Source organism: Lactuca saligna, chromosome 4 (genome assembly GCF_052625555.1).
Source record: "Lactuca saligna cultivar CGN05327 chromosome 4, ASM5262555v1, whole genome shotgun sequence".
NCBI classification, from domain to species: Eukaryota; Viridiplantae; Streptophyta; class Magnoliopsida; order Asterales; family Asteraceae; genus Lactuca; species Lactuca saligna.
In genome coordinates, this window is record NC_136420.1 from 326,488,315 (window position 1) to 327,641,747 (window position 1,153,433).

At 39.1% G+C, this 1,153,433-nt stretch overlaps 4 protein-coding genes, 1 long non-coding RNA gene and 1 pseudogene across 5 annotated transcripts; 5 read left to right on the top strand and 1 right to left on the bottom strand.

Annotated features, from left to right (window-relative positions):
* Nucleotides 1–124,832: 124,832 nt before the first annotated feature.
* On the top strand, nt 124,833–126,030 carry LOC145039929 (uncharacterized). The gene is made up of 3 exons (XR_013679842.1): nt 124,833–125,267; nt 125,392–125,504; nt 125,614–126,030. It is a non-coding gene; the product is annotated as an uncharacterized LOC145039929 (long non-coding RNA).
* A 174,686-nt stretch (nt 126,031–300,716) lies between these two features.
* LOC145040933 (uncharacterized) lies at nt 300,717–301,670 on the top strand. The gene has a single exon (XM_078988817.1). The coding sequence runs from the start codon at nt 300,717–300,719 to the stop codon at nt 301,668–301,670; it is 954 nt and encodes a 317-aa protein (XP_078844943.1).
* Nucleotides 301,671–512,215: 210,545 nt separating this feature from the next.
* Nucleotides 512,216–513,275, top strand: LOC145044079 (dof zinc finger protein DOF3.4 pseudogene; annotated as a pseudogene).
* A 22,978-nt stretch (nt 513,276–536,253) lies between these two features.
* On the top strand, nt 536,254–539,250 carry LOC145044080 (hydroxyproline-rich glycoprotein family protein). Its single transcript, XM_078992885.1, has 6 exons — nt 536,254–536,664; nt 536,945–537,059; nt 537,121–537,588; nt 537,680–538,181; nt 538,744–538,784; nt 539,062–539,250. Exons 1-6 carry the CDS (start codon nt 536,399–536,401, stop codon nt 539,095–539,097), a joined length of 1,428 nt encoding a protein of 475 aa, XP_078849011.1. The 5' UTR covers nt 536,254–536,398; the 3' UTR covers nt 539,098–539,250.
* Nucleotides 539,251–1,021,259: 482,009 nt separating this feature from the next.
* On the top strand, nt 1,021,260–1,022,620 carry LOC145044081 (uncharacterized). The gene has a single exon (XM_078992886.1). The coding sequence runs from the start codon at nt 1,021,433–1,021,435 to the stop codon at nt 1,022,426–1,022,428; it is 996 nt and encodes a 331-aa protein (XP_078849012.1). The 5' UTR covers nt 1,021,260–1,021,432; the 3' UTR covers nt 1,022,429–1,022,620.
* A 113,319-nt stretch (nt 1,022,621–1,135,939) lies between these two features.
* Nucleotides 1,135,940–1,139,320, bottom strand: LOC145044082 (L-ascorbate oxidase homolog). Its single transcript, XM_078992888.1, has 9 exons — nt 1,138,851–1,139,320; nt 1,138,407–1,138,584; nt 1,138,199–1,138,308; nt 1,137,840–1,138,110; nt 1,137,619–1,137,718; nt 1,137,181–1,137,526; nt 1,136,735–1,137,100; nt 1,136,542–1,136,623; nt 1,135,940–1,136,343 (listed from the first exon to the last, which is right to left on the bottom strand). The coding sequence occupies exons 2-9, from the start codon at nt 1,138,548–1,138,550 to the stop codon at nt 1,136,149–1,136,151; spliced, it is 1,614 nt and encodes a 537-aa protein (XP_078849014.1). The 5' UTR covers nt 1,138,551–1,138,584; nt 1,138,851–1,139,320; the 3' UTR covers nt 1,135,940–1,136,148.
* Between the last annotated feature and the right edge of the window lie 14,113 nt (nt 1,139,321–1,153,433).

The following is a 1,153,433-nucleotide window of genomic DNA, read 5'->3' on the forward strand; positions in this document are numbered from 1 at the left end:
CCCTTTTTCCAACACCTTAGACCTCTACAAGCCAACCCATGATAGTTTTAATTCATATCTACTTCCAACATATGACCGACTGTGGATGGTTTGAATAACTTAGTCATTCCGGAAGAATAACCTAGTTTATTCGGGAAGTCAAAACATGCAAAGTGAAACACAATTATAATTGAATCCAATATGGTATCAAAACCTATGAACATAAATAAAACACCTTTTATTTATCACCATATGATTACACATTATTCATTGTATACTGTTTCAGCTATCAACTTTATTCTTGAATTTAAAACAGTAGTTGTCCCATGCTCCAAGCATGTACACTATGTTTTCTAAAGACTAGTCATGCCATACATCAAGTATGCATACTATGTTTGTCTATAATCTTTACTTTGTGAACTAGATCAATTGAACATAACTTCAATGATTCTCTTTTCATAGTCCCAAATCCTTACTGCAAATGCAAGAATCCAAAATTCAAGCCATTTACTGAAATCTGTTAGATTCTAAACTTATATGCATTGAACCTCTTGTAATGATTATGCACAAAGTCATAAGGACTTGACAACAACCATTACAGACCATTCCAAAGGAGATTAGCTCCTTGGGAACATACTTCTTGCATTAAGTTTCCTAATCTTAAACAGATTGAAAATTCTAACTTTGAAACATTTTCAGATTCCATTTTGACTATCACTTTTGAACAAGAGTTGCCTCCTTACAGATTATGTCAATATGGTCCTTCCAGAATTATCACTATACTTCCAACTGTCCTTGAGCAACCAATCTTTGGTAAGCCTTAGAATGTCCTCGACAACTGTTTAATCCTTTTAGTTATATCCAGTTCTAAACCTTTTCCCTTCTTAATGCCCCAGGCATTTGGAAATTTTTTTAGAAATGATGAATATAGCACATGTAATCGATCCTATATCCGAAGCATATGGGACACGATTCATGATGTCTCACATAAAGACTAAACCCGTCTTTTGCTATAAGATTTCCATTTATATTTGCCAAGTTCTCATAATTCAGATTATGAAAAAGGGAGGCCTTAATCATAATCGAATTTTAGAATGCAAATAATGGACCCATATACAGAATTTCCTTATGTTGAGCCATTCCAACATGAAATTCATATATATATATATATATATATATATATATATATATATATATATATATATATATATATATATATATATATATATATATATATATATCCTTGACTAAATGATTAAAACCTCACGATCTAAGCTTATAGATTTGAGATGAAGTATAATTTCCTCTCCCTTAATTATAGCAAAACAACTTTTTCCCAATTAAAATCGTTGTTTTCTATAATTAACATTGCTAACTTGCAACCTTTATCATCATGCTCCCACTAACATGATGATTATTAGCATAACACTTATGCTCCCACTAGCTCTGACATGTTCTCAGAAATCAACTGACTTTCTTACCAAAGTTCAGATTTCTGATACCAGATTGTTTTGATAAAACTTTATCAAAATCATACACCTTCCCTTAGATAACACACTTGTGTGTCTACACAATTATGAAGAGGGATTCCGTAATCATAATGGTTAGACCTTTTTGCCACTTCTCACAAGTCCAGGTTAGTGTGCCGGTAAACCACACACGCTCCACTAATGACTTTGAGAATGCAAATATCACAATTTCTATCTTGCTAAAATCTACTTAGTGAAAGTGTTTCCTCACCATCATTTTCATGAATCGGAGAGAAACCTTATGACACTTATATTTAATGGTGTATGTGTTCTTATCCATATGAATTATCAAAACCATAGTCACAAGACAAGGATAATGACAAATCCAAACTTATATGGACTGAACTCAATCTTAATTTCTTGCCACCTGGCAGCTCAAGGGCCTGCCATTGCTTCCAAGTTGTTGTGCAACACATTGAGAACTCTAAGAACTCATATGCAAAGCCAACTTTAACTGGAATGGGCACAGTATATGTCAACACGATAAGTTATAAACCTCAAGTCGTGTGCTAGTGAAGGACTTCAGGTTTTATTCTTGATTAGTTCTTGCTACTTTCAAGACCTTTAAGACTCCCACTGTCCTCTTGATCTATAAGACTCCCTTGTCAAACATCCAAGAGATAGTGTGGATTCTAACCAAGACAAACACTTCACACATTTAACCTAAGTTGGTCATTGTTTTATCCAAAACATCACAACTTACCAATTTCAAATGTACAAGAGTAGAAAACTTTTACTCTTACATTTGAAAAGTGTTTTAAACCTTCTTTGAGACATGTCACTCAAGTTACAATCTTGGAGTATGACTCTAAGAATTGTTTTTTAGAACAAAGTATGAATCATCTTCTTGATTTAACCACTTCAACAATTCATAGTTCCTCTTCTTAGCTATAAGAAAGCACTTAGAGGATGAATTGTGATAAGGTCTCTAAATCATTAAGATGATCATAAAAACTGATACGAAAGTACTCTCCCATCTTTTTAGATTTGAGAAACTTCTATCCTTCTGGCTAATTTGATTCTTCTTATTCGCTCTGCCTTACAATGGAACTGTTTTCCAATGTCTCAGAATTACACTTAAGCTTGTAAGTATAACCATATTTACTGAACTTTAGTAAATTATGACGAATAATCTTATTGATCTTTTGTGGTGGACTTGACCAGTGCACAAGAATGTGTACTCGATCCCTTAGTCCTTTACTTGACTCACACATCCATGTAAACAAGTAATTAGTCTTAATTTTCCAATACTTGAAAGTTCTCATTCATCATGCTATACAACTTGCATGATTCCAAGTTCCGATGCAATTGAGACTTGGGTGATGAGAATCTTTCCTTATTTGATAAATTCAGACATTACCACAAATGAAGGAATCAATTTCATATTTCCACCATTGCTATTAATGGAATCATATAAGCAACAATTTTTCCTCAAATGCCATTGTAAGGATATTTTAAAATAAATAAAACCAAAAAATTTTCTTTTATTTTAAAACTATGCGGAAAACGTATCCTTACAATCTATATGAAAACTTGTTGTTATCTATTCGTAAGCAATATCTCATAACTCCTAAGAAGTAGCTCAAGAATCCGATCTTCAAACTACGCGATAGAAATCCATCTATGCGATCAGATTCAACATATTCTTTCTTTAAGTTTCTTCACTTTTCTTTGATTCTTAAAACATTACCATGTGACCCAATCACATCATGTACCAGGAATCTCAGAATAGAAACTTAACAGAGTTAGATAGTGGACTTTACCTGAAATAGAGTCAAACTTATTGACTTTAACCTCCTTAGGTAAATTTGGCGGCTTCGCAACCAATGCCCCTTCCTTTGGCAATATAAACATATGGACCCTTTGATAATGGTACACGGGACTATCACAAACTTAGCTTTTCTCTTTACCATTTGGTCAACCGAGTTGACTATGGCCGATCCCTTTACATTGGGAAGAGAATGCTTTTCTGGATTTCCTGTGTCACTATTGTCAATGTCCATAAAGTTTTAAGAAGTTGATCTTAGCAAATAGATAAGATCATTAAGGGTATTGTCATAGTCTGTTTCATAGGTGTTCCAAAATAACTCACTATGTGACTTAGAAAGTAGTTGAACCACCAACTTTCTCAAAACTTTGACACCCTTCTCTCCCGGCTTGTCAATATGTGACTACATCTCCAAGATGTGATCACACCTAGACCTTGCCTTGCCAATAGGGCTTGAGTGACTTTGAACTTGTGGGTTAGGGAGAATAATTTGAGGAGGTGAAAGAAGTATGATTTCCTATGGACATCATGTTCATTCAGGATAGCTTGTTTCAAGAGATTTGGGAAGATCATAAATGTCTAAACCAGACATGTTTTGGGAGATATTCAAGATAGTTGATCTAAAGTCCTTAATATGACACCCAATCTGAAATATTAAGGCTAGGACCCAACAAACTATTTTATAACTTAGAAGAGGGATGCCGTAATCCAAGCTATAAAATATTTGAAGGTAGGTGAATGACGATTCACCAATTTCCACCATGAAAAACGAAATAATAATTAGGTTTTAATTGGTTCTGAAACTCCTAGATCTTTGAGATTCATTGAACTGTTCAATGGCATGTTTCAATCTCGAGTGTGCCCTTCAGGTTTTGTGACCGGGATGCCAAGGATCACAAAACAAGGTGTGAAGTAACCATGCAAATTACTTGGTACCCTTAAGTGTTCACCCCTCAATTGATGTGCCGGTTAACCACACACGCTCCATCGATACTATGATAAACATTAAGTTACCCTTTGCCTACCTTGTTAAATACGAGTTAGTGTGCCGGTTAACCACACACGCTCCACTAACCGACTTAAAGAAAGTGCAAAGTGTAATTTCATGGATTAGCACCTTATTCACATTTTCCTAAGTAACTAAGATTGGGTAATATTAAGAGTTTAGTTACTTAGTATTTATCATTAATACTTTTAATGAAGGGAGAATTACAGTCCTGTCAAACCCGTTCGGCTAACGACCCTCCACCAGTCAAGCAAGCGGTGGGTGAGAGTGGACACCCATTAAGTTGCCATTTTATAGGCAACAACCTTATACCCACCTTATAGACCGGCTTCGTGAATGAGGCGTACTAGCGGTAAGACTGACTTTACTCTTATACATATATATATATATATATATATATATATATATATATATATATATATATATATATATATATATATTATTAACTTATAATATTATAAAGTATAAGGGTTGAATTTTAACTCTTAAAATTCTAAGGGCTAACTTGGAATTAAAGTATTCATAAGAGAAAACTTTACAAATTCCAAAACTTGAGGGCAAGTTTTGAAACTATTCAAAACTAATTAATTCCATAACTTATGTGTTTAAAGTAGTTTTAATCCAAAAACTCTTCAAGTTCCATAGCTTGAGGACAAGTTATGGAAGACTTTAAACTAATAAAAGAATTAACTTTTCTTTACTTTATAACTTATGGAATTAATTAAGGTTACACTTCTTTTATTTATTATTTAATGAAGAGACTTTTGGTCCTCCATAACTTGAGGACAAATTATGGAGTCATAAAACCATTTAATTAGAACTAGACTCTTCATTTTTGTAACCTTTGCCAACTTTTATGAGTTTTATGAAACTTAAATGTGACTTTTCATATAACTTTAGGACAAATTACAAAAACACATTTTAGAATCAACTCTTAGATTAATTTGGATTGAAAACAACTATTTCACTCAACTTTTCTATTAATCTAAGCAACTCATAAGAACAAGATAATTCATATCAAACTTTTTCATGTAATTAGTCTAAACCTTAAACTAATACTAAACATAAATCTATTGACAATTATCTTTGAAATTGGATTAGCATGAGCATTAGCACATCAAGAACAAGTTTATAAGTTCAAAAACATCTTAGGGTAATGTTCCTAGTCCAATCCCAGCCAAAAAAGTTGAATTTATGCTGTCTGGGGGTCCAACTCATCGAGTGCACGAATCAACTCGGTGAGTTGGATGCTTTTTTGCCTTGGACTCGGCGAGTCTGCTGGGCAGACAGCATCAAAACTCGATTTTTCAGCTCCATTTGCAAGTATAACAAGAAAACAAGCCTAGGCTCTGATACCACTGCTGGGTTTTGAGCATTCTAACACTCCTAAGTGTACATGCAACCCTAAATACCTTGGATCAATGTTTTCTCTATTATACATGCAAATATGAACATCTAAGGTATTATCCTAATCTAGCATACAAAACAATGGATATAACAAGATAGAATACATACCTTTTTCATGTAGAAAGTCTTCATGAAGCTTGAGTGCCTAGTGCCCCAAGTGTGACACCTCAAATGGTTCACACAACACCAAATACACTTAGAATAACTTGAGAGAATTCTACACTCATGAAAATCGGCTAGCCCTTTCATACTCTCTCTAGTGGCTGATTTTGTCAAGAATAATATCTTTATATAGTGTTACAATTAGGGTAAACCCTAATTGTCATGACTTTCCATTTCCTTGGATCCATGGGTTCAAATACACCATGGAGCATCCATGGAGCATCATATGGGTTTTGGCCCAACTAGATAATCCATAGAGCATTATCCCACTATACAAGTATGGATGATTTACACAATCAACCCATATATTTAATTAGTATTCTTTTGATCACTTAATTAATCCTAGATTAATTCTTGATCAATACTAATTAAATAATCTTATTATTCTTATTATTAATATACTAGAACTTATAATATATTAATAACCATAAGTGTCTTATTTCTTTCATTATAGTCTATCAAAGTGCATGATGCCATGCAACCCAAATGGACCATGACGGGTCGGGTCAAGTCTTACCAATTATAGTTATGGACTTAGACATTAATCCAACAATATTTCCTCACCATCATTTTCATGAATCGTAGAGAAACCTTATGACCCTTAGATTTTATGGTGTATGTGTTCTTATCCATGTGAATTTTTCAAAACCGTAATCACAAGACACGGTTAATGAAAAACCCAAACCCATATGGATTGAAATTGTGCAGTCTTAACTTCTTGCCACCTGGTAGCACAAGGGTCTGCCATTGCTTCCAAGTTATTATGAAACCAATTGAGAACTCTAAGAACTCATATGAAAAGCCAACTTTAACTGGAATGGGCACAAAAATAGAAATATGTCAACACGATAGGTTATAAACCTCACGTCGTGTGCTAGTGTTAAACCATAGGTTTTTATTCTTGATTAGATCTTGAAATTCTTTTCACAATCTTTAAGACTCCCACTATGATATTCACATATAAGACTATCTTGTCAAATATTTAAGAGATATTTTAGATTCTTTATCAAGACAAACACTTCACACAATTGATCTTAGTTGGTCTTTGTTTTATCCAAAAACATCACAACTTATCAATTTCAAATGTATAAGAGTAGGATACTTTTACTCGTTACATTTTACTAGTGTTAAGAAAGCTTCCTTTAAGATATGTCACTAAAGTTATAATCATGGAGTATGACTCTAAGAATTCGTTTTGGAACGAGGTATGAATCATCTTCTTGATTTGACCACTTCAACAATTCATAGCTCCTTTTCATAGCTATCAGAATGCTCTTAGAGGACGAATTGTGATAAGGTATCTTAATCATTAAGATGATCATATAGCATGATACTAAAGTACTCTCCCATCTTTTTAGATTTGAGCAACTTTTATCCTTCTGCCTAATTTGATTCTTCTCATTTGTTCTGACATACATTGAAAATTTTCAATGTATCAGAATTACACTTAAACTTGTAAGTGTAACCATATCTACTAAACTTTAGTAAAACATGACGAATAGTTTTATTGATCTTTTGTGGTGGACACTGACTAGTGCACAAGAATGTGTACTTGATCCCTTAGTCCTTCACTTGACTCACATATACATGTGAATAAGGAACTAGTCTTAATTTTCCAAAGCTGAAAGTTCTCATTCATCATACTGTACAACTTCTATGATTCCAAGTTTCTATCCAACTGAAAACTTGGGTGATGAGAAGCTTTCCTTATTTGGTAAATTTAGACACTACCACAAAAGAAAGAATCAAATTCATATTTTCAATATTGCTAGAAACATACAAACATCAAGTATTCATAAATGCCATTGCAAGGAGATATAAAATAAAGTAAAACAAACTTTTATTTATTTATAAAATGTGGATATTTTTTTTCCTTACAATGCAACTTTAAATGAAAACTATGCTAGTACATGTTTCCTAGAAATCTATCATAACTCCTATGAGTAGCTCAAGAATCCGATCTTCAATCAAGCGATAGAAATCCATCATGGTGATCAGATTCAACATACTCTTTCTTTAAGTTTCCTTCACTTTTCCTTTTGATTTTTAAAACATCAACATGTGACCCAGTCACATCATGTAATGAGAATCTCAGGATAAAAACTTAATCGAGTTAGATAGTGGACTTTACCTGAAGTATAGTCAAACTTATTGACTTTACCAACCTTATAATCTTTCAGGTAAATTTGGCAGCTTCGCAACCAATGCCCTTTCCTTTTGGAAATAGAACCATATGGACCCTTTAGTAATGGTACATGGTACTATCATAGACTTAGCTGTTCTCTTTACCATTTAGTCAACTTTTTTCACTATGGTCAATCCCTTTCCTTGGGAAGAGAATGCCTTTTCTGGATTTCCAGTGTCACCATTATCAATGTCCATAAAGTCTTGGGAAGTCGATCTTCTAATCAAATTTGCTTTACTAGCCTTCCAAATCATTGCTGATTCAGCAACACCAAGCACATAGATAAGATCATTAAGGGTCTTGTTATAGTCTGTTTCATAGTAGTCCCAAAGGAACTCACTATGTGACTTAGAAAGTGATTGAACATCCAACCTTTTTAAGACTTTGACACCCAAGTCTCCCGGCATGTCAATATGTGACTTCATCTCCAACATGCGATCACACATAGACCTTGCTTGCCAATAGGGCTTGAGTGACCATGAACTTATGGGTTAGGGAGAATAATTGGAGGAGGTGGAGGAAGTGAAGTTCCAAGAGATTTTGGGAAGATCATAAATGTCTAAACTAGACATCTTTTGGGAGATATTCAAGATAGTTGATCTAAAGTCCTTAATATAACACCCAATATGAAATATTAAGTCTAGGAACCAATACAATATTTTATAACTTGGAAGAGGGATGCCGTAATCCAAGCTATAGAATATTTGAAGGTAGGTGAATGACGATTCACCAATTTCCACCATGAAAACGAAATAATTTAATTAGTTTTACTTGGATTTGAAACTCCTAGATCTTTTGAGATTCATTGAACTGTTCAATGGCATGTTTCAATCTCGAGTGTGTCCTTCAGGTTTTGTGACTGGGATGCCGAGGATCACAAAACAAGGTGTAAAGTAACCATGTAAATTACTTGGTACTCTTAAGCGTTTACCCCTCAATCGATGTGCCGGTTAACCACACATGCTCCATCGATACTATGATAAACATTAAGTTAACCTTTGCCTACCTTGTTAAATACGACTTGGTGTGCCGGTTAACCACACATGCTCCACTAACCGACTAAAACAAAGTGCAAAGTGTAATTTCATGGATTAGCACCAAATTCACATTTTCCTAAGTAACTAAGATTCGGTATTACTAAGAGTTTAGTTACTTAGTATTTATCATTAATACTTTTAATGAAGGGAGAATTATAGTCCTTCTCCTACCCGTTAGGCTAACGACCCTCCACCAGTCAAGGAAGTGGTGGGTGAGAGTGGACACCCATTAAACTGCCATTTTATACGCAGTAACCTTATACCCCCCATTATAGACTAACTTCGTGAATGAGGCCTACTAATGGTAAGACGAATTTCTCTTATACACATATATAAATATTATTAACTTATAATATTATAAAGTATAAGGGTTGAATTTTAACTTTTAAAATTCTGAGGGCTTAACTTGGAACTAAAGTATTCATGAAAGAAAACTTTTCAAATTCCAAAACTTGAGGGCAAGTTTTGAAACTATTCAAAACTTTTCATTTCATAACTGATGAGTTTAATGGTTCATTAAAATGAAGACTCTTCATTTTTTTTATGTAACCTCTTATTCTCTAATAACATTTTTAAAGAAGTCACTCTTAAACATCCATAACTTGAGGACAAGTTATGGAGTCATAATACTATTTAATGAAAAAAAACTCTTCATTTTTTTATGTAACCTATGGAACCTTTATGAGTTTTAAGATTCATAAATGTGACCTTTTATGTAACTTGAGGACAAGTTACAAAAACACATTTTATGAACTACCTCTAGATTAATTAGGATTGAAAACAACTAAAACACAATTTTTTTTCCATTAATCTAAATTAACTCATAAATCAAGGAAACATAAAACTTTTGGTAATCCATAACTTATGGAGTTATATGCTTGTCTTATGATGAAACTTTTCATGTTCCATAACTTAAGAATAAGTTATGGAATTATTTTAAAACATTAACACCAAATTTTGTAACTCCATAAAAACTTTGAATTAATTTTTTTTAAAACCATTTCATATTCATACCTTATGGAGGTTTCAAAAAAAAAAAACTTTTTAGATCAAACTTTTAAAACTAATAAAATAATCATATCATTTTATATTTTACTAAATTTAACCTAATTCAATTCATATAACAAATGATTCAAATTTTACAAATAATTAGTTTTTCATAAAAACAAGTAATTATCTTAAAATTTGACAAACGCCATGTTTTTTTTCTTTTTTTTTTTCAACTTTGAAAATAAAACCTTTGCATCAATATAACAGAAAACAACCCATGGCTTTGATACCATTATTGGGTTTTGAGCATTCTAGCACTCTTAAGTGTACATGCAACCCTAAATACCTTGGATCTATGTTTTCTCTATTATACAAGCAAATATGAATATTCCATGGTATTACCCTAACTAGCATACAATCTTTTGATACTTAAATAATAAACTAGATAGAAATACATACCTTGTTGATGTAACTTGACTCCATGAAGCTCGAGAGCCTAGTGCCCCAAGTGTGACACCTCAAATGGTTCACACAACATCATCAACCCTTGGAATAACCTTGAGAATAAGGATACTTTGGTTCTCTCTAGTAAAATATGCATTGATCACTTATTTAATTAGTTCCTTTTGATCACTTAATTAATTATAAATTAATTCTTGATCAATACTAATTGAATAATATGATTATATATTAATATATTAGAACTTATAATATATTAATATAAATCACTAGTATCCTTTTTCCTCATATTATCTATCCAATTGTCCCGATGCCATGCAACCCAAATGGACCATGTCGGGTCGGGTCAAGTCTTACCAATTATAGTTATGGACTTAGACATTAATCCAACGAAACCATGCTCATGAGATCCATGAATGCTGTTGGTACATTGGTAAGCCCAAAATGCATCACCACGAACTCGTAATGACCATATCGAGTTATAAAATTTTCTTCTGAGCATCCTCATTCCAAACCCTCGTTTGATGGTAGCCTGAATGCAAATCAATCTTGGAAAACCAAGATGTACCCTGGAGCTTATCAAACAAATCATCAATCCATGGGAGTGGATAATGGTTCTTCATCGTTAGTTTATTTAACTCCCGATAGTCGATGCTCATCCTGTGAGAACCATCCCTTTTCTTCAAAAACAGAATCGGTGCTCCCGAGGTTGAACTACTTGGCCTGATAAACTCCTTGTCCAATAGCTCATGCATCTGTAGAGACAACTTATGCATCTCGGGTGGTGCTAATCGATAGGGTGCCTTGGCTATTGGAGCCACACCTGGTACCAAATCAATCTGAAACTCGACTGCCTCACCGGAGACAATCCATACAAGTCCTAAGGAAATACATCAGGATACTCCCGAATGACTAGAAAATCATCAACCATATTCTTTCCCTTTTCTATGGTATTGAACACCTAGGCCACGAAGCTAGAACAACCCTAATGAAGATACCTCCTAGACGTCCAAACTGAATAGAGAAGTGGTTTGCACTGAGCACCTTCTCCATGAATATTTAGTTCTCCCACACTTGGGGTTCGATGGATAATCAAGCTTCCTAAGACCTCTTGCTGAGAGAAAGATATACAAACGACCGGGTAGCACCCGAATAAAAAAGGACCAAGGCCGAAACACTGTTCACCATGAATGACGCTAAAAAATCATATACACATTAAGCATAAACAATGAAACAATAAATGACAAAGGGAGGAGATGCATACCGGTAACCACATCTGGTGCTGCACGATCCTCCTAGACTGTCAGTTGGAAAGATCAACTCCACACAACCAGGGTCTCCGCCTCGCCTCGGTGGTCATCAGTAATCCTCAATTTCGTTGGAGCGGGTGCTACAAACATTCATGCTGCCAGGCTTGGACAATCGGCCTTCTTGCAGCCCCTCTAATTACAATGGAAGCAAATTAGACTTGAAAACTGGGTGGTGGCAGTACAATCCCTGCTGCAGTGACCAGTCTTTCTACACTTATAATAGCCCGAACCACCCACCCTAAAAACCCCATCGCCCATCTTTTCGCCCTTGCCGCAACTGCCTCAACCATGCTAGCCCCACAATCGATGGTTAGAAGTCTTGGGTCTATTCGTAGGACTCCAACTGTCTGCACCTGCTCTTGCTTCCTTTTCTCGAGGTGCTCCAAATCACTCTCCCGTTCCCGATCTCTAGTTATCATATCCTCTAGTGTCTGACATGTTGAAAAGCTAACAAACTCCCTGATATACGCTCTTAGTATGTATTGGTACCATATCTTCTTCATCTCCTCGTCCACTGCATACTGTGGAACCAACAAGGCTCTCCCTCAGAAGTTGGCGGCGATCTCCGCCACAGGCCCAGTCGTCTGGCGTAGGTCCAAGAACTGCCTTGCCAGTTATTGCACCTCAACAACAGGTGCAAAATCCCCTCGAAACTAGGTCACAAAGTTAGGCCATATCATGGCCTCAATAGCCGGTGCTCCCAGAGCATATCCAACCTCCTCCCACCAATCCCAGGCTCGTTCCCTTAGATAACCTACAACAAACCTCACCTTCAACCCCTCGGGGTAGAAGCTCGTCATATAGGCACACTCCATGCCTGCTATCCACCGCCTGGAAGTGATGGGGTATTTCACCCCTAAGAAATCTGGTGCCCTACATTCCCATAATTCCTTGAACGTGAGGGTACGACTCTGTACTGCTCTGCAGACATCTCAACCCTAAATGCCCGAAAGTGCTCCTCCATCATCTCAATGATCTCCTCATTAATCGCCCCAAACATCACTGAGGTCACATCAAGGATACCTCACATAATCTCAGATGCAATGAACTCGCGTTGTCCCTCGTCAACTGGTTCGGTACCACTGCCCGAATCAGACCTAGATCCTGAACCTCCTGATCCACTATGTGTCATCACCATACTGAAACACAATACACAAAGAATCAACATACGCATGAAGAGGTTCAAATTTACAAACTTTCTCAAAATCATCATGACTTTCCTTGTCTCGAGTATCGATCCTGTGCTTTCAGTAGTAAGGCCCCAATACTACCTTTCACATATATTTATACCTTCTTCAAGGATTTCCACAAACCCTCCAAGTCACTTCCCTACTATCATTTGCTTCACTTGCACTATAGAGTGCCCTATGTGATAAAACATCTCATAGGCTTTCCTAGGGTTCCTTCCAGATACTCTTCGCCATCAGCTGCAGAAGATACTCCCTCCAATAACTTCTAACTACCTCATACATACAATTACATGTTACCCACACTAGATAATTCTTCGACTGCTAGTTCCTACCCCACAACGGTTGGAATCAAACAAGAGCTTTGCAACAGAGTTGAACCTAACCTTATAAAATTATCTAGTCCCCATAACATGTGACTTAACATATTTACTTAATAGTTAGCTGACATCATTAGGGTCTCCAAAAGCATAAAGCAAGAAACATTTGAGCATCGAGTACTCCAAACCAATGCTTCACCTAATTAGGCCATTCTATCCAACATGTGAAATCCATACTAGAATGCAGTTATATAGGCCCAACAAACAGGAATATAAAGGCATCTCTCCTAGCATTCTATCATGAAATCTTGATCAGATACTTAGACTTAATATAGCATGCAATTCTCATATACTCTTACTAGAACAATAAATATAATACATGTATGGGTATTTTGGGAAATACTTACTTTAGCTCAACCGATAGCACACATCACACCCTTTTTCTTTGTAGAAATATTTTTAGAAAATTTGTTTTCTTTCAAAAAGTTTTCTAATACCTCAATATGAGTTCAGAAACACCCGAGAGTGTGCCTGAATCCCTCAAACCAATGCTCTAATACCTACTTGTAACATCCTAAAAACTCTATGTAAAAAAATTTCTTTTAATCGATCAAAACTACCATTCATTCAGATTGAAAACCCATCATAGTATAAAAACATGTCATACAATCATCAGAGTACAAAGTGGATGAAATCATGTGGAACACTGGTGGATGTGGTACAATCATGTCGAGCTCTTTCCCTAGGACCTGGTAGTACCTGAAACCATAAACATAAACCATAAACACAAAGTTTAGTGAGTTACCCAAAATACCCCATACCAAACATGTATATCAGCTTGAAGATGTACAGGTCTATTTCACCCATGAGTCTATTTCAACTCAATAGGTACTTTTCAACCGAACGGGTCTAGTTCACCCCCACATACATATAACATACAGGTATATCGGCATGAGTCACAAACACATCAAGTACATAATAAACGAGTCTATTTCACCCCACATACATAAATCATACAATTATATTAGCCAGTGTCACAAAGAGTGCTAGCATCCTACACATATAATCAAGTGCGCCAACATTGGTGCCTTCGACCCATGAGCACCATGAAGAGACTCACCTCAATCGGTCAACGAATAAATCTCACTCAAAAGCCTCTGGTGTTGAAGTCTCTCCCACCAAACATATCCAAAACCAAACCATAATTAGAAATTAGAATAAATCCTCAATCTAGCAAGTCCAAATACCATAATAAGTCCTCATTTGGGCAAAAGATGATTTTCTCCCTCTAAGTCCTTAACCCTTATGGTTAACCAAAAGTCAACTGGTCAAAAAGTCAACAATAAAAGTCTACGAGCAACACCTCCTTAGCCGACTCTGATGTCGTGACCAACTGATGGTCACGTTGTGAAAAAAGACTCCCCTCGGCCCCTAACTCAGCCATGGGTTAACTCAGATCGACTTCAACCCCAACAATTTGAATCACTGTCATGTCATTAGGATCAATACCTCATGTCATGACTACGTCAGGCCAAAATAATCAAGGACTTCCTGCCTCACGTTGTGACCTCCAAATGGCCACGTCATGAGTTGTGCACAGTGGACAATTTAATGCATTCAACCCAAATTCTTTCACTCATGTATTCCAACTTTCTAGAAGGTCTTATAACTCCAAAATCAACTTAAAAATTGATTCTTTATTGACATGTATGTCTAATACATGTCTAGATCTCATTTTGAGTCAAAAAATGTAGAAAAGGTCACTAAAGCTCTCATGCAAGGATTCAAAACACAACCATTTACTAGATCTAAACCTTATATCATTCTAGAAATCCTTAGAACCCATAAAGTTGCTAACTTTATGGTTTCCTTTCATCAAGCTTGCTCAAACATAGAGAAAATGGGCAAAATCTAGATCTAGCAATATTCAACGATAAAGGTTGAAGCTTTGACACTTATAGGGGTCCAAAACAAGCACAATATAATGATGATGATGTTCACTTGCTGGATGCATAACCAAAACACATTCTTCTCTTCAAACTACCAAAACAACAAAATAAGCTCTAAAATGGAGTAAAGGCTTATGGTTTCTCTCTTTCTGGTTTGGAGGTGATGGGGCTGATGGTGAAGGAAACCCTAGCCCCTCACTTCCCTTAAATAGGTCAAAAGCCCAAAATTAGGGTTTCATTAAATCAGGTCTCACTTCATGACACCTATAGTGTCATGACGTGACACCTTAATGATGCAACCCACTATCTATAGCCTTGTCATGACCTGAGGGTGCTACCTTCACATCGTGACCAGTCCTAAATCTGAAAATTGCTTACTTTTTCATATCTCAAGGATCCAAATGTTACACAGTATGCATTTATTGTGGCAAAAAAGGTCACTACAGGAGAGGCTGCCCCAAGTACCTAGAAAAAGTGAGAGAGAGACAAAGGCCATGATGTCGAGATCTTCATATGATATGTACTCTATCGAAATCAATAACACTTTTATTTGAAATTCTTGGGTCCTTGATACGGGATGTCGTTTCCATATTTGTTTTGAAATGCAAGGTCTAAAGGAAATTAAAGAGGTCGAGCATGGGAAACTAAACCTAATCATGGGAATAGGTGAAACTCGTCTATTGCTAGGATTGGGACTTACGAGCTTATGTTTGATAGTGTTACGGTTGATTTAAACAATTGTTGTTATTCATAAGAAATGACACGGAACATAATTTCATTTCATGATTTATTTAGACAACGATATCGTTATGGTTTTGATAATAATGATGGTAAAATTTAAGTTTATAAAAATGGTGCATTTATTTTCAAAGCTTATCCTTGTGATGTTGTGTAGAAACGGTTGTGTGTGTCAATGAACTTGGAGTTAATGTTTATAGTATTGATTCTTCTAATGGTTTAGAAAAGGTGTTCTAATGGCATTGTCGTCTTCATCACATCAACACGAAATGTATTGCCTAACTCCAAAAGGATGGGGTGTTTTAATCATTTGACCTAAAATCAGACAGTGCATGTGAATCTTGTTTGTTCAGCAAGATGAATAAGTCACCTTTTGAAGGTACTTGTGAAAGTGGTGAAGATATGTTAGATCTCATCCATACTGATGTATGTGATCCTTTCAGATCCACCATAAGGGATACTAATCGCTACTACATGTTGTTTACTGATGATTATAATCAAGGTTGTAAAAATCACTCGATAGTAGCTCGACGGTCAACTGACGATAAACGATTAATCGGACTAGGCGGGGATTAATCAGGGACCCTAAACTATTAATAAAATTATTTAAAAAATTAATATTTCCTAAAAAATTAAGTATTTGAAAATTTAAAATTTTGAAATTTTGTAAGTTTGAAAATTTTAGTATAATATTTTAAATTTTGAAAACTTAAAAATTTGAAAATTTAAAATTTTGGTCTAATATTTGAACAATATAATTTTTGAATTTTTTAAATACTTCCCGCATATGACCGCTGAGACCGCTAAGGACGGCCAAGCCCGAGTTTGGCCGATTTTGACCAATTTCTGCAAAGCACCCTAATCTTAATCGGTTCAAGGCTGCCAAGCGATTAATCGGGCCCCAAGGCCGATTTCTACAACACTGATTATAATAGATATGGATCTATTTACTCAAGCATAAATCAGAAACTTTTGAAAAGTTCAAAGAGTTTAAGCACGAGGTAGAAAATCAACTGGGCAAGAAGATAAATATACTTTGATCTGATAGAGGTGGAGAATATCTTAGTATCGAGTTCAACCACTATCTAAAGGAATTTGAAATTGTTTCACAATTAATGCCTCGTAGGACACCACAACATAATGGTGTAAGTGATGTATTTTCATTGGCTATCCACAAAAGTCCTTTGGATAATTGTTCTACAGACCTAGTAAAAACATGGTGTTCATAGCTCGAAGGGGAGTCTTCGCGAGAGAGAACTCATGTCCAAACAGGACAGTGGGAGTGCAATTGATCTTGAAGAAATTCAAGAGTCATTCAATGGAGAAACAATGGAGATATTTTGTGACAATGAGGGTAGATCTAGGCACATTGAAAGAAAATACCACTACATCAGACATAAAGTAGAAGAAGGCGCACTGGTCCTGAATTGTGTATCATTAGAGGATAATCATGTAGATCCTCTCATAAATGGATTAATCAATATTAAGCACTTTGAGCATGCTTGGAGCATTGGTCTAAGAGATGATGTTAGCTTCTAGATTTTAGTAGTTAGTTGATGTTTTGAAACAAAGTAGCAAAAATAAATTGTAACTGAATGCTGATTAATTAAATAGAGATTTATTTATGTTCAAAGTCTGTGATACCATTTGTTAGTTAATTAAAAACATATTTCACTTTGCATGTTTTACTTCTAGAATATTCATTTATTTGAAATGCTACAGTAGATCATACGTTGGGTTCGTAGATTGTCCATAGGGATTGGACATTGCATATGAATTGATCCGATATTCATAAGTACTTAGAAATAGGGATTTTGATTATTGGTTATACCTGTGCTTAGAGATTACTTCATTGAATTAAAACATGAGTAATTCTAAGATAAAATATCTTTTATTCTTAAAACAGAGATATATAAGTCATAGTTTGCAAATTTGTTGTGCATTGGTTTACTCCAACGCAAATTGTAACTAGATTTCATAAAGTGTAATTCCATGCATGATATGTAATAACTTGACTCCCAGGTATAAGTTTTAAAGATTTTGTGCATGTTTATAGACTTACTCGACGAGTTGGTTGCCCCCAACTCGTCGTGTAGAGGTGGGTTAGCCCGTGTGGATTATTGGATCTACTCGATGAGTTGGAGGACCTGGACTCGACGAGTAGGAAATGGAAGATGAAACCCTAATTTTTAGGGTTTTCTCCCTATTTATAGATTCTTAAGTCCTTACCTCCAGTCCGTTACCACCTATTGATGGCCAAAAGAAACCCTAATCGCTATTAACCTTGTTCTTGAGTGTTTGTGAGGCTTAAAGAGTGATTTTGGTGCATTTTGTGAAGAAGGTGTGAAGTATAAGAAGCTTGGAGCAAAAATGAGCTTGTGGATCTAACTCTACTTCATGTTGGCATTATTTTGAAGGTAACAAGTTGTTACCTTGGCTTATCTTTAGTTAGATCTCTTCATGCTTAGGTTTAGGGCCATCTTTAGTATATTTGGGAGTCATTTCGGGTATTGGGCATGATCTGAAGCTGTAACTTTAGATTTGGACTCCTCTTAGTCCCTATAGCCATAAAGTTATCTGATTTAACAAGCTTGGGCATCTCACCTTGGGTTAAACCTTTCCCTTAGTTTGGTTTTGGTGTTTAGGACCATGCATGCACGTAAAGTTTGCAACTTTACGTGGAAACCAAGCCCTATGAGGTCAGATCTGCAATATGGAGCTTTAGGGTAGCTTAAAAACGCCTAGATAAGAATTAGACTGCATGACCTCGACGAGTCGCATAGATGGCTCGACAAGTTCGATGAAGATTGACCGTGGAGAGTTTGTGCATGGACTCGGCTCGTCAATAAGACGTATTGACGAGTCAGTTAGGGTTTTCCCCGAAATCTGGACACACATGGACTCGACGAGTTGGTTGAAAACTTGGTGAGTCAATTAGGATTTTGGTGATTTATGAGTTCTATAAGAATTTGACGAGTTGCTAGTTGCACTCGAAGAGTCAGGTCAACATGGACTGTTGACTTTAGCCGATGACTTTGACTTCGAACAAGGGTTGACTAGTTTGACCTCTGGGGTATTTTGGTAATTTAGGAAATCATGGGAGTGGCTCATTGGTGGATGTAGGTGTTGGTCTTGGATCTGTATTTGGTGGAGTTTGACTTTATCACTTTGAGCTACTTATGAGGTGAGTTCTCATCACTATATCAATAGGGTCTAAAGCACCAATGTCAGCCCTTTTTAGATTTGTATCCAGGTTATTGCATGATATTCTTATTGATTTACATCATGGCAGTGAGGATGGTGGTATGTTTATTGACCTCGTTAGGTCGGTATCCTGCTAAATAAGATGATGCTTTGTTAGTGACCGGTTAGGTCTGTATCCTAGTTATAGGATGTTGCTATGATTAGTGATCTATTAGATCGGTTTGACTGTTATATATGCTAGCGTATGATATTTATGTGCACATGTTTGTTTAATTGGGGGTTGGGCTGAGGCGGTCCTTCTTTGTGCTGAAGGCTAACATTCCGAGGGCAGTCCAGATAAACTAAAGGCCCTACGAGGCGGTTCAGTCAGGCTGAAGGCCCGGTGAGCGGTCTGGATAGGCTGTAGGCCCTACGAGGCAGTCCTGATGTGTCGAAGGTTCGAAGAGCGGTCTAGATAGATTGAAGGTCTGCAGGGCGGTCCAGTCAGGCTGAAGGCTCATTATGCATGGTGTTTGTTTATACGATACATTTATATAGGTATGGCATTGATATTTTCGGGGAAACTCGCTAAGCTTCGGGCTTACAATTTTTGATTATGTTTCAGGTACTACTGATTATCGTGGGAAGGCAAAGGTGTGATCGTGCACCTCCTTATATTTTTATGATTTGATTCTGCGGATATTCTGATGATTAAACTATTATTTAAAAATAACTTTGTAATAATTAAATTTTTTCAAAAGTTCAAATTTAACACGAATTTTATGGATGTTACAAGTTGGTATCAGAACCAGGATTGAGGAATTGGAGGAAACACTCATGTGTCTCCAGTCTCACACTTAGGACAAGATTTTAAAATGATTTTTCAATGGTTTCCAAAATACTAAAGGAGGATAAAAGTGTGCGATCAGTCGGAGCTCACGAATAGATCCCAAAATTGTAGCACTCGGTTCCTAGTATGTAATTTATTTTGTTGTATTTTGCATTTTTGGCCTGGGACTCGGCGAGTTAAAGGCCCAACTTGTCGAGTAGGAGTGGGATTGGACACGAGATTTAAGTGATGGACTCATCGAGTCGGCGGCCAAACTCGACGAGTAGGCTCTGACTGGACAAAACCCTAATCTGAGAGTTTGCACCCTATTTAATCATCTCTTTTAGCCACCACTCATCCCTATTGCTCCCAAAGACTCTCCATAGCAAACCCTAAGTGTTTTGGTGCAAAAACTAAGGCTTTTGAGTGATTTTTATGGGTTTTGACCTCAAGGAGAAAGGAAGAGCATAGAAGGATAAAGAGGAGACTGAAGGATTCGAGTTTGGTTCATCATTTACAGTCTTTGAAAGGTATAAAGTATGTACCTTGCTTGCTTGTTTGTTAGATCCCTTTTTGGGGAAGATTTAGGGCTTTTAAGCCATATGAGGTGACCAACCATGATTTCCAAACATGGTTGGGGGTCAAGACTTCGGGTCTAGCACTTGGGGAGAGTCACAAGGCAGATTTGGGTTGCTTTTGCACCCAAGGAAGGCCCCATGCAACAAAAGAGCCATTTTAGAGCCTTTTTGGCTCAAAAGTCTCATGCATGCACGTAAAGTTCGTAAGTTTATGTGCTAGATCGAGCTTAGGGGCTTGGATCTATCATATGGACAAGTGTTGTACATCAAAAATCAAGGTTTTAGGGTATGGATGTTATCGACTCAGCGAGTCCATTCTTGGGACTCGACGAGTCCAAGGCTTTGAGTCCTATATCTGTTGAGGGTCAAAAGAACTCAGTTGGGTGTTATAATGGTTGTAGCAAGACAAAAGGAGTGACTTAATGCATTGGAATTAGTTTTAGACCTGGAGTTCATGGGATTCGAAGAGTGCTAGAATAGACTCGGCGAGTCCAAGGCAATCTTCTTATGTTTGAAGATGAACTCGACAAGTTGTTCATACAACTCGGTGAGTCAAGGTCAGGACTTGTTCATCAGATGGAGGTGAACCCAACGAGTTGTTCATAAAACTTGACGAGACGGATGAAGGTTCATTGATGTTTGTAAAGAAGGGGAGCTCGTCGAGTCGTTTCTAAACTCTACGAGTTGAGTCATGGATAAGGACGAGTAAAGGGTAGGGACTCGACGAGTTGACGGCCCAACTTGGCGAGTTGGGTCAACTGGAAGTTGACTTTGACTTGGAATTGGTTGGGGGTAAAATAGTCATTTTACCCTAAGAGTAGATATCAGATTCTGACTAAGTGTTTTTTGGGGATTATAACCGGAGGATTTCCGGAGCAGCAGCAGACAGAGGTTTCCCGTGTAGATTTTCAATAGCTACTCGTACAAGGTGAGTTACCTTCCATTAGGGGTGGGTCTAAGGCCACAATGCCAGCCTACCAAAGAGGAATATTTAGGAGATGATTGTCTTTGTGATAATTATCTTGGTCTGGTTATATGCCTTGATTATGAGATTTATCTGTATGATATGTTATGTGTATAGTAGGGATCAGTTTCCCTGACAGTGGTCCTTAGGACCGAAGGGTAGGTTAGTACCCGAATATACCTATTGTATGTTTATATATTGATGTTGTATGCTAGTGGTAGGGGTGGAATAGTCCCTAGTTACCAGTTGAAAGATATCGATGATGGTTACCGTTTGAAAGATACTGATGATGATTACCGGTTGAAAGATACCGATGGAAGTTACCAGTTGGAAGATACCAACGATGATTACCGGTTGAAGGATACCGATGATGATTATCGATTGAAAGATACCGATGATATTGTATGGTATGTGGTATGATGGGGGAACTCACTAAGCTTTGTGCTTACGGTTTCTGTTTTGGTTTCAGGTACCTCTTCGTCTAAGGGGAAGGAGCCGGCGACATAGCATCGCATCACACACACACACACATGATTACGCATCGGACTTTCTGGGAATGTACTATGATTTTCATTATTTTTGATGTCATGGTTTAGGACACAACATTATGATTTTTAATGTGTTGCTTTATTGACAATGTTAGGGTAAAATATTTTAAAAATTATTAATTCAAAAATGAAAATTTCGGGCTTAAATTTTGGGATGTTACAAGTTGGTATTAGAGCCCTGGTTTGAGGCATTCAGACACACTTGCTGAAAGATACCGAGGGGGAGTTCAGCTCCCAATTATGCCTGGCAGTTACCGGTTGAAAGATATGCCTGACAATTGCCGGTTGAAAGATACCGAGGATTATGCATTATTTGGTATGGGTATGATGGGGGAACTCATTAAGCTTTGTGCATATGGTTTTTAGTTTTGGTTTCTGGTACCTCTTCAGCTAAGGGGAAAGAGTTAGCGGCGTAGTAGCGCATCACACCTTCTAACATGACTTTTCCGCATTGAAACCTGGGATTTGTACTCTGATATGATACAATTTACTGGAATGGTTTTGAGACTATGGGTTATGTTTTTATGTTAAAGGAATTTTAATGATGTTTACTGATAACTATTTTATAAGTAATATAATTTTCAAAAAAAAAATTGGGTTCAATTTTTGGGATGTTACAAGTTGGTATCAAAGCCTTGGATTGAGGGATTCGGACACACCTTCGGGGTTGTCTGGACTCAAACCGAGGGACTAAAATATTTTTACAAGGAAAAAGGTTTTCTAAAATCTAAATGGAAGGATTTTAAGAAAGACAAAGTGTGTGATGCATGCGACCGGTCGGGCTCAAGTAAGTTTTCCCCAAGATACCCATACTTTCTATGTTATGTTATATGGTTTTGATTCAGAAAACTACATGCTATAATAGGAATAAGGATCTAGGAAGATGCCTTGTGTGCCTGATATATGATTCTGAGAATTGCATGCTAGTTAGGGCTAAGGGTCTAGGGAGGATGTCTTATATGCCTGTTGTATAGGCTGTATGCTAGGACTTTTTAGTCAGCAATAGGATGGCCTGTGTAGGTTATGCCTGGTTTGGTTACCCAATGCACGAATGTTGCTTGGTTTGTGCTATGGGGGTCCTGGCCATATTCAACTAGCTAAGGAGGGTATATGTAACAGTATCCACAAGCTAGTTAGGGGGAGGTGGTGGGGACTCCTAGTGCAGCTGATGGCGGAGGGTAGGTCGGAGAGTACCCTAGGGAAGCCTAGGATGAGGTCAGTGGAAAGGGTATCGGTAAAATGGACTTGGTGAAGTCGAATCAATCCTTGAGGAAAGTACGGGTAGATGCGGAAGGTAGTATGGGCTCGTACTACTGAAAGCAAAGGACCTATACTCGAATCAAGGAGGTCCTAGATGGAACCTGGAAACTTGGAAAGTGTGTGAGACCTCTAAAAAGTATATGTGACCCTAACATTTGTATGTTTATTTTCATAATGGTGGTCGCGCTACATGGAGCGGGAGGTTCAGGATCTGGGTCAGGATCAGGCTCGGGTGCAGGATCTGAGCATGTGGATGACGGATTACGCGAGTTCATCGCGTCCGAGATCACGAGAGGTATCCTTGATGCGATGCCGGTTATCTTCAGGTCGATCAAGGAAGGGATCATTGAGCTGATGGAGGATCTCCTCAGGGCGTTCAGGAGTGACTTGGCGGCCAGCCAGTCAGGATCACGTACACTGTCCTTTAAGGGATTCAGAGGGTGTGGTGCACTGGATTTCCATGGGGTGAAAGATCCCATTGCTACTAGGAGATGGATCACAGACATCGAGTCTGCGCAGCTGACGAGATTCTGCCCGGAAGGGTCGAAGGTCTGTTTCATTGCAGGGTGTTTGAGAGATAGGGCTAGAGATTGGTGGGAGTCGGTTGGCGACTCCCTGGGAGCCTCGGCGGTCGAGGCTATGACCTGGTCAGACTTTGTGACCAGATTCAAGGCAGAGTTTGTGCCAGCTGTGGAGCTTCAGCAGCTGGCCAGGGAGTTCTTGGACATGAGACAGACTACGGAGACTGTGGTGGAGATCACCGCCAAGTTTCGGGAGAGGGCATTACCGGTGCCCCAGTATGTGGGTGATGAAGACATGAAGAGGACCCACTACCATGACATGGTACGAGCTGACATCCGGGAGCATGTCATTTTCTCAGCTTGCCCTACCCTGGATTTCATGATTTTTAGGGCTAGGGAGAGGGAGATTGATCTGGAGCACATCCGGAAGAGAAAGGCAACAGAGGGGTTGACGATGGGGGCTTCGGCGAAGAAGCCCAAGGGATCTGATGGTAAGCCGAAAGGCTAGTCTGGGTGGGACCGCAGTGAGAAATGCGGTCGGTCACACCAGGGAGCTTGTCGCACTGGGCTGGGTTCAGGCTGCTATAAGTGTGGCAAGGTTGGGCATTTTGGCATAGGTTGTACTTCCCCTACTCCTGCGATTCAGATATAAGACCTGATTTGCTTTCATTGCAATCAGAAGGGCTATAAAAAATGCCAATTGCCCTAGATTGACAGTAGCAGCGGCGCCGACAGTGGCGCCGACTCTAGCGACAACACGGGTTGTGGTTGGCCGAAAGGCCAAGTTGGAGGCTCCAATGGTTTGGAGCCGAGCATTTCAGCTGACAGCCGAGGAGGCACGCGCTGCACTCAATGTGGTGACGGGTATGATTTCTTATTTTATGCATTTATGTTATGTTGCTGTGATTTTGATATATTATGTGCCTTGCTTAGGATCGTTCCATGTGAACAGTATCCCAGTTCAGGTGTTGTTTGATACGGGTGCCACTTGATCATTTGACTCTCTTGCGCTTTGCAAGAAGTTTCCGGAGTCTTCGGGCATGTTGGATTTGATGGGTTTGAGCATTCTAACACTTCCTAAGTGTACATGCAACCATAATAACCTTGGATCTATGTTTGCCTAAATACATGCAAAATTTGGTTTCCAAGGTTCATAATCGTATCTAGCATACATGGGAAGTATAATCCTTAAAGGATTGCTAGAAATACATACCTTGTAGTTGATTTTGATTCCTTGAAACCTTGAGAGCCTAGCATCCCAAGTGTGATGCCTCAAATGCTTCACACAACACCAAATGCTTTTGCAACGACTTTTGAGAGAATACAAACACTCTAAAAATCAGCCTAGCCCTCACTTCCCTTTGTGTAGCCGATTTTGGTGGAGAAAGTGTTACTTATATAGTGTTGACACACCTAGGGTTACACCATGTAAACCCTAATGTGTCATGACTTTTCATTTCCATGACCCATGGGTTTGTAACTCGCATGGAGCATCCAATGGGTTTAACCCAACTTGATAATCCATGGAGCCTTTTAGCCCACTATAAAAGTTATGGATGATTTACATAATGAAACCATATATTTAATTAGTTATCTTTTGATCACTTAATTAATTCCAAATTAATTCTTGATCAATATTAATTAAGTAATACTATTAATATATTAGAACTTATAATATATTAACAAACCACAAGTGTTATTTCTCTCATTTAGTCTATCCAAATGCATGGTGCCATGCAACCCAAATGGACCATGCCGGGTCGGGTCAAGTACATACCATAAATAGTTATGGACTTAGACACCTTATCCAACAGTCTCCCACTTGGATAAGTCTAATAACTATAACTGCAAGTATGACTTTAGGAACCGATCAACAATCATAGCTCATTCAAGATCTCTCGGAACTGAGAAGATGATGATACACCATTTAAGATAACTGATCATATAATCCTTTGTTCTAGATATCAGCTGGACAAATACATGGAAGAATGTCTTACTTATTGTCCAGTAGTTTGTATCCTGATTTCCGATTTGTTTGACAAAGAACTTCATTGAGCACATCAACTTAGTTCTGATCGGGCCCGGTACATAGGTCAAAACAAAATCATCAAGGGGCCCAGATATCAGCTTCTAATCCAAGAAGGAACAGATAAATTTCGAATCATATGTTTGTTCTACTACTCATTAAATTTTACACAAAAGCATGTTTTATAATATCGAGTTAGCAATGCGTTTTTGTACAATCAATACATAACCAACTCATAACTAACAAATCATATCTCTAGGTTTGAAGACTTATATGATATTACCGTCTCATGATCACTCGAGATAAATTCCATGAAGTGATTCTAGTGAGCATGGGTTGAGTCCAATGCTCAGAACTTATGAGCACTCATGATTGTTGTAGCCATGTCCAACAACTTAGACCTCTGCAACCAATCATGACAGTCTTGATTTATACCTACTTCCGACATATGATCGACTGTGGAGGTTCGAATAATATGATATACCAAACATAATTATTCTGGAAGTCAAAATATGCAAAAGAAATATAGTAAACAATCGACAAGAGATAGCAACATTTTACTCATAAATAAAACACCTTTTATTCATCATTTAATGTCAATTACACTTTACAAATTTCGCGGTTATCTAACTACTAAATCTAATATCATCCTTCTGCCCTATGCTCCGAGCATGCTGGAGATGCTTAACCCGAGTCAGTCCCTTCGTGAGGGGATCTGCTGGATTCTCATCTGATGATACCCTCTTTGCCACGAGGAGTCCTTCTTCTATTCGATGTCTGATGAAATGGTATTTTCTATCGATGTGTCTGGATCTCCCGTGATCCCTTGGTTCCTTGGCTAAGGCAACAACACTTTTACTATCACAGAAAATTTCCATTGGCTCCTTAATAGCTGGTACAACTCCAAGGTCTCCAATGAAGTTCTTCAACCATATCGCCTCCTTTGCTGCCTCGCTCGCTGCTATATACTCTGATTCGCAAATTGAATCAGCCACTGTTTCTTGCTTGGAACTCTTCCAAGAAATTGATCCTCTGTTTAAGGTAAAGACCCAGCCTGACTGAGAGCGGAAATTATCCATATCATTCTGAAAGCTAGCATCACTATTCCCTAAAACTATCAAGTCATCACTCCCACTGAGGGTAAGGACCCAATCCTTAGTCCTCCGTAGGTACTTGAGGATATTCTTTACTACAGTCCAATTTTCTTTGCGAGGGTTCACCTGATACCTGCTAACCAAGCTCAAGGCAAAGGCTACATCAAGTCGAGTACACGTCATAGCATACATGATCGATCCTACAGCCGACACATAAGGTATTCGACTCATTTCTACTATCTCAGCCTCAGTACTAGGGCTTTGTGTCTTACTCAATTTGGCGTTACTCTGTATGGTCAACTCTCCTTTCTTGGAGTCCTGCATGCCAAATCTCTTCAGCACCTTATCCAAGTAGGTACTTTGACTAAGTCCAATTAGTCTTTTACTCCGGTCTCTCAAGATCCTTATCCCTAGAATATTGGCAGCTTCTCCTTGGTCCTTCATAGAGAAACACTTCCCAAGCCAGGACTTAACTTCCTGTAGAGTTGGGATGTCATTTCCTATGAGTAGTATGTCATCCACATACAATACCAAAAAGCTAACTAGACTCCCACTAGCTTTAACATTCACACAATATTCATCTTCACTCTTAGAAAAGCCAAACTCTTTGAATTTCTCATCCAAGTAAAGATTCCATCTGTCAGGTGCTTGCTTTAATCCATAAATGGATTTCTCAAGCTTACACACTATATTAGGTTACTTTATATTGTAAAAACCCTCTGGCTGACTCATGTAAACATCCTCAGCCAACTTTCCATTAAGGAAAGTGATTTTGACATCCATTTGGCATATTTCATAGTCATGAAATGTAGTTATGGCTAACAGAACCCTAATAGACTTAATCCTGGCCACTGGAGAAAAAGTCTCATCATAATCAACTCCCGAAGTTTCTGAGAAACCCTTTCCAACCAGTCGTGCCTTATAAGTGTGTACATTACCATCCATTTTGGTTTTCTTCTTGAAGATCCATTTGCACCCTACAGTCTTACGACCTGGTACATTCTCAACCAAGTTCCAAACTTGATTGTCATACATGGACTGTATCTCACTGTCTATTGCCTCTTTCCATTTGGCTGACTCAGGGCCTGCCATGGCTTCGACGTAACTGTTAGGTTCATCCAGACCTATCAGTGTCTCATCACTGGTAAGTTTATCACCTTCCATAGCAATATGGAATCCATAGTAATTCTTTGGTGCATTCCTAACCCTTGTGGATCGTCTCAGAGGTACAGACTTGTCAATTGGCTCAATAGGAGTTTCCTCCTCAAGTTGAGTGTTGGGTTTGAAGTTCCTTCACCACTTGACTCTTGAATTTCTTCAAGCTCAACTTGCCTCCCACTATTTCCTTGGCTTATGAACTCTCTCTCTCTCTCTCTCTCTCTCTCTCTCTCTCTCTCTTTCTCTCTCTTGAAAGACAACCCTCCTTTCTACAAAGACCACATTTTCATTAGGTCTGTAGAAGAGGTAGACAAAGGATTGCTCTGGGTAGCCGATGAAAATACACCTATTGCTTCGAGGTTCGAGCTTATCATGAGTCTCGCATCTTACGAAAGCCTCACAACCCCAAATATTGATGTGGTCTTGATTGGGTACTTTACCAGTCCACATCTCATAAGGAGTTTTGGCAACTTTTTTTGTAGGGACCAAATTAAGGATATGGGCGGCAGTCTCTAAGGCATACCCCCAAAATGGGATTGGTAGCGAAGCTTGACTCATCATGGAATGAACCATATCCAACAAGGTTCGATTATGCCTCTCATCCACACAATTCAACTGCGGTGTCCTGGGAGGTGTCAATTGTGAGACAATCCCACATTCCGTAAGATAGTTGAGGAACTCTGAACTAAGATACTCACCACCTCGATCGGATCGAAGCATCTTAATGTTCCTGCCTAATTGATTCTTGACTTCATGTTTAAACTCTTTAAACCTTTCAAAAGTCTCTGACTCATGCTTGATTAAGTAGACATACCCATATCTACTGTAATCATCAGTAAAAGTCAAATAATAACGATTAACATCCCTTGTGGCATGTTTGAAGGGTCCACACACATCTGTGTGTACGAGATCCAACAAACCTTCACCCCTCTCACAAGAACCTGTGAAGGGTGACTTTTTTATTTTTCCAAGTAAGCATGATTCGTAACTTTCATCTGACCTTAGGCCAAATGACTCCAAGACTCCATCCTTTTGGAGTTGGCCTATGCGTTTCTTGCTTATATGTCCAATACGACAATGCCATAATGAACCTTTATCCAAGTTATTATCATTAAAAGAATCAATACACAATACATTATTTCCTAAGTTATCAACGACAGATACAGTTTCATACACACCATCACAAGGTAATGCTTTAAAATAAAGAACATTATTAAAGAAAGCATTAATCGAACCAACTTCATTATCAAATGAAAAGGTAAAACAGTGTTTATACAATGCATGAAAGGAAATAATATTTCTTGCCATTTCTGGCGAATAACAACATTTATTCAAATCTAAATTAAGCTCACAACTTATCGATAAGGTATAAACTCCAATCTTGGTGACAGGTAAAGCTTTCCTATTCCCCATGATTAAGTTTATTCTTCCATGCTCCACATTCTCACTTCTTCTTAGTCCTTTCAAATTAGAACAAATATGAATACCACAATCGGTATCAAGGACCCAAGAGTTAGAATGGGGTGAGTTATTAGATAAGATAGTGTAAATACCTGCATGGTTAGGTTTAACTTTCCCATCCTTCACATCTTGCTGGTACTTTGGGCAGTTCTGCTTCCAATGAGACTTTTCATGACAACAGAAGCATTCAGCCTCTTTTGTGTCAGAAGAAGGAGTAACGAAACCTTTCTTATTTCCACTTGAAAAAGATCCATCAAAGGTCCTAGCCTTGGTACCCTTTGAAGAGCTCTTTCTCTTCTTCCCTCTACCTTTCCCGATTTCCAAGACAGGGGTGGAGTTTGGAGTAGGAGTGTTAACAACCGTCTTACCTTTAAGACCTATTTTTGTGGTCTTGAGGAGTCCCTGAAGTTTGCTGAGTGTGACCTCTTCCTTATTCATGTGATATGTCATGCGGAATTGATCATAACACGATGGTAAGGAGGGCAAAATGATATCTATTGCTAGCTTCTCAGGGAAGTTCACATTAAGCTTCAGCAACCGATCCACATACCTTTGCATTTTCTACATGTGGCTCATGAAGGATTCCCCGTCCTTCATCATGGTTGTTATGATGGAGCAGATGATTTCATACCTCTCTTGTCGTGCATTTTGATGGTATCTTTCTATCAGATCTTGGTGCATTTCAAAAGGGTAGAAGTCCTCTTAGGACTTTTGGAGTTCTGCTGTTATGGTGGCCAACATGATGCATGCTACTTTGGTAGCATCCCTTTCATGTGCCCGGAAGTCAGTGATCTCCTGGGGAGTTGCAGTGGTCTCATCAATCTCCTTAAGCTCCTTATCGAGGACACATTCTTTGTCCTCATAGCGGGTAATCATCCTGATGTTTCTAATCCATTCATTGAAGTTGGATCCATCAAAAGTGACTTTCCCACACAAGTTCATAAGGGTAAATGAGCTATTAGGATTAGAGCCAGAAGCAGCGTTGTTTGAAGACATCTAAAAGAAGAGAACAAGATTAGTTTAGATATTAAGAGAGTCCTTAATAAAACACCCAAATGTAATATTAAGGCTAGGATCCAATCACAATATATTATAACTTAGAAGAGGTATGCCGTAATCCAAGCTATAACATATTTGAAAGGTAGGTGAATGACGATTCACCAATTTTCACCATGAAAAAAAAGTATAAATATTAGGTTTTTTTAATTGGTACTTAGAAATTCCTAGATTCTTTTGAGATTCAATGAACTTTTCAAAGGCATGTTTCAATCTCGAGTGTGCCCTCCAGGTTTTGTGAGTGGGATACCGAGGATCACAAAACGAGGCGTGAAGTAACCATGCAAATCACTTGGTAACCTTAAAGTTTATCATTTAATTGATGTGCTGGTAAACCACACACGCTCCACCGATACTATGATAAACCTTAAGTCACCCTTTACCTACCTTGTTAAGTCCAAGTTAGTGTGACGGTTAACCACACACGCTCCACCGACGACTTAAACAAAGTGTAAAGTGTAATTTCATGGATTAGCACCTTATTCACATTTTTCCTAAAGTAACTAAGATTGGGAATTTAATAAAAGCATTTAGTTACTTTATAATATTCATCATACTTTTAATGAGAATTTATAAGTCCTTGTCCTACCCGTTCGTCTAATGACCCTCCACCGATCAAGGAAGCGGTGGGTGGGAGTGGCTACCCATTAAGTTGCCATTTTATAGGCAACAACCTTATACCTCCCTTATAGACTGGCTTCGTGAATGAGGCGTACTAGTGGTAAGACGACTTGATCTTATATATATATATATATATATATATATATATATATATATATATATATATATATATATATATATATATATATATATATATTAACTTATAATATTATAAAGTATAAGGGTTGATTTTTAACTTTTAAAAATCTAAGGGTTGGAACTAAAGTTTATTAAGTGATATTACTTGTTCCAAAACTTGAGGGTAAGCTTTGTAACTTCACAAAACTTTTCACATTCATAACTTATGACTCATTAAAATGAAGACTCTTCATTTTATAACTTATGTGTTCTTTTAATGGTTTTTAATCCAAAGAGACTTTTGGTTATCTTGAGGACAAGTTATGGACTTCATTAAAACACATAAAGATCATGAATTAATCATATAAACAAGTAACTCCTATGATCTATCAAGAACTCATAAGAACATGAACATTCATATCAAAATTTCATGAGCATATCAACACATATAATCATGAAAAATTGATATTAGCCATTGTAAATAGATTAGAACAACCATTACACCATCTAAAACAAGATTTATAACACAAAAACAGTTTAGGGTAATGTTTCTAGTCCATTTCCAGTAGCACAAATCAAATTTCAGCATTCTGCATGGCCAACTCGTCGAGTACACGAACAGACTCGTCGAGTTGGTTGCATTTTCACTTGGACTCGTCGAGTCCTACCCATGGACTCGTCGAGTCCCCTATGCAGACAGCAAAAAATCATTTTTTCAACACTATTTTGCATCAAGTATTCACAAAAAAACCTAGGCTCTGATACCACTGATGGGTTTTGAGCATTCTAACACTTCTTAAGTGTACATGCAACCCTAATAACCTTGGATCTATGTTTGTTTAAATACATGGAAAATTTGGTTTCCAAGGTTCATAATCCTATCTAGCATACATGGGGAACTTTAATCCTAAAAGGATAGCTAGAAATACATACCTTGTAGTTGATTTTGATTCCTTGAAACCTTGACAGACTAGCACCCCAAGTGTGATGCCTCAAATGCTTCACACAACACCAAATGCTTTTGGAATGACTTTTGAGAGAATACAGACACTCTAAAAATCGGCCTAGCCCTCACTTCCCTTTGTGTAGCCGATTGTGGTGGAGAAAGTGTTACTTATATAGTGTTGACACACCTAGGGTTACACCATGTAAACCCTAATGTGTCATGACTTTTCATTTCCATGACCCATGGGTTTGTAACTCGCATGGAGCATCCAATGGGTTTAACCCAACTTGATAATCCATGGAGCCTTTTAGCCCACTATAAAAGTTATGGATGATTTACATAATCAAACCATATATTTAGTTAGTTATCTTTTGATCACTTAATTAATTCCAAATTAATTCTTGATCAATATTAATTAAGTAATACTATTAATATATTAGAACTTATAATATATTAACAAACCACAAGTGTTATTTCTCTCATTTAGTCTATCCAAATGCATGTGCCATGTAACCCAAATGGACCATGCCGGGTCGGGTCAAGTACATACCAGAAATAGTTATGGACTTAGACACCTTATCCAATAGGATTGACCTCTAGAGGTCGAGATTGCAGACGACCGGTCAGTACAAGCGTCAGAAGTCTACCGGGATTGTGTTTTGAGGCTGTTCGAGGAACGTTACCTAGTGGACTTGGTTCCCATACCTTTGCGGGGGAAAAAGGTTATTATTGGTATGGATTGGCTGAGCCCCAATGGGGAAATGATTGATTTCGCGCAACAGTTAGTACGGATTAGGACACCTAGTGCGGGAGAGCTAGTGGTTCAGGGAGAAAGGCCACAATAAGGACCAGCTTTATGTTCGGTAGCGAGGGCTAGGCGCTACCTCCAACAGGGTTGCGCAGGTTATGTCGCCCATGTTATGGATACCTGGGAGATGGGTAGGGCGAAGGTGGGTGATGTGCCCGTAGTACGGGAGTTTGAGGATGTATTCCCTGAGGAGTTGCATGGGGTACCTCCGGAGAGACAGGTGGAATTCAGAATCGACCTGGTCCCAGGTGCGGCTCCGATAGCAAAGGCACCGTATTGGTTGGATCCTCCTGAGATGCAGGAGCTGTCTACACAGCTGTAGGAGCTATTAGACAAGGGATTCATTAGACCGAGCAGTTCACCCTGGGGATCCCCGATTTTGTTTGTGAAGAAGAAGGACGGGTCGCAACAATGTGCATAGATTATCGAGAGCTAAATAAGGTGATGGTGAAGATCCGTTACCCACTTTCGATGATCAATGATCTCGTTGACCAGCTTCAGGGAGCATCTTGGTTCTCCAATATTGATTTGCGTTTAGGGTATCACCAGATGAGGGTCAGAGAGGAGGATGTGTAGAAGACTGCATTTCGGACTCGTTATGGTCACTATGAGTTTGTGGTGATGCCTTTCGGGGTCAGCGATGCTCCTGCCACGTTCATGGATATCATGAACCGTGTGTGCAGGCCGATGCTGGATCGGTCTATGATAGTTTTCATCAATGACATCTTGGTGTATTCCAAAACGCAGGAGGAGCACGAGGAGCATGTGCGAGAGGTTCTGGAGATTTTGAGAAGGGAGAACTTGTATGCTAAGTTCGCCAAGTGTGAGTTCTGGTTGCTCGAGGTGCAGTTTCTTGTGGACCTTGTCAACCAGATGGGGATTTCGGTAGATCCGGCCATAGTGGAGGCCGTAATGAGGTGGGAGGTTCCGAGGTCTCCATCTGAGATTTAGAGTTTCCTAGGATTAATTGACTACTATCAAAGATTCATCCAGGATTTCTCCAAGATATCCATACCCCTGAACAGGCTAACGAGGAAGGTCGTGGTCTTTCATTAGGGACCTGAGTAGAAGGCTGCATTCGAGACATTGAGACATAGATTGTGCGAGGTGCCAATCTTATCCGTGTCAGAGGACATGGAGGATTTCGTTGTGTACTGTGATCCGTCCATCTCGGGTTTGGGCGCAGTATTTTTGCAGAGAGGGCATGTCATTGCTTATGCTTCGAGGCAGCTGAAGCCTCACAAGGCGAACTACCCGATGCATGATTTGGAGTTGGGGGCTGTTTTGTTCGCCCTCAAGATTTGGCGTCATTACCTCTATGAGGTTTGTTGTATGATTTACACGGACCATAAGAGCCTGAGGCATCTCATGGACCAGCCAAATCTAAATATGAGGCAGTGTCGGTGGCTTGATGTGGTAAAGGATTATAACTGTGAGATCGTCTACCACCCGGGAAAGGCCATTGTGGTGGCCGACGCGCTTAGCAGTAATGCAGAGCCGATCTAGGATATCTGTCTGAGGATGATAGTGGTGACTCCGCTTTTGGAGCTGAGAGTAATGGGGAGCACCGAAGTAGTTGGACAAGTTTCCTCCCTTCGAGATGTTGTATGGGAGGAAGTGCAGGACCCCGATATGTTGGGGCGAGGTTGGCCAGAGAGTAATGGGGAGCACCGAAGTAGTGCTCAAGACGATAGAGAGGATTCAGCAAGTCCGGAGTAGGCTTCAGACTGATCAGATCCGTCAGAAAAGTTATGCCAAAGCGCCAATCAGACCTAGAGTTCCAGGTCGGGGATATGGTTCTCCTAAAGGTGTCGCCATGGAAGGGTGTCATCCGATTCAGGAAACGGGGAAAGTTGGGCCCCAGGTACATTGGACCATTCAGGGTCTTAGCCAGAGTCGGCAAGGTGGCGTATAGGTTAGATCTTCCAGCCGAACTCAGCCAGATCCACAACACTTTCTACGTCTCCCAGCTACGGAGGTGCCTGGTGGACGACTCAGTAGTAGTACCCTTAGAGGATATTCAGATTGATGACATCCTGGATTATATTGAGCGGCTAATGGTGATCCTCGACCGAAAGTCGAAGGATTTGAGGAACAAGAAGGTGGAGCTAGTGAAGGTGCAATGGCAGCACCAGAAGGGCTCGGAGTAGACTTGGGAGCCGGTGGATGAGATAATGGAGCATTACCCAGAAATTTTCCAGGAACGAGTAATAGACTTCGAGGACGAAGTCTGAAATAAGTGGGGGAGATTTGTAGCACTCAGTTCCTGGTATGTAATTTATTTTGTTGTATTTTACATTTTCGGCCTGGGACTCGGCGAGTTGAAGGCCCAAATCGTCGAGTAGGAGTGGGATTGGACACATGATTTAAGTGATGGACTCGTTGAGTCGGTGGCCAGACACGACGAGTAGGCTCTGACTAGACAAAACCCTAATCTGAGAGTTTGCACCCTATTTAATCATCTCTTTCAGCCACCACTCGTCCCTATTGCTCTCAAAGACTCTCCATAGCAAACCCTAAGTGTTTTGGTGCAAGAACTAAGGCTTTTGAGTGATTTTTATGGGTTTTGACCTCAAGGAAGAAGGAAGAGCATAAAAGGATCAAGAGGAGACTGAAGGATTCGAGTTTGGTTCATCATTTACAGTTTTTAAAGGTATAAAGTCTATACCTTGCTTGCTTGTTTTTTAGATCCCTTTTTAGGGAAGATTTAGGGCTATTAAGCCATATGAGGTGACCAACCATGATTTGCAAACATGGTTGGGGGTCAAGACTTCGGATCTTGTAGTTGGGGAGAGTCACAAGGCAGATTTGGGTTGCTTTTGCACCCAAGGAAGGCCCCATGCAACAAAAGAGCCATTTTAGAGCCTTTTTGGCTCAAAAGTCTCATGCATGCACGTAAAGTTCATAAGTTTATGTGCTAGATCGAGCTTAGGGGCTTGGATCTATCATATGGACAAGTGTTGTACATCAGAAATCAAGGTTTTAGGGTATGGATGTTATCGACTCAGCGAGTCCGTTCTTGGGACTCGACGAGTCCAAGGCTTTGAGTCCTATATCTGTTGAGGGTCAAAAGAACTCAGTTGGGTGTTATAATGGTTGTAGCAAGACAAAAGGAGTGACTTAATGCATTGGACTTAGTTTTAGACCAGGAGTTCATGGGACTCGACGAGTACTAGAACAGACTCGGCGAGTCTAAGGCAATCTTCTTATGTTTGAAGATGAACTCGACAAGTTGTTCATACAACTCAGCGAGTCAAGGTCAGGACTTGTTCATCAGATGGAGGTGAACCCGACGAGTTGTTCATACAACTCGGCGAGTCGGATGAAGGTTCATTGATGTTCGTGAAGAAGGGGAACTTGTCGAGTCGTTTCTAAACTCAACGAGTTGAGTCACGGATAAGGATGAGTAATGGGTAGGGACTCGACGAGTTGACGGCCCAACTCGGCGAGTCGGGTCAACTGGAAGTTGACTTTGACTTGGACTTGGTTGGGGGTAAAATAGTCATTTTACCCTAAGAGTAGATATCAGATTCTGACTGAGTGCTTTATAGGGATTATAGTCGGAGGATTTCCGGAGCAACAGCAGACAGAGGTTTCCCGCATAGATTATCAGTAGCTACTCGTATGAGGTGAGTTACCTTCCAGTAGGGTGGGTCTAAGGCCACAATGTCGGCCCACCAAAGAGGAATATTTAGGAGATGATTGTCTTTGTGATAATTATCTTGGTCTGGTTATGTGCCTTGGTTATGAGATTTATATGTATGATATGTTATGTGTATAGTAGGGATCAGTTTCCCTGACAGTGGTCCTTAGGACCGAAAGGTAGGTCAGTACCCAGATATGCCTGATTGTATGTTTATATCTTGATATTGTATGCTAGTGGTATCGGTGGAATAGTCCCCAGTTACCAGTTGAAAGATACCGATGATGGTTACCGGTTGAAAGATACCGATGATGATTACCGGTTGAAAGATACCGATGGAAGTTACCGGTTGGAAGATACCAACAATGATTACCGGTTGAAAGATACCGATGATGATTACCAGTTGAAAGATACTGATGATATTTTATGGTATGTGCTATGATGGGGGAACTCACTAATCTTTGTGCTTACGATTTCTATTTTGGTTTTAGGTACCTCTTCGTCTAAGGGGAAGGAGTCAGCAGCGTAGCATCGCATCACACACACACATGATTCCGCATCGGACTTTTTGGGATTGTCCTCTGATTTTCATTATTTTTGATGTCATAGTTTGGGACACAACATTATGATTTTGTAATGTGTTGCTTTACTGACGATGTTATGGTAAAATTTTTTAAAAATTATTAATTCAAAAATGAAATTTTCGGGCTTGAATTTTGGGATGTTACAAAAATACCTTACAAATTATTTCATTTTGTGATGTGTTAGAAGAGCATGCTAGTACTAGACTAGGGATCTTCAGGAATTTCATGATAGAATTGCTTGACTATATGATGCCTAGTAGCCTTCGGTTCTCCTTATATGAAATTGACATAATTATTGTAGTTGCTTAGTGTACGCATCCCATATGTACATAATTAAGATCTTATAGCCTGTGAATGTTTGGTTTGGCCTTATTTTCCGTTCTTGATTGATGAAGGTATTATGGTAGGATCGGGTATTGGAAAGTCTATAGGTTCTAGCATTATGTATGGCTAGCATACACGAGTGTTGCAGGGTTGGTGAAAGTTTCATGGGTGGGTTGTGCGTGGGGGGTAGGCCACTATGAGATATTTAACATTCCTCTAGGAGTGGTGATTGAGCGCTCACCTATGCTCATCTACACTTTTAGGGTGTTGTGATGATACTTGAGAAAAATATGGTAGGTGTGGAAGGTAGTATGGTTACGTCCTACTGAAATCACAGGACCCGTACACATAGCAAGGAAGTCACAACCCCTAGGGTTTTGTTGGGAGTTGGTTCCCCATTATTTATAAAGATTATCTGATATTTTCCTATTATATTTTCAGTATGGTGGTTACGAGGAGATTTGTGACTGGATCCAGATTAGGATCAGGAGATGGCGGTCAGGAGGGACCGACAGTGCCCGAGGTTCTTGGTCAGATGAGGGCGGATGAGCTGGATGCCAGGATTCGAGAAATCGTGCATGATGAGGTTGCTACTTTGTTCCGAGTACAGTTGTCGGAGATGTTTGGGTCTATTAAGACTGCCATGGTGGAGTATTTCGACGAGCTCCATGCAGCCCTTGCGGAGACAGCTGCCGCAGCAGCTGCATCAGCTGTAACAGCGGCAGGGGGAGGATTCGGTCGGGCTTTTCAGTACAGAGACTCCGATAACATGAAGCCCCCTACTTTTGATGTGAATCAAGACCCCATCAAATCCATGAGGTGGATTTATGACGTGGAGGGGTGTTTCTTCACATGTTCATGTCCTACTGACTAGAAGGTCAGATGTGCCGTAAACCTAATGAGGTCTGGGGCAAAGGATTGGTGGAGATTAATGACTGGATCTTACACTGATGATCAGAGAGCTGAGGTTACTAGGGAGTAGTTTAGGGATATGTTCCGCACTCGCTACATTCCACGGGTCGAGCGGGAATGGTTAGCTTAGGATATCTTGGAGTTGAGAAGGATGGTGATACGGTGACGGAGATCACCCGTATGTTCACGGAGAGGGCGATTTTTTGCCCAGAGTTTGCTTTTAAGCAGGCTTAGATGACACATTATCTAAGCATACTCAAGACTAACATCCATCAGTTTGTGGCAACACATCGTTGTGACATGCTTCTAGAGTTACAGGAAGTTGCTAGGCGGAACGAGTTAGAGTTTGAGTTGCAATTGAGGGAGCAATGGTAGGCCCTGGCACAGTCACAGCCAGCACCCAAGCAATCTAAGACCGTTGATTCCCGGTTAGGAGGACATCAGGATCGCACTTATGGAAAGTGTGGGAAGGGTCACTCTGGGGTTTGTAGATCAAGCAGTGTGTGTCGCAAATGCGATAGGGAGGGGCATGTTGCAAAGGATTGCCACAAGGTAGCCCTGGTTTAGGATATGAGGATCTTCTACCACTGTCATCAGGTTGGTCACATGAAGACCAACTGTCCACAGCTCGCTGCTAGGCCGGTGCAGGCTCCAACGCTGGCTATACTGAGGTTTGCTGATAGGATTCAGGGTAGAGCAGCGCCCCCAAAGGCCTAGGGACGTGCCTTCCATCTTACAACAGAGGACGCCAAGTCAGCACCAGATGTGGTTGCCAATATGTTTCTATCCCTTATCTTACTGAATATATCTATTTTATGCTTATATGTTGGTGCATGTGGTTAGGTACGTTATTAGTGAGCATCGTACCTGATTTGGTATTATTTGACTTGGGGACGAGTCGATTATTTGTTTCTTACTCATTCAGTAGGCAGTTCAGGCTGCCAGTAGGAAAGCTAGAGTGGCTGTTGTGAGTATTCATCACCAATGAACACAAGGTTTTCGCTTCTTCAGTCTATCGGGGTTGTGTATTGGAGATCCTTGGGGTATCTTTCCCAATGGACATGATCCTGATTCCTATGAGGGACGTATGTGTGATTGTGGGTATGGACTTGATTAGTCATTTCGGAGCCAAGATTGACTGCGAGGGTCAGCGGGTGGTAGTTCGAACCCCAAGTGGGGGAGAACTGATTATCTACGGCGAGGGCACCGGATCGGTATCAGGGTTTTGATCGGCTGCCAGGGATCGGTAGTACATTCATCACTGGTATGTGTGCTATCTAACATATGTGGTGGATACGCGGTCCAGGGATCGAGTTTCAGTATCAGAGGTTCATGTGGTCAGGGAGTTTGCTGATTTGTTCCTGGAGGAGCTACCCGGAGTGCCTCCGGAGAGGCAGGTCGAGTTTAGGATTGACCTAGTGCTAGGTGCGGCCACTATCACCAAGGCGTCGTACCGGTTGGAACCACCAGATATGCAGGAGCTGTCGTCACAGCTGCAAGAACTACTGGACAAGGATTTCATTCATTCGAGCAGTTCTCCATGAGGAGCACCGATTCTCTATTTCAAGAAGTACGATGGTTCACATCGGATGTGCATTGACTATCGGGAGTTGAACAAGTTGACGGTAAAGAACCATTATCCACTACCGAGGATAGATGATCCTTTTCGATCAGTTGGGGGAAGCATCTTGGTTCTCCAAGATAGACCTGAGGTCCGGGTACCATCAGATCAGGGTTAGGAGGAGGATGTGGAGAATACCGCGTTTCAGACTCGTTATGATCATTACGAGGTCGTCATAATGCTGCTTGGGGTCACCAACGCGTCGACAATATTTATGGACCTAATAAATCGGGTCTGCATACCGATGCTCGATCGCTCGGTCATCATATTCATATAAGATATCTTGGTGTACTCCAAGACCTGTGTGTGGCATAAGGAGCATCTATGGGAGTTATTGGGATTTCTGAGACGAGAAGGGCTCTATGCCAAGTTCTCGAAGTGTGAATTTTGGTTATGAGAGGTTCAGTTCCATGGGCATCTCGTTAACCAGGAGGGGATTTTGGTCGATCCGGCAAAAATCAAGGCGGTTATGCGGTGGGAGGTTCTGAAATATCCCTCAAATACAGGAGCTTATTGGGATTAGTTGGGTACTACCGAAGATTCATACAGGATTTCTCCAAGATTGTAGTACCTCCTCACTCGCCTGACGAGGAAGGGGGTGGATTTCCGATGGGGCCCTGAGCAGCAGAGGGCATTTGAGACCCTCCGACAGCAACTTAAGTCTTGCTTATCTATTCACCCGGGGACTACCAAGATGTACCGAGATTTGAGATTAAGTTACTTGTGGTTGTGCATGAAGCGAGAAATCGCTTGGTACGTGGAGAGGTGCTTGACCTACAGGATGATCAAGGCCGAGAACCAGAGGCTGCATGTCCAACTACAACCCCTGGAGATTCCCATGTGGAAGTGGGAACAAATCATGATGGATTTTATTACTAAGCTGCTGAGGACGGCGAAGGGCTTCGACGCTATTTGGCTCATCGTGGATTGATTGACCAAGAGCGCCCACTTTTTAGTGATACGGGAGAGTTCATCGGCTGAGAAGCTGGACGACTTGTATATCTATGATATCGTTGCTCGTCTTGGGGTGCTGGTCTCTATTGTTTCAGACCACGATGTTCGGTTCACCTCCTATTTCTGGCAAAAGTTCCACAAGGAAATTGGCACACGGCTACACTTCAGTACAACCTATTACCCATAGATGGACAACCAGAGTGAGCGGACCATACAGACTCTCGAGGATACGATGAGAGCCTGTGTTATTGACTTCGAGGGGAGTTGGGACTCCTACCTACCCCTTGCAGAGTTCTCCTACAACAACTTTCATTCCGGTATCGGTGCCCTACCATATGAGCTGTTGTATGGACGGAGATGTTGCACCCCAGTCTGTTGGGGTAAGATCGGCCACAGGGTAATGGGACGGACATAGGTAGACCTGCAAAACTACCGAGAGGATTCAACAGATCAAACAGCGGTTGCAGAGCGCTCAGAGTCGGCAGAAGAGTTAGGCTGACAGGATCTGATCTGAGTTGGAGTTCCAGGTAGGAGACAAGGTATTACTAAAGGTCTCATCCTGGAAAGGTGTGATTCGCTTTAGGAACAGGGGAAATTTGGGTGCCCAATACATTGGGCCATTCAGGATCATTACTAGGGTTGGCAAGGTCGCATATAGATTGGACCTTTCAAAGGAGATTAGTCAACTCCACAACACTTTCCATGTGTCACATTTGAGAAAGTGCATAGCAGATGAGGGGGCAGTGGTATGATTAGAGGATATACAGGTCGACGAGTGCCTGAATTACATGGAGAGGCTAGTGGCCATTCTAGAGAGGAAGTTAAAGGTTCTACAAAATAAGGAGGTACCTTTGGTAAAAGTACAGTGGGAGCACAGGAGAGGTCCGAGTGGACATGGGAGCCGGAGGAAGAAATGCGGGAGCACTACCCAGACTTGTTCGCTGCAGCAGACTTCAAGGAAGAAGTCTAGTTCAAGTGGGGGAGAATTGTAACACCTCGACTCACAGGTATAAGTTTTAAAGCATTTTGTACATGTTTATGGACTTACCCAATGAATTGGTTTCCCCTAACTCGTCATGTAGAGGTAGGTTAGCCTGCGTGGATTATTGGATGCACTCGACGAGTCGGAGGACCCGGACTCGACGACTAGGAACTTGAAGATGAAAGCCAAATTTTTAGGGTTTATACACTATTTAAAGGACCTTAAGTCCTTACCTCCAGTCCCTTACCACCTTTTGACGGCCAGAAGAAACCCTAATCGCTATTAACCTTGTTCTTGAGTGTTTGTGAGGCTTAAAGAGTGATTTTGGTACATTTTCTGAAGAAGGTGTGAAGTATAAGAAGTTTGGAGCAAAAAGGAGCTTGTGGATCTGACTCTACTTCATCTTGGCATCATTTTAAAGGTAACAAGTCATTACCTTGGCTTATCTTTAGTTAGATCTCTTCATTGTTAGCTTTCGAGCCATATTTAGTATATTTTGGAGTCATTTCGGGTATTGGGCATGATCTGAAGCTGTAACTTCAGATCTAGACTCCTCTTGGTCCCTATAGCCATAAAGGTATCTAATTTAGCAAGCTTGGGCCTCTCTCCTTGGGTTAAGCCTTTCCCTTAGTTTGGTTTTGGCGTTTAGGACCACACATGCACGTAAAGTTTGCAACTTTATGTGGAAACCAAACCCTGTGAGGTTAGATCTGCAATATGGAGCTTTGGGTGGTTTAAAAATTTCTGGATAAGAATTGGAATACATGAACTCGACGAGTCTGATGAAGATTGACCGTGGATAGTTTTTGCATGGACTCGGCGAGTCAGTAAGACGACTCGACGAGTCAGTTATGGTTTTCCCCGACATCTAGACATGCATGGAATCGACGAGTTTGTTCGAAACTCGGCGAGTCAATTAGGAATTTGGTGATTTCTGAGTTCTTAAAGAACTCGATGAGTTGCTAGCTGCACTCGACGAGTCAGGTCAACATGGTTGTTGACTTTGACTTCGACCAAGGGTTGACCAGTTTGACGTTTGGGGGTATTTTGTTAATTTGGGAAATCATGGAAGTGGATCATTAGTGGATGTAAGTGTTGGTCTTGGAGCTGCATTTAGTGGAGTTTGACTTTGTCACTTCGAGCTACTTGTGAGGTGAGTTCTCCTTACTATTTCAACAGGGTCTAAGGCACCGATGTCAGCCCTTTTCGGATTTGTATCCAGGTTATTGCACGATATGCCTATTGATCTACATCCTCATAGTTAGGATGGTGATATGCTTATTGACATAGTTAGGTCGGTATCCTGGTAAATAAGATGATGCTTTGTTAGTGACCGGTTAGGTCTGTATCCTGGTTATAGGTTATTGCTATGAATAGTGATTGGTTAGATCGGTTTGACTGTTATCTATGCTAGTGTATGCTATTTCTATGCACATGCTTGTTTGATTGGGGGTTGGGTTGAGGTGGTCCTGCTTTTTGCTGAAGGCCAACATACCCATGGTGGTCCGGATAGACTGAAGGCCCTACGAGGCGGTCCAGTCAGGCTGAATGTGTAATATCCCAAAAATATGACCCAAAAATTTCGTTTGCAAATCATTATTAAAACCATAAACCATTCAAAGTCATAAGTAAAATCATAAATCATGTATCATAAACATCATAGTATCCGTCTCAAATCAAAATCTCATAACAAAACATCGGAGTGAACTCCCAAGCTGAAGACTTTGGTGTGTTCCATGCGATCATCACGAGCCCTTCCCCTTTGCTAGCGGAAGTACCTGAAACCAAAACTGAAACCATAAGCACAATGCTTAGTGAGCTCCCCCAAAGTACCACATACCATACACATACAACATATAACTAGGAGATACCTGCCCTGCAGACACTCATGAAGATACAAGCCCCGCCTACACTCTGCTAACTAGGAGATACGGGCCCCGTCCACACTTGGCTGACTCTAAGATACGGGCCTCGCCCACACTCAGCTAGTTCGAGATACGGTCCCCGCCCACACTCGACTACTATGAGATATGGGTCACGCCCACACTTAACTGCTGCAAGATACGGGCCTCACCCACACTACACTACTAAACAAACATACAAGTATCACACAGACAACAAGTATAGCTAAATCTATCAGCCAAACATATATTTGTGGACAGTCTAAAATGTAAGATATGGGCATCGCCCACACTCGGATACTACGAGATACGGGCCTCGCCCACACTCAACTACTAACATATCATACTACGGGCCGGCCTTGGTGGCTTAGACCTGTTCCTACTTAAGGGAAACTCACCTCGTACGACTGACTATTGGAGACACAAGTGAGGAATCCTTGTCTGCTACTCCAGCGACTCTACGACTATCAATTCCATAACAACACTTCATCAAATTCTGATAATCCTTCTTAGGGTAAAATAACCATTTTACCCCTATTCAAAGTCAATGTCATGGTCAAAGTCAACCTTCCATGTTGACCTACTCGCCGAGTTAGCCTATTGACTCGCCGAGTTCTAAAACTCTGAAACCCTAAAATTCGCGACTCGATTCGTCGAGTTCCCAAACTAACCATCGAAGCGAATAAACGAACTGACTCGTCGAGTCTTCCTCAAACTCGTCAAGCGCTAGCATAATAAGAAAAAGGGACAAAATCATACTACTCGTTGAGTTCCTAAATCAACTCGTCGAGTCCTATGAACATCAACGGGGTTTCTTCATCAGACTCACCAAGTTCCTTTATGAACTCATCGAATCCCTTGTAGATCTAACCTAAACAACTGGTTTCATACTTCTACAGCTCCAAATTATAGATCTATGATGTTTCCAAGGCCCTTTTCTATAAAGTTGGAGACTTGATGGCTTTGCACACCTCAAAGGGACCCAAACTCAAGTTATAGCAATCCACTTCGATAAATATGACCATGGCTTGAATGAAAACAGATTTAATACTCCTTTTATGACCCCTATAGGCTAAATACTATAGGAAGAAGGGGTTACTTTGCATACAACCCATAGAAACTAACCCATCATTCTCAAAAGGGTCAAAAGACCCAAAAACTCAACATACAAAGAGATCTAAGCAATAGTTCACCAAGCTAAGAGCTTTTTACCTCAGAAAGCTGCCAAAGATGAGTGTGCTCCTGGATCTTGTTCTCCTTCCCCAAGGTTGTTAGCTCCAAGATCTTACAACTAACTTCAATGGCACCAAAACACACTCAAAAACTCAAGGAAGAGGCTCTCTAACGAACTAGGGTTTCTGGAGGACAGGGAGGCTGATAAGGGAGGCCCAAATGGGGTTTAAGATGTTTAAATAGGGTGAAAAACCCTAACAATAGGTTTTCCCTCTGGCAAACCAACTCGTCGAGTCCATGCTTGGACTCGCCGAGTAGACTCTTTAAATCCTGCGTCCTTTCCACCATCTACTCGATGAGTTAGGGCTACCAACTCGTCAAGTAGCTTAACTAATTACTTGTATAATTTAAATAATTATGTACCAGGAACGCTGCGTTATAATTCTCTCCCAATTGTCTTAGACTTCATCCTCAAAGTCTGTTGCATCTGAAAACAACGCTAGGTAGTGCTCCCTCATTTCCTCCTAGGGCTCCCACGTCCACTCCGAACCCTTGCGGTGCTGCCACTACACCTTCACTAGCTCGACCCTTTTGTTCCTTAACTCCTTACTCTTGCGATCTAGAATCGCCACTAGTTTCTCTACGTAATTCAGGGTGTCATCAACCTGAATATCCTCTAAGGGTACCACTCCTGAATCATCCACCAAGCACTTACGCAGTTGGGAAACATGGAATGTGTTGTGGATTTGGCTGAGCTCTGCTAGAAGATCTAACCAGTAAGCAACCTGGCCCACCCGGGCCAAAACCCTAAACGGACCATTTAACCTGGGGCCCAACTTTCCCCACTTCCAAAACCTGATAACACCCTTCCAGGGTGACACTTTCAGGAGGACCATATCGCCCACCTCAAACTCCAAGTCTGAACACCGCTTGTCGTCGTAACTCTTAATCCGACTCTGAGTAATTTGGAGCCTACTCCGGACTTGCTAAATCCGCTCTGTGGTCTTGAGTACTACCTCCGTACTTCCCATGAACCTATGACCAACCTCACTCCAACATATTGGGGTCCTACATTTCCTCCCATAGGGAATTTCGAAGAGAGGTCAGTCTATGTTGGCATGGTAACTGTTGTTATACGAAAATTTTGCTAATGGAATATATGTATCCCAACTGCCACCGAAATCTAATACGCATGCACGTAACATGTCCTTGAGATTCTGAATCATCCTATCTCTCTGCCTATCTGTATGGGGGTGGAAATCGGTGTTGAAGTGGAGACGAGTACCCATCTCCTCGTGAAACCGTTTCCAAAATCTGGAAGTGAAACAGACATCTCAGTCTAACACCAACGAGACAGGAACTCCATGACGTGCCACTATCTGTCGCACATAAATCTTGGCCAGCTTCTCAACCGAGATGCTCTCCTGGATCGGTATGAAATGAGCGCTCTTGGTCAATAGATCCACGATGACCCAAATTAAATTGACTCCACGTGCGGTCCTAGGAAGCTTAGTAATGAAATCCATGGTGATATCCTCCCATTTCCACACAGGAATCTCTAATGAATACATCTTGCCGTGAGGCCTATGGTGCTCTGCCTTGACCTTTCTTTAGGTTAGGCATCTCTCCACGTACCAAGCTACGTCCCGTTTCATGTAGGGCCACCAGTAATCGGGTCGGAGATCTCTATACATCTTCGTAGCCCCTACATGGATGGAAAACCGGGACTTATGGGCCTCATCCATCAATACATGTTGTACCCTACCCTAGTACGGTACCCAGACCCTCCTATTCACGGTCAACAACCCTCAGATATTGTAATCAAACAAAGCTACTCGGCCCACAATCCTCTTTCACTTCTGCGCTCCTCCTTTAGGCCCTCAATCTGCGCCTCCCTAATCTGCTCCACCGGTGGAGTAATCACTTCATACTCAAATATATGTCTCAGATCGGGGCCGCCACCGCCTTGCGGCTCAGGGAATCAACCACTACATTGGCCTTGCTCGGGTGGTAAAGGATCTTACAATTATAATCCTTCACCACTTCTAACCACCAACACTGCCTCATATTCAGTTTTGGCTATTCCATGAGGTACCTCAAACTCGTATGGTCCATGTAAATGGTACACCGGACCCCGTAGAGATAATGCCGTCAAATCTTGAGGGCGAACACCACAGCCCCCGGCTCCAAATCATGTGTCGGATAGTTAGCCTCGTGAGGCTTCAACTTCCTCGAAGCGTAAGCTATCACATGACCTCACTGCATCAAGATTGCTCCCATACTTGTGATCGAAGCGTCACAGTAGACTACGAAGTCATCTACTCCCTATGGAAGGGTGAGAATCGATGCCTCACACGATCGCTATCTGACCGTCTCAAAGGTTGTCTGATGCTTAGAACCCCAATGAAAAACCACCGACTTCTTGGTCAGTCGGATCAACGGAACTGCTATCTTGGAGAAGTCATGGATAAATCTCCTGTAATACCCTGCCAGACACAGGAAACTCCGAATCTCAGATGGATACCTCGGAATCTCCCATTGCATCACGACCTCTATCTTGGTAGGATCTACCAAAATAGCCTTCTGGTTGACAAGGTGTCCAAGAAACTGCACCTCGCGCAACCAGAACTCACACTTGGAGAACTTTACGAAAATTCTCTTCCTCCTCAATATCTCTAGCACCTCTCTCAGGTAATCCTCATGCTGCTCTTGAGTTTTGGAGTAAACCAAGATGTCTTCAATGAATACTATCACATACCGATTCAGCATCGGTCTGCACACGCAGTTCATGAGGTCCATGAACGCAGCTGGAGAATTGGTGAGTCCAAACGGCATCACCACAAACTCATAACGACCATAGCGGGTCCTAAAAGCAGTCTTCTACACATCTTCACCTCTGACTCGCATCTGGTGATATCCGGACCGCAGATCTATCTTTGAGAACCAAGATGCTCCCTGAAGTTGGTCGAACAAATCATCTATCCTCGGGAGTGGGTACCGGTTCTTCACTGTTACCTTGTTCAGCTCCCGATAGTCTATGAAAATATGGTGTGACCCGTCCTTCTTCTTTAAAAATAGGATCAGGGCTCCCCATGGTGAACTTATCTAGCAGCTATTGCAGCTGCATAGACAATTCCTGCATCTCAGGAGGAGCCAACCGATATGGTGCCTTGGCTATCGGAGCTGCACTAGGGACCAGGTCAATCTGGAACTCAACTTGTCTCTCCGGAGGTATCCAAGGAAAATCCTCCGGGTAATCCTGCACTACTGGTACATCATCGACTATCGTCTTACCCTTATCCCGGGTATCCATGACATAGGCGACGTATCTTGAGCAACCCTGCTGAAAGTAGCGCCTCGCCCTCACTTCTGAACAAAGAATCGATCCGCGATGTGGTCTCTCACCCTGAATCACTAACTCTCCCCTACTAGGAGTGCGAATCCTTACTAACTACAACTCACAATCAATCACCTCCCCGTTGGGGCTCAACCAATCCATACCCACGATACCCTTATTCCCTTGCAGGGAATAGGAACCAAATCCACTGAGAACTGCTCATCAAATAACTGTAGTGTACATCCTCTATGGACTCTCGCGACCCTGGCGGTCCTGTCATCGACTATCTCAATGTTGAGTGGGCAATCCAACTCCCTCGGAGCTCTACTAAATCGCTTGCTAAGCGTGAGCGACACAAAAGATCGGGTAGCACCCGAATCAAACAGTACCATGGCTGATATATCGTTCATTAAGAACGGCCCTATAAACAAACACACAATCATAAGTAATAACCATGAATAAATAAGAGATAATGGAGAAGATACATAATTGTAACCACATCAGGAGCTGCTCATGCCTCCTCTGCAGTCAACTGGAAGGCTATGCTCTTCACCACTGGCGCCTCAGCCCAACCCTGATGGTCGTATGTGATCCTCAATATAGAAGGGGTGGGTGGCACCACCTTCCCTGCTGCTACTAAACTCGGACACTGTGACCTCTTGTGACCCTTCTAATTGCATTGAAAGCAAATCATGTCAGATAGTGATATGGTAATAGTGGTAGAAGTAGCAGTACAATCCCTGCTCACATGTCCTGTTTGGTTGCATTTGAAGCAGCCCGAACTCCCTGCCCTACACGTCCCCTCGTACGACCTGCCACACTTTCTGCAATGGCCTCGGTCCTTCCTTCGAGAATCTATCTTGGTCTTCTTGCCTGAGCCCTCCATGCCATACACTACCTCTGGTTTCCTCTTCCTCTCCATCTCTAAATCAATCTCGCTCTCACGAGCCCTCGCTATCATATCCGACAGCGTCTTGCAGCTGGAACGGCTTATAAACTGAAAGATATCACTACGTAACATCTCATGGTACCGGGGCTTCTTCATCTCCTCGTCTACCACATACTGCAGAACAAGAAGGGCCCTCTCCTTGAACTTGGTGGTGTTCTCCGCCACAGTATCAGTCGTCTGCTAGAGGTCCTAGAACTCTCTAGGAAGCTGTTAAACCTCAATAATAGATGCAAACTTAGTCCTGAACCTGGTCGTGAAATCACTCCACATCATCGCATCCAACACAGTGTCATCACCAATGGCTCTCCCAACCTCCTCCCACTAGTCACGTGCCCTGTCCTACAGAAGACAGGACGCAAGCCTAACCTTGTCCCCGTTGGGACATCTGCTTGTACAGAACGCATTGGCGACATCTACCAACTACCTGGTACTCGCAATGGGGTCTCGAGCCCCATGGTAGTCGGGAGCTCCACAAGCCCTGAACTCCTTGAAAGTCAATGTCTGCGACCTCGTCATGGCCACCACCTTAGTACGGAACACACTCAACCTCTCATCCAAAAGCTCAAGAATGCCCTCTTTGATCGTGCCAAAGATCACAGGAGTCCGGTCTAGTATGTTGCATGTGATCTCTGAAGAGATGAACTCCGTGGTCTGCTCGTCTAGCTGCTCAGCTCCTGAGCCAGAGCCTGATCCCTCACCGACACCTGAACTGTTGACTACTGGTCTAGTGCGTAAAACCACCATTCTGAAAACACAATATAACAACATCAGAATACTGAACATAACTCGAGGGATCTCATACACCACAAGTTTCTGGGATTCATCTTAACCTTCCTTGGTTCGAGTACAGATCCTCTACTTTCAATAGTACGAGCCCATACTACTTTCCACATATATCTGTACTTTCCTTAAGAACTGCCTTGACTCCACCAAGACCCTTCTACTACTCCTGCTTCACACACTAATCTCATCTTAGGCTTGCCCTAAGGTAATCGCCATCCCACTCTCCGCCATTAGCTGCATAAGAAGTCCCCATTATCTTCCCCTAACTAGCTTGTGAATACTATTACATATCACTAAGGCCAGATAATTCTTCCAATGAGAGATCCTACCCTACAACGGTTGGACTCAAACAAGAGCTGCATAATAGAGCTATACCTAACCTTCTGAAATTATTTTAACCCTTGCAATATGTAACATAACATATTCATTTACTAGTTAGCAAAAGATAACTAAGAATCCTAAAAGCACAAAGCAAGCAACATTCAAGCATCGAGTACACATAATCAAGCATATACTATTGTAGCTATCATACTGACTAATCTGTACTAGCATGCAGTTCTCATAAAGCTGAAACACATATAACAGGCACATAAGGCATCCTTCCTAGATCCTTAGTCCTATACTAGCATGTAATTCTCATAAAGCTGATACACATAACATAACATAAACTTGTATGGGTAATTTGGGAGTACTTACTTGAGCTCGGCTGATTGCATGCACCACACCCTTTTTCTCCTTTCAAAATTCTTTTTTTTCTCAAAAATTATTTTTGCTTTTTCTAAAACTCTTTCATTTCCTCAAAATTTATTTTTATAAAATTTGATTTTCCTTTTGAAAATTTCTATACCAATTCCTTAGTTTGAGTTCATACACACCTGAAAGTCTGCCTGAATTCCTCAAACCAAGGCTCTGATACCAACTTGTAACATCCCAAAAATATGACCCAAATCTTTCATTTTCAAATCATTATTAAAACCATAAACCATCCAAAGTCATAAGTAAAATTATAAATCATGTATCATAAACATCATAGTATCTATCTCAAATCAAAATCTCATAACAAAACATCAGAGTGAACTCCTTGGTTGAAGATTGTGGTGTGTGCCATGCGATCATCCCGATCCCTTCCCTTTGCTAGTGGAAGTACCTGAAACCAAAAATGAAACTGTAAGAACAAAGCTTAGTGAGCTCCCCCAAACTACCACATACCATACACATACAACATACAACTAGGAGATACGGGCCTCACCCACACTCATGAAGATACGGGCCCCGCCCACAATCCGCTAACTAGGAGATACGAGCCCCGCCCACACTCCGCTGACTCATTAATCCATCCTCAAACTCACCGAGTCCTAGCATAATCAGAAAAAGGGACAAAATCATACCTCTCGCCGAGTTCCTAAATCAACTCTTCACGTCCTATGAACATCATCAGGGTTTCTTCATCGGACTCACCGAGTTCCCTTATGAACTCGTCGAGTCCCTTGAATATCTAACCTAGATAACTAGTTTCATACTTCTACAGCTCCAAATTACCAATCTATGACGATTCCAAGTACCTTTTCTATAACGTTGGAGACTTGATGGCTTTGCACACCTCAAATGGACCCAAAATCAAGTTATAGCAATCTACTTTCCTAAATATGACCGTGGATTTGATGTAAATGGATTCAAGACTCATTTTATGACCCTATAGGCTAAATACTACAGTAAGAAGGGGTGACTTTCCATACAACCCATAGAAACTAACTCATCATTCTCAAAAGGGTCAAAAGACCCAAAAACTCAACACATAAAAAGAGATCTAGGCAATAGTTCACCAAGCTAAGAGCTTTTTACCTTAGTAAGCTACCAAATATGAGTGTGCTCCTGGATCTTGTTCTCCTTCCCCAAGCTTGTTAGCTCCAAGCTCTTGCAACTACTTTCAATGGCACCAAAACACACTCAAAAACTCAAAGAAGAGGCTCTCTAATGAAATAGGTTTTCTAAAGGATGGGGAGGTTGATAAGGGAGGCCCAATGGGGGTTTAAGATGTTTAAATAGGGTGAAAACCCCTGAAAATAAGGTTTCCCTTTGGCAGACCTACTCGTCGAATCCATGCTTGGACTCGCCGAGTAGACTCTTTAAATCTCGCGTCCTTTCTACCTTCTACTCGATGATTTAGGGCTACCAACTCATCGAGTAGCTCAAATAATTACTTGTATAATTTAAATAAGTGCATACCAGGAATGGGGTGTTACAGAAGGCTCGACGAGCAGTCCAGATAAGCTGTAGGTCCTATGAGGCGGTCCAGACATGCTGAAGGCTCAAAGAGCGGTCCAGATAGACTGAAGGCCTGCGAGGCGGTCCAGTTAGGCTGAAGGCTCATTATGCTTGGTGTTTGTTTATATGATATGGTTATATCTGTATGGAGTTGGTATTTTGGGTAAACGCACTGAGCTTCGGGCTTATAGTTGTTGATTATGTTTCAGGAACTTCTGATGATCGCAGGAAGGTGAAGGCGTGATAGTGAACCTACTTATATTTTCATAATTTGATTATGGGGATACTCTAATGATTAAACTATTTTTAAAACAAAGTTTGTAATAATTAAATGTTTTTAAAAGTTCAAATTTGGCATAATTTTTATGGATGTTACATGATATCGAGAGTAAAATGGATGATTACAAAATAAATGTTTATTCGTTCATTTTACCTTAATAGGAAAATCAATATCTTTGGGCCCCTCAGTGATTTGATGCTGACATTGTAGCATTGGGGCCAACTAGGACTGAATTGATGTGTTAAATTGGTAGTCTGATGACATCGTCACAAATCGGGAAATCGGGAAACAAAATCTTAGACAATAACATTGATTCTAATTTGTGTCTCGTGTCCATATAATATCATGAAGAACGAAGGGATAGCTAATCATTTGTCTTAGGACCAACTTCTAACCATAATTTTGCAATGTCTTTGGAAAACACTTTTTACTCGTTATTCAGAGTTATACTTGCAATTCTAGTTAGCGAGTTATCTATGTGGGAGACTATTGGATTAAGGTGTCTAAGGTCCTAACTAAATAGCTATAATATTGGTGAATAAAAGTAAAGTACTTTTGAGTTATCCACATAACCAGGAAATGGATTGGATTGGTTATAAGAGAGGGAAAGATAGAGAGAGAGAGAACAAGAGAGAGAGAGAGAGAGATAAATCATTTGTTAATATATAATATAATTAATTTATTAATTAGAATTAGTAATACTTGATTAAGAATTACTTAGAATGAATTTGGAATTAATTATGGGTTAACTAGAATTAATTAAAAGTATAAGGGTTGAGTTGTAATTGTTCAATAACTGAAGAAAAATAGAGGATCTAGAACGTCCCTATAGGATGGGCGGTTTTGAGACCCTTAGATACGGTTTTTGGAAGCCTCCAACTGATAAAAGTAACTAGATAGTTACTGGATTTAAAATATTATTATTTTAAATTTAAATCTAGGGTTTCTGGGATTATCAGTCAGCTATATAAATGGGCATACCCCTTGGATTTTTGGCCATGTGCTTTACCACATATAGAAATCCGAAATTTATCATTCTCTCCCCTCTCTCCTTCAATCCTAGAATTTCCTTGAGTTTTAAGTGTGACATATTAGAGGCTACCATACTTTTAGAGCTAGTTTTCCAAGGAGACTTAAAGTATTTTGATTAGCTTAATTCGATTCAATAAAAGGTATGTGGTCTTACTCATGTTACGATTTTCATAGGGTTTTTCTAGTTTTGTTTCATAAGTATGATGTTATTAATTGTGAAAATCCATATATCCACCCAGGTCTCTTGGCCTACAACATAAAGCAAGATTGCCATAACCCAACCACAACGTATCTATGCAAACAAATAAAGAATACCAACCAATCACGGGTAATCATGACAAATCTACCAGACTAACATATCACTACAGCATAACAACATTCAACACACAAGGATACATACTGTAGTACAAAGTATAGTAAGAAAACTCACCTCATAGGCAAGTAGACAAACACACAAGTCTCACAAAACAAAGCGGGTGCTACAATCCACCTACACAACAATCAACTTGGTTAAAAGTCAATGGTCAAAATTCAACCTAGTTGGTCACCACATCATGGCTAGCCATTGGCCACATTGTGGCAACTCCAAGACAAAACAGTCGCAAGAGCCCTATTCACCACGACGTTCTGAGCATATTGCCATATCGTGGAAACTGCCCATGGACAGCTTAATGGATTAAGCTCTTAATCGAACAAGCCACACTCACATGCTTTCCAAAAGGCTTCCTAACGTCCATAAGATTCATAAAAACCCTTTATTTATGGACATGCACGTCCAATGCATATCTTGAACGTTAGTTAGGTCAAAATGATGAAAATGAAGTCAAAACCTCATGCATGGAACCAAAACTCTACCAAAATTCAGATTTGGGTCATTAAACCTCAAATGGACCTCAAGGATCCATAAAGTTTCCAACTTTATGGAATCCATCCATTCAAGCTATCCCAAACATGAATAAAATGCATGAAAAAACTAGATCTATAAGAATAGCAAACAAAGATATGAACTTGAGGAATTATAGGAGTCTAAATGTGTACACTAAGGTGGTGGGAGAACTTGTTTACTGAATCTATGCTCTAAGGATACCTTCTTCTTCAAATCACCAAAAATCTACCACACGAGCTCAAAATGTCAACAATGGAGGCTAAGGTTTGTTTTTGTCGAAAGGGAGATGATGGAGGCTGAGGGTGGGCAAATCCTAGCCATCACATCCCTTAAACATGGCATCAAGACTGGAAAATTAGGGGTTTGCATGTTGGCCGCCACAACGACGTGGCCATTACTATGCCACATCGTGATGCCTGAAATGAAAGGCACATTTCATCGGGTCAGACAACATCGTGGGGACTTCACCATCACGTCGTGGCCACCAAAAGCATCATATTTTTAAGTCTCAAATGCCAATTCGCAAGAGCAGTTATACCTAAAACTTGTTGTTACTATTCTCCTCCATTTGAACTAGACTTCATTCTCGAAATCCTTAGTCGAAAATAGATTTGGGTTGTGCTCACACATCTCCGCCTCGGGCTCCCAGGTCCACTTGGAACCCTTCCAATGCTGCCACTGAACCTTAATCGAGGGCACCGCCTTGCTACACAAGGCATTTGTTTTACTCTCTAATATTGCAAATGGCCTCTTAGCATAATCATATGCTCATTGACCTAAATTTCTTCTAATGGGATCACTGTTGTATCATCCACCAAGCACATTAAGAGATGAGAAACATGAAAAGTGCTATGAATCTAGCTCAGCTCGTCAGACAACTCTAATCGGTATGCTACCTTGCGCACCCCGACCACCACTACAAAGGCCTGATGAATTGGGGGGCCCAACTTGCCTCTCTTCCTGAAGCATATAACACCCTTCCAAGGTGAAACCTTTAGCAAAACCATATCCCCAATATGAAACTCCAACTCGAACTGTTGTTTATTAGCATAACTCTTTTTTCAGACCTATATAGTCTGTAACCTCTGTCTAATCTGATGGATAAGCTCTATCATCTAGAGCACCACCTCAGTGCACCCCATGACCCTATTCCTGAACTCTTCTCAACAAACTGGAGTCCGACATCTCCTACCATATAGAAGCTAAAAGGGAGGTACACTAATTCTAGAATGATAGTTATTGTTGTAAAAAAACTCAGCTAAAGGGAGGTAGGAATCCCATCTCCTAACAAAGTCAATGATATAGTCCCTCAATATGTCCTCTAGTGTCTGAATGTACCATCACCATTTGGCACATATCATAATATTATCCGCTTTGGGCTCCCGAAACGAAAACTTCCCAGGGGATCAACCATCCTTGAATTTCTCTCGCCCATGAATGCTTAACTGCAGAGTTCTTATGGGATATGTTGCCCTTACACCTTTACAATGTGTTGTGATAGGGAAGGTATCTACACCCCTTATACGGAATGCTTAGTTCTCATTCTCATTCGATGTGGGATAAGTTGCAACTAACCTTCACCCCCTATTATAGGGTTAAATGTCCCCATGAAACACATCAAACCATGTCCTAGCTATGATACCCCTTCTAACATCCCCTTACGACAAGTATCACAATATTGTCTGCTTTAGGCTCCCAACATGAAAACTTCCCAGGGGGTCACCCATCCCTGAATTGCACTCGCCTGGACATGCTTAATTGAAGAGTTCTTATGAGATTTGTTGCCCTCATAGATTTAAAATGTGTTGTGACAGGGAAGGTATCGACACCCTTTATAAGTAATGCATAGTTCTCTTTCCCAATCGATATGGGATCAGGTGCCACCGGCCTTCACCCCCTATTTCGGGAATGCTTAGTTGTAACATCCGATTTCGAGAAGCTTCCTATTTCGGGAATTATAAACATTAAAGGGATCAATTTGGGTGTCTAAGCCTATAACTATAATTGGTATAAACTTGAATTGATAGTAGCACAGTCCTTTTAGGTTGCCCTCAAACCTAGTACCTGGATAACTTTGAGAGAGAGAGAGAGAGAGAGAGAGAGAGAGAGACTGATTTATTAATTTATTATACGATTAATAAATTAGTTAGAAATAAAAAATATTATAATATATTAATTAGAAATAGTAATATTTAATTTTGGGATTAATGGAATTAATTAAAAGTACAGAGGTTAAAGTGTACTTGTTCAATAGTTGAGCAAGAGACTTTCTAAAATCTTCCTAGAAGCTTTGGACGATTTTGTAGGGATTTTGGATTCTAGAATTATCCATGGAGGATAATTAGGAAGCTAAATAATTACCAGAAAGAAATAATATTATTTTATTCCTTATAGGGTTATCTAGGGTTTCTTTGTTACACCAATGGTAGGCCGAAATCATTCTCTCTTTCCTCCTCTCTCCTCTCTATTTCTTCATGTTCCTTCGTTACTAGGGTTTGGGTGTGAACCATTAGAGACACGACACATGTGGTGCTTGCTTCCAAGAGTATTTCAAGAAGGATAGGTTTGATTCTTTACTACAACAATAAAAAAAAAGGTATGTAATTTCTATCTTGGTTGTCAAAATCAAAAAATACCTAGGATTCATAGGTTTCTTGTTGTTCAATTGAATGTTACTTCAATAGTGTTGTGACATAGATCTAATAGGTTGCATGTACCCTTAAGTGTTAAGGATTTATCCATGTTATTGCATGTAAAACCCATCAGTTAGGGCCCATGAATTCCAGGGTTTGGGTTCTAGACCCAGTTGGGAGTGGATTATATAGGTTATGTGATCTAGGCTTTCAGATTGCGCTTTGGAGTCCAAGGGTATAATAGTAAAAGTGATGCTTCAATTTTTTTCATGAATTAATGATTCTAGCTTGGAAGGTTTTGAGTCAAAGGAGAATTGATGGGATTGTAGGGTTTTTCATTACCTTTCTGAGCATATAGAGAACGCTGAAAATGGAGTTGGGACGATTAAGTTATGGCCATTGGAAGTTTGAAAGGGAAAGGGTTTTTGCCTTGTATGTTGGGCATACAAGGTATGTATGTTGGGTGTACTTGGATTAAATGATCGCTAAAGTTCTCCTTAGTATGTTGGTCATACACAAGGCATGATCAAACCCTAGTTTTTGGGTCTTACACCCTATTTAAAGACCTTAACTTATTGGAAACCCTTTTTATCTTCAACCTCTATCCTCTAAAGCAATTATCTTGAAAAAAAATAGCCCCATTTGTGAGATTCTTGAGCTTTTGAGTGTTTTAGAGTGTTCTTGGTGCATCTTGGGCAAGAAGGAGTTCATGGGAGGAGTATTGGTTGACTTGTAGCTTGTAGATCTAGATCTTGTTCACCTTGATCTTTCTTCTGTAGGTATAAAGCTTCAAACATCATGATTCTTTGATGTAGATCTTGCCTTAGGTTATCTTATGAGCATGTTTTGGTCCGATGGTTTGGATCTTGTAAGTAGAAATTACTACAAAACATTTAAGCCATATTTCTAGTCATTTATGAGGTCATTAAGTCATAAAAATTGAATCTTGTTGGGTATATCTCTTCCATGCACGAGTTAGTGACCTTTGGTGAATCTATGAAATTAGGGCTTTGGTTTGGACACCATTTAGCCATGCAAATCCATTAAGTCAGGAACTTTATGACCTAAGACATCCCTTAGATTCAGATATGGGAGTTGGACTTTAATTCTTAAGGTATTAAGAACTTGGAATGGAGTTTAGGCAGCAACGACGTACATTGGGCGTACCTTCCTGGTACGTTGCACGTAATGGGTTTCAGCCTTTTACCTCTTTTTCGAGCACGCGATATGTTGGGCGTACAATGGTGGTATGCGGTGAGTACTCACCAGAAGCCATTTTGGGTCATTTTTGGCTTTGGGATCATTTTGGGTTTAGGCTATGATTTGTTGGGCCAAGTATAGGAATGGTTAGTATTTATCCCTTAGCATGATAGAATATGATTGGACCTTTGATTATGGGTTATTACCCTAATTATTGGTAAGGATTAATCTTGGATAGGTCCAGTGTGAGAAGTCGTGATATTTTATGTAGAATGATAGTTGTCTTGTGACTCTTGCATTGTATGTTGGGCTAGAACATTGACATGCATGTATGGCTAGGCCCATTGCATAAGAGGGTGGGGGCCCAATGTATGTTGGGCTAGGCCTATTATATGATGGACTAGGACCAATTGTATGTTGGGTTGGTCCTACTGATTAGGAAGGGCTAGGCCCATTGCTATGGGTTGTGCCTAATGTGTGAGCTTAGCCCAATGATATGTAAGGTATGCGGTATTTTGGGGAACTCAATAAGCTTTGTTCTTATAGTTTTATGGTTATGGGTTCGGGTACTTCCAGTTCAAAAGGGAAGGGCCCGGCGTGACTGCACAGGATCCCCTAGAGTTTTATTCCATAGTAGTTGCTTATCACTTTTACTACTATGTTCAAATATTATTTTTCACCTTCAATATTTTTGGGAACAAATTGTTGTATGGATTAATGTTTTTAAAATGAAAATTTTTCCATGTGATTTTCAGGACGTTACACCAAACAATACGCTCACTTTGACCATCTATCAACGGATGATAGCCATGCTGAAATGCAGTCTAGTACCCAAATCCTCATGGAATCTCTTCCAAAACCTAGAAGTAAACCGAATATCTGAATCGAAAACAATAGAAATAGGCACACCTGGCGAGAAACCACACCTCGAACGTAAATGTCAGCCAATTTCTCAACTGAGGAACTCTCCCGAGTAGCAACGAAGTATTTTCTCTTGGTCAGGAACCTCTTAACGAACCAAGCTATTTCTCTTTACATGCAAGGCCACCAATACCTAAGCCTCAAGTCTTGATACATTTTTGTGGCTCCAGGGTGAATCGACAACTTCAACTTATGTGCCACCTCGAATAATGTCTGACGAACCCGGTTGAAAACTAGAACCCAAACTCGTCCATACTTAGTCAATAACCCCCGACTATCGGTGATAAAGCTATCAATCAGACCCCTAATCTTCTATTTCTTCCAATTCTCCTTCTTTATTACATCGACCCAAGTCTCCCTAATCAAATCCAAAATTAGTGAAATAATGGTTATCCTCAAGTGTATGTATCAAATAGGAGCGCTAGCTGCCTTGTGGCTCAACGCATTGATGACCACATTGGCCTTCCATAGGTGATACATGATATGATAATCATAATCCTTGACCACGTCAAGCCACCTACGCTACCTCATATTCAAATTCGGTTAATCCATAAGATATTTCAAATTATTATGATCTGTGTATATAGAACAACGGACCCCATAAAGGTAGTGTCGCCAAATCTTTAGAGAAAATATCATTGCCTCCAGCTCTAAATTATGCATGAGATATATAGCCTCGTAAAACTTCAGCTATACGGAAGCATAAGCAGTAAACCTACCTCGATGCATAAGCATCGCCCCCAAACCAGTGATAGAAGTGTCACAATACTCCACAAAATCCACAACGCCTTCAGGAAAGGTCAATATCGGGGCCTCAGAATATCGAATGTTGCCTTTAGCTTAGGCTACAAATAAAAATCAACACTATTCTACATCAAGCAAGTAAGAGGAACAACAATCTTGGAGCATCCAAAAATAAATCTCATCTAGTAACCTGCGAACACAAAAAGCTCTGAATCTTTGATGGAGACTTCACGACCTCCCACCGCATCACCGCCTCGATTTAGGCCGGATTGACCAACATCCTGTTTTGATTGATGAGATGTCCTAAGAACTGAACCCGTCACAACCAAACCTCATACTTGGAGAACTTGGCATACAATGTTGAACTCCACCTGCCTCACGGGAGGAACACCTAGTAAATCTTCTGGGAAGACGTCCGGAAAGTACCTGACTACTGGCACATAAATTGAGTTGTGGATTAAATGTTTTTTCAGGTACTTCTGTTGTTTGATTAAATGGCTATGCTTGACTGTAGTGCATGCTCATCGTTGATGATCTATGTTTTGACTTCCACTATTTTTAGTATTCCGATACAGATTATGATGGTTTTATGATTGTGAAACAATATGATACTTGGGTTTTATGAAAAATGGTTTTGAATGTTTTACTTATAGTTTAAAAATGAAAATTTTGGTTTTATATTTTGGGAAGTTACATTTTTTGATGCTTTATAGTTGTCGTCGTGATGGGAGTCATGTGGTTGATGAGTTGAATTCAGGCTATTTAAGGTTCAAATCCCGGCATACCCAAAATATTAATAGCATTATGCAACTGACCTCCCACGTGGGCTTTGGGGAAGGTTGATGTGGGCCGCTCAGATTGTGCGATTTATATATTTTTTGATGTCTTAGAGTCAATAACCTCATGTTTTTTTTTGTACTTAAACTGTTGGGTCAAAAATATGGTTTATACTTTGTTTTTTTAGGAAATTGTATTTTTATGTAATGTTTATGAGTTTACGGTCAGATGGTCTGTTTACGGCCGTAAACAGGTTTACAGCTGTAAACCATTTACAACTGTAAACCCATTAGGCCCATATTCTTCAAGTATAAATATAGGTGTAAGGTGTGAGGAGTAGATTGATGTACAGAAAAGTGTGTACGGCCTACAGAGAGAGAAAAGAGTGTGTGTTGTGTGTGAATCTTATATTTGGATCTACATTCTAATCATCAAATAATAAAATATTCATCATCTTCTTCTTCTCATTCTCTTCTATTTTGATCTGACATCATCCGTTTAATTGGGATTCCGCACCATCAAACGGATCTGATTGATACACAAACATTTTGGGAACTTACATAAACACGAAATTTATAACTTCAAACATATGATGTTGCACACAGACTATTGATATTAAAATGGGATTGGTATCAATGTAATGTGTCTGTAGGGTTGTCAACGAGACCAAATGTGGGCACATTGCTCCGTTTCCCTGCCCCAGAAATTGAAGACCACCCCGATCCCGATCCCACCCCCATTCCTCCACATCCTCCGTTAATCCTGTTTGGCTAGAATCTCTATTTGGCCTTGTTTACCGTAATTCTAAATCGTATATTTTGTTTAACTTTACATATTAAACTAATTATTCAAATACAAAACATATATTACACAATCCCTACTCTAAATTAAATATTTATTTTTATAAATAAAATAGTTAAATGTAGGGTATTATTTCGGAGGCCCGTAGGGTATTTGGGATATAACCCACGCCCCACTCCTCAAAAGCTAAACGGAGTAAAATCCGCTCGAACCTGACAGATGTTGTAAAGGTACTCTTATACGAAAATAAGGTCCTGCAGGGTCGGGATAACATGAAGGTTTTTGATATGACTATGTATAGACACCAAATAGTACCCATTAGTTTAGTACTCATTACAAACAAAATAAGATTTTTGGTTCGGCGCTGTCTCCGTACAATTCCGATATCAAGTTGACCCCAAAGTATCAGAATATATACAGTATATTTATGTTGTATTTACTTTTTCAAGTAAATTAAAAATATATATATTCTAACAAGTAAAAAGGTAAGATACGAGAACTTCTAGACACCTTTTTTTGGGTTTGTTGGATTTTGTTTTTCTCTATTTTTGGGAGGCGTGTTGTTGAAAAGAGGGATATAAACAATAAAAATGCATATCAAAAGGTTCCTAAATTTTAAGCGGTGTTATATTTGTCATTTCAAGAACCGAATTAATACGGTTAAAATAGCGAATAATTGTTGTTTTAAAAGTTATAAATGTATGTTATTTACATTAAATTCAGGAGATATTATAGATTTAAAATAGCGAATAATTGTTGTTTTAAAAATTATAAATGTATATTATTTACATTAAATTCAGGAGACATTATAGATGACATACACATCTTTTATCAGCGTTGAGTTTTAATGATATGACATTTAGACATTATAATATTATTTATATTATTATTTTAAAGAATAAAAATGCTTATTATATAGAAAAACATAAAAAAATTATATAAATAGTCCATAATGTATATAAATAGTCTATGCCATTTAACAAAGCCCATACCTTGTTATTATTATTATTATTTTTACGAATATAGTGTTTGTGGTTTTTAAAATTTACATTAATGATTTTTTTTGCTAATATCATTAGTTTTTATCAGTTAGTGTGGAAATAATTTAGTCTTTTTAGACAATAGTAATTAAGTTTGTGATCACGACTAAAGCAAATTGATCATTTATGTAATTTTCTTTATATTTTATATTTTATGAATTTATGTATCTTTTATTATTTTACTTTTTAAAATGTAATTTTAATCCCTTTTCACTTTAAACTTTGTCAAATGTTATTTTGTATCATTTTATTTTTAAATTTTTATGTTGTCACTATAATATATATATATATATATATATATATATATATATATATATATATATATATAATTTGATTTTTTTAATAACTTTCGTTCATTAATATAAAAAAAACTAATTTTTTACATGCTACTTTTTATATATGTATCGATATAAATTTAAGTTGGTCAACGTTTCAACGTAAATTTAAGACTTACGTTCATTACATTTAAAAAAAATACTTTATTTTTATGCACGTGTCGGTTTAGTTTGTGTATGTTTTGACGTTATATTTTTTTAATGTGTTCGTGCTTAATTTTATGTACATTTCGAACGTATAAGTCAAGTCACATATAATAACTTTCATTCTTAAGATATAAGTATTATTGAGTTTGTGAGTTGGCCTAGTACGTTGGGCGTAATCATGGTACGCTGGGTGTACCATGGCGAACTTTGGACACGAGGTTTCCCCCAAGTACGATAGGCGTACACATCGGCGTACCTAAGCCAGATGCAAACCCTAAATTTTAGTATTTAAATCTTATTTAAGCAACCTTATGCCCCAAGGCTCTCTTAATACCAGCTTCCATTATCCCTAAAAGCATTATCTCAAAACCCTAACCCATTTTTAGATAGAATTGATCATTATGTGTGTTTTGGTGTGTATTTGGTGTATCTTGAAGAAGAAGAAGCTTGGTGAAGAAGCATTAATCAAGTTGGAGCTTGTAGATCCAGGGTTTATTCATCTTTCTCAGCTTCCTAGAGGTATATATAAAGTCTAGACCTTGGTTATTCTATGCTTAGATCTAGGACTAGTTTAGATTTCAACATATTTTAGTCCCGTGAATGAGTTCTTGTGAGTAAATGTTACTCCAGAAGTTTTGAGTTGTCCCTTTTGATGTTTCTGAGGTTCCTAGTTCATAAAGTTAGCATCTTGATAGTTGTAGATCAACCATGCATGAGTTAATGATCATTTGATGGAAGTAGAATGCTAAAGCTAAGGTTTGAGTCTCTTTGAGCCATGCAAATACATCAAGTTGGTAACTTTATCGTTTAAGACATTCTCCAAGAACTTCATTTGCAAAATAGATGTTTGGGCTTAAAGCATTAAGTGCTTAATGAGTTTTTGGCATGTCGGAGCGTACATTGGGCGTATGCAAGTATACGTATCTGAGTCCCTGTTTCCCTTCAGTAGTGAAGATGTACAACGGACGTACTCAGGTGGTACGGTTAACGTGCTCATAAAGCTTTTTTTGGGCTTTATGTTTTTTGGGCTATTCTTGGGCCTTAGGTTTTGGGGATATTGTTGGGCTTTAGGTGTCTTGGGCCTTGCTGATTCTTAGGTTTTCTGGGCTTGGGACATGGGATGATGCGCCCATTAAGGGAAGGATAAAATGGTTTTTTACCTTTGGAGTCGGTATTAAGGATTCAGACTCTCGATTATGATTTATGGCCTAATTGTTAATTAGGGCGTTATTACTTGTGATTTAGTACGGGGATTTACGGTTTAGCAGCTTGAGTGTTATTTGTTTATGTTAGGTCATAAATTGTGGTTTATACTTTGCTTTTTATAAGATATTAGAGTTCTCGGTCGAGGACTGAAACACCATGTTTTTGATGGGTTTTATACAAACAATCCTATGTGTGCATGTAACCCTAGATTTGGATCTATGTTTTCACTATTAGATATACAACTTTATGAACACATGAATAAAACCCTAAAGTATGTTGCTATTTTCGAAATTCACATATAAGGTTAGATTACATACGTCTTGTTTTTATATTGTAATAACAACTTAAATCTTCAAACCATAAGTCTTGAAAGCAAGCACCACAAGTGTAGTGCCTCTAATGGCTCACAAACACCACAAGTAATTGGAGAAGCTATAGAGAGAGAAGAGGAGAGGTAGAAATCGGCCTAGGGATCTCTATGGAATAGGTGGGATGATTTTTCAAGGCCTAGGGGTCTTTATATAGGGTTAGGATTAGGGTTTCAGTCCTTATCCTAATCTAGTTACTTGCCCACCAAGCAACCACAAGATGAGCCTTGAAAAACCCTTATCCCTTGGACCTTGGACGATTTTAAGGATATCCTTATCCTTGAATTCTTCCATCCTTTAACAAGGATTATCATTACCCTACTTTGCAACTATCACATAATTACAATTCAGCCCCTCTAGTTTAATTAATTACACTTGATCACAAAATTAATTCCTAATTAATTATTGATCAATATTAATTAAACAAATATGATTTCTCCTTTAATATATTATTCTTATAACATATTAATAAATCATAATAACCTCTTTCTCTATTTACTTCTCCATTCAAGTTGCTTTGGTGAAGGCAACCTAAAAGGACCATGCATAACCGGGTCAAGTATTTACTAAATATGGTTACGGGCTTAGACACTAATCCAACAGTCTCCCACTTGGATAAGTCTAGTAACCACAAATATAACATACAACTTAATTAGCAATCGTAGCTCTCAAAGACGTTGTCGTACTCTGATCTTATCAGTATTCTGTCCTTTAGATAAGGGATTGTACAGTCCTCTGTTTAGATATTATGCGGACAATTTCATCGAACTTATTGTCCAGCAATTAGTTTCTCGATCTCATATTCATTTGACATAGAACTTAATTGAACACATCAATTCAGTCCTGACCGGGACCGACACATAAGTCAAATCAAATCATCGAGCGGTCGTAATATCGCTTTTACCCTCTTAGGATAGATGTAACAGATAAACTTCGACTTATATGCATTTACTATTTAATAATCAACTATACACAACAATGCGTTTTATGACATCAATTTATTGATGCGGTTTCGCATTATCAATGTACAACCAATCAGTAAACAATAAACCATATATATTGGTTTTAAGATCATATGATATTATCATCTTGCGATCACTTTTTGTCATATTCCATAAAATGATTCCAGCAAGCGCGAGTTTATTCCAATGCTCAAAACTTGTTCATAAGCACTCATGAATGTTGCAGAAAACCTTTGCTATGTCTAATATCTTATAGACACTCTACATACCAATTCATGACAATCTTCATTCATACCTACTTCCAACATATGAACGATTGTGGACTATTCGAATAATTCGATTATTCTTAATAACTCAATTATTCAGGAATTCAAAACATGCAAATTTGAAACAATAGTTAAACAATTAACATAAGACAGTAACCTTACTTATAAACAATACTCCTTTATTTAATCAATAAATGTCAATTACATTTATCCATTATACGTTTCTAAAACTATCTAATCTAAACTAATATCATCCTTCAGCCCAATGCTCCTAGCATGCTGCAAATGCTTAACCCTACTCAGTCCCTTCGTAAGCGGATCTGCTGAGTTATCTTCTGATGATATCCTCTTAACCACGAGGTGTCCTTCTGCTCGATGTCTAATAAAATGATACTTTCTGTCGATATACCGAGATCTACCATGATCCCTCGGTTCCTTGGTCAAGGCAACCACTCCTTCATTATCACAGAAAATTTCCATAGGCTCCTTTATGGCCGACACAACTCTAAGGTCACCAATGAAGTTCTTCAACCATATCGCCTCCTTGGACGCTTCGCTCGCTGCAATGTATTCTAACTCACACGTTGAATCAACTACAGTTTCTTTCTTGGAACTTTTCCAAGTCACTGCTCCTCTATTTAGGGTAAAGATCCAGCCTGACTGCGAATGGTAGTTGTCTCTGTCGGTCTGGAAACTTGCGTCACTATACCCTCGCACCTTTAAGTCATCACTCCCTCCGAGGACTAAAAACCATTCCTTAGTCCCCCGAAGGTACTTAAGGATATTCTTAACCGCAATCCAATGAGATTTGCCCGGGTTTCCTTGATATCTACTGACCATGCTCAAGGCAAAGGCCACATCAGGTCGAGTACACGTCATAGCATACATGATCGAGCCAACTGCGGAAGCATAGGGTACTCGGCTCATCTCGTCTATCTCAGCTTCGGTACTCGGACTTTGAGTCTTACTCAACTTGACATTACTATGTATCGGTAGTTCTCCCTTCTTTGAGTTCTCCATACTAAAACGTTTTAGCACTTTATCCAAGTAAGTGTTTTGACTAAGTCCTATTAGTCTCTTACTTCGTTCTCTCACTATCCTTATTCCCAAAATATAGGAAGCCTCTCTGAGGTCCTTCATAGCGAAGCACTTCCCGAGCCAGGACTTAACCTCCTGCAGAGTCAGGATGTCGTTTCCTATGAGCAGTATGTCATCAACATACAAAACGAGGAAGCTAACTATACTCCCACTGGCCTTGACATATACACATGATTCATCTTTGCTTCGTACAAATCGAAACTGTTTGACTTTCTCATCAAAGAAAAGATTCCATCTGCGAGATGCTTGCTTAAGTCCATAAATGGACTTCTTAAGCTTGCATACTCTATTGGGATGCTTCATATCGACAAAACCCTCTGGCTGAGCCATGTTGTAACAACGCAAAATTTTCAAACAAATTTTTCATTTAAAATAAAGTGAATTATTTCAACCAAATATAATTATTCCAAATTTCATATCAAGATACAATCATAAAATCCCCAAGATCTCAAAACATCAACAGTGTGTACGCGTCATGCCGGCGCCTTCCCACGGTCACCGCTAGTACCTGAAACACATACATGACAACTGTAAGCATAAATGCTTAGTGAGTTCCCCAGTATACTACTTACGCATATACGCCTTTCCAGGCCTTGAGATAATCGTCTTCCGGCCCATAACATATTGCCTTCCGGCCCATAACATAATGCCTTCCGGCCCATAACATATTGCCTTCCGGCCCATAACATATTGCCTTCCGGCCCATAAACATACACAGCAATTAATACATTAATTTTAACACATATAGCACATATATCATATTTCATATCCGACCTTTCAGTCACATAACATATTGCCTTCCGGCCCGTATAAACATACATAGCACGCATAGCAAATACCTTACCATTTATAGCACGTATAACACAAATCATATCCGACCTTCCGGTCACACAGTCAAACCCTTCCGGGTACAGTATAGTGAGAAGACTCACCTCGCGGGTAATGAAAGCTAGCGACTCCTGAAATCACTCGCACTCGATCCGCCGAGCTACAGACTCCCTATAATATCATATATCCCTTATTAATACTTTTATCTTTCAAGACAACTGACCCTAAGAAATTACATGTAGGTCAACTCTGGTCAACGCTCAACTTGACCGGACTCGGCGAGTGCAAAGGCGACTCGGCGAGTCTAGACGTCCTCCCCAACTTTCCCTGATGTTCCCTTTCTACTCGTCGAGTATCCCTCTTGGCTCGACGAGATCCTCGTGGAAGAATCGCGGGGCCACCCCGACTCCACTTGCCGAGTCTGAAGAACAACTCGACGAGTTCCAGTCAATCTCCAAGCTACTCGCCGAGTCTGTTCATCAGACTCGGCGAGTCCATGCCATGCAGTCGATCAAACGGCTTCCTGAGATAAGTATTGTCCCGAAATACACAAGCATGGGACCTTCTGGACCGCTAAAGGTCCTAATACAGGGCTATAGTCGTTTGGGTAACAAGGTAATAATCCATCTAATCACCAAATGGGTTCCATAAACCCTAAATCCATGCACACATCAACATAACAGAAAAGATCCGAAATATTACCTAACGCACTCTCTGTGTCCCCAAACCTCAGAACTCGAATCCCTTGCTGTTCCTTTAGCCAAAACTCTTCTCCACCTTGCACAACAATTTCTTCAAGGTCCTAATACCCTTCAATCTTGCTCTAGATGCCCACAGCCGCTTAGGGTTCTCCTCAGTCAACTAAAGACGGACAATGACGGCCTATAAGTGCATTATATACGCTCCAAAACCAAACGACTAGGGTTTCCGCTGAACAGCGTAGACTCGCCGAGTCTGTAATGGACTCGTCGAGTCCAGTCGCGAACCCGCGACCCAGTCTGTGGTCCTACTCGGTGAGTCTGGCTCCAACTCGCCGAGTCCCTTCCTAAAACACCCCAAAAACAATATTATAAAAATACCTGATATTCCGGGCTGTTACAACTCTCCCCCACTAGGACTAGACTTCGCCCTCGAAGTCTCATTCTGCAAATAACTCCGGATGATGCTCCCGCATCTCACGCTCCGGCTCCCAAGTCATCTCCGATCCTTTCCGGTGTTGCCACTGAACCAACACCAGAGGTACCTCCTTGTTCCTCAGAACCTTGATCTTCCGATCCCTGATAGCTACTGGTCTCTCGGTGTAATTCAGGCTCGCATCCACCTGAATATCCTCTAGTGGAACCACTGCCGATTCATCGGCTATACACTTCCTCAACTGCGATACGTGAAAGGTATTGTGGATCTGTCCCAACTCTGCTGGCAACTCCAACCGATAAGCTACCCGGCCCACCCTTGCAATCACACGAAATGGACCTATGAACCGAGGCCCCAACTTGCCCCTCTTCCTGAACTGGATCACTCCTTTCCAAGGGGAAACCTTCAAGAGAACGAAGTCGCCAACCTGAAATTCAAGCTCGGACCGGCGCCTGTCCGCATAACTCTTCTGTCGGCTCTGGGCGGTCAATAACCTCTGTCTAACCTGCTGAATATGCTCTGTCGTCTGGAGTACGATCTCCGTACTGCCCATCACTCTCTGTCCCACCTCTCCCCAACAAATGGGGGTCCGACACCTCCTACCATACAACAACTCAAAAGGTGGCATACCAATGCTCGAATGATGGCTGTTGTTGTAGGAAAACTCTGCCAAAGGTAAATGCGCATCCCAGCTACCCCCGAAGTCTAACATACACGCTTGAAGCATGTCCTCCAGTGTCTGAATCGTCCGCTCGCTCTGACCGTCTGTCTGGGGATGGTATGCGGTACTAAAATGCAGTTTAGTACCCAGCTCCTCATGGAATTTCTTCCAGAACCTGGAAGTGAAGCATACATCGCGGTCCGAAACAATCGAGATCGGCACTCCATGCCGAGATACCACCTCTCTCACATATAACTCCGCCAACTTCTCCGCTGATGAACTCTCGCTGATGGCAAGGAAGTGTGCACTCTTCGTCAATCTATCCACAATCACCCAAATTGCATCGACTCCTCTGGTAGTTCTTGGCAATTTGGTGATGAAATCCATAGTAATCTGTTCCCACTTCCACTCAGGAATCTCCAAAGGCTGCAACTTACCATGCGGTCTCTGGTGCTCGGCCTTAACCCTACGGCAGGTCAAACACCTTTCAACGAACCAGGCGACGTCTCTCTTCATACAAGGCCACCAGTATTCCTTCCTCAAGTCCAAATACATCTTTGTAGCACCGGGATGGATCGAGAATTTCGATCTGTGAGCCTCCTCCATCAAAGTAGCACGCGTACCGCCCATGAATGGTACCCAAATCCGACCCTGAAACGTCAGAAGTCCTCATCCATCCTTAACGAACTCTGAAATTAACCCAACGACCCGCTCTTTCTTCTGCATCTCGGATCTCACAGCCTCAGCTTGTGCCCCACGAATAGCATCCAATACCGGAGTCATCACCGTCAGTCTCAGACATACATCTCGCAATGAAGTGCTCTCCGCCCTGCGGCTCAATGCATCGGCTACCACATTAGCCTTGCCCGGGTGGTATAGGATTTCGCAGTCATAATCCTTGACCACATCCAACCATCTCCTCTGACGCATATTTAGGTTGGGTTGATCCATCAAATACTTCAAACTCTTATGGTCCGTGTATATCGTACATCGAACCCCATACAGGTAGTGACGCTAAATCTTGAGAGCGAACACTACTGCCCCCAACTCTAAGTCATGCGTAGGATATCTCGCCTCGTGAGGCTTTAGCTGCCTCGATGGATAAGCTATCACATGACCTCTCTGCATCAACACTGCACCCAGTCCTGAAATCGATGCGTCGCAATATACGACAAAATCTTCCATCCCTTCCGGGAGAGCTAATACCGGGGCTTCGCACAATCTCTGGCGAAGTGTCTCGAAAGAAGTCTGTTGCTCGGGTCCCCATGAGAATGCAACACCCTTCCGGGTCAATCTGGTGAGCGGTACTGCGATCTTGGAGAAGTCCCTAATAAACCTCCGATAGTACCCCGCCAACCCAAGGAAACTCCTGATCTCGGAAGGTGACTTTGTTACCTCCCAACTCATCACTGCCTCGACCTTGGCCGGATCGACCAATATCCCTGCCTGATTAACAACATGTCCAAGAAATTGGACCTCCCGCAACCAGAAGTCACATTTGGAGAATTTTGCATATAGCTTCTCCGACCTCAGTACCCCAAGGACCTCCCTCAAATGTCCCTCATGCTGCTCTCTAGATCGCGAATACACCAGGATGTCATCGATAAATACAATCACAGACCGATCCAGCATCAGCCTGCATACCCTATTCATGAGGTCCATGAACACTGCCGGGGCATTGGTGAGCCCGAAAGGCATCACCACGAACTCGTAATGCCCATACCGCGTCCTAAATGCTGTCTTCTGGACGTCCTCATCCCGTACTCTTACCTGATGGTACCCTGATCTCAGATCGATCTTGGAAAACCAAGATGCCCCTTGCAACTGATCGAATAAATCATCGATCCTCGGTAACGGATAGTGGTTCTTGACCGTCACCTTGTTCAACTCCCGGTAATCAATGCACATCCAGTGTGAACCATCCTTCTTCTTGACGAACAGAATCGGTGCTCCCCACGGCGAGCTGCTCGGCCGAATAAATCCCTTCCCCAGCAACTCCTGGAGTTGCGAGGACAACTATTGCATCTCTGGAGGTGCGAGACGATAAGGCACCTTCGCAATAGGCGCAGCCCCCGGAATCAGATCGATACCAAACTCCACTTGCCTCGCAGGAGGTACTCCCGGCAAGTCCTCGGGAAAAACATCTGGAAACTCGCACACCACTGGAACCTCCTCCACTGACCTCGGTCTCTCGGAAGCCTCCCGCGTATCCATCACATACGCCACAAAACCCTTACATCCCTGCTGTAGACATTGCCTCGCCCTAGCGGCCGAACAAAAAGCTGATCCTGAACGGGTACCCTCGCTGTACACCGTAAGAACTCCCCCACTAGGGTCTCGTATAGTCACCAGCTGACGCTCACAGTCGATGACAGCGCTGAATCGGCTCAACCAGTCCATGCCCACGATGACACAGACATCACCCATCGCAATAGGAACTAGGTCAATCGGAAACTCAACCCCGAAAATCTCTAGTACGCATCCCCGAAGAACCTCCGTGGCACAAACCACCCTCTCGGCCGCTATAGAAACGCTCAGAGGCCGACTTAACGGCTCACGACTAATGCTGATATGCTGACTAAAAGCTAAAGATACAAAGGACCTACTCGCACCCGAATCAAATAACACTAGAGCAGGCATAGAGTTCACAAGAAAAGTACCTACACATATATTAACATAAGCATAACATCTCGACTTTAAATAAATACGTGAATTACAGCATACCTGCCACAACATCGGGCGCAGCGCGGACCTCCTCCGCAGTCAGCTGAAAGGCTCTCCCGCGAGCCCTCGGGGCCTCGACCTTCGCCGGTCGAGTCTCAGTAGTCCTGGTAGTAGGTGTAGATCCCTGACGAAGCTGCAGGCACTCGGCCTTCCGATGGCCTGTCTGGTTGCAATGAAAGCAAACCATAAACCCCTTAGGGCAATCCCTGGCAATATGTCCTTCCTTGCCACACTTGTAACAACCACCAGCTCGGCACGCCCCTCATGACTTTTGCCGCACTTCCCGCAAGTGCGGCCCTTCTGACCTCCCGTCCTCAAATCAGCGGACTTGATCCGCTTGGTTGCCGGCTGAGACTGAGCCAGCCGCCGGTCCACCTGCCGAGACTCGGCCTCCTCCCTGGCCTGGTTCTCCAACTCGATCTCGCGCTTCCTGGCATTTGCCTGAAGCTCAGTGAAAGTACGATAGGTGGAGTTTGACACAAACTCCCGGATATCCCTCCTCAAAACGCCTAAGTACTGGCTCATCCGTGACTGCTCTGTAGACACCAGCTCGGGGCAGAACATCGCCCTCTCATGAAACTTCCGTGTGACCACCGCAACGGAATCAGTACCCTGCTTAAGAGTCAAGAACTCTTGAATCAATCGTTCCCTCTCCACTGGGGGAACGTACTCGTCCCTGAACATGTCAGTAAACCTCTCCCATGTCACCGCTGTAATCTCCGCCAAAGTGAAGTTCGCCGTCACGAACTTCCACCAATCCTTCGCTCCCAGACGGAGCTGGTTCAAAGGGAACCGTACCCTCAGGTACTCCGGGCATGAGCAAGTGTAGAAGCACCCTTCAATGTCGGTGATCCACCTCATCGCAGCAATCGGATCCTGCGTCCCATCGAACTCAGGGGGTTTCGTGTTGCTGAATTCCCGGAATAGCAACGAATCGCCCCCTTGCGGCCTGGCAGCGGCCACGGCTGCGGTAGCGGCAGCGGCTGCAGTCTCAGTTAGTGCGGCGTACCGCTCTTCGAACGTCTCCATCAGAGTGGTCTTAATAGACCCAAACATCTCCGGGATCTCAGCCCGGATCGCTGCAGCTACCTCCTCCTGTATCATCTGACGAATATCCTCATCGCTCACACCGCTCGAACTCGCCCCGTGGCGTGTGGTAACCATGATGTCTCTGAAATACAACATAAAATTACCAGAGACTCCATCAAGTACAATTGCACTTGATACGCAACCCTACTCAGTCTCCGATATCCAGGGATTCTTACTTGGGTCTCCCACCGACCCGGTGTCTTTGGTAGTACGGGCCCAATACTACCGACCACACCGTATCAGTATTCGTCCCAAATCTTCCTCCCCAACCCCGAATAGTGAGTACTCTACTTTGATATGCACTATCTACCTGTACGCTACCAAATATCTCATATCGTCAAACTCCCTAGACTAAGGCATCACAAATCAGGCCACTCTAGTCCTATCATGAATACCTAGTCTTCTAGCATGCATAAAAATTCATAATTCATTGCATAACATAACATTGTAAGGTATTCTGGGGATCTTTACCGTTCGGGCGCTGGCTGATCGTACACACTGCTTCTTCTTGTTTACCACTTTACCATTTATAAAAGTTTATGCCTCTATTATTATTTTTTTTAAAAAGATTTTCCTCAAATCCTCGGTTTGAGTTCAGTTACACCCGAAGGTACACCCGAATCCCTCAAACCAAGGCTCTGATACCAATTGTAACAACGCAAAACTTTCAAACAAATTTTTCATTTAAAATAAAGTGAATTATTTCAACCAAATATAATTATTCCAAATTTCATATCAAGATACAATCATAAAATCCCCAAGATCTCAAAACATCAACAGTGTGTACGCGTCATGCCGGCGCCTTCCCACGGTCCTCGCTAGTACCTGAAACACATACATGACAACTGTAAGCATAAATGCTTAGTGAGTTCCCCAGTATACTACTTACGCATATACGCCTTTCCAGGCCTTGAGATAATCGCCTTCCGGCCCATAACATATTGCCTTCCGGCCCATAACATAATGCCTTCCGGCCCATAACATATTGCCTTCCGGCCCATAACATATTGCCTTCCGGCCCATAAACATACACAACAATTAATACATTAATTTTAACACATATAGCACATATATCATATTTCATATCCGACCTTTCAGTCACATAACATATTGCCTTCCGGCCCGTATAAACATACATAGCACGCATAGCAAATACCTTACCATTTATAGCACGTATAACACAAATCATATCCGACCTTCCGGTCACACAGTCAAACCCTTCCGGGTACAGTATAGTGAGAAGACTCACCTCGCGGGTAATGAAAGCTAGCAACTCCTGAAATCACTCGCACTCGATCCGCCGAGCTACAGACTCCCTATAATATCATATATCCCTTATTAATACTTTTATCTTTCAAGACAACTGACCCTAAGAAATTACATGTAGGTCAACTCTGGTCAACGCTCAACTTGACCGGACTCGGCGAGTGCAAAGGCGACTCGGCGAGTCTAGACGTCCTCCCCAACTTTCCCTGATGTTCCCTTTCTACTCGTCGAGTATCCCTCTTGGCTCGACGAGATCCTCGTGGAAGAATCGCGGGGCCACCCCGACTCCACTTGCCGAGTCTGAAGAACAACTCGACGAGTTCCAGTCAATCTCCAAGCTACTCGCCGAGTCTGTTCATCAGACTCGGCGAGTCCATGCCATGCAGTCGATCAAACGGCTTCCTGAGATAAGTATTGTCCCGAAATACACAAGCATGGGACCTTCTGGACCGCTAAAGGTCCTAATACAGGGCTATAGTCGTTTGGGTAACAAGGTAATAATCCATCTAATCACCAAATGGGTTCCATAAACCCTAAATCCATGCACACATCAACATAACAGAAAAGATCCGAAATATTACCTGAATAACGCACTCTCTGTGTCCCCAAACCTCAGAACTCGAATCCCTTGCTGTTCCTTTAGCCAAAACTCTTCTCCTCCTTGCACAACAATTTCTTCAAGGTCCTAATACCCTTCAATCTTGCTCTAGATGCCCACAGCCGCTTAGGGTTCTCCTCAGTCGACTAAAGACGGACAATGACGGCCTATAAGTGCATTATATACGTTCCAAAACCAAACGGCTAGGGTTTCCACTGAACAGCGCAGACTCGCCGAGTCCGTAATGGACTCGTCGAGTCCAGTCGCGAACCCGCGACCCAGTCTGTGGTCCTACTCGGCGAGTCTGGCTCCAACTCGCCGAGTCCCTTCCTAAAACACCCCAAAAACAATATTATAAAAATACCTGAAATTCCGGGCTGTTACACATGTAAGCATCCTCAGCCAACTTCCCATTAAGGAAAGTGGTCTTGACATCCATCTGCCAAATCTCATAATCATGAAATTCAGCAATGGCTAGCATTACCCTAATAGATTTTTTCTTGGCAACTGGTGAGAAGGTCTCATCATAGTCAACTCCGGGAGTTTGAGTAAAGCCCTTCGCCACCAATCATGCTTTATACGTATGCACATTCCCATCCATGTCGATCTTCTTCTTGAAGATCCATTTGCACCCAACTGTCTTATATCCGGGCACATTGTCAACCAAATTCCAAACTTGATTGTCATACATGGACTGTATCTCGCAATCCATCGCCTCTTTCCATTTAGCAAACTCCAGGCCTGCCATGGCTTCCCTATAGCTGTTAGGTTCATCTAGATTTACTAGTGTACTTTCAGTAATATACGTGTCCCCTTCGGTAGTAATATGAAAACCATACAAATGGTGTTGAACTCTAACTCTTTCGGAACGTCTAAGAGATAGGGATTGGTCAATTGGTTCAACCGGAGTTTCCTTCTCGGCTTTAGCACCAGCGTTAGAGGTTCCTTTATCGGTCGATTTTTGAATCTCTTCGAGATCGATTTTCCTCCCACTATCTCCTTGGCTTATGATTTCCCGCTCTCAGAAAACCCCTCTTCTCGCAACGAAGACAACATTGTCACTCGGTCTATAGAAAAGATATCCAAAGGATCTCTGCGGGTAGCCGATGAAAATACATCGCTCACTACGAGGTTCGATCTTGTCGTGAGTATCTCGTCTTACGAAAACTTCACAACCCCAAACCTTGATATGTGTTAACGAGGAAGCTTTCCCTGTCCACATCTCGTGAGGTGTTTTGGCAACCTTCTTTTTAGGGACTCGGTTAAGGATATGGGCGGTAGTCTCTAAGGCATACCCCCAGAATGAGATAGGTACTGAAGCACGACTCATCATAGAACGAACCATGTCTAACAGGGTTCGATTACGTCTTTCTGCCACACCATTCAATTGTGGTGTCCTAGGTAGCATCAATTGCGAAACTACTCCGCATTCCTTGAGATAGTCGTGGAATTCAAGACTTAGGTACTCTCCTCCTCGATCGGATTGAAGCATCTTGATTTTCCTGCCCAATTGATTCTCCACTTCTTGCTTGAATTCTTTTAACTTTTAAAACGTTTCTGACTTGTGTTTGATTAAGTAAATATACCCATATGTACTATAGTCATCGGTAAAAGTCACATAGAAGCGGTTTCCATCCTTTGTGGTGGATCTAAAGGGTCCGCATACATCGGTATGTATGAGATCCAATAAACCCTCACCCCTCTCACAAGTGCCAGTGAAGGGTGACTTGGTCATCTTTCCAAGTAAACAAGACTCGTACGTGTCATCTTCCCTAATGTCGAATGACTCCAACACTCTATCCTTTTGGAGTTGGGCTATGCGCTTCTTGTTAACATATCCAAGACGACAATGCCACAAAGATGCTTTATCCATACTATTGGAAAAATCCATACACAACACATCATTTCCTAGGTTATCTACAACCATAATAGTTTCATAAATTCCATTACAAGGCATTGCTTCAAAATATAAAACACCATTTAGATAAGCATAAATAGAACCATTCTCTTTATTAAATGAATATCTAAATCCTTGTCTAAACAAACCATGAAAAGAAATGATGTTTCTTGCTATATCTGGCAAGTAGCAACAATTATTTAAATATAAACCTAATCCATTACTAAGCACTAACGAATACATTCCAATCTTGGTGATGGGCGACGATCTTCTGTTTCCCATGATTAGATTTATCCTTCCATGCTCCACATCCCTATTTCTTCTTAGCCCCTGCAAATCAGAACAAATGTGGTAACCACATCCTGTATCAAGAACCCAAGAAATAGCATGAGATGAATCATTAGATTTAATAGTGTATATACCTACATAAGATGGCTTGATCTTTCCATCCTTGATGGCTTGCAGATCTTCCGGGTAGCTTCTCTTCCAATGCCCTATTTTGTGGAAATGATGGCACTCTGTCTCCTTTGGGTTAGAGTTGGGCTTAGCAGGATCAACCTTGGTCCCACTAGAAGAGGAACCATCTCGGGACTTTCCCTTGTGGTGGCTCTTTGATGGAGCCTTCCTCTTCTTGCCCCTTCTTTTCCCAATTGCCAAAACAGTAGCAGCGAGTGGATTAGGAGTTGGTGCAATAGACTTGTCCTTTAGGTTGCTCTCAGCAGTCCTTAGGAGCCCTTGGAGTTTTCTTAGGGTGACCTCTTCCTTGTTCATATGTTAGGTCATCCTAAATTGGTTGTAGCACGAGGGCAAGGAGTGAAGAACAATGTCGATAGCCAAATCTTCCCCAAAGTTGACATTCAACTTGCGAAGACGATCAACATACCTTTGCATCTTTTGCAAGTGCACGGTTAGAGACTCTCTACTTCCCATTTTAGCAGTGATCATATTTGTAATGATTTCATAGCGCTCTTGCCTCATGCTTTGGTGATATCTCTCCATCAAGTCTATATTCATCTCGTAGGGATACATGTCCTTATCGGACTTTTGGAATTCGGAGTTCATTGTGGCTATCATGATGCAATGGACTTTCGTTGCATCACGCTCATGGGTCTCAAAGACAACCATCTCTTCGGGAGTAGCAGTTTCAGGATTGATCTTCTCGAGCTTCTCATCGAGAACATACTCTTTGTCCTCGTAACGCGTGATAGTGCGAATGTATCTTATCCATTCACTAAAGTTCGATCCATTGAAAGTCACTTTTTGAAAAAGGCTCATTAGCGTGAATGAGCTAGCAGCAGCGTTGTTTGCGTTAGACATCTACAAATAGAAAGGACAAAGTTTGATTAGAATTTAATCCTTAATTAAACACCCAAAATGAAAAATTAGAGCTAGGATCCAACAACATTATTTACATATTAGAAAAGGGATGTCGTAATCCAACACGCAAATAATTTGGAGGTAAGTGAATGACGATTCACTAATTCTTCATCATGAAAAACATAGGCTAAGTTTTTTAAATGTATTGAGAATTCCTAGATTTTTCTTGGAGATTCATTGAACCTTTCAATGGCATGTTTAAATCTCGATATGCCCCTCTCCTTTGTGACTGGGATGCCGAGGATCACAAAGTGGGTGTGAATAACCATGCAAATCTACATGGTGCCTTCATTGTTACAATCACCTATTCAATGTGCCGATAAACCACACACGCTCCATCAAACTATGACAAACAATGAATCACCCTTTACCACCTTTGCTTAGAACCAATTAGTGTGCTGGTAAACCACACACGCTCCACTAACTTCTTAGCAAGGGTGTAAAATGTAATTTCATGGGATTGCATCAATTTCACTTTTGCCTAAAGTAACTAGGATTGAGAATTTTAAAAAAAATTGTTTAGTTACTTTATTTATATTCATTATACTTATTAATGAGGAGAGGATTTCCCTATCCTACCCGTTCAGCTAACGACCCTCCACCAATTAAGCAAGCGGTGGATGTGAGTATACACCCATTAAGCGCCAGTTTATAGGTAACAACCTTATACCCACCTTATAGACCATCTTCGTGAATGAGGCCTACTAACGGTAAGACTAGAATTTTAATTATACATATATATATATATATATATATATATATATATATATATATATATATATATATATATACATATATATATATATATATATATATATATATATATTTGTTTATTTATTTATTAAGCTTGTAATAATATAATAGTATATGGTGTATTTTAAACATTTCAAAATACTAGCGTTTTAATCTTCAATTTAAAATTTTAAACATTAAAACTCTTGATTTAATAATTATCTCAAATTAAACTATTAATTCAAATTAATAAATCATAAGGGATTATTAAATCTTAAAGGATAATTACCAATTAATAAATCAAATTATCCTAATCCCTTTTATCCCTCTAATTTTCGAAAATAATGGGAGGGGATAATTCAAAATCTTTAATTACCATATTTAACAATTAAGAGATAATTACAAGATATAGGATTATCCGAATCCCTCAAATTTAGGATCTTATCTTGGGGAAGGAGGCAAATCTCGAAATCTAAGGGCTTGCAAACCCTAGATCTCGAAATCTTGAGTTAAAAGGAAGGGATTCAAAAACCCTTCAAGATTTTCGCAAATTAGGGTTAGGAAACCCTAATGACGAAATCTTTAGCCTCCTGGGGTTTATTGGCTATAAACCCTAATTTGTCAAGTTCATACATTTGAATAATACTAATTGAAAACAAGTTAACCAAAGGCTCTGATACCACTGATGGGTTTTATACAAACAATCATATGTGTGCATGCAACCCTAGATTTGGATCTATGTTTTCACTATTAGATATACAACTTTATGAACACATGAATAAAACCCTAAAGTATGTTGCTATTTTTGAAATTCACATATAAGGTTAGATTACATACCTCTTGTTGTTATATTGTAATAACAACTTAAATCTTCAAACCTTAAGTGTTGAAAGCAAGCACCACAAGTGTAGTGCATCTAATGGCTCACAAACACCACAAGCAATTGGAGAAGCTATAGAGAGAAGAGGAGAGGTAGAAATCGGCCTAGGGATCTCTATGGAATAGGTGGGACGATTTGTCAAGGCCTAAGGGTCTTTATATAGGGTTAGGATTAGGGTTTCAGTCCTTATCCTTATCTAGTTACTTGCCCACCAAGCACCCACAATATAAGCCTTGAAAAGCCCTTATCCCTTGGACCTTGGATGATTTTAAGGATATCCTTATCCTTGAATTCGTCCATCCTTTAACAAGGATAATCATTGCCCTACTTTGCAACTATCACATAATTACAATTCTGCCCCTCTAGTTTAATTAATTACACTTGATCATAAAATTATTCCTAATTAATTATTGACCAATATTAATTAAACAAATATGATTTCTCCTTTAATATATTATTCTTATAACATATTAATAAATCATAATAACCTCTTTCTCTATTTACTTCTCCATTCAAGTTGCCTTGGTGAAGGAAACCCAAAAGGACCATGCATAACCGGGTCAAGTATTTACTAAATATGGTTACGGGCTTAGACACTAATCCAATAGTTTTGGTGTTGTTTAGACCGAAATCGCATGTGCTTCGGTTAGGCTTAATATTGTTTTGTTTGGGTTTTGGGCTTGGGCTTAGTTATTAGGTCTAGGTATAAATAGTGTCATTGGAGCCTTGTAATTCGAGAAGGACATTTTTGGGGGTTGCCATATGCTATGAATGTGATTTGGAGAGAAAACAAGAGAGAACCAAGTGTAATCGAGAATCTTATGTACCCGAATATTAAATAATAGTGTGCATTGAAGATTAACCTTTGTGTTGTTATTCTATATTTCGTCTTGTCTAATTCACTTGATTGGGATTCTGCACTATCAAGTGAATCCGATTGATACATGATAGTGTTTTCGGGACTTACATTTGATATCAGAGCTTAGATAGGTATCAATCGCATTGGCAAGATATTAAGAGTTTCTTGGATTTTTTCTTGGATTTCTTGGTGTTTTTTATTTATATTTTACGAATTTTGGTTTTTTTTTTGTGTTCTACATATTTTTGGAGTTTTGATCGAGTATGGCATTAAAGATTTCAAAATCTCGTGTTTTTGGTCGAAATTTGCGAGGTTTCGGCGACACCCCTTGGTATTCAGTCAAGCCCTAGCAGATTTCGGAGCGCAATAGCGTTTTCGGTAAGATTCGCACATTCTTGGTCCGAATTCCTCGGCGCCGCAAGTTCTCAGTCTGAAGTCCTCGGCTTCGCAAGTTCTCGGTCCGGGTTCTCGGACTTGCCTTCTCGGTGCGAAGGTTCTCGATACGAGCCATCTCGGTGTGGCTGAGAGGCCTCGCATTTCGGTGTAAAAATCAAGTTTTTGGTATTAAAACCTCATTTTCGATATTAAAGCCTCGTTTTCGATATTAAGGCTTCGTGTTTAGTCAAAAAGCCTCGTATTCGGCCAAATGTTTTCGTTTTTGGTCAAATACTCTCATTTTTTGTCTTGAAATTTCGTTTTCGGCCTCGAAACTTTTGTTTTCGGTCAGGGTTATTCTTTTTGGACAAAAAATTTGACGTTTATCTTTTACTTTCAAATTTAACTTTTGACTTTCAAGTTTAACTTTCGAGGTTTCAAGTCAAAGGGCATTTTTTTCTTGGTTTCACAATCAGTTCTAGTTTTGGTAAATTACTCTTTTTGGTGAATAATGAGTTCTTCAATCACCAAGGTTAATGAAACTTCATGCTCTCAGTCTTGTGAAGCTAAAATTAAACTTTATCGCGATCAACATGAACTATTAATTAGGGAAATTGAGGACCTTAAATATGAAGGCTATACTCTCAGAAAGGCCCAAAAACCCTTGAAAGAAAAAATAGAGGCCAAGACAAGAGACTTTAAACAGCTCCAAAACCACAACCAAACAAGGAACAATTAATGAAGCATAGATCACAAATTCTAAGTCTATAATATTTCAATTATATAAAACCTTGGGAGTATACATTGCAAGATTATAGACATACCCGTAAGGGTCTTTTAAGTTATCACATAATTTATTTATATAGTGCCTAAAATACTCCTATAGTATTTTAAATGTAATGTACTTAGTATGTTTCAAACTTTTTATCGTGTTATAGTATCATAGAATACTCCTATAGTATTATAACTTTCATGTTCTGATCTAGAAATATCTTGAATAGAATTTGGTAAGTTTTAAGACTGTTGCAACACCACATCACTCCCAAACACATGTCGGTGGTATCTTAAATGAATATAGTTGACCGGGCTATATTGATCCCATATACGATTACATAACTGCCTAGGTTTGACCGCAATATTCAACCTTTAAATACTTATGTTCTGTTCTTCTTGTGATACTTTTTCTAGTATGTATACATGTATAAGCAAGTAGGTATATTTTTATAACTTATTGTTATATTATTAAAATATATTATTATCCAGAGCACGTAAGCCCCATTGTATTTATAATTGTATATTTTTTATCGGTTGATATACTTAGTTCACTATAAACAATGCTCTGATACCAATCTGTCACACCCCAAAATCGGAACGGAGGAAATGTTCTGGGGTGGAAGACGTCATGTTTAGTATCACAAGACATGCATCATAGTAATAAAAGTAATAAACAACCATTTCATTAGAAAGAAAGTGTTTACAAAGTATGTGTTCACAAAACATAGAATACCTAAGCAAATAACAAAACAAGACTTGAAGCTATTATGCTCTATCTTCTGAATTCCCAGCACGAGTATATATCTACTAGTTTCCTGAGAATCCAAGTTATTTTGAAAGAGTTGATCAACAATTAAGCTGGTGAGCTCATAAGAACTTAGTGATGTAAGTAAGTTGTAAGAAAGTTTAGTAAGTTGAAAGTTCTGTTTAGAAAAGTTCGCCTGTTCCTCCAGAAAATCCTATATATCCTGCTTTGATGAAAGATAGTAAAAATGACTCTACAATCCTTTCTATGAGTCCTAAATGGATATAAGTTATATAAAACTCAGAGTAAACAAACAATCGATTGTGTGTATCTGCCCTAAGCCCACAACCAAACAAGGAACAAGAAATGTGGTGGATGGCACACATCCCATTAGTTGTTAGATCCTTGTTGTATGTAACCCTGGTGTATTCCCTTGGTACTCACGGAGTTAACCGTAATAGTTCCTTTATATTTGATGAAAAGATTCTTTAAGAAAACCCTTATTTCTTATAATAAAAATAGTAACCACAGTGGTTCCTTATATAACCACTTAGTTTATACTAGATATATATAATCTAATATCGAATAGATAGTTAATTGTGTGGATCTGCCCTAAGCACACAACCAAACAAGGAACAGGGAATGAGGCGGAAGGAACACATCCCACTACCTATCGGGTATTAATTACATATAACCCTGGTGTATAAACTAAGGTATTATAGGATTAACCACTTAAGGTCTTTTGACTTATACTGGTTTAATAAAATGGATTAAACCATTTACTGGTAAGTTTCTAGTTTTGTATAAGAAAAGTTATGATTCGTAAAGTATGTCCATACTAGAAAACTATTCATTGAATTAGTGTTCTAAGAACTGACCCATACCTGGTACCCCTTATGATGACTTAATGTATATGGAACATACATAATACTAAGATCAAATGGATAATAGGTTGAATGAATCCGCTCTAAGTCCACAACCAAACAAGGAACAGGAAATGAAGTGGAAAACACACATCCTATTACCTATCAGATCCTATTAATATATCCCTTGATGTATACATTAAGGAATAATAAGGTTAGCATTATAGGTCCCTTTCTACTGAATGTTCACGTTATGAATAAGTTATGTATCTTATTTATTATCAGCGGGTACTTTACAGATGTACCCTTTTTATAAATAAATAACTTAGGTTGGATATAACTATCACCTCGTGTCTGCTAACCCTGGTACGTGAAATCGTACTAGTGTTGATGCAAACCCGTAAAGATATATTATTAAGTTTTATCACCTTGTGTCTGCTAACCCTGGTATGTGAAATCGTAGTGGTGTCAATGCAAACCCGAAAATATATGTTATTAAGTTTTATCACCTCGTGTCTGCTAACCTTGGTACGTGAAATCGTACTGGTGTCAACGTAAACCCCGAAAGATATATTAACCTGTTTTTTTTCCGGTACTTTGTTATAGTATGTTCCTCTCTGTTCTTATTATCACCAAGTTATGCCTGTACTTTCAAAAATGGATTTTTGTTAAACTATAAAGCAACATAATGTTAAAAGAGTTTTTGAAATGTTTTGATCACTTATAAAAGACATAAGCAATCTTTTGAAAGATGTTTATAACAAAAATTTTCACAATTATCATTGTGTTCAACTTGTATTCCCCCCCCCCCCACCCCCTAAAAGCCTTTAAAACAGTTAAAAGATTCATTACGGGGTATGAACTCACTTGATGTAGGTGATTCAAACAAAATTGCGCGTAAGGATGAGAAGTTCCACGAAATGAAGTTCCGAGACTTAACGAGTCCTAAATGACATATCATGGCATATATTAGCGTAAAAATAGTGTTTAAAGCAACTAACATGCTGGGAAACACCTTTAGGGACTAGGAAACACTTGAAGTGAAGTGTTGAATCACATGTGATTGATCAAGGGAGAGTTCACAGCCACAAATGGAGTTTACGGCCATAAACTCATGGTCAATCATGCCAAAGTGTATGTTTTAAGGTCCTAAACATCCATTAAGGGTTCAAGGTCAAATTCTTTTACTTAAGAAGAGTTTGCGGCCAAAATGGCACATTTATAGGGGTTTACGGCCAAGGGAGATTGCTTGGCCTTAAACTCCTTTTATTCTCACATTCTTGATGATTTCAAGGCTCTAATCAGGTGTTTCAACTAGATAACAAGTTAAGGAAACAGTACTTACGATATAGAGGCTTGAAAGGGTTGCTTTTGGCCAAAAACACTAGTGTATGTTCTTGGTGAAAGTTGAAGATTTGAAGATCTAGTTAAAATGGATGTTTTTATGGATGAATCATGAGGGTATTACTAGATAAAGAGATGTATCAACAAATCAAAGGAAGAACACTTACGTTTTTGATGATCTAAGATGAAGAACTCGATGATACTTGAGTGAGAATTGGAAGTTCTTGAGGTGGAAGTGAAATAATGAAAGAAAGTTGAAGGATATGAGACTATATGGAGGAGTTTACGGCCAGCCTCGAGTTTACGGCCGTAAACTCTTGTGCCTTAGCCATGAACTCCTTTTTGGTGGTGCTTAGGCTTTGATGTTGCTCAATAACTTTAGCAGGTACTTCCCAACACTTATTCCTTAAGTGTACTAGGCTAAAACTCCTTAGAATGATATTTAACAAGGCTAGAACTCATTACTAATGAGTCTGACACTCAATTGAGTTGAATGACTAAGCTTTCAAAGCAAAAAAATTTCAGGTTGTCACAAAGCCCAAGGCACAATCTAAAGGCCTAAAAGTCAACTATGATTTAAAGTCCAACATATGGAAAATTGGGCCCAAACCCTCACATATGGGCCTTATCCTAAAGCCCATTAAATTATTCTAGTCCATATGATTATTCTTGGATGACCCATTAATAATCCAATTACCATAGCCCAATGGAAAGGCCCAACTTAAGGCCCAAGTGAAATTAGGGTTTGAACATATAATGATGATTATGGTTAGGTGTTTCTCGCTTAATCCATTAAGTCCAATATTAACTTAGGTTGATTGGAAATGATTATTAATTAATATTCTAAGTTCATTAATTAATCACGATGCGTTCCCGATAAATCCCAAATTAGGGTTTCATGGCATTAGGATTTCCAAACCCTAATTAGTGTTTCCGACCCATATTAGCCCAATAGACCCAATAGTTAGGTCCTTTGACCAATTAGGGTTCATTAGGCCCATTATGATTCCACTAGGCCCATTAGGGTTCCACTAAGCCCATTAGTCACATGCTTGGGATTTTAAGTCCATGAAGCTTTATTGGGCCTATTAGGGCTTACAAGGCTCATTAGGGTTTTAGTCCCTTGTCCAAACATCCCAAACTAGTCACTATCCAACAAGGCACATTGTCACCCGACACGGCGGCCGGCAGCGACAGGAGGCGGCACCCACCACCCTACGGTGGTGGTTTAAGATTTCTATTATTATTTTTGGCACTATTACAATGTACAAATTGATAATACACACCCACACACACTAATAATAACACATATGCACACACACAACCACCTTGTGGTGGCTGGCGGCGGAAGATGGTGGTGGTGGTGGCCTTTCCTTGATTTTTCAGGCCAAGATACACACACAAACCAATCATACGAAACAGAAATGAACACACACCTACGATGACTTCTTGCAAGAGAATCCGGCCACCCTCCTGGTGGTGGTTGGCGACGACAAAAGTACAAAATGACGGCAGCAGCGGTGGTGATAGCAACATCTTGCAATAACAACCACCACCTCATGGTGGTGGCGGCAGTTCTTTTGATTCCTAGCTGAGAAACACACACCCAAACGAACATGCTTGGAGGATAAGTTCAACCACCCACCTGGTGGTTCATGATGATGGTAGTGGGTGGAATAGCCATTCGATGGCGGTAACGATTGACACGGAAAGCCAAAAAACAACAAGGAGCGATGTCGGCGGTGGCTGGAGGCGGTAATAGCGGTGATTATCAGCAGCAGAACAAGAAGGAAGAAGAGAAAGAACGGCGATAGCGAACAACGGACTTAACCGTGACTACCGGCAACAAAGAAACAGTGGGGCGGTGGTCTTTGTTTTCTTCACTGATCGGAAATGGCATTACGGCGGCTCACGTCTTCAACAGTAGCATGTTGAAACCTGTGGTGGAGGAAAAATTGTGGCAGCGGCGCCGGAAGTGGAAGGGAAGGTGGGAGTGGCGGCTGGAGGTGTTCCTTTAGGTTTAGGGTTTGGTAACCGACGATGCTTATAATATATATCCGGTCCCCAAACCAATTTCCATAATGCCAAGAATAGCCCCCCTCCATACAAATCTTTTTAAAACAGATCTCATATTTACCCAATACACCTGTATTATTGTAAATCTTTTCATAATCAATCCAATAGTTACCAAAAATCCCCTCCATTACAAATTATTCTGAAATAAAGTCCATATGTTACCCTTTTAACCCCAGCTTTCAAAACTCTTTTCAAAGTAAGTCCTAAATTTACCCAATCAACCCTCCACTTTGAGAATCTTTGCAAAACTAATCCATAATTTACCTTTTAACCCCCGACTTCTAAAATTGTGACAGTTAGCTCTCCGAGACCAACCTTTGATATATAATTATTTATTTTAGGGCTACTTTTTGATCATTTATTTATTATTTTATAAATGGGGTGTTACATGTGGTTTTCTGTGATACTTTCCCTGGGCAGATATGCCACACACCATTTCATTTTTAGCAAGACAATTCAGATTCTTAGCGTTCGCATGACCGAGTCGTCGGTGCCACAACATAGCATTTTGTTCTGAGACTTTTGAAAAGAGGCAGGTGACTTGTTCTGGAATGTTTCTATTCATGTCGATGATGTATGCATTTCCATCCCGCTTTGATTTAAGAAGAATCCACTTATCCGGGATGACAATGCATGGCTTCAGGATCAGACGCTCCTTATCACTGAAGTGAGTTAAATAACCCTTGTCACAAATCTGGGATAGGCTCAACATGCTATGCTTTAACTCGGGAGCATAGTTGACGTTCTCGAAACTCAGCACTCCATTTGACACAGTTCCTTTCTGAGTGATTTTTCCACCTTCTCCGCACGCAAAGGAAATGTATCCCCCATTAAAAGTTTGAATGTCATTCAACTGGGAGATGTCTCATGTCATATGCCGGGAGCAGCCGCTGTCGACATACCAAGGTCTGACGACATTCCTTCGCAACTGTCCCTGCAAAATGAGCGGGATTATTTAGATTTGGGGACCCAGGTCATTACATTCCTGGGTTGACCTTTAATGATCATAAATTTATCTTTTGAACCTTTTGATTTTGAATCATCATTGAAAATACTTTCAGAGGATGATGATGAGTGGTTGGAAGTAGATTTGGGCACCCACTGTTTTTTAAAAATCACGAGTGATTTTGAAACATTTTTCTTTCCATTTTTCTTTGAGCATTTTGATTTTCGACCAGAATTGGTTGAAGACCAGATCCTCTCTTTAATGAAACTGACCTCGGCTTAGCCTTGTTCAATTTTGGCAAACTATTTATGACTTTATTATTGAAAACCTGTTTTTTCTTTTGAAAAACTGCCCTTTTCTTGTTTTGATTAGCCTTCCAATCATCATGTCGAGGGCGAGATCTCAAGGACTTTCTAGTTAAAGACCTTCCTCGAGACTCGTTCTCTCCTCTTGGGACAAGAAATGCACAAATGCCCTATTAGGACAATTCCTAGCGATGTGACCGACAGTACCATAGTTAAAACAAATTTGCTTATTATTATTGTAACTGGTACTGCCTTTGCCTGATTTACTTTCTTTACTGACACCTTTACTTTTCCTACAAGAACATGTGCAAGAATCAAATTGTGTGATTGATGAGGGTGAACCATGTTGTGTGATTGGTGAAGTGGATGTACTTGAAACATCGGTATTATAAAAAAAATCATCAAATATATCGAAAAAGTTTGAGTTATCATTTTGTGTTGCAGAAACATCACAAGATACATCTTTTATTTTAACATCAGAAACAAAAGTGTTATCAGTTGAAATAGAAACAACAGGTTCAGAAACATTTTTATTTTCAGAAACACATCCTTCAGCTTCTTGCTTTGATTTACTTAAAGATTGATCTGCATGGGAAGTAGAAATATTAGTATTTTCAACATTAATACTACCTCCTGACACAAATCCATATTTAAGAAATGGCTCTTTATCCATCTCTTCTTTAGTCAATGGCTTAAACATATAATTGTGATTAAAAGGAGGAGGCACTTTATCATATCCTAAACCCTTTTGCTGATTATCTTTGAATTGCAAATTATGTTCTATCATGGATGCAACTAGTTCACGTGACACATTAATTTTTATAAAATTAAAAATATGCATTTTCAAATTTGTTTTTCAATGTGTCAAGCTCAGCAGTTAACTCAGCAAGTTGTTCAGTCACAAATCTATAATTGGCACACTTAATTCTATACTCTTCCTGAGGTTTTCTAAAATCATTTGTTTTTGCTTCTAATTGAGCTTTTATAGGTTTCTGTCGTTTCCTGAGTTGATATCCTTCGTATTTTAGGTCCTCGTTCTCTCTACACAATAATTTTATATGCTCAAGTAAAAATTTGACATTATCAATGCATGTTTGAGAACAAGAAGACCGACTTACCTCTTTCTTCTCAGGTTCTGGAGTAGAAGATACCATAAAGGCAAACTGCAACTCCATCATCTTTTCTTTAGGGTCACCCTCAGCTTTCTATTATGGAGCATCATGGATTTGAGTAAACTGAGCACTCTCAAGTCCTGAAATATCCAGTGCCTGAGTCAAAGGACCGAGCAACCAGTGCCAGATTAGCAGTCTCACTGGTGATAGCAGCACTTCCACAACTATTTCCCACTAGACCCATTGTTCTATCATTTCTTACCCTTATGTCTGGCATCGGACACTTACGAGCAAAATGACCTAGCTCGTGGCAATTGTAACATCGAAGCTTGCCCTTGTTAAACCCAACCTTCTTGTCAGAATTCATCCCCCAGTTGTTCTTTCCCATCTTCTTTGCAAATTGGTTTGCCCTGAACACTGCCATTGCTATATTCCTGGTTATATCCATTTCTTCCACATCTTCTTGATGAATTTGATCCAGATCAGCAAATGAGAGTTGAGGTCGAAGCTCTCCAGCTACAAAAGCATTGTAGCAATTGACAAGTCTAGTGGCAAGAGCTAAGTTTTCATCGCTTTCTTTGGGATTGGGAGTAGGAACCATAACTGGTGCTTTGGAGGAGGAAACAACTTATGGAACAACAAAGGACTGACTTTGTGGATGAGACATATATGATGAAGCAACAAATGATGGAGCTGATAGAGTAACAAAGGTTTGATTCTGAGGTTTTTGAGTGACAAAAGCTTGACTTGGAGAGGAGGTAAATGATGAAAATGCATTATTTTAAGAAATCCCAAGATTTTCAATCTAGTAGGAATTCACATGAATGATATCTCTTTGCTTATCATCAAGATCACATGCTTTAATGATTGCCATAGTTTCAGCAAGACTGAGACGATTGAGATCTTTTGTCTTCTTGATGACAACCACGTTCATATCCCATGCCTTCGGAAGTGAATTCAGCAGCTTTTTGTTTATCTCAGACTTAGTCACATAAATCCCAGCTGAAGTCATTTCATTGGTGAGTATGGTAAAATGCTCCAATTGGGCTTGTAGAGTTTCTCCAAGAACATAATTAAACATATTGAATTTCTGTCTTAACATGTCTTGGCGACTCTGTTTCATGTCTTCATTACCCTCATAGACCTCAATTAAATCTTCCCATAATGCCTTGGCTATATCATACTCTTTGAATCCTTGAGCAATATCAGGAGATAAAGCCATAGTTAAAGTGGCCAATGCCCTTTCCTGTTCTTCAACCTTTTCGGAGTCTGCATCAGTGTAATCAACATACACTTTGTCAACTATTTGTCCATTCGCAAGAGTAGTAGTTATTCTGACTGGTCCTCTGAGAATACTTCGCCAAACCTTAAAGTCTTTCATCTTGATGTATTTCTCGATCCGGTATATTTCCATTATGGGAACCCTTCTGTAGATAACAAGCGTGGAATACGAGTGGTTGTTCCCATATTCATGATGCATTGTTGTGCTTTAAGAATCCATTTTTGTTTTTGTTATTATTTTTTTTTAATTTTCTAAATTTAAAATGACTTAAAAACTAAACTAAAACACAAAATATGTAGTTTACGGCCCACTAGTTTATGAACGTAAACACACTTTACAGTTGGCTGATTACGGTTGAGTTTACGGTCTTTGAAGATTGCATTTTTACGGTTTCTGAAGATACACTGTTTACGGTCACTGAAGACTACTAGTTTACGGTCGTGAATAGGATTTTACGGCCATGAACTCTTGATCGTAAATGCCTAGATGTTGACGAAAACACAAATTTTAAGCAGATTTGATCCCCCTTTGTTATGAAGACACCAAATTAGGCCTCGAACAAAGACGAAACTAAGCTCTGTTGACTGTGAAGTTGATTGTAAGATGGATTGACACCGGATTTGCTTTGATACAATTGTAAGGCCCTTGAAAGAATCATATTAACCAATGATCAAGCAACTAACAATCAAACACGATTAGATTGGAGTAGAAGAAGATTAACCAAGCTTTACACACATTTATATTAAAGAAATGTCAGGTACAACTTGGACAATGGCAGTAAACTCTATCGACTGGCAACAACCACTGACAGACTCTGAGACAACCCTTTATATTGGGAAAGACTGGCCGTAAATAGGTTTACGGCTGTAAACTTATTCATGGTTGTAAACAGACTATTGGTTGTAAACACATCCAAACAACTCTATTACACGACAAAAGACCCATTAAGACCTATACATCAGATAACCTAGCCCAAACCATAAACTAGACCCTTTAGGGAGAGAATTGAAACGCCTAATCTCCATGTAAAATTCTTAAGATATAAGTAATATTGACTTTGTGAGTTGGCCCAGTACGCAGGGCGCACCATGGGTAGCTTTGGACATGAGGTTTTTGCCGTAGTATGATGGGCATACATATGGTACTCTAGGTATACCTGAGCCAAATGCAAACCCTAAATATTTAGGGTTTGGACCATATTTAAGCAACCTTATGCCCCAAGGTTCTCTCATTTCCAACCTCTATTGTCCCTAAAAGCATTATCTCGAACCCTAACCCATTTTATAGAGAATTGATCATTATGTGTGTTTTTGTGTGTGTTTAGTGTATCTTGAAGAAGAAGAAGCTTGGTGAAGGAGCATTGATCAAGTTGGAGCTTGTAGATCCAGGGTTTATTCATCTTTCTCAGCTTCCTAACGGTATATATAAACTCTACACCTTGGTTATTCTATGCTTAGATCTACGAGTAGTTGAGATTTGAGCATATTTTGGTCCTGTGAATGAGTTCTTGTGAGTAAATGTTACTCCAAAAGTTTTGAGTTGTCCCTTTTGATGTTTGTTAGGTTGCTAGTTCATAAAGTTTGCTTCTTGGTGGTTGTAGATCAACAATGCATGAGTTAATGATCATTTGATGGAAGTAGATTGCTAAATCTAAGGTTTGAGTCTCTTTAATCCATGCAAAGGCATCAAGTTGGTGACTTTATCATTTAAGACAGTCCCCAAGAACTAGATCTGCAAAATAGATGTTTGGGCTTAAAGCATTAAGTGCTTAATTACTTTTTTGGCTAGTTGGAGCATACATCGGGCATACGCAAGTGTACACTGAGCATACACGTCTGAGTTCCCGTTTCCCTTTGGTAGTGAAGGTGTACGCCAGACGTACTCAGGTGGTATGCTTAATGTACTCATTAGGCCCTTTTTGGGCTTTAAGTCTTTTGGGCCATTTTTGGGCCTTAGGTTTTTTGGTCATTGTTGGGCCTTAGGTTTTGGGGCTATTGTTGGGCTTTAGGTCTCTTGGGCCTTGCTGGACCTTAGGTTTTATGCGCTTGGGCCATGGGATGAGGAGCCTGTTAAGGGGAGGGTAAAATGGTCTTTTACCCTAGAATTTGAGATTAAGGATTTAGACTCTGAATTATGATTTATGGCCTAATTGTTAATTAACATTTTATTACTTGTGATTTAGTGCGGGGATTGTTTTGGTTCAGTACCTCGACTGCTATTTGTTTATCAATGGATCGAGGTGAGTCTTCTCACAATATTTTAGCGAGACAAATGCACCAATATCAACCCATAGATTATTGTTATTAGAATGTTAGATCTTTGTGTGCCTCTTTCATGTTTTGTATGTATTTGTATATGTGTCAGGCGGGGCCTGATGTCAGGCGATGCCTGATGAGTGTGTTGAGCAGGGCCTATCGCATGTAACTAACATATATGTACCGGACGGGCCCGATGTAGGTCGGGCGGGGCCCGTTGTATGTATGATATGTGGTATGTACCGAGAGGGCCTTGCTGGCCCTTCAACCTAGTGTTGGATCCCTTGGGTTTCTTCCCCAATACCCCAGTAACCTGCCTAGCCTCCGCTTTCCTCTTCCGGATGTGCTCAATGTCAATCTTCCTCTCTCTCGCTCTCGCTATCATGTCCTCCAAAGTTAGGCATGTTGAGTAGATGACATGTTTTTAGATGTTATCTCTCTGCATATCATAGTACATTGTCTTCCTCATCTCCTTATCACCCGCGTACTAAGGCGCCAGTAAGGCCCTCTCCCAAAACTTGGCGGTTATCTCCACCACCGAATCATTCATCTGTCTCATGTCAAGAAACTCCTTGGCCAGTTGTTGAATCTCCACAACTAGTGCAAACTCATCCCTAAACTTGGTCACAAAGTCCGACGAGGTTATAGCCTTAGTGGTTGGTGCTCCCAAAGAATCACTGACCGTCTCCCACCAATCTCGAGCTCGATCTCTCAAACGACCTGCAACATATCGATCCTTCGACCGCTCAGGGAAGAAGCTCGTCAACCGATCAGACTCGATGTTTGAAATCCACCTCTTACCATAATGGGGTCCTTCACGCCATGGAAGTATGGCGCATCACATCCCCTGAAATCCTTGAAGGAGAGTGTGCATTTTCCTGACTGGCCAGAATCCATGTCAATCATGAACGCCTGAGATACTCCTCTATCAGCTTGATGATCCCTTCCTTGATCAACCTGAAAATCATCGGGTTTGCCTCAAGGATTCCTCTCGTGATCTCAGAGGCGATGAACTCGTGTAGTCCGTCATCAACTGGATCGGAACCTGCACCTGAACCTGAACCTAATCCTAACCCAGACCCTGAACATCCTGATCCGTGACATGTCACCACCATTCTGAAACAAAACACATAATCATCAGGGTCATACATAACCTCGAGAGGTCTCACACATTCTACGAGTTCCCTGGTTCTATCTCGGCTCTCCTTGACTCGAGTACGGATCCTCTGCTTTTAGTAGTACGGGCCCATACTACCTTCCACATCTATCCGAACTTTCCTCAAGGATTTCCTTGACTTCACCAAGTCCCTTCTACTACTACTTCTCGCTGTACTAATCTCATCTTAGGCTAAATCTCCGACCTACTCTCCGGCATCAGTTGTATAAGAAATCCCTGTTGGCTTTACCTAACTAGCTCACGAATACCATTACATATCACTCAGGCCATATAATTGTTCAAATGAGAGGTCCTACCCTACAACGGTTGGACTCAAACAAGTGTTGCGAAATAGGGCTAGACCTAAACTTTTGAAATTATTTAGTCCTCACAATATGTAACTTAACGTATTCGTTTACTAGTTAGTAAAGATAACTAGAACTCCTAAAAGCACAAAGCAAGCAAAATTTGAGCATTGTGTAACAAAACCAAGCATATCCTATTCAGGCCATCTTATCACTGACTAATCAGTTCTAGCATGAAATTCAATAAGCACATATAGCAGGCACATAAGGCATCTTCCTAAATCCTTAGCCCTAATCTAGCATGCAGTTCTCATACACACATAATAAGAATATAAGGCATCCTTCCTAGATCCTCATCCCTAATCTAGCATGCAATTCTCATAATCATAGCATATCATAACATGTATGGGTATCTTGGGGAAAACTTAATTGAGCTCGGTCGATTGTAAGCATCACACACCTTGTTCTTTCTCAAAATTCTTTATTTTAAATTTTATAAAAACTATTTTCTTGTAAAAATCTTTCGAACCCTTGATTTGAGTCCAAACACCCCTAAAGGTGTGTCTGAATCCCTCAAACCAAGGCTATGATACCAACTTGTAACATCCCAAAATTCAAGACCAAAAAGTTCATTTTTGATATAACAATTCATAAAACAATTTATAAAAAAAAAATCATCAAGGTAATTCATTTGATTAAAACCATAGATCACATGTCTCAAAACCATATCATGAAATAGTAATAATGTCAGAGTACAAATCCCAAGGATCAAGTGTACGGATATTATGTGTGTGATACGTTGCTATCGTACCGACTCCTTTCCATTCGAAGAGAAAGGACCTGAAACAAAAACTGAAAACCGTAAGCACAAAGCTTAGTGAGTTCCCCCATCATACCACATACCATATAACATACATACTGTCTAACATATATGCGTACTGGACTACCCCTTTTGGTCTCTTTCAACCGTAACTACTTATCATATCAGGGTGCTAGCCTACCCCTTTGGTCCTATCAACCGGTACCTAGCCTAGCATATCAAGGTGCTGACATATCCCTGCGGTCCTTTTGACCGGTACCTTGCCTAGCATATTAGGGTGCTGGCCTACCTCTTCATTCCTTTCAATCGGTACCGGGGACTATTTCACCCCTACTCTACCACATAGCATCCTAGTGCATAAACATATAATCATATACTGCCAAGCTTATCTAGGTGCTGACATACCCCTTCAGCCCTATCGACCGATACGAGCGTCTATCCTACCCCTCCTATCACATATCATATAACATCATAACATACTAGCACATAAACATAACGAATAGCGTCTTACTAGATAATTATCAAAAAGATAATTATCCCTACCATAACTCTTACTAGTGGGCCGACCTTGGTGCCTTAGACCCACTTCTACTGGAAGGTAACTCACCTTAATGTCGTGAAGTAGCTGAACTGTGCTTGCTGTTGGGATCAACTCTCCTCAAACTCCTACACATAACATCTCTTTTAATTACTCTTTCAAACTTATAACCCTTTTAAGGGTCAACCCTATTCAATGGTCAAGTCAAAGGTCAACACTTAGGTCAAAGTCAACGTTCTGGTCCAAGTCAATATCCTGGTTGACTCAACTCGTCAAGTTGGTCCGTCAACTCGCCGAGTTACATGATTCAGGGAACCTCGAATTTGCGATCTTACTCGTCGGGTTACCATTTAACTCACCGAGTTTCTCCTCATGACAGAATCGGGACTATCCATTTGAACTCGTCGAGTCATTCCTTGCACTCGTCAAGTTCTCCTTCATACAAAGTTAGGGTATTGTTGGGTTTTATGTACTATGACACTCTTATGGTGCACATACAACCCTAAAGCTTTGGATCTAAGTTTTCTCTATTTATACATGCAATATTATTTTCCAAAGCATCGAGCCTAACTAGCGTACAAAATTTGATACATGAATCATAAAAACTAGTTAGAAGAATACCTCTTATTTGTAGCTTGTAGTTATTGGAATTTTAAGAGCTTAGCACCCCAAGTGTGATGCCTCAAACAAGTCATGAACACCATGAACAAGTAGAGGATAATGAGAGAGATGATGAACCTAAAATCAGCTAAGCATTCACCTTAGGAGTCTTTTAGGGCTGATTTTAGCAAGTTAGGGGTTCATTTTATAGTTTGGAATTCCTAGGGTTTCAACTTGTAAACCCTAATTCACTTGGGCTTTTAATCCAATAACTCATTAGCCTTTTGGATTAACTCTTCATGGACTCTCACAAAAAATTTAGTCCAATCCTAATCAACATGGATCTTTAGCCCAAACTATAATTATTACTGATGTACCTAATTAGTCCCCGTAAATTTAATCAGTCTCTTTTGATCACTAAATTAATTCCAAATTAATTCTTGATCAATACCAATTAAATAATATTATTTCTCAATTAATATATTATTCTTATAATATATTAATAAATCACAAATTACCACTTTCTTAATTATCCACCCTATCAGATTGTTCTGCTGAAGACAACCCGAAATGAACCATGCTACTCTTGGGTCAAGTACATAGCAAATATAGTTATGGGCTTAGACACCTAATCCACCAGTCTCCCACTTGGATAAGTATAATAACTATAACTATAAGTACGACTTCAAAAACCGATTAGCAATCGTAGCTCTCAAAATCCGGTGTCGAACTCTGAACAAATCAATGACACATCCATTAGATAAGGGATCATATATTCCTCCATTCTAGATATCGTATGAACTGAGACATCGATGATCATCATTTTCTCTCTTCATGTGTTGTTTCCTGATTCCCGATTTATGACAACTGACTAATTGAACAAATCAAATCTGTCCGGGCTTGGCAAAGCGCTTAGGGTTGTCATCACTAAATCATCGAAGGGCCCACATATATCGCTTTTATCCCTCTTAGGGTAAAATGGACAGATAAACTTTGACTCATATGCTTGCTTTATTTACTCATCAAATTACACACAATAATATGTTTTATAACACCAAGTTACTGGTACGTTTACCCATCATCAATGTACAACTGACTTGCAAACTACAACTCATATGTCTCTGTTTCAATAATATAAGATATTATCGTCTCACAATTACTCGTTATAAAATCCATGAAGTGATTCAGATGAGCGTGGGTTTAATCCAATACTCAAATGTTATTACATGAGTACTCATGAATACTGCATCAAACTTGTGCTATGTCTAACACTTTAGACAATCTACAGACAGATTCATGATAGTCTTACCTTAAAACATGCAAAGTGAAACAATAGAATAATCAAATCCAATATGGTCTCAACACTTTTGAATATAAATAAAACACCTTTTATTTAATCACCATATTGATTACACATTACTCATCGTATAATTTTTTGATTAATCAACTTAATACTTGAATTAAAACAATAGTTATCCTATGATCCAAGAATACACACTATGTTTACCTATGGTCCTTACTTTGTGAAATAGATAAGTTGAAAACACTTCAATGATGCTCACTTCACAATTCCAAATCCTTAGTGTAAGAACAACTAATTCTTACCACTATCATGTAATGATCCTTTTGTAATGACTATGTACACAAGTCACAAAGACTTTTCCAATTACAAAACTTTCCATTGGAGATTGTTACAAGTCAATTCTGAAGATACGAAGTCTCATATTCAAAGCACATTCCTTTGAACATCCTTCTTGCATAAAAGTTTCTAACTTACTCATAGATTCTTGATATCCAACTCCCATTATGGAATCTTTTCCATAATTTCCATATGACTATCCATTCTTAATAGAATCATATCAGTTTAGAATTATATCAATATGGTCCATTCATTACTATACTTCCAACTATCCACAAACAAACAATCCTTGGTAAACCTCAGATTATCCTTGACAGTTGTTTAATGACTCTCTGTTATAACCATTTCTAGTCCGTTTTCCCTCTCCGTGTCCTAGGCATTTGGAAAATTAGAACAAGTGAATATTATAGCATATGCAATCGATCCTAGATCCGAAGCATATGGAATACGATTCGTAATGTCTCACATAAAGACATGATACTAGACGAGTCTCTTACTATAATATTTCCATATATAGAATTCTCATGTTGAAACATTCCAATATGGTAATCATATATATCCATGACTAAGTCTAACTAATACTTCAATCTAAACTTTTAGATTCGAATAAAGTATAAGTATACTCTCCCTTATTATAGTGAAACAACTTTTCAACCTTTGCAACTTCGCAAATTTTTAACCTTTGTTTCCTATAACTAGTATTGCTAACTTGAAACACTTCACATAATAATCATGCTCCCACCATCATAACAATTATTTTATATATAGCATAACACTTATGCTCCCACTAGCTTTGACATGTACTCAAAAATCAGTTGGACTTCTAGAAATCAATACTTATTGACTTTCTTACCAAAGTTCAGATTTCTGATATGAGATGCTTCGATATGCCTTTATCTAAGCTCATAAACCTTTTATTAGAAAGCTCATATATGTATCTAAAAAATTTTAGAATTTACAAAAATAAGTTCCGAATGTTCAAACTATTTTCCATTTCTCACAATTCGAACTATGAAGAGGGATGTTGTAATCATAATCGAATTTGAGAACGTAATTAACACAACTGTTATCTCTTTAAATCTACTTAGTGAAAGTGTTTCCTCATAATCATTTTCATGAGAAACCTTATGTCACTTAGATTTTATGGTGTATGTGTTCCTATCCATGTGAAAATGTCATTTCCAACCATTATCACAAGACAAGGTTTATGACAAAATCAAACTCATATGTATTGAACTTACTCAATCTTAATTTCTTACCACTTGTTAGTACAAGGGCCTACCATGTCTTCCGAGTTGTTGAGAGATCACCCTTACCGATCAACGAACTTTCACTAACTAAGGTGTTTTACCTTACGCAAACAATTGAGAACTCATAGAACTCTCATGCATAGTCGATTTTAACTGGAATGAGCATAGAAACAAGAATATGTCACCACAATAGGTTACAAAACTCAAGTCGTGTGCTAGAGATAATCGATAGGTTAGTTCTTGAAATTTTCAAGATCTTTTAAGACTCCCACTGACTTCTTGACATATAATATTCTCTTGTCAAGAATCATTATTTGACAAACAAATATTCAAGAGTAAGTGCGGGTTCTTATCAAGTAAAAACACTTCATACAATTGGTCTTAGTTGGTCTTTGTTTTAGCCAAAACATCACAACTACCAATTCCAAATGTGCATGAGCAAGAAAACTTTTCTACTCCACATTTCATGATGTGTTATAAGCCTACTCAGGGTGTTTCACTCAATTTACAATCTTGGAGTATGACTCTAAGACTAGATTTTGGAATGAAGTATGATTCACCTTCTCGATTTAACCATTTCAACAATTCCCGATTCCTCTTCTTAGCCATACAAATGTACTAAGGTGTCCTTAAAGGATCAATTGTGACATGTTTCCATAATGAATAGGATGATCATAAAACATGATACTAAAGTACTCTCCTTTCTTTTAAGATTGGATGAACTTTTATCTTTCTGCCTAATTGATTATTCTTATTTGCTCTGCTATACATTGAAACTTTTTCAATGATTCAAAATTACACTTAACCCTATAAACATAATCATATTCACTAAGCTCTTAGTAAATCATGACGAATAGTTTGATCATTCTTTTTGGTGGACCTGATCAGTGCACAACAATGTGTACTAAATCCCTTAGTCCTTCACTTGACTCACATACATATGTGAACAAGGATTTAGTCTTAATTTCTCAAAGATAAAAGTTCTCATTCATTACACAACACAAGTTGCATAATTCCAGGTTTATGTCCAACTGAAACCTTGGTGATAAGAATCTTTCCTTATTTGGTAAATTTAGACACTACCACAAACGAAAGAATCAAATCCATATTGCTAAAAATATACAAACATCAATTTTCACAAATGCCTTTGCAAGGAAATATAAATAAGATAAAATCAAAATTTCTTTATTTATAAAATGTGGAAAACCTTGTCCTTACAATGCAAATACATATGAAAACTATGTTTCTAAATATTCCTAAGCAATCTATCATAACTCCTAAGCAACACCTCAAAAATCTGATCATCAAACCATGTGATCGGAATCCACTTCTTCATGATCAGAAACAACATGTTATTTCCTTTAAGCTTCATTATTTCTCTTAGATTCCGTAAAAGATCAAAATGTAATCTTATCGCATCATGTTATTAAGAATCTATAAGTAGGAACTTAATAGAGTTAGATAATTGGACTACCTGGAGTAGAGTCATACATTTTGAATTTAACATCCTTGCGATCTTTCAGGTAGACACGACATTTTCGCATTCAATGTCCCTTCTCTTGGTGATAGAAACAAACATACTCTCCTGGAATGGTACACGGGACAATCACGGACTTAGCCTTTCTCTTTACCATTTGGTCAAACGGTTTGACCTTGGCCGATTCCTTTCCATTGGGAAGAGAAGACTTTTCTAGACTTCCATTGGGAGATTGATCTTCCAATCAAATTTGCTTGACCAGTTCGCCAAATCATTGTTGTTTCAACAGCAATTAGCAAATAGGTAAAATCAATAAGGGCCACATCATGATCTATCATATAGTAGTGTTTGAAAAATTCACTATATGACTTAGGAAGTGATTAAAGAACCAAGTCAACAACCAACTTCCTTGACACAACGATTCCTCACATTCTCATCCTGTCAATATGTGACTTCATCTCCAAGACATGTGCACACACAAACCTTCCATCTTGGTGTTTGCTAGCCAATAGGGTTTGAGTAACCTTGAACTTTTCAAGTCAACAAACATGTGGTTCAAGGAGAATAATTGGAGGAGGTGGAGGAAGTGAAGTATGATTTCTAGTTACTCGATTGAAACGTGGAACATCATCTTCATGAGGAAAGCTTTTCCCAAAAGATTCAGGAGGATCATAGTTGTCAACACTAGACATCTATGAGGAGAGAAATTCAAGTTAGTTTATTTAAGTCCTTAATATAACACCCAAATGAAATATTAAGGCTAGGAACCAACACAATATTATACAATTCGGAAGAGGGATGTTGTAAATGCAATTGTAAAATATTTGAAGGTAGGTAAATGACGATTTACCAATTTCTACCATGAAAAACAAAAATGAACTTTAGGTTTTAAATGAACTAAAATTCCTAGATTCTTTTGAGATTCATTGAACTTTTCAATGGCATGTTTAGTCTCGATTATGCCCTTCAAGTTTGTAACTGGGATACCGAGGATCACGAACAAGGTATGAATAACCATGTAAATTAGCTTGGTATTCTCGAAGTCATTTATCACCTAATCAATGTGTCAGTTAACCACACACGCTCCATTGATATATGAAAAACTACGATCTACCCATTGTCATCCTTCATTAGTCCCATATTAGTGTGCCGTTTAACCACATACACTCCACTAACGACTAATAAGGTGCAATATGCAATATCACGGGTTAACATCAAATTCACAATTTTCCTAAGTAACTAAGATTGAAAATTTATAAAAGGTTTAGTTACTTTATATTTCATTATACTTTTAAGGAGGATTTTAATGTCCTATCAAACCTGTTCGGCTAACGACCCTCCACTAGTCAAGAGCGCGATGGGTAAGAGTGGATACCCATTCAATGGCCATTTTATAGGCAATTTCCTTAAACACCCCTTATATACCAGCTTCGTGAATGAGACATACTAACGGTAAGACTGGCTTTTAACTTATACATATATAATGTATTAAACTTTTAGTTTTATGTAGTATAAGGGTGTATTTTAAACTTTTAAAATACTAGGTGGTTTAATCTATTAATAAATTAAAATTTTAATTTAATTAAACTTAAACCATATCATTATGGAATTATTAATTATCTTTTAATTAAACACTTTAATCAATTTAATAAAGTCCATAAGAGTGTAATTGAACTATTCAAAACATAGAGGTTTTAAAAATTCAAAATTAAAACTATTTAATTAATTTTTTAAGTTATGAACACAAAAGTTGCACCTTTCAATTTCAAGATTTTTTGAATTCAATGTTTCATAAATAATACTTTTCAAGTTCCAAAACTTGAGGGCAAGTTTTGAAACTCTTCAAAACTTTTGGAATCCATAACTTATGGAGTTAATGTTAAATGAATGAGACTTTTCAAGTTCCATAGCTTGAGGATAAGTTACGAAACTCTTCAAAAAATATTTATATCAATTTAACTAATATTTTTGTAACTCCTTAAAAAAACTTCTGAGTTCCAAAACTTGATGACAAGTTTTCTAACTCATCAAAACATTTAGATCAAATTTTAAACTAATAAAATAATCATAATTTTATCTTTTACCAATTTGACCTAATCAAGTTCATATATAGGCATATAGCAAGACAATTCAAATAAAAAATTACAAATTATTTAGCTTATCATATAAAGTAACAATAATCTTGAAATTTTGATAATTATCTTTTAATTGGATGAGAATAATCATTACCTTATAACTAAAATTGAATTTTATGAACCAAAACTGTTTGTGGTAATGATTCTAATCTAAAACTTGGCCAAAAAACTGAATAGAACGTCCACTGAACAACCACCACGTCGTGGTAACTTAGACGACGTCGTGGTGATCATGAAAATTCCAAAAAAAACGTTTTTTTTTTTTGCTTTGAATAATTAACCAGTGCATCAATATAATAGAAAACATCCATGACTCTAATACCACTGTTGGGTTTTATGTACTATAACACTTCTATGGTGCACATACAACTCTAAAGTTTTGAATCTAAGTTTTCTCTATTTATACATGCAATATTATTTTCCAAAGCATCGAGCCTAACTAGCGTACAAAATTTGATACATGAATCATAAAAACTAGTTAGAAGAATACCTCTTATTTGTAGCTTGTAGTTATTGGAATTTTAAGAGCTTAGCACCCCAAGTGTGATGCCTCAAACAAGTCATGAACACCATGAACAAGTAGAGGATAATGAGAGAGATGATGAACCTAAAATCAGCTAAGCATTCACCTTAGGAGTCTTTTAGGGCTGATTTTAGCAAGTTAGGGGTTCATTTTATAGTTTGGAATTCCTAGGGTTTCAACTTGTAAACCCTAATTCACTTGGGCTTTTAATCCAATAACTCATTAGCCTTTTGGATTAACTCTTCATGGACTCTCACAAAAAATTTAGTCCAATCCTAATCAACATGGATCTTTAGCCCAAACTATAATTATTACTGATGTACCTAATTAGTCCCCGTAAATTTAATCAGTCTCTTTTGATCACTAAATTAATTCCAAATTAATTCTTGATCAATACCAATTAAATAATATTATTTCTCAATTAATATATTATTCTTATAATATATTAATAAATCACAAATTACCACTTTCTTAATTATCCACCCTATCAAATTGTTCTGGTGAAGGCAACCCGAAATGGACCATGCTACTCTCGGGTTAAGTACATACCATATATAGTTATGGGCTTAGACACTTAATCCAATAGGTATTTCACTCACAACTCACAGAGTTTATCCTTGAACTCATCGAGTTCCTCTTCATATCAATTGGGACATTTTGCTCTCAACTTGCCGAGCTCATCATTGGACTCGTCGAGTTCTTTGATCCTTAAGTCCATAAACACATCCTACTAGCTGATTCCTCTTGTAGACTCAACAAGTTTGTTCAGTAACAGAAAAGGTTAAGGAACCATGACCCAACTCGCCGAGTCCTATGAACGAATCGTAGAGTCCCCCAAATTCTAATTTCGTACAGCCGATTCTAGTCGGTCTTAATGCATCCAAAACATATATCTGGCCTCCTTAGGTCAGTATAACACGTAAAGTTACAAAGTTTACGTTCATGTATGTTCTATAAAGCTCAAATAGCCCTAAAAAGTGGCTCATATGATGCATGGGACTCCCATAGCCATAAAGTTGGCACCTTTATTCTATGGAGTCCCTCAAGGACTCTGGATCTAAATTTATTACCCCAAAACATGATTGCATCCATGAATGGTGTCATATTATACTTAAAAAAAGGCCCTAAACTACTCCATGAAGAGATCTAGTAAAGGAATGGTCAATGTGTAGACTTTAGACCTCAAATGAACTGGAAATGGAGTTCTTCTTCTAGATCCAAAGCTCCTTCCATCAATCAAGCACTTCTAGCTTTCCCTCCTTCAAGAAATCACTTCTTTTTCACTTATACACACCACAAAGCTTAATATCACGAATTAGGGTTTTTTAGACTATGGGAGGCGGTGATGGAGGCCACAATGGGGGTGTTAAGGTATTTAAATATGGTGCAATCCCTGAAAATTAGGGTTTCACTCTGGTAGCCCTACTCGTCAAGTCGAGGCCTCTCAATTTGTCGAGTAGACTTCAAGTCCCGTGTCTATTCATTCGTTCCTACTCGACGAGTTTGGGGCCTCCGACTCGTCGAGTCCCTTTGCAAAAATGAATAATTCTTTATTAAAATACGTACCAGGAACCGGACGTTACACTTATTGGTTCTTGCCGTGTCTTTAATGTTGGAACCAGTCATCAAGAAATAGCAACATACGATTCCGATTTTTACCGATTCTACCGGTTCCCGGTTCCAAAAATACACAAGAATATCGTCCCGATCCCCGGCCCAATCGGTTCTATCCGGTTCCAGTTTCGATACCGGTTCTGGATGGTTCCCTGGTCCAAATGCTCATCATTAGTTGCAAACTCAGTCTATGCTAGCTGAAAAGCCTAAATTACATCACACTAACGGAAGAAAACTAATAGTGTTAGCAAAAATGATCATTCATATAAGTTTTGAAAACAACAAGAATAATGTTTGTCAAAAATATTGATAATGACTGAGTTTGTAACATTTAATAAACTACAGGAATGATTTATATATATTTGTCAAAAAAATATATAAATAACATACTAGTACACTCTGAATTAAAAAATAAAAAATAATTTTATACATACCGTCAAATTGTTTAGTATACTCATTTTGAGTAGAATAGTGTATGTACCTCGTCATTTAACAATTTATATGAATGATAGGTGTGTAAATTACCACCCTTAAAAAATAGATTATCACAAATAGTATTTTAATTATAAAAAATATTCTATTTAACTTCATCATAAATTTAACATTTACATTATTAACCATCAAATACGTAAACGTTTCTTAATAACCAAATTAGGAAAACCGTGGATAACAATAATCTTAACGAACAAAAATAAATTGGATAAAATCAATGAAATTATAATTTCATTGAAGTAAGCCCAAATGGTAAATGTTATATTGTATTATTCTTTTTAAAAAATATTTTATTATATTGGTCAACGCTTTAGGGCTCATTATCCCTTAAATGATGGTTTTAGGTACCAACATGGACACAATCTTGATATTCTAATTTATTTTTTTTACTTAATCTTGAGATGCTCCAACATTTGTTTAAGTTGTCATATTATTTATTTAAATAACTAATCCAATATGTATTTAATTGCTGGTGATGGTAAGTGTTATTAATTTAATAAAGTGTTTGATTGAACCTAGAACTACAAATACAACTACTTTTATTTTAATATAATAATTTGTTTTTGTAACACACAAATGTGATATTTCTATTTCAAAAGGAGAAATTAAATATGTTTCTACCATTTCTTTTTATTTATCTTCTTATTCATATTAAATGGTGATAATGGTGATAAGTGGATTAAAATATTATTAAAGAAAATTAAGAAAAAATAAATTATCTCATAACTTTTATATCTACAATTATTCATACTCATTAAAATTATGATAAATCACCATTAAATTTAATTTTATTTGATATATTCCTAATATAGTTTTAATGAGTTAGTTAAAAAAATATTGAATGATGATACTTATCATAATTTTATTGAGTAAGAACATTTGTAGGCATAAAAAATAGGAAACAATTTAATTTTTCAAAAATTAAATATAACAAATGTTATTATTTAATATAAGTAGAAAGATAATAGGAAGAAATTATAGGAGAATATTTGATTTCTCAAAAAAAAAGATATTGATCACGTGCATTTAAGTTATCAAATGTATTTGGTTGTTATTAAACATGTAAAACATCCCCTTCATTTTTTTTTCAAAAAAAAAAAAAATCCTTAATTTGTTCAATAATGTTTTTCATTTTTCTTTTTCGGTGGATTAAGAGCATGTTCAGCACTTGGTTTCTACTCGATTTTAGATTAAAAAAAAAAAAAAAAAAAAAAAACCTAAGAAAAAGATCGGCATTGGAACTCTCTAGATTTTAACTAAAACAAAACTTAAATTTAAAAGTTATTTTAAGTAGTGATTTGATAAAAACTTTTTTATAATTTTATAAAGTGACTTAATTACCTATTTTTTAAAATCAGTTACATATTTTAGATAAATCATTTTATGTCATTTAAATGTTTTAAAAGTTTCAAGAATAATGTTTTAGTTATAATACAAGTTAGGAGGTGTGGGAGTACACATTTCTATTTACTAAACATTGTTAGTATCGAATCTTAATCTACTAATCTGTCATTCTTGTAAGATGCAAATTCAAGAACTAATATGTCTTTCTGAAAGATGCAAACTGTTCTTGTTTATCCGTTGAGTGGATAAATCCGGGAAACGGCTCCTTTGAAACACAGAAAAACAAAAAAACGATATTTTCTTCATCTTCTTCTCAAAATTGATTCTGTTTTGTGCCTAAAATCAGAATTATTACATCAAGAATTATCCCAGTTTGGATTTCGTGACACCCAAGGCATATAGGGTCGAAATATCAAACAATGAAAGTGTTTACACAATTCTGTTTGTTATCTAGATTTTCATATCCCTATTTCGAATTTCCCCAACAATCTTGTTTGATACTTTTGTTTTCTTGAAAAGATGGCTGGCAATTCAGTGAAAGACATGAATACTTCGTCTGGCAAATTGGAGAAATTTCAGAGGCAAGATTTCAGACGTTAGCAAAAGAAGATGCATTTCTGGTTGACCACTTTGAAAGTTGTCTATGTTCTTTCTACTCCAAAACAAGAAGAGGTTGAAGATGCAAGTCTGGAACAGATCAGAAGGAGAAGCAAATGGGAGAATGACAACTACATCTGCCTTGGTCACATTCTGAATGGTATGCGTGATTCACTCTTTGACACTCATCAAAATATTGAAACTGCAAGTGAATTGTGGAACACACTTGAAGCAAAATATATTGCAGAAGACGCTTCAAGTAAAAAGTGTTGGATAAGGTGTCTAAGTCCATAACTATTTCTGGTATGTACTTGACCCGACCCGGCATGGTCCATTTGGGTTGCATGGCACCATGCAATTGGATAGACTAAATGAGAGAAATAACACTTGGAGATTATTAATATATTATAAGTTCTAATATATTAATAATATTATTTGATTAGTTTGATCAAGAATTAATTTAGAATTAATTAAGTGATCAAAAGATAACTAATTAAATATATGGGTTGATTATGTAAATCATCCATATCTTGTATAGTGGGCTAAAAGGCTCCATGGACTATCAAGTTGGGTTCCACCCATAGGATGCTCCATGGGAGTTACAAACCCATGGGTCATGGAAATGAAGAGTCATGACACATTAGGGTTTAACCCTAGATGTGTCAACACTATATAAGTAACATGTTCTCCACCCAAAATCGGCTACACTAAGAAATAAGAGGGCTTGGCCGATTTTGAGAAGTGAGTATTCTCTCATAAGTTCTTCCAAGAGCATTTGGTGTTGTGTGAAGCATTTGAGGCATCACACTTGGGGTGCTAGGCTCACAAGGTTTCAAGGAACACAAACAACAACAAGGTAAGTTATTCTATCTATACTTTATGTTAAAATTATTCCCCATGTATGCTAGATAGGAATATAACCTTGGAATTCAACTTTGCATGACAATTAGACAAACATAGATCCAAGGTTATTAGGGTTGCATGTACACTTAGGAAGTGTTAGAATGCTCAAAACCCATCAGTGGTATCAGAGCCTAGGCTTGTTTGTTCTTATTTGTGCTTAAAAGTTGAAAACAGAATCGGAAATTTTGCTGTCTGCGAATGGACTCGTCGAGTCTATAGGGGGGACTCGTCGAGTCCATGAGTATCTTCAACCAACTCGGCGAGTCAGTTTATGCACTCGGCGAGTAGGGTCGACTGAGTGCAGAATTTCGATTCAGTTGCTGGAAATGAATTAGAAACATTACCCTAAACTGTTTTGGTAATTGAAAACTTGTTTTTGGTGGTGTAATGTCTTTGCTAATTCATTTACAACAATTCGTTATCAAAATTACAAAGTTTTAAATGTAATTTTTTATTGTGTTCATATTCATGTTCTTGTTCTGATGATGTTTTAGATGATCATAGGAATTATTTGTAACCTATGTGGTAGATTAATTCTTGATCATAATGTGTTTTAATGGAGTCCATAACTTATCCTTAAGTTATGGAAAACCAAGAGTCACACTTGAGTTAAAAACCATTAAGAAAACACAAGAGTTAGAAAAATGAAGAGTCTTCATTTTATTACTCTATTAAACTCATAAGTTACAAGAAATAAAAAGTTTTGAAAGTTACAAAACTTGCCCTCAAGTTTTGGAACAAGTAAAGTTAAGTTAAAACTTTAAGTTCCAACCCCTAGAATTTTAAAAGTTAAAATTCAACCCTTATACTTATATTATGATGATTTAATAATTATATATATATGTATAAGAATAAAGTCGTCTTACCGCTAGTACGCCTCATTCACGAAGCCGGTCTATAAGGTGGGTATAAGGTTCTTGCCTATAAAATGGTGACTTAATGGGTGTATATTCTCACCCACCGCTTGCTTGATTGGTGGAGGGCCGTTAGCCGAACGGGTAAGACAAGGACTTATAAATTCTCATTCAAAGTATGATGAATATAATAAAGTAACTAAATGTTTATTAAATTCCCAATCTTAGTTACTTTAGGAAAAATGTGAATAAGGTGCTAATCCATGAAATTACACTTTACACTTTGTCTAAGTCGTTGGTGGAGCGTGTGTGGTTAACCGGCACACTAACTTGGACTTAACAAGGTAGGTAAAGGGTGACTTAAGGTTTATTATAGTATCGGTGGAGCGTGTGTGGTTTACCGACACATCGATTGAGTGATAAACTTTAAGGGTACCAAGTGATTTGCATGGTTACTTCACACCTCGTTTTGTGATCCTCGGCATCCCAGTCACAAAACCTGGAGGGCACTCCCGAGATTGAAACATGCCTTTGAAAAGTTCATTGGATCTCAAAGAATCTTGGAATTTCTAAAACCAATAAAAACTAAATATCTAATATTTCGGTTTTCGTGGTGGAAATTGGTGAATCGTCATTCACCTACCTTTCAAATATGGTATAGCTTAGATTACGGCATACCTCTTCTAAGTTATATTATATTGTGATTGGATCCTAGCCGTAATATTACATTTGGGTGTTTTATTAAGGACTCTCTTAAATCTAAACTAAACTTGTTCTTCTCTTTCAGATGTCTTCAAATAATGCTTCTGGCTCGAATCCTAATGGCTCCTTTACTCTTATGAGTTTGTGTGGGAAAGTCGCCTTTGATGGATCCAACTTCAATAAATGGATCAGAAACATCAGGATGATTACCCGCTACGAGGACAAAGAATATGTCCTTGACAAGGAGCTTAAGGAAATTGATGAGTCCACTGCAACTCCCCAGGAGATCGCTGACTTTCATACTCATGAAAGAGATGCAACCAAGGTGGCTTGCATCATGTTGGCCACCATGACAGCTGAACTCCAAAAGTCTTATGAGGATTTCTACCCTTATGAAATGCACCAAGATTTGATGGAAAGATACCATCAAAGTGCACGACAAGAGAGGTACGAAGTCATCTGCTCCATGATAACAACCATGATGAAGGACGGAGAGTCCGTCACGAGCCACATGCAGAAAATGCAAAGGTATGTGGATCGTTTGCTGAAGCTCAATGTGAACTTCCCTGAGGAACTTGCAATAGATATCATTTTGCACTCCTTACCATCGTGCTATGATCAATTCCGCATGACATATCACATGAACAAGGAAGAGGTCACCCTCAGCAAACTTCAGGGAGTTCTCAAGACCGCAGAAACAGGTCTTAAGGGGAAGTCGGTTGCTATCACTCCTACTCCAGACTCAACTCCGGTCTTGGCAATTGGGCAAAGTCGAGGGAGGAAGAGAAAGAGATCTTCGAAGGGTACCAAGGCTCGGACCCTTGATGGCTCTTCTTCAATTGGAACCAAGAAAGGTTTCATTACTCCTTCTTCTGACCCAAAAGAGGCTGAATGCTTCTATTGCCATGAAAAAGCTCATTGGAAGCGAAACTGCCCAAAGTACTAGCAAGATGTGAAGGATGGGAAAGTCAAACCCAACCATGCAGGTATTTACACTATCATTTCTAATAACTCACCCCATTCGAAATCTTGGGTCCTTGATACCGGTTGCGGTATTCATATTTGTTGTGACTTGCAGGGACTAGGAAGAAGTGAGAATGTGGAGCAAGGAAGAATAAACTTAATCATGGGGAATAGGAAAGTTACACCTGTCACCAAGATTGGAGTTTATACTTTACCGCTAAGTAGTGGGTTAAATTTAGATTTGAATAAATGTTGTTATTCGCCAGAAATGGCAAGAAATATTATTTCCTTTCATGCATTGTACAAACAAGGTTTCACCTTTTCGTTTGATAATGAAGTTGGTTCGATTAATGCTTTCTTTAATAATGTACTTTATTTTAAAGCATTACCTTGTGATGGTGTGTATGAAGCTGTATCTATTGTAGATAACTTAGGAAATAATGTTTTGTGTATTGATTCTACTAATAATAATAACTTGGATAAATCATCATTATGGCATTGTCGTCTTGGACATATAAGCAAGAAACGCATAGGCCAACTCCAAAAGGATGGAGTCTTGGAGTCGTTTGACCTAAAGTCAAATGATAGTTGCGAATCATGCTTACTTGGAAAAATGACAAAGTCACCCTTCACAGGCTCGTGTGAAAGGGGTGAAGGTTTGTTGGACCTTATACACACGGATGTGTGTGGACCATTCAAACATGCCACAAGAGATGCTAATCGTTATTATTTGACTTTTACTGATGATTACAGTAGATATGGATATGTCTACTTAATCAAGCATAAGTCAGAGACTTTCGAGAAGTTTAAGGAATTTAAACAGGAAGTCGAGAATCAATTGGGCAGGAACATTAAGATGCTTCGATCCGATCGAGGTGGTGAGTATCTTAGTTCAGAGTTCCTCGACTATCTAAAGGAATGTGGGATTGTCTCACAATTGACACCTCCCAGGACACCGCAGTTGAATGGTGTGGCTGAGAGGCGTAATCGAACCTTGATGGACATGGTTCGTTCCATGATGAGTCGAGCTTCGCTACCAATCTCATTCTGGGGGTATGCCTTAGAGACTGCCACCCATATCCTTAATCTAGTCCCTACAAAGAAAGTTGCCAAAACTCCTCATGAGATGTGGACTGGTAAAGTACCTAAACTAGACCACATCAAGATTTGGGGTTGCGAGGCTTTCGTGAGACGCGAGACTCATGATAAGCTCGAACCCCGAAGCGAGAGGTGTATTTTCATCGGCTACCCACAGCAATCCTTTGGTTACCTCTTCTACAGACCTAGTGACAATGTGGTCTTTGTAGCAAGAAGAGGAGTCTTTCGAGAAAGAGAGTTTATAATCCAAGGAGACAGTGGGAGGCAAGTTGATCTTGAAGAAATTCAAGAGTCAAGTGGTGAAGGAACTTCAAACTCTAGCCCTCAACTTGAGGAGGAAACTCCTGTTGAGCCAATTGACGAATCTGTACCTCTGAGGCGTTCCACGAGAGTTAGGAGTGCACCTGAGCATTACTATGGATTCCATATTACTGCAGAAGGTGAGACACTTATTAGTGATGAGACACTAGTAAGTCAAGATGACCCTAACAGCTACGAGGAAGCCATGGCAGGCCCCGAGTCTGCTAAATGGAAAGAGGCTATGGATAGCGAGATACAATCAAGTTTGGAACTTGGTTGAGAATGTACCAGGTCGAAAGACTGTAGGGTGCAAATGGGTCTTCAAGAAGAAGACCGACATGGATGGTAAAGTACACACTTATAAGGCTAGACTGGTTGCAAAGGGCTTCTCTCAAATTCCTAGAGTGGATTATGATGAGACCTTTTCTCCGGTAGCCAAGATTATGTCTATTCGGGTTCTGTTAGCCATAGCCGCATTTCATGACTATGAAATATGGCAAATGGATGTCAAAACCGCTTTCCTTAATGGGATGTTGGCTGAAGATGTTTACATGAGTCAGCCAGAGGGTTTTGTCAGTAACGAGTACCCTAATAGAGTGTGTAAGCTTGAGAAATCCATTTATGGATTAAAGCAAGCACCTCGCAGATGGAATCTTTGCTTTGATGAAAAGGTCAAGGAATTTGGCTTTTCTAGGAGTGAAGACGAATCTTGTGTATATGTCAAGGCTAGTGGGAGTATAATTAGCTTTTTGGTATTGTGTGTGGATGACATACTACTCATAGGAAATGACATTCCAACCCTGCAGGAAGTAAAGTCCTGGCTTGGAAAGTGTTTCGCTATGAAGGACCTTGGTGAAGCTGCCTATATTTTGGGGATAAGGATCTTGAGAGATCGGAGTAAAAGACTAATTGGACTTAGTCAAAGTACCTACTTGGAGAAGGTTCTGAAGAGATTCAGAATGCAAGACTCCAAGAAAGGAGAGTTGCCCATCCAGAGTAGCGCCAAGTTGAGTAAGACACAAAGCCCTAGCACTGAGGCTGAGATAGCAGAAATGAGTCGAGTACCTTATGCTTCGGCTGTAGGTTCGATCATGTATGCTATGACGTGTACTCGACCTGATGTAGCCTTTGCCTTGAGCATGGTTAGCAGGTTTCAGGGGAACCCTGGCAAGGCACACTAGACTGCGGTAAAGAATATTCTCAAGTACCTACGAAGGACTAAGGACTGGGTCCTTACCCTTGGTGGGAGTGATGACTTGAGAGTTGTAGGGTATAGTGATGCTAGCTTCCAGACTGATAGGGATAACTTCCGCTCTCAGTCGGGCTGGGTCTTTACCCTAAATGGAGGAGCAATTTCTTGGAAGAGTTCCAAGCAAGAGACAGTGGCAGATTCTACTTGTGAATCAGAGTATATTGCAGCTAGCGAAGCGGCAAAGGAGGCGTTATGGCTGAGGAACTTCATTGGAGACCTTGGAGTTGTACCAGCTATTAAAGAGCCAATGGAAATTTTCTGTGATAGTGAAAGTGCTGTTGCCTTAGCCAAGGAACCAAGGGATCACGGGAGATCCAGACACATCGACAGAAAATACCATTTCATCAGACATCGGATCGAAGAAGGACTCCTCGTGGCAAAGAGGGTATCATCAGATGAGAATCCGGCAGATCCCCTCACGAAGGGACTGATTCGGGTTAAGCATCTCCAGCGTGCTCGGAGCATAGGGCTGAAGGATGATATTAGATTTAGTAGTTAGATAATCTCGAAATTTGTAAAGTGTAATTGACATTTGATGATGAATAAAAGTATTTTATTTATGAGTAAAGTGTTGCTATCTCTTGTCAATCGTTTACTATATTTCTTTTTGCATGTTTTGACTTCCAGAATAATTTTGTTTGGTATAACATATTATTCAAACCTCCACAGTCGGTCATATGTCGGAAGTAGGTATGAATTAAGACTATCATATTTGGTTGTAGAGGTCTAAGACAAGGCTACAACAATCATGAGTGCTCATAAGTTCTGAGCATTGGACTCAACCCACGCTCACTGGAATCACTTCATGGAATTCTATCTCGAGTGATCGTGAGACGGTAATATCATATAAATCTTTAAACCTAGAGATATGATTTGTTACTTACAAGTTGGTTATGCATTGATTGTACGAAAAACGCATTGGTAACTCGATGTTATAAAATCGCGCTCTTATGTGTAATTCAATGAGTAGTAGAACAAACATATGAGTCGAAGTTTATCTGTTCCTTCTTGGATTAGAAGCTGATATCTAGGCCCCTCGATGATTTTGTTTTGACCTATGTGCCGGGCCCGGTCAGAACTAAATTGATGTGTTCAATGAAGTTCTTTGTCAAACAAATCGGAAATCGGGAAACAAACTGTTGGACAATAAGTAAGACATTGTTCCATGTATTTGTCCAACTGATATCTAGAACAGAGGATTATATGATCACTTATCTTAAATGGCGTACCATCATCTTCTCAGTTTCAAGAAACCTTGAAAAGAGCTACGATTGCCGATCGGTTCCTGAAGTCATACTTGCAGTAATAGTTATTAGACTTATCCAAGTGGGAGACTGTTGAATAAGGTGTCTAAGTCCATAACTATTTCTGGTATGTACTTGACCCGACCTGGCATGGTCCATTTGGGTTGCATGGCACCATGCAATTGGATAGACTAAATGTGAGAAATAACACTTGGAGATTATTAATATATTATAAGTTCTAATATATTAATAATATTATTTGATTAGTTTGATCAAGAATTAATTTAGAATTAATTAAGTGATCAAAAGATAACTAATTAAATATATGGGTTGATTATGTAAATCATCCATATCTTGTATAGTGGGCTAAAAGGCTCCATGGACTATCAAGTTGGGTTCCACCCATAGGATGCTCCATGGGAGTTACAAACCCATGGGTCATGGAAATGAAGAGTCATGACACATTAGGGTTTAACCCTAGATGTGTCAACACTATATAAGTAACATGTTCTCCACCCAAAATCGGCTACACTAAGAAATAAGAGGGCTTGGCCGATTTTGAGAAGTGAGTATTCTCTCATAAGTTCTTCCAAGAGCATTTGGTGTTGTGTGAAGCATTTGAGGCATCACACTTGGGGTGCTAGGCTCACAAGGTTTCAAGGAACACAAACAACAACAAGGTAAGTTATTCTATCTATACTTTATGTTAAAATTGTTCCCCATGTATGCTAGATAGGAATATAACCTTGGAATTCAACTTTGCATGACAATTAGACAAACATAAATCCAAGGTTATTAGGGTTTCATGTACACTTAGGAAGTGTTAGAATGCTCAAAACCCATCAAAAAGTTCATTGTTTCTAATTTCAACAATTATAAAATGGTTGATTATCGATCTGTAATGGAACAATATAATGAAATCCTACAAATTTATGGTCAATTCAAACAACACAACATGGAAAGATTTCAAACACCATCTGAAACATAGAAAAGAAGAGATAAGTTTGATTCAACTTGGGATTCATTTGAAAATCGAAAAAGGACTTCATGATCAAGAGAATGACAAAGGAACTAGAAAGCGCAAATCTGATTTTGGACAGCCCCAAGTTCATATGGTTGAATGTGATAAAGAAGACAATTCTAATCACAAGTGCAAGGGTAAAAAATGTAAGTATTAGGGTAACAACAAAAAGTCCAAAAAAAAAAAATACAAGGATTCCAAGGAACTTTTGTGTTGGAGATGCCATCTGAAAAGGCATATGAAACGTGACTGTCGGGTGAAACTTGGAAATAAAGGTGCAAGTGGTAATGGAAAAGATGGTGCTGGTGGTGGTAGTGGATCTCATGATCAATCTGCAACCAAAGGTCAAATTACTATTGATCTTGTAAGTTCAGTATTTAATGTTATGCTACTAACTCTAGAAGTTTCTTTTGTACAGGGGGTTGATACAAATTCATGGTGGCTTGATACATGTTCTACACATCACGTGTGTAATGATGAACGGTGGTTCACGAAGTTGAACATAGTAAATAAAGGTTCCGTCTTAAACATGGCGGATGAAGGATCAAAGCCAATTTTAGGAACTGGTGTTGTTAGTATTACGTTTACTTCTGGAAAAACAATTAATTTGTTTGATGTATTATATGTTCCAAAGGTTCGAAAGAACCTTGTTTTAGTGGTTTGTTGAATTTTATGGGTTATAAACAAGTGATCGAGTCGAAAAAGTATGTGTTGTCTAAATGTGGAATATTTGTGGGACTTGGTTATTATTGTGAACGTCTTTTGAAGTTAAATGTTATAAGTTGGTTTGCATCACATGTCAAATCTACTTGTATGACTTCTGCATCTAATCTTGATAATTCTATGTTATGGCATAATAGATTAGGACATGTTCATATTAAAGGAATGGTTGAAATGTCAAAATTCGGATTGATTCCAAATTTTGACATTAATTTTGAAAAATGCAAAACTTGTATGTTAACTAAAATCATGGAACAACCATTTCCAAATGTTAATAGAAAATCAAAAGTGTTGGAATTGATTCATAGTGATCTATGTGATTTCCATGCTACACCTTCCTTGGGAAATAAAGACTACATTGTTACTTTTATTGATGATTCAAGTCGGTTTTGTTATGTATATTTGTTACATCCCAAAAATGAAGCTTTGGAAAAGTTTAAAGTATATAAAACCGAAGTCGAATTATAGTTGGGTATTTCTATAAAATGTCTTAGGACAGATAGGGGAGGAGAGTACATGGATTATGTATACTTTCAATCGGTTGGAATCATTCATGAAACCACATCTCCTTACAATCCACAACAAAATGGTGTTGCTGAATGGAAAAATCTAGTTTTAAAAGAAATGGTTAACTCGATGCTTTCTTTTTCAGGTTTAAATGAAGGCTTTTGGGGTGAGGCTATGCTCATAACCAATTATGTGCTAAATCGGGTTCCTAATAAACGAACAAAGTTATTCCTTATGAACTTTGGCACAAGAAAGCATCAAATCTGAATTATTTTCGAATTTGGGGATGTTGAGCAATTGTGAAATTACCCGAACCTAAAAAGAAAATTTTGGGTGAAAGAGGAGTTGACCGCATATTTATTGGATATGCAGAACATTCCAAAGCTTATAGGTTTTATGCTATAGAACCTAATGAGGCATATTCCATTCATACCATTATAGAATCACGAGATGCTATTTTTTATTAGCTGCGGAATTCTTAAATTCAAAGACCAAAGGATCTGATTCCAAGCACAAGTGAGGTGCCTAAATCAGATGTTAAGGAAGTTGTTTCAATTCCAGAAACACAACAACGTTGTAAAAGCAAACGAGGTCGAGTCGCGAAAAGTTTTGGCGAGGATTTTCAACTATTTCTGGTTGAAGGTTCGAGGGATAAAGTGGAGAAACAATACTCATATTCCTCTCATCTTGAGACTAATCAAAGACTTTTAAGGAAGGTATGGAGTCTCGAGATGTTGCCTTTTGGAAAGAAGCGGTTGATGAAGAGATGTCATCCATTATGAAGAATAATGTTTGGGTGTTGTCTGATTTACCTCCTGGTTCTAAGCCTTTGGGATGTAAATGGATTTTCAAGAAGAAAATGAAGATAGATGGAACCATTGATAAATTCAAGGCTCATCTGGTCATACAAGGTTTTAGATAAAAAGCCGGTATTGATTATTTTGATACATATGCACCGGTAGCACATATTTCTACTATTAGATTGTTGCTTGCTTTGGCAGCTATTCACAATCTAGTTATTCATCAAATGGATGTAAAAACAACTTTTTTGAATGGTGAACTTGACGAGGAAGTTTATATGAAACAACCATAAGGTTTTATTTTTCCTGGAAATGAGCAAAAAGTGTGTAGACTTGTATAATCATTGTATAGACTTAAACAAGCTCCAAAACAATGGCATTTTAAGTTTGATGAAGTTATTTTGTCTAATGGTTTTTCTTTAAACCAATCTGACAAATGTGTTTACACCCGTTTTGATTCATCTGGATCTGGTGTGATCATTTCCTTGTATGTAGATGATATGTTGATTTTTGGCACTGATCAAAATCAAATTAATGCAAAAAAGAATTTATTCTCTTCAAATTTTTCCATGAAGGATATGGGGGAGGCGGATGTAATCCTTGGAATAAGGATTAAACGGGTGAACAAGGGACTTGCTATTACATAGTCACATTACATTGAGAAAATTCTCAAACGGTTCAATTACAGTGATTGTACACCCATTAGCACCCCTATGGATTCAAGCATGAAGTTGATGGCTAATAGACCCATATCAGTTTCTCAACTTGAGTACTCCCAAGCTATTGGTTCTTTGATGTATGGTCTGACTAGCACTCGTCCCGATATAACTTTCGCAGTTGGTAGATTGAGTAGATTTACTCATAATCCTAGTACTGAACATTGGCAAGCGGTTCATCGTGTTTTCAAGTATTTGAAAGGAACCAAGGATTATTGTTTGTGTTATTCAGGTTTTCCTTCGGTTTTGGAAGGATATTCTCATGCGAGTTGGATATCCAATAGAGAAGATCATCCTTCTACAACTGTTGGGTATTCTTGCTTGGTGGAGGTGCTATCTCATGGGCATCTAAGAAGCAATCTTGTATAACAAGCTCAACAATGGAACCTGAGTTTATTGCATTGGCTGTTGCAAGTAAGGAAGCAGAATGGTTACAAAGTTTGATTTATAAGATTCCATTATGGAGGAAACCGATTTCACCATTATCTATTCGTTGTGACAGTGTTTCTACTTTGATTAAATCTTATAGTCAAGTTTATAATGGAAAATCGAGACACATTGATGTTAGACATGGGGTGATTAGAAATCTAATCATGGATGGTGTGATTTCGATTGAGTTTATAAAATCACAACAAAATTTGGTGGACCATCTCACTAAGAGTTTGGCGTGCAACTTAGTGCACAAGTCTGTTATAGGGATGAGCTTAAAGTCATTATAAATTTTTTATGAATGAGACACCCAATTCCCCTCTAATACAATGTTAGAGGTTGACTTTAATGAGGAAAGTTTATTTATATGAATTGGAACACACATTATAACTATCCCAAGGTACGTGTGTTTGAACCTGTAGAGACCAGGATGAATTTGATTTCTTAATGATTCTTTTGATAAAATGTATACAGGTACATGAATAAAAGAATCACCTATATGATCGTGAAGTGTAGCCACACTTCAAAGAGCTTGGGACTTGGCTTTTATACGATCAAGAATGGATAGGGACACATGACTTTATAATTAGTGTCAAGTTATTTTGTTTTAGATGATTGTAAAACTAATGTGTATATTATCTTCAAATATTTAAAAGAGTTGACAGGTTCAATCTTTGAGATACCTTGATTTCTCGAATGTTTGAAATGTGTAATATACTAACATGAAAATTCAATCGTATCGATATTTTCATTTATGCATTAGTTTTGTTTCTTTTGTTTTTAAGTTTGTTAATTCAAGGTTACACTAAAATAGGGGAGGATTGTTGGTGATTTTATCACCAAATATATTTTAGTGTAATGGACTTAACAAGTGTTTCAAGAATAATGTTTTAGTTTTAATACAAGTTAGGAGGTGTGGGAGTCCACACTTGTATTTACTAAACATTGTTAGTATCGAACCCTAATCTACTGTGTCAAGTCGGCAGTGCACACTTGTATTTACTAAACATTGTTAGTATCGAACCCTAATCTATAATACAAGGACTAATCTATCATTCTTAAAAGATGCAAATTCAAGGACTAATCTGTCTTTCTGAAAGATGAAAAGTGTTCTCGTTTATCCGTTGAGTGGATAAATCCTGGAAACAACAACTCCTTTGAAACACAGAAAAAAAATGCTACTTTCTTCATCTTCTTCTCAAAATTGATTCTGATTTTGTGCCTAAAATCAGAATTGTTACATCAGGAATTATCCCAGTTTGGATTTCGTGACACCCAAGGCATATAGGATCGAAATATCAAACAAGGAAAGTGTTTACACAATTCCTGTTTGTTATCCAGATTTTCATATCCATATTTCGAATTTCCCCAACATTTTTTGTCGGACACATATATAAATAAAAACTTCAAACCCATCAACTCCACACTATTTTTCCAATCACAGTCTAGGTAAACTTGAAACTTGTGAAATCCAAATTTAAGACAAATGTGTTTCTAAAGTGTTCCTCGTCACGACTAAGTCATTTTGAGGATAATATATTTTTCTAAGTGTCAATTTAGTTATATATATATATATATATATATATATATATATATATATATATATATATATATATATATATATTATTGGTCATTAGAATACAAACAAAACGAAACTAAGTCATTTTGAGGATAATATATTTTTCTAAGTGTCTATTTACTTATAAATATATTATTGGTCATTAGAATACAAACAAAACGAAACAAGTATATCAGAGTACATTTTATGACACATAGCATCTCCTTAAGCCTCAATACTCAAAGTGAATTTTGGAAACTACCCTTATGCAAATATAAATCTGAAAAAATACGGAGATACTATAAATATGGAAAAAAATATGCACTGTTTATTATTCTTGATTTTGTTCCTGATTTGCAATTGAAATTTGAAAAACCATAGTGTGAAAAAAAACATTATTCATAATTTGAAATCGTAATGACTAATCAAATTTTTGCAAAAAAAAATATTAATTTACAAAGGTAGAAATTTTGTTAGTAACTTTATACTTTTGTTTTAAAATAAATATATGCACCGCTGTTAATCTCTAATTTACTTTTTGCAAATTCAGATATTTGGTGAAGTAATTAGTTTTTATGATGTAATATACATTTAAGTATAACGGACAAAAAAACACGATAAATCAAATTGTTACACCCTCCATTCTTCCACTTTAAAGTTTGAGACTTTTTCTATTAATTCAAAAAGAAACACCCAAAAGTTAATATTCACCTATTCTAAATGGCTAGTAATCAATGACACATGAGTGTCGGTCCTAGCAAAATGGAATAGAGAAAGAGGTTTCTAAACAATGTTATAATTCTTATCATCCCTAGTTAGCTTCCTTTTGTCATGTCATAAAGGCTATACCTATGACAACATCGATGCCTTTGGCCTCCTCATCTCATGTGTTGAGGTACAAAACCAGAAAAAAAAAGCTCAAAGTCAACTCAACATAAACCTAATTTGACCTAATTTAAGATGAGAGATTGACTGACGTCGCAGAAAATAATTTTATACAAAAAATAGTCAATCAAATTCAAGGTATTGTAAGTCTTTAACTATGATTATAAATACTTAGTATTTACAAATATTATAGAAGAATTAATGTTTGAAAGTTTCTGTAAGCTGAAATTGAAATTAAGAACCATAATAAGAAGATTTTGTGAACCAAAAATTGTCAAGGTGAATCCACCATTGTTAACATCCCTACCTGTTAACCAATTGATGAGAACAAAATCCCAAGGTGACAATATAACCGAACCATCGCCTGCCTCCTGCAAATAGGGGAACGTGGAGAATAAATCGGAATTTGAGAAAGAGGGAGATAGGGTTGCGATAAGCTAGCGAGAATGAAGGAAAAATTGTAACCTTGAAATTTGTTTGTTTCAATGACGATTTGATGTTATCGGGACCAAAATTCTTCAAATTACTTAGAGATCTGCAACAATAATAAATCAAATCAAATTATGAGCAACATAAGAAAGAGGAAGAACTCTACATCTAGGTGTTCGAGAGAGACAAAGGAAGAAGATATGTGTGTGATTCTTTCCTTGATTTTGCACGATCATGGTTTTGAAAAAAGAAGAAGATATACTGGAATTAAGTTTTATCAGCAGAGAAAATCTGAGCGTAAATAATGGAGTTAGTCGGCTAAACCGATGAACAAATATAATTGTGTGATTTGATTTTCAAAGCGCAAAATAAAAAATTAGGTATCCTTATGCATATTATAGTTAGTTAATCAATTTGTTGCAAATTTAACAGGGTTGATTACGATTCTTTATGCAGATTATAAGGCTGACCAATTTGAAGCTGTAGAAGGGTAGTTTAATAATTAATTTCATTTGAAGGGAAATGAGTGGCAAAATAGGATTAGAGGAGGTTGTGCAAAGGACATGTGGCCTAAATAGTACTCTTTTATTATAGTAGAGGAAGATGTTTTGTAGAATCCCAGTAATTAGCAAGATCATAACCAATTTCTATTCAATTTGATGGAAATGCTTTTTTGTTCCTGCATCCTTGCCTTTTAATTGATGTCGGTCTCGTCTCTCCATCTTTCTCTCTAAAAAATGACTGCAGACCGTCGACGGGAAGACAAAAATCCAATTCGAAACCCTAAAGTTTATGAGAGAGATCTTGAAGGCCAATCTATGCCGATTTGAAACAAAATCGTACTCTTCATGATGATTTCGTCTTCCTTAACGGGATTAAATTTGATGCCGATTGTTGAATAGATTCGAATTCATCAACTTGATTTTGGATTTATGTATGTATTCCAAGTAGACTTTGAAAAGAAATGGATTTCCGTTGAAAATAATATGTTAAACAATTGATTCTCTCTCTTGATTTATCTCCCCAGTTCTCTCTCCTCACTCCTCAGTCGGTCGTCTCTGCTTCATAGAGTTGAAGAGTGAAAGATGTAATCAATTATATCTCTTAGTTTTGTTTACCATGATTTGGCATTCAATTTTGTTTTGTGAATTTTCATTAATCTCTCAAACAAGTGATAGCGTGACATATCTAGGGTTTACTCGTACAAATAGATTTGAAATGTTTATTTCATTCATCTCCAACATTGAAAAGTCAAAGCCTCCATTCCGAAAAGGGCATTTTCAATGTATTTATCTCTAAAATTGCACTGTCAGAGCTGTCATCTCCAATTTATCAGGTCTCTCAATTTATTTATTGTATAAATTCAATAGTTTTTTCATGTAAGGGTCACATGTTGTTTGATGAGGAATTTTTGATGATTTTTTTTATTCTCAACAAACTAAACAAACCATTTTGGTTAGGTTTAACTTGCACAAAAATTGATATATTTTATTTTTTCAAAATGTTCTATGTTATACATACATACATACATACATACATATATATATATATATATATATATATATATATATATATATATATATATATATATATATAAAGTGATTATTATAAAAGCATTGATATTTTGATTTACTCATCTTAATATGATAAATATTATTCTTATTTTCTTAAAAAAAAATTTCTTATATATATATATATATATATATATATATATATATATATATATATATATATATATATATATATATATATATATAGGGAAAAGTGAATATTTCCTTAAGGGTATATAAGCTTAGGTACCCAAACCTATTATAATACGTTATTTTGTTTAATATATTCATTATAATGTTCTTAAACTTCAACCCTTGACTTGATTTACTTTCAAAATTATCGAAATTTCATTATTATCTTCCTCTTACATCACATCTTTTTGCCGAACACCTACTAGGCTATATATATTATAGTTGAAAATGAAAATTATGTAAGAGGAATATAAATGTGATATTGATAAAAATCTTGGAAGTACATCAAGTTAGAAGTTGAATTATAAGAAAATTGGACAATTACAATGTATATATATATATATATATATATATATATATATATATATATATATATATATATATGATACAAAACGATGTAGTATAGTGAGTTTGGGTACCTAAGCTTATATACCCTTAAGGGTATATTCACTTTTCCCATATATATATATATATATATATATATATATATATATATATATGGAAAAAGTGAATATACCCTTAAGGGTATATAAGCTTAGGTACCCAAACTCACTATACTACATCGTTTTGTATCATATATATATATATATATATATATATATAAAAGTTGGATCATCCTTAGGAACAGTAAAACTCCTAAGGAGTTGGCAGAAATGGTCCTCTGTCTATGTGTGTGGTTATAATTATGGGTCGTTTCTTTTAAGGGGTCATATTTTACCATTTTCTCTATTATGTGTACACATGTTGTTCATTTATCTCCTCTCCCGACTCCCTAAATCGGTAGGCGAATAACATTACGATTAGTGTCATCCCTTCTTCCAAGAATCACTCATTACACCCTATTTTTTCATCTGCTTTTTCTTCTTACCTCCACCTACAGCGACTCGCTTTAATCGACTTCACCGCCTATAGACCTCGATAGTTTCCAGGGTTTTTGTTCCTTTTCTGCCTTTGGTTGTCTTTTGGGGATATTGTATCTTCCTTTTCGATTATTCTCATAAACAGAAGGCCATGATAGAAGAAGTTCACTCCAATATTCCGATTACGGAAGGAGGCGCTACAGGTAAAGAAGCAACCCGAGAAAACGCTAACAGAGGCGAACGACATCCCCGTCATATTTTTTACCTCGATCACCACCACCATCAGCCGCCTCATCTAAACTTGTGATTAGGGCTTGATGAAGACCATCACTCCCGCTGGACTCACTACAAGGTAAGGAATTTGATCTTTTGCTTTTCTTGGTGTCTGGTATTCGTTATTTGGCTTCGTTTGTTGTATGGGGGTTATCACTATCACCTGATTACCTTATCTGTTTTCGATTACAATATGGTCGAAGAAGGAAAAATAGATTATGCGTGTTTGTTTGAAAGAATTCAAGAGATGGAAGGCATAAATCGAACTCATAGGGAGGTCACCTGCCAATGAAGGTGGTGTTGACACAAATTGAAGGTAATACGATTAATTTCTCTGTTTTTTCTTTCGTTCCTTTCCAATCATCATCTCCAAATGTTTTTATTTTTGAAAACCATGGAATTTCATATTGAATTTGTTGCTTTAGCTGGTGCTACTTGATTCCAGTGCTCCATTGCTATGTGCTGGGATCACAACTTACAACCCCCTCAAACACTACAGACCAAACAAGCCTGGTATGAAGATTAGGATAGGTTGTCTTGGTGGACTCGGTCATGTTGCGGTGAAGATAGCCAAGGATATTACGGCAGAAGTTATGGGTTTTAGTACGAACCCAGTGAAGACAGAGGAAGCACTTGACGGGCTTAAAGCTGACCATTTCATTGTTAACAAAGACTTGGACCAAATGCAGGTCAACAACACGCCTTTTACTTAGAACATGTTATTTGTTTTTATTAGATTAATGGTTAATGTTTTGAATGTCATCCATTTTGGATTGGGACCGTTTATGAGCACTTTGCTCTCATATAATCACACAGGCCTATACTTAGAGATTTAGCCAACATTTTCTCCAATTTGTTTGGTTTCTTGCACGTAAGGTGTTTGACGTATTGTCTCTATGTGCATTTTCGATTTTTTTCTACTTCTTTATGTTTTCATCAGGGTGTAATCCGTCCAGGATTGGGATGAACAACTAAGAAGGATTGGTTCGAAGACTTGCTATTCGTTCCTTTAATCTTTTGGTTTTGAGGTTTGTCAATAAATTCTTATATAATTCTGATTTGAAAATAAAATTATGGAAGTAAATATTGAATTAACTTCCTGTTTGTTTCTTTAATCAGTTAATTATGTCATTCACTTCTTAAAAAGCAATTTTAAGATGTGTTATACTGATCAATAACCCACAAAATGCGAGTTTTAAGTCATTAAACGCCTTTATTCTTAGAGTTCTTTATTTACATTAAAAAACTTGCTAATTTTTTCTGATATGTTAAACTCTATTAATGTCTTTGTAACATCTGGTTCCTAATATGTATTTTAATTAAAGTATAACTCATGTTTTACTGTGGGACTCAGCGAGTTCGAGGCCCAGCTCGTCGACTAGACTCGTCTTTAGATCGGTGGTATAAGTGACCTACTCGGCGAGTCAGGAGACCGACTCGACGAGTAGGACTATCAAAATGAAACCCTAATATTCGGGCTTTGCAACCTATTTAAACAACTTATAAGGCCTCAACCTAGCCTCCATTGTTCCTCCTAACCTAGAGAAAACTGTAACTCGAACCCTAAGCCCCCTTTTTAGTGTTCTTGAGCTTTTTGCTGACTTTTATGTGCATTTGAAGTTAGAAGAGAAGATGAAAGCTTGGGAGTTCAATTTTGGATAAGGTTTCTAAGTACATAACTATATTTAGTATGTACTTGACCCGATTTGGCATGGTCCATTTGGGTTGCATGACATCATAACACTTGGATAGACAAAACGAGAAAAGGACACTTATGGTTTGTTAATATATTATAAGTTCTAATATATTAATTATATTATTTAATTAGTATTGATCAAGAATTAATTTGGAATTAATTTTGTGATAAAAAAGAGACTAATTAAATATATGGGGATTGATTTGTAAACCATTCATTCTTATATAGTGGGCTTTTGGTTCATGATTCACTAGATTAGGCTAGGAAGCATTAGGCACTCCATGGAGGTTAAAACCCATGGATAATGGGGAAAATGAAAAGTCATGCACATTAGGATTTACATGGTGTAACCCTATATGTGGCACACTATATAAAGAGCCCCATGGCTAGCAAAATTAGCATCTAAGACAAGAGTGTGAGGGCTAGCTGATTTTTGTGCTCAAGTGTTCTTCTCTCAAGTTATTTTAAGAGTTGTGGTGTTGTGTGAAACATTTGAGGCATTACATTTGGGGTGCTAGGCTCAAAAGGTCTTAAGGAATCCACTCCACAAGAAAGTTATGTCATTCTACCACTTTTTATATTACAATTACCCCATGTTATGCTAGTTAGGATGACAACTTTGGAAAAATCAAATTTAAATGAATATTAGAGAAAACATAGATCCAGGGTTTCTAGGGTTGCATGTATACTGTAGGAGTGTTAGAATGCTCAAAACCCATCAGTGGTATCAGAACCTAGACTTGTTTTCTTTGTATTTGATGCAAACTGCTTGAAAAAAGTCGAAAATTTGCTACTCGCCAAGTCCATGGGGGCACTCGACGAGTCCAAGTGAAATTGCATCCTACTAGTCTAGTAGGTTCTTACACTCGACGAGTAAGAGACCTGTCTGGAGTTTTTCGAGTTATGCTACTGGAAATGGTCTAGAATCATTACCTTAAACTGTTTTGGACTTATAAAACCATTTTTTATGTGGTAATGATTATGCTAATCCATTTTCAATGGTTATTATCAAATTTTCAAGTTTTATATGTGTTTATATGATTCTTGAAATTGTTGATCTGAATGTTCATGTTTATGAGTTTTAGTAGATCATAGAAATTATTTTCAAATTCTTTGTTAGTAGAATTCTTGATCTAAATGCTATTAATGGACTCCATAACTTGTCCTCAAGTTATGGAATTCCAAAAGTCTTTTCTTTAATATAATTTAAACTTATAAGTTATGAAGTTGAAATGTTTTAAATATTTTCAAAACTTTCCCTCAAGTTTTGGAGTTTGTAAAGTCACTTTAGAAAACTTTAATTCCAAACCCTAGAGTTTTAAATGTTAAAATTCAACCTTTATACTTTATAGTATTATAAGTTAATAATATATATGCATCTAAAAGCAAGTAAGTGTTACCATTAGTAGGCCTCATTCGCGAAGCCGATCTATAAGGGAGTATGAGGTTGTTGCCTATAAAATGGCAGCTTAATGGGTGTCCACTCTTACCCACCGCTTCTTTAATTACAAAGTGTAATTCTCATTAAAAGTATAATGATAAATATAAAGTAACTAAACCTTTTATAAATTCCTATTCTTATTTACTTTAGGAAAATGTGAAATTGGTGCTAACCCATGAAATTACACTTTGTACCTTACCAAGTCATTGGTGGAGTGTGTGTGGGTAAACGGCACACTAACATGGACTAGTAAAAGTGACAAAGGGTGACTTAATGTTTTATCATAGATCAATGGAGTGCGTGTGGATAACCAACACATCGATTATGTGATAAAATTAAGGGTACCAAGTTAATTTGCATGGTACCTTGTTTGTGATCCTCGACATCCCAGTTACAAACTTCAAAGGGTACAATCAATATTTAAATATGTTATTGAAAAGTTCAATGAATCTCAAAAATAATCTAGGAGTTTCAATCAAATTAAAACCTAATACCTATTTCGCTTTTGATGGTGGAAATTGGTGAAACGTCATTCACCTACCTTCAAATATTTTATAGCTTGGATTACGACATCCCTCTTCCAAGTTATAAAGTATTGTGTTGAGTCCTAGACTTAAGATTACATTTGGGTGTCTTATTAAGGATCCTATATCTTATCTAAACTTGTCTTTCTTCTTTTTAGATGTCTTCCAACAATGTTGCTTCTGGCTCAAACCCTACCAGCCCCTTCTCTCTCGTGAACCTTTGTGGGAGAGTCACACTTGATGGTTTAAACTTTAATGATTGGATCAGGAACATCAGGATGGTCACACGGTACGAGGACAAGGAATATGTCCTCAATAAAGAGCTAAAAGAAATTGATGAGTTTACTACTACCCCATAGGATATCATTGACTTTAGGGCACATGAGAGGGATGCTACCAAAGTGGCATGTATCATGTTGGCCACAATGCCAGTTGAACTCCAAAAGTCCTATGAGGACTTTTACCCTTTTGAGATGCACGTGGACTTGATGGACCGCTACCATCAAAGTGCTCGTCAAGAGAGGTATGAAATTATCTCTTCCATGATAACAAACTCAATGAAGGATGGTAAATCCATCATGGGCCACATACAGAAAATGCAAAGGTTTGTGGACCGTCTGCTGACGTTGAATGTGAACTTCCCCGATGAGTTGGATATTGACATCATACTATACTACTTACCTACTTATTATGATCACTTCAGAATAACCTATAACATGTGCAAGGAGGAGGTCACACTTAACAAGCTTCAAGGACTTTTAAAGACTTCTGAAAGTGGTCTCAAAGGTAAATCAGCTGTTACTACTCCTACTCCTAACACCACCCCTGTTCTAGCAATCGGGAAAACTAGAGGGAAGAAGAGGAAGACCCCTTCGAAGGGTACCAAGGGAAAGTCTCTTGATGGCTCCTCTTCAAGTGGAACCAAAGGTGGTTCTGTCAATCCTTCTTCCAACCCAAAGGAAGCTCAATGCTTCTATTTTCAGGAAAAGGGGCACTAGAAATGAAACTGCCCCATGTACCTGCACGATGTTAAGGATGGGAAGATCAAACCTATTCTTGCAGGTATTTACACTATATTGTCTAATAACTCACCGCATACTAATTCTTGGGTCCTTGATATAGGTTGTGGTATTCATATATGTTCTGATTTGCAGGGCCTAAGAAGAAGTGAGGATGTGGAGCACAGAAAGATAAACTTGATCATGGGGAATAGGAAAACTTCACCTGTCACCAAGATTGGAGTTTATTCTTTGTTGCTAAGTAGTGGATTAGTGTTAGATTTGAATAAGTGTTGTTACTCGTCTGAAATGGAGAAAAATATTATTTCTTTTCACAGTTTGTACAAACATGGGTTTACTTTTTCATTTGATAATGAATGTGGTGGTATCAATTCTTTTTATAATAATGTTATTTATTTTAAAGCATTACCTTGTGATGGTGTATATGAAACCATTCCGGTTGTAGATAACTTAGGAAATAATGTATTGCATATCGATTCTTCCACTATTTTGGATAAAGCATCCTTGTGGCATTGTCGTATTGGACATGTTAACAAGAAGAGGATAGGCCAACTCCAGAAGGCTGGAGTATTGGAGTCGTTTGACTTAAGGTCAGATGATAGTTGCGAATATTGTTTGCTTGGAAAAATGACAAAGTCTCCCTTCACTGTCACTTGTGCTAGGGGTGAAGGTTTGTTGGACCTCATACACACAGATGTGTGTGGACCCTTTAGAACTGCCACAAGGGATACTAACCGCTTCTATGTGACTTTTACCGATGATTACAGTAGATATCGTTATGTCTACTTAATCAAGCATAAGTCAGAAACTTTTGAAAAGTTCAAGGAGTTTAAATAGGAAGTGGAGAATCAGCTGGGCAGGAACATTAATATGCTCTGATTCGATCTAGGATGAGAGTATCTTAGTACAGAGTTCCTTGACTATCTTAAGGAATGTGGAATTGTTTCATAATTAACACCTCCCAGAACACCACATCTGAATGGTGTGGCTAAGAGGCACAATCGAACCTTGTTGGACATGGTTCGTTCCATGATGAGTCGAGCTTCGTTACCAATCTCATTATGGGGTTATTCCTTAGAGACGGTCGCCCATATCATTAATACATTCCCTACCAAGAAGGTTGCCAAAACACCTCACGAGATGTGGATTGGGAAAGTTCCCAATTTAGACCACATCAAGATTTGGGGTTACAAGGCTTTCGTGAGACATGAGACTCAGGACAAGCTCGAACCTCGTAGTGAGTGATGTATTTTCATCGCCTACCCACAAAAATCCTTTGGTGACCTCTTCTACAGACGCAATGAGAATGTGGTCTTTGTGGCAAGGAGAGGGGTCTTTCGTGGGAGAGAGTATATAAGCCAAGGAAACAGTGGGAGGAAAATTGACCTTGAAGAACTTCAAGAGTCAAGTGACGAAGGAATCTCAAACCCTAGCAATCAACATGACGAGGAAACACTTGTTGATGAGTCCGTACTTTTGAGCCGTTCCACAAGAGTTAGGAATCCACCTGAGCATTACTATGGTTTTCATATTACTCCGAAAGGTGATGCATTTATCAGTGATAGTACACTGTTAATTTGGATGAGTCTAACAACTTTAAGGACCCATGGCAAGCCCTGATTCGACCAAATGGAAAGCGGCTACGGATAGTGAGATTCAGTCCATGTATGACAATCAAGTTTGGAACTTGGTTGATAATGTACCGGGTCGTAAGATGGTCGGGTACAAATGGATCTTCAAGAAGAAGACCGACATGGAAAAGAATGTACACACCTATAAAGCACGACTGGTTGAGAAGGGCTTTACTTAAACTTCAGGAGTTGATGATGATGAGACCTTCTCACCAGTAGCGAAGATTAAGTCTATTAGGGTTATGCTAGGCATAGCTGCATTTCATAATTATGAAATATGGCAAATGGATGTCAAAACCGCTTTCCTTAATGGAAAGTTGGCTGAGGATGTTTACATGAATCAGCCAGAGGGTTTTATTGATGCAAAGTACCCTAATAGAGTGTGTAAGCTTAAGAAATCTATCTATGGATTGAAACATACATCTCGCAGATGGAATCTTTGTTTCGATGAAAAAGTCAAAGAGTTTGGTTTTTCGAGGAGCGAAGATTAATCCTGTGTATATGTTAAGGCTAGTAGGAGTATATTTAGCTTTTTGGTATTGTATGTAGATGATATACTACTCATATTAAACGATATACCAACCTTGCAGGAGGTTAAATCCTGGTTTGGGAAGTGTTTCGCTATGAAGGACCTTGGAGAAGATGCCTATATCCTAGGGATAAGGATATTGAGAGAAAGGAGTAAGAGACTAATTGGACTTAGTCAAAGTACCTACTTGGATAAGGTGCTAAAGAGGTTCAGCATGCAAGATTCCAAAAAGGTGACTTACTAATCTAGAGCAATGCCAAATTGAGTAAGACTCAGAGCCCGAGTATAGAGGCTGAGATGAGTCGAATACTGTATGCTTCCGCTGTAGGCTCAATCATGTATGCTATGACTTGTACTCACTCTGATGTGGCTTTTGCTTTGAGCATGGCCATCAAACATCAAAGGAATCTGGGCAAGGCTCACTGGACTGCGACGGAGAATATTCTCAAGTACATTCGGAGGACTAGGGACTTGGTCCTTACCCTTGGTGGGAGTGACGACTTGAGAGTAGTAGGGTATAGTGATGTTGGCTTCCAGACTGATAGGGAGAATTTCCACTCACAGTCAAGCTAGGTCTTTGCCCTAAATGGAGGAGCAATTAGTTGGAAAAGTTCCAAGCAAGACACATTAGCTGATTCCACTTGCAAATCAAAGTATATAGCAGCAAGAGAGGCGGCAAAGGAGGCTGTTAAGTATTTTAGTGTTGCGTCTTGGGCCTTTTTGTTTTGTAATCGGATTGGGCTTGTCCATCCGTAGTTATCTAGAATAGTTTCCTTTTATCTAGATAAGTTTTTAGGGTTTTATTATAAATATATGCATGCATGTATGCGTATAATATAGAATGGTCGATTACATTGATTCTTGTAACCCTAATATACCTCTACAGATTGAGGTTCATTATCGAGATCTTCTGGGGTATCATTGCATTAATCATTCGACGTATTCAGCGCAATACTTGTGTTCTTAATTACGTTCTTATTTATATTTTGCTTAGAATCATACGATCCTGATAGAACATTGTTCTAACAATTGGTATCAGAGTAGGAGATTGTGTGATCAATACACTTTACTTCTGTATTCACAAATATTTAGGGTCTCCGCTTTTATCGAAGCCGTCGTCTTCTTAACGACGACTACTCAGCTTTTGATAAAACCCTAATCTCAAGTTTACAGGTAAGATTCTAGCAGCTCACCATGTCTCATGACGATACACATACAAACCCAATTAACATCTCAAACAACATCGGATCTACAACTAGAGTTCCCATACTCTACACTCAAGACTACGAAGTATGGGATCATCACTTTGAAGATTACGTGGTTGGATCTGAAGATAATGGCTATCTCATCTGAGAAGCTATTGTTCTTGGACCGTTTGTGCATTTAGAAACAAACACAGTCATCAAGACACAGAAAGATTACAAAAAGTTGGTGACAGATGTTCAGAAGATGCCACAAGATGAGAAGGACAAGATCCTGTGTAATGTTAAAGCCATGCAAATGAGAAGATTCGCCTTACAATCTGACACCTTTCGGCTTGTAGGCTCATGCATAACTGCTAAGGAGATCTGGGATAGGTTGAAGGAACTCTACTCAACTGATGAAGATCTGGAACACTCCATTCAAACTCTGTTGCGGTCAGATTTTGGAGTTTTTGAACAGAAACCTGAAGAGAAGCTCATTCAGACCTTTGATCGGTTCAATAATCTTTTAAGTAAGATGATCAAGCATGGAATTGAGAGGAAGCTGATCGAACAGAAAGTTACATTCATGAATGAGCTCAGACCAGAATGGATGGCCGTGGTTTCCACTGTGAATGCGCGTGAACAGTTCAAATCCTACTCACTGGCGAAACTAGTTGGGATACTAAAGTCATATGAAAGTGTTGTAACTAAGGAGGCGAAAGTGGTCTCTGGCATGGGATTGCTGGCTCTTGTCTCTAAAGGAAAAAGTGTTGTTGAGGAAGAAGAAGAGTCAAACATGTCAAAATGTGATCTTACAAGTGATGAGTATGCTTTAATGATAACAAATCCAAAGAAATTTGCAAGAAGAAAATTTCCCACCAATAAGAACCGAAATTGGCAGGGAAGTTATAGTTGTGAGAAAGCAAAAGAGGAACCGAAAGTCTCTTCTCAAAAGGTGGAAGAGAAAAAGGAAAACAAGATTGCAGGAGACTCTGGATATGACTACAACTATTGTCACGGCAAGAACCACTTTGCCAAAGATTGCATGTTAAGAAAGATGGCTGAGAAGAGAGAGGGTGAAGATGATTAAGCGTATTACATGCGAAAACTTGAAGAAGTCAAGAAGAAAAAGGCTTCCAACAGCTCGATGAATGCTCTAATTGTATAAGAAAATGCAGGGGGAGATGAGTTTGGTGGTGTAGAAGTCTGGTCAACAGACCCTGAAGACGAAGAGGTTAGAAGACCCACTCATGGAAAGGTGTTTGTGGCAAAGAATGAAGGTTCTGGTGGAAAATGCTTTTATCGTCACTACTGGTCCATCAACCGAAAGGGCAGACACAGAACTGAACATGACTGAAAACAAGTGTTTTGCAGCCAAGCCGGTGAGTGAGAAGATCAACGACTGCGATCGATTGACCAAAAAGGTACATTCTATTCTTGAATCTCTTAAAATTCCCAAAACTGAATATCTAGAAGAATTAAATGAACTAAACTTTAAATTTTCCAACCTAAGTAGTAGCCTCATGCAAACCCGCTTAGCAAACACTAATCTAACTGACTAACTCAGCAGGGTATCTTCAAAAAGTGAGGAGAGAAGGATCTGGATTGAGCAGAAGGAAGCAAAGTTAGTTAGAGCTAAGGATGAGAGTATTTATTTGCAAAGAGACAATTTGAAATTGTTAAAACAAAGAAATGTTTTCTGTTTAATTGCTAAGCGTCTTTATACTAATATTGCTCAATTACATCTTAATTGTGAAATTGGAAAGAAAATACATAAAATGATTTTGCCCTTTCTTGAATTTAAGGAAGATGATGTTATAGCTGAGTGTGAATCAGAAGTATCCTCTGAAGAAACATCCATGTCATATAGGCTAGGTTTAGATAAGATAGAAACTTTCATCGATTCTAAGGAACATAAAAGTAGGTTAAAAGATATCTTAGATGAAAATGATAGGCTGAAAATTAAAACTGAAATTATACAAACATTCGATGAATCAAATGCCAAAATTGTCAAGGATAATAAAATAAACATAGATAATACTTCTGAATTTGAAACGGAGAGTGAAATGAGTGAAATCTCAGTAAAGGATGTTGTTGATTGTTCAAAGTTTGTTAAAAATGAAACCAAGAGCGAAAAACCTCTTATTTCAGAAAATTCAGTTGAGTTTGCTCGTCTGTCAAAGGAACAGAAACCGAAACTCAAAGAAAAGGCCTTGGTCTATCAGAAGGTACAGACCATCCCAAACCAAGTTTATGCTATGACTGGAGTCACTCAAAGACAAACAACAGAATTAAGGACAATAGTTGACGAGGATAACGCTGAAGGATGTGCAGACAATTTTTGGTCTGCTCCCATTGACAATGCAGATGAAACTGTGGGTCTGTCTGAGAAAACCACATGGAGAGTCAAAGGACGATACATACCAGAACCCATCAATAAACCTGCCAGTTTCGATATTCCCAGCACAAGCGGAAATAAAGATGTTCCTGAAGAACCATTAATGCAACCTGATGTTCCAATCGAGAGGAAAGAACCGAAAGGTCCACTCAAGAGACAGGAAGCACCGGAAGTTCAAACTAAGGAATGCACCGAAACCAGAATGGAAGACAAGACAGCTGCAACTCATAAGGAGAAATCAAAGGCCAGCTTCAATGTTCACAAATCTCAGAAGGATCTAGCTGAACAGAAAAGACTCAGAAATCAACGATATGCCTCGAATCTGAATGAACGGAAAAGGCATTGGAATTCTCAAAATCCTAACTATGAGCCTCCTAGGAAATAATCCATGGATAAAGGAAAGGAAAAGTCAAAGGAAGATTTCAGTCCTAATTCCTATTATTCCAAATCCCAAAACCGAAAGTCAAGTCTCGGTTCTAAACCCAATTTCGGTCATCAACCCAATTTCGGTCATCAACCTAGTTTCAGTCCTCGACCGAAGTTCGGTCCTAAACCCAGTTTCGGTCCTCGACCCAAGTTTGGTCCTAAACCCAGATTCGGCTCTCGATCCAGATTCGGTCCTAACACCAGTTTCAGTCCCAATTCTAGACATGGATCCTCTAGGTTCCAAAATGAAACAAATTCCTCTAAGGACATCAAAGGAAAAGGCAAACTGGTATCAAAATCTGAGAATGAACATAAGAGATCCTCTCCTAAACCTAAGAATCAAACGAAAAACACTAAACCATCTAATGAAGATACATTAAGATTTAAAGAAGATATAACAAAAATCAAGGTGTTCACCATCAAAAGAAAAGATCAAACAACTCTTGTTAAACGAACTTATTTAGTTGATGATTCTATTGTTATTCCTTTCTTTGTGAAAAACTCACCACGACCCAAGAAACTTTGGGTTCCTAAATCTGCTTGAATTTGCAGGTAATCAGTGACGAGCAGTTTGACGACGCATGGTATATAGATAATGGATGCTCGCGTCACATGATAGGAAGAAAGGAGCAATTAAGGGAGTTTTGGTATCTAAAGGATGGTAGTTCTGTGAAGTTTGGAAACAACTCCTATGGAGAAATCAAAGGATATGGGATGATAACTAATGGAGACTTCTCTATCAGAAAGGTGGCTTATGTAGAGGGATTGCAGCACAACCTCATCAGTGTCTCGCAATTAGTTGTGGGAACAGGCTTGAAGGTATCATTTGATGATGCAGGATCTAAAATAATAGAAAAACAAACCAAGAAAGTTCTGCTGCAATCTGCACGAAAAGGAGAAATGTATCATCTGAATCTTAATCATATTCGAAGGACACCAGCTATCTGTCTGCTATCAAAGGCAAACACTGATGAAAGTTGGCTTTGGCATCGACATCTATCACACCTGAACTTCAAAGATATCAACAAATCAGTGATTGGTGATCACGTTCGAGGTCTTCCTCTTCTCAAGTTTGAAAAGGAGCATTTATGTGCAGCATGTGAAATGGGCAAGCAGAGCAGAAAAAGCCACCCTACACGCATTAATACCAAGATAGTGGAATCACTTGAACTGTTACATATCGATTTGTGTGGACCTTCTGCTATAGATAGTATCGGTGGAAGTAAGTATATTCTAGTTATTGTAGATGATTTTTCACGCTTCACGTGGGTTTTCTTTCTTAAACAGAAATCAGATGCAACTCCCAAGCTGAAGATGTTCATCAAGCAAGTGGAAGTTCAATTAAAGAAGACAGTGAGAAACATCAGAAGTGACAATGGGCTGGAATTCAAAAACAAGGATTTCGAAGACTTTCTGGCTGATAAGGGGATAACACACAATTTTTTGGCCCCGTATACACCACAACAAAACGGGATTGTTGAAAGATGAAACCGATCGTTGTGCGAAGCAGCTAGAACCATGCTTAGTTATGCCTCTCTACCTCTATACTTTTGGGCTGATGCCATTGTTGCTGCCTGTTATACTCAAAATCGGACCTTGCTCAACAAGAGATTCTTGATAACACCTTATGAGATCTTAAACAATTGGAAACCAAACGTCAAGTTTTTCCACATTTTCGGTTCCAGGTGCTTTATCTTTAATTCTAAAGAAAATCGAAATAAGTTTGATGTTAAAGCCGATGAGGGGATCTTTCTAGGTTACTCTCTGTCATCAAAAGCATACTGGGTGTTGAACAAGCGTTCCAAAAGAATAGAAGAGACTTATTATGTCACCTTTGACGACAATTACATGAAGAAGGTTCAAAGAACCGAAGATGTGTAACAACCCGTCATTTCAAGTCATCAAAGATTGAGTCTTGTAACCTCTTTGAAAAAGGGATTAGAATATCATCGAAAAATGAAGTATTCAAAAGCTCTATTTGGAGTATGCTATGTGGTAGGTATCGTCTTAAGGTTTCCAAACATATAAATAACACAAAAATCCGAGTTATAACGAAGAAGTTATGACCATTCTAAGTTTTCCGACAAAAACTGGCAATGCGAAGTTACGTAAAAACGCAAAGTTTCAATAAAACACTTTTTGACCTTAGGTGTCTAAATGAAAGATATAGATATCGTTAAACTACAAACATGCATAAAAAGAACGCTCAAATCGGACATTGTATGAAAAAGTTATGAATTTTTAAAGAAATTTCTTAATCACGTCATTTTAATAAATAAATAATAAAAATAATTTCGGAATTTGCCGACGGAATCTAAACGAAAGTTGTAGATCTTAGTCTCACCTACACGTGGGTATAAAGAACGTAGAAAACGGAGTTCGTATGAAGGAGATATGAATTTTTGAATTTTGATAAATAATTAATATATATTTTTATTCAAAAATTCGGTATTATCCGAAGTCTGAGTCACGCGAGCACGCCCAGCGTACTCGAGGCCACGGCCTCGGATCGTCCACGTCGCCCCTATGCGAGCCTACCCCCCCCCCCCCGTCCCGTCCGAAGTGCGAGGCAGTCGAGGACTTGGTCATGCGTGACGTACGCGTACGCCCCGCGTACGAGCATACGCCCCACGTACGGAGGCGGTTCCAGCCCCCTATAAAAGGGATGCGAGGGTTCCCGGAAAAATTGCTCATTCTCTCTCTATTTTCTTGCGTTTTGCCTCGTTTTCCGTGCTCGCACTACCCTGAAGCCCTGGTCATTTTGTGCCAGTCCCGAAGGTCGATTTTACTCCCGAGAAATCCCGAGAATCCCGAGGAAAATCCATTTCCCGAGACAAAACTCTGCCCGGTTTTCCATCTTGCTATCTTCAAACTTTCAAGTGAGTTCATACCCCTTTCAAACACACTTTAAATACATTTTAAATGCTTTTATACTCTTTTAGAGGGGGGGGGGGGGGGTACAAGTAAACATACGGTTATTATCGTGTATTTTATAAAGTTTCACTTCGCTTGTTTTACCGAATAAATCACTTGGAACTCATTACTATTATGGAAAACGCTTGTCATACTTTGTGTGCATTAGACTTATGCAAAGTATATAATGATTTCAAAGTACCTTTCATTGTTAAGTCGTTTTACACATTCTAAAAACTTATGATTTATGCTTTGTTAAACATTGTGAAAAAGGATAAACTTTGCATACAAAAACTATCACTTTAATACATGCTTAGTTGAGAATCCATGAGACGTGTATATCTTCAAACGTTACTTTTCTTTATTAGAAATTAATGCTGCAAGTCCTGTCTATAACCAGAGTCTCCCGTTCGGAGAACGTGTCAAATGTGTATAGATCTATACGGGAAGTCATGATCCCGCGCCCTGACTGTTAGCTACAGTCCGTTCTTTGGGGTGACAGTTGTCATAATGCTGCGACGCCTGAAGAACGTCGTTACAGGTATATTATGTTTAGTATGGTTATAAAACTCCTCGGATATACAATTATTATGGTATTATGCTTTTGTGAACGAGTAGGTATTAAAACTATTCTTCATCTAACAAATGCGATCTTCGTATAGCTTTATTATATAAAACTATGACACAACTTTTAAGAACGATGGTTTCTTGCAACTTTCGGTCTTAGAGACTGCCAATCATGTTAGGAAAATAAGGGTTTTTCCTGTATACAAACCAAACAACTAATAGAAAAATAAGGGATTTTCCTGGTGCAATTATTTACAACTTATAACACGAACATTCATATGCATTTCATACTTTTATAAGAGAATAAGGGGTTTTCTTGGAAAACACAACAAATCATATCTCAACCATTAGGGAAAATATGGGATTTTCTGGATCTAATACATTCATTTTCAACACAACAAGTCATAACTCTTCACACTTGAAATACTGAATTTTCTGGAAAACACACACCCATTTTGGAATGGCATTCAATTTTTCTAGAATACTTATGAACTCACCAACTTAATTGTTGACACTTTTTCTTTGAAATAACTTGTATTCTCAGGGAACCGCTAAGCAGGTTTGGAAATCAACTTTTGGGATTAACGCGCTGGCGTTAATTACTTCTTTTGAAAGATGTTTATGTATTTACCTTTTGAACATGTAATGAATACAATTATGTAAACATCTTGGGAACTTTAAATATATATGGTGGTGTGTACTTTCCTTTCTATGAACTGTTATGATACTGAATATGACGTCCTCTGCCCCCGAACGTTTCCGCCGTTCTGGTTTGGGGGTGTGATAGATTGGTATCAGAGCTTTGTTTATAGGGAATTAAGTATATCAAAACCATTTCTTTTTGGTATACAACTATAAACTCAACTGGGCAAAAAAAAAAAACACTCTGAGAAGAGTTGTACTTTTGAAATTAAATTTATTTAGTTTTAAGGTAAGCATGCACTCATTTCATACTAATAACAGCTTCATATCGAATAACTCTATAAGTATTATAAATAAGTTGTGCAATACAGGTACGCCTTGGGACATGTAATCGGAACTGGAAAGAATATAGCCTGATCAACTATATTTGTCCGAGAGCCGACTAACGTATGCCAATGAGTGTCTGCAGTGGACAACGATTTTAAAACTTACCAAAAGCACATCATTACATAATAATAAGGGAGTTTTTGTGTTGCCATCAACCATTAAACTTAAGGGTGAGTTTCATGTGCTCTAGCTTATAGTAAATTTTTAACCCTATTCTCGTACAGTCTAAATGGCGGGATTCCATCACCCCAATGACCCCTACTACCCCAACCAAGGTAATGGAGGATGGATCAAAGAAGATCCTGAAGAAGACGAAGAGCCTATAGAGTTGGAGGAAGGGGATGACTCTAGCACAGATTCGGAGCCATAAATTATCAATCCACCAATCCCACAACCTCCCGTTCACGTGAGGAACTTCCAAGGACCCACTCCTATGTGGGGAAGTCACCTCCATCATTGGAGCCAACAACAAAGCTTACGCCCTCCCTACGGCATGTGCCGAGACTTCTATGATGTCAGAGGCGGGGGATCAGCCGACCGAGCACTTCCGGTCATGGTTGGCAAACTCGCCAACCAGTACTATCAATCCGGAGTGCAAGCCAACCGAATCCGAGAGGTCAATGTGGAAGTACAAATCCACACGGCCGAGATCAACCGCCTAGAGATGTTGCAGAACGACATCCACATTCGCGCCGAAGCATTTCAAGCACAAGCAAATGCAGCCTTCGCAGAATTGAGGGAACAACAAGCTGCGTTTGATAGGCGCCTCATGGAGTCGAAGCAGTCCGACACGGAGTCGAGCTCCAAACGCAAACCGCACCGCAAATAGTACTTGCCCGACTCTCAAATTTTGTTATAAATTAGGACTTCGGATAAAAGTATTATTTTCTTTAAATTGTTCTGTAATGGGAGGCCTTTAGAAAGGTCAATAACTTTTGTCTAGACCCCGCTGTAACACAACTATATGTTTAATATATATAAGGGTATATCCCTTTTCTTGTTGTTAATCATGCGTAGTTCGTTCAATTCATAGGTACATCTATTCAAACTTTATTTTCAAGCTCAAAACCTTGTGTCGGTCAAACCCAATTTCTTAGAACTATTAGAAGTTAACTCAATATCGTTCAACTCTAAACTACCAAAACTTATAAATCTTTCATTTTCTTTTGGCAGCGCGATGCCTCCTCATCCAAACCTAAGGCCCAGGCCGGGCACGACACCACCACCACCTCCACCACCAACTTATGATCCAGCCATGGTCCAGGCTGCTATCACAGCAGCAGTAATTGCAGCCCTCTCGCAAATAAACTCCCACGGAAATGGAGGGGCAGGAAGCAGCACGAATCATTCAAATCATGGCACTGGTCATGGCCAAGTAAGAGAATGTACTTACAAGGAGTTCTCTAATGCTAAGCCAAAAACTTTTAATTGAATTGGGGGAGTCATTGCACTAATGCAATGGTTCGAGAAGACAGAAACGGTCTTCGAGATCTGCTCATGCCTGGAAGCAAGCAAAATCAAGTTCGCTGCTTGCACTTTCATAGATCGAGCCCTCACTTGGTGAAAAAGCCATGTGAATTCGGTGACGTTCACTGTCGCCATCGCCATGAGTTGGGAGGATTTGAAGGTTCTACTACTGGAAGAATACTGCCCAAGGGGCGAAGTGCAAAAGCTTGAGCAGGAGCTCTGGAATCTGAAAATGACTGGGTCTGACCTAGTCGCCTACACAGCTAGGTTCAACGACCTCGCTGCATTGTGCCCTGCCATGGTCAACCCAGAATCAAAGAAGGTTGAAAGGTACATTTGGGGGTTGTCACCCCAGATTCAAGGGCATGTCCTAGCTTCCAGCCCTGTTACCTACAACAGTGCTAAACGCCTGGCTCAGCGACTCATCGACCATGGAGTAAAATAGGGTACCATTGCAACAACCGCAAATCCATCTAAGGAGGCTCAGGGCTAGAGTAGGCCTTGGAACAAAAGGAGGGGACAAGCCCTCCAGGAAAACCCCAAGAAACAACAAGTAATAGCGACCCACGCTATGACTGTACCTGCCAACCTTGCCCCCACAAGCTCATATAATGGGAAACTTCCTAAGTGCAACCGATGCAACTTCCACCACCACGGTCCTTGTGATGATCTTCAATGCACCAAGTGCAATAAGAAGGGACATACAGCCCGCTATTGCAAAGAGCCAACCCAACCATCCTCCCCACTACTAATACCGGGGTAAGCCGCACCTGCTTTGAGTGCGGAGACACGGGGCACTACCGCAGGGACTGCCCAAAGGCAAACAACCGGAATACCGGAGGAAGGGGCTGAGTTTTCGCAATGGGACAAGATGAAGCCATTGCGGACCCTATTGTTGTTACGGGTACGTTTCTTCTCGATAACTCATATGCATGCATTTTGTTTGATAGTGGAGCGGAAAGGAGTTTTGTGAGTCACGACTTTAAAGGCCTGCTAAAATCAATACCACAATCATTAAGTGAACCATTCATAGTAGAAATGGCCAACGGGAAAACCGAAGGCACTAAGGAGATATACTTAAACTGCACCCTAACATTAAACGATAATCCCTTATCAATCAGCCTCATGCCAGACTCAATTAAGAGTTTCGATGTCATTGTTGGCATGGATTGGCTGAGTTCTCATCATGCGGACATTTCATGTTACGATAAGGCCGTTCGCCTTAATCTGCTAACCGGCGAAACTTTCATTGTCTTAGGCGACAAACCCAGTACCACTTTTCGTATCATCTCAAGTATCCAAGCTTAGAAATGCCTACGCAAGGAGTGTCACGCAATTTTGGCACATGTTGTAGATGTGAAATGCGAAGTCCAGGACATCAAGAATGTGCCCGATGTATGCGATTTTCCCGATGTTTTTCCCGAGGACCATCCGGGAATACCTCCCATGAGACAAGTCGAGTTTAGGATCGATCTGGTTCCTGGAGCTACTCCAGTAGCCAAAGCACCCTATCGATTAGCCCCGACAGAGATGGAAGAGCTATCCAGCCAACTGAATGAGCTACTTGGAAAAGGATTCATCAGGCCAAGCTTCTCACCATGGGGAGCACCCGTGTTGTTCGTGAAAAAGAAGGATGGATCATTCAGAATGTGCATTGACTACCGAGAACTCAACAAACTTACCATCAAAAACCGATACCCCCTACCCCGAATCGATGACTTATTCGACCAACTCCAAGGAGCCAACTACTTCTACAAGATCGATCTGAGGTCAGGATATCACCAACTACGAGTCCTGGAGAGTGATGTTCCCAAGACAGCCTTCCGAACGAGATACGAACATTACAAGTTCGTAGTGATGCCGTTCGGACTAACCAATGCCCCGGCCGTATTCATGGATCTAATGAATCGGGTATGTCGTCCATTCTTGGATAAATTTGTGATAGTATTCATAGACGACATACTCATTTATTCAAAGAATAAAGAAGAGCATAGTCAACATCTTAGGCAAGTCTTAGAGACGTTACGGACTGGAGACTATATGCAAAATTCTCAAAATGTGAGTTTTGGATTAGAAAGGTGGACTTCCTCGGTCACGTGGTCAGCAAGGAAGGAATCCACGTGGATCCATCAAAAATCAAGGCTATCAAAAACTGGTCTGCACCAACTACACCAACAGAAATTCGCCAATTTCTAGGTCTTGCTGGTTATTATCGAAGGTTCATTTAGAATTTCTCCAGCATCGCAAAGCCTCTTACCGCCCTAACCCAGAAAGGTGTGACCTACAATTGGGGAGAAAAGCAAGATGCTGCATTTAAGACTTTGAAACAGGCCCTTTGCAGTGCGCCCATCATTTCTCTTCCAGAAGGGACCGAAGATTTTGTGGTGTATTGCGACGCTTTGAAGCAAGGGCTGGGCTGTGTACTAATGTAGAGAGGAAAGGTTATTGCATATGCCTCACGACAACTGAAAACGCATGAGGTCAACTACACCACTCACGATTTAGAACTTGGGGCGGTGGTCTTCGCTCTTAAAATCTGGAGACACTACCTATATGGTACCAAGTGCACCATCTTTACAGATCACAAGAGCCTACAACACATCTTCGACCAGAAGGAGTTGAACATGAGACAGTGACATTGGGTCGAATTGCTCAACGACTACGAATGTGAGATTCTCTATCATCCAGGAAAGGCAAATGTCATGGCAGATGCCCTTAGTCGTAAGGAGTACTCTGGCCGAAAAGTGAAGTCATTAGCCATGTCGATCCATTCGCACCTGTCAGCACAAGTCAAGGAAGCTCAAATAGAGGCCTTGAAACCCGAAAACGTGACAGGTGAGACCCTTAGGGTAATGGACAAGAACTTAGAAATCAAGAGTGACGGAGCACGCTACCTCATGAACCGAATATGGACACCCAAGTTTGGTGGATTTAGAGAGGTAGTTATGAGCGAGGCACACAAGACTCCAGACTCTGTACACCCCGGGTCAGACAAGATGTATCAAGACCTCAAGCAACTCTACTGGTGGCCAAACATGAAAGCAGAGATCGCTACATATGTGAGCAAGTGTTTGACTTGCGCCAAGATAAAAATAGAACACCAGAAACCCTCAGGGCTACTCCAACAACCTGAAATTCCTGAGTGGAAATGGGAGCAGATTTCCATGGACTTCATAACGAAACTGCCCAAAACTCAGGGTGGCCATGATACTATTTGGGTAATCATCATTAGATTAACCAAGTCCGCTCATTTCCTACCGATAAAGGAAACTGATAAAATGGAAAAGCTATCGAGAATCTACATCCGAGAGATCGTACGAATCCATGGAGTGCCAATTTCTATCATCCCGGAAAAAAGACAGCAGATTCACATCCAGATTCTGGCAATCATTGCAAACATCCATGGGAACAAGATTGGACATGAGTACAACCTATCACCCCCAAATTGACGGACAGAGTGAAAGGACGATCCAAACCTTGGAAGACATGTTGCGAGCATCTGTAATCGACTTTGGTAAGGCATGGGATGTTCACTTACCTTTGGTCGAGTTCTCTTATAACAATAGTTATCATACTAGTATCAATACTGCTCCATTTGAAGCCCTTTACGGCCGTAAGTGCAGATCACCTCTGTGCTGGATGGAAGTGGGCGACACACAATTAGCAAAAGGTCTAGTCCCTGATAGCACCCTCACTGGTCCGGAGATCATCAGAGAAACTACTGAAAAGATCGTGCAAATACGAGAACAACTGAAATCCTCGAGGGATAGGCAGAAGAGCTATGCCGACAAAAGACGTAAACCCTTGGAATTTCAGATTGGCGATCGTCTACTACTGAAGGTCTCACCCTGGAAGGGCATGATACGCTTTGAAAACATGGGAAGCTAAATCCTAGGTACATTGGACCCTTCGAAATCATTTCAAGAGTTGGTCCAGTGGCCTACAAACTCCGACTTCCAACCGAGCTTAACAAAGTACATCCAGTATTCCACGTATCAAACCTGAAGAAGTGTTTGTCCGACGAAACACTTGTAATTCCACTCGATGAGATCGAACTAAATGAAAATCTTAAATTTGTGGAAGAACCCGTCGAGATCATGGATAGGGAAGTTAAACGAACTAAATAGAGCCGCATTCCAATAGTAAAGGTCCGATGGAATGCTAAGAGGGGACCTGAGTTCACGTGGGAACGAGAAGATCAAATGCAACAGAAGTATCCACACCTCTTCCTCAGCCCCTAAGACTTTTCTTGTGTATTCAAATTTCGGAACGAAATTCCCTCTTACAGGGGGATGATGTAACAACCCGTCATTTCAAGTCATCAAAGATCGAGTCTTGTAACCACTTTGAAAAAGGGATTAGAATATCATCAAAAAATAAAGTATTCAAAAGCTCTGTTTGGAGTACGCTATGTGGTAGGTATCTTCTTAAGGTTTCCAAACATACAAATAACACAAAAATCCGAGTTATAACGAAGAAGTTATGACCATTCTAAGTTTTCCGACAAAAACCGGCAATGCGAAGTTACGTAAAAACGCAAAGTTTCAATAAAACACTTTTTGACCTTAGGTGTCTAAATGAAAGTCATAGATATCGTTAAACTACAAACGTGCATAAAAAGAACGCTCAAAACGGACATCGTATGAAAAAGTTATGAATTTTTAAAGAAATTCCTTAATCACGTCATTTTAATAAATAAATAATAAAAATAATTTTGGAATTTGCCGACGGAATCTAAACGAAAGTTGTAGATTTTAGTCTCACCTACGTGTGGATATAAAGAACGTCGAAAACGGAGTTCGTATGAAGGAGATATGAATTTTTGAAGTTTGATAAATAATTAATATATATTTTTATTCAAAAATTCGGTATTATCCGAAGTCTGAGTCACGCGAGTACGCCCAGTGTACTCGACACGTCGCCCCTATGCGAGCCTACCCCCCCCCCCCCCCCCCCCCCGTCCCGTCCGAAGTGCAAGGCAGTCGAGGACTCGGTCATGCCCGACGTACGCGTACGCCCCGCGTACGGAGGCGATTCCAGCCCCCTATAAAAGGGATGCGAGGGTTCCCGGAAAAATTGCTCATTCTCTCTCTATTTTCTTGCGTTTTGCCTCGTTTTCTGTGCTCGCACTAACCCAAACCTCTAGTCATTTTGTGCAAGTCCCGAAGGTCGAATTTACTCCCGAGAAATCCCGAGAATCCCGAGGAAAATCCATTTCCCAAGATGAAACTCTGCCCGGTTTTCCATCTTGCTATCTTCAAACTTTCAAGTGAGTTCATAACCCTTTCAAACACACTTTAAATACATTTTAAATTCTTTTATACTCTTTTGGGGGGGGGGGGGGGATACAAGTAAACATACGGTTATTATCGTGTATTTTATAAAGTTTCACTTCGCTTGTTTTACCGAATAAATCACTTGGAACTCATTACTATTATGGAAAACGCTTGTCATACTTTGTGTGCATTAGACTTATGCAAAGTATATAATGATTTCAAAGTACCTTTCATTGTTAAGTCGTTTTATACATTCTAAAAACTTATGATTTATGCTTTGTCAAACATTGTGAAAAACGATAAATTTTGCATACAAAAACTATCACTTTAATACAGGCTTAGTTGAGAATCCATGAGACGTGTATATCTTCAAACGTTACTTTTCTTTATTAGAAAGTAATGCTGCAAGTCCTGTCTATAACCAGAGTCTCCCGTTCGGAGAACGTGTCAAATGTGTATAGATCTATAAGGGAAGTCATGATCCCGCGCCCTGCCTGTTAGCTACAGTCCGTCCTTTGGGGTGATAGTTGTCATAACGCTGCGACGCCTGAAGAACGTCGTTACAGGCATATTATGTTTAGTATGGTTATAAAACTCATCGGATATACAATTATTATAGTATTATGCTTTTGTGAACGAGTAGCTATTAAAACTATTGTTCATCTAACAAATGCGATCTTCGTATAGCTTTATTATATAAAACTATGACACAACTTTTAAGAACGACGGTTTCTTGCAACTTTCGGTCTTAGAGACTGCCAGTCATGTTAGGAAAATAAGGGTTTTTCCTGTATACAAACCAAACAACTAATAGGAAAATAAGGGATTTTCCTAGTGCAATTATTTACAACTTATAACACGAACATTCATATGCATTTCATACTTTTATAAGAGAATAAGGGTTTTTCTTGGAAAACACAACAAATCATATCTCAACCATTAGGGAAAATATGGGATTTTCTGGATCTAATACATCCATTTTCAACACAACAAGTCATAACTCTTCACACTTGAAATACTGAGTTTTCTGGAAAACATACACCCATTTTGGAATGGCATTCAATTTTTCTAAACTACTTACGAACTCACCAACTTAATTGTTGACACTTTTTTTTGAAATAACTTGTATTCTCAGGGAATCGCTAAGCAGGTTTGGAAATCAACTTTTGGGATTAACGCGCTGGCATTAATTACTTCTTTTGAAAGATGTTTATGTATTTACCTTTTGAACATGTAATGAATACAATTATGTAAACATCTTGGGAACTTTAAATATATATGGTGGTGTGTACTTTCCTTTCTATGAACTATTATGATACTGAATATGACGTCCTCCGCCCCCGAACGTTTCCGCCGTACTGGTTTGGGGGTGTGACAAGATGCTTCAGGAGACATTTCCAGAATCTGGACAGGTCTCGGTTCCAATATCCAATCTGTTTGATGAATACATTCGGTTATTTGATGAACCAGAAAAGGCAATACATTCGGAGGCAAGCAGCAGACAACAAGGTAGATAATCTGAAGAAAGTAATAGATGAAGCTGCCAAATCATTGGAAACCAAAACACCTATTCCTACACCATCACCTAGTACTTCAAACACCGATTCAACGTTCCAGGGGGAGTACTCTACCACTTGCAAACCATCTGGAGTTCCTGTCGAGGGGGAGAATCATAATTCCGCCCCAATATCTAATAGTTCAACTGATACTCAAACAACTGAACCGAAATCAACAGGTGATAGTCCAATCGAGGGGGAGATACCCACTGCCGATTCTGCTGAAGACAAAGGCTTCACTTCGCCAGTCGAAGGGGAGAAGGAGAAAACAAGTGATACTTCTACTGACGAAGGTGAAGGGGATCTGTAAGATGTTGAAGTTAAAGTTGAAGCAGAATTAAATCCAGAATATGATCCAAGCTATCCTCCGCTAGTAAGATGGATAAAAGACCATCCCAAAGAGCAAATTATTGGTGAATCCTCCGAAAGTGTTCTTACTATATCTCAACTGAAGGCGAAACAAACAACATTATTCTCTAAAGTGGAATTTTTTATGTTTAACTCTTTTATCTCCAAAATAGAGCCGAAAACCGTAAATGCTGCACTTGATCATTCTGATTGGTTTCAAGCAATGCAGGATGAGCTCAATGAATTTGAACGAAACAGAGTTTGTAGATTGATTCCTACACTTAAAGATGCCTCTGTTGTCGTCTTGAAATGGGTGTTTAGGAATAAGCTGGACAAAGAAGGGAATGTCATTCGTAACAAAGCTCGGTTGGTTGTAAAAGGATATTGTCAAGAAGGAGGGATTGATTATGAAGAAAATTTTGCTCCTGTGGCAAGGTCAGAGTCTGTTTGAAATTTTCTAGCATATGCCGCTCACAAGAACTTCGAAGTTTTCCAAATGGATGTCAAATGTGCATTCTTGAATGGAGAATTAGAAGAAACTGTCTATGTTGAGCAACCACCTAGTTTTGTGAATGAAAAGTACCCGAATCATTAGTATGTACTGGATAAAGCTGTCTATGGGCTAAAGCAAGCACCAAGAGCCTGGTATGAAACTCTTACTCGCTTTCTAAAAATGTCAAAGTTTAAACAAGGTTCGGTTGACCCAAACTTCTTTCGAAAGAAGGAAGGCGAACATTTGATGATTGTTCAGATTTATGTCGATGATATCATCTTCGGCTCCACGAATCCTAGCTTAACCACTGAATTCAGAAAATTGATGGAGACTAAATTTGAAATGAGCACAATGGGTCCAATTAACTTCTTCCTTGGTTTGAATATTAGACAGGGACCAGAAGGTATCTTTATAAACCAGGAAGCATACACCAAAAATCTGCTGACTAAATTTGGAATGAAGGGTGATTCAAAAGTAAAGGTTCCCATGGCATTCGGCACCAAGCTAACTCCATCCCTGGAGAAACCGGCTGTGGACATAACTCTTTATCGACAAATGATAGGATCCCTTATGTATATAACAACTAGTAGACCAGATATCATGTTCTCTGTTTGTTATTGTGCTAGGTTTCAATCTAATCCAAGAGAACCCCACATGCTTGCTATTAAGAATTTTTTTCGATATCTGAAGAAGACTTCATCTCTTGGTCTCTGGTATCCTGCAAGATCTGGATTCTTCATACAAGCCTTTTCAGATGCTGATCTTGGAGGATGTGGACTGGACAGGAAAAGCACTACCGGAGGATGTCAATCCCTTGACGGAAAACTTGTCAGTTGGCAATCAAAGAAACAAACCTGTGTTTGCCGCATCATGTACCTCTCAGGTTGTTTGGATTCAAAGTCAGTTAAGAGATTATGGGCTAAGTATGAAAAAGATCCCTCTCTATTGTGACTCTGAAAGTGCAATCAGGATTTGTCATAATCCAGTGCAACATTTGAAAACCAAGCACATTGCACTTAGGTATCATTTCATCAAGGAACATGTAGAAGACGGGAACGTAGAAGTACATTTTTTTCATTCTGCGGATCAACTGGCTGACATCTTTACTAAAGCCTTACCAAAAACAACCTTCAATAAAATCTTACAAGGTTTGGGTATGATGGAAGGAGAGTCGGTACCGAATCCTCAAATCTCTCTTTAAAATTAAGACAACCGAGATAGACAGACCGCTCGGTCTATCTCTGCTCTAGATTTTTGGGGAACTGACATGGACAGACCGCTCTGTCTATCTCGACTCCGTAATTCTCCGAAACATAGGAAAATTGAATGATCGATTTATTTTGCCACTCTCATTAATAAGATAAGGTTTCGGTTGTATATTTTAAGTCTTTCTGTTTTTATTCTTTTTCAGAAAATTTCAAAAATCCAAAAATATTTTATCTTTCTGTTTTTATTCTTTTTCAGAAAATTTCAAAAATCCAAAAATATTTTATCTTTCTGTTTTTATTTCTTTTTCGGAAAATTACTTAAAAATATTTTATTTGTTTCAATTGCTTGTTTGTTTTGTTTGGTGTCTGTCATTAATAGGTAAACACAAGTATAACCGTCGATAGATCTAAAGCAGGTATGTTTTAACTTTCACACAACCTAGTTAAGGGTCCCTAGAAGCATGCTGCTGTATGTTGTCATAAAGCCTCTATGATCTCGAGTAAGCCTTAATGATTCGATCGATACCCATTGTTTCTTCCAAATCAGGCTATTTTACCTCACTCGGTCTAGAGCTACCTTACTCTTCTCATTTGAGTTAAGAGTTTCTTTACTCTGTCATGCTTAACTAGCATAAGGTGCATTCAGTTCCTTAACCACCTCATTATATTCTCCATCTACCTTCGGTTCACTATCATAACCCTGAGACTTTCGGTCTTTACCGCTGAGGTTTATGGTTACACAACATCTGTGTTTATGATCTTGGATACGATTACCACGTTCTAAGTGAAACCCAAAATCTAACACCAAAAATGAATTGACGGTGAGTGATATACTCAAGCATTAACTGCTTACCTAACGAAATCTCTTTTTATTTTGCGTGATCTTTTATGAAATCGTCTACAGCTAAGACATTTCTTCCTAAAGAGGTCCAGTTTATTTTTTTTTTTGAGATTTTTGCTTCCTATAAGTCATTAACATAATAAATCCCACCTACCTGTTCAATAGATCACATCGGTCTCACAGGTACCTCTACCAACAATCGGTTTTATGTTAAAACTCAATGTTCGGTTGGAGGACAGCCACCCAATTCCTATGATCAAAAGAAGCCTTTTAATGTTTATTAATAAACAGTTGATCATATTTTTCGGGAAACCACACAAGCACTTCAAGTCTCTCTTGACTTTGAAGGAAGTGATTCATGCCCGGGATCCTCTGCTTTCTGTCTTCTGAAAAGACATCACTCACGTCCAATACACACTTGCTTTATTTCTTTATCTTTCACACTCTTATGCACGAAAATTAATATTTTCCAACTGATGAGATTAAACTAACCTTTAATCTATAAAGATCGATTAGATCTTGAACAAGTATATAAACGTAAACAATAAGAACGCAATAAAAAGAATAAGTCAAGATGGAATCAAACAAGTCGAATGATTAAACAAAATCCTCAGAAGAGCTCGATTAAGAACATCAACTGTAGAGGATTGGAAGGTTACAAGAACGATCAAAGAAACCTGTTATCGTCTATATGTATCGCTATTCTCAGATCTCTCAAAAACCTTAACCTAATATGCATGCAAGCGTAAACTTATATACAAAACATAAAAGGTTTAGGGTTGGACAGGCCCAAACCGGAATACAAAAAGCCTTATGCTAAACGAGCCCAAAAGACGCAATCTTCAAAAATGATCTCCAGCCCAACAATCTCCCCCTCTGTGTCAATTTGGAGCGAGACCTTCACTAGTTACTGGGGCCAGCAGCTGAAGCAGGTACCTTCTTCTTCACGGTACTCAACAGACATTTGGTGATGGAAAGAATGGTCTGTCTAAACCGGATGTACCAGTTAATCATATCTTCAAAATACTTGACATCATCAGCCGAGTTCTCTTTACACCGTTTGACAATGAATAGCACATGCTCCAAACAGGTTGTGGTGTAAAGATGCTTGTCAGCTAAAGCGAAGAGACATTTCTGTCCTTCCGCTCTAGTGAACATAACCGAGTTGCGTCTCGGGTCGATCCTGCCCAGTAGCATTTGATTGAGATCACTGGCCGATCCCACAGGAGCAATTTTGGGTTTCTTCTTGAAGACTGTGGCGACCTCCTGATCCATTAGGGCAACCTCAATGATGTAGCAGACTAACATCCTTTTGACATGGTCTAGAATGGGACCATATTCAGCTTCATTAGTCAAAAGGATATTATACAGGACAATCCAATCATGAGGATTTAGATTCAGTAGATCTGCCAGGGAGATAAGATGAGCAGTTCTTGCAGATCCCCGAATCAACTTGAACCGAACATTTATAAAACGTCCCTCAATATAAGGTTTCAGCACCCGAACGTTTACAATCTTCTGGGCGCTCCAAGTAAGGAATTGTGGAGAGCAGCCGCCAGATAGAAGTCAATGAGCTCCCTGTCAAGCTCAGCGTTCAGGTGAGGGACTTCAAAGATGTTAGAGAAGACGTGGAAGATGAACGGCTTTCGAGTCAGCGGCATATCGAACTGCGAATCGACAGTGTTGTTGCAGTCGAACGATATAACCGGCTCGAGCCATAAGATGCTGGGAGTTTCAATGGCCTCTTTGATTAAACGTTCCCTGTTCCAGGCAGGGAAGAGAGTCTTCCGGCTCTCAAGGAGATCGTGGGCTTCTTTTTGTTTGCGTTCGGCTTCACCAGCCTCTCGCGCCACACGACTGGCATCTTCATCAACCTTGCGACTGTTCTTTCGTTTTAAAATGTCAGCAATGGTCTCCTTGTCGCCTTCTTCATCTTCGTCCTCAGCTATGTTTTTGCCTTTGTCCTTCACACCCGAGCCTAAAGCATGACCAATCGGAGATGGTTCGGTCGTGTGAGTAGCTTTGGAGGAAGGAGGTGGTTTTGATCCTGTCTTCTCATCTCCCCCTTGTTTCGGAATGGACACGAAACTTGGGAGCCCTTCTACTTTGTTAAGAAGATCGATGGCTAGAGAGAGCTTTTCAGCAAGGGAACGCCTCACCGAAAAGTTTAAGATGGGATCGTGTGCTTCCAGAATGTTGGATATAACAGCGTGAACATCCGAAACACACGTCTTGACCACCTCCCGTTCAGATCGAAGATCTTCCGGTTGTTGTTGGGATTGAGAGAGTTGAGTTGTCTTGACCTCAAGTGCGGTTGTTTTGGTTGCCAGATCGTCCATTAACGAACGCTCGGTTGCAAGATCCTCTTGTAGTTTGTTGAGGCGAGCATCAATGGAGGCACGAAAGGCCGAGTTGTCGTCGCTTATGGTTTGGCGTAGAGTAGTGAACGAAGGCAACTCTGATGAGACAAAGTTGGCCAATTGTTGGACAATTGGTTCCAAATATGTCTTTGTGGCATCTGCACTTTCCTGCAGGGACTGCAGCAGGGTAGAGGCATCAGAAAATAGTTTATCGACTTTTTCGGTCGCTGCCTCATATGCCCTGGTAGATGCTTCAATTGCAGCAGTTGCTGAGGCCGCTGAATCATGTTGAGCCCTGGAGAAGGCATCAACAATCTTCTGAAGGGCAGCTTCAGACAGAGAGGACTGCTGGTTGGAAGAGGAGGCGAGAAGTAGGTCAATATTCTCGTTGAGCTCTTTGAGATGCTTCTTGGTTACTGGAGCATCATCCTCCTCGTCACTTTGAACTTGAAACGGACTATAGTAGACCGAATCAAAGATCATGTTTTCTCCCCCAAGATAAGGGTTTTCGCCCTCAGATGCATTTTCAGGAGATGAAGGGGGTGGAGAGGTTGGGGGTGTTGTGGGTTTGGTAGGATCAGGTTGAGTGGGTGATGGTATAATTTTGGTTGGTGGTTGAGTATGGGTAGTTTCGGTTGTTTGGGTTTTGGGTTGAGGAGGTTCGGTTACATGTGGTGATTCGGTTGTAGTTGTAAAGATTGGTGGAGGGGAAGGAATTGGGGAAATTGGTAGTTCCATCTCTGGGGTAGGGGACCGAGGTGGTGTGTTGCCTCGTTGAGGAGATGCGTCCCCTTGAGAGTTGTCAGAACCCGAACTCTCACCCTCAGAGTCACTCGAAGAAGAGGGTATTACAAGCTTTCGCTTCGGTTGGGTCTTCCTCTTCTTCGGTGGTGGGGATTGTGCAGCTTTCGGTTGTTTCCTCTTTTTAGGAGAAGGCCCCTTTGGAGCTTTGGACGTTTGCTTCCCTTTGTCTGCCTTTTTGCCCCTGCTCACTGGGGTCAGATCCCTTGGACCAGATGGCCTTAGCTCCTTGAGCTTCCGAATCAACCTGCTATCAGAAGGCACATCACCATACATTGACTCCGGGATAGAGCCAATAAAGGAGAATTTTGATGCATCTGAGACGATGATCTTCTTGGTATGGAAAGTACCAACAGAAGACATCGATGCACCTTCAACAGTGGGAACATCAAATCTATCCATGGCCCATTTTGTGATTAGGATCCAGAATCGGGCCAACGAGACCTCAGAGTGTCGGGATGAAGAGGAGAGGCTTTGAATAAGTTGTTGCCATAGGACAAACCCATAATCCAGGTTAATCCCATTGTAAACCCCGTACATGATGGTGAGGAAGAGACGACTTGCGCCATCTGATCCTGAACTTCTCTCTGACAATCCCTTGAAAAGGATTGTAAATAAACCGTTCCATTGTGGCGGCAAGCATGACTTTTTGAATCTTGCGACAGAGGTGAAAACTTCTGTGTATCCCATGTTGTAAAACATGTTATACAGATGACCAATCTGTATCGACTCCGGATGAACTCTTGAAGGGTCAGTAGCAAACCCTAGCAAGGTGCAGAAACGTGGACGAGAGACGGAGGTTTTGTGTTCTCCAATCTCAAAAAACACCCGGTCGACAGTCTTGTCGTAATATGCAGTCGCGTAGACCTGCGATAGGGCCACCATCGGCACCGATTCGATTCTGGTAAGAGCCGGAACAAGTTGGGAATACTTCAAGCACTCTATGACCGGCGACATATAGGAGTCGTATGCCAGTGGGTTAAGATCAATGACCAAACATTGTTGTGGGCGAATGGGAAGGATCTGTGAGGTAGCATGAACTGAGGAGGAATCAACCATTGATGCAGGTGTGAAGAAGATGATGAACAGGAAACTGTTTGAGAGTGTTTGCGTTCTGGAAATTTTGAAGATGGTAAAAAGGTAAAAGGTGGTGTAGTAGGCTATTTATAGTGGGAGATAGGAGAGAGAAAAATCGTTTCAAATCTCTTATGGAAATTTGAACCGGGTTGTTGAGTGACAGATGGACGACAGTTGGGGCGTGCGATGATCACGTAGGAGAGAGAGTGTCAGGTTCCTAGGATTACGCCGCCCAACAAGCGCCGTTTCATAGGGACAAGCCGTTACTATTCCCACACGCGCATTTAATATCACAGGACAAGAAAGAACTTAAGGTTTAAAAGAGGATTCTCGTTAAATTACGATCAACCATTTATTAAGAAATGTTGAAAGGCTTCTTTTAATTAGGCTAAATAAGAGTGACTTGAAAAGAAATAAAATCTCAGAAAGAAAAATAAGAACACGATCCCAAGGGAAGAAATGTTTTGGGTTTAAACAATTTCATAGGAATCACATAAAATTGGAGATTTTAATAGGGTACTTTCGTCAATTCTGTAGTGAATACTTGAGCAATTTAATTGTTCACCGTCAATTCATTAGGTGTTGAATTTTGGGTTTCACTTAGTTCGTAGTGACACAATACTAAGATCATAAACACAGATGTTGTGTAACCATAAACCTCAGTGGTAATTTCTGAGAGTCTCAAGGGTTACTATGATGGAATGAGTGTAGTGGAGAAGTAATGTGGAGATGGTGTAAGAGAGCGATGTACCTCTGCTGCGAAAAGAAGTACCAAGCAGGAAACTCTTAACTCATGTGAGAAAAGAGTGAGGTAGCTCACGATTAGAATAAATGAGTTGGCCTTATTGGGAAGACAAGGTTTGTGTATACCAGGTCATGAGGGCCATTATTCAAAATCTTATGAGGCTTGAGACACATACAGCAGCATGCTTCTAGGGACACTTAGGTATTTCATCAAATTTATCCCCATAAACGAACACGAACACACAAGAAATGAAAAAAAAAATTGGAGTTTTTGAGATTTTTTTTTTAAAAAAAAAAAAATAAGACTTAAAGAAAATTAGACGATAACAGAATTTTTTTTTTTTTTAAACAACTTGAAAATTTGACAAAAGAAAAACCGAACCCGAACATTTAGTTGGTTTCGGTTGTTGAAAATTTTGAAAAACCGAACCTGAACCTTCGGTTGGTTTCGGTTCTAGAAAATTCTGAAAAACCGAACCCGAACCTTCGGTTGGTTTCGGTTCTAGAAAATTTTGAAAAACCGAACCCGAACCTTCGGTTGGTTTCGGTTCAATAAAATTTTGAGGAACCAGGAAATTTAAGCAAACAAGGAAAAGATTTTTTTTTTTTTTTTAACACGAGGAAAAACAGAATTGTACAAGAAATATACAACATTGAAAAACTACCTTTGAAGTAATGAGTGAGTCAGATAGTTGAACCGAACCCGAACGTTCGGTTGGTTTCGGTTCTTACTTTTGAGTTGGAGAGATAGTGTGAGGTACTGACCCTGATTCCATCATACCTAGTCCTTGCAATATTTTATTGAATGATGCTTCAGGAAGAGCTTTTGTAAAGACGTCAGCCAGTTGATCAGTGGTTCTTACGAAGTGAACTTCGACATTTCCATCTTCCACGTGATCTTTGATGAAGTGATACCGCAGTGCTATATGTTTGGTTTTGGAGTGTTGCACTGGGTTATGAGAGATCCTAATTGCACTTTCAGAGTCACAATATAGTGGGATCTTCTTCATATTGAGTCCATAGTCTCGAAGTTGACTTTGGATCCAAATCACTTGTGATGTGCAGGATGCAGCTGCAATGTATTCCGCTTCGGCAGTAGATAGCGACACGCACGTTTGTTTCTTGGATTGCCAGCTGACTAACTTCCCGTCAAGAAATTGACAACCACCAGTTGTGCTTTTACGGTCGAGTCCACATCCTCCAAGGTCAGCATCAGAATAGGCTTGAGCAAAGAAGCCTGAGTTGGATGGATACCATAGACCTAAGGAGGTGGTTCGCTTAAGATATCGTAAGATGTTCTTCACTGCAAGCATGTGAGGTTCGCGTGGGTTTGCCTGAAATCGAGCACAATAACACACAGAAAACATGATATCAAGTTTGCTAGCAGTTAGATACATCAGTGATCAAATCATTTGACGATAGAGTGTGATATCGACAGCCGGTTTGTCTAGGGATGGGGTAAGCTTGGTGTCGAATGCCATTGGGACTTTGACTTTTGTGTCTCCCATCATACCAAACTTTGCTAGGAGAGTCTTCGTGTAAGCTTCCTGATTAATAAAGATGCCTTCGGGTCCCTGTCTTATGTTTAAACCAAGGAAAAAGTTAATAGGACCCATTGAGCTCATTTCAAACTTAGTCTCCATTAGCTTTCTGAATTCAGCTGTTAAGCTGGGATTCGTGGAGCCAAAGATGATGTCATCGACATAAATTTGAACTATCATAAGGTGGTTACCTTCTTTTTTGCGAAAGAAGGTTGGGTCAACCGAACCTTGTTTGAATTTAGACATCTTTAAAAATTTTGTAAGCGTTTCATACCAGGCCCTCGGAGCTTGCTTGAGGCCGTACACAGCTTTATCCAAAATATACCAATGATTTGGATGCTTTTCGTTCACGAACCCGGGAGGTTGCTCCACGTACACAGTTTCTTCGAGTTCTCCATTGAGAAATGCACACTTGACATCCATTTGGAAAACCTCAAAGTTCTTGTGAGCAGCATAAGACAGAAATAGTCTAACAGATTCTAGCCTAGCTACTGGAGCGAAAGTCTCTTCATAGTCTATCCCTTCCTCCTGACAGTATCCCTTTACCACCAGACGAGCCTTGTTCCGTATAACATTACCTTCCTTGTCCATTTTGTTCCTAAAAACCCATTTGAGACCAACAACCGAAGCATCTGGAGGAGTTGGAATGAGGCGCCAGACTTTGTTCCTTTCAAATTCGTTCAGTTCATCTTGCATAGCTTGAACCCAATCAGAGTGATCTAGGGCAGAGTTAACTGTCTTCGGTTCAAATTTTGATACGAATGAGTTAAACATACAAAACTCAACCTTTGAAAATAAGGAAGTCTGTTTTGCCTTCAGTTGTGATCGGGTCAGAACCTTTTCAGAAACATCGCCAACTACTTGAGAGACAGGATGATCTCTGGTCCATTTGATAAGAGGAGGGTAATTCGGATTAAAGGTTGGATCTAGTTCAGCATTAATTATTTCGTCTGGCTCAGATTAGCTATCGTAATCAAGTGTCAGATCATAATGTTCGTCCTCAATTGATGAGTTTTGAGAGACATGAGGTTCAGGTGTTTCTTGTGGTTCTGAGCTTCCTGGTGTTGAGGCCTCTTCGGTTGATGAAGGACCTTCGGTTGAAGTTGTAGAATTTGGCTCCCCCTGGACCTGTAAGCTTGGCTCCCCCTCAACTTGTGAGCTTGGCTCCCCCTCGACTTGAGCGTTGTTGGATGGAGAGTCGTTAGTGGTTGAATCTCCTTCATGCATTCTTCTTGCAGCATCTTCGACAATCTGCTTCATGTGATCAACTTTGTTATCTGCTGCACCTGCTTCGGAGAGTGAAGCGTTCTCCGGTTCGTCAAAGAGCTCCAGAAATGTGTCATATAAGTTGGCGACCGAGACTGTGACCTGGCCAGTTAGAGGAAAGATTTCCCCAGCGGTGTCTTCTTTAGCCTGTAGCTTCTTGACATAGTTGTCGTCAAAGGTCACATAGTATGTCTCTTCAATCTTTCTCGAACGCTTGTTTAGGACCCTGTATGCCTTGGATGTGAGCGAGTAACCCAGAAATATTCCCTCGTCGGCTTTGACATCAAACTTGTTGCGGTGTTCTTTAGAATTAAAGATGAAACACCTTGAGCCGAACACATGGAAAAATTTCACATTTGGCTTTCTGTTGTTCGGTATCTCATATGGAGTGAGTGCGAACCTCTTGTTGAGATAGGACCTGTTCTGTGTAAAACAAGCAGCCGAAATAGCGTCAGCCCAAAAATAAAGAGGTAAGGAAGCGAAACTTAGCATAGTTCGGGCAGCTTCACACAAAGATCGGTTTCGTCTTTCGACTATTCCGTTCTGTTGCGGTGTGTAGGGAGTTGAGAAATTGTGTCTAATTCCCTTTTCTGCAAGAAATTCTTCAAACTCCCTGTTCTTGAATTCGAGACCATTGTCGCTTCTGATGTTGCGAACAACCTTCTTGAGCTGTACTTCAATTTGCTTGATAAACACTTTCAGCTTTTGAGTCGCTTCAGATTTGAGCTTTAGAAAGAACACCCATGTAAATCGTGAAAAGTCATCAACGATAACAAGAATATACTTGCTACCACCGATGCTTTCGATAGATGAAGGACCACACAAATCAATATGAAGTAATTCGAGTGGTTCAACAACTTTTGTGTTGATTATAGATGGGTGACTTTGACGACTCTGCTTCCCCATTTCGCATGCAGCACACAAATGATCTCTGTCGAACTTGAGCAATGGAAGACCCCTAACATGACCTCCAGTGACAAGTTGGTTGATATCTTTAAAATTGAGATGAGATAATCTTCGGTGCCACAACCAGCTTTCGTCGGATTGAGCTTTTGACAACAAGCATATAGCTGGGTTTCCTTTGATGGGTTTGAGGTTTAAGGGAAACATTTCACCCTTTCGCTCTGACTTGAGAATCACTTTCTTTGACTTTTTCTCTATGATTTCAGAACCTTCATCATCGAACGAGACTTTGAGACCTGTACCTCCAACAAGCTGAGATACACTAATTAGGTTGTGTTGGAGTCCTTCCACATAAGCCACCTTCCTTATAGTAAAGTCCCCATTTGTTATCATCCCGTATCCCTTTATGGTGCCGAAAGAATTATTTCCAAACTTGATGTTGCCACCATTATCAAGAGATCTGTATTCCCTAAGCTCCTCTTTCCTCCCTGTCATGTGACGTGAGCAGCCACTATCGATGTACCATTCTTCGTCGAACTGCTCGTCACTTATAACCTGCAAAAATTAGACAGATTTAGGAACCCAAAGTTTCTTGGGTCCACGTGAGCTTTGCATGGGAACGGGAACAATAAGAGATACATCAACAAGATAAGTTCGTTTTATAAGAGTTGTTTCATCTTTCCTTTTAATGGTAAAAACTTTTATTTTGTTAGGATTGGGTGAGTTAGGTTTGGACTCTGGGTTGGATTCATTGACCTTCTGCTTCCCCTTTTGCTTAGCTGACGAATGAGATTTTTGAAAGCAAGAGGAATCAGCTTCAGAGTAAGACGGAGACAAATCGGTGGGAGTAGAAGAATTAGAAGAACGAGAAGAAGAATTAGAAGAACGAGAAGAATTTGAACGAGAGGGTTTGGATTGAGAGGATTTTCTGGCTGGTGACTCTAGGTGACCCTTTTGCTTTTGATCGTTGAAGGGACTGACCTTAGAGTTTTGTTCTCTTTTGACTTTGGAACCGAACCTTTGCGTTCGGTTGGAGCTGTCTTTGGAACCAAACCTTTGGTTTCGGTTGAAGTCTTTTTTAGAACCGAACCTTGGCTTTCGGTTGATATCTCCTTGTGAACCGAACCTTGGCTTTCGGTTGATATCTTCTTGTGAACCGAACCTTGGCTTTCGGTTTTTGTGACTTTCAAGCTTTCCTACAGGATTGTTTTCATACTTCAGATTCTTGTCTTGATGAGAGAAATATGCATTCTGGGAATGCCAGAATTGTTTCCTTTCAGAAAGGTTTTTCCTGTATCTATTGTTCCTTTCTCTCTTCCTATTCCTCATCTGTGTAGGTTGATGATGAACATTTGCTTTCGTTTTCGGTGTCTCCTTGGCCGATTCCTTTTGAACTACAGGAGTTTTACTTTGAGCCGAAGGAGCCGAGGGAATGTCTTCTTTTGCCGAGTGATCATTCTTCTGAGGAATATCTTTTGTACCACTGGTGCTTGGCTCATCGAAGTTGTTCGGCTTATTCAAGGGTTCAGGTATGTATCTTCCTTTGCTCTTCCAGGAAGTTCTTTCAGATAAACCAATGGTTTCGTCTGCATTATCAATTGGAGCTTCCCAGAAGTACTCATCGCAACCATCAGCATTGTCTTCGTTTACAATGGCTACAAGTTCAGCTGTTTGATGTTCGGTAACTCCTGTTACCTTGTATACTTGATTCGGAGTGGTCCTGACCTTTTGATACACAACAGCTTTCTCAACTAATTTTGGGGACTTTTGATGGGACAACCGAGCGAACTCCACTGAATTTTCAGAAATAAGATTCTTGTGGTTTTCAGGTTCGGTTTTAATAAATTCTGAGCAGCCAACCGTGTCCTCTACAGAAATTTTGCTCATGTTTTCGTCCTCGTTAAGCTCAGATGCATTTTCAACATCAATTTTGTTTTCTGAGCTTACATTGGCGTTTAAAGAGTCAAATTTTTGCATGGTTTCGGTTCTCAGTTTAAGTCTGTCATTTTCATCCAAAAGATTTTTAAGCATGTCCTTGTGGTCTTTGGATTTAATGAAGGACTCAATTTTGTCCAGTCCATACATGTAGGTCGGATTGACATCATCAGACGATATCACACTCTCACAATTGTAGGCTTCGGCATCGATTTCATCTTCCTTAAACTCTAGGAAGGGCAAAATCATGCGGTGGATCTTTTGGCCTATTTCACAATCCAAGTGAAGCTGAGTAATATTAGAATACAGACGTTTAGCAATTAAACAAAAAACATTCCGCTGTTTTAACAATTTTAAATTGTCTCTTTGCAAATAAATGTTTTCATCTTTAACTTTAACTAATTCCGACTCTTTTAACTCTATCCACATTCTCCGCTCCTCACTCTTCGACGCCGTCCTGCTCAATTGATCAGTTAGGTTAGAATTGGTGACTCGAGTTTGAGTTAAGCTACTATCTAGATGAGAAATTCTTGTATTAACGTTTTTTAGTTCTTTCTCATATGAGGATGAGGGTACTTTGCATGAAATAAAAACAGATTGTACCTTGTTTATCAGTTCATCGAGCTCACTGAACTGTTGGCTAAGTGGTTTGGCCACAAAACACATATCCTCCTGTACCTTCGGTCCATCACTTCCTCCATCGGTGTTGTATCCCCTCATTTATGATACGTCAGTTACCATGAAGCATCTTCCACCACTGCTTTCCTCCTTAGCCACATAAGCCTTTCCATGGGTAGGCTTCCTCACTTCCTCGTCTTCTGAGTCGGTAGACCAAACTTCCGTGCTACCGAACTCATCACCTTTAACCGAACCCTGCACAATAAGAGCATTAATAGAAGGGTTAGCGGTAGAATTTTTCTTTCTCAACTCGTCCAGTCTTTTCTGCAACACAGCTTCCTCATCATTCCCATCATCTTTTTCAGCCATCTTCTTAAGGACGCAGTCCTTAGCATAGTGGTTTTTCCCACCACAGTAGAAACAGCTTACTCCGGAATCGCCATCCACCTTCGGTTCCTTCTTGTGCTCCTCAGCCTTCGGTTCATTGTTCACCTTTTCAGAGCTGTAACTCCCCTGCTAGTTTCGTTTTTTGTTGCTGGGGAATCTCTTCTTTATGAACCTCTTGGGATTGGACACCATCATGGCATAATCCTCTGATGTGAGATCATATTCCTCCAGGTTGAGGTCTTCATCCTCCATCACAGCTTTACTTTTAGATAGGAGGGCCAACGAACCAAGACTAGTAGCAACATTCTTTTCTTGCACCACAATCTTCTCTTGGGACTTGAGAATACCTACCAGTTTCGCCAAAGAGTATGATTTAAACTGCTCATGGGCTTTAACTGTGGAAACCACTGCTCTCCATTCAGACCTCAGACCATTCAGGAAGGTAACCTTCTGTTCAATAAGCTTCCTTTCAATATCGTGTTTGATCATCTTGCTGAGAAGATGATTGAAGCGATCAAATGTCTGGGTCACGGTTTCTTCGACTCCTTGCCTGAATTCTCCAAACTCAGATAAAAGCAAAGTCTGAATAGAATGTTCAAGATCCTCGTCTGTAGAATACAGTTCACGAAGTCTATCCCAAACTTCCTTTGCCGTCGTGCATGAGCTAACCAATCTGAATGTGTCGGACTGAAGGGCGAATCCGATCAACCTTAATGCCTTGATATTGCACTGGAATTTATCCTTTTCATCTTGTGCAATATCCTTCACGTCCTTTAGCAGATCATTGTACTCCTTTTGTGTCTTGATGATTCTGGACGTTGCAGAATGAGAAAACGGTCCATCGGTGATGGCTTCCCAAATGAGATACCCATTATCCTCCGATCCAATAACGTAGTCTTCGAAGTGATGCGCCCATACTTCATAGTCATGGGTGTATAAGATTGGAATCTTTGTCGTCGAACCAATGCTGTTGGAAATATTAATAAGATTTGATTGTGTCGCGTCCATTATGATCGTAAAAACCTGTTCAAAGATCAGACTTGTAATAAAGCAGATTAGGGCAAAATAATAAATATCAAGATACGTCAATAAAGAGATGACGGCTCAATAAATATTGATAATTGCGGAAAAACCCTAATGGAAATCTTTTTCACAGAAAAGATGTGTATCAATTACACAGCCTCCTGCTCTGATACCAATTGATGAGATTAAACTAACCTTTAATCTATAAAGATCGATTAGATCTTGAACAAGTATATAAACGTAAACAATAAGAACGCAATAAAAAGAATAAGTCAAGATGGAATCAAACAAGTCGAATGATTAAACAAAATCCTCAGAAGAGCTCAATTAAGAACATCAACTGTGGAGGATTGGAAGGTTACAAGAACGATCAAAGAAACCTGTTATCGTCTAGATGTATCGCTATTCTCAGATCTCTCAAAAACCTTAACCTAATATGCATGCAAGCGTAAACTTATATACAAAACATAAAAGGTTTACGGTTGGACAGGCCCAAACCGGAATACAAAAAGCCTTATGCTAAACGAGCCCAAAAGACGCAATCTTCAAAAATGATCTCCAGCCCAACACCAACATTCTTATTGTTGTTTGGTATAAGTTTTGGTTAACGATTATGACCAAACAAGGGGATATAGGGAATATCAAACGGTACGAAGATAAGATTTAGGCACGTGAATTTGATCTATTTCAAACCCACGCGTGCTGATGTTTTCCTGGGATTAACCACACTATCAAATCGCGCTTTTTCAGGCGACGTTTTAGCAACCTCATCATCACGTTTTTCTCTCTCCAGGCAACGGTATATATAGGGGTGATCGTTTTATTTGTCATTTACCAATCTCGGATTATCTCTCTCATACAAGTTCACACTATTCATCTTCTTCTTCGTTCATCAATGGCGACTTCATCTTCTGCACATGATCAAACTGCAACATCCTCCTTGCTTACAATCAAACCCAACCAAAACATGATAATCAAAATGAGTCCATTCCTATATGACTCATATATGCTGCATGTCGTCGAGTGTCTAAAGTATTCCCCCCTGTTGTTGGCCCTAACCTAGGTGGAAGCGGTTCCAATGTCGCTGCTATCACAAGTCTACTCATCGGCGACTTATGACAAGAATAAAGATCGCATATACTTCATCATTCATGACAAGAAATCCTCGATCTCTAAGGCGAAGTTTTGTTCACTTCTAGGGCTTGCAGTCGATTCTTCAATCATCTCGCTTGATTTCATCACTACAACACAACTCTTCACAATGATGTATGAGATGGGATACACAGATGTGCTTACATCGATTGCAAAGGTCAAGAAGTCGTGTTTGCCATCGCAATGGAATGGCTTGCTGACATTACTAATCAAGGGTTTGGTGGGAAGAAGTGGTGGTTCATACACAACAAGCAAAGGCTTTCTTACCATTCTTTATGGTTTATACAACGAGATCAACCTAGATTATGGCACTATAATCTGGTCCCAAGTGGTGCAGAGTTTAAACACAACGACCTGTCATTCAGAGATCTCTTGTGGTCGTTTATGGACCTTGATTACAAAGAAGGCCATGGATTCCTTGGAAATACCTGTCATGAAGGATGCTCTTCTTGCCTGTATCACCTCATTCCACACAAAGAAGATCATCTTATCCGATCCACGTAAGTTTCTCCACTATGGATCTATTCCGGAATCTATGTACAGGTGTGTTTCGGCACAAAGCAAAGTGATGGCCGATTACAGTAAACTCTCTCCTGTTGGTCCAAGGGTTCTGTCTGAAGAACAACAAGCCGCCCTGGATGCCTTGGATCAGCCTGCTAACAGAGGCAAACGGGTTGTAAAGAAAGAAAAAGAAGAAACTAAGGAGAGAAAGCCAAAATCTTCAAAGAGAAAGTCTGGTGAAGGAGATTCTTCTCAATCAAAACCGAAGAAGATAAAGAAGATGGCTAATAGACCCAAGGGGAACCTTTCTCCTGGACCTGATACAGTTGAAGATCAACAAGCAGAAGCAGAGAATCCTCAGGTTTCCACCAGAGAGCCCACACCTCGAAGATCTCCAACCCCACCTCCATCTCCTAAAAATACCCAAATTCCAACTCCACCAGCCTCTCCCAAAACTTCTAAAATTCCAACTCCTCCACCATCTCCTAAACTCACAAAAATTTCCACTCCACCCCCATCACCAAAACAGAAAGCTCCACTTTCTGTTCCTACCGATATACCACCCATTATTACTGAACCAACTTCTCTACCAACTTCCACCATCATTACCTCTGTTTCTGTCTCAACTACACCTATCTCAACTCCTCTTACAACCGAATCCATCACTTCCACCATCAATGTATCTGATACAGGGGCTACTACTATGATTGATACTCCTGTTATCAAGATACCACCATCCCCAACCCCATTCTCTACCTCTGGTGCTACTCTTGGTGGAGATGATGAGGATTATGATTCATTGTATTACAGTCCTTACCGGCTTCCAATTGATAATGATGCTGATGCTCCTGTCACCAGTCAACATATCCAGGACATCAATGAAAAGTTGGACCGACTACTTGCAGATAGCAAAGCTTATGGCAGTGTTGTTTTAAAAGCTTTCGTGGAGACTGCCATTCAGCAATACACCGAAGCTATTGATAAATCAACAACATCAGTTGATCAATCAACCACTTCTTGTTCAAAGGCCACGAAGGAGGTTACTGAGGTTGTTCACACAACTCAGATTTTCCTTGATTCTCTTAAAGTTCATGTTGATACAAATGCGGCCAAATATCAAGCTTCGGTGGACTCCTTCTCTAAAACTCTTCAGGATGAAACTACAAAATTTGAAGGCCTCTGTACTGATCTCAAAACTAAATCCACATCTTTTCTTCAATCTTTGGATTCTCGTTTTGCTTGTCTTTCTGCAGAAAGTACGTTGAAGGAGGACCTGATCAAACACCAAGCAACAATTGATCTACAAAAAGTTCAACTGGCTCAGGCTGAAAAAGAGATCTCTCTGTTAAAGACTGAAAGGGCAGAATATCAAAGTTGTGCTGGTGATGTGAAAAATATCTTGACTACTCTTCTTGAAGCTCATGATCCCATCTTGACCTTAACCATCCGGAAGCATCTCCAGACCAAACTCCTTTCTGCAATTACAATTCTAAGTGAAATGAAGGGTGTCTCGGGGAAGGTCTTTCTTCCGAAACAAGGGGGAGAAGAGAGTATAGACAAAACAGAACCGAAGGTTAATTTAGCTTCGGTTTCTGGAAAGAAAGTTCAGGTTGATAGTGATATTGATACTGAAGAGACTATCGCTGAAGCCCTCAAAAGAAAGAAGAGGGATAAAAAGCTTGATGAAACTTTGAAGGTGGCACAAGAGGAAGAAGAAAGAGAGAAAAAGAATAAGGAAGAGGAGGATGTCTTGCGATGCAAGAAGACTCTGTTTCCAGAATGGGACAGAGACACACTCATCAATCAGGCGATTGAGTTTCCTTCTATGTACTGGTTGGAACCGATTGCTTCTTTTGATTGTGACAATTAAACGGACTCGCAGTTTGACATGCCAATCAAAAGAAAAGCATTTACCTTTCATTGCTTCGATGTCACTGCTGAGGTTCCTTATCCTAATCTGAAGGTTGACAGAGAGTTAGTCGATTTTTATTTGAAGAATGGTCAACCGCAGTACTTGACTTGGAATGCACAGAAAATTACAAGAGTCAAGGTACTGAAATAATCACCTGCTGGGAGATTTGTGAATGTAAACTTCAAGATCAACCGTGGTACAGCAAACACGAAATATTTCATTTCTCTGGCAGATCTTCCCAATCTTAATCCACATGATTGGATTTTGCTATACAACATTCTGCTCTAAAATCAAAGGGAGTATGAGCCGATTCTGAAACATCTGAAGAGAATGTTGGCCTCTTATGTCCATGAGCTTGCCACTATGGATCAGGAGATAGCAAAGGTGATGAACAAGAAACCGGCAGCCAAGCCAACATCTAAGCCCAGTGATGTGAATAAAATGAAGTTGGGGCAGATTGATTCAACAAATTTGACTGTCATGTTCACGAAGGGTGAAAGGCACAAGTTTCTGTTTGCATTGGTTGACAAGAATCTGTTTTCAACAGACTGTCTGGAGCATATAATCAATATCATTCATTGATGCAAGCAGAACTCAGCAGCAAACAAAAAGAACTTCACAGATAGGCTTCGGTGGTACATAACGTTTAGACATCACATTCTGGCCATTATACCGAGGATATTTGAAACGGTGAAAAAGCCCTCTGCTGTGAAAAGGGAATGAAGTTTCTGCTCCAAGGACGCAAAGGGGGAGATTGTTAAGTATTTTAGTGTTACGTCTTGGGCCTTTTTGTTTTGTAATCGGATTGGGCTTGTCCATCCGTAGTTATCTAGAATAGTTTCATTTTATCTAGATAAGTTGTTAGGGTTTTATTATAAATATATGCATGCATGTATGCGTATAATATAGAATGGTCGATTATGTTGATTCTTGTAACCCTAATATACCTCTACAGATTGAAGTTCTTTATCGAGTTCTTCTGGGGTATCTTTGCATTAATCATTTGACATATTCAGTGCAATACTTGTGTTCTTAATTACGTTCTTCTTTATATTTTGCTTAGAATCATGCGATCCTGATAGAACATTGTTTAAACAGAGGCAATATGGTTAAAGAACTTCATTGGAGACCTTGGAATTGTACTAGCTATTAAGGAGCCTATGGAGTTTTCTATGATAACCAGGGTGCAGTTGCCTTAGCTAAGGAACCAAGGGATCACGATATATCTATGAACATCGACATAAAATACCACTTCATTAGACATCAGATAGAAGAAGGACTCCTTGTGGTAAAGTGGGTATCATCGGATCAGAACCCAATAGATCCCCTCACGAAGGGACTGTGTAGGGTTAAGCATTGGCAGCATGCGAGGCGCATCGGGCTGAAGGATGATATTAGTTTTATACATTAGATAGCTATTTTTGAAACTTGTAACATGTAATTGATATTTGATGATTAAATAAAAGTTGTTGTTTATTTATAAGTAAAGTGTTGCTATCTTGTGTCAATTGTTTGCTATCGTTTCAATTTTGCATGTTTTGACTTCCAGAATAATTACTTTATTCAAACTCTCCACAGTCATTCATATGTTGGAAGTAGATATGAATGAAGACTGTAATGAATTGGGCTTGTAGATGTCTAATACGTTAGACATAGAAAAAGTTGCTACAAAATTCATGAATGCTCATAAGTTTTGAGTATTGGATTCAACCCACGCTCACTTGTATCACTTCATGGAATTTATCTCGAGTGATCGTGAGACGGTAATAGCATATAACCCTTCAAACCTAGAGATATGAGTTGTTGATTATGAGTTGGTTGTGTATTGATTGTACGAAAACGCATCGGTAACTCGATGTTATAAAACGTGATTTTGTGTATGATTCAACAAGTAGTTAGTACAAGCATATGAGTTGAAGTTTATCTGTTCCTTCTAGTCCTTGGAGGATTAGAAGCGATATATGGGTGTTTTGACCTATGTACCGGGCCCGGTAAGAACCAAATTGATTTGTTCAGTTTAGTTCTATGTTAAACAAATAGAAAAATCGGGAAACAAACTGTTGGACAATAAGCATGACATTGTTCCATGTATTTGTCTGGCTGATATCTAGAACATAGGATTATATGATAACGTATCTTAAATGGCGCATCATCATCTTAGTTCCACCAGACTTTGAAAGAGCTATGATTGTTGGTCGGTTCTGGAAGTCATACTTGTAGCTATAGTTATTAGACTTATCCAAGTAGGAGATTGTTGGATAAGGTGTCTAAGTCCATAACTATATTTAGTATGTACTTGACCCGATTTGGCATGGTCCATTTAGGTCCTTATAATTTGTTAATATATTATAAGTTCTAATATATTAATCATATTATTTAATTAGTAATGATCAAGAATTAATTTGGAATTAATTTTGTAATGAAAAAGAGACTAATAAAATAGATGGGATTGATTTGTAAATCATTCATTCCTATATAGTGGGCTTTTGGTTCATGATTCACTAGATTGGGCAAGGACCCATTGGGTGCTCCATGGAGGTTAAAACCCATGGATCATGGGGGAAATGAAAAGCCATGCACATTAGGGTTTACATGGTGTAACCCTACATGTGGCACACTATATAAAGAGCCCCATGGCTAGAAAAATTGGCATCTAAGACAAGAGTGTGATGGCTAGCCGATTTTTGTGCTCAGGTGTTCTTCTCTCAAGTTATTCCAAGAATTATGGTGTTGTGCATGTTGGATAAGGTGTCTAAGTCCATAACTATTTCTGGTAAATACTTGACCCGACCCAGCATGGTCCATTTGGGTTGCATGGCATCATGCAATTGAATAAACTAAATGAGACAAATAACACTTATGGTTATTAATATATTATAAGTTCTAATATATTAATAATACTATTTAATTAGTTTTGATCAAGAATTAATTTAGAATTAATTAAGTGATCAAAAGATAACTAATTAGATATATGTGTAGATTAAGTAAATCTTCCATATCATATATAATGGGCTAAGAGGCTCCATGGATTGTCAAGTTGGGTTCCACCCATAGGATGCTCCATGGATGCTCCTTGGAGTTAACCCATGGATCAAGAAATGAAGAGTCATGTAACATTAGGGTTTACCTAATGCAACACACTATATAAGCAATGTAACTCTCCCCAAAATCGGCTACATGAAGAAACAAGAGGGCTTGGCCGATTTTGCATGTGTTAGAGTTTTCTCTCAAGTTTATTCTTTGCATTTGGTGTTGTGTGAAGCATTTGAGGCATCACACTTGAGGTGCTAGGCTCACAAGGTTTCAAAGAACACTTTCAACAACAAGATATGTAGTTCTATCTTTTATACAAAGAAAATTGTACCCCATGCATGCTAGATAGGTTCATAACCTTGGAAAACAACTTTGCATGATAATTAGATAAACATAGATCCAAGGTTATTAGGGTTGCATGTACACTTAGGAAGTGTTAGAATGCTCAAAACTCATCAGTGGTATCAGAGCCTAGGCTTGTTTGTTGATTTTTGTGCAAACTGCTTGAAAAAATCGATTTTCTGTTTTCTGCTTGTATGAACTCGCCGAGTCCATGGGGGGACTCGACGAGTGCATGAACAAATGCAAGCTAATCATCGAGTCTGTTCTTGCAATCAACAAATAGAGGCTGCAGATTTCAAAATTTCGACATCTGTTGCTAGAAATGGACTAGAAACATTACCCTAAACTGTTTTGGTGTTTTAAAACTTGTTTTAGATGGTGTAATGTTTACGCTAATCCATTTACAATGACAATTATCAAAATTACAAGTTTGAAGTGTAATTTTTGATTCTTGAAAGTGTTCATATTCATGTTCTTGATCTTATGATGTTTAGATGATCATAGGAATTGTTTGTAACCTATGTGGTAGATTAATTCATGATCATTATGTATTTTAATGGAGTCCATAACTTTTCCTCAAGTTATGGAAAACCAAAAGTCACTTTGTTTTTAAAACCATTAAAATAACACATGAGTTATAAAAATGAAGAGTCTTCATTTTTAATACTCTATTAACTCATAAGTTACAAGAAATGAAAAGTTTTGAAAGTTTACAAAACTTTCCCTCAAGTTTTGGAACAAGTAAAGTCTTGATTAAAACTTTAGTTCTAACCCTTAGAATTTTAAAAGTTAAAATTCAACCCTTATACTTATAATATTATAAGTTAATAGTATATATATATATATATATATATATATATATATATATATATATATATATATATATGTATGTATAAGATCAAAGTGGTCTTACTGCTAGTACGCCTCATTCACGAAGCCAGTCAATCAGGTGGGTATAAGGTTGTTGCCTATAAAATGGCAACTTAATGGGTGTCCACTCTCACCCACTGCTTGCTTGACTGGTGGAGGATCGTTAGCTGAACGGGTAGGACAAGGACTTATAAATTCTCATTAAAAGTATAATGATAATTATAAAGTAACTAAATGTTTTATTAAATTCCCAATCTTAGTTACTTTAGGAAAAATGTGAATAAGGTGCTAATCAATGAAATTACACTTTACACTTTGTTTAAGTCGTTAGTGTGGCGTGTGTGGTTAACCGGCACACTGACTTGAACTTAACAAGGTAGGTAAAGGGTGACTTAATGTTTATCATAGTATCGATGGAGCGTGTGTGGTTAACAGGCACATCGATTGAGGGGTAATACATTAAGGGTACCAAGTAATTTGCATGGTTACTTCACACCTCGTTTTGTGATCCTCAGCATCCCAGTCACAAAACTTGGAGGGCACACTCGAGATTGAAACATGCCTTTGAAAAGTTCATTGAATCTCAAAAGAATCTAGGAGTTTCTAAGAACCAAATTAAATATTTTTAATATTTCAGCTTTGGTGGAAATTGGTGAATCGTCATTCACCTACCTTTCACATATGTTATTACTTAGATTACGACATACCTCTTCTAAGTATAATATATTGTGATTGGATCCTAGCCTTAATACTACATTTGGGTGTTTTATTAAGAACTATCTCTATTTCTAAACTAAACTTTTCTTGTTGTCAGATGTCTGCAAACACTGCTGCTTCCGGCTCTAATCCTAATGGCTCCTTTTCTCTAATGAACTTGTGTGGTAAAGTCAGTTTTGATGGATTCAACTTTAATGAATGGATTAGAAACATCCGAATGATTACCCGCTACAAGGACAAAGAATATGTCCTCGATAAGGAGCTTAAGGACATTGACAAGACCATTGCTAATCCTCAAGAGATCGCTGACTTTAGGGCACATGAAAGGGATGCCACCAAGGTGGCATGCATCATGATGGCCACTATGACAGCCAACCTCCAAAAGTCCTACGAGGACTTCTACCCTTTAGAAATGCACCAAGATTTGATGGAAAGATACCATCAAAGTGCACGACAATAGAGGTATGAAATCATCTCCTCCATGATAACAACCCGAATGAAGGATGGTGAACCCATCACAGGCACATGCAGAAAATGCAAAGATTTGTGGACCGCTTGCTGAAGCTTAATGTGAACTTCCCCGAGGAGCTAGTAACAAATATCATTTTGCACTCCTTACCTTAATGTTATGATGAATTCCGCATGACATACCACATGAACAAGGAAGAGGTCACTCTCAACAAAGTTCAAGGACTCTTAAAGACCGCGGAAAGTGGTCTTAAGGGTAAGGCGGTTGTTACTACTCCTACTCCTATCAACTCCGCCCTGTCTTGGCAATCGGGAAAGGACGAGGGAAGAAGAGAAAGAGTTCTTCGAAGGGTACCAAGGCTAGGACCCTTGATGGCTATTCTTCAAGTGGAACCAAGAAAGGTTTCGTCACTCCTTCTTCTGACCCAAAAGAGGCTGAATGCTTCTATTGCAATGAAAAGGCACATTGGAAGCGGAACTGCCCAAAGTACCAACAAGATGTGAAGGATGGGAAAGTCAAACCCAGCCATGCAGGTATTTACACTATCTTATCTAATAACTCACCCCATTCTAACTCATGGGTCCTTGATACCGGTTGTGGTATTCATATCTGTTCTGATCTGCAGGGACTAAGAAGAAGTGAGAATGTGGAGCAAGGAAGAATAAACTTGATCATGGCAAACATGAAAGCTTCACCTGTCACCAAGATTGGAGTTTATACTTTATTGCTAAGTAGTGGGTTTAGTTTAGATTTGAATAAATGTTGTTATTCTCCAGAAATGGCAAGAAATATTATTTCCTTTCATGCATTGTATACACAAGGTTTTACGTTTTCATTTGATAATGAAGTTGATTTGATTAATGCTTTCTTTAATAATATTCTTTATTTTAAAGCATTACCTTGTGATAGTGTTTATGAAACTGTATCTGTGGTTGATAACTTAGGAAATAATGTTTTGTGTATTGATTCTCTTAATAATAATAACGTGGATAAAGCATCATTATGGCATTGTCGTCTTGGACATATAAGAAAGAAACGTATAAGCCAACTCCAAAAGGATGGAGTCTTGGAGTCATTTGACATAAATTCAGATGATAGTTGCGAATCATGCTTACTTGGAAAAATGACAAAGTCACCCTTCCCAGGTTCTTGTGAGAGGGGTGAAGGTTTGTTGGATCTTGTATACACGGATGTGTGTGGACCATTCAAACCATCCACAAGGAATGTTAATTGTTATTATTTGACTTTTACTGATAATTACAGTAGATATGGATATGTCTACTTAATCAAGCATAAGTCAGAGACTTTCGAGAGGTTTAAGGAATTTAAACAATAAGTTGAGAATCAATTGGGTAGGAACATTAAGATTCTTCGATCCGATCGAGGTGGTGAGTATCTTAGTTCAGAGTTCCTCGGCTATCTTAGAGAATGTGGGATTGTCTCACAATTGACACCTCCTAGGACACCGCAGTTGAATGGTGTGGCTATGAGGCGTAATCGAACCTTGTTGGATATGGTTCATTCCATGATGAGTCGTGCTTCTCTACCAATCTCATTCTGGGGGTATGCCTTAGAGACTGCCGCCCATATTCTTAATCTAGTCCCTACAAAGAAAGTTGCCAAAACTCCTCACGAGATGCAGACTGGTAAAGTACCCAAACTAGACCACATCAAGATTTGGGGTTGTGAGGCTTTGTGAGGCGTGAGTCTCATGATACGCTAGAACCCCAAAGTGAGAGGTGTATTTTCATCGGCTACCCACAAAGATCCTTTGGTTACCTCTTCTACAGATCTAGTGATAACGTGGTCTTTGTAGCAAGAAGAGGAGTCTTTGGAGAGAGAGAGTTTATAAGACAAGGATACAGTGGGAGGCAAATTGACCGTGAGGAAATTCAAGAGTCAAGTGGTGAAGGAACTTCAAAACCTAGCCCTCAACTTGAGGAGGAAACTCCTGTTGAGCCAATTGACGAGTCTGTACCTCTGAGGCGTTCCATAAGAGTTAGGAATGCACATAAGCATTACTATGGTTTCCATATTACTGTGGAAGGTGAGACACTTATTAGTGATGTGACACTAGTACGCCTGGATGAACCTAACAGCTACGCGGAAGCCATGGCAGGCCCTAAGTCTGCTTAATGGAAAGAGGCTAAGGATAGCGAGATACAATCCATGTATGACAATCAAGTTTGGAACTTGGTTGAGAATGTACCAGGTCGTAAGACTGTAGGGTGCAAATGGATCTTAAAGAATAAGACCGACATGGATGTTAATGTACACACTTATATGGCTCGATTGGTTGCAAAGGGCTTCTCTCAAACTCCTGGAGTGGATTATGATGAGACTTTTTCTCCAGTAGCCAAGATTAAGTCTATTAGGATTATGTTAGCCATAGCTGCATTTCATGACTATGAAATATGGCAAATGGATGTCAAAACCGCTTTCCTTAATGGAAAGTTAACTGAATATGTTTACATGAGTCAGCCATAAGGTTTTGTCAGTAACGAGTACCCTAATATAGTGTGTAAGCTTGAGAAATCCATTTATGGATTAAAGCAAGCACCTCGTAGATGGAATCTTTTCTTTGATGAGAAAGTCAAGGAATTTGGTTTTTCTAGGAGTGAAGATGAATCTTGTGTGTATGTCAAGGCTAGTGGGAGTATAGTTAGCTTTTTGGTATTGTATGTGGATGGCATACTACTCATAGGAAATGACATCCCAACTCTGCAGGAAGTTAAGTCCTGGCTTGGGAAGTGTTTCTCTATGAAGGACCTAGGAGAAGCTGCCTATATTCTAGGGATAAGGATTTTGAGAAATCAGAGTAAAAGACTAATTGGACTTAGTCAAAGTACCTACTTGGACAAGGTGTTGAATAGATTCAGCATGCAGAACTCCAAGAAAGGAGAGGTACCTATCCAGAGTAATGTCAGATTGAGTAAAGCTCAGAGCCCAAGTACTGAGGATGAGATAGGAGAAATGATTCAAGTACCTTATGCTTCGGATGTACGATCAATCATGTATGATATGATGTGTACTCGACCAGATGTAGCCTTTGCCTTGAGCATGGTTAGCAGGTATCAAGGGAACCTTGGCAAGGCACACTGGATTGCGGTAAAGAATATCCTCAAATACCTACGGAGGACTAAGGACTAGGTCCTTACCCTCGGTGGGAGTGATGACTTGAGAGTTGTAGGGTATTGTGATGCTGCTTTCCAGACTGATAGGGATAATTTCCACTCTCAGTCGAGCTGGGTCTTCACCCTAAACGGAGGAGCAATCACTTGGAAGAGTTCCAAGCAGGAGAAAGTGGCTGATTCCACTTGTGAATCAGAGTATATAACAGCAAGCGAGGCAGCAAAGGAGGCTATATGGCTGAAGAACTTCATTGGTGACCTTGGAGTAGTACCAGCTATAAAGGAGGCCATGGAAATTTTATGTGATAGTGAAAGTGTTGTTGCCTTAGCCAAGGAACCAAGGGATCACGGGAGATCCAGACACATCAACAAAAAATATCATTTTATCAGACGTCGGATAGAAAAAGGAATCCTCGTGGCAATGAGGGTATCATCGGATGAGAACCCTGCAGATCTCCTCATGAAGGGACTGAGTAAGGTTAAGCATCTCCAGCTACTCGAAGCATAGGGCTGAAGGATGATATAAGTTTTAGTAGTTAGATAAATTATGAAATTTGTAAAGTGTAATTGACATTTGATGATGAATAAAAGTTGTGTTTATTTATGAGTAAAGTGTTACTATCTTTTGTTAATCGTTTACTATAATTTCGTTTGCATGTTTTGACTTCCAGAATAGTATGTTGTGGTTTCACATATTATTCAAACTTTCCACAGTCAGTCATATGTTGGAAGTAGATATGAAGTAGGATTGTCATGAAGTTGGTTGTAGGTGTCAGGATATAAGACAACACTTCATGAGTGCTCATAAGTTCTGAGTATTGGAATCAACCCATGCTCACTGGAATCACTTCATGGAATTTTATCTTGAGTAATCCTGAGACGGTAATATCATATAAGTCTTCAAACCTAGAGATATGATTTTTTTGCCTATGAATTGATTATGCATTGATTTTACGAAAACCCATTGGTAACTCGATGTTATAATATGTGCTTTTATGTATAATTCAACTACTAGTAGAACAAACATATGATTCGAAGTTTATATGTTCCTTCTTGGATTAGAAGTTGTTATCTGGGCCCCTCGATGATTTTGTTTTGACCTATGTACCGGGTCCGGTCAGAACTAAGTTGATGTGTTCAATTAAGTTCTTTGTCAAACAAATCGGGAATCGGGAAAAACTGCTGGACAATAAGTAAGACATTGTTCCATGTAATTGTCCGGATGATATCTAGAACAGAGGATTATATGATCACTTATCTTAAATGGCGTATCAACATCTTCTCAGTTCCGAGAGCCCTTGAAAGAGCTACGATTGTCGATCGGTTCCTGAAGTATTGCAGTGATAGTTATTAGACTTATCCAAGTGGGAGACTATTGGATAAGGTGTCTAAGTGCATAACTATTTCTGGTAGATACTTGACCCGACCCGGCATGGTTCATTTGGGTTGCATGGCATCATGCAAATGAATAAACTAAATGAGAGAAATAACACTTATGATTATTAATATATTATAAGTTCTAATATATTAATAATATTATTTAATTAGTTTTGATCGAGAATTAATTTAGAATTAATTATGTGATCAAAAGATAACTAATTAGATATATGGGTAGATTAAGTAAATCTTCCATATCTTATATAGTGGTCTAAGAGGCTCCATGGATTGTCAAGTTGGGTTCCACCCATAGGATGCTCCATGGAGTTAACCCATGGATCAAGAAATGAAGAGTCATGGAACATTAGGGTTTACCTAATACAACACACTATATAAGCAATGTAACTCTCCCTAAAATCGACTACACGAAGAAACAAGAGGGCTTGGCCAATTTTGCATGCGTTAGAGTTTTCTCTCAAGTTTATTCTTTGCATTTGGTGTTTTGTGAAGCATTTGAGGCATCACACTTGAGGTGCTAGGCTCACAAGGTTTCAAGGAACACTTTCAACAACAAGGTATGTAGTTCTATCCTTTATACAAAGAAAATTGTATCCCATGTATGCTAGATAGGTTCATAACCTTGGAAAACAACTTTGCATGATAATTAGACAAACATAGATCCAAGGTTATTAGGGTTGCATGTACACTTAGGAAGTGTTAGAATGCTCAAAACCCATCAGTGTGAAACATTTGAGGCATCACATTTGGGATGCTAGGCTCACAAGGTCTTAAGGAATCCACTCCACAAGAAAAGTATGTCATTCTACTAGTTTTTATATTACAAGTACCCCATGTTATGCTAGTTAGGATGAGAACCTTGGAAACATCAAATTTGCATGAATATTAGAGAAAACATAGATCCATGTTATCTAGGGTTGCATGTACACCATATGAGTGTTAGAATGCTCAAAACCCATCATTCAAGTGGAAGCTAGTAGATCTAGAGGTTTTGCTTCATTCTTAGGTTATTCAAGGTAAAAAGCTTGAACCTTGACCATCTATCTCTTAGATCTTGTTTTGGGGCTATTTTCTATCCTTTTTATGAGTTTATGAAGTTATAATTGGATTTTGTTAGTGTGTTTGGAGTTACACTTCAGATCTGGAACCATTGAGGGTTTCCATGGCATAAAGGTGCCAACTTTATAGCCATGGGAGACCTATGCTTCTTATATACATATTTTATGGCTTTTTTAGCCAAAAACCCCCATGGATGAACGTCAAGATTGGAACTTTATGTAGAAAATGGACCTTAGGAGGTCAGATCTATGGTTTTGATGCATTAAGACCCATTGTAATCGAATAAATAGTTTTGAGAAAGAAGGACTTGGCGAGTCGCTTGGGCCAACTCGGAAAGTCGGGTGGCATCTTCCCCCGAATGTTTTCTAGTAATAGTCTTTGGTTGAGTGGGGGGAACACTCAGGCTGTTAGGGGTTTGTCATGGACTTGAAGATCGAAGGACTCGGCGAGTGGATGAACAGACTCGACGAGTTCAAGGTAATGTCCCAACCACATGAAGACGGACTCGATGAGTTTAAGGGGGAACTCAGCGAGTCTTAGACTGAACACCTTCATACGGATTAAGATGAACTCGGTGAGTCCGTTGAAGAAGGTCCTGATGATCTATTGAAGGTAAACACATCGAGCTCTTGCTAGACTCGAAGAATAGGGACGGGGTTCTAGCATTTTGTGGACGTGGGGACTCGACGACTTGGTGACCCAACTTGACAAGTCTAGTCAACCAAATGTTGACTTTGACCAAAGTTGACTTTGACTAGGGTTTGACTTTGACTATGACTTGGACCCTTGTGGGGGTTATCAGTACGAAATGGTAATTAGAAAGGTTGTTACGTAGGGATTGAGGTGTTAAGACGAGTTGATTTCCATATCGAGAGCTGTGTAGGCACTTCACGACGTTGAGGTGAGTTACCTTCCAGTCGAAGTGGGTCTAAGGCACCAAGGCCGACCCACTAGTAGTTGATTGTAGTTGAGATGATTGTCTTTGTGATAATTGTCTACTTTGCTACTACCTGGTATGTATATGTGCTAGCATGATATGCTATATATGATAGTTGTAGTAGGAAGGGAATAGTCCCCAAGTTCGGTTGTTAGGACCGAAGGGTAAGTCAGGCACCCCAGATATGCCTGACAGTATGATTATGTTATGATATATGTAGTAGTAGTAGTAGGGGTGAAATAGCCCCTGCAGTTCGTCTGTTAGGACGAAAGGGTAGGTTAGCACCCCAGAACTACTTGAAATTGGTATGTCAACACCCCAAAACTATGTGACAGGGTAGGTCAGCACCTCGGAATGGCCGGACAGGGTAGGTCGGGCACCCCAGAATTGCCTGCCAGTATATATGCTATGTGATTGTATGGTATGTGGTATGATGGGGGGACTCACTAAGCTTCGTGCTTACAGTTTTCAGTTTTGTTTTAGGTACCTCTTTGTCGAAGGGGAAGGAGTCGGTGCGGTAGCAACACATTACATATACACACATGGTTCCGCATTTTAAGATTCATGGGATTGTACTCTAATTTTATTACTGTTCAATGTTATGATTTTGAGACATGTTTATTATGCTTTTATGGATTGATATGATATCGAAAATGTTTTCAGTAAACGGTTTTATAAGTTATTTAATTAAAAATAAAAATTTTGGACTCAAAATTTGGGATGTTACAAGTTGGTATCAGAGCCTTGGTTTGAGGGATTCGGACACACCTTCGGGGGTGTGTGGACTCAAATCGAGGTTTTGAAAGATTTTCACAAGAAAAAAATGGTTTTCTAAAAGTTATAGCGAAAATGTTTTAAGAAAGAACAAGGTGTGTGATGTGTGCTACCGGTCGAGCTCAAGTAAGTTTTGCCCCAGATACCCATACATGTTATGTTATGTTATGAGATGATTATGAGAAGTGCATGCTAGAATCGTGCTAAGGATCTACGGAGGATTCCTATTTATGCCTACTATGTGTATAAGAGAACTGCATGCTAGAATAGGGTTAAGGATCTAGGAAGATGCTTGTTATGTGTTTTGTATATGTTTATTTAGTTGTATGATAACCTGGATAAGATATGCTTGGTTTGGGTACTCAATGCCTGAATGATGCTTGATTTGTGCTAATATGAGTTATAGCTATCTTTAACTAACTAATAAATGAATACATAACATTGCATATTGCAAGGACTAAATAATTTCAGAAGGTTATGTTTAGCCTTATTTCGCAGCTCTTGTCTAAGTCTAACCATTGTAGGGCGAGACCTCTCATTCGAAGAATTATATAGTCTTAGTGATATTTAATGGTATTCACGAGTTAGTTAGGTGAAGGTAGCAGGAACTTCTTATGCAGCTGATGGCAGAGAGTGGGATGGAGAGTTACCCTAGGGTAAGCCTAGGACGAGATTAGAAAAGGGTACAGTAGTAGAAGAAGGGACTTGGTGAAGTCGGAGCAATCCTTAAGGAAAGTACAGATAGATGTGGAGGGTAGTATGGGCCTGTACTACTGAAAGTAGAGGATCCGTACTCGAGTCAAGGAGGTTCGAGATAGAACCAAGGAACTTATAGAGTGTGTAAGATCTCTCGAGCTTATGTATGATCCTGACATTACCTTTTTGTTTCAGTATGGTGATGATTACGCGTTACAGAGCGGGAGGATCGGGATCATGGTCAGGATCAAGATCAGGTTCAGGTATGGGTTCCGAGCCAGTTGATAAGGGACTACGCGAGTTCATCACGTCAAAGAACACGAGCGGTATCCATGAGGCGACCCCAGTCATTTTTGGGTCGATCAAGGAGGGGATCATAGAGTTGATGGAGGATCGCCTCTAGTCGTTTAGGAGCGACATGGCATCCAGCCAGTTAGGATCGTGCACACAATCCTTCTAGGACTTCTGGGGGAGTGGTGCGTTGGATTTCAATGGGGCAAAGGACCCCATCGTGTTCAGGAGATGGATTGCAGACATCAAGTCTACACAGTTGACGAGCTTCTGCCCTGAGGGGTCGAAGGTTCGATATGCTGCAGGCTGTTTGAGGGACAGGGCTAGAGATTGGCGGGAGTCCGTTGGTGACTATCTGGGAGCCCCAACTATTGAGGCCATGACCTGGTCAGACCTTGTGACCCGGTTGAGGGCCGAGTTCACGCCAGCTGTGGAGCTCTAACATGTCGCCATAGAGTTTCTTGATATGAGACAGACGACAGAGACAGTGGTGGAGATTACCGCCAAGTTACGGGAGAGGGAATTATTGGCGCCCCAATATGCGGGGGACGAGGAGATACGGAAAACCCGCTATCATGACATGTTGAGGGCTGATATTCGAGAGCATGTTTGCTACTCAGCTTTCCCGACCCTGGATTCTATGATTGATAGAGCGAGGGAGAGGGAGATTGACTTGTAGCACATCCGAAAGAGGATGGCAAAGGAGGGACAGGTGATTGGGGCTTCGGGGAAGAAGCCTAAGGGATATGACACTAGGTCGAAGGGCTAACCGGTCTAGAGCCGCTGCAAGACATGTGGTAGGCCTCATGAGGGAGCTTGTAGATTGGGATCATCAGGCTGCTACAAGTGCGGATAGATAGGGCACTTCAGCAGGGATTGTACGACCCCTACTCCCACTGTTCATACATCATAGTTGTTGTGTTTCCATTGCAACCAACGAGGCCACAAAAGAGCCAATTACCCAAGGTTGATAGCAGTAGTAGCAACGCAAGTAGTGCGCGCCAGCTCCAGCGACCATGCAGATTACTGATGGCCCGAAGGGCAAGGCAGAGGCTCCAGTGGTGAGGAGTCAGGCCTTCCAGTTGACTACCGAGGAGGTACACGCTGCACCAAATGTGGTGATGGGTATGATTTCTTCTCCCGAGCTTTTATTTTATGTTGCTTATGATATTGATGTGCCCTTTTATATGTTTTGTTTAGGGTCATTCCATGTGAGCGGTATCCCAGTTCAGGTGTTGTTTGATTCGGATGCTACCCGATCATTTGTTCTCTTGCTCTTATCAAGAGGTTCCCTGAGTCTTCGAGCATGTTGGATTGCCCTCTAGAGGCCGAGATTGCGGACGATCGATCAGTGCAAGCATCAGAAGTTTTCAGGGATTGTGTTTTGAGGCTGTTCGAGGAGTGCTATTTGGTAAACTTGGTTCCCATACCATTATGGAGGAATATGGTTATTATAGGCATGGATTGGTTGAGCCCCAACGGGGCAGTGATCGACTGCGTTCAACAGTTGCTTGGGGTCAGGATCCCAAGTGGGGGAGAGCTGGTGATTCAGGTTGAGAGGCCACGGCGTGGACCAGCATTATGTTCAACAGCAAGGGTTAGGCGCTACCTTCAACAGGGTTGCATAGGGTATGTCACATTTGTTATGGATACCCGGAAGGCGGGTAAGGCGACAGTGAGCGATGTATTGGTGGTGTGAGAGTACGCGGATGTATTTCTAGAGGAGCTGCATGAGATACCTCTAGAGCGACAGGTGGAGTTCAGGATTGACCTAGTCCCTTGTGCGGCTCTGATAGTCAAGGCACCATATCGGTTGGCTCCTCCCGAGATGCAGGAGTTGTCTATGCAGCTGCAGGAGCTGCTAGACAAGCGTTTTATTAGGCCGAGCAGTTCGCCTTGGGAAGCCTCGATCCTGTTTGTCAAGAAGAAGGATGGGTCACATCGCATGAACATAGAATACGGGGAGCTGAACAAAGTAACAGTGAAGAACCGTTACCCACTCCCGATGATTGATGACCTATTCGACCAACTACAGGGAACATCTTGGTTTTGCAAGATAGATTTGCATTCAGGCTACCATCAGATGAGGGTCAGTGACAAGGATGTAAAGAAGACAGTGTTTCAAACTTGTTATGACCACTACGAGTTTGTGGTGATGCCCTTCGGGCTCACCAATGCTCCTACCGTGTTCATGGACCTCATGAACCGCGTATGCAAACTGATGTTGGATCGGTTTGTAATAATTTTCATTGATGATATCTTGGTTTACTCCAAGATGCAGTAGCAGCATGAGGAGCACTTGCGGGAGGTGTTGGATACACTGTGGAGGGAGAGCTTGTATGCCAAGTTCTCTAAGTGTGAGTTCTGGTTGCGCGAGGTGTAGTTTCTTGGGCACCTTGTCCACCAGAACGGGATTTCAGTTGACCAAGAAAAGGTGGAAGCCGTGATAAGATGGGAGGTTCCAAAGTCTCCATCTGAGATTTGGAGTTCCCTAGGTTTAGTAAGCTATTATCGGAGATTCATTCAGGACTTCTCCAAGATAGCCATGCCCTTGACCTGGCTGACGAAGAAAGTCGTTGTATTATGATGGGGGATTGAGCAGTAGGCGGCGTTTAAGAATTTGAGGCAGAGGTTATGCGAGGCGCTGATTCTATCCCTGCCTGAGGGCGTGGATGATTTTGTGGTGTACTGTGATATGTCTATTTCAGGTTTGGGCGTAGTATTGATGCAGAGAGGGCACGCCATCACTTACGCTTTGAGGTAGCTGAAACCTCTTGAGGCGAACTACCCAACACATGATCTGGAGTTTGGTGCGATTGTCTTCGTCCTTAATATTTTGGGACACTACCTCTATGGGGTCGAATGTACCATTTACACGGACCACAAGAGTTTGCGGTGCCTCATGGATCAGCCGAATCTAAACATCATGTAGCGTTGGTGGTTAGATGTGGTGAATGACTACGATTATGAGATCCTCTTCCATCCAGGGAAGGCCAATGTTGTGTTCGACACGCTTAAATCCAAGGGAGCCCCGATCATAGATATCTGCCTGAGGATGACGGTAGTGACTCCGCTGTTGAAGCAGACCCGAGAGGCCCCGCCAGAGGCTATGAAGGAGGAACATCAGAAGAGTGAGCGTATTGTGGGATAGGTTTCCTCCTTCGATTATGATAGTTGTGGGTTATTGACACTACATCGTAGGGTATGGGTTCCGTATCATGGAGGTGTACGCCAGGTGCTGATGGAGGAGGCACACAAATCCAGGTTTTCTATCCATCACGGGGCGACAAAGATGTACAGAGATCTTCGTCCTAATCACTGGTGGTCCTGCATGAAGCAGGATGTAGCCTGGTACGTCGAGAGATGCCTGACCTACACGGAGGTCAAGACAGAACATTAGAGGCCTCACGGCAAGACACAACCTTTGGACATCCCTATGTGGAAACGGGAAGATATTAGTATGTATTTCATCACAAAGCTTCCCAGGACTGTGCGGGGAGTGAGTTCGATTTGGGTGATCGTGGATCGGTTGACCAAGAGTGCTCATTTCATACCGATCCAAGAGAGCACTTCAGCTGAGAAGCTGGCTGATATCTACATCAGAGAGGTGGTAGCTAGGCAGGGAGTGCCAGTCTCCATGATTTCGGATAGATACATGCGGTTCACTTCCAAATTCATGAAGAAGTTTCACGACGAGTTGGGTACTCGTCTGAACTTCAACACTTCTTTTCACACGCAGACGGATGGTTAGAGCGAGTGGACCATCTAGAAGCTAGAGGATATGCTGCGGGCATGCATATTGGACTTCGGTGGTAGCTGGGATACCTACCTTCCTTTCATAGATTTTCCCTATAATAATAGCTACCACACGAGTAGTAACCGTCCTCCCTTTGAGATGGTGTATGGGAGGAAGTGCAGGACCCTAATATGTTGAGGTGAAGTTGTCCAAAGGGTCATTGGGAGCACCGAAGTGGTGCTCAAGACGACTGAGAGGATCCGACAGGTTCGGAGTAGGCTTCAGACTGCTCAAAGTCGGCAGAAAAGTTATGTCGTTCGCACCTGGAGTTCCAGGTCGGGGATATGGTCCTCCTGAAGGTATCACCTTGGAAAGGTGTCAACCGATTCAGGAAGCGGGGCCAGTTGGGCCCCAGATACATTGGACCTTTCAGGGCTTAAGTCTAGGTTGGCATGGTGGCATATAGGTTGGGCCTTCCAGCTGAACTCAACCACATTCACAGTACTTTTCACATCTTCGAGTTACGGAAATGTCCGGTAAATGATTCAGAAATAGTTCCTTTGTAGGATATTCAGGTGAATGACAACCTAAACTACATCGAGCGGCCAGTATCTATCCTCGACAGGAAGTCGAAGGATCTGAGGAACAAGATGGTGGATCTGGTGAAGGTACACTGGCAACACCACAAGGGCTCAGAATGGACTTAGGAGCCTGAGGACGAGATGGGGAAGCACTACCCCGAGATTTTTCCGGATTCAGCAGCAGACTTCGAGGATGAAGTCTAAAATAAGTGGGGGAGATTTGTAACATCCGGTTCCTAGTACATATTTTAATTAAAGTAAAACTCATGTTTTGCTCTGAGACTCGGCGAGTTGGAGGCCCAACTCGTCAAGTAGAATCGGCTTTGGATCGGTGTGATAAGTGACCTACTCGACGAGACGGGAGACCGACTCGATGAGTAGGACTGTCTGGATGAAACCCTAATATTTAGGGTTTGCACCCTATTTAAACAACTTATAACGCCCCAACCCAGCCTCCATTGTTCCTCCTAACCCAGAGAAAGCCCTAACTCGAACCCTAATCCCCTTTTTAGTGTTCTTGATCATTTTGGTGACTTTTATGTGCATTTGAATTTGGAAGAGAAGAACAAAGCTTGGAAGTTCAAGTAGAAGCTAGTAGATCTAGAGGTTTTGCTTCATTCGTGGTTCATTCAAGGTAAAAAGCTAGAACCTTGATCATCTATCTCTTAGATCTTGTTTTGGAGCTATTTTCTACCATTTTTATGAGTTTATGAAGTTCTAATAGGATTTTTTGAGTGTTTTTGGAGTTACACTTAAGGTCTGGAACCATAGAAGGTTCCCATGGCATAAAGGTGCCAACTTTATGGCCATGGGAGACCCATGCTTCTTATATACCTATTTTATGGCTTTTTAAGCCAAAAACCCCCATGCATGGACATCACGATTGGAACTTTACATATAAAATGGACCTTAGGAGGTCGGATCTATGGTTTTGATGCATTAGGACCCATTATAATCGACTGAATAGTTTTGGACAAAGGACTCGGCGAGTCACTTGAGCCAACTCGGCGAGTCGGGTCGCATCTTCACCCGAATGTTTTCTAGTAATAGTCATTTGTTGAGTGGGAGGAACAATCATCTTGTTAGGGGTTTGTCATGGACTTGGAGATCAAAGGACGCAGCGAGTGAATGAATAGACTCGGCGAGTTCAAGGCAATGTCCCAACCACATCAAGACGGACTCAATGAGTTCAAGGAGGAACTCAATGACTCTTAGACTGAACACCTTCATACGAATGATGAGGAACTCAACGAGTTCAAGGATGAACTCGGTGAGTCCGTTGAAGAAGGTCCCGATGATCTATTGAAGGTAAACTCGTCGAGCTCTTGCTAGAATCGACGAGTAGGGACGGGGTTATATCATTTTGTAGATGTGGGGACTCGATGTGTTCGTAACCCAACTCGGCGAGTTTAGTCAACTAGATGTTGACTTTGACCAAAGTTGACTTTGGCCAGGGTTTAACTATGACTATAACTTGGACCCTTGTGGGTGTTATGAGTATGAAATGGTAATTAGAAAGGTTGTTGCGTAGGGATTGAGGAGTTGAGACGAGTTGATTTCCATATCGAGGACAGTGCAAACACTTCACGACATCGAGGTGAGTTACCTTCCAGTAGAAGTGGGTCTAAGGCACCAAGGCTGGCCTACTAGTAGTTGATTGTAGTTGAGATGATTATATTTCTAATAATTGTCTAGTTTTCTACTACGTGGTATGTTTATGTGCTAGCATGATATGTTATATGTGATAGTGGTAGTAGGGGGAATAGTCCCCAAGTTCGGTTGTTAGGATTGAAGGGTAGGTCGGGCACCCCAGATATCCCTGAAAGTATGAATATGTTATGATATATGTGGTAGTAATAGTAGAGATGAAATAGTTCCCGGAGTTCAATTGTTAGGACCGAAGGGTAGGTGAGCACCCCAGAACTGCTTGACATGGGTAGGTCAACACCCCAGAACTGCATGACAGGGTAGGTCATCACCCCATAATGGTCGGACAGGGTAGGTCGGGCACACCAGAATTTCCTGGCAGTATGTATGTTATGTGATTGTATGGTATGTGGTATGATGGGGGAACTCACTAAGCTTCATGCTTACAGTTTTCAGTTTTTTTCTAGTACCTCTTTGTCGAAGGGGAAGGAGTCAGCGTGGTAGCGGCACATCACATATACACACATGGTTCTGCATCTTGAGATTCGTGGGATTGTACTCTGATTTTATTACTGTTCGATGTTATGATTTTAAGACATGCTTATTATGCTTTTATGGATTTATATGATATCAAAAATGTTTTCAGTAAATGGTTTTATAAGTTATTTAATTAAAAACGAAATTTTTGGACTTAAAATTTGGGATGTTACAGTCTTACTGTTTGAAAACCAGAAACTGTTATGTTGATGGTATCTTAGGTATGGGATCTCATGTTTACTTGTGAAATGAAATTGAATAAAGAAGATGAGCTTAGGATGAAGCAGAAACTGTTGCGCCTTGGAACAAAGTTTAAAGAGTTATTTGAAGGGTATTCATAGGGACTTTATTTAATGATTTTAGGTTGATGAAGATATGCAAAGACATAATGAATCTCTACAAGTTAATTTTTTTTTTCCTTTTGACATAGGTACATATAACATCCAAGGAACCTTCAATAAAAATAATAGACATATCAGATGAGGTATTCATGCCCTAAGTTGTATGGAAATTAGGAGATGTTAGGTATTCAAATCATAAATCCTTAAATATAAATAAAAGCGAATTCTTAAGGGTAAAATGGTCATTTACTTTTAAAATTGTGAATTTTTTATAGCCACCTATAAAACTGTTGGACTACTCAATGAATTTGCATTTTGTGAAGGAAGCAATCACACAACAAGTGTTCTTCTAGATGAAATATTGCAATTAGTGAAGAAAGCAATCACACAACAACATAATTTACTCTAATTTCGGTGCTTTCACTTTCATTATCATACCTTAACAACATCATGCGGTGGGTCATTTAACCTTGGATAGAATTATAACGATAGGATGGATAATTAATGATTAATGTGTGGTGCGGTCTTGTAGATGGTGACCCTGTCTTATATCTAACAAGAAGATGGACTTTGAAGAGCTCTGTGCAACAACCATCAACACATACCATTTTGAAGCACTAGGGACAGGGAACCACATCGAGTCAACATCATTTGACTACTTTGAACAAGAGAGTAACCGGACCGTCTTTTGGTAAAAAAATTTGTAGATTTCTCAAGTGGATCATAAATGGTATGGACAATAATTAGATCTTTATTATTAGAAGGTGATCAGGTGATTTTTCGAGTAAAGGGCATTTTGGTCAAATCTAAAAAATACCAGACATAATATATAGATAATATATTGTATATAGACAACATACGCATTACAACCTTTACTTAATCTGAATGAACATGGTGTAGCCCATACAAATGTAGGTAATGTGCTTTTTTGAAGTAATTGGAGGAATGGAATGTTGCATTCCACTGGAATCAATTTGTTACACTTGATGATTTATAATGGAACAGATTCATTTAATTGTGTTGATAATCTTCTCACAATTTCATTTTCCACTTTCAGATCATCTCAATTTTCCACACACAACTGATGTCCATCAAATCTTGAGGAATTTTCCACACATCCTCTTTAACCTAATGTCGTGTTCAAAGTATAAACAAATAGTTCATGAAAGAATATTTACAAAGAATAAACCGAACAAACAATCTCATATCTAACTCCGTAATGCGGGGTCACTCACTTAGTTACGAATTATATTTTCCAATTTTTGTGACAACATTGCCTTTTTTTGTTTTCTATTTGTATAAGTAAGAAAGTCTTCAATTTTGATAAAACATTATCTGATTTATAACATTGTGGGATTATGAAATCCTACAAGCCTCTTTAAGGTTTGAAGCATTAAGTTCTATTGACAAATTAATGGCTCTCACTTTGACCAATGAGCTGCAATTGAAAAGATGGAAGCTTGAAATATAGTACTTTCTAAGGTCATTCGTTATACTCACTACTAACAACTATAGTGGTGTCTGCCACCTCATCACCACATTCAACCATTAAACTTATGGGATACCCACCATTATATTCCTTTTAGTTTTTTATTTTTAAATTAATATATATATATATATATATATATATATATATATATATATATATATATATATATATATATATATATATATATATATATATATTTGAGAGGTTTATCAATTAACTTTCCAATCCGAAAAAGATGGAGGTTTAAAGTTGCTACCCATCCCTCGTTGCAACCATCAAAATTTATTACGAATTCATGCACCATACCTACTTGTTTTGCTATTAGTTTTGTGGCATTATCGATTCACGTGGGCATAAAGTTCACTTCAATTTACATAAAATCTTTGTATTTTTTTTTCTCGAAAGGAATATAATATATTATTACAAATTGCAATATGTAAGTAAGAACAAATTGCAATATGTAAGTAAGAAGGTGTTTGATAGAGCTTATGAAAAATGATAAGTACTTATAACTTATAAGTTGATAAGTTAAGGTTTCTTATTGATTTTTGACTTGTTACTGATATGACACCGATGTAAGTCATTTTTATCCAATAACTCTTTTTAGTTTATACCGGTGTGGAACGAATAATAAATCAAAATGCTCAATTTTTAAATTTTATCAAACACCCTCTAAATATATATATTAAAAGGATTTAATTCTATTTAATTTCCGTAATACAGTTGCGTTTGGAACGATGAAAATTCAAAGATACGTTATTTGATAACATTATTGCCACTTTTTATATATAATTAGTTAGCTTTTAGATTCAGTAAATTGAATGCTAGTTGATTGCTTATGGATGCAAAATCTTCTTACAACAATTATTTTTTAAGTGGTTCCAAAAAATGTATACGCAAGAGAGAAAAAAAAACTTAGAATATTTGAAAGAGCTAATCATACTATATTATAAAGGAAATATTTTTATTTTTACAACATTTATTTGAAACTGCTAACATTTTATATTTCTATATAATATACTTAATTTGTTAACTTAAATATGTTTTTAGTTGTTAACATTATCATAAATGAAAAACTTTTTCACTTAATTTGTTAACTTTAATATATTATTAAATAAATAACATACATTAATATATCAAATAAACTTAAAAATTTAGTGTAAAATTTAAAACTTAAAGTAAAATATCAAATAATCTTAAAAAAAAAATTATAGATTTTTTGAACATAGTTAAAAGGAAAACATTAAATATAATAAATATAAAAAAAAATTAATGAATCGAATTAACTAAAAGGTGTCTCAAAACTATATTTTATAATAACTAAACATCAATTCAATTATTTTTAAATTTAATTTATAATAATAATAGTTAAAATAATAGAAACATAAAAATTAAATTATGTTAGATTACAAACAGTTGTTGATAATTTAAATAATCATCATGATGAAGTTTAAACAATGTCAATTATATAATTATATTAAAAATCTGTTCCCAATTGAACAACTCTTTTATCTCATTGGACCAAACTTTTTTTTTTTTTTTTTTTTTTGGAAATTAAAACATGCTAACTGAGGGTTTAAGAGATTGGGTTTACGTGTGCTCCTATTTTCCACTGCTTACATACGTGTCAACCTTCTGTTTTCCAAATCGATACGTGTCCGATGCGTTATCTCTACCTTATCCATAGTGTTTATTCATATTTTGTCTAGAATCCCCACCGCCCCACCGCCACCGAAATAAGACTTTCACTCTGATCTTCAGGTCTTACGCTTGCCTTCCTTTTTTCGCCTCTCTGTTAGGTTACATTTCCATTTGATTGTAACTATCGCAACAAGCATCAGTGGTTGTTGACCAAAAACGTACCATTGGGCTCGATTGGATCGACCGGGATGCGGTTTCAGCGACTTTGGGTCGATGGAAGATGAAAAGGAATGGAAGCATCGGGAGGTGGAGCTGTTACTCCGATTGTAGCAGGTCAGTAGAGGAGGGGGGGGGGGGGGGGAGGTCTGCTTCAACAACCTTCCCTATTCTTCTTCTTTTCTCTCTCTTTTTTTGTTATTTTTTTATAGAAATCGATGGTGTTTTTGGGTTGCTTTTTTGATAGGGAATGAAAGAAACACAAACGTTGACCTCTGCCTCTCATTTCATTTATCGGATGTGTTTATCGATTTCTTTCTTCTTAATCCTTAAAGTTGGTTTTGTTTTGGGCTTTAGTATGCCTTCCATGTGTTCAATGAAAGTTCTATTTGAACTTTAACTCATACAACTGCTTATCTTGATTCATTGTAACAATTCCTTTTTTTATTACATTTTGTTGTTTTACTTGCCAACGCTACCCTACAAGCATCTCATCCTACATATTGCTTCAACATGTCCACCAGTTTCTCCTTTTGGTGCCATCCTACATATTGTTTCAGCGACTTTGGGTCGATGGAAGATGAAAAGGAGTGGAAGCATCGGGAGGTGGAGCTGTTGCTCCGATTGTAGCAGGTCAGTAGAGGAGGGGGGGAGGTCTGCTTCAACAACCTTCCCTATTCTTCTTCTTTTCTCTCTCTTTTTTTTGTTATTTTTTATAAAAATCGATGGTGTTTTTGGGTTGCTTTTTTAATAGGGAATGAAAGAAACACAAACGTTGACCTCTGCCTCTCATTTCATTTATTGGATGTGTTTGTCGATTTCTTTCTTCTTAATCCTTAAAGTTGGTTTTGTTTTGGGATTTAGTATGCCTTCCATGTGTTCGATAAAAGTTCTATTTGAACTTTAACTCATACAACTGCTTATCTTGATTCATTGTAACAATTCCTTTTTTTATTACATTTTGTTGTTTTACTTGCCAACGCTACCCTACAAGCATCTCATCCTACATATTGCTTCAACATGTCCACCAGTTTCTCCTTTTGGTGCCATTATTCTTCAGGTAAGTCCTTCATTTAGAATATGTACATTAATCTTCATTATTTTCTGTTGTATTTTAATTTTAAATTTATATTTGGGTTTGATTTCAAGGATCAAAAGCTACAACAACTAATTGAGTACATGAAACTATTAGTAAATGCTATTGATGTTCTTTTTGTTTTTCTTTTTTCCCGAATTGAGATGTTTCTGCTGTGATTTGAACGGGGAACGAACAATTATATCATGTATATTAGAGTTACAATCATTGTCAGGAGTAATTGATATGTAGCTGTCTAGGTACCTGTCGACTACTCTACCCAGGTAAAATTTTTCCTATGTTTCTATGACTCCATATTGTAAGTTTGTTAATGCGCCATTCTAGATTCCAATTTGAAATAAGTATAAAACAATTATAATAATACCCGAATATGCGAGACTTAAAGAAACAAAATTACAAATATGCTTAAAAGGTTAGCTGCTATAGACTTGTTGGGAAGGGTACCTAGGCTATTTTGCATGTTGAAATAAGTTAAGAGAGAGCCTTTAAATAATGTGAAGCTTAGATTTGAGCCTAAGGGTAAATGTTTTTATTCATTTATTATTATTATTATTATTATTATTATTATTATTATTATTATTATTATTATTATTTAGCTTGTGACCATATGCCCCTAACCATTTGTTTTAATAAATTTTATGCAGGCTTACAGTAAGTAACAACGACAGAGTCTTCTCTGAATTAAGCTGACTATTTTTGTCTTGGAGCCCTTACAATGACATGACAAATTATGAAGATAGGTTCTTAAAGTGGCAATCAAAATATGAGACGTTGTTTAGTTCCATCAATACATAATTTGAAACGGATATTTTAGTTTTCAATGGAGAATTATAAAACGAATGATTGGAAAAAAATCCCTTCTACCATGATGTGTTTCTGGTACATGAATCTTTATTTATTTATTTATTCATAATGGGTTCGTTTTCTGCTATTTTATGGTTACTACCATCATTTTGTCTGATCGTATCATAGTAAGGGCTATTTTGTAATTCATATGGATTGGAATATTTGCAGATAGAAACCAAAAAATGTAACCAAAAAATGTGATTTTAAAAAAAAAATCCAAATTTCATGTGTCAATAATGATGATCATAATTTTGAAAAGGTTTTTCACATTTTTAACAAGTTGTCAATTTTAATCTTTTTGGTACATTGGTATATTCTTCACAAAGAAACCTAATTCAAAAAAAGGGACAAAAGATGGCTTTAAGAAAACTTTTGACCCAGGTGGAGCATGGGCTCCCTTTCTAGTTTTTTTTTTCTTTAAATTAATAAATCATAACAATAGTAAATTCAAATAGTTGAAAAATATAACTAATATTATCCACACGTAAAATATGAGTAGAGACCATTAAATGATTTGATTTTAATAAACATTATTTTCTCTATTGTTCAAATTAATTATAATTTTATATAAACTAAATGTAATAATGATTATTTTATAGTTAATATAAATTATATAAATATTTTCAATAACATAAGATTACCAAAAGTTTTAATTTTATTTTGCGCAACGCGCGGATATTCACCTCATTTAAAGAATATTTATTGGCAAGAAATTCAATATCTGAAGATTTGATGAGTTGACACAAGCCTTCATTTGCCAATGAGCATTTCATTGTGGTCGACTTCTTGGCTAATGGAGAAGTTAAATCATATGAAGCTGAAAAATCAATATATTGAATCTGTGTTTGAGATAATATTGAGAACATGAATACAAGCATAGACAGATTTTTGAAACTACTAAGCATGTATTTTCCCATGAAACAATTTCATTTGATGAGAAACGTATAAATACAAGGAGGCTATTGGGCCTATACATACAATATAAAATACAATGGGCTAATACTAACAATAAGATAACACAACATAATACAAATATGGTCCCCTAATATCCTCCTACAATTTTTTATCGGTAGAAAAATTCTAAATGTTTAAACTAGACTTGAAATCATTGAAAAACTGTATCGGAAAATCTTTGGTGAATTTGTCAACGTACTGAGCTGAGGAAGGATCATGAAAAATGCAGACAAGGCCTCGAGCAACCTAATCATGCATGAAATAGATGTTGATGTAGACGTGTTTGGTGCGTTGGTGTTGAACATGTTTCGAGGACATCTCCATTGAGCTAATATTATCGCAGTATATAATAGTTGCTTTGCCAAGTGGACATCAAAGCTCAGAAAGTAAATTGCAGACCCAACAAGTTTCGGCTATGACGTTAGCAACACCATGATACTCTGATTCGGCACTGGACCGATATATAACACGCTTTTGCTTAGGCTTAGACAACCAAGAAATGAGATTATCTCCAAGAAACACATAATAGCTTGAGGTCAAACGACAAGAGACTGTGCATCTGCCCTAATATGTGTCTGAGTAAGCAACTAGATTAGTGGTGGGGGACACATGAAGTTGAAGAACGTGGTATAGTGTCCCTTGAATGCAACGCAAAATGCGCTTCACGACATGTATATGAGGCTCGTGAGGGTCATGCATAAAAATCAAATTTGCTAAACTGGAAAGGCAATGTATAAGTTAGTGAAGGTGAGATACTATAGAACACCTACACGAATTCAATATAAAGACGGATCCGCAACAGGGTATCAGTGGCATCCACCTTGTGTATTGTCTCAGTGGGAGTACAAGTTTGATTACACTGAAGCATATAGAGCAAGCTAGAATTTCAGAAGCATTCTTCCGCTAAGAGAGAAAGAGACCATGTGAGAAGCGTGTAATAGAAATCTGCAAGAAGTAATTAAGTTGGCCAAGATCAGTCATTGCAAACTCATAGCTGAACTAAGTAATAATTGACTGTAATAAAGTGGTGGAGGAAGCAGTCAACACAATGTCATCAACATATAGAAAGAGGTAGGTAGTGTCAGAACCCCAGTGGTAGGTAAAGAGAGACATGTCGGTCAAGCTATGCTAAAAACCCATATGAATGGCATCTGAGCAAAATGTTGGTACCAGGCCCTAAGGACTATTTAAGAATGTATAGAGAGCTTTGTAAACGACATACATGATTAAGGTCATATGGTTGGTGCATATATACTTTCTCATGTAAGCTACAGTGAAGAAAAGTATTCTTCACATACAGTTGGTGAATGGGCCAATGCTTGGAGATAGCCAAGCTAAACACAATACATATGGTTGGTAGTTTAACAAACAGGCTGTAATTCTCATTATAGTCGATCCCTGGTTGTTTATCGTGACCATTTACCACAAGGCGCACTTTATAGCACTAAAGAGACTCGTTCGTATTAAACTTTCTTTCAATAACCACATAGATTAGACCACGTTCAGGCTAGGAGGGCGAGGCACATGTATGATGTATCCATGGTCCATTTGTAATAAGAGCATTATAATCCTCATTAATGGATTCCTGGTCATGAGATGATGAGGACGGGGTGGAAAAGAAGGGTTGTGGGTGATAGGATGGGGGAAGAGGAGGAGGAGATGGAGTCTTAACCTCGGCGGAAGCCCGCTTATTATCAAATGTATTAAGGTTGGTAGTATGAGGAAAGGTGGGGTGGCCATGAGGTGAAGAAGATGTGATGTATTAGAATCAAATAAGAATCATAAGATGGGGGATCCGTTGAAGTAACCGATTTGTATTGGAAGGCGGTCTCGTCAAAAAAGACGTGACAGGAAATGATGATCTCACCGGATGAAAGATCATATCAACTGAAACCACAGTGGTAGGTGGGATAACCGATAAAGATGTATGGTTTGGAGCGGGGTTCAAATTTTTGTGTGGTTTGAAGGTGGGGATAACAAAGACACTCAAAAACGCAAAGATGGTCATATGTTGGATGGCAATGAAACAAAGGATAGTAAGTTATGTCATTAGAGATAAACATATATAGGAGGAGGTTAGGAAGATGAGTGTCCCTGTGAACGGCTTCTGGCCATAACATGGGTGGAAGATAAGGTGGAATAGTAAGGTACACATCATATTGTTGATTATACGAATCATGCGATCTGGCCTCCTATTTTGTTAAGAGGTGTAGGGATACGAGAATCTAAAAATGATGCCATGAGAAGCGAAATGCTCTTGAAAAGATTTATTATTATATTCCTTCCCGGTATCACACTAGAATTGTTTGATATTTCCCCCAAATTGAGCTTTGACAAGATTGGTAAAATGAACAAAATTTATGAAACGCTTTCGATTTATTTTTGAGTGAGAAGACCCATAGATAATACGTGAAATGGTCAAGAAATAAAATGCAATATTTCAGACCAACAAAACTAGATGTAGGAAACATCTCCAATTCAGAATGAACAATATGGAAAGGTAAGGAACAAATAAACTTAGAAAAAGAAAAAGGAAATCTATTGTGATCGCCAATTTGACAAATTTGACAAAATACATTATTTTTGGGTAAAGCGCAAGAAATAGAACTATTAGAAGATAAATCCTTCAAGACTTGATCTCTGGGGTGACCGAGTTGTTGATGCTAAGTGGTGGAAGAAGTAGAAACGAAAGTGTGACTAGTGGAGCTTGTGACCAGATAAAGAGGACAAGAGCTATTCAACAGATTAGAGGCTGTTGAGTTTGGGAATCAAGAACAGTAAGTCCATAAGGATAAAAATCAATAGAATAATTATTGTGATTTGTGAATTTACAAACAAAAATGATATTTTTATTTATAGTGGGTGTTATGAGGATGTTTTATAAGTGTAAAGGATGGTACAAATTTGAGATTGGAAAAGTGGAATGTCTCAAGGTTGTCACGGTATTATGGATCCATTACTAACAAAAATTGAACGATGTATAATTATTATTACAATAAGTTTTAAGAATACCTACATTGAAATGAACTTTATCAGCTGCCTCGGTGTGTAAAACCCATCCTCCATTGCTCAGGTCAGTTAAGCTCATTGTGTTGAACATATTAGGCAATGAACTGGGTTGATTAGCACTCCCTAGCCAAGCCCACAATGGTTGATCAAAGCTGGAGGACTGATGGTGGGACTGAGGTGCATGTTGGTGTTCTTTTAGAGCTCGATACTACTATTGGGTCGAGGAAGGTCTGCTACCCAACATACCATTGTTGTGAGAGGGAGGCCTCGTCCAAATCTATTGGGTTGGATGTTGATGGAGTGTTTTCTGCAAATGAGGGGAAACCTAATGTAGCACCTGTTCCAGGTATCATTTAATTTTCTAAGTTTTAGGGTTTTGTGGTGGGACTCGACGAGTTGGGGAGCTCCAACTTGTCGAGTAGAGATCATTTATGAGTACGTGGGATTTAGAACCTACTGGATAAGTCAGAAGGCCCTGACTCGACGAGTACGCACTGTAAAGGAAAACCCTTATTTTCAGGGGTTTATACCCTATTAAAAGAACTTATGGCTCATTTGTAGCCTCTTTCATTATTCTTATAGTCCAGAGAGAAACCCTAGCAGCATCTTGGTGCTTTCTTGAGTGTGTGTGAGCCTTGGTGAATGAAACTTGTGCTTTTAATAAAGAAACTTGAAGGTTGAAGAGATTGAAGTGAGGAGAAGGCTTTGGATCCGACATCTACCTGTTGTTAGCATCCATTTAGAGGTAAAAAGTTGCTACCTTGATCTCTTTTTACTTAGATCCCATCTTAAGGAAGAATATGGTCACTTTTGGTGCAAAAATGGTGTCATACTCGAATTTGAACTTCTCATGAGGATATGGTTCCAGATCTAGACACCTCTAGGTCTTTCATGACATAAAGTTGCTTCTTTTACTTAGTCTAAGCCCTTTTCTAAGTCCTAAGTGTTGCATGAACCCTACTTTTAGTGTTTTAGCCTTGCGATGCCTTGCATGCACGTAAAGTTTGCAACTTTACATGGTAACTGCACCATAAGGTGTTGGATCTATGATTTCGAGCCTTGGATTCCATTGGAAAGGACTGAACAGAAAAAGGACTAAAAGAACTCGACGAGTTGCTTAGCCTACTCGACGAGTCGGGTAGAGTTTTCCTGTTTTCGGGATCCAGCATGTTTTCAGCGAGATGATTAAGAGATTTTGGTCAAGAGTTTCCGGATTAGAGTTTTTGGCCCTTGGACGTGAAGGAACTCGACTAGTTACTCAGGTGACTCGGCGAGTTAACTTGGGATTTCGATTGTATGGACTCTGAAGGAACTCAACGAGTTACTGGATGAACTCCACGAGTTGAGGTCAACATGGACAGTTGACCTTGACCTTGAACATGGTTGACTTAAAGGGTATTTATGGTATTTCGGGATTGTGATAAGTTAATCACATGATGATTATAGTCAGTCGAGTTAGAGCTATGCGTGGGATTTATCTGATCTTATCTTGTCAGTCCAACATTCACGAGAGGTGAGTCTCTTCACCATGTGGAGAGCCCATGGCTTTGCTACTAACGACCATGGGAGAGCCTATGGCAACCGTATGTAAGACCATGTAGAGAGCCCATGGATTTCGTATCAAAGACCAAGGGATAGCCCATGGCACTTAAGTGTAAGTGATGGGTTTTGAGCATTCTAACGCTTCCTAAGTATACATGAAACCCTAATAACCTTGGATCTATGTTTTTCTAAATACATGCAAAATTTGGTTTCCAAGGTTCATAATCCTATCTAGCATACATGGGGAACTTTAATCCTAAAAGGATGGCTAGAATTACATACCTTGTAGTTGATTTTGATTCCTTGAAACCTTGTGAGCCTAGCACCCCAAGTGTGATGCCTCAAATGCTTCACACAACACCAAATGCTTTTGGAATGACTTTTGAGAGAATACTCACACTTGAAAAATCGACCTAGCCCTCACTTCTCATTTGTGTAGCCGATTTTGGAGGAGGAGATGATCCTTATATAGTGTGACAGATCTAGGGTTACACCATGTAAATCCTAATGTGTCATGGCTCTTCATTTCCATGACCCATGCGTTTGCAACTCACATGGAGCATCCATAGAGCATCTTATGGGTTTAACCCAACTTGAAAATCCATCGAGCCTCTTAGCCCACTATACAAGTTATGGATTATTTACATAATCAACCCATATGTTTAATTAGTTACCTTTTGATCACTTAATTAATTCCAAATTAGTTCTTGATCAATACTAATTAAATAATACTATTAATATGTTAGACCTTATAATATATTAATAAACCACAAGTGTTATTTCTCTCATTTAGTCTATCCAAATGCATGGTGCCATGCAAACCAAATGGACCATGTCGGGTCGGGTCAAGTACATACAAGAAATAGTTATGGACTTAGACACCATATCCAACAGTCTCCCACTTGGATAAGTCTACTAACTATAACTGCAAGTATGACTTCAGGAACCGATCAGCAATCGTAGATCTTTTAAGGTCTCAAGGAACTGAGAAGATGATGGTACGCCATTTAAGATAAGTGATCATATAATCCTCTGTTCTAGCTATCAGCCAAACAATTACATGGAACAATGTCTTACTGCTTTTCTAGTAGTTTGTTTCCCAATTTCCAATTTGTTTAACATAGAACTAAATTGAACATATCAATTTTGGTTTTGACCGGGCCCGATACATAGGTCAAAACAAAATCATCGAGGGGCCCAAATATTAGCTTCTAATCCAAGAAGGAACAGATAAACTTTGACTCATATGTTTTCTCTACTACTTATTGAATGATACACAAGAGCATGTTTTATAACATTGAGTTACCAATCAGTTTTCATACAATCAATGCATAACCAACTCATAGGCACAAATCATATCTCTAGGTTTGAAGACTTATATGATATTACAATCTCACAATCACTCGAGATAAATTCAATGAAGTGATTCTAGTGAGCGTGGGTTGAGTCCAATGCTCAGAACTTGTAACATCCAGAATTTCAGGTATTATATTTATTCTTTTAAATTTCAAGTTTTGTGGAAGGACTCGGCGAGTTGATGCGTAGACTCGCCGAGTAGAGACGCGAATCATTATCTGGGTGGACGGCTGGACTCGACGAGTCCACGCTGTTTAATGAAACCCTAATTCCTCGGGTTTAGGGCCTATTTCAAGGGCCTTATGGCCGTCAGTTGCGGCTAGCAGACCCCAGAGAGAAACCCTAAGTGTGCTAGAGCGTTTGTGAGAGGGAAAGGAGCTATTTCTTGATCTTTGTTGGTGTTTTTGCAAATAGAGGAGGACCAAGACAAGAGGAGGCTAAAGAGGGTGCTAAGCTACTGATTCCAAAGCTCAGAGACTTCATTTTGAGGTATCCATTCGAACCCTTCTTCAGTTTATGATGTGATTCTTAGAGTTAGGGCTTTTTAGCCCCATTAGAGGATGATTATACGGAGTAATTGGTCCCTTCTTGTGTTGGTGCTGTAGATCTGGACCCAAAGAGGTCCAGAGATCCTTTCCCCTTGAGCTTTATGAGCATTAATGGAGGTTATGAACTTAGGGTGTCACCTTAGAGGCCATATTTTCAAATAAGGCCTTTGAGCCTTTGCATGTGCACCAAGATGTTAGATTTACGTGACTATAATGCCTTGGGAAGCTGGATCTATGGTTTAGAGAAGCGGATCTGACCTGAAGAGGTCAGTTAAGCTTGAGCATGGCATGGACTCGCCGAGTCCTTTAGCCGACTCGACGAGTAGGACGAGGGTTTTCCCGATAATCACACAGTTGGAGACTCACTGAGTTGGGGAAGTGACTCGGTGAGTAAGAGGGAATCTAGAGGGAAGAGTGCACGATGGTACTCGCCGAGTTAGGAGCCGGACTCGATGAGTTGGGTCACAAATTTCACAGATTGTGATCAGTGATGATTTAAAGAGTTTAGGTTGACTCAGTGAGTCGAATAAAGACTAGGAGAGTGAAGAGCATGTGTGGACTCACCGAGTCACAGTTGCACACTCGGCGAGTTTGGTCAAGGTTGACCATTGACTTCGTTGACTTTTAGGGTTAGTCAATGTTTGGACCTTAGAGTCATAGGAAGGGTAGGATAGTCTTTTACCCTTCCTAGTGGATGTATTGAGAGGAAGAGATTAGCCTAGCCCTGAGGGTTGTATTAATTAGGGTATTTATTTCATGTGATTAGGAAGAGGCTAGACCAGAGTTACCTAGTCAAAGATTTACTAAGACATCCAAGGTGAGTCTTCTCACTATACTTTACCTTAAGTAGGTAAATAGAGTTATGTGATATAGTGTTTTATATATATTGTTTGTTGCACTGCATTCTTCTATGTGATTTATGTTGTGCATGCTTACAAAGTTAGAACCTGAGGGCTCACAGAGTTTGGGTGCACTAACCCACAGAGTTATAGCCTCGAGTGGCTAAATGTGTCATATGTTGTATTTTTGGGAACTCACTAAGCTTTGGGCTTACATTGTTTTGTGTTATGTGTTTCAGGTACTAGTGAGGATCGCAGGAAGGCGCCGGCTTAATCAATACACACACAGCATTTTTATTCTATGAGATATTGGGATTGATATATGTTATGAATTAAGTTTCAAACAACGATGTTTTTATGAATAATAAATGAATTATGTTTTTATAAAATGCGAAAAATTGTTTTGGAAATTTACATTGTTACAAGTTGGTATCAGAGCCTTGGTTTGAGAGATTCGGGTACACCTTCGGGAGTATTTGAACTCAAACTGAGGATTTGAAAAATATTTTCAAAAGGGAACCAAGTTTTCTGAAAAGAGTATAAGATTTTTAGAAAAACACATAGCAGAGACGTGTGTACGATCAGTCAGCACCCGAACGGTGATTTCCTAAAATACCCTTATGTTATATGTTTATGAGATTGATATGATGTATTCTCGTGTTATAGTGGGCTAGGTATTTCCTATTAGGATTATAGTGGCCTGATTTGTGATGCCTTAGCCTAGGGGGAGGTGAGCTGCTATGAGATGTTTGAGAGTGAGTAGGTAGCAGTGAGGAGCTTATGAGAGATCTATAGAGAGTGGATTATGCATAATAGAGTACTTGGGACTTGGGATCCTAAGAGGAGGGCTTGGGGTGTACACTGATACAGTGCAGACAGTAGTATTGGGCCCGTACTACTGAAAACACCGGGGCGGTGTACAGTTCAAGTAAGAATCTTCGGGATGACAGAGATCAAGGAGGGATGCGTTATCGAGTGCGAGTATGCTCAAATGAATTTCTAATATATCGTATGTTGTATTTTAGAGGTAGATCATGGCGAGGACACGACTTATGCCAGAGAGCAGCGAGACTAGTGATGAGGAGATCCGCTGGATCATCCATGAGGAGGTGGCTGCGGCCATCAGGGCAGAGATACCAAAGATGTTCGGGTTATTAATACCATGTTGATTGAGACTTTTGACAAGCGTTATGCCGCTCTTTCTGAGGTTGCTATCGTAGCGGCCACTACAGTCGTCGCTGCTGCTAGGCCGCAGGGGGTGACTCGTTGTTGTTCAGGGAGTTCAGCAACACGAAGCCACCAGAGTTTGATGGGATGCAGGATCCGATTACAGCGATGAGATGGGTATCTGACATTGAGGGGTGTTTCTATACTTGCTCGTGTCCGGAGCACTTGACGGTTCGGTTTGCGTTGAACCAGCTTCGCCTGGGGGCGAAGGACTGGTGGAAGTTCGCGACAGCACACTATTCTCCAACAGAGCTTGCTGCGGTGACCTTGGAGAGGTTCACCACCATGTTTCGTGATGACTACGTAGTCTGTTACGGCTATTACCAGGATGTTTCATGAGAGGGCAATGTTCTGCCCTGAACACGTGTCTACTGAGAAGGCACATATGAGCCATTATTTGAGTATTTTGAGTAGAGACATTCGGGAGTTAGCGGCGAACTCCTCATACTGGAAATTTGCCGAGCTTCAGGAAAATGCTCGGAAGAGGGAGATCGAGCTAGAGACTCAGGCGAGGGAGGAGGCGGAGTCTCAAGGGAGGGATCGACGACCAACATAGTCTCAACCGGCAGCCAAGTGGGCCAAGCCCGCTGATCCCAGAGCAGGGAGCCAGAAGGGCCGCACTTGTGGGAAGTGCGGCAAGGGTCATGATGGAGTTTGTAGAGCAGGATCTTGCTACAAGTTTAGCAAGAAGGGGCATATGGCCAAGGACTACCCAAAGGGGTTTGCAATGTGTTTTCACTGCAACCAGACCAGACACCGGAAGGTTGAGTGTCCGCTGTTGCGAGGGACTACCCAGGGAGCACCTCAGAGATATGCCCCTGCTGCTATCAGAGCTACTGAGAGCCGGTCAGTGATGGCCAAGGTACCGAAGGTGCGAGGGAGAGCCTTCCAGTTGACCGCGGAGGAGGTCCGCAGCGACCGATGTCGTGGCTGGTATGTACTCTTTCATGTATTTATTTTAATGTTTAAGATTTTGTGCTTATATTATGATGTGTGTAGGTAATTTTCTTGTGAATTATGTACCTGCTTTGGTGTTATTTGACTCGGGTGCGATTCGATCTTTTATATCGTTGGCTTTTAGTCAGCACATCAGTATTAGTCGATAGGCGTTGAGTCGACCTCTGAGAGTATCCATCACCAACAAGAGAGCAGTGTATGCCACGGAGGTGATCCGAGGATGTGTACTCGAGATTTTCGATGTAGAGTTTCCTATTGATTTGGTCCCGATTGCGATGGGGGACGTCTGTGTCATCGTAGGCATGGATTGGTTGAGCAGATTTGGAGTAGTTATCGACTGCGAGCGACAGCTGGTAACTATACGAGACCCAAGTGGGTGACTTCTTACGGTATACGACGAGGGTACCCATCCCGATTCAGTGTTTTGTTCGGTTGCTAGAGCAAGGCAAAGTCTACAGCTGGGCTGTAGTGGTTTTGTAGCGTATGTGATGGATACGAGAGTTAGTGTAGGGAGATCGAGTACGGTTGAGGAGGTCCCGATAGTGCGTGAATTCCCGGATGTTTTTCCCGAGGAGTTACTGGGTGTGACTCCCGAGAGGCAGGTGGAGTTTCGCATTAATTTGATTCCGGGGGCAGCACCTATCGCCAAGGCGCCCTATCGCCTTGTACCTCCATAGATGGAGGAGTTATCCTTGCAGCTTCAGGAGCTGCTGGGAAAGGGGTTTATACGGACGAGCAGCTCACCGTGGGGAGCACCGATCCTATTTGTGAAGAAAAAAGATGGTTCGCACCGAATGTGCATAGATTATCGAGAGCTGAATAAGTTAACGGTCAAGAACCGTTATCCTTTGCCAAGGATCGACGATTTGTTCGATCAGCTACCGGGAGCATCTTGGTTTTCCAAGATTGATCTGAGATCTGGATATCATCAGATGAGGGTGCGCGAGGAGGATATCCAGAAGACCGCATTCAGGACACGTTATGGGCATTACGAGTTCGTGGTGATGCCATTCGGGCTCACCAATGCGCCAGCAGCGTTCATGGATCTCATGAACAGGGTATTCAGACCGATGCTGGATCGATCAGTAATTGTGTTCATTGATGACATTTTGGTGTATTCAAAATCCAGGGAGCAGCATGAGGAGCATTTGCGGGAGATCCTCAGCATGCTGAGATCAGAGAGGCTTTACGCCAAATTCTCCAAGTGTGATTTTTGGTTACGAGAGGTGCAGTTTCTTGGTCACCTCGTTAACCAAAAGGGGATTTTGGTCGATCCGGCCAAGATCGAGGCGGTGATGAGTTAGGAGGTGCCAAAATCTCCTTCTGAGATCAGGAGTTTTCTAGGGTTGGCCGGCTATTATCGGAGATTCATCAGGGATTTCTCCAAGATTGTTGTTCCTCTCACCAGGTTGACCCGGAAGGGTGTGGTGTTCAGCTGGGGCCTAGAGCAGCAGGCCTCATTTGAGACTCTTCACCAGAGATTGTGCGAAGCCCCGGTGTTGACTCTTCCAGAGGGGATGGGGGACTTTGTGGTGTATTGTGACGTATCGATATCTGGGTTGGACGCAGTGTTGATGTAGAGGGGGCATGTGATCGCGTATGCATCGAGGCAGCTAAAGCCCCATGAGTCAAGATATCCCACCCACGATCTAGAGTTGGGGGTTGTGGTGTTCGCCCTCAAGATTTGGCGCCATTATCTGTATGGGGTTCGATGTACGATATACACGGACCACAAGAGTTTGAAGTATTTGATGGATCAGCCAAACCTGAACATGCGTCATAGGAGATGGTTGGATGTGGTAAAGGATTATGATTGCGAGATCTTGTACCACCCGGGCAAGGCTAATGTGGTAGCCGATGCCCTGAATCGTAGAGCAGAGAGCGCCCCGATTCAAGATATTTGTATGAGATTGACAGTGATGACTTCGGTGTTGGACACCATCATAGGGGCTGAGGCTGAGGCAGTGAGACCGGAGAATCGCAAGAGAGAGCGAGTTATCGGGCAGGTGACGGAGTTCGTGACTGATAGCAGAGGGCTTATGACCTTCCAGGGTCGGATTTGGGTATCGTTTGCTGTAGGAACGCGTAACATCTTGATGGAGGAGGCACATAAATCGAGGTTCTCGATCCATCCCGGAGCCACTAAGATGTTTCTAGATCTTAAAAAGGAGTATTGGTGGCCCTGTATGAAGAGAGATGTAGCGTGGTTTGTTGAGAGGTGCCTCACCTGTCGTAAGGTTAAGGCCGAACATCAGCGACCGCATGGTAAGTTGCAGTCACTAGAAGTCCCAGAGTGGAAATGGGAAGAGTTATCCATGGATTTTATCACCAAATTGCCGAGAACAACAAGGGGTATCGATGCAATTTGAGTGATAGTAGACCGTTTGACAAAGAGCGCTCATTTTCTCGCCATTAGTGAGAGTTCTTCTGCGGAGAAGTTGGTAGAGATATATGTGAAAGAGGTGGTATCGCGGCATGGGGTTCTGATCTCGATTGTGTCAGATCGAGATGTGCGTTTCATTTCCAGATTTTGGAAGAAATTTCATGAAGAGGTGGGTACGAGGCTGCATTTTAGTACCGCATACCACCCACAGACTGACAGACAGAGTGAGCGGACGATTCAGACGATTGACGACATGCTCCGAGCATGTGTGTTGGATTTTGGCGGAAGTTGGGACACGTATTTGCCCTTAGCAGAGTTCTCCTACAACAACAGCCATCATTCGAACATTGGTATGCTACCCTTTGAGCTGTTGTATGGGAGGAGGTGTCGGACTCCCATTTGTTGGGGAGAGGTAGGGCAACGAGTGATGGGTAGCACGGAGACCGTGCTTCAGACGAAAGAGCAGATACAGCAGGTCAGGCAGAGGTTGTTGACCGCTCAGAGTCGCCAGAAGAGTTATGCGGATAGGCGATGATCCGAGCTTGAGTTCTAGGTCGGTGATTATGTTCTTCTGAAGGTATCTCCTTGGAAAGGAGTGATTCGATTCAGGAAGAGGGGCAAGCTAGGGCCCCGGTATATTGGGCCATTCAGAGTGATCGCGAGAGTGGGCAGGGTAGCGTATCGCTTGGAGCTACCTGCAGAGTTGGAACGGATTCATAATACCTTCCACGTGTCTCAGCTGAGGAAGTGTATAGCTGACGAGTCGGTGGTAGTGTCGTTAGAGGACATTCAGGTGGATGCGAGCCTGAACTACGTGGAGAGACCAGTTGCAATTAAGGATCGGAAGATCAAGGTTCTGAGGAATAAGGAGGTGCCTCTGGTGCAGGTTTAATGGCAACATCAGAAAGGATCCGAGTTGACTTGGGAGCCTGAGTGGGAGATGCGTGAGCAGCATCCGGAGTTATTTCAGGGATGAGACTTTGAGGATGAAGTCTGATTCAAGTAGGCGAGAATTGTAACATCCGGAATTTCAGGTATTATATTTATTCTTTTAAATTTCAAGTTTTGAGGAAGGACTTGGCGAGTCCACGCTGTTTAATGAAACCCTAATTTCTCGGGTTTAGGGCCTATTTAAAGGGCGTTATGGTCGTCATTTGTGGCTACGAGACCCCAGAGAGAAACCCTAAGTGTGCTAGAGCGTTTGTGAGAGGGAATGAAGCTATTTCTTGATCTTTGTTGGTGTTTTTGCAAATAGAGGAGGACCAAGACAAGAGGAGGATGAAGAGGGAGCTAAGCTAGTGATTCCAGAGCTCAGAGACTTCATTTTGAGGTATCCATTCGAACCCTTCTTCAGTTTATGATGTGATTCTTAGAGTTAGGGCTTTTTAGCCCCATTAGAGGATGATTATATGGAGTAATTGGTCCCTTCTCGTGTTGGTGTTGTAGATCTGGACCCAAAGAGGTCCAGAGACCCTTTCCCCTTGAGCTTTATGAGCATTAATGGAGGTTATGAACTTAGGGTGTCACCTTAGAGGCCATATCTTCAAATAAGGCCTTTGAGCCTTTTCATGTACACCAAGATGTTAGATTTACGTGATTATGATGCCTTGGGAAGCTGGATCTATGGTTTAGATAAGCGGATCTGACCTCAAGTGGTCAGTTAAGCTTGAGCATGGCATGGACTCGCCGAGTCCTTTAGCCGACTCGACGAGTAGGATGAGGGTTTTCCCGATAATCACACAGTTGGTGACTCACTGAGTTGGGGGAGTGACTCGGTGAGTCAGAGGGAATCTAGATGGCAGACTGCACAATGGTACTCGCCGAGTCAGGAGCCGGACTCGGCGAGTTGGGTTAGGACATTTCACAGATTGTGATCAGTGATGATTTATAGAGTTGAGGTTGACTCAGTGAGTCGAATAAAGACTAAGAGAGTGAAGATCATGTGTGGACTCGCCGAGTCACAGTTGCACACTCTGCGAGTTTGGTCAAGGTTGATCGTTGACTTCGTTGACTTTTAGGGTTAGTCAATGTTTGGATATTAGAGTCATAGGAAGGGTAGGATAGTCTTTTACCCTTCCTAGTGGATGTATTGAGAGGAAGAGATTAGCCTATCCCTGAGGGTTGTATTAATTAGGGTATTTATTTCATGTGATTAGGCAGAGGCTACACCAGAGTTACCGAGTCAGAGATTTACTGATACATCCAAGGTGAGTCTTGTCACTATACTTTACCTTGAGTAGGTAAATAGAGTTATGTGATACAGTGTTTTATATATATTGTTTATTGCACTGCATTCTTCAATGTGATTTATGTTGTGCATGCTTGCAGAGTTAGAATTTGAGGGTTCACAGAGTTTGGGTACACGGACCCACAGAGTTATAGCCTCGAGTGCAAATATGTGTTATATGTGGTATTTTGGGGAACTCACTAAACTTTGTGCTTACAGTGTTTTGTGTTATGTGTTTTAGGTACTAGTGAGGATCGCGGGAAAGCGCCAGCTTGATCAGTACACACACGGGATTTTTATTCTATGAGATCTTGGGATTGATATATGTTATGAATTAAGTTTCAAACAATGATGTTTTTATGAATAATAAATGAATTATGTTTTTATAAAATGCGAAAAATTGTTTTGGAAATTTACGTTGTTACAGAACTTATGAGCACTCATGAGTGTTGTAGCCATGTCCAGCAACTTAGACCTGTGCAACCAATCATGACAGTCTTGATTCATACCTACTTCTGACATATGACTGGCTGTGGAGGTTCAAATAATATAATATACCAAACATAATTATTCTGGAAGTCAAAACATGCAAAAGAAATATAGTAAATGATTGACAAGAGATAGCAACACTTTACTCATAAATACAACACCTTTTATTCATCATCTAATGTCAATTACACTTTACAAATTTCAAATTATCTAACTACTAAAACTAATATCATCCTTCAGCCCTATGCTCCGAGCATGCTGGAGATGCTTAACCCGAGTGAGTCCCTTCGTGAGAGGATCTGCTGAATTCTCATCCGATGATACCCTCTTTGCCACGAGGAGTCCTTCTTCTATTAAATGTCTGATGAAATGGTATTTTCTATCGATGTGTCTGGATCTCCCGTGATCCCTTGGTTCTTTGGCTAAGGCAACTGCACTTTCACTATCACAGAAAATTTCCATTGGCTCCTTGATAGCTGGGACAACTCCACGGTCTCCAATGAAGTTCTTCAGCCATATCACCTCCTTTGCTGCCTCGCTTTCTACTATATACTCTGACTCGCAAGTTGAATCAACCACTGTTACTTGCTTGGAACTCTTCCAAGAAATTGATCCCCCGTTTAAGGTAAAGACCCTTCCTGATTGAGAGTGGAAATTATCCCTATTAGTCTGAAATCTAGCATCACTATACCTACAACTCTCAAGTCATCACTCCCATCGAGAGTAAGGACCCAGTCCTTAGTCCTCCGTAGTGACTTGAGTATATTCTATACCGTTGTCCAATATGCCTTGACAGGGTTCCCCTGATATTTGCTAACCATGCCTAAAGCACATGCTACATCAGGTCGAGTACGCATCATAGCATACATGATCGAACCTACAGCCGAAGCATAAGGTATTCGACTTATTTATGCTATCTCAGCCTCAGTACATGGGCTTTGTGTCTTACTCAATCTGGCGTTACTCTGGATGGGTAACTCTCTTTTCTTGGAGTCCTGCATGCCGAACCTCTTCAACACCTTATCCAAGTATGTACTCTAATAAAGTCCATTTAGTCTTTTACTCCGGTCTCTCAAGATCCTTATCCTTAGAATATATGTAGCTTCTCCTAGGTCCTTCATAGAGAAACACTTCCCAAGCGAGGACTTAACTTCTTGCAGAGTTGGGATGTCATTTCCTATGAGTAGTATGTCATCCACATACATTACCAAAAAGCTAACTATACTCCCACTAGCCTTGACATATTCACAAGATTCATCTTCACTCCAAGAAAAGCCAAACTCTTTGACTATTTCATCATAGCAAAGATTCCATCTACGAGGTGCTTGCTTTAATCCATAAATGGATTTCTCAAGCTTACACACTCTTTAGGGTACTTTGTATTGAAAAAATCCTCTGGCTGATTCATGTAAATTTTCTCAGCCAGCTTTCCATTAAGGAAAGCGTTTTTCACATCCATTTGCCATATTTCATAGTCATGAAATGCAGCTATGCTAACATAACCCTAATAGACTTAATCTTGGCTACTGGAGAAAAAGTCTCATCATAATCAACTCACGGAGTTTGTGAGAAACCCTTTGCAACCAGTCGTGCCTTATAAGTGTGTACATTACCATCCATGCCGGCCTTCTTCTTGAAGATCCACTTGCACCCAACTATCTTACGACCTGGTACATTGTCAACCAAGTTCCAAACTTGATTGTCATACATGGAATGTATCTCGCTGTCCATTGGTTATTTCCACTTGGCTATCTCAGGGCCTGCCATGGCTTTCTCGTAACTATTAGGTTCATCCAGACCTATCCGTGTCTCATCACTAATAAGTGTATCACCTTCTGCATGGATGGTAATATGGAATCCATAGTAATGCTCAGGTGCATTCCTAACCCTTCTGGAATGCCTCAGAGGTACAGACTTGTCAATTGGCTTAACAGGAGTTTCCTCCTTAAGTTGAGTGCTAGGGTTTGAAGTTCCTTCACCACTTGACTCTTGAATTTCTTCAAGGTCAACTTGCCTCCCACTGTTTCCTTGGCTTATGACCGACCGACCTCTCTCTCTCTCTCTCTCTCTCAAGACAACCCTCCTAGCTACAAAGACCACATTTTCACTAGGTCTGTAGAAGAGGTAACCAAAGGATTTATGAGGGTAGCCGATGAAAATACACCTCTCACTTCGAGGTTCGAGCTTATCATGAGTCTCGCATCCCACAAAAGCCTTGCAACCCCAAATCTTGATGTGGTCAAGTATAGGTACTTTACCAGTCCACATCTGATGAGGAGTTTTTTCAACTTTCTTTGTAGGGACCAGATTAAGGATATGGGTGGTAGCCTCTAAGGCATACCCCCAAAATGAGATTGATAGTGAAGCTCAACTCATCAAGGAACGAACAATATATAACAAGGTCCGATTACGCCTCTCAACTACACCATTCAACTACGGTGTCCTGGGAGGTGTCAATTGTGAGACAATCCCACATTCCCTAAGATAGTCGAGGAACTTTAAACTAAGACACTCACCACCTCGATCGGATCGAAGCATCTTAATGTTCCTGCCCAATTGATTCTCGACTTCCTGTTTAAATTCTTTAAACCTTTCAAAAGTCTTTGACTTATGCGTGATTAAGTAGACATATCCATATCTACTGTAATCATCAGTAAAAGTCAAATAATAATGATTAGCATCCCTTGTGGCATGTTTGAAGGGTCCACACACATCCGTGTGTACAAGATACAACAAACCTTCACCCCTTTCACAAGAATCTGTGAAGGGTGACTTTGTCATTTTTCCAAGTAAGCATGATTCACAACTATCATCTGAATTTAGTTCAAATGACTACAATACTCCATCCTTTTGGAGTTGGCCTATGTGTTTCTTGCTTATATGTCCAAGACGACAATGCCATAAAGATTCTTTATCTAAGTTATTATCATTAACAGAATCAATACACAATACATTATTTCCGAAGTTATCAACCACAGATACAATTTCATACACACCATCACAAGGTAATTCTTTAAAATAAAGAACATTACTAAAGAAAGCGTTAATCAAACCAACTTCATTATCAAATGAAAAGGTGAAGCCTTTTTTATACAATGCATGAAAGGAAATAATATTTCTTGCCATTTCTGGCGAATAACAACATTTATTCAAATCTAAACTAAACTCACTACTTAGCGATAAAGTATAAACTCCAATCTTGGTGACAGGTAAGGTTTCCCTATTCCCCTTGATTAAGTTTATTCTTCCATGCTCCACATTCTCACTTCTTCTTAGTCCCTGCAAATCAGACCATATATGAATACCACAACCGGTATCAAGGACCCAAGAGTTATAATGGGTTGAGTTATTAGATAAGATAGTGTAAATACCTGCATGGTTGGGTTTAACTTTCCCATCCTTCACATCTTGCTGGTAATTTGGGCAGTTCCGCTTCCAATGTGACTTTTCATGACAATATAAGCATTCAGCCTCTTTTGGTTCAGAAGAAGGAGTGACGAAACCTTTCTTGGTTCCACTTGAATAAGAGCCATCAAGGGTCCTAGCCTTGGTACCCTTCAAAGAGCTCTTCCTCTTCTTCCCTTGACCTTTCCCGATTGCCAAAACCGGGGCGAAGTTTGGAGTAGGAGTGTTAACAACCGAGTTACCTTTAAGACCTGTTTCTGCGATCTTGAGGAATCCCTGAAGTTTGCTGAGTGTGACCTCTTCCTTATTCATGTGATATGTCATGCGGAATTGATCATAGCACGAGGGTAAGGAGTGCAAACTGATATCTATTGCAAGCTCCTTAGCGAAGTTCAAATTAAGCTTCATCAACCGATCCACATACCTTTGCATTTTCTGCATGTGGCTCGTGACGGATTCTCCGTCCTTCATCATGGTTGTTATGATGGAGCAGATGATTTCATACCTCTCTTGTCATGCACTTTTATGGTATCTTTCCATCAGATCTTGGTGCATTTCAAAAGGGTAGAAATCCTCATAGGACTTTTGGAGTTATGTTGTCGTGGTTGCCAACATGATGCATGCGACTTTGGTAGCATCCCTTTCATGTGCCCGGAAGTCAGCGATCTCCTGGGGAGTTTCAGTGGTCTCATCAATCTCCTTAAGCTCCTTGTCGAGGACATATTCTTTGTCCTTGTAGCGGGTAATAATCCTGATGTTTCTGATCCATTCATTGAAGTTGGATCCATCAAAGGTGACTTTCCCACACAAGTTCATAAGGGTGAAGGAGCCATTAGGATTAGAGCCAGAAGCAACATTGTTTGAAGACATATGAAAGAAGAGAACAAGATTAGTTTAGATATTAAGAGAGTCCTTAATAAAAAAACAAATGTAATATTAAGGCTAGGGTCCAATCACAATATATTATAACTTAGAAGAGGTATGTCGTAATCCAGGCTATAACATATTTGAAAGGTAGGTGAATGACGATTCACCAATTTCCACCATGAAAAACGAAATATAAATATTACGTCTTTAATTGGTTCTTATAAATTCCTAGATTCTTTTGAGAGTCAATGAACTTTTCAAAGGAATGTTTCAATTTCGAGTGTGCCCTCCAAGTTTTGTGACTGGGATACCGAGGATCACAAAACGAGGTGTGAAGTAACCATGCAAATCACTTGGTACCCTTAAGGTTTATCACTCAATTGATGTGTCGGTAAACCACACACGCTCCACGGATACTATGATAAACCTTAAGCCACCCTTTACCTACGTTGTTAAGTCCAAGCTAGTGTGCCGGTTAACCACACACGCTCCACCAAAGACTTAAACAAAGTGTAAAGTGTAATTGCATGGATTAGTATCTTATTCACATTTTTCCTAAAGTAACTAAGATTGGGAATTTAATAAAAACATTTAGTTACTTTATAATATTCATCATACTTTTAATGAGAATTTATAAGTCCTTGTCCTACCCGTTCGGCTAACGGCCCTCCACCGATCAAGGAAGCGGTGGGTGAGAGTGGACACCCATTAAGCTGTCATTTTATAGGCAACAACCTTATACCCCCTTATAGACCGGCTTCGTGAATGAGGCGTACTAGCGGTAAGATGGCTTGATCTTATACATACATACATACATACATATATATATATATATATATATATATATATATATATATATATATATATATATATATATAATTAACTTATCATATTATAAAGTATAAGGGTTGAATTTTAACTTTTAAAATTCTAAGGGTTGGAACTAAAGTTTATTAAGTGACTTTACATGTTCCAAAACTTGAGGGCAAGTTTTGTAACTTTACAAAACCTTTCATATTCATAACTTATGAGTTATTAAAATGAAGACTCTTCATTTTATAACTTATGTGTTCTTTTAATGGCTTTTAACACAAAAAGACTTTCGGTTATCCATAACTTGAGGACAAGTTATGGACTCCATTAAAACACATAAAGATCATGAATTAATCATATAAACAAGTAACTCCTATGATCTATCAATAACTCATAAGAACATGAACATTCATATCAACGTTTCAAGAACATATGAACACATATAATGATGAAAATTAATATTAGCCATTGTAAATGGATTAGAACAATCATTAAACCATCTAAAACAAGTTTTACAACACCAAAACAGTTTAGGGTAATGTTTCTAGTCCATTTACAACAGCCAAGCTCCAAAAACTGCTCACTGGATGACAAACTCGCCGAGTTCATCAGGAAACTCATCAAGTTCATGCTATAACACACAAACTCGGCGAGTTTTTGGCCAGAACTCGTCGAGTTTTATTGTCTGGACAGTTTTTGGCTTTTGAAAACAAGTTTGCATCAAGTATTTAACAAACAAGCCTAGGCTCTGATACCACTGATGGGTTTTGAGCATTCTAACACTTCCTAAGTGTACATGCAACCCTAATAACCTTGGAATCTATGTTTGTCTAAATACATGCAAAGTTCATAATCCTATCTAGCATACATGGGTAACTTTAATCCTAAAAGGATGGCTAGAATTACATACCTTGTAGTTGATTTTGATTCCTTGAAATCTTGTGAGCCTAGCACCCTAATTGTGATGCCTCAAATGCTTCACACAACACCAAATGCTTTTGGAATGACTTTTGAGATAATACTCACACTTGAAAAATCAGCCTATCCCTCACTTCTCATTTGTGTAGCCGATTTTGGTGGAGGAGATGATCCTTATATAGTGTGACACATCTAGGTTTACACCATGTAAATCCTAATGTGTCATGGCTCTTCATTTCCATGACCCATGGGTTTGTAACTACCATGGACCATCTATGGAGCATCTTATGGGTTTAACCCAACTTGAAAATCCATGGAGCCTCTTAGCCCACTATACAAGTTATGGATTATTTACATAATCAACCCATATATTTAATTAGTTACCTTTTGATCACTTAATTAATTCCAAATTAATTCTTGATCAATACTAATTAAATAATACTATTAATATATTAGACCTTATAATATATTAATAAACCACAAGTGTTATTTATCTCATTTAGTCTATCCAAATGCATGGTGCCATGCAACACAAATGGACCATCCCGGGTCGGGTCAAGTACATACTAGAAATAGTTATGGACTTAGACACCTTATCCAACAGCAAGACCTTTTAGGGAGCCCATCACATCCGGGAGTAAGACCCTGGAGACAAGCCCACAACATCCCTATATGTTGTATGCATGGCTTATGTGGTTTATGTAGACTTCATAGTTAATAGGTGTAACAGCGTAAAATTTCAAACAAATTTTCATTTAATTTTTAATAAAACATTTCATTATTAAACCTTCCAAAAGTCAAATATCCAATGTTTCCACAAAATACATAACATAATCCATAACCCAAGATCTTAAAAACATGACATTTGCAAGTGTGTACTGATCAAGCTGGCGCCTTCCCGCGATCCTATCTAGTACCTGAAACACATAACACATAACACTGTAAGCACGAATGCTTAGTGAGTTCCCCGAAATACCACATATTGCACATAGGCCTTTCCAGGCCATAGGATCTTCCGATCCAAGTGTCTCAGGGGATTTTCATCCGAGACTCTGTTGACCTTCCGATCCATATCATCTTGACCTTCCGGTCCACATCATCATACTTATATCACATAACATATCACATATAGCCTATATCACATATACATCATACACATAAGACCTTCCGGTCACACATAATTACCCCATTGGGTAAGGCATATTGACAAGACTCACCTCGCTGATGTCGGATAGTCACTCGTGCCCAATCTCCCGACCTATCGTCCTCCTATATCATAAGTACAACTCTCATTAATACTTTCCTGACTTTGTTTGACTAACACTATCAAGGCAACACTAGTCAACCCTGGTCAATGCTGGTCAATGGTCAACCTTTGACCCGACTTGTCGAGTGACTTCGGGCAACTCAGTGAGTTCATTCGTGTCCACCCGTACCCGTCTAGTCCCGCTTAACACGTCGAGTCTTACCCTTGGTCGATGTGTGACACCCGACTCAACTTGTTGAGTCCAATTATGAACTCGGCGAGTTCCATCACGTACTCACGTCCTATAGATCCCTTCTGACTCATCGAGTCATTCCCCAACCTGGCGAGTCACCAACTGTGTGATTTACAGGGGAACCCTAACCCTACTCGTCGAGTCTGTTCTTGGACTCAGCGAGTCCATACCATGCACACACCCAACTGACCTCCTGAGGTCATATTTGTACCATTAATCCATAGATCCGACCTTCCCAAGCATGATAATCACGTAAAGTCTATATCTTGATGCACAAACAACATCTATTTGATCCTATATGATGTTTTAGACCCAATTATCATAACCCATGGTCAAAACCCTCATTGATCTTCATAAAGCTTGATGAGTAAGGCTCTCTGGACTACTATAGATCCAGATCTAAAGCCTCATCACAAATAGGGACTAATTGGACATCAAATCTAACCAATAAAGGGTCCAAGAAACCCTAAATCCATATGATCATCATAACAATAGAAGGGAAGCCGAATTAATACCTCAAATGTGATGCTCTGAGCTCCAAATCCACAGAATGTCAACCTCATTTGCTTCCTCTGGGCTAGAACCTCCTTCTCCTTACTAAACAATACTTCAAAAGTCAACAATGGCTTCCGCTCTATTCCAAAACGCTCAAGCACTCTAGGGTTTCTCTCAAGGGACTGATAGTCGCAAATGACGGCCCTAAGGGCCTTTAAATAGGTCCCAAACCCCATAGATTAGGGTTTCATTAAACAGCACGGACTCGCCGAGTCCACCAATGAACTCGCTGAGTCCGGTCATCAATCCGGATAAGAATTTGTGACCCTACTCGGCGAGTCTAAGCACCAACTCGCTGAGTCCCTCCACAAACTCCAAAATAAATGAATAAAATAATATACCTGGGAATCCGGATGTTAAAATTCTCACCCACTAGAATCAGAATTCGTCCTTGAAGTCTTACTCTGCAAACAACTTTGGATGTTGCTCATGCATCTCATTCTCCGGCTCCCAAGTCAACTCTGACCCCTTCCGATGCTGCCACTGGACCTGGACCAGAGGCATTTCCTTGTTCCTCAGAACTTTGATCTTCCAATCCCTAATATCCATCGGTCTCTCAACATAGTTCAAGCTCGCATCCACCTGAATATCCTCTAATGGTACCACTGCCGACTCATCAGCTATACACTTTCTCAGTTGAGATACTTGGAAGGTGTCATGAATCTGACCCAACTATGGAGGTAGTTCCAACCGGTAGGCTACCCTACCTACCCTCGCGATCACCCTGAAAGTGCCAATATATCGGGGCCCCAGCTTTACCCTCTTCCTGAATCGGATCACTCCTTTCCAAGGAGATACTTTCAGGAGTAGAGAGTCGCCGACCTGAAATTCGAGCTCGGACTGGCGCCTGTCCGCATAACTCTTCTGGCGACTCTGAGCGGTCAACAACCTCTATCCGACCTGCTGTATTTGATCTGTCGTCTGAAGCACAATCTTTATAGTACCCATCACACGTTGCCCTACCTCTCCCCAGTAGATAGGAGTCCGACACCTCCTCCCATACAACAGCTCAAAGGGTGGCATACCAATGCTCGAATGATGATTGTTGTTGTAGGAAAACTCTGCCAATGGAAAATACATGTCCCAACTCCCGCCGAAATCCAACACACACGCTCGGAGCATGTCCTCGAGCGTCTGAATCAACCGTTCACTCTGCCCGTCAGTCTGTGGGTGGTATGCGGTACTAAAATGCAGCCTCGTACCCAATTCCTCATGAAATTTCTTCAAGAATATTGAAGTGAAACACACATCTTGATCTGAGACAATCGAGATCGGCACTCCATGCCATGATACCACCTCATTCACATACATCTCTACCAACCTCTCAGCGGAAGAGCTCTCACTGATAGCAAGGAAGTGAGCGCTCATCGTCAACCTGTCTACAATCACCCAAATTGCATCGATGCTCCTTGCAGTCCTCGACAATTTGGTGATAAAATCCATAGTAATCTGATCCCACTTCCACTTGGGAACCTCTAATGGCTGCAACTTACCATGCAGTCTCTAGTGCTCGGCCTTAACCCTACGATAGGTTACGCACCTCTCAACGAACCACGCAACGTCCTTATTCATACAGGCCCACCAATACTCCCTCTTCAGGTCCAAATACATTTTAGTGTCCCCGGGATGGATCAAGAACCTCAATCTATGCGCCTCCTCAATTATAAGGGTATGCGTCCCGCCCACAAATGGTACCCAAATCCGACCCTGAAAAGTCATAAGCCCTCGGCTATCGGTAACGAACTCCGACACCTGCCCAATAACCCTCTCTCTCTTATGATTCTCCGGTCTCACTACCTCATCCCGGGCCCCTCGAATGGTGTCCAACACCGGAGTCATCATAGTCAATCTCATATAAATGTCTCGTACCGAGGAACTCTCTGCCCTACGACTCAGGGTATCGGCTACCACATTAGCCTTGCCCGAATAGTACAAGATCTCAAAATCATAATCCTTTACCACATCCAACCACCTCATCTGTCGCATGTTCAATTTGGGCTGATCCATCAAGTACTTCAAACTCTTGTGGTCCGTGTGTATGGTACACCGAACCCCATACAGATAGTGATGTCAAATCTTGAGGGTGAACACTACTGCCCCCAACTCCAGATCGTAAGTGGGATACCTCACCTCATGAGGATTTAGCTGCCTCGATGCATACGCTATAACATGCCCCCTCTGCATGAGCACTGCACCTAGCCCAGATATAGATGTGTCACAGTAACTACGAAATCATCAACTCCCTTTGGGAGGGATAGCACCGGGTCTTCACATAACTTCTGGCGAAGAGTCTCAAACGAGTTCTGCTGCTCTGGACACCATGAGAAAGCAACACCCTTCCGGGTCAAACTAGTGAGTGGCATTGCAATCTTGGAGAAATCTTGAATGAATCTCCGATAATAATCGGCCAATCCCTAAAAACTCTTGATCTCGTAGGTAGACTTCGGTACCTCCCAGCTCATCGCCGCCCCAATCTTGGCCGGTTCGACCAAAATCCCATTCTGATTAATGAGATGTCATAAGAATTGGACCTCCCGTAACCAGAAATCACACTTGGAGAATTTGGCATAGAGCCTGTCCGATCTCAAAACCCCGAGGATCTCCCTCAAATGCTCCTCATGCTTCTCTCTATACCTCGAATACACCAATATATCATCGATGAACTAGATCACCAAACGATCCAACATCGGCCTGTATACTCTGTTCATGAGATCCATGAACACTGCTGGTGCATTGGTGAGCCCGAAAGGCATCACCACGAACTCATAGTGCTAGTATCGCGTCCGGACACCGTCTTCTGAATAGCCTCATCACGCACCCTCATCTGGTGATATCCAGACCTCAAATCAATCTTGGAGAACCAAGATGCCCCCTAAAGATGATCAAATAAGTCATCAATCCTCGACAACGGATAACGGTTCTTAACCATTAACTTGTTCAACTCCCGGTAATCTTTACACATCCGATGTGAACCATCCTTCTTCTTAACGAAGAGAATCGGCGCTCCCAAAGGTGAGCTGCTCAGACGAATGAACCCCTTCCCTAACAGTTCCTGCAACTGAGAGGATAACTCCTGCATCTCTGGTGGTGCTAGGCGATATGGCGCCTTAGCAATAGGCGCAACCCCGGGAATCAAATCGATGCGAAACTCCACCTGCCTCTCGGGAGGCACACCCAACAACTCCTCGGGAAATACATCTGGGAACTCACGCACTATCGGAACATCACTAATTGAACTCGGCCTCCCAGCGGCCTCACGCGTATCCATCACATAGGCTACGAACCCCTTACAGCCCTGCTACAAACTTTGCCTCGCTTTGGTAGCCGAATACAATGCTAAATCACTACGAGTCCCCTCACCATAAACTGCCAGCCCTCCCCCACTAGGATCTCGAATCATCACCAGCTGCTGCTTGCAGTCTATCACAGCCCCAACACGGCTCAACCAATCCATGCCCACGATAACACATATGTCCCCCATCGCAATCGGGACCAGATCTATCGGAAACCCAACGCCGAAGATCTCAAGTACACATGCTCGAATCACCTATGTGGTATACATTGCCCACTCTTCAGCTATGGAAACATGCAAAGGTCGACCCATCACCTATTGCTGAATACTGATGTGCCTACTGAAAGCTACTGATACAATGGACCGAGTCGCACTCGAGTCAAACAACACTAAAGCAGGTACAAAATTCACAAGGAAAGTACCTACACATATCATGATATAAGCACAATATCTCAACATAAAAATAAATACATGAAAGAATACATACCAGCTACGACGTCAGGTGATGCACGGACCTCCTTCATTGTCAGCTGGAACGCCCTCCCTCACTCCTTCGGTGCCTCGGCCTTCACTGGCTGACCCTCACTAGCTCACGCAGTAGCAGGGGTAGATCACTGAGATGCTCCCTGTATCGTCCCTCGTGGACACTCCGCCTTCCGGTGCCCGGTCTGGTTGCAATGAAAGCAGATCATGAATCCCTTGGGGAAATCCTTGACGATATCCCCCTCCTTACCACACTTGTAGAAAGCATGAGCCCTACAAACTCCATCATGACCCTTGCCGCACTTTCCGCAAGCGCGACCCTTCTGAACCCCAGACCTCGAATCGGCGGGCTTGGCCCGCTTGGCTGCCGGCTGAGACTATGTCGGCCGCCGATCCATCCTCTGAAACTCGGCCTCCTCCCTGGCCTGCGCCTCTAACTCAATCTCCCTCTTCCGGGCATTTTCCGGACGCTCAGCAAATGTCCGGTATGATGAGTTTTCCGCTAACTCACGAATGTCTCTCCTCAGAATGCTCAGATATCGACTCATACGTGCCTGATCGGTCGACACGTGCTCAGGGCAGAACATCACCCTCTTGTGAAACATCCGGGTAATCACAGTAACTGACTCAATACCCTGCTTGAGGGTCAAGAACACCTGAGCCAAATGCTCCCGTTCCATCGGGGGAATGTACTTGTTACGAAAAATAGCGGTGAACCTCTCCCCGGTCACTGCAGCAAGCGCTGTTGAAGAATGGTGCACTGTCACGAACTTCCACCAGTCCTTCGCCCCCAAGAGAAGCTGGTTCCGCGCGAACCGAACCATCAGATGCTCTAAACGTGAAAATGTGTAGAAGCACCCCTCTATGTCATAGATCCACCTCATCGCAGCTATCGGATCCTGATTCCCATCAAACTCTGGTGGCTTCGTGCTACTGAACTCCCGGCACAACAACGAGTCACCCCCCTGCGGCCTAGCAGCAGCAACGGCTGCAGTGGCTGCTACAAAAACAACATCAAAAAGAGTAGCATACCGCTCATCAAAAGTCTCAATCAAGGTGGTCTTAGTAGAGCCGAACATCTCTAGAATCTCAGCCCTGATGGCCGCAGCCACCTCCTCATGGATGATCCTACGGATCTCCTCATCACTCGTCCCACTGATCGCTGTTGTGTGGCGTGTCCCAACCATGATCTACCTCTGAAATATAACATAAAGAAATATCAGGGACTCTCTCGAGTATACATACACTCGATAAACCCACCCTACTTGTTCCTTGGTACCCTAAGGATTCTTACTTGGACTGTGCACTGACCCAGTGTCTTCAGTAGTACGTGCCCAATACTACCATCCACACCGCATCAACATCCACCCCAATTCCTCCTCCGAGGATCCCAAATCACAAGTACTCTATCTCTTTTCACATATAAACTACCCTTCGGTAGACTCTCATAGCACCTCACTGCTACCTACTTACTCTAAAGCATCTTATGGCAACAGAAATCTTCCTAGGCTAAGGCCTCATAAATCAGGCCACTCTAGTCCTAATATGAATACCTATCCCACTCTAGCATGCATAGCACATTTCAATATATCTCATAACACAAAATATAAGGGTATTTTGGGAAATCACCGTTCGGGTGCTGGCTGATCGTACACACTTCTCACTTGCGTATCTTTTCAATTCTTTTACTTTTCAAAAAAATTGTTTATCTTATGAAAAATCTCTCAAATCCTCAGTTTGAGTTCAAATACACCCGAAGGTGAATCCGAATCCCTCAAACCAAGGCTCTGATACCAATTTGTAACACCGTAAAAATTAAATGAAAAATTGTTTTAAATTTTACGGTGTTACAATATCATTATGCGATTATGTGGATTGTGTGGGGTATGCTCTGGGGAACTCACTAAGCATTAGCTTAAAGTTTGTGGATTTGTTTCAGGTACATGTGAGCCTAAGGGCAAGGGCAAAGCTTGATGGCGCGACATGCACTCTCTTTCAGGTTTTTTTATGGGACAATTTGATGATTGGCATAATATTGTTATTGTTATGAATTTGAAAACAAATGTACTTGAGATTTTATGGTTATTGGAAATGTTTTTGAATATCTAAAAATGAAAATTTTCTTTTGAAAATTGGGTCGTTACAAGTTGGTATCAGAGCCTTGGTTTGAGGGATTCAGACACACTCTCGGGTGTGTCAGGACTCAAACTAAGGAAATGGTAAAACTGTTTTCATAAAAAAAAAAAAAGTTAATAACTTTTAATGGAAAAGAGGAGAGTTCAATGCGCATGATCGGTCAGGCCAAGTAAGTAGTTCCCTAATATGTTAGCCATGTTATACTAATATTTGAGTTATGATAATCGTATGAATCTTGCTACGTGTATGCTTTCAAAATTGTATATGGTTAGGGTCTTATAGCCTCAGAATAATTGGTTTGGCCTTATTTCCTCTTCATTGTCTTGTTGTAGTCTTAGGGTAGAGTCTGTTATTCGAAGTCTATTTGATCCTGTTCTGTTTATAATTTGCATGCATAGGGCGACCCATTATGATTGAGTTCTGTTTTGATATGGATGGAGTAAATCTTAGGATAGCCTAGTATTTGAACTATGCGGTAGCCTGTGATATATGATTTGTTATGGGATGAATTAGAGTTCTTAGTGTTGGGTTGTATAAGTGTTGCATTGTGGGCTCGGTCCTTAGCCCAGTTTTGCAGCCGGTTTGGGCCTATCCAACCGTGCATATTTTTACTCTAGGTTTTTGTATTTAAGATGCATGCATGCATCCTTAGCAATTAACGCTTTCATTATCTTTCTTATCAAAAGTGTTATAAACCCTAGCTCGCCTCTACAGTGGAAGTTCTTCATCGAGCTCTGTTGAGGCATGACTATATTTGAATCATAAGCTTCATATTGATTCCATATTGAGCTATTATTCATACTGAGCTATCATAAGCTTCATAATGATTCCATACTGAGCTATTATTCTTATGGATGATTCACAAACCAATCCAATCAACATCACCAATAGTATTGGATCTACAATAAGGATTCCAATCTTATATACTCAGGATTATGAAGTCTAGACGCACCACTTTGAATATTATGTAATCGGCTCAGAGGATAATGGATACTTGATCTGGGAAGAAATCACAGTTGGTCTGTTTGCTCACTCAAACACTTCAAAGATAGTCAAAACTCAAAAGGAGTACAATCAAATCTTGAATGATGTAAAAAATATTCCTCAAGACGAGAAGGAGAAGTTTCAGTGCAACATCAAAGCCTTAAGAATGATTAGGTTTGCTCTACAATCAGACACGTTTCGATTGGTAAGTTCATGTGCTACAACAAAAGAGATATGGGATAGGGTGAAAGAATTGTATAGTTTTGAAAAAGCAAAGGAGGAACCGAAGATGAGTCCAAAGTCAAAAGAATCCAAGAGGGAGTCGAAGATTGGTGGTGACTCGGGCTTTGATTTCCATTACTGTAGAGGCAAGAATCAGTTTGCCAAAGATTGCATGCTAAAGAAAAGTCTGAAAAGGTCTATGAAAATGATGATGAAGCGAATCTCCTGAGACGATTGGAGGAGATCAAGAAGAGGAAATTAGCAGCAAACAATAATACCATGGATGCTTTGATTCTACAGGATGCAGGTGAGTATGATGAGTTTGGTGGAGTGCAAGTGTGGTCCACGAATTCAGCGGATGAAGAAGTGAGAAAGCCAAATCATGGAAAGGTTATACTGGTGAAGGAAGAACATGCTGCAGGGAGGTTTTGATGGTAACAGAAGGTGTATCGCAGATGCGAGGATACACAACAGATGGTGGACTAGAAGATGAGAATGAGCGAGAGGACGGGTATTTTGCTGCGAAACGTGTCAGTGCACAGATCAACAAATGTGATGAGTTGATCAAGAAGGTACAAAATATTCTTTCTTCTCTGAAAATACCTATTACTAACTATGAAAAGGAACTGAATAGCTTAAAATCTAAATTTTCTAGTATAAGTAGTAGTCTTTTCCAAACTCGCATCACAAACTCTAATCTGGCTGATCAAATTAGCATGATATCGTCGAAGAGCGAGGAAAGGAAGATGTGGATTGAGCAGAAGGAGAAAGAGCTAATTAGGTCTAGGGATGAATCAATCTATTTACAATGAGACAATCTTAAACTTTTGAAACAGCGAAATGTTTTTTGTTTGATTGCTAAAAGACTTTATTTTAATATCACTCAATTGCATCTCAATTATGAAATAGGAAAGAAGATATGTCGCGTGATTTTACCCTTTCTTGAGTTAAAGGAGGATGAAGCTGATGATGAAGCTTACAACTATGAAAATGTTGTATCTTCTGACGAAATCTCTGTTGCCTAAAAAATTGGTCTTGACAAAATAGAGTCCTACATAAAGTCAAAAGACCATAAGGACATGCTCAAAATTCTATTAGATGAAAATGATAAATTGAAACTAAGAACCAAAACTGTACAGAAATTTGACTCGTTGAATGCTAAATTAAGTTCAGAAAATAAAATTGACGTTGAAAATCCATCTAAACTTAATGAGGATGATGACATGAGTGAAATATTTGTAGAGGACATGGTGGATTGTTTAGAATTTGTCAAAAGCGAATCCGAACCTAACAAAAATCTGATCTCTGAAAACACCAGAAAGTTCGCTCGCTCATCAACAGACAATACCAAAATTCTGAAGACAAAAGCTATTGTATATCAAAAGGTTTAAACCACTCCAAATCAAGTCTACACAGTTCAGGGAGTCACTCTTCAACAAACAACAGAACTGACAGCAATTGTAGATGAAGATAATGCAAATGGATGTGAGGAGTTCTTCTAGTCAATACCAATAGATAATGCTGATGAAACCAAAGGACTATCTCATAAAACCTCATGGAGAGTGAAGGGTAGGTATGTGTTGGAACCGCTTTATGAACCTACAAGATATTATGTACCAAGTACAAGTGGAACCAAAACACCTTCGGGCGAACCAGTAATAACGTCCAGTGAGACATGTTCGTCAAAGAGCGAAAGCCATGCTCAAGTACTAAAGAAAAAGGCCAATATTCATAAAAATCCAAAACAAGTGGCAGATCGAAAGCACCAACGTAATCTGACATACAAGAAGAATCTCTCAGAAAGAAAACAGTTTTGGAGATCTCAGAATCCTCATTACGTAAGGTATGAAAAGACACATAAGTCACGAGGAGAACCAAGAAGCAACCAAAAGGAAGGTTTCGGTCCTTGGCATGAAGGAAACCGAAAGGAAGGTTTCGGTCCTCGACACGAAAAGAACCGAAAAGGAGGGTTTCGGTCCGCAGCAGGTGAGTAATCGAAAGCAAGGTTTCGGTCCTCAATATAATAGCAGCAGAAAGGATGGGTTTAGTACCAAGCTCAATCTAAAGAACCGAAAGGAAAAATGTCCCTGTTCTCAACCAAGGAAGAGTAATAATCTACGCTCTAATAACGCTTCTAAACCTTATTCTTCTCATTCTCATTCTACGTCTCATTCTTCAAAAGATTCAAAGGGAAAAGAAAAAGCTTTTTCTAGAAGATAACAAATGCCCGAAAGAGATCCAAAAGCATGCAGACGTCAAAATTTCAAATCCTACGTCTAATTCAAATGAATCTAAGTCAAACAAACTCAAAGTTTTTACAATAAAGAGAAAAGATGAAACAACTCTAATAAAAAGAACTTACATGGTTGATGTTTCACTTACTATTCCTTGTCCTGTAAAAGGCTCACAAGGACCCAAGAAACTCTGGGTTCCTAAATTTGCTTGATATTGATGGGTTTTGAGCATTCTAACACTTCCTAACTGTACATGCAACCCTAATAACCTTGAATCTATGTTTTCTCTATATACATGCAAATTTCTTTTTCAAGGTTATTTCCTAACTAACATGGCGTGGGGAATATATGAAACATAAAAACTAGTAGAAACACATACCTTGTTGTTGCTTGGATTCCTTCAAGACTTTGTGAGCCTAGCACCCCAAATTTTGTGCCTCAAATGCTTCACACAACACCACAAAACTTGGAATAACTTGAGAGAATACTTTTTACACTCAAAAATCCGTTATGCCCTCTCTAGTAACACTAGGTACGATTTTTCATGCTGTAGGGTTTCTTTTATATTGTGTCATAATTAGGAGTTACAAGTGTAAAACCTAATTGTCATGACTCTTCATTTCTCATGACCCATGGGTTTGTAACTCCCATTGACTATCCATGGAGCTCCATATGGTTATAACCAAACCCATAAACCATGGATCATTAATCCACCATAAAAGAATTGATGATTGTCATAATCAACCCTATATATTTAATTAGTCTCACTTTGATCACCAAATTAATACTAGACTAATACTTGATCAATACTAATTAAATAATATTATTATTAATATATTAGAACTTATAATATATTAATAATCAGAAGTGCCTTATTTTCTCATCTAGTCTATCCAAGTATTGCAATGCCATGTAACCCAAATGGATCATGCCGGGTTGGGTCAAGTACATACCAAATAAAGTTAAGGACTTAGACACTATATCCAACAGTCTCCCACTTGGATAAGTCTAATAACTATATTTGCAAATACGACTTCAAAATCCGATTAGCAATCGTAGCTCTTTCAAATTCTCTCGGAACTGAGATGATGATGATACGCCATTTAAGATAAGTGATCATATAATCCTCTGTTCTCATGATATCATGCGGACAAACACATGGAACATGGTCTTACTTATTGTCCAGCATTTGTTTCTCGATCTATGATTTGTTTCGACATAGAACTAAATTGAACGCATCAATTAGGTTCTGACCGGGCCCGGTACATAGGTCAAAACCAAATCATCGAGGCGCCCAGATATTGCTTCTATTTCTAGAAGGAACAGATAAACTTCGACTGATATTCTTGCACATATTATAACATCGAGTTACCAATGCATTTTTGTACAATCAATGAATAACCAACTCATGGTCAACAACTCATATATCTAGGTTTGAAGATTTATATGATATTACTGTATCACGATCACTCGAGATAAATTCCATGAAGTGATGCAAGTGAGCATGGGTTGAATCCAATACTCAGCCATTATGAGTACTCATCAATGTTGTAGCAACCATTGCATTTGTATAAAGCACTTTAGACAAATCATACAAGCCAAATTCATGACAGTCTTCATTCATATCTACTTCCAACATATGACTGACTGTGGATGGTTTGAATAATATGATATATACCATAACATAATTATTCTGGAAGTCAAAACATGCAAAGTGAAACACAAGAATAATACTAATCTAATATGGCCCCAACACTTTGAGTGTAAATGAAAACACCTTTTATTTAAGCACCATATTGATTACTCATTATTTATGTTTCAATTAATCAACTTTATGCTTGAATTAAAACATTAGTTATCCCATGCTCCAAGCATGTACACTATGTTTTTCCAAACAACAATTATGCCTTACTCCAAGTATGCATACTGTGTTTACATATGGTCCTCTCTTTGTGAAATAGATCAATTGACAATATTCCAATGATGCTCATTTCACAATTCCAATCCTTGTTGTAAATGCAAGAATACCAAACTCTTGCCATTTACTGTAATCTGTTAGACTCTAAACTTATATGCAATGAACCCCTTGTAACGACTATGCACATAAGCCAAAAAGACATGGCAACAGACATTACAAAGTATTCTAATGGAAAACAATTCCATGAAAATGAAGTCTCAAATTCAAAGTACATTCCTTTAAACATCCTTCTTAGCATTAAGTTTTTTACTCTTACACAGATTCAAAGAATAACTTCCACCTATGGAGACAATTCCATATTACCATTTTGACCATCACTTCTGAACAAGAGTTGCCTCTTTTCAAAATATGTCAATATGTTCCTTACTCTATACTTCTAATTGTCCATGAGCAACCAATCTTTGGTACACCTCATATTGTCCTCGACAATTTTGCTTAATCATTTTAGTCATTTCCAGTTCTATTCCTTTTTCCATCTTAATGCCCTAGGCATTTGGAAAATTTAGAATGGATGAATATTATAGCACATGTAATCAAACCTATATCCGAAGCATATGGGAGACGATTCATGTTATAAAAATTTTATTTGCCATGTTCTCACAATTCGAACAATGAAGAGGTATGCCGTAATCATAATCGAATTTTGAGAACGCAACATATATAGAAATTCCTTACGTTGAACAATTCCAACATAACATTCATATATATCCTTGACTAAAGTTGATAAAACTCAATCTAAGCTGGTAGAATTGGAATGAAGTATAAAATCCTCTCCCTTAATTATAACAAATAACTTTTCAAAGAAAATTGAAACTTTTGTTTTCTGTAATTAACATTGCTAACTTGCAATACTTAACATAATCATCATGCTCCCACTAGCACAATGATTACCATCATAACACGTTATGCTCCCACTAGCTTTGACATGTACTCAAAAATCAACTAGACTTCTAGAAATCAATACTTTATTGACTTTCTCACCAAAGTTCATATTTCTGGTACTAGATTGCTTTGATAAGGCTTTATCAGAAACATACACCTTCCCTTAGATAGCTCACATGTTTGTCTAGACCTTTTGCAATTCTCACTGGTTAGTGTGTCGGTTAACCACACACGCTCCACTAACTATATGAGAATGCAAATCTCACAACCGCTATCTACTTAAAATCTTCTTAGTGGAAGCGTTTCCTCACCATCATTTTCATGAATCGAAGAGAAACCTTATGACGCTTAGATTTTATGGTGTATGTGTTCTGTTCCATGTGAATTTTGTCAAAACCATAATCATAGGACTAGGTTAGTGACACTTCCAAATTCATATGGACTGAACTTGTGCAATCTTAATTTCTTGCCACCTGGTAGCATAATGCCCACCATTGCTTCCGGGTTGTTATGCAAACAATTGAGAACTCATAGAACTCACAAGCATAATCAACGTTCAACTGGAATAGACACATAAATAAGAATATGTCAACACGACAGGTTACAAACCTCAAGTCGTGGGCTAGTGATTAACAAAACTCTTGATTAGTTCTTGAAACTATTTCAGAATCTTTTAGACTCCCACTATCCTCTTGACATATAAGACTTCTCTTTGTTAAGAACCATTCCTTGACAATACAAATATTCAAAAGCTAGTGTGGATTCTTATCAAGTTAAACACTTCTCATAATTGGACTTAGTTGGTCTTTGTTTTATCCAAAACATCACAACTAACCAACCTCAAATGTACAAGAGTAGGACACATCTTACTCTACATTTGACAAGAGTTATGAACTTTCTAAAGACAATGTCACTCAAGTTACAATCTTAGAGTATAACTTCCAGGATTTGTTTTTTGGAATGAAGTATGAATTATCTTTTGATTTAACCATTTAAACAATTCACGATTCCTCTCCTCAACCAACATACACACTAAGGTGACCTTAGAGGATCAATTGTGATATGGTTCCATAATCACTAAGATAATCATAAAACAAAACACAAAGTACTCTCCCATCTCTTCAGATTGGAGAAACTTGTATCTTTCTGCCTTATTTGATTCTTCTTATTCATTCTGTCATTCATTGAAACTTTTCCAATGTTTTAGAATTACACTTAAACTCGTAAGCATAACCTTTGTGGTGGACCTGACCAGCACACAACCAAGTGTACCAAATCTCTTAGTTCTTCGCTTGACTAACATGCAAATGTGAACAAGGAATTAGTCTTAATTTACCAAAGATGAAAATGCTCATTCATCACACAATACAACTTGCATGATTCCAAGTTTCTATCCAACTAAAACTTGGGTGATGAGAATCTTTCCTTATTTGGTCAATTATGACACTACCACTAATGAAAGAATCAATTCCATTTACCAATATTGCTTATCAATGGAAACATATAAGCAACAACCTTTTTCACGAATGCCATTGTAAGGATACTTCAAATAAATAAAATCAAAACCATTTTCTTTTATTTTAAAACTTTGCGGAAAACTTATCCTTACAATCCATATGGAAAACTTGTTGTTATCTATTACTAAGCAATATATCTAACTCTTAAGTAACAACTCAAAATTCTGATCACCAAACCATGGGATCGAAATCCATCTTCACAATCAGAATCAACATATACTTCCTTTAAGTTTCTTCACTCTTCTTTGATTCTTAAACATCAATATGTGACCCAGTCACATCATGCAATAAGAATCTCAAAATAGAAACTTAATAAAGTTAGATAATGGACTTTACCTAAAGCAGAGTCAAACATCTGACTTTACTATCCTTATGGACTTTTAGGTAAATTTGGCAGCTTCGCAACCAATACCCTTCCTTTGGCAACAGAAACATATGGACTCTTTGGAAACGGTAAATGGGACTATCACAAACTTAGCCTTTCTCTTTACCATTTGATCAACCGAGTTGACTATGGCCAATCCCTTTCAATTGGGAAGAGAAAGTTTTTCTCGACTTCCAATGTTACCATTGTCAATGTCCATGGAAGTTTAGGAAGATGATCTTCCAATCAAATTTTGCTTTACCAATGCCCCAAATCATTGTTGATTCAGCATCATCAAGCAAATAGGTAAGATCATTAAGGGTCATGTCGTGATCTGTCATCAGGGAGTGACCAAGTCAACAGCCAGCTACCTTGAGACTTCGACACCTGACTCTCCCGGCTGGTCAATATGTGACTTAATCTCCAAGACCTAAGCACATATAAACTTTGTTTACCAATAGGGATTGAGTGACTTAGAACTTATCAGGTCTTTGAAACTTGTGGGATAGGGAGATTTATTGGAGTAGGTGAAGGAAGTGAAGTATGAGTTTCAATTCCACTAATGCATAACAAAGGGATTGATCTTTCACCTTGATTGCCATTCGGGATATCATCTTCATTAGGAAGCTTCTTCCTAAAGATTTGGGAAGACTACAGTTGTCTAAACTAGACATCTATAATGGGAGAAATTCTAGTTAGTTGATTTAAAGTCCTTAATATAACACCCAATAAGAAATATTAAGGCAAGGACCCAATAACCTATTTATAACTGGAAGAGGGATGCCGTAATCCAAATTATAAAATAGTTAAAGGTTGGTAAATGATGATTTACCAATTTCCACCATGAAAAACGAAATATAATCAAGTTTTAATTGGATTTGAAACGCCTAGATCTTTTGAGATACATTGAACTTTCAATGGCATGTTTGAATCTCGATTGTGCCCTCTCAAGTTTGTGACTGGGATGCTGAGGATCACAAACAAGGTGTGAATAACCATACAAATTGACTTGGTACCCTCAACAATATTACCTAATCGATATGCTGGTTAACCACACACGCTCCACCGATCTATAATAAAGTCAAGTTACCCTTTTCCACTCTTACTAGTCCATGTTAGTGTGTCGGTTAACCACACACGCTCCACTAACGACTTGGTAAGGTACAAAGTGTAATTTTATGGGCTAGCACCAATTTCACATTTTCCTAAAGTAACTAATATTGAGAATTTATAATGTATAGTTACTTTATAATTCATTATACTTTTAATGAGTATTTAAAGTCGTATCCTACCCATTCGGCTAACGACCCTCCACCAATCAAGGAAGCGGTGGGTGAGAGTGGACACCCGTTAAGCTATCATTTTATAGGCAATAACCTTATACCCCCCCTATAGACCGGCTTTGTGAATGAGGCCTACTAACGGTAAGAATGACATATTCTTATACATATCTATATAATTAAAATTATAATAATAGTATAACGGTGTATTTTAAACATTTAAAATACTTGGTGGTTTAATCTATTAATTAAACTATACTCTTAATTTAATTAAACTTAAATCATGTCTTTATGGAATTATTAACTCTTTTAATTAAACACTTTAATTAATTTAATGAAGTCCATAAAGTTTGAATTTTTTTAACTTTTAAAAAAAATTAATTTGGAATTAAAGTGTAAGACTTTACAAATTCCAAAACTTGAGGGCAAGTTTTGAAACTATTTCAAGACTCTTCAAATTTGTAACTTATGAGTTTTAATGGTTCATAAAGTTGAAGACTCTTCATTTTATGAAACCTACTATTCTTTAATGACAACTTTTAAAGAAGTGACTTTTGGTTATCCATGACTTGAGGACAAGTTATGGACACCATCATTAACATTAAGATCATGAATTAAACAAGCATGTAGGTTACATACAATTCCTATGATCTTCTAAAAACTCATAGGAACACAAATTCATGTCAAGCAATTTCAAGAAATCATAAAAACATATACAATACTTGAAAATTGATAAAAGTCATGTAAAATGGGTTAACATAATCATTATCACTTTGAAAAACAAATTTTACAAGTCCAAAACAAATTGGGAGAATGATTTTAATCCATTTCCAGCAACAAAACTCGAAAAACTGCCCAACACGCTCCTACTCGTCGAGTGCATGATCCTAATCAACGAGTAGGATGAATTTGTTCATGGACTCAGCGAGTCCTCCCCATGAACTCGGCGAGTCCAGTCGTCAGTGAGCAGATTTTTCGATTTTCAAGCAGTTTTGCATCAAGTATACAGAAAACAATCCTAGGCTCGATACCACTGATGGGTTTTGAGCATTCTAAAACTTCCTAAGTGTACATGCAACCCTAATAACCTTGAATCTATGTTTTCTATATATACATGCAAAATTCTTTTTCAAGGTTTCAATCCTCAATATAATAGCAGCAGAAAGGATGGGTTTAGTACCAAGCACAATCTAAAGAATCGAAAGGAAAAATGTCCCTGTTCTCAACCAAGGAAGAGTAATAATCTACGCTCTAATAACGCTTCTAAACCTTATTCTTCTCATTCTCATTCTATGTCTCATTCTTCAAAAGATTCAAAGGGAAAAGAAAAGCTTTTTCCAGAAGATAACAAATGCCCGAAAGATATCCAAAAGCATGCAGACGTCAAAATTTCAAATCCTACATCTAATTCAAATGAATCTAATTCAAACAAAATCAAAGTTTTTAAAATAAAGAGAAAGGATGAAACAACTCTAATAAAAAGAACTTACATTGTTGATGTTTCAATTACTATTCCATGTCTTGTAAAAGGCTCACAAGGACCCAAGAAACTATGGGTTCCTAAATTTGCTTGATATTGATGGGTTTTGAGCATTCTAACACTTCCTAAGTGTACATGCAACCCTAATAACCTTGAATCTATGTTTTCTCTATACACATGCAAATTTCTTTTTCAAGGTTATTTCCTAACTAGCATGGCGTGGGGAATATATGAAACATAAAAAGTAGTAGAAATACATACCTTGTTGTTGCTTGGATTCCTTCAAGACTTTGTGAGCCTAGAACCCCAAATGTTGTGCCTCAAATGCTTCACACAACACCACAAAACTTGGAATAACTTGAGAGAATACTTTTTACACTCAAAAATCCGTTATGCCCTCTCTAGTAACAATATGTACTATTTTGCATGATGTAGAGTTTCTTTTATAGTGTGTCATAATTAGGAGTTACAAGTGTAAACCCTAATTGTCATGACTCTTCATTTCTCATGACCCATGGGTTTGTAACTCCCATGGACTATCCATGGAGCTCCATATGGTTATAACCAAACCCATAAACCATGGATCATTAATCCACCATAAAGGAATTGATGATTGTCATAATCAACCCTATATATTTAATTAGTCTCACTTTGATCACCAAATTAATACTAGATTAATACTTGATCAATATTAATTAAATAATACTATTATTAATATATTAGAAGTTATAATATATTAATAATCATAAGTGCCTTATTCTCTCATCTAGTCTATCTAAGTATTGCAATGCCATGCAACCCAAATGGACCATGTCCAGTCGGGTCAAGTACATACCAAATAAAGTTATGGACTTAGACACTATATCCAATAGATATTTTGCAGGTTATATGTAACAAGCAATTTGAGGAAGAATGGTACATTGATAGTGGCTGCTCGTGTCACATGACAGGACGAAAGGAAGAACTGAGGGAGTTTCGGTCTCTCAAGGATCGTGGAATAGTGAAGTATGGAAACAATTCATTTGGAACTATCACAGGATATGGAATGATTATGAATGGTGATTTCTCAATAAGAAAAGTCACATAAATTGAAGGATTGCAGCATAACCTCATAAGTGTATCGCAACTAGTAGTTGGTACCGGATTGAAGGTCCCGTTTGATGATGAAGGCTTATAGATAATTGAAAAGAAGTCAAACAACATACTGCTAAAGTCGAAGCGAAAGGGAGAAATGTACCCTTTGAATCTCAATCCAATTCGAGGGAAACCGGCAGTCTGCCTGCTAACGAAGGCTCGCTCAGACGAAAATTGGTTATGCATAGAAGGCTCTCTCATCTCAATTTCAAGGATATCAAGAATTTGGTATTGGGAGATCATGTTAGAGGCCTTCATGTCCTCAAATTCGACAAATAACATCTATGTGCAGCCTATGAAATAGGAAAGCAAAGTTGACAAAGTCATCCTTCTATTATCAACACAAAGGTGCTAGAACCATTGGAGCTGTTACATATCGATCTATGTGGTCCCTCCTTTATCGAAAGCATTGGTGGGAACAAGTACTTCCTTGTCATTGTAGATGATTTCGTTCGCTTCACATGGGTATTTTTATTGAAACAAAAACCAGAGGCGATTCCTAAGCTCAAGCTCTTCATAAACCAGGTACAAGTTCAACTGCGAAAAGTGGTTCGTCCCATAAGAAGCAACAATGGCTTGGAATTCAAGAATAAGGATTTCGAAGATTTTCTGGCTGAGAAGGGAACTACTCACAATTTCTCTTCTCCATATACTCCACAGCAGAATGGCATCGTTAAAAGGCGAAACTGATCTCTATGCGAAGCAGCTCGAACCATGCTAAGCTTCGCTTCCTTACCTATATATTTCTAGGCCGATGCTATTGCTGCTGCATGTTAGACTCAGAACAGATCATATCTAAATAAGCGATTCTTTATCACTTCTTATGAGATCTAGAACAACCGCAAGCCTAATGTGAAGTTCTTTCATGTGTTCGGTTCAAGATGCTTTGTCTTCAACTGTAGGGAGAATCAAAACAAGTTCGATGCTAAGACCGATGAAGGAATATTTTTGGGTTACTCCTTGCACTCTAAGGCATACAGAGTTCTGAATAAACACTTAAAGAATATTGAAGAGACATACTATTTCACTTTCGATGACAATTATGTCAAGAAGTTGAAGACACCTGAAGGTGCAATGCAGGAATTTTTTTAAAGTCTATTCAAGTCACTGTGCCTATCTCAAATCTTTTCGAGCAAAATATTCTTCTCTTTGATGAACCTGAAAAAGTTATCGATTCTGAATCTAAGGCTGAAGTTAACAAAGTCAACACTTTGAAACAAATCATTGACGATGCTGCACAGAAGATGGCAGCTGAACAACTAAAGGCAAGCGAAAGGTCTAACTCAATCGAACCTTCTGGTGACAGTTCGTGTATCCAACGGGAGAGTTCCTCTCTCCCAAATGATTAGGATTCATCAATTCAGGGGGCTCATTCATCGTCACCGTCATCAAAATCAACCGAAAGTCTAAAAGAAGGGGAACGTTCTGATCCAGAAATGGAGATAGTGTCATCATTCGAGGGAGAGAATACAAATGTCAATGATGATGACACACAATCAGAATTGGAAGAAGAAGTCAACGTAGAACTGGATCCCTCTTGTGATCCAAATTACCCTCCTTTCGTTAAATGGACCAAATACCATCCTGAAAGTCAGATAATTAGGGAATCTTCTGAAAAGGTACTAAATCGATCACAGATTAAAGCGAAAGAAGCTGCATTATTCTCTCAAGTAGAATTCTGCATGTTCAACTCTTTCGTCTCCAAAGATGAGCCGAAGACTATGAATTCGGTCTTGACCATTCTGATTGGTTTCAAGCCATGCAAGACGAGCTGAACGAATTTGAAAGAAACAAAGTATAGCATTTAATTCCTACTCCAAAGGATGCTTCGGTTTTCGGTCTCAAATGAGTATTCAGAAATAATATGGATAAGGAGGGGAATGTGATACGTAACAAGGCTCGGTTGGTAGTCAAAGGATACTGCCAAGAGGAAGGTATAGATTATGAAGAAACCTTTGCTCCAGTTGCAAGATTAGAGTCAGTTCGAATATTTCTTGCTTATGTTGCAAACAAAAACTTTGAAGTCTATCAAATGGACGTAAAGTGTGCTTTTCTCAATGGAGAACTTGAAGAAACTATCCCTTCTTTAACTACAACGTATATCCAACCTACTTGTTCAACATACACATTGGTCTCAGAAGTACTTCGTTCAGTTTTGGTCTTATATGAAGTATGAAAATCATGAATAGAAGCGAAAGCCACCCTTTATAGCTTTAATTAAAAAAATGCCTTTCAATACTTCTTAACAAGTATTTGATCGTTATTTAACAGGAAGCTACACAATCACTTTAAAGTCTTTCTTGACTTTTAAGGAAGAGATTCGTTCCCGGAATCAGTCGCTTTATGTCTTATCAGACATCACAATTTTTCGTGAAAATTTTGCTTTATTTCTTTATCATTCACACTTTATGCACGAAAATCTTTGATTTTCCAAAAATCTGGTTCTATTAACGATGAGCCAATTTTTACAGCTTCATTTCTACAAAGCATTATGGTAATCAATAAAGGTGATGACGGTTCATGTAAATTATGTGGGTGAAATTTTGGATAAAGTTCTTCGATGAGTCAACAATTATCCAATTGTTTTGACGATTTGAAAAAGGTACTTTCTTTGGAAAGGTGTGTAACAGTGAACCGTCCTTTCTCTCTCCTGCGTCATCATCGGGGTTGCCAACTGTCCACTCCATCGCATCAGGAACGGTTTCATAAAAGGCCAAGATTTCAACCGGATATTTATCTCTCCTACTCACAACTACAAAAGGATTTCTCACACTCCACTTTACTCTTTTATCACTCACAAATCCTCATACTAAAAAGAGAAATCTCTCTCACTGTTCATTATCTTCTTCTCAAGCTTCATCAATGGTGGAATCATCCTCTATTGAAGAAACCTTTGCTCACTCCAACCTTCTTACCATTAAGCCACAACAAAACCTCATCATTGATCTTACACCCTTCGTCTATGAACCCTACATGATGTACGTCATCGAATGCCTCAAGTACTCTCCTTTTGTTGATGCTCTTACAAAGGTAGAAGTGGTTCCCATGACTTGTCTCTCTCACATCTATTCAAATATTTATTACGACAAGGTTGCCGAGAGGATTCACTTTGATATTTACAACGAGAAGACCTCCATCTCCAAGAATCGCTTATGTGCCCTAATTGATCTTGCTCATGAACCCACTCTGGTAAACCGCGACTCCATTACAACTGCTCAACTGTTCTCCATGTTCTACCAAATGGGGTACATCGAAAACCTAACCACCGTTACTAAATTTAAGAAGTCTTGCCTTCCCCCACAGTGGAATGGCCTCTTTACTCTTCTTTTCAAAGGACTTTCAGAGCGTAGCGCCGATTCAGACAGAGCAAGCAAGTCGTTTATGACTGTGCTTTATGGGTTGTTTCATGGTGTTAATCTGGACTTTGGGGAAATCATATGGCAAAAACTGGTTCAGAGTTTATATTCTTCTTCTCGACATTCTAAGATTTCATGTGGTAGGTACTGGAGCATTATCACAAAGTGGGCGACGGATCGTCTTTATGTTCCCATCATGGAAGAATCCCTTCTTTCTCTATCGCAACCTTTCACACAACGAAGATCATCGTCACCGATCCTACCAAGTATTCCTTCATTGGATCAATTCCATAAGCTATGTATACCTACATGTTTGAGGCAAGCAACATCATTCAAGGATAGAAGAAGCTTCCTTCTTTGGCCCCAAGGGAACTCACTCCTGCCATGATTCATTCTATCGAGGAAGCAGACAAGCCTGCTAAGAGGGGAAAGAAACCTAAAGCACAAAAGGAGGTGAGAGTCCCTAAACCAGCTAATGGACAAACCCCTTGGAAGCGAAAGTCTGACAAGGCAGCACCAGCTTAACCTAAGGCAAAGAAAGTCAAGAAACCCGCTCGTCGACTAATTCTCCAATCCTCAAGTGATTCTGACTCAGACTATGTGCTGCCAATTCAACTACCAATTCCTCCCAATGAATTTGACAGCAAAAGCTCGGCGGATGAAGGTTCAGTTCATGGTGATACACCACCTCGCTCGCCTACACTAGAGGTACCTGTTCGGTCTCAACCACCTTCTCCTCCACCTGTTTCTGTGCCTGTCTCCATCCCTCATATTTTCCCCATCATTACATCCTAACCTACATCTACTATTCCCATTCCCACTCCTATCTTCTCTGATCCAACCAAAACCACCACTACTTGAGTTCAAACCAACGTATTTGATATGGGGGCTCGTTCTTCAGAACCCGACCCTACTGTTATTACTGAACCCCCTCTCACTACCGAACCTCTAGTTACCACCACACCACCATCTCCGAATCCTTCTACCAAAACCAACACGATTCTTGGAGGTGAGGACTTGGAGTTTGATTTCACTTACTTCAGTCCCTACCACGTCCAAAGTGATGATGATAACGAAGCTCTAGTCACCAAGCGTCAACTCAAGGCTGTTACTGAAAAGCTTGATCAGTTACTTTCTTCCTCCTCCACCGGTGCTTATTCTGAAGCTGTAGTTAAAGTCTTGTTCTCTTCGGTTGTTAAAGAGCTTGATGCCTCTCTCTCTGCTGCAGCAAAGGCTATCGATGCCTCTACATCTCAATTTTAGAAGGCCTCGTTTTCCATTGATGCTTCGACGAAAGAATGCAAAGATGCGACCGCAAAAGTCGATAAACTAATTTCTGAGGCTCATCTATTCCTAGATTCTTTGCAAGCTGCTGCTCAAAAGAACTCTCAGACTGTCAATGCTTCAGTTGATAATCTTCAACGTTCTCTTCAAACTGAAAGGACTAATCTTGAAGTTGCTCGAAAGGCCATTGAAACTGCCAATGCAATTCTTCATGCTAATGTCCATGATCATCTCACTCAGCTATAAGCCGAACTAGCTGTTGAAAATCGGATAATGGATGAGCTTGACAAATGTATTTCTTAGCTCAAAATGCAAAATCTTAAGCTTCGTTCTGCTACAACTGAGCTTAATGATTTGAAGTCTAAAATAGAAGTAATTAGAAGCTCTGTGGGTCAGGCTAAAAAGCATAAGACCTCGGATTCTACTAGTATGGGCCAGCAGGGTTGGGGCCGATGTGCCAAGTACGGTAAATCAGACAGTAGGGCTTGTTGGACAGCAGGTTCAGGAGGCTACGCATGTGGCCATTCGGGCCACGTGATTAGGGACTACCCCAAGAAGGGCTTGATTTGTTTTCACTGCAACCAGACCAGCTAAAAATGGGTCGATTGTCCGAGGTTGCAGGGAGGGGGACGAGCAGTGGTGGCGCTTGCGCCCATCACCATGAGGATTACAGATGGCCGCCCTGCTAAGGTGGATGCTCCGGCGGTGAAGAGCCACGTATTTCAGTTGACTAACGAGGAGGCTCGAGCAGCTTGAGACTTTGTCGTTGGGACCTTTTTAGTCAATGGTATGTCAACTCACGTTTTATTCGATTTAGGTGCTACTCGATGGTTTGTATCTCTTGCGCTTAACAAGAAGTTCCAGGATGTGCCGGGGACTTTAAGTGCCCCACTTGAGGTCGAGATTGCGGATGACCGCACTGTGATTGTTGTGAGGGTGTATCAGGACTGTGTCCTGAATGTGCTTGGGGGAGGTTTTGTGTTTATCTAGTCTCGATACCGTTGCGAGGGTTGAAGGTGATCGTCGGGATGGACTTGTTGGGAGCCAACGGCCCATGATTAACTACGAGCGCCAGCTGGTGAGGGTTTGAACCCCAAGTGGGGGAGAACTGGTTATTCATGGAGAATGGGCCTCGCAGGGGCCAACCCTCTGTTCAGCTGCGAGGGCTAGGAGATTGCTTTATCAGGGTTTCTCGGGATTTTTAGCTTATATCTTATATACGATGGTTAAGACCACGACGGATGTGGGCAGTGTACCGATTATACAGGAGTTTCGGGATGTCTTTCTTGAGGTGTTACCTAGAGTTCCTTCAGAGAGGCAGTGGAGTTTCGCATTGATTTGGTTCCAGGTGCCGCTTTGATAGCCAAGGCACTGTACCGGCTAGCTCCGCCCTAGATGCAGGAGCTATCTATGCAGCTTCAGGAGCTACTAGACTGAGAGTTTATCCATCTGAGCAGTTCCATGTGGGGAGCTCCGATCCTATTTTTGAAAAAGAAGGACATGCCACACAAGATGTGTATTTATTATCAAGAGCTGAACAAACTAACGGTGAAAACCTGTTGTTTGCTACCGAAGACCGACGATTTGTTCGATCAGCTGCAGGGTGCGTCTTGGTTTTCCAATATTGATCTTCGGTCGGGGTACCATTAGATGAGGATTCGGGATGAGGATATACCAAAGACAGCTTTTAGGACCCTGTATGGGCACTATGAGTTTGTGGTGATGCCATTTGGACTCACCAATACCCCAACAACGTTCTTGGATCTCATGAACAGATTGTGTAGACCAATGTTGGATCGGTCACTGATTGTTTTTATTGATGATATCCTGATCTATTCTAAGACCAAGGAGCAGCATTTGCAGTATCTAAAGGAAGTATTGGAGACACTGAGAACGGAAAGGTTTTATGCCAAGTTCTCAAAGTCTGATTTCTGGTTGCGAGAGGTGCAGTTTTTGGGGCACATTGTCAGAACTAGCATGTTAGCTAGGAAATTATGTTCCCGTGTAAACATCAACTACTGTAATACTTGTACTCTAAGTGAATATTGTGCTATATGCTAACATGAAACCATCCAATTGAATCCAAACTCTTGATTTAAGTTCGAAACCTAATACAATACGTCTCATACGTTCAACTATGGATTGAAAACCCTAAAAATCCCTGTTCAAGATTATTATGGGCTAGGATTATCTTATTGGGACTGAATCCTAATGGACCAATAAACTTTCAATTTGACTACTTTTGTCCTAGGAACCCTATTTGGGCTCTAAGTGGACCCACGTGTAACGCCCTATTCTTAAAGTATTTAATTATGAGTCCCTGAGATTTAAGAGAAATGGTAATTTTGGTCCTTTTGCGGGAAATGGGTTTTATCCGAGAAGGTTTGGACTAGTGTGTGTGTGTGTTGACAGAAGCATAGGGCTTCTCGCCACCCTCGTGTGAATGTAAAGTTTATTGAGAGCGTGTTTAGAGTTGAGGAGTTACGACGTTTCGAAGGTGATATCAATTATAGCTCCATAGGGGTAATTAGAGAAAAAGGTCCCATGCATGCCATGCATGCATGCTTGAGTTGGCTGGGTACGCCCAGCGTAAGCTAGACGTACGCCCAGTGTAGTGAGGGAAGAAACGCGGGGAGCCAGGTTGAGTATGCCCAGCGTACTAGGGGTACGCCCAGCGTACTCTCAGAATCCCCAAACCCTAATTTTAAGGGAAACCCCTATATAAGGAACATAATGGTTCCCTCCTAAGCCTCCATAGACACTCTTTTACCCCCATAAACCCTAGATATCCGTATTTCCTCCATTGTTGGGTGTTTTTGGTCTTGGAAAGCTTATTTTGGCAAAAGAGAAGCTAAAAGAAGAAAGGAGAAGTTGTCAAAGAAGGAGGGGAATGATTGGAGCTTATTGATCTGGAAAAACATCATCTTTTGGAGCCTATTTGAGGTATAAAGTTTCTTGCTTGACATTCATATTATGTAGATCTATGTATTGTGAAGCTTTGACATCATTCTTGTTCCAAAATTCCTCATCTTGTTGCATGTTTCGAGTTGGTCAAGATTATCTGTCCTTTCAGACCTTAGGAGAGGTCTTGAGTGAGAAAAATGAGGTCCCAAGGGTTGTGGTTGTTCCATGTGTGAGATGAGTAGGTCTTAATGGATTAAGACTTTGGATTAAGAGTTTTATGGACGTCCCAAGTGATAAAGTTTGAGACTTTATGAATTCTAATCATATTTGGCCTAAGGATCTGAAGTTTGGGCTTAAGAGCTTAAACCATTAAGTCGTTATGTGATGTTGTTAAGCAGTGAGGTTACGCCCCGCGTAACCTGTGAGTACGCCCAGCGTAACGGGCCAGTGTCCCGATCCCATATTGCAAACATTATTGTACGCCCAGCGTACCAAGAAGAGTACGCCCAACATACCCCTCTGTGGCATTTTCAATTTGGGCTGCTATTAGGCTTTTGGATTTATGGGCCATAACTGGAAATTATGGATAGAGTATTTTGGGCCCAATTATTATTATTGTTATTATTATTATTATTATTATTATTATTATTATTATTATTATTATTATTATTATTATTATTATTATTATGGACCTTGGATCTAGGCTCATTTGGTGAGGAGGGCCCAATTTAGTAAATTGGGCCAATATTAGGCTTTGTAGGAGATTTGGACTTTGGCATTGGCCCGATAAGTGGATGTATGTTTGGCCTAATGATTATTTTGTTATGATGGCTAGTTTAGGATTTTCGGTGAGTCGGTGATTTGGGAATCGGCTTCTTCGGTTCAGAGTTTCTACAATCGCGAGGTGAGTTATCCTTACTATATCAACAGGGTCTAAGGCACCAAGGCCAGCCCTTTTTCGGATTGTAATATGGGTATCGTTATTATGTTTTTGTCTTGTTACGTTTGCATCCGGGTATTAGGATGGTATATGCTAGTGACCTGTTAGGTCGGTATCCTGCTTAGAATATGTTATGATACGTGATCTTCTAGATTGGTTTGATTGAATGTGAGTTGTTATATGATTGTATGTTTATGTGCACATGGTTGTTTGACTAGGGTTAGGTTGATGCGGGTCCTGCTTTGTGCTGTAGGCCAACATACCCAAGGCAGACCGGTTATTCCGAAGGCCCAGCGAGCGGTCCGGATAGGTTGTAGGCCCCACCAGGGCGGACCAGACGTGCCGAGGCTCGGAGAGTGGACCAGGCCGATTGAAGGCCCGATGCGGGCGGACCAGTCATATTGTAGACTCAGAGTGTGGACCAGGTGGGTTGAAGGTCCGGTGCGGGCGGACCAACCACATTGCAGACTCGAGGGACATGACTAGACTCGGAGGGTGGACCCGATGGATTGAAGGCCCGATACGGCGGATCAGTCACACAGTAGACCCGATATGCATGGTTGTTTTGTGATTTGTTATGATATAACTTGTTATGTGTGTATGGTATATGTGGTTGGTATTTTGGTGGTATCTCACTATGCTTTCGGGCTTACAGTTATGGTTTAATGTTTTTCAGGTTCTTCAAGAGACCGTGGCAAGGCAAAGGCGTGTTCGTACCGCTCCTCGTGTTTATGTTTTATATTATGGTTCTGGGAATACTCTGATAATAAATGTATTGAAAACCTTTTTGTAAAAACTTAAAGTAATTGGGAGGTTTTTGAAAAGTTAAAATTTGTTGAAAATTTATGGTCGTTACAAGTTGGTATTAGAGCCTTGGTTTGAGTGAATTGGAGGAACATTCGTGTGAATCCAGTCTCAAATCAGGGAGAGTTTTTAAAAGAGAATTTAAAATGGTTTTCAAAATAAGTAAAATGAGGACGCGGAGGTACGATCAGCGGGAGCCAGTAAGTAACCCCAAAATACCATACATGATAATTGATTTCAAGCTTTGATAGAACAGCATGCTAGTACTAGGCTAGGGATCTTCAGGATTTCATGATAATGTTGTCTGTTTTATGATGCCTGCTAGCCTAGGGTTTCCCTTCTGTATGAGATTTCCAGTATTCCTCTAGGAGTGAGGATGGAGCGCTTGTTATGTATATTTGTCACTAGGGTGTTGTGGTAGTACTTCATACAAATATGGGTAGGTGTGGAAGGTAGTATGGGCCCGTACTACTGAAAGCACAGGACCCATACACGTATCAGGGAAACCATGACCTCTAGATTTGTGTTGGGAGTTGGTTCCTGGGTTAGTGGGAAGTATCTGAGATTTTTGTGGTGTTTTTCAGTATGGTGGTCACGAGGCATGCTGGGAGTGGATCCGAGTCAGGATTAGGAGCAGGAGAGGGAGGTCAGGTTGGGTCAGTACCGCCCGAGGTTATTGGTCAGATGAGCTCAGGCGAGTTGGATACTAGGATTCGTGAGATCCTGCATGATGAGGTTGTTGCGTTGTTCCGAGCCGAGCTGCCGGAACTGTTTGGGTCGATCAAGACAACCATGGTGAAGTATTTTGATGAGCGTTATGCGGCTCTCGCAGAGACGGCTGCCGCGGCGGCTACAACGGCTATAGCAGTTGCAGGGGAGGAGCTCGTAGAGGTTTCCAGTATCGGGACTTCGATAATATGAAGCCCCCTACCTTTGATGGAGTTCAGAACCTGATTGTTGCTATGAGATGGTTGTCAGATGTGTAAGGGTGTTTCTTCACGTGTTCATGCCCTGCTGATCAGAAGGTAAGGTGTGCTCTGAACCTGTTGAGGCTTGGGGCAAAGTATTGGTGGAGATTGACCACGGGGTCATATTCGGATGCACAGAGGGCTGCAGTTTCATGGGATCAGTTCCAAGAGATGTTTAGCACTTGTTATGTTCTGCAAGTTAATAGGGAGAGATTGGCTCAGGAGTTCCTTGAGCTCAAGCAGGATTCGTAGTCGGTGACAGAGATCACCAGGATGTTCACTGAGAGGGTAATGTTTTGCCCCGAGTTTGCTTCGGAGCAGGCTCAGATGTCCCGATATCTGAGTATGCTCAAGAGATATATCAGACAGTTTTTGTCTACGCAGAGGTGCGAGATCTTGTTAGAGTTGAAGGAGGCCGCCAGGCGGCGTGAGTTGGAGATTGAGTTGCAGTTGTGAGAGTAGAGGCAGGCTCTGGTGCAGTCGTAGCCAGTGCCGAAACGGTCTAAGACCGTTGATTCTAGATTAGGAGATCAGAGCAGCCACACTTGTGGGAAGTGTGCGAAGGGTCACACCGGAGTTTGTCGGTCCGGTGGTGCATGCTGCAAGTGTGGAAAGGAGGGGCACTATGCGAGGGATTGTCGGCAAGCAGCCCCGTGTCGGGATTTGAGGATCTGTTATCATTGTCATCAGGTTGGACACTTGAGGGTCAACTATCCACAGCTTGTTGCGGGACCGGTGCAGGGTCCAGCACCGGCCACTTTGAGGATCATGCGTGGAGCGAAGCCCCCAAGGGCTGAGGTTCGTGCTTTCCAACTTCCTGTGGACGAAGTCAGGGCAGTGCCGGATGCAGCTGCGGGTATGTTTCATCTTGATATCTTATTATTTTATTATTATTGTGGAGTATTGTTTATTTTCTAGTCTCGTTGTGCGGTTTTCGATATTGTATTCATTGATGTTTGAGGGTTATGGCATGGTTATGGGTTTAGTATTGGGAATTTTGTTGGTTATCATTCATGAGGGTTGTTCATGGGAATCGGGTGTTAGTCTGGATATCAGGTAGCATCTGCAGTCTGAGGAGTGGTTAGCTGAAGATCGAGTTTCTTTCGAGCCCGGATGATCAGTGTTGATGTGTGATTTGTGAAGGTTGCTCGTGTTAGTGGGAATCTATTCGCGTGTAAGTGTTTGTGTCGTGAAGGTTTGTTGAGGGAGGTCGTAAATTGCGACTGGTGGTTGATAGTCAGTGCTCTAAGTGGGAGAGAATTGAAGAATTCTCCAGAAGATCGATGAGTATGAGAGGTCGTTTAGCTGCACGGGATTCAGTAGTGTTTCGATCAGCCAAAAGTGTAGGCTGGTATGAGTGAGTGGCAGGCGTGCAGGGCGGGATATAGACCAAGGTTGATTGATTGTGGAAGGCCTCGGATTGGGCCAGGATTGAGTATGTAGGATGGAGGTAGAGTTCGGAACCCCTAAAGGGCTCGAACAGTATGCATGGGAGTAGCCTCTTGAAATAGTATCTCGAAATGTTGGTTGCTAGTCAAGCGGTCCGGATAGACTAAATGCCGATAGGCGTACTAGTCAGGCCGAAGGCTCGGAGAACGGTCCAGCCAGACTGGAGGCCCTGGAGGGCGGTCCAGGTCTGCTGAAGGTTCTGAGAGTGGTCCAGTTTGGCTGAAGGCCAGTTAAGCCAGTCCAGTCATGCTAAAGACTCTGCATTTGTCGTTAGATCGGTGCGAGGAAATGGATTAAGTATGTCGCGATTCGTTCGCGTTGGAAGGTCAGGCCTCGGGTATTGATGGTGGTGGGAGGTCGAGCAGGGACTTAAGAGTATTCACGAGTGAATCCAGAGTATGTGTGGTGCATAGGGTAGCGGTTATGCTATGATAGCACGATGTAGTTTTGAGTGAGCACCATGGCACTTGTGGAAGTATCAAGGCAGCCAAGTGGGTTTCCTTGGTAAGGTAAAGGAAGGGAATGTATCCCCGAGAGGGAGTGTAAGTTCACGGAAGTGAAGGCACTAGTGCAGAGTTATGATTAGAATCACATCCGGGTTGGATGGTTGCTGAGGCTCGGAAGGAATACAGGGATGGAATCTCGGATATCCAGTTTGATTTGATTTATGTGGTGGAAATTCATCCTGGAGGATGTTTGGAGGTGTCATCAGCGTATCAGGTTTTCGCAACCCGAGGATGCTAGGGCCAGTTCAGTGTGGTTATGAGATTGCGGTGGAGAACTCGTGGGAGTTGCTCTGAGACTAAAGCATGTGTCATCCTATCAGCAAGAAAGGGAAAGTTGGGTTTCGGGTTTCGATGGTCGTGTCTTGAGGAACTTGGTCCGGTGAATGCCAGGTGGTGCATTGCAGGGGCAGTTCGGGAGTTGAGTAGCCGCAGGCTTCGACGACGAAGCCTAATTTAAGTGGGGGAGATCTGTAACGCCCCATTCTTAAAGTATTTAATTATGAGTCCCTAAGATTTAATAGAAAGGGTAATTTTGGTCCTTTTGCGGGAAATGTGTATTATCTGAGAAGGTTTGGACTGGTGTGTGTGTTGATAGAAGCATAGGGCTTCTCCCCACCCTCGTGTGAATATAAATTGTATTGAGAGCGTGTTTAGAGTTGAGGAGTTACGGCGTTTCGAAGGTGATATCAATTATAGCTCCTTAGGGGTAATTAGAGAAAAAAGGTCCCATGCATGTCATGCATGCATACTTGAGTTGGATGGGTACGTCCAGCGTAAGCTGGACGTATGCCCAGCGTAGTGAGGGAAGAAATGCGGGGGGCCAGGTTGAGTACGCCCAGCGTACTCTCAGAATCCCCAAACCCTAATTTTAAGGGAAACCGCTATATAAGGAACATAATGGTTCCCTCCTAAGCCTCCATAGACACTCTTTTACCCCCAGAAACCCTAGATATCCGTATTTCCTCCATTGTTGGGTGTGTTTGGTCTTGGAAAGCTTATTTTGGCAAAAGAGAAGCTAGAAGAAGAAAGGAGAAGTTGTCAAAGAAGGAGGGGAACGATTGGAGCTTATATATCTGGAAAAACATCATCCTTTGGAGCCTATTTGAGGTATAAAGTTTCTTGCTTGACATTCATATTGTGTAGATCTATGTATTGTGAAGCTTTGACATTATTCTTGTCCCAAAAGTCCTCATCTTGTTGCATGTTTCGAGTTGGTCAACATTATCTGTCCTTTCAGACCTTAGGAGAGGTCTTGAGTGAGAAAAATGAGGTCCCAAGGGCTGTGGTTGTTCCATGTGTGAGATGAGTAGGTCTTAATGGATTAAGACTTTGGATTAAGAGTTTTATGGACGTCCCAAGTGATAAAGTTTGAGACTTTATGAACTTTAATCATATTTGGCCTAAGGATCTGAAGTTTGGGCTTAAGAGCTTAAACCATTAAGTCGTTATGTGATGTTGTTAAGTAGTGAGGTTACGCCCCGCGTAACCTGTGAGTACGCCCAATGTAACGGGCCAGTGTCCCAATCCCATATTGCGAACATTGTTGTACGCCCAGCGTACCCCTCTATGGCATTTTCAATTTGGGTTGCTATTGGGCTGTTGGATTTATGGGCCGTAACTGGAAATTATGGATAGAGTATTTTGGGCCCAATTATTATTATTATTATTATTATTATTATTATTATTATTATTATTATTATTATTATTATTATTATTATTGTTATTATTATTGTTATTATTATTATTATTATTATGGACCTTGGATCAAGGCTCATTTGGTGAGGAGGGTCCAATTTAGTAAATTGGGCCAATATTGGGCTTTGTAGGAGATTTGGACTTTGGCCTTGGCCTGATAAGTGGATGTATGTTTTGCCTAATGATTATTTTGTTATGATGGCTAGTTCGGGATTTTCGGTGAGTCGGTGATTCGGGAATCTGCTTCTTCAGTTCAGAGTTTTGGCAATCGCGAGGTGAGTTATCCTCACTATATCAACAGGGTCTAAGGCACCAAGGCCGGCCCTTTTTCGGATTGTAATCCGGGTATCGTTGTTATGTTGTTGTCTTGTTACGTTGCATTCGGGAATTAGGATGGTATATGCTAGTGACCTGTTAGGTCGGTATCCTGCTTAGAGTATGTTATGATATGTGATCTGCTAGATCGGTTTAATTAAATGTGAATTGTTATATGATTGTATGTTTATGCGCACATGGTTGTTTTATTGGGGTTGGGTTGAGGCGGGTCCTGCTTTGTGCTGTAAGCCAACATACCCAGGGCGGATCGGTAATTCAGAAGGCGCATCGAGCGGTCCGGATAGGTTGTAGGCCCCACCAGGGCGGACTAGACGTGCCGAGGCTCGGAGAGTGGACCAGGCCGACTGAAGGCTTGATGCGGGCGGACCAGTCATACTATAGACTCAGAGAGTAGACCAGGTGGGTTAAAGGCTCGGTGCGGGCGGACCAACCATACTGCACACTCGAGGGACATGACTAAACTCGGTGGGTGGACCCGGTGGACTGAAGGCCCAATACGGCGGACCAGTCACACAGTAGACCCAATATGCATGGCTGTTCTGTTATTTATTATGATATAACTTGTTATGTGTGTATGGTATATGTGGTTGGTATTTTGGGGTTATCTCACTAAGCTCTCGGGCTTACAATTGTGGTTTAATGTTTTTCAGGTTCTTCAGGAGACCGTGGCAAGGGAAAGGCGTGATCATACCGCTCCTCGTGTTTATGTTTTATGTTATGGTTCTGGGAATACTCTGATAATAAATGTATTGAAAACCTTTTTGTAAAAACTTAAAGTAATTGGGATGTTTTTGAAAAGTTAAAATTTGTTGAAAATTTATGGTCGTTACACCACGTCCATGAAATTAGGGTATTTTGGGTCATACGGGCCTAGAATAATCCATCTTATTTCTAATGGGCCATGATGGACCATAACTAGTTTCAATAGCCCTAATGGGCCATAATCCACATTATTAGGCTTCTTTGGGCCGTGAACCCTCACAAAGGCCTAATAGGCCGAAAAATAATTATTGTGGGCCTCATGATTTCGAACTTAGTAAGAATGGCCCAAACTTTCTCTTTTCCTTTCCTCCTTCCTATCTCTCGGCCAACAGCTAAAAAAAGAAAACAAATGGGAGGTTATTTTAAGTGCCACCTCATAATTACCTTGTGGTTTTCCACCCTAATTATCCTTCTAGTAACTAACTAATCTCATATCTCAAGGTATCTATCACATCTTAACCTCTCCTCTCTCTCTCTCTCTCTCTCTCTCTCTCTTTATCTATATATATATATATATATATATATATATATATATATATATATATATATATATATATATATATATCTTCTTATTCACGGCCATAGAGCCAAAAACCACCATCACCTCCATTTTATTTTCAAACTCACTCAAGCATTCCTCTCTAAAACACTCAAAGAAATCCTCTCAATTCCCTTCAAATTCTCTCGGGTATTTCATATGTGTGTCAAGAAGATTCTTGCAAGTTTTTCACTAACTTGGTACATTTTGTTAAACTCTATTGTTTCCTTCCCATATTACATTAAAACTCCTCCTTCTTACACTGCATTTTCATGTATGGCTTCCTAGAACTAGCATGGTTCCAACAACCTCTTCAAAGAAGCATCCAAGGCCGAAAACTCTTCCAAATCTCCTTCCAAAACCGAAACCATCAACCAAAGTGAGTTCATAACCTTTTTTTGGTTTTACTATGTTTTGGGGGAGGATACAAGTTGCTTATGTAATAGATATATGTATTTGTGCTTGTTTATGTGTGTTTTCTAAGTTATATGTTGTGATTATGTGAAGAAACTTCATAGATCTCGAAAACTCTATCAAGTCTTGACAATATTTGTAAATTAAAACACTTTATGCAACTTACCATAAGGATGAAGGTTTTAAACATGTTAAGGATGTTGAAAAACTAAACAAAATCTTGTAAAGGGACCATTTTTGACAAATAAACAAAAGGATGAAGCTTTTATGATACTTACGGTTTTTCAAGGACCAAAAAGTCATTTTTATATAAAAATGGGTTTCTATGATATTATGGTTTTAAAAAGGGCCAAAAGAGTAAATATTTCACAAAATGGGCTTAAATTGGGCCTTGATGGTTGTATGGGCTAAAATTTGAAAAATTTTGACTATGTGGATTAAATTGTCATTTTAAACAAATTTGAGGCAAATATGTTGTTTTTCGGTTAAAAAGGGCTGAAAATGCCAATTTTATTAAATTGGGCCGATGATAAGTCCATTTTATGAATGTACTAAATTGTCATAAATTTGTTGAATTGATATATAATTGTCCAAGAATGGCACTACTTTTATTTGTTTTTGAACTTCATATGCAGGACAATATATTATACTAAATGTGGGCGGAACCTACAAGTAAAACGGATTGCTAAAGGAATGAAGAAACGTTGCTGGGAAAATTGACCATGCTTCAATGTTTTGGTCATATCTCAAGTTCTGGAGCTCCGATTGACATGATTAAAGAAGTTCTGGAGACTAGACAAGATTTTCTACAACTTTCGTGTTTTGTGTTTCTACTAGTTATGTCGTTTTGACCACCAAAACTTGCACGGAAGATGAAGGACGCCTCCAGGTGTCTAAGATGTCCACTACCACGTCCAAGTCAAACAGTCAGCATTTGGTCGTTATTTCACAGCAGAAAAGAAGGAAGAACTCTCGTTGGCGTCTTACATGTCGTATAAGATGTCCCCTAGGACGTCTTAATGTTTTAGGGATGTCTGTGTTGGAACGGTGTGTTTCAGAAAGTTTAGAAAACAAGGAAGGACGTCCTAGAAAGCATCTAAGATGTCTCCTAAGACGTTTGACGTTTTTGGCCATTTTTTAGTGTATTTCAAGGATGACAGATGGCATGCAAGAACGTATAGCGAACGCCTTGGCGTTATACACGACGTCTAAGATGTTTCCTAGGACGACCAACATCCCACATCGCCCAATTTCATTATTTTTTGCCCCACACTATAAATAGAAGCCTATGAATTCATTTTTAGGGTTACCACCTACGATTTTCAGAGCTTTTCCTATGTTTTTAAGGCTTCAAAAACCCTTGGAAACATTGGTAACCACAAGTCCATTCCATTTCAATCCAGATTCAAGGCAATATTCAATTGAATTCAATTCATCATCCAGCAACATTTGAAGATCATTCAACCGGTGATTCTCATCAATTCTAGTAATTTTCAGAAACGATTACTTTCTCCCAATGTTTATTTGTTTCATACTTTGATAATCATTAGGTTACATTTGTTTGATGATTCTAAGTTTGATTATGAATTCTATTATGTATTTTATTTATTTCATCCAAGTTAGTGTTTTTATGAACTCAATGGAAGGCTAAATCATTAGGGTTACTTCCGGGGATGTTTAGGACTTTTTGATGAACACACTTTATTATTACTTGATTCTAGTTAATTTCAATTGTTTTTTTATGCTTCATGTGATGATCTTTTGGTAATTATAATTGAAATTGGGTTATTTGAATTGTTTGATGTCATAATTAAGATAGTCTATTGTCAATTCATCATTTGTTCCAAGTTCAATTAGTTTAGGAATAAAGACAAGTGATTGAATCAACATATATTATTCCAACTTATGATATTGAATCTTAATGCGGTAATAGGTAGTTATAAGACATTTTATTGCTAGTTCACTAATTGCCCCTAATCCATTTAGACATAAATGAGTAAGACAACTAGTTGAATAAACATTTAGTGTGCCCAAACTATATGTTATAAGTTAATGAACCCCAATTGCATCTAAGTGGTTGAATTAGAATTCTAGGGAAGAAAGTGTGTGAACCTAAATTATCCATAAATGAACCGGGAGTACTCTAGTTTTCTCATTGAGATTTTCATTTTTAATTAATAAATTTCCAAGCTTTTTATTTGATCGTTAGTTTAATATTTTTTGTAACAATTGCTATTAGTTTTTTTTTTTCGTTAACTATTTCAACACAAAGTTTGACCACAAACTCCTTGTGGATTCGACCCGACTTACCCTATCTACTTAGGTTAGTTGGTTTATTTTTGATTGATACAACGACATCGATCAGCCGAAAATGTAAATTTTTATATAATTGGGCCGAAAATGTCAATTTTCATAATATTGGGTAGAAAATGCTATTTTTAACAATAGTGGGCTAAAATGTCATTTTATTTGAAATAAGGCCATAAATATAAACTTTTGGTCTTAAGGGACCTAAAGTGTCAATTTGTCAAAAATATGCCTAAATTGTGAACTTTAGGCTTGATGGGCTAAAAAATGTCATCATTACCAAAAAGTGGGCCTTTTATGTCATTTTAGAAAACAATCGAGCTAAAACAAATAATGTAATAACAACCAAACTAAATACATCGACTACATGTTTATTGGGCCTTAGTGGCCCATTTACATGCTTATTAGGCCTGGATTATACATTACATGTTTATTAGACCTTAGTGGTCCATTTACATGCTTATTAGGGCTGGATTATACATTACAAGTTTATTGTGCCTTAATGGTCCATTTACATGCTTACTAGGCCTCAGTTATACATTACATGTTTATTGGGCCTTAGTGTTCCTTCAACATGTCTGTTGGGCCTGGTACATTCACATACATACTCGTTGGACTTTTCAAATATAAAACGAACATGTAAACATTATATATAACATAATACAATCTTCTCATAAACTCAGTTAAGAATCTAGTGAGACATGTCGGTTGACACCTCTCGAGTGTACGATCGTAGCCTATAGTTATAACCATATTCTCTTAGAGGGAGAGTGATAGTTTGTGTATAGATCTATACGGGGTGACACCCCACACCTGAGCTATTCGCTACAGTTGGACTAGGCCAGTCTAGGGTGTCAAACCTTACCTTAAACAAGTCGGCACCTGAAAACGCCACGACAGGCAAATTCGTTATAATCAAGTATGGTTAAAACGACTCACATAGAGATTAACTCCATCAGAATTTTACGGAACATATGCAAAATCTTGTCAATACGAAAACATACATACAATGACATTCGGTCTTAAGGTTTGAGACCACGACACCTTTATAAACAGAAAATATCGGATTTTCTTGGGAAGTATACAGTTAAACAATGCCTTCTACTTACAATAGAAAATACAGGATCTTTTTCGGGATTACATTTTTATACATTCCAAAAACAGAAAACACACATGCATTAGTACTTGATTTTGACACATCATTTTCAGAACGTTTTTTAGAAAATATCGGATTTTCTGGAATTTTTACTAACAATACAAAACTTTTCATTCAAACATGCTTATGAACTCATCAACATTATATATGTTGAAATTTTCAAAATAACTTGTATTCTCAGGGAATCGTTAAGCGGAAAGGTCTACAAGAATATGTGGAATTTGTCGTATTTTGTTATCATCATACATTGAATATTTTGGCATGTAATCTATGATACTATACTTGATGTAAACAATGATGGTTCTATTTTGATATGTATGATGATGGTGATGTCTTGCTTCAATTATATACATTGTCATGATATTACAAGATGAAGTCACGCGCAAGGCCCCAGACGTTTTCATCATCTGGTTCGGGGTGTGACAGATTGGTATTAGAGCATTGTTTATAGTGAAATGACATATTTAGTCATACTTGATATGCAACTATAAATACAATGGGACTAAAACACTCTGAATAAAATGATACCTAAGTGTACAATAAAACTATAAACACTAAATGTCTCTGGAGGAAATTGAACATTGTGGTTAAACCCGGACAGTTATGTAGTCATATTGGGGATAAATATAGCCTGATCAACTATATTAATTCAAAATATGACCAACATGTGTTTGGGAGTAATCATGGCAGGAAATGGACCTGGAAGCTTACAACGTATCCAAGAACACTAAGGAACTCAAACTTTAACAATTAATATACTATAGGAGTATTTTAGGAAATACTATGTGCATACTCTCTTTACACGTCTCTCACCCCTCGTGCAGACACTATGGCCGGATTTCATCGTCCTTGGGACACCTATTTCCCCAACCAGGGGAATGGTGGATGGTTAAAGCCAGAGGAAGAAGAACCAGAGGAAAACCCAGAGGAAGAACCAGAGGAGGACCAGAAGAAGAGCCCGAGGAGGAGGAGCCTATGGGAGGACCGACAGAACTGGTAACCGACTCAGACGAGAAGGAGGCAGATGGCAGTGACATAGATGACTCGGACATGGGGTCCGAAGTCATCAACCCAACGTACATGGCCAGTGTCCCCCCATATAGGATGGTCCCCAATAGCCCTACGCCCCCATGAGCACACGACATCTAGAGATGGAGCCACCAACAAGGGGTTCGACCCCCATTTAGTATGAACCGGGACTAATACAACTTGAGTCATGGTGGACCCGCCGCCAGAGCCTTGCCTGTGATAGTAAGGAGGACACGCGATATCGGCGAGCAGGCGCAGGCAACCACTGGTCAGATGGTCACCATGAGAGCCTCAGTTAAGCACGCGAAGAGGATGACACATGAGGTAGTCAGGGACTACCAGGCGTGCCAGACAACATTGGAAGCCCGACTTCAGGCCACCGAGCACCACCTGGCTAGACTTCACGGAGTATCTACCTCTTCTTCAGCACCACCATACCCACCTCATCGCAGCTAGTACCCATACCGATATGGTTTTCTTTTATGTACTACCCTATGTATATCGACTACATGATTAAGTGACTACACTACTTATGGAGTCGTTACTCTGTCAAATTTTATTTCACTGCATGTATTGTATGCCTTATGTTGGCAAATTTTCATGTACTCAAAAGATATTCATTAATGAAAACGGCTATCTATTTTTTTGTGATGTTGTTATCTGTTATGTGTTCTATTACTCTTACTACATGTTGATTGAATGCATTCACTCACTTATACACAACTGAATCACTGACACAATGGTATAATCAAGAAATCGTGAAACAAGATACTTTGGATACTCAAGATCTTTCCGTTCCATGATAGAAAGATGCCTTAAAGACCAAACCGCGGAAACAACACGACACCGACGCCACCAGAAATAAACTCAGCCGCATTCCAAGCGGCATTGTCAGTTGCGGTCACTGCAGCACTGACACATATTCACAACGGAAACAACGGTGGAAGTAACGGGCAACAAACCGGAAGCAAAAATTAGGGAACATATCATGGAACCACAAGAACCTGTACCTACAAGGACTTCACAAACGCCAAGCCTCGAACCTTCAACGGGACGGGAGATGTAATAACCTTGAAAAGATGGATAAAAAAGGTGGAATCAATGTTTGAGATCTGCGGATGTTTGAAGGAGTGCAAGGTCAAGTTTATGTCCTGCACATTCGTCGATCAAGCTCTCTCTTGGTGGAATGGTCATGTGGAGGCCATGAAACTCCCGTTGGCGAACGTTATGCCATCAGAGGAGCTTAAGGAAATGTTTTTGGTCGAGTATTGTCCAAGCGGAGAAATTCAGAAAGTGGAGCAAGAGTTATGGAACCTCACAGTTCAAAACTCTGACATCGATGCTTACATATCAAAGTTTAGTGTGTTGTCTCTCTTGTGTCCAAGAATGATCACATCTGAAGGGAAAGAAGATTGAAAGATTTATCTGGGGATTGACCACGCCAATCCAAGGAAATGTGATAGCAGCAAACCCGACCACGTATGATAGTGAAAAAAGACTAGCCAAGAAACTATATGACCATGGAAACAAAAGGGTGCCAAAACAGGGGATTCAGAAGTTAAAAAGGAAGGTGATAGCAAGAAGGGTAAGAACAACAAGCAAAAGGGGCGACAAAACTCAGAGACATCAAAGAAGCAACAAATAGTGGTCAACCATGTTGCTACTCAAGCTACCACAACACCACATGATCCAGCCTCATCCACACCAAATGCTCCCAAACAATACTCAAGGACCCTACCCAAATGCAGCAAATGCAACTTCCACCATCACGGAGAATGCAGGGAGATGAATTGCACAATTTGCAACCAAAAGGGTCACACTGCAAGATACTATAGAGCTCAGCCTCAATAGAACCAACAATCGAACCACACCAACAACAATCGCAACAACGGTAACAACAACAATAATGTTAGGGTCGGTAACACCTACTATGGGTGTAGAGGAACCGGTCATTTTAAGTGTGATTGCCCCAAAGCCAACAACCAGGGGGTAGGAACATCAGGAAGGGTATTGGCATTGGGTCAAGGTGAAGCAATTCGGGACCCAACGGTTGTTACTAGTCCGTTTCTACTTAACAACACATACGCGTGCATCTTATTCGATAGTGGGGCGTAGCGAAGCTACATTAGTAATAAATTCAAACACTTACTAAATAACCAACCCCAGAAGCTCAACGAAGCCTTCACGGTGGAAATGGATAATGGAAAAACTGAAACAACCAAAGACGTATATGTAGGGTGCGCATTAACACTAAATAATCACTCTTTTCATATAGATTTGATGCCAGTAAATATTACGAGTTTTGATGTGATAATCGGCATGGATTGGTTAAGCCCCCACCATGTTGATATTATGTGTCACAAGAAGGCTGTTTTCCTTCATCTCCCCAATCACCAAACCCTAATAATCTATGATGATAAACCCGGTGCCAATCTTCACCTTATCTCGTGTATCAAGGCACAAAAGTGCTTACACAAGAAGAACTACGCATTCTTCGCTCATGTTGTGGATAAGACCAAAGAAGAAGCAAACATTCAAGACATTCCAGTGGCATGTGACTTCCTGGATGTATTTCCAGAAGATATTCCGCGAATAACCCCAGAAAGACAGGTTGAATTCCGAATCGACCTGATACCAGGAGCCACAACAATTGCCTAATCACCCTACAGATTAGATCCCGCCAAAATGCAAGAGTTATCCAGCCAACTAAGCGAGCTGTTGAGCAAAGGATCCATCTGACCAAGCTTCTCACCTTGGGGAGCTCCGGTCTTGTTTGTCAAGAAAAAGGACGGATCCTTCAGAATGTGCATCAACTATAGAGAATTAAACAAGCTCACTATCAAAAACCGATACTCACTTCCTCGGATTGACGATATATTTGATCAGTTTCAAGGACCTAGTTATTTTTCAAAAATAGATCTGAGATCCTATAAGTCCCAATCTCTTAGATCCAAATCCGTGATTAATTGTATTGTAAGTTCAAACAGAGTGTAGAAGCAGTAGAAGAAGAATTAAACCAAGCATGCACACATCTATATCACATAAATGTCAGGTACACCTTCGGAAACACACAGTTACATCACCCTTGGACAAACACAGACACAGGCTATTTATATCACTTATAGTAGCACACAAGTGTACAGTCACACACACATGTACGGTCGTACACGCGGTGTACAACCTTACATACGTGTGCGGCCGCACACATCCAGTAACATGCTATAACCACCAAAACAAACTCTAACACCCTACCAAGACCTATAGATGAGAATGCCTAGTCCAGACCACTAAAGTATAGCCTATCAAACTCCCCATTGGTTTGTGGCTAGCACAGTATTTAAGCACTTGGTTTCTCGAACAACTTCAAGTCAAATTTTCCCATGGATCCCATCCAAATCTTTTCATTAATGATCGTGGCAACCATTCATGTGAATTCCTTAGTAGTAGCCTCCATGACCTCCTTTATGCATATGATTTGCTGACGAGCCAGGGTATCAATGTCTCTCTCTCTCTCTCTCTCTCTCTCTGAATCTGAGGAGATCCTTAGCACTAATAAGCCTCAGAACCTCTTCTCTGTTTTTGAACTTGATGGCAGCTATTGCAGTTTCATCATCATAGGTCCAAAATTCCATGTTATCAAGATATCCCTCATGAAAGTGTTGCGGGATAGGAATCTCTTTCAATTGTTTTGTCGCTGGCTACAGTATTATCTTCAGTGGTTCACCAATTTCAGGATCAATGATATCTTTATCTTTTCTAAACAAGGTTTTTGCAGTCTTCATCTTTGGAAAATTATCCCTGACCTGTCTGTCTAGAAACTGTTTGAAGTTAGTAGCACTAGGATCCTATGATGGATTGTGAAATGGATCCCTTGAGAGTTCAGCAAGATCAACTTTCATCCAGGAGTTGAAATCATAGATGCTCTTGTAGTATTCAGAAATTTCATAATTTCTTTTGACAACCCACATATTTACCTCATGATCAAAGGCCCATATTTTAATCCCTAAATGATCACCATATTCATCACCAAACTTTCTCTTTTTAAGATCTATCACTGTCAATATAGGATCATTTGCTTTGCGATTTTCGTTTGAGCTCTTCATAAAAAGCAATCCTTCATTCTTGTTAGCAGTGACGGTCCTTTTTCCATGTTTTATTGTGATCCGTGATCTTGCATTGTCAGGCTGTTTGTCAAAACGATCCACAATGGTTATTGTTCTTGGAGGAGGTGGATCAACAGGAAAGTTGCTTTCTGTAGGCTGGGCGGGAGAGGATCTTCAACATCATGAGGCAATTGAAATAGTGACTGGAACTTATCACCAAAAGCTTTAAACAAATTGTTCTTTAACCCAAAATAAAAGGCAATTAAAGATCCAAGAATGGTTTGCAGATCAGTAATCTATTTTGTCTTTAAAGCATTTTCTGCTTGAAGCTCAGCGATGTAGTTACCGTGTTGATCAAGCATGATGTCCTTTTCTTGTTTCAGAATTCCAATTTCTTCTTGAAGTTTAGACACCAAAGTCTTATTATCCCCTGAATGACCTTCCTCGATAGAGATTCCTTTTCCACAGGAGGAAGGTTCTCGGCTATGCTGAGCCAAGTGCCTTGCTAGTCTGATAGAAGCATCTTCTAGCAAAGGCCTTGTGGGGGAGTATTATGGAACAGAAAACGATCCGCCTATCTCAAACACGGTGCTTGGACCTTCTTCAATTAGTAGTGGTGGTGTAGTAACAGTTGTGGTGGTGACTATAGATGAAATTGGTGGTGCTTGGCTTTGAATGAACACTCCATGCCTTGGATTTTGACGCCTTCTTTTTACAGGAGGCAGAGAGGTCTGTGCCTATGTCGGGTTACTTAACGATGGTATTGATGTAGGAATACCGGAATCAAGGGGAGGAATCCCTAATGCTGCATCCTGTTGGCATGAAGTTTCTTCTATTGATTTAGATAAAGGAGGCATAGTTTCAAGAGTCTCCTTAGCAGCCCTAGTCTCAGTTGCAGATTGAGTAACTTCATCGACTTTATCAAAGAACCTATCAGTGAAATCCATACCTATTTCAAAATCACCTTCTTCTTCAAAATCCAAGTCAAGGGGAAGTGCTGCATTGTTGATGTCTGTGAAATCCATATCATCGAGAAAATCATCATCTCCATCATTCTCTCCATTATCTACCTCTTGATCAAAATTACTCTCAACCTCCACATTTTGTAGCTGGTCATGCTCCTCTACCACAATTGCCACATGAAAAATATGACCTTCTTCATTCTCATGTTCTGAAACTGAGATTACAACATCCTCGGTTTCCGTGGGGTTAGAGAGATTGTCAGATTCTGATTGATCACTAACATCAGCAAAAATCCCAAATTTTATCAAAGGGAATTTTCCTTCAAAGACAAATTTTTCAGATTGATTTTGTTTCATCAATCCAAAAGCGCTGGGACCGATAGACTTGAGGTCCATAGTCTCATTTCCTCTTTCAATCTTAGGGTGCATGACATTGAAGATGATTTGCATAAACCTAGGGTACATTAAGAACTTATCCCGCTTGTTTCCTTCAATGTTTAGAATCAATTAAACAAAAAAAGGAAATGTAGTAAGAGTTGACTTAGGAGGTGCCACCTCCATAATGTTCAACATATATCCATGCAAGGACCCTCATACTTCCATGCAAGTCACCTCACCAACTCTCTCCCCTCTCCTCTTGATATCTCGGCCAAGAACCAAACACACACAAACACTCTTCCAAACACTTCCTCAATCACTCTCAAGCATCATTCTCCTCCTTCCTCCAAGATCTCGAAAATTTGCTAGAGTTTTAAGGATCTTCATCAATTCATTCCAATCTTTGGTAAGTTATTGTGAAACAAAAGTATCTTCTTTCATCTTAACATGAAAAACTCCTTCTTACATGGTTTTATTCCATGATCACACCTTAGAAGCTTCATAAACTCGAGATCCACAACAAACGTGTGCTAAGACCAAAAATACATCATCTTCTTCCATTTCTTCTTCAAAACCGAAAACATCAAAGAAAAGGTGAGTTCATAACCCCTATTTTCGATTTTTACTTTTTTTTGGGGGAGAATACAAGTTGTGTTGTGTAGATCTATGTGTGTATGCATGAATATGTGTGTTTTTCATGATTTATTTGGTGATTATGTGTTATTTACTTCATAAATCTAAAAATATGTCAAGAATATTAAGTTGATCACTTGGATCTACATGAAAACCTTGAGAAAAGTATGTTTTATCACATATAATACCTGTAAAATAGTAGATCTGGGATTTATATACTTAAAATAGTGAAAATCAGTGTTGTGTTCCAAGATCTATAAACTCAACTCAAAAATCAGCTCTTCACAGAAAAGTTTTGGTCCAATCTCAAACTGTTTTGACCACATAAATGATAATATTTTTCAAAACTATTTTACATGAAAATAGTTCAGGTTTCTACCTTTAAAATGACTACCCTCACTTTTTCATACGATTTTTCTACAACTTTTGGCAAATTTTACAAAACTTCCAATCAGATAAGAAAAATTTTGAACAAATTAGACAAAATTTCCAAACTTCCAGAATTTACGGATCCGAATTTCGACTTACGATGGTTTTTATACAAATTTTCCAACAACTAGGTCAGAAAAGCCCAAAAGCAGAAAAATGTGTGTTTTCACAAAAATCAAGCCAAAGACGATATTTTTGACAAAAATGGGTTTAAAATGTTATTTTTACCACAAACTAGTCATCAACAGAAGTTTTGAACAAAATGGAGACTAAAGTGTTATGCTTACAAAAATCGGGCCTTAATTGTAAATTTTTGGCTTATTAGTGGGCTTTTATGCTATTTTAGTGCATACTTGAACCAAAACCAATGATAAACTAACAAATGGATTAATTTGATCATTTTCTAGGTTATTGGGCCTTAGTGGCCGATTTTTATGTGTGATAGGTCCTGTATACTATTTATATGTTTATTGCGCCTCATTGACCCGTTAACATGTGCGACGGCCTTGGATACTATTTGTGTGGTATTTGGCATGTAAATACCTTACATGTGAAGTGTCACTTAGTTGTCCTTTCATATATATTTTGGGCCCATGATATATAATATTATTCCAATTGGGCCTTGAAATGATTTACATGTTTAGCGATGCCTTAGTGGTTCACTTACATGGTTCATTATGCCTGGAATGAGTTTATACTTCTCTTCGCGAAAATTCGATTAAGGATCTAGTGAGTTTTGTCAGTTGCACCTATTAAATGTATGATCGTAGCCTGTAGTTATAACCATAGTCTCAGGGAGGGAGAGCGGGGAGTTGTGTATAGATCTATACAGGGATGACAACCCACACCTAAGTTTTTCGCTACAGTTAGACTAACCTAGTCTAGGGTGATGAAAACCTTATAATCAAAACCTGCATCCAACAACACCAAGACAGGAGAAATTGTCATTATTTACTATGGTTATGATGACTCACTTAGAGGAATTATTGTTATGAAGTTTACGGAAGACCATTCTCTTTTCTCTTGAACTACTCGGAAACATACTCGTACCGGTACTCAACCTTGGGGGTTGGTATGGCAGCTTTCTCTTTTACAGACAACATCGGGTTGTCTGGGAACATTCTCTTTACATGCTCTTTACATTCTCTCTACATTCTCTTTTCCCTTTTTTGTCAAATAAACAATAACATGCATGCATTAATACAAGATCTGTCACAAATGTACTAAACAGTTTTAAGAAAATATAAGATTTTCTGGTGGTTTCAAAGTTATACAAATCATTTTCACAAACATGCTTATGAACTCACCAACATTTTTATATTGACCTTTTTAAATTAACTTGTATTATTAGGAAACCGTTGAAGTAGGATGAACAAAACAAACTAATGGATATTGTGTTGTATTTTGTTTCATCATACTCTGACTATTTTGGCATGTAATATCCAAACACAATACTCGATGCAAACTGTAACATCCCAAAAATCCAAACCAAAAATTTTTCTTTAAATCATTACTAAAACCATTTTTTTTTTTGAAAAACATATCATAACGCATAACATGAATTCAGAGTATTAATTTCAAAACATATTTCATTATCAGAGTAAAACATCCTAAGCTGACTAATCAATGGTGTGTGCCATATGATCACCCCGAGCTCTTCCCTCCACTACCGGAAGTACCTGAAACCAAAATCGAAAACCGTAAGCACGAAGCTTAGTTAGTTCCCTAACCTACGACATACCATACAATCACAAAGCATACATACTGCATGTACTGGGCCACACCCGCTATTTTGGGCCTCACCTGCTACAACGGCCCTACAGCTCCAGGCCCCGCCTGGCTTTGAGCCCCGCTCGGATACAGATCTGTTTCTTTTAGGCCCCGCCTGTCTCTGAGCCCCACCCTCTAACCACATAATACAATTAGCATATAACACATAACTGAACATACCCTATTGTAATCATGTCCTTAGGCCTCGCCTGTCTTGGGCCTCGCTCCTGTCCTGTCACTAGTGAGTCATGGAACCCCATCCAAGCTCCTACGGTAAGTGAGATACGGGCCACGCCCACACTCACTCCATGCCTATCTCGGGCCTCGCCCATGCTCTACTACTAATGATATATGGAACATCCTCCATACTCAGCTATTGGTGAGATACGGGACCTCGCCCATACTCATCTTCCTACCAGGCACATACATGCATCACACAGACAACAAGTATACTCTAACATGCAAACCATTCCTTGGGCACCCATCCGACATCGGACCTTGGTCCGGAATATCATACTAGCAAATAGCGCCTAAGGTAACTCCCAGGTCTTCCTACTCATAACTACATGGGCCAGCATATGGCCTTAGACCCATTCACACAAAGGGAAACTCACCTGCACTACTGAACTTTTGTTGATAACCCTCTGACTGCTGACCGACAATTCTCTGAACCACTGCTCCACTAGCTCCCCGAGCGAACAATATCAATATCATACAACACTTAGTCCCAAACTGAACTCTTAGAAGCCGTCAAAGTCCACTCTTTCCAAAGTCAAATTCCTAGTAAAAGTCAACCTTCTTGATTGACTTTACTCGCCGAGTTACCCCATGACTCGTCGAGTCCATGCATTCAGAAACTCCCATAAAATGAATCAACTCGCCGAGTCACCCCAAGACTCGTCGAGTTCAACGATCTCTGAGTCCCTTCCTGCCCAACTCACTATGTCTCCACTCAACTCACCGATCTAAATCTTAACCAAAAGGGGTTACTGCTTCGCGACCTGACTCACCGAGTCCATGACAATCTTCAACAGACTCGCCGAGTTATTCTTAAAACTCGTCGAGTCCATGCCCATCTTCATCCAACTCGCCGAGTTCACCCATGTGACTCGCCTAGTCACTTCAGTTCTTAATCCATACAGTCGCTTTTCGAGCCATACAGGGGCTCCAACTCATAAATCCACTCTTCCCAAGTCCATTCCTCACGTAAAGTTGCAAACTTTACGTGAAACCAAAGAGATATGGGCTTAAAACATTCTAGGGCTATGTTTTATGACCAAGGGGCTTCACCAACAACTTATTGGCATAAAGTTTATGGCTTTCTGGATCTAAAGCCAATCCTTGAATCACCAAAGGCTCCCTTCCTCCTTCTTCCTTCAACTCACCCAAAATGGCAAGAAAGCTTGAATGTGCTAAAATTGAGGCTAAGGGTTTCGTGTTCTGGATAAGAGAGGCTATAGAGAACCCTAAGGGAGAGAATGAGATGATTATATAGTGCACAAAGCCCTATACTTAGGGTTTCCCAATCCAGACCGAACTTGCCGAGTCCACTCTCCAACTCGTCGAGTCGGTCACTTACTCTTCGACCCAGATCTCGCTCGGACTCGTCGAGTTCCACCCTGGACTCGACGAGTTGACCCCTTTGACTTAAGGTTTTCCTTTCCTTTCTTGGTCTTTCTGATTATGGGTGTTACACAAACAATGAAGGTTGTTATATTACATGTGTGATGATGATGATGATGATGATGATGTTATGTTTCAATTATATACTCTGTAATGATACTACAATGTTGAAAGTCACACCAAGCCCCGGATGTATCCGCCGTCTGGTTCGGGGGTGTGACAGATTGGTATCAGAGCATTGTTTATACTGAACTAGCATATCTAATCATACAGGATCTGCAACTATAAATACAATGGGACTAAACTACTCTGAACATAATAATTAAAATACATACTTATGTGTGCATTTTAGATTAATAACACAATAAGAACAGTAAAAGTCTTTGGAGGATTTGAACATCGCTATTAAACCCGGACAGTTATGTTGTCGTATTTGGGGTGAATGTAGCCTGATCAACTACATTCATTCAAAATACGACCAACATGTGTTCAGTAGTAATTATGAAGGACAATGAATCAAAAACTTACCATTTAATTATCCAAAGAGCTTATAGAATCAAACCTAAACAGAATTACAATACTATAGGAGTATTTGGTGTGCTATTTGTTTCTAGTATTTATAACCCTTCGTGCAATGCACTATAGACGAGCATCATTAGCCAGGACACCCCTATCTATCTAGTCAGGGAATAGCAGGGTGGATCGACCAAGAGGAAGATTCAGAAGGAGACTCGGAGGAGGAACATGCAGTAGAACTTACAGATGAACCCATTGATCCAGTATTGAACCTCAAAGAGGAAGAGCTCGAGGGCGATGACGATAATGACTCGGATGTAGAGTCTGAGGTCATCAATCTTCCATACATGGCCAGAGTACCAGATTATTGTAAGGGCTCCGATGGACCCCACGCCCCATGGACACACGATAATTGGAGATGGAGTCACCAGCAGGGGATATGTTGGGTCAAATTATGGTTTATACTTTACTTTTCTGGGCAATTATATTATTCTGTAATATTTATGGAGTTTACGGTCATGTTTACGATTGAGTTTACGGCCGTAAATCCATTTACGGCCCATGTCCACCAAGCCCATGTTCCCTTTGTATAAATATAGGTGTTAGGGTGTGAGGAACGGGTTGTTGAACTAGAAGGAGTTTACGGCTAGAGAGAAACAGGAGTTTTTATGTGTGTGAATCTTTTGTATCCGGATCTTCATTCATATCAATACATACAAAGATTTATATTATTCTTCTGCTCCTTCTCTTCTATTTGATCTGACATCATCCGTTTGATTGGGATTCCGCACCATCAAACGGATCTGACTGATACACGGGCAGATTTTAGACTTACAATTGGTATCAGAGCCAAGTTGTATTAGTCAATTTTGTCAGATTTGGGGCATTATTTGATCTTATTTTCGAATTATTTTTGCGTTTTTGGATAGATCTCTGAAAATTAAGGGGGGTTTGTTCTTCGCATTTTTGATAAAAACAAGTTTTTGAACAAAAAAAAGGGTGAAAAACGTCGCTTTTTGAAGGGTTTACAGCCGTAAACAGTTTGCAGCTAGGGTTTCGGAGTTCACGGCCCGAGGTTTGCAGCTCGGAGTTTGCGGCCTCGGTTCGGAGTATATGGCTCGGTCTAGATCGTCTCGGTTCGCACATTGACCTCGCCTCGCACCTTGCATCTCGCATGGCAGCTGTGTCTTCAGTTCGCACTTAAAAATAATCGGTACGAAATTGGGGGGGTGCCGGGATTCGAACCCAGGTCTCCTCCATAGAAGACCAACGCCTTACCAGTTGATCTACATTGCCACATGTTTCTTACCTTCCGTTTTTTCATTCAAAACCTCTCCTTTTCGCATCTAAATTTCGAAAATTGGCACTTTTAACCCCCAAAATCAATTTCTTTTATTTGTAAAACCTCATTTCCAATAATAAAAAATTAAATATAAAAAAATAAAATTAAATAAAATATATAACAAAAAATTAGTTTTTAAATTTTGACTTTTATTTAAAATTTTAACTTTGACTTCCAAGTTTGACCTTTTAACTTTAAACTTTGACTTTTTCGTTTAACTTTTAAACTTTCAAATTTAATTTCTCGGTTTGACTTTTCAAGTTTGACTTTTGAGTTTAACCTTTTAAATTTGACTTTTGAGTTTAACTTTTTAAATTTGACTTTTAAGTTTGACTTTTGAGTTTAACTTTTTAAATTTGACTTTTAAAGTTGACTTTTGAGGTTTATAATCAAAGGGTTTGACTTTTAAGTTTTATTTTAGCTTCTAGTTGTGCTTTTTAATTGATTTTAAGGTTTACGAGGGAGTTGAAACATGAAAGAGAGTCGTCAGGATATGTTAAGACAAAATTTCAATATTTTCGATTATATCCCTGGAGAAACCCTTGAAACTCAGTTGCAACGATTTACTACACTTATTACCGAGATGAATATAATTGGGATCTTCTTGTCTAAATCTGAGATAAACAAAAAGCTATTGAATTCACTTCCAAAATCGTGGGATATGGATGTGGCTATCATCAAGAAGACAAAAGATCTCAATCGTCTTAGTCTTGCTGATGTAACTGAAGAACTTGATGCTTTGAAGTGTGGAAATACAATGAGTTCTGCAAACATCTCGGTCAATGAAGTTTCAGGTTCTCAATCATGTGAAGTTTCATGTACACTATCTAGTGAAGATACGATTAAATTTCTTCGGGAACAAATTGATTTATTAAAAAGAGAAGTTGAGGACCTGGGATATGAAGGATATCAACTCAGGAAACGACAAAAACCCCTGAAGGCTGAATTAGAAGCAAAAACCAAGGACTTTAGGAAACTTCAGGAAGAGTATAACAACAAGTGTGAAAATTATGATTATGTTAAGAGACAACTTGCTGCTGTAATTGAAGAACTTGATGCTTTAAAAATCAAGTGTGGAAAAACTAATGTCAGTTTCAAAAATTATACTACATCAAGTCAGACAGTCGAGTCCTTATATGAAACCCAATTAAAATTCAAAGAAAATCAAAACAAGGGTCTAGGGTATGACAGTGTACCTCCTCCTTATAATCATAACTACACATCCATCCCTATGACACAGGACGAAACTGACAGGGAGCCACATCTTCGATATGGCAAACGAGATGGATTTGTGTTAGGAGGAGTTATTAATATTGCAGATACTAATGTTGCTACTTCTTGTGCAGGAAAAGTAATAGAGGATGAGAACAAGTAGAGTTCTTCTGAACAAACCAACATATCCTTGAACTCTGAATCTATTGCTTCGAACTCAACTGCTTTTGATCAACCTGTCGTTGAGAAATACAGGCCACCAATTCCAGCGAAACAGAGTGCCTATTGCAAGCGTGCATCTGGGAACAATAAGAGACAAGGCAAGGATACGCCACCAGGGGCAGGAAAAGATAACTTCACAGTGAAGAAAAAGACTTGTTTTCACTGTGGAACACCTGGACACATTGCCCGAAATTGTCCAAATCGCATACGTTCCTTACTATGCGCAAGGCTGGCAGAACACGCCAAGAGGGAGATACTCCAAAAGAAACCCCTCAAGGTCACGTTCAGACATTGACGACTGGAATGCCAAGAAGTCCAAGAATGTAACTCCCAAGGCCAAGAATCAAACTCCAAAGGACAAACATCCAAATCCCAAGGGCAAGAAGGATATGTCAGCCAACAAGCCCAGTTCAAGAGATGCTCCTGTGAAGCCAAGACCGGTTAGGTCAACGTCATCTTGGCAGTCGACTTCAAGTTCCAAATCAAGTACTGAGCCACCCATCGGATCGAAAAAGAAATGGGTTAAACCCAACTACAAATGGGTTCCAAAGGCTCAATCTCCCAAATCAACTAACAACTCTAATGTTTCTACATCTTCTGTTTGTGATAAGCAGGATATGTCATGGGAGAGAGTACCCTGCATTGATGATAAAGGTCGACCCAGTTTCAAAATGGACTGGGTTCCAAAGACCAACTGATCCCGCTCTGTATCAGAACAGCTATGGAGGCATATCATCAGACTTCGGTTTGTTGGTAATGGTTGTTCCAGGCACATGATAGGAGACATCTCTCAACTGTACCACATTCAGACCTTTGTTTGAGAGTATGTGTCTTTTTGCGGGAAAGGAAGAAAGGAAGAGATCACATGGGGTTAGTGCTTAATGATATGAAGAATTTTTGGATCTGTTCTGAGATTACGCATGCTATTCTCAGACCTTCTGGATGCAAATTCAATCGGTGACTTACGGTTTACGTTTTCTTCTCTATACTCCTGAGTTTTTTCTTAAACTGATTTGCTTTAAAGACCAATTTTTGTTTTAGGATAGTTTAAATTTGCGCATTTACTTTCGTTTCTCTCATATGCACAAATTTAGGGGGAGAAATAAAAACAAAACAAAATTTTGAAAATTTGAAAAATCCAAAAACATTAGAAAAAAAATTAAAAAATTGTTGGTTATGAAATGTGCTGCTTGAGGGAGATGTTCTGGGAAGTGATATTATCTAGTGATAACAGGCAATCTAAGTCTGCGTAACGTACCCAAAGTTGAAGGGTCTATGCTCTGACTTGATGCGTTGGTAGGCACGAAAATTTTTAAATGGACATGACTAGGCAGAGTTGAACTTAGGAAATTTTATAGACTTGACAAATTTTGACCTAGTTAGATCCGTTCAGCCTGACAATACGACGCTCGGATAGGTTGAGCAGGGAGATATATATGGGAATCTACTCGCCACATTAAATGAACCCGTACTTGGAACCGTGGTTTAACTTTTCCTCGATGTGCGGATTCTGTCCTTAATTCCGATTGGATGGGGCGACTGGTAAATTCCGATAAATTAGGTCTGTAGAATATCATTTTCTTTCTCTCTTTCTGTTAGTCATATGTTGCACCCTTTGCGTGATTGGAAGAGATCCAACCTGGATTGCAACATATGCAACTCTATCTCTTTGCATGCTATATATATGAAATTCTTCTTATCTGTTAGCCATATGTTGTCTCCTTTGCGTGACTTCAAATCCGACCTCGTACACAACATATGCAACATTCTACTTCTCAACCCCTCTAAAGTGATAAGTTATAAAATTATGAATCTATCTTCTCTCTGAATGATTGTCTGCTCACCCGATTTAAGGAGTACTCTGGAAGTTCTTGATGGTTGGGGCATATCAGGAAGCGGGAAACACGTTCCAGTACACTTAAAATTGAACATTCAAAGATTGTCTATAGATCTCGCTGCTCAATTTAGGTGGATAACAATATCCCTGGTCGTCGTCAGATGAATGGTCCTTAAGATATAGTATCTAAGGAATTAGGATCAGATATAATTTTTAGGAACTTAAGTTCACCTTGTCTTGTATCAAATAGTATATCCTAAATAAGTCACAAATTTTTTGTGTTTAAGTGGACCACAATACCGACGATCGACCAGACAAAGATGTGTATATGGAAGGTACCGACAAGTGGATAAAGGCTGTCTAAAAACTTTGATCCCAAATCACTCTTAAAGTTAGATATCATTTTATTTTTGTTAAATTTGTCATAGTTTCTTCTAATTTAAACATTAGGGGATAATTAAAAATTAAAATAAAAAAATCAAAAATTAAAAATCCAAAATTAGTGTTATTTCTGTTTTATTTCTTGTTCGAAAAAATAAAAAAATCCAAAAATATTTTTGTTTATATTTTATTTTGTGTGCTAAGTTTTCTTTTAGTTTTGTTTGTCTTGAAAAGTGATTTCAGGTATAGATAAGACTCATGGAGTTTGTGTTGAAGATTTCTGAGCCAAAGCCTCGTCCGTGAGCATCGAAGAATTCACATTCGAAGGAGCAAGAAATGAAGATTATTCTTTTGATATTCAATCCTTCAACCCCAGAAGAAAGGTCAAGCTGACTTGAAGATTATGTGACGGATTTCATTGAAGCCTCCTCAATCAGTCTGCTGCTATCTTAAACCTGCTAAAGCGATCCAGAAGATTATTTCTCTCTGATGTTCTCTTTGAAGATTCTCAAGCTGAAAGCGCCATCTTTCAAGAATCACTGCGTCAAGCCTCCTCACCCAATGTGTGTTCAATGCCAAATTCTGAAGAAAACCTCAAGTGCTCAAGATGAAATCATTCATTGAAGATTCATATGTTCATCCTGATGCTGTGAAGAAATCGAAGGTTAAAGCTGAAGCCAAGCTCCCATTGAAGATTAACAAGAAGAGCCAGCTACTTTTTAGGGGGAGCTTGTTGGGTCATTAAGAAAAGAAAGCTATAAACCAAGGGGGAGATTGTTGGGTCAAATTATGATTTATACTTTACGTTTCTGGGCAATTATATTTTTCTGTAATATTTATGGAGTTTACGGTCATGTTTACGGTTGAGTTTACGGCCGTAAACACCTTACGGCCGTAAACCCATTTACGGCCCATGTCCACCAAGCCCATGTTCCCCTTGTATAAATATAGGTGTTAGGGTGTGAGGAACGGGTTGTTGAACTAGAAGGAGTTTACGGCCAGAGAGAAACAGGAGTTTTTATGTGTGTGTGAATCTTTTGTATTCGGATCTTCATTCATATCAATACATACAAAGATTCATATTATTCTTCTGCCCCTTCTCATCTATTTGATCTGACATCATCCGTTTGATTGGGATTCCGCACCATCAAACGGATCTGACTGATACACGGGCAGATTTTGGACTTACAAGATACAACCACACTACGGTAGGAACCGAGGTCTCTTCGATCTTAATCATAGAGGACCAGCTGACCATGCCCTCCCAGTCATGGTCCGGCACACTCGAGACATTGGCAACCAAACTCAGGACACCCACAATCAAATGGACCAAATATGGGCTGTTGTTGAGAGAAATAAGAGAAAAACTGAGGAGGTGATCAGGACTCCTAAACGAGGCAGTTAGTTCGGGAGGCAAGACTACGAGACACCGAACGACAAGTAGCTCATCTTCAGGGTGCATCCACTTCATCAGCACCACCACCAGACACTTTCCGCCACAATTAGGATCAACCTTTTCTTTTTTCCCCCTACTATCCGATATGACTCTCTTTCGTGTACTAAGATGGTACTTACCAATGAAACAATTATGTGCTATATTTATTTCATGTTACTACATAAATTCAATTATATGCACAACCGAACCCTTGAAACCGCTAGATACTTAAGGATCTCGAAATCGAAACGACCCATATACCCTAAGGATGGACGTAACGATCATGCCAAATCTGCAATTACCTACTACTGTAAATACATCATAGGGATGTAGATGGAAACAGTGAAAATTATACGACAAGATGCAAAATTTATAGAGTACAACCAGGAATGACGACCATTACTTACGATCTGGCTTATTAACATGCAGCAGGAAAATCTCATCCTACAGAAATAACAAGCACACCCGCAAGACATCGCTCCTGCAGATGGACTCTGCTACATTCCAAGCTGCTGTAACGGCGGCAGCAACCGCCGCTATGGCACAAATCAACGCAAACAACATCAATGGAGGTGGAAATAGCATCAACAACTCCAACTGAAGGAACGAGCACGAAAACCAAGAAGTGACAGCTTATCAAGGCGCTCCAAACCCCAAGCTTAAAAGCAGGAAGCGGAAGTCTGGAAGTAAGAGAAAGGGACATCCCACTTAAGGGTTCTCAAAGAAGCAACATGTTGTTGTTGTTCATGCGACTATGACCCCTATTACACCAACATCAGCGAGACCATATGTTGGAAGCCTTCCAAAATGCAATCAGTGCAATTTCCATCATAAGTGAGCCCGCCGGGAGCTGCATCATGAGAAATGCAACCGAAAGAATCACACCACCAAATACTGTAGAAATTATCCACAACAGAATCGTCAACCAAACAAAAACAACAACAACCACAACAACCTTAACAACAACACCAACGATGAGACCAATCACACCTGCTATGGGTGTGGAGGAATCGGTCACTTCAGGCGCAATTGCCCCAAGGCTAACAATCAAGTAGCAGAAGGATCAGGAGGGGTCCTGACCTTGGGTCAAGGTGAAGCAGTCCAAGATCCGACGGTTGTTACAGGTACGTTCCCACTTAACAACCCTTTCTCTTGCATCTCACTCAATAGTAGAGCTGAGCGAAACTTCGTTAGTAACAAATTCGAGCACTTACTAAAAAAACAACCCCATAAGCTAAACGAAGCCTTCACAGTGGAGATGGCTAAAAGGGAAAAACCGAATCAACCTAGGATATTTATGTAGGGTACACCTTAAACCTAAACAACCATTTATTTCAAATAAATTCAATGCCAGTAAATAGTAGGAGTTTTGATGTGATAATCGGCATGGTTGGGGTAAGGCCCCCCCATGCTGATATTATGTGTCGTAAAAAGGCCGTTTTCCTTCACCTCCCCAATCATGAAACTCTAATAATCTATGGTGATAAACCTGGTGCCAATCCTCGTATTATCTCGTGCATTAAGGCACAGAAGTGCCTGCACAAGAAGAACTACGTTTTCCTCGCTCACGTTTTGGACAAGGCCAAGGAAGAAATAAGCATACAAGACATCCCAGTGGCATGTCGATTTCTAGGTGTAATTCCTGAAGACCTTCCAGGAATACCCCAGAGAGATAGGTCGAATTTCTAATCGACCTCATACGGGAGCCACATCAATTGCCAATTCACCCTACAGGTTAGCTTCCACCGAAGTTCAGGAGTTATCCAGTCAATTAAGGAAAATTGTTGAGCAAAGGATTCATCAGACCAAGCTTTTCACCCTGGAGAGCTCCAGTCTTGTTCATCAAGAAGATGGATCCTTCATAATGTGCATCGATTTTAGGGAATTGAATAAGCTCACTATCAAAAACCGGTACCCACTCCCTCCGATTAATGACCTATTTGGCCAGCTCCAAAGAGCTAGTTATTTCTCTAAAATAGATCTAAGAACCAGTTATCATCAACTTCGATTCCGAGAAGAGGACATTCAGAAAACTGCTTTTCGAACTCGATACGGCCATTTCAAATTCGTTGTGATACCCTTTGGTTTATCGAATGCCCCCACGGTATTCATGGACCCTACAAACCGAGTTTCCCTAACCATTCCTAGTCAGCCTTTTCATTATCTTCATCAATAACATACTCGTCTGCTCACAAAGCAAGAACAAAACACTGTCAACACCTACGACCGGCCTTGGAAAGCATCAAAGTCGGAGAATATCGTGGACGAAGCACTGCGAGGATCGAGATAATGGAATTAATTCAAGATCTTGATAGTCACTTCAGAAGGATATAGGAACACAGATAGACATGAGCATTGCTCACCACCCTTAAACCAATAGCCAGATCGAACGGACCATTCAACCACTCGAAGTCATGCTCCAAGTATGGGTGTTTGAATCCAACAATTCATGGGTTACCCGGTTGCCCTTGATTGAATTCTCATACAATAACGGCTATCGTATGAGCATCAAGGTTGACCCCTTCGAAGCTCTTTATGGTCATAAATGCAGATCACTCGCCAGTACTCTCACGCGACCAAAAACCAGTCGTGAAACGACGGAGAAGATAATCCAAATCAAAACTCAACTTCAAGCATCACGAGACAGACATAAGACTTAGGCTGATAAACGACGAAAACCTCTAGAATTCCCAGTCAAAGACTGGGTACTATTGAAAGTCTTTCCCTGTAAAGGAATGACTAGCTTTAGGAAAACAGGAAAAAAACTGAACCCACGATACATTGGACCATTCTAGATTCTTGCCCGAATTGGTCTAATGGAATCTAGGTTGTGGCTGCTTGTAGAGCTCAGCAACGTACAACCCGTATTCCATGTTTCAAATCTGGAAAAAAAAATGTGTATCCAATGAAACTCTTGTCGTACCTTTAGAAGAGATCGAAGTAAACAAGAATCTTTTGTTCGTCGAAGAACAGATCGAAGTTATGGACAGGGAAGTGAAGCGTACTAAACAAAGTCACATTCCGATCGTGAAGGTTCGATGGAAAGCTAAGCGTGGACGGGATTCACATGGGAACACGAAGACCAGATCAAGCAGAAGCACCCTCACCTATTCCCTCATTCATGAACCTACCATTCGAAAGAATTTCGGGACAAAATTCCCTCTAATGGGGGGATGATATCACAACTGGCATTTTGCTAGGAAATTCTATTCCCATGTAAACACCATCCATTGTAAAAGACTTTACTCTAAGTGAATATTATACCATATTCCCGTTCAAATACATCTAATATGTTCAAATAAGGATTGGAAACCCTAGAAATCCCGACTCAAGTTCATTATGGACTAGGATTCTTTTATTGGTTCTAATGGACCAATAAATCTCCAACTTCACCATCATGGGCCTAAGCACCCTAATTGGGCTCTAAATGGACCACATTCACAAAACTTAACATTTTGGGCCATGTGGGCCTAATATGGTTCATGATATTTCTAATGAGCCCAATGGGCCGAAAATTTTATGTTTAGGTTCCAAAACTCCTAACTAAATGTTAATGGGTTCAAACTTTTCCATTCCCACTCCTTGGCCCAAAGATCTCGGCCTAACATCAATTAAACAAAAAAAAAGAAATGTAATAAGAGTTGACTTAGGAGGTGCCACCTCCATAATGTTCAACATATATCCATCCAAGGACCCCCATACTTCCATGCAAGTCACCTCACCAACCCTCTCCTCTCTCCTCTTGATATCTCGGCCAAGAACCAAAAACAAACACACACACACACACACACACACACCCTTCCAAACACTTCCTCAATCACTCTCGAGCATCATTCTCCTCCTTCCTCCAAGATCTCGAAAATTTGCTAGAGTTTTAAGGATCTTCATCAATTCATTCCAATCTTTGGTAAGTTATTGTGAAACAAAAGTATCTTCTTTCATCTTAACATGAAAAACTCCTTCTTACATGGTTTTATTCCATGATCACACCTTAGAAGCTTCATAAACTCGAGATCCACAACAAACGTGTGCTAAGACCAAAAATCACATCATCTTCTTCCATTTCTTCTTCAAAACCGAAAACATCAAAGAAAAGGTGAGTTCATAACCCCTATTTTCGATTTTTACTTTTTTTTGGGGGAGAATACAAGTTGTGTTGTGTAGATCTATGTGTGTATGCATGAATATGTGTGTTTTTCATGATTTATTTGGTGATTATGTGTTATTTACTTCATAAATCTAAAAATATGTCAAGAATATTAAGTTGATCACTTGGATCTACATGAAAACCTTGAGAAAAGTATGTTTTATCACATATAATACCTGTAAAATAGTAGATCTGGGATTTATATACTTAAAATAGTGAAAATGAGTGTTATGTTCCAAGATCTATAAACTCAACTAAAAAATCAGCTCTTCACAGAAAAGTTTTGGTCCAATCTCGAACTGTTTTGACCACCTAAATGATAATATTTTTCAAAACTGTTTTACATGAAAATAGTTCAGGTTTCTACCTTTAAAATGACTACCCTCACGTTTTCATACGATTTTTCTACAATTTTTGGCGAATTTTACAAAACTGCCAATCAGATATGAAATAACTTCGGATGAGCCTGTGAAGGTGAACAATTTCACACTTGTTAGAAGCCATTAAAAATTATAAGAAAATTTTTGAACAAACTAGACAAAATTTCCAAACTTCTAGAATTTACGGATCCAAATTTTGACTTACGATGATTTTTCTACAAATTTTCCAACAACTAGGTCAGAAAAGCCCAAAACCAGAAAAATTTGTGTTTTCACAAAAATCAAGCCTTTGGAGGATTTGAACATCGCTATTAAACCCGCTATTAAACCCGGACAGTAAAAGTCTTTGGAGGATTTGAACATCACAAAAATCCTCCATCGCTATTAAACCCGCTAACTAAACTACTATGAACATAATAATTAAAATCGCTATTAATAACACAACAAGAACAATAAAAGTCTTTGGAGGATTTGAACATCGCTATTAAACCCGGACAGTTATGTAGTCGTATTGGGGGTGAATGTAGCCTGATCAACTACATTCATTCAAAATACGACCAACATGTGTTTGGGAGTAATTGTGATGGACAATGAATCAAAAACTTACCATTTAATTATCCAAAGAGCTTATAGAATCAAACCTAAACAGAATTAAAATACTATAAGAGTATTTGGTGTGCTATTTGTTTCTAGTATTTATACACCTTCGTGCAATGCACTATAGACGAGCATTGTTAGCCAGGAAACCCCTATCTCCCTAGTCAAGGAATAGCAGGGTGGCTCGACCCAGAGGAATATCCAGAAGGAGACTCAGAGGAGGAACATGTAGTAGAACTTACAGATGAACTCGCCGATCCAGTATTGAACCTCAAAGAGGAAGAGCTCGAGGGCGATGATGATAATGACTCGGATGTAAAGTCTGAGGTCATCAATCTTCCATACATGGCTAGAGTACCGGATTAGTGTAAGGGCCCTGATGGCCCCACGCCCCATGGGCACACGATAATTGGAGATTGAGTCACCAGAAGGGGATACGGCGACACTACGGTAGGAACCGAGGTCTCTTCGATCTTAGTCATAGAGGACTAGCTGACCGGGCCCTCCCAGTCATGGTCCTGCGCACCCGAGACGTTGGTAACCAAACTCAGGACACCCACAAGCAAATGGACCAAATGCGGACTGATGGTGAGAGAACTGAGAGACAAACTGAGGAGGTGATCGGGACTCCCAAACGAGGCAGTTAGTTCGGAAGGCACGACTACGGGACACCGAGCGACAAGTAGCTCATCTTCAGGATGCATTTACTTCATCAGCACCACCACCAGACACTTTTCGCCACAATTAGGATCAACCTTTTCTTTTTTCCCCTACTATCCGATATGACTCTCTTTCGTGTACTAAGATGGTACTTACCAATGAAACAATTATGTGATATCTTTATTTCATGTTACTACATAAATTCAAACATGACATTTTATGGAAGGAATGTAGAATGTCACTTCCAGCACTTTATTTTAGCAGTATGTTATAGATGTTTATTTTCTTCTCATTGCGACATTATACTTACAAAATCTACCAAATGATGACATTGTACTTTCCATATGTTCTCCTAGCTAAACATTGTATTTTTTTTCTCATTAAGACATTGTACTTACAAATTCCACTCAATGATAGCATTGTACTTTCAAGATGTTTTCTTATCAAAGTATTCTTAGGTTTCAAAAACTACTAAAGTATCACATTATAAAGTGAAAATTTCTTGGCCTTTGAATGAAATTTCTATAACTCGTTAACTTTTTCAAAGTACAAAGATGTAATAGCCTGGAATGAATATATGATGCTATAATAAACAAATACTACCTCTGTCCCATATTTATTTTCCACTTTTTGAAGTCTTTAGTTTTCAACTTTGACCTTAAATATTTTTATTTGTATTATATATTACTTGATGAAACTTATAACAGTAAAAAAACATTTCGTTCATATAATTTGCATCAAATGTTATATAACAAAAAAATAAATATTTAAGGTCAAAGTTGAAGAACAAAAACTTTAAAAGTCAAAAGTCGACAATAAATATGGAACATATAGAGTATTATTTTTTATCATAATCTTTGGTGATTTTACAAGATATAGAAGCCAACTTTTGGTACATTGATCTTTCAATTATGTTTTGATGTTTCTCATCAGTCGGATAGTGCAAGGCTAGACGTTGAACCAAATTTGTGAAAACGATAAAAGGAGTTATAGATGTGATCGAGACGTATATTTTGGAATGGTCGTGTACCCTCACTAGACAACATTAGTGTTTTATTTGTGTTGTCTGAATGAATGACATTTAAAAATATATGAGAAAAAAAATACTTTAACAATCAATCAATGTAATTTTGGTTCCACGTGTATACTCACACCATTGTTCTTAAAAAGATATGCATATTAAATACACTTAGTTTTGATTTTTGGATTTGATGGATTCAATAAAGTAAGTTATTTCTTTTGAGAATTGTTTTGCAATAGCGATAATTACAATTTTAGTTTTTTACAATGACCTTTTCGACCCATGCTCAACATGGGCCACATCTCTAGTTTTAATTAATTATAACTATTATCATTAAAACATCTAGCCCGATAATTAATTATAACTATTATCCTTAAAACATCTAGCCCAAACTGAAAAGTGTTACATTTAGCGAGGTAGTGACCACAAAGAAGTTAAAGTTGTGAATGGCTTCAAATGACCTTTCTGGTACTTAAAGAGAAGGCACAAGCTAGAGAGAGAAAGGAGGATTCCAAAGTTCCAATATAGATGACAACATATCAACCTCCAAGTGGAATATGGTTAAGTTGTGGAGACTGATTCACCTTTGATATTATAACCTTTAGACATACCAAGCATGGGACAAATAGTTCTATAACAGTTTCACTTTCATTTTTGTCATGGGCCAGTTTCTCATCAAAGTTTCCACACTTTACATTGTTACGAGTTTTAGATCAAACAACTACTACTGTTTATATTCTCTAAATTCGTGTAACTTAATGTATCATCAGAAATCCATTCGGCGGCAATTATAAATAACTAGTATTTACGTTCCTAATCGTATGTACCACGATATTTATTTTTGTTTTATATTGATACTTTGTTTAACATTGAACAAAGTTAATAAGTATAATGTTTGATTTTAAAAAATAATAATATATTGTTAAAATAATAAGAAAAGCATAATGACTTTTAAGTCATTTACCTTTTGTTATACTTAATAACATTATGCGTTTTTCATACATAATAATATAACTTCATTCCATTCTTATCATTAATCACTGTATTTTGTGGTTTCGTGGATGTTTTTAAAACTCTACAACAATAAGAAGCAATCTAGACATTTAGGTTTTGACCAGATACATCAATCCATGAAGCCCAATACAAAGTGACCCAATATCCCAAAATCCAATTAAACGGCCTTCCTCACTACGCTATATAAATCCATCAATCCATGAGATATCATTCTCTTTCATTTCTTTTAAATATGGTCTGCTTATTTAAATTGAATCCAAGTTTGATTTGATTTAGTTTTGCAAGAATTATGTTTATTATTATATTGATTAGTCTTAATAGTTGTTTTGTGGATTTGATTTATAGCATAGTACCCTGTAGTAATTCTATAGTTGCTTGTAATTTTTAGTTAAATTTGTAACTTGGATTCCAGATTAATTACATTCTAAATATTGTTTTTATGCTACTTATAGATTTGATCGAGATTACAATGATATACACATCTATTGAGGTATTGCGACAATATTTCATTAGTTGGTGTTTATCATTCTCATTACAATGTAATAATCTGTAATCAACGTTAATCAATAATCACCCTTTCGGTTTATTAGTCTATTTTTCCAAAATCTCATTTAATGTGTTCCTAATTTTGCCTTTTCTTTTCTGTTCTTATTGACTTTTTCTTGGGTTGGTTGTAATGGAATTCGTTTGGTATTAGAGTTTACTTCGATGCTAAAAGGAACTTGTTGATTTGACTTTATAAAAATAATGGTTTAGATAAAATCTTGCACAACAGAAGTTTTCGAACAATGTTCTTGAGACAAAGATAAAAACAAGAATATTAATCACATAAAAGAGGAAAGAGAAATTTGCAAAAAAAAAAAACATAGCAATATAAATGGTTCATCTCCAGTGAGGCTAAGTCCACTTCATGGTCCACACCAAAGAGTCTGGTCCATTATATTAAAGACTTTAAGGTGGTCTCTCATATTATTGTACGAGAGTCACGCTCATATACTCACACTAATCACTAAAATGAGAAGGAAACTATTTATATTAATCAAACACTTACAATAAGATAATCTATAGATATCAATGTAAAAATCGTAGAGAAAAATAAGAAATGCTCAATTATTCATAGTAATAACAACAATAAAATAACCCTCTCGATCAAGTATATCGTATGATCGACCAAACATACTCATGCAATTTTTCTTGTGTCGCGCAACTTCATCAACTAATGCTCGTAACACACCAAATATTATGATATTCAAGAACACCTAATTAGTAACAGAGATAAATATGTAAAGGCCCTATATTAAATGAGACCATGGTCATTATTTTTTTCATTTGAAAATCATAGTAAAACTCAAATGTGTGATTTTTGGTTCTTCAAAGCAACATTGACAATTTTTTGAATATATAATGGTCCAAAGCAAGATTTAAGCACCAAATGAGGTATACCTTCACTTTCAACCTAGATTTCATGATTGTGAATGGTCTGATTGAAAGTATTGGAACCTCTAAAACCTCAGATAATGTATAGACCACATAAACCCATGAACATGTCATTAATTATTGAATTTTCTGTAATGGATATCTTCATATTAATTTGAATAAACACATCAATGCGTTAAAGAGTATACATAAAAGGCCTAATAATGGCCCGTACAATTAGGGTCAATATGTACAAATATCCCCTTTTAATTTGATTTGGGGATTTGCTTTGCATGTTAAAACTAAACTGGAACTTGTGAATTAAAAAAGATGTGAGCCTTGTGGTTAAGATATTGATGTATCAAGAATTCCATGAAAGAATGTGGATCAAATCCAAAATGGCCCCATTTTGAATGAAGTGGATGTCAATGTAACATGTTTGGTTTATATTAATGTTTAAATTGGGTTTAAGGATATATAGGAAACACTTACATTGTAACAGTAAATAATGGTCACTTTGGTGAGTGAAGCATAGAGTTTTCATAAGAGGTTGTGTAGCCAACAAATCTCTATTGCAACATTGGTGATTCCTCTGCATTTTCCCTTGGCATTGGATTTATAAATCATGTCATGATGCTTGTATGACTAAGAGTGAAGATTGTTCCCCGAGAACATGTAGTGTCCATATGTAGATTGTCTAGTGGCATGGAAGCCATCCTATATTATATACAAATAAGCAGGTAAGCTTTGATGATGGTGAAACATAAAGCTAGATATCATGGTCAATAAGCCCCGAATGTAGCACAATATGTTATTTAAGGGACTAAATTGATCCTCACATGTATTTGTAAATCATGCACATAAGGAGAAAATTTGTTTGGATTACTTATGTTAGGTCTAACCGTACAAAAATAAGATATTGGAAGGCACCGCCTAAAATCCCATAGAAAGAGAAGGCCCACACATTGAAGGTATGGGGAGCGGTCACACCTAAGCTACTGGAAAAGTGTTACCAACTTAGCACCATATATGTATTTTACCATTCCACAACCAACCCACTAGGTTGTGGAAATGGTGTTTACCGGTGGGTTAGTAGTGAATGGGTAAAAATGAAGAGAGAAAATGTGAGGGACCAGATTCATAGCCAATCAAATGCATTGTCTTCATTTTTCTTCATGGCCACTCCACAGCTAAGTCACCGAACATCAGAGTGGTGTTCACGCATGACTTGGTTGTCCATGTCAGCATCACGCGTCTTCTTCTATCCCCCACTTCGGATAGCCTAATAATGCATGTGGTGCAATCCTGTTAACTAAGGAGTAATCGATGATGGCTATGAATAGCATAGATCTCGAGAAAATAGTTGAGTTTTGTCATATCTTTCATGGAGAACTCATGGATGAGAGTTGAAATGGTGTGTTGGAGATATATGGTGATGATATTGTCAGGACTATACTATCCACATACATGAGAAAGTAGGAAAGTAATTGTCCCTTGCAATAAATAAATATAAAAGATTATTATTGGATGTCGTGAAAGCCAATGCAAGTAGTCTCTTTATAATCATTTTAAATGTCTCATCATAATTAATCCCTTATCGTTGGATTTTGCAATTTGAAACTAAATAGGCTTTGTAGCAAGCAAGATACATGTCGTATTCAACTTATGTTTAAATAACCACATAAGCCTAACAATATTCACCCCGAGGATCATAGAAGCAAGACTAGTGGTGTCGATGTGATCAAGTATAACAAAACTAATATAATTAAGGTTCACATAACTCTGACTAAGCATTACAATTAATATGATTTGAGGTATAGAAGTTGACGGACATGGGATTTGATATTTTTTATTTTATAGTTTATTTCTAAAAGAGGGAAAGGAAGACAGGGAAATAAGATTATCTCCTGCCATTTGATCGTAGAGATAAAAGAGAAGAAGTATCTGATGGTGGTGCACAACGTCGCTAGGAGGCGTAAGACGTCTAGAGCGATGATTATGGGATGTGTATGGTTTTCAAAGGATACACTCTTAATACCATGTTGATTATAGAATTTCTATTAATAGACAGCTTCATAATAACTAGAATAGATACAACAGTACTATAATTGATTATACAAATAGGCAATAATATGGGGGTTATACATGTATCGTCTATATCCGCTAACATGTGTAAAGAACTGATAACTCTCAAAGAATTTGTAAAGTGTTTGGAACAAGCAAAGTCATCTCACACACAAACCTAATGAATAAGATGTAACATGTACTTCATTAACTTAACATCATTTAACATGCAATTTCATAAAATATAAATTTATCATCTAAGCATGCAAAACAGTATAATAATTGTAATAAACATAAACGTGTCATGAAACCATCATAGAATAGCAGTGGCGGAGCTTGAACAATTAACTTGGGGGACCAAAAATTTTATAAACTGAAATTAACATTATTATTAAAAAAACAGATTGTTTTCAACAAATAAACACCAGAAACACAAAAATAATTACAACCTTTAATGTAATTAAAATTCATCAATTATATCTACAAAAATCAAAATAAAGGAACAATTGATTCAGTCAACAATTCAAAATCAAAATTAGAATAATAACCAATAACTCATTTAATAATAACCAAATCAATCTTTGTTTTCAGTTTTATTTGAAGTTGTGAAGCATAACCAAATCAATAATCATAAATCAAAACTAAAAATAATAACCAAATCAATCTTTGTTTTCAGTTTAGTTTGAAGCATAACCAAATCAATTTTTTTTCTATTCTTGTTTGGTGTCCTAGAGCTTACACTAAATCAAAACTGATAGAAGACTAGAAGAGCTAAACTGACAAATCACAAGTTCATAACTGATAATCAAATTGCCAAATAACAACCAAGTTAAAAAAGAAACTCTAATTACTAATTTAGAGTTTGGACCGAGAGAATCAGAAACAAGCAACATAAAACAGCAGCAGTAGTGCAGCGCCAACAATCAACAATCATAAAAGAAAGAACAGGATTTAGGTCTCGGGATGACGGGATTCCATACCTGATTTCTGTGAACGGCGACTTGGGCACTTGGCGATGGCAAGAGTGAGACCAGATGACTTGGCGAAATAGCAACACAAGGCACAAGTAACTAGCGAGACAGCAACACATCGACGACAGGCGAGATAGGAAAATAGCAACACAGCTCAGGTTTGAAGATAGCAGGCTATTGGGGATGAACCGATTTTGATTTCTTGATATCGCTTGGAGAATTCAGACTATTGGACTAGTCTGATGAGGAATCAAGAGGGGCCAAAGCTCAGGTTTGAAGATAGCAGGCCTATAACTAATTTTATAAGCTATAATTCCTACTTCTAGCCCAAAAATCAGAAGGAGGGGGGGGGGCACTGCCCCTCCTGGCCCCATAGATACTACGCCCATGTAGAATAGCAACAATGTTTTTTTTTGGGGGAATAAATGTTAGGTGTTTGTGAAAAAATGGCAATCGAGAGTTAATATGGACATCTCATACTATATTATAAATGAAACATTTTTTTTATTATATTATACATTTGAAACCTTCATTACATTTTAATTCCAACTTAATATAATTAATCTATTAAATTAAAATATGTTATTAAATACAAAATATTATCTTATTATTGATAAAATTTAAAAATGATTATTATAATACACTTATTTGTTAAATAAAATATTATGTTAAATTTAAAATATAAATCAAAATATTAAATAAACTTAAAAAATTTATTCAAATACTATTTTTCAAAATAGTTAAAAAAAATGTTTAAATATTGTAAATATACAAAGATAATAATATAATTATAAACAATAACAAAATCAAAATATAAATTATATAATCGTTACCCTTAAAATGATTGTATGTTAAATAAACATGATAATTGAAATTAAAAGATTGTTAATATTATTCAAAATTCTTAAGATTATATATATATATATATATATATATATATATATATATATATATATATATATATATATATATATATATATTATTGTCATTCTATTTTTTAACCAACTCAATGCACGTAAATCTGTACTAATAATCATAATCACAACTTTTAAGTGGTTGTTTGAAAACGGGAAAATGACTCTTGAAGGTAATTAACTTTTGCGTTTGTACTCATTTGGTCCCTTTTCTTTTTTGTATTCAATATACCATCGAACTTATTGTTTGCGTTCACCAAAACCCTTTTGACCGGCTTTTGACGTGTGATAGCCGGTCAAAGGGTTATGGTGAACACAAAGAACAAGTTCGATGGTATATTGAGTACAAAAAAAAGGAAAGAGACCAAATGAGAACGAACTCAACAGTTGGTTACCCTTCTGAGTCATTTTTCCCGAAAATTTAAATGAAATTAAAGTTGCAAAATTATCAAATATTGCAACCTTCTTTGGCTATAACGTATATGAAGAGCGTTTCAAAGGGGTAACCTTGTTAAAACATGGTCTACGTTATGCTTATTGTGGTTAGCTATCAACACCTCTCTGCAAAAGAATATGACTGTGTATGAGAGGTATATTTATCAGCATAAACGTTTATCTCAAGGTATATTATGGTGATGTATCTACAAAGCAGCATGATATTGTACATATTGATGTTGTATCTTATCCCATGAATTCGATCTTAAAGCTAAGTAAACTCAAAAATCACAGCACTTGTGATTCCACTCGTTTGTAGACTTGTTTAGAATCCATGATACGATAAATCATTTGATTGGAAATGTAAATGTAGTCATAAAATGCGTCTGCTTAGTCAAGATTTCCCTAATAAATAGTTAAGTGCATTACAAAGTTGTACATGTAAGAATAATGTTCTTTCGTGGGTTATGTTTTGAAGAGAAGCAATAATGAATCTCATAAAGTCATTAATATTAGTAGGGGATGACGTGGGATTTGCTGTAAATGAGTAAAAGGAAAATGAATCAGGTGGGTAACCAACTATTGCATTTGTTCTCATTTGGTCCCTTTTTTGTACTCAATATACCATCGAACTTGTTGTTTGTGTTCACCATAACCCTTTGACCGACTATCACAGGTCAAAAGTCGGTCAAAAGGGTTTTGGTGAACGCAAACAACAAGTTCGATGGTATATTGAATACAAAAAAGGACCAAATAAGTACAAACGCAAAAGTTAATTACCCTTAAGAGTCATTTTCCCTTTGAAAACAGGTTAATATTACAAAATTGTTATCAATACCTTTTAATTTTCTTTTTAAGTTACTTGACTTTTAATTTTATTCATATGTCGACAAAAAATTGTATGTTTCATTAAACCAATAGACCATATTTCAACCTTATGTGGTGTTTGTCTTGGGTTGCAATTATCATGTCTCGGTAAGTGATAGCTAAGATAAAAGGATTCTATACACAAGTAAATTATGTATTAATAGAGGTTTGAATGGATGTTATATAAAAGAGAAAATTACAAAAATAGTCTAATCCTTTAATTATTTTGTGGAAACTAACAAAAAATAATCAAAATTACAAAAATAGCCATCAAAATCGTAGATGGACTCCGTCCATCTGCGATTTTACTTGTCCATCTACGAACGTACAAGTTGCTAAAGCACATTTGTGCTTTAACGACTTGTACATTCGCAGATGGACTCAGTTCATCTGTGATTTTGCATCCATCTGTGATTTCCCATTTTTCAGGGATATAAAAACGTGTTTTTTTTTCTTCTTTCATTTTTCAAACTTATTTTAGGAGAATTCTCTCTCTAGAGGCATTATGTACGATTTCATTTTTCAAATTTTCGTTGGAGAATTAATTTTATTAGAGATGTTTTAAACAAATAGTCCGAATAAATAAGAACTAAATTGATCATTTTTTTGTTAAACTTTATATATAATAAAGTTGTTTCATAGTTAAACCCTATTAAATTAGCAGTAAAAAAAAACCACAAGTTTAGTTCATCTACGACTTCAGTCAAAGATCGAGATATTTATACGGAAAAAAAAAAAAAAACCACCTGCGAACGTACAAGTCGCACGACTGTGCTTTAGTGACTTGTACATTCACAGATGAAATGCTAAAATAACAGATGAGCTTAATCCATCTGCGACTTTCATGACTATATTTGTAATTTGGGTTTCTTTACTATTTTTCACAAAGTAATTAAAGAATTTGGTTATATTTGTAATTTTTTTATATAAAATGTTGAATATCACATGGCACATTTAAAATCCACATAATAAAATATAGGAAGAATTTCATATATGTCATTCTTAAACATCAAAATATCATAATTACCCAACTTAATTTCTAAATATCATATTTACCCTTCATAAAATTTCTATATATCATATTTACACTTCATAAAATTACAAAATATCATATATATATATATATATATATATATATATATATATATATATATATATATGTATATATATATATATATATATGTATATATGTCATTTTTAAACATCAAAATATCATACATGCCATTCTTAAATATCGTATATGCACTTTTTAAATATCAAAATATCGTATATGCACTTTTTAAACAACAAAATATCAATGATAATATCTAAAATATCCTTCATCTACAACATAATAATAATCAACAATAACAAAAACCAAACAATCAAAATATACATTCCATAGAAATAGTTGAAGATGAATCTTTCTGTTTGTCAAGAGACCAACATTCTAACAATTTAGAAGTTCATATTCCATTATCATAAATATAAAGATTATATGGTTAAAATTTTTAATTATTATAATAATTCTAAGATATAAAAATAAAAAAGATTTGGACAAATATGATATTTTGAAAGTTTATGAAAGATAAATATGATATTAAAAAATTAAGCTGAACAAATATAATATTTTAAATTTTAAAATGATCATATATGAAATTCTCCTATAAAATATAAATAACAAATTATTGATCTATTGAACGTAGTATTGATGAGTAATCTAAAAGAACAAATATTTTCAATATATCTATATCGTTATTCTTATTATTATAACTTATTAAATAATGATCACAATTTTATTATATAGATCTATCGTTTTTCTTATTATTATAAATTATTAAATTATTATGATCACAAAATAATAATTGATAATTTAACTTCATACAAGAATAAATTTTGTCTTCAATTTTAGAAGTAGCATGCATGAATAGTCACTATAATCCCGGCCAAGAAGTAATGATAGCCAACCCAAATGGTCATATATCTGATATAGTGGAAGGTTAGGTAACTGACAAAACAAATATATTTTGTATGGATTGATTGATCCAAAAATGCTATTTGTTTATTTTTTTAATAATTAAATAATATATACACTTATTACGCGCATATTACTGTCATTCTATTTTAAAATCTTAAGGCTTTTTGACCAATTTCATTGGTTTTATTTTTCGGTAAATTGCTTTATTTATTCATTTGATAAGTAAAAAGATAAAATGCAAACAAAAATTAAAAAACAAATAATTCATAAATTTCGTCTTGAGTTTTTTTTAGGAATGAAAGGGAAATGAAAGAAAGAAAGAGAGGAGAATGAAGAAAAATGAAAGGTTAACGATTCTTTTCCTTCAGATCAACTCAAAAGCGGAAGGAAAGAAATCATTAAAAAAAAAGTCTTTTTTCTCTTCTAATCTCTCTATTTTCTTTCTTTGGCTATTTTAAATTTCTCTGTCTTTTTTAAATGAAACTTAACACCTCTTTCCAAATCATTAAAAAACGTCTTTTTTCCCTTCTAATCTCTCTATTTTCTTTCCTTGTCTTTTTTAAACCTCTTTCTTCTTAATTCCATCACTCCCCCTTTTAAAGAAAACTCAAGAAATCATTTAAAAAAAAGTTTTTTTCCCTTCTAATCTCTCTATTTTCTTTCCTTGTCTTTTTTAAATAAAACTTAACACCTCTTTCCTCTTAATTCCATCACTCCCCCTTTTAAAGAAAACTCAAGAACACAACTTTCCTTCCATTTTACTTTCCTTTCCTTCCCTTTCTCTCTTTAAAAAACCCGAAAACAAAGCAAAATATATTGGCTAAAGCTAACATAGTATTTAGGGTTTTTTGACAAAACAAGTTATTGAGTGTAATCTATAATCTGAAAGCTGAAATTTAATATATATATATATATATATATATATATATATATATATATATATATATATATATATATATATATATATATATATATATATATATATATATTAAATTTTATTTATAAAAAAGTGTTTAATAAATTAGCCTATAAACTTTTATAATTATATTTAAAGAAAATGTAAACAAAAAGAATTTGAAAAAACCATTTCTAATATATTTTGTATTATTAATTTTTTATTTAAAATAAAAGTTATATAATCATATTTGCTATTGTAGTTTTTATTCTAATTCAAGTTTTTCTTACAAATTAATATCTAAAAACTTTTAAAAATAAACTGTCAAACACATTATTTTTTTAAATGTAAATCTAATCTTACTCCTAAACTACTCATAAATTTCACAGATGTCCACGGCGGAATGAAACATTATTGTAAGACAATAGATTAAAAAAATTCATTGAGAGAAAAAAACCTAGAAAATATATTTTGATTTACGAGATTCATTAAACATCATAAACACAATAAATCGTAAGAAAATGCTCTTAAAACATTGTTCTAATAGACATAAGATTAAAAAAAACATTCATAAAAAACCTAGAAGTTTTCCTAAAGTAAACATCATGCTACCATGGATGTTTGATATCATTTGTCACTCTAAAATGTTCACAAAAGGTTTTTGAGTTTACCATAGATGTTTGATAATAATCCATTCCTTTACCATGGCGAATCACTCTTAGCATTACTAATTACTTCACAAATCACTCATGAAACAATAGAATCATCATAAGGATAATAAAAAATGAACAATTAAGTCAAGGACTCTAGCTAAAATCTAGATTTGAATTAAGTTTTATGCTTAGAGGCTAGAGTATAACTCATCATTGCCAACGGACAACTCAAATATGAGATTAGATCTAAATAAGGAATCTCAAGAAGATAGACGGTTAATCCAGCTTGATAATTGATTTCTAATCATTAGAACATACAAATCTAATAAAAAACAATAATTTAAATCAAATTAAACTTGAAATCCACCATAGATAGAGTTTCTACTTCCTCAAATCCTCTTCAAACTCCACAACAACCAATTAGGGATTTATTATATAGAGTTTAGGAGTTAAATATGCTACAAATAAAACTATATTCGCTCATTAACTAAATGTGAAGATAAATTTTAATATTTTGATTAAAATCCAAACCTTAGTTAATTGAATAACGAGATTACAAAGAAAACTACCTTAAATCACTAGGATATGAAAGGGAAATGATTGGATCTTCATGAAAATTATCAAAGGGTTCAATACCTCCATGGATGTAAGGGATCTCCATGTAGAAAACCTTTACATGAATGACATGGGAGAGAGAGATAGAGGGGGAGAGAGAGAAAGAGAGAGAGAGAGAGAGAGATATCAAATATTGGATTAGGTGTCTAAGCTCATAGCTATAACTGGTATAAACTTGAATAAATAGTAGCATAGTCCTTTTAGGTTGCCCTCAAACCTAGAAATTGGACAGGATGATATGTGCATACCTCCATATACATTTTGATATGTGCATTTCTCCGTACACATTAATTTTACATCATATCTTAATATTATTAGCTATATTAATGCTAATTATAGAACAAAAGGTACTTATTATGTTTAATATTTGTTATGTAGCATAAAAGATATTCTATGAAGCATGATGGAAGCTGGAAGCAAGAATGAAGAGCTTAGGCAAGAAGAAGACACAAGAAAGATGTTGTTGGACAGTTTGACCCCTCTTCAGTATTTTGATCATATCTCATGACTTGTAACTTTGATTAAGACGATTCAAAATAATCTGAAAACTAGGCACAATTTCGGACGACCTTCGTGTTTTGAGAAAAGTAGGATTTCCAACCACCACAACGTGGTGAATGGAATCTTCGCGATTCCTAGCGCTGATTAGGAGAATACGGGATAAACATGAAGACCACGTCGTGGTAGCTAGATTTTAGGCATATATATATATATATATATATATATATATATATATATATATATATATATATATATATATATATCCGGACATTATGACGAATTGGGGGACATGGAGGTGACTTTCTGAAGAAGTATTATGAAAAAAACCTATGGAAAACCCTTTGAAGAGAAGGAAATGATTGGAGCTCAAGAGTTGAAGAGATCTAGATGAAAACATGATCAATTCATTCAGTTTGATCATGTTTAGCTTTTTCCTATTGAGTTGTTGTGTTTGATTACTGCTATGAGTAGCTAATTTAGTAGACTTTCGTTTAGTTAGATGAAACCATAATAACTATGGTTTAATTTATTAGTTTATGTATTTATAAAAGTTGGTTTGGAGCTTGTGTTTGATTAGGTTACCTAGCATGTTAAAGTGTTTCTCTTTGTTGCTTTAATTCAAGTTAAGTGTAGTTTAGTGACCATTAAATTGTTGGATTAATGTCTAAGTCCATAACTATAATTGGTAAGACTTGACCCGACCCGGCATGGTCCATTTGGGTTGCATACCATCATGCACTTGGATAGACTATAATGAGAGAAATAAGACACTTATGGTTATTAATATATTATAAGTTCTAGTATATTAATAATAAGAATAATAAGATTATTTAATTAGTATTGATCAAGAATTAATCTAGGATTAATTAAGTGATCAAAAGAAGACTAATTAAATATATGGGTTGATTGTGTAAATCATCCATACTTATATAGTGGGCTAATGCTCCATGGATAATCAAGTTGGGCTAAAACCTATAGGATGGTCCATGGGTGCTCCATGGTGTATTTGAACCCATGGATTTACCCTAATTGTAACACTATATAATGATATTATTCTTGACAAAAAATCGGCCACTAGAGAGTGTAACAAAGGGCTAGCCGATTTCATGAAGTGTAGAACTCTCTCAAGTTATTCTAAGTGTTTTTGATGATTGTGATTCCATTTGAGGCTTCCACACTATTGGGGCTAGGCACTCAAGCTTCATGAAGACTTTCTACATCAAAGAGGTATGTATTCTATCTTGTTACACTCATTGTTTTGTATGCTAGATTAGGATAATACCTTGGATATTCTTATTTGCATGTATAATAGAGAAAACATAGATCCAAGGTATTTAGGGTTGCATGTACACTTAGGAGTGTTAGAATGCTCAAAACCCAACAGTGGTATCAGAGCCTAGGCTTGTTTTCTTGTTATACTTGCAAATGGAGCTGAAAAATCGAGTTTTGATGCTGTCAGCCCAGCAGACTCGCCGAGTCCATGAAGGGACTCGACGAGTCCAAGGCAAAATGCATCCAACTCGCCGAGTTATGTTCATGCACTCGACGAGTTGGACCCCAGACAGCATATTTTCGAGGTTTTTGGCTGGAAATGGACTAGGAACATTACCCTAAGTTGTTTTGAACTTATAAACTTGTTTTTTTAATGTGGTAATGTTCATGCTAATCCATTTTCAAAGATAACTGTCAATAGATTCATGTTTTGTATTAGTTTAAGGTTTAGACTAATTACATGAAGAAGTTTGATATGAATTATCTTGTTCTTATGAGTTTCTTAGATTAATAGAAAAGTTAATTGAAATAGTTGTTTTCAATCCATTTTAATCTAAGAGTTGAGTATAAAATGTGTTTGTGTAACTTGTCCTCAAGTTACATGAAGAGTCACATTAAAGACTCATAAAACTCATAAAAGTTGGTAATGGTTACAAAATGAAGAGTCTTGTGTCATTGAATTTTTTTTTTATGACTCCATAACTTGTCCTCAAGTTATGGAAATTCAAGAGTCACTTCATTAATAAATAAATAAATAAATAAAATGTAACCTTAATTAATTCCATAAGTTATAAAATAAAGAAAATTTAATTATTTTATTTGTTTAAAGTCTTCCATAAGTTATGGAACTTGAAGAGTTTTTGGATTAAAACTATTTTAAACACATAAGTTATGGAATTAATTAGTTTTGAATAGTTTCAAAACTTGCCCTCAAGTTTTGGAATTTGAAAAGTTTTCACTTATGAATACTTTAATTCCAAGTTAGCCCATAGAATTTTAAAAAAAAAAGGTTAAAATTCAACACTTATACTATTTATAACATTAATGGTTAATTATTATATATATGTATAAGAACAAGTCGTTTTACCGTTAGTAGGCCTCATTCACGAAGCCGGTCTATAAGGTGGGTATAAGGTTGTTGCCTATAAAATGGCGACTTAATGGGTGTATACTCTCACCCACCGCTTGCTTGACTGGTGGAGGGTCGTTAGCCGAACGGGTAGGACAATGACTTTAAATTCTCCCTTCATTAAAAGTATTAATGATAAATACTAAAGTAACTAAAATCTTAATAATTCCCAATCTTAGTTACTTTAGGAAAAATGTGAATTTGGTGCTAGCCCATGGAATTCACACTTTGTACCTTACCAAGTCGTTGGTGGAGCGTGTGTGGTTAACCGGCACACTAACTTGGACTAGTAAGGACCACGAAGGGTGACTTAATGTTTGTCATAGATCAATGGAGCGTGTGTGGTTAACCGGCACATTGATTAGGTGATAATATTAAGGGTACCAAGTGAATTGGTATGGTTATTCACACCTTGTTTTGTGATCCTCGGCATCCCAGTCACAAAATTTGAGAGGGCACACTCGAGATTGAAACATGCCATTGAAAAGTTCAATGAATCTCAAAAGATCTAGGAATTTCAAATCCAATTAAAACCTAATAAATTATTTCGTTTTTCATGGTGGAAATTGGTGAATCGTCATTCGCCTACCTTCAAATATTTTATAGCTTGGATTACGACATCCCTCTTCTAAGTTATAAAATAGTTTGTTGGGTCCTAGCCTTAATATTTCATATTGGGTGTCATATTAAGGACTTTAAATCAACTATCTTGAATATCTCCCAAAACATGTCTGATTTAGACATTTATGATCTTCCCAAATCTCTTGAAGATGATGTTCCTCAACATCATGCTTCACTTCCTCTATCTCCTCCAATCATTCTCCCTCACCCACAAGTTCTTGAAAAGTTTAAAGTCACTCGAGCCCTATTGGCAAGTTAAGGTCTTGGTGTGGTCACATCTTGGAGATGTAGTCACATATTGACAAGACGGGAGAGTTGGGTGTCAAAGTCTCGTGAAAGTTGGATGTTCAATCACTTTCTTAGTAACATAGCGGGTCACTTTGGGACTACTATGAGACAGACTATGACACGAGCCTTAATGATCTTATCTATTTGCTTTGTGCTGTGGAATCAGCAATGATTTGGAACACTAGTAAAGCAAATTTTGTTAGAAGATCAACTTCCCAAACCTTAAATGGACATTGGCAATGGTAGCATTGGATATCTAGAAAAGCATTTCTCTTCCCAATGGAAAGGGACCGGCCATAGTCAACTCGGTTGACCAAATGGTAAAGAGAAAAGCTAAGTCTGTGATAGTCCCGTGTACCATTATCAAAGGGTCCATATGTTTATATTGCCAAAGAAAGGGGCATTGGTTGCAAAGCTGCCATAATTTACCTAAGGATGTTAAAGTCGTTAAGATTGACTCTACTTCAGGTAAAGTCCACTGTCTAACTCTATTAAGTTTCTATTATGAGATTCTTGATACATGATGTGACTGGGTCACATGGTGATGTTTTAAGAATCAAAGAAAAGGTAAAGAAACTTAAAGAAAGAATATGCTGAATCTGATCGCGTAGATGGATTTCTATCGCGTAGTTTGAAGATCGGATTCTTGAGCTACTTCTTAGGAGTTATAATATATTGCTTGTGAATAGATAACAAGTTTTTCATGTGTATTGTAAGGATAAGTTTTTCCGCAAAGTTTTAAAATAAAAGAAAAAAAAGGTTTTAATTTTATTTATTTTAAAAAATATCCTTACAATGGCATCGGTGGAAAATTGTTGCTTATATGTTTCCAGTAATAGCAATATTGGAAAGTGGATTTGATTCTTCATTTGTGGTAGTGTCTGAATTTACCAAATGAAGAAAGTTTTCATCACCCAAGTTTCAATTGGGCAGAAACTTGGAATCATACAAGTTGTATTGTATGACGAATGAGAATTTTCATCTTTGAAAATTAAGACTAATTCTTTGATCACATGTATATGTGGGATAATTGAAGGACTAAGGAATTAGGTACACTGGGTGTGCACTGGTCAAGGTCCACCACAAAGATTGATTTGTCATGATTTACTAAAGATTAGTAAATATGATTGTACTTATAAGGTTAAGTATAATTCTGTAACATTGGAAAGGTTACAATGTATGACAAAACAAATGAGAAGAATTAAATTAGGCAGAAAGATAAAAGTTTCTCAAATCTGAAAAGACGGGAGAGTACTTTAGTATCAGTTTTATGATCATCTTAATGATTTAGAAACCATATCACAAATTCATACTCTAAGGATGTCTTAGTGCATTGTTATGGCTAAGAAGAGAAATCATGAATTGTTGGATTGGTTAAGATCAAGGAGATGAGTCATACTTCGTTCCAAAACAATTCTTAGAGTCATACTCCAAGATTGTAACATTGAGTGACATAAAGTAAGGTTTAAAACACTTATCAAATGTAGTGTGAAATGTTTCTACTCTTGTACATTTGAGATTGGTAAGTTGTGATGTCTTGGATGAGACAAATACCAACTAAGACCAATTGTGTGAAGTGTTAGTCTTGATAAGAATCCGCACTATCCCTTGAATATTTGTTTTGTTAAGGAATGGTTCTTAACTGGGGAAACTTATATGACAAGAGGACAGTGGGAGCCTTAAAGATCCTGAAAGAGTTTCAAGAACTAATCAAGAGTGAAACCTGTAATTTATCACTAGCACACGGCTTAAGGTTTGCAACCTATCGTGTTGACATAATTCTTATTTCTGTACCTACTTCAAATAAGTTGAATTTGCATGTGAGTTATCAGAGTTCAACTTGGAAGCATTGGTGGGCCTTGTGTTACCAAGGTGACAAGAAACTAAGATTGAATAAGTTTAATCCATGTAGGGCTGAATTTGTCACTAACCTTATCTTGTGATTATGGTTTTGACAAATTCGCATGGATAGGAACTCATACACTATAAAATCTAAGTGTCATAAGGTTTCTCTCCAATTCATGAAAATGATGGTGAGGAAACGCTTTCACTAAATAGATTTTACGTAGATAGCAATTGTGTTATTTGCATTTTCAAAAGTCGTTAGTGGAGCGCGTGTGGTTAACCGGCACGCTAACATGGACTTGTGAGAAATGGAAAATGCCTAAGCAATTGAGACTATGATTACGGCATCCCTTTTCATAGTTCTTGAAATTGCTTAGACACACAGCTGAGCTATCTACGGAAAGGTGTATGAATCTAAATTTCAGAAGTCCAGTAGATTTTTGAAAATATGTCAGAGCTAGTGGGAGCATAAGTGTTATGCTGATAATCATCATGTTAGTGGGAGCATGATTATTATGATTAGTATTTCAAGCTAGCAATGTTAATTATAGAAAACAAAGTTTTAATTCGTGAAGTTGCAGGGGTTGAAAAGTTGTTTTGCTATAATTAAGGGAGAGGAAATTATACTTAATTTCAATTCTAAAGCTTAGATTGAGATTTTAATCATCTTTAGTCAAGAATATATATGAATTTTGTGTTGGAATGGTTCAACTTGAAGAAATTCTATATATATTGCATTTTCAAAATCCGATTATGATTACGGCATCCCTCTTCATAGTTAAATTTTGAAAACATGGCAAATAAAAAAATATTGTAGCAAAAGACTGGTCTAGTATCATGTCTTTATGTCAAACATCATGAATCGTGTCCCATATGCTTCGGATATAGGATCGATTTCACGTGCTATAATATTTATCCTTTCTAAATTTTCCAAATGCTTAAGGCATTTAGAAGGGAAAAGTCTAGAACTGGATATGACTAAAGTGATTAAGCAATTGTCGAGGACAATCTGAGGTTCGCCAAAGATTGGTTGCTCAGGGACATTTGGAAGTCTAGTGTTAATTTTGGTAGGACCATATTGACATTTTCTGAAAAGAGGTAACTCTTGTTCGGAAGTGATAGTCAAATGGGACTATGGAAATGTCTCCATAGGTGGAAGTTATTCAATCTATGTAAGATTAGGAAACTTAATGCAAGAAGGATGTTCCCAAGGAGCTGATCTCCTTTGGAATGCTCTGTAATGGTTGATGTCAAGTCTTTCTGACTTCGTGCATAATCATTACAAGAGGATCAATGCATATAAGTTTAGAATCTAACAGATTTCAGTAAATGATATGAATTTGGAATTCTTGCATTTACAATAAGGATTTGGGATTGTGAAATGAGTATCATTGGAATCATGTTCAATTGATCTACATCACAATGTAAGGATCATAGACAAACATAGTGTGCATACTTGGGGTATGGCATAACTATTGTTTAGAAAACAAAGTGTACATGCTAGGAGCATGGGACGACTGTTGTTTTATTCGAGTCTTAAGTTGATTAATTGAAACATTGAATAATGTGTAATCAATATGGTGATAAATAAAAAGTGGTTTTATTTATATTCAAAAGGGTTCTGAGACCATATTAGATTCGATTATTATTGTGTTTCACTTTGCATGTTTTGACTTCCAAAATAGCTAGGTTATTCTTTCTGAATGACTAAGTTATTTAAACACTCCACAGTCGTTCATATGTTGGAAGTAGGTATGAATCAAGACTGTCATGAATCGGGTTTGTAGATGGCTAAATGAGTTTAGTCATGGCAATGGTGCTACAACATTTATGAGTGCTCATAAGTTATGAGTATTGGAATAAACCCACGCTCACTTGTATCACTTCATGGAATTTATCTCGAGTGATCGTGAGACGGTAATATCATATAAATCTTCAAACCTAGAGATATGAGTTGTTACCTATGAGTTGGTTGTGCATTGATTGCACGTAAACGCATCAGTAACTTGATGTTATAAAACGTGCCTTTATGTACAATTCAACAAGTAGTAGAACAAGCATATGAGTCGAAGTTTATCTGTTCCTTCTAGAAATAGAAGCGATATCTGGGCCCTTCGATGATTTTGTTGTGACCTATGTACCGGCCGGTCAGAACTGAATTGATGTGTTCGATTAAGTTCTTTGTCAAACAAATCGAAAATCGGGAAACAAACTGCTGGACAATAAGTACGATGTTGTTCCATGTATTTGTCCGGCTGATATCATGAGAACAGAGGATTATATGATCCCTTATCTAATGGACAAGTCATTGACAAGATCAGAGTTCATCTACAAGGTCAGAGTTCGACAGAAGCTTTTGAGAGCTACGATTGCCGGTTGGTTCCTGAAGTCATACGCAATAATAGTTTTAGACTTATCCAAGTGGGAGACTGTTGGATTAATGTCTAAGTCCATAACTATAATTGGTAAGACTTGACCCGACCCGGCATGGTCCATTTGGGTTGCATACCATCATGCACTTGGATAGACTATAATGAGAGAAATAAGACACTTATGGTTATTAATATATTATAAGTTCTAGTATATTAATAATAAGAATAAAAAGATTATTTAATTAGTATTGATCAAGAATTAATCTAGGATTAATTAAGTGATCAAAAGAAGACTAATTAAATATATGGGTTGATTATGTAAATCATCCATACTTATATAGTGGGCTAATGCTCCATGGATAATCAAGTTGGGCTAAAACCTATAGGATGGTCCATGGGTGCTCCATGGTGTATTTGAACCCATGGATCCAAGGAAATGGAAAGCCATGACAATTAAGGATTTACCCTAATTGTAACACTATATAATGATATTATTCTTGACAAAAAATCGGCCACTAGAGAGTGTAACAAAGGGCTAGCCGATTTCATGAAGTGTAGAACTCTCTCAAGTTATTCTAAGTGTTTTTGATGATTGTGATTCCATTTGAGGCTTCCACACTATTGGGGCTAGGCACTCAAGCTTCATGAAGACTTTCTACATCAAAGAGGTATGTATTCTATCTTGTTACACTCATTGTTTTGTATGCTAGATTAGGATAATACCTTGGATATTCTTATTTGCATGTATAATAGAGAAAACATAGATCCAAGGTATTTAGGGTTGCATGTACACTTAGGAGTGTTAGAATGCTCAAAACCCAACATAAATTACATGAACTTGTTAACCTAGTGATTTAGTGACCATTAAATTGTTAGAGCTAGGATTGACCACATCTTAGTTAAGTGATAAAAGTAACAATTTAACTGTGTTAATTATGACAATAATTATGTTTAACAATCTTACATAACCCAATTATAATTAATAACTAATTTTGTGTTTGCATGTGTAGGGCCTTACAAAGTAGTACATGACTTGGTGAAAATATTAGTATATTTGACCAAATTTCTAATTACATATAAGTTGCTTCAGAAAAGAGACACAATGACCATGATGTTGCAATACAAGAGACAAGAACAATACTTAGAAACCAGCAAGCATCTATCCATAACATTAAGACACAACTGCGGCAACTTGCCCAACAAATAAATCAAAGGTCACTGGGAGAACTTCCTAGTAAAACCAAAAACAACCCACGAGGCGCACATATAAATATTGTGACAACTAGAAGTAGGAAGATAATTACCTCTCTGGTGCCTATTCAGAATGAAGAGCCCAAGCAGTCACAAAAGGAGGATGCAGAAAAACCGAGCCAAAGTTAAAATCTGCTAGACACAAACCCTATTCGCCGAGTCCAGAATATGGACTCGATGAGGCCATTGCCTAATCAGAAAAGTCAGATTCCTGCAAATCCATTTCAGCCTCCATTGCCATATCCAACCCGAGCTAAGCAAGAAAAGGAGGAGGAAGACTACCATAAGTTTCTTGATCACATAAAAGCTCTTCAAATCAATATACCATTCATCGAAGCAGTTGCACAAATGCCAAAATATGCCAAATTCCTCAAGGAGCTGCTATCCAATAGAAGGAATATGGAAGAAGTGAGTGAAGTGGTTCTCAATGAGAATTGCTCAACTGCCATGTTGAACAAGTTACTGAAGAAGAAGGGTGACCCGGGAAGCTTAAAATTGCATTGTCAATTTAGGAATTTGGCGACCATTCATGCTTTGGCCGATTCAGGAGCAAGTGTAAACCCCATGCCACATTCATTTTTCAAAAAACTAGATCTCCCGGAACCGAGGCCAATCCGAATGGCAATCCACTTAGCAAACAAAACTATTACATTCCCACGAGGAATCTATGAAGATCTCTTGGTAAAGGTGGATAAGTTCATGTTCCCCACGGATTTTATAATCTTGGACATGGAAGTGGATCCTCAAGTCTCGATCATCCTTGGAAGACCTTTCCTTAACATAACAGGCGCTATAGTTGACATGCGAGATTCAAAACTTACACCACGGGTGGGGGCTAATTCAGTCACTTTTGGGGTTGATCAAGCCATGAAGCATGCAAGGAATAGTGATGACACAACATTTTCAATTGATGTGTTGGATGAATTGATAGAGGAATGGGATAGTGAAGACTCAAACAAATCCACCATCATTTTTGATGAAGAACTTGATGCTGAAAAAGACCAACTAGAAATAGAGAGACTGCAGGAAGAAGCTGATTATGATGAGTTAATGAAGACCATGGAGCAACCTACTCGCCGAGTAGACTCGATCTACTCGCCTAGTCCGTTTGAAGAATCCTGAGAAATCGCGAATTTGGCACATGACTCGACGGGTTCCTTACCTATACTTGACGTGTTCCGCATGCAGTACGCAAAATCTGAGCTGAAGGCACTATCAGATCACTTGGAGTATGCATTCCTCGAATATGGTCAACAAAAACCTGTTATAATAGCTTCTGACCTCTCCAAATCTGAAAAAGAAGAATTAGTTCATGTCTTGAAGAAGAGGAAGAGTGCCATTGCATGGAGTATCATTGATATCAAGGGAACAAGCCCCTCTTATTGCTCTCACAAGATCAACCCGGAAGAAGCAGCAAAGCCGGTAGTGCAACACCAAAGAAGATTGAACACAAACATGCAAGAAGTGGTCAAGAAGGAAGTAGTCAAGATTTTAGATGCGGGAATCATTTATTCTATTTCCGATAGTCCATGGGTTAGTCCTGTTCAAGTGGTGCCTAAGAAAGGAGGGATGATGATCGTGACAAACGAGAAGAACGAGCTTCTTCCGACCCGAACGGTAACCGGTTGGCGAGTGTGCATCGATTATCGAAATCTAAACGATGTCACTCATAAAGACCATTTTCCTTTACCTTTTATTGATGAAATGCTTGAAAGATTGTCCAGCCATAGTTACTATTATTTCTTAGATGGATTTTCGGGTTACTTCCAAATACCAATAGACCCAATGGACCAAGAAAAGACCACTTTCATTTGCCCGAGTGGGACTTTTTCCTATCGCCGCATGCCTTTTGGGTTATGCAATGCACCTGTTGATGGGTTTTGGTCATAAGACATCCTATGTGCTCATACAAACCCTAATTCTTGGATCTAGGTTTCTTTATTGTACATGCTTTGAATCCAAGACTATAAACCCTAATTGTAGTATATGAAATCGATATTAACATATGAATGGGTTTGAGAACATACCTTGATTGTTATATAGCAATAACAATCCCAATTCCTCCTTGAATTGACTTTGGAAGGCTTAGAGTCATAAGTGTCACTCCTCTAATGGCTTACAAACACCAAGAGCAAATGGAGAAGGTAAAAAGAGAGAGGAGAGAGGTTAGAATTCGTCCTTAGGACTCCTTGGGAACAAGTACACGAATTCTAAGACCTTAGGGTCTTTATATAGGTGTAGAGATAGGGTTTCAATCATTATCCTTATCTAGTTGCTTATCCACAAAGCAACCATAAGATAAGCCTTGAAAACCCTTATCCTTTATCCTTTGGACGATTTCAAGGATCCTTATCTCCTTGAATTCGTTCAACCCATATTTAGGATAACCATTACCATATTTTGTAACTATCACATAATTACAATTTAGCCCCTCTAGTTTAATTAATTACACTTGATCACAAAATTAATTCCTAATTAATTATTGACCAATATTAATTAAGCAAATATTATTTCTCCTTTAATATATTATTCTTATAACATATCAATAAATCATAATAACCTTTCTCTCTTTATTTATTTCTCTAATCAAGTTGCTTTGGTGAAGGCAACCCAAAAGGACCATGCACCATCGGGTCAAGTACATACCAAAATAGTTATGGACTTAGACACTAATCCAACAGTCTCCCACTTGGATAAGTCTAATAACTATTATGCGTATGACTTCAGATCCTGATCTGCTATCGTAGCTTTCCAAAGCTGCTGTCAACTTTGATCATATCAGATACGCGTGTCCTTAGATAAAGGATCATATATTCCTCCATTCTAGATATCATATGAGATATGATTTCAAATCATTCTCTTTGTACTACTTCTCGATTTCTGATTTATGACGACAGACTAATTGAACAAATCAACTTAGCCCTAGCCCGACCGAGCATTTACGTTTGTCATCACTAAACCATCGAGGGGCCCAAAGATATCGCTTTTATCCCAACTTAGATAAAAGGAACGGATAGACTTTGATACAATGCTTGCTTGCACTCACTAACCAAATCACACACAACAATATGTTTTATAACACCAAGTTACTAGTGTGTTTACATATTATCAATGTGCAACCAATTCGCAAGATACAACTCACACATTTCAATTTCACGAATATAAGATGTTATCGTCTCACTAATCACTCGTGATACAATTCATGGAGTAATCCAAGTGAGCGTGGGTTTAATCCAATGCTCAAATCATATTCATAAACACTCATTAATGTTGCAACAAACATTTGCTTATGTCTAATACTCTTTTAGACAATCCACACACCAATTCACGACAGTCTTCATTCATATCTACTTCCAACATATGAACGACTGTGGCCCGTTTGAATAATTCAATTATTCTTAATAAACTCAATTATTCTGGAAGTCAAAACATGCAAATGTGAAACACAAGAATAATACTAATCCCATATGGCCTCAAATCTTTGAGTATAAACAAAACGCCTTTTATTTATCACCATATTGATTAGTCATTATTTGTCATTTCGGGTAATCAACTTCTTACTTGAATTATTACACTTGTCCCATGCTCCTAGCATGCACACAATGTTTACCTATGGTTTTTACTTTGTGAAATAGATCAAATTGAATACATTTCCAATCATTATCATTTCACAACTCCAAATCCTTTTCCATAAGTGAAAGAATATCAAATTCTTGCTACGTATAGAATATGCTAGATTCTAACATTTTATGCAATGATTCTTTCGTAATGTCACTGCACCAAAGTCACAAAGACTATTGCCAATGATATTACAAAGTCCTCTATCGGAGATTGTTACAAGACAATTCCTTATATATGATGTCTCTCACTCAAAGTACATTCCTTTGAACATACTTTTGCATAAAAGTTTCTAATCTAGTCATAGATATTCAATATTTACTTCCTATTATGGACACGCTTCCATATGTTCCATATGACAACTCATTTCTTAATAGAATCTTTTCTATTCGTCATAATGTCAATATGGTCCATTAATACCATGCTTCCAACTACTCACAAGCAACCAATCCTCATCGAACTTTGGATTGTCCTTTGATAGTTGTTTAATTATTTTAGTCAAAACCAATTCTAGTCCATTTTCCCTCTAAATGCGCTAGACATTTGGAAAATTTCAGAATGGTCAAACATTAAAGCATTTGCAATCGATCCTATACCCGAAGCATATGGGACATGATGCACAATGTTTTATTTGCTATGTTCTTAAAATTCGGATTGTGAAAAGGAATGCCGTAATCATAATCGAAATTTTAAGAACACACTATGTACCTTTGACTAAATTTATTAACATTTCTCAACCTAAGCCTTTAGATTTGAAATGAAGCATAATATTCTCTCCCTTAATTATAGAAAAACAACTTTACAACCCTTACGACTTTGCAAGGTATAACTCTTGTTTTTCTATAATTAATATTGCCAACTTGCAATACTTTCCATAATAATCATATAATCATAACTTTTATGCTCCCACTATCATGATGATTACTATAAAACATAACACTTATGCTCCTACTAGCTTCGACATGTATTCATAAACATCTTAACTTTCAGAAAGACAATACCTATTGAATTTCTTAAGTCCATGTTTCTAATACTTAGTGCTTTGATAATCTTTTATCAAGGCTTCTTGAACTTATACACCTTTGCCTTAGATAGTTCATATGTGTGTCTTAACAATTAAGACTAATTGCCAAACCTCACAATTCAAATTATGGAAAGGGATACCGTAACCATGATCGAATTCGAGAATGCAATTTTACAATCACTATCCTCACAATCATTTTCATGATGGAGGAAATCTTATGACACTTAGATTTAAATGGTGTATTTGTTCCTATCCATGTGAATTTGTTAAAACCAAAGTTTACGACAAATTCAAACTCATATGGACCGAGCCTTTTTTAATCTTGATTTCTTGCCTTATGGTAGCACAGCTGCCCACCACGTCTTCCAAGTAGTTAAGCAGCTCACCTTTTCCTATCAATGTACCTTTCATTGATTAAGGTGCCTTGCCTTTTATGCGTTCAAGATGAGAACTCATAGGACTCACATGCATAATTAACTCAATTAGAACAGCACAAAATCAAAATATTGTCAACACGATAAGTTGTAAACCTCAACTCGTGTGCTAGTGATGATCGATAAGGTTTGGTTGATTTGTTCTTGAAACCTTTCAAGACCATTAAGACTCCCACTGAATCCTTGACATATAAGATTTGTCTTGTCAATAAACATTTGTTGACAACCAAATATTCAAGAGTTAGTGTTGCTTTTATCAAAACACTTCATAAATTGCTCCAAGTTGGTCTTTGTCTTATTCAAGACATCACAACTTTCCACATTTTATGAATGTTATAAACCTTTAATACTTTTCACTCATTGCCACAATCTTAACTTTAAGACTTGTTATTAGAACGAAGTATGATAGACTTCTTGATTTTTTCATTTCTTCAATTCTTGATTCCTCTTCTCAAACATACAATTGTACTAAGACTTACTTAGAGGATCAATTGAGATATGGTTCTTAATCATTAAGACCTATCATAAAGCATAAAAGGTACTCTCTCTTCTTCTTAGAATGGAGAAACTTTTATCTTTCTGCCTACTTGACTCTTCTTATTTGTTCTGCTATTGATTTAAACATTTTCAATCAATTCAGAATTACACTTAATCATATTTACTAAACCTTTAGTAAATCATGACGAATGTCTTTGTTACTCTTATGGTGGACTTTGATCAACACGCAACTTTGTGTACTTGATCTCCTAGTCCTTCACTTGACACTTTGTCAACGAATTTGTCTAATTTCCAAATATGAAATTTCTCATTCATCATGCAACCAAGTTGCGTGATTCCAAATCTCAGTCCAATTGAATTTTGGGCGATGAGAAACTCTCCCTATTTGGTAAATTCTCGACATTTCCATAAATAACATAACTAAGAATCATATCCATTCGTTGTAGAAATATACAAACATCAATTTTCAGAACGATTTCATTGCAAGGAAGTAAACAAATAAATAAATAAGTCAAACAAAATTTATTTTATTTATTAAAAGCAGCGGAATAACATTTGTCCTTACAATGCAAAATCTATTGAAAACAATGTAAAAGGAAAATTTCTAACAACTCTAAGCTCAAAATCCAATCTTCAAGTCCATGCGATCGAGATCCATCTCTTGTGATTAGATTCATCTTGCTCTCTTATCAAGCTTCCTTTCTTTTCATCGATCCTGCAAAACATTCAAATGCAATCTTATCACATCATGTATTATGAATCAATGAACAGGAACTTAACGGAGTTAGATAGTGGATTTTACCTCAAGCGTAGTCATACTTTTGACTCTCCCATCTCTTAGATCTCTTAGGTAAATAGGGCAACTTCGTCTCCAATTCCCCTTCTCTTGGCAATAAAAGCAAATTGACTCTTTTGGAACAACACATGGAACTACTTCAGACATCGCCTTTCTCTTATGATCAAACTTTTCGATCATTGCATGTCTTTCATTGCCATTATCTATATCCATAGAGGTCTTGAAGATAGATTCACCAATCAACTTTGCTTTTCTATTGCGCCAAACCATTGCTGATTCAGCAGCAATAAGCATATAGGTGAGATCAATAAGGGTTACGTCGTGGTTCATCATATAGTACTCTCTTACGAACTCACTATACGAGTTAGGAAGTGACTGAAGAACCCAATCAACAACCATCTCTTCACCGACAACGGATCCCATCATCCTTAACCTATCAATGTGTGACTTCATCCCTAAGACGTGTGCACACACCGACTTTCCTTCTTTATGTTTACTTGCCAACAGGGCTTGAGTAATATTGAACCTTTCAATTTTACAATCTTGTGGTTTAGGGAGAAAAATTGGAGGAGGAGGAGGAAGTGAAGCATGATTTCTTGTTCCTCGATCGAATCGTGGAATGTCATCTTCATGTGGAATGCTTGTTCCACGGGATTTGAGAAGACCATAGTTGTCGAATTTTGACATCTACAGAACGGGAGAAAAACAAATTCAAGTTATTTGATAGATTGAGTCCTTAGTAAATCACCCAAACGAAATACTAAGGCTAGGACCCAACACAATATTCTACAACTCGGGAGAGGGATGTCGTAACCCTAATTGCAGAATATTTGAAGGTAAGTGAATGACGATTCACTAATTTCCACCACGAAAAACGAAAAAGAAATTTAAGTTTTAAATCTATGAAAATTCCTAGATCCTTTGAGATTCATTGAACTTTCAATGGCATGTTTAAATCTCGATATGCTCCTCTTGTTTGTGACTGGGATGCCGAGGATCACAAAGCGGGTGTGAATAACCATGCAAACTTACACGGTGCCCTCACATGTTACAATCACCTATTCGATGTGCCGGTAAACCACACATGCTCCACCGAACTATGATAAACATTGTGTCACCCTTTGCTACCTTTGCTTAGAACCATTTAGTGTGCCGGTAAACCACACACGCTCCACTAATGTCTTCGCAAGGGCACAAAGTGTAATTTCATGGAATTGCAGCAATTCAATTTTGCCTAAGTAACTAAGATTGGGAATTAGAAAAACATTTAGTTACTTTGTATTTCATTATACTTATAATGGAAGGCTTCGTCCTATCCTATCCGTTCGGCTAACGACCCTCCACTAGTCAAGAGTGCGGTGGGTAAGAGTGGATACCCATTCAATCGCCATATTATAGGCAATTTCCTTAAACACCCCTTATAGACCGGCTTCGTGAATGAGACCTACTAACAGTAAGACTGACTTTTACTCATACATATATATAATGTTAGACTTTTAATGTTATATATAGTATAGGGTGCATTTTACACTTTTAAAATATTAGGTGATCAAATTTAACAATTATACTTTTAATTCAATTAAATTGTAAACCTAAACTTTTATGGATTTATTAAACTTCCTTTAATTATACACCTTAATTGATTAATAAAACCATAAGGGTGTGATTTGAACTTTTCAAAACATTACTAGGGTTTTAGAATTTAACATTCCTAATTAAACTTTTGATCAACTTTTAAATTCCAAAACTTGAGGGCAAGTTTTGAAACATTTCAAAACAATTTAGTTTTAATCTATCTTAAAATTTCGAATTTATGACATTTAAATTAAAATTTTAAATATTAAAACTCTTGATTTAATAATTATCTTGAATTAGACTATTAATTTAATTATTAAATCATAAGGGATTATCTAAATAATGAGGATAATTACCATTTAGACATTTAAGTTATCCTAATCCCTTAAATATCTATATAGATTTCGAAAATATGGATGGATAATGCAAGATCTTGAATTACCATATATAACAATTAGAGGATAATTACAAGATATGGGATAATCCAAATCCCTAAAAATTAGGACCTTATCTTGGGGAGGAGGCAAATTTCAAAAAACAAGGGATTATAACAAACCCTAGATTTCGAAATTTAAGGGTTTAAGGAAAGGATTTGAAGATCTTATTCAAACTCTTGCAAATTAGGGTTTGCAAACCCTAATCTCAAAAAACCCTAGCCTCCTAGGGTTTATTGGCAATAAACCCTAATATATCAAGTTCATACAATTGAAACCAAACCAATGGCTCTGATACCACTGATGGGTTTTGGTCATAAGACATCCTATGTGCTCATACAAACCCTAATGCTTGGATCTAGGTTTCTTTATTGTACATGCTTTGAATCCAAGACTATAAACCCTAATTGTAGTATATGAAATCGATATTAACCTATGAATGGGTTTGAGAACATACCTTGATTGTTATATAGCAATAACAATCCCAATTCCTCCTTGAATTGACTTTGGAAGGCTTAGAGTCACAAGTGTCACTCCTCTAATGGTTTACAAACACCAAGAGCAAATGGAGAAGGTATAAAGAGACAGGAGAGAGGTTAGAATTCGTCCTTAGGACTCCTTGGGAACAAGTACACGAATTCTAAGACCTTAGGGTCTTTATATAGGTGTAGAGATAGGGTTTCAATCATTATCCTTATCCAGTTGCTTATCCACAAAGCAACCATAAGATAAGCCTTGAAAACCCTTATCCTTTATCCTTTGGACGATTTGAAGGATCCTTATCTCCTTGAATTCGTTCAACCCATATTTAGGATAACCATTACCATATTTTGTAACTATCACATAATTACAATTTAGCCCCTCTAGTTTAATTAATTACACTTGATCACAAAATTAATTCCTAATTAATTATTGACCAATATTAATTAAGCAAATATTATTTCTCCTTTAATATATTATTCTTATAACATATCAATAAATCATAATAACCTTTCTCTCTTTATTTATTTCTCCAATCAAGTTGCTTTGGTGAAGGCAACCCAAAAGGACCATGCACCATCGGGTCAAGTACATACCAAAATAGTTATGGACTTAGACACTAATCCAACACCTGTGACATTTCAAAGGTGCATGACGGCCATTTTCCATGACATGGTGGAAAAATTCATGGATAATTTTTCTGTTTTTGGAACTTCCTTCCATGATTGTCTTGCTAACCTTGATTTAATGCTTGCAAGGTGTGAAAAAACCGATTTAGTCCTTAATTGGGAAAAATGTCACTTTATGGTTACAGAGGGTATAGTTTTGGGCCACAAGGTATCCGAAGCAGGGATTGAGGTGGATCGGGCAAAAATAGTGTTGAGTCCATTTGTGTTGCGTCTTGGGATATATACTTTGTATCTGGATTGGGCCTGTCCATCCGTGTCTATGTAGATTAGTTTCGTTGTTATCTAGATTAGCTGTTAGGGTTATAGTATATATATATATATATATATATATATATATATATATATATATATATATATATATATGCATGCATGTATGCGTATTTTAACAAGTTGTCTATTACGTTGATTCTTGTAACCCTAAACGCCTCTACAGATTGAAGTTCTTTATCGAGCTCTTCTGAGGTGTTATTGCATTAATCATTCGACATATTCAGTGCCATACTTGTGTTCTTTATTACGTTATTATTTAATATCCTGCTTAGAATCATACGGTCCTAAAAGAAGTTTGTTCTAACAATTGGTATCAGAGCAGGAGACTGTGTGATCAATACAAATTCCTTCTGTATTCGTAATACTTTACGGTTTCCGCTTTTATCATATAAATAGAAGTCGTCGTCCTCATATCAACGACAACTCTGATTTTTTGATAAAACCCTAATCTCAAGTTTACAGGTTTGATTCTAGCAGCTCACCATGTCTCACGATGATTCACATACAAACCCCATTAACATCTCAAACAACATCGGATCAACAACCAGAGTACCCATACTCTATACTCAAGACTACGAAGTATGGGCTCATCACTTTGAAGATTACGTGGTTGGATCTGAAGACAATGGCTATCTCATCTGGGAAGCTATCACTCTTGGACCGTTTGTACATTCGGAGACAAACACAACTGTTAAGACGCAAAAGGATTACAACAAGTTGGTGACAGATGTTCAGAAGAGGCTACAGGATGAGAAGGACAAGATCTTGTGTAACGTTAAAGCCATGTGAATAATAAGATTCGCCCTACAATCTGACACCTTTCGGCTTGTAGGTTCATGCACAACTGCTAAGGAGATCTGGGATAGGTTGAAGGAACTTTACTCAACTGATGAAGATCTGGAACACTCCATTCAAACTCTGTTACTGTCAGAATTTGGAGTTTTCGAACAGAAACCTAAAGAGAAGCTTGTACAGACCTTTGATTGGTTCAATCATCTCTTAAGTAAGATGATCAAGCATGGGATAGAGAGGAAGCTGATCGAGCAGAAAGTAACATTCATGAACGGGCTGAGACCAGAATGGATGGCTGTGGTTTCCACTGTGAAGGTGCATGAACAGTTCAAATCGTACTCGCTGGCGAAACTAGTAGGGATACTGAAGTCCCATGAAAGTGTTGTAACCAAGGAAGCGAAAGTGGTCTCTGGTGTGGGATCGTTGACTCTTGTTTCTAAAGGAAAAAGCACTGCTGAAGAAGAAGAAGAAGAAGAAGAAGAAGAAGAAGAAGAAGAAGAAGAAGAGTCAGACATGTCAGAGTACGACCTTACAAGTGAGGAGTATGCCTTGATCATCACAAATCCAAATAAATTTGCAAGGAGAAAATTTCCCCTCAACAAGAACTGAAACTAGCAGGGAAATTATAGTTCTGAGAAGATGAAGGATGAATCAAAAGTCTCGTCTCAAAAGGATGAAGAGAAAAAGGAGAATAAGCTTGCAGGAGACTTTGAATACGACTGCAACTGTTGTCACGGCAAGAACCATTTTGCCAAAGATTGCATGTTGAGAAAGATGGTTGAGAAAAGAGAAGGTGAAGATGATGAGGCGTATTATACGCGCAAATTAGAAGAAGTCAAGAAGAAAAAGGCGTCCAACAGCTCAATGAATGTCTTAATCGTACAGGAGAATGCTGGGGAAGATGAGTTCGGTGGCGTAAAAGTCTGGTCAACCGACTCTAAAGACAAAGAGGTTAGAAGACCCACTCATGGAAAGGCGTATGTGGCAAAGAATGAAGGTTCAGGTGGAAAGTGCTTTATCGTCACTTCTGGTCCATTAACCGAAAGTGCAGATACGGAGCCGAACCTGACATAAAACAAGTGTTTTGTGGCCAAGCCGGTGAGTGAGAAGATCAACGACTGCGATCGATTGATCAAAAAGGTACATTCTATTCTTGAGTCTATTAAAATTTCAAAAACTAATTATCAAGAAGAATTAAATGAATCAAACTTTAAATTTTCTAACCTAAGTAGTAGCCTCATGCAAACCCGCTTAGCGAATTCTAACCTAACTGACCAACTCGGCAGGGTGTCTTCAAAAAGTGAGGAGAGGAGAATCTGGATTGAGCTGAAGGAAGCAGAGTTAGTTAGGGCTAGGGATGAAAGTATTTATTTGCAAAGAGACAATTTAAAGTTATTAAAACAAAGAAATGTTTTCTGCTTAATTGCTAAGCGTCTTTATACTAATATTGCTCAATTACATTTAAGTTGTGAAACTGGAAAGAAAATTCAAAAAAGGATTTTGACCTTTCTTGAATTTAAGGAAGATGAAATTATAGCAGAATGTGAATCAGAAGTGTCCTCTGAAGAAACATCAATGTCGTATAGGCTAGGTTTGGATAAGAGAGAAACTTTCATCGATTCTAAGGAACATAAAAGTATGTTAAAAGATATCTTAGATGAAAATGATAGGCTAAAGATTAAAACTGAAACTATACAAACATTCGACCTGTCAAATGCTAAAATTGTTAAAGATAATAAAATAAACTTAGATAATTCGTCTGAATTTGATGCGGAAAGTGAGATGAGTGAAATCTCAGTAGAGGATGAATTTGATTGCTCTAAGTTTATGAAAAATGAAACCGAGAATGAAAAACCTCTTATATCAGAAAACTCAGTTGAGTTTGCTCGTCTGTGAAAAGAACAGAAACCAAAACTCAAGGAAAAAGCCTTGGTCTATCAAAAAGTTCAGACCGTGCCAAATCAGGTTTATGTTGTGACTTGGGTCAATCAAAGGCAAACGGCAGAATTAAGAACAATATTTGACGAAGATAACGCTGAAGGATGTGAAGACTATTTCTGGTATGCTCCTATTGATAACGCAGACGAGACTGTGGGACTATTTGAGAAAACCACATGGAGAGTCAAAGGTAGATACATACCAGAACCCATCAACAAACCCTCCAATTTCGATATTCCAAGAACAAGTGGAACCAAAGATGTTCCTGAGAAACCAATGGTTGAACCTGATGTTCCAATCAAGAGGGAAGAACCGAAAGTTCTACTCAAGAAAGAGGAAGCACCGAAAGTTCAAACTAAGAAGAGTATAGAATCTAAAATGGAAGGTAAGACAACTGTAACTCAGAAGGAGAAACCAAGGGCCAGATTCAATGTTCACAAATCTCAGAAGGAGTTAGCTGAACAAAAATGCCTGAGAAATCAAAGATACGCCACGAATCTGAATGAACGGAAAAGGCATTGGAATTCTCAAAATGCCAACTATGAGCCTCCCAGGAAAGAATCCATGGACAAGGGAAAGGAAAAGTTGAAGGAAAATTTCAGTCCAAATTCCTATTATTCCAAATCCCAGAACCGAAAGCCAAGTCTCGATCTTGAACCCACTTTCGGTCCTCGACCCAGTTTCGGTCCCAGACACGGTTTCGATCCTAAACCCAGATTCGGTCCTCGATCCAGATTCAGTCCTAAACCCAGATTTGGTCCCAATCCTAATTGTGGATCCTCCAAGTCCCAAGATGAAACAAATTCCTTAAAGGACATCAAAGGAAAAGGAAAGCTGGTATCAGACTCTGAGAAGGAAAATAAGAAATCCTCTACTAAACCTAGGAATCAAACGAAAAATACTAAACCATCAAAAGCAACACCAACTGATACACTAAAATTTAAAGAAGATAAAACAAAAATCAAGGTGTATACCATTAACAGAAAAGATCAAACCACTCTTGTTAAACGAACTTATTTAGTTGATGCTTCTATAGTTATTGCTTTCTCTGTGAAAAACTCACCAGGACCCAAGAAAATTTGGGTTCCTAAATCTGCTTGAATTTGCAGGTAATCAGTGACGAGCAGTTTGACAACGAATGGTATATAGACAGTGGCTGCTCGTGTCACATGATAGGGAGGAAGGAAGAGGTAAGGGAGTTTCGGTCCCTGAAAGATGGTGGGTCTGTGAATTTTGGAAACAATTCCTATGGAACAATCAAAGGATACGACATGATAACTAATGGAGACTTCTCAATCAGAAAGGTGGCTTATGTAGACGGATTGCAGCACAATCTCATTAGTGTATCGCAATTAGTTGTGGGCACAGGTTTGAAGGTATCATTCGATGATGAGGGGTCTGAGATAATTGAAAAACAATCCAAGAAGGTTCTGCTGAAATCTGCGCGAAAAGGAGAGATGTACCCTCTGAATCTTAATCCAATTCAAGGGACACCAACTATCTGTCTGTTTTCAAAGGTAAACACTAATGAAATCTTGTTATGGCATCGACGTCTATCACACCTAAATTTCAAAGATATCAACAAATTAGTGATTGGTGATCACATTCGAGGCCTTCCTTTTCTCAAGTTCGATAAGGAGCATGTAAGTGCAGCATGTGAGATGGGTAAGCAGAGCAGAAGAAGCCACCCTGCACGCATCAATACTAAGATAGTGGAAGCACTTAAACTGTTACACATTGATTTGTGTGGACCTTCTGCTATAGAGAGTATCGGTGGAATTAAGTACATTCTTGTTATTGTAGATGATTTTTTGTGGTTCACTTGGGTTTTCTTACTTAAACAAAAATCAAATGCAACTCCCAAGTTGAAGGCGTTCATGAAGCAAGTGGAAGTGCAATTAAAGAAGACGGCCAGAAACATCAGAAGTGACAATGGACTGGAATTCAAGAACAAGGATTTTGAGGACTTTCTGGATGATAAGGGGATAACTCACAATTTTTCGGCCCCTTATACACCACATCAGAATGGGATTGTTGAAAGACGAAACCGCTCGTTATGTGAAGCAGCCAGAACCATGCTCAGTTACGCTTCCCTACCTTTATACTTCTGGGCTGATGCCATTGCTGCTGCTTGCTATACTCAGAATCGGTCCTTGCTCAACAAGAGATTCTCCATAACTCCTTATGAGATCTTAAACAATAGGAAACCGAACGTCAAATTTTTCCATATTTTCGGTTCAAGGTGCTTTATTTTTAATTCTAAAGAGAACCGAAATAAGTTTGATGTTAAAGCCGATGAGGGCATATTTCTGGGTTACTCTCTATCATCAAAAGCATACAGGGTGTTGAATAAGCGTTCCAGAAAAATTAAAGAGACTTATTATGTCACCTTTGATGACAATTATATGAAGAAGGTTCAAAGGAATGAAAGTGCCTCAGGAGACATATTCGCAGAATCTGGACAGGTCTCGGTTCCAATATCCAACCTGTTTGAGGAATACATTCAGCTATTCGATGAACCAGAAAAAGCAATTCATTCATAGGCAAGAGCAGCAGACAACAAAGTAGAAAATCTCAAGAAGGTTATAGACGAAGCTACTAAAGAGATGGAAAGTGAACCACCAAGTCCTAAGTCATCAACATGCTCTCCAAACAAAGATTCAACGTCCCAGGGGGAGAGCTCTAGAACTTCAAAGACAACTGAAGTTTCTGTTGAGGGGGAGAATCCAAGTTCATCCCCAACATCTAAATGTTCAGATGATAGAGAAACAACTGATCCAAAACTAACAAGTGAAAGTCAAATCGAGGGGGAGACACCCACTTCCACAAGAAATGCAGACTCTGATGCTGACAGAGATTTCACTTCGCTAGTTGAGGGGGAGAAGGAGAAAGCAAGTGATAGTTCTACTGACGAAGGTGAAGGTGATCAGTCAGATGTTGAAATAGAGGTAGAAGCTGAATTGAATCCAGAATATTATCCAAGCTATCCTCCATTAGTAAAATAGACAAAAGACCATCCTAAAGAGCAAATTATTGGTGAAACTTCCGAAAGTGTTCTTACTCGATCTCAACTGAAGGCGAAACAAACTGCATTATTCTCTAAAGTGGAATTGTGTATGTTTAATTCGTTTATCTCCTAAATTGAGCCGAAAGCTGTAAATGTTGCACTTGATCATTCTGATTGGGTTCAAGCAATGCAGGATGAGCTCCATGAGTTCGAACGCAACAGAGTTTGGAGGTTGATTCCTACACCAAAAGATGCCTCTGTTGTCGGCCTGAAATGGGTGTTTAGAAATAAGACGGACAAAGAGGGGAATGTCATTCGTAACAAGGCTCGGTTGGTAGTAAAAGGTTATTGTCAAGAAGAAGGGATAGATTATAAAGAAACCTTTGCTCCATTAGCAAGGTTGGAATCTGTTAGAATCTTTCTTGCATATGCTGCTCACAAGAACTTCGAAGTTTTCCAAATGGATGTTAAATGCGCTTTCTTGAATGGAGAACTAGAAGAAACCGTCTATGTCGAGCAACCGCCTGGTTTTGTGAATGAAAAATACTCTGATCATTGCTATGTGCTGGATAAAGCTGTCTATGGGCTAAAATAAGCACCAAGAGCCTAGTATGAAATGCTAACTCGCTTCTTTAAAATGTCAAAATTTAAACAAGGTTCGGTTGACCCAACCTTCTTTCGTAAGAAGGAAGGCGAACATTTGATGATTGTTTAGATTTATGTTGATGATATCATCTTCGGCTCCACGAATCCTAGCTTAACAGCTGAATTCAGGAAGTTGATGGAGACTAAATTTGAAATGAGCACAATGGGTCCAATTAACTTTTTCCTTGGTTTGAATATTAGACAGGGACCAGAAGGAATCTTTATAAACCAGGAGGCATACACCAAGAACTTACTGACAAAATTTGGAATGAAGGGTGATTCAAAAGTGAAGGTTCCTATGTCATTTGGCACTAAGTTAACCCCATCTCTAGAGAAACCTGTTGTGGATATAACTCTTTATCGTCAAATGATAGGCTCCCTTATAACAGCTAGTAGACCATATATTATGTTTTTTGTTTGTTACTGTGCCAGGTTTCAAGCCAATCCAAGAGAACCTCACATGCTTGCTGTGAAGAACATTTTTCGATATCTGAAGAAAACTTCATCTCTTAGTCTCTGGTATCCTGCAAGATCTGGATTCTTCATCCAAGCCTTTTCTGATGCTGATCTAGGACAATGTGGACTGGACAGAAAGAGTACTACAGGGGGATGCCAATTTCTTGACGGAAAACTTGTTAGTTGGCAATCCAAGAAACAAACCTGTGTTTCCTTATCCACAGCCGAAGCTGAATACATTGTCGCTGCATCTTGTACCTCTCAAGTGGTTTGGATTCAAAGTCAATTAAGAGATTATGGGCTGAGTATGAAGAAGATTACTCTCTATTGCGACTCTGAAAGTGCAATTAGGATTTGCCATAATCCAGTGCAACACTCAAAAACCAAGCACATTGCACTTAGGTATCATTTCATCAAGGATCATGTAGAAGACGGGAATGTGGAAGTACACTTTGTTCGATTTGTTGATCAACTGGCTGACATCTTTACTAAAGCCTTACCAGAAGCAACCTTTAACAAAATCTTACAAGGCTTGGGCATGACGGAAGGAGAGTCGGTACCGAATTCTCAAATCTCTCTTTAAAAATTAGACAATCGAAATGGACAGACCGCTCGGTCTATTTTGGCTCTAGAATTTTAGGGAACCGAAATGGACAAACCGCTCGGTCTATTTCGGCTCCGTAATTTTCTGGAACAGAAATGAACCGAATGATCGGTCTATTTCGCTTCACTCATTAAAGGATAAGGTTTCGATTGTATATTTTGTGCATATCTTTCTTTTGATTTGAACTTAATTATTTTATCTTTCTGTTTTTATTCTTTTTCAGAAAATTTCAAAAATCCAAAAATATTTTATCTTTCTGTTTTTATTCTTTTTCAGAAAATTTCAAAAATCCAAAAATATTTTATCTTTCTGTTTTTTTTATTCTTTTTCAGAAAATTTCAAAAATCCAAAAATATTTTATCTTTCTGTTTTTTTTTTATTCTTTTTCAGAAAATTTCAAAAATCTAAAAACATTTTATATTTATGTTTTTAGTATTATTTTTCCAGAAAAATTCAAAACTTCCACTAAGTTTTATCTGTCTCGATTGTTTGTTTGGTTTGTTTGGTGTATTTCTTTATTCTTCTTAGGTGATACGAATACAAGTATAACCGACTGTGGATCTAAGGCATGTATGATTCAATTTCAAAATGAACTAGTTAAGGGTCCCTAGAAGCATGTTGCTGCATGTTGTCTTAAGCCTCTACTATCTTGAGTAGGCCTTAATGATTCGATTTATACCTATCGTTTCTTCCAAATCAGACCAATTTATACTACTCGTTCTAGAGCTATCTTACTCTTCTCATATGAGTTAAGAGTTTCTCTGCTCTGTCAGTATTATCAAGCATAAGGTACATTCTGTTCTTAAGCCACCTCCTTATATTCTCCATCTACTTTCGGTTCACCAACGTAACCCTTGAGACTCTCGGTCTTTACCACTGAGGTTTATGGTTACACAACATCTGTGTTTGTGATCTTAGATACGTTTACCACGTGCTGAGTGAAACCTAATATCCAACACCAAAAATGAACTGACAGTGAATTATATATTCAAGAACTTACTGGTTACCTAAGGAAATCTCTTTTATTTTTGTGTGATCTTTTCTGAAATTGTCTATAGCCAAGGCATTTCTTCCCAAAGAGATCCAGTTTTTTTTTTTTTTTTTTTTTTTTTTTTTTTTTTTTTTTTTTTTTGAGATTTCTGATTCCAATATAGTCACTAAAATAATATATCCCACCTACCTGTTCAACAGACCACATCAGTCTCACAGATACTTTTTCTAACGATCGATTTTATGTTAAAACTCGAAGTTCAGTTGAAGACAAGCTACCCTAAGCCTATGATTAAAAGAAGCCTTTCAATGTTTATTAACAAACAGTTTATCGTATTTTTCAGGAAACCACACAAGCACTTCAAGTCTCTCTTGACTTTGAAGGAAGTGATTCTTGCCAGGATTCCTCTGCTTTCTGTCTAATAATAAGACATCACTCACATCCCATACACATTTGATCTGTTTCTTTATCTTTGTCACACTTATGCACGAAATTTTTTATTTTCCAACATTCTAGTTACTGTTTGGTATGAGTTTTGGTTATCTATTATAACCAAACAAGGGGCTATTTGGAATTTCAAACGCCAATTAAAGATAAGATTTAGGCACATGAATTTGATCGGTTTCTAAACCCATGCGTGCTAACGTATTCCTGGGAGTAACCACACTGTCACATCGCGCTTTTTCAGGCGACGTTTTAGCAACCTCATCATCATGGTTTTCTCTCTCCAGGCAATGGTATATAAAGGGTTGAACGTTTTATTTGTCTTTTACCAGTACATAGCTCTCTCAAATGTAAACAACAAGTAAACACTATTCATCTTCTTCTCCACTCATCAATGGCGACTTCTTCTCCAGCACATGATCAAACAGCATCATCTTCTTTGCTCACCATTAAACCTAACCAAAATATGATCATTGAACTTAGTCCGTTCTTATATGACTCATATATGCTGCAGGTTGTGGAATGTTTAAAATATTCCCCCTGGTTTTAGCCCTAACCCAGGTTGAATCAGTCCCAATGTCGCTGTTATCACAGGTTTATTCCACAGTGACTTATGACAAGAACAAAGATCGATTATATTTTACCATCCACAACAAGAAGTCTTCGATTTCAAAAGTGAAGTTTTGTTCGATTTTGGGTCTTGCATTTGATTCTTCAATCATCTCGCCAGATTTTATCACAACATCTCAGTTATTTTCAATGATGTACGAGATGGAGTATACTGATGTGCTCACGACGATTACCAAAGTGAAGAAATCCTGTTTACCATCTCAATGGAATGGCTTGCTCACTCTGCTGATTAAGGGTTTGGCAGAACGTAGTGGTGGTTCCGATACTAGCAGCAAGGGTTTTCTCGCTATTCTTTACGGCCCCTACAACGGGATCAATCTTGATTATGGCTCCATAATCTGGTCTCAAGTGGTGCAGAGTCTCAATACTTCGACACGCCATTCAGAAATTTCATGTGGGCGTTTTTGGACCCTGATTACAAGGAAGGCCATTGATTCTTTGGAGATTCCAATCATGAAGGATGCTCTACTTGCTTCTATTGCCACATTCCATACAAAGAAGATTATTCTTTCTGATCCACGTAAGTTTCCTCATTATGGAATGATTCCCGAAACGATGTATCGTTGTGTTACAGAATAGAGCAACGTCTTGGCGGACTATAGGAAACTTCCTCCTATTGGACCGAGAGTTCTGTCTCCTGAGTAGCAAGTTGCATTGGATGCACTGGAGAACCTGCCAATAGAGGAAAGAGAGTTACAAAGAAAGAGGATCTTGAGGAATGTAAGTCCAAGTCCTCTAAACGCAAATCTAGTGAAGGAGATTCTGCTCAACCGAAACAGAAGAAGATAAAGAAGATGGCTCGCCGACCTAGGGAGAACACTCCTCCAAGCACTGATCCTGCTGATGAGCAGACTGAGGAAGAAGAGGTTCATCATGTCTAGCCCCGAGAGCCCACTCCTCCACGTTCTCCTACTCTACTAGAATCTCCAACTCACACCAAAGTTCCAAATCCACCCTAATCACTGAAACAGACAGTTCAACTTTCTGCTCCTACTGTTACTCCACCCATTATCACTCAAACAACAACTCTTCCAACTTCATCACCAATTACTTCAGTTCCTATCTCTACTATACCCTTATCTACTCCACTCGTAACCGAATCAACAACCACTACCATTCCCAAACCCACAGTAGAAGTCAATGTATCTGATACAGGGGCTACTACTGTGACTGAACCTCCAGTTATTAACATACCACCTTCACCAATCCCATCCTCTGATTCTGGTGCTACTCTTAGGGGAGACGATGAGGATTTTGACTCCGTCTACTACAGTCCTTATAGACTTCCAACCAAAGATGAAGCTGATGCTCCTATCACTAGTCAACAAATACAGGGCATTCATGAGAAGTTGGATCGATTGCTTGCAGACAGTAAAGCCTATGGTGGTGTTGTTCTCAAAGCATTTTTGGAGACAACCATTAAACAATACACTAACGCAATTGATAAATCTATAGAGGCAGTTAATGAGTCTACATTTACATCTAAGAAGGCTAACAAGGAAGTTTCTGAGGTTGTTCATACAACTCAAATTTTTCTTGATTCATTGAAGTCTCATGCTGACACCAATGCAGAAAAATATCAATCATCGCTGGATTCCTTTTCTAAGTCTCTTCATGATGAAACTGCCAAGTTTGAGGCTGTCCGTACTGAGCTCAAAACAGAAACCACTTCTTTCTTAAAATCCCTAGATTCTCGTTTTGATGCTCTTGCTGCTAATCTTGCAACTGAGAGTACTTTGAAGGAAGATTTGGTTAAACAACAGGCCACCATTGACGTACAGAAAGTGCAGCTGCCCCAAGCAGAGAAAGAAATTTCTTTGTTAAAAACTCAGAGGGCTGTGTATAAAAGTTGTGCAGGCAATGTAAAAGATATGCTGACCAATCTGCTTGAAGCACATGATCCAATCTTAACTTTGACCATTCGGAAACATCTTCAATCCAAACTCCTCCCTGCTATTGCAATTCTCAGTGAAATGAAGGGTGTTTCAGAGGGATTTATACCTCCAAAACAAGGGGGAGATTAATTTCCAGTTAAAGCAGAAAGAGGTTCGTATTGACAGTGATAGTGATACTGAAGAAACAATAGCTGATGCTCTCAAAAGAAAGAAAATAGACAGAGAGCTTGATGAAACAATGCAAGTGGCTAGAGAAGCAGAAGAAAGGGAAAGGAAGAATAAGGAAGATGAAGATGCCTTGCAATGCAAGAAGGCTTTATTTCCAGTGTGGAACAGAGATACACTTATCAATCAAGCGATTGAGTTTCCTTCTATCTATTGGTTGGAACCAGTTGCTTCTTTTGATTATGATAACTCCAAAGACTCGCAGTTTGACATACCAGAAAAGCTTTTACATTTCACTACTTTGAGGCAACTGCTGAGGTTCCATATCCACATCCAAAGGTTGACAGGGAATTAATTGATTTTTACTTGAAGAATGGTCAACCGTAGTACTTGACTTGGAGTGCACAGAAGATTACAAAAGTCAAGGTACTAAAACCTTCACCTGCTGGGAGATTCATAAATGTCAATTTTAAAATCAACCGTGTTTCAGTAAACATGGAGTCTTTTATCTCTCTGGCAGATCTTCCTTACCTCAATCCGCATGACTGGATTTTGCTATACAACATTCTACTCTCTAATATTATGAGTATGAGCCGATTCTTGAACATCTTAAAAGAATGTTGGCCTCCTATATTCATGAGCTTGCAACTATGGATCAGGAGATAGCAAAGGTTATGAATAAAAAGCCAACTGTGAAGCCAACATCTAAACCTGGGGGATGTAAACAAAATGAAATTGGGGTAGATAGATTCAACAAATCTAACTGTTATGTTCACAAAAGGTGATAGAAACAAGTTTATGTTTGCTCTGGTCGATAAGCATCTGTTTTCAACAGATTGTTTAGAGCATATTATCAGTATCATACACCGTTGCAAGCAGAACTCGGCGGCTGATAACAAGAACTTTACTGACATGCTTCGGTGGTATATTACCTTTCGGCATCATATCTTGGCCATTATACCGAAGGTGTTTAAAACTGTGAAGAAGCCTTCTACCATTAAAAAGGAATGAAGTTTCAGCTCCAAGGACGCAAATGGGGAGATTGTTGAGTCCATGTGTGTTGCGTCTTGGGCTATATATTATGTATCCGGATTGGGCCTGTCCATCCGTGTCTATCTAGATTAGTTTCGTTGTTATCTAGATTAGCTGTTAGGGTTATAGTATATATATATATATATATATATATATATATATATATATATATATATATATATATATATATATATATATATATATATATATATATATATATATATATATATATATATATATATATATGCATGTATGCGTATTTTAACAAGTTGTCTATTACGTTGATTCTTGTAACCATAAACGCCTCTACAGATTGAAGTTCTTTATCGAGCTCTTCTGAGGTGTTATTATCATTCAACATATTCAGCGCCATACTTGTGTTCTTTATTACGTTCTTATTTAATATCTTGCTTAGAATCATACGATCCTAAAAGAACTTTGTTCGAACAAATAGATACAATTGCTAAATTACCTCCACCAACTAATATAAAGGGGATTAGGAGTTTTTTAGGTCACACGGGTTTTTACCACCGTTTCATAGAAGATTTTTCTAAAATAACTAGACCTCTAACAAAATTACTTTTAAAAGATGCACCCTTTTATTTCACTAAAGAGTGTCTAGAGGCTTTTGAATTTTTGAAAGAAAACTTAACTAATGCCCCGATCATCATTACCCCGAATTGGAAATTACCTTTTGAAATAATGTGTGATGCAAGTGACTTTGCATTAGGATCTGTCCTTGGTCAAAGGGTTGATAAGCACTTTCGACCCATTTATTATGCATGTAAGACTCTGAATCTAGCCCAAGAAAATTACACCACAACTGAAAAAGAATTATTAGCCGTGGTGTATGCTTTTAACAAATTTCGCCCTTATCTTATTTTATCTAAAACCACTGTTTTTACTGACCATTTTGCTATTAAGTACTTGTTTGCCAAGCAGGATGTAAAGCCAAAATTGATACGGTGGGTTCTCCTTTTACAAGAATTTAACATTGAAATACGTGATAAAAAAGAAATGGAGAATGTAGCTGCCGACCATCTATCAAGACTAGAAAACCCGCACTTAGAAGTATTGGAAGAGGGTAAAATTGGAGACCACTTTCCGGATGAGTACATCCTAGTAACTACGGGGGAGGAACATGGTTTGCGGATATAGCTAATTATTTAGCTACCAAAATTTATCCCAAATGATTTTACCCGCCAACAAAAGAAGAAATTCTTTTCAGCAATAAAATACTACTTTTGGGACGAGCCATATCTTTTTCGAAGCTGCGCGGATGGGATCATAAGGACATGCGTATTCAGGAAAGAAAGATGTGAAATTTTAGAGCATTGCCACAGCGGGCCCACCGGTGGACATCATGGAGCACATTACACGGCAAAGAAGATATTTGATATTGGGTTTTTTTTTAGCTCACAATTTTTAAAGATGATACCCAATATGTTAAAGAGTGTGATGCATGCCAAAGAGCGGGAAACATATCTTCTCGAAACGAGATGCCACAACATAGTATTCAAGTGTGTGAAGTTTTTGATGTGTGGGGGATCGATTTCATGGGACCGTTTCCAATGTCAAAAGGGAAAAAATATATTTTTGTGGCGGTGGACTATGTATCCAAATGAGAGGAGGCACAAGCTTTACCAACTAATGATGCTCAGGTGGTGGTGCGCTTTCTAAAAAAGTTATTTTCAAGATTTGGAGTTCCTAAAGCCCTTATTAGTGACTGAGCACTCACTTTGCCAATGATCAATTAGAAAAGGTGTTAAGGAAATATGGGGTAACCCATAAATTCTCTACATCTTACCATCCACAAACTAGTGGGCAAACTGAAGTGATGAATAAAGCATTGAAAAGAATTTTGGAAAGATCGGTGGGTAGCAATCGAAAGGAATGGTCGAATAAGTTAGATGATGCACTTTCGGCCTTCTACATAGCTTTCAAAACACCTGTTGGTACTACACCATATAGGCTAGTTTATAGGAAGCAATGTCATTTACCGATGGAAATAGAGCATAAAGCTTTTTGGGCTTTAAAAATGTGCAACTTTGATATAGCTGAACTTAGAACCAACCGGTTGATGCAACTAAATGCTCTTGAAGAACTTAGGAATGAAGTCTATACTAGCTCCTTGATTTATGAAGAAAAAACCAAGAGTTGGCATGACAAAAGAATCAAGTGTAATAAAGACTTTCATGAAGGGAAAAAAGTGTTACTTTTTAATTCAAGGCTCAAACGCTTTTCGGGCAAACTAAAGTCAAGATGGGATGGTCAATTTCTAGTAAAGAAGGTTTTTCCACATGGAGCTATCGAGTTATTATCAAGAGATGACACTCCTTTCAAAGTGAATGGACATCGGGTGAAAAAATATGAAGAAGAAATCCCAAGGAATGAAAACCTAGAAGAAGGGTTGTTGCTGGAAGGCATGGCAGAAACATAGAGCGGGAAGGAGTCTAGCTAACGAATCCTTAAAAAGAAGCGCTTCCGGGAGACAATCCGAGTTAGAGTTTGCATTTCTTTTCCCTTTGTTTTTCTTTTTCACTTTAGGATCTGTTTTCTTTTCATTCTTCTTCTAAAATTATGCTTACAATGATTTCTTGAGGTCAAGCAATGCTCAAAGTGTGGGGTGGTGGTTTTAAAAAAAAATGAGTTTTTTTTTTTTCAAACTGAATGATTTACTCGCTGAGTTCATAAGATTACTCGGCGAGTACTTTTTGAATTACACGACAAATCGCGAATATGCGTTCCTACTTGTCGAGTAGGCATTTCTACTCGATGAGTACAAGCATTTAAACGGGTTTTTTTTACAATCGGTAAATAAGGGTTTCTTTTACCCTACTCATTTTCACCAGCCACTTCTCATTCATACTCGCCGAGCATTCAGTTTTCTCTCAAGCCATTCCTTTGATTTCTTGTTGAATCTTCATCCACAAATCAAAAGGTATGATTTTTCCTTTAAATTCTTGCTAAAGGTCACAGCTTTATCAGTTATTGGTCCTTATTTTGCTAAAATCCGGATATGGGGGTTCATTCCAATTCTAGGGTTTCGATTTAGGATAAATTAGGAGGATTTGGAAAAAAATTCTTGTTGATTTATGCTTAAGGGACTTAGAACAACAAATCCCTATGCAAATATATGTGTTTTAATTGACCTAATACGGACTGATTGGAAACTGTACTCGCAGTTCATCCTACTCGCCAAGTAGTTCATGGACTCGGTGAGTAGATGCTATGATAGACCTGTATGGTTAACTTTAATTGTTGGGTTTTGTTTGTTGTTGTTTTCTTGATGTTTTTCTGCAAAAATCATGTCCAGAAGATGTCAGAATTCAATAGGAGGAGGTCAAGAAGACATTCCATGGCTTAATTTTTCACAAATCACCTCAAGGTCATCGCAAGCTCAGGCGAAAAATAGATTGGAGGCCTTGAAACAAAAAGAGATCTATCTCCCCAATGCGCTTAGTTGGGACTGCCTAAGTCAAACCGGGTTGGAAGAGGAGTTAACCCCGTATTTGGTAAAATCTTTCGAAGTGGATGGCACAACAATAATATGTGACGGGTAGATGCAGCTGTTTAAAATACAAGAACTCGTATTCGCAGAATTGTGTTGGGAATTTTTTGCTACTATCTCATTTTGGGGTGGTAGTGAATATTATAACACCAACATTATCACTTTTTTCCTCGGAGGGGAGCTACGCCACTGCAGCATAGCGGAACTCACCTGGAGGGTTGGTGTCTATGACCAAAATGTCATCATGTCGAAGGATTTTGAAGCATTTCTAGAGCAATGCCACAAGGATATTCCTGAGGAAGTTGTTGCATCCACTTGGTGGAATACTATTGCAAACCGGGTCTATATTCCCTCTAGTGCTCAAGAGGGCCATATCCGTTCTCCGAACCATCATCTCATCCACCGCCTCATTGCTAGTACCATAAATATGAGGAAGGATGATGAAAAAGTTCCTACCCTCAACATTTTCTATTTGTGGAGCATCATCACCCCGTACATGTTTTGCACCTTGCCTTATTGTTTAGCAAGATACCTTGTGGATGGAGTGGTTAAAGAGAAGATTACCTCCAAAATTAATAGGGGTATGTTTGTGACAAAACCCGCAAGGTCATATGATATTTTGGACATCCAAGAGGCAAGGGCGTTGACCGTGATTTCACCTCCACTGTTTAGCGTTACATTATTCCGGAGGGCAAGGATTATGGAAAAATTTGGGGATTCTGTTGCAATCCCAAATGAAGACGAGGTGGTTGTTCCCGAGGATCCGGGAAGAAGAGTTCGACATAGGCGTGAACGGGTTCGAGAAGACCCACCGGTTATCCCGATTGAAGATGAGAACGAGGGGTGGAATCACATGGAGTATCGGGGGTATTTGGATGACATTGGCCGAGGCATTAACTATAAAAATGAGTCATTCAATTATCTCTTTGAACAAATGCACATTGCTCCACGTCCCGGGCCCGGATATCCGTACATTATGAATTGGGAAGAGCGGATGCATAGGAGAAACGACCAAACAGGAGGAAGTGGAGCAGGAGGGGCAGACATGGATAAAGAAGTTTGAAATTTGATTTTATTTGGATGTTTTCATGTTTTTATCTTGTTAAAATTTGATGTACTTGGATTTATTTTTTAAGTAGGACCTTGGTTTGTTTTCTTTCACTTATGGTTATATGTTTGTCAGCTTTCAAGATTAGGATGCATTTAGGAGTCTCAATTGTCAAGGCTAAAGTGAGGATTGCTTTAAATGAGAGTGCAAAATGTTACATTTAAGGTTGAGTCCGTTAGGAAGAAGAGTGACAAAATGTGTTATTACTGAAGGAAATAGAAGAAGAGTCACTGAAGTATCCTGATTTAGCACCTCAGTCAGGAATAAAAGCAGGAAAATTTATTTTCGACTCATCGATCTACTCGCCGAGTGCATGTGCAAATCCGCGATTATCTTCTGAATGCCAATATACTCGCCGAGTTCACGCTTGACTCTCCAAGTCCATCAATATTTCACACTCAAGATTTGTTTTGGGCACATTCACTGCAGTTCTTATCCATATTTTTCGTTGAGATTCATTCTTAGGAGAATTCTGAGAGCTTTGTCCTACATATTTGGAGCTATTTAGAGGTTTACCACACACGACATGACACCCAAGGCATGGATGAGTTGTTCCCATATCTAAATCCATTCGAAGTAGGAGCTAATTGAAGAAGATCAGCCTCGCGACTGCTACCCCAGGGGAGTTTTTTCCAATTCCCTCTACATTTCATATTTTTACTTTTTATGCATAACATGCAATGGGGACATTGCATGAATTAAGTGTGGGGGTAGGGGGTTGGTTACATTTTACTAAATTTAGAATCCTAATTTAGGTTTATTTTTAAAATTTTACAAATTTTGCATACAACATTGCTTAGGACTTAACTTAGAAAACTTTGGTAAAAGTAAGTAGGATTCCATGTTAGAATTATGTTGATCATTGCATGAAAACCCAAATGTTTAGTTGATCCTATGTACGTTCTTGTACATTTGTGGCCTCCTAATTCTAGTGAAATCATGGGATAAAAACACGACCTTACTTAGTTTGAAGGATGCAATATGTTTAGCATCGTGTACCAGAAATGTAACCAGGAAAATTATTATCGTTAATCAATAAAGGTTGAAGTTGAGCGCCCCTGCTTAAGCATGTAGGGTTTTGAGTGGAAAAAGTGAGTTACATGTTAAAAAAAAGAGAATTACAAGAAAAAGTTTGAAGAATTTTTTTTTGGAGCATCAAATTTAAAGTATGAAGTTCAAAGATCAATAATTCTAAAGAAATTCAAAAATTGAAGATACCCGAAAATCAAAGATCAAAATATCAAAGAAGTGAAGAATTCCAAAAGACCTCCATAGTGGTATCATAAATTGTAATTTTCTATGCTTGGGTTGCTCAACCAAAAATACCTTGAGGTTAGAAGGTTTTCTACGGATGGATTCGGAGGGATGCATAAAATGAGCATTGTTCGGAAAAAGTGGGAGAATATTTTTGAGGATTGTGAGTATTTAGAGTATGGGGATTCCTTAGGAAAATTTTAGACACAAATGCATGCGTTGCGGTCTTGGCATAATGGATGGGTTCAATTGGCATTGTCTTTTGTGATTCTAGTATGCTAAAATTCAGTTTTGCTTGGGGGCAAGCAAAAGTCAAGTGTGGGGTATTTTGATATGTGCATAATCAGCCATATGTTTAGTATAGATTTTTATCATTTATTATCTAAATATTTGCATAATATGGACAAAAGGTACTTAATAATGTCTAAATTATATTTTCAATCCATAAGACATGCTTGGAAACAAAAAGGAAGAAGGAGAAGCAATTAGAAGCTAGAGAATGAAGAAAGAGGAGAAATTTTGGAGATACTCGGTGAGTCCACGCGCCTACTCGGCGAGTGACCAAGAATATTCGTGAAGAAAAGTCAAGAATCCTTGTCGTACACAGATTTCTCCTATCAACTCGGCGAGTTGGGCACCTACTCGCCGAGTAGACCCTGTTTTGAGATAATTATAAATATCGGTTGAGATCCCGAATTATGGAGTTTTTTGGCTTCCTTGGAGAGCAACCTGCGACTGGAGATACCTTTGGAGACATGAAGAACCCTAATCTTTAATCATTAAGAAGACTCAAGGCGAATTAGGTTAAATCTTCCACTTAATCTAGAAGTGAATCATATTTAGTTTGATTGAATTCGTTTTTAGCTTTTCTATGACTGTAATCATGAGCTAAATTTCGTAGTTTCGGTTTAAGAAAGATTAATTTACTCCTATGATGTGATTTATACTTTGTTTGATTGATTATTGGTGATTTTATTAAACCAAGTTTGTTAAGAACATTATGCATTGATTATAACTATTCTCTGTTAATTGGAAGACAATTAGGCTGCATGTACATCTCTTAATTGTCAACCTCATATAATTTATGTGAACACTTCATTATATGCTTAGGATTAGTGAATATGAAACTAGGATTAATTAGAGAATGGGTAAATTAATGTGTGAACTTGTTTGGTAAACCAACAAACAAGAGGTTAGTTGAACCACCAATTTGATTAACCAATTACAAATCTTATTTAATCCAAATAATTGAACTAGGGAGTTAATTAGTTTAAACACTTGATCACTGCTTAAATTGAGTAATTTGCTAAGGGTTGGTAATAGCGAATGCGAATCTAATCACTAAAGTTGGTAACCAATAACAATCAATCTATTATTCTATCAGAAAATTGACCATAGGAGTGAATTAGTTGGACCTAAACAGAAACCTTTTATAAAATTTGGTGAATTTTTACTTGTCTTAGTTGTTTAGTTAATTACGTTTTAGGAGGTGTGTTTAAGTTTCTAGTCTTGTAAAACTAGAGAAAAACCCTTTACTTTTATTACTTGTCTAGTTAAAATTAGTTGTTAGTTTAATTTATGTTCCCTGAGTTCGATACCCTACTTATTTAACTATACCACTAAAAGACAGGTTCACCGCCTTTGTGTGCTAAAATTATATTTTTAGAGTAGGAATAAAATTAGTGCATTTTTACACACATCATATTTTTAGCCACTCCCTAACACAACTCAACAAAATCAAAAGTTACAACACTTGCTCACTTTTACAGGTATTGGGTTAGCACATTAAACAAATTATGGTCTTACTCTCGTGAAAACATGTGATGAAAAACATGCTCAACCCTTTTCATTTTACAAAGCATGACAATGACCAACTCCGGCTATTTGTTAACTAACAACAATCTTTTTCTAAAAAAATCTAAATATTTCCTAATAATTTCCCATATTGGTTACATGTTTCGAACCACTTACACCAGCCAAAGTAGTTAACAGCCAGTCCCGATGTCATAAGTTCAAGTTCAAGTCCAAGGGGATCTTTTGACAGCCAAGCTTATTTCCTAGTTGTAATTATCCATGCAACTTTTTTCTGACTCTTTTTCTTCTATCTTTTTTCTTTTTTTCGACTCTTTTTTTCTGAATTTTTTTCTTAACTCTTTTATATTTTGTCCCTGCACAACTCCTTTGAAGTTCCGCTCGCAGGGGCACATTTTCAAAGTTTCCAAAGATGCACTCATGCTTAAATACTGTCTTGACGCGACATACCAAGATGGTGTTCACGAGGAGGGAGCTACTATAGCATAAACAAATGAGCATCATTGTGAGGGAAGAGTATACATCTACATGTTTAAGTTATTTGCTTGGCCAAATTCTTTATCTTTTTGTCCTTGGATCTTTTGATTGTTGGGACATCTTACAGTCTATTACCGTGAGAGACTTCTAAGACATTTTTCGGGGGACTGATGTAAACACGCAAAGACCCATAAGTCTAGTTGGAAACAATGTCCCCAAGCAGGGTATTTAGAAGGGAATAGGAAGAAAGGACTTTTTAGAGCACTGTAAGATTCAAGTCACTAAAATTTTATATTCATTTTATGGTTCTTTTGATTTTGAGTTTGGATATGATTGAGCACTTACTACTCATAAGACCGGGTGTGTGTTCCAAAGGCTAACCTATACCTATCGTTATGCTTCGATGTTGATAAACTTATCATTTTTGGTTTTGCACAAGTAGCTTCGGGAGACGTGTTCGTGTGTGATTAGATTGCTTAGAGATTTTTTTTATAAAAAACGAAGTTCTAATCTCAAGCCACGACTAATTTACCGCTTCAACCTATTTAAGAAGATTAGGTTTTTTAGAATGATTTTTTTTGTATGCTTTAAAATGAATGCATGAAAAAAATAAAAATAAGAAAAGTAAAATATTTTTGGATTTTTTTATATGCGAAAAGAAAAAAGTACCAAAAACAGAAAATCTTTTTGGATTTTTTTATAAATGCAAAATAAGAAATAGTTAAAAACAAAATGCATGTGGAAACTAGAACCTAATGTACAAAGGCCGCTCCCCAAGCTTAAAATTAAACATTATCCTCGATGCTCGGAGAGGTTAGGGGAACCTACTAAGACACGAGTGTATAACTATATAGAGCAAATGAAGGAGTTCTCAACAATTCTAGTCAAACAATCTTAAGATCCATGCATCAAACTTGAGATATGGAAGGAGTGTACCATTCAAATGCTTGAATTTATGATGTGTGCTTGACTTTTTCACTTTTTCTTCAACCTCAAGAAAATTTGAGATCTTCAATTGTGGAATGCACATACGGAGGTAAAAGCTTCCCTTCTTCTTTACAAAATACCTCTCCAAACTTGCTCTTGAAACCCTACACAAGAATTTTGAAACGTAATACAAGAATCAAGTAAAAAGTTACAAAGCAAAAACTATGGTTTTATGCAGGATCTGATTTTTACACCTTCATGGGGAGAATTCTACCTAGATGAAGAAGAAGATGGAGTTAGGAATATAAAACAATATACCTTTGAGCTTTATTGTTGGATTGGTTGATGAAAGTCAAAAGTTTATGAGTGTTTAGGAGGAGAGAGTGCACGATCATGAGTTGTGAGGAGGAGGAATGACACAAAAAATCAGTTTTTTTTATTAAAAATAGTGAAAAACACACGGTCCAAGCCAGGCCGTGCAGTTTTATGATAGCCCGTGCGTTTTCGGAGGTAGCCATACGTTTTAAGCATGGTTTAGGTCATGTGCTTTTTTCCTTGCCCGTGCATTTTTTAGCATGGCCCATGTGAATTTTTTTTTAAAAAAACCTCGTTGGTCACACATGGTCAAAAAATTAGGTCATGCGTTTTTAAGTCTTGCCCATGCCAATTTCACATGTCCATGCTTTTTTTTCTGTTAACCTAAAAAATTACGTTTTTTTTGTATCCTCACAAAAACAATCTTTTTAACACTCGCTTTCAATCTTTTATATATATATATATTCGCATGGAGCTCTAAAAAGACTCAAAAACATTACAACACAACAAAATAAAGTCAATAAAAGAAGAATGGACATAAAATACTCACCGAGTTGCCTCTCGGTTAGCCACCATTATTTCAAGTATTTGCCTCAACTTGGCCATTGGAATATGTTATTCTTTGAATGTTAGGGCTTTCCAACTCAGTGAACTTCTTACTACTTCCTCAAATTATACACTTATCTTGTACCTGACTTTCTATTTGCTTGGGAACCATACTGGACTTAGAACCTTGATGACAACAATCATCCAATTGAACCCTTTCATGTACTTGTCCTTTAAGGTGATAAAGCCTTTCAATTGAACCCAATTGAACCCTTTCATGTACTTGTCCTTTAAGGTGATCAAGCCTTCCTTCGTTGATTGGGTGTCTTCCTTCTCGAGATTTGTATCCTTTGAATGGTTTGGCAGATTTATCATTTTCGGCTCTAGTGGTTGGCCAACCAGTGAAAGGACTTTCTTATTGGTAGTGGGTGGCTCAGTAACTTTTTGGTCAACCTACAATACATCCTCTACAACTTTCATGTCATCATTCTTAATTCCTACTTCTTCCTTGACAACCTTCTCCATTTCTACTTCTTCCTCTTCCCCATCTTCAAATTGCAATCTTTGGTCATCAAAATTTTCCCATCATTCTAGGTGATGGCAAAAACGGTATGCTTTGGGTCCTCTTCAGTCTACGATGGTAATTTTATTTGAGTTTCCACTATACACACAGATTGAGCAAGTTGTTGCTCTAAGCTTTTGAGGCTAGCTTTGGTTGTTTCCCAGAATATTTGGGTAGTAGTGGCAATGCTTTTCACAATGTCTTCCAGAAACATGCTCAACATTTCATTTTGTTGAGGGGGTGGAGGATATGGTTGTTGGAACTATTGAGTTGGTATTGGTTATTTCCCCAAGCTTGGTATTGGTTGTTTCCCCAAGCTTAGTTGTTTTCCCACCATTGATCATGTTGAGGTTGATCATAACTCCATTGGTTTGGAGAGTATTGGCTTCACAGATCTCGCACTTGTTCACACTCTCCTTGTAAATATGGACACATATCGATTGGGTGTCCCACTTTAGTGCAAACACCACACGGACAGGGAGTGGATTATACACATTTATCATTTCCAATCATCATGACTAACTGGGATACTTAGAAAGTTTGTCCTTAATGTAAGGAGTATTCATTTCTGAGCCACACACTTTGTTTTTCATTTCATGTTTCTTGTTTTTTTTGATAGAGATGTACTTGCTCACAAAAATCTTGGTATAAATAATTAGTAACACCTGTCCCCGACAACGACGTCAATTTGTTAGGCATGTCAAACCCAACAATTGATAGGCGTACAACAGACTCCAAATACACTGCTTTAATGCACTAAAAAGTAGTACAAGGCAAGCAGGGTCGAACCATAGAGACACACAACAAAAGTCTATACCTCTTTGCACAAGGTACTTTGGTCACAAAGGGAGTTTGTTTGGAAAAGTAAAATAATAAAATAACAATCGACTTTAAAAGCATGCACAAAATGAAATGAACTTGTAAACAATTTGATTGAATGGTTCTAGTCTAGTTCTCAATGTTGTCGTTCAACTTGATTATGACTTGATGTAATTCAAGATTTCTATTCTAAGTTGGTACTAAAAGATATTAACACGCTCTAATACCTCTCACTTGTCAATTTATCTAACCAAAACACGCTCTTTGAATAGACCTAACTTTACTAATTCAACCTAAACACACTCTTAGATTGTATTGAAAAACTGCATTAAGTTTTGTACAAGCTTCCCAACTATGTTCATTTCTTCTCATACGCTCGAAACTGTGAAAACAGGTGATATATGTTTTACAATAAGAAAACTTATGGTTTGTTACCAATCATTAACTTGATAGAACGATTAGGTGCCCTAAAAGTTAATCAACTGCACTAAAATTCAATTCATGAAAGTGGCTAATCAAACAAAAATCAAATTCAAGGATTCTAGTTTAAGCAAATACATAATCACTAGAATAGAATCATAAATCAGACATCAAATCATATGCTTCAAGTCAAGTTATCAACATGTTTTGAACAAAAACTAGAAACTTGGGTTTCTTAGCCACACATGGATATGAATAAATTAAACAAGAATAAAGATGGAATTGAAATGTTTAATGCTCACTAAAATTAAATCAAAAGTGTTTTGCAATGATTTGGTCTTCTTAAAATCTCCAAGAATTCTCCCAAAACTGCTCCAAAAACCGTCTCCTCGTAAAATGGCGACTTCCCCATATTTTAATAAAGCTTACGTGATTGCCATAGGGCCATGCATTTTTAGCATGACTATGTCTTTTTCCCATGTGTTTTTGGCATGGGGATTTGTCTTGACCATGTGTTTTTGGCATGGCCCATGCTTTTTGCAAAAAGTCCAATAAGTATTCACAGTTGGCTCCATCTTCAGTCTAGCTTCACTAAGAGTCACGTTGCTCAAATATAAGATGAAAAAGGACAAACACGACCTGTGTTGGTATGACATGAACCACGTTTCGAACGTACTCCTTTTCTATGATGACAATGCAACAATGAATCGGATTATGTCTTCATGTTTTATTCCATGGAATGACCGGTTCCTCTTCTCTTCATGCTCCAAAGCTCCACGCTCCATGATCCAAGATCCATGCTCCAGGCATCCAAGCTCCGTGCAAAATAAATCAAGAAATAGTGAAGTACCAAACATTCTTAATGAAATATGCAATTGCCCAAATAATTAACTAAATGCAAGAATTATGTAGTAGAATGCTATGCAAGGACAGAAATAAACTTGCAAAATAGATACATAAAATGAAACTATCAGTAACATTCAAAGATTCATGATGAATAATAACAAAACTAAAATATACATACTCGCTTTCTATTATATACAAGATCTATATATTTACTACAACCACAATGTCGACTTACAGTCACTTCTTACGTCTTAACGTTGTAACAAATCAGATGTATTATGATCTATATGCTCAAAAATCATTATAGAATGATATTTTCTAATAATATAGGATTATTTATAAGAATTTGATTCATCATAAATATTTATAACTCTTGTATTTATTTGAAAACCATTTATTTTATGAAAATATTATCAGAAGGTATGATTTATAATGTGTAGTATATATTTTTGGACTAAAAGACCTCTTTTATTATAGCTAAAAGGTAATGCTTTATAACTTATAAAAGAATGAGAGAATTTTATAAAAAAAAATCCTTCTTTTTATAAAGTCAAACAATGGCATCACATAAGGGGGCACAAAATGAGAGCTAGTTTCTTATTTTAATATATCACTCCATACTCTAGAGTATGGCGTTTTATAAGCTTGGATTTCAGAGACATATGTGTATTATAGGCTTAAGACACATAGGATAAAACATCCACTTTTATAAAGGTGTTCTTCTCTTCTTTCTAGCTAACCAAAACCATGGAAACTTTCCCATACTCTGTCTATGTTCTCTCTAGTTTTAAAGGTGTTAAGTTAGAGAATGAAGGTTTTGATACTTTATACTCTCCTTTAAGACAACAACCTTGTTTTGTTTTTAAAGGCTTAAGAGATTCTTTTCATTACAAGGACTAGCCTCCATATCATGTATCATGTTGGCAAGTTATTGATGGATATCTCTAGAGGAGTTCTCCTTTGCACTCTTGCCACACTTCTACAACTTACTACCTCCCAATAGGAATCAAAGTCTTTAAAGGTTGTACCACTTTCTTTCTATGGTCGTTTTAATCTTTCATATTCATGAAAAATGATCCTTGATGGGTTAAAATGGATTTAAATTTATTCAATATTTTAAAGCATCTGTTTTTTTATTTAGGCCCAAAACACAATTCAAGGGTTAAATCTCTTAACCAACATTAACTCCTTCCACAAGGACTAAACTTTGTCTCCTTAAGGCCCAAAGCCTTACACAGTCAACTTCCGGCCCACGTCGTAGAAATAGTGGGAAACAGGATGTTACAATTCTCCCCTACTTAAATTAGATTTCGTCCTTGAAATCCATCTTGATTACTATTCCTAAAACACATCAATATATTCCATGAACTCCCTCTAAACATTTTGAAATCAAGGCATCTTATAAATAATACTTGAGAGATCACTCGGAAACCCCAACTTCCAACAAGCAACTTGTTAACTTGAAAATGCTCAAACGCCACAATTTTTTTCCTAACTGCATGACCTAATTTCTAGAGAAACCCACAAAAACCGGGGACTCTCAGTACAATAACCACAAACCATCCTTGTTAGTATACTTCCTGAAACCGAGAACCTATCAGGTTGCTCTCAGAAACCTTAACCTAAGACCAATGATCATCCATTCGTCCAACCTACCCATATTCCCTGGCTAGGAACACCACCAAAAAGTGCTAAATAGATTCTCAAAACATTCCGATCATGAATTCCGCTCCAAAAACTTTGAATATACTATTGACTTCCTGACAAGTCATCACCAACCTGCTGCCCCTGTAGGCATAAGAATGGTCAATCCAAGAATTCACACATTTCATTGTAATCTCTCATTAGCTCAGGTGTACCTCCACCTGAAAAATCAATTGAAATTTTAGAACCAACTCCTCATACTGGAAGCCAAACTCCTAATAGACAGCCCACAAGAAGATAGGGTACACCATAGGAACCATTCATTAAACGAATTCCGGTGCACAAATAATTTACCATTCTAAATAAATTTTCCTGACCACATGATCCAAACCAGATGGTCACCGATTCTCTCAACTACCAAGAACAACACACTACATCTAACCAAGCCAATAAGAATACTGATCCTAGACGTAAGACTCTCAACCAAATGACTATTGGGTCTAAAGATACTTAACCATCATCCTATTGTCTTGCAGAAAACCCATTCACTATTCCTTTCGATGCTAATCAAACACAACCTAGACTATACCTTTTTCTCATGTACAATTCCTTGCACTACATAGGCTGCTTCCAGCGCAAAATCAGATGAAAACATGTCCGCACCCAACCAACGAATGGGATACGCGGTTGTATTTTTGTTCCAACTCAAGGGCTACAAAACAATTAAGAACCATATTAATGAATCCAGACCAGGTGTTCTCATGCTATCTTACTTAGTTCGTATACACCTCCCCATGACCACAATTGATGAGCTACCACAATATACATCCCCAAAAGAAAGCACATAACCATCTCTAGATCTATTGCATTCCTTCTTCCTCATAACCTTACTCAAAGGATGAGGTACTAACAGCTTTCAAGGAATGATGAACCTCAACCATTAACAGAAACAACCTCATACATGATGAACACAAGATGCTACACCTAGATGGAAACAGAACAGATTCCACCAGATGGTAACTAGCTCGAGAAAACTCCCAGTGTGATATGGAAATGTTGCCAAAACCTAAGCCTGCTATGCACAAAAATTCCACACTATAATTAAGAGTAAACATACCCATAAACCAAAGAAAATATAAAACACACAGAACTTGACAGTAGGTCGACACATCCATTGAACATCAATTGACACAACTTCAAACTTTCGAAGAACCTCTAGTTATGATGATGAACGAAAGTCCAACGATCGAGACTGCAATGACAACTATCAAATAACCCAGTACACTGCTTGCACAATACCCATGAGAGACTAAAAACACAAAACTTTGAAGTTGGTTTATTGATCAATACTTCCTACCCTAGAATAGGGATAGAAATGTATATAACAAGTCGAGGAATCCCTTAGCATTCGATGCTCAACCTAGCATCCCAAATGCCTCTTGATCTGTTCAACGCCATTCTGAAAGGAACCATTGGCTACAACAATCTCCTTATCCAACATCTTCTTGTTGCGAAGACAACTCTTGCATTCTTGAATACATAGAACTAATGATAACTTGCTCTGCACCTTTGTCTTGACCAAATCCTAAAACGAAGTTTCGTGTACCTGAACCGCAAATCCATGCGACCCATTCTACTGAAATCATAAACTCAAATATAGAAATGGTCCTTCAACCAAAATAGTTGTTCCTCCCCACTTAGAGTTTGAACAAACACCAAAGAACATTGCAAACATACCACATCTTAAACCGATCTTCCAGTTAATGACCAAGTGAATACAAGGTTATCCCGGATCTCAGATAGAAACCTTGAAAACCTCCCAATCCAGTACATCTAATATCAAAATCCCGTGTAAATGCACAAACAATAATTATGCCCACTTATGACACCAATTCTCCATCTAGAAACAAATGAAATACCACACAACTCGCTTAAATCCTAGCACACAATCCATCACGAGCATTGTCCATAGTTATAAGAAGCATCATTCTCTTAGTCAGGATACATCAGAGACATCATAGGTTACTCCTAGTGATTCACTTTTCTTGGTTCCTGAAACAATCAACTAGCACCTGACCTAACTAATCCTAAGAAAGTAGTCCCCTGAACTCATCTGAAAGTAAACACACCGCAGAAAACCTTTTGTGCATTCTTATGCTGCCATACTCGTCGACAAGAAAACGAAAATCTTCTAGACTCGTGCCGGGACTACATCCCATCGCTAAAAATCACATGAACACTCTCTCTTTCCTGTGATAGTAGAAAGATGGAAGTACATAACCCTTGTCAATTACAGTGACATCCCAATCCATCTGCCAATCACTTAATCTCTGGCTGGAATCCACGATACATTCATCACACGTGCTTCCTTCTTGAGTCCCACGACTCAGTTGTCACTACTTGAGCAAGGTACCCCAGATCTCAGAATCAACTAGCTTCCACGTTTATGCACCATTGAAATGCAACAGACATGGCCACTGAGGCCCAAAAAATCATCTGACACATCGTCAACCTAGACGATCATACCCGATAAACAGATAAAGGCGGAAATACACTGCAAAAAATCATGGTTCCAAACTGTGCCAACTTCCTTAACTAGTTTCATAGAATCCCCTAAATTTTCCTCGATTCGAGTATGTATCCTATGCTTCCAGTAGCACGGGCCCAATACTACCTTCCACACCAATCCATACTTTCCTCAAGAATCATCTCGAGTCCTCTAGATAACCATTCATGTACGCATTCGTCTTATCCATTCTTATACACCTGTTCTCAAATAAATAGCCATAACATAACAACATAGTCCAACCCACTACATCACATCCTAGGCTCTCCTAGGTTCCTAACCTCACCCTGCCCTTAGCTGCTCAAGAACTCCTAATAATTCTAGTTAACTACTTCATAAATACAATCACATGTATCAAAGCTTAGATAATCCTTCGAGTGAAATACTCATCCTAAAATCGGTTAGAATAAAACAAGAGTTGTGCAACAGGGTCAAATCCATCACTCTGAGATTATTTAACCTATGCCACATGTGACTTAACATATTCACTTAATAGTTAACTCACATCATTATCAGTCCCACAAAGCACAAAGCAAGCAACATTCATGCAGTAACACTTAAAGTCACAGCCAAACAGAGGACATATCAATCTCACTTCCTACCAAGAAAGATTTCAAATCTACCATAACATCCAATTCCTATTAGGATACAAGACATCACATATCAGGCCAATCCATCCACTAAACATTTCTACAACTGAGATACATGAAACATGCTATGGATCTAACTAAATAACTCGGGAAGATCCAGACGATAAGCAACCTGGCCCACCCAGGCCAAAACCCTAAAAATGACCGATGTACCTGGGGCAAACACCACACTACTCCCCGCCATTGGTTTCATAAGGATATCCCCCTAACATCCTCTAACTAGCTCATGAATACAACAACATATCACCGATACTAGATAACTCTTTTAATGAAAGGTATCACACTACAACATTTGGACTCAAACAATAGTTGCACAATAGAGTTAAAACCTAACCTTATAAAATTATATACTCTCAAAAATATGTAACTTAATATACTCACTTACTAGTTAGATGAGGTTAATGGAAACTCCTAAAAGCACAAAGCAAGCATCATTCGAGCATCGAGTAATTGAAACAAGCATAACCTAAAGAGACCATCCTATCACTAACCGATCAGCACTAGCATGCAAGTCTACAAGCACATACAATAAGTATATAAATTCATCTATCCTAGCATTCTATCATGAAAATCATGAGCATATCCTTATCCCTAACTAGCATGTGATTCACAGATTCACAAATCAAATCATATCCTAAAACATACATAGGTGTTTTGGAAAAACTTATGTGAGATCAGTTGATTGCATACACCACACCTTTTTTCTTTTATTAAAAAATCCCATTTATAAAATATTTCTTTTTGAAAAATCTACCAAACCCTCATTTTGAGTTCAGACACACCCGAGAGTATGCATGAATCCCTCAAACTAAGGCTCTTATACCAACTTGAAACGTCCCAAAATTTAAGACTTAAAATTTTGATTTTTAAACCACTATCCAAGCCAACATCATAAAAACCATAGTGAATCAAAGTGTATTAATAACATCCAAATATATCAAAGTAATATAAAATGCAAAGCGATGTGGTGTGTGCATTGCAATCATCTGAGGCTCTTCCCCTTCGAACCTGAAGTACCTGAAACATAAACTGAAAACCGTAAGCACAAAGCTTAGTGAGTTCCCCAAAATACCACATACCATACATATCAAACACATAAGGTGCCCCGCCCATCATCAAGCCCTGCCCGGTAAACATGTAAACCTATAAACACATGCAATAATCACAAAGATAAATAGCATACATAATAGTCATCGGGTTGTGCCTGGTAAACATGTAAACACATAACATATGAAATAATTATGCAAACATATAGCATCCTAAACATAGCAAACCATGGGCCAACATTGGAGCTTTCTACCCACTAAACACAGTGAGGAAATTCACCTCACAGTCTGAAAGAATAGTTGCATTGATCACTGCTCAGCGTATGCAACCCAGTCCTAAAACTCCATTAAGAGCTTATTCCATTAAGCCCTTACATCCAAAACTCATATCCAAGCCAAAAATGAAATCCTAAGTCATAAAGATTCCAACTTTATGACTTTGCATGGCTATAAAGTGCTTAATGAACAAAACCCTAAGGTCTTAACCCAATAAGACATCATAACTCTTCGATGGAAGGGATGAAGGGCCAAGATCACATTTCTATGGTTCATAATAGTTCCATAAATGATTAAGTTTCCAACTTTATCCATTAGAATCCGAAAAAAGAAGATCTAGTCTTTATGTCTCAAAGGGACCCAAAAGTGCATCTTTTTCATCTTAATCCATTAAGTCCAAGTATCCAGCCTTCAGATGTGAATCAAAATGATGTTTAGATGGATAATGTTTCTAACTTTATCCATAACAAGGTCACAAACTTTCAAGATCAAAACTTTATATACTTAAAGTGACCCAAAGCTCATAATAACCAAAAGTAGCTAGATCTAACAATTTGATCATCAAGATTAAAACTTTATACCTCTAGAAGAAAGATCAAGGTGAGCAAACCTTGGATCTACGAGCTCCAATGCAACCAAAAAATCTTCAATGAGGTCCTAGTTCTACAAGGTGCACCAAGAACACTCCAAAGCAATTAAAAATACCTTCTTTTTGCTTACAAGGCTCAATCTAGGGTTAGGGTTACAAGAGAGGGTGTTTGAGACGTGGAGGTTGAGAATGGAGTGGGTTTGGTGAATTTGATGAGCTTAAATATTGATCAACCCTTGAAAATATTGTTTAGGCACTGATCACGTATGCCCATCGTATTCAGATTATGCCCAGTGTACACAATTTATGCCCAGCGTACGCGCAGACCCAAAAATCGTCCTAACTTCAAACAGGCGTAACCTCTTCGTTCCAACTCCGTTTTCGACATTATTTATATCCATGGAAAGGTATCAAAGATCTCTACAATATTATCTAAATATATTGGACTAAAAACTTCTTGAACAAAAATCCATATTTCATGCAAGAACACGGCCTATGACTTTTCCTTTTTTGCCCTTTAGCCCAAAACACAATTCAAGGGTTAAATATCTTAACCAACATTGCCTCCATCCATAAGGAATAAAAATTGCCTCCTTAAGGCCTAAATCCTTACACAATCTAATTCCATCCCATGGCCCTAAAACGGATGGAAATAGGATGTTACACACCTCTTGTATGACCATGTTCATGGCATGTTTTCAACGAATCTCCTTTTCGAGTCGTTGAATCTGTTTCTCATGATGAAAATGAATCTGCATGACGAGTTCATTGGTAGCAGTAATGATATCATCATGAATCTTTGGTATGATGGTGGTGGTACAAATGTGATGGTTGGGACTATCATAGTATTTTTCTCAAGTTATACATGCAAATTATTATCTAAAGCATAAACCCTCATCTAGCATACAATTTTCGATTTTGCTAACTTAAACATAGTTAGAAGAATACCTTTTCTTGTAGCTTGTAGATCGTGACCTTCAAGAGCTTAATGTCTCAATTGTTACACCTCTGATGGAGTTACAAACACCAACTAGCAATAGATGAACAAGAGAGAGAGAGAGAGAGAGATAGAGAGAGAGGAAGGAGGCTAGAATTTTTGGCTAGGGATTCTTCTTGGAAGCAAGGGGCCAAAAATCGCATGCCAAGGGGTCTTTATATAGTTGTGTTGCTAGGGTTTTAGATTGAAACCCTAATTCTCTGCTTAGCCTTAAGTAATATATGGAACCCTTCTACAAGGTCCTTTAGATAAATTCTTCTATGGGCTTCCCATAGAATTCATCCAACCCCTTCAATTAGGAGTCCACAACCCAACTTGCAACTAATAGTTAATTGCAATACTAGTCCCCTTACATTTACTCAAACTCTTTTAATTACCAAATTAATTCCAAATTAATTTCTGATCAACACTAATTAAATAATATGATTTCTCAATTAATATATTATTCTTATAATATATTAATAAATCATTTATCAACCTCTTTCTCATAATTCATCCTATCAAGTTGCTATGATGAAGGCAACCCAAAAGGATCATGCTACTATTGGGTCAAGTACATACCAATTATAGTTATGGGCTTAGACACCTAATCCAATAGTTTCCTTATAAGGGGTTCAATTCGTAGCGGACTAACGCGAGGAATAACCAGTTACACTTTATAAAGTGGGAGCATGGTGAAGGTGCATTGTGATGTTGGGAGTTTGAGATTGAGGATTTTGTAAGAGGGTCCGTCAAATTTTTTTTGTATTTTAGTGTCAGTCGGATCCTCTACATGAATGCTGCTTGCTTTGTGCTTTGTGGAACTCATGAGTGATGTGAGATAGGTATTTAGTGAATATGTCAAGTCACATGTGATAAAGGTTGGTAATTTCAGAGTGAAAATTTTGACCATACTGCGCAAGTCTCATCTGAGTCCAACAATTGTAGGGATGAGTCTGTTACTCAGAGGATTATCTAAGCTTTGTTGCATTTGATTGTATTCATGGAATAGCTAATTGACATTGTGAGGACTTCTTCAACAGCTGATGGCAGAGAAGTGTGGAACCCAAGGATATCCTAAGGGGAGTATTTTAGTGTAGTTGTTTCGATGCCAGTTGTTTCAACAGTTGTTTTGATGGATAGGTATGGAAGGTAGTATTGGGCCCGTACTACTAGAAGTACAGGATCCATACTCGATTCAAGGAAGATTTTTCGGATTCTAAGGAATGTTCGGGAAGATAGCATGGTTAGATACCATGTTTGTGGTAATGTTTCTGTATCTATCGATCTTTTGGATTTGGTTGCTCGGGTGAGGATGAGTTTTGTGTTGTTCAGGTCCCAATGGAAATGAAGATATGGGTTGAGTGGTTCAGACCCGTATGAGTATGTTGGTTGGAGGTTGCAGAGTTTTGGCTCAGATTTCCAAGTTTGAAGGATTCGGCAGTCTTGTGACCACCCGAGTTAGGGTGTATTCCCAGCTTGACGTCTGTTGGTCGCAATGGTTAGCGACAGTATGTTAGCACTGATGTTCGTAAATGGTTTGATGTGGCATGAGTACCTTAGCGAAGCGAGCAAGTGGCATATTCTAAGGAAATGGGAAAGCCAGGTGCCAGATTTTCGTGTGGATTGCAGGCAAGGGGTGTATGTTTGGATCGTAAATTGGTAGTTGCCTATGCTCTGTAAGTGGTTATTATTAGGAAATTTAGAGGTCTTTAGCTGGAATTCAAGTTTCTCTTCGGGATCGATAATTCGTATATAGAGAACTATTCTACGTATGTTATTCGTTCCATGGTTAAGTATGGTGGTACATGGTTAGGTGGTTTAAGTTATGTTTTGGTTTCACCACTAGTGGGTGGTGGTTCAAGTTCTAAGTAAAGGAGAACTGGGATTCTCAGGTTGAGCGTCAGTCGTTGATGGTTTTGTTAATTTGTCGTTTGGATTGCTACTATCAGATTTGTTAGGCACATGTTGATCAGTGAACCCTTTCCAAAAGCGGGTATGTTTAACTCCTGGTGGATTTGTTGTCCTCTGATTTAGGTATCAAGGTGTTCTATACCATTGGTTGATGAGTTTTTCATTTAGTGGGAATTCTCTGAAGGATTCAACTGGTGACAGTTTAAGAGCAAGGAATGCATCACCTACCCTCCAGTGCAGTATGTATGTTCCCTTTATCCTTCTGTATGTTTACCCTCAGTGGTGAGGTGGAATTCTGATTCGTAGTAGACTTAGGTTTTGATAACTTATAGGATCGTCTTGGAGGTCTTCTCGAGCTAGTGTTGTAGTGATGGAATCCGTTCAATCTCAAACACGTATGAGGTCTTATTTGACCGATCATGAGGATATTTTATGTTTTGATTAAACTGACCTTTTGATTATCTCTAGTGTTTCTTTTATTTTAGGATGAGATTATGGGTTTCTTAAGTATGTGTGTTTGGGGGGGTGCTCCTTGTGAGTCGGGCAAGAGGGATTTGGGGCTCTTGATTCAAATTATTTGCATGGTTCTCTTGGATTTCAGCTTCCGATTTGGATCAAGAGTGCAACCGTTATCCATTCCATGAATTGTGTGCGACTTCGTTTTCGTAAGTTTTTTCTTGGTAGCCATTTTGTGGTGCTCAGTTGGCATTGTAAGGGAGTCGATTAGGTCCCTTCAAGGTAACGGAAAAAGGTGGGAATCCTTAATATCGTAGTGTTGGGCGAATGATGCGATGATGTCAGTGTTGGTGTGTTATTGGGAGCATTCCATTCATAAGTTGTGGGCCTAGTGATTATGATGTTTCATTTCTTATGCTGGTAGTGCTTTTGTTGTTGGCTCATTGACCCGGGGGAGGGGGGTCGGGCGAGTCATAAATCTGTTGGTTGGATAAGGGAAGTAGTAAGGATTGACGGAAGTATCAGTCAGTTATCAGAAAGTCTCTGCATGTTGTATGCATTATAATTCCAGTTGTTCGCAAGCTGTTGTTGAATTTGTGATCCTCAAGTTGGGAATTGTTTATGCAATCGTAAGTCATAAAGTTCTTGGTGATTGTATTGAGTGGATGCCCGGATGGGGGTACACCGGATCCAGTTAGGGTTGGATGTATCGCATAAGTTCATGGTTCGATCGTCGTTGCTCGCTAAAGCAGTGGTTGGTAATGACATAAAAAAGAGATTCAAGGGGTGTTAAGATTTTGGGTTCATCATGTGGTTCGGTTTTGGGCTAAGTTCGCAATCGGTGTGTTTTAGGATCATTCTTCATGGTTTTATTAATGCCCTGGTTAGGGACTGGGGGTGGATTCAATGGATGCTCATCATTTTAGGGAAGGTTCCGTGAGGAGGTATCATGGGAGGCATATTCGAGCAGGATTTTGGTAGGAACTCATGTTGGGAGTCGCGAGTGGGTCCGTGCAAGGTCTATATCCAAAGCGGAGAGGGTTATGAAATTTGTATATCAAAGGTATCAGTTGGAGGATTTAGAGTCTAGCTTATGTGACTATGCTCTGGGGTGGATACATCTTGTGAAAGAAGAGCAAGTGATGTGGTTTCGGGCTCTGAGCAGTTGTGTATCAGCCCGACGGTAGAGGAAGTCTGTATTTTGTATCTCTTGTGTGTTTATGGAATTGTCATCACCGAAGGTTGAATAGATCGTTCGAAGGATAAGTGTCATGTTTTTTGCAATCGGTTCAGTTTAGGAGGTTTATCAAGGAGTCAGACCAATTCAGTACCCAAGTTCGGATATATATAAGGTTGGGTCTTTACATGGGATTATGGGTGGTTCTTCTTCTGTTTCGCAGTTTCTGTTTGGGTTTGATTATTTTGGGAAGGTCATTTTATGTACAGAATTTTTGGATGCATTCCTCAAGCGTTGTTTTGTTACGAGTGTTAGTAAGAAGCGATTTCGAGGAAGAAATCTAATTTAAGTGGGGGAGAATTGTAACATCCGAAATCATGAAGAAAATTGTTGAGAATAACCCCATTTCTAGTTCAACTCGACGAGTTGGAGGGACCAACTCGACGTGTTGAAGATGGAAGAATCACAGGAATTAAATGAACCAACTCGACAAGTTGAGGAGCCTCAACTCGGCGAGTTGGCAATTGGGAAGGAAACCCAAATTTTTAGGGTCTTGCACCCTATTTAAATCCCTTAAATCCTTTTTTTGCCTCCTTATTAGCCTCCAGTGTTATCAAAACCCTAAAATGAGTTGTAGTCTCTATTGTCAATTTTTTGAGCCTTGGAAGGAAGTTTGATGTTTATTTTGTGCATTGTGAAGGAATTAAGAAGATAATGAAGTTTATAGCTTGGAGAAGGAAGTCTTGGATCCAGAATCAATCCATTTCTTGCAGTCACTTTAAGATATCAAGTTGATACTTTGATTTGTAGACGATTAGATCTCCTCATTTTGGGTTTTGTTGTGATTTGGCCTCTTTTTGGGGCTGATGATGGATTGAAGTCATTTAAGGGGTTGTTCTTTCAAATCTGAGTTGGTTTTGGTACCCTTGAGCTTGTAGGTGAAATTTTTATGAGGATTTTGGTGACATGCATGCATTAAGTCAATTATTAAGTCTATTCTAAGCTTAAGAGCTTCATTTAGACATGCATGAATGTAAAGTTGGCAACTTTATGTGGTTTTCCATCTCAAGGAAGTCATATCTATGTTTTGGATTCATGTCCTTATGGAATAAGTGCTTAATATATCAAGATGTGGGTTTATGACTGTAGCATCCATCAAAATCATACCAGATTTAAACTTTTTAAAACATCTCAAAACTATAGAATATTACAAAACTTGTTTTCAAAATAATATAATATCATAGTATCCTAGAAACAATGCCATAAAAATATGGGGAGCTGTATGATTACGCCTTTGCCTTCCCGCGATCATCTGATGTACCTGAAACAAAACTGAAACTGTAAGCCCAAAGCTTAGTGAGTTCCCCCAAAATACTGATACACAAAAAATAGCACATATAAAAATAACTGCATGTAATGGGTCCATAAATTTAGAGACTTGATTACCCCAAGGCCCACAGTGTGACACTGGCTTGCCTTTCAGGCACACAAGTCACATCTGGCTTGCCACTGAACCCACAATATGAGTCTGGTATGCCCTGCCCGACCCTCATCTCATATCTGGAATGCTCCTGAGCCTACAATATGAGTATGGCATGCCCTGCCCGACCCTCAGCTCATATCTGGAACGCGCTTGAGTCCTCAGTATGAGTCTGGCATGCCCTGCCCGACCATTAGCTCATATATGGAATACTCTAGGGTTTGTTGGCTACCGCACAAAGCAGTATGACCTCAACCCATCCCACATAACATTTCGACATACAACAAAACTAATGCATATACAGATATTCATATAGTAACACAGGTAATCCTATAGATCTACCAAACTGGTATAGGAACTAGCATGCATAACTAATTCACACTTAACATAACACCAGCTACTAGGATATCAGATCCAATGGGTCGGCATTGGTGCCTCCGACACCTTAGTATACTGAGGATAACTCACCTCATAACTATCGAACTGAAGTGATAAGCTCAAACTCTCGAATCACATCCACGAACTCCACCACCTGTATTTACCATAAAACCATTCCATAAATTTCAATTTACCAAAATACCCCCACCCCCATAAGTCAACTAGTCCATCCTTGGTCAAATTCAAAGTCAACGGTCAAGGTCAATAGTACATGTTGACCTAACTCGTCAAGTGCAGCTCAAAGACTCGTCGAGTCCTTCCAGAACCTAAGAAGTCATGAAAACCCCCCAGTTGACTCGTCAAGTTTCCAAACAACTCATCAAGTCCATGCATTTTCACTAGTCAAGAAAACCCTAACTAACTTATCGAGTCGTCTTGAAGACTTGTCGAGTTCATGCATAACCTTCAACGTCTAATCTTCATCGGACTTTCCGAGTTGGCCAAGAAACTCGTTGAGTCCCTTCAGTCCTTTCTCCATTCATATGATTTTAAGCTACCCCAAAGCTCCATATTGCAGATATAAGCTCCTAAGGCATACTTCCTACGTAAAGTTGAAAACTTTAAGTACATGCAAGGTGTTAAGGCCAAAATCAAGCTAAAGAAGAAGTTCTAGGTGGGGAAAATGCATTATCTTGCTAAAAGCTGAAGCTTTATGATCATAAGGGCCAAGATGAGCCTAGATTTGAAGTTGCAACTTCAGATCATGGTCCAACACCCGAAATGAAACACCAACATGCTAAAATGGCCCCAAACTCAAATATAAAATGATCTAGCTAGAAGGAGATCAAGGTAACGACTTCTTACCTTCAAGTGATACTAAACTAGAGTAAAACTCAAATCCAAAACCATTTCGTGCCTCAAGCTTCTTGATCTTCAAACTCCTTTCACCAAGATCCACCTTCCAAGCTTAAAAACAAACAAATATGGAGAGAAAACATGATTTAGGGTTTCTGAGATCAAAGGGGGTTGTAAGGGAGGCTAATGACCCTTTAAGTAGTGTGAGAAACCCTGGAAATTAGGGATTCATCCTCCAGCTCCAACTCGTCAAGTCGTGTCCTCTAACTTGTCGAGTTGGTCACTTAAATATGCGGCCAAATCCATTCCTACTCGACAAGTCAGGGCATCCAACTCATCGAATCGACCTTTAAAAAATGGAATCATAAGACTAAAAGTTTTATACGTGAGAGTCGGGGTGTTACAATTCTCCCCCACTTGAACTAGACTTCGTCCTCGAAGTCCACTACGATGAACAACTCAGGATAATGCTCCCGCATCTCAGCCTGAAACTCCCAAGTCTACTCAGATCTCCTCTGGAGCTCCCATTGTACCTTTACCAAAGGTACCTCTTTCTTCTGTAGAACCTTCACTTTCCTCTCCAGTACCCCCACTGACCTCTCTATGTAATTTAGGCGCTTGTCGACTTTTATGTCGTCCAAGGACACTACCGCCTCTTCATCTAATACACACTTTTGTAATTGTGACACATGGAAAGTGTTGTGGATCTGTCTAAGCTCCTCTGGTAGCTCTAGTCTATATGCCACCTTGCCAACCCCGAAAATGATCCTGAATGGTCCGATGTATCGAGTACCTAATTTTCCCCTCTTCCTAAAGCATATCACACCCTTCCAAGGCGAGACCTTCAGGGGCACCATGTCACCAACCTGAAACTCCAACTCAGAGCGGCGTCAGTCAGCATAACTTTTCTGCCGAATCTGTGTGGTCTGTTACCACTGCCTGATCTGCTAAATCCTCTCGGTAGTTTGTAGGACCACCTCGGTCCGTCTCATCACCATGTGGTCGACCTCCCCCGAAAAGACTGGGATGCGGCATCTCCATCCATATAACAGCTCATAAGGTGGAGCACCAATACTGGAATGGAAGTTGTTGTAGAAAAACTCAGCAAGAGGTAGGTAGGAGTTCTAGCTCCCACCAAAATCAATAAAGTAGGCTCTCAGCATATCCTCGAGAGTCTGTATGGTCCGCTCACTCTGGCCGCTAGTCTGCGCATGGTAAGCTGTATTGAAGTGTAAACGAGTGCCAAGTTCCTCGTGGAACTTCTTCCAGAAAAAGGAGGCGAACCGCACATCACTATCTAAAACAATAGATACCAGTACCCCATGACGGGAAACAATCTTGCCGATATATAAGTTGTCCAGCTTCTCGGCTGATGAACTCTCCCATATCGCTAAGAAGTGGGCGTTCTTGGTCAGTCAATCCATGATGACCCAAATAACGTCATAGCCCTTCGCCATCCTCGGAAGCTTTGTGATAAAATTCATCGTGATATGTTCCCACTTCCACATGGGAATCTCCAAGGGTTGTAGCTTACTATGAGGCCGCTGATTCTTAGCCTTGACCATCCAGAAGGTCAAGCAACCCTCGATATACCATGCAATCTCGGTCTTCATACTTGGACACCAGTAACTGACTCGAAAATCCTGGTGCATCTTGGTGGCCCCTGGGTGAATAGAGAAGCGAGACTTATGAGCTTCCTCGAATACGGTCTGTCTGATCCCACCAGTCATCGGAGCCCATACCTGACCGTAGTGACTCAATAGCACCCGACTATCCTACACAAATCGGGTGTTCTCACCCCCTAATATACTCAACCTTTCAGTTCTCCTGACGCATACCCTCAGCTTTAGCATCTCTGATCAAACCCACAAGTAGAGAATCCACTAATATCCTCATACATATTGTCGGAGTGGAAGATCCAGCTGACTTGCGGCTCAAAGCATCCGCCACCACGTACGCTTTACCTGGGTGGTAAAGGATCTCACAGTCGTAGTCCTTGACTACATCCAGCCACATACACTGTGTCATGTTCAGGTTCGGCTAATCCATGATGTGTCTCAGGCTCTTGTGATTCGTGTATATGGTACAGGGGACCCCATAGAGATAATGTATCCAAATATTGAGAGCGAATACCACCGCTCCCAACTCCAGATCATGAGTAAGGTATCTCATCTCATGCGGCTTCAGCTACCACGATGCGTAGGCTATCACCCGCCCTCTCTGTATGAGGACCAACCCCGGTCCCATGATGGATGCATCACAGAACACTACAAAATCCTCAATTCCCTCCGGGAGAGTCAAGACTGGACCCTCGCATAGTCACTGTTAGAGGGTCTCAAATGCCCTCTACTGCTTAAGGCCCCATCAAAAATCCACCCCTTCCTCTTCAGACGAGTGAGGGGTACTACAATATTGAAGAAATCTTGTATGAATCTCCGGTAGTACCCTGCCAATCCCAGAAATCCCCTGATATCCGAAGGATTTTTCAGAACCTCGCACTGCATAACTGCCTTGATTTTATCCGGATCGACCAAAATCTCCTCCTTGTTAACGAGGTGTATAAGGAACTGAACCTATCATAGCCAAAACTTGCACTTTAAGAACTTGGCATAAATTCGTTCCCGCCTCAAAACTCCCAATAACTCCCAAAGGTGCTCCTCGTGTTGCTCTCGGGTTTTAGAGTATACCAAAATATCATCTATGAATATGATGACCGAGCAATCAAGCATCGGTCTACAAACCCGATTCATTAGGTCCATAAATATTACAGGCATGTTGGTGAGCCCAAACGACATCACCATGAACTCGTAATGTCTAAACGAGTCTGGAATGCGATCTTCTCCATGTCCTCCTTCCTAACCCTAACCTGATGATACTCGAACCTCAGGTCTATCTTGGAGAACTAAGATGCCCCCTACAACTAATCAAAAAGATCATCTATCCTCGGTAGTGGATAACGGTTCTTCACCGTCAATTTGTTAACCTCCCGGTAATAATTGCACATCCGGTGTGAACCATCCTTCTTCCTAACAAAGAGAATCGGTTCTCCCCATGAGGAACTTCTCGGACAGATTAACTACTTGCCCAGCAGTTCCTGTAACTATGATGATAGCTCTTGAATCTCGGGTGGTGCCAACCGATACAACGCCTTGGCGATAGGGGCCGTACCAAACACTAGGTAGATCCTAAACTCGATCTGCCTCTTCGAAGGCACTCCGGGTATCTCCTCTAGAAATACGTCAGTAAACTCCCTAACCACTGGAACTTCCGAAACTGAAATCTGATCCCTGACCCGCGTATCTACCACATACGTTAGACAACCTGCACTCCCGTTCTGAATATACCGTTGAGTCCTAGCATCTGAACAAAACCCTAATCCCAATCTGGTACCCTCGCCATAGACAATCAGCTCTTCCCCACTTAGGGTTCGAACCACTACCCGCTGACCCTTGCAGTCAATCATGGCACCAAAATGACTAAGCGATTCCATACCCACAATCACACACACATCCCTTATGGGTATCAGAATCAAGTTGATTGTAAAAGACAACCCAAAAATCTCCAACTCACATCCCCGATAAACTAAAGAAGCAGAAACCCTGTGTTCGTTGGTGATAAATACTCGCAACAGACACTCTAGCTCTCCTACTGGCACACTGAACTCCCTACTAAATGTATGGGAGACAAATGACTGACTCGCCCCTGAGTCAAATAAGACTAATGCAGGCAAGGAGTTCACTAAAAATGTATGTAATCACAGGTAAAAATAGATAAGCATAAAACATATATAATCAATAAGATAAGGGATAGAAATATACCAGCAACCACATCTGGTGCTGCCCTAGCCTCCTTTGCTGAGAGCTAAAAGGCACGTCCCTAAGCCTTTGGGGGCTCTGCTCTACCTGGTCTCCCATCTATAATCCTCAGTGTAGCTGGCGTGGGAGCCTATTCCAGCTTGGCAGTGAGTAACAAAAAGTTGGCCTTCAAGTGGACAACCTGATCACAGTGGTAACATAGCCTCATACTCAGAACTGAGGCTGGTTGGTGACAATCCTTCGCATAATGCCCCTCCTTGCTACACTTGTAGCACCCACTACCTGCTCGATAAACCCTAGAATGACCCTTGCCACACTTTCCACAAGTGCGGCCCTACTGACCTCCGGTCCTAGAATTAGTGGTCTTAGACCGCTTCGGCGCCGGCTGTGGCTGTGTCGGGGCCTGCCGTTGCTTCCTTAACTGCATCTCAATCTCCAACTCATGCCTCCTAGCAGCCTTCTATAACTCTACTAGGGTATCACACCGTTGGGTATTAACAAACTTATGGATATCAGTCTTGAGCTTGCTCAGATAACGTGTCATCTAAGTCTGCTCAGAGGAAAACTCTGGGCAGAACATCGCCCTCTCTGTGAACATGCGGGTGATCTTCGTCACCGACTCACCATCCTGTCTTAATCCTAAAAACTCCTGAGCTAATCGTTCCCGCTCAACCCGTTGAATGTAACGAGCGCGGAACATATCCCTGATCCGCTCCCAAGTAACTGCAGCTCTTTGATAATCCATGTATGACCCAATCATCAATCTCCACCTGTCCTTTGCCCCGGACCTCAGTAGGTTCAGGGCACATCTGACCTTCTGGTCAGTAGGACATTAACATAATAAGAAATACCCCTCCACGTCAGAATCCCACCTCATGGATTTGATGGGGTCCTGAGTCGCATCAAAAGTATAGGGTTTCGTGTTATCAAAGTCCCTGTACTGAAAAGCCCGACTGGCTCCTCCCCTACCACCGTTATAGCTGATGTAGCTACTGCGGTAGTCGTGTCTGCAAGGGCTACGTAGCGTTCGTTCAAATACTCAACCATGGCGATCTTAATAGACCCAAACATCTTCGATAGTTGTGCCCGAAACAAAGTGGCAATCTCATCGTGCAGGATCTCTCGAATCATGGCGTCTAGCTCATCTATTCCCATCTGACCAATAACCTTGGGTGTTGTCAGTCCCTCTTGACCGCCATCTCTTGATCCTGATCCTGATCCATTCACATAGCACCTCGTAACCACCATCCTAAAAACATACCAAGAAGATATCATATAATCCGCATAAACAACAGGGAACCAAGTCCTGACTAAACCCTAGGGGTCGTGACTTCCTTGCTACGTGTATAAGTCTTGTGCTTTCAGTAGTACGGGCCCATACTACCTTCCATACCTACCTATATTTGTCTCAAGTATCATCACAACACCCTAACTGTATATATAACATGTTGAGTGCTCAATCCTCACTCCTAGAGGAATACTAAATATCTCAAAAGTAGCCTACCAGCCTCGCACAACCCTCACATACAACTTTCACTAACCCTGCAGCACTCGTCTATGCTAACCATACACAACACTGGACCCTATAGACATTCAAATACTCGGTCCTACTCTAATCCCACAACCAAAAAAAGGAATAGAAAATAAAGCTAAACCAAATATTCTCAGGCTATAAGATCTGAATTATGTATAGCCGTGATGTATACACTAAGCAACTACAATAATGACGTCAATCTCATATAAGAAAACCCTAGGCTATAAGGCATCATATATTCAGGAAATTCTATCATGCAATTCCTGAAGATCCCTAGACTAGTACTAGCATGTTGTTCTAACATATCACGATATCACATAACCGTATAGCATTTTGGGGTCTACTTACTGGCTCCGACTGATCGTACCCTCTGCATCCTCCTTTGATATTTTGAAAACCTTTTTGAAAAATCATTTTGAAAATCCTTTACTTGATTTGAGAATGGATTCACACAAGTGTTCCTCCAATTCACTCAAACCAAGGCTCTGAAACCAACTTGTAAGATCCATAAAAATGATGCCAAATTTAAACTTTTTAAAACATCTCAAAACCATTAAATATTACAAAACTTGTTTTCAAAATAATATAATATCAAAGTATCCCAGAAAAAAGGTCATAAAATATGGGGAGTTGTATGATCACGCCTTTGCCTTCCCGCGATAATTTGATGTACGTGAAACAAAACTGAAACTATAAGCCCAAAGCTTAGTGAGTCCCCCAAAATACTAATACAAACAAATAGCATATATACAAATAACAACATGTAATGGGTCCACAACTTTATAGAATGGATTACCCTTGGGCCCACAGTGTGAGTATGGCTTGTCTTCCGGGCCCACAACTCACATCTGTCTTGCCACCGAGCCTACAATACTAGTCTGGTATGCCTTGCCAGACCCTCAGCTCGTATCTAGAATGCTCCTGAGCCCACATTACGAGTCTGGCATGCCCTGCCCGGCCCTCAGCTCGTATCTGGAATGATCCTGAGTCCTATGTATGATTCTAGTATGTCTTTTCTGACCATCGGCTCATATCTAGAATACTCTAGGGTTTGTTGGCTACCACACGGAGTAGTACAACCTCAACCCATCCCACATAACATGTCGACATATAACATAACTAATGCATATATAGATAATCATATAGTAACACAGGTAGTACTATAGATCTACCAAATTGGCAAAGTAACTAGCATGCATAACTAATTCACACTTAACATAACACCAGCTACTAGGATATCAGATCAAATGGGACGACATTGGTGCCTTCGACCCCTTAGTATAGTGAGGTAACTCATCTTACAACACTCGAACTGAAGTGATAAGCTCAAACTCTCAAATCACAGCCACGAACTCCACCACCTATATTTACCATAAAAGCATTCCAAAAAATTTCAATATAGCAAAATACCCCCCAGAAGTCAACTATTCCATCCTTGGTCAAAGTCAACATCAACCTTCAAGGTCAACAGTCCATGTTAACCCAACTCGTTGAGTGCAGCTCATTGACTAGTCGAGTCCTTCTAGAACTCTAGAAGTTATGAAAACCCCCTAGTTGACTCGTCGAGTTTCCAGACAACTCGTTGATTCTATACGCTTTCACTAGTCAAGAAAACCCTAACTGACCCATCAATTCGTCTTGCAGACTCGTCAAGTTCATGCAGAACCTTCAACGACTAATCTTCATCGGACTTGCCGAGTCGGCCGAGAAACTCGTCGAGTCCTTTCTCCATTCAGATGATTTTAAGCCACCCCAAAGCTCCATAATGCATATCTAAGCTCCTAAGGCATACTTTCTATGTAAAGTTGCAAACTTTAGGTACATTCAAGTTATTAAGGCCAAAATCAAGCTAAAGAAGAAGTTTTAGGTGGGGAAAAGGCATTATCTTGCTAAAGGCTCGAGCTTTATGATTATAAGGGCCAATATGAGCCTAGATCTGAAGTTGCAACTTCGTATCATGGTCCAACACCCGAAATTAAACACCAACATGCTAAAATGGAACCAAACTCAAATATAGAAAGATCTAGCTAGAAGGAGATCAATGTAACGACTTGTTAGTTTCAAGTGATGCTAAACTGAGTAAAACTCAAATCCAAAACCATTTCTTGCCTCTAGCTTCTTGATCTTCAATATCATTTCACCAAGATCCACCTTCCAAGCTTAAAAACACACAAATATGGATAGAAAATATGATTTAGGGTTTCTGAGATCAAGGGGGCTGTAAGGGAGGCTAATGACCCTTTAAATAGGTGCAAAACCCCGAAAATTAGAGTTTAATCCTCCATATCCAACACATCGAGTCGTGTCCTCCAACTCGCCGAGTTGGTCACTTAAACATGCCACCAAATCCGTTCCTACTCAACGAGTCAGGACATCCAACTCGTCGAGTCAACCTTTAAAAAAATGGAATTATAAGACTGCAAATTTTATACTTGAGAGTCGGGGTGTTACAATGGTGAACTCAGCAAGTTTATGGATAAACTTGGGCGAGTTGGCCCGATTTTCCCCAACATTTTCATATTGATAGAGGAACTCAGTGAGTTTGTTGGTTAACTCGGTGAGTTAACTTGGTTTTTCCCAATCTGTGCAGTTGATGGAGAAACTCGACGAGTTAAAGGAAAACTCGGCGAGTTGGGTCAACTTGGATCGCTGACTTTGAATTTCGACTTGTGTCTTTAACCAAGTTTGTCCCAAGGGGTACTTGAAGTAATCTGAATTGTAATAAGGAAAATTATTTTACCCCAAGTAAGGTTTATGTATTATAGCATTGGAACCAAATTGCTAATTGGGTGTGTTGTTGGTATTGATAGCTCGAGAATCCGCCAGAGCAGCAACTAGGGATTTCTTTCGAGGAGCTTCTACATTCGAGGTGAGTTTTCCTCACTGTACTTATAGGTTGAAGGTACCAAGGCATGACCTTTGGATTGTTATCCTGGTTTATCGTATGAATGTGTATTGTGGTGATTTGTTAGATTCGTGTCCTGGTAGATAGGATGATGTTATGCTTAGTGATATGTTGGACCTACCTATTATTTGTTATGGCTATATGTTTTCCAGTAGCATGTGTTGATGTTGTGTGGTTGGTTTGAGACTGTACTGCTTTGTGCTGCTAATTAGCAAACCCGATAATGCTTATATCGGTACATTATATATATGCTTATATGTTATGTATATGTAGACATGGTTTGTGTGTGTAGTTGGGTTGAGGCAGACATGCTTTGTGTTGAAGGACAACAGAACAGGGTGGCCCGGATAGACTGAAGGCCTGTAAGATGGATCAGTCAGGTTGAAGGCCCGGAGAATGGTCCAGACAGGATGAAACCCGAGTGAGGTGGTCCAGACATGCTGAAGGCTTGGTATGCATGTATTTACTTGTATATGTTATCTGTTTGGGTGTTGGTGCTTTGAGGAAAAGTCACTAAGCTTCGTGCTTAAAATTTTGGTTTATGGTTTTTGGTACTTTTGTGGATCGTGTCAAGGTGAAGGCGTAACCGTACAGATCCTCACATTCTGCACTTATGATTTCTAGCAAACTCTGATAATGTGAATGTTTTGAAAACTATGTTGAAAGAGATTGTGATTTTTAAATAATGTTTTGGGAATAATGGTTTTTGAAAACACTTCTTTAGAAAAAGGGTTGTTTTTAAAAGTTTAAAGTTTATGAATTTTTATGGATGTTACAAGATGATTGCTCAGGTCTGTCATTCAGCGGTTATTTGGGGGTGCTTAGAACATAATCATGCTCCCATATACCTTCGTCATTGTAGTATGCCTATACGATTCAATAATGTATACTTTTAAATAATGTAAATGATGGGTTTTATACAAAAAATTTTATGTGTGCATGCAACCCTCGAATTGGATCTATGTTTTCTCTATTAGATACATAACTTTATGAACACAAGAAGAACCCTAGCATGCATCTATATATTTTGAATTTTATATACTAGAAGGGTTTACATACCTCTTCTTGTTATATTGCAATAACAACACAAATCTTCAATCTCTTGTCTTAGAAAGCAAGTACCACAAGTGTAGTACCTCTAATGACTCACAAACACCACAAGCAAATGGAGAGGCAAGAGAGAGAGAGAGAGAGAGAGAGAAAGAGGGGGAAAGTCAGGAAATTCGGCTCTAAGCCTTCTTAGGAACAATTGTCCGATTTCCCTTAGCCAAGGGGTCTTTATATAGGGTAGAGATTAGGGTTTTAGTCATTATCCTTATCTAGTTGCTTGCCCACCAAGCAATCCATAAGAAAAGTCTAGAACCTTATCCTTGGACGAAATCTAGAGCCTTATCCCCTTGAATTTGTCCACTCCTTCCATGGGGCATCCATTGCCCTAATTTGCAACTATCACATAATTACAATTCAACCCCTAAAGTTTAATTAATTTACATTTGATCAAAAAATTAATTATTGACCAATATTAATTAAACAAATATGATTTATCCTTTAATATATTATTCCTATAATATATTAACAAATCATAATAATCTCTTGCTCCATTATTTCTCTAGTTAAGTTGCTTTGGTGAAGGCAACCTAAAAGGTCCATGCACAACCGGGTTAAGTAGTTACCAAATATGGTTACGGGCTTAGACACAAATCCAATAGTCTCCCACTTGGATAAGTCTAGTAACCACAAATGTAAGTATAAATCGATTAGAAATCATAGCTCTCAAAGATGCTGTCGAACTCTGATCATATCAGTAACCTATCCTTTAGATAAGGGATCGTACAGTCCTCTATTTTAGATATTGTGTGGACAATCTCATAGTCATACTTATTGTCCAGCAGTTTGTTTCTCGATCTCAGATTCATTTAACATAGAACTTAATTGAACACATCAATTCAGTCCTGACTGGGCCCGGTACATAAGTCAAATCAAATCATCGAGGGGCCCTGATATCGCTTTTACCCTCTTAGGATAAAAGAAACAGATAAACTTCGACGTATATGCATTTACTACTCACTAATCTAATTATACACAACAATGCGTTTTATGACATCAATTTACTGATGCGGTTTCGCATTATCAATGTACAATCAATTAGCAACCAATAAACCATATATCTTGGATTTGAGACCATGTGATATTATCGTCTTGCGATCACTCATGATAGATTCCATGAAGTGATTCCAGCAAGTGCGGGTTTATTCCAATGTTCAAAACTCATTTATAAGCACTCATGAATGTTGTAACAAACCTTTGTTATGTCTAATACCTTTCAGACAATCTACACGCCAATTCATGACAGTCTTCATTCATACCTACTTCCAACATATGAACGACTGTGGACCATTTGAATAATTCGATTATTCTTAATTAACTCAATTATCCAGGAATTCAAAGCATACAAAGAAAAATAATAGTCAACCAATTAACATAAGACAGTAACTATACTAATAAATAACACTCCCTTATTTAATCATCAAATGTCAATTACAATTATCTATTACACATTTCTAAACTATCTAATCCAAAGCAACATCGTCCTTCAGCCTAATGCTCCTAGCGTGCTGCACATGCTTAACCCTACTCAGTCCCTTCGTAAGCGGATCTACTGGGTTATCTTCTGATGATATCCTCTTAACCACGAGAAGTCCTTCTTCTACCCGATGTCTAATAAAGTGATATTTTCTGTCGATATGTCGAGATCTACCATGATCCCTCGGTTCCTTGGTCAAGGCAACCGCTCCTTCATTATCATATAAATTTTCCATAGGCTCCTTTATGGAAGGTACAACTCCAAGGTCTCCAATGAAGTTCTTCAACCATATTTCCTCCTTTAACGCTTTGCTTGCTGCAATGTACTCTGATTCGCACGTTGAATCAGCTACGGTTTCTTGCTTGGAACTTTTACAAGTCACCGATCCTCCATTAAGGGTAAAGACCCATCCCGACTGTGAACAGTAGTTATCCCTGTCGGTCTGGAAACTGGCGTCACTATACCCTGGCACCTTTAAGTCATCACTCCCTCCGATTACTAGAAACCATTCCTTGGTCCTCCGAAGGTACTTAAGGATATTCTTGATTGCGATCCAATGTGCTCTGCCAGGGTTCCCTTGATATCTACTGACCATGCTCAAAGAGAAGGCCACATCAGGGTGAGTACAAGTCATAGCATACATGATTGAGTCAACTGCGGAAGCATAAGGTACTCAACTCATCTCTGCTATCTTGGCTTCGATACTCTGACTTTGAGTCTTACTCAACTTGGCATTACTTTGGATCGGTAATTCTCCCTTCTTCGAGTTTTCCATACTAAAATGTTTTAGTACCTTGTCTAAGTAAGTATTCTGACTAAGTCCTATTAGTCTTTTACTTCGGTCTCTCACTATCCTTATTCCCAAAATATAGGAAGCCTCTTCGAGGTCATTCATAGCGAAACACTTCCCGAGCCAGGACTTAACTTCCTGTAGTGTTGGGATGTCGTTTCTTATGAGTAATATGTCATCGACATATAACACGAGAAAGCTAACTATACTCCCACTGGCTTTGACTTATACACATGATTCATCTTCGCTTCGTACAAATCAAAACTCTTTGACTTTCTCATCATAGCAAAGATTCCATCTGCGAGATGCTTGTTTAAGTCCATAAATGGACTTCTTAAGCTTGCACACGGATGCTTCGTATCGACAAAACCCTCTAGCTGAGCCATGTAAACATCCTCAACCAACTTCCCATTAAGGAAAGCGGTTTTGACATTCATTTTCCATATTTCATAATCATGAAATGTAGCAATGCATAGAATCACCCTAATAGACTTAATTTTAGCAACTGGTGAGAAGGTCTCATCATAGTCAACTCCGGGAGTTTCAGTAAAGCCCTTCGCAACCAATCGTGCCTTATACATGTGCACATTCCCATCCATGTCTGTCTTCTTCTTGAAGATCCACTTGCACCCAACCGTCTTACGTCCTGGCACATTGTCAACCAAATTCCAAACTTGGTTGTAATACATGGATTGAATCTCGCTGTCCATCGCCTCTTTCCATTTTGCAGACTCCGGGCCTACCATGACTTCCTTATAGCTGTTAGGTTCATCTAGATTTACTAGTGTACTATCACTAATATACGTGTCCCCTTCGGTAGTAATATGAAAACCATACAACTGGGGTTGAACTCTAACTCTTTCGGAACGTCTAAGAGGTAAGGATTCGTCAATTGGTTCAACCGGAGTTTCCTCCTCGGGTTGAGCGCCAAATTTAGAGGTTCCTTCATCGCTCGTCTCTTGAATCTCTTCAAGATCGATTTGCCTCCTACTCTGTCCTTGGTTTATGAGTTCTCACTCTCGGAAAACCCCTCTTCTCGCAACGAAGACAACTTTGCCACTCGGTCTATAGAAGATATATCCAAAGGATTTTTGCGGGTATCCGATGAAAATACATCGCTCACTACGAGGTTCGAGCTTGTTGTGAGTCTCTCGTCTTACGAAAGCCACGCAACCCCAAACCTTGATATGTGCCAACGAGGGAGCTTTCCCTGTCCACATCTCATGAGGTGTTTTAGTAACCTTCTTTGTAGGGACTAAGTTAAGGATATGGGTGGCAGTCTCTAAGGCATACCCCCAGAATGAGATAAGTAGTGAAGCACGACTCATCATGGAACAAACCATGTCCAACAAGTTTCGATTACGCCTCTCCGCCACACCATTCAACTGCGGTTGCCTAGGCGGCATCAATTGTGAAACCATTCCGCATCCCTTGAGATAGTTGTGGAATTCAAGACTTAGGTACTCTCCTCCTCGATCGGATCGAAGCATCTTGGTTTTCCTGCCCAATTGATTCTCCACTTCTTGTTTAAACTCTTTGAACTTTTCAAAGGTTTCTGACTTGTGCTTGATTAAGTAAATATACCCATATCTACTATAATCATTGGTGAAAGTCACATAGAAGCGGTTCGCGTCCCTTGTGGTGGATCTAAAGGGCCCACACACATCGATATGTATGAGATCCAATGCCGGTGAAGGGTGACTTGGTCATCTTTCCAAGTAAACAAGATTCGCACACGTCATCATCCCTAAGGTCGAATGACTCCAACACTCCATCCTTTTGGAGTTGGGCTATGCGTTTCTTGTTGACATGTCCAAGACGACAATGCCACAAGCATGCTTTATCCATACCATTGGAAGAATCCACACACAACACATCATATCCTAAGTTATCTACAACCATAACATTTTCATAAATTCCATTACAAGGCAATGCTTCAAAATATAAAACAACATTTAGATAAGCATAAATTGAACCTTTCTCATTATCAAACGAATATCTAAATCCTTGTCTAAACAAACCATGAAATGAAATGATGTTTCTTGCCATATCTGGCGAATAGCAACAATTATCTAAATCTAAACCTAATCCATTACTAAGCGCTAAAGACTACACTCCAATCTTGGTGACAGATGACGATCTTCTGTTTCCCATGACTAGATTTATTCTTCCACACTCCACATCTCTATTTTTTCTTAGTCCCTGCAAATCAAAACATATGTGAAAACTACATCCTGTATCAAGAACCCAAGAAATAGTATATGATGAATCATTAGATTTAATTGTGTAAATACCTGCAAAAGACAGTTTGATCTTCCCATCCTTGATGGCGTGCAGATATTCCGGGCAGCTTCTCTTACAGTGTCCTATTTTGTGGCAGTGGTGATACTCTGCCTCCTTAGGGTTTGAGTTGGGCTTAGCAGGACCAACTTTGGTCCCACTAGAAGAGGAACCATCTTGGGGCTTTCCCTTGTGGTGGCTCTTTGAAGGAGCCTTCCTCTTTTTTCCCTTCTGTTGCCCAAAGGACAAAATAGGAGCATCGGGTGGAGTGGGAGTTGGTGCAATAGATTTGTCCTTGAGGTTGCTCTCAGCAGTCCTTGGAGTTTGCTTAGGGTTACTTCTTCTTTGTTCATGTGGTAGGTCATCCTAAATTGCTTGTAGCACGAGGGCAAGGAGTGGAGATTGATGTCGATAGCCAAGTCTTCCCCAAAGTTAACATTTAACTTGCGAAGACGATCAACATACCTTTGCATCTTTTGCAAATGCGAGGTTAGGGATTCCCCACTTCCGATCTTAGCGGTGATCATGTTGGTGATGATCTCGTAGCGCTCTTGCCTTGCGCTTTGGTGGTACCTCTCCAGCAAATCTTGGTGCATTTCATAGGGATACATGCTCTCATAGGACTTTTGGAGTTCAAGGTTCATAGTGGCTAGCATAATGCAAAGGACTTTTGTTGCATCACACCCATGGGTCTCAAAGACGACCATTTCTTCGGGAGTAGCGATTTCCGGATTGATCTTTTCAAGCTTCTCGTCGAGGACATATTCTTTGTCCTCGTAGCGAGCAATCATGCGAATGTATCTTATCCATTCGTTGAAATTCGATCCGTCAAATGTCACCTTTTGACATAGGCTCATTAGCGAGAATGAACCGGCAACAACATTGTTGGTGTTTGCGTTAGACATCTGCAAATAGAAAGGAACAAAGTTTGATTAGAATTGAATCCCTAATTAAACACCCAAAATGAGGAATTAGGGCTAGGATCCAACAACATTATTTACACATTAGAAAAGGGATGTCGTAATCGAACATGCAAATAATTTGGAGGTAAGTGAATGACGATTCACTAATTCTTCACCATGAAAAACATAAAGGCTTAACTTTTAAATGTATTGAGAATTCCTAGATTTTTAAGATTAATTGAACTTTTCAATGGCATGTTTAAATCTCGATATGCCCCTCTCGTTTGTGACTGGGATGCCGAGGATCACAAAGTGGGTGTGAATAACCATGCAAATGTACATGGTGCCCTAATTGTTACAGTCACCTATTCGATGTGCCGGTTAACCAAACACGCTCCATCGAACTATAACAAACATTGAGTCACCCTTTGCCACCTTTGCTTAGAACTAATTAGTGTGCCGGTTAACCACACACGCTCCACTAACTTCTTAGCAAGGGTGTAAAGTGTAATTTCATGGGATTGCATCAATTCACTTTTGCCTAAAGTAACTAGGATTGAGAATTTTTGTAAAAACGTTTAGTTACTTTTATAGTTTCATTATACTTATTAATGAACAGAGGATTGCCCTATCCTACCCGCTCGGCTAACGATCCTCCACCAATCAAGGAAGCGGTGGGTAAGAGTGGATACCCATTAAACGGCCATTTTATAGGTCATAACCTTATACCCCCCTTATAGATCGGCTTCGTGAATGAGGCCTACTAACGGTAAGACTAGCATTTTAGTTATACATACATACATATATATATATATATATATATATATATATATATATATATATATATATTAATCTTGTAATAATATAATAGTATAGGGTTTATTTTAAACATTTTAAAATACTAGGGTTTTAATTTCAATTTAATTTTTTTTCAAAATTTATAACCTTTAAATTAAAATTTTAAATATTAAAACTCTTGATTTAATAATTATCTAAATTAAACAATTAATTTGAATTACTAAATCACAAAGGATTATCTTAAATTAAATAATTAATTTCATCCTAATCCCTTAAATCCCTCTAAATTTCGGAAATATGGGATGGGATAATTCAAAATCTTTAATTACTATATTTAACCATTAAAGGATAATTACAAGATATGGGATTATCCAAATCCCTAAATTTTAGGAACTTATCTTGGGGAGGAGGCGTATCTCAAAAATCTAGGGTTTGCAAACCCTAGATCTTGAATTCTTGGGGAACAAGGAAAAGGGTTTGAAAAGCCTTCTCTAGATTTCGAACACTAGGGTTCAAGAACCCTAAAATCGAAATCCTTGCCTCCTGGGGTTTATTGGCCATAAACCCCAAAGTGTCAAATTCATATAATTGTATAATTCTAATTGAAAACAATTAAACCATATGCTCTGATACCATTGATGGGTTTTATACAAACAATCTTATATGTGCATGCAACCCGAGAATTGGATCTATGTTTTCTCTATTAGATACACAACTTTATGAACACAAGAAGAACCCTAGCATGCATCTATATATTTCGAATTTTATGTACTAGAAGGGTTTACATACCTATTCTTGTTATATTGCAATAACAACACAAATCTTCAATCTCTTGTCTTGGAAAGCAAGTACCACAAGTGTAGTACCTCTAATGACTCACAAACACCACAAGCAAATGGAGAGGCAAGAGAGAGAGAGAGGGGGGGGGGGGGGGGAAAGTCAGGAAATTCGGCTCTAAGCCTTCTTAGGAACAATTGTCCGATTTCCCTTAGCCAAGGGGTCTTTATATAGGGTAGAGATTAGGGTTTTAGTCATTATCCTTATCTAGTTGCTTGCCCACCAAGCAATCCATAAGATAAGTCTAGAACCTTATCCTTGGACGAATTCTAAGGCCTTATCCCCTTGAATTCGTCCACTACTTCCATGGGGCATCCATTGCCCTAATTTGCAACAATCACATAATTACAATTCAGCCCCTAAAGTTTAAGTAATTTACATTTGATCACAAAAATTATTGACCAAAATTAATTAAACAAATATGATTTATCCTTTAATATATTATTCCTATAATATATTAACAAATCATAATAACCTCTTTCTCCATTATTTATCCAGTTAAGTTGCTTTGGTGAAGGCAACCCAGAAGGACCATGCACAACCGGGTCAAGTACTTATCAAATATGGTTACGGGCTTAGACACTAATCCAACAGCAAAAACATAACGATCATAAACAATTAAATAATTAAAAATGTACCCTCACCCCCATCGAGGTACCAACATCGTCTCCAGGGCTCTTATTGATAAGTTTTAGAACCATGGCTAAAGTAGTGTCATGCTCTGCTAAACGCTAATCATGTGACCTCAACTACTCACGACATTCACTGAGCTAATTTTTCAATTGACGGACCTTGTTTTGCAAGTCACTAATAATTCGTTCCTTGTCAGTTGATGGGTCGGCGGCCGGTGGTGGTGGTGGTGGCGGGTGAGATGGATCATTTATCCATGCCTTCTTTTCTTGAGGCTTATATGTAGGATAGTTTTTGGGTGATGGTGTTAGGAAGATGCCATGCGAACTTTAGTTTCGGGAAAATCAAGGCCATTAATCCACACCGATCTAACTATCCACCATTCAACACGTATCCCATCTTCTTTCGGCTCCAACTTCTGTTTGAGTCTATTATCCTGGTAACAAAATTATAAAACTCTAAATAAACATAAATTATAAAATAAATAAATATTTAAATAACAAAGTAACAATACGTCGTCAATTTGTAAAACTGATTGCATTCATTCTTTTTTAAAGGCATCAGTTTTGACCATGCAACAACCTGGTGGATCACATTCTGTTGTCGGGTACTAAACAAACTACTCACTAGAAAAGTCTCAAAGACCCGTATCTTAATGTTAGCAAAAAAACAAAAAAAAATTGTTAGAATGTCAGCAAACCAAAAATAAATAATAAAATTTTCATCATATAATTACCTTAAAAGCGCATAAAAAACCCGTTTAGGGTGTAAGTCATTTTTTAAGGTTGTTTCTCTTTTGGTTCGATTGGATATATATGGTTGTCAACCTTATTAAATACAGATTCTAACTGTGAGTACAATTTATTCCAAATTATCATCCACCATGTATATCTGCCACATAAAAAATTAATTAACAATTAAATTTTGAAATAATATTAGTAATGATAATTAATTATAATTAGTAATTATAAAATAGATGCCATTATGTCTATTGAATTCATCAATGTTGGATAGCAAATTGAAATACTCTTCTATAACAGACTGTTTAAGCAACCGTACATTGAAGCCTTTCTCTAACAAGTATATAAGACATACACGGATTGCATCCTTATCCGATAACTCATTAAGTGAATGTTTAAACACCTTAATAACATCGTCTAATTTGACCGAGACATTCCTCGGGACCATAGGAAAGGCATGGGAACTTAAGGCGGCGCTGAACGCAGAAGTAAGAAAATAGTCACCAAATCGGAAACCAGTGATAAAACAAAATTCTTTCTTTCTGAAAGAGAGCTTGTAACTCCCAATCTTAAAAACCATTTTATTTACTTGGCTTCGGGGGTCGGTGATAACTTCGTGGGTAGTTTAGAATCATTTGATGCTCATCTACATTAGGAATGTCTAACCACCTCCCAAAACATGTCTTCCAGAACATAGTCTCGCATTCGGGTCTGTCTCTGAATGCCGCAAGAATTTGCTCGCCGATTTTGGGTTTATAAGAAAGTGTATTGGTTGCTTCAAAAACTTTGTCGTGTTGCACAAATAAAAAAGGTGTTATCACTTCATTCCGAAATGAAAATGACCAATATTCTGGACCAGTTGTGGAGTAGTTTCTGACCAGTTCATCATGTTCTGGATGAGTTTCATTGTGTTCCAGAACAATCCATTGCGTTCCGGAGGCTTCCAGAATGAACTTTTTTGATCTGGAACACTACATTAGGAATGTCTAACCACCTCCCAAAACATGTCTTCCAGAACATAGTCTCGCATTCGGGTCTATCTCTGAATGCCGCAAGAATTTGCTCGCCGATTTTGGGTTTACAAGAAAGTGTATTGGTTGCTTCAAAAACTCTGTCGTGTTGCACAAATAAAAAATGTGTTATCACTTCATTCCGAAATGAAAATGACCAATATTCTGGACCAGTTGTGGAGTAGTTTCCGACCAGTTCATCATGTTCCGGATGAGTTCATTGTGTTCCAGAACAATCCATCGCGTTCCGGAGGCTTCCAGAATGAACTTTTCGATCTGGAACACTACATTTCGATGTAAATCAACGATACCAAAGAATCTAAACTACTTTTCAGTTGGTCCTACAATAATGACATCTTTAATTTAAACTCCGGAACGTTTTTAGTTCATTCCGGAGGCGTTCTATGCATTATGGAATAGTAATTGTAGATGAATAGGCATAAACAAACAAGAAAACTATGTAAAGAGAAATCGAAGAACATACCCGTAAAATAACATGGTCATAGTGCTCTTTCTCCATGCTGGAGTTGTGTGTCGGAGATTGAAATGACGATCGGAATCGAAAATCACATGACCTGGAATCGCGTTTCGGAATCGGAATCAAAAGTCGAAGCAAGATCCAAAATAAAGGCTTTGGTTTGAGTTTTTTTTCAAATTATATTCCAAAATTAAAAGAAATTCAAATTCCCGATCCGGAAAACGAACAGATAGATTCGGAACCTACAGTAATGGGCCGGATGACCCAAAAATTGGTCTAAAATATGTTTCGGAATGCACATTCCAGAATAAATGGTCATTTAAAACAAAAATGTTATATTTAAGAAAAAACACCCAAAAAATAATTAGATAACTTAATTTCCCTCCAAAATAATATATTAAATACAAATATATGTAAGACGTTTTTTAATTTTTATATATCAATAAAGTTGTGACATGTTTTAGTTTCTCTAATTTTCAAAAAAAAAAAAAAAAAAAACTCGTTACTAACCATATTTCATATATTTTTTTTACGTAATATAGCTTATAGATAGGATCAAGTTAAATAAAACAATATTATACAAGTTATGATGTGAAAGACAAATAGTTGGTGGGATAGAGAAGGTGTATATGTGTACAGTATGGGATGCGTCTGCGTTCGTGATAGAGACGTAAGAGAGAGAGGGGTTTAGGAAGAATAAGAATAAGAATAAATAGGTGGCGCGTGCTAGGAAACCAAATCTCCGACCGGTTTGACTGACAACCGGACAGGTGCCGGTCCATTTATTTGACAGACCCAACATAGCCTGCGATCAGGACCCCTGGCTCCGGTTCAACCAATCATCCAACGTCTACCTTTTACTAATTTCTTTTAACTATATATAAATAAATAATAAATGTTTATTTTCCATGTATTGTAGTTTTCAAATTGTAGTTAAGACATCACATGCGTTCGACCAATTTGGTGGTGCTGATTTTCAATCAATCGAGATTAAATGTTATATTCATGTTGTGCTACCTAAATTTGTTAATGTATTTATTTCACATTCATTATTTGTGGATTAGAATCTTATACATGTCTAGTACTGAAGAGACCATAGATAACAAAATGTACAAACTTTGAATAGTTCAAAAAGGACAAGCATATGGATGATGTGATCGAGTATTATGACAATATGTATATGTTTATTAGTTTGTACACATTACATTATCATACCATGTTACCAAGAAATAGATTGATGATATGGCGAAAAGGTATTTTTACTCTTAAAGAAAAACTAAGAATATTTTTTCTTGTGATACTACTAATATCATAGTAATTTAATTATGTGTACTATAAATGTGAGTTCTTAGATTAAGCAAACTTTTCAAATTTTTTTTATTTATTTAAGCATTGCATTATGTTAAGTATGGATGTCACCAAGCTTTTTAAATTTTTTTATTGATTTAAGCATTACATTATTCTCGTGGAAGATAGAATGATAACAATATGCATCCCGAACCCTTTAGGCCCTCGAGTATAAATGTCATGAGCTTCTCTCATGGCAGGGTGACCATGATCGTACACATCATCATCGGTGCCATGTTTATGTCGTTTCGTGGTGTGTGGCATGGGATGTAATGAGCCAATCACCTCTCTCTCTCTTTATGTGTGTGTATATATATATATATATATATATATATATATATATATATATATATATATATATATATATATATATATATATATATATATTCCTTCCATCCCAAAATTATTATCAACAGACAAAAATCTCTCTGTCCCAAAATTATTGTCAACAGAAAATATATATATATATATATATATATATATATATATATATATATATATATATTAAGAAAATATTAATTACCATTAACTTTATACAATAAAATGACAGTTTTATCATTACTTTGCATTTGATGTTCCATTAAATACTTAATTGGTTAAGTAATAATAAAAAAGTATTTTGGTAAAAATGTTATTTATTTTTAAAAGATAACTATTATTTTGGGATAAACCAAAAATAAAAGATGAATTATAATTTTAAGACAGATAGAGTATATAAATTGGAATTAGAGTGACTACCATAATGGTGGCTTATGGTGGTGTTGTTTGCAGGTCTAAAAGTTGTCTATGCTTCTTTTTGTGGTAGTATAAATTTCGGGTTTATGGATGATAAAACTAATTTTTTTAAAAATTATATCCATAAATTTTAGGATAATAACATTAGTATGTAGACATGTTTACTACTAACGAACTCAACAACATCTAGTACAAATAAATTAAATAAGCAATTGTTAATCAGAATTTAGATACAAATGAAAATATATGCAAACTTTAATAAAATTGTTACGTAATACGAAATGTTTAGTTAGTATTCGATGGATTAAAAACAAACAAAATAAAATAACAATTTTTCATTCAATGGATCTATAAAGTCCTCAATTTGAGTTAGAGCCCTACATTTTGGTATAATATGATCATTGAACTTTTTGTTGAGTGGAAAAACTATTTTTTTTTTCGCTTTAAATGTGCTGAGTTAGACTTTAACATATTGTAATAAATATATGATAAAGTTACATAAAAACATAAATACTAACATCATAATCCATTAAATTTTATATAATAGGATAAATTGTTGGAGAATTGAGTAAACTAACCTTAATAAACGTAGATTTTTAAATAACCGTTTTTTTATAGTTTTGAAAAATGCGCATTTTTTCCTAAACGTCTCATTTCGGACTACTATTCATTAAGTATAAATGTTATAACCATCAGAACCGGAACCGAAATTGATAATAAGGTCCGGTTACATGTTCTCTATGTTTATGAAAATCGGTTCTGGTTCTAAAAACCAGAATCGGTTTGACATTATTCATGTTCTTTAAAACGTACATAATTCACTCACATAAAATCGGAATTACTTGATTTTTCTTTTCAACGTGTAATTTGGAATTTTTAATTCATTTTTTAATATATTTTGATTAGATATTGAATCGGACACATGCCCCGAAAGAAAGAATATCGATGTTGCGTTTTTTTTCTATTTCAACACTTTTTTTGTTTTTTTTAATATCTCCCGTTTTTTGAAATGTGCATAACTCATTCATACGATGTCGGAATTAGTTAATTTTTTTTCCAGCATGTAATTGTTGTTTGTACTTCATTTTAGACTGTACAAACACGTATTTTGTTAGATATAGAATCAATTATAGACCCATGAAGATATCATATCAATGTTGCATATTTTCTTTTTCAACGTTTTGTTTTTACTTTTAGAAATTTGTTCCGCTTTTAAAATGCGCATAACTCACTCATATGAAATTGGAATTACTTGATTCTTTAGTGTTTGTACTTCAATTTAAAATGTAAAAAAGTTGTAATTTAGTTAAATATTGAATCATTTACAGACTTCGGAAGATAACATATTATCTACAACATTTCAACCGATTTTAGTTTTAAAAAAAATAATCGAAAACAGGGACCAGAATTGAAATCGGCGCTAGAACCGACGGTCGGGTTCCCGATTCTTATAATATAGGAAAATCGGTTTCAGTTCCGAACCGATTCGATTCTAAAGCTCATCTGTACTGTTCACATTCCAGACCGCTTTTCAAAAAAAAACCCCCAAAGAATGCCCCAGTCCGAAATGTTTATCGGGTTTGATCATCAAAATTTGGATTTTTTTTGGGTTTTTTACCACTTTTTTTTTGAAAAAAATATTCTCATTTATGTCCACAAATGTTTATTTCTAAGTATTAGTATCACCATTGTTAATAAAATGTATGATTATATATATATATATATATATATATATATATATATATATATATATATATATATATATATATATATTCACATTTACTATATTTGTTTAACTTTTTGTAAAATTGAAATAAAAACAATTTTTTTTCTCAAAATTCTGGAATTGTTCTTCAGATTTCAGACATATTCTTAAAATTTCAAAGTTTTTTTTTATCGGAATCAGAAGCAATTCCGGACTTCATCAAAAAAATATTTTTTTTGATCAAGAATGCTCTTTTCCGGACAAAATAGTTATTTTTACAAAAAGAAAAAAAAAGTTATTTTTTTCAAATACTCTTCACGAGCCAAATTTATTTTTCACAAACAAAAAAAATGGAACTGATTCGTATACAATATTTTTTTCTCCGTACACAACAATTTGTGTTTTAAAATGTTGTATTGTATAGCTCTATAATGCATAAACTGTTGTATATAACAAAAAACTGTTGTATACGAATCACTTAAAAAAAAACATACATTAAGGAAATATTAATTATCATTAATTTTATTAAATAAAATGGCAATTGTATATTTTGTTGCATTTACTTCTATCGTAGTTGAATTTAATGTCATTGTAGTTTAAACGTAATATTTATTTTTAAAAACGGATAATTATTTTAAAACAAATGAAAAATAAAACATAGAATATTAATTTGAAACGGAAAAAGAATAAATTAAAAAGTGATCGGTTTACTCAATTTTCCTAAATTGTGGTTGTTCTCATATTTATCACCATAATATATCTAAAACAACGATCTTTTAAAACTAGTTTTTGATTTTAATGTGGTAAAATTAATAAAATATGTATTTATCAAAGACGGTTTATTTTAAAATATGATGCCAGAAAAAAAAAAGTAACCCCATTCCAAGATATGATCGTTATCTGTTGGGATATTGTATTTAAAACGTGGTTTTTAACAATTATAATAATTGATTTATTAAACATGACTTCTATGTAAAATAAGTTTCCAACCATTAATGCTTATAGGATGTAAAATGTTTTAAAAGTGCCACCACCCACTCACTCCACTCTTATTATATATGACAACAATTTTATAATCATAGTTTTCAATTTGACAAACAATTGGTTTCAATATTTTAGTAAACAAATCTTAAAGTTAAGCTCATTTTCATGGTAAATAAATTCCAATCCGTAATTAATTTTATGTATATTGATGTAATGATGTGATCTTAACAATCCTATGGCATTTCTCTAACAATAATTTTTCCAAGATGCTTATTTTATGTTTTTGGTTTTATTATGTTTTTGTATATGTTAACAAGTTTACTTCTAAAAGTGGTAATTTTGTATAGAATAATAGATTTTGTCGAAAGTGAAATATGTTAGATTATTTAAATAAAAAAAATATGATATTCTATGAGATTAAAAACTAAATATGATTAAATCGGACCTTTACTCAACCAAATTAAATTCAACAAGCCTTAAATTCAATAAATGAATATAGGATTTCCAAAAGTAATGAGACAGTGAAAAAAATAGTTTATGGAATATACGGCTTGGTTGGGTAAAAAAGGAACGGTAAAAAGGTAAAAAAAAGAGTGGTAGATTTTACGTGATTGGTGGGTGAAGTGAGCGAGAATTCCGGCAAGAGAAATAGAATGGACTAGAGTACGAAGGGAGGTGAAAACGACGACGGATAAAGCGATAAAGATAGAGAAGGGAGCAATCCAATAATTGCATCCCCACGCTAATCCGACAGTCATCATTCTGTCGTTTGTAATTTTCTACATGATCTTCGCTTAGAGTGAGTGTGTGCATCCATCAGTCGCCATCACGACTACACCGTATTTATTTTCCGATTCTCCCGCTTAAGTTTTGGCTTTTTTCCATTGTCTTTTGTTTCAACCAAAAATTCTATCTGATGTCGTTTTCAATTTCTTTATTTATTTTTAGTTGATTTACAATCACAATTTCCACAAAATATATAATAACTAATAGTAACTAATAGACAAATCTTTCTTACTTTCATTTTCAATTATATAAAATTTCAAGTTACTTTTTTATTTGTTTTATTGATGGACCACCAATAAATATCAGAAATAATACACTTGATTTTAAGGTAATATACCAGAAAATATACGTTATGTTGAAAAAAAAAAATTCAACAAATTCACACTGTGATTGAAAATATGTCGGAAAATTTTAAAGATAGCACCGACTATCCTTGAAACCCTTGTGATTTGTTTAGTTTTTAGATTCACATTTAACTAGTGAATATTTATTATAAAAATAGTATTATGTTACTATTAAGATGTATCCTAAAAGGGTTTTGATAGTATATAATAGTTTGATTTAACGTAAACAAAATGTAAGGACGTTTTATCTTGGGATTCATTGAATATTATGGTATAATTTGATTAAGAACAAGATATAATAATATTATTAAATTAGTGTCGGTTGTATAAATTATAAATTGATAGAAACATAAGATATTATTATACAATTCGATTTAAAATATTATATTAAAGAAAAAAAATAGTAATAAACAAAAGAATTGTTAAATGAAGTGGTTAAAATATTTATATATACTGTATATGATGCATTTATGGATAAAACATATTTAGGTTCCGGTTTTGATAGTATAAGACAAGACGATTATATATTTCCTTTAAAAACTAATTACTACAAACATTATAAATATGTGAAAATTTATTACATAGATTACCGTATAACAGGGTTATATGATTTCACAATCTTTTATTAGAAAAAAAAAGTACGGAGTATAAGTTAATGTAAAAGTTGTTGACGACTTTCCGCCTATTTTATGCAATAAGGAATAAAGTTAAAAGCTAGGTCGGTCGTGATCAAATATTTTACACGGATTGCACCATGAGTTTATATTTCTTTCAACACCAAAATTATATTTAAATTAGGCTAACTACAATGAATGTAGCTACAACCTCTTTGTTCATGGTCCGTATGGACCATAGTAGGGTTCGATATTAGTATATTGTTGTTGTAATTACTTGTATCATCATTTTTCACCACCATTGGTGTCATCGTTGGCAGTCAATATTGTGTTTCGGGCCTAAGCAATTATATTCGACAAGGTAGTTTGTATGCATCGAACAATCTCATTAGCTAATTCTTCCCAGATGAAACATATCCCTTCCTTCCCATTTATCATTTACTAAAACACTTAAAGATATTTCATATTAAACAATTATCAGAGTACAATCCTAAAATCTCAAGGTTGCGGAAAATATGGGTGTATGCGCTGCGATCAAGTCAGACCATTCTCTTTCGAATCGGAAGTATCTGAAATCATAAATAACAACTGTAAGCATAAAACTTAGTGAGTTCCACAAATACCACATACCATACATAACATACGAGCCTTGCATAACATACATATCCAACATTCAATAGGAGGTGCTATCTGCCAACCATAGTTTTGCCATTATTGTAACAACCGAAAATACAACCAATTTAAATTTTTCAAAAACAACCCGATTTCATTAAATTGTTTACAAAAAGGTTTTTAATACAAATCATTTAGAGTATTCCCAGAATCACTTTGCTACAAAATCATGAGGAGCGGTACGATCACGCCTTCGCCTTGCCACAGTCTCCTGAAGAACCTGAAAAACATTAAACCACAACTGTAAGCCCGAAAGCTTAGTGAGATACCCCCAAAATACCAACCTCATATACCATACACATATCGCACTATCTCATAACGAATCACAGAACAGTCATGCATAACGGGTCTACTGTGGGACTGATCCGTCATGACGGGCCTTCAGTCCACCTGGTCCACCCTCCGAGTCCAATCACGTACCTCGAGTCTACAGTGTGGTTGGTCCGCCCGCACTGGGCCTTCAACTTACCTGGTCCACTCTCTGAGTCTACAGTATGACTGGTTCGCCCGCATCGGGCCTTCAGTCGGTCTGGTCCACTCTCCGAGTCTCGGCACGTCTGGTCCGCCCGTGTGGGGCCTACAACATATCCAGACCGCTTGCTGGGCCTTCGGAACAACCGGTCCGCCCTGAGTATCTTGGCCTACAGCACAAAGCAGGATCGCCTCAACCCATCTCCAGTCCAAACAACCATGTACACATAAACATATAATCATATAACAGTTCACATTCAAACAAGACGATCTAGCAGATCACATAGCATAACATACTCTAAGCAGGATACCGACCTAACAGGTCATTAGCATAGCATCTCCCTATCTCTCAGGATACCGATCTCAATCAGGTCTCTAACATATATCGTCCTAACTCTCAGGATGCAAACGTATCACAACAACAAAATAACAACAATTACCCGAATCTCAATCCGATAAGGGCCCGCCTTGGTGCCTTAGACCCAGTTGATATAGTGAGGATAACTCACCTCGAAACTGCCGGCTGAAAGGATAAGATCCCGCTGCTCCAACTCTGACACGAACTCCTTCACTGAACACCAAAACATTCAATTCAATAAATACCCTTAATTACCAAAATACCCCTAGAAGACAACTGATCAACCTTGGACAAAGTCAAAGTCAACCCCCGACTGACCCTACTCGCCGAGTCAACCCGATGACTCGCCGAGTCCCTATGCTCAGAACTTTCCTCAATCAGCTACCCAACTCGCCGAGTCCAACAACTCTGAGTCCACTCGCACCCAACTCACCGAGTCATCCCTTGACTCACTGATTCTCGACTCAACCAGAAATATTGGGACTCTTCGACAAGACTCGTCGAGTCCAAGAACAGACTCGCCGAGTCTGAGGCTATCTTCAACCTACTCTCTGAGTTGTTCTTCCAACTCACCGAGTTCCAGACCATCTTCAAGCAACTCGTCGAGTCCACCCATGTGACTCGACGAGTATCACCGGTCTGAATCAATTCAGAAGCACTCCAGGCCATGTAATTGATCCAAAACATAGATCCAACCTCCTACAATCCATCCATCACGTAAAGTGGCAAACTTTACGTGGATCCAAAGAGATCTAGGCCTTATTCACCTTAGAACTAAGGTTTGGGACATGATAGCTCCATTATCAACACAAGAACAGGGGCTTTAATGCTCTTAAGATCTTCTCCACTCCAGATCTGAGGTAGCAACCTCAGATCTATCCTTCAAACTCAAGATGCCCCACAACTAAGCTTCCCACACAACCCCAAAATGAGAATCTAAGAGAACACAACCCAAGAACGAAATATTACCTCCAAAGAATGCCCCAACAGCAATGAAACTCGAATCCAAGCAAAGCCCTTTGATCCAAGCCTCTTCTCCTTCAAGATTTCTTCAACAAACACCTCTCCAAGCTCCAATTTGCTCAACAATGGGGTCCCTCCACGAAATTAGGGTTTCTGGGACTCAAGGGGGATCAAGGAGGCTGTGGAGGAAATATAATGATCTTTATATAGGGCTCATTCCCCGGATTTAGGGATTTCTTCGCCCAGCACCTACTCGCCGAGTCCATCTTTGGACTCGCCGAGTAGATCGCTTGACACACGACCAAAGTTGCGACTCTACTCGCCGATTCCATCCATGGACTCGCCGAGTCGCCCTTCAAGATTTACACTTTTAGCCCCTTCAACGCTACTCTTGCTATTCCGGGATGTTACAATTTTGCCACGAGCCGTATCATGGTTTTTCATTGCCAAGTCGGGGCCAAAACCCTGGGTCCTACAGACAAGTTCCATGAGCCACCTCCTGGTCTTCCATGCAAGCATCACAAAGACAACTAGTGTAAAATCTACAGCTAACTAACGACTTAATTCCCAGAGTCCAAACTCTGGTCTTGCGTACATATTTTCCAGGAGCCACCTCCTGGTCTTTCATAAAAATTCTAAGGGCCGCCCCTGGTCTTCCTATATTAAATAAACCAATATGTTGACATTGATGCCTTCAACCCAATAATATAGTGATGTGACTCACATCACACTACTGAATCACACTGATAATCCTTGGCTGCTGGTCCGATAATTTCCGAGCAATCAATATCAAATAACACCCGATTAACATTTGAGTTCCAATCCAAATCTAACAATCCATTCATGGGGTAAAAATACCATTTTACCCCTCACCTAGTTTAGTCCAAGACTAAGGCCAAAAATCATAATAAAAAAGGCCCACAAACCAAATAATCATCCAAAGCCCACTTATGGCCTAATTTTCCAAATTAGGCCCAAACCCTTACTTGGCCCTTACCGTAAAGCCCAATAACTTTTTCCTAGTCCAAAACACTTGTTTACAGATATCCCAACAATGCCCCAAGCAACCAAGCCCAAACTCGAAGCCCAAACATGCGAGGCCCCACAGACCGAGTACGTGGGGCGTACTCAGCATGTACGCACAACATACTTGCTTGGATGCTTGTACACCAAGTGTACCTGCTTGTACACCCAGCGTACTCACCCTCTTCAGCCCAAAACTAGATTCAACACTTAATCCCTTAAGACAAATCTCCAAAACATAGTTCTGACTTCCTTGAACTGAATTATCACATGAAGTTGCTAAATTTACGCTCATGCATGGCTAAATGAAGCTCTTAAGCTTAAAAAGGACTTAATAAGCGACTTAATGCATGCATGTGACCAAAAATCCCATAAATCTTGCACCTTTATACTTAAGGGGTCCAATACAAACTCAAATCTAAAAGGACATGCCCTCAAAACGTCTTAACTGTTCCATCAACCCAAAAGAACCAAAAGCTTAACAAAATAAGCTATAAGGAAATCTAAACATCTACAAACCAAGGTTTAAACTTGATACCTCATAAAGCTTGCACAAAAGATGATGATTATGGATTTAAAGCTTTCTCGCCAAGCAAGGCAACTTCAAGCTTTTCTTCTTCCTTCACAAAAGCAAAAATGTACACCAAAGTCTTCTTAATAGCTCGAGGACACCACCAAGAGGCTAAAGGGTCGATTTAGGGTTTCAGGAGGTTTGGGGCTAGTAAAGAGGCCAATCCTAAAGGCTTATGATGCTTAAATAGGGTACAAACGCTCAAAGTTAGGGTTTATTGCGTCCCTCGTATACCCAACGTACTCCTCGTACGCCCATCATACAAGGCTGAGGCTTTGTGATCCTTCCTCCTTGGTACGCTAAGCGTACTCCAGTGTATGGCCAGGGAACAACTCTTCGCACCAGTATGCCCCGCGTACTCTCTATGTACCCCCTGCGTGCTAGGGTTTCCTTTTAAACACTAAAACACTTGGAAGGCCATAACTTTTTCGTTATAAATCCGATTTTGATGATCCTTATATCCATGAAAAGGTAACGAGAATCCCTACACTTTTATTAACTCGTACTTTCCAGAAAATTTCCCAAAAAAAATCTAATTCCCATAAAATCCTGTTGTCGTTTTACCAAAATACCCCTTGGCAGCAAAACCAAATCCGAACACCCGAATCATCTACATTACATCACCCACACCCAAATGGGTAATGATTCGGGATAAGGTGTTACAACTCTCTTCCACTTAAATTAGATTTCGTCATCGAAATCATTACTTATCATTTTAGCACACCAAACAGCTTGAACAACACAATCACAACCCTTGCGCACACCACAAAATTCTCTCCCAAAGGCAATTGAACCTAACCCTAACAGAACTCTCCAAACTCGATGAAGAACATATCCTTAATCTTATGTAGAAAACCAATTCTACCTTCCCTGAAACATGAAATCTCAAATTGGTCTGACTCCCCGACAGACCACCCACATTAAACCACTACCATGCCAAATCCTTATTGAATTCCAGACTTAAACAAAGTGCTTCCAACCCTTGATTATCTTAATTCTTCTAATGGGAACAAAAACCCTGACCAATTATTGTTGCAGAACACTTATACTTGAGAAAAGGCTCATATAATCCAGAGTTAGATGAGAGTTGCGCAACCGGGTCAAGTCAATTACTCTGAGATTATCTATTCCATACTGTAAGTGACCTATCATATTCCCTGAATAATTATCGAATACACAAACGAATTCCCAAATCACTAATACCACCCGGACTCATCTTGTTGTCCCTTAGTTGCTTTCCAAAAGCAGTCGAGACCTCCCTGGTCCCAACTTGTATGCCAACTAACTGAAACACCGGATTCCCGCCCAGTTGCTGAGTCAAAAGACACACACATTCGCCCCATGTGACTTCCGAAAGAAAGTCTCTTCTGGAAATAATTTCCCAAACTATCTCGCCACCCAATCCAATGCTAAAAGTGAATGCTACATGGCCAACTGTAGTCTTACATCACACCCGACCTCCAACGTCCTACCACTTCCTGATTCCATGAATGTTGTGGCTTTCCCATAATATACCGACCAACTCTAGTCTAATCCATCCAAAGAAGTCCATGAATAATCATGGGATTGCCATGCTGTCACCACTACACAAGAACCGGTGAATGCTATGAGTCACCTTGCAGTCTTACAATCACTCTCACACTATCTGCTAACCTAGTGGATGCTACAGGCCACCCTGTAGTGTTACAACACTCCTATCTTGCTATGGGAACTTCCTATGGTCTTACCACTCATCTATCAATCCATCCACACTCATCCTCAGTCTTACAACACTCATCCTATTTTTTTATTTATACAAAAAATAGGTGTTTATATACAAATGTATTTATAATAAAAGAGGTGTTTGTATAGATTTTTTTGTAAAATACGTGTCTGTATACATTTAAAAAAACGGATTTGTGTATATTTATGTACTTAATAAATACTTATTTTTATAAATAGGTATTTTGTATACAAAAAGTTTTTTTTTAAAGTTTTTTTTAAAAAGTTTTTATATATAAAATATAAGATTTTTTTTATGTGAAATTTGTTTTTCTGTATAAATATGATTTTATAAAGAAAAAACATATTCAAAACAAAATTTTGAGAAAACAAGTTGTAAAAAACTAAATTTAGGATGAATTCATAACAAAATTTTAAAATCTGGGCCAAAAGGGTAATAAAATTTAAAATCTGGGTTAAAAGTGTAAATTTTTTACCAAATTTGTAATAAAATTTGAAATACCGGCCAAAGTGTAATTTTTAAAAGTTGGATGACCTTTTGACCTGGTTAAAGGGTCAAACTGGAATATGATTACCCGTTTTTGGAACTTAATTGAATAAAAAAAATATAGAATGACGAAATCGATTATGAGACCAATATGTAAGTAATTTTTTGTAATTTTCCCTTCTTGTAACGACTTGTATCCTAATTTTCATCACCATCGCTGTCATCATTGCTATTCAATATTGTGTTTCAAGCCTGAGCAATTATATTTGACAAGGTAGGTTCTATTCCCCAAACAATCTCGTTAGCTAATTCTTCCTTGATGACCCGTATTTGTTGCATAACCCCACCCCCGACCACGACCACGATTGAAATTAGATCTTGTATATGTCGATTGTGTATGAATTGGTATCATGATGGCTCATTGGCTTTTTCCCCTACCCATACCTCGCTTTCATCCTTAGTCATGCCTACAAGTTGCAGTTAGGGTTAGAGGAGTCTTTAGCACACCCCTTTGTGTAGTGATTTGGGCTTCAACTGGGATGTCTACCCCATCAAATGTAATTTAGTAAATCTCTTTGTAAAGACATGATAACTACATGTCAACGATTTCAAGACAGTAAAGGAAATAACCATGCATGGTTATGTGAAACGTAAATTCCAACATATTATAAAATAGGGAAATATTTTGTCTTTTTCAACACCACAACAAAACTTAAACAAACAAACAAAAAAATGCCTCAAAATCCATAAAGTTCCTTTATTCTATATGGAAAATGTTACTCTCACTCCTTAATATTGGGGTCATTATACTTCAAAATTTGTTTTCACTCCTTCAGATATTTTATATCTTTTTCTCCTTCCAATCTTTAGGCCTGTTTAGGATGACCAACACCTCAGGCCGTGGTCATTACCTATGTATCTCCAAGACAATGAATTCCTAGGTTACGACCTTGGTTTATCTCGCAAGACCCATCAATCCTCCCCGCAACCTATGTAGGGTGAACTTCTTCAATTGTTATACCACCCTTTCCAACTTTCAAATATTTCTTTGCGTCCCATGTCATTCTTGACCCACCTCCTACTATTTGGTATGTACCACGATCCATCCTCATCTATTCATTCGATCTTCCTCTTCAAGCTATGGATTCCACTCCTTACTTGTGGCATGTCTTATTTAAATAACGTATCTTAGAATAACCAATAACTTATAGGGGTGTGCTCAGTGTACGATATATGAAATGCTTCATACTCCCTGTAGCACCAGGTTCCGGGTACGTATTCATTGTAAATAATATTTCTTAATTTAATAGAATTTGCCTTGGACTCGACGAGTCGAAGGACTAACTCGCCGAGTAGAAGCGGGATGAAACGCGGGGTCTGAGCCTCGGACTCGGCGATTCGGTTCCCGTACTCGACGAGTAGGCCCTGTTTGGGCAAAAACCCTAACCCGGGTGTTTTCACCCTATTTAAGCACTCTAACTTGGCATCTATTGTCCCTAACACTTCCAGAAGAGCTGTAGAGCAAAACCCTAGCCCCTTTTTGTCCTTGTGAGTGATTTTGGCCTTGTGAATGAAGTTTGAAGCTTAAGAGAAGAAGAAGGAGGTGGAAGAGTGCAAGGAGGAGAAGTAGATCTGACATCTACCTTGCACGAGGCTTCCATTCAAGTAGAAAAGTCCCTACCTTGATCACTAGTTCATTAGATTCCCTTTTGTCCCTAATTGGTGGTTTTCAAGCCCTAAAACACCAAACTCCATGTGTTTGTGCTTTATGATCCGAAAGGACTTCAGATCTAGACCTTATGGACGTATTAGAAGTATAAAGTTTCTGTGGTTGAAGTGATTGAGGTCCCCATTGAGTGTATGACCTCATAAAGAGCTTGGATTTGCCTTTTGGAGCTTGTAGGGCCATGCATGCACGTAAAGTTTGCAACTTTACATGATAAGCATGCTCGAGGAACATAGATCTATGGTTTGGAAGCGTTGCATGTCTCAGATTTGGTTTGTATGGGAAATGGGTCGAAGGGACTCAGCGAGTCCCAAAGTGGAACTCAGCGAGTTCTATGAAGATGGCCTTAGACTCGACGAGTTGGATGAACAACTTGGCGAATCCTATGAAGATTGCCTGGAACTTGACGAGTTGTTCTTCAAACTCGACAAGTCATATGAACGGTTACTGAATAAGAGGGTTTAGGTGTTGAAGGTCTAACCCTTCGTATCTGCACGCGAAATTAGCAATTTAACGTGTAGCAATTGTCCCAGAAACCCAAATCCTCATAAAGGATGCTCTGGTGAGGATTTGGAAGCGAGTATGAGATCTGCTCGTATGTTTATGTGCTAGTATGATGTGATGCTATATTCTAGTGACAGTAGGGGAGATAGTCCCCATATTAGCGGTCGATAGGACCGAAGGGGCAGTCATGCCCAGCCATGCTAGATAGATTATGTTATGCGTGTTATGTGGTAGCGGTAGGGGGTGAAATAGTCCCCAACATCCGATCGAGAGGATTGAAGGGGAGACCAGCACCCAGGTATGCTAGTTAGCATCTGGTCGAGAGGACCCAAGGGGAGACCAGCACCCAGATATGCTATTTAGTATCCGGTCGAGAGGACCGAAGGGGTAGGTCGGGCACCCAGATATGCCTGACAATATATATATATATATATATATATATATATATATATATATGTATATATATATATATATATATATATATATATATATGTATGTTATGTGGTTATTTGGTATGTGGTACGGTGGGGGGAACTCACTAAGCTTCATGCTTACGGTTTATAGTTTTGTTTTCAGGTACCTCTTTAGCGAAGGGGAAGGAGCTGGCGCAGTAGCGGCATATCACACAAATGCTCTTTGTTTTCCTCACTACGAGATATTCTGGGATTCGTACTCTAACATTATGGTTGTTTTTATGTTTTGGTTTCGGACACGAAATATGTTTATGAAATGATGATGTTTATTCACAAATGTTTTCCAAAATGTTGATTTAAAAATGAAATTTTTGGCTGTGAAAATTGGGTCGTTACACTCCCGCTCCATCGGGTCCTCCCCAAAGTCTCCCAACCCTGAGGTACATGCAATGTAACTACTACTAGAGTATAGCGGCTAATCGATATCCTCTTCCATATCTTACTCGAAGAGGCTAATAGAAGTCAATGGTTCAAGGTCGTCATCTAAACTATAGATATTACCGAGCATTAGACTCTTATGGGGGAGGAATCTACAGATGCCCTATGTTGAAACCTCGATCATCATGCAAACCCTAAACCTTGGATCTAGGTTTCTCTATTGTACATGCAATTCATCCAAGACTTATAAACCCTAGATCTAGCATACTAATTTTGAAATTGACATGTAAGAACAGATCTAGATGATTACCTCTAGTAGAATGGCTTGAATCTCTCCATTCTTGTTTTCTTGGAGCTTAGAGTCACAAATGTCACTCCTTTAATGGTTTACAAACACCACAAGCAAGAGGATGATGTTGGAAAGAGGGGAGGAGAACCAAAAACCTCTAAGATCTGCTAGGGAATGCTTAACCATGTTTTTGGGATCCCTAGGGTTTCAGGAGAAATGTCTAAGATCTGCTAGGGAATACTTGTATGGGCTGCTAGGGTTTCAGGAGAAACCTTAATTCTCTGCTTAGGCCTTAAGCAACCCATAAAACCTTTCTGGAAGGCCCTTGGACGAAAATCATATGGGCTTCCCATATATTTCGTCCAATCCCCTTCCCTTTAGGAATCCATAGCTCAGAATATAATTATCTTATAATTACAATATTAGTCCCCCAAGTTTAATTAATCTCTTTCAGCCATAGAATTAATTTCTTAATTATGTCTTGTCTAATATTAATTAAACTATATGATTTCTCTTTTAATATACTACTCTCATAATATATTAATAAATCATAATAACTTCTTTCTTTATAAATCATCCTATCTAGTTGCTTTGGTAAAGGCAACCCAAAAGGACCATGCACACCCGAGTAAAATACTTACCAAATATTGTTACGGGCTTAGACACTAATCCAACAGTCTCCCACTTGGATAAGTCTAGTAACTATAAACGTAATTATTTTCCGATTAGCAATCATAACTGTCAAAGACACTATCGGACTCTGATCTTATCAGTAACCTGTCCTTTAGATAAGGGAGCATTTATTCCTCCATTCTAGATATCGTATAGACATGAGACATGGATTATAACATACTCTAAGTCTATGTGTTGTTTCCCGATTTATGTCGACCGGCAACAGACTACAATTGAACGCATCAACTTAGTAGGGCTTAGGGTGTCATCACTAAATCATCGAGGGGCCCACATATATCGCTTTTATCTACATTGGGTAAAAGGAACGAATAAACTTCAACTCGAATGCTCGCTTGTACCTACTCATCAAATCACACACAACAATATGTTTTATAACACCAAGTTACTGGTGCATTTACATATTATCAATGTGCAACCGACTTGCAGAATACAACTCACACATCTTAGTTTCAAGAATATAAGATATTATCGTCTCAGCAATCACTCGTGATAAATCCATGAAACGATCCAAGTGAGCGTGGGTTTAATCCAGTACACTATTCTTATAGGAGCACTCATGAACCCTACAACAAACTTTTGCTATGTCTAAAATTCTTTAGACAATCTACAGTCAGATTCATGACAATCTTCTTTCATACCTACTTTCAAAGTATGAGCGACTGTGGAGGGTTTGAGTAATCTTATTATCCGGGAAGTCAAAACATGCAAAGTGAGACACAAGAATAATACTAATCCTATATGGCCCCAAACCTTTGAGTATAAATAAAACATTTTTATTTAATCACCATATTTATTACTCATTATTTGTTGTTTCGGGTAATCAACTTCTTACTTGAATTATAACAACAGTTGTCCCATGCACCAAGCATGCACACTACGTTTACCTATGGTCCTTACTTTGTGAAATAGATCAATTGAACACATTTTCAATGATACTCATTTCACAATTCCTAATCCTAGTGTAAGAATACAAAATTCTCTCCACTATTAGAATATGTTAGATTCTAACTTTTTATGCAACGGTCATTTCGTAATGTCGCAATGCCAAAGTCACCAAGACTTTGCCAATGAAATTTCAAAGTACTCTATTGAAGATTGTTACAAGACAATCCCATAAATGTGAGGTCTCACATTTAAAGTATATTCCTTTGAACATCCTTCTTGCATAAAAGTTTCTAATATAGACATAAATTCTTAAGGGAAACATTTCCATATTTGCTATATGACAACTCATTCTAAATAGAATCTTATCTATTCATAATAATGTCAATATGGTCAATCCATGACTATGCTTCCAACTGTCCACAAGAGACCAATCCTCGGTGAACCTTAGATTGTCCTTGATAGTTGTTTAATCATTTTAGTCAAATCCGGTTCTAGTCCCCTTTTCCCTCTTAATGCCCTAGGCATTTGGAAAATTTTAGAACGGTCAAATATTACAGCATAATGTCTTACATAAAAGCATGATACTTTATCAGCAATTTTCCATAATATTTCTATTTGCCATGTTCTCACAATTCGAACTATTAAGAGGGATGCTGTAATCGTAATCGAATTTTGAGAACGCAATTAATATATCCTTGACTAAGTTTGATTAAAATTTCTTGATCTAAGATTTTAGATTGGAAACTAAGTATAACATTCTCTCCCTTAATTATAGCAAAACAACTTTTCAACCCCTCCAACTTTGCAAAGTGAAACTTTTGTTTTCTATAATTAATATTGCCAACTTGCAACACTTAAAATAATAATCATGCTCCCACTAGCATGATGATTATATCCATTCCAGCACAACAGTTATGCTCCCACTAGCTTTGACACGTATTCAGAAATCAACTAAACTTCTAGAAAACAATACTTATTGACTTCCAAAGTTTGTCTTTTCGAATTCGATATGCTTCGATAAGCCTTTATCTAAGCTTCTCAAATTCATACACCTTTCCTTAGACAGCTCACATGTGTGTCTAAACTAATTCAGAACTTATATTACTAAGTCCTAAATGTTCAGACTAATCATCAAATCGCACAATTAGAACTATGAAGAGGGATGCCGTACTCATAATCAAATTTTAGAATGCAATTTACATAATCGCTATCTCTTTAAAATCTTTCTTAGTGAAAATGTTTACTCACAATCATTTTCATGACACTTAGATTTTATGGTGTATGTGTTCCTATCCATGGGAATTTGTCATAACCATAAGTCCATAATCATAAGATAATGTTTGTGACAAATCCAAACTCTTATGGACAGAACTTGTTCGTTCTTGATTTCTTGCGATCAAAGATCCCACCATTGCTTCCAAGTTATTTAACAGCTCACCTATACTACTCAATGTACTTTCATTGAACAAGATGCTTGCCTATATGCAGTCTATTGAGAACTCATAGAACTCATATGCATAGTTGACTAAACTGGAATGGTACAGAAACAAAAATATGTCAACACGATAGGTTACAAACCTCAAGTCATGTGCTAGTGTTTAACAATAGGTTTACTCTTAATTAGTTCTTGAAAATTTTCAAGATCTTTAGGACTTCCACTGACCTCTTGACATATAAGATTCTCTTGTCAAGAAAACATTTCTTGACAAACAAATATTCAAGAGTTAGTGCAGATTCTTATCAAGACAACCACTGCACATAATTGGTATTAGTTGATCTTTGTCTCATCCAAGACATCACAATTTACCAATTTCAAACGTGCAAGAGTAAGAAAAACAATTTTCTACTACACATTTGAAGAGTGTTTAGAACTTCTTAAGATGTATCACTCAATTCACAATCTTGGAGTACGATTCTAAGATTTGATTTTGGAATGAAGTATGACTCATCCTTTTGATTTAACCATTTCCTATTCCTCTTCTTAGCCATACTAGTACACTAAGATTAATTGTGATATGGTTTCATAATCAACAAGACGATCGTAAAAAATACTCTCCCTTCTTCATAGATTAGAGAAACTTTTATCTTTCTGCCTAATTGATTCATCTTATTCGTTCAGCCATACATCAAAACTTTTCAACGATTCAGAATTACACTTAATCTTGTAAGCATAACCACATTTATTATACTTTTACTAAATCGTGATGAATAATCTGATTGTTTTGTTGTGGTGGACTTGACTAGGGCCCAACATTGTGTACCAGTTCTCATAGTCCTTCACTTGACTCTTTGTCAATGAATTAGTCTTAATTTCCAAATATGAAGGTTATCATTCATCATATAATACAATCTGTATGATTCCATGTTTTTGTCCAATTGAAACTCAGGCAACAAGAATCTTTCCTTATTTGGTGAATTCTCAACATTTCCACGAATAACATAACTAAGAATCACATCCATTTCAACATTGCTAAAACTAGAAATACACAAGCATCAATTTTTCATACATGCTATTGCAAGGAAACATATAAATAGGAAAAAACAAAATTTTATTTTATATATAAAAGGTGCGGAAAAAACTTGTCCGCACAATGCAAATTAAATGAAAACTAAGCTATTACATATTCCTAAGCAATCTATCATAACTCGAAAAGTAGCAGCTCCAAAAATCCAATCATCGAGTCATGTGATTGAAATCCATTTCTTCGCGATCAGACTCAACTCACTTCTTCCTTTAAGCTTCCTTTCTTTTATTTGATCCTGAAGTAGAGCCATACGTCTTGACTCTCCCATCTCTTAGATCTCTCAGGTAGACAGGGCAGCTTAGTCTCCAATGCCCCTTCTCTTGGCAATAAAAAAAATTGACTCTTTTAGAACAGCACACACAACTACCTCAGACTTAGCTTTTCTCTTATGGTCAAGACTTTCGACCACGGCATGCCTTTTGTTGCCATTGCCTATGTCCATGGAGGTTTGGAAGGCAGACCTACCAATCAACTTTGCTTCTCCAGTGCGCCAAATCATTGCTGATTCAGCAGCAACAAGCAAATAGGTGTGATCGATGAGGGTTACCTCTTGGTCTATCATATACTACTCTCTTACAAACTTACTAAATGAATCAGGAAATGATTGAAGAACCCAGTCAACAGCTAGATTCTCACAGACAACGACTCCCAACATTCTTAACATGTCAATGTGCGACTTCATCTCTAAGACGTGTGCACACATTGACTTTCCTGCTTCGTGTTTACTTGCCAAAAGGTCTTGAGTGAGCTTGAACGTTTCAAGCCTTCGAACTTGTGGGTTAGGGAGAACAATAGGAGGATGTGGAGGAAGTGAAGAATGATATCTAGTTCCTCGATCGAATCGTAGAATATCATCTTCATGTGGAAAGCTTGTTCCAAGGGATTTGGGAAGACAATAGATGTCATACTTTGACATCTACAAAACGGGAGAAAATTCAAGTTAGTTGATTGAGTCCTTAATAAATACCCAAATGAGATATTAAGGCTAGGACCCAACACAATATTCTAGAATTTGGAAGAGGGATGCCATAATCCAAGTTGCAGAACATTTGAAGGTAAGTGAATGACGATTCACTAATTTTCCACCATGAAAAACAAAAGTAGAGATTAAGTTTTAAATGTACCAAAAACTCCTAGATCTTTTGAGATTGATTAAACTTTTCAATGGCATGTTTAAATCTCGATATACCCCATCATTTTGTGACTGGGATGCCAAGGATCACAAAACAGGATGTGAATAACCACACAAATATACACGGTGCCCACAATATTGTAGTCACCTAATCGATGTGTCGGTTAGCCACACACACTCCATCAATCTATGAAAAACATCGAGTCACCCTTTGACACCTTCGCTTAGACCCCAATTAGTGTTCCAGTTAACCACACACACTCCACTAATCGTCTTTAGCAAGGGTACAAAGTGTAATTTCATGGAATTGCATCAAATTCACTTTTTCCCAAAGTAACTAAGATTGGGAATTTTGTAAAACATTTGTTACTTTATAATTGATTATACTTTTAGTGGAAAGGGTTTGCCCTATCCTACCCATTTGGATAACGACCCTCCACCAATCAAGGAAGTGGTGGGTGAGAGTGGACACCCATTAAACGACCATTTTATAGGCCATAACCTTATACCCCCTTATAGACCGGCTTCGTGAATGAGGCCTACTAACGGTAAGACTAGCATCTTTACTCATACATATATAATATTAGACTTTTAATTTTATATATAGTATAAGGGTGTATTTTACGCTTTTAAAATACTAGGTGGTCTAATTTAATAAATTATACTTTTAATTTAATTAAATACAAACCATATCATTATGGATTTAGTAACTCTCCTTTAATTATACATTTAATTAACTTAATAAAACTATAATGGTGTAATTTGAACTTTTTCAAAAAACTAGGGTTTTAGAATTTAATATTTCAAAGTTAAACTTTTAATCAAAATTTTAAATTCCAAAAGAGGACAAGCTTTGAACTTTTCCAAACTTTTAGGGTTTAGAATTTAAATATGTCAAAATTAAACTGTTAGTCAAAAATTTAAATTCCAAAACTTGAGGACAAGTTTTGAACTTTTCAAAACATAATCAAGAACATTCTAGATCAAATTCTAATATTTCAATTAAACGATTAATTGGTGGATATCTAATCTTGAGTTAATCCAATTTCTTGCAAGATAATTCAAAACAAAATTACAAATAATTAATATTTATATTATAAAACAAGTAATTATCTTAATTTTGACAATTATCTTTTATTTTGGTAAGGATAATCACCAAATATTGATAAAATTTGTATTTTATTAATGAAAAACACTTATGGTAATTATCCCACAGCCAAAACCGCAAGAATCCTGAAATATCCTCTGTCTGACCCTTGGACTCGCCGAGTCAGGGACTGGACTCACCGAGTTAATCCACTGACTCGCCGACTCAGATCGGGCAGAGGGCAGAAAAATGATTTTCAACAAGATGAACATACAAGGCATCAATACAATAGAAACCAATCAAGGCTGTGATACCACTGATGGGTTTTATACAAAAAAACATCCCATGTGCTCATGCAAACCCCAAAGCTTGGATCTAGGTTTCTCTATTGTACATGCAATTCATCCAAGATCTATAAACCCTAGATCTAGCATTCTAATTTTGAAATTGACATGTAAGAACAGATCTAGATGATTACCTCTTCTAGAATGACTTGAATCTATTCAATCTTCTTTGCTTGGAGCTTAGAGTCACAAATGTCACTCCTCTAATGGTTTACAAACACCACAAGCAAGAGGATGATGTTGGAAAGAGGGGAGGAGCACCAAAAATATCTAAGATATGCTAGGGAATGCTTAACCACGTTTTTGGGATCCCTAAGGGTCTATTTATACTTGTGTGGGCTGCTCGGGTTTCAGGAGAAACACTAATTTTCTGCTTAGGCGTTAAGCAACCCATGGAACCTTTCTAGAAGGCCCTTGGATGAAAATCATATGGGCTTCCCATATATTTCGTCCAATCCCCTTCCCTTTAGGAATGAATAGCCCACAATCTAATTATCTTATAATTACAATATTAATCCCCCAAGTTTAATTAATCTCTTTTAGCCACAAAATTAATTTCTTAATTAATTCGTGTCTAATATTAATTAAATTAAATGATTTATCTTTTACTATATTATTCTCATAATATATTAATAAATCATAATAACCTATTTCTTCATAAATCATCCTATCTAGTTGGTTTGGTGAAGGCAACCCAAAAGGACCATGCACAACCGGGTAAAATTCTTACCAAATATAGTTACGGGCTTAGACACTAATCCAACACCAAGTTGTGGTCAGAATTAGCCAATGGATTACCCGTTCATCTCGTCTAAACTTTTTCATTTATACAAGCACATAATATGCTTAAAACTCGAGATGGGTAGCGGAGGGGGTGCAAGCCCCAACACCCATCGTCCCACAAGAGGTCAAGATCGAGCCGCAAGAAATTACTGGTATGTATGGTGAGCCCTAGTTTTGTAATGATATTTATATCTAGCATCAATATGTTCCTTTCCAATGTTGTACCGTTAGACGAGAGTCCTTTTTTGTGATAGAATTGTTAGAATCATATTGGAATTTCTACAATTTCATCGGGATGGGGTTTTATCCTGGGTGCTTCATTTTTCAGAGGTGTATGGATCACTCTTGCTAGGTTTGAAGTTGTGACATGGGAACATTCCAATAACTCCATCTAAAGTTCAAGGATCCTCTATGATTGACTAAGTCATCATTCATAGAATTTTCATATGCCATTTTGCATACCGTGGGCCGTATATAGAAAAGGCTTGAGTATCCCGCATGGAAGACTAGCATCTAGTCAGATCTTTAGTGGTATAAGCCAGAATGATATGAATCCACAAGGTAGGCATACCGAGTTTGAATGTAGGATGTGTAGGGGTGTTCATGGTTTCCAGGTTGTTAGGAATTTGTTCGGTTATGGGTGTAGGATCGGTAGTTTTTAAGTTCAAACCTTTAGAGCAAGGTTAGATGCAGGTTGCATGCAAATATCTCTAAGCGCAAGTAAGTGGTTGAACAGATTGGGTACTTGTTTGATATTGAAATGTTGTTGTTGATCAACCGATCAGTCGCCAAGGACTTATAGTGGATTCAACGGAAAGTTCCTGGAGATTTGTTGAGGTATTGGGAATGATCTACCGGTGTTGGAATGTATAAGCACTAAGTTTGGCTTCTCAAGGAAGGTTGGATGTTGTAAAGCTCAAGTTGCCGACTGCTACTATCAGTAGGGATTAAGCATTAGTAATGTATTACTATTAATTCATGGGAAAGCGTTGTTCGCATGGGTTATTTTAGTCATTGGGATTCTCAATAGAAACCAAATGGTATCTTTTGGCAAACTTTGAATACATCGATCCTTCGTATGATGAGTTTTTGAATTTGTGATCTGTCTGTTCTGGTTAAGGGTTATAGTTCTATGACACGAGCCGAGGTGGCTTAAGGATTTAGAGTTGTAGCATGGGAAATACTTGGGATTATTGAGCCTATTGAGAATTTGGGAAGTGTTCTTCATCTGGTTTTGGAATGTATGTGGTCGCTGAGGTTGGCTAGTGATGGAATGCTAGTTCTGATAAGCCCTGATTGTTAATAGTTGAATTGTTAGGTTATGGGATGGATTAGGTATGTGGATGGATCTAAGTTGAAGGTTGTGTTAGAACCTCTATGTCTATTCTTGTCTGATGAAAAATGGGGGGTTCGAAGCATAACCTGATCATTTGACTAGGTATAGTCGGAAGCTGGTTTGACTCATAATGAATATGGTTAGTTTGGTAGATGGACTGTAAAAACATGGGTTGGGCCCATGGTAGTATGGAAGTGTTGTATGACTACACGAAAACCGTAGCATTCACAAGACTGGTATTTTGATGTTGGAATGTTGTAAGACTATGGGGTAGTCGTAGCATACAAAAGAATGATACACTATCAGTGAAGTGTTGTAAGTCTGCAATGGGATCGTAGCGTTAATCAGAATGAGGTGGGCCATTATGGGAATGATCGTAGGAGTGGAGAATGATCAGTTCATGCCTAGGTTGAGGTGGACATTATTGTCAAAAGATTAATATTAACTGGTATGAGGATCGTTGGAACTGAGGCAAGGTTATGCCTGTACAACACTTGATTGGGTGACACCCTTGAGAGAGGTCCGCTCTGATACTATTTGTAACATTCCCTTCTGGACGTATCACAATATTGTCCGATTTGGGCTATCAGAACAAAAACTTCCCATGGGGTCACCATCCCTGGATTGCTCTCGCCCGAACATGCATAACTGAAGAGTTCTTATGGGATCTGCTACCCTCACGGCTTTAAAACACGTTGTGACAAGGAAGGTATCCACACCCATTATAAGGAATGCTTAGTTCTCCTTCCCAATCGATATGGGATTAAGAGTAGCTAACCTGCCTTCCTTCACTTGTAACATCCCAAAAATCAGTGGGTTAAAAGTTCATTCCGAAAATCATGTATTTCGGAAAACACGGGTGTATGTGTTGCGATTAAGCAGGGCCCTTCCATTTCGAATCGGAAGTACCTAAAACCATAAACCATAAACTATAAGCACAAAACTTAGTGAGTTATCCAAACACCACATATCATACATATCATATCATGCATATCCAACTATCAATAAAATTGCTATGTGCCAACCATATTCTTTTGATTATGCCACGAGTCGTATCATGGTCTTCCTTGCCAAGCAGGGGACTCAAACCCTTGGTCTTACATACAAGTGCCAGGAGTAACCTCCTGGCCTTCTATTCAAGCATCACAAAGAGAAGTAGCATATAATCTACACAACTTAACTAATTGTAACGCCCATGTTTCTAGGCTAAGCATTAATTTAATGGTGTAATAGTTAGGTTCAACACTTATAACCTACTTTGAAATAATAAATAGGAATTATTTGCATATTATGTGATTTTATGTGCCTTATACTTCATTATACGATATAATAAATTAAGAATAAAAATAAGCGTCAAAAATAAAATAATAGATAGGTCCAATATCTGTGAAGAAAGTTGTAGTGGTCGGGACAAGGATTCCGGAGATATAAAGAACGCCGAAATCCGAGTTATAACAAAGAATATATGACCTGTCGAAGTTTCGCATCAAAACCAGCACGACATTGAGAATCGTTGTAACGCCTGTGTTTCTGGGCTTGCCATTTTTAGCAATGTAATAGTCTAGGTTAACCTTTGTAACCCGTTTTGAAATAATATAAGTGTATTATTTGAGTATTATGAGTTTTGTGCTTAATTGCTTAATTATGTGGTTTGATTAATTAAAAATAAAAACAAGCGTCAAAATTTAAGTGTAAACTAAACTTGATATCTTTAGATAATGTTGTAGTAGTTGAAACAAGGTTTACGACGATATAAAGAATGCCGAAATCCGAGTTATAACGAAGAAGTTATGACCTGTCGAAGTTTCGCGACAGAACCGGCACGACACAGCGCGACGTAAAAAGTGAATTTACGTTAGAGCGATATTTAGCCTTAGCAATCTAAATGAAAGTTGTATAATACGTTAAACCATGAGCGTGCATAAAAAGAACGCCCAAATCTGACTTCGTATGAGGAAGTTATGATTTTTCGAAGTTTTGACTTAGCGGTATGCACCCCGAATGCTCGATTTGAGACCGAGCGGTTTTTAGCCGAACAATCTAAATGAGAATCGAAGGTATCGTTAATAGGAGTAAAACGATAAAAAGATAGGCGAAAACGGACGTCGGATAAAGAAGTTATGATTTTATAACGGAGTTTTCCTGTCCCAGCCTACTAAAAATAAATAATAAAAATAAAGTCAAAATTAGCCGACGGAGTCTAAACGAAAGTTGTGGATTGTAGTCTCACCTACGCGTGGATATCAAGAACGTCAAAAACGGAGTTCGTATGAGGAAGATATGAATTTTTGAAGTTTATTAAATATTTTCGATATTTAATTTAAATATATATTGGCCGATATTATCCATGGGGGGAGTCAGCGACCTTATCGTCGTTACTCCCCGCGTAACCTAAAATTACACCCCGCATAAATCGCAGATCCAGCCCCTATAAATGGAAGTCGAGTGCAGCCGATTCAGTTGCTCATTTCTTCCCGTTTTCTCGCGTTTTTGCATCGTTTTTTGTGCAAGAAATATCCTGAAGCCCCGGTATCATTCCCAAACCCCGAAGCAAGTCCCGAGATCCCGAAGATCCCGAGAAGTGCAAATCCCGAGCCGAAGCTCTGCCCGCGAGGAGTCCGGTTTTTGTGAAGATCTTCCAGATCTACCGAAGACTACTACTTCTACAAGCCGTAGTGCTGTCTGATCATCTTCTGATCAAGTGAGTGTGTAGTTACTTTCTTCTAACGCATAATTATCAAATATTTTATACGAAATACGTGTTATGTGTATAATTTTGTTGTTATGTGCGTGAATGTATATTCACTCTCTTTAATCTCATTGATCTGATTTGTTTTCTATGAAATACGTGTTATGTGGGTATGCCTTATCTGTTATGTGAAATATGTATTGGATGAAAATGCTATACAGGTTTTAGAGTATGTATAAAAATATATATATTTTTATGTACTAATATGTTGGGTAGAACATGGGTATACATTTGGTGTGTAATAAACAGATGAGAGGCCTCGATGTTGTTGTTGTTAACCTAGTTATTCAGCGGAGTATGGATAACGACCACAAACTCCTTCTAGACAGTCTCGTGGAACGCTAGCAGGTTCATAACCTGTAGGTGTTGTGAACGATGTGTTCACCGGTGTACTGTATCTCCTTCATGGTTGCCTTTAGGATATCTATTGTTGAGGAAACCCCTTAGCAGTAATGTCCGTCCCGATGAAAATCCTAGATTAGGTCCCTTGAGATAGATGTTGTTTTAGGGACGTAAAGTGAGGATAACAAGAATGGGTATTCGGGATAGTGATTGGTTGGTGAAATAAAATATAATTTATTTATTGTGGGTTAAAAACCCTATATGCTCACCAGGCTCCCAAGCCTGACCCACTCAGTTTTATTTGTATTACAGGAAGTGGCGCAAGGGCGTAAGATGGATGAACCATCAAGTTGTTTTGTTTACAAGTCTGCATATGTATATATTTGTTGAATGACTTGTAATGTTATCGTTTATGCTTATTGGTCTGTATCGGAACATGACACCCCGAGTTTTGATTATATAAGGAAAAATACATTTCTTTTATGAAATACTTTGGTAAACATTGTTTTATCATGTTTTGTTTTTGGGAACAAATTCCGCAACTCTTTCAAATCAAAAGGATTTACTCTGAAATTATTTTAAAAAGCATAAATGAAATCGGTCTTTTCTGGCCGTGATTTTTGGGGATGTCACATGCTACAAAAGTGAGTTTATGATAAACTACTTTTTATCCTTAGGGGTCTAAATGAAAGTTGTAGAGTATGTCTCCACCTACTCGTAGATATAAAGAATGTAAAAAACGGAGTTCGTATGCAAAAGTTATGACCTTCCAAAGATACAGCTATCTAAGAGCATGACACGTGTTAGAAACCCTAATTTGATTGAACTCACGATGTGAGCCTCTTTTCTCACGACGTGAGGAATCAAAACGCCACATTTGGAAGCAACGAGTTGATTCATCCATGGATGACGACGTGAGTAATGAATTCTCACGACGTGAATGGGGCGAAATCAGCCTATAAATAGGAAGTTCGACCTCATTCACTTCTTACACCAAATCTTCCTTCTCTCTCTCTCTCTCTCTCTCTCTCTCTCTCTCTCTCTGTCTTGTTTTCTGAAGTCGTTCCGCATCCCGAGCCCGATGATCACGAGCCGTTGACCATTTTTAGATTCTATCTACTCCTGCTACTAAAGTGAGTGCGTATTTATTTTCTTCTTACGCATAGATATGAAGTATTTTATATAAATTACATGATATGTGTGCATATTGTCTATATACTTGTTATCTATGTTAGATGAACACTATTATACATGGTTTAAATGATTTAAACTATATATGTATTTTATATCTACAAATATGTTGGGGTAAAACATGGGTAGATGAAATAGTTGGTGTGTGATGAAATAAAATGATGAGAGGCCTCGATGTTGTTGTTGATCCAGTCATCTAGCAGAGTATAGATGACAACCACGGACTATTCTAGACAGTCAAGTGGAACGCTAGCAGGCCCGCAACCTGTAAGTGTTTGTGAATGATGTGTTCACTGGTGTACTCTATCCCCCTCATGGTTGCCTTACGGACATTTATTGTTGAGGAAAACCCTTTGCAGTAGTGTCCATCCCGATGATAATCCTTAGGCTAGATCCCTTACGATAGGTGTTTTAGGGACATAATGTAACGCCCGCAGATCCGGGCTAGTCAATTTAGAGGCAATAGGGGTCGAAAATGACTTTTCGACAAAAGATTATTTAGAATAAATAATCTTAACCAAGTTGTAGAATATGTCACATGGTTTCCGTACATATAAAGAACGTCGGAATCCGAGTTATAACGAAGAAGTTGTGGCTCGTCAAAGTTTCGCGACGGAACCGGCACGGCACCGGGAAGTGTAAATAGTGAATTTACGATGGAGGACTTTTTAGCCCTAGTGATCTAAACGAAAGTCGTAGAATATATTAAACCGAGAAAATCCATAAAAAGAACGCCCAAATCTGACTTCGTATGAAGAAGTTATGATTTTTCTAAGATTCGGCCTAGCAGTGTACAGCCCGAAACTCGAATTTTAGTTCGAGCGGTTTTTGGCTTACATGACCTAAATGAGAGTTGAAGATCTCATTAATAGGAACTCAACAATAAAAAGACAGACGAAAACGGAGTCCGTATGAAGGAGTTATGAATTCTTCGCGATCATTTAACAGTCTAAACGCCTCCTACTGCTAAATTTGAGATCGGTCGAGAATTAACCAACGGAGTCTAAATGAAATTTGTATATCTTGATTTTACCTACGCGTGGATATAAAGAACGTTGAAAACGGAGCTTGTATGTGAAAGTTATGATTTTTCTAAGTTTGAAGGCTGATACGCGATAGGGGGTGACGTGGCACCACCAGAATTGGACACGTGGCACCACCAGAAGGCCACCACATGGACCAACTCGGCGAGTAGGTCCCTCCTACTCGGCGAGTCCATCAGATTTTTGCACTATAAATAGAGGTGTCGGGTGTAGCCTCTTCTTCACACCTCCCAAACCTTCTTTCTCTCTCTAAACTCTCTCTAAGCCTCCCTAACCCCCTAAAGCCTAGGGTAACTCCCTAGCACGAGGCGGAAGCCCCGGAGCACCCGACGACTCCAAGAAAAGAGCCTTTCGGCTCGGGAAACGCTGCTCCAGCGAAGCCCGGTTTTGCGAAAAACCCGCTGTAAGTGAGCTACACCTACGCTAGTTTTAATATAGCTTCTAATTAATTATAGTAACATTATTAGGACGTGAAAATAATTATTTGGGCTATTATTATGAGTTATATTGAGTGTTATTTAACGCTTATATAATAATAATAATAGTCAGACTATTAATTTGTCGCGAATATCGGTAGACTAAACCCTAGTGGTGTTGATACTAGGTTTTATCGAAGGAAAGTTGTTTTGAGAGTATCGAAGCGCTGTCTGAGTGTTGAGTCACCACCTTTCAAGTGAGTGCATGGTCCCTTTCATCTTACACATAGATATGAAGTATTTTATTATAAATTTCGTGCTATGTGTGCATATTGTCTGAATACTTGTTATCTATGCTGATGAATGATTTTTATACATGTTTTAAATGATGTAAAATGTATAAACTATTTTATATCTACAAAATATGTTGGGTAAAACATGGGTAGATGAATAATGAGCGATAAAAGTTGATATAGAGGAACATTAGTAGCATGGACCTAGTGCCCTATGGGTATACATTGGCAGCAGTGGACCTAGTACCCTATAGATGAGCACTGGTAGCTGCGCCACAACCTCTAGATGTTTTAGATCTACGGTAAAAATCCTAGCAGCTGCGCTCTAAGGACAGTATCGGCAGAAGCGCCTCATAGAAAATGTCCCAATTCTGGCAGCTGCGCCAAAGTGACAAGATTAGCAGCTGTGCTTGACCAATGTGTCATTGGCAACAATGGACTTCATGTTGTTTCCTTAGGATGATCCTTAGGAATGAATGAATGAGAAATAGCTGATTCTTAGGGTAGACCCTTAAGAATAAAGAAGATAATGGGGATGGATAATTGGGTTGATTGTTTGATTATTTAAACATAATGATTATATTATTGTGGGTTGAGAACCCTATGTACTCACCAGGTTTCCCAACCTGACCCACTCAGTTTATTTATATCACAGGTGTTGATACAAAGTCACTTTACACTGAGAGATTTAAAGAGATGTAGATCACTAGTGTACATAAATGTAAGTTCGGTTTATGCTTATGTTTCTATATTAACGATGACAACCCAAACGTTTTGAAATGAATAAAATACGTTTCTTCGAAAATGTTTTAATAACATATTTATCATGTTTTTCTGGGAACAAATTCCGCAACATTTTTATGAAAAGAAGTACTCTGATTTTTATAAAGCATAAACAAAATCGGTCTTTTCTGGCCGTGAAAATGGGGATGTCACAGTTGGTATCAGAGCATTAGTTTAAGCGAACTAGGAATATGGATTTATTTCTTGACTTAAACTTAGAATGCTAAGCGATGATATTGAGGTGTGAGCACTAGATTATTTTAGGAATTGTGCCTAAAATGCTTTTATGTGCTAAATACTTGTGCCTGATATGGTGTTAGTTGTTCGGATCTATGGTCTGTTGTCGACCGGATCTGGAAACCTTATGTGTTTAGGATTCTAAACGTACGACTACGATATTAGAACTAGCATATAAACGTTTCGGAGTGATAAGGATGATTTAACCATCAATCCTAAGTAAAGATCTAGATTCACCTTATTCGGTGTATAGATCAAGATGGCAAGAACCCGTAGCGGAAACGTGAATGCAAATGGGAACAAAAACCAACCCCCAGTGATTGAGCAAATACCGGTGATGGAAGCCACCGCTGAGCCAGTCACAATGGCCGGAGTGCAAGCGATGATCCAAGCGATGTTGGATCGTCAAATGGAGGAAACTAGACGCTTGCTCCAGCAAAATCGAGAGGAAGCCACTATTCAGATCGAACAGCCCGAGTTGAATGAAGGGCAGACTGAGGAAGGAGACTACAGTGGAACTGTTGGTCAAGTCAACCCACCAATAGTTCGACAAAACAACCACGACGACGAAGTTGAGAGGAATGGATGCAAGTACAAGGATTTTCTGACTTGCAAGCCATCGACTTTCACTGGAAAGGAGGATCCGATCGGGGTCATGGAATTAGCTTTCATGACGTGCAGTTGCAAGGGAAAACAGCAGACCACATTTGCAGTGCGTCAGTTTCGAGGAGGCGCTGTACGTTGGTGGAATACCTTGGGGAAGACTCTGAGCCCCAATGAGCCCCTGCAACTGACATGGGCAGAATTTTTGGTGCAATTCAAACGTAGGTATTGCTCAGCCCAAAATCTGTTAGAGCTAGAAAACCAATTCCTTACCTTGAAGAAAGGAAGCATGTCTGTTGATGAATACACCAACAACTTCACAGAGAAGATGGAGTTCGCATTACGTCTTGTTCCGGATGAGCTGACGAAAGTTGACAAGTATGCAAAAGGACTTCCATGGGAGTACACGGTGCCAGTGCGTCAGGCACCTACTTTGGAGGCAGCTATCTGGGCTGCCAAGTCGGTTGAGGAGATGATCAAGGGAAGAGCCGCCAACAAGACCGAGGTTGGCGAAAAGAGAAAGTTTGAGGGGTCTGCGAAGCCCGATGAGAAAATCAGGTCCAGTACAAGGAAGTTTAGAGGAGGAGGGAGTGAAGAAAGATGGTGCGAGAAGTGCAAAAAGAAACACTCTGGAAAATGCGGTGAGGAGGTGACTTGTTTCAAGTGTGGGAGGCATGGGCATTATGCCAACGAGTGTAAATTCAACAAAAGGGTGTGTTACGAATGTAACGAGGAAGGGCACTTCAAGCAAGATTGCCCAAAGAGAGAAGGGGCTACAAAGCCAAATGTGCCGCCAAAACCAAAGGCAAGAGCATTTCAAATGATCCTTCACGAAGCAGCTAACGATGCAAGGAATTAGGAGTAAGGATGGATATATAGAGATCGAGTTATGAAGAAGCCATATAGATAGTGTCACATGATGTAACCTATTAGAGGCATAATCTAGGGTGAACTTGAACACCCATGTAATCATTTCAAGTAATAAAATAAAACCTTCGTTTTGTTATCTGATGTGTTGAATGATTGTGTGATTTGCTGAATGGTGACTTAGGAAACTGCGGGACAATACTTGGGACGAGTATGAGTAGGTGTGAATGGTAGTAGAGGCCTATACTACCGGAAGCACAGGACTCACACTTGGATCAGGGAAAGTCACAAAGTTACCAAAAGCCAGTAATTGATTTCGTTTTATTCAAGTATGTCGTTACCATTGTTTCGGTAATGACTAAGAAGATTGTTGTTATCCCGACCCTAGTGGTCATATCACATTGAGTCCGACTACGATGAGTAGGTTACGTGGCTCAGAGAACCAAGTTTGATATAGCATCCGACTTAAACCAAACGATTAAAATCAAAGAGATCAATAGAAGTATCGCGCTCGTTGGTAGCTAGAAATGCTACATGTTAAAATATGTTTATATCACATTAGAACATGAAGGAAGGCTTAGTCTGTTTTAGAATTTAAGAGACCTGAGTCTAAACGTGCATCACATGATGATAGGTCATAATTTGGAGTCTAATCTGAGGTAGAGAGCAGGTGCACGATCAAGTACTGCTTACAGTCAATAAGTCTAAAAGATAGACTTGAAGGAATAAAGAAGTTATAATTATTACCTAGGATGAAGAGATGACGTATGGAGTCATTATACGATCCTTGTTTCGTTGATGATTCCGGGACGTAATCATCCTAAGGGGGAGATAATTGTAACGCCCGCAGATCTGGGCTAGTCAATTTAGAGGCAATAGGGGTCGAAAATGACTTTTCGACAAAAGATTATTTAGAATAAATAATCTTAACCAATTTGTAGAATATGTCACATGGTTTCCGTACATATAAAGAACGCCGAAATCCGAGTTATAACGAAGAAGTTATGGCCCGTCAAAGTTTCGCGACGGAACCGGCACGGCACCGGGAAGTGTAAATAGTGAATTTACGATGGAGGACTTTTTAACCCTAGTGATCTAAATGAAAGTCGTAGAATATATTAAACCGAGAAAATCCATAAAAAGAACGCCCAAATCTGACTTCGTATGAAGAAGTTATGATTTTTCTAAGATTCGGCCTAGCAGTGTACAGCCCGAAACTCGAATTTTAGTTCGAGCGGTTTTTGGCTTACATGAACTAAATGAGAGTTGAAGATCTCATTAATAGGAACTCAACAGTAAAAAGACAGACGAAAACGGAGTCCGTATGAAGGAGTTATGAATTCTTCGCGGTCATTTAACAGTCTAAACGCCTCCTACTATTAAATTTGAGATCAGTCGAGAATTAGCCAACAGAGTCTAAATGAAAGTTGTATATCTTGATTTTACCTATGCGTGGATATAAAGAACGTCGAAAACGGAGCTTGTATGCGAAAGTTATGATTTTTCTAAGTTTGAAGGCTGATACGCGATAGGGGTGACGTGGCACCACCAGAATTGGACACGTGGCACCACCAGAAGGCCACCACATGGACCAACTCAGCGAGTAGGTCCCCCCTACTCGGCGAGTCCATCAGATTTTTGCACTATAAATAGAGGTGTCGGGTCTAGCCTTTTCTCCACACCTCCCAAACCTTCTTTCTCTCTCTAAACTCTCTCTCTAAGCCTCCCTAACCCCCTAAAGCCTAGGGTAACTCCCTAGCACGAGGCGGAAGCCCCGGAGCACCCGACGGCTCCGAGAAAAGAGCCTTTCGGCTCGGGAAACGCTGCTCCAGTGAAGCCCGGTTTTGCGAAAAACCCGCTGTAAGTGAGCTACACCTACGCTAGTTTTAATATAGCTTCTAATTAATTATAGTAACATTATTAGGACCTGAAAATAATTACTTGGGCTATTATTATGATTTATATTGAGTGTTATTTAACGCTTATATAATAATAATAATAGTCAGACTATTAATTTGTCGCGGATATCAGTAGACTAAACCCTAGTGGTGTTGATACTAGGTTTTATCGAAGGAAAGTTGTTTTGAGAGTATCGAAGCGCTGTCCGAGTGTTGAGTCACCACCTTTCAAGTGAGTGCATGGTCCCTTTCATCTTACACATAGATATGAAGTATTTTATTATAAATTTCGTGCTATGTGTGCATATTGTTTGAATACTTGTTGTCTATGCTGATGAATGATTTTTATACATGTTTTAAATGATGTAAACTGTATAAACTATTTTATATCTACAAAATATGTTGGGTAAAACATGGGTAGATGAATAATGAGCGATAAAAGTTGATATAGAGGAACATTAGTAGCATGGACCTAGTGCCCTATGGATATACATTGGCAGCAGTGGACCTAGTACCCTATAGATGAGCACTGGCAGCTGCGCCACAACTCGTAGATGTTTTAGATCTACGGTAAACGTCCTAGCAGCTGCGCTCTAAGGACAGTATCGGTAAAAGTGCCTCATAGAAAATGTCTCAATTTTGGCAGCTGCGCCTAAGTGACAAGATTAGCAGCTGCGCTTGACCAATGTGTCATTGGCAACAATGGACTTCATGTTGTTTCCTTAGGATGATCCTTAGGAATGAATGAATGAGAAATAGCTGATTCTTAGGGTAGACCCTTAAGAATAAAGAAGATAATGGGGATGGGTAATTGGGTTGATTGTTTGATTATTTAAACATAATGATTATATTATTGTGGGTTGAGAACCCTATGTACTCACCAGGTTTCCCAACCTGACCCACTCAGTTTATTTATATCACAGGTGTTGATACGAAGTCACTTTACACTGAGAGATTTAAAGAGATGTAGATCACTAGTGTAAATAAATGTAAGTTCTGTTTATGCTTATGTTTCTATATTAATGATGACATCCCAAACGTTTTGAAATGAATAAAATACGTTTCTTCGAAAATGTTTTAATAACATATTTATCATATTTTTCTGGGAACAAATTCCGCAACATTTTTATGAAAAGAAGTACTCTGATTTTTATAAAGCATAAACAAAATCGGTCTTTTCTGGCCGTGAAAATGGGGATGTCACACGTAAAGTGAGGATAACGGGAATGGGTAATCGTGTTATTGTTGGTTGATGAAATTAATAAACTTATTTATTGCGGGTTGAAAACCATATGTGCTCACTAGGCTCCCAAACCTGACCCACTCAGTTTTCTCATATACAGGTAGTGGAAAGAGAGCACAAGAGTGATGATGTGATGAGAGATCAATGGATTATAGGCTACTAGAATAAATAGATATTATAATGCCTATGTTGTTTATGTTTATGCTTTTCATATGTATTAACAATGATATCCCAAAGTTTTTAATATAATACATTTCCACGGAGATGCTTTGATAAATTCTTTTTCATATATTTTTGGGAACAAATTCCGCATTATATTTATTTAAAAATATACTCTGATTTTCAAATAAAGCATAAACAAATAGATCTTTTCTGGCCATGAATTTGGGGATGTCACACTAATTACCTGCCAGAGTTTAGACTCTGGTCTTGCATACAGTTTTCCAGGAGTCACCTCCTGGTCTTTCATACAAAATACTAAGGGTCACCCCTGGGTCTTCGTATAATACATAAACCAAATGGTCCGACATTCCTTCCTTTGACCCATAGAACAATGAGGAGACCTACCTCGATAGCTAAACCCACGAATAACTCTCTGATCACTGATCCGCTAGAAACCCCGAGCTATCAAACAAATTCTTGGATTAGTGTCTAAGGCCATAACTATTTTGGTATGTACTTGACCCGATGATGCATGGTCCTTTTGGGTTACCTTCACCAAAGAAACTTAATAGGATGAATTATGGAGAGAGAAGATTAATTATGATTTATTAATATATTAAAGGAGAAATCATATTGTTTAATTAATATTAGTCAAGAATTAATTGATAATTAATTTTGTGACTAAAAGAGATTAATTAAACTTAAGGGACTGGAATTGTAACTATAACATAATTGCATTTGGGCTATGGATCACCTTGGAATAATAGGTTGAACGAATTCTATGGGGAAACCCATTACAAATTGTCGAAAAGATATTCTAAAAGGGTCCATGGGCTGCTTAGGGCTTAAGCAGTCAAATTAGGGTTTCCTAGTTGAAAACCCTACTAGCCTACATGTATATATAGTACCCTTAAGCCCCAAAAACGTGGCTAAGAGTTCCACTAGGGTTTCCACACGTTTTGGGCAGCCTCCTCTATCTTTATTCTTCATCGTCTTGCTCTTGGTGTTTGTGAACCATTAGAGGAGTGACACTTGTGACTCTAAGCTTTCTAAAGTCATTACAAGGAGGATTTGAGATTGTTATTGCTACATAACAATCAAGGTAAGATCTAAAAAGCCATTAACAAATTAATATGATTAATTGTATGCTAGAACTAGGGTTTAAAGTCTTGGATGAATTGCATGTACAATAGAGAAACCTAGATCCAAGCATTAGGGTTGCATGAGCACATAGGATGTTCTTATGGCTAAAAACCATCAGTGGTATCAGAGCCTTGATTGGTTTCTATTGTATTGATGCCTAGTATATTCATTCATGTTGCAAGATTGAGTTTTTGGCCATCTGCCTGACAAACTCGTCGAGTTCCAATGTGGACTCGTCGAGTAGGGTGAACTCGGTGAGTCCATAAGGGGACTCGGCGAGTTTAGCTGTCAGACAGGCAGATTTTCGAGATTTTTACCTATTTTGACTTAGGATAATTTCCATAATTGTTTAAAATTAATAAAATTCGAATTTTATTGATTCCTTATGATTATCTTTGTCAAAATAAAAGATTTTGGTCATCTAATTAGATAATTGTTACCTTATATGATAAATATTAAATTATTTGAATTATTTGATCATTATCTTGCTAGAATTTGAACTAGATCTAATTAGATAACCACCAATTAATTGTTAATTGCCTTATTTGAACTATGTGATCTAGAATATTCTTGATAAAGTTTGGAAAAGTTTCAAATTAATCCCTTTAGGTTTTATAGTTTAAATTTGAACTTAGAAGGTTTTGTTTTGAAATTTAAATAAGTTAAGCCCTAATGTTTTGAAATGTTTCAAAACTTGCCCTCAAGTTTTGGAATTTAAAAGTTGATTAATAGTTTAATTTAGAAATGTTAAATTCTAAAACCCTAGTATTGTTTTGAAAAGTTGAACTCACACCCTTATGGTTTTATTAATTAATTAAAGTGTATAATTAAGAGAGATTTAATAAATCCATAAAAGTTTTGGTTTACAATTTAATTAAATTAAATGTATAATTATTAAATTTGACCACCTAGTATTTTAAAAGTGTAAAATACACCCTATACTATATATAACATTAAAAGTCTAATATATATGTATGAGTAAAAGTCAGTCTTACCGTTAGTAGGCCTCATTCACGAAGCTGGTGTATAAGGGGTGTTTACGGAAATTGCCTATAAAATGGTGATTGAATGGGTATCCACTCTTATCCACCGCACTCTTGACTAGTGGAGGGTCATTAGCCGAATGAGTAGGATAGGACATAAACCTTCCATTATAAGTATAATGAAGTACAAAAGTAACTAAACGCTTTTACAAATTCCCAATCTTAGTTATTTTAGGCAAAAGTGAATTGATGCAATTCCATGAAATTACACTTTGTGCCCTTGAGAAGACGTTAGTGGAGCGTGTGTGGTTAACCGGCACACTAAATGGTTATAAGCAAAGGTAGCAAAGGGTGACTCAATGTTTGTCATAGTTCGGTGGAGTGTGTGTGGTTAACCGGCACATCGCATAGATGACTGTAACATGTAGGGGCACCATGTAAGTTTGCATGGTTATTCACACCCGCTTTGTGATCCTCGGTATCCCAGTTACAAACTAGAGGGGCATATCGAGATTTAAACATGCCATTGAAAAGTTCAATGAATCTCAAAAGATCTAAGAATTTTCAATAGATTTAAAACTTAAATTTCTTTTTTGTTTTTCATGGTGGAAATTAGTGAATCATCATTCACTTACCTTCAAATATTCTGCAACTAGATTACGACATCTCTTTTCTAGGTTGTAGAGTATTGTGTTGGGTCCTAGACTTAATATCTCATTTGGGTGATTTATTAAGGACTCAATCAATCAACTAACTTGAATTTAATTTTTCTCCCATTTTGTAGATGTCAAAGTATGACAACTATGGTCTTCCCAAATCCCGTGGAACAAGCCTTTCACATGAAGATGATATTCCATGATTCGATCGAGGAACATGAGATCATGCTTCACTTCCTCCATCTCTTCCTATTATTCTCCTTAACCCACAAGTTCAAAAGATTGAAAAGTTCAAACTCACTCAAGCCCTTTTGGCAAGTAAACATGAAGAAGGAAAGTCAGTGTGTGCACACATCCTAGAGATGAAGTCACACATTAATAGATTAAGAATGTCGGGATCTGTTGTCTGTGAGGAGCTGGCTGTTGATTGGGTTCTTCAGTCACTTCCTGACTCATATAGTGAGTTCTTAAGAGAGTATTATATGATGAACCACGACGTAACCCTCATTAATCTCACCTATATACTTATTGTTGCTGAATCAACAATGATTTGGCGCACTGGTAAAGCAAAGTTGATTGGTGGATCTGCCTTCCGGACCTCTATGGATATAGGCAATAGCAACGAAAGGCATTCCATGATCGAAAAGTTTGATCATAAGAGAAAGGCAAAGTCAGAAGTAGTTCCGTCTGTTGTTCCAAAGAAGTCAATTTGCTTTTATTGCCAAGAGAAGGGGCATTAGAGACGAAGCTGCCTATTTACCTAAGAGATCTAAGAGATGGGATAGTCAAAACGTATGGCTCTGTTTTAGGTAAAATCCATTAACCAACTCTTTTAAGTTCCTATTCTAGATTCTTAATACATGATGTGATAAGATTACATTTCGATGTCTTGTAGGATCGAAGAAAAGAGAGGAAGCTTAAGGGAAGAAGTGAGCGAAATCTAATCGTGAAGAAATCGATTTCGATCACAGTACTTGAAGATTAGAATCTTAAGCTACTACTTGGAGTTAGAATAAAATTGGTAAGAAATATGTATTAACATAGTTTTTCAATTAAATTGCATTGTAAGGACAAATTTTTTCCGCAATAAAATAAAATTTGATTTTATATTATTTATTTATCCTTGCAATGGCGTGTATGAAAAATTGACGTTTGAATGTTTCTATTATTAGCAATAATGTATTTTTTTCTTAATTATGTTATTTGTGGAAATGTCAATAATCTACCAAATAGGGAGAGTTTCTCATCGCCCAAGTTTTAATTGGACAGAAACTTGGAATCATGCAACTTGGTTGCATGATGAATGAGAAATTTCATATTTGGAAATTAGACTAATTCGTTGACAAAGTGTCAAGTGAAGGACTAGGAGATCAAGCACACAAGGTTGTGTGTTGATCACGTCCAACATAAGAGTAAAAAAGATATTCGTCATGATTTTCTAAGGTTAAGTAAATATGATTATACTTATGAGATTAAGTGTAATTATCAGTTGATTGAAAGAGTTTCAATCAATAGCAGAACGAATAAAGAAGAATCAAGTAGGCAGAAAGATAAAAGTTTCTCTATTCTAAGAAGAAGGGAGAGTACCTTTTATTATGTTTTATGATAGTTCTTAATGATTAAGAACCATATCTCAATTGATCCTCTAAATGAGTCTTAGTACAATTGTATGTCTGAGAAGAGGAATCAAGAATTGAAGAAATGGTTAAATCAAGAAGTCAATCATACTTCGTTCCAAAAACAAGTCTTAGAGTTAATATTGTGACATTGAGTGACAAGTCTTAAGAATGTTTATAACATTCATCAAATGGTGAAAGTTGTGATGTCTTGGATAAGACAGAGACCAACTAGGACCAATTTTGTGAAGTGTTTTGTCTTGATAAAAGCTACACTAACTCTTGAATATTTGTTTGTCAAGAAATGTTTATTGACAAAAGAATCTTATATGTCAAGGAGTCAGTGGGAGTCTCAATGGTCTTGAATGGTTTCAAGAACAAATCAAGAATAAACCTCATCAATCATCACTAGCACACGAATTGAGGTTTACAACCTATTGTGTTGACACTATCTTGTTTCTGTGCGGTTTGAATTGAGTTAATTATGCATGTGAGTTCTATGAGTTCTCATTTGAACGCATAAAAGGCAAACACTTTGATCAATGAAAAGTACATTGATAGGAAAGGGTGAGCTGCTTAACTACTTAGAAGACATGGTGGGCAGCTGTGTTACCATAAGGCAAGAAATCAAGATTGAGAAGGTTCGGTCCATATGAGTTTGGGTTTGTCGCAAACTTTGGTTTTGACAAATTCGCATGGATAGGAACACATACACCATTAAAATCTAAGTGTCATAAGATTCCCTCCTTCATGAAAATGATTGTGAGGAAATGCTTTTACTAAGAGGGATTTTAAAAAGATATTCATTATGAAAATTGTATTCTCGAATTCGATTATGGTTACGGTATCCCTTTCCATGATTCGATTTGTGAGATTTGGCGATTAGTCTAAATTGTTTAGACACACATATGAGCCATCTAAGGCAAAGGTGTATAAGGTTGAGAAGCTTTGATAAAAGATTATCAAAGCATTAGGTATTAGAAATATGAACTTAAGAAATTCAATAAGTATTGTTTTCTGAAAGTTAAGCTATTTTCTAAATACATGTCAAAGCTAGTGGGAGCATAAGTGTTATGCTTGTATGATATTAATCATCATGATAGTGGGAGCACAAATATTATGCTTGTATGATTATTAAGGCAAGTATTGCAAGTTAGCAATATTAATTATACAAAACAAGAGTTATACTTTGCAAAGTCCTAAGGGTTGAATAGTTGTTTTGATATAATTAAGGGAGAGAATATTACGCTTCATTTCAAATCTAAAGGCTTAGTTTGTGGAATGTTAATAAATTTAGTCAAGAGTACATAGTGCGTTCTCAAAATTTCGATTATGATTGTGGCATCCCTCTTCATAGTTCGAATTGTGAGAATATGATACATAAAATATTATGGAAAAAGATTGATAAAGTATCGTATCTTTGTGTAAGACATTATGCATCCTATCCCATATGCTTCGGGTAAAGGATCGATTGCAGATGCTATAATATTTGACCATTCTAAAATTTTCCAAATGTCTAGCGCATTTAGAGGGAAAAAGGACAAGAATTGATTTTGACTAAGATAATTAAACAACCATCAAAGGACGATCCAAAGTTCGTTGAGGATTGGTCGCTTGTGAGTAGTTGGAAGTATGGTATTGGATGGACCATATCGACATTATTATGAATAGATAAGATTCTATTAAGAATGATTTGTCATATGGAAAATATGGAAATGTTTCCATATTGGGAGTTGGATATTGAGAATCTATATTAGAAACTTTTATGCAAGAAGGATGTTCAAAGGAATGTACTTTGAGTGAGAGACATCATATCTATAGAATTGTTTCTGATAGAGATTAGCCAAGTGTTGATGACTTTGAGCTATGAATTTACGAAAGAATCATTGCATAAAATGTTAGAATCTAGCATAAGTAATAAAATTTGATATTCTTATACTTATGATAAGGATTGGGAGTTGTGAAATGAGTATGATTGGAAATGTGTTCATTTGATGTATTTCACAAAGTAATGACCGTAGCTAAACATTGTGTGCATGCTGAGAGCATGGGACAAATGTAGTAATAATTCAAGTAAGAAGTTGATTACTCGAAACAACAAATAATGAGTAATCAATATGGTGATTAAATAAAATATTTTATTTATACTCAAAGGTTTGGGGCCATATAGGATTAGTATTATTCTTATGTTTCACTTTGCATGTTTTGACTTCCTGAATAATTAAATTGGTTCAGAACAATCAAATTATCCAAACGGACACAGTCGTTCATATGTTGGAAGTAGGTATGAATGAAGATGGTCATGAATTGGTGTGTGGATTGTCTAAAGTGTATTAGACATAAGCAAATGTTTGTTGCAACGTTCATGAGTGCTTATGAATATGATTTGAGCATTGGATTAAACCCACGCTCACTTGGATCACTTCATGGATTTTATCACGAGTGATTGGTGAGACGATAACATCTTATATTCTTGAAACCGGGATGTGTGAGTTGTATCTTGCGAATCGGTTACACATTGATAATATGTAAACGCACCAGTAACTTGGTGTCATAAAACATATTGTTGTGTGTGATTCGGTGAGTGAGTACAAGCAAGCATTGAATCAAAGTTTATCCGTTCCTTTTATCCAAAGTAGGATGAAAGCGATGTCTTTGGGCCCCTTGATGATTTAGTGCTGGCACCTAAGCGCTTGGCCAAGCCGAGACTAATCTGATGTGTTCAAACGTTGTCTGTTGTCAGTCATCATAAATTGGAAATCGGGAAACAACATATAGACTGAGAGAATGATTTCAATCCATGTCTCACGTCTATACAATATCTAGAATGGAGGAATATATGATCCCATATCTAAAGAACGCGTATTTGATAAGATCAGAGTTGACAGCTGTGACAACCCTAAATCTATTCCCGTTACAAATCCCATTTTCACTAACAGAATACGTTAACGTACGTTAATTTATGTAATATTTGGAATCGTTAATATCCGAATATCTAATTATATGCATGTCCTAATATCATTATAAGTAATATAACTCATACGTGTTAATCTAGTTTAACCTAATAGAGTTGTATTACTGTTTCAACCACTTCACCCGGGTAAAAAGTTTTAACCCCGTTAAACTTTAGCATCGAGTAGCCGTGTATCGGGTACAATACCCGAGACATATAAAAACACTTGAACACTTCAATTGGACTCTTTTACCACAATTACACCTCTCTCTCACTACTTTCTCTCTCTAGACCCGAAATCGACTCCAAATCCGCGAATTTCCGACTTCCAAACGTAAGGATTCATCCCCTAACTTAATCTAATCATACTTTACTGCTTTTAGAGTCCAAAATCATGAGAATCAAGGACCATAAAGGAGTTTACAGCCTAAGAAGCTCCTTAGGCCGTAAACCCCCAAAATCATGCCAAAGATCAAGTTTTTCCTCATGTTAAGCTAGTATACTAATTAAGGCATGTATCTAGAAGGGTTTAGACACTAAAACACATGGATTAGACATGTAAAAAAGGAGTTTACGGTCCAAGAATGTGCTTAGGCCGTAAACACCTCAAACACCCCAAAAACACTTGTTTAATGTCCCAAAAACTCATCTAGGGTGTTTGGCAATTTAGACTTGACAACAAAGAAGGCTTAAATGCATCAAACAACATCATTTGATGGCAAAAAGAGGAGTTTACGGCCAAGGCTAAGCTTGGGCCATAAACACCCATATTTTGTGTCAAACAAGTCCCAAAACCCCTCAAATGCTTGTAAGGAATTTAGTTAAGGCCTTTGGAAGTGTGTTGTACCATTTAACTTCACATTTGGACACAAAATGAAGAGTTTACGGCCAAGGGTGTTCTTGGGCCATAAACTCCCCAAAAATATATGCCAAATTGTCCCAAACTCACTATATGGCCTTCTAGGATTTATCTAAGGTGTATGAGACTTTGTTGTACCAATAAAACATACATCTTGAAGGGTTTACAAGAGTTTACGGCCCAAGAACAAGTCTTGGCCGTAAACTCCCCAAAAATGTCACAAATTATGATGTTTAATCCCTTAAGATAGTCCAAGACACATACCACTAAATCAAGGAAGTGAAATAAGACCTTAAACATACACTTTGGAGTGCCACAAGAGTTTACGGCCAAACCTAGGGGGTTTACGGCCGTAAACTCCCAAAGGATGGCCTTTGGGCCATAAACTCCAAGGGAGTGAGCTCATGGACCCTCCCGTAAATCATTCATGACCTTGTACCACTCCCGGGAACCCCTTCTAGGCCTTAAAACCCCGAAAACGATGCTAGAATGTCCAAATACTATAATGAAAAGCATAAGATGATTAACTTCTTGTAAAATACATATTTCATATGACATTAGGGTCCTAGGAGGTGCTCAAGAGGTTATTGGGTACCAAACGCTCAATCGACACTTTTACCCGATTTACCCGATTTCCGCGATTTCAGGTGAGTTCATACCCCTTAAATGAACCTTTCAAATGTTTTATATGTTTTAGGGGGAAGATACAAGTTGAATACACATGTTTATGAAAAGTTATACAAAACTATTTTTCAGATTTCAGAATTAATCACATGTGATTCACAACCTGTAGTTCAAATCATATGTGATTAATCACTATGCTTTATAAATAAATCAATTGTCTTCAAAACTACTTTGGATTAAATAACAAGTTTTTAATGTTCCTTTCGTACAATACTTTTGTTAAATAAAACTCTTTATAAGAATGTAATCATACTAATATATTTATATAAGTAATCATACTAATATATTTATATAAGTAAGACTTGAAAGACTTAGGACCGATAGCTCGCCTTATTTCCTGTTTCTTGTTTGATTGTGGACTTAGGGTAGTAGTTATCCATCCGACTGTCATTGATTTCTTAATTATATATCTCATATATTAGTACAGATTATGAGTACTTCTTAATTCATTAATTACCTGAATCACTACTTGATTAGAACCACATACACTAAATTAACTATAATGAGTATAGTTAAGGATTCTATCCCTTGTTTCCACTATTACTCTACACTACTATAATTCTCTATATTATAAAGCAATACACTAATAAGAGAATACAATACAAGTTATACGAAAGATTACTACACTATAATACAAGAGAATGCACTAATCATGAGACAACTCACTAATCCACTACGGGATACTCTATACGCTATACACTATGCCCGAAGTTTTCCGATAGGAAGACGACACTATATGTATAGATCTATACGGGGCAGGCGCTATTACATCCCGACTGATAACTTCAGTCCGAGCCGCTCAGGCCCAGGGATGCTTTTACTCTACTACACTATGCATGACTGAGAAGGTCATGGGGGTTCGCTATTACTCACACTATTGGGAATATACTAGAAAGACACTATAACCGCACTAAAATACTAAAAGAAAGATGAAGTAATATCCCGAAACAAATAAGTATCTAATACTAAAGGATGCTGCACCACTATTATATATTCTAAGAATAACTCACTATATTACATTACTTAATGGTGAGTCACTATTATACTTCTATGATAAATGACATTCAAAGATAGAAACAACAGATTTCTTAAGGATTTTCATTTACTAAGCAGTTCTGGAGAATATGGGATTTTCTAGGTTTCACCACTATTTATGATTTCAAACTTCAGTTTTCATAATAATGACTCTAATGCTTTTTATACAAGTACTCACACTAAAACTCTTATGAACGCACCAGCTTTATGCTGATATTCTTTTCAAAATAACTTGTATCTTCAGGTCAAAGATAGACAGGTACAGCAGCAACATTTTTGGAGAAGATGGAGGATACAAGACCCATCTCTTATTTTTGTTTACTTTTGGTGTTTGTCAAACATTACAAAACACACTTGTAAATACACTTACTATATAAATGAAATGGTTGTATGTTTCTTGCTTTTACTATTATACAATTGTGATGATACTGTACACTACGTCATCCACCCCAAAACGTATTCCGCCGTTATCGGTTTTGGGGAGTGACAGATTGGTATCAGGGCATTGTTTATAGTGAATCAAGTATATCAACCTATAAAAGATATACGAACTATAAACACTTCGGGACTAAAACACTCTGACCAAGAATATATACTGTTAAGTATCTTAAAGATTTAACTAAGTATATATATACACACATCACTATAAAACACAGAAGTCAGTATCGTCCTAGAACAAAACAAAAGTATTAAGATTGTTGGATAGCACAATTGAGCTTAGAGACATATAGTCACATTTAGGGGGATGTAGCCTGATCAACTACGTCTTCCTGGGAGTGACTAGCATGTGCCTAAGTTTGGTTGTGGTATTGCAACAAGTCTAAAACTTACCAACACTACCACAATAACGTTAACATTAGAATACTATAGGAGTATTCTGTACCTCAAAAAAAAAAAAAAAAAAAAAAAAAAAAAAAAAAAAAATACTGATGGAGCAATAGTTGCTAAATGGATACTTTCCGGTTACACGTGACTAGGGCGTTATAGACTTAGAATCTGTGATCTTTGCTTTACTTCCTGTTCCTTGTTTGGTTGTGGATTTAGAGTTAGGGTCACTTATTCGACGGACTATCCTGCCCCAATCACATGTAATTAGTATGCATTATGCAAGTATTGGTCAAACTCGTGACGACCGTCTTATAAGTAATTTAGGTTAGTACGCCTATTAACCTTCTTTTCCCCTTTTCTCGCATAGATACCATGGCTGGCTTCCACCCTCCAGGCGACCCGTACTACCCAAACGAGGGTAATGGGGGATGGCTCAGTGAAGAGCAGGGTCAGCCCACACCATACAATGGAGACCGAAGTTTCTACAACATAAACGAAGGTGGATCAGCAGATCAGGTTCTGCCCATCATGATCCGAAGGATTGCCAGGAATGTCGAGCAAGGTCAAGTTGCAATAGGTCGAGTTGTGGAAGTGGATGCCAACTCAAATCTCAACACAGTTCGCATCCGCCAACTCGAAGAAGCCATGGACATGACAAGGAGGACTAACGAGGCTCTGCAGCACCAGCTGGCTGCATCCCGAGCTGAAGTTAGAGAACTCCGTGCACGCCAAAGGACTCATGATCGACACCTTCAAGAAGTTGTGCGTCAACTAGCAGAACTGAGGATTCACCCGACAAGTAACCGTCGCCAGTAGAAGACGTCTAGTTACCTCTATCTTTTGTTTAATGGATTAACCTATCCACTCTATGTTCCGTAGATCTATTATCTATAAACATTCCTAGCTTGAAAGTACTCTAGTCAAACCTCTAAACTGCCAAACCTTTTCTCTATGGTATGATGTAAGACCTATTGCTAGGTCAAATTTTCATGAACTTGTGTTGCATCATGGATACCAATATATTGGCAGTTGATTTCTCTATTGCTATAACTCTCATCTTGATCTTGGATTATGTTGATTTAGTCCACGAAACACTCTATTTATATTCGCAATAGACCCTTACTATTGCTATCATTTCTATACTTCTTCCAGTAAAGGATGCCTCCACGAAAGCGTCCCGCCAGAGGAAGACCTGCAACTCAAACCCCTACTCCACCACCCCCCCTCCACAGATCGATCCGGTGTTATTTCAAACAGCGGTAACTGCGGCCGTGACAGCAGCCATGGCCCAAATGAATTCTGGGGATGCGAGTGGTGGTAACTCCAGGTTCGGTGAAGTCCATCATCGAGTGCAGGGATGTACTTATAAGGATTTCATGAACTGTAAACCCACCTTCTTCGATGGTACTGGAGGAATTCTGACATTATCTCGATGGTTCGAAAGAACCGAAGCTGTGTTCGAGATGTGCTCTTGCCCCGAGGAGAGCAAAATCAAGTTCGCTACCGCTACCCTTACCAACAGGGCCTTGACATGGTGGAACGGCCATGTTAGTTCACTTTCCTTGGTCACAGCCAATGCTATGAGCTGGGACACTCTGAAGGACCTCATGAGAGGAGAATACTGCCCTAGGGGCGAAATTCAGAAACTTGAGGAAGAACTCTGGAACCTCAAGATGAAGGGGACCGATATAACAGCTTATACGGCCAGGTTTTGCGACTTGGCAGCTATGTGCCCCAATATGATCCCTACAGAGAACAAGAAGATTGAACGGTACATCTGGGGTTTAGTGCCCCCGTATCAAGGAAATGTTCTAGCTTCACGCCCTACAACTTTTGATAGCGCCAAGGAATTGGCCCAGAGTCTGATCAACCACGAAATCCCCTCCACTCCGACGACAACAACCACTGCACCGCCCGCTTCATCTGACAGAAAGAGGAAGCGATGGGATAAGATGAAAGGCAAGAAAATTCAAACCTCCTCAAAGGACCAACAAATTGTGGCGGTCCATGCTGCCACCACCCCGACTACTCCAGCTGCTCCAGCCCCGCCAAAAGCTTACAGTGGAAACTTGCCCAAGTGTCCCAAGTGCCCTTTCCACCACAACGGCCCCTGCCGTGAACTGCAGTGTTCCAACTGCGGTCGAAAAGGCCATACTGTCCGATTTTGTAAGGCCCCTCCCAAACCTATCACGCAGGTTCCTGGTACGGGAGTGACCCCAACTTGTTATGGCTGTGGAGAGGCGGGTCATTTTAAGAGAAACTGTCCAAAGACCACAAATGCTGGAGGAACTGGAAGGCTACTCGCTATCGGTCACAATGAAGCGGTAGCAGATCCCACATTAGTCACGGGTACGTTTCTTCTCAACAACTCCTATGCCTGTGTCTTATTTGATAGTGGGGCAGAAAGAAGCTTCGTAAATCATAACTTTAAACACTTACTCAAACAAACCCCTCAACCACTAAAAGAAACATTCGTCGTAGAAATGGCTAATGGGAAAACAGAAAGCTCTAGCGAAATCTACATAGGGTGCACTCTTATGTTAGACGATCACTCATTCCCAATCGATCTTATGCCAGTCTCAATCAAAAATTTCGATGTCATTGTTGGTATGGATTGGTTGAGTCTCCATTGCGCCGATATCCTATGTTCCGACAAAGCCATTCGTCTGAACCTTCCGAATCATGAAACCCTCTTGATATATGGGGATAAGCCGAGTACGAGCCTTCGTATCATCTCCTGTGTTCAGGCTCATAAATACTTACGCAAGGAATATCGCGCCTTTCTTGCCCATGTCGTTGACACTAACCAGAAATCGAAAGATCCAAAAGACATTCCCGTAGTATGCGATTTCCCTGACGTCTTTCCGGAGGATCTTCCCGGCCTACCTCCCAAACGTCAGATTGAGTTCAGAATCGACCTAATTCCAGGAGTTACCCCCGTAGCTAAGTCGCCTTACCGTCTAGCGCCCGCCGAAATGCAAGAACTATCCGGTCAACTCCACGAATTGCTCAGCAAGGGCTTTATAAGACTGAGTTTCTCACCTTGGGGAGCTCCGGTCTTGTTCGTGAAGAAGAAAGACGGATCGTTTCGGATGTGCATCGATTATAGAGAACTCAATAAACTCACGGTTAAAAATCACTACCCCCTCCCTCGTATCGACGATCTGTTTGATCAACTACAAGGAGCAAGTTACTTCTCCAAGATTGACCTTAGATCTGGGTATCATCAGTTACGGGTACTTGAGGAAGATGTTCCGAAGACAGCTTTCCGAACCCGCTACGGACACTTTGAGTTCGTAGTGATGCCCTTTGGACTGACCAACGCCCGCGCAGTATTCATGGACTTGATGAATAGAGTGTGTCGTCCATACCTGGATCAGTTCGTCATCGTCTTCATTGACGATATCCTCGTTTACTCTCGGAACGAGGAAGAACACAAGGATCACTTACGACGAGTCTTGGAAACGTTGCGATCCAAAAAGTTATATGCGAAGTTCTCTAAGTGCGAGTTCTGGATCCGAAGAGTTGAATTCTTAGGTCACGTGGTTAGTGAAGAAGGAATTCATGTGGATCCCTCCAAGATTAAAGCTATTGAGAACTGGTCAGCACCGAAGACTCCTACGGAAATTCGTCAATTTCTAGGCCTCGCTGGCTACTACTGTAGATTCATTCAAAACTTTTCTCGGATTGCGAAACCTCTCACTATGCTGACACAGAAAGGAGTACCGTTCGACTGGGAGGAAAGACAGGAGAAGGCATTCCAAACCCTGAAGCGAGCCCTATGCATCGCACCGGTATTATCCCTTCCCGAAGGGACAGAATATTTTGTCGTATACTGTGATGCATCCAACCAGGGGCTCGGTTGTGTCTTGATGCAACGGGGTAAGGTTATCGCGTATGCCTCGAGACAGCTAAAGACCCATGAGGCGAACTACACTACGCACGACCTCGAGTTAGGAGCGGTTGTTTTTGCACTAAAAATCTGGAGACACTACTTATATGGGACGAAGAGTGTGGTATACACTGATCATAAAAGCCTCCAACACATAATGAACCAAAAAGAACTCAACATGAGGCAGCGTCGATGGGTCGAGCTACTTAACGATTACGACTGTGAAATTAGATATCACCCGGGAAAAGCCAATGTAGTAGCAGATGCACTGAGCAGGAAGGAGTATACTAGTCGAAAGACCAAATCGTTAACGATGACTATCCATTCGCACCTCTCCACACAGATCAAAGAGGCTCAGCTGGAAGCCTTAAAGCCCGAGAACGTGTTGGGAGAATCTCTGCGCGGAATGGATAAAAATATGGAGGTTAAGGGTGACGGAGCCTACTACTTCATGGACCGAATCTGGACTCCACGCCATGGAGGTTTTAGAGATTTGGCTATGAGGGAAGCGCATAACACTCACTACTCCATCCACCCGGGTTCAGATAAGATGTATCTGGATCTCAAAAAGCTATACTGGTGGCCAAACATGAAAGCGGAGATCGCCACTTTTGTGAGTAAGTGCCTTACTTGCGCGAAGGTCAAGGTTGAATATCAAAAGCCTTCAGGACTCCTTCAACAACCTGAGATACCAGAATGGAAGTGGGAGCGTATCACAATGGACTTTATAACCAAACTTCCCAAGACAACGGGTGGATTAGATACTATTTGGGTCGTTGTCGATAGGTTGACTAAGTCCGCACACTTCTTACCCATCAAAGAAACGGACAAGATGGAGAAACTCACTAGAACATACATTAAAGAAATAGTACGACTACATGGCGTCCCTATCTCTATTATCTCAGACAGAGATAGTAGATTCACCTCTAGGTTCTGGCAATCGTTGCAAGAAGCACTAGGGACGAGGCTGGACATGAGTACAGCCTACCATCCGCAGACCGACGGACAGAGTGAGAGGACGATTCAAACCTTAGAGGATATGCTGCGAGCTTGTGTGATTGACTTCGGTAAGTCATGGGACACACACCTACCTCTTGTGGAATTTTCTTATAATAATAGTTATCATACGAGCATCAAGGCAGCCCCATTCGAAGCCCTCTACGGCCGTAAGTGTAGATCCCCTCTATGCTGGGCTGAGGTAGGTGACACTCAACTAGCTAAAGGAAGAGTTCCTGATAGCTCTCTCACTGGTCCGGAGATCATTCGAGAAACGACCGAGAAGATTGTACAGATACGCGAACGACTAAAAGCCGCTAGGGATCGACAGAATAGCTACACCGACAAACGAAGAAAACCCTTGGAATTCCAGGTGGGAGATCGAGTCCTGTTGAAGGTCTCACCCTGGAAGGGCACGATACTCTTTGGAAAGCGTGGAAAGTTGAACCCAAGGTACATAGGGCCTTTTGAGATTCTCGCTAGAATCGGCCCCGTAGCTTATAAACTCAACCTACCTCGCGAACTAAGCAACATACACCCTACCTTTCACGTCTCTAACTTGAAGAGATGCCTATCAGACGAGACACTCGTAATTCCCCTTGACGAGATTGAGGTCAATGAGAGCCTCAACTTCGTGGAAGAACCTGTTGAGATTATGGATCGAGAAGTAAAACGAACGAAGCAAAGCCGTATCCTAATTGTGAAAGTTCGGTGGAACGCCAAACGAGGACCGGAATTCACTTGGGAACACGAAGACCAAATGAAGATCAAATACCCCCATCTCTTCACGTAGTTGTACTGTAACTCTTATACGTATGAATTCTAAAATTTCGGGACGAAATTCCCCTAACGGGGGGATGATGTGACAACCCTAAATCTATTCCCGTTACAAATCCCATTTTCACTAACAGAATAGGTTAACGTACGTTAATTTATGTAATATTTGGAATCGTTAATATCCGAATATCTAATTATATGCATGTCCTAATATCATTATAAGTAATATAACTCATACGTGTTAATCTAGTTTAACCTAATAGAGTTGTATTACTGTTTCAACCACTTCACCCGGGTAAAAAGTTTTAACCCCGTTAAACTTTAGCATCGAGTAGCCGTGTATCAGGTACAATTCCCGAGACATATTAAAACACTTGAACACTTCAATTGGACTCTTTTACCACAATTACACCTCTCTCTCACTACTTTCTCTCTCTAGACCCGAAATCGACTCCAAATCCGCGAATTTCCGACTTCCAAACGTAAGGATTCATCCCCTAACTTAATCTAATCATACTTTACTGCTTTTAGAGTCCAAAATCATGAGAATCAAGGACCATAAAGGAGTTTACGGCCTAAGAAGCTCCTTAGGCCGTAAACCCCCAAAATCATGCCAAAGATCAAGTTTTTCCTCATGTTAAGCTAGTATACTAATTAAGGCATGTATCTAGAAGGGTTTAGACACTAAAACACATGGATTAGACATGTAAAAAAGGAGTTTACGGTCCAAGCATGTGCTTAGGCCGTAAACACCTCAAACACCCCAAAAACACTTGTTTAATGTCCCAAAAACTTATCTAGGGTGTTTGGCAATTTAGACTTGACAACAAAGAAGGCTTAAATGCATCAAACAACATCATTTGATGGCAAAAAGAGTAGTTTACGGCCAAGGCTAAGCTTGGGCCGTAAACACCCATATTTTGTGTCAAACAAGTCCCAAAACCCCTAAAATGCTTGTAAGGAATTTAGTTAAGGCCTTTGGAAGTGTGTTGTACCATTTAACTTCACATTTGGACACAAAATGAAGAGTTTACGGCCAAGGGTGTTCTTGGGCCGTAAACTCCCCAAAAATATATGCCAAATTGTCCCAAACTCACTATATGGCCTTCTAGGATTTATCTAAGGTGTATGAGACTTTGTTGTGCCAATAAAACATACATCTTGAAGGGTTTACAAGAGTTTACGGCCCAAGAACAAGTCTTGGCCGTAAACTCCCCAAAAATGTCACAAATTATGATGTTTAATCCCTTAAGATAGTCCAAGACACATACCACTAAATCAAGGAAGTGAAATAAGACCTTAAACATACACTTTAGAGTGCCACAAGAGTTTACGGCCAAACCTAGGGGGTTTACGGCCGTAAACTCCCAAAGGATGGCCTTTGGGCCATAAACTCCAAGGGAGTGAGCTCATGGACCCTCCCGTAAATCATTCATGACCTTGTACCACTCCCGGGAACCCCTTCTAGGCCTTAAAACCCCGAAAACGATGCTAGAATGTCCAAATACTATAATGAAAAGCATAAGATGATTAACTTCTTGTAAAATACATATTTCATATGACATTAGGGTCCTAGGAGGTGCTCAAGAGGTTATTGGGTACCAAACGCTCAATCGACACTTTTACCCGATTTACCCGATTTCCGCGATTTCAGGTGAGTTCATACCCCTTAAATGAACCTTTCAAATGTTTTATATGTTTTAGGGGGAAGATACAAGTTGAATACACATGTTTATGAAAAGTTATACAAAACTATTTTTCAGATTTCAGAATTAATCACATGTGATTCACAACCTGTAGTTCAAATCATATGTGATTAATCACTATGCTTTATAAATAAATCAATTGTCTTCAAAACTACTTTGGATTAAATAACAAGTTTTTAATGTTCCTTTCGTACAATACTTTTGTTAAATAAAACTCTTTATAAGAATGTAATCATACTAATATATTTATATAAGTAAGACTTGAAAGACTTAGGACCGATAGCTCGCCTTATTTCCTGTTTCTTGTTTGATTGTGGACTTAGGGTAGTAGTTATCCATCCGACTGTCATTGATTTCTTAATTATATATCTCATATATTAGTACAGATTATGAGTACTTCTTAATTCATTAATTACCTGAATCACTACTTGATTAGAACCACATACACTAAATTAACTATAATGAGTATAGTTAAGGATTCTATCCCTTGTTTCCACTATTACTCTACACTACTATAATTCTCTATATTATAAAGCAATACACTAATAAGAGAATACAATACAAGTTATACGAAAGATTACTACACTATAATACAAGAGAATGCACTAATCATGAGACAACTCACTAATCCACTACGGGATACTCTATACGCTATACACTATGCCCGAAGTTTTCCGATAGGAAGACGACACTATATGTATAGATCTATACGGGGCAGGCGCTATTACATCCCGACTGATAACTTCAGTCCGAGCCGCTCAGGCCCAGGGATGCTTTTACTCTACTACACTATGCATGACTGAGAAGGTCATGGGGGTTCGCTATTACTCACACTATTGGGAATATACTAGAAAGACACTATAACCGCACTAAAATACTAAAAGAAAGATGAAGTAATATCCCGAAACAAATAAGTATCTAATACTAAAGGATGCTGCACCACTATTATATATTCTAAGAATAACTCACTATATTACATTACTTAATGGTGAGTCACTATTATACTTCTATGATAAATGACATTCAAAGATAGAAACAACAGATTTCTTAAGGATTTTCATTTACTAAGCAGTTCTGGAGAATATGGGATTTTCTAGGTTTCACCACTATTTATGATTTCAAACTTCAGTTTTCATAATAATGACTCTAATGCTTTTTATACAAGTACTCACACTAAAACTCTTATGAACGCACCAGCTTTATGCTGATATTCTTTTCAAAATAACTTGTATCTTCAGGTCAAAGATAGACAGGTACAGCAGCAGCATTTTTGGAGAAGATGGAGGATACAAGACCCATCTCTTATTTTTGTTTACTTTTGGTGTTTGTCAAACATTACAAAACACACTTGTAAATACACTTACTATATAAATGAAATGGTTGTATGTTTCTTGCTTTTACTATTATACAATTGTGATGATACTGTACACTACGTCATCCACCCCGAAACGTATTCCGCCGTTATCGGTTTTGGGGAGTGACCGATTGGTATCAGGGCATTGTTTATAGTGAATCAAGTATATCAACCTATAAAAGATATACGAACTATAAACACTTCGGGACTAAAACACTCTGACCAAGAATATATACTGTTAAGTATCTTAAAGATTTAACTAAGTATATATATACACACATCACTATAAAACACAGAAGTCAGTATCGTCCTAGAACAAAACAAAAGTATTAAGATTGTTGGATAGCACAATTGAGCTTAGAGACATATAGTCACATTTAGGGGGATGTAGCCTGATCAACTACGTCTTCCTGGGAGTGACTAGCATGTGCCTAAGTTTGGTTGTGGTATTGCAACAAGTCTAAAACTTACCAACACTACCACAATAACGTTAACATTAGAATACTATAGGAGTATTCTGTACCTCAAAAAAAAAAAAAAAAAAAAAAAAAAAAAAAAAAAAAAAAAAAAATACTGATGGAGCAATAGTTGCTAAATGGATACTTTCCGGTTACACGTGACTAGGGCGTTATAGACTTAGAATCTGTGATCTTTGCTTTACTTCCTGTTCCTTGTTTGGTTGTGGATTTAGAGTTAGGGTCACTTATTCGACGGACTATCCTGCCCCAATCACATGTAATTAGTATGCATTATGCAAGTATTGGTCAAACTCGTGACGACCGTCTTATAAGTAATTTAGGTTAGTACGCCTATTAACCTTCTTTTCCCCTTTTCTCGCATAGATACCATGGCTGGCTTCCACCCTCCAGGCGACCCGTACTACCCAAACGAGGGTAATGGGGGATGGCTCAGTGAAGAGCAGGGTCAGCCCACACCATACAATGGAGACCGAAGTTTCTACAACATAAACGAAGGTGGATCAACAGATCAGGTTCTGCCCATCATGATCCGAAGGATTGCCAGGAATGTCGAGCAAGGTCAAGTTGCAATAGGTCGAGTTGTGGAAGTGGATGCCAACTCAAATCTCAACACAGTTCGCATCCGCCAACTCGAAGAAGCCATGGACATGACAAGGAGGACTAACGAGGCTCTGCAGCACCAGCTGGCTGCATCCCGAGCTGAAGTTAGAGAACTCCGTGCACGCCAAAGGACTCATGATCGACACCTTCAAGAAGTTGTGCGTCAACTAGCAGAACTGAGGATTCACCCGACAAGTAACCGTCGCCAATAGAAGACGTCTAGTTACCTCTATCTTTTGTTTAATGGATTAACCTATCCACTCTATGTTCCGTAGATCTATTATCTGTAAACATTCCTAGCTTGAAAGTACTCTAGTCAAACCTCTAAACTGCCAAACCTTTTCTCTATGGTATGATGTAAGACCTATTGCTAGGTCAAATTTTCATGAACTTGTGTTGCATCATGGATACCAATATATTGGCAGTTGATTTCTCTATTGCTATAACTCTCATCTTGATCTTGGATTATGTTGATTTAGTCCACGAAACACTCTATTTATATTCGCAATAGACCCTTACTATTGCTATCATTTCTATACTTCTTCCAGTAAAGGATGCCTCCACGAAAGCGTCCCGCCAGAGGAAGACCTGCAACTCAAACCCCTACTCCACCACCCCCCCTCCACAGATCGATCCGGTGTTATTTCAAACAGCGGTAACTGCGGCCGTGACAGCAGCCATGGCCCAAATGAATTCTGGGGATGCGAGCAGTGGTAACTCCAGGTTCGGTGAAGTCCATCATCGAGTGCAGGGATGTACTTATAAGGATTTCATGAACTGTAAACCCACCTTCTTCGATGGTACTGGAGGAATTCTGACATTATCTCGATGGTTCGAAAGAACCGAAGCTGTGTTCGAGATGTGCTCTTGCCCCGAGGAGAGCAAAATCAAGTTCGCTACCGCTACCCTTACCAACAGGGCCTTGACATGGTGGAACGGCCATGTTAGTTCACTTTCCTTGGTCACAGCCAATGCTATGAGCTGGGACACTCTGAAGGACCTCATGAGAGGAGAATACTGCCCTAGGGGCGAAATTCAGAAACTTGAGGAAGAACTCTGGAACCTCAAGATGAAGGGGACCGATATAACAGCTTATACGGCCAGGTTTTGCGACTTGGCAGCTATGTGCCCCAATATGATCCCTACAGAGAACAAGAAGATTGAACGGTGCATCTGGGGTTTAGTGCCCCCGTATCAAGGAAATGTTCTAGCTTCACGCCCTACAACTTTTGATAGCGCCAAGGAATTGGCCCAGAGTCTGATCAACCACGAAATCCCCTCCACTCCGACGACAACAACCACTACACCGCCCGCTTCATCTGACAGAAAGAGGAAGCGATGGGATAAGATGAAAGGCAAGAAAATTCAAACCTCCTCAAAGGACCAACAAATTGTGGTGGTCCATGCTGCCACCACCCCGACTACTCCAGCTGCTCCAGCCCCGCCAAAAGCTTACAGTGGAAACTTGCCCAAGTGTCCCAAGTGCCCTTTCCACCACAACGGCCCCTGCCGTGAACTGCAGTGTTCCAACTGCGGTCGAAAAGGCCATACTGTCCGATTTTGTAAGGCCCCTCCCAAACCTATCACGCAGGTTCCTGGTACGGGAGTGACCCCAACTTGTTATGGCTGTGGAGAGGCGGGTCATTTTAAGAGAAACTGTCCAAAGACCACAAATGCTGGAGGAACTGGAAGGCTACTCGCTATCGGTCACAATGAAGCGGTAGCAGATCCCACATTAGTCACGGGTACGTTTCTTCTCAACAACTCCTATGCCTGTGTCTTATTTGATAGTGGGGCAGAAAGAAGCTTCGTAAATCATAACTTTAAACACTTACTCAAACAAACCCCTCAACCACTAAAAGAAACATTCGTCGTAGAAATGGCTAATGGGAAAACAGAAAGCTCTAGCGAAATCTACATAGGGTGCACTCTTATGTTAGACGATCACTCATTCCCAATCGATCTTATGCCAGTCTCAATCAAAAATTTCGATGTCATTGTTGGTATGGATTGGTTGAGTCTCCATTGCGCCGATATCCTATGTTCCGACAAAGCCATTCGTCTGAACCTTCCGAATCATGAAACCCTCTTGATATATGGGGATAAGCCGAGTACGAGCCTTCGTATCATCTCCTGTGTTCAGGCTCATAAATACTTACGCAAGGAATATCGCGCCTTTCTTGCCCATGTCGTTGACACTAACCAGAAATCGAAAGATCCAAAAGACATTCCCGTAGTATGCGATTTCCCTGACGTCTTTCCGGAGGATCTTCCCGGCCTACCTCCCAAACGTCAGATTGAGTTCAGAATCGACCTAATTCCAGGAGTTACCCCCGTAGCTAAGTCGCCTTACCGTCTAGCGCCCGCCGAAATGCAAGAACTATCCGGTCAACTCCACGAATTGCTCAGCAAGGGCTTTATAAGACTGAGTTTCTCACCTTGGGGAGCTCCGGTCTTGTTCGTGAAGAAGAAAGACGGATCGTTTCGGATGTGCATCGATTATAGAGAACTCAATAAACTCACGGTTAAAAATCACTACCCCCTCCCTCGTATCGACGATCTGTTTGATCAACTACAAGGAGCAAGTTACTTCTCCAAGATTGACCTTAGATCTGGGTATCATCAGTTACGGGTACTTGAGGAAGATGTTCCGAAGACAGCTTTCCGAACCCGCTACGGACACTTTGAGTTCGTAGTGATGCCCTTTGGACTGACCAACGCCCGCGCAGTATTCATGGACTTGATGAATAGAGTGTGTCGTCCATACCTGGATCAGTTCGTCATCGTCTTCATTGACGATATCCTCGTTTACTCTCGGAACGAGGAAGAACACAAGGATCACTTACGACGAGTCTTGGAAACGTTGCGATCCAAAAAGTTATATGCGAAGTTCTCTAAGTGCGAGTTCTGGATCCGAAGAGTTGAATTCTTAGGTCACGTGGTTAGTGAAGAAGGAATTCATGTGGATCCCTCCAAGATTAAAGCTATTGAGAACTGGTCAGCACCGAAGACTCCTACGGAAATTCGTCAATTTCTAGGCCTCGCTGGCTACTACTGTAGATTCATTCAAAACTTTTCTCGGATTGCGAAACCTCTCACTATGCTGACACAGAAAGGAGTACCGTTCGACTGGGAGGAAAGACAGGAGAAGGCATTCCAAACCCTGAAGCGAGCCCTATGCATCGCACCGGTATTATCCCTTCCCGAAGGGACAGAAGATTTTGTCGTATACTGTGATGCATCCAACCAGGGGCTCGGTTGTGTCTTGATGCAACGGGGTAAGGTTATCGCGTATGCCTCGAGACAGCTAAAGACCCATGAGGCGAACTACACTACGCACGACCTCGAGTTAGGAGCGGTTGTTTTTGCACTAAAAATCTGGAGACACTACTTATATGGGACGAAGAGTGTGGTATACACTGATCATAAAAGCCTCCAACACATAATGAACCAAAAAGAACTCAACATGAGGCAGCGTCGATGGGTCGAGCTACTTAACGATTACGACTGTGAAATTAGATATCACCCGGGAAAAGCCAATGTAGTAGCAGATGCACTGAGCAGGAAGGAGTATACTAGTCGAAAGACCAAATCGTTAACGATGACTATCCATTCGCACCTCTCCACACAGATCAAAGAGGCTCAGCTGGAAGCCTTAAAGCCCGAGAACGTGTTGGGAGAATCTCTGCGCGGAATGGATAAAAATCTGGAGGTTAAGGGTGACGGAGCCTACTACTTCATGGACCGAATCTGGACTCCACGCCATGGAGGTTTTAGAGATTTGGCTATGAGGGAAGCGCATAACACTCACTACTCCATCCACCCGGGTTCAGATAAGATGTATCTGGATCTCAAAAAGCTATACTGGTGGCCAAACATGAAAGCGGAGATCGCCACTTTTGTGAGTAAGTGCCTTACTTGCGCGAAGGTCAAGGTTGAATATCAAAAGCCTTCAGGACTCCTTCAACAACCTGAGATACCAGAATGGAAGTGGGAGCGTATCACAATGGACTTTATAACCAAACTTCCCAAGACAACGGGTGGATTAGATACTATTTGGGTCGTTGTCGATAGGTTGACTAAGTCCGCACACTTCTTACCCATCAAAGAAACGGACAAGATGGAGAAACTCACTAGAACATACATTAAAGAAATAGTACGACTACATGGCGTCCCTATCTCTATTATCTCAGACAGAGATAGTAGATTCACCTCTAGGTTCTGGCAATCGTTGCAAGAAGCACTAGGGACGAGGCTGGACATGAGTACAGCCTACCATCCGCAGACCGACGGACAGAGTGAGAGGACGATTCAAACCTTAGAGGATATGCTGCGAGCTTGTGTGATTGACTTCGGTAAGTCATGGGACACACACCTACCTCTTGTGGAATTTTCTTATAATAATAGTTATCATACGAGCATCAAGGCAGCCCCATTCGAAGCCCTCTACGGCCGTAAGTGTAGATCCCCTCTATGCTGGGCTGAGGTAGGTGACACTCAACTAGCTAAAGGAAGAGTTCCTGATAGCTCTCTCACTGGTCCGGAGATCATTCGAGAAACGACCGAGAAGATTGTACAGATACGCGAACGACTAAAAGCCGCTAGGGATCGACAGAATAGCTACACCGACAAACGAAGAAAACCCTTGGAATTCCAGGTGGGAGATCGAGTCCTGTTGAAGGTCTCACCCTGGAAGGGCACGATACTCTTTGGAAAGCGTGGAAAGTTGAACCCAAGGTACATAGGGCCTTTTGAGATTCTCGCTAGAATCGGCCCCGTAGCTTATAAACTCAACCTACCTCGCGAACTAAGCAACATACACCCTACCTTTCACGTCTCTAACTTGAAGAAATGCCTGTCAGACGAGACACTCGTAATTCCCCTTGACGAGATTGAGGTCAATGAGAGCCTCAACTTCGTGGAAGAACCTGTTGAGATTATGGATCGAGAAGTAAAACGAACGAAGCAAAGCCATATCCCAATTGTGAAAGTTCGGTGGAACGCCAAACGAGGACCGGAATTCACTTGGGAACACGAAGACCAAATGAAGATCAAATACCCCCATCTCTTCACGTAGTTGTACTGTAACTCTTATACGTATGAATTCTAAAATTTCGGGACGAAATTCCCCTAACGGGGGGATGATGTGACAACCCTAAATCTATTCCCGTTACAAATCCCATTTTCACTAACAGAATAGGTTAACGTACGTTAATTTATGTAATATTTGGAATCGTCCCAGGGATATTCTAAAAGGGTCCATGGGCTGCTTAGGGCTTAAGCAGTCAAATTAAGGTTTCCTAGTTGAAAACCCTAATAGCCTACATGTATATAGAGTACACTTAAGCCCCAAAAACGTGGCTAAGAGTTCCAATAGAGTTTCCACATGTTTTGGGAAACCTCCTCTCTTTGTATTCTTCATCCTCTTGCTCTTGGTGTTTGTGAACCATTAGAGGAGTGACACTTGTGACTCTAAGCTTTCTAAAGTCATTACAAGGAGGATTTGAGATTGTTATTGCTACATAACAATCAAGGTAAGACCTAAAAACCCTTTCACAAATTAATATGATTAATTATATGCTAGAACTAGGGTTTAAAGTCTTGGATGAATTGCATGTACAATAGAGAAACTTAGATCCAAGCATTAGGGTTGCATGAGCACATAGGATGTTCTTATGGCTAAAACCCATCACAAATAACACCCAATTAAGAATTGGGTTCCAAACCAAAACCAATAATCCACATATATGGGGTAAAAGGTCCATTTATCCCTCGCCTAGTTTGGTCTAAGGCTAAGGCCCAAACTCACAATCAAAGGCTCACAAACCAAATGATTAACCAAGGTCCACTTATGGCCCAATTTTCTAAATTGGGCCCAAACCCTTACGTGGGCCTTATTCTAAATCCCAATAACCCTTCCCTAATCCCAAAACACTGGTTCTCATATGGCCCAACAATGCCCCAAACAACCAAGCCCAAAAGATAGCATAATCCAAAAATACCTAATAGTCAACCATGGTCAACTTCAAAAGTCTAGGTCAAGGTTAATAGTGCTTGTTGACCCAACACGCCGTGTTCTTCCATTATCCATATAATTGGGAAATCCCTAGCCAATACACCATGTTGGCTTACAAACACGCCGTTTTTTCTCGAGATTCAACAGCTTTACCAATAAGCACTTAATCCTTAAGGACATGTCCCCAATACATAGATCCGACCTCCTTAAGCTGGATTATCATGTAAAGTCACCAAATTTCAATCCATATATGACTAAATAAAGCTCTTAATCTAAAAAGGGACTTAGGAGATGACTTGAATCATGCATGACACCATTCCTCTCGTAAGGCTTGCACCTTTATGCTCAAGGATACCAAAACAAACCTAGATCCGAAAGAACAAGCCCTTAAACAACTCAAATCATCCTAAGACCCAAAAAGGAGACCAAAATCGTAATAAACTAGCCATGAAGAGATCTAATCGTACACAAGCCAAGATGCAAACTTGACACCTCAAAGAGACTGCAAGAAATGGAGAGATTATGGATCTATGATTTTCCTTCCAAGCTAAGCACCTTCAATCTTCAAAGATTCTGTTAGAATGAGAATAATAACCCCTAGAAGCCACTCAAGGCTCAAGAACACCACCAAAAAATCTTAAATGACGGATTAGGGTTTAAGTGACAATGGAGGTTGGTAAGGAGACCAACCCTTTGGGCTTAAGGAGATTATGTCGGGTGCAATCTAAGGTTTCATTCCCAGCTACTAACACGATGTGTTCAGACACCAACACATGGTTTTGGTCTTAATGAATACCATGTTTTCCTTAATTAGACACACTGTGTTGGCTCATCTAACACGTTGTGTACCAATCCCCAAAATGGGATTCATTCCTTTCCATTGCTCCTTAAGATATCAGGTGTTACAGGTGAGACCCGGTAAGAGATTGGTTAAGTCAAGGTATTTGATTACGTTTCGAGTGGGAGAACTCTATGGTCAGTGATTGGTAATCCTTGAATTTATAGGATATGGTATCCTTTATCATTTAGACTCTCAATGAGGTCTGGTGGTTGGACCAGGTGTGAAATTGTCAATCTCAACGTTGGATGAGGGATGTTATATCGTATTTTAGTGGAAGGTCGTCATGGGATTAGAAAATTTAGAATATAATGCAAGTGTAAATCTTTGGATTTCGGAATATGAGTTATGTGTATCGGGTTGAAAAATGGGTGGGACTCGCGTTGAGAGTTGAAAGATCATTTTATCCTTAATTTATGGTTATTGAATCTGTCTATCAAAGGTATCAGTTAGATAGTACATAATCAAAAGGTCGTTTTTTTTTCAGTTCAGAATATAGTGTAGGGTCCTAGTGATTATATTTTGGGATTGTACTACCTATGTGAGGTCAGTAAGTATGGGGTTTTAGAACTATAGCAGTGAGGTGCTGGTTTTTCAGTTACTTCATCAATGATTTTATTACCAGTAGGGTGCATTAGTTTGGTTAATGTTGGATTTTGATAGTAGCCTTCGAGGGTTAATGTGTGTAAAACCAACTAGTTTTAATCCTACTAACTTAAACACAAAGACAAACACACGAAAGGCAGTGTACCTATCGATTAGTAGTTTAGTTCAGGTAAGTAGGGTATCGAACACAGGGAACGGTAAACAATTAAAATAGAGGCTAATATTATCTAAATAAAAAAAGTAATAGAAAGGAGTTTTCTCTAGTTTTGCAAGACTAGAAACTTAAACAATTAACTAAAACTTAAACTAAGAAACTAAGAGCTAAGCAAATAAAAATCAACTAAATCCAATAATAAAGAGGACTTCTGTTTAGGTTCGACTCATTTGTTCCCATGGATGATTTCAATGTATCGGATTAATTCTTCATTGGCTACCGACTAAGATGATTAGTTTCACGTTTGCTATTATTAATCCTTAGGAAACAAATTAACTCAAGCAGTGGCCAGTTATCTAAATTAACGAATTTCCTAGTTATTGATTCGGGTTAAATAAGACTTGTAATGGTTAATTAAATTGGCCCTTCAATTAACCTCTTGCTGATGTTCATCAAACAATCTCACACATTAACTTACCTATCTTCAAGTTAATTCTAGTTTCACATTCGTTATTCCTAGACATACAACTATGTGGTCACGTAAATCATATGAAATTAGCAACTAAGAGATGTTCATACAACTTAATTACTAATTTATTAACAGAAGAATAGTTATTGTTAACACATAAGGTTCTTTAACAAGCTTAATAAAACATAATCACCAATTAAAATTAATCCTAATCAAATAATCAATCCATGTTCACAAATTCATCTACCTAAACAGAAGTTATGAGTTTTTAGCTCATGATTATAGCAGAAACAAGCACAAAAACAAAATCAATTGGTAAAAACATAGTTCAAACAAGAGATTAGGTAAGAGTAAACTTGATTTTGACTTAATTCTCCTTAAAATTGAATGTAGGGTTGATTCCCTTGCTTCCCACGCTCCAGCAGCATCTTTAGTCGACAATTGGCCTCCAAGGGTTCATCTATATGCTAGGGTATCGATCTGAAAGTACCTTTATATAGATTTTCACAAAACAGGGGCTACTCGGCGAGTCCAGTGACCTACTCGGCGAGTACATCACTTAAAACCCGTGTACGGCAAGTCAGCGCGTCCAGAATCGCGGAACTTCAGACCAACTCGGAGAGTAATCGACCCTACTCTCCGAGTATGTTTGAAATCAGCATTTTCTCAAAACACGAAAGTCATCCAAAATTGTGTCTAGTTTTCAGAACATTTTGAATCTTGTCAATCGGAGTTACGGTTCATGAGATATGGCCAAAACACTGACGAGGGGTCAAGCTGTCCAGCAACGTTCTTCTTTCTTCAAAATCCATGATCCAAGCGTCCAATCGCTAGTTCCGCTTCATTTTCCTTTCGAGCATGTATTTGTTGCTGAAAATGAAATATTTAATCTAATTAAGCACCTTTTGTTCATTAAATGAGACAAAATCAACATAAAGTATTAAGATAATGCATGAATTTTATAACTAAATATGCCCATATCAAAATACCCCACACTTGACTTTTGCTTGCCCCCAAGCAAAACTGAATTTTAGTACACTAATATTACATAAGACAATCTCAATCAAACCCAGCCATTATGCCAAGACCGCAACACATGCATTTGTGTCTAAAATTTTCCTAATAACCCCCCATACTCCAAATACTCACAATCCTCATAAAAATTCGCCCGCTTTTTCCGAACAATGCTCATTTTATGCATCCCTCCGAATCCATACTCAGAAAACCTCTTAACCTCAAGGTATTTTTGATTGAGCAACCCAAGCATACATAATCTAGACAATTACAATTTATGATACCACATTGGATCTCTTTGGAATTCTTCACTTCTTTGACATTTAATCTTTAATTTCTTTGAATTCACCACCTTGTTGTTTGATTTTTGGTATCTTCAACCTTTTGAATTTCTTCGGAATTTTTGATCTTCTAATTTCATACTTAACTTTGATGCTCCAAAAATTCTTCAAATTTTTTCTTGTAATTCTCTCTCTTTTTTTTTTGAACATGTAACACACTTTTTCCACTCAAAACCCTACATGCTTAAGCAGGGGCGCTCAACTTCAACCTTTATTGGCTAAAGATAATAATTTTCCTGGATACATTTCTGGTACACGATGCTAAACATATTGCATCCTTCAAACTAAGCGAGGTCATGTTTTTGTCCCATGATTTCACTGGAATAAGGAAGCCACAAATGCACTAGAACGTATATAGGCTCAACTAAACATTTGGGTTTTCATGCAATCATCAAATATAATACTAGCATGATCCCTAATTGCTTTACTAAAATTTTCTAAATTAATCCTAGCAAATTTTATGCAAAACTTTAAATTTAACTAGTGTAACCAACCAACCCCCTACCCCACACTTAATTTATGCAATGTCCCCATTGCATATCATGCATGATAAAGAACCATAAAAATAAGGAGAGAATTGGAACAAACTCCCCTGGGATAGTAGTGGCGAGGTAGATATCTATTCTCTTCAGCTCCATCTTCAATTTACTTTAGACATGGGAACAACTCATCCATGTCTTGGGTGTCAAAATCTCGTGTGGTACAGTCTTTATAAAAGCTCCAAACATAAGGGAAAAACTCTTGGAAATGCTCGGAAAATGATCTTCAAAGAATAGAATCAATGCCCATATCAAATGTCATTAAATCTTCAGCTCAAAAGTAAGAAGAATGAGCGACTCGTCGAGTCAGTATGTAGACTCGCCAAGTTGAAGCGTAAATGGCAGAAGAATCGTGAATTTTCACATGGACTCGGCGAGTCCATAAGATGCACTCGGCGAGTAGACCGCTGTGTGACAAAATTTTTATTCTGCCCGAGTCCGTTTATGATGTATGGGGGTTATATAAACTAATAATTTCCCTCATTTTTCTTTAGGTAATAAACACTATATAACCCTTGTATCAATTGGACTCATAGCTTGACTCAAAACTTCGTTTCCTCTCTCGCCTAAAATCAATTTCTCGCTTCGTCAGCCTTGACTCTAGACCCTCACATGCATCCTTACACTCAAACTGAAAAGATCAAAAACAAATACCAAGTAATAATAAAAATAAATCAAAATAAAAATCCTAAATTATCCCTAAATACTAGAAGTTTAGAAAGAAAAAGAAAAGAAAACTCTAATGGCGGGTTGCCTCCCGCAAGCGCTTCTTTTTGTGCGAGTCTTTAGCTGGACTCCCAACCTAATAAACTTCTAATAAGTTTGATGCCCATCCATCCATTGCATTAAATATTTTCTTTGGACCAATTTGTGAAATTTGGCTCTTTTCTTCAAAAAGTGGCCAAACGAGCTTGAATTCATAAAACCCAAGAATATTGACAAGGGTTGGAACCGGTTGGATACTAATCATAAATGGACCGTGCTTCAGAACTTTCTCCAAAGTTGGAATCGTCACCCCATGCTTCGAAACACAAACTGGAAGAACAGGGGACCATGTCGTGGTAATGATCAAACCATAACTTGGTTCCTGCAACTCGGGTTTTTCTTGTTCTTCATCTGACCCTTCTGCCAACAACGTTTCCAGCTCCTCCAAATCTTTTTCTGGATTAAATTCTTCATCTTGTAAATCTAGTTCTCGTGACTCAGATTGTTCTTGTGTGTTGGGCAAGATGTTACCTCACCATCTATCAAATTTCTTCAAATCTTCATCCCATCCACACTCCTCATCTTCTTGCTCAATTTCCTGTACTACTTCCTCAAGAAAAGCATCAAAAGCATCGAGATTTGGAAAATACATAATAAATAAAAATAAAAATAAACTAAATAAAAAAAATTAATCAACAAATAAAATAAAAAATATGATAACAATTAACAAATAAAATTAACTATTTAGAACCGTTCCCCGGCAACAGCGCCAAAAACTTAATGTGTGTAAAACCAACTAGTTTTCATCCTACTAACTTAAACACAAAGACAAACACACGAAAGGCAGTGTACCTATCGATTAGTAGTTTAGTTCCGGTAAGTAGGGTATCGAACACAGGGAACAGTAAACAATTAAAATAGAGGCTAATATTATCTAAATAAAACAAGTAATAGAAAGGAGTTTTCTCTAGTTTTGCAAGACTAGAAACTTAAACAATTAACTAAAACTTAAACTAAGAAACTAAGAGCTAAGCAAATAAAAATCAACTAAATTCAATAATAAAGAGGACTTCTGTTTAGGTTCGACTCATTTGTTCCCATGGATGATTTCAATGTATCGGATTAATTCTTCATTGGCTACCGACTAAGATGATTAGTTTCACGTTTGCTATTACTAATCCTTAGGAAACAAATTAACTCAAGCAGTGGCCAGTTATCTAAATTAACGAATTTCCTAGTTATTGATTCGGGTTAAATAAGACTTGTAATGGTTAATTAAATTGGCCCTTCAATTAACCTCTTGCTGATGTTCATCAAACAATCTCACACATTAACTTACCTATCTTCAAGTTAATTCTAGTTTCACATTCGTTATTCCTAGACATACAACTATGTGGTCACGTAAATCATATGAAATTAGCAACTAAGAGATGTTCATACAACTTAATTACTAATTTATTAACAGAAGAATAGTTATTGTAACACATAAGGTTCTTTAACAAGCTTAATAAAACATAATCACCAATTAAAATTAATCCTAATCAAATAATCAATCCATGTTCACAAATTCATCTACCTAAACAGAAGTTATGAGTTTTTAGCTCATGATTATAGCGGAAACAAGCACAAAAACAAAATCAATTGGTAAAAACATAGTTCAAACAAGAGATTAGGTAAGAGTAAACTTGATTTTGACTTAATTCTCCTTAAAATTGAATGTAGGGTTGATTCCCTTGCTTCCCACACTCCAGCAGCACCTTTAGTCGACAATTGGCCTCCAAGGGTTCATCTATATGCTAGGGTATCGATCTGAAAGTACCTTTATATAGATTTTCACAAAACAGGGGCTACTCGGCGAGTCCAGTGACCTACTCGGCGAGTACGTCACTTAAAACCCGTGTACGGCAAGTCAGCGCGTCCAGAATCGCGGAACTTCAGACCAACTCGGCAAGTAATCGACCCTACTCTCCGAGTACGTTTGAAATCAGCATTTTCTCAAAACACGAAAGTCATCCGAAATTGTGTCTAGTTTTCAGAACATTTTGAATCTCGTCAATCGGAGTTACGGTTCATGAGATATAGCCAAAACACTGACGAGGGGTCAAGCTGTCCAGCAACGTCCTTCTTTCTTCAAAATCCATGATCCAAGCGTCCAATCGCTAGTTCCGCTTCATTTTCCTTTCGAGCATGTATTTGTTGCTGAAAATGAAATATTTAATCTAATTAAGCACCTTTTTTTCATTAAATGAGACAAAATCAACATAAAGTATTAAGATATTGCATGAATTTTATAACTAAATATGCCCATATCAAGGGTCACTAAGGGTATGAGACAACCTTTCTGATTATTCGAGGAAATCAAGAGGTATTGGTCGGAGTGTTTTGGGTTTCAGGAGGATGGTAAGAATGTAATTTTGAGGAAGAAATCTAATTTAACTGGGGGGGGGGGGGGAGTTATAACACCCTGTTTCAAATTGTTTCATAATCTGGGGCCATGAACTGAAGATCAGTTATCATAGAGGTATGGGCCTTCGGGAAGGAGAGATTTAGACCGCCTTAGATGTGGACAATATAGATTAGGTGATTTGAGAGTTCAATTTGTGTTTTGGAGCCTAAGGGTATCACAGTAAAGTGATAATTTGGGCCTTTTTTGAATTTTCTATTTAAGCTCAGGAAGTTTTAAGGCAAAGGAGAGATGATAGAATTGTAGAGCTTCTCATTACCTTTCAGTGGATATAAACAACGTTGAAATCAGAGTTAGAACAAAGAAGTTATGGCCTTTGGAAGATTGGTGGTTTTAGTCCCTAATAGAGTACACTAGGTGTACTCTCGGTGTATTCTAGGCGTACTAGCTTAATAATCAGACTGCAGAGGCACCCACATACGCGGGGAGTAGGTGTAGATATGGGGGGCCTATGGCTAGCAGGGGCAACCCCTAATGTTTAGGGTTTGTGCTATATTTAAACACCATAAGTTACTCCTAGACTCTCTTATGACCAACATCCACCTCTCCAAACCCTAAGTTCCTTTTGAGTGTTTTGATCTTAGAAGTGAACTTTGAGTGTGTTTTTGGTGATTTTGAAGGAAAATGAGCTCTTGGAAGTTGCATTGGTGTGGCTAGAGCTTGTGGATCCAGAATCATCATCAACTTGGAAAGCTTTTGAGGTATAAAGCTCTTAACTTGATGCTTCATTTTGTTGGATCTAGTTAGGGCTTGTTTTTGTGCTTTTTATGGTCAAATAAGTCATGTATGATAATATGAGCTACTCCAAAATATAAGGATGATAGATCTTGGCATTTTTGAGATCCTTTGTTCATAAAATTGCAATATTGATTAGTTATAATGGACCATGCATGAGTTAGGGCTCTAATTATGGATTTTATTAAGTATTGGGTCCCATTAAGACATGTAAAGGAGTAAAGTTGCCAACTTTACGTATGCATACATCATTTAGGATAAAATATGAGAGTTGGACATAGTGGCTTATCCAATTAATCACATAATGGCAAGTTGGTCTTGTTGTGGAGTATGTTGGGTGTACCCAGCTTGTACACCATGCATACTGGCCAAAGATGGATTACGCTGGGCGTAATTCTTAGTACGTCGGGCGTACTCAATAGCCTAACATTTTGTTGACTTTTGCGATTTGGGCCATATTTGGACTATTAGGGTTTTGGGTCTTGTTGGGCCAATAGTCTTTCTGAATTTGGGCCATTTTTTAGGCTTTAGGACTTCTTCGATTTGGGCTCATAATGGGATTTGGGCACCATTTAGGAATTTAGGCCATATTATGCTTTTGGAGCCATTAGGTTGGGCCTCGGTTTTTAGGCCAAGTCAGGAAAGGGTAAAACGGTCTATTACCCCGGGTGTTGCAAAAATGAATTTGATTCCTAGTTATGGTTTATGGCCCAATTATTAATTGGGGTTTTAGTTGATTGATTAGCATCGGGATTATTCAGATCAGCAGTCCAAGCGTTTATCTGATATTCAACGGTTCAAAGTAAGTCTCCTCACTATGCTTGGCAGATCGAATCCACCAATTTCAGACCGTGATTTATTATTATTAGGATGCTAGTTGTTTGTGTGATTCTAGCATGTGTAGTATGTGATATGTATATTCACGGGATCCGATGCCAAGAGAGGCCTGATGGATGAATTGTATGCTATTTATCTTAGTTATTCTTGCATGTGTTTATATGTTTTTATGAATTCTGGATGGGGCCCGAAGAATAAGATGGGTGAGGCCCATATCATGTTCCGATAGATATGTTCCGAGCGAGGCCCGATGGTTCTTGGGCATGGCCCATTGTTTGTTAATTTTTATGGTATAAGGTATTTTGGGGAACTCACCAAGCTTTGTGCTTATGTTTTTCAGTTTATGTTTTAGGTACTTCTGTATCGAAGGGGAAGGGCTTGGGATGATCACATCGCACACACCATGTTGTTCGCATTTTATTGACTTGATATACTTAGATGATTATGGGCATACTCTAATTTTATTTTATGTGAACACGTTTTGGATGATGGTTTTATTATTATAAAAATGAAAAGTTTGGCCTTAAATTCTGGCACATTACAATATTAAAACATTTTGAGTACAATTGTTGTTTCAAAATAACAAAACCCTAAGGATGTCATAATCACTACACGACATGAAGTTACATTGTAAAGACTTATTGGCCTTGAATACTATTGCGAATTGTCTCTTAATCACCCGACATCGTATACAAGTTCTAGCAGCTTTATTTCTTTTACTTGTAAGGCATATAGTTTGAGTGGGTCAAGTTTGGAGAAACCTGGTGAGACACATAGGGTTTTCAACTCCATAATGTTTTAATGATAATAAATCATGTACATTTATCTTGCAAAACCAACTATTATCAAAAAATATAAATATATCATGTGACATAGATATCAATAAGAAAATATACCTTTAGTACATATTTTGTCGATTCTTACATATTGATCCTATAACAATGATCTAATGAGATCTATCCTGATGGATCACTATAAGTAACGAATTGACTATACTACTTCGGGGATTATGTAACAACATGTTTGGAACACCTGGTTCCTGGTATGTATTTTAATCATAGTTTTTTTTTTTGCATTTTTAGCTGTGACTCAACGAGTTGTAGGCCCGACTCGCCGAGTAGAGTCGAGATATTGAGCACGTTTAAGTTGGCAACTCGGCAAGTCCATATCCTGGACTCGGTGAGTCCGCCAGTCTGGAAGAAACCCTAGATCCATGGGTTTTGTATCCTATTTAAACCATGTTATGAGACCCGAAACTCGCCTCCTTCACTCTCAGAGCATCCTTTAACAAACCCTAACCCTCCCCTTTGTGATTTGAGTGTTTGTGTGCTTTTCCTTGAAGGTTTAAGAAGAGAAGGAACGAAGGACCAAGGAGAAGGAGGAGAGCAAGGATCTAGAACTTAATCCAGAGTCCATTGAGGTATATTACGGATCTTTTCTGTTGCCATGATGATTTTTCTTTTAGGAACCCCATTTAAGCCATCTTTATCCATTTACTAGCTTGATTGTAATATAGAGATCATATTGAGTGGAGTGGCCTTTGAATCTATCTAGGTTTGAGCTTCAAGAGCCCATATCTACTGCCTTTATGGAGCCATTTTGCATGAACGCCCTAGATCTACTCTTTTAAGTGTCTTTTGAGCCTTTAAAACCCTTTTCATGCATATGTACACGTAAAGTTGGAAACTTTACGTAGTAAACAAGCCTTAGGAACCCATATCTATATATTATATGCAGTGGTTTTGAGCTGAATCGATTGTATAGAAGTTTCATGCAACCGACTCGGCGAGTCGTTTTTCAAACTTGGCGAGTCGGGTCGCGAGTCCTTGAGTTTTCCCCTTCTATGTATTATGCCGAGTGGAACAAGTGAGTTTTAGGGGGACTCAGTGAGTCGGAGATCGGACTCATCCATGGAGTGAATCGGCGAGTCAATGCCCTGACTCGGCGAGTCCATGTCAATCTTCATATCTCAAGAACAGACCCGACGAGTTGTTCATACAACTTCGCGAGTCCCAGTTGGAGTGTCCATATGATGAAGGAGAACTCGATGAGTTGTTCATACAACTCGGCGAGTCGGATGCATATTGACTAAGTGTTTGTATCAAAGAGGAACTCGTTGAGTCTATGCCAAACTCGACAAGTGGTAGCGAGCAGAATTGAGAAATGAGAATAGAGACTCGACGAGTTGGTGGCCTAACTCGACGATTCAGGTCAACTGTAGGTTGACTTTGACCATGAGGTTGACTTTGACCAGGGGTAAAATAGTTATTTTATCCTCAGTATAATTATCAGTATTTGATTGAGTGTTCTTATGGAAACTGTAGCCGGGGTGAAACCGGAGCAACAACAGACAGATTCCAGAGCAGTTCATTCAGCAGCTAGACTACGAGGTGAGTTTTCCTTCCAGTAGGAACAGGTCTACGATGACAATGCCGGCCCGTTTAGTTATCAGTAGTTCCGGACCTCGGTTCGATGCAGTAGTTAGATTGCTTGATGTCTTTGTGATTCAAGTATGTTTTGTATTATGTGTTCCGGACTTCGGTCCGATGCAGTGTGCAGTATATGTGCTTATGCTAGTTGATATGTTCATGCTATGCCATGTTATGCTCGGTCAGTTTCCGGACTTTGGTCCGATGCAGGGGACAAGGTCCCAGTCAGTTCTGGATTTCAATCCGATGTAGTTAGTTTTGGAATTCGGTCCGATGCAGGGGACAAGGTCCCAGTCAGTTCTGGATTTCAATCCGATGTAGTTAGTTTCGGAATTCGGTCTGATGCAGGGGACAAGGTTCCAGTTAGTTCCGGTCTTCGATCCGATGCAGTTTCCGGGCTTCGGTCCGATGCAGTGGGCAAGGACCTAGTAAGTTCCGAACTACGGTCTGATGCAGTTTCCGGACTTCGGTCCGATGTAGTGTGCAAGGCCCAGTATGTGTTTATATGTTGTTGTATGTGGTAGTTTGGGGGATTTCACTAAGCTTCGTGGTTACAGTTTCAGTTTTGGTTTCAGGTACTTCCGCGAGTAAAGGGAAGAGCTCGGGATGATGGCATCGCACACACCACCGCTTCAGTTTTTGTCGTGGGAGTTGATTTAGCTTTTCATTGACATGATTTGATACAGTCTTGATACAGGTTTTCTTGTGACACTTTGTTATGGTTTTGATACATTGACGTATGGGTTTTGTTCTATGGTATTGATCTAATGATTTTAGTAATGATTAAACAAAAATTTTTGGGTCGTATTTTGGGATGTTACAAGTTGGTATTAGAGCCTTGGTTTGAGGGATTCGGATACACTTTCGGGTGTGTCTGAACTCAATCTAAGGAAACGGTAAAAGATTTTCAAAGGAAAAACATTTTCGAAAAAGTTTTTTCTGAAAAGGAACTTAGAAAGAAAAAGAGTTTGATAAAGAGAAAAAGGTGTGGTGCGTGCGATTAGCCGAGCTCAAGTAAGTACTCCCGAATTACTCATACAAGTTTATGATTATCAGTTTTAGTTTCAGTTTCAGTTTCATTTTCAGTAGAACATCATGCTATTATAGGACTAAGGATCTAGGAGGATTCCTTTATGTTCCTGCTTTATGTGTTTCAGCTTCATGAGAATTGCATGCTAGTAGTGAATAGGCAGTAGTAGGATAGCCTGTGTAGGTAATGCCTGATAGCATGAGCTTAGCCTTGTATACTAGTACAGTTTCTTGAGAATAGTTTGCATGAGTATGCTTCCTTTATCCGAATGTTGCTTGCTTTGTGCCTAGTGGGACTCTGAGTGATGGGAGTTAGCCATTAGGTGAATACATCACATCACATGTGGTCAGGGTTGGATAAAATCAGAGTGTTGTATTTGACCCTATTATGCAGCTCTCGTTTGAGTCTAATCGTTGTAGGGATGAGTCTTGTACTCGAAGGATTATCCGAGCCTCATTGCATGTGATGGTATTCAGGTGGTGGCTAATTGACATTGCAAGGAGGCCTTCAACAGCTGAGGACTGGTTTCGGTGGACTCAAAGGTTTCCCTAGGGCAAGCCTAGGATGTAAGTAGCAGAAGTGAGTAACAGTAGAGTGACTTGGTGGAGTCGAGGCGGTTCTTGAGGAAAGTACGGATAAATGTTGAAGGTAGTATGGGCCCGTACTACTGAAAGCAGAGGATCCGTACTCGAATCAATGAAGGCTGAGATGAGATCGGGAAGCTTGTAGTAGCAGCGATCCCTTGAGACATTTCATTGTATTGATATTTTCCATGATATGTTTTTAGAATGGTGGTTTTTCGAACTAGGCCAGCAGCCGGCAGTTCAGGTGCCGGAGAGGGATCAGGATCAGGCTTGGGAGCCGAACATCTAGATGAGCAGACCAGAGAGTTCTTCACTTCAGAGGTGACCCGTATCATTCTTGTGCAGACTCCAATGATCTTTGGTTCGGTCAAGGATGGTATACTAGAGTTAATAGGGGAGAGACTAGGCACATTTCGTGCTGAGGTAGTGGACATGATGGGGTCGCGCACGCTTAAAGATGCGACATCGTTCTTCGGTGGGTCTGCTGGTCTTCTACTGTGACGGAGATCTGACATCACAGTGCAAACCCGTTAGAGCAGCCCCAGGGACTGTGCCTCGGGAGTGGGCTCCGACGGTCAAGTTAGATCAGCTAGAAGATCTGAGATGGTGCTCCATAGCTGGAGAGAACCATCTTGGTGCTGGTGGCTGACGGTGGTCGGTGGCGGCTGAGCCACCCGGCCGGAGTATAGTGGCGGCTGAGCCATGGGGGAAGATCTAGGGAAGGGTCCCCCTCCATGGAGGAGATACTATTCATTATATAGGGGACAATTAGGTCAGGCCTTAGGCCAGCCCAATTCAGCTCTAACTAGCAAGGAGTTGGGCAAGGCCGCCCGGAGGCGCCAGGCGGGGCTGGCGGGCGCACACCAAGAGAGGATGGCAAGGGAGTGCCAGGTGAGGGAGCGTCTGGCCGAGCCGGCAGGAGAGTCCCCAGCAAGGCTGGCAAGGGAGTCCCCATCAAGGCTGGCAAGGGAGTGTCAGGCAAGGCTGGCAGGAGCGTGCCAGGCCAGGTTGGCGTGCTAGAGCAGTCTAGACCGCGCCAGTGGACCATATCTCATTAAGTTCCCCAGTCTGGTCTTATTGGTACGCGGCCAATGACATCGGACTGGACTTAGTCGGATAAACCAACAGGAGAGTCCCCAACGGGGCTGGCAAGGGAATCCCCGAAAAGGTTAGCAGGAGCGCGCCAGGCCAAGCTGGCGCGCTAGAGTAGTCTGGGCCATGCTAATGGACCATATCTCATCAAGTCCCCCTAGTCTGTTGTTATTCATATAAACTGTGTGTCGTCAAGTCCCTTTAGTCTGATGCGATTGGGTTGCTGACAATTGGATCGGACTAGATAAAGCACCAATACAATTAAACATAAAGAGAGTGTCCAAACCTTGCCCATGAGGGTCGTGGGGTTGTGCAACAAGCCAAACACTACTTGAGCTGACTTGATACTCCTTTATTGAGAGGAGTGCGTGCCGTTCGATGAGATGCAATGTAACGACTGCTGTGATCATGCGGACCGAGGCTGCTAAAGGGTGTTCCGTGACATTGATATCGGTGGAATGTCGGATCGGGGTAGCTAAGAAGCGTAAGCTTGCCATTTAGTCCCTGAGACTGTTATCCGATGTGATTGTTATGGTAGTCATACGAGATGGGATGTCACCAGTAACCATCTACATAGTCTGCATTAACAACCATCTTGAGGATCTTTCTTGCTCGGGCTACGCCTAGCTGGATTGCGGCGTACCAACCCTATTCCCCCCCCCCCTCTTTTTCTTAGAGAAGGCGAGGAATAGATTCCGAGAGCTGGGCGACTAGGTTGCTAGCGAGGGTCACGTAGTAAGAGTATTGTCGATAGCCAGACAACAGAATTGTTGAGGAATAGGTAGTGAGGCTATAGGTAGGAAACATGCAGTGCGACTGTTGCCGAGAGCCAGGCAGCAGATGCTGTGGGGTACACGGCAAGGCTACAGGTAGGGTTGCAGAGCGAGACCATTTCTGAGAGCCAGGAAACAGAGATGTTGTGGGGTACGCGGCGAGGCCATAGGTAGGGTTGCACAACGAGACCATTTCTGAGAACCATGAAACAGAGATGTTGTGGGGTACACGGCGAGGTTACAGGTGGGGTTACGCAGCAAGACCGCTTCCGAGAGCCAGGAAACAGAGATGTTGTGGGATCGTAGATAGCGGGCCGCTGTCGGGATGACCTTCTTGGTGGAGAGTATCCTCACAATAGCAGGTTGTAATGTGGATAACACTTCATCGATTGTCCGAGCACAAAAGAGCCATGATGACTGGAGATGTCTTGCGAGAAAGCATCGCGTATGATAGATCAGGTTTGCCTGCTAACGATCGTAGATAGATCACGCGAGAGGGCATCACATGGAATGGATTGGGCTTGGCTGCCAGCGATCATAGACCGATCATGCAGAAGAGCATCGTATGGAATGGTCGGGGCATGTTGCTATACTGGAGTCGAGTTGAGAAGCCAGGTGACTCGAGGCAAGGGTACTGAACCTCGCATGTAGAGCTTGTCGGTATAATGGAGTCGAGCTGAGAAGCCAGGCGACTCGAGGCGAGGGTACTGAACTTCGCATGTGGAGTTGGTCACTATAATGGAGTCGGGCTGGGAAACCAGGCGACTCGAGGCGAGGGTACTGGACCTCGCATGCGGAGCTTGTCGCTGTAATGGAGTCTGGCTAAGAAGCCAGGCGACTCGAGGCGAGGGTACTGAACCTCGCATGCGGAGCTTGCCGCTATAATGGAGTCGGGCTGAGAAGCTAGGCGACTCAAGGCGAGGGTACTGAACCTCTCATGCGGAGCTTGCTGCTATAATGGAGTCGGGCTGAGAAGCCAAGCGACTCGAGGTAAGGGTACTGAACCTCACATGCGGAGCTTGCCGCTACAATGGAGTCGGGCGGAGAAGCCAAGCGACTCAAGGCAAGGTGTTAAACCTTGAAGGGCTGGGCATAGCATCCTACAATCTATGTGTCTGGCCGAGGTGATCAGCTCGTGTTGAAGTGAAATGGCACCTGATGCTTTGCTGCATCACTAGTTTGGTGATTGGTGCCTAGCTGTCTTGGCTATCTGTCGAGGGCTATGCAGCGATGCTACTTAGAGTTGTATAATGTAGTTATGGTCAAGTGGTGCGCAGCGAGACTACCGTCGAGAGCTGGTCAATAGGGCTGCTGAGAATTGAGCATCGAGCTGCTAGCGATACATGAGCAACATGACCACTAAGATTTGGGCAACGAGTCTTCCGAGGATTGAACCACGAGGCTGCTCTTTCAATCTGGAATATTGGTGTCACCCTGGGGGTGCACTGTCATGCACAACATCAGCTCTTCTTGTACACTAACTCTGCCCATTCGGAGTAAACATTACTTCTGCATAGTGCCACACCACCCCTTCCCCCCCCCCCCCTCTTTTTTTCTCTTTAGAGGAGGCGAAGAAAGGGAAAAATGGATGCATAGCCGCTGAAAATTAAGATACATAGTTGCTGGAAAGAACTAGGCGACCCAAGTACTAACAAGAATTTGGTAGGGCGGCTGCCGAAAGCCAAGCAGCGTGACTACTGATGATTGGGCTTTGGGGCTGCTGAGTTGGGTCGCGTGGTTGCTGGGGGCCGAGCTGTGCGACTACCGAGAGTTGGGCAGTAAGACTATCGGGGGCCAGTTAACATGAATGGTGAGAGCGGATTACCAAGACTTTCCGGGATTGGTCAACACGGCTGCTGATAGCCGCGCAACGCAGTTGGTGATTGTTATTTCGAAATGCTTCACGAGTAGCAGTAGTAGTGTACTACTCTTCTCCCCTCCTTTTTTTGAAAGTTCCGAGTTGATTGGACCTTGCTGCGTCTTTTAAATTTTGTTGGAGCGTCAAGTGGTTAATTGGCTAATTTATTTTTGTAAGAAACCAATCCATTTTAATTGTTTTAGATAGCCCAATACCAATATATGAGGAGTCCAAATCGAATGTCCTGGCCAAAATATGTAATATAGCCCATTTTGCAAATAAACAGCCCATATTGTAATTTATGAGCCCAAATACCACCTGTGTGGGAGCCCCAATGGCGTTTGGGTGGCTCATTCTTTGATACGAAGGGTTGCGTCTTCCCTTCTTCCACAATCTATTTCAGATGAGTGCCCAAAGAGGAAACGACAACTGGTATTTGGTGCTTCTAGATGGCTACTCGCCGGTGATTCAAGAAAGGTGAGTCCTACACCCATCACTTCGTTGTTTCACCGAGAATACCTGCGGTGGTCGAGGCGATTATTGATAGGAGGTTTCCTGGTGGGTTTGGTGGTTCGGTGATGGCAGAGATGCATCGTGCAGGCTGTCGTCAACTAGCTGAGCGCGACGGGTGATGGCATTAGGTAGCGTTTCCGGCGCTGTTTTCCTAGTTGTCGGGGCCAGCGGTGCTCTAGCTACTGGCGGTGAATCAAGAAAACAGAGACGATTATAACTTCCGGTATTGGGTGCAAGAGTTGTTGTTGGAGGCACTTAGGTGGAGTCGCCGCCTGTAGATGGAGACCATGGCTAAGGTTCCTCCGGCGACACTACCTTGTTTGATCCTGGTGTTGAAGGTGCTATCATTGGGAATCAAAAGATTATCCGACGGTGGGAGAAGCGACAAGATGCAATCGGATAGAAGGGTATCGACTGGCGAGGCTAGCAGTGATGTTGTGGCTTCGGCTGGCGACTGCACATCGTCCGGCTGAGTTCGCCTATTGTAACACAGGACCGAAATAGCGATTCAATTTCAGGTGCTGATCTGTTGGTCGCTTTTGGGGCGTGGCATTGAGGTTGCGATTCAAGAGGCCTGAGGCTATAATTGCTTCTAGTTAGCTTTCAATTTAGCCGGAGATGGACGGCGATAGTAGACAAGTTCTAGTCGTCGAGGTCGAAAGCACCTGGAAGAGCAGCGATGGCCATGATGACGAGTGGATGAGGTTGTAATTGTCCGCTGGGTCGCCAGTCAGGGTATACGACAACGGCCAATCGTGGAGTCGGCTGTCGTCCGATTTTCCAGAGTGAGAAGATGGCGTAGGTGTGGCCCTTTGTGGTTTTTGGTTACTGTTGCTGAATTAAAACGTAGAAATGGGGCCCTTTGTGGTTTTTGGTTACTGTTGCTGAATTAAAACGTAGAAATGGAACAGCTAATGGTGGGGCCCAACTTCTTTGTCTTTTGACTTTCCCTTGACTGCTTTTTGTCACTTGTCTATGAACTATGTACCCTCCCCCCACCCCCTTTTCTTTTTATACGTCCCATGTACTTTTTCTTTTTTACCACACAAATTTGTTACGGGCATGGTAAATTGTAACTGATGTGGTAGGGTAAGTTTTGAGGTGATTTGATAAACAACTTGTACAACAAGCTAAGTTGGGGTGAAAGCTAGTGTACAAGCATAACAGTAGCATTTACCAACAAACTATTTCAATGGGTGAAGATATATACGAAAAAAATTAGGTAAAAAAGGGGGGTTGCTGAAGATATGTGAATGGGGATGGGATAAAAGCTCAGAGAAAACTTCTTTCGATCATAATGTTTGCTGAATGATCAAGACATGGACATTAACATAAACTTTTGAAATTTTTTGGAAATGAACAACCGTGAGAGTTGTATATACAGAAAATGAGGTAAGAGCTGATAAAAGCTTATTTTATTTTATCTACCTAAATAAATTACCAAAATAAACTATCATAAACTAAAACTCATAAAATCTTCTTTTTCTTTTTTCAAACTTCTAAAGAAAAAGCACCAAATAAACAATAACAATTTCTCTTCTTCTCAAACTTACTGAAGAACACAACATATGAACAAAAACAAGTCTGATGTGGTTTTTCTTTCTCATAAAACTTTTATTTGTTTTCAGCTTGTTCAATAATCCATTAAAATATGAACAAGAAAATAGATCTAAAAAATTTTGCAAACATAAAATTCGTTTGGATGAACAAAAACTAAAATAGATCTACAGATCTGATGGATTTTGGTGAAGGTATAAACGAAACTTTTCAAGTATCACAACCTTGTTTACAAACAACTATTTCAGATGATGCAAAAGATTCATCTAAAGAACGATTTTATGGTGATGTGTGTGTTGAACATGGAATAAAAAGCTCGTAAAAATTACTTTCTTTCCTCTTTGCTAATCAAACCACCAAGATACAAACAAAAAACCCATCTGATAAGCTTTTTGCAAACTTGGGGAATGTTAAATGAGCAAAAAACGGGCAGATCTAGAGATTTGAGGTTTAAATGAGCAAAATAAATCTATAGATCTTCTGCTGCAGCGGAGATCTGACATCACAGTGCAAACCCGTTAGAGCCACCCCACGGACTGTGCCCCAGGATCGGGTTCTGACGGTCAAGTTAGATTAGCTAGAAGATCTGAGATGGTCCTCCATAGCTGGAGAGAACCATCTTGATGCTGGTGGCTGACGGCGGCCGGTGGTGGCTAAGCCACCCGACCGGAGTATAGTGGCGGCTAAGCCATGGGGGAAGATCTAGGGAAGGTGTAACAACGTGAATTTTCAAAACAATTTTTCATTTCTTAAAAACATATTTTCATCCAAATCAACCATAAAAATCCAATGTATCATAATCATAATACAAAACATGTCAAATCCCAAGATCATAAATAAATCTTCCGACAGTGTGTACAGATCATGGTGGCGCCTTCCCACGGTCCTCGCTAGTACCTGAAACACATATCACAACAATTGTAAGCATAAATGCTTAGTGAGTTCCCCAAAATACTACTTACATACATACGCCTTTCCAGGCCATGACCTTCCGGTCCATGTGTCTCAGGGGACTTCCGTCCCAACCCGGTAAACCTTCCGGTCCTACCCGTATCGACCTTCTGGTCCTCATCACAATGCCTTCCGACCCATCACATAATGCCTTCCGGCCCATATCAAGCATAGCATACATAGCACATACAAAACAGTTAAGTTAATCATATACAATGCATACATCTTATAACATATCCGACCTTCCGGTCACACATAGATACCCTTCCGGGTACAGTATAGTGAGAAGACTCACCTCGTAGGAAGTCTAGAATCTCACGTGCTCGATATTACTGAATCTCGAAACGATGACCCAACCCCGCCTATTCACAACGAATAATCATTCAAATTAATATAGGCTTCCAAGACTAAGCTACACCCGTTTTCACAATCCCACAGAGGGCTAAAAGAACATTTCACCCCTCCTTGACTCAAAATTCCACATGTTGACCAAAATCCTAAAGTCAACAAAAGTCAATAGCAAGCGGTACGCGGGGAGTACCAGCTTCTGTACGCGGGGCGTACATCGACGAACTACAATCGGGGTCTCAACCCCTTACGTTGCGCATACTGAGAGTTACGCCCAGCGTAAGTCTCAATTTCAGCCATTCCATGAATTTTGGTCTTAAACGGTTAAGACACTCCTTCAACTTCCAGATCTGGCTCTCCTTAAGCATCTTATCCCATAAAGTCAGAACCTTTAAGCCTTGGCATGGCTGTAAAGGTCCTTACGCCCTCTAACACCTTTCCTTTTCCCCCCAAAGGTCTAGATCTCATGCATGGCTTAATATTTACGTCCAAGATTATATTTTTATGAACATACAACTCAAATAGTTCTGGAATATGATAGATCTTGGCCAATGGAGACTACTTGCTCATAAAGTCTCCATCTTGGGACCAAAAACCCTAGAATTTGGTCCAAGAACCACACCATATAAACTACAAGGCAAGATCTGAACTTTTTACCTCAGGAAGAAGCTCTCACCTTTGTAGTCCTCGGATCTACACTTGTCCACCAACTTCTAGCCTCCACAATGGACTCCTCTTCTCTTTTACTACCTTGAAATGATACTTTGAATCCTAGAACACTCACACCCAAGCTAAAAACGAAGGAAATGGTCTCTTAGGTTTTCTTTCTGAAGGATGGTGACTGAGGGACAAGACGATCTCATTCGTTTTATAGCCCTCAAGTCATATTAGGGTTTTGGGTCTGGACCGGTTACGCCCGGCGTAACCGTATGTACACCCAGCGTACCCGGGTGACATCGCGTTCCAATTAAGCGCACGAGTACGTGCAGCGTACTCCTTGTACGCCCAACGTACTCGCCCAACACAAACGGCCAAAATGACATTTATGGAAAAGATGAAGGGTTAAATGGTCGTACCTGAATTTCGGGCAGTTACAGAAGGGCCCCCATCCATGGAGGAGATACTATTCATTATATAGGGGAAATTTAGGTCAGGCCTTGGGCCAGCCTAATTCAGGTCCAATTAGTAAGGAGTTGGGCAAGGCCGCCCGGAGGCACCTGGCGGGGCTGGTGGGCGCACACCAGGAGATGATGGCAAGGGAGTGCCAGGCGAAGGAGCGCCTGGCCGAGCCGGCAGGACAGTCCCCAGCAGGGCTGGCAAGGGAGTCCCCATCAAGGTTGGCAGGAGTGCGCCAGGCCAAGCTGGCATGCTAGAGCAGCCTAGGCCGCGCCAATGGACCATATCTCATCAAGTCCCCCTAGTCTAGTCTTATCGGTACGCAGCCAATGACATCGGACTGGACTTAGTCAGATAAACCAACAGGAGAGTCCCCAGTGGGGCTGGCAAGGGAGTCCCCGACAAGGTTAGCAGGAGCACACCAGGCCAGGCTGGCGCGCTAGAGCAGTCTGGGCCATGTACTGGCCATTCGGTAGATGGGTGTTGGGTGGTTTATGATGGCTTGTGCCGGCGGCGGCGATGCGGTCGTTGAACTTTGTCCACCCGTCAGTTGGAATGACGATGGTGTTGCAAACAACGACGAGGTGTTGGAAACGTGGTTCGACGGAAATGTTGCTGGGTGGAGCAGTTGTGCCTGTTGTATCGGCGGTACAAGGAATGGTGGCATCTGAAGTTGTGTAGACGGAAATGGCCCTACCGCTGCCGTTCCTTGCTGGGAGAACGACGGTCGTGGAACATTTCTAACAATCGTTGTAGAACATTCTTCACCCAAAATGGCCATGTTGACCATTGTAGGCGGTGGTGTTTCGCCCAAAGTCGTCATGGGACGTATGGGACTGACCGGTCATCCCTCACTGCCATTGGACGCCATTGACGTTTACTTTTGTGCTTTTTGTTTGTGTTCATCGTCTCACAAACGGATGGCGCCAAATGATGTGACCTTGCTCCTGTTCTATCCACCTGATGTTCTCCGGCGTTCAGTTATCACTGCAAGATCAAAAAGAACAAAGGTCGTCAGCCGCTTTCCGGGAGGGGCTCCCGGAACAACGCTCCCACGATCAAGTTAGAGGGTGTTTAGGGTATGTGTATATTCTCCGGTAGGGGTCCCTTGAACTTACCTCGTAGGTATGAGAGTGTACCCTTTTATACCTCATAGGTCTGCGTTTAGGGAGTTCCGGGCATATGGAGCTCTAGATTATCACGGGGCGCGGGACCCCAAAGCGAGTACTAGATGGTTGGAGGATGTGACCAATGCTTTCTGCACGAGCAGATGTCCTGAGGGGGACAAGGTCATATTGGCATCCTATCTTCTGAAGGAGAGGGTACGGGATTGGTGGGAGGAGGTCGGACATGTCATTGGAGATGATGCAGCTTTGGATGCTATGACCTGGGCTGACTTCACTGCCAGGTTCAAAGCTGAGTTCGCATCGATTATTAAGGTGCAACAGTTAGCCAGGGAATTTCAGGACCTCAACCAGACTACAGAGACAGTGGCAGAGATTACCGCCAAGTTCAGGGAAAGGGTGCTTCTCGTTCCTCTGTACGCAGCTGATGAGGAAATGAAGAAGGCCCGTTGTCATGAGATGCTGCGGAGTGACATCCACCAGTTTGTGAGCCGGTCCAGCTGTAAAACGCTGGATGACATGATTGCTAGGGCGAGAGAGAGAGAGAGAGAGAGAGAGAGAGAGAGATTGACCTTGAGATGGATAGAAAAAGGAAGTCGGAGGCGGCATCGGGTTCAAGGATTTCAGGAAAAAAGCCCAAGGTTTCAGATCACAGATCCAAGAGTCAGCAGAGCCACGGTCGGTGTGGAAAATGTGGTAGATTGCACGACGAGGCGTGCAAGGCGGGGAGTTCCGGCTGCTACAAGTGCGGTCGGACTGGGCATATGAGCAGAGATTGTACAGCCACAACTGCCGCGATTGCGGCATGAGATCTGATTTGCTTCCAGTGCAATCAGAGGGGACATAAAAAGTCCCAGTGTCCAAGTTTAACTGTTGCGGGGGAGATGTCAGCACCTGATCCTGCTACTTTGAGGATTACATATGGTCGTCATGGCCGAGTTGCGATGCCGGTGGCGAAGAGTAGGGCTTTTCAGCTAGCAGCAGAGGAGGCGCGAGCCATTAGGGTGGCGAGAGTACTTAGAGGATGTTCTCTACAGTTATTCGACGAGCAGTTTCCGGTGGACTTTGTCCCTATTCCCCTACGACAGAATAAGCTCATAGTAGGCATGGATTGGCTGAGCCCCAATGGGCGATGATAGATTGTGAGTTGCAGTTAGTGAGGGTTCGCACTCCCAGTGGGGGAGAGTTAGCGATTCAGGGTGAGAGGCCACAACGTGAACCAGTTCTGTGTTCAACAGCGAGAGCGAGGCGCTATTTCCAGCAGGGTTGCGCCGGCTATATTGCCCATGTTTTAGATGCCCGGGCGAAGGGCAAGATGACAGTTGATGATGTTCCGGTAGCGCGAGACTACCCAGATGTATTTCTAGAGGATTTTCCTGGAATACCTCCCGAGAGACAGGTCGAGTTCAGGATTGACCTTGTACCTGGTCTGGCTCCGATAGCTAAGGCACCGTATCGGTTGGCTCCCCCAGAGATGCAGGAGTTGTCTACGCAGCTACATGAGCTGCTAGACAAGGGTTTTATCAGGCAGAGCAGTTCACCCTGGGGAGCACCGATTTTGTTCGTGATGAAGAAGGACGGTCGCACCGTATGTGTATAGATTATCAGGAGCTGAATGAGGTAACGGTGAAGAACCGTTACCCACTTCCGAGGATAGATGATTTGTTTGATCAACTGCAGGGAGCGTCTTGGTTTTCCAAGATCGATTTACGCTCCGGGTATCATCAGATGCAAGTCAGAGACGAGGATGTGCAGAAGACTGCTTTTAGGAACCAGTATGGTCATTATGAGTTCGTGGTGATGCCGTTTGGGCTCACCAACGCTCCAGCCGTATTCATGGATCTCATGAACCGCGTGTGCAGGCCGATGCTGGATCGGTCTGCAATAGTATTCATAGATGATATTTTGGTGTATTCCAAGACTCAGGAGCAGCACGAGGAGCACTCAAGAGAGGTGCTAGAGATTTTCAGGAGGGAGAGACTTTTTGCAAAGTTCTCCAAGTGCGAGTTCTCGTTGCGCGAGGTGCAGTTATTTGGACATCTCGTCAACCAGAAGGGTATTTTGGTAGATGCGGCCATGATAGAGGCCGTGATGCAGTGGGAAGTCCCGAGATCTCCATCCAAGATTCGGAGCTTCCTAGGTTTTGCAGAATATTACAGGAGATTCATCCAAAATTTCTCCAAGATAGTTGTACCGCTCACCCGACTGACTAAAAAGTCGGTGGTGTTTCGCTGGGGGCCTGGGCAGCAGGCAGCATTCGAGACCCTCCGACAGAGATTGTGCGAGGCACCGATCCTTACCCTACCAGAGGGAGTAGAGGATTTTGTAGTCTACTGTGATGCTTCAATCACAAGTATAGGAGCAGTGTTGATGCAACGAGGTCGTCTGATAGCTTAAACCTCGATACACTTGAAGCCTCACGAGACTAACTATCCTACGCATGATTTAGAGCTGGGAGCAGTGCTGTTTGCTCTCAAGATTTAGAGGCATTACCTTTATGGGGTCCATTTTACCATCTACACGGATCATAAGAGTTTGAGGTATCTCATGGATCAGCCGAATCTTAACATGAGGTAGCGGAGCTGGTTATATGTGGTAAAGGATTGTGATTGTGAGATCCTTTATCACCTAGGGAAGGCCAACGTAGTGGCTGATGCCCTGAGCCGTAAGGCGGCAGCGGCCCCGATCAGGGACATATGTTTGAGGATGACAGTAATTACTCCATTGTTAGAGCAGATCAAAGAAGCTCAGGTCGACGGCCTCAAGGAGGAGAGGCAGAAGTGTGAGAGGATTGTGGGCCGAGTAGCTTCCTTCGACTATGATAGTCGAGGATTGTTGACCCTTCCTGGGAGAGTTTGGGTACTGCACTGGGGCGGAGTACGGCTAGTGTTGATGGACGAGGCTCATAAATCTCGATTTTCTATCCATCAAGGGGAAATGAAGATGTATAGGGATCTGCGACCCGACTATTCGTGGCCCTGCATGAAGCCGGATGTCGCCTGGTATGTGGAGAGGTGTCTGACCTGCAGGAAGGTTATGGCGGAGCACCAGAGGCCTCACGGTAAGATGCAACCGTTAGACATTCCAGTGTGGAAATGGGAAGACATCACCATGGATTTTGTCAACAGAGCCATAGTCAGTGCGGCAAGTGTGGTAGATTACACGACGGGGCATGCAAGGCAGGGAGTTTCGGCTGCTACAAGTGCGGTCGGACTGGCATATGAGCAGAGATTGTACAGCCACTACTACTGCCATTGCGGCATCAGATCTGATTTGCTTCTAGTGCAATCAGAGGGGACATAAAAAGTCTCAGTGTTCGAGTTTAGCTGCTGTGGGGAAGGTGTCAGCACCTGCTCCTGCTACTTTGAGGATTACAGATGGCCGTCAGGGCCGAGTTGAGACACCGGTGGCGAAGAGTAGGGCTTTTCAGCTAACTGCAGAGGAGGCGCGAGCGACTCTAGATGTGGTGATGGGTATGTATTTTTTCCCTTATCTTTGCATTTATTATTGATTGTTTCTTATGGTTATATGTTTTGTATAGCGTCGTTCTCAGTGAACGGCATTTCAGCCACAATATTGTTTGATTCGGGGGCTACCCGATCATTCGTCTCTCTTGTGCTTAGCAAGAGGTTTAGCAGAGCTCCATGGGAGCTAAATTGTCCACTTGAGGTTGAAATATCAGCTGAAAGGACCATTAGGGTGGCAAGAGTACTCAGTGGATGTTCTCTACAGTTATTCAATGAGCAGTTTCCGGTGGACTTGGTCCCTATTCCCCTGCGATGGAATAAGGTCATAGTAGGCATGGATTGGCTGACCCCAATGGGGCGGTGATAGATTGTGAGTTGCAGTTAGTGAGGTTTTGCACTCCCAGTGGGGGAGAGTTAGTGATTCAGGGCGAGAGGCCACAACGCGGACCAGTTCTGTGTTCAGCAGCGAGAGCGAGGTGCTATTTCCAACAGGGTTGCATCGGCTATATTGCCATGTTTTAGATGCCCGTGAGAAGGGCAAGATGACAGTTGATGATGTTCCGATAACGCGAGACTACCCGGATGTATTTCCAGAGGATTTTCCTGGAATACCTCCCGAGAGACAGTTCGAGTTCAGGATTGACCTTGTCCCTGGTGCGGCTCCGATAGCTAAGGCACCGTATCGGTTGGCTCCCCCAGAGATGCAGGCGTTGTCTACGCAGCTGCATGAGCTGCTAGACAAGGGTTTTATCAGGCAGAGCAGTTCGCCCTGGGGAGCACCGATTTTGTTCGTGAAGAAGAAGGACGGGTCGCACCGTATGGGTATAGATTACCGGGAGCTGAATAAGGTAACGGTGAAGAACCGTTACCCACTTCCGAGGATAGATTATTTGTTTGATCAGCTGCAGGGAGCGTCTTAGTTTTCCAAGATCAATTTACGCTCCGGGTATCATCAGATGCAAGTCAGAGACGAGGATGTGCAGAAGACTGCTTTTAGGAACCAGTATGGTCATTATGAGTTCGTGGTGATGCCGTTTGGGCTCACCAACGCTCCAGCCGTATTCATGGATCTCATGAACCGCGTGTGCAGGCCGATGCTGGATCGGTCTGCAATAGTATTCATAGAAGATATCTTGGTGTATTCCAAGACTCAGGAGCAACATGAGGAGCACCTGAGAGAGGTGCTAGAGATTTTGAGGATGGAGAGACTTTTTGCAAAGTTCTCCAAGTGCGAGTTCTCGTTGCGCGAGGTGCAGTTCTTTGCACATCTCGTCAACCAGAAGGGTATTTTGGTAGATCCGGCCAAGATAGAGGCCGTGATGCAGTGGGAAGTCCCGAGATCTCCATCCAAGATTTGGAGCTTCCTAGGTTTGGCAGGATATTACAGGAGATTCATCTAGGATTTCTCCAAGATAGTTGTACCGCTCACCCGACTGACTAAGAAGTCGGTGGTGTTTCGCTGGGGGCCTGAGCAGTAGGCAGCATTCGAGACCCTCAGGCAGAGATTGTGCGAGGCACCGATCCTTACCCTACCAAAGGGAGTAGAGGATTTTGTAGTCTACTGTGATGCTTCGATCACAGGTATGGGAGCAGTGTTGATGCAACGAGGCCGTCTGATAGCTTACACCTCGAGACAGTTGAAGCCTCACGAGACTAACTATCCTACGCGTGATTTAGAGCTGGGAGCAGTGGTTTTTGCTCTCAAGATTTGGAGGCATTACCTTTATGGGGTCCATTGTACCATCTACACGGATCATAAGAGTCTGAGGTATCTCATGGATCAGTCGAATCTTAACATGAGGTAGCGGAGGTGGTTACATGTGGTAAAGGATTATGCTTGTGAGATCCTTTATCACCCAAGGAAGGACAACGTAGTGGCCGACACCCTGAGCCATAAGGCGGAAGCAGCCCCGATCAGGGACATATGTTTGAGGATGACAGTAATTACTTCATTGTTAGAGCAGATGAGAGAGGCTCAGGTCGAGGGCCTCAAAGAGGAGAGGTAGAAGTGTGAGAGGATTGTGGGCCGAGTAGCTTCCTTTAACTATGATAGTCGAGGATTGTTGACCCTTCCTGGAAGAGTTTGGGTACTGTACTAGGGCGAAGTACGGAAAGTGCTGATGGATGAGGCTCATAAGTCTCGATTTTCCATCCATCCGGGGGCAACGAAGATGTATAGGGATCTGCGACCCAATTATTGGTGGCCCTGCATGAATCGGGATGTCGCCTGGTATGTGGAGAGGTGCCTGACCTAAAGGAGGGTTAAGGTGGAGCACCAGAGGCCTCATAGTAAGATGCAGCCCTTAGACATTCCAGTGTGGAAATGGGAAGACATCACCATGGATTTTGTCACTAACCTCCCCAGGATCGCATGTGGAGTGGATTCGATTGGGTTATAGTGGATCAGTTGACGAAGAGTGCTCATTTTACACCGATCCAGGAGAGCATATCGGTTGAGACGCTAGCCGATATTTATGTGCGCTAGGTTGTGGCACGTCATGGGGTGCCTGTTTCAGTGGTGTCAAATCGAGATGTCCATTTTACTTCCAGATTCTGGAAGTGGTTTCATGACGAGATGGGTACTCGTCTCCATATCAGCACCGCTTTCCACCCTCAGACGGACAGGTAGAGCGAGAGGACGATTCAGACTCTTGAGGACATGCTTCGGGCGTGTGTCCGAGATTTCGGTGGCAGTTAGGATACGTATCTTCCGTTAGTGGAATTTTCGTATAACAACAGTTATCTTGCGAGTATTTACCGCCATCCCTTCGAGATGCTCTACGTGAGGAAGTGCAGGACTCCGATTTATTGGGGCGAGGTCGGTCAGTGTGTCATTGGGAGCACCAAAGTGGTGCTCAAGACGACAGAGTTGATCCAGCAGGTTCATAGTAGACTGCAGACTGCGCAGAGTCGGCAGAAGAGTGGATATGGGAGGCTGACGAGGAGATGACGGACAAGGTGGTTCAGCTGGTAAAGGTGCGGTGGTAGCATCGAAAGGGGTTTGAGTGGATATGGGAGGCTGACGAGGAGATGAGGGAGCACTACCCAGAGTTGTTTCCTGATGTTGCAGCGACAGACTTCGAGGACGAAGTCTAAAATAAGTGGGGGAGAGTTGGAACACCTGGTTCCTGGTATGTATTTAATCATAGTATTTTTGCATTTTTAGCTGGGACTCGGTGAGTTGTAGGCCCGATTCGCCGAGTAGAGTCGAGATATTGAGCACATTTAAGTTGGCAACTCAGTGAGTCCATATCCTGGACTCAGCGAGTCCGCCAATCTGGAAGAAACCCTAGATCCCTGGGTTTTGCATCCTATTTAAACCATGTTATGAGCCCCAAAACTCGCCTCCTTCACTCTCAGAGCATCCTTTAACAAACCCTAACCCTCCCCTTTGTGATTTGAGTGTTTGTGTGCTTTTCCTTCAAGTTTGAAGAAGAGAAGGAAGGAAGGACCAAGGAGAAAGAGGAGAGCAAGGATCTAGAACTCAATCAAGAGTCCATTGAGGTATATTTCGGATCTTTTATGTTGCCATGATGATTTTTCTTTAAGAAACTCCATTTAAGCCATCTTTACCCATTTCCTAGCTTGATTGTAGTATAGAGATCATATTGAGTGGAATGGCCTTTGAATCTAGCTAGGTTTAACCTTCAAGAGCCCAGATCTACTGCCTTTATGGAGCCATTTTGCATGAACACCCTACATCTACTCTTTTAAGTGTCTTTTGAGCCTTTAAAACCTTTTCATGCATATGTACACGTAAAGTTGGAAACTTTACGTAGTAAACAAGCCTTAGGAACCTGGATCTATATATTGTATGCAGTGGATTTGAGCTGAATCGATTGTATAGAAGTTGCATGCAACCGACTTGGTGAGTCGTTCTTCAGACTCGGTAAGTCGGGTCGCGAGTCCTCGAGTTTTCCCCTTCTATGTATTATGCCGAGTGGAACCAGTGAGTTTTAGGGGGAGTCAGTGAGTCGGAGATCAGACTCATCCATGGAAGGACTCGGCGAGTCGATGTCCTGACTCGGCGATTTTAAGGCAATCTTCATATCTCATGAACAGAAACGACTAGTTGTTCATACAACTTGGCGAGTCCCAGTTGGAGTGTTTATGTGATGAAGGATAACTCGACGAGTTGTTCATATAACTCGGTGAGCCGGATGCAGATTGACTAAGTGTTTGTATCAAAGAGTAACTCATCGAGTCTATGCCAAACTCGACGAGTGATAGCGAGCAGAATTGAGAAATGAGAATAGAGAATCGACGAGTTGGTGGTGCAACTCAACAAGTCAGGTCAACTGTATGTTGACTTTGAACAGGGGTAAAATAGTCATTTTATCCTCAGTATAGTTATCAGTATTTGATTGAGTGTACTGATGGAAATTGTAGCCGGGGTGAAACCGGAGCAGCAACAGACAGATTCCAGGGCAGTTCATTCAGCAGCTAGACTATGAGGTGAGTCTTCCATCCAGTAGGAACGGGTCTACGACGATAATGCCGGCCCGTTTAGTTAGCAGTAGTTCCGGACCTCGGTCCGATGCAGTAGTTAGATTGCTTGATGTCTTTGTGATTCAAGTATGTATTGTATTATGTGTTCCAGAGTTCGGTCCGATGCAGTGTGCAGTATATGTGCTTATGCTAGATGATATGTTCATGTTATGCCATCTTATGCTCAGTTAGTTTCCAGACTTCGGTCCGATGCAGGGGACAAGGTCCCAGTTAGTTCTAGATTTCGATCCGATGTAGTTAGTTTTGGAATTCGGTCCGATGTAGGGGACGAGGTCCCAGTTGGTTCCGGTCTTCGGTCCGATGCAGTTTCCGGGCTTCCGTCCAATGCAGTGGGCAAGGACCTAGTAAGTTCCGAACTACGGTCTGATGCAGTTTCCGGACTTCGGTCCGATGTAGTGTGCAAGGCCCAGTATGTGTTTATATGTTGTTGTATGTGGTAGTTTGGGGGAGTTCACTAAGCTTCGTGGTTACAGTTTCAGTTTTGGTTTCAGGTACTTCCGCGAGTAAAGGGAAGAGCTCGGGATGATGGCATCGCACACACCACGGCTTCAGTTTTTGTCGTGGGAGTTGATTTAGCTTTTCATTGACGTGATTTGATACAGTCTTGATACACTTTTCTTGTGACACTTTGTTATGGTTTTGATACATTGACGTATGGGTTTTGTTCTATGGTATTGATCTAATGATTTTAGTAATGATTAAACAAAAATTTTTGGGTCGTATTTTGGGATATTACAAGGTTAAATAATAAAGGCAACCATCGGGGGGGGGGGGGGGGGGGGGATAGAGCACATAAATGAACACATAATCATTTTCCTTAGATAAGTATGATCCATTAACACCAACAAACTTTGATTTTTTTCAGACCTCAAAGGAAGTTTATTTAGTGGTTGTCATCTTACTCCTACAGATGTCCAGACATACCCACCGTTTGTCCGATATAGGGACGCCATTTCTAGCTATATAAAAAGTGGAGGAATACTAATACAATACTCTGGTATGTAACCTATACCCAGACACGTAATAGTATCTCAAAATAAATCTCTATTCAAATATCATACACACCCCAATATAAAAACTACCTACTTATTTAACTTAGTTTGAGATAAGTATCCTTGACAAGCCTTAGTTTATAACTAGACCATATTTCAATACTTGTAATTCACTTTCAATACAGTCTTCCTCTTCTTTCAGTATTATCACAATATCGCGTCTAACTACCGACTTATTCAACTTATTTTGAACTAAGCATCCTTTATATGTCTTATTTTATAACTAAACAAGACTATAATCCCTAAAATCAATTTCTAATACAATTTCCTGCTTGTGCAATACAAGCATAATACAAGTATACATTTAGAGCACAAAAGTAAGTATTTAGTATACATTTAATCTTTTTATGTAATAATACTTATGCTAAGATTGTAGTGTTACTAAATACACGTTTAATACATATATAACCATATCTGGCTCACACAGTGTATGTTATGTAATATTACCAAAAATATATTTAACACATATTTCAGATAATAAGCATTTAATTCACATACAAGTTTTCAACATATATTCACTCTTTTAAGTAATAGATACTTATATTAAAATCATGTTCATGAAAGCGACCATGCATTCACCTGACTAAAGGTGGAAGATTCACGGAAAATTTAGCTCCTCGACTAACACTTCAACATTTCCATTTTAAATGACCTCGATACGAATATTAATACGTATACATATTCATCGTTCGTATTTATAAGGTTATAATAACCATTTCTAGATTCTTCAATAATCCCAAAGAATATCGAGTTCTATCAAATAAGGAATGACCAGGTTAGATCATATTAGAGGTAGGATCTTTTTGGTACATAAATATACTGTTTGGAAAATCCACTAGAAACACCTCACTAAGTACTTGCCTACACATAAACTCGCATAAATAGATCAATCAATATTATAAGTAGAATGAATGTTAAATCATATGCATGGGTTCATAACAATTACATTGACAATGAACATGAATATATATTACACTTAAAAGCAAAGTAAGTACAATTCAACTTTAAGGTTTTCTAGCAAAACTTGGAAACTTCACAAACAAAACTTTGATATTGAATACTTCTTTTCGTTGAGCTTCCCAATGCTGCAAAGCCTCGCTAAAGTTCTCGAGACTCGGAAAGGAAAATCCAGGGCGTTCGCGAATGGTTTGAGAGAGAGATATTTGGGTGAAAATGTGCAAGAAATGAGGAGGTTTTCGGATCCACAGATTCATATTGACATGTATTACAACTTTCATTTAGAATTGATCAACTAATTTGCAATCTATTTTCATTTTACAATCTATACAGATTACAGTGTAAAAAACTTTAGGAAATTTATATCTTCTTCATACGGGCTCCTTTCTCAACGTTCTTTATATTAACATACTCATATTTATGACGACATCAATTCTCGTTTACATTGTTTTTTCTAACAAGTAACCTATCCTTGTTTCATATTTTATCACCCACACAACTGTAATATGTCAAACACGAAACTTCCTCATAACTTCTTCACACGAAATTAGATATTGGCATTATTTATACTTACGGGTTCATAATCACAACTACTATAAGTTTCATTAAACATCCCAAAATCATGGTAAAATTTTCATTTTTAAAGTAATAGAAATCGTTGTTTTCAAATAAAACCCATACCAAAACCAAGTATCAACTACAAATATCCCAACATCATTGTATCACAAAATCTTCCAGAAACATGTCATTGAAGGATGCGTACGATCACGCCTTTTCTTTCCCCCGGACATCTACAGTACCTGAAACCATCACAGTCAAACTTCAAGCACGAAGCTTAGTGAGTTCCCACAAAATACCACCACACAAACATAAAACCACAAGCATATTGGGTCTACAACTAACATATAGGATTACCCCTAAGACAACAACATGAGTCTGGCTTGCCTTCCATCCCACAGCTCATGTCGGGTTTGCTCCCTAGCCCACATCATAAGTTTAACTTGCCTTTTTGGCCCACAACTTATGTCGAGCTTGATCCCGAGCCTATAGCAAAAGTCTGGTTTGCCTTACTATCCCACAACTTATGTCTGACTTGCTCCCAGGGTTGTTGGCTTCTACAAAGAGCAGGATTCTCTTAGCCTAACCATACTATGTCGACATATACATAATATATAACATATATCCAGTAAATAAATAATCATATAACCAATCAAACAAAGATCTAACAGATCACTAAAACACAACAACATCTTCTTTGATATGATACATAACCTAGAGGGTCGACATTGATGCCTCTGACCCACAAGTACAGTGAGGAAAACTCACCTGAATCAAAGAACTATGAAACACTACAATACGATCCCTTTTTCTACACTGCTTGCACCCGCGAATCCATTAACACTAGGACTAAATAAAATCTTAATCAATAGCCCAAGTCCTCATGTTCAAACTTGGTCAAAACTAAATGGCCAGCAAAAGTCAAAGTCCAAGACTGGTTGCATACCCCTAGAGTACTCCACGTATACGATTCAAGTCCAGAACACAAAGTAAATTCCCTGCTATGCCCAACGTATGTTGGCTGATCCCAACATTCCATTAAGCACTTTATCCCTTAAGACCTTTTGTTCATAGCTCAGATCTAGACTCAAAACATCGATTTAAGTCATAAAGTTTCCACATCTTTGACTTACCATGGCTAAAAAGGGTCCAAAAGCTAAAGCCCTAACTTATTAATCCATTAAGACATCATAAGTCTTTCATGGAAGGATAGAACGACCAAGATCACATTTTTATTGTTCCTAATAGCTCCATAATGGATAAAGTTTCTAACTTTATCCATTTGAATGGTCCAAGAAACCAAGATCTTGTCCTTGAAATTTCAAATTGACCAAAAGTGAATCGTTCTTACTTAATCCATTAAGTCCAAGTTTCAAACCTTCAGATCTAAATCAAAATGATATCTAGACGGATAAAGTTTCCAACTTTATTCATAACAAGGTCACAAACTTTCAATATCTAAACTTTATGCACTAAAGTGACCAAAAGCTCATAACATCCAAAACTAGATAGATGTAGCAAATACATCATAAATATTCAAGCTTTATACCTCTAGAAGAAAGATCAAGGTGAAAAAGGTCTAGATCTACAAGCTCCAATGCAACTATCACTTCTCCAACGATACCCTTCTTCTCCAATATGCACCAAGAACACTCCAAAGCATTCAAAAACAACTTCTTTTGCTCATAAGGGTCAAACAGTTGTTAGGGTTCCAAGGGAGGGTGTTGGAGAGGTTGACACTGAGAATGGAATGGGTTTGGGGAAGTTAAGGAGCTTAAATAGGGCTCAAACCATGGAAATAGGGTTTGGTAACTAATCGCTTACGCCCAAAGTACACAACTTAAGCCAAAACCATCCTAACTTCAAACGGTCCTAACTTCTTCGTTTCAACTCCGATTACGAAGATCTTTATATTCACGTAAAGGTGATGAGGAGTCCAAAAATATTATCTAAATATCTTGGACTAAAAAACTCTCAAACAAATCCCATATTTCATGCATGAACTCGGACTATGAATTTTCCCTTTTTACCCTTTAGCCCAAAACACAATTCAAGGGTTAAATTTGTTAACTATCATTAACTTCTTCCACAAGTACTAAACTATGCCTCTTTAAGGCCCAAAGCCTTACACAATCGACTTCCTATCCATGACCCTGAAATAAGAAATGGGAACTAATCGCGTACGTTTAAAGTACACTTAAATTAGATTTCGTGATGCAACCCCTCACAACAACCAAGTTGTCCGAAAACCCACAAACTTGATCGGCACAAAACCTTCTCGACCAAACGTCTTCATGCTTATCCGCACATAAATGCACCATCGCAATGAGACTACCTGATCATATACTAAACTAGACCACACTCCTACTCGGCTCCGATAGCCCAGCTTAGCATTCCACTGACAACACTCAGACTCATTCATGATCCACTAACCAACCACAACACTCAGGCTTACCCATGATCTACTATAACCCAAGTTGCATCTTTGGGACATCTGAGGTAACTTGGTGAGGAAATAAATGCTAACAAAGTGCTTAAGGGTGGTCAATCCAAGAATTCACATGTCGTATCAAAATCCCTCATCAGCTCTTGTGTACATCCTCTTAACAAAACACTCAAGATATCTGCAACGAACTTCATGACTTGAGATTCCATAATCGATACCCAACCTTGGAAACCATACTCTTAATACATAGCCCGCAAGAAAATGGGCTTCATAAGGCAAACACTTCTCAAGGGACTTGTGACACAGAACCATTACTCCCAACAACCTTTAACTGCCCACATGATCCAAATTAGCTAGTCAGTGAGTCTCCCGACTTCCAACAATGAAATATCTCTAAAAGTACCCTACATGGAAAAATAAACAATCATGATCATTTGGGCCACAACCTATGTCTGGAATACCCATACAAGGTCCTCAACATAAGTCTGGATTGCCTTCGATCCTACAACTTAAGTCGGGAATCCACTTCCCAGCCCTCAGCCCATGTATAAATGCTCCTAGTATCATGTCGATATTGTCGTCATTCTATAACTTGCCTGAAAACTCATTACCAGCACCACAGGGGCCTAAAGATACTCAACCTCTTTCCACCACCTTGCAGGAACCCAATGTACATCCCTCTCAATGGTAACATAACACAGTACTAACATAAACTTTTACCACATACAAATCCTTTTACAGTGCAGGATACTACCAACACAAAATCCGATGGAAACATGGTCGCACACTAACTGAGAATGGTATAGAGGGTCACACTCTTTTTCCAGTTCAAAGGCTATAACTCAAATAATAATCATGCATATAATTTGAACCAAGTGCTCCATTCTTATCTTGTCCAGCTCTCATACACCCCTCACGATAGTATTTAATGAACTTACCACAATACACACCCTTAAGGGAACCCACCACCTTACCCAAAGGGTGAAGTACCAGAGATCTAACGAATGATGAATCTCAATCATTAACAGAAAACATCCTCATGAATGATCGAAACAAGATCCCATACCTTGATTGATATTTATCAGACCCCATCAATACATTACTATCTCGATAAAACTTTTAAAGTTAATCAGAAATGTTGCTAAAACCATGGTCGGATCCATCCAATTATCAACCCTACCAGCACAATATGCTAAAAATTAGTTTCTACGCATATCTAATAGCCTGTTAGGAAAATTGAGCAACACTGCCCCAAATTCTAGACTTCAAATAACCAAGGACATCTTCCAAACTTGATGATAGGTAGATAAATCCATTAAACTTCAACTAATACAACTCAAAACTTCCAAGGAATCTCTGATTTGATGATGAACGAAATGACCAATGATCGAGAATGCATTGACACATAATCCAATAAACCAATATACTACATAACCAAACCACATGTAGATATGAACATACCAATCTCTAAAACTAATTTACCAATCGTCAACTATACAGTCCAGACTAAAAATAGCAATCCATATAACAAGCTGAGAAATCCCTCAACAACAGACACTCAACCTGAGTGATCCTAGTGCATCCTCATCTATTCATTGGCATCCCAAAAGGAACCAATGGATACAATGATATCCATGACCAAATACTTCCTGATGTGCGTGTATTTCCTGAACACATACATTTGATAGCCACTTGCTCTACACCCTTGACTTGACCAAATCTTGAATCGAAATCTTGCATACCCGCATCGAATATCTCTATGAACCATTCTTCTGACACCATAAACTCAGACAGATCGATGATCCTCCAATCATAATACCTAGTTCTCCCCCACTTGGGGTTTGAACTACCACCCACTAGTGTTGCAACCAAACCATATCTCAAACCAGCTCAACCAAGTACAAACCATCCCTGACTATTGGAATGTATAAAACACGCAAGAAGATATTTCTGATAATGACCAAGCAAACCTTAAGAGATTCTAAACCTCAAACAAAAACCTTACAAATTTCCAATCATAACCACTAGATGCAGAAAAAAAATAATTATGATAGTCCTTTCATAGCACCGATTTTCTATCCCGAAACAAATGGACTACCACTTACCTCATCCATAATTCCCTAACCATCAACCCAATACATGACCTGCCTATATCCAATGAAAACAAACCCATGATTTCATATCATGCAAATGAATCCCAAAGAATCCCCTTGTGCATTCCCACATTGATATTTTGCCGAAAAAATCGCAACCATCTAGCCGTATGTTGGGTATACACCCTAACTCTAAAGTTTACATGTTTTCTCTCTCTCTCTCTCTCTCTCTCTCTTTCCTTTGAACGTACAAAGTCAGAATAACATAAGCCCAACCATATGTGGTGACAATCCTATCCATCTGTCAACCACCCAGCGTTCAACTGAAATCCTTGAACCGATCATAATAATCACTATCATCTTGAGTCCCACGGCTCTACTGGCACTTCCTTGGGTAAGGCCTTTGAGACCTCACAACCAACTGACTCACATAAGTCAGCACCACTAAAATCCAACCTGAAATGGGTATCATGGCCCAAAACATTACTAGATCCAACCTCAGGCCGAATAACCATAACCAAAAGATGGGCATATATGGAAACATTGCCACAAACCTAATGGGTTTTGAGCATTCTAACACTCCTATTGTGTACATGCAACCCTAGAAACCTTCGATCTATGTTTTCTCTAATATATATGCAAATTTGATTTTTCCAAGGTTCTCATCGTATCTAGCATGTTATGGGGAACTTGCAATATAAAAACTAGTAGAATTACATACCTTTGTGTGTTTCTTGGATTCCTAAAGACTTTGTGAGCTTAGCACCCCAAATGTAATTCCTCAAATGTTTCGCACAACACCACACCACTTGGAATAACTTGAGAGAAGAGCATTTTGAGCACAAAGTCGGCTATCCCTCGCTCTTATTGTCTTAGTGCCAATTTTGCTCCATATGAGGTTCATTATATAGTGTGTCACATTAGGGTAAACCCTAATGTGCATGGATTTTCATTTCCCCATGAACCATGGGTTTATAACCTCCATGGAGCATCCATGGAGCACCTATTGGGTCCTAGCCCAATCTAGTGAATCATGAACCTTAAGCCCACTATATAAGAATGAAAGATTTACATAACCAATCCTTATATATTTAATTAGTCTCTTTTGATCACAAAATTAATTCCAAATCATTTCTTGATCAATAATAATTAAATAATTTGATTTCATGTTAATATATATTAAAACATATTAACAAATCATAAGTGTACTTATTCTCATTTTTGTCTATCCAAATGTTGAGATTCCATGCAACCCAAATCGACCATGCCAAGTCGGGTCAAGTACATACCAAATATAATTATGGACTTAGACACCCTATCCAATAGTCTCCCACTTGGATAAGTTTAATAACTATAGTTACAGGTATGACTTCAGGAACTGACCAGAAATCGTAGCTCTTTCAATGTCTAGCGAAACTAAGATGACGATGCGCCATTTAAGATAACTGATCATATAATCCTTTGTTCTCGACATTAGCCGAAAAAATACATGCAACAATGTCGTATTCTGATTTCTGATTTGTTTGACATAGAACTAAACTGAACACATCAATTTGGTCTTGGCCGGGCCTGGCACATAGGTCAAAACAAAATCATCGAGGGGCCCGGATATCACTTTTAATCCTCCAAGGACTAAAAGGAATAGATAAAATTTGACCCGTATGCTTGTACTAACTACTTATTGAATCATACACAAAAGCACGTTTTATAACATCAAGTTACTGATGCGTTTTCGTGCAATCAACTCACAACTAACTCATAATCAACAACTCATATTTGCGGACGTGTATGATATTACCGTCTTACGATCACTCGAGATAAATTCCACGAAGTGATACAAGTGAGCGTGGGTTGAATCCAATACTCAAAACTTATGAGTACTCATGAATGTTGTAGAAACTTTTACTATGTCTAAGACCTTAGACATCTACAAGCCAACTTCATGACAATCTTGATTCATACTTACTTCCAACATATGACTAACTGTGGAGAGTTTGAATTAAGTAATTATTCTGGAAGTCAAAACATGCAGAATTGAAACAATAGTAAACAATTGACACAAGATTTCAACACTTTACTTATAAATAAACAAAAACTTTTATTTAATCATCAAATGTCAATTACATCTTACAAGTTTCAGAAAAAGCTATCTAATCTGTAAAACTAATATCATCCTTTAGCCCGATGCGCCTCGCATACTAATAAATGCTTAACCCTACAGTCCCTTCGTGAGGGGATCTGTTGGGTTCTCATCTGATGATACCCTATTAACCACAAGGAGTCCTTCTTCTATTCGATGTCTAATGAAGTGGTATTTTCTGTCGATGTGTTTGGATCTGTGGTGATCCCTTGGTTCCTTAGCTAAGGCAACTGCACCCTCATTATCTAAGAAACTCTCCATAGGCTCCTTAATATCTGGTACAAGTCCAAGGTCTCAAATGAAGTTCTTTAGTCGTATTTCCCCCTTTGCTGCCTCGCTTGCTGCTATGTACTTTGATTCGCAAGTTGAATCAGCTACTGTCTCCTGCTTGGAACTTTTCCAAGTAATTGCTCCTCCATTTATGGTAAAGACCCAGCCCAACTGAAAGCGGAAATTATCCCTATCAGTCTGGAAGCCAACATTCATTATACCCCACTACTCTAAAGTTATCACCCCTACCGAGGGTAAGGACCCAGTCCCTAGTCCTTCGTATGTACTAGAGAATATTCTTCACCGTAGTCCAGTGAGCCTTGCTCGGATTCCCTTGATATCTGCTGACCATGCTCAAAGCAAAGGCCACATCAGGGTGCGTACAAGTCATAGAATACATGATCAAGCCAACAACAAAAGCACACGATACTCAACTCATCTCAGCTATCTCAGCCTCTGTACTCGGGCTCTGAGTCTTACTCGGTTTGGCATTACTCTGGATTGGTAAGTCACCTTTCTTGGAATCCTGCATGTTGAACCTTTTCAGCACTTTATCCAAATAGGTACTTTGACTAAGAAGAATTAGCCAAATACTTCCGAAGCTAGGATTTAACCTCCTGCAAGGTCGGGATGCCATTTCCTATGAGTAGTATGTCATCTACATACAATACCAAAAAGCTAACTATACTCCACTAGCCTTAACATATACACAGGACTCATCTTCGCTCCTCGAAAAACCAAATCTTTGACTTTCTCACCAAAACAAATATTCGATTTGCGAGATGCTTGTTTCAATCCATAGATGGATTTCTCAAGATTACACACTCTATCAGGGTACTTTGCACTGATAAAACCTTCTGTCTGACCCATGTAAACATCCTCAACCAACTTTCCATTAAGGAAAGCGGTTTTGACATCCATTTTCCTTATTTCATAATCATGAAATGCAATTATGGCTAGCAAAACCCTAATAGACTTAATCTTCGCTACTAGCGAGAAGGTCTCATCATAGTCAATTCCTGGAGTTTGACTAAAGCCCTTCACAACCAGTCGCGCTTTATAAGTGTGTACATTCCCATCCATGTCGGTCTTCTTCTTGAAGATCCATTTGCACCCAACCTTCTTACCACCCGGTACATTATCAACCAAGTTCCAAACTTGATTGTCATACATGGTCTGAATCTCGTCGGTCTTCTTCTTGAAGATCCATTTGCACCCAACCTTCTTACCACCCGGTACATTATCAACCAAGTTCCAAACTTGATTGTCATACATGGTCTGAATCTCGTTGTCCATGGCCTCTTTCCATTTTTCGGACTCAGGGCCTGCCATGGTTTCCTTAAAGTTTTTAGGCTCATCCAAATTTACTAGTGTACTATCATAGATAAATGCATCGCCTTCTATAGTAATATGAAAACCGTAGTAATGCTCATGTGGATTCAACTAAAGGACCCAACCCTACAACGATTAGACTCAGATGAGAGATGCACAATAGGGTCGAATCCATCATTCTAAAATTATATAACTTTAGATCATGTAACTTAACATATTCATTTAATAGTTATCTCACATAAATAAAAGTCCTACAAAGCATAAAGCAAGCAACATATGAGCAGTGAAATCGACTGGCACTAAGACACAATAAGAACAAACAGATTCTTACACATAATCCCGGACCACTATGCCAAACATCAAGGATACACATAATTCCTTCATCTACTCTCCCAAGAGTGTCTAATCATTCCTTATTTTGTCCTAATATAAAATTTACCCACTCATGAAACTTCCACCAACCCAGCTGTCACTCGTACATGCTAATCATACATAACGCTAGATCCCATAGATAGTCGAATACCTGATTCTACCCTAATCCCTTTATCAGAGAAGAACACGAAATAAGGCAAAATTAAAGAAATAAGGCTAAATCAAACATTCTATGGCTATAAAATTTTAGTTATGTACAACTATGATGCATACACTACGCAACAACAACAATCTTGTCAATTTCATCTGGCATACAAGAAATTCTCTTAGACTATCGGGCATCATAGATCAGGAAATTCTAGCACGCAATTCCAGAAGATCCCTAGAGTAGTACTAGCATGCAATTCTATCATAATCATCATAAACAAATAACAGTGAGGGCATCTTGGGGTACGCTTTCTTGCTCCGGCTGATCGTACAGATCTCATCCTTCTTTGGTTACCTTTGAAAACAATTTGGAACACAATTCTAAAAACAACTATGAAAATATTTTGAAAAATTATATTGATCCTTAGCTTAAGATTGTATTCACATGAATGCTCATGTAAATCACTCAAACTAGGGATTTGATACCAACTTGAAACATCCCAAAATCACGGTAAAATTTTTATTTTTAAATTAAGTGAAATCATTGTTTTCAAACAAACCCCATATCAAAACCATGTATCGAATACAAATATCCTAATACCATTGTATCACAAAATCGTCCAAAAACATGTCATCGAAGAATGTGTATGATCAGGCATCTGTTTTCCCCCGATCACCTAAAGTAACTGAAACCATAATAATCAAACTGTAAGCACAAAGCTTAGTGATTTGCCCCAAAATACCACCACACAAGTATATAAAAGCATGTCACTACTGATAGAACCTATTTATAGGTTCATAGTGACGACTTCTAACAAGAAATATAAGTTACATAGAAAAGGCTAGATTGTAGCTTAACTTACAGAGGTTCTTCTTGACATAAGTTGGGAAATAAAATTGGAAAAGCTTGTACTCTCTAGCTACTACTTCTTCAAGGATCGTAGGGATTCACCGAAGGCTAAAACTAAGGGAAATGGGTCAAAATCTGGAGAATTTTGAGAGAGATGGGGATGGGGAGTGAGGAAACTAATGATTAGTCGGAGCCCAATTATAACACAACTGTGCATCGTGTGTGGTGTGCATGCGCCTCGTACACTTGAGACGTCGCTCCTACTATTTTCTGCCAAGTGTCGCGGTGCGTGCCGTGCAACCCACCTGCGCCTGCCGCTTCTCGAAAAACTTCATAAAATTGTATATTCTTCATACGGTCTCCGTGTGTGGTGTTTTTTATATCCCCATAAATCTCTTGACGATATCTAAAACTTTCCTTTGGATTACGTCGACTAATTTTTACTTTATTTTTAAAGCTCTATTTTAACAAGCTTAGACTGTTAAAGTCTTTTAAAAATCCATACCTTCCTCATATGATATCCATTCTTGACTGTCTTTATATCGACGAAGCCATATGGACGATATCTTTAACCCTTGTTTAGATTTCTTTTCCTAACAATCACTTGATTTTTACTTTGGTTTCTGAGTCGTATACTGTTACGCTGAAACTTCTAAAAATCCTAACTTCCTTTTACGAAGTCATATTGGAGCATTCTCTATATCTACGCTCTCATTTTGACTACTACGACTTTTGTTTAGATTACTAAGGCTAATAATCATCCTAACTCCAATTTTCTATTTACAATATCTTAGTCGTGTCAGTTTGAACATGAAACTTCAATGGGTCATTACTCATCCGTTATAATTCCGTTTTGAGTGCTCCTTATACCTCTGAAATCCTTATTACGACTACTTTGTCTCACTCATAATCTATTCCTGCTAATCTTTAATCTATTTAGATGTAGATTTTACCCCTAATTTATTACATAGCTATAAACACACAATGTATACGTGTGTATACATCAAAATACCACATAATAATAAAAAAAAACCTCTATTATTAACCTCAAATGATTACAATTATTGACCCTAACTACTTCATCATCTTTAGTAATGTCTAGTGGGTAACGTGGGTGTTACAATTCTCTCCCGTTAGGATGATTTTGTCCCGGAATCATCAAACAGATGAGGATAATGACTCTTCATGTTGTCCTCTATCTCCCTGGTGAGATTCGGCCCATTCGAATGTTTCCATCATGCTAGCACAAATTTGACCATCTTCCACCGTAACTTCTTTGTCTTATGGTCAGCAATCTTCTTGGGCTCTTCAATCATCCTCTTACTCTCATTAATCCTTAATTGCGAGAGTCGAATTATATCAAGAACTTCTCCAAAGAATTTCCATAAATAATACACATGGAAGGTCTTATGATGTCCATTAAGATCTGTTGGCAATTCCAACTTGTAAGCTTAATTTCCAACTCTTAGAAGCACTTTGAATCATTTAATAAACCTTGGACTTAGCTTCCCTCTCTTATAGAATCTTATAAGTCGCTTCCATGGAGAGACTTTAAGTAACATCAAATCTTCAAATTCGAATTTCATTGGTCGTTGCTTCCTATCAGTATAGCTCTTCTGGCGATCTTGCGCTGCTAACATCCTTTATCTAATCACCTTTAGCTTATCAGCAGTCTGATGGACTGTCTCTAGTCCCATAAACTTCTTTTCTCTAGCATCAAGCCAACAAGACGACATACGATACTTCTATCCGTACAAGGATTAATAAGATGTCATCTTAATGCTTAAATGGTAAATATTGTTATAGGAAAACTATATTAGGGCTAGATATTCATCCCAGTTACCTTGAAATTCTAGGGCACATGCTCTTAGCATATCTTCTAATGTTTCAATCGTCCTTTCACTATGACCAACAATCTATGGATGGTAGGTTGCACTCAAACACAACTTCGTACACATTTCCTCCTGTAGGCATTTCCAAAACTTATAAGTGAAACGACTGTCATAATCAGACACAATTGTTAAATGAACATTGTGAAGTCTTACTATCTCCTTCATATAGACATATGAAAGCTTATCCATATTCCATTTCTCATTGGGTGCTATGAAATATGCACTCTTTGTCAATCGATCTATGATTACCCAAATCATATCATGACCTTTCTTCATCCTAGGCAACCTAGTCACAAAATCCAAGGTGATGTCATCCCATTTACCCATGGGAACTGGTAAAGGCTCCAATTCTCATAAGGTTCCTAGTGTTGCACTTTAACTCTTGTGCAAGTCACACAGTCAGGCACATACTTTGTAACATCGAGATTCATCATTGACCACCAATAGTAAGGTTTCAGATCCCTATACATCTTAGTACTACCAGGATGAATCAAGTAAATGGTCTTGTGGGCTTCTTCCATGAGAAGATCTCTCATTCATCCTCCCTTAGGTACCCAAATAATGTTTTGGAATACCTTCAACCCTTGACTATTCATAACGAATTCCAACGTTTTGCCTAAATATTCCTCTTTTAAGTTATCTCTTTCAAAATATTCCTCTTAAGCTTTCCTGATGCTTTCTATAATTGTTGAGAAAATCTCTATTCTCAATGCTCTTGGTTTCTTTCTTTCCAAATTTACCTTCCTACTCAAAGCATCTGCTACGATATTCGTATTACCATGGTGGTAAGGTATCTCACAGTCATAGTCCTTGAGTAACTCCAACCAACGTCGATGTTGCTGGGTTTTGTACATAAGAACATTCCTAAGTGCGCATACAAACCCTAATGCTCGGATCTAGGTTTCTCTATTAAACATGCTTTGAATCCAAGACTTCTAATGACTTATTAGGAGTAAGAACAATACAAAATCAGAGCTAGAATCATACCTTGAGACACTTGTTTGATCTTCTTATTCTTGGAGCTTTAGAGTCACAATTGTCACTCCTCTAATGGCTTACAAACACCAACTAGCAAAGAGGATGATTTGAGAGAGAGGAGAGAGGATGGAATTCGGCCAGGGTATCCTTACTTTAGAGGAGGTGTCGAATTCCCTTTGCCATAGGGTCTATTTATACTTGTAGACTCCTTAAGGGTTACAACTTAAACCCTAGTTGGAAAACTATTACTCAAAGCAATCCAAATCCTCCCAAGATAATGCCTTGGACGAATTTAGGCTTATCCTAGCCTAGAAATCGTCCAACCCTTTATCCAATAAGGATTTACAGTCTAAAGTTTAACTATCAAGCAATTGACAGTTTATTCCCTCTTATTTAATTAATCTCCTTAAGTCAAAAAATTAATACTAATTAATCTATGACTTATATTAATCAAATAACTATATTATTATTCCTTATATTATTTTCATAATATATTAATAATATCTATTCTCTCATAATAAATCATCCTACCAAGTTGGTATGGTGAAGGCAACCCAAAAGGACCATGCACAATCGGGTCAAATACTTGCCTAATATAGTTGCAGCCTTAGACACTATTCCAATAGTCTCCCACTTGGATAAGTCTAGTAACTATATGCGCAGTTACATTCCGATTTGCAATCGTAGCTCTCAAAGACGCTGTCAAACTCTGATCTAATCAATCTTGTCCTTTAGATAAGGGATCGTACAGTCCTCTGTTAGATATCATGCTGACAATACTATGGAATAGTTAGTCTAGCATTTGGTTTCTCGATTTCCGATTTATTTGACATAGAACTTAATCGAACACATCAATTCAGTTCTGACCGGGCCCAGCACATAAGTCAAATCAAATCATCGAGCGGCCGAGATATCACTTTTTCCTTCAAAGGATAAAGTTACAGATAAACTTCGACTTATATGCATTTACTTATTCATTAACCAACTACACACAACAATGCGTTTTATAACATAGAGTTACCAATGCGTTTTTCGCATTATCAATGTACAATCAATTAACCAATAACAAACCATATATCTAGGTTTTAAGACTATATGATATTATCGTCTTGCGATCACCCATTTACTATCATATTCCATAAGGTGATTCCAGCAAGCGCGGGTTTGTTCCAATGCTCAAATCTAGTTCATAAGCACTCATGAACGTTGCAGCAATCTTTTGCTATGTCTAACACCATTTAGACACTCTACACACCTATTCATGACAATCTTCATTCATATCTACTTCCGACATATGAACAATTGTGGACTATTTGAACAATTCGATTATTCTTAATAAACTCAATTATTCTGGAAGTCAAAACATGCACAGTGAAACAATAGTTAAACAATTAACATAAGACAGTAACATTACTTATAAATAAAACGCCTTTATTTAATCATCAAATGTTAATTACATTTATCTATTACACGTTTCTAATACTATCTAATCTATGCTAATATCATCATTCAGCCAAATACTCCTAGCATGCTGCAAATGCTTAACCCTACTCAGTCCCTTCGTAAGCGGATCTGTTGGGTTATCTTCTGATGATATTCTCTTCACTACGAGTTGTCCTTCTTCTACACGATGTCTAATAAAGTGATATTTTCTATCGATATGTCGTGATCTACCATGATCCCTCGGTTCCTTGGTCAAGGCAACCGCACCTTCATTATCACAGAAAATCTCCATGGGCTCCTTTATGGCAGGTACAACTCCAATATCACCAATGAAGTTCTTTAGCCATATTGCCTCCTTCGACGCTTCGCTCGCTGCAATGTACTCTGATTCGCACGTTGAATCAACTACGGTTTCCTGCTTGGAACTTTTCCAACTTACTGCTCCTCCATTTAGGGTAAAGACCTAGCCCGACTGCGAACGGTAGTTGTCCCTGTCAGTCTGAAAACTGGTGTCACTATACCCTCGCACCTTCAAGTCATCACTCCTCCCAAAGACTAAGAACCATTCCTTCATCCTACGAAGGTACTTAAGGATATTCTTCACCGCAACCCAATGGGCTCTGCCAGGGTTCCCTTGATATCTACTAACCATGCTCAAAGAAAAGGCTACATCAGGGCGAGTACAAGTCATAGCGTACATGATTGAGCCAACTGCGGAACCGTATGGAACTCGGCTCATTTCAGCTATCTCGGCTTCAGTATTCGTACTTTGAGTCTTACTCAACTTGGCATTGCTTTGTATCTGTAATTCTCCCTTCTTTGAGTTTTCCATACTAAAACGTTTTAGTACCTTCTCTAAGTAAGTGTTCTGACTAAGTCCTATTAGTCTCTTACTTCTCTCTCTTACTATCCTTATTCCCAAAATATAGGAAGCCTCTCTGAGGTCCTTCATAGCGAAGCACATCCCGAGCCAGGACTTAACTTCCTGCAGAGTCGGGACGTTATTTCCTATGACTAATATGTCATCGACATATAGAACGAGAAAGCTTACTACACTCCCACTGGCTTTGACATATACACACGATTCATCTTCACTTCGTACAAATCCAAACTCTTTGACTTTCTCATCGAAGCAAAGATTCCATCTGCGAGATGCTTGTTTAAGTCCATAAATAGACTTCTCAAGCTTACACACTTTATTCGCATGCTTCGGATCCACAAACCCCTCTGGCTGAGCTATGTAAACATCCTCAACCAACTTCCCATTAAATAAAGCGGTCTTGACATCCATTTGTCAAATCTCATAATCATGAAATGCGGAAATAGCTAGCATCACTCTAATAGATTTTATCTTCGCAACTGGTGAGAAGGTCTCTTCATAGTCAACTCCGGGAGTTTGAGTAAAGCCCTTCGCAACTAATCACGCTTTAAACGTGTGTACCTTTCCATCCACGTCGGTCTTCTTCTTGAAGATCCATTTGCACCCAACGGTCTTACGTCCAGGCACATTATCAACCAAATTCCAAACTTGGTTACCATACATGGATTGGATCTCGCTATCCATTGCCTCTTTCCATTTCGCAGACTCCGGGCCTGCCATGGCTTCCTTATAGCTATTAGGTTCATCAAGGTTTATTAGTGTACTATCACTAATATACGCGTCCCCTTCGGTAGTAATATGAAAACCATACAACTAGGGTTGAAACCTAACTCTTTCGGAACATCTAAGAGGTAATGATACGTCAATTGGTTCAACCGGAGTTTCCTCCTCAGGTTGAGCGCCAAAGGTTAAGGTTCCTTCATCTATCGACTCTTGAATTTCTTTAAGATTGATTTGCCTCCCACTGTCTCCTTGGCTTATGAGTTCTCGCTCTCGGAAAACTCCTCTCCTCGCAACAAAGACAACATTGTCCTTTGGTCTATAGAAGAGATATCCAAAGGATTTTTGCGGGTAGCCGATGAAAATACATCGCTCACTACGAGGTTCGAGCTTGTCGTGAGTATCTCGTCTTACGAAAGCCTCGCAACCCCAAACCTTGATATGTGCCAACGAAGGAGCTTTCCCCGTCCACATCTCTTGAGGTGTTTTGGCAACCTTCTTAGTATGGACTCAGTTAAGGATATGGGCGGCAGTCTCTAAGGCATACCCCCAAAAAGAGATAGATAGCGAAGCACGACTCATCATAGAGCGAACCATGTCCAACAAGGTTCGATTACGCCTTTCTGCCACACCATTCAATTGTGGTGTCCTAGGTGGCGTCAATTGTGAAACTATTCCACACTCCGTGAGATAATCGTGGAATTCAAGACTTAGGTACTCTCCTCCTCGATCGGATCGAAGCATCTTGATCTTCCTGCCCAATTGATTCTCCACTTCATTCTTAAACTCTTTGAACTTTTCAAAAGTTTCTGACTTTTGCTTGATTAAGTAGATATACCCATATCTACTATACTCATCGGTAAAAGTCACGTAGAAGCGGTTTCCATCCTTCGTGGTAGATCTAAACGGTCCACATACATCAGTATGTATGAGGTCCAATAGACCCTCACCCCTTTCACACGTACCAGCGAAGGGTGACTTAGTCATCTTTCCAAGTAAACAAGACTCGCATGTGTCATCTTCCCTAAGGTCGAATGGCTCCAACACTCCATCCTTTTAGAGTTGGGCTATGCGTTTCTTGTTGACATGTCCAAGACGACAATGCCATAAGGATGCCTTATCCATACTATTGGAAGAATCCAAATACAAAACATCATTTCCTAAGTTATCAACAATCATAACAGTTTCATAAATTCCATTACATGGTATAGCTTCAAAGTAAAAGACACCATTTAGATAAGCTAAAATAGAACCATTCTAATTATTAAAAGAAAATCTAAAACCTTGTCTAAACAAACCATGAAAAGAAATGATGTTTCTAGCCATTTCTGCCGAATAGCAACAATTGTTCAAATCCAAAGATAAACTATTCCTAAGCACTAAATAATACACTCCAATCTTGGTCACAGGCGACGCTCTTCTGTTCCCCATGATTAGATTTGTTCTTCCATGCTCCACGTCTCTAATTCTTCTTAGTCCCTGAACATTAGAACAAATGTGGTAACCACAACCGGTATCAAGAACCCAAGAAGTATTGTGAGATGAATCATTAGATTTAATTGTACATATACCTGTGAAAGATGGCTTGATCTTTCCTTCCTTGATGGCTTGCAGGTACTCCCGGCAACTTCTCTTCCAATGTCCTATCTTGTGGTAGTGGTGGCACTCTGCCTCCTTCGGGTTAGAACGGGGCTTAGCGGGATCAACTTTGGTCCCACTAGAAGAGGCACCATCTCGGGCTTTCACCTTGCGATAGTTCTTTGACGAATCCTTCCTCTTCTTTCCCTTTCCTTGTCCAATTGCCAAGACAGGAGCAGCGGGCGGATTGGGAGTTGGTGCAACAGACTTGTCCTTGAAGTTGCTCTCAGCGACCCTCAAGAGACCTTGGAGTTTGCTTAGGGTGACCTCTTCTTTGTTCATGTGATAGGTCATCCTAAATTGATTGTAGCTCGGAGGCAAAGAGTAAAGCACCATGTCGATCACCAAGTCTTCCCCAAAGTCAACATTTAACTTGCGAAGGCGGTCGACATACCTTTGCATCTTTTGCAAGTGCACGGTAAGAGACTCTCCATGACCCATCTTAGCGGAAATCATGTTCGTGAAAATCTCATAATGCTCTTGTCTCGCGTTTTGATGGTATCTCTCCAATAAGTCTTGGTGCATTTCGTACGGATACATGTCTTCATAGGACTTTTGGAATACGGAGTTCATTGTCGCGATCATGATGCAATGCACTTTCGTTGCATCACGCTCGTGAGTTTCGAAAGCGGTGATTTCGGCAGGAGTAGCAATTTCGGGGTTGATTTTCTCGAGCTTCTCATCGATGACATACTCCTTATCCTCATAGTGAGCAATCGTGCGAATGTATCTTATCCATTCGCTAAAGTTCGTTCCATCAAAGGTAATCTTTTGACAATGGCTCATCAAAGTGAAAGAACTCGCAGCAGCATTGTTGGCGTTCGACATCTATAAATATAAAGGACAAAGATAGATTAGAATATGAATCCCTAATATTCACCCAATATGAAATTAGGGTTAGGATCCAACAACAATATTTACACATTAGAAAAGGGATGTCGTAATCTAATATGCAAACAATTTGAAGGTAAGTGAATGACGATTCACTAATTCTCCACCATGAAAAACATAACTTTAAGTCCTAAATGTATTGAGAATTCCTAGGTTCGGATGAGATTCATTGAAACTTTTCAATGGCATGTTTAAATCTCGATATGCCCCTCTTGTTTGTGACTGGGATACCGAGGATCACAAAGCGGGTGTGAATTACCATGCAAATTAACATGGTGCCTTCATTGTAACGATCACCTATTCGATGTGCCGGTAAACCACACACGCTCCATCGAACTATGATAAACAATGAATCACCCTTTGCCACCTTCGCTTAGAACCAATTAGTGTGCCGGTAAACCACACACACTCCACTAACTTCTTAGCAAGGTGCAAAGTGTAATTTCATGGGATTGCATCAGTTCACTTTTCCTAAAGTAACTAAGATTGAGAAATTTTAAGAAAACATGTAGTTACTTTGTATTTCTTATTATACTTTTAATGAGAGGATGAGGTTGCCCTATCCTACCCGTTCGGCTAACGACCCTCCACCAATCAAGCGAGCGGTGGGTGTAAGTGTACACCCATTAAGCGCCATTTTATAGGCCGCAACCTTATACCCACCTTATAGACCAGCTTCGTGAATGAGGCCTACTAATGGTAAGACTAGCATTTAAGTTATACATATATAGATATTAATCTTGTAATATTATACTAGTATAGGGTTGTATTTTAAACTTGTAAAATTCTAGGGTTTGAAATTTAAATTGTCTAAATTAAACTTTTAATCACAAAACATAAATTTCAAAACTAGAGGACAAGTTTTAAACAATTAAAACATAAAGGATCAAATAACAAATAATTTAAATTAACAATTAATCACATAATTATCTATATTTGATTAATAATTATCATATAAGGAAATTAAATATTTTATTAATTGATAATTATCTTCAATTAGATCAAAAATATAGTCATATATATCATAAAATCGGATTAGGGTTGATCTAATATGATTAAGGTAAGTTTCCATAAGATAAATATGATTAAGGTAAGTTTCTCTCATAATAATCATCCTACCTTTTGGTAGGACCATGCACAATCGGGTCAAATACTTGCCTAATATAGTTGCAGCCTTATACACTATTCCAACAGATGTCTCATATTAAATTCCTTTTGATCAAAGAGATATTAGAGACTCTTATGATCAGTTTAAAGCTTACACTTTGTGCCATAAAGATAATGCCTCTATATCTTTAATGCAAATACTACTGCTACAAACTCTAGATCATGAGTGTGGTAGCTCTTCTCATCCTCCTTCAGTTGTCTTGATGCAAATTAAATTACTTTATCTCTCTAGGTCAGAACACAACCTTACCAAAGTCCAGATGGATCACTATAAACTGCAGAGTCTTCAATTCCATCAGGTAAAAAAAGAATCGGTGCTTCACACAAATACTTCCTTAGCTTCTCGAAAGCTTCTTCATGCTTTTCACTCCAAGTATATGTGGCTCCTTTATGAGTTAAAGATGTTAAGGGATGAATTCTCAAAGAAAAGCCTTGGATAAACCTTTTGTAATATCCAACTAATCCTAAAAAGCGATGAATCTTAGTGGGACTTTTTGATCCATCCCACTTCATTACAGCTTTGTTCTATGCTGGGTAAACCATTATTCCTTCTTGGTTAACCACAGGACCTAAGAATTGGACTTTCTGAATCTAAAAATCACACTTGGAGAACTTTACGTACAACTTCTCTTTCTTCAGAACTTCTAACACTTTGCTTAAGTGTTTTCCATTCTCATGTCGGCTCTTCGAATATATGAGAATATCATCAGTAAACACTATTACAAATTTGTCGAGGAAAGGTTTACAACCCTATTCATCAAATCCATCAATGTCAATGGAGCGTTGGTCAGTCCAAATGACATAACCAAAAACTGATAGTGTCCATATCTCATTCTGAAAGAAGTTTTCTCTATATCCTGTTCTCTCACCTTCAACTGATGATATCCTGACCTAAGATCAATCTTCGAGAAATATCTTGCACCCTGCAGCTGATTGAATAGGTCATCTATCCTAGGAAAACAATACTTATTCTTTACTATCGCCTTATTCAGCTCTCTGTAGTCAAAGCACATCCTCATGCTTCTGTGTTTCTTCTTCATGAATAACATCAGAGCTCCCCAGGGTGAAGAACTAGGTCTAATGAAACCTTTGTCCGAAAACTCCTGAAGTTGCATCATAAGTTGTTTCATCTCCGTCGGTGCTAGTCGGTAAGGTACTTTGGCTATCGGTGTGGTTCCTCATAACAAGTATATCCTAAATTCTACATATCTATCAGGGTAAAATCAAGGAAGATCTTCGGGAAAGACTTATAAAAAGTCACACACAACCGGTATCCTCTACATCGCCTTCTTCTTTTTCTTCGTATCGATTACAAACGCTAGATATGATGTACATCCCTTGGACAAACATTTTATATCTTTCATCAGGGTGATGATTTCATAATTTACTCTACGTTCGTCCCCGTACACCATAAATGGTTCTCTTCCAGGCAGTTTGATCACTACGATCTTCTTTCTACACTTGATTTCGGTGTCGTGCACACTAATCCAATCCATTTATAACACTATGTGGAAGCCATTTAACTCAATAGGCACCAATTCCTCATGGAATATATTCCTATTAAAGTTAATGATAATATCCCTAATGCATTCATTAACAGGTACAAATTTGCCACTAACTACCTCTACTACTAGAGCATTATCTAGTCTATCTACAGGCAATGCTACTCTTCGACCAAATTTATGCAAAATAAAGGAGTAGTTAGCTCCAGAATCAAATAAAATATTGGCAGGCAATCCATTTACTATAAAAGTACCTGAGGTGACATCTTCTTCCTCCCTAGTTGCTTCTAGTGTAATCTAGAATGCTCTTGCCTTAGGCCTTGGTGGCACATTAGGATTTGCAACCTCCTTATTCTTTGGGTAGTCTTTAGTAATATGCACTTCTTCATTACATCCGTAACACACCTTCTCCTTGGATGTACATTCGATTGAATAATGATCTGTCCTCCCACACTTGAAACAGGTCAACTCTTTTCCACACTTCCTAGAGTGCTTCTTCTTGCACTTCTCACACCATTTTGCTTCACCTCCTCCTCCAAACTTCTTGGAACTGGACTTCAAGAACCTCCTTTTCTTGTTGGGCCTTGAAGATCCATTAAACTTTCTTTTCTCTCTTACCTCAACTCTCTCTTGACCCTTCTCCCTTAATTGGGTCTCAACATTCTTAGCTACCCAGATGGTGGCTTTCAAGGTTGTTACTTGTTTGACCATTGGAACAAAGTCTGCTGGCAATCTATTAGCAAATTTTTTGACCATGGAGAGTTCAGTTGGAACTAAATAAGGAACAATCTTTATTTTATCCATAAAACTTGCAGCGTACTCGTTAACGCTCATACTTACCTTCTTCAAATTATGGAACTCGTTGTTGATCTACTAGAAGATCCTTCTCAGAGCAGTAATGCATTTTCGGTTGCACCAAAAAGTCTTCCCAAGACATCTTACGAGCTTCTCGTTTGGGCATGGTATCAGCTAGTAGCTTCCACCAACTTAATACCCTAGTCTTTAACTGTGTAACCGCAAGAAAAGTCTTTTGCTTTTTGCTGTAGGTGCAACATTTAAACATCATTTCTATCTCGGAGATCCAATCCATGACTTTCGTTAGTTTTGGGCTTCCATAAATACTTGGTGGCTTGGATGCCATGAAATCCTTGTACTTTCAACCACGTCCATCATCTCCTTCATTTTCTTGGTTCCTTCTAACCACACGGGGTTCCAAATGATTGATAGTCCTACAATAGTTCCCTTCTTCCAATTGTTCCTCTTCCAACCCACTTTGCATAATAGGTGCAGTAGGTTCTCTCCCATTCTACCGAAGTAGCTACCTTCTCTCCTCTATCTAATGGTCTAATGGTCTACTTCTGGTGCAGGCTCAACCACTCGTGGCTCAAGCTGCTAGTCACCATTGACATTTCCTAATTCACTATATGTTCTAACCATGACGTTCTATACACCAAAGCATATGTTCATTGTATAGTGATGAGAATATAGATAAAGAAATATTCTATAGACGATAGACATATAATCTTCCTTATCACTCCAAAATATTATATGCTACTACTAATACCGTACTTATACATTTAGAAATCTGAATACATAAATTTCCAGACCCGATCGACATTAGACCATAGATCCGAATATTCGACATCATATAAATCAATTAGCACAAAAAATAATTTTAGACATCTTTCCTGGAATAAACTAGTGCTAGTGTCTGCTCACACATACTTCTTAAGTATAGCAGAAACTCATCTCACAGTCATTGTTTAACATTCTAAGTATAAGTCTATAAATCTTGTAATACTCCTAGTTCGCTTAAACTAATGCTCTGAAAAGAACATTTATTTATGCTTATTTTAAAATCAGAGCATCCGTAAAAGAATAATATTGCGGAATTTGTTCCCAAAAACATGATAATGATATTATCAAAACATTTCCGATGATAATGATATTTATGCTTATCTAACTTACTGGCCTATAGGCATCCATAAATCTCTCATCATATCATCACACCTATGCTCTTGTGCTGCTAATTGTAATATATGGAACTGAGTGGGTCAGGCTTGGGGGCCTAGTGAGCACATTGGGCTTTCAACCCACAATAATTAAATCATTATTTATTATTATCAAATTATCAACCCGATTACCCTGTCCCGCTATCCGCACTCTTTTCCTCTAACATCTAAATTCAAGGGACCTATCCTAAGGATCATATTCAGGATAGATAATAATGTTTATGGGATTCCATAGCAATATGTATCTATAAGGAAACCATACGGGTGGAGTACACTTAGTGAACACTAATTTCAAAAACACATAAGGTTGTGCGTCTGCTAGCGTTCCACTGGACTATCCAGAATAGTCTGTGGCCGTTATTAATACTCTGCTAGAGAAGTGGATCATCTTTAAAGTCAAGGCCTCTAAACGTCTATATCATCTTTCATCTCTCATCATCTAAATCACTTTCATCTCTCATAATCTAAAGGACCTTACATCTCTCATCATCTATGCCATCTTATATCTACCCATTTACCCATATATTTATAGGTAATAAAATACATATAACAGTTTATAATCGAGTAAAACATGTATAAATCGTTCATTTAGAATAGATATCATGAACACAGATAGTAAGCACATATAGCATGTAATTATCTTAAATACTTTATATATATATATATATATATATATATATATATATATATATGTGTGTGTGTGTGTGTGTGTGTAAGATGAAAGTAACTATGCACTCACTTGATAAAATGGGTGACTGGTGATCTGGGCAGAGCTTTGTCTAACAACTCAGATGTTCCTTGATATGACCTACGTATAATTACTATAGAGTTTTAGTCTAGTGATCCTGGAGACTAAGAATATCCTAGACCCTCACTAATCCCAATGTATACATCAAGATCTATCAAGTAAGGATTAGTCAGGCATGATTATTTCTGCATAATAGCTTTTATGAAATCCAACAACCAAGCCAACAAGACCATTCAAGACGCCTCTCCCATAAGTAGATCAATCAATATATTGAAACAGAATTACTGATAGATCTTATTTATAGGTTCACAATGACGACTTATGACTATAAATATAAGTTACACAAAAAACACTAGAGTGTAGCTTAACTTAAAGTGGTTCTTCCTGACAAAAGTTATGAAATTGAACTAGTAGAGCTTCTACTCACTTGCTACTACTTTTTCAGGGATCGTAGGGCTTTGCCGAAGGTTAAAACTAAGGAAAATGGGCAAAAAAACGAGAGAATTTTGAGAGAGAATGGGATGTGGAGTGAGGAAACTAATAATCAGCCGAAGTCTACTTATAGCACAACTATGTGTCGTGCCTGGTGTTCGTGTTGCGCACACCTGAGACGTTGCTCCTCCTGTTTTATACTACATGTCGCAAATATGGTGGTACTTGTGCGTGCCGTGCAACCCACCTGCGCGTGGCGCATCTCGGAAAACTTCAGAAAAACGTATCTTCTTTATATGAGCCCTGTTTTTGAAGTTCTTTACATCCCCGGAAAGCTCTCGATGAGTTCTACAACTTTCATTTAGACTCCGTCGGCTAATTTTGAATTTATTGTTAAATTTATATTTTTAATACGCTTAGACTGTTAAAGTTCGTTAAAAATTCATAACTTTCTCAAATGATATATGTTCTCGACTGTCTTTATGTCGACGGAACCATATGGACGCGATATTCAACCCTCGTTTAGATTGTTTTTTCTAACAATCAACCGATTTTTACTTCAGTTTCTGGGCTATATAGTCCAAAAGAACTATTTATGAAATTTTCTGAATCTTTGCATAACAACAATTTATGAATTTTTTTGAAACTGGGCATAAAGAACATCAGTGAAATTTTAAAAAAAATATTAAATTTTATATTAGTTATCATAAATCAAATAAAAAGGAAAAAAAAAAAAAAAAAAAAAAAAAAAAAAAAAAAAAAAAAAAAGCCAAACCACATAAAATGTATATATAAAAAATAGAACTTACTAATTTTAATCAACATGTAAATACATTTTATTTAATATATATATATATATAAATTATTATCTAAAAATATTTAAACGACAATACATAATTAAATATTTCCGTTTCAATTTAATCGGTTTAAGTGGTTAAATGTTAAATCTGAATAACATATGATTATTTTTTTTTATCAAATCCATAATCTTTTTTTATATTTTATTTAATAATATTATTTAGTTTTATCAAATTTTAAATGTATTTTTTAATAAAGACATAAACATTTAAAAGCAAAATTAAAAAACTCTGTTAGCTAATAATAACATAGTTAAATACTTATAATCAATTTAGTTTTTTTTTTTCACATACTACATGCTAAAATAATTAATCATATGAAGATAAAAATTTCAAACTATATCACGTAAAAAATAATATTTTTATACTCCAAACATTTTTAATTAAAAAATAAAAAATAAAATTATTTAATTATGTATTGTAGTTTAAATATTTTAGATCAAATCTGAAAGTTATTTATATATTAAGTAAAATATATTTGCATGTTGATTAAAATTAGAAAGTTTTAATTTTTATTTATATAAAATTAGATTTTCTATGTTTTTTTTTTTTGCCTTTTTATTTAATATGTTAATTAATACGAAATTTGATAGACTTTTTTACGAATTCACAAATAGTTATTATACGAAATTTCAGAAAATTTCAAAATTTGTCTTTATATGAAATTTTAGTAAAATTTCCCAAATAATCTTTACGAGGACTTAATGCCTCTCTCTAACCGATGTTATGTATAAAGATTATTAGTGTGTCAACTCTCGTCTAAATATACTATGGACGCATCAAAAAGGTTTTATATGTACCATTTAAGAGGAAAAAAAAAATTAAACAAAATAAGATAATTCGTAAGATTTTGTTTTAACATAATTATTCCCTAACATTTAACTTTAAATAAAAATAAAATTATTTCCAATCAAGTTGTCTTTCAATTTCCGTATTCACGAAATTGTAAGTCTCCAATTTCTTTGGGATTTGATCTCGTGCATCTTTCAAAATATTTCTTGAAATAAATAGTCATAAATATAATACAAAATATATTAACCAGATATAACAATTCATGGGGTTGGCAAAAAGAAAACTAAAAACAAAACAAAATAAAACAAAAACAAAAGAAAAAAACAAAAAAACAAAAAACATTTTATTTTAACATATAGATACCTCCTTAATTTTGAAATAAGGGGTTAACGTGTACTCTCATAATTGTGTAATTGCAACATTACAACGATTACTCATCTATGGTTCTATCAAAACCATATGGTCAAATTAAAATTGTATTTAATTTGACTTTTCGGAAGGCTTTAATATCTATGTTCTGTATTTCATCAAATTCATCTAAATGTATACACATATATAGCTTAATTTTAATTTCTTAACCTTGTTTGATCACCAATTTTAGTTATAAAGCATACTAAAATATAATTGTTGTGCAACACGTATGAGTATGAAATATTATTGCTGGTTCCTCTTGGGAGACAATCTGTAATCATTATGGGTCATAATGTTCACCTCTTTTAATCATATTTGCCTATGCTTTTTCAGTCTTATCTAGTCTCACTTGAGTTTGACCCAAATTTTCACTCATCTATGTTTCCAAACTTTTCTTGAAATTCAAATAAATGTTAAAATTGAATATCAATTTTATTTTGGAATTTTGCTTTCAGAAAAAGTAATATACATTTAATCATTTATCCCAAAAGTTACTATTTGATTTGTTTTTTTCTTTTACAAAACTCACTTACATTTTAAAAATCTTTTCACTATTAATATTTAACATTCTTCTAAAAAAAAAACATTAATTTTATGATGTTTTTTCATACAATGTAATTTATTATAACAAAATCAAGTTTGTAGTAATTTGTACATAATATTTTTTAGTTATACATAACAATTAATTATTTAGATGGTTGTACCATACAATTATATAAAATATAAATTGTTGTGTATGATTAAAAAATATTATATACAAATTATCATCCTAATAATAATAGTAAGAATGGTTGGACTTTTGACTTAAAATCAAAATCTAACCGGGAATTTATGTTTTTCAATTAGAAAACATTAAATCATTACTTTTTCTTTTTTATTTTTGCAGATCCAAATCAATTCCGAGTAAATTTCAACTACGAAAAGTTTCATCAACAAGATCAATTAGATGTTACATTAATAATTGAAAAAAAAAAGTTTGATTTGGCTTTGACATCCCTTGCCGATAAAACTAAAAGATAAACCCTAACCTGTCCTTTGACTTTCAAACTGATATGAGCATCTTAAGGGTAGCCGTGGTGGTTGTCGGTAGCGGTGGCTATGAGGAAGGAAGAGGGTAGTCATGGCGGTCGTCTGCGATGAAGATGATGGTAGTGGTCAGTAACTGGAAGGACAAGAAGATGATGGTGTTCATTGGCGGTGAAGATGATGGTGGTGATTAACAACCGGGAGGACAACAAGATGGTGGTGGTCATCGGTGATGAAGATGATGGTGGTGGTCTGTAACATCCCAGTGTTGAGGTTATTTCAATTTTTAGCCTATATCTGAATAAATATTGTATTTTAGTCCTTGACTATAAGAAAGAGTGCAAAATGGCCCACAGTGGCATTTTGGGTGATTCTGGACAAAGGGGTAGTACGTTGGGCGTACGTTGTGTACGTTGACCGTACTGGGGCGAACCCATATGGATTTTGACCAGTTTTGACCAAGGGTATTTTGGGAAATGTAATTAATTTAGAATGGGAAATGTTTTTGACATTTAGGATTTCGGTTGAGTCGATTGTCGAAGTTGGGAGTTTTTAGACTGCATTCAGACTGTGACGTGAGTGTTCTTCACTATACTCATGGGTCAAAGGCACCAATGCCAACCCACTAGATTATTTATCCTGGTTAGGATGGTGATTTCATAGTTGTAGTTGTTTAGTGGATCCGTATGATTATATGTATTTGCTAGCTCTGTGTTTATGTTTGTTTGTTTTATTTTTGTATATGTCGACATGTAGTATTAGGTTAAGGTAGTCCTGGTTTGTGTTGTAGGCCAAGACACCCAAGGACAAACAAATAGGCTGTAGGCGATGGCTGTCCAGTCAGGCCGACAACCTGTGGAGCGGTCCGAATAGGTTGTAGGCCCTGCGAGGCAGTCCAATCATGTCGAAGGCTCATAGAGCGGTCCAGATAGGTTGTAGGCCCTACGAGGCGGTCCAAATAGGTTGGTTGTTCATATTGTATGCTTTTCTGTTGTGTTGTGCTGATTCTTTGGGGGAACTCATTAAGCATTAACTTACAGTTTTAGTTTAGGGTTCCAGATACTTCCGATGATCGTGGGAAGGCGAATGCATGATCGTACACAACTTCCATTTTTTATGTATTCATGTCTTGGGAAAACTCTGATTTGAAATAATGCTTTTGAAACAATAGCTCTTTTTTAAGCAATATTGAATCATGGTTGGTTTTAAAATTTTAAATTCTTGTGATTTTGGAGTGTTACAAGTTGCTATCAAGGTCTTGGTTTGATAGAATTGGATGAATATTTGTGAGAGTCCAAACTCAAACTAGGGAACTACAACAGTTTTTAAACTAGTTTTCAAAAAAAATGTTTTCAAAAGTAACCAAGGAAGGATGCGATGTGTACAATCATTCAGAGAAAGAAAGTATATCCAAAGTTACCAACACTATTATTTGATGTTATGTTATCTTAGAACAACATGCTAGTGGCAGGAAAGGAACAAGTGGCCAAGATAGGCTAGGGATGACTAAGGATCAGGTCAGAGAGATGATTCATGTTTAGGTTGTTTCTTTTGTCTGGGGGTAGATTCCATAGTTGTTTGGGTCTATTAAGACTGCCATGATGGAGTTCTTTGATGGCCAATATGCTACACATTCAGAGGCTGATGCTACTACAATCGTCGCTGCTATGGGGATTGGAGGGGGGGAGCCTTATAGTATCGGGACTTCGAAATAAGAATCCCTCGTTTTTTGATGGGGTTCAGGATTCGATCATTTCTATGAGATGTTTGTCTGATGTTGAGGGATGTTTCTTTACTTGCTCCTGCCTAGCTGACCAGAAGGTCCAGTGTGCTCTGAACCTTCTTCGGTCTCGAGCGAAGGATTGATGGAGACTAGTCACTAGTTCATACACTTCGGAGTAAAGAGTTGTTGTATCATGGGGGCAGCTCTCTAAGATGTTCCACTCGAGATATGTCCTACTAGTTGATAGGGAGAGATTGGCCCAGGAGTACATGGACCTGCGGTAGGGTACTAAGTCAGTGACGGAGATCACCAAGATGTTTACTAAGAGATCTCTGTTTTACCATGAGTTTGCTGCTTCCAAGAAAGCTCGTATGACCCGGAACTAGAGCATGCTCAAGACGGACATCCGGTAGTTTGTGTCTACTTAGTTCTATGGTACACTTGTGTAGTTACATAAGGTCGTTGGGCGGCGGGAGATTGAGTTTAAGCTCTAGATTAGGGAGAAGAGGCTAGCTCCGGTGTAGTCTTAACCTACGGCGAAGCGATTTAAGACCACTGATGTGATATCAGGGAGTCAGACGGACCACACATATGGAAACTGCAATAAGGTTCATGAGGGTTTTTGTCGATCAACTTCTGGGTACTACAAATGTGGCAAGGATGGGCATAATGCCAAGGACTGTCGCCAACATTTCGCCGCACCGACCATCAGGATCTGTTATCACTGTGAGTAGGTTGGCCATATTAAGGCCAACTGTACTTTACTCACAGCGAGACTCGCGCAAGCTCTGGTTCCAACTACTTTGAGGATCACCAATGGGTGATAGGGTAGGGCGGAGCCCCCGATGGCTCGAGGTCAAACTTTTCGGCTCACGACAGAGGATGTCAGGGCGATGCCAAACGTCGTTATTGGTATGTTTCTATTTACTATTCTGTCAATTATATTTCGATATGATTATTTTTATGTTTCTTATAGGTACATTCATAGTGAAGTCTTTGTTTTCTCTTATGTTATTTGAATCGGGCGCGAGTTGGTCCTTTGTGTCTCAATCTTTTAGTACGGATTTTCGTATGACCCGTAGTGAGTTGGAGCGTCCATTGTGGGTTTCCATCGCCAATGAACATGGGATTTATACATTCAGAGTGTATCAGGGTTGTGTTTTAGAGATTTCTGGGGTGCCTTATCCGATTGATTTGATTCCTATTTCCATGAGGGCTTTATGCGTGATTGTAACGACCGTCATTTGAGGTAATACTTATTAAATAATCCTTAATTTATTTGTTGGACTAAGTGTATATGGAAGGGCTAATGGAGTGGACTTTAGCAAGTAGGCCAAGGACTTGGGCTGCCCATAAGTCGTATGTTGGGCGTAGCCTTGATGTACGCAGAAGTACGTGCAACGTACGTGAGCAGATTCCAAAACCCTAATTTTTATGGTTTAAGCCATATAAATTCCTCATTATGACTGAAACCCTGGCCTCCTTACCAGCCCCTCACCCTCAGAAACCCTAAATATCCTCTCTTACTCCATTTTTGTGTGATATTGGCCTTTTGAAGCTTGGTTTGGTAAAGTAGAGCTTGGAAGAAGAGAAGAGAAGTTGGATAAGAAGAACTTGAGTATCTTGAGTTCAAGGAATTGAGATTACCTCACCTTTTGGTACTTAAAGGAGGTATAAAGTTTCCAATTTTCCATATAAAAGCTTAGATCTAGGTTGATGGAGCTTTGGACCTTTTTTGGTCCAAAGAACGGATTTTGTGATGCAACTTCGTATTTAGGCTTAGGGTTGCCACCCTCAGAGCTAAAAGTATCCCATAAGAAGTAAAGTTTCAATTTTTAAGGCCTATTTGTAACCATGCATGAGATCTAGCCATTTCCATGAAGTTAGTTGCTATTTTTCAAAGTTTGATCTCACTTGGTGGGTTGCAAGCCACCAAGTGATCGACTTTATGGGTTCAGACGGATTATTGGACCCAAATCTGTAATTTGGACTTAGTAACTTAAGGGGTTAAGAGGTTTTGATGAAAATGGCTTAACATAGTAGTACGATGGGCGTATAAGCCAGTACGCGTAGCGTATAAGCCAGTACGCGTAGCGTACAAGCCATGCAAGATGTAATCATAGCGTATAGAAGAGTACGCTCCTTTCAGATTTTGGGCTTTACAACATTGGGCCTCGGTTTGGGCCAATCTTTGGGCTTAGCAGATGTTGGGCTGAAATGGGCCACCATGAGTCATTTAATGGACCAATGACATGTTTGGGCTTGGGGGAAAAGCCCATTTAAGGAGTTGGGCCTAATTTAGAAAATTGGGCCATTAGAGTGTCGTAGTGGGCCATTAGTGAGTTTGGAAAGAGTAGAAGGGATTTGGGCATAGGTCATGGTCCAAATTAGATCAACAGGGTAGAAAGTCATTTTACCCTTAGAAGGATTCTCAGTTTTTGACTAAGTGTTTATTTTAGTCGTGATAGTCGGGGAGTCGTATGAGCAGCTATCAGAGATACCCTTGCACGAGTTTTCAGCAGTCAGTTTGAGATGTGAGTATCCTTTAGTAGGAACGGGTCAAAGGCACCAATGTCGGTCCGTTTATGTATGCTAGCATATACCGGACTTTAATATGATGCCAGGGGTAGCCCGATGCATATTATGTGTTCCGAACTTCGGTCTAATGTTGGGGCGGTCCCGAGAAGTGTATATGTATGCTTGATGTCTTTGTGATTTATTCATGTTATGTGTTATGTGTTCCAGGCCTAGGCCCAATGATGGGGTAAGTCAGATATATGGTAATGTATATGTTATGTGTTATGTGTTCCGGGCTTCGGTCTGATGTCGGGGCATGCTCGATGTATGTTATATGTTTATGTTATGTGCTTATGAAATCTGATATGTTGTGTGTATGCCGGGGCAAGCCCGATACCGGGCGAGGCCCGATGGTAGACGTGGTCTGATGCGGGGGTAAGCCCGATGTCGGGTAGGAGTCCGATGTCGGGTTCGTCCCGATGCAGCTGGGCGGAGTCCCAAAGTTTTTGTTATATGTTATATGTTATGTATATGGTATGTGGTAGTTTGTAGGGATCTCAGTAAGCTTCATGCTTACAGTTTTTAGTTTTGGTATCAGGTACTTATGCTAGCAAAGGGAAGGGCTCGGGATGATCCCATGGCACACACCATAGTTTTCTAGCCTGGGATATTTCACTATAATATTTGATATGATATTTTGATACTTTGACAGTTATTGTGATGTTTTTGAGATACATGGTTTATGATGTTTACTTGATGATGATATTTATGGTTTTAATAATGAATTAAAACGAAATTTTTGGATCGTATTTTTGGGATGTTTCAGTGATAGTGTGGATGGACTGGCTGAGGAGGTTCCGTGTTATGATAGGTTGCGAGGGTCAGCGAGTGATAGTTCGAACCCCAAGTGGAGGAGAATTGGTTATCTACGGAGAGGGTACCAGGTTTAGGTGAGGGTTTTGTTCGGCAGCCAGGGCTCGACAGTACATTCAACATTGTTGTATGGCTTATCTTGCCTATGTGTTTGATGCATGGGTTCTAGAGCAAACATCGATTTAAATGAGCCAGTTGTCCTGGCGTTTGCGGATGTGTATCCGGAGGAGTTACCCGGTGTGCCTCATAAAAGGAAGGTTGAGTTCAAGATTGACTTAGTTCCCGGTGTGGCTCCTATTGCCAAGGCGTCATACCGTTTGGCATGCCCACGGTGTCGGAGTTGTCCTCTTAGCTTTAGGAGTTGTTAGGCAAGCAGTTCATCAGACCGAGCAGTTTTCTGTGGGGAGTACCAATATTGTTTGTCATGAAGAAGGATGGTACACACTGGATGTGCATCAATTATTAGGAGTTAAACAAGTCAACGGTGAAGAACCATTATCCCCTTCCGTGGATTGACTACCTCTTTGATCAGTTACAAGGTACATCTTGCTTCTCCAAGATCGAAAGGAGGTCGGGGTATCATCAGGTGAGGGTTAAAGAGGATGATGTGGAGAAGACTGCATTTCAAACTCGTTATGGGGATTACGCATTTGTAGTGATTCCATTTGGGCTCACCAATGCATCTGTGGTGTTTATGGACTTGATGAATCGGCTATGCAGGCCAATTCTCGATTGATCAGTTATTGTTTTTATTGATGATATCTTGGTGTATTCCAAGACAAGAAAATCAGTACGAGGAGCACCTTCAAGAGCTTTTTGGAGTGTTGAGGCGAGAATGGTTGTATGCCAAGTTCTTGAAGTGTGTGTTTTGGTTACTAGAGGTCTAGTTCATGGGACATCTTAACCAAAATGAGATTTGATTATTCTATCCAAGATTGAGGTCGTGATTCAGTGGGAGGTTCTAAAATCTCCCTCATAGATCAGGAGTTTCTTGGGTTTGGCGGGAAATTATTGGAGATTCATCTAGGATTTCTCCAAGATTTGTGTACCCCTTATTCGTCTGACGAGGAAGGGAATGGATTTCCGATGGGACCCTGAGTAGCAGATGACATTTAAGACACTACGACAGAGGTTATGTGAGGCCCTGGTGTTGACCCTTCCAAAGGGTGTCGAGAATTGCTTTGTATTTTGTGAAGCATTTATCAATGGTTTAGGGGCGGTTCTTATACAGAGAAGGCGAGTGATTACATATGCTTCTTGATAGCTGAAGCCGCATGAGACATGATCTCATACTCATGACCTGGAGTTGGGTGTAGTGGCATTTGCCCTCAAGATTTGTAGACATTCTATGTATGGGGTCCGTTGTACCTTTTACGCGGACCATAAGAGTTTGAGATCTTATGGATGAGTCGAATTCGAACATGAGGAGGTGGCTGGATGTGGTCAAGGATTATGACTGCGAGATCCTTTATCATCCGGTTAAAGCGAATGCGGTCGCGGCTGCCTTGATCAGCAAGTCGGTTGGATCTTCACCTGGGGATATGTGTATCATGACATCCATTGAATCTTCACTTTTGGATTTGATCAGAGGGGCACAGGAAGAAGGAGTCAAGAAGGATCAGGGGCGAGATTGATAGATTTATCATTGATAGTCAGGGATTGTTGACCCGGTGTGGTCAGGTTTGGGTTCTGATTTCAGGTGGGATTAGGCAGATCGTTTTGGAAGAGTCTCATAAGTCTCGCTTTTCGATACACCCAAGATCCACAAAGATTTATCGAGATTTGAGACCAAGTTACTGGTAGCCGTGTATGAAGAGTGAGATAACCTAGTATGTTGAGAGGTGTTTGACCTGTAGGATGGTCAAGGATGGGTATCAGAGGCCACATGGCAAGTTTCAGCCTTTGGAGGTTCACATGTGGAAATGGGAATAGATCACCATGGACTTTATCACTAAGTTATCGAAGACTGCCAAGGGTTTTGATGCTATATGGGTAATTGTGGATCTACTGACTAAGGGTGGCCAATTTTTGGCCATCCAGGAGAGCTCCTCAGCCAAAAATATGGTCGATGTGTATGTTCGAGAGATTATTGCTCATCATGGGGTTCCAGTCTCCATTGTATCAAACCGAGATGTTTGGTTCACTTCCCGATTCTGGCAGAAGTTACATGAGGAACTGGGTACGAGGCTACATTTCAGCACTGCTTATCATCCGCAAAATCATGACCAGAGTGAGCCGACCATCCAAACACTTGAGGACATGTTGCAAGATTGTGTCATAGATTTTAGTGGGATTTCGGATTCCTACCTACCTCTTGCGAAGTTTTCCAGCAACAATAGTTATCACTCCAGCATTGGTGCCCCGCCTTTTGAGTCTTGTATTGTCGGAAATGTCATACCACAGTTTGTTGGGGGTGATATTGGTCACAGAGTCATGGGAAAGACTGAGGTAGTCCTCCAGACCATGGAGCTTATCCAACAGATCAGTCAGAGATTGTAGACCACTCAGATTTGGCAGAAGAGTTAGACCGACCGGCATTGATCAAAGTTGGAGTTTCAGGTAGATGATATGGTACTACTGAAGGTCTCACCCTGGAAGGGTGTGATATGCTTCAGGAAGAGGGGGAAATTGGGTCCCTGGTATACTAGACCATTCCGTTTGATCGCCAGGATAGGCAAGGTGGCCTATCAGTTGGATTTGTCAAGTGAGCTCAGTCAGATGCACAACACTTTCCATGTTTCGCAGTTGCGGAAGTGCGTATTAGACGATGTGAAACATCCAAAAATATGGTCCCAAAAAAGTTTCATTTTTATAATAATTAGAGTAGTATTTTACAATAACATCCAACATCTAAGTAAAACCAATGCATCGATTTTCCATAAAATCATAGTAAAACATCATAGCGAAATCTCAATAGTGTGTGCGATGCGGTCATCCCGAGCTCTTCCCTTTACAACCGGAAGCACCTGAAACATGATCTAAAAATGGTAAGCAAAAATCTTAGTGAGTTTCCCAAAAATACCTCATGTTGTACATACAATAAGCATATAGTGTGCCCCGCCCAATCACCAGGCCCCACAAGGTCACCAGGCCCTGCTTGGTGATCGAGCTGAGCTCGGAAGTGAATCGACACCTGCCCAACAGCTACAGGAACTACTGGGAAAGTAGTTCATTTGTCCGAGCAGTTCCCCGTGGGGAGTTCCGATTCTCTTCGTCAGGAAGAATGATGGTTCGCACCAGATGTGCATCGACTATCGGGAATTGAACAAGTTGACGGTGAAGAACCGTTATCCACTCCCAAGGATAGACGATCTTTTCGATCAGTTCCAGGTAGCATCTTGGTTCTCCAAGATAGAACTGAGGTTTGTGTACCATCAGGTCAGGGATAGAGAGGAGGACATGGAGAAGACCGTGTTTCGAACTCGTTATGGACATTAAGAGTGCATGGTGATGTCGTTTGGGCTCACTAATATGCAGGCGATGTTCATGGACCTGATGAATCGGGTCTACAGACTAATTCTCGATCGCTCGGTCATCGTGTTCATAGAAGATATCTTGGTGTACTCCAAGACCCGAGAGCATCCCCTTCTTCCTATTAAGAGCTTAATCCTTAAGCTTTTTCATCCACAGTTCAGATCTAGCCCTCAAAAGTTGTTCTTAACCATAATGATTCCAACTTTTTGCTCTTGCATGGATAATAAGACCTTAACATCAAAATCCTAGCTTCTTGACCCATTAAGACAACCTAGATCATGTATAGAAGGATACTAATGCCCAAGATCACATTTTTATGGTTCCTAATAACTCAATAATGGATAAGGTTTCCAACTTTATCCATCAAAATGGTCCAAAAATCAATATATAGTTTTTAAATCTCAAAGGGACCAAAAGTGCATCTTTTTCAACTTAATCCATTAACTCCAAGCCTCCAACCTTTAGATCTGAATCAATATGATCTTTAGATGGACAAAGTTTCCAACTTTATGCATAACAAGGTCACAAACTTTCAAGATCTAAACTTTATGCACTAAAGTGACCAAAATCACATAACATCCAAAACTAGTTAGATCTAACAAATGCATCATCAAGACTCGAGATTTATACATCTAAAAGAAAGATAAAGTTGAACAAAGGATGGATCTACGAGCTCCAATGCAACCAATACTTCTCAAAAAGCTCAAACTAGGGATAGGGTTTTCAATGGAGGGTAGAGGAGAGGTGGAGGATAAGAATCAAATGGATTTAGGTGTGACAACCCGAAATTTTCTATATTGTACAGTCAAACACTTCATAGAGAGTCAAACTCATTTCTGCTACTTTTTAGCACGTTTGGTGTCCGTTTGAGCAATTTAGAGCTTTAATCCTTTAAGTGGTAGTCATAGCACATTTAATCCATGGCATATTGTACATCATAGTTGTATCAAAACTCCAAGAAATTGGAGTTTACAACCCAAACATGGATTTTGCAGTCGTAAACTCCAAGGGCTATATATATGGCCCTTAGCCATTTTTATTCATTTGTTCCATTTTCAACTAGAAAAAAACCCGATTCTCTCCTGAGGATCTTCAATCTCTCGTCCCAAATTGTAAGTACTCCTACCCTAGAGTGTTTTATATCTTAATACATGTTTAGATATCATTGAAATCACTCAAGAATCACAAGAAAAAGGAGTTTACGGCCCAAGATCTTCTTGGACCGTAAACCCTAATTTGGGTGCCAAAGTGCTCCCAACTCTTTCCTTATGCTTAGAAACTAGTATGGAACCCTTCCTTGATGGTTTTAGCACATGAAAAGCACCATAAAAAACCCTTGAATATGGGTTTACGGTTTGGGAATCTCCCAAAACCGTAAACTCCCCCAAAGTGTGTTTTAATGCCCTAAACACCCTTTTAAGCCTTGGATAGTAGCCTAGAACCTTACACCATTGATCTAAGGACCTCAAAATTCGAAATGGTACTTCTTACCATGAGTTTAAGACTGTAGACTCATGGGGAAGTGGTCCCTAGACCGTAAACTCAAGATAGGGTCATTTTAGGACCTTAAACCCACCCAAACACTTGTTTAAGCTTTGGAGCACTTAACCACTTAAGCCATTAGAGTTTTAAGCCCCTTTTTGGTGACTAATTGAGATTTTACGGCCAGGAGTAAACTCCCCTGGGCCGTAAACTCCAACAAACATGGTCATTGGACCATAAACTCCCGTATGAGGCCTTACACTCCTTTGTTGCAACCCGATAGCCTCCTAACACTTTTACCAAAGTGTTTTACTCACATTAGGATGTTTATACATGTTTAATTAGTGTTATAATCATTAATTGTTTATATACATATGTCTTCATATGTTATTAGGCTCATTGTGTGTGTCTACGTCTTCACTTGACACCAAGCACTTGCCCGACACGTCCATCCGATCAGCTCACTATAGGTGAGTTCATACCCCTTAATTAACCTTTTAAATGTTTTTAAATGTTTATAAATGCTTTATGGGGGGGATACAAGTCGAATCATGCTAATTGTTATATCAATCACATGTGATTAATAACTAAGCATGCAAATGGATTTACTATACGTTAACTGTTTTACCAAACATATTTCTTCAAATGACTTTCTTAAACGTTTTTACATGATTAAAACTCTTTATCAAACTATCTTACATATTGAATGTTTCTTTTCAAACTCTTTTACAATTGTGTATCAAACAAAGGTTTCCTTATACTTTAAACTGTTCTTATCAAACAAATTGTTTTCAAATCGTTTTACAAACTAACATCAAGTCACCTTTTCCTAGTTACAAAACTTTTCAAAGGTTTTACAAAACTTCTTCTATACTTTTATATTGTCAATTATATGCCTATATATGTATAGTTATATAAGTAATGTTTAAAGGACTTAGGAAGGCTAGCTCGCTTTACCTCCTTTTCCTCGTTGGGATGTGGCTTTAGGGCATCGGTTATTCGTCCAAAGGTCATCTAAATATTAGTTGTATATTATGTATACATATATAGGTATAAAAGTTCTATCAGTTAATTCAATACCCTTGGGTAGCAGGGGTATACTTTCATGTTCATACACACCAGTCATATTACTAGTAAACTACAATAGGCGTAGTTTAGGAAGTTGCTAATACTATTACTAGAACAATAAATCATACAATGAGTCAGTTCATACATGAGTCACTACTTGCTAGATAGAGAGAGAACACACAATAAAACTAGTACACACAGTACATTACTATACGCTAGATAGAGAAAGAACACTCAATACAGCTAGTACACACAGTTCATTACAATACAGGCTAGACAGAGAAAGAACACACAATACAGCTAGCACTTACAATACATATACATTAATACAGTTATGTGAGCCACTAAGCGGGGCATGGCACTACCTGCCATGACCGTTTTTATATCCAGAATCTCCTTAATTGGGGAGCGTATGAGTTTGCGTATAGATCTATACTGGATTGACTATCCTACACCTTGATGCTCGCTACAGTGGGACTTGCAAGTCTATGGGTGCCAATTGTCATTTCTTACAACATCTTACATCGTCATTTTACTATTGATTCGATAGCAGGATACATGCCGATCACATGGTACTATAAATTTCATTTGGTTTAAGGTAGTTAGTACATCAGTAGTCACTTATTATATTACTACAGTACTATATTAATTCCCCATTACATTCACTTCATGAACATTCACACGATGCACGGAAATGTAAATACTATATTTTTGGTTAATGATAGTCAGATTTGGGAAAATACACAATCTTACAAGAGACACAGTCAGATACTAGATGCCTTGGTAGAAGGCTACTTTCAGTAGGAAGCATAGGGTTTTCTAGGATATACAAAACTTTTACATACTCATACTTACAAATACAGTCTTACAAATACATTCTTACAAATACATTTATACAAATACAGACACTAAAATACTTATGACCTCACTAACTTTAAAGTTGATACTCTCTTTCAAAATAACTTGTATCCTCAGGTCAACAGTAGACAGGTACCACTGCAAGGCTTAGAGAAGATGGAGCTCATTCAAGACTCATCTTTCATTTTGATTCATACTTTAGTGTCTATTAAACATGTTAGAACACTTGTATTAAAATTATATTATTAATGCAATGGATGATGTTGTTGCTTGTTTACTACTATTCATTCTTGTGATACTGTACATGACGTCCTCCGCCCCAGAACGTTTCCGTCGTTCCTGGTTTTGGGGTGTGACATTAGGGAAGTTAAGGAGCTTAAATAGGGCTCAAACTATGAAAATAGGGTTTGGATTTTGATCGTGTACACCTAATGTAATCCTAGTATGCCCAACTAACTAGGAATGCCTAGTACGTCCAACGTACTTCTTGTTCATCCAACGTACTAGACTAAGCCCAAAACCTTCCAAACTTCTAACGGTCATAACTCTTTAGTTCCAACTTCGTTTTTGACGATCTATATATCCATGGAAAGGTTTTGAGGAACCCTGTAACATCTGGCCTCCCAAGTATATTATTTATGTATTTATTTTTGAGATTTACTGAGTGACTCGACAAGATGTGAGCTCAACTCGTTGAGTATAGTCGATTTGGCCACATGGGTTTAATAACCGACTCGATGAGTCAGAGAGCCAACTCGCCGAGTTGGCGTTGTAAGGTGAAACCCTAAATCTCCGGGGTTGGGGCCTATTTAAGAGAACTTATGTCCTTATTTTCGCCTCACCATCTGCCTAACTCCCTTTTGTGAAACCCTAAACGTTTGTTGTGAGCTAAGAGAGTTATAGAGCTAATCTTCGAGTATTCCAGGCATCTTTTGAGGAGAATAGGAGATTATCCAGCAAGGAACGAGGAGAAACTGTTGGATCTAGTGTTATATTGTCTAGAGATTTTGTGGAAGGTAAAACGCCTACACCTTTCTCATCTTATTGGTTAGATCTCATAATTATGGAAGTTAGGGATTTTACCACCTTTTTATTGGGACATTGAGTGCATTGAGTCTATCAGAAGGTATAGACTTCAGATTTGGACCTTGTGAGGTCCATAAAGTCCAAAGGTCCCAGCTTTATTCAGCCATATAAGTGTATTTGTGCTTAAACACCCTTATTAGAGTTGTATTGGCATTTTGGAGCAAAATGTGCCATGCATGAATGTAATGATCGAAGCTTTACATGACATTCGAGCCTTAGTAGCCTAGATCTAGAGTGTGGAGTGGTAGATCTGCCTTAAAACATCTGAATGAGAATTCAGATTGAAGGGACTCGCTGAGTCAACAAGCTGACTCGACGAGTCAGCTAGGGTTTTCCCCGATGAGTTTGGACATGGGTAACTCGGCGAGTTATTGAGAAATCTCGACGAGTTGAGTTGGGTTTTTGCGATGTTATGAAGGAACAAGGGGGAATCGACGAGTCACATAGATGCACTCGGCGAGTCAGGTCAACATGGACAGTTGCCTCGAGTGTTGACTTCAGGGTTTGGTCAAGGCATGGAGAATGGGAACCATGGAGGGGTAAAATGGTCATTTACCCATTGCAAGAGTTTGAGAGGGACAATAACCTAGTTTATTTTCAATCGTGATTTAATTGTTATTTAGGGATTATTATCTTATGTGTTAGGCGGAGGCTAGTTCGAGATTCGTGTACAAGATTATTACTTGCTAGCTTACGAGGTGAGTCTTCTCACTATACTTTACATAGTGCGGTAATCCTTGTGTGATCGGAGGGTCTTACGTGTTATATTGAGTATTGTGATATCATGGATTATATCTTTCTTATTTGTGTTGTGTATTACTATGAGCTTGCCGAGTTAGGACCGGAGGGTCCACACGAATTGTGGGACTGGAGGGTCCCGCTGAGACACATTGATCGGAGGGTCTTATTTGAGCATAGTCATGAGAGGATAATGAGATATGTGTGGTATTTTGGGGAACTCACTAAGCTTCGTGCTTACCATGTTATGTTTTATGTGTTTCAGGTACCTCTCAGGATCACGGGAAGGCACCCGCTTGAAAGTACACACTGGAACGAGATTATTTTCATGATTTTGGGGTAGTGATTTTTATTTGTGGATTTGTTGACGTTTGGGACACTTGTGGTTTTTGAGAAAATGTAAAATGAGTTTTATTTTGTTTTAAAATGAAATTTTTGTTTGAAAATTTACGATGTAACAAACCCTAAAACCCTATATAATTACTTTTTACTTAAAATACATCGAACTAAAATCCTTAATTCATAAAAGAAGTCTAAAACACCACTTTTCTATTTTACCCTTTGACTCCAAAGCACAAACCGAACTCTTGGATCACATAATCTACATTACTCAAATCTAAATAGGTCTAAACATCTCTTCCCTAAAGCCCGAAGCCTTATGATACTTGATCTTCGGGTCACAACCCCGAATTATGAAGCGACTCAAAATAGGGTGTTGTAGGCATCGTATACATGTTAATAATATGCCATTACTAATGATATTTAATTCAAGGGTTAGTTGATAACTCAAAACATTATACAATGAATACATTTGTAGTTGTTATGATGATTAAATAATAGGTATTTATTTATATCAATGGGTATGATATCATAGTTAATTAGTTTATTATTGTGTTTCACTTTGCATATTTTACTTATTGAATAATTTTATTATTCAAAGTTCCACGGCCGCTCATACTTTGGAAGTGAGTAGTGAATTAAGATTGTCATGAATCGATTGTGGATTGTCCATAGAGATTGGACGTTAATATATTCTATTCTTAAAACGGAGATACATAAGTTGTAATTTGCAAGTCGGTTGTGCATTAGTATTGTGTAAACGAATCAGTATAAAATGTAGTACGTGTATAATTTTGCAAGTGAAGGTTAAAGTTAGGTAGTCAAAGTTTATTCGTTCCTTTTGCCTTAATAGGAAAAGTGATATCTTTAGGCCCCTCAATGATTTGTTGCCGAAATCAGAAATGCTTGACCGAGCCGCGATTAAATTGATGTTTTCGATTAGTTGTCTGAATTCAGTTATCGTAATTGGGAAATAGCAAAACATAATCTTGGACTATGATATTGATTCTAATCCATGTCTCATATCGATATGATATATTGTAGAATGAAGGACTAGAAAATCACTTATCTTAGGGCCAAAGCTTGATTTGAATCAGAGTTCGGCAATGTGACAACCAAAAACAATACATCACCAACTGTCGTTAGATTCTAACGCTATCAACAACATGTAATAGGACAACCATGTATCCATTCGACACATATAAATAAATATACTCGATTTTTTCCTTATTTACGTCAACATCTAGGATCAAAATTTAGTGCGCAAAAAATCGTGTCACTTGAAAGCAGGTTTACATTTTTAGAATATACGCGTTGTCACGATTCCAAAAATATAAACTTAGTATAAATCCCACTTGGTATGATAAAGATATGATCTTTATGGTAAATAAAAATACACCGCATACAGAAATTTACAATGTAAAAAAACTACACAGAGAATGTTTTTACATTTTCAGAATATACGCGTTGTCGCGATTCCAAAAATATAAACTTAGTATAAATCTGACTTAGTATGATAAAGATATGATCTTTATGGTAAATAAAAATATACCGCATACAGAAATTTACAATGCCAAAAAACTACAAGGAGAATGTTCGACTTTTGGCAGAAGTAACCAAAAGGAGAAACGTTCTACTACTCAAAGTAGAAATTTTAATGCAAATAATGCCTAAAACGAAACCCATATGAGAGAGTTACGATTTTTATTAAATCATATTAGTTATAAAATATAGACTAAAAACAAAAGTTGGAATTAACCAAAACGAGCAAAAGGAAAGTTGTAGTTGAAAATGGATATTGTATGCAAAAGATGCTAATTTTTTAAGTTTGATTTTAACCTCACGGCAGCCTGCGCGCAGTGCGCGACATGCACCTAACGACAGGATTCGTCGGGATACAAATGACATTGCACAAACAGATGAGGACATGTCGCAGCCCCCTATTTCTTACGCACACTTGCGCAACGTGCACTCAAAAACTGATTATAAATAGAAGGTCCTGGCAGTTCAATCCCTCACACACACAGACACACGCACACACACACACACACACTCTCTCTCTCTCTCTCTCGGTTTTCATGCCACTGATTCCCATGAGCCGCCCTAGTTTTGGACTTCCGAATTCTACCTTACATCAACAGTTTTACGCATCAAGGGTGAGTTCATAGCCCCACTTTACTGTTTTCAAACCTTTTACCGGGGGGGGGGGGGGGGGGGGAATACACGTAATAAACTATCACTTTCATAAATATTACTGACTGTATAAACTTAGTAATATGATTATGCCTAGAACAGTAGGATGATATTATACTATACTCTGTCTAACTTTTAGGGATAATATCATGCCTAGTTGTTATGTTGACTCACATTGATAGAATACATCACACCTAGTAGTTATGTTGGTAGGTTGCCATAAATGCTTTTTCTCTAGTCAACACTATAACCAACCTTTAGATATGCTAAGTACCTAATGGTTACTCTGTCAAAATACCCGTAAATGCAAAAAACTCTAAATTATATATATATATATATATATATATATATATATATATATATATATAATAAGTATCTCGTATAAATACAACAATGAACAACAATACGACTATCGACTAGGGGAGGCCCCCACAAACAAGTGTTAGATTAGACACCATTCATCCTTATGCTAAATAGCCTTTAACTGTAAAGCCCTAAGCCTATGATTGTTAAATCTTAAGTGAGTAAGAAAGATATGTATAGATCTATATGGAGTTGACACCTCCACCTGTGGTTGCTAATTACAACCCAACAACAATCGGTGCGGGCATAACTTTCTAAACATGGACGACGTCTGATGAAGCATCAGGATACTGGGCGGAAGACAATAACTAGTCATAGCTCGATTATAGGAACTTATTGTAACATTGTTGAACTAACCTATCTAAAAACTACAACTAGGAAATAAACCTAAGAAAGTAGAGATAAAACATAAAATCAAATATGCAACAATGCTGACACAACAAACCCTATGAAATGTATTAAAGTAAAAGAACATATAAACTCACCAACATTATGTTGACCTTTCAAACCACATGTATTCTCAGGAGAATCATTCCGGAAGGAGATGAGCAAGATCCAGGTGATGCAGCAGGAGGCCTATGTGTTATATTATTGCATTTTGCTTTTGTAACGTATATGTACCTTGAACACTTGTGTAACCTATATTACTTAATGAATAAAAAGTAAAATTTGCATAATATTTGTGTACTATTCAATGTGACTTTTTATCTATGATCCAACACCCTAACGTCACACCGCCCGGCATTTCCGCCGCCGACTGGGGGTGTGACAGATTGGTATCAGAGCGACAAGTTATAGCGAACTACTAATTTCATAGAAACTATGACTATAACATAGGGCATACATTCCGATTAGGATTAACCAATAAGCCTAATAACTAAAATTATTATTATTAATTACCCTATTGATAGGCTACTTACGAGAGAGTTATCTAGTTTGAACTATCACTTGGGTTGTTGGATTTTAGAATGACTATATGCTAAAATGGCCATAGCCTCTGATAATTCTCACTTGGCCAATCCTTACTTGATAGTGTTGAAGTACATAACCAAATATTAATAAAATAAACTCAACCAAACAAAAATTTAAAGATATAGAGCTATATAAATACGCTCATATAAATATATCTACCCACCGCCACAAATCCACGAATCATAAACTCAAGATTTTAGGTCAAAAACAGTATTTAGAGTTAGTATAGTATAATGGTTGTACCACAACTAGACTTAGAGTGCACAATTAAGTTTTATTATAGTTAGCAATCTAAATGTTTGAGGACTTTTGGATTGGATACTACACTTGGAGATCCTTTCTTTTCTTCCGATATAGGGATTTGCTACCTTGAGGAATTCTTTTCGGCTTAGAGACATCTACACTTGAGGATTCTTGGCTTAGAGAGTGCTATTAAGGATTTACGACCTAGCAGGAAGGCTCAGGAGTTTCGAGTACTATGTATTACATACTTATAATTGGATATTATTTGTATTTAATTGATCTTCACAACTCTCATAAACATCTTCCCTGCTTGATGTCTTATGTAGGTTGCCGGAGAGCAATAGCGAGCACAGGATCTTGGTCAACAACTTCCATGCCATAGGAGATGCTAGTACCTGACGTTGCTGACCCTGAGGACACTCCGTCCCCAATAGTCCCAATAATACTTACACCTATGGTTTCTGAGGAGGAGCGCATGGAGGATGAGGCTGATGGAGCTGATGGTTTGGACCCTTCCAAGCCGACCGAGGAGGACTACACCCTAGCAACGCAAAGCACATCAACTCTGACTACGAGTCGGATGAGGAGGAGGTTACCGCTACCTCAATAGAGATTTCACTACCACCAACACCTTCCCATAAATTGTACCGATCACACATTACTGGTACTCGTGTCAAGACCACCCCGAGGAAGACTACACGATCGTTGTTCTTTGTTCTTTGAAAAGTTAAAAAATTAGCACTGTCTCTCCCTTCCTTGATTATTGTAGTACACGAAAAGTCCATGTCACAAACAATACCCCTCGGCCCTAGCACTAACAACATGGCTGGAAAACATATTTACCAATTTTCATTTTGTCAACTCTCATAAACATCTTCCCTGCTTGATGTCTTATGTAGGTTGCCGGAGAGCAATAGCGAGCACAGGATCTTGGTCGACAACTTCCATGCCATAGGAGATGCTAGTACCTGACGTTGCTGACCCTAAGGACACTCCGTCCCCAATAGTCCCAATAATACTTACACCTATGGTTTCTGAGGAGGAGCGCATGGAGGATGAGGCTGATGGAGCTGATGGTTTGGACCCTTCCAAGCCGACCGAGGAGGACTACACCCTAGCAACGCAAAGCACATCAACTCTGACTACGAGTCGGATGAGGAGGAGGTTACCGCTACCTCAATAGAGATTTCACTACCACCAACACCTTCCCATAAATTGTACCGATCACACATTACTGGTACTCGTGTCAAGACCACCCCGAGGAAGACTACACGATCGTTGTTCTTTGTTCTTTGAAAAGTTAAAAAATTAGCACTGTCTCTCCCTTCCTTGATTATTGTAGTACACGAAAAGTCCATGTCACAAACAATACCCCTCGGCCCTAGCACTAACAACATGGCTGGAAAACATATTTACCAATTTTCATTTTGTCAAATTACTAGGGTAAATCATATTTACTCTTTTGTTAAATAATTAGCATAAGTATTTGTTTCAAAATCAGTAAATCGTTAGTGACGATTGTATTAATATGTTCTTAGTTGTTTATTAGTTTTAGATTTAGGTTTTTATAGTTTTAATAGTGATGCTTTCAAATTTGTAAATGGACGGTAAAGTTGTATTAATGCCGTCTTAATTGTTTAACTTATAAAGTTATAGTTAAATGTAAATTTTTTTTGAGTTTATGACCATTGTCATTTATTTCAACAATTTTTTTAGAAATAAAAGCAAAACAAAATCTTTTGTCTTGTGATCAAGGAAAAACACATAGAAACAATGAAAAACTATCCACTCCTTCAAAATATATAGAATTATATTTAACTTGATAATCTTTAGTTTTAAAGTTTATTATATTTGTCTTGGATAGTTTATTAACAATCCTATCCGGAAAAATCAATTTTATTCTATAGCTTTAGTTACCCAACTTAAAATGGACACCCTTGAGTTTTAATCTTAGATTCACCACTGGCTGCAGCACCTACCCGTACGGTGGAGACCTCTGTTGAACAACAGGATGCATCATTCCTAGTACATCGGAGTGCTCAACACTTCGACCGCATAGGAGCCTTCGATTTTGAGCTCTTAATGTTGAGGGCGGTGTTTCCTGATAGAAACTCCATCCACATCAGTTTTCACGTGTGAAAAAAAAAACCATAAGGAAAACCTTAAGACGAAGAATGTTGTCACATCGTCAACCTAAATTTATTTGGTAGCTTTTTAAAAGATGTGTTATTAGATTGCAATAGTAAAAATACTAAAACTTGCTCCAACACTTACAAAATTTTCTTTCGTTAAATGGTTTGTGAAATATAATGTTAAAACAATTTAATAGTGTTGTAGTATTATTCTTTGCGTACGGATGGGTGTATTTGGTTATCGTGCAGCAAACCAGTTAAATCCAATAAGTATTAATGGAGTAGGTTTCAAGGTTGGTGGCCGAGCCCACAATTAAACAGCGTCTCTGTAATCTCTCCATCTTCAAAACACAATCCCTGAAAAAGCCTGCTGCCTCCTACAACCCTCTCTCTCATCCACCTTCCGCCTCCATAAAACCCCACTTCCACCCTCACAATCTCACCAGACAAAACCAACATCTTCCCACTTAAACTATAACCTCTCTTTCCAAACAAAAAAAGCATTCACAAATGCCATCTGATTCCTGCGATCACCGGCGAACTACCATCGCAAAGCCGCACAACGTCGGTGGTTGTGGTGGTGCTGCTGGCGCAGGTGCAGGTGCACCGCCGCCTGAACCCGAACACCTTCCGTGTCCACGTTGCGATTCTACCAACACTAAATTCTGTTACTACAACAACTACAACTTCTCTCAGCCGCGTCATTTCTGCAAAGGATGTCGCCGTTACTGGACTCACGGTGGCACTCTTCGTGATATCCCCGTCGGCGGTGGAAGCCGGAAGAATGCTAAACGTTCTCGTGTCACCACCAACGCTCATGGCAACTCCACTATTTCGCATTCTTTGGAATTCCGTCATATGGCTCCACCTACTGGTACCCCGATCTTGATCCCGTTTGCAGGGGAGCACGGCGGCGGATTACATTTTCTCGGCGAAGGGAAGTCCGGGGTGAGTATGTGCGAGAGTTTTACATCGTTGTTGAATAGTACACACGGGCCTGGTTTTTTTGGAGTTGGAGGATTTGAAGATGGGAGCTTTGGTTTTGGAAGGTCGATTTGGCCGTTTGCCGGAATCGGAGATGGTGGTTCTGTTCAGTATGCGGCGGGTGGTGGTGGCGGCGGCGGAGGGAGTATGATCGGCGGTGGGCATACGTGGCAGGTGGAGAGTGGAGATGGTGGAGATTGTTTTACTTTGCCGGATCTTGCTATTTCTACACCAGGAATGATATGAAAAATGAAAGTTGAATTTAGAAGTGATAGTGTAGGATTGTTAATGTGCTACCATCTGTATTAAGATTAATTCCTGTTCGGTTTTAGTACGAGAAAACAAACAACCTTTTAAAGTGTGTCTTCTAAATTCTAATACCAACCGTCAGAATTTTTTTTATTTCCATTCGAGAAATCTTAATTAACTTTTTTTTTTTTTTTTAATCAAAGCAAATAATTTAACTTAAAAGAACTTATTTGAATTAAATGTTATAATTTCTGTATAATCTAGGAGTTAGAAAAAAAATTATATTAAATTGATTACTTATCCAGTTTCTGTGAAAGACAAGGATCGAGGCAGTTAAGTTCCATCAGGTTGATGCTGTCTTCGCTGCTATGCCGCCAACAGGGTCCTATATGCTATTGGAATATAATAAAGGTGTTCTAATATTATATGGTATGTTTATGTTAAAACGAGACTGTATTTTGTATTTTAAAATTAAAAAAGTTCGGGACTCAGTATTGTGAATATTGGTGTTAGTAGTTTTGGTTTGGTGTTTGGTTATTCGATAATCTTAAATGTAATCGGTTTCATTTCATGTTCATCTTTACATTTTACCTGATTTTCTTTCGTTAAATCAAATGGTATTACAGATTTCATTTTGACAAGAAAGAAAAACAGCTCTTTGTTTATGACCAAAAGTTCAATAATCTCTAAAGTTTTGTAAGAAGATTAACACCTGATGATACTCAAAGGTGAGTTAATCCGTTGACGGATTGCCATTGAATTTTCAACTCTTAATGAATGAAGTGAAAACACTTGATCAAGCCGTGAGGAAAGCAAGCAAATTTAAGAAAACACTCACGATGTCGGGATAAAGAAAAGCAAGTAGGAAAAGGTGGCAACTACAAAAGTACAAGTGAAATGCAAGGGAAAGGTTGTTTGATATAAAAAAAATATTCAAAGAAAGAAGCAAGAGCTGGGATGACCAAGCTAAACAAAAAGAGGATGTTACTTGTTTTAGATGTGGATAAAAGGGACGCTGTGCCAATTCTTTTCCTATCACGTTAAGAAAGTGTTACATATGTAATGATTCTGCAGTCTTTAGCAACTTGTGGAGTTGGCCAATGTGATTTCTATGTTGTTTAAATGATAAGGCGATATGAACAGATGATAACAACTTGGCAAAGAGTTTAAGCACATGTCAATGACTAACTCCTTGTCAAAGTGCACATTGAACCTAACAAGGCGTACCATGTATCTTTGCATTCTTTGCACGTGGTTGCACATAAACTCTCCTTCTATCATCTTGAAAGCAATGAGTAACTTGATCACTAGGTGAGTCCTAAGATCCACCTAATTTTTTCATATTATATGATATTTATATACGAAAAAAAAAATACGAAATATCTTTAAAAAAAATTAGGAACTATCTAATACTATTTGACAGAATAAGAAAACAAATAAATAATAAAATAATGACGGATTTATATTTAAATTTCAAAGCAAATGGTTAATACTTTCAAAACCTATCACACATCAAAGATAAAGAGAGAGTTGAAGTTGTTTGATGTTATAAAAATAAATTATGAATAATTATTAGGAAATTTAAAAAACAACACAATTCCTCTCATATTGTTGGTCGTACAAAATAGTTGTTGCAAACGAACTTTTTAAAAAGGAAAGAGACTAGGTCGTGCAATGTAGTTTTTTTTGTTGCAAAAATCGGGTTTTATGGTTGAATAGACTGATTTTACCAGTTTTTAGCTATTCTATCGGTCTAGTTAACTCGAGTTATTACAAATCGGTTGTTTTTTATTGGTTCGATCCGACCCGATATGGCATATATAACGTTGACTCTTTGGTTTTTCCGTCTGCACTTAATTAGGAACCATGTGCAATTCTATTTTAGATTCGCCATTTCTTTTACACAAGGTCATTATTCATCTCATATGGCCAGTAGACTTCATAGAACCTCTGCAACTCAGGAGCCATTGTAGCGACCATGATGCAAACAACTTTTTTTTTGCATTATTGTAGTGTTTCTTGTAGGAGGCTAGTTGTTCTGGAGTAGCAGTGGCTTCATCGATCTCAACAAGTTTTTCTTCAAGAACATATTCTTTGCCCTCAAATCGAAGAGCTATCTTGATGTTGCGTATCTAATCATTGTAGTTGGTGCCATTAAAGGTCACCTTGGACATGATAGAGAGTAGGGAGAAACCAGAATGGTGGGTAGACGATGAAGGAGCAGAAGCATTTAGAGTAGACATCTATAGAGGAAAAACAAACATTTTTAGTTAGATGACAATAATCCTTAATATTTTAATTCATAACAAAGCATTAAGGCTAGATCAAAAATAATAATTCACAACTAAGAAGATGGATGCAGTAATCTTATTGCGAATTTATAAAGGTATTTAAAAGCAATTCAACAATTTTGAACTATGAAGTTCCTAAATCTTTTAAGATTCATTGAATCTATCAATGACATGTTTAATCTCAAATTATACTCTACTATTTGTGACTAAGATACCGATGATCACAAACAAGATGTGAATAATCATACAAATATACTTGGCACTCTCGATGTTATTTATCATCTCATATTAGGCTGTGTTTGGCGCGCCACAGCTAGCTTATTTTTCGAGCTTTTTTATGTTGTCGTTTTTGGTAAGCCAAAAAGTAGCTGATAAGCAAGCTTTTTGAAAAGCTACTTAGACTAGCTTTTTAGGAGCTTTTTTTTTTTTTTTTAATTTTCAAATACACACCTTAATTAATTATAGAAACATATACTCTTACATGTCATTTTATGTAATTTTATATATTTTAGCTACTTTTACCAAACGTCATTTTTTATCAGCTAGCTTTTTATTTAACAACTAGCTTTTCAGCTCTCAGCTAGCTTTTCAGCTAACAGTTAGTTTTTCAGCTAGTACGCCAAACATAGCCTTAATGTGTCGGTTAACCACACGCGCTCCATTAATCAATGATTATTTTCAAGATTCCCATTATTACTCTTTATGGTCACTATTAGTGTGTCAGTTAACCACACGCCCTCCACTAACTACTATAAAGTATAATATGTAATTTTATAGATTAACATACTTTTCATATTTTTCCTACAATAACTAAAAGTGATATTTTATATAAAAAAAATTTAGTTACTTTTATATCATTATACTCATTAATGAATTTATTTGTCCTATCAAATCCATTATGCTAACTACCATCCACCAAACAAAAAAGTAGTGGGTGAGAGTGGACGTCCAATCAACCGTCGTTTTATAGGCAATTTTCTTATACCCCTTATAGTTCAGCTTTTATAAATGAGGCATACTAGCGATCCGATTGACTTAATCTTACACATATAATAATTTTAACTTTTAATATATTATATTATGTGCATTTTAAAAAACCTTTCAAAATCCTAGGTTTAAATTAAGTTTTCCAAACTACGGAATTAATTTAATTTAAAATAATCCAATTATGTTTTTAATCTTTCTCTTTTAATTAATAAAATAATTAAATGTAATTAAAACATAAGGATAATTAAAAAATTCAAGATAATGATATCTGATTACTAATATAATTATTCAGTTTTATATATAATTAAAAACATTATCTAAAGTAATTATCCTAATCAATTTATGAATTAAGCAAAAAATATTTTTTTGCTGATTATAAGGTCCACCACGTCGTGGCGGAATGGAAAAATATGTGGATTTGAAGAACATCACGTCGCAGCAGAATAACGCCACATCCATGGAAAAAGACGTGGATTTAAAGAACATCACGTCGCAACAGAATAACACCACGATGTGGCGCCACAATAAAATGACGATTATGTTTTCTCACATCAGGTTTTGTTCAAGTTCAAGTAATGTACATTCAATTGTTAGAAAACCATATGCTCTGATACCACTGATGGGTTTCGCATGTATTAACGCGAATAAATCTTTAACACTTAAGAGTACATGCAACTTAAAGATCTAAGTCATAACACTATTGATGTAACCTTCTATGAACAACAAGAACCCTAAAACCTTAGGTAAATTTCGAAAATCAGAATAAATTTTAGGGTTTCCATACCTTGTTGATTGTTGTAGTAAACAATAAAGAATCATTTCTTCTTTGATTTGGAAGCTAGCACGACAAGTGTCGTGCCTCTAATGGTTCATACCCAACTCTAGCAACAAGAAGATTTTGAGAGGGGAGATGGGATATGAAATTTTCGGCTTTCTCTTGAGAAGAAGGAATGGCCAAAAAATAGACCCCATTGAGGGTTTATATAGGTGATCAAGGGAGCTATGGATAAGACAATTTCCTAAGATAAGCCATAAATCCTTAACTTCCTCCCTAAGGCATCTAAAGTACCTTAATACCTAAGACAACCCTTGAAGACTTATAGAGTTCATCCATCCCCTTGGGAGGTTCTAGAATGGCTCAATGTTCAAGTTTTGAGTACTGTCACCTTTAGACCTTCCATTTTTAATTATTCCAGTTATTCCCAAAATTAAATCTAATTAATTTCTGATTAATTTATAATTAAATTACTATTTCCAATTAATATATTATTTTCATAAAATTTTAATAAATTCATCTATTTACATTTATTAATCATATAATAAATCAATAAATTATTCTCTCTCTAAAAGTCATCCTATTCAATTACTAGGTTTGAGGGCAACCCAAAAGGACTTTGCTAATAGTTTAAGATTATACTAATTTAGTTATTGGCTTAGACACCTAATCCAACAGTCTTCCACTTGGATAAGTTTAAAACTAAATTAGTGGTATAACTTCTAAATTAAACAACAAAGAGTGCTTCTAGAACAACTGTGGAACTCTGATCTGAACAAACATTGATCCTAATATAAGTGATCAAATACTCCTCCATTCTACTAGATATGATACAAACATGAGACATGGATTAGAATCAATCTCATTGTCTATGTTTTGTTTTCCAATTTCCTAATTTTTGATGATGACATATACTTCAAATTAAACACATCAACTGAGTCCTAGCTGGGGCCAACACTATAAGTCAACACTAAATCACTGAAGGGTCCAAAGATATTGCTTTTCCTGTTAGGGTAAAAGGAAAAAATAAACTTTGACTTATATGCTTGTATCCTTTACTCATCAAATCATACATGACACTTTGTTTTATAAAATCATGTTACAAATGCATTTTCGCAACACCAATGCATAACCGACTTGCAAATTACAACTCATATATCTCCGTTTCAAGAATATAAGATATTATCATCTCAGAATTACTCGTGATATAATCCATGAAGTAATTCTCTGAGTGTGGGTTTATCTAATACTTAAATCTCCATTTCTAAGAACTCATGAATGTTGTAGCAATACAATTGTTATGTCTAACTATCTTAGACAATCTACAATCCAATTCATGACAACCTTAATTCACTACTTACTTCCCAAAGTATTAATGATTGTGGAATTTGAATAATCAAATTATTTGGGAAGTAAAACATGTAAAACGAAATACAAGAATAAATAATTAACGAAGACAGTAAACAAACTCATAAATAATCTCTACTATTAATCACCAAAAGTCAATTACATTTATTTTGTTACAAGTTTCAACCAAATCATCTAACTATTAAAACTAATATCATCTCTTAAACCAATGCTCCTAGCATACTAATTATGTTTATTCCTACTTAGAGCCTTCGTCAAAGGATCTGTAGGATTCTCTTCTGATGAAACTCTCTTTACTATAAGATGACCTTCTTTTAGTCTATGTTTGATTTAATGGTACTTTCTATCGATATGTCTTGATTTTCCATGATCTCTCAGATCTTTAGTCAAAGCAACCACACCTTCATTATCACAGAAAAGTTCCATAGGCTCCTGAATGGTTGGAATTACTCCAAGATCTTCGATAAAGTTTTTCAGTCAAATCGCTTCCTTTGATGCTTCGTTTTCCACTGTGTACTCTGATTCACACATAGAATCAACCATTGTGTCTTTCTTGGAACTTTTCCAAGTAACTGCTCCACCATTTAATGTAAACACCCATCCAGATTGAGAATGAAAGTTATCTTTATTTGTCTGAAAGCTTGTGTCACTATACCCATTCACTCATAACATACCACCACCTCCAAAGACTAAAATAATATCCTTTGTTCTTTGTAGATACTTGAGAATGTTCTTTATTGTTGTCCGGTGAGATTTGCCAGGATTTCCCTGATAACAAATGACCATGCTTAAGGCAAAGGTCACATCAGAGTGAGTACATGTCATAGCATACATGATCGATCCCACAACCAAAGCATAAGGGACTCAACTCATATCAACTATCTATTCATCCGTACTGAGCTTTGAGTATTACTCACTTTGGCATTGCTCTGAATAGGTAGTTCTATTTTCTTGGAATTTTTCATACTAAATCATTTTAGTACCTTGTCCAAGTATATACTTTGACTAAGTCCAATTAGTCTTTTCCTTCTATCTCTTAAAATTCTTATCCTGAGAATATAAGTAGCCTCTCCTAGATCCTTCACAGTGAAACACTTTCCAAGCCAAGATTTCACTTGTTAAAAGGTTTGAACGTCGTTTCCTATAAGTAGTATATCATCGACATACAACACTAGAAAAGTTACTATACTCCCAGTGGCTTTGACATACACACATGACTTATCTTCATTTCTAGAGAAACCAAATTCTTTGACTTTCTCATGGAAGCAAAGATTCCAGTTGTGTGATGCTTGTTCCAATCCATACATGGATTTCTCAGGCTTACACACTCTATTAGGATACTTTACATCAACAAAACCCTCTGGCTGACTCATGTAAACATCTTTAGCCAACCTCTCATTAAGGAAAATAGTTTTGACATCCATCTGCCAAATTTCATAATCATGAAAGGCGGCTATGGCGATCATTATCCTAATAGATTTTATCTTAGCTACTGGTGAGAGGATCTTATCATAGTCAATCTCTAGTGTTTGAGTAAAGCCCTTTGCAACCAATCGTGCCTTTAATGTGTGTACATTTCCATCCATGTCGGTCTTCTTCTTGAATATCCATTTGCAACCAACTGTATTTCGACCAGGTTCTTGATCAACCAACTTCCAAACTTCGTCGTCATACATGGAATTGATCTCCTTGTCCATTGCTTCTTTTCAGTTGGTAGCCTCAGGTCCTGCCATTGCTTCCTTGTAGTTAGTTGGCTCATCCAAATTTATCATTGTTTGATCACTGATAAACGTATCACCATTTGACGTTATATGGAAACCATAGAATGTTGGTGACATGCTAACTCTACTGGAACGACAAAGAGTTAATGAATTGTCAACTGGTTCAACTGGAATTTCTTTCTCTAGTTGAACGCAAGTGTCTTTAAAGGTTCCAAAAGACAATACTCGCATTCATCATTTAGCCTTAGGTAAAATGATTCCAACATTCCATCCTTTTGGAGTTGGGCGATGCGTTTCTTGTTAGTGTGCCCAAGACGACAATGCCGCAAGCATGCCTTGTCAAAACCATTAGACAAATAAATATTAAATACACTATTGCCTAAGCTATTAACATAATTTATAGTTTCATACACACCATTACAAGGTAAAGCTTCAAATATAAAAACACCATTTTTATAGACTAGAATTGGACCATTTAAATCATTAAAAGAGTAACAAAAACCTTGTCTGAGCAATGCATGAAATGAAATAATGTTTTGTGTCATTTCTGATGAATAACAACAGTTAATCAAATCTAAACTAACTTCACTATTAAGAACAAGACGATAAGTCCCAATCTTGGTAATAGGAGAAGATCGCCTATTTTCCATGATCAGACTCATCCTCCCATGCCCCACATCTTCACATTCTTTTAGTCCCTGCAAATCAGAACAAATGTCGAAACCACATCATGTATCAAGGACCCACGAACGAGTATATTGTAACTTATTAGTTTGAATAATGTATATACCAGATGACGATGGCTTTAACTTGCCATCATTGATGTCTTGCAGGTACTTGGGTAGTGCTTATGCACCGAGGTCACGTGATTGCTTACGCGTTGAGGCAGTTGAAGCCTCATGAGGCAAATTATCCTACTCATGATCTGGAGCTGGGGATGTGGTTTTCGCCCTCACGATCTTGCGACATTACCTCAGTGGGGTCCATTGCACCATTTATACGAATAAAAAGAGCTTGAGGTATTAGGTATTCCCATTTGGAAATGGTAAGAGATCACGATGAACTTCATCATGAAGTTACCGCGGATAGCACGAGGGATGGATTTGATTCGGTTCATTGTGGATCGATTAACCAAGAATGCACATTTTATCCCCATTTAGGAGAGAATTTCTGCGAAGAAATTGGTGCATATTTATATCCAAGAGGTAGTGGCGCTCCATGGAGTTATAGTATGGGTGGTTTCAGATACGGATGTTCGATTCATTTCAAGATTCTAAAAGAAGTTCCATGAGGAGTTGGGTACGCAACTGCACTTTAACATAACTTTCCGCCCACAGACCAATGGATAGAGCGAGAGGACTATCCAGATGTTGAAGGATATGCTTCGGGTATGTGTACTAGATTTTGGTGGAAGCTAGGATAACGTATCTTCCATTAGCAGAGTTCTCCTACAACAAAAATTATCACACCATCATTGACCAACCTCCTTTTGAGATGCTTTATGGGAGGAAGTGTCAGACCCTGATTTGTTAGGGCGAGGCGGGACATCGAGTCATGAGGATTATCGAGATAGTACTCAAGACCACTAAGCTGATTCAACAGGTATGCGGGAGACTCCAGACTGCGTAGAGCCGTCAAAAGAGCTATCCAGGAAGTGGGTAAATCTAGGCCCCGGATTCATTGGTCCTTTCAGGATCCTCGCCTGGGTGGGCAAGGTTGCATATCGGCTGGATTTACGAGTCGAACTAAGCCAGATCCACAACACATTCCATATCTCTCAACTATGGAGGTGCATGGCCGATGATTCTGTATTGGTGCCATTGGATGATATTCATGTGAATGAGCGACCAAACTATATAGAGCGACCAATGGAGATTCTTGACAGTAAGACCAAGACCTTGTGCAATAAGGTAGTAGAGCTGGAGAAGGTGTAATGACGGCACCGGAAGGGTTCCGAGTGGACATGGGAACCCGAAGAATAGATGAGAGAGAATTACCCCGAGTTGTTTATAGTAGCGCACTTCAAGGACGAAGTCTAATTCAAGTGGGGGAGAGTTGTAACACCCGGTTCTCAGGTACATTTATCCATGGTTTAAAATTATTTATATTGGAAAATAGTGGCTCTACGCAGGGTGTATTTAGCCAAGTTATGCAGGGCGTAACTCAGTACTTGGATACGGGGACTTAATGCCTTAAGTGGGGGTAACCAGGTTATGTAGGGCGTAACCGCGCATGGTGCAAACCCTAATTTCGAGGTCTTGGACCCTATTTAAGGTCCTTAATCTCATTGAGGACATTATTACCACCAACCTTCACCCTCTTGAGCATATAGAATGAAACCCTAATCCCTTAGAGCAATTTTTGAGTCTTTTTGGTGTGTTTTGGTGCATCCAGAAGGAGAAGATCATTCTTGAAGATTTGTTGAAGCCCAAGCTTGTGGATCCAGAACCTACATTGCATTTTTCAACTTCAAGAGGTATAAACCTTGAATCTTGCTCATTTCATGTGTTAAATCTCAATATATTCTTGTTTTACACAATCTTTTGCCCCATAATCTTGAAGCTTATGAGTAGAAGATACTCTAGACCTTAGGGTTTCTAGTTTCTATTGTTTCTAAGGTTGTTAAAACATAAAAATGGAATCTTGGTTGCTACCTTTCATCCATGTAAGAGATTTTGGACATTAGAAGAGGTTACGAAGCTAGGGTTTGACTTTGAGCTCCATATAGCCATGCAAAGGCATAAAGTCATCAACTTTATCATTCTAGACGTTTATTGGGATCATATATGAGTATTTATGATTTGTCTATATGGATTAAGAGCTTAAAATGAAAAGGACTTAACAGCTCAAGTACGCAGGGCGTAATTTGAGCTACGCCCAACGTAGCTCATTTTTGGCCTAATTTCTGGATTAGACTCTATGTTCTGCATAGAGTAAGATGTATGCAACACGTAAGTCAACAAGGGGTTCACCGTTGACTTTTTGACTAGTTTAACTTTTGGTTAATTGTGAGGGATTGAGGTGAGTCTCTTCGCTATACTTGTGGGTTGAAGGCACCCATGTCGACTTACTGGGTTATGTATGTAAGTTTCTAGTAGTGTGTGTGACTCTTGTTTATATGATTGTATGCTTATGTACAAGGGGTGAAATAAACCTGTTTACTATGTACTTGATGTCTTTGTGACACTTGCTAATATGTCGGTATGTGGGGGTCAAATACACTCGGGGGTGAAATAGACTGCTTCGGTTGTAAAATACTAAATAAGTTGAAATAGACTCATGGGTGAAATAGATCCGGAGGTGAAATAGACCCATACAGTTGAAAAATATCGATTGAGTTGAAATAGACTCGGGGGTGAAATAGACCCGTATAGCTTCGAGCTGATATTATATATATATATATATATATATATATATATATATATATATATATATATATATATATATATATATATATATGGTATGGGGTATTTTGGGGAACTCATTAACCTTTGTGCTTATGGTTTTATGTTTATGGTTTCAGGTACTTCCGGTTCTAAAAGGGAAGAGCTCGACATGATTGTACCGCATCCACTAGTACTCCACGTGATTTGATCGCTTTTGTACTTTGATGATTATATGACATATATTATACTATGACGGGTTTTCAAACTAAATGAATGGTTGTTTTGATCGATTTAAAAGAAAATTTTACTTAAAATTCTTGGAACATTACAAAAAGATGCAATATTTCCAAGTTTCTTGTTATCCCATTTGGTCTACGCAATGTGCCGATGGCCTTCATGGATCTTCTAAACCGAGTATGCAAACCATACCTTGAGAAGTTTGTTATTTTTTCATTTATAACATCCTTATAGACACAAAGACCACAAAAGATCACAATAAACACTTAATATTAGTGTTGGAAACCTTAAAGAAAGAGAATTTTTATGTAAAATAATCAACATGTGAGTTTTGGTAGGTGGTGACTAAAGAAAATACAAAAGTCAATTAACTAAATTTAGAAGCACTCAAGCATTTATGAAAATATAGTCTCCAAATAATCCTACTAAATTAGAAGTTTCTTAGATTTAGAGGGGTATTAGCAAAAAGTAATTGAAAACTTTTCCATGATTGTTAGTTTGTTGAATGCATTGACTAAAAAATGATCACAAAGTTAATATTGACCAAATTGATAGAAGAATCTTACGAAGAGTTGAAAAGGAGATTGTGTGAAGTATATATCTTAACTTGTCTGAAAATAATTGAAGATTTTTGTAACATCCCGATGATGAGGTCTTGGTCCAAACGCCAGGCGTTTGGCATAGAACACTAGGCGTACAAACACCTGGTGTTCTATGATAGATGCTAGGAATTTTCATGCAGAGATGAAACCCTAATTTTTGGGGTATGCACCCTATTTAAAGAACATTATGGCCTCATAGTCTCCATCCTCATTTCGAAAACCCTAAGTGTGTATGAGAGTTTGAATCCTTGGTTCATCTTTTCGGTATCATTTAGTGTTCTTGATAGTAGAAGGAAGATCTTTGGAGTATTGTGGTTGTTCTCTAGCTTGTGGATCTGGACTCTTGACATCTTGGAGCATCATTTTGAGGTATAAAGTTTAGATCTTGGTGACTCATTTGTTAGATCTTGATTTAGGGCTAGTTTATGTTCTTTTTGGTCCCAAAGACACGATCTTTGTGAGTTTGGAATACTCCAGAGGTTTGGACTGTCCTTTCAAGCATAATAGTGAGTCTAGAATAATAAAAATGCAACCTTGGATCGTCATAATCTTCCATGCAAGAGTTTTGGAGTCTTATAGTTGATTTTGAGTTAGGATCGTGGTGTTGGGCTCATTGTAGCCATGCATAGCCATAGAGTTTGCAACTTTATGGCTTTAAACGTTCCATTATGATTGGATCTGAAGTTTGGACGTAATATCTTAAGCCATAAAGACATTGGTTTGAAACTTGGTAATCAGCGAGTAAATGCTAGGCGTTTGCTTGGGAACCCCCCCGCTTTCAGACGCCATGCGTCATAGGGTGGTACATCAAGTGTTCTCAGTAGAACCCAATGGATCGATTTTGGGCCTTGGGCCATTAGGGATTTTGGGCTTAGTTTAGTTGGGCTTGTATTAAAGGAAAAAATGGTATTTTTCCCTCATCACGATGAGGAATGGATTAGGCCATGAGTTTGGGTTAAACCCTATTTATTGATTGGATTTGTTTCTGGTTTTGATTTAGCGTGAGGAGCAGTGTTTATTGTGGATCAAGTGTTGTTTTAGTTTCAGTAGAGGTGAGTTTTCCTCACTGTACTTATGGGTCGAAGACACCAAGGCCGACCCATTGGATTGATATCCTGCTATACATTAATATGTTGAGTATGGAATAGATCTGCATGATTATATGATAGTTGTCGATATGCTTAGTCTGGTAGATCTATAGGACTACCTGTAATTTCGGTATGTATAAGTATTTGTCTGTTAAATATATTTTTAATCTGTAATATGCTGATATATTGTGTTGGCTTGAGGTTGTACAGCTTTCTGCTATAGTCAACAAACCCGGGAGCATTCCAAATATGAGCTGAGGATTGGGTAGTGCATGTCAGACTCATACTAAGGGCTCGGGAGCATTCCAGATACGAGTTGAGGACCAGTTAGTATGCCAGACTTGTACCGAGGGGTTGAGGATATTCTAGTCTGATGATTGAGTGGACCCGATGTATACTGGCATTCTACTTCGATAACTGATTGGGCTATGGAGCAAGCCAGACTTATGATGTGGGATCAGGAGCATGCCATATATGAGTTGTGAGTCTGATAGACAAGCCAAAATCATATTATGGGCTCAGTGGTAATCCAATATTTTAGTTGTGGACCCAGTAGATGATGTCATTTGTATATGTTATCTGTTTATGTTGGTACTTCGGGGGAACTCATCAAGCTTCGTGCTTATAGTTTTAGTTTATTGTTTTAAGTGCTTCAGATGATGGTGGCCAGACGAAGGCGTGACCATACACATCATTGGTTTTACAACTGATTAGATATTGGGAGACTCTGATATTAAATAATGTTTTAGAAATAATGGTTTTGAAAACACTTTGATTAGTAAATGAAATGTTTGAAAGGTTTAAATTTGTTGAAAATTTTGGGATGTTATATGATATTGCCATATTTATACATACTTTTAGGCAATATTTGAATAAATTTTTATACACATTTTTGGTTATTTGCATGGAATAATAGTATTTATAAGATTAAATTGTATTTTGCAATAAAAATAAGTCATTTTGAAGAATAAGGACTAAAAGTGGAAAAAGAAGAAACTTTGGAGGCTTGGAAGACTAAAGAAACTAAAACCCACAAAAATAGCTACATCCACATCGTGGATATCACTTACACGACTTGGAAAAGAAAAATTCTTGAAGATAAGTACGCACAAGTCGAAATCCGTGCCCAATAATGATTCATCTAGGTCCACAACGTTAACCCTATTCCACGACGTGGAATGTGATTTCATGAAAACTATAAATATCCTTGATCCCTACGAATTTGAGAGGTTGGCTAGCTAGAAGAATATTTCTAGAAGTCGAATTCAGAGGTTTAGAAGGCTGGGAATTTGGTTTTAATACCAAGGAAGAAGGAGAAAAACATAATTTACTTTCAAGTTTGGTACTTTACTATGCTTTTGATTATGACTTGTTGTAGTTATACTGTTAGTATGAGTAGCTAAATCTAGTTGCTTTTGTAAGCTTGATGAAGCTGGAACTCATGGTTTGAATATATGGATTTTGATTTTTCTTGCTGGTTAAAGTCTTGTGTTTGATTGTTTACACCTAGCATGCTTAATTTGATACTATATTACTCTAAACTCTTATTGTGTAGTTAGTGACAATTAATCTGCATGAATTTGATTACATAGTAATTTAGTGAACATTAGATTATTAGAGCTAAGATCGAACGAATCTTAGATAAGTAATTGAATTATTGAATTTGGTTGTGCTAGAGAACTTATATTATGACCATAATTGTGTTTGTCAACTTAATCTTACATAGCTCAAATTCTATCTAATAAATGATCCTGTATTAAATTATGTATGACCATACATAGCTCTACATGAATTAGTTTAATATGAGTAAATTTGTAATTGAATTGCTAATAATATTTCCATTGGTAACCAACAAGAATTGTCATAATTAATAGTTAAACCATTAATAGAATGTGGATTCGAACTAACAGAAGTGTTTTTGTTATTTGATTGAATTGTGTTAAGAAATTAAGTTTTTCTAAACTTGCAAAATTAGAGAAAAACCCTCTTTATCTTTGTTAAAATTTTAGATTAATTTAATTGTAAGTAGGTTAATTAATTAATATTGTTCCCTGTGATCGATACCCGACTTTTGTGTTATACTATTTGTATGGGGTACACTGCCCTGGGTCGAATAGCTAGTAGATTAGGAGGTAAAATTAGGTGTAGCTATTTGTACGCATCATTATAAGTTTGCTATCAATAATGATGATTCAGGATCGAGATTGGGTTGTGTTCTCACTTAACGAGACAAGGTTATTGCATAAATTTTAATACGATAAATTGCATGAGTTAACCTACCCCATGCATGATTAGGAACTTGCAACGGTTATTCATGCACTTAAACTCGGAGACATTATTTTTATGGGACGTAATGTGTACTTTCACTGATCACAAAAGTTTTCAATATATGTCGACTTAAAAAGATTTTTACATGCAAAAAAAGATGTATTGAAATCTTCACAGACTATGATTGTGAGATATTCTACCACCATGTCAAGGACAAAGTTATAGAAAATACATTAGTTTGGAAAGAAATCAGAGAAAATAGAAGAGTTTGGGGATTGAAGATAGAGATTGTATTATCTAGTACTGATACATTGAAGAAAACACAAGATGAGACAAGTCAGAATGTAATATAAATAAATAAAGGTTGGTAAAATCCATTATCTTCGAATTAATCAAGATGGATTGAAGACCTTCCAAGGAAGTAGTTGGCTACCATTGTAATGATAAATTCCTAAAGGATCGTTGAACGAAGCTCATAAGTCAAGATACTCAGTATATTAAGGAAGCACCATGATGTACATGTATATGAAGCCATCTTATTGGTATTTGGTCAAAAAGTATACATAGACAAATACATTGTGGCATGTTCGACTTGATTGTTGTTCAACACCAAACACCAAAGACTATTGTGAGCTAGATCCATTAGAGCTAACATAATGTAAATGAGATAACATCATAATGGATATTGTCATAATTGTTTCAAGACAAGAAAGGCATGTATTTCAAAATTTAATGATTTTAGGATGAATATCTCCCGTTAATTGACTTTTCATATAATAATAGTTACAAATCAATTATTAAGATAGATCCATTTGAGGCATTACATGGAAGAAAATATCAATACCTATAGTGTTGGTTACAAGCGGGAGAGAAAGGTCTCGCTGGACTAAGTTTAACTTATAAGACATCATAAATAGTGGAAATGGTTCGAGAAAAAGATGTTGGCGGCACAAAATAGACTAAAGTTTTATGTGGACTTGAAGAATCGATCCAAAGTTTTTGATGTAGGTAAAACGTGTTGTTAAAGATACCGCCTTTCTAATATTTTGAATTGGCAAGAAAGGAAATTGAATCAAAGGTACATTCGTCCATTCACTATTTTGGAGAAAATCGGAAAAAAAGCATGTAAATATGATTTACCACACTAACTTAATGGAATTCAAAATGTGTTAACTTATGTTATATGAGGAAGTGGTTGTGTTGTAAAGTAAATTTGGTACCACTAAATGAGATCTTAGTCGATGAAAACATATAGTTGATTTAAGAGCTGAAACAAATTATAAATTGAAAGACTAAGAAATTGAGGAGGAAGATGATTAATTTGTTTATAGTGAATTGGAAGCATTTGATGGGACCAAACCTTACTTGGGAGTGGGAAGATTACAGAAAAAAAACATTTCAAATTTGATATTAAAAGCTTAATAAGTGACTTAATGGACCATAAAGAGGTTTTAACCAAACTATTATTATTCCTAGCAGAGCATTAAGTCCTTAAACCATTATAGAAGGGAAGCAAAGTGTAAGGAATAACTATAAGATTTGAGGTGACTATTATAGGTTATTGTTGCATACATGAAACATATTTTGAAAGTGTTTTCATTTAGAGTAATGTTAAATTCAATTTGAAAACTTGTTAAGCATCCTATATTTGCATATAACTTTGATGGTTGACTTGCGTGTTTAACGGAACACTTTTGGGATCAAATCCTATTTGTATGCATGACTATTTCGTTTATGTGAAAAAAAATTGTGTGGCAATTTTTTATATGTGATAGCTAAGCTTTAAGTTTTAGGATGGACTTTGCAAACCCATTCCATAGTTTCATGTAGAATGATCATATGTTTCCAAAATGTCTGGCTTATTATCCAGATCGCTAAACGGGGTTTGGGTGTGTTGCTATGACATTATACCAGTATGAACTATAATAGAAAGTGACTTGATTTGAGTGTTGAAAACTTGGGTTAAGAGTCTATATACATGTGTATTGCATAATTTGGTTAAATTTTGAATTGATTATAATTAATGTTTCTTATCTTAATATACCTTAATTTGTTTTTTGAATGATTGGAATATATCCCACATTTAAAATGGTCTTAAAATTATTTTGGTGTTTTTACTTTAGAATTTGACTATTCTTATATATATATATATATATATATATATATATATATATATATATATATATATATATATATATATATATATATATATATAAGTTGGACAATTCTTAGGAATAGTGAACATCATGAGTTTTTGGCAAAACTGGTCCTTTGGTTATGGGTGGGGTTGCAAATCTGTGTCCTTTTTTTATGGGTCATATTTTGTCATTTTGTATATTCTTGGTGGGTATGTGTTCTTTTGTGATTGGTTGGATTAATTTTTTTTCTTTGCTTGCGTGTTATCAATGTGTGGATTAGTGTCTTGGGTACGTGTTGTATTGCTCTGTCACCGCAGCCTCGACCAGTTGTTTTCCTCCGAATATCACCAGTTGCCAATATCCGTTGATAATATCGATTGGTGATTCTAAACTCTTTTTTATTTTTTTTCTTTTCAGTATGTTCTTCTTATGGAGTCGATGAGCAAAAAAGCTCCATAACCATCGTGTTTGCTCTGTGTTGTCTATCTACTCAGATGATATGCACACATAACACGTAATTTATATAAAATACTTCATATCTATGTATAAGATGAAAGTAATTATGCACTCACTTGTTAGAGTGATGATTCCAAACTCGGGCAACACTACGCTTTTAACGATTCTATTTTCCTTCGACGAAACCTAGCATTATTATTGCTAAGTTTTATTCTAATCTTTATTGCGACTAATTATTAGTCTAGATTCATCATTAACTCAAAGTCTACTTCATGATCTATCAAGTAAGGAACAACCAGGTAGGATCATATTAGATGTAGGGTCCATTTGGTATACGAAGTATACTGTTTGGAAATCCCACTTTAAAAAACGTCACTAAATCACATCCTAGACATCATTCCCATAAGTAGATCAATCAGTATAACGACTTTGAATTACTGATAAATTTTATTTATAGGTTCATAATAACAATATTATATTTAAATATACTTTAATTAGGGTAAGCATATCTTACCTATGAGGGGGTTTGGCTAGGAGTTGGGATCTGTAGGGGCAGAACTTCCGAGCCGAAAGCTCTTCTTCTCGGAGCCTTCCGGCGCTCGGGACTCGCCTTTAGCACTTAGAAGTTGCTAGGGAAAGGTGGGGAGGGTTTGGGGGTAATGCGAGAGAAAGAGTATGAAAGGTGTGAGTTTGGGGGTGATTTACGCCTCTATTTATAGACTGTCTGGGCCGATTCATGTCGTGAAAAAGGGTGCTCACGTCATGAGCCTTGCGTAGGCTCTAAGGCGAAGTCTGGCACTGACACGTGGCGCCGGACGTAGGTAAAACATAAAATCTTTTAAAATTCATAACTTTCGCATACAAACTCTGTTTTTGACGTTCTTTATATCCACGTGTAGGTAAATACAAAATCTAAAACTTTCCTTTTGACTACATCGGCTAATTCTTAACCAATTTTAAATTTAATAGTATGAGAAGATTATACTGTTAAATGACTGCGTAAAATTCATAACTTCTACATACGGATTCCGTTTTCATCTGTTTTTTATCGTTGAGATCCTATTAATGAGATATTAAATTCTTATTTAGGTTGCGTTGGCCAAAAGTCGATCGATCTAAAATTTGAATTTCGGGTTGTGCACTGTTATGCAAAATCTTAGAAAAATCATAACTTCCTCATACGAAGTCAGATTTGGACGTTCTTTTTATGCACACTCTCATTTTAACATATAATACAAATTTCATTTAGATTTCTAAGACTAAAAAATAGTTGATAAAAAATTCACTTTTTACGTTACGCGGTGCCGTGCTGGCTTTGCCGTAAAACTTCGACGAGCCATAACTTCTTCGTTATAACTCGAATTTTTGCATTCTTTATATGTACGAAGCCTTTGTGACATATACTATAATTTGGTTAAGATTAATCATTCTAAATAATCTTCCATCAAAAAGTCAAAATTACGCTTATTTCAATTTTGTTGAAAGTAGGGTTTATGACACGCAAAAGTCGACGATGATGGCTACATCCTAATGAATTTATCGATCTGAGCCCTATTCTCTTTTTTGTTTTCGATTATGGAATCTACAGTCGATTCACTGCAATCGATCACCGACACCCACAATATAATTCAGGTTAGTAGCAATCAATACGTTTTCCAGCCATATAGCTTTTTAAGAGTTGAATATGGGGTTTATACATATGCAGTGTTGATGTTACATTTATTTTTCTTTTCATCGATTGATGTTATTTTTCTTTCATTTTCCCCAATTTTGATATATATTTTGCTTGAGATTCGAACAAAAAGTTCATATTTTTAGATAAAATCATGGAATTTGAGTACAAATTACAGCTCATACACGTTTAGATGTGGCCTTGAACTTATGTGTTCTTTTGATGAAGAACTACTCCTGAATCTTTTACGTAATATACACACTCATCTTCTCTTAATTGTTTTCTATCTTCTTTGTTTTTCATTATAATATTCAACAAGAGTGTCAATTTCCAGTTCAAAATTGTTCCCCAATTATACACACTCTCTCTTGCTAACTGCGAAGCCTCCGCAAACCCATCGACACTGCATCATCATCTACTTCTTCCGAACTGGGTTTCACCTGAACTATAGTGGCTCAAAGAGCTTTTAATTTGAACCTACTTCAAATAACTAAATCCGGAAAACCCTGAAAAGGGAGAAAGGTTATTAACTGTAACCGGTGACTTGGCTCCATTTTTAGGTATATTTTTTTTGTCTTAATAATTGTTTACTATTTAGGTCTTTACAAAATTATAATTATGAAGTTAGGACTTTGTTTGTGAAATAAATTTGTTACTTTAGTATGGATCATTCATGATTGAATATTGATTTCCTTTGCTTTTTGTGATAACTTATCGATTTGATCGACTTCAATTCACTCAATTAGGAGTTTCAATCAGCTCAATTAGGATTTAAAGTGTGGTTTACATGAGGAGATACTTGTATCTTTTAACTAGCTTCTAAATTGGGTATGAACTTTTCCTTTACCGTATCAAATGCACTTGATTTAACAATGTTCAGTTTGGAATTGTGATTTATGTTTTGTTAATTAATCAGACATCTTCCAAAACTAATTAACTCTGTGTGTTGAACCATTTGTTTTATGATGAACTTCTTGATCTAGATAGATTTGTACGAATGATCTGATGATCTTAGGTGAGTTATATTTTTATAGCTTTTGGATTTGTTAACAATTTGTTTTATTTTTTTTTAATGTATTTTGCTTTTCATGTTATATTATGAGGTGATGGAATGTATTTTGCTTTTCATGTTACACGAGGAATAGGTTATTGAAATGTATTAACATTATATGTTGTACTTATTTTCTTTTTTCTTATTTATTTATTTATTTTTTGGGTTTCCATGTTGGTTTTCTTTTTATATATATATATATATATATATATATATATATATATATATATATATATATATATATATATATATATATATATATATATATATATATATATGTTTCATTTAATGGCAAACTGTAGGCTATGGAATACCTCTTAAGTTTAAAGAACAAGAGTCTAGAAGTTCAACAAGTTACTTTTATGAGCTTTTATCTGAATTTCATAAAGCGCCAAGGTGGTTCTACATTTTACTTTTTTTTTTTTTTTTTTTTTTTTTTTTTTTTTTTTTTTGTAATTCCATCATGAAATGTAATGACAAATTGTAGTATAACTTATATCCATTCTGATATACCATTGCTTTTATATATAACATACCATTCCACTTTAATTTTTTTAAATATCCAATATAGGATTGCATTGGAACATCCATACTGCTGTTGTTCTTTTGTCTTATGACCCCAATCTTAGGCTTCCTTTATGGCCATCTACAAAGACTTCAAGAAAAAGAATCTTGAGCATTTGGGATACTGCTAATGGGTATATTGGATTTTTATTAATTTTTCTTTATCTACCAGTTTATTCATATGCCTGATTGGGTTAATGGGTACATTGGATTTTTATTAATTTGTCTGAAATTTTCATTGAATTAGGTTAAGGGATAAATATAAAAACTATAAATGGTTTGATTAAGTTGACGTCTTCTCCTCTTTCTTAGCATCTCTTAATTTGATCCCAACTCTTCTTTTGCATCTCTTAATAAATGTTTCAATCTAAACCACGTGTACGAACTCCTCAGATTGAATATGTATGTTTTTTTTATAGCAGGTGGTTTGATGAAAGGCTATGTTGATCAATACGATTGTATATAGAGATTTACGTAGAAGCTTCGATGTTCATCTTGGTTTGTAAAATGATCAATGGAGCATATCAAATAAGGTTAAACTACTTGAAAAGTAATACTTCACTTTTCGTTTATTATAATTGTAAATCAAATATTAAAGATGAAGGATGGATGGAGTTTTATGGGAGAATTTTATATATCATATTTATGATGTTTAAAAATGATAATATCTAAAATATTCTTCATTTACAACATAATCAACAAAAAACTAAACAATCAAAATATACATTTCATAGAGAGGGTTGAAGATGAATATTTTTGTTTGTCAAGAGGACGACATTCCAACAATTTAGAAGTTCACATTCCATTATCATAGACGTAAGGATAATATCGTTAAAATTTTTAATTATTATACTAGTTTTAAATTATAAAAAATGATTATAAAATATTAAAAACATTATAAAAAAGGATTTGGGCAAATATGATATTTTGAAGGTTTATGAAGGGTAAATATGATATTAAAAAATTAAGTTGAGCAAATATGATATTTTGAGGTTTAAGAAGGGCATATATGAAATTCTTCCGAATTTTATAAAGGATTGTTACGAGTTCTTTTATTTGTTAGACTTGGTATTGTTGTCCCTGCTCAAATTTTAGAGAGCATAATTGTTTGATTTAAATGGTTTGGGTTTTTAATATTATCAAGTAATATTTTTTAATACAAATTTGCTTTTAATGCACATGACACGTGGTGTTGTTCGGTTTACAGCATATGAGGAGATTCATAAGCTTATAGTTATCTTAGGGATAAGCGAATGCCATCTCATTCATTCTTGGTTGTAGGTATTCACTTTTATAGTATGATTACTTTATGTTTGTATATTGGTGGATTCTTGCAGGGAAAAAAAAAGAAGCTCTGAGAAGGATCACATATGTTTTTATTTGAGTACATGGAGTTGATTACAGACATTATTCTAATCATATGATATAGGGATATTTTAGTCAGCTGCATAATCAGGGACATTCAATCTGTATATTTTTAAATTTCACACCCGGATCATAAATACTATGGAGTGTTGTTGGATCTAATTGATTTTTTGAGTTAAGGGTCGTTTTGGTCAATCCTAAAAAATACCTGGTAAAATAGATGGATAATATATTGCATATAACTAACATCGATATACTGTTAAAAAATCCATACCCCGCAAAGCAAGGTTCCTCATTTTTTTTTTTTTTTTATTTTTATTTTTTTTGAACTAGCAAATCTAGTATACTCCTAAGCTAACATCACATATTTCACCTATGTCCACGACGAGACTTGAACCCTCGACCTCAAAGAAGGAAGACACCACCTGATACCATTAGGCTATAAGCCCTTTGGTAAAGTTCTTCATCTAGTTTCCATTTTCGAACTTCATTCAAAACTTAAACTATTACTAACTAGCTTTCCAAGCCTTACATTATTATTTTGATATATAGCCGGATCAAGAGATTAAAACTTATACAAAAGAGATAGTTTAAAATATTCTCAAAATGTCATGTATGTTGTAGTGGTTCACCGTTAAATTTTGTTTTCTTCTCATCGAACACCCTTTTATATTAAACTTTCAAACCTTATTTGTGTTATGTAAACTTCTAGGACCTAAATTCCACAATAACTTTTTAAAAATTGTTAAATATTTTTTAAGACAATCTATTTTATTATAACCGATACAATGAGTGATTCAAAGATGGCGTACAACATATCCAAAGATTCTTCAGAATTTCTATGACATTTTGGATGGTGGCGGAGCTAGGTGGTTTTCAAGGTTGCCTGGGATGCCATCAAACAAATTTCAATAACATAATTTTTTACGATTTTCTTTTTTAGTAGTGTAATTTTTTTGAGATATCTTTATACTCTCCTTTAATTTGGTGCTGATTTTGGATAATTTATCTAAATTCAACAAAAGATGAAATCACAAATAATAGACACATTTGGTAAATGGGCCGTTTCAAATGGACTAAGTAAGTTAAGTCCATCAAGAAGCGCAAATTACTTTTCTCCCTCAAGTTTCCCTCTCATCGTCTGATAAATCTAGGGTTTTAAAGCAATGGGTTTTTGAAAATTTATGATCTTTCTTCGCCCCAATTCTGTCAAAATCATAAGCCAAACACATCCGCAGCAGCGGTTGAATCTCTGTTACAGCAATGGCGTTTTCGTTCACGCCACAACAACAACAACCATCGCTTTTTCAACCCCAACAACAACAGCAATCGCCGTTTCAACCGAGTGGCGGCAGCCCCTTCTTTCAACCACAGCAGCAACAGCTTCTGCAACAGCAACAGCAACAGCAGCAATTGCAGCAGCAACAGAATCAACTTTTTCTGTTTACAAATGAGAAGACTCCGGCTACCTACGGGACTAAATGGTCCGACCTCCATCCCGATTCTCAGAAGTTTCTCCTTCAAATCGAGTAAGATTTATATGCATCCATCACTTGCATTTTTCCTTTTGTTAATTCTACAATGAATTTATCAAGATCACATGAAGAATTGATGTTCCTTTATTAGACGTATGCTTCCGTTGCGACTTCAGTTGTCAACGAGTCTGCTTTCCTGATTTTAAATAGATCAGGATTCACAACACGTTTGCTAACTTATTGAAATTTCAAAGCACAGCTGCAATTAGAATGATATCGGTGTGGATTTTGCACAAACTTAATGAATTCTGAATTTGAATGTTACTTGTTACAGAGAGAGAATACTGGAGTATAGAGATGAAAGCCAACGTTTGGATCAGTGTGGCAGATTATACGATTCTTCAGTCTCGAATGATGGGTTTGAGCTTGATGCAAGTCACATTGTTCAGGTACTTTCTTCTTGGTGTAAAAAGTAATGAAAAAAACTTCTTATTGACTTAATTTCAACAGGAACTTGGTGGAATCACTACAGCCATGGATCGACAAAAGCTTCTGTTGCAAGAACTCACATCAAATGTCAAAGACATGCTAAGAAACACAGAGATTGCTGTTCGTTCCTTCATGATCCTCCGTTCCAGGTTTCAACACCAAAACAAAACCTCCACCACAACACCACCACAAGCTCCCGGAGCTCCACCAACCACCACCACCACCACCACCCAACCTACAACCTCCGCCATAGTACCCGTATATGATTTCTACACCGGCCTCCCTCGCAAACCCTCCCCATTCTTCCAACAAACAGTTGCCAGATTTGATAAATATCTTCACGAATGCCGCCAGTGGATTGAGGAGTTAGAACAGCTGCTTCTAGAATCTTCCAAGAACAACTCCATGAATTCCAATCCTTCGTTGCTGGAATCTCTTCCAAAAGTCATGTCAAACGTTCATGACTTCTTTGTTTATGTAGCGTCAAAGGTAAATATAACTAATAAAGTAATAAACAAACAATTATGAATTTCATGAATCATGATTTGCTTTATGATTTCATATATTTTTTTAAAAAAAGGTGGAGAGTATTCATCAGTATATGGAGTCGATGAAAACCGCATATCTTTCTGATCAACGTGGAAGAGGAGACACAAACGATCCGTTTCTCGAGGCTGACCGGAGGGAAACCGCGAAACGGGCAGCGGCTGCCCGAAGGGTACATCCGACATTACATCTCCCTTCTAACTCCCAGCCATCTGGCGCATTGCTTGCCAGCTCAGCAACACCTGCTGCTGCTACTCCACCTGTGGCAGCAGCTGCCTCTGGTTCAGGGCTGTTTAGTACTCCGTTTGGTGCCACGTCATCATCTTCTTTGTTTTCAACTCCTGCCCCATCTGCCCCGTCATCAAACTTGTTTGGATCGAGCGGTGGGACCCCTCAAACATCGATTTTTGGGGCGTTTTCGACTTCAACACCTGCGGTAGGGCCCACATCGACAGGTGGCGGATCCTTGTTTTCTACACCGTTTGCTTCAAATCCCGCAAGTGGAGCTTCCACATTTTCTACACCATTTGGTACAGGTAACTTCTTTATTTTTATTATTATAAATAATAATTTACAAACTTCTAAAATTTGTCTAATTTCTTGTTAAAATAAATGATGAAAAAATGTTAATTTGTAAAAATAAACTTCAATCATATATAGATATATTGTTAAATAATGTGTATATATAAATATATTTCATGTTGTTTACAATCTACGATGTATACTATGTTACCTATTCAAATAGTCAAAAAAAGAAATTTGTTACCTTTAAAAAAAACAGACAAAATTACATAAATGGTCCCTTTGGTTTACCAAAGGTCACAAACTCAGTCCTTGTTAAGTTTTTTTGACGAAGATGGTCCCTGTGGTTTCCAGAACTTGCGTGAATGGTTGGAAATACTAAAGTAAAGGTGCGAGCAAAAAGGACCATTCGTGCAGTTTTTAGAAACCATAGGGACCATTTTCGTCAAAATTTTTTAACAAGGACTGAGTTTGTAACCTTTGGTTAACCACAGGGACTATTTATGTGACTTTTGTTAATGTATGTTTCATTGTTTGTTTATTAATTTGTTAAATTTTGGTGTGAATTGAATATAGGGGCAGCAACAGGATCAGGGGCAAGCTTTAATACTCAATCAGTAAGTCAAAGTTTTCGTTGACTGTCTTAAATTGAAGCTAGTAGACTTGTTTATTACTTGTATGTATTTTAATAGAAATAGATGAAACTAGGATTCTATAAATATAATTAAACAAAGTCAATGAAAGTATTTTATTTTATTATATATATATATTTATATATATATATATATATATATATATATATATATATATATATATATATATATTTTTGTATATAACAATATATATATTTTTTAGGGTTGTTACTAATAGTAAAAATTGTCATGTTAATTACAGAAAGCAAGAGGTAAAAGTCGCACAGGAAGGAGGTAGAATATTCGGGTGTCATTTTTTCCCCCCTTGTTTTTGTGTTTTTTTTTTTAGAGCATTTCAACTAATTATTGTAATTTGTACCCCAAAAAATGTGAAAATTGAAGAACAGTGGTATCCATTGATTTAAATGGTAAACATATAGTATTTTCCTAATTGCTTCAAGTGTTTAGAATATTTAATTTTGTAGATCGTTGTAAAATTCTATAGTTGTGGTTTCTTTAAAAGATGCACCAATACTTGTGTAGATCATTATAACACAGTTTGAAGTCGTCAAACCGACATAGTATCATAAGCTGATTGTGTCCTGGCCAAACGCCCAAAAATGAAAAGTTTTTGACAATATAATGGTATATGGGAACAAAAAAAAATCAGGGTTAAAACAAAGCAAAATTGTGTATATAATTGGTTTTATGACATAAACCCAATTTTAAGATATCATTTTTATATTAATTACCTTTGTTAACCAAAAAAACTTGAAACCCAAGAATAATGAAACTAAATTGGAAAAGACAGTATGTAATGACTGCAAAGATCGAACTTAAAAGGACCAGTCCTAAAAAATCCTAACCGGAACAACCTCAAACTGCCAAGTTACTTCTATGTACACCTCTATTTTCACATCTAAAAGAAAGAGTAAATTACACGAATAGTCGTTATGATTTGGGGTAATTTGCGTGTTTAATCTATAACTTATTATTATTATTTTTTTAATCTGGAAGGTCCTTACTATTTGTTTTTGTTATGCACTTGGTTTATAATGTTTGTTTTTGTTATGCGTTTGGTTCTTATCTTTACTTAAAACGATTATTATTTAAATATGAAAAATTGGTAAGTTAGGTAAGGTGAGGGGTGGGGTTGGGGTGTTTTTATTTAAATAAATTAAAAAATTAAAGGAAAACTAGTCTTTTTAGGTAAGATAGAGACCAAACGCGTAACAAAAAAAAAGATAAGAACCTTCCAAATTAAAATATAAGTTATGAACCAAACATGCAAATTACTATATAAAAAAAAAAAAAAAAAAAAATAGTTAATTTACTCTAAAAAAAGTTTGAAATTTGAAAAGTTGAGGCTTGGGCCATTGAGGTGTACAAATCCCAAGTCCCAACCCTCTAATTGGGCCTTAACCATTCACAGTGTTAGTATCATCGGACATGTCCCTAAATTGCAACTGTTACAACATATTTTTTCTGTGGTCTGGTTAAATACTTAACAAATTTTTATACATATATTATTAATTTAATTTTATTATATAATGAATACAAAATAAAGTAAGAAAAGTTAATATTATCTAAAATTACTATATTTTTCCTCGTCTTAGTTTTTTAGGTTTTTTGGATATTAAAAACTCAACCTTGTCTTAGAATTTTTTAAAGTCCGTAGTTTTCGAGGAATATGAATGGAAATACCAACAAGATTATTTTTAGTTTAGAAAAATTCTTAAAGAGAAGGTTCACTAATAGATATAAGAACTTCGGCTATATTTCAAGCAAATCCAAACCACTCCGATTGTAATATGAGTTTGCCTCCATTGTGTCTTCTTCTTTTTTTTTTATTTTTTTTATTTTTTTTTTTTTTATTTATTTATTTTTTTTTTACCACATAAGCGGCCACTATATGACATTTCAACGACATATATCCTTCAACCATAACTAAACTATCACATCTTTGCATTCTTTTTTTTCCTAATACTATTCATTTTATTAACCAAGTTGAAAAATTCTCAAATGGGTTGTTTGACCATGCGATCAAATTATATATGAAAATATGTGAAATTTGAAAAATACGAAACTAATTTACCAGACAAATTGAGAAGATTATACGAATATAAGATTTAAGAACATGAAATTTTTCGAGAATACAAGATTAGAGAACGTTTTTTGAGTTGTGTCGCTAAACCAACTAATCCCTATTTATACATATACTAAAGTTCAATTGTGTCGCAAACCAACCAATCCCTATTTATACATACACTAGAAGCGCAATATGGTCAAACAAGTGCCAAAATGGCATGAAACGGACATATATCCATTAGGATTAAAAGTGCAGAAGACTGAAAGCATGCCCTATAAGTGGCATATCAAGTTTAAACCTCAGTATCATTTTGCTTGGTTTCATAGTATTAGGATTTATCTTTTTCTTTTGTGTTGATTGTAAGAGTGTTGTTTCCTTTTTGGTGGGAGCTAATGTCTTATGCAACCAAGACTCATCAAACTTGAACTCACATTACCAAATGTGGCCGAGTTGTTGACGAAGATCAGACAGATACATACCTACGTGCCAACTTGGACCTATTTGATGAATGACAAAAAAATTAGGCCAACCGCAAGGCAACCTGGAAGGATCATACCACATAAAAGAAGCCCACCGAAGTAGTTTATATACACTTGAACATTTTGATGGACAATAAATATCTAGAACATGAAACATTGAAAATTTAAAGCAATTCAATTTCTAGAAAACGCTTAGATTTTTTTTTAAAATAAAAATTTATTTTTGAAAATGATCAAAACTGCTACCAAGCTACTTGATACAACTACAAACAAACTTAAACGTACATTCATGTACACAAAAAACACCATAACTACCAATCACTTGCTAAAATGCAAATTCAACATGATCTCCAATCACTTTGTGATGTGTTAAAGGGAAACCAAGTCCCTTCTCGTTCCATTACAGTAATGGAAAAATGCAATTTAAAGTCGTATTCTAACTAATCCTGACACTTCAAACAACCTCCATTCGTTAAGCCCATTGTAGAAATGACACTAAGAAGCATTGAGACAAGCCCTATTCTAATAATGGGAAAACCAACCGCTCTCGGTTTAATGGCCTCCGGGCCTAAAAAGGATCACAATCCTGTATACTTAATAAAAGTTTTGATAATAACATACAAATTTATTAAGAGAACTTCCCACCAAAAAGATTGTTCTATTAGAAAGGAAGTCAACAAACAAGTTCAAAAGACCCAACTCACAATAGGTTACATAAACAATTTATTCCACCACCATGATACCAACATTCAAACAAAAGCATACTACCCAACCTAATCAAAATTTGAGCTCTGAAAATCCTCACCTATTCAAGCTAGAAATTTTTGGAAGTTCATGTCCTCCATTCTTAACAAAGATACATGGTCACTTAAAATAAGATCTTTAATGCAAGACTTTATATCTATATGCTATTACTCAGAAGAGCGTGCACAACACTTGAAGGGGAAGTATGCTCAACTCGAAGAGCCCAATTAGCAAGACCTCTATTGCTATATTGTGGTCTTGGCACCCAGACACGACCAAGAAATGCAAGAAAACCAGGAAACTCTAAAACTCGTTCCATATGACGAAACATACCTACACAAACAACCAATAAAACTTTCCCGAAGAAGTTTCCAAACAATTAACTAACTCTTTTCTCTCACCCGACAAGATCTTCACTTGATCCATTAAATGAAGCCTTTCACCAAGAACATCAATACCATATTGCCTATGTTTAAGCACTTTACCTTGAAGTTTAACAAGCCTCTCACCATACGCTTTTAATGTAATACCTGTTTTCGTAAAGATTACAGTATAACATATGTATGTGTGTGTTGTATAGCTTATGTCATTTTCTTGAATAATAAACCTTGCTGATATATATACACAAGTAGTAGAAGCTATGATTTAAAAGTGGCTAAGAAAACAAAATTTAAGAAGTTCATGACGCTACAAGAAAGGAGCCGCAACGTGTTTTTGAAGCGGTGTTTTTAGTTACGTAAGTTAAACATTAAGGAAAATGTACTTATGGTGGAATTTGAAACGAAGAGGACTTGTCACAATGTGAATGAAAGTAGATTACCCTTTATTATTAGTGACAAATGTTGATTGATGGAAAAGGAAAGTTTCGTGAATAACTAATGATTGTGACGTGACCAATGAATGCTCGTGATGCGACAATGTTGCAGACATAAAAATTAGAAAAGAGTTTATTTCGGACATTATTTATTTTCTCTCTAAAACCACACACATAAAACTAAAGCTGGAGGAAGGTTTGGAGAAAAGGGGTTATAATATTTAACCTATCATTTCATGAATCTAAGGTAATGTATCCTTAATCTTCAAGCTTTTTTATACTATCTTTGGTGAAATTAAAGAGATGGGTATAAAACCTAAGATGTAATCTAGAGATTTTAGATGAAATTTGTGTTATGGATGTTGTTGTAGCTTCAGTACTTCCATGAATATGATAGCATGTGATTTTGATGGTGAGCTTGAGAAGGTATATGCCAAATCCTAACTTGACAAACCCTTGAATGATGGAATTAACTCTATGAGTGAATAAATTAAGTTGTTAGGAGTGATTTGAAGTAGATAATAAATCTATTGATGAATTGATTAAGTCATATGAACTAGTTGGATATAGTTATGCATTAAAGGGTTGTACCCTGTGCATCATGGGTTGTACGTTAATATATAAGAAGGTTGTCTTGATAGGTTAAGACATATAAAATGATTTAATGGATGTGTGGGTGGAAAATATATATAATTGGTTACAAATAGAGTTTAATATTGTATTATGTATTGTAATACATGAATATATGTGTATTTTAGTGGGTCAAGTGAAGGGGAGGGCCAAACAAGGAAGTCGCGAACTTAAAGTATCAACTCTAAAACCTTATGGTGGACACTATATATTTTTTGTATGTATTAATTTGTATGGTATAAATCCAAGTGGTGTAAAATACCATATGATATTACTAAGTATAAGGTGAAAAATATATCGCATATCACTTAGGTGTAATGTGTTCTATAATGTTATACATAATATAAATTTTGTGATATTAATTGGTGAAAAATCTATGTCACATAAAGGAGTATCTTGTGACAACTTCTAATGTATTGGTGAGCCTTATAAAAGGTGTTTAAAGACAATAATTTTGCGGTGTACAAATGTCATTGGTGTTAATTAATATTAATATTAAATTGCTGAAATATATGTAATGAAGTTATTTAATAACTTGGTGTAAAAGATAGACGTGTCTAATTGATACTGGACTAATACATAGTTGTGCCTGATAAATTATGCCTTAATAGAACGTGGAGTCTAATAGCTAGAGGTATGATAAACAGGATATTGGTGATATATCCAATGCAGGTGGCAACAAATATGCAACATCTCAAAAATCACAATAAATTTATACTTTTTAAAACAACCCATTTACTAAAAGAAGTGCTTACATAACCATTTTTTTTTCAAAACATTATCCAAAAACAGAGTCTCCCAAGATTAACAACATAAAAATCAAGATGTGTATGGTCATACCTTCGCCTATGAAGTACCTGAAACAAAACTAAAACTGTAAGCCAACGCTTAGTGAGTTCCCCCAAAATACCACCACATAACCAATACAAACAACATCATGCACACAGAGCTTTCAGCATGATTGATCGCCTCGTAGGGCCTATAACATATCTGGACTGCTCTCTGGGCCTTCGGCCTGACTGGTCCGGCTTGCAGGTCTTCAGTCTATTCGGACTGCCCTGGGTATCTTGGCCTTTAGCACAAAGCAAAACCACCTCAACTCAATCGACCATATCATATCAACATATACCATAACAATCAATAGCTAGCATATATGGGTAGTCATACAGATCTAACAAATCACTATAGCATAGCAACATCCTATTTACCAGGATACAGATCTACATATCACTACATCATAACAACATACAGTAAACTAGAATATCATTCCAATGGGCTGACCTTGGTGCCTTCGACCCATAAGTACAGTGAGGAAAACCCACCTCATAGTCTGCGAAAAGGTAAATGATAAACCGCTCCAAATACCGACTCTACATGTCACCTATTTAACAGATACAGACCAAGGCTCAACTATACCTCAAAATACCCTAAATACCCTTAAGTCAAATGTTAGAATACATTTTATATGCATCTTTTAGCATGTTTTTCTCGGTATCTATCTATAAAAAGCTAACTATCTCCCTAATGTTATTATGTATCATGTGTTTTTCATTATATTTGCAGAATACCCGTACTACTCAAGTTTGTTATGATTTTCAGGGCCATTTGGAGTACATGGACGAATACGTGAGTTTGGGATGCGTTATTGGAAGCTTTGGAGCTTAATTGGAGACGAACTAAGGAAAAATGCTAAGGAATGATCAAGAATAGCTTGGAAGGAAGAATTGTGACCAAAAAGAGACAAAATAAAGAATATGCGATAGTAGGTGTGATCGCATGATTAATCGTAGAAGAGCTTCGAGGATTTTTCATATCAATAATTGAGAGGTAAGAAAAAAAAGGAATTCATGCGACCGTATATAACCCAACCTGCGATTGCATGTTTCCAAAAATATAGAATAACAATGTACTTCATTAAACTATTCGAACATGTGTTTTCATGAAAATATGTGATCGCATATGTGGCTACCCGCGATCGCATGTACAGGCGTTTTCTTTACTGGACATATAAAAGGCCTCCAAAAAGATCCCAACAACCTAATTCGTGTTTCTAGATGACTGAGAGGTGATTTTGAGAGGTTTTTAAGTGCCAAATGCAGATCTGAAGAACACGATTCAAGTTTTATTTCCGTTTAGTAAGATTAGTAAATTAGATTTCGTTTTTACTTCTTGTAACTTGTTTTTAGCCATGGCAGGCTAGAAACCTTAGATTTCGGTTTCACAAACGACTCAACTTTTTGTGCAAGTAATCATTAGACATGATTATTGATTGTCTTAAGTGTTCAGTTTGATCAGTTTTATGCACAATTGAATGTTTGATTTTGATTTAGTTTTTGTTGGCCTTTTTAATTGTTTAAAAATCATTCTAGTTATCTAAGTCGTTTAGATCCGTATTTGTCATGATTAATCAGTAAAAGTAAAAAATGTTAGATTAATTCTTTGTTTTGGGCTAACTCTAACATAAACTGATCCAACAAGTCTTTATGCTTCCGAGCTTGTGAGAAGTATTGGCTTTATGTAACATCCCGTTTAAAAATAAAATAAATAAATAAAAATAAATAAATAGGTAAAAATTAAATAAATAAAATGAATAATAATAGCCCTAAAGCAGTAATAATTGATCAGTGTTAGCATGGGAGTTAAATGTTATAATTTCAGGAATTTGGAGTCAAAATTGTATCGGTTGGACTTGAAATGTAAAAGAATTTCATGATCAAGGGTTGTTAGGTAAATATTGGGTCTTAATTGAAAATGTAAGTGGTTAGAGGGGCTGGAAGTGTCAATTGTGCACATAAGTTTGGAATTGGAGACGGGAGATCAAAACCCGTCACCCACCTCATTTTCTTCGTCTCATATATCACTCATACCCCCATCACAAACCCTAACCCTAATCATCTATTGCAACCACCACCTTATCCCTCCATCTTCCAGCTGCCACCAATCCCTTGATGCCGTCAACCTCTTCGTCGCTACCTTGCACCACCGAATAGCCACCACTGTACCTCTTGCTGTGAAGACGAAGGCTGCCATTGGACGTCGTGGCAGTGGACGATCGCAAGAAGCACATTCGTGGTTCTCCTGGCAGCTGTTTCCGGTAGGAGTCGCCCACCTTCTATTTTCTCTACCTGTTTCTGTTATTTCGACGCTACTGCTGCAATGCTCCAAGCAGTTACTGTGTGTTGTTACCAATTACCCCGTCCACCGCATGCCACCGTGAAGGGTGGCTGTGTTTATGTTTCAGCTCACATCGATGAGTTTATATAGGTTTTAGTCAATGTCGTGGTGTGTGTGTGTTGTTTGGCTGGAAACCGCAAGAGCCACCATGAGAACCAACCATGGTGGCTGCCACCAGCCACCGTGTGTGGTGGCTGTGTGTGTAAAATGTTGTTTAAGTGTATGCTATTTCAGTTGTATGTTGTTATTTAGGTGTTGCTTGACCGGAAACAGAAGAAGAACTACCACCACCACCGTGAGGTGATGGCTGCCACTTCCTGCCGCCGCCGACCACCATTTTTGGTGGTTGTATTAGGCTTATTCCTTGTTCTTTTGGTGCTATTGGTGTGTGTGTGTTGTAAGAAATTGTATGTACATTGAATTGTTGTAATATTACTCAAACCGTTGTCGTGTGTGGGTGGTTGCCGCCATGGACATCTGCCGACCACCACCGCCCGACGTGGTAGTGGGTGGTGTCCAATTTATTAATTACATATTTATTTATTTAATTAGAAAATCAATTAACTTTAGGGGTTGGAAACCCTAATTAGGGTTTAGAAAACCCTAATATCAAGAAAACCCTAATTTTGGAGTTGGTCGGGACCCGTGTTAAAACTATTAATAATTAAACCTAAAATAATATTTAATAATTCTCAACAATTAACTTGATGTGATAATGGACTTAATGGATTAATTCCTTAATGGGTTAAGTGAGAAATACTAACCCTAGTTATCATTTTATGTAAAAACCCTAGAATCGAGGAGCTCTATTTTGGGAGATAATTGGGCGCGTATTTGGGCAGTTGACTGTATTATTATTTCACCCGAAAACGACTAAGTCAAACCTTAATCAATCATACCCTTAAGTGATTAAGTCAAAAAAGGGTTAATTGTTCCTACTTAACCCTAATCGTTATGTCATGTGAAACCCTAATCATCATTTCATGTGAAACCCTAATCATCATTTCATGTGAGGTGGTCATTGTTGCAAGTGACTATGACCTATAATCGAGTATTGACTCAAGTATCATCATGTAGGTGATTGGAAGTGAGTTGATGCTGGTAGAGTCCTTAATTGCTACAGTGGTTTCTGCGCGCACATTGAGGTGAGTTTCGCCTCACTATACCGCGGGCCGAAGGCACAAATGCCAGCCCACTATTATTGATTATATGCTAGTAGAGGGATACCCTAGGGGCTGTATATAGTCATGTAGGATAGACTGAGGAATCTTGATCTAAGCTCTCTTACGTGTCACTTGTTTGGTTGTGGTTTTAGAGTAGGATCACCTGTTCGGGTGACTATCTCACCTCTGAGTATATACGGTTACACATTCCTTGGATTGTGATATTTAGTATGATGTTATGCTGTAGTGATATGCTAGATCTGTGTTATGGTATTGGGTATGTTGATACATTGTAGTGATCTGTTGGATCTATCTCCTCATATCGAGTATGTTGCTTTGTGGAAATAACCTATAGAACTGTATGTTATCTGTGCTTGTTGGTTATCATCTATGGGGTGCCTTAGGGACTGTTGGTGGTTATATAGTATAGCATGAGAACTCTTGGTCTAGGCTCTCATTCTTGTTCCTTGTTTGGTTGTGGCTCTAGACTAGGACTATCTGTTCGGGTGGCTATCTAACCTCTAGTTACTTATGGTTACACATTCTATGGGGGTTAATTGGTAGCGGGATTGTATGTTGTGAGAGGATTAGTAGACAGTAGTGAGCTGTATGATTGTTGTTTGCCTGTATTATGTGCCTACTTGATCATGATTGGTTATATGTCGACATATTGTGTTTAGTTAGGTTGAGGCTGTCCTGCTTTGTGCTGAAGGCCAACAGATCTAGGGTGGACCGAATAGAATGCAGACCCATTAGGGCATATCAGTTAGGTTGAAGGCCCGAAAAACGGTCCAGACATGCTGAAGGCTCGGGAGGGCGGACCAGACATGCTGAAGGTTCTGAGAGTGGGCCATATAGACTATAGGCCCGGTGAGGGCGTTTCAATCATACTGTAGACTCTATATGTATTTTTTTGTTTATTGGTATATGTTATCAATTGTGTGGTGGTATTTTGGGGGAAACTTACTAGCTTTACGGTTACAGTTTTAGTTTATTATTTCAGGCGCTCCTGATGATTTTGGCAAGGCGAAGTCGTGACCATACACATCCTTGGTTTTACAACAGATTGGATCATGGGAAAAATATGATTTTCAAATAATCTTTGAGAACATTATTTTTGCAAACATTTTATTAGTAAAAGGATCATTTTGAAAAGTTTAAAATTTGTTGAAATTTTCGAGATGTTACAAGGTGGTATCAGAGCCTTGGTTTGAGTGAATTGGAGGAAACACTCGTATGTATCCAATCATAAACCGAGGACAAGATTTTAAAATGATTTCTCAAATGATTTTCAAAATAATAAAAGAGGATGCAAGTGTAGGATCAGACGAAGCCAGTAAGTAGACCCCAAAATACCTTACATATTATTTGATTTTGTGATATGTTAGGACAACATACTAGTACTAGGCTAGGGATCTTCAGGAATTGCATGATAGAATTGCCTAATTCTATGATTCCTGATACCCTAGGATTTTCCTTATATGAGATAGTGTCTCCAAATCTTTAAGGCGAAAATGACTGCTCCCAGTTTGAGGTCGTGTGTAGCGTAGTTGACCTCGTGCGTCTTGAGTTGTCTCGAGGTGTAGGCGATGACTTTTCCTCGTTGCATTAGAACACATCCAAGACCTTGATTAGATGCATCACAGTAGACCACAAAGTCTTTTGTTCATTTTGGTAAGGACAATATAGGTGCGCTGCATAGGGCTTGCTTCAGTGTTTGGAATGCAGCATCTTGTCTTTCTTACCAATTGAAAATTACACCCTTTTGGTTCAAGGTCGTAAGTGGTTTAGAAATCTTCGAGACATTCTGTATAAACCTTCGATAGTAGCCAGCAAGGCCCAAGAATTGTCGGATTTCCGTTGGGGTCTTTGGTGCTGGCCAATTCTCGATTGCCTTGATTTTGGAAGGGTCCATGTGTATCTCGTCCTTGCTAACCACGTGACCCAGGAAAGCTACTTTCCGAATCCAAAATTCTCACTTTGAGAATTTTGTGTATAGCTTTTCTTTTCTTAGAGTTTCCAAGATTTTGACGGAGGTGTTGACCGTGTTCTTCTTTATTCTTCGAATAAATGAGTATATCGTCTACGAACACGATCACAAATTTGTCCAGGAATGAACGACAAACTCAGTTCATTAAGTCCATGAACATCGTCGGTGCATTTGTTAATCTAAAGGGCATCACTACAAACTCATAGTGACCGTCACGAGTTCGAAAGGCTGTTTTGGGAACATCTCCTTCCAAGACTCGCAACTGATGATACCTGGATCTCAAATCGATTTTTGAGAAATAACTTGCTCCTTGGAGTTGGTCAAACAAGTCGTCAATGCGTGGTAGGGGATATCGGTTCTTGATAGTGAGCTTGTTGAGTTCTCGGTAATCGATGCACATGTAGAAAGATCCATCCTTCTTCTTTTCGAACAGAACTAGTGCTCCCCAAGGTGACAAACTCGGTCTGATGAATCCTTTGTTGAGTAGTTCGTTTAATTGGCTAGATAATTCTTGCATCTCAGCTGGTGCTAAACGATACAACGACTTAGCTACTGGGGTAGCTCCGAGAATTAAATCGATTCTGAAGTCGACTTGTCGTGCTGGTGGGACTCCTGGAAGATCTTCAGGGAAGACATCGGGAAAATCACAGGCCTCTGGAATGTCTTTGAGGTCTTTCTCTTCTTTTTCCTTATCTACTACGTGGGCTAAGAAGGCATGGTACTCCTTACGCAGGTATTTCTGGGCTTTGATGCAAGAGATGATCTGTAAATTGGTACCGGGCTTGTCACCATAAATGACAAGAGTTTTGCCGTTTGGCAGATTTAGGCATACGACACTTTCGTGACAAAGTATATTGGCATGGTGTAGGCTTAACCAATCCTTACCGATGATGACATCAAAGCTCTTTATAGTGATCGACATTAGATCGATTTGAAATGAATGTTCATTTAGAGTTAGTGGGAACCTATATACATATCGTTTGTGCTTTCTGTTCTACCATTTGCCATTTCTACTTTAATAGCTTATTGATTAATTGAGAGTTCTGTTTTAGTTCGTGCTTGAATTTATGACTCAAGAAACTTCTCTCCGCACCACAATCAAACAGTATGCATGCATATGCGTTATTGAGGAGAAACGTACCCGTAACCACCGTGGGATCAACTATTTCTTGGTTCTGCCCTATTTCCAGCACTCTTCCCATGCCGCCAACATTCCTTGCCTTAGGGCAGTCCCTCTTGTAGTGTCTAGCCTCCCACACCCATAACACGCCTGACCCACACTGACTCCAGGGACTTGGGTGATTGGTCGTGCCGGTGCCTTACAGAAACGAGCAGTGTGTCCTTTCCTGTTGCAGTTGTTGCAGTGCATCTCTTGAAAATTTTTGTTGTGATGGAAATTGCATTTGATGCATTTCGGTAGGTTCCCAGCGTATTGCCTTGTTGGTGCAAAGGTAACAGGAGTAGCAGTGGGGGTAGTAGCGGCATGGACTGCCACTATTTGTTGCTTCTTGGAAGGTTCCTGTGAAAACTGACTCTTCCTCTTGTTCCAAAACTTCTTGTTATTGTTTTTGTTGGTACTGATGTTGTTGTTGTTGTTTCCTATGGTTTGCTCCGGGGCAGCAGTTGCGAAGCCTTGACAGATTCCATGGTCGACGAGAGCTTGTGCCAACTATTTGGCTCTATCGAAAGTTACTGGTTTGGAAGCTAGTACACTTCCTCGAATCTGGGGTGACAGTCCCCAGATGTATCTTTCGATCTTCTTACTCTCTAGAGAAACCATGCCTGGGCAAAGGATCGCCAAATCACTAAACCTATTGGTATAGGTTGTGATGTCCGAGCCTACCATAATAAGGCCCCAAAGTTCCTGCTCTAGCTTTTGTACTTCGCTCCTTGGACAGTACTATTGCATTAACATTTGCTTTAGATTCTCCCAGCCCATAGAATTTTCCACTACCAGAGTTAGTGACTTGACGTGGCCATTCCACCACGTCAGAGCTCTCTTGGAGAATGTACAAGAGAAAATTTTTACCTTGCTCACTTCCAGACATGCACAGATCTCGAAAACCGCTTCCGTTTTCTCTATCCATTGCGATAGAGCCATTATCCCTCCGGATCCGTTAAAAGTTATGAGCTTGCTATTGGTAAAGTCCTTGAAAGTGAAATCTCTTGAACGACCCTGGTGTTGGCCATTCGTAGAGCTATTTACTACTTTTGGACCCATTATTACTCATCTGTGCCATTGCGGCTGTCACTGCAGCTGTTACAACAACTATCAAGGCGGCATTATCCGTTGATGGAGGTGGTGGTGGTGGAGGTGTTGCGTTGTTGACATGGCGTGTAGATTTACGGGGTGGCATCGTGATGCTAAGGAAATAGAACGAAGAACATAAGTTTTTAATGATTTGAAGTTGTGTGTTAATAAATTTGTTATTTTTATCAATTTATAAATTCGACTGACCTACCCAAGGTTTAGAGTTTGACTCATAATAAAATTTTGCATAGTGATAGATAAACTTATGAATCTGAGTGGTAGTCAAAGAATTTACACATAAAGGAATTTCTTCATATATATTAAACACATGCCGAGTTACATTTGAAGTTAGGAAAATTTCGACCCTTCTAAGGATCTCCGATACAGAAGTTAAAGAAAAGTAAGACTTTTAGCCGAGTTCCTATTCTAATACAAAATTTTGGGTTTCGGCAAGTACTACTTGCAACATAGGTTGCACTTGGAGCTTGACTCCGTGTCTGATTGCTTTTCTTCCATAAGACGCCTATCGAAGGTGGCTTGCTGTTCCCTTATCTCAGAGAGGGCTGCAATCAGTTGTGCTTGGGACGTGTCGGTTCGGAGTTGGGCATTATCCTGCGCCCTGTCCAGTCGACGGATGTCGGAAGTGTGAACTTGTACCTCCACGTTGACTTCACGAATCCGGTCAGCTTGGACCCCGGATTGATAGGACTGATTGGCTAGTTTTCCCACCATGACTGGGAGTGCTCGGTCGGCTGACCCTCCATCCCTAACGTCATAGAAGTCCCAACACATACCGTAGGGAGGACGTAATCCTTGTTGTTGGCTCCAATGGTGAAAGCGACTTCCCCAGATGGGAGTTGGTCCCTGAAAGTTTCTCCTAACTACAGGAGGCTGAGCGACTGGTGGGTTGATTACTTCTGGTTCTAAGTCTGTCCCAGAGTCATCCCCTTCCTCCAACTCTATAGGCTCTTCATCCTCTTCGAGGTCCTCCTCTACCCATCCTCCATTACCCTGATTCGGGTAGTAGGGATCCCCTGGTGGGCAGAATCCATCCATTTCATCTGTGAGAGAATAGAGATATGAGAATTGTCTAGAAATTGATACATGTAAATCTAGACATGTAAGTTAAACTATTGTATTTACTAAATACTCCTATAGTATTTAAGTTTATATGTTTGATACCAGTGTTATTTTGGTAAGTTTTGACTTGTTTCTCACTACGACCATCCCTCGACATACATTAGTCCGATTTTGGATAAATATAGTTGATCAGGCTATATTCGTCCCAAATCCGATTACATATTCCGAGACCTAGTCGTAATGTCCAACTTGTCTTAATACTTCTTGTATAGACCTAACTATGAAAATGACTCGTTGTATGCATGTATTTGTGCTTTTACGACCCAAATAACTTAAGCTAAATGAAATGCGGTTTAGGTGTAAAAACATTTTGTCAGAGAGGTTTAGTCCCTATGCATTTATAGTTTGTATATCTTATGTGGTTTGATATACTTAGTTCACTATAAACAATGCTACGATACCAATCTGTCGCACCCCCAAACCAGAACGGTGGAATCGTTTGAGGGTGGATGACTTCATGTAGTATCGTAACAGTTGAATACATAGTAAAGACAGTAAACACAACCATAATATATATAATTTAAGAGTTACATTGTTGGATGATACTTGTTTCAAAAACAAATTACAATATAATGAAAAACTGAGTTTAAAACTGATGCCTTAGCATCACTTCTCCAAAAGCTGAAGTTTACATGTATTACTGAATCCCTGAGAAATACAAGTAGATTTGAAAGAGTAGATCAACATATAAGGTGGTGAGTTCATAAGTATTTAATGTCAATGTTTGTATAAATTTAAATGAATTTTTTTGTAGATGTTTGAAAACTCCTAGAAAATCCCATCTTTCCTACTAGTATAAAAGTAGTCTTCTACTAGGACCCGTCTGTTTCGAATGTTGTTTCTAAAATTCCAATATTTTTCCGTAAGTGTATGGTAGTTAAAAAGTTCCAAAAATTATTATACAATAGTGTTTTTCATGCCTAGAATAGTAGATTTATGTATGTAAAAGAATCGCTAAGGCATTAGATAACCCCGTAAATCAACGTGTTTTTAATACCCCATGTGAGTTTTATAACCACACTGTTGACCCAGACTGCCTGTAACAACGTTCTTCAGGCGTTGGAATGTTATGACGTTTGTCACCCCAGACCTACCAGTCTAACTGTAGCTAACATTTTAGGTGCGGTATTGTCAATCCCGTATAGATCTATACACAAGTATCACGCTCTCCATACAAGAGATTATGGTATATAATACAGGACTTTAACTGCATACTCGAAAGTACGTGAAGCTGAACGTCTCACAAAACTTAGTATTAAATAGATTTACGTATGAAAAGTTCATTTATTTTTTGTATACGAAAGTATTTCCTTGATATAGTACTTATAGTATGTAAAATCTCTTGAATATCTAATAAACTATACCTATTATAGTTTTTCTCAAATGTATGATTCGTTGTATGATAAACCCTAGTGCAATATCAGCTGGGTATGTAAGTATGACATTTGTAATAACACTTTCGAATATTTATACACCAAAATATAAATAAAGTGTTTGATATTTGTATAACAACCTGTTTTTACTCTTAAAGGACAAAATGTTATTGAATAGGTGTTGCATGCGAACGTTTTCATATGATAGTTATGAATCACATATGATTTGTTTATATAAAGATAAGTGTAGTAAGAGTTTAATTTTTTCCACACGAGAGTAACCGTGTGTTTACTTGTATCCCCCATTGAAAGTGTATAAAATCATTTATAAAGTATTTGAAAACGTAGTTGTAGGGGTATGAACTCACTTGATAGACAGAAGAAGGTGAAGCGAAAACTGAGCAGAACTTCGACTAGGGAAAGTTGAATTTCTCAGGATTCTCGGGAATATCGGGAGTGAAAAACCTTCCTTCAGAACTTGGGTATGAAGACCGAGGCTTTGGGGGGTTTAAACACAAAGCTTCGGCACGAGAGAGAGAAGAAATGAGCAATGGAACCCAACACCTTCGACTGCTATTTATAGCCCTATTTTGGGCACCACGTCGTGGTACACCTCACCACGTCGTGGTGAGGGATTCTATCCTCTTCCGTTGATGAGACGTTTGCTGATGCACCTGGCACCCATCAGTCATAATACCACGTTGTGGCTTCTTCACCACGTCGTGGTGGGCTTGACAGCCTCAAATTTTATGCCGAAAACTTGTAAAATTCATAACTTTTGCGTACGAGCTCCGTTTTTAATGTTCTTTATATCCACGCATAGGTGAGATTATGCTCTACAACTCTCGTTTAGACTCCGTTGACAAATTTTGAATTTATTTTTATTTTTTTTATTTTTATTTGTTTTTAATGGGCCGAGACAAGAAAAATCCGTTAAAAATCCATAACTTCTTCATGTGAGGTCCGTTCTGGTCAGACCTTATAACGTTGTGCTACTATTGTTGAGATCTTCGATTCTCATTTAGGTTGTATTGGCTAAAAATCTCTCAATCTCTATTTTGAGTATTTTAGCTGTCTGCTGCTATATTCAGAACTTGGAAAAATCATAACTTTCTCATACGAAGTCAGATTTGGACGTTCTTTTATATACGCTGATAGTTTAGTTTTTATTACTTCTTTTCATAGTTTATTTTTAGTTAAAACCACCTCATTTTAGTTAATCTTCATGCATATTTTCTCTTTTTGTTATTTTTCTCCTTTACCGGGTGCTTTCTAGTCTTTTGAGCTTATTTGCAGGATTTACCGAAGACTATTTGTTATTGGAGGTCTGGAAGGAGTGCGGGACTATTGGAGGCTTGCAATTTGTTCATCGACTTGAAGTGGTGCAATTGGGCTTGGTGTCAATATAAGCAAGAAGCGCGCCAGACTTAAATTTCGGGCGAGATGACGAGAATTCGAGCTATAGAAGATTAAAGGAGCATTGGAGAATATTGGAAGAGTTTGGAAGACATAATTGGGCTATCAAGAACTTGCACAAACGGGCTGGACAATGGATAAGAAGAGTAATCTAGAAGGCCAATCAAATGGGCCAAAAAGCCCATTCAGCAGAATCCACGCGGTCCGCGTGGATTTACAAATGGTCCGCGTGGATCGCACTGTGAAGAACCCGAATTTTAGCCCTTTGCCTCTATATGGGGAAAGTTGGTGGAATACTTTTGGGAAACTTTTGGATCCGATTTTTGACCACTTTTACTGAAGTTTTGAGAGGATTTTTCATTATGAGAACTTGAAGAACACATTCCATTTTTTCTCTCTAAGAAGTTTTGGGAAGATTTAAAGAATATTTGGAAGATTAGTGTAATTTCCTTACATCTTGCATCTATGACAATGTTTGGTATCTCTAATCCCTCTTGTTTTTGTTTAATATTAGCCATGCTTGGCTAGATTTTCATTTGGTTGACTTGGATATAATTGCTTGAATGTTTTGGTTATTTTGAAGAACTCCATGACCTTGTGTTGAATATTTATGATTATATTTTCTACAAAAAATTCCTTCATATTTATATTTCTCTAGTCATGAATATTGATATATGAATGTCATCTTTGTTGGTTAAATTCTTAACTAAGTAATAGGTCTTCAATTTAACAAGCAACAATTAGTTTAAATGTTTGTTTTCATTTCATTTAGACTAAGAAAATATTTTCTCCATAGTGGTAATGAAAGCAATAGATTACTCTTTGGATTTGGTGAATCTTAAAACCTAATGCTAATTGATTTTCACAAAATTACATGCTTCATTAGTTTTGTGACTTTGATTTAGGAAATGTGTTATGAGCTTCTCTAGTCATTTTAATACAAAAGAAGATTTAAGGCAAGTTATGCTTATAAATTGCTATAGCCAAGTTAGATTTTAAACACAAGTATTGCACCTTGGTATTCTCATGATTATTTAACCAAATGTTCAAGTGATGAAAGTCCAAAGTCAATCATCTTCCCTTATTGATTTTACATCAAACTCTTATTTTTGTTGCAATTGTCTATTTAAATCATAGTTAATTCTAGTTTGTTTCAAGTATTTCCAAACATCAAAACCCCTATTTTTAATTTATTGTCATATTCCAAGTATTTTTACAAAGAGATTTTTCATAGAGTTATCAAATTGAACCAATCTCCGTGGATTCGATCCCTTTACCACTATACTATTTTAGTGTGTATATTTAGGGTTATTATTTTTGTTGGCCTCAACAACCACCAAGTTTTGGCGCCGTTGCCGGGGATTGGTTTATATTTAATCAGTTTGTTTCTCTATGCCTAGATCTCATTGTGCAGCTACTCTAGTTTCAAACTCAAAAAATGAAGAAAAAAGTATGGTTCGGGAATGAACACTCCTTACATTGAAGATAAACTTTCTGAGCTAGCTCAGTTAGTTATGATAATTGAAAGTGACCAAAAAGGAAGATGGGAAGAAGTACAAGAAAAGGGAAGCTACTACTTGTCAAACCAATGGAGTTATGATCAACCTCAACATGATCAATGGTGGGACTACAACCAAGCTTGGGAATACAACCAATACGAAATCCCATACGAAGCTTGGAGAAATGACCAATACCAACCAACTCCACAATTCCAACATCCATGTCCTCCACCTCCTCAACAACCTGAACCGCCAAGCATGTCCTTAGAGGAGATTGTGAAGAGCATTGTCACTTCTACCCAAAATTTCCAGGAAGCAACGCAAGCTAGCCTCAAAAGCTTGGAGCAACAAATAACATAACTCGCTCAAACAATAAGTATGATGGAAGCTCAAGACAAACTACCATCTGAAGAGATCCAATGGCATAGCACATGTACCATTCCTTTGAAAGATGAGAAAAGTTTTGATGGTGCAAGAGTTTCATATGAAGAAGTGGAAGAAGAAGTAGAAGTGGAAGAGGTTGTCAAGGAGAAAGAAGAAACTGAGAAAGAAACCAATAGAACTATAGAGGAAGTGTTGGGTGTTAAGGAAATAGAGGTTGAGCCACCCACTGCGATTGAGAAACTAAATCCAGGGGTAGAACAACCACAAGATCCGGAAATGATAAATTTTTCGGACTCTTCAAATGATGCGTATCCCGAGAAAGAAAATGCCCAATCGATCATCTACTCAATCACCATGTTAAAGAGGGAAGAATTGATCACCTTACTAAACAAGTACAAGAAAGAATACAGCTGGATGATTGCTATTATCAAAGGTCTAAGTCCGATATGGTTCTCCCGTAAAAAGAAAGTCAAATACAAGAAAAGAGTCATAATGGAGGTGTGGGAATTAAAAAATGTCGATACGGGGAAAATCTTCAAAGTCAATGGGAATCGTTTGAAACCTTTCTATGAAGGTTTTAATGCAAATGTCCAAGATTTCATTCATTTGGATGCCCCGTTATACTGAAATCGAGAGGGAAGGACGTCTCGCCAATGACGTTAAAGAAGGGCATTTTTGGAAAACATTGTGTTTTCATCTTTTCTAATTATGAATAAATGTTTTTCAATATATCCTTTTTGCATTTCACATTTCTTCTTCTTCCTTATTGCAGTAAAAGAGTGTTGGATTTTAAGCCTCGATATTCGTTTTGGTTAAAGGGAGAAATTAAGAATTTGCAGCAGGACACACGCGGTCCGCGTGTACTCGGGGATGAGTCTGCGTTAATAAACAAAAGGTCCGCGTGTGGTCCCCAAAAATGTCCGCGTCCAACTTCAAATTTCGGGGTTTACAGAACATTTTACGCGGTCCGAGTGTACTTGAGGGGTCGTCTGCATGTTTATACAAATGGTCCGCGTGTACCCGATGCCTTGTCCGCGTGTACTACAAATGGTCCGCGTGTACTCCAGAAACTGTCCGCGTGAATTCGTTGACCAGCTTTGACTTCCATTAACTTTTGACCAAATAACTTAAGTGACATGCAACCCTTCTCCTTCATTAGCATGACGGTTGTTTCCCTCTTTCTATGCATTCTTTCTCCCTCAAGATACCATTAATCCATACCCATATCCTCCTCCCGATCCCCTGGTTTAGGTACTTTCGCCTGGCTCCGAGCATTGAGGACAATGCTTATTTCTAAGCTTGGGGTGGGGTATTCCTTTTTCTTTTTAATTTATCATGCATTTTAATTAGGTTGCATAGCATTTTAGTATAAATTGCATTCATTTTTTTTATATAAAACCCCAAAAAGATTTTATTTTCTTCTTTTTCATCTTTTATTTTTGCATAGCATTTAGCTTAGGGCATTAGCATTCATGCATTTTTGTTTTCTGTTTATTCTCACCTCTATTGGATGCCATGAAATAGGTTCATAGTTATTGTATCATTATTGGTCCAGGATCTTGTTGCTATCTCACCCATCGAATCGGGACCACTAGCTGCAGCTTGGGATTTCATACTTGGGATCAGATGCTGGTAGCTTAAAGGGGTAAGTGATCATGGCCAGGTAGTTTTCATGAAGAATTATGCATACAATACTAATGACTGTAGGATATACTATAGCAATGGATGTCTTAGCCTTGCGGTCACTACCGCCGAGAGGATCACACTTGATCATGTTTGAATTGTTAGGATGAAGCACTAGTGCTTGTCCCCGAGTAGAATCCATATCCGGTCTCTTTACATCACCATATCTTTTTGCGATTTTCTTAGGATTTTAGAGAAGTCTTTTAGTCCGCATGTGGACATTTTCATTGTTCTTAACAAAAAAAATCACAAGTTTGAAAAGGAGCTTACATTACATCTTTATGCTCCACACATGGTCATTTTCTCGCTTAGGCCATTCGGATTATATTACTACCCTTTTGGTTCCACTTACACACTTTAGGAACCAAATTTTGAGTCAAAGGGTTTTCTTGTTAAAAATTTCGATCGTTACTACATTACCTTCAAGTCTATTAATAAAAAAAAACAAAAAAAAAAAACAATACAAAACAAAAAAGAAGAAAAAGAAAAAAAAAAGGGCAGGCAAATTCCCAGCTGTAGAAATCTGAGAAGGGTGACCGGTTCAATTATTGAACTAAAATTTCCAACATTTTGGTCACCCGACATTTGATATTCATTTATTTAGGTATGTTTTGTTGTATATAGATCGAGTTGTTTTTCGCAAATTGGTGATGTTAGGGAGACTGTCGAGTCGGATACTAAGGGAGGTTTGGGCCAACACCAAGTGAGTCGATTCCTACAACGGTGCCCGAGCGATTAAACCTAGTTACACATGAGAGAAACCGGAAAACGTGAGATTAGAGTGTACATTTAAAGAAGAGCTCCACCCGAGCCCATCCAGTTGCTTTCTCCCTACTACATATATTCTTAATTGTATGCATGTTCCATTGAGGTTGCGACTGCTCATCCCTCCTTACCCACCTAAAAGAGTTGTCCTGGCTGTGGTTTATGGTTCCATTGTCATCGGATGAAAAAGTTGTGAGATAGCAGCGAGATCAATTCCGACCATGTTGACTAACGTTGAACAGGTTCCATGGTTCTGTCCATTCTTTTTATTTTTATGGTAGTTCGTCCCAAGTTCATTTTAGTCTTGTTTTACTTGAGGACAAGTAAGGTTTAAGCTTGGGGTGATTTGATAGTTTCGTTTTTATTACTTCTTTTCATAGTTTATTTTTAGTTAAAACCACCTCATTTTAGTTAATCTTCATGCATATTTTCTCTTTTTGTTATTTTTCTCCTGCTTTCTAGTCTTTTGAGCTTATTTGCAGGATTTACCGAAGACTATTTGTTATTGGAGGTTTGGAAGGAGTGCGGGACTATTGGAGGCTTGCAATTTGTTCATCGAATTGAAGTGGTGCAATTGGGCTTGGTGTCAATATAAGCAAGAAGCGCGCCAGACTTAAATTTCGGGCGGGACGACGAGAATTCGAGCTATAGAAGATTAAAGGAGCATTGGAGCATATTGGAAGAGTTTGGAAGACATAATTGGGCTATCAAGAACTTGCACAAACGGGCTGGACAATGGATAAGAAGAGTAATCTAGAAAGCCAATCAAATGGGCCAAAAAGCCCATTCAGCAGAATCCACGTGGATTTACAAATGGTCCGCGTGGATCGCAATGTGAAGAACCCGAATTTTAGCCTTTTGCCTCTATATGGGGAAAGTTGGTGGAATACTTTTGGGAAACTTTTGGATCCGATTTTTGACCACTTTTACTGAAGTTTTGAGAGGATTTTTCATTATGAGAACTTGAAGAACACATTCCATTTTTTCTCTCTAAGAAATTTTGGGAAGATTTGAAGAATATTTGGAAGATTAGTGTAATTTCCTTACATCTTGCATCTAAGACAATGTTTGGTATCTCTAATCCCTCTTGTTTTTGTTTAATCTTAGCCATGCTTGGCTAGATTTTCATTTGGTTGACTTGGATATAATTGCTTGAATGTTTTGGTTATTTTGAAGAACTCCATGAACTTGTGTTGAATATTTATGATTATATTTTCTATGAAAAATTCCTTCATGTTTATATATCTCTAGTCATGAATATTGATATATGAATGTCATCTTTGTTGGTTAAATTCTTGACTAACTAATAGGTCTTCAATTTAACAAGCAACAATTAGTTTAAATGTTTGTTTTCATTTCATTTAGACTAAGAAAATATTTTCTCCATAGTGGTAATGAAAACAATAGATTACTCTTTGGATTTGGTGACTCTTAAAACCTAATGCTAATTGATTTTCACAAAATTACATGCTTCATTAGTTTTGTGACTTTGATTTAGGAAATGTGCTATGAGCTTTTCTAGTCATTTTAATACAAAAGAAGAGTTACAGCAAGTTATGCTTATAAATTGCTATAGCCAAGTTAGATTTTAAACACAAGTATTGCACCTTGGTATTCTCATGATTATTTAACCAAATGTTCAAGTGATGAAAGTCCAAAGTCAATCATCTTTCCCTTATTGATTTTACATCAAACTCTTATTTTTGTTGCAATTGTCTATTTAAATCATAGTTAATTCTAGTTTGTTTCAAGTATTTCAAAACATCAAAACCCCCATTTTTAATTTATTGTCATATCCCAAGTATTTTTACAAAGAGATTTTTCATAGAGTTATCAAATTGAACCAATCTCCGTGGATTCGATCCCTTTACCACTATACACTATTTTAGTGTGTATTATTTAGGGTTATTATTTTTGTTGCCTCGACAACCACCATACGCATACGATCTAATGATATATACAACTTTCATTTAGATACCTAAGGCTAAATATAATTGTATTGGAACTTTGCGGTTTACGTTTATCAGTATTGCCATTTTTTTTTTTCTACTGTGACTCTTATATTGGTAATAATTTCTTCATTATAACTTGGTTTTTAGTGCTCTTTATATTTCTGAAACCCTTGATGCGATGTTTATCATTTTATGTAACCCAATAGAGACTTTTGAACATTCAAATTTTGATGCAAATTTCATTACATTAAAAGAAATTACAATCCTTGACTTTTTAGGTCATTATACCGATTCAAAAATATCGGGTTGTCACACTTTGGTTGTTTGTATTTCATTCTAACCTCTATAAATGGATCATTGAAGGTTTGATTTTGTTATAAACTGAAAATAAACTTGTTACTTTTAATGCTTCTGTTGACCGGTTTTTATAAATACCAACTTATATTTTGTATTAAAACCCATCACACAAGTCTCGAAAGGTTAGAAACAAACGAAGAAGAATCAGTTTGGAGGCGAAGGAGAAAACGGTAATGTAAAAAGAAGAGGAAAACCCTCCTAGGAAAAAGCTAGGGGCAACCATAGCCTCCTTTATGATAAATGATATAGTTGGCACAACGACAACACATAAAACAGTTCACCAGTCAAATAAAAGTCATCACCGTTACTTGGATGGAATAAGTCTGTTAGATGTACCTAAAAAAAGAAATAGCTACATCCACCAGACTAGGGGGACTTAGTAGTGTACCAAGTTAGTAGTCTCTCACATCGACACAAACAATCCACTCCTGGGCCAAACACGTACATATTGCATATGAGTTTGAAACTGGTCGCACACGCTAAAACTTCACGCCATATATTTGATGCCCACGACTCTACCATCGAATCGTACGCCTCTCACAAATCCACTCATTGCTAAAATATGAAAAGAAGACAAAACCATGTGCAAACAAACCAAACACTAATGTCTCCTCACTAACACTATAAATACCTCTTCCATAGAAGGTGTTAGTAAGCAAAAACTTACTCCCAGATTCTCTCTATCGTACTTAGACACTCTCTTTAGTATATACACCTAACTTAAGCGTCAGAGTGTAATGGTTGGATACATCCCCAGATTAAGGTTGGACTTGACCTTTATTTGTGATAAACATGTTTTGAATCCATTAGCTCAAGAAAGAAGATTCCAAATTCTCTATTTTTCCATCCAAAACTCTCTTCATTCGGGACTTGATTGCATTCATATACCATGTACTTTTATTGGATTAGGATATATTGACGGATTTGGGGTTGATACTAGCCGATTTGAAAACAACATAATCAAAGCTATAACAACTCCCACTTTAACACTTAACCCCACCACCCATAATCACATCATTAGCATAATAACCGTAATTTGCTTATGTTTAGTCAATCGATTAGGTATGTCTATCGGGTCCCACTACATTATTGATCTCTTATGAAAGGATATAAGGAAAGCACTTGCACACGAAAACATGTATACAAAAGTAGCAAAGCTAAGAACTTGTATTTTGCAATATAGTTATATTCTTTTAACAAATTGTATAACAAAATGTATTTCTTATTTTTTTATGCAACACGTTCAGCAAAATAATTTAGCAATTTAAAGAAATATTACTTTATTGTATATATAAATAATAAATGTTTCCCCTCTTATAATATCCATCCAAGATAGAATTAGATAGTGAGTATATGTTTAAGCATAAAGCTTTATTAGTTTTAATATTGCAAGTGGATAATTCTAATGAATTAAATTAGGATTAAATTAGGTGTGAATATGATGGCCATCAGAAAATATTGTAGATGACATTGACATATGCTTGCATTGATTGGAGTCAACAAAGACTCACGATATATGATAGATTTTTGAATTGATAGGAATTCAAAACTTACCAATAAAATACATATATATATGTCAACTTTAAGTGGTTGCAAGGGTCAATTCCATCTATTCTCATTTCATTTCTCGTTTCCACGACATAATAATTTCCTAAAATTGGACCCATAAATTTATAATTAGAAACGAAAAATATTTAAGCAATTAATCAACGCGTGTACATAGGAACACAAATGTAAGTAAAGAATAAAAAAAAAGTAAAGAATTTAAAAGACAGACCTTTGAGGAATAATATTAAATGCCTTTAATGTATCTCATATTTCCTAATATAAGGGTAACTATCCATCCTAAATATAAAGTAATTGCATCCTTTTGATCGGATGCTGCGGCTCCAAAGCCAAATTTTGTTTTTTTTAATGGTTTAGGCCTTCTTCTAGCTTTTTGCTATTCTTAGTTTGTTTTATATAATTGACGTTTTTTAAAATGTAAAGTAATTGCATTCATAACAGAGATTTAATAATAAGAGAATTCATGACAAAAATAAATTTCTTTCGATGGATAAATTTTATCATTATTCGATAGAAGTGGGACACGTCAGCCAACACATCATGCACATTATGGGTATGAACACCAAGCCAAGGGTGGCGGTTAGTGTCCTTGTGAGGGGTAAAAATTCCACTCCAATAGTCATATGAAAAAAATTCATTTTTTTTAATAAAAATCATATAAATACCAACTTATACTTTACATCTTTCACATACTATTATATTCAATACAATTCTCTCTATTTTGCTTATAAACATATGGATTAATGTGGTTATGCAATAACAAATGATAATGATATGCAAATGTTGAACATCGAACCAAAGCCAAATATCTCGGCAAAAGATCTCGATACGTTCAACAAAATGAAAGATCAAAATGGTGAAAATTGGGCTTTTAATATTTCATATTTAAGTTTATTTTTGTTGTTATTAAATTTTCGGTAATTTTTTTAGTTTTTCTTTTAATCAATACAATTTTATTTTTTTGTTTTATTAATGTATTTTTATTTGAATTATTTAAAGTAAATTCTAATTATATTAATGTTTTGTATTAAAATATTAAGAAACTAAAATGATATTGGTGATATAGAGTAGTAACAATTTTCAAAAGTTGTGATTACAAAATGATTAGAACTATGTGACTGTATTTTTGGAGTGGATAAGTGTTGATCACTCCCGATCGATAGCCATTCACATTTAATGGATTTGAAGTTCAATAACTATTGGATTATTTAATGAGAAAAACAAACGTTTTCTAATTCTTAAATAAATATTATAAATTAGTTTTGATAATGTTCTATAAAACTTTATTGAGTTTATTGAATTGTAGGAAAAAAATTGATAAAGTTGTACTGAATGTAGAATGATAATGTGACAATTTATTGAAAATATTTATGCATTGAGTACATACTTAGTTAAAGAAACACATGTAAACTTCAAATTTGATCACTTTCTCAAGTTTTAAGTATGAACAAGATTGCCTTTCATGCTATATTTTCTTGTTTGAAGTAAATGCAATATTGGATGATTTGTTTTCTTATGAACAACCTAATAACATAATCAAACAAGAATTATGCTTAAAATAAATATAGACTTCATGGGACAATATGTTCCTCATAAGATTGCTTATTTTGTCTCATCAATTCTTGATTTTGGGCCCCCTTTTAAACAAATATGAATTCGATAGCTGACTACCACTAAGTTTTGTCCACTATGTAAAGACTATGATCTTACAACTTAACAGAATCTGCAATTCTTATCATCTACATACATCATGATCATGTTGATCATCATTATCATCATCATCATCATGCTCATGATGGTTTGTTTTCTCATCATATTATGTCTACATGATGTATACATAATACATCAAATATTCTGTTTACTTAAGATCTAAAAACTAATAAATAGTACTATATATATGTATGGCTGCCAACTTTCTTTAGCTTTAAATTAATATTTTATGTATGTGAACAATACGACATATTTTCAATTAAGGTTTGAGTATGTACGACTATAGAAAGTTCTGTTATTGATTTTATCTGCTACTCGACACTATAATGGTAAAATATTTAAATGACTAAAGGATTTGTTTACAGAAACTTTATGATATTTTGGGTTTTCTGACTAGTTTGACCGAGTCAAAATTCGTATATTACCTTTAAGTGCCCAAGTGTATTCCCACTAACTTTTATCAATGGATGTAAAGCTCATGCTAGACTGTATCTGTTGGCCCATGGGTTGGACCATATATGTTCATGGGTCATGCTCAATCTTACATCACAAGTCACAATTATAATAATTGGTACATTCAAACATGAATAAACGAAATTGGAATATTTCACATAAATGTTAATTATTGCATAATTTTCACGTAAATGAACGAAAATTGTGTCATCTAAACATCAAAGATTGGTCCACAAATCATGAAACCTCCATTCAATCAAACAATGAGAGTGTAAGGATTCGTATGAGATGAGTTCTTTAGTATATGCTTCACTCGTTGCATGATCTTGATTTAAACATTACATGATAAGATTCAAACTTCCATGGAAACATAAATATTATGCGAAGGGAGCATGGGCATGGGAATGTCAGAAAATAAGTTCTTCTGGCTAAAGTACCCTTCTATATAAACCGCTCTCCTCCAATGAATACATGTCCACATGGTCACAGCTTTGTCTACAAAGGACTATGGACCATGGATCCGGTCAGATCACTTTCTTTTCCAGTGGGTCCACAAAGACTTCTACTGGAATTAGGGTTCCGGCGACATCAAAAGAAGATGACGACGACGACGGAGGTGATGGTGGTTGTTACTTGATAAGGAGTCATGATGTGCACGAGCGGTGGTAGACAAGTTAATGGAGCACTTGATGCAATTGCAGGCATAATTGGTGGGCGTACAATGGGGGTTCACTATTCACAAATCACATGCATACCATTACAATATTTTAAGTTTAAAACAATCATATCCCAAAGTGTTTTTTTTTAATCTATATAATTTTAAAGAGCTTTAATAAAAAAAATATTTTCTTAAGAGAAAATTATAAAATTGATTCCTTTGGTTGTTAAAGTTTATGTGGTTGGAGTCCAAATATATTTTGCTGTGAAAAATGGTCTAATTTTTTTTTTACAATTTTAGTTAAAAAATATTAACTTTAACCATTTGTTTGTTGAATTTTTTTAAGACAACAATTTTTCCTACATAGAACATTTTTGCAACCAAACTTATATCTCTTCCTTTTTATTTTATTTAATTATCACACATTAAACTTTTTAATTAATTCTTTTTTTAAATTTATTTGTATTGGATTTTTTTAGTGTAATATTATATGTTAATAAATATTATTTTTAAGATATAATATTTATTTATATTAATAAATATTATTTTATTAGATTATTAGTTATATTTAGTTAATTTTTTTTAATAGATTGTTTTTTATTGGATTATTATATATTAATAAATATTTTTTTTAAATATATAATATTTATATATTAAAAAAATATTATTTAATTGGATTAGTATTTTTTTATTAGATTAATTTTTATTGGATTATAATTTATTAAGAATTATTTTTTATTATTTGTACATTAATAAATATTATTTTATCGTAGTACTATTTTTTTTTTTAAATTTCTTTTAACTGATTTTTTTATTTATTTTAAATCACCCCCCCCCCCCCCCCCCCCCCCCCCAAAAAAAAAAAAAATCTCATCCATTCCACATCTCATAATTTATTTTAAATATTTTAAAGATAATATATTTTGGACAATACCACTACTATCACCTAGTCTGGCAGCGGCGAGATATCTTGATTTTGAAAAAAAAGTTAGAAGGGTAGTGGTGTTGTCCAAACAAGAATAATTAATCCAATCAAAATGAAATTATAAAATTAACTAAAATGAAATTAAAAATTTAACTAAAAGAAATTAATAGTCTAAATCAAACAACTCATATTCATCATCCCTGTTTTTAAAATATTCATCTTCTTCGTCTTCCTCCCCAAACGCCTCATTCTCATCGTCAAATATTTGATCATCATATTTGTAATTAACGCTAGACGTAGGTGTTCTACATAAGTTATAGTAAAGGGTGACTCAAACCGCTCTTCAACCTGAAATATTTCATATGCTTTCATTTCAGCTTGAATGACTTAAAATACCTCTTTTGATTTTAACTTAATAATTGTCCACTTATCTTTCGTATCCTTTGTCACTAAAGGGTGTGGTGTATAAACACTTGTTTTGCTTGTGATGCCAAACAAAAAGGACTGTTAGCTGGAAGTCGAGAGTTGGGACATTAATCAACTTGTTTTTGTTGATTATTACAATGTCTTTGTTATCAAACCAACTACACTTGAACAATACAACATTCGATAGGTCTCTCTATAATACTCAATCTCTAAGATCTCTTGGAATATGTCCTAGCAGTAGTCCAACTCTTGTTCGTCATTATACGTCTCCCTTACCACACATACTTAAACATTATTGGTCGTACGACCCTCACCATATTTTTTGGATTAATTCTTTTTTTAGACTGTTACTATCATCCTAGTTTATTTTAAAAAGATTCCACCACTATCATACTGGGTGATGGTGGTGGTGTTGTCCAAATATGATATCTTCCAAATATTTAAAATAAATTTAGAGATATAATGCGGATGAGATATGTTTTGGGTTTTTTATTTAAAATAAAAAATAAAACAATTAAAAAATTAAAAAATAATAAGCCAATATAATAATAGTTATTAATATTTAAATACTAAAGATTAAAAATAATACTTAGTAATAAATTATAATCACATAAACTAGAAATTAAAAATCTAATAAAATAATATTTTTAATATATAAATATTATATATAATAATCCAATAGAAAAAGATAATCTCTTAAAAAAATAAAAAAAAATTAATTAAATATAACTAAAAATACAATAAAGTAATATTTATTAATATATACATATCATATATTAAAAGTAATATTTATTAATATATAATAATATAATAGAAAGTAATTAAATAAAAAATTTAAAAAAATTAATGTATAATAATTAAATAAAATTAAAGAAAGAGATGCATAAATGGTCTTTGTAGTTTGGTTGCAAAAATGGTTCATGAGTGTAAAAATATCATTTCAAAAAAGTTAATAGCTAAACTGTTAAAGTTAATATTTTTAGACGAAAAAACATCAGTTATCTAAAATTGAACTATTATTGCATAAGAAAACATTTTTGAACCAAATCCATATAACTTTGACAAGGGATAATGATTTAAAAGGGTAATATATTTTTCTATTTGTACATATTTGGTCACTGAGTTTTTGTTTTTTTTTTTTTTTTTTTTTTTTTTTTTTCATTCACATTTACCCATTCAATTTGCTAAACTGTACAGATTCAGTCCTTATGACTGGCTACTTCATGTTAGTTGGTAAAAATGACTTAATAGGATAATATATTTCTCACTTTATACACATTTAGTCATTAATATTTTTGTACACATTTAATCCTTAATATTTTTTTAGTTGAAAAATAAGTCATTTTTGTTTTTATACTCATTCAGTACTTATGAATGATTTCCTTAGGTTTTTCTCACGAAATCTTACGCGATGCAATCATTAATGAGGTGTTTAGGGCTTTTGATGCTTATGCCCATCGCGATCTTGATTACTACGGAAGCAGATAGGCACACATGCATATACACAAATCAGTAGTCATATAGACTACAAAAATATTGTTGGATTAGGTGTATATGCTCATAACTTTATTTGATATATAGTTGAATTGATAGTGGCACAGTCCTTTTGGGTTGCCTTTAAAACTAGCAATTAGAGAGGATGACATTTGGAGAGGGAGGTTGAATTTATCATTTGATTAATAAATTGAAATAAATGATTTATTAATATATTATGAAAACAATTTATTAATTAGAAATCATATTATTCAATTAATATTTAATAAAAAATTAATTTGGAATTAATTTCGAAATTAAAAGAATTAATTAAAAGTGTAATTTTCAATAATTAAGCAAAAGGGTCCAGAACCTTCTTAGAAGGTAGTGGACAAAATTTTCAATATAATTAGGGTTTCTAGATTATCTCAAATGGATAATTAATGAGGTGGATAGTTACCAAGTTTGAAATATTATTATTATATTTAGATAAGGCTTACTCAAGGCATCCTTGTTGCACTATATAAAGGGCCCTTCACCCTTGTATTTTCGGCCACCATATCTTAAGAAGAGAAAGCCGAAATTTTGTTGTCTCATTTTCCTCTCTCCTCTCTCATCCTCTTGCTAGTTTTTTGTGTGAACCATTAGAGGCACGATATTTTTGGTGCTTGCTCTCTAAGCTTCAACAATACAAGTGTTTGTTGTTATTCATCAATAACAATCAAATGTATGTTTTCTATCCCTAGATGTAAATTACGAAAATACTATAGGATTCCTAGGGTTTCTCAATTGATGTTCAAATGTTGTATGTTCAATAAAAGAAAACATAGATCAGGAAATTAGGGTTGGATGCACAAGTAGGCTTTTATTTGTTATGCTCAATATCCATCAGTGGTATTAGAGCCTTGGCTTGTTTTCTATTGAATTGATTACAATTGTTGAATTTGATTAATTAGAGTTTATGGCAATTAAACCCTTTTTGGAGTTAGGGATTTTCGAAATTAGGGTTTCCTTAAGTCGTAAGTTTCGAAAATTAAGAAAGGGTTTTAACCCTTTCCCTTGCCCTACAAGTTTCGAAATTTAGGGTTTCATTAACCCTCCATAATTTTGAAAATGGCAAGGATTGAGATCCTTTCCTTCTTCCCCAAGATATGCATTTTTCGAAAATTAGGGGTTATGATTGGTTTTCTTATTTTTGATAATTAACTCCATATTTGATTAATTAGATAATTATAAATTTTAATTTATCCCTCCCATATTTTTCAAAAATTTGGGGAAAGGATTAGGATTAAATTATCTTGATTAATTTAATTGGATAATCCTCAATTGATTTAATAAATTAATTAAATGTTTAATTTATGAGATAATTATTAAATCATTTTTTTAATTTTCAAATATAAATTAAATTCTTTTAATTTCGAAATTTAAATTTAAAACTTAAAAATCATAGTGTCACACTAAAAAATTTAGGTATTCCGTTTATGCCCTCAAAGTATTTTCATTGTTGGCAAATATGGACGTTGTGTACGTTGGGTGTATATATGCGTATGCTTAGCGTACACTTGTGCAAGCATCGGGGGGCTAAGGCTTGTACGCGGGGCGTACGAGTATGTCGGCGGGGCGTATGAGGCAAATGACCAAAACCCTAATTTCATGGCATGAACCCTATTTAAGCACACTTATGTCATTTGGACCAAACCCTAAATAGCCTCCATTGCTTCTTTTCATCCTTAAATGCTATTTTTGCAAGAGAGTGTGAGTTTTGAGCTTAAAGTTGATTTTAGTGGCCATTTTAGTGGGTTGCAAGAAAGAGAAGGTGGTGTTCAAGCTTTGAACGAGGGAGGATAAGCCCACAATATGAGTCTAGCATTCTTTGTCCGACCCTCACTTGTATATGGAATGCTCAGGAGTCCTCAGTATGAGTTTGGCATCCCCTGCCCGGCACTCAGCTCATTCTAGCATACTCCAAGTTTTGTTAGCTACCGCACAGATCAGTACAACCTCAACCCATCCCACACAACATGTGGACATGTAATAGATAAATACATATACAAATAATTAGACAGTATCTCAGGTAGTCCTACAGATCTACCCGACTAGCATATCAAACTAACATGCATATCTAACTCATACTCGACATATTAATAACTACTAGGATATCAATCCAATGGGTTGGCCTTGGTGCCTTCGACCCCTTAGTATAGTGAGGAAAACTCACATCACAAGTAGCACTGACTAACAAGATCCAACTCTCAAATCACAGCTCCGAGCTCAACCGCCTACAACCACCATGTGACTAACTCTATCAAAATCCCGAATTCCAAAAATATCCTTAAAGTCAAAATTGGTCAACCATGGTCAAAGTCAACAGTCAAGGTCAATAGTCCATGTTGACCTAACTCGTCGAGTTCCTTTAACATTCATCAAACTGGGAGAAACCCTAGCCAACTCACCGAGTTATCTTATCAACTCGACGAGTTCGCTCAGAATCCAAAACATTGGGGAAATATGATCCAACTCGTCGAGTTATTAGAGCAACTTATCGAGTTTTCCTAGCCTTAATTCATTCAGACACTTCCAAGCGAAACCAAAGTCCCAAACTATAGATCTTGTCCCTTAGGAATGAAATACCACGTAAAGTTGCTAGCTTTACGTCCATGCATGGTATCAAGAGAGATAAAACACTCAAATAAGGCTTATCAAGGGACCTAGGGCACGAAAGAGGGCCAAAGACTTGATAAAGTTGGCAACATTATGTCCATGGAGGCCATGAGATGTCCATATATGAAGTCTTAGCTCCATGACATGCTCAAATCCAAGATTGGTCCCAAAACAAGCTAATAATGGCCATAACTTTAAAAACAAGAGATCTAGAAAAAGAGATGATCAAGATAATGGATTTATACCTCCAAGTGGTTGCAACAATACTGAAAATCCCGGATATAAAGCTTCCCCCTTCAACTTTGCACCACCAACTTGAAGCTCCTTCAAGAAAAGCACCAAAAAAAAATACTCTTTAAGCTCACACACACTCAAAATGAGGAAAGAGACACTGTTAGGGTTTTCTCTGGACTGAGGGGATGATGTGGGAGGCTAACCTTGAGAGTTAAGGCTTTAATTAGGTTGCCAAACCCTAAAAATTACGGTTTCATCTTCAGCCTTCAACTCGTCAAGTTGGGACCTTCCAACTCATCGAGTAGGTCTTATAATTCACGTGGCCTTCTTAGTTTCTACACGATGAGTTCGGGCCTCCCAACCAGAGTCTCTATTAGGGAGAGCGTGATACTTGTATATATATCTATATTGGGGCTGACAACCCCACACCTTAGCTGCTTGCAACAGCTCGACCGATAGGTTAGGGGTGACAAATGTCATAAAGGTTTTGACACTTGAAGAACATCGTTATAGGACGACTGGGTCATAGCATGGTTATAATAACTCACATGGGGTATTAACAATACATACGGTTTAGGAGGATTACAAATCACATAAAAAGGGGTTTTTATTCTCCTTATACATTCAGTCTTTGGTTTTAAGAATATATTTACAATTTTCAAAGTACAAAGTTCATACATTTGGTCTTTGGTTTGAAGACTACATTTACGATTTTCAAAGTACTAAATTTATACATTTGGTCTTTAGTTTTAAGACTACAATTCCTTTATCGAGGGAAATATTGGATTTTTCTAGAACAACCACTACATTTACAAAGAAAGGATTTCAACTCCACATAGAAAAGCTTATGAACTCACCAACTTAACTGTTAACACTTTTTCAAACTACTTGAATTCTCAGGAAACCAATAATAAAAAAAGTACCAGCTTTTAAGGGCAGGACACTAGTTTTAAAACTCGTTTTCTCATCATATTATAATTTATTTGGAAATATGTAATACATGAATCAATGTGGCCTTTTAAAGTATATCTATGATGGATGTGTTTGCTTTCTTTACTATTACACTTTTGTTATGATACTGTACATGACGTCAGATTCGCCCTCGGACGTTTCCGCCATCCCAGTTCAGGGTGTGACAGATTGGTATCAAAGCATTATTTATAGTGAACTCAGTATGTCAACCCATAAGAAGATATACAACTATAGATTGAATGGGGCCGAAGTGCTCTGACTAAAAGTATACTTTTAAAATATAAGTATTTTATGAGAAGTATACTAACATGCATATATACTAGAACAAGTATTAAAAGAAGAACAAAACATAAGTATTTAGATGTTGGACACTACAGTCAAACCTAGACAGTTATGTAATCATATCTGGGATAAATATAGCCTAATCAACCATATTTATTTGAGATACAACCAACATGTGTTTGGGAGTGATAGTGGTGTTGCAGAAAGACTAAAACTTACCAACTCTATATGCTAAGGAATACTAGAACCGAACATAAATTTAAAATACTATAGGAGTATTTGAGGATACTATAAGATAACAACAAGTCTAAAAACTTACCAAGTTCATATAACAAGAAACTTTAGAATCAAACATACAATTAAAATACTATAGGAGTATTTTAGGCGCTATAAGTAACTTATGTGAAAACCAAAAGACCCCTACTAGCAGGTCTATAATTGCGGAGTGTATGATCGCAAGGTTATATATAATTGATATTTTATAGACTTAGAATTTGTGATCTTCACTCTATTTCATGTTCTTTGTTTGGTTGTGGTCTTAGAGTAGGATCACTTATTCAAATTCTATTTGATCTAGGTTATATACAACTTGCATACAATGCGTGATTATAGGAGGACTCGGTAAGGATCACCATAAAAATTTTGATAGAAATGTTTTACTTAACCTAATAGATTCTTTAGACACTCCCATTCTCTCACACACAACAAACATAGATGTGGCCACTCCAATACAACAACCAGCAGAGGAGTTGACGAAGAAACAAAAAGGGTTCATAAGGGAGATTCCGAGAAGGAATCAACCAAAGAGAAAGGATATCGGAGAGATCAATAATGAACCTTACCTTATCAGGAGCAGACACGAAAGAATCGCTCCAGCATTCGGAGTCAGATCCTCCATTATGAGGAAATGGAGTTCAGTGAAAAAACCCGAAGCATGATGGAACAAAGATAAAACACCTCTATGAAGAACAGGAACACTATAGGAATGCCCAGAGAAAACAAAACTTCACAACTGAAACTAGAACAAATATAGCAAGGATAAGGAGCAGAGGAAACCACTCACGAGGCATGTGAGGTGGAAGATCACCTTATGCGTCACACTAATAACTAATAAACTAATGTAACCTAGTAAGTTAGTGATTACTCTAGTTACCCTATGTGCTAGGCTCATTGCCTCTTTCTTAACAATTAGTAATAGTAAACCAGGTCACGAAATTTCATTTAAATGTGGTCACTGTTAAAAATTCACAAGTCTACTGTACATAGACCTCTGTTATGAATTGTTTTCAAAACAGTATAAAAGTTGGAATATGATACACACAGAAATAAGATAACCTAGCTCTTATGACATACTATTTTTAACCACTACTGAGGACTTACCACTATTTCATTTTTTAAACCTTATGACAAAAAGATACCTCGGTGCAAACCCATCAGGCATGTCATCAACAAAACGTCAACAAATCCACCACCACCATAGTAAGACCTTACTATTTTCCAAGTTGCGGTAAAAGCTGCATTGACAACCGCCATAACTCAAATCCACGCAAGTGGTACCCATGGGATGGGAAAATGTGCTAACACTTCTAACCATAGAGAAAGCCACATACACCAAAGGGAGTGTTCATACAAAGACTTCATGAACTGCAAACCCAAATCCTTTAATAGAAGCGGTGGAGTCATTGCTCTAAAGCAGTGGTTCAAGAAAGCAGAATCGGTCTTCGAGATTTGCGCATGCCCAGAAGGGAGCAAAGTTAAGTTTGCTACATGTACCTTCTCAGACAGTGCCCTCAGATGGTGGAATGGGCATATCAAGTCACTGACACTCATAGTGGCTATTTCAATGGGCTGGGAGAACCTAAAAGCAATGATGATGGAAGAGTACTGTCCGAGGGGCAAAGTACCAAAACTGGAATAAGAGTTGTAGAGCCTAACCAAGACGGGCTCTGACATAGTAGACTATACTGATAGATTTAGTGATCTAGCAGGACTATGCTTCGGGATGGTGTGACATCCCCAATTTTCACGGCCAGAAAATATCGATTTTGTTTATGCTTTATAAAAATCAGAGTACTTCTTTTAATAAAAATGTTGCGGAATTTGTTCCCAGAAAAACACGAAAAATACGTTATTAAAACATTTTCGAAGAAACGTATTTTATTCATTTCAAAACATTTGGGATGTCATCGTTAATACATAAACATAAGCATAAACAGAACTTACATTTATTTACACTAGTGATCTACATCTCTTTAAATCTCTCAATGTATTGTGACTTCATATCAACACCTGTGATATAAATAAACTGAGTGGGTCAGGTTGGGAAACCTGGTGAGTACATAGGGTTTTCAACCCACAGTAATATAATTATTATGTTTAAACAATCAAACAATCAACCCAATTACCCATCCCCATTATCTTCTTTTAGTCTTCCCTAAAGATATTATCTCAAGGGTCATCTCCTATATCATATTTACTTCTCATCTCCTTACATCGTATTTCCTTATATGATTGCTCCTACGAACTTTACCTAAGGATCATCGCCTACATTGCATAGACAATACTAATTCGGGGATTACTCCCTCAATATATGTCTAGCAAGGGTTAGGGTATCATCGCATGATTACGCAGCCACAACATCGCCTGGACTTGTAAATCATGATAAGGGTTAGTCTATCATCACATGAATACATAGCCACAACATCGCCTGGACTCGTAATTCATAATAAGGGGGTTAGAGTATCATCGCATGAATACGTAGTTACAACATCGCTTGAACTCGTAATTGATAAACTACAGGTTATGAGCCTGCTGGTGTTTCCACGGGATTGTCTATAATAGTCCGTGGTCGCCATCTATACTCTGGTAGATGACTGCATCTCCAAATTGTCGGACAAGATTGTAGTATCCTACATCACCGATTCATAATCACCTATCTATCCTCACCTAATCATCACCTATCTCTCATTATTTTATTTCATTACACACCAACTATTTCATCTACCCATGTTTTATCCCAACATATTTGTAGATGTAAAATAAATATACAGTTTAAATCATTTAAAACATGTATAAATCATTCATGCAACATAGACAACAAGTATTCAGATAATATGCACACATAGCACGTAATTTATGTAAAATACTTCATATCTATGTGTAAGATGAGAGTAACTATGCACTCACCTGAAAGGTGGTGACTTGGCACTCGAACAGCGCTTCGATACTCTCAAAACGATTTTCCTTTGATAAAACCTAGTATCAATACCACTAGGGTTTACTCTAACGATAACCTCGACAAATTAATTAGTCTGACTATTATTATTATTATACAAACGTTAATAACACTCTATATAACTCATAATAATAGCCCAAATAATTATTTGAAGGACCTAATAACATTCCTATAATTATTTGAAATCTATATTAAAAACTACGTAAGCGTAGCACACTTAAAACGAATTTTATCGAAAACCGAAACTTAATTGGAGCAGTGTTTCGAAACCGAACGGCTCTTTTTCTCGGAACTCCGAGAGCCTCGGGGCTTCCCTCGGGAGCTAAGGGGTTTTCCTAGGGTTTAGGGGTGGTTTGGGGAGCTAGAGAGAGAATGAAATTTAGAGAGAGAAGTGATTTTTGGTGTGAAAATGGAGGTAGGCTCGGCCTCCGTTTATAGCCGCGAGGCGTTGGATTACGCTGGGCGTAAGGCTTGGATATGGTTGCCAGCTTTGCACAACTGGCTCGCACTCGGAAGAAGACCCGGATAAGACCGGAGGTACGCGGGGCGTACCGAACCTCGTACGCGGGGCATAATGCGAAGGGCGACGTGTCAAGACCTGAAGCGAGGTCTAATCAGCGATGGAGGGTCCAAATGTTGCCACATCATCTCAGTTTCGCAATTTTCCTTCTCGACTTCTAAAAATCACAACTTTCACGTACGAGCTTCGTTTTCGACGTTCTTTATATTCTCACGAAGGTGGGAACATACTCTACAACTTTCATTTTGACTCCGTCGGCTAATTTTGACTCGATTTTAAATTTTATATTATTAACAGGCCGAGACATGATTGGTCCGTTAAATTCTCATAACTTCTTCATCCGACGTCCGTTTTCGCCCATCTTTTTCTCATTACGCTAATCTTAACGAGATCTTCGATTCTCGTTTAGGTCGTGTCGGCTAAAAATCGCTCGATCTAATATTCGAATTTCGGGCTGTACACTGCTAACTCGAAACTTCAAAAAATCATAACTTCTTCATACGAAGTCAGATTTGGGAGTTCTTTTTATAGATGTTCTTAGTTTAACATATTCTACGACTTTTGTTTAGATTGCTAAGGATAAATCTCGCTCTATCGTAAATTCACTATTTACGCTTCCCGATATCATACCGGTTCCGTCGTGAAACTTCAACGGGTCATAACTTCTTTGTTATAACTCAGATTTCGGCGTTCTTTATATGTACGGAAACCTTGAGAAATATTCTAAAATATGGTTAAGATTAATTATTCTAAATATTCATTTGTCGAAAATACGTTTTCGACACTTATTGCCTCTAAATTGACTAGCCCGGATCTGCGGGCGTTACAATTATCTCCCCCTTAGGATGATTACATCCCGGAATCATCAACGAAACAGGGTAGTATAATGACTCCATACGTTATCTCTTCATCCTAGGTAATAATTATAACTTCTATATTCCTTCAAGTCTATCTCTTAGACTTATTGACTGTAAGCAGTACTTAATCGTGCACCTGCTCTCTACCTCAAGTTAGACTCCAAATTATGATCTATCATCATGTATTGCATGTTTAGACTCAGGTCTCTTAGAGTTAAATTCTAAAATAGACTATACCTTCCTTCATGTTCTAATGTGATATAATCACACTTTAACATGTAGCATTTCTAGCTACCAACTTCTTTAGCATCGAACGCAATACTTCTATTGGTCGCTTTGATTTTAGTTGTTTGGTTAAAGTCGGACGCTACATCAAACTTGGTTCTCTGAACCACGTAACCTACTCATCGTAGTCTGACTCAATGTGACATGACCACTCGGGTCGGGATAACAACAATCTTCTTAGTCATTACCGAAACAATGGTAACGACATACTTGAATAACACGAAATTAATTACTAGCTTCTTGGTAACCTTGTGACTTTCCCTGATCCAAGTGTGAGTCCTGTGCTTCCTGTAGTATAGGCCTCTACTACCATTCGCACCTACTCATACTCGTCCCAAGTATTGTCCGTAGTTTTTCCAAGTCACCATACAAAAAAATCACATAACAGCTTAACACATCAAATATCAAAACGAAAGTTTTTATTATTCCTTGAAACTATTACATAGGTGTTCAAGTTCGCCCTAGACTATGCCTCTAATAGGCTACATCATACGATACTATGGCTACTGTCTAACTTGATCTTCGGATATGAAGTCCTCATCCATGATTCCTCGCATGGTTTTCTGTTTCGTCGAGGATCATGTGGAATGCCCTTGGTTTTGGCGGTGCATTTGGTCTTGCTGCTTCATTTTTCGTTGGACAGTCCTTTGAAATATGCCCATTACTTCCACATTCGTAGCACTTCTTGCTGTCGAATGTACAATCTCTGGAATAGTGACCAGTCCTACCACACTTATAGCACGTCACTTCTCTATCGCATCTTCCGAAGTGCTTCTTCTTGCACTTCTCACACCACTTGGCTCCATTCCTTCGGTCGTACAGGTTAGACTTCGAGAACTTTCCCTTATTATCAGGTCTTGAGGATCCTTAAAACTTCCTCTTTTCACCAACTTCAGCTTTCTCCAGACCCTTTTCCCTTATTTGGGTCTCAACATTCTTGGCTGCCCGGATGGCGGCTTTCAAAGTGGTTGCTTGTTTGACCATTGGACCAAAGTCAGCTGGTAATCCATTGGCAAACATGTTGACCTTGGAAATTTCCATTGGAACTAGGTAAGGAACAAGCTTCATCTTCTCCGTAAAACTTGCAGCGTACTCGGTGACACTCATTTTCCCTTTCTTTAGGTTCTGAAACTCGTTGTTGATCTCTAGTAGATCCTGCTCAGAGCAGTACTGCATTTTCAGTTGCTTCAGGAAATCTTCTCAAGACATCTTGCTTGCTTCTCCCTTGGGCATTGTATCTGCCAATATCTTCCACCAGCTCAAGACTCCGGTCTTTAGTTGTCTGACTGCAAAGACGGTTTTCTACTTGTTGCTACAGTCGTAACTCTCAAACACCATCTCCATCTCGGAGATCCAATCCATAATTTCCACAGGCTTCGGGCTCCATGAGAGACTTGGTGGTCATGCACTTAAGAAGTTCTTTTACATTCGTCCATCCTTGTCGTTTCTCCTCTCCGGGCCATCCCTTCGTTCACCTTGAGTCCCTACTTGACTCACTTGGCGGCTGTAGTTCCCTTCCTCAGATTGCTCGGGAATTAGCTCGGTTGGCTCCGCATGTATGGTAGGTTCGTCCCTATTTTTGTGGAACATCTGTCTCATTTCTTCACTTTGTTCAGCTAGCATAGCCCGAATCACGTCTTGAACTCCATTCATGGTGATTGGCTCGGGTACATCTACTACTACGACAAGTATTTGCTGAATCGCTAGGGGTTGATTCCTATTCTCATTTGCATTCATGTTTCCGCTACGGGTCCTTTCCATCTTGATCTATACACCGAATAAGGTGAATCTAGATCTTTATTTAGGATAGACGTTTAAATTATCCTTATCACTCCAAAACGTTTATATGCTAGTTCTAATATCGTATTCGTACGTTTAGATTCCTAAACACATAAGGTTTCCAGATCCGGTCGGCAATAGACCATAGATCCGATCATCTTATAGCATAACAAATCATTTAGCACATAAAAGCAATTTAGGCATTATTCCTAAAATAAGCTAGTGCTCACACCTCACAATCATCGTGTAGCATTCTAAGTTTAAGTCTAGAAATAAATCCATATTCCTAGTTCGCTTAAACTAATGCTCTGATACAAACTGTTACATCCCCAATTTTCATGGCCAGAAGAGACCGATTTTGTTTATGCTTTATAAAAATCAGAGTACTTCTTTTAATAAAAATGTCGCGGAATTTGTTCCCAGAAAAACACGAAAAATACGTTATTAAAACATTTTCGAAGAAACATATTTTATTCATTTCAAAACGTTTGGGATGTCATCGTTAATACAGAAACATAAGCATAAACAGAACTTACATTTATTTACACTAGTGATCTACATCTCTTTAAATCTCTCAATGTATTGTGACTTCATATCAACACCTGTGATATAAATAAACTGAGTGGGTCAGGTTGGGAAACCTAGTGAGTACATAGGGTTTTCAACCTATAATAATATAATTATTGTGTTTAAACAATCAAACAATCAACCCAATTACCCATCCCCATTATCTTCTTTTAGTCTTCCCTAAAGATATTATCTCAAGGGTCATCTCCTGTATCATATTTACTTCTCATCTCCTTACATCATATTTCCTTATATGATTGCTGCTACGAACTTTACCTAAGGATCATCACCTACATTGCATAGACAATACTAATTCGGGGATTACTCCCTCAATATCTGTCTAGCAAGGGTTAGGGTATCATCACATGATTACACAGCCACAACATCGCCTGGACTTGTAAATCATGATAAGGGTTAGTCTATCATCGCATGAATACGTAGCCACAACATCGTCTGGACTCGTAATTCATAATAAGGGAGTTAGAGTATCATCGCATGAATACGTAGTTACAACATCACCTGAACTCGTAATTCATCACAACTATAGGTTATGAGCCTGCTGGTGTTTCCACGGGGTTGTCTATAATAGTCCGTGGTCGCCATCTATACTCTGGTAGATGACTGCATCTCCAAATTGTCGGACAAGGTTGTAGTATCCTACATCACTGATTCATAATCACCTATCTATCCTCACCTAATCATCATCACCTTCCTATCATCACCTATCTCTCATTATTTTATTTCATCACACACCAACTATTTCATCTGCCGATGTTTTATCCCAACATATTTGTAGATATAAAATAAATATACAGTGTAAATCATTTAAAACATGTATAAATCATTCATCCAGCATATACAACAAGTATTCAGATAATATGCACACATAGCACGTAATTTATGTAAAATACTTCATATCTATGTGTAAGATGAAAGTAACTATGCACTCACCTGAAAGGTGGTGACTCGGCACTCGGACAGCGCTTCGATACTCTCAAAACGATTTTCCTTTGATAAAACCTAGTATCAATACCACTACGGTTTAGTCTAACTATAACCGTGACAAATTAATTAGTCTGACTATTATTATTATTATTATTATACAAGCGGTAATAACACTCAATATAACTCATAATAATAGCCTAAATAATTATTTTAAGGACCTAATAACATTCCTATAATTATTTGAAAGCTATATTAAAAATTGCGTAAGCATAGCACACTTACAGCGAATTTTATCGAAAACCGGAACTTAATTGGAGCAGCGTTTCGAAACCGAAAGGCTCTTTTTCTCGGAACTCCGGGAGCCTCGGGGCTCCCTAGAGAGCTAAGGGGTTTTCCTAGGTTTAGGGGTGGTTTGGGGAGCTAGATAGAGAAAGAAATTTAGAGAGAGAAGTGATTTTTGGTGTGAAAATGGAGGCAGCCTCGGCCTCCTTTTATAGCCGCGAGGCCTCAGATTACGCTGGGCGTAAGGCTCGGATATGGTTGCCAGCTTTGCACAACTGGCTCGCACTCGGAAGAAGACCCGGATAAGACCGGAGGTACGCGGGGTGTAATGAGAAGGGCGATGTGTCAAGATCCGAAGCGAGGTCTGATCAGCGATGGAGGGTCCAGATGTTGCCACGTCATCTCAGTTTCACAATTTTCCTTCTCGACTTCTAAAAATCACAACTTTCGCGTACGAGCCCCATTTTCGATGTTCTTTATATCCACGCGAAGGTGGGAACGTACTCTACAACTTTCGTTTAGACTCCCGTCGGCTAATTTTGACTCGATTTTAAATTTTATATTATTAAGAGGCCGGGACAGGATTGGTTCGTTAAATTCTCATAACTTCTTCATCCGACGTCCGTTTTCGCCCATCTTTTTCTCGTTACGCTACTCTTAACGAGATATTCGATTATTGTTTAGGTCGTGTCGGCTAAAAATCGCTCGATCTAATATTCGAATTTCGGGCTGTACACTGCTAACTCGAAACTTCGAAAAATCATAACTTCTTCATACGAAGTCAGATTTGGGCGTTCTTTTTATCGATGTTCTTAGTTTAACATATTCTACGACTTTCATTTAGATCGCTAAGGCTAAATATCACTCTATCATAAATTCACTATTTACGCTTCCTGGTATCGTACCTGTTCCGTCGCGAAACTTCAACGGGTCATAACTTTTTCGTTATAACTCGGATTTTGGCATTTTTTATATGTATGAAAACCTTGATAAATATTATACAACATGGTTAAGATTATTTATTCTAAATAGTCATTTTTCGAAAGGTCGTTTTCGACACTTATTGCCTCTAAATTGACTAGCCCGGATCTGCGGGCGTTACAGATGGTGACCCCAAAAAGCAAGAAGATAAAGAAATACATCTGGGGACTATCTTCTCAGATCCAAGGAAACGTGATAGCTGCAAATCCACTCACTTTCGACAGTGCCAAGCATATGGCACAAACACTCGTGGACCATGGGGTCCGCCAAGGCATAATGACCCCTATTCCTGAGTCAACCAAAGGGAGTGACTATAAGCGAAAGTATTGGAGAAAGGAATCGGGACAACCAACACAAGATCCCTCAGAGAAATAACAGAATTTGGTTGTTCATGCTGCCACAACAACTACTACTCCAGCACCCGTTAGTCGATATGTTGGAACTCTCCTGAAATGTAATAAGTGCAACCTCCATCACACCGAAGCGTGCCAAAAGATGCACTGTATAAACTACAACAATAAATGGCACATTATCCGTTTCTGTAGGTCACTGGAACAACCAACCTCCCAGGTCCCCTATATTGGAGTAGGCCAGGTGTCACAACTAGCATTTTAGCTAGGAAATTCTATTTTCATGTAAACATCAACTAATGTAAGACTTGTACTCTAGTGAATATCATACTATATGCTAAATTGAAATCATCTATTTGAAACAAAACTCCTGAGTGAAATTTAAAACCTAATACAATATATCTCATATAGTCAACTACGGATTGAAAACCCTAAGAATCCTGGTTTCAAGCTTATTATGGACCAGGATCCTCTTATTGGGCCTAATGGGCCAATAAACTTTCAATTTGACTACTTTGGGCTTAGGAACCCTATTTGGGCTCTAATTGGACTAACAACCATGAAACTAAAGTATTTTGGGTCATGTTGGCCTATAATGATTCATCTTATCTCTAATGGCCCATGATGGGCCATAAATGGTTTCATAAGCCCTAATGTGTCGTAAACTCTAATGATGGGCTTCTTTGGTCCGTGAACTCTCATAAGGGCCTAATAGGCTGATTTTTTTTTTTATTTTGGGCCTCATAAATTCGAACAAGGTCAAGAAAGGGCCCAAACTATCGCACTTCTTTTTCTCATAGCGTATTCTCGGCCTAATTAACAATTAACAAAAAAAAAAGAGAAAAGAAGATTAAACTTTCAAGTGCAACCTAATCTTTGCATGGTGGACTTCCATGCTATAACACACCAAATAACAAGGAAATCACATGCACCCATGCAACATCACTTCATCATTTCCCTCTCTCTTCTCTCTTTATTTTAACTCTCGACCATAAGTCCTTCATCACCACCCTCACTTTTCGTCTTCAAACTCAAGAACTCTTTCTCTCTTTTTCCTCTTTAGCATAAGAAACTCTCCCTTAAATCCTTCTAGTTTTCGAGAATTTCAAGGGTACACTAAGATCTCTTCATCAAAGCCCATCACTTATGGTAAGTTTTTGGTTAGACCCCATAGTTTAACTTCAAGTTTACACATTAGATCTCTTCTTAACCCACATTATTTTATAATCTATCCTCATAGAATGCCTAGAGCTCGAAAATCATCTCAAGAACACATCTAGGGCCAAGATCTCTTCATTTTGTCATCAAAAACCAAAATCTTCAAACAAAGGTGAGTTCATACCCCCTTGTTTTTGGTTTTACTATGTTTTAGGGGAGAATACAAGTTGCTTATGTGATAGATCTATGTATTTGTGCATGTTTATGTGTGTTTTCGATGTTATATGTTGTGATTATGTGAAGAAACTTCATAAATCTCGAAAATTCTATCAAAACTTTACAATATTTGTAATCTAAAACACTTTAGGCAACGTACCATAAAGATGAAAGTGTTAAACATGTTAAGGAAGTTGAAAAACTAAACAAAATCTTGTAAAGGGACCATTTTTGACAAATAAACAAAAAGATAAAGCTCTTATGATACTTATGGTTTTTCACGGACCAAAGAGTCATTTTTGTATAAAAAGATGGGCCTTTATGTTATTCATGATTTTAAAAGGGCCAAAAGAGTAAATTTTCACAAAATGGGCTTAAAATTTGGGCCTTCACGGTTTTATTGGGCCAAATTGGAAAAATTATGACTTTTGTGGATTAAATTGTCATTTTAAACAAATTTGAGCCAAAAATGTTGTTTTTCAGTTAAAAAGGGCTGAAAATGCCAATTTTATTAAATTGGGACGAAAATGTAAGCTTTCATTAAATTGGGCCGAAAATGTTATTTTTAACAAAAGTTGGCTAATAATGTCATTTTATTGGAAATAAGCCCATAAATGTAAACTTTTGGTCTTAAGGGACCTAAAGTGTCAATTTTACCATAAATGTGCCTAAATTGTAAATTTTCGACTTAATGGGCCAAAAATGTCATCAATACAAAAAGTGGGCTTTTTATGTAATTCTGGAAAACAATCGAGCTAAAAAAACAATGTAATAACAAACGAACTAAATACGTCGATTACATGTTTATTGGGCCTAATACGTACATTTCATGTTTATTGGGCCTTAGTGGTCAAATTATATGCTTATTGGGTCTGAATTATACATTTCATGTTTATTGGGTCTTAGTGGTCCATTTACATGCTTATTGGGTCTGGATTATACATTACGTGTTTATTGGGTCTTAGTGTTCCATTTACATGCTGATTGGGCCTAGAAATAACTTACATGTTTAGTGGGCCTTAGTTGTCCTTCTACATGTCTTTTGGGCATCGTACATTCACATACATACTCATTGGGCTTGCAAACATAAAACGTACACAGAAACATTATACAAGGTGTAATACAATATTCGCGTAAACCCTGTTAAGGATCTAGTGAGACATGTCGGTTGACACTCTGGAGTGTACAATCGTAGCATGTAGTTATAACCAGAGTCTCTTGGAGGGAGAGCGAGAGTTTATGTATAGATCTATATAGGGTGACACCCCACACCTGAGTTGTTCGCTAAAGTTAGACTAAGCCAGCCTAGGGTGACAAACCTTACCTTAAACAAGTCGGCGCCTGAAACCACCATGACAGGCAAATTCGTCATTTATCAAGTATGGTTATAACGACTCACATAGAGATTAACTCCATCATAATTTTACGAGATACATATAAAATCTTTTTGATACGAAAACATACATACATTGATATTCGGTCTTAGTCTTTTCAGACCACGACACTTTTATAAACAGAAAATATCGGATTTTCTGGGGAAACATACAATTAAACAATACATTCTACTTACAACAGAAAATACAAGATATTTTTTCTGTATTACATTTTTATATACATTCCAAAAACAAAAAACACACATGCATTAATACTTGATTTTGATGCATCACTTTCAAACCATTTTACATAAAATATCGGATTTTTTGGTGTTTTACGAACAATACAAAACTCTTCATTTAACCATGCTTATGAACTCACCAACATTATATATGTTGACATTTTTAAAATAACTTGTATTCTCGGGGAATCGTTAAGCAGAAAGGTCAACAAGAACATGTGGAATTTGTCGTATTTTGTTATCATCATACATTGAATATTTTGGCATGTAATTTATGATACTATACTTGATGTAAACAATGATGGTTGTATTTTGATATGTATGATGATGGTGTTGTCTTGTTTCAATTATATACATTGTGATGATATTACATGATGAACTCACCCAAGCCCCCGGACGTTTCCGATGTCTGGTTCGGGGGTGTGACACCAGGCCTGTTATGTGTGTGGCGAAACTGGACACTTCCAGAGGGACTGTCCAATAACAAGGAGTTCTGGTGAAGATGGAAGAGTGGTGATGATCACCGCAGGAGAGACTCCTCCGGAATCACCTGTGGGCAACGGTGTTTTCCAAATAAAAATATGTTAAAACTTAATTTTTGTACGAAAACTGTTACCAACTAAATCTTAATCATAAATTAATTCCTCATCCGTACAAAGCACAACATTAATTTAAAACTAAGGGTCCTTGCAGCTAAGCTATGATGGCTTAGTGTAAACATTAAGGTCATATGTAATTAAGATTCTACAGAATTAGAGTGCGTGATTCCGCCTTAACTCCTGTTCCTTGTCTGGTTGTGGAGTTGGGGCAGAGTCACTCAGTCGACTATCTCCTCCACCTTAATTATATATGACTGATTGACACCAAGAGATTATGGAGGGACCTAGTAGGGATCATAATATGAAATATCATTACAGTTATCGGAACACTCGTATTGCTAGTACTCACTTAATGCGGTACAAAATGTTTGTAGTAGTAATAACAAGGATAGAAGGTACATATAGAATGCACTATCGTTCTAACAAACACTTCTTCCAAATCAACTTAACACATGTGCTACTAATTTCTTGTGCTACTAAAAGACCCTTTTCCTTGGCTGATTGACTAACGAAGCTCTTCCAATCTATAACGACAAAACCCGACGTAAGCCTCTGAATCGTTCTCACGTCAAAACCTCATAATACCCATGTGAGAGTACCGTATCTTCCAAAAACCTCTCGAAGTATTCCCAACTGATCTTTTGGGAATACTACTCGGGCAACAAGTCAACATCAAGAGTAAAGACAAAGGACCCGTACAGCTAACCTGTCACTACTAGGGGCATACATGAGGGTAGTATATAGTTAAGCTTCTACGGACGTAGGATGTGTGATTCCGCCTTACCTCCTGTTCCTTGTTTGGTTGTGGACTTGAGGGAGAGTCACCCAACTGCCGATCTTGTCGATCTTAATAATATACAACTTGTATACACAAGGTGATGATAAAGGAACCATGTATGAATCCTACCATGAAATTCAGGATGAAGCTGCCAGGACTACAAGTGGACATCCTACCATTCAAACGAACGTAGACAAGTAAACCCAAACCCACACACTCTCTACCGATCAAAACAATAGACATAATAGTGAAGATCCATTGGAACGCCAAGCGAGGATTTGAATTCAATTGAGATCGAGAAGATCAAATGAAACAAAATGTAACACCAGTTAAAATTAGGTCAAAGATAATTTCCACAAATATAATAAACATATATTATAATTAATTTACATTAATCTTTAAATGAAGTTTTCATTCAACATTACAAGTCCACACGATTCCAAAAATATATAGAACGTCTAAATCTGACTTTGCATGAAGAAGTTATGATAAATTCTATCACTATAGCCTTTATAACAAGAGGAATTTGAAATAGACTTATAATTATCTATTTGAGTCTAAACTAAAGTTGTAGTACACATAAATACCTATGTGTGGATATAAAGAACGTCAAAAACGGAGCTCGTATGCAAAATTTATTACCTTTCGAAGATGCAGCTGTCTAAGGGCATGACACATGGCAGAAACCCTAGCCACCTTAAGTCACGACGTGAACATGAAGTTCATGACGTGAAACGTGTCAAGGACAATAATCGGGGCTAGAAAACACGTGTTAAAGCTACCAGACAACTAATGGAAGTTCACGATGTGAACCTATCATGTTCACGACGTGAATGGGCCCAGAACAGACTATAAATAGCAATCAAGACCCTTTCATTCCTTACACCTTCTACTTTCATTCTCTCTCCTTTTCGAATGATGTTTTACTTCCTGAGCCTGACAATGATGATCCTCTGTCCGTTTAGATTCTATAGATCACGCTACTAGGGTGAGTTTCACGGCCCACTTTTTAATGTCTCAGGGGAAAACGCATGTTAAATATTGAATAAAAGTTAATATTATGTTTATATGATAGTATGTTCGTATCAACATAGATAGTTATATTAACCGGGATATAGTTTTTTTTCTCATATATATATATATATATATATATATATATATATATATATATATATATATATATATATATATATATATATATATATATATATATATAAAACATATATATGATATTTTGAAATCAAATAGCTATCTTAAACTTGTTAGCATGTTATTATAGAAGTATACTAATATATACCCAAAATTATACTCGGGAATTCAATATATATATATATATATATATATATATATATATATATATATATATATATATATATATATATATATATATATATATATATATATATATATATATATATGGGAAAATTTCGCATATGTCCTTACAAACATTAAGAATTACGTTTATATCCTTTCAAAATTCATAATTACATATATATCCTTGTTAACCTAGTAAGCTCACGTTTATATCCAATTTTATAATATAAAGAGATATAAATTAATTTAATATCAACAAATATATTTAAAAATAAAAAATACATATAGATTTACCAAAATACCCTTTACACATTATATCTAAAATTAAATCGTATTCCTTTTATTGCTAGAAATTGTTAATTAGGTTTTGAGGGGAAAATAGAATCCTCAATCGTCGTGATCGATCAGCCAACCAAGCACCTTTCTCCATCGCTAAAAATCGAGTTCTATCTCTCCCTCCCATCTTCCGTTCTCCATCACCTTCTTCCCTCTTAGTTGTTGTTCTTTTCTTCTACTATTCTATTATTCCCTAATTTCTACCAAATTTGTTTCACAATCGAAGCTTTTTGATTTGTCGGGTGTAATCGAATCGGGTTTTTGATCATTGGGTACAACCTGTCAAAGATTTTTCAAATAATCAAAGTATTTGATCTTTGTGGATTTCGTTTCGAGTTTGATGGAGTCAAGGTGGTTATAATGGCAGCTTCGAAATCTGCTGCACGAACGTACTACTGGAGGGAGTATTTTAAGAGCTCAAATGGAGATATATTTGAAACCATCGAGAAAGCCAATCAATTCAACTTGTTTTTGAACAAATCGAGTTCGTGGATTTGTGATTTATGCTCATTGTTTGTCGTTTTTCTTTGCTAGTCTGAATCGGTGTTGTAAGGCCATAGTTATCGAGAGACTGCCCTCTGGAGTATTTTTTGACCCATTTGAGCTACAACATCTTACTCAACTTGATTGTAAATTACAGCAATACCCTTCAAGTAATCCGTGTAACATATTTACCTCAAAAAGTTCTGATGCTTTGGGTACACTGATTTAGAGTTGTCAATGTTAATTCTTGTGCTTCATTGAACAAATTAATGGAAAATTGAGAGAAATTACCACTCCTTATTGATTTATTAGCTCTAATATTTCTGTGAATGAAATCTTATGCGATGAAGAAGCACAAAATGCAAGTGGAATGATGAAGAACGACAAACTGCAAGTCGACCTATTGGAGGGTTTTTTCTGTTTCACGTGGTGGACTTTTCCCACATTTAATTAGGTTTAATCCTAATTAATTAGGTTTAATCATAATTAAATGCATTTAGTTCTAATCTTTAATAATGTTTAAAGGGTATTTTGGTAAATCTATATGTATTTTTGATTTTAAATATATTTGTTGATATTAAAGTAATTTATATCTCTTTAATTTATAAAATTGGATATAAATGTGAGTTTACTAGGTTAATAAGGATATATATGTAATTATGAATTTTGAAAGGATATAAACGTAATTCTTAATGTTTGTAAGGATATATATGAAATTTTCCCATATATATATATATATATATATATATATATATATATATATATATATTATGTGTGATGTACCTTATATGTTACACTCCGGGGTTCTATATATACTATTTCGTGTGATAGACCTAGAGTTATACTAAAAAGTTTTATATATATATATATATATATATATATATATATATTACTTGTTAAGTATGTTATATGTTATTATTGTGGGTTTTATGTAAAGATAAAACTCGGTTTTACCTCAAGTTATAGCTGTTATACAACCTAAATATTATGAAATTAGGAGTAATGTTTAAAAGCATTGTCTAGTAACTTAGGGTTGTAGACGAGAATATGCTTTGTTGTTAGAATTACAGGAATCCTACAAAGTCTACATGAGCTACCTCATTAATCAACTAATATTGGGAATCTTAGTGGAAATCCTTTGGCATGTAACCATTAATCATGTGTGAGCGAGGAAGTTGTGTATGGATCTTTGTGGGTTAAGGCCCCATGTAAGGTTGTTGGCTACAACCTAATCGGATTTATGGTGGACTATAGATCTATGCGGGTTGATGAACCCATCCGTGATTGCTAGCTACAAACCAACGGTCTACGGGTGACGAATTGTCCTATTGATTTTTATAGACTCGACATCAATGAAGCGTACGGGGGAAGTATTTACCTTGGTGGAATCCTTTATGGCACCAATGTCGATTTTATTGTGGCACCAATGGAGGAACCATTGGTAGGATATCTTTTAAATCAGAGGTTTGTATGTCTAACAGCAGTTACGGACTCATGGTAGAACAACTTTAGAAGCATTATACTTTGTCGATATACAAGTATGAATTTTAAGTATAAGTTTCCCAAAGACTTATACTCTAAGTACAAGGAACTTGTAGGTATACTACTTGCTCATTAAGTAGACAATTATACCAAGCACACTTACTCGTATAGAATTGAAATAGATTTATACGTAGCGGTTTTACTCGTATAGAATTGAAAAAGATTTATACGTAACGGTTTTACTCGTATAGAATTGAAATAAGATTTATACGTAGCAACCTTAGTTTGTATGGGATTATAATCATTTATAATATGTGAAACTTATAGGTATATCACTTCTTTGATAAGTAAACCATTATACCTAATATATATACTAAATGTTGGAGAGTCAAAATGATACTTTCAAAACTAAACTTTTGAACTTAGAAAAAGTATTATTTTCATATAGAGTCAAAACCTGTGAACTCACCAACTTTATGTTGACGTATTTTAAAATACATGTGTTTTCAGGAAGTTGATAACTGTGATACAAGAAATAACGTTACACTGCTCGGTGTTTCCTCCAACGGCCAGGGTGTGACAGATTGGTATCAGAGCTATTAAGTATAGTGAATTAGCACTTTCGTAGTAAAGCACGACTATAGTTTAGGGCTTACTCTATTAGGTTTAGCTATATCCCTTAACCTACAAATAAAAAGTATTACTGATTATACTACTAAAGGACTACTAACGGGAGCGGTGACAAGATAGACATGTCGCTTGGGTTGCTGGATTTTAGAACGACTATATGCTAAAATCATCCTACCCATCAACTGTCCTGACTGGCCGATGCCTTATTAGCTAGACCCAAAGTAACAAACAATAATTAATAATACCCATGAACACAACAAACACAAATATATAGAATCATGTATGAACTCAGACCCGTGATGAGAACACATGTATATAACCCAAAAATATAGAAAACCCAAACCCTGAATAACGATACAACGCAAGGTTTTAGGTCAAACTCCTTAGTTGAGTTTTATTGTACATGGGCCGAACCACAACTAAACGTAGATTGATCACCTATATTTAATTATGGTTAGACCGATGCACAACTAAAATTAGATATGGTGTTTGATAGACTAAAACACTTGGAGAGTCTAGAAGATTAAAGGTAAATCTCAGATCAGGATACCATCAACTTAGAGTACAAGAAGACAATGTTACGAAAACAACTTTTAGGAATCGTTATGGTCATTATGAGTTCCTAGTTAAGCCTTTAGATTGACCAGCGCTCCAAGAATGTTCATGGACCTCATGAATATTGTTTGCAAATCGTACTTGGATAAATCCGTGATAGTATTTATCGATGATATATTGATATATTCATGAACCAAGGAAGAATACAGTTAACACTTGGAAATAATCTTGGAAATACTAATAAAAGAAAATTTGTATGCCAAATTCTCTGAATGTGACTTTTGGATTAGAGAAGTACAAACTTTTAGAGCATGTAATTAGCAACAAAGGGATTCATGACTATACCTCCAAGATTGAAGCAATCAAGAATTGGGAAGCACCAAAGATGCCAACAAAAGTGCGTCAATTCTTAGGACTTGCTGGTTATTACTGTAGATTTGAAGAAAATTTATCCAAAATAGCCAATCCGCTTACAGCACTAACCCAGAAGGATATGAAGTTCAACTAGGAAGTCAAACAAGAAGCTGCTTTTCAGAAACTAAAGCAAACATTATGTAGTGCACTAATCCTATCCCTCCCAGATGGGACAAAAGATTTAGTCGTATACTGTGACACATCAAATCAAGGATTGGGATGTGTGTTGATGCAAAGAGGAAAAGTTATTGCTTACATATCTCTACAACTTAAGGTGGATGACAATAATTACACTACCCATAACCTTGAATTGGGAGCTGTAGTTTTTGCACTGAGAAGTTGGAGATACTCAAATGGCCAGAGAACATACAGGCGATACCTTACGTACTAGATCAGAAATAATCCACGAGACAACTGAAAAGATCATGCAAATTAAGGATTGATTAAGGCAGCACGTAACCGTCAGAAGCATTACTTTGACATCAGATGTATGCCTTTGGAATTCCAAGGTCGAGATAAAGTAATGTTGAAGGACTCTCCTTGGCAAGTCATGATTCGATTCGGAAAAACGAGGCAACCTCAACTCGCGATATATATGACCAATTGAAATTATAACCAGAATTGGTTATGTCGCATATCAACTTAAGTCACCACAATAGCTAATTAACAATTCCCCGTCCACAAGATAAATTTCGGGACATAATTATTTCAACGGGGGGAGAATCTAACAACTGTCAAAATTAGGTCAAAGATAATTTCCATAAATATGATAAAAACATATTATAATCAATTTACTTTAATGTTTAAATGAAGTTTTCATTAAAACTACAAGTCCACACGATTCCAAGAATATATAGAACGTCTAAATCTAACTTCGCATTAAGAAGTTATGATAAATTCTATCATGGTAGCCTTTGTAACAAGATGAATTGAAAATAGACTTAGAATTATCTATTAGAGTCTAAAATAAATTTGTAGTACTCAGAAATACCTATACGAGGATATAAAGAACGTAAAAAATGGAGCTCGTATGCAAAAGTTATGACCTTCCGAAGATGCAGCTGTCTAAGGGCATGACACATGGTAGAAACCTTAGCCACCTTAAGTCACGACGTGAACATGAAGTCACGACATGAAACGTGTCAGGGACACTAATCGAGTAATCAGGGATAGAAAACACACATTAAAGCTACCGGATAACTCATGGAAGTTCACCGCGTGGACTATCATGTTCATGACGTGAATGAGCTCAGAACAACCTATAAATAGCAATCCAGACCCTTTCATTCATTTCACCTTCTCCTTTCATTCTATCTCGTTTCCGAAGGTCGTTTTCCTTCCTGAGCCTGACAACGACGAGCCTCTGTAAACATACTAGGGTGAGTTTCACGTCCCCACTTTTTATTGTTTTCGGGGGAAAACGCATGCTAAATATTGAATAAAAGTTAATATTATGTTTATATGATAGTATGTTCGTATCAACGTAGATAGTTATATTAACTGGGATATAGTTGTTTTGTCTCATATATATATATATATATATATATATATATATATATATATATATATATATATATATATATATATATATATGCTATTTTGAAATCATACAACTATCTTAAACTTGTTAGCATGTTATTATAGAAGTATGCTAATATATACCCAGAATTGTACTCGGGAATTCTCTCTCTCTCTCTCTCTCTCTCTCTCTCTATATATATATATATATATATATATATATATATATATTATGTGTGATGTAGCCTACGAGTTACACTCCGGGGTTCTATATATACTATGTTGTGTGATCGACCCAAAGTTATACTTGGAAGTAATATATATTACTTGTTAAGTATGTGTTATTTTATTATTATGGGTTTATTTTAAGATAAAACCTAGTTTTACCTCAAGTTATAGCTATTATACTACCTAAACATTATGAAATTAGGAGTAATGTTTAAAAGCATTGTCTAGTAACTTTGGGTTTTAGACACGAATATGCTTTGCTGTTAGAATTATAGGAATCCATCAAAGTCTACATGAGCTACCTCATTCATCATCTAAGATTGAGAATCTTATTGGAAATCCTATGACCTGTAACCGTTAATCACGTGTGAGCGAGGAAGTTGTGTATGGATCTTTGTGGGTTAGCGCCCCATCCGTGGTTGTTGGCTACAACCCAATCAGTTTTACGGTGGACTATAGATCTATGTGGGTTGACGACTCTACCCATGGTTGCTGGCTACAACCCAACGGTCTGCGGGTGACGAACTACCCTATTGATTATTATGGACCCGGCATCGATGAAGTGTACGGGGGAAGTATTTACCTTGGTGGAATCCTTTATGGCACCAATGGTGATTTTATTGTGCCACCAACGGAGGAACCACTGGTGGGATGTCTTTTAAATCAAAGGTTTGTATGTCTAGCAGCGATTATGGACTCATGGTTGAACAACTTTAGAAGCATTATACTTTATCAATATACAAGTATGAATGTTAAGTATAAGTTTCCCAAAGACTTATACTCTAAGTACAACGAACTTGTAGGTATACTACTTGCTCATTAAGTAGACAATTATACCTAGCACACTTACTCGTACAGAATTGAAATAGATTTATATGTAGCAGTTTTACTCGTATAGAATTGAAATAAATTTCTATGTAGCAGACTTACTCGTATAGAATTGAAATAGATTTACACATAGCGGTTTTACTCGTATAGAATTGAAATAGATTTTTATGTAGCGTTTTTACTCATATAGAATTGAAATAAGATTTATACGTAGCAACCTTAGTTTGTATGGGATTACAATCATTTATAATATGTGAAACTTATAGGTATATCACTTATTTGATAAGTAAACCATTATACCTAATATATACTAAATGTTGGAGAGTCAAAATGATACTTTCAAAACTAAACTTTTGAACTTAGAAAAAGTATTATTTTCATATGGAGTCAAAGCCTGTGATCTCACCAACTTTATGTTGGCGTATTTTAAAATTTATGTGTTTTCTGGTTAAGTCAAAGCCAAACTAAGTCAACGAGTCAAACCGGTCAAATTGAACTAGTACTTTTATGTTTGGACTTACTTTATTTTTACTAGTGTACAACTCTCTATGTTAATACAAAGTAACACTCGGAAGTTTCAAACGTTCAGAAAATCTAAACCCTAGACATGGTAAGGGATGTAACGACTCGACAAAGCAGTACTATGTACCCTTCGGGGGTGTATAACACTCATAACATGGTGTAGTGAAGTTACAATCCTAGCACTATAGGGAAAATACTAACAAAGGCCACAAGCAAAGTCTCTCTCTCTCTCTCTCTCTAGCTCAATCTCTCTCAATCTCTCCCAAATCTCTCTCAAAATCTCTTGGTAATGAAAATGACATTTTTATTCTTTTCTATGAACATTCATATCACACCAAACCTTCCATTGGTTGATAACAACTCAAATTGGGAGAAGGAAAACGAAAAAAAGCCAAGGTAGGTTCGCAGGGTACTATTCACATGCGAACATTCGCAAGCCTTTTGCATGTCCCTAGGAGAAGTTCGCTTCTGATCGACAAAGTTTGCTCCTAGCCGGCGAGTTTTGCATATCGAGAACATTTTCAGGTAGTCGAGCACGTTCACATCCTAAACCGAGAAGATTCACATGTCACTTGGCAACCGGTAACTTTCGCATTTCAGCTTTTCCGACCGAGACCACTACCTACGAACCGGGGACTTTCACATCCTCGGCCAGGTTCGCACCTCTTCCAACTTTCACACCCTAATCTAAGTTTGCTTCCTTCTCTCTGTCTCGCATGCGAGCCTCTCGCACCCAAAGCCCTCCTCTCGCAATGAATCCTCCCTTCGCATCTTACCCTCTTAACTTTGCAGATTCGCTTCTCAAGCCCGGTTTTTGACCAGTTTTGCCTTTTAAGTCTGTTTTTGATGTTTTTGACATGGGATTTTCATACAACTCATATTTTTATCATCTTAAACCCTCTAAACTCATATATTATCCACATCTTGAAGATTTATTAATTATAAATCAGTATTTTACATTAAGAAATATATATAGATATTATATTACACAAGCGGGTCAAGTGGATCCCCACTTGCCACCTTTATGTCACTTCCATACTTTCCATTGGTCAATCCTTATCCTCATAACACCAACGAATGAAAACATCACCTCATCTTACCTACTTTCCTTATTATACTAAATTTAAAGTGCATATAAACAATCTTAGGCGATTTCTTTCTTCCCCTCTAAGATTTCCACTATTCTCTCCAAAAGCAAACATTTTCTCTCTCTCTCTCTCTCTCTCTCTCTCTCTCTCTCTCTAGAACATGAATTCTCTAAGAAGTTATTGAGATTTACTCCTCTTTATTGGTAAGTATCTTCTCTAAACATCTACACAATCTTCACACCTTCATACAAATCGTAAATCGCTTACACAAATATTACATATTTGTTCATAGAATCCTCAAATCTTCAAGCGTCTTTCGAGTGTTATTGACTTGAAACTCTTCATCTTCAGCCTTCCATTCTTCATGCAATGACACAAGGTGAGTTCATACCCCTACATTTTCATGTTTTCTTTAAGTTTTAAGGGGGGGGGGGGGGATACAAGTTACAACACCAAAACATATTCAAAACTCAAACATCAGCTTTCAATAGAATAGTTATGGTCGGATGATTCATGATGAGGTGGCCGTGGTGATTCGGGAGGCCATCCCGAAGATGTTTGGGTCTATTAAGACCACGCTGATAGAGATGTTTGACGAGAGATATGCTGTTGTTACCGAGGTGGCCACTATGGTAGCCACCGCAGTTGTCACTGCCGCGAGGCCACAGGGGTGACTCGTTGCTGTACTGAGAGTTCATCAACACGAAGCCACTAGAGTGATGGGAATTAGGATCCGATAGCTACGATGAGGTGGATCTCAGACATTGAGGTATACTTCTATAACTGTTCTTGTCCGGATCATCTGAGGGTACGGTTCACTTTGAACCAGCTTCGCCTGGGAGTGAAGGACTGGTGGAAATTTGTGACGGCTGATTTCTCTTCTGCAGAGATGATAGAGGTGACCTGGGAGAGGTTCACCACCATGTTTTGAGATGAGTATGTTCCCCCAGTGGAGAGGGAACTGTTTTTCCCTGAGCATGTATCTATTGAGCAGGTACGCATGATTAGATATCTGTGCATTCTGAGGAGAGACATTCATGAGTTCTTGGTGAACTCGACATACCAAACATTTTCCAAGCTCCAGGAAAATGCCCGGAAGAGGGAGATCGAGCTAGAGACTTAGGCCAGGGAGGAGGCTGCGTCTCAGAGGAGGGATAGGCGGCCGGTAAAGTATCAGTCGGCAGCCAAGTAGGAAAAAATCGCTGATTCAAGATATGGGGGATAGAAGGGCTGCACGTGTGGGAAGTGCGACAAGATCCATAAGGGAATGTGCAGAGCAGGGGTGTGCTACAAGTGTGGCAAGAAGGGGCATTTTGTGAGGGATTTCCCCAAGGGGTTTACAGTTTGCTTTCACTGTAACCAGACTAGCCATCGAAAGGCCGAGTGCCCGCAGCTACTTCAGGGATCAGCTCAGGGATCTGCACATGCTACTAGAGCTACCGAGGCCCAACCAACAAAGGTCGAGGTACCGAAGGCTCGCGGGAGAGCCTTTCAGTTGACAGTGGAGGAGGTCCGCACAGCACCCGATGTCGTGGCCGGTATGTGTTCATTTATTTACTTGCTCTGAGTTTAAGATATTGTTCTTATATTTTGATATGCATAGGGAATTTTCTTGTGAGTTCTGTACCTGATTTAGTGTTATTTGACTCGGGTGCGAGACAATCTTTCGTGTCATTAGAATTTAGCCAGCACATCGGTATCCGACAGTAGGCGTTGAGTCGCCCTCTGCGAGTTTCTATAGTCGATGAGCGAGCAATGTATCCAACAGATGTGATTCAAGGATGTGTACTCGAGATTTTCGGTGTTGAGTTCCCGATAGATTTGGTACTGATTGCGATGGGGGATGTCTGCGTTATCGTGTGCATGGACTGGTTGAGTCGATTTGGAGCTGTTATCAACTGCGAGCATCACTTGGTAACCATACGAGACCCTAATGGGGGAGAGCTTACGGTGTATGGCGTGGGTAACCGGTCTAGGTCAACATTTTGCTCATCTTCCAAAGCAAGACAAAGTCTACAGTAGGGCAACAGGGGGTTTGTAGCCTATGTGATGGATACACGAGTTGCCATAGAGAAGCCGAGTTCTGTAGATAAGGTTCCAATAGTGCACGAGTTCCTGGATGTTATCCCCAAGGAGCTTCCGGGTGTGCCACCGAAAAGGCAGGTGGAGTTTCGTATTGATTTGGTTCCGAGAGCGGCGCCTATTGCCAAGGCACCCTATCGCCTTGCTCCACCAGAGATGCAAGAGCTATCTTCGTAGCTTCAGGATCTTCTGGGGAAGGGATTCATCCGAACGAGCTGCTCGCCGTGGGGAGCACCGATCCTTTTGTCAAGAAAAAGGATGGTTCACACTGTATGTGCATTGATTACCAGGAGTTGAACAAGTTGAAGGTCATGAACCGTTATCCACTACCGAGGATCGATGATCTGTTCGATCAGCTACATAGGGAATCTTGATTCTCCAAGATAGACTTGAGATATGGATATCATCATATGAGGATGTGTGATGAGGATATCTAGAAGACGGCGTTTAGGACTCATTATGGGCATTACGAGTTTGTGGTGATGCCTTTTGGGCTCACCAATGCACGAGCAGCTTTCATAGATCTCATGAACCGAGTATGCAAGCTAATTTTGGATCGATCGGTGATCGTGTTCATCGACGACATTCTAGTGTATTCGAGGTTCAAAGAGTAGCATGAGGAGCATCTGAGAGAGATCCTTGGAGTATTGAGATCGGAGATGCTTTATGCTAAATTTTCCAAGTGGGATTTCGTGTTACGAGAGGTCCAGTTCTTAGGGCACCTCATTAATCAGAATGGTATATTGGTCGATCCATCCAAGATTGAGGCTGTTATGCAGTGGGAGGTGTCGAGATCGACCACCGAGATCAGGAGTTTTCTAGGGTTGTCCGGCTACTATAGGAGATTTATCAAGGATTTCTCCAAACTTGTCGTTCCCCTCACTAGATTGACCCGGAAGGGCGTTGCTTTTACTTGGGGTCCCGAGCAACAGACCTCGTTTGAGACTCTTCCCCAGAGATTATGAGAAGCTTTGGTGTTAGCCCTTCCGGAGGGAATGGAGGATTTCGTGGTGTATTGTGATGCATCTATATCAGGGTTGGTGTGGTGCTTATGCAGAAAGGGCACGTGATAGCATACACATCGAGGCAGTTGAAGCCTCTAGAGACAAGGTATCCCACCCACGATTTGGAGTTGGGAGCAGTGGTGTTCGCCCTCAAGATATGGCGCCATTATCTATATGGGGTTTGGTGTACTATATACATGGACCACAAGAGTTTGAAGTGTCTGATGGATCAGCCCAAACGGAATATGCACTAGAGAAGATGGTTGGATGTGGTAAAGGATTACGACTGTGAGATCCTGTACTACCCGAACAAGGCTAACGTGGTAGTCGATACTCTGAGCCGCAGAGCGGAGAGTGTCCTGATTTGAGATACATGTATGAGGATAACGGTGATGACTCCCGTGTTGGATACCATTCGAGAGGCTCATGCAAAGGTAGTGACACCGGAGAACCGCAAGAAAGAGCGGGTCATTGGACAGGTATCCGAGTTTGTTACCGATAGTCGAGGGCTTATGAAATTTCATGGTTGGATATGGGTGTCGTTTATAGGCGGGGCACGTAGCATACTGATGGAGGAGTCACACAGATCGAGATTATCTATCCTTCTTGGGGCCACTAAGATGTATTTAGACCTAAAGAGAGATGATTGGTGGCCCTGTATAAAGAGGGATGTTGCGTGGGTTGTAGAGAGGTGCTTGACCTGTCACCGGGTTAAGGCTGAGCACTAGCGCCTACATCGCAAGTTGCAGCCGCTAGAGTTTCCCAGTGGAAGTGGGAATAGATTTCTATGGACTTCATCACCAAATTACCGAGGACCGCAAGGGGTGTTAATGCGATTTGGGTGATTGTGGATCGGTTTATGAAGAGTGATCACTTCCTTGCTATCAGTGAGAGCTCTTCTGCAGAGAGGCTGGCAAAGATATATGTGAGAGAAGTGGTATCTCAGCATGGAGTGCCGATCTCGATCGTGTCAGACCAAGATGTTCGTTTTACTTTCAGGTTCTGGAAGAAGTTTCATGAGGATTTGGGCACGAGATTGCACTTCAGCACTGCTTATCACAAACAGACGGATGGGTAGAGTGAGCGAATGATTCAGACGCTCGAGGACATGCTTCGAGCATGCGTTATGGACTTCGGGGGAAGTTGGGACTCATACCTACCTTTGGCTGAGTTTTCCTACAACAACAGCCACCATTCGAGTATTGGTATGCCTCCTTTCGAGCTTTTATATGGGAGGAGGTGTCAGAATTCCATTTGTTGGGGAGAGGTAGGATAATGGGTGATGGGTAGCACTGAGATAGTGCTTAAAACGACTGAGAAAATGCAGTAGGTCCGATAGAGGTTACTAACAACCCAGAGCCGCCAGAAGAGTTATGCGGATAGGCGGCGATCCGAACTCGAGTTCCAGGTTGGATACTTTGTACTCCTGATGGTATCTCCTTGGAAATGAGTGATCCGATTCATGAAGAGGGGCAAGTTGGGGCCCCGATATATTGGTCCTTTCAGGGTGATCGCTAGAGTGGGCAAAGTAGCATTTCATTTGGAGCTACCCGAGGAGTTAGGTCAGATCCATGATACCTTCCACGTATCCCAGTTGAGGAATTATATAGTTGATGAGTCGACGGTAGTGCCGCTAGAGGATATTCAGGTTGATTCGAGTCTGAATTACATTGAGAGGCCGATCGCGATCTTGGATCGGAAGATCAAGGTTCTGAGGAACAAAGAAGTGCCCCTGGTTCAGATCCAATGGCAACATCGGAGAGGGTCCGTGTTGACTTGGGAGCCGGAGGCGGAGATGTAGGAGCAGCATCCAGAGTTGTTTGCAGACTGAGACTTCAAGGGCGAAGTCTAATTCTAGTAGGGGAGAATTGTTACATCCGGATTCCAGGTATCATAATTTAAGTATTGTTTTTTAGATGAGAAAAGGGACTCGACGAGTTGGCGCCTAAACACGTCGAGTAGGATCGCGACTGATGACTCGGATTAATGAATGGACTCGACGAGTCCGCGTTGTATGCTGAAACCCTAAATCTTTGGGCATGTTCCCTATTTAAGGGTCCTTATGGCCCTCATTTGCGGCCACCCATACCCTTGAGAGACACCATTCGAACCAGATAGCATAGACAGAGTGTGGGAACTAATTTCTTCACCTTAGAGCATTATTGCAAGGAAAAAGGAAAGCGATTCAAAGCTAGGTTGTTTAAGGAGCTCAGATCTGTTATCACACCATCATAGGTTGCTGTTTGAGGTATGCATCCATGCCTAATTTGATGTATAAAGTAGATCTCATGAAGCTAGGGATTCTTTACCCCTTCTTTAGTTAGATTATGGAGCATGTAGAGTCCCATTGAGAAATAGACATTAGATCTGGACCTTGAGAGGTCCAGAGAGCCCCAACCATCTAGCTTTATGTAGTCCAATGAGAGTTTTGAGTCTAGGTTACCATTTTATGAGTTATTTCATCAAATAGATCCATATGTGCGATGCATGAACGTAAAGATGGGACCTTTACGTGACTTTTGGGTGTTAGAAGGTCAGATCTATAAGTTAGAGAAACAGATCTGACCTCAGAAGGTCTTTTGAGCATTTTCATTGAGGAAACTCGTCGAGTCCATGAGAGGACTCGACGAGTCGGATCGTGTTGCTCCATGATTCGTGATCAATGGTAACTCGCCGAGTAAAGGGTTAACTCGACGAGTTTGGTCAAGGCGAGATTGTTGACTGGGGTTGACTTTCGTTGACTTTTGGGGTTTGGTCAACCATTGGACATTCAGACCATTGGAGGGTAAAATGGTCTTTTCCCCTTCTAAGAGACTATAGGAAGGGATTAGCCTAGCCTTTGAGAATCGTTAAATAGAGGTGAATTATTTTATGTGAATTAGGCGGAGGCTAGATCGGTATTTCAAGTTCGAGACTTTTCGAGATTTCCCGAGGTGAGTCTTCTCACTATACATTACCTTGAGTGGTATCTATATGCAGACCAGAGGGTCTTATGTGTATATGTATGTTTGATATTTATGTGCATTGCATTAAAATGTATGCTATGTGTTATATAGACCGGACCGGAAGGTCCAATGATATAGACCGGACCGTAGGGTCCAACAATATAGACCGGATCGGAGGGTCCAACGTTACATACCGTACCGGAAGGTCCAACGAACTACAAGACTGGAAGGTCTCGCTGAGACACATTGACCGAAGGGTAATATCGAGTTATAGCCTCGAGTGACTTATGTGATGTATGTGGTATTTTGGGGAACTCACTAAGCATTTATGCTTATCGTGTTATGTGTTATGTGTTTCAGGTACTAGTGAGGATCGCGAGAAGGCGCCAACATGATTTGTACACACTGGCAGAAGATTATATTTTTTGAGATTCTGGGTTATGTTTATTTATGATAACATTTGATAACATGAGATTGGAGAATATTATTGGAGTTTTGTTGTGTTGAAAAATGAAAAATTGTTTTGAAAAAAAGAATTATGTTGTTACACTTAATATCCATATAAGTTCGCTTTACGCTTCATCTTCAACTATGAGTACATGTCAAAATAATACGGTAGACTTTAGGAGCCTGTCGTGTAATACCTGAATTTGTAATACCTCTTATGTTTGCAGGCGCGTCGCTATTAAAACATTATACTCTTTATTTTTATAGAACGCCACATGCATAAAAGTTCTACATGAACTCTTTTTTAGAAGACTAAAAAGTAGTTTTTAATTTTTGAAGATATCTTCTAAATTCTAACCTTAATATGATGTTAATCATGTTGTATTTTATACTACCACCATCACCTCTGTCATTGTTACTGCCACAATTACCACTTCCATCAACACCACCTTCATCATCATTGCCGCCAACACTGCAGCCACGTCCACCATCACTGGCATCGTCACCACCATCATCACCACCTCCGCCACCATCATGATCACCTTCGCTATCACCACAACCGATGATGCCATTTCCGCCTATACTACCACCACCATATACTTTGTTTGTTTGAAATTATCTATAATCAATATAGTTAATATCATTTATGAATCCATCATACTTTAAAAAAACAATTTTTTTAAAAACTATAAACTCTTGGTTCACATCTTTTTATGTTGGAGATGTAGAAAAAAACTACACACATTTTAACTCTATAAAAACAAATGACCTTAGAGTACTTAGAGGTTTGAAATTCAGTTCCATTCTAGCTACTCCCATTCCTTGGATTTTCCGCACCATTATGTTTCGTAAAAGTTAATAGATATATCTATGGATTTGAACATATATTAAATTTCCGTCATATTAAAATTTTTCCCACGAGATTATTTTAAAAGGAACGGGGTGCGTTGTATTAAGATTGTTGAGTTTATCCTTCACACACACACATATATATATATATATATATATATATATATATATATATATATATATATATATATATATATATATATATATATTAGAAAATTAGTTGTGAGACTCGTGTACTATACATATTTATTAAAAATAGTTAAAAATAAAGGTCTAAACATTTAGGAAGTTTGAATTTATAAGAAAAATTGCATTAATAAAATTTATATCCATTCACGGATATACAAATTTATGAGTAACTAGACACGACATAAATACATCTTGAAAATAAAGATAAAACTTATTTCTTTATGTGTATTTGTGTTGTGTCAAATTCGTGTCCGACACGTGAAAATGCCACAAATACATAATTGTTAGCTCTACCATTTTTTATTATAATTGTTCTTAAATTTAAATACTATGTTCAGTTTAATAAAATGAGAAAATCATAAAATGATATATGAAAATTTTTTATAAGATAATCGTATAATAATATTTTTCAAAATGAATCACATATGACAAATTTTGTTTATTTATTTTACTAAAAAAATCTCTAAATTGTCAAAAGGCGATCCATTTATGGCTACTTAATTTTTCTTGGAGGCAACTTAATGTCTTTGAGTGCTAAGAATAAAGCAACCAACTTTATCAAGATCAAGCTTTGAGTCGGAGTATAGAGCAATGACAAATATATTAAACGCATTGATCTTGATTATCATTTTATTCATAAACTTGTTATTTCTGACAAATTAAGTTTGTACCAACAAAGCTTCAGGCTGGCTGACATGTTCACTAAAAACGTTCCGCGCCCTCAATTTGAACAATTTGATGTTTTGTTCAGTCTTAATCTCGCTTGAGAGGGATATTAGATAACTTTGTTTAGGTATCTTTGTACATTTCAACCATATTAAAAATATATCTTGTATATTTGTTATTTACCTTTAATATAAATACAACGCACAGCATATTGGGTATGGTTTTTCCAATAATTACTTTCTATAGTAATACATGCGGATTTTTTAAAGCAAAATTATAGGTATTTAATTGAAATACAATGGTTTCTAGTCATTGAAAAATGTACCAGAAAGCGGCTATCCCACTTGAAAGAAAATGGGACCAAGAAGACCGATTTGCCACATAAGAGGAGACATATGTGGGGTCTGTCTACAGTTTAAGTAGTATAACTACAGCAAATATTATTCTCTTTAATAGACAAATAGTATATGTGTTGTGTTGGGTATATTTTTCGTATAACTTGTCATCTTTTCACTATATTCGTAAATAAAATTTTATTTTAAAAGGTGTGTTATTTATCATTTAAAAATAAAATAAAATACTAGGAATGTATGAGCACAAAACAAGTGAAACATAACTCGAACCATTTTTATCAGGTTTAAAGATTTGTATGTTAATACTTGTGTTTATTCTATACCGGAGATAAAATTAAATATTTTGAATGTTTAAGAACAAAGAAATGCTCTAGTGATTAATACTTGAATTAAAATTATCATTCCCTTTAATGAAGAAACGTACATACAATAGTTATTTAAAATGTTTAAAAACATATATATTAAGTCATCATAAAAACGTGGCACGTGTTTTTCCTAATAATAGAGAGGTTGTTTGATAAGATCTGGAATTTTGAGATCTAAATTTTTAATTTTAAAACACTGAATTTTTAAGAGAATCGTCGATGATAGTGGAAAGGAAAAAAAGGAATAAGTCATGTGAAATAGAAGGAGAAAAGGGGAATTATTTATTGGAAAATTTAGGGTATTCTGGAATACTCATCTCTTAAAAATTAAAAGACTGTGGAACAATTAAAAAGAGAAATATTAAGAAGTTATAAAAACTTCTAAATCTGAAAAATGAAGAGTTTAAATTTTAATTAAAAGATAAAAAAAGCTACCTAAAAGCCCCTGAAATACTATCTTCATATAAAATCTTATAATCCTTTTAAATAAAATATTTTATTACACTGCGTATTTATCTAAAGACCTATTATACATTCCTACATTTACTGATAAACAAGGGATGTAGAAAACGTGACAACTATTATAGTTCATTTATGCATTAGTGACCATATGAAATAATTGAAATTGTACCATAAATGATCGTTTTATTTAATTATTTATTTATTTATTTTTTTACTTCCGATTTAAGGTTGTCTGTTTGATCATTTACTCTTCATTTTTTGTTTTCTGAAAAAGTAATGGAGATGCTGTAACATATATTTTAAATGTTCGTTACTGAAATTTACCTTTAATAATATATCATACAACGATTTATCAACTAGTAAGGGAGATAGAGATATATTAAAATTAATTTGTGATAGAAGAATATAAGTCAAAGATAAAAATTATAATTGTTTAAAACTAGACCTTAGAAAATAAAATATAAAACGAACAAACAATATACTTTTACATAGTGCCGACATTAGTGTTTTTTTTTTTTCTTCAAAATATTAGTATATCTTTTTTTATGTTACGAAAACTCCAAAACAACCAAATAGTCATAAGGATAACCGCATCCGGAAACACGAAAGCAACCTTCATCCGGTTTGTCCAAGTTATGCAATCAAAATGTAAAACCGTTTCACTTTGCTCAATACTAGTTGGCCAAAGAAAGGAATCAAAATAAATGCCTCATATATCCAAGTTATTTTTGTCGCCACCCTAAAGATAAACTTCAAGACAAAATATTAAGCTTGATAGGAACTAGATTATTTCCTCTAGTAGTGCTACCTCCGACGACCAAAGTATTTAAAGAGGTATGAAATTGAAATGAAAAGTTGGAATACATTCAATAATTTACGTGCCTTATATAGGCAAATTACACAAAGGAAATAAGCATATTTACAAAATTACACAAATGAAATAAGCATATTTACAAAATTACACAAAGGAAATAAGCATATTTACAGGAGATGACATAGGAGCTAATCTAGGGATTTGACCGCACATGCAAATATCTTTTGAAATATAGACTATAAATATAAATGGGTTATGTTGACCCGGTGGATCCGGTATCCTTAGTACGCCCCCCACAAGATGGAGGATCCGTCGGATACACCAATCTTGGATCGATTTCGCAGGAACAGTGCTCGTGATAGAGGTTTTGTTAACATATCAGCAAGTTGATCATGCGAGTTGATATGAAGAACTCGGAGAAGGCCACTGGAGACTTGTTCTCGAACAAAATGATAGTCCAAAGCTACATGCTTCATTCGTGAGTGATAGACTGGATTTGCACATAAATATGTAGCACCGGTGTTATCACAAAATAGGGTCGGTGTTTGCGTGGCTGGTATTCCCAATTCTTTTAGTAAGTTCTTTAACCAGAGGATTTCAGCAGAGGCATTGGCTAAGGCCTTGTACTCAGCTTCAGTGGAGGAACAAGAGACCGACTTTTTCCTGGTAGACCTCCATGAGACTATGTTTGTACCAAGATATAAAATGTATGTTGTAGTAGATCTACCCGCATCATGAACACCACGCCAATCAGAATCAGAGAAAGTCGAGAGAATGAGAGGAGAGTTACAGTTTAGGAGTGGCATCAATAGTAGGTGATGAGTCAGTAGCAGACATGAATTGAGAGAGTTTGTTGACGGCAAAGGAGATATCTGGGCGAGTAAACACTAAGTATTGAAGAGAACCGACAAGCTTACGGTAAGGAGTGGCATCAACAGTAGGTGATGAGTCAGTAGCAGACAAAGGATCAGTGGAACTAAGAGGGGTAGTTACATCTTTGGCACCATCCATGTGAAATTGATTAAGTACCTCTTGAATGTGACGATGCTGAGATAGGAAGAGGCCTGAAGTTGTGGGAATAACTTCAACACCTAGGAAATGATGGAGGATGCCAAGATATTTTAATGAAAATTTGGTGCTTAAGGCATTGATGAAGTGATTTAGAAATATTGAATCATTTCCTGTGAGAACAATATCATCTACATAAACCATAAAGTAGCAAGTGATATTATGGCGTTTGTAGATGAACAAAGAGGCATCTGCTAATGAATTTTGAAAGCCAAATTGAAGAAGGAAGGTGGTGAGCTCAATGTACCAAGCTCTAGGAGCTTGTTTTAGTCCGTATATGGATATTTTGAGCTTGCATATGTGGTGAGGGAATTGGGGATGAACATACCCCGGAGGTTGAGTCATAAAGACTTCTTCATGAAGGGTTCCTTAAAGGAAGGAATTGTTGACGTCTAGTTGTCGTAATGGCCAATTTTTTTTATAAGGCGACGGAGAGAATGGTACGAATGGTGACAGGTTTGGTGACAGGACTGAAGGTATCAAAGTAATGTTTGCCATACTTCTGGAGAAAGCCTTTAGCAACGAGACGTGCTTTGTATTTGTCAATGGAGCCATCGGGTTTTCTTTTAACACGGAATATCCACTTGCAACTAATGGGGGTGTGAGATGTTGGAGGTACAAGTTCCCAGGTTTGATTTTGAAGAAGGGCATTGAATTCCGAGTCCATGGCATTACTTCATTTGGGGTCTCTTAGAGCTTGGTTATGGGTGGATGGCTCAAGTGATGGTGGAATCGGGTGAAGGGTGGTGGAATTAATAAAATTAGAATTGAAATATTTGGGATTGCGTTTACGGGTGTGTGGGGGAGGTAAGGTAGTGGTCTGGGATATTGGGGAGTTTAGTTGAGAGGTGGGGTGAGATGTGATGATAGGTGAAGTAGAAGAAGATGTTGATGATGGAGTAGTGGAGTTATGGGAGTGATTGGGTAAAGAGGAAGAAGATAGTGGGGATGGTGAGGAGGATGACGTGTTGGGTATTGGTGTAGGAGAAGTTGGTAGAGAAGTATTTAGCGTAGTAATGACAGGTGCAGTAGTATATGCCTTTCGAATGGTGGTGGGAAGTGGGTTTTGGTCTGGATCAAGATGAATAGATGGTTTTGGAAGGAATTCGGTAGCTGTAGGGAGAGGTAGTGGGGTGGAATTAATGGTAGGATAAGGGAAAATGTGTTCCACAAATTCAACATGTCGTGAATGGTAGAGACGACGGGAGACCGGGTCATAGCATTTATATGCTGATTTAGAGGATGAGTATCCAAGAAAAATACACTTGGTGGAGCGTGAGTGGAGTTTGGTGGAGGCATAAGGACGCAACCATGGGTAACATAGACAACCGAACGATTTTAGTCTTTGGTAACCTGGTGGAGCATTGTATAGTTGCTGGTATGGAGATTGAAAATCAAGAATAGGTGTAGGCAGACGATTGATAAGGTGAACTGTCGTTTGAAAAGCATGGGACCAGAAGGTAAGAGGTAATTGGGCATGATGTAAGAGGGAAAGACTGGTTTCTACAATGTGTCTGTGTCGTCTTTCAGCCACTCCATTATGTTCAGGAGTATGTGGAGGAGTGGTGAAATGAGATATCCCATGTTCTTGTAGGTAAGAAGTAAGGGAGATATACTCTCCTCCATTATCTGTGAATAAGGAGACGAGCGGAGTGTTATAATATTTTTCAACTAAAGTTTTAAATTGAGGAAATAATATGGAAACATTAGATTTTCGCTTCATAGGATAAATCCATGTGTATTTGGAATAAAAATCAACAAATATGACATAATAGGCGTAGCCATCGTTTGATTTTTGAACTGGACCCCAAACATCTGAATATACAAGTTCTAGTGGTTTGGAGGCTTTAAAAGAATTGACACCAAAGGGCATTTTATGACTTTTATTCATGGAACAAGCATCATAGTGAAACGAAACATCAGATATTGTATTGTAATCAAGTCCTAAATTTTTAATAAGAATCTTGAGAACTTTTATTGACGGATGACCAAGCTTGTGATGCCAAGATAGAAATGATCTGGTAGATGTTGTGATGGAATTTATTTGTGGAAGATTGCGAAGAGAATGAATGGCAGCATAGTAAATGTCATTGATGTTCACTCTCCGCATGAGATGCGCCCCCGTGTGTAGGTCCTTAACCAAGAAATGATTGGGAAAAAATTCAACAGAAACATTGTTAGACTTGCATAGTTTTGCAACAGAAACAAGATTATTACGTAATTGAGGGACGAATAAAACATTTTGCAAGTTTAAGGAATGTGATTGAGTGGAAAGTGTGGTGTTTCCAATGTGAGATATAGAAAGGCTTTTACCGTTTCCTAGTACAATCTCATCAGGCCCGCCGTACTCCGATAGGGTGTGTAACGATGAAGGATTAGAGGTAACATGGTGAGATGCGCCACTATCAAACATCCATGGCGGTGTTGGTGAGCTTGGTCGAGCCGAAGAAGTGTTAACAGTCGGGTTTGTTGGTGATGTCATGGAGAGTGTGATATTGCTTTCTTTAAGAAAATGTGCCAACTTCCTGCATTCTTTAGTATCATGACCTGGAATATGACAATATTGACAAAAAGTGGGGTTTCGGTTACTACACTGGGAAAAGTTATTTCCACTTTGTTGTTCTTGATAACGGCTGGGTATTGATCCAGAGTTGCTGGACCTATTTGTGTAACGAGTGTCATTGTTATATCTGGGAGTGTAGCGATTTGAGTGTTTTTAAGTATTGTTCACTGTTGCTATGATCGATGCTGACTGGGTGTTTTTGATCGACCTCTCATGATCCACAAGTTTATCAAACATATCAGGAAAAGTAATTGGGGTGTCTCTGACTTTTAAGGCAGCATAGATATGAGTGTAATCGTCACCCAGTTGCCCTAATATGTGAACAATTAGGTCTTCTTCATCTACCGGACTTTGTGCTAAAGCAAGTTCATCAGCAATGGTCTTCATCTCATGAAGAAATTCAGAAATCGGTCGTGCACCTTTTGGATTATTAGCGAGTCTCGATTTTAAGGAGATTATTCGAGACCCGGAAACACTCGCGTAGCTGTCGGTCAAACACTTGAAGGCTTGACAAGAGGTCTCTGCAGAAGAGACAATAGGTTGAATCGTGTCGGAGCAACTTCCAAGTAGAGCATCGAGAAGGATCTGATCTTGGCGAAACCATGGAAGATAAGCCAGATTAGGCTTTGTGATATTAGTGGGTAGAAATTTTGAAGGCGCCTCAACAGAACCATTGATATAGCTGTCTAGACCAAGACCGGTTAGAGTAGCTTGGACCTGTTTTCTCCAAACAGGGAAATTGTTGGAGGTAAGTTTAATCGGAAAATGGGTGTGTGCAGTGACTTCAACAATGATGGACATGGTGATCTAAAGAGGAAGGAACAAAAGGGGATTTGGATCGAAGGAAACTTAGTGGAGCTATTTGTTGCTCTGATACCATAAAGAGGTATGAAATTGAGTTGAAAAGCTTGAATACATTCAATAATTTACGTACCTTATATAGGCAAATTACACAAAGGAAATAAGCATATTTACAGGAGATGACATAGGAGCTAATCTAGGGATTTGATAGCACATGTAAATATCTTTTGAAATATACACTATAAATATAAAAGGGTTATGTTGACCCGCTGGATCCGGTATCCTTAATAGTATTGTTATCAATAAACCTTCTTGCCAAATAAACATGAACGCACTTGTAGTGTCCAGATCCCCATATCATCTTGCCAAAGAAACATGAACGCACTTGTAGTGTCCAGATCCCCATATAATTTATCATTACGTTAAGAAATAATAATTGATCATAACATCTATTTTAAGTGGGGTTGGCTAAAAGGGACACCCCATTTTATAGAGTTAAATGAAAACCGTCCACTAATTGTAACCTTATTTAAGTGGATCTATCAAGCAAACTAAATGATAATGATTTTGGAGAGCAATATAAACCACCAATTTACTTTCCCAAAAACTTTTAATAATCATTGTTATGGTTGTAAATAACGTAACATGTAACTTGACGGTATAGTCAAGCATCAAACCTTTCCCAAAAACTTTCAACTCGTGACAAAGCGGCAAACTTTATATATATATATATATATATATATATATATATATATATATATATATATATATATATATATATATATATATATATATATATATTACTATCATCCAGTTATATAAATAAGCTATATATTAACAAATACCTAATGGTTTCACATGTCAATATACATTTAGTCACCGATTTACAATCATACTAAAAGTTTACAAAAGTGTCATCTTTCAAAATGTCGGCATCATAAAAAACATGTTATATCTTTAGATGAACAAATACCTAATGTTTTCACATGAAGGTTCACCTGCGATAACTCCCTACTACTTGAAGCATGTCGAAACCTCGGCTCCATAGGAGACCAAAAAAACGTGTTACATAAAAAATTGTGTAATTTCAAGCCTTACCACATTATTTGGGCGTCAAGCTTTAGACAGCCTCCTATATCGTTTTCGGGACATCTACACCACGACTCGATGCCATGACATGCCTTGATGCCACCATGACGTGTTATTTAGGACCACAATCATTACTAATCTTTTTTAAACAAAAGTAATCCAAATCCATACCTTTCAATAGCAGTTCACAATTGGATCATAATATATTAATCCACGGGCTATCAGAAAAACTTGAGCCATGGTAAAATCAAGATGGACATTTTCCATAGATTCCTTTGATGATCTTAACCCATGGAGAAAAAATATGAATAAATAAATTTTAATATACTTAGCCTCCAATCATTCTCATAACGGCCAACTAGGATTTACGACACCAACAATTTTGGCAAGATCAAATGCCAACAGATGGTGATTTCTTAACAGATTCAATCAGAGGAGTAGTCGTATTGATGATGAGAGAAAACAGACGATAAAATGAGACAATGATGGCAGTTATTTCACATAACGTGTTTGTTGTTAGAAATATGGTTTAGTGGCACTTGGAAATTTGAGAATCGTGATAATCACTTTCAAATCGAAGTATTTGGGTGGTACTCCCAATTCCTCAATTGGATAAGACTCAGATAAAATCAGAGAGAAAAGAAAGAGAGAATGAGATGGTGTAATTTCGTGAGTACCAGAAAAGTGACTAAAAATGGTTATAAATCTTCCTTATCTGAAAAACTGTCAAAACTGTCATATAACAGTTTTTCTCAACAGTAAAAACTTTTATAAATTCGGGTTTTGTATACGGATTAATTCAAAGTCAAAACCGGGTCAAATCTTCAAAATTTGGATTTTCTGATGCATTTTTATATGAAAAACTGTCAAAGCTCAACCCCAGCCAGGGGCTCTGCCCCTTGGACCCCGCAAGGGGCTCGCTCCCCTTGGACCCCGCTCCCAGGGGCGCTGCCCCCGGACCCCCGTTCGTTCAGGGGCTTCGCCCCTAAATGACAGTATACTTTAATACTTGATCAAACTTAAACAAGTGTGTACTCCACACGTTCCTTACTTGTTTAATATTTATGAAGATCATTTTTAGTCAACACAGTAATCCCTATTACACTTAAATAACATTGATGATAACAAATCACCAACAAACCTCCCCCATTTAAGTGTAATCTTGATTAACTTAAAATGAAACATAACACCAACAAAATTGATGCATAAATGAAATATCGTGACGATTGAATTTCACATTAGTATATTATATAATCCAAATATTCGAATATCAGGGTATCACTAAGGATTGAACCCTTTCTATCCATAGTGAATACATGAAGATAATACACACAACAATTTACATTCTCATAAGTTCTAACTCGACACTATATTTTACCAGCTTGTGTCCCATCCTTCAATAAGCATATCAAAGCTAAGTCCTAATTTCTTGAAGCAGCTAAACTTCATGCTTATTTAGGTAGTTCTTTTATTCTTGCACCTGCAAATGCAATTTTTCAAAAGAACTATTAAGAATATAAATTCAACCTCCTTAACTTGCAATACTGAACACATACCTTGGGATGATGATAATAATGTGTTCCAATCTTTAAATATCAAGCTTTCCATATTGAATTCAACATCTAATATTACATTAGATGGGAATTGGGTATCTCAATATAAAAGATTTTAAGTGGACTTTAAACCCATCCCTACAGCCGCCTTGTGCACAAGATCTCTTGCTAAGCCTTTTGTTAGATGATCGGCTAAATTAAATTGAGTTCTTACAAACTCCACAGATATCACACCAGTCATGATGAGCTCACGAATCATGCTATGTATAACACCTAAATGTATAGATTTCCCATTGTACACTTGACTATAAGCCTTAGCCAAGGTAGTAGCCCTATCACATCTGATAGAAATGGTAGATATCGATTTAGGCCATAATGGAATTTCATAAATCAAATTCCTTAGCCATTAATCTTCTTTACCAGCAGCAGACAATGCAACAAACTCAGACTCCATGGTTGAGTTAGTAATACAAGTATGTTTCTTAGATGCCCAACAAAATGGCACCTCCTCCAAGAAGAAACACCCAACTACTTGTAGAGGAGTGATCCTCTAAGTTGTTAATCCAGCTGGCATCTGATTAACTTTCCAAAACAGAAGGATATCCACTATAAGTTAAACCATAATTAATGGTCCCTTTCAAGTACTTGAATACTCTACTCACAGCTTACCAATGATGTGAACTAGGATTACTAGTATACCTACTAAGCCTTCCCACGACATATACTATATCAGACCTAGTACTAATCATGGCATACATTAGACAACCAATAGCCCTTGAGTACTCACGTTGAGACACTGGAGATCCTTTATTAGGTAGAAGCTTAAGACTAGGATCTATAGGAGTGCTAACAGGAGAACAATTCTCAAAGTTAAACTTTTTCAAGATCTTCTCAATATAATGAGATTGAGAAATTGAAATCCCATTGTTTCCTTTTCTAATTCTTATACCAAGAATTACCTCAGCCTCCCCCACGTCTTTCATATCAAAACTAGATGATAAGAATTTATTGGTTTTATTAACTTCTTCTAAATCAGTACCAAAAATCAACATATCATCTACATATAAGCAAATCATGACTCCTTTACCAGAATTATCAAATTTTCTATATACACACTTGTCAGCTTGGTTTAATGAAAAACCATTAGACAAGACAACATCATCAAACTTTTGATGCCATTGTTTTGGTGCTTGTTTCAAACCATATAATGATTTATTCAACTTGCACACTTTGTGTTCCTTTCCAGCCTTCACAAACCCTTCAGGTTGTTTTATGTATATTTCCTCATCCAAGTCACCATTCAAGAATGCAGTTTTCACATCCATTTGGTGAATCACAAGATCATGTATAGTTGCAAGAGCTAATAATAATCTAATAGTATAAATTTTGGCAACAGGAGCATAAGTATCAAAGAAATCAATGCCTTCCTTTTGTCTAAAGCCTTGGATAACCAATCTAGCTTTATACTTATCAATTGTGCCATCCACCTTCATTTTTCTTTTGAGGATCCATTTATATCCTAATGCCTTGCAACCAGGAGGTAAATCAGCCAATACCCAAGTATTGTTATGCATGATAGAATCAATCTCATCATGAATTGCCTCTTTCCAGAAATGAACATCCCTAGAAGCCATAACTTCACTGAAAGTCTTTGGATCCTCTTCAATATTAAAACAATATTGATGTTGAGAAATAGTCTCATTCCTTGTTCCTTCAACTAAATATAGTTGAAAATCAGATCCGAAAGACTTAGCTTTTCTAGCTCTGGTGCTTTTCCTAAGTTCAGGTACAGAACTTGCACCACCAGAAACATCTTCAGCTTGAGTAGTACTCTTGCTGGAAGATTGATGAATCATGTCCCTTGGTCTAGGTATAGATGTAAATCTGTCTTCATCAAAGATAGCATCTGTTGACTCTATCACTGTGTTTACAGACACGGAGTCATTATTCTAAAACATAGAATCTATATGCTTTGGAATGCTCAACATATCCAATAAAGATACAATCTATACCTCTCTCACCTAATGTTTTCCTTTTGGGTTCAGTGAGCCTTACAACTGCTCTACAACCCTAAACTTTGAGATAACTCAAATTTGGTACCTTTTTATACCAAAGTTCATAAGGAGTATTGTTACTCCTTTTATTTGGAGTTCTATTCAAGATGTAACAAGCAGTTAACATTGCCTCACCCCAAAACCCTTCACTTAAACCAGAATATGACAATATAGATTTAACCATTTCTTTCAAAGTCCTATTCTTCCTTTTAGCTACACCATTTTGTTGTGGTGTATATGGAGTTGTGGTTTGATGTATTATTCCAGTTGATTCAATATAAACTGGATCATAATACTCACCACCTCTATCAGTACGCAATACTTTTATTAATTCATTTTTATGAAGCTCAACTTGTTGTTTATAAATTTTAAATTTATCAAGTGCTTCATCCTTAGAATGTAGCAAATAGATATAACAATATCTAGATGCATCATCAATAAAAGTGTTGCATGGAAATCACATAAATCACTATGTATAAGATCCAACACCTTGCTTTCCCTAACAACATCTTTGAAAGGTTGTCTAGTGATTTTAGTTAGCATGCATGTTTTACATTTTTCATTATTTTGCATATCAAAAGCAGGAATTAAACTCATTTTAGACATGTCTTTTAATCTCTTGTAATGAATGTGTCCTAGTCTAGCATGCCATAATTAAAATTTATGAAAATTATTGCTAGTACTACTAGAAGCCATGCAAACAAAATTATCACTAGAAGGATAATTAATATTAAGCCTAATCATTCCATTACATATATAGCCAAATCCCATAAAAGAACCATGTCTTGACAAGATATACTTGTCACTTTCTAATACTTGTTTGTAACCACAATTTTTAATACAATTCCAAACACGAGATTCTTGTGAATCCCTGAAACATATAAAACATTGCTCAAACACAAACATTTTCCCAGAAGTAAAAGTAATTAAAACAGATCCTATGCCCTTGATTGGTTCAGTTGCAACATTTCCCATTTTGACAACAGATCCATCATCAATTGGTTGAAAGTCCTTGAACCAATATTGATCTTTGCAAACATGACTTGTTGCTCTCGAATCAACCCACCATGCAACATTATTATCCTGCAAATAAAATGCTTCAGAAATCACAGAAATATAATTCTGAATATAGTTAGACTTCTGCATGAAAACAGAATTCTGACCTTGTTGCTTTTCTGGATCCTTGGATCTACTTGGTCCTACACCATCCTTGTTCACTTTACGCAAACGACAATCTTTCTTGAAGTGACCCGGTTTGTTACAATTCCAACACACCACTTTAGCCTTCTTGTTGGAAGGCTTGTCATCCTTTCCTTTAAATTCCTTTTTCCATTATACTTCTTTTGATTCTTTGATCCTTCTCCATCCACCATGTTCACAGAAGAGGAACCAACTTGGTTCTTGCCTTTTGGATTGTTATCAAGTTCTTGAGTCCTTAAGGACTCTTCAATACGTAAATGGCTTCCAAGTTGAGTTAAAGTCAATTCCTTTTTGTTATGTTTCGGATTGTGTTTAAAATCTTTCCAGGAAGGGGGCAGTTTATCAATGATCACAGCCACAACACTGGCTTCATCCATTTTCATATTGTGTTGAGTAAACTGTCCCAGGATCCTTAACATTTCATGGTATTGTTCCATAATAGGCCTGGAGTCAATCATCTTGTAACCCGTAAAGTTATTGACAAGAAACTTCTTGCTAGAAGCATCATCTGCCATATACTTGGATTCAAGAGAATCCCATAGTTCTTTTGCAGATTCGAAATTTTGATAGATATCAAAAAGAGAGTCAGACATACCATTGAGAATATGACCACGACATATGTAATCATCATTTTCCCACTTTGATCTTCTTTCTGTTGCCTCCAAAGTTTCATCTTCAACAGATTGTGGTAAGACTGTCGTGGGTGTACTTAGAACATACACCACTTTCAGAGTGGTAAGGAGAAACTTCATCTTCTTCTGCCATCTACGAAAATCTTGCCCTTCAAACTTCTTCAGTTTTTCAAACTTACTTGTCATTTCCTTCACAGAATCACCACTTGCCATGATCACAATTTACTTTGATTTTTGTTAGAAATATGGTTTAGTGGCACATGGAAATCTGAGAATCATGATAATCACTTTCAAATCGAAGTATTTGGGTGGTACTCCCAAATCCTCAATTGGATAAGACTCAGATAAAATCGGAGAGAAAAGAAGAAGAGAATGAGATGGTGTAATTTCGTGAGTACCAGAAAAGTGACTAAAATTGGTTTAAAACTTCCTTATCTAAAAAACTGTCAAAACTGTCATATAAGAGTTTTTCTCAATAGTAAAAACTGTCATAAATTCGGGTTTTGTATAAGGATTAATTCAAAGTCAAAACCGGGTCAAATATTCAAAATTTGGATTTTCTGATGCATTTTTATTTGAAAAACTGTCAAAGCTTGACCCCAGCCAGGGGCTGCCGCCCCTTGGACCCCGCTCCCAGGGGTGCTGCCCCTGGACCCCCGTTCGTTCAGGGGCTTCGCCCCTAAATGACAATATACTTTAATACTTGATCAAACTTAAACAAGTGTGTAATCCACACCTTCCTTACTTGTTTAATATTTATCAAGATCATTTTTAGTCAACAAAGTAATCCCTATTACACTTAAATAACATTGATGATAACAAATCACCAACATTTGTTATAAATTCCCCATCCTATCTTTCTTCACATGATCTCTCTAGTGAAAGATATAGGTGTATTATCGATGTACTAATCCATAAAAGTTATCTAAACCTAGTAGGTCGTTCACATTTGTAAGATTTATCAAGGTGGATAACAATCAAAATTTTATTGACAACATGTGCATGATATGATTTGGATTGAGCAAGAACTATGCCAATAAAGCAAGGTCTAGTAAGAGTTAGAAAACCTCTCATGTTATGAAATCTAAGGGGTTGTATCAAACTGAGGGATACCATGAAAATAATTTTTACTATGCTAATGTTGTTATGGGGAAGAATCAGACCATTATCGGGAATTAACATGATGATGACCCGACCATAATATTGGTTATGGATTTCCTGAATTTCAATGATGATCCTTTTGTAGTAGCTAGGTGTGTCTAATAATTTCATTCTCTCCTACATCTTCGTTAGATATGTAGAAGTGAAGGGTTTATGTATATAAAACTAAGACCCCTTGGTGACTTTTTGGTATCAACTAAATTTAAGTCTATGAAATCACATGATTAGTTTAAAAATCATCCGAGTATATAATCATGGTTTTATCATGTAAACCCAAATTCAGGTTAGTTATAAAAGGCGTTGAAAATAACTTTTTGGATAAAATATTATTTATGATAAATAATCTTAACCAAAGTTATAGTATATTTGACAGAGATTTCTCATATTTAGAGGACGTTCAAATCTGACTTCACAAGAGGAAGTTATGATTTTTTTAAATATTTCAGTTCAGCAGCATACAACTCTCAGAACGTTCAAATCTGACTTTACAATCTAAACAAGAGTTGAAGATCTTATCAACACCCACTCGTTGATATAAATACAGTCGAGAATGGATGTCGTACGAGACACTTACGAATTTTTAACAAACTTTAACAGTCAAATCCTATTAAATATATAACTATAAAAATAAAGTAAAAATCCACTAACGTAATCTAAATGAAAGTTATAGATCTCGTTGATAGCTACGTACCCGTCGAAAAGGGAGCTTGTACGTAAAAGATATGAATTTATAAGGAATCAGAAATTTCCGCACGTAGCCGCTCGCATAGACAGCTTGCGCAACACATACTGGCACTCCACCAGATGCTCAACATATGTCAGCACCCAAACGCTACCATGTCCCCTGGCCCAACCAATTACATGGATCACACTGATTTTCAGCCCCATAAGTATGTTTGATTCTCAATTCATTTCTCCACACCTTCACCCAGATTCTCTTTGAAGAACTCTTTCATATCTCTAACCCTTTTAAGCGATGCCTTAAGGTGTCTGATAGCCGGTGAATAGAAGATGCGGATCAGTGTTCTCCCTGTATAATCATTGGTTTTCATCAGATAGCTTTGTAAGTTAAGCCACACTTTCTTTTTTTCAAGTGTAACTGTTAATTATAGTCATAGTCATTATTATAAACCTATAATTAAGATTTATCGAGGATTCCAAATTCATTATACTGGTTGATCTACTTATGGGGATGATGTCTAGGCTTGATTTAGTGAGGTATTTAAAATGCGATTTTTAAAAAAGTATACTGTATATACCAAACGGACTCTACCTACGATATGATCGTACCTGGTTGTTCCTTACTTGTTAGATCTTGATGTACACATTGAGATTAATAAGAAATCTAGACTATCAATAGTTTCTAAGAATATAAGACTAAGACTTAGTAATGTGAACCTAGGTCATGTTAGAAGAAAAGATAAAGTACCAAGGTGAATTTTTGCCCAAATTCCAAGTCATCCACTTTTATCAAGTGAGTGCAAAGTTACTTTCATCTTACATATAAGTATGAAGTATTTGGATAATTGAATGCTATATGGGTTATGTGCAATGGTGTTATGTGTTAGATGAAATATTAAAAAGATAGGTCTTATATGATATATATATATATATATATATATATATATATATATATATATACATACATACATATAAAATACATTGGGTAATGAAGGATAGTGAAAGATGCCATAGTAAGATGAAAATATAAGATGCCATAGTATCATGAAAGATAAGATGCCCAAGTATGAGGATTGATGTAGAAATGGTACTAGTGTGCCAACGATGTAGAAATGGTACTAGTATGACAACAATATAGGAATGGTACTAGCATAGCAACGATATAGTCACTTAAAAGAATATAGGTGACGAACATCGAACTAATTGATGAAAGTCTCATAAAAACATAGGAAACGGTGGACTTCATGCCTATTAGATAAACACATGCAATGATGAACTTCTTGTCAATTTGATAGAATAAAGGCAACAATGGAATTTGTGCCTATTTAACAGTCCCATAGAACAAAATTAACGATGGACTCCGTGTCTATTTCTTAGGACAAATCCTTAGAAATAAAAATAAAAAAGGAGCATACTGACATGTATTGTGGAGAAATTCATGTAACAATACTGTCAACAACAATAAATTTGATAACCCTTAGGATAGATCATTAGGGAAGAATATATATATATAAAAAAATGTGAATGGTAATTGGGTTAATTATTTGTTAATTAAACATATGAACTAAATTATTGTAGGTTGAAAACCCTATGTAGTCACCAGGTTTCCCAACATAAATCGGTTAGTTTATTTGAATCACATGTTATTAAATAAAGATACTTGGATAATGATGTATGTATCTGCTGAAAATTTCAAGGAGATGGAGATAGTTAGTATATTGAGACATTGTAAGTCTCCATTTATACTTATTTTTCTTGTATCGGTTATGAAATCCTAGACTTTTAAATATATAGAATCTTCTAAAATGCCTTGATTTTGATATTATATCATGCCAATGATATTTTGGGACAAATTCCACAATAAAAATGTTTTAAATAAGCATAAACAAAAAGTTCTAAAATGACGGTAAAAATGGGGATGTCACATATTACATTAATGTATGGTCTCAGAACTTTGTGGTCATGGAATGGGTGATGTGGATTGATGTTGAATGGATCCTAAAAAGAGGGCAGTCTTAACACATGTTTTCAAAAATTTCATCCTAATGGGATGAATTACTTTATAAGGAAGACTTTAAGGTTACAAATTATTATAGCATGAGGTTGTTTTAAAAAAAAGTACACAACCTTATTGCATAATCTTTTAAGGTTTTGTTGAGGGACGAGTAATGATTGTTCGTGCGAAAGATATAATGGGGTGGATACCAGAATTTGTGGAAGATGAGTCAAATTTGGAAGAAAGGAATAATGATTCTCGAGTAATACCATATCCTTTTAATAATAAATATGTTCATGAGAGTAAGCAAAAGGAAATGTTTGATGATGCTTTTGGTCTCATCAATTTTATTTGGAAAACTACAAAACAAAAGGTGGTACTGCGAAAAATGGAGGAACTAAATAACCTATGTACCCTACGAGTTTTGTGATGGGTTTTGAGCATTACATCAATCCTATGGTGCACATGCAACCCTAAAGCTTTTGATCTAGGTTTTCTCTAATTTTACATGCAATAATCATCCAAAGCTATAAACCCTAATCTAGCATGCATAAATCGAAATTTATATCTAAAACAAAGTTAGAATCTTACCTTTTAATTATAGCTACCTTGATCTTCAACCTTTTAGAACTTAGCACCTCAAATGTGATGCCTCTAATAGATCACAAACATGACAAGAAATGGAAGAATATTAGAGAGAGAGAGAGAGAGGCACAAAATCAGCTAATGATCCTTCTAGGGTTTCAAGTAACCAATTTCTGCATGCCCAAGGGTCCCTTATATAGTTGAGCAACTAGGGTTTCAGTCAAAAACATAATCTAGTTGCTTAGTCCTTAAGCAGCCCATAGGATCTTTCTAGAAAGTCCTTATGGACGAAATCTATATGGGTTATCCATAAGATTTTTGTCCATCCCATTCCTTACGGATCCTAAGCCCAACTTTGTAACTATTTTATAATTACAACACCAATCCTCTTAATTTAATTAATCTCTTTTGACCAGAAAATTAATTCTAAATTAATTATTGACTAGTATTAATTAAATAATATGATTTCTCTTTTAATATATTATTCCTATAATGTATTTATAAATCATGATTAACCTGTTTCTCCATAATTCATCCAGTCAAGTTGCTATGGTGACGGCAACCCAAAAGGACCATGCTACTATCGGGTCAAGTACATACCAGTTATAGTTATGAACTTAGACACCTAATCCAATAGTCTCTCACTTGGATAAGTCTAATAACTATAAATGTAAATACGACTTCAAAATACAATTAGCAATCATAGCTCTCAATAGCTGTTGCCGAACTCTGACACATCCTAAAGATAAGGGACCATGTAGTCCTCCGTTCTCAAGATATCATGCGGATAAATACATGGAACATAGTCATACTTATTGTCTAACAATTTGTTTCCCAAATTCTGATTTGTTTGACATAGAACTTAATTGAACACATCAACTTAGTCCTAACCGGGACCGACACATAAGTCAACACAAAATCATCGAGGGGCCCAAGATATTGCTTTTAATCCTCCTATGATAAAAGGAACATACAAAATTTGACTTATATGCTTGTACTGTTTACTCATTAAATCATACACAACAATACACTTGATAACATCAAGTTACTGATGCGTTTACGTATTATCAATGCACAACCAACTTGTATACAACAACTCATATATCTTGGTATAAAGACTATATGATATTATCGTCTCAAAATCACTCGTGATGAATTCCATGAAGTGATTCATGTGAGCACGAGTCTAATCCAATACCTAAATCTTATTTCAGAAGCACTCATGAACGTTGTAGCAAACCTTTGCTATGTCTAAACGTGTAGACAATCTACAAGCCAATTCATGACAGTCTTGCCTTAATACCTACTTCCAAAGTATGATCGACTGTGGATAGTTTGAATAATCATATTATTTTGTAAATTAAAACATGCAAAATGAAATAATAGTAAATAATTGACATAAGACAATAACTTTACTTATAAATAAAACTCCTTTATTTAATCATCAAATGTCAATTACATTTTATATATTATAAGTTTCTAAATAGCTATCTAATCACTAAAACTAATATCGTCCTTCAGCCCAATAATCCTAGCATGCTGCAAGTGCTTAACCCTACCCAGTCCCTTCATAAGGAGATCTGTTGGGTTCTCCTCTGACGATACCCTCTTCACTACGAGGAGTCTCTCTTCTACTCAATGTTTGATGAAGTGATATTTTCTATCAATGTGCCTGGATCTACCATGATCCCTCGGTTTCTTAGTTAAGGCGACCGCACCCTCGTTGTCACCGAAAATATCCATAGGCTCCTTTATGGTCGGTAAAACTCCAAGGTCTCTAATGAAGTTCTTTATCCATGTTACATCTTTCGATGCTTCACTCGCTGATATGTACTCAGATTCACACATTGAATCGGCTATGATATCTTGCTTGGAACTTTTCCAAGTTGTTGTTACTCCATTTAAGGTAAGCACCCAGCCCGAATGAGAGTGGAAATTATGCCGGTCAGTCTGAAAGCTAGCGTCACTATACCCTCTCAATCTTAAGTCATCACCCCCACCGAGGATAAGAACTCAGTCCTTAGTCCATCGCAAATACTTAAGAAAGTTCTTTACCACAGTCCAATTAGCTATATTAGGGTTTCCTTGATATCGACTAACCATGCTCAAAGCGAAAGCCACATCAGAGCGAGTACACGTCATAGCATACATGATCGAGCCAACGATGGAAGCATACTGTACTCAACTCATTTCTTCCATCTCAGTATCAATACCCGGACTCTAAGTCTTACTTAGTTTGGTATTGCTTTGGATTGGTAATTCCACTTTGTTGGAATTCTCCATGCTAAGACATTTCACCAGTTTATCCAAGTAAGTACTTTGACTAAGTTCTATAAGTCTTTTACTCCTATTTCTCAATATCCTTTTCCCTGGAATATAAGTAGCTTCTCCGAGGTCCTTCATAGCGAAGCACTTCCCAAGCTAGGACTTAACCTTCTGCAAGCTTAGGATGTTGTTTCCTATGAGCAGTATGTAATCCACATACAATGCGAGAAAGCTAACTATACTCCAACTCGCTTTGACATATACATTGGACTCATCTTCGCTTCTCAAAAAACCAAACTCTTTGACTTTCTCATCGAAACAAAGATTCCATCTACGAGACACTTGTTTCAATCCCTAAATGGATTTCTCATGCTTACACACTCTATTAGGGTACTTTGCATTGACAAAACTCTCTGGCTGAGTCATGTTAACATCTTCAACCAGCTTCCCATTTAGGAAAGCGGTTTTGACATCCATCTACCATATTTCATAATCATGAAACGTAGCTATGGCTAGCATAACCCTTATAGATTTAATATTTGCTATTGGAGAGAAGGTATCGTCATAGCCAACTCCGAGAGTTTGAGTAAAGCCATTCACAACCAATCATGCCGTATATGTGTGTACTTCCCCATCCATGTCGGTCTTCTTCTTGAAGGTCCATTTACACCTGACCGTCTTACGACCTGGTACATTGCCAACCAAGTTCCAAACTTGATTGTCATACATGGACTGAATCTTGCTGTCCACAGTCACTTTCCATTTTGTAGACTCCAGGCCTACCATGGCTTCCTTGTAGTTATTAGGTTCATCCATATTTATTAGTGTACTATCACTAATAAACGTATCACCCTCAACAGTCATATGGAAACCATATAATAAGGGAAGAACACTAACTCTACTGGAACATCTAAGAGGTAAGGATTCTTCAATCACTTCAACAGGAGTTTCCTCCTAGGATTGAGTTCTAGTGTTATAGGTTCCTTCATCGTTTGATTCTTGAAGCTCTTCAAGATCAATTTGCCTCCTACTGTCCTCTTGGCATATGAGTTTTCTCTCTCTCTCTCTCTCTCTCTCTCTCTCTCTCTCGGAAAACCCCTCTCCTCACAATGAAGACAACATTGTCACTCGGTCTATAGAACATATATCCAAAAGACTTTTGTGGGTAGCCGATGAAAATACATTGCTCACTACAAGGTTCGAGTTTGTCGTGAGTTTCTTGTCTTACGAAAGCCTCGCAACCCCAAAACTTGATATGTGACAATGAGGGAACCTTACCTGTCCACATCTCATGAGGTGTTTTGGCAACCTTGTTAGTCGGTATTAGATTAAGGACATAGGAGGTAGTCTCTAAGGCATACCCACAAAATAAGATTGGTAATGAAGCTCGACTCATCATGGAATGAACCATGTCCAACAATGTTCTATTGTGCCTCTTAGCCACACCATTTAACTGTGGTGCCCTAGGTGGCATTAATTGCGAAACAATTCCACATTCCTTAAGATAGTCATGGAACTCAACACTAAGATAGTCACCACCTCCATCGAATCTAAGCATATTTATCTTCCTATCCAACTAAGTCTCCACTACATGCTTAAACAATTTGAACTTTTCAAAGGTTTCTGACTTGTGCTTGATTAAGTATATATACCCATATCTATTATAATAATCGGTAAAAGCCACATAGAAGCGGTTTACATCCCTTGTGGTGGATCTAAAGGTGACATATACATCCGTATGTATGTGATCCAATAAACCCTCACCCATTTCACAAGTACCAGTGAAGGGTGATGTAACAACTCAAATTTTCAAATAAATTTTTCACTTAAACAAAACATCATTATTCGACAAAAGAGTTTATTCCAAGTTTATTGCAAAAGTATAAATAATAAATCTCCAAGATCTTCAACAATGGCAGTGTGTACGTGTCACGCCGGCGCCTTCCCACGGTCATCTCTAGTACCTGAAAACATAAACACAACTAGTAAGCATAAATGCTTAGTGAGTTCCCCAGTATACGACTTACCCACATACGCCTTCCGGCCCGGACCTTTCGGTCCACATAACATTGCCTTCCGGCCCGTAACATAATCGCCTTCCGGCCCGTATTAAATTGCCTTCCGGCCCATAGTATTTTGCCTTCCGGCCCATAATAGAATAAAACATAACACATGTAACATAACGCACATATCACATAAGTCATACATCATACCGTTCTTTCTATCACATAAAGTCTCGCCTTCCGGCCCGTATAAGCATACATCACATATAAAGCATCTACCTCTCTAGACATAGCATAAATGTAACACATACGACCTTCCGGTCACGCAGTCAAACCCTCCCGGGTGAAGTATAGTGAGAAGACTCACCTCGTAGTATGCAAGCTATAAACCCTTCGAGCTACTCGCACTCAATCCGCTAATCCGCAGGTTCCCTATAATACCACATACCTTTATTAGTGATCTTATCAAACCAGACAACTGACCCTACTAAGTTACATACAGGTCAACGGTCAATCTTGACCGGACTCGTCGAGTGCAAAGGGCAACTCGGCGAGTATAGACACCCCGACTCCACTCGCCGAGTCTAAAGAACGACTCGGCGAGTTCTAGTAGATCTTCAAGCTACTCGCCGAGTCTGAAGAGCAACTCGGCGAGTCCTAGTGAATCTTCAAGCTACTCGCCGAGTCTGAAGAACAACTCGGCGAGTCCTAGCCATGCAGTCAACCCGCTGCCTCCTGTATTTCGCATGATTTCGAAGTATATAGATATGGGGCTTCCTGGACTTTCACATATACTATTACAGGGGTTTTTAAACACTTGTAACAACACTATAATCTAACAATTCCTTAAATGGGTTTCCTAAACCCTAAATTCACATACAACGTAAAAGCTACAGATTATGATCCGAAGATTACCTGGAAACGTGTTCCCTGTGTCCCCAACCTCCAGTACTCGACTCCTTGGACTTCCTTTGATCACTACCTTGCCTCTCCTTGTCTAACAATCTCTTCAAGCTTCCTCTAGCCCTCACTCTTGCTCCAGATGCCCACAAACTCCCAAAGTATCTTCAATCGACCAAAAGACGCGACATGACGGCCATAAGATCATTATATACGATTCAGAATTGAAACGGCTAGGGTTCAGCTGAATCAGCGTTGACTCGCCGAGTCCCTATCTGGACTCGTCGAGTCCAGTCGTGTATCTGCGACCAGGACCATGGCCCTACTCGGCGAGTCATGCACCAACTCGCCGAGTCCCCCCCTAAATGTGCCCCGAAAATAATTTAAAGAAATACCTGAAATTCCGGGCTGTTACAACTCTCCCCCACTAGAACTAGACTTCGCCCTCGAAGTCTCATTCTGCGAATAATTCCGGATGTTGCTCCCGCATTTCTCTTTCCGGCTCCCAATTCATCTCCGATCCCTTCCGATGTTGCCACTGAACCAACACCAGAGGTATCTCCTTGTTCCGTAGAACCTTGATCTTCCGATCCCTGATAGCTACTGGTCTTTCGGCGTAATTCAGGCTCGCATCCACCTGAATATCTTCCAACGGAACCACTGCTGCCTCATCGGCTATACACTTCCTCAACTGTGATACGTGGAAGGTATTGTGAATCTGACTCAGCTCCACTGGCAACTCCAACCGATAAGCTACCCGACCTACCCTTGCAATTACCCGAAATCGACCTATGAACCGGGGCCCCAATTTTCCCCTCTTCCTGAACCGGATCACCCCTTTCTAAGGAGAAACCTTTAGGAGAACAAAGTCGCCGACCTGGAATTCGAGCTCGGACCGGCGTCTGTCCGCATAACTCTTCTGTCGGCTCTGGGCGGTCAATAACCTCTGCCTCACTCGTTGAATCTGTTCGGTCGTTTGAAGTACGATCTCTGTACTGCCCATCACTCTCTGTCCCACTTCTCCCCAGCAAATGGGAGTCTGACACCTCCTACCATACAACAACTCAAAAGGTGGCATACCAATGCTCGAATGATGGCTGTTGTTGTAGGAAAACTCAGCCAACAGCAGATGCGCATCCCAGCTACCCCCGAAGTCTAACACACACGCTCTAATCATGTCTTCCAATGTCTGAATCGTCCGCTCGCTCTGACCGTCGGTCTGGGGATGGTATGCGGTACTAAAATGCAGTTTAGTACCCAACTCCTCATGGAATTTCTTCCAGAACCTGGAAGTGAAACGTACATCGCGGTCCGAAACAATCGAAATCGGTACCCCATGCCGAGACACTATCTCTCTCACGTATAACTCTGCCAATTTCTCTGCTGATGAACTTTCGCTAATGGCAAGGAAGTGTGCACTCTTTGTTAGCCTATCCACAATCACCCAAATCGCATCGACTCCCCTGGCAGTTCTCGGCAATTTAGTGATGAAATCCATCGTGATCTGCTCCTACTTCCACTTAGGAATCTCCAAAGGTTGCAACTTACCGTGCGGTCTCTGATGCTCGGCCTTAACCCTACGGCAGGTCAAACACCTCTCAACGAACCAGGCGACGTCTCTCTTCATGCAAGGCCACCAGTACTCCTTTCTCAAATCCAAATACATTTTTGTAGCACCGGGATGGATTGAGAATTTCGATCTGTGTGCCTCCTCCATCAAAGTAACATGCGTACCGCCCACGAATGGTACCCAGATCCGACCCTGAAACGTCATAAGTCTCCGTCCATCCATAACGAACTCTGAAATCAACCCAACGACCCGCTCCTGTTTCTGCATCCCAGATTTCACAACCTCGGCCTGTGCCCCACGAATAACATCTAATATCGGAGTCATCACCGTCAATCTCAAACATACGTCCCGAAATGGAGTGCTCTCCGTCCTACGACTCAATGCATCGGCTACTACATTAGCCTTGCCTGGGTGGTATAGGATCTCACAGTCATAATCCTTAACCACGTCTAACCATCTCCTCTGACGCATGTTTAGGTTTGGTTGATCCATCAAATACTTCAAACTCTTATGGTCCGTGTATATGGTACAACGAACCCCGTACAGGTAGTGACGCCAAATTTTGAGGGCGAACACTACTGCCCCCAACTCTAAGTCATGCGTGGGATATCTCGCTTCGTGAGGCTTCAGCTACCTCGATGCATAGGCTATCACATGGCCCCTCTGCATCAACACTGCACCCAGTCCCGAAATCGATGCGTCGCAATATACGACAAAGTCCTCCATCCCTTCCGGAAGAGCTAATACTGGGGCTTCGCACAGTCTCTGACGAAGTGTCTCGAAGGAAGTCTGCTGCTCGGGTCCCCATGAAAATGTAACACCCTTCCGGGTCAATCTGGTGAGTGGCACCGCGATCTTGGACAAGTCCCTAATGAACCTCCGATAGTACCCTGCCAACCCAAGGAAACTCCTGATCTCCGAAGGTGACTTCGGTGCCTCCCAACTCATCACCGCTTCCACCTTGGCCGGATCGACCAATATCCCTGCCTGATTTACAACGTGCCCCAGAAATTGAACCTCCCGTAACCAGAAGTCACATTTGGAGAATTTTGCATATAGCTTCTCCGACCTCAGTACCTCAAGGACCTCCCTCAAATGTCCCTCATGCTGCTCCCTAGACCGCGAATACACCAGAATGTCGTCGATGAACACAATCACAGACCGATCCAGCATCGGCCTGCATACCCTGTTCATGAGATCCATGAACACTGCTGGGGCATTGGTGAGCCCAAAAGGCATCACCACAAACTCGTAATGCCCATACCGCATCCTAAAGGCTGTCTTCTGGACGTCCTCATCCCGCACTCTTACCTGATGGTACCCTGATCTCAAATCAATCTTGGAAAACCAAGATGCCCCTTGCAACCGATCGAATAGATCATCGATCCTCGGTAACGGATAGCGGTTCTTAATTGTCACCTTGTTCAGCTCCCGGTAATCGATACACATCCGGTGTGAACCATCCTTCTTCTTGACGAACAGAATCGGTGCTCCCCACGGCGAGCTACTCGGCCGAATAAATCCCTTCCCCAACAACTCTTGAAGTTGCGAGGACAATTCTTGCATCTCTGGAGGTGCAAGACGATAAGGCACCTTCGCAATAGGCGCAGCCCCTGGAACTAGATCGATACCAAACTCTACTTGCCTCGCAGGTGGTACTCCCGGCAAATCCTCGGGAAAGACATCTGGGAACTCGCGCACCACTGGAACCTCCTTCAGTGTCTTCGGTCTCTCGGAACTCTCCCGCGTATCCATCACATACGCCACAAAACCGTTACATCCCCGCTGTAGGCATTGCCTCGCCCTAGCGGCCGAACAAAAAGCTGATCCCGAACGGGTACCCTCGCCGTATACTGTAAGAACTTCCCCACTAAGGTCTCGTATAGTCACCAGCTGACGCTCGCAGTCGATAACAGCGCTGAATCGGCTCAACCAGTCCATGCCTATAATGACACAGACATCCCCCATCGCAATAGGAATGAGGTCAATCGGAAACGCGACCCCGAAGATTTCTAGCACACATCCCCGAAGAACCTCCGTAGCACAAATCACCCTCTCAGCCGCAATAGAAACGCTCAAAGGCCGCCTTAACGGCTCACGACTAATGTCGATGTGCTGACTAAAAGCTAACGATACAAACGATCTACTCGCACCCGAATCAAATAACACTAGAGCAGGCATAGAGTTCACAAGGAAAGTACCTACACATACATTAACATAAGCATAGCATTTCGACTTTTAAGTAAATACGTGAATGATAACATACCTGCCACAACATCGGGCGCAGCGCGGACTTCCTCCGCAGTCAGCTGAAAGGCTCTCCCGCGAGCCCTCGGGGCCTCGACCTTCGCCGGTCGGGTCTCAGTAGTCCGGGTAGTAGGTGTAGCTCCCTGACGAAGTTGCGGACACTCGGCCTTCCGATGGCCTGTCTGGTTGCAGTGAAAGCAAACCATAAACCCCTTAGGGCAATCCCTGGCAATATGTCCCTCCTTGCCACACTTGTAGCAACCACCAGCTCGACACGCCCCCTCGTGACTCTTGCCGCACTTCGCGCAAGTGCGACCCTTCGAACCTCCCATCCTCGAATCAGCGAACTTAGTCCGCTTGGCTGCCGGCTGAGACTGGGCCGGCCGTCGATCCACCTGCCGAGACTCAGCCTCCTCCCTCGCTTGAGTCTCCAGCTCGATCTCGCGCTTCCTGGCGTTCGCCTGAAGCTCAGTGAAAGTACGATAGGTGGAGTTTGACACAAACTCCCGGATCTCCCTCTTCAAAACACCCAAATACCGGCTCATCCGTGACTGTTCCGTAGATACCAGCTCGGGGCAGAACATTGCCCTCTCATGAAACTTCCGTGTGATCACTGCCACGGAATCAGTACCCTGCTTAAGGGTCAAGAACTCCTGAATCAATCGCTCCCTCTCCACCGGGGGAACGTACTCGTCCCTGAACATCTCCGTAAACCTCTCCCATGTCACCGCCGAAATCTCTGCCTGAGTGAAGTTCGCCGTCACGAACTTCCACCAATCCTTCGCTCCCAGACGGAGCTGGTTCAAGGCGAACCGTACCCTCAAGTTCTCCGGGCATGAGCAAGTATAGAAGCACCCCTCGATGTCAGCGATCCACCTCATAGCTGCAATCGGATCCTGCGTCCCATCAAATTCAGGGGGTTTCGTGTTGCCGAATTCCCTGAATAGCAATGAATCACCCCCTTGCGGCCTAGCAGCAGCCACAGCTGCGGTAGCGGCAGCGACTGCAGCTTCAGTAAGTGCGGCGTACCGCTCCTCGAACTCCTCCATCAGAGTGGTCTTAATAGACCCAAACATCTCCGGGATCTCAGCCCGAACCGCCGCAGCTACCTCTTCCTGAATAATCTGACGAATCTCCTCGTCACTCGCACCGCTCGAACTCGCCCCATTGCGTGTGATGACCATGATGTCTCTGAAATATAACATAAAATCATCAGAGACTCCACCAAGTACAATTGTACTCGATACGCTCCCTACTCAGTCCCCGATTTCCAGGGATTCTTACTTGGGTCTTCCACCGATCCAGTGTCTTCGGTAGTACGGGCCCAATACTACCAACCACACCGCATCAGTATTCGTCCCAAGTCTTCCTCCCCAAATCCCGAATAATGAGTACTCTACCTCTAGTATGCACTATCTACTTGCACGCTACCAAATATCTCATATAAACAATCTCCCTAGACTAAGGCATCACAAAACAGGCAATTCTAGTCCTATCATGTATACCTAGTCTTCTAGCATGCATAACAATTCATAATTCAGTGCATAATATAACATTGTAAGGTATTCTGGGGATCTTTACCGTTCGGGCGCTGGCTGCTCGTACACACTGCTCCATCCTTGTTTTACCGCCTTACCATTTATAAAATGTTGTGTCCTTATTATTTAAAAAGGTTTTTCCTCAAATCCCCGGTCTGAGTTCAGTTGCACCCAAAAGTACACCCGAATCCCTCAAACCAAGGCTCTGATACCAATTGTAACAACTCAAATTTTCAAATAAATTTTTCACTTAAACAAAACATCATTATTCGACAAAAGAGTTTATTCCAAGTTTATTGCAAAAGTATAAATAATAAATCTCCAAGATCTTCAACAATGGCAGTGTGTACGTGTCACGCCGGCGCCTTCCCACGGTCATCTCTAGTACCTGAAAACATAAACACAACTAGTAAGCATAAATGCTTAGTGAGTTCCCCAGTATACGACTTACCCACATACGCCTTCCGGCCCGGACCTTTCGGTCCACATAACATTGCCTTCCGGCCCGTAACATAATCGCCTTCCGGCCCATAACATATCGCCTTCCGGCCCATAACATATCGCCTTCCGGCCCGTATTAAATTGCCTTCCGGCCCATAGTATTTTGCCTTCCGGCCCATAATAGAATAAAACATAACACATGTAACATAACGCACATATCACATAAGTCATACATCATACCGTTCTTTCTATCGCATAAAGTCTCGCCTTCCGGCCCGTATAAGCATACATCACATATAAAGCATCTACCTCTCTAGACATAGCATAAATGTAACACATACGACCTTCCGGTCACGCAGTCAAACCCTCCCGGGTGAAGTATAGTGAGAAGACTCACCTCGTAGTATGCAAGCTATAAACCCTTCGAGCTACTCGCACTCGATCCGCTAATCCGCAGGTTCCCTATAATACCACATACCTTTATTAGTGATCTTATCAAACCAGACAACTGACCCTACTAAGTTACATACAGGTCAACGGTCAATCTTGACCGGACTCGTCGAGTGCAAAGGGCAACTCGGCGAGTATAGACACCCCGACTCCACTCGCCGAGTCTAAAGAACGACTCGGAGAGTTCTAGTAGATCTTCAAGCTACTCGCCGAGTCTGAAGAGCAACTCGGCGAGTCCTAGTGAATCTTCAAGCTACTCGCCGAGTTTGAAGAACAACTCGGCGAGTCCTAGCCATGCAGTCAACCCGCTGCCTCCTGTATTTCGCATGATTTCGAAGTATATAGATATGGGGCTTCCTGGACTTTCACATATACTATTACAGGGGTTTTTAAACACTTGTAACAACACTATAATCTAACAATTCCTTAAATGGGTTTCCTAAACCCTAAATTCACATACAACGTAAAAGCTACAGATTATGATCCGAAGATTACCTGGAAACGTGTTCCCTGTGTCCCCAACCTCCAGTACTCGACTCCTTGGACTTCCTTTGATCACTACCTTGCCTCTCCTTGTCTAACAATCTCTTCAAGCTTCCTCTAGCCCTCACTCTTGCTCCAGATGCCCACAAACTCCCAAAGTATCTTCAATCGGCCAAAAGACGCGACATGACGGCCATAAGATCATTATATACGATTCAGAATTGAAACGGCTAGGGTTCAGCTGAATCAGCGTCGACTCGCCGAGTCCCTATCTGGACTCGTCGAGTCCAGTCGTGTATCTGCGACCAGGACCATGGCCCTACTCGGCGAGTCATGCACCAACTCGCCGAGTCCCCCCCCCTAAATGTGCCCCGAAAATAATTTAAAGAAATACCTGAAATTCCGGGCTGTTACAGGTGACTTGGTCATCTTTCCAAGCAAACAAGATTTGCACATGTCATCGGACCTAAGGTCAAATGACTCCAAGACTCCATCCTTTTGGAGTTGGCTATGCACTTCTTGCTGACACGTCCAAGACGACAATATCACAAGCATGGTTTGTCCAAACCATTGGACGAATCGATATGAACACATTATTTCCTATGTTGTCTTTGACCATCACAGTTTCATATATACCATTACAACGCAATGCTTCAAAGTAGAAGTACCATTCAAGAAAGCATTAATAGAACCGATTTCATTGTTAAATGAAAATCTAAAACCTTGTTTATACAAACCGTGAAAAGAAATAATGTTTCGTTTCATTTTTGATGAGTAGCAACAATTATTCAACTGTAAACCTAACGCACTACTAAGCACTAAAGAATAAACTCCAATCTTGGTGATAGGAGACACTTTCCTATTCCCCATGATCAAGTTCATTTTCCCATGCTACACATCCCTACATCTTCATAGACACTGCAAATCAGAACATATATGAAAGCTACATCCTGTATCAAGGACCCAAGAAATAGCATGTGATGAGTTATTAGATTGAATAGTATAAATACATGTGAAGGTGGGTTTTATCTTCCCATCCTTGATGTCTTGGAGATACTTCGAGCAGCTTCATTTCTAAAGCCATTTTTCGTGACAGTAGAAGCACTCTGCATCCTTTGAATTAGAAGAAGAAGTAGCAAGACCACCTTTGGTTCCACTAGAAGAGCATCCATCATGGGAGTGTCCCTTGTGGCTCTTAGAAGGAGCCTTCCTCTTGTTCCCTTTCCCTTGTCCAAGTGCCAAGATAGGGGCAGTAGCAGTAGGAGTAGATGCAAAAAATTTGTCTTTCAAACTACTCTTAGCAGTCCATAGAAGGCCTTAGATCTTGCTTAGAGTGACCTCCTCCTTGTTCATGTGATAGGTTATACGAACTGATCATAACAAGGAGGCAAAGGTGTAGTATGATATCTATAGCCAAATCTTCGTTGAAGTTGACATTCAACTTCAACAAGCATTCCATAAATCTATGCATCTTTTGTAAGTGGGTGGTGATGGACTCTCCATCCTTCATCTTCGTAGTGATCATGGAGGCGATGATCTCGTACCTTTCCTACCTTGCAATTTGATGGTACCTTTCCATCAAATCTTGGTGCATCTCATAAGGATAGTTGTCCGCGTAGGACTTTTGAAATTCGACAGTCATGGTCACAAGCATGATACACAACACCTTTGTCGTGTCCCTCTCATGAGCATCATATTGAGCGATTTGTTTAGGAGTAGTAGTGTTATGGTCAATCTCCTTTAGTTCCTTGTCGAGAACATACTCTTTATCCTCGTAGCGGGGACCATGAAAATGTTGTGAATTCAATTGTTTAAATTGGATCCAAAAAAGATCACCCTCCCACATAAGTTCAATAGGGAGAAAGAGCCAAAAGGGTTGGAGTTAGTAGCGTTGTTTGAAGTCGACATCTAAAGAGGAAAAGATAAAAAGTTTAGATTAGATAAGAATCCCCAAGTTAACACCCAAATGAAAAATTAGGGCTAGGACCCAACACAATTATTTACAATTCAGAAAAGGGATGTCGTAATCTAATTGCAAATAATTTGAAGGTAGGTAAATGACGATTTACCTATTTCCACCATGAAAAACGAAAAGGTATATTAAGTTTTAAAAGAATTGAAATTCCTAAATTCTTGAGATTCGTTGAACTTTTCAATGGCATGTTTAAATATCGATTATGCCCTTCAAGTTTGTGACTGGGATACCGAGGATCACAAATAAGGTGTGAATAACCATGCAAATGCACTTGGTACTCTCGATGTCATTTATCACCTGATCAATGTGCCGATTAACCACACATTGTGACAACCCAAAATTTCTTCCGTTCATACTGTTAAAAATAAATAAATTTGGAATTTATTTCTGCTCTTCTCAGCATTTTCTCGGGTCTAATTAAGTATTCTAAACTTAGTACAGTCGAGGTTTGGGTCCAAGAACGAGTTTTTCTAGGTCAAAGCATAGCATCCGAGCCAAACACCCCTTCGAGAGGAGTGTACGGCTGCAAACTCAAGTTTACGGCTGTACACCTCCACCCTACCCCTTGGCCGAAAACTCACCCTATATAAGGGATGAGTGGCCTTCATTCCACACTCTACACACTTCAAAGACTTTCTCTATCTACTCTCTCTCTACAATTTTTGAGTTTGCTCAAGGACCCCTATATAAGGGACGAGTGGCATTAAAACCCCTCCTTGAGCTATGCAGAAGGCTTAGAACACTTCCAAGAGGATAGAAAGGACCTTGAAACACCGAAAAATCACACCTTTCATCGAGTGTTTACGGCCGTAAACTCATGGGCCGTAAACCCATGGATCGCAAACTCTTGGGCCGTAACCCATGGGCCGTAAACCCTGTTGGGCCACAAACCCATGACCGTACACTCCTGATTACGGCCGCAAACTCCCCATCTTTAATCATGTGTGATTCTAACACTTAGTTTCAAGTGTTTCCTAGTCCCTAAGGTGGTTTCGTTCCATAAAATATAATGTTATGTCCTCATCTCATACGTGTATGTGTTACCATATGTTAATAGGGTCCACTTGAGTATGAAACATCAATTGACACTCAACACTCATCCTGATTGTACACTTGAATCCTACGTTAAACAATGAGTTCATACCCCTATGCTTTTTCCGAGTTTTCCATGTTTTCAGTGTGGGATACAAGCAAAAGTATAATGAAACTTGTGTTCAAAGTATATTAATTTATGTTCAGAATGCTTTTAACACAGAAAACAAAAACAGTTTTACCAAACGATTTAGAAATCAACTCATAGAATCAGTTTTCAAAACTAAAGCAATGAACTCATTAATCATATCGTAAAATGTGTTATTTTATAAAGGATTCATACAGATCATAAACAGGATTTTTAGTATTATTACTTGTAAATTGTTAGTCTAAAGTTAGGGACACATCCTTGGTAACACCCCCACATAATCAAGGTGTAGGATTAGCACTTGTAACCAGAATCTCTTGGAGGGAGAACGTGACTGTTGTGTACAGATCTATACGGGACCGACTATCCCCCACCTTACTACTAGCTACAGTTTGACGGACAAGTCCAGGGGTGACAAAGTCATAAAAAGATATTGGCCCTTTTACGTGCCATTTCAAGTCTAAGTATGGTTATGACACTCGCAACCCAGATAACAGTAATTTACTTTTCTAATATGAAACAAGTGAACTAACCTCAAAGTAATAACCGGTTTAATTACTAGAGGGTATTAATAATACCCTAAGGATTTAGTTCACTACATACTTATTAGTTTTATTTATGTAATAAGGCTAATACACGTCACAGGGAGCAAACATGGTTTATCAAGAAAACTGCATCTAACGATATAAGTATAGTAGATGCTTGTACACCTCATACTAGAATAGATAACCAATCATCAACTTTTAAGGGAAAACATGGGATTTTCCCAAGATAACTCGATTTCTTATAAACAGATTTCAACAAGTAACTAATGGATGTTCAAACACACTTTCTATAAGAAAATATATGATTGTCTTAGGAAACACTTTTCAAAGGATCAAAGAAACATTTTTCACCAAAACTAAATAGTTATGAACTCACCAGCTTTATGTTGATACTCTTTCGAACTGCTTGTATTCTCAGGGCAAGAATAGACAGGTACTCTTGCCAACTTTTGGAGAAGATGGAGAATTTTGGAGTCATGTCTTTTACTTTTTTATATACTGTTATGTACAAACTATGTTTTCAAACAGATGTAAATAATAATATTGTAATGTAATTGCTGTGTTTACTTTGCTAGTTATGATACAACTGTTGTGATATTACACATGACGTCACCCGCCCCCGGACGTTTCCGCCGTTGTTTTCTGACGGTTCGGGGGTGTGACAGATTTGTATGAGAGCTACTGTTTATAGTGAACTAAGTATACCGAACCTTACATGGTATATAACTATAAACACTAAGGGGGCCGAAGCGTTCTAAACTAAAAGTATACTTTAAAAATTTAAGTATTTTTACGAAAAGTATAGAAGTATACCTACATACCAGAAACAGATTCATGTGTAGAACAAAACAAATGTATTTGAATGTTGGATACTGCGGTTAAACCTAGACAGTTATGTAATCATGTCTAGGGTTAATATAGCCTGATCAACTATATTTATTCGAGACATGACCAACTTGTGCTTAGGAGTGATTGTGGTGTTACAGAAGGCCTAAAACTTACCAAGTATACTTACCAAAAAATATCGATAGAACACAATAGACAACTTAAAATACTATAGGAGTATTTTACTCAGAGCTAACTACACTGTAGAGACTCGCTTCAAGTGTCGTTACTCAGTCTTTCTTAGTGATGGTTTCACTTGCAGTAGTAATCCTTTTTTGTTTATCACTTAGTAGAACACTTTATCTATCATATAGTGATATACCTTGTTTCATATATCTTGATTCAAAAGTCAAAGGGTCTTATCAAATTCTTCTTCTTGATATAGTACAAGATACCTCCAAAGAAAAGACCCAAAAAAAGGACAACAATCCTCCAACAGATCCAATTCCTCCACCTCCTCTGTTTGATCCAATTATGTTTCAAGCAACAGTTACCACCGCTGTGTCCAATGCAATGGCTCAGATTAACCTGTGAGGTTCTAGCGGATTAGGAAGTGGTACTCATTCCCAAAATTATGAAGGTAGTCAAGGGAACCAAAAGGAGTGCTCCTATAAAGACTTTATGAATGCAGAGCCCACATCTTTCGACGACAATGGAGGTTTTATTGCTTTGACTTGATGATTCGAGAAGATCAAGTCGATCTTCGAAATCTATACCTGTTCTGAAGCCAGTAAGGTGAAATTCACAGCTTGTACTTTCACCAACAGCGCCATGGCCTGGTGGATTGGTCGGGTCAAATCCTTAACCCTACCGGTAGCTAATGCTATGGGGTGGGAGAGCTTGAAAGAGCTCATGCTTGTTGGGTACTACCTAAGGGGTAAAATGCAGAAGCTAGAACATGAACTCTGGAACCTAAATATGAAGTGTTCCGATATCGCTACTTACACCGTTACATTTTGTGATCTGGCTCTCCTCTGTCCGGGAATGGTCACCCCAGAGAGTAAGAAAATAGATAGGTACATATGGGGACTAACACAACCAACCAAGGGAAACGTCTTAGATGCTCCGCCAGCTACATTTGATAGCGCCAAGTGTCTAGCGCAGACTTTGATCGATCATGAAGATGATCTCGATGAGGTAACAACTTTTCCTGAACCACAGAAGGAGGGTAGTGGGGAAGAAGAAAGGTTGGAACAAGCGCAAGGGACAGTCCTCTCAAGATCCCTCCAAGAAACAACAAACCGTGATAGTCCACACTACCACTACTCCTGCTACAGTCCCCATTACTCCAACAAACCCCAATCGCTATCTTGGGAAACTACCTCTGTGCAACAAGTGCAAATACCACCATCAGAGACAGTGCCGGGAAATGTCATGCACCAGCTATGGAAAAAAGGGGGACACAACTTGAATTTGCAAGACACCAGTCCAACCAACCAATCAGGCATCTGGAGCAGGTGTCGGTCAAGCTTGTTATGGTTGTGGCGAGGTCGGACACTACAAGAGAAACTGCCCCAAGACAGCAACAGGTGGCAACACTGGAAGGTGTCGATGATCCCATAGTTGTTTCAGGTACGTTCCCCCCTCAACAACTCTTATGCATGCATTCTTTTCGATTATGGTGCGGAGAGAAGTTTTTTCAGTCATGCATTCAAACATCTTCTCAAACCTAAACCCCAACCTTTAACCGAAGCATTTACTATTAAGATGGCTAACGGAGAGAAAGAGAGCACAAACGACATATCTGTAGGTTGTACTCTTACCCTGAACGATCATTCTTTTCCCAACAATCTTATGTCGGTTTCCATAAAGAGTTTTGACGTCATCATTGACATGGATTGGTTAAGCCCCAATCATGTTGATATCCTTTGCTAAGAAAAAGCTATCCACTTCAGTCTTCCTTCTGGTGAAACCCTCATGATTTATGGTGATAAAATCATCTCGAACCTCCGTATCATTTCGTGCATCAAAGCCCAAAAACTTCTACGAAAGGAGTGCCATGCATTAGTAGCCCACCTCATAAATGAGAAACAGGAAGTTAAAAACCTCGAGAGCATCCCCGAAGTATGCAAATTTCCCGAAGAGCTTCTAGGAATCCCTCCCGAGCGCCAAGTCGAGTTTCGTATCGACTTAATCCCTGGAGCTACTCCTATAGCTAAATCTCCTTAACATCTAGCGCTAGTTGAAATGCAAGAGTTATCCAGCCAACTCAATGAGCTGCTCAGCAAAGGATTCATCAGGCCGAGTTCTTCACCCTGGGGAGCCCCGATCCTATTTATGAAAAAGAAAGATGTGTCCTTCCGAATGTGCATTGACTACTACGAACTAAACAAGCTCACAATCAAGAACCGGTATCCTCTATCTCGAATCAACGACCTTTTCGACCAACTTCAAGGAGCTAGTTACTTCTCTAAAATAGACCTCAAGTTAGGGTACCATCAACTGCGAGCCCATGATGGAGATGTCCCTAAAACAATATTTCAGACTCGATATGGTCATTACAAGTTTGTAGTAAAGCTCTTCGGTCTAACAAATGCTCTGGAAGCATTCATGGACCTGTTGAATCAGGTGTGCCATCCTTTTCTGGACAAGTTCGTTATCGTGTTCATCGATGATATACTTGTGTATTCCAGAAGCGAGGAAGATCACAGACAACACTTGAGATTGGTGTTGGAAACTCTACGAATGGAGAAGCTATATGTGAAATTCTCCGATTGTGAATTCTGGATTCAAAGAGTAACTTTACTTGGTCACGTGGTAAGCGAGGAAGGCATACACGCGGACCCCTCCAAAATCAAAGCGATAGAGAACTGGTCAGCACTGAAGACGCCCACAGAAATCCGTCATTTCTTGGGTCTCGCTGGCTATTATCGCAGGTTTATCCAGAATTTCTCCAGAATTGCCAAACCGTTAACTACTCTGACCCGAAAAGGTGTACCCTTTTGTTGGATTGAAAAGCAAGACACTGCGGTCCAGACATTAAAGCAGGCCCTATGCAGCGCACCTATCCTATCTCTGCCCGAAGGGACGGAGGACTTTGTTGTTTACTGCGATGCCTCCAATCAGGGTTTAGGCTGTGTGTTTATGCAGTGGGGAATGGTTATCGCCTATGCCTCAAGACATCTCAAAGCACACGAAGTCAACTACACAACTCACGACTTAGAGTTGGGAGCAGTAGTCTTCGCATTGAGGATATGGATAAATTACCTTTACGGAGCCAAGTGCACAGTTTTCACTGACCATAAAAGCCTGCAACACATCTTCAACCAGAAGGAGTTGAACCTGAGACAACAGAAATGGTTAGAGCTACACAATTATTACGAGTGCAAAATATGCTACCATCCCGACAAGGCCAATGTGGTAGCATATGCCCTCAGTCAGAAAGAGTACTCAGGCTGCAGTGTGTAAGCACTAACCATGACTATCCATTCCCACTTATCCGCACAAATCAGAGAGGCCCAACTGGAAGCCTTAAAACCAGAAAATGTGTCGGGTGAAGCCTTGAGGGGAATGGAAAAGAACTTAGAGATCAAGCGAGATGGAGTCTATCATTTCATGAACCGGATCTGGACCCCAATGTTCGGTGGTTACTGAGAGGTTGTCGTGAACAAAGATTACAAAACTAGATACTCCATTCACCTAGGTTCGGACAAGATGTACCTTGATCTCAAGGAACTGTATTTTTCGCCAAACATGAAAGCAGATATCGCTACCTTTGTGGGCAAGTGCCTAACTTGTGCGAAGGTGAAGGTCGAATATCAGAAGCCCTCAGGTCTGCTCCAATAGCCAGAGATATCAGAATGGAAGTGGGAGACAATTAGCATGGATCTAGGTTTTCTCTAATTGTACATGCAATAATCATCCAAAGCTATAAACCCTAATCTAGCATGCATAAATCGAAATTTATATCTAAAACAAAGTTACAATCTGACCTTTCAATTGTAGCTAGCTTGATCTTCAACCTTTGAGAACTTAGAACCTCAAATGTGATGCCTCTAATAGATCACAAACACCACAAGCAATGGAAGAACATTAGCTACAGAGGGAGAGGCACAAAATCTGCTAATGATCCTTCTAGGGTTTCAAGTGATCGATTTTGTAACATCTGGGCTCCCAGGTATATTATCCTTTTATTTATTTATTTTTGAGATCTATAACCAACTTGATGAGTCAGAGAGCTGACTCACCGAGTTGGCACAGTTTGAGGAAACCCAATATCCCCGGCTTTGGGGCCTATTTAATGAAACCGTTGTCATTATTTCCGCATCACCAGCTGCCCAACTCCCTGGTGAGAAACCCTAATCTGCCATTAAGCTAAGAGAGAGTGTGTGAGCTAATATTGAGTATTTTGGTGGATCTTTTGGAAGGAAACAGGGAAGTCTGTGGGATCTAGAATTCTTTCAGTTGGAGCTTCTATGGAGGTAAAAACCTTACACATTTCTCATCTTATTAGTTGGATCTCTATAGTATGGAAGTGTGGGCTTTTACCACATTTTTGTTCGGACAATGAGTGCATGGAGTCTATTAGGAGGTCTGGACTTCAGATATGGACCTTGTAAGGTCCAGAACGTCCCAAGGTCCCAACTTTATTAATCCATATAAGAGCTATTGTGCTTAAACACCTTTGTTAGAGTTGTATTGGAGTGGTGGAGTAAAATATGTCATGCATGAGCATAAAGATTGAAGCTTTACGTGACATTCAAGCCTTAGAAGCCTAGATCTAGAGTGTGGAGTGGTAGATCTACCTTAAAACGTCTGAATGAGAAACTTACTCAAGGGACTTGACGAGTTAAAGAGCTGACTCGACGAGTCGGCTAGGGTTTTCCCCGATGAGTCTGGACATGGGTAACTCGACGAGTTGACGGGACAACTCGATGAGTTGAATTGGGTTTTCACGATGTTCTGAAGGAATAAAGGGGACTCGGCGAGTCACATAGATGCACTCAGCGAGTTAGGTCAACATAGACTGTTGACTTGAGTGTTGACTTTTGTTGAGTTTAGGGTTTAGTCAAGACAGAGATTATGGGGACAATGGAGGGGTAAAATGGTCTTTTACCCATCCCAAGAGTTTGAGAGAGACAATAACCTAGTTTATTTTTAGTCGTGATTTAAGCATTAATTAGAGATTATTATCTTATGTGTTAGGTGGAGGCTAGTAGGAGTTTTGTGTAGGATGTTATTACTTGCTAGCTTACAAGGCGAGTCTTCTCAGTATACTTTACCTAGAGTGGTAATCTTTGTCTGCCCGGAGGATCTTATGTGCTTATATTGAGTATTGTGATATCTTGCCTTATGTCTTTGTGATTTGTGTTGTGTATTATGCTGAGTTACCGAGATAGGACCGAAAGGTCCACCCGAGTTGTGGGACCAGAGGGTCCCACTGAGAGACATTAACAGGAGGGTCTTATTGAGTATAGCCTCGAGTGGATAATGAGATACATGTGGTATTTTGGGGAACTCACTAAGCTTCATGCTTACCGTGTTATATGTTATGTGTTTCAGGTACCTCTCAGGATCACGGGAAGGCACCGGCTAGATAGTACACACTGGAGAGTTTATTTTCATGATTCTGGAATAGTTATTTTTATTTGTGGATTGTTGACATTTGAGACACTTGTGGTTTTTAGGAAATGTAAAAATGAGTTTTATTGTGTTTTAAAATGAAAAAGTTATTTGAAAATTTACGGTGTTACAAGTTGGTATCAGAGCCTTGGTTTGAAATATTTTGTAGCTTATATTACATTTCATGGTGGAAATTGGTGAATCCTCATTCACCTACCTTTCAAATATGTTATAGCTTATATTACGAAATCCTCTTCTAAGTTATAATATATTGTGATTGGATTCTAGCCTTGATATTACATTTGGGTGTTTTATTAAGGAATATCTTTATATCCAATCTAAACGTGTTCTCTTCTTTTCATATGTCTTCCAACAATACTGCTTCTGGCTCAAACCCTACCAACTCCTTCTCTCTCGTGAACCTTTAAGGGAGAGTCATCTTTGATGGTTCCAACTTTATGGATTGGATCCGAAACATCAAGATGGTCACATGCTACAAGGACAAGGAATATGTCCTTGACAAGGAGTTACAGGATATTGATGAGTCAACTGCTACTCCTGAGGAGATCGTTGAATTCCGGACTCATGAGAGAGATGCCACAAAAGTGGCTTGTATCATGATGGCCACAATAACAGCCGAGCTCCAAAAGTCCTATGGGGACTATTACCATTTTGAGATGCACTACGACTTGATGGACCGCTACCATCAAAATGCTCGCCAAGAGAGGTATGACATCATATGCTCCATGATAATAAGCCGAATGAAGGATGGTGAATCCATCATCAGTCACTTGCAAAAAATGCAAAGGTATGTGAATCGGTTGCTGAAACTTAATTTGAACTTCCCTGAGGAGTTGGAAATAGATATCATTTTGCACTCCTTACCCTCGTGTTATGATCAATTATGCATTACATACCACATGAACAAGGAGGAAGTTACCCTCAACAAGCTTCAAGGACTCCTTAAGACCTTTGAAACATGTCTTAAGAGAAAGTCGATTGTTACCACTCCTACTCCTACTCCAAACTTCGCTCCTGTACTGGCAATCGGGAAAAGTAGAGGGAAAAAGAGGAAGAACCCTTCAAAGGGTACCAAGGGTAAGACCCTTGAAGGCTCCTCTTCAAGTGGAACCAAGAAAGGTCTTGTTACTCCTTCTTCTGACCCAGAAGAGGTTGAATGCTTCTATTGCCATCAAAAGTCGCACTGGAAGCGGAACTGCCCAAAGTACCAATAAGATATTAAGGATGGGAAAGTAAAACCCATCCATGCAAGTATGTACGAAATATTGTATAATAACTCACCCTATTATAACTCTTGGGTCCTTGATACAGGTTGTGGAATTCCCATATGTTCTGATTTGCAGGGACTAAGAAGAAGTGAGCATGTGGAGCATGGAAAGATAAACTTAATCATGGGGAATAGGAAGGCTTCACCTGTCACCAAGATTGAAGTTTATTCCTTTTTGCTAGGTAGTGGGTTTACATTATGTTTGAATAAATGTTGTTACTCGCCTGAAATGTCAAGAAATATTATTTCCTTTCATGCTTTGTACAAACAAGGTTTTACCTTTTCTTTTGATAATGAAGTTGGTGGAATAAATGATTTCTTTAATAATGTTCTTTATTTTAAAGCATTACCTTGTGATGGTGTGCATGAAGCTGTGTCTGTTGTATATAACCTAGGAAATAATGTGTTGTGTATTGATTCTTCTAATGATAACTCGGATAAAGCATCATTATGGAATTGTCGTCTTGGACGTGTAAACAAGAAATGTATAGGCCAACTCCAAAAGGATGGAGTCTTGGAGTCATTTGACCTAAAGTCAGATGATAGTTGTGAATCATTCTTACTTGGAAAAATAACAAAGTCACCCTTTACTAGTTCTTGTGCAAGGGGTGAAGGTTTGTTGGATCTAGTGCACACAGATATGTGTGGACCCTTCAAAACTGCCACAAGGGATTCTAATCGTTATTATGTGACTTTTACAGATGATTGTAGTAGATATGGATATGTCTACTTAATCAAGCATAAGTCAGAGACTTTTGAAAGGTTTACATAGCTTAAAAAAGAAGTCGAGAATCAATTGGGTAGGAAAATTAAGATGCTTTGGTCTGATCGAGGTGGTGCGTATCTTAGTACAGAGTTCCTCGACTATCTTAAGGAATGTGGGATTGTCTCACAATTGTCACCTCCCAGGACACCACAGTTGAATGGTGTGGCTGAGAGGCGTAATCGATCCTTGTTGGACATGGTTCGATCCATGATGAGTCGAGCTTCGCTACCAATCTAATTCCGGGGGTAAGCCTTAGAGACTGCCGCTCATATCCTTAATCTAGTCCCTACAAAGAAGTGTAGCACCTGGTTCCTGCTATGTAGTTCATTGAGTATTTTTTTTTTTGCATTTTGGACTGAGACTTGGCAAGTTGATGGCTCAAATCGTCGAGTAGTAGCGTTTTGGACCCGGGGTTTAAGTGGTGGACTCGTCAAGTCGGAGGCAAAACTCGACGAGTAGGCTCTAGCTAGACAAAACCCTAATCCGAGGGTTTGCACCCTATTTAAACAACCTTATACAGCCTCCATCGTCCCCTATGCTCTCAGAACACCTCACATTAAACCCTAATCATCGTTGTTGAAGATCTAAGGGCTCTTTGGTGGATTTTGGTGGTTTGTGATCACAAGAAGGAAGGAAAAGCTTGAAGAACCAAGGGGAAATCAGAGGATCTCGAGTTTGTGCTGCATCTGTAGTTCTTTGGAGGTAAAAAGTTTATACCTTGCTCATTCATGTTCTAGATCCGTTTTTGGAGTAAATTAGGGCTTTAAGGAGCCATTTTTTGTATCCAAATATGAAAGCAATCATGGTTGAGGCTAAGACTCCAGATCCATGGTCCTTAGGGACCACAAGACATAAAGTGGCTGACTTTGGGGCCTTAGAAAGCACCATGTATTTTAAGATTTTCTTTTAGAGCCTTTTGATCTTATTCTCCCATGCATGCACGTAAAGTTTGTAACTTTACGTGCTAGATCGATCTTAGAAGCCTAGATATATCTTTTGGACAAGTGTTGTACATCAGAAATCGAGAAATGAGACTTGAACAACCTCGACTTGGCGAGTTGTTCTTGGGACTCGGCTCAAGTAAGTTTTCCCCAAGATACCCATACTTGTTATGTTATGTCATATGATATATGTTTTGGAGAGTTGATTGCTAGATTAGGGATAAGGATCTAGGAGGATGCCGTTTATGGATGATATATGTTTTCGAGAACTGCATGCTAGATTAGGGATGAGGATCTAGGAAGGATGCCTTATATGTCTGTTATATGAGCTGCATGCTAGGACTACCTAGTTTGTAGTAGGATGGCTGGGTTATGTAATACTTGATATGGTTACTCGATGCACGAATGTTGCTTTCTTTGTGCTATAGGGGACCTGGCTAACTTCAACTAACTAGTGAGCAGATATGTGATAGTATCCGTAAGCTAGTTAGGGGAGGATGGTAAGGACTCCTAGTGAAAATGATGGCGGAGAGTAGGTCGGAGAGTGCCTTAGGAAAGCCTAGGATGAGAATAGTTGGAAAGGGATATTGGTTAAGGGACTTGGTGAAGTCGAAGCAATCCTTGAGGAAAGTACGGATAGATGTGGATGGTAGTATGGGCCCGTACTACTGAAAGCAGAGGATCCGTACTCGAGCCAAGGAGGGTCGAGACGGAACCAAGAACCTTGGGTAATGTGTGAGACCTCTTAGGGAATGTTTTGATCCTGACATTTATGTGTTTCTTTCCAGTATGGTGGTAACAAAACATGGAGCATGAGGCTCAGGATCTGGGTCAAGATCGGGATTGGGCTTGGGCGCGAGATCCGAGAAGGTTGATGATGGGTTACGCAAGTTCATCATGTCTGAGATTACGAGAGGCATCCTTGAGGCGACCCCGGTCATCTTATGGTCGATCAAGGAGGAGATCATTGAGCTGATGAAGGATCGCCTCGGAGCATTCAGGAGTGATTTGGCGTCTGGCTTGGGGAGTGTGCACACACTATCCTTCAAGGATTTCAGAGGGAGTGGTGCGCCGGATTTTCATGGGGTGAAGGACCCCATTCCTGCCAGGAGATGGATTGCAGACATTGAGTCTATGCACTTGATGAGCTTCTGCCCGGAAGGGTCGAATGTCCATTTTGCGGCGGGATGTTTGAGAGACAGAGCTAGAGATTGGTGGGAGTCAGTTGGTGAATCATTGGGAACCTCAGCCGTCTAGGCTATGACCTCGTCAGACTTTGTGACCAAATTCATGGGAGAGTTCGCGCCAGCTGTAGAGCTTCAGCAGCTGGCCAGGGAGTTTTTGGACATGAGATAGACTACGGAGACTGTGGTGGAGATCACCGCCAAGTTTCGGGAGAGGGCTCTTTTGCTGCCCCAGTATGCAGGAGATGAGGATATGAGGAGGACCCATTATCACGACATGTTGAGAGCCGTTATTTGGGAGCATGTTAGCTTCTCAGCATGCTTGACCTTGGACTCTATGATTGTCATTGCGCGGGAGAGGGAGATTGATTTCAAGCACCTCAGGAAGAGGAAGGCCGAGACTGGGCAGGTTATCGGGATTTCGGGGAAGAAACCCAAGGGATTCGATTCAGGGTTGAAGGGCCAGCAGGGCCGGGACCGCTGTGGAAAATGTGGTAGGTCACACGAGGGAGCTTGTCGCACTGGGTCGGGTTCCGGCTGCTATAAGTGCGACAAGGCTGGGCATTTTGGCAGGGATTGTATTGCCCCTGCCCCCACAGTATAAATGTCAGACCTGATTTGCTTTCATTACAACTAGAGGGGCCAAAAAAAGTCCAATTGCCCTAGATTGACAGCAACGACAATAGCAGCATCAGCAGTGGCATCGACCCCAGGGGCAGCACGGGTGACAGATGGCCGAAAGGCCAAGGTAGAGGCTCCAGTGGTGTGGAGCCGAGCATTTCAGTTGACAACCGACAAGGAACGCACTGCACCAGATGTTATGACAGGTACAGTTTCTTCTCTAATTTCTTTATGTTATGTCGCTGTGATTTTGATATGTTATGTGCATGACCTGTTTAGGATCGTTCCATGTGAACGGTATCCTAGTTCAGGTGTTGTTTGACTCGGGTGCTACCCGATCATTTGTTTCTCTTGCTCTTAGCAAAAGTTTCCTGAATCTTCTAGCATGTTGGATTTCCCTCTTGAGGTCGAGATTACGAATGAACGATCAGTGTGAGCATCAGATATCTACTGGGATTGTTTATTGAGTTTGTTCGAGGAACGTTACCTGGTAGACTTAGTTCCCATACCTTTGCGGGGGAACAAGGTTATTATTGGTATGGATTGGCTAACCCCTAATGGGGCAGCGGTCGATTGCACGCAACAGTTGGTTCAGATCAGGAACCCAGGTGGGGGAGAGCTGGTGATTCAGGGCGAGACGTCACAACGAGGACCAACTTTATGTTTGGCAGCGAGGGCTATATGCTACCTTCAGCAAGGTTGAGCAGGATATGTCGCATATGTTATGGACACCCAGGAGGCGGGAGGGGCGACAATGAGTGAAGTGCCAGTAGTGCGAGAGTTTTCGGATGTATTCCCCAAGGAGTTTCCCGGGATACCTCCAGAGAGGTAGGTGGAGTTTAGGATCCACCTAGTCCCTGGTGCAGCTCCGATAGCCAAGGCACCGTATTGGTTGGCTCCTCCTGAGATGTAAGAGTTGTCTACACAGCTGTAGGAGTTGTTAGACAAGGGATTCATTAGACCGAGCAGTTCTCCCTGGGGAGCCCCGATTCTGTTTGTGAAAAAGAAGGACAGGTCGCATCGGATGTGTATAGATTACCGGGAGCTGAATAAGGTAACGGTCAAGACTCATTACCCACTCTCGAGGATTGACGACCTATTTTACCAGTTGCAGGGAGAATCTTGGTTCTCCACGATTGATTTGCATTTGGGGTATCATCAGATGACGCGTTATGGCCACTATGAGTTCGTGGTGATGCCCTTCGGGCTCATCAATGCTCCTGCCGCATTCATGGATCTCTTGAACTGTGTGTGCAGACCGATGTTGGATCGGTCTGTGATAGTTTTCATTGATGACATCTTGGTTTATTCCAAGACTCCAGAGCTGCATGAGGAGAAGTTGTGAGAGGTTTTGGATACTTTGAGGAGGGAGAGCTTGTATGCTAAGTTCTCCAAGTGTGAGTTCTGGTTGCGCGAGGTGCAGTTCCTTGGGTACCTTGTCAACCAGAACGGGATATCATATCCGGCCAAGGTAGAGGCCGTGATGATATGGGAGGTTTCGAAGTCTCCACCTGAGATTCAGAGTTTCCTAGGATTAGCTAGCTACTATCGAAGATTCATTCAAGACTTCTACAAGATAGTCGTGCCTTTGACCAGGCTGACGAGGAAAGCCATGGTCTATCGTTGGGGGCCTGAGCACCAGGCTGTGTTTGAGACATTGAGACAAAGATTGTGCGAGGCGCCAATCTTAGACCTGCCGGAGGGCGTGGAGGATTGTGTGGTGTGCTGCGATGCGTGCATCTCTGGTTTGGGCTTGGTATTGATGCAGATAGGGCATGATATTGCTTACGCTTCGAGGCAGCTGAAGCCTGACGAGGGGAACTACCTGACGCATGATTTGGAGTTAGGGGCGGTTGTTTTTGCTCTCAAGATTTGGCATCATTACCTCTATAGGGTTCGTTGTACCATTTACACGGACCACAAGAGCCTAAGGTATCTCATGGACCAGCCAAATCTGAACATGAGGCAGCGTTGGTGGTTAGATGTGGTGAAGGATTATGATTATGAGATCCCTTACCACCCGGGGAAAGCCAATGTGGTGGCTGATGCGCTTAGCCACAAGGCAGCGCCGATCAGGGATATCTGCATGTGGATGGCCGTGGTAACTTTGCTGCTGGAGCAAATCCGAGAGGCCTAACAGGAGGCTATGAAGGAGGAACATCTGAAGAGCGAGCGTAATGTATGTCAAGTTTACTATTTCGAATATGATATCCAAGGGTTGTTGACCCTCCACCGTAGGGTGTAGGTCCCATATTATGGAGGCGTGCATTAACATTGATGGAGTAGGCGTACAAATCCAGGTTTCCTATCCATCCGAGGGCGACAAAGATGTATAGGGATCTTCGTCTTGACTATTGGTGGCCCTGCATGAAGCGGGACGTAGCATGGTATGTGGAGCGGTGCTTGACCTGCAGGAAGGTCAAGGCCGAACATCAGAGGCCACATGGAAAGATGTAGCCGTTGGATATTCCCATGTGGAAATGGGAAGATTTCACCATGGACTTCATCACCAAACTTCCCAGGACCGCACGGGGGGTGGATTCGATATGGGTCATTGTGGATTGATTGACCAAGAGAACCCATTTTATACCGATCCAGGTGAATATATAGGCCTAGAAGTTGGCCAACATCTACAATCGATAGGTCATGGTGAGGCACGAGGTGCTAGTGTCAGTGATCTCGGACAGGGATGTGCGGTTTACTTCCAGGTTCTGGAAGAAATTCCACGACGAGTTGGGTACTCATCTCCATTTTAGCACCACATTTCACCAGCAGACGGATGGTCAAAGCTAGCGGATCATCCAGACTCAGGAGAATATGTTGCGTGCATGCGTGCTAGACTTTGGTGGTAGCTAGCACACTTACCTCCCATTGCCTGAATTCTCCTACAACAATAACTACCACGTGAGTATTATTCGTCCTCCCTTTAAGATGTTATACGGGAGAAAGTGCAGGACCCCGATATTTTGGGGTGAGGTTGGATAGAGGGTCATGGGGAGCACCGAAGTGGTGCTCAAGACGACAGGGAGGATTCAATAGGTTAGGAGCAGGCTCCAGACTGCACAAAGTCGGCAGAAAATCTATGCCAACAAGCGCCATTCAGACCTAGAGTTCCAGATCGGGGATATGGTTCTCCTGAAGGTATCGCCTTGGAAAGGCGTCATCGGATTCAGGAAGTGGGGAAAATTGGGACCCAAGTATATCGGACCATTCATGGTTATAGCCCGGGTGGGCAAGCGTACATGATAGATCTTCCAGCCGAACTTAGTCAGATCCACTGCACTTTCCATGTCTCCCAGCTGCAGAAGTGTCTAGTGGATGACTCGGTGGTGGTGCCCCTGGAGGATATTTAGGTTGACGAAAGCCTCAATTACATTTAACGGCTCGTGGAGATCCTTGATCGGAAGTTGAAGTATCTGAGGAACAAGAGGGTAGAGCTGGTGAAGGTGCAATGGCAGCACCGGATGGGCTCTGAGTGGACGTGGTAGTTGGTGGACGAGTTGATGGAGCATTACCCAGAGCATTTCCAGGAACGAGCAGCATACTTCGAGGATGAATTCTAAAATAAGTGGGGGAGATTTGTAGCACCCGGTTCCTGGTATGTAGTTCATTGAGTATTTGTTTCGGATTTTGGACTGAGACTCGGCGAGTTGATGGCCCAACTCGTCGAGTAGTAGCGGTTTACACCCGGGGTTAAAGTGGCGGACTGGTCAAGTCGGCGACAAGACTCGACGAGTAGGCTCTGGCTGGACAAAACCTTAATCTAAGGGTTTGCACCCTATTTAAACATCCTTATACAACCTCCATCGTCCCCTATGCTCTCAAAACACCTCACATTAAACCCTAATCATCTTTGGTGAAGATCTAAGGCCTCTTTAGTGGATTTTGGTGGTTTGTGATCACAAGAAGGTAGGAAAAGCTTGAAGAGCGAAGGGGAAATCAGAGGATCTCGAGTTTGTGCTGCATCTACAGTTCTTTGGAGGTACAAAGTTTATACCTTGCTCATTCATGTTCTAGATCCCTGTTGGAGTAAATTAGGGCTTTAAGGAGCCATTTTTAGTAACCAACTATGAATGCAAGCATGGTTGAGGCTAAGACTCCAGATCCAAGGTCCTTAGGGGTCCACAAGACATAAAGTGGCTGGCTTTGGGGCCTTATAAAGCCCCATGTATTTTAAAAGTTTCTTTTAGTGCCTTTTGAGCTTATTCTCCCATGCACACACGTAAAGTTTGTAACTTTGCGTGCTAGATCGATCTTAGAAGCCTAGATCTATCTTTTGGACAAGTCTTGTACATCAGAAATCGAGAAATGAGACTTGAAAAACCTCGACTCGGCGAGTTGTTCTTGGGACTCGGCGAGTCCGAGGCTTGACTCCCCTTTTCTGTTAGGGTTTAAAGGAACCCAGTGAGTGTTAGAATGGTCTTAGAAGGGTCCGAGGAGTAACCCAACGCATTGGACTTACCCATAGACTTGAATTGATAGGACTCGACGAGTGCATGAGCAGACTCGGCGAGTCCAACGCAATCTCGCAACTTTTAAAGATGAACTCAACGAGTTGTTCATACAACTCGGCGAGTCAAGGTCAGTACTGTTTGAAATACAAGGATAAACTCGACGAGTTGTTCATACAACTCGGCGAGTCGGATGAAGGTTCATTCGAGGTTGTTTTAGAAGGAGAACTCTTTGAGTCATTGCTAACCTTGACGAGTAGAAGCGTGAAGAAGGACATATGAAGGGTAGGGACTCGACGAGTTGGAGGTCCAATTTAGCGAGTCAGGTCAACTGGAAGTTGACTTTGACTTTGACTTGGTTAGGGGTAAAATAGTCCTTTTACCCTAAGAACAACTATCAGTGTCTGACTCAGTGTTTTATAGGAATTATAGCTAGCAAATCACCCGAGCAGCAGCCGGACATCTGTCGAGCAGCTTTTCAACAGTCAACCTTACGAGGTGAGTTACCTTCCAGTAGGGGTGGGTCTTTGTGATAATTGTCTGGTTGTTATATCTGTGTTGATTATTTGTTAGTAGTAGTAGGGCGCACTATCCCATGGTTACCGGTTGAAAGATACCGAAGACGGTTACCGGTTGAAAGATACCGAAGGGGTGGACAAACCCACGCATGTATAGTTGTATGCTCATGATATGTCGTTATGTGACTTAGTATGCCTATGTATGTTATCATGAAACCAATATGTTATGACATGTAATATGTAATAAGGGTAGGGTGAAATAGTCCCCAGTTACCAGTTGAAAGATACCGAAGGGGAGGTTAGTCCCTGGATATTCGTTAAAAGATACCGAAGGGGAGAGTAGCTCCCGGTTACCGGTTGAAATATACCGAAGGGGAGGATAGTTCCCGGCTACCGGTTGAAAGATACCAAAGGGGAGGGTAGCTTCCGGTTACTGGTTGAAAGATACCAATGACTATGTGATGTGGGTATGGTGGGGTATACCGCAGGGAGAGGGTAGCTTCCGGTTACCGGTTGAAAGATACCGATGACTATGTGATGTCGGTATGGTGGGGGAACTCACTAAGCTTTGTGCTTACAGTTTCAGTATTAGTTTCAGGTACCTCTTCATCTAAGGGGAAGGAGCCAGTGGTGTAGCAGCGCATCACACACATGTTTTCCGCATGGAGCTTCTTGGGAGTCTACTCTAAATTATTTTACTTTTGGTCTAAAATGGTTTTTATGGTGCATGTTTTGGATTATTGACATATTGATTATGACATGAGATATCATTATGAACGTTTTATATCGATGGTTTTTATGTTATAATGTTTTTAAAAACAAAATTTTTGGCCTTGAATTTTGGGATGTTACAAGAAGGTTGCCAAAACACCTCACGAGATGTGGACTGGAAAAGTTCATAGTCTAGCCTACATCAAGATTTGGGGTTTCAAGGCATTCGTGAGACGCGAGACTCGTGATATGCTCGAACCTTGGAGTGAGAGGTGTATTTTCCACGGCTACCCATAGAAATCCTTTGGTTACTTCTTCTACAGACCTAGTGAGAATGTGGTCTTTGTAATAAGGAGGGGTGTCTTTTGAGAGAGAGAGAGAGAGAGAGAGAGAGAGTTCATAAGCCAAAGAAACAGTGGGAGGCAAATTGACCTTGAAGAAATTAAAGATTCAAGCGGTGAAGGAACATCAAACCCTAACAGTCAACCAGAGGAGGAAAGTCCTGTTGATCCAATTGACGAGCTTGTACCTCTGAGGCATTCCACAAGGGTTAGGAATGCACCTTATCACTATTATGGTTTTCATATTACTGCGGAAGGTGAGACACTTATCAGTGATGAGACACTGGTAAGTCTGGATGAACCTAACACATATGCAGAAGCCATGGCAGGCCCCGAGTCTGCTAAATGGAAATAGGCAATGGACAGCGAAATACAATCCATGTATGAAAATCAAGTTTGGAACTTGGTTGACAATGTACCAGGTCGTAAGACAGTTGGGTGCAAATGGATCTTCAAGAAGAAGAATGGCATGGATGGTAATGTACACACATATAAGGCGCGACTGGTTGCAAAGGGCTTTTCTCAAACTCTGGGAGTTGATTATGATGAGACCTTTTCTCCAGTAGAAAAGATTAAGTCTATTAGGGTTGTCTGAGACATTGTTGCATTTCATGATTATGAAATATGACAAATTGATGTCAAAACCACCTTCCTTAATGGAACTTTGGCTAAAGATGTTTACATGTGCCAGCCATAGGGTTTTGTCAGTACAGAATACCCTAATAGAGTGTGTAAGCATGAGAAATCCATATATGGATTGAAACAAGCACCTCGCAGATGGAATATTTGTTTCAATGAGAAAGTCAAAGAGTTTGGTTTTTCGAGGAGTGAAGATGAATCTTGTGTATATGTCAAGGCTAGTGGGAGTATAGTTAGCTTTTTGGTAATGTATGTGGATGACATACTTCTCATAAGAAATGACATCCCAACCTTGTAGGAAGTGAAGTCCTGACATGGGAAGTGTTTCGCTATGAAAGACCTAGGAGAAGCTGCCTATATTCTAGGGATAAGGATTCTGAGAGACCGGAGTAAAAGACTAATTGGACTTAGTCAGAGTACCTACTTCGATAAGGTGCTGAGGAGGTTCAGCATGCAAGATTCCAAGAAATGAGAGTTATCTATCTAGAGCAACACGAGATTGAGTAAGACTCAGAGCCCGAGTACCGAGGATGAGATATCAGAAATGAGTCGAGTACCTTAAGCTTCTGTTGTAGGCTCGATCATGTGTGCTGTGACTTGTACTCGTCCTGATGTGGCCTTTGTCTCGAGCATGGTCAGTAGATATTAGGGAAACCCTGGAAAGGCTCACTACAATTCGGTAAACAATATTCTAAAGTACCTTCAGAGGACTAAGGACTGGGTCCTTACCCTCGGTAGGAGTGATGACTTGAGAGTTGTAGGGTATAGTGAATCTAGCTTCCAGACTGATAGTGATAATTTCTGCTCTCAGTCGGGCTGGGTCTTTACCTTAAATGGAGGAGCAATTACTTGGAAAAGTTCCAAGCAGGAGACAGTGGCTAATTCCACTTGTGATTCAGAGTATATAGCAGCAAGCGAGGCAGCAAAGGAAGCGATATGGCTGAAGAACTTCATTGGAGACCTTGTAGTTGTACCATTTATAAAGGAGGCTATGGAAATTTTCTGTGATAGTGAAAGTGTAGTTGCCTTAGCGAAAGAACCAAGGGATCATGGAAGATCCAGACACATCGACAAAAAATACCAGTTCATCACACATCGAATAGAAGTAGGGCTCCTCGTGGCAAAGAGGGTATCATCGGATGAGAACTCAGCAGATCCCTTCACGAAGGGACTGGGTAGGGTTAAGCATCTCCATCATGCAGGTCACATAAGGCGGAAGGATGATATTAGTTTTTAGTAGTTAGATAGCTCAGAAATTTGTGAAATGTAATTGACATTTGATGATGAATAAAAGTTGTGTTTATTTATGAGTAAAGTGTTTCTATCTTTTGCCAATCGTATACTATAATTTCTTTTGCATGTTTTGACTTCCTAGAATATTTATGTTGTGTATTACATATTATTCAAATTCTCCAGATTCGATCATATGTCGGAAGTATGTATGAATAAAGACTGTCATGAGGTTGGCTTGTAGCAAAGTGGTGCAATAATACTTCATGAGTACTCATAAGTTCTGAGTATTGGAATCAACCCACACTCACTGGTATCACTTCATGGAATTTATCTCGAGTGATTGTGAGACGATAATATAATATAAGTCTTCAAACCTAGAGATATGAATTTTTGGCTATGAGTTGGTTATATATTGATCGTACAAAACCGCATTGGTAACTCGATGTTATAAACCTACTTTTGTGTGTGATTCAATAAGTAGTAGAACAAGAATATGAGTCGAAGTTTATCTGTTCCTTCTTGGATTAGAAATGATATCAGGGCCCCTCGATGATTTTGTTTTGATATATGTACCGGGCCTGGTCAGAACTAAATTGATGTGTTCGATTAAGTTCTTTGTCAAACAAATCGGAAATCGGGAAACAAAATGCTGGATAATAAGTAAGAAATTATTCCATGTATTTTTCCGGCTGATATCTAGAACAGAGGATTATATGACCACTTATCTTAAATGGCGTATCATCATCATCTCAGTTCCAAGAGACCTTGATAGAGCTACGATTGCTGATCGGTTCCTGAAGTCATACTTGCAGTTATAGTTATTAGACTTATCCAAGTAGGAGACTGTTGGATAAATTGTCTAAGTCCATAACTATTTCTGGTATGTACTTGACCCGATTTGGCATGGTTTATTTGGGTTGCATGGCATCATGCATTTGGATAGACTAAAATGAGAGAAATAACAGTTATGGTTTATTAATATATTATAAGTACTAATATATTAATAATAGTATTATTTAACTAGTATTGATCAAGAATTAATCTAGAATTAATTAAATGATCAAAAGGAGACTAATTAAATATATAGGTTGATTGTGTAAATCACTCATACTTGTATAGTAGGCTTAATGCTCCATGGATTGTCAATTTGGGCTAAGGCTCATAGGATGCTCCATGGTGTTTATAGGATCCATGGGTCATGGAAATGAAAGGTCATGACAATTAGAGTTTACATGGTGTAACCCTAATTGTAACACACTATATAAGAATACTTATGCTCACAAAAATAGGCCAATAGAAGATACAAGTGAGGGCTAGCCGATTTTCTAAGTGTGACATCTCTCTCAAAGTTTATTCTACGTGCATTTGGTGTTGTGTGAGACATTTGAGGCATCACATTGGCGTGCTAGGCTCAGAAGGTTTTTAAGGAATCCAAATTACTACAAGACATGTATTTTTATCTATCTTTCATGTTTAAAGTTCCTCATGTATGCTAGATAGGATTAAGAACCTTGGAAATCAAATTTTGCATGTATTTTAGATAAACATAGATCCAAGGTTTCTATGGTTGCATGTACACCTTAGGAGTGTTAGAATGCTCAAAAACCTACATGATCTTGGATTGGAAAGTGAAGGATTTGAGGAACAAAGAGGTGCCCCTAGTTCAGGTTCAGTGGCAACATCGAAAGGGGTCCGAGTTGACTTGGGAACCGGAGTCTGAGATGTGAGAGTAGTATCTAGAGTTATTTCCGAAGCATAGCGAAGTCTAATTCTAGTGGGGGGACAATTTTAATATCCGAGCTCCCAGGTATATTATCCTTTTATTTATTTATTTTTGAGATCTATTGAGCAACTCGATGAGTTGGTGCCTCAACTCATCGAGTAGAGATTGATTGACCATGTGGGTCTAATAACTGACTCGACGAGTCAGAGAGCCGACTCGCCGAGTTAGTGGTGTTTGAGAAAACCCTAAATCCTTGGGTTTGGGGCCTATTTAAGGAAACTTGTGTCCTCATTTCCGCCTCACCAGCTTCCCAACTCCGCTGTGTGAAACCTTAATTGGCCATTGAGCTTAGATAGAGTGTGTGAGATAATATTGAGTGTTTTGGTGGATCTTTTGGAAGGAAAGGAGTGAGATACAAGCAAGGAACGTGGAGAGGCTGTGGGATTTAGCATTATTTCACTTGGACCTTCTGTGGAAGGTAAAAATCTTACACCTTTCTCATCTTATTATTTGGATCTATTAAGTATGGAGCCTATATCTAGAGTGTGGATTGGTAGATCTACCTTAAAATGTTTGAATGAGAAACTGACTTAAGGGACTTGACGAGTCAAAGAGCTGACTCGACGAGTCGGCTAGGGTTTTCCCCGATGAGTCGGTACATGTCACACCCCAAAACTGGAACGGTGGAAACGTTCTGGGGTGGATGACATCATGTCAAGTATCACTACATATGCAGTATAGTAATCAAAGTACAACAACTATTACATTAATAGTAATAGTTTTACATAAGTTACATTACATAGCGATATCAAGTGAATACAGAACATAGTATAAATGCCACTTGGTTCTAAGTTGGCTTCACACAAGCTACCGGGATGTACCTGTCTATTGATGACCTGAGAATACAAGTTATTTTAAAAGCAAGTATCAGCATTTTATAATGTTGGTGATTTAGTGCCATTTGTTTAAGTAAGCATTTTTATTCAAAATAACTTTATGAAAAGTAGTAGTTTAGAATCTATGGTGTATTAGCGTCCTTTCCAGAAAATCCTATATTTTCTAAATAAAACCAGTCTGCTACCAAGACTCGACAGAGTTATGTTTTTAAAGAGTAACTTTCCCCGAAATACTATCATTATCAGAAAACAGTGTTTACTTTAAAGAAATAATGAGAAAATCTCAAGTAAAAATACTAGGGGAAAAATATCACATGCCTCAGTAGTAACACTTCTAACTAAGGCAAAAGAAATCATAGACTCAAGGGGAATATCTAATGAATGATACGCCTGGCTCAGTCTAAGAAAAGGAGACACAGAATCCAGACAATATCAAATGAATGATACAGCTAGCAAAGTCTAAAACAAGGAAATATAGACTTCAGACAGTATCAAATGAACGACACAGCTAGCAAATTCTAACACAAGGAAATACAGTGATAAATCTTGTTACCTTAAGGCCATTTATTATAAGGTAAACATGGAGATACTCATAACCATACTGATTGATAGTAGAGAATTTGACGCCCTGCAAGCGTCGGAATGAATGTGACATTTGTCACCCATTGGCTTGGTCGGCCGGGGACTGTAGCTAGCAGTCAGGGTGCAGGAGTTTCAGTCCCGTATAGATCTATACACACGATGCCCGCTCTCCCTACAGGAGACTCTGGTTACCAACTTGACAATGGGGAAATCCGTGTCCAGAGGATGCATCTCGTATTCTAAATTCTAATATAGGTACTGGACTAATGATAGAGACTCACGAATGAACGAACTCCTTTGGAATTCTCGTACTAAAAGAGTAAATAGAGGCTCCTAACTATTCCTATAATAGTTACTAGTGTCTCTGGTCTATGAACGGTGAATGGAAGGATGCCCTTGCTACCCAAGGGAAATGAACTAGTCAATAGAAACCTTTATGTCTATACATGTATACATAATATATAACTAATGTTTGAATGACCTTCAGACGGATAACCGATACCCACCAGACCACATCCCAACGAGGAAAAGGAAATAGGGCGAACTAGCCTTCATAAGTCTTTCAAACATTATTTATATAACTATACAATTACAAGCATGCATTTAACGAAAGATCTATGAATGATGAATGGAAGAATTCCCTTGCTATCCAAGGGAAATGAACTGGTCGATGAAAACCTTTATGTCTATACGTGTATACATAATATATAACTAATGTTTAAACGACCTTCGGACGGATAACCAATACCCACCAGACCATATCCCAACGAGGAAAAGCGAATAGGGCGAACTAGCCTTCCTAAGTCTTTTAAACATTATTTATATAACTATACAAATACAGGCATGCATTTTAATGAAATAAAAGCATAGAAGAAAACTCTGATGAAAACTTTTGAAAACCTTTACACATAAGAAATTACGACTTGATGTCAGTTTGTAAAACAAGTTTTGAAAATCTTTGGAATCCTTTGAAAAACCTTTCATACTTTATCAAGAGTTGAAAAAAAACATAATTTGGAAACCTTTAAGCTAGATAAACAGTTTAATATGCAAAAATCTATTTTACTATACAATTATTAATCATATGAGATATATATCTAATAACTGTACAGATTAACTTGTATTCCCCCCTATAAAAGCAGTAAAATCATTTTAAAAGGTCAATTCAGGGGTATGAACTCACCTGACGTTGGCGTTTCGGATGAATGGACGATATAGGATGCTAAGTGTCAAGTGAGGACTTGACCACACACACGAATCCTATTTAACATGTAATGATACATTTAAATATCTAATTAGTCATTTAATAACTAATTAAGCAAGTAAGGATGTCTTACTACATAAAAACACTTTGCTACAAGTGCTAGAAGTACCAAGGGTTGCATAGAAGGTGTGTATGGACTCACATTGGAGTTTACTCTTCAAATGATGGCCCTTATGGGTGTTTATAGTTTCAAGACCACTTCCCCCATGAGCTTATGGTAGTAAACTAATGGTAGCGGTTTAATGGGATGTTTAAAGGTCTTATCTTACTCATAGAGTCATGCTAGAGTCGAATCAAGGGCTAACGAAGTGATTGGGGCTCAAAATGGACACAATATGGAGTTCACGGTCCTTGGAACACTCCTTGAGGAGTTTACGGCCGTAAACACATGAGTTTACGGTCGTAAACTCATGTTCTAGTCACTTATATGAGCATAGGAAGGTGTTAAAGGCACTTAAACATCTTGGAAAGGTGTTTACGGTCTATGAAGGTGTTCTTGGTGAGTTTACTACCTTAAACACATGATTTTATGGCCATAAACTCATGTTTGTCCATGAATCATGTGTTTTGGTGCATCACATGAAGGATTACAAGGCTCTAGGTACCCATGGAAGCTTTTGGAGGTGTTTGAGGGGTAATTTAACACCCAAAAAGGTGTTTATGGTCCTTGAAGATGGGTTTACGGTCCAAGAATGTTCTTAGACCGTAAAATCATTTTTATTCCCCATATGTGGAGATTTTGGTGTTCTAAGTCCATTCATGTAAGCCTCTAAGTCATAACTAAGCTCCATAAGTGGTTTGGAAGGGGTTTTGGGCATTAAAACCCCATCTATGAGTGTTTACGGTCCAAGAGTGTTCTTGGACCGTAAAATCGTGATTTTGAGGGTTTGGGTAATTTAAACACGAATTTGTAAGTTAAATGAGCTAGACAACAAGTTAGGTTAGATCACTTACTAGTTTGGGGCTTGAAAGAGGCGATTTTTGACCAAACCTGATTTGTAGAGAGAGAAAGTAGAGAGAGGGTGGAAAATCTTCCAATGGAGTCTAGTCACCTTTATATAGGGGTTGAGTTTGTGGCTTAGTGTAAATTTACCCGACACTGACGTTAAACGGGGCTTTTGGTCGCACCCAATTAAATGTTCGTAATTTGACTTGGTTGAAACTAAAAATTTTCAAGGGGAAAATTGAGGGTGTTTCTAATTTGTTTCAATCCTTGTGAAGTAATAATAAAGTCCAATTTTTAATTAACCTAATCCAAAAGGTTAACTGACAATTTAATAAAGCGGGTTTTATTAACGGAATAAGGGTTAAAATGACGGGATAAATTTTGGGTTGTCACAATACATGGGTAACTCGGCGAGTTGATGGGACAACTTGACAAGTTGAGTTGGGTTTTCACGATGTTTTGAAGGAATAAAGGGGACTCCATGAGTCACATAGATGCACGCGGTGAGTCAGGTCAACGTGGACTTTTGACTTGAGTGTTCACTTCTGTTGACTTTAGGGTTTGGTCAAGACAGGGATTATGGGGACAATGGAGGGGTAAAATGGCCTTTTACCCATTCCAAAAGTTTGAGAGAGACAATAACCTAGCTTATTTCTATTTGTGATTTAAGTGTTAATTAGAGATTATTATCTTATGTGTTAGGCGGAGGCTAGTACGAGATTCGTGTACGAGGTTATTACTTGCTAGCTTACGATGCGAGTCTTCTCACTATACTTTACCTAGAGTGGTAATCTTTGTGTGACTGGAGAGTCTTATATGATTATATCGAGTATTGTGATATCCTACATTATTTCTTTGTGATTTGTGTTGTGTATTATGCTGAGTTACTGAGCTAGGACCGGAGGGTCCGCCCGAGTTGTAGGACCAGAGGGTCCCACTGAGACACATTGACCGGAGGGTCATATTGAGTATAGCCTTGAGTGGCTAATGAGCTGCATGTGGTATTTTGGGGAACTCACTAAGCTTCGTACTTACCCTATTATGTGTTATGTGTTTCAGGTACCTTTCAAGATTACAGAAATGCACCGGCTTGATAGTACACACTGGAGAGAGATTATTTTCATGATTCTGGGATAGCGATTTTTATTTGTGGATTGTTGAAATTTGAGACACTTGTGGTTTTGAGGAAATGTAAAAATGAGTTTTATTGTGTTTTAAAATGAAAATTTTATTTGGAAATTTACGGTGTTTCAGATTTCTACATGCCCAAGGGTCCCTTATATAGTCCAGCAACTAGTGTTTCATTCAAAACCCTAATCCAGTTGCTTAGTCCTTAAGCAGCCCATAGGATCTTTCTGGAAAGCCATTATGGAAAAAATCTATGTGAGCTATATGAGTTAAATAATCCCTTTAGTCTTATAATTACAACACCAATCCCCTTAATTTAACTAATCTATTTTGACCATAAAATTAATTCTAAATTCTTGACCAATATGAGTTAAATAATATGATTTCTCTTTTAATATATTATTCCTATAATATATTAACAAATCATGATTAACGTCTTTCTCCATATTTCATCCAGTCAAGTTGCTATGGTGAAGGCAACCCAAAAGGACCATGCTACTATCGGGTCAAGTACATATCAATTATAGTTATGGGCTTAGACACCTAATCCAATATTTTACTCTTCAAAATACTTTTAATATTGAAATTCCTAGTAAAAATGATACCTCCTAACGACATGTACACATTTTTTGCAGCCTGTAGTAATGAAAATATTCCCACACAACTGGCACAACATGCCTTGATAGAATGTTATGTTGATTGGACCATCCCGGTACATGTTGCATGATTTAAGTTGTATTTGAGTGTGATTGGGAACATGTACATCCCTTGATTGAGGTAGAAGGGTGGAGGGAAGATTCGAAACGAAGAAATATTAGGGTGAAATTATTTAGTGAACATAAATGTGCAGCTTGACAGTCGCATTAAATGTTGGGTTCCTTGAAGAAAGATTTTAGCGAGTATCAATCAAACTATATAGATTCCTTTGATTATTCTATAAATCTAATATTTGCTTTTTCTGTTATTGAAAAAATCAATGATGTTATTGAAATGGGCCAGGCTATAGTTTATGCAATATGAGGTTGTGAAAAATGATTTATGTAACACCCGATTTTCCGTATAGGATCGATTTAGGGTTTCAAGGAGTAAAGGCATGATTTTGGGGTAAAACCAAGGCTCACGACATGAGTAATGATTAAATAAATATTTTGAATAAAACTGAGCTCATGATGTGAGCAATAAGAGCTCACGACGTGAGATAGGCTGCAGCCCAAGCCCATGATCTTTTAGGGTTTCCTTTTTATTTAAGCCCCATGAACCTCATTTTAGGGTTTCTAAATAGCCTCCTTGACCCCTAAGCTAAGTAAATATAACATCATGTTTAATTATCAAATAAAAAGATAATAATTGATGAACTATTAGTCGCCCTAAATCTATATTATTGAGTGGATTGTTGGTTTTGGGGAGCCGAATGTTATAAATTGAATTATTTGGGGGTTAAAGTGCAATTTCAGGACTTGTTTCGCAAAGGAATTTAGTAGTCAGGGGGTGTTTGGTATTATTGGAACGTATTATGTAAGGATTTTAGTAGGCAGGGGCTGATTGGCAACATTTTGGATAGGATTTTAAAGAGATTTCAGAAGGCAGGGTTAAAAGGATAAATTATGGATTGAGTTTGGAAGAAAGAGGGAAGGGAGGGACCAGTTTTGCCATTATGGAAAACTTTTAAAATTGAGCCAGTATTTAAGTGTTCTAAACCCTAGCCCTAAGGGAGAGATACAACCACCATCGTCGGACTCGTTCTGCTGCAAACCCCCCTTCCTTGCCCTCAAATGCCTCCACCACCACTCATGCTACCATACGTCGCGTGCAGCCAGAAGAGAAATCGATCCGTGAATGGAAAGTCATAAGTCGTGAGCTTCCAGGGAGTTTTTGGTGGGCCTACCGCTACCTCTCTCTCTCTCTCTTTATCTCTCTCCCCTGATGTTCCTCTTGGTATTAGACGTCGTAAACGCCATTGCTACTGCCGGAGACATTTGCGTTGTTGTAATCGTGGTTGTCGGTATTGGAATACCATTGTTTCCGAACCATTAACACCTATCTACCCCTGTTTTTGGTCATAACTGTCATAAGCCGGCGTTGCCACCATTTTAGGCCAATGGTGTCGCTACTGCCGTTACGTTAAATATGTGTGTTGTCAGTTCATGGGTGTCCTGTTTGCTTGTGTATGTTGTTGCGTGTTTGGAAACCAAATAAGACCAATGCGGTGGTGGCTACCATTGTGAAGCAACTGCTATCTCCGCCTTATGCCACCTGGTGGGTGGCTGGACTTCCTCCATGAGCAGAATATGTGTGTTGATTGTGATTTGTGTGGTCGGGAAGCAAGAACAACAACTACCACCACCGTGAGGTGGTGGCTGGCACCATGTGTGTGTTGTCTTAGTGAGCGGATGTGTATTTATTTGTGACTTTAGCATGGGATATTGTAATTAGCAAAGGATTAATGATAAGAAACTAAAAACCACCACAGTGAGGTGGTGGCCGCGACCGTGAGCCGCCATTGACCACCACTACCCGAGGTGGTAGTGGGTGGTGCCCGATTGATGAAACCCTAGTGGGGTCTAATGGAGAAGTGGGCCCAACGAAGCCCTAATGGGCCTAAGGACTTAACTTTGGATCTAGTCGGATTGTATTGGGGTGGAAACCCTAATTAGGGTTTGGAAAGCCCTAAATGCCATGAAGCCCAAATTTTGGGGATTGATCGGGAGCCGCTTTAGAATTGATTAATAAACTTCAAATATTAGTTAACAATATTTTGAAAATTAACCTAAAGGCAATATTGAACTTAATTGATTAAGTCCTGAATGAGTTAAATAGGAATACTTAACCCAAATCGACATTTTATGTGAAAAATCCTAATTGGAATTGGGTTCTTGTTGGGCCACTTATTGGAATAAGTTGTTGTAGGCCTTAATGGGCCATATGGGAACATGTTATCGACTAAGGAAATCATTGGGCCTTAGGATAAGACCCGGTAAAGAGGCTTGGGCCGAATTGGGAAAATTGGGCCATAAGTGGGCCACAACCGGGCCCTAAGGATTGTGAGAGGTTGGGCCATGGGAATGCCCAATGTTTAAACCAGAATAATTGTTTGGGCCTTAAAAATAAGTCCATATAGAGGTTTGGGCCCAATTTGGAAAATTGGTCCATATGTTGGGATTTGGCCCATTACCTGGCTTTTGGGCCTTTGGAGTGTGATTTTGACCATGGGCTTGGAACCAAGTTATTAATTGGGTATTGTTTGATGTTGGCAGTTTGGGAATCCGTCAACCAACAACTGGAAGTTCATCTGTGGGACTTCAACATTGTGAGGTGAGTCTTCTCACAATACCCATGGGTCTAAGGCACCAAGGCCGACCCGTTATGTGATTATGGTATATGTGTTAGTTATTCTGTGTTTTGATATGCTATGTGATTGTGTGTTATTGCATGGAAGACCCCGGGGGAACCTGCGACATTGGATGTAAGACTATGTGGGGTAGCCCATGACATTCCTAGGTAAAGACCATGTGGGGTAGCCCATGACATTGGATGTAAGACCATGTGGGGGTAGCCCATGGCATTCCTATGTAAAGACCATGTGGGGTAGCCTATGACACAATGGTGTACGACTCTAGGGGGAGCCCATAATATCCTTACAGGTTTATTTGTTATATGTGTAGATATTTTTTTGATATATGATACGTTTATGTTATGTGTATTATGCTAGTTGTCTTTATGATACTTGCATGGAAGACCCGGGGGGGGGGGGGGGAGGAGCCCGTGGCAATTGGATGTAAGACCATGTAGGGTAGCCCATCGCATTCCTAGGGTTAATACCATGTGGGGTAGCCCATGGCACAATGGCGTAAGACCATGGGGGAAGCCAACGACATCCTTGCAGGTTTTTGTATGCATGGCTTATATGTTATAGGTAGCTTCTATAACTAGCAGGATATGTGATACATGTAGCTTTTGTAGCTAATGGATATGTGATATGTGGATTGTTTGTATGGTATGATTTGGGAAACTCACTAAGCTTCGTGCTTACACGTTTTGTTTATGGTTTCAGGTATCATCGTTTTGGAAAGGAAGGGCTCGGATTGATCGCAGTGCACACCCTATGATTTCCGCAATGAATGATTTTGGCATAAAATTTGATAAAGGATTTACTTGACTATGAATTGAAATGTTTGAATTAATGGTATCAATGTTTTAGTTATATTAAAATTGAAATTTTTACCTTTGATTTTTGGGTCATTACAAGTTGGTATCAAAGCCTTGGTTAGAGGGATTTGGGGATACCTTCAGGTGTGTCTGGACTCAAACTGAGGATCTGTGAAGTTTTTAAAATTTTTCCAAAGAAAATGTTTTCAAGGAAAAGGTTTTCTAAGACAAGAAAGGGTGTGGTGCATGCAATCAACCAAGCTCAAGTAAGTTTCCCCAGAATACCCACAATTGTTACCTGTTATGATTTGATTATGAATCTATGAATCGCATGCTAGTTAGGGCTAAGAGAGATGCATGTATATGTTGTATGAGCTGGTAGACTTGCATGTTGGTGCTAAGTAGTCATCAATAGGTGCTAAGTAGTCAGCAATAGATTGGCCTGATACGTGGTGCTTGTAGCCTTGGGAATATTTGATGCCATGCTAGAATGAGAATGATTATTGGTATTAGTAATTGCTACATGCATGCTTTTAAAATTGTATACGGTTAGGATCTTATAGCCTTATAATAATTGATTTAGCCTTATTTCCTGTTACTTTTCTGGTTGTGGTCCTAGGGTCTAGTCGATTATTGGATAGTCTATTAGATCATGTTATGTGTATAATTTGCATGCATAAGGCAGCCGATAGTGAGGATGGATGGATGTGGATAGCCTGAGTTGCGATATGTGGGCAAAATGTTCTATGGCAGTTCTTTGGATCGGAGTGTTGTTGCATGAGTTTTGTTTGCTTTGTGCTTTGTGGAACTCTTGAGTGATGGGAGTCAACTAGTAAGTGGATATGATGTTATCCAAGAGGTGGGTGGCTGGCTTCATGGGGAGTTCTGCAGCAGCTGATGGCAAGGCGAGATTGGGAACCTAGGAAAGCCTAGGATAGGCTCCCGTGAGTTAGTGGGACGATACAGTGAGGTTGGGAGCCTAGGAGGTGTTTCGGTGGATATTGTGTTGTAGTTTAGCGGATATTGGTGCATTAGTGGGATAGGTGACATAGAGGATTCAGGAGGATTGGTGAGGAAAGTATGGATAGGTATGGAAGGTAGTATGGGCCCGTACTACTGAAAGCACAGGATTCATACTCGAATCAGTGAGAGTCTTGGAGAATCTAAGAAGCTGACGAGAATGGGAATTCCTAGCCATGCTCTGATAGTGGGGATTGCTGCTTTACTAGATGAGGATGAGAACACATGAGGGAGAACCGGGGTTTGGTCCCGGCTCTGGTGGTGATCCAAATAGCAGAAGGACTATCAGGATTTTGAGTTCGCCTTGGATCTCTTGTATCAGGCGACAAGGATTGATTATGCGATCTATTGTACTTCTGGGAAGACTACGTCTTGGCGGTATTTTGTAGCCGGTTTAGGGCAGAGGTTGCTTCAGCTACTACAGTTCAGCCGTGGATGATGCAGCTACTAAGTATGATAAGGTGAGAGACCCTGAGCGATACGATTTCTAGAACTTGAGTGCAGGGTTTGATTTGGGGCGCTTTGGGAAGAAAGGAATAGATCAGGTGCATACATTAGAGGTTCCCGGGAAGGGACCCAAGAGTTCGAGTCAGTTTTCTGAGGCCTACAAGGCCGGATTTAGTGTGGTACTTGCGGGAAACTGTACGAGGGAGTTTTCGTTTCGGGGGTTTTAGTAAGTGCATCTCTAGGTTTGTTACCCTGCTTGTGTTTGGACTATACATTCAAACATTTTTTCATATTCTATTTGCATACCGTGAGTTACGAGGTGGTTAGTGAAAAGTTGTTCCCTATTGGTTGGTTTGGAGCGTTCAATGTTATCTGGGTCCAGGGTCAAGATCGGTTCGGGAACATGATGTTGAAGGTCTACAGACAGGATTGTTGACTCAACCATTCTGATTGGGTCGTCATTTGGAAGCGCCAGGGGGAGTGGTTTACTATTGAGGCTTTGGTCTAGGTATCGGTGGGATATCATTTCAAGGCATCTAAGGTTATTAGTCTCGTTGGGATTCGGGAAGTGTTTGTCTGATCTTTAGGAGTTACGTGGTCCTTGGGGAATTGGGCTTGTAATAAAACATTCGCATGGTCAAGAAACAGGTTGTCAGCAGTTGGTTATTAAAGAGTAAGAAGGATCGGAAATCCTTTAAATCTCATGTATTGCGAAGACTTAGTTGAATATAAGTGGGGAAGAATCGTGCAGGTATTCAGGACAGGGACAGGTATGAGACCAGGTTGGGCTTCTCGTCCTCATCAACTGAAACTGGCGGCCCAAGTGGCTATTTGGTTTGAGGGTTGTGATAGTTTTGGAGTTCGGTAGAACTCCCCAGCGTGTGAACCACATCTTTTTGGGGCTTGATAGCAGAATTTAGGGAACCAGGTTGGGGCTCCAGTCATGAATGGAGTTCATTTCTGGTGTTCAGTGGAGTGTGTGCTCGACTCTGTATGCGTTTGAATCAATAAATTAGGGGTAAGGTATTGAGCTACGGTTGTGTTAGGATGAGGGTGTTGTAAGACTATGGGGGAGCCATAGCATTCACAAATGGTCAGTTGGTATGGAAGTGTTGTAAGACTACGGGGGATCCATAGCATTCACTAATGGTCAGTTGGTATGGGAGTGTTATAAGTCTACGGGTGTAGCCGTAGCATTCACGAGGTTAGCAGATAGTGCTTGAGTTATGTAAGTCTATGGGTGTAGCCGCAGCCTTCACTTGGTTGGTAGATGTAATGAACGCGTTGTTAGGACGCAGAAGGAATAGTAGTACCCACCAGTTCGGGTGTAGCAGTGAGAATATGGAAATCCACGGATTGAATTTCGAAATTACCTAGATGGATTAGACTTGGTTAAGCCAGTGATAAGAGTGTAGAAGCGCCATACGGCTGTGAGAGCAAGGAGGCAATGGACTGCTTAAGGTCATTCGTGACATAAGGTTACCAATGGTCAGGTAGAAATAACTTTTAGCCTTGGATTTGGTGACGTTAGGGTTCGACACATGGAACCGAATGGTTAGATCAGAAAGTTGTTAGACTCACAGTGGCATGATAACTAGTGGTAACTAGTCTTTGAGAAGGATTCCATTTAGAAGTCGTGTGAGGCGACTAAGTGGGGAGTCCTTTGGTTCTGTAGCCGGGTTGGAATCTGTTATTTCATATGATTGGCGTACGAGATTAGACCTAACAAGTCTCGTTAGGTTATGGAAAGCAGTCATGTGGCAGCAAACTACTTCATGCGTATCAGTGTTCGGGCAGTTTCAACATTTGGGCAGCATTAATATTTGTGTTTTGGGTTGTGGAATAAACAGACTGGTTTCAACGATAATGATTCAGTATAAGTGGTCTATCACGGAATCAGACTATCTCAAGACAGTAGATTTCAGACGAAGTATATGTGATCTTGTTGTAGGGAATTCGTTCATCTTTGGGATCTAGGATTTTGCGAAGGCTGGTAACGGTTACGTTGCCTCATTGTTGTGCATCGCCGACTGCTACGCTGCCGTTGAGGATCACTATTGCGATATCAACTGCCGGAAGCCTCATGGAGTAGCTGGAGAACTGCCGAGGATAGAAAAGAAACCATTGTATCGTTGTGTACAAGTCGTGAGCCACCAGAATTGTTTGGTTAGTTCAACCGCAACACACATTTCTCCTCCTCCTTGCTAACTGTTGTGATTATGTCGTTGGAGATGCCATGACTACCGCCACTTATGCTCCGATCGCTTTATATCACATCTCGCCACCACCAGCCACCTTGGGATGTGGCTGTGGGTGTGTGTATGAGTTTGTTTTGAGTATTTTGCTGCCTTCGGTAATTAGGTGGTTATACACGTGATTGTGCAGCTAGAAAACCCACCGCCATCATTGGAAATGGTGGTTGTCATTGTTTCTGCTGTCCTTTGCCACCACTACCCACCGTAGGAGGTGGCTATGTGTGTGTTTATTGTGTGATACGCGTATGATGGATGTCGTCGCCTGCCGCCATGTGCCGCCGCCGATCAACACCGCTCGAGGTGGTAGTGGGTGGTGCCCGGTCTAGTGGAACCCTTATGGACCTAAATGCTTAACCTTGGATTGTGATGTCTCGTGATTAGGCTAGAAACCCGAATTAGGGTTTAAAAACCCTAATTTTTTGTTTTGTTGGTTTGGACCTATTGGGACCCGCGTTTGGACCAGTGGACTGGAATTATGACTCATGCCGTTTCCATTGTACGGTGGCATAGTGCAATAAAGGACTTGATGGGTTAAGTGAGAACACTTAACCCTAATCGTCATTTTATATGAAAACCCTAATTTTGCTATGGCCTTGTGTTGGGCCGTTCTTTTGGGCGTTGGTGATTGGGCCGTTGATGGGTTATCCAAGAGCAGTCATGTGGACTAGAATATATAGATGGACTTTAGGGTAAGGCTCATAGGCAGTGTTGGGCCCAATTTGGAAAATTGGGCCATATTTGGACTTTTAGTTAACCTTTGAGGACCCATTTGGTATTGGGCCTTGGTGGGCCCAATAGGCTTGGGTTATTTATGGGATGGGTGGTGGACCATATTTAGACCTAATAGGTGAAGGTTTGGTCTTAGATCCTAATGGGGTTAATTGTGGGTTTTGCTCAGTGTTAGAAGTCAGAGTACAGCAGCAACATTTTTAGGACCTGTTCGTCATCGAGGTGAGTCTTCTCACTATAGTTACATGTGTGGTGATTTATGTGTGACCAGAGGGTCTTATTTGCAATATTGACCGGAGGGTCTTAGTACATTACTGGCTGGAGGGTGTTAGTATATATTGATCGGAGGGTCTTAGTACATTATTGACCAAAGGGTCTTATTTGTTATCGTGCATACCGTCTTTGTGACTTATGTTGTTATAGTAATTTGTGTATATGTTGATCTTATGTGCTTGCTTGAGTTGTGCAATTGATTGTGTGATATATATATATATGCTATATTATGTGATACAAAGATCGGACCAGAGGGTCCAACGAGCTGAGAGACCGGAGGGTCCTCACTGAGACTGGACCAGAGGGTCCAACGAGCTGAGAGACCCGAGGGTCCAACAAGTTGTGGGACTGGAGGGTCCCACTGAGACACATTGATTAGATGGTCTTACGGAGTTATAGCCTCGAGTGGCTAATGTGTTATATGTGGTAGTTTGGGGAACTTACTAAGCTTCGTGCTTACCGTGTTATTTGTTATATGTTTAAGGTTTTTCTCAGGAGCGCGGGAAGGCACCGGCTTGATTGTACACACCAGTGAAAGAGTTATGCTTTGAGGATACTGGATTTTAATCAAACAGTTATGGAGTTGTGATTTTGTAAATTAAATTAATAGATTTTTTGTGAAATGTGTTATGAGATTTATGGGATTTTAAATGAAAATTGATGAGATAAAAATCTCTTAGATCGATTAGATCTTTGAAACAAGTATATAAAGAATGTAAAGCAATGTAAAGCAATACTCAAGAATGGATTTGAATGTGTTGAATGATTAGAACTTTGAATCCTCAGCAGAGCTCGATGAAGAGGATTCTAGGGTTACAAAAAGATATCTTCTACAATTACACGTAAAAACCCTGATCTATCAGTTACTAAAAAGATGCATGCAAACATCTATTAATACACAAACCCTAGAAAATAAGATACGGATGGACAGGCCCATACCGCATAAAAGATGGACTAGGAAGCGAGCCCAAGAGGCAACACCAAGTACCCAACAATCTCCCCCTTTGCGTCAATTGGGGCGAGAACTCACTCCAGCTTGCTTGCCCCCGCAGCACTGGCTTTCTTGACTGTCTTGAACAGGCAGGGGATGATAGGAAGAAGTGTTTTACGGAAGTGAATGTACCCGTTTATCATATCATTGAAGTACTTTTTATCACTATCCGTGTTCTGCTTGCAACGATTGATTATACCCAGAACATGCTCCAGAAAAGTAGTGGTGTAGAGATGTTTGTCAGCCAAAGCAAACAGGCATTTCTGGCCTTCTGCTCTAGTGAACATGACTGAGTTCTATTTCGGATCAATCTTTCCCATCTTCATTCGGTTTATATCGCTAGCAGAACCGACTGGAGTGATGATGGGCTTCTTCCTCAGGATATTAGCAACCTCTTGATCAAGCTTAGCCACCTCCAAAATGTAGCAAACTAACATTCTCTTGAAATGGTCTATGATCGGACCATATTCAGCTTCATTGAAAAGAAGAATGTTGTGCAGAACGATCCAATCGTGAGGGTTGAGGTTGGGAAGATCAGCTAGAGAGATGGAGTGCTCAGATTTTTCAGATCCCCTCAAGACCTTGAATCTGACATTGACAAAGTTACCTTCACGAACAGGCTTGAGTACCCGAACGTTGGTTATCTTCTATGCGCTCCAAGTTTGGTACTAAGGTTGAGCAGTCCTCAGGTAATAGTCTATAAGCTCCTTATCCACCTTCGGGTGAGGGTGGGTAACTTCAGCTATATGAGCGAACGCATGGAAGATGAAGGCCTTTCGGGTCAGGGGCATGTCGAACTGGGAATCGACTGAGTTGACACGGTCTAGGGAGATGATCGGTTCTAGCCACAGAGTGCAAGGTGACTCAATGGCTTCTTTGATGAGCACTTCAAGGGTCCAAGGAGGAAACCAAGTTTTCCTGCTTTCAAGGAGATGATGAGCCTCCTTTATCTTCCTCTCCTTGGCCTCGGCTTCCCTGACTATGTGAGCATTTTCATCAAGCTCTCTCTCTCTGGTCTGCTTCCTGACCAAGCTGACAATCGGCTCTTGATCATCACTTTCATCACTGTCGTTGGCAATTTGTTTGGCTTTGGCTTGAGCACTCAAACCTGATGGAGGACCAGATGTTGGTTTGGGTGCTTTCGGAGGGACAAGTGATGAAAATGGAATAGATTGAGCTATGGAACTTGGAGGGGGTTTCTGTTGAGCTATGGACTTCTTCTTTTCTCCCCCTTGTTTCGGATGGTCCTCATGCTCAGGAATGCCTTCAATTCGGCTAAGTAGGGCAAGAGCAGGAGCGAGCTTCTCTGCAAGACTACGCCTTACCGAATAGTTGAGAATCGGATCATGGGCTTCAATGATGTTAGACAGAGCTCCGTGGACATCTAAAATACAACTCTTGACCACAGCTTTCTCAGATCGAAGAGAATCAATCTCCTTCTCGGCTTGGGAGAGCTGATGAGTTGCCAAGGTAAGCTCGGAAGACTTTCGGGCAAGCTCTTCCTTTGTGGTAGATTCGGCAACAAGAGTGGCTTGGAATGAGAGAAGACGATCCGCAACCGAAGACTGAATAAATTGGTTGTCTTCTTTGAGTTTTTGCGGAAGCTGGCAAATTGATCTTTTTCCGTTTCGAAGGAATGGACCAGCTTCTCCACAACGGTGCGGATCTTCTTAGTGTTTGTCTCTGATGCCGCCTGTAAAGACTCCAGCCAGATCTGGGCGTCTTGAAATAGTTTTTCGACTTTTTCGATCGCTACAACACTAGCCTTCGTGGATTTATCAATGGCAGCAGCAGCCGAGCTGATAGAGGCTTCATGTGCTTTGGAGAGTGACTCCACCATACTTTGAATAGCAGCCTCTGAAAAGTGAGATGTTGAGGAGGAGGAAGCAGCCACATGATTGTCAATCTTCTCGTGGAGTTACTTGATGTGCTTTTTAGTGACCGGAGCATCATCATCATCATCACTCTGAAGTTGATAGGGGATGTAGTAGATGGAGTCAAAAACGGTATCCTCCCCTCCCAGAAAGGTTTCAGTTTCAGCGGATGGAGTGGGAGATAAGGGAGCAATGGGTGGTTCGGTAGTGATAGTGGGTTCGGGTGCAGATGTAGGTTCTGGTTGTGAAGTAGAAACCCCCGTATCAGATACGTTGGTTAGAACCTCACGGGTGGTAGTGGTGGTGGCTTCTGTAAAAAGTGGTGGGGGAAGGGTGGTTGTTGTGGTTTGAAGAGATGTAGTTATGGGGGGAATAGAAATATGGTTAGATACGGACGGAATGGAAATGGAGGAGGTTATGATGGGAATGGAAGAGGTGGGTATAGGAGAAGGGGAAGGAGGTTTTGATGAAATATGTACCTCATGATCAGGTGAGTGAGGCGGAGTTTCGCCTCTAGCTGACTCATCTGAGTCAGAGTGGTTCTCTTCCGAGTCACAGGAGGAAGAAGAGAGAATAAGTTTTCTCTTGGGTTGGACTCTCTTCTTCTTCGCTGGTGGGGAAAGATCTGGTTTTGAGGGTTTTCACTTCTTAGGAGAAGGACCCTTTGCCCCCTTTGCTGCTTTCTTTATCTTCCCTTGCTCGAGTTTCTTTCCTCTAGCATCAGGTTTATCTGCATCATTAATGGACTGAACCATTTCAGCAGAAAGTTCCCTTGGGCCCGAAGGAAGAAAGTCCTTGTAGGCTTTCATGATGATGCTCTCCTTGGACACCCCAGGGGACATAGAGTCCGGAATGGATCCGACGAAAAAAAATTTGTCGGATCGGTGACAATGATTTTGGTGGTGTGGAAGACGCTGATGTTGGAGAGAAGGGAACCTGCAACAGTAGGAACATGAAATTTATCCATGGCCCACTTGGTGATGAGCGTCCAGAACCTGGCGTAGGATACCTTAGTGTGGCGAGAGGAGGAGGCTAGGTTCTGAATGAGTTGTTGCCATAGAACCGAGCCATAGTCGAGGTTAAGGCCGTGATATAGACCATAGAGAATGGTCATAAACAGTTTACTGGCCCCATCAGAACCAGAACTACGCTCAGAGAGCCCTTTGAATAGAATGGTGAAGAAACCATTCCATGGAGGAGGGAGACACGATTTCTTGAATCTTGTGACCGTTGTGAGAATCTCCGTGTAACCTATATTGTAGAACATCGAAAATAATTGCCCGACGGTAATGGTGTCGGGATTAACCCTAGATTCATCGGCTTCAAAGCTTAGGAGCCAACAGAATCGTTGCTTGGAGATGGAGGTCTTGTGTGAAAGAAGATCAAAGTAGATGCGATCCACTATTCTGTCATAATGGGCTGTGGAGAAGACCTGGGAAAGGCATTCCATTGGCACAAGCTCGACTTTGGAAAGAGCGAGCACCAACGGAGAATATTTGAGGCACTCCACCATGGGATACATGTAATTCTTGTAAGCTTTAGGGTTGAGATCAATTACCAGGCTTTGTTGAGCACAGATTGGAAGAATATTTGTGCGGGAGGAGGTTTCCTAAACTGATGAAGAATCCGCCATGGTTGAAGGTAGAAGATGATGAACAGTAGATAAGAAATCGTCCGATTTTGCTCGTTTGAGTTTTGAATGTCGTAAATTGGGAATGAAGCAGATGTGTTCCTTTTATACCGTGGGTAGAGGAAAGAGAAAGATCATCCCCAAATCTTCTTGATACAAGAAAACGGTTTCGGATTTGACTGAAGCGTGACGGTTGGCACCCCTGATGATTACGCATGAGAGAGAAGAACTGTTCCGTTGTGCACGCGTGCCCGTCACCTCACTATTGAGGCCGTTACTCTGTCGGCTGAGTCAGCATCTTATCTTTTTAATAGCTGTCATCCAAACATAAGATTATAAGGTAACCGAACGAGAAGTTTGGAAAATCAAAGATTTTCGTGCATAGAGTGTGAAAGATAAGGAAATAAAGCGAGATATATATGGGAAGTAGTGATGTCAAATAGACACAAAACAGTTGATCCCGGGCACGAATCACTTTCTTCAAGGTCAAGAGAGACCTTAAAGTGTTTGTATGGATTCCCGTTGAATTACGATTAATCACTTTCTAAGAAGTGTTGAAAGGCATCTTTTTGTTAGGCATAAAAGGGTGGCTTTTGCTTCAATTTAGAATCCCAGACCTTGACATAAGAATCGCACAACCAAAGAGAGATTTCATGTTGACCGTCAATTCATGATAGGTATTGAATTTTGGGTTTCACTAAGCAATGTAGTGACACGTGGCTTAGATCATAAACACATATATTTTGTAACCATAAACCTCAGTGGTTAATTCTAAGAGTCTCAAGAGTTACGATATGGGACCGAAATATGATGGAGAAGAGTAAGGTGGTGAAGAAAAGCGATAGTACCTCTGCTGAAAATAGTGACCAAGGAGTAAAGTCTCAACCCATATGAGAAAAGAGTAAGGTAGCTCAGGATTAGAATAAATGGAGCAGCCTTATTGGGAAGACAAGGTTTGTATATACCTAGTCATTAAGGCTTTTATTCAAAATCAGTTGAGGCTTTGGACAACATGCATCAGCATGCTTCTAGGGACGCTTAACTAGTTAATATAAAGTATGAGAACCAAACCTATCCCAAGTATAGTTAAACAAGAATGAGACAAAAATATTTTTGGAGATTTTAAGATTGTGAAAAGAGAAAAACCAAACAAAATAAGTAATAAATAAAAAAAATGAACCGAACCCGAAATGGACCGAACGCTCGGTTCATTTCGGTTAAAATTTTTTTTTTTGAATTTTTGGGAAACAGCTTTACAAAAGGGAAAAACCAATACAGAATAAGTAATAATAATAAATAATAAATAATTTTTTTTTTTGAACCGAACCCGAAATGCACTGAACGCTCGGTTCATTTCGGTTCCTAAAAAAATATTTTTGGATTTTTAGAAAATAGCTTTACAAATGTGTACAACCATAGACAACACCTTTTTGAGATTGAGCGAAAATATGTGTTATGGGACCGAACCCGAAATAGACCGAACGTTCGGTTCATTTCGGTTCCCATGTGAACCGAACCCGAAATGGACCGAACGTTTGGTTCATTTCGGTTCATTTCGCTCCTTACCTTTTTACTTTGGGATGAAGTCTTTGGTACCGATTCAGATTCCATCATTCCTAGACCATGAAGGATTTTATTGAAACTGGCTTCAGGTAGGGCTTTGGTGAAGATATCTGCCAGTTGATCGGTGGTTCGAACAAAGTGAATTTCGACATTTCCATCCTCCACATGATCCTTAATGAAGTGATACCTTAGTGCTATATGCTTGGTCTTAGAATGTTGCACTAGGTTATGACAGATCCTAATTGCACTTTCTGAATCGCAATATAGTGGGATCTTTTTCATGTTAAGTCCATAATCCCTGAGCTGGCTTTGGATCCATATGACTTGAGATGTGTAGGAGGCGGCTGCAATGTACTCTGCTTCGGCTGTAGAAAGGGAAACGCAGGTTTGCTTCTTTGACTGCCAGCTGACCAATTTCCCATCAAGGAATTGGCAACCCCCTGTGGTGCTTTTCCTGTCTAAACCACATCCTCCAAGGTCTGCATCAGAGAAGGCTTGAACGAAGAAGCCTGAGTTGGATGGATACCATAGACCGAGAGAGGTAGTTCGCTTCAGATACCTGAGTATATTCTTCACTGCAAGCATATGAGGTTCTCGTGGGTTCACCTAAAACCTAGCACAATAACATACGGAAACCATGATGTCAGGCCTGCTAGCAGTAAGATACATTAATGACCCAATCATTTGGCGGTATAGCGTAATGTCAACTGCTGGTTTCTCCAGTGAAGGGGTGAGTTTGGTTCCGAATGCCATTGGAACCTTGACCTTTAAATCTCTCAGCATACCAAATTTGGCAAGAAGAGTTTTGGTGTATGCTTCCTGGTTGATAAAGATGCCTTCAGATCCCTGTCTAATATTTAATCCAAGAAAAAAGTTAATCGGACCCATGGAGCTCATTTCAAATTTAGTCTCCATCAGCTTTCTGCATTCAGCTGTTAAGCTGGGATTCGTTGAGCCAAATATGATATCTTCAACGTAAATTTGTACAATCATAAGGTGGTTACCTTCCTTTTTACGAAAGAAGGTTGGGTCAACCGAACCTTGTTTGAATTTAGACATCTTTAAAAACTTTGTTAGCGTTTCATACCAGGCCCTAGGAGCTTGTTTCAGACCATAAACCGCCTTGTCCAGAATATAGTAGTGATTTGGGAACTTCTCATTGACGAAGCCAGGAGGTTGCTCCATGTAGACTGTTTCTTCGAGTTCTCCATTCAGAAAAGCGCATTTGACATCCATTTGGTAGACCTCGAAGTTTTTGTGTGCTGCATAGGCCAGAAAAATACGAATAGATTCCAGCCTTGCAACTGGAGCGAAAGTCTCTTCATAGTCAATTCCTTCCTCCTGCCAGTATCCTTTCACTACCAGACATGCTTTGTTTCGAATCACATTCCCTTCCTTGTCCATTTTGTTCCTGAATACCCATTTGAGACCAACAACTGATGCATTTTGAGGACTTGGAATGAGGTGCCAAACTTTATTCCTTTCGAATTCGTTCAGTTCGTCTTGCATGGCTTGAACCCAATCGGAGTGATCGAGAACAGTGTTAACTATCTTGGGTTCAACTTTTGAAACGAAGGAATTAAACATACAAAATTCTACTTTGGAAAATAGGGAAGTTTGTTTAGCCTTAAGTTGTGATCGGGTCAGAACATTTTCAGAAACATCACCTACAACTTGAGAGACCGGATGATTTCTGGTCCATTTGATGATAGGAGGGTAATTTGGATCATAGGAAGGATCCAATTCAGCGCTTACCATCTCTTCTGGTTCGGATTGACTTTCATCGTCATAAAGCATATTGATATTCTCCCCCTCGAATGATGAGCCTTCTGGAACAGTCGGACTTTTGGGTATAGTGAAGAGTTCGGGTGCTCCGGTGCCTTCAGATGTTGTGGAGTGTTCAGGTGCTACAGTACCTTCGGGTGATACAATACCTTTGGGTGCTGGTGTGCCTTCTGGTGTTGTGGAGCGTTCGGGTGCTACAGTACCTTCGGGTGCTGTTGTGCCTTCTGGTGTTGTGGAGCGTTCGGGTGCTACATTACCTTCGGGTGCTACAGTACCTTCGGGTGCTGCAGTATCGGCGTGCTCCCCCTCGACTGAAGCGTTGGAACTGGGCACTCCTTCATTCATTCGCCTTGTAGCATCTTCGACTAGTTGCTTCAGATGATCCACCTTGTTGTCTGCTGCGCTGGCTTCCGAGTTAATAGCCTTCTCTGGTTCATCAAATAAGTCGACAAACTTCTCAAAGAGATTTTCAATTGATCCTGTGACTTGACCTGTTTGAGGAAATATTTCACCAGTTGAGTCTACGTTTGCTGTTGACTTTTTGACATAGCTATCATCAAAGGTCACGTAATACATCTCTTCTATTTTCCTTGAAAGTTTGTTTAATACCCTGTACGCTTTAGAAGTGAGAGAATAGCCCAGAAAAATCCCTTTATCGGCTTTGACATCAAATTTGTTGCGATGCTCTTTAGAATTGAAGATGAAGCACCGGGAACCGAACACATGGAAGAATTTAACATTCGGTTTCCTGTTGTTGATGATCTCATAAGGAGTGAACGTGAATCGCTTATTGAGATATGACCTGTTCTGTGTAAAACAAGTTGCAGATATAGCATCAGCCCAAAAATATAAAGGTAAAGAAGCAAAACTTAGCATGGCTTGAGCTGCTTCACACAAGGATTGGTTTCGCCTCTCGACTATTCCGTTTTGTTGAGGTGTGTAGGGAGCTGAGAAGTTGTGACTAGTTCCTTTTTCCGCCAGGAATTCTTCGAATTCTTTATTTTTGAACTCCAGGCCATTGTCGCTCCTGATGTTCCGAACGACTTTCTTCAGCTGTACTTCCACCTGCTTGATGAACATCTTTAGCTTGTGAGTCGCTTCTGATTTAAGCTTAAGAAAGGACACCCAAGTAAAACGCGAAAAGTCATCAACAATAACAAGAATGTACTTGCTACCGCCGATACTTTCAATTGATGATGGACCACACAAGTCAATGTGAAGTAACTCTAGTGGTTCAACAACTTTCGTGTTTTTGATTGATGGATGACTTTGACGACTCTGCTTCCCCATTTCACATGCCGCACACAAATGTTCTCTATCGTACTTGAGCAATGGAAGACCACGAACATGACCTCCAGTGACAAGTTTGTTGATATCCTTAAAGTTGAGATGAGAAAGCCTTCGGTGCCACAACCAGCTTTCGTCAGATTGTGCTTTTGATAACAAGTAGATTGCTGGATTCCCTTTGATCGGTTTGAGATTTAGGGGAAACATTTCACCTTTGCGCTCTGATTTGCAAATAACTTTGTTCGTTTGCTTCTCAATAATTTTCGAACCCTCATCATCGAACGAGACCTTTAGACCAGTACCTCCAACAAACTGGGATACATTGATGAGATTATGTTGCAGTCCTTCTACATATGCAACCTTCCTGATCGTGAAATCACCGTTTGTAATCATTCCATAGCCATTTATGGTTCCGAAGGATTTGTTCTCGAACTTGACATTTCCACCGTTTGAAAGAGACCCGAATTCCCTTAGCTCTTCCTTCCTTCCTGTCATGTGACGTGAGCAGCCATTGTCGATATACCATTCTTCGTCGAACTGCTCGTCACTGATAACCTGCACAAATTAAACAGATTTAAGAACCCAAAGTTTCTTGGGTCCACGTGAGCCTTTCACAGGAACAGGAGTAGTAAGAGAGATGTCAACACAATATGTTCTTTTTATTAACGTTGTTTCATCTTTCTTTTTGATGGTGAAAACCTTAATCTTAGTGGGATTTGATGCTTTTGGTTTGGTCTCGGATTTAACTGACGAAACCTTTGATTTCCCTTTCAGGTTAGTTGGAGATTTAGGTTTTTGAGTTTGAGTAGAATTGGATTTAGAATGGGGTTGAGAAGAAGAATGATTGGAAGAATTAGAGGAGTTAGAATGAGAGAATTTAGACTGAGATGATTTCTTGACTTGATATTCTAGGTGACTCTTTCGGTTTTGATTATCAGTTGGACCGAACCTAGAATTTTGGTCTCTTTTGCTCTCTGAACCAAACTCCTAGTTTCGGTTGATACTGTTCTCTGAACCAAACTTTTGCTTTCGGTTGATACTGTCCTCTGAACCGAACTTCTACTTTCGGTTGTTATTTCTCTCTTGAGATCCAACAGTATTTTTCTCTGACTTTAAATTTTTGTCACGATATGAGAAATAGGCATTTTGAGACTGCCAAAACTGTTTTCTTTCAGAAGGATTCTTCTTGTATCTCTGATTCCTTTGTCGTTTTTGATTTCTCATCTGTTTCGGCTGATGATGGATGTTCGCCTTTTGTTTTTGACTGGTGTCAACAGGTCCACTTTGAACCGATGATGATTCACTTGAATCTGCTTTTTCTTTAGGAACATCTTTTGTACCACTAGTACTCGGTACGTCAAAGTTACCAGGCTTGTTCAGTGGCTCAGGAATATATCTTCCTTTTGTCTTCCAGGATGTTTGCTCTGATAGACCAATAGTTTCATCAGCATTGTCGATAGGAGCCGACCAGAATAACTCATCACAACCATCAGCATTGTCTTCGTTTACAATGGATGTGAGTTCGGCTGTCTGATGTTCGGTTACACCTGTGACCTTATACACCTGATTTGGTGTTGTCCTTACCTTTTGGTAAACAACAACTTTTTCTTCAAGTTTTGGGGACTTTTGTTGGGACAAGCGAGCGAACTCCACAAAATTTTCTGAGATGAGATTTTTGTGGATTTCAGGTTCACTCTTGACAAACTCAGAACAGTCAACTTCATCCTCTACAAAAATTTCACTCATGTCATTATCCTCATTAAGCTCAGATGCATTTTCAACATCAATTTTATTTTCTGAGCTCAAATTGGCATTCAATGAGTCAAATTTTTGTATGGTTTCGATCCTTAGATTCAGTTTGTCATTTTCATCCAAAAGGTTTTTCAGCATGTCCTTATGATCTTTGGACTTAATGAAAGATTCAATTTTGTCTGGACCATACATATACATCGGAGTAACATCCTCAGACGAAACCACACTTTCACAATTGTATGCTTCTGCGTCGATTTCATCCTCCTTAAACTCAAGAAAAGGCAAAATCATACGATGAATTTTCTGCCCTATTTCACAGTTCAAATGAAGTTGAGTGATATTATTGTAAAGATGCTTAGCAATCAAACAAAAAACATTTCGCTGTTTCAAAAGTTTTAAATTGTCTCTTTGCGAATAAATGTTTTCGTCCTTGGTTTTGATTAACTCCGACTCCTTCAGTTCGATCCACATCCTACGTTCCTCACTCTTCGAAGACACCCTGCTTATTTGGTCAGTTAGGTTAGAATTGGTGACTCGAGTTTGAGTTAAGCTGTTGTCTAGATGAGAAATTCTTGAATTAACATTTTTTAATTCTTTTTCATATGAGCATTGTGGGACTTTAAATGAAACAGAAACGGATTGTACCTTCTTGATCAGTTCATCAAGCTCGTTGAATTGCACGCTGAGCGGTTTTGCTGTAAAGCACATGTCCTGTTGCTCCTTCGTGTCTTTGTTCCCACCATCTGTGTTGTATCCCCTCATCTGAGATACATCGGACACCATCAAGCATCTTCCACTGCTATCCTTCTCTTTCGCCACATAAGCTTTTCCATGAGAAGGCCTCCTTACTTCATCATCCTCGGAGTCGGTTGACCAGACCTCCACTCCTCCGAATTCATCATTTGCTATCGAACCCTGCACAATTAAAGCATTCATAGATGGGTTAGCAGTAGATTTCTTCTTCCTGATCTCATCCAGCTTTTTCAGCAAAAACGCTTCTTCATCTTTTTCCTCATCCTTTTCTGCCATTTTCTTGTGGACACAATCTTTAGCATAGTGATTCTTTCCTCCACAGTAATAGCAGCTCATTCCCGAATCTCCTTCAGCTTTCGGCTCCTTCTTTGATTCTTCTGCTTTTGGTTTGTCTTTGACCTTTTCAGAGCTATAACTTCCCTGCCAATTACGGTTCTTATTGGTGGGAAATCTTTTCTTGATGAACCTTTTGGGGTTTGATACCATCATAGCATAGTCTTCAGAAGTAAGATCATAGTCTTTTATGTTGAGGTCTTCATCTTCCATCACCGCTTTACTTTTGGATAGTAGGGCCAAGGAACTCAGGCTTGAAACTACATTTTTCTCCTATAGTATGATCTTTTCTTGAGATTTCAGAATGCCCACCAGTTTCGCTAGAGAATAAGATTTGAATTGCTCATGCGCTTTAATTGTGGACATTACAGCTCTCCACTCAGATCTGAGGCCGTTCAAAAACGTGACTTTCTGCTCAATTAACTTCCTTTCAATATCATGTTTAATCATCTTGCTAAGAAGATGATTGAAGCGATCGAACGTTTGAGTCACAGTTTCTTCGACTCCCTGCTTGAATTCACCAAACTCGGATAAGAGTAAGGTTTGAATGGAGTGTTCAAGATCTTCGTCCGTAGAATACAATTCGCGAAGCCTGTCCCATATTTCTTTGGCAGTAGTGCATGAACTCACCAGCCTGAAAGTGTCAGATTGAAGAGCGAATCTGATTAATCTCAATGCTTTAATATTGCACTGAAATTTATCTTTTTCATCTTGGGCAACATCTTTAACATCTTTCAAAAGATCATTATACTCCTTTTGAGTTTTAATAATCCTTGAAGTTGCAGAATGAGCGAAGGGTCCCGATATGATTGCTTCCCAGATGAGGTATCCATTGTCCTCAGATCCTATAACATAATCTTCAAAGTGATGTGCCCAAACTTCATAATCTTGGGTGTAAAGGATGGGAATCTTCGTTGTTGATCCAATGATGTTCGAAATGTTAATGGGATTAGATGGCGACTCGTCCATGCTTGATCGAATAACCTGTTTGAAAGATCAGACTTGTAATATATAATATTAGGGCAAAACGAACAAGTAATGAGATACGTCAATTATGGGGTGACGGCTCAATAAATATTAGTTAATGTGGAACAAACCCTAATAGCTTCTTTCACAGAAGAGATGTGTATGAATTACACAGCCTCCTGCTCTGATACCAATTGATGAGATAAAAATCTCTTAGATCGATTAGATCTTCGAAACAGGTATATAAAGAATGTAAAGCAATACTCAAGAATGGATTTGAATGTGTTGAATGATTAGAACTTTGAATCCTCAGCAGAGCTCGATGAAGAACTTCCGTTGTAGAGGATTCTAGGGTTACAAAAAGATATCTTCTACAATTACACATAAAAACCCTGATCTATCAGTTACTAAAAAGATGCATGCAAACATCTATTAATACACAAACCCTAGAAAATAAGATACGGATGGATAGGCCCATACCGCATAAAAGATGGACTAGGAAGCGAGCCCAAGACACAACACCAAGTACCCAACAAAAATTTTGTTTGAAAATTTACAGTGTTACACACCCTAATGAATATATACTAAACTATACTAGTTTATCCCTTCAATCAAGGGATTATAACTAATCTATACTAACAACCAATCCTTATCATAAAGATATCAGATCCGCTATCTAATCTATAAATATATGTATAATTACCTAATATACAAAGATTACATTAGATTATATAACTTCACGCTGATGCTGATAATAATCGAGACACTAACACTGATGCTGATGTTGGTGATGGCGCTGACAATCAACCTATAGAGTGTTTGAGTCAATATATCATAAGTTGTGACCTTATAACTGATGGGTTTTGGACATAAGAACTTTTCCTATGTGCACATACAACCCTATAGCTTGGATCTAGGTTTCTCTAATTTAACATGCAATATATCCAAGACTTTCATGGCTAGATATATTGTAAACTAACAATCAAAATAATATGAAAATAGATATAGAATAATACCTTGAGTTACTTGCTTGAAACCTTCTTCTTGGAGCTTAGAATCACAAATGTCACTCCTCTAATGGCTTACAAACACCAACTAGCAAGAATATGATTTGAGAGAGGTAAGGAAGAGAGAAATTGATCCTAGGGTTACTCCAATAACAAAGGTCACGATTTCACCACCCCAAAGGGTCTATTTATACTGTGAGCTCCTACGGTTTCACCCTAAAACCCTGATTGGATAACTTGGCCTCAAAGCAATCCAATATCCTTCCAAGATAAGCCTTGGATGATTTCTAGGTGATCCACATCCCTAAAATCGTCCAACCCATATCCATAAGGATTCTTAGCTCAAAATAGAACTATCACACATTTCACAGTTTATACCCCTTTCTTTAATTAATCTCCTTAAGTTACCAAATTAGTTCCTAATTAATTTATGACTTATATTAATCAAATTAGTATTATTATTCCTTTAATATATTATTCTTATAATACATTAATAATAATGATATCTTTTCTCTCTATATAAATTACCTTGTCAAGTTGCTATGGTGAAGGCAACCCAAAAGGACCATGCATAATCGGGTCAAGTACTTACCAAATATAGTTACAACCTTAGACACTAATCTAAAAGTCTCCCACTTGGGTAAGTCTAGTAACTATAAATGCAAACATAATCCGATTAGCAATCGTAGATCTCAAAGATGTTGTCAACTCTGATCTTATCAGTAACCTGTCCTTTAGATAAGGGATCGTACAGTTCTCTGTTTTGATATCGTGCAGACGATTTCATGAAACATTATCATACTTATTGTCTAGCAACTATTTTATCGATCTCAGATTTATTTGACACAGAACTTAATTTAACACATCAATTTAGTCTTGATCGGGCCCGACACATAAGTCAAAATCAAATCATCGAGCGGCCGTGATATCGCTTTTACCCTCTCAGGATAAAAGTAACAGATAAACTTCAACTTATATGCATTTACTTATCGACTAATCAACTATACACAACAATGCATTTTATGACATCAATTTACTGATGCGGTTTTGCATTATCAATGTACAACCAATTAGTAAATAATAAACCATATATCTAGGTTTTAAGACCATATGATATTATCATCTTGCGATCACCCCAAAGTGATTCTAGCAAGTGCGGGTTTATTCCAATGCTCAAAACTTGTTCATAAGCACTCATGAACGTTGCAACAAACCTTTCCTATGTCTAATACCATTTAGACAATCTACACACCAATTCATGACAATCTTCATTCATACATACTTCCAACATATGAACAATTGTGGACCATTCGAATAACTCGATTATTCTTAATAACTTAATTATTCAGGAAGTCAAAACATGCAAAGTGAAACAATAGCTAAACAATGAACATAAGATAGTCAATTACATTTACCTATTACACGTTTCTAAAACTATCTAATCTAAACTAATATCATCCTTCAGCCAAATACTCCTAGCATGCTGCAAGTGCTTAACCCTGCTCAGTCCCTTCGTAAGCGGATCTACTGGGTTATCTTCTGATGATATGCTTTTAACTACGAGGTGTCCTTCTTCTACTCGATGTCTAATAAAGTGATATTTTTTGTTGATATGCCGAGATCTACCATGATCCCTCGGTTCCTTGGTCAAGGCAACCACTCCTTCATTATCACAGAAAATTTCCACGGGCACCTTTATAGCAGGCACAACTCCAAGATCGCCAATGAAGTTCTTTAGCCATATTTCCTCTTTTGACGCTTCGCTCGCTGCAACGTACTCTGATTCACACGTTGAATCAGCTACAGTTTCCTGTTTGGAACTTTTCCAAGTTATCGCTCCTCCATTAAGGGTAAATACCTATCCTGGCTGCGAACGGTAGTTATCTCTATCGGTATGGAAACTAGCGTCACTATACCCTCACACCTTTAAGTCATCACTCCCTCCGAGGACTAGTGTAACACCGTGATTTTCAAGGAAAAATTTTCATTTAATTAATCAAATTAATATTAAATCACTTGTTTAAAATCTCATACACATTTGAATTACAAAAACATAGTTCCATTTTCACTTAGTAGAAAACCAGGATCCTCCAGAATACAACTCTTTCTTTGGTGTGTACAATCGAGCCGGTGCCATCCCGCGTTACTGAAAGAACCTGAAACAACATACATAAAACACTGTAAGCACGAAGCTTAGTGAGTTCCCCAATATACACCTTACGCGCATACGCCTTTCCAGGCCCTGACCTCCCGGTCCACTGCACAATGCCTTCCGGCCCATGAGATAATCGCCTTCCGGCCCATAACGTGTTGCCTTCCGGCCCATAGTACATTGCCTTCCGGCCCATAACATATTGCCTTCCGGCCCATAACATATTGCCTTCCGGCCCATAACATATTGCCTTCCAGCCCAAAAACATATACGGCACATAATACATTTACTCTAACACATAAAGCACATATATCATATATCATACCTGACCTTTCTGTCACATAACACTTTGCCTTCCGGCCCATATAAACAAGCATATCACACGTAGCAACTAACTTTCCATTTATAGCATATATACATAACACATAACATATTCGACCTTCCGGTCACACAATCAAACCCTTCCGGGTACAGTATAGTGAGAAGACTCACCTCGTGGATGCTGGAAGTTAGCAACCCCTGAAATCACTTGCACCTGATCCGCCGAGCTACAAGCTCCCTATAACAATATATCTCTTATTAATACTTTTATCTTCCACGTTAACTGACCCTAAGAAATCACACACACAGGTCAACTCTGGTCAACGGTCATCTCGACTGGACTCGGCGAGTACCCTGGCGACTCGGCGAGTCTAGTCGTCCTCACAATTCCTGGATGTTCCCTTTCTACTCGTCGAGTATCTCTCTTGACTCGACGAGTTCCTCGTGGAAGAATCGCGAGGCCACCCCGACTCCACTCGCCGAGTCTGAAGAACAACTCGACGAGTCCCAGCTATTCTTCAAGCTACTCGTCGAGTCTGCTCATCCGACTCGGCGAGTCCATGCCATGCAGTCGATCAAACTGCTTCCTAAGATCAGAATCGTCCCGACCAATCATAGGTCTGGTCCTCCTAAGCTGGTCCATCACAAAAGGCCTTCATTTAGGTGCTCATGCTACACCCCAAGACTCATAATTCCCATGTTAACCTAAGGCATAAGGATTTCAATCCAAAACCTTCACCAATTCCCGAAATGCACAGACCTGGGATCTTCTGGACCTCCAAGGGTCCCAACACAGGGTTACAATCGTTTGGGGGACAAGGGTAACCATTAATCTAATCACAAAAGGGTTCCTTAAACCCTAATCCATGCACACATTCACATAACAGAATATAATCCGGGATGCTACCTGAATAATGCCCTCTCTGTGTCCCCAAGCCTCAGAACATGATTCCCTTGTTGTTCCTTTAGCCAAAACCTTCCCCTTCTTGAACAATAACTTCTTCAAAATCACCAATAGCCTTCAATCCTTGCTCTAGATGCCCCCAACCGATTTAGGGTTCTTCTCAGCAGCTAAAAGGGAACAACGACGGCCAATGATCCCATTTATACGTCCCTAAACCTGAACGGCTAGGGTTTACGCTAAACAGCGCAGACTCGCCGAGTCCCTATCTGGACTCGTCGAGTCCAGTCGCGAACCCGCGACCAAATCTGCGATCCTACTCGGCGAGTCAGGCTCCAACTCGCCGAGTCCTCCCTTTAAAACACCCCAAAATGTGATTTAACAATACTTTGAGATTTCGGGCTGTTACAATTCTCCCCCACTAGAAACAGACTTCGCCCTCGAAGTCTCACTCTGAAAATAGTTCCGGATGCTGCTCCCGCATCTCACGTTCCGGCTCCCCAGTCACTTCCGATCTCTTCCGAGGTTACCACCGAACCAATACCAGAGGTACCTCCTTGTTCCTCAGAACCCTTATCTTACGATCCCTGATGGCCACTGGCTTCTCATCGTAACACAGGCTCGCATCCACCTAATTGTTCTTTAGTGGAACCACTGTTGACTCATCGGCCATACACTTCTTCAATTGCGACACATGAAAAGTGTCATGGATCCATCACAATTCCATTGGCAGCTCCAAACGATAGGCCACCCGTCCTACCTTCGCACCTTCACGAAAAGGCCCAACATATCGGGGCCCCAACTTGCCCCTCTTCCTGAATCGAATTACCCCTTTCCAAGGAGAGACCGTCAGAAGTACGAAGTCGCCGACCTGAAACACATGCTTGCAACGGCATCTATCCTCATAACTTTCCTGTCAACTCTAGACGATCATTAACCTCTGATTAACCTGTTGCATCTGCTCTGTTGACTCAAGCATGATCTCTGCACTGTCCACCACTCCCTGTAACCGAGAATTACCCAAGATGAAACTCTGCTCTAAATCTCAACGATCATTCGACCCATAAGGATTAGGAAACCATGAATCACCGGATCCCCGATCCTAAGCCCACTTTATCCCTTTCGGAACAACTGAGGGACCCATTCTCAATTCTCAGAGCAACTCTCCCGAGTTCTCCCCTTGCAATCGCATGCACATGCTGCACTAGCCCCAACATACCTTCTTCTTCCTTTATCTAGGGAAATCCTCTTCACGACCTTGCCACTACTCCATGTATCGCACATGTTCTGGATCTGCTCGCAAGGACTCTCGGGTCCATTCGTTACCTCTCCTCAGCAAATGAGGGTCCGGCACCACCTCCTATGCAACAGCTCAAAGGGCGGCATACTAATGCACTAATGATGGCTGTTGATATGAGACAACTCAACCAAGGATCAATACATACCGCGGCTTTCTCATAAATCTAATGCACATGCCCGAAGCATGTCTTCGAGCGTCTGGATCGTTTACTCTCTCTAAAGTGTCCTCGGATATCATCATGCTAAGCTCCTTTCCCATATTCCTCCTCAAGACTGAGTACTGGATCAGCTTTTGGCTCCACATCTGAGCCCCCAATTGTCACCCATCTCATGACCCAAATATTCCACTAACTTTCTCCCCGTGACCACTATCCCGACCCAGTGACACGCAAGTCACAAAATTCTCTTTTCCTCGTGCGAGCAATACAATCCAACCGAAGATCGTCTCAACTCTAATCTATGGGTTCTGCTGCGCATATTCGTCGCGTATCTCCCCGCATCTCCCGATAGGGACGGATACCCCCGTCTTTCCCCCGACTCAACATCTAGGCTCCAAAAACTCAATAATAGGACTACTCAAACCCAAAACTCTTCCACACCATAAACTGCTCGGAAAACATTCCAACATCGTATTCTCTTGCCATTTAATGAGTACTGCGACTCCACGCGGTATCACAACATCTTCTGAATAGTGAGTACTGCGACTCGAATATCCATCACAGACTATGGAGACAATCAACAAAACAAATGCCCATCTCTGCGAATATCCACTCCCTCAAATAATCTCCCTGGATACCCATACCCGAAGGGCTCCCACTAGATCCACAGATACTTGATATGCCACACGTCGATTCAATTCAGGATTCATGAGTAACTCCGAAATAAAGATATCATACCCGGATATCTCAGAATACCTCAACCGAACATCACAAGATCCTGCCACGACCACTGATCTCCTGCCCCAAGTATCATGTAGTTACAATAATACATCTCCTCGGAATCCCATAAATAGATCTACATTTTCCCTCATTACAACTCCGACGCATATAATTTCCCGATTGGAATACGAGAAAAGGCTGACGCTACGAAATATGCTGAAAATTCTCCGAAACCCTTCTTCCGACGCTCAAAATCCAACCAAGAATGCGCATACCGACCCAAACATTCTCTATCTACTTGTAACGACACCAAACCCCTGTCATAGATACATTCGTTCTCCTCCTCAAGTACTTCCCGCATTAACTCACTCTGACCCTTTTCCTCGATCATCGACACCTCTGGTCTCATGATTCCTTACATCATATCCCTATACTTCACTTATAACCACTCTTGACAAATCTTTGCTTTCTTACATACTGCCCCCGGTTCTCCCCCACTCAGGGTTCGAACCATCACCAATTAGCACACACCCAACCCACAACTACTTTTCACCAGCGAAATCCTACCTGCTCCAGGAAAGTGCTACGTAACGCCCGGTAATTCCCCCTTAAGGAGTCAATCGACCCCCTATACTCTGAACCTCTAATGAACTCCTCAAGAACTTCTCATCACAACTGCTTCCAATCGTTCCAAATCTCATACCAATCCAACACTAAGCATCTCAACTGCTCAATAACATCCCTGGCTCATAGACTGCACCGCAATTATCGTTCCTCTCACCTCAGCTCATCAACTAATGTTCTAACACCGAAATTGTCCCAAGGATAGGGACCCACTCTCAACATAGACGAAAACTCTCTGCACTGCAAAACTTGACTGAACTCTCCGCTGCTACCACTATGACACATCCTACTATTCTCACTTAGGTGTAGTGTGGTTTTCGACTACCTCAGTCCCAACTGACTGTCTGCTCACGATAAGTCACTGCCTCGCGGCACACCTGCTACCTGATACTCTGAGGGAAAACATTGTCGATAACTACCTGCAGGGTGTACTCCCAAATCCACAACTGAAACATCAAGCCCCTCGTGTATTGCTCACGAACATAAATGGCACCACCCTCCTAGAAGATGGCCTCTCCCTTATCGCCTGATTGTTTGACTCAACCGAAATTTTCCTCTGTCTTTTACTTCTTACCAAAATACTCTGATGGGCACTCGCCTTTCCTCTCGGGGAACGCCTCCCCATACTCAATCATGGTCTATAGGCCTAAAACCCATAGCATCCGATCTTTACCTCATCGATCATGACCCGATAGCAAGATAGTCACAAGCATCATCCGCTACGAACCCTGGTACTCATCCCATGACGTCCCTTCTCAATCTATTCCGGTGTATGGTCCCCGAACCATAACATCACTCCTCAATCTGCTCCGATGTATGATACTCGAACCTTAACATCTATCCTCAAGTTGTTCCGATGTATGGTACCCTGACCATAACATCACTCCGCAATCCGCTCCGATGTATGGTACTCGAACCACAACATCTATCCTCAATCTGTTCCGATGTATGGTACCCTGACCATAACATCACTCCGCATTCTGTTCCTTAGGACCTTCAGAATGCTCCTTGTATCAAGTATGGGTCCTCTGCTTTCAGTAGTACGGGCCCATACTACCTTCCACATCTACCCATACTTTCCACACGGACCATCCCAGAGTTCCTAAGTAGCTGATCGACCTCCTCTTTTACCAATCCATCGTGCGTACTCGCTCCCCAGCGAAATCCTCTACTCTACCAGCGCACTCATCTGGCTAGGTTTACTCCCTAGTCCCTTCCACCGTCCTCCCACTTCTTTGCTATCAGCTGCTGAAGAGCTCCTAATGATGCCAACCATCTACCTCCTGAGTATCATCATACTCACGTAGTAGCTGACTCCCATCATCGAGAATTCCACAAAGCACAAAGCAAGCAGCATTCGAGCATCGAAGAATACATAGGACTCCCTATCTGTGATAGCTCCACCTTCTCGGCTCATCCTCGGAAGTACCACTGAACTCTGTAGCTCTACCTCTCGTGCGTCCTAACTGGATATTCTCGCTCATCGCATATTCAAAAGCATAACGCACATATGACAACAAATCCTAGGCTAAGGCATCACAAATCAGGCCATTCTAGTCCTAAGATATGAAATACCTAGCCTGTCTCTAGCATGCAATAATATCTCATAAAGTGCATAATAGATATTTCATAACACAAAAGTAAGGGTATTTTGGGAAATCACCGTTTGGCTCTGGCTGATTGTACACACTGCTCTTTCTTGCTTTCTCTTTGAACTCTTATCCACTTTTAGAAAACTATTTATTTGAAAACTTTTTCTTATTTCCTCAGTTTGAGTCCAGATTTACCCGAAGGCGCATCCGAATCCCTCAAACCAAGGCTCTGATACCAATTTGTAACACCGTGATTTTCAAGGCAAAATTTTCATTTAATTAATTAAATTAATATTAAATCACTTGTTTAAAATCTCATACACATTTGAATTACAAAAACATAGTTCCATTTTCACTTAGTAGAAAACCAGGATCCTCCAGAATACAACTCTTTCTTTGGTGTGTACAATCGAGCCGGTGCCATCCCGCGTTACTGAAAGAACCTGAAACAACATACATAAAACACTGTAAGCACGAAGCTTAGTGAGTTCCCCAATATACACCTTACGCGCATACGCCTTTCCAGGCCCTGACCTCCCGGTCCACTGCACACTGCCTTCCGGCCCATGAGATAATCGCCTTCCGGCCCATAACGTGTTGCCTTCCGGCCCATAGTACATTGCCTTCCGGCCCATAACATATTGCCTTCCGGCCCATAACATATTGCCTTCCGGCCCAAAAACATATACGGCACATAATACATTTACTCTAACACATAAAGCACATATATCATATATCATACCTGACCTTTCTGTCACATAACACTTTGCCTTCCGGCCCATATAAACAAGCATATCACACGTAGCAACTAACTTTCCATTTATAGCATATATACATAACACATAACATATTCGACCTTCCGGTCACACAATCAAACCCTTCCGGGTACAGTATAGTGAGAAGACTCACCTCGTGGATGCTGGAAGTTAGCAACCCCTGAAATCACTTGCACCTGATCCGCCGAGCTACAAGCTCCCTATAACAATATATCTCTTATTAATACTTTTATCTTCCACGTTAACTGACCCTAAGAAATCACACACACAGGTCAACTCTGGTCAACGGTCATCTCGACTGGACTCGGCGAGTACCCTGGCGACTCGGCGAGTCTAGTCGTCCTCACAATTCCTGGATGTTCCCTTTCTACTCGTCGAGTATCTCTCTTGACTCGACGAGTTCCTCGTGGAAGAATCGCAGGGCCACCCCGACTCCACTCGCCGAGTCTGAAGAACAACTCGACGAGTCCCAGCTATTCTTCAAGCTACTCGCCGAGTCTGCTCATCCGACTCAGCGAGTCCATGCCATGCAGTCGATCAAACTGCTTCCTAAGATCAGAATCGTCCCGACCAATCATAGGTCTGGTCCTCCTAAGCTGGTCCATCACAAAAGGCCTTCATTTAGGTGCTCATGCTACACCCCAAGACTCATAATTCCCATGTTAACCTAAGGCATAAGGATTTCAATCCAAAACCTTCACCAATTCCCGAAATGCACAGACCTGGGATCTTCTGGACCTCCAAGGGTCCCAACACAGGGTTACAATCGTTTGGGGGACAAGGGTAACCATTAATCTAATCACAAAAGGGTTCCTTAAACCCTAATCCATGCACACATTCACATAACAGAATATAATCCGGGATGTTACCTGAATAATGCCCTCTCTGTGTCCCCAAGCCTCAGAACATGATTCCCTTGTTGTTCCTTTAGCCAAAACCTTCCCCTTCTTGAACAATAACTTCTTCAAAATCACCAATAGCCTTCAATCCTTGCTCTAGATGCCCCCAACCGATTTAGGGTTCTTCTCAGCAGCTAAAAGGGAACAACGACGGCCAATGATCCCATTTATACGTCCCCAAACCTGAACGGCTAGGGTTTACGCTAAACAGCGCAGACTCGCCGAGTCCCTATCTGGACTCGTCGAGTCCAGTCGCGAACCCGCGACCAAATCTGCGATCCTACTCGGCGAGTCAGGCTCCAACTCGCCGAGTCCTCCCTTTAAAACACCCAAAAATGTGATTTAACAATACTTTGAGATTTCGGGCTGTTACAATTCTCCCCCACTAGAAACAGACTTCGCCCTCGAAGTCTCACTCTGAAAATAGTTCCGGATGCTACTCCTGCATCTCACGTTCCGGCTCCCCAGTCACTTCCGATCTCTTCCGAGGTTACCACCGAACCAATACCAGAGGTACCTCCTTGTTCCTCAGAACCTTGATCTTCCGATCCCTGATGGCCACTGGCTTCTCAGCGTAACACAGGCTCGCATCCACCTAATTGTTCTTTAGTGGAACCACTGTTGACTCATCGGCCATACACTTCTTCAATTGCGACACATGAAAAGTGTCATGGATCCATCCCAATTCCGTTGGCAGCTCCAAACGATAGGCCACCCGTCCTACCTTCGCACCTTCATGAAAAGGCCCAACATATCGGGGCCCCAACTTGCCCCTCTTCCTGAATCGAATCACCCCTTTCCAAGGATAGACCGTCAGAAGTACGAAGTCGCCGACCTGAAACACATGCTTGCAACGGCATCTGTCCTCATAACTTTCCTGTCAACTCTAGACGATCATTAACCTCTGATTAACCTGCTGCATCTGCTCTGTCGACTCAAGCATGATCTTTGCACTGTCCACCACTCCCTGTAACCGAGAATTACCCAAGATGCAACTCTGCTCTAAATCTCAACGATCATTCGACCCATAAGGATTAGGAAACCATGAATCACCGGATCCCCGATCCTAAGCCCACTTAATCCCTTTCGGAACAACTGAGGGACCCATTCTCAATTCTCAGAGCAACTCTCCCGAGTTCTCCCCTTGCAATCACATGCACATACTGCACTAGCCCCAACATACCTTCTTCTTCCTTTATCTAGGGAAATCCTCTTCACGACCTTGCCACTACTCCATGTATCGCACATGTTCTAGATCTGCTCGCAAGGACTCTCGGGTCCATTCGTTACCTCTCCTCAGCAAATGAGGGTCCGGCACCACCTCCTATGCAACAGCTCAAAGGGCGGCATACTAATGCACTAATGATGGTTGTTGATATGAGACAACTCAACCAAGGATCAATACGTACCGCGGCTTTCTCAGAAATCTAATGCACATGCCCGAAGCATGTCTTCGAGCGTCTGGATCGTTTACTCTCTCTAAAGTGTCCTCAGATATCATCATGCTAAGCTCCTTTCCCATATTCCTCCTCAAGACTGAGTACTGGATCAGCTTTTGGCTCCACATCTGAGCCCCCAAATGTCACCCATCTCATGACCCAAATATTCCACTAACTTTCTCCCCGTGACCACTATCCCGACCCAGTGACACGCAAGTCACAAAATTCTCTTTTCCTCGTGCGAGCAATACAATCCAACCGAAGATCGTCTCAACTCTAATCTCTGGGTTCTGCTACGCATATTCGTCGCGTATCTACCCGCATCTCCCGATAGGGACGGATACCCCCGTCTTTCCCCCGACTCAACATCTAGGCTCCAAAAACTCAATAATAGGACTACTCAAACCCAAAACTCTTCCACACCATAAACTGCTCGGAAAACATTCCAACATTGTATTCTCTTGCCATTTAATGAGTACTGCGACTCCACGCGGTATCACAACATCTTCTGAATAGTGAGTACTGCGACTCGAATATCCATCACAGACTATGGAGACAATCAACATAACAAATGCCCATCTCTGCGAATATCCACTCCCTCAAATAATCTCCCTGGATACCCATACCCGAAGGGCTCCCACTAGATCCACAGATACTTGATATGCCACACGTCGATTCAATTCAGGATTCATGAGTAACTCCGAAATAAAGATATCATACCCGGATATCTCAGAATACCTCAACCGAACATCACAAGATCCTGCCACGACCACTGATCTCCTGCCCCAAGTATCATGTAGTTACAATAATACATCTCCTCGGAATCCCATAAATAGATCTACATTTTCCCTCATTACAACTCCGACGCATATAATTTCCCGATTGGAATACGAGAAAAGGCTGACGCTACGAAATATGCTGAAAATTCTCCGAAACCCTTCTTCCGACGCTCAAAATCCAACCAAGAATGCGCATACCGACCCAAACATTCTCTATCTACTTGTAACGACACCAAACCCCTGTCATAGATACATTCGTTCTCCTCCTCAAGTACTTCCCGCATTAACTCACTCTGACCCTTTTCCTCGATCATCGACACCTCTGGTCTCATGATTCCTTACAGCATATCCCTATACTTCACTTATAACCACTCTTGACAAATCTTTGCTTTCTTACATACTGCCCCCGGTTCTCCCCCACTCAGGGTTCGAACCATCACCAATTAGCACACACCCAACCCACAACTACTTTTCACCAGCAAAATCGTACCTGCTCCAGGAAAGTGCTACGTAACGCCCGGTAATTCCCCCTTAAGGAGTCAATCGACCCCCTATACTCTGAACCTCTAATGAACTCCTCAAGAACTTCTCATCACAACTGCTTCTAATCGTTCCAAATCTCATACCAATCCAACACTAAGCATCTCAACTGCTCAATAACATCCCTGGCTCATAGACTGCACCGCAATTATCGTTCCTCTCACCTCAGCTCATTAACTAATGTTCTAACACCGAAATTGTCCCAAGGATAGGGACCCACTCTCAACATAGACGAAAACTCTCTGCACTGCAAAACTTGACTGAACTCTCCGCTGCTACCACTATGACGCATCCTACTATTCTCACTTAGGTGTAGTGTGGTTTTCGACTACCTCAGTCCCAACTGACTGTCTGCTCATGATAAGTCACTGCCTCGCGGCACACCTGCTACCTGATACTCTGAGGGAAAACATTGTCGATAACTACCTGCAGGGTGTACTCCCAAATCGACAACTGAAACATCAAGCCCCTCGTGTATTGCTCACGAACATAAATGGCACCACCCTCCTAGAAGATGGCCTCTCCCTTATCGCCTGATTGTTTGACTCAATCAAAATTTTCCTCTGTCTTTAATTTCTTACCAAAATACTCTGATGGGCACTCGCCTTTCCTCTCGGGGAACGCCTCCCCATACTCAATCATGGTCTACAGGCCTAAAACCCATAGCATCCGATCTCTACCTCATCGATCATGACCCGATAGCAAGATAGTCACAAGCATCATCCGCTACGAACCCTGGTACTCATCCCATGACGTCCCTTCTCAATCTGTTCCGGTGTATGGTACCCGAACCATAACACTTAGGACTAATTGTTTATCATAGTTCTATGAAAACTCCTAGATCCTTTGAGATTCATTGAACATTTCAATGGCATGTTTAAATCTCGATATGCCCCTCTAGTTTGTGACTAGGATACCGAGGATCACAAAGCGGGTGTGAATTACCATGCAAATCTACATGGTGCCTTCATTGTTACAATCATCTATTTGATGTGCCGGTAAACCACACACGCTCCATCGAGCTATGATAAACAATTAATCACCCTTTTCCACCTTTGCTTAGAACCAATTAGTGTGCCGGTAAACCACACACACTCCACTAACTTCTTAGCAAGGGTGCAAAGTGCAATTTCATTGGATTGCATCAATTCACTTTTCCTAAATTAACTAAGATTGTGAATTTTATAAAATAGTTTAGTTATTTTATAGGTTCATTATACTTATTAATGAGGAGAGAGAGTTGCCCTATCCTACCCGTTCGGCTAATGCCCCTCCATCGGTCAAGCAAGCGGTGGGTGTGAGTGAAAACCCATTAAGCTCCATTTCATAGGCAGCAACCTTATACCCACCTTATACACCGGCTTCGTGAATGAGGCCTACTAACGGTAAGACTAGCATTTTAATTTTACTTATATATATATATATATATATATATATATATATATATATATATATATATATATATATATATATATATATATATATATATATATATATATTAAGCCTTTAATAATATAATAGTATAGGGTTGAATTTTAAACTTGTAAAACTCTAGCGGTTGAAATTTAAATTCTTCTAAATTAAACTATTAATCAAAAAATTCAAATTTCAAAACTTCAAGATAGAAATTGAACTTTTCGAAACAATAGGGATCAAATAACAAATAATTCAAATTAAACAGTTAATTTCATAATTATCTATAGACCTAATCCAATTTTAGTCATTAGATAATTACCAAATAATCTTAAATAGTCAATATTTATCACATAAATAAACAATATTTAAAAGATTTGAAATTATCTATATTTATGTCAAGGATAATCATTAAATTAAGTTAAAATTCGGACTTTTACATAATAAAACGATTTAGGTATCAATCCTAGACAAAACAGCAATAAAATCCCAAATTATCCTCTGTCTGACGCTCGGACGCTTTGGACTCGCCGAGTCCAAATACTGACTCGCCGAGTTGGGTCGAATAGAGGTGAAGAAAAACGATTTCCAACAAGCATCACATTCAATTGAAACCAATCATGGACTTGATACCACTGATGGGTTTTGGACATAAGAACTTTCCCTATGTGCACATACAAACCTATAGCTTGGATCTAGGTTTCTCTAATTGAACATGCAATATATCCAAGACTTTCATGGCTAGATCTATTGTAAACTAACAATCAAAATCATATGAAAACAGATCTAGAATAATACCTTGAGTTACTTGCTTGAAACCTTCTTCTTCTTGGAGCTTAGAGTCACAAATGTCACTCCTCTAATGGCTTACAAACACCAACTAGCAAGAAGATGATTTGAGAGAGGTAAGGAAGAGAGAAATTGGCCCTAGGGTTACTCGAATAACAAAGGTCACGATTTCACTACCACAAAGGATCTATTTATACTGTGAGCTCCTAGGGTTTCACCCTAAAACCCTAATCGGATAACTTAGCCTCAAAGCAATCCATAAGGATTCTTAGCTCAAAATACAACTATCACACATTTGATAGTTTATACCCCTTTCTTTAATTAATCTCCTTAAGTCACCAAATTAGTTCCTAATTAATTTATGACTTATAATAATCAATTAATATTATTATTCCTTTAACATATTATTCTTATAATACATTAATAATAATAATATCTTTTCTCTCTATATAAATCACCTTGTCAAGTTGCTATGGTGAAGGCAACCCAAAAGAACCATGCATAATCGGGTCAAGTACTTACCAAAGATAGTTACAACCTTAGACACTAATCCAACAACAACCTCCCCCTATCCGATGATGTCAAAACTAATCTTCTTCATAGGAGTCAACAAAAGAACCGTTGTAGAACTTATCAGCTTCATTCAGAATTTCAGGCTTTACCCACCTGAATTCATCAATTTGAAGTTCTTGCAATCATTTTCTAAGCTCAAGAGAGATCAGCACATGATATCCTCTTTTAAGTTCTATATGATGAATTCCTTCCATGCGAAGATGAAATAAATGCTCAGTGGGTGCAGCGGGAAGATCACTAGTGCGTTGAAAGTACATATGATTTTGACTATCAAGGTAGAAAATACCATATTCTGGTTCTCGAATGAACATGTGCTGAATTGGTTCCACACCCACTAGAAGTTTGTTATGGATGTAGTGAGTACCATATAGAAGAAAAAACATGGTATACTTAGACCTTCTGGGAACCCTGTTTTTCAAGAAGTGGATGGTGTAGATGGACCAACTGATGGCACAAGATTTAGCTTCTTGACTATGTTGAGAAGCTGTTAAATTGCTAACTTCAACTCTTGAGCATGAATATCTTTATGTTTTTCAAGAATTTCTTGAACTTGTATCCACTCGTTGTAGCTAAATTCGACCAGCTCACGAGCAAGTACAACCTCAATGTATTCATACTCAATCTTTTTCCCAACCAAGTGAAGCTTTAATGAACCATTCTTTGGCTTAGTGCACCTTACCCTGATGATGGGATCATAATTTGATATACGAGCTAGAACATATCCAAACTTCTTTCTGTCGATCCTAGCATTCAGCTTAGAAACCATGTGTCGTTTGTCCACATTATTGTTGAACAACTGAATATTCATGTTTTGAATATTTGTGCTTTAAACATCAACACTTTTTTTAGCAAAAGCAAGGGCCTGAACAAGTTTAAGGGACCAACGTCCTTCTTTTCTAGCTTCTTTTCTAAGTCAAATGGTAACATTATTCTTTATCATAATTACTCTAACTTCCTCAACAGCTATCTCCTATTCTTTAGCTAAGTAATTCAGAACAATAGTATGCTTGCTTTTCTTGGAAGGAGGAGTTGAAGGATCACCAATGGTAGAGGAACTTCCAACTTTAGCATCATTAGCTATATATATATATATATATATATATATATATATATATATATATATATATATATATATATATATATATATATATATATATATATATATATATATATATATTCAGGTTCATTTGAGACCATTCTAATTTTGTGAGACCGTAAGACCAAATCTAAAAATAATTTTAAAATGCAAAATAAGTGAAAAAAATCCAAAAATTCTTTTTTTAAATATTATTTTTGGAACTTGAATTAACTAAAAATAATAAAAAAAATAAAAAATAAAAAAATCTCGTTTTTTTTGAAAAATACGTGAAATATTCTAAATAATCATTTTAAAATGCAAAATAAATAGAAAAAATCTAAAAATTCCGGTCCCACAAAATATAGGTGGTTTCAAATGAACCTAATCCTATATATATATATATATATATATATATATATATATATATATATATATATATATATATATATATATATATATATATATATATATATATATATATATATATATATTTATATTTATATTTATATATAAAGTCCACATGTATATATTTTTCAACGTCGATACGATGAAGTGCTTTTTGGTGAAATAAATTTGTGGTTGAAATAAATTCTCATTTTCAACCTTTTATTTTAAATTGAATATATATATATATATATATATATATATATATATATATATATATATATATATATATATATATATATATATATATATTCAATTTAGAAAAAAAAAAAAAAAAGGATGAAAATGAGAATTTATTTCAACCACAAATTTATTTCACCAAAAAACACTTCATCGATACGATGTAGAAAAATATATACATGTGGACTTAAAAAGTATTAATATGTTTTCTTAAATTATATTAATCAATATCTTTATATATATATATATATATATATATATATATATATATATATATATATATATATATATATATATATATATATATATATATATATTTTGTAATATACACGTTTTGAATTCGTGTTTTGTAATGAATAAAATTGTGAAATACTATGTGAAATTGAGTGTTGAGTTCTAATAGATGGTTTTTACTAGAAATGAAGTAAAACTATGTTTACAATCACTCATAAAATATTGGAAGTCTTATGAGATTCTAATTAAAAGTCAAATAGTGAAATTTAGCGAAAATATAAAATTTTAAATAAGTAAAACTTTATTATTGAAAGCTATAAATAATCTCGTTAGAAACTTGTAGGAGAAAACCTCGTCGAAATCCGAGTTATCACGAAGAAGTTATGATCATTCGAAGATACGCGATAAAATCAACACGACATCGAATGATGTAAAAATTGAGTTTTTTATAAACTACTTTTTAGCCTTAGTGATCTAAATGAAAGTCGTAGTATTCGTTAAACCGAGAAATTCGATAAAAAGAACGCCAAAATCTGACTTCGTATGAGGAAGTTATGATTTTTCAAAGTTTCAACTTAGCAGTAGACAGCTAAAAACTCAAATTTTAGATCGAGCGATATTTGACCAATACATCATAAATGAGAATCGAAGGTCTCGTCATTTGTAGTACAACGGTAAAATGTCTAACGAAAACAGATGTCGGATGAAGAAGTTATGAAATTTTAACGGATTTTCCTGTCCCAGTCTGTTAAAAGTAATAATATTAAAAATAAAATCAAAATTAACCGACGAAGTCTAAATGAAAGTTCTAGAGCGTAATTTTTGCTACGCGTGCATATTTAGAATGTCAAAAACAGAGCTCGTATGCGAAAGTTATGGATTTTAGAAGTCCGGGGCTCAATTTCCGAGAAATCTCGCATGAATAGTACCGGCCACATTACGTTGCACGAAACAGGTGCATCACTGGAGTCGTGGCATGTCCGATGAGCGACGCGTGTTGCACGCATGTCTGAGCCTCGCTTCGCCACCGTCGCCCCCTCTCGCATGCAAGCCATGTGCTTCGTCCCTCCTGAAGCCACGTCCGAGCCTCGCAGCAGCCTCGTGGCCCTCGCACTTCCTACCGCGTGTCCGAAGCTCGCATGAGCCACGTCTCCCCTCCAGATCCGAGCTTCATAGCTATGACGTGGAGCTTCCTCAGCCAAGCAATCCTCGGTCTCGCACCCTATAAAAGGGAGACATGCGAGACTTGCCAACTAACTTTGAATTTTTGACACTTTTCACCCCTTTTTCCATATTTTCTTCATTTTGAGCACCTGAAACACGTCCCAAAGCTCCCGAGAAGCCCGAAAATTTTATCTTTTTGGTTTTGAAGCCCTACCTTCGCAGAGCCCGGTTTTCAATTAAGCTCCCGGTTTTCAACACAGAAAGTCATATTTAAAGCCGAAGTGATGTCCAAATTACTATTTTAACCCCCAGTTAATTTAAAGTGAGTTCAATATATAGGAACAATTGTATGTTATGTGTTATATGTGCTATTTGTTTTTCAGTGTTATTATTCTTAGTTATTTTCCCGTGTTATTTTATTTGCTATTTTTAATAGCAAAGTTATACCTTTGACCATGTGATCAGTGAAAGGACGTAGATTCACGGTGGTACTGGTATGTAGCCTCTGGCCATGTAGAACATGTCTCGTAAGAGAATGATTTGTATTCTATGGCATTGGCATAAGGTTAGATAGGAATGGTATGTAGCCTCTAACCATGTAGAGCATGACTCCATAAGAGAATGAACTCTATTCTATGGTATTGGCAAACGGTTAGATAGGGCTATAAGCATGAAATCTACCAAAATGTTAATAAGAAATTATATGTCTTATGTGCCATTTGGGCCAAAAATTTATTGATGCATATCAAGTATTGAAATCGTTATGTCTCATTGATCGTAAATCTTTGAATCGAATCTTGAGTTGATATTGGAAGCCTGACATATGATACGCATATGCTATTATTGTTCTTGTTCCCTTTTGCTTTTGTCATATTGGTATATACAAGGCATAAGATTATATTTTATCTATTTATTGAATTCACTAAGTGTTATCGTTTATCCCTCTCAATGTTTAACAATTGCAGGTGATGAGTATCCAATATAATTTTATACTGCAGAAAGATTTAGAATAGTTATTACCATTTCTCTGTATTTTAATGTTCAAGTATGTTTATGAATAGTAGATTCCTCGGTAGACATGAAATGTAATAAAACTTAATCGGTTTGTATCCAATCTTTTGTAATCACTTTATCAATATAAAATATTGTTTTATAAATATGCATGTAGCATGTTTTGAGGAAGTAACTTAAGAATTGTTTTTTGAAATAGTATGAAAGTTTGGGTCTTTCATAAATACGAAAGTTGGGATCTTTCATATATATATATATATATATATATATATATATATATATATATATATATATATATATATATATATATATATATAAGGCTTGGAAATTATGTGGTTGTTATGTACCTAATATTAGATATAAAACCCTATAAAACTATACGGTTTTAACAAAATGCAATTACATATCTCTACCATCTTTCTTGTATCCTTTATAAGAGCTTATGTTAGGCATTGCATATATTTTTTTGGAGTTTTATAAGTTTGATTTGGCACCATAAACTATGCATAAGAGTATTTTGCCAACTACTTATAGGTCTCCATATTGAAATTTAATACATAAAACTACATTGAAAGATTGAAAGTATTCATTAAAAAACCCACTAATGCTCTTTCCATAACCCATCATAGAAAAACCATCCAAGTATACATAATATATGTGTTGAAGGAAGTTAAAAAACCTACTAGAGCTCAAACAAAAAAAAAACACATTTGAAATACATAGATGTTGGGGATGAATCACGATATCAAAAATAATATGAGTTCAAAGACAATAAGAAGAATCTAACAATGAAAGAAAAAATGTATTTTTTAATCAAAATGAAGTCAATTTTGATGGTTCTATACATAATATTATATACATGACAACCACATCATCACGTGTGATACAAGTAAACTGAGTGGGTCGGGTTGGGAAACCTAGTGAGTACATAGTGTAACAGCTCAAATTTTCAAATAAATTTTTCACTTAAACAAAACATCATTATTTGACAAAAGAGTTTATTCCAAGTTTATTGCAAAAGTATAAATAATAAATCTCCAAGATCTTCAACAATGGCAGTGTGTACGTGTCACGCCGGCGCCTTCCCACGGTCATCTCTAGTACCTGAAAACATAAACACAACTAGTAAGCATAAATGCTTAGTGAGTTCCCCAGTATACGACTTACCCACATACGCCTTCCGGCCCGGACCTTTCGGTCCACATAACATTGCCTTCCGGCCCGTAACATAATCGCCTTCCGGCCCATAACATATCGCCTTCCGGCCCGTATTAAATTGCCTTCCGGCCCATAGTATTTTACCTTCCGGCCCATAATAGAATAAAACATAACACATGTAACATAACGCACATATCACATAAGTCATACATCATACCGTTCTTTCTATCACATAAAGTCTCGCCTTCCGGCCCGTATAAGCATACATCACATATAAAGCATCTACCTCTCTAGACATAGCATAAATGTAACACATACGACCTTCCGGTCACGCAGTCAAACCCTCCCGGGTGAAGTATAGTGAGAAGACTCACCTCGTAGTATGCAAGCTATAAACCCTTCGAGCTACTCGCACTCGATCCGCTAATCCGCAGGTTCCCTATAATACCACATACCTTTATTAGTGATCTTATCAAACCAGACAACTGACCCTACTAAGTTACATACAGGTCAACGGTCAATCTTGACCGGACTCGTCGAGTGCAAAGGGCAACTCGGCGAGTATAGACACCCCGACTCCACTCGCCGAGTCTAAAGAACGACTCGGCGAGTTCTAGTAGATCTTCAAGCTACTCGCCGAGTCTGAAGAGCAACTCGGCGAGTCCTAGTGAATCTTCAAGCTACTCGCCGAGTCTGAAGAACAACTCGGCGAGTCCTAGCCATGCAGTCAACCCGCTGCCTCCTGTATTTCGCATGATTTCGAAGTATATAGATATGGGGCTTCCTGGACTTTCACATATACTATTACAGGGGTTTTTAAACACTTGTAACAACACTATAATCTAACAATTCCTTAAATGGGTTTCCTAAACCCTAAATTCACATACAACGTAAAAGCTACAGATTATGATCCGAAGATTACCTGGAAACGTGTTCCCTGTGTCCCCAACCTCCAGTACTCGACTCCTTGGACTTCCTTTGATCACTACCTTGCCTCTCCTTGTTTAACAATCTCTTCAAGCTTCCTCTAGCCCTCACTCTTGCTCCAGATGCCCACAAACTCCCAAAGTATCTTCAATCGGCCAAAAGACGCGACATGACGGCCATAAGATCATTATATACGATTCAGAATTGAAACGGCTAGGGTTCAGCTGAATCAGCGTCGACTCGCCGAGTCCCTATCTGGACTCGTCGAGTCCAGTCGTGTATCTGCGACCAGGACCATGGCCCTACTCGGCGAGTCATGCACCAACTCGCCGAGTCCCCCCCCTAAATGTGCCCCGAAAATAATTTAAAGAAATACCTGAAATTCCGGGCTGTTACACATAGGGTTTTCAACCCACAATAATATAATTATTATTTTTAATAAACAAACAATTAACCCAATTACCCATCCCCATTATCTTCTTTATTCCTAAGTACCTTCCCTAAGGATTTATCTTAAGGGTCGTCTCCTACATCATATTTTCCTCTCCTCTCCTTACATCGCATTTCCTTATATGTTTGTTCCTAAGGACTCTCCCTAAGGATCATCACCTACATCACATACACAGTATTGATTCAGGGATTACTCCCTCAATACGTGCCCAATAAGGGTTAGGGTATCATCGCATGAATACGTAGTTACAACATCGCCTGAACTCGTAATTCATAGTAAGGGGTTAGAGTATCATCACATGAATACATAGTTACAACATCACCTGAACTTGTAATTCATCACCTACAGGTTATGAGCCTCCTAGTGTTTCCACGGGGTTGTCTAGAATAGTCTGTGGTCGCCATCTATACTCTGGTAGATGACTACATCTCCAAATTTCCGGACAAGGTTGTAGTATCCTACATCACCGATTCATCATCACTTATCTATCCTCACCTAATTATCATCACCTTCCTATCATCACCTATCTCTCATTATTTTATTTCACCACACACCAACCATTTCATCTAACCATGTTTCATCCAAACATATTTGTAGATATAAAATAAGTATATAGTTTAAATCATTTAAAACATGTATAAAATCATTCATCCAGCATAGACAACAAGTATTCAGATAATATGCACACATAGCACGTAACTTATGTAAAATACTTTATATCTATGTGTATGATGAAAGTAACTATGCACTCACTTGAGTAGGTGATGACTTGGTTCTCGGACAGTACTTCGTAACTCTCAAAACAATTTTTCTTCGATAAAACCTATTATCAATTCCACTAGGGTTTAGTCTAACGTCAACCGTGACTAATTAATAGTATAGCTATTATTATTATTATTATTATTATTATTATTATTATTATTATTATTATTATTATATAAGCGTTAAATAACACTCAGTATAACTGATAATAATAGCCCAAATAATTATTTTAATGACCTACTAACATTACTATAATTATTTGAAAGCTATATTAAAAATTGCGTAAGCGTAGCTCACTTACAGCGGATTTTAAAGAAAACTGGGCCTTATTTGGAGCAGTGTTTCGAAACCGAAAGACTCTTTTTCTCGGGACTCCGGGAGCCTCGGGGCTTCCTTAGGGTGCTAGGTGATTTACCTAGGCTTAGGAGGGGGGTAGGGGTGCTAGAGAGAGAAAGAAGTTAGAGAGAGAAGTGAGAAATGGTGTAAGGAAGTGAATGGGTCGATCTTGCTATTTATAGTAAGTGTTTATGACACTCACGTCGTGACTGTCATAAGACTCACGTCGTGAATCTCATGATTCATTCCGTATATTTGTCATTTGCGTCCCTAGCTTCCGATGGTGGCCATGACACCTCACGTCCTGAAGGTCATAAAGCTCACGTCATGAACTGGATCTTATCGTCACGCAGCTTCTAGATTCCCAGTTATGACAGGATTTATCGAGCGTCATAATTAACATGTCGTGAATCGGATGTTATCCTCTCGCAGTTTCTAGTTTCTGAGTAATGACAGAATGTCGTGAGCGTCATAACTCACATGTCGTGAATTAGCTAGTTTAGGGTTTTTTTAAAAGCTAAATCTTCGGAATACCATAACTTTTGCATAAGAACTCCGTTTTTGACGTTCTTTATATCCACGTGTAGGTGGAGACATATTCTACAACTTTCATTTAGATCCCTAAGGCTAAAAAGTCCTCTATCTGAAATTCACTATTTACGTCTCCTGGTGTCGTGCCGGTTTTGCCGAAAAACTTCGACGGGCTATAACTTCTTCGTTATAACTCGGATTTCGGAGTTCTTTATATGTACGGGACCCTTAAGAAATATTCTAAAACTTGGTTAAGATTATTTATTATAAATAATATTTTGTCGAAAAGTCATTAACAACCCCTATTATCTCTAAATTGACTAGCCCGGATCTACGGGCGTTACAATTATCTCCCCCTTAGGATGATTACGTCCCGGAATCATCAACGAAACAGGGCTCACATGATGACTCCATACATTATCTCTTCATCCTAAGTAATAACTGTAACTGATGTTCCTTCGAACGAGTATCTAACTCTAAGACTTCCTAACTGCAGGCAATGCCTGATCTTGGACCTTCTCTCTATCTCATGTTAGACTTACAATCATGACCTTCATGTCACGATCTCGATATTTATTGGAAACTCCTTCTATAAGAAACTTGAGATAAGTTTCTTCCTTCGATTATCATAATAGGCCGATAGGTCATGTTCTAATGACCTCTCATCATATGATGTATTTCTTGGACTCATGTCTTTTAGAGTCAAATTCCAAAACATACTATACCTTCCTTCATGTTCTAATCACATCTTAAAAGGTAGAATTTCTAGCTACAAGCAACCATCGCAATACCTCTACCGATCACTTTGATTATCTTTTACTACAATCCTATGGCTTAAGTCAGATGTTACATCGAACTTGGTTCTCTAAACAAGGTAACATACTCATCGTAGTCGGACTCAATTTGATATGACCACTAGGGTCGGAATAACAATCATATTCTTAGTCATTGCCAAAATGATGGTAATGACATGCTTAAATAAAACGGAATCAGTTAGTGGCTTCTTGGTAACCTTGTGACTTTCCCTGATCCAAGCGTGAGTCCTGTGCTTCCGGTAGTATATGCATCTACTACCTTTCACACCTACTAATACTCGTCCCAAGTATTGTCTCACAGTCCCCAAGTCCTAAAATCACAAAAAACAATTTAACGCATACAAGTGTGTCCAAATAATCATAAAAATTTCCCTAGACTCTACTAGGACTTCTTCCATGCGCATCTTAAATCATCAATTCTGCTTCCACTCGGTTGGTGATGGAAACTCTAGATGATAGGAAAACTCTAGGAGTTACACCAATCGTTCTATCATCCCGCCAATCAAATGTGTACATTTAGATGTACCGTACTTCTCTAGATGTACTGCTATTTTATCAGATGTATTCTAAAGGCAAGATACCTCTCTTATGATATCTTCCGATAGGTATCATTCACTATCGTAAGCCATCTTATTTCCTCTATTTTCTCAGTCTATCATGGTTCGCATCACTTCCTGATCTTCTACCATTGTGATAGGTTCGGGTGCAGGCGCAACGACCGATGCATGACCCATCACATTCTTAGGCTCACGTTGTCATCTTCCTCGGATATTTCCTAGTTTGTCTTCACCATGACGTTTTGCACACCCAAGCAGACGTTTGGTGTACCGAGGCGAGACTTTTAAGATAGGAAAGATTTTATCTATGCTTGACGTATAGATCTCCTTCTCACACAGAAAAGTTACATGCTAGTTCTAAACTGTAATCAAACGTTTAGAAATCTGAACACATAAAATTTCAAGATCCGGTCGGAAACAGACCATAGATACGAACAAATAATATCATATAAGGCATCTTTATAGCTATAACATAAAACATTTAGCACATAAAACATTTTAGGTATCTTTCCTAAAATAAACTAGTGCTCGTGTCTAAATTATAGCAGACACTCATCTCATAATCATCGCTTAGCATTCTAAGTTTAAGTCTAGAAATAAATTCTTATTCCTAGTTCGCTTAAACTAAAGCTCTGATACCAACAGTGACATTACGATTTTCACAGCCAGAAAAGACCGACTATTGCTTATGCTTTATAATAAAATCAGAGTATCTCTTTTAATAAAAACGTTGCGGAATTTGTTCCCAGAAAAACATGATAATTTCATTATCAAAGCATTTCTGAAAAAATGTATTTTTATTCATTTCAAAACATTTGGGATGTCATCGTCAATACAGAAACATAAGCATAAACAAAACTTCCATTCATTTACACTAGTGATCTATATCTCCTTAATCTCTTAGTGGAATGTAACTTCATATCGTCACATGTGATACAAGTAAACTGAGTGGGTCAGGTTGGGAAACCTGGTGAGTACATATGGTTTTCAACCCACAATAATATAATTATTATGTTTAATCAACAAAAAATTAACCCAATTAACCATCCCCATTATCTTCTTTATTCCTAAGTTCCTTCCCTAAGGATTTATCCTAAGGGTTGTCTCCTACATCATATTTTCCTCTCATCTCCTTACATCCCATTTCCTTATATTTTGTTCCTAAGGACTCTCACAAAGGATCATCACCTACACCACATAGACAGTATTGATTCAGGGATTACTCCCTCAATACGTGCCCAACAAGGGTTAGGGTATCATCGCATGAATACGTAGTTACAACATCGCCTGAACTCATAATTCGTAGTAAGGGGTTAGAGTATCATCGCATGAATACGTAGTTACAACATCGTCTGAACTCGTAATTCATCACCTACAGGTTATGAGCCTGCTAGTGTTTCCACGGGGTTGTCTAGAATAGTCTGTGGTCGCCATCTATACTCTGGTAGATGACTACATCTCCAAATTGTCGGAAAAGGTTATAGTATCCTACATCACCGATTCATCATCACCTATCTATCCTCACCTAATTATCATCACCTATCTCTCATTATTTTATTTCATCACACACCAACTATTTCATCTACCCATGTATCATCCCAAAATATTTGTAGATATAAAATACATATATAGTTTAAATAATTTAAAACATGTATAAAATCATTCATCCAGCATAGACAACAAGTATTAAGATAATATGCACACATAGCACGTAATTTATGTAAAATACTTCATATCTATGTGTAAGATGAAAGTAACTATGCACTCACTTGAGTAGGTGGTGACTCGGTTCTCGGATAGTACTTCGTAACTTTCAAAACAATTTTTCCTTGATAAAACCTAGTATCAATTCCACTAGGGTTTAGTCTAACGTCAACCGTGACTGATTAATAGTCTAGCTATTATTATTATTATATAAGCGTTAAATAACACTCAATATAACTTATAATAATAGCCCAAATAATTATTTTAAGGACCTAATAACATTACTATAATTATTTGAAAGCTATATTAAAAATTGCATAAGCGTAGCTGACTTACAACGAATTTTAAAGCAAACCGTGTCTTATTTGGAGCAGTGTTTCGAAACCGAAAGACTCTTTTTCTCGGGACTCCGGGAGCCTCGAGGCTTCCTTAGGGTGATAAGGGGTTTACCTAGGCTTAGGAGGGGGTTAGGGGTGCTAGAGAGAGAAAGAAGTTAGAGAGAGAAGTGAGAAATGCTGTAAGGAAATGAATGGGTTGATCTTGCTATTTATAGTATATTTTTATGACACTCACGTCGTGCATCTCATGATTGATTCCGTAGATTTGTCATTTGCGTCCGTAGCTTCGGATGGTGGCCATGACACCTCACATCGTGAATTGGATCTTATCGTCTCGCAGCTTCTAGATTCATAAGTATGACAGAATTTCTAAAGCGTCATAATTCACATGTTGTGAATCGGATGTTGTCCTCTCGCAGCTTCTAGTTTCCGAGTTATGACAGATTCTCATTAGCGTCATAATTCACATGTCGTGAATTAGCTAGTTTAAGGTTTTTTTAAAAGCTAAATCTTCGGAATACCATAACTTTTGCATACGAACTCCGTTTTTGACGGTATTTATATCCACGTGTAGGTGGAGACGTATTCTACAACTTTCATTTAGATGCCTAAGGCTAAAAAGTCCTCTATCTTAAATTCACTATTTACGTCTCTCGGTGCCGTGCCGGTTTTGACGAAAAACTTCGACAGGCCATAACTTCTTCGTTATAACTCGGATTTCGGCGTTTTTTATATGTACGGGACCCTTGAGACATGTTCTACAACTTGGTTAATATTATTTATTATAAATAATCCTTTGTCGAAAAGTCGTTTACGACCTCTATTATCTCTAAATTAACTAATCTGGATCTACGAGCGTTACAATACAAGTAGGATCAAACGAAAACACCAAAAAGGTGTTCTCATTTGATCATTTCCTATATATATATATATATATATATATATATATATATATATATATATATATATATATATATATATATATATATAACCATATATTTTGTTGAATTTGAGTACCTAATCTTAAATAACTTTAATGGTATATATATATATATATATATATATATATATATATATATATATATATATATATATAATGGTTAAATGAAAAGTGTAATTGGAAACGAATGAGAGGAATTGTCTCATAGTAGATACGGAATGGTTACTGTATTTGTGGTCTGTACATAAATCGTTGCTGTTGGTTTATTCAAGGCAAGGAATATTATGGGGAAGATGAATCTGCAACGACAAATAATCAAAAGCATCAGTTGCCATTCTAAAAAAAAAAAAAAATTCAAAAGCATCAGAATGCGACGGCAACGCGCCAAGTGGTGGGGCAACAACCGGAGATATGTTGTTCCTCTCGTGGATCGAGGAGATTAGAGTCGCCACCATCAGTCAGCAACCGCCACCACCACCACCTCACGTCGTTTCCTGCGGCCATGACCACCGATTCAAAGCTTTGTCCCATCCACAACCACAGGAATCTCAGATGAATCTCTTAAAAATTGTTCCGGAAGGCACGCGCAGATAGGTCAGATCAAGTACGTACGCTTTGCTCCTTTATTTTACAATGCTTTGCTTTTTGTTCCCTTGTGTTTATGCCTCAATAATATTTATCTTTTGTTGTTTTAAATTTTATTATAAATATTTCATTTTCTTTTTTCCTAAGGGTAATAATTTAATGTTCTCAAAACTTTTATAAGAAGTAGCTTAAGATTATATATGGGTAATTATCATAAAAATACATAATAATAAATTATGATATATTTTTTTATATAAATTGTGTATAATAGGGATTATTTTTTGTGTGGATTGAACTAAATTAAGACTTCAAAAATATTTACAAATTTAAACAATAGAACCATAAAAATTAAAAATATCGAAATAACCTCCATCTTCTCGGATAAGCATATGTGAAAATATATAATTCGATTTTTTAGCAAAACGACCTTGATTTGCAAAGTTTGACCGTTTGAAAAATTAGGTTGATTGTGAAAATTTGTACAAATTTTCCCAATTTAGCTTACAGAAGTATAGTTTTTCCCTAACTTTGAATATTCATTACTCTTTCTTATAAAATTCATCTGCAGTAAATGTTTTTTTTTTCATTGTATTATGTATAGCAAGCTATCCATAGACATTTCACATTTCAAATATGGATCCTTTTTAAGTTCTAAATAAGCTAATCGGTGAAAAATATAAAATAATACCCAACTCTAAACCTTGATAACTTTTTTATACAAAATCTATTTGAGGTGGATTTTTTTTCATTGTATTCTATATACCAAAAGCTATTTATGTACATATCACACTCTAAATTTGGATGTTGATAAGATATACCCTTTTTGTGACAACTCGAAATTTTTATTCGGTCAAACCTAAAAGTCAATCATTTCGATTTATAAGTCAATTACATTACGAAATTTTTATTCGGTCAAACCCTAAAAGTCAATCACTTCGATTTATTAGTCAATTACATTATTACTTATTTTTAGCAAATTTAAAGTTTGTTTGAATATTTTAATATTATTCTTTAAACGAACGGGTGAAAGGAAGTGTCGTCTCGAGTTTGAAATTTCAAAGCCGCAAACACCTCGTGTCTTAGAAGTTCACGGCCAAAATTTTATGTTTGGGCCGAAAAATCTTCCCAAAAACGTAAACTCATGCTTAAACATGAGTTTACTCCCCAAATTACCACACTTCTCATTTCCACCCTAAAAGAGTAAACTCCAAACTCTCTCAAGTATCATCCCAGTTTTCGCTCGATTTCCCGAAAACGTAAGTGTTTCTCGACTTGATTAGTTGATATAACATAACATCTAGTGATTATACATCCTTTAATCCATCCATTTATGTGTTTTGACTAGTTATCCAGAACACACACTAGTGTTCTTGGACTTTTAGGTCATTACAAGCTTCCACAAAGTAAGTACTTCAATCCATGAGTCATTTAAAGCTTGCTATACATATTAATACCAAGGAAATGTCCCAAGAACAACAAGAACAAGGTGTTCACGATTTTGGGAGGCTCCCAAAACCGTAAACACCAAATAAAGTACAAAATGGTACCTTAGGGTACCTAGATACTTCATAATGACTTAGGGAGTTGTCTAGATTCATCCTTCATGAGTTTATCACACAAAAAGCACCAAAACTTCCCATTTTTATGTGTTTACGGTTTGGGGATCTCCCAAAACCGTAAACACCCCAAAAGGTGTATGAAAGTCCCATATTTATTCCTTATGTCTAAAATTTAACCTAGACTATTACCATGATTGAGCTAAGGACTTGAAAACCCCCCAATACCATAAACTTATGAGTTTAAGGTAGTAAGCTCATGATTTTAAGGTAGTAAACTCAAAGGAAAATGGTAAAGGGACCGTAAACTCCATTTAGGAGTGAAATGGTGCCCTAGATCCTTCCAAAGGCCTAACCACCAAGTAGAAATGCTTCAAAGTACTTGTAAAACCTCAAAACAACATATGGTCATAAAGTGTAGAGTTTACGACCGTAAACCCTTGAGTTTACTGCCGTAAACTCCTTAGGTAATGGTCATGAAAATTGTAAAACTCCAAAGGAGTTTACCATTAAACCCCAAACACTCTAGCCTTGCCCTACAAACACTTGGATGCAACCCTTGTGATCTTTAACACTTGAAACAAAGTGTTTTCATGTTCTAGAGTGTCCTAACTTAATTTATTAGTTATAAATTGGCTAATTAGTTATATATATGTTCATTATATGATAACTAGGCTCGTGCGTGTGTACAAGTCTCTATTTGTCACCTAGCACCGCATCCAACACTTCAATCCAATCCACTCACTGCAAGTGAGTTCATACCCCTAAATTAACCTTTTAAATGTTTTTAAATGTTTATAAATACTTTAATGGGGGGGGGGGGATACAAGTAAAGTTACGATAGTTATTATCTCAATCACATGTGATTAATAACTATTGACAAGTGAATCTCTTACTTTCAAACTATTTTACTTCAAATTGTCTTAAAAACTCTCTTACATATCAAATGATTTTATGAAACTTCTTTTATACTTTTATATTATTAATTGCATGTCTTTGTATGTATAGTTATATAAGCAATGTTTAAAAGGCTTAGGAAGGCCTATCCACCCTATTTCCTTTTCGCGCTTGAGATGTAGTCTGGTGGGATATTGGGTACCCGTCCAAAGGTCGTTTAAATATTAGTTATATATCATGTGTACATATATAGTCATAAAGGTTCTTCCACTTCATTCAGTACCCTTGGGTAGCAAGGGTATACTCCCATGTTCATATGTACAAGTTATATTACTAGTAAACTACAATAGGCGTAGTTTAGCGTTTTACTAATACTAGAACAATGAATCATACAGTGAATCAGTTCATTCATGAGTCAATACGTGTTAGATAGAGAGAGATCACATGTTACAGCTAGTACACACAGTACATTACTATACATGCTAGATAGAGAGAGAGAGAGAGAGAGAGAGAGAGAGAGAACACACGTTACAGCTAGCACACACAGAACATTACAGTACATTACTATATTATTACATAGATACATTTACATGAGTACATTTACATAAACACGCTTACGTGAGTACATTTACATAGATAATATATGACAAGTTATTATTACATTTTATTGTAACAGCCGGATTTTCAGGTATCTTGTATATTTGTATTTTTGGTGATTTGAGAGGGGACTCGGCGAGTTGGAGCTCAGACTCGCCGAGTAGGGGTGCGGATCTGGATGCGGGATCGCGCCTGGACTCGACGAGTCCAGGATATGGACTCGGCGAGTCAGCGCTGTGTAATGAAACCCTAATTTCTCGGGTTTGAGACCTATTTAAAGGGCCTAATGGCCGTCATTTGTGCTCACCAGTCCCTTGAGTGAAACCCTAATCGAGTGTGAGCATTTGGAACTAAGTAGGAGGCCATTATTGATCTTGGAGGTGTCATTGTTGCAAGGAAGGAGAAGACCTAGCCAAGGGAAAGCAAGGGGAGCCACTTCTGTGGATGGAGTCCAGAGCATCACTATTGTGGTAATAAATTCGAGTTACCTTCTTCCTTGTTGTTGTTTATCTAGATTTAGGGTTTGTTGAACCCTTTTATGGCAAGATCTAGTGTCCTCCTGGTCCCTTATGAGGTTTGAACCATAGATCTGGACCCTTAGAGGTCCAGAGTGTCCCTTTACCCAAGCTTTTGGGAATCAATGGAGGCTTTGGATTGGAATCCTCATGCCTTAGGTCAAAACTCCATTTATGAGCCATGGAGTGTGTTATGGGCACCAAGATAGGAGCTTTAGGTGATGAATCAGTCTAGGCAGGCCAGATCTATAGATTGTGGAAGCAGATCTGACCTTAGAAGCAAGTTGGAGTGGTTGCATGGCATGGACTCGCCGAGTTTGTTCATCAAACTCGGCGAGTAGTTTGAAGATTGCCTCGGGATTGCTCAGTGAGTGGTCCAATCGAGTCATGGGTAGACTCAGTGAGTCAGGGTGAGTTGGAGAGGGATGACGAGTGGATTGAGTCAAACTGGGACTCGCCGAGTTGTTCTTAAGACTCGGCGAGTTGAGTCGGGATGGCCCCGTGATTCTTTCAGGTGAAACTCGTCGAGTAAGGGGGGGATACTCGATGTGTAGTAAGGGGATTTCAGAGGGTTGGTGAAAACGTCTAGACTCGCCGAGTCCGGTCAAAGTTGACCGTTGACCGTAGACCGTTGACTAGAGTTGACATGTGTTGACTTCTTAGGGATAGTCAACCTTAGAGATATAAAGTGTTAATTAGAGACATATAATGTTATAAGAGGATTACATCTCGGAGGATCGAGCACGAGGGATTTCCAGGATTCGTGAGATACCGAGATACGCGAGGTGAGTCTTCTCACTATACTATTACCTTGAGTAGGTAACCTGGGTTATGTGATAGAGTACTTGTATGCTATGTATGTTATGTGTTGTACTGCATTATTTCTATGTGATTTATGTGGTGCATGTTTATCAGAGCTAGAACCTGAGGGTTCACAGAGTTTGGGTGCACGGAACCACAGAGTTATAGCCTCGAGTGGCTAATATGTGTTATATGTGGTATTTTGGGGAACTCACTAAGCTTTGTGCTTACAGTGTTTGATGTTATTGTTTCAGGTACTAGTGACGACCGCGGGAAGGCGCCGGCTTGATCCGTACACACACAATCGGATTTTTTACATTGTGATCTTGGGATTTTGTATTGACCTATATTGGATAATTAATATGGTTGTTTGATGAATATTAATCAAATTATGTTTTATAAGAAAATTGAAAAATTTGTTTTGAAATTTACGGTGTTACAATTTGGTATCAGAGCCTTGGTTTGAGGGATTCAGGTACACCTTCGGGAGTATTTGAACTCAAAATGAGGAATTGGAAAGATATTTTCAAAAGAAAACCTAACTTTTCTAAGAGTAAAAGATTTTCTTGAAAAAGAAACAAATTCCAGGAAGAAACGTGTGTACGATCAGTCAGCGCCCGAACGCTGAATTCCCAAAATACCTTTATATTATGTGATATTGATATTGATATGATGTATCTGCATGCTAGAGTAGGCTAGGTATTGCTAATAGGACTAGAGTGGCCTGATTTGTGATGCCTTAGCCTAGGGAGGGGTGAGCTGCTATGGGATGCTGAGAGTGAGTAGGTAGCAGCAAGGGGCTTATGAGAGATCTATTAGAGAGTGGTCTACGCATGATAGAGTACTTGGGAATTGGGATCCGAAGAGGAAGATTTGGGGTGTGTACTGAGATGGTGTGGACAGTAGTATTGGGCCCGTACTACTGAAAGCACCGGGGCAGTGCACACTCCAAATAAGAATCTTTGGATACCAAGAATCAAGGAGGGGTGGATTGTCGAGTGTAAGAATGCTCGGGTGAATTCTAATTTTTCGCATGTTGTATTTCAGAGGTTGATCATGGTGAGGTCATGTCATATGCCGGAGGGTGCCGGAGCTAGTGATGAGGAGATTCGACAGATCATTCATGAGGAGGTGGCTGCAGTCATCAGGGCTGAGATACCAGAGATGTTCGGGTCTATTAAGACCGCACTGATTGAGACATTTGACGAGCGTTACGCCGCTCTTTCTGAGGTTCCTGTTGCAGCGGTTACCGCAGCGATCGCTGCGGCGAGACCCCAGGGAGGTGATGCTTCACTATTTCAGGAGTTCAGCAACACCAAACCACCAGAGTTTGATGGTACACAGGATCCGGTGGCAGCTATGAGGTGGATATCTGATATGGAGGGGTGCTTATTCACTTGCTCATCTCCTGAGCATCTGAAGGTTCGGTTCGCGCTGAACCAGCTTCGCTTCAGAGCGAAGGACTGGTGGAAGTTTGTGACGGCGCATTTTACGCCTGCTGAGCTTTTGGCAGTGACCTGGGAGAGGTTCACTACCATGTTCCGGGATGAGTACGTTCCCTAGGTGGAGAGGGAGCATTTGGCACAGGAGTTTTTGACCCTCAAGCAGGGTACTGAGTCAGTTACAGCGATCACGAGGATGTTCCATGAGAGGGTGATGTTCTGCCCTGAGCACGTGTCCACTGAGTAGGCACGTATGAGCCGCTACCTGAGCATTTTGAGACGGGATATTCGGGAGTTCGCCGCGAACTCCTCGTATCGGACATTTGCTGAGCTTCAGGCAAATGCCCGGAAGAGGGAGGTTGAGCTTGAGACACAGGCCAGGGAGGAGGCGGAGTCTCTGGGAGGGATCGACGGCCGGCACAGTCCCAGCCGGCAGCCAAGCGGGCCAAGCCCGCTGATCCCAAATCCGGGAGCCAGAGGGGACGCACTTGCGGGAAGTGCAGCAAAGGTCACGATGGAGTCTGTCGAGCAGGATCTTGCTACAAATGTGGCAAGGAGGTGCATATGGCCAAGGACTGCCCTAAGGGGTTTGCAGTGTGTTTTCACTGCAACCAGACCGGACACCGGAAGGCGGAGTGTCCACTGCTGCGCGGAGCATCCCAGGGATCTTCTCCTGCCGCCATCAGAGCTACAGAGAGTCGGCCCGTGAAGTCCGAGGCACCGAGAGCTCGAGGGAGAGCCTTTCAGCTGACTGCGGAAGAGGTCCGCGCTGCACCCGACGTTGTGGCTGGTATGTTTCCTTATATATATTTATTTTGGTGTTGAGATATTATGCTTATATTATGTTATGCATAGGTACCTTCCTTGTGAACTCTGTGCCTGCTTTAGTGTTATTTGACTCGGGTGCGAGTCGGTCTTTTGTATCTTTGGCCTTTAGTCAGCATATCAGTGTTAGTCGTGAGGCATTGAGTCGGCCTCTGCGGGTTTCCATAGCTGCCGACAGAGTGATTTGTGCCACGGAGGTCCTCTGGGGATGTGTGTTAGAGATTTTTGGGGTTGAGTTTCCGATCGATCTGGTTCCTATTGCGATGGGAGATGTCTGTGTCATAGTGGGGATGGACTGGTTGAGTCGATTCGACGCGGTTATCGACTGCGAGCGTCAGCTGGTGACCATACGAGATCCTAGTGGGGGAGTTCTTTCGGTATACGGCGAGGGTACACGTTTTGGATCAGCCTTTTGTTCGGCCGCTAGAGCGAGGCAGTGTTTATAGCAGGGCTGTAAGGATTTTGTGGCATATGTGATGGATACGCGAGTGATCTCCGAGAGACCGAGTTCAGTGGATGAAGTTCCGGTGGTGCGTGAGTTTCCAGATGTTTTTCCCGAAGAATTACCGGGTGTGCCTCCCGTGAGGCAAGTGGAGTTCAGTATTGATTTGGTTCCAGGAGTCGCGCCTATCGCTAAGGTGCCTTATCGTCTTGCACCTCCAGAGATGCAAGAGTTATCCTCGCAGCTTCATGAGCTGCTGGGGAAGGGGTTTATTCGGCCGAGTAGCTCGCCGTGGGGAGCACCCATTCTGTTTGTGAAGAAGAAGGACGGCTTGCATAGAATGTGTATTGATTACCGAGAATTGAATAAGCTGATGGTCAAGAACCGTTACCCGTTGCCGAGGATCGACGATTTATTCGATCAGTTACAGGGAGCATCTTGGTTTTCCAAGATCGATTTGAGGTCGGGCTATCATCAGGTGAGAGTGTGGGACGAGGACGTCCAGAAGACAGCATTCAAGATGCGTTATGGGCATTATGAGTTTGTGGTGATGCCTTTTGGGCTCACCAATGCCCCGGCTGTGTTCATGGACCTCATGAACAGGGTATGCAGGCCGATGTTGGATCGGTCGGTGATTGTCTTCATCGATGATATTATGGTATATTCGAGATCTAGAGAGCAGCATGGGGAGCATTTGAGGGAAGTTCTCGGGGTTTTGAGATCGAAGAAACTTTATGCAAAGTTTTCCAAGTGCGATTTCTGGTTGCGGGAGGTCCAGTTTTTGGGGCACCTCGTTAATCAGAAAGGGATATTGGTCGATCCGGCCAAGGTTGATGCGGTGATGAGTTGGGAGGTGCCAAAGTCAGCCTCTGAGATCAGGAGCTTCCTTGGGTTGGCAGGGTACTATCGGAGGTTTATCAAGGATTTCTCCAAGATCGCAGTGCCACTCACCAGATTGACCCGGAAGGGTGTTACATTCTTATGGGGTCCCGAGCAGCAGACCTCCTTTGAGACGCTTCGCCAAAGGTTGTGCGAAGCTTCGGTATTAGCTCTTCCGGAAGGGATGGAAGATTTTGTGGTATTTTGTGATGCATCGATTTTAGGGCTGGGAGCGGTGCTGATGCAAAAGGGACATGTGATAGCATATGCATCGAGGCAGTTGAAGCCTCATGAGACGAGATATCCCACACATGATTTAGAGTTAGGGGCAGTGGTGTTCGCCCTCAAGATTTGGCGACACTACTTGTATGGGGTTCGTTGTACGATATACACGGACCATAAGAGCTTGAAGTACTTGATGGATCAGCCTAACCTAAATATGCGGCAGAGGAGGTGGTTAGATGTGGTCAAGGATTATGATTGTGAGATCCTGTACCACCCGGTCAAGGCTAATGTGGTAGCCGACGCGTTGAGCCGCAGGGCGGAGAGTACTCCACTGCGAAATGTATGTTTGAGATTGACCGTGATAGCTCCAGTTCTGGACGCCATTCGTGGGGCACGGGCCGAGGCTGTGCATCCGGAGATGCAGAAGAGAGAATGGGTCGTTGGTTTGGTTTCAGAGTTTGTTTCGGATATTCGAGGGCTTATGACTTTTCAGGGCCGGATTTGGGTACCGTTTGTGGGCGGTACGCGTACTACATTGATGGAGGAAGCTCATAGATCGAAATTTTCGATCCATCCCGGGGATACGAAAATGTATTTGGATTTGAGGAAAGAGTATTGGTGGCCTTGTATGAAGAGGGACGTCGCATGGTTTGTCGAGAGGTGTTTGACCTGTCGAAGGGTTAAGGCCGAGTACCAGAGACCGCATGGCAAGTTACAGCCATTGGAGGTTCCCGAGTGGAAGTGGGAACAGATCACTATGGATTTCATCACCAAACTGCCGAGGACTGCCAGAGGAGTTGATGTAATTTGGGTGATTGTGGATAGGTTGACGAAGAGCGCTCACTTTCTTGCCATCAGTGAGAGTTCTTCGGCGGAGAAGTTGGCGGAGGTTTATGTGAGAGAAGTGGTATCTCGGCATGGGGTGCCGATCTCGATTGTTTCGGACCGTGATGTGCGCTTCACTTCCCGATTCTGGAAGAAATTTCATGAGGAGTTGGGTACTAAACTTCATTTTAGTACCACATATCATCCCCAGACAGACGGCCAGAGTGAGCGGACAATTCAGACGCTTGAGGACATGCTTCGAGCATGTGTATTGGATTTTGGGGGTAGCTGGGATACGTATTTACCCTTGGCAGAGTTTTCCTACAATAATAGTCATCATTCGAGCATCGGTATGCCGCCCTTTGAGCTGTTGTATGGTAGGAGGTGTCGGACTCCCATTTGTTGGGCAGAGAGTGATGGGCAGTACAGAGATCGTGATTCAGAAGACTGAGCAGATACACCAGGTCAGACAGAGGTTATTGACTGCCCAGAGCCGACAAAAGAGTTATGCGGACAGGCGCCGGTCCGAGCTTGAATTTCAGGTCGGCGACTTCGTTCTCCTGAAGGTTTCTCCTTGGAAAGGAGTGATTCGGTTCAGGAAGAGGGGCAACTTGGGGCCCCGATTTATAGGTTCATTTCGTGTGATTGCGAGGATAGGCCGGGTAGCCTATCGGTTAGAGTTGCTAGCAGAGTTGGGACAGATTCACGACACTTTTCATGTGTCGCAGTTGAGGAAGTGTATAGCCGATGAATCGACAGTGGTTCCGTTAGAGGATATTCAGGTGGATGCAAGCCTGAATTATGCCGAGAGACCAGTGGCCATCCGGGATCGGAAGATCAAGGTTCTAAGAAATAAGGAGGTACCTCTGGTGTTGGTTCAGTGGCAACACCGGAGGGGATCAAAGATGACCTGGGAGCCAGAGCGTATGATGCAGGAGCAGCATCCGGAGCTATTTTTAGAGCGAGACTTCGAGGGCAAAGTCTACTCCTAGTAGGGGAGAGTTGTAACAGCCGGATTTTTAGGTATCTTGTATATTTGTATTTTTGGTGATTTGAGAGGGGACTCGGCGAGTTGGAGCTCAGACTCGCCGAGTAGGGACGCGGATCTGGACGCGGGATCGTGCTTGGACTCGGCGAGTCAGCGCTGTGTAATGAAACCCTAATTTCTCGGGTTTGAGACCTATTTAAAGGGCCTAATGGCCGTCATTTGTGCTCACCAGTCCCTTGAGTGAAACCCTAATCGAGTGTGAGCATTTGGAGATAAGTAGGAGGCCATTATTGATCTTGTAGGTGTCATTGTTGCAAGGAAGGAGAAGAGCTAGCCAAGGGAAAGCAAGGGGAGCCACTTCTGTGGATTTGGAGTCCAGGGCATCACTATTGTGGTAATAAATTCGAGTTACCTTCTTCCTTGTTGTTGTTTATCTAGATTTAGGGTTTGTTGAACCCTTTTATGGCAAGATCTAGTGTCCTCTTGGTCCCTTATGAGGTTTGAACCATAGATCTGGACCCTTAGAGGTCCAGAGTGTCCCTTTACCCAAGCTTTTTGGGAATCAACGGAGGCTTTGGATTGAAATCCTCATGCCTTAGGAGCTTTACGTGATGAATCAGTCTAGGGAGGCCATATCTATAGATTGTGGAAGTAGATCTGACCTTAGAAGCAAGTTGGAGTGGTTGCATGGCATGGACTCGCCGAGTCTGTTCATCAGACTCGGCGAGTAGTTTGAAGATTGCCTTGGGATTGCTCAGTGAGTGGTCCAATCGAGTCATGGGTAGACTCAGTGAGTCAGGGTGAGTTGGAGAGTGATGACGAGTGGACCGAGTCAAACTGGGACTCGCCGAGTTGTTCTTGAGACTCGGCGAGTTGAGTCGGGGTGGCCCCGCGATTCTTTCAGGTGAAACTCGTCGAGTAAGGGGGGGGGGGGATACTCGACGTGTAGTAAGGGGATTTCAGAGGGTTGGTGAAAACATCTAGACTCGCCGAGTCGCCGTAGCACTCGCCGAGTCCGGTCAAAATTGACCGTTGACCGTTGACCGTTGACTAGAGTTGACATGTGTTGACTTCTTAGGGATAGTCAACCTTAGAGATATAAAGTGTTAATTAGAGACATATAATGTTATAGGAGGATTAGAGCTCGGAGGATCGAGCACGAGGGATTTCCAGGATTCATGAGATACCGAGATACGCGAGGTGAGTCTTCTCACTATACTATTACCTTGAGTAGGTAACCAGAGTTATGTGATAGAGTACTTGTATGCTATGTATGTTATGTATTGTACTGCATTATTTCTATGTGATTTATGTGGTGCATGTTTATCAGAGCTAGAACCTGAATGTTCACAGAGTTTGGGTGCACGGACCCACAGAGTTATAGCCTTGAGTGGCTAATATGTGTTATATGTGGTATTTTGGGCAACTCACTAAGCTTTGTGCTTACAGTGCTTGATGTTATTGTTTCAGGTACTAGTGACGACCGCGGGAAGGCGCCGGCTTGATCCGTACACACACACTCGGAGTTTTTACATTGTGATCTTGGGATTTTGTATTGACCTATATTGGATAATTAATATGGTTGTTTGATGAATATTAATCAAATTATGTTTTATAAGAAAATTGAAATTTTTGTTTTGAAATTTACGGTGTTACATTTATATGTATAGATTATGTTATATAATCCTCATTCTTATCTTTACCTTGTGATACAATCACATAATCGATGATATAGATTGGATTTAATATCCTAGTACCAAAGGATACTTTGTGGAACTAACCATTCCTATAGCCACTGTTAGCTATAGAGGATAATGAACATCTATGGATGCCTACGGTTGATACCATTACAGGTATACTTTAAGGGATTAACTATTCCTACACCCAGCTGTTAGCAACAGAGGTAAATGTACATCTACAGATGTCTTAAGTTAACACTGTTAGTTACCCTAGTACCAAAGGGTAATACTTAGGTTATTTATATTATTACCTTTATCTTGTGACTCATTCATATAACCGATTAGGTGAATTATATTTGAGTATCCTTGTACCAAAGGATACAATTTCTTATAATAATAATAGTAGTAGCACAGTCGGGTCTTGGTAGAAGGCTACATTCAGAGCAGTTAGGTCTTGGTAGAAGGCTACATTCAAAGCAGTTAGGTCTTGGTAGAAGGCTACATTCAGAACAGTTAGGTCTTGGTAGAAGACTCCCTTTTATAATAGTAGGAATCATAGGGATTTCTAGGGTTTTTCAAACGTTTACAGTTGTTCTACAAACATTTTCATACTTATACAAACTTTCTTTCAAAACAATTTCATGTCTTTCATTACAAGTTTTACAAATTAAGACACATTAATACTTATGATCTCACCAGCTGTAAAGCAGATACTCCCTTTCAAAATAACTTGTATCCTCAGGTCAACGATAGACAGGTACCGATGCAAGGTTTCGAGAAGATGGAGCTCGATCAAGACTCATCTTTCATTTTGATTATACTTTAGTGTCTACTATAATTTGACAGAACACACTTGTATTAAAATTATATTATTAATGCAATGGATGATGTTGTTGCTTGTTTACTACTTTTCATTGTTGTGATACTGTACATGACGTCCTCCGCTCCAGAACGTTTTCGCCGTTCATGGTTTTGGGGTGTGACACTTTTTTGATACAAAGTAGTCAAATAGAAATGAAAACTCCATGTTGAAATGATAAGTTACTAGTAAAATAACAATTCTTATTAAATTTTTGAATTTCATTGTTAAATTGCACAATTTATAGTCAAATTAACATGACAACTCCTTGTTTAAAAGACAAGTCACTGGTGTTGTGACAATTCTTGAAACATCCAAATTCTCGGTGCATAATGATTTATCAATATATTATGAAAATAATATATTAATTGGAAATAATATTATTTAATTAAGAATTAATAAGAAATATTAATTTTGTGATCAATTTAATTAATTAAAAGTATAGGGACTAAAACTTTAATTGTTAAACAGTTGAGCAAAAGAGGAATTCTAGAATTTTCTTAGGTTGGTTGGATTTTTGAGAGGCTATTAGGGTTTCTGGAATATTCCATATAGATAATATGGATTATAAGAAAACTAGATAATTATAAGATTGAATAATTACCTAATTTAAAATAATTAATATTATATTTAAATTAGGGTTATCTAGGGTTTTCCTATCAGCTATAAACAAAGTCCTTATGCAACCCAATTTTAAACCATCATTCTCCTAAGAAGAATTCCAAAAATCCTCCAATCTCCTCTATTTTCAAGTTCCTAGTTGCTAGGGTTTGGGTGTAAACCATCAGAGGCATGAGATTTCATGTGCTTCCTTCCAAGAGCTTTTGAAGAAGGTTTCGATTAGTTATTTACAACAATAACTAAAAGGTATGTAAACCCTAACTTTTTGTTGATTCTGAAATGTTTAGGCTTTCCATAGCGTTCTTTTAATGTTTATAGCTATAGCTTTCAACAATGAAAACATAGATCTAATTTGGTTGCATGTGAACTTTAGGGTTAAGGTATTTTCCGCCACATATTTCTGTAACATATATATATATATATATATATATATATATATATATATATATATATATATATATATATATATATATATATCGGAGCCTAATGTTCTCAATTAATTTGCATAATAGGTGAATAAATCAAATTAGGGTTTATGGAAATTAAACCCTAAAGGAAGGGATTTTCAACTTGGGCTATGGTTCAAGGAACCCTGACGTTCCTCATTGAGTTTCGAAATTAGTTAGGGTTGTTAGGGTTTCCTTATTTGATAATTATTATTTCAATTGGATAAAATGGAATAATTAACCTTCTTAGGACTTGTCACTCAATTTCAAATGTGAAAGAATAAGAAAACTTTTCCAAATTCCAATTTTGTTGAGTGTTATAAACCTTATTAGGACTTGTCACTCAATTCACAATCTTTGAGTATAATTCTAAGACTTGATTTTGGAACGCAATATGATTGACTTCTGGATTTAATCATTTCCACAATTCCCGATTCCTCTTCTTAGAAATACAAATGTTCTGAGACCCACTTAGAGGATCAATTGAGATATGGTTCTTAATCATTAAGACTTAATACAATAAAAGGTACTCTCCCTTCTTCTTAGAATAAAGAAACTTTTATCTTTCTGCCTACTTGATTCTTCTTATTCGTTCTGCTATTCTTTCTAACTTTTTCAATCAACTCAGAATTACACTTAATCTTATAAGTATAATCATATTTACTAAACTTTAGTAAATCATGACAAATATCTTTATCACTCTTGTGGTGGACTTGATCAATGCACAACTTAGTGTACTAGATCTCCAAGTCCTTCACTTGACACTTTGTCAAAGAATTAGTCTAATTTCCAAATATGAAGTCTCTTATTCATCATGCAACCAAGTTGTATGATTCCAAGTTTCTGTCCAATTGAAACTTGGGCGATGAGGAACTCTCCCGATTTGGTAAATTCTCGACATTTCCATAAATAACATAATTAAGAATCAAATCCATTATTTCTAATAATAGAAACCTTCAAACATCAATTTTTCATACACGCCATTGCAAGGATAAATACATAAGATAAATCAAAAAAAAATTTATTGCGGAATTTTTTTTTTCCTTACAACGCAATTCAATTGAAAAACTATGTTATCACATCTTAGCAATCTATTCTACCCCCAAGTAGCAGCTTAAGAATCTAAACTTCCAGCAATGCGATCGAAGTCCATTTCTTCACAATTAGATTCAGCTCACTTCTTCCCTTAAGCTTCCTCTCTTTTCTTCGATCCTACAAAACATCAAAATGTAATCTTATCACATCATGTATTAAGAATCTAGAATAGGAACTTAAAAGAGTTAGTTAATGGATTTTACCTGAAGTAGAGCCATACATCTTGACTCTCCCATCTCTTAGATGTCTCTGGTAAATATGGCATCTTCATCTCCAATGCCCCTTCTCTTGGCAGTAAAAGCAAATGGACTCCTTTGGTACTTAGCAAGAGACAATCTCAGCCTTTTCTGGACTTCCAATGTAGCCAATGTTCAATGAAGTATGGGAGTTTGATCGAACAATCAAGTTTGCTTGACCAGTGCGCCAAATCATTGTTGATTCAGCATCAATAAGCAAATAGGTCAAATCAATGAGGGTCACGTCATGAACCATCGTATAGTACTCTCTTACAAACTCACTATATGATTCAGGAAGTGACTGGAGAACCCAGTCAACAGCCAACATCTCTGAGATATCGACACTCAACATCCTTAACTTGTCAATGTGTGACTTTATCTCTAAGACGTGTGCACACACAGGTTTCCCATCTTCATGTTTACTTGCCAAAAGGGCTTGAGTGAGCTTGAACTTTTCAAGCCTTTGAACTTGTGGGTCAGGGAGAACAATTGGAGGAGGTGGAGGAAGTGAAGCATGATTTCTTGTTCCTCGATCATAGCATGGAACATCATCTTCATTTGGAAAACTTGTTTCATGGAATTTGGGAAGACCATGATTGTCATAACTAGACATCTACAAAATGGGAGAAAATTCAAGTTAAGTTGAGTAGAATCCTTGATGTAACACCCAAATGAAACATCGAGACTAGGATCCAACACAATACTCTACAACCTAGAAGAGGGATTCCGTAATCTAGTTGTAGAATATTTGAAGGTAGGTAATGACGATTTACCAATTTCCACCATGAAAAACGAAAAGGAAATTTAAGTTTTAACTGAATTGAATCTCCTAGATCTTTTGAGATTCATTGAACTTTTCAATGGCATGTTTAATCTCGATTATTCCCTTCTATTTGTGACTGGGATGCCAAGGATCACAAATAAGGTGTGAATAACCATATGAATCTACATGGTGCACTCAATGCTACTATCACCTAACCAATACGCCGGTTAGCCACACACGCTCCATTGACTTATGATAAACATCGAGCCACCCTTCGCCACCAATTTGAATGCCAAATTAGTGTGCCGGTTAACCACGCACGCTCCACTAACATTTGACAAGGGTACGAAGTGTAATTCCATGGATTAGCATACAATTTCACATTTTTCCTAAAGTAACTATGATTTGGGAATTTGTAAAAGCATTTAGTTACTTTGTACTTCATTATACTTATAATGGAAGGTTTCTGTCCTATCCTACCCGTTCAGCTAATGAACCTCCACTAGTCAAAAGTGCGGTGGGTAAGAGTGGATGCCCATTCAATCGCCATTTTATAGGCAATTTCCTTAAACACCACTTATAGACCAGCTTCGTGAATGAGGCTTACTAACGGTAAAACTGACTCTTTACTCATACATATATATAATATTAGACTTTTAATGTTACATATAGTATAAGGGTGTATTTTATACTTTTAAAATACTAGGTTTTAATCATATGTAACTTTTTCGAAAATTAAAACTTTTTAACTTTAAACTCTTAAATATTAAAATATTGATTTAATAATTATCCAAAATGAAACAATTAATTTATAATTATTAAATCTTGTAGGATTGTCTATTAAATTAAACAATTAATTTAATATAATCCCATATCCCCTAAGATTTAATTTTTTTTATGGAATGGGATAATTCATAAGATCTTTAATTATCTATTTAAGGAATCAAGGATAATTACAAGATACGACATTTTCCAAATCCCTAAAATTTAGGAATCCTATCTAGGGGACAAGGAAAATTTCGAAATTCTAGGGTTAGACAGACCTAAAATTAAAATCTTAGGGCCAAAGGAAAGGGTTTAGGAAACCCTACCAAAATTTTGAAATCTAGGGTTTAGAAAACCTAATTTCAAAAATCAAGACTCCAGGGTTTATTAGCCATAAACCCTAATTGTCATATTCATACATATGTATCTGATGAGATATAAATCTCTTAGATCGTTTAGATCTTACACTGGTTTGGCAAAACGATTCAAACAAAGTAATAAAAAAGAGATGGAATCAACAGTATGCTTAATGATTCAAATGATTCAAGCCTCAGCAGAGCTCGACAAATAACTTCCGCTGTTGAGGCTTTAGGGTTTTCAATCGATAAGAACAATGAACGCTATTAAATTATCTCTAAAATCTTACATACAAAGATGCATGCAAGCATCTATAAATACTCAAACCTTAACAAATAAATCACGGATGGACAAGCCCAATCTGGATACAAAACATGGCTAAGACCCGAGCCCAAGACACAACACCATACACCCAACAATCTCCCCCTTTACGTCAAATGGGGCGAGACTCAACTACGAATTACTAGATCTAACAGCATCAGCCTTCTTTGTAACTTTGAATAAGCATGGAATGATGGCGAGAAGAGTTAACCTTAACCGAATATACCACTGGATCATATCGTTGAAGTAGTTCTTGTCACTGTCAGATTTTTGCCTACATCGATGGATGATCCCAAGAACATGCTCCAGACAAGATGTAGAATAAAGATGTTTATCTGCTAAGGCAAACAAACACTTCTGGCCTTCTCCTCTTGTGAACATGACCGAGTTTCGCTTCGAGTCAATCCTCCCCATCTAAATTTTGTTCAAATCACTTGCAGAACCGACTGGGGCGACGGTAGGCTTCTTTCTGAGGACACTAATGATTTCTTGATCCAGCTTGGCAACTTCCATGACATAGCAGCCCAACATCCTTTTTAAGTGATCAATGATCGGCTCATATTCCTTTTCATTGGTGAGGAGGATATTGTGTAGAATGATCCAATCATGAGGATTTAAGTTGGGAAGATCAGCAAGAGAAATGGCATGTTTGGTTTTCTCTGATCCCCTCAAGATTTTGAATCGAACATTGATAAAGTGGCCCTCTTTTGTAGGTTTGAGAACCCAGATGTTGATGATTTTCTGTGCACTCCATGTTTTATACTAAGGCTGAGCATTCCTCAGGTAGAAATCAATCAACTCCCGGTCAATCTTTGGGTGCGGATGAGGTACCTCAACAATGTGGTCGAAGGCATGAAAGATGAAGGCCTTTCTGGTCAGGGGCATGTCAAACTGTGAGTCGACAGAGTTATCTCCATCCAGTGAGATAACAGGTTCTAGACAGAGGAGACTTGGAGACTTGATTGCTTCTTTGATAAGCTTTTCAAGAGTCCAAGGAGGGAATAGTGTTTTTCGACTTTCAAGGAGATCATGAGCCTCCTTCATCCTCCTTTCATTTGCCTCGGCCTCCCTAGCGACCCGAGCGTTCGGATTCCGCTCACTTTCCCTAGCCTTCTTCTTCAAGATCTCTACAATCGTTTCTTTATCTTCATCTACATCACTATCACCAGTAACCTTCTTGCCTTTATCTTTAGCACCCGAACCTGATGCATGACCAGTTGGTGGTTCGGTTGCTTTGGTTTGAGCAGTGAAAACAAGAGGAGGTTGAGATTGATTATTTCCTTTTGAGCTATCTTCTCCCCCTTGTTTTGGATACTCCACAGTCGTAGGAAGCCCCTCAATGTGACTGAGTATGGCAAGCGTAGGATCCAACTTCTCATGCAGGGTTCGCCTCACCGAGTAGTTGATAATTGGGTCATGCGCTTCAAGGATGTTTGTAATGGCGCTGTGGACATCCGAAAAACAACTCTTAATCACTACTCGCTCTGACAAAAGAGTATCAACCTCCTTTCTTGATTGAGAAAGAAGAAGGTTCTTGGCTGTAAGCTCAGAGGTTTTGCTAGCAAGGGCATCCATCACATAATTTTCTGTGGCTAGATCTTGTTGTAGTTTGGAGAGACGCTCGTCAATGTTGGACTGGAAGGTTTTATGGTCTGCTTCAAGAGTCTGTCGAAGACTAGCAAAGTTCTGCTTTTCAGTGGCAAACAAAGTGGTCAGCTTCGTAATGGCAGAATTGAACCTCTCTGCATTGGTTTCGGTAACCCCCTGCAAAGACTTCAGAAAAATGTTAGCATCTTTGAATAGTTTTTCGACTTTTTCGGTCACAGCATTGCATGCCTTTGACGATGCATCAATGGCAGCAGTGGCAGATGTGATGGAAGCTTCGTGTTTGTTGGTGAAGTCGTCCACCATTTTCTGAATAGCATCCTCTGTCACGTGGGACCGAGAGGAAGAGGAAGAAGTGATGAGATTGTCGATTTTCTCATAAAGTTCTTTGATGTGCTTTTTGGTGACGGGAGCATCATCATCATTGCTTTGGATCCGGTAAGGGCTGTAGTATGTGGAATCAAAGGTCATATTCTCTCCACCCAAAAATGTCTCAGTTTCGGCTGAGGGAGTGGGAGATAAGGGTGAAGTTGGAGGTTTTGTGGTAGGGGTAGGTTTAGGTATGGAATATGGTACTGTGGTGAAGGTGGTTTCAGGTGATGAAGTTCGATCCCTCGTATCAGATACGTTGGGTTGAACCTCACTGATAGTCGGTTTGGTGGCTTCAGTGAAAATGGGTGGTGGTATTGGAATAGAAGTGGTTATGGAGGGAATGGAAATACGGATGGTGGTAGGAGGATGAGAAATAGGTTTGGATGAAATCGGTACCTCATGTGAAGGAGAATAGGGAGGAGAACCACCTCGAGCAGATTCCTCAGAGTCAGACTTGTCAGCCTCTGAATCACTTGAGGAAGAAGCGAGAATTAGGTTCCTCCTTGGCTGGTTTTTCTTCCTTTTCGGTGGGGGGGATTGATCTGTCTTTGAGGGTTTCCGCTTCTTAGTAGAAGGACCCTTCACCCCTTGAGCCCGTTTCTTAAGTTTCCCTTTATATGGTTTCTTTCCCCTGGCAGGTGGTTTATCTGCGTCATTTATGGATTGAACCATCTCTGCAGTCAGCTCCCTTAGACCCGAAGGACGAAATTCCTTGTAGGTCTTCATGATAATGCTCGCCTTTGACACACCGGCATACATAGACTCAGGAATGGATCCAATGAAAGAGAACTTGGTGGGATCATAGATAATTATCTTGGTGGTGTGGAAGACACTGATGGAGGAAAGGGGGGAATCAGCTACAATGGGAACGTGAAGCTTATCCATTGCCCATTTGGTTATGAGCATCCAAAATCTGGCATAGGATACTTCAGTATGATGGGATGAGGAGGCAAGGCTTTGAATAAGCTATTGCCAGAGAGCCGAGCCATAATCTAGGTTGATCCCATTGTACAACCCGTAGAGAATGGTCATGAACAATTTACTGGCCCCATCAGAACCAACACTTCTCTCAGATAATCCCTTGAATAGAAGGGTGAAGAAGCCATTCCATTGAGGAGGAAGACACGACTTTTTAAACTTCGTTACTGTAGTGAGGATTTCTGTGTAGCCCATGTTGTAGAACATTGAGAATAACTGTCCCACAGAGATTGAGTCAGGATTAACCCGTGATTCATCAGGTTCAAACCCTAGAAGCCAGCAAAAACATTGCTTGGATATGGAAGTCTTGTTGGAAAGAATGTCGAAGTAGATTCTATACACTGATTTGTCATAATGAGCAATGGAGAATACCTGGGAAAGACATTACATGGGTACGATTTCCACCTTCGACAAGGCGATAACCAGTGGAGAGTATTTGAGACACTCCACGATAGGATACATGTAATGATTGTAGACAAGAGGGTTTAGGTCAATCACCAGGCTTTGTTGAGGTCGAATAGGGAGAATGTGGGTGCGAGAAGAAGTTTCGTGAACAGATGAAGAATCCGCCATTGTTGAATGCTGGTTGAAGAAGATGAACAGTAAAGGATAAATCAGTTTAGGTTGCATTCTGATGTTGGATTGCTGTAAAGTGGTAAAGTGATTTTGGAATGATCCCTTTAAACCTGATAAAAGAGAGAGAAGAATCATCCCCCAAATCCTCTCGAAATGTTAAACGTTCCCTGAATAGACTGATTTGTGACTGTTAGCAACCCCGATGATTACGCATAAGAGAGAAATAATGTGCCATCAAACGCGCCTTTCCATCATATCACCTTTTGAACTGTTGACCTTCCGGCTAAGTCATCATCATATCTTTTAACATAGTCGTTATCTTGAGATAGAATCAAAGATATTAGAAGAACCATGTCAGTCGTTGATTAAGAATTTCTTTGAGACCCAAAGCTATACAATAGTAAATAGCATGCATTGAACCGAACCAGACTTTTGGAAAATCAAAAGATTTTCGTGCATAGAGTGTCAAAAGATAAAGAGAGAAAACAATATCTATGAGGGAATATGTGATGTCAATGAAGACACGAAACAATGGATCCCGGGCACGAATCTCTTTCTTCAAAGTCAAGAGAGACCTTAAAGTGTTTGCTTGGTTTCCCGTTGAATTACGATCAGACACTTATTGAGAAGTGTTGAAAGGCTTCTTTTAATTAGGCTAATTTGGGTGGCTTTCGCTTCAGTGCATAATTCCTAATCTTGACATAAGACAGAAATCGACTGAAGTACTTGTGAGACCAATGTGGTCTGTTGAACAAGTAGGTTGGGATGTATTTGTGGTGACTTGTTGGAAATGTTTGTTTGTGAAATCTCAAAATATTAAAACTGGATTCTATGGGAAGAAATGTCATGGTTAGTAACAATTTCATAAGAATCACACAAAAGAAAGAGATTTCATGATACAACTACAAATGTAATGGTTTACCGTCAATTCATGGTAGGTATTGAATTGTGGGTTTCACTTAGCACGTAGTGGCACGAAGCTAAGATCATGAACACAGAAATTGTATAACCATAAACCTCAGTGGTAATTTCTGAGATTGTATAACCATAAACCTCAGGGTTACGTTTATGAAGCAAATAGGATGGAGAAAAGTATTAGAGATGGCGTAAGGAAACCAAAGTACCTCTGCTGTTAAAATAAGGACCAAGCAGATAACTCTTTTCTCATGTGAGAAAAGCCTAATATAAAAGCCTAATTGGGAAGACAAGGTTTGTATATACCAAGTCAGTAAGGCTATTATTCAGAATCAAGTGAGGCTTTGGACACATACAACAGCATGCTTCTAGGGACACTTAACTAATAAAAATGTGAGAACCAGAATTTCCCCATAAATATCCACACATGAAACTTAACGAACACAAACAATAATAAAAAAAACAAACACACAAATTTTTTTTGGAATTTTTGATTTAAAGAAATAAAAATAAAAAACAAACACAAAATTTTTTTTTGGAACCGAACCCGAGTGTTCGGTCTATTTCGGTTGCAAAAAAAAAAAAGAATTCGAAAAAGAAAAAGTTTTGGAAAATAAGAGAGAGATGTAATTGAGAAGAAAGGATACAAAAAGTTTACAACCAAAGAAACTACCTATAAGTGATAAGCGAAGACAAGAGAATAGGACCGAACCCGAAATAGACCGAGCGTTCGGTTCATTTTGGTTCCCATGTGAACCGAACGCGAAATAGACCGAGCGTTCGGTTCATTTTGCTTCTAACTTTTAGTTTTAAGATGTTGTTTTTGGAACTGAATCCGATTCTATCATGCCTAGACCTTGGAGGATTTTATTGAAATTAGCTTCAGGTAGGGCTTTGGTGAAGATATCGGCCAGTTGATCAGTAGTCCGAACAAAGTGAATTTCAATGTTTCCATCTTCCACATGATCCTTAATAAAGTGATACCTCAGTGCTATATGCTTGGTCTTGGAGTGTTACACTGAGTTATGATAGATCCTAATTGCACTTTTTGAATCGCAATATAGTGGGATCTTTTTCATATTGAGTCCATAATCACGGAGCTGGCTTTGGATCCAAATCACTTGAGATGTGCAGGAGGCAGCTGCAATGTACTCTGCTTCGGCTGTAGATAGAGAAACACATGTCTGTTTCTTTGATTGCCAACTAACCAACTTCTCGTCTAGGAATTGGCAACCTCCTGTGGTACTTTTTCGATCTAGACCACATCCTCCTAAGTCTGCATCTGAGTAGGCTTGAATGAAGAAACCTGAGTTTGAGGGATACTAGATACCGAGAGATGTGGTTCGCTTCAAATACCTGAATATATTCTTTACAGCTAGCATGTGTGGTTCATGAGGATTTGCTTGAAACCTGGCACAATAGCATACTGAAAACCTTATATCGAGCCTACTAGCTGTGAGATACATCAAGGAACCAATCATTTGTCGATATAAAGTGATGTCGACTGCCGGTTTTTCTAAAGAATGTGTGAGCTTGGTGCCAAACGCCATAGGGACTTTGACTTTTGATTCTCCCAACATGCCAAATTTAGCAAGAAGAGTCTTTGTGTATGCTTCCTGGTTGATAAAGATGCCTTCTGGTCCCTGTCTAATGTTTAAACCAAGGAAAAAGTTAATCGGACCCATTGAGCTGATTTAAAATTTAGTCTCCATCAGCTTTCTGAATTCAGTTGTTAAGCTAGGATTCGTTGAGCCGAAGATGATATCATCGACATAGATTTGAACGATCATAAGGTGGTTACCTTCCTTTTTACGAAAGAAGGTTGGGTCAACCGAGCCTTGTTTGAATTTAGACTCTTTAAAAATTTAGTTAAAGTTTCATACCATGCCCTAGGAGCTTGTTTCAGACCATAAACTGCTTTATCCAAGACATAGCAGTGATTAGGATGCTTTTTGTTCACAAAACCAGGAGGTTGCTCAATGTACACAGTGTCTTCAAGATCCCCATTCAGAAAGGCACACTTCACATCCATCTGGTAGACTTCAAAGTTCTTGTGTGCAGCATAGGCAAGAAATATTCGAACAGATTCCAGCCTTGCAACTGGAGCGAATGTCTCTTTGTAATCTATTCCTTCTTCCTGGAAATAGCCCTTCACTACTAACCGTGATTTGTTCCTGATTACATTACCCTCCTTGTCCATTTTGTTTCTAAACACCCATTTGAGACCAATGACGGAGGCATCTTTAGGTGTTGGAATAAGGCGCCAAACCTTGTTGCATTCAAACTCATTGAGTTCATCTTGCATAGCCTGAACCCAATCAGAATGATCAAGAGCCGTATTGACTGTATTCGGCTCAACTTTGGACACAAAAGAATTATACATGCAGAACTCTACTTTGGAGAATAGAGAGGCTTGCTTTGCCTTCACTTGGGATCGGGTCAGGACCTTTTCAGATACATTACCCACTATCTGAGATACAGGATGATCTCTGGTCCATTTAATGAGGGGAGGATAGTTTGGATCATAGGATGGATCCAATTCGGCGTTGATCATTTCTTCCGATTTAGATTGACTATCATCATCATAGAACATATCGGAATTCTCCCCCTCGACTGATGATGAATCATTTGGTTTTTCAGGTTGGTTCAGACCTTCAGGTGCAACAGAACTCTTAGGTGTAGCTAGACATTCTGGTGCTTCTGGACGTTCGGGTGCTACAGGATCTTCGGGTGATGCAGGACCTTCGGGTGATGCAGGACCTTCAGGTGCCACCAGGATAGAGTTCTCCCCCTGAAAGTGTGTGTTCGGTTGATTTGAAGAGAATGGATTCTTCCCCTCAACTGAAGCGCCGTGCTGAAGAGTTTCGTTTGGAACATGCTCTCCGTCACCCATTTTGATGTGTTTCGCCTTGGCTTTCGAGAGAGTGGCTTTCTCAGGTTCATCGAATAAGTCCACAAACTAATCAAATAAATTGGCAATCGTGGCTGTGACTTGACCTGTTTAAGAGAAAATCTCTCCAATTGCTCCTTCAATAGTCTTTAGCTTCTTGACATAGCTGTCATCGAAAGTCACATAATAGGTTTCTTCAATCTTTCTAGAACGCTTGTTTAAAACCCGATATGCTTTTGAAGTGAGAGAATATCCCAGAAAAATTCATTCGTCTGCTTTAACATCAAACTTGTTACGATGTTCTTTGGAGTTGAATATGAAGCATCGTGAACCGAACACATGAAAGAATTTTACGTTCAACTTCCTGTTATTGATGATCTCATAAGGAGTGAGAGAGAAACTCTTGTTGAGATAAGACCTGTTCTACGTAAAGCATGCTGCAGCAATAACATCAACCCAGAAATATAAGGGAAGAGAAGCGAAACTTAGGATAGTTCGTGCCGCCTCACATAAGGATCAGTTTCGCCTTTCGACAATACCGTTCTGTTGAGGCGTGTAAGGGGCTGAGAAGTTGTGACTGGTTCCTTTTTCTGCCAAAAAGTCTTCAAATTCTTTGTTCTTGAACTCCAGTCCATTGTCGCTCCTAATGTTTCGAACGACTTTTCTTAGTTTCACTTCAACCTACTTGATAAACATCTTTAGCTTAGGAGTGGCATCAGACTTGTGCTTCAGAAAGAACACCCATGTAAAACGTGAGAAATCATCAACAATAACAAGAATATACTTGCTACCGCCAATGCTTTCGATTGATGATGGACCACACAACTCGATGTGAAGCAACTCAAGTGGTTCAACAACTTTTGTGTTTATAATTGATTGGTGACTTTGACGACTTTGTTTCCCCATATCTCATGCAGGGCACAAGTGTTCTCGATCAAACTTGAGTAATCGAAGACCCAGAACATGACCTCCAGTGACAAGCTTGTTGATGTCTTTGAAGTTGAGATGTGAGAGCGTTCGGTGCCACAACCAGCTTTCGTCAGAATGAGCTTTGGACAAAAGACATATCGCTGGATTTCCTTTGATTGGTTTAAGATTTAGAGGAAACATTTCGCCTTTTCGGTCTGATTTGAGGATGACCTTGTTAGATTTCGTCTCTATAATCTCTGAACCTTCGTTGTCGAAAGAAACTTTAAGACCGGTACCTCCCACTAGTTGAGATACACTGATGAGATTATGCTGCAACCCTTCAACGTACGCCACCTTTCTTATTGTGAAGTCTCCATTAGTTATCATCCCATAACCCTTTATCATTCCGTAGGAGTTGTTACCGAACTTGACATTCCCACCATTTTGAAAAGATCGAAACTCCCTTAGCTCTTCCTTTCTTCCCGTCATGTGACGTGAGCAGCCACTGTCAATGTACCATTCTTCATCAAACTGCTCGTCACTAATAACCTGCAAAAATTAAGTAGATTTAGGAACCCAAAGTTTCTTAGGTTCACGTGAGCCTTTCACAGGAACAGGAATAGTAATAGAAACATCAACAAGATATGTTCATTTTACTAAGGTTGTTTCATCTTTTCTCTTAATAGTAAACACTTTGATTTTGTTAGAGTTAGCTACAGACGTTTTGGTTTCAAATTCTGGTGTTTGGGCATTATTCTGCTTTCGGTCTTCCTTGACTGAAGAAATCTTCGACTTTCCTTTTAAGTTCGCTAATGATTTTGAATTTTGTGCAGGAACAGAATTAGGTTTAGAAGAGAATTGAGAATGAGAAGAATTAGAAAAAGAGAATTTAGAATGGGAATTTTTTCTGACTTGTGGTTCGAAATGACTTTTTGTTTATGGTCATTAGAGGGACCGCACCTGGACCTTCGGTAGCTACTTGCTAATGAGCTGAAGTTGGATTTTTGAGTGTTGTTGGTCGGACCGAACCTATCCTTTCGGTTGCTGTTGCTCTCGGGACCGAACCTCTCCTTTCGGTTCTGTTCTTCATGTGGCCCGAAAGCCTTTTTCCCTGACTTTGAATCTTTATTAGGATAAGAGAAGTGAGCATTTTGAGAGCACCAAAACTGCTTTCGCTTTGAGAGATTCTTTTTGTATCTCAGGTTTCTCTGCTGCTTTTGATTTTTCACCTGTTTCGGTTGTCTATGGATACTAGCTTTTTGTTTCAGCTTTTTGGCATTCGGTTCACTCTTCATAGATGAGGTTTCGCTTGTGGAGGTGACTTCTTCTACAAGTATTTCTTTTGTGCCACTTATACTTGGTACGTCAAAGTTGTCAGGCTTATTAAGTGGCTCTAGTACATATCTTCCTTTGGTTTTCCAAGACGTTCGCTCTGACAGACCAACTGTTTCGTCTGCATTGTCAATAGGAGCTGACTAGAAAAACTCATCACACCCATCTGCATTGTCTTCATTCACCATGGCAGTGAGATCAGCAGTTTGATGTTCGGTTACTCCTGTGACTTTATATACCTGATTTGGAGTAGTTCTAACCTTCTGAAACACAACAACTTTTTCTTTAAGGACTGGGGACTTAGATTTGGACAAGCGAGCGAACTCTATAGAATTTTTAGAAATCAGGTTTTTGTGGTTTGCAGGTTCGCTCTTGACAAATTCCGAACAGTCGACTTCATCCTCTACAGAAATTTCACTCATATCATCGTCCTCATTAAGTTCAGATGCGTTTTCAACATCGATTTTGTTTTCTGAACTTAAGTTGGCACTCAATGAGTCGAATTTTTGTATGGTTTCGGTCTTGATTTTCAGCTTATCATTTTCATCCAGAAGATCTTTAAGCATGTCCTTATGGTCTTTGGACTTTATAAAAGATTCTATTTTGTCCAGACCAAACATATAAGTAGGATTCACATCATCGGAAGATACAACACTTTCACAGTTATATGCTTCTTCATCGATTTCATCCTCCTTAAACTCAAGGAAGGGTAAAATCATGCGATGTATCTTCTGTCCTATTTCACAATTCAGATGCAGTTGAGTGAATCCACATCCTTCGCTCCTCACTCTTGGATGACACCCTGCTTATTTGGTCAGTTAGGTTAGAATTTGTGACCCGTGTTTGAGTTAAACAATTATCTAGATTTGAGATTCTTGAATTCAAGTTATTTAATTCCTTTTCATATGATTTATCTGGAATTTTGAGCGAAACAAAAAGAGATTGTACCTTCTTGATCAGTTCATCAAGTTCACTGATCTGCACACTGAGAGGTTTTGCTGTGAAGCATAAGTCCCCTCGCTCCTTGGCGTCTTCATGTCCACCATCAGTATTATATCCCCTCAGGTGAGATACGTCAGTCACCATCAGACACTTTCCACTGCTTTCACCACCTCTTGCGACATAAGCCTTTCCGTGAGAAGGCTTTCTCACCTCATCATCTGAGTCGGTCGACCACACCTGTACGCCACCGAACTCGTCATTCTTTGCCGAACCCTGTACAATAAGAGCATTCATAGAAGGATTAGTAGCAGCTTTCTTCCTTTTAATCTCCTCCAGCTTTTTCATAAGGATTGCCTCTTCATCTTTCTCCTCATCTTTCTCAGTCAATTTCTTCAAAACACAATCTTTGGCGTAATGATTCTTTCCTCCACAGTAATAACAGCTGACACCAGAATCCGCTTCAACCTTCGCCTCTTTCTTTGGTTCTTCAGTCTTTGGCTCCTCCCTTACTTTTTCAGAACTGTAGCTTCCCTGCCAATTTCAGTTCTTATTGGTAGGAAACTTCTTCTTGATGAACCTTTTGGGATTGGACAACATCATAGCATAATCTTCTGATGTTAGATCGTAGTCCTCCAGTTTCAGATCTTCGTCTTTTACTGCATTCTTACTTTTAGATAGGAGGGCCAAGGACCCCAAGTTTGAGACCACACTTTTCTCTTGCATCACTATCTTTTCTTGGGATTTCAGAATTCCCACCAGTTTCGTCAGCGAATATGATTTGAACTGCTCGTGTGCTTTAACTGTTGACACAACAGCTCTCCATTCGGATCTTAAGCCATTCAGAAAAGTGACCTTCTGTTCAATAAGCTTCCTTTCGATATCATGTTTGATCATCTTGCTGAGAAGATGATTGAAGCGATCAAATGTCTGTGTAACATACTCATCAGGATTTTGCTTGAACTCTCCAAACTCAGACAAAAGCAAGGTCTGAATTGAGTGCTCCAAATCTTCATCTGTGGAATACAACTCTTGCAGCCGATCCCAGATTTCTTTAGCAGTATTGTAGGAACTCACCAATCTAAACATGTCAGATTGAAGAGCGAATCGAATCAGTCTCAATGCTTTGATGTTGCATTGAAACTTCTCCTTTTCATCTTGAGTAATGTCTTTCACATCTTTTAACAAATCATTATACTCCTTTTGAGTTTTAATAATTCTGGATGTTCCTGAACGAGCAAATGGTCCAGACACAATGGCTTCCCATATTAGATACCCATTATCTTCAGATCCAATGACGTAGTCTTCGAAATGATGCACCCAAACCTCGTAATCTTGAGTGTAAAGAATTGGAATCTTTGTTGTTGATCCAATACTGTTTGAGATGTTGATAGGATTGGATTGAGAATCATCCATGCTTGATCGTTTAACCTGTTGCAACATCAGACTTGTAATATGTAATATTAGGGCAAAATGAATAAATAATGAGATACGTCAATTACGGAGTGACGGCTCAATAAATATTAGTTAATGTAGAATAAACCCTAATCACTTCTTTCACAGAAGAGATGTGTATGAATTACACAGCCTCCTGCTCTGATACCAATTGATGATATATAAATCTCTTAGATCATTTAGATCTTACACAGGTTTGGCAAAACGATTCAAATGATTCAAGCTTCAGCAGAGCTGGACAAAGAACTTCCGCTGTAGTGGCTTTAGGGTTTTCAATCGATAAGAACAATGAACGCTATTAAATTATCTTTAAAATCTTACTTACTAAGATGCATGCAAGCATCTATAAATACTCAAACCCTAACAAATAAATCACGGATGGACAGGCCCAATCCGGATACAAAACAGGGCTAAGAGCCGAGCCCAAGACGCAACACCATACACCCAACAATATCAAATCTAATTGAAAACAAAAACCTAAGGCTCTGATACCACTGATGGGTTTTATACATAGCAAACAATCCTATGTTTGCATGCAACCCTAATTTGAGGATCTATGTTTTTCACTATTAGACATACAAGCATTGAACACAACAACTAGAAATCCCTAGGAGGCACATGTAATTTTCGAAATTAACATATAATTAGGGTTAGGATACATGCCTTGATTGTTATATTGTAATAACAATCAAATCCTTGAAGATCTTGAAATTTGGTAGCAAGCGCCACAAGTGTCGCGCCTCTAATGGCTCACAAACAAACCTAGCAAGCAAGGATTACTATGAAGAGAGAAGGGAAATGGAAAATTCGGCTCTAAGCCTCTCTTGGAGTGCCTTAGACGAAATCCAACCCTATAGGGGTTTATATAGGTGATAAGGAAGGTTTAGGATAAAGCAGGTGTATCTTAGAAAACCCTAATCCCTTAACTTCCTCCCTAAGGCTTCCAAGGCACCCTTAGCGCCCAAGGAAACCCTTGGACACTCTAGATTTCGTTCCCCCACCTCTAAGGGAGGTTCTAGAATGCTTCAATGCTCAACTTTTGAACGTTGTCACCTTTAGTTTCTTCAGTTTCAATTAATTCTTTTAATCCTAAAATTAATTCCAAATTCATTTCTGATTAAATATTAATTAAACAATATGATTTCTAATCAATATATTATATCCATAATACATTAATAAATCATTTATCTTGATTTCAAATTAATTTATTAACCAAGTAATAAATTAATAAACCATTCTTCTCTCTCCAACAATTATCCTATTCCATTGTCAGGTTTGAAGGCAACCCAAAAGGACATTGCTACTATCAATTCAAGTACATACCAATTATAGTTATGGGCTTATACACCTAATCCAACAGATTTTTCTCTCCATTGCGAGCTCTTCCTGAAGCTTTGTAATTTGGGAAGAGATAGAGGTTTGGAAAGCTTCATGATCAGTTTTGAGACCATCGCAAACCTCTTAAAGTTTCGCCCTCTCTGCCTTCAAAGTGGTTTTTAGGCCATGAATGGCATCATTGGCTACTGCAGTATTGGACTCAGAAGAAGTTTGGAACTTCTTCATGAAGGCAGTAGCATATGAAATTAGTTTATCGACTTTTCCGGTCGAGGTTGTGCAAACAGAAGCAGAAGCTTCAACTGCTTTGTTCATCATGTCAATGTTATTAGAATGCTCCTTTGTGATTCTTTAAAAAAGGGACTCGACCACTGCTTTAGAATAAGTCTCAGAAGAGGAAGACTTGGAAAGGAGAAGCAATTGGTCAAGTTTATCATGTAGACATTGGAGTTGCCTTTTCGTAACTGGGGTCTCAACATCACTTTGAATCCTTATTTGGAAGGGATTTTAGGTGAAACCTTCAAGATCATCATCATCAGTATCACCAAAAATCATGTCCAGATCATCGTGGCGTATGAGAGAAATGGGTGGAGAGACATACGAAGATTGAAAGCTAGAATTTTTAGCCCCTACATCAAATGTGTTGACTGAAACAACAGGTTCTCCAGAAGCAGTTGGAGGAACAGTGGAATTAGTGTATAAAAGTGTAGATAAGGGAATGGTGCTTTGAGGTTGAAATGAAACAGGTGCAAGGCATGGTGTAATGGTGATCGGTGTAGTGGTGGTTTTAGTAGAAGGCGGAGGAGATGGAACAAAATCATTATGAGTTTGGGTTACCTCCAGATTTGATATCGCATCTTCATTGCAAGCAGGCTCTTCCTCCTCGTTGCAAATTGGTTGTTCTTGTTCCTTACGATCATCAGATTGAGTTTCAGACTCCGAACTTTGAATTTCGCATGGAGTGGGGGACTTGCGCTTGTAACAAGGTTGCTTTCGCCTTTTAGGAGTAGCAGTAGAAGGAGCAGCTTCCGCCTTTCTCTTTGTAGGCGGTTTCGCAGCTACTGAAGATCCTTCCTTATCAGTTGTTTTCTTTTCTCCCTTCGTTGCACCTTTTTGTCCCCCTTTCTTGGGTTTGTCTACCTCAGCTATAATTGCTTGCATTTCAGGAGTAATAGGACGAAACCTAGAAGGAGTATGTTTGTGATTTTTGGATTAGTGTCTAAGCCCGTAACCATATTTGGTAAGTACTTGACCCGGTTGTACATGGTCCTTTTGGGTTGCATTCACCAAAGAAACTTTACAGGATAAATAACAGAGAAAGAGGATATTATGGTTTATTAATATATTATAAGAATAATATATTAATAGATAAATCATATTTGTTTAATTAACATTGGTCAAGAATTAATTTTGTGATTAAAAAAATTTAATTGAACTAGGGGACTGAATTGTAATTATGTGACAGTTACAAAGTTGGGCAAGGAAGCCGTATGGTATAGGGTGGACGAATTCAAGGGTTAAGGGCCTTAGAATTCATCCAAGATAGGGGTTCTAGAATTATCCTTTGGGCTGCTTGGTGGCCAAGCAACCAGATAAGGATAATGATTGAAACCCTAATTCCTACACTTATTTAAAGGACCTTTGGCATAAGAAATTTGGCCACTTGATCCCTAGGGTTCCTAGAGCCGAATTTCATCTCTCTCTCTCTGTCTCTCCACTCTCTCTCTCTCTCATCTCTCTCTCTCTCTCTCTCTCTCTCGCTCTCCTCTCTCTTTCTTCTTCATTTTCTCTTGGTGTTTGTGAGCCATTAGAGGTACTACACTTGTGGTACTTACTTTCAAAGACAAGAAGATTCAAGAAACAAGTTGTTATTACAACATAACAACAAGAGGTATGTATTCCATTGTTCCTTTTGATTTTCAAAATTACTAGGAGCATGCTAGGTTTCCTTTTATGTTCATAATGTTGTATGACTAATAGTGAAAACATAGATTCGTATCAAGGGTTTCATGCAAACATAAGATTGTTTGTATAAAACCCATCAGTGGTATGAGAAGGTTTGGTTTTGTTTTCAATTAGTTTTATACAAAAGTATGAATTTGACATATTAGGGTTTATAGCCAATAAACCCTAAAGGCATGGTTTTCGAAATTACGGTTCATAAACCCTATATTTTGAAATTCGATAGGGTTTCCCAAACCCTTTCCTTAGCCTCCAAGATTTCGAATTTTAGGGTTATCCAAACCTAGGGTTTCGAAATTATCTCCTCCCCAAGATAAGATCCCTAAATTTTAGGGATTTGGATAATGTCATATCTTGTAATAATCCCTTAATTGTTTAAATATGGTAATTAAAGATTTTTGAATTATCCCATCCCAATTTTCGAATTTTATGGGATTTAAGGGATTAGGTTACATTAATTGTTTAATTTAATAGAAAATCCTTCAAGATTTGATAATTCAAATTAATTGTTTAATTTTGGGATAATTATTAAATCAAAGTTTTAATATTTAAAATTTTAAAATTAAAAGGTTTTAAATTTTAGAAATTTTAAATTTTATTAAAACTCTAGTATTTTGAAATGTCTAAAATACACCATATACTATTATAATATTACAAGGTTAATATGTATATACGTATAACTTAAAATGCTAGTCTTACCATTAGTAGGCCTCATTAATGAAGCTGATATATAAGGGGGTATAAGGTTATGGCCTATAAAATGGTCGTTTAATGGGTGTCCACTCTCACCTACCGCTTCCTTGATTGGTGGAGGGTCGTTAGCCGAACGGGTCGGATAGGGAAAACCTCTCTTCATTAAAAGTATAATGAATTATAAAAGTAACTATCTGTTTTCAAACTATTCCTAGTTTTAGTTACTCTAGGAAAAAGTGAATTGATGCAATTCCATGAAATTACACTTTGTACCCTTGCTAAGACGTTAGTGGAGCATGTGTGGTTAACCGGCACACTAATTGGGCTCTAAGCAAAGGTGGCAAAGGGTGACTCATTGTTTGTCATAGCTCGATGGAGCATGTGTGGCCAACAGACACATCAAATAGGTGACTGTAAAAATGTGGGCACCATGTACATTTGCATGGTTATTCACACACGCTTTGTGATCCTCGGTATCCCTATCACAAACTTGAGGGGCATATCGAGATTTAAACATGCCATTGAAGAGTTCAATGGATCTCAAAAGAATCTAAGAGTTTTCATACATTTAAAACTTAATCTCTTTTTCGTTTTTCATGGTGGATAATTAGTGAATCGTCATTCACTTACCTTCAAATTATTTGCATGTTAGATTATGTCATCCCTCTTCTAATTTGTAAATAATGTTGTTGGATGCTAGCCCTAATTTCTCCTTTGGGTGTTTAATTAGGGATTTATTTCTAATCAAACTTTGTTCTTTTCTATTTCAGATGTCGAACGCCAACAACAATGCATCCAGCTCGAACTCCTCCGACTCATTCTCACTCATGAACTTATATGGGAAAGTGATATTCGACGGGTCCAACTTCAATGATTGGATCCGTAACATACGAATGGTCACTCGTTGCGAGGAAAAAGAGTATGTCCTTGATGAGAAGCTGAAGGAAATCAACATCAACACTGCCTCTCCCGATGAGATCATTGCCTTTGAGGCCCACGAGCGTGATGCTATGAAAGTCCATTGCTTCATGCTGGTGACCATGACTGCTGAACTCCAAAAGTCCAATGAGGACATGTACCTCTATGAAATGCATCAAGACTTGCTGGACCGGTACCACCAAAGCACTAGGCAAGAAAGGTACGAGATCATCACTTCGATGATCACTGCCAAAATAGGTAATGGAGAGTCCCTTACTGCTCATCCGCAAAAGATGCAGAGATATGTTGATCGCCTGCTGAAAGTTAAATGTTAAATTTGATGAAGACCTAGAAATCAACATCATCCTTCACTCATTGCCTCCCTTTTATAACCAGTTCCACATTACCTACCACATGAATTAGGAAGAGGTCACCTTGAGCAAGCTTCAAGGCTTGTTAAGGACTTATGAGAGCAATCTCAAGGATAAGTCTGTTACTGCCCCTATCTTAGAACTAGGGTAAGGGAAGGGTAAGAAGAGTAAGAGTCCCTCAAAGGGACACCACAAGGGAAAGTCCCAAGATGGTACCTCCTCTAGTGGAACCAAAGTTGGTTATGCTAAACCCAACTCTAACCCTAAGGAGGCAGAATGCCACCACTACCATAAGATAGGGCATTGGAAGAGAAGCTGCCCAGAATATCTGCAAGCTATCAAGGATGGGAAGATCAAGCCATCCTTCGCAGGTATTTACACTATTAAATCTAATGATTCATCGCATACTATTTCGTGGGTTGTTGATGCAGGATGTGGTTTTCACATATGTTATGATTTGCAGGGATTAAGAAGAAACAGGTATGTGGAGCATGGAAGGATAAATCTAATCATGGGAAATAGAAGATCGTCGCCTGTCACCAAGACTGGAGTTTATTCCTTAGTCCTTAGTAATGGATTAGGTTTTGATTTAAACAGTTGTTGCTATTAGCCAGATTTGGCAAGAAACATCATTTCATTTCATGGTTTATATAGACATGGTTTTAGATATTCATTTGCTAATGAAAAGGGTTCTATTTAAGCTTATCCTAATAGTATTTTATATTTTGAAGCATTGCCTTGTAATGGAATATATGAAACTGTGATGGTTGTAGATAACTTAGGAAATGATGTATTGTGTGTTGATTCTTCCAATAGTATGGATAAATCATGCTTGTGGCATTGTCGTCTTGGCCACGTCAACAAAAAAACGCGTAGCCCAAATCCGAAAGGACAGAGTGCTGGAGTCATTCGACCTTAGGGACAATGACGTGTGCGAGTCTTGTTTACTTGGAATGATGACCAATTCACCCTTCACTAGAACTTATGAGAGGGATGAGGGTTTATTGGATCTCATACACATCGATGTGTATGGGCTGTTCAGATCCACCACAAGGGATGCGAGTTGCTTCTATGTGACTTTCACCAACAATTATAGTAGATATGGGTATATCTACTTAATCAACCACAAGTCAAAAACCTTTGAAAAGTTCAAAGAGTTTAAACAAGAAGTTGAGAATCAATTAGGCAGGGAAATTAAGATGCTTCAATCCGATCGAGGTGGAGAGTACCTATATCTTGAATTCCACGACTACCTCAAGGAATGCTGAATAGTTTCGCAATTGACGCCACCTAGGACATCATAGTTGAATGGTGTGGCTGAGAGGCATAATCGAAACCTGCTAGACATGGTTCGTTCCATGATGAGTCGTGCTTCACTACCTATCTGATTATGGGGGTATGCCTTAGAGATGCCACCCATATCCTTAACTTAGTCCCTACGAAGAAGGTTGCCAAAGCACCTCACGAGATGTGGACAGGGAAGGCTCCCTCGTTAGCACATATCAAGGTTTGGGGTTGCGAGGCTTTCGTAAGGCGAGAGACTCACGACAAGCTCGAGCCTCGAAGTGAGTGGTGTATTTTCATCGTGCAGAAGTGCTTTGGATATCTCTTCTATAGACCGAATGAAAATATTGTCTTCGTTGCGAGGAGAGGTGTTCTCCGAGAGAGAGAAATCATAAGCCAAGGGGACCGCGGGAGGCTAATCGATCTTGAAGAGTTTCAAGAATCGAGCGATGAAGGAACCTCTAACACTGTGTTCAACCTGAGGAGGAAACTCCAGTTGAATCGATTGAGCAATCATTACCTCTTAGACGTTCTAGTAGAGTTAGTGTTCCACCCATGTTGTATGGTTTTCATATAACGAGCGAGGGTGATACGTATATTAGTGATAGTACACTAATAAATGTGGATGAACCTAACAGCTACAAGGAATCCATGGCAGGCCCAGAGTCTGCAAAATGGAAAGAGGCGATGGACAATGAGATTTAGTACATGTATGATAACCAAGTTTGGAGATTTGTTGATCATGTACAAGGTCATAAGACGGTCGGGTGCAAATGGATCTTCAAGAAGAAGACCGACATAAATGGGAATGTGCACACTTATAAGACACAATTGGTTGCAAAGGGATTTACTCAAAATCCTGGAGTTGACTATGATGAGACCTTTTCACCAGTTGCAAAGATAAAATCTATTAGGGTGATGCTGGCCATTGCTGCATTTCATGATTATGAAATATGGAAAATAGATGTCAAAACCGCTTTCCTTAATGGGAAGTTGGCTGAGGATGTTTACATGGCTCGGCTAGAGTGTTTTGTCAATGCGAAACATCCGAATAGAGTGTGTAAGCTTGAGAAGTCCATTTATGGACTAAAGCAAGCCTCTCGCAGATGGAATCTTTGTTTCGATGAGAAAGTCAAAGAGTTTGGTTTTTTGCGAAGTGAGGATGAATTATGTGTATATGTCAAAGCAAGTAGGAGTATAGTAAGCTTCCCCGTGTTGTATGTCTATGACATAGTACTCATAGGAAACAACATCCCGACACTACAGGAAGTAAACTCCTGGCTTGGAAAGTGCTTCGCTATGAAGGACCTCAGTGAGGCTGCCTATATTTTGGGTATAAGAATAGTGAGAAATAGGAGTAAAAGGCTAATAGTACTTAGTTAGGATACTTACTTGGACAAGGTACTAAAATGTTTTAGTATGGAGAATTCCTAGAAAAGGAAGTTACCGATCTGAAGTACCGAAGTCGAGATAGCAGAGATGAGTCGAGGACCCTACGCTTCCGCAGTTGGCTCGATTATGTATGTTATGACTTGTACTCTCCCTGATGTGGCCTTCGCTTTAAGCATGGGCAAAGCACATTGGACTGCAGTCAAGAATATTCTTAAGTACATTCGGAGGACCAAGGAATGGTTTCTAGTCCTCAGTGGGAGTGATGACTTAAAGGTGCGAAAGCATAGTGACACCAGTTTTCAGACCGATAGGGAAAACTACCGTTCATAGTCGGGTTGGGTCTTTACCTTTAATGGAGGAGCAGTGACTTGGAAAAGTTACAAGCAAGAAATCGTAGTTGATTCAACATGCGAATCAGAGTACATTGCAGCGAGCGAAGCGTCAAAAGAGGCAATATGGCTGAAGAATTTCATTTGAGATCTTGGAGTTCTGCCAACCATACAAGAGCCAATGGAAATTTTCTGTGATAATGAAGGAGCGGTTGCCTTGACCAAGGAACTGAGGGATCATAATAGATCTTGACATATCGATAGAAAATATCAATTTATTCAACATCGGGTAGAAGAAGGACTCCTCGTACTGAAGAGGGTATCGTCGGAGGATAACCCAACAAATCCGCTTACGAAGGGACTGAGTAGGTGTAACACCGTAAACTTCAAAACAAATTTTTTTCAAATTTTTATAAAACATAATTCATTTAATATTTAGAAAACAACCACATTTACTTATCCAATTCAAGTAAATACAAAATCCCAAGATCTCAAATCATAATTCCCATGCATGTGTACTGATCAAGCCGGAGTCTTCCCGCGATCGTCACTAGTACCTGAAACAAATAACATCAAACACTGTAAGCACAAAGCCTAATGAGTTTCCCCAAAATACCACATATAACACATATTAGCCACTCGAGGCCATAACTTTGTGGGTCCGTGCACCCAAACTCTGTGAACCCTCAGGTTCTAACTCTGTAAACATGCACAACATAAATCACATAGAAATAATGCAGTACAACATATAGCATACAAATACTCTATCACACAACTCTGGTTACCTACTCAAGGTAAAGTATAGTAAGAAGACTCACCTCGTGTGTCTCGGTAATTCGTGAATCCTGAAATCACTAGTGCTCGATCTCCCGAGCTATAGTCCTCCTAAATCACAATACATCTCTAATTAACACTTTCCCAACGGTCAACGGTCAAATTTGACCGGACTCGGCGAGTGCACTATAGCGACTCGGCGAGTCTGAGCGTATATACTGATTTCCCTGGAATCCTCCCTTGACACGTCGAGTATTCACCTAAATCGACGAGTTCCACCTGGCATGAGTTGTGGGGCTACCACGACTCAACTCGCCGAGTCTCAAGAACAACTCGGCAAGTCCAGCTTGACTCAGTCCACCTATCTACTCTGACCCCCCCTGACTCACTGAGTCAACCCTCCCCAACTCGGCATGATCACTCGCTGTGTGGTCGGGCAATATTCATACTACTCGTCGAGTCTGTTCTTCGGACACAGCGAGTCCGTGCCATGAAATGACTCAAACTTGCTGATAAGGTCAGATCCAGTCCATTAACCCATAGATCCAGTCCTTCCAAGCTTATTTAGCACGTAAAGTCACTATCTTGATGCACATATAGTCTTTATATGACCATATATGATGCTTTTGTCTCAAATACTACAACTCAAGGTCATAAACTCCATTTCTATACATAAAGCTTGATGAGTGAGGCTCTCTGGACCTCTATGGATCCAGATCAAGAGCATCAACAAAAGAAGGGAACTATTTGGCATCAAATCAACCCAATAATGTGATGGGTTTTGAGCATTCTAACACTTCCTAAGTTTACATGCAACCCTAATAACCTTGGATCTATGTTTGTCTAATTGTCATGCAAAGTTGAATTCCAAGGTTATATTCCTATCTAGCATACATGGGGAACAATTTTAACATAAAGTATAGATAGAATAACTTACCTTGTTGTTGCTTGTGTTCCTTGAAACCTTGTGAGCCTAGCACCCCAAGTGTGATGCCTCAAATGCTTCACACAACACCAAATGCTCTTGGAAGAACTTATGAGAGAACACACACTTCTTCAAAATCGGCCAAGCCCTCTTGTTTCTTAGTGTAGCCGATTTTGGGTGGAGAACATGTTACTTATATAGTGTTGACACATCTAGGGTTAAACCCTAATGTGTCATGACTCTTCATTTCCATGACCCATGGGTTTGTAACTCCCATGGAGCATCCATGGAGCATCCTATGGGTGGAACCCAACTTGATAGTCCATGGAGCCTTTTAGCCCACTATACAAGATATGGATGATTTACATAATCAACGCATATATTTAATTAGTTATCTTTTGATCACTTAATTAATTCTAAATTAATTCTTGATCAAACTAATCAAATAATATTATTAATATATTAGAACTTATAATATATTAATAATCTCCAAGTGTTATTTATCTCATTTAGTCTATCCAATTGCATGGTCCCATGCAACCCAAATGGACCATGCCGGGTCGGGTCAAGTACATACCAGAAATAGTTATGGACTTAGACACCTTATCCAACAGTCTCCCACTTGGATAAGTCTAATAACTATTACTGTAAGTATGACTTCAGGAACCGATCGGCAATCGTAGCTCTTTTCAAGGTTTCTCGAAACTGAGAAGATGATGGTACGCCATTTAAGATAAGTGATCATATAATCCTCTGTTCTAGATATCAGTCGGACAAATACATGGAACAATGTCTTACTTATTGTCCAACAATTTGTTTCCCGATTTCCGATTTGTTTGACAAAGAACTTCATTGAACGCATCAATTTAGTTCTGACCGGGCCCGGTACACAGGTCAAAACAAAATCATCGAGGGGCCCAGATATCAACTTCTAATCCAAGAAGGAACAGATAAACTTCGACTCATATGTTTGTTCTACTACTCATTGAATTACACACAAGAGCGCGATTTTATAACATCGAGTTACCAATGCGTTTTTCGTACAATCAATGCATAACCAACTTGTAAGTAACAAATCATATCTCTAGGTTTAAAGACTTATATGATATTACCGTCTCACGATCACTCGAGATAGAATTCCATGAAGTGATTCCAGTGAGCGTGGGTTGAGTCCAATGCTCAGAACTTATGAGCACTCATGATTGCTGTAGCCTTGTCCCAGACCTCTACAACCAAACATGACAGTCTTGATTCATACCTACTTCCGACATATGACCGACTGTGGAGGTTTGAATAATATGTTATACCAAAAAAAATTATTCTGGAAGTCAAAACATGCAAAAGAAATATAGTAAACGATCGACAAGAGATAGCAACACTTTACTCATAAATAAAACACTTTTATTCATCATCAAATGTCAATTACACTTTACAAATTTCGAGGTTATCTAACTACTAAATCTAATATCATCCTTCAGCCCTATGCTCCGAGCATGCTGGAGATGCTTAACCCGAGTCAGTCCCTTCGTGAGGGGATCTGCCGGATTCTCATCTGATGATACCCTCTTTGCCACGAGGAGTCCTTCTTCGATCCGATGTCTGATGAAATGGTATTTTCTGTCGATGTGTCTGGATCTCCCGTGATCCCTTGGTTCCTTGGCTAAGGCAACAGCACTTTCACTATCACAGAAAATTTCCATTGGCTCTTTAATAGCTGGTACAACTCCAAGGTCTCCAATGAAGTTCCTCAGCCATAACGCCTCCTTCGCCGCCTCGCTAGCTGCAATATACTCTGATTCACAAGTAGAATCTGCCACTTTCTCTTGCTTGGAACTCTTCCAAGAAATTGCTCCTCCATTTAGGGTAAAGACCCAGCCCGACTGAGAGCGGAAGTTATCCCTATCAGTCTGGAAGCTAGCATCACTATACCCTACAACTCTCAAGTCATCACTCCCACCGAGGGTAAGGACCCAGTCCTTAGTCCTTCGTAGGTACTTGAGAATATTCTTTATCGCAGTCCAGTGTGCCTTGCCAGGGTTCCCCTGAAACCTGCTAACCATGCTCAAGGCAAAAGCTTCATCAGGTCGAGTACACGTCATAGCATACATGATCGATCCTACAGCCGAAGCATAAGGTACTCGACTCATTTGTGCTATCTCAGCCTCAATGCTAGGGCTTTGTGTCTTACTCAGTTTGGCATTACTCTGGATGGGTAACTCTCCTTTCTTGGAGTCTTGCATTCTGAATCTCTTCAGAACCTTCTCCAAGTAGGTACTTTGACTAAGTCCAATTAGTCTTTTACTCCGATCTCTCAAGATCCTTATCCCCAAAATATAGGCAGCTTCACCAAGGTCCTTCATAGCGAAACACTTTCCAAGCCAGGACTTTACTTCCTGCAGGGTTGGAATGTCGTTTCCTATGAGTAGTATGTCATCCACATACAATACCAAAAAGCTAACTATACTCCCACTAGCCTTGACATACACACAAGATTCATCTTCACTCCTAGAAAAGCCAAATTCCTTGACCTTTTCATCAAAGCAAAGATTCCATCTGCGAGGTGCTTGCTTTAATCCATAAATGGATTTCTCAAGCTTACACACTCTATTAGGGTACTCGTTGCTGACAAAACCCTCTAGCTGACTCATGTAAACATCTTCAGCTAGCTTCCCATTAAGGAAAGCGGTTTTGACATCCATTTGCCAAATTTCATAGTCATGAAATGCGGCTATGGCTAACAGAACCCGAATAGACTTAATCTTGGCTACCGGAGAAAAGGTCTCATCATAATCCACTCCAGGAATTTGAGAGAAGCCCTTTGCAACCAGTCTAGCCTTATAAGTGTGTACTTTACCATCCATGGCGGTCTTCTTCTTGAAGACCCATTTGCACCCTACAGTCTTTCGACCTGGTACATTCTCAACCAAGTTCCAAACTTGATTGTCATACATGGATTGTATCTCGCTATCCATAGCCTCTTTCCATTTAGCAGACTCGGGGCCTGCCATGGTTTCCTCGTAGCTGTTAGGGTCATCTTGACTTACTAGTGTCTCATCACTAATAAGTGTCTCACCTTCTTCAGTAATATGGAATCCATAGTAATGCTCAGGTGCACTCCTAACTCTCGTGGAACGCCTCAGAGGTACAGATTCGTCAATTGGCTCAACAGGAGTTTCCTCCTCAAGTTGAGGGCTAGAGTTTGAAGTTCCTTCACCACTTGACTCTTGAATTTCTTCAAGATCAATTTGCCTCCCACTGTCTCCTTGGCTTATAAACTCTCTTTCTCGAAAGACTCCTCTTCTTGCTACAAAGACCACATTGTTACTAGGTCTGTAGAAGAGGTAACCAAAGGATTGCTGTGGGTAGCCGATGAAAATACACCTCTCGCTTCGGGGTTCGAGCTTATCATGAGTCTCGCGTCTCACGAAAGCCTCGCAACCCCAAATCTTGATGTGGTCTAGTTTAGGTACTTTACCAGTCCACATCTCGTGAGGAGTTTTGGCAACTTTCTTTGTAGCGACTATATTAAGAATATGGGCGGCAGTCTCTAAGGCATACCCCCAGAATGAGATTGGTAGCGAAGTTCGACTCATCATGGAACGAACCATGTCCAACAAGGTTCAATTACGCCTCTCAGCCACACCATTCAACTGCGGTGTCCTGGGAGGTGTCAATTGTGAGACAATCCCACATTCCCGTAGATAGTCGAGGAACTCTGAACTAAGATACTCACCACCCCGATCGGATCGAAGCATCTTAATGTTCCTGCCCAATTGATTCTCGACTTCCTGTTTAAATTCCTTAAACTTCTCGAAAGTCTCTGACTTATGCTTGATTAAGTAGACATATCCATATCTACTGTAATCATCAGTAAAAGTCAAATAATAACGATTAGCATCCCTTGTGGCATGTTTGAATGGTCCACACACATCCGTGTGTATAAGGTCCAACAAACCTTCACCCCTTTCACACGAGCCTGTGAAGGGTGACTTTGTTATTTTTCCAAGTAAGCATGATTCGCAACTATCATTTGACTTTAGGTCAAACGACTCCAAGACTCCATCCTTTTGGAGTTGGCCTATGCGTTTCTTGCTTATATGTCCAAGACGACAATGCCATAATGATGCTTTATCCAAGTTATTATTATTAGTAGAATCAATACACAAAACATTATTTCCTAAGTTATCTACAACAGATACAGCTTCATACACACCATCACAAGGTAATGCTTTAAAATAAAGTACATTATTAAAGAAAGCATTAATCGAACCAACTTCATTATCAAATGAAAAGGTGAAACCTTGTTTGTACAATGCATGAAAGGAAATAATATTTCTTGCCATTTCTGGCGAATAACAACATTTATTCAAATCTAAATTTAACCCACTACTTAGCGATAAAGTATAAACTCCAATCTTGGTGACAGGTGTAACTTTCCTATTCCCCATGATTAAGTTTATTCTTCCTTGCTCCACATTCTCACTTCTTCCTAGTCCCTGCAAGTCACAACAAATATGAATACCGCAACCGGTATCAAGGACCCAAGATTTCGAATGGGGTGAGTTATTAGAAATGATAGTGTAAATACCTGCATGGTTGGGTTAGACTTTCCCATCCTTCACATCCTTCTGGTACTTTGGGCAGTTTCGCTTCCAATGAGCTTTTTCATGGCAATAGAAGCATTCAGCCTCTTTTGGGTCAGAAGAAGGAGTAATGAAACCTTTCTTGGTTCCACTTGAAGAAGAGCCATCAAGGGTCCGAGCCTTGGTACCCTTCGAAGATCTCTTTCTCTTCCTCCCTCGACTTTGACCGATTGCCAAGACCGGAGTTGAGTCTGGAGTAGGAGTGATAGCAACCGACTTCCCCTTAAGACCTGTTTCTGCGGTCTTGAGAAGTCCCTGAAGTTTGCTGAGGGTGACCTCTTCCTTGTTCATGTGATATGTCATGCGGAATTGATCATAGCACGATGGTAAGGAGTGCAAAATGATATCTATTGCAAGCTCCTCAGGGAAGTTCACATTAAGCTTCACCAAACGATCCACATACCTTTGCATTTTCTGCATGTGGCTCGTGACGGACTCTCCGTCCTTCATCATGGTTGTTATCATGGAGCAGATGACTTCGTACCTCTCTTGTCGTGCACTTTGATGGTATCTTTCCATAAAATCTTGGTGCATTTCATAAGGGTAGAAGTCTTCATAAGACTTTTGGAGTTCAGCTGTCATGGTGGCCAACATGATGCAAGCCACCTTGGTTGCATCTCTTTCATGAGTATGAAAGTCAGCGATCTCCTGTGGAGTTGCAGTGGACTCATCAATTTCCTTAAGCTCCTTGTCAAGGACATATTCTTTGTCCTCATAGCGGGTAATCATCCTGATGTTTCTGATCCACTTATTGAAGTTGGATCCATCAAAGGTGACTTTCCCACACAAACTCATAAGAGTAAAGGAGCCATTAGGATTCGAGCCAGAAGCATTATTTGAAGACATCTGAAAGAGAAGAACAAGTTTAGTTTAGATTTAAGAGAGTCCTTAATAAAACACCCAAATGTAATATTAAGGCTAGGATCCAATCACAATATAATATAACTTAGAAGAGGTATGCCGTAATCTAAGCTATACCATATTTGAAAGGTAGGTGAATGACGATTCACCAATTTCCACCACGAAAACCGAAATATTAGATGTTTAGTTTTTATTGGTTTTAGAAATTCCTAGATTCTTTGAGATCCAATGAACTTTTCAAAGGCATGTTTCAATCTCGAGAGTGCCCTCCAGGTTTTGTGACTAGGATGCCGAGGATCACAAAACGAGGTGTGAAGTAACCATGCAAATCACTTGGTACCCTTAAAGTTTATCACTCAATCGATGTGCCGGTAAACCACACACGCTCCACCGATACTATAATAAACCTTAAGTCACCCTGTACCTACCTTGTTAAGTCACCCTGTACCTACCTTGTTAAGTCCAGGTAACCACACACGCTCCACCAACGACTTAGACAAAGTGTAAAGTGTAATTTCATGGAGTAGCACCTTATTCACATTTTTCCTAAACTAACTAAGATTGGGAATTTAATAAACATTTAGTTACTTTATTATATTCATCATACTTTGAATGAGAATTTATAAGTCCTTGTCTTACCCGTTCGGCTAACGACCCTCCACCAGTCAAGCAAACGGTGGGTGAGAATATTCACCCATTAAGTCACCATTTTATAGGCAACAACCTTATACCCACCTTATAGACCGGCTTCGTGAATGAGGCGTACTAGCGGTAAGCCGACTTTATTCTTATACATATATATATATATATATATATATATATATATATATATATATATATATATATATATATATATATATATATATAATTATTAAATCATCATAATATAAGTATAAGGGTTGAATTTTAACTTTTAAAATTCTAGGGGTTGGAACTTAAAGTTTTAACTTAACTTTACTTGTTCCAAAACTTGAGGGCAAGTTTTGTAACTTTCAAAACTTTTCATTTCTTGTAACTTATGAGTTTAATAGAGTAATAAAATGAAGACTCTTCATTTTTCTAACTCTTGTATTTGTTTTAATGGTTTTAACTCAAGTGTGACTCTTGGTTTTCCATAACTTAAGGATAAGTTATGGACTCCATTAAAACAACTTATGATCAAGAATTAATCTACCACATAGGTTACAAATAATTCCTATGATCATCTAAAACATCATAAGAACAAGAACATGGATATGAACACAATCAAAAATTACATTTAAAACTTTGTAATTTTGATAACTAGTTGTTGTAAATGAATTAGCAAAGACATTACTCCACCAAAAACAAGTTTTCAATTACCAAAACAGTTTAGGGTAATGTTTCTAATTCTTTTCCAGCAACTGAATCGAAATTCTGCACTCAGTCGACCCTACTCGCCGAGTGCATGAACTGACTCGCCGAGTTGGTTGAAGATACTAATGAACTCGACGAGTCCCCCCTATAGACTCGACGAGTCCATTCGCAGACAGCAAGATTTCCGATTCTGTTTTCAACTTTTAAGCACAAATAAGAACAAACAAGCCTAGGCTCTGATACCACTGATGGGTTTTGAGCATTCTAACACTTCCTAAGTGTACATGCAACCCTAATAACCTTGGATCTATGTTTGTCTAATTGTCATGCAAAGTTGAATTCCAAGGTTATATTCCTATCTAGCATACATGGGGAACAATTTTAACATAAAGTATAGATAGAATAACTTACCTTGTTGTTGCTTGTGTTCCTTGAAACCTTGTGAGCCTAGCACCCCAAGTGTGATGCCTCAAATGCTTCACACAACACCAAATGCTCTTGGAAGAACTTATGAGAGAACACACACTTCTTCAAAATCGGCCAAGCCCTCTTGTTTCTTAGTGTAGCCGATTTTGGGTGGAGAACATGTTACTTATATAGTGTTGACACATCTAGGGTTAAACCCTAATGTGTCATGACTCTTCATTTCCATGACCCATGGGTTTGTAACTCCCATGGAACATCCATGGAGCATTCTATGGGTGGAACCCAACTTGATAGTCCATGGAGCCTTTTAGCCCACTATACAAGATATGGATGATTTACATAATCAACCCATATATTTAATTAGTTATCTTTTGATCACTTAATTAATTCTAAATTAATTCTTGATCAAACTAATCAAATAATATTATTAATATATTAGAACTTATAATATATTAATAATCTCCAAGTGTTATTTCTCTCATTTAGTCTATCAAATTGCATGGTGCCATGCAACCCAAATGGACCATGCCGGGTCGGGTCAAGTACATACCAGAAATAGTTAAGGACTTAGACACCTTATCCAACATAATGTCTATAAGAAACCCTAAATCCCATTATACTTCGCAAAACAGAAGATAATTCGAAAGCATACCTCTATATCGATGATCTAAGCTTCAAATCCATAGTAAAGCAACCTCCTTTGCTTCCTCTTGACTAGAACCTCCTCCTTCTTTGCTAAATAACACACATAAGGTCAAGAAATGCTTCCTTTCTCTCTCAAAACGTTCAAGCACTCAAGGGTTTCTCTCTAAGGGTTGGGTGAGCACAAATGACGGCCATAAGGCCCTTTAAATAGGTCTCAAACCCTGGAAATTAGGGTTTCACTACACAGCATGGACTCGCCGAGTCCACTCTTGGAATCACCGAGTCCGGACGCGAACCCGTGCCCAAAACCGCGATCCTACTCGGCGAGTTTGAGCTCCAACTCGCCGAGTCCACTCACAATTTCCAAAGATAAGCCCAAAATGTAACATCCGGATTTTTACCAGGTATAATGTAAGTTTAATTGTGTTGTTTTGTAAGAGGGACTCGGCGAGTCAGGGCTCAGACTCGCCGAGTAGGGACGCGGGTTTGAGCGAAGGTGCGCGCTTGGACTCGGCGAGTCCAGGGCATGGACTCGGCGAGTCTGCGCTGTGTTAAGAAACCCTAAATCCCCGGGTTTGTGGCCTATTTAAGGGGCCTTATGGCCGTCATTTGCGCTCATCCAACCCCCAGAGTGTGTCCCTAGAGTTCTTGAGCGTTTGGTGAAGGATTGAGAGCAAATCTTGACCTTGTGAGTGTTGTTTAGCAAGGAGAAGGAGGCTCTAGGCAAAAGGAGGCAAAGGAGGTTGCCATTTCGTGGATTTGGAGCTTGGATCATCACTTTAGAGGTAATATTTTGGACCATTTCCTGTTTGGTGAACTTGATGCAAGTTAGGGTTAAATATGATCATTTATGGGGTGATTTGGTGCCCTTTTTGTTCCCTCTTTGAGTTGAGACCATGGATCTGGATCCATAGAGGTCCAGGGGGCCTCACTCATCAAGCTTTATGGGTAAAAATGGAGTCCTTGGCCTTGTGTTGAAGTAATAGAGTCAAAATCATCATTTGTGATCATGTAGAGGTTATTCATGCATCAAGACTGGGACTTTACGTGCTAAGTAAGCATGGGGGGACTGGATCTATGGATTAGTGGACCAGAACTGGCCTTTAGAGCAAGATTGAGTTAGTGCATGGCATGGACTCGCCGAGTCCGAAGAACAGACTCGGCGAGTAGCTTGAATGTTACACGACCACTCAGCGAGTGGCCTCGCCGAGTTGGGATGAGTGAACCCAGTGGGTCAAGGGGGAGTCAGGATGGACAGGTGGACCGAGTCAAACCGGACTCGCCGAGTCGTTCTGGAGACTCGGCGAGTTGAGTCGTGGTGGCCCCACAACTCGTGCCAGGTGGATCTCGTCGAGTTGGGAAGGGATGCCCGACGTGTCAAGAGAGAGTTTCAGGGAAATTGGTGATTTCGCTCAGACTCACCGAGTCCCTATAGTGCACTCGCCGAGTCCGGTCAAGTTGACCGTTGACCAGCGTTGACCTAGATTGTCCTGTTATGGTATGGTTAACCCTAGTTGGGAAAGTGTTAATTAGAGATATATTTTGCTATAGGGGGGGGGGGACTTCAGCTCGGCAGATCGAGTGTTTAGCAATTTCAGGGTTACGGTTTACCGAGACACACGAGGTGAGTCTTCTCACAGAGTTGGGTGCACGGACCCACAGAGTTATAGCCTCGAGTGGCTAATATGTGTTACATGTAGTATTTTGGGAAACTCACTAAGCCTTGTGCTTACAGTGTTGATGTTATTGTTTCAGGTACTAGTGACGACCGTGGGAAGGCGCCGGCTTGATCCGTACACACACGTTTGGAGCTTGACATTTTGATCTTGGGATTTTGCAATGTATTGTTGAACAATTAAAAGGGGTTGTTTTTATGAATATTGATGGAACTATGTTTTTATAAAATCGAAAATTTTGTTTGAAAAATTGAGTGTTACAAATTGGTATCAGAGCCTTGGTTTGAGGGATTCGGGTACACCTTCAGGCCATGCAATTGATCCAAAGATATTTTCAAAATAAAGAGATATTTTCAAAATAAAAACCAAAATTTTCTAAAAGTAAAGGGTTTCCAGGAAGAGACGTGTGTACGATCAGTCAGCGCCCGAACGGTGAATTCCCAAAATATCTTTTGTTGTGTAATAACTATTATGGTGATGTGTATGCATGCTAGAATAGGCTAGGTATTGCTGATAGGGCTAGAGCGGCCTGTTTTGTGATGCCTTAGCTTAGGGAATGGGGAGCTGCTATGAGACGCTGAGAGTAGTTAGGTAGCAGCTAGGGTTTGTGTGAGATCTGTTCAGAGAGATTTAAGTATAATAGAGTACTTGGGGACTGGGATCCGAAGAGGACGATTTGGAGTGTGTACTGAGACGGTGTGGACAGTAGTATTGGGCCCGTACTACTAAAAGCACCAGAGCGGTACACAGTTCAAATAAGAATCTGGGGATGCCAAGAATCAAGGAGGGGTGGATTGTTGAATGTAAGAGTATTCGAGTAAACTCTAATTATCGCATGTTGTGTTTCAGAGATTGATCATGGTGAGGACACGTCACATGCCGGAGGATGCCGGGTCTAGTGATGAGGACATTCGGCAGATCATTAATGAGGAGGTGGCTGCGGTCATCAGAGCCGAGATACCGGAAATGTTCGGGTCTATTAAGACCGCTTTGATTGAGACATTTGACGAGCGCTATGCCGCTCTTTCCGAGGCTGCGGTCGCAGCAGCTACCGCAGCGATTGCTGCGGCGAGACCCCAGGGAAGTGATGCGACGTTGTTCAGGGAGTTCAGCAACACCAAGCCGCCAGAGTTTGATGGTACGCAGGACCCGGTGGCAGCTATGAGGTGTGTAACATCCCGAAATATCAAGAGTAGAGTTGAAGGGATAAAAGAGTAAATTGGGAAAGAGTGACTCGGCGAGTCCATGTGCGGACTCGGCGAGTAGAGTCGCGACTTGGTCGCGTGTTAAGTGGCCGACTCGGCGAGTCAGGGTAATGGACTCGGCGAGTAGGCGCTGAGTGGAGAAAACCCTAATTCTCGGGGTTGAGCCTTATATAAAGATCATTATGTTTCCCTCCCAGCCTCTTTATCACCCCTTGAGCCCCAGAAACCCCTAAATCACGAAGAAGCACCATTGTTGGATGGAGTGGAGCTTGGAGAATGTATTTGTGAAGGAATTTTGGGAGATTGAAGGCTTGGAGCAAGGGGCTTTGTTTAAATTCGAGTCTCATTTCAATTAGGGCATTCCTTTGAGGTAATATCTCGTTTTTTTGAGCTGCTATTCCTTAGATGCATCATTTTGGGGATGTTGGAGATCATATCTTTGGATGTATTGGAGTTTAGAGGTTAGATCTGAGGTTGCTACCTCAGGTCTGGAAGGGAGAAGGTCTAGAGTGCATGAAAGTCCCTGTTTGTGAGTGGTTGATGGAGTCATCTTGTCCCAAATCCTAGCCCAATGTGCAAACGGCTTAGATCTCTTTGGATTCACGTAAAGTTTGCCACTTTACGTGATGGATGGGTTGTAGGAGGCTAGATCTATGTTTTGGATCAATTGCATGGCCTGGAGTGCTTCTGAATGGATTCAGAACGGTGGTACTCGGCGAGTTACATGGGTAGGTTGAAGATAGCCTTGGACTCGACGAGTTGGAAGAACAACTCGGCGAGTAGGTTGAAGATAGCCTTGGACTCGGCGAGTCTTGTCGAAGAGTCCCAAATATTCTCTGGTAGAGTCGAGAATCGGTGAGTTGAGGGATGACTCGGTGAGTCGAGTGCGAGTGGACTCAGAGTTGTTGGACTCGGCGAGTCTTGGGGTGACTCGGCGAGTTAGGTCGCAGATTGAATGAAGTTCTGATTATGGGAACTCAACGAGTCACAGAGTTGACTCGACGAGTAGGGTCAGTCAGGGGTTGACTTAGACTGAGGACTTTGATTTCGACCAAGGGTTGGTCGTTGACTTTTAGGGTTTGGTCAGCGATGTGGCCTTTGGGCCAAGAGAGAGGTAAACTAGTCTTTTACCCATGAGAGGGTGTTATGAGAGGATTTATTCTAGTCTCGAGAGTTATATTCATGAGAATATTTGCTTTACGTGTTAGGCGGTGGCGAGTTTGAGATTCCAGTGTGGGGATATCTGCTTTCTGCTTGCCAGGTGAGTCTTCTCACTATACTTTACCTTGAGTAGGTAACCAGAGTTATGTGTTCAGAGTATTTGTATTCTATATGTACGTGATGTGTTGTACTGCATTATTTCTATGTGATTTATGCTGTGCATGTTTATAGAGTTGGAACCGGAAGGTTCCCAGAGTTAGAGCCTGAGGGTTCACAGAGTTTGGGTGCACGGACCCATAGAGTTATAGCCTCGAGTGGCTAATATGTGTTATGTGTGGTATTTTGGGGAACTCACTAAGCTTCGTGCTTACAGTGTTTTGTGTGATGTTTTTTTCAGGTTTCTTTCAGTATCACGGGACGGCACCGGCTTGATTGTACACACCAGAGAAAGAGTCATATTTTGGAGGATCCTGGTTTTCTATGCAAGTGAAAATGGAGTCATGTTTTGTAAATCGACTATGAATGAGATTTTAAACAAGTGTTTCTAAGAATAAAATGATTATTTTAAATGAAAATTTTGTCTTGAAATTTACGATGTTACAAGTTGGTATCAGAGCCTTGGTTTGAGGGATTCGGATGCGCCTTCGGGTAAATCTGGACTCAAACTGAGGAAGTAAGAAAAGTTTTAAGGAAATAATTTTCTAAAAATGAATAAGGGTTGAAAGAGGAAGCCAGAAAGAGCAGTGTGTACAATCAGCCTGAGCCCGAACGGTGATTTCCCAAAATACCCTTATTTTTTTGTGTTATGAGATATTTATGATGCACCTTATGAGATAATATTGCATGCTAGAGACAGTCTAGGTATTTCATATGTTAGGACTAGAGTGGCCTGATTTGTGATGCCTTAGTCTAGGACTCGTTGTTATATGTGTTATGCTTTTGAGTATGTGATGAGTGAGAGTATCCAGTTAGAACCCATGAGGGGTAGAGTTACAGAGTTTGGTGGTACTTTCGAGGATGAGCCGAGAAGGTGGAGTTATCATAGAGAGGGAGTCCTATGTATTCTTCGATGCTCGAATGCTGCTTGCTTTGTGCTTTGTGGAACTCTCGATGATGGGAGTCAGCTACCAAGTGAATATGACGATATTCAGGAGGTAGATGGCTGGCATCATTAGGAGCTCTTCAGCAGCTAATAGCAAAGAAGTGGGAGGACAACGAAAGAGCTTAGGGAGTAACCCGATCCAGGTGAGTGCGCTTGTAGAATAGAGAATTTCGCTGGGGAGCGAGCACGCGCGATGGGATTGGTGAAAGAGCAGGTCGAGCAGCTATTTAAAAGCTCTGGGATGGTCCGTGTGGAAAGTATGGGTAGATGTGGCAGGTAGTATGGGCCCGTACTACTGAAAGCAGAGGACCCATACTTGATACAGGGAGCATTCTGAAGGTTCTAAGGAGCCGATTGAGGAGTGATGTTATGGTTCGGGTACCATACATCAGAGCAGATTGAGGAAGTGATGTTATGGTTCGAGTACCATACATCAGAGCCGATCGAGGAGTGATGTTATGGTTCGGGTACCATACATCAGAGCAGATTGAGGAAGTGATGTTATGGTTCGGGTACCATACATCAGAGCTGATTGAGGAGTGATGTTATGGTTCGGGTTCCATACATCGGAGCGGATGGAGGAGTGATGTTATGGTCCGAGTACCATACATCGGAACGAATTGAGGAGTGATGTTATGGTCCGGGTACCATACATCAGAGCGGATTGGGGAGTGATGTTATGGTTCGCGTACCATACATCAGAGCCGATTGAGGAGTGATGTTATGGTTCGGGTACCATACATCAGAGCCGATTGAGGAGTGATGTTATGGTTCGGGTACCATACATCAGAGCAGATTGAGGAAGTGATGTTATGGTTCGAGTACCATACATCAGAGCCGATCGAGGAGTGATGTTATGGTTCGGGTACCATACATCAGAGCAGATTGAGGAAGTGATGTTATGGTTCGGGTACCATACATCAGAGCAGATTGAGGAGTGATGTTATGGTTCGGGTTCCATACATCGGAGCGGATGGAGGAGTGATGTTATGGTCCGAGTACCATACATCGGAACGAATTGAGGAGTGATGTTATGGTCCGGGTACCATACATCGGAGCGGATTGGGGAGTGATGTTATGGTTAGGGTACCATACACCGGGGCATATTGAGAAGAGATGTCATGAAATGAGTACCATGGGTCGTAGTGAAGTATGTTTGTGGTTCTCCGGTTATTCGGTCATGAGTAAGTTCGTTGAGGCGTCCCGTGAGAGGGAGATCGAGAGTCCCTCAGAGTATTTTAGTAAGGAGTCAGTGAGAAGGGAGAATTTCGATCTGTGTTGGGCAATCAGTCGATAAAGGAGATGTCACCTCCTATGATCTGGGAGGTACTGATTATGCTCGTGTGAAATATGAGAAGCATGATGTTTTGGTTTTGGGTTTAGGGGTAAACCCTGCAGGTCGTCATTGATGATGATTTCCCACCAGAGTATCAGGTAGCAGGTGTTCCGCGAGGCAGTGATTTATCATGAGCAGATAGTCAGTTGGGACTAAGATGTGTGAGGACCACACTACACCTATTTGAGCATAGTAGGAGGTATTGTAGTGGTATCAGTGGGGAGTTCAATCGAGTTCAGCGGTGCAGAGAGTTTTCTATCCATGGGGTGTTGAATCTGGGAGTGAGTACCTGTTCTTGGGATGAACACGGTGTTGGAGTGTTGTTTGATGAGTTGAGGTGAGGGGTACGATGATTTTATGGTTCAGTCTATGAGCCAGGAATGTTATCGAGCAGTTGAGCTGTTTGGTACTAAATTGGTACGAGATTTGGAACGACTAGAGGCAGACGTGACGAGAAGTTCTTGAGAAGTTCACCAGAGGTTCATAGTATATGAGGTCGATTCATTTCCTTAATGGGGTATTATTGGGCGTTGTGTAGCACCTTCCGGGGGCCGGTGCGATTTTGCTGGAGAATATAGTTATGGGTTAGTTGCGTGCTATTTGGTGATGGTTCGAACCCTAAGTAGGGGAGAACCGGGTGCCGTATGTAAGAAAGCAGAGATTTGTCAAGAGCAGTTATAAGTGGAGTATAGAGATATGCGGTAAGAAATCATGAGACCAGAGATGTCGGTGATCGAGGAAAGGGGTCAGAGTGAGTTAATGCGGGAAGTACTTGGTTGAGAAGGATGAATGTCTCCACGACAGGTGTTTTTTTTAGTCAGGAATCTGGTATTGGTCAGTGTTGGGGCAAGTAGATAAAGAATGATTGGGCAGCCAACTCCCGGGTCAGTATGCGTATCCTTGTTTGGATTTTGAGCGGCGGGAAAAAGGGTTTCGGAGAATTATCAGCGTATTTCGTAGTGTTAGCGTTTCTTCGTATTGCAATTGAGAAATTGAATACACCGAAGTTGCAACTTGAGAAAAATGAAGATCTAGTTATGGGGTTCAGAGGGAATATATTATTGCATCTATATGGTGCTTGGGGCAGGAGATCTGTGGTTGTGGTGGGATCTTGTGACGTTCGGTGGGGGTGTTCCGAGGTATCCGGGTATTGATATCTTTATTTTGAAGTTATTCGTGAATCTTGAGTTGAGACGACTTGTGGTATATCAGGTATCTATGGATCTAGTGAGAGCCTTCGAGTATGGGCATCCAGGGAGATTACTTGGGAGAGTGGATCTTCGTAACGGTGGACATCTATTATGACGATTGCCTCCAGAGTCTGTGATGAATATTCGAGACGAGTATGGGTAGCCGCCTATGATAGTCTGTGGAGCACGAACTAGTGGAGTCAGAGGGTGTTGTGATACTGCGGGGAGCCGTAGTACTCACTAGTCAGAGAGTGTTGTGATACTGCAGGGATCCGTAGTACTCACTAGTCAGAGGGTGTTGTGATACTGCGGGGAGCCGTAGTACTCACTAGTCAGAGGGTGCTGTGATACCGCGGGGAGCCGTAGTGCTCACTAGATGGCAAGAGAGTGTGATGATGGAATGTTCTCCGATCAGTGTATGATGTGGAAGAGTTTTGGGCTTGAGTAGCCCTAGTATTGAGTTTTTGGAGCCTGGATGTTAGACCGGGGGCAAGACTGGGGTCCCCGTCTCTGTCGGGGAATGTGGTGAGATGCGCAAGGGATATGCGCAGCTAAAACCAGAGATCAGAGTGGAGACAATCCTCGGTTGGATTGTATTTTCTTGCATAAGGAAAAGAGAATTTCGTGACTTGCATGTCATGAGGCCGGGATAGTGGTCACGGGGAGGAAGTTAGTGGGAGATTTGGATCATGATTTGGGTGACCTTTGGAGGCTCAGTTGTGGAGTCAAAAGCTGACCTGGTGACCAGTCTCGAAGAGGGATATGAGATGAGCTAGAGCCTATCATGATGATGTGTGAGGACACCTCATAGGGAATGAACGATTCAGACGCTCAAAGACATGCTTCGGGCATGTGTATTAGATTTTGGAGGGTGTTGCGGCACGTATTTATCCTTGGTTGAGTTATCCTATTTCAACAGCCATCATTAGTGCATCGGTATGCCACCCTTCGTGTTGTTGTATAGGAGGAAGTGTCGGACCCTCTTTTGCTGAGGAGAGTGTCGATTCGCGGAAGTGGAAGTTGTAGTGAGAATGGATGATTTGGAGTATGATGGTCGAACATTGTGTCTGTGGCAGTGGTATGGAATGACATTATGATGGGGTGTCTGCTGAGGATGCGGAAGGGATTCCGCGGGTGTAGAGCCAAGAGTCTCAGGATGGATGTAGGGATGGAGTCTGGGACTCCCAGCTTGATTCTGATCAAGGGTCGTGTGCGTAGTGGTGGTGTCTCCTGGGGATGTTAGAGATGTCATCAGTGCGACGTGTTCTCCTAACCCAAGAATGCAAAGGTTGGTGCGGCTTGGGTGCTTGATTGCAAGAAGAGGACTCATGAGAGTTGCTCTGGGATTGAAGAGTGGGCCTTTCTGTCGTCACGGATTGGATAGGATAGGATTTGGATCGGGGATCCGATGGTTCATGGCTTCTAACCCTTATGGGTCAAGTGATTGTTGAGATTTGGGTCAGTGATGCTTCATGGGTAATTCTCGGATCGTTGAGTGTGGTTATCAGAGGGTACATCCGGTGCCCGGTTCGAGACAGTGGTCAGGACACCGTAAGGAACGGGAAAGTGTGTTCGAGTTTCGATGGGTATGTCTTGTGAGATCCGGTCCGATTAAGGCCAGGTGGCACGTTGTGGGAGTATTTCTGGAGTTGAGTTGCTGTAGGCTTCGAGGGCGAAGCCTAATTTAAGTGGGGGAGAATTGTAACATCCCGAAATATCAAGAGTAGAGTTGAAGGGATAAAAGAGTAAATTGGGAAAGAGTGACTTGGCGAGTCCATGTGCGGACTCGGCGAGTAGAGTCGCGACTTGGTTGCGTGTTAAGTGGCCGACTCGGCAAGTCAGGGTAATGGACTCGGCGAGTAGGCGCTGAGTGGAGAAAACCCTAATTCTCGGGGTTGAGCCTTATATAAAGATCATTATGTTTCCCTCCCAGCCTCTTTATCACCCCTTGAGCCCCAGAAACCCCTAAATCACGAAGAAGCACCATTGTTGGATGGAGTGGAGCTTGGAGAATGTATTTGTGAAGGAATTTTGGGAGATTGAAGGCTTGGAGCAAGGGGCTTTGTTTGAATTCGAGTCTCATTTCAATTAGGGCATTCCTTTGAGGTAATATCTCGTTTTTTTGAGCTGCTATTTCTTAGATGCATCATTTTGGGGATGTTGGAGATCATATCTTTGGATGTATTGGAGTTTAGAGGTTAGATCTGAGGTTGCTACCTCAGGTCTGGAAGGGAGAAGGTCTAGAGTGCATGAAAGTCCGTGTTTGTGAGTGGTTGATGGAGTCATCTTGTCCCAAATCCTAGCCCAATGTGCAAACGGCTTAGATCTCTTTGGATTCACGTAAAGTTTGCCACTTTACGTGATGGATGGGTTGTAGGAGGCTAGATCTATGTTTTGGATCAATTGCATGGCCTGGAGGGCTTCTGAATGGATTCAGAACGGTGGTACTCGGCGAGTTACATGGGTAGACTCGACGAGTTGCTTGCAGATGGCTTGGAACTCGACGAGTTGGAAGAACAACTCGGCGAGTAGGTTGAAGATAGCCTTGGACTCGACGAGTCCATTTGGACTCGGCGAGTCTTGTCGAAGAGTCCCAAATATTCTCTGGTAGAGTCGAGAATCGGTGAGTTGAGGGATGACTCGGTGAGTCGAGTGCGAGTGGACTCAGAGTTGTTGGACTCGGCGAGTCTTGGGGTGACTCGGCGAGTTAGGTCGCAGATTGAATGAAGTTCTGATTATGGGAACTCAACGAGTCACAGAGTTGACTCGACGAGTAGGGTCAGTCAGGGGTTGACTTAGACTGAGGACTTTGATTTCGACCAAGGGTTGGTCGTTGACTTTTAGGGTTTGGTCAGCGATGTGGCCTTTGGGCCAAGAGAGAGGTAAACTAGTCTTTTACCCATGAGAGGGTGTTATGAGAGGATTTATTCTAGTCTCGAGAGTTATATTCATGAGAATATTTGCTTTACGTGTTAGGCGGTGGCGAGTTTGAGATTCCAGTGTGGGGATATCTGCTTTCTGCTTGCCAGGTGAGTCTTCTCACTATACTTTACCTTGAGTAGGTAACCAGAGTTATGTGTTCAGAGTATTTGTATTCTATATGTACGTGATGTGTTGTACTGCATTATTTCTATGTGATTTATGTTGTGCATGTTTATAGAGTTGGAACCGGAAGGTTCCCAGAGTTAGAGCCTGAGGGTTCACAGAGTTTGGGTGCACGAACCCATAGAGTTATAGCCTCGAGTGGCTAATATGTGTTATGTGTGGTATTTTGGGGAACTCACTAAGCTTCGTGCTTACAGTGTTTTGTGTGATGTTTTTTTCAGGTTTCTTTCAGTATCACGGGACGGCACCGGCTTGATTGTACACACCAGAGAAAGAGTCATATTTTGGAGGATCCTGGTTTTCTATGCAAGTGAAAATGGAGTCATGTTTTGTAAATCGACTATGAATGAGATTTTAAACAAGTGTTTCTAAGAATAAAATGATTATTTTAAATGAAAATTTTGTCTTGAAATTTACGATGTTACAAGGTGGATATCTGATATGGAGGGATGCTTCTTCACTTGCTCGTCCCCTGAGCATTTGAAGGTTCGGTTCGCATTGAACCAGCTTCGCTTGGGAGCGAAGGACTGGTGGAAGTTTGTGTCTGCGCATTTCACACCGACTGAGCTTTCGGCAGTGACCTGGGAGAGGTTCACTTCCATGTTCCGGGATGAGTATGTTCCTCAGGTGGAGAGGGAACGTCTGGCGCAGGAGTTTCTGACCCTCAAGCAGGGTACCGAGTCGGTTACAGCGATTACGAGGATGTTCCAAGAGAGGGCGATGTTTTGCCCAGAGCACGTGTCCACCGAGCAGGCACGTATGAGCCGTTATCTGAACATTTTGAGGCGGGATATTCGGGAGTTCGCTGCGAACTCCTCGTACCGGACATTTGCCGAGCTTCAGGCAAATGCTCGGAAGAGGGAGATTGAGCTTGAGACTCAGGCCAGGGAGGAGGCGGAGTCTATGGGGAGGGATCGGCGACCGGCACAGTCCCAGCCGGCAGCCAAGCGGGCCAAGCCCGCTGATCCCAGACCCGGGAGTCAGAAGGTCCGCACTTGTGGGAAGTGCGGCAAGGGTCACGATGGCGCCTGTCGGGCAGGGTCTTGCTACAAATGTGGCAAGGAGGGGCACATGGCTAAGGACTGCCCCAAGGGATTTGCAGTGTGCTTCCACTGCAACCAGACTGGACACCGGAAGGCGGAGTGTCCGCTGCTGCGCGGAGCATCTCAGGGGTCTGCTCCCGCCGCCATCAGAGCTACTGCTGCAGAGAGTCGGCCCGTGAAGGCCGAGGCACCGAGGGCTCGGGGGAGAGCCTTCCAGCTGACTGCGGAAGAGGTCCGCGCCGCGCCCGACGTTGTGGCTGGTATGTTTCCTTTTCATTATTGTTTATGGTGTTGAGATATTATGCTTATATCATGCTATGCTTAGGTACCTTCCTTGTGAATTCTGTACATGCTTTAGTGTTATTTGACTCGGGTGCGAGTCGATCTTTTGTATCCCTGGCATTTAGTCAGCATATCAGTGTTAGTCGTGGAGTATTGAGTCGGCCTCTGCGGGTTTCCATAGCCGCCGACAGGGTGATTTGTGCTACGGAGGTCTTCCGGGGATGTGTATTGGAGATATTCGGGGTCGAGTTTCCGATCGACCTGATTCCGATTGCGATGGGTGATGTTTGCGTTATAGTGGGCATGGATTGGTTGAGCCGATTCGGTGCGGTTATCGATTGCGAGCGACGGCTGGTAACTATACGAGATCCTAGTGGGGGAGTTCTTTCAGTGTACGGCGAGGGTACACGTCTGGATCAGCCTTTTGTTCGGCTGCTAGGGCGAGGCAGTGTTTACAGCGGGGCTGTAAGGGTTATGTAGCGTATGTGATGGATACGCGAGTGATCTCCGAGAGACCAAGCTCTGTAGAGGAAGTTCCGATGGTGCGGGAGTTTCCTGATGTATTTCCCGAAGAGTTACCAGGAGTGCCTCCTGCGAGGCAAGTGGAGTTTGGCATCGATTTGGTTCCGGGGGCCGCACCTATTGCTAAGGTGCCGTATCGCCTTGCGCTGCCAGAGATGCAGGAGTTATCCTCGCAACTTCAGGAGTTGCTGGGGAAGGGGTTTATTCGGCCTAGTAGCTCGCCATGGGGAGCACCCATCTTGTTTGTGAAGAAGAAGGATGGCTCGCATCGCATGTGTATTGATTACCGGGAATTGAATAAGCTGACGGTCAAGAACCGTTACCCGCTGCCGAGGATCGACGATTTATTCGATCAGCTACAGGGAGCATCTTGGTTCTCCAAGATTGATTTGAGGTCGGGCTATCATCAGGTGAGAGTGCGGGACGAGGACGTCCAGAAGACAGCATTCAGAACACGTTATGGGCATTATGAGTTTGTGGTGATGCCTTTCGGGCTCACTAATGCCCCGGCTGTGTTCATGGACCTCATGAACAGGGTATGTCGGCCGATGTTGGATCGGTCGGTGATTGTTTTCATTGATGATATTCTGGTATATTCGAGATCTAGTGAGCAGCACGAGGAGCATCTGAGGGAGGTGCTTGGGGTTTTGAGAGCGGAGAAGCTTTACGCAAAGTTCTCCAAGTGCGATTTCTGGTTACGGGAGGTCCAGTTTCTGGGACATCTCGTTAACCAGAAGGGGATATTGGTCGATCCGGCCAAGGTTGACGCAGTGATGAGGTGGGAGGTGCCGAGGTCACCTTCTGAGATACGGAGTTTTCTCGGGTTGGCAGGGTATTATCGGAGATTTATTAAGGATTTCTCCAAGATTGCGGTTCCACTCACCAGATTGACCCGGAAGGGCGTGGCATTTGCATGGGGTCCCAAGCAGCAGACCTCCTTTGAGACGCTTCGCCAAAGGTTGTGTGAAGCTCCAGTATTAGCCCTTCCGGAAGGCATGGAAGGTTTTGTGGTATTCTGTGATGCGTCGATCCTAGGATTGGGAGCGGTATTGATGCAGAAGGGTCATGTGATAGCTTATGCATCAAGGCAGTTGAAGCCTCACGAGACGAGGTACCCCACTCATGATTTGGAATTGGGGGCAGTGGTGTTCGCCCTCAAGATTTGGCGGCACTACTTGTATGGGGTTCGATGTACGATTTACACGGACCATAAGAGTTTGAAGTACTTGATGGATCAGCCTAACCTAAATATGAGGCAGAGGAGATGGTTAGATGTGGTCAAGGACTATGATTGTGAGATCTTGTACCACCCGGGCAAGGCTAATGTGGTAGCCGACGCGTTGAGCCGCAGGGCGGAGAGCACTCCCCTGCGAGATGTATGTTTGAGATTGACCGTGATAGCTCCAGTTCTGGACGCCATTCGTGGGGCTCAGGCCGAGGCCGTGCGTCCGGAGATGCAGAAGAGAGAGCGGGTTGCTGGGTTGGTTTCTGAGTTTGTATCGGATGGTCGAGGCCTTATGACTTATCAGGGCAGGATCTGGGTACCGTTTGTGGGCGGTACACGTGCTACATTGATGGAGGAGGCTCATAGATCGAAATTTTCGATCCACCCCGGGGCCACGAAGATGTATTTGGACCTAAGGAAGGAGTATTGGTGGCCCTGTATGAAGAGGGATGTAGCATGGTTTGTCGAGAGGTGTTTGACCTGTCGAAGGGTAAAGGCCGAACACCAGAGACCGCATGGCAAGTTGCAGCCATTGGAGGTTCCCGAGTGGAAGTGGGAATAGATCACTATGGACTTTATCACCAAATTGCCGAGGTCTGCCAGAGGAGTTGATGCAATTTGGGTGATCGTGGATAGGTTGACAAAGAGCGCTCACTTTCTTGCCATCAGTGAGAGTTCTTCAGCGGAGAAGTTGGCGGAGGTTTACGTGAGGGAGGTTGTATCTCGGCATGGGGTGCCGATCTCGATTGTTTCAGACCGCGATGTGCGGTTCACTTCCCGTTTTTGGAAGAAATTTCATGAGGAGTTGGGTACTAAGCTGCATTTTAGTACCGCATACCACCCCCAGACCGACGGTCAGAGTGAGCGGACGATACAGACACTCGAGGACATGCTTCTAGCTTGTGTTCTGGACTTTGGGGGTAGTTGGGACACGTATTTGCCTTTGGCGGAGTTTTCCTACAATAACAGCTATCATTCGAGCATTGGTATGCCACCTTTTGAGCTGTTATATGGTAGGAGGTGTCGGACTCCCATATGTTGGGGAGAGGTTGGGCAAAGGGTAATGGGCAGTACAGAGATCGTGAATCAGACGTCAGAGCAGATACAGCTGGTCAGGCAGAGGTTATTGACCGCTCAGAGCCGACAGAAGAGTTACGCGGATAGACGCCGGTCCAAGCTGGAATTTCAGGTCGGCGACTTTGTTCTCCTGAAGGTCTCTCCTTGGAAAGGAGTGATCCGGTTCAGGAAGAGGGGCAAATTGGGGCCCCGGTTTATAGGCCCGTTTCGTGTGATTGCCAGGGTAGGCCGGGTAGCCTATCGACTGGAGTTGCCAGCAGAGTTGGGGCAGATTCACAACACTTTTCATGTATCGCAGTTGAGGAAATGTATAGCCGATGAGTCGGCAGTGGTTCCACTTGAGGATATTCAGGTTGATGCGAGCCTGAATTATGCGGAGAGACCAGTGGCTATTAGGGATCGGAAGATCAAGGTTTTGAGGAACAAGGAGGTACCTCTGGTACTGGTTCAGTGGCAACATCGGAAGGGATCAGAGATGACCTGGGAGCCGGAGGATATGATGCGGGAGCAACATCCGGAGTTGTTTTAGAGCGAGACTTCGAGGGCGAAGTCCAGTTCTAGTGGGGGAGAATTGTAACATCCGGATTTTTACCAGGTATAATGTAAGTTTAATTGTGTTGTTTTGTAAGAGGGACTCGGCGAGTCAGGGCTCAGACTCGCCGAGTAGGGACGCGGGTTTGAGCGAAGGTGCGCGCTTGGACTCGGCGAGTCCAGGGCATGGACTCGGCGAGTCTGCGCTGTGTTAAGAAACCCTAAATCCCCGGGTTTGTGGCCTATTTAAGGGGCCTTATGGCCGTCATTTGCGCTCATCCAACCCCCAGAGTGTGTCCCTAGAGTTCTTGAGCGTTTGGTGAAGGATTGAGAGCAAATCTTGACCTTGTGAGTGTTGTTTAGCAAGGAGAAGGAGGCTCTAGGAAAAAGGAGGCAAAGGAGGTTGCCATTTCGTGGATTTGGAGCTTGGATCATCACTTTAGAGGTAATATTTCGGACCATTTCCTGTTTGGTGAACTTGATGCAAGTTAGGGTTAAATATGATCATTTATGGGGTGATTTGGTGCCCTTTTTGTTCCCTCTTTGAGTTGAGACCATGGATCTGGATCCATAGAGGTCCAGGGGGCCTCACTCATCAAGCTTTATGGGTAAAAATGGAGTCCTTGGCCTTGTGTTGAAGTAATAGAGTCAAAATCATCATTTGTGATCATGTAGAGGTTATTCATGCATCAAGACTGGGACTTTACGTGCTAAGTAAGCATGGGGGGACTGGATCTATGGATTAGTGGACCAGATCTGGCCTTTAGAGCAAGATTGAGTTAGTGCATGGCATGGACTCGCCGAGTCCGAAGAACAGACTCGGTGAGTAGCTTGAATGTTACACGACCACTCAGCGAGTGGCCTCGCCGAGTTGGGATGAGTGAACCCAGTGGGTCAAGGGGGAGTCAGGATGGACAGGTGGACCGAGTCAAACCGGACTCGCCGAGTCGTTCTGGAGACTCGGCGAGTTGAGTCGTGGTGGCCCCACAACTCGTGCCAGGTGGAGCTCGTCGAGTTGGGAAGGGATGCCCGACGTGTCAAGAGAGAGTTTCAGGGAAATTGGTGATTTCGCTCAGACTCGCCGAGTTGCTATAGTGCACTCGCCGAGTCCGGTCAAGTTGACCGTTGACCAGCGTTGACCTAGATTGTCCTGTTATGGTATGGTTAACCCTAGTTGGGAAAGTGTTAATTAGAGATATATTGTGCTATAAGGGGGGGACTTCAGCTCAGCAGATCGAGTGTTTAGCAATTTCAGGGTTACGGTTTACCGAGACACACGAGGTGAGTCTTCTCACTATACTTTACCTTGAGTAGGTAACCAGAGTTATGTGATAGAATATTTGTATGCGATGTATGTTATGTGTTGTACTGCATTACTTTTATGTGTTTGATGCTGTGCATGTTTACAGAGCTAGAACCGGAAGGTTCACAGAGTTAGAACCTGAGGGTTCACAGAGTTGGGTGCACGGACCCACAGAGTTATAGCCTCGAGTGGCTAATATGTGTTACATGTAGTATTTTGGGAAACTCACTAAGCCTTGTGCTTACAGTGTTGATGTTATTGTTTCAGGTACTAGTGACGACCGTGGGAAGGCGCCGGCTTGATCCGTACACACACGTTTGGAGCTTGACATTTTGATCTTGGGATTTTGCAATGTATTGTTGAACAATTAAAAGGGGTTGTTTTTATGAATATTGATGGAACTATGTTTTTATAAAATCGAAAATTTTGTTTGAAAAATTAAGTGTTACACAAAATAAATACCTGGAAATTCTGGGCTGTTACAATTCTCCCCCACTAGAACTAGGCTTCGCCCTCGAAGTCTCACACTGCAAATAACTCTGGATGTAGCTCTCGCATCTCACGCTCTGGTTCCCACGTCATCTCAGACCCCTTCCGATGCTGCCACTGAACCAAGAGCAAAGGTACCTCCTTGTTCCTTAGAACTTTGATTTTCCGATCTCTGATGGCTACTGGTCTCTCAGCATAATTCAAGCTCGCATCCACCTGAATATCATATAACGGAACCACTGTCGACTCATCGGCTATACCCTTCCGCAATTGCGACACATGGAAAGTGGCGTGAATCTGCCCCAAATCTGCTGGCAAATCCAAGCCATAGGCTACCCTGCCTACTCTCGCGACTACCCGAAATGGTCCGATATATCGGGGCCCCAACTTGCCCCTCTTCCTGAATCGTATTACTCCCTTCCAAGGAGAGACCTTCAGGAGCACAAAATCACCGACCTGGAACTCAAGTTCGAACCGGTGTCTGTCCGCATAACTCTTCTGTCAACTCTGAGCAGTCAGTAACCTCTATCTAACCTATTGGATCTGCTCTATCGTCTGAAGCACTATCTCCGTGTTGCCCATAACATGCTGCCCGACTTCTCCCCAACAAATGGGGGTCCGACACTTCCTCCTGTACAACAACTCCAAGGGTGGCATACCGATGCTCGAATGATGGCGGTTGTTGTAAGAAAACTCGGCCAATGGCAAATACGTATCCTAACTTCCCCCAAAATCCAATACACATGCTCGGAGCATGTCCTCGAGGGTCTGAATCGTCCATTCACTCTGTCCGTCTGTCTGGGGGATGATATGCGGAACTAAAATGCATCCTAGTACCCAACTCCTCATGGAACTTCTTCCAGAACCTAGAAGTGAAACGCACATCCTGGTCGGAGACAATCGAGATTGGCACCCCATGCCGAGATACCACTTCCCCCACATATGTCTCTGCTAACTTCTCTGTGGAAGAACTCTCACTGATGGCAAGGAAGTGAGCGCTCTTCGTCAACCTGTCCACAATCACCCAAATTGCATCAACTCCCCAAGCAGTCCTTGGCAATTTTGTGATGAAATCCATGGTGATCTGTTCCCACTTCCATTCGGGAACCTCCAATGGCTGCAACTTACCATGCGGTCTCTGATGTTCGGCCTTAACCTTACGGCAGGTTAAGCACCTCTCAACGAACCACGCAACATCCCTCTTCATACAGGGCCACCAATACTCCTTCCTCAAATCCAAATACATCTTAGTGGCCCCAGGATGGATCAAGAATTTCGACCGATGAGCCTCTTCCATCAAAATGGCATGCGCACCTCCCACGAACTCCGATACCAATCCAATAACTCGCTCTCTCTTCTGGTTTTCCAACCTCACTACCTCAGCTTGTGCTCCTCGAATGGTGTCCAACACCGGAGTCATCACGGTCAAACGCAAACATACACCTCGCAATTGGGCACTCTCCGCCCAATGACTTAGGGCGTCAGCTACCACATTAGCCTTGCCCGGATGGTACATGATCTCACAATCATAATCCTAAACCACATCCAACCACCTCCTCTGCCGCATATTTAGGTTGGGTTGATCCATCAAATACTTCAGACTCTTATGGTCCGTGTATATCATACACCGAACCCCATACAAATAATGGCGCCAAATCTTGAGGGCGAACACCACTGCCCCCAACTCTAGGTCATGGGTGGGATACCTCGACTCATGAGGCTTCAATTGCCTCGATGCATACGCTATCACATGCCCTTTCTGCATCAGTACCGCTCCTAACCCCAAAATCGATGCATCGCAGTATACAACAAAGTCCTCCATTCCCTCAGGGAGGGCTAACACCAGGGCCTCACATAACCTTTGGCGAAGCGTCTCAAAGGAGGCCTACTGCTCGGGGCCCCATGAAAAAGCAACACCCTTCCGAGTCAACCTAGTGAGTGGCACTACGATCTTAGAGAAATCCCTGATAAATCTCCGATAATAACCGGCCAACCCTAGAAAACTCCTGATCTCGGAGGGTGACCTCGGCACCTCCCAACTCATCACTGCCTCCACTTTGGCCGGATCGACCAATATCCCATCCTGGTTAACAACATGTCCTAGGAACTGGACCTCTCGCAACCAGAAATCACACTTGGAGAATTTGGCATAAAGCCTCTCCGATCTCAGAACTCCGAGGATCTCCCTCAAATGCTCCTCATGCCGCTCCCTAGATCTCAAATATACCAAAATGTCATCAATAAATACGATCACCGACCGATCCAACATCGGCCTGTATACCCGGTTCATGAGATCCATGAACACAAACTCATGATGCCCATAACGCGTCCTAAACGCTGTCTTCTAGACGTCCTCATCTCGTACCCTCACCTGATGGTATCCAGACCTCAAATCGATCTTGGAGAACCAAGATGCTCCCTACAACTGGTCGAACAAATCGTCGATCCTCGGCAACGGATAACGGTTCTTGACCGTCAGCTTGTTCAACTCCCGGTAATCAATGCACATCCGGTGTGAACCATCCTTCTTCTTTACAAACAGAATGGGTGCTCCCCACGGCGAGCTACTCGGCCGAATAAACCCTTTCCCCAGCAGCTCCTGAAGCTGCAAGGATAACTCATGCATCTCTGGCGGTGCAAGACGATATGGCACCTTAGCGATAGGCGCGGCCCCTGGGACCAAATCAATACCGAACTCTACTTGTATCACGGGAGGTACCCCCAGCAACTCCTCTGGAAAAACATCCGGGAACTCACGCACTATAGGAACCTCCTCCACCGACCTCGACCTCCTCGAATCAACCCCCGTATCTGACACGTATGCCACAAAACCCTTACAGCCCTGCTGTAAACACTGCCTCACCCTAGCGGCCGAACAAAATGCTGATCCAGAATAGGTACCCTCACCTTACACTGTAAGAATTCCCCTACTAGGGTCTCGTATGGTCACTAGCTGCTGCTCGCAGTCGATAACCGCACCGGACTTGCTCAACCAGTCCATGCCCACGATGACACAAACACCCCCCATGGGAATAGGAACCAAATCAATCGTGAACTCAACACCGAAAATCTCGAGTACGCACCTACGGATCACCTCTGTGGCATATATCGCCTTCTCGTTAGCTATGGAAACTCTCAGAGGCCGACTCAGCGCCTCGCGAGTAACACTGGTGTGCTGACTAAAAGCCAAAGATACAAAGGACCGACTCGCACCCTAGTCATATAATACCAAGGCAGGTACAGAATTCACAAGAAAAGTACCTATGCATAACATAATATAAGCATAATATTTCCACATTATAATAAATACATGAAAGAATACATACCAGCCACGACATCGGGCGCTGCGCGGACCTCCTCCGTGGTCAACTGAAATGCTCTCCCACGTGCCCTCGGCGCCTCGGCCTTCACTGGCCTACTCCCGGTAGCTCTGATGGTGGCAGGGGAAGATCCCTGAGCTGATCCCCGCAACTGCGGACACTCCACCTTCCGGTGTCTGGTCTGGTTGCAGTGAAAACATACTGCAAACCCCTTGGGGCAGTCCTTGGCCATATGCCCCTCCTTTCCACATTTGTAGCAAGATCCCGCTCTACATACTCCATTATGACCCTTGCCGCACTTTCCACAAGTGCGGCCCTTCTGGCTCCTTGATTTGGGATCAGCAGGCTTAGCCCGCTTGGCTGCCGACTGGAATTGTGCCGGTTGCCGATCCCTCCCATCAGACTCAGTCTCCTCCCTAGCCTGAGTCTCCAGCTCAATCTCCCTCTTCCGGTCATTTGCCTGAAGCTCAGCAAATGTCCGGTATGAGGAGTTCACCACGAACTCCCGAAAGTCCCGTCTCAAAATACTCAAATATCGCCTCATATGTGCCTGCTCAGTGGACACGTGCTCAGGGTAGAACATAGTCCTATCGTGAGACATCCTGGTAATCACCGTAACGGACTCAGTGCCCTGCTTGAGGGTCAGAAACTCCTGGGCCAAACGCTCCCTCTCCACCTGGGGAACGTACTCATCTCAGAACATGGCACTGAACCTCTCCCAAGTCACTGCCTCAAGCTCAGCAGGCGAAAAGTGTGCTGTGACAAACTTCCACCAGTCCTTCGCTCCCAAGCGAAGCTGGTTCAGCGTGAACCGTACTCTCAAATGCTCAGGAGATGAGCAAGTGAAGAAACACCCCTCTATGTCAGAAATCCATCTCATAGCCGCCACCGGGTCCTAGGTCCCATCAAACTCTGGTGGTTTCGTGTTGCTGAACTCCCGGAACAGCAACGTGTCACCACCCTGCGGCCTAGCAGCAGCAACAGCTGCAGTGGCTGCCGCAACCGCAGCCTCAGAAAGAGCGGCATAACACTCGTTGAAGGTCTCAATCAACGCGATCTTAATAGACCCGAACATCTCTGGTATCTCTGCCCTGATGACCGCAACCACCTCTTCATGAATGATCTGTTGGATCTCCTCATCACTAGCCCCGACACCCTCCGGCATATGACATGTCCTCACCATAATCAACCTCTGAAATACAACATATGATAAATTAGAATCCGCTCGAGCATACTCACACTCGACAACCCATCCCTCCTTGATCCTTGGTATTCCGAAGATTCTTACTTAGACCGTGCACCGCCCCGGTGCTTTCAGTAGTACGGGCCCAATACTACCATCCACACCATCTCAGCACACACCCCAAATCCTCCTCTTCGGATCCTAAATTCCAAGTACTCTATCACTCTCTAACGGATCTCTCATAAGCTCCTCGCTGCTACCTATTCGCTCTCAAGCATCTCATAGCAGCTCACATCTCCCTAGGCTAAGGCATCACAAATCAGGGCACTCTAGTCCTAATAAGAATACCTAGCCTACTCTAGCAAGAGAATACATCAGATCATATTCCATAAACATATAATAAGGGTATTTTGGGAAATCACCGTTCGGGCACTGACTGATCGTACACATGTTTCTTCTTGAATTTCTCTAAAAATCTTTTACTCTTAGAAAAGTTTAGTTTTCTTTTGAAAATATTTTCCAAATCCTCAGTTTGAGTTCAAATACTCCCGAAGGTGTACCCGAATCCCTCAAACCAAGGCTCTGATACCAAATTGTAACACCGTAAATTTCAAAACAATTTTTTTTCAAATTTTTATAAAACATAATTCATTTAATATTCAGAAAACAACCACATTTAATTATCCAATTCAAGTAAATACAAAATCCGAAGATCTCAAATCATAATTCACATGCGTGTGTACTGATCAAGCCGGCGCCTTCCCGCGATCGTCACTAGTACCTGAAACAAATAACATCAAACAGTGTAAGCACAAATCTTAGTGAGTTTTCCCAAAATACCACATATAACAAATAACATCAAACTCTGTTGATCCGTGCACCCAAACTCTGTGAACCCTCAGGTTCTAACTCTGTAAACATGCACAGCATAAATCACATAGAAATAATGCAGTACAACATAAAGCATACAAATACTCTATCACACAACTCTGGTTACCTACTCAAGGTAAAGTATAGTGAGAAGACTCACCTCGCGTGTCTCAGTAAGTCGTGAATCCTGAAATCACTAGTGCTCGATCTCCCGAGGTATAGTCCTCCTAAATCACAATACATCTCTAACTAACACTTTCCCAACTAAGGTTGACTACTCTTTAACAAGTCAACTTAGGTCAACGCTGGTCAACGGTCAACGACCAACTTTGACCGGACTCGGCGAGTGCACTATAGCGACTCGGCGAGTCTGAGCGTATATACTGATTTCCCTGGAATCCTCCCTTGACACGTCGAGTATTCACCTAACTCGACGAGTTCCACCTGGCATGAGTTGTGGGGCTACCACGACTCAACTCGCCGAGTCTCAAGAACAACTCGGCGAGTCCATCTTGACTCAGTCCACCTGTCTACTCTGACTCGCCCTGACTCACTGAGTCAACCCTCCCCAACTCGGCAAGACCACTCGCTGTGTGGTCGGGCAATATTCATACTACTCGCCGACTCTGTTCTTCGGACTCGACGAGTCCGTGCCATGCAATGACTCAAACTTGCTTATAAGGTCAGATCCAGTCCATTAACCCATAGATCCGTCCTTCCAAGCTTATTTAGTATGTAAAGTAACTATCTTGATGCACATACAATCTCTATATGACCATATATGATGATTTTGTCTCAAATACTACAACTCAAGGTCATAAATTCCATTGCTATACATAAAGCTTGATGAGTGAGGCTCTCTGGACCTCTATGGATCTAGATCCAGAGCCTCAACACAAGAAGGGAACTATTTGGCATCAAATCAACCCAATAATGTCCATAAGAAACCCTAAATCCCATTATACTTCACAAAACAGAAGATAAGCCGAAATCATACCTCTAGATCGATGATCTAAGCTTCAAATCCACAGTATAGCAACCTCCTTTACTTCCTCTTGACTAGAACATCCTCCTTCTTTGCTAAATAACACACACAAGGTCAAGAAATGCTTCATTTCTCTCTCAAAACATTCAAGCACTCAAGGGTTTCTCTCTAAGGGTTGGGTGAGCACAAATGACGTCCATAAGGCCCTTTAAATAGGTCTCAAACCCCAAAAATTAGGGTTTTACTACACAACGTGGACTCGCCGAGTCCACTCTTGGACTCGTCGAGTCCGGACGTGAACCCGTGCCCAAAACCGCGATCCTACTCGGCGAGTTTGAGCTCCAACTCGCCGAGTCCACTCACAATTTCAAAAGATAAGCCCAAAATAAATACCTGGAAATTTCGGGCTGTTACAGTAGGGTTAAGCACTTGCATCATACTGGGAGCATTGGGCTGAAGGACGATATTAGTTTAGATTAGATAGTTTGGAAACGTGTAATAGATAAATGTAATTGACATTAGTTGATTAAATAAATGAGTACTATTAATTAGTAAAGTTACTATCTTATGTTAATTGTTTACCTATTGTTTCATTTTGCATTTTTGACTTCCTGAATAATAAATTCATTCAAACGGTCCACATCCGTTCATATGTTGGAAGTAGATATGAATGAAGACTGTCATGAATTGGTGTGTAGATTGTCTAAAGGGTATTAGACATAACAAAGGTTTTCTACAACGTTCATGAATGCTTATGAACAAGTTTTGATCATTGGAATAAACCCACGCTTGCTGGAATCATTTCACGGAATTTATCATGAGTGATCGCAAGAAAATAATATCATATGGTCTTAAAATCTATATATATGGTTTATTTTTTGCTGATTGGTTGTGCATTGATAATGCAAAAACGCATCAGTAACTTGGTGTTATAAAATCCACTGTTGTGTATGATTTAATTAGTAAATAGTAAATATATAAGCCAAAGTCTATCTTTTCCTTTTTACCTAAGAGGCTAAAAGCGATATCAGGTCCCCTCGATGATTTGGTTTGAATTATGTATCGGGCCCGATCAGGACTAAATTGACGTGTTCAAATAAGTTCTATGTCAAACGAATCTGAGATCAAGAAACAAACTGCTGGACAATAAGTATGACTATCTTCCATGTGATTGCCCACACGATATCTAGAATAGAGGATTATACGATCCCTTATCTAAAGTATAGGTTACTGATAAGATCAGAGTTCGACAACGTCTTTGAGAGCTACAATTGGTAATTGGATTGTACTTGTATCTATAATTACTAGACTCATCCAAATGTGAGACTGTTATATTAGTGTCTAAGCCCGTAACCATATTTGGTAAGTACTTGACCCGGTTGTGCATGGTCCTTTTGGGTTACCTTCGCCAAAGCAACTTGACTGGAGAAATAATAGAGAAAAAGATTATTATGGTTTATTAATATATTATAAGAATAATATATTAAAAGAGAAATCATATTTGTTTAATTAACATTGATCAAGAATTAATTTAGTGATCAAAAGAAGTTAATTGAACTAGGGGGACTGAATTGTAATTATGTGATAATTACGAAGTTGGCCAAGGAAGCCCTCTGGGATAGGGTGGACGAATTCAAGGGTTAAGGGCATTAGAATTCATCCAAGATAAGGGTACTAGAATTATCCTTTAGGCTGCTTGGTGGCCAAGCAACCATATAAGGATAAGGACTGAAACCCTAATTCCTACACCTATATAAAGGACCATTGGCATAAGAAATTCGGCCACTTGATCCTTAGGGTTCTTAGAGCCGAATTTCATCTCTCTACCTCTCTCGCTCTCTCTATCTCTCTCTCTCTCTCTTTCTCTCTCTCTCTCTCTCTCTCTCTCTCTCTCTCTCTCTCTTTCTCTCTCTTTTTTTTTCTCTCTCTCTCTCTCTCTCTCTCTCTCTTGCTTCTTCATTTTCTCTTTGTGTTTGTGAGCCATTAGTGGTACGACACTTATGGTACTTTCTTTTAAAGATAAGAAGATTCAAGAAACAAGTTGTTATTACAACATAGCAACAAGATGTATGTATTCCATTGTTCCTTTTGATTTTCGAAATTACTAGGAGCATGATGGGTTTCCTTTTGTGTTCTTAATGTTGTATAAATAATAGTGAAAAGATAGATCTGTATCTAGGGTTGCATGCACACATAGGATTTTTTCTATAAAACCATCAGTGATAAGCTTCCAAATTTTTTCTAGAGGTAGGCACGTCACGAAACATAGCATCTGGAATTGAACCGATGAAAGAAAATTTTGAGTTATCAGCCAATATGATGTATGTTGTATGGAAAGTTAAGATAGTAAACATTAAACCATCCTGCATCATCGAAATGTTGAGCTTGAGAATGGCTCTTCGAACTATGATAGCCCATAATCGCGCACATGAAATTTCACTGTGATAAGTGGTCGAGTTTGTACTCTGAATGACCTGAGCCTAGAGTACAGCTCCATAATTGACATTCAAACCTGTATAAATACCATCGAGTATACCCATGAACAACTTATAGGCGCAATCGATACTAGTAACTCTATCTGAGAACACCTTGAATATAAGAGTGAAGAGAGCATTCCATTGTGGGGGTAGGTTAGGTGTCGAAAACTTTGAAATGGTAGTTAGGGTTTCTTTATACCCCATTTTATAGAACATCTCTAATAGAGCAGCGTTGGAGATCGATTCCGGGTTGATCATCACTTCAGTTTCAGGAAGCCCTAAAAGTGAGCAAAATCGGGCTTTGGTGATTGATGTTTTCTGATCATGGATGTCAAAGGTAATCTTGTTTTCCTCCTTGATGTAACTTATAGAGGAGTACGCCTTGGACAGTAGTGACATTTGAACATCCTCCATATTTGTTAGAGCATGAAGCAGTCAATAATACTTGAGGCACTCAACAATCGGCAAGAGATAGGCATCATATTTGCAAAGTTCCAGATCGATCATCATGTTCTATTTGAGTTTTATGTTCAGAAGAGTAGAATGAGCAGTTTGGTTATGAGCAGATGATGAAGCAGCCATTGTTGAAGCTTTAGGAAAGAAGATGAATAGTAGACGCGTTGATCGCTGGAAATCTTTGAGAGAATTTGTGAGTGGTAAAAGAATGAAGAGTCGTCAAAATCCTTATACATTATTTGAATTGTGAGAGAGATCCAGAGAGAGAATACATCAGTTACTAATACTTCGACAAACCATGTCAGAAAACCCCAAGAGAAAACAAGTGGTGACAGCTCCTGCTGCTACAGTCCCTACCACCCCCACAGCAACACGAAGGTACTACGACAACCAACCTAGGTGCAACCAATGCAACTTTCATCATCACGGACCCTGACGTTAAATGCATTGCACTAGGTGCTACAGTAGGGGACACACCATCCGCTCTTGTAGGGGACCAACCCAACCGACCGCTCGAGCCCCAAATTTCGGAGTGGGCCTCACTTGTTATTAGTGAGGAACAACAGGGCACTTCCGAAGGTACTGCCCGAAAGCAACTAATAGGAATGCTGGGGGAGGAGGCCAAGTTTTCACAATGGGCCAAGATGAAGTCGTTGCAGATCCCACGATTATTACAGGTATGTTTTCCTTGATAATGCATCAGCATACACTCTATTCTTGGTGAAGCGGAAAGGAGTTTTGTGAGTCACAAATTTAAATATTTTTCAAACAAAGCACCCCAACCATTAAGAAAGACCTTCATAGTAATCAAGATAGATTATAAAAACACTGAAAACACCTATGAAGAACGAACTATCACACTAATGAACATTGTTCCCAATTGACTTCACACCTTTTACGATAAGAAGTCCCCAAATAGCTACTAGAAATGGATTGGCTTGGTCTTCACCATACTAATTGCATGTACCGTGAAAAGACCCTTCACTTTCACAATTAGCTAACAAAACTCTATCGATTTGTAATAACAAACCCGACACAATTTCAACTTAAAGCACAGAAACTAGGAGTGAATTCAACCATGAACTACAAGAAAAAGTTGCCCTAAGTTACGAGTGAATATGCTAACATTTAGATGAACATAAGTGAATAAACCCCAAACCACACGACCTCTATCGGTCGAAGTGATAGACGGAGTAATGAGGGTCCGCAGGAACATCTATGATAGGATCTAGACTCACTAGAGAACAAGAAGGACAAATGGATTAGAAACACATACAACCTTCCTCAACATTTGGATTCCCAGTCGAAATGCGAATTCCAGGATGAAATTCCCTCTAACGGGGGGATAATGTAACACTAGCGAAATTAGGTTCAAAATTTAACTTCTATAAAACCAAAATTGGGATATACCAAGTGGTATATACTGCAACAAGGGTTTAAAAAAATATAAAGAACACTAAAATCCAAGTTATAACGAAGAAGTTATGACCAACCTAAGATTCACATCAAAACTATCAATATTGTTAAACGTAAAACGCGAAGTTTCAATACAATAATTTTTAGCCTTAGGTATCTAAAGGAAAATTGTAGATATCATTAAACCGTAAATGTACATGAAAAGAACGTCCAAGTCCGACTTCGTGTAACATCCGGAATTTCAGGTATTATATTCGTTCATTTTATTTTGAGTTTTGTGGAAGAACTCGGCGAGTTGGTGCATAGATTCGTCGAGTAGAGACGTGATTTCCCATCCAGATAAATGATCGTACTCGACAAGTCGCATTGGTGGACTCGGCGAGTCCGTGCTGTTTAATGAAACCGTAATTTCTCGGGTTTGGGGCCTATTTAAAGGGCCTTATGGCCGTCATTTGTGCTCACCAGCCCCCAGAGCGAAACCCTAGTGCACTTGAGCGTTTGGAGTGAGAGAATGACCCATTATCAACCTTGGAGGTGTTGTCTAGCAAGGGAAATGAAGCTTTAGCCAAGAGGAAGCAAGAGGGTTAACTTCCTGAAGATCTGAGGTCCAGAACATCACATTTGAGGTACCATTTTCGAACCCTTTTCTGTTGACGTGACGTTCATGTTGATTTAGGGCTTATTGAGCCCTTTTGTGGCTAGATCTAGTGCTCCTTTGGTCCCTTAAGCGAGTTAGGTTCTGGATCTGGACCCTTGGAGGTCCAGAGTGTCCCTTTGTCCAAGCTTTTTATGAATCCATGGAGGTTTTTGATGAGATTAAACAAACCTTTAATCTATAAAGATCGATTAGATCTTGAACAAGTAACTAAACAATGACGATATGAACACAATAAAAGAACAAGACAAGATTGAATCAAACGTGTTGAATGATTAAAACAAAATCCTCAGAAGAGCTCGATTAAGAACATCAACTGTAGAGGATTGGAAGGTTACAAGTATGATCAAAGAAACCTTTAGTCGTCTGGAAAATATCGTATTCTCAGATCTCTCAAATCCTTCACCTAATATGCATGCAAGCATAAGCTTATATACAAAGCATAAAAGACACACAGTTGGACAAGCCCAAACCGTAATACAAAGAATTATAAACAAACGAGCCCAAAAGACGCAATCTTCTAAGCCCAACAATCTCCCCCTTTGCGTCAATTTGGGGCGAGATCTTCACTCTGTCTTCAAAGCAGATGGCTTCTTTACCGTTTGAAAAATTTTCGGTATTAAAGCTAGAATATGATGCCTAAAGGTAATATACCAACGAAGCATATCTGTAAAGTTCTTCTTATCTGCTGTTGTATTCTGTTTGCATCGGTGAATGATATTGATGATGTGCTCCAAACACTCTGTAGAGAACAGATGCTTGTCTACCAACGCAAACAGAAACTTGTGCTTATCCCCCCTTGTGAACATAACTGTCAGATTGGAAGAATCAATCTGCCCCAACTTCATTTTATGGACATCTCCGGTTTTGGAAGTGGGCTTGACAGTCGGTTTCTTATTCATCACCTTTGCTATTTCCTGATCCATAGTGGCTAGCTCATGGACATAGGAAGCCAACATTCTTTTAAGATGAGAAAGAATTGGTTCATATTCTCTCTGGTTGGAGAGAAGAATGTTGTATAGCAAGATCCAATCGTGGGGGTTCAGACTGGGAAGATCTGCCAGAGAAATAAGATGTTCGGTGTTGGCAGTTCCTCTGTTGATTTTGAAATTGACGTTTACAAATTTCCCAGCCTGGGTTGGTTTCAGTACCTTGACTCTTATAATTTTCTGGGCACTCCAAGTCAAGTACTGAGGTTGACCGAATTTCAGATAGAAATCGATAAGCTCCCTGTCAACCTTCGGGTTCGGATGAGGGACGTTTGCAGTGACATCAAAGCAGTGAAAAGTGAAGGCTTTACGCGTAATGGGCATGTCGAACTGCGAGTCTTTGGAGTTTTCACACTCAAAAGATGCAATCGGTTCCAACCAATAAATAGAAGGAAACTCAATTGCTTGAGTGATGAGTGTGTCTCTGTCCCAATCTGGGAACAGAGTCTTTTTAGCTTGAATTGCCTCCTCATCCTCCCGGATTTTCCTTTCTCTGGCTTCTGCCTCACGAGCTATCTTCAATGTTTCATCAAGCTCTCTGTCCCGTTTCTTGCGTTGAAGAGCTTCGGTAATGGTTTCATCTGATTCTGATTCGCTCTCAACTAGGACATGTTTACTAGAACCCGAAGCTACATTACCCTTCGGTTCTTGTTTGGACATACCTTCCTCTCCCCCTTGTCTCGGAAGAACATGCTTCTCCGAGACACCCTTCATTTCACTTAGGATAGTGATCGCCGGAAGGAGTTTCGCCTGGAGATGTTGACGAATAGTGAGGGTTAGGAAGGGATCATGGGAGTCAAGAACACCGGTTAACATATTTTTAACGTCACCAGCGCAACTCTGAAGAACTGCCCGTTGAGTTTGAAGTAAAGTGATTTCTTGTTGTGCCTGGGCCAGTTGAACTTTCTGTAAGTCAATAGTTGCCTGGTGCTTGATAACTTCTTCCTTCAGGGTGCTCTCGGCTGCTAAAGAGGCAAAACGTGAATCCAAAGATTTGAGAATTGAAGTGGATTCAGTTTTGAGGTCAGCACGCAGAGCCTCAAATTTCCTGGTTTCTCCCTGAAGGGTGGCTGCGAACGAGTCTACTGACGCTTGAAATTTGGAAGCATTTGAATCAGCATGAGCCTTGAGAGAATCAAGAAAGATCTGAGTTGTATGAACAACCTCAGAAACTTCCTTAGTGGCTTTGGAGCATGAGGCTGCTGAATTGTCTACAGCGTCAGTGGAGCGATCCAAGGCTTCGGTGTAAGTCTGGATTGCTGACTCGATGAAAGCCTTCAGCACAGCACCCCCATATGCTTTACTGTCAGCCATCAGACTGTCGAGTTTTGCGTGAATCTCTTGAAGTTGCTGACTTGACACAGGGGTATCTGTATCGGTGTCGGTAGGGATCCGGTAAGGGCTGTAATAGATGGAATCAAATTCATCATCATCACCCCCTAGGGTAGCACCGGAGTTGGAAGATGGAGAAGGGGAGGATTGAAGTTTGATGACCGGGGTTTCAACCACAGAAGCAGCCCCCGTATCAGATACGTTGACCGTTACTGGTGGTTGGGTTGTGGTTATGGTGATAGATTCTGTGATAATAGGTTGGGAGATAGAAGATAAAGGTTGAGAAATGGTGAAAGGAATAGTGGTTTCGGTTGTGGTTTGGGAAATTGATGTTGGAACAGAACATGAGATGTTCTGTTTGGGTGATTGGGTTGGGGTTGAAAATTTTGGGGAAGTAGGAAGAGAAGGAGATTTGGTAATTTGGGGAGATTTAGGTGGGGTAGGTGAGTTTTGTGGAGACGAAACGGGTGCAGTTTCGGGTTGAGGATTAACGTCTGGTGGGGTAGGTGAGTTTTGTGGAGACGAAACGGGTGCAGTTTCGGGTTGAGGATCAACAGCTTCTGTTTCGGATGGTGCATTCTGTTTTGATTCAGAAGGAGATCCTTTGGCTCTTTTAGCCATCTTCTTGATCTTTTTCGATCTCGGCTGAGAAGGTGCCTCTGCCTCGGATTTGCGTTTGGAGGACCTTCTCTTTTTCTCCTTTTGGGGTGCGGGTTCCTTCATCTCAGCCTTCTCCTTTTTGCTCGCTCTTTTGCCCCGGTTAGCAGGCTGATCCAGAGCCTCAAGAGCTGCACGTTGTTCCTCGGAAAGAACCCTAGGAGGCAGGGGGTTTTTGGAGCTGTAGTCCGCCATAATCTTGCTGTGGGGCGTGACACATCTGTACATGGACTCAGGGATTAGTCCATAGTGGAGGAACTTACTTGGATCTGAGAGAATGATTTTCTTGGTGTGGAATGTGGCAATTGAAGCCATAAGCACATCCTTCATGACAGGGATGTCAAGAGAATCAATGGCTCTCCTGGTGATGAGGGTCCAAAACCTGGCGCATGAAATTTCTGAGTGCCTTGCGGTAGAGTTGAGACTCTGAACCACTTGAGACCAGAGAATCGACCCATAGTCCAGATTGATCCCGTTGTAAAGCCCATACAGCATTGTGAGAAATCCTTTGCTAGTGGTGTCGGAACCACCACATCGCTCCGCTAAACCCTTAATTAAAAGGGTAAGCAATCCATTCCACTGAGATGGAAGACATGATTTCTTGACTTTGCCAACAGATGTTAGAACATCTGTATACCCCATCTCGTACATCATCTTAAAAATCTGGGCGGTTGTGATGAAGTCTGGTGAAATAACAGAAGCATCTACGGCAAGCCCTAGAAGAGAGCAAAACCGTGCTTTGGAAACGGAAGTCTTCTTGTCGTGAATAGAGAAGTAGATACGGTCTTTGTGTTTGTCATAGCTTGCTGTGGAGTAGACTTGAGATAGCAGGGTCATAGGAACTGCCTCCACCTGCGTTAATGCCAATACCAATGGGGAATATGTGAGGCATTCCACCACGTAGAGCATATATGAGTCATAGACGTATGGAGACAACTCTATGATCATGTTCTGATTTGGTTTGATTGCAAGAAAAGAAGAAGAAGCAGACTGATCGTGAGTGGAAGAAGAAGTCGCCATTGTTGAGTTTTTGGAAGAAGATGAACAGGGGCAACTTTTTCAGAGAGATAATGCTTTGAGAGGTAACTGCCAAAGAACACGATCACGTCTTATTTATACCGTTCCCAGGAGAGAGAAAATCGTGATGATTAGGAACCCAAAACGTCGCCTGAAAAAGCGCGATTAGAAGTTATGGTGTATTCAATGAAGACGTCAGCACACGTGGGGCTGAAACGAATCCTTTGCACGCGCCCAAATCTTTTTCGTACCGTTTGAAATCCCTTGTGCCCTTGTTTGGTTACAGTTGAGACTTAGAACCATGTGCCAAACAGTAATTAGAATGTGGGAAAATAATTCCGTGCATAAGAGTGTGAAAGACAAGGAAATAAGTCTAATGTGTTTGGTAGTGCGTGTTGTCTAAATAAAAGACAGAAGGCAGAAGATTCCGGGCAAGAATCGCTTCCTTCAGAGTCAAGAGAGACCTGAAGTGTTTGTGTGGTATCCCGAGAAATACGATCAGTTGTTTTTAGAGAAACAATGAAAGGCGTCTTCTGATGATGGCTAAGAGGTGGCTGAACTCAATCCAAACATTAAGTCTTGACATAAAACTTAAGTGTTGGTAGAGTTACCTGTGAGACCGATGTGATCTGTTGAACAGGTAGGTGGGAAGTATTCTGTGATGGGAATGATATAGACAGGAATCTCAAAATAAATTAAACTGGATCTCTTTGGGAAGAAATGTCTTAGGACGAGACAGTTTCATAAAAGATCACTCATAAAGAAGATTTCCAAGTAAAAGCTTGAGTTAATAACTCACCATTAATTCTATTTAGGTGTTGGATTTTGGGTTTCACTCAGAACGTGGTAATCGAATCTAAGATCATGAACTCAGATGTTGTGCAACCATAAGCCTCAGTGGTAAAGACCGAGAGCATCAAGGGTTACTTTGGGGAGCGAATGTAAGTGAAGAAGTTGAAGAGATGGTTAAGAGACCGAACGTACCTTCTGCTACATAAATGGGACAAAGCAGAGCAACTCATGTTTCAGATGAGTAAAAGAAGGTAGCTCTAGACCGAATATGAGAGAATAGCCTGATTGGGAAGAAACGATAGGTATTGATCGAATCATTAAGGCATGCTCAAGGTCATAGAGGCTTGAGACAACATACAGCAGCATGCTTCTAGGGACGTCTAACTAGTCTTATAAGAGAAAAACATACCTGGATGAACGTTCCATAAGGAGATACTTGAATTCACTTGAGCAAGAAGTACATATACTAGAAATATGAAATATTTTTGAAATTTTGAAATTTACATAGAGATAAATAAATACTGAAAGACAAAATATTTTTGTTAATTTTTAATTTTCTGAAAAAGAAATAAAAACAGAAAGATAAAATATTTTTGTTAAATTTGAATTTTCTGAAAAAGAAATAAAAAAAAAACAGAAAGACAAAATTTAGACAAGGAAAAGTAGTAGAGATTAGGAAGAACCGAGTGGTTTGATTGAATGAGTGCCTATCTTGTAGAGACAGAGAGAGACCGAGCGATCTGATTGATTTGGTTCCGTTATGTTACTAGAGCAGAGAGCAACAGAGCATTCTGCTAGGTTCGGTTCTTTGATTTTGCCAGAGTAGAGAGTAACCGAGCGGTCTGGTGGATTCGGTTCCTTGATTGTACTAGAGCAGAGAGCAACAGAGCGTTCTGCTAGGTTCGGTTCCTTGATTTTGCCAGAGCAGAGAGTAACCGAGCGGTCTGGTTGATTTGGTTCCTTGATTGTACCAGAGCAGAGAGTAACAGAGCGGTCTGTTAGGTTTGGTTCTTGAATTTTATCAGAACAGAGAGCAACCGAGCGGTCTGTTAGGTTCGGTTCTTGAATTTTACCAGAACAGAGAGTGACAGAGCGGTCTGTTAGGTTCGGTTCTTGAATTTTACCAGAACAGAGAGCAACCGAGCGGTCTGTTAGGTTTGGTTCTTGAATTTTACCAGAACAGAGAGTGACCGAGCGGTCTGTTAGGTTCGGTTCTTGAATTTGACCAGAACAGAGAGTGACCGAGCGGTCTGTTAGGTTCGGTTCTTGAATTTGACCAGAACAGAGAGCAACCGAGCGGTCTGTTAGGTTCGGTTCTTGAATTTGACCAGAACAGAGAGCAACCGAGCGGTCTGTTAGGTTCGGTTCTTGAATTTTTTTTTTTTTTTTTTTAAATAGAGACATGAGGATTTGGGACCGATTCTGCAACCATCATGCCTAAGCCTTGCAATATCTGATTGAATGATGCTTCAGGAAGAGCTTTTGTAAAGATGTCAGCCAGCTGATCAGTGGTTCTTACGAAGTGAACTTCGACATTTCCATCTTCCACATGATCTTTGATGAAGTGATACCGTAGTGCTATGTGTTTGGTTTTGGAGTGTTGCACTGGGTTATGACAAATCCTAATTGCACTTTCGGAGTCACAATATAGTGGGATCTTCTTCATATTGAGTCCATAGTCTCGAAGTTGACTTTGGATCCAAATCACTTGTGATGTGCATGATGCGGCTGCAATGTATTCTGCTTCGGCTGTAGATAGCGACACGCATGTCTGTTTCTTGGATTGCCAGCTAACTAACTTCCCGTCAAGAAATTGACATCCACCGGTCGTGCTTTTTCGGTCGAGTCCACATCCTCCAAGGTCAGCATCAGAATAGGCTTGAACGAAGAAGCCTGAGTTGGATGGATACCAAAGACCTAAGGAGGTGGTTCGCTTGAGATATCGGAGGATGTTCTTCACTGCAAGCATGTGAGGTTCACGGGGGTTTGCCTGAAATCGAGCACAATAACACACAGAAAACATGATATCAGGTCTGCTAGCAGTAAGATACATTAACGATCCAATCATTTGACGATAGAGCGTGATATCAACAGCTGGTTTGTCTAGAGATGGGGTAAGCTTAGTGCCGAATGCCATTGGGACTTTGACTTTTGAGTCTCCCATCATACCGAACTTTGCTAGGAGAGTCTTTGTGTAAGCTTCCTGATTAATAAAGATGCCTTCGGGTCCCTGTCTTATGTTTAAACCAAGGAAAAAGTTAATAGGACCCATTGAGCTCATTTCAAACTTAGTCTCCATCAGCTTTCTGAATTCAGCCGTTAAGCTTGGATTTGTGGAGCCAAAGATGATATCATCGACATAAATTTGAACTATCATAAGGTGGTTACCTTCCTTTTTGCGAAAGAAGGTTGGGTCAACCGAACCTTGTTTGAATTTAGACATCTTTAAAAATTTTGTAAGCGTTTCATACCAGGCTCTCGGAGCTTGTTTAAGGCCGTACACAGCTTTATCCAGAATATAGCAATGATTTGGATGCTTTTCGTTCACGAATCCAGGAGGTTGCTCTACGTACACCGTCTCTTCAAGTTCTCCATTGAGAAATGCACACTTGACGTCCATTTGGAAAACTTCAAAGTTCTTGTGAGCAGCATAAGCTAGGAATATTCTAACAGATTCTAGCCGAGCTACTGGAGCGAAAGTCTCTTCGAAGTCTATCCCTTCCTCTTGACAATATCCCTTGACCACCAGACGAGCCTTGTTCCGTATAACATTACCTTCCTTGTCCATTTTGTTCCTAAAGACCCATTTGAGACCAACAACCGAAGCATCTGGAGGAGTTGGAATTAGGCGCCAGACTTTGTTTCTTTCAAATTCGTTCAACTCGTCTTGCATTGCTTGAACCCAATCAGAGTGGTCGAGAGCAGTGTTAACTGTCTTTGGTTCAACTTTTGATACGAATGAATTGAACATGCAAAACTCTACCTTTGAAAATAAGGAAGTCTGTTTTGCCTTCAGTTGTGATCGGGTCAGAACCTTTTCAGATACATCCCCAACTACCTGAGAGACAGGATGATCTCTGGTCCATTTGATAAGAGGAGGGTAATTTGGATCAACGGTTGGGTCTAAGTCGGCATTGATTATTTCTTCTAGTTCAGATTGGCTATCATAACCGAGTGTCACATCGTCATGTTCTACCTCAGTTGGTGTACTTTGGAAGATATGAGGTTCGTGTGATTCTAGTGGACCTGAGCTTGCTGGTGTTGAGACCTCTTCGGTTGAAGTTGTGGAATTTGGCTCCCCCTGGACTTGAGCATGTGGCTCCCCCTCGACTTGTGTGCATGGCTCCCCTTCGACTTGTGTGCATGGCTCCCCCTCGACTTGAGCACTTGGCTCCCCCTCGATTTGAGCTTCGTTGGAAGGAGAGTCGTTACAGATTGATTCTTCTTCATACATTCTCCTTGCAGCATCTTCAACAATCTGCTCCATGTGATCAACTTTGTTATCTGCTGCACCAGCTTCAGAAAGTGAAGCATTCTCTGGTTCGACAAAGAGCTCCAGAAATGTCTCAAATAGATTAGCGACCGAGACTGTAGTCATGCCATTTAGAGGAAAGATTTCCCCAGTGATATTTTCTTTAGCCTGTAGCTTCTTGACATAGTTGTCGTCAAAGGTCACATAATACGTCTCTTCAATTTTTCTTGAACGCTTATTTAGGACCCTGTATGCCTTGGATGTGAGAGAGTAACCCAGGAAAATTCCTTCGTCGGCTTTGACATCAAACTTGTTGCGGTGTTCTTTGGAGTTGAAGATGAAACACCTTGAGCCGAACACATGGAAAAATTTCACATTTGGCTTCCTGTTGTTCAATATCTCATATGGGGTGAGTGCGAACCTTTTGTTGAGATATGACCTGTTCTGTGTAAAACAAGCAGCACAAATAGCATCAGCCCAAAAATAAAGAGGTAAAGAAGCGAAACTTAGCATAGTTCGGGCAGCTTCACACAAGGATCGGTTTCGTCTTTCGACTATTCCGTTCTGTTGTGGTGTGTAGGGAGCTGAGAAATTATGACTAATTCCCTTCTCTGCAAGAAACTCTTCAAACTCCCTGTTCTTGAATTCAAGACCATTGTCGCTTCGGATGTTGCGAACAACCTTTTTGAGTTGTACTTCAATTTGCGTAATAAACGTTTTCAGCTTTTGAGTCGCTTCAGATTTGAGCTTTAGAAAGAACACCCATGTAAATCGAGAAAAGTCATCAACGATAACAAGAATGTACTTGCTACCACCGATGCTTTCGATAGATGAAGGACCACACAAATCAATATGAATTAATTCGAGTGGTTCAATAACTTTTGTGTTGATAATGGATGGATGACATTGACGACTCTGCTTTCCCATTTCGCATGCAGCACATAGATGATCCCTATCGAACTTGAGTAATGGAAGGCCCCTTACATGACCTCCTGTAACAAGACGATTGATATCTTTGAAGTTAAGATGAGATAATCTTCGGTGCCACAACCAGCTTTCATCGGATTGCGCTTTTGACAATAAGCATACAGCTGGGTTTCCTTTGATGGGTTTCATGTTTAAGGGAAACATTTCACCCTTTCGCTCTGACTTGAGAATTAGTTTATTTGACTTTTTCTCTATAATCTCTGAACCTTCATCATCGAATGAGACTTTGAGACCTGTGCCTCCAACCAGTTGAGATACACTAATGAGGTTGTGTTGGAGTCCTTCCACATAAGCCACCTTCCTTATAGAGAAGTCCCCATTGGTTATCATCCCGTATCCCTTTATGGTGCCGAAAGAATTGTTTCCGAACTTGACATTGCCACCATTTGCAAGCGATCTGTACTCCCTAAGCTCTTCTTTCCTCCCTGTCATGTGACGTGAGCAGCCACTATCAATGTACCATTCTTCATCAAACTGCTCGTCACTTATAACCTGCAAAATTTAGAGAGATTTAGGAACCCAAAGTTTCTTGGGTCCACGTGAGCTTTGCATGGAAACAGGAGCAATGAGAGAGATATCAACAAGATAAGTTCTTTTTACGAGAGTTGTTTTATCTTTCCTTTTAATGGTGTACACTTTTATTTTGTTAAGATTAGTTGAGTTAGATTCGGTCTTTGATGTGGATTTATCGACTTTCTGCTTCCACTTTTGCTCAGTTGATGAATGAGATTTAGAACGAGATTGATATGAAACTGAGGATGAAGAAGAATTAGAAGAATGAGAAGAATTAGACTTAGAAGGAGACTCTAGATGACCCTTTTGTTTTTTATCATTGGAGGAACCGACCTTAGAGTTTTGTACTCTTTTGTCTTCAGAACCGAACCTCTGTGTTCGGTTGGAGCCACCTTTGGAACCGAACCTTTGGTTCTGGTTGATATCCTTTTCAGAACCGAACTTCTGCTTTCGGTTGTTATCCTTTTGGGAACAGAACCTCGGCTTTCGGTTTTTGGGACTTTCATGCTTTTCTTCAGGAATGTCTTCATACTTTAGATTCTTGTTTTGATGAGTGAAGTATGCATTCTGGGAACGCCAAAATTGTTTCCTTTCCGAAAGGTTCTTCCGGTATCTGATGTTCCTTTCTATCTTCCTGTTCCGCATCTGAGATGGTTGATGATGAACATTTGCTTTTGTTTTTGCTGACCCCTTGATTGGTTCCATTTGAACTGCGGTGGAATTACTTTGAGCTGAAGAAGCGAAGGAATGGTTTCTGTTGGTGAGTGAACATCCTTCTGAGGAGTATCTTTTGTACCACTAGTGCTCGGCTCACTGAAGTTGTTTGGCTTATTCAAAGGTTCGGGTATATATCTTCCTTTGCTCTTCCATGAAGTTCGTTCAGATAAACCAATGGTTTCGTCTGCATTATCAATAGGAGCTTCCCAGAAGTATTCATCACAGCCATCAGCATTGTCTTTGTCTACAATGGCTGCAAGTTCGGCTGTTTGATGTTCAGTTACTCCTGTTACCTTGTATACTTGATTTGGAGTAGTCCTGACCTTTTGATACACAACAGCTTTCTCAACTAATTTCGGGGACTTTTGATGGGACAACCGAGCGAACTCTACTGAATTTTCAGAAATAAGATTCTTGTGATTTTCTGGCTCGGTTTTAATAAATTCTGAGCAGTCAACCGTGTCCTCTACAGAAATTTCACTCATATTGTCATCCTCATCAAGCTCAGATGCATTTTCAACATCAATTTTGTTTTCTGAGCTTACTTTGGTGTTTAAAGAGTCAAATTTTTGCATGGTTTCGGTCCTCAGTTTAAGTCTGTCATTTTCATCCAAAAGATTTTTAAGCATGAGCTTGTGGTCTTTAGATTTAATGAAGGACTCAATTTTGTCCAGTCCATACATGTAGGTGGGATTTATGTTATCAGATGACATCACACTTTCACAGTTATAAGCTTCGGCATCGATTTCATCTTCCTTAAATTCCAGGAAGGGCAAAATCATGCGGTGAATTCTTTGGCCTATTTCACAATCCAAGTGGAGCTGAGTAATATTAGAATACAGACGTTTAGCAATTAAACAAAAAACATTTCGTTGTTTTAACAATTTCAAATTGTCTCTTTGCAAATAAATGTTTTCATCTTTAACTCTGACTAATTCCGATTCCTTTAACTCTATCCACATTCTCCGCTCCTCACTCTTCGACGCTGCCCTGCTCAATTGATCAGTTAGGTTAGAATTTGTGACCCGAGTTTGAGTTAAGCTACTATCTAGATGAGATATTCTTGTATTAACACCTTTTAGTTCTTTCTCATAAGAGGAAGATGGTATTTTACATGAAACAAAAACAGATTGTACCTTCTTTATCAGTTCATCCAGCTCATTGAACTGCTGGCTGAGTGGTTTGGCTGTGAAGCACATGTCCTCCTTTGCATTCTGTCCATCATGACCTCCATCGGTGTTGTATCCCCTCAATTGAGATACACCAGAAACCATAAGGCATTTACCACCACTGCCTTCTTCCTTAGACACAAACGCCTTTCCATGAGTAGGCTGTCTCACTTCCTCGTCTTCTGAGTCGGTAGACCAAACTTCCGTGCTACCGAACTCACCACCTGGAACAGAACCCTGCACAATAAAAGCATTACTAGTCGGGTTAGCAGCGGACTTCTTCTTTCTCAACTCATCTAGCCTTTTCTGCAACACAGCTTCCTCATTGTTTCCATCATCTTTCTCAGCCATTTTCTTGAGGACACAGTCCTTAGCATAATGATTTTTCCCACCACAGTAGAAACAGCTCACTCCAGAGTCGCCGTCAACCTTCGGTTCCTTCTTGTGCTCCTCAACTTTCGGTTCATTAACCACCTTTTCAGAGCTGTAACTTCCCTGCCAGTTTCGGTTTTTGTTGCTGGGAAATTTCTTCTTTATGAACCTTTTGGGATTGGATACCATCAAGGCATAATCTTCTGATGTGAGATCATATTCTTCCAGGCTGAGATCTTCATCCTCCATGACAGCTTTACTTTTTGACAAGAGAGCCAACGAACCGAGACCAGAAACGACATTTTTCTCTTGCACAACGTTTTTCTCTTGAGACTTGAGAATTCCCACCAGTTTCGCCAAAGAGTATGATTTAAATTGCTCATGGACTTTAACTGTGGAAACTACTGCCCTCCACTCAGACTTTAGACCATTCAGGAATGTAACCTTCTGTTCGATGAGCTTCCTTTTGATATCATGTTTGATCATCTTGCTGAGAAGATGATTGAAGCGATCGAACGTCTGGGTCACAGATTCTTCAGCCCCTTGTCTGAATTCACCGAACTCAGATAGAAGCAGAGTTTGTATAGAATGTTCGAGATCTTCGTCTGTAGAGTACAGTTCACGAAGTCTGTCCCAAACATCCTTCGCCGTCGTGCATGAGCTAACCAATCTGAATGTATCAGACTGAAGGGCGAATCGGATCAATCTTAGTGCTTTGATATTGCATTGGAACTTGTCTTTTTCATCTTGTGCAATGTCTTTCACGTCCTTAAGCAGATCATTGTATTCTTTTTGAGTTTTAATGACTCTGGACGTTGCAGAATGAGAAAACGGTCCGTTGGTGATGGCTTCCCAAATCAAATACCCATTCTCCTCCGACCCAATAACGTAGTCTTCGAAATGATGTGCCCATACTTCATAATCGTTGGTGTATAAGATCGGAATCCTTGTCGTCGAACCAATGCTGTTTGAAATATTGATAACGTTTGATTGTGTCGCGTCCATTATGATCGTAAAAACCTGTTCAAAGATCAGACTTGTAATAAAGCAAATTAGGGCAAAGTAATAAATATCGAGATACGTCAATAAAGAGATGACGGCTCAATAAATATTAATGATTGCGGAAAAACCCTAATGGAAATCTTTTTCACAGAAAAGATGTGTATCAATTACACAGCCTCCTGCTCTGATACCAATTGATGAGATTAAACAAACCTTTAATCTATAAAGATCGATTAGATCTTGAACAAGTAACTAAACAATGACGATATGAACACAATAAAAGAACAAGACAAGATTGAATCAAACGTGTTGAATGATTAAAACAAAATCCTCAGAAGAGCTCGATTAAGAACATCAACTGTAGAGGATTGGAAGGTTACAAGTATGATCAAAGAAACCTTTAGTCGTCTGGAAAATATCGTATTCTCAGATCTCTCAAATCCTTCACCTAATATGCATGCAAGCATAAGCTTATATACAAAGCATAAAAGACACACGGTTGGACAAGCCCAAACCGTAATACAAAGAATTATAAACAAACGAGCCCAAAAGACGCAATCTTCTAAGCCCAACAGTTTTGGTTTGGGATCTTTGTGCTTGAAGTCAAAACACCATTTATGAGTCATTAGGTGTGATATGAGCGCCAAGAGATGAACTTTACGTGATAAATAAGCTTGGAAGGACTGTATCTATGAGTTAGTGGAACAGATCTGACCTCAGAAGGTCGTTTGGGGTTGTGCATGGGATGCACTCGCCGAGTCCATTGGCAGACTCGACGAGTTGGTGCGGGTTGTTCAGGATTTCAATCCAGGGGTTGAGTAACCGAGTTGGGTGAGTGACTCGGTGAGTCGGAAGGGACTCAGAGGAATCGGGTCCCCATAGAGACTCGGCGAGTTAGGTTAACCGTTGACCATTGACCAGAGTTGACCGGTGTTGACTTGATAGGGTTAGTCAACCTTAGTTGGGAAAGTGTTAATTAGAGATGTATTGTGCTATAGGAGGACTATAGCTCGGGAGATCGAGCACTAGTGATTTTAGGAATTTACGAGTTACCGAGATACGCGAGGTGAGTCTTCTCATTATACTTTACCTTGAGTAGGTAAATAGAGTTATGTGATATAGTGTTTTATATATATTGTTTGTTGCACTGCATTCTTCTATGTGATTTATGTTGTGCATGCTTGCAGAGTTAGAACCTGAGGGTTCACAGAGTTTTGGGTGCACGGACCCACAGAGCTATAGCCTCGAGTGGCTAATATGTGTTATATGTGGTATTTTGGGGAACTCATAAGCTTTCTATTTACAGTGTTTTGTGTTATGTGTTTCAGGTACTAGTGAGGATCGCGGGAAGGCGTCGGCTTGATTAGTACACACACGGGATTTTTAGATATGAGATATTGGGATATTTTTATATGTTATAAATTGAGTTTCAAACAATGATGTTTTTATGATTTACAAATGAATTATGTTTTATAAATGTGAAAAATTGTTTTGGAAATTTACGGTGTTACACTTCGTATGAGGAAGTTATGATTTTTCCGAGTTTCGGATATAGTAGTAGACAACTAAAAATTCGAAATAGAGATAGAGAGACTTTTGGCCGAAACAACCTAAATGAGAATCGAACATCTCAACAATAGCAGTGCAACGGTAAAAAGTTTGACGAAAACAGACGTCATATGAAGAAGTTACGAATTTATGACGGCGTTTTCGTGTCCTTGCTTATTAAAAATAATTAATTAAAAATAAATTCAAAATTATCCGATGAAATATAAACGAGTTGTAAAGCATATTCTCACGTATGCGTGCATATATAGAACGTCGAAAACGGAGTTTGTACGCGGAAGTTACGAATTTTACAATTTCGAGACACAAAATCCAAGGCTACCAGGCTGGCCACGACGTGGTACAGATGGCCACGATGTGGTACTGTGACTTACGGGTGCCAGGGTTGTTAGCAGATGTATCGTCCATTGAAGAGGATAAGATGAACACCACGGCGTGTTGAAGAAGACCACGATGTGGCACCCACAAATAGGGCTATAAATAGAAGTCGATGATTTTAGGTTTACGGGCTCATTTCTTCTGTTTCTCATGTCTAAGCTCTGCGTTTAAACCCTCGAAGCCATCCCGAAGCCTCGATCTTCACATCCACGTTCCAAAGGAAGGTTTTACGCTCCCGAGATTCCAGAGAATCCTGAGAAAATCAGTTTTCTCTAGTCGGAGTTCTGCTCGATTTTTATCTCACCTTCTTCAAATCTATCAAGTGAGTTCATACCCCCATTTCTATGCTTTTAACTAATTTTAAATGCTTTTGAACACTTTACAGAGGGAATACCAGTAAACATACGGTTAATCCCGTGTGAAAACATCAATTGTTATCTTGTAGAAAGGGTAATCATTTTGGATATAACTATACACAATTTTGGGATACGTGACTTAATTGTTATCTTGTATTGTCAAACGATTTTCATCATATTACTCGTGAACTTGTTGTTAGAAATCATGTGAGGCATAAGGTTTTGTTTGTACCAAACGAAAGTCACTTCTATAACCAGAGTCTCCTGGAGGGAGAGCGTGAATTTGTGTACAGATCTATATGGGACTAACGACTCCGCACCCTGACTGTTAGCTACAGTCGACCCGGGGTCACAAATGTCAACATTCGGTACTACGTCTAGTATGGTTATGAGAGAGTCGCAACGTGGAAACAATGACTCATGCACGTAGTAATACACTTCTCGAACAAATCCATGGAATAAGTATCTTTATGATTGTTTTTACATAACTAGTTTTTATGAAGTAATCATAGTAGGATATTATTGTCACGTTTTGCATCCGATTTAAACACAACTGTAGTTATTTTATTATTTTCAAATAATAGAACTATACATCATTCATTTATGCATGTCACTGTTGCTTAGAGGTTACGGTCTCGGTCATTTGAGATTGCATTTCATATTTAGGAAAATAAGAGTTTTTCCTGTTTCAAATACATATGGTATATATATATATATATATATATATATATATATATATATATATATATATATACATATACATATATATATATATATATATATATATATATATATATAAGGATCTTTCATAACTCATTTATTAGTGAAAATATGGGATTTTCTGGATCTAATACGTTCATTTTCAGCACAACGAATCATAACTCTTTTCATTAGAAAATATTAGATTTTCTTGGAAAACATACACGAACTTTCGAATGGCATACATTTTCTCAAAACACTACTTATGAACTCACCAACTTAATTGTTGACACTTTTTCTTTAAATAACTTGTATTCTCTGGAAAACGCTAAGCAAGATTAGCAACTACTTTTGGAGATTTACACTCTGGCGTTAATAACCTCTTTTGAAGCATGATTTTGTAATTTACTTTTGAACATGTAACATATTGCAATCATGTAAACTATATATATATATATATATATATATATATATATATATATATATATATATATATATATATATGGTAGTTTGTACTTTCCTTACTATGTTATTGTTATGATACTGAATATAACGTCCTCCGCCCCCGAACGTTTCTGCCGTTCTGGTTTGGGGGTGTGACATTTTAGAATTTTCCTAGGTTAGCCGAATATTTGAAAGGCTATTAGGGTTTCTATAATATTTCATATAGATTATATGGATAATAAGAAAACTAGATAATTATAAGATTCGATAATTACCTAATTTGAAATAATAGTATTATGTTCAAATTAGGGTTATCTAGGGTTTTCCTATCAGTTCTAAATAGAGTCCTTATGTAACCCAATTTTCAGCCATCATTCTTGTGACATCCACGATTTCACAACCTGAAAAGTCCGATTTTTTTATGCTTATTTAAAAATTAGAGTATCATTTTTGAAGAATAATATTGCGGAATTTGTTCCTAAAAACACGACATTGATAATATCAAAGCATTTCCGAAGAAATGTTTTTTATCATTGGGTTACCATCGTTAATACAGAAACATAAGGATAACAAAATATTACAAGCCTTACAGTAGTTAAACTAGTCGCCTAATAGAAAAAGAAAATTCCATTGTAATGTTTTTACTTGAAAATTACATAGACATAGATGGTAAATGAGAATCAAGTTGTGCCGCATAATACTCCTTGAATATTTCAATATAATGTATCTTTAATATTGCTACATGTGATACAATAAACTGAGCGGGTCAGGTTGGGAACCCTGATGAGTAGATAGGGGTTTCAACATATAATAATATAAGTAATATGTTCAATTATCAAATAATTCATCCAATTTGCCATCCCCATTATCTTATTTTATTCTTTAGGATATACCCTAACTCTCATGTATCATGAAAGTAACAGTTCAGGGATTCCTCCATGATATGTGTTAGTAGGTTTTCCTTCTATATTTATTCCTAAGGATTTATCCTAAGGAATAGGCACGAAGTCCATCGCTACCAGAGTTTTAATAGGCAATAAGTCCATAGCTACCAGTGTTTATCTATTAAGATCTAATTCCATATCTGCCTGTTTTCATCCATAGGCACTATATCCAAAGTTTCTAGTGTTTATGTAAAAGGAACCAAATCCACAGCTGTTAGGGTTTATATTCTTTACTGAGAATATTATTTTAAGGAGTCCCCCACAATACATGTGAATGGTTTTTTAGAATACTTCTAATGAACACTTAGTTCAAAAATAGCTACAAGTTGCAAGTCTTCCAACGTTTCACTAAATTGTCTAGAATAGTCTGTGGTTGTCATCTATACTCTGCTAGATGACATCATCTTTAAAGTCAAGCCCTTTAATCATCTATTTCATCTTTCATCTCTCATCATCCATATCATCTTTCATCTACCTATTTTTACCCAATCACTTTACAGGTATAAAAATACATATACAGTTTAAATCAAGTAAAACATTTATAAATTGTTCATCTAGCATGGATATCTTGAACAAAGATAATAGGAACATATAGCACATATTTATATTAAATACTTTATATGTATGTGTAAGATGAAAGTAACTATCCACTCACTTGTTAAAGTGACGATTCAAATTACGGACAGCGCTTCGCTTTTAGAAATTCTATTTTCCCTTTGTGTAACCTGGTATCATTATCACTAATTCTTAGTCTAATATTTATTGTGACTAATTATTAGTTGAGATCCATCATTAATTCAAAGTAAACTTCAAGATCTATGAAGTAAGCATCAGTCAGGCCGGACACTTGGGAGGTAGGATCATTTCAGCGTATAGCCTTTCTAAAATTCAACAACCAAGCCAACATGACCACTCTAGAAAACTCTCCCATAAGTTGATCAATTAGTATGACAAATTAGAACCACAAATAAATCTTGTTTATAGGTTCATATTAACGATAATGAACTTAAACATAACTTATACTTAAAGTACGGTAAGCATAACTTAACATACATGTGCTTTTAAGAAGAAGTCAGAATTTGCGTGAGTAAAACTTCTACACTAAAATCCCTACTTCTCAGGGCTTTCTAACGCTACAGAGCTTCGCGACTAGCCCTTAGGAAGTGCTAGAACAAGGCCTAGGGATCTTGGGGGGGGGGGGGGGAGAATGGAATGGAAATGTGTGATGAAATGAGTGAAATTCGATTCTATGAATAGGCTGCCCAAGTGCCTTTTACATCGTGATACATGCCAGTCACCTTGTGAGCTTGCATAGGCACCAAGACGTAGCCTGGTGCTGACACGTGCCACTGAACACAGGTAAAATGTCTAATCTTAAAAAAATTCATAACTTTTGCATACAAGCTCCATTTTTAAGTTTTTTATAGCCATGCATAGGTATTTACAAGATCTAAAATTTTCTTTTGGACCTCATTGGATAATTCTTGAATGATCTTAAATTTATCAGCCTATGACAATTACGATGTTAACTACAGTGTAAAATTCATAGCTTCTAGATACATACTCCGTTTTCGACTGTCCTTTTATTGTTGAACTCCTATTAATGAGATCTCTAATTCTTGTTTAGATCATTTTGGCTAAAAATTTATCGATCTAAAATTCAATTTCTAGGCTGTAAACTACTACATTAAAACATCGAAAAATCATAACTTCCTCTTATGAAGTAATATTTGGATGTTCTCTATATGCATGCTCTCGGTTTAATGTCTACTATGACTATCGTTTAGCTTTCTAAGGGTAAAAGGTAATATATCAAAAATTCACTTATTACGATATGCAAAGACGTGCCAGTTTAATCGTGAAACTTTGAAGAAGCATAACTTCTTCATTCGAATATAAGTTTTAGCATTATTTATATATATAGAATCCTAGTCACCTATACTATAAATTTTGTTAAGATTATTTATCCTAAATAATCTTCTATCAATAAGTCATTCTTGACGCTTGTTATCTCTAAATTGACTAGCCCGAATCTATGGGCATTAAAATTATCTCCCGGTTAGGATGATTACGTCTCGAAATCATCAACAAGAAAGGGCTTCTATAATGACTCCACATGTTATCTTTTCATCTTATGTAATAAGCGTAACTCTTATGCCCTTTCAAACGAGTATCTAACTCTTGGACTTCATGACTGTTGGCGGTACTCAATCTTGTACCACCTCTATATCCTATGTTGGAATTTGAACCGTAACCTTCGATTTATAAAATCGATCTTTATTGGAAACTCCCACTCCTACATAAACAGACTTAACTTAAGATAAGTTCTTTACTTCAATTATCGTAACAGACCGATGGGTCATATTCTAATGACCTCTCATCGTACGAGGCAACGTTATATACTCAGGTCTTTTTGAGTTGGATTCCAGATTGGAAGATAACTTATTTTGATTTTCTAATGTGATATAATCAGATTCTAGCATTTAGCACTTCTATCTACAAGCTTCTTCCTTTAAGGGTGATTGTGACACTTCTCTTGATTGCTTCGATTGTATTTTACTGCAATCCTTTGGATTAAGTTGCATGCTACATCGAACTTGGTTCTTTGAACCACGTAACATAATTATCTTAGTCGAACTCGATTTGATATGACTACTAGGGTCAAAATAACAATCATCTTCTTAGTCATTACCGAAACAATTTTTACGATAGACATGAACAAAGAAGAATCTATTACTAGAGCCTTGGTTACCTTGTGACTTTATCGAACCAAGTTTGAGTCTTGTGCTTCAGGTAGTATAGGCATCTACTACCTTTCACACCTACTCATACTCATCCCAAGTATTCCCTCTTAGTTCTCCAAGTCACCAAACAATAAAAATCATATAGCAACTTAACGTATCAGATAACATAACGAGGTTTATATTATATCTGGAAACGATTACATAGATATTCAAGTTCACCCTACACCATGCCTCTTATATTAGGCTAGACCACATGATACTATCTATGTGACTACTTTCAAACTTCTGGTATATATAGATCCTTACTTCGGATCCCTTGTATCGTCGCATGCTTCATTAAGGATCATCTGGAATGCTTTTTCCTTTGGTTTCGGCAACGCATTCAGTTTTGCTGCTTCATTTTTATTTGGGTAATATTTTGACATATGCCCTTATTCTCCAAATCCGTAGCATACCTTATCATTAGACATACAATCCTTGGAATATTGACCGGTCCTCCCACATTTATAACAAGTCAATTCTTTGTCGCATCTCCGATAATGCTTCTTCTTACATTTCTCACACCGCTTGGCTCCACCACTACCCCTATACTTTTGGTCATCCAGATTGGACTTCGGGAATCTTCCTTTCCTATCATATCTTGAGGATCCCTCAGGCTTCCTTTTTCTCTTGCCTTATCTTTTTGTATACCCTTTTCTCTTATTTGGGTCTCTATATTCTTATTTGCCTAAATGGAGGATTTCAAGGTTGTTGCTTGTTTGACGATTGGACCAAAGTCTTCTGGTAATCCATTAGCAAACTTATTGACCTTAGAGATTTCAGTTGACACAAACTAAGTAAAAATCTTCATTTTCTCCATAAAACTTGCATTATACACGCTGACCCTCATCCTTCCCTTCTTCAGATTCTGGAACTCATTGTTGACCTCCAAAAGATCCTGATCAAAGCAGTACTGCATTTTTAGTTGCACCAAAAGTCTTACCAAGACATCTTACTAACTTTTCCTTTAGGCATGGTATCAGCTATAGATTCCACTAGCTTGATACCTCAACCTTCAACTTGTAACCACGAGAACAGTCTTCTACTTGTTGATGTAGTCGTAACTTTCAATCATCATCTTCATCTTAGAGATCCAATCCATGACTTCCGTCGGTGTTGGGCTTCTAGAATGACTTGGTGGATTATATGCCATAAAATCCTTGTACTTGCATCCACGTCCATCATCTCATTTATTTGGTTGGTTCCTTCTAACCACCCTTGGCTCAGCTTGGCTAGCAGTCAGACTGTAGTTTCCTTCCTCATATTGTCCTTCATTTAACTTAATTTGCACAATGGTACGGTAGGTTCATCCCTATTATTATACAAAATTTGTCACTTATCCTCTGTTTGTTTGGCCATCATTGCATGAATCATTACTTGTACTACTACCATCGTGATTGGCTCAGGTGCAGCTGCTACCACTGGCGCATGCTCAATTACTTGTGGCTTAGGCTGCTGATTACCTTTTCCTATTCACTTCGAGTTCTCACCATGTAGATCTATATGCCAAATTAGATGTTCGATGTGTATTGACGATAATTAAGGTAGGGAAAGCTTTATTTATGATAGTCGTATAAATCTCCTTATCACTCCGAAAAGTTATATACCAGTTCTAATGTCGTATTTAAACATTTAGAAATTGGAACACATAAAAATTCCAAATCAGATTGGCAATAGACCATAGATCCGATCAAATAATATCATGTTACGGCATATAAGGCAATTTATAGCATAAATCATTTAGCACATCAAAGCAATTTACGCATCTCCCTTAAATAAGCCAGTACGCGTGTCTATTTAGGTATACTTCCTAAATAGAGAGACACTCATCTCACAATCATTTCTTAGCATTTTCAGTTTAATTCTAAAAAATTCCTAAAATTTCCATTTCGCTTAAACTAATGCTCTGATACCAACTGTAGCATCCCCAACGTAACGACATAATTTTCGAAACAAAATTTTCATTTTTCAACAACCAAATTTATATAAAAATATTCTCAAAAGTATTCAACAATAGTTATCAAATCATAACATATCCCAAGATCACAAAATCAAATCCCTTCTCTGTGTATACGGGTCATGTCGGCGCCTTCCCACAATCCTCGCTAGAACCTAAAACACATAACACAACAACTGTAAGAATAAATGCTTAGTGAGTCCCCTAAAATACCGCATACAACACATACGCCACTCGAGGCTACTGTACGACCCTCCGGTCGATGTGTCTCAGCGGGACCCTCCAATCCCATAACTCATTGGACCCTCTGGTCCGGTCATAAATCGATGGGCCCTCTGGCCCGATCTTAATTGTTGGACCCTCCGGTCCAGTCTATACAATTATATATCATAGATACAACACATATCACATAATCACATATATGGAACACAATCTCATACATAGCACATAAGACCTTCCGATTAAATCATAATACCACTCTAGGTAACGTATAGTGAGAAGACTCACCTTGTGTAACTCGGTAACTTGGAAATCTCGGACTCCGTGAAATAGGATCTAGCCTCCGCCTAATAATACGAAAACAAACACTCGGCATCAACACATTTCCCAAGGCTAGACTATTTCCTCTCTTAGCACTCACAGGAGAGTAAAAGACCATTTTACCCCTCTTAAGGCTCAAATACTCTAAAGTTGACAAAACCCTAAAAGTCAACAAAATTCAACGGTCAACCCTTTGACCAGACTCGCCGAGTGCACTATTGTGACTCGGCGAGTTCAGTCATGAACCCACGTCCTCAAAATCCCAAATGACTCACTGAGTCACTTCCTCAACTTTGTGAGTTACCATCTATGTGATGTATAGGGAAACCCCATCCTACTCGTCGAGTCTTTTCTTGGACTCGGCGAGTTCAAGCCATGCTCAAACTCAAATGACCTTCTGAGGTTAGATCTGCTCCACTAATCCATAGATCTAACTTCCCCAAGGTCAATAAACACGTAAAGGTTTGAACTTGATACACATGCAACGTCCAAATGACACAACTTGATGATTTAGTCCCAAATACAACACTCTAATTTCATTTCTTCCATAACCCAACATAAAGCAAGATGGATAACCTTCTCTGGACCACTATGGGTCCAGATCTGAAGTCTAAACATGATAAGGGACGTTATTCTCAACAAATCAACCCAATAAAGGGCATAAGAAACCCTAGATCCATGGATGCTTAAACAAAACAGAAAGAGGGTGAATATGCTACCTCAAAGATGATGCCCTCTGCTTGAAATCCATGAATATGCAACCTCATTGGCCTCCTCCAAGCTGGAATCAACTGCTTCTTTCAAAACAAACCCACAAAGGTCTAATAATGGCTCCTTCTCTCTCACAAACGCTCAAGCACAATAAGGATTTCTCTCAAGGGTCCGGTAGCCGCAAATGGTGGCTATAAGCCCCTTTAAATAGGTCTTAAAACTCGGGGATTAGGGTTTCATTAAACAGCATGGACTCGCCGAGTCCGTAAATGGACATGCCGAGTCCTCCTTTAAATCAGTCTGACCATCCGCGCTCCTTCTCGGCGAGTCTGAGCGCCTACTCGCTGAGTCTTTCTCCAAAAACTCAATATTAAAGCATAAAATAAGATACTTGGGAGTGAGGATGTTACAATTCTCCCCCACTAGAATCAGACTTCGTCCTCGAAGTCTCATTCTGCAAACAACTCTGGATGCTGCTCACGCATCTTTCGCTCCGGTTCCCAAGTCAGCTCGGACCCCCTCCGATGCTGCCACTGGACCTGCACCAGGGGCACTTTCTTGTTCCTTAAAACCTTGACCTTCCGATCAATGATCGCAACCGTTCTCTCAATGTAGTTCAGACGCACATCTACCTGGATATCCTCTAACGGTACCACAACCGACTCATCGGCCATACACTTCCTTAACTGCGATACGCGGAAGGTGTCATGAATCTGACCTAACTCCGCAGGTAACTCTAAACGATATGCTACCCTGCCCACCCTTGCGATCACCCTAAATAGCCCAATATACCAGGGCCCCTGCTTGCCTTTCTTCCTGAAACGGATCACTCCTTTCCAAGGAGACACCTTCAGGAGCATGAAATCCCCGACCTGAAACTCGAGCTCCAACCGGCGCCTATTTGCGTAACTCTTCTGGCGACTCTGAGCGGTCAATAACCTCTGTTTGACCCGTTGTATCTACTCTGTCATCTGAAGCACTATCTTTGTACTACCCATCACACGTTGCCCTACCTCACCCCAGCAAATAGGGGTCCGACACCTCCTACCATACAACAGTTCAAAGGGTGGCATACCAATGCTAGAATGATGGCTGTTGTTAAACTTAGCCAAGGGAAAATACGTGTCCCAACATGCGCCGAAATCCAGTACACATGCACGAAACTTGTCCTCGAGCGTCTAAATCGTCCGCTCATTCTGTCTGACAGTCTGTGGGTGGTATGCAGTACTAAAATGCAGCCTCGAACCCAATTTCTCATGAAATTTCCTCCAGAATCTGGAAGTGAAATGCACATCTCCATCTGAGACGATCGAGATCGGTACTCCTTGCCGCGATACCACCTCCCTAACGTACAACTCTGCCAGCCTCTCCGCATAAGAGCTCTCACTAATGGCAAGGAAGTGAGCGCTCTTCGTCAACCTGTCCATGATCACCCAAATTGCATCGACACCCCTAGTAGTCCTCGACAATTTGGTGATAAAATCCATGGTGATCTGTTCCCACTTCCACTTGGGAGCCTCTAACGGCTGCAACTTACCATGTGGACGCTGGTGTTCGGCCTTAACCTTGCGACATGTCAAGCACCTTTCTACGAACCATGCGACATCCCTCTTCATACAGGGCCACCAATACTCCTTCTTCAGGTCCAAATACATCTTAGTGACCCCGGGGTGGATCAAGAACTTCGATCTATGCGCCTCCTCCATCAAGACGGTACGCGTTCCGCTCACAAACGGTACCCAAACCCGACGCCAAAAGCTCATAAGTCCTCGACTATCGGTAACAAACTCCGATACCTGCCTGATCACTCGCTCCCTCTTGCGGTTCTCCGGTTTCACGGCCTCCGACTGGGCCCGTTGAATGGTGTCCCCCACTAGAGTCATCAATGTTAATCTCATGCAAACATCTCGTATCGGGGCGCCCTCCGCCCTACGGATCAGGGCATCGGCTACAACAGTAGCCTTGCCCTGGTGATACAGGATCTCGCAGTCGTAATCCTTTACCACATCCAACGATCTCATCTAGCGCATATTCAGATTAGGCTGATCCATCAAGTACTTCAAACTCTTGTGGTCCGTGTATATAGTATACCGAACCCCATACAGATAGTGACGCCAGATCATGAGGGGGAACACCATTGCCCCCAATTCCAGCTCATGGGTGGGATACCTCGACTCATGAGGTTTTAGCTGCCTCGATGCATATGCTATCACATGCCCCCTCTACATAAGCACCGCTCCCAAACCTGATATCAATGCATCATAGTACACCACAAAATCCTCCATCCCTTCCGGGAGTGCGAGCACCGGAGCTTCGCACAATCTCTGTCGAAGTGTCTCAAATGAGGTCTGCTTCTCCGGACCCCATGAAAAAGAACCCTTTCGGGTCAACTTGGTGAGTGGCACGGCGATCTTAGAGAAGTCCCGGATAGATCTCCGATAATAACCAACCAACCCAAGGAAACTCCTGATCTCGGTAGGTGACCTCGGCACCTCCGAACTCATCACTACCTCGATCTTTGCCGGATCGACCAATATCCCCTTCTAGTTAATGAGGTTCCCTAGGAACTGGACCTCCCGTAACGAAAATCACGCTTGGAGAATTTGGTGTAAAGCCTCTCCGATATCCGAATTCTGAGGATCTCCCTCAAATACTCCTCATGTTGCTCTCTGAATCTCGAATACACCAACATATCGTCGATGAATACGATCACCAAACGATCCAACATCATCCTGCACACCCTGTTCATGAGATCCATGAACAGTGTTGGTGCATTGGTGAGCCCGAAAGGCATCACCACAAACTCGTAATGCCCGTAACGAGTCCTGAAAGCTGTGTTCTGCATATCTTAATCCTGAACCCTCACCTGATGATAGCCCGACCTCAAGTCTATCTTGGAGAACCAAGATGCTCCCTGCAACTGATCGAACAGATCATCGATCCTCGGCAACGGATAATTGTTCTTGACCGTCAACTTGTTCAACTCCCGGTAATCAATACACATCTGGTGTGAACCATCCTTCTTCTTGAAAAAAAGGATCGGCGCTCCCCAAGGTGAGCTACTCGGTCTGATAAACCCCTTCCCTAGAAGCTCCTGAAGATGCGAGGATAACTCCTACATCTCGGGCGGTGCAAGGCGATAGGGTGCCTTGGCAATAGGTGCCACCCCTGGCACCAAGTCGATACGAAACTCCACCTGCCTCTCAGGAGGCACACCCGGAAACTCCTCGGGGAAAACATCAGGGAACTCCTGCACAATCGGGACCTCATCAATCGAACTTGGCCTCCCAGCGGCCACTCACGTGTCCATCACATAAGCCACAAATCCCCTACAACCCTACTTCAAACTCTGCCTCACCCTATCAGCTGAACAAAATGCTGTCTCAAGACGGGTACCCTCACCGTATATCGTAAGTACTCCCCCACTAGGGTCTCGAATCATCACCAGCTTACACTCACAGTCTATAATAGCTCCACATTAGCTCAACCAATCCATGCCCACTATGACACATACGTCCCCCATCGCAATCGGGACTAGATCGATCAGGAAACCCACACTGAAGATCTCAAGTCTACATCCTCGAATCACCTCCGTGGCATACACTGCTCGCTCGTTAGCTATAGAAACTCGTAGAGGTCGACTCAAAGCCTCTCGACAAATACTGATGTGATGACTAAAAGCTAACAACACAAAAGATCGACTCGCTCCCGAGTCAGATAGCACTAAGGCAGGTACAGACTTCACAAGAAAAGTACCTATGCATAATATAATATCAGCATAATATCTCAGACTCAAATAAATAGAGAGAAGAATACATACCGGCCACAAGGTCAGGTGCTGCGTAGACCTCCTCTGCTGTCAACTGGAAGGCTCTCCCACGAGCCTTCGACATCTCGGCCTTCACTGGCCGAACCTTGGTAGCCCTAGCAGCAGGCGTAGATCCCTGTGCTGATCCTTGAAGCAGCTAAGGGCACTCGGCCTTCCGATGGCCGGTCTGGTTGCAATGGAAGCAAACCGAAAATCCCTTGGGTGCAATCCCTCACAATATGCCCCTCCTTCCCGCACTTGTAGCATACTCCTACCCGGCACGACCCCTGGTGACTCTTGCCGAACTTCCCACAAGTGCGGCCCTTCGCGCTCCTAGATCTCAAAGCAGTGGGCTTGGCCCGCTTGCCTGCCGGCTGAGATTGATCCGGCCGCCGATCCATCCTATGTGACTCGGCCTCTTCCCTAGACTGAGTCTCCAACTCAATCTTCCTCTTTCGGGCATTTTCCTGGAGCTCAGAAAATGTCCGGTAAGTCGACTTTGCCACGAACTCCTGAATATCTCTCCTCAGAACACTCAGATACTGGCTCATGCGAGCCTACTCGGTAGACACCTGCTCAGGGCAAAACATCGCCCTCTCATGAAACTTCCACGTAATCACCGTAACTGAATCAATACCCTGCTTGAGGGTCAAAAACTCCTAAATCAATCATTCCTTCTCCATCGGGGGAACATACTCGTCTCTGAACATGGCGGTGAACCTCTCCCAGGTCACCTCAGAAATCTCTGCAAGAGTGAAGCTCGCCGTCATGAACTTCCACCAGTCCTTCACTCCCATGCGAAGCTAGTTCAAAGCGAACCGCACCCTCAAGTGTTATGGACAAGAACACATATAGAAACATACCTCAATGTCAGAGATCCATCTCATCGTAGCAATTGGGTCCTGCGTCCCATCGAACTCTGGTGGCTTCATGTTGCTAAACTCCCGAAACAACAATGAGTCACCTCCCTGAGGTTTGGCAGCAGCAACAGCAGCAGTAGTTTCAGCACCTGCATCCTTAGTCAACGCTGCATACCGCTTCTCAAAGGTCTCAATCAGTGTGGTCTTGATGTCCCCGAACATCTCTCGAATCTCTGCCTGGATGGTAGCATCCACCTCCTCATGAATCAATCGACGGATCTCCTCGTCACTGGCCCCACTGCTCTTAGGTGTGTGTCGTGTCCCAACCATGATGCCTCTGAAACACAACAAAAAAATATCAGAGACTCGATCGAGCATACTCGCACTCGATAACGCAACCCTACTCATCCTCTAATATCAAAAGGATTCTTACTTGGACTGCTCACTGACCCGGTGTCTTCAGTAGTACGGGCCCTATACTACTGACCACACCGCATCAGCATTCACCCCAAGTCCCGCATCAGCATTCAGCCCAAGTCCTCCTCCTTGGATCCCGGATCGCAAGTACTCTACTCTCGCTATGCATTGGCTACCCTCCGATAGACCTCTCAAAAGCTCCTAACTGCTACCTACTGACTCCGAAGGTATTTCATAGCAGCAGTAATCTCCTAGGCTAGGCATCACCAATCAGGCCACTCTAGTCCTAATATGAACACCTAGCCTACTCTAGCATGCATAACATAACATATCATATTCTCATAACACAGAATGTAAGGGTATTTTGGGGATTCACCGTTCGGGCGCTGGCTGACCGTACACACTGCTCCACTTTGGTTGTTTCGAAACTTATTGCTCTTTTTAGAAAAATCAGCTCTTATTTGTTGAAAATTTCTTAAATCATCCGAGTCCCTCAAACCAAAGCTCTGATACCAACTTGTAACTACATAATTTTCAAAATAAAATTTTCATTTTCCAACAACCAAATTTATATAAAAATATTCTCAAAAGTATTCAGAAATAGTTATCAAATCATAACATATCGCAAGATCACAAAATCAAATCCCTTCTCTGTGTGTACGGGTCACATCGGCGCCATCCCACGGTCCTCACTAGTACCTGAAACACATAACACAACAACTGTAAGCATAAATGCTTAGTGATTCGCCCAAAATACCACATACAACACATACGCCACTCGAGGCTACTGTACGACCCTCCGGTCGATGTGTCTCAGCGGGACCCTCCAGTCCCATAGCTCGTTGGACCCTCTAGTCCGGTCATAAATCGATGGGCCCTCCGGCCCGGTCTGAATTGTTGGACCCTCCGGTCCAGTCTATACAATTATATATCATACATACAACACATAGCACATAATCGCATATATGGCACACAATCTCATACATAGCACATAAGACCTTCCGGTCAAATCATAATACCACTCTAGGTAACGTATAGTGAGAAGACTCACCTCGTGTAACTCGGTAACTTGGAAATCTCGGACTACGAGAAATAGGATCTAGCCTCCACCTAATCATACGAAAATAAACACTCGGCATCAACACATTTCCCAAGGCTAGACCATTCCCTCTCTTAGCACTCACAGGAGGGTAAAAGACCATTTTACCCCTCTTAAGGCTCTAATACCCTAAAGTTGACCAAACCCTAAAAGTCAAGAAAAGTCAACGATCAACCCTTTGACCAGACTTGCCGAGTGCACTATTATTACTCGGCGATTTCAGTCATGAACCCACATCCTCAAAATCCCAAATGACTCACTGAGTCACTTCCCCAACTCAACGAGTTACGATATTTGTGATATATAGGGAAAACCCACCCTACTTGTCGAGTCTGTTCTTGGACTCGGTGAGTTCAAGCCATGCTCAAACTCAAATGACCTTCTGAGGTTAGATCTGCTCCTTTAATCCATAGATCTAGCCTCCCCAACGTGAATAAACACGTAAAGGTTCGAACTTGATACACATTCAACGTCAAAATGACACTACTTGATTATTTAGTCCCAAATACAACACTCTAAGTTCATTTCTTCCGTAACCCAACATAAAGCAAGATGGATAACCTTCTCTGGACCACTATGGGTCTAGATCTAAAGTCTAAACATGATAAGGGACCTTATTCTCAACAAAGCAACCCAATAATGGGCATAGGAAACCATAGATCCATGGATGCTTTAACAAAACAAAAAGAGGGTCGATATGCTACCTCAAAAATGATGCACTCTACTTGAAATCCATGAATATGAAACCTCCTTGGCCTCCTCCAAGCTGGAATCAACTTTTTCTTGCAAAAGAAACCCACAAAGGTCCAATAATGGCTCCTTCTCTCTCACAAACGCTCAAGCCCAATAAGGGTTTCTCTCAAGGGTTTGATAGCCGCAAATGGTGGCTATAAGCCCTTTTAAAGAGGTCTCAAACCCCAGGGATTAGGGTTTTGTTAAACAGCATGGACTCGCCAAGTCCACGAATGGGCTTGCCGAGTCCGCCATTAAATCAGCATGACCATCCACGCTCCTACTCGGCGAGTTTGAGCGCCTACTCGCCGAGTCTCTCTCCAAAAACTCAATATTAAAGCATAAAATAAGATACCTGGGAGTCCGGATGTTACACCCAATTTCATGGCTAGAGAAGACCGATTTGCTTTATGCTTGTTAAAAAACCAGAGTATCATTTTTGAAGAATTATATTGTGGAATTTTTTCCAGAAACATGATAATGGTATATCAAAGCATTTACGAAGAAATGTAGTTTATTTATATTAATACATTGGAATGTAATCATCAATACAAAAACACAAGCATCATGAAATACTACAAGCCTTACAATAGTTAAACTAGTTGTCCATTAATCCTGGAATCTTTTAGGAGAAGGTATCTTTAATATTGCTACCTGTGATACAATAAACTGAGTGGGCCAAATTAGGAAACCTAATGATTAGATAGGGTTTTCTACCCACAATAATATAATTAATATGTTCAATCATCAAATAATCAATCTAATTTCTCATCCTCATTATCTTCATTTATTCTTTAGGATCTACCCTAAGGATCATCTATCATGACACTAACAGTTCAAGCATTCCTCCAAGATACATGTTAGTAGGTTTTCCTTCTATATTTATTCCTAATGATTTTTCCTAAGGAATAGGCATGAAGCCCATCGCTGCTAGGTTTTAATAGGCACTTAGTCCATAGTTTCCAGTATTTATCTATTAGGCACTAAGTCCATAGTTACCAGTGTTCATCTATAAGCACTATATCTATAGTTGCCAATGTTTATCCAATAGGCACCAAGTCCATAGCTTCTAGGGATTATCTTCTCTATTGATAGTATTATTTTAAGGAGTCCACCCATAATACATGTCAATGGGTTTTTAGATTACTTCTGATGAATGCTTAGTTCTAAAATGCCTATAGGTTGTGAGCCTACCAGCATTCCAATGGACTATCTAGAATAGTCTATGGTTGTAATCTATACTCAGCTAGATAACATCATCTTTAAATTCAAGTCCTCTCATCATCTATTTTATCTTTCATCTCTCATCATCTATATCATCTTTTAATCTTCATCATATACTGTAACGTCCGAAAAATACAACCAATTTAAATTTTTCAAAACAACTTGATTTTCATTAAAATGTTTACAAAAACGTTTTCAATACAAATCATTAGAGTATTCCCAGAATCACATTGCTACAAAATCATGAGGAGCGGTACGATCGCGCCTTCGCCTTGCCACGGTCTCCTGAAGAACCTGAAAAACATTAAACCACAACTGTAAGCCCGAAAGCTTAGTGAGATACCCCCAAATACCAACCACGTATACACCCTTCCAGGCTACGACCTTCCGGTCCAAAGCATATAAAACATACATAACATAACAGAACATAGACCAGCCATGCATATCGGGTCTACTATGTGACTGGTCCGCCGTATCGGGCCTTCAGTCCACCAGATCCATCCTCCAGGTCTAGTCATGTCCTTCGAGTCTACAGTGGGGTTGGTCCGCCCGCATCGGGCCTTCAACCCACCTGGTCCACTCTCTGAGTCTACAGTGTGACTGGTCCGCCCGCATAGGGCCTTCAGTCGGCCTGGTCCACTCTCCGAGCCTCGGCACGTTTGGTCCGCCCTCGTGGGGCCTACAACCTATCCGGACCGCTCGCTGGGCCTTCGGAATAACCGATCCGCCCTGGGTATCTTGGTCTACAGCACAAAGCAGGACCCGCCTCAACCCATCTCTAGTCCAAACAACCATGTGCACAAAACATACAATCATATAATAGTCATAGCCAACAAACCGAACAAACAGATCACATAGCATATCATTACCCTACCCAGGTTACCGACCTAACCGGTCACTCGCATATCATCACTTTATATATATCGGGAAACTGACCTTGACAAGGTCTCCTCGCATGTACCATCGTAACTACCAGGATGCAGACACATCAAACAGTAACATAATAACCATATCCAAATCTCAATCCAATAAAGGGCCGGCCTTGGTGCCTTAGACCCTGTTGATATAGTGAGGATAACTCACCTCGAAACTGTCGGCTGAAAGGACAAGATCCCGCTGCTCCGAACTCTGACACGAACTCCTCCAGTGAACATCAAAACATACAACTCAATAAATACCCTTAATTACCAAAATACCCCTAGAAGACAACTGGTCAACCTTGGACAAGTCAAAGTCAACCCATGACTGACCCTACTCGCTGAGTCAACCCGATGACTCGTCGAGTCCTTATGCTCAGAACCTCCCTCAATCATCGACCCAACTCGCCGATTCACCCCAAGACTCGTCGAGTCCAACAACTCTGAGTCCACTCGCACCCAACTCACCGAGTCATCCCTTGACTCACCGATTCATCGACTCAACCAGAAATATTGGGACTTCCTCGACAAGACTCGCCGAGTCCAAATGGACTCGTCGAGTCCAAGGCTATCTTCAACCTACTCGCCGAGTTGTTCTTCCAACTCGTCGAGTTCCAGACCATCTTCAAGCAACTCGTGGAGTCCACCCATGTGACTCGTCGAGTACCACCGGTCTGAATCCCTACAGAAGCATCTCTGGCCATGCAATTGATCCAAAACATAGATCCAACCTCCTATAATCCATCCATCACGTAAAGTGGCAAACTTTACGTGAATCTAAAGAGATCTAGGCCTTATTCACCTTAGAACCAAGGTTTGGGACATGGTAGCTCCATTAACAACACAAGAACAGGGGCTTTAATGCTCTTAAGATCTTCTCCACTCCAGATCTGAGGTAGCAACCTCAGATCCATACCCCAAACATCAAGATACCACACAACCAAGCCCCCCCACACAACTCTAAAATGAGAATCTAGGAAAACACAGCCCAAGAACGAGAGTATTACCTCCAAAAGATGCCTCAATAGCAACCAAACTCGAATCCAAGCAAAGCCCTTTGATCCAAGTCACTTCTCCTTCAAGATTTCTTCAACCAACACCTCTCCAAGCTCTAATTTTCTCCACAAAGGGACTCTCCACGAATTTAGGGTTTCTGGAACTCAAGGGGGGAATAAGGGAGGCTGTGGAGGGGCATAATGCTCTTTATATAGGGCTCAACCCCAAAAATTAGGGTTTTCTCCACACAGCACCTACTCGCCGAGTCCATCTTTGGACTCGCTGAGTAGGCCACTTGATACGCGACCATAGTCGCGACCTGACTCGCCGAGTCTATCCATGGACTCGCCGAGTCACCCTCTAAAACTTACACTTTTAGCCCTTCAACTCTACTCTTGCGATTCCGGGATGTTACAATTCTCCCCCACTTAAATTAGGCTTCGTCCTTGAAGCCTACGGCATCTCATCTTCAAATTACTTCCCACGACGCGCCACCTGACCTTGACCGAACCAAGTCCCTCAAGGTACAACCATAGAAACCAGAAGCTCACTTTCTCCTTCCATACGGTGTCCCCATCACCTACTCAAACCGGGCACCAGCTGTACCCTCCGATAACCACACTCAACAACCGAGAATTACCCATGATGCCTTACTGCTCCAATTCTCATCTTTCACTTGACTCATATGGCTATAAAGCCACAAACCATCGGATCCCCGATCCGAATTCCACTCTATCCATCCCATGACGATCGAAAGACCCATTCTTCCATTCCAGAGCAACTCCCCCGAGTTCTCCTCTTGCAATCACACACACACATGCTGATCTAGCTCTAGCACCCTCAGGTTTGGAAAACCTGATACACTGATGATATCCTCAAACATCCTTCCAGGATGAACCGCTAATACATGCCCAAAACCCTGATCAAAATCTCACTGGGAGTCCAAGACTCTTTCTCTGTATCCCTTCTGAACCCCTCTCCCTGGCTCTACGCCGCGGTATTCCCTCCGCGCCCTGAGCAACATATCAAGTCGAATGAGCTTTTATTCTACCGCCGCAACACACTACTCAAAGACCATCGACGGACCACTCCAATCATAACTCTACACTGCCGCTTTCACTTCTGTGAATTCGCACTCCCTTTTCGGAATTTCATTCCTCCCTCTTTCCTTACCAAGGAAACCACTCGTCCGCCCAGTCACCATGACAGGCACTATGGTGCTCATCCCACGCTACATTACCTCTTTTAAAGCGTACCCGACATCCATGCATCACCACTACTCTAACTCTCATCACAGGGACTCTCAAGCCCAAGCACTACCTTCACTGCTCACGATCGCTACCCGGGGCCAGACCTCCCAATGTAATCACACTGCAACATACGCAACCCATAACCTCGAACCGATCCAACAATACTCGCAGAGTCTTCAACATGACTGGACCGCCTCCCCAGGCCTTCAGCCAATCTGGACCACTCTCAGAACCTTCAGCCAATCTGACTGGACCATCCTCCGAGCCTTCGGTCTGACTGGTACGCCTATCGGCCTTCAGTCTATCCGGACCGCTCAACTAGCATTCATCATTCCGAACTATCCCTTTGGGAAATCCTCCCGTGCATACCGTTCTAGCCCTCTAGGGGTTCCGAACTCTATCTCCATCATACCTACTCGATCCCGGCCTGATCCCATGCCTTCCACAATCAATTGTTCTAGGTCTATATTCCGCCCCGCACGCCTGTTACTCACTCATACGAGCCTGCTTTCAACTGATAGAAATACCGTTGAATTCCCCAAGCAGTTAAACAACCTCTCAGGCCTAACGATCATCCGGAGAATTTCCAATTCTCCCCCACTTAAGACACTGACAATTAATCACCGGTCGCCATCACCGATCTCCCAAAGCAACCTTGCAGACAATCAACACTTACATGCAAAATGTTTCTCACCAGCGCTAACAACTTTCATAAAAATCATGTTTCCACACTAAACAACTCGCTCGAAAGGAACCCAATCTTCAAATATCCATTCCTCAGACTGCAGAATCTACCCGGCCTTCAAACCGACACCGCATCCGCCACCAATCCTCACAAGGATAATCAACGATAGCTCGAAGAACTAATTCATAACCATAACGATCCTTCAGGGAACAAAGGATACCCTAACGAAATCTCGAACACAACTCGCCAAACCCTCAAGAAACAACGGATACCACACGAAAAACCGAAACGCAATTCCATAACCAACCAACGAAACCAACAGATAACAATACTCCACAACAATCATAAATAATCAAAAACAGCAGAAAGAACATACCCGCAGCAGCAAGCTGAAAAACACGACCCTAAGCCCTTGGGGGCTCCGCTCCACCCTGACCTCCCCTATGATCCTCAACGTAGCCGGTGCTGGAGCCTGCATCGGTACTGCAACAAGCCGTGGACAGTTGACCTTCAAATGTCCAACCTGATGACAATGATAGCATATCCTCAAATCCCGAACCGGCATTCACTGCCGACAATCCCTCGCATAGTGTCCCTCCTTTCCGCACTTGCGGCATGCTCCACCGGACCGACAAACCCCGGCGTGACCCCTTCCACACTTTCCACAGACGTCGCTACCCTGATCTTCCATCCTGGAATCAACGGTATTAGACCGTTTTGTCGCCGGCTGCGACTGAACCGGAGCTTGCCTCAGCTCACGCATGTGTAACTCAATCTCTAACTCACGCCGCCTGGCGGCCTCCTGCAACTCCAACAAAGTCTCGCACCTCTGCGCAAACACAAACTGTCTGATGTCTCTCTTTAGAATACTCAGATATTGGGACATCTGAGCCTGCTCCGAAGCGAACTCAGGGCAAAACATCGCCCTCTCAGTAAACATCCTGGTGATTTCCATCACCGATTCCGAATCCTGTTTCAGCTCCAAGAACTCCTGAGCCAACCTCTCCCTCTCGACCTGCGGAACATAACGAGTGCTGAACATCTCTCTGAACCGATCCCATGAAATCGTAGCTCTCTGCTCATCCGAGTACGACCCCGTGGTCAATCTCCACCAATCCTTTGCCCCGAGCCTTAACAGGTTCAGAGCACACCTCACCCTCTGATCAGCAGGGCATGAACACGTGAAGAAACATCCCTCCACATCTGATAACCATCTCATAGCAACGATCGGATCCTGAACTCCATCAAAAGTGGGAGGCTTCGTATTATCGAAGTCCCGATACTGAAAACCTCTACTGGCTCCTCCCCCTGCCGCTGCTACTGCTGTGGTAGCCACCACGGCAGCCGTCTCCGTGAGAGCCGCATAGCGCTCATCAAAATACTCCACCATGGCGGTCTTGATCGACCCAAACAACTCCGGCAGCTCAGCCCGAAACAATGCAGCAACCTCATCATGCAGGATCTCACGAATCCTCGCATCCAACTCGTGCGTACTCATCTGACTGACAACCTCGGGTTGTACAGACCCACCCGGAACTCCCTCTCCTGCTCCTGATCCTGACTCGGATCCACTCCAAGCGTGCCCTAAAATCTCCATACTGAAAATAAAACACCAAATCTCAGACATATTCCACTATCCCGGGAACCAGCTCTCATCCCAACCCTAGAGGTCATGGTTTCCAACTTGTAACGTCCGAAAAATACAACCAATTTAAAATTTTCAAAACAACCCGATTTTTATTAAAATGTTTACAAAAAGTTTTTCAATACAAATCATTAGAGTATTCCCAGAATCACATTGCTACAAAATCATGAGGAGCGGTACGATCGCGCCTTCGCCTTGCCACGGTCTCCTGAAGAACCTGAAAAACATTAAACCACAACTGTAAGCCCGAAAGCTTAGTGAGATACCCCCAAATACCAACCATGTATACGCCCTTCCAGGCTACGACCTTCCGGTCCAAAGCATATAAAACATACATAACATAACAGAACATAGAACAGCCATGCATATCGGGTCTACTGTGTGACTGGTCCGCCGTATCGGGCCATCAGTCCACCGGATCCATCCTCCAGGTCTAGTCATGTCCTTCGAGTCTACAGTGGGGTTGGTCCGCCCGCATCGGGCCTTCAACCCACCTGGTCCACTCTCTGAATCTACAGTGTGACTGGTCCGCCTGCATAGGGCCTTCAGTCGGCTTGGTCCACTCTCCGAGCCTCGGCACGTCTGGTCCGCCCTCGTCGGGCCTACAGCCTATCCGAACCGCTCGCTGGGCCTTCGGAATAACCGGTCCGCCCTGGGTATCTTGGCCTACAGCACAAAGCAGGATCCGCCTCAACCCATCTCTAGTCCAAACAACCATGTGCACAAAACATACAATCATATAACAGTCATAGCCAACAAACCGAACAAACAGATCACATAGCATATCATTACCCTACCCAGGTTACCGACCTAACCGGTCACTCGCATATCATCACTTTATATATATCGGGAAACTGACCTTGACAAGGTCTCCTCGCATGTACCATCGTAACTACCAGGATGCAGACACATCAAACAGTAACATAATAACCATATCCAAATCTCAATCCAATAAAGGGCCGGCCTTGGTGCCTTAGACCCTGTTGATATAGTGAGGATAACTCACCTCGAAACTGTCAGCTGAAAGGACAAGATCCCGCTGCTCCGAACGCTGACACGAACTTCTCCAGTGAACATCAAAACATACAACTCAATAAATACCCTTAATTACCAAAATACCCCTAGAAGACAACTGGTCAACCTTGGACAAGTCAAAGTCAACCCATGACTGACCCTACTCGCTGAGTCAACCCGATGACTCGTCGAGTCCTTATGCTCAGAACCTCCCTCAATCAGCGACCCAACTCGCCGATTCACCCCAAGACTCGTCGAGTCCAACAACTTTGAGTCCACTCGCACCCAACTCACCGAGTCATCCCTTGACTCACCGATTCATCGACTCAACCAGAAATATTGGGACTTCCTCGACAAGACTCGCCGAGTCCAAATGGACTCGTCGAGTCCAAGGCTATCTTCAACCTACTCGCCGAGTTGTTCTTCCAACTCGTCGAGTTCCAGGCCATCTTAAAGCAACTCGTGGAGTCCACCCATGTGACTCGTCGAGTACCATCGGTCTGAATCCATACAGAAGCATCTCAGGCCATGCAATTGATCCAAAACATAGATCCAACCTCCTATAATCCATCCATCACGTAAAGTGGCAAACTTTACGTGAATCTAAAGAGATCTAGGCCTTATTGACCTTAGAACCAAGGTTTGGGACATGGTAGCTCCATTAACAACACAAGAACAGGGGCTTTAATGCTCTTAAGATCTTCTCCACTCCAGATCTGAGGTAGCAACCTCAGATCCATACCCCAAACATCAAGATACCACACAACCAAGCCCCCCCACACAACTCTAAAATGAGAATCTAGGAAAACACAGCCCAAGAACGAGAGTATTACCTCCAAAAGATGCCTCAATAGCAACCAAACTCGAATCCAAGCAAAGCCCTTTGATCCAAGTCACTTCTCCTTCAAGATTTCTTCAACCAACACCTCTCCAAGCTCTAATTTTCTCCACAAAGGGACTCTCCACGAATTTAGGGTTTCTGGAACTCAAGGGGGGAATAAGGGAGGCTGTGGAGGGGCATAATGCTCTTTATATAGGGCTCAACCCCAAAAATTAGGGTTTTCTCCACACAGCACCTACTCGCCGAGTCCATCTTTGGACTCGCCGAGTAGGCCACTTGATACGCGACCATAGTCGCGACCTGACTCGCCGAGTCTATCCATGGACTCGCCGATTCACCCTCTAAAACTTACACTTTTAGCCCTTCAACTCTACTCTTGCGATTCCGGGATGTTACATATACATCATCTTTCATCTACCCATTTTTACCCAATCTATTTATAGGTATAAAAATACATATATAGTTTAAATCAAGTAAAACATGTGTAAATTCTTCATCTAGAATAGATATCATTAAGACAGAGAATAGACACATATAGAATGTATTTACATTAAATACTTCATATCTATGTGTAAGATGAAAATAACTATGCACTCGCTTGTTATAGTGACGGTTCAACATTTGGATGGCACTTCGCATCTAGCAATTGTATTTTCCTTTGACGTAAGCTAGTATCATTATCAATAAGTCTTAGTTTAATATTTATTGTGACTAATTATTAGTCTAGATGCATCATTAATTAAAAGTCTACTTCAAGATTATCAAGTAAGGATCAGCTAGGCAGGACAGTTGGGAGGTAGGATCATTTTGGAATATAGCCTTTCTGAAATCCAACAACCAAGCCAACATGACCATTCTAGACAGCTCTCCCGTAATTAGATCATTTAATATAACAACTTGGAATCATTGATAAATATTGTTTATAGGTTCATAGTAATAATAATGAACTTAAACATAAGTTATACTTAAAGTATGATATGCATAACTTAACTTACAGATGGTTTTATTGAGAAATCCGACTTATCTCAGGGCATAACTTTTAAACCGAAATCTCTACTTCTCGGGGCTTTTTAACGCTCTGGAACTTCACTACTATCCCTTAGGAAGTACTAGAACAAGGCCTAGGGACCTTGGGGGTTTGTGAGAAAATGGAATGCAAAGGTATAATGAAATGAGTGAAATTTGGCCTATTCATAAGATGCCCAAGGGCCTTTCACATTGTGAGACATGTCTCTCCTTTTGTGAGCTTGCATAGGCCCCAGGAGAACACGTGGCATCGAACGTAGGTAAAATAGCTGATCTTAAAAAATTCATAACTTTTTCATACAAGCTATGTTTTTTATGTTATTTATATTCATGTGTAGGTATTGAAAATACCTGTAACTCTCCTTTTGACCCTATTGAGTAATTCTCGACCAATCTTAAATTTAACTGTCTAAGAAGATTACACTGTTAATAGCCATGTAGAATTCATAACTTCTACATACGGACTCCGTTTTTTACTGTCTTTTTATTGTTGAACTCCTATTAATGAGATCTTCAATTCTCATTTAGATCATTTTGGCTAAAAATTGATCGATCTAAAATTCGATTTCTGAGTTGTATAATGTTATGTTGAAACTTCAAAAAATCATAACTTCCTCTAATGAAGTCAAAATTTGATGTTCTATATATGCACGCTCTTGGTTTAACGTCTACTACAACTATCGTTTAGCTTTCATAGGCTTAAAAGTAAGTTATCAAAAATTCACTTTTTATGATACACAAAGACGTATCGGTTTAATCATGAAACTTTGAAGAAGCATAATGTCTTCATTCGTAGTCAAATTTTAGCATTCTTTATATATACAGAATCCTTTTCATATATACAATGACTTTTGTTAAGATTATTTATCCTAAACAATCTTCTATCAAAAAGTCATTATTTACGCTTGTTATCTCTAAATTGACTAGACTGAATCAACGGGCATAAAAATTCTCCTAAGAATAATTCCAAAAATCCTCCCCTCTCCTCTTTCTCGTCAAGTTTCCTAGTTGCTAGGGCTTGGGTGTAAACCATCAGAGGCACGAGATTTCAGGTTCTTGTTTCCAAGAGCTCTTAACAAAGGTTTTGATTAGTGATTTACAAAAATAACTAAAATGTATGTACACCCTAATGTTATGTTAATTTCTAAATACATAGGATTTACATAGGGTTCTTTTGATGCTCATAGTTATATCTTTTAATAGTGAAACATAGATCCAATTAGGTTGCATGTAAACTTAAGAGTTAAATTATTTTTCACCACATGATTTTTGCAACCTATATAATGTACCACTTTTATGGTTTCAGAAACGATAACCTCCTCTCTATTGTTCATGAAAATTTTGATGATTTGTAAGCTTATTTTTTCCTTTTTAAGTGGAGCTTAAAGATCAAGAAGTTCTCTTTGTGTCATAGAAGGAAGATCCAAGTTTAGATCCTACAAAGTTACTTCATTTATGGACCTTTGTTAGTATAAAGTTCTTAACTTGCTCTTTGAATCAATAGATTTTGTTATTAGTTGCATTATTCACTTTTGGTTCATTTTTCTTGTGTTTTTTGAAATGAGAGATTTCCAAAACCTTTTGATCTTGTGTCTTACCATTAAAAGAAATGAAAAACCAACACTGTGTAGTGGTAGAAACAGTATTAATGGTGAAGAATGTTTGAGGATGAAAGTGTGAAAGAAAAAGTTCAATAAGAAAATAAATTTATTTAAAAAACTAGAGACAAAATATAATTCTAGCCGAAGATCGAGAGTTAGCTTGTGTAAGTTGTTGCCCTAGTATTATATAAAAAAATTTTCATAATCCCAAACAATAATATGTTAACTCAAATTATTTAAGTAAATAAATCACATGCTGCAATAATACACAACATTATCATCAGAAATTGTTATATCAATGATGTAAAGCTCAATTGTACCATAATACAATTATAATCGCATAACTTAGTTACATGCATAGATGGATACATAAATAAGTGTCTAGTCAACATCTATATAAATGACTAAAAGTAAGAGTGATAACTGATAATGAGGTTTGAGTAACATTTTACTGTGTAGTTTGAAGGTATTAACTAACTTTTTAAGATCAAATTCTTTATATCCAGATTTGTTTTCATTTCCTTGTATCAAAGAAGTTTCCCTTTTGTTATTTTTTCAGAAATCAAAATTGAGAAAAAAGATCATATTTTTTAAGTTAATATATGATATACTATTAATGTATTGTGAAACAAATGTGTAGCTCGATAGTATAGGGAGTTTCCACTTGCTATATCTCAGTGATTTTCTATGTTTTATAAGTTACCATATGAAAATAGTTTGTTGAGTCTTTTGAAAGGATTATGCCATAACTTAATTCATATTGCATTATTGGTTGGGATAGAAACTCTCTCTTAACCTGACTTTACCTATTGGCTTTTACTGTGATAATTAATTCACTCAAACCAATTCCCCTTTTGGAGGGTGGGAAAACTATTTCTTTTATCAGGATGAAAGAAAATACTTTGATCAAGGATAACAAGCCCCAACTATTATCCTTAGGATCAAGAAACAACTTATTCTTTTAAGTGTTTAGTCTATAAGCATACTAATAACGTCATAACACCACTGGAATGATTCCTCGAGTGTTTCACTAAAGGATAAGGACTAACATTTGCAAGAATGTGTATTGACTAAAACGGAAGTAACTGAATAAAACATAGAAAAGATTTTAATGATCAAGGATATCAAGCCCACCTACTATCCTTAATATCAAATGATAACTCACTTTCAAAATGTTTAATCTACGGTCTTATGAAAAAAAATTGTATAATTAAGTAAAGAATATTTATGTATGTTTTATATTTAAAAGCAAGTTAAGAAATCTACGAAACCATTATAGTACCAATGGTTCAACCATGATTTAAATATTAGGATGAAATGTTATTATGGAAGTCATCTTCTTGGACGTATAAATAAGAAATACATTACCAAATATCCAATTTGATAGGATTTTCAAATTCATTTTACCGTAAGTCTTATGATAAATTTTAATTTTTATATCAAGAAATACAAATACACCATTTTAGGGTATGAATATATTTCAAAGTTAGTTCACACTTATGGATCGTTTAGATTAGCCATAATATATGTTGATCCGTGCACCACCCAAAATTTGGATAAAATATAAAATGTTTTATTGAATCATCTTCTTGGATATATAAATGAGAGATACTTTACAAAATATCTAGTTGGATAGGATTCTGGAGATCATTTGGCCTCAAGTCTTATGAAAAATGAAAATCTTGTTTATCAAGACAGATAATGAACACATCACTCTGTGATGAAAACATCTATTGGAATTCGGTCACATTAGTAGACCATCCAGATTAATCGTAGAAAATGGTAAAAGAAACTTCGTTACCTTCAAATGTACGAACATGTTTATTTAAATAAACATATTTGTGGAACCTTCGAAGGTGGTCAGCGTTATAATAGAATGAAGTTAAGTATCAACTTGGAATAGGGTAAGAAACTCACATCCATTAGGGATAGTGAGAACCCTAGTCAAAATTTTTAATGATCATCAAAAAAAATTATGAAACAGTTTCATAAACTGTCTCAACCAAAAACACTACCACAAACAATGTAGTTGGATAGAGAAACAAATCATTATCTAATTTTGTAAATTGGTAAATTATACTATGCTTACAAATGGTTTATCAATTTTATTATGAATAAATATTATAAGAGTCCTTGGTCTTGTACGAACCGAGAAGGTTTACAAGACACTCTTTGAGATGTGTCATTTTGTTAGACATTCTAACTAGACTTTTGGTAGTTATTTACAAACCCTATGAGAACAAAGCGTTTGTTGCTTAAATGGAAGTCATTCGAAAGAGAGAGTTGATATCTAAAACAGATAATGGGGGCCACACTGAACTTGATAAGACCCAGGGGTTAACCTGTTGGGTTTTATTGAGGGACCCAAGATATTGCTTTTAATCCTCTTAGGATAAAAGGAATAGATAAACTTCGACTTATATGCTTGTACTAACTACTCGGTAAATCATACATAATAATACGTTTTTTAACATCAAGTTACTAACGCGGTTTCGTACTATCACTGCATAACCAACTCGTAATCAGCAACTTATATATCTTTGTTTGAAGATTATACGATATTATCATCTCGCAATCACCCATGATAAATTTTATGAGGTGATTCATGTGAGCGTGGGTTTAGTGCAATACTCAAATCTTATTTCAAGAGCACTCATGAATGTTTGTAGCAAACTTTTACAATGTCTAACTCCTTAGAAAAACTTACAAAAACCCATTCATGACAGTCTACTTACATAACCTACTTCCAACGTATGATCTATTGTAGATAGTTCAATAATCTCATTATTCTGGATGTCAAAACATGCTAAAATGAAACAATAGTAAATAACTGACACAAGATAGTGTCTTTACTTATAAATAAAAATCATTTTATTCAATCATCAAATATCAATTACATTTTAGCTATTACATGTTTTTGAATGCCTATCTAATCATTAAAACTAATATCATCCTTCAACCCGATATTCCTAGCGTGTTGCAACTGTTTCACCCTACTCAGTCCCTTTGTAAGGTGATCTGTCGGGTTCTCTTCTGAAGATACCCCCTTCATTACGAGGAGTCCTTCTACTTGATGTCTTATGAAGTGATATTTTCTATTGATGTGACTGGATCTGTCATGATCCCTTGGTTCCTTGGCTAAGGTGACCGCACCCTCATTGTCACAGAAAATCTCCATAGGCTCCTTTACATCTAGTACAACTCCAAGGTCTCCGATGAAGTTCTTTAGCCATATTGCCTCCTTCGGCACTTCACTTGCTGCTATGTATTCTAATTCGTACATTGAATCAGCTACATTCTCCTTTTTGAAACTTTTCCAAGTTACTGCTACTCTAGTTAAGGTAAATACGCAGCCCGAATGAGAGCGCAAATTATCTCCGTTAGTCTAAAAGATGGCGTCACTAAACCCTATCACTCTCAAGTCATCACAACCATCGAGGGTTAGGACCCAGTCCTCAGTCCTCTGCGGTTACTTAAGAATGTTCTTTACTGTAGTCCAGTGAGCTTTACTAGGGTTCCCTTGATACCTACTAACCATGCTCAAAGCAAAGGCTACAACAGGGCGATTACATGTCATATCATACCTTATCGACTCAACTGTAGAAGCATATGGTATTCGACTCATTTCTGCTAACACATCATCAGTACTCGGACTCTTAGGCTTACTTAGTTTGGTATTGCTATGGATAGGTAATTCCGTAATTTTCCTTTCTTGGAGCTCTCCATGATGAAGCGTTTCAACACCTTGTCCAAGTAGGTACTTTGACTAAGTCCTATTAGTCTTTTACTCCTATTTCTCAATATCCTTATCCCTAGAATGTAAGCAGCCTTCCCAAGGTCCTTCATAGCAAAATCCAAGACCTAACCTCCTACAAGGTTGGGATGTCATTTTCTATGAGCAGTATGTCATCCAGATACAATACCAGAAAGATAACTATACTCCCACTAGCTCTAACATATACAAAAGGACTCATCCTCGCTTCTCGAAAAATCAAACGCTTTTACTTTCTCATCAAAACAAAGATTTCATCTGCGAGATGCTTGTTTTAATCCATAAATGGACTTCTCAAGCTTACACACTCTGTTACGGTATTCTGCATTGACAAAAGCCTCTGGCTGATTCATGTAAACATCTTCAGCCAACTTTCATTAAGGAAAGCGGTTTTGACATCCATTTTCCATATTTCATAATCATGAAATGTAGCTACGAATATCATAACCCTTATAGATTTAAACTTTGCTACTGGTGAGAAAGTCTCATTATAGTCAACTCTAGGAGTTTAAGTAAAGCCCTTCACAACCAGTCGCACCTTATAAGTGTGTACTTTCCCATCCATGTCGGTCTTATTCTTGAATATCCATTTGCATCTGAAAGTCTTACGACCCGGTGCATTGTCAACCAAGTTCCAAACTTGATTGTCATACATGGACTGAATCTCACTGTCTATTGCCTCATTCCATTTAGCAGACTCAGGGCCTACCATGGCATCCTTGTAGTTGTTAGGTTCATCCCAACTTACCAGTATACTATCACTGATAAATGTATCACCTTCAATAGTACTATGGAAACCATAAAACTCAGGTGCCATTCTGACTCTACTAGAACGTCTTAGAGATAAGGACTCGTCATTTGGTTCAACATGAGTTTCCTACTCACGTTGAGTGCTAGTGTCTGAGGTTTTTTCATCACTTAAATCTTGAAGCTCTTCAAGGTCAATTTGCCTCCCATTTTCCTCTTGGCTTATGAGTTCTCTCTCGCGGAAAACCCCTCTCCTTGGAACGAATACAACATTGTCACTCGGTTTATAGAAGAGATATCTAAAGGATTTCTGTGGGTAGCTGATGAAAATACATCTCTCACTACGAGGTTCTAGCTTGTCGTAAGTCTCTCGTCTTATGAAAGACTCGCAACCCCAAACCTTGATATGTGCTAACGAGGGAACCTTCTCTGTCCACATCTTGGGAGGTGTTTTGGCAACCTTTTAGTTGGGACTAGATTAATGATATGTGCAGCAGTTTCTAAGGCATAACCTCTGAATGAGATAGGTAACGAAGCTCGAATCATCATGGAACTAACCATGTCCAACAAGGTTCGATTGCGCCTCTCAGCCACACCATTAAGTTGTGGTGTCCTAGGTGGTATCAATTGTGAAACAATTCCACATTCCTTAAAATAGTCATGGAACTCGATAGTAAGATACTCACCACCTCAGTCGGATCGGAGCATCTTTATCTTCCTACACAATTGATTCTCCATTTGTTGTTTAAAGTCTTTCAACTTTTCAAAGGTTTCTGACTTATGCTTGATTAAGTAGATATAGCCATATCTGCTATAATCATCAGTAAAAGTCACATAGAAGCAGCTAGCATCCCTTGTGGCGAATCTGAAGGGTCCACACACATTGGTGTGTATGAGATCCAACAAACCCTCACCCCTTCCATAATAACAATTGAAGGGTGACTTGGTCATCGTTCTAAGTAAACAAGATTCACATGTGTCATCCGAATTTAATTCAAATGACTCCAACACTCCATCCTTTTAGAGTTGGGCTATGCGCTTCTTGTTGACATGTACAAGACGACAATGTCATAAGAATGCTTTATCCAAACCATTGGACGAATCAATATGCAATATATTATTTCCTAAGTTATATATAACCATCATAGTTTCATATATACCATTACAAGGCAATGCTTCAAAATAAAAATTACCATTATAATAAGCATTAATACCACCAATCTCATTATCAAATGAAAAAGTAAAATCTTTTTCATACAAACCATGAAAGAAAATAATATTTCTTGCCATATCAGACGAGTAGCAACAATTACGCAATTCTAAATTTAACCCACTACTAAGCAGTAAATAATAAACTTCAATCTTGGTTACAGGTGTCTTTTTCCTATTCCCCATGATCAAGTTCATCTTCCTATGCTCCACATCCCTACTTTTTTTAGACCCAGCAAATTAGAACAAATGTAAAAACCACATCCTGTATCAAGGACCCAAGAATTAGCATGTGATGAGTTATCAGATAGAATAGTGTAAATACCTGCAAAGGTGGTCTTGATCTTCCTATCCTTTATGTCCTGTAAGTACTTGGGGCAACGTCGGTTCCAGTGGCATTTCTCTTGACAATGGAAGCATTTTGCTTCCTTTGGATTGGAAGAAGGTTTAGCAGAGCCAACTTTGGTCCCACTAGAAGAGGATATACCATGGGACTTTCCCTTGTAGCTCTTAGAAGGAGCCTTCCTCTTCTTTCCCTTTCCATGTCCAATTGCCATGACAGGGGCAGTAGTAGTAGGAGTAGGTATCACAGATTTTCCTTTCAAACTACTTTTAGCAGTTCTTAAAAGACCTTGAAGCTTGCTAAGAGTAACCTCCTCCGTGTTCATATGATCAGTTATACGAAACCGATCATAACAAGAAGGGAAAGAGTTTAGAATAATGTCAACAGCCAACTCTTCATCGAAGTTGACATTCAACTTCAGCAAGTGGTCCACAAACCTTTGCATCTTTTGCAATTGGGTCATGATGGACTCTCCATCCTTCATTTTGGTTGTAATCATGTAGGCAATGGTTTCATACCTTTCCTGTCGAGCACTTTGATGGTACCTTTCCATCAAGTCTTGGTGTATTTCATATGGCCAAAAATCCTCATAGGACTTCTGAAACTCAGCAGTCATCGTAGCAATCATGATACACGACACCTTTATCGCATCTCTCTCATGAGCCTTATATTCAGCAATCTGTTTGGGAGTAGCAATGTTTTCATCAATCTCTTTTAGCTCTTTATTGAAAACATATTCTTTGTCCTCGTAGTAATAGCCATGCGGATGTTTCGAATCCAGTCATTTAAATTGGACCCATCAAAAATGACCCTCCCACATAAGTTCATGAGGGAGAAAGAGTCTGAAGGGATTGGGTTTGAAGCATTGTTTAAAGTAGACATCTGAAAAGAATGACAAAGTTTAGATTAGATAAGGATCCCTAATATAACACCTAAAATAAAATATTAAGGTTAGGACCCAACACAGTATTCTACTATTCGGAAGAGGGATGTCGTAATCTAATTGTATAATATTTAAAGGTAGGTAAATGACGATTTACCAATTTCCACCATGAAAAATGAAATTGAAGATTAGGTTTTAAATGAATTCAAATTCCTAGATTATTTTGAGATTCATTGAAGTTTTCAATGCCATGTTTAAATCTTGATTACGTTCGTCAAGTTTGTGACTGGGATACCGATGATCACAAACAAGGTGTGAATAAGCATGCAAATGTGCTTGGTACTCTTGATGTTACATATCACTTGATCAGTGTGGCAGTTAACCACACATGCTCCATTTACCCATGATTAACATCAAGCTACACTTTTCTACTCTTGTCAGTCCCAAATTAGTGTGTCGGTTAACCACACACTTTCCACTAACGACTTAGCAAGGTGTAAAGTGCAATTTTCATGGAATAACACCATTTTCACATTTTCCCTAAAGTAACTAAGATTGGAAATTTATAAATGTTTAGTTACTTTATAATATCATTATACTTATTAATGAGGATTAATGTCCTATCCTACCCGTTCAGCTAATGACCCTCCACCACTCAAGGAAGCGGTGGACTCGTAGAGTTTATCTTATAATTTATCATATACCAATTGACCCAATACTATCTTATAATTTATCATATAACAATTGACCCAATACTATTCATATAACTTCAAATTTTACAAATAATTAGTTTTTCAGAAAATTAAGTAATTATCTTAAAATTTGACAATCATCATGTTATTGGATGGGGATAATCATTACCATATCCTTAAAAATGAATTTGATGAACCAAAATAGTTTGTGGTAATGATCCTAATCCCAAACATGCCAAACACTCGACAATTCTGCTAACAGATGATCAAACTCATCGGGCTAGGCGTTGGACTCATAGAGTTTATCATTATAAGATCCAACTCGTCGAGTTCCCTTGTGGGAATCAACAAGTTGGCCCTGGAAGAATCTAGAATTTTAGTTTTTTTCAGCTTTGAAAATTACACAATTGCATCAATATAATAGAAAACACTTATGTCTCTAATACCACTGTTGGGTTTTATGTACTATAGCATTCCTATGGTGCACATACAACCCTTATGCTTTGGATCTAAGTTTTCTCTAATTATACATGCAATATTCATTTTCGAAAGCATGAAGCCTAACTACCATGCAAAGGTGATATTTGAATCATAAAAAATGGTTAGAAGATTACCTTGTGTAGTAGCTTGTAGAACTTGGCCTTAAGAGAGCTTAGCACCTCAAGTGTGATGCCTCAAACAAGTCACAAACACCAATAAACAACTAGATGAATATGATAGAGGTTTAGGAGACACAAAATCGGCTATTCTCTTCTTCAAATGCAAGGGGTGATGATTTTGGAGCTAAGGGAACACATTTATAGTGTAGAATTCCAATAGTCATGTGTAAACCCTAATTCTTACACTTAGGCTTATGATCCAACAATTTATTTTGATTATCACTTAATAGACTTTCACAGAAGCTTATTCCAACATAAACCAATCATGGATCATTAACCTAAACCATATGTTTCACTAATTTACATAATCAGTCCCTATTTATTTAATAAGTCTCTTTTGATCACTAAATTAATTTCGAATTAATTCTTGATCAAAAGTAATTAAATAATGTGATTTATAAATTAATATATTATTTTTGTAATGTATTAATAAATCACAAATAACCTCTTTCTCAAATATCCAATCTATCAAATCGTTCTAGTGAAGGTAACCCGAAATGGACCATGCTACTATCGGGTCAAGTACATACCAATTATAGTAATGGGATTAGAAACCTAATCCAACATACCCAATGTATAACCTAAAGGTTACACCGACACACAATTAGAGGTTGAAAAGCCTATTGAGAAGATTAACATACCTCCAGTTTTTCCTCATGATTTGATAGAGGGTGTCATATACTTCGTATATAGATTCTATATTATTAAAAAAAATTAGCCACTGGCAAATTGCAATCAAATTCTATTAGCTATCAGAAGTTATGGAAGGCCCTATAAGCCATTACCGGAAAAAAGGATGTGGAAATGAGATTAAGTCCGTGTATGTTTGAATTTGGATTGATCAAACATTTGGCCATAAAACATATATTGTTATTAGATCTTCAAAATATTACAAGTATGGATAGGAATACACGTACTGAAAGTTAGATTGGTTGTAAAAGATGTGTGAGCTTAAGAAGTCCATTTGCGGACTATAACAAGCATCTCAAATTTGGGTTATTTGTTTCAATGAAAAAGTCTAAGGTTTGGTTTCGAGAAGTAAAAGAGAAGCCATAAGTATGTCAAAGATAGTGGGAGAGTTCTTCTCACCCTTTTACTGTATATGAATCGTATACAATTCAAAGGAAACGATGTCCTAACTTTTTGAAGTGTAAAAGGTTAATTACACTTGAGAATTGTTTTGTTGTGAAACATATGAGAATAATTACAAGTGTATTCTTAGATTCTATCGAGATAGATCTGAATGATTCGTTAAACTAGGCCATATTACATGTAGTCTTGAGGAAACTCGAGATGTAAAACTCTGAAAGAGTTCATTCTTTTAAAGCATGGCATGATATTGGACAAATACAAATTTCCTAGTTCTATAACGAGCTTGAGAAACCGAGTCGAGTCCCACATGCTTCTTGCTAAGCGATCTATTTTGTATGCCATGACATGTACTAGATCTAATGACTCGTATGCTTTAAGCATGACAAGTCATATCAAGTCGATTTAAAAAGAATCAACGAATAAAGTTCAAGAACATTTATTGGTGTCATAAGAGACAAAAGAACATTTTTTTATTATGGAACAGATCAATGTAAGAGTCATATTGATGCTAACTTCCACACTAATAGATTTGTTTCTGTTAGCAGTCGGAATCCGTGATTTAAGGTAATAGTGAAATAAAAACTTGGCAGAGTAGCAAGTAATTCATCTAATTGGATTTAATAGAAAACTTAAATTGTATTGTAGTAATTTACATTTTAAAGACAAACTATGTTTCTAAGAGAGATTTATTTGTAACCTTAGTGTTAGATTCAATCATTGATAGATCTTTTGAAGGTTATTGTGACTATAGGGTAATGTTACCTTGAGTAAGGATACCAAGTCACACAATATTGCATGGTTCATACTCAATAAGTAACATTGTGGTTGATAGTAGAACGTAAAGATATCATAGTCATTTGAGTAATATCTAAAGAGAATCTTGTCATTCCATTAGATTGAGCACACTTTGTTTTCTTTTTTATTAATTTTGAAATTGAAGCAATATAAGTGTTTATCTGATTTGGTAATTATTAAGTTGAGAAATTAATATAGGATGGAGATCAGTCATTTTAGTTAGGTTATCAATTTGTTCCTCTTTTTCATGTTTGGAACCAGTTACAAAATATTAATTTATAAAAACTTCCACAGTCGGTCCTACTTTTGGGAGTTAGTAGTGATTTAAGATTTTCATGGAGCACTGGTAGATTCATGGGGATAGACTAATCAAAGTATGTGACCAATACTTATGAGTACTTTAAATGTAGATTTTAAGGTATTGGAGTAATCCGCACTTAGAGATTATTTCATGGATCCTTTCACAAGTAATTCTAAGATGGTAATGTCCTATATTCTTTAAATGGAGATGCATGAGGTTTTGTCATACAATTTGTCCATGTCTTGATTTTTCTTTGATGTTCTTCATAAAATTCATTTATATAGAGATGTACTATATATGATATGAGGAATAGGCAAAATCTATGTACTAAAAGTTTACTTATTCCTTCTTCCTTAAACAATGGAAGTCGAGATCTTTGGGCCCCTCGATGATTTGGTGCTGACATCAAAATGTATGGCTATGCTCAGACTGAATTGATAATGGGTCAGTTATGCAATTTGTTTTTACTTAACACAAGTTGTTATCTGGAAACATAATCTTGAAAATTTGAGTTAGACATTCATTTATGTCTCACGTTCATGCATATATCTTGAAGAACGAAGGAATAGTTGATTACTTATCCAAGGGTTATATTATGACTTTATGTGGAGTATGGCGAATACGTTTGATCGTATACTCTCTACTTATTACTAGTGAATATTAAAGCATATAGTATTGGTGACTTGTATAAGTGGGAGTTAATGGAATATGGTGCTCATAGTCATAAAAATTGCTAATATCACTAAGAAACTATTGACACGAGAAATTATAGCGACCATATTTGTTAATTAATTAAGTATTTAACTAATTAAATGAAATATGATGATCTAGAAGGTTCTAGATAAAGTAATTTGAAATTCAAATTATTAAAAAGCTATAAATAATTACCTAGTGACTTGATATTTATCCTTTTGGGATTTAAATAATTCCTAATAAATAAAGGGGTCCTAGAACGGATTTGGAAGTGAATAAAAGGATGAACCTAGTATTCAACTTAATCTCTTACTTCTCAAAACACTAAACCATAACCTCCTATGAGGCACACAGAGGATTCCATACGACACAACTTTCCGAATTGTGACATTTAGTGTGTGTTTTTGCATGGGGTGTTACTGGATGTTGGTGATCTGCTTTTTGGGTGCGACTACAAAAGGGGAGCTCTTTATTGGGCTCTTAGCACTCATTATTCAATCAAGATTAATGAAGGATTAAATGGTTGTAAAGTTATGTAATTTTGTTTCCTTCCTATTTATTTAAGTTGCAATAGATTGGTAGAACCTAGATCTATGGCTGGTGTACAGTGATTTTTTGTTTAGTTGCTTTCGTTTTGCACCTTTGTGGCCTTTAGATTCCCCATAACGCAACAATAATGGACTGAGATAACAAGGTATAGGGAACCACATGATACATGTCACCAACATTTTCACATCATTAGATAATGATATGTATGTCAATATTGTTAAAGTAAAATCCAATAGGGTCAAATTTAAAGGATAGATTGTTATAAATGGAAAATTTATGGATATAAATATATTTTTTGAACATTTAGTTTAAAAAAGAAAACAATTTAGTATAAAAATGATTTTTGAAAAAAAAGGAAAAAGATTTGCCAACATTACCAACTAGGATTCAATCACCAGCCTTGATGCTATTAGATTTACATGGTATAAGGGAAAACATGTTACCTTAATTAAAGTACATATTAGATCTTTCCCTGGAATCTGTGGAAGATTGTATCTTGAGGTTGTTAAACAAACACGACTTAAAATCCAAAAGTAAGATCTATGAATTGTTGGTTTTCATCTTGTATAGATCTGTGACCACTAAATACCAAATTTTGAGATTAAGATGGTGATAATATGTAGTAGAATATGTTGAGGTTATAACAAGGAGGGAAACTATTACATTGTGCAATAAAATACAATTGGTAGAGGAGAAAGACTCGACAAGAAATTATCGTGAAGGGCCAAAGGAAGTAGACAAATGTTAGACCGACCCTTAGGCATGGATATTTTGTTGGAAGGGACTGAGAATGCTTGAATGATGTTGAGTTTGTCCAAAAATTTTGTAGGTTGACCGAAAACGACCATAATAAGTTTAAAATTACCACTAGTATGTCTACTCAGCCTTGATTACCTACAACAAGGGTAATATATGTAGTAACACTATAATGACTCCCATTGAAGCATTATGATGACCCCTATTGAAGCATCCTACCAATATTTTGAGATTTATTAGACATATTTTTTTTAACATCCTAGATTTATTTGAGTTTAAGAAACGGGCATCGAACAAGTTCAAGGAAAGTCAACGAAGGGATCAATGATTTCTTCACTAGCTTGATGTAAGAGAGACATGTTTTTGGCTTTTAAAAAGGCTGGAAAATGTTTTACATTTATGATTACATAGATAATACTATGGTAGGAAGGAGGAAGTTGGCATAAGATTGACATAACTAACTCAACTTTGGCTATAGGGACTCAAATTTTGTGGCATTTTAGTATTAAAAAGAACATAATCGAGTTTTTCTCATAAGTATGGAAGTCCAACTATCATTATAAATTATTGAGTAAATTACACGAATGGTCCCTATGGTTTAGGGTAAATTACGTGTTTGGTCCCTAACTTATTTTTTTTACTCGGAAGGTCCCTACTGTTTGTTTTTGTTACGCGCTTGGTCCTTGTCTTACCTAAAAAGAATATTTTGCCATTGATTTTTTAATTTATTTAAATAAACCCACCCTCAACCTTATCTCTCTCACCTTACCTTACATACCACATCATTTTTCTCTATATAAATAATAGTCTTTTTAGGTAAGGCAGGGACCGAACACGTAACAAAAACAAATAGTAGGGACCAAGCGCATGACAAAAACAAACAATATGGACTTTCTGAGTTAAAAAAATAAGTTATGGACAAAACGCGCAAATTACCCCAAACCATAGGGACCATTCATGTAATTTACTCTAAATTATTTGAAGTAAGGCCACAAGTGGAATAAAATCACGATCTGATGTGCGAGTCAATAACCTCTCAATCATCATAATTGTCATTAATAGGTGTGGCTTTACCGGTTATGTGTTCAAGAATTTGACACCTTTGTCCATGCAAAAGACGATAATATGGCATAACTTAAGTTTGTTGGTGATTTTGATCATCAATGTTATTTAAGTGTAATGAGATTACTTTGTGTTGACCAAAAATGATCTTGATAAATATTAAACAAGTAAGGAAGGTGTGGAGTACACACTTGTTTAAGTTTGATCAAGTTTCAAAGTACACTGTCATTTAGGGGCGAAGCCCCTGAACGAATGGGGGTCCGGGGGCAGCGCCCCTGGGAGCGGGGTCCAAGGGGCGGCAGCCCCTGGCTGGGATCGAGCTATTTGGTGGTACTCCCAAATCTTCAATTGGATAAGACTTAGAGAGACAAGAACAAAGAATGTTTGATGATATTTTCGTATGTACCAGAAAATGAGACCAAAACCAACTTTTTAACAACTTTGTCTGAAAATTGTCATATGACAGTTTTAAACTGTCATAAAACCATAAAAACTGTCATAAAACGGATATATGGATAAGGGTCAAACCAATGGTCAATTATCTGGAAAATCAATTTCTGATGCATTTTTTAATATAGCAACATACCCTGGTACATACGAAAATATCATCAAACATTCTTTGTTCTTGTCTCTCTGAGTCTTATCCAATTGAAGATTTGGGAGTACCACCAAATAGCTCGATCCCAGCCAGGGGCTCTGCCCCTTGGACCCCGCTCCCAGGGGCGCTGCCCCCGGACCCCCGTTCGTTCAGGGGCTTCGCCCCTAAATGACAGTGTACTTTGAAACTTGATCAAACTTAAACAAGTGTGTACTCCACACCTTCCTTACTTGTTTAATATTTATCAAGATCATTTTTGGTCAACACAAAGTAATCTCATTACACTTAAATAACATTGATGATCAAAATCACCAACAAACCTCCCCCATTTAAGTGTAATCTTGATTAACTTAAAATGAAACATAACAACAACAAATTGATGCATAAATGAAATGTCGTGACGATTGAATTTCACATTAGTATATTATTCATTCCAAATATCTGAATATTAGGGTGTCACTACGGATTGAACCCTTTCTATTCATAGTGAATACATGAAGATAATACACACAACAATTTACATTCTCATAAGTTCTAACTTGACACTATATTTTACTAGCTTGTGTCCCATCCTTCAATAAGTATATCAAAGTCAAGTCCCAACTTCTTGAAGCAGCTAAACTTCATACTTATATAGGTAGTTCTTTTGTTCTTGCACCTGCAAATGCAATTTTTCAAAGAACTATTAAGAAATAAACTTCAACCTTCTTAACTTGCGGTACTGAACACATACCTTGGGATGATAATAAAATGTGTTCCAATCTTCAAATATCAAGCTTTCCACATTGAATTCAGCATCTAATATTACATTAAATGGGAATTGGGTATCTCAATATAAAAGATTTTAAGTGGACTTCAAACCCATCCCTACAGCCGCCTTGTGCACAAGATTTCTTGCTAACCCTTTGGTTAGATGATCGGCCAAATTCAACTGAGTTCTTACAAACTCCACAGATATCACACCAGTCATGATGAGCTCACGAATCATGCTATGTCTAACACCTAAATGTCTAGACTTTCCATTGTATACTTGACTATAAGCCTTAGCCAAAGTTGCAGCACTATCACATCTGATAGAAATGGTAGATATCGGTTTGGGCCATAATGGAATTTCATAAATCAAATTCCTTAGCCACTCAGCTTCTTTACCAGCAGCAGACAATGCAACAAACTCAGATTCCATAGTTGAGTTAGTAATACAAGTCTGTTTCTTGGATGCCCAAGAAATGGCACCTCCTCCAAGAAGAAACACCCAACCACTAGTAGAAGAGTGATCCTCTAAGTTGTTAATCCAGCTGGCATCTGAATAACCTTCCAAAACAGAAGGATATCCACTATAAGTTTAACCATAATTTATGGTCCCTTTCAAATACTTGAATACTCTACTCACAGCTTGCCAATGATGTGTACTAGGATTACTAGTATATCTACTAAGTCTTCCCACAGCATAAGCTATATCAGGTCTAGTACTAATCATGGCATACATTAGACAACCAATAGCCCTTGAGTATTCAAGTTGAGACACAGGAGATCCTTTATTAGGTAGAAGCTTAAGACTAGGATCTATAGGAGTGCTAACAGCAGAACAATTCTCAATGGTATGTCTGACTCTCTTTTTGATATCTATCAAAATTTCGAATCTGCAAAAGAACTGTGGGATTCTCTTGAATCCAAATACATGGTAGAAGATGCTTCTAGCAAGAAGTTTCTTGTCAGTAACTTTATGGGTTACAAAATGATTGAATCTAGGCCTGTTATGGAACAATTCCATGAAATGTTAAGGATCCTGGGACAGTTTGCTCAACACAATCTGAAAATGGATGAAGCCATTTCTGTGGCTGTAATTATTGACAAACTGCCCCCTTCCTGGAAGGATTTTAAACACAATCTGAAACATAACAAAGAGGAATTAACTTTGACTCAACTTGGAAGCCATTTACGGATTGAAGAGTCCTTAAGGACTCAAGAACTTGATAACAATCCCAAAGGCAAGAACCAAGTTGGTTCCTCTTCTGTGAACATGGTGGATGGAGAAGGATCAAAGAATCAAAAGAAGTCTAATGGAAAAAGGAAGTTTAAAGGAAAGGATGAAAAGTCTTCCAACAAGAAGGCTAAAGTGGTGTGTTGGAATTGTAACAAACCGGGTCACTTCAAGAAAGATTGTCGTTTACGTAAAGTGAACAAGGATGGTGCAGGACCAAGTGGATCCAAGGATCTAGAGAAGCAACAAGGTCAGATTTCTGTATTCATGCAGAATTCTAAATATATTCAGAATTATATTTCTGTGATTTCTGAAGCATTTTATGTGCAGGATGATAATGTTGCATGGTGGGTTGATTCGGGAGCAACAAGTCATGTTTGCAAAGATTTATATTGGTTCAAGGACTTTCAACCAATTAATGATGGATCTGTTGTAAAGATGGGAAATGTTGCAACTGAACCAATCAAGGGCATAGGATCTGTTTTACTTACTTTTACTTCTGGGAAATGTTTGTGTTTGAACAATGTTTTATATGTTCCAGGGATTCGTAAGAATCTCGTGTCTGAAATTGTATTAAATAATTGTGGTTACAAACAAGTATTGGAAAGTGACAAGTATATCTTGTCAAGACATGGTTCTTTTATAGGATTTGGATATGTATGTAATGGAATGATTAGGCTAAATATTAATTATCTTTTTATTGATAATTCTGTTTGAATGGCTTCTACTAGTACTAGCAATAATTTTAATAAATATGAATTATGGCATGCTAGACTAGGACACATTCATTACAAAAGATTAAAAGACATGTCTAAAATGAGTTTAATTCCTTCCTTTGATATGCAAAATAATGAAAAATGTAAAACATGCATGCTAACTAAAATCACTAGACAACCTTTCAAAGATGTTGTTAGGGAAAGCAAGGTGTTGGATCTAATACATAGTGATTTATGTGATTTCCATGCAACACCTTCCCTTGGAAACAAAAAGTATGTTGTTACTTTTATTGATGATGCATCTAGATATTGTTATGTCTATTTGCTACATTCTAAGGATGAAGCACTTGATAAATTTAAAATTTATAAACATCAAGTTGAGCTTCATAAAAATGAATTAATAAAAGTCTTACGTACTGATAGAGGTGGTGAGTATTATGATCCAATTTATTTTGAATCAACTGGAATAATACATCAAACCACAGCTCCTTATACACCACAACAAAATGGTGTAGCTGAAAGAAAGAATAGGACTTTGAAAGAAATGGTTAATTCCATGTTGTCTTATTCTGGATTAAGTGAAGGGTTTTGGGGTGAGGCAACGTTAACTGCATGTTACATCTTGAACAGAACTCCAAATAAAAGGAGTAAGAATACTCCTTATGAACTTTGGTGTAAAAAGGTACCAAATTTGAGTTATCTCAAAGTTTGGGGTTGCAGAGCAGTTGTAAGGTTCACTGAACCCAAAAGGAAAACATTGGGTGAGAGAGGTATAGATTGTATCTTTATTGGATATGCCGAGCATTCAAAAGCTTATAGATTCTATGTTTTAGAATCTAATGACTTTGTGTCTGTTAACACTGTTATAGAGTCAAGAGATACTATCTTTGATGAAGAAAGATTTACATCTATACCTAGACCAAGGGACATGATTCACCAATCTTTCAACAAAAACACAACTCAAGCTGGAGATGATTCTGGGGGTACAAGTTCTGTGTCTGAACTTAGAAAGAGTACTAGAGCTAGAAAATCTAAGTCTTTTGGATCTGATTTTCAACTTTATCTAGTTGAAGGAACAAGGAATGAGACTATATGTCAACATCAATATTGTTTTAATATTGAGGAGGATCCAAAGACTTTTAGTGAAGCTATGGGTTCTAGGGATGTTCATTTCTGGAAAGAAGCAATTCAGGATGAGATTGATTCTATCATGCATAACAATACTTGGGTATTGTCAGATTTACCTCCTGGTTGCAAGGCATTGGGAAGTAAGTGGATCCTCAAAAGGAAAATGAAGGTGGATGGCACAATTGATAAGTATAAAGCCAGATTGGTTATCCAAGGCTTTAGGCAGAAAGAAGGCATTGATTTCTTTGATACTTATGCTCCTGTTGCTAGAATTTCAACTATTAGATTATTGTTAGCTCTTGCAGCTATACATAATCTTGTGATTCACCAAATGGATGTGAAAACTGCATTCTTGAATGGTGACTTAGATGAGGAAATCTACATGAAACAACCTGAAGGATTTGTTATGCCTGGTAATGAACATAAGGTGTGCAAATTGAAGAAGTCATTATATGGTTTGAAACAAGCACCAAAACAATGGCATCAAAAGTTTGATGATGTTGTCTTGTCTAATGGTTTTGCATTAAACCAAGCTAACAAGTGTGTATATAGCAAATTTGATACTTCTGGTAAAGAAGTCATGATTTGTTTATATGTAGATGATATGTTGATATTTGGTACCGATTTGGAAGAAGTTTGCAGTCATCAACCAAAATTTAAAGTTAAGTTGGGAATTAACATTGGTGAGAGCATAAATAAGTTGGCTTGTAGAAAGTGTAAAAAAGTTGGTGCTTACGCTTAAATGACATAATGGTAGTGGAATGAGGTCAAAGAACAAGGCAAAAAAAAACAGAAATAGGAGTTAGAAAACTCACATTGGTAGGAGGATTGTAATAAATGTATCATTCAAACCTTTTTCAAGAGGTAATAAGAGAGATATAAACAAACGGGTGATCCACGTATGAGAGGTGTATTGAAAGCTAAATGTATAACATGAACATAGATGCGGGATCAAAGATGTGATTGCGCATCAAAGGTGGCGAGAATGAGAGAACTACAACAATACGTCCAACGAACTTGGATTTGTGTGACAGTGTATAGGTGATTGTTCGGCAGTGAATGACAGACCATTACCAAAGCATTACTGAAAATAGGAAAGAAAAAAAAAAAAAAAAAGAATAAAAAAAAAAGAAAGAAAGAAAAAAGTGGCATCATAAGTTTAGGGTTATGGAGGTTATTGGAGAAAGCCTTATGCGACCAACTTCGTTACCAAATTTGATAAATATGGAATACCATTAGGATTTGCATTGCACTATTATCGAATATATAAATACAATAATTACAAAGAGAACCCTAAACTATACAATATGTTTATAAATAAATATACATTATATGATTTCACAATTTGGAACTTTCACAAACTTAAATTACATTCCAATTATCTTGAATCACATTATTTTTGTTAAAACCGAAGAAGAAAAAAGGCTGCTCGCTTAAATGGACCGAATAGTACGTAAACTTATTTTTTGCTAGTAATTTTGTATTTTTGTTTTTTTTTTTTTCTCACTTTCCTTTCATACTCACAGCTAATTGCTTACTTGCTAGCTTTTTTAATGGTATCCAAGCATTTATAAAGATCTAAACCACTTCAAAGATCAGTTTATTACAATATTTTCATATTATATATTTATAATAACATTTAAAATATTAACAGTATCATGATATTCTAAAGTTGGACCTAACATACCAAACCTATCTGATATTTATTGAAAGTTTACATTTGTATCCAATATTAATTAACTCGCCAATCCAATATGTTCATATTCATCCAAATATCTTTACATGAAGTTTTAACATAATTCTTAAAAGATATGCACCATTATAGAAATATGATCTGTGAGTAATGGATGGAGTGTTTAGTCAATACAGTTTATATAAAATTCGTGATTATCCAATGAGATTAGGAGGGAGGCAAGTGAGATTCTCCTTGGATTTTACATTTGTCTTTATTCATTAATACTGATAAAAAAAATATTGGGATCACCATCCAAAGTTCCAGACTAATAATGTATTTCGTTGTCTTGATCCTAATTTAACTTCTAATTTAATACCAAAACTCTACTATATGGACTCGTTAAATAAATTGGGAAACTATATCAGCTAGTTCTATAAAAACCTATAAAATTAGCTATTTTTTATATTGGACTCGTTATATAACACACACACACACACATATATATATATATATATATATATATATATATATATATATATATATATATATATATATATATATATAATCATTTGAGAACTCATAGTTCCCCGAGAAACACAGAAGTAAAGGTGAAACGTTAGATCAAAAAAATGGATGATCAAGATCGTTTTTGGCGTTTTTGTAAATAAGTAGAAACTTATTAGGATAGGTGTATCTAAACTTAAAAGGGAAAGGGTATTATAGGAAACAAAAAATTAATTTAATATTATCCTAAATCACAGATCTGGAGCGTGAAAAACATCTCGTTCTTTCTCCTTCTCCCTCTCATTCTCCCTCACGGTTTACCATCCAACGACCACCATATCTTTGTCAATGACCACAACCTACAACGGCCTTCGAGATCGTGAATAATGAAATATTTGCCATCGTTCCTTCCTTCCTCCCGTCGTAGCCTCGTCTACTGATTGTGTCGCATAATCACTCAGGCTCTTCATTGAAATTTATGGATCCACAATCGATCCAACTTTTATCTCCGATTATCATCAATTGACATGAAATCTGAAATCCTCCAACGATCATTGCTTCTATATCATCGATCATCAATGTCTTTGTATCCTAAAATGCAAGAGAATCTATCGATTGACAAAAGAGGAAAAAATATTTGTCAGGGATCCAAAACGAGAAGAACGGCGATTGGAAAATCAAATATACAGGTACGTGTCCTCTCTATTTTTCTATATATTCATCCATTTTAATTAGAATAATTATTTATTTTCATTGGATTGTCATTGATGTCACTTCAATTTGATGTATGAATCTCGATTGATCTCTCTCATTAATATCTCCGTACATTTTTATCAATTGTTTACCCTTGATGTTTATCTTCTTATCTGAAATCTATTCTCAAATTTGATCAGTTTTTGAAAATTATTGTTTTCATTGAATTGTCAATGATGTTGTATGATTGAATGTCGATTGATTTCCTTCCTTTCTGGTCTTGTAATTTGGATATACAAATTGATTGTCATGTAACCTATTTTGTGTATGCAATAATCTTTAAAATTGTGGCAATCATTTCGTAAATCTGATCATAATTTGGAATTCAATTTTATTCTATAATGGTGCAATGATCAAACGAAACATTTATTTGTGCCAGTTTTAAGTTGATTGAGATGTTATTTGTTTAAGTTGGCATGAAGATACATATAAATTGCTTTCTCATCATATCTAAGTTATATATAAAGTGCATGATATTAATGGTTTTTAAATGTTCTATTATGATATACTTATGATTGTTGCAGAAGACTCTTCCTGGATCAAATAAAAGTAAAATAGGTGCAACTGGATGGGCAACATTTTGATTCTTTCAACTGTGATCAGGTGATCCAAACAAAAGGAAGATATATTTGCCCTCTAACTGAAACTGACACAGAAACTGATTCAGACTCTAATGATGATCATGAAGATGGCCAGATTGAGTATGATGCCAATTTTAAGAAATGGTATGCTCTCTTAACTTCAATCTGCTTAATTTAAAAAGTTTCTTTTGATCATCTTTTGGTTATAATAGTAATTAATTTCAAATTTCTTAGTTATTTTTAATGATTTTATGAACACGTTTTATGTTCTCCTACAACTGCTTTATTAAATGTCTTTGGATCCCCTCACATTAATTTGGATTTTAGGTGTGTAGTCTTAATTATTATCTTTTTTGCCGTATATAATATCCATTGTTTTAATTTGCATGTGATTCATATATTTACATGTGAATTATGTGTGATTCACATGTAAATCACAAGTGAATTACATATGAATTACATATATATGCACACATTCATATGTTAATCACATGAAAATCACATTTAATTCACATGTAGATCACATTTGATTCACATGTAAATAACATGTGTGATTCATATGTGAATCGCATGTTGTTCATATGTTCATCACATGAAAATCACATATATATTTTTGTGATAGTTTTTGCATTAACCAAAATTTTTTTTTTTTGGTAGATTTGAAAGAAATTATGGTGAATATTGAAGAGATGAAAAATGATAAATTGAATAAAATAAGGAAATATTAACACGAAAACATGAAAATGCTTTGAAATTTGTAGCATTTTTTTTTATATTTTATTTTGTATCGAACAAAATATTTGTACTGTTATGTTTACAAATTAGTTATTAAAGATAAGATTTTTTATAATTCACTTACGAATATTATAGTATTTTTATTGATTTTTAAAATTTTATTTTTTAAAACTAATGCATTTTTATTGAAAAAAGTACATTTTTTATTTTAAATGTAGTTTTTTCTTTTAAAAAAATTTGCAGTTTTTTTTTAAAAAAATGTCTTTTTCTTTAAAGAAATAACTCTTTTTTAGAAAAAAAAAAATTACAGTTCTTTATTAAAAAACGTAGTTTTTTTTTTTTTTTTTTTTTTTTTTTTTTTTTTTTTTTTTGAAAAAATGCAATTTTCTTTTAAAAAAAAAAAAGTTAAAGTTATTTTTTTAAAATTGCAGTTTCTTTTGAAAAAAAATGCTGTTTTTTTTTTAAATTATAGTATTTTTTTCAAAAATTCATGTTTTCTTTAAAAAATTAAAAAAATTGCAATTATTAAATTTTTTTTGAATAGTATTCTTTTTTTTCAAATCCGAAAATTTGATTTATTATGTAATTTCTAGATGTTTCTATTAATATTTCCAATAACATAAAAAATTAAACATTAATTAAGATTGATAAAATTACGATCATACCCTTAATTAATTAGTTTTGATCTAACGCTCCACTTTTAGTTTTCAGGTTCTCGGAATGCTATGAGTTCTTAACCGATCTCACCTATATATATATATATATATATATATATATATATATATATATATATATATATATATATATATATATATATATATATATATATATATATATATGGTGAGATCGGTTAAGAACTCATAGTTTCCCGAAAACTAAAAGTGGAGTGTTATATATATATATATATATATATATATATATATATATATATATATATATATAGGGAAAGAATCAATTGAGAACAGGTAAAAGGTTGAGAACGCGAGAACAATTCTAGACCAATCAATATATAAGGGCATATTAGTAATTGTTTATTTTAATTAAATTATAAAAATGGTAATTTCCTTAAATTTAGGAATTATGACAGTTTCCAAAAAAAAACAATTAATATTTTATTAATAAAATATTGAAAAAAACCTTTTTTTTTTATTTTTTTAGTTTAAAAAATCAAATTTTTTTCCTTATACCATACGAATGCATTCATTAATGAATGAAAAATAATTTTTATAACTTCTAGGGTTTTTTTTATAACTTTGTTTTATTTAGATTTAAAAAATACCTTTATGTTAAATTCATTATTGATTGAAATGTACATAAAAGTAAACTTTTAAATAATTTTTCATAATTTTTTGTTTGATCTGGTTATGTTAATCATGAATAATTATATATAATATCAAACACTGTAATTAATAACACATAATAGGATAGATAAAAAAAAAAACTCAATACAATTATAAATTTATAATCACAAATAAAGAAAGCACAGTACAAAGGTAAAAAAAAAAATTAGTTGAAATCACTAACGAATGAAGCAGATAAAAAATATCTAATACATTTATAATGATAAAAACGATGTTGCCTCATGGTCGTTAATATTCATGCTAACATCACACACAAAAACAAAAGCGTCTGTGATCATTGTTATTCTTAAATTCATGTCTGCAAAATGATTTCAATGATATTAAAAAATAAAAGGGTAAATGGCACAAAAAACATTCTTTTTACACAGAAATTCGATTTTGACACCGTGCTATTTTTTGTGTCAATTTTAACACTGTGTTTTCCAATTTATTACAATTCTGACCACTTGACCAGTTAACCAGGTTACATGCTGACGTGACATGATGACGTGTCAGTTTTGATGATGCGGCATGCTGATATGATATGCTGACGTGTCAAAATTGATTTTTTTTTCCACAAAAAATACTAAGTTTTTACTTTTTTTGATTTTGACACTAAGTTTAATTTTTTATTTCAATTTTGACACTATGTTTTTTTTGTTCCAATCGAACATCATTTATCAAAAAAAAATTCAATTTTATCTATTTTCCATTTGAAACCGTATAAATATATTTTTTATTACAATTTAAACCGTATAAACATATTTTTTTCGTTTTAAACACATTTTTATTTAAATACAAAATGTTTTTTTTCTTACATTCAAAGCATTAGTTATATCATGATAGTCAAACTAAACATAAGCTTCTAATAAGATGTAAAAATTTGATGGGTTGCAAACTTGATATCTGAGTTTTGATTGACTACACACCTCCAAACCACCAAATACATTTTAAAGTTGCATATTTAATATAAAATACAATTTTTATATAACTAATATATATATATATATATATATATATATATATATATATATATATATATATATATATATATATATTTATATATAAAAATATGGTTTGAGTGTAAAAAAATGTATTTATACAAAACTATGGTTTTTAAATGAAAAAAAAAACATTTTTATACGGTTTAAATGTATTAAAAAATACTTATACGGTTGAAATAGAAAATTGTCAACATTGAACAAAATTGAAAAAAATGACGTTCGATTTGGAACAAAAAAACATAGTGTCAAAGTTGAAAGAAAAAATTAAACTTAGTGTCAAATTCTTAAAAAAATGAAAACTTAGTGTTTTTTGTGAGAAAAAAATTCAATTTTGACACATCATCATATAATGTCAGCATGCTACGTCATCAAAAACTGGCACGTCATCATGTCACGTCAGCATATAACCTGGTTAATCGGTCAAGTGGTCAGAATTGTAACAAATTGGAAAACACAGTGTCAAAATTGACACAAAAAATAACACGGTGTCAAAATCGAATTTATGTGTAAAAATAGTGTTTTTTGTGCCATTTACCCAAAATAAAACAATTCACAAACTATAATAATTTATATATACATCTTCATTTATTCACAAATGCTTGTACATACGATTATAGCTATATTCATGTATGATTATAGCTATATTTATATATGAGTAAAAGGAGCATAAGAAGCATGATGAACACGAAGAAAAGGTTAAATATATTAAATGGTAAAACAATTTTATAAGCATTATAAGTAAAAGAAGAGGAACAAATAACTCTTTTACCTTTCTATGTGTCTTTTGTTTCGTAGTCTCAAAAATTAAGAATCCTTTTTACTTTGTATATCTTCGACACAAACACCAGGCTATATGATATAATCATTAACGAGTCTTCATCAAGTTACCGTCTTCATTATCACATACCCGTTAAACAGCCTTTCAACACAAACAAGAGGAGGCTAATTAGATCTCATATCTCGGAATAGCTTGTGAGCTTCATCGATGTTTCCTCCTTTACATAAGGACTCCAGAATGCTATTGTAAGCATGTACATCTACAGAGCATCCTCTCACAAGCATTTCATCGAACATCTCCTGTGCTTCACTTGCTTCTTCGATGTAGCCCCAACCTCGAACCAGAATATTGTAGGTTTTTACTGTGGGATTAAACTCATGCTTGATTTTATCGAAGAACAATTGAGCTTCCCTCACATGCTTACTCTTGCAAAGTACATACAAAAGCTAGTCCAGATCATTGATACTCAGTTGTATCCCATAATCGACAATGTTGTTAAAATCTCTAATGGCGTCCGAAGGCAAATTAGCGTTACAATAAGCATGAAATATCACCCACAAGATTACAGAAGTGATTTCACAAGATTGAGATTGTTTCATTTCTCCTAGGAAATCCCAAACCAATGGAAATTGTTTGCTCCTACCTAAAATATCAATGAGAATATGATAGCTATCTTTACCATGTACAAAACCAGGCAAGTTTTTAGCCCAAAGGAAGAACCTGTGAGCAGAAACACCAAGATTGTTGGAACGTTTGAGTACTTGTTCGACCAAGTCGGTGGTTATCGCATCGGTAAAGGAAGTGAGGGCTGAAACGATGTCGTGACGGGGGCTCCGGTAGTCACTGAGGATGCGAGATAGGTCGTTGACGAGTTCTATTGAAGAGGGGGAAATGGTAGGTGAGGTGGAAGAGAGAAGAAACTGAGATGATGATGGTGAACAGATTTTGGTGGATTGCGGATGATAGAGGCAGCTTTGTCAATGAAACCCTAGGTATACAAGAGAGGGAGGATGAGAAAGACGGGAAAATAAAAGGAAATAGGTGAGATTGAGAAATTATAGGAATTACCAAAGTTGTAATGACTGCTATGCCCTTTTGACAATTTGAAAGTTAGACTTTAATGTCAGTAGATTAAGAATTTACATAAATGGCCCGATTAGTAATAGCCTTAGATCTAGATATTTAAATGGTATAGATTTGTTCTTGCGTTCTCAACCTTTTAGGTGTTCTCATTTGATCCTACTCCTATACATATATATATATATATATATATATATATATATATATATATATATATATATATATATGTATGTATGTATATATATAATGAATACATGACAACACATCATCTTTTAGTCATGCATACATCTTAAAGAAGGGTAATTATGTAAACAATTAAACAAATTTAGTTAATTTTAGGATGTTTTAATTTTAAACTTACAATACATTCACACAGATTCGACATTCGAATTTTGAATTTAAAGTTATCGAATTTGAATTTGAAACGATAATCGCATTTGTATGCTACGATTTTAAAATCAATTCATGCTATAGATTGTAAGTTTTCTATATTCTGTATATGTGATTACAATTTTATGAAAAAAATTTGAAACATATTTATTGAAAGTAAAGAAATTTCAGAGATAATGAATATTGCAGATGATAGAAATCAAATTCATAAGAATTGTTTATCAAATACAGAAGACGGCATATTGAATTTACTAGGTACATGTTTTTTTAAATATTCAGTACAATTGTCTGATTTTTATGAAAATTTTGAACAATATGATTATAGTTATGAATTTAATTGTATACAATGTTACAAATTAATTGAGTCTAAGCTTAAAAGTGTACTTTAGAGAACGTTCAATATTGAGAGAAATTTGTGATGAAGAATTACCAGAACAATTTAATTCCAAAGAAACAAGACCTATAACTGGAACTACTTTCAAAAGTATAGATGAAGCTTTCTATATGTATAGAGATTATGCACAGGAATTAGGATTCAGCATTAAATATGGATCAACTACATACTATGTGGATGATAGCATTAGAAAAAAAAACATATTCATTACACTAGATATGGAACAATAACAAATGTCAATCATCAAAGTGGAATACCAACTGAAAAAGAGAACAAAAAACAAAATATCTTTTTATTCGATTACTAGTTGTATGGAAATTATTGGTATACATCGAGATATTCAAAAAGATAGATACCGTGTATATATATATATATATATATATATATATATATATATATATATATATATATATATATATATATATATATATATATATATATATATGTTAAAGGGAATAACCACAAACTATTTGAGAATCGTGATATTTTCTTTACACCACATAAACAAAGATTGAATATAACAGATAAAATTATCTTTGCTCTTTGAATTTTACTAATCTTCCCAAATTCCTTGGCTTCAGCACAATCATTTTTTTATGCATGTTGCAGTCTAAAATCATCATTTTTGCCATATACTCATACCTTAACCTCATTGCATCCTTTGAAAGTCTTATTGCTTTTCCAGAAATGCCACAATTCCATTTAAATTATGGTTCACCCATATATGATTCCATATGCCTTATTAACAATACATAGCAATTGTTGCTTCGATTTTAGTCACAACTAGCATTTAAGCTAGGAAATTCTATTCTTATGTAATCATTTAACTATTGTAAATCATGCACTTTAAATAAATCTCACTCAATGCTCATTTATATTTATCCATTATATTCATCAAAGAACCTGAAAACCCTAAGAATCCTGGTTAGAGCCCATTTTGGACTAGGAGTTGGGTCTAATGGATCAAAAAGAACCCAATTCAACTTTGTGGGATTTAGAAGCCCTAATTAGATCCAAATTGGGCCTAATTCATAAATCCAAAACATATTGGACCATTTGGGTCTAGAATGACTCATTCTAACCCTAATGGGCCATAACTAATCTAATTAACCATTAGTGAGCTATAAGCCATTATTTTATTCAAATTGAGCTATAACCCTAATGGGCCATAACTTATGATTAATTGGTGTATACGGAATGTATATATATATATATATATATATATATATATATATATATATATATGTGTGTGTGTGTGTCTGTGTATGTGTGTGTGTGTGTTCATATATATATATATATATATATATATATATATATATATATATATATATATATATATATATATATATATATATATATATATAGCTAAGATCGAATAGATGGTAGAGTGGGTGAATCAGCTCTAAGCCCACAACCAAACAAGGAACTGGAAATGATGTAGAAAGTACACATTCTACTGTCTACCGGACCCGATTAATATATATCCCTGATGTATCTACCGAGGAATCATAAAGTTAGCATTATAGGCCTCCTTCTATCTGGGTGTACTAGGACTCGACGGTTCTGTTTGTCTTTTGTAATGATGTAATTTTCCTAAGTTTAAGACTATCTTTACTAGAAAATAGTTTGCACTACCTTTTATGTGCGAAGATCACTATATGAATGTAATGGGAAAATGAAAGTGTATAGTAATGTTGTATAAAGTAACTACTGAAGCACTAACTACTTTAAAACCAATTTGTTAATTAAAGTTAAAATGTGATGTGGTTATAACCATACTGATTGACTAGTGGTTTAACACGACGACCTACTGGCACCGAAACTGATGTGACATATGTCACCCGTAAACCTGCAAGTCACACTGTAGCTAACATCAAGGTGTGGGGTGTCAATCATGTGTAGATCTATACAAAAACTCATGCTCTCCCTCCAGGAGACTCTAGTTATGAAATGCGATATAACAAGTATATTGTTATGTCGTGAAGTAGTGGTTTCACATTATTGGTTGTACCCGTAGACCTGCAAGTCACACTGTAGCTAATAGCAAGGCCCGGTTGGTTATACATGGATTTCTCCAAATTGTGGGTCTAGACTACACCGAAGTTCATGCTCCAATTACTAGCCTGGAGGCTATTCGTATTTTCCTCGCATATGCTTCTTACATGAATTTCATGGTTTCTAAGATGGACGTCAAGACTGCCTTCATGTACGCCACTGTGAAGGAAGAAATCTATGTTTATCAACCCCCTGGGTTTGTCAACTTGAAGTTTCCAAATCACGTCTACAAGTTGGACAAGGCTTTATACGGGTTACATCAAGCTCCAAGGGCGTGGTATGCAACTCTTACGAAGTACTTGCTCAAGCATGGCTATTCACAGGGAACAATCGATCAAACTCATGGATACAACATCAACTCAAGTTATCTGGATACAACATCAACTCATGGATTACGATTTGAATTTCTAGAAACCTTTATTTTTTGCGATAATGAAGCTGCAATTCAAATTGCTAAAAATCCTGTCCAACACTCGAAAACCAAGCACATTGATATCAAAGTGCATTTTATCAGAGACTGTTATGAGCGTTCGCTCATTTGGATGGAATAAGTTCCCACTTCTAATAATGTGGAAGATTTGTTCACAAAACCGTTTAACAATGCTCGATTCGATGTTCTTGTCGGATTTTTGAAAATGATACACTTTGAGGAGTAACTTTTTTTTAGGATAGTTTAAATTTGCGCATTTAGTTTTCATTCTCACCCATGCACAAATTTAGGGGGAGAAATAAACAAAAACCAAAAAAAAAACTTGGAAAATCAAAAATCCAAAAATAGTGTTCTTTCAGTAGCTTACTTCTGTAGATTTTGTGATAGGAAGTGATATATTCATGTGATAACAGGCAGGCAATTTTGATATGTGTAATGTACCAAAGTTGAATTGTCTAGGCTCTGTGTTCGATGCACTGGTAGGCACGAAAGATTTAAATGGACTTGACTAGGTATAGATGAACTTAAGGAATCCAATGACTTGACAAATCTTAACTTAGATAGTTCCATTTAGCCTGACAATACGATAGTTGGGTAGATTGAACAGGGAGATATACATGAGAATCCACCGGTCACACTAAAGCAGTCAGTATCTAGAACTGTGTTGTTACTTTTCCTTGATGTATGGACTCTATCCTTAATTCTGGTATTGATAGGGTGACTGGGGAATTCCGATAAAGTAGGACTATAGAAAATTATTTTCTTTCTTTCTTATTGTTAGTCATATGTTGCATCCTCTATGTGATTGGAATATATCCGACCTGGACTGTAATATATGCAAAACTATTTCTTTGCATCTCCCTTCTATGCAATTCTTCATGTCTGTTAGTCATATGTTGTCTACTCTGTGTGATTGAGATACATCCGACCTGGAACACAACATATGCACCATTCTACTTTTCAATCCTTCTAAATCTGGTTAGTCATATGTTAACCCCTCTACGTCATTGGAATATATCCGACCTGGGCACTTAACATATGTAGTCTAAATCTATATAATCTCTTAATAATAGTCTGTTCACCTGAATTAAGGAGTATCTCGGTAGTTCTTGATTATCAGGGTATATCAGGAAATGAGAAGCATGTTCTAGTACAACGAAAATTGAACTTCAAATAGGTTGTCTGTAGATCTCGTTGCTGAATTTAGGTGGACTGCAATATCATTGGTCTTCGTCAGACGAATGGTCCCTAGATATTTTATCTAGAAACGGAAGGTCACAATGCCTTGTCATTTGTAGTATGTCAAAAATTTGTCACAATCTTTTGTGTTTAAGTAGACCACAATACTGGCGATCAACCAGATCTAGACATGAAGGTAGAGGTACTGATAAACAAATTAAAGTTGTCTAATAACTTTGATCCCAATATCATAAAATATTATTAGAGCTTGTTTAGGTGATATTAGTGCTAATTCATTTTAATTTCATTTCAATTTTTATTATTTTATTTATTTATTTTTTTTGTTTTATTTTCATTTTGCTAAAAATTATAAATTAAAAATTAAAAGAAAATATTTTAGTTTAATTTTTTTTTAAAAATTGTTTTATTTTATTTTTCAGTCCTTAAAATGTATTATTTTTTAAATAAATTGATGTATTGGGCTTGGACTTAAAGCATCTTGGGTTGCAGCCCATGGATATTGGACCGGGTCTTGGGTCCAGGTATAAAAGTCTCCATAAACGGCTGCAAACTCTTTTCTCTCACAGTTATAGTTTGCGACCGTAAACCCTCCCGCATCATCTCTCTGTTTCTATTCATCAATCTTCCTAATTCGTGGTTTTCCTCGAAATTGATTGTTTCCTCTCTTAAGTATGCTCTTTTCGATCACCGAAATTCCATTTCATCTGAAATCAACCTTGAATCGAGGGTGTAATCAAAGAAATCGAACTGATCGGTGTTTACGACCCGTTGAAGGGTTTACGGTTATAAACCCGTTTACGACCATACACACCTTCTTTGACCGTAAACCCAAATTGTTGAACAGAAATCCTTCTTTCTATCATTTAATCACCAATAAAAGTCTAAATTGAATGATAATTGAGCAAAACCCATACCTAATTGCTTAAATAAATTGTTTTTCTCACTTGGCTTAGTTAATTGCAGATCAAGAATGGTTGAACTTAAGTTTGCACACAGTCATAACTTGGCTATCTTCCTGGTTGACCAACTAGCAGCCCATTGTGACTTTAAGTCAATGGTGCACGGTCTGAAGAAATGTTGTCTTGCTTCCGTTCTCACATTGAATACGGTGATCTATCAACGTCACATTAAAGATTTTTGGACTTCTGTTGTGGAGAGAAAAGGAGATGGTGACTCCAAGCTTGTTGAAGCAAAAGTTAAAGGAAGGAAAATTACTGTTACAGAGCAGATTATCCGGGAAGTTCTCACGATTGAAGACCAACCTAGTTTTCTGACCGAGATTGATATGGTTCAAACTAAAGAAATCATCGAGAAAATGGGTTATGAAGGAGTGTTTCCTCCAACAATCAAAAATATGTTAATACCTTATTTGAGGCTTCTAGACCATACCTTTGTAAGCTACATCTCGGGTAGGAAATATGGAGTGTATGAGATTTCTCTACAGAACACGGGTGCAATTGTCGCTCTTGCCGTCGGTCTTGATTTCAACTACTCCAATTTTATCTTGAAAGAATTGATTGTGAATATTTAAAGAAAGAAAAGAGATATATTTCTTATGTACCTAAGGTTCCTACAGTTGATCGTTACCAACCAATTCCCAAAGATTGAGAAAGAAGGTGAAACCTTAGACATGAAATCCCTTGGGTTAAACACTTTTGGTTTAATGAAACAGAATCGTAAAGGTAAATACATGTTTGAAAGAAAGTATCCCTTGGTGAAATTCGGGATGTTTACTGAATCAAGTGATGAATCTGAGTTTGATAACTCTTCTAGCCACATGGAATTTGAAGATAACGTTATTATTGTGTCTGGGCATGAAGAGGAATGAGTTCCTCCTGTTGCAACTATAGTAGAGGAACATGATAATATGATAAATGTGGAGGTGCAGAGTGACTTCAATAAGAGTCAAGATGCGAATGATGATGCTGATGATTATGATGATAATGAGCTTTTTAGGATTGAAAATGATTCTTTTGGTGGAGACATGTCGGGCTTAAATGAAGATATCAGCTTTACGTTTGAAAACGATTATTGCCCTACAAACGAGGACCTTAAATCATTCTTTAACATTGTTGATGAAGTTGCTCAACCAGTAACAGAGACAAGGGAAGTAGAAAAAATTCGAGAAGAAACGCCTCCTACCTCTAAACAAACGGCAAGTTTTAATGTCGATACGGATGCAACATCAAGGATTCCTCCCATTAATGTTGATGTTACAATCTCTACGCCATTTGTGAGTGACCCAATTATGACTCAATCCTCCCATCCTCCGTTGAAGCGAAGAAGAAATGATCCGAGGTCGGGGGTACTAATTCGAAAACATGCCTCACCAATTCATCCTGAAATCACAACACAAGATTCTACGCTAATTATTCAGATTCAAGAAGGACACAACACTGTATTTGAAGTAGGGAGCTCTTCAGCTCCTAGGTTCCTCCCCACCAAGGCCTTCACATGACCCCGCGTCTGTGAGGCTTGCAAGGGCCTTGGCAACACAAGAAGCAACAAGTCTCCCTCCTCGTGGTAAAGGCATATCAATCGAGGAAGGAAACTCAGAGGGAGAGGAGCCATTCTGTAACACCCTAAATTTCAAAACAAAATTTTCAAATTTTATAAAAACATAATTCACTTAATATTCATAAAACAACCATGTTTGAAATTCAATTCAAGTAATACAAAAATCCCAATATCTCAAAATCATAAAATCTCATGCGTGTGTACTGATCAAGCCGACGCCTTCCCACGGTCGTCGCTAGTACTTGAAACAAATAACACCAACACTGTAAGCACAAAGCTTAGTGAGTTCCCCAAAATACCACATATAACACATATTAGCAACTCGAGGCTATAATCTATAGGTCCGTGCACCCAAACTCTGTGAACCCTCAAGTTCTAACTCTATAAACATGCACAGCATAAATCATAAAGAATAATGCAGCGCAACTCATAACACAAATATAGCATACAAGCACTGTATCACATAACTCTAGTTACCTACTCAAGGTAAAGTATAGTGAGAAGACTCACCTCGTGTATCTTGATAGCTCGCAAATCCCTGAACCCACTCGTACTCGATCCCCCGAGCTATAATCCTCCTATAATACAATACATCTTTAACATTTTCACAGGTTGACTAACCCCACTAAGTCAACACAGGTCAACTATGGTCAACGGTCAACGGTCAACTTTGACCAGACTCGACGAGTACATAAGAGCGACTCGGCGAGTCTACACGTGTTCGCTAACTCCCTCGGATTCTCTCTTGGCACATCGAGTACTTCCCTAACTCGACGAGTTCCAACTGGCATGAATCGCGGGGCCACCGCGACTCAACTCGTCAAGTCTCAAAACAACTCGGCGAGTTCCAGTTTGACTCAGTCCACTTGTCAACCCTCTCTGACTCTCCCTGACTCACTGAGTTAGCCCCTTAACTCGGCAAGACCACTCGCTGAGTGGTTATGGACAATCTTCATGCTACTCACCGAGTCTGTTCTTCGGACTTGGCGAGTCTATGCCATGCATGAACTCAAACTCACTCCTGAGGTTAGATCCGTTCCAATAACTCCTAGATCCAGTCCTTCCAAGCACATTTATCACGTAAAGTCACAATATTGGTGCTCATGCAAAGGTCCAAAGGCCTTATTTGATGATATGATCTCTAGAATGCTATTATAAGCTCATGGCCTCCATTAACACTCATAGAGCTTGAGGGAAAAGGGTCTCTGGACCTATTTGGGTCCAAATCTAAAGTACTAACACAAGAAGAAGCCAATTACTCCATGGATCTCTTCCACAAAGAAACCCTAACTCTAAGATTCACAACAAGGACTGAGAAAGGAACGAATGGATACCTCAAATGAAGTCCCTAAGCTCAGAAATCACTGGATTAGCACCTTCTTTTGTCTCCACTTGCCTTGATCCTCTTCTATATGCAAAAATACCCACAAATAGTCAAGGATCTTCCTCTTCTCTCTCACAAAGTGCTCACATGCTCTTTAGGGTACTCTCTGGGGTTGGTGGCCACAAATGACGGCCATAAAACCCCTTAAATATGTCTCATACCCCGGAAATTAGGGTTTCATTAAACAGCGTGGACTCGCCGAGTCCAGACGCGAACCCGCGTCCAAATCGCGATCCTACTCGGCGAGTTTGAGCTCTAACTCGCCGAGTCCACTCACAATTCTCCAAAAATACAATAATAATAAATACCTGGGAATCCGGGCTGTTACAATTCTCCCCCACTAGAACTAGACTTCACCGTCGAAGTCTCGCTCTGCAAATAACTCTGGATGCTGCTCGCGCATCTCACGCTCCGGCTCCCAAGTCATCTCGGACCCCTTCCGATGCTACCACTGAACCAAAACCAAAGGTACCTCCTTGTTCCTCAGAACTTTGATTTTCCTATATCTGATTGCCACTGGTCTCTCAGCATAATTCAGGCTCATATCCACCTGAATATCCTCTAATGGAACCACTGTCGACTCATCGGCTATACACTTCCGCAGTTGCGACACATGGAAAGTGTCGTGAATCTGTCCCAACTCTACTGGCAATTCCAATCGATAGGCTACCCTGCCTATCCTCGTGATCACCCGAAATGGACCAATATATCGGGGCCCCAACTTGCCCCTCTTCCTGAATCGAATCACTCCTTTCCAAGGAGAGACCTTCAGAAGCACATAGTCGCCGACCTGAAACTCAAGCTCGGACCGGCATCTGTCCGCATAACTCTTTTGTCGACTCTGAGCGGTCAATAACCTCTGTCTGACCTGCTGGATTAGCTATGTCGTCTAAAGCACTATCTCAGTACTACCCATAACACGCTGTCCAACCTCTGCACAACAAATGGGGGTCCGACACCTCCTCCCATACAACAGCTCAAAGGGTGGCATACCTATGCTCGAATGATGGTTGTTGTTGTAAGAAAACTCTGCCAAGGGCAAGTACGTATCCCAACTCCCCCCGAAATCCAACACACAAGCCCGGAGCATGTCCTCGAGCGTCTGAATCGTCCGCTCACTCTGTCGGTCTGTCTGGGGGTGATATGCGGTACTAAAATGCAGCCTAGTACCCAGCGCCTCATGAAACTTCTTCCAGAATCGGGAAGTGAAACGTACATCCCGGTCTGAGACAATCGAGATCGGCACCCCATGCCGAGATACCACTTCCCTCATGTACATCTCTGCTAACTTGTCTGCGGAAGAACTCTCGCTGATAGCAAGGAAGTGAGCGCTCTTTGTCAACCTGTCCACAATCACCCAAATTGCATCAACTCCCCTAGCAGTCCTTGGCAATTTGGTGATGAAATCCATGGTGATCTGTTCCCACTTCCATTCAGGAACCTCCAACAGCTGCAACTTACCATGTGGTCTCTGGTGTTCGGCCTTAGCCCTACGGCAGGTTAAGCACCTCTCAACAAACCACGCAGCATCCCTCTTCATACAGGGCCACCAATACTCCTTCCTCAAATCCAAATACATCTTAGTGTCCCAAGGATGGATCGAGAATTTTGACCGATGAGCCTCTTCCATCAAAATGGTATGCGTTCCTCCCACAAACGGTACCCAAATACGTCCCTGAAATGTCATAAGCCCCTGACCATCGTTAACGAACTCTGATACCAACCCAACAACTCGCTCTCTCTTCTAGTTCTCCGACCTCACTGCCTTAGCCTGTTCTCCCCGAATGGTGTCCAACACCGGAGCCATCACGGTCAATCGCAAACATACATCTCGCAACGGGGCGCTCTCCGCCCTGCGACTCAGGGCGTCGGCTACCACATTAGCCTTGCCCGGATGGTACAGGATCTCAAAATCATAATCCTTAACCACATCCAACCACCTTTCCTAATAGCTCCTGAAGCTGTGAGGACAACTCCCGCATCTCTGAAGGTGCAAGGCGATAAGGCACCTTGGCAATAGGCGCGGCTCCCGGAACCAAATCGATACTGAACTCCACTTGCCTCACGGGAGGCACACCCGGCAACTCCTCTGGAAAGACATCTGGGAACTCACGCACTATCGGAACCTCCTCTACTGACCTCGGTCTCTCGGAATCAACCCGTATATCCATCACGTACGCCACAAAACCCTTACAGCCCTGCTGTAGACACCGCCTCACCCTAGCGGCCGAACAAAATGCTGATCCAGAATGGGTACCCTCGCCGTACACCGTAAGAACTCCCCCACTAGGGTCTCGTATGGTCACCAACTGTCGCTCGCAGTCGATAACTGCATCGAATTTGTTCAACCAATCCATGCCCACAATGACATAGACATCACCCATCGCAATAGGAACCAAATCAATAGGGAACTCAACACCGTAAATCTCGAGTATGCACCCACGGATCACCTCCGTGGCATATATCACCCTCTCGTCAGCTATGGAAACTCTTAGAGACCGACTCAGTGCCTCGCGACTAACACTGATGTGCTGACTAAAAGCCAAAGATACAAAAGACCGACTCGCACACGAGTCAAATAACACCAAGGCAGGTACAGAATTCACAAGAAAAGTACCTACGTATAACATAATATAAGCATAATATCTCAACATTAAAATAAATACATGAAAGAATATATACCAGCCACAACATCGGGCGCTGCACGGGCCTCCTCCACAATCAACTGAAAGGCTCTCCCTCATGCCCTCGGCGCCTCGACCTTCACTGGCCGACTCTCGGTAGCTCTGATGGCGGTAGGGGCAGATCCCTGAGGTGCTCCCTGAGCTGATCCCCTCAACTACGGACACTCCACCTTCCGGTGTCTGGTCTGGTTGTAGTGAAAACATACGGCAAACCCCTTGGGGCAGTCCTTGGCCATATGCCCCTCCTTGCCACATTTGTAGCAAGATCCAGCTCTACATACTCCATCATGACCCTTATCGCACTTTCCACAAGTGCAGCCCTTCTGGCTCCCTAATTTGGGATCAGCGGGCTTGGCTCACTTGGCTGCCGGCTGGAATTGTGCCGGTCGCCGATCCTTCCCCTGAGACTCAGCCTCCTCTCGAGCTTGAGTCTCCAGCTCGATCTCCCTCTTCCGGGCATTTTCCTGAAGCTCAGAAAATGTCCGGTACGAGGAGTTCGCCACGAACTCCTGAATATCTCGCCTCTAGATACTCAAATACCGGCTCATACGTGCCTGCTCAGTGGACACGTGCTCAGGGCAGAACATCGCCCTCTCGTGGAACATCCTGGTAATCACCGTAACAGACTCAGTGCCCTGCTTGAGGGTCAGAAACTCTTGGGCCAAACGTTCCCTCTCCACCTGGGGAACGTACTCATCTCGGAACAAGGCAGTGAACCTCTCCCAGGTCACCGCCGTAAGCTCAGCAGGCGAAAAGTGCGCTGTCACAAACTTCCACTAGTCCTTCGCTCCCAAGCGAAGCTGGTTCAGCGCGAACCGTACTCTCAAATGCTCAGAAGACGAGCAAGTGAAGAAACACCCCTCTATGTCATAAATCCATCTCATAGCCGCCACTGGGTCCTGGGTCCCATCAAACTCTGGTGGTTTCGTGTTGCTGAACTCCCGGAACAGCAACGCATCACCACCCTGCGGCCTAGCAGCAGCAACAGCTGCGGTGGCCGCCGCAACAGTAGCCTCAGAAAGAGCAGCATAATGCTCGTCGAAAGTCTCAATCACCATGGTCTTAATAGACCCGAACATCTCTGGTATCTCTGCCCTGATGGCCGCAGCCACCTCCTTGTGGATGATCTGACAGATCTCCTCATCACTAGCCCCAATGCCCTCTGGCATATGACGTGTCCCACCATGATCGACCTCTGAAATACAACATACAATAAATTAGAATCCATTCGAGCATACTCACCCTCGACAACTCATCCATCCTTGATCCTGGGCATTCCGAAGATTCTTACATGAACCGTACACCGCCCCGGTGCTTTCAGTAGTACGAGCCCAATACTACTGTCCACACCGTTTCAGTATACACCCAAGTCCTCCTCTTCGAATCCCAATTTCCAAGTACTCTATCACTTTCTAACAGATCTCTCATAAGCTCCTCGCTGCTACCTATTCACTCTCAAGCATCTCACCTCTCCCTAGGCTAAGGCATCACAAATCAGGGCACTCTAGTCCTAATAGGAATACCCATCCTACTCTAGCAAGAGAATACATCATATCAATTTCATAAACATATAATATAAGGGTATTTTGGGAAATCACCGTTCGGGCGCTGACTGATCGTACACACGTTTCTTCTCTGAGTTTCTCTAAAATCTTTTATTTTCATAAAAATTTGGTTCTCTTTTGAAAATATTTTCCAAATCCTCAGTTTGAGTTCAAATACTCCAGAAGGTGTACCCGAATCCCTCAAATCAAGGCTTTGATACCATCTTGTAACACCCTAAATTTCAAAACAATTTTTTTGAAATTTTATAAAAACATAATTCACTTAATATTCATAAAACAACCATGTTTGAAATTCAATTCAAGTAATACAAAAATCCCAATATCTCAAAATCATAAAATCCCATGCGTGTGTACTGATCAAGCCGGCGCCTTCCCACGGTCGTCGCTAGTACCTGAAACAAATAACACCAACACTGTAAGCACAAAGCTTAGTGAGTTCCCCAAAATACAACATATAACACATATTAGCCACTCGAGGCTATAACTCTGTGGGTCAGTGCACCCAAACTCTGTGAACCCTCAAGTTCTAACTCTGTAAACATGCACAGCATAAATCACAAAGAATAATGCAACGCAACTCATAACACAAATATAGCATACAAGCACTGTATCACATAACTCTAGTTACCTACTCAAGGTAAAGTATAGTGAGAAGACTCACCTCGTGTATCTTGATAGCTCGAAAATCCCTGAACCCACTCGTACTCGATCCCCCGAGCTATAATCCTCCTATAATACAATACATCTTTAACATTTTCACAGGTTGACTAACCCCACTAAGTCAACACAGGTCAACTCTGGTCAACGGTCAACTTTGACCGGACTCGGCGAGTACATAAGAGCGACTCGGCGAGTCTACACGTGTTCGCTAACTCCCTCGGATTCTCTCTTGGCACGTCAAGTACTTCCCTAACTCGACGAGTTCCACCTGGCATGAATCGCGGGGCCACCGCGACTCAACTCGCCGAGTCTCAAAACAACTCGGTGAGTTCCAGTTTGACTCAGTCCACCTGTCAACCCTCTCTGACTCTCCCTGACTCACTGAGTTAGCCCCTTAACTCGTCAAGACCACTCGCTGAGTGGTTATGGACAATCTTCATACTACTCGCCGAGTCTGTTCCTCGGACTCGGCAAGTCTATGCCTTGCATGAACTCAAACTCACTCCTGAGGTCAGATCCGTTCCAATAACTCCTAGATCCAGTCCTTCCAAGCACATTTATCACGTAAAGTCACAATCTTGGTGCTCATGCAAAGGTCCAAAGGCCTTATTTGATGATATGATCTCTAGAATGCTATTGTAGGCTCATCGCCTCCATTAACACTCATAAAGCTTGAGGGAAAAGGGTCTCTGGACCTCTTTAGGTCCAGATCTAAAGTACTAACACAAGAAGAGGCCAATTACTCCATGGATCTCTTCCACAAAGAAACCCTAACTCTAAGATTCACAACAAGGACTGAGAAAGGAACGAATGGATACCTCAAATGAAGTCCCTAAGCTCAGAAATCACTGGATTAGCACCTTCTTTGGTCTCCTCTTGCCTTGATCCTCTTCTATATGCAAAAATACCCACAAATAGTCAAGGATCTTCCTCTTCTCTGTCACAAAGTGCTCACAGGCTCTTTAGGGTTCTCTCTGGGGTTGGTGGCCGCAAATGACGGCGATAAACCCCCTTAAATAGGTCTCATACCCTAGAAATTAGGGTTTCATTAAACAGCGTGGACTCGCCGAGTCCAGACGGGAACCCGCGTCCAAATCTCGATCCTACTCGGCGAGTTTGAGCTCCAACTCGCCGAGTCCACTCACAGTTCTCCCAAAATACAATAATAATAAATACTTGGGAATCTGGGCTGTTACACATCCAATTTAGAGCTCAAGATCGAGATTGGAGTTCTAAAGCAAACAATCATTGAGAAAAATGTCTTGATTGGAAAACTCGACATTCGAGTGTCAGATCATGAAGCTAACGTCCAATCCAAGTCAAAGCAGATAACTGATCTCCAAACTCACCTGGTAGCATTAACTACATGCTTTGAAGAAAAAACTTTATGAAGAACTTGGTGATAAGTTCAAGACATCAATCGAACAGTCTGTAGCATATGAATGTTTTCCTAGTGTCTCAGTCCAGCCTCCTCTAAATGACAATCATGTGGATCAACCACCTCCCAGAACCACAACAATCGTCGATCGATTCTAAAACGAACCTGTGTATGCCAACCCACGAATCACTATAAAGCAGGCCAAGGGAAAGGTCACTATTGACAAGAAAAAAGGATTACTCTTCATGAGGAACTCAAATGAGAACTGTAGTGGAGACCGGCCTCAACTCACAGTGACTGGTCTTCAAAAATGGAAGTTCGGTGATATATTTTGCAATAGATCAGGATTTAAAATGTGGGGATTTAATGCTGATCTGAATTTGTGGGTGGTAAAGAGGAATCATTGCCCTCCAAAATATTACAAGGATACCCAAGATTTTTGTTCTTGGACAAAATCGACATTTCAGAGCGTTTAAATTATCCATTCTACAATCCCTCCAAGAATTCTAAGGCTACAAATTTCAAACTTTTTCTGGAGAGATATCAAAGAATTTCTTTGGGATGAAGACTATAGGATCTCTAATTATAAAAGACAAGGATGTGCTCTAATCTCGAACCAATGAGCCCATGAAGATAGTGTTGTGGCCTGCTACTAAATAGTTAAAAGAAATTCCAATTCCTCAGCATTTTGAAGATAGATATCTGGATCGGATGGAATCTTGGGCTTTTAATGAGGCCACAACCACTGCAACAATCAAGTTTTCAGACGGCGACACTGTTATTCAACTTGTTAAAGCTAAAGATCTTCTAAGATTCAGAGAAATGGATATTCACACCTTGGCAAAACATTAAATAATCTGCAAAACGAAGATGTTGGAGGCAACTGTTAAGGAGTTCACTAGAATGGTTGCGAACATAATTGACAACAGGCTTTGGATGAGAACAATAGGAAAACCAAATGTGAGGCTTCTAGATAATCCAAGCTAAATGAAGACTAATCTCACGCTAGTCACAAACCAAGGGGGAGATTGATAGGTCATAAATCAGTGGTTTGGGCTAGGCAATCATTTGTATAAATCTTATAGGGTCTTGTTCTTGTAAGATATGTGTTTGTGTCTGTTTACAGTTGAGTTGGTGTTCACGGCCATAAATGTGTGTTCGGCCGTGAACCCCATTCACGGCCAGCCTACCCCTATATATAGTGTCAGAGTCTGTTAGAGTGATATGACATATCTAGAGGGTTTTACGGTCAAATTGTGTGTATCTCAAGGTGTACCAAACATTTCTTCTGATAAACGTGTGCATTGCTTGATAATCTTCTTCTTCTTCTTATTCTTTGTCTTCTTCTTCTTCTTTTTCTTCTTCTTCTTCTTCTTCTTCCTCATTCTTGTTTGTGTTTGTTATGATCACTAGTCTGGATTATTGGATTCAGACTCTACAACAGACCCACATAAATCAACTCATGGATCATAGTCGTGAGTGACACTTGATTAAAAGTTATTATCTTTGTAACCTTAACACCTGAGACACATAGTGGGACTTAAGCATAAGGAGTATTGTGCTTTGATATTGTCAAATGTTGTTCCTTGATCGGGCAGTTATAAAAGTCATATTTGGGTATGGTGTGAACTATGCAAAAGGCTTATATAGTTAAGTTGAGATTTATTCCCCTTATGTGTTGAGAGTTAGACATCTAATGCGCGTTACCCAAAGTTGAGTTACAAATGAGTTTGATTGTGATCCAAGGCTCATGCTCAACAGGATGTCTGTAACAAAGGGAATTGGATGTTGATGAATGGTATTCTTTGTCATATGTATTAGGGGTAGTGAAATGTTGCTAGATGTTCACCACTGTCTATATCAATCTACGATGAGTCTTATGTAAGTGGGAGATTTAAGATCTTGTATGCCCAAGAGTCATTATAGAATGATATTGCTAATAATATATGATCTTATAGGGTCACACCATATACCAAGTTACCGTCAGTTGAATATTTATTAGCATAATTTGATTATTAATACATACATCAACACTTGTATTTAACTGGAAAATTATTATTTCATGGAAATAATATTTTACTAATTGGGAATTTATTATTTGTGGAAATAATATTTTTTTTGGAGAAACAACAACTTCTGAAATATATCATAAAGTATGATTATTTATAAGTTATATTTATATCTTAATAAACTAGTTAGAGTTTATTTATATATAAAATGTAGTTTTATAATATATATATATATATATATATATATATATATATATATATATATATATATATATATATATATACACATATATATATATATATATATATATATATATATATATATATATATATATATGTGTGTGTGTGGCTAGTTATATGTTATATATAAAATAGAAACACTTTATATAAAAGATAGGCTTTTATATAAAGTTTGTATATTTATATAACCACTTAACTAGCTATGATTAAAGTAAAAGTCATTTCTTTCTTGTCTCCTAAAGGAGCATGGGTGAAATTGGCTAGGGCATGGCTAGGTGATGGTGTTTTGATTATTTTATTCAAGCTTGCTTAATACCCATGCTTTGACAAGATAGAAGGTATGGACCTTTGGCTCTTTGCTCAAGTATATAAGCATGTGTATGAAGAGTTTTGAAGGTGTTCTTTTCTCTCTTCTTTCTCCTTTCTTTCTTGTTGTTTTGGAGCCCCGAAACTATGAGCATGGTGCTTATATAGTGCTGCCAAAAATTTGAGATTTAAGCCCTCTTCTTCTCCTCCATTCTCTTGCATTTTGATGTTAGACAATGTCCCTTTGTTACTTCACCTTTGAACATATAGTTGATATATATTCCAAAGGCTTATGAGCAACAAATTACTAGTGAATACTAGCATATTTTAATGGTTCTACTCTGGCTTGGTGGAAACTTGTAGAGAACTCTTGCTTTAGAGTTTCATGCCACACTTCATCAACTTCCAACCTCCCATGAGGATCAAAGTCTTCAAAGGTTGTTATGTTTTCCCTTCTATGGTTGTTTTAATCTTTCTAACTCTTGCAAAATGATCCATGGTGGGTAAAATAGTTTTAGTTTTATTCAATATTTTTAAAGCTTCCATTGTCATTTTTATGGATGTGAAACCGAATTTTTGAATAAAAACCCAACAGTTTTAACACAACAAGCAAAAAAAATGATTTAGTTTATCATAAGTGGATTTATATATCATATTATTTATGCTCAGACAAATGGTATGTGGCTGCTTTTCCTATATTTTAATTTGTATTGTTTTTCTTAATCTTTTTTATTTATTCTATTAAACATTAATCATATTTTAATACTTTGAACTAGACGCAACAAATAAAATAATTAAAGGTGGATTTAAAATTCAGTGGTACCTGGTGTTGCTCTCTCTCCTTGAGGTTGAGGGTTCAAGTCTCGTTGTGGACATATGTGGATTTAAGGTGTAGGTTAGATTTATCATTTCAAAAAAAAAAAAAAAAAAATTCTTTCCAATATGTAAAATAAAATTCAGAATAAAGAAAACAAAGATCTTATTTATAAATGTACAATTCACATTAGAAATAATACAAATATCTTTATAAAAGTACAATTAACATCGATTATTTAATTTAAAAGTTGTTTAAAATTTTTGGAGAATTTATATAAAAAAACATTAGTTTATATTATTTATTTAATTTGTTTTAAAAAACTGATATAAGTTTCAATTTATGCATGTAGTAGTTAATATGAGAAAATATGACACTTATTTGAGAAAAAAACTATTTACTTTTATTAACACCTTCTATCTATTACGAAAAAAACACATTTATATACCTACATTTATATTTTTTGATTCACTTAGAAGGGATAAATGCATATTTACGCAATCATGTTTCATATTTGTGTAAATTTATTCAACATAGGTAACATGGTGAATAGGCATTCGAATCATGGCTTATTAAAGAATCCAACTCCAGGAAACTTAACATTTAAAAAACCATCCAACATTATACAAAAATAACTATTTGTGAATTTATGATTAATTTTGAAATTAGTTTGGATAGATAAATATGATAAGTTTTATATCATTGTCCTTCTTATTATTTTTTTGTTTATTTTTTATATTATTTTATAAAATATATGGTGGTGGTACCAACAACTAAGGAGGTGGTATGATAGTTTCGATGTAGTAAACTATTTGTGTAAAAAACTAAGCGCCTTTGCAAACTAAATTGAAAAATTATTCGCACCCGTCGCTTGATGTCGGTAAACGGCTAGTGTGTGTGTGTGTATACATGTGTGTGTGTTTGAGGTTCAATAGAGAACTATTATTAACAAAGAACCTAGGAACCAATCGTGAGCGTCGTAATTTAAAGCGATCAACGACCAAGGGAACGGATGTAAACTTATATATTGTATGCACATAAACCGAATTATAACATACACCCACATCTTTACTAAAAAACTCATCTCTTTACTAAAAAAATTACATATTTTTTTCGTTTTAAGTTTTTTATTAAGCCACATGTTTATTGAAAATAAAACCGAATATGTCAATTTGCACGATTTTTCGTCCTCTTTTCATAGAGATCCATGTTATATAAAAAACAAACTTTCTTTTTCGAACAAAATCCACTTTGTTTTGTTGTTTTTTTTTTTCAATATTTAACTTTATTTTTAAACATAAAATTTAATTATTCTAAAAATATCATTTTTTGTCATATATTAATAAACATCATTATCGATTAAAAAAAACTTGATTAGTTTAGATTCACATTGTGTATCTAAACTGTAAATATTTCAATTTTAACAGTACAATGTGAATCTGATTTTCTATTTCGAAATCCTTAGCCTAAGGGTTTAATTGTCATAAAACCTAATATGATCAATTCAACAATTATAGCTATTCAATAGAAAACAAACCTAACTCTCTTATACCACTAATGGTTTTAGGCATTACAAAACAAACTTAAACCCTTAAGTGTACATGCAACCTAAAACTAACGATCTATTTTTTCTCTGTTGAACCTATAACTTTGAACTTCCAATATGAAACCTAAAGAACTCTAGGTATTTTCGAAATGTAGAAGGAAAGAAGAAAAAACATACATTTTGATCCTTTGAAGCAAGAACCACCATTATTGTGCCTCTGGTGGCTGAAAACCCAAGCTAGTAAGAAATATGATGAGGAGAGAGGGGAGAGGCAAAAATAGAAATTCTCATAGAATAATGATGGCCAGAATTTACAAGCGCTAGGACCCTTTATATAGTGCAAATAGGAAACCCTAAATAAGTCACAAACCAATAAAATAAAATTATCTTATTTTTGGTAATTATCTAGCTTCCTAATTATCATGCAATGATATTTCTAGAGCCCCAAAAGACTCCCTAAAACCATCCACCCCTATGGGGGAAGGTTCTGGAGCCTTTTGCTCAACTATTTAATAATTACACATTAGTCCCTGTACTTTTTATTAATTCTAGTAATCCCGAAATTATTTTTAGTTAATTTGTAGTTAATTATTAAGTAAATTACAATGTCTTATTAGTTTATTATTCTCATAATATATAATTAAATTATTTATTTCAATTTATTAATCAAATAAACCTCTCTCTCCAAAAATCATCATGTCCAATTGCTAGGTTTGAGTGCAGCACAAAATGACTTTGCTACTATCAATTCAAGTTTATACCAGTTATAGTTAAGGGCTTAGACACATAATCCAACATACTCCCACTTGGATAAGTCTGTAACTATAACCAATAGTACAACTTCTAAACTGATCAGCAAATTATAGCTTCCAAATGTTGATGTCAAACTCTAACCTAGTCAGTTATGTGTTCTAAGATAAGTGATCAGATAATCCTCCATTCTGCAAGATATCATTTGGACATAAGACATAGAACATAATCAATCTCATTGTCTAATAGTTTGTTTCCCGATTTCTGATTTGTAATAACAAATAACTTCTAACTGAACATATTAATTTACTCCTGGCTGCACCCGAAACTATAAGTTAACACCAAATCATCAAGGGGCCCAAAGATATCACTTTTCCTGTCAGGGAAAAAGGAGGAGATAAACTTTGACTTATATGCTTGTACTATCAAGTCACCAAATCATGCACATGAATACGTTTTATAACAGCAAGTTACTGAGGCGTTTACATATTATCAATGGACAACTGATTTGTAAACCACAACTAAAATATCTTTGTTTTAAGATTTTAAGATATTATCGTCTCAAAATTATTCGTGATAAATTCCATGAAGTAATTATTTGAGCGTGGGTTAATCCAATATGTAAAATCTCCATTACTTAGTACTCATGAACTTTGCAACAAAACTATTGCTATGTTTAAACCCTTAAACAATCTACAATCCAGTTCATGACAGTCTTAATTTGCTACTTACTTCCAAAAGTATGATTAACTGTGGAGTTTTACATAATCAAATTATCGAGGAAGTAAAACATGAAAAATAAAGACAATAGTAAATAACTGACAAAAGGTAGAAACGTACTCATAAATAATTCTCTATTATTTAATCACCAAAAGTCAATTACATTTACAAGTTTAAAACTAACTATCAAACTACTAAAACTAATATCATCTCTCAGACAAATACTTCTATCATGTTAAACGTTATTAACCATACTCAGACTCTTTGTGAGGGTATCTATAGGATTCTCTTCAGATGACAACCCCTTTACAACAAGGTGACCTTCTTCTATTCTATGTATGATGAAATGTAATTTTCTGTCGATATGTCTTCATCTGCCATGATCTCGGGGTTCCTTAGTCAAGGCAAAAACTCCTTCATTATCATAGAAAATCTCCATTGGCTCCTTGATTGATGGCACAACTCCAAGATATCTGATGAAGTTCTTCGACCATATTGTTTTTTAGATGCTTAACTTGCCGCTATGTACTCTGATTCACAGGTAGAATCAACCACAGTCTCTTGCTTAGAACTTTTCCAAGTAAACGCTCCTCCATTGAGGGTAAACACCCAGCTAGATTAACACTGAAAGTTGCCCCTATCTGTTTGAAACATGGCGTCACTATACCCAGTTACTCTCAACGTATCACTCCCTTCACGCACTAGGACCCAGTCCTTAGTCCTTTGCAGATACTTAAAAATATTGTTCACTGCTATCCAATGAGCTCTACCCGGATCTCCCTGATAACGACTGACCATGCTCAAAGCAAAGAACACATTAGGGCGAGTATATTTCATTGCATACATGATAGATACAATGGTAGAAGAATATGGAACTGTACTCATTTCTGGTATCTCTGCATCAGTACTTGGACACCGAGTCTTACTTAGTTTGGTATTACTTTGGAAAAGTAGTTCCCATTTCTTGGAATTTTCCAAATATGTAGTTTGACTAAGTCCAATTAGCCTCTTACTCTCTTCTAGCAGAATTCTCATCCTTAGAATATAAGCAGCCTCTCCCAGATCCTTCATAGTGAAACACTTTCGAAGGTAAGAATTAACCTATTGCAAAGTTGGAATGTCGTTTACTATAAGAAGTATGTCTTCAACATACAACACCAGGAAGGTTACTATACTCCCACTAGCTTTGACATATACACAAGACTCATCTTCACTTCTAGAGAAGCCAAACTCATTGATCTTCTTGCCAAAACAAAGATTCCATCTGCGTGAAGCTTGTTTTAATTCATAGATTGATTTCTCAAGATTACAAACTCTATTTGAATACCTTGCATCTATAAAACCCTCTGGATAACTCATGTAAACAATCCTCAAACAACTTCCCATTAATGAAAGTAGTTTTGACACCCATCTGCCAGATTGCATAGTCATGAAATGTAGCTATAGCTAGCATTACCCTAATAGACTTTATCTTGGATACTAGCAAGCAGGTCTCGTCATAGTTAACCCCTGGGGTTTGAGTAAATCCCTTCTCAACCAGTCGATCCTTGAAAGTGTGTACCTTTCCATCCAAGTCGGTCTTCTTCTAGAAGATCCATTTTTAACCAACTATCTTACGACTCAGTACACTGTTAACCAAATTCCAAACTTGATTGTCATACATGGACTTGATCTCGTTGTCCATTTCCTCTTTTCATTTGGCTGCCTTAGGGCCTGCCATTATTTCCTCGTAGTTAGTATGTTCATCCATATTTACTAGTGTACTATCACTAATAAATGTATCACTATATGTAGTTATATGGAAACCGTAGAACTCATGTAACATGCTAACTCTACTAGAATGCCTAAGAGGTAATGAGTTGTCAACTAGAATTTCTTCCTCTGGTTGAACCCTAGAGCCAGAGGTTCCTTCATCATTTGAATCTTGAATCTCTTTAAGATCAATGGTACTCCCGTTGTCCTTTTTGCATATGAGCTTTCTCTCTCTCTCTCTCTCTCTCTCTCTCTCTCTCTCTCTCTCTCGCGCGCGCGTGCGAATGACTCCCCTTCGTGATACAAAGACCACGTTCTCACTAGGCATGTGGAAAAGATATCCAAAGGACTTTTGTCGATACTTGATGAAAATATATCTTTCACTATGAGGTTAAAGCTTGTCGTAAGTCTCTGTCTAATGAAAGCCTCACAACCACAAACAAAACTATGTGCCAACAAGGCAACTTTCCCTATCCACATTTCATGAGGTGTTTTGGCAACCTTCTTAGTTGGGACAAGATTAAGAGTATAAGTAGGAATCTCTAAGGCATACCCCTATAATGAGATTGGTGTAACAGCCTGGAATCGCAAGAGTAGAGTTGAAGGGCTAAAAGTGTAAGTTTCGGAGGGTGACTCGGCGAGTCCATGGATAGACTCGGCGAGTCAGGTCGCAACTATGGTCGCATATCAAGTAGCCTACTTCGCGAGTAGGTGCTGTGTGGAGAAAACCCTAATTTTCGGGGTTGAGCCCTATATAAAGATCATTATGCCCCTCCACAGCCTCCTCTATTCCCCCCTTGAGTCCCAGAAACCCTAATTTCGTGGAGAGCCCCATTGTTGAGAAAATTAGAGCTTGGAGAGGAGTTGGTTGAAGAAATCTTGAAGGAGAAGTGGCTTGGATCAAAGGGCTTTGCTTGGATTCGAGTTTCATTGCTGTTGAGGCATCCTTTGGAGTGGAGGAGTTCGTGTCAGAGTTCGGAGCAGCGAGATCTTATCCTTTCAGCCGACAGTTTTGAGGTGAGTTATCCTCACTATATCAACAGGGTCTAAGGCACCAAGGCCGACCCTTTATTGGATTGAAATTCGGATATGGTTATTATGTTATTGTTTTATGTGTCTGCATCCTGGTAGCTAGGATGGTACATGCTAGGAGACCTTGTTAAGTTCAGTTTCCCGATATAGATAAAGTGATGTTATGCTAGTGACCGGTTAGGTCGGTAACCTGGGTAGGGTAATGATATGCTATGTGATCTGTTTGTTCGGTTTGTTGGCTATGACTGTTATATGATTGTATGTTTTGTGCACATGGTTGTTTGGACTAGAGATGGGTTGAGGCGGGTCCTGCTTTGTGCTGTAGGCCAAGATACCCAGGGCGGACCGGTTATTCCGAAGGCCCAGCGAGCGGTCCGGATAGGCTGTAGGCCCCACGAGGGCGGACCAGATGTGCCGAGGCTCGGAGAGTGGACCAGGCCGACTGAAGGCCCGATACGGGCGGAACAGTCACACTGTAGACTCAAAGAGTGGACCAGGTGGGTTGAAGGCCCGATGCGGGCGGACCAACCCCACTGTAGACTCGAAGGACATGACTAGACCTGGAGGATAGATCCGATGGACTGAAGGCCCGATACGGCGGACCAGTCATACAGTAGACCCGATATGCATGGCTGTTCTATGTTATGTTATGTTATGTATGTTTTATATGTTATGGGCCGGAAGGCAATATGTTTTGGACCGGAAGGTCGCATCCTGGAAGGGCGTATAAGTGGTTGGTATTTTGGGGGTATCTCACTAAGCTTTTGGGCTTACAGTTGTGGTTTAATGTTTTTCAGGTTCTTCAGGAGACCGTGGCAAGGTGAAGGCGCGATCGTACCGCTCCTCATGATTTTGTAGCAAAGTGATTCTGGGGATACTCTAAATGAATTGTATTGAAAACCTTTTTGTAAACAATTTAATGAAAATCGGGTGGTTTTTGAAAATTTTAAATTGGTTGTATTTTTCGGATGTTACAAGTTGGTATCAGAGCCTTGGTTTGAGTGAATTGGAGGAACACTTGTGTGACTCCAGTCTCAAATCGAGGAGGGTTTTCAAAAGCGAATTTAAAAATGGTTTTCAAAGTAAGTAAAGGAGGACGCGGAGGTACGATCAGCCGGAGCCAGTAAGTAACCCCAAAGTACCATACATGACAATTGTTTTATTCAGCTTTGATAGAACAGCATGCTAGAGTTAGGCTAGGGATCTTCAGGATTGCTTGATGAGTTGCCTGATTTATGATGCCTGCTAGCCTAGGGTTCCTTGTGAGAGATTTCTAGTGTTCCTCTAGTTGTGAGGATGGAGCGTTGTTATGTATGTCGCTAGGGTGTTGTGGGAGTACTTCATACAAATATGGGTAGGTGTGGAAGGTAGTATGGGCCCGTACTACCGAAAGCACGAATCCATACGCGTATCAGGGAAACCATGACCTCTAGGGTTGGGATGAGAGCTGGTTCCCGGGATAGTGGAATATGTCTGAGATTTTGGTGTTTTATTTTCAGTATGGAGATTTCAGGGCACGCTGGGAGTGGATCTGGGTCAGGATCAGGAGCAGGAGAGGGAGTTCCGGGTGGTTCTGTACAGCCCGAGGTTGTCAGTCAGATGAGTACGCACGAGTTGGATGCGAGGATTCGTGAGATCCTAGATAATGAGGTTGCTGCATTGCTTCGGACTGAGCTGCCGGAGTTGTTTGGGTCGATCAAGACCACCATGGTAGAGTATTTGATGAGGGCTATGCGGCTCTCACAGAGATGGCTGCCGTGGCGGCTACAACAGCTGTAGCAGCGGCATGGGGAGGAGCTAGTAGAGGTTTCCAGTATCGGGACTTCGATAATACGAAGCCTCCCTGTAACAGCCCGGAATTTCAGGTATTGTTATAATATGGTTTTTGGGGTGTTTTAGGAAGGGACTCGGCGAGTTGGAGCCAGACTCGCCGAGTAGGACCACAGACTGGGTCGCGGGTTCGCGACTGGACTCGACGAGTCCATTATGGACTCGGCGAGTCTGCGCTGTTCAGCGGAAACCCTAGCCGTTCGGTTTTGGAACGTATATAACGGACTTATAGGCCTTCATTGTCCGTCTTTAGCGACTGAGAAGAACCCTAAATCGGTTGTGGGCATCTAGAGCAAGGATTGAAGGCCATTGGTGATCTTGAAGAAGTTATTGTGCAAGGAAGAGAAGGGTTTGGCTAAAGGAACGGCAAGGGAATCAAGTTCTGAGGATTGGGGACACAGAGAGTGCATTATTCAGGTAATATTTCGGATCATATTCTGCTATGTTGATGTGTGCATGGATTTAGGGTTTATGGAACCCTTTTGTGACTAGATTGATTATTACCCTTGTTCCCCAAACGATTATAACCCTGTATTAGGACCTTTAGAGGTCCAGAATGTCCCATGCCTGTGTATTTCGGGAATTAAGAGAGGTTTTGGATTGGAAACCTTATGCCTTAAGTCAAAAGGTAAATTACAAGTCTTGGGGTGTAGCATGAGCACCTAAATGAAGGTCTTACGTGTTGTACCAGCTTAGGAGGACCAAACCTATGAATGGTCGGGACAATACAGATCTCAGGAAGCAGTTTGATCGACTGCATGGCATGGACTCGCCGAGTCCGATGAACAGACTCGGCGAGTAGCTTGAAGATTAACTGGGACTCGTCGAGCTGTTCTTCAGACTCGGCGAGTGGAGTCGGGGTGGCCCCGCGATTCTTCCACGAGGAACTCATCGAGTCAAGAGGGATATTCGACGAGTAGAAAGGGAACATCAGGATATGGTGAGGACGTCTAGACTCGCCGAGTCGCCTTAGCACTCGCCGAGTCCGGTCAAGTTGACCGTTGACCAGAGTTGACCTACATGTGATTTCTTAGGGTCAGTTGTCTTGAAAGATAAAAGTATTAATAAGGGATATATGATATTATTCAGGGAGTCTGTAGCTCGGCGGATCGAATGCGAGTGATTTCAGGAGTCGCTAGCTTTCATTACCCACGAGGTAAGTCTTCTCACTATACTGTACCCGGAAGGGTTTGACTGTGTGACCGGAAGGTTGGATATGATATGTGTTATACGTGCTATATATGGTAAGGTATTTTCTATGCGTGCTATGTATGTTTATATGGGCCAGAAGGCAATATGTTATGTGACTGAAAGGTCGGATATGATATATGATATATGTGCTATATGTGTTAGGATAAATGTATTATTTGCTGTGTATGTTTATGGGCCGGAAGGCAATATGTTATGTGCCGGAAGGCAATATGTTATGGGCCGGAAGGCGATTATGTTACGGGCCGGAAGGTGTTGCGTTGTAGACCGGAAGGTCAGGGCCTGGAAAGGCGTATATGCGTAAGTAGTATACTGGGGAACTCACTAAGCATTTATGCTTACAGTTGTTATGTATGTGTTTCAGGTACTAGCGAGGACCGTGGGAAGGCGCCGGCATGACGCGTACACACTGTTGATGTTTTGAGATCTTGGGGATTTTACGATTGTATTTTGATATGAAATTTGGAATAATTATATTTGGTTGAAATAAATCACTTATTTTAAATGAAAATTTTGTTTGAAAATTTGCGTTGTTACAATTGGTATCAGAGCCTTGGTTTGAGGGATTCGGGTGTACCTTCGGGTGTAACTGAACTCAAACCGAGGATTTGAGGAAAATCTTTTAAAAATAATAAAGGCATAAACTTTTATAAATGGTAAAGTGGTAAAAAGAAAGAAGCAGTGTGTACGATTAGCCAGCGCCCGAACGGTAAAGATCCCCAGAATACCTTACAATGTTATGTTATGCAATGAATTATGAGTTGTTATGCATGCTAGAAGACTAGGTATTCATGATAGGACTAGAGTGGCCTGATTTGTGATGCCTTAGTCTAGGGAGTTTGCCGATATGAGATATTTGGTAGCGTGCAGGTAGATAGTGCATATCAAAGTAGAGTACTCACTATTCGGGGTTTGGGGAGGAAGATTTGGGACGAATACTGATACGGTGTGGTCGGTAGTATTGGGCCCGTACTACCGAAGACACTGGGTCGGTGGGAGACCCAAGTAAGAATCCCTGGATATCGGATACTGAGTAGGGTTGCGTATCAAGTGCAATTGTACTTGATGGAGTCTCTGATAATTTTATGTTGTATTTCAGAGACATCATGGTTACCACACGCCACAGGGCGAGTTCGAGCGGTGTGAGTGACGAGGATATTCGTCAGATGATTCAGGAGGAGGTAGCTGCAGCAATCCGGGCTGAGATCCCGGAGATGTTTGGGTCTATTAAGACCACTCTGATGGAGACGTTCGAAGAGCGGTACGCCGCACTGACTGAGACTGCAGCCACTGCCGCTACCGCAGCCGTGGCCGCTGCCAGGCCACAAGGGGGCGATTCGTTGCTATTCCGGGAATTCAGCAACACGAAACCCCCTGAGTTCGATGGGACGCAGGATCTGATTGCTGCGATGAGGTGGATCGCCGACATTGAAGGGTGCTTCTACACTTGCTCATGCCCGGAGCACCTGAGGGTACGGTTCGCTTTGAACCAGCTCCGTATGGGAGCGAAGGATTGGTGGAAGTTCGTGACGGCGAACTTCACTTTGGCGGAAATTACAGCAGTGACATGGGAGAGGTTTACTGACATGTTCAGGGACGAGTATGTTCCCCCAGTGGAGAGGGAACGATTGATTCAGGAGTTCTTGACCCTTAAGCAGGGTACTGATTCGGTTGCGGTGGTTACGCAGAAGTTTCATGAGAGGGCGATGTTCTGCCCTGAGCTGGTGTCTATAGAGCAGTCGCGGATGAGCCGGTACTTAGGCGTTTTGAGGAGGGATATCCGGGAGTTTGTGTCAAACTCAACCTATCGTACTTTTACTGAGCTTCAGGCAAATGCCAGGAAGCGCGAGATCGAGTTGGAGACCCAGGTCAGGGAGGAGGCCGAGTCTCGGCAGGTGGACCGGCAGCCAGCTCAGTCTCAGCCGGCAGCCAAGCGGATCAAGTCCGCTGATTTGAGGATGGGAGGTCAGAAGGGCCGCACTTGCGGGAAGTGCGGCAAGGGTCATGAGGGGGCGTGCCGAGCTGGTGGTTGCTACAAGTGTGGCAAGGAAGGACACATTGCCAGGGATTGTCCTAAGGGGTTTATGGTTTGTTTTCATTTCAACCAGACAGGCCATCGGAAGGCTGAGTGCCCGCAGCTTCGTCAGGGATCTACACCTACTACCAGGACTACTAAGGCTCGACCGGCGAAGGTCGAGGCCCCGAGGGCTTGTGGGAGACCCTTTCAGCTGACTGCGGAGGAGGTCCACGCTGCGCCCGATGTTGTGGCAGGTATGCTGTAATTCACGTATTTATTTAAAGTCGAGATGTTATGCTTATGTTAATATATGTGTAGGTACTTTTCTTGTGAACTCTATGCCTGCTCTAGTGTTATTTGATTCGGGTGTGAGTAGGTCCTTTGTATCTGTAGCTTTTAGTCAGCATATCAGCATTAGTCGTGAGCCGTTAAGTCGGCCCCTGAGCGTTTCTATAGCGGCCGAGAGGGTGGTTTGTGCCACGGAGGTTCTTCGGGGATGCGTACTAGAGATTTTCGGGGTTGAGTTTCCGATTGACCTAATTCCTATTGCGATGGGTGATGTCTGTGTCATCATGGACATGGACTGGCTGAGCCGATTCAGCGCTGTCATCGACTGCGACCGCCAGCTGGTGACTATACGAGACCCTAGTGGAGGAGTTCTTACGGTGTACGGCGAGGGTACTCGTTCGGGATCAGCTTTTTGTTCGGCCGCTAGGGCGAGGCAATGTCTACAACAGGGATGTAAGGGTTTTGTGGCGTATGTGATGGATACGCGGGAGGCTTCCGAGAGACCAAGGTCAGTGGAGGAGGTCCCAGTGGTGTGTGAGTTTCCAGATGTTTTTCCCGAGGAACTGCCGGGAGTACCTCCTGCGAGGCAAGTAGAGTTTGGTATCGATCTGATTCCGGGGGCTGCGCCTATTGCGAAGGTGCCTTATCGTCTCGCACCTCCAGAGATGCAAGAGTTGTCCTTGCAACTCCAGGAGTTGCTGGGGAAGGGATTTATTCGTCCGAGCAGCTCGTCGTGGGGAGCATCGATCCTGTTCATCAAGAAGAAGGATGGTTCACACCGGATGTGCATTGATTACCGGGAGTTGAACAAAGTGACGGTCAAGAACCGCTATCCGTTACCGAGGATCGATGACTTATTCGATCAGTTGCAAGGGGCATCTTGGTTTTCCAAGATCGATCTGAGATCAGGGTACCATCAGGTAAGAGTGCGGGATGAGGAAGTCCAGAAGACAACATTTAGGACGCGATATGGGCGTTATGAGTTCGTGGTGATGCCTTTCGGGCTCACCAATGCCCCGGCAGTGTTCATGGACCTCATGAACAGGGTATGCAGGCCGATGCTGGATCGGTCTGTGATTGTATTTATCAACGACATCCTGGTGTATTCGCGATCCAGAGAGCAGCATGAGGGACATTTGAGGGAGGTCCTTGGGGTACTGAGGTCGGAGAAGCTATATGCAAAATTCTCCAAATGTGACTTCTGGTTGCGGGAGGTCCAATTTCTTGGACATGTTGTTAATCAGGCAGGGATATTGGTCGATCCAGCCAAGGTTGAGGCAGTGATGAGTTGGGAGGTACCGAAGTCACCTTCCGAGATCAGGAGTTTCCTTGGGTTAGCGGGGTACTATCGGAGGTTTATTAGAGACTTCTCCAAGATCGCGGTACCGCTCACCAGACTGACCCGGAAGGGTGTTGCCTTCTCATGGGGACCCGAGCAACAGATTTCTTTCGAGACACTTCGCCAGAGACTGTGCGAAGCCCCGGTATTAGCTCTCCCGGAAGGGATGGAAGATTTTGTCATATATTGCGACGCATCGATTTCGGGACTGGGTGCAGTGTTGATGCAGAGAGGTCATGTGATAGCTTATGCATCGAGGCAGCTAAAGCCTCACGAGGCGAGATATCCCACGCATGACTTAGAGTTGGGGGCAGTAGTGTTCGCTCTCAAGATTTGGCGTCACTACCTGTATGGGGTTCGATGTACGATATATACGGACCATAAGAGTTTGAAGTATTTGATGGATCAACCCAACCTAAATATGCGTCAGAGGAGATGGTTGGATGTGGTCAAGGATTATGACTGTGAAATCCTATACCACCCGGGCAAGGCTAATGTGGTAGCCGATGCATTGAGCCGCAGGGCGGAGAGCACTCCATTGCGAGATGTATGTCTGAGACTGACGGTGATGACTCCGGTATTGGATGCTATTCATGGGGCACAGGCCGAGGCTGTGAGATCCGAGATGCAAAAGAAAGAACGGGTCGTTGGGTTAATTTCAGAGTTCGTTAAGGATGGACGAGGACTTATGACGTTTCAGGGTCGGATTTGGGTACCGTTTGTGGGCGGTACGCGTGCTACTTTGATGGAGGAGGCTCACAGATCAAAATTCTCGATCCATCCCAGTGCTACGAAGATGTATTTGGACTTGAGGAAGGAATACTGGTGGCCCTGTATGAAGAGAGACGTCGCCTGGTTCGTTGAGAGGTGCTTGACCTGCCGTAGAGTTAAGGTCGAGCACCAGAGACCGCATGGCAAGTTGCAGCCTTTGGAGATTCCTGAGTGGAAGTGGGAACAGATTACCATGGACTTCATCACTAAATTGCCGAAAACTGCCAGAGGAGTCGATGCAATTTGGGTGATTGTGGATAGATTGACGAAGAGTGCACACTTCCTTGCCATCAGCGAGAGTTCATCAGCGGAGAAGTTGGTGGAGTTATATGTGAGAGAGGTGGTATCTCGGCATGGAGTGCCGATCTCGATTGTTTCGGACCGTGATGTACGCTTCACTTCCAGGTTCTGGAAGAAATTCCACGAGGAGCTGGGTACTAAACTGCATTTTAGTACCGCATACCATCCCCAGACAGACGGCCAGAGCGAGCGGACGATTCAGACATTGGAGGACATGCTTCGAGCGTGTGTGTTAGACTTCGGGGGTAGCTGGGATGCGCATTTACCCTTGGCAGAGTTTTCCTACAACAACAGCCATCATTCGAGCATTGGTATGCCACCTTTTGAGTTGTTGTATGGTAGGAGGTGTCGGACCCCCATTTGCTAGGGAGAGGTGGGACAGAGAGTGATGGGCAGTACAGAGATCATACTTCAGACGACAGATCAGATTCAGCAGGTTAGACAGAGGTTATTGACCGCCCAGAGCCGACAGAAGAGTTATGCGGATAGACGCCGGTCCGAGCTTGAATTTCAGGTTGGAGACTTCGTTCTCCTGAAGGTTTCTCCTTGGAAGGGAGTGATCCGGTTCAGGAAGAGGGGCAAGTTGGGGCCCCGGTTCATAGGTCCATTTCGTGTGATTGCAAGGGTAGGCCGGGTAGCTTATCGGTTGGAGTTGCCAGCAGAGTTGGGACAGATCCACAATACCTTTCACGTATCGCAGTTGAGGAAGTGTATAGCCGATGAATCGGCAGTGGTTCCATTAGAGGATATTCAGGTGGATGCGAGCCTGAATTACACCGAGAGACCAGTAGCCATCAGGGATCGGAAGATCAAGGTTTTGAGGAACAAGGAGGTACCTCTGGTGTTGGTTCAGTGGCAACACCGGAAAGGATCGGAGATGACTTGGGAGCCGGAGCGTGAGATGCGGGAGCAACATCCGGAGTTATTTGCAGAATGAGACTTCGAGGGCGAAGTCTAGTCCTAGTGGGGGAGAGTTGTAACAGCCCGGAATTTCAGGTATTGTTATAATATGGTTTTTGGGGTGTTTTAGGAAGGGACTCGGCGAGTTGGAGCCAGACTCGCCGAGTAGGACCACAGACTGGGTCGCGGGTTCGCGACTGGACTCGACGAGTCCATTATGGACTCGGCGAGTCTGCGCTGTTCAGCGGAAACCCTAGCCGTTCGGTTTTGGAACGTATATAACGGACTTATAGGCCTTCATTGTCCGTCTTTAGCGACTGAGAAGAACCCTAAATCGGTTGTGGGCATCTAGAGCAAGGATTGAAGGCCATTGGTGATCTTGAAGAAGTTATTGTGCAAGGAAGAGAAGGGTTTGGCTAAAGGAACGGCAAGGGAATCAAGTTCTGAGGATTGGGGACACAGAGAGTGCATTATTCAGGTAATATTTCGGATCATATTCTGCTATGTTGATGTGTGCATGGATTTAGGGTTTATGGAACCCTTTTGTGACTAGATTGATTATTACCCTTGTTCCCCAAACGATTATAACCATGTATTAGGACCTTTAGAGGTCCAGAATGTCCCATGCCTGTGTATTTCGGGAATTAAGAGAGGTTTTGGATTGGAAACCTTATGCCTTAAGTCAAAAGGTAAATTACAAGTCTTGGGGTGTAGCATGAGCACCTAAATGAAGGTCTTACGTGTTGTACCAGCTTAGGAGGACCAAACCTATGAATGGTCGGGACAATACAGATCTCAGGAAGCAGTTTGATCGACTGCATGGCATGGACTCGCCGAGTCCGATGAACAGACTCAGCGAGTAGCTTGAAGATTAACTGGGACTCGTCGAGCTGTTCTTCAGACTCGGCGAGTGGAGTCGGGGTGGCCCCGCGATTCTTCCACGAGGAACTCATCGAGTCAAGAGGGATACTCGACGAGTAGAAAGGGAACATCAGGATTTGGTGAGGATGTCTAGACTCGCCGAGTCGCCTTAGCACTCGCCGAGTCCGGTCAAGTTGACCGTTGACCGTTGACCAGAGTTGACCTACATGTGATTTCTTAGGGCCAGTTGTCTTGAAAGATAAAAGTATTAATAAGGGATATATGATATTATTCAGGGAGTCTGTAGCTCGGCGGATCGAATGCGAGTGATTTCAGGAGTCGCTAGCTTTCATTACCCACGAGGTGAGTCTTCTCACTATACTGTACCCGGAAGGGTTTGACTGTGTGACCGGAAGGTCGGATATGATATGTGTTATACGTGCTATATATGGTAAGGTATTTGCTATGCGTGCTATGTATGTTTATATGGGCCGGAAGGCAATATGTTATGTGACTGATAGGTCGGATATGATATATGATATATGTGCTATATGTGTTAGGATAAATGTATTATTTGCTGTGTATGTTTATGGGCCGGAAGGCAATATGTTATGGGCCGGAAGACAATATGTTATGGTCCGGAAGGCGATTATGTTACGGGCCGGAAGGCGTTGCGTTGTAGACCGGAAGGTCAGGGCCTGGAAAGGCGTATATGCGTAAGTAGTATACTGGGGAACTCACTAAGCATTTATGCTTACAGTTGTTATGTATGTGTTTCAAGTACTAGCGAGGACCGTGGGAAGGCGCCGGCATGACGCGTACACACTGTTGATGTTTTGAGATCTTGGGGATTTTACGATTGTATTTTGATATGAAATTTGGAATAATTATATTTGGTTGAAATAAATCACTTATTTTAAATGAAAATTTTGTTTGAAAATTTGCGTTGTTACACTCCCACTTTTGATGGAGTTCAGGATCCGATCGTTGCTATGAGATGGTTATCAGATGTGGAGGGATGTTTCTTCACTTGTTCATGCCCTGCTGATCAGAGGGTGAGGTGTGCTCTGAACCTGTTAAGGCTCGGGGCAAAGGATTGGTGGAGATTGACCACGGGGTCGTACTCGGATGCGCAGAGGGCTACGATTTCATGGGATCGGTTCAGAGAGATGTTCAACACTCGTTATGTTCCGCAGGTCGAGAGGGAGAGGTTGGCTCAGGAGTTCTTGGAGCTGAAACAGGATTCGGAATCGGTGACGGAAATCACCAGGATGTTTACTGAGCGGGCGATGTTTTGCCCTGAGTTCGCTTCGGAGCAGGCTCAGATGTCCCGATATCTGAGTATGCTAAAGAGAGACATCAGACAGTTTGTGTCTGCGCAGAGGTGCGAGACTTTGCTGGAGTTGCAGGAGGCCGCCAGGCGGCGTGAGTTAGAGATTGAGTTGCAGATGCATGAGCTGAGGCAAGCTCCGGTTCAGTCGCAGTCGGCGATGAAACGGTCTAAGACCGTTGATTCCAGGATGGGAGATCAGGGTAGCCACGTCTGTGGAAAGTGTGGAAGGGGTCACGCCGGAGTTTGTCGGTCCAGTGGAGCATGCCGCAAGTGCGGAAAGGAGGGACACTATGCGAGGGATTGTCGGCAGTCAGTGCCGGTTCGGGATTTGAGGATATGCTATCATTGTCATCAGGTTGGACATTTGAAGGTCAACTGTCCACGGCTTGCTGCAGGACCGGTGCAGGCTCCAGCACCGGCTACGTTGAGGATCATAGGTGGAGATCAGGGTGGAGCGGAGCCCCCAAGGGCTTAGGGTCGTGTTTTTCAGCTTGTTGCTGCGGGTATGTTTCTTTCTGTTGTTTTTTATCATTTATGATTATTATGGAGTATTGTTATCTGCTAGTTTCGTTGGTTGGTTATGGAATTGCGTTTCGGGTTTTCGTGTGGTATCCGTTGTTCCTTGAGGGTTTGGCGAGTTGTGATCGAGATTTCGTTTTGGTATCCTTTGTTCCCTGAAGGATCGATATGGTTATGGATTAGTACTTCGAGCTATCGTTGATTATCTTTGTGAGGATTGGTGGCAGATGCGGCGTTGGTTTGAAGGCCGGGTAGATTCTGCAGTCCGAGGAATGGATATTTGAAGATTGGGTTCCTTTCGAGCGGGTTGTTCAGTGTGGAAACATGATTTTTATGAAAGTTGTTAGTGCTGGTGAGAAACATTTTGCGTGTAAGTGTTGATTTTCTGCAAGGTTGCTTTGGGAGATCGGTGATGGCGACCGGTGATTAATTGTCAGTGCCTTAAGTGGGGGAGAATTGGAAATTCTACGGATGAACGTTGGGCCTGAGAGGTTGTTTAGCTGCTTGGGGAATTCAGCGGTATTTCTATCAGCCAAGAGCAGGCTCGTATGGGTGAGTAACAGGCGTGCGGGGCGGAATACAGACCTAGAGCAATTGATTGTGGAAGGCATAGGAGCAGGCCGGGATCGAGTACGTATGATGGAGATAGAGTTCGGAACCCCTAGAGGGCTAGAACGGTATGCACGGGAGGATTTCCCGAAGGGATAGTTCGGAATGATGAAGGCTAGTTGAGCGGTCCGGATAGACTGAAGGCCAGTAGGCGTACCAGTCAAGCCGAAGGCTCGGAGGACGATCCAGTCAGATTGGCTGAAGGTTCTAAGAGTGGTCCAGATTGACTGAAGGCTTGGGGAGGCGGTCCAGTCATGCTGAAGACTCTGCGAGTACTGTTGGATCGGTTCGAGGTTATGGGTTGCGTATGTTGCAGTGTGATTACATTGGGAGGTCTGGCCCTGGGTAGCAATCTTGAGCAGTGAAGGTAGTGCATGGGCTTGAGAGTCCCTGCGATGAGAGTCAGAGTAGTGGTGATGCATGGATGTCGGGTACGCTTTAAAGAGGTAATGTAGCGTGGGATGAGCACCATAGTGCCTGTCATGGTGACAGGGCGGACGAGTGGTTTCCTTGGTAAGGAAAGAGGGGGGAATGAAACTCCGAAAGGGAATGCGAATTCACGGAAGTGAAAGCAGCAGTGTAGAGTTATGATTGGAGTGGTCCGTCGATGGTCTTTGAGTAGCGTGTTGCGGCGTTAGAATAAAAGCTCATTCGACTTGATATGTTTGCTCAGGGCACTGAGGGAATACCGCAGGCATAGAACCAGGGAGAGGGGTTCAGAAGGGATGCAGAGAGAGAGTCTCGGACTCTCAGTGAGATTCTGATCAGGGTTTTGGGTATGTATTAGCGGTTCATCATGGAAGCATGTTTGAGGATATCATCAGTGTATCGGGTTTTCCAAACCTGAGGGTGCTAGAGCTAGATCAGCATGTGTGTGTGATTGCGAGAGGAGAACTCAAGGGAGTTGCTCCAGAATGGAAGAATGGGTCTTTCTGTCGTCATGGAATGGATAGAGTGGGATTCGAATGGGGGATCCGATGCTTCATGGTTTTCTAGCCATATGAGTCAAGTGAAAGATGAGAATTGGAGCAGTAAGGCATCATGGGTAATTCTCGGGTGTTGAGTGCGGTTATCAGAGGGTACAGCTCGTGCCCGGGTTGAGTAGGTGGTTGGGGCACCGTATGGAAGGAGAAAGTGAGCTTCTGGTTTCTATGGTTGTGCCTTGAGGGACTGGTTTCGGTCAAGGTCAGGCGGCGCATCGTGGGAAGTAATTTGAAGATGAGATGCCGTAGGCTTCGAGGACGAAGCCTAATTTAAGTGGGGGAGAATTGTAACAGCCCGGAATCGCAAGAGTAGAGTTGAAGGGCTAAAAGTGTAAGTTTCGGAGGGTGACTCGGCGAGTCCATGGATAGACTCGGCGAGTCAGGTCACGACTATGGTCGCGTATCAAGTGGCCTACTCGGCGAGTCTAAAGATGGACTCGGCGAGTAGGTGCTGTGTGGAGAAAACCCTAATTTTCGGGGTTGAGCCCTATATAAGGATCATTATGCCCCTCCACAGCCTCCTCTATTCCCCCCTTGAGTCCCAGAAACCCTAATTTCGTGGAGAGCCCCATTGTTGAGAAAATTAGAGCTTGGAGAGGAGTTGGTTGAAGAAATCTTGAAGGAGAAGTGGCTTGGATCAAAGGGCTTTGCTTGGATTCGAGTTTCATTGCTGTTGAGGCATCCTTTGGAGTGGAGGATTTCGTGTCAGAGTTCGGAGCAGCGGGATCTTATCCTTTTAGCCGGCAGTTTCGAGGTGAGTTATCGTCACTATATCAACAGGGTCTAAGGCACCAAGGCCGGCCCTTTATTGGATTGAAATTCGGATATGGTTATTATGTTATTGTTTGATGTGTCTGCATCCTGGTAGCTGGGATGGTACATGCTAGGAGACCTTGTTAAGGTCAGTTTCCCGATATATATATATATATATAAAGTGATGCTATGCTAGTGACCGGTTAGGTCGGTAACCTGGGTAGGGTAATGATATGCTATGTGATCTGTTTGTTCGGTTTATTGGCTATGACTGTTATATGATTGTATGTTTTGTGCACATGGTTGTTTGGACTAGAGATGGGTTGAGGCGGGTCGTGCTTTGTGCTGTAGGCCAAGATACCCAGGGCGGACCGGTTATTCCGAAGGCCCAGCGAGCGGTCCGGATAGGCTGTAGGCCCCACGAGGGCGGACCAGACGTGTTGAGGCTCGGAGAGTGGACCAGGCCGACTGAAGGCCCGATGCGGGCGGACCAGTCACACTGTAGACTCAGAGAGTGGACCAGGTGGGTTGAAGGCCCGATGCAGGCGGACCAACCCCACTGTAGACTCGAAGGACATGACTAGACCTGGAGGATAGATCCGATGGACTGAAGGCCCGATACGGCGGACCAGTCATACAGTAGACCCGATATGCATCGTTGTTCTATGTTCTGTTATGTTATGTATGTTTTATATGTTATGGGCCGGAAGGCAATATGTTTTGGACCGGAAGGTCGCATCCTGGAAGGGCGTATAAGTGGTTGGTATTTTGGGGGTATCTCACTAAGTTTTCGGGCTTACAGTTGTGGTTTAATGTTTTTCAGGTTCTTCAGGAGACCGTGGCAAGGCGAAGGCGCGATAGTACCGCTCCTCATGATTTTGTAGCAAAGTGATTCTGGGGATACTCTAAATGAATTGTATTGAAAACCTTTTTGTAAACAATTTAATGAAAATCGGGTGGTTTTTGAAAAATTTAAATTGGTTTTATTTTTCGGATGTTACAATTGGAAGAGAAGCTCAACTCATCATGGAATGAGCCGTATCTAACAAGGATCGATTGCACCTTTCAGCCACACCATTATGTTGTGGTGTCTTAGGAGGTTTCAATTGTGAAACTATTCCACATTCCTTGAAGTAGTCATCGAACTCGATACTAAGATAATCTCCGCCTCTATCTAATCGGATCATCTTTATCCTTTTGCCTAATGGATTATCGACTTCATGTTTAAACTCTTTGAACTTTTCAAAGGTTTCTTACTTAATCTTAATTAAGTATATATAACCATATTTGCTATACGCATCAGTAAAAGTCACATAGAGTCAATTAGCATCCCTTGTGGATGATCTGAAGGGTCCATACACATCTATGTGTATGAGATCTAACAATCCTTCACCTCTTTCACAAGATCCAGTGAAAGGTGATTTTGTAATCTTACCCAATTGATAAGATTCACATGTATCATCTGACCTTGAGTGAAATAAATTCCAACACTCTATCCTTTTCGAGTTCGGCAATGCGCATCTTGTTAACGTGTCTAATAAGACAATGTCACAAGTATGCTTTGTCTAAACCATTAGACGAATCAATTTGAAAAACACCATTACCTAAATTTTCTACAATCATCACAGTTTCATACACACTATCACAAGGTAAAGCTTCAAAAAAAAAAACACCATTTTTATAAGCAAAAATAGAACCATTATCATCATTAAAAGAATATCTAAAACCTTGTTTAAGAAATGCATGAAAAGAAATATTTTTTAATCCCATTTCTGACAAGTAGCAACAATTTATTAAATCTATTCCTAACCCATTACTAAACAGTAAGCCATAAAATCCAATCTTGTTGATAGGTGAAGATCGCCTATTCCCTATGATTAAGTTCATCCTTCCATGATCCACATCCTCACTTCTTTTTAGCCCCTGCAAATCAGAACAAATGTGAAAACCACATCCTGTATCAAGGACCCAAGAACGAGAACATGATTAGTTATTAGATAAGATAGTGTATTTACCTGCCGAAGTTGGCTTCACCTTGACATCTTTGATATATTGCAAGTATTTTGGGAAGCTTCGTTTCCAATTCCCTTTATCATTGCAGTAAAAGAATGTGGCCTCTTTAGGATCAGATACAAGGGAACATTAGAACTGGATTTTCCTTTGGGTTCACTGCTTAATGACCTAGATTTAGACTTTCCCTTCTAGTTTTTCTTAGGAGGACTATTCCTCTTTTTGCTTTACCCTTGACCAATAGCCAAAACTAGAGTAGTAGTAGGATTGGAGGTAATACTCTTTCCCTTTATTTCTGCTTTAGCTGTTCGCACGAGGTTCTAAAGTTGAGACAAAGTATTCTCTTTGTTGTTCAAATGATAAGTCAAAATGAACTGATCATACCAACTAGGTAATTAGTGAAAGACTATATCAATAGCTAGATCCTACCCAAAGGTCACATTTAGCTTAACCAAAGGATCCACGTATCTGTATCATCTACACGTGGCTGATCACAGATTGTTCATCTTTCATCTTGCTTGTAATGACAGACTTTACCACCTCGTACTTCTTCTTGATGAGTTTACTGATGGTACTTTTCCGTCAAGTCCTTGTTCATCTCATACATTAAATTATCCTCATAGAATCTCTGCAATTCTAGAGTAATAGTGGCTACCGTGATGCACACAACTTTTGTGGCATCATTGTAGTGCCTCTTGTACTCAGCTAGTTTTCAAGAGTGGTGTGTTCTTCATCAATTTCATTGAGTTCCTTTTCAAGGACATATTCCTTGTCCTCGAAATGAAGAGCCATTTTTATGTTGCGAATCCAATCATTATAGTTGGTGCCATCCAGTGTCACCCTAGAGCAAATGTTCAACAACGAGAAGTTGTTGTTGTTGTTGTTGGAGGAGGAGGAGGATGAACCAGAAGCATCATTTATAGTAGACATCTACAAAATAAAGATAGTTTTTAGTTAGATAAGAATAATCCTCAATATAACATCCAAAATGAAATCTTAAGGCTAGGATCCAACTAGATAATTCATAGCTTAGAAAAGAGATCTTGCAATGTAATTGTAAATTATGTAAAGTTGGGTAAATAATGATTTACCAATTTTACCACAAGAAACAAAATTTTGAATGAATTATGTTTTAATGAAATTCCTAGATCTTTTAAGATTCATTGAAACTACTGAATGGCATGTTAAATCTCAATTATGCTCTTCCATTTGTGACTTGCATATCGAGGATCACAAACAAGATGTGAACAATCATGCAAATTAGCTTGGTACTCTCGATGTCATTTATCAACTCATTTTAATATGTCGGTTAGCCACACACGCTCCATTAATCAATGATAATTTTTGAGACACCCATTATCACTCTTTATTAGTCCCACATTAGTGTACTGGTTAATCGAACGCGCTCCACCAATGACTTATAAAGTGTAATGGTAATTTCATGGATTAGCATACAAATTCACATTATTCCTAAAGTAACTAGGATTGAGATTTTTAATAAAATGTTTAGTTACTTTTAATAGCATTATACTTTTAATGAGGATTATTTTTCCTATCAAACCATTTGGCTAACGACCCTTCTCCCACATAAGAGACCGGTAGGTGAAAGTGGAAACCTATTCAACGACCATTTTATTTACCGCTTCCTTAAACCCTCTTTATAGCATGATTTTGTGAATGAGGACTACTATTCATTTGACTAACTTGATCTTATACATATAGTAATAATTAACCTTTTAATTTTACATATAGTATATGGTGTATTTTATGTAACAACGTAAATTTTCAAAACAATTTTTCATATCTTTAAAACATAATTTCATTCAAGACAAACCATAAAATCCAATGTAACATGGTCACAATACAAAACGTATCAAATCCCAAGATCAAATATATCCAAATTTGCCTGTGTGTGTACAAGTCATGTCGGCGCCTTCCCATGGTCCACCCTAGTACCTGAAACACATAACACAACAACTGTAAGCATAAATGCTTAGTGAGTTCCCCAATATACCACTTACACACATACGCGGTTCCAGGACATACTCCACACGACCTTCCGGTCCATGTATCTCAGGGGACTTCCGTCCTAACCCGGTAAACCTTCCGGTCCTACCCGTTTCGACCTTCCGGTCTACATCATAATGCCTTCCGGCCCATATCAAGCATAACATACATACCTCATACAAAACAGACAACTCATAGCATACAATGCATATATCTTATAGCATACCAGACCTTACAGTCACACATAGGTACCCTTCCAGGTACAGTATAGTGAGAAGACTCACCTCGTATGAAGTCTAGTATCTCACATGCTCGATATCTTTGAATCTCGAAACAACGACCTAGACTCGCCTAATCACATGAAGTAATCATTCTAAATTATTAATGGCTCTCAAGGCTATACTACGTTCCTTTCTACAATTCCACAGAAGGGTAAAAGACCATTTTACCCCTCCCTGACTCAAAAGTCCACATGTTGACCAAAACCCTAAAAGTCAACAAAAGTTAACAGCAAGCAGTACACGGGGCATACCAACTCCTGTACGCGGAGCGTACCCTTGCATTCCAGAATCGGGGAATGCGACCCCCTACGCGGCGCGTACTGGGATTACGCCCAATGTAAATCCAAGTTTCTTACTTTCTTCATTTTAGGTCTTAAACAGTTAAGATATAATCTCACATTCCAGATCTGGCCATTCTAATACATCTTAATCCATAAAGTCGAAACCTTTAAGCATTTGCATGGCTATAAATGTTCCCACACCTTCTAACACCTTTCCTTTCTCCTCCAAAAGTCTAGATCTCATGTAGGGTCCAATATTTACATCCAAGATTGCATTTTTATGCACATACAACTCATATAGTCCTGGAATATGATAGATCTAGGCCAATGGGGACAATTTGCTCATAAAGTCTCCATCTTGGCACCTTAAACCCTAGAATTTGGTCTAAGAAGCACACAACACAAATAACAAGGCAAGTTCTGAACTTTATACCTCAGGAAGAAGCTCCAACCTCTGTAGACCTCAAATCTACTCTTCTCCACTAACTTCTAGCTCCTAAATTGGCCTCCTCTTCTCTTTCACCACCTTGAAATGGCACATTTAAGCTTAGAACACTCACACACTAGCTAAGGACAAAGGAAAAACTCTCTTAGGGTTTGTTTATGTGAGATGGTGGCTAAGAGACAAGACCATCTCATTCCTTTTATAGCCCTCAAGTCATATTAGGGTTTTGCATCTAGGCCGGTTACGCCTGGCGTAACCTTGGGTACGCCCAGTGTACCCAGATGAATCCGTGTACAAAATAAGCATGCGAGTACGCGCAACGTACTCCTTAGTATGCCTAGCGTACTCACAAGCCTAGCATTTACAATAAGGGACCTAACATAACAATCTTGGGAAAGAAGAAGGGTTAAATGGTTGAACCTGAATTTTGGGATGTTACAATTCTCCCCCACTAGAACAAGACTTCACCCTCGAAGTGTTATACCGAAAAAAACTCCGGATGCTGCTCCCGCATTTCTGACTCTGACTCCCACGTTAGCTCGGACCCTTTTCAATGCTGCCACTGAACCTGCACCAACGGTACCTCCTTGTTCCTCAGAACCTTGATCTTTTGATCCCGAATCGCAATTGGTTTCTCAGCATAATTCAGGCCCACATCCACCTGAATATCCTCCAGCGGCACTACTGCTGACTCATCGACTATACACTTCCTCAACTGAGACATGTGGAAGGTATCATGAATCGGGCTCAACTCCGCAGGTAGCTCCAATCGATATGTTACTCTGCCTACCCTCGCAATCACCCTAAACAGCCCAATATGCCTGGGCCCCAGCTTGCCCCTCTTTCCTAATCGAATCACTCCTTTCCAAGGAGACACTTCAGGAGTACAAAATCCCCAACCTGAAACTCGAGCACAGATACTCGCCTATATGCATAACTTTTCTGGCGACTCTGAGCGGTCAACAACCTCTGTCTGACCTGTTGTATCTGCTCTGTCGTCCAAAGCACTATCTCTGTACTACCCATCACACGTTTCCTTACTTCACCCTAACAAATAGGGGTCCAACACCTCCTCCCATACAACAGATCAAAGGGTGGCATACCAATGCTCGAGTGATGGCTGTTGTTATAGGAAAACTCAGCCAAGGGAAAATACGTGTCCCAACTTCCTCCGAAATCCAATACACATGCCCGAAGCATGTCCTCGAGCGTCTGAATCATCCGCTCACTCTGTCCGTCCGTCTATGGGTGGTATGCAGTACTGAAGTGCAGCCTCGTACCCAACTCCTCGTGACATGTCTTCCAAAATATGGAAGTAAAATGCACATCTCGATCTGAAACAATCGATATCGGAACTCCATGCCGCGATACCACCTCCCTCACGTACAACTTCACCAGCCTCTCCGCAGAAGAGCTCTCACTGATAGCGAGAAAGTGAGCGATCTTTGTCAACCTGTCCACAATCACCCAAATCGCATCGAAACCTCTTGCAGTCCTTGGCAATTTGGTGATAAAATCCATGGTAACTTGTTCCCACTTCCACTTAGGAATCTCCAATGGCTGCAACTTACCATGTGGACGTTGGTGCTCGACCTTAACCTTGTGACAGGTCAAGCACCTCTCCACGAACCATGCGATATCTCTCTTCATATAGGGCCACCAATATTCCATTTTTAGGTCCAAAAACATCTTAGTGGCCCTAGTATGGATCGAGAAACTCAATCTATGGGCCTCCTCCATCAAGATGGTACGCGTCCCGCCCACAAACGGTACCCAAATCCGACCCTGAAAGGTCATAAGTCCTCCACTATCGGTAACAAACTCCAATACCTGCCCGATCACCCGCTCCCCTTTTGCGGTTTTCCAGTCTCATGGCCTCAGCCTGGGCCCCTCGAATGGTGTCCAACACCAGAGTCATCACTATCAATCTCATACAAACGTCTCGTATCGGGGCGCTCTCCGCCCTACGGCTCAAGGCATCGACTACAACATTAGCCTTTCCTGGGTGGTACAGGATCTCACAATCATAATCCTTTACTACATCCAACCATCTTCTCTGGCGCATATTCAGGTTGGGCTGATCCATCAAGTACTTCAAACTCTTGTGGTTTATGTATATGGTACACCGAACCCCATATAGATAGTGATGCCAGATCTTGAGGGCGAACACCATAGCCCCCAACTCTAGATCATGGGTGGGATACCTCGACTCATGAGGTTTCAGCTGCCTCGATGCATATGCTATCACATGCCCCCTCTGCATAAGCACCGCTCCCAACCCTGATATCGATGCATCACAGTACACCACAAAATCCTCCATCCCTTCCGGGAGTGTGAGTACTGGGGCTTCACATAACTTCTGGCGAAGGGTCTCAAATGAGGTCTGCTGCTCCGGAATCCAGGAAAAAGCAACACCCTTTCCGGGTCAACTTGGTGAGTGGCACGACAATCTTGGAGAAATCCTTAATAAATCTCCGATAATAGCCGACCAATCCTTAAAAGCTCTTGATCTCGGTGGGCGATTTCGGCACCTCCCACATCATGACCGCCTCAATCTTGGCTGGATCGATCAATATCCCATTTTGGTTGACGAGATGTCCCAAGAACTGGACCTATCGTAACCAGAACTCACACTTGGAGAATTTGGCATAAAGCCTCTCCGATCTTAGAACTCCAAGGATCTCCCTCAAATGCTCCTCATGTTGTTCTCTAGATCTCGAATACACCAAAATATCATGAAAGAACATGATCACCGACCGATCCAACATCGGTCTGCACACCCTGTTCATGAGATCCATGAACATGGCTAGTGCATTGGTGAGCCCAAAAGGTATCACCACGAACGCGTAATGCCCATAACGAGTTCTGAACGCTGTCTTCTGGATATCTTCATCCCGAACCCTCATCTAATGATAACTCGACCTCAAGTCCATCTTGGAGAACCAAGACGCTCCCTGCAACTGATCGAACAGATTGTCAATCCTTGGTAACGGATAACGGTTCTTGACCGTCAACTTGTTCAACTCCCGGTAATCAATACACATCCGGTGTGAACCATCCTTCTTCTTGACAAAAAGGATCGGTGCTCCCAAAGGTGAGCTACTCGGTCTAATAAACCCCTTTTCCAACAGTTCCTGAAGCTACGAGGATAACTCCTGCATCTTGGACGGCGCAAGGCGATAGGGTGCCTTGGCAATAGGTGCCGCCCCTGGCACCAAGTCGATACGAAACTCCACCTGCCTCTCGGGAAGCACCCTCGGCAACTCCTCGGTGAAAATGTCAGGGAACTCTCGCACAATTGGGACCGCATAAATCGAACTTGGCCTCCCAGCGGCCACTCGCGTGTCCATCACATAGGCCACAAATCCTCTACAGCCATGTTGTAAACTCTGTCTTGCCCTAGCAGCCGAACAAAATGTTGACTCAGGACGGGTACCCTCACCATACACTGTAAGTACTCCCCAACTAGGGTCACGTATCGTCACCAACTGATGCTCGCAGTCTATAACAGCTCCAAATCAGCTCAACCAATCCATGTCCACTATAACACACACATCCCCCATCACAATCGGGACCAAATCTATCGGGAACTCCACACTGAAGATCTCAAGGATAAATCCTCGAATCACATCCGTAGCATACACTACTCGCTCGTCAGCTATGGAAACTCCCAGAGGTCAACTCAACGCCTCCTGATGGATACTAATGTGCTGACTAAAAGCCAAGGAAACAAATGACCGACTCGCACCCGAGTCAAATAACACCAAAACAGGTACAGAATTCATAAGAAAATTACCTACGCATATCATCATATAAGCACAATATCTCAACTAAAAAAAAAAGATAAATACATAATACATACCAGCCACAACATCGGGCGCTGTGTGGACCTCCTCCGCAGTCAACTGGAAAGCTCTCCCACGAGCCTTCGGAGCCTCGGCCTTTACTGATCGAACCTCAGTAACCCTAGCAGCAGGTGCAGATCCCTGTGCTGACCCCTGATGCAACTGTGGACACTCGGCCTTCCGATGGCTAGTCTGGTTGCAATGAAAGCAAACCATAAATCCCTTGGGCCAATGCTTGGCGATATGCCCCTCCTTGCCTCATTTGTAGCAAGCACTCGATCGACAGGCCCCCTCACAACCCTTGCCGCACTTTCCGCAAGTGCGGCCCTTCTGGCCTCCAGTCCTCGAATCAACGCACTTGGTCCACTTGGCTTCCGGCTGAGACTAAGCCGGCCGCCGATCCACCCTCTAAGACTCCACCTCCTCCCTGGCCTGAGTCTCCAACTCGATCTCCCGCTTCCGGGCATTTTCCAGAAGCTCAACAAATGTATGATACGTCGAGTTCAACACGAACTCTCGAATGTCCCTCCTCAAAATACCCAAATACCGGCTCATCTGTGCCTGTTCAGTAGACACCTGATCAGGGCAGAACATCACCCTCTCATGAAACTTCATGGTAACCACAGTAACCGAATCATTACCTTGCTTGAGGGTCAAGAACTCCTAAACCAACCATTCCCTCTCCACCGGGGGAACATAGTCGTCTCTGAACATGGTGGTGAACCTCTCCAAGGTCACCGCTGAAATCTCTGCAAGAGTGAAGCTCGCTGTCACGAACTTCCACTAATCCTTTGCTCCCAAGCGAAGCTAGTTCAAAGCAAACCGCACCCTCAAGTGTTCTGGACAAGAACACGTATAGAAACATCCCTCAATGTCAGAGATCCATCTCATCGTAGCAATCGGGTCCTGCGTCCCATCGAACTCTGGTGGCTTCGTGTTGCTGAACTCCCGAAACAACAACGAGTCACCTCCCTGACGTCTGGTCAGTCATCGCTGCATACTGCTCGTTAAAGGACTTAATCAGTGTGGTCTTGATGTCCCCGAACATCTCTGGAATCTCAGCCCGGATGGCAGTAGCCACCTCCTCATGAATCAATTGATGGATCTCCTCATCACTAACCCCATTGCTCTCAGGTGTGTGTCGTGTCCCAACCATGATGCCTCTGAAATACAACATAAAAATATCACAGACTCGATCGAGCATACTCACACTCGATAACGCAACCCTACTCGTCCTCCAATACCCAAAGGATTCTTACTTGAGCTGCTCGTTGATCCAGTGTCTTAAGTAGTACGGGCCCTATACTACTGACCACAATGCATCAACATTCACCCTAAGTCCTCCTCCTTGGATCCCAGATCACAAGTACTCTATTCTTGCTATGCATTGGCTACCCTCCGATAGACCTCTCATAAGCTCCTAATTGCTACCTACTCGCTCTCAAGGCATCTCATAGCAACATAAATTTCCTAGGCTAAGGCATCACAAATCAGGCCAGTCTAGTCCTAATATGAATACCTAGCTTACTCTAGCATGCATAACATAACATAGCATATCTCATAACACATAATGTAAGGGTATTTTGGGGATTCACCGTTCGGGCGCTGGCTGACCTTACACACTGCTCCGCTCTGGTTGTCTCAAAATCTCTTGCTTTTATTTTTCTTTTTTTAGAAAACTTAGTTTGTTTGAAAATTTTCTCAAATCCTCATTTTGAGTTCAATTACGCCCGAAGGTGCATCCGAATCCCCCAAACCAAGGCTCTGATACCAACTTGTAACAACGTAAATTTTCAAAACAATTTTTCATTTCCTTAAAACATAATTTCATTTAAGAAAAACCATAAACTCCAATGTAACATGGTCATAATACAAAACATATCAAATCCCAAGATCAAATATATCCAAATCCACCTGTGTGTGTGTGTACGAGTCATGCCAGCGCCTTCCCACGGTCCTCGCTAGTTCCTGAAACACATAACACAACAACTGTAAGCATAAATGCTTAGTGACTTCCCCAATATACCATTTACACACATACGCCTTTCCAGGCCATACTCCACACGACCTTCCGGTCCATGTGTCTCAGGGGACTTCCGTCCCAACCCGGTAAACCTTCCGGTCCTACCCGTGTCGACCTTCCGGTCCATGACTCCCAGACCTTCCGGTCTACATCATAATGCCTTCCGGTCCATATCAAGCATAGCATACATATCGCATACAAAACAGACAACTCATAGCATACAATGCACATATCTTATAGCATACCAGACCTTACGGTCACACATAGGTACCCTTCCAGGTACAGTATAGTGAGAAGACTCACCTCATATGAAGTCTAGTGTCTCACGTGCTTGATATCTTTGAATCTCGAAACAACGACCTAGCCTTGCCTAATCTCATCAAGTAATCATTCTAAATCATTAATGTCTCTCAAGGCTATACTACGTTCCTTTCTACAATTCCACAGAAGGGTAAAAGACCATTTTACCCCTCCCTGACTCAAAAGTCCACATGTTGACAAAAACCCTAAAAGTCAAAAAAGTCAACAACGAGCAATACGTGGGGCGTACCAACTCCTGTAGGCAGGGCGTACCCTTGCATTCCAGAATTGGGGAACGCCCCTACGCGGCACGTATTGGGATTACGCCCAGCGTAAATCCCAGTTTCTTACTTTCTTCATTTTAGGTCTTAAATAATTAAGACATAATCTTACATTCCAGATGTGGCCATTCTAATACCTCTTAGGGGCTGTTTGGCAGGATCTGAATTTTTAAGATCTGAAACTTTAAGAGGTCTGAATTTCTAAGAGGATCTGAATTTTTAAGATCTGAATTTTTAACAAGCTGTTTGGTTGAAACCTTTGAATTCATGTGCTGAATAATGAAAATGACCATTTTACCCTTCTGTATTATTTTTTGCTAAACTCATTAATTCTATTTTATAAAATAATTTAACCAACTTCTTAAATAATTATAAAAAAAATATAAACACCATATAAATCTAAACATCCTACAAAATCCAAATATAAACACCCTATAAAATCCAACACATGAAAACACATACATGATACAACTATAGCAAACATGAGCTACACATAACCACCATATGTTATAATCGGAAGAACTCTATAATGCAATAACAATAGTCTGATCAGCCAAATTTCATTCTTGTCCGTCACCATGTGAAAGCCAAATTTCATCCTTGTCTAATGTCATCAATAAAGATTCAAAACCTGTGATTTGATTCTAATGATTCACCATCAAAACAACTTTCCATCAACCAAAATCAAGACCATTTCCTAGAAAGGAATCAATCTTCAAAATATGGTAAAATACCCATTTGCAAAAAAAAAATCACAATCCGCCTGTTCCACAGAAAATCAATCAAAAACATGAAAAAACCCTTTCAAGCACACTCAAAATCTGGAGTGTCGGTGTTCAAATTTCGAATCAGAACCAAGAACACTAAAAATCCAGATTACCCATTGATGAATTCCAATCTAAATAGCATAAATTTGTAGCAAAAACCAATGCGGATGACACAAACATGTAAAATTTTGAAGAAAATTTAGAATAAAAAACTGGAACGGAAGGGCCTGATACAAAGAAAATCGATCTCAGAACAGAAATACAAAGAAAATAAAAAAATCGATAATTGATGAGGCCGTCGATCGATTTCAATTATCAGAATTGGTTTTCAAGGGGGGGGGGGGGGGAAGAAGAACAATCGATCTATTTTCAGGAAAGAAAACTTACCTGCAACATTAGGCTGTCGTCTCTGGTGGTACATGGCTATAAAGGTTCCCACACATTCTAACACCTTCCCTTTCTCATCCAAAAGTCTAGATCTCATGCATGGTCCAATATTTACGTCCAAGATTGCATTTTATGCACATACAACTCATATAGTCCTGGAATATGATAGATCTAGGCCAATGGGGACTATTTGCTCATAAAGTCTCCATCTTATGACCTTAAACCCTAGAATTTGGTCCAAGAAGCACACAACACAAATAACAAGGCAAGTTCTGAACTTTATACCTCAGGAAGAAGCTCCAACCTCTGTAAACCTTAGATCTACTCTTGTCCACCAACTTCTAGCTCCTAGAATGGCCTCCTCTTCTCTTTCATCACCTTGAAATGACACTTTTAAGCTTAGAACACTCACACACCAGCTAAGGATGAAGGGAAAACTCTCTTACGGTTTCTTTCTGTGAGACGGTGGCTAAGAGACAAGACCATCTCATTCCTTTTATAGCCCTCAATTCATATTAGGGTTTTGCATCTGGGCTGGTTACGCCCGGCGTAACCTTGTGTACGCCCAGCGAACCCGGATGAATTTGCGTACAAAATAAGCACCCAAGTACACACAACGTACTCCTTAGTAAGCCCAACGTACTCACAAGCCTAGAATTTACAATAAGGGACCTAACATGACAATCTTGGGAAAGAAGAAGGGTTAAATGGTTGAAACTGAATTTCAGGATGTTACATTTTAAAACTTTTCAAAATACTAGGTTTAGTTTTTAATTTTGAAAATTTAAAATTTAGATTTGAAAATGAAACCAAATGATTTAATAATTATCTACTAATTAAATATTTAATTAATGGGTAAATGGCATAAAAGAACACTTTTTTTACACAGAAATTTGATTTTGACACCGTGTTTTTTTTTGTGTCGATTTTGACACTGTCTTTTCCAATTTGTTACAATTCTGACCACTTGACCGGTTAACCATGTTACATGCTGACGTGGCATGATGACGTGTCAGTTTTTGATGACGTGGCATGTTGACATGATATGCTGAAGTGTCAAAATTGATTTTTTTCCACAAAAAACACTATGTTTTTACTTTTTTTTTTTTTCGATTTTAATACCAAGTTTAATTTTTTATTTCAATTTTGACACTGTGTTTTTTTTTGTTCCCATCGAACATCATAAAAATATGGTTTGAGTGTAAAAAAATGTATTTATACAAAACTATGGTTTTTAAATGAAAAAAAAAACATATTTATACGGTTTAAATGTGTTAAAAAAAATATTTATACGGATTTAAATAGAAAATTGTCAACACTGAACAAAATTGGAAAAAATGATGTTCGATTTGGAACAAAAAAACATAGTGTCAAAGTTGAAAGAAAAAATTAAACGTAGTGTCAAAATCGGAAAAGTCGAAACCGTTAAGCCTTTACATGGCTATAAAGGTTCCCACACATGCTAACACCTTCCCTTTCTCATCCAAAAGTCTAGATCTCATGCATGGTCCAATATTTACGTCCAAGATTGCATTTTATGCACATACAACTCATATAGTCCTGGAATATGATAGATCTAGGCCAATGGGGACTATTTGCTCATAAAGTCTCCATCTTAGGACCTTAAACCCTTGAATTTGGTCCAAGAAGCACACAACACAAATATCAAGGCAAGTTCTGAACTTTATACCTCAAGAAGAAGCTCCAACCTCTGTAAACCTTAGATCTACTCTTGTCCACCAACTTCTAGCTCCTAGAAAGGCCTCCTCTTCTCTTTCACCACCTTGAAATGACACTTTTAAGCTTATAACACTCACACACCAGCTAAGGATGAAGGGAAAACTGTCTTACGGTTTCTTTCTGTGAGATGGTGGCTAAGAGACAAGACCATCTCATTCCTTTTGTAGCCCTCAATTCATATTAGGGTTTTGCATCTGGGCTGGTTACGCCCGGCGTAACCTTGGGTACGCCCAGCGAACCCGGATGAATCTGCGTATAAAATAAGCGCGCAAGTACGCACAACGTACTCCTTAGTACACCCAACGTACTCACAAGCCTAGCATTTACAATAAGGGACCTAACATGACAATCTTGGGAAAGAAGAAGGGTTAAATGGTTGAACCTGAATTTCAGGATGTTACATTTTAAAACTTTTCAAAATACTAGGTTTAGTTTTTAATTTTGAAAATTTAAAATTTAGATTTGAAAATGAAACCAAATGATTTAATATTTATCTACTAATTAAATATTTAATTAATGGGTAAATGGCATAAAAGAACACTTTTTTTACACAGAAATTCGATTTTGACACCGTGTTTTTTTTTGTGTCAATTTTGATACTGTCTTTTCCAATTTGTTACAATTCTGACCATTTGACCGGTTAACCATGTTAGATGCTGACATGGCATGATGACGTGTCAGTTTTTGATGACGTGGCATGTTGACACGATTGCTGAAGTGTCAAAATTGATTTTTTTCCACAAAAAACACTAAGTTTTCACTTTTTTTTTCGATTTTAATATCAAGTTTAAATTTTTATTTCAATTTTGACACTGTGTTTTTTTTTTTGTTCCCATCGAACATCATAAAAATATGGTTTGAGTGTAAAAAAATGTATTTATACAAAACTATGGTTTTTAAATGAAAAAAAACATATTTATACGGTTTAAATGTGTTAAAAAAAATATTTATACGGATTTAAATAGAAAAATTGTCAACACTGAACAAAATTGGAAAAATGATGTCCGATTTGGAACAAAAAAAACATAGTGTCAAAGTTGAAAGAAAAAAATTAAACGTAGTGTCAAAATCGGAAAAGTCGAAACCTTTAAGCCTTTACATGGCTATAAAGGTTCCCACACATTCTAACACCTTCCCTTTCTCATCCAAAATTATAGATCTCATGCATGGTCCAATATTTACGTCCAAGATTGCATTTTATGCACATACAACTCATATAGTCCTAGAATATGATAGATCTAGGCCAATGGGGAGTATTTGCTCCTAAAGTCTCCATCTTAGGACCTTAAACCCTAGAATTTGGTGCAAGAAGCACACAACACAAATAACAAGGCAAGTTCTGAACTTTATACCTCAGGAAGAAGCTCCAACCTCTGTAAACCTTAGATCTACTCTTGTCTACCAACTTCTAGCTCCTAGAAAGGCCTCCTCTTCTCTTTCACCACCTTGAAATGACACTTTTAAGCTTATAACACTCACACACCAGCTAAGGATGAAGGGAAAACTCTCTTACGGTTTCTTTCTATGAGATGGTGGCTAAGAGACAAGACCATCTCATTCCTTTTGTAGCCCTCAATTCATATTAGGGTTTTGCATCTGGGCTGGTCACGCCCGGCGTAACCTTGGGTACGCCCAGCGAACCCGGATGAATCTGCGTATAAAATAAGCGCGCAAGTATGCACAACGTACTCCTTAGTACGCCCAACGTACTCACAAGCCTAGCATTTACAATAAGGGACCTAACATGACAATCTTGGGAAAGAAGAAGGGTTAAATGGTTGAACCTGAATTTCAGGATGTTACATTTTAAAACTTTTCAAAATACTAGGTTTAGTTTTTAATTTTCAAAATTTAAAATTTAGATTTGAAAATGAAACCAAATGATTTAATATTTATCTACTAATTAAATATTTAATTAATGGGTAAATGGCATAAAAGAACACTTTTTTTACACAGAAATTTGATTTTGACACCGTGTTTTTTTTTTTTGTCAATTTTGACACTGTCTTTTCCAATTTGTTACAATTCTGACCACTTGACCGGTTAACCATGTTAGATGCTGACGTGGCATGATAACGTGTCAGTTTTTGATGACGTGGCATGTTGACATGATATGCTGAAGTGTCAAAATTGATTTTTTTCCATAAAAAACACTAAGTTTTCACTTTTTTTTTTCAATTTTGATATCAAGTTTAAATTTTTATTTCAATTTTGACACTGTGTTTTTTTTTTGTTCCCATCGAACATCATAAAAATATGGTTTGAGTGTAAAAAAATGTATTTATACAAAACTATGGTTTTTAAATGAAAAAAAACATATTTATACGGTTTAAATGTGTTAAAAAAAATATTTATACGGATTTGAATAGAAAAATTGTCAACACTGAACAAAATTGGAAAAAATGATGTTCGATTTGGAACAAAAAAACATAGTGTCAAAGTTGAAAGAAAAAATTAAACGTAGTGTCAAAATCGGAAAAGTCGAAACCTTTAAGCCTTTACATGGCTATAAAGGTTCCCACACATTCTAACACCTTCCCTTTCTCATCCAAAAGTCTAGATCTCATGCATGGTCCAATATTTACGTCCAAGATTGCATTTTATGAACATACAACTCATATAGTCCTGGAATATGATAGATCTAGGCCAATGGGGACTATTTGCTCATAAAGTCTCCATCTTAGGACCTTAAACCCTTGAATTTGGTCCAAGAAGCACAGAACACAAATAACAAGGCAAGTTCTGAACTTTATACCTCAGGAAGAAGCTCCAACCTCTGTAAACCTTAGATCTTCTCTTGTCCACCAATTTCTAGCTCCTAGAATGGCCTCCTCTTCTCTTTCACCACCTTGAAATGACACTTTTAAGCTTATAACACTCACACACCAGCTAAGGATGAAGGGAAAACTCTCTTACGGTTTCTTTCTGTGAGATGGTGGCTAAGAGACAAGACCATCTCATTCCTTTTGTAGCCCTCAATTCATATTAGGGTTTTGCATCTGGGCTGGTTACGCCCGGTGTAACCTTGGGTACGCCCAGCGAACCCGGATGAATCTGCGAACAAAATTAGCGCGCAAGTACGCACAACGTACTCCATAGTACGCCGAACGTACTCACAAGCCTAGCATTTACAATAAGGGACCTAACATGACAATCTTGGAAAAGAAGAAGGGTTAAATGGTTGAACCTGAATTTCAGGATGTTACATTTTAAAACTTTTCAAAATACTAGGTTTAGTTTTTAATTTTGAAAATTTAAAATTTAGATTTGAAAATGAAACCAAATGATTTAATAATTATCTACTAATTAAGTATTTAATTAATGGGTAAATGGCATAAAAGAACACTTTTTTTACACAGAAATTTGATTTTGACACCGTGTTTTTTTTTGTGTCAATTTTGACACTGTCTTTTCCAATTTGTTACAATTCTGACCACTTGACCGATTAACCATGTTACATGCTGACGTGGCATGATGACGTGTCAGTTTTTGATGACGTGGCATGTTGACATGATATGCTGAAGTCTCAAAATTGATTTTTTTCCACAAAAAACACTAAGTTTTCACTTTTTTTTTTGATTATGATACCAAGTTTATTTTTTTATTTCAATTTTGACACTGTGTTTTTTTTTATTTCCCATCGAACATCATAAAAATATGGTTTGATTGTAAAAAAATGTATTTATACAAAACTATGGTTTTTAAATGAAAGAAAACATATTTATACGGTTTAAATGAGTTAAAAAAAAATATTTATACGAATTTAAATAGAAAATTGTCAACACTGAACAAAATTGGAAAAAATGATGTTCGATTTGGAACAAAAATAACATAGTGTCAAAGTTGAAAGAAAAAATTAAAACGTAGTGTCAAAATCAGAAAAGTCGAAACCTTTAAGCCTTTACATGGATATAAAGGTTCCCACACATTCTAACACCTTCCCTTTCTCATCCAAAAGTCTAGATCTCATGCATGGTCCAATATTTACGTCCAAGATTGCATTTTATGCACATACAACTCATATAGTCCTGGAATATGATAGATCTAGGCCAATGGGGACTATTTGCTCATAAAGTCTCCATCTTAGGACCTTAAACCCTAGAATTTGGTCCAAGAAGCACACAACACAAATAACAAGGCAAGTTCTGAACTTTATACCTCAGGAAGAAGCTCCAACCTCTGTAAACCTTAGATCTACTCTTGTCCACCAACTTCTAGCTCCTAGAATGGCCTCCTCTTCTCTTTCACCACCTTGAAATGACACTTTTAAGCTTATAACACTCACACACCAGCTAAGGATGAAGGGAAAACTCTCTTACGGTTTCTTTCTGTGAGATGGTGGCTAAGAGACAAGACCATCTCATTCCTTTTATAGCCCTTAATTCATATTAGGGTTTTGCATCTGGGCTGGTTACGCCCGGCGTAACCTTGGGTACGCCCAGCAAACCCGGATGAATCTGCGTACAAAATAAGCGCGCAAGTACGCACAACGTACTCCTTAGTACGCCCAACGTACTCACAAGCCTAGCATTTACAATAAGGGACCTAACATAACAATCTTGGGTAAGAAGAAGGGTTAAATGGTTGAACCTGAATTTCAGGATGTTACATTTTAAAACTTTTGAAAATACTAGGTTTAGTTTTTAATTTTGAAAATTTAGAATTTTGATTTGAAAATGAAACCAAATGATTTAATAATTATCTACTAATTAAATATTTAATTAATGGGTAAATGGCATAAAAGAACACTTTTTTTACACAGAAATTTGATTTTGACACCGTGTTTTTTTTTGTGTCAATTTTGACACTGTCTTTTCCAATTTGTTACAATTCTGACCACTTGACCGGTTAACCATGTTACATGCTGACGTGGCATGATGACGTGTCAGTTTTTGATGACGTGGCATGTTGACATGATATGCTGAAGTGTCAAAGTTGATTTTTTTCCACAAAAAACACTAAGTTTTCACTTTTTTTTTTCAATTTTGATACCACGTTTAATTTTTTATTTCAATTTTGACACTGTGTTTTTTTTTTGTTCCCATCGAACATCATAAAAATATGGTTTGAGTGTAAAAAAATGTATTTATACAAAACTATGGTTTTTAAATGAAAAAAAACATATTTATACGGTTTAAATGAGTTAAAAAAAATATTTATACGGATTTAAATAGAAAATTGTCAACACTGAACAAAATTGGAAAAAATGATGTTCGATTTGGAACAAAAAAAACATAGTGTCAAAGTTGAAAGAAAAAAAATTAAACGTAGTGTCAAAATCGGAAAAGTCGAAACCTTTAAGCCTTTACATGGCTATAAAGGTTCCCACACATTCTAACACCTTCCCTTTCTCATCCAAAATTATAGATCTCATGCATGGTCCAATATTTACGTCCAAGATTGCATTTTATGCACATACAACTCATATAGTCCTAGAATATGATAGATCTAGGCCAATGGGGAGTATTTGCTCCTAAAGTCTCCATCTTAGGACCTTAAACCCTAGAATTTGGTGCAAGAAGCACACAACACAAATAACAAGGCAAGTTCTGAACTTTATACCTCAGGAAGAAGCTCCAACCTCTGTAAACCTTAGATCTACTCTTGTCCACCAACTTCTAGCTCCTAGAATGGCCTCCTCTTCTCTTTCACCACCTTGAAATGACACTTTTAAGCTTATAACACTCACACACCAGCTAAGGATGAAGGGAAAACTCTCTTACGGTTTCCATCTGTGAGATGGTGGCTAAGAGACAAAACCATCTCATTCCTTTTATAGCCATCAATTCATATTAGGGTTTCGCATCTGGGCTGGTTACGCCCGGCGTAACCTTGGGTACGCCCAGCGAACCCGGATGAATCTGCGTACAAAATAAGCGCGCAAGTACGCACAACGTACTCCTTAGTACGCCCAACGTACTCACAAGCCTAGTATTTACAATAAGGGACCTAACATGACAATCTTGGGAAAGAAGAAGGGTTAAATGGTTGAACCTGAATTTCAGGATGTTACATTTTAAAACTTTTGAAAATACTAGGTTTAGTTTTTAATTTTGAAAATTTAAAATTTAGATTTGAAAATGAAACCAAATGATTTAATAATTATCTACTAATTAAATATTTAATTAATGGGTAAATGGCATAAAAGAACACTTTTTCTACACAGAAATTTGATTTTGACACCGTGTTTTTTTTTTGTCAATTTTGACACTGTCTTTTCCAATTTGTTACAATTCTGACCACTTGACCGGTTAACCATGTTACATGCTGACATGGCATGATGACATGTCAGTTTTTGATGACGTGGCATATTGACATGATATGCTGAAGTGTCAAAATTGATTTTTTTCCACAAAAAACACTAAGTTTTCACCTTTTTTTTTTCGATTTTGATACCAAGTTTAATTTTTTATTTCAATTTTGACACTATGTTTTTTTTTGTTCCCATCGAACATCATAAAAATATGGTTTGAGTGTAAAAAAATGTATTTATACAAAACTATGGTTTTTAAATGAAAAAAAAACATATTTATATGGTTTAAATGAGTTAAAAAAAATATTTATATGGATTTAAATAGAAAATTGTCAACACTGAACAAAATTGGAAAAAATGATGTTCGATTTGGAACAAAAAAACATAGTGTCAAAGTTGAAAGAAAAAATTAAACGTACTGTCAAAATCGGAAAAGTCGAAACCTTTAAGCTTTTACATGGCTATAAAGGTTCCCACACATTCTAACACCTTCCCTTTCTCATCCAAAAGTCTAGATCTCATGCATGGTCCAATATTTACATCCAAGATTGCATTTTATGCACATACAACTCATATAGTCCTGGAATATGATAGATCTAGGCCAATGGGGACTATATGCTCATAAAGTCTCCATCTTAGGACCTTAAACCCTAGAATTTGGTCCAAGAAGCACATAACACAAATAACAAGGCAAGTTCTGAACTTTATACCTCAGGAAGAAGCACCAACCTCTGTAAACCTTAGATCTTCTCTTGTCCACCAATTTCTAGCTCCTAGAATGGCCTCCTCTTCTCTTTCACCACCTTGAAATGACACTTTTAAGCTTATAACACTCACACACCAGCTAAGGATGAAGGAAAAACTCTCTTACGGTTTCTTTCTGTGAGATGGTGGCTAAGAGACAAGACCATCTCATTCCTTTTGTAGCCCTCAATTCATATTAGGGTTTTGCATCTGGGCTGGTTACGCCCGGCGTAACCTTGGGTACACCCAGCGAACCCGGATGAATCTGCGTACAAAATAAGCGCGCAAGTACGCACAACGTACTCCTTAGTACGCCCAACGTACTCACAAGCCTAGTATTTACAATAAGGGACCTAACATGACAATCTTGGGAAAGAAGAAGGGTTAAATGGTTGAACCTGAATTTCAGGATGTTACATTTTAAAACTTTTGAAAATACTAGGTTTAGTTTTTAATTTTGAAAATTTAAAATTTAGATTTGAAAATGAAACCAAATGATTTAATAATTATCTACTAATTAAATATTTAATTAATGGGTAAATGGCATAAAAGAACACTTTTTTAAAACAGAAATTTGATTTTGACACCGTGTTTTTTTGTGTCAATTTGACACTGTCTTTTCCAATTTGTTACAATTCTGACCACTTGACCGGTTAACCATGTTACATGCTGATGTGGCATGATGACGTGTCAGTTTTTGATGACGTGGCATGTTGACATGATATGTTGAAGTGTCAAAATTGATTTTTTTGCACAAAAAACACTAAGTTTTCACTTTTTTTTTCGATTTTGACACCAAGTTTAATTTTTTATTTCAATTTTGACACTGTGTTTTTTTTTGTTCCCATCGAACATGATAAAAATATGGTTGAGTGTAAAAAAATGTATTTATACAAAACTATGGTTTTTAAATGAAAAAAAACATATTTATACGGTTTAAATGAGTTAAAAAAATATTTTTACGGATTTAAATAGAAAATTGTCAACACTGAACAAAATTGGAAAAAATGATGTTCGATTTGGAACAAAAAAACATAGTGTCAAAGTTGAAAGAAAAAATTAAAACGTAGTGTCAAAATCAGAAAATTCGAAACCTTTAAGCCTTTACATGGCTATAAAGGTTCCCACATATTCTAACACCTTGCCTTTCTCATCCAAAAGTCTAGATTTCATGCATGGTCCAATATTTACGTCCAAGATTGCATTTTATGCACATACAACTCATATAGTCCTGGAATATGATAGATCTAGGCCAATGGGGACTATTTTCTCATAAAGTCTCCATCTTAGGACCTTAAACCCTAGAATTTGGTCCAAGAAGCACACAACACAAATAACAAGGCAAGTTCTGAACTTTATACCTCAGGAAGAAGCTCCAACCTCTGTAAACCTTAGATCTACTCTTGTCCACCAATTTCTAGCTCCTAGAATGGCCTCCTCTTCTCTTTCTCCACCTTGAAATGACACTTTTAAGCTTAGAACACTCACACACCAGCTAAGGACGAAGGGAAAACTCTCTTAGGGTTTCTTTCTGTGAGATGGTGGCTAAGAGACAAGACCATCTCATTCCTTTTGTAGCCCTCAATTCATATTAGGGTTTTGCATCTGGGCTGGTTACGCCCGGCGTAACCTTGGGTACGCCCAGGGAACCTGGATGAATCTGCGTACAAAATAAGCGCGTAAGTACGCACAACGTACTCCTTAGTACGCCCAACGTACACACAAGCCTAGCATTTACAATAAGGGACATAACATAACAATCTTGGGAAAGAAGAAGGGTTAAATGGTTGAACCTGAATTTCAGGATGTTTCATTTTAAAACTTTTCAAAATACTAGGTTTAGTTTTTAATTTTGAAAATTTAAAATTTAGATTTGAAAATGAAACCAAATGATTTAATAATTATCTATTAATTAAATATTTAATTAATGGGTAAATGGCATAAAAGAACACTTTTTTTACACAGAATTTTGATTTTGATACTGTGTTTTTTTTGGTCAATTTTGACAGTGTCTTTTCGAATTTGTTACAATTCTAACCACTTGACCGGTTAACCATGTTACATGCTGACGTGTCAGTTTTTGATGACGTGACATGTTGACATGATATGCTGATGTGTCAAAATTGATTTTTTTCCACAAAAAACACTAAGTTTTCACTTTTTTTTTTCGATTTTGATACCAACTTTAATTTTTTATTTCAATTTTGACACTATTTTTTTTGTTCCAATCGAACATCATAAAAATATGGTTTGAGTGTAAAAAAATGTATTTATACAAAACTATGGTTTTTAAATGAAAAAAAAAACATATTTATACGGTCTAAATGTGTTAAAAAAAATATTTATACGGATTTAAATAGAAAATTGTCAACATTGAACAAAATTGGAAAAAAGGATGTTCGATTTGGAATAAAAAAACATAGTGTCAAAGTTGAAAGAAATAATTAAACTTAGTGTCAAAATCGGAAAAAAAAAATGAAAACTTAGTGTTTTTTGTTTGAAAAAAAATTCAATTTTGACACGTTAGCATATCATGTCAGCATGTCACATCATCAAAACTAACACGTCATCATGGAACCTCGTTAACTGGTCAAGTGGTCAGAATTGTAACAAATTGGAAAACACAGTGTCAAAATTGACACAAAAAAACACGGTGTCAAAAATCGAATTTCTGTGTAAAAAGAGTGTTTTTGTGTCAATTACCCTTAATTAATTATATTAAATCATATAAGGATTATCTAACTAAATTAATCAAATAATTTAATCACCCCTAATTTTCGAAAATTTGGGTAGGGATTTATTCAATTTTGTAATTATCTTATTTAATCAGATAAACTACCAATTACCAAAATTAAGAAAATGTTATCCAAACTTACCAATTTTTTGAAAATATCTAGCTTGGGGAGGAAGGTAAGGATTTCAATTCTTACTTTAAAATTGAAACTTGACAGGTAAGAAACCCTTGCTCAAAACCGATTACTTGGGAGGCAAGTTAAGGGTTTCATCCTTTACCAAAATTTTGAAACTTAGTTCCAAGAAACACTAATTTTGAAATCCTTAGACTAAAGGGTTTAATTGCCATAAACCCTAACTTGATCAATTCAACAATTATAAAAATTCACTAGAAAACCAACCTAACGCTCAGATACCACTGATGGTTTTAGGTATTACAAAACAAAATTAAACCCTTTAGTGTGCATGCAACCTAAAACAAAACATCTATGTTTTCTTTATTGAACCTATACCTATGAACATCAAATAAGAACCCTAAGGAAATCTAGGTATTTTCGAAATCTAGAAAGAAAGAAGAGAATACATACCTTTTGATCATTTGGAAGCAAGCACCACAATTTTCGTGCCTCTAGAGGCTTACACCCAAGCTAGCAAGAAAGTTGGTGAGGAAAGATGGGAGAGGAAAAAAGTGTAATTCTCTTAGAATAATGATGGCCTAAATTTTCAAGGGCAAAGACCCTTTATATAGTTCAAATAGGGTGTTGGCTTTTAGATCAAAAATAAAGTCATAAACTAGAAAAAGTATGGCAACTGAGGACTTAAAATTTTGAAATAAAATAAACATTTTATACCCATCAAGGATCTTCTTTAAAGTTATAGAAATATTAAAACACAAACCATAGAAATGATGAATAAATAACAACCTTTGTAGTTTTTTAGGTCCTCTTAGGAGGTTTGGAAGTTGATGAAGAATGTGAGACATTTGAGACACCAATGATGACTCAAATTGATGTAGATGTTAGTCCATAACTCTTAAACCCTTAAGATTTAAGTTCATAACCAATATAAACTTAAAGAGGGCATGAAGATGTAAGTATTCTTGAAGAAAAGAAGAACAAAAATGAGAGAGTAACATGCTCTAAGCATGTTACGACTTTCAGAGGAAAGAAAATGAGCAATTTCAAGAATGCAAACCTCTTATTTATATGCATATATTAACCATTAGGTCTTAACACTTTAAGCACAAATGTCCCCATGTCATAAACATGTCTCCCATGCTTCATTTCTTTTGAATAAACAAATGGAAATCCCATAACTCCTTTATCTTTATCTAATTTTCTAAATTTTATAAATAAAAATAAGAGCTTATTTAAAATTTATAAACTCAAGTTTTATAAAATATAAACATTGTCTTTTAAGTAAAAGACAAAAGGGTTTCAACTAGTCCAAAAAGTTGTACACAACATATTAATTCATACCATATGAATTATGCAATATTACTTGCGAATGAAAATTATAATTTCCATGAAATAAATAAGAAGGTTATTACACCTGTTTTTGAAGAAATTTCTTCAATTGCGAAGGAGACTATGCCTTTGAAATCAGGTATATCGAAAAGACTGAAGAAGATGGCTCATAGACCATAAAGGAGTTTTTCTCCAAAAGGTGTTTCGAAGATTACTCGCAACCTGCAAATCAATAGAAAAGGAGTTTTGATTCGTGAAATTCCAATACTTGTGTCACCATCCTCTAAAAAGCGAAGAGTTGAAGTTTGGGTTTTATGCGATGCTGGGAAAGAAAGAAGAAGAAATATGGTCGCTGGTCAAAATCGTTTGAGTTCTCAATATCTCCAAAGATATTTTCTTTGAACGAGTATTGTAGAATTATTGATTTCACTTTATTAGAGTGAATAATGTGGCAATCGACTTTTTGATAGCAGACTTTCCCTTGATGAATTCTAATGACTTGATTTGTGTGGCCAAAATTTTGTAGGGGACTGATGTTTCGATGTTCCAGCTAACCAGCAAAGAAGATTTTTTGTTTGGATTTGCTCACATCAAGTTATTCATAAACAACTATTATGAATATCTTGCATTGACTGATGTGTAGTTAGCTTTGGCGGTTGGTAAGCAAATTACCGTGCCTCAATTGTTATTGAAGAGTGACGAAGATCTGAAGTCTTATGCTGATGAGGAAATTTGCTTGAAGCCTTTAGGAGTTGTTATTGTTGGAAAGAACAAGAAATGAAAGAATTCAAAATTCTTGTTTCAGGATTTTGATGTAGAGAGATATACAACTTCTCATTATACGAATTTACTAATTCTTATGAATAGTTGTAAGAATAATAATGAAAGAGACAAAACTGAGATTAAGAAGATTATAAATCGGTATTATGAGATCCGAAAGTTGATTCATCAAGCAAGCCAGATGCTTTTGACTTAGATTCGATACTTCTCACAAAGGTGGAGAATGTAGAGTTCGAAAAGTTGCGAGATGTCGAAATGTATCTTAGTCAGTTTTTGTGTCGAAGAGTGTTTGTTACATTGTTTATTATAAGGGCATTCTGTTTCGAAACTTAAGTGTTTTTAGTCCCTTATATTTTTATATGCTTTCTTTATCCTTATATATATATATATATATATATATATATATATATATATATATATATTCTTTATCCTTATATATATATATATATATATATATATATATATATATATATATATATATATAGGATGTGTACTAGAGTTAGAGAGTAACTTCGTCATTCACTTTGTATTCTCTAAAACATTCTATGTACTTCATGAAAACTTAATTGAACCAAATAGACATTATTTAGATCTTGTATTGATCATTCTTTCATAACTCTGATCTCGTAATTCTTACTCGATTACATCACAACTTCATAGACACACAAGGAAACCAACAAGTACTTCTTAGAGTTATATGTCGATTAGTTGCGAAAAATAAATCCAATTACTATTAATATAATTACCAAGTTTCGTCTAGAAACTTGATCGATCAACGCAATCAGATCTGATTATACGAAAGGGGTAGATGCAGATTATCTCATTATATACCGTATTATATCCTTTAGGCAGTGTGACCTCATTGTGATACTACCTAGGTATAAAAGGCATTAGAATATCCCACAAGTGGATATCCAAGAGTAAATCTCTAATCCACTCTGCTTCTTTGCATGTTGCTGCTAAGGCAATTAGCTAATCTTCAATTGTTGAATGAGCTATGCACGTTTGTTTCTTGCTCGCCCAAGGAATAAAACCTCCAACTAGAATATTAATCCATTCACTTGTGGATTTTGAATCACCAGGGTGATCTATCCGACTAGCATTGGAATAATCTTGGTGTATTATGGTAGATGAAGAATATGTCAACTCAAAGAGTACTTGTTTTTTTCTAGTATCCTAGTACTCTACCCATTGTCTTCTAGTGTTTCGTTTCTAAATTAACAGTATACCATCTCAATTTGTTTATATGTTATTATTTTATATGGATAAAAATAAAAGGTAATGGATGTTTATTTCTCCACTTCAATTCATTTTATATTTTATCAAGTGCACTGAGTAACTTAGAAATAATATGAATAAATTAATTGGCTAAAAAATAGATAAGGTTAGTGAAGATTGATCACTATTTTTGTTAAAGTAAATGGAGTCTTGAATTTAACGCCTTAATATTAGCCATTTGATATCATAACGTAAACGAAACTAATCATTTCATCAGTGGAATTATATTAATTTGATCCTCCATCTTTCGTTTATAGAATGTTATACAAATAATCTTGTCAATTATATTTACCACTATATATAATCATAATGTTAAGTTTTTTGGACAACAACGATTTCATTAGACAAAGTGGCTAACAAAGCACTAAAATTTTAAGAGTATTCATACAATCAACGCTAGGATTACTTATATTTTAAGACCATGTATTTCCCAAACCCAAAATTAAGAATATGCACGTTTGTCAGGGAACTAGTTATATATGTTTGGCAAAAAATATTGGTAGTAGATTTGATGAAAAGTAGAATTGAAAACTATAGTTTTATTTATGTATAAATGAAGTTATATAAATTAGTGATGCCTGATTTTTTATGGATAGCATAATAATTTTTAATAATAGGTAAAAACTTTTACAAAAGTTTTGAATTATGTGAATTTTGTTCTAAATAAAAGCTTTAAGTTTATATATTCAAATAAAACTTCTTTTTCAACTTTTATTTTTCAAAAGCTTAAGATTAAAAGATCGTTATCCTCACAATGAGAATTTGATGGTTGATATGAAAAATTTAACATATGAGTCCATGATTGAAATGTTGACATGCCCAAATATTTGTAGTACTTCGCGATTGATATTTGATGTGAGCCGTTTTGTGCAATATATTATTTTAACAAGTTTTGAGACACGTATATTATACGAGTTAATTAAAACATAATGGTAAATAAAAGCGATTAAATGAGAAGTTTATTTGAATTTGAAATATGAAACAAATAAAATTATGAAAAAACACATGCAAAAAATAAATTAATTAAAACTATGTGTTAATTGTTAGACCGGTATACTAAACGAGTTATTATAATAAAATATTAAATATAAAGGTTTAAATTGTAAATTTATTTGAAATTGAAATTTCATATTTCAAATTGCAAATTTGAAATTAATAGTTATTATAATAGGTTTAATTTATGGAAACTAAATTAATGATATAGTGGGAATGAATAATAAAGTAATTGACAAGTGGAAAATAAATATATTTCAAAATTATGATAAAATGACATATGATGAATTAAATAAGAGAATGATAAGTAACAATAACATTTTTATTTATTATGGTAGATTTCTTAAACGTCTTACTAATTATGCCTTAGTATTTGTTTCAAAAATTATCATAAAAACATTCTAGATCATATTTAGTTTCAAAACAGAAAGTTTTATTATGATGTAACTACAAATAAATTATATTTTTGTTCAATCTTTTGTTGTTTATCGGTCAATGATAATTTTGCTGCTATTTCTCATTACTTTATACCATAATCATGAGCACGATTGCCCATCCAAAACAAAAAGAATCATGAGCATAATAATGTGGTCTTTTTACTCGAGACTTTGAATGATTGTACATGACCATCTTGATAAAAGGGTCCATTCATGCATCTTATGTAAATCTTAAAAAAATTGTTATATCCCGTATTTGATGTATTTGATTTCATACATCAACAAAAATCATAGGCGAAAACTTGAAACATTGTTTTTTTTTAGAACGGCACAAGATGCTCGACAAACAAAATCTAGCAATTACATCATAATCATAATCAGTGAAACATTTTGCAACCAATCAACCCAACTAAAATTAAGAACTCTTACACCTATTATGACACCAAGAGTACTCTTGATTGAGAATACTATAAAAAATAATATATTTTTAGAGGGAACCTTATCAAAAAAAACATATTGTTCCTAAAATTCTAAATTTGTCACCATATAATAAGAAAGACCGCTTCAAGATACTCATTTCCCACCATCCATAGACGAAGACTACCAAAGCGAAGACGCACATCTCCATGCAAAAAAAAAACAAAAAAAAAGTAATAGGGCAACTCAACCCCCACCAAACATCACTTCTCGAAAAGCGACAAGGTTATCGGTTATGAGAAAAATAAGTGACTAATAGATTCCACACCATTATTGTAAATCGAACAACATAAACTCGGGATATGCATGCCCCTGAAAAGATTCAGACGATTAAGCAATCTATCTAACACCATATAGGAAAAAAGCATTCACTTTGATGGGAACCAAATTCACTAGCAACTGATTCTAAAGGTAAAATTTACCCATCCACCAATAGACGCACATAAGAAACCAAAAAAAAAAAAAAATCCTCCGAACTAGACTGAACCTACATGTAACTTGTTGGACTAGATGCCTAAGCTCATAACTATTATTGGTATGTACTTGATAGTAACATGGTCTATTTAGGTTGCATATCATCAGAACAATTTGTTAGGATAGACTTTTGAGAGAAGATGTTATTTATGATTTATTAATATATTATAAGTTATAATATATTAATATGAAATCATATGAGTTAATTAGTATTTATCAAGAATTAATTTGGAATTAATTTAATGATCAAAAGAGACTAATTAAATCTATGGGGACTAATTATGTTAATTAGTTATATTTATATTTGTTGGGCTTATGATCCATATTGGACCAAGTTTATGTATGGATACATAAAAAATTGGGCCACATGAACAATAGATCATAAAACCCATTGATATAAATTTGGGTTATATCCATGACCTTTGAAATCCCCCATATAAATACATACTCCATTCCTCAATATCGCAACTAAGGTAATTCTTGTAGTTGGTGGTGTTTTTGGTGTGCATGGGAATTCTCTCTTAAGTTTCTCCTTTGTCTATGCTGTGTTGTGATTCCACTTGTAGCTTCCACACTATTGGGACTAAGCTCTTTAAGGCCAAATACATCAAGACTTCAAGCTCCATTAAAATGTATGTTATCCTAACTAGTATCTTATATGGTTTATGTCAAATGCATGCTAGTTGTAGGTTTAATACCTTGGAAACCATTTGTATGTATAATTAGTGAAAACATAGATCCAAAACATCTAGGGTTGAATGTGCACCATAGGATGTTGTATTATACCAAAACCCAACAGTGGTATTAGTGTTAGGTTGTTTTCAATAATATTTGATGCAACTAGCTGGAAAAAACCAAATTTTAGTTGTTTAGACAACAGACTTGACGAGTCCAGTGTGTGACTCGACGAGTCCATGAACAAATGCATCCAACTCATCGAGTTTGTTCATGCACTCGACGAGTTGGACCCCCCGACAACATATATTCGTGTTTTTTTGGCCTGTTTTGGATTAGAATCCTTACCACAAAGTGTTTTTTTTTTTTTCATAAAATTTGTTTTTGGTACTATGGTAATGTTTATTCTCATCCAAATAAAGTTGATATTAATTTTCTTTACTTATATGAGTTTGATCTTGTTCATAGAAAACTTACTTGATTAATGTGTTAATTGGTAATTTGATCATAATATTTTTTATGAACTCCATAACTTGTCCTCAAGTTATGAAAAGTGAAGAGTTTTTTTTATTTAAAAACACATTAAGTCTCATAGGTTATGAAAATTAAAGAGATTCTATTTTTAGTGTCACCATAAAATGATTTTATGTCTTCCAGAACTTGTCCTCAAGTTATGGAACTTGAAAAGTTTTTCATTAAACCATAATTAAACTCATAAGTTATGAAAATCTAAGAGTTTTGAAAAGTTTCAAAACTTACCCTCAAGTTTTGGAATTTATAAAGTCACCCCCATGTACACTTTAATTCCAAACCCTAGAATTTTAAAAGTTAAAATTCAAACTTTATGGACTTTATTAAATTAATTAAAGTGTTTAATTAAAAGAGTTAATAATTCGATAATGACATGATTTAAGTTTAATTAAATTAAAAGTATAGTTTAATTAATAGATTAAACCACCAAGTATTTTAAATGTTTAAAATACACTCTTATACTATTATAATATTAAAAGTTAATGATTATATATATATATATATATATATATATATATATATATATATATATATATATATATATATATATATATATATATAATCATTAACTTTTAATATTATAATAGTATAAGAGTGTATTTTAAACATTTAAAATACTTGGTGGTTTAATCTATATAATCATTAACTTTTAATATTATAATAGTATAAGATATATATATATATATATATATATATATATATATATATATATATATATATATATATATATATATATATATATATATATATATATATTAGAGTAAAGTCAATCCTACTATTAGTAGGCCTCATTCACGAAGTCAGTCTCTAAGGGGGTATAAGGTTACTACCTATAAAATGGCAGTTTAATGGGTGTCCACTCTCACCCATCGCTTCCTTGACTAGTGAATGATCGTTAGCCAAACGGGTAGGAAATGACTATAATTCTCCTTTCATTAAACGTATAATGACAAATACTCAGTAATTAAACACTTATAAATTCCTAATCTTAGTTACTTAGAAAAATATGAATTTGGTGCTAACCCATGAAATTACACTTTGCACCATTGTTATGTCGTTAGTAGAGTGTGTGTGGTTAACCGACACACTAATATGAGACTGACAACATGTGGCAAACAGTGACTTATGTTTTATCATAGATTGGTGGAGCGCATGTGGTTAACCGACACATCGATTGGGTGATAAAATTAAGGGTACCAAGTCAATTTTCATGGTTATTCACACCTTGTTTGTGATCCTCGACATCCTAGTCACAAACTTGAGAGGGCACAATCAAGATTCAAACATGGCATTGAAAATTCAATGAATCTCAAAAGATCTAGGAGTTTCAATCCAATTAAAACTTAATAATTTATTGTGTTTTTCATGATGGAAATTGGTAAATCGTCATTTACCTACCTTCAAATATTTTGTAGCTTGGATTACGGCATCCCTCTTCCAAGTTATAAAATACTTTGTTGGGTCCTAGCCTTAATATTTCATATTGGGTGTTATGTTAAGGACTTAAATCAGCTGAAGCTTGGATTACGACATACCTCTTCCAAGTTATAAGTCCACTATCTAACTCTGTTAAGTTCCTATTTGGAGATTCTTATTACATGATGTGATTGGGTTGCATGTTGATGTTTTAAGAATCAAAGAAAAGAGAGGAAGCTTAAATAAGAGTAAGTTGATTCTAATCGCACAGATGGATTTCGATCGCATGACTCGATGATCAGAATTTTGAGCTGTTGCTTAAGGAGTTGTGATGGATTGCTTAGGAATTCATAACAACATAGTTTTTCATATGCATTTGCATTGAAAGAATAAGTTTTTCTGCAAATTTTAAAATAAAAGAAAAGTTTTGATTTTTTTATTTTAAGTATCCTTACTATGGTATTTGTGATAAATCTTCGTTTATATGATTTCATTGATATCAATATTGGAAAATGGATTTGATACTTTTATTTGTGGTAGTGTCATAATTTACCAAATATGAAAAGGTTCTCATCACCCAAGTTTCAGTTGGATAGAAACTTGGAATCATGCAAGTTGTATTGTATGATGAATGAGAATTTTTCATCTTTGGGAAATTAAGACTAAGTCCTTACTCACATGCATGTATGAGTCAAGTGAAGGACTAAAGGATTGGGTACACTCGGTTGCGCGTTGGTCAGGTCCACCACAAAGATCTATAAGATTATTCATTATGATTTACTAAAGTTTAGTAAATATGGTTATACTTACAAGTTTAAGTGTAATTCTGAAATATTGGAAATGTTTCAATGATTGGCAGAATGAATGAGAAGAATCAAATTAGGCAGAAAGATAAAAGTTTCTCTAATCTGAACTGATGGGAGAGTACTTGAGTATATTATATGTCAAGGAATAGTTCTTGAAAAGAGAATATTATATGTCAAGAGGATAGTGAGAGTCTTTAAAGATCTTGGAAAAGTTTGAAGATCTAATCAAGAATAACTCCCATCACTCAGAGTCCCACTAGGCACAAAGCAAACAACATTCGGATAAAGGAAACATACTCATGCAAACTATTCTCAAGAAACTGTACAAGCATACAATGCTAAGCTCATGCTACCAGGCATAACCTACACAGGCTATCCTACTACTTCCTACTCACTACTAGCATGCAATTCTCATCATGCTAAAACACATAAAGCAGGCACATAAGGCACCCTCCTAGACCCTTAGTCCAATACTAGCATGCTGTTCTACTGAAACTAAAACTGATAATCATAAACTTGTATGGGTAATTTGGGAGTACTTACTTGAGCTCGACTGATCGCACACACCACACCTTTTTCTCTTTATCAAAACTCTTTTTCTATCTAAGTTCTTTTTCAAAAAAAAAATCATTTTCGAAAATCTTTTTCCTTTGAAAATCTTTTACCGTTTCCTTAGTTTGAGTTCAGACACACCCGACAGTGTATCCGAATCCCTCAAACCAAGGCTCTGATACCAACTTGTAACATCCCAAAATACGACCCAAAATTTTTTGTTTAATCATTACTAAAATCATTAGATCAATACCATAGAACAAAACCCATATGTCAATGTATCAAAACCATAACAAAGTATCACAAGAAAACTGTATCAAGACTGTATCAAATCATGTCAATGAAAAGCTAATCAACTCCCAGGACAAAAACTAAAGCTGTGGTGTGTGTGATGCCATCATCCCGAGCTCTTCCCTTTACTTGCGGAAGTACCTGAAACCAAAAATAAGACTGTAAGCACGAAGATTAGTGAGCTCCCCCAAAATACGACATACCATACAATAACATATAAACACATACTAGGCCTTGCCCACTGCATCGGACCAAAGTTCGGAAACTGCATCGGACCGCAGTCCGGAACTAACTAGGGCCTTGCCCACTGCATCAAACCGACGGCCGGAAACTACATCGGACCAAAGCTCGGAACTAACTGGGACCTTGTCCCCTGCATCGGACCGAAGTCCGGAACTAGCTGCATCGGATCGAAATCGGGAACTGACTGGAACCTTGTCCCCTGCATCGGACCAAAGTCCGGAAACTGACTGAGCATCACATGGCATAACATAAATATATCAACTAGCATAAGCACATATATTGTATACTGCACTGGACCGAAGTTCGGAACACATAATACAAAACATACTTCAATCACAAAGACATCAAGCAATCTAACTACTGCATCGGACCGAGGAACAAAACTACTGCTAACTAAACGGGCCGGCATTATGGCCGTAGACCCGTTCCTACTAGAAGGAAAACTCACCTTGTAGTCTAGCTGTTGAATGAACTGCTCTGGAGTCTATCTGTTGCTGCTCTGGTTTCACCCCGGCTACATTTTTCATAAGTACACTCAATCAAATACTGATAACTATACTAAGGGTAAAATGACTATTTTACCCCTGATCAAAGTTAGCCTCTTGGTCAAAGTCAACATACAGTTGACCTGATTCGTCGAGTTAGGCCACCAACTCGTCGAGTCCCTACTTCCATTTCTCAATTCTGCTCGCTACTACTTGTCGAGTTTGGCATAGATTTGACGAGTTCCTCTTTGATTCAAACACTTAGTCAATCTGCATCCTACTCGCCGACTTGTATGAACAACTCGTCGAGTTCTCCTTCATCATATGAACACTCCTACTGGGACTCGCCGAGTTGTACGAACAACTCATCGAGTTTGTTCTTGAGATATGAAGATTGCCTTGGACTCGCCGAGTCCCTCCATAGATGAGTCCGATCTCCGACTCACTGAGTCCCCCTAAAACTCACTGTTTCCACTCATCATAATACATAGAGGGGAAAACTCGAGGACTCGCGACCCGACTCACCGAGTCCAAAGAACGACTCGCTGAGTTGCATGCATGCAATCACTATATACTCAATTCTGCTTGAACCCAATGCATTCCATCCATAGATTTGGGTTCTTAGGGCTCGATTAACATGTAAAGTTTCCAACTTTATGTGTAGATAAACACCAATGACGAATTTAAGGCTCAAAACACACTAAAAGAGTAGATCTTGGGCTTTCATGTAATATGGCTCCATAAAGGCAGTAGATTTGGGCTCTTGAAGCTCAAACCTAGCTAGATTCAAAGGCCATTCCACTCAATATGATCTCTATATTACAATCAAGCTAGGAAATGGGTAAAGATGGCTTAAATGGGGTTTTCTAAAGAAAATCATCATGGCAACAGAAAGGATCTGAAATATACCTTAATGGACTCTGGATTGAGTTCTAAATCCTTGCTCTTCTCCTTCTCCTTGGTCCTTCCTTCCTTCTCTTCTTCAAACTTCAAGGAAAAGCACACAAACACTCAAATCACAAAGGGGAGGGTTAAGGTTTATTAAAGGGTGCTCTGAGAGTGAAGGGGGCGAGCTTAGGGTGAATAAGGGGGTTTAAATAGGGTGCAAACCCTTGAAGTCAGGTTTCATCCAGATAGGCGGACTCACCGGGTCCAGGATATGGACTCATCAAGTCGCCAACTCAAACGTGCTTGATATGTCACCTCTACTCGGTGAGTCGGACCTGCAACTCGCTAAGTTCCAGCAAAAAAATGCAAAAATGTTTAGGTTAAAATACTTACTAGGAACCAAGTGTTACAACTCTCCCCCACTTATTTTAGACTTCATCCTCGAAGTCTGTCGCTCCAGCAGCTGGAAACAACTCTGGGTAGTGCTCCCTCATCTCCTCCTCGGCCTCCCATGTCCATTCAGACCCTTTTCAATGCTGCCACTGCACCTTTACCAGCCGAACCACCTTGTTCCTCAAGGTCTTCTTCTTTCGATCCAAAACCGCAACCGGTCTCTTAATATAATTCAAGCTGCTATCAACCTGAATATCCTCCAAGGGTACAACTGCTGACTCATCTACCAAACACTTCCTCAACTTGGAAACATGGAAAGTGTTGTGGATCTGGCTAAGCTCTGCCGGAAGATCCAATCGATAAGCGACCCGACCTACTGATGTGCACAAAAGTACCCACTAATTTTAATATTTATAACCTAACAAACTTAGACTAACTATGCACTTATAGGCAGTGTACCTAGTCAGATTACAGTATAGCTTAGGTAAGTCGGGTGTCGATCATCGGGAACGGTGTTACTAATTAATCTACTTACTATTAAATTAACCTAATTTATTAACAAATTTAATAAGGGGTTTTATCTAATTTTGCAAGATCAGATGAACTTAAATCAAATTAAATAAAAACACACTCTTGCTTAGTTGAATCCACTTCTCCCTTATGGCTAGCTAATGATCATGGGTTATTAAGTTGGTTTTTAGTTATATTAGTAATTTAGTTCTATCTTACCAATAAGTAACTAATTCATGTCAAACCATGTATGTTCACACATAATTAAACACAGAACTGATTATGAATGTAAATATGCTATGTAAGATTTGTTGTATAAACACAATTATGGTCACAATTCACGTTCTCTAGCACAGCTAAGATTTATTCATTCTAATTACTAACTAAGATTGGTCAATCCTAGCTCTAACAATTCAATGTTCACTAAATTATTAGGTAAACAAGTTCATGCAGTTTCATGGTCACTAAGCTACACAGATCATGCAATCTAGCAATTAGATAAACAAATAATAACATGCTAGGTTATACAAATCAAACACAAGCAATTCTTACCAACTCAAATTAATCCATAAACATATAACTATTCATAATTTCAAAGCTTCATCCAGCTAAGCAAGAGTAGCTAGATTCAGCTGCTCAACATAGTAATTAAACTAACACAGCTAAAACTAATGGAAGACATGTTCATAACTAACTAAAATATAAAACTTTACTTCTTTTGGTGTTGAAATCCCTCTTCCAGGACCTTTCTTTTGCTCTGAAACGTCTCCTGGAACTCCTTTTCTTCTGCCAAAAGTCCCTCTATTCGTCAAGGTCAAGGATCTATATAATTGCTGTTATCCATAAATTCACGTCGTGAATAATCATAAATTCACGTCGTGAGTAGTAGATAACCGTGCCCGTCAAGGATTTCTTCACCCGCATACATATCTTCTAGAACCATTCATTCACGTCGTGAATCCTTTAATTCTCACGTCGTGAATAACCTTTTCTCTAGATTTACTTCACTTTTACTCTTCTAATTCCCAAAGTTTCTTTCTTTAACATTTTCAGTCCCCTTTTCTTCAAAATGTCTTCTTTTTTTGCTGTAAACAACATTTAAGCTCATAAGTACCATTATTCTAAACAAATTACCGACTTTTTAATAAAAATGTACTTAAATGTTGCCTAAAAATAAGTATAAATATAGCAATATCAAAATACCCCACACTTAGGCTTTGCTTGCCCTCAAGCAAATTTAAACTAACAGTACATTGAACAATCCGACTCTAATTCAGCCATTATGCCAAGACCTCAACGCATGCATTTGTGTCTAAAATTTTCCTAAAGTACCCCCATACTTTAAATACTCACAATCTTCATAAACACTTGCCCAATTTTTCCGAACAATGCTCATTTTATGCAACCCTCCGAATCCATCCGCAGAAAACCTCCTAACCTCAAGGTATTTTTAGTTGAACAACCTAAGCATACATAATCTAGAATTACAACTCTTCGATACCACTATGGAGCTCTTTTGGAATTCTTCAATTCTTTGACATTTGATCTTTGATTTCTTTGAATTCACCACCTTATTTGATTTGATTTCTTGGTATCTTCAACTTTTCGGATTTCTTGGAATTTTGATCTTTTGATCTTCACTTTATTTGCTCCAAAATTCTTCAAACTTCTTCGTAATTCTCTCTCTCTCTCTCTCTCTCTCTCTCTCTCTCTCTTTTTTTTTCTTTTTTACATGTACCTCTCTTTTTTCACTCAAAACCTACATGCTTAAGCAGAGGCGCTCAACCTCAACCTTTATTGGTTAATGATAATAATTTTCCTGGATACAATTCAGGTTCAGGCTGTTAAACATATTGCATCCTTCAAACCGAGCGGGGTTATGTTTTTGTTCCATGATTTCACTAAAATAAGGAAAGCCACAAATGCACTATAACGTATATTGGCTCAACTAAACATTTGAACTTTCATCGGATCATCCCGCATAATACTAGAAATTATAGCTCAAACCATTATTACTAGATTCAATTATTAAAAATTTGAAATTTTCAAAATTTTCAATCTTTACTATTCTATGATTTTCTAGCAATTTACTTCTTCTACCCCTACCCCACACTTATTTCATACAATATCCTCATTGTATGCATCAAAGTAAAAAAAAAACTTAAAGAAAAGGGAGAAAAAAAGAACAAACTCCCCTGGGATAGTGGCGTGAAGATCTCTAAAAGTGCGGGAAACGTGCATCTTGAATATGGACTTCCAAAAATAGAAACTTGATTCTGGAACTCGCGAAATAAGGAGTGTACCGGCAAAACATGAAATCGAGCCTTCAATCATCTTCAAATATGGTGTAAGTCTCCAAAAGTAGAATGACCAATGTGGGAAAGCATACGCCACATTGCATGGTGGTAAAAAAAATGAGTCAAAATAATCTTGAGTATATTAATAAGAAGAACAACATCAACCCATAGAAGATTAAAATGTCAAGGGCCTTGAATCTCGTAAAACTCTAATATTCACGACGTGAGTGTGGAATAATTCACGACGTGAAATCAAACTGAACGTATCCTGAGAACCTCCTGATAACTGACTCACGACGTGAATTAGAAATGTTCACGTCGTGAAAACTGGACAAGTAGAAAACATTGCTCAATCCTTCTTCTAATGTCTTAATGTATTTAGACTCTTCCAAAGTCATCAGTTTATGACTCATTCGCTGACACTCCACTTCATTAACTCACCCCAAACTTATTTTGAAAATATGGGTCTCGACTCTCGGAATTAAACACTCCCAGCTAAAAACGTACACATTCATAACTCGCTATCCCTCCTAAGCACTCCGTAGCAATTTCTGAGAAACAATCAACAACGAGGAATAAAAGTAACAAAATATTCAAAGTAGTTCTTACAATCCCATAAAAACAGACTAAAAACAAACTAAAAAAAAAACAAACTAAACACAAATTAAACAAAATAAATAACGATCAATCATCCTCCTCATTTTCATGCGCTTCACTGGTAGCAGCTCCATCACCTCCACGACCACCATACTCCGACCATCGTGGGCAAATCGGGTAATGATACCTTAAATGAGACGGCTGCTCCACCCCAAGATGCTGAACCACATTTTCCATCGTGCCGCCTATCCAATTCACACTCAACGATAACTGGTCAAAGTAACCAGCCATATCACCCCCAAAAGGTGCACCAACCATGGAAGCAGGTGGGTGTATCGGCTGCCCGCGGTCTCCCCTTCCTCTCACGTTCCTGCGCCTCGGTCTCGGCTCTGGTGCAGGTTGATCGGTTGGCTGATCATCCTCATCTTCACCCTCAACATCTGATGGAACTATTCCCCAGTGCGATCCAAAATTTTTGACCACCCGCATAGTCTCCAAATATCCCATACCAAACTCATGCTCGTCCACACACGTCATGGATCTAATAATATCAGGAACAATCAGATGATAAGAACGGGTCAAACGAGTAACAAAATGACCACCACAAATAGGGCTCCCAGGGCGCGAACTCGCGGCAGACCCAGCCAGAAAACGGGCTAGAAAATACGGGATGTTACAACAGACACCAGGCTGTAAGATGCACCATAAGAAAAAGAAAGTTCTGCTTAGTCACTTTGTCTCCATGCCTCTTATGGTTGATGGAAAAGGTAACGAACCAGTGGAGTAAACGATGGATCGGGGACCGAATACTGCTCTCGGGAGATACTCCGGAATTAAACATCCCGGAGGCAATGTTATGCCAAAAAGAATATCCCGTGACACATTCCATATATCCTCTAGCAGCCCCTCCTAAAAACATGCCAAACTCGGGAGTCACAGCCTCCTGTCGATCATACAGTCCCACTCTCCAAGCAAACTCAACTAGGCTGCACTCCCGTTACTCACCCCCCAATCAAAATACCAACGCATGTGGCCAATGTGGATCTTGGATCGTTTCCTGAAACGTCACCGTTGCGAAGAACTCGACACAAAATTCCTTGTAGACCCGCTCTTGCACCCGGAACAGATTTTGCCAACCAGAACAGGTGAACGAATAGCCATCTCCAATAAATGTCTTTGTCAAGAACGGGCCCACCCGGTCTACGAGCCCTACCTCCCTCAATCTTGTCCAATTGACTGTTGGAGCAACCGTAATTTCCCTGTTGTAAAGCCATCCCAATATGTTGTTCCAACGGGTCAAAACATCACGGGCCGTCATCGCGGGAAAATTGTAAAACGGGTGTAAACTCGCAACCCCAGCTGGAACCTCTCTTCTTGGAGCCATTCCTGCAAAAACACGAAAAAGAAACAGCCAAAACAAATATCCACAAATCAAACGTAGAAGAAAAATGAGTTCTGATTAGCCCCAGAATTCACGTCGTGAATCATGTATGATTCATGTCGTGAGTTCGTAACCGCAGAAGGCAGAATCTTCATAATCGGGGAAAATCCAGTCAAAATATCCTTGGGTTTTACTCCTATACCACTTCCAAACACTTAGCATGAACATTCCAAGGTTATTTACGAACTGTAAAGAATTGATTTCGTCATTTAACAAACCCTAACCCTAAGTTCCTCTACTAGAACCAAAAATTAAATGTAATAATCAATAATTAGTACCTTTGTTGGAAGTATTACGTAAGCACAATGGTAATTAGTAGGATTGTCGGCTAAATTCGCAGCAATGGGGACCAAGGGGGACCAATTTTTGTTTCCACTTCGTGAACAATAAACAAATGAAAGGGTTTGCTGGTTTCTAGGGACTTAACATGTGGCCCCGTACTTTTAAACGTTCACATCGTGAATTATATACAATTCACGTTGTGAATAGTGGCTAGGCTTAAGTTTGGGCCATGTACTCATGGACTGATCTTGGGCTTGCTAGTCTAATGGGTTAACTAATATCATGGATTATGTGTCCGGTTCATTCACAATTCACGTCATGAACGGCTAACTATTCACGTCGTGAATAAAGTCTGGATAATCAATTTTTGAGTTTGAACTAAGTTCTTAATTACTACTACTTCCGTTTTAAGGTCCCCACATTTTGTTCTAATAGTGTTGGATGACTCGATCTAAGTTTTCAAAACTAAAATGCAAAAAGAAAGAGAAAAAATTTCAAACCAAACTCGGGTTGCCTCCCGAGAAGCGCTTCTTTTTTTTGTCTTGGAGTCTTGAGCTGGACTCCGTGCCTCCTCCGTTGAGTCTTCGGAAGAGTCCTCCACCAAGATCTTTTTTTCCTTGAACCGCCTTTTGTAAGCTTGAACTCACCTTTTATATGCCTTCTTTGAATTCTCCTTTTTAGCTTTTTCCTTTTCTTCAAGCTTGCGTTTTGTGCCCTTGGTTTCCTCCTTGTACTTTATGTCATTCTCTTCTTCTTTCACCACCGGCCTTGTTACTCTTGAAGTGACCTCCTCTTCATCACTTGTTATTTCCTCATCCTCTTTGCTTACCCAAGAAGGCAGGCTCTTGTAAGCTATGACTTCAATCAAATATGGAACAGATGCCTTTGGTTTTGTCCTCTTGACTTGATGAACTACCTTTATCTCTTCTTCCATAAGCTTTTCCAGTTCTTCTAGTTCATTCTCTTCATTAATTGTGAACACCTCTTATTTATTTTCTTGAAAGTCATCCTTTATCCCAAAGACTTCTTGTTCATCTCCAACCCTCAAAGTTAGCTTAGACTCACGGATATCAACAAGGGCACCAGCAGTGTTGAGCAATGGCCGACCTAGGATTATCGGTACATCTGGATCTTCTTTCATGTCCAAGACTACAAAGTCTATTGGAAAAATAAATTTTCCAATTTTTACTAAAATATCATCCACTATGCCTCGGGGTTGTGTCACCGAACGATTCGCCATGTGAATCTTCATTTTTGTAGTCTTCATTTTCTGAATCTCCAATTTTTGATAAAATGAAAAAGGCATCAGATTAATGCTAGCCCCAGAATCGCCTAAAGCATTAACCTTTGTTTTATTCCCAAACTCGCATGGAAGAGTGAGGCGTCCAGGATCCCTTATCTTTTCTGGTGTTTCTCCCAACACAACTTTTGAAGTTTGTTCACTTAGAATCACTGTAGACTGCTTCTTTAATTGCCTTCAAGTGTCTATCAAGTCTTGCAGTAAATTCTGGTTCTTGGGAGCTTTAGATAAGGACTCGACAAAGGGGGTATTAATCGGGATCCCCTTCACATGCTTGACAAAGTCTCTATGCTCTCTCTCCAGTGGACGAAGGGTGGCTTGGGAAGGAAAAGGCAAATTCGGCTCATAAACCGAACTGACTGCAGAATTTTTCTGTTCATGATGGGCCCACATCGTGAACATATAAGGTTCACGTCGTGAATTCTGGAACTCAGCAGCTTCATAATTTTCGAGCTTGATCTTCTTCATCTTTTGATCGGGCTTCCGTGGTTCTTCGTCCAATGCTTCCAGGAACTCCGAGATAGCTTCTTCTTCGGTGTCTATGGCCATTACATGAGATTGGTTCTGTACTTCGGGACTCTTCGGGGACAATTTTTCATGAACTAGAGTTGCTAGTTGACCAAATTGTACTTCAAGGTTATGGATGGAGGCTTGCTGATTCTTTATCAAAGTTTGTTGTTCCAGAATAGCAGAATCAGTGGCATCGTGTCGCTTTTCCGATGCTTCCATAAACTTCATTAAAATGGTCTCTAGGTCGGGTTTCTTCTCGGCTGGTGGCTGCTCCTTTTGATAGAGGCCTCGACCTGTCTGCCTATACTTCTCTTCTTTTTGCTTCTTATACTCCTCATATGGCAGCCACTCCTTCTTCAGTTTCCTCCAGTCCTCATCAAGTTTATCCCCACTAGAGTAGCATACTTGAGCATTTCTGTTCCGATAATCATCTACATTGCAGTTCCTTGTCAAGTGTGGACCACTACATCTCTCGCAACCCACTCTTATGGTATGTATCGATTGGTCCATCTGTGTTATCCTGCGGTCCATATTTTTTAACATGGCCATGACCGCTGCTATTTCTTCAGTTTGGGACCCTCCTCCGCCTTTGATTCCTTCTTGCCTCGGGTTGTGGTATTCGCGGGAGTGTTTTGCGAATTCTTCAATTAGCTCCTTGACCTCCCTTGGATTTTTCTTTGTCAAAGGTCCTTGAGAATCAAGGAGTTGTCTCGTCATCACGTTGACCCCATCATAAAAGATTGACATCTCTTGCTGCACATTTAGGTCATGTTGTGGGCAATTTCTAAGTAAGCCCTTGTACCGCTCCCATGTTGTGAGTGTACTAAATCTCACGTCGTGAACTCTGTGACAAACAGAAAAAATTAAACTAAGATAAGCTAGCAAAATAAATAACCAATTAAACTTTCTGCAGATTTTATTCCAAAAAAAACAATTAATCTAATGCAACTAAATAAACTAATAATCTGCGCCGTTCCCCGGCAACGGCGACAAAAACTTGATGTGCACAAAAGTACCCACTAATTTTAATATTTATAACCTAACAAACTTAGACTAACTATGCACTTATAGGCAGTGTACCTAGTCAGATTACAGTATAGCTTAGGTAAGTCGAGTGTCGATCACAGGGAACGGTGTTACTAATTAATCTACTTACTATTAAATTAACCTAATTTATTAACAAATTTAATAAGGGGTTTTATCTGATTTTGCAAGATCAGATGAACTTAAATCAAATTAAATAAAAACACACTCTTGCTTAGTTGAATCCACTTCTCCCTTATGGCTAGCTAATGATCATGGGTTATTAAGTTGGTTTTTAGTTATATTAGTAATTTAGTTCTATCTTACCAATAAGTAACTAATTCATGTCAAACCATGTATGTTCACACATAATTAAACACATAACTAATTATAAATGTAAATATGCTATGTAAGATTTGTTGTATAAACGCAATTATAATCACAATTCACGTTCTCTAGCACAGTTAAGATTTATTCAGTCTAATTACTAACTAAGATTGGTCAATCCTAGCTCTAACAATTCAATGTGCACTAAATTATTAGGTAAACAAGTTCATGCAGTTTCATGGTCACTAAGCTAGACAGATCATGCAATCTAGCAATTAGATAAACAAATAATAACATGCTAGGTTATACAAATCAAACACAAGCAATTCTTACCAACTCAAATTAATCCATAAACATATAACTATTCATAAGTTCAAAGCTTCATCTAGCTAAGCAAGAGTAGCCAGATTCAGCTGCGCAACATAGTAATTAAACTAACATAGCTAAAACTAATGGAAGACATGTTCATAATTAACTAAAATATAAAACTTTACTTCTTTTGGTGTTGAAATCCCTCTTCCAGGACCTTTCTTTTGCTCTGAAACGTCTCCTGGAACTCCTTTTCTTCTGCCAAAAGTCCCTCTATTCGTCAAGGTCAAGGATCTATATAATTGTTGTTATCCATAAATTCACGTCGTGAATAATCATAAATTCACGTCGTGAGTAGTAGATAACCGTGCCCGTCAAGGATTTCTTCACCCGCGTACATATCTTCTAGAACCATTGATTCACGTCGTGAATCCTTTAATTCTCACATCGTGAATAACCTTTTCTCCAGATTTACTTCACTTTTACTCTTCTAATTCCCAAAGTTTCTTTCTTTAACATTTTCAGTCCCCTTTTCTTCAAAATGTCTTCTTTTTTTGCTATAAACAACATTTAAGCTCATAAGTACCATTATTCTAAACAAATTACCGACTTTTTAATAAAAGTGTACTTAAATATTGCCTAAAAATAAGTATAAATATAGCAATATCACCCACCCGAACCAAAACTCTGAAATGACCGATGAACATGGGGCCCAGCTTGCCCCTCTTCCGAAACCTGATGACTCCCTTCCAGGGTTATACCTTCAGGAGGACCATGTCGCCTACCTGTAACTCCAAGTTTGATCGCCTCCTATCGGTGTAACTCTTCTTCCGACTCTGCGCAGTCTGCAGTCTACTACGAACCTGCTGGATCAACTTTGTCGTCTTGAGTACCACTTCTGTGCTCCCGATGACACGCTGACCAACCTCACCCTAACAAATCGAGGTCCTGCACTTCCTCCCATAGAGAATCTCGAAGGGAGGGCGGTCAATACTCACATGATAACTGTTGTTATACGAAAATTCCGCTAACAAAAGATACGTATCCCAACTACCACCGAAATCTAGGACACATGCCTGGAGCATGTCCTTAAGAATCTGAATCGTCCTCTCGCTCTACCCGTCCATCTGAGGGTGGAAAGCGGTGCTGAAATGGAGACGAGTACCCATCTCATCATGAAACCACTTCCAGAATCTGGAAGTAAAACGGAAATCTCGATCTGACACCACTGAAACATGCACCCCAAGACGTGCCACAACCTCTCGCACATAAATATCAGCTAGCTTCTCTGTCGATATGCTCTCTTGGATCGATATAAAATGAGCACCCTTCATCAACCGATCCACTATAACCTAAATCGAATCCAATCCACGTGCGGTCCTGGGGATCTTAGTGACAAAATCCATGGTGATGTCTTCCCATTTTCACACTGGAATGTCTAACGACTGCATCTTACCGTGCGGCCTCTGGTGCTCCGCCATAACCTTCCTGCAGGTCAGACACGTCTCCACATACTAGGCGACATCTCGCTTCATGCAGGGCCACCAATAGTCGGGTCGAAGCTCCTTATACATCTTCGTTGCCCCTAGATGGATGGAAAATCAAGACTTATGAGCCTTGTCCATCAGTACTTGTCGTACTCCGCCCCAGTACGGTACCCAAACTCTCCTATGAAGGGTCAACAATCCTCGACTATCATAGTCGAAGGAAGCTACTCGGCCCACAATCCTCTCACACTTCTGCCTCTCCTCCTTGAGGCCCTCGACTTGAGCCTCTCTGATCTGCTCTAACAATGGAGTAATCATTTTCATCCTCAAACATATGTCCCTGATCGCGACCACTGCCGCCTTATGGCTCAAGGCGTCGGCTACTATGTTGGCCTTCCCTAGGTGATAAAGGATCTCACAATCATAATCCTTTACCACATCTAACCACCGCTGCTGCCTCATGTTAAGATTCGGCTGATCCATGAGATACCTCAGACTCTTATGATCCGTGTAGATGGTACAACGGACCCCATAAAGGTAATGCCTCCAAATCTTGAGAGCAAACACCACCGCCTCCCAACTCTAAATCATGCGTAGGATAGTTAGCCTCATGAGGCTTCAACTGTCTCGAGGCGTAAGTTATCACACGGCCTCATTGTATCAACGCTGCTCCCATACATGTGATCGAAGCATCACAGTATACTGCAAAATCCTCTACTCCCTCTCGCAAGGTAAGGATCGGTGCCTCACACAATCTCTGCCTGAGGGTCTCGAATGTTGCCCGCTGCTCAGGCCCCCAGCGAAACACCACTGACTTCTTAGTCAGTTGGGGTGAGCGGTACAGCTACCTTGGAGAAATCCTAGATGAATCTCCTGTAGTACCCTGCCAAACCTAGGAAGCTCCGAATCTCAGATGGAGACTTCGGGACCTCCCACTGCATCATGGCCTCTATCTTAGCCAGATCTACCAGAATACCCTTCTGATTGACGAGGTTCCCAAGGAATTTCATCTCGTGCAACCAGAACTCGTACTTGGAGAACTTTGCGAAAAGTCTCTCCCTCCTCAGAATCTCCAACACTTCCCTCAGGTGCTCCTCATGCTGCTCCTGAGTCTTGGAATAAACCAAGATGTCATCAATGAATACTATCACCGACCGATCCAACAACGGCCGACAAATGCGGTTCATGAGATCCATGAACACTGCTGGAGTGTTGGTGAGCCCAAACGGCATTACCACGAACTCATAATGACCATACCGGGTCCTGAAAGTAGTCTTCTGCACATCCACATCCCTGAATCGCATCTGATGATACCCGAAGGGTAAATCGATCTTGAAAAACCAAGATGCTCCCTGCATCTGATCAAACAAATCATCTATCCTCGGGAGTGGGTAACGGTTCTTCACCGTTACCTTATTCAACTCCCGATAGTCTATACACATACGGCACGACCCGTCCTTCTTCTTCACGAACAAAATCGGTGCTCCCCAGGGCGAACTGCTCGGCCTGATAAAACCCTTGTCTAGCAGCTCATGCAGCTGCGTAGACAACTCCTGCATCTCTGGGGGAGCCAACCGATACGGTGCCATAGCTATCAAAGCCGCACCAGGGACCAGGTCAATCCTGAACTCGACCTGTCTCTCAGGAGGTATTCTAGGAAAATCCTCTAGAAATACATCTGGGTAGTCTCGCACTACCGGAACATCATCAATTGTCGTCTTGCCCTTCTCCTGGGCATCTAAATCATAGGCAATATTGATGGGTTTTAGCCATAAGAACTTTCCTATGTGCGCATGCAAAACCCTAATGCTTGGATCTAGGCTTTCTAATTAAACATGCTTTGAATCCAAGACTTCTAATGGCTAATTAGGTTAAATAACAACATTTTAATAGATCTAGAACCATACCTTTGAATTCCTTGTTGATCTTGTTGTCTCGGAGATTCTAGAGTCACAAATGTCACTCCTCTAATGGCTTACAAACACCAATAGCAAGAAGGATGATTTAGGAGAGAGGAGAGGGGAGGAATTCAGCCAGAGTATCTCTACTTTTTTATGGTGTGTCGAATTCCCTCACCCCTAGGGTCTATTTATACTTGTAGACTCCTTAAGGATTACAGCTTTAACCCTAATTGGATGACTTAGACTTTTAAGTTGATCCATATCCTTTCCTTGATAACCCTATGGACGATTTTGGCTTATCCAAGCCCTAGAAATCGTCCAACCTATCTTGGATAAGGATTTATAGTCTAAAGTGTAACTATCAAATAATTGACAGTTTATACCCTCTTATTTAATTAATCTCTTTAAGTCACCAAATTAATTCCAATTAATCTATGACTTATATTAATTAAATAACCAAATATTATTCCTTATAATATTTACTCTCTCTTAACAAATCATCCATCAAGTTGCTCTGGTGAAGGCAACCCAAAAGGACCATGCACAACTGGATCAAATACTTGCCTAATATAGTTGCAGCCTTAGACACTATTCCAACAGTCTCCCACTTGGATAAGTCTAGTAGCTATACAAGTACAATTCGGTTTGCAATCGTAGCTCTCAAAGACGCTATCAAACTCTGATCTAATCAATCTTGTCCTTTAGATAAGGGATCGTACAGTCCTCTGTTAGATATCATGCTGACAATCCTATGGAATGGTTAGTCTAGCATTTGATTTCTCGATCTCCGATTTATTCGACATAGAACTTAATCAAACACATCAATTTAGTTCTGACCGGGCCCGACACATAAGTCAAATCAAATCATCGAGTGGCCAAGATATCTCTTCTACCCTCTTAGGATAAAATTTACAGATAAACTTCGACTTATATGCATTTACTTATTCATTAACCAACTATACACAACAATGTGTTTTATAACACCAAGTTACTGATGCGTTTTCACATTATCAATGTACAATCAATTAACAAATAATAAACCATATATCTAGGTTTTAAGACTATATGATATTATCGTCTTGCGATCACCTTTTATATCGTATTCCATAAGGTGATTCCAGCAAGCGCGGGTTTGTTCCAATGCTCAAAACCGGTTCATAAGCACTCATGAACGTTGCAGCAACCCTTTGCTATGTCTAACACCATTTAGACAATCTACACACCAATTCATGACAATCTTCATTCATATCTACTTCCAACATATGAACGATTGTGGACAATTTGAATAATTCGATTATTCCTAATAAATTCAATTATTCTGGAAGTCAAAACATGCAAAGTGAAACAATAGTTAAACAATTAACATATGACAGTAACTTTACTTATAAATAAAAATCCTTTATTTAATCATCAAATGTTAATTACATTTATCTATTATACATTTCTAAATACTATCTAATCTATACTAATATCATCTTTCAGCCCAATACTCCTAGCATGCTGCAAGTGCTTAACCCTACTCAGTCCCTTCGTAAGCGGATCTGCTGGGTTATCTTCTGATGATATCCTCTTAACTATGAGTTATCCTTCTTCTACACGATGTCTAATGAAGTGATATTTTTTGTCGATATGTTGAGATCTACCATGATCCCTCGGTTCCTTGGTCAAGGCAACCGCACCTTCGTTATCACAGAAAATCTCCATCGGCTCCTTTATGGCAGGCACAACTCCAAGATCACCAATGAAGTTCTTTAGCCATATCGCCTCCTTCGACGCTTCGCTCGCTGCGATGTACTCTGATTCGCACGTTGAATTAGCTACAGTTTCTTGCTTGGAACTCTTCCAAGTTACTGCTCCTCCGTTTAGGGTAAAGACCCAGCCCGACTGCGAACGGTAGTTGTCCCTATCGGTCTGAAAACTGGCATCACTATACCCTCTCACCTTCAAGTCATCACTCCCTCCAAGGACTAAGAACCATTCTTTCGTCCTCCGAAGGTACTTAAGGATGTTCTTCACCGCAATCCAATGTTCTTTGCCAGGGTTCCCTTGATATCTGCTAACCATGCTCAAAGCGAAGGCTACATCAGGGCGAGTACAAGTCATAGCGTACATGATTGAGCCAACTGCGGAATCATATGGTATTCGACTCATTTCTGCTATTTCAGCTTCAGTACTCGGACTTTGAGTCTTACTCAACTTGGCATTTCCTTGTATCGGTAGTTCTCCCTTCTTTGAGTTTTCCATACTAAAACGTTTTAGTACCTTCTCTAAGTAAGTATTCTGACTAAGTCCAATTAGTCTCTTACTTCTTTCTCTTACTATCCTTATTCCCAAAATGTAAGAAGCCTCTCCGAGGTCCTTCATAGCAAAACACTTCCCGAGCCAGGACTTGACTTCCTTCAGAGTTGGGATGTCATTTCCTATGAGTAATATGTCATCGACATATAGAACGAGGAAGCTTACTATACTCCCACTGGCTTTGACATATACACAAGATTCGTCTTCGCTTCGTACAAATCCAAACTCTTTGACTTTCTCATCGAAGCAAAGATTCCATCTGCGAGACGCTTGCTTAAGTCCATAAATGGACTTCTCAAGCTTACACACTCTATTTGGATGCTTCGGATCCACAAATCCCTCTGGCTGAGCCATGTAAACATCCTCAGCCAACTTTCCATTAAGGAAGGCGGTCTTGACATCCATTTGCCAAATTTCATAATCATGAAATGTGGCAATTGCTAGCATCACTCTAATAGATTTAATCTTCGCAACTGGTGAGAAGGTCTCATCATAGTCAACTCCTGGAGTTTGAGTAAAGCCCTTCGCAACCAATCGCGCTTTATATGTGTGTACTTTCCCATCCATGTCGGTCTTCTTCTTGAAGATCCACTTGCACCCAACGGTCTTACGTCCGGGCACATAATCAACCAAATTCCAAACTTGGTTATCGTACATGGATTGGATCTCGCTATCCATTGCCTCTTTCCATTTCGCAGACTCCGGGCCTGCCATGGCTTCCTTATAGCCATTAGGTTCATCAAGATTTACTAGTGTACCATCACTAATATACGTGTCCCCTTCGGTAGTAATATGAAAACCATAAAACTGGGGATGAACTCTAACTCTATCGGAACGTCTAAGAGGTAAGGATTCGTCAATCGGTTCAACCGGAGTTTCCTCCTCGGGTTGAATGCCAGCGGTAGAGGTTCCTTCATCTATCGACTCTTGAATCTCTTCAAGTTCGATTTGCCTCCCACTGTCTCCTTGGCTTATGAGTTCTCGCTCTCGGAAAACTCCTCTCCTCGCAACAAAGACAACATTGTCTTTCGGTCTATAGAAGAGATATCCAAAGGATGTCTGCGGGTAGCCGATGAAAATACATTGCTCACTTCGAGGTTCAAGCTTGTCGTGAGTATCTCGTCTTACGAAAGCCTCGCAACCCCAAACCTTGATATGTGCCAACGAGGGAGCTTTCCCCGTCCACATCTCGTGAGGTGTTTTGGCAACCTTCTTAGTAGGGACTTGGTTAAGGATATGGGCGGCAGTCTCTAAGGCATACCCCCAAAAGAAGATAGGTAGTGAAGCACGACTCATCATAGAGCGAACCATATCTAATAAGGTTCGATTACGCCTTTCTGCCACACCATTCAACTGCGGTGTCCTAGGAGGCGTCAATTGCGAAACTATTTCACACTCCTTGAGATAATCGTGGAATTCAAGACTTTAAGTACTCTCCTCCTCGATCGGATCGAAGCATCTTGATTTTCCTGCCCAATTGATTCTCCACTTCATTCTTGAACTCTTTGAACTTTTCAAAGGTTTCTGACTTTTGCTTGATTAAATAGATATACCCATATATACTATAATCATCGGTAAAAGTCACATAGAAGCGGTTCCCATCCTTCGTGGTTGATCTAAAGGGTCCACATACATCGGTATGTATTAGGTCCAATAGCCCCTCACCCCTTTCACAAGTATTCGTGAAGGGTGACTTAGTCATCTTTCCAAGTAAACAAGACTCGCATGTGTCATCTTCCCTAAGGTCGAATGACTCCAACACTCCATCCTTTTGGAGTTGGGCTATGCGTTTCTTGTTGACATGTCCAAGACGGCAATGCCACAAGGATGCTTTATCCATACTAGTGGAAGAATCAATATTCAAAACATCATTTCCTAAGTTATCAACAATCATAACAGTTTCATATATTCCATTACATCGTATAGCTTCAAAGTAAAAGACACTATTTAGATAAGCCATAATAGAACCATTCTCATTATTAAAAGAAAATCTAAATCCTTGTCTATATAAACCATGAAATGAAATGATGTTTCTAGCCATTTCTGGCGAATAGCAACAATTGTTCAAATCTAAACATAAATTATTCCTAAGCACTAAAGAATACACTCCAATCTTGGTAACAGGCGACGATCTTCTGTTCCCCATGATTATATTGATCCTTCCTTGCTCCACATCCCTACTTCTTCTTAGTCCCTGCACATTTGAACAAATGTGATAACCACACCCGGTGTCAAGAACCCAAGAAATAGCATGATTAGAATCGTTAGATTTAATTGTGTATATACCTGCGAAAGATGGCTTGATCTTTCCTTCTTTGATTGCTTGCAGGTATTCTGGGCAGCTTCTTTTCCAATGTCCTATCTTGTGGCAGTGGTGGCACTCTGCCTCCTTCGGGTTAGGATAGGGCTTAGAGGGATCAACTTTGGTCTCACTAGAAGAGGCACCATCTCGGGCTTTAACCTTGCGATAGTTCTTTGATGAAGCCTTCCTCTTCTTTCCATTTCCTTGACCAATTGCCAAGACAGGAGCAGCAGACGGATTGGGAGTAGGTGCAACAAACTTGTCTTTGAAGTTGCTCTCAGCGACTCTCAAAAGACCTTGGAGTTTGCTTAGGGTGACCTCCTCTTTGTTCATGTGGTAGGTCATCCTAAATTGGTTGTACATCGGAGGCAAAGAGTGAAGCACCATGTCGATCGCCAAGTCTTCCCCAAAGTCAACATTTAACTTGCGAAGGCGATCGACATACCTTTGCATCTTTTGCAGGTGCACGGTAAGAGATTCTCCATGACCCATCTTAGCGGAGATCATGTTAGTGAAAATCTCATAACGCTCTTGTCTTGCGTTTTGGTGGTATCTCTCCAACAAGTCTTGATGCATCTCGTATGGATACATGTCCTCGTAGGACTTTTGGAATTCGGAGTTCATGGTGGCAATCATGATGCAATGTACCTTCGTTGCATCTTGCTCATGAGTCTCAAAAGCGATGATTTCGTCCGGAGTAGCAATTTCGGGGTTGATCTTCTCAAGCTTTTCATCGAGGACATACTCCTTATCCTCATAGCGAGCAATGGTGCGAATGTATCTTATTCATTCACTAAAGTTCGTTCCATCGAAGGTGACCTTTTGGCAAAGGCTCATCAACGTGAAAGAACTAGCAGCAGCGTTGTTTGCGTTTGACATCTATAGAAAGGACAAAGATAGATTAGAATAAGAATCCCTAATTATCACCCAATAAGAAAAATTAGGGTTAGGATCCAACAATAACATTTACATATTAGAAAAGGGATGCCGTAATCTAACATGAAAATAAATTGAAGGTAAGTGAATGACGATTCACTAATTCTCCATTACAAAACCTAGACTATTAGTCCTAAGTGTATTGAGAATTCCTAGGTTCAGATGAGATTCATTGAAACTATTCAATGGCATGTTTAAATCTCGATATGCCCCTCTTGTTTGTGACTGGGATGCCAAGGATCACAAAGCGGGTGTGAATTACCATGCAAATTCACATGGTGCCTTCATTGTAACGATCACCTATTCGATGTGCTGGTAAACCACACACGCTCCATCGAACTATGATAAACAATGAATCACCCTTTGCCACCTTTGCTTAGAACCAATTAGTGTGCCGGTAAACCACACACGCTCCACTAACTTCTTAGCAAGGGTGCAAAGTGTAATTTCATGGGATTGCATCAATTCACTTTTCCTAAAGTAACTAAGATTGGGAAATTTTTAAAACGTGTAGTTACTTTGTATTTCTTATTATACTTTTAATGAGAGGATGAGGTTGCCCTATCCTACCCGTTCGGCTAACGACCCTCCACCAATCAAGCAAGCGGTGGGTGTGAGTGTACACCCATTAAGCGCCATTCTATAGGCCGCAACCTTATACCCACCTTATAGATCGGCTTCATGAATGAGGCCTACTAACGGTAAGACTAGCATTTAGTTATATATATATATATATATATATATATATATATATATATATATATATATATATATATATATTATTCTAGTAATATCATATTAGTATAAGGTTGTGTTTTAAACCTTTTAAAACGTAGGGTTTGAAATTTAAGTTGTCTAAATTAAAACTTTTAATCACAAATATAAATTTCAAAACTTGAGGGCAAGTTTTAAACATTTAAAACATAGAGGATCAAATAACAAATAATTCCAATTAACAATTAATGTCCTAATTATCTTTATTTGATTTATCCAAGATTTCTTTTAAGATAATTATCAAAATAATTAATCAATTATCATATAAGTAAATTAAATATTTTATTAGATGATAAATATCTTTAATTAGATCAAGATTATAGTCATATATATCAAAAAAACGGATTAGGGTTGATCTAATATGATTAAGGTAACTTTCCATAAGATAAACATGAAAAAATCCCGGTTTTGCCTAATCCTGACGCCCGGACTCGCCGAGTACACAAAGGGACTCGCCGAGTCAGGCCTACTCACCGAGTCCACTTTGGAACTCGCCGAGTCCATGACTCAAAAACCCAAAAATTGAATTTTGCAGGTTTGTTTCAGTTAATCAAGCAACAATTTAAAGAAAACCAAGCTAGGCTCTGATACCACTGATGGGTTTTAGCCATAAGAACTTTCCTATGTGCGCATGAAAAACCCTAATGCTTGGATCTAGGCTTTCTAATTAAACATGCTTTGAATCCAAGACTTCTAATGGCTAATTAGGTTAAATAACAACATTGTAATAGATCTAGAACCATACCTTTGAATTCCTTGTTGATCTTGTTGTCTTGGAGCTTCTAGAGTCACAAATGTCACTCCTCTAATGGCTTACAAACACCAATAGCAAGAAGGATGATTTAAGAGAGAGGAGAGGGGAGGAATTCGGCCAAAGTATCTCTACGTTTTTATGGTGTGTCGAATTCCCTCACTCGTAGGGTCTATTTATACTTGTAGACTCCTTAAGGATTACAGCTTTAACCCTAATTGGATAACTTAGACTTTTAAGTTGATCCATATCCTTTCCTTGATAACCCTATGGACGATTTTGGCTTATCCAAGCCCTAGAAATCGTCCAACCTATCTTGGATAAGGATTTATAGTCTAAAGTGTAACTATCAAACAATTGACAGTTTATACCCTCTTATTTAATTAATTTCTTTAAGTCACCAAATTAATTCCAATTAATCTATGACTTATATTAATCAAATAACCAAATATTATTCCTTATAATATTTACTCCCTCTTAACAAATCATCCATCAAGTTGCTCTGGTGAAGGCAACCCAAAAGGACCATGCACAACCGGATCAAATACTTGCCTAATATAATTGCAGCCTTAGACACTATTCCAACAAATATAGCCGGTCAACCCTACTGGAAATAGCACCTCGCTCTCCCTGCTGAACACAGAACTGGTCTGCGTTGTGGCCTCTCGCCCTGAATCACTAACTCTCCCCAACTAGGAGTGCGAACCCTCACTAACTGCAGCTTACAATCTATCACCGCCCCATTGGGGCTTAGCCAATCCATGCCTACTATGACCTTATTCCCTCGCAGGGGAATAGGGACCAAGTCCACCGGAAATTGCTCATCGAATAACTATAGAGAACATCCTCTGTGTACTCTCGCCACCTAATGGTCCTGTCAGCTGCTATCTCAACCTCAAGTAGGCAATCTAGCTCCCCTGGAGCTCTACTAAACCTCTTGGTAAGCGCAAGAGAGACGAATGATCGGGTAGCCCCCGAATCAAACAATATTGTGGCTGAAATGTCATTCACTGATAATTACCTTATACAAAACATATAACCATAAGAAACAATCAATAATAAATGCAGTGATAAGGGAAAAATACATACCAATCACCACGTCAGGAGTCGTTCGCACCTCCTCTACTGTCATCTGAAAAGCCCTACTCTTCGCCACCGGCATCTCAACTTGGCCCTGAAGGCCATCTGTAATCCTCAAAGTAGTAGGAGCAGGTGCTGACACCTTCCCCGCAGTAGCTAAACTCGGACACTGGGACTTTTTATGTCCCCTTTGATTGCACTGGAAGCAAATTAGGTCTGATGCCGCAATGGCGGTAGTAGTGGCTGTACAATCTCTGCTCATAAGCGCAGTCCGACCGCACTTGTAGCAGCCGGAACTCCCTACCTTGCACGCCCCATCGTGCAATCTACCACACTTTCCATACTAACCATGGCTCTGCTGACTCCTGGATCTGTGATCTGAAACCTTGGGCTTTTTGCCTGAACTCCCTGAACCCGAAGCCGCCTCTGGATTCCTTTTTATCTCCATCTCAAAGTCAATCCCTCTTTCTCGATCCCTAACAATCATGTCATCCAGTGTTTTATAGTTGGACCGACTCATAAACTGGAGGATGTCACTCCGCATCATCTCAAGATAACCGGCCTTCTTCATTTCCTCATCAACTACGTACTGAGGAACGAGAAGCACCCTTTCCCTGAACTTGGCGGTAATCTCCGCCACCGTCTCTGTAGTCTGGGTGAGGTCCTGAAATTCCATGGCTAACTGCTGCACCTTAATAACCGGTGCAAACTCAGCTTTGAACTTGGAAGTAAAGTCATCCCATGTCATAGCATCCAAAGTTGCGTCATCTCCAATGACATGTCCAACCTCATCCCACCAATCCCGTGCCCTTTCCTTCAGAAGACAGGATCACAATTTGACCTTGTCCCCCTCGGGACATTTGCTTGTGCGGAAAGCATTGGCCATATTCGCCAATCATCTAGTAATCGCTATAGGGTCCCACGCCCCATGATAATCTGGAGCTCCACATGCCTGGAACTCCCTGACCGTAAGCGTGTGCGACCCCATCATGGCTGCCACCTCATCACGAAATGTGCCTAGTCTCTCCTCCATCAACTCTAGTATACCCTCCTTGATCGAACCAAAGATCACTAGAGTCTGCTCAAGAATGATACGGGTCACCTCTAAAGTGAAGAACTATTTGGTTTGCTCATCTAGATGCTCGGCTCCCGAGCCTGATCCTGATCCCTCTCCAGCACCTGAACTGCTGGCTGCTGGCCTAGGTCGCAAAATCACCATTCTGAAAACATATCATGGCAAATGCCAGTACACTAAAATATCTCAAGGGATCGCTGCTACTACAAGTTTCCCGGTCTCATCTCAGCCTTCCTTGATTCAAGTACGGATCCTCTACTTTCAGTAGTACGGGCCCATACTACATTCCACATCTATCCGTACTTTCCTCAAGAACCGCCTCGACTCCACCAAGTCACTCTACTGCTCCTGACTTTTGCTACTCACATCCTAGGCTTGCCCTAGGGAAACCTTTGACTCCACCCAAACTAGTCCTCGACTGCTGAAGGCCTCCTTGCAATGCCAATTGACCACCACCTGAATACCATCACATGCAATGAGGCTCAGATAATCCTTCAAGTACAAGACTCATCCCTACAATGGTTAGACTCAAACAAGAGTTGTGCAGTAGGGACAAATTCGGAACTCTGAGATTATCCAACCCTGACCACATGTGACGTGATGTATTCACCTAATGGCTAACTCCCATCACTCAGAGTCCCACTTGTTGGGTTATGAGCATTCTAACACTCCTAAGTGTACATGCAACCCTAAATACCTTGGATCTATGTTTTCTCTATTATACATGCAAATATGAACATCCAAGGTATTATCCTAATCTAGCATACAAAATAATGGATATAACAAGATAGAATACATACCTCTTTGATAGTGCTTGTCTTCATGAAGCTTGAGTGCTTAGTGCCCCAAGTGTGACACCTCAAATGGTTCACACAACACCATAAGCACTTGGAATAACTTGAGAGAATTCTACACTTCATGAAATCGGCTAGCCCTCTCTAGAATAATACTAGTGCCGATTTTGTCAAGAATAATATCTTTATATAGTGTTACAATTAGGGCAAACCCCAATTGTCATGACTTTCCATTTCCTTGGATCCATGGGTTCAAATACACCATGGAGCATCCATGGAGCATCATATGGGTTTTGGCCCAACTAGATAATCCATGGAGCATTAGCCCACTATACAAGTATGGATGATTTACACAATCAACCCATATATTTAATTAGTCTTCTTTTGATCACTTAATTAATCCTAGATTAATTCTTGATCAATACTAATTAAATAATCTTATTATTCTTATTATTAATATACTAGAACTTATAATATATTAATAACCATAAGTGTCTTATTTCTCTCATTATAGTATATCCAAGTGCATGATGCCATGCAACCCAAATGGACCATGCCGGGTCGGGTCAAGTCTTACCAATTATAGTTATGGACTTAGACATTAATCCAACAGTCTCCCACTTGGATAAGTCTAAAACTATTATTGCGTATGACTTCAGGAACCAACTGGCAATCGTAGCTCTCAAAAGCTTCTGTCGAACTCTGATCTTGTCGATAAACGCTGACCTTTGTCAATGACTTGTCCATTAAATAAGGGATCATATATTCCTCCATTCTAGATATCATATGGACTGAGACATGGATTATAATCATTCTCTCTGTCCATTTGTTGTTTCCCGATTTCCGATTTATGACGACTGACTAATTGAACAAATCAAATCAGTCCTGGCCCGGCCGAGCACTTCCATTTGTCATCATCAAATCATCGAGGGGCCCACAGATATCGCTTTTATCCCGAAGGTAAAAGGAATGGATAAACTTCGACTCATATGGCTTGTTCTACTACTTGTTGAATCATACACAAAGACACGTTTTATAGCACCGAGTTACCAAATGCGGTTTCGTGCAATCAATGTACAACCAACTCATAGTAACAACTCATATCTCTAGGTTTGAAGAATATAAGATATTATCGTCTCATGATCACTCGTGATAAAATCCATGAAGTGATTCCAATGAGCGTCGGTTGAATCCAATACTCAGAACTTATGAGCACTCATGAGTGTTGTAGCCCTTTGTCCAACACCTTAGACCTCTACAAGCCAACCCATGACAGTCTTAATTCATATCTACTTCCAACATATGACCGACTGTGGATGGTTTGAATAACTTAGTCATTCCGGAAGAATAACCTAGTTTATTCGGGAAGTCAAAACATGCAAAGTGAAACACAATAATAATTGAATCCAATATGGTATCAAAACCTATGAACATAAATAAAACACCTTTTATTTATCACCATATGATTACACATTATTCATTGTATACTGTTTCAACTATCAACTTTATTCTTGAATTTAAAACAATAGTTGTCCCATGCTCCAAGCATGTACACTATGTTTTCTAAACACTAGTCATGCCATACACCAAGTATGCATACTATGTTTGTCTATGATCTTTACTTTGTGAACTAGATCAATTGAACATAACTTCAATGATTCTCTTTTCACACTCCCAAATCCTTACTGCAAATGCAAGAATTCCAAATTCATGTCATTTACTGAAATCTGTTAGATTCTAAACTTATATGCATTGATCCTCTTGTAATGATTATGCACAAAGTCATAAAGACTTGACAACAAACATTACAGAGCATTCCAAAGGAGATCAACTCCTTGGAAACATCCTTCTTGCATTAAGTTTCCTTAATCTTACACAGATTGAAAAATCTAACTTTGAAACATTTCCAGATTCATTTTGACTATCACTTCTGAACAAGAGTTGCCTCCTTACAGATTATGTCAATATGGTCCTTCCAGAATTATCAGTATACTTCCAATTGTCCTTGAGCAACCAATCTTTGGTAAACCTTAGATTGTCCTCGACAATTGTTTAATCCTTTTAGTCATATCCAGTTCTAAACCTTTTCCTTTCTTAACGCCCCAGGCATTTGGAAAATTTTAGAAAGGATGAATATAGCACATGTAATCGATCCTATATCTGAAGCGTATGGGACACGATTCATGATGTCTCACATAAAGACTAAACCAGTCTTTTGCTATAACATTTCCATTTCTATTTGCCAAGTTCTCATAATTCAGATTATGAAAAGGGATGACGTAATCATAATCGAATTTTAGAATGCAAATAATGGACCCATATACAGAATTTCCTTATGTTGAGCCATTCCAACATGAAATTCATATATATCCTTGACTAAATGATTAAAACCTCACGATCTAAGCTTATAGATTTGAGATGAAGTATAATTTCCTCTCCCTTAATTATAGCAAAACAACTTTTTCCCAATTGAAATCTTTTGTTTTCTATAATTAACATTGCTAACATGCAATATTTATCATAATTATCATGCTCCCACTAACATGATGATCATTAGCATAACACTTATGCTCCCACTAGCTTTGACATGTACTCAGAAATCAGTTAAACTTCTAGAAATCAATACTTTATTGATTTTCTTACCAAAGTTCAGATTTCTGATACTGGATTGTTTTGATAAAACTTTATCAAAAACATACACATTCCCTTAGATAGCACACTCGTGTGTCTAAACAATTATGAAGAGGGATGCCGTAATCATAATGGTTAGACTTTTTTGTCACTTCTCACAAGTCCAGGTTAGTGTGCCGGTAAACCACACACGCTCCACTAACGACTTTGAGAATGCAAATATCACAACTGCTATGTAACTAAAATCTACTTAGTGAAAGTGTTTCCTCACCATCATTTTCATGAATCGGAGAGAAACCTTATGACACTTAGATTTAATGGTGTATGTGTTCTTATCCATGTGAATTGTCAAAACCATAGTCACAAGACAAGGATAATGACAAATCCAAACTCATATGGACTGAACTCAATCTTAATTTCTTGCCACCTGGCAGCTCAAGGGTCTGCCATTGCTTCCAAGTTGTTGTGCAACAAACTGAGACCTCTAAGAACTCATATGCAAAGCCAACTTTAATTGGAATGGGCACAGTTATGTCAACACGATAGGTTATAAACCTCAAGGCGCATGCTAGTGAAGAACTTCAGGTTTTATTCTTGATTAGTTCTTGAGACTTTCAAGACCTTTAAGACTCCCACTGTCCTCTTGACATATAAGACTCTCTTGTCAGATATTCGAGGGATACTGTGGATTCTAACCAAGACAAACACTTCACACAATTGGCCTAAGTTGGTCTTTGTTTTATCCAAAACATCACAACTTACCAACTTCAAATGAACAAAAGTAGGACACTTTTACTCTTACATTTGACACGTGTTTTAAACCTTCTTAAAGACATGTCACTCAAATTACAATCTTGGAGTATGACTCTAAGACTTGTATTGGAACGAAGTATGACTCATCTTCTTGATTTAACCATTTCAACAATTCAAGATCCCTTCTTCTTAGTCATAAGAATGCACTAAGACTTCCTTAGAGAACTAATTTTGATATGGTTTCTTAATCATTGAGATGATCACAAAGCTGATACTAAAGTACTCTCCCATCTTTTCAGATTTGAGAAACTTTTATCCTTCTGCCTAATTTGATTCTTCTTATCTGCTCTGCCATGCATTGGAACCTTTTCCAATGTCTCAGAGTTACACTTAAGCTTGTAAGTATAATCATATTTACTGAGTTATAGTAAACTATGACGAATATCCTTATATCTTTTGTGGTGGACTTAATCAGTGCACATGACTATGTACTCGATCCCTTAGTCCATTACTTGACTCACACATACATGTGAACAAGTAATTAGTCTTAATTTTTCCAATACTTGAAAGTTCTCATTCATCATGCTATACAACTTGCATGATTCCAAGTCCCGGTCCAATTGAGACTTTGGATGATGAGAATCTTTCCTTATTTGGTAAATTTAGACATTACCACAAATGAAAGAATCAATTACATATTTCCACTCTTGCTATTAATGGAATCATATAAGCAACAATTTTTCCTCAAATGTCATTGTAAGGATATTTTAAAATAAATAAAATCAAAAAATTTTCTTTTATTTTAAAACTATGCGGAAAAACTTATCCTTACAATCCATATGAAAACTTGTTGTTATCTATTTCTAAGCAATACCTCATAACTCCTAAGAAGTAGCTCAAGAATCCGATCTTCAAACTACGCGATAGAAATCCATCTATGCGATCACATTCAGCATATTATTTCTTTAAGTTCCTTTACTTTTCTTTGATTCTTAAAACATCACCATGTGACCCAGTCACATCATGTATCAAAAATCTCAGAATAAAAACTTAGCATAGTTAGATAGTGGAGTTTACCTGAAGTAGAGTCAAACTTATTGACTTTAACATCCTTAGGTAAATTTGGCAGCTTCACAACTAATGACCCTTTCTTGGGAAATATAAACATATGGACCCTTTGATAATGGTACACGGGACTATCACAGACTTAGCTTTTCTCTTTACCATTTGTTCAACCGAGTTTACTATGGCCGATCCCTTTCCATTGGGAAGAGAATGCTTTTCTGGATTTCCTGTGTCACTATTGTCAATGTCCATCAAGTTTTTGAGGAAGTTGATCTTAACAAATAAATAAGATCATTAAGGGTCTTGTCATAGTCTGTTTCATAGGTGTTCCAAAAAGAACTCACTATGTGACTTAGAAAGTAGTTGAACCACCAACTTTCTCAAGACTTTGAAACCCAACTCTCCCGGCTTGTCAATATGTGACTACATCTCCAAGATGTGATCACACCTAGACCTTGCCTTGCCAATAGGGCTTGAGTGACCTTAAACTTTTCAAGAACTTGTGGGGTTGGGAGAATAATTGGAGGAGGTGAAAGAAGTATGATTTCCATTGGAACATCATCTTCATTTAGGAAGGCTTGTTTCAAGAGATTTGGGAAGATCATAAATGTCTAAACCAGACATGTTTTGGGAGATATTCAAGATAGTTGATCTTAAAGTCCTTAATATAACACCCAATATGAAATATTAAGGCTAGGACCCATCAAACTATTTTATAACTTAGAAGAGGTATGCTGTAATCCAAGCTATAAAACAATTTGAAGGTAGGTGAATGACGATTCACCAATTTCCACCAAGATAAACGAAATGTATTATTAGGTTTTAATTGGTTTTGAAACTCCTAGATCTTTTGAGATTCATTGAACTGTTCAATGGCATGTTTCAATCTCGAGTGTGCCCTTCAGGTTTTGTGACTGGGATGCCGAGGATCACAAAACAAGGTGTGAAGTAACCATGCAAATTACTTGGTACCCTTAAGTGTTTACCCCTCAATCGATGTGCCGGTTAACCACACATGCTCCATCGATACTATGATAAACATTAAGTTACCCTTTGCCTACCTTGTTAAATACGAGTTAGTGTGCCGGTTAACCACACACGCTCCACTAACCGACTTAAACAAAGTGAAAAGTGTAATTTCATGGATTAGCACCTTATTCACATTTTCCTAAGTAACTAAGATTGAGAATTATTAAGAGTTTAGTTACTTAGTATTTATCATTAATCTTTTTAATGAAGGGAGAATTATAGTCCTGTCAAACCCGTTCGGCTAACGACCCTCCACCAGTCAAGCAAGCGGTGGGTGAGAGTGGACACCCATTAAGTTGCCATTTTATAGGCAACAACCTTATACCCACCTTATAGACCGGCTTCGTGAATGAGGCGTACTAGCGGTAAGACCGACTTTACTCTTATACATATAAATATTATTAACTTATAATATTATAAAGTATAAGGGTTGAATTTTAACTTTTAAAATTCTAAGGGCTAACTTGGAATTAAAGTATTCATAAGAGAAAACTTTACAAATTCCAAAACTTGAGGGCAAGTTTTGAAACTATTCAAAACTAATTAATTCCATAACTTATGTGTTTAAAGTAGTTTTAATCCAAAAACTCTTCAAGTTCCATAACTTGAGGACAAGTTATGGAAGACTTTAAACTAATAAAAGAATTAACTTTTCTTTATTTTATAACTTATGGAATTAATTAAGGTTACATTATTTTTTTTATATTTATTTAATGAAGAGACTCTTGGTCCTCCATAACTTGAGGACAAATTATGGAGTCATAACTCCAATTAATTAGAACTAGACTCTTCATTTTTGTAACCTTTGCCAACTTTTATGAGTTTTATGAAACTTAAATGTGACTTTTCATATAACTTGAGGACAAGTTACAAAAACACATTTTAGAATCAACTCTTAGATTAATTTGGATTGAAAACAACTATTTCACTCAACTTTTCTATTAATCTAAGCAACTCATAAGAACAAGATATTTCAAATCAAACTTTTTCATGTAATTAGTCTAAACCTTAAACTAATACAAAACATGAATCTATTGACAATTATCTTTGAAAATGGATTAGCATGAACATTACCACATTAAAAAACAAGTTTATAAGTTCAAAAACAACTTAGGGTAATGTTCCTAGTCCATTTCTAGCCAAAAACCTCGAAAATATGATGTCTGGGGGTCCAACTCGTCGAGTGCATGAACCGACTCGGCGAGTTGGATCGTTTTGATCATTTTTTAGGCACGGACTCGCCGAGTCCCTTGATGGACTCGCCGAGTCTGATGATCAAACAACAACAATTTCGATTTCTTAAGCAGTTTTGCGAGTATAATAAGAAAACAAGCCTAGGCTCTGATACCACTGTTGGGTTATGAGCATTCTAACACTCCTAAGTGTACATGCAACCCTAAATACCTTGGATCTATGTTTTCTCTATTATACATGCAAATATGAACATCCAAGGTATTATCCTAATCTAGCATACAAAATAATGGATATAACAAGATAGAATACATACCTCTTTGATAGTGCTTGTCTTCATGAAGCTTGAGTGCTTAGTGCCCCAAGTGTGACACCTCAAATGGTTCACACAACACCATAAGAACTTGGAATAACTTGAGAGAATTCTACACTTCATGAAATCGGCTAGCCCTCTCTAGAATAATACTAGTGCCGATTTTGTCAAGAATAATATCTTTATATAGTGTTACAATTAGGGCAAACCCCAATTGTCATGACTTTCCATTTCCTTGGATCCATGGGTTCAAATACACCATGGAGCATCCATGGAGCATCATATGGGTTTTGGCCCAACTAGATAATCCATGGAGCATTAGCCCACTATACAAGTATGGATGATTTACACAATCAACCCATATATTTAATTAGTCTTCTTTTGATCACTTAATTAATCCTAGATTAATTCTTGATCAATACTAATTAAATAATCTTATTATTCTTATTATTAATATACTAGAACTTATAATATATTAATAACCATAAGTGTCTTATTTCTCTCATTATAGTATATCCAAGTGCATGATGCCATGCAACCCAAATGGACCATGCCGGGTCGGGTCAAGTCTTACCAATTATAGTTATGGACTTAGACATTAATCCAACACCACTAAGCACTAAGCAAACAACATTCGGATAAAGGAAACATACTCATGCAAACTATTCTCAAGAAATTGTACTAGCATACAATGCTAAGCCCATGCTATCAAGCATAACCTACACAAGCTATCCTACTACTGCCTACTCACTACTAGCATGCAATTCTCATCAAGCTAAAACACATATAGCAGACACATAAGTCATCCTCCTAGACCCTTAGTCCTATACTAGCATGCTGTTCTACTGAGACAGAAACTGAAACTGAAACTGAAACTGGAACTAAAACTGAAACTGAAACTGATAATCATAAACTTGTATGGGTAATTTGGGAGTACTTACTTGAGCTCGGCTGATCGCACGCACCACACCTTTTTCTTTTTATCAAAACTCTTTTTCTTTCTAAGTTCTTTTTCAAAAAAAAATAAAAAACTTTTTCGAAAATGTTTTTCCTTTGAAAATCTTTTACCGTTTCCTTAGTTTGAGTTCCGACACACCCGAAAGTGTATCCGAATCCCTCAAGCCAAGGGTCTGATACCAACTTTTAACATCTCAAAATACGACCCTAAAAATTTTTGTTTAATCATTACTAAAATCATTAGATCAATACCATACAATAAAAACCATACATTAATGTATCAAAACCATAACAAAGTATCACAAGAAAACTGTATCAAGACTGTATCAAATCATGTCAACTAAAAGATAATCAACTCCGAGGACAAAAACTGAAGCCATGGTGTGTGCGATGCCATCATCCCGAGCTCTTCCCTTTACTTACGGAAGTACCTGAAACCAAAACTGAGACTATAAGCACAAAACTTAGTGAGCTCCCCCAAACTACCACATAATATACAATAACATATAAACACATACTAGGCGTTGCCCACTGCATCGGAGCGAAGTACGAAAACTGCATCGGTCCGCAGTCTGGAACTAACTAGGGCCTTGCCCACTGCATCGGATCGAAGCCCGAAAACTGCATCAGACCGAAGCTCGGAACTAACTGGGACCTTGTCCCCTACATCATACCAAAGTCTGGAACTAGCTGCATCGAATCGAAATCGGGAACTGACTGGGACCTTGCCCCCCGCATCGGACTGATGTCTGAAAACTGACTGATCATCACATGGCATAGCATAAAAATATCAACTAGCGTAAGCACAGATACTTCATACTGCATCGGACCAAAGTGTGGAACACATAATACAAAACATACTTGAATCACAAAGAAATCAAGCAATTTCACCTCGTAGTCTAGCTGCTTAATGAATTGGTCTGGAATCTTTCTGCTGCTGCTCCGGTTTCACCCCGGGTACAATTTTCATAAGTACACTCAATCAAATACTAATAACTATACTGAGGGTAAAATGACTATTTTACCCCTGATCAATGTCAACCTCTTGGTCAAAGTCAACATACAGTTGACCTGACTCATCGAGTTGGGCCACCAACTCGTCGAGTCCCTACTTTCATTTCTCAATTCTGCTCGCTACTACTCATCGAGTTTGGCATAGACTCGAGGAGTTCCTCTTTGATTCAAACACTTAGTCAATCTGCATCCAACTTGTCGAGTTGTATGAACAACTCGTCGAGTCTGTTCTTGAGATATGAAGATTGCCTTGGACTCGCCAAGTCAGGGCATTGACTCGCCGAGTCCCTGCATGGATGAGTCTGATCTCCGACTCACTGAGTCCCCCTAAAACTCACTGGTTCCACTCGGCATAATACATAGAGGGGAAAACTCGAGGTCTCGTGACCCTACTCACCGAGTCCGAAGAACGACTCGCCGAGTCGCATGCATGCAATAACTATATACTCGATTCTTCTTGAACCCAATGCATTCCATCCATAGATTTGGGTTCTTAGGGCTCGATTAACACGTAAAGTTTCCAACTTTACGTGTAGATAAACACCAATGACGAATTTAAGGCTCAAAACACACTAAAAGACTAGATCTAGGGCTTTCATGCAATATGGATCCATAAAGGCAGTAGATTTGGGCTCTTGAAGCTCAAACCTAGCTAGGTTCAAAGGCCATTCCACTCAATATGATATCTATATTACAATCAAGCTAGGAAATGGGTAAAGATGGCTGAAATGGGGTTTTCTAAAGAAAATCATCATGGCAACAGAAAGGATCCGAAATATACGTTAATGGACTCTGGATTGAGTTCTAGATCCTTGCTCTTCTCCTTCTCCTTGGTCCTTCCTTCCTTCTCTTTTTCAAACTTCAAGGAAAAGCTCACAAACACTCAAATCACAAAGGGAGGGTTAGGGTTTGTTAAAGGGTGCTCTGAGAGTGAAAGGGGAGAGCTTGGGGCGCATGAGGGGGTTTAAATAGGGTGCAAACCCTTGAAGTTAGGGTTTCATCCAGACAGGAGGACTCGCCGAGTCCAGGATATGGACTCGTCGAGTCGCCAACTCAAACGTGCTCGCTATCTCGCCTCTACTCGGCGAGTCGGGCCTGCAACTTATCGAGTTCCAGCTAAAAAATGCAAAAATGCTTAGGTTAAAATACATACTAGGAACCATGTGTTACACTAATCTTGTCTTATGATTATGGTTTTGACAAATTAGCATGGATAGGAACACTTACACCATAAAAAAAAATCTAAGTGTCATAAGGTTTCTCTCCGATTCATGAAAATGATGGTGAGGAAACTCTTTCACTAAGTAGATTTCAAGTAGATAACAATTGTGATATTTGCATTCTCAAAGTCATTAGTGGAGCACGTGTGGTTAACCGACACAGTAGCATGGACTTGTGAGAATGGTAGAAGGTCTAAACATTATAATTACAACACCCCTCTTAATAATTTTTAGACACACATGTGAGCTATCTAAGGAAAGGTGTATGATTTACATAAAGTCTTATCAAAGCATCTCGTATCAGAAAACTGAACTTTGGTAAGAAAGTCAATAAAGTATTGGGTTTTTCACTCAAGAGCTCTATTATGGCTGAATAAAGCAGGAACCTTTGGACTCTAGGGACCTCACATGGTCAAGATCTAAAGTTCAAATCTCTATATGAACTAAAAACATTCAAAGTCCTAAAGTTAGATGGAAGAAGCCCCAAACTCCCAAAATCATGAGATCTACTCAATAAAATGAGAAAGGTGCGGACTTTTACCTTTCACAGAAGCTCTAAGGTGAAATAACCACGAATCTAACAACCCCTTCTCGTCCCTTGGCTTGGAGTCCTTCCCTTCTCTTCAAAAGATACACCAAACACTCAAAGTTAGCTCAAATACTATCTCTTATCTCAATGGCCGAATGGGGTATTTTCTTAGCGAAGATGGGCAACTGATGAGCCGCAAATGAGGCTATAAGTGTCCTTAAATAGGCCCGCAACCTAGGGATTTAGGGTTTCATCACTCGACGTCTACTCGACGAGTCAACTCTATGACTCATCGAGTAGGCCATTAATCCCACGTAGCCAAACACGAATCTACTTGACGAGTTGTAGTTCCAACTCTTCGAGTGGCTCAATAGATTTCGAAAATGAATAAATAAATAATAATATACCTAAGATTCCAGATGTTACACCTACTACTACTTGTTATCAAATATCCATCAAAGGCATGTAGATTGAAAGCATTTAGAACCATATAACGAAACAAGTGACTTATATGTGTGCATACATAAATGTGTATCTATAATTATATATAAAAAAAAGATACAACTAGAAATGACCATAATCACTTACGAGCTTGCTTCTTCACATGAAAAAATTATGTCTTTTGATGGAAAGAACCAGCTAACCGATGGAACACTGATCTTACAGATAGACTCTGCTACTTTCCAAGCTGTTGTGACAGCCATCATGGCACAACTCAACGCTAACAAGACACACGGAATTGGAATAGGGGCCGACAATTCCGATCGTGGTAATAGCCAAGAGCACCAACGAGCAGCTGCCTACCAGGACACCCCAAACCACAAACCCAAGAACAATAAACGAAAGTCTTGGAAAAGGAAAGGAAGTAGCTTAACTCAAGGACCTACCAAAAGGCAAAAAGCGGTAGCAGCCCCTACCTCTACTGACCCTACTACCTCAACATCGAGAACCTCATATGTTGGGTCTCGCCCAAAATGCAACAAGTGCGATTTCCATCACTATGGAGGTTGCCAAAAGTTACACCGCAAGAAATGAAATAGGAAGGGGCACACTACCCGTTTCTGCAAGGTACCGACACAACCAATCACCCAGGACCCCAAAATTAGAATAAGCCTGACATGTTATGAGTGTGATGAACCTGGACACTTCAGGAGGGTCTATCCAATAACAAGGAACTTTGGTAGGCATGGAAGAGTGCAAACAATCATCGTAGGAGAGACCCTCCTGGAATCACCTATGAGTAGTGGTATGTTTTGGCAATAAAGATATTTGAGGGATTTAGTCAATAGTTATAAATTACACTCTCTTCTGAATGAAACATATCATTCGTACAAAAACTAAGGGTCCTTGCCGGTGAGATATGATGGCTTATTGTATACATTAGGGTCATATATAATTGAGATTTTAAAGGCTTAGAGTGTGTGATTCCACCATATTTCCTATTCCTTTCTTGGTGGTGGATTTAGGGCAGAGCCCCTCAGTCAACGGTCATCCCATTCTTAATGAATTTTATACACCAAGTGATTATAGGGGGGGGGGGGGTGCTTTGGTAGGGACCATGTTATGAAACTTCATCACTAATAGTCGGAGCACTCATACTGCTAACACTCGCTAAATGTGTTACAAAAAATTTGCAAAAGTAATAACAAGGATGAAAATGGTAACACTAAAAACGTATACATAGAACACACTATCATTCCAAACAAACCATGCCTTCCAAATCAATTCAAAATCTATCACAACAAGGAGCTTAACTGTGTCATTTAACATGGGTTGGCTTGATCCTCACCGTACAAATTTCAAGTGCCAACAAGAGACCCTTCTCCTTAACCAATCGAGTAACAAAACCCTTACAACTTATAACGACAAATCCTTACATTACCCCTGGCATCTAGACTCCTAAGTACCTATGTATGAGGTACCACACTCTTCCTACCCCACAGTAGAAATAAGAGACAAGAAAAAAAGGACACCGAGGGTAGCCTAGAGATGTACCACCTTTCTGAAGTAGTCCCCAAAAGTTCTTTTGGAAATATCACCAATATGCCAAGTTGAGTTCAGAATTGACTCAACTCAGAGAGCAATTCCTATAGTTAAATCCCCAACACCACTTAACGCCAACATATATGTAGGAAGTATCCAGTTGATGGAACGACTCAATAAGTAGGGGGGTTATCAGACCAAGACTTTTACCTCCATGAGCACCCATCCGACTCATAAGGAGGAAAGGCTAATTGTCCATAGGACCACTGAGTACTAAGATTTAGACAAGCCAACCATCAAGGATTGATATCCCCTATTCCAAATCAATATCCTAGTCAGCCAACGGTAAGGAACAAGCAACATTCTACATACTACTAGCTCGAAACTTCGTATGAAGAAACTCCTGAGGAAACCTAAGAATTTTAAGGCCGACTACACCACATGCAACCTTAACTTTGGTGACTATAGTGTTCGTTGTAAGGTTTGGAGACACTACTTTTGGGGCGTCAAGTACACAATCCTCATTAACCATGAGCATCCATTCACCTCACCATAGAGGACATAGATGCAGACCATGTCACACCCCAAAACCGGAACGGTGGAAAACATTCTGGGGTGGAGGACGTCATGTTCAGTATCACAACACAACATAGTAGTAAACAAGCAAACAACATCATCCATTGCATTAATAATATAATTTAATACAAGTGTGTTCTGTATAGTTTATATGACACCAAAAATGTAAATCAAAATATAAGATGAATCTTGAATGCGCTCCATCTTCTCAAAAGATGGCATCGGTACCTGTCTAATGATGACCTGAGAATACAAGTTATTTTGAAAGAGTTTATCAGCTTTAAAGCTGGTGAGTTCATAAGTATTTTAGTGTCATTGTTTGTATCAAAATGTTTGTAACGGTGTTTGAATTATGAGTTTGTAAATGTTTGTATAAATAGTATGGGAATGTTTGTAAATGTTTGTAACTCCTAGAAAATCCTATATTTTCTACTAAAATAGCCTTCTACTAAGGCTCGACTGTTTTGTATGTTTGTTTCTTGTAAAAGTGTATAATTTTCCCAAATGTAACTATCATTATCAGAATATAGTTTATACATCATTGATTATGTGAAATGATCACAAAGTGAATGCAAAGGGGAAATTAATATTGTACTGTAGTGTTGTATTATAGTAACTACTGCTGTACTAACTACTTTAAACCAGATTTATATCAAGGTATTATGTGATTAATTGTACCATACTATCGACTATAAACACGACGATGTAAGACGTTGGAGGTAATGACATTTGACACTCATAGACCTGTAGGTCCCACTATAGCTAGCAACAAGGTGTAGGATAGTTAATCCAGTATAGATGTATACGCAAACTCATGCTCTCCCTCCAAGAGAGTCTGGCTACAAATCGGGCCTTGGCAGTGAAGACATGCCCCGAAACAGTGGTTCACATCTATGTTATAGTATACTTGTATATGTAATGTATGTAATAGTGTAGTGAATGTATTGTTTCTCATCATAGTATCATTGTATAGTTTCTCATAATAGTATCGTTGTATAGTTTCTCATAATAGTATCGTTGTATAGATTCTCATCATAGTATAGTTGTATATTTTCTCATAATATTATCGATGTATAGATTCTCATCATAGTATAGTTGTATAGTTTCTCATCATAGTATAGTTGTACAGTTTCTCATAATAGTAAGTATTCACTAATGAATGAACTGACTCTTTGTATGCTTCATTGAACTAGAAGTAATGAGTATTATATCCCTAACTATACCTATTATAGTTACTAGTAGAATCCTTTGTATGACTGAATGTATTGAACTGAGATAAAAGTCTTTATATCTATACATATATACATAATATATAACTAAGGATCCAACGACACTCGGACAAACAACAAGGTACTCTAAGTCTATAACCAAACAAGGAACATGAAATAAAGTGAGTTGGCAGTCCTAAGTCCTTCAATCCTTACTTATATAACTATATATGTAATAGACATGGTTTTAACAATATATAAGTTTGAAAGTTGTAATAGAAATGGGTTGATACATAAAAGTGAGTTTAGTAAAGAGTTTAACATGTAAAAGAGTTTGATAAGCCGTTTAAAAAAACAGTTTGAATGTATACTAAATCATTATGCTTGATAGTTATTAATCACATGTGATTGATATAATAACTATGATATTCAACTTGTATTCCCCCATAAAATCATTTAAAATCATTTAAAAGGTTGATTAAGGGGTATGAACTCACCTGTAGTAAGTGATGCGACTATAAGATCGGTTTAGGAAGTTGAGTGTCAATTGTGGACATGAGCACAAATGGATCCTATTAACCATATAATGACATATATGTGTATACAATTAGTGCTTGTAACAACTAATTATTGAGTTGGGACCACCTTAGTGACTAGTAAACACTTACATTGAAGTGTTACAACCATATATGATTGTATATGAGGGGTACATGGTTATACAAGGGAGTGTATGGTCAAAATACACCATATTAGTGTGTGTGTGGTCAGGCTGTGCGGCCAGGGTGTATGTGCGGCTGCACACTCCCCATGAAGTGTACCAAAATGTATTTTGGAGACTTAGGACTCATCTAGAAAGGTTTCTTACTTCATGCTCTAGCCATATATGGAGTTCGTTGCCATCTTAGGACCTAATAAGGGTGTGTATGGTTGAAAATGGTGTGTGCAGTCGTACACACATGAATATCATGATATTTGGCATTTTTCATGCAAATCTTCAAGTGTTCTTAGCATATAACAAGTTATTAATGAATCAAGGAAGCAATACTCACTTGATTTGAAGATTTGAAGATGAATGTGGATGATACTTGAGAGAAAACGAGTTCCAGCTTTGAAGGAGTGGTAAAAGTGTTCATAAATGACTAAGGGTCATATATATTGGTGGGAGTGTGTGATTGGGATGGGTGTACGGCCGCACACACCTGTGTGTGGCCGTACACTCAAGTGTGCGGCTGCACACTCCATGTGTTGGAGTGTTTGGACCGAGTTTGTTTGATATGCACCGTCTTATCCCATTTCTAGGCTCCTACCTTGATAGTACTAGGTTTAGAACACTTAAATAGACCCTAAACAGTGTTAAAGGATAGCAAAACAAGTCTAACTTTGATTAAATTGATCTATTGTACAATATAGAAATTTCGGGTTGTCACATCATCCCCCCGTTAAAGAGAATTTCGTCCCGAAATTAGAGTTTAAGAAAATAAGTAGTTACAAATAACTAAGTAAAAAGATGAGGATATTTCAATTTCATTTGATCCTTGTGCTCCCAAGTGAATTCAGGTCCTCGCTTGGCATTCCAGCGAACCTTCACTATAGGGATACGACTTTTCTTCGTTTGCTTGACCTCTCAGTCCATGATCTCTACAGGTTCTTCCACGAAGTTGAGGCTCTTGTTGATCTCGATCTCATCGAGTGGGATTACAAGAGTCTCGTCAGATAGACACTTTTTCAAGTTCGAGACGTGGAAAGTAGAATGTACGTTACTAAGTTTGCGGGGTAGGTTGAGTTTGTAAACTATAGGGCCAATTCTAGCGAGAATCTCGAAAGGCCCTGTGTATCTTGGATTGAGCTTCCCATGCTTTCCGAAGCATATCAAGCCCTTCTAGGGTGAGACTTTCAAAAGGTATTGATGTCCCACCTGGAATTCCAAAGGTTTCCTTCGTTTGTCTGCGTAGCTTTTCTGTTGGTCTCTAGAGGCGTTCAATCGTTCACGAATCTGAACGATCTTCTCTGTCGTTTCCTGAATGACATCCGAGCTTGTGAAAGTGTTGTCACGAGCTCATCCTTTATCTAACTAGGTATCATCCACCTCAGCCCAACACAGAGGAGATATGCACTTCCGGCCATAAAGGGCTTCAAATGGAGCAGCCTTTATGCTCGTGTGATAACTATTGTTGTAGGAAAACTCGATAAGGGGTAAATGACTATCCCATGCCTTCCCAAAGTCAATCACACAGGTTCGCAACATATCTTCTAGGGTTTGGATAGTTCTCTCACTTTGTCCATCAGTTTGAGGATGGTAGGTTGTACTCATGTCAAGTTTGGTTCAAAGGGAACTTTGTAGCGACTTCCAGAACCTAGAAGTGAACCTACTATCTCTATCGGAAATAATGGATATAGGAACACCATGCAGTCGTACGATCTCCCGAATGTATGTTCTTGTAAGTTTCTCCATCTTATCAATTTATTTGATAGGCAGGAAGTATGCAGACTTGGTCAATGTATCGATGATGACCTAGATGGTATCAAGTCCACCTGTTGTCTTGGGCAAATTGGTTATAAAGTCCATAGTGATCCACTCCCACGTCCATTCTGGTATCTCTGGTTGATGTAGTAAGCCAGAGGGTTTCTGGTATTCGACCTTGACCTTAGCGCAAGTAGGGCATTTAGTCACGAAGGTAGCAAATTCCGCTTTCATGTTAGGCCACCAGTATAACTTTTTAAGATCCAGATACATCTTATTTGAACATGGGTGGACGGAATATCGAGTGTTGTGCGCCTCAGTCATGACCAAGTCTCTGAAGTTACCGTGCTTCGGTGTCCCGATCCAGTCCATGAGATATAGGGTTCCGCCACCCTTGACTTCCAAGTTCTTATCCATCCCTCTAAGGGATTCACCCGCCACGTTTTCAGGTTTCAAGGCTTCGAGTTGAGCCTCCTTAATTTGTGTGGACAGGTGCGAATGGATAGTCATGGTCAATGATTTGATCCATCGACCAGAATATTGTTTCTGACTTAGGGTGTCTGCTACTACGTTGGCTTTACCTAGGTGGTAATGAATTTCACATTCGTAGTCATTGAGTATCTCGACCCACCGTCGTTGTCTCATGTTGATCTACTTCTGATCGAATATGTGTTGTAAACTCTTGTGGTCTACAAAGATAGTGCTTTTCGTACCACACTGGTAGTGTCTCTAGATCTTTAGAGCAGACACAACTGATCCTAGCTCAAGATCATGTGTGGTGTAGTTGACTTTGTGTGTCTTCACTTCCTCCACCCTCTCCAATAGTTCTCCCTGACTCACATGTTTGAAGACTTGAAAAGTTCAAGGTCACTCAAGCCCTATTGGCAAGTAAACATGAAAATGGAAATTTTATGTGTTTGCACGTCTTGGAGATGAAGTCATACATTGAGAAGTTGGGAATGTTGGGTGTCCTTGTCTGAAGGAAGTTGGCTCTTGACTTGGTTCTTCAATTACTTCCTGAATTATATAGTGAGTTCATTATAGAGTAATATGTCGTGGACCATGGCTTGACCCTCATTGATCTTACCTATTTGCTTATTGCTGCTTAATGAACAATGATTTGGTGCATTGGTCAAGAAAATTTGTTAGGAAGATCAACCTCCCAAACTTCCATTGACATTGACAATGGCAACATTAGAAGTATAGAAAAGTCTTGTCTTCCCATTAGAAAGGGATTGGTTGAGGTCAAACCGTTTGACCAAATGGTAAAGAGAAAGGCTGAATCTGAAATTATCCCATGTGTTGTTCCAAAAGAGTCCTTTTGTTTCTACTGCTAAGAGAAGGCGTATTGGATGTGAAGCTGCCATATGTAGCTGAAAGATCGCAAGGATGGGAGAGTCAGAATGTATGACTCTGCTTCAGGTAAATCCACTATCTAACTCTACTAAGTTCTTATTTGTAGATTCTTAATACATGATGTGATAAGATTACATTTTGATGTTTTGTAGGATCGAAGAAAAGAACAGAAGCCTAAAAGGAAGAGTGAGCTGAGTTTGATCACAAATAAATGGATTTCGATTGCATGGTTCGAAGATCGGATTTTTGAGCTGCTACTTAGAAGAGTTAGGATAGACTGCTTAGGAATATTTAGTAAAATAGTTCTCATTTGATATAGCATTGTAAGGACAAGTTGTTTCCGCATTTTTATAAATAAAATAAATTTTGGTTTTGTCTTATTTATATCCTTGCAATGGAATTTGTGAAAATTGATGTTTGTATGTTTCTATCGTTAACAATATTGAAAAGAATGTGATTCTTAGTTATGTTATTTGTGGTAGTGTCAAAATTTACCAAATACGGAAAGATTCTCATCACCTAAGTTTCATTTGGACAGAAACTTGGAATCATGCGACCTACATCGTATGATGAGTGAGAACCTTCATCTTTGGGAAATTGTGACTAATTCCTTGTTCACATATAGATGTGAGTCAAGTGAAGGAGTAGGGGATCTAGTACATATTTTTTTGCACTAGTCAAGTCCATCACAAAGAATGGTAAGACTTTTTGTCATGATTTACTAAAAGTTTAGTAAATATGGTTATGCTTACAAGATTAAGTGTAATTCTGAAACATTGAAAAGGTTTCAATGTATAGTAGAACGAATAAGAAGAATCAATTAGGTAGAAAGATAAAAGTTTCTCCACTCTGAAAAGAAGGGAGAGTACTTAGGTATCGTGTTTTATGATTCATTTATGATTACGAAACCGTGTCACAATTGATCCTCTAAGAACATCTTAGTGTACTGGTATGGCTAAGAAGAGGCATCGGAAATTGTTGAAATGGTTAAATCAATAGGTGAATCATACTTCGTTCTAAAATTGAGTCTTAGAGTTAAAGATTGTGACTTTAGTGACACATCTTAAGAAATATTTAACACACTCATTAAATGCGGAGTAGAAAATGTCTTCTTACTTTTGTACATTTGAAATTGGTAAGAAGTGATGTCTTCGATAAGATAAAGACCAACTAAGACCAATTGTGTGAAGTTGTTGTCTTGATATGAACCCGCACTAAGTATTGAATATTTTTTGGCAATGAATGTTTCTTGACGAGAGAATCTTATATGTCAAGTGGTCAGTAGGATTCTAAATGATCTTGAAAAATTTCAAGAACTAATCAAGAGTAAATGTAACGACCCAAAATTTAAGACCAAAAATTTCTTTTAATAAATAATTACTTAAAGTAAATTCATCATTCCAAAACATAATACGAGTATAAGTTTTCAAAACACATGTTCATTATCAGAGTAAATATTCCCAGGCTTCTAATCTATGGTGTGTGCCATGCGATCACCCCGAGCTCTGCCCTCCGCTACCGGAAGTACCTGAAACCAAAACTGAAAACCGTAAGCACGAAGCTTAGTGAGTTCCCCGCCCTACCACATACCATGCATAACCACATACTACACATACTGGGCCACGCCCACTATCTTGGGCCTCGCCCACTACAACGGCCCCGCCACTCCAGGCCCCGCCTGGCTTCGAGCCCCGCTCGGATACAGATCTGTTTTACTTAGGCCTCGCCTGTCACAGGGCCCTGCCCGCCAACAAATAATAACACATAAACATTTCACAACACATAACTAACACATGCAACTGGTTCTGTCCTAAGGCCTTGCCTATCGTGGGCATCGCCCGTCTCCTGTTACTGATGAGTCATGGGACCCCGTCCACGCTCCTAATGGTAGTGAGGTATGGGCCTAGCCCACTCTCACTCCTATTCTAGTTTGGGCCTCGCCCCTATTCTGCTACTAATGAGATATGGAACCCCATCCACACTCTACTATTGGTGAGATACGGGACCTTGCACACACTCACCTCCCTACCAGGCACATACATGTATCACACAGACAACAAGTATAACTATCATATAAAAAATTTCTTGGGCACCCGCCCGCTATTACTGGACCTCGTCCTGAAAATAATACTAGCATATTGTGCGTAGGGCTAACCCCCGGGTCTTCTACTCATAACTACATGGGCCGAAATTGTGGCCTTAGACCCATTCACACAAAGGGAAACTCACCTGCACTGGCTGAACTTGCTGATGATCTCACTAGTTGCTGTCCGACAACTCACGGAACTCCTGCTCCCCTTGCTCTCCAAACTACCAATATCAATGCAACACTGAGTCCAACTGACCCCCGAAAGACAACCAAGTCCACCCTGGTCTAAGTCAAATCCTGGTCAAGGTCAACCTTTCAGGTCAACCCTACTCGCCGAGTCACCCTACTGACTCGCCGAGTTCATAATGTTCAGATTCCTTCCATTCGCGACTCGACTCGCCGAATCAGTCCATGACCCGCCGAGTCTACCGATTTCTGAGTCCAGACCTGTCCAACTCACTGAGTCTCCACCCGACTCACTGATTCGAGTCTCAACTCGAAGGGTTTGGGGTTTCGCGACCTGACTCGCCGAGTCCAAGAACAGACTCGCCGAGTAAAAGGCAATCTTCATACGACTCGACGAGTTGTTCATCCCACTCGTCGAGTTTCTCCACAACTTCATGCTACTCGCCGAGTCCCTTCAGTTCTCTTTACATGCAGAGGACATTTGAGTCATGCGTGAACTCCAAACTGTAGATCCACCCTTCCCAAGCCTTTTCCCCACGTAAAGTTGCAAACTTTACGTGTAGAGAAGGAGATCTAGGCAAAATATGCTATAAACTAGGGATTAAGGCAAAAAGACTCCATGATTCACTCAAGGGCTGATACTTTACGGAATTCTAGACCAAAACAAGCATGGATCTGAGGTAGCAACCTCAGATTTGGACCTCAAGCTCGAGATTGATCTCAAACATGGCTTAAAAGCCCCAAAACTCATAACCAAGGAAAATCTGGAGGAGATAAACGACTTAATACCTTCAAATGCTTTGAAATGATCCCCAAACTTCGGATCCAATGGCACTCCTTGATGCTTCAAAGATTCCCACTTCTTCTTCTTCCTTTAAATCACTCAAAAATGGCCAAAAGCATGAATGAGCACAATGGGGGCTTAGGGTGCGGCGTTCTGGGTGTGAGAGACAGTAAAGGAGCACTAGGAAGAAGAATGAGGCGATTAAATAGGCTCCAAGCCCCGGATTTAGGGTTTTCCTCGCACAAACCCTACTCGCCGAGTCGCCTTGGCCGACTCGCCGAGTTGGTCACTTATTCCTCGACTCGGATCCCGCTCGGACTCGTCGAGTTCCTCCTCGGACTCACCGAGTCCCTCCTAAATTTAGGGTTTCCTTTACTTTCTTGGTTTTCCAAAATCTTGGGTGTTACAACTCTCTCCCACTTAAACTAAACTTCACCCTCGAAGTTTACCATGGCCCACCGCCTACAATCTGCCTCCAATATCCCACCAATTTATCCAACACCCGCTGCCTACTTTCGCTGGCCTTCAGCTTGGTCATTCCTACTAACACCACCCCCTACGGATAATAATCCTGGGTCAACCCCGACCCTGAACATCCTGGAAGCACTGCTTACACAACCGACATTCCTTCTGGTACTCTCCGAGTACTGCAACTGAACCTATAGGGGTTCACCCCCTTCTTTCCTCACGCGATTCCCTTGCCTTCCCAAGGCGATGCTCCAAAAACAACTATTTTCTCTATCACTATGAAGATCCTATCTTCACCATTCCATTATTCCTGCTAAATCCAGTACGGGTCATCTCCGCCAGTAACCACTGACACTCCTCTCTTGTCATAACTTGGTGTCGAGCACTCCTCGACTCAACTAACTGAATTCCACCATAACCCGCTTACCTGCACTACTACTGACTGGATATTTCTACCACTCCTCATATACCTTCCGGATGAACTGAGACCACTCTGGTCCCTACCAACCTATCAATATCTGGATTACCAGCTCCCACCGGTAGCTAGTCCCAACACCATCACTAGTCGCTCTCAGCGCCTTCCAAAGGAAACCTCGACCACCTATAACTGCTCAATCAATACTGCCATTCAGGCACTACAAACCTGGGATCCCCGATCCCCTAAATTGACACTAAGGTCCCTACCAGGTCCAACCTGCGCTGCTAAAACTCACGGGCCTTGCCCACGGGTCTCACCCAACCATACTACTGAGCAACCCTGCTCCCAGGTCTCACCTATACTGCTATCCTCATACGGTCATCGCCCACGAGTCTCACCCGACTATATCCTAGAGCGGCCTCTCCCAAGGTCTCATCTCTCAATGGCTATACAGGCAACTCCATACCATTCTCATCCATTCCCCATTCCTGATCCCTATCTGAATGCTAGGGGATAAGGGCCTCGCCCTGACTCCACCAACGAAGCTACTACAAAATGCTATGGCTGCCCCGTAGTCTGACAACACTTCCACCACTGACTGCTAGCATGAAAACATCTCCTGCTATTTGACCTCAAGATCTCCATTCCGACTCACATGAGTCCTACATGCGGCCCTTTAACCTGAATCCGAACCACATACCCACCATTACCCTTTACACGCACGCACTGATAGGAAGTTCTCAAACTCCCAACCCTGAACTACTCAATCCGTCAAACGCTGAACTACCCCCTTTCCTTCTCAGAAATCATATACCCGATCAGGATTTCCTTGCCCTTACCCTTATACACTTGGAGGATTCTCCCCCACTTTGATCCTGCTTACACCTCGATGCTCGATGAAGAGAAATCCCAATCCTTGCTACCATAATCAATCCGTTGAGGAATCCCAAGCTTACCATAGCTAAGGGTCTAACCTGACCATTCTAAAACTTATACGGCTCCGAACTAGCGAGACATACCGAGTCTCTCCAAGGCATGCTACAGATATTGCACCCTAAGTAACCTTCTTCTATACAACCCATCCCTTAATTACTAACCAATATCCAAGGTAAGCAGATGGCATATAACTCGATCATAGACAATCCGCTCAAAAATAAAATACTCATACAGATAATGATAGAGAACCATAACAATATAATCATGCACAAAATAAAAGAACTGAAAATGGAAGTCGCATACCTGCAACATCCGACGCTGCTCGCGTCTCCAAAGTAGCCATCTGAAAAGCCCTGCCTCCAACTGCAGGCACCTCCGCACGGCCCTGACGGCCGTCTGTGATTCTCAAAGTTGCAGGGGTAGGTGCCATCATCCGTCCTGCTGAAAGCAAACTGGGGCACTGGGCCTTCTTGTGGCCCTGCTGATTGTAGTGAAAACATATCAAGTCTGATCCCTAGGTGGTGGTAACAGTACAATCTCGGCTAAAATGACCAGTCCGACCGCACTTGAAGCAGCCAGACTCACCACCACTACCACTCTTGCACGCGCCCCCGTGCGTCCTGCCACACCTTCCGCATCGACTGCGGTCCTGATAATCCCTCGATCTCAACTCTAATCCCTTAGGCCTTTTGCCCGAACTTGCAGCTACCTAAACCTCATCCGGCTTCCTCTTCCGGATCTGCTCCAAATCAATTTCTCTCTCCCTGGCCCAAGAAATCATATCTTCCAGCGTCTTACAACCGGACCTGCTCACGAACTCCCTGATGTCATCCCTCAGCATCTTGTGATATCGTGCCTTCTTCATCTCCTCATCCGCGACATACTGCAGAACAAGAAGGGCTATCTCCCTAAACTTGGCGGTGATCTCCGCCACAGTCTCAGTAGTCTGCGTCAAATCCTGAAACTCCCGGGCCAACTGCTGCACCTCAATAATCGGCGAAAACTCCGCTCTGAACCTAGTTGAGAAATCACTCCAAGTCATGGCGTCCAACGCGGCGTCATCACCTAAAGCATGACCAATCTCTTCCTACCAATCCCTCGCTCTGTCCTTCAGAAGACAGGAAGCGAGTCTGACCTTGTCCTCCTCAGGACACCGGCTCGTACGGAATGCGTTGGCAACATCAGCCAACCATCTGCTGCTAGCGATGGGGTCCCAAGCCCCATGATAATCTGGTGCCCCACAAGCCCTAAACTGCCAAAATGTCAAGGTACGCGCTCCCAGCAAGGCCATCATCTCAGTACGGAAGGCTCCCAGCCTCTCATCCAAAATCTCCAATATACCCTCCTTGACCGTGCCAAAGATCACAGGAGTCTGAGCTAGAATACTGCGCGTCACCTCGGCTGATATCAACTCTCTCATCCGCTCCTCGAGCTGCTCGGCCCCTAAACCCGAGCCTAATCCCTCTCCAGCGCCTGATCCGCCCGCTGGTCCCTCTTGCAAAGTCACCATACTAAAACATATAACATAACCATTATCAGAATACTCCTCGCTGCCGCGAGACCAAACATACTCACTACCAGGTTCCCGGTCTTGTCTCGGCCCTTCCCGAATCGAGTAGGGATCCTCTGCTTTCAGTAGTACGCGCCCATACTACCTTCCACATCTATCCGTACTTTACTCAAGAACTGCTTTGACTCCACCAGGTCCCTTTTCTACTACTACTGCTCCCAGCACTACCTCATCCTAGGCTTACCCTAGGGAAACCTTTGACTCAACTCAAACCAGTCCTCAGCTGCTGATAGCCTCCTCACAATGCCAATTAGCCATCACCTGGATACCATCACATGTGATGAGGCTCAGATAATCCTTCAAGTAAAACACTCGTTCCTACAACGGTTGGACTCAAACAAGAGCTGCGCAATAGGACCAAATCCAACACTCTGAGATTATTCAACCCTGATCACATGTGACGTGGCGTATCCACCTAATGGCTAACTCCCATCACTTAGAATCCCACAATGCACAAAGCAAGGAGCATTCAGACAAGGGAAAATCTAACCATAACATACTCAAGCAATCATATCCACATAGCAAGAATTTGAACTCGCATGCAACACAACTCATAAACTCAGGCATAACCTAATTAGGCTATCCTACTACTGACTATTCAGCACTATCATGCCGATCAAAAGCATATATAACAGGCACATAAGGCATCCTCCCTAGATCCTTAGTCCTAATCTAGCATGTTTTTCTATTAACTGATAATCAAACCATAAACTTGTATGGGTATTTTGGGGTACTTAATTGAGCTCGGTTGATTGCATGCACCACACCTCTTTTCTCTTTTCAAAGTTCTTTTCTTTCTGAATTCTATTTACTTTTCTAAAACCGTTTTTCGTTCTCAAAATTCTTTTTAGAAAACTATCTTTTCACTTTTGAAAACTTTTTATCCAACCCCTCAGTTTGAGTTCAGGTACACCCGAGAGTATGCCCGAATCCCTCAAACCAAGGCTCTGATACCAACTTGTAACGACCCAAAATTTAAGACCAAAAATTTCTTTTAATAAATCATTACTTAAAGTAAAGTCATCATTCCAAAACATAATACGAGTATAAGTTTTCAAAACACATGTTCATTATCAGAGTAAACATTCCCAGGCTGTCTAATCTATGGTGTGTGCCATGCGATCACCCCGAGCTCTGCCCTCCGCTACTGGAAGTACCTAAAACCAAAACTGAAAACCGTAAGCACGAAGCTTAGTGAGTTCCCCACCCTACCACATACCATGCATAACCACATACTACACATACTGGGCCACGCCCACTATCTTGGGCCTCGCCCGCTACAACGGCCCCGCCTGGCTTCGAGCCCCGCTCGGATATAGATCTGTTTTACTTAGGCCTCGCCTGTCACAGGGCCCTGCCCGCCAACAAATAATAACACATAAACATTTCACAACACATAACTAACACATGCAACTGGTTCTGTCCTAAGGCCTCGCCTATCCTGGGCCTCGCCCGTCTCCTGTTACTGACGAGTCATGTGACCCCGTCCACGCTCCTAATGGTAGTGAGGTACGGGCCTAGCCCACTCTCACTCCTGTTCTAGTTTGGGCCTCGCCCCTATTTTGCTACTAATGAGATATGGAACCCCATCCACACTCTGCTATTGGTAAGATACGAGACCTTGCCCACACTCACCTCCCTACCAGGCACATACATGTATCACACAGACAACAAGTATAACTATCATATAAACAATTCCTTGGGCACCCGCCCGCTATTACTGGACCTCGTCCTGAAAATAATACTAGCATATTGTGCCTAAGGGTAACCCCCGGGTCTTCTACTCATAACTACATGGGCCGGCATTGTGGCCTTAGACCCATTCACACAAAGGGAAACTCACCTGCACTGGCTGAACTTGCTGATGATCTCACTAGTTGCTGCCCGACAACTCACGGAACTCCTGCTCCCCTTGCTCCCCGAACTACCAATATCAATGCAACATTGAGTCCAACTGACCCCCGAAAGACAACCAAGTCCACTCTGGTCTAAGTCAAAGTCCTAGTCAAGGTCAACCTTTCAGGTCAACCCTACTCGCCGAGTCACCCTACTGACTCGCCGAGTTCATAATGTTCAGATTCCTTCCATTCGCGACTCGACTCGCCGAGTCAGTCCATGACCCGCCGAGTCTACCGATTTCTGAGTCCAGACCTGTCCAACTCACTGAGTCTCCACCCGACTCACTGATTCGAGTCTCAACTCGAAGGGTTTGGGGTTTCGTGACCTGACTCGCCGAGTTCAAGAACAAACTTGCCAAGTACAAGGAAATCTTCATACGACTCGACGAGTTGTTCATCCCACTCGTCGAGTTTCTCCACAACTTCATGCTACTCGCCGAGTCCACTCAAAGGACTCGCCGAGTCCCTTCAGTTCTCTTTACATGCAGAGGACATTTGAGTCATGCATGAACTCCAAACTGTAGATCCACCCTTCCCAAGCCTTTTCCCCACGTAAAGTTGCAAACTTTACGTGTAGAGAAGGAGATCTAGAGCAAAATATGCTATAAAGTAGGGCTTAAGGCAAAAAGACTCCATGATCCACTCAAGGGCTGATACTTTACAGAAAGAATTCTAGACCAAAACAAGCATGGATCTGAGGTAGCAACCTTAGATCTGGACCTCAAGCTCGAGATTGATCTCAAACATGGCTTAAAAGCCCCAAAACTCATAACCAAGGAAAATCTGGAGGAGAGAAACGACTTAATACCTTCAAATGCTCTGAAATGATCCCCAAACTTTAGATCCAATGGCACTCCTTGATGCTTCAAAGATTCCCACTTCTTCTTCTTCCTTTAAATCACTCAAAAATGGCCAAAAGCATGAATGAGCACAATGAGGGCTTAGGGTGCGGCGTTCTGGGTGTGAGAGACAGTAAAGGAGCACTAGGAAGAAGAATGAGGCGATTAAATAGGCTCCAAGCCCCGGATTTAGGGTTTTCCTCGCACAGACCCTACTCGCCGAGTCGCCTTGGCCGACTCACCGAGTTGGTCACTTATTCCTCGACTCGGATCCCGCTCGGACTCGTCGAGTTCCTCGTTGGACTCGCCGAGTCCCTCCTAAATTTAGGGTTTCCTTTACTTTCTTGGCTTTCCAAAATCTTGGGTGTTACAGTAAACCTATTGTTTATCACTAGCACACGACTTGAGGTTTGTAACCTATCATGTTGACATATTCTTGTTTCTGTGTCATTCCAGTTAAGTTGACTATGCATGTGTGTTCTATGAGTTCTCATTTGAATGAATAAAGGCGAAAAAACATAATCAATGAAAGTGCATTAATCTGTGTGGGTGAGTTGATCAACAACTTGGAAGACATGGTAGGCCCTTGTGCTGCCAAGTGGCAAGAGATTAAGATTGAACAACTTCAGTCCATATATGTTTGGATTTGTCACAAACATTGTGTTGCGATTATGGTTATCACAAATTCTCATGAATTCTAAGTTTCATAAGGTTTCTCTCTACTTCATTAAAATGATTGTGAGGAAAAGCTTTCACTAAGAAGATTTTAAGGAGACAACATTATGTAAATTGCATTCTCAAATTTGATTATGATTACGGCATCCCTCTTCATAATTCAAATTGTGAGATTTTGCAATTAGTCTAATCATTTGGGACTTATTGTTTTAAGTTATGAATTAGTTCAGACACACATCTGAGTTATCTATGGAAAGGTGTATGAGTTTAAGAAACTTAGATAAAGTCTTATCAAAGCATCTCGTATCATAAATATGTTATTTGTTAATGAAAGTCAATAAGTATTGATTTATAAAAGTCCAACTGATTTTTTAATACATGTCACAGTTAGTGGAAGCATAAGTGTTATGCTGGTAAGAAAATAATTATTATGTTAGTGGGAGCATGATTATTATGTATTGCGAGTTAGCAATATTAATTATAGAAAAACAAAAGTTTCAATTCGTCAAGTTGTAAAGGTTGAGAAGTTGTTTTACTATATTTAAGGGAGAGGAACTTATACTGCATTTCAAGTCTAAAAGCTTAGATCATGAAATTTTAATCTAACTTAGTCATGGACATATATGAATGTTATGTTGAAAAGGTTCAACTTAAGGGAATTTTATACATATGGCAATATTATAGCAAGAGACTGGTAAAGTATCATGTTCTTTTTGTAATGCATTATGTGTCGTATCCCATACCCTGTGGGTATAGGATCAATTACATATGTTGTAATATTCGAAAATTCTGATTTTTCAAATGCCTAGGGCATTAAGAGAAAAAAAGGGACAAATTCCAGATATGACTAAAATAATTAAACAACTGTCAAGGACGATCTAAGGTTCGTTAAGGATTGGTTGCTAGGAGGCAGTTGGAAGTAAAGTATTGAATGGCACATATTGGAATTATTATAAATAGATAGGATTCTATTAAGAATGAGTTGTAATATGGCAAATACGAAAATGTTTTCATAATAGGAGTTGGATATTAAGAATCTATGTGTAGATTAGATACTTTTATGCAAGAAGGATGTTCAAATGAATGTACTTTGAATGTGAGACTTCATGTCTAGAGAGTTGTCTTATAACAATCTCCAATAAAGGACTTTGTAATACCATTGGCAGAGTCTTGGTGACTTTGGTGCCATGACGTTACAAAGGGATCATGGCATAAAATGTTAGAATCTAACATATTCTAATAGCGGCATAAGGATTAGGAATTATGAAATGAGCATCATCGGGAATGTGTTCAATTGATCTATTTCACAAAGTAAGGACCATAGGTAAACATAGTATGCATGCTTGGAGCATGGGATAGCTATTGCTTTTAGATTCAAGTATTAATTTTATTACTAGAAACATTATACAATGAATAAAGTGTAATCAATATGGTGACTAAATAAAAGGTGTTTTATTTATACTCACAAGTTTGACGTCATATTGGATTCGATTTTTCTTGTATTTCACTTTGCATGTTTTGACTTACCGAATAAATAGGTTATTCAAACATCCACAGTCAATCATACTTTGGAAGTGGGTAATGAGGTAAGGCTATCATGAATCTGAATGTAAATTGTCTAAAGTGTTTAGACATAGCAAAAGTCTGCTGCAGTGTTCATAAGTGCTCCTGAAATCAGATTTCAGTATTGGAATAAACCCACACTCACGTAAATCACTTCATGGATTTTATCATGAGTGATTGTGAGACGATAATATCTTATATTCTTGAAGTAGAGACATATACATGTAGTTTACAAGTCGGTTGCACATTGATGATACGTAAACGCACCAGTGACTTCTTGTTATAAAATGTATCATTGTGTGTGATTTGATAAATAAATAGAGCAAACATATGAGTTGAAGTTTATCCGTACCTTTTTACCAATGTGGGATAAAAGTGATATATGTGGGACCCTCGATGATTTAGTGATGACACTCTAAGCGCTTAGCCAAGCCTCGACTAAGTTGATGTGTTCAATTGTAGTCTGTTGTCAGTCGTCTTAAATTAGAAATCGGGAAACAACTATTGGACATAGATTGATTATAATCCATGTCTCATGTCCTTACGATATCTTGTGTAATGGAGGAATATTTGATCCCTTATCTAAGGACATGTCACTGACTAGGTCAGAGTTCGACAACGACTTTTGGTTGGTAAAATTTGCTAGTCAAATTTTGAAGTTATACTTACAACTATAGTTATTAGACTTATTCAAGTGGGAAACTGTTGGACTAGGTGTCTAAGCCCATAACTATAATTGGTATGTACTTGAATTGGTAGTAGAAATGTCCTTTTGGGTTGCCTTTAAACTTGACAATTGAATAGGATAATTGTTGGAGAGAGAAGAACGATTTGTTAATTTATTACTTGGTTAATAAATTAATATGAAATCAAGAAAAATGATTTATTAATGTATTATGGATATAATATGTTAATTAGAATTCATATTGTTTAGTTAATATTTAATCAAAAATTAACTTGGAATTAATTTTAGGATTAGAGGAATTAACTGAAACTGCGGGCACTAAAGGTGACAATGTTCAAAAGTTGAGCATTGAAGCATTCTAGAACCTCCCTTAGAGGTGGGAAACAAAATCTAGAGTGTCTTAGGGTTTTATTGGGATCTAAGGGTGCCTTGGAATCCTTAGGGAGGAAGTTAAGGGATTAGGGTTATCTAAGATACACCTGCCTTATCCTAAAACTTCCTTATCACCTATAGGGTTGGATTTCATCCCATGCACTGCAAGAAAGGCTTAAAGCTGAATTTTCACTTCCCTTCTCTCTGTCATAGTAATTCATGGTTGGTAGGTTTGTTTGTGAGCCATTAGAGGTGCGACACTTGTGGCGCTTGCTACCAAAGTTCAAGATCTTCAAGGATTTGATTGTTATTACAATATAACAATAAATGTATGTATCCTAACCCTAATCATATGTTAATTTTAAAAATTACATGTGTCTCCTAGGGTTTCTAGTTTTTGTGTTCAATGATTGTATGTCTAATAGTGAAAACATAGATCCTCAAATTAGGGTTGCATGCACACATAGGACTGTTTGCTACTTGTAAAACCCAACAAAAGGGTTGTTAAAACCCAAGCTAATTAGAATTCCCAATACGATGCTATTAGCTATTTGTTTACCAGGATAAGTTAGTAAGTAGTTGTATTAAGATTAATTCATTTGGTGACGAGTTTTCATGCAGTTTAAATGTAAGTACATTGTGATAGGTTATGAGGAACTTTTTATTTGTTTAATAGTATTAGTAAAGTGGCATACTGAGAGGCAACGAAAGCCAGAGATCAAAAAAGGAGTTAGCCTTACTAACTATCGAGGTGAGTAGCTCTACTCTAATATTGGATGTTGTTGATATGTGTTATTGCTCACTATGTGGATTGTATTACTCTATTAATAAATTGTATATTCTTATCACGAATATTCTGGTGCTATAGAAATATATATGCAAGGTGTTGGTTGATATATGTAGATTATATGAAGTAGGTAATAGTGTGTTTACATTGGAAAAGGTATATCCGAGGTGGTGTGTTATAATTGTGGTAAATTATCAATTAACCTTATTAACGTAATAAAGTAATAATTGTTGGTATTAAAGGTTACTAAAGTTTAATACGGTGCAATGTGATGGCAATCTGATTTGGAAAAATAAGATGTATTATGTAATTGGAGTACAGTGGATGATATATTATTGTATAGATTTGGTGAATTGTTGTTATGTTATTATAGTTGTTGTTCATTAAGCTTATGGATTATGATGTTTTATTGGTTTTGTAATGCATGTTAGGTTATTGTATCACCGATCATGGATCATGTACTTGAATACATAAGGGGTGGTTGGTCTGACCTAAACCCTAAGGGCCTTGAGCATAAATCGTAGATGCTAACATAGTAACAATATGAACTTCTCCTTATATGTACCTACTTTTAGGGGATATAATGAACTTACATCCATGATAGATGGAATGCTTTTGAAACCATGTTATTCTTACTCACGATAAGAATAAAAGGGTTTCATAAAAATGCCATATATCTTACTTTTAATAAAAAAAAAATAGTAGCATTACACCATATGTTCTCATCCTTCATGTATCGATTCATATGACTTAAAATCCAAATGGACACAACCATTGGCTTCGATAAAACCTTGCAAGAAGTCTACAATATTAACTTTTGACGTATGTGAATCATTCTTTATGTGGCAAGATGATTAAATCCCTTTTTATCAGTGTTGGTGAAAGGGCTTCAAATCTATTAGGACTCATACATACTGATGTATGTTGACCTTTTAGGACAATGACCAGAAGCAGTCACATATACTTCATTACATTTAATAATGACTTCAATAGATTTGGATATGTGTATCTCATGAAACATAAACATGAAGTTTTTTATACCTTCAAAGTACTCCAAATTGAAGTACAAAATCATCTAGGGAAAAAGATTAAAACCATACATTCAGATCATGGTGGTGAATATCTAAACTATATTTTAATGAACATCTTAAGAGTTGTAGTATACTGTCACAAATCAATCCACCCGAAACATCACATCATAGTGGTGTTTCAGAAAGGAGAAGTCATACTCTACTTGATATGGTATGATGGATGATGATTCATACTTCCCTTCCTCATTCGTTCAGGAGATATGCCCTTCAAACCGCAACCCAAATTGTAAATATGGTCTCCACTAAAAATAGGTAAGACTCCTTATGAGTTATGGCATGGAAATATTAGATCAATATCTTACTTAATGTGTTGGTGTTGTGAATCATATGTTAAAAGATAGACCTCTAAGAAACTTGAACCCATATGTGAAAACTGTATTTTTTTGGGGATACCGAAAAGAAACCATGGGATGCTACTTCTTCAAGAAAAAAGAGAACCGAGTGCTCATTGTCTAGAAAGAAATGTTTTTTTGAACATGAGTTTATATTGAATAAAGCAAGTAGGAGCCCCATTGAACTTGAATAAATTCTAGAAATGCAACCTTTTGTTAAGAATGATAACCAAAAAAGAAAATTTTAACCTGACACTATCATTCAGATGCCAGTTAACACGCCAACCATATGATGCTCAAGAAGAACTCGTCATGAACCTAGAAGGTTTGGATTTTTTATTCTAGAAGAGGATGTCTTCTTGATGGATCAATATGAACCAATCAATTTCAAAATATTCCCCTTCGAGCTATAAATACCTTGTTCTCACTTGGTCTGTAGACCAAGTATCCAAGAGACATTTGTGGGTATCCAATAAACACACACCTTTTGGTTCTGAGTTCCAGTTTACCTTGGGTCTCATGCCTAACGAGAGCCTCACAACCCTAGACCTTAAAATGTGTGAGTGATGGAATTTTTATATGCCACATCCTATGAAGTGTTTTCGAAACTTTCTTGGATAGAACATGAATTAGGATATGGGTTGTTGTTTCTAATGCATACCCTACTATAAGAGAATGTGGCCAGAGGTGAAACGCAACAACTATGGGTTGTGGTTATTAGTAGGGTTTTAATCTAGAGCTCTGATACCATGTATGATACTAGATTTATTATTAATAGTGAGGGTTAAACCTTATATAAATATCATACCCTAATAGTTAGGTGATGTGCACGAAAGTACCCACTAATTTTAATATTTATAACCTAACAAACTTAGACTAACTATGCACTTATAGGCAGTGTACCTAGTCAGATTACAGTATAGCTTAGGTAAGTCGGGTGTCGATCACAGGGAACGGTGGATTAATTTAATATATTTAATTATAGGTTACAGGTCACACGAAAAGAATAAGGAAGTAGTTTAATAAATCTCAAAGGAACAATTAATTAACAACTCTCGATAAACTAACAGGAAAGCAAATCTCTTCAGGTACTTTGGTTTAGACAAATTACACTTTAAAAACATAGACAATTGCATACACAAATTCATTTATTCATGTTCACCGATTCCTAAAATGATTAGATTCGCGTTCACTATAACTAATCCTTTAGCAAACAACTTAATTCAAACAGTGATCAGTTGATTAAACTAACATGCTTCCTAGTGTTCAGTTCGTATCAAGCAAGACTTGCAAATATAGTTAATCGAATTAGACATTCAATTAACCTCTTGTTGATGGTCATCAAACAAGGCTCACACATTAACTTACTTATTTCCGAGTTAATCCTAGTTTCACATTCGTTATTCGTAGACATATAATCTTGATGGTCATCAAAATCATAAGAGACAAGCAATCAACCAGATGTTCATACAACTCAATTCACTTAACAATTAACAGAAAATAATCATCATTAACACATAAGGATCTTTTAACAAGCTTGGGAAGATAAATTAAACATAAATAAAAAATTCAATATAGCAATTAGTCTAATAATCAAAGTTTCATTCAATCATAAACACAAACTAAAAGGTTTTTACACCTAAATCATAAACTACACACATAATAGTATCACAATGGAATGCTAAACATGGTCACGTTAACAACCCATATGATTACCGACATGTATCCGCTCTCCAACCCTTCCGATCTCCGCTCCCGTTAGCTTAACGGCCTTCCGGCCACCTCCTAGACCCTCAAAACGGTAACTATGAAGTTTTCTTGTTGCACAAGTCGAAGTGGAATATCATATATTATTCAAATGGTGGAATTATATGGGGTATTTATAGTTGATGGAGATGGATTTATATGGAATATTAGAGTTGGATTGGAATAAGGAAACTAATGTGGCTTAGGGATTAAGCAAATAATGATAAGGAAAGTGGTGCTTGGGGAATAAGTAACTTGGAGGGAATTTCCGTCCAGCTTTTATGCTTCATCTTCAAGTCCGATTTTGGATAAGATAAGTGTCGAATTAGCCAAAAGTCCCAATCACATAAGTCGTTGGAAATTTAGTCTAGTTTTTAGAACACTTTGAATCTTGTCAATTGGACTTGTGAGTCATCAGATATACCCGAAACACTGAAGAGGGGTCAATCTGCCAGCAATATCCTTTTTGCATCTTTTCAGTTCCATTCTCTTTCTTTTGCATTCCATCTCCCATTTTAACTGTAATTAAATATTTCAAAGCATATTAATTTTATTTTAATTCTAAATAATAATAATAAGTGTTAAAATATTAAGATATGTTATACATAAATATATATAAAAATACACATATCAAAATACCCCACATTTAGCCTTTGCTTGCCCCCAAGCAAATTTACTTTTATTTTACCAATATTGCACTAAACAATCCATTTAAAACTCAGCCATTATGCCAAGACCTCAAAACATGCATTTGTGTCTAAAATTTTCCTAAAGTACCCCCCATACTTTAAATTCTCACAATCTTCATAAACACTTGCCCACTTTTTCCGAACAATGCTCATTTTATGCAACCCTCCGAATCCATCCGCAGAAAACCTCCTAACCTCAAGGTATTTTTAGTTGAGCAACCTAAGCATACATAATCTAGAATTACAATTTATGATACCACTATGGAGCTTTTTAGGAATTCTTCACTTTCTTAACAATTTGATCTTTGATTTCTTTGAATTCACCACCTTATTTGATTTGATTTCTTGGTATCTTCAACTTTTTGAATTTCTTGGAATTTTGATCTTTTGATCTTCACTTTATTTGCTCCAAAATTCTTCAAACTTTTTCATAATTCTCTCTTTTTTTTTTTTTTTACATGTACCTCTCTTTTTTCACTCAAAACCTACATGCTTAAGCAGAGGCGCTCAAACTCAACCTTTATTGGTTAATGATAATAATTTTCCTGGATACATTTCCGGTTTAGGCTGCTAAACATATTGCATCCTTCAAACCGAGCGGGGTTATGTTTTTGTTTCATGATTTCACTACAATAAGGGAAGCCACAAATGCACTATAACGTATATTGGCTCAACTAAACATTTGAGTTCTCATCGGATCATCTCATACAATATTAGCAAAATTTTAAATTATCACTAGATTTTTCTAAATTAAACTATTATTTCAAGTTTTCTTTTAAATTATTAAATTTCCTTAAATCTAGCAATTTTCAACTATTATTTCATTTTTATAATTTACTTTTACCGACCCCCTACCCCACACTTATTTCATACAATAACCTCATTGTATGCTAAAACAAATTAAGAACATAAAAAGGGAGAAAAAGGAACAGACTCCCCTGAGTAGTTGTGGCGAGATCGAATAGGGCTGCTACAGGTTGCTTCAAATATTGCTGAAAAACTGAAAACTGGAACTGTTGCTTCTGAATGTGCCGGAAAAATACAAAAGAACATTAACTTATGAAATATGGTGCGAATGATTGCAAACTAAAGCAATATATAGTGACCATGACGTGGGAAAGTGTCAACCACGTCGTGTCGTCGAGTGAGGAAAAATCCATATCGCGAATAATAGCACGGCCACGACGTGGTAAGTGGTGGTCACGTCGTGGTATGTAGAATAGCAGCCTCCTCTCGCGATGAAAAACTCCCCCACGACATAGGAAAGTGTCAACCATGTCATGGCAGCCGGGATGATACTTCTACATCGCGTCAAAATAAAACTCCATGGTGTGGGAACAGCTCATTCATGCCATGGGAATCAATGTATAGTTAGAAATGCCACTCTTCGAAATAATAATCCCTCCAAATATCGACGCGCACCCCACACTTATTGAAAGTCATGGCTCTCAAGTGTCAACTACAAACCCTCACACGGTTTTTTCTCTCGTGACAAATCAACATTCGACCCCAATTATTGAAATTTCTGAAAGCATCTGAAGGGTAAAAGTTCTGCAAAGATCTGAAACATCAAGAAAATCAACATGGAAAACAAACTAAAAATAAAAATAAAAATTTTAAAAAATAGCAAACCAAAATAACTAAAAAGGATATCACAATCACTCGTCTTTGTCGAAATCAAACTACAATTGTTGATTAAATCCCTTGCATGCAAGAGGTGGTTTGTGAAAGCAAAAACTTTCGGGACCTGTCAGACTATTTCCTTTGTTTTCTTTGAACCATTAACTAAAAAGTAGAACAAGAGTCGACCCAACTAGTCAAGAGTAGCAAGAGTTCAGTCTTCCACTTAACCACCTCGATACGCCTTGCTATACTACGCCTCGTGGATTGAGTTGGACAAATCACCAAAGTAGTAGACTAAACAAGTCAAGAATTCCCTAATCGCTTGCAATCTCGAAACCCATGCAAAAGGTAAAGCCAATTGATGTGTATGATCACAAATTCCTGCAAATAACAACAAGAACCTTCCCGACAAGCGAAATGATATCAACGAAAATAAAACTAAAAAAAATAAAATAAAAAACTAACTAAAAATAAATAACGAATAATCAAATAAACTAAATTAATTGAAAGCCGTTCCCCGGCAACGGCGCCAAAAACTTGATGTGCACGAAAGTACCCACTAATTTTAATATTTATAACCTAACAAACTTAGACTAACTATGCACTTATAGGCAGTGTACCTAGTCAGATTACAGTATAGCTTAGGTAAGTCGGGTGTCGATCACAGGGAACGATGGATTAATTTAATATATTTAATTATAGGTTACAGGTCACACGAAAAGAATAAAGAAGTAGTTTAATAAATCTCAAAAGAACAATTAATTAACAACTCTCGATAAACTAACAGGAAAGCAAATCTCTTCAGGTACTTTGGTTTAGACAAATTACACTTTAAAAACATAGACAATTGCATACACAAATTCATTTATTCATGTTCACCGATTCCTAAAATGATTAGATTCGCGTTCACTATAACTAATCCTTTAGCAAACAACTTAATTCAAACAGTGATCAGTTGATTAAACTAACATGCTTCCTAGTGTTCAGTTCGTATCAAGCAAGACTTGCAAATATAGTTAATCGAATTAGACATTCAATTAACCTCTTGTTGATGGTCATCAAACAAGGCTCACACATTAACTTACTTATTTCCGATTTAATCCTAGTTTCACATTCGTTATTCCTAGACATATAATCTTGATGGTCATCAAAATCATAAGAGACAAGCAATCAAGCAGATGTTCATACAACTCAATTCACTTAACAATTAACAGAAAATAATCATCATTAACACATAAGGATCTTTTAACAAGCTTGGCAAGATAAATTAAACATAAATAAAAAATTCATTATAGCAATTAGTCTAATAATCAAAGTTTCATTCAATCATAAACACAAAGTAAAAGGTTTTTACACCTAAATCAGAAACTACACACATAATAGTATCACAATGGAATGCTAAACATGATCACGTTAACAACCCATATGATTACCGACATGTATCCGCTCTCCAACCCTTCCGGTCTCCGCTCCCGTTAGCTTAACGGCCTTCCGGCCACCTCCTAGACCCTCAAAACGGCAACTATGAAGTTTTCTTGTTGCACAAGTCGAAGTGGAATATCATATATTATTCAAATGGTGGAATTATATGGGGTAGTTATAGTTGATGGAGATGGATTTATATGGAATATTAGAGTTGGATTGGAATAAAGAAACTAATGTGGCATAGGGATTAAGCAAATAATGATAAGGAAAGTGGTGCTTGGGGAATAAGTAACTTGGAGGGAATTTCCGTCCAACTTTTATGCTTCATCGTCAAGTCCGATTTTGGATAAGATAAGTGTCGAATTAGCCAAAAGTCCCTCTCACATAAGTCGTAGGAAATTTCGTCTAGTTTTCAGAACATTTTGAATCTCGTCAATTGGACTTGTGAGTCATCAGATATACCCGAAACACTGAAGAGGGGTCAATCTGCCAGCAATATCCTTTTTGCATCTTTTCAGTTCCATTCTCTTTCTTTTGCATTCCATCTCCCATTTTAACTGTAATTAAATATTTCAAAGCATATTAAGTTTATTTTAGTTCTAAATAATAATAATAAGTGTTAAAATATTAAGATATGTTATACATAAATATATATAAAAATACACATATCATTAGGGAAACAGCTACGCAGGCCTATAGGCTCCCGACCACCTTAACAAGTACACACATAGAGACTACACTTTAGAGACTACTAGTACAAGAAAATTTATACTATCTACAGTGCCAATTTACACTTAAGTACATAGAGATTATTCTATCAGCTCTCTTTTTTTTATTACTTCTCTTCTCTAACATACATGGACATGTATTTTAATACATAGTATAATTAGTAACTCACCTTTACAATGAATCAGAACATTGATAACTATCTAGGCAATTATATTAGTGATACAATTAGTCGGTGATGCACTTGAGAAGTACCAACCTATAATACTATAACTTATTAACCCATATGACGATCTTGTAATGAAAGTTAGATCTTTCACTAATACTAGTGAATACCAAAGGTTCTATCAAATAAAGATCAAACAGGAGGGATAGTTTGGAGCCAGAAGCATTTTGGCGTACAGTCTTTCTGAAATCCAACAATAAAGCCAACATGACCATTCTAGACACCTCTCCTGTAAGTGTATAATTCAACATTATAACTGGAATTAGTGAATAACCTAGTATTGATAGGTTCCTAATAATTACTATAATTATGAATATGACCTATCTAGTAAGCTTAGCTTCACTTACATGGAGTTACTGATGAAAACTCGAAAGGTTGTACACCTAGCGTACTCCTTATGGGGTCAGTACACATTACGTATCAAGTAGGTTTGCCCAACGTACTCCCTTGATTGCCAACCCAAGTCATTAATCACTTAACTGGTTAAGTTAAAAAGCTAAACTCTCAAATCTGGTTCTAAATGGTGACTTAATACCTAAAGTTGACAACTTTACACCCATGCCTGGCTTAACGGGACCCAACACTCTAAAAGAAGCTTAATAACTCTCTCAACACTTTCATGGACCAATATCTTTCATAACGCTTTCATTTTTAAGAGCAAGAGCCCTCCATGGAGCTAAGATCTACCATACATGCCCTCTGGAGCAGATCAAAAGCTCATGTTTAGCTCAAAAGACCCACAAGAGACACTTACGGTTTCGATATTAGGGTATAGGGTGATAGAGGTTGATCAATAAAAGACCCATGAGTAACTTAAGTTGATTAAATAGGGAAAAAAACCCTAAAAATTAGGGTTTAACCTTCCTAGCGTACGCCATACGTAATCAAAGTATGTCCTACATACATGGGTAAATCTCGCGATCAATCTTCAACCTAGTACGCCCGACGTACACATATTGTATGCCTACATACTCAGCTATGGTCCAAAACCACAAATCTATTGGGTTTTGAGCATTCTAACTCTCCTAAGGTGTTCATGCAACCCTAAATAGCTTGGATCTATGTTTTCACTAATTATATATGCAATGGAGTTTCCAAGGTATTAAACCTATAACTAGCATACAATTGTCATATACCACACAAGAATCTAGTTAGGATAACATACCTTATGGTGGTGATTGAAGTGTTGATGTATCTGCCTTAAGAGCTTAGCCCCAATAGTGTGGAAGCCTCATTTGGAATCACAACACATCAAGGAAAAAGGAGGAACTTTGAGAGAGAATCTCCATGCACCTAAAACCACCATGAACTCCAAGAATACACAAGTGTTGATTTTGAGTAATGAAGTATGTATTTATATGAGTGATTTCTAGGGTCATGGATATAACCCAAATCCATACTCATGGGTCTTATGATCCATGGTTCATGTGGCCCAACTCTTTATGTATCCATACATAAACTTTGTCCAACATGGATCATAAGCCCAACACATATAAATATAACTAATTAACTTAATTAGTCCCCATATATTTAATTAGTCTCTTTTTGATCACTAAATCAATTCTAAATTAATTATTGATCAATACTGGTTAACACCATATGATTTCATATTAATATATTAGTACTTTTAATATATTAATAAATCATATATAACCTTCTCTCAAGAGTCCATCCTAACAAATTGTCTTGATGATATGCAACCCAAATGGACCAAGCTACTCTCAGGTCAAGTACATACCAATAATAGTTATGGTCTTAGACATCGAATCCAACAATCTCCTACTTGGATAAATCTAAAACTATTATTGCAAGTACGACTTCAACCCGACTAGCAATCGTAGCTCTTAAAGCAGCTGTCGAACTCTCAACAAATCAATGACGCGTCCATTAGATAAGTGATCATATATTCCTCCATTCTCTTTGTCCATTTGTTTCCTGATTTTCGATTTATGAAAACTGACTAATTGAAAAAATCAAATCAGTCCAGTCTTGGCCAAGCTTTTAGGGATGTCATCATTAAATCATCGAGGGTCCCACAGATATCACTTTTATCCTTATGAGGTAAAAGGAATGGATAAACTTTGACTCATATGCTTGTACTAATTACTTGTTGAATCATACACAAAGGCACGTTTTATAACGTCAAGTTACTGATCCGTTTTCGTACAATTAATGTATATGTTGGGTCAAGATTATGGTTTATACTTTGCTTTTTGCTTTTCTGGGTAACTGTATTTTTATGTAATATTTTATGTGTTTACGACTAGGTGGGTGTTTATGGCCGTAAACTCGTTCATAGCCGTGGACTTCTGTTTGGCCCATGTTCCCTATAAATATAAGTGTAATGGGTGAGGAGTGGAGAGAGTGAAAGAAGAGAGGATCATAAGTGTGTTCTAGAGAGATAAAGTGGATCTTGAGTAAGGAACTTCAATCACATTCATCAATACATTAAAGATTCAAGTTATTCTTCTTCTCCTTCTTCTTCTATTACATCTGACATCATCCAGTTGATTGGGATTCCGCACCATCAATTGGATCTGATTGATACACAAGAATATTGGGGACTTACAGCTCACGCATCTCAGACTCCAATTCCCATATTCACTCTAAACCTCTACAGTGTTGCCACTGAGCTTTGACCAAGTTTACGATCTTGTTCCTCACAGTTTTCACTTTACGATCCAAGATGGATACAAGCTTCGCTGCATAATTCAGGCGATCATCGACCTGAATGTCCTCGAATGGAACCATAGTTGCATCATCAGTTATACACTTCCTCAGCTGGGATACATGGAAGGTATCATGAATCTGACTCAACTCCTCCCGTAGCTCCAATAAGTAAGACACCTTGCCCACACGGGACAACACTCAGAAATGACCAATGAATTTGGGGCCTAGCTTGCCCTGCATCCTGAAGTGGATAACACCCTTCCAGGGTGACACCTTCAGAAGTACAAAATCCCCCACCTGAAACTCTAACTCAAAATGCCTCTGATCCACATAACTCTTTTGATGGCTCTGCACAGTCAATAGTCTCTGTCGAACCTGTTGTATAAGCTCATTCATATTAAGTATGACTTTTGTGTTCCCCATGATCCTCTGTCCCACTTCACCCCAACAAATAGGAGTTCGACACCTCTGACCATAAAGGATCTCGAATGGGGGCATACCGATACTGGTATGATGGTTGTTGTAGTTGTGCCCCAACTCAATAATGCACCAAAATCAATAACGCACGCACACATCAAATCCTCTAGCATCTGAATCGTTCGCTTGCTTTGCCCGTGTGTCTACGGATGGTAGGTGGTGCTAAAATGCAGTCGGGTACCTAACTCCTCATGGAATCTCTTCCAGAATCTATAAGAGCACATCTCGGTCAGACACAATAGATGGAGACATCCATGTTGAGCCACCAACTCACGAACATATATCTTTGCCAACTTCTCCGTAGAAGAGTTCTCACTAATGGCTAAGAGGTGGGCACTCTTCGTCAAACGATCCACTATCACCCAGATAGTGTCAACACCCCTCGTAGTCCTCAGCGGCTTGGTAATGAAATCCATAGTAATTTGTTCCTACTTCCATAGGGGAACCTCTAGAGGCTGCAACTTTCCATGAGGACGTTGGTGCTCCGCCTTGACCTTTCGGTAGGTCAAACATCTCTACACAAACCATGCCACATCACTCTTCATACATGACCACCAATAATTATGCTTCAGGTCATGAGTCGGAACCTCACCTTGTGAGGCTTCAGGTGCCTTGAAGCGTAGGCTATCATATGCCCTCTCTTCATCAACATAACATCCAATCCCACAATAGACTATGAAATCCTCAACTCCCTCCGAGAGGGCAAGCATTGGGTCCTCACACAACCTCTGACGTTAAGTCTCAATGATACCTGCTGCTCAGACCCCCAACTAAAGGCAACATCCTTACTGTTCAACTTGGTGAGAGTAACAACAATCTTGGATAAATCTATAATCAACCTCTGATAATAGCCTGCCAAACCAAGGAAGCTCCAAATCTCATATGAAGATCTTGGCACCTCCCACTGCATCACCGCCTCAATTTTGGCTGGTTTGACCAAAATACCACTCTGATTGATAAGGTGTCCCAAACACTAAACCTCTCTCAACCATAAATCACACTTGGAGAATTTAGCATAAAGCATCTCGATCCTCAAAACCCAAAGAATCTCTCACATATGCTCCACGTGCTTTTTCCTAATTTTAGAATATTCCAGAATGTCATTGATGGAAACGACCACTGGTCGATTCATCATGGGCCTACACACCCAATTCATGAGTTCCATGAACACCGCTGGTGCGTTGGTGAGCCCAAATGGCATCACCACAAACTCATAATACCTATAGCGAGTTCGAAAGGTCGTCTTCTGAATATCCTCCTCCCATACCCTCATCTACTAATAGCCTGACGTCAAATAAATCTTGGAAAACAAAGACGCCCCTAAAGTTGGTCAAAAAGATCATTTATCCTCGGAAAAGGGTAACAATTTTTCACTGTCAACTTGTTTAGTTCTCAATAATCAATGTACATTAGATGCGAACCATCCTTCTTCCTAACAAAAAGGATCGGAGCTCCCCACGGAGAACGGCTCGGTCTAATGAACCCTTTCCCCAACAGCTTCTACAGTTGAGAGGATAATTATTGCATCTCAGGTGGTCAGGATAATTTGTTGCCTTGGAGATTGGCGCCACACCCGGAATCAGATCGATCCGGAACTCGACCTACATCTCAGGATGCACACCTGGTAACTTTTCGGAAAAAACATCATGAAAATCACATACCACCGGAACATCCAAAACATAATTCAATCCCTTCTTCTCAACCGGAGTATCCATCACATATTCCAAAAAGCACATACACTCATGCTGTAAACTTTGCCTTGCCCTGGCGGCAGAACAAAAAATGCTAATACCTTCACCATAGATAGTCAGCACTCCCCCACTATGATCCCGGACTATCACTAACTGACACTCGTAATCGATCAGAGCCCTAAACTGGCTCAACCACTCCATACCCATGATCACATAAAAATCTCCCATAGAGATAGAGATGAGATCAATCAGGTATCCAACACCAAACATTTCAAGCACATAACCCCGATAGACATTCGTAGTTGAGACAGGATGCTCATTCAGTATCGAGAACCTCAAGACCCTACTCTAGGCCTCTCGCGGAATACTAAAATGCAACTAAAAGATGATGACACAAAAGACTGACTCGCACCCGAGTCAAATAGCACAAGTGCAGGCACAAAATTCACAAGGAACATACCTACACAACTGAAAATATAAACAATATCAATAAATCAATAGAAATATAAGGAATACATACCATCCATGACATCTGGAGCTACACGGGCCTCCTCTGTTTTCAACTGAAAGGCTATGCCCTACGCCCTTGGTGCATCGGCCTTCCCCATGTTGGCCATCGGTGATACGCAGTGTCGCTAGGGCGGGTGTAACATCCGAAAAATACAACCAATTTAAAATTTTCAAAACAACCTGATTTTCATTAAAATGTTTACAAAAAGGTTTTCAATACAAGTTATTTGAGTATTCCCAGAATCACATTGCTACAAAATCATGAGGAGCAGTACGATCGCGCCTTCGCCTTGCCACAGTCTCTTGAGAACCTGAAAAACATTAAACCACAACTGTAAGCCCGAAAGCTTAGTGAGATACCCCCAAAATACCAACCACGTATACGCCCTTCCAGGCTACGACCTTCCGGTCCAAAACATATAAAACATACATAACATAACAGAACATAGAACAGCCATGCATATCGGGTCTACCGTGTGACTGGTCCGCCGTATCGGGCCTTCAGTCCAACGGATCCATCCTCCAGGTCTAGTCATGTCCTTCGAGTCTACAGTGGGATTGGTCCGCCCGCATCGGGCCTTCAACCCACCTGGTCCACTCTCCGAGTCTACAGTGTGACTGGTCCGCCCGCATCGGGCCTTCAGTCGGCCTGGTCCACTCTCCGAGCCTCAGCACGTCTGGTCCGCCCTCGTGGGGCCTACAGCCTATCCGGACCGCTCGCTGGGCCTTCGGAACAACCGGTCCGCCCTGGGTATCTTGGCCTACAGCACAAAGCAGGACCCGCCTCAACCCATCTCCAGTCCAAACAACCATGCACACAAACATACATTCATATAACAGTCATAGTCAACAAACCGAGCAAGCAGATCACATAGCATATCATTACCCTAACCGGGTTACCGACCTAACCGGTCACTAGCATAGCATCGCTCTGTATATCGGGAAAACTGACCTTAGCAAGGCCCCCTAGCATGTACCATCCTAGCTACCAGGATGCATACACATCAAACAATAACATAATAACCATAACCGAATCTCAATACAATAAAGGGCCGGCCTTGTTGCCTTAGACCCTGTTGATATAGTAAGGATAACTCACCTCGAAACTGCCAGCTGAAAAGATAAGATCCCGCTGCTCCGAACTCTGGCACAAACTCCTTCACTAAACATCAAAACATACAACTCAATAAATACCCTTAATTACCAAAATACCCCTGGAAGACAACTGGTCAACCTTGGACGAGTCAAAGTCAACCCCTGACTGACCCTACTCGCCGAGTCATCCCGATGACTCGCCGAGTCCTTATGCTCAGAACTTCCCTCAATTAGCGACCCAACTCGTCGAGTCACCCCAAGACTCGTCGAGTCCAACAACTCTGAGTCCACTCGCACCCAACTCACCGAGTCATCCCTTGACTCACCGATTCATCGACTCAACCAGAAATATTGGGACTTCCTCAACAAGACTCGCCGAGTCCAAATGGACTCGTCGAGTCCAAGGCCATCTTCAACCTACTCGCCGAGTTGTTCTTCCAACTCGTCGAGTCCCAGGCCATCTTCAAGCAACTCGTCGAGTCCACCCATGTGACTCGTCGAGTACCACCTATCTGAATCCATACAGAAGCATCTCAGGCCATGCAATTGGTCCAAAACATAGATCCAACCTCCTACAATCCATCCATCACGTAAAGTGGCAAACTTTACGTGAATCTAACGAGATTTAAGCCATATTCACCCTAAAACCAAGGTTTGGGACATGGTGGCTCCACTAAGCACTCAAACACAGGAACTTTAATGCACTCTAGGCCTTCAATATTCCAGATCTGAGGTAGCAACCTCAAATCTATCCTCCAAACTCCAAAACATTCCAAGATATACTCCCTACAAACCCCAAAATGATGAAACTAGGAATGCACAGCCTAAGGACGAAGATATTACCTCCAAAAGATGCCTCAATAGCAGCTAAACTCGAATCCAAGCAAAGCCCTTTGATCCAAGCCACTTCTCCTTCAAGATCTCTTCAAACAACACCTTTCCAAGCTCTAATTTGCTCCACAAATGATCTCTCCACGACTTTAGGGTTTTCTGGAACTCAAGGGGGAATAAGGGAGGCTGTGGAGGAGTATAATGCTCTTTATATAGGACTCATCCCCGAAAATTAGGGTTTTCTCCATACAGCACCTACTCGCCGAGTCCATCCTAGGGACTCGCCGAGCAGGCCACTTGACATGTGACCATGACCGCGACCTGAATCGCCGAGTCATCCATGGACTCGCCGAGTCATCCTCTAAAACTTACACTTTCAGCCCTTCAACTCTACTCTTGTGATTCCGGGATGTTACAATTCTCCCCCACTTAAATTAGGCTTCGTCCTCGAAGCCTTCGGCATCTCACCTTCAATTTACTTCCCACGACGCACCACTTGACCTTGACCGAACCAAGTCCCTCAAGGTACAACCATAGAACTAGAAGCTCACTTTCTCCTTCCATACGGTGTCCCCACCACCTACTCAAACCGGGCACCAACTGTACCCTCCGATAACCACACTCAACACCCGAGAATTACCCATGATGCCTTACTGCTCCAATTCTCATCCTTCACTTGACTCATATGGCTATAAAGCCACGGACCATCGGATTCCCGATCCGAATTCCACTCTATCCATCCCATGACGACCGAAAGACCCATTCTTCCATTTCGGAGCAACTCCCCCGAGTTCTCCTCTCGCAATCACACACTCATGCTGATCTAGCTCTAGCACCCTCAGGTTTGGAAAAACTGATACACTGATGATATCCTCGAACATCCTTCCAGGGTGAACCGCTAAAACGTAACCAAAACCCTGATCAGTATCACACCGAGAGTCCAAGACTCTTTCTTTGTATCCCTTCTGAATCCCTCTCCCTGGCTCTACATCGCGGTATTCCCTCCGCGCCCAAAGCAACATATCAAGTCGAATGAGCTTTTATTCCACCGCCGCAACACATTACTCAAGGACCATCGACGGACCACTCCAATCATAACTCTACACTGCCGCTTTCACTTCCGTGAATTCGCACTCCCTTTTGGGATTTCATTCCTCCCTCTTTCCTTACCAAGGAACCGCTTGTCCGCCCAGTCACCATGACAGGCACCATGGTGCTCATCCCACGCTACATTACCTCTTTAAAGCGTACCCAACATCTATGCATCACCACTACTCTGACTCTCATCACAGGGACTCTTAAGCCCATGCACTACCTTCACTGCTCAAGATTGCTACCCGGGGCCAGACCTCCCAATGTAATCACACTGCAACATACGCAACCTATAACCTTAATCCGATCCAACAATACTCGCAGAGTCTTCAGCATGACTGGACCGCCTCCCCAGGCCTTCAGCCAATCTGGACCACTCTCAGAACCTTCAGCCAATCTGACTGGACCGTCCTCCGAGCCTTCGGTCTGACTGGTGCGCCTACCGGCTCACAGTCTATCCGGACCGCTCAACTAGCATTCATCACTCCGAACCATCCCTTCGGGAAATCCTCCCGCACATACCGTTCTAGCCCTCTAGGGGTTCTGAACTCTATCTCCATCATACATGCTCGAACCTGTCCTGCTCCCATGCCTTCCTCAATCAACTGCTCTAGGTCTGTATTCCGCCCTGCACGCCTGTTACTCACTCATACGAGCCTGCTCTCGACTAATAGAAATACCGCTGAATTTCCCAAGCAGCTAAACAACCTCTCAGGCCCAACGATCATCCGGAGAATTTCCAATTCTCCCCCACTTAAGACACTGACAGCTAGTCACCGGTCGCCATCACCGATCTCCCCAAGCAACCTTGCAGGAATCGACACATGCACTCAAAAATGTTTTTCACCAGCACCAACAACTTTCATACAATCATGTTCCCATGCTGCACAACCTGCTCGAAAGGAACCCAATCTTCAACTATTAATTCCTCAGATTACAGAATCTAACTGGCCTTCAAACCAACGCCGCATCCTCCACCAATCCTCACAAAGATAATCAACGATAGCTCGAAGTACAAATCCATAACCATAACGATCCTTCAGGGAACAAAGATACTAAAACGAAATCTCGATCACAACTCGCCAAACCCTCAAGGAACAACGGATACCACACGAAAACCCGAAACGCAATTCAACGAAACCAACAGATAACAATACTCCACAACAATCATAAATAATCAAACATCAGAAAGAAACATACCCGCAGCAGCAAGCTGAAAAACATGACCCTAAGCCCTTGGGGGCTCAGCTCCACCCTGATCTCCACCTGTGATCCTCAACGTAGCCGGTGCTGGAGCCTGCACCGGTCCTGTAGCAAGCCATGGACAGTTGACTTTCAAATGTCCAACCTGATGACAATGATAGCATATCCTCAAGTCCCGAGCCGGCACTGACTGCCGACAATCCCTCGCATAGTGTCCCTCCTTTCCGTACTTGCGGCATGCTCCACCGGACCGACAAACCCCGGTATGACCCCTCCCACACTTTCCACAGACGTGGCCACCCTGATCTCCCATCCTGGAATCAACGGTCTTAGACCGTTTCGTCGCCGGCTGCGACTGAACCGGAGCTTGCCTCAGCTCACGCATTTGTGACTCAATCTCTAACTCACGCCGCCTAGCGGCCTCCTGCAACTCCAGCAAAGTCTCGCACCTCTGCGCAGATACAAACTGTCTGATGTCTCTCTTTAGCATACTCAGATATCGGGACATCTGAGCCTGCTCCGAAGCGAACTCAGGGCAAAACATCGCCCTCTCAGTAAACATCCTGGTGATTTCCGTCACCGATTCCGAATCCTGTTTCAGCTCCAAGAACTCCTGTGCCAACCTCTCCCTCTTGACCTGCGGAACATAACGAGTGTTGAACATCTCCCTGAACCGATCCCATGAAATCGCAGCCCTCTGCGCATCCGAGTACGACGCTGTGGTCAGTCTCCACCAATCCTTTGCTCCGAGCCTCAACAGGTTCAAAGCACACCTCACCCTCTGATCAGCAGGGCATGAACACGTGAAGAAACATCCCTCCACATCTGATAACCATCTCATAGCAACGATCGGATCCTGAACTCCATCAAAAGTGGGAGGCTTCGTATTATCGAAGTCCCGATACTGAAAACCTCTACTGGCTCCTCCCCCTGCCGCTGCTACTGTTGCGGTAGCCGCCGCGGCCGCCGTCTCCGTGAGAGCCGCATAGCGCTCATCAAAATACTCCACCATGGCGGTCTTGATCGACCCAAACAACTCTGGCAGCTCAGCCCGAAACAATGCAGCAACCTCATCATGCAGGACCTCACGAATCCTTGCATCCAACTCGTGCGTACTCATCTGACTGACAACCTCTGGCTGTACAGACCCACCCGGAACTCCCTCTCCGGCTCCTGATCCTGACCCGGATCCACTCCCAGCGTGCCCTGAAATTTCCATACTGAAAATAAAACACCAAATCTCAGACATATTCCACTATCCCGGGAACCGGCTCTCATCCCAACCCTAGGGGTCATGGTTTCTCTGATACGCGTATGAGTCCGTGCTTTCAGTAGTACGGGCCCATACTACCTTCCACACCAACCCATATTTGTATGAAGTACTCCCACAACACCCTAGCGACACATATAACATCGCTCTATCCTCACAACTAGAGGAACACTATAAATCTCTCACAAGGAACCCTAGGCTAGCAGGCATCATAAATCAGGCAACTCATCAATAAATCCTAAAGATCCCTAGCCTAACTCTAACATGCTGTTCTATCAAAGCTCAATAAAACAATTGTCATGTATGGTATTTTGGGGTTACTTACTGGCTCCGGCTGATCGTACCTCCGTGTCCTCCTTTACTTATTTTGAAAACCATTTTAAATTCTCTTTTTGAAAGCTCTCCTCGATTTGAGACTGGAGTCACACAAATGTTCCACCAATTCACTCAAACCAAGGCTCTGATACCAACTTGTAACATCCGAAAAATATAACCAATTTAAAATTTTCAAAACAACCTGATTTTCATTAAAATGTTTACAAAAAGGTTTTCAATACAAGTTATTTGAGTATTCCCAGAATCACATTGCTACAAAATCATGAGGAGCAGTACGATCGCGCCTTCGCCTTGCCACAGTCTCTTGAGAACCTAAAAAACATTAAACCACAACTGTAAGCCCGAAAGCTTAGTGAGATACCCCCAAAATACCAACCACGTATACGCCCTTCCAGGCTACGACCTTCCGGTCCAAAACATATAAAACATACATAACATAACAGAACATAGAACAGCCATGCATATCGGGTCTACCGTGTGACTGGTCCGCCGTATCGGGCCTTCAGTCCAACGGATCCATCCTCCAGGTTTAGTCATGTCCTTCGAGTCTACAGTGGGATTGGTCCGCCCGCATCGGGCCTTCAACCCACCTGGTCCACTCTCCGAGTCTACAGTGTGACTGGTCCGCCCGCATCGGGCCTTCAGTCGGCCTGGTCCACTCTCCGAGCCTCAGCACGTCTGGTCCGCCCTCGTGGGGCCTACAGCCTATCCGGACCGCTCGCTGGGCCTTCGGAACAACCGGTCCGCCCTGGGTATCTTGGCCTACAGCACAAAGCAGGACCCGCCTCAACCCATCTCCAGTCCAAACAACCATGCACACAAAACATACATTCATATAACAGTCATAGTCAACAAACCGAGCAAGCAGATCACATAGCATATCATTACCCTAACCGGGTTACCGACCTAACCGGTCACTAGCATAGCATCGCTCTGTATATCGGGAAAACTGACCTTAGCAAGGCCCCCTAGCATGTACCATCCTAGCTACCAGGATGCAGACAAATCAAACAATAACATAATAACCATAACCGAATCTCAATACATTAAAGGGCCGGCCTTGGTGCCTTAGACCCTGTTGATATAGTGAGGATAACTCACCTCAAAACTGCCGGCTGAAAAGATAAGATCCCGCTGCTCCGAACTCTGGCACGAACTCCTTCACTAAACATCAAAACATACAACTCAATAAATACCCTTAATTACCAAAATACCCCTGGAAGACAACTGGTCAACCTTGGACGAGTCAAAGTCAACCCCTGACTGACCCTACTCGCCGAGTCATCCCGATGACTCGCCGAGTCCTTATGCTCAGAACTTCCCTCAATTAGCGACCCAACTCGCCGAATCACCCCAAGACTCGTCGATTCCAACAACTCTGAGTCCACTCGCACCCAACTCACCGAGTCATCCCTTGACTCACCGATTCATCGACTCAACCAGAAATATTGGGACTTCCTCGACAAGACTCGCCGAGTCCAAGGCCATCTTCAACCGACTTGCCAAGTTGTTCTTCCAACTCGTCGAGTCCCAGGACATCTTCAAGCAACTCGTCGAGTCCACCCATATGACTCGTCGAGTACCACCTATCTGAATCCATACAGAAGCATCTCAGGCCATGCAATTGGTCCAAAACATAGATCCAACCTCCTACAATCCATCCATCACGTAAAGTGGCAAACTTTACGTGAATCTAACGAGATTTAAGCCATATTCACCCTAAAACCAAGGTTTGGGACATGGTGTCTCCACTAAGCACTCAAACACAGGAACTTTAATGCACTCTAGGTCTTCAATATTCCAGATCTGAGGTAGCAACCTCAAATCTATCCTCCAAACTCCAAAACATTCCAAGATATACTCCCCACAAACCCCAAAATGATGAAACTAGGAATGCACAGCCTAAGGACGAAGATATTACCTCCAAAAGATGCCTCAATAGCAGCTAAACTCGAATCCAAGCAAAGCCCTTTGATCCAAGCCACTTCTCCTTCAAGATCTCTTCAAACAACACCTTTCCAAGCTCTAATTTGCTCCACAAATGATCTCTCCACGACTTTAGGGTTTTCTGGAACTCAAGGGGGAATAAGGGAGGCTGTGGAGGAGTATAATGCTCTTTATATAGGACTCATCCCCGAAAATTAGGGTTTTCTCCATACAGCACCTACTCGCCGAGTCCATCCTAGGGACTCGCCGAGTAGGCCACTTGACACGCGACCATGACCGCGACCTGACTCGCCGAGTCATCCATGGACTCGCCGAGTCATCCTCTAAAACTTACACTTTCAGCCCTTCAACTCTACTCTTGCGATTCCGGGATGTTACAGCGGGAGTCTGAACCGCCCTGGATGCAAGTTATGGATAATCGGCCTTCTTGTGGCCCATCTAGTTGAAGTTGAAACAAACTCAAAAACCCTTGTGGCATTCCCTAACCAAATGCCTCTCTTTTCCATACAGGTAGTAAGGTGACCAGGACTGACATGGTCCATCATGAGTCTTGCCACACTTCCTGCAAGTGTGGCCCTTCTGGCCTCGGGATCTTTGATGAGCGGGCTTAGCCTGCTTAGTCTCCAGCGGTGACTGCACTGGCCTCATGTCCCTATCCTGGGCCTCCTTCTCCTCCCTAACCTGAGTCTCTAGATAAATCTATCTCCTCCTAGCATTGGTCTACATCTCAGCCAAAGTCCTATACGTGATGTTCACCACAAACTCCCTAAAATCCCTCCTCAGAACACTCAAGTACTAGGCCATACAACCCTGCTCTGTCGATACCTGCTTGGGTTAAAACAAAGACCTCTCATGAAACATCCTGGTGATCTCAGTCACCATCTCTATCTTCTGCTTGAGAGACAGGAACTCATAGGTTAGCCTTTCCTGCTCAACCGTGGGTACAAACTCATCCCTGAACATCATAGTAAATCTCTCCTAATTCATCATAACATGCTCTACAGGCATGTAGTCAGTGGTTACAAACTTCCACCATCCTTTCGCTCCCAAGTGAAGAAGGTTCAATACGAACCGAACCCTCAAATTCTCCGAACAAGAGCAGGTATAGAAACATCCCTCAATATCAGAGATCCATATCATAGTGACAATCGGATCATGGGTCCCATCAAACTCGGTTGGCTTCGTGTCGGTGAACTCCTAATACCACAACGAATCACCCCCTGCGGTCTCGCAGCAGCGAGCGTTGCGGTGGCTACGGCAGTATCAGCCTCAGTAACAGTGACATAGCGTTCATCAAAGGTTTCAATCAGCATGGTCTTAATAGACCCAAACATCTACGAGATAGCCTCTTGGATTATTGCGGTAACCTCTGCGGCAGCAATCCTGCGAATCTCATCATCACAAGTACTCGGCCTCTCAGGGTCACTGAAGCCTAAACCTCAGGTAACCACCATACTGAAATGAATAAGAAAATCATTAGCACAAGCTAAACACATATATCGAATCTCACACCCCTACAAGCTCTTTAGTCCCTCGAGGTTATTTACCGAGTCGCATACGGATCCGGTGCTTTCAGTAGTACGGGCCTAATACTACCTTCCACATAATCCATATTCATCTCGGGTCATATCCTCGAGAACCCAAGAACTCTACCTCCTCATATCAGCTAGGTACTCATCCTACTGGTTCTTGACAACCTCAAACATACGTCTAGATACTAGTTTTAGACAACTCCCAACACTGCTCTACCTCATGGGATCTCCGTTTCCCTCATCATTTGCCCCATGTATGCCAACTGTACATAGTACGAGACTTGATAGACATTCAAATAAATGATCCTACCTCAAATCCACAACCAAACAAGGAACGAGAAGAAAGGCTAAATCAGACATTCTAAGGCTATAAAATTGTAAGTATTTTCAACTATAAAGTATACGCCAAACAAATAATTAAGGCAGATTCGATCTCATAAGGAATGAATTCCTAGGCTAAGGCATGATTAATCAGACACTAATTATATTGTTTCAAGTAGATCCCTTAGCCTACACCTAGCTAACATGCAATCCTATTTGCTCATAATACAACATGTCTGCTTTGCAAAACTAAAATGAAAATGAAGTATTTTGGGAAACTGTCGCTCGAGCGTTGGTCGATTGTACACACTGCTTCTTTGGGTTTCTGCTCTTGTAAAAAGTTTTCCTTGTTAAGTTTTTAAAAATTTTAAGAACCTCATTTTGAGTTTGGAATCACCCAAGGGTCATCCAAATCCCTCAAACGAGGGCTTTGATACCAAATTGTAACACCTCAACTTTTAGACCAAATTTTTTTCATTTTTAAAACTTCCAAAAATATAGTTTCATAACAAATCAATTACAAGTCATCTCAAACACAAATTTCATAGTTATCAGAGTACATAAAAGATCATGTCCTAGTAGTAAATTCCCAGTACATGTGTACAATCAGACCTTTGCCTTCCCGCGGTCATGCGAAGTGCTTGCCACATATCAAATCAACAACTGTAATCACAAAGCTTACTGATTTCCCCAAGATACCACATATAACACAACATAAATAAGCAACTAAGGGTTATCTAAAAACCTGGGACTATCAGCAATCCCAGTGAGCTAACAGCACGTTCGTGGGATTATCCGCAACATCCGGTTGGCTATCAGCAGCTCCAGTCACAAACAAATATATAGCAGCACATAACATAACATAACAGCTAGACCCAGATGGTCATAATATTACAGCTATCCTACCATACAGGTAAGAGTAAGTGAGGAGACTCACCTGATACTGATGATACGAAAACTTATCACCCGGATTGTCAGATCTAGACCCCGCCTAGTTAGCAAAATAATTAAACTTCATTAGATTAAGTTCCTAACCACTCACTAGTACAAAGTCCACAGTTAAACCTACTAAGGTCAAAGAGGACATTTTAGATCTCCCTAGGTCACGAACCCTACACTTTGACCAAAAGTCAAAATCATCAAAAGTCAACACCCAACGAGTACGTTGGGCATACTGTCACACCCCCGAACCGGAACAATGAAATTATCCAGGGGCGAAGGAAGTCATTTCACAGTATCATAACAGTTGAATATAAATGAAATGTAACAACACAAACATTCATACATTGGTAATACAAGTTTACATCATTCACAACTTTGTTTTACTCAAAAGTTATATACAAATAAGAAAAAGTAGAAACATGATGCAGCAACGCTGACCCTCAAAATGTTTTCAAATCCTTGTTTACTGATTTCCTGAGAATACAAGTGATTTGAAACGTGTCAACAATTAATTTGGTGAGTTCATAAGCATTTTGAAATGAGAAAGATTTATAAATGTTTCGTGAAAAATGATTTTTGTAAACTTTTAGAAAATCCAATATTTTCTTTAAAATGAGTTAAAGGTCTTATCCTCAAAAACCTAAATATATGTATATTCATTTATATATTTTCTTTGTAATGTGAGGGTTTATGTATCCAGAAAATCCAATATTTTCTTAAATATGAATTTTAGTCTTAAACCCTAAAACCAAAAATGTAAGTAGTTTTGTGCTGAAAATAGTATGTAGTTTTATCTTTTTATAAAACTATTGAATTTTAAGTTACCCCGTAAACCAAGTAGTGTTGCTGATCCATATGTGAGTTATTGTAATCATGCTAATACGACGAGTGGCCTGTACGATGTTATTCAGGTGTCGGAGCAGGAAGACATTTGTCACCCTAGACTTACCGGTCTAACTGTAGCGAACAGCTGAGGTGTGGGATTGCCAATCCCATATAGATCTATACACAACGGTCTCGCTCTCCCTCAAGGAGACTCTAGTTATAATGCAAGACTTAAGGTGTATGCTAGGTAGGTACGGTGAAGGAGCGTCTCACAAGAGAATTAACATATTCACGGGAACTATGACTCCTTTTTCTTGTAAAATGAATTCATTATACCTTTGAATAATTATATGGTTCTTCTGAAATGAAAGTGTGGTTTGTGACTTCCAAACTATACCAATTATAGTTTATCTTGTGTGTTTGTTGAGACTATTTGTGGGTTGTTTGAAGTGATGAAGTTAAGATTTCAAGTCTAAACTCTTGAATGAGATTGTTGAACTTCCTTGGAAAGAGTATTATCCTAAGTTTTTAACACATATTAATGTGTGTAAATGCGATGAACTTAACATAAAAATGTATAAAATGCTAGGAAATTTCGAAATTACTTACCAAAATCTAAGAACAATGCTTGGAGGATTTGAACTCTTTATAGGCTTGAAATTGATTCTTAAGAGAAGAGGGGAGTTAACAGAAAGTAGGATGGGAGAATATTGGTATTTATGGGGATGAATTTATTCTAAATATGACGAATAGTATGATGGGATATTTACTTGGGTGACTGTTGGAACTCGACGAGTATGAATTTATTCTTAATATGACGAAGAGTATGAGGAAACCTTTAAATCAAAAGGTCAATGTAGCACCTGGTTCCTGGTATGTATTTTAATCTAAGTATTTTTTTTCATTTTTAGTTGGAACTCGACGAGTTGCAGACCTGACTCGCTGAGTAGAGGCGAGATATTGAGCACGTTTGAGTTGGCGACTCGACGAGTCCATATCATGGACTCGGCGAGTCCGCATGTCTGGATGAAACCCTAACTTCAAGGGTTTACACCCTATTTAAACCCCCTTATGCACCCCAAGCTCGCCCCCTTCACTCTCAGAGCACCCTTTGACAAACCCTAACCCTCCTATTTATGATTTGAGTGTTTGTGTGCTTTTCCTTGAAGTTTGAAGAAGAGAAGGAAGGAAGGAAGGACCAAGGAGAAGGAGAAGAGCAAGGATCTAGAACTCAATCCAGAGTCCATTAAGGTATATTTCAGATCTTTTCTATTGCCATGACGTTTTTCTTTTACACATTTCCTAGGTTGATTGTAATATTGAGATCATATTTAGTGGAATGGCCTTTAAATCTAGCTAGGTTTGAGCTTCAAGAGCCTAGATCTACTGCCTTTATGGAGCCATATTGCATGAAAGCCCTAGATTTACTCTTTTAGTGTGTTTTGAGCCTTAAATTCGTCATTGGTGTTTATCTACACGTAAAGTTGGAAACTTTACGTGTTAATCGAGCCTTAAGAACCCAGATCTATAGATGGAATGCACTGGGTTCAAGAAGAATCAAGTATATAGTGATTTCATGCATGCGACTCAGCAAGTCGAGTCGCGAGTCCCTGATTTCCCCCTTTTTGAGTTATGTTGAGTGGGATTAGTGAGCTATAAGCAGACTCAGTGAGTCGGAAGCCAAACTCGGTAATGGAGGTACTCGGCGAGTCAATGCCCTGACTCGACGAGTCCAAGGCAATCTTCTTGCCTCAAGAAAAGACTCGACGAGCTGTTCATAAAACTTGGTGATTCATAGACCAGAGTGTTCATCGGATGAAGATGAACTCGACGGGTTGTTCATACAACTTTGCAAGTTGAATGAAGGACTATTGGATATCTGTATGGAAGGAGAACTCATCGAGTAAATGCCTAACTCGACGAGTAGGGAGGGGAGTGAGGACAATCGAATCGATAGGGACTCGACGAGTTAGCGAGCCAACTCGGCGAGTCGGGTCAACTAGAAGTTGACCTTAACTTTGACTTTTGACTTGGTTAGGGGTAAAATGGTCATTTTACCCTAAGGATAGTTAGCAGTGTATGATTGAGTGTTTCGTGGGAATTGCAGCCGGAGGATTTCCGCAGCAGCAGCAGACAGACAGTTCCCACACAGATCAACAGCTAATTCGAGGTGGGTTACCTTCCAGTAGTAGTGGGTCTACGATCACAATGCCGGCCGACCAGTAGGAGTTGTGTGTTAGATGATCATCTTTGTGATATCATCTAGTTTTGCTAATACCTGATATGTTATATGCTAGCTTGATGTGTTGCCGCAGTAGAGTTCGGTTGTTAGGACCGAAGGGTAGTCAGACACCCCATATACGTCTGACAGTATGTGATGTCATGATTATATGCTAGCATGATCTGAGATATGTGTTAGGGGTAGTAGGAGGGGAACAATCCCCGAGTTCGGTTGTTAGGACTGAAGGGTAGTCAGACACCCCAGATATGTTTGATAGTATGTTATGTTATGATATGTTATAGTAGTAGTGGTAGGGGTGAAATAGTCCCCGAGGTTCGGTTGTTAGGACCGAAGGGTGGTCGGCACCCCAGAATGGCCGCACAGGTAGGTCGGCACCCCAGAATGGTCGTACCGGGTAGGTCGGGCACCCCAGAAATGCCTGACAAGTATGGTATATTATATGATTGTGTTGTATATTACATGTTTGTATGGTATGTGGTATGTTGTGGGAACTCACTAAGCTTTGTGCTTACAGTTTTCAGTTTGGTTTCATGTACCTCTTCTTCAAAGGGGAAGGAGCCGGCGCGGTAGCGATACATCATACACATACACTATTTTCCGCATTACAAGATTGTTCTGGGATTTATACTCTGATATGCAGTTGATTTCTTATTTTGGTTTTTCAAACGTGATATATGATTGTGGTATGTTTCGATCAGACAATGTTTATTTACAAATGCTTTTCAAAGTATTGATTTTAAAATTGAAATTTTTGGACGTAAAAATTGGGCTGTTACGGTCAACACCTTATCTGTTTGGGAAGGGGCCACAATGGGGTTTTCGGCCATACATGACTGAAATCACCTTGTTTCCCTTGTGATTTCGGTCCTAACTCCTCCACACATGGAGTTTTCAGCCTTAATGGTTTAGTCCTTGGTGTTTTCAGCCTTAGTGGACTAGTGGCATGAGTTTTTGGCCCTTGTGACACTCCTAGCTTGTGATTTTGGTCCTACCTCCTTCTCTCATAGTGATTTTGGTTTTGAATCACCCACTAAGTGGGTGATTTCGATCCTAATCCTTCCATATATGTTGATTTCAGTTTAGGGGTGTTCTAGGGTGGGTGGGGTACTAGGCTAAACGTTATAACACATTGTTTTAAATTCATATTCTCTATTCCAACTATTTGACTAATCTTGCCTTGTTATATCTTGTTTTCTTCTAAGAGGTTATTATAAATAGGATTTCCAAGTGTATATTATATTTTATCATACAATAGTGCTATCTTGGCTTTCAATAAATATTATTGCATCAAAGTTACATATATATACATTGTGGGTACTCTTATACAAAAGACCTCGTAGACTTTATTAAATTTTCTAGTTGTCACACATACTACCCCTTACGTTGGGCCTACAACATGGGTGAGCATGCGATGGGGCATCACTGAGCTACGTTGCACGTAACTGGGTGTACGCATAACGTACTCCACAAACTCCTTTTTTCCTTACTTTTTGGTCTTAATCTGTTAAGACAACCACTCCATCCATAGATCTAATTAATCTAAGACCTCTTAATCCATAAAGTTATGGGCTTTAAGTCTTTACATGGCTATGAGAGGCTAAAACACCATTTTATTTATTCCAAGGTACTTTACTCATGCATGGGGGCAAAAGAAAGATCAAGCAAACATTTTTATCAACCTAGAGGCCCAATGATGCATACAAGGACAGTTTAAAATCTCTGGAGAGTCTCAAACTCAAAAAGGTCCAAACTTTGGGGACTAAAGCTCAAAAAAACTTATACTAAAGAGATCTAGAAGAAAACTAGCCAAGGTATAAGCTTTATACCAGAAAATGATGCACAAAGGTGGAAGGTTTGTGGATCTTTAAACTTGATGGCACCTTTTTCTTCTCAAATCTATTTTTCAACTACAAGGGCCAAGAATCACTCAAAACTTGCAAAATCACACTCATAAGCCACACACACGAAATTAGGGTTTTAGAGAGGGTTGGAGGCTGATAAGGGTGGCTAGAAATGAGACCTTCATGTTCTATTGAAAGGGGAAAAAGGAATATTAACATTTATATCTCGGCCTACTACGCCCAGCGAACCAAAGGGTACACCCAACGTACTAGGTGACCTATGTGGTTCTGCATGGTGCATGAGTACGTTGCGTGTACTCATATGTATGCCTTGTGTACCGACTTGCCACCTTTCACAATATAAAGGCTAATTTTGACATATTAAAGAAAGATTAAAGAATGATAATTATACCTCATTTCGAGATGTTACAGTAGTAATGTTACATAGTTTTAGAAAAGAGTTCAATGTAAATCTGTTAACAATATTGTTTTAGAATACTAGACTGTTATATATATTTTATTTTTATGAGCAATATAATAATAGAATGTTTCTCTGAAAATAACGGTCTCACAAAAATTGGTTTGTCTCAAATGAACCTTTTATATATATATATATATATATATATATATATATATATATATATATATATATATATATATATATATATATATATATATATATATATATATATATAAAATTTAGTTAATTAATTTAACGACTAGAAATTTAGTTGTTTTTAAAGTTTGATACAAGAAGTGTTTTCAACAAGATTTTAACTTATCACTTTTTTAGCTAAATGTATTTTTTTTAATTTAATACTATTTATAATAACTTTTATTTGTTGATTAATTAAAATCTATATTATTGTGCTCTTTTAATTATATAAAATAATTTTTTTAATTTATAAATAACAAAATAATGATACTTAATTTTTAAATAACATATAGTGTAATGTTGCTTAATAAATATTTCTATCTTTTTTTAATCACTTATATATTATCAGTTTGTTATTAAAAAAATGTTAAAAGAAATATTATCTAGCAATTGAAGTAGTTTACACTAACTAGAAATGAAGCCCGTGCGTTGCACGAGTTGATTTTTTTGTTGATGTTTGGCGGGTCATAAAAGTAGGATGCTATAATGTCATTCAAATACAAAGCAATCAGATAAATTGAATAGAATATAATGTCCTAATGTAAAAAATGAAAGTAAACAAATAAATTAGTGTACGTTGCTATTTTTTGCATCTAACGCATTTAGATGGTATTGAATAAAGCCACCTCAAGAAGAAAAAAAAAAAGAACATATTTTCTATTATTATCGTATTTACATTTTTTTTTTTTGGATGCAACCGTGCATACTAAAAAGATTACAACATCTACCTTTATCCATTAAGAATATGTTATTTAAAAAAAACAAAAACAAAAACAAAACTTTTAGGACCATTTTCCCCGATAGCCATTTTTGTAAATTAAAGTTAAATGAAACGCGTTTGTTGACCATCGTTAGAATCTACCTCAAGGTATTGAATATTAGAAACTTTACTGGTTTTCTCAGCTTGAAGCTCATGTGGCAGAATAACTGCAGCATAAAAAATAATTTTTTAGGAAAAATTATAGAATAAAAAGTACAATGTCCCATTCCTACAACAAAATGAGCTTTTTAAACTTTGGTAAATGTTGTTGTCTTGTTACAACAAAATGTGCCATGATTAGGGTTATAAAAATAGTTCTCATAAAACTGTTAATACTCTAGATAATTTTTTAAGAGGTGAGATTTTTGGATAGTTGGTGCAAATCATGAACAATATAGTCGGCAGATACTACCTTTGGGATGGTGATAAAGAGACAAAAAGTGGTTCAATCTGGCTGCATTTTTTACGAAGAACACTACAATAGAAATATACAAAAAGATTAAGCAAAAGAAAATGAAAAGATTTTGGCATTTCGGAACAAAAAATAAGACTAAATGTTATAATAATATTACGATATTAGGCAAAAACCTTAGAAATGCTTCAACTGTATTGAGATAACGAACAATTTTTTTTTTTGCATCAACATTCCATGCTTTACCCCTCGATTAGCAATGCCTATGAGAAGTGTGTCAAAATAGACAATTAAATATGGAACCATTACTTCTTGGTTGCAAACATTCACACATAAATTCCATTTTCAATCCATTTATGAATATGGTATATGTGGAAAATAAATTAGTGTAATACCAATTGGTCAGATTTGCACTCCTCCAAATCACATTGTATGCCTCCTTCATCACATCCGCTGTCAAAATGAGTTTAAAAATAACATCTTTCTTCATTAAATTGTGGATTGTTTGGTTCATGAACAGTGACTTGTGAGGTTGACAATGAAAAACTTAGAGAACTGTAACTCAAAATTTTGTAATAAACACACGAAAAAACATGATCTTTAGTTTTTTGAATTCCCAAACCTTAAATCTTAGAAACCCATTGTTGTTGAAATCAACTGCTTTCCCTTCTTGTTTCTTAAATTTAGAAACAAATTCAAAAGTAAGGACCTAGGAATGACGAATTGAAGAAGTTAAAGTAAAGAAAAGGCTTATCGGATGGTAATTAACCCGATCATCAGCAATTTAGCATCCTTTGTCACATAGGTCAACTTGAGTTTCACTTTCTCTACAAATGCATTGACATGACCTGCAGTTAACATTAAAAGCAAACCATCTTTCAATTTCTTGGTTTTCATTTCTCAACCAAAAAGAAGTATCATCATAAACACAGTGAAAAATTTTTAATTTAATACTTTAAGGAAACAAAATCAACTTTCCTGTATATCAGCACTCTAGTACAAGAACCCAAGACAAAACAGCAACCATCAACATGATCAAAATGTCAAACAAATATTGAGTCACAAAGAATAGATCACAGGCTCATATAGATTATTCTCTTATACCTTAATTTTCCAGTTATGCTATCTAGGATTATATCAATCTACCTTCATATCATGAAGTATAGATAAAGTGAAACAAATCAAATTATCATATACATTCACGAAATTATGTTGAATAATATGTGTTTGACATTTTATTATTATATGTCCTTTTACACCCATAGAATGTTTGATCGGTATGAATTTATATGAAATGATATTTCCATTTCCCATAGAATGTTGGATCAGTATGAATTTATATCAAATGATATTTCTATTTTTATCTACTAATTTGATGTAATCTAAACATTTGTTTCTTTCCATCTCACAAATTACTGCAAATCTGTTGCACAACATTTTTCATCTTCATTACATTTATTTTCTGGTGAAACCCGAATTACCCAAACTCGACAAAAAAAAAAAATCGACATTTTTTGAAATTTAAATGTGAAGTTTTTTATATATATATATATATATATATATATATATATGTAGTATTTAAGTAATGGTGAACCAAAAAATAATTACAATGAACAAATATTTTTTTAAAATAATCGGAAAGTACATTGCTTTTTTTCTGAGCTTACCTGGAATGACTTGTGAGCTTGACAATTTTTATCACATCTAGTGGAGAAGCCGAATAATTGGAAAGCGAACTTTTGAAAAACCGCACCAAACAGTTTCTAGAATTCAAAAACCACACCAACATACAAGAATAAGGAAATTGTGATAACAGGTAAATGGTCATTAATAAAGTCATTAATAAAAACCAATATAAATTCTTCAATGATTCATAACGATGAATATTACAATTCCAATGTAAATGGTTTATATTTGATTAAACTTGATGTTGGTTTGGTTAATTTCGTATTGGCTTGATATGATTTTCATTGTTTTCTATACACGATTTATTCAAATTGTATACCAATAAGAATTGAATTAGATAGAACATAAATAAAAAAAAAAATGCCAACTAAGGTTTGGTAGCTGAGCAACCGGTTGTGGGTTTTAAAAGATTCATTTTCTTTTAATTCAAATGTGGTTGCCAATGCGGTACTAATACGAATTTTACATTAATTAAAAATCAAAACATGATATAAACATGAAATACACATGTTAGACGAGACTAGTGGCAGCAACACTGTTGATTTTCCTTCCGACTCCTAATATATGTAAAACTAACAAAATCGTAACTCGATACTATAATGAAGTCAACGACAACGGTTCCGGTAGAGACCCCTGCTCTTCGATCACCACCAAGACCAATGCTCTTAGAAAGCAAACTGGAGTGCCGGTGACGGAGAGAGAGAGGGTCGCTTCTTTTGAAACTTGAATGATCGATTGGAGCGCGGTGTGGAGAAAACTAAAATAAGCAGTGGTAGACAAAAAGAAATTGGCTAATGATACTAATCCTAATCCGATTAGATTACATCGGCGGTGTAAACTTAGGTGTGCATCTCCAGTTTTAAAATGATCTAAAGGACCCTTGAAAAAGAAGGAAATAAACAGACCTACAGGAACAACTAAAAGACCAAAAGACACAAATATGCTCCAAATATATTGTTACTCAAAGAAACTAAAACCAAACCAAAATATGAGATAACAAATACCATTTATGTCAAATCACCACATGGTTTACTGTTACTTTTCTTAAAACTTTAATATATATATATATATATATATATATATATATATATATATATATATATATATATATATATATATATATATATATATATAGGTTCAGGTTCATTTGAAACCATTCTAATTTTGTGAGACCGTGAGATCAAATCTAAAAATAATTTTAAAATGCAAAATAAATGGAAAAATCCAAAAATTCTTTTTTTAAATATTATTTTCGGAACTTCAATTAACTAAAAAAAATATAAAAAAAAATAAAAAAAATTCCTTTTTTTTTTTTGAAAAATACGTGAAATATTCTAAATAGAATATTACACTGACATATTCTAAAAAATAATTTTAAAATGCAAAATAAATAGAAAAATCTAAAAATTCTTTTTTTTAAATATTATTCTTGGAACTTGAATTAACTAAAAAAAGTAAAAAATAAAATTCTATTTTTTTTGAAAAATACGTAAAATATTCTAAATAGAATATTACACTGTACATATTCTAAAAATAATTTTAAAATGCAAAATAAATGGAAAAATCAAAAAAATTCTTTTTTTAAATATTATTCTCAAAACATGAATTAACTAAAAAAATTTAAAAAATTAAAAAATGCATCTCACGGTCTTACAAAATATAGGTGGTCTCAAATGAACCTAACCTTTTATATATATATATATATATATATATATATATATATATATATATATATATATATATATATATATATATATATATATATAATTTGTGGCCGTTAATATATGAAGAATATCGAAATCAAAGCATCATCAATAATAAACATATATTATAAATTTAAAATTATTATAATTTCATCATTGGATTAACTTTAACTTTTTTATTAATTATATTTTCATCTGTTAACCTAGTTTTTTTTATCTAAAATATTTTATAAAATATTTTCATTTAACCAGTTATTTTTATACATACATCATATTTTAAATAGCTAGAAGTATCACGATATATTATTTCAAAAAAAAAAAAAAAAAGATATCATAATATAATTTTTGGAAAAAAGAATATGATATATATATATATATATATATATATATATATATATATATATATATATATATATTACATAATTGTTTTAAATTTATATTTCATAAGTGAAATATTATTAAATATTTCAAAGAAATATTTAATTAGTAAATAAATCAAATATATAAATTAAAATATAGTTAATGAGTAAAACAAAATATAATTTAAGGGTTAAAGAATAAAATATAAAACATAAAAATTGATCATTCAATTATATTTACTTAATAAATAAATAAATGAATAAATAAATAAATAACTAGGTCTTAAATAATATAGAATTATCAATAAATAATAATAATAAGCTCAAAAATATGTAACAATTAAAAAGGTTTTACCAAAAAGTTTATAACCCAACCGCACATTGTCAATTCACTTTGAAGTGATGATCCAAAATCTCATCAAATATTAATGGAATTAAGAATTAAGAATAGGTTTTATATATATTTGCGTGTTAAAAAATTAGAAATGTTCTAACTAAACTATATATGTGCTTCAAATTTATATTTTAAAAGTGACCCTCCCCCTGGGGGTGGGGTGGGGTGGGGTGGGGGGTGGGGGTGGATTTTACAATATTAAAGCATGAACCCTCACATTCTTGATCTCCCTATTTTTTGGCCAAAAGCCATTCAAACGACAAAGGCAACTCTTGTTTCCATTTCTTCTCTCTCCTAATTTTCATCACAAAGAGTACAAGAAATCCAACTTTGTTGTTGTTTTTTTCTCATCACTTTCTTGTTTCTTTCTTTAAATTCATCTTCAAATCAAGAAAGCTAAAGATGATCCAAGAGCTATTTGGTGGAGGTGCTACTGGACTTTTAAATAGAGACAGAGATCTTCCCGTATCTGGAGCCTTCGAACCCTCGCCTTCTCCTTCACCCTCTTCTTCCACCACCAACACCGCCACCACCAACGCCCCCACACCCGCCAACCCCACCACCTCCGACAACCAGAAGTTAAGATGCCCACGATGTGATTCCGCCAACACTAAGTTTTGTTACTACAACAACTACAACCTCACTCAGCCACGCCATTTCTGCAAGACTTGCCGGCGTTACTGGACCAAAGGTGGAGCACTACGTAACGTCCCAATTGGTGGTGGTTGCCGGAAAAACAAAGGCAGCACTATAGCAACCACCATAGGAAAACCTATCTCCTCCACCGGAAAACTGAAAGCTGTAGTATCATCTGAGCTTGGAAAGTCCGGTTTCATCAACGGTTTCGACCATGAATTTACTCACAACCCAATTCTATGGTCTGGTCCTCCACAAACCTCTCATCTTCTTTCACTACTCAGAGCCACACAAAACCCTAACCCTAATTTTGCATCAAATTCCGTAACCCACATCAAAGATCAAGGCTTTATGGTTGGATCACACATGTCTAACCTAGGATTCGAACCTTTAGGTCAATCATCATCATTAGGACTATGCAGCTCTTTGTGGAGAAACAATCAAGCAAACCAACAAGCTCAACAAAACCACCATGAACAACATCAACAAGGGATCATGAACAGTGGTCATGAAGTTCAAAACACAGAAAATAATCAAGGTCAACGCTATCAACGGTTGAGATCATCGTCTCCTGTTAACTACTTCCATCATGATCAAACGACACCTTTGATCTTGGGTAGCAATGTCGCCAACACTTCATCCTCAATATCAACTTCAAACATCTTGGATTCTGCTCCAGTTCTTGCGAGTGGTGAACTGGGGTTTTGGAATCAAAGCCTTCCATGGTCCGATCTAGCTGCTGCTAATGGTGCATACCCTTAAATCAAGAATCTTTTTATTTCATTTTTTTTTTTTTTTTTTTTTTTTTTTTGTTAATTCATAGTTAAGATCATAGCTTAGGGTTTGCAGTTACTTCAGTTTCTGGTGATTAATTTGGGGTGTGGTATATGAATATGGTTTGTTATTTAATACGATGTATGTGTGCTTTAATTAAAGAGTGTTTAATCTGTATCACATACTTTTGCAACTCACTGTTTGTTTAAATGTTCCTCGTCTTTTCAAGCTTAGCAATCCGCGTCCTCTTCACATGCATAGTGTTTCTTTTACAGGAAAAAAAATATATACTTTTAATACTCTGATTTGATGACTTTCGATGTGAAAACCTCGGAATTTTTTTTCAAGATTCATAATAATGTATGGCTGGCTAAAAATGAGTTTAACATAATATATATTATACTGAGTATCGGTTAAAAATCAATATCTGGATCCAAATTGTGTTTTTCATGCATATTTAGTTTAAACTGCTTTAGTTTTTTTAATGAGACGAGTATATTAAAATAGTATTGGAATCAAAAGAGTGGGCAAAAACACATAGATAAGTGAGCATATCTTCTTGGTTAACTCAACATATTTAGGGCTGATTTGCCTTTTCTGGCTAGTGGAAGAATGATGGAGCAAAACAGAAGATTCTTGAGTTCACTGTTCAAGATATTAAATTAGTTTAAATTTTTGATCCACCTGCTTAAGAATAAGAATGATAATTTGGTTAGTTAATTGATTATTGTCAGAGGGGAAAATACTGGCTATAGTAATTTTTTTGGGTTGAATTTCAAAATGTAGATTAAAAAAAATTGGATTTTCGGGTATAAACATGGATTTTGCAGAGGTAAGCCGACGGTTCCGTGGAATTCACTGTAGCTCATGGCAAAATCGTAAATAAATCAGGGTATATAAAAAAACCTCAACATCCATTTTGCGGACCTACCTTTAAGAAATGAACTCATTCAACGGAGGTAGCTCGGAGGAATGGATCTTCAAAAAAAAAATCACTTCTAATGATTCTTTTATGTAAACATCTCTGATTAAAAGATCAATTTTTTCCACTTCACATTCATTTCAAACATTGTCAAGAAAAATTTATATTATCAATGATCTTTTCTTGGAAATAATTAGTTAGGGAATGAATATAAATCCCGAAGAAGATTTTAAAAAAAATTGAAGATCCATTCCTAGGAGCTACCTCTATGGAATGAGTTCATTCCTCGGAAATAACTCCACAGAATGGATCTTGAGAGTTTTTTAATAATCTGATTCATTTACGATTTTCTCATTCTACGAAGTCACAGTGGATTCCACGGAACCCTCATAGCTTACCTCCGCGGAATTTATGTCTATACTCGAACATTCAATTTTTTGTGTCTATATTTTGGACTTCAACCCCAAAAAATTGTCTATAGCAAGTATTTCCCCGATTTTATTTGATAAAATTATTTTAAATAAGTTGTGGTAAATTGAACATAAAATGGAAGCATGTTTAGAAGGGATGTTTGACATAATTAGTTAGTAGTTACTAGTTGTAGCTTTTATTATACATGCTTACAGAAATAGTTAAAAAATTTGAAGACATAAAATTCCATAAAATGATTATATAATATATACTATTGATTTTTTTTTTAAAAAGAACATTAACTAAGGTGTTGTTTGTTTTTTGGAAAAAACATCTTCAAACCTCTTATTGTTACGCGGCGCAGCACACGTGCAATATTTTTCATCTCGCAGTTGTTTGTTTTTTAGAAGTATTCAGAGTCAAAAACATTTGCGCGTGCTCTGTTTGGCGTAGTACTTGTACTGCCTCTTCCAACTCTTTTTTTTTTCTTACTAAATTTTTTATTATATGTTGTTGAAATTTTATTTCATTTTTTTTCATTTTTTTTTGTTTATTCTTGTTGATTTTTTTTTAAATATTGAATAATGATAATTTTTGATGAAATATTATTATTTTTTTTTACTAAATATCTTTATTTTTTTGTTAAAATATCATTATTTTTTTACTGAATTATCATTAATTCTTGCCGAAATGTTATACATTATTAAATTTTCCGTATTAAAAATCTATTTTTGATTTATAAAATTAGTTTATTTTATTTTTTTAATATTTGCAGCAGTATTCAGATGTTAAAAAAACAAACATGCTTTTTATTATAGCGTGCAACCGTTTGGTCCACCTCTTCTACTGCAGAGGGTTGTAGAGGTGATCCGCAGACTTCATGAATTTTTGCTTCAGAAAATCAAACGGCACCTAAGTCACTTTGTAAAATTTTAAAAGAGTTTTTTTTTTTTTTTTTTTAAATTTAAACTAGTTTTTGAATTTTGAGTTTTTTATTTTAAGCTAAAAGGTAAATGTTTTTGTAAAATTGTAAAAGAGGTTTTTTTTTTTTCTTTTTGTTAAATATTATTTAAACTTATTACTTTTGAATTTTAAGTTTTTTATTTTAATGATAGGTAAAAGTTTTTACTACAAACAAACTTTTTTTTCTTAAAAACTAAAAATTAAAAGATCCCAAAAATGATGTGTCGAATATACTAGTAACTTTGTATTTTAGGGTGTTCCTTTAAATTATTAAATTAATATCTAGAGAAGTATGGTTAATTTTTTCTTAAACCCTTTTGAAGGAGATTATCAATTGAAGAATGTTTTTGATGTGACAAAAGTAATACGTGTCATATTATATGTTGATCATGCTCTAAATTATTATTATTATAATTGAATAAATTAAAGATCCGTTTGCCAAAAAAAAATAAAACAATTATAATAAAATTTCCTTTTTAAAGACCAAAATTTATTATAACTCAGACAAAGCCAACGAGATGCTAGGATTACAACACTAACTAATCTTGCCTCCTAGTTTCTTGAGATTGGAGATCCAATGACAATTACTAATTACATGCAATTTGCGCCAAGTTTTGTGATCGATGTTCAAACATCTTTAAAATAAAGCCAGTTTACTTGTCCAAGTGGTTGGCACTTGGCACTAATATTAGGATAGCCTAAAATTCATAACTATAGAATTCATTCTTACGTATTCTAATGAATTACTTGGTATACATATATCCTCCATGACTAGTTGGCACAACTTTCGCCTTCTTAACATACTCATTTTAAATGTTTCTTCAAAGGTATTCGTTACAAAGAAAGAAAGATTGATCAAGTTGTTGATTGGATATCGACAATTAAATATAACATATTATCTTTATAATTGAATTGTTTTATTGTTATTTGGTATATACGTGGCAACGAGCTTATTTTGAGATTTTATTTGTAACTTTTAAAATATGGAATTAAAAAAATTATTCGAAATATGAGTTTAAAGATTTTATTTTAAACAAAACTCATAAATCAATAGTATATTTAACAAAAAAATAACCAAAATATAAAAAACTAATAACTAAAAGTTAATAGCTGGCCGTGGCAAACTAAATGCTAAAAGTGGTAATTTTAGTTGTATAACAGTATTTATCACAAGTAGTTAGAAGGTTTTGAAAAGCATAAGATTATATGAAATTAAAAAAAAAGTAAAAAATTTTAAAAAGTTTCTTTTTTTTTTTTTTTTTTTTTTTTTGGAACGGCCGAATATTATTAACACTAGCAAGACCCAAAAAGAAAAAACTCTTAAAAGTTATTTAAATATTATGTGGGTTAAATTTTTTTTAGTTTAAAATAAAAACTAAATTTCAGTGTTATCAAACAAGGATTTTTCTAGTAATTTAAATTTTCTGTTTAAAAAACTCCCAAAGACTCTCAAAGTTTTATCAATCATATCCTAAAAGATATATTAAATAACTTTTAAAAAAAAAAAAATTTATGTTGTATGCAATTATTTGTTGAATATTACGAGAGAGATAAAAACACCAATTTTGAACTACAGGTTTTGCCATATATATTGATTCGGCCGTTAGTTATTTCCATTTAGATAAAAGTTAAAATTTAAATTAGTTTTATTAAATGTTATGAGATAGACTACAATTAGCATAAATTATAACAACTCTTCTAAATCGTAGCAACTCGAAGATAAATGCTATTCGCCAATGAGAATGATTGGGTTGCTCCATATTATACAAATAATATATCAAAAAACATTAAAGTGAACGGTATATTTAGATAAAGAAAGTACCTTTCTAGGGAAACGAGAACGTTGCATTTCATGTGAAAAACAATGAAAAGGTCATTTAAAAAAAATAATATATAAACAATTGTTACATAGCATTTTGTAATTAAATTATTATATTTATTATAAACAAGATATTCAAATTATGATGATTACGATATTCATATAGAAGAGATAATCTATCGTTATATACTAGGTATCAGGTGTTGTATTTTTTAGATGATATTAGATCTTAGCTTAGAGATAGATTATATTTATCGGTTTAAAGAAAATTTAATACAGTTCACAACTAAAAACACTTTTAATGTTTACAAACATAATTCATAGAGGAATTATTAATAATCTAGGATGATTATTATGGGTTTGTAAAGTATTTAAAAAAAGTCCAAGATGATCAATTCATTTACTATATGGTTTGGGAAAAATTTTATGTTGGGTTCATAATCTTTTTTTTTTTTTTTTTTTAATTCAGAAGGTCCTTATAATTTGTTTTTGTTGCGTTTTGGTTCATTCCTTACTAAAAAGTCTATTTTAGTATAGATTTTTTAATTTATTTAAATAATGTGGAGTAAGTAAGATAAGGTAAGGTGAGATGGAAGTGAGGTTGGTAGTGTGTTTATTTAAATAAATTAAAAAATCAATGGCAAAATGGTATTTATAGATAAGACAGAGATCAAGCGCGCAACAAAAACAAAAAATAGGGACCTAACGAGTTAAAAAAGATAAGTTAGGGATCAAACGTGCAAATTATCCCAAACCATAGAGATTATTCGTGTAATTTACTCTTACATAAATAAAAATATTATGTAGTTAGTACAAAAATAGCAAAATATCATCTATATTCTTACAACCTTTAAATATTACTTTAATATACTTATAAAATTTTAAATTTTATATATATATATATATATATATATATATATATATATATATATATATATATATATATATCCATCAAACTATAAATTTACATCTATCTCCAAACTCGTATTTTAATTAAAAATAAATATTTAAAATTTATCTAAAACTCAACCTACCATATATATATGTTAATAAAATATCCTTCCAAATTAAATATTATAACTAAAACAATTTATGAAGGATTAAACCAACCTTTTTTTAACCAACAAAATTTATTAAGAAGAGAAAAGAGAAGAGAGTATGACCTAGGAATCCACAAGTCAGGGGTGAGTACGACACCGATACAATAAAGAAACATCAAAACAATATATAGAGAACAGACTTGCGTACTCTGACTATCACGTTAGTGAATTAATACACCAATCTACCCAATTATATGCTTCTTTAATATTCTTGTGTGTTGAATCAAACGAACATCATTGACTTAACTATGTTTGTGACCTTTGTTGATGTAATCCGAGTTTGCTTAAATACTCTATCATTCCTTATTTTCCATAAACTCCAAATTGTTCCATAGCAAATGCACATCATAATTTTTTTTCTTTTTTAGGCAATTCACCTATGCCACCGCAAACTGCAGCACCTAACTCGTCTTATCGAAAAGAGGTATCGATATACCGCACCATCTAAAAACCCATTCCCAAGTGACTTTAACAAATGAGCACTCACACAACAAATGATCAGCAAACTCCTCATCAATGTTGCATTCCCCACAGATAACATAAGCTATGTTGACTCCCCGATTTTTGAGAGCCAATGCAGAGGGGATATGGTTTTGATTTACATGGCATACGAAGCAAGAAACCTTTATAAGCACTTCATTAAGCCACATGAAAGAGCAACCATCCGAATCGCTTTGATGGGAATCCATTCGACATTTACATGCTACAAAAGTGAAGTACCCATTTAGATCTAACCTACAAGTCAACGAGTCTCTGTTTGAGTTTAGACGAATGGACTCAATGATATGCGTTAGTTAGTTAAGTTGTTTTGGTTGAGGTTGACTAAACTAAGACCACGAAAACCCACCATCATATATTCTATCAAAAATCTTGCATCTCTTTTGTGATTCCACTTTATATAAGTCAAGAAATGTGAGTTTCAATGGGCTATGATTATCTTTTTGCTGTTTCTTCTTCCTTTATTTAAGGTTCCGAAATTCAAAGTATGATAATACTGACAAACTTCTATCGAGACTAATAGAGTGGACAACTAATTTAGGAAGACATGGAAGAGATGATAAATCAATTGATAGGAAGAGATAATAACATGTTCTTAGTCATCATTAAACACATGTCACATAGAACTCTACCAAACCACCTGTTTCTTCACTCTTATCACCATCAAATGCCCCTGATTGAACGTACAACATGTCATTGATTAACTCCATGTCCAATGTCTTAGTGTTTCCAACATGACCATCAACAACAATTCTTTAGCCCCAAAACTGATTCCGTCAACTTTAGTTACAAATTTACCTTGTATGGGTTTGAATTGTCGCCAATAACATTGTTGTTTCTGATGTAATTTTGTCGAACCATGTCATCAAAAAGCGCAACTCAATAATTCTCGGTATAATATTACTATTCTAACAGTTCCTTTTTGTGTTTTGATCTTTACATACATGTGTATCCAAGAGTAGAGCAACAATATGACCCCTTCAAATCATTTTTGTTTGTTAAATTGATAAAGTAATTCACTCGCTTATTTACAATCAAAATGACAAATTGTGATGATAAATACACACATTCATATAACAAAATTAAGCAACCCATATATCTTTGATTGGAAAACCCACTTCCAATCAAGTGATTTATCAATTATCATATCCTCTATGTTTTTTTGAATGTATTGTCTACTCTATGTATCTCAATGCAAGCGAGGAGAAGCGTTGTATGAGATAATCCAAATTAAATTGGTTTAATTCTAATTTTTTATTTGGAAATGATAGTTTAGTAATATCTTATAATATTTTGTATTTTAGATTAGTTTGTAAATATTAAATTGGTTTAATCATAATTAAAATATGAGTTTGGATGTAACTTCCTGAAATTCAAGCCCGAAATTTTCATTTTTGAGTTAAAAATTCCATAAACATTTTTACCAAAATATTAACAAATAAACAACACGTCACAAAATCATATTGTTGTGTTCCAAAACATAATGTCAAAAGTAATGAAAATCATAGTACAGTCCCAAAAACTCCTTGCAGAAACCATGAGTGCGTGTGTGTGATGCGCTACTACACCGCCGACTCCTTCCCCTTCGACGAAGAGGTACCTGAAGCCAAATCCAAAACTGTAAGCACAAAGCTTAGTGAGTTCCCCCATCATACCACATACCATACAATATCGTCGGTATCTTTCAACCGGTAACCTTCATCGGTATCTTTCAACTTGTAACCTTCGTCGGTATCTTTCAACCAGTAACCATCATCGGTATCTTTCAACCGGTAATCAACATCGGTATCTTTCAACCGGTATCCGTCATTGGTATCTTTCAACCAGTAACTGGGGACTATCTCACCCCCTACCACTAGCATACAATCAACAAATATAAACATACAGTCAGGCATATCCGGGTACTGACCAACCCTTGGGTTCTAAGGACCACTGTTAGGGAAACTAATCCCTAATATACACATAACATATCATCCAGTTAAATCTCATAACCAACACATAACCAGACCAAGATAATTATCACAAAGACCATTATCTTCTAAATACCCCTTTTTGGTGGGCCTACATTGTAGCCTTAGAGCCACCCCTACTGGAAGGTAACTCACCTCAATGTCATGCAGTATTTGAATTATCCTCAGTGCACAAGTCGACTCCCTTCGACTCCTCGATCCCTACACGACAACCTTCAAGTCAACACACAGCAAGTACAACCCTAAACAGGTTCAGTCCAAGTCTAGTCAAAGTCAACTTCAAGTTGACCTGACTCGCCGAGTCCCTCACCCTTTACTCGTCTTCATCCATGAACCGACTCGTCGAGTTGGGTCGTCAACTCGACGAGTTCCTCTCTCATATGAACATCGCATGAAACTCATCCAACTAGCTGAGTTGATGAACAACTCGTCAAGTTCACCTTCATCTGATGAACAAGTTCTGTCCTCGACTCGCCGGGTTAATGAACAACTCATCGAGTTCATCTTCATCCTTAAGAAGATTGCCTTGGACTCGCCGAGTCTGTTCTAGCACTCGTCGAGTCCTCTGAACTCCAGGTCTAAAATCACACCCAATTCATTGGGTAACTCTTTATGCTCGGTTACAACCCTTCTAACACTCAACTGGGTTCCTTTGACCCTCAACAGATATGGGGCTCAAAGCCTCGGACTCGTCGAGTCCAAGAACGGACTCGCCGAGTCGGTCACATCCACACTCTAAATCCTTGATTTCTGATGTACAACCTTTAATCAAAAGATAGATCCAAGCTTCTACAACCGATCTAGCACGTAAAGTTACAAACTTTACATGCTTGCATGGGACTTTGAGCTCAAAAAGGCATAAAACAAGCTCTTATAATGCATGGGTCCTTTCATGGGTGCAAAAGCAACCCAAATCTGCCTAGTGACTCTTTTGATGATGTGATTCAGAAGCTTTAATCCCCAACCATGTTTGCAAACATGGTTGGCCACCAAAAAAATGGCTTATAAAAGCCCTAAATCTCCCCAAAGAGGAATCTAACAAATGAATGAGCAAGGTTATAGCTTTTTACCTTCAATGAGCCATAGAAGGTGCACAAACTCGGGTTCCCTTGGTCTCTACTTGCTTCCTCAAGCTTTTCTCCTTCCTTCTTAAGACCACAAGTACCAAAATCCACCAACAAGGCTTAGATTGCTTCAATAACGGCTAGGGTTTCAATGAGAGGTGTTTTGGGAGCATAAGGGACATTTTGTTCGACATAACATTGTTTAAATAGGGTGCAAACCCTTGGATTAGGGTTTTAGTCCAAACAACATCTATTAGCCGAGTCCGGGACCCGACTCGTCAAGTCCACGACTTAAACCCCTTGTCTCATTCTGCTTCTACTCGGCGAGTTGGTCCTCCAACTCGCCGAGTCCAAGGCAAAAAATGCAAAATACATAGATAAAAATAAAAAGAAATGTGTACCAAGAACCAGGTGCTAGATTGGATGTAGACGTGAATTCTATCATTTTAAGCGGACATATATATAGTTATATAATTGAGAACGCATAAATAAATCTGGACCACATATTTCTTTTTGCCGCAAAACCCTTAAGCGTAGCGATAGTACCGATAGAGGTGTTATTGACGATGACTAATATTCATATATAAATAAGTATAATTATATATATCAATACATATGTATATTCATATATGATTAAGTATGTTTATATATATATATATATATATATATATATATATATATATATATATATATATATATATATATATATATAGAAAGAGAGAGAGAGAGAGAGAGAGAGAGGGTTCAATTGAGAAAAAAAAAGTTGAGAATGAATAAATCATTTTCAGTTATACATTTATTTTTCCGCAAAAAACTTAGACGTATTAGCAGAATGGGTAACAGAAATACATGTGTTTTTCAACCAAACATGTTTTCTTAAAGTATGCTAATCATTATCTAAATATACACAAAAACATGTTTTTTCTTTTGTTTTTTTACTTTTAGAATGTTATTTTTATCGAAAATTTATTTCTAAATTCATAATTTTTTATTTTCTATAAATAGACATCCATGTTGATATAGTTTTGAGATAAAATAAAAAATTTATTTTTTTAGAGTTTCAACTATCGTTATTCATAAGTGAATAAAAACGCATCAGGTTTTTATTACAATACATTCGTTATTCACTTATGAATAAAATGTATATTTACTTTTTTTACAGTTTAACTATCGTTTATATATGAATATAACATGTTATAAAGTTTTCTTATCTAATTTTTTTTTACATAATCTTTCATCCCACGTTATATTTATATATGAATAAAACGTGTATTAATTATCGTAATACGTTATATTCATATATTACTAAAACATTTATAACATTTTTTTACAGTTAGTTTGTTATTCATATATAAATAAGTAATATGTTAAAAAAATATGAAGTGTTTTCAGATTTTGAACTACTTCTTCATATAAGAATGACAAATGAACTGTAATAAAATTATGATGAATGTGTTCTTCGTACATTAATATAACAACGGAGCCTTTGCGGGAAAAAAATCAGTGGTTGACAATGATTCCTCTATTCTCAAACTTTTTTATTTTCTCAATTGAACTTACTTTTATATATATATATATATATATATATATATATATATATATATATATATATATATATATATATATATATATATATAACGACATAACCTTTGCGGAAAAATAAATGACTGGTTGAGAACGGATTCCTTCTTTCTCAATCTTTTTTATTTTCTCAATTGAACTTACCTATATATATATATATATATATATATATATATATATATATATATATATATATATATATATATATATATATATATATCACTAATGTAACAGTCCCGATTAATCTTCGATTAATCACTAGGCGCTACTCGACCGATTAGAGAGCGCCTAGCGATTAATTCCTGCATACATAATGAGTTAAACATTATAAAATTGTGAAATTTTAACATTTCGAAAGAAGGTTTGTCTCAATGAAAACTATTTGAGACATGATTAGTATTGTATTAATCATATTAACCTATTCTATTATCATATTAGTGGTATTTACGAACTTTGATATGATATTAGTCATATTTAATTTTTTTAATTCAATAAATTAGCAATTAATGGTACCCGATTAATTCATCGATTAATCTCCGCCTAGCCGATTAATCCCTTGACCCCAGTCAACCAACTAGCTAACGTAGAACGTTTTTTACAACCTATATATATATATATATATATATATATATATATATATATATATATATATATATACTTCTTCATAAATGAATATTATCTTTTTCTTCATCCCGGAATGCTCGAACGCTTAAACGGCAGATTTGCAATACGCGATAATATACTTAACTTTATATTCAGATATGAATTCTTTTGTCGCGCTAATAAGCTAGAGGGTTTTGCGACAAAAAGAAATATATGGCCTAGATTTAAGCATTTATATATATATATATATATATATATATATATATATATATGGGGAAGGGTTATATGGAAAATAAATAATTAGGGCAACACATGTTAGAACCATTGAAAGCATGACAACACATCACTTTGGAGTATCTACGTAAATAATTTCCATAGTACATTGCTTATGAATAAAGAAATTATCACGTGTCACTTGATCATTGGTTCGAGCATATGTTGCCTTAATTATTCATTTTATATTAAACATACTATATATATATATATATATATATATATATATATATATATATATATATATATATATATATATATATATAAAAGTTCAATAAAGAACCATTATTTATCAAGAAACCAATGAATCAATCTAAAACGTTGGAATTTAAAGCAAACAACTACAAAATGAGAGGTTGTGGACTTTTACTATTTTCATATACATCGGATTATAACAAACTCATTTTCTTTTTATATTTAAATTTTTTTAAGCCTAGTTCTTTATTCAATATATATATATATATATATATATATATATATATATATATATATATATATATATATCATTGTTTATGATTTTTCGTCTTCTTTCCATAGAAATCTATATAGATAAAAAAGAAAGATTTTTTATTTATAAAAACTCACTTCATTTCTTTGTTTTTAGAAAAGTTAATGCCTATTTTTTATCAAAAAAAAATTAATAATATCAAAATTCATATTTTTTTGGATACTCTTTAAACATAGAATTATTGATGTAAAAAAACAAAATTTTTGTACAGATTCACATTACGAATTAGCCCAGTGTGAATCTGAGCAGATTACAATGTGAATAATTGTAAAACAGATTCACATTGTGAATGTCAAAATTGAAATATTTACAGTTTAGATTCACAATGTGAATATGAACTGATATGGTTTTTTTAATCGTTAATGATGTTTGTTAATAAATGACAAAAAATTGAGATTTTCGTTAAAATTAGTTTTTTTTTTATAAAAATATACTTAAATATTGAAAAAAAAAAAACAAAACCATGTTGTTTTGTTATATATATATATATATATATATATATATATATATATATATATATATATATATATATATATATATATAGATCTCTGTAGAAAAAGGACAGAAAATCGTGAACAATGCTATATTCGTTTTTTTTTTCGATAAAAAACATGGCTTATAAAAATTAAACAAAAAAAGAGGCGAGTTTTATAGTATAATCTGATATATGTGCGCCCAATTTATATGTATACATCCATTCTCTTGGCCGTTGATCATTTTAAATTTTGACTATCACAATTGGTTCATTGGTTCCTTGTTTATAATGGTTCTCCATTGAATCTCACCATATATATATATATATATATATATATATATATATATATATATATATATATATATATAGAGAGAGAGAGAGAGAGAGAGAGAGAGAGAGATAGAGAGAGAGATATGGTTGAGAATTAAGGAATAATTCTCAGCCAATCATTTATTTTTGCCGCAAAACGCTCTGGCATACCAGGACGATGAAGGTTGAGTAATACGCATAATTGCATATGTGAATATAAACATATGTGTATTAATATATGAATACACCACCTCCATTCGCCACCAACCATACCCACCACCAACAAACACCACCTCTGTGACCACCCATCGTCGCCATATTCGTATAAAAATAATCACTTGCATTATACGTAGTCATCTATGAATGTGATGTGTTCAGTCGGCCCGGTACGCTGGAGCGCTTAAGTGGTAGATTCGAAATGAGTGGTCCAAATTCAATCTCCCATTTTCAACTGTTTTTTCCATTTGAACACTTATATATATATATATATATATATATATATATATATATAGATGTTCAAATGTTAAGAACTTTGAGAACCATTTTTTTAAATGTTTTAAAAGGTGTATTTTAGACAAATCAAACATTAATATTTAATAAATCAAACTCTTCATTCCCTCCTTTATAACCCGCAACCACCAGTAGCCACCGGAACATCGTCGGACTGCCATCGGAAGGTTTCCCTATTGCAGCCGGACTAAAACAATATTAAATAAAAAAATTTGGTTTACTCACATTTTAATAAAACGAACATTTCAAATCTCATTTAAAAAGACTATATTTGTAACATTCCAAAAATTCTGACCAGAAATTTCATTTTCAATAAAACAATTATAGAATCATTTGTTTGAAACAACCATAGTAACAACTCATTTTAAATCCAAAGGATCAATAGTCAAAACATATCATGATAAAGTAACATCAGTGTAACAATCCATGAATCATAAAACCTTGAAATCGCAATCCAACTCGTCGAGTTCTTTCATGAACTTGTCGAGTTTCTCCCTATAACAGAGTTGGGACTTCTCCAATCAACTCGTCGATTTTTACCCTTTACAGACTCGGGACACTTCGACCCAACTCGTCGAGTTCCTCTATAAACTCGATGAGTTCTTCAGTCTGTTGAGCCAACTTAATAGATTAAGATCTTATCCTTCATATCTAATCCCCCTACTTCATCCACATGCTAGAAATGTCCTCTAATGGTTAAAGTTTCCAACTTTAGCCGTTAGTAGCCCTTCTTAATGGGTTTAGCTCAAACCCTAATCATTTAAGACTTAGATCTTGATCCAAAAGCCATAATACTCCAAACTAAAGCATAAAAACTAAGATATAGACTCTAGACACAATATAAACACATAAAGTCCCTGGCTTTCCCTCCATGCATGGCCTTTTGGAGCTTAAAAGGCCAAAATGACACCTTAAAGCTTGCATGGGACTTCCATGGCCATAAAGTTTGCACGTTTATGCCATGAAAGTCTTCCTAGACCACAGATCTGAAAGAGCGATCACTTGGGACATCCAAGTCTCAAAAGCTAGCATTCTTGGACTAAAACATGGATAACTCACTCCAAAAATAGATCTAAACATTGAATAGACAAGATAGGACTTTATACCTCCAATGAACCAGAAATGAGGCTAGACTTCTGGATCTACTATTCTCCAACCCTTCCTTGCTCCTTCTTCAAGTGACTTCTTCTTCAAAACCACAAATAATTCACCAAAAATGGCTCAAAGCTCTCAGAAGTGTATTAGGGTTTCGTGGTTAGGGTTTGGAATGATGGAGGTTGTAAATGAGTCCAGCCTTTGGGGTTAAGGTATTTAGATAGGGTGTTAAACCCTGAAAATTAGGATATCATTATGGTAGCCCTACTCGTCGAGTTGAGGCTCTCAAATCATTAAGTAGACTTTAAATCCCGCATCCAAATCCCATTCCTACTCGATAAGTATGGGGCCTCCAACTCGTCGAGTTCTTGTATAAAAATGAATAAATTGATTTAAAATACATACTAGGAACCGGGCGTTACAAATCTCCCCTACTTATTTTGGACATCATCCTCGAAGTCTACTGCATCTAGAAATAGATATAAGTAGTGTTGTCTCGTATTGTCCTTTGGCTCCCATGTCTATTATGAGCCCTTGCGGTGCCGCCATTGCACATTTATCAAATCTACCCTCTTGTTCCTCAGATCCTTCGTCTTCCTGTCGAGGATGGCTACCGGTCTCTCGATGTAGTTCAAGTTGTCATCCACCTGAATATCCGCTAAAGGCACCACTACAGAGTCATCTACCAAGCACTTCCACAGCTAGTAGACATGAAAGGTGTTGTGAATCTGACTAAGCTCGACCAATAGATCTAGTCTATACGCCACCTTGCCCACCTAGGATATACCCCTGAAAGGCCCGATATTCATGGGGCCCAGCTTGCCCCGTTTTCTGAAGCGGGTGACACCTTTCCAAGGTGACACCTTCAGAAGGACCATATCCCCGACCTGAAACTCCAGGTCTGATCGTCGTCTATCTGCGTTACTCTTATACCAACTCTGGGCCGTCTGGAGTCTACTTCGGATCTGCTCGATCCTCTATGTCATCTTGAGTACCAGTTTGGTACTCCCCATGACCCTCTGCCCAACCTCACTCAAGTATATCAGGGTTCTGCAGTTCCTCCCATAAAGCATCTCGAAGGGTGGACAGTCGATGTTGGTGTGGTAGCTATTATTGTAGGAAAACTATGCCCGAGGAGTGTAGGTATCCCAGCTACCACCGAAGTCTATAACACATGCCCGCAACATATTTTCCAAGGTCTAGATGGTCCGCTCGCTCTGGCTATCCGTCTGCGGGTGAAAAGCCATGCTAAAGTGCAGACGAGAACCCAACTCGCCATAAAATTTCTTCCAGAATATGGAAGTGCACCGTATATCTCGATTAGAAATCACGAAAACTGGCAATTCGTGTCGAGCTACTACCTCTCTAATGTAGATGTAAGCTAGCTTCTTGACCGGAATTCTCTCCTGGATCGGAATGAAATGGACACTCTTGGTCAATCGATCCATGATGAACCAAATCGAATCCACTCCCAGTGCGGTCCTGGGAACCTTCGTGATGAAATCTGTAGTAATATCCTCCCATTTCCACACAGGGATATCCAACGAATTTGTCTTTCCGTGAGGCCTCTGGTGCTTGGCATTTTCCTTCCTACATCTAACCACCAAAGCTATCTCATGTTTAGATTTGGCTGATCCATGAGGTACCTCAAGCTCTTGTGGTCCGTGTAAATGGTACACTGGACCCCATAGAGATAATGTTGCCAAATCTTGAGGGTGAACATAACCACCCCCAACTTCAGGCCGTGTGTTGGGTAGTTCGCCTTGTAAGGCTTCAGCTGCCTTGAGGCGTAGGCAATGAAGTGCCCCCTCTGCATCACCACTACACCTAATCCCGAAATGGACGCATAACAGTACACCAAAAAGTCATCAATGCCCTCTAGAAGGGCTAATATCGGTGCCTCACACAATCTCTGCCTCAAAGTCTCAAACGCTACATGTTGCTTAGGCCCCCAGCGGAATACAATGACCTTATTCGTCAACCGGGTCAGTAGTACCGCTATCTTGGAGAAATCTTGTATAAATCTCTGGTAATAGCCTGCTAAACCGAAGAAACTCCAAATCTCGGATGGAGACTTCAAAACCTCTCATCTCATCACGACCTCCACCTTGTCCGGGTTGACCAAAATACCATTATGATTGACAAGGTGGCCCAAGAACTGCACCTCGCGTAACCAGAGCTCACACTTAGAGAACTTGGTGTACAAGCTCTCCCTCCTCTGGGTATCCAACACCTCTCGCAAGTGCTCCTCGTGTTACTCCTGAGTCTTTGATTAAACCAAGATGTCATCAATAAAAACTATCAAATACCAATCCAACATCTGTCTGCATACGCAGTTCATGAGATCCATGAATGCGAGATGAGCATTGGTGAGCCCAAAGGGCATCACCACAAACTCGTAATGACCATAGCGATTCCGGAAAGCAGTCTTCTGCACATCCACGTCTCTAACCCGCATCTGATGGTACCCTGAATATAAATTGATATCAGAAAACCAAGATGCTCCCTTAAGCTGTCGAAGAGATTGTCAATCCTCGGGAGTGGGTAATGGTTCTTCACTTTTACCTTATTTAGATCCCGGTAATTTATATACATCCGATGTGACCCATCCTTCTTCCTTACAAATAGGTTTAGGGCTCCTCAGGGCGAACTGTTCGGCCTGATAAATCCCTTATTTAACAGCTCCTACAGCCGTGTAGACAACTCCTGCATCTAAGGAGGAGCCAACCGATATGGTGCATTGGCAATCAGAACCGCACCCAGAACTAGGTCGATCCTGAACTCTACCTGTCTCTCCTGAGGTATCTCAGGAAAATCCTCTGGGAAAACATCCGGATACTCCTGCACCATTGGTACATCATCGACAGTCGCCTTACCTTTCTCCCGGGTATCCATAACATAGGCGACATAACCTGTGTATCCCTGCTGGAGGTAGTGTCTAGCCCTCGCTGCTGAACAAATAGCTGGCCTACGTTGTGGCCTCTCACCCTTAATCACCAACTCTGCCCCACTTGGGTTCCTAACCAGTACCAACTGCTGCTCGCAGTCGATTACTGCCCCATTAGGGCTCAACCAATCCATGCCTATAATGAACTTGTTCCCGCGTAAAGGAATGGGAACCAAATCTACGAGGTAACGCTCATTGTACATCCTCAAGACAAAACATCTTTAAATCTTTGATGCTCGAATGGACCGGTCGTCAACAATCTCGACCTCTAAAGGACAATCCAACATTCCCAAAGACTCAGCAAACCTCTTGCTGAGTGCAAGAGATACAAATGATCGGGTAGCTCCCGAGTCAAATAACACCTATACTGGGATACCGTTCACATGGAACGATCATACGAAAAACACATAAAACATAAATATCATAACTGACATGTAATAAAAGTTAGGGAGAAGAAAACAAACAGTCACCACATCTGGTGTGGCACGCGACTCCTCGACGGTCATCTAGAAGGCTCGACTCCTTAACATTGGAGTATCTATCTTGCCCTGCCGGCCATCCGTGATCCACAGGGTCGCTAGAGATGGCGCCGCAACTGGGGCTGCTGATACCAATCTCGAGCAGTTGGATTTTTTATGGCCCTTCTGATTGCAGTGATAGCAAATCAGGTCTGATGTCTAAAGGGTGGGGGTAAGAGAAGTACAATCCCTGCCAAAGTGCCCAAGCTTGCCACACTTAAAGCAGCTTGATCCCCCTAATCTACAAGTTGCATCATGTGTCTTTCCACATTTCCTACAGCGGCTCCGTACCTGCTAGCCCTTTGACATAGAGTCAAATCCCTTGGGTTTCTTCCCCGAAACCCTAGTCGCCTGCCCAGTCTTCGCCTTCCTCTTCCTGAGGTGCTCTATGTTAATCTCCCTCTCTTTCGCCCTAGCTATCATATCCTCCAAATTCGGACATGTTGAGTAGCTGACATGTTTCCGAATGTCAGCTCTCAACATATCATGGTACCGGGTCTTCCTTATCTCCTCATCACCCGTATACTGAGGCACCAGTAAGGCCCTCTCCCTGAACTTGGCGATAATCTCCACCATTGACTCAGTCATCTGTCTCATATCCAGGATCTCCCTGGCTAGCTGCTGGATCCCCATAGCAGGTGCAAACTCGACTTAAAATCTAGGCACAAAATCTGGCCAGGTCATAGCCTCAATGGCTGGAGCTCCCAAAGAATCACAGACTTCCTCCCACTAGTCTCTATCCCTCTCTCTCTTAAACAACCAGCAGCAAACTTGACCTTCGACTCCTCAAGGCAGAAGCTCATCATGTGTGTAGATTCAATGTTCGTGATCCATCATCTCGGCACAATGGGGTCCTTCACCTCGTTGAAGTCTAGTTCTCCGCATCCCCTAAAATCCTTGAAGGAGATCGTTCGAATCCCTGACTGGCCAGATTCCCTGTCACTCCTAAATGCCTAAAGGTGATTCTCCATCAGCTCGATGATCCCTTCCGTGATTGACCTAAAAATCATCGGTGTCGCCTCAAGGATGCCTCTCGAAATCTCAGATGCGATGAACTCACGCAATCCATCATCAACCGGCTCGGAACATGTACCCGAACCTTACCTAGACCCTAAACCTCCAGCTCCATGACGTGTCACCGCCATTCTGAAACAAACCACACAATCATCAGGGTCATACATATTATCGAGAGACTTCATACTCACACAAGTTCCCTAGTTTAATCTCAGCTTTCCTTGATTCAAGTATGGATCCTCTGTTTTAGTAGTACGTGCCCATACTACCTTCCACATCTATCTGTACTTTTCTCAAGAATTGACTTGACTTCATCAAGTCCCTTTTCACTACTATTTCTCTCTGTGCTAATCTCATCCTAGGCTTATACTAGGGTAATCTATGACCCACTCTCCGCTATCAGCTGCATAAGAAATACATGCTACCTTTCCCTAACTAGCTCATGAACTCTTACATATTACTAAGACCAGATAAATCTTCGAGTGAGAGGTCTCTCTTACAACGGTTAGACTCAGACGAGAGCTGCGAAATAGGGCTAAACCTAACCTTCTGAAATTAATTAGTCCTCATAATATGCAACTTAACATATTTGTTTACTAGTTAGTTAAAGATAACTAGGATTCATAAAAGTACAAAGCAAGCAACATTCGAGCATTGAGTAACCCAAACCAAGCATATCCTATCCATGCTATCATATCACTGACTAGTCAGTACTATCATCCAGTTCGATAAGCACATATAGTAAGAACATAAGGCATCTTCCTAGATTCTTAGCCCTAATCTAGCATGCAATTATCATACAATAGGCATAAAAGGCATCCTTCGGCGATCCTTATCCCTAATCTAGCATGCAGTTCTCATAATCATATCATATATTATATCAAACATGTATAGGTATCTTGGGGAAAACTTACTTGTAACGCTCGTTTCATGTATTAATTACTTTTCAGAATTTTAGGGTTTTAGACTGGAACTTGACAAGTTGGAGAGCTCCAACTCTTCGAGTAGAGATCCCTTGTAGGACGCGAAATTTAGGACCTACTCGACGAGTTGGAAGGCCCAACTCAACGAGTAGGCACTGTAAAGGATAACCTTAATTTTTTAGGGTGTGTACCATATATAATCTCCTTAAAACCTTGAGGTTAACCTTCCATCAGCTTCCGAACCCTAAGAAAGTCTGTGCTAAACCCTAATCTCCATTTTCTCTCATATTGTGAGCTAGAGTGAATTTTAGAGCTTTAGAAGAAGAAGATAGTGAGAAGAAGGAGAAGATCTAGTAAACAAAGCCCTCACTCTTGAGATTGACCATCTTGGGGACTATTATAAGCATTCAACATTCGATTTTTATCTTATTGTATGGCTAGATCTTGAGTTTACTCTATATTTCCCATCATTCTTGATGATTGCATGCATGGGGTTCATAAAGTTTGCAACATTATGAATCCCCAGGGAAAAATGGTCCCATAGTGGGCTAGATCTTGATTTTAGTAAAGCATGGATGCCATGCCTGGAATTTAGGGTATATTTTCCTCTTTGGCCATTTTGACATCAAGACATGAATTGGACATGTATGTCCATAAATTCTACATCTTTGGAATGTTTCAAGGACTAGAACCTCTTCTGGAAAGGAGGGATTCCAGATCCCTAGAGTCTTGAACCGTATGGCTAAGCTTTTGAGCTTTCCAACCTTTATTAAGGGTTTTAGAGTATTCGGAGTGGTTCTAGGGGATAAAGTTGGAAGCTTTATCCTTCTAGACATCGTTAGATTTCAAATCTAAGCCCTAAAGTCCCTGTAATAAATGTATCATCCAAATGGGCAAACAGGGGAAAAACTCGATGAGTTGGATCGGGTTTCCCCGTCTACTGGATGTGAGAGAACTCAACGAGTTGTCTAGGGTTTGTCCTGGTTTTCTGGATTTTGAAGGAACTCGACGAGTTGCTAGATCCACTCGACAAGTTACGTGTCAACATGGATTGGTGACCTTGACTATTGACTTGGACTTTGACCATGGTTGACCAAGTTTGACCATGAGGGTATTTTTGGTATTCTTGAATGTTGACAAGACTAGTCATATAATGATTGTAGGCAGTTGAGTTGGACCTGCATGTTGGAACTTATCCGATTTTATCTTATCAATTCAGCATTCTTGAGAAGGTGAGTCTCCTCACCATACCAATGGGTCGAAGGCACCAAGGCCGGCCCATTTTATGATATGTGGTACACTAGTTCAAGTAGTGTTATGTGGCATGATTGTTGGTTATATGCTAGGAGGGGTATGCAAGTTATATATGTGGGTGCATGTATGAAAGACCATGGGGGAGCCCATGGCACTTGGATGTAAGACCATATAGAGAGCCCATGGCCTTCCTATTGAAGACCATGGGGGGAGCCCATGACACCTGGATGTAAGACCATGTGGGGAGCCCATGGCTTTCCTGTTAATAGTCATGGGGGAGCCCATGGCACTTAGGTGTAAGACCATATGGGGAGCCCATAACATCCTGGAGTAAAACCCTGGGGGAGCCCATGACATCCATATATCTTGTATGCATGACTTATGTGGTTTATGTAGCTTTTATATCTAATTTGGATTATATGATTATGTGCATTGTGTGTGGTATGCTCTGGGGAACTCACTAAGCATTAGCTTATGGTGTAGCACCCAGTTCCTGGTATGTATTTTATCCAAGTATTTTTGCAATTTGGACTGAGAATCGGCGAGTTGAAGGCCCAATTCGTCGAGTAGTAGCGGTTTGGACACGGGAATTAAGTGGCGGACTCGTCAAGTCGGCGGCAAGACTCGACGAGTAGACTCTATCTGGGAAAAAACCGTAATATGAGGGTTTGCACCTTATTTAAACAACCTTATATAGCCTCTATCGCCCCTTTATGCTCCTAGAACACTCCATACAGAGCCCTAATCATGTTGTGAAGATCTAAAAGCCTTTTTGTTGATTCTTGGTGGTTTGTGGTGGCAAGACGGAAGGAGAACCTTGAGGAACCAAGAGGTTGACCAGAGGAGTCAAACTTGTGCATCATCTACAATTATTGGAAGGTATAAAATCGACACCTTGCTCCTTCTTGTATTAGATCCCTTTTTGGGGAGACTTGGGGTTTTTATAAGACATTCATGGTGACCAACCATGATTGCAAGCATGGTTAGGGGTTGAGGCTTCAGATCCAGGCTCCTTAAGGAGTTAGAAGGCAGAAAGGGACTGCCTTTGCACCCATGGAAAGCCTCATGCAACTCAAGAGCTTCTTTTAGGGTCTTTTTAGCTCATCGTCCCATGCATGCATGTAAAGTTCGTAACTTTACGTGCTAGATCGATCTTAGGAGCCTAGATATATCATTTGGACAAGTGTTGTACATCAGAAATCAAGAAATAAGACTTGGAAAACCTTGACTCGGCGAGTTGTTCTTGGGGCTCGGCGAGTCCGAGGCTTGACTCCCCTTTTCTATTAGGGTTCAAAGAAACCCAATTGAATGTTAGAAGGATTTTAGAGGGTTCGAGGGAGTGACCCAATGTATTGGACTTAGCCGTATACTCGGAGTTCATAGGACTCCATGAGTGCATGAGCAGACTCGACGAGTCCAAGGCAATCTACCAACTTTTGAAGATAAACTCGACGAGTTGTTCATACAACTCGGCGAGTCAAGGACATGACTTGTTTGTAAGAAGAGGATGAACTCGACGAGTTGTTCATATAACTCGGTGACTCGGATGAAGGTTCATTCGAGGTTGTTTTAGAATGAGAACTCGTCGATTCATTGCTAAACTCGACGAGTAGAAGCGTGAAGAAGGGCAGATGAAGGGTAGGGACTCGACGAGTTGGAGGCCCAACTCGACGAGTCAGGCCAACTGGAAGTTGACTTTGACTTTGAATTTGAATTGGTCAGGGGTAAACTAATCATTTTAACCTAAGAACAGTTATCAGTGTCTAATTAAGTGTTTTATGGGAATTATAGCCGGAGGATCACCGGAGCAACAGTTGGACATCTGTCGATCAACTTTTCAGCAGTTAGCCTTACTATGTGAGTTACCTTCGAGTAGGGGTGGGTCTACAGCACCAATGTCGGCCCACAAGTAGGTGATTATGGTTGAGATGGTTATCTTTGTGATAATTGTCTGGTTGCTATATATGTGGTGAATATGTGTTAGTAGTAGTAGGGCGTGCTAGCCCCTGGTTACCGGTTGAAAGATACCAAAGACGAGTACCAGTTGGAAGATACCGAAGGGGTGGACAACACCCACGCAAGTATATTTGTATGCTTATGATATGTCTTTATGCGACTCAGTATGCCTATGTATGTTATCATGAAACCAATATGTTATGACATGTAATATGTGATAGGGGTAAGGGTGAAATAGTCCCCAGATACCGGTTGAAAGATACCGAAGGGGAGGTTAGTTCCTGGATAGCGGTTGAAAGATACCGAAGGGCAGAGTAGCTCCCGTTTACCGGTTGAAAGATACCGAAGGGGAGGATAGTTCCAGGCTACTGGTTGAAAGATACTGAATGGGAGGGTAGCTCCCGGTTACCGGTTGAAAGATACCAAAGGGGAGGGTAGCTCCCGGTTACCGGTTGAAAGATACCGATGAATATGTGCTATGGGTATGGTAGGGGAACTCACTAAACTCCGTGCTTACGGTTTTAGTTTTGGTTTCAGGTACCTCTTCGTTTAAGGGGAAGGAGTTGGCAGTGTAGCAGCGCATCACACACACACACATACATATGTTTTCTGCATGGAGTTTCCTGGGAGTCTACTCTGAATTATTTTACTTTTGACAAAATGGTTTTTATAGTGACATGTTTTGGATTATTGGCATATTGATTGTGACATGAGATATCATTATGAATGTTTTTATACCAATGTTTTTTATGTTATAATCTATATAAAAACGAAATTTTTTGGCCTTGAATTTTGGTATGTTACAAGTTGGTATCAGAGCCCTGGTTTGAGGGATTCGGACACACCCTCGGGGTGTCTGAACTCAAACCGTGGGGCTAAATGGTTTTTTTCTAAAGAAATGGTTTTCTAATTCTAAGAAAAAAGTTTAAGAAAGAACAAGGTGTGTGATGCGTGGGACCAGCCGAGCCCAAGTAAGTTTTCCCCAAGATACCAATACTTGTTATGTTATGTTATATGATATATCACCCTGAGAACTGCATGCTAGATTAGGGCTAAGTGTGACAACCCGATATTTCAACTCTTTGTAATGAACTAAAAGGTCAAGTATTGTAACCACTTTTGAGTTAATAAAATTAACTTTCATAATAAAATGTCCAAATAGTTCTACTTAAATTCCTTCTATATTTAAATATCTTTAAACCATGATCGTACGTAAAAAGAACGCCCAAATCCGACTTCGTATATTGAAGTTATGATTTTTTTAAAGAAATTCCTTAAACACGATGAGTTATAAAATAAATAATAAAAATAATTTCGGAATTTGCCAACAAAGTCTAAACGAAAGTTGTAGACCGTAGTCTCACCTACGCGTGGATATAAAGACCATCGAAAACGGAGTTCGTATGAAGCAGATATGAATTTTTGAAGTTTATTAAATAAATTATATATTTATTTAATTCAAAATTCAAGCATTATCCGAAGAGGAGTCAGCGTCCTCATCCGAGGTGTACGCCCTTCGTACCCGAGGGACTTGGCCTCGAATCGTCCACGTCGCCCTACGCGAGGCTACCGACCCGTCCGACCCGCCGTCCCATCCGACCCGACAGACTGATCCGTACCATCCGAAGCCGAGGCAGTCGAGGCTTCGGTCATGCATGACGTACGCGTACGCGCTGCGTATGAGCGTACGCCCCACGTACAAGGCTCTCAGACCCTCCTATAAATAGCATGCGAGGGATTCCAAGAAAAATGCTCATTTCTCTCCTTTCTTTCACGATATTGCCTCGTTTTCCGTGCCCGTTCAAACCCGAAGCTCTGGTCTTTTTGCTCAAGTCCCGAGGGTCGATTTTACTCCCGAGATTCCCGAGAATCCCGAGAAAAATCCGTTTCCCGAGACGAAACTCTGCCCGGTTTTCCATCTCGCTATCTCCAAACTTTCAAGTGAGTTCATACCCCTTAATTTACCTTTTAAAGGTTCTATAAATTCTTTTATATGCTTTCAAGGGGGGGATTACAAGTAAAACACACAAGTATTATCGTGTGTTACATAAAGAACTCTTTTATATGCTTTTATATATATCCAACTCACATGCGATTTACAAACTTTTAAGGAACTTTCATATATATATAACATATGTTAAAATAGCATTCTATCTTTTGAAATATAAATTTGTTGTAATGCATGTATAAACTAAACTTTCTTAGATTATACTTATCATTCTTAGACTCTACACCGAAAATCTATGCTTTCATAACAAATGATTCCTTTTCTTGGTATTTCTAAACAAACGAGACACAATTTTAGAAAACTATAATAGGTATAGTTTTACGAACAAATTTCTAACTCTTATGTACTAGAAACATTAATTTCAAGAAGTCACTTTCGTATACAAGAACAAACGTAACATTTTAACAAGTAGATCTGTTTTTATACCACGGTTTTGTGAGACACTAACTTCATGTACGTTCGAGTACACATTTCAAGTCATGTATTATATACCAGAATCCCTTAGAGGGGGAGCATGGTGTTTGTGTATAGATCTATACGGGCTTGACAACCCGCGCCCTGACTGTTAGCTGCAGTCCACCGTTTGGGGTGACAAACGTCATAACATTCCAACGCTTGAAGAACGTTGTGTATAGGCATTCCGAGTCAATAGTATGGTTATAAAACTCACATGGGGTATTAAAAATGCATTGATTTACAAGGTTTTCAAACACATTGGTTGTTTTACACTTACATACATTTTTAGAAACAAACATTGGTCTTGAGTGAAGGCTACTTTTATACTAGTAGAAAATATAGGATTTTCTAAACACAAACAAATAAAGACAAAACATTTCATTTCATACAAACATTGTCACTTAAATACTTATGAAACTCACCAGCTTAAATGCTGATCTACTCTTTCAAAATTACTTGTATGTCCCAGGAAATCAGTAATTTCAGGTATTCATTACGCTTTTGATGAAGGGATGCTGCGGCGCCAGTTTAATCTCGTATTTTGACATCATATTGTAATTGGTTTTGAACATGTAACTTTTGACAAATGTAAACTTTCAATTATATATATATGATGGTTGTATTGCTTTCTTTACTATGTATTCATTTGTTACGCTACCACATGAAGTCGTCCACCCCTGAACGTTTCCGCCGTTCAGGTTTGGGGGTGTGACAGATTGGTATCAGAGCAATGTTTATAGTGAACTAAGTATATCGAATCACATAAGATATACAAACTATAAATGCTTAAGGGACTAATGCCCTCTAACAAAAGGATTTTTATTTACGCCTAAGCCACGTTTTGTGTAAACTTAAAAATGTTAGTTCACGCAAGTATAAACACATGCATACAACACATTATTTTCATGGTTATTAACTATACAACAAGTATTTAGACAAGTTGAACACTACGATTGAGACTCGATATATGTAATCAGATTTGGGACAAATATAGCGTGATCAACTATATTTGCCCGATATCGGACCAATGTATATCGAGGAACGCTCGTAGTGAGCAACAAGTCAAAACTTACCAAAAACATCACAAAGATCAAACAAAAGGATTTAAATACTATAGGAGTATTTGGTACATACGTTAGATAAATTAGTACTACATGTCTCAAGTTTTATTCAAATTCTATAACCCTATTCGCGTATAGTCAAATGGCTGGATTTCACCCGCATGGAGACCCCTACTACCCACAACAGGGCAACGAAGGATGGATTGAAGGGGATCCGGAAGAAGACGAAGAGCCCATTGAGTTGGATAGCGGGGACGACTCCGGGACAGACTCAGAACCGGAAATAGTCAACCCTCCACCCATTAGGAGGAACTTTCAAGGACCGACTCCCGTCTGGGGAAGTCACCTCGTCCACTGGATCCAACAACAAAGTATACGCTCTCCCTACGGCATGTGCCAAGATTTCTACGATGTCCGAAATGGAGGTTCAGCCGATCGGGCACTCCCGGTTATGGTGGGCAAACTCGCCAATCAGTCCTACCAATCGGGGGTTCAAGCAAACCGAATCTGAGAGATTAACGTGGAAGTACAAATCCACACGGCCGATATCAACCGCCTAGAGATGTTGCAGAACAACATCCACATTCACACCGAAGCATTCCAAGCACAAGCGAATGCAGCCTTCGCAGAATTGAGGGAACAACAAGCCACCCTTGATAGGCGTCTTATGGAGTCAAAGCAATCAGATGTAGAATCGAGCTCCAAGCGCAACACACGTCGCAAGTAGTACTTGTGGAAACCTCAAATTTTGTTATAACTTAGGACCTTGGCTAAAAGTCTTTAAATTTCTCGAACTTTGTAATCGGAGACCCTTATAAGGGTCAGATTTTCATAATCATTGTATCAACTTTTATATTAATATAAGTGACACAATTATTACTACGTTGAGTATTTCGTTCAAACCTTGAAAAGTCATCGAGAAACCAAATACTTGTTTCATACTTTCAGTCTTACAAATAACTTTCATTTTTCTATGCTATCATCTATTGTTGAACCATGGCAATTTGGTTCATGAGACACATTCATTTGTCACTTATTCTTATTCATATCATCATCTTTTAAACGTATAGTTAAAGATGCCGCCATGCAGGAATACAAGGCGTAACCCTATCAATGAAACACCGATACCACCACCTTCACCTTCACCTCCTCAATTTGATGCTGTCATGTTCGAAGCAGCAGTCACTGCAGCGGTAGCAGCTGCCATGTCACAAATGAATAACTCGAGTACCAATGACTCGAGAACTGGCACACACCTTTCTAACCATGGCGAGAGTCATGGGCAACCCCGAGAATGCACATATAAGGACTTTACTAATGCAAAACCCCGTATGTTTTATGGAACTGGTGGTGTGATGGCTCTAAGACAGTGGATTGAAAGGACAGAAGCAGTCTTTGAAATCTACTCCTGCCCCGAGCACAGCAAGGTCAAATTTGCAACCTTCACACTCATTGATAGAGCTTTGACTTGGTGGAACGGCCACATTAAAGTACTTAATCTAATAGTGGCAAACTCCATAAGCTGGGAGAGCCTCAAAGCCATGATGATGAGAGAATACTACCCACAGGGAGAGATTCAAAGGCTCGAACATGAACTCTGGACTCTCGGAATGGTTGGTACCGACATCGCAACATATACCAACAGATTCTACGAGCTGGAAATCCTTTGCCCAGATATGATTGCTCCTGAGAGCAAGAAAATAGAGAGGTACATATGGGGACTGAAGACCCAATTACGGTCAAGCGTGTTAGCCTCCAAACCTGACACCTTTGAAAGTGCTAAGGAACTGGCACAATCTCTGATTGACTACGGAGGCCATCGGAACTCAACTGTTTCTGCACCAGAACCACAGAGAGGAAACAACAACAACAACAATAGGAAGAGAGTATGGAATAAAGGGAAGGGTGGGTCTTCCCAAGAACCCGCAAAGAAAACAATTGGTTTCGGTAAATGTTGTCATGGTACCTACTACAACTCCTACAATCACCTACCCAACAAAGCCTTATGAAGGTAACCGTCCAAAGTGCACCAAATGCACTTACCACCACCATGGACCATGTCGGGAAATGCAGTGCATCAACTGCAACAGAAAGGGACACACAGCCCGTTTCTGCAAGGATCCCGCAAGGCCGATCACTCAAGTTCCCAATGCAGGTATAGGCCAGACTTGCTACGGTTGTGGCGAGGTGGGCCACTACAGGAGGAACTGCCCCAAGACAGCAGGCACCGGCGGCGTAGGACGAGTTTTGACTATAGGCCACAACGAAGCTATAGCAGACCCAACTGTAGTTGCTGGTACGTTCCTCCTCGATAATTCATATGCATGCATATTATTCGATAGTGGAGCGGAGAGAAGCTTCGTGAGTCAAAACTTTATTCACTTACTTAAACCTAAACCAAGCAAACTAGAAAAATCATTCACTGTAGAGATGGCCAATGGAATAACCGAAAACACTAACTACATATACAAGGACTGTACGTTAACTTTAGACGGTCATTCTTTCCCAATCAATCTTATGCCAGTTCCTATTAAAAGTTTTGACGTCATAGTCGGTATGGATTGGTTAAGTCTTCTTCGCGCCGACATTATGTGTTTTGAAAAAGTAGTTCGCTTTAATCTTCCTAACAACGAAACATTAGTGATTTACGGCGACAAATCAAGTACGAACCTTCGTATCATTTCGTGCATCCAGGCTCGAAAATGTTTACGGAAGGATTGTTGCGCATTCCTAGCGCACATCGTCGATACAAGCCAGGAACTAAAGGACATCAAAAACATTCCATAAGTACGCGATTTTTGCGATATCTTTCCAGATGAACTACCAGGATTACCACCACAACGCCAAGTCGAATTCAGAATCGACTTAGTTCCAGGGGCTACCCCAGTAGCGAAATCGCCTTATCGTCTGGCACCAGCAGAGATGCAAGAACTTTTCAGTCAACTTAATGAACTCCTGCAAAAAGGATTCATAAGACCAAGTTTCTCACCTTGGGGAGCACCGGTCTTGTTCGTAAAGAAGAAGGACGGATCGTTCCGTATGGGCATCGACTACAGAGAGCTGAACAAACTTACTATCAAGAACCGTTATCCCCTACCCCGCATTGACGATTTGTTTGATCAACTTCAAGGAGCAAACTAATTCTCGAAGATAGATCTACGATCCGGATATCACCAATTACGGGTACTTGAGGGGGATATTCCCAAGACAGCTTTCCGAACTCGTTACGGGCACTACGAATTTGTCGTAACGCCATTTGGATTAACCAACGCACCAGCAGTATTTATGGACCTAATGAATAGGGTATGCCGTCCCTACTTAGATCAGTTCGTCATCGTCTTTATCGATGATATACTTATCTACTCCCGAAGTAAGGAAGAACATAGTCACCACCTACGAAAAGTCCTAGAAACACTACGATCGGAGAAACTCTATGCGAAGTTCTCTAAATGCGAATTTTGGATTCGAAGAGTCGAATTTTTGGGCCACATGGTTAGCGAGAAAGGGATACACGTAGACCCCTCCAAAATCAAAGCTATCGAGAACTGGTCGGCACCAAAGACACCTACAGAAATTCATCAATTTCTAGGTCTCGCTAGCTACTATCGCAGATTTATAAAGAACTTCTCTAGCATTGCGAAACCTCTTACTACATTAACCCAGAAAGGCATGGCCTTCGACTGGGAAGCAAAACAAGAGAAGGCGTTCCAAACACTGAAACAGGCCTTGTGCACCGCACCGATACTATCCCTCCCCGAAGGGATAAAAGACTTCGTAGTGTATTGCGATGCGTCAAACCAAGGACTTGGTTGTGTTCTTATGCAGAGAGGGAAAGTTATTGCTTATGCCTCCCAACAGCTTAAGACACACGAAGTGAACTATACGACACACGATCTTGAGTTAGGAGCAGTGGTATTTGCTCTGAAGATCTGGAGACACTACTTATACGGAACAAAGAGCACTATTTTCACCGATCACAAGAGCCTTCAACACATTTTTGATCAGAAGGAACTCAACATGCGGCAACGACGATGGGTTGAGTTACTCAATGACTACAAATGCGAAATTCGTTATCATCCTGGCAAGGCCAATGTGGTAGCTGACGCCCTCAGTCGAAAGGAATACACTGGTCGGAGGGTCAGATCTTTGACTATGACTATCCATTCCCACTTATCCACCCAAATTAAAGAGGAACAAATGGAAGCTTTGCGACCTGAAAACGTGGCGGGTGAATCCCTGCGGGGAATGGAAAAGAATCTAGAAGTCAAGGGTGGCGGAGCATATTATCTTATGGACCGAATCTGGACGCCAAAACATGGCGGGTTCAGAGACGTAGTAATGACTGAAGTACACAACACGAGGTATTCCATTCACCCGGGTTCAGATAAGATGTATCTGGATCTTAAAAACTTGTACTGGTGGCCTAACATGAAAGCAGAAATTGCTACCTTCGTAAGTAAATGCCTTACTTGCGCTAAGGTTAAGGTCGAGTATCAGAAACCTTCAGGATTACTACAACAACCAGAGATACCAGAATGGAAATGGGAACGGATCACTATGGACTTCATAACCAAGTTGCCCAAGACGACGGGTGGACTCGATACCATATTGATCATCGTCGACAGGTTGACCAAATCCGCGCATTTCCTACCCATCAAGGAGACTGACAAAATGGAAAAGCTTACAAGAACTTACTTAAGGGAAGTAGTGCGACTGCATGGTGTTCCGATATCCATTATCTCCGACCGAGATAGTAGATTCAATTCAAGATTCTAGCAGTCACTACAAGGTTTCCTGGGGACTAAGCTAGACATGAGTACAGCCTACCACCCACAAACAGACGGGCAGAGTGAGAGAACGATACAGACTTTAGAAGATATGCTGAGAGCCTGTGTGATTGACTTTGGAAAGGCATGCGATATCCATTTACCCCTTGTTGAATTTTCATACAACAACAGTTATCATACAAGCATAAAGGCTGCTCCGTTCGAAGCCCTCTATGGTCGAAAGTGCAGATCCCCTCTGTGCTGGACTGAAGTTGGCGATACCCAGTTAGCTAAAGGAAGAGTTCCTGAAAGCACTCTCACCGGTCCGGAAATCATCCGAGAAACGACAGAGAAGATCGTTCAGATTCGTGAACGATTGAAAGCCTCTAGAGACCGACAGAAAAGCTACGCTGACCAAAGGAGAAAACCTTTGGAATTTCAGGTAGGAGACCACGTCTTATTAAAGGTCTCACTGTGGAAGGGTTTAATACGCTTTGGAAAGTGTGGGAAACTAAATCCAAGATACATAGGGCCTTTCGAGATTCTTGCCAGAATCGGCCCTGTGGCTTACAAGCTTAACCTACCGCACGAACTTAGTAACATCCATCCAACCTTCCACGTCTCAAACTTGAAAAAGTGTCTGTCCGACGAAACTCTTGTTATTCCACTCGACGAGATCAAGATCAACGAGAGCCTCAACTTTGTGGAAGAACCAGTAGAAATCATGGACCGAGAGGTCAAACAAACAAAACAAAGTCGCATACCCATCGTGAAGGTTCGCTGGAGCGCCAAGCGGGGACCTGAATTCACATGGGAACGCGAAGATCAAATGAAACAAAAGTACCCTCATCTCTTTCATGTTCACTAATATCTTTACTACTTTAAACTTCGGGACAAAATTCTCTCTAACGGGGGGATGATGTGACAACCGATATTTCAAGTCTTTGTAATGACCTAAAAGGTCAAGTATTGTAACCACTTTTGAGTTAATAAAATTAACTTTCATAATAAAATGTCCAAATAGTTCTATTTAAATTCCTTCTATATTTAAATATCTTTAAACCATGATCGTACGTAAAAAGAACGCCCAAATCCGACTTCGTATATTGAAGTTATGATTTTTTTAAAGAAATTCCTTAAACACGATGAGTTATAAAATAAATAATAAAAATAATTTCGGAATTTGCCAACGAAGTCTAAACGAAAGTTGTAGAGCGTAGTCTCACCTACGCGTGGATATAAAGACCATCGAAAATGGAGTTCGTATGAAGAAGATATGAATTTTTGAAGTTTATTAAATAAATTATATATTTATTTAATTCAAAATTCAAGCATTATCCGAAGAGGAGTCAGCGTCCTCATCCGAGGTACGCGCTGCGTACTCCTGTACGCCCTGCGTACCCGAGGGACTTGGCCTCGAATCATCCACGTCGCCCTATGCGAGGCTACCGACCCGTCCGACCCGCCCGTCCGACCGACCCGTCCCATCCGACCCGACAGACTGATCCATCCCATCCGAAGCCGAGGCAGTCGAGGCTTCGGTCATGCATGACGTACGCGTACGCGCTGCGTACGAGTGTACGCCCCGCGTACAAGGCTCTCAGACCCTCCTATAAATAGCATGTGAGGGCTTCCGAGAAAAATGCTCATTTCTCTCCTTTCTTTCACGATATTGCCTCGTTTTCCGTGCCCGTTCAAACCCGAAGCTCTGGTCTTTTTGCTCAAGTACCGAGGGTCGATTTTACTCCCGAGATTCCCTAGAATCCCGAGAAAAATCCGTTTCCCGAGATGAAACTCTGCCCGGTTTTCCATCTCGCTATCTCTAAACTTTCAAGTGAGTTCATACCCCTTAATTTACCTTTTAAAGGTTCTATAAATTCTTTTATATGCTTTCAAGGGGGGTATTACAAGTAAAACACACAAGTATTATCGTGTGTTACATAAAGAACTCTTTTATATGCTTTTATATATATACAACTCACATGCGATTTACAAACTTTTAAGGAACTTTCATATATATATAACATATGTTAAAATAGCAATCTATCTTTTGAAATATAAATTTGTTGTAATGCATGTATAAACTAAACTTTCTTAGATTATACTTATCATTCTTAGACTCTACACCGAAAATCTATGCTTTCATAACAAATGATTCCTTTTCTTGGTATTTCTAAACAAACGAGACACACTTTTAGAAAACTATAATATGTATAGTTTTACGAACAAATTTCTAACTCTTATGTACTAGAAACATGAATTTCAAGAAGTCACTTTCGTATACAAGAACAAACGTAACATTTTAACAAGTAGATCTGTTTTTATACCACGGTTTTGTGAGACACTAACTTCATGTACGTTTGAGTACACATTTCAAGTCCTGTATTATATACCAGAATCCCTTGGAGGGGGAGCATGGTGTTTGTGTATTATTCTATACGGGCTTGACAACCTGCGCCCTGACTGTTAGCTGCAGTCCACCGTTTGGGGTGACAAACGTCATAACATTCCAACGCCTGAAGAACGTTGTGTATAGGCATTCCGAGTCAATAGTATGGTTATAAAACTCACATGGGGTATTAAAAATGCATTGATTTACAAGGTTTTCAAACACATTGGTTGTTTTACACTTACATACATTTTTAGAAACAAACATTGGTCTTGAGTGAAGGCTACTTTTATACTAGTAGAAAATATAGGATTTTCTAAACACAAACAAATAAAGACAAAACATTTCATTTCATACAAACATTGTCACTTAAATACTTATGAAACTCACCAGCTTAAATGTTGATCTACTCTTTCAAAATTACTTGTATGTCCCAGGAAATCAGTAATTTCAGGTATTCATTACGCTTTTGATGAAGGGATGCTGCGGCGCCAGTTTAATCTCGTATTTTGACATCATATTGTAATTGGTTTTGAACATGTAACTTTTGGAAAATGTAAACTTTCAGTTATATATATATATATATATATATATATATATATATATATATATATATATATATATATATATATATGATGGTTGTATTGCTTTCTTTACTAAGTATTCATTTGTTACGCTACTACATGAAGTCATCCACCACCGAACGTTTCCACCGTTCAGGTTTGGGGGTGTGACACTAAGGATCTAGGAGGATGATTTTATGCCTGATATATGTCTTCAAGAACTGCATGCTAGATTAGGGATGAGGATCTAGGAAGGATGCCTTATATGTCTGTTGTATAAGCTGCATGCTAGGACTACCTAGTCAGCAGTAGGATGGCTTGGTTAGGTAATGCTTGATATTGTTACTCGATGCCGATCATCTTCGGGTCGATCAAGGAGGGGATCATTGAGTTAATGGAGGATCGCCTCCAAGTATTCAGGAGTGATTTGGCGTCTGGCTAGGCGAGTACGCGCATACTGTCCTTCAAGGACTTTAGAGGGAGTAGTGCGTCAGATTTTCATGCGGTGAAGGACCCCATTGCTGCCAGGAGATGGATCCCAAACATTGAGTCTGTGCCGTTGATGAGCTTCTGCCCGTAAGGGTCGAAGGTCCGCTTTGCGGAGGGATGTTTGAGAGACAGAGCTAGAGATTGGTGGGAGTTGGTTGGTGATTCATTAGGAGCCTCAACCATTGAGGCTATGACCTTGTCAGACTTTGTGACCATATTCAGGGCGGAGTTCACGCCAGCTGTGGAGCTTCAGTAGCTGGCCAGGGAGTTTTTGGACATGAGACAGACTACAGAGATTGTGGCGGATATCAACGCCAAGTTCTTGGAGATGGGTCTTTTGGTGCCCTAGTATGCAGGAGATGAGGATACGAGTAGGACCCGCTATCACAACATGTTGAGAGCCGATATTCGGGATCATGTCAGCTTCTCGGCATGCCCGACCTTGGACTCTATGACTGCCAGGGTGCGGGAGAGGGAGATCGATTTGGAGCACCTCAGGAAGAAGAAGGCCAAAACTGGGTAGGTTATAAGGGTTTCGAGGAAGAAACCCAAGGGATTCAAGTCCAGGTCAAATGGCCAGCAGGCGCGGGACTGCTGTGGAAAATGTGGCAGGGATTGTACTGCCTTCAACCCCATAGTGTAGATGTCAGACCTAGTTTGCTTTCAATACAATCAGAGGGGCCACAAGAAGGCCAATTTCCCTAGATTGACATTAGTGAGAATAGCAGCACCAATAGCGGCGCCAACCCTAATAGCAGCACAGGTTATGGATGGGGAAAGGCCAAGGTAGAGGCTCTAGTGGTGCGGAGCCACGCATCTCAGTTGATAGCCGAGGAGGCACGCGCTGCACCCAATGTGGTAATGGGTACGGTTTCTTCTCTTATTTCTTTATGTTATGTCACTGTGATTTTGATGTGTTATGTGTATTATCTGTTTAGGATCGTTCCATGTGAACGGTATCTCGGTTCCGGTGTTGTTTGACTCTGGTGGTACCCGATCGTTTGTTTCTCTTGCGCTTAGCAAGAAGTTTCCTGAGTCTTCGGGCATGTTGGATTACCCTCTAGAGGTCGATATTGTGGATGACCGATAAGTGAGAGCATCAGAGATCTACCGGGATTTTGTATTGAGGCTGTTCGAGGAACGTTACCTGGTAGACTTGGTTCCTATACCTTTGCAGGGGAACAAGGTTATTACTGGTATGGGTTGGCTAAGCCCCAATGGGGTAGTGATCGACTGTGAACAACAGTTGGTGCGGATCAAGACCCCAAGGGGGGAGAGCTAGTGATCCAGGGCGAGAGGCGACAGTAAGGACCAGCCTCATGCTCAGCAGCGAGAGTGAGGCGCTACCTTCAGTAGGGTTGCCCAAGATTTGTCCCTTATGTTACAGATACCTGGGAGGCGGGTAAGGTGATGGTGGGCGATGTGCCCATGGTATGAGAGTTTGCGGATGTATTCCCCGAGGAGTTGACTGGGATACCTCCGGAGAGGCAGGTGGAGTTCAGGATCGACCTCGTCCCTGGTGCGGCTCCGATAGCCAGAGCACCGTATTGGTTGGCTTCTCCTGAGATCAGGAGTTGTCTACACAGTTTTAGGAGTTGTTAGACTATGGATTCATCAGACTGATCAGTTCACCCTAGGGAGCCCCGATTCTATTTGTGAAAAAGATGGACGGGTCGCATCGGATGTGTATAGATTACAGGGAGCTAAATAAGGTAACAATGAAGAATTGTTACCCACTTCCAAGGATTGATGACCTCTTTGACCAGTTACATGGAGCATCTTGGTTCTCCATGATTGATTTGCATTCGAGGTATCATCAGATGAGGGTCAGAGAGGAAGATATACAGGAGACTGCTTTTTGGACGCGTTATGGCCACTATGAGTTCGTGGTGATGCCCTTCGGTCACACTAATGCTCCTGCCGCATTCATTGATCTCATGAACCGCGTGTGCAGACCGATGTTGGATCGGTCTGTGATAGTTTTCCATCGATGACATCTTGGTTTATTCCAAGACTCAAGTACTGCATGAGGAGCACTTGCGGGAGGTTTTGGATACTTTGAGGAAGGAGAGCTTATATGCTAAGTTCTCCAAGTGTGAGTTCTGGTTGCACGAGGTGTAGTTTCTTGGGCACCTCGTCAACCAGCACGGGATATCAGTTGATCCGGCCAAGGTGGAGGCCATGATGAGGTGGGAGGTCCCGAAGTCTCCATCTGAGATTCAGAGCTTCCTGGGCTGGCTGGAAGGCTACTATCGGAGATTCAGTGGTATCAGAGCCTAGGCTTGTTTGCTCTTATTTGTGCTTAAAAGTTGAAAACAGAATCGAAAATCTTGCTGTCTGCGAATGGACTCGTCGAGTCTATAGGGGGGACTCGTCGAGTTCATGAGTATCTTCAACCAACTCGGCGAGTGAGTTCATGCACTCGGCGAGTAGGGTCGACTGAGTGCAGAATTTCGATTTAGTTGCTGTAAATGAATTAGAAACATTACCCTAAACTGTTTTGGTAATTGAAAACTTGTTTTTGGTGGTGTAATGTCTTTGCTAATTCATTTACAACAACTAGTTATCAAAATTACAAAGTTTTAAATGTAATTTTTGATTGTGTTCATATTCATGTTCTTGTTCTTATGATGTTTTAGATGATCATAGGAATTATTTGTAACCTATGTGGTAGATTAATTCTTGATCATAATGTGTTTTAATGGAGTCCATAACTTATCCTAAAGTTATGGAAAACCAAGAGTCACACTTGAATTAAAACCATTAAAAACACATGAGTTAGAAAAATGAAGAGTCTTCATTTTATTACTCTATTAAACTCATAAGTCACAAGAAATGAAAAGTTTTGAAAGTTACAAAACTTGCCCTCAAGTTTTGGAACAAGTAAAGTTAAGTTAAAACTTTAAGTTCCAACCCCTAGAATTTTAAAAGTTAAAATTCAACTCTTATACTTATATTATGATGATTTAATAATTATATATATATATATATATATATATATATATATATATATATATATGTGTGTGTGTGTGTATAAGAATAAAGTCGTCTTACCGCTAGTACGCCTCATTCACGAAGCCGGTCTATAAGGTGGGTATAAGGTTGTTGCCTATAAAATGGTGACTTAATGGGTGTTTACTCTCACCCACCGCTTGCTTGACTGGTGGAGGGTCGCTAGCCGAACGGGTAAGACAAGGACTTATAAATTCTCATTCAAAGTATGATGAATATAATAAAGTAACTAAATGTTTTATTAAATTCCCAATCTTAGTTACTTTAGGAAAATGTGAATAAGGTGCTAATCCATGAAATTACACTTTACACTTTGTCTAAGTCGTTGGTGGAGCGTGTGTGGTTAACCGGCACACTAACTTGGACTTAACAAGGTAGGTAAAGGGTGACTTAAGGTTTATTATAGTATCGGTGGAGCGTGTGTAGTTTACCGGCACATCGATTGAGTAATAAACTTTAAGGGTACCAAGTGATTTGCATGGTTACTTCACACCTCGTTTTGTGATCCTCGGTATCCCAGTCATAAAACTTGGAGGGCACTCTCGAGATTGAAACATGCCTTTGAAAATTTCATTGGATCTCAAAGAATCTAGGAATTTCTAAAACCAATAAAAACTAAATATCTAATATTTCGGTTTTCGTGGTGGAAATTGGTGAATCGTCATTCACCTACCTTTCAAATATGGTATAGCTTAGATTACGGCATACCTCTTCTAAGTTATATTATATTGTGATTGGATCCTAGCCTTAATATTACATTTGGGTGTTTTATTAAGGACTCCCTTAAATCTATACTAAACTTGTTCTTCTCTTTCAGATGTCTTCAAATAATGCTTCTGGCTCGAATCCTAATGGCTCCTTTACTCTTATGAGTTTGTGTGGGAAAGTCACCTTTGATGGATCTAACTTCAATAAATGGATCAGAAACATCAGGATGATTACCCGCTACGAGGACAAAGAATATGTCCTTGACAAGGAGCTTAAGGAAATTGATGAGTCCACTGCAACTCCCTAGGAGATCGCTGACTTTCATACTCGTGAAAGAGATGCAACCAAGGTGGCTTGCATCATGTTGGCCACAATGACAGCTGAACTCCAAAAGTTTTATGAGGATTTCTACCCTTATGAAATGCACCAAGATTTGATGGAAAGATACCATCAAGGTGCACGACAAGAAAGGTACGAAGTCATCTGCTCCATGATAACAACCATGATGAAGGACGGAGATTCCGTCACGAGCCACATGCAGAAAATGCAAAGGTATGTGGATCGTTTGCTGAAGCTTAATGTGAACTTCCCTGAGGAGCTTGCAATAGATATCATTTTGCACTCCTTACCATCGTGCTATGATCAATTCCGCATGGCATATCACATGAACAAGGAAGAGGTCACCCTCAGCAAACTTCAGGGACTTCTCAAGACCGCAGAAACAGGTCTTAAGGGGAAGTCGGTTGCTATCACTCCTACTCCAGACTCAACTCCGGTCTTGGCAATCGGGCAAAGTAGAGGGAGGAAGAGAAAGAGATCTTCGAAGGGTACCAAGGCTCGGACCCTTGATGGCTCTTCTTCAAGTGGAACCAAGAAAGGTTTCATTACTCCTTCTTCTGACCTAAAAGAGGCTGAGTGCTTCTATTGCCATGAAAAAGCTCATTGGAAGCGGAACTGCCCAAAGTACCAGCAGGATGTGAAGGATGGGAAAGTCAAACCCAACCATGCAGGTATTTACACTATCATTTCTAATAACTCACCCCATTCGAAATCTTGGGTCCTTGATACCGGTTGCGGTATTCATATTTGTTGTGACTTGCAGGGACTAGGAAGAAGTGAGAATGTGGAGCAAGGAAGAATAAGCTTAATCATGGGGAATAGGAAAGTTACACCTGTCACCAAGATTGGAGTTTATACTTTATCGCTAAGTAGTGGGTTAAATTTAGATTTGAATAAATGTTGTTATTCGCCAGAAATGGCAAGAAATATTATTTCCTTTCATGCATTGTTCAAACAAGGTTTCACCTTTTCGTTTGATAATGAAGTTGGTTCGATTAATGCTTTCTTTAATAATGTTCTTTATTTTAAAGCATTACCTTGTGATGGTGTGTATGAAGCTGTATATGTTGTAGATAACTTAGGAAATAATGTTTTGTGTATTGATTTTACTAATAATAATAACTTGGATAAAGCATCATTATGGCATTGTCGTCTTGGACATATAAGCAAGAAACGCATAGGCCAACTCCAAAAGGATGGAGTCTTGCAGTCGTTTGACCTAAAGTCAAATGATAGTTGCGAATCATGCTTACTTGGAAAAATGACAAAGTCATCCTTCACAGGCTCGTGTGAAAGGGGTGAAGGTTTGTTGGACCTTATACACACGGATGTGTGTGGGCCATTCAAACATGCCACAAGGGATGCTAGTCATTATTATTTGACTTTTACTGATGATTACAGTAGATATGGATATGTCTACTTAATCAAGCATAAGTCAGAGAGTTTCGAGAAGTTTAAGGAATTTAAACAGGAAGTCGAGAATCAATTGGGCATGAACATTAAGATGCTTCGATCCGATCGGGGTGGTGAGTATCTTAGTTCAGAGTACCTCGACTATCTAAGGGAATGTGGGATTGTCTCACAATTGACACCTCCCAGGACACCGCAGTTGAATGGTGTGGCTGAGAGGCGTAATCGAACCTTGTTGGACATGGTTCGTTCCATGATGAGTCGAGCTTCGCTACCAATCTCATTCTGGGGGTATGCCTTAGAGACTGCCGCCCATATCCTTAATCTAGTCCCAACAAAGAAAGTTGCCAAAACTCCTCACGAGATGTGGACTGGTAAAGTACCTAAACTAGACCACATCAAGATTTGGGGTTGCGAGGCTTTCGTGAGACGCGAGACTCATGATAAGCTCGAACCCCGAAGCGAGAGGTGTATTTTCATCGGCTACCCACAGCAATCCTTTGGTTACCTCTTCTACAGACCTAGTGACAATGTGGTCTTTGTAGCAAGAAGAGGAGTCTTTCGAGAAAGAGAGTTTATAAGCCAAGGAGACAGTGGGAGGCAAGTTGATCTTGAAGAAATTCAAGAGTCAAGTGGTGAAGGAACTTCAAACTCTAGCCCTCAACTTGAGGAGGAAACTCCTGTTGAGCCAATTGACGAATCTGTACCTCTGAGGCGTTCCACGAGAGTTAGGAGTGCACCTGAGCATTACTATGGATTCCATATTACTGCAGAAGGTGAGACACTTATTAGTGATGGGACACTAGTAAGTCAAGATGACCCTAACAGCTACGAGGAAGCCATGGCAGGCCCCGAGTCTGCTAAATGGAAAGAGGCTATGGATAGCGAGATACAATCCATGTATGACAATCAAGTTTGGAACTTGGTTGAGAATGTACCAGGTCAAAAGACTGTAGGGTGCAAATGGGTCTTCAAGAAGAAGACTGACATGGATGGTAAAGTACACACTTATAAGGCTAGACTGGTTGCAAAGGGCTTCTCTCAAATTCCTGGAGTGGATTATGATGAGACCTTTTCTCCGGTAGCCAAGATTAAGTCTATTCGGGTTCTGTTAGCCATAGCCGCATTTCATGACTATGAAATTTGGCAAATGGATGTCAAAACCGCTTTCCTTAATGGAAAGTTGGCTGAAGATGTTTACATGAGTCAGCCAGAGGGTTTTGTCAGCAACAAGTACCCTAATAGAGTGTGTAAGCTTGAGAAGTCCATTTATGGATTAAAGCAAGCACATGGCAGATGGAATCTTTGCTTTGATGAAAAGGTCAAGGAATTTGGCTTTTCTAGGAGTGAAGATGAATCTTGTGTATATGTCAAGGCTAGTGGGAGTATAGTTAGGTTTTTGGTATTGTATGTGGATGACATACTACTCATAGGAAACGACATTCCAACCCTGCAGGAAGTAAAGTCCTGGCTTGGAAAGTGTTTCGTTGTGAAGGACCTTGGTGAAGCTGCCTATATTTTGGGGATAAGGATCTTGAGAGATCGGAGTAAAAGACTAATTGGACTTAGTCAAAGTACCTACTTGGAGAAGGTTCTGAAGAGATTCAGAATGCAAGACTCCAAGAAAGGAGAGTTGCCCATCCAGAGTAACGCCAAACTGAGTAAGACACAAAGCCCTAGCACTGAGGCTGAGATAGCACAAATGAGTCGAGTACCTTATGCTTCGGCTGTAGGATCAATCATGTATGCTATGACGTGTACTCGACCTGATGTAGCTTTTGCCCTGAGCATGGTTAGCAGGTTTCAGGGGAACCCTGGCAAGGCACACTGGACTGCGGTAAAGAATATTCTCAAGTACCTACGAAGGACTAAGGACTGGGTCCTTACCCTCGGTGGGAGTGATGACTTGAGAGTTGTAGGGTATAGTGATGCTAGCTTCCAGACTGATAGGGATAACTTCCGCTCTCAGTCGGGCTGGGTCTTTACCCTAAATGGAGGAGCAATTTCTTGGAAGAGTTCCAAGCAAGAGACAGTGGCAGATTCTACTTGTGAATCAGAGTATATTGCAGCTAGCGAGGCGGCAAAGGAGGCGTTATAGCTGAGGAACTTCATTGGAGACCTTGGAGTTGTACCAGCTATTAAAGAGCCAATGGAAATTTTCTGTGATAGTGAAAGTGTTGTTGCCTTAGCCAAGGAACCAAGGGATCACGGGAGATCCAGACACATCGACAGAAAATACCATTTCATCAGACATCGGATCGAAGGACTCCTCGTGGCAAAGAGGGTATCATCAGATGAGAATCCGGCAGATCCCCTCACGAAGGGACTGACTCGGGTTAAGCATCTCCAGCATGCTCGGAGCATAGGGCTGAAGGATGATATTAGATTTAGTAGTTAGATAACCTCGAAATTTGTAAAGTGTAATTGACATTTGATGATGAATAAAAGTGTTTTATTTATGAGTAAAGTGTTGCTATCTCTTGTCGATCGTTTACTATATTTCTTTTGCATGTTTTGACTTCCAGAATAATTTTGTTTGGTATAACATATTATTCAAACCTCCACAGTCGGTCATATGTCGGAAGTAGGTATGAATCAAGGCTGTCATGTTTGGTTGTAGAGGTCTTAGACAAGGCTACAACAATCATGAGTGCTCATAAGTTCTGAGCATTGGACTCAACCCACGCTCACTGGAATCACTTCATGGAATTCTATCTCGAGTGATCATGAGACGGTAATATCATATAAGTCTTTAAACCTAGAGATATGATTTGTTACTTACAAGTTGGTTATGCATTGATTGTACGAAAAATGCATTGGTAACTCGATGTTATAAATCGCGCTCTTGTGTGTAATTCAATGAGTAGTAGAACAAACATATGAGTTGAAGTTTATCTGTTCCTTCTTGGATTAGAAGCTGATATCTGGGCCCCTCGATGATTTTGTTTTGACCTATGTACCGGGCCCGGTCAGAACTAAAATTGATGTGTTCAATGAAGTTCTTTGTCAAACAAATCGGAAATCGGGAAACAAATTTTTGTACAATAAGTAAGACATTGTTCCATGTATTTGTCCGACTGATATCTAGAACAGAGGATTATATGATCACTTATCTTAAATGGCGTACCATCATCTTCTTAGTTTCGGCAAACCTTGTAAAGAGCTACGATTGCCGATCGGTTCCTGAAGTCATACTTGCAGTAATAGTTATTAGACTTATCCAAGTGGGAGACTGTTGGATAAGGTGTCTAAGTCCATAACTATTTCTGGTATGTACTTGACCCGAGCCGGCATGGTCCATTTGGGTTGCATGGCACCATGCAATTGGATAGACTAAATGAGAGAAATAACACTTGGAGATTATTAATATATTATAAGTTCTAATATATTAATAATATTATTTGATTAGTTTAATCAAGAATTAATTTAGAATTAATTAAGTGATCAAAAGATAACTAATTAAATATATGGGTTGATTATGTAAATCATCCATATCTTGTATAGTGGGCTAAAAGGCTCCATGGACTATCAAGTTGGGTTCCACCCATAGGATGCTCCATGGATGCTCCATGGGAGTTACAAACCCATGGGTCATGGAAATGAAGAGTCATGACACATTAGGGTTTAACCCTAGATGTGTCAACACTATATAAGTAACATGTTCTCCACCCAAAATCGGCTACACTAAGAAACAAGAGGGCTTGGCCGATTTTGAGAAGTGTGTGTTCTCTCATAAGTTCTTCCAAGAGCATTTGGTGTTGTGTGAAGCATTTGAGGCATCACACTTGGGGTGCTAGGCTCACAAGGTTTCAAGGAACACAAACAACAACAAGGTAAGTTATTCTATCTATACTTTATGATAAAATTGTTCCCCATGTATGCTAGATAGGAATATAACCTTGGAATTCAACTTTGCATGATAATTAGACAAACATAGATCCAAGGTTATTAGGGTTGCATGTACACTTAGGAAGTGTTAGAATGCTCAACACCCATCAATTAATTCAGGAATTCTCCAAGATATTGGTACCTCTGACCAGGCTGAAAAAGAAAGTCGTGGTCTTTCGTTGGGGGCATGAGCAGCAGGATGCATTTTAGACATTGAGACATAGATTGTGTGAGGCACCAATCTTAGCCCTACCGGAGGGCATGGAGGATTTTATGGTGTACAGTGATGTGTCCATCTCGGGTTTGTGCATAGTATTGATGCAGAGAGGACATGTTATTGCTTATGCTTCGAGGTAGCTGAAGCCTCACGAGTCGAACTACCCGACACATGATTTGGAGTTAGGGGTGGTTGTTTTTACCCTCAAGATTTGGCATCATTACCTCTATGGGGTTCGTTGTACCATTTACATGGACCACAAGAGCCTGAGGTATCTCATGGACCAGCCGAATCTGAGCATGAGGCAGTGTTGGTGGTTAGATGTGGTGAAGGATTATAATTGTGAGATCCTTTACCACCCGGGGAAGGACAATGTGGTGGCCGATGTGCTTAGCCGCAAGGCAGCACCAATCAGCGATATATGCATGTGGATGACCGTGGTGACCTCGCTGCTGGAGCAGATCCGAGAGGCCCAACAAGAGGCTATGAAGGAGGAACATCGAAGGAGCGAGTGTATTGTGGGTCAGGTTTCCTCTTTCGACTATGATAGCCGAGGGTTGTTGACCCTCCACCATTAGGTGTGGGTCCCCTATCATGGAGGCGTGCATCAAACATTGATGGAGGAGGTGCACAAATCTAGGTTTGCTATCCACCCCGAGGCAACGAAGATGTATAGAGATCTTTATCTTGACTATTGGAGGCCCTGCATGAAGTGGGATGTAGCATGGTATGTGGAGTGGTGCTTAATCTGCAGGAAGGTCAAGGCCAAACATCAGGCCACACGACAAGATGAAATCGTTGGATATACCCATCTGGAAATAGGAAGATATCACCATGCACTTGATCATCAAACTTCCCAGGACCATGCAGGGAGTGGACTCCATATGGGTCATTGTGGATCGGTTGACCAAGAGCACCCATTTTATATCGATCCAGGAGAGTATACTGGCCGAGAAGCTGGCCGACATCTACATTCCAGACGTGGTGGCGAGGCAAGGGGTGCTGGTGTTAGTGATTTCCGACAGGGATGTGCGGTTTACTTTCAGGTTCTTGAAGAAATTCCATAACGAGCTGGGTACTCGTCTCCATTTTAGCACCACATTTCACCCGCATATGGATGGTCAGAGCGAGCAGACCATCCAAACTCTGGAGGATATGTTGTAGGCATGTGTACTAGACTTCATTGGTAGCTGGGACACTTACCTCCCATTGGCTGAATTCTCCTATAACAACAGCTACCACACGAGTATCGATCGTCCTCCCTTTGAGATGTTATATGGAAGAAAGTGGAGGACCCCGATATGTTGGGGTGAGGTTTGCTAGAGGGTCATGGGGATAACCGAAGTGGTGCTCAAGAAAATAGAGAGGATTCAGCAGGTTAGGAGCAGGATCAACACTGCACAGTGTCGATAGAAAATCTATGCTGACAAGCTCCATTCAGACCTGGAGCTCCAGGTCGGGAATATGGTTCTCCTGAAGGTGTCGCCTTGGAATGGTTTCATCCGATTCAGGAAGTGGGGCAAGTTGGGCCCCAAGCACATTGGACCTTTCAAGGTTATAGCTCGGGTGGGCAAGGTGGCGTACAGGCTGGATCTGCCAGCCGAACTCAATCGGATCCACATCACTTTCCACGTTTCCCAGCTACGAAAGTGTCTGGTGGACGACTCGGCAGTGGTGCACCTATAGGATATTCAGGTTGACGACGCCTGAATTACATTGAGCGGCCTGTGACAATACTCGACTGGAAGTCGAAGGATCTGAGGAACAAGAGGGTCGAGCTGGTGAAGGTGCAATGGCAACACCGGAAGTGCACAGAGTGGACGTGGGAGCCGGTGGACGAGATGATGGAGAATTACCGAGAGCTTTTCCAAGAACGAACAGCAGATTTCGAGGACGAAGTCTAGAATAAGTGGGGGAGATTTGTAGCACCCGGTTCCTGGTATATATTTCATTCAAACATTTTTCACAATTTGGACTGAGACTTGGCGATTTGATGGCCTAACTCATCGAGTATTAGCGGTTTAGACCCAGGAGTTAAGTGGCGGACTCATGGAGTCGCTGACAAGACACGATGAGTAGACTTTGGCTGGGAAAAACCCTAATATGATGGTTTGCACACTATTTAAACAACCTTATACAGCCCCCATCGCCCCTTTATGCTCCTAGAACACTCTATACAGAACCCTAATCGTGTTCTAAAGATCTAAAGGCCTTTTTAGTGATTCTTATTGGTTTGTGGTGGCAAGAAGGAAGGATAAGCTTGAGGAACCAATAGGTTGGCTAGAGGAGTCAAACTTGTGCATCATCTACAGTTCTTGGAGGGTATAAAGTCGACACCTTGCTCCTTCTTGTATTAGATCCCTTTTTAGGGAGATTTAGGGCTTTTATAAAAGCCATTCTTGGTGACCAACCATGATTGCAAGCATGGTTGGGGGTTGAGGCTTCAGATCCAGGCTCCTTAAGGAGTTAGAAGGCAGAAAGGGACTGCCTTTGTACCTATGGAAAGCCCCATGCAACTCACGAACTTCTTTTAGGGTCTTTTTAGCTCATAGTCCCATGCATGCACGTAAAGTTCGTAATTTTACGTGCTAGAGCGATCTTAGGAGCCTAGATCTATCATTTGGACAAGTGTTGTACATCAGAAGTCGAGATATGAGACTTGGACAACCTCGAGTCGGCAAGTTGTTCTTGGGACTCGGCGAGTCCAAGGCTTGACTCCCCTTTTTTGTTAGGTTTCAAAGAAACCTAATTGAGTGTTAGAATGGTTTTAGAGGGTCCAAGGGAGTGACCTAATGTATTGGACTTAGCCATAGACCTGGAGTTCATAGGACTCGATGACTGCATGATCAGAATCGACGAGTCCAAGGCAATATCCCAACTTTTGAAGATGAACTCGACGAGTTGTTCATACAACTCGGCGAGTCAAGGACAGGACTTTTTTGTAGGAAGAGGATGAACTCGACGAGTTGTTCATACAACTCGGCGAGTCGGATGAAGGTTCATTCAAAGTTGTTTTTATAATGAGAACTCGTCGAGTCATTGCTAAACTCGACGAGTAGAAGCGTGAAGAAGGGAAAATGAAGGGTCTGGACTCGACGAGTGGGAGGCCCAACTCGACGAGTCAGGTCAACTGGAAGATAACCTTCACTTTGACTTTGTCTTGGTCAGCGGTAAACTAGTCATTTTAACCTAAGAACAGTTATCAGTGTCTAATTAAGTGTTTTATGAGAATTATAGCCGGAGGATCACCGGAGCAGCAGTCGGACATCTGTCGATCAGCTTTTTCAGTAGTCAGCCTTACGAGGTGAGTTACCTTCCAATGGGGGTGGCTCTACGGCAACAATGTCGGCCCACCAGTTGGTGATTATGGGTGAGATGGTTATCTTTGTGATATTTGACTGGTTGTTATATATGTGATGAGTATGTGTTAGTAGTAGTAGGGCGTGCTAGCCCCTGGTTACCGTTGAAAGATACCGAAGACAAGTACCGGTTAGAAGATACCGAGTTGGTGGACAAAACCCATGCATGTATAGTGGTATGCTTATTATATGTCTCTCTCTGACTCAGTATGCTTATGTATGTTATCATGAAATGAATATGTTATGACATGTAATATGTGATAAGGGTAGGGGTGAAATAGTCCCTAGATACCGGTTGAAAGATACCAGAGGGGAGGTTAGTTCTCGGATACCAGTTGAAAGATACTGAAGGGGAGAGTAGCTCCCGGTTACCGGTTGAAAGATATCGAAGGGGAGGATAGTTCCCGACTATCGGTTGAAAGATACCAAAGGGGAGGGTAGCTCCCGGTTACCAGTTGAAAGATACCGAAGGGAAGGGTAGCTCCCGGCTACTAGTTGAAAGATACTGATGATTATGTGCTATGGGTATGGTGGGGGAACTCACTAAGCTTCGTGCTTATGGTTTCAATTTTGGTTTCAAGTACTTCTTCGTCTAAGGGGAAGGAGTCGGCGGTGTAGTAGCGCATCACACACATATGTTTTCCGCATGGAGTTTCCTGGGAGTCTACTCTGAATGATTTTACTTTTGAGAAAATGGTTTTATGGTGACATATTTTGGATTGTTGACATATTGATTGTGACATGAGATATCTGTTGGGTTTTGAGCAATCTAACACTTCCTAAGTGTGCATGCAACCCTAATAAACCTTGGATCTATGTTTGTCTAAATACATGCAAAATAATAATTTTCCAAGGTTTATAACCTATCTAACATGGCATGGGGAACATTTCAACATAAAAGAGTTAGAAGAGATTACATACCTTTTGGTGAGTTTGGTTCTAAGGAGTTTGAGGGCCAAGCACCAATAGTGTGAATGCCTCAAATGGAATCACAAACACCACAAACTCTTGGAAAACTTTGAGAGAGTATACACCTTGTATAAAATCGACCACACACATGCACACACACACACACTAGTTCACTAGTTTCCTCTTAGGCTCCATTTCATGCTCCATAAGCATGCTTATATAGTGTGCATGGTTAGGGTGAAACCCTAATAACCCATGTCTTTTCCTTTCCAAGGATCCATGGGTTAAAAGCTCCATGGATCATCCATGGACTTCCACATGAGCCTAGCCCATTAACAAATGAGTATTAGCCCACACTATATAAAACAAATAGCCTATAATCTAATTAGTCTTCCTTTTAATCTCTAAATTAATTCATAATTAATTTAAGACTAAAACTAATTAAATAACGTAACTTCATATTAATATATTATAACTCATAATATATTAATAAACATATGTGTATAACTCTCATAAAATTATCCATAATAGTTTGGATGAGATGCAACCCAAATGGACCATGCTGGTCGGGTCAAGTATATACCAAATAAGTTATGGACTTAGACACCTTATCCAACAGACTCCCACTTGGATAAGTCTAATAACTGTATTTTCCTATAACTTCAGGAACCAACCAGCAATCGTAGCTCTCGAAAACTCCCTCGAACAATGAAGACTCTGTCGAACTATGAAGCGCCATTTTAGATAAGTGATCACATAATCCTCTGTTCTCATGATATCACCCAGACAAACACATGGAACTATGTCTTGCTTATTGTCTAGCAGTTGTTTCTCGATTTTCCGATTTGTTTGACGAAGAACTTCACTGAACACATCGGTTTAGTTCTGACCAGGCCTGGTACATGGGTCAACACAAAATCATCGAGGGGCCCAGATATCGCTTCTATTTCTAGAAGGAACAGATAAACTTCGACTGATATGCTTGTTCTACTACTTATTGAATTGTATACAAATGCACGTTTTATAACATCAAGTTACTGATGTGTTTACGTGCAATCAATGCACAACCAACTCATAGGTAACAACTCATATCTCTAGGTTTAAAGATTTATATGATGTTATCGTCTCACGATCACTCGAGATAAATTCCATGAAGTGATACAAGTGAGCGTGGGTTTATACCAATACTCATAACTTATGAGTACTCATGAATGTTGCAACAACCATTGCCATGTCTAAACACCTTTAAGACATCTACAAACCCAATTCATGACAATCTTGTTTCATACCTACTTCTGACGTATGATCGATTGTGGAGGTTTGAATAAATTAATTATTCTGGAAGTCAAAACATGCAAAACTGAAACAATAGTAAATAATTGACAATGATAGTAACACTTTACTCATAAATAAATCACAAATTTTATTCATCATCAAACGTCGATTACATTTTACAACTTTCAGGAAAACTATCTAATCTGTAAAACTAATATCGTCCCTCAGCCCGATGCGTCTCGCATGCTGAAAATGCTTAACCCTCGTTAGTCCCTTCGTAAGGGGATCTGCAGGATTCTCATCCGACGATATCCTCCTTGTCACAAGGAGTCCTTCTTCAATCTTGTGTCTTATGAAGTGATATTTTCTGTCAATGTGTCGGGATCTGCGATGATCTCTAGGTTCCTTGGCTAAGATAACCGCACCATTGTTGTCACAGAAAATCTCTATAGGTTCCTTAATAGCTGGTACAACTCCAAGGTCTCTGATGAAGTTCTTTAGCCATATCGCCTCCTTCGCTGCTTCACTCGCTGCTATATACTCTGATTCACAAGTTGAATCAGCCACCGTCTCCTGCTTGGAACTCTTCCAAGAAATTGCCCCTCCATTTAAGGTAAAGATCCAGCCCGACTGAGAGCGGAAATTATCCCTATCAGTCTGAAAACCAGCATCACTATACCCTAATACTTTCAAGTCATCACTGCCACCAAGGGTAAGGATCCAATCCTTAGTCCTCTACAGGTACTTGAGAATGTTCTTTACCACTGTCCAATGAGCCTTGCTAGGGTTCCCCTGATACCTGCTGACCATGCTCAAAGCAAATGCCACATCAGGACGGGTACAAGTCATAGCATACATGATCGAGCCAACTGTGGAAGCATACGGTAATTGGCTCATCTCAGCTATCTCTGCCTCTGTACTCGAACTCTGAGTCTTACTCAGTTTGGTATTGCTTTGAATCGGTAAATCTCCTTTCTTGGAATTCTCCATGTTGAACCTTTTCAACACCTTATCCAAGTAGATACTCTGACTAAGTCCAATTAGTCTTCTACTCCTTTCTCTTAATATCCTTATCCCTAGGATATAGGTAGCCTCCCCTAGGCCCTTCATTACAAAGCACTTCCCAATCCAGGACTTAACCTCCTGCAAGGTTGGGATGTCATTTCCTATAAGTCAGTATGTCATCCACATACAGTACTAAGAAGCTAACTATACTCCCACTAGCTCTGACATACACGCAAGACTCATCTTCGCTTCTCGAGAAGCCAAACTCTTTTACCTTCTCATCAAAACAAAGATTCCAACTACGAGATGCTTGTTTTAATCCATAAATGGATTTCTCAAGCTTGCATACTCTATTAGGGTACTCTGCACTGACAAAACCCTCTGGCTGATTCATGTACACATCCTCAGCCAACTTTCCATTAAGGAAAGCGATTTTGACATCTATTTGCCATATTTCATAATCATGAAATGCTGCAATGGCTAACATAACTCTAATAGACTTAATCTTTGCTACCGGCGAGAAGGTTTCATCATAATCAATACCTTGAGTTTGAGTAAAACCCTTCGCAACCAGTCGAGCCTTATAAGTATGCACTTTTCCTTCCATGTCGGTCTTCTTCTTGAAGATCCATTTGCACCCGACTGTTTTACATCCTGGTACATTGTCAACCAAGTTCCAAACTTGATTGTCATACATGGACTGTATCTCGCTGTCCATAGCCTCCTTCCATTTAGCAGACTCCGGGCCTGCCATGGCTTCCTTAACACTGCTGGGTTCATCCAAATTTACCAGTGTACTATCACTGATGAACGTATCACCTTTCGTAGTAATATGAAAACCATAATAAAACGAAGGTGTGTTCCTAACCCGTGTAGAACGCCTCGGAGGTACAGACTCGTCAGCTGGATCAACAGGAGTTTCCTCCTCTGGTTGATTGCTAGTGTCTGAGGTTCCTTCACCAATTGATTCTTGAATTTCTTCAAGATCAATCTGCCTCCCACTGTCTCCTTGGCTTATAAATTCTTTCTCACGAAAGATCCCTCTTCGTGCTACAAAAACCACATTCTCACTGGGTCTGTAGAATAGGTAACCGAAGGATTTCTGTGGGTAGCCGATGAAAATACACCTTTCACTTCGGGGTTCAAGCCTATCATGAGTCTCACGTCTCACGAAAGCCTCGCAACCCAAATTTTGATGTGGTCCAAATTGGGAACCTTCCCAGTCCACATCTCATGAGGTGTTTTGGTAACCTTCTTTGTAGGGACTAGATTAAGGATATGGGCGGCAGTCTCTAAGGCATACCCCCAAAAACAGATTGGTAACGAAACTCGACTCATCATAGAGCGAACCATGTCCAACAAAGTTCGATTACGCCTCTCAGCTACACCATTCAGCTGTGGTGTCCTGGGAGGAGTCAATTGTGAGACAATCCCACACTCCTTAAGATAGTCAAGGAACTCGGTACTAAGATACTCACCACCTTGATCGGATCGAAGCATCTTAATGTTCCTGCCCAATTGATTTTCTACTTCCTGTTTGATTTCCTTAAACCTTTCAAAGGTTTCTGACTTATGTTTGATTAAGTAGACATACCCATATCTACTAAAATCATCAATAAAAGTCACATAATACCGATTAGCATCCCTTGTGGCGGTTTTGAATGGCCCACATACATCAGTATGTATTAGGTCCAACAAACCCTCACCCCTCTCACAAGTTCCAGTGAAGGGTAATTTTGTCATTTTTCCAAGTAGACAAGATTCACAACTATCATCCGATTTAAGGTCAAATGATTCCAAGACTCCACTCTTTTAGAGTTGGCCTATGCATTTCTTGTTTACATGTCCAAGACGACAATGCCACAATGATGCTTTATCTAGGCTAGTAGAAGAATCAATATACAACACATTATTTCCTAAGTTGTCTACAATCGACACAGTTTCATACACACCATCACAAGGTAATGCTTTAAAATAAAACATATTTTTAAAGAAAGCATTAATACCACCACATTCATTATCAAACGAAAAGGTAAAACCTTGTTTGTACAAAGCATGAAAAGAAATAATATTCCTCGCCATTTCAGACGAGTACACACATTTATTCAAATCTAATTTTAACCCATTATTAAGCAACAAAGTATAAACTCCAATCTTGGAAACAGGCAAAGCCTTCCTATTCCCCATGATTAAGTTTATCTTCCCGTGCTCCACATCCTCACTTCTTCTTAGGCCCTGCAAATCAGAACATATGTGAATACCACATCCTGTATCAAGCACCCAAGAGTTAGAATATGTTGAATAATTAGACAATATAGTGTAAATACCTGCATGGGTGGGTTTCACTTTCCCATCCTTTAGATCCTGCAAGTACTTAGGGCAGTTTCGCTTCCAGTGTGCCTTTTCATGGCAATAAAAGCATTCAGCATCCTTGGGAATGGCAGAAGGAGTGGCAGAACCGCTCTTGGTCTTTGATGAGGAGCCTTCAAGAGACTTTCCCTTGGTACCCTTCGAAGGGTGCTTCCTCTTCTTCCCTTTGCCTTGCCCAATAGCTAAAACAGGGGTAGATGTTGGAGTAGGAGTAGTAGAGGTAACAACCGCTTTACCCTTAAGACCAGTTTCAGCGGTCTTCAAGAGTCCTTGAAGCTTGCTGAGGGTAACTTCCTCCTTGTTCATATGATATGTCATTCGAAAATGATCATAACAAGAAGGCAAGGAGTGCAAAATGATGTCAATTGCCAACTCCTCGGGGATGTTAACATTCAGCTTCAGCAAACGGTCCACATACCTTTGCATCTTTTGCATGTGGCCCGTGACGGATTCACCGTCCTTCATGCGGGTAGTTATTATGGAGGAGATTATTTCATACCGCTCCTGACGAGCACTCTGATGGTACCTTTCCATCAGGTCTTGGTGCATCTCAAAAGGGTAGAAATCTTCATATAACTTTTGGAGCTCGGCTGTCATCGTGGCCATCATGATACATGCCACCTTAGTAGCATCTCTCTCATGAGTCCTGAATTCAGCGATCTCCTCAGGAGTAGCAGCAGACTCATCAAGTTCTTTTAACTCCTTATCGAGGACATATTCCTTGTCCTCATAACGAGTAACCATCCTGATGTTCCTAATCCAATCCATGAAGTTGGAACCATCAAAGATGACCCTCCCATAAAGATTCATGAGAGAGAAAGAACCAGTTGGGTTAGAGACTGAAGCATTAGTGTTGGAAGATATCTGAAAAAGAGAGTAAGTTTAGATTAGATATTTAGGATCCTTAATAAGACACCCAAATGCAATATTAAGGCTAGGATCCAATCACAATATATTACACTTAGAAGAGGGATGTCGTAATCTAAGTAATAATATATTTGAAAGGTAGGTGAATGACGATTCACCAATTTCCACCATGAAAACGAAATGATTTATTAGGTTTAATTGGATTTGAAATTCCTAGATTCTTTTGAGATTCATTGAACTTTTCAATGGCATGTTTCAATCTCGATTGTGCCCTTCAAGTTTTTTGACTGGGATGCCGAGGATTACAAAACAAGTTCTGAATAACCATGCTAATTCACTTGGTACCCCTAATATTATCACCTAATCAATGTGTCGGTTAACCACACACGCTCCATTGATCTATGACAAGTTTTGTAACTTTGCAAAACTCTTCATTTCATAACTTATGAATTAAAGGTTCATAAAAATGAAGACTCTTCATTTTCATGTAACTTATGTGTTTTAAGTGTGTGTTAAATGAAAGTGACATTTGGTAATCCATAACTTGAGGACAAATTATGGACTTCATTAAAACACATAAACGATCAAGAATTAATCCTAAACAATTCAGCAAATAATTCCTATCATTTTCTAAATTCATAAGAACATGAACATGATCATCAAAAATTCAAGAATTATATGAACACATAAAATCATGGATTTTTGATATATGCTATTGTAAATGGATTAGAACAACCATTACACCAACTAAAATAAGTTTTATAACACCAAAACAATTTAGGGTAATGTTTCTAGTCCATTTCCAGCAGCAAAAGTCGAGAATCTGCACTCTTTCGATCCTATTCGTCGAGTGCATGAACTGACTCGTCGAGTAGGTTGAAGTTTGCCTTGGACTCGTCGAGTCCCCCCAATGGGCTCGGCGAGTCCACCATGCAGACAGCAAGAATTTCGACTTTTTTCACTATTTTGCATCAAGTATCAAACAAGCAAGCCTAGTCTCTGATACCACTATTGGGTTTTGAGCAATCTAACACTTCCTAAGTGTGCATGCAACTGTAATAAACCTTGGATCTATGTTTGTCTAAATACATGCAAAATAATAATTTTCCAAGGTTTATAACCTATCTAACATGGCATGGGGAACATTTCAACATAAAAGAGTTAGAAGAGATTACATACCTTTTGGTGAGTTTGGTTCTAAGGAGTTTGAGGGCCAAGCACCAATAGTGTGAATGCCTCAAATGGAATCACAAACACCACAAACTCTTGGAAAACTTTGAGAGAGTATACACCTTGTATAAAATCGGCCACACACATGCACACACACACTAGTTCACTAGTTTCCTCTTAGGCTCCATTTCATGCTCCATAAGCATGCTTATATAGTGTGCATGGTTAGGGTGAAACCCTAATAACCCATGTCTTTTCCTTTCCAAGGATCCATGGGTTAAAAGCTCCATGGATCATCCACGGACTTCCACCTAAGCCTAGCCCATTAACAAATGAGTATTAGCCCACACTATATAAAACAAATAGCCCATAATCTAATTAGTCTTCCTTTTAATCTCTAAATTAATTCATAATTAATTTAAGACTAAAACTAATTAAATAACGTAACTTCATATTAATATATTATAACTCATAATATATTAATAAACATATGTGTATAACTCTCATAAAATTATCCATAATAGTTTGGATGAGATGCAACCCAAATGGACCATGCCGGTTGGGTCAAGTATATACCAAATAAGTTATGGACTTAGACACCTTATCCAACAATATCATTATGAATGTTTTTATACCGATGGTTTTTATGTTATAATCTATTTAAAATTGAAATTTTTTGGCCTCGAATTTTAGGATGTTACGTACAATTTGTAGATTTCTTTCTGGTACATCTGAGCGTAAGGGCAAGGGCAAGGCTTGATGGTGCGACATGTACTCTTCGGCATTTAGTTTGATGGGACACTCTGATGTTTGAAATAAAATGTTAATGTTATGAATTTTGTAAACAATATTCTATATTACTTCATATTTTATGGGAATGTTTGGTTAGTTAAAAAATAAAATTTTATTTGAAAATTTGGATAGTTACAAGTTGGTATCAGAGCCTTGGTTTGAGGGATCTGGGCACACTCTTGGGTGTGTCAGGACTCAAGCCATGGAAATGGTAAAATTGTTTTCAAAAAAATAAAAGTTAGAAACTTCTTAAAATGAAAAAGAGGAGAGTGCAATGCACGTGATCGGCCGAGCCAAGTAAGTAGTTCCCCGGTATGATTAGCCATGTTATACGAATATTTAAGTTATGATAACCACATGAATCTTGCTATGTGTATGCTTTCAAAGTTGTATATAGTTAGGGTCTTATAGTGTAACAACCTAATTTTTGAAAGGAAATTTTTCATTTTTGATTACCCAAACACATTTCCATAAATTAGAAAATCCAAATATAATTGTTTTCAGACTCATGTGAATTACAACTTTTATTTAAAAACATCAGAGTATCCCATAAAACGCCCGTGGGAGAGTGCACGCCACGCCATAAAACCTTGCCCTTGCCCTTAGGCTCCGATGTACCTAAAACAAATCCTCAACCTGTAAGCTAATGCTTAGTGATTCCACCCAGAGCATAGTCCACACACAATCCACATAACACATATCATATTAACTATAAAAGTTACATATACCACATAAGCCATGCATACATAAACATGTAAGGATTTCGTGGGCTCCCCCAGGGTCTTATACCTTCGTGCCATGTGCTACCCTAAATGGTCTTTACCTAGAAATGTCATCTGCTCCCCCACATGGTTATTATCTAATTGCCACGGGCTCCCCCAGGTCTTCCATGCAATAACATACATAATTAACTAGCATATCATATATCACATAAGTATCTATCATACTACATAACACATATATAAATATATAAGGATGTCGTGGGCTGCCCCCAAGGTCTTATACCATCGTACCATGGGCTACCCTACATGGTCTTTACCTAGGAATGCCATGGGCTCCCCCACATGATCTTATATCCAATTGCCACGGGCTCCCCCTGGGATCTTCTATGCAAATATCATATAATCACTAGCATACCACTTAGCATAAAGCTAACTAGCATACAATATATCTCTACTATAGCTAGTGTACCACATAACATAAAATGGGTCGGCCTTGGTGCCTTTGACCCATTGGTATGGTGAGAAGACTCACCTCTCTCAAATGCTGAACTGATAAGCTAGAACCAGATATGTCCCACGTGTTGCTCCAACTCAGTTTCCTGTAAGCATCATAAGATTGACTTGTCATAATCCCAGAATTACCCTCAAGGTCAACCTTGGTCAAAGTCAAAGTCTGTTGGGTCAAAAATATGCTTTATACTTTACTTTTCTAGGAAAATGTATTTATGTGTCTTGGACCATAAATAGCTTGGTGTTTACGGCCGTATATTTGTTTACGGCCGTGAACAGGTTTACAGCCGTAAACCCATTCATGGCCCATGTTCACCAAGCCCATGTTCCCTATAAATATAGGTATAAGGGGTGAGGAGTGGAGTGATGAGTGAGAGACTAGAGGAGCTTATGTGTGTGTATTTAAAGGTGTTCTATAGAGAAGAGAGTGTGTGTAGTGTGTGTAAATCTTGTATCCGGATCTTCATTCATATCAATACATACAAGATTCATCATCTTCTTCTTCTCCTTCTCTTCTATTTGATCTGACATCATCTGTTTGATTGGGATTCCGCACCATCAAACGAATCCGATTGATACACAAGTAGACTGGGGACTTATAATTGGTATCAGAGCAAGGATTGTATCAGTCAATTTTGTTAAATCTAGAGCTTATTTGATCTTATTTTTGAAAGATTCTTGCGTTCTTGGATAGATATCGGAAAATTAGGGGGGTTTGTTCTTCGAGTTTTTGATCGAGTTTTGGAGCAAAAATGGGTGAAAAACGCTGTTTTTCACGAAATTTGCGAAGAGTTTATGGCCGGAGTTTATGGTTGCCGGTTTATGGCGGCAGTTTGCGGCCGGCGGTGTGAGGCTCGGAGTGGCTTGGTGTTTGCAACTCGGACGATTGCTGCCTCGGCTCGGTATCGTGACTCGGTGAATGGCTTGGGAAGTCAGCTCAGCAGTAGCAAGCCTTGCAGCAACATCTTATTAAAAAATAGAAGCAGAATTGGAGGTGTCGGGGATCAAACCCGGGTCTCCTCCCAACATAACACACGCCTTACCACTTGATCTACCTAGCCACATGCTACTTTCCTTCCGTTTTTAATTGAAAAACGCTCATTTTCGAATCCAGTTTTGCAAATTTGTCAATTTTAACCCCAAAATTAAATTTCTTTTAGTTTTAAATTCCTTTTTCATCCAAAATATAAAAATATAAAAATAATAATAATAATAAACAAATAAATAAATAAATAAATAATAACAATAATATATATATATATATATATATATATATATATATATATATATATATATATATATATAGTTTTTAATTTTCGACTATTGTCTTCAAATATTGACTTTGACTTTCAAGTTTGACCTTTGACTTTCAAGTTTGACCTTTGACTTTCAACTTTGACTTTCTTGTTTGACCTTTAAATTTTCAAATTTAGCTTTTTGGTTTGACTTTTAAGTTTGACTTTTCAAGTTTGACTTTTGAGTTTGACTTTTTTTAATTTTGACTTTTAAGGTTGACTTTTCATATTTATAGTCAAAGGGTTTGACTTTTAAGTTTGATTTTGGCTTCTAGGTGTGATTTTAATGGCTTTTGAGGTCTACGAGGGAATTGAAGACATGAAAGAGAGTCGTCAGAATATGTTAAGACAAAAGTTCAACATGTTCAATTATATCCCTAGAGAAACCTAGGAAGCTCAGTTGCAGCGATTTACTACACTTACTACTGAGATGAATATAGCTGGGATCTTCTTGACTAAATCTGATATAAACAAAAAGCTGTTGAATTCACTTCCGAAGTCGTGGGATATGAACGTGGTTGTCATCAAGAAGACAAAAGATATCAATCATCTTAGTCTTGCTGCTATAACTGAAGAACTTGACGCTTTGAAGTGTGGAAAAACAATGAGTTCCGCAAACACTCTGGTCAATGGAGTTTCATGCTCTCAATCATGTGAAGCTACGATTAAACTTCTTCATGAACATAATGATTTGCTAAAAAGGGAAGTCAAGGACCTAAAATACGTAGGATCAACAAGAAATGAGGCAAGGATATGCCACCAGGGGAGGAAGAAACAACTTCACAGTGAAGAAAAAGACATGTTTTCACTGTGGAACACCTGGACATATTGCTCAAAACTGTCCAAATCGTGCATACGTTTCCTACTACGCACAAGGCTGGAAGAACACGCCAAGAGGGAGATAATTCAAAAAAAACCCCTCAAGGTCACGTTCAGACCATGGTGACTGGAATGCGCTGAAGGCTAAGAATCTGAATCCCAAGGGCAAGAAGGAAATGCCGGCCAAGAAGCCCAATCCAAGAGATGCTCCCGTGAAACAAAGAACAGTTAGGTCAAAGTGATCCCAACGGCCGACATCAAGATCAAAAGAAAGCACTGAGCCACCCATCAGATCGAAAAAGAAATGGGTTAAACCCGAAAACAAATGGGTTCCGAAGGCTTACTTTCCAAAATCTTTTAATGTCACACCCCCGAACCAAACGGCGGAAACGTCCAGGGGCTTGCGCGTGACTTCATCTTGAAATATCATTACAGTGAATATAATTGAAACATAACATCATCATCATCACACATGTAATAGTACAACATTCATTGTTTACATCGAGTATTGTATTTGAATATTACATGCCAAAATAGTAAGAGTACGAAGAAACAAAATATCACACAATATTCATTAGTTTGTTTCGTTCATCCTGCTTCAACGGTTTCCTGAGAATACAAGTTATTTTGAAAATGGTCAACATAAAAATGTTGGTGAGTTCATAAGCATATTTGTGAAAATGATTTGTATAACTTTGAAAACCACCAGAAAATCTGATATTTTCTGAAAACTGTTTAGTGTGTTTGTGTTAGATCTTGTATTAATGCTTGTATTCTATTGTTTATTTGACTAAAAACGTAAAGAGAATGTAGAAAGAATGTAAGAGCATGTAAAGAGAATGTTCACAGACAACCCGATGTTGCCTAAAAAAAGAAGATGTCCTCCGTAAACTTCATAACGTTAATTCCTCTAAGCGAGCCATCATAACCATACTAAATAATGACAATTTCACCTGTCTTGGCGCCGTTGAACGCCGACGGAAAATATAATAAGGTTTTCGTCACCCTAGACTGAGTAAGTCTAACTGTAGCGAACAGCTGAGGTGTGGGGTGTCAACCCCGTACAAATATATACACAAATCCCCGTTCTCCCTCCAGGAGACTCTGGTTATAACTACAGGCTACGATCGTACACTTAATAGGTGCCAACCGATAAAAACTCGCTAGATCCTTAATCGAATTTACACGAAGAAAAATGTATAAACTCATTCTAGGACCAATGATCCATGTAAGTGAACCACTAAGGCATCGCTAAACATGTAAATCATTTCAAGACCCAAATGGAATGAGATTATATAACATGGGCCCGAAATATATATGAAAGGAAAACTAAGGCCGATTTCACATATAAAGTATTTACAGGCCCAAATAGCACACAAATAGTATCCAAGGTCCGTCGCACATGTTAATGAGTCAATGAGGCCCAATAAACATATAAATAGTATACATGACCTATCACACAAAGAAATGGGTCACTAAGGCCCAGTAACCTAGAAAATGGTCAAATTAAATCCATTTGTTGGTTTATCATTGGTTTTAGTTCAAGTATTCACTAAAATAGCATAAAAAGAAGAACGCATATAAAACTCATTCCCAGGCCCAATAAACATGTAAGTGGACCACTAAGGCTCACTATACGTGTCTATTATTTCCAGGCACAAAAGGAATGCGAATGTCTATCCTAGACCCAATATACATGTAAAAGGACACTAAGGCCCACTAAACATGTATATTATTTCCAGGCCCAATAAGGATATGAATATCATTTTTAACCTGTTTGCTATTGTTTTGTTTATTTTAGCTTGATTATTTACAAAGTTGATATAAAAAGCTCACTTTTTGTAAAAATGACGTTCTTGGCCCAATAAGCCAAAAATTTACAATTAAGACCCAATTTTTGTAAGAATAACACTTTAATCTCCAATTTTGTTAAAAACTTGTGTGGATGACTAATTTGTAGTAAAAATAACATTTTAAACCCATTTTTGTCAAAAATATCATTTTTGGCTTGGTTTTTGTGAAAATACACATTTCCTGGTTTTTGAGCTTTTCCGACCTAGTTTTTTGAAAACTTGTAGAAAAATCATTGTAAGTCGAAATTTGGATCCATAAAGTCTCAAAGTTTATAAATTTTGTCTACTTTGTTCAAAAATTTTCTCATAATTTTTAATGGTTTCTAACAAGTGTGAAATTGCTCATCTTCACAGGTTGGTCCGAAACTATTTCAAATATGATAGACAGTTTTGTAAAATTCGCCAAAAATTGTAGACAAATCGTATGAAAATGTGCGAGTAGTAATTTTAAAGGTATAAACCTGAACTTTATCCATGTAAAACAGTTTTGAAAAATACTTCCATTTGGATGGTCAAAACAGTCCGAGATTGGACCGAACGTTTTCTGTCAAGAGCTGTTTTGTGAGTTTAGTTTATAGATCTTTGAACACAACACTTATTTTTGCTATATCAAGTATACAAATCCCAGATCTACATGTTTACATGTAATACTTGTGATAAAATATACTTTTCTCATAATTCATATAAAGATCCTAGTGATAAACTTCAAGTTTCTTAACATATTTTTAGATTAGTGAAGAAATCGACACATAATCACCAAATAATTCATGGAAAACACACATACTCATGCATATACACATAGATCTACACAAAGCAACTTTTATTCTCTCCCAAAAATCATATAAAAACAGAAAACAAGTGGTATGAACTCACCTTGGGGTTTGGTTCGATTTTGATGAAGGGATATGAGAAAATGATGTTGTTTTCGGCCTAGCTTACTTCCTTGAAAAGATCTCGAAGATGTGGATGGTTCTAGGAGTGTAACAGAAGATTTGTGATGTTTTGAAGAAGATCTAACATAAGATGGATTTATCCAAATTAAAAGTGAAGTATCTTACCTAGTATGTGAGTTGGAGGGACCTTCTTGAGCACACACACACACACACTTATGGGTTTATGGAAGAAAATGGAAGAGTTCTTGAGGTTTTTGGTATTGAAAGGAAAATTGAATGATTTTTGGTGAGGGAGAATGGCCTTAGGTCGAGATTAAAAAGAGAGAGGGAGGGGAGAGAGTGGAGTGACCTTAGCATGGAAGTATGAGAGTGTTGATACATGAGAGGTAATTAGTGTGGAAGTCCTACATGTAAAAATGAGGTATCAACCTCTTCCCCATGCAAGATTTCTTTTTTTTGTTAAGTGATGTTGTTGGGCCTAGATAATGGGCTAGAGTAATAAAAATTAAATGATTTGGGCCTAACCTTGGCCTTGTTCGAAATTTGTGAAGCTCCAAACATTTTTTTTTTTCCGGCTCATTGGGCCCTTAAGAAGGTTCACGTCCCACTAGGGCAAATGGAACCATTTATGGCCCAACAAGACCTATTAGAGATGAAAATGGATTATTTTAGGCCTACATGACCCATAATACTAAAGTATTATGATTGTGGTCCATTTAGAGCCCAAATAGTCGATTTGAAAGTTTATTGGTCCATTAGGCCCAATAAGAGAATCCTTGTCCATAAAGAACTTGAGTCGGGATTTCTAGGGTTTCCAACCCTTATTTGAACATATAAGATATATCTGAATGAGAATGAAGTATAGTATTCACTTAGAGCACAAGTTATTACACTAGGTGAATGATTGCATGAGAGTAGAATTTCCTAGCAAAAATGCTAGTTGTCACATCTAACGATTCTAATATTTCTTCATCTTCTGTTTGTGATAAACATGATATGTCATGGGAGAGAGTACCGTGCAAGGATGACAAAGGTCAACCCAATTTCAAAATGGATTGGGTTCCAAAGACCAACTGATCCCGCTCTGTGTCAGAGCAGCTATGGAGGCATATCATCAGACTTCAGTTTGTTAGTAGTAGCTATTCCAGGCACATGATATGGTGGCATCTCTCAACTATAAAACACTCAGAACATTGTTTGAGAGTATGTGTCCTTGCAGGAAGGGAAGAAAGGATGTGATCACTCATGGGGTTAGTGCTTAACGATGTGAAGAATTTTCGGATCTGTTCTGAGATTATGCGTACTGTTCTCAGACCTTCTGGATGCGAATTCAATCGGTGACTTATGGTTTGAGTTTTCTTCTCTATACTCCCGAGTTTATCTTACACTGATTCGTTTTGAAGACAGTCTTTTATTTTCTTCTAGTTTTTCATTAGTAAGTATTGTTTGGGAAGTGATATCAAAAACGTGATAACGGGCAGTCTAAAACATGTGTAAAGGACTGAATCTAAATTGTCTAGATTCTGTGTTCAATGTGCTGGTAGGCACAAATGATTTGACAGTGTGGATTTAGATAGAATTTTTTGACTGACCATACGATGCTCTGGTAGAACGAGCAGTGAGATAAACACGGGAACCTACATGATACACTAAATTAATACGCATCTAGAATTGTGGATTAATTTTTCCTTGATGTACAGACTTATTTCCTTAATTCTGGTTCTGATAGGGCGACTGGGGGTTCTGATAAAATAGGTTTGTAGGAAATTATTTTCTTGCTTTCTATCTGTCAGTCATATGTTGCTTCCTCTGCGTGATTGAAATAGATCCGACCTGGACTGTAACATATGAAACTCTATTTCTACGCACCTCTTTATCTATGAAATTCTTTCTATCTGTTAGCCATATGTTGTCCCCTCTGCGTCATCGGAAGATCCGACCTGGGACACAGCATATGCACCCTACTATCTCTATATCCATCTCTCTCTCTCTCTCTCTCTCTTTCTCTCTCTGTTAGTCATATGTTGTCCCCTCTGCGTGATTGAAATAGATCCGACCTGGGACATAACATATGCATCTATCTCTAAATTTTTCTTCCTCCTTAATAATTGAATACTCACCTAAAGCAAGGATTTCTTTGGAAGTTCTTGATAACCAGGGTATATCAGGAAGCAGGAAACACGTTCTAGTGTAACTAAAATTGAACCATTTAGAGGTTGTATGTAGATCTCGCAGCTTAATTTAAGTGTACAACAATACCTGTGGTCGTCGTCAGGAAAATAGTTTACTTAGAAAAGTTTATCGATATCCTTCGTGTCCAAGCGGACCACAATACCGTCAATTGACCAGATCTATTCATGAAGGTGAAGGTACTGATAAACAAGTTCATGCTGTCTCACAACTTTGATCCCAAATATTTTTCTTTTTGTTAAATTTATTCATAGTTTTCCTCTATGCACAAATTTAGGGGGAGAATTAAAAAAAAAAAATCAAAAATTAAACAAAATCAGAAAATTCAAAATCCAAAAATATTTTTATTTCTGTTTTATTTCTTGTTAAAAAAATCAAAAATCCAAAAATATTTTTGTTTACGCTTTATTTTTCTAGAAAATTTGAAAAATCCAAAAATATTTTTTGTGTGCTAAGTTTTCCTTTAGTGTTGTTTTGTCTTGAAAAGTGATTTCAGGTATTGATAAGACTCATGGAGACTGTATTGAAGACTTTCTGAGCCAAGGCCGCATCCGTGAACATCGAAGAATTCTCATTCGAAGGAGCAAGAAATGAAGATTATTCTTTCAACATTCAATTATTCTACCCTAGAAGCAAGGTGAAGCAGAAATTGAAAATTATGTGACGGATTGCATTGAAGCCTCCTCAATCAATCTGCAGCTATCGTTGTACCTGCTAAAGTGATCCAGAAGATTTGTTCTCTCTGATGCTCTCTCTGAAGATTCTCAAGATGAAAGCGCTATCTTTCAAGAATCAGTACATCAAGCCTCCTCACGCAATGTGTGTTCAAAGTCAATTTTTTGAAGAAAAGCCCAACTACTCAAGATGAAGTCATTCATTCAAGATTCATATATTCATCTTGATGTTGTGAAGAAATCAAAGATAAACGCTGAAGGTAATCTCCAACAGAAGATTAACAAGAAAAGCCAGCTACTTTTTTGACGGAGCTTATTGGGTCATTTAGAAAAGAAAGTTATAAACCAAGGGGGATATTTTTGGGTCGAAAATATGGTTTATACTTTACTTTTCTAGGAAAATATATTTCTGTGTCTTGGACCGTAAACAGCTTGGTGTTTACAGTCGTATACGTGTTCACAGTTATGTTTACAGCCGTGAAGAGGTTTACAGCCGTAAACCCATTCATAGCCCATGTTCACCAACCCATGTTCCCTATAAATATAGGTGTAAGGGGTGAGGAGTGGAGTGATGAGTGAGAGACTAGAGGAGCTTATGTGTGTGTATTTGAAGGTGTTCTAGAGAGAAGAGAGTGTGTGTTAGTGTGTGTGAATCTTGTATCCGGATCTTCATTCATATCAATACGTACAAGATTCATCATGTTCTTCTTCTCCTTCTCTTATATTTAATCTAACATCATCTGTTTGATTGGGACCCCGCACCATCAAACGGATCTGATTGATACACAAGTACATTGGGGACTTACAAAGTCAACAGTCCATGTTAACCTCAACTCGTCAAGTGCATCTAGCGACTCGTCGAGTTCCTATCGAGTCCAAACAACCTGATGAAACCCTATCCAACTTGCCGAGTTCTTTCATCAACTCGACGAGTTCACTTGATATTCAGAAAGTGGGGAAACCGACCCGACTCGTTGAGTTGCTAGGGTAACTCGTCGAGTCCCCTTCCTGTTTGCTTGTTATGATGATACATCGAATCCAGTGACTCCAGGGCTTAGATCTGAAGCCCTAAGGTGTCTAGGAGGATAAAGTTTCCACTTTACCCTCTAGAACCTTTCCCAATGCTCTAAGGCCCTTATCAAAGGTTGGAAAGCTCCAAAGCCTTGTCATATGGTCCAAAACTCTAGGGATCTAGAATCTCTCCTCTACAGAGAAGTTTCTAGTCCTTAAAACATTGCAAAGATGGATGCTTTATGGACATGCATGTCCACTGCATGTCCTTAGGTCCAGTTGGCCAAAAGGAGGGAAATATGCCCTAAAACTCCTTGCTTGACCAAAGGCTAGATCTAGCCCACCTTGGGACCATCTCTAGAGATCCATAATGTTTCAAACTTTATGAACCGCATGCATGAAATCAACAAGAAGGATAGGAAATGAACAGTAAATTCAAGATCTAGCCGTATTCTAAGATAAAAATTGAATCTTGAACAATTACAACAGTCCACAAGATGATCAAGCTCAAGAGTGAGAGCTTGGTTTACTGGGTCTTCTCCTTCTTCTTAAGGTTCAAAATTCACTCTAGCTCACAAAATGAAAGAGAGTGGGGATTAGGGTTTAGCACAGGCGTTCTTAGGGTTTGGAGGCTGGTAGAAAGTCAGCCCCAAGGATCTTAAGGAGATTATATAGGGTGCAAACCCTAAAATTAGGGTTTTATCTTTACAGTGCCTACTCATCGAGTTAACCTTCCAAATCATCGAGTAGGGTGTAGATCTCGTGTCCTTGAAATGTCCTCTTTGTCGAGTTGGCTCCTAACTCGTCGAGTCCATGCACCAAAACCCTAAAATTAAACAATTCAAGTTATACTTGGAACAGGTGTTACATATAGCCTCAGAATGATTGATTTGGCTTTATTTCTTGCTCCTTGTTTGGTTGTGGTCTTAGGGTAGAGTCTGTTATTCAAAAGTCTACTTGATTCTATTCTATGCATAATTTGCATGCATAAAGCAACCTGTTACGATTGAGTTCTAGTTTGGTATGGATAGAGGAAATCTTAGGATAGCCTAGGATTTGAGCAATGCGATAACCCATGAGATATGATTTATTTTGGGATGAATCGGAGTTATCAGGTAGAGCCTTGGTGAAGGTATAGGTAGGTGTGGAAGATAGTAATTGGTCAGTACTACTGAAAGCATGGGACTTGTACCTGAACCAATGTGAGATCTGGAAGCTCTAAGGAGAACCGATGAGGGAGGATCCCCTCTTTGGACATCCTGATCATCATGTTTGATTGTATTGTAGTGTAGTATGGTGGTGACATGGTTTGGAGCAGGGGGATTAGGATCAGGATCAGGATTCAGATCTGGGTCGGGTGACACTACCGAGCCTATTGACGAGAGGTGGTGCGAGCCTATTGCAGATGAGATTACGAGAGGCATCCTTGATGCTACCCCACTGATTATTGGGATGGTAAAGGAAGGGATGATGGAGAGTTTGGAGGAGAGGCTCATGTAATTCAGAGTCGAGTTAGCTGCGGGCCAGGTCAGGGCCCGAACTCCCTCGTTTCGGGAGTTCAAGGCGTGTGGGGCTCTAGAGTTCTTTATGGGTCAGGGACCCTGTAGTTATCCAACACTGGGTGGCCGACATAGAGAATGGCAAGCGCACGAGTTCTTGCGCTGATGCGGCAAAGGTGGGTTTTGCTTCATGCATGTTGACGGATCGAGCTCGGGATTGGTAGAGAGAGGTGACTAGCTTATGTGAATACATAATGCACTAGTTTTTTTATTTATAATTGCTAATTTATCGCATCTAAACCACACCTTACAAGCAGTGAACCCGATCAAGTATAATATAGCTTTGATAAGCATGGGTGTCGAACACAATGAGAATGGCAGTGAATTAATTTAAAATATTTGATTATAGGTTACAAAACACATGAAAGGAATAAAGAAATGTTTTATTAAATCACAAAAGAATAACTAAATAGAAATGATAGGAAGACGAATCTCTTTAGGTACTTTGTTTTAGACAAATTACACCTTAAAATGATTGACAACTGCACACAAAGATTTATTTATTCATGTTTGTCGATTTCTAAACTGATTAGGTTCATGTTCATTATTGCTAATCCTTTAGCAAACAAGTCAATTCAAGTAGTGATCAATTGATTAAACTAACATGTTTCCTAGTGTTTAGTTCGTATCAAGCAAGATTTGTAATAATAGTTAATCAAATTGGTTGGTTCAATTAACTCATATGTGGTTGGTCATCACACGTGCTCACACATTGATTTACTTATTTTCTAGTTAACTCTAGTTTCATGTTCACTATTCCTAGGAATATAATCTTGATGGTCATCAAAATCATAAGTAGCAAGCAATCAAACAGATGTTCATACAACTCAATATACTTAATAATTAACAGAAAATAATTTTCATTAACACATAACGATCTTTTAACAAGCTTGAAAAGACAAGTTAAACATAAATAAAACAATCCAATTCAGCAATTAATCCATAAATCAAGGTTTCATCTAATCATAAACACAATGCAAATGGTTGTAATCCCACAGTATGCTACAGACGAGGATATGAGGAGGACGAAGTATCATTCTATGCTGAGGGATGATATCTGAGAGTTTGTGAGCTTTACATGGTGAAAAATCCTAAATAAGATGGTGGAGAAGGCCCGTGAGCGGGAGATGGAGTTGGACTTCCGCACCAAGTGGAAATCTGATCAGGCACAGACAGCAGTAGGTTAGACTAAAAAGACTAAGACCTCAATTCTTTTAGTAGGGGCCAGCAGGGCCATGGTAGGTGTGCCAAGTGCATTAAACCGCATAGTAGGGCTTGTCGAGTGGTAGGCTCAGGATGCTAAGCATGTGGCCAATCGGGCTACGTGATTAGGGATTGCCTCGAGAAGGGATTGATTTGTTTCCACTACAACCAGACTGACCACATATAGGCCGATTGAATGAGGTTGTAGGGTGGAGGAGGAGCAGTGGTGGTGCCTACGCCCGCTATAATGAGGATCACTGATCGCCGCCTTGCTAAGGCAGAAGCTCCAGCGGTGAAGAGCCGTGTGTTTCAGTTAACTACCGAGGAGGCTCGGGCAATGCTAGACATTGTGGCTGGTATGTATTTATCTTCCTACTCTATATTGATTTGCATTGCTTATGTCTATGCATTTGTGCTCATATATAGGGACCTTTTTGGTTAATGTTATGTCGGCTCACATTCTATTCGACTCGGGTGCTACATGATCGCTTGTATGTCTTGCGCTTATCAAGAAGTTATGGGATGCGTCGGGGACTTTGGTTTCCTCGCTTGTGGTTGAGATTACGGATGATCGCATTGTGAGTGTTACAAAGGTGTATAAGGACTGTGTCCTGAATGTGCTTGGGAAGAGGTTTCGTGTTAATCTAGTCTCAATACCATTGCAAGGGCTGAAGGTGATCTTTAGGATGGACTGGTTAGGGGCCAATATGGCCATGATAGATTGCGAGCGCCAGCTGGTGAGAGTTCGAATCCCAAGTGGGGGAGAACTGGTTATTCATGGAGAGGGGGCCTCGCAGGGGCCAACCCTCTGTTCAACTGTGAGGGCTAGGAGACTTCTCCATCAGGGTTGTTCAGGATTTTTGGCGTACATATCAGATACAAGGGTTGAGCCTACGACACATTTGAGTAGTGTGCCATTTGTATGAGATTTCTGGGATGTCTTTTTCGAAGCGTTGCCAAGGGTGCCTCCGGAGAGGCAGGTAGCGTTTCGCATTGATTTAGTACCACGTGCTACTCCGATAGCCAAACCAACGCACCGGCTGGCTCTGCCCGAGATGCAGGAGCTATCTACGCAGCTTCAGGAGCTGCTAGACCAAGGGTTTATCCGTCCAAGTAGTTCCCCGTGTGGAGCACCGATCCTGTTAGTGAAAAAGAAGGACGGATCATATAGGATGTGTATTGATTATCGATATCTGAACAAATTAATGGTGAAAAACCGGTATCCGCTCTTGAGGATCGATGATTTGTTCGATCAGCTACAGGGTGCATCTTGGTTTTCCAAGATTGATCTTCGATCGGGGTACAATCAGATGAGAATCCAGGATGAGGATATATCGAAGAAAGCTTTCAGGACTCGGTATGGGCACTATGATTTAGTGGTCATGCCATTCGGGCTCACCAATGCCCCAACAATGTTCATGGATCTCAAGAACAAGGTATGTAGACCGATGTTGGATTGGTCGGTGATCGTGTTCATTGATGATATCCTCATCTATTCTAAGACAAAGGAGCAACACGAGCAACATCTCAGGGAGGTATTGCAGACACTGAGGACGGAAAGGCCAGATCCCAAGCTCTCAAATTGTGAATTCTGGTTGGGAGAGGTGCAGTTTTTGGGGAACATCATCAACTAGGAGGGTATTTCGATTGATACAGCCAAGGTTCAGGTAGTGATGCGGTGGGAAGTACCGAAGAATGCATCTGAGATCCGTATATTCTTGGGTTTAGCACGCTATTATTGGGGATTCATCTAGGAATTCTCTAAGATCACTATGTCAATGACTTGTGTGACCCACAAGAATGTGACTTTCCGATGGGGCCTTGACCAGTAGTCGGCTTTCGAGATCTTGAGGCAGAAGTTCTGTGAGGCCCCGATTCTAGTACTACCTGAGGGGTCGGATGATTTGGTAGTGTACTGTGAGGCATCAATCTTAAGTTTAGGGGAGGTACTGATGCATAGGGGGCATGTGATCGCATAAACCTCGAGGAAATTGAAGACTCATGAGGCAAATTATCCCACTCACGACCTAGAATTAGGGGCAGTGTTGTTCTCTTTTAAAATCTGGAGGCATTAGTTGTATGGGGTGCAGTGCACCATCATTACTGACCACAAAAGTTTGAAGTATTTGATGGATTAGCATAACCTCAACATGCGATAGAGGAGGTGGTTGGATGTACTAAAAGATTATGACTGTGAGATCGTATACCATCTAGGGAAGGCCAACATAGTGATCGATGCTTTGAGCCGCAAAATGGCGGGTTCCCCGGTTGGGAGCGTTTGTTTGAGGATGACAGTGACCTTTTGTAACGACCCAAAATTTCAATAAAATTTAATCTTTTCAAAAACAACCCAATTCATTAAGTTATTACAAAAAGGTTTTCAATACATTTATTATCAGAGTATTCCCAGGTCCATTTCATAAAACATAAACACGAGGAGCGGTACGATCACGCCTTTGCCTTTCTACAGTCTCCTGAAGAACCTAAAAAACATTAAACCACAATTGTAAACCCGAAAGCTTAGTGAGATACCCCCAAAATACCAACCACATATACCATACACATAACATTCAATATCATAACGAATCACAGAACAGCCATGCATATCGGGTCTACTGTGAGACTGGTCCGCCGTGTCGGGCCTTCAGTTCACCTGGTCCACCCTCCGAGTCCAATCATGCCCTTCGAGTCTGCAGTGTGGTTGGTCCGCCCGCATTGGGCCTTCAACCCACATGGTCCACTCTCTGAGTCTACAGTATGACTGGTCTGCCCGCATCGGGCCTTCAGTCGGCCTGGTCCACTCTCCGAGCCTCAGCACGTCTGGTCCGCCCTCGTGGGGCCTACAGCCTATCCGGACCGCTCGTTGGGCCTTCGGAACAACCGGTCCTCCCTGGGTATCTTGGCCTACAGCACGAAGCAGGACCCGCCTCAACCCAACTCCAGATCAAACAACAATGTGCACATAAACATACAATCACATAACAATTCATATTCAGTCAAACTGATCTAGCAGATCACATAACACAACATACTCTAACAGGATACCGACCTAACCGGTCACTAGCATAGCATCATCGTATATATCAGGATACCGACCTTAACCAGGTCTCTAACGAATACCATCCTAACTATCCAGATGCAACATATCAAAGCAATAACATACCAACAGATACCCGGATCTCAATCCGATAAAGGGTTGGCCTTGGTGCCTTAGACCCTGTTGATATAGTGAGGATAACTCACCTCGCAACTGCTGACTGAAAGGATAAGATCACGCTGCTGCAACCTCCAACCCGAACTCCAACATTTTCAATACCCAAAAGACTGAATCTAATAAATACCAATAATTACCAAATTACCCCTGGAAATCAACTGGTCAACCCTTGGTCAAAGTCAAAATCAAGGTCTGCCCCTGACTAACTCTACTCGCCGAGTCAACCAGATGACTCGCCGAGTCCTCATACACAGAACCTCCTTCAATTCGCGACCCAACTCGCCGAGTCCAACAACTCTGAGCCCACTCGCACATAACTCACCGAGTCATCCCTTGACTCTCCGAGTCACAGCACTTCCAAAAGAAACTTGGACCTTACGACCAGACTCACCGAGTCTACGACTATCTTCAACCTACTCGACGATTTGTTCTTCCAACTCGCCGAGTTCCAGTCTTTCTTCAAGCAACTCGCCGAGTCCACCCATGTGACTCGCCGAGTACCACCGGGTCTGAATCCATACAGAGGCTTTCCAAGCCATGCAGATGATCCAAACCATAGATCTGTTGGATTAATGTCTAAGTCCATAACTATAATTGGTAAGACTTGACCCGACCCGGCATGGTCCATTTGGGTTGCATGGCATCATGCACTTGGATAGACTATAATGAGAGAAATAACACTTAAGGTTTGTTAATATATTATAAGTTCTAATATATTAATAAGGTTATTTAATTAGTATTGATCAAGAATTAATTTGGAATTAATTAAGTGATCAAAAGGAGACTAAGTAAATATATGGGTTGATTGTGTAAATCATTCATTCTTATAGATGTGGGCTTGTGATCCAAGATTCCTTATGTTGGACTAAGTCCATGGGGTGACCCATGGATACTCCATGGAGGTTAAAATCCATGGAGCATAAGGAATGGGTAAAGTCATGAGTTACATGGTGTAACCCTAATAGCCACCATATAAAAGAAACCCATGGCTCAAGAAATCGTGACTATGTGTGTGTATGAGGGCTAGACGATTTCATGAAGTGTTCTAATTTCTCTCTAAGTTATTCCAAATGCTTATGGTGTTGTGTGAACCATTTGAGGTGTCACACTTGGGGCACTAGGCACTCAAGCTTCATGAAGACAAGCACTATCAAAGAGGTATGTATTCTATCTTGTTATATCCATTATTTTGTATGCTAGATTAGGATAATACCTTGGATGTTCATATTTGCATGTATAATAGAGAAAACATAGATCCAAGGTATTTAGGGTTGCATGTACACTTAGGAGTGTTAGAATGCTCATAACCCATCAGTGGTATCAAAGCCAGGTTTGTTTTCTTGTTATACTTGCAATAGAGGCTGAAAAATCGAGTTTTGTTGCTGTCAGCCCAGCAGACTCGACGAGTCCAAGGCAAACTGCATCCAACTCGCCGAGTCGAGTTCATGCACTCGACGAGTTGGACCCTAGACAGCATATCTTCGAGGTTTTTGGCTAGAAATGGACTAGGAACATTACCCTAAGTTGTTTTGAACTTATAAACTTGTTTTTTAATGTGGTAATGTTCATGCTAATCCATTTTCAAAGATAATTGTCAATAGATTCATGTTTTGTATTAGTTTAAAAGTTAGACTAATTACATGAAAAAGTTTGATTTGAATTATCTTGTTCTTATGAGTTGCTTAGATTAATAGAAAAGTTGAGTGAAAAAGTTGTTTTCAATCCAAATTAATCTAAGAGTTGATTCTAAAATGTGTTTTTGTAACTTGTCCTCAAGTTATATGAAAAGTCACATTTAAGTTTCATAAAAACTCATAAAAGTTGGCAATGGTTACAAAAGATGAAGAGTCTTGTCCTTAAGTTATGGAGGTTCAAGAGTCACTTCATTAATAAATAAATAAATAAAATATGTAACCTTAATTAATTCCATAAGTTATAATATAAAAAAAAAGGTTAATTCTTTATTAGTTTAAAGTCTTCCATAATTTGTCCACAAGTTATGGAACATGAAGAGTTTTTGGATTAAAACTACTTTAAATACATAAGTTATGGAATTAATTAGTTTTGAATAGTTTCAAAACTTGCCCTCAAGTTTTGGAATTTGTAAAGTTTTCTCTTATGAATACTTTAATTCCAAGTTATCCCTTAGAATTTTAAAAGTTAAAATTCAACCCTTATACTTTATAATATTATAAGTTAATAATATATATATATATATATATATATATATATATATATATATATATATATATGTATAAGAGTAAAGTCGGTCTTACCGCTAGTACGCCTCATTCACGAAGCCGGTCTATAAGGTGGGTATAAGGTTGTTGCCTATAAAATGGCAACTTAATGGGTGTCCACTCTCACCCACCGCTTGCTCGACTGGTGGAGGGTCGTTAGCCGAACGGGTTTGACAGGACTATAATTCTCCCTTCATTAAAAGTATTAATGATAAATACTAAGTAACTAAACTCTTAATAATTCCCAATCTTAGTTACTTAGGAAAATGTGAAGAAGGTGCTAATCCATGAAATTACACTTTGCACTTTGTTTAAGTCGGTTAGTGGAGCGTGTGTGGTTAATCGGCACACTAACTCGTATTTAACAAGGTAGGCAAAGGGTAACTTAATGTTTATCATAGTATCGATGGAGCGTGTGTGGTTAACCGGCACATCGATTGAGGGGTAAACACTTAAGGGTACCAAGTAATTTGCATGGTTACTTCACACCTTGTTTTGTGATCCTCGGCATCCCAGTCACAAAACCTGAAGGGCACACTCGAGATTGAAACATGCCATTGAACAGTTCAATGAATCTCAAAAGATCTAGGAGTTTCAAAACCAATTAAAACCTAATAATACATTTCGTTTATCTTGGTGGAAATTGGTGAATCGTCATTCACCTACCTTCAAATTGTTTTATAGCTTGGATTACGGCATACCTCTTCTAAGTTATAAAATAGTTTGTTGGGTCCTAGCCTTAATATTTCATATTGGGTGTCATATTAAGGACTTTAAGATCAACTATCTTGAATATCTCCCAAAACATGTCTGTTTTAGACATTTATGATCTTCCCAAATCTCTTGAAACAAGCTTTCCTAAATGAAGATGATATCCCATGGAAATCATACTTCTTTCACCTCCTCCAATTATTCTCCCAACCCCACAAGTTCTTGAAAAGTTTAAGATTACTCAAGCCCTAATGGCAAGGCAAGGTCTAGGTGTGATCACATCTTGGAGATGTAGTCACATATTGACAAGCCGGGAGAGTTGGGTGTCAAAGTCTTGAGAAAGTTAGTGGCTTAACTACTTTCTAAGTCACATAGTGAGTTCTTTTGGAACACCTATGAAACAGACTATGACAAGACCCTTAATGATCTTATCTATTTGTTAAGATCAACTTCCTCAAAACTTGATGGATATTGACAATAGTGACACAGGAAATCCAGAAAAAGTATTCTCTTCCCAATGGAAAGGGATCGGCCATAGTCAACTCGGTTGATCAAATGGTAAAGAGAAAAACTAAGTTTGTGATAGTCCCGTGTACCATTATCAAAGGGTCCATATGTTTATATTGCCAAAGGAAGGGTCATTAGTTGCGAAGCTGCCAAATTTACCTAAGGATGTTAAAGTCAATAAGTTTGACTCTACTTCAGGTAAAGTCCACTACTCTAACTCTGTTAAGTTTCTATTCTGAGATTCTTATTACATGATGTGACTGGGTCACATGGTAATGTTTTAAGAATCAAAGAAAAGTAAAGGAACTTAAAGAAAGAATATGTTGAATCTGATCGCGTAGATGGATTTCTATCGCGTAGTTTGAAAATCGGATTCTTGAGCTACTTCTTAGGAGTTATGAGATATTGCTAAGGAATAGATAACAACAAGTTTTCATATGGATTGTAAGGATAAGTTTTTCCGCAAAGTTTTAAAATAAAGAAAATTTTCGATTTTAGTTATTTTAAAATATCCTTACAATGGCATTTGAGGGAAAATTGTTGCTTATATGATTCCATTAATAGCAAGAGTGGAAGTATGAAATTGATTCTTTCATTTGTGGTAATGTCTAAATTTATCAAATAAAGGAAAGACTCTCATCACCAAGTCTCAATTGGACCGAAACTTGGAATCATGCAAGTTGTATAGCATGATGAATGAGAACTTCCAAGTATTGGAAAAAATTAAGACTAATTACTTGTTCACATGGATGTGTGAGTCAAGTAATGGACTAAGGGATCGAGTACATAGTCATGTGCACTGATTTAGTCCACCACAAAAGATATAAGGCTATTCGTCATAGTTTACTAAAGCTTAGTAAATATGATTATACTTACAAGAGTAAGTGTAACTCTAAGACATTGGAAAAGGTTCCAATGTAAGGCAGAGCGAATAAGAAGAATCAAATTAGGCAGAAGGATAAAAGTTTCTCAAATCTGAAAAGATGGGAGAGTACTTTAGTATCAACTTTGTGATCATCTTAATGATTAAGAAACCATATCAAAATTAGTTCTCTAAGAAAGTCTTAGTGCATTCTTATGACTAAGAAGAAGGGATCTTGAATTGTTGAAATGGTTAAATCAAGAAGATGAGTCATACTTCGTTCCAATACAAGTCTTAGAGTCGTACTCCAAGATTGTAATTTGAGTGACATGTCTTAAAGAAGGTTTAAAACACTTGACAAATGTAAGAGTAAAAGTTTTCTACTCTTGTACATTTGAAATTGGTAAGTTGTGATGTTTTGGATAAAACAAAGACCAACTTCGGCCAATTGTGTGAAGTGTTTGTCTTGATTAGAATCCACACTATCTCTTGGATGTTTGACAAGGAAGTCTTATAGGTCAAGAGGACAGTGGGAGTCTTAAAGATCTTGAAAGTCTCAAGAACTAATCAAGTGTCATAAAGTTTCTCTCCGATTCATGAAAATGATGGTGAGGAAACACTTTCACTAAGTAGATTTTAGCTAGATAGCAATTGTGATGTTTGCATTCTCAAAGTCGTTAGTGGAGTGTGTGTGGTTTATCGGCACACTAACTTGGACTTGTGAGAAATGGCAAAGGTCAAAACGATCAAGACTATGATTACGGCATCTCTTTTCATAGTTCTTAAAATTGTTTTGACACACCCATGAGCTATCTAAGGGAAGGTGTATGTTTTTGATAAAGTCTTATCAAAACAATCTAGTATCAGAAATCTGAACTTTGGTAAGAAAGTCAATAAAGTATTGATTTCTAAAAGTCGAGCTTTCTGAGTATCTGTCAAAGCTAGTGGGAGCATAGGTGTTATGCTAATAATCATCATGTTAGTGGGAGCATGATAATTACGATAAGTATTGCAAGCTAGCAATGTTAATTATAGAAAACAAAAGATTTCAACTGTGAAAAAGTTGTTTTGCTATAATTAAGGGAGAGGAAATTATACTTCATCTCAAATCTATAAGCTTAGATCGTGAGGTTTTAATCATTTAGTCAAGGATATATATGAATTTCATGTTGGAATGGCTCAACATAAGGAAATTCTGTATATGGGTCCATTATTTGCGTTCTTAAATTCGATTATGATTACGGCATCCCTTTTCATAATCTGAATTATGATAACTTGGCAAATAGAAATGGAAATGTTATAGCAAAAGACTGGTTTAGTCTTTATGTGAGACATCATGAATCGTGTCCCATATGCTTCGGATATAGGACCGATTACATGTGCTATATTCATCCTTTCTAAAATTTTCCAAATGTCTAGGGCATTAAGAAGGGAAAAGGTTTAGAACTGGATATGACTAAAAGGATTAAACAATTGTCAAGGACAATCTAAGGTTTACCAAAGATTGGTTACTCAAGGACAATTGGAAGTATAGTGATAATTCTGGAAGGACCATATTGACATAATCTGTAAGGAGGCAACTCTTGTTCAGATGTGATAGTCGAAATGGAATCTGGAAAAGTTTCAAAGTTAGAATTTTCAATCTGTGTAAGATTAAGGAAACTTAATGCAAGAAGGATGGTTCCAAGGACTTGATCTCCTTTGGAATGCTCTGTAATGATTGTTGTTAAGTCTTTCTGACTTTGTGCATAATCATTACAAGAGGATCGATGCATATAAGTTTAGAATCTAACAGATTTCAGTAAATGACATGAATTTGGAATTCTTGCATTTGCAGTAAGGATTTGGGAGTGTGAAAAGAGAATCATTGAACTTATGTTCATTTGATCTAGTTCACAAAATAAAGATCATAGACAAACATATTATGCATACTTGGTGTATGGCATGACTAGTGTTTAGAAAACATAGTGTGCATGCTTGGAGCATGGGACAACTATCGTTTTAAATTCAAGAATAATGTTGATAGTTGAAACAGTATACAATGAATAATGTGTAATCATATGGTGATAAATAAAAAGTGTTTTATTTATATTCATAAGTTCTGAGACCATAATGGATTCAATTATTATTGTGTTTCACTTTGCATGTTTTGACTTCCCGAATAAACTAGGTTATTCTTCCGGAATGACTAAGTTATTCAAACCATCCACAGTCGGTCATATGTTGGAAGCAGATATGAATTAAGACTGTCATGGGTTGGCTTGTAGAGGTCTAAGTTGTTGGACAAAGGGCTACAACACTCATGAGTGCTCATAAGTTCTGAGTATTGGATTCAACCCGCGCTCATTGGAATCACTTCATGGATTTTATCACGAGTGATCATGAGACGATAATATCTTATATTCTTCAAACCTAGAGATATGAGTTGTTACTATGAGTTGGTTGTACATGGATTGCACGAAACGCATTGGTAACTCGATGTTATAAAACGTGTCTTTGTGTATGATTCAACAAGTAGTAGAACAAGCCATATGAGTCGAAGTTTATCCATTCCTTTTACCTTCGGGATAAAAGCGATATCTGTGGGCCCCTCGATGATTTGATGATGACAAATGGAAGTGCTCGGTCGGGCCAGGACTGATTTGATTTGTTCAATTAGTCAGTCGTCATAAATCGGAAATCGGGAAACAACAAATGGACAGAGAGAATGATTATAATCCATGTCTCAGTCCATATGATATCTAGAATGGAGGAATATATGATCCCTTATCTAATGGACAAGTCATTGACAAGATCAGAGTTCATCTACAAGGTCAGAGTTCGACAAAAGCTTTTGAGAGCTACGATTGCCAGTTGGTTCCTGAAGTCATACGCAATAATAGTTTTAGACTTATCCAAGTGGGAGACTGTTGGATTAATGTCTAAGTCCATAACTATAATTGGTAAGACTTGACCCGACCCGGCATGGTCCATTTGGGTTGCATGGCATCATGCACTTGGATAGACTATAATGAGAGAAATAACACTTAAGGTTTGTTAATATATTATAAGTTCTAATATATTAATAAGGTTATTTAATTAGTATTGATCAAGAATTAATTTGGAATTAATTAAGTGATCAAAAGGAGACTAATTAAATATATGGGTTGATTGTGTAAATCATTCATTCTTATATATGTGGGCTTGTGATCCAAGATTCCTTATGTTGGACTAAGTCCATGGGGTGACCCATGGATACTCCATGGAGGTTAAAATCCATGGAGCATAAGGAATGGGTAAAGTCATGAGTTACATGGTGTAACCCTAATAGCCACCATATAAAAGAAACCCATGGCTCAAGAAATCGTGACTATGTGTGTGTATGAGGGCTAGACGATTTCATGAAGTGTTCTAATTTCTCTCTAAGTTATTCCAATTGCTTATGGTGTTGTGTGAACCATTTGAGGTGTCACACTTGGGGCACTAGGCACTCAAGCTTCATGAAGACAAGCACTATCAAAGAGGTATGTATTCTATCTTGTTATATCCATTATTTTGTATGCTAGATGAGGATAATACCTTGGATGTTCATATTTGCATGTATAATAGAGAAAACATAGATCCAAGGTATTTAGGGTTGCATGTACACTTAGGAGTGTTAGAATGCTCATAACCCATCAAGATCTACTCCTCCTAAGGCCATCCATCACGTAAAGTGGCAATCTTTACGTGAATCCAAGAAGATCTAGGCATTTTCACTCTAGGGTTTGGGTTTGGGACAAGATAGCTCCATCAACTACACAAGAACAGGGACTTTAATGCACTTAAGACCTTCTCCACTTCAGATCTGAGGTAGCAACCTCAGATCTATCCTTCAAACTCAAGATGCCACAAATCTAAGTTTCCCACACAACCCCAAAATGATGAATCTAGAAGAAAACAGCCCAAGAACGAGATATTACCTCAAAATGAAGCCCCTAACAGCAAGGAATCTGAATCTAAGCAAAGCCCTTTGCTCCAAGACTCTTCTCCTTCAAGATTTCTTCAACAAGCACCTCCCCAAGCTCCAAATGCACTCCAATCTTCCACAATCTTGCTTTTCTAGGGTTTCCGGACTTCAAGGAAGATCAAAGAGGCTAGGGAGAGGGTATAATGTCCGTTAAATAGGGCTCATCCCCCGGATTTAGGGTTTTCTCCACTCATCACCTACTCGCCGAGTCCATCTTTGGACTCGCTGAGTAGGCCACTTGACACGCGACCAAAGTTGCGACCCTACTCGTTGAGTCCATCCATGGACTCGCCGAGTTGCCTTTCAAATTTACACTTTTAGCCCTTCAACTCAACTCTTGATATTCCGAGATGTTACAATTCTCCCCCACTTAAATTAGGCTTCGTCCTCGAAGCCTACGATAACTCGACTCTAGAAATTTTCTCGCATTACAACTCCTGGCGTTAACCCAACCAAGCTCCTCAAGGCACAATCATGGAAACCATAAACTCACTTTCTCCTTGCTCGTGGTGTCCTGACCACCGTTACAAGCCGGCCACCAGCTTTACCCTCTGATAAGCACACATAACAACTGAGTACCACTCATGATGCAACACTGCTCCAAAGCATAACCATTAATCAACCCAAATGAGCTATAAATAACTATGCACCACCCGATTCCCGATCCGATTCCAACTGTATCCATTCCATGCTGACAGAAAGACACACTCTTCAGAGCAACTCCCATGAGTTCTCCTCTTGCAATCGCATGCACATGCTGAACTAGCTCTAGCACCCTCGGGTTAGGAAACCCATCACACTGACGACCCTCAAAACATCCCTCAGGATGAACCACTGCTACACAATTCCTTCACCGAAAACAAGTTGGGAATCCAAAACTCCATACATGCATCCCTTACGAGCCTCTTGATTTTTCAACCTCGGAATTTCCTCCTGCGACCTCAGCAGACATCCCCACATGATGTCATCCCATACCGCCGCCGCACACGCGCTGCTTAATGACTACAATTGGACCACTCCGGTCATAACCCTGCACTACTGCTTTCACTTCCATGAATTTGCACTCCCCTTCGGAATTACATTCCTCCCTCTTTCCTTACCAAGGAAAACCACTTGACCGCCTTGTCACCACGACAAGTGCCACGGTGCTCACCCAACACTACACCACCCCTTTATAGTATAACCGCTATCCCATGCACCATACATACTCTGAATCCACTCGCGAAGACTCTCAAGTCCATGCACTACCTCCACTAATTGTGATCAATATCCGGGGCCAGACCTTGCAATGCTAACATATCATGACATACTCAATCCATTACCTCGCACCGATCTAACGACACATACAGAGTCTTCAGCATGACTGGACCGCCTTACTAGGCCTTCAGCCAAACTGGACCACTCTCATAACCTTTAGCAGACCTGGACCGCCCTACAGGGCCTTCAGTCTAGTTGGACCGTTCATCAAGCCTTCGGCTTGACTGGTACGCCTATTGGCCTTCAGTCTATCCGGACCGCTCAACTAGCAATCAACATTTCGAGTTACCTCTCCGGGAAATCCTCCCATGCATACTGTTCTAGCCCCCCAGGGGTTTCGAACTCTATCTCCATCATACATACTCGATCTTGGCCTGATCCCAGGCCCTATACACTCAAATACCCTTGGTCTGCATCTCACCCCGCACGCCTGCCATTTACTCATATCGGTCTATACTCTCGACTGACAGAACCACTGCTGAAACTGAAGCAGCCAAACATCCTACTATGCTCATCGATCTTCTGGAGAATTTTCCAATTCTCCCCCACTTAGGGCACTGACTAACAACCACCGGTCGCCATCACCGACCTCCCTCAACAACCCTTCATGACACATACTCTTTCACACGAACCGTTTCCCACTAACGCGAACAACCTTCACCAATCGCATAACAATACAGATGATCCCGACACGAAAGATCTCAATCCCCCACTAACCACTCCTCAGATTGCAACTGCCACCCGATATCCAAACCAACACCCGATTCCCACGAACAACCCTCATGAAAGATAACCAACGAATTTCCAAACACTAAGTCCATAACCATGCCATAACCCTCAAAACCAAAGAATACAATACCGAAATCCACGCAACAAGACTAGAAGATAAACAATACTCCACAATAATCATAAAAATAATAAGACGTTAAGAAGAACATACCCACAGCTGAATCCGGCACTGCCCAGACCTCCTCTGTTAAAAGCTGAAAAGCACGACCCTAAGCCCTTGGGGGCTCCACTCCACCCTGACCTCCTCCTGTGATCCTCAAAGTGGCCAGTGCTGGAGCCTACACCGGTCCTACAACAAGCTGTGGGCAGTTGACCCTCAAGTGCCCAACCTGATGACACTGATAACAAATCCTCAAATCCCGAACCGGCACTGACTGCCGACAATCCCTCGCATAGTGCCCCTCCTTTCCGCACTTGCGGCATGCACTACTGGACTGACAAACTCCAGTGTGACCCCTCCCACACTTCCCACAAACATGGCTGCCCTGATTTCCCGTCCTGGAATCAACGGTCTTAGACCGTTTCGTTGCTGGCTGCAACTGCACCGGAGCTTGCCTCATCTCATGCAACTGCAACTCAATCTCTAACTCACGCCGCTTGGAGGCCTCCTGAAACTCCAACAAGGTCTCGCACCTCAGCGTGGACACAAACTGTCTGATGTCTCTCTTTAGCATAGTCAGATATCGGGACATCTGAGCATGCTCCGAAGCGAACTCAGGGCAAAACATCGCCCTCTCAGTAAACATCCTGGTGATTTCCGTCACTGACTCCGAATCCTACTTCAGCTAAAGGAACTCCTGAGCCAACCTCTCCCTCTCAACCTGTGGAACATAGCGAGTGCTGAACATCTCTCTAAACTAATCCCATGAAACCACAACTCTCTGCGCATCCGAATATGACCCTGTGGTCAACCTCCACCAATCCTATGCCCCGAGCCTTAACAGGTTCAGAGCACACCTCACTCTCTGATCAGTAGGGCATGAACATGTGAAGAAACACCCCTCCACGTCTGATAACCATCTCATAGCAACGATCGGATCCTAAACTCCATCAAAGGTGGGAGGCTTCGTATTATCGAAGTCCCAATACTGAAAACCTCTACTAGCTCCTCCCCCTGCCAATGCTATAGCCGCTGTAGCCGTCGCGGCAGCCGTCTCCGTGAGAGCCGCATAGCGCTCATCAAAATACTCTACCATAGCGGTCTTGATCGACCCAAACAATTCTGGCAGCTCAGCCCGGAACAATGCAGCAACCTCATCATGAAGGATCTCACAAATCCTTGCATCCAAATCGCCTGTGATCATTTGACCCACAACCTCGGGCGGTACGGACCCACCCGGAACTCCCTCTCCTGCTCCCGATCCTGACCCGGATCCACTCCCAGCATGCCCTTAAATCTCCATACTGAAAATAAACCACCTTCCACACCTACCCATATTTGTATGAAGTACTACCATAACACCCTAGTGAAAACATACATAACAACGCTCTATCCTCACTACTAGAGGAACACGAGAAATCTCTCACAAGGAAACCCTAGGCTAGCAGGCATCATAAATCAGGCAACACATCATGAAATCCTGAAGATCCCTAGCCTAACTCTAGCATGCTGTTCTATCAAAGCTCAATAAAACAAATATCATGTATAGTAATTTGGGGTTACTTATTGGCACCGGCTGATCGTACCTCCGCGTCCTCCTTTACTTATTTTCAAAAACCATTTTAAATTCTCTTTTGAAAACCTCCCTCGATTTGAGACTGGAGTCACACAAGTGTCCCTCCAATTCACTCAAACCAAGGCTCTGATACCACTGTAACGACCCAAAATTTCAATAAAATTTAAACTTTTCAAAAACAACCCAATTCATTAAGTTATTACAAAAAGGTTTTCAATACATTTATTATCAGAGTATTCCCAGGTCCATTTCATAAAACATAAACACGAGGAGCGGTACGATCACGCCTTTGCCTTGCCACAATCTCCTGAAGAACCTGAAAAACATTAAACCACAACTGTAAGCCCGAAATCTTAGTGAGATACCCCCAAAATACCAACCATATATACCATACACATAACATTCTATATCATAACGAATCACAGAACAACCATGCATATCGGGTCTACTGTGAGACTGGTCCGCCGTGTCGGGCCTTCAGTTCACCTGGTCCACCCTCCGAGTCCAATCATGTCCTTCGAGTCTGCAGTGTGGTTGGTCCGCCCGCACCGGGCCTTCAACCCACCTGGTCCACTCTCTGAGTCTACAATATGATTGGTATGCCCGCATCGGGCCTTCAGTCGGCCTGGTCCACTCTCCGACCCTCAGCACATCTGGTCCGCCCTCGTGGGGCCTACAGCCTATCCGGACCGCTCGTTGGGCCTTCGGAACAACCGGTCCTCCCTGGGTATCTTGGCCTACAGCACGAAGCAGGACCCGCCTCAACCCAACTCCAGATCAAACAACCATGTGCACATAAACATACAATCACATACCAATTCATATTCAGTCAAACTTATCTAGCAGATCACATAACACAACATACTCTAACAGGATGCCGACCTAACCGGTCACTAGCATAGCATCATCGTATATATCAGGATACCGACCTTAACCAGGTCTCTAACGAATACCATCCTAACTATCCAGATGCAACATATCAAAGCAATAACATAACAACAGATACCCGGATCTCAATCCGATAAAGGGTCGGCCTTGGTGCCTTAGACCCTGTTGATATAGTGAGGATAACTCACCTCACAACTGCTGACTGAAAGGATAAGATCACGTTGTTGCAACCTCCAACCCAAACTCCAACACTGTCAATACCCAAAAGACTGAATCCAATAAATACCAATAATTACCAAATTACCCCTGGAAATCAACTGGTCAACCCTTGGTCAAAGTCAAAGTCAAGGTCTGCCCCTGACTAACTCTACTCGTCGAGTCAATCCGATGACTCGCTGAGTCCTCATACACAGAACCTCCTTCAATTCGCGACCCAACTCGCCGAGTCACCCCGAGACTCGCCGAGTCCAACAACTCTGAGCCCACTCGCACATAACTCACCGAGTCATCCCTTGACTCACCGAGTCACAGCACTTCCAAAAGAAACTTGGACCTTACGACCAGACTCGCCGAGTCTACGACTATCTTCAACCTACTCCTCGAGTTGTTCTTCCAACTCGCTGAGTTCCAGTCTTTCTTCAAGAAACTCGTCGAGTCCACCCATGTGACTCGCCGAGTACCACCGGGTCTGAATCCATACAGAGGCTTTCCAAGCCATGCAGATGATCCAAACCATAGATCTACTCCTAAAGCCATCCATCACGTAAAGTGGCAATATTTACGTGAATCCAAAAAGATCTAGGCATTTTCACTCTAGGGTTTGGGTTTGGGACAAGATAGCTCCATCAACTACACAAGAACAGGGACTTTAATGCACTTAAGACCTTCTCCACTCCAGATCTGAGGTAGCAACCTCAGATCTATCCTTCAAACTCAAAATGCCACAAATCTAAGCTTCCCATACAACCCCAAAATGATGAATCTAGAAGAACACAACCCAAGAGCGAGATATTACCTCAAAATGAATCCCCTAACAGCATGTAATCCGAATCTAAGCAAAGCCCTTTGCTCCAAGACTCTTCTCCTTCAAGATTTCTTCAACAAGCACCTCCCCAAGCTCCAAATGCACTCCAATCTTCCACAATCACGCTTTCTAGTGTTTCTGGACTTCAAGGAAGATCAAAGAGGCTGGGGAGAGGGTATAATGTCCTTTAAATAGGGCTCATCTCCCGGATTTAGGGTTTTCTCCACTCAGCACCTACTCACCGAGTCCATCTTTGGACTCGCCGATTAGGCCACTTGACACGCAACCAAAGTCGCGACCCTACTCGCCGAGTCCATCCATGGACTCGCCGTGTTGCGCTTCAAATTTACACTTTTAGCCCTTCAACTCTACTCTTGATATTCCGGGATGTTACACCTCTCTAGTGTTGTACATGATCAAGGAGGCTCAAGTGGAGAGTTTGAAGAAAGAAAAGTAGAATTTAGAGCGCATACGGGGTCAGATTCCTTTGTTCGTCTGGGATGGTCGAGGTCTCTTGACCTAGTGTGGTCAAGTGTGGGTTCCAACATCTGGAGGAGTGAGGCAAAAATATTAGAGGAGGCACACAAGACTAAGTTCTCCATACACCTAGGGGCTACAAAAATGTATAGAGACCTGAGACTGAGTTAATGGTGGCCCTGCATGAAACGGAAGATCGTCTTGTTTGTGGAGCGGTGCTTGACCTGCTGGAAGATCAAGGCCGAACATCAGTAGCCTCATTGCAAGGTTCATCCGCTACCCATTCCTATGTGGAAATGGGAAAAGATCACCATGGACTTCATCACGAAGTTACCTAGGACGACAAGGGGTGTGGATGTCATATGGGTTATTGTGGATAGATTGACGAAGAGTGTCCACTTTATTCTGATCTCCGAGAGCATCTTCTTGGAGAAATTAGCAAATATATACATGTGAGAGGTGGTAGTTATGCACGGGGTGCCAGTGTCAGTAGTCTCCGATCGGGATGTTCGATTCACATCTTGATTCTGGAAGAAGTTCCACGAGGAACTAGGGACTCAGTTGCATTTCAGCATGGCATGCCACCCCCAGATAAATAGCTAGAGTGAAAGTAAGATCCAGACACTCGAGGATATGCTTCGGGCATGCGAGTTATAATTTAGAGGAAGTTGGCATACATACCTACCATTGGTAGAGTTTTCGTATAACAATAGTTATCATGCTAGTATCGACCACCCCCCATTTGATATTTTGTGTGGTCAGAGGTGTAGGACACTAGTTTGTTGGGATGAGGTTGGACACCGAGTCATGGGGAGCGTCGAGGTGGTGCTCAAGACTACCGGGATGATTCAGCAGGTGTGCGACCGACTACGAGTCGTACAGATCCATCATAAAATTTATGTTGTCCGGCATCGATCAGATCTTGAGTTCCAGTTGGGGGACTTTGTGTTACTGAAATTGTTGCCGTAGAAGGGAGTAATTAGGTTCCGAAAGAGCGGCAAGTTAGGGACTCGATACATTGGCCCGTTTAGGATTTTGGCCTGGGTGGGCAAGGTGGCATACTGTTTGGATCTAGCGGACGAGCTTAGCGAGATACACAACACCTTCTACGTATCCTAGCTCCGGAAGTGTGTCACAGACGAAGCCACGGTCGTTTCTCTGGATGTCATTCAGGTGGATAAGAGCTTGAACTACATTGATCGGCCTGTTGTAGTCTTGGATAGGAAAGTTAAGGTCCTTTATAATAAAGAGGTGAAGCTAGTTATGATGCAATGGTAGCACCGAAAGGGCTCTGAATAGAAATGAGAGTCGGAGGAGGAGATACGGGAGTACTACCCTGATTTGTTTGCATTAGCAGACTTCGAGGACAAAGTCTAGTTCAAGTGAGGGAGATTTGTAATGCTCGTTTGAGGTATCTATTACTTTTCAGAATTTTGGGGCTTAAGACTGGAACTCGACGAGTTTGGGAGCTCCAACTCGTCGAGTAGAGATCACTTGTGGGACACGGAATTTAGGACCTACTCGACGAGTTGGAAGGCCCAACTCGATAAGTAGGCACTGTAAAGGAAAACCCACCCTATATAATATCCTTAAAACATTGAGGTTGACCTTCAATCGGCCTCTAAACCCTAAGAACATCTATGAGAAACCCTAATCTCCATTTTCTCTCATATTGTGAGCTAGAGTGAGTTTTCGAGATTAAGAAGAAGAATATAGTGAGAAGAAGGAGAAGATCCAGCAAACAAATTCCTCACCCTTGAGCTTCAGCATCTTGGGGACTATTGTAAGCATTCAATATTCGATTTTTATCTTAGAGTACGGCTAAATCTTGAGTTTATTCTTCATTTCCCATCATTCTTGTTGATTGCATGCATGGGGTTCATAAAGTTTGCAACTTTATGAATCCCCAGGGCAAAATGGTTCCATAGTGGGCTAGATCTAGCTTTTAGTGAAGCATTGATGCCATGCATGAAATTTAGGGTATATTTTCCCTCTTTGGCCATTTTGACATCAAGACATGCATTGGACATGCATGTCCATAAAGTCTCAATTTTTGGAATGTTTCGAGGACTAGAACCTCTTCTGGAAATGAGGGATTCTAGATCCCTAGAGTCTTGAACCATATGGCTAAGCTTTTGAGCTTTCCAACCTTTGTTAAGGGTTTTAGAGCATTATGAGTGGTTCTAGGGGATAAAGTTGGAAACTTTATCCTTCTAGACACCTTTAGATTTCAGATCTAAGCCCTAGATTCCCTGCAATCAACGTACCATCCAAATGTGAAAACATGGGAAAAACTTAACGAGTTGTTCTAGCAACTCGACGAGTTGGTTCAGGTTTCCCCGTCTACAGGATATGAGTGAACTCGACGAGTTGATGAGACAACTCAGCGATTTGCCTAGGGTTTGTCCTAGTTTTTTGGACTCTGAAGGAACTTGATGAGTTGCTAGATGCACTCGACGAGTTAGGGTCAACATGAACTGTTGACCTTGACCATTGACTTGGGATTTGACCAGGGTTGACCAAGTTTGACCTTGAGGGTATTTTTGGTATTCCGGAATTTTGACAAGACTAGTCATATGATGATTATAGGCAGTTAAGTTAGAGCTGCACGTTGGGACTTATCGGATCTTGTCTTATCAGTTCAACATTCTTGAGAAGGTGAGCTTCCTTACCATACCGATGGGTCAAAGGCACCAAGGTCGTCCCATTTTATGATACGTGGTACACTATTTGAAGTAGTGTTATGTGGCATGATTGTAGGTTATATGCTAGGAGGTATGCTAGTTGTATATGTGGGTGCATGTATGAAAGACCATGGGAGAGCTCATGGTACTTGGATGTAAGACCATATGGAGAGCCCATGGCTTTCCTTTTAAAGACCATGGGGGAGCCCATGGCACCTAGATGTAAGACCATGTGGGGAGCCTATGGCTTTCCTATTAAAGACCATGGGTGAGCCCATGGCACTTAGGTGTAAGACCATGTGGGGAGCCCATGGCATCCTGGAGTAAGACCCTGGGGGAGTCCACGGTATCCCTATATGTTGTATGCATGGCTTTTGTGGTTTATGTAGCTTTTGTAGCTAGTATGGATTAGACGATTATGTGGATTGTGTGGGGTATGCGTTGGGAAACTCACTAAGCATTAGTTTTTTCATTTGTTTTATGTACATATGAGCCAAAGGGCAATGGCAAGGCTTGATTGCGCGACATGCACTCCTCGTGATTTGATTTGATGGGACACTCTGATGTTAGAAATAAAATTTTAATGTTATGAATTTTAAAAACAATAGTCCTTGTTACTTCATATTATATGGGAATGTCTGGTTAATTAAAAATCAAAAATTTATTTGAAATTTTGGGTCATTATATTACTTGAGTCAGCCAATTACATGCATCATACACTTTGTTCTTTCTTAAAACTCTTTATTTTAATTTTTAGAAAAATTATTTTCTTCGAAAAATCTTTCAAACCCTTGATTTGAATCCGAACACCCCCGAAGGTGTGTCTGCTTCCCTCAAACCAAGGCTCTGATACCAACTTGTAACATCACAAAAATTACGACCAAAAATTTCATTTTTAATAAAACTATTATAAAATCATTTGTCTGAAACAACCATAGTAACAACTCATATCAAATCCAAAGTATCAATAATCAAAACATATCATGATAAAAACAACATCAGAGTAACAATACCAAAGATATCTAGTGCGGAAAATGTAGTGTGATGCGTTGTCATCATGTCGACTCCTTTCCCTTCAAAGAGGAAGCACCTGAAACCAAAACTGAAAACCGTAAGCACAAAACTTAGTGAGTTCCCCCATCATACCACATACCATAATATAACATACTGCCTAGCATATTTGCGTGCTGGCCTACCCCTTCGGTCCCTTTTAACTGGTTATCGCTTGCATATCTGGTTGCTAACCTACCCCTTCGGTCTCTTTCAGCCGGCAACTACCTAGCATATCTGGGTGTTGGCCTACCCCATCGGTCTCTTTCAACCAATATATGGGGACTATTTCACCCCTACCACTACCAGATAATATCCTAGCATATAACTATAATTCTCCTACTACCGAGCATATCTGGGTGATGGCCTACCCATTCGGTCTCTTTAAACCGGTAACTGCCTAGCATATTTGGGTGCTGGTCTACCCCTTTTGTCTCTTTCAACTAGTAGTCGGGGACTATTCTACCCCTCCTACCACTATCACATCATATCATAGCATACTAGCACATAAATCATAACTGATAGTGGTATACCAGACAATTATCACAAATACAATCATTTCAACTATAATCAACTACTAGTGGACCGACATTGGTTCCTTCGACCCACTTCTACTAGAAGGTAACTCACCTCGGTAATTGGGAATAGATGCAAAGACTCTTGCTCTAAAATCAATCTCTCTTAGAGTCCTACACATAAACATTTCCTTTAATTATCCTTCCATACTCAAGACCCTTAAGGGTCAACTTTGGTCAAAGTCAAAGTAAAAGTCAACACTCTAGTCAAAGTCAACATCTGGCCAAAGTCAACATCCTGGTCAAATTCAACATCCAGGTTAACTAAACTCGACGTGTTGGTCCATTAACTCGTCAAGTTCCATGAATCATAAAACCTGGAAATTGCGATCCAACTCGTCAAGTTCTTTCATGAACTCGTCGAGTTTCTCCCTATAACAAATCCGGGACTTCTCCAATCAACTTGTTGAGTCATCCTTCAACTCGTCGATTTTTTCCCTTTACAGACTTGGGACACTTCGACCCAACTCGTCAAGTTCCTTTATGAACTTGATGAGTTCTTCAGTCTGTTGAGCCATCTTAATAGATTAAAGTCTTATCCTTCAAATTCAAGCCTCCTACTTCATCTACATGCTAAAAATGTCCTATTAGAATGAGATGTTTATCTGAAGGGATTTAATGTGTTTTAGGAACTTCTAGTAATCTTCGACCTATCTATCTTGCTTTTCTCGGCTTGGAAATGGCATCGGTGGCTGATATGATTTAACGGGTTCCTTCTTTTTGTTTTTAGCAAAAGACCACATTGTTGTCTCTTCACCATGTCATGGTGAACATTCAGTGATTTTCTCGATTTGTTTTTTATTTTTCCTAGGCAACCTCCAGATTCTTACTAGTGATAAAAGTTAAATGGGTAATAGTTTTTCCACACCTTGTTGTTATGGCATGGATATGGGCTCCTCTTCGGTTTTGTTCAGTGTTGCCTGGAAGAGTACCCGGTAATCTTTCATTGAATTGCTTCGAGAGTTGCTCAATTTGTTTCTCCATATTCAATATTGCAGCTTACTACCTTCTGAGTACTGCATCGGTATCTTCATGCCTTTTCTCAGATGCGGCAGCAAAGTGAGCAAGCATTGCTTCAAAATCACTTTTCTTCTCGGAAGCCGATTCCTCGTTTTTATAGAAGCATCTTCCTTTTTGTTCATATTTTCCTTCTTTTGTTTTCTTGTATTCATCATATGGTAACCGTTTCTTTTTAGGCTTCCTCCAGTCTTCGTCATAATGATAACCACTCGAATAGCAAGCTTGGGGATTTCAGTTGCCATTTTCATCAAGATCATAGTCCTTAGTTAAATGCAGACCGTTACAATTTTCATACCCCATGCGTATATCATGGATGTTTTGAATCATTCTTGTCATTATTCATTCCATGCTTTCTAACTTTTCCATAACTGCTGCAATGTCATTTGAAGTTGCATTCAATATTCCCCTTGCTACGTCTTGTCGAGGGTTGTGGTATTCTCTTGAGTGTTTGGAGAATTATTCGATTAGCTCCATGATTACGGACGGTGCTTTCTTGGTGGGTGGCCATTGAGACTCAAGGAGTTTCCTATTTGTCATGTTTTACCAATCATAGAAGATTGATACTTCTTTGTTGCACATTTAGATTGTTTTGGGTATAGTTTCTGAGTAATCCCATATAGCGCTCCCATGCCTCATACAATGATTCCCCCATGTCTTGCTCAAAATTTGTGATAACCTTCTTTAATTTTGAAACCATCAATGGTGGGTAAAATTGGTGTATGAATTATTCACCTATTTTTGCCAATGTTGTTATTGTTCCCGGTAGGAGTGCTTTTAGCCAGTCCTTCGCCACACCCTTAAGAGTAACAGGGAGCATTCTTAGTAACACCGTCTCGTGTGGTATGTTGGGATCATTAAAGTAGTCAGCGATATCATTGACCTTGTCAATATTCTTGTAAGCGTCCTCGTGATCCTTCCCATAAAATGGCATGTCTTTCATTTGAGCAAGTATGTGTCCTTTTAACTCAAAGCTAGTTGTCTTGGGAATTGTGGGTTGCACAAGACCCGGTCCGTTGTCATCATGCATCTGCCTCTTATACTCATCCATTTTCATGTCTGCAATGTCCCCCATATTGTTTTTGGTCTCATCTCTGGGTTCACTTTCTCCTTTTGGTTATGCTTCGGGCTCATAACCAGCTTCCTTTTTTATTGAACTCTTCTCAAAGCTTTCAAACTGGCTTTCGTCTTCTTTATTTTTACTTGATTAACCAACGAGTTTTCCTTTCTTTTTATGGAATGCCGACTCAAGATCTTCAAACGGTGGCATCAATGAAAAATTTGGTTTTGGGTCATATACTAGCTGCAATAAAACAGAAAATAAAACGTAAAAAGAACAAAAACAGAAAAATGTATGAATGGTCACCATGTCGTGGTCGAGTAGAACCACATCATGCTGAGTTGTAAAAGTCAAGAAAACATAATTAAAAAAACTGATAACTTTGTATGGAATAAATTCCAAACAAAGGGTTGATAACAAATAGCAAAAAATAAACTAACTAATTTTTGAAACCGTTCCCCAGCAACAGCACCAAAAACTTGATACGTAATTTATATACTAGTTTAATCCAACTAATTTAACTAACTATTATGCTTAAGGTAGTGTACCTAATCGAAAACAGAATATCACAAATAATCGGGTATCGAACACAGGGAAAGAATTGATCAAAGTCAGCAAAAGAAAGCTAGGGAGGTAGCTCACCAGCCATAAAGGCGTTGTAGCAGTTCACAAGTCCAGTTACTAAAACCATGTTCTCATCAGTTTCTTTGGGATCAAGATTGGGAATAGGTGCTTTCGAGGAGGAGGCTGCATGTTGATAAGGCACTGATGGTTGAAGGTTATGCATCGGTGGAACAGCATGAGATTGTGGTTGTAGGGCAACAAAGGTTTGACATTGTGGAGTGGTGAATAATAAGAAGGCATTATTTGAAGAGATCCCAAGGTTAGCAGTGGAATATGAATTTACATGATTAATCTCCCTCTACTTGTCATCAAGGTCGCAAGCTTTAATAATTACCATGGTTTCCATAAGAATCGTACGGTTGAGGTCCTTCTTCTTCTTGATCACTGAGACATTCATGTCCCATGACTTTGGCAATGAGTTCAGCAGCTTCTTGTTAATCTCAGACCTTGTGACCAAAATACCAGCAGAGCTCATCTCAGTAATAAGATTAATGAACCTCTGCAATTGATCTTCTAAGGATTCTCCCAGAATATGGTTGAACATATTAAACTTATGCCTAAGCATGTCCTGACGACTATGCTTCATATCCTTGTTTCCTTCGTATACCTCAATCAGTGCTTCACACAAAGCTTTTGCAGAAGTGTATTCTCTAAAACATTGAACAATTTTTGGAGATAAGACCATGGTGAGTGTGGCGAGTGCTTTCTCTTACTCTTTGATTTTCTCAAATTTTGCATCGCTGTATTTTTCAAACTCCTTGTCAATGATTGTTCCATTCTCAAGTGGTGTGGTGATTCGAACTAGCCCGTTCAAGATGCTTCTCCAAATCTTAAATTCTTTCATCTTTATGTACTTTTCCATGCAGTACTTCTATTACGGGAAACCCTCTGCATACAACAGACATGGGATCCTCGTAGTGGTTCCCACGATTAAGTCCAATTCTTGATGTGTTGTTCAAGTTTGTGATTCCATTTTTTTAATTTTTTGAATTTTCTTAATTGATTGAAGTTAAAGGATTGTGATGAAAAGCAACTGTAAAAAATTATAACCAAATGAGTTCACGGTCGTAAAGTGTTCACGGCCGTACACAGACAAAGTTTGACAGTCGGTTCATAGTTCAGAAGTTCACGACCAACTCGCAGTTCACGGTTCACGGTCCAACTGACGGTCAACTAACAGTTCATGGTTCACGGTCCAACTAATGTTCAACTAACAGTTCACGATTCACAGACGATTCAGGTTCCAAACAAAGGTTAACAGTCAATAAGTGGTTCACTGCCAATGAGTGGATCATGGTCAATGAAGATGAACACGGCTGATGAAGATGAATGGTTCATGGTCGTACACAAAATTCACGGCCGTAAACTAATTAAACAGTGAAAACTGCAAATGCCCATAAACAATTGATTTTGATGCTAATTTTGATTCCTGTGGCCTTGAATCTTCATGATCTAATGCAGAAACCTCGTAAACAAGCTTAAACAGACACGTAATTGAAGATCACTCCAACCAAGAACACCACTTGAATGCTTTTGACACCGGATTGGCTCTGATATCAATTATAAGTCCCACAAACGCAAACCAACCAGTGATCAAACATAATCAAGATGAAATAACAATAAGAATTATAAGGATTAGAAGCAAAGAAGTTCCAACAATGCACACGTTGTATTCAGCCGTAAACGTCAAGTACACTTGGAACACGCACATACACGTTTGATAGACCAACAATAATTCTGACACATTCTGACACTATTTATAAGGACCACCCAACCGTGAACAAGTTCACGACCGAACACCCGTTCACGGCCGTGAACACCCTTAAAAACGCAAACACTACCAAAACACCCAAAACATGACCAAAACCCTACTAATACCTATACATATTGATGCCTAACCTAAACCAACAATTTATGACCTAACATACCTGACAATATGATGAGATGAAAACACTCTTTGATCGTTTAGATCTTACACAGGTTTATCAGAATCATGCAAAAAAATAACAAACAAAAGAATAAACCAACAATGAGCTGAATGATTCAATAGATTCACACCTCAGCAGAGCTCGATGAAGAACTTCCGCTGTAGAGGCTTTTAGGGTTACAATCGATACAAACAAAAACGTTATGAATGATCGACTAAAACATCTACGAACCAAGATGCATGAAAGCATCTATAAATACTAAAACCCTAATAATTAAATCACGGATTGACAAGCCCAATCTGGATACAAAATTGGGCTAAGAAACGAGCCCAAGACGCAACACATATTAGACCCAACAATCTCCCCCTTTGCGTCAATTGGGGCGAGACCTTACTTCGGCTTACTTGCACCTGCGGCACCAGCTTTCTTCACGGTCTTGAACAAGCAAGGAATAATGGCCAGAAGTGTTTGTCGGAAATGAATATACCAGTTGATCATGTCGTTGAAGTATTTCTTATCACTTTCAGAATTCTGCTATCATCGATTGATGATCCCCAGAACATGTTCCAAGCAGGATGTGGTGTAAAGATGTTTGTCAGCCAAAGAGAATAGGCATTTCTGACCTTCTTCCCTGGTGAACATGACTAAGTTTCGCTTTGGGTCAATCTTCCCCATCTGCATTCTATTTAAATCACTTGCAGAACCAACTGGAGTGATAGTAGGCTTCTTTCTGAGTACACTTGCAACTTCGTGATCCAACTTGGCAACCTCCAAAATGTAACACACCAACATCCTCTTGAAATGATCTATGATCGGCCCATATTCCATTTCATTAATGAGGAGGATGTTGTGCAGGATTATCAAGTCATGAGGACTTAGATTGGGAAGATCAGCGAGAGAAATGGCATGTTCGGCTTTGTCGGACCCCCTCAAGACCTTGAATCTGACATTTGTGAAGTTACCCTCCCGAACGGGTTTAAGAAACCAAACGTTGATAATCTTCTGTGCACTCCACGTCTGATACTGAGGTTCAGCAGTCCTCAGATAAAAATCGATAAGTTCCCTATCAACCTTCGGGTGAGGATGAGGGACTTTAGCTATGTGGGAGAATGCATGAAAGATGAAAGCCTTTCGTGTCAGGGGCATGTCAAACTGAGAATCAACCAAATTGACCCGGTCCAAGGAGATCACGGGTTCAAGCAAAAGGATGTTGGGGGACTCGATAGCTTCTTTGACAAGCTCTTCAGGATTCCAAGGAGGGAATAGGGTTTTTCGTCTTTCAAGGAGATCATCAGCCTCCTTTATCTTCCTTTCATTAGCTTTGGCCTCCATAGCAATCCGAGCATTTGTATCAAGCTCCTTCTCCCTGGCCTGTTTCTTCAGAATGTCAGCAATAATTTCTTTATCTTCACTTCCATCACTGTCAATAAGAACCTATTTTCCTTTGTCTTGAGCACCCGAACCTGATGCAGGAACAGTTGTTGGTTTAGTTGCTTTAGGTGGAACTGATGAAGAAACTAGAAGTGGTTGAGATTGAGCTTTGGAAATAGGAGGAGGTTGAGATTGAGCTGTGCCCTTTGAAGTCTTTTCTCCCCCTTGTTTCGGATGGTCCACTTGCTCAGGAAGCCCCTCAAATCGGCTAACCAAGGCAATGGCAGGAGCAAGCTTCTCAGCAAGAGTTCGCCTCACCGAGTAGTTGAGAATCGGATCATGAGCTTCAATGATATTGGAGAGGGCTCCGTGGACATCAGAAACACAACTTTTGACCACAGCTTTCTCCGACCGAAGAGAATCGACCTCCTTCTCTGCTTGGGAGATTTGATGACTTGTAAGTTGGAGCTCAGATATTTTGCGGGCAAGCTCATCCCTTGAAGAATATTTCATTGCAAGGGTTTGTTGGAACTTGAGCAGACGATCTTCAATGGATAACTGAAAAGACTGGTTGTCTTCTTTGAGGGTTTGACGAAGACTGGCGAAATGTTGTTTTTCTGTTTCTAGGGAAGTGGCCAGCTTCTCCACAATTGAACTAACCTTTGTGGCATTAGTTTCGGTTGCCCCCCGCAAAGACTCCAGAAAGAAGTTAGCATCTTGAAATAGTTTTTCGATTTTTTCGATCGGCGCAGCACAGGCCTTTGTTGATTTGTCAATAGCAGCAGTAGTGGAGTTGATTGAGGCTTCGTGTGCCTTGGTGAAAGTATCCACCATCCCCTTAATGGCAGCTTCCGAGATATGGGACTTTGAGGAAGAGGAAGAAGCGACGAGATTATCAATCTTCTCATGGAGTTCCTTGATGTGATTTTTGGTGACAGGAGCATCATCATCATCATCATGACTTTGAACCTGGTAGGGGCTGTAGTAAATGGAATCGAAGGTCATATCTTCCCCTCCTAGAAATGTCTCAGTTTCAGCTGAGTGAGTGGGAGATAAAGGTGATGTGGATGGTCCAGTTGTGGGAGTAGGTTCGGGTGCTGAAGTTGGTTCGGGTGTAGGTGTATGTTCGGGTTCTGAAGTATGATCTCCCATATCAAATACGTTGGTTCGAACTCCAGTAGTTGTTGTTTCGGAGGCTTCATAGAAAATGGGTGGTGGTATAGGAATAGAAAAGGGTGGAATGTGAGTAGAGGTAGTTATGGGGGAATAGAAATAGATGAGGTTATGATGGGAATGGAAACAGATATAGTGAGAGGTGGAGAAGAGATAGGTTCGGTTGTAACAGGTACCTCATGTATAGGAGAACGGGGAGGAGAGTTTCCTCGAATCGACTCTTCAGATTGTGAACCTTCATCGTCTGAATTGCTCGAGGAAGAAGCAAGAACAAGTTTACGCTTAGGTTGTGTTTTCTTCTTCTTTGGTGGAGGTGATTAGGCTGCTTTTGTTAACTTTCTCTTCTTAGGAGTAGGGCCATTTGCTCCTTTTGCTGCTTTCTTGATTTTCCCCTTCTCTGGTTTCTTGCCCTTGATAGCAGGTTTGTCTGCTTCATTAATAGACTGAATCATCTCGGGTGTCAACTCTCTCGGACCCGAAGGAGGAAACTCCTTGTAGGTTTTGAAGATTCGGCTCTCCTTGGATACACCAGCATACATGGACTCTAGAATTGAGCCAACAAAAATGAATTTGGATGGATCAGTTACAATAATCTTGGTGGTATGAAACACACCAATCGAGGAAAGAGGAGAATTGGCCACAGTGGGGACATGATATTTATCCATAGTCCATTTTGTGATGATCGTCCAAAACCTGGCATAAGAGATTTCAGTGTGCCGAGAGGTAGAGCTGAGGCTTTGAATCAACTGTTGCCAAAGGACTGAGCCGTAATCGAGGTTGATCCCATTGTACAGACCATAAAGAATGGTCATGAATAATCGGCTGGCCCCATCCGAACCTACACTCCACTCAAATAAACCCTTGAATAAGATCGTGAAAAAAGCCATTCTATTGAGGAGGAAGGCATGACTTCTTGAATTTCATCACGGTCGTAAGGATTTCTGTGTAACCCATGTTGTAAAACATGGAGAAAAGTTGACCCACAGAGATTAAATCAGGGTTAACCCTCGATTCGTCAGGTTCAAACCCTAGAAGCCAGCAAAATCGCTGCTTGGAGATGGAGGATTTGTTGTCAAGAATGTCGAAGTACATACGATCAACAGATTTGTCGTAGTGAGCGGTGGAGAAAACCTACGAGAGACATTCCATTGGCACGATTTCAACCTTGGAGAGTGTGAGAATTAGTGTAGAGTATTTGAGACACTCCACTATGGGATACATAAATGCATCATAGGAGATTGGGTTGAGATCGATGACCAAGCTTTGCTGAGGTCTGATTGGAAGAATGGTTGATCGAGAAGAGGTTTCATGGACTGAGGAGGAATTCGCCATTGTTGAATGCTTCAAAGAAAAAGATAAACAGTAGGAGAAAAACCTTTGTTTGCTTTTTGGGTTGCGATGAAGAGGGAAAACATTCGGGGTTGAACCCTTTATATCGGTTATGGAGGAGAGAGAAAAATTCACCCCCAAATCTTCTCGGAACTTGGAACGGCACTTGATGTGATTGAAAATTAACAGTTAGCATCCCCGATGCTTACGCATGAGAGAGAATATTGTTGCCTTTTAGCACGCGTTCCCGTCAAATCACTGTTGAAACCGTTAATCTTCCGGTTGAGTCAGCATCTTATCTTTTAAATGAGTTGTCATCAGTAAAGAGAAGCAAGTACTTATAAAACCACAGCGTTTCCTTGTTGAGTACATTATTAATAACCGAAGGTTCATAAGGGAAAGTAGTTGGTAGAGAACCGAACCGGACATTTGGAAAATTAAAGATTTCCGTGCATAGAGTGTCAAAGATAAAGAAATAAAGCTATATCTACGTGGGAATTTGTGATGTCAATATAGACACAAAACAATGGATCCCAGGCACAAATCTCTTCCTTCAAAGTCAAGAGAGACTTTAAAGTGTCTGTGTGGTTTCCCATTGAATTACGATCAAGCACTTGTTAAGAAGTGTTGAAAGGCATCTTTTGATGAGGCTTAGAAGGGTGGCTTTCGCTTCAGTTCAGAATTCCGGATCTTGACATAAGACCGAAACCGAATGAAGTACTTGTGAGACTGATGTGATCTGTTGAACAAGTAGGTTTGGATTATATTTAGTGACTTGTTGGAAATGTTTGGTATGAAATCCCAAAAAAAAAAAAAAAAAAAAACTGGATTCTAAAGGTATAAATGTTATCGTATCTAACAATTTCATAAGAATCACACAAAAAGAAAATTTGAGATTTCATGGTACAACCACTTGGGTGGATTTGTTAACTCATGGGTGAAAGCTAGAGCAATTATAATTGTTCACCATCAATGCATTGTGGGTATTGAATTGTGGGTTTCACTTAGCACGTAGTGACACGAAGCTAAGATCATAAACACAGAGATTGTGTAACCATAAACCTCAGTGGTTATATCTGAGAGTCTCAAGGGTTACATAAATGAACCGAAATAAAATGGAGAAAAAATTTTGAGATGTTGTAAAGAAACCAAAGTACCTCCACTATAAAAGAGTGACCAAGCAGAAAACTCTTAACTCATATGAGAAAAGAGTAAGGTAGCTCATGATTAGAATAAATTTAACAGCCTAATTGGGAAGACAAGGTTTGTATATACCCAGTCAGTAAGGATTTATTCAAAATCAAATGAGGCTTTGGACAACATGCAGCAGCATGCTTCTAGGGACACTTAGCTAGTAAAAAGTGTGAGAATGATACCTGCCCCATCAATATTCCAGAAACCGCTAATCGTGAATAGAAGTAAAGAAAAAAAAACAAAAAAATATTTTTTTGAAGTTTTGATATGTTAGTAAAGAGAGGAGCAAAACAAAAGTATACAATCAAAGACATCACCCTTTTTTTTGAAGATAAGCGAAAACAAGTTTAGTGGGACCGAACCCGAAATAGACCGAGCGTTCGGTTCATTTCGGTTCCCGTGTGAACCACGCTCGAAATAGACCATGCGTTCGGTTCATTTCGCTTTCAACTTTTAGGTTTGAGAAGGTGTTTTTGGTACTGACTCCGATTCTATCATACCTAAGCCTTGCAGGATTTTATTGAAACTTGCTTCAGGAAGGGCTTTGGTGAAGATGTCGAACAGTTGATCAGTGGTTCGAACAAAGTGAATTTCTACGTTTCCATCTTCCACATGATCCTTAATAAAGTGATACCTTAGTGCTATATGCTTGGTCTTGGAGTGTTGCACTGGGTTATGATAGATCCTAATTGCACTTTCTGAGTCACAGTATAGTGGGATCTTTTTCATATTGAGTCCATAATCCTGGAGTTGGCTTTGGATCCAAATCACTTGTGATGTCCAGGAGGCGGCTGCGATGTACTCTGCTTCGGCTGTAGATAGAGAAATACATGTTTGTTTCTTCGATTGCCAGCTAACTAACTTTCGGTCTAGGAATTAGCAGCCTCCTGTGGTGCTTTTTCGGTCTAGACCGCATCCTCCTAAGTCTGCATCTGAGTAGGCTTGAACAAAGAAGCCTGGGTTTGAGGGATACCAGAGACCGAGAGAGGTGGTTCGCTTCAAATACCGGAAAATATTCTTCACTGTCAGTATGTGTGGTTCACGAGGATTTGCTTGAAACCTGGAACAATAGCATACTGAAAACATTATATCAGGCCTGCTAGCTGTGAGGTACATTAGGGAACCAATCCTTTGGCGATATAGTGTGATGTCGACAGCCGGTTTCTCCAAAGAAGGTGTGAGCTTGGTGTCTAACGCCATAGGGACTCTGACCTTTGAGTCTCCTATCATGCCAAATTTAGTAAGGAGAGTCTTTGTGTATGCTTCCTGTTTGATAAAGATTCCTTCGGGTCCCTGTCTAATATTTAAACCAAGGAAAAATTTAATCGGACCCATTGAGCTCATTTCAAGTTTAGTCTCCATCAATTTCCTGAATTCTACTGTTAGGCTGGGATTCATGGAGCCAAAGATGATATCGTCGACATATTTGAACAATCATAAGGTGGTTACCTTCTTTTTTACGAAAGAAGGTTAGGTCAACCGAACCTTTTTTAAATTTAGACATCTTTAAAAACTTAGTTAAAGTTTCATACCACGCCCTAGGAGCTTGTTTCAAACCATAAACTGCCTTATCCAAGATGTAACAGTGATTTGGATGCTTTTCATTTACAAAACCAGGAGGTTGCTCCACGTACACGGTTTCTTCAAGTTCACCATTCAGAAAGGCACACTTCACATCCATCTGGTAGACCTCAAAGTTCTTGTGTGCGGCATAGGCAAGAAATATTCGAACTGATTCCAATCTTGCAACTGGAGCGAATGTCTCTTCATAATTGATTCCTTCTTCCTAGCAATATCCTTTCACCACTAGCCGAGCCTTATTCCGGATCACATTTCCCTCCTTGTCCAGTTTGTTTCTGAATACCCATTTGAGACTGACAACAAATGCATCTTCCGGTGTTGGAATAAGTCTCCAGACCTTATTTCTTTCGAACTCATTGAGTTCGTCTTGCATTGCCTGAACCCAATCAGAATGATCGAGAGCAGTATTGACGGTCTTCGGTTCTATTTTGGAGATGAACGAGTTAAACATGCAGAATTATACTTTGGAGAATAGAGTAGTTTGATTCGCTTTTAGTTGTGATCGAGTTAGAACCTTTTCTGATGCATCACCCACTATTTGAGATGCAGGGTGATCTCTGGTCTATTTGATGAGAAGAGGATAATTTGGATCATAAGAGGGATCCAACTCAGCATTTACTTCTTCTTCTAACTCCGATTGTAAATCATCATCATAAAGCATATCGGAATTCTCCCCCTCGACAAATGATGAAACGTGTGGATGTGAACCAAAAAATCCTTCTTCTATTAGGCTTGCGGGCTGTTCCGGACTTTCAGGTGTTATAGGACTTTCTGTTCCTTCCGAACTTTCGGTTGCTACAGGACTTTCAGCTCGTTCCAGACTTTCGGGTGCTATCGGGCTTTCTGGTCGTTCTGGACTTTCGGGTGCGACCGGGATTTCGGGTCGTTCCAGACTTTCGGGTCTGTCAAAGATTGGATTCTCCCCCTGGATTTGTGAGTCATCTTGATCTGAAGAGACTTGATTCTCCCCCTCGACTGAAGTATTGCTTTAAGGAGGTTCGTTTCTAACCGGTTCTTCTTCTGTCATTCGTTTGGCTGTATCTTCAACAATCTTCTTAAGGTGATCTACTTTGTTATCTGCAGCTCCAGCTTCAGAATGAATTGCCTTCTCAGGTCATCAAATAAATCCATGAACTGATCAAAAAGATTGGCGATTGATGTTGTGACCTGACCGGTTTGAGAGAAAATCTCTCCAATTGTCCCTTCGGTAGACTTCAACTTCTTGACATAATTGTCATCAAACATCACATAATAGGTTTCTTCAATACGTTTAGAACGCTTATTCAGAACCCTGTACACCTTTGAAGTAAGAGAGTATCCCAGAAAGATGCCGTCATCAGCTTTGACATCGAATTTGTTGCGATGCTCTTTGGAGTTGAAGATGAAGCACCTCGAGCCGAACACATGGAAGAACTTGACATTCGGCTTCCTGTTGTTAAGAATCTCATAGGGGGTGAGAGAGAAACACTTATTAAGATAAGACCTGTTTTGAGTGTAGCAAGCTGCAGCAATGGCGTCTGCCCAGAAATATAGAGAGCATGGTTCGGGCTTCCTCACACAGGGATCGGTTTCGCCTTTCGACAATTCCGTTCTGTTGAGGAGTATAGGGGGTGAGAAATTGTGACTCGTGCCTTTTTCTGCTAAGAAATATTCTAATTCTTTATTCTTGAATTCTAGTCCATTATCGCTCCTGATGTTTCGAACGACTTTTCTCAGTTGCACTTCAACATGTTTGATAAAGATCTTCAGCTTGGGAGTTGCCTCGGATTTGATTTTTAGAAAGAACACCCAAGTAAACCTTGAGAAGTCATCAACAATAACAAGGATGTATTTGTTACCACCAATGCTCTCAATTGATGATGGACCACATAACTCGATGTGAAGCAACTCAAGTGGTTCAACAACTTTTGTATTTATGATTGTTGGGTGACTTTGGCGACTTTGTTTCCCCATTTCACAAGCAGCACATAAATGTTCTCGATCAAACTTGAGCAGTGGAAGACCCCGCACATGATCACCGATGACTAGCTTGTTGATGTCTTTGAAGTTGAGGTGCGAGAGCCTTCGGTGCCACAACCAGCTTTCGTCTGAATGAGCTTTAGAAATAGACATATGGTTGGTTTTCCTTTGATTGAGTTGAGATTCAGAGGGAACATTTCACCTTTTCATTCTGACTTGAGAATCACTTTGTTGGTCCTCTTCTCTATTATTTCTGAACCTTCGTCATCGAACGAAACTTTGAGACATGTTCCTCCCAACAGTTGAGACACACTGATGAGGTTATGCTGCAATCCCTCTACATAAGCCACCTTCCTGATTGTAAAATATCAATTGGTTATCATCCCATAACCCTTGATCGTTCCATAGGAGTTGTTACCAAACTTGACGTTACCACCGTTTTGAAGGGACCGAAACTCCCTTAGTTCTTCCTTTCTTCTTGTCATGTGACGCAAGCAGCCACTGTCTATGTACCATTCTTCGTCGAATTGCTCGTCACTTATAACCTGCAAAAATTAAGCAGATTTAGGAACCCAAAGTTTCTTGGGTCCTTGTGAGCCTTTCAAAGAAACAGAAATAGCAAGAGAAGCATCAACAAGATAAGTTCATTTTATTAAGGTTGTTTTATCTTTCCTCTTAATAGTAAACACTTTGATTTTATTAGGGTTAGTTTCAAGTGTTTTGGATTTAGGTTCAGGATTTTGGACTTTAGCTTGCTATCGGTCTTCATTTGCTGAGGTAATCTTACTTTTTCCTTTCAAATCCTTCGTCGATTGTGAGCTTGGTGTAGGACGCGAATTAGGCTTAGAAGAGGAATGAGAACAAGAAGAATTAGAGGAATAGAATTTAGAGTGAGAATCTTTTCTGACTTCAGGTTTGAAATGATCCTTTTGATTTTGACCATTTGAGGGACCGAAGCTGAACCTTCGGTTGCTATTTGTTGATGGGCTGAAACTGCCTTTTCAGCTATAAAAGCTTGATGGACTGAACTCAGGTCTTTGTCTGTTGTTGTTTGGTGGACCGAAACCGGGCTTTCGGTTGCTATTGCTATCAGGACCGAACCTATTTATTCGGTCTTGTACTTTCTGTTTCCCGAAAGTCTTCTTTCGGTTCTTTTGATCCAACCGACCGAAGCTCCTTTTATCTTTATTATCTTCTCCTTTTGGCTTGGAGTTTCTATTAAAGTGAGTGTATTGAGGATTTTGAGAGCGCCAAAATTGCTTTCGCTCTGAGAGATTTTTCTTGTATCTCAGATTCCTCTGGTGCTTTTGATTGTTCACCTGTTTCGGTTGTTTGTGAATATTTGCCTTCTGTTTCGGCTTCTGAACAACAGGTTCACTTTTCATGGAAGAGGTTTCGCTTGTTGAGGAGACGTATTCCATTGGAACCTCTTTTGTTCCACTGGTACTGGGTACGTCATAGTTGGTAGGTTTATTTAGTGGTTCTGCTACGTATCTACCTTTGGTCTTCCATGATGTTCGCTCCGACAAACCAAGTGTTTCATCTACATTGTCTATCGGTGCAGACCAGAAATACTCATCACAACCATCTGCATTATCTTCATTCACCAGCGCAGTGAGTTCGGCTGTCTGATGTTCGGTTACTCCTGTGACCTTATAAACTTGATTGGGAGTTGTTCTTACCTTTTGGTAAACAACGGCTTTTTCTTTAAGGACTGGGGACTTACTTTTGGATAAATGAGCGAATTCCACAGAATTTTCAGAAATCAAGTTTTTGTGGTTTTCAGGTTCGCTCTTAATAAATTCTGAACAGTCAACCTCATCCTCAACAAAGATTTCACTCATGTCATCATCCTCATTAAGTTCAGATGCATTTGCAACATCAATTTTATTTTCTGAACTTAATTTGGTACTCAATGATTCAAATTTTTGTATGGTTTCGGCTCTGAGTTTCAACTTGTCATTTTCGTCCAAAAGGTCTTTGAGCATGTCCTTATGGTCTTTGGACTTAATAAATGATTCAATTTTGTCCAGACCAAACATATAAGTGGGACTTACATCATCTGAAGATACAACACTTTCACAGTTGTATGCTTCGGCATCAATTTCATCCTCCTTTAGCTCAAGAAAGGGCAAAATCATGTGATGTATTTTCTGGCCTATTTCAAAGTTCAAATGCAGTTGTGTAATGTTAGTATAAAGTCTTTTTGCAATCAAACAAAAAACGTTTCTCTGTTTTAACAATTTAAGATTGTCTCTTTGAAAATAGATATTTTCATCCCTAGACCTAACCAGCTCCAACTCCTTCTGCTCAATCCACATTCTTCACTCCTCACTCTTGGATGACACCCTGCTCATTTGGTCAGTTAGATTAGAATTCGTGACACGTGTTTGAGTTAAACAACTATCTAGATTTGAAATTCTTGAATTCAAGTTATTTAATTCTTTTTCATACGATTTTTGTGGGATTTTAAACGAAACAAAAATGGATTGTACCTTCTTGATCAGTTCATCAAGTTCATTGATCTGCACACTGAAAGGCTTCGCTGTAAAGCACACATCCTCTCGCTCCTTAGTCACTTCATTTCCACCATCAGTATTGTATCCCCTCATCTGGGATACATCTGTCAACATCAATCATCTTCCACTAGCATCACCACTCTTCGCCACATAAGCCTTTCCATGAGTAGACTTTCTCACTTCATCATCTTCTGATTCGGTCGACCATACCTGTACGCCACCGAACTCATCATCATCTACCGAACCCTGCACAATTAGAGCATTCATCGAGGTATTAGTAGTAGCTTTCTTCCTTTTAATCTCCTCCAGTCTTTTCAGGAGACTCGCTTCTTCATCCTTCTCATCATCCTTCTCTGCCATTTTCTTCAACACGCAATCTTTTGCGTAGTGATTTTTCCCTCCACGGTAAAAACAGCTGACACCAGAATCAGCTTCACCCTTCACTTCTTTCTTTGGTTCTTCAACCTTCAGCTCCTCTTTTGCTTTCTCAGAGCTGTAGCTTCCTTGCTAGTTTCGGTTCTTGTTGGTAGGAAACTTCTTCTTGATGAACCTCCTGGGATTTGACACCATCATGGCATAGTCTTCAGATGTCAGATCGTAGTCTCCTAGATTCAGATCTTCTTCTTCTGCTGTTGTGCTCTTACCCTTTGACAGAAGGGCCAAGGACCCAAAGTTTGAGACCACGCTTTTCTCTTGTAACACATTCTTTTCCTGGGATTTTAGAATCCCCACAAGTTTCGCCAAAAATATGACTTAAACTGACCGTGTGCTTTAATTGTCGACACAACCGCCGTCCATTCGAGTCTTAAGCCATTTAAGAAAGTGACCTTCTGTTCGATGAGCTTTCTTTCTATATCATGTTTGATCATCTTACTGAGAAGATGATTGAATCGATCGAACGTTTGTGTAACAACCTCCTCTGGCTTCTGCTTGAACTCTCTAAATTCTGAGAGAAGTAGGGTCTGAATCGTGTGCTCCAGATCTTCATCTGTGGAATACAGTTCTCGCAGCCGATCCCAGATTTCCTTTGCTGTACCACATGAACTTACCAATCGAAACGTGTCAAATTGAAGGGCGAATCGAATTAGTCTCAATGCTTTAATGTTGCATTGGAACTTTTCCTTTTCGTCCTGAGCGACGTCCTTCACATCTTTTAAGAGATCATTGTACTCCTTCTGAGTTTTAATGATTCTTGAAGTGCTTGAATGAGCGAATGGGCCAACTGTGATTGCTTCCCATATCAGATACCCATTATCTTCCGATCCAATAACGTAATCTTCAAAATGGTGTGTCCACACTTTGTAGTCTTGAACGTAGAGGATTGGGATCTTGGTTGTTGATCTGATGCTATTAGAGATGTTGATGGGATTGGATTGAGAATCGTCCATGCTTGATCGTTTAACCTGTTATAAGATCAGACTTTGTAATACGTAATATTAGTGCAAGATTAATAATTAATGAGATAGTCAATTAAGGAATGGCGGCTCAATAAATATCAATGAATACGGAATGAACCCTAATCACTTCTTTGATAGAAGAGATGTGTATGAATTACACAGCCTCCTGCTCTGATACCAATTGATGAGATGAAAACACTCTTTGATCGTTTAGATCTTACACAAGTTTATCAGAATCATGCAAACAAAATAACAAACAAAAGAATGAACCAACAATAAGCTGAATGATTCAATAGATTCACGCCTCAGCAGAGCTCGATGAAGAACTTCCGATGTAGAGGCTTTTAGGGTTATAATCGATAGAAACAAAAACGTTATGAATGATCGACTAAAATAGCTACGTACCAAGATGCATACAAGCATCTATAAATACTAAAACTCTAATAATTAAATCACGGATTGACAAGCCCAATCCGGATACAAAGTTGGGCTAAGAAACAAGCCCAAGACGCAACACATATTAGACCCAACACAATATAACAATTCACAGATCTCGATTCAAATTGGTTATTGGTTTCTCATCTAACGAAAGACCTCACAATACCAGATCTAAATGTGAGGGGAACTTTCCGACTCCATATTTCATGAGATGTTTTCAAATCTACTTACTTGGATACAAGGTTCAAAATATCTTCTGCTATTTCAAGTGTATATTCCTAAAATAAGTTGAATGGTAGCTAAGCACGACTCATCATAGATCGAACCATATAGCATTCGATTCTCCTTTTAGTAACATCATTGTATTATGATGTCCTTGGAGAATCCAATTATGGAAACCATTATACAATATATAGGATAATTATAGAACCCGATACTAAGGTATTCTTCTTTCATTTTAGATTGAAGACCTTTTATGTTCATGCCCAATTGATTCCCTACTGATACTCTTTCAAATTTTTCAAAGTGTCAGAATTATTCTTAATCATATAAACATAACCACATTTACTAATCCTTTCAATAAATATGACATAGTAGTATATATCGTCCCTAATGGTGGATCTGATGAGTCCACGTATATTAGTGTGTACAAGATACAACAATCCTTTATCACCATTACATGTCTATGTGAGTGGTGACCAAGTCATCTTGCCAACATACAAGACTCACATGAATTATTCACCTCAAAGTTGAATTATTCCAAGTCCGGTCCAATTGGCGCTTAGTGATGCGAGTCTTACTTATATGGTCAAGGTGATTATGAAACGAACACCATCATATCTAAACAATTAAAAGAATCAATGTAAGTCATCACTGCTATTATTAGAAACACAAACTATAATTTCATAAATACCAATTGCAAGAAGAAGTTTTAAACATAAAATTATCATCTTTATAAACTAGAATTGTCACCTTTCCATTATGAAATGAAAATTGAAATTCATGTTTATACAATGCATATGATGAAATTTTAGTTTCCAAGCATCTCCAAAGAGTAACAGAAACCAACTGGATTTATCCTAAGTCCATTACTAAGCATAAGCTCGAAATCTTCAATCATTGAGACATGCAACATTCATTGATTCCGATTATTAGGTTTAGGTTTTTACACTTAACTTCCTTCTTTCCTATAGATCCTAAAATGTCATCCAAATGTGATTACCACATCATGCATCAAGGAACTATGAACTGGATGTATTTGGAGTTTGATTATTTAAGTACTTGATGTAGAGTTAAACGTTTGACTTTACCATCCAAGGTACTTTGGGAAACTTCATTTCCTATGATCTTTGTCATTAAATTAATTGCAACTTGCCTCTTTTGAACCATGGTTCCATGGAATAAAGGACATTCCAATTCTTTTCCTTCATAATGGGAAGTTTCGGCCGAAAACTGTTCCTTTCCATTTAGGATTCGAATGTTTCCTATTTATTCTACCGACATTCAAAATCGATAACTAGAATTGGATAAGAAATCTAATTCCTTTATAGTTTCCTGGTTTGGAGAAGTTTTAAGAATCTCATCAATGTTTTCCTCCATGCTATTCATACGATAAATCAAGTCAAAATTATCATAAGAACTAACGAAAGATCCAAACACGAGATCTATAGCAAGACTCTTGTCAAGGGCAACATTGTGATTCTAGAATTTGTCTATGTAGCTCTCACTGATTACATACAAAACCCTTTTCTTCAATTCGAATGCAATTAGAAACGTTTGATATTTTCAAATTACTCTTATCTTGCTTTTTGGTGAAAAAATTATTCAAATGCAAATTCATTTCATATGTTCACATGTTCACAAAAAATCATTTGTGAACATCGAGGACATATACATAATGATGCAAGAGAACCATATTTGAAAATCTACATTTTATGGGAATAACAACTTATCTAAAGTTAAAGCATTATTTGTTTATGAGATATGCTCATTATGGATATCCTTACCAATATCAAAATCAAGGAAGATCCTATAGAAAATGAGTAATTACCAATAAAGAACAATTAGAAGCTAAATTAGAAAGTGGGTGAATATTCCATCTAACCTAAAGGAGGAAGTTTAATTAAGTCGATTTATTCCTTAGTTATTAATCCAAATTTAAATTAAGGCTAGGATCCATAAATACTATTCGTAATATGAAGAGGATGTCGTAGTTATACCACAAAACTATTTTAGGTAGGTAAAGAATTTTACCAATTTCAATGAAATTCCTAGATTTTTTATGTCATTGAACGATCAATGGCGTGATAATCTCAGATTATGCTCTTCAATTTGTGACTAGGATTCCGAGAATCACAAATAAGATGTGAATAACCATGCAAACCCGCGTAACATCCTCGAGGTCGTTTATGATCTTATATTTATTACCAGTTAACCATACACGCTCCATCAATAACCATAAACCTCGAGTATGTAACATTATTTCAACTTTATAGTCCTACATTAGTGTGTCGGTTAACCACATACACTCAACTAACAACTCACAAAGAAATAATGTGCGTTTTCATGGATTAGCATACAATTTCATATTTTCCCTAAAGTAACTACAGTAGGATTTTATAATGTTCTAGTACTTCATACATTATACTTTTAATGTTATTATATCCTATCAAACCCATTCGGCTAACGACCTCCACAACACAAAGAAGCGGTGGGTGAAAATGATATTCATTCAGCGGTAATTTTATAGGTTGTTTCCTTATACCTCTCTTAGAATGTGGCTTCGTGAATGAGGCTTATGATTGATTCGACGGACTTTTAATGGTACATATAGTAATAGACATGTACATATGTATAGGTTGTATTTTAAAACTTTTGAAAATACAAAGTTGAAATCATATTAATTTAGTTAACATTTAATAATTAATATTTGAATTAAGTAGGATTTAAGAATTATCTATTAATTAGACTTTTAATTAATTTTCTTAAATCTTATTAGGATAATTATATTATCTTATAATTGAGAATTATCTTATTTAATCTTCCTTTCATATTCAAATTAGGATTCTTAGTTACCTACTTGATATATTCATATCTTATACATTTAAAATAGCATGGATTAACTAGTAATTATCATGTCTTTTGAATTAAGGCAAGAAAATTCGAAAATCACAATCTATATTGATTTCACGTCATGATCGAGGACTATTCAAGACATGACAGATAGTTTTGTCAATTTTTTTGTTTGTTTGTTTCGATTTCATGTGTTATGTACCATTAATGTGAAAATCAATGCTCTGATACTACTGGTGGGTTTTCTAGGTTACATTAACAATGTCGTTGTAGAATTTTACTTAACACTTAAGGGTACATGCAACCTAAATTGGATTTATGTCCTTTTCACATCTAATAGCCACATACTTATGAAACACACAAACTAAACCCTATGAATCAAAATCCATGGTCAAGAACACATTCATTTTGTAAATCCTAATCAAGCTAATCGAAGTCTTGTAGTCAACTTGGAAACCCTACCTCCAATAGTGTGCACATCTCTAATGGTTTACACCCAAAACGCAAGAAACCCTCGGATTAAAGGTGAGAGGGGATAGAATTTTGTTTTCCACTTTTCGGTATGAGAGAGCCACGAAATTAGGTACCCCAAGGGTCCTATTTATAGTCTAGGTAACTTATGGACAAAGCATGATTTGAATGATTAAATAATAGATTTAATCTTAATTCAAATCATTTCCTTATTTACTACCTTGAGGCTTCTAGAAACCCTAAATAGGCTCTCAAAACTGCCAAGCCTTGGTAGGTTCTAGAATTGCCTCTTTTATTCAACTATTAAACAATTACAATTCACCCCGTGTACGTTTAACTCACTCCAATTTATCCCGAATTAATTCCAAATTAATTTTGATTAATAATTAATCAATTTTGACTATCTTTAATTAATTCATATTAATTATTAACTTCTTCTATTAATTTATTAATTACATACTAAATTAACAAATCATTTATCAATTAATATCTAATTAATATATTAATCACATAATATATTAACAAATCATTTTATCTCTCTCATTTGATCAATCTAAACCATTTTCTGGTTATGAGGGCAAATCCAAAAAGAATTTTACTTTTATTCATCAACATTATACAAATTTAGTTAGGAATTTAAACACTTAATTCAACAATAACAACAAAAAAATGCTAAAATGTTAAAACAGACTATATAAAAGAAGTAAATAAAACAAATTATCAATATGTTATTATTTATGAACACAAACCTTTAAACATATGAAATGCTTTTATTTTCCTTTAAAGAAAATGAATTGAATGTAATTAATGTCATATTATTTATACGGTTAATTATTTTAGCATGTGTAGCAACGATAGTTAATTATTAGCTAACAAATGTTTTTTAATTTTGCTTTGAAAATTTTACATCTTTATCAAGAAATATATTCAAATTTTGATAAAAATAAAAAAATAAAAAAAATAAAAATAAAAATAAAAATAAAAAACTAAGTAGTTTTTTAAAATTAAATATCAAAAGTTTATATCGAACTAATATAAAATTTGTTGTACATATATAATGAACCCAAAATCGAAATTTATTTTACATTTAATTTAAAACTACATACTTATATTTTAAAAATAAAATAGCAACATACTCTTATTTTTAAAGTAACGTGTTTTTTTCTGTAATAACACATCATATGTTTTTTTTTATAAAAATAAATATATTTGTATAAGAAAAATAAAGATAAAACTTTAAAATTACATCACATAAAAATTAAAAAGTAATAAGAATGATGCTTTTATATTTCAATTTTTTTTAAATAAAAATAGAAAACGAAAATATTTAATGATATATTGTAGTTTGAATATTTTAAATAATGTTTACACAACAAAAATTGTTTATATATTAAATAAAATATATTTGCATGATCACTAAAACTTGTAAGTTTTGTTTTTTTATATATAAATATTATATTTTATCTTTTTTGTTTTTTACCTTTTTATTCGACTTATGGTAATTAATACAGTAATTAATAAACTGTTTTAAATTTTCAAAATGGTCCTTAGGTAATGTTTCAAAAAATGGAAAAAAAAAATAATCATTTTTTAAAAAAATTTCAATAACTGATACATCTAACAAACAACCATCAAAATGACCATTTGTATACAAAGTTTTTTTCTTAAAGACCATTGATCCAAAAAAAACAAAAAAAAAAACAAAAACAAAAAATGTAAAGACTACTTTAAAGACAAAACAAGAAGCTCAATGAACATTTGTGAAATTTTATCTAAAATATATAAAAATATATATTTTTTTTCATAATTGTAATAACATATTAACTATTAATAAGTTAAAAGATGACTTAAATAATACAAATTTTAGAGTAATATAATTAAAGGAAGTTTAATCTAACATTCAAAGCAAACAAGAATTTGGGAACAATGTAAAAACTCTAAAAACTCAAGTAGATCCATTAACATTAAAATTTAGTATCAAGAAACAATTTAAACCCAATGATAAAAAACATAATTATTTTAATTCTCCTACATGACATAGTTACACCATCGTAACTGCGTAACAAGAGAACAACAACAATAACAACAACATGAACAACAAAAGTTGCAATTTAATAAAAATTCTAACATATTTTTTGCTACTTTCGTGCCTTCCCACATCGCAATAAGTTTGCTGGCGCATCATATTCGGTAAAAAGACTTTTCTCATCATTCCACACTCGAGCATACAACTGTTGTCCCAAATACTGCCTCGGCCAATTCGCCGATCTTAAATTCCACATCCCCTTGTTATCCAACGACACCAATATCGAGCTCCAAGATTTTGGATAAACCTATAAATAATCCAAAAAAGTCAACACAATATTGTTCAACAACCCCTATGTTGGCCCACACAGTCAAAATGTAAATCAAGTACACAACAAGTAATCCAATAACAAAGCCATCACAATATTGTCCACCAGGCAACAACCCATTAGCTGGTCCACACTGTCCCTACCACAAAAGCATCATGTGAGATGTAAATCAGGTACCTGGACTGTGTATCGTGTGGTGGCGTCGTTCAAATTGTAGAATCTACTCCTCATTGTCGAATTCCACTGGCCGCCACCAAACCTAAAGATTCCCAATCTTGATTATAAGTAACTCATTTCTTGATAATCTTTAAAAACAAAAAAAAAATCTTTTTTAATTTTTATCGGTACCCAATAAAAAAAAAATTCTTACCCAACACTCCAAAAATCATGCCCATCAAGATGCCATGATTGCATCGAGTTTTCATTGTTTTGAAAGACAATTTCCACAAAGTCATGAAGGGCAAAACCAAGAACAGATGGCGCAAGAATCGTGGGTCCCGCAGAGGGTCTATCTTTGACCGAGTTGACTTTAAAGACACCAGGAATGTTGAAATAGTCAGCAAGCTTCAATGGGGTAGCTGGGTTGACATGGGACACTTTATTCACAGCATATCGAAGCTTTCCATTGATAGTAGCTTTAGAATTAGCCAACACAACAGTTCTTGTTATTGGAATTGTCCCAAAGTGAAATGAACCTTGAGGGTTTGGCCTTGCTGCATTTGCTGTCAAGTTCCATCTATATACAATGGCAATGAATGGTAAATATCGGTTCCCAAAAGGGTAAATTTGGAAAACTGAAAAAAAAAGTTTGTTTACCTGACTGTTCTGGCTTGCTTCATTGACCAGTGAACTTGGTAGGTAGGGCCAACAGGTAATGGCAATGAAGCTTTTGATTTAGCTCCATCATAATGGAGGATTCCAGTTGCAGTAAGAATGGATTTTGTGAATCTTGAAGAAGCAACAATGAAATAATCTTTTGAAGGAGAATGTAAAGTGACTAAAAAAGAAACAGATTGACCAACATGAAGGTCAAACGATTCGTATGATTCGTGTAATGTATGAGCTCCTTCTACTTCAACTAATGTCATTGCATGCCCTTGAATCCTAAAGTTTATTGAAGTTGTCAAAGCCAGATTCGACACCCTAAACAAGTATCTTTGACCTGATAAAAAAAAGTCAAAATATCAAGATTTAGTCTACACTAAAAAAGAATCAAGTTCATGAAAGAGGTCAAGGAGTCAAAGGGATCAATACCTATTTTACCAGTGAAAGAAGTGCCACGTGGACTCCCATTAATGAGGAGACCATCAGGCTTAGTTAAAGCTTTCCCTGAGTCAAGTCGTTGTTGCAATGTCTGAAAGAAAGGAGTTGTTAACTATTTGTCTATTTATATAACTTTCTTTAAAAGATACACAAGAAAGTTTAGAGCTTTATGAATTTAAAGATATGGAAGAAAAATAAATACAAATACAAACCTTGTGATCAGATTTCCACCAGTCACTGACAATAAGAGTGAACTCTGCAACAGGTTTTAGATATGGGACAAAAATCACAGGTCTTGCTTGAATATTGAATCCTCCAAAACCACCAACAGCTCTATGCATTGCAGTTGAAGGGAAGTAGGAGAATGTTCCAATTTGATCTTTGACTTGCATGTGATATGTCCAGTTTGTTTTTGGTGGAATTGGACAGTTTGTTCCAAGCACTCCATCTTGCCATGATTCCTTTCTCTGTTTGATTCCATTCCTGTTGTTCCATTCCATAGTTAGTAACTTAGTATCAGACTTTGTTCAGAAAAGAAAAAGGAAAGGAAAGGAAAGGAAAAACAACATACCATGTGATGAGAAAAGGTTCATCAAGCTTATTAATGACATTAACAACGACATTGTCATTAGTTTCACATTCGATGGTTGGGCCTGGAAATTTGCCATTGATAAGTATGCCCTATAATTGTTGTGTACAAGAAGTTGTTAAACTTTAAGAGTGTTGGTATTATATTAAGTATGACAAGAAGTAAAGTAAGTGGTGAATGGTTTATTTACCCTTTGTGGAACACCAAGAGGAGAAATCTGTCCATATGTAATTACCCAATTAAAAAATCTATATGGGTCTTCAGCCTTCACACAGGAGATACATGCCCAAGCCAAAAGTCCAAGAAAAAATGGTAGGAAATTGGCCCGTTTCATGTTGTTGGGGTATGTCCTTTCTGAATTTTGATACCTGTGTTATTGAAGGATTGATTAGGGGTATCCATTATGAGATAGGTGAAGAAGATTTAAAATTCAAGAAATAGACCAGATTAGGACATGTAAAATCAAACATCATTTTGATCGAAAAGTTTTTCAGTAACAGATGAACTATTCATAACTACATTTTTTTGTTTGTTTAATATTCAAATCAAACAAACGAACCTCAATGCAGAATCAATCATCCAAAAAGAATATCCAAATCAACAAAATGAGTAATGTGTAGCAGTTGATACTTACAGAATCGAAAGAACGAATGCAGAGTGAGCCTCTGCCAAATTGAATTGAGGGAGAATGAGTAATGAGTAGCAGTTGATAGTTGATGAGAAGATGCAAGTCCATTGGACAATTTATAAACACAATGCCGCATGAAACACCAGAAAAACGAACGAGGAAGCGTTTTCCAGTAAAGAAACGAAGATCGAGTACGGCGCACTTCATGGTGGTTATTAATGATGATCATAACTGTGAGTGTTAAGTAGCAGAAGCTGATGATTTTAAAAATGATGAGTTTGCTTGAGATCTATATTATCCCGAGTGAAGTGAGTTCGATGCCGACTGAGATTCGTCGGTGAAACCCTAGAATGTCGCAACGGAGGGCGGATCAATCATTAATTTGGGGGTTAATGGTGATGGAGGGAAGAAGATTAGGGTTTAAGCGAATTCACGTGGATGGAAGGCGCGAAAACCATGGGAGACTTCAGTGGATCGGGTCGGATTTGTGTTTCCCCACGAGGCTTCTTCGTTAAATGAATCATTCTTTCCACAGTTCCACCCACTTATTTCAAAAATCAGTTTTGGCCTTTTGGGATAGTCACCATGATTTTCAAACTCAAGCCTTGAGTAAACGACATAAATAAGTAACAAATTATTTAAATTGTATTAAAAATAGGGTGGTTAATATCACTTAACTAAACCAACTTTTGGATTTTAATTTAAAAAGTACCTCATGCTTTTTTTCTTTCTACACTACAAAGACATAAATTTCATATTTACAAACCATGTAATAGCCATTTCCATTAATGATGGTGGACTTTTTTTAGTAAAAAAAGAATTTAATTTAAAATAAAAGATCTCTCTCTCTCAAACACACACATTGCTCTAGCATGTAAAAAAGTTATGTGCTTTTTCTTTTATCATTCCAACATCAAGGGTCAACAATTCCATTTAGCAGGATGTATGAATATGAGAGAAAGTATGATTGATTGAGAAAAGGAGAGACATAGAAGGATCGAGAAAGGGATAGATTGGTGTGTATGTAGGGTGGAGAGCAACAATACCACTACTGCCTTATAGCGGTCAGATTTCATAGTAGCGATAGTGACACGAGTGTGTGATGGTTTACAAGGCAGATCATGATGCCTTCATCTCGTCGACCTTGAAACCAACATCATCGAGCTTGATTCTGATGTACATACCTTCATGATTCCTTTGTTGTTCTTCATGAAGCTTTAATGTTGTTCTTAATTGTAACACATGGTTTCAACTTTTTTCCTTGCTTTGGACTTCTATAAGTATTCAAACTCCAAGCTTTTGCATCTTAAGTTGTAGATCTATGTTTCTAAGCTTATTATTGGTCCTTTCATATTGTTTAGATGGAGTTTGGAAAACTCTAGACCCAAAGGTCGAGTCTTGGGGTCTTTTGGACCCTTTGTGACACTTGAAGTTGATTTTGGTCCTCTATTTTGTACCATGCAAGGTTATGGATTCTTTTTTTGATCCCTTTTGGTCTAGAATTAGAGATCTTGGTATTTGGAACATGCAAATGGATAAAGTTGGAAACTTTATTCAATAAGACCATTATTTATTGAGGTTTAAAGGGTTAGAGTTCAGATTAAGACCTTAGGAGAAAGTTGGTTGTTTTTTGTTATTCTCGATGTGAGGGGTAAAGAATCACGACGCGAGCCACAACAAAAGGGAAGACTAGCTTAGTGCTAAAGGATATTATGTGTATATATGTATTATGGTATATAGTATTTTGAGGAACCTGCTAATCTCCGTGCTTACCCAGTTGATTACAAATGATTTCAGGTTGTAACGACCCAAAATTCAAGACCAAAAATTTCTTTTAATAAAACATTACTTTAAGCAAAGTCATCATTCCAAAACATAATCAGAGTATTAATTTTCAAAACAAATGTTCGTTATAAGAGTAAACATTCCCAGGCTGTCTAATCTATGGTGTGTGACATGCGATCACCCCGAGCTCTTCCCTCCGCTACCGGAAGTATCTGAAACCAAAACTGAAAACCGTAAGCACGAAGCTTAGAGAGTTCCCCACCCTACCACATACCATGCATAATCACATACTGCACATACTGGGCCATGCCCGCTATCCTGGGTCTTGCCCCCTGCCTCGGGCCTCGCCCGCTATAACGGCCCCGCCACTCCAGGCCCCGCCAGGCTTCGAGCCCCGCTCGGATACAGATCTGTTTCACTTAGGCCTCGCCTGTCACAGGGCCTCGCCCGCCAACAAATAATAACACATAAACATATCACAACACATAAGCTAAACTCATACGACTGATCCTGTCCTAAGGCCTCGCCTATCCTGGGCATCGCCCTTGTCCTGCTACTGATGAGTCATGGAACCCCGTCCACGCTCCTACTTGTAGTGAGATACGGACCCAGCCTACTCTCACTCCTTCCCTAACTTGGGCCTCGCCCCTGTTTTGCTACTAATAAGATATGGAACACCATCCACACTCTGCTATTGGTGAGATACGGGACCTCGCCCACACTCACCTCCCTACCAGGCACATACATGTATCACGCAGACAACAAGTATAAACTATCATATAAACAAATACTTGAGCACCCACCCGCTATTAATGGACCTCGTCCGGAATATCATACTAGCATATTGTGCCTAAGGCTAACCCGGGGCCTTCTACTCATAACTACATGGGCCGGTATTGTGGCCTTAGACCCATTCACACAAAGGGAAACTCACCTGCACTGGCTGAACTTGTTATTCATCTCACTAGTTGTTGCCCGGCAACTCTCTGAACTCCTGCTCCCCTTGCTCCCTGAACTACCAATATCAATGCAACACTGAGTCTAACTAACCCCCGAGAGACAACCAAGTCAACTATAGTCAAAGTCCTGGTCAAGGTCAACCTTCCAGGTCAACCCTACTCGCCGAGTCACCCTACTGACTCGTACAGTTCATATGTTCAAAGTCCTTCCATTCGCATCTCGACTCGCTGAGTCTACCGATTTATGAGTCATGACCTGTCCAACTCACCGAGTCTCCACTCGACTCACTAATTCGAGTCTCAACTCGAAGGGTTTGGGGTTTCGCAACCTGACTCGCCGAGTCCAAGAACATACTCGTCGAGTACAAGGCAATCTTCATCTGACTCGACGAGTTGTTCATCCCACTAGTCAAGTTGCTCCTGCTCTTCATGCTACTCGCCGAGTCCACTCAAAGGACTCGCCGAGTCCATTCAGATCTCCTTACATGCAGAGGACTTTTGAGTTATGCATGAACTCCCAACTGTAGATCTACCCTTCCCAAGCCTATTCCTCACGTAAATTTGCAAACTTTACGTGTAGAGAAGGAGATCTAGGCAAAATACACCATAAACTAGGGTTTCAGGCAAAGAGGTTCCATAATCAACTCAAGGGCTGATACTTTATGCTTCTCCATACCATAATATGCTTAGATCTGAAGTAGCAACTTCAGATCTGGCTTCTAACTCAAAAGAGATAACTAATCATGGGTAGAAAACCCCCAAAACTCACAACCATACTAGATCTAAAGGAGAGAACGACTTAATACCTTCAATAACTCATAAAGCTTCCCCAAATCTTTAGATCTAAGGCCAATCCTTGAAGCTTCAATGATTCCCCTTCTTCTTCTTCCTTCAAATCGCCCAAAAATGGCTTGGAAGCTTGAATGAGCAACAATGGGGCTTAGGGTTCGATGTTTTGGGTGAAAGAGGCAGTAAAGGAACCCTAGGGGAGAGAATGAGATGTTTAAATAGGCAACAAGTCCCGATTTTAGGGTTTTCCTCGCACAGACTAGACTCGTCGAGTCCCCTTGGCCGACTCGCCGAGTCGGTCACTTACTCCTCGACCCGGATCCCGCTCGGACTCGCCAAGTTCCTCCTTGGACTCGCCGAGTCGCCCTTTAAAATTAGGGTTTTCTTTCCTTTCTTGGCCTTCCAGAATTTGGGTGTTACAACTCTCCCCCACTTTAACTAAACTTCATCCTCGAAGTTTGCTATGATCCACCGCCTGTTATCTACCTCCAATACCCCACCATTTATTCTAACACCAGCTGCCTACCTTCGTTGGCCTTCCGCTCAGTCATTCAGACTAACATCAATCCTTACAAATAATAATCTCGGGTCCATCCTGACCCTGAACATTCTGGAAACACAACTTACTCAACCGACAATCCTTCTGGTAATCTCCAATTACTGCACTGACCCCATAGGGGTCAACCCCTTCTTTCCTTGCATTATTTCCTTGCCTTCCCAAGGCAATGCTCCATAACCATCTATTTTCATTGCCGCTGTGAAGACCCTATCTTCACCAAATCTATAACTCCCGCTACTCCGAGTCATTATCGCCAGTATCCACTGGGCATTCTTTCTACTATCATTTGGTGTTGAGCACCCCACGATCAACTAACTAAATTCCACCATACGCTCGCACTGCTACTAACTGAAAATTCTGCTATCCCTTATCCGACTTCCGGATGAACTGAGACCACCCTGGTCCCTACCAACCTATCAATATCTGGATTACCGGCTTCCACCGATCGCTGACCCAACACAACTACTAGTCGCTCCCAGCGACTTTCGAAGAAGCTTCAACCACCTAAAATTGCTCAATCTATCCTGCCATGCAAGCACTTACAATTCCCAGGGATCTCCAATCCCCTATCCAGACACTAAGATCCCTACCAAGTCCCACATGTGCTGCTAAAACTCACGGGCCTCGCCCACGGGTCTCACCCAACCATACTACTGAGCAACCCTGCTCTCAGGTCTCACCTATACTGCTACTCTTATACGGGCGTTGCCTACGGGTCTCACCCAACTATATCCTAGAACGGCCTTTCCCAAGGTCTCACCACTCTAGGGCTATACATGCAAACTTCCCATCATTCTCATCCATTACCCATTCCTGATACCTTTCTGAATGCTAGGAGATAAGAGCCTCGCCTTAACTCTGCCAACGAAGCTACTACGGAATGCTACGACTTACCCGTAATCTTACATCACCTTCTATCGCCATCTACTAGTGAATGCTATGGCTGCCCCGTAGTCTGACAACACTTCCACCACTGACTGCTAGTGAATGCTACGGCTGCCCTGTAGTCTGACAACACTTCCCACCACTTACAACACCTTCCACCACTGATTGCTAGTGAATGCTACGGCTGCCCTGTAGTCTTACAACACTTTCCACTACTGATCACTGTTGAAGAAGGCTGAGGCTCTCCCGCCGCTCTTCCATGCTCCACATGTTGTCTTTGTCACTATCTACTAACACGAAAGCATCCCATGCTATCTGTCCTCAAGATATTCATTCCGACTCACATGAGTCCTACATGCGATCCCTAAATCCTGAATTTCAGACCACATACTCATCATCACCATTACATGCACGAACTGATGGGGAGTTTCTCAAACTCCCAACCTTGAACTACTCAATCCATCAAACGCTTAACTACCTCTTTTCCTTCTCAGAAATCGCGTACTCGTTCTGGATTTGCGTGCTCTTACCCTTGTATACTCGAAGGATTCTCCCCCACTTCGATCCTGCTTACACCTTGCTGCTCAATGAATAGAGATCCCAATCCTTGCTATCATTCCATAATCAACCTGCTGAGGAATCCCAAGCTTACCATAGTTAGGGATCTAACCTGTCCATTTCTAAAACATATACGGGTCTAAACTAGTGAGACATACCAAGTCCCTCCAAGGCATGCTACAGTTACTGCACCCTAAGTAACCTTTTCCAACAGAACCCATCCCTTAACTACTATCCAAATATCCAAGATATGCAGATGGCATATAACTCGATCACAATCAAACCGCTCAAAAATAAAATACTCATATTGATAATGATGCAGAACCATAACAATATAATCATGCACAAATAAAAGAACTGAAAACGGAAGTCGCATACCTACAACATCTGACGCTGCTCGCATCTCCAAGGTAGACATCTGAAAAGCCCTGCCTCCCACCGCAGGCGCCTATGCACGGCCTTGACGGCCGTCTGTGATCCTCAAGGTTGCAGGGGTAAGTGCCATCACCCGTCCTGCTGGAAACAAACTGGGGCACTGGGCCTTCTTGTGGCCCTGCTGATTGCAGTGAAAACTTATCAAGTCTAATCCCTGAGTGGTGGTAACAGTACAATCCCTGCTAAAATGACCAGTCCGACCGCACTTGAAGCAGCCATACTCACCACTGCTACCACTCCTGTACGCGCCCCCGTGCGCCCTGCCACACTTCCCGCATTGACTGCGATCCTGATAATCCCTCGATCTCGATTCCGATCCCTTGGGCCTTTTTCCCTAACTCGCGGCTACCTGAACCTCATCCGTCTTCCTCTCCCGGATCTACTCCAAATCAATTTCACTCTCCCTGGCCCGAGAAATCATATCTTCCAGCGTCTTACAGCCAGACCTGCTCACGAACTCTCAGATGTCAGCCATCAACATCTCGTGATATCGGGCCTTCTTCATTTCCTCATCCGCAACATATTGCGGTACGAGAAGAGCCCTCTCCCTTAACTTGGCGGTGATCTCCGCCACAGTCTCCGTCAAATCCTGAAACTCCCGTGCCAACTGCTGCACCTCAATAATTGGCAAAAACTCCACCCTTAACCTGGCTGAGAAATCGCTCCAAGTCATCGCGTCCAACGCAGCATCATCACCCAAAGCATGACCAATCTCTTCCCACCAATCCCTCGCTCTGTCCTTTAGGAGACAGGAAGCGAGTCTGACCTTGTCCTCCTCAGGACACCGGCTGGTACAGAATGCGTTGGCAACATCAGCCAACCATCTGCTGCTAGCGATGGGGTCCCTAGCCCCATGATAATCTGGTGCCCCGCAAGCCCTGAACTCCTGAAATGTCAAGCTACGCGCTCCCATCAATGCCATTATCTCAGTATGGAATGCTCCCAGCCTCTCATCCAAAATCTCCAATATAACCTCCTTGACCGTGCCAAAGATCACAAGAGTCTGAGCTAGAATACTGCGCGTAACCTCAACTGATATCAACTCCCTCATCCGCTCCTCGAGCTGCTCGGCCCCTGAACCCGAGCCTGATCCCTCTCCGGTGCCTGATCCGCCCACTGGTCTCTCTCGCAACGTCACCATGCTGAAACATATAATACAATCACTATCAGAATACTCCTCACTGCTGCGAGACCAAACATACGCACTCCCCGGTTCCCGGTCTTGTCTCGGCCTTTCCTGAATTGAGTACGGATCCTCTGCTTTCAGTAGTACGGGCCCATACTACCTTCCACATCTATCCGTACTTTCCTCAAGAACTGCTTTGACTCCACCAGGTCCCTTTTCTACCACTACTGCTCCCAGCACTACCTCATCCTAGGCTTACCCTAAGGAAACCTCTGACTCAACTCAAACCAGTCCTCAGTTGCTGAAGGTCTCCTTGTGATGCCAATTAGCCACCACCTGGATACCATCACATGTGACGAGGCTTAGATAATCCTTCAAGTAAAAGACTCGTCCCTACAACGGTTGGACTCAAACAAGAGCTACGCAAAACGACCAAATCCAACACTCTGAGATTATTCAACCCTGATCACATGTGACGTATCGCATCCACCTAATGGCTAACTCCCATCACTCAGAATCTCACAATGCACAAAGCAAGCAGTATTCAGACAAAGGGAAAAATCTAACCATAACATACTCGAGCAATCATAATATCCTACCAAGAATCTGAACTAGCATGCAACACAAACTCATAAACTCAGGCATAACCTAAACAAGCTATCCTACTATTGTCTAACCAGTACTATCATGCAGCTCAAAAGCACATATAACAGGCACATAAGGCATCCTCCCTAGATCCTTAGTCCTAATCTAGCATGTTGTTCTATTAACTGATAATCAAAACATAGACTTGTATGGGTATTTTGGGGTACTTACTTGAGCTCGGTTGATTGCATGCACCACACCTCTTTTCTCTTTTCAAAGTTCTTTTCTTTCTGAAATCTTTTTGCTTTTCTAAAACTGTTTTCTTTCTCAGAACTCTCTTTTTACAAAACTTTTTCTTTCTCAAAACTCTCTTTTTACAAAACTGTCTTTTCATTTTGAAAACTTCTATACCAATTCCCCAGTTTGAGTTCAGACACACCCGAGATCATGGCCGAATCCCTCAAACCAAGGCTCTGATACCAACTTGTAACGACCCAAAATTCAAGACCAAAAATTTCTTTTAATAAACCATTACTTTAAGCAAAGTCATCATTCCAAAACATAATCAGAGTATTAATTTTCAAAACACATGTTCGTTATCAGAGTAAACATTACCAGGCTGTCTAATCTATGGTGTGTGTCATGCGATCACCCGAGCTCTTCCCTCCGCTACCGGAAGTACCTGAAACCAAAACTGAAAACCGTAAGCACGAAGCTTAGAGAGTTCCCCACCCTACCACATACCATGCATAATCACATACTGCACATAGTAAGCCACGCCCGCTATCCTGGGCCTCGCCCGCTATAACGACCCCGCCACTTCAGGGCCCGCCTGGCTTCGAGCCCCGCTCGGATACAGATCTATTTCACTTAGGCCTCGCTTGTCACAGGGCCTCGCCCGCCAACAAGTAATAACATATAAACATATCACAACACATAAGCTAAACTCATACGACTGATCCTGTCCTAAGGCCTTGCCTATCCTGGGCCTCGCCCTTGTCCTGCTACTGATGAGTCATGGAACCCCGTCCACGCTCCTAATGGTAGTGAGATATGGGCCCAACCCACTCTCACTCCTTCCCTAACTTGGGCCTCGCCCCTGTTCTGCTACTAATGAGATATAGAACACCATCCACACTCTGCTATTGGTGATATACGGGACCTCTCCCACACTCACCTCCCTACCAGGCACATACATGTATCATACAGACAACAAGTATAAACTATCATATAAACAAATACTTGAGCACCCGCCCACTATTAATGGACCTCGTCCGGAATATCATACCTAAGGCTAACCCCGGGGCCTTCTACTCATAACTACATGGACCGACATTGTGGCCTTAGACCCATTCACACAAAGGGAAACTCACCTGCACTGACTGAACTTGCTAATGATCTCACTAGTTGCTGCCCGACAACTCTTTGAACTCCTGCTCCCCTTGCTCCCTGAACTACCAATATCAATGCAACACTAAGTCTAACTGACCCCCGAGAGACAACCAAGTCAACTATAATCAAAAGTCCTGGTCAAGGTCAACCTTTCAGGTCAACCCTACTCGCCGAGTCACCCTACTGACTCGCCGAGTTCATATGTTCAAAGTCCTTCCATTCGCGTCTCGACTTGCCGAGTCAGTCCGTGACTCGCCGAGTCTACCGATTTCTGAATCATGACATGTCCAACTCACCGAGTCTCCACTCGACTCACTAATTCGAGTCTCAACTTAAAGGGTTTGGGGTTTCGCAACCTGACTTGCCAAGTCCAAGAACAGACTCGCCGAGTACAAGGCAATCTTCATCTGACTCAACGAGCTGTTCATCCCACTCGTCAAGTTTCTCCTGCTCTTCATGCTACTCGCCAAGTCTCCTTACATGTAGAGGACTTTTGAGTTATGCATGAACTCCAAACAGTATCTACCCTTCCAAAGCTTATTCCTCACGTAAATTTGCAAACTTTACGTGTAGAGAAGGAGATCTAGGCAAAATACACCATAAACTAGGGTTTCAGGCAAATAGGCTCCATAATCAACTCAAGGGCTGATACTTTATGCTTTTCAAGACCATAATATGCTTAGATCTGAAGTAGCAACTTCAGATCTGGCTTCTAACTCAAAAGAGATAACTAATCATGGCTAGAAAACCCCCAAAACTCACAACCATACTGGATCTAAAGGAGAGAACGACTTAATACCTTCAATAACTCATAAAGCTTCCGCAATTTTTTAGATCTAAGGCCAATCCTTGAAGCTTCAATGATTCCCCTTCTTCTTCTTCCTTCAAATCACCCAAAATGGCTTGGAAGCTTGAATGAGCAACAATGGGGCTTAGGGTTCGATGTTCTGGGTGAAAGAGGCAGTAAAGGAACCCTAGGGGAGAGAATGACACATTTAAATAGGCTCCAAGTCCCGATTTTAGGGTTTTCCTCGCACAGACTAGACTCCCCTTGACCGACTCGCCGAGTCGGTCACTTACTCCTCGACCCGGATCCCGCTCGGACTCGCCGAGTTCCTCCTTGGACTCGCCGAGTCGCCCTTTAAAATTAGGGTTTTCTTTCCTTTGTTGGCCTTTCAGACTTTGGGTGTTACACATGTACTGTTCTGATCGTAAGTTGGTCAAGGCTGGAATATACACGTGCATCGACATCATGTTTTAGATTTTCCGCGTGTTCTATTTTATGCTTTGATTTTAATAAGTTGTCTTTGGATTGCCAAACAAGGGTTTTCGTTATGAATAAATGAATGTTTGAATGGGATTTTTTCTTTTAAAAATGAAAATTTTATGTTGGAATTTGGGACGTTACAAAAATCATTGGATAAATTTGGGAAATTATTCATCTCAATGCCTTTTTCTAATCAATATCCACAAGAAGATCTTAATTTATCAAGAGGATGATAATGGTAAAAATCTAGTTCTAGATGCTTCGTTTGATGGATATAATCTTGATACTTTTTCGTTATTCATTTGATGCAGGGATTAAGTCTTTGGTCATTCCATACGTAGGTGGGTAATTGTTCTCGTCCTTGGAGGCGAAACGGTGTCCCTGTCACTCCCCCATGGCACCCTTGATAAATCATGGGCTTCTGGGTCCAATGGAAACCACATGACCTCCAGAAAATTTAGTTACATCTAGGTGAGGAGCGTTGGTGAAGATAAAGGGAAGCAGCGGTAGTGGTTGTTAAGGAGAGACGACTTGGGGATGTATTAGGGCAGTCAATGGGGAAATAATCAAAATATGGGTGTTAGCCAGAGAGAGAACAAGAAAAAGAAGAAGCAGGGGTGGGTAGGTTTTTTTAATAATTAAACTCATTGAAATAAAAAAATAAAATAAATTAAAAAGGTAAAGCAGTTTATGTCGCTCAAAGACTATACGTGCAAGTTTTTGAAACCATATGGACTATTCATGCAAGTTTAGAAACCACAAGGACCATTTATAAAAAAAATAGCATCGAGTGAAGTTGTGACCTTTGGTAAACCATAGGGACCATTTATATAATTTTATCTTCCAATTATAAGAAAAATCCATAATCAAATCTCTAAGAGTATTTCTCTTCATCTTGGACTCGACAAATAGAATGTTGTTTCTAAATCTCCAACTCACCAACTGCATAATCATAATAATATCTTTCAAAGTAAGATGTTTTATAGGAGTAAGGTGAATCGTATCCACCCAAGTAATAACATCTTAAGTGGCATCAAAATTTGGAATGCTTGTTTTGATGAGATTTAGGTAAAAACAAATATTTTTAAAACCCTTAAGTTCACATGCACCCTAAAGGATCTATGTTTTCACTATTGAACCTATAATTATGAAAATCAAATAAAAAACCCTAAGAATCCTAGATGATTTTCAAAAAACATTGTCACACCCCTGAACCAGACGTCGGAAACGTCCGAGGGATCTTTTGACTTGAATTGAATACCACCACAATGAATATACATGAATCATAACATAATTCATCACCATGAATTGAACTATTACAATTGATATTGTTTACATTCAGTACATTGTTTTAGACATTATGTAGCACCTGGTTCCTGGTACGTAAAATTTATCTAAGTATTGTCATTTTTTAGCCTTGGACTCGGCGAGTTGTAGGTCCGACTCGCCGAGTAGGGACGGGGTCCGGGGGCACGTTTAAGTTGGCGACTCGGCGAGTCCATATTCTGGACTCGGCGAGTCCCCGCTGTTTGATGAAACCCTAAATTTCAAGGGTTTGCACCCTATTTAAACCCTCTTATCCACTCCTAAGCTCACCCCCTTCACCCTCAGAGCTCCCAACATCGTTTATACCCTTATTCCCTGTGAGATTGAAGTGTTTTGGTGTGTTTTTGAAGATTTTGAGGAGAAAGAAGAGTAGATCAAGAAGAGGAGAAGGAGGCCAGGCATCTTTGTGTCATCTCAGCGTTTTCCTTGAGGTATACCTCGTTTCCCCTCTGTTTTCAAGCTTGTAGTCTCTATTAGCTTCATGAAAGTCCTTCTTAAGCCATTCCCCAAGCTTGTTTGTGCATTGTGGGTTGTATTAAGTTGTTAGCCTCTAGATCTAGGCTTGATTTAGTCCCTAGAGCTTGGATCTACTGCCTTTATGGAGTCATATTGCATGAAAGCCCTAGATCTACCCCTTTTGGTGCACTTTGAGCCCTAAAACCTTCATTGGTGATTATCTACATGTAAAGTTGGAAACTTTACGTGTAATCCATACCCTAGAAACCCAGATCTGTGAATGGCATGAGCTGGATTCAAGAAAAATCGAGTGTATAGTAATTGCATGTGGCCGACTCGGTGAGTCGAGTCGCGAGTCCCTGAGTTTCCCCTTTTTCGCATTGGCGGGTTGGGGGTAATGATTCATTGGGTGTGACTCAGTGGGTCGAAAGCTAGACTCACTCATGAAGTCACTCGGCGAGTCAATGCCATGACTCGGCGAGTTCATGGCAATCTTCTTGTCTCAAGAACAACTCGGCGAGTTGTTCATACAACTCGGCGAGTCACATCTTAGAGTGTTCTTCGGATGAAGGTGAACTCGGCGAGTTGTTCATACAACTCGGCGAGTAGGATGAAGGACTTTTGGCCTTGGGTATAGAGAAAGGGACTCGGAGAGTTGGCAAGCCAACTCGGCGAGTCTGGTCAACTGGCAGTTGACTGTGACTTGACTCATGACTTGTTAAGGGTAAATGGACAAATTACCCTGAAGGCGGTTAGCAGTATTTGACTAAGTGTTTTGTGGGAATTGCAGCCGGAGGATTTCCGGAGCAGCAGCAGCAGTTAGACCATTCCCACACAGATCAGCAGCTACTATGAGGTGAGTTACCTTCCAGTAGCGGTGGGTCTAAGGCCACAATGTCGGCCGACCAATAAGAGATGCATGATAGATGATTGTCTTTGTGATATCATCTAGGTTTGCTACTACCTGATATGTTATATGCTAGCATGATATGTTGTATGTGATAGTAGTAGAGTTTGGTTGTTAGGACCGAAGGGTAGTCAAACACCCCAGATACGTCTGACAGTATATGATGATATGTTTGCATGCTGGGTTATTACGTTATATGCGATAGATGTAGTAGGAGGGGACTAGTCCCCGAGTTCGGTTACTAGGACCGAAGGGTAGTTTAGGCACCCCAAATATGTTTGATAACATGTTATGTTATGATATATGTGATAGTAGCAGTAGGGGTGAAATAGTCCCCGAGGTTCCGTCAGGACCGAAGGGTAGTCAGCACCCCAGAATGGCTTGACATGGGTAGTCAACACCCCGGAATGGCTTGACACGGGTAGGTCGGCACCCCAGAATGGCCGTACCGGGTAGGTCGGACACCCCAAAAATGCCTGGCAATATGTATGATATGCGATTGTATGGTATGCGGTATGATGGGGGAACTCACTAAGCTTCGTGCTTACAGTTTTCAGTTTTGGTTCAGGTACCTCTTCTTCGAAGGGGAAAGAGCTGGCGCAGTAGCGGCCCATCACACACATGCTCTGTATTCCGCAACATGAGATCTTCCTGGGGATTTGTACTCTGACATTATTATGTTTTATGAAATGTTTTTCCAGACATGCGATATCTTTATAAAATGTTATGATCGGTAAACGTTTGAATTCGAATGTTTTGCTAAGTATATGTTTTCAAAAATGAAATTTTTGGCTTGTATTTTTGGGGTATTACACATTAAAAACTCATAACATAAACTGTCTGACAGATAATCTAAGCAAAACACCATGACATTACTTAGTACTTATTCTTCGGTTGACCTGTTACCCGAGAATACAAATTATTTTGAAAAATGTCAACATATGAAATGTTGGTGAGTTCACAAGTAATGTTGTGGTAAAATGATTTGGTGTAGTTTGTAAAACCCAAAAAATCCGATATTTTCTGAAAAGTGTATTTGTTTATAAAAAGTGTGAAGATCCGTGAATATATACTTGTTGATTTTCAAAACATGTATAATTGTTGAACCTTTGTATACATCACGCAAATGAAAATGTTGAACTTCCCAGGAAAACCCGATGTTTTCCCAATACATAAAATACATTGACTTGTCTATTGTTATACCGATACGTCAAATGATTTTTATTACCCGGGTGGCGTTGGATTAATTAGGGTTTGTGAGTTGTTATAATCACGCATTAAAGAAAATGACTAGTTTATAACTACAAATTACAAACGATCCTTAAAGGCGTCGGCCGTTACTACTCACTTAATCCACCCACCCTGATTGCTCTTGTTTATCGTCCTGAATCTGTTTACTTTGATTTCTCATAAGCCCAACAACCGAGGAGATAGGAGAGTATGAAGTCCCTTTATTTCCATGAGTTATTCAAGGCTATCGGGAATGCGAAAGACACTTGGCCCAACTCGCATACTACTGAGAAGAGAGAGAGAGAGGAAGAGAGAATATTGATGAGATGT

Bases quoted from the DNA above. Each gene is read 5' to 3' on its own strand.
- LOC145040933 (XM_078988817.1), top strand. From the start codon at position 300,717: ATGGACTCGATGAGGCCATTGCCTAATCAGAAAAGTCAGATTCCTGCA.
- LOC145044082 (XM_078992888.1), bottom strand. From the start codon at position 1,138,550: ATGAAACGGGCCAATTTCCTACCATTTTTTCTTGGACTTTTGGCTTGG. The intron at 1,138,111-1,138,198 runs GTATGTTGTTTT...ATGGAACAACAG, and splicing joins GAACCTTTTCTCATCACATG to GAATGGAATCAAACAGAGAA. The intron at 1,137,527-1,137,618 runs GTATTGATCCCT...TTTTTTTATCAG, and splicing joins TTCTTTCACTGGTAAAATAG to GTCAAAGATACTTGTTTAGG.
- LOC145044081 (XM_078992886.1), top strand. From the start codon at position 1,021,433: ATGATCCAAGAGCTATTTGGTGGAGGTGCTACTGGACTTTTAAATAGA.
- LOC145044080 (XM_078992885.1), top strand. From the start codon at position 536,399: ATGGCGTTTTCGTTCACGCCACAACAACAACAACCATCGCTTTTTCAA. The intron at 538,182-538,743 runs GTAACTTCTTTA...AATTGAATATAG, and splicing joins TTCTACACCATTTGGTACAG to GGGCAGCAACAGGATCAGGG. The intron at 538,785-539,061 runs GTAAGTCAAAGT...TGTTAATTACAG, and splicing joins CAAGCTTTAATACTCAATCA to AAAGCAAGAGGTAAAAGTCG.